Genomic DNA, 1153433 nt, shown 5'->3' with positions numbered 1-1153433 from the left:
GGTAGAGACTGAGAGTAGCAGACACTAAGAGGGCACATCAGCATTTTAGCAATTGCTGGGAAAACTGAGTCTGAGAAAGAGAGCAACTGCTACCAGAAGCAAGCATGAAAGTAAATCTAAGAGATGATACCCAGATGGAGATGGGACTTTGTGAAGAAAGTCAGAGACAGCAAATGAGGTGAAAGGGGAGATGACCGGCAGATACAGCCGACACAAAACGGAATGGGAAGATACAGTAGAGAAAGTACAGATGATATTTTAAGACATTTGATTATTAGAAAAATGGATAAGGAAAACAGAGTTGAAGAATTATGTTTAATAAAGATTGATAATGTCTGATCGTTTTTATGTGCTGAAGGGATAGAAACTTAAATGCTCAGTGAGAGATGTGGAGCTTTAGAGTGGGAGAAATCAGTGCAGTTTTGAGAAGAACAGCTCACCAGGAAGTGTGGGGAGGACTTGGCAATGTGAACATTCAATCTAAGATATGAGGCAACAAGTTTTATATTCTACTGTTAAGATCATGTCTTTGGAGTTAGCATAGTATTGTAATTCTACTGTAAAATGTACTAAATGAGTAACATTGGGAGAAACCCTGGATCTAATTTTTTCATCTTTAGAATGCAACTGTAATGGAATCTTCCAATGAGGATCCAATGAGATGTCTTAATTACCCAGGTGTCAGCCTGGGTCTACCTACTCCTCCCCACCTAGGATAGGTAAATCTGTTTCAACTGTTGCTAGCTCTACATTCTTTTTTCCCCAAGATTCAGTGTTTATTTTTTTTTTAAATTTCTTACATACATGACAATAGTGGAGTGCATTACATTCATAATCATCCATTCACAGCACAATTTTTCGTAACTCTGTATATAAAACATGTTCATGCCAAATTATGCCATTATATATGAGCTCTCTTATTTTTTTTGCATACAATTCTTAATACACCTTTATACAACAATTTATCATATCTCTGTTTGTATATAAGGTATGTTGACACCAAATTCACATCTTCATACATGTATTTTGTATAATGATGACCGTCTCCTTACACTCTCCTAGCTATTCCTCTTCTCCTTCCTTTTCCCTCCCACCTCTATTCCCTATCTAGAGGTAATCTTCCTCCCATGCTCTCCCTCCCTACCCCACTTTGAGTCACCCCCCTTATATCAGAGACAACATTCGGCATTTGTTTTTTGGGGATTGGCTAACTTCACTTAGCATAATCTTCTCTAATGCCATCCATTTCCCTGCAAATGCCATGATCTATTCCTTTTTTTTTTTGTGCTGAGTAATATTCCATTGTGTATAAATGCCACATTTTTTTTTATCCATTCTACAAAAGCCGGAAGGCTTTCTTCAGACCTCTGTGATCCCCTGAGTATCTGCATTCTGGGGTCACTAAGACCCCCTTTTCTCTGTGTTCCTTTGTTTTTCTTACTCTGCTCTCTTACGGCCCTGATGAGGACCTCTCTTCTTTCTAAGACACCTTCAAACATTAAAAAATAAATAAATACAATCTTGTGATTAAAAATTTTCTTCTAAGATCAGTAGGGATGAGAGTGAAGTGGGAGTGGGGATTCCATCAGCAATGTCCACAAGCGTGAAGGGAACATCAGGGACACGGTTCTTGCCCTGTTTCTTGTAACCTCCAGGTCTGTCTGTCTCCACGTTGCTCCTCCTTACCTCTCTTATCCCTTCTCTCTACCATTCACTTTCTGGAGTCAAATATTTATTGTGGATAACACAGAGAAGCTTTTCATCTCCTCGGAAGTCTGGAAGACACACAAAAAATAAAGCCCTAGTAGAGCTTCCCCCTAATCACCTATCAAGATATTGCTCCAAAGGAAGGTAATTCTTCTAGGAGGACTTCAGGAACCAACTGTTTAAATAAATTTTTCACCTTATGACATTTATGAAGCACTCAAGTAAGTAAATCTAGCTGCTATTAAAAGGAAAGGCTGAGCTCTGGCAGAAGAGAGTGGGAGATTTGGAACACTTCTTAATCCATTTTTGCCACATCTGGGGACTTAATCCTTAAATTTTCTCCTACATACAGACCTGCCTTTTAGCTGCCAACTGTCTCTTTTGGAAGTGCACTTGGCATCTCCCAGTTATCCCATTATGTTTCAATATACTGGGCTGTTCTCTATGCTGTGTCAGAGTTTTGGATTTTTACCCTGGGGTCCTAACCCAGGCCACCATAGTGATTGATGGCAGGGACCAAAGTGGGAATTGGAAATGATTAATTATTCTTAGAGCAGGATGAGCACATGGCATTCTTAATCCCTTCTACTCAAAGATAACTGTTGGCCAATTGCAGCCGCAAAAAGCGATTAGTAGATTTACTATGTCCTAACCTTTATTTTGTGAGTTTCACACAATCTGTAGCTGATCCCTGGGTAAATGCCATTCTGATTCCATTAAGGTTAAATTTCAAACAGACAGTAAAGGGCAAAGCAAGAGCTGAAAGTAATTACAGAGAAGAGTGCACATCTGCTTCATCGGGATGTCCATCTCGCTTTGGATGCTGAAATGGATCAATCCATTCTCAGAGTTGGCCGAGAAGCTTGAATGGTAGGATGCTATTAAACAACAAGATGAGTCCATTTTGGAATGAAGGCTAAAAATCAAGGTGCCCGAAATGAATTACCCCAATAACAAAGTGCATTTCTCCACTTCTCTGGAATCAGCTAAAGTTCTCCTGCTGAGAACACAAAACACTGACCTTTTCTTAACTAAAACTTTTAATATAAGTAACTGGGATATTGAAAAAGTGATGCATGGTTCATTACATGAAGAATAACCACGTTCACTTTGTGCTTAGGTCATACTCTTGAAGTAAGGTGTGATTTTTAAAGCAATTTACAAAGTCCTTCAAGCCTTTGGAGAAACATTGAATTAGTGTTATGGTTTATGGCCTACAAGGCGATGTAAAGAGGCAAAATTTTTAAATAGCTCATCAATTAAAGTGGCCTTAGGGATCTCCACGTTGAAGGATGAAGTGTCTTTTCTTTTTCCCCTCTAAATTAGGTTTTATTCAGAGTTTAATTTTTGTGTCTTTAGATCCAGTTGTAGAAGTCTAATCTCAGTAGTGTAAAACATGATATTGAACAAACACCCTGAGCTCATGATAGTTCACCATCATTGTGGAAGACTCATACTTCTGCCCAAATAGGGTTTGAAATTTTTTAACATGCATTTGTAAGTGCTGGTCTGACTCCCAGGAGTAATACAGTATCCATTTAGTGCTTCATTGTCTCCCTTCTGCTGAACTGAGCATATTCAAGATATTGCCTACTAATCATATAAATTAGGTAGTCTTTTATAATGACAGAAATAAGTTATGTCTATTGCTATTTAAATAGTTTTTTACATTATGTCTTTTGAAGCTCTTATCACAGTGATAATGGGTTATATGAAAATAATAGAGTCTTAGGGAAAGTCACATCTGGGCAACTGCAATAATATGAGACTCCTTGGGGCAGCTATTCATTGCAACTTGTGTGCAACAATTATTTTTCTTTGCAACTTTTTATTGATTTACTTATTTTTATTGTGGTAAGAACATGTCACACAGGATCTACCCTCTTAACAAAATTTTATATGCACAGTACAATTTTGTTAATTATAAGCACCATGTTGTGCTGCAGATCTCTAGAAACTATTCATCTTGTATAATTGAAGCTTTATACATGCTCGATAGCAACTCTCCATTTATCCTTCCCCCCATCCCCTACTATCCTAATTTTAGTTTCTATGAATTTGACTATTTTTGATTTTTTTCTTGTATACTTGTTGGGCTTTTTTTTAAAGGGGTGTGTGTGTGTGTGTGTGTGTGTGTGAAAATCTAACATTGTCCTTCCCCCCCAACAAATAATAATTGATCAGTGCAAACTAAACAAAATTAAAACAAAACTCACAAAGAACAATGGGTACTCATATTTCTAGAGAATAGATAAAAACAGCATTAGTAATCATATCACCTTTGACTTAGAGTGTAACCTACTGAATGAAGCAGCACAATGAATAAATTAGTTTTTTTTTCTTTTCAAATTTGATTTTTCAAGTCTGATGCTGGTTTCTAGGCCTGGCCTGATATCAGGACCTGTCTCTTCCAGAGATATGATTAAAATCTCATGTGTGTAGGTGATAATATTTGATTTACATTCCAGAGAGTTATAACCTTATTAGCACTATTGTTAGTCCTCCATTTTAATGTGTGAAGTATGTTTATTAAATAATCAGCTAAACAAACTTTTCACGTTGGGTGTGAGCCAGCTGGATAGAGGAGACTGGGACCTCCAGAGAGGTTGATCTGAGGTCCATCATTGAATAGCTAGATGGCTCCTCACCACTGTATTCCTTTGAGTCTAGCAAGTTCCAGGACTTCAGTCACAATCTCCCTTTGGTTTCAGAGGTCTCAGTCCATAGACAGCTGGCTCCATTGCTCTGGGCCTAAGTTGAGGCAAAACATCATGGCTAAAAGCACATTTGACTATTTTAGATACCTCAGATAAGTAGTATTAGGTGTATGCCTTCTTCTGTGACTGATGCACACACACACACACACAGACACACACGTTTTCTTTATCCGTTCGTCTGTTCACAGGCATTTAGGTTGTTTCCCCCTTAGCTACTATGAATGAGGCTGTATTGACCATAGAGTGCAAATGTCTCAAGAGCCTGATTTCAGTTTTTTTTTTTTAGGAGGAGTTATAAATTCTCATAGTAGGATTGCTAGGTCATATCCAAGTTCTACTTCTCATCTTTTGAGACACTTCCATACTGTTTCCCCTGGGGAAAACCCTTTTACATCGCTGTATGGGAAACAAAAGCTGTCCAAGTGTAGGCTCTTTGGACATAAGGCCTATCACCTATGTTCTCTATTCTGGCCACATTCTTCTCTAATAGAGTTCCACAGAGGGTCTTCATACATGTGTTTTATTTTCAAGCGAGGGAAACTCTAGGTACAGCTAGAATACACCTAGGGCAGTCTCATAATCTCACAGCCCTGACATTGACACAAGTTTGAAGTGCTCTTCATTTCTGTTGAGGTTTGGATTTCCTCCATGCCAATACTCACGTCGAGATTTGATTCTTAATGTAATGGTGTTAGAAGGTGGTGGGAACTTTAAGAGGTAATTAGGTCATGAAGAGGGACTAATGCCTTTCTTCTGTCAAGTTTTTTTTTTTTCCCCTCATAAGAGCAGGCTGTCACAGATCAAGGCTGTCTCCTGTTTTGCCTCATCTGCATGAGGCCACTTGCCTTTCTGCTTTCCACCATGAACTGAAGCAGCACTAAGCCCTCAGCAGCCCTGTGGTCTTGTCCTTCCCAGCCTCCAGAATTGTGACCCAACATAAACTTCAATTTTTTATAATTATTCAAGCTCAGGTGTTCTGTTATAGTAACAGAAAATTGACTTAGATGGGTCTTGTAGTTGCTTTCTGTTTTCTCACCTTGATCATAAAGATCACTACTATTTTCTGGCAATCCTTTAACCCTCCCTATTACTATCACTAAGCATTGGCTGAGCTCTTAGTTAAGAACTTCATCTCTTCACCAGCAACAACTTCAATTGCTTCACCAGTTGAGCTTCAATATGACTTGAGGTCCATCAGTCTGCTGGAGTAATTTCTTGCCCATTTATACTGGACACGTAGCATGAAGACAAAATGCAGTTTTTTTTTTGTTGTTGTTGTTGTTGTTGTTGAGCCCCCGTAGCTTTGTGGTTATTTGTACTGGGTCATGACCCATCCTATTCTAATTAATCCATTGAGGTCATTAGAGAATTTTCAATTATGGGAATGATAGCCTAATTAGGAGAAAAAAAAACTGACATCTTCTGACACAGGAAGCTTAGTGGACACTTGATCACTGGAAACTGCAGTTGATATTTTAAGTAAGTACTTTGCTTTGCCACATACGTGCTATGAACAATCAATATTCATATTTCTGCTGGCAATGAAGTCATTACTGCTTTCAAATTTACTCAGATTGGATAACTAATCCCAGGTGCCTCCCTTGAGGGTCTCAGTGTTAGTCAACTTTCGGATCCTGTGATCAAAATACTGAAATGGAATAACTTAGAGGAAGACAAGTTCGTTTTGGCTCATGGTTTACAAGGTCCAGTCCCTGGCTGGCTGTCCCAATCGCATTGCCCCTGAGATGAGGCAGAACATCATGGCGGAAAATCTTGGTGGAGAACTGCTCATCTCATGGTGTCCGGGAAGCAGAGAGAAGAAAGGAAATGCCGCAGTCTGGCTGGGCACAATCAGGAGCCACTTGTCAAAAGAAACTAACTTTATTTTTAGAACCACACACACCAAACAAAACAGCCTCTCAGGAAAAACCCTCAGAGCCTCAACTGCCACCACCGGCTTTCCACAAGCCTCTCTCTCCCACACCAGCTTCTCTCCACCTCCCACAATCCTCCTGCTCTTGAGGCCGATTGGCTGGGTCACGTGGGCGGAGCCAAAAAAGTCCCCCAATGAGCAGCTCCGTGGTCTGAAAGGGCAGGGAAACAGCCCAATGAGCATCACCACAGAGGAGCCAATCAGGTAGATGTTGCTGGGGCCGAGGAGCCAATCAGCTAGATGTTGCTGGGGCCGCTGTGAGCCAATCATCAGCCAGCAGCTGGAAGTTTGCTGGCAGCTGGAAGTTTGCTGGGGCCCCTTTGGCTGTGGCTCTCAACATCTCCCCCTCTCTGTTTAAACAACAAGCATGTGGCTTAGGGACCGTGCCTGTTAGGCAGTCCAATTCAACATATGGTCCTTACCCATCATCGGATGAACTGACCTCTAGGCGTCAGCCTCCTGTCTTAGGTTGGTACCACTGCAATTGGATCATACCCGTCACTGACTACCGGTCCAGCATACAGCCATACTTGTGGATAGGCCTTTGCACCTGTGGGGGGGTGAGGTTCTTTGCCTCACCTCTGTTGGCCCCCAAATTTTAGACCATCACTAGTAGAGGAGGATGCAAAATGCCATGACATTAAGCCAATTGAGGGCTCCTTTGAAAAATTGTACCACCGGTGACACCATCAGCAAAAATACTCCAGCACTACCACAATTCGCTGTACCAACAGATAGTTCACAATGCATACAGGTGAGCTCACAATGTGTCCAGGCAAGTTCTGCAAGCAGTTCAGTGATGGCTATTGTAGAAGCTGTAGATTGGTTTTATCTTTGACTTCACCAGCACTGGGATGAAGATAGGAATTCTGGCAATAATGGCTAAAGAAAAAATTATGTAACATTACAGAAGGCACTAAAAGAAAACAATTTTCTTAACAATTTACATTGTCTTTAAGAGAATTATTAAATATAATGAAAAGGAAAGGTGAAAGTAATCAAACAGATCTGTTAACCTTCTTTTTTGTTTACATATTAAAACAATCCTCAACAGTTGTTTACCCACTTTAAATTAAACCATATAAATCACGTGAAAAAAAAATTTTGGATCAATTTTATCATGAGCGCTCATCATATATGATATATGGACATACGTACATTCAAACATATAACACAAAACACAAGTGTGCACACATAATATAATACATACAACACGTAACATTATAGTAAAGGCCTTATAACTTTTTACAGGTGAAATCTCCATTGCAATGTTTAAAAACTCTATAGTCAAAAAATAGAACTGATCAGCAAAACATTAACCTAGGTCTGTATGAGCTCAAAAAACAAAATAGAACTTCATGATATGGCAAAGGGCAATAATAAAATAGATATTGAAAAAAGCATCCTGGTTCTCTTGCAGATGTAAGAATAGCCAAACTGGAGTTTTGGATATCAGTTGTTATGGATTTGAGCCAAATCATCTTCTTTTTGGTCTGTAGAAATCGCTTTAGTTAATCTTTCTGGAATCCAAATTGGCTGCTGTTCTCCCTGTGGAAACACATAAACAGACCCCCGACTCCAGACAATCACTGGGTCAGGACCTTGGTTAATCTCTCCGGAATCCAAATCGGCTGCTGTTCTCCCTGTGGAAACACACAAACAGACCTCCGACTCCAGACAATTACTGGGTCAGGACCTTTCCATTGTCCTGTTAGAATATCCTTCCAAAGTACCTTGGGCTTATGTACATTTTTTGGACACATATGCCTTTCCGCAGCACTAAGTCCTGATGAATCCAAATTTAAAAAGTTTAGAGTAAAAAGGGTTATTTTAAGTTTATCTTTGGGGAATATATACCCCTTCCCAATTCCTTCTTTTTGCTTTAATAAGTACATTTTAATAGTTTGATGAGCTCTTTCAACTATGCCTTGTCCCTGTGGATTGTATGGGATTCCTGTTATATGAGTAATGCCAAATGTTGAGCAAAATTGTTTAAAAGAGGTAGAAGAATAACCAGGGGCATTATCTGTTTTTAACTGTTTTGGAACACCCACAGTGGCAAAATTTTGTAAGCAATGAGCTATAACATCTTTAGTTTTTTCTCCGGCATGAAGGGAGCCCATCAAAAATCCAGAAGAAGTATCAACTGTAACATGCAAATCTTTTAATTTTCCAAATTCTGGCAAGTGTGTGACGTCCATCTGCCAAATATGGTTAGGTATCAATCCTCTAGGATTGACTCCAAGATTAACTTGTGGTAAAAAGGTCACACAATTTTGACATTGTTTTATTATTTGTCTAGCTTGTTCCTTAGTTATTTTAAAATGCTTTTGTAAAGTATTAGCATTGACATGGAACTTTTTATGAAAATTTATAGCTTCTTCTAGTGTAGAGAAAATATGTATGTCATGTGTAGTTTTATCTGCTAATTCATTGCCCAAACTAAGGGCTCCAGGCAATCCTGTATGTGCCCTGATATGTCCTATAAAGAATGGATCTTTTCTGTCCCAGATTAGACTTTGTATAGTGGAAAGCAAAGAGAAAACAGTAGAAGAAGGGGAAATCCTACCAGCATCTTCAAGAGATACTATAGCATTAACTACATACTGACTATCAGAAAATAAATTAAATACAGAATCTTTAAACATCACAAAAGCTTGTAAAACTGCATTAAGCTCTACCTTTTGAGCTGATTGTTTGGGTACTAAAAATGTAAAAGTTTGATCAGGGGTAACTACTGCTGCTGTACCATTATTTGACCCATCAGTGAATATATTTGGAGCATTCATGATAGGTGTTTTTCTTGTCATTTTTGGAAAAATTACAGGATGCAATGACCAAAAAGACAATAAAGGATTAGATGGTAAGTGGTTATCAAATGAAACATTAGATTTGCACATGATTATTGCCCAAGTATTTAACTCATTAGCTAACTCATCAATTTGATTCATAGTATATGGAGTAATAATTTTATTGGGAGAAATTCCAAACACTCCCTTTGCTGCTTTTATTCCTTTGAGTATTAATTGTCCTACAGCCTCAGGATACCTAGTAAGAATAGTGTTAGGAGAATAAGATAAATGTATCCATAATAATGGACCTTCTTGCCAAAATACTCCTGTAGGAATATTTTTTGTTGGTAGTACAATAAATAATAAAGGCAAACTTATATCAATTCTATCCAAATGCATATTTTCCATATATGTTTCAATGATTTTTAATGCCTTTCTTGCTTCAGGCGTTAACATTCGGGGTGACTTTGGATCTGATGGACCTTTTAGGATATCAAATAAAGGTCCCAACTCTCCTGTTGGTATACCTAAATAAGGCCTTATCCAATTTATGTCTCCTAATAACTTTTGAAAGTCATTAAGTGATTTGAGTTGATCTACTCGTATTTGAATTTTGGGTGGACGGACCATGGTTGAGGATAATAGAACTCCTAAATAATTAATTGGAAAATTTAATTGTACTTTATCTATTGCTATCTCTAGATTATATTTTTTTAATAAGTTTGTAAGTGTGGCATAACATTCTAGCAATGTGTTTTTATCTTTGTGTGCTAATAATACATCATCCATATAGTGAAATATTTGTAGTTCAGGATTTTGATTTCTAAGTGGCTGGATTACTTTGTTAACATAAATTTGACACATAGTTGGGCTGTTAGCCATCCCTTGAGGGAGTACTTTCCATTCATATCTCTGATCAGGACCTTCATGATTTAATGCAGGGATAGTAAATGCAAAACGTGGACTATCCTCAGGATGAATTGGAATTGAAAAAAAAACAATCTTTAATATCTATAACTAAAACATACCAGGTTTTTGGCAAAGCAGACAATTGAGGAATCCCTGATTGAGCAGGTCCCATAATAACCATCTCATTATTAATGGCTCTTAAATCTTGCAATAATCTCCATTTACCAGATTTCTTTTTGATGACAAAAATGGGAGTATTATGGGGAGATACAGAAGGTTGTATATGTCCTTCCGCTAATTGTTGTTTGACCAGGTCATGGGCTGCTTGTATCTTTTCTTTAGTCAGGGGCCACTGAGGAACCCATACTGGTCTTCTGATTTCCAAGTAATTTTTATTGTCTCAGTGGCCCTTTCTGAAAATCCAACCCATGTCTGTCTGTTCCTTGATCTATTTGTATTGGTGCTGCTATACCTTGTTCTTGTTTTTCTAATCTTTTTCCTTTCCTAAAACCTTGTCTAGTCATAATAGTGGGTGCATTTTGGTTGATGTTATTTGTTAATGTCAAACCTAATTGATCTAGGACATCTCGTCCCCATAAATTTACGGGAAGATGATCCAATACATATGGCTGTATAGTTCCTTCACATCCTTCAGGATCCTTCCAATCTAATACCATTGCACTTCTATGGGGATTAGTTGCCACTCCTAGGCCTCGAAGCGTTTGAGTGGCTTGTTGTAATGGCCAATGTTTTGGCCATTCTTGAGGAGAGATGATGCTAAGGTCTGCACCTGTATCCAGTAGTCCATTAAATTCATGTCCTTGAATATTTAGTTTTAGCATGGGGCGAGAATCTAAATTTAAAGAAAGCATAGCCCAATCTACACCTGTGGAGCCTAATCCCTTGGAACCTCTTTCTACAGTACGACTGGAAAATTTATCATGTAGGCTGGGTATTATTAGTAACTGTGCTATTCTATCTCCTGGTGAAATTACTGATATACCCTTTGGAGAACTGGCTATAATTTTTATTTCACCTTCATAATCGGGATCAATTACCCCAGGACTTATCATAAGTCCTTTTAGAGTAGAAGAGCTGCGTCCCAATAATAAGCCTACTGTTCCTTTGGGAAGAGGTCCTTTCACCCCTGTGGGAATGATTTGAACTCCCATCTCTGGAGTTAGTACTGCTCTGGCGGAGGCACAGATGTCCAACCCTGCGCTCCCTCTGGTTTGTCTGATGAGGGATCTGATGGACAATGTGTTCTGGGCACTACCCTGATGGGGTTGCTGGGTTCCTCCAGTGCTCCGTATATTTGTGGTTTTGGGCCCCGGAGCATTGGGCCCCCCTGTCCATTTTTTGGCAATGGAGCCCGATGCCTTTCTCCACGATATCGTGGATAAACACCTGGTCCTTGTTCGTTTTTTGATAATGGAGTACCCTCTATGGTGGTTTGAGAACGGCATTCATTAGCCCAATGTCTCCCTCTACGGCATCGTGGGCAAATACCTGGTATTCTACTCCTTTGATACCTAGTTTTGTTAAACCCTCCTCCAATGGGGCAATTCCTTTTAAAATGTCCTGTTTGTTCACAATTGTAGCATGTTCTTGGCCTGGCATCTAAAGCCTGTTTACTGCAGCTGCCACAATTTGCCCTTGTTCATTAATGTCTCTGGCATCTAAAGCCTGTTTTACTGCAGCTGCCACGACTTGCTCTTGTTCATTAATGTCTCTACATAATTTAATATATGTGTTTAAATCTTCATGTTTCCATGGTCTAATGATATCTCTGCACCAACGATTCGCTTGCTCATAAGCCAGGTGTTTTAGTAATGGCATTGCTTGTTCTGTATTCCCAAAAACTCTGGTAGCTGTTTGAATAAGCCTATCTACAAATTCAGCATAAGGTTCATTAGCTCCTTGTATTACCTTAGATAATTGACCTTGTAAACCTCCATGTCCTTGTAAAGTCTTCCATGCCTTAATTGCATCTACAGCAATTTGTGCCTATACACCAGGATCATATGCAATTTGTTGCTGCTGATCCTCATAAGGTCCCTTTCCTAACAACATATCTAGATTTCTCTGAGGATAACCAGCTGCTGCATTTCGCCTAGCCTTCTCCTTGCAAAATTCCTCATTGGCAACCTTCCATAACAGGTATTGTCCTCCATTTAGCACAGCTTTACACATATTAGCCCAATCTGCTGGCGTCATGTTCAAGTTGGTAATGGATTCGACCATGCTTACAGTGAAGGGTGCTTGAGGACCATAGGTTGTTACAGCCTCTTTTAGCTGCTTCACTGTTTTGAAATTTAAAACTTGGTAAAATCGCTGCCCTCCTGCCTCAAATACAGGGCATGTTAATATTTGAGATCTTGTCTCAGGATCCCAACTATCAACTGCGGGGGTTGGGGGCCTCCCAGCATACGGAGGTGGCGCTGTTGGTTGGACACTTACGTCCTCTGGTGATAGAAAGGTGTTAGTAGCAGTCTCCTGTAGAGGTGGTGCTGTTGGTTGGACACTTACACCCTCTGGTGATAGAAAGGTGTTAGTAGCAGTCTCCTGTTGTAACTTTCCCCCTGATGGCTTTTTCTGTTTTACACTTTCTTTCTCTGTCTGACTAGCTTGAGAGGCCTTCTCTTTTACTTGAATCTTTTCCTCTGTCTGACTAACTTGAGAGACCTTCTCTTTTACTTGAATCTTTTCCTCTGTTTGACTAACTTGAGAGACCTTCTCTTTTACTTGAATCAATATGTCTTCTCCTTCCTCTACCATTGTCTGAACTGAAGGCTTTGGACTAAGCAAACAAGATATGAACGTCCACAATGGCAATGTGCCAACTGGCAGAGTCCCTGGGCTTTTCTTCTCTATTCTTTTTAAATCTTCACCATGATGGTTCCATTGTGATATATTTAACAACTCCTCCTTAAAAAGCCATGGGCTACATTTTTGTATTGTATCAACGTATGCCCTGACTGTTCTTGATTTTACTGAGATGCCTCCTTCCTCTAACAATTTACTTAACACTCTTTCAGTTTGTTTTTTGCTAATTTCTGATCCCGTATTTCTACTATAATACAACCCAACAAGATGACGCCAAACAAAACCGAGACAGAATGAAATAAAAAGGGAACAACAAAAAGTCATTACAGCCTTTCTATCCTCCTGACATGTGCATCCGTCCTTTCTCCCTATCTGTTCCTCAGACGTAAATAGTTTTTCCTCAGATGTGAGCGGTTTTTCTTCTGTCTCACTCATCTCCAGGGACAGGCAACTTAAAACAAAAGTGAAGCAAAATAAAAGAGGAATCTTAAAATGGCTACCCATCCTCTCGCCCTGCCCTCAGGGGCGAGCAGTTTCACTTACCCTCAGTCGCTCCCCGTGCGAGCCACCAAATGCCGCAGTCTCCCTTCTGTTCAATTAAATTTTAAAATTTTTTTCTAATTAGTTATACATCACAGCAGAATGCAATTCAATTCATTGCACACAAATGGAGCACAACTTTTTATTTCTCTGGTTGTACACAATGTAGAGTCACACCTTTCCTACAATGGTGTGACTCACTCCACCATGTTTCCTACTCTATATGCCCCCTCTCCTTCCTTCCTCCCCTTTGCCCAATCTAAAGTTCCTTCATTATTCTCATGCACCTCCCTGCCCCCATTATGCATCAGCATCCACTTATCATAGAAAACACTTAGCCTTTGGTTTTTTGGGATTCGCTTACTTTGCTTAGAATGATATTCTCCAACTCTATCCATTTACCTGAAAATGCCATAATTTTAGTTTTCTTTAAGGCTAATATTCCATTGTGTATATATATCACAGGGTTTTTTATGCATTCATCTATAAGTTGAAGGGCATCTAGGTTGGTTCCACAGTTTAGCTATTATGAATTGAGCTTCTATAAAGCTTCTATTGATGTGGCTGTGTCACTGACTTTAAGTCCTTTGGGTATAGACCAAGGAGTGGGATAGCTGGGTCAAATGGTGGTTCCATTTCAAGTTTTCTGAGGAATCTCCATACTGCTTTCCAGATTGGTTGCACCAATTTGCAGTCCCATTAGTAATGTGAATGTATCTTTCCCCTCACATCCTCACCAACACTTATAGTTGCCTGTATTCTTGATAATTGCTATTCTGACTAGAGTAAGATGATATCTTAGAGAAATTTTGATTTGCATTTAACTAATTATTAGAGATGTTGAACATTTTTTCATCTATTTGTTGGTTAATTATATATCTTCTTCTAAGAAGTATCTGTTCAGTTCCTTAGCCCATTTATTGATTGGGTTATTTGGTTTTTGGTGTTAAGTTTTTTATATATCCTGGAGATTAGTGCTCTATGTGATGTGCGTGCAGATGGTAAAGATTTTTCCTATTCTGTAGGCTCTCTCTTCACATTATTGATTGTTTCCTTTTCTGAGAAAAAGCTTTTTAGTTTAAATCCATCCCATTTATTGGTCCTTGATTTTATTTCTTGTACTTTAGGAGTAGTGTTAAGGAAGTCAGGTCCTACGTCCACATGATGAAGATTGGGCCTATATTTTTTTCTATTAGGTGCAGTGTCTCTAGTCTAATTCTTAGGTCCTTGATCCACTTTGAGTTGAGTTTTGTGCATGGTGAGAATTAATGATTCAATTTCATTTTTCTGGATGTGGATTTCCTATTCTCCCAGCACCATTTGTTGAAGAGGCTATCATTCTCCAATATATGTTTTTGGTGCCTTTGCATGTATGAGATAACTGGATTTATGTGGGTTTGTCTCTGTGTCTTCTATTCTGTACCATTGGTCTACAAGTCTATTTTGGTGCCAATATCATGCTCTTTGTGTTACTATAGCTTTGTAGTATAGTTTAAGTTCTGGTATCATGATGCCTCCTGCTTCACTCTTCTTGCTAAGGATTCCTTTGCCTATTCTGGGTCTTTTATTTTTCCAAATGAATTTCATGACTGCTTTCTCTATTTCTATGAGGAATGTTGTTGGGATTTTGATCAGAATTGCATTAAATCTGTGTAACATTTTTGGTAGTGTGACTATTTTGACAATATAAATTCAGAGGGTTCATCACTGATGTTTAGAAAGGCATTTGCTTTATGGGTATTGATTTTATATCCTGTTTCTTTGCTGAATTCATTTATTAATTCTAAAAGTTTTCTGGTGAAATTTTTTTGATCCTCTAAATATAGAATCATTTCATCAGCAAAAAATTATAGTTTGAGTTCTTCTTTTCCTATTCATATCTCTTTAATTTCTTTTGTCTCTCTAATTGCTCTGGCTAGAGTTTCAAGGACTGTGTTAATAAAACAAGTCATCCCTGCTTGTTCCAAATTTTAGAGGGAATGCTTCCAATTTTTATCCATTTAAAATGATTGTTCAATCAATTTAAATCATTTTATGTGCCATGTAAGATATCTAGAGGACTCATTTTTTAAGAAAATCATTCACAAATTATTATCATAAAACTGATATTTGTTCTTCCTTGAAAACTGTAATATGAACAAACATTTTTTTTTTTTTTACAATACCAGCTCTATGTATCAAGAGTCTGTATGCCTAGCAAGCTCAAGAATTTCACTCAGGGACCTAGTAACTGCTCAAGGACAACCCTAACTTCTTTGAGGTATTCACAGCAAGTGTCCTGGTCCCCATTTGCTTGTTTCTGATTTTCTCCCTCTGATTTTGTTTCAAAGAAAAATAACTGGAGAGTAGGCCAGTGTGAGACAAGATCTGAAATGGGCTGGTCTGTTTGGCTTCCATGGTGTAATCCTTCCTAATCAGATCCACAGAGGGCATCTGGAGTCCAGGGTGAGGCCTCATGCCTTAGGGCCTGCTCTCTGCTAGAGGAAAATTTGTGACCCAGAAGCAACCTGTGTTAACAGAATGATTTAATTCTTTTAGGTCTTTTTAAAATATGCTCAAGATGATATTATATATTAAAATTTGATGCTCTATTAAGTTTCTCAACAAATACTCTGCATTGATATTGTGATTGTAAGAAATAGATTATATTTGAAGTTGTATACCATTCTGTCTTATAGATTGAGATTACACCGTTATTTCACTTGTAAAAGCACTTCAGAGTACCAACTCACAATAACCCCGAAAATATTTTCTCCTTTCTGTTCATTCGATTTAAATAAATTTATGTGACATATAAGATATTTAGAGAAGGACAACCTTGATACACAGAATTGATATGGTAAATAATACCAAAATAATTTATTTTGCCTTTCTTATACTTTTAGAATTCTAGGGGTTTGTTTCTGGACTTTTCTTTTTTTAATATTGGAATTATGATGTATGGAATACCTTTGTGTTTAAAGCTCTTTTATTTTAGTTAGAATTTTACTTTGAAGAAAAGTGCCAGTAGAATTTCTGAATCAAAGAATAAGACTTTTGAAAATTATTCAAAATTATTGTATATTCTTTCCAGAAGTGAACTAAAAATGCCAAAATCAGTGATGAGATTCCTTTGTTCATGTTAAGAACAGCATAACTAATAAAAAAAAACCACATATTACACACCATATTCCACTATAACACAAATTTAGCCCTAGTCCCTATACCAAAGGAATGTCCCTATTCTAGCAGGGGGTCCTCTGTCATGGGGACGATTCACTCTCCAGTAATTCTTAGCAGGAGATGACCTGCGTAGGTAGTAACACCACACAGGAGGGCTTGCTTCACAGTGGAGATCGACGCTGGCCAGCTTCTGTGTGATGCCCTTTCTGGGAGTCTGTCAAAGTCACTCCTTCTCACTCATGTTCAACTAACCATTCATTCTAGAATTTTGAAATTGTCTTTAGAGCTAAATGACAGCTTAAAATATTTAAAAATAAAGTAGCACTATTATATTTTAATCATTTTTTTCAATGATTCATTTATTGAAACTACTCATATTATTAGAGATATAGAATCATAATGAGGTACTATAATTTTTGTTAATGAAACAATCACATTGCTTAATCTTTCAGTCACATAATGGATCTCATTTTAAATTAATGTACACATTAATTGAGCTCAGGAGAACTCAACTACTGAGTCACATCTCCAGCCCTTTTTGTATTTTATTTAGAGACAGGATCTCACTGATTTGCACAGGGCCTTGATAAGTTGCTGAGGCTGGCTTTGAACTCACGACCCTCTTGCCTCAAACTCTGGGGGTGCTGGGATTACAGGTGTGTACCACCATGCCTGGTGCACATTAGTTTTAGATAGGTAGAAATGTACAACTAAGACATTTAAAAAAATGTGTAGAGTTTAATTTTTTCTACTTTACAGATAGTTATTGGGACAACTGGTGAAATATGAATAATGTTTGCAGATTTCATAATGACATGGAATAAAATGTTAATATCTAATTTCAGTAATTATAGTGATAATGTAATGGGTATAAAGGGAATCGTGGATTCATTGTTCCAAGTTATCCTTATATGATTCAGAAAAAAATGCTTCATACATATATAGACACATAAATATTCAGATATATATGTTGTGAATATCTACACATGCAAACAACTATATATATATATATATATATATATATATATATATATACACACACACATACATATAGCACATATTGCAAAATGTTAACAGTTGGGGGGAATTTGGATGAAGTTTTTGTACTATTCTTGCGAATTTTCTATGAATCTAAAATTAACTTAAAGTGAAAAAATTACAAAAAACCAATAAAAAATGGACCAGAAAAACTCCTAAAGTTTTCCTCTATACTTTGTGTAATTTTAATATTAGCATTAATTTAATAATTTTAAAAGAAAAGACAGATGATAGTCTATAGAGGAAGGGTCTTATAAATTATGTGATATTCTGGTTGTGGGAACACCACTATAAAGCACTTAAATGAGATATGGTAAAGCTAAAGCTAAAATTAATTGTCCTTTCATTTAGAATAAGTGCTCCGCAGACTAATTATGCATTCAAAATCATCATAATGCATATTCATAATGAATATTATGAGCTCCAGAATATTCATTCAATACTGAATTATTGCTCAATATAATAATTATTCAGTGATATCCTGGAGATTCAAGATGTTAATTTTATTATTGATTTGTACATTCAATTTGTATCAAACCAATGTATTAATAGTCATGTTTTGTGTAGGATCCATTGATTTTTATTATGCACTTTCAATTTGCTGAGAACTACGTGCATGATAGGAGGCAGCCCCTGTTCATTTTCAAGGTGCTTCCCGAAGATAGAATAATAAAGACAGCTTGAGCAAGGCTGCTGCTCTGCCAGGTTTTCACGGGGCTGCCACCTCTTTCCTCCTTCCAGATGGGGAGAAGAGGGCAGCTGAGGCACGCCGCTCAGGGAGGTGGGAGGAGAGCACAGGTGAGCGGGTGTGCACCTCCTTTCTGGGAGCAGCCTCCTCAGCTGTCATCATTTCTTCAGGAAAGTCATTTATTTAGGGCTGTGCAGTCATTCAGAGGACACTTCTCTGGGGCTCACCTCACGATGACTTTGCAAAAGCAAGGAAGTCTGGAAACAAGGCTGGCTGAGGTTGGGCTTGGCTGAGGCTGAGTGACAGATGGCAGCATGGGAGGCACTGCTGAGCTCAGTTTGTGTGGTGACGCTGGACAGCATGAACATGCTCGGACCTCAAAGGAGCCCTGATTTCTTTTTCCTTGATACCTTAGCTTGGCTTGGCACCTACTCCGGAAGGTTTCTTTCCTCTGAATAACCACACTGACAGCTACCTCTCTGTTCACTGACTCCCAAAGGCTTAGCTATGGGCTTTCCATCACCTTCAGACTTTATCTTTGCCTGTATTCATCCCTGTGCTGCTTTGCTTGAGTGTCTCCCTCAGTGCTCAATTAGAAGATGAAAACTCATTCTCTCCTAGTGGTTAAGGGCAAGACCTTTCACGTTTCAATTCCTAGCTCTTCCTTCTACACTGGTTCTAACACCCTGGACAGTATTTAAACTCTTTCATTCTGAGCCTTCACATCTGTAAATGGAGGAGAATAATGCAAACAGCAACTATTATTTTGATCTGTAATCAATCATCAATAAGATCTTGGCCTTGGGTTTCTGGATAATTCAAAAGAAATGAAAACACAAATGATTGGGTAATTCCACTAGTCTGAAAATATCTTACAGAAGATAGGACTCAGGCCTCCCCAGCTCTTCCCACTATGTGATGTGTCATGGTGGGCAATATCTGAAGAGTGGCAGTTGAATGGGAAGCTGAAGGTGCAATTCCATTTTGTACTTTTGGACAGGCCCTTCCCCAGTTACCACTGTTACGTACCAGTGGGAGTGGAGGCAATGTCCTCGAGTTCCACCAGATGGCCACACGATACTACAGACAGGACTCTGGAAACAGAATCATTGATACTACAGACAGGACTCAGGGGAAACAGAACCATTAATTGGGACAAGGAGAAGGTAGCCATCCTGTGTAGCTATCCAAGGCCATTCTACGTTGGAAAATCCAGGGCCACTCAGGTTGTGTTGCACACAACATGTGAGCCCTCAGGAGTATAGCCGGAGTCCTAATTTGCAGAGAGAAAAAATTCAATTTCATTTTTTTTCTAAGATTGTTCTAAGTTCATTTGAATGTTAGTGCTTTTGTGATTATTATGACTCACTGGTTTCAGAAGTCTGAATCTTTTTATCACCAGAGTCTTCAACATCTGCTTAAAAATTTAAATGGCTAACATTTCAGTTCCTGGTACATTATGAGGGTTCAGAAAATGGTAGCTGTTACTGTTATTTGAAATATCATATATCATTGGATACTGCCACAAAAGAAATGGAGCTTCTTTAAATGTTTGAACCTGGTTAAATTATTCTAGAATCCTGATTGTATATTCTTACCAAATAATAGTATGTATGCTTCTAACCTACCTAACATTTCCCACAAATCAAACCTGAGCCACCTCAATCATCAAAGCCAACCCACTAACCTCGGGCTTCAAAGAATTCTGGTACAACTATGTGATGACTCTACATTGTAAATGTTTTCAGTAAACATGGCTTGCTCTGTTTCTCTTCTCTATTTGCTTTCTATTAAATTTTACAAAAATTGGGGGGATTTTTGTAAAATCTTTGTCTTTCTTTGTCTATCTTTGTCTTTCTCAGAGTAATTAGAGTTGAGGGCATTTGCTAGGAAAGAGAGAGTCACTCAAGACGAGAAGAACAAGTGCTTACTAAAGACGAAGCTCCAGATATACACTTGACTCAGCTGTACTTGAAGGTCATTTTATTTCATGCCAGAGAGAAACTTGTTTATTAGTTCTGTTCATCTTTGGAAGGTAGGAATCTAAGCCTGTAGGAGAGCCAGGGAGAGCTTCAGAAATATATGTAAGGTCTGCAGATCTCAGAGACCAGACGTTTACCTGAGCAAACCTGGAGCAGTGTCCACAGGCATTATAAAAATAAAAATGCCCACTCTTTCCCTTTACCTATGACTAGGCTGGTGAATGTTTTTACACCATTAGGGGACACACCAGGACACAGAGTGGTCTACTGTATATCAGTGCTCCATGTCCTTGCTAGTGGGCAACTATATTTCACATACATGGATGGCTGAGTGCAGTTATCAGATACTCAGATAAATAGTTAGCCACCCTCACTACTAAGATAGCACTATTTCTGAGTAGTTTCCTCTTTGCAGTGTTTTCACCCCTACAGGGGCTACAACATCAACATGCAAGCTGAAGAAGATCAAACAGTAGGATTTACACATTCTGGAATCAAGACTGTCGCTCCTATTTTATTTACTTCACTCAAAAGGCTTTGATGAGGGATGTTTTGATGACTATATCTCTGAACAGTTGCAGCATCCTATAAATGATTGTTCTACAGCTTTCAAGAAAATTCTGTCATCCCAGCTCTCAAGTTCTTTTTACCCAGCTCTAATTACATAAATTGTTATATAAACAGATGTCTGTTACACCAAAGTCTACTTCGCTTGGGAACTATAATTTTTCTGAGTTCATATGCCAGTGGGCTAAAAGAAACATCTTTTGATGTTCCCATGGAAGGTTTTTATGCAGTCAGGATGTGAGCAGAAAAGCAGTCATCAATCAGGCCCCTTTGCCTTCATGCTCCAAGGAACAGAGAGAAAAGACTCAGAAGAGAGAACACCACAGGCCTCAGCTTGATGCCTAATGGAACTCTTCATCTTGGTTAAATTAATTCCTTTTCCCAAGATACACACTTCTGTCAATGACTCCCCTATAACCACAACAAAGACAATTGTAAATAAATCACTCTCCTATGTGACATTTCTTTTGATTGTTATAAAAGAGTCACGAAATTGCTAGAGTGCAAGCTATGGTCTTCCGTTAGGCAGGACACATTTCACAGCCACTGTGCTAACACTTATTAATTCATTCATGCATGTTTGCATGGAATATTTCTGAGTGTTTACTGTGTGCCTGGAATCAGGTGCTTATAAAGGGTAATGAAAAATAAAAGACTTGAAAGCTCCCCTCAAGAGACTTATAATTTAGTTCAGGAGACAGATATTAATCCATTAATAACAGAAGTTGATAATGAATTGTAAGGCATATAAGTTTATGGTTTGAAAGTATAAAAAAGTCTAGGAGCATACAGAACTTAGAACTAAGGGGGATCCCTTCAAAAGATGAATTTTGAGTTTAACATGATTAATGCATTGGGCAGAGTAAGTAAAGGGAACAGCATCTGGTGGGAAAAATCAAGTTCTGCTTTATGACCCTGATGAAGGCCAACTTGGTTGGAATGCCGAGAGGAAGGAGCATGGAATAAGGCGAGAAAAGCAGGAGCAGGGCAGTGTCCGACTGGGAAAAGCCCCACATGCCAAGTTAATTTCATCTCTTCAACTTGAGAGCCACAGAGAACATTATGCATTTTATTTAGGAAAGACACGTGATCAGATTTGCATTCTTAAGAGCCAAGTCTGGCTATAGAGTGAAGGATTGGGGCAGGGCTCAAAAGTGCATGAAGGAGACTGGTGATGAGGCAGTCTGTGGTCAGCAGTCTGAGGACGGGAAGACCTGAGTTTGAACTAGACCTGGTAGTGAACGTAGAGAGAAACACAGATTGTAGAGATAATTAGAAGAGCACATTTAGAGGTGGAGACTCATAGCATCTCCCACCTCAGGTAACTGGGTAGAGTCCTCTTTGGAGATGCCCTCCTCCAACCTGCTACAACTGATCACCTGTAGCTTTCCCTTGGGGTCCCCCCTCATGAATGTTCCATTTGGAATTCTAAGGACTGACTATAGCTGCTGCACTGGTACAGATATTAGTAGATGCTTAGAAGCTTTGAGCCCACCTGAAGCTCACAAGCATGGAAATTCTTGGCTTCTTGGTCCCAAACCTGTTAGTTTTTCTACAGGTTTTCCATCTCACCACTCTCTCTTCTCAAGGCAGAAACATCACCAATCATTAACCAGACTTCCGTGTGCTCTGGTCTTTTCCTTCTTCTCCTCTTCTAGAACCAACCCCTCATTCTATGTATTATTCCACCTTCTCTAAGTGTTTCTAACTCTGCCCACATCCTTTGCAGCAGTTATCATGCATTCACTTCTTCTCCTGAAGTGTCCCCTGGACAGCCCTGTCCCACCCTTCCTGCCAGCCGATGCCCACAGCTCACACCCACTCAGTTACCCACCGCTGCACTGATGATCTCACGGATCCTGAATCTGGCACCTAGTCATCAGAACACATTTTAGAATGCTGTCTCAGCGGCATTTGCTGTTCCTATTTCCTATTTTTAGAACTTCTCCTTGGGTTTTCAGGACTCCTTCTTTCTCTGTTACTCCTCTGTTCTCTGTTTATTCCTACTTAGGGCTTACAAAATTTTCCATTATAACTTTATTGACTGTCCAGAGTTGGATCCAAAAAAATCCTCCTTTTTCATGCTATAATATATGTTGGGAACTCCAGTCCTTTGTTGGTTTTGACTATTGCCCACAAACTGGTACCAGCGTGCTAGTACCATAACATGCTGACAATCCAAAGGGAATTTCTAGCCTATTCCTCAGTCTTCGGTGCTAACATTTCATGAACCAGAGACCTAAACCTAAATTTCAAAATAAAACAGAATAAAAACAAAACTTTGATGGCATATATTTAAATAACAAATTATATGACAGTTTTAGTCCTTATCATTGGATATACCCAAGTAAGTATAGACAACAATGACATGGTGATACTGTAGAGAGAATCCAAACATTGAATAGGAAAATGAGGTTAAATTAGATCTCCTCTAAGTTCTTATATAATTTAAAATTGGGTGATTTAAATAACATTATAAGGACAAGGTAAATGCAAGACATTTTCACATATTTATATTTATTAAACCTCTAAGCAATCCTGTGATTTAAGTATTATGTCCATCTATTTTTTGAAAAAAGAATTGATTAATTTATTTGTCCGAAACCCATAGCAGAATATGAATAGCAGAGATAGGATTTAGAGATTTTTATCTTCTGACTCCAAACCCCATTGCTTTCACATGATAATAGATGATTGTTTGATGTATACACATATTGTTTCTTCAACAGGATTATCTTTCTGAAAATGGTAAACATAAATAGATATTTATTTTATTAATCCTCCAGAATGCCTCATCAATCAGCTAAGTACACTGCAGATCTAGGTTTCATGGGGACTGAAGCTTACAAAAAGTTTGGGGTGCCCTTTTAGAAGAATAAGACAAAATCATGAAGATACCTCCTAAGGCTTTACAGAGTTTAACACATTTGGTGGGGGTGGGGTGGGCTCTGAAACTTAAGCCTAATTAAATGTATTGCACGACTAAACACCTGTCACCTAAACACAGTTATCTATACAATAAATCATCACAGAAAGCTCATTTGCCATTCAAGATTGTTATAACCATTTTTAGCTCTTTGCAGTCAGAGATGGGGTGTTTTGATGGTTTCCAAAGGAACCAGCCGATTCCTCTAAAATCTGAGGCCCATCAATAGAATGCAAAACTGGCATTTGGTATGATAGATTTACTTTGGAAGTTTCTGCATGACATTGTAAGGTAAAGTCTTCTCATTATAAATATTTCTTAATGCTTCCTGTATATCTCAGACAGACTTTGAGAATCCCAAGCAGCACTGCTGCTGTTAACATAGTTACTTTCCTAGAAGGAAGGCCTCCAAGGAGCTGAGGTCATTAATGGATGCGTGCTGATGCCTACAAAACAAACTAGAGATGAAGACTTGCTCAAGGCATTAGCCAGAATAGCAAGGCATTTAAATCAGGTGCAAAGCAAAGAAATTGTAAAGAAGATAATGTTGTCAGGACAGTTGTGTGGAAACTTGCTCCAGGCACCCTAGTTTACCTTTACTGCTTATTCTTATTAATAAAAAAAATTGCTTGCCATTCTCTGGAGTTTTGATCCAAAGTCATCCCCTCATAGAACAACAAATTTTATCTCTGGATGATTCACTTCCTTAACAGTATGAAGTCCTTTCAGTCCTTACCTTTAGGTGAGAGAATGAATATAATCATACTCCCTGTTGCATTTTAGTTTTAAAATATAACCACGTTTATATTTTAGTGTTCAGAGAAATGATAGATTGATGATTCTCTGACCTCCTTAAATTCTGAATTTCAAAATAAGAAGCTAAAAACACCTTACTTCACTTTTCAGGAAAGAAAGAAGTTTTGGTGAGCTGATGTTTTGCTCTCTAATGAATGTTGTGTTGGTACTGCACATACAAAATGAATAGATGAGGATGATGTTGGTGAAGAAAATGATGGATCCTAAGGTATGTCCATGCATTGCCCAGTGACCCACTCAGACATTTATTTTACACTTGCCCTTGAAGCTGTTCTTTTAGCTACAGCAGAAACAAGAAAGAACAACCATAATTTAAGGCATAAATAATCAATGCAATGAAACAAAGAGGATGGATGAGCGACAAGTGGAAGGCAAGAAGCTGGCTGTAGCTACTAATGCTGATATAAAACAAAAAGTTTCATAAAGCAAAATGGGCTCTCCTTGTATTTTCTGTCATTTAGCTCCAGCAAATTTCTTTTTCAAATAGCTGAATGTCACTGTTTTCTTCTGAGCAAAGCCTTTGTGCATGTGAGGTTTGCATGCATTCTGCTTATTAATGGGCCAGAGCTCTTCATTTTGTCTAAGTCAATAATATATGGAGTGCTTTTTTCCATTTTACACTAGCAATGATTACCTTTATTTAAATAAATAGAAGCTCTTCATTGCTGTCCATGGACTATGATCCACAAACATACCACCTTTTAACAGCCTTTTTTATCACTTGCATGCTGTAATGAAAAGTAGATCAAGCAAAGAGAGCTCAATTTAAACAACTGTCATATATTCCAAACATTAACAGTGATCATTATATTCACTATGTAGAAGACATTTTTGTTACAAACTATTATATTCTTTCAACATAATTTCTTTTAAGCCTTAACATTGAAGCAGGGAAAAGTGCTGAATGACATTTTGTTACATAATGATATTATTTATTATTTTTACTTCAGCTAGTGGTGCTACTTAAAATCACAGTGAATCTAAAATTATCATTTACAAGTTCTGTTGCTGTGTTTTCCAGGAGAAAATGTAAATGTGCACACAAAAAGTACAGGAACTCTGTCAGTTGTATGCTTATAGATCCCCTGAGAAAAAGCGGATGAGAAACATGTTCATCAGTTTCCTATAGTGTCTTTCTTTGCAGGACTGCAGATTTTCCTATTCAGTCAGGCATGAGATTTGCTTCTGGGAGTTTATTCATTGTCTCAGTGAATGACCATGGCTTGGTCCTTATTATGTATTCATTCAAATCTATTGTTCATGCTCTGATTATGTTATTCAGGAAGAAACTAAAGCATCAAACTGATTTTACTGTGGAGCCTGTGTGTACACATTTTGTCAGAAAAATAACAGATCTTAATCTTTTAATCATGGTATTCTGTATTAGTTATCATTGCCATGCAATAAGTTATCTCAACAATTAATGACTTAAAATAAGAGCCAGCACATTATATCCCATAGTATCTGTGTGTCATAAATTTGGGAGGGGTATGGTTAGGAGGTTCTAGAGTAGGGTTTCTTAATGAGATGGGAGTCAGATCTTGCCCTGGCTCCAGCCCATCTGAAGACCAGACTAGAGCTGGTGGATCCATGTTCAAGGTGGTTCTATTGTAATAAACTTAACAATCAAGTTGGTGATTGAATATTCTTGAGGAGCAGGATTTAGCATTTAATAAACTCATTGAGGGTAGCTACCTGGTGTGAAAAGTCACATATAAAATCATGTAGGATAAATAAAATGTTAGGGGTTCTTAGAGGAAAATTTATAGTTGTCAATGTTTGTTATTGGGAGAGACTCTAACATGGTGTTGTAGTCAAGATTTTTTTGTATCATGACCAAAAAACCTGACAAAAACAATTTCAGAGGAGGTGAAATTTGTTTGGTGCCCACAGTTTCAGAGGTCTCTGTCCATAGACTGTTGACTTCATTGCTCTGGGCCTAAGGTGAGAGAAAACATCATGGTAAAAGGGTATGGAGGAGGAAAGCAGTTCAGGACATAGCAATACTGAAGCAGAGAAAGCAAACTCCATTCACCAGGTCCAAAATATATACCAGAAAGTCATGCCCCAGTAACCTACCACCTCCACTTCAAAATATCTGCCTATGGTTACCACCCAGTTAACCCATTCAAGTGAATTAATGCATTGATTAAGTTAAGATTATGATTTTTTAACCTCAAAACTTTCTTGCATTGTCTCACACAGCTCTGGGGAGAAACCTCATATCTTAACCATAACACATAGTATCCATTCTAAGAAGTTAGAAAAAAGAATAATTGCACAATTAAAAATATAGAAAGGGTGGAGATAACAAAGATACAGCATAAATTAAAAAAACAGAAAATAAAGGCATGATAAGAACAAAATCAAGAGTTGAATACTATAATTAAATAGACAAATTCCTAGAAAAATTAATTATAGAAAAGAAAGAAGTTTCAAATGCTCAATATTAGGGAAAAAAGGAGAACCTATAGTTCTATATAAAATTTTAAATAGTATGTGACTCTTAGGAGTCATTTGAGATCAATAACTGAAAATATTTGAATGTAAAAGTTCTATAAACAGGACAATTTTCCAGACCCAAATCAAGAAGAATGCCTAAATTGTCCTGTAGCCATTAATAAGATAAATCAAGAGAGAAACATTTTCTAACAAAGAAAATGCTAGTCTCTAAGATTGTTTCGGGTGTGAACTTAATATTATGATTACACAGTCTGTCTATGTGGCCAACATAACACTGGTTATCAAATTAGACTCTGTGATTCTGCCCCTGCCACGAAAAGAAGCTTCAGGGAAGGCAAGGCATGGGGGCAGACTAGACCCCCACCTGTCGCTTGGAGTCCAGTATTTATGGGCCCAGTCTAGATAAGTCAACCACAGCCTTCCCACAGATACGTGAATGGACAGAAGTAATTATAGTTTTAAGCCACTGGGTTTGGGCCTGGCTTCATAAGTAGCATTATTTTGTTAAAAGCTAACTCATACGATGTAGTTAAAACGTGATAAAATTCAACAAGTCTTCATGCTAGACTATTAGTAAATTAGGATTAACAAGAACTTCCTGGGTAAAGCAAATCTTGATAAAAATGTAACAAACATTATGAAAATTTGTATATTCATAATCCCTATGCATAAGAAGTTGCATTTCTAAGAAATATACTAGAGAAATTCTCATGTGCATGCATCAGAAGATATGTGCCATCATTTTAATAGCATTATTATCAATATTGCCTCAAATGGAAAAAAAAATGCAGTGTCTCTAAAATGGTAAATACAAAATTAAGTTGTTGAATATTTATACAATGGGGTATTAAGTTGCAATGCATATGAATGAACTATAATAGTATGTACAGCACAGATGAATCTTACCTGCATAATAGTGCAAATGGCAAAATGTATGAATTTATTGGCATAAACCTCCAAACATAGACATTTTTAAGTTGACTATAGTTTTATAGTGGTTAGTTTTCTGATTGTAATTTTTATGTTGCTTACATGTATCTGTTTTACCTATAAATATTATATTAAATATAACAATACAATATGAAATATAACAGAAATTTATATTGGAATCACATTATTATGATCATTTTAGTTAGTAAGTCAATAAAATTTTATTAAACACACTATATTTTAGCCTTAGTGGTTTTATACTTACAATGTAAAGATTGAAGTTGTTTGAAGTATGGTATTTATGCATATCATTATATTTTTGTGGTTATAAAAATGAAAATATTCCTTGAATAAAATGTAACAGGAAATTTGAAGCTTTTAAATATGTCTCATTTGTTTGTCAATGATCATGATGTGATCATAAAGATTGTGATAGTATCTATCTTCAATATAACCAAGTTTTCACAAAGACTGAACTATAAATAGGACATGCATATGTATGCATTAGTTGGGTAAGGATAAAACTATCATTGTACCCCATATGATTATCTTCCTAGAAAATCCAAGAGAATCAATGAAAAAAAATCTATTAAACCTGATAAGATGCATGTATATAAAATTCAACATGCAACATTTCTTTAAAAGGCATTTGCCAATTAGAACATATTAATAGAACAATATCCCAAACAATAGTAGTAGAAACCAAAAGACAGTAAGAATTAAACCTAACAAAAGTTCTGAGAGAACACAGTGAAAAACAGTAGCACTTTTGAAGAATATACAAAACAATCTAAATAAATGCAGAGGCATAGCATATTCCTGGAAGAGAATATTTAACATTGTAAAGATGTTATTTCTCCCCAAATTAATCTATAAATTTAACACAATCCCATATAAAATCTTTAAAGAAGTATTTATGGAGCTTGACAGGTTTAGTTTAAAGTTCAATTGGAGAGAAAAATACAATATCCAAGAATACTGTGAAAAAAATAAAAAAGTGGCATTTGATCAATCACATTAAAAACACCCAGTATGTAGCTACAGCAGCTAAACTCACCCATGTAATTGTTCAGGAACAAGAAGCTTGATTGTACAAAAATGAGTGCTCAAGATCACATCCATCTACATAGAAAAGTCTAGTATGTTTCTAGGGCAATGTTATATGTTACTCTGTGGGGAAATTAATGGAGAAAGGATTGACCAGTACTAAATAGTCATGGGAACATTAGCTGACTATTTGGAAATACAATTAAGCGTTGCTTTACTCCAATGGTCACAAAATTGCTTTGAAATATACCTAGTTCCTATACATAAAGAACACAAATTGTAAAACTATGTTGAGAAAATAAAGAGAATATTTATTTATAATTTAGAGTTTTGAAAGATTTATTAAGAAAGGCCTTAAACTCAGAGGGCATCAAGAAGGAAATTATTACATTTATCTACAAAAACTTGAAAACTCCCAAATGACAAAAGTCACAATTATGAAAAAAGCAAGTGTCAGATTGAGAGAAAGTGTGTTGTATATGTAGCAGACAGAATATTAGTCATTACAATTTATAAAGAAATATAAATAAAAAGGAAATATTTTCTCCTACCAGGGTAGTAAAAATTACAGTTTTATGATAGCCACCATAGGTAAGGATATTGCAAAATACATGCTTTTTTAATGTTGTTGGTATGTGTAAAAGTTGGTTCATCCTTTTGGAGGTGTGATTTTTAGGATCTAACAAAAGGTAATGTTCATAGTCTTTTACCCAGTGATTCTTCCTCTAGATATCTTTTGTAGAGAAGTAACTCCCATTTATCTAAAAATGTAAATAAAAGGATTCAATAGAAAAAAAAAATCTGGAATCAATGTACACACCCATCAGTAGTGGGCCACTTAAACTCCAGTATACTTTTAGAATAAATACCAGTCATAAATACTAACATGTAAAGATCTCTAATACACACTGCAAATGCAGAAAACACACTGCTGCTATTAAGTATAGAATTATGTAATTATGGTACATATTAATCAGTTTAATGTTGATGTGACAAAGTACCTGAAAAAAACATGTTAAGGAGGAAATGTTTATTTTGGCTCCTGGTTTAAGAGGTTTCAGTTCATGGTCAACTGGCTCCATTGCTTTTAGGCCTGTAGCAAGACAGACATCTCATGGTAAAAGGGCATGATGATGTTGTTTACTGAATAATAACCAGGAAACAGAGAAAGAAGGGGAAAGGAAAGGCTCACCCCAAAGACTGACCCTACAACTAAGGTTTACCTCTTACAGTTTTCACCATCTTCTAGTAGTCCATTCAGAACACATAAACTAATTAACCCTCTAGTCTCCATTGCATCGATGAGGAAAAGCCCTCAATTATTTCTCAAAGCCTCCACCTCTAAACATTGCTGCATTGGGGAGTATTATGGTTTGAACATGAAGTGTGCTCAAAGACTCATGCATTGAAGACTCAGTGCCTAAAGCAGTAATGATCAGAGGTGGGGTTTGGGGGAAGAGATTGGATCATGAGAAGTCTGATCTCATCAGTGGATGAATCCATTGATAGCTGAATGGACCACTAGGAGGTAGTAGAGGTTGTGTGAGGTTGGAAATAGTTGAAGGATTGGGTCCTTGAGGATATGCCCTAGGGGAATATATCTTGTTCCCGGTCCCTTCCCACTAGCCTTCCCATCCCCTGCTTTCTGACTGCATGAGGACAAAGGCTTGGCTTTGCCACACCCTTCTTCTCTGCAGATATAGGAAAAATGGAGTCAGATGACCATTGAGTGAAACCTCTAAAACCATGAACCAAAATAAACCTTTCCCCCTCTGAATTTATTTTCTCAGATATTTTGGTTGCAGTGATGAAAAGCTCACTAACACAGGGTTCACATTTTTCACACATAAGCCTTTGTAGGACAGTCCACATCAAAACTTTAGCATTATTCCCCTGAACCCCAGAGGCTCATGTGCATCTCATAATGCAAAATGCGTTTGATACATCTCCAAGGACCCCTTAGTCCCTAAATATTCTGGAGTTGTTCAAAAATTCAAGTTAAAAGTCTCTTCTGAGACTCAAAGCAACTCTTAGCTGTGAGCTCCTGTAAAAATAAAAATAAAGTTATATACTTTTAATATACAATGGTATGATTGGTACAGGGTCAACATTCCTATTCCAAAAAGGAGGAATAGGGATGGGGCCAAAACCTAGCAGGGCAAACACATTCTGTAGCTCCACATCCAGCATCTGGGGCAGGTGGTAGTGAGAAGAGGACTACAAGGGATTGGGAATTCCTGCCCCTATGGCCCTGCCTGTTGCATCTACATAGTATTTTTCTTGAACTGGCTCTGCTAGATGCTGTAGCTTTCCTCGGCAGACATTTTAAATTCTTGGCATTTCTGATTTTCTGGAGTCTCCATCCTTGGCTTTACTCACATTGCTTCATGTGTTACCTTCTAAGGAACTTTCCAATGGAATTCTGATCATGTAACACAATGCCTGCCCTCCCAGACTTAATTCTTGCATTCTTAGACCTTAGGCTGTCTTCAGCAGCCTCTGAGTGCCTGGACAGCTGAGTGCAATGACTCCTTGGGAAACAACTTCCTAGGAGACCCTGCAGGAGTAGGGTACTCTTGTTGCACTCTATTCTCAAAGTTGTTCAGAGTTTTTGCCTTTATATGCATGACCCTGATAAGGTTGGTGTCTTGCTGATTCCAGAGAGATTCTCAAGCCATCTTTCTTATTTCCTCAGTGCAAATTCTAGGTTTCTCTTTAATGGTGTTTGTCCCTTCAGCAACAACATCTTCCTTGGCTCCAATTTTACACATTCATTTATGACTAAACTTCATGTTTCTTTTTCTAAATCTTTTTTTCTCTGTTTCTTGCTCTAGATTCTCATTGCAAACCTAGCTAAAAGCCATCAGCAATACCCCATGCCACAGCCTGAATGCTATGCTGCCTTGAAATTTCCTCTGTAAATTTGTTCATCATAACAGAAGGGCATGGCAGAGCTAAGCTACTTACTTTGTGGTGGCCAGGAAGCAGAGAGATAGAAAGAAAGGCCCTGGAGACAAGATATAGTACCTAATACATACCTACAAGGAACCACTCCCTTCAACTAGGACCCACCACCTCCCACTAGTCCATTCAGTTATGATACATCAATGGATTAAGCCACTGATTAGGTTAGAGCCTTCATGACCCAATCACTTCCCAAAGGTCCTAACTCTGAACATTGTTAACATTGGAAATGAAACTTTCAACACATGAGTTTTGGGGAACATTCCAAATCCAAACTCTAATGAGGCAAAATCTGTTTAAAAGTGAAATTATATGTGTATGTATATATATATATGAAGGAATATGGGAGAATTTACAACCTACCTTTAGCCCTCATAACCTGTGAAAAGGAAAGTGAGACTCTGGAGTGTGTTTACCAGAAATGAAATTGGACTATCATTTTATAGCATGATACTTCTATGCTAGATTTTTTTAAAAGATAGATAGATAGATAGATAGAGAGAGAGAGAATTTTAATATATATATTTAAGTTTTCGGTGGACACAACATCTTTATTTGTATGTGGTGCTGAGGATCGAACCTAGGCCACACGCATGCCAGGCAAGCACGCTACCGCTTGAGTCACATCCCCGGCCCTATACTAGAATTTTTTGATAAAAAATTAATATAATTAAAAATAAACCAAAATAAAGAAAGAGTAACTAAAATGTAAGTAAAAGGATGTGACATTTTAATATCTGGGAAAAAAATCCTGTCATAGCATCAGCTACATACAGTTCAATTTGTCATAGTCCTTGCACTTACCTACTTGATTTGCATTTGAAGCAAAAAGCATAAAGGAGTCCTCTTTGCTGAAGTGAACAGCAAGAAAATATTCAGCAGAAAGTGTTCATCAAGTTGTTGATGTTGATAGATTTGAAGGGACTCGAGAGTTTCTTTTGCTGGGTTCTAGGGAGACAAGTTGACATAGTGCACATATTTGTGGGGGAGCAAGTATAGACAGACTTTTGAATGCACAGAACCACTGAATTCTGGTTGCATGGACTGTCGTTCCCACCTCAACAAGAATTCCTACAGGCATCTGTTGGGGTCATAGTTGAGTTGAATACCAAGCTATATTTTAAGTTATGAGCAAGAGTCATTGCTTTTAATTACTTGCTAAAGGTGCACGTGTGATAAAATAGTCTATAAAAGTACTTATGAATGAGTAAGCTAGAAATAGTAATCTTTTGAGAATTCATGGCAATTAGTATGTTCTCTCTGGAAAATACACTTATGTGTAAATATTTGATTACCAATGTCTCTTCAGTAAATTTTCTGCTTGACTTCATGTAAAAAGGGAATGACATATTTGCTGAAAGAGTTAATCCTAACCAACCCCATTCCAAATCCAATCCCCAAACATTCATGTAATTTTCCTTGGATAGTTTCAAATACCATACCCAGCTTATCACATTCTCTTCTCCATTTTTTGAAATATCCACAATACAAGACAGGAACTCTTGCAGCCAAGTTACATTTTATTAATAAACAAAAATATATGAAATGATGAAATAATATATATTTGTTGGTGGGTATTTTAATAAAAGTTAATACATACTCAATATGTACTGTACCAGGTACCCTTGTAAATTGAGGGGAAACTAAGAGAAAAGGCAATTAAGGACCTTGCCCATGATCCACAGCTGCTAGGGGGAAGAACTGAGATTCAAACTGAGGCTGTCTGGCTGCTCATATTGCCAAGGATGAAAGTGTCAAGGCCTAGGTCCTTTGTGAGCTCATTTTCTGGTTTAAGAATATGGGGGGATTCACAGGAAAGATTGCTATGGTAGAGACTCCCCTTTGTCCTTGAAGATTCTCTTCCTTCTAAAAGTACTTCTGAAATTTCTGCCCCATTCCTCACGTACCTGATGTTGGAGTTCAATACTGCCCAAATTCATAAGGCTGTTTTGTTGAAAGTAAGAGAAACTCATCTGCTTTTGCTGGCACTCATGGTCTTTTGTGTTTGCTCTGCATCAGAGACCTTATTTATCTGTCCTATCTCTTCTCTTGAAAGTCACTTTCAGTCTCCTCAGGAGGCCTTTTCTCTGCAGACAATTAGCAGTCTCTTTTCCCTGTGACACTGCACACAACATATGGCATTGGGTTTGGGGTTGTTGCTTAATCATTAAACTTTACTGTAATGTTACGTGTGAATGGAGTCTGATCCCGAGTGAGAAGAGAACAGGTTGTGATTCTCCTTGGATCTCATCTTCCCTATTTCATTCACTGCTCTTCTCTTAGGCTGTCTGTACACAAACTGAGGCATTGCCTTTTAACATTGCTCCCCAATGTGCAAAGCTCCTTGCTGCCTCGCATTTACAGGCATTTTCCAATCCTAACTGCAGGGACTGCAGCACATTCAGAGCAAAGCAAAGGCCAACACTGGCTCCAGTCAATTCCCAGGGATGGAGGCTTTGACACAGAAACTGACTTATTGCTTATGATTTTGCTCAAGTGCTTACATTAGGCAGGGACACTTCTTTAGGCTAGAAATATTTTCCAGTCTTCTAGGTAGACTTAGATTCCACTTAAAAGAAAGAGCATAATTGTCAAGAGTTGGGAACAGGAAAGGGAGTTTAATACTCACTCAGGCTGATGAATGAGGGGACTGTTGGAAAATGAGGTCATATTTCAGGCAGGTGTTTGATCTCTGGTTAGAAAGGCTACCAAATAGGGAATTAAAAAAACCCACTAATTACCAGGGTCACATTAATATTTAAAGTTGATATGCTCATGCTGAACATTTGTTACACCAAATCTACACAAAGTTTAGGGTTAGTTTTTAAGATAATATGTCTGGATTTGACTCTTAAGAATTAAAGCTATAAAATCGATCACGCCAATTTTGTGTTAAAGAGAAGATGGCTTCTATTAGGTGGTTAAACATTTCTTTTTCTTTTTCTTCTTATAAGCTTATTTTGTACAATTTTTCCTGAGGACCCAAGGAGCATACTCCAAAGTTACAATCAAGCAAGTAGTCTGGGTCATGGCGCTCGACTCACCAATACTAGTGCTCACCTGTGGACCCTGTCTCTCCGTCATTCCCATCCCTCATCTTTTTTTTCAGATCTTAATTAATTAATGTACTAATGGAGGAAAGGAAAAAGAAATGAGGGGGCACAGAAAGACTCCTTCACTACATAAATTCTTATTTTTAGGATTTAAAAATTAGGGTCCAGTATTATGTATGTGAATTTTACCACTGTCACCCCAACTTAATGCAAGAAAATTAACATTTTTAAGCCATAAGGGACCCAAATAATGCTCTCTTTCCTTATACATGAGAAGACTGTGACCAGGAAAGTAAGGAAACATGTACAAGACCATATAGTTGGTTAGTGACAGTGTCAGGAAAAGGCTAAAAATCTCTTGATGGGTTTAAGGCTTTCCCTGCAATTCCTATTGATCATTGAATGGAATTCTGGACAACCTTAACATAGTAAGTGGAAATCTGAGGATGTAGAAAGCTTTATAATGTCTTCAATCTAGCCAATATCATCAAATCCTCAGTTAAAGATGGTGCTGGCCTGTCCCTACCCAGACCTTCTGAGAGAAGGAGATGCTGATATCTTCTATTAGGCTCAGTCTAGGCCTGAAAAAATTCTTAATTATGATTTTTTTTGTGCTGAAACGGATGTTAAATTGAAAATATGGAAACTCACGTTTATGCCTAGCTCATTATTAACTCCTTTAATATAATCAAATCATTAACTGGTCTGGACCTTTTTCCTGAATTGCTATGTGAGCAGGGCTAGAAGAAATGACCATTTAAAGACTTTTTCAGCTGTACCATGATTTTTTCCACATTCTTTTTCTAAATCAGTATGTAATAAATTGGTAAGTTTATAATATGCAGAGAGGGAAAGGGGCATCGCAGAAGAAGAGTGAGCAGTGGAATGGTAGCCATTATTTATAAAATAAATAGGTAACAGTATGATGACTGAGGGGGATATAGTATATTACTATCAAATGATTTGAATGTTATGATTTTACACTTCCCAACTTCAGAATCTTTTTTGACCTTGAAAAATTCATTAATCAATTCTGAAATTTGAAAATTTGTCACTTGAGCAAAGGTGAATAAATGGATTCTGACGTGGAATAAACAATCAGCCTCTTTCTATACTTCAGAACTTTCAAAGCGCAGTTTTTGAAGCCCGAGTAGAATTTGGGCAAGCAAAAACCTTTCTGAGCATTGTCCTCAGTGATTGATAGACTCCTTCCTGGTCCACATCAGGCTTCTCTGAGCCTTTTCCTCTATTAGGTATCAGTCTTGGCCTACCTTTGCCAAGAATCATCTCTCTATCCTTGATATCTTCCCTTTTCCACTGACAAACCACCTCACTCAGCCCATTGACTCTAAGACCCCACTTGCCCTTGTCTTCAGAATTGTGTTCTACCTCTTTCCCCTATTGCAATAGTTTTGATTATTACCATAGCTTGAATAAAATATTCCTATCATTTAACAAGACATTGATAATCTTTCTAAGACCCAGAAGACTGAAACAAAGTCTCTTCTCCCACTCCATGGCCTGCCTGCTTAACACATAGGTGACTGCCTCCAAGACTATAAAGAATGTTTGTTTGGGGACCCCGAACTTCATGGACTACACAAGTAAACTAGTAACTCCTTGATTTCTTTCCAGTAAAATTTACATTTGGCATCTTTTCATGTACATGTCCAAAGCAGGGGAATTCATGCCTGAAGGAGAATCACTGAAGACATTGCCTGGTGACAGCTATGGAACTGGGAGGGAATTTTAGTTCCATACATATGTAAACAACTGCCCTTTCTGAGTTGGACTGGATGATACACAAATTTCTCCAGTGAAATTAGATGACCTCTATTATCTGTCTCGCCTCTCCTCTTTTCCAAGATGTATATGTTCCCCATGGTGAAAACAAGGGGTCCAGCTTCAGGGAGACATTTCTAATTATCATTGTTATTCATAAGAGGCAAGACAGAATCTAAGAAGGAATACCCATAGCTTAGAAAGAAAATTCATCATGAGAGCAGAAGGGGTCCTGGTTGGGACATTTGACATAGAAAGAACAAATAGAGTAGGGCTTTTCCAACTGAGCTCAATCATTCTCTCTCTTACTCCCCTAAAATATTTACTGATGCATGAGGAGAATTGGTAATGCTTAATGGGTAGCAATGGTGGCTGACTATCAGTAACAAGAGATAAGTGATAGACTGAAACATGGACACATGTTCGTAAGTAAAACATTAAGATTTCCCAGAAATTCTTTAAGAATGGGAACTCCAAAGAGGCAGGGCTTCCCGCACAGGTTAGTGCAGCACTGGATCTCTCCGAATTTCAGTATTGTCATTAATGATACTAATTAGTTTTCAGAGTTTTGGAGTATTTGACACATTTATATGAAAGACACTGCTCATACAAGGTACGTGGATTATACAGGTATGGTCTGATAAATTTCTTATTTTCTTTATTCTATTCAATATAATATTTGTGCTTGAATAGATCTTAATCATTCTCTCTCTCTCTCTCTCTCTCTCTCTCTCTGTATATATATATATATATATATATATATATATATAACAAATATAACAAATACACAGGCTTCATCATATGAATCACATATTTTTATAATACACTTCAGCCTTTGACTGCTGAGAAGAAAAATGAGCCATACCTGGAAATCAGAAAGAAGTTCCATTTGTTTCCTGCCTGTACCTGTCTGACTTCATCTCATAAGTCACCTAATTTCTCTGGCCTCAAATTCTGATTGGCCTCTTTGAAGGCTCATCATTGTTCTTCATATGTAAGAAGAATTTAAGTGAGTGAATTAAGAGATGTGTGCATAAGAGGTGCATAGATTGCAGGTTTTCAACATGAGTATTAAAGGCAGAATGGCCTTGTTTAAATTTTGATTATTCGTCCAATTGATTTTGGACAAATTAATTTTTTGATTTTATTATCCATAACGTAGCAATAATAATTTTACTTAACTCATCTGTTTGTGGTAAACATCCAATGAACTAATATATCATAAGCTCTTATAAACTTCACTTAGCACATATTAATCAAATATGGAACTTGGAAACTTTTATTTTCTCATTGAAACTACTTGCTTATTTCCATTTTGTAGTTATGTTTCACAATCTTTTGATACTAAAATGACTCAAGATAGAATATGTAAAATATAGACATTAAATATTTCAAAATGATCTGTGATTGGTAAGAAATAGAAATAAACATAGTTTAGAATCTTACCTAACAGTAAATTAATTGGAAAATTAGAACCTATTTACTTATTTTTTTTCCATTTCTATTGTTCATTAAACTGTATATCACATTTTTGTAAATAAAGCTAAGTTCCCTTCAATCCTCATTCCCATACTATGTACCTACAATTCTTTTTATTTCCCCCCCACCCTTTTTAAAACATAAAAAGCTCCCAATAAGTTATAGATAATATCACTGATAGTAAAGAGGAAAAAAAATGATGTGATCAAGATGACCACATAGATATGTAATCTAGACTTCGGAGTAGGAAGAGCATACTCCAGATTGTTTATTAATTGCAAACGATATTCATTTGGAAGGTCCTCCCCTGCCCTCTCCTTTCTTAAAGATTTAGAAGACTTGCAAATGGTTCAACTATAGATTAGTTTCTATGAATGTCTATACCCATTTGTTCCTTCATCCAAAAAAGATTCATGTAGAACCCAAATGCTGGTGACAGTATAATACTTTGGGGTTAAGATAACTACGATGGGCTGGAAATTGGTCATTTCTGCTAAACTTTGTATTATCTTCTACATTCATATGCAGGAAGTAGTTCATTATTATTTTAGCAGTACATGCAACTATGGTTGGCTACCTTATAAAATCACTTTCTGACAGTGATGTTGGTAACAGGCAACTTATTTATATATTGATCTTCTGTTGAAATTGTCTTGCTTCTTCAATTTATTTTGGTATGCACATTTATGTACTATTAGAACAAAAAACTGTAAATGTTTTTATTTTTAAAAACCCCTAAATTTTAGTTATTCACTAAATATCAATATTGTGATTTGTGTTTTCCAACGAGCATCTAGGGAAATTTAAAAATTCATTCTACAATGATTCTAAGAAGCATGCATTTTGAATGTTCAAATGGTTCCAAAAAATCATTCATAGATTTATGTTCTTATGTTCTCATAACTAAATATTTTATAACAAATATTCAGAAAATTTGTAAAAGTCTATATTTTTTGTGAAGAATTTACCAGCAAGTCTTAAGAATATGAGGCAACTATTTTTTTCTAATGAATTATTTGGCAAAATTAAAATAATTGGAAATTTGTTTGAAGAAGGAACCAATATAAGGTGATCATATGATATGCTGTGAAATTCTTTTTAACTGTATATTTTTAAACAAGTTTTCTAAATCACAAAATTATTGTCATTTTTTGCCTTTACATTTGAAAACAATATCCACTTGCACACACATGTACACTTACATAAATATTTAAATTATGAGGGGAAAACTTTTAAATGATACTTTTTAATTTATATGCTCCATTTTCTACTATTACTCAATTTTAAGTAATTCCATATGTCCACATATTTAAATTATTACTAATGTGTTACTAAATTCTTCACTGATATAAATAAATAAATAAATCACACATATACATATATGTTTAACACATACATTTATGAAGGTATGTATACACATATATACACACATATATAACTTTTATGCACAAAATTGTGAGGTTTCCAAACACGATCAGTTTTACCAATTATTATTATTATTTTTATTAATTTCCATCTTAGTTTTATTGAGATCCAAAGAGGTAAATTATAGACTGATCCTTCTTGCTAGGGAAAGATCAGTCTATAACATGATGTCAATTTTCATGAATGTTCCATTTGCTTTGAAAAGAAATGTATTCCAGTATTGATAGGAATATGGTTTTATATAGGTCCATTGGGCTTATATTTTTAATTGGGCTTTTGAAATCTTCTATAATCTTATCTGAAGGAGTTCAAGACCAGCCGAGACAACATGATGAGATCTGTCTCAAAAAATCTATTTGAATTAATTTTGAATATTTATTCTATTAACTCTTGTCTCAACTCTTTCCCAGTCATATTTCTTTATTTTCTGTTTTGTGAATTCTGGCAGTGAGGTGTTCATTTTCCTTTGAGAAATGAGTTGAAGTGGAATGCCTGCAGAGATTTCATTTGATTCTGCCAGTTGCCTGGTACCACTTTGAATTACATTCTCTCTCTGAGGAGTTTCTGAATCATCCAGGTAGTATGAATTCAGATTTCAACTGTGTTTCAAGGGCTGATCTAGGATTATGAAGATTCAAGAAGGATTTTTTTCCCTCCACTTGGCACTGGTTGTGAGACAGGAAAAGTTTCTTAGTATCTCCTTTGCATGGCATGTCTTATTTCTAATTCTTCTTTTACTGTGAGTGCAAGCCCTGTGGGTCATCTCTGATTAAATTCCCTACCCTGAGAGCCTTCTGAGCACTATCTCCTCTCTCCCACTCCTGATACCACCGTAGAAGCTCAAGATAACTAATCTTGGTAGTCATCTTCCAGACACAAACTGTGTTTGGGGCTTGCACACCTGCTAAGTTTTTCTGGTTTCATTTATTTGGGGTATTTAAAGATTTATGGATATCTTGAAAGTTCAGGAATGCATTTAGAAGGGAATGCAGTTTATATACATTTAAACATTGTTTTTCAGCAGTCTGGGTTATTCTGCCACTTCCTGCACTTCAGTGGATTATTGTGTGATTAATTTGCTATATTACTGGAGACAGGAGTACTTGAACGTATTTTTAAAAAGGAAGTGACATGACGGAGTTTGAAATATTTCATAGAAGACAAACTTGACTTAATAGTCTGGGCATATCATTAGATACTCATGGAAACTCTCAGTGTAACAAAAGTATCAAGAACCAATGGGAGTTGTCATTCTCTTCTAAATAGAAAAATAAGACAAAATATTCAAGAGATGTGCTCATGTTTGTTTTTCTTTATGTTAAGTACAGAGACCATCAGAAACTAAAAATGAGAATAAATTTGCAGAAGAAGACACTACCATAAAATGATTTGAACACAATATTTTAGAGTCAGGAAACATGATTGTTCAAGGAAGTAGTTCTGAGAGCTTTTTACTAAAGAGAACTTGAGTGGCAGCAACACCATAATGAGCTCAGTATATCAGTGTTTTGCTCCCCTTAGAGCTGAACCAGGAGCCCAGTGCCAAGTGGAAAGTCCTTGTGCACTCAGTACTTTTTGATCTGCTTTCTTGAGTTCAGCAGACTCTCAGATGAGGAGGGAAACAGCGACCAAGGTACAAGGGAGGCTCTCTTCAGAAAATCCTACTCTTAAAATCATCCCTGTTATAGTACATCATTATGGAACTTAGGGGCAAGAGCAGCAAGGGTGTGTTTCTAACCTCATAAGAATGTCTATTAGGGGGGAAAAAAAGCAGGCAATTAGTTTCTCAAAACTCAGTTTTTTTAAAATTTCACAATAGGGAGAGAGATATTATCTGGATGGAAAATTCTCCCTTTCCACCTCTCCTCACTTGACTAACCCTAAGAACTAGTTTGATGTTATGATTTTGTAAAATGATCTGAAGGAAAACAACCTCATAGAAGTAAGAAATATAATAATGTAGATGACATTTTGCTAATAAATTTTGTGAGTCTTGGAATAAATTATAGGAAGAGCCTGGTGAACAAGAAAATTGCCTGGGAACTTTTAGAAAAAGCATTTCAAAAACATTGAAATTTGGAAAATAATCTGAATGGTGAATATAGGATCATGATATTCCATTATAATATATAAAATGCTTGAGAGTCCTGAGCACCCACTTGAAGCCAAAATTTCAATGAAAGCTTGCATTTGAGTGGGCAAGATTATAATTTCACATATGCAGGGCAGACTGATGTTTTATTTTCAAAGCTCCGGGAAATTTCCCATATTCTAAAACAGCTTTCTATCCCCGATATGCAAACATCCAATCCTATTGGGAGACATATTTTACCAGTATAGGCATCCACTAAAAATATAAAATGCTTCTCCAGAAATACTCTTAAATTCAAATACTCCTTGAAAGTATATAATTATTTTTATTTGTCATAATCTGGATTTAATGTCAATTGGTAAAGCAATAAGCAACATTTGAAGTTGAGATAGAAGCAGACATGTTAGCAGCACAGAAGTGAAAAGGCCCTTGGAGATGCTCAGGTTAATACAGGTCACACAGCAAGCAAGGAAAAGGAGCCCCTGTTGTAGCACTGAAGTTTAGTTTTTATGGGACAAGGACAGAAGACTAGGTAGGACCACAACTGAATGAAGGTCTGGGATTGATGGTTGATACAGGAATTTGGGAAAAAGGTACAGAACTAGATACCCACCCTTGTGGGGGAATCTCACAGAGCACTCTCTGTCTCTTTTTTAATTCATATATGACAGCAGAATGCATTACAACTCTTTTTTTTTAACATACCATTTATTTTTTTTTACCATACGATTTATTTTTTTTTAGTCATACATGACAGCAGAATGTATTTTGACATATAATACATACATGGAATGTACATACATCAATCATAATGTCTATTCTATTTTGCTGCCCTTCCTATCCCCCCTATTCCTCCCCTCCTCTCCCATCCTTTCTCTCTATCCAATCTAATGTGACACACTTTTTTTTTCTTTTTCTCATCACAACATCATGCATGTATTCTGTATAACAATGAGGTTCTCCTTCCATCTTCCGTGCAACTCCCCTTCTCCATCCTTTTCCCTCCCACCTCTCTTCCGTATTTTCTTCTTCTCATGCTCTTCCTCCCTATCCCATTTTGAGTCACCCCCCTTATATCAGAGAAGACATTCGGCATTTGTTTTTTAGGGATTGGCTAACTTCACTTAGCATAGTCTGCTCTAATGCCATCCATTTGCCTGCAAATGCCATGATCTTGTTATTTTTTAGTGCTGATTAATATTCCATTGTGTATAAGTGCCACATTTTTTAATCCATTCATCTATTGAAAGGCATCTAGGTTGGTTCCACATTCTAGCTATTGTGAAGTATGCTGCTATAAACATTGATGTGGCTGTGTCCCTGTAGTATGCTCTTTTTAGCTCTTTTGGGTATAGTCCGAGAAGGGGAATAGCTGGGTCAAATGGTGGTTCCATTCCCAGTTTCCAAGGAATCTCCACACTGCTTTCCAAATTGGCTGCACCAATTTGAAGTCCCACCAGCAATGTATGAGTGTACCTTTTTCCCTGCAACCTTGCCAGCACTTATTGTTGTTTGACTTCATAATGGCTGCCATTCTTATTGGAGTGAGATGGTATCTTAGAGTAGTTTTAATTTGCATTTCTCTGATTGCTAGAGATGGTGAGCAACTCTTATTACATTATAGAGCACATTTTTTTTTTATATCTCTGGTTGTACACATAGTATACTCACACCAATTCGTGTCTTCATACCTGTACTTTGGAGAGTAATTATCATCACATTCCACCATCATTAATAACCCCATGCCTCCTCCCTTCCCCTCCAACACCTATGCCCTATCTAGAGTTCATCTATTCCTCCCATGCTCCTGCTCCTTATCCCATTGTGAATCAGCCTCTTTATATCAAAGAAAACATTCAGCATTTGGCTTTTTGGGAATGGCTGACTTCAGTTAGCATTGTCTTCTCTAACTCCATCCATTTACCTGAAAATGCCATAATTTTATTCTCTTTTATTGCTGAGTAATAGTCCATTGTGTATATATGCCACATTTTTTTAATCCATTCATCTTTTGAAGGGCATCTAGGTTGGTTCCACAGTTTAGCTATTGTGAATTGTGCTGCTATAAACATTGATGTGGCTGTGTCCCTGTAATGTGCTGCTTTTAAGTCCTTTGGCTATATACTGAGGAGAGGGATAGATGGGTCAAATGGTGGTTCCATTCTCAATTTTCCAAGAAATATCCATACTGCTTTCCATATTGGCTGCACCAATCTGCAGTCCCACCAGTAGTATATGAGTTTACCTTTTCCCCCACATCCTTGCCAACACTTATCGTTGTTTGTCTTCATAATAGCTGCCATTCTGACTGCAGTGAGATGAAATCTTAGAGTGGTTTTGATTTGCATTTCTCTAATTCGCAGGGTTCTTTTAACAGAGTCAGGGTGTGAATGAGAGGGAGACCAGAGAGGAACGAAGGGCTGAATTGACACAGAAAGCAGATTAGGATGAAAATTTCAAATGAGAAAAGAAAAGATAAAGACTGGGAAAGAAGTTGGTTTTCTGTAGCACAGGAATTTAACACAGAACTCTTGGTATTAAGAAGACTCCTTCTATTTAAAATTATTAGAAATCTTGAAAAGTTTTCATTATGTAGTGATATTTACAACATTTACAATACTAGAAATCAAGAAAAAATTTTAGAATTTTTAATTCATTAAAAATCAATCTAATACAAGTTTATATAAATATTTCTAAATCAATTGTCATGCGGGGCACAGTGGCACATGCCTGTAATCCCAGGAATTTAGGAGGCTGAGGTAAGAGAATTGCAAATCCGAGGCTGGCCTCAGTGATTAAATGAAGCCCTAAGCAACTTAGCAAGACCTTGTCTTAAAATAAAAAATAAAATGGGTGGGGGATGTGACTCAGTAGTAAGTAACCTCTGGTTCAATCCTCAGCACCCCTGCCCCCCCCCCAAAAAAAAAAAGAAAAAAAAAATCAAATCAATTTTCATATTTCTAAAAAGATATGTGGTAAGCTGACTGACATTGATTTTCAATTCAAATATCTATTTAATATATGGCTTAGTAGAATATATCTGGATTTACACATCTGTTCCTTAATTCGGTCTGTCAAAGCATAATGTTTTTGTTGAAGGATATGAAGAAAATCTAATCATTACATATTCATGTGTATATGTATTTGGAAGAAGGACTAATATTTTAATAACATTTTCAAATACCAATTTATGTTCTATTTTTGAGACTAAAAGAAAAAAAATGTGGTTGCTTCTTGTAACTTAATTGCAGAGTAAAATCTGAAACACTGATAGTTACATTTAAGTTCCTTAAATCCATTGATCTATCTTGTATTTTCATCTTTGTATGATTTTGTAACATCACTCATTGTTTTTTGAAAAGTATTATAGTGAGTAATACAACCCTATGTTGACATATTTCACTGAACAATCCTCAAAAATCATGTGGTCAAATTACCATTGATTTTATTAGATAAATATGTATACATGTATGTATCAGGAAACTGTCAAGCTAATTTGTGACAGATACACATTTTCTTAAGTTCTAAATTTTGCTTGAAAGCATAAGTTTTATCATTGACAGTAAATACTATCAGTCTTTTTTTTTAAAACGAGAGTCTCACTTTCATAATTTCAAAGAAAATACCTGCCAAATACTGAATCTACAAAACCATAGACTGGCCCTCAGTTGTTCGTTCAGGTAAAAATGGTGTTCCTAGAGATTTTAGTTTCTGGATGAGACAGAGTAACAGGAACTGTATTAATCTAACATCCTGCAGGAAACAAAGGGACAAATTACTCTAAAAGAACAGTTTTCAAGCTGTTGAAGAATAATCCTTGGAAGATGGAAAACCCATGTTGTTGCATCTGTAAGTACGCTAGCTTACTACCTCAGAGAACTTCAAGTCATGATGAAGGAATGAGGAACCAGGGAGGAATCTGTCAGATCAGCCAAGTTGAGGAGGTAATGTTGAGAATGTAGGCAGAACAAAACCGTTAGAATTACTAGGACAGAGTACAAGAAAGAAGAGAACTGGGCAAACAAAGCTGGAAATCTGAAGAATTCCCCCCCCCCCCCCGCCCCAAGGATATTCAACTGTGAATGATCAGCAAATGCATCTAAGAAAAGTACTCAAGTCAGAGTACTCATCTCAAAAGGATGAGAGGTAAGAGTGCCATGCTCATTCCTGCATGTGCTTTTTGATGAGTATACATGTACATTTCTGCTGAGTAAATGCCGAGGAGTGAGATTGTGGATCAATAAATCATGTGTATTTCCCTGTAGTGGTTGCACCAATTTATGCTCCCATTAGTGCTTCCAGGTTCTTTATATCCTTTTTAATATCTGTGTTGTCTATTACTTTTATTTCAGTCATTCTAGTGGAAGCATAATATTATCTCATTTGGTTTAATTTGCATTTTCCTTATTAGTATGGAATTAAGTTCCTTTTTATGTGTTCATTGATTTTGTTTATATAACTGTCATGATGTAACTAATCTTAAAATTACCATGTAATGGGACTGGAGATATAGCTCAGTTGACAGAGTGCTTGCCTAGCATGCACAAGGCCCTGGGTTCAATTCCTAGCACCAAAAACCAAACACAAAACAAAATCTTGTAATAATAGCTAATTTCGTGTTATTTGAAGTAACAAGGCTTTCCCTTCACTTAGGATATATTCCAACATCCAAACTTGGGGGGAAATTCTTTGACAGAGTTTTTTTTTTTTTTTTTTTTGACTATTTTGGGAACAGCTGAAAATCTGAAATTTAAGAAAGGCACTAGTAAGTAGCTATGGAAAATCTTATTTGATTGCACTAGCTGGAAATACTTTACCAAAAGGAATAAGTCCCCTCAAGTGTCAATTAACCAGTGGGTAACAAGATATCAAAAGAAACTGAGCAGCAAAGCTTGCCTGCCCCCACCCCCAAAGGCTTTGCTGGGTGCTCTTTCCAACTTTTATGTGCAATTAACTCACCTCAAGAAGTGAGAAACTTGGATAAACAGGGTAGAAAATGCCATCACATGATTCTGTTAAATTTTTCTCTCAACAAAATTAGAACAAATTGACACTTTCTGTCAACTTTATAAATAACACTTCTATGTAAATAAAAATAAGACTACACTGAAGGGGGCATGTGGTTGTGCAAAAATAGAGAGCACATGGCCAGTGAAATTAGCTCTCATGAAAGGGTTGTCTAATTATTTCTTCTTTGGGCTGTCATTCCTGAAATACCTCCACCACCTGAGGCCTTGTGCTTGGCTTTTCTCAAAGCACTTGATTTAAGTGTTTAAAAAAATTGTAGTGGGTGTCTAAATATGTCAGCAGCATAATCCCAAAGAACAGGAATAGTCTGTAAGTCACAGTAGTTCTGAAAAAAGTGCTAATGGGCTTGATGAGATATTCTGGCTCACCCCTTAGGTGATACACAAAACCAGGGAAGTCTCCCACTTAAAACAAAATATCACAACAAAAACAGATAGGAAGCAAACCCCTGTCCTTCAAACTTCTACTACTTACATTTCCACTATTACTTTTTTTATGCTAATCTTTTTTTTAAAAAAAATTATTTGTTTTAATTAGTTACACATGACAGTACAATGACCTTGACATATCACATATTTGAATCAGATGGCTGTGGGTATATATGTGACTGCATGACCAATGTGATTCTGCAACCTGCACACTCAAAAAAATGAAAAATTATATCCCATCCACTATTCCTTTTGATGAGACCATTAGCTTTTAGTTGTGATTCTTATACTACTCATTTATAGAAAATATCATAATAGGGCTGGGGCTGGGGCTCACTGGCAGAGCATTTGCTTAGCATGTGCGAGGCACTGGGTTCGAGCCTTAGCACCACATTAAAAAATAGATAAAATAAAGGCATGCTATACATCTACAACTATAAAAATTTGAGAAAAGAAAATACAATAATAACTCATGAGTTAAGCTCAGGCAATGCTCTGAAAAAGAGGGAGAGACACTTTGCCTGGATTATGTCTCTCTATAAAAATGTAATGAAACAAATTATTGATTGAATTTCAAACTTTCAGTTTAGGTATCATCACTATGTTTCCATTTTTCTATTTCAATAAAGTGAGCAATGATTACAGGGACAGGAATTCCAGGGTGGGCAAGGGAGGGGAGGAGGTGAAAGTTGTCTGTGGTCTACTTACGCATCTAGATGATGGAGAGCCAAGTTATTGTTGTTTTATGTCAAAGAAAAGGCAGAAATATGTGACTGATTACTAGAATTCAGGCATCATACTTCAGGTACTGTTTTCAGAACTCTGTTCCTCACAATGAATACATAAGTTAAATTTGAGTATTTCTATTTTGCAGGTAAGAAAACTCAAGTTTAAAATGTTGACACCCCTTTTCGTTTTCTTCTTCAATTCTCCGACTGTTGCTATTAGCTGGTCCCTTCTGCCTAGCTTCTCAAAGTAGTTGTTTCCCATATTTTTTAACTTTTACCCTCTAGAGTCTCCATAGAAAACTTCACTTTACATGGTGGTTTTCTGTAAGTCTGTTGATGAGATAAAAAGTGCTAAATGGCAAATGAGGGAACACTTCAATAGGGAAATTTAAACATTTTTCTCCTATCTTCAATAAAAAACATAAATTTTAAAAAGGAATGGAAAACAATTACAATGTATTTACTTCAATTAATCAATGATGTGGAATCAGCATTCTCTGTACTCTTTTAGTAAATAACAACTATAACAGCAACAAACACCTATATCCTGTCTATCTTATATGATCTCCTAAGGAATTAGACAGTGAGACAGTTATTAACAGAGAAGGCATTCAGAAAATATTCAAGAAATAAAGTAATAATAACAAGATTTTGTCTGTTTTATTCCAATATTTCAGCAACAAAAAGGAGTCTACTCAACAACTCAAGATAACTAATAACCAGATATACAAATGGGCAAAGAACCTATACAGGCATTTCTCATTCTTAAAGGAAATCTGAAAATGTCCAACAAGTTTATGAAAAGATGCTTAACATCATGAGTCATTAGGGAAATGCAAATCAAAATCACCATGAGATATCAACTCAACATATTCTTTTCATAAAAGAATGGTTTTTGTAAAAAAAAAAAAGGAAAGTAACTTATGTTGCTGTGTATGCAGAGAAAAGGAAACTTTTATGCTCTGTGGGTAGGGATATAAATTAATATAGTAATTAAGGATAATGATATGAAAGTTCCTTGGAACCTTAAAATAGAATTAACAGATGATCCTGTAGTCATACTTCTGGATGTGTATCCAAAGGAACGCAATTGATGTGTCAAAAGGATTTAGGTATTCCCCTGTTCATTGCAGCATTACCTACAATACCACGTTATGGAATGAACCTGAGTGTACATCAGTGAATGAGTGGAAAATAATATGTGCTAAATACACAATGGAATATTGTTCAGCCTTAGAAAGGTGGGGGAGGAGGAGATCCCGTTATTTGCAATAACATTAATGAATCTGTAGAGGATTCTGCTAAGCAAAATAAACCAGTCACAGAAAGACAAATGCTGAGAGATCTCACTTACACATGGATTCTAAAAAAGTTGAACTCACAGAAGCAGAAAGTAGAATAACAGTTACTAGAAGCCATGGGTAGGAAAGGAGGGAATGAGGAATGGCTAAGAAGAAGTGTAAAGGTTCAGATAGACACAGGAATAGGTTAGAGGTCTCTTGTGCAACAGGGTGACTATAGTTTACAATAATATATTATATGTACTTCAAAATAACAATAAATTTCAAATATATCACAAATAATAAATGATAGGTAAGGACAGAAAAAAGCATTAATTAGTTTCCTTTAATTATTCCACATTGTATACAGATATCAAAATATCACACAATATCCCAAACATGTATATTGTTGATTTATCAATCAAAATATTAATTAAAAATAAAAGCACCATTAGTTTAATATGTCTTTTAAGAATTTTTGAAAAGTACTATGAGTTTAAAGTTTGCTTGCTAAAGCATATATTTATAGTAACTATTATTTATTCCACTTTCTTACTCAGTCTAATTCTTTATTATATTTAGTTTAATAATTGTTTTTCTGAATCATTTTTTGTCCAGCAAGAGTTACACATAAAACCACAGTGGCATGCTTTAGTGGAGGTGTTTTAGATATTTAGAATCAATAATTTCAATCATCTTGAAATTCATGATAGAATTCTTATTTGTCATGGTAAAATGTATGAAACTTCTTGTATTCTATGCAAATAAAATTCAGTATTTATTCTTGTTTGGTATTTATCTTTGTAGATAGTGTTGGGGCTTTGACATTTAAAAACATTTGTAAACCCCTGAAACATAATGAAATCTGTGTTTGAGAAAAACACTGAAAACAGCATGTAAGGGAAAACCAGACACAGGGCATCAATTAGCATAGGTCTTCAGCAACCAGTAAGAGATAGTGAGACACCAACAAGGAGAGCGAGGAAGATTGGGGAAAGCCATTGGAGAGAGATTAAGGATCTAGAATCAATAGAGGATAATGTCTAATTAGATGTGCAGATCGGGGGAGGAGGATACATTTAAAATATATGGATCAAAGAAAATAAATGGAAGTCCTTGAACCAACTTTTCCAGATATGTATTAGAGTGAAAGAACAAATAGGAAAGCAACAGCCTATTGGTTTCCTTATTAGCTTCTTTCCCTCCTTTAAAATATTTGTTTGTTTGTTGACTGATATTTGCAGTGCTAGGGATCTAACCTGGGGTCTTAAGCATACTAGGCATACACTCTGTGATACTGAGTACATCCCCATCCTCCAAATATTTATTGAATGCTTTCTTTAGCTTGCCATTTTTTTTAGTCTTTGGGATGAAAGAGTGAGCAAAACTAAGTTTCAGATCCCAAGGCGCTATATCTCTGTTGGGGAAACTTAGGAAACGTAAAGAGAAAGTATAGACTGTGTAAGAACTCCCTGGAAAACTTCACTGGAATAAACTTGTTCTATGTGTTGTGATGGAACAATTTGCATCAAACCAGATCTTCCATGAGAACAGCTGTAAAAATTGGATTGAACTAAACAAAATGTAAAAGGATAACTGTTCAAAGGCACCAGAGATATCCAATGTAACCTAGACTTCAGGACAAAGATTCCAGATGAAAAGGATAATGCACAGATGTGAACCTGGCATCCTGTGAGGCATTTGGTAACTCCAAAGTTGTGCAGGTGTGCGATGATTCCCCAAGAAACCAATCAGAAGCAAGGACAGACTAAAAAACTACAAGAAGTTTTTGGTAAATCAAGGTCCAGAAGACAGGGAAAAAATGTGATCATGTCAAAGAGGTGACATCCCAGTCTCTATAATCTAGACTGGGTGTATTGATAAGGGCTAACAAGAAATAGATGCCCATTGACTGACTCAAGAAGATTCATGGTCATTAAATGTCCCTTTGAAGAAGATAGCACCATACATATCTTTTCATATATGATGTTTGGCCTAAAAAAAATACAGAGCATGCTGCAAGCATGACTAAACTGTAAATCAAGAGCAACAACAGAAAATAGAAGCATCAGTTTCCCAGTTACTTTTGCTGCATATTATACTAGATCTTGGTAGTAAAGATATATTTGTTATTTTGAAGGTTGAGAACTTGGGAAGTGATTAGGTTTGTAATTTTCTCTTATGGCATTTCATACAATTGCAGTTAGATGCTGTCTTGGATGCAGGCATCTATAAAAATTACTGGGATGTATTTCCAAGGGGGCTCATTTACATGTCTGGCAGTTGGTGTTGACTGTGGGCTGGGAGGTCAGTCTGGACTGCTAAATACAGATGTTGAATATGATCTCTACAGCATCATGTTCTCAGTGTAGCTGACTTCTCATATGGCAGCCAGTTTCCTACAGTACAAGCATCCACAAAGATTCAGGCAGAAGCTATAAGGCCTTTAATAACATAGTTGTGGTAATCACATAGCATCATTTACCTGTACTTTTTGGTTAACAAATAAGTGCAGATAGCAGGATAGTGGACATAGATCCAGCCTCTCAATGAGAGGAATGCCAAAGAATGAACAGCCATTTTTATTACTATACGGAGATATCAAATATGGTCCTTAAGTACCTATAATTAGAATGATATTAGGGAAAGTGGTGGAGAAAGGAATTCTGAAAGTTCACACCTTTGTAAAAAGAAAGAAAAAAATCAGTCAAATCTGTCAGACCTACCTTTTCAGAGCTCTGGAAATTAACTTAAGGCTTGCAGGTATGGCAAATGCTTATTAGTGCTTATTATTCAAGAAAAACAGTTGAATCTTGGTAAGCATTTTAACTTACTGCAATCCTACACCACCACCAATCTCCCAGCTCAGTAGTTACCCAGCTGGAAGTAACAACCTGGATTCTCTAAACCAGAGAGAGCAGAACAAACCTATTCCAAAGAATTCTGATTATTTGTTTGATCTGTCAGGTGGCTCCCTGAAAGACTGGCTCAAATGTCTTTATTTCACCTGGATAGAACTGGGATCATTCGCCAAAAACATTTACAGGCAAATGTTTTGTGGCTGCTGCCAGAGGCCATAGACATTAGGTGGGACCAATGATAGACTAAGCAAAAGCTTGGAAGGGGAAGCTAGTCAGATGCCAATAAGATTTTGAAACTGTGACATATTCCTGAGAATATAGAAGGTCACACACATGATTAGATCTGTGCAAATACTCAGGGAAACCCCAAGGCAGCCTGAGCTCTCATCGCTGGGATGAGCAGGAAGTGAAGACTAAGGCAGAGTTATAAACTACCTGACTGAATGTTGAAGCTGCCCCCCAAGAGCATTCATATCCTGTAGGATGGCTACATGGAAAAGACAGTCAATGACAAGCATTGGTGGGCTGGGATTGTGGCTCACCAGCATGAGTGAGGCACTGGGTTTGATTCTCAGCACCTCATATAAATAAACAAAATGAAGTCCATTGATAACTAAAAAAATTTTTTTAAAAAATAACAAGTATTGGTGAGGATGTGGGGAATCTGTTATTCTAATACATTCTTGGTGAGAGTGAAAAATAGCAGAGCTATTATTGAAAACAATTTGGCCATTCCTAAAAAATTCCACTTCTAGGTATTTCCCCAAAGAAATGAATAAACATGTTCATACAAAAAATCATTCATGAATGTTCAGAGCAACATTATTCATAATAGTGAAGAAGTGCTAACAACTCAAGTATCCACTACCTAATGAATGACAGATAAAACAAAATCCAGTTGGTTTATACAAGGCAATAGTATTTGCCCTTGAAAAATGAAGTTCTGATAATTGCTACAATATGGATGAAATTGAAAACACCATGCCGAGTGAAAGAAGCTAGACACAATAAGACATATACTGTATGACTCACTTACACAAAATATTTAGGATCAGCATATCCATAGACACAGAAAGTGTATTAGTGGTCACTTCTATTAGATATGGGATTTCTTTGGGATGACAGAAATGTCTTGCCACTAGGTATTAGTGATGTTTGCTCAAAACAGCATGCTAATAATCACTGAACTCTACACTTTAAAGTTGTGAGATTTATATTATTTGAATTATATCTTAATTTAAAAAATAACTTAATAATTTTAATATGAGTATTTCTAAACCAACAGGTACAAAGATGGAGATCAGACTAGAGAACTGGATTCTGGTTTTAAAAATCAAATGAAATTCCAAAAATAAAAATGATTACTTACATTAAGAATTGGATATAGTGGTTTATCAACAATGTTGAAGGAAAGATTACTAATGTTTGTTTTAAAGAAAATTGTTCTGTTTCCTAATTAGTGCATTAGAATTTTACATCGTAGTGGTATTTATTGTTATATATTTGTAAATGCACACAATGTCAGAACATAATTTGGTCCATATCATTCCCCAGTACTTTCTCAAGATTCCTAAAGTTTAAAATAAATAGATTATTAAAAAAATTAAGAATAAATGGAAGACACAGAAAAGAGGCTCATGGTAACTGCTGAAAAAGTCTAACTTGCATGTATTTTTATTTTATCTCAGAGGAGAAGAAAGGGAATGGAAGAATAAAAACATTTGAAGGGATATTGGTGGAGAATTAAATAAAATAGCTAAAGACATCAAGCATCAGATTAAAGAATTTCTAGAAATCCCAAATGGTATTAATATAAGGAAAAGCACATCTATCTACATAGTGAAAATGTTGAAAATTAACTAAAATAAAAATTTGAAAATCATCTGGCAGGGGGGCCATTAGGTCAAAAGATTAACTGTAATAAAAGTAGCCAAGTTTGAACAAAAAATAATGGTGGTCAAAAGCCAATTAGATGACATTTTTGAAGTATCCAAGGAAAAGAACTGTCTATATAGAATTCAATGCTTGATGAAAGTATATTTCATAGGTAAGGGTGGAAAAATGTTTTCAGGTAAAAAACAAAAAGGATATTTTAGAAGAGAAGATTAATAAAAGAAATGCTAAGGGATATTTTCAGATAAGAGAAATGATCCCAGTTGAAGCCATATATGTATGGACAAAACAAAGAGCACCAAACATGGTTATTTGGTCAAATATACATTAATGTCCGCTGTTTAGAACAACAAAAATGATGCATTGTTGGGTTGAAAACATATGAAGAATTAGATATGTGTAAAAATGTCGAGGCCCTAGATAATCATTAAAAAGAATAAACTTGTATAGTTAACAAGCACATTTCAAGGCTGAAGAAAGGTGGATTGATTAAAAAACTAATTAATCCAAAAGAAGATAAGAAATCGTAATATGAAAAAAGAAAAAGTAGGTTAAGGAAAGAAAAGATGACACAATTTAAAACAAATTAACATAGGTTTAAAAAAATACACCAAATTACCTACTCAGGAAAACCTGACAGCCTTAGCTCTCATCTCTGGGCTATTAGAACAGCAAGTAGTGAGGACTAAGGCAGAGCTATAAGCTACCTTATTGACTGCTGAAGCTGTCCCCCAAGAGCATTCATACCCTGTAGGGACGGTGAGTTCCAGCACTGGCTGCATCCACAGGACAATAGTGTATATGTATATATATATAAACTGTAAATGGATTCAAGAGAGATTGGAGGAATGGAAGGAGGGGAACCAGGCTGTGGGGAGGGAGTTTTAGGAATTGAATTGGAGCAGGTTGAGTTCCACACCTTTGTGATAGTGTCAGGGTATATTCTAGTGTTGTACATAACTAAAAATAAGATGTGAAAGGGAGCATATCTGGGGGACATTAGGTGACCACTTTAACCCATGGGGATTCTGAAGCACTATTTTTTTTTAAGACTCTGATGTTTGAAGAAGATTCTAAACAAATCTGGAAAGCCTCTGATTCTATAATCATTAGTTCCATGTTCATGTCTGCATAATGATTTTACATTTGGTTAACAAGTTCTGTGCAAAGCAGAAACTATGAACATTTCCCAGCATTCTTCTCTACTTAGATTTAGTTCTTCAGCATCAGTTAATTTGAAACTAATTATGGTAATTCATTTTTCATACTCATCTTTAATTGAAGAGGAGCAAATTCACTGTCTTTCTTTTTTTTAAAAAAATCTAATCTCAGACACCAGACGGACGGAGTTAAGGAAACAAGAAATTTTATTCCACTCATTTTCTGTTGTATTCTATTGTGCATTTTGCCTTGTATGATGATAATGATTCATTTTGAAATCCTAGTTTCCCCTCATGTAAAATTTTGGTGCAAATGCTCACCTTTTGGAGGTTTTTCACTTCTTTTGTTTCCTCTCAAATACATTTAAAACATTTTTAAAGAGTTTGTTCTAATCAGATATACATGACAATAGAATGCATTTTGACACATCATACATAAATGGAGTATAACTTCTCATTCTTCCAGTTGTACATGATGTAGAGTTACACAGGTGGTGTAATCATATATGCACATAGGTTAATAATGTCCAATTTATTCTACTATTATTCTTACCCTCATATTCCATTCCCTCCCTTCCCTCCCATCTCTCTAATCCAAAGTACCTATAATCTTCCTCCAACTTATTTGAATTAGCATCCACATATCAGAGAAAACATTCAGCCTTTGGTTATTTGGGACTGGGTTATTTTGCTTAGTATGATATTCTCCAGATCTACCCATTTACCCACAAATGCCATAATTCATTCTTCTTTAAGGCTGAGTAATATTCTATTGTGTATACATACCACAATTTCTTTATCCATGGATCTGTTGACGACATCTAGGTTGGTTTCATAGTTTAGCTATCCTGAATTGGGCTGCTATAAACATTGATGTGGCTGTATCACTGAGTATGCTGATTTAAAGTCCTTTGGATATAAACTGCGGAGTGGGATAACAGGGTCAAATGGTGGTTCCATTCCAAGTTTTCTGAAGAATCTCCACACGGCTTTCCAGATTGGCTGCACCAATTTGCAGTCCCACCAGCAGTGTATGAGTGTGCCTCCCCGCCCCCAACATCCTCGCCAACATTTATTGTTGCTTGTATTCTTGATGATTGCCATTCTCACTGAAGTGAGATGGAATCTCAGTGTAGTTTTGATTTGTATTTCTCTAATTGCCAGAGATGTTGAACATTTTTCTTCAAATATTTTTTTGATCAATTGTTTTTCTCCTGTGAAATGTTAAATTAACTTTAGTCAGAATTTTCTAGTTAGGCTTCCTTAACAAGACTCCTAAAGCATAGGATGTAAAATCAAGAATCAATAAATGGGGTTGTTTCAAACTAAAAAGCTTTTTCGCAGCAAAAAAAAAAATCAATAATGTGAAGAGAGAGGCTACAAAATGGGAAAAAATCTTTACCACATGCACCTCAGAGCACTAATCTCCAGGATATATAAATAACTCAAAAAACTTAATAGCAAAACCCCAAGTAACCTGATAAATAAATAGGCTAAGGAACTGAACAGATACTTAAAAAATACCTTTTAACCTGTGTACAAGAATTCTATCATCGCTCTGAGAAATTTTTACCGACATTTGACTTTCATCCAAGCCAGGAGAACATCACAACCCTTTAAGCTTTTTACTTAAAAAGCAGTATACTGATAAAAGAAAGGTTCAGAGCATTCTCCTATTTTACCAAAAATCACCAATAATTCTTGAAGTACTCTTTTTTTCACAATAATGAGCATAATTCTCCCCTTATTACCTATTAAAATTTTGCCTTACAGATGCAAATAGGAGCCCTCCAAGCAATTTTGTATAACTGCATTGGACACACCATTTTTTGGAGATGTACTATTTTTGGCCATCTTAAAGATAATTAAGAAACATGAACAATTCTAAGTTCTGAAAGTTTTTATTAAAATGTTATAGAATCTAAGATATTTTATCTGATTTTAGGGTTTATAATGACATAATTCAAGTTCACTCATTATTTTAAAACATTGTAATACTCTTTATCTTTGGTGAAATTATACATGCCAAACATTACTCAAGATGAAGGTGATATGTTGAAGCACAAAAGAGATTAGATAGGCAAACAAATGGATTCATGGGTAAACTGAACTATACCAGACTGTGCTTTAGAACTAAAACAAGGTATGGTGTGATAACTAAGGGTATATATTTAGAGTGAGTAGTTAAGGTGAAGAACAATTTAGGATGTGGAAACAATAGAAACAGAAAGACGGACACTGTTGCCAGGAAAAACTGGGAATCAGGATAGTCTATTATTGTTTATAAATGTGACCATTAAGTTACAGTAAACTGGTGTTTGTGTAAGTAATACATGTACATAATTTCTGAATCTAGAGATGACTTAAAAGATCTCACCAATTGAACCATTCCTCAATGGAAAATTCAGCTGATTCTTTTTGTTAAGAGCTTTGTTGTACTAAATAGAAATTAGGAATGTAGTCCCAAGGAAGCCCACTATCTCTGAACGAAATACTTCCCTAAGGATGACTTTTCAATACTGGTAGCTGTGTCACTCGTGACTTTAGTGATGGAAAGTGCTGAAGCAACAAAGTTTCTGCAGTCTTCCAAATGGTCCTTGAAGCTGTTACTGTGCACTGAAGAGGATGAGGTGCTGGTGCTGACTTCGAATGTAAAGGTCCTTTCAAGAACTTTGTCTTCCTCACCACATTTACAAAACACTTGTAAAAGTATCTACCACAGCAAAGACAGAAACCCCAGCTCCTCCTATGAAGATATGTATTGTAAACTTCATTTTTAGATCAAGGAATATCATTCAATGTGACTTGGATAATTGAATCAATTTCTGACAATTATGATGGGTCTCCCACCAGGAAGAATAGCTAATTTTAGAGAGGAGAATGAGAGCGCTCCACCTGGATGCTCAATACTATTCAAAACAACAGATTAATCAGCCAATGGGAAGGAAGGGCTTTGTTACTTGAAGAAGAAGTTATGTATGGATAAAAACATCATTCAGAATAATTTCAAAATTATTAAGGAACTATTTATTAGCACAGGGAACCCGAGAGAGACACATAACAGGTAGCTGGACAGGGAAGGGAGAGGAGACAAATCAGAATCTCAAGGAAACATCTGGAAAAACTGAAAGAATCATGATATAGAAGGCAAGGGAGGAAGACAGATAATGATTAATTTAAATGCTGGTTGGTTCTCAATATTGAAGAAAATACTAGTCTAAACGTGTATTATAATTTTGAGGGTCTCCCACTAGAACATTAGGATTAGAATGCATAAAGTTTGAGCCATTTAAGGAAATAGAATGAACTCAGCAACAATAGAAAAAAAATCAGAAAAATAGTAGAAAACAAAAGATACAAGAAGACAAAACAATCAGAAAATATAAAATAAAATGGCAAAATTGTTTTGTATCCACAGTAAAATAAATGCTAATTCCCCTGTTAGTAAGGACTGTTAGATTGGTTAAACCAAATATCGATCGACTTCCTGAATAAAGAAGACATACTTAAAGCAAAATACCATTTGAAGTTGAGAATAAAGCATTGGAGAAAGAAAATCCATGAAAGTATTGACAATAAGAAATTAGATGTGGATCTTTAAGAATCAGAATTAAAATCAAAGGCTTTGAATTGAGAACAAAATGAGGGACATTTTATTTTGAGAAAGTATAGGCTGCTGAGAAAACATAAGTAGCAGAGACATTCTTTCTCACCTATGTTACCATACCCCCCTGGTCTCTCTTCTGTCCTCTTGCTCTTGAATATCCTTTTTCGAATAGAAAAGTCAGACTTTAAAACATCCCTTCTTTATTCAGCTTTCCCATTGGCTCTTAAACTCATTCAGAGCAAAAGTCACCTCCTAACTAGTTCTTTCAAGTCTCTAAGGGATCTGCCCCAGGTCCTCCATCCCCATTACCTCTCCATGAGCTCATCTCTTACCACCCTGGTGGTTCACTGGCTCTACCCTTAGGTTGATTACCTTGCTCTTCCTCAGACATAGTCCTCGTATGTCCTTTATAGCACTTTTCCCTTTGCCTATTACAATTTGTCCCCAGAAAGCCACATGACTAACTCCCTTACCTTTATTAAGACTCACTACCCTGTTTAAAATTGCTATCCATTCTCCTCACTTAAACATGACATGTTTTTGTTTCCATTGAAATTATCTTGTATTTATTGGTTTTGTGAAAACAATATTGTAGTTAAGAACAGGAGAACAAGCAAGGGGCATGGACTTGATATTGGCCACCTAAGATTGTCAAAATCAGCACAGGATGAAATTTGTTGAACAATGATGCTATGTCAGGAATACTTCTGTGCTCTGACCAAGAAAACCTCTTTGAACTCCATAATGATTATACAAAGTCAAAATCGCCACCATGTATAAAGAAGAAAGTTGCTTCTCTTTTGAAAGTGTGCTATTATTCTGCATGAAATATATACTGATGCATTTAAATTGGAGAAGAGGAGGAAGAATTCTTTTGATCAGTAAGTTCATCGTCTGAGTTGCATCTTGAAGATTATTCAGGAATTTTTGGAAGATGTAAACATATATTGAATAAAGTACAGTCTCTTTGAAGTCAATAAGAATGTGGATGAAAGCAAGGAAATACAAGTGGGCATTAAAAATTGAAATATCACATGTAAAATATTTAGAGGGTTTTTTAAAAAAATCAAATTCTATTTCAATTCTTTGCCTCTGAATTTTTGCAATTTGATGCTTAAGAAATTCCAGAGTATAAGAAGTTGATGTTCAAACTTTTACATAGTATACTTGCCAAATATGAGAAAAATCTATGTGTAGGTATATATAAATGTCTCTTCCTAGTGATCTCAGGAATTCATAGTTGTATTTGTTTTGACATTATTTTTCTTCTATATGTTCAACCCTTCATTCCAGTGTCCCATCTCTGGCAACAAAATTAACACATTCAGATTATTAGAATAGCATGTACTACAATATTATTTGTGGGAGTTCTTACAATGTGAATATGGTTTTGAGATCCTACCGTCAAGGGATAAAGCTGTATATACACCTACTGGAATAAACAAATTCAAGACCTGACTCAGTACAAGAAGTCCATGCAAAGGGAACAGTGAGAATACTGCTGTGGTTCTAATGGAATCAGTGTTCTAATGGCTCAGAATTGTCCCTATCTTGGCCTACTGCGAACTTCAGCCAATAGTGAAATGATTCTTTCCTGAAAGGGTAGGATTGCAGAATCACATTGATTGTGGAAGGGGCAAGTCATCTTTCTGGTACAACTTTCATAACAATGCTAATCTCATTCATGAGGACTCTTCCTTTGGGCCTAATTACTTCCCAAAGGTCTTACCTCTTAATACCATTGTCTTGGGGATTGGATTTCAATGGGTGAGTTTTGGGGGAACACACAGATTCAGACCATAACCAAGGAAATCTATATCTGTATACATCTATATTGATATCTGTGTCTACATGTACACCTTTACACATATCCATACCTGTATATAGTAGAAAGACTATATAATTATTATTTATGCTTCTGTATGTTTGTTTTTTAACATTGTTTTGCACACCAATTATTCATATTTCTCTAAAATTCTTCACTTATTGCTCTATAAGTTAATCTTTCAAATGGACCACAGACTACTTGGCATTAGGGCAAAAATAACTTACATTTAAAATTCTCCAATTAATGACCTTACATTCTCTCCCAGTTTAAATAATTTCCTTCAGTTTGAAAGTAGCTTTCTCAAATACTTAGTCAATTCAAACTTATATTCACCACCTAGTGGTTGATGCTTTGATGCTTTCCCCTCTTTCCTGAGATGGCATTTATAATTAAGGAAAAGCTGGTTGTCCTGCAGGATTGGGAAATAGCTCCACCAAGATTAGATTGGTCTTTGTTGCAGAGTGGTTGGTGGCTGATTGCCCTCACTGAGGTGTGTTTAGGCTGGCCCTGTTTATGGGTGTCTTGCTGGAGTTCTACTGTGTAGGCCATAACTGCTGTGACTGTGCTGTGTTCCCTCAGCTGTGCTCTGAGGAACACAGCTATGTCACCGTGTTGGTTGGCCCCAGTGCTTCCCACTAGTATCAGAGACTCTGTCATTGCTGACAACATGGAGATTCCCATTTAGTGTCTAGCTCAATAACTTAGATGTTCAATGATTTCTTCATGGAATAATGAATGACTCATGAGTCTTCCAAGAAATTTCCCCAGACATTTGTTCAGTTGCATTCTGTTATAGTTTGGATATGGAATGTCTCCTGAAGGCTCATGGGTTGAAGGCTTGGTCCTATCTGCAGCAATGTTCAGAGGTGAGGCTTTTGCGGAGCCATAGGTCAGAACGGCTCTGACCATTGAAAGCTGAATGAACTGCTGGGAGGTGGTGGGAACTGTGTGTGGTGGGTATAGGTCATTTGGGCTGCCCTGAAGGGAATTTCCTGTCCTCAGCCCCTTTCCCTCTTCTCTCTCTGCTTCCCAGCTGCTGTAAACTGAGCAGTTTTTCTCTGCCACACTCTTGGTCCATGATGTTCTGCCTCACTGCAGTCCCAAAGCAGTAGCCCTTGAATCATAGACGGAATCCTTAGAAACCATGAGCCAAAATAAACGTTCCCTCATTTAAGTTGTTTATGTTGGGTATTTTGGTTGCAGCATTGGAAAGCTGACTAACACGCCCTCCAAATCTCTACTTGGGAAGTGAGGTAACATGTAGGAGCTGAGCTCTTCTTCGCTAAGCAGTAGATGGAAAGTGCCATGGGATTTTCCCCAGTTGCAATTAAACTGACTACTTTCTCCTGCAGCTGCTGCACCATCTATTGCTATTTCCACTTCAGAAGGGTCCCCAGGAGTGGCCATCTCCACCCAAGTTCTAATTAGGAAGAGGGTAGAAACACTTAGCTTTTCCTTCTTTCCTGGCTGGAGCTTTTGTTAATACAGAAAAGTCTTTACTTAAATATTTCAATCATTCTTCCTCTGCTTCTGGCTCTCTGTTCCTTTCCACAATTATACCATGGCCAGAAAGAATAGGCTTCCAGTAATATCCTATTGGCTTCCCCACCCGGATTTTAGTAAACTCGATGATCAAGACCACAAAATCTCGGTAGAAAACTCATTTCTGTATTGTCAAAATCTGTAAAAACAATTATTGTCATGTTGGGGAAAACAAAACAAAACAAAACCAACAGAACATCAAATTTTATAATTGAGGCTAGAAAATTCTTTCTCTTCTAGATGGATTTTGTTTTCTTCCAGAGCAAAGAAAACAATACTAGTTTGGAGGAGATTAGGGAGACTTAAATCAAATGATTGAAAACACAATACTCTGTTAGAGATCATTGAGGAACACAGAAGAGGAGATTTTAAAGACATACAAGAAATGATAAAAATAAAAGGCATGGAAGGTCTGGAGGCAGAGAGTATCACTAGAGAACACATATTTTCCATACATGTTACTCTTCTAAAGCTCCCTATAAGCTTAGTAATTGGGTTCTAGTTAATATGTGACAACAACTTGCTTAGGTGAAAATATTTGGTAAATATTTGTGCTTGTATAATTTGACGAGGGATAAAAATTTTAGAGTAAAATTGAGCTGGTCATAGAGTCAAATGCTTAGAGAAAAACTTCAGTAATTTTGTATTAAAAACTACAGCATTCTTGTTGGTACTATCCTTTTGAAGAATTGTGGGTCCATAATTTCAATTTAGGAAGGGGTTGAGGAAGACATTTATTTGAAAAATGTAAGGGGATAGTAGCAGAAAAACACAAAATTTTGTATTGCACTGCATATAAAATGGAGCAAAAAAATCAATAGCACATATCAAAGAGTCAAGACGGCAACCAAAGCCATTCTGAACTCTGTCTGGCTGCCATCCATTCCTGATGGCCACTGAGGTTGCTTTCTTGAGGTAGGTGATCTGACTTGAGTTTAATTTAACTGGATTAGATTGCAGTTTAAATAGCATTTTTGGTTTCCAGTGACATAAAGATAAATGGTTTCTCAGATATTTTCACAAAAGATGACAGAATTCTAAGACATATGTGTAAGGAAAAATCCTTTGAATTATAAAAAAGAGAATTATAAAGTAAAAAAAAAAAAGTATCCCCACAATGAAAAATTCTGAACTGGTTCTTTCATGTCTTCTAAACTACTACTACTAATATATATATATATATATATATATATATATATATATATATATATAAATACATTCATATATATAACTTTATATGTATTATAAAATCATATAAAATCATAGTGTATAATAATTATATATTTTATTAAACCTAGTGTTTTTAACAGATGAAATAAAATCTAAACTTTGTAGATATTGTGAATCTGAAATTCTATCAGTTTTCTCATTATATATTTTGAATATATAGTTGAATGACTCTAAAAACCATAATTTAGCATCTACATTTTTCTCCTTTTTATACTATTTTCCTTAAGTTCACTTTTGTCTAATAGTGATATTAGTTTTTCTCACTAAACTATAGGCTTTACTCAAAGTTCACAAACTTTACCATTAATGTGAAGAAAAACATTAATAATAATGTTATTTTGTTTAGTATTTATCTTTTGTGTTTCTCCAGTTATTTTAAATGCAGGTCTATCTTTTGTTTTAGGTATATCTCTTATGAATAGCATATAACACTTTATTTTTTATCAAAATCTGATATTAGTTTAAAGTTACATCTATAACTTAGAAATCTGATCTGTTCATACTTACTATTATTGTTGGTGCATTTGAATTTAGTCCCATTATCTTCTTTTAGCTCTTTGTTTATTCTTTTCTTTTACCCACCTTTTTTTCCTTTACTTCTTACTGAAATGTGAATTTGTTTTCTTTTTACAAATTCTCTTTAATGGTTAACTTTGAAATTTTTATAAACTGTGTAATCTTTCTGTATAGCCCATTACCACCACAGAAATTTGTCATGCAGTGTTATTTTTCTTCTCAGATTCCTTTGCAAAGACACACAAATGCATGAACACAATGGTTAAAAATTTCCTTCCTCACTCCCACATCCTCTACAACAGCATGGAAACAACAGGAAGGATGTCTGTTATCCAATGGGCAAGCGAAAAGCAAGATCCCAAATCAGAGTACCCATGGGTCAAGCTATGTAATGTAATGTTCTTACCAAGTGCCATTCTTCTAGTTTACTCCTGCCCTGTCCACTTATGGCACGTTAGACGCTGCATTTTATCACCTCTTCAAGTAGTGAACGCAACTTGCAAAATGAGTGATACCACTATTAAGTCAGCCAGTGTTTCCAAAGCATCAGTTCCCTAAGAATTTGCTTAGGTAAGATACAGACACTTACGTGGTCTAATCATTATCATAAATTCTATACTCCCTTGCCCTCCTGCCAATGTAATTATTGTTGAAATCATTAGAAGTTTCCTAAGTGGTGTTCACTGCCCGGGTAAGGAACTAGTAAGATTCATGATTAGCTTTAAAATTTTAATTACCTCACTTCTTTGAACAAATATTTCTTACCTGTTATATAATAAAAACTTATAAAAGGTATACTAAAAGCAATGATGAGAATGAAGTTACACTCATAATTATATGCCTGTATAAACTGCTGAAACTATTGATGCAGCCAGGCTAAGACATAATTTTAAATATTCTAGTAGTGCCAGATGGTGAACAATTTGCAGAAATTGCAGAACATCATAAGCATATGGATTTATCCCATATGATCTGAGCAATTTTAGGGGCAAAGCACATTATAGCAAAGATATGCTCTTTTAAGTGTCAAAATAGAGCAATATTAAATATTGTTGGCTGAGTACTGTGATGTTATTGTGGCATATGTGCGTTTGAATATGTAAAATAGAAAGAGAACATAAAAATAGATGATTTAATTAAAAGAAAGCATATTCATTATAAATATTTAATATGACTTTTAGGAGATGATCAAGTCAAAGATGACTAGCAATTTGAAACCATGTTTCTATGGTTTTGACTTCAGTATTCCTAACATTTCCCCTTGTGAAAGAAGCCAGTAGCACAAAACGGAAATGATGCTTCTTATTCAAATATATTTTAAATTTTGATTTGTTTATTTAGCATTATAAGTAGTCAATGTTTAATTCATGTTTTGTTTTAACTCACTAGTATATTTTGGATTTATTGAACTGTTTTTCTTTTTGGTATCGTTCACATTTGTAATAGAGTTAATTAATGTAGAATACATTATTCGGAAAAGCTTGATGCTAAGTTCTTTTAGATTACCAGTTTCTTTTTGTGAAACCCCTCAAACATCTTTTCTATTAGGTACTTTCTATCAGTTACTTTCTATCATGTATTTAATGATAGTTATTATATGACCATGTTAATAATCTTAATACTTAGTACAATGAAAAATTTCTAAACACAGAATGTGTTAAAGATCCCTCAAGTTGTAGTTGTCTTCTTCTTCTTCTTCTCCTTCTTTTTCTTCTTCTCCTTTTCCTCCTCCTCCTTCTCCTCCACCTCCCACTTCAAATTTCAAATTGCAATCCCTGTGCTGGAAAAATCAAAATATAAAGAATCTCATGGTTCCTAACCAACACGTTTGCCTCAAATTTTATCATTACATTTTAAAACCACTCACATCAAAATCTTTTGCAAACCATTCTTCCAATTTTTGTGATTTGATTCCTGTTTCTATTCCTGGGTTTCCATCTGCCTGCATGCACTTAATTTTTTTTTCATAACCTGTCTCAAACAGTTGTATTTTTGAAAAAGCATCTCACCCACTCAAAGGATAAAAGACCTAAAAGACCCTTTGAGAATATTCTAGCCCCTTTGTATATTTTTCCACCCAATACATCTGAGGGATATAACGCATGTCTGTCAGTAGCAATGGTTCACTGTACTGTAATTTTCAAAGGCAAGGTCACACATAGGTAGGCAAGGGACAGGGAGAAGCATTTAACAGAATTTGCATGGGGAGTAAGTATACATGTTGTTTAGAAGCAACATAAGAGATTTGAATATGGCCTCTCAGCTGAAAGCCCTTATTCTATAGATAACAATTTGGGAACAAAAAGATTGTAGCTGTCTATGGCAGAACTGGAACTAGAACCAAGGCCTCCTGACTCCTCCTCTGGTGCTCTTTCTTAAGTATTACATTAAATGTCTTAATTTGCAAGCAATATAAACTAACTTCGAGTAATTTAATTCAAAAAGACATTTTAAAATTACATAGTATTTTTAATTCATGAAGTTGAAGGGATGTTGGAAGAACCAGTATTCTGAGCATTTCTGGTCCTCCTCCCCAGGAATGAAGAGGCAGCCTTTCATTCTTGGCATGAATCAGAGTAGCAGTTACAACGTCACTGTGCTCAAGGAGCCAATTCCAGCAAGCTGGAGTCATGGGCTCACACTCCTGCCAGAGTTTGATGAGAAATCCTACCAGACACCTTCCCGCTAGGAAGCATTGGCTTCCCAAAGAGTAATCAGGGTATTGCTATTACAGGAAGAACTGGAAATGGGCATCTAGAACAGTACCCACCTCCAACCTCCCTTCCTGAGGAAGTCTCATTCTGCTAGAATCTTCACAGCCTGCTTCTGGTGATGTCAACCCTGCATGATTTCCTGATGCAGCTGCAGGGCTCACAACAGATCCTCTTCCCGCCACCCTCCACTCACATCATCTTTCCCCTTCACTTCCACCCAGTGTGTAGGGTAGAGCTCACTGGTGGAGGAGGCATCCCTAGAGAGAAACTGTGCAAAACAGGCAAAAATAGTAAGAACAGATCATGGCCTTGCTGGGGAGGACTTTGTGAGAATTCATGCTAGGTCTTTGTTTATTCAGGGCATTTACTGAGGAGACCCTACAGGAAGGTGGGTAGGTGCCTGAGTAGCAAGTCACACGTGAATGAGAACCAAAAATGGGCAATGGCCAGGCCAGGTGACAATTTTCTAGCTGTTTTTCTTCCCATGAGACTGAATGAATAGACTAGAAAATGGAATTGAGGGTCAAAGGACCAAGTGGGAATCCTGAACCATCAGGGGAGGGGGATGGGCAGCTGTGGCAAGAATGTCCTTTGCAATTTGATTATGAGGTTTAGGAGGAAGGTAGCACCTGAAGGAGCTGAAGGGGCCGAAGGATGAGTGGCCCAGGGACTGGAAACTGTCATGTCAGACAGCCCCTGTCCTGAGGTGTGGGGAGGTAGCCATGGATGGCCATAGGAGGCTGTGACCACAGGAAGACAACATAGAATCTGGATGCAGCTGATGTGCTTGTGTGACTGAGGTGATGTGGACATAAAGTTGGTAGAACTGGGGCAATGTCTACATTGCAAGAAAAAGTCACCCTCCTCAGTTTAAGAAAATATTTGAAAAATAGTAATATGAAATTGATTGATGAGAATTTATATGTTATTTCCTTGAGTGGCACTTATAAAATCAAAGCCTCAGCTAGAAATATCTACCTCAGAGTACTTTTCTGGAAGCATTATATTTTACCTACATATATTAATGGACTATGGAAAACCACATTTACTGAAGAGAATTTTAGCCCCTGAGCTGGACAAACTAAGTACTCCATGTTAAAAAATGAAATAAAAGTGACAGACCAATGGCTTAGAATGCTAAAGGGTCAAGGTATTTGCAACACTGCTGATCTTTAGAGCTATATTCCACAGCATGAGATGCAAAAAAAAAAATGTCTTGTTTTTTTGTTTTCTATGTGAAGTTAAGTGGTAGGGTTTTTATAGACTTCTTTAGGATTTGGTACTATTGAAAACCAGAATAGTAACACAAGCTTGAAAAGCTAAGTGAGAGCCAGCAAAGGAGGAAGCCCAATCGGAATAACCAAGGGGCAACTGAAACCTCTGGGAAATCTTATCGAAACTACAAGCTGCTCAGCTGCTGGACAGGCTGAACCGCCTTCTGGGAAGCACCCACGTGGTCTCAGTCATTGCGGGGCCAGCCTAACTCTGAGAGTGATTTCAGCCATTATGGGATGAGATCCAGTTTCTCAACAGACTGGATTTTTCTCTTTTCCAAACATCCTCTATGAATTCTTTTTTATAGATTTTTTTTAATTGTTCTACCTTTCTTTTCACAAGATGCACTTACTCTGGGAATAGAGCGGCAATAAAAAAATGAAAAAATCAATTTATATTTCCAACAAACCCATAATATAAATCACATTCAAAATGTTGCTGGTTTGCTTATTTTGTAACAGATCACCTCCATGGTAATAACATAAGAATAAAAGTATATTTTATAATGCTCCAAACTTATAAGTAAAAGCATTCAAAGGAGTTTTTATTCTCAGGAAATATGGAACAACTTATTCGGAATATAAATAACTCTGTCTAGGCTAAAAGCATGCCTTGTGAGAATTATTCCTATTAAGGTAACCCTCAGCGATTGCAATCTCCTCAAATTATTCTTTCTTTAGGTTTTCTGCCATCCTTGTATTTATCTGCTTGGTTTTAATTCCGCCGCATCATTGGTAGTTTTGTTGCTCAATATGTTTTAATTCTGAGTAAAGGAAATAATTCATGAAAACTGGAAATATATATAATCCTATGTAAGGCAAAAGCTGTAATAGCACTGGTCAAATATTCATAAGTAAGAGCACTGAAGAAACTTCAAGCTGTGAGATTGGACATTGCTGAGCATAGTTCCATGTTGAAATCATAATGTTAGAAATTTTACTTCATTTTGTGCTGACACCAAATGTACATTAAAAAAAAAATCTGTCTGCTTTTGGAATAATGTGCAGACTTCACCAAGGCCGTTGAATCCTGATGTCCTGCTTCCACGTGGAAGAAAGTAGCAACTCATTTAGCACATCTAAAATGGGGGCTTTAGATCCTCCTTTTGTTGACTGTTGCATTGATAACCACCATTCCTAAGTGAGGAGGGTCCAGACTATGGTTTTACCACCTGCACCAGGGAATGAGCAATGTTGATGTTCAGCTTCAGACCACAAGGAAAAATAGATCCAAAGTCAGGCCTTGCTCTGGAGTAAGGAAGCCTCCAGAAGAAGCTGTTTTGTCATATCTGAGGAGAGGGTGGAAAGAAGAGTGGGAACCAGAGCCTCACTTTTGCAACTGGGTTCCAAGAAGCATGAGCACAGGGGCTTGGAGACCTGGAGAGTTCCCTGGCAACAGAACTCAAGGGGAGGTAGCTCTTTATAGAGTGTCTGAGGCAAAGCTGGTGGGAGCCAGAGGGGCTCATGTGGGCTCCAAGCAGTGCAGTCGGGAATGAAGCGATCATGACCATTACATGTATTTTTAAAATCAAATAAGATAATGTGCATGACATTAAGTATAACATAATGGGAGATGTCACTGTTGTCATTAACTTCAGTATCATCTCCACAAAGCCCTGGATATCTAATAAATCTACATGCTAGAAGAGAATAAAAATAAATAAAAAGAATTTGAATTTTTACACAGTAATTTTGAAGCTAAATACCAGGTACAGATATAACTAGAAGTAAAACTATTTGAGTGCTAATGTGCAACATCTCATTAAAAATGTGTCCCTAGTACATGTTTAGGGAAATTTTATGGTAATAGTAGCTTAAACAGGTATATCTGTGGACCTACCCAAAACTGTCATAGTAAAACTGATGCTCTTTATTTGAACAATGTGGGAAGACTTTATAGATAGAAAGATTTCTGAATCCCCCCCCCCCAATTTTATAAAAGCCAACTTTATGATTTAGGTAAAAACCAGCACATTGTCAGGCCACATAGTTTAATAAACTGAGTGTTTTTTTTTTTCTCTCTCTCTTTAAAAAAAAAAAATGTGTTCTGTCTTGACCAATAAAAGTAAAACTCCATGGCAGCAGAGATCTTCATGCTGCCTAGAAAAGTGATGAACACCCTGTAAGCATTCAGTGAATACTTGGTGGTTGTTAAGTGACTGTGTGGTCAGACTAGGGCTCAATGTTAGCAGAGGAGACAGCCTCGGTGGAGTGAATGGACAAGTGAATAGGAAACAGAAGACGAAGCAGGGTACCTGGTGGTTGGTGGTGGCAGGAGTGAATCACAGGGGGCTCTTGCGAAAATGGTTGTAAAACATAAACTTTTTAAAACTGTGGAAAACTATCAAAGAAATTTCTAGAATGAGACACTAAAGAAACAACCACAGGCTGGGAAGAACTGTGGAAGTAACAGTTACGTAGACATAAGGAAGGGTAGGATACTTTCAAAAGGAGGAGGTCCTGCAAGGAGAAATTACAAGGTGGAGTGGGGATCAAGTAGGAATGTGCTGTCCAGAAGAATTTTGGCATCCAAATTGGACGTACGGATCAAAGGATAGAGAGGAGTAAGAAAGCAAAAGGTGATATTTTATGATAGGATACTAAAATAGGATTCTCTTACCCTCAGTTTTGGTGGAAGCCTCAGAAAGGATGGAAAACCAGTGGTTCTAAACACCCCCCTTAATATTTTGAAGTATGATCCTCCATGCAGTAATCAGAGGAAATATAAAGGAATGCAAGAGAAAGAACAACATACAAGATACCTCTGGATATTTAGAAGATTGAGCTTACAAAAAGCCCAGCTTTGTTTTGGGGATAGTTTCTTAAGAAGTTCACAAGTGCTATGAAATCTTTGCCACCTCAATCCTACCACAGGGCGGGGAGGAATGTGCCTGTGCTTATTCCACACACAAGACACACAGGTGTCAAGGAAGCTTCTTGGGAGCTTAACTTCAAAATCAGCATTTATGAGGTACAGAGATTGGACCCAAACTCACATCTAAAAAGCCCAAAAGGCAGAAGACAGTGTTTTGGGTTTTTTTTAATCTTTATTTTATTTTTATGTGGTGCTGAGGATCAAACCCTGTGCCTCATGCATGCTAGGCGAGCATTCTACCACTGAAATACAACTGGAGCCCAGAAGACAGTGTTTTAGTGAGCTTTTTTTGCTGTTGTGACTAAAAGATCTGACCAGAACAATTGTAGAGGAGGAAGAGTTTATTTGGGGGCTCATGGTTTCAGAGATCTGGTCCCTAGAGAGCCAGCTCCATTCTTTGAGGCTCAAGGTGAGGCAGAACATCATGGTAGAAAAATATGGCAGAGGGAAGCAGCTCACATGATGATCAGTAAGCAAAAAGAGAGAGATTCCACTCAACAGATACAAACTATACACTCCAAAGGCACACTCCCAAAGACACACTTTCTCCACACCCTAGTTGCCTAAACTCACCACTGAGTTAATCCCATCAGAGGATTAATTCACTGATTGGGTTAAGGTTCTCATAACTCAATCGTTTCTGTTCTAAACTTTGCATGAGCTTTTGGGGGACACCTCATATCCAAACCATAACAGACGGTTCCTGGCCTGCTCTCCAGGACACATGGTGTAAAGGACTGCTGGTGGAACATAATGTGAGGAGTTGGCCTGGAGCTCTTTTGATCTTGCCCAAGGGATCACCTGGAGGGGCAAGAGCACTCCATGAATGCCTCCCTTGGGGTCACTCACGTTGGGTCATGGCTGAACCACTCAAGGAAGCCTTTCCTGTCTGCAAAGTCCTCTCTCCACCCTAACCACATCTAGATGGAATGGAAAGGCAATGGAGAGCAGGAGAGCAGGGAGGAGTACAGGTAGGAGGAGGGAAAGAGCAAAGAGACTACCTCACAACTTCCCAGGCCTCTGCCTTTCCCCACCACAGACTTCTAAGCTCAGGAGGAAAAACTGTGTAAATCATTCAGTCCAGGGGCAAGGAGATTTTCATTTGAAAATAAACAGGTTTTTGTGGCCAAAAGACCATATAACTATGGATAATGAATATAAATCACAAGTATTGTTTTCTCATTACAAGAAAGGGCATTCTTTAAGAAGTATTGAATTATACATTAGAATTCACTGACTTTCATCTCAAGCAGAGTTCCTTAGCAGCCTGGTAAGAATATACCATTTCAGAATGTTCATGTGGTCAGTCTGAGCACTGGAGAGGCTCTTGTTGGAGATACTGAAGCAAGAATTCAAGCCTGGGCAGGAAGATGGATCATATATCTTTGAATTCCCTCTAATTCGTCAACTAAGATTCTGTGAGCACAGTTCATACAACATTGTCCATGTTTACCTTCAAGTGCTGGGTCTCACTTGGGTATGGAGATAATTTCAAACTGCATCATAAAACTGTTAAGTCTTCATTACATAAAGTTGTCATAAACTCATAATGGTCCCCACAAATGATTTTGAAAATAATTTGGCTTATTCTTTGTTCTTAATTAGGAATCACGCTCTGAAATACAGCCAGGCAACTAACTTCTTATAAAGTTTCCTCCTTGACTTAGGAGATCTCCCTCAAGACATTCTCTGTATTTAGCAGAATTATTTTATTCCAGCTGGTCAAAGTAGTGACCTTCACAATGAGAGTTGTTTTTTCCCCCATGCCCTGCATTATGCTTACGCTATTTCTTCTGCACAGTCACTATTGATTTCTCCAACATTAGTAAAATAGAAATTTGATAACACATAAAAAAGCAAACCTTGGCATTTGCTGACATATCTAAATTACCATAGAATCCTTTATGTCTTCCAAGGTGGAAGCAACTGGTGTACTCTGAAGGTAGGGCTCCAAGACACCACACCAGCAGAGCCAGCCAGCAGAGGGTCCCAGCTGCCTTCTCCTCATTCTGTTGCCTTAGCAACAGTCACAGGCAAAGCCTGCCATCTCAGGGCTTATTGTGAAAACACATTTCCCTGCACCCTATAAGTATGACAAGTACAACAGGCTGCTCGTTTATTTAGGATGACAATTCTGACAGAAGTTATACGTCTCTCCTTATTTGATAGAGGCAATGGAATGGCTGAAGAATGGAAGCAATTTAAGCCTCAATCAACTTGTTGCATCTCTCAGCAAATGCATTTTGAGTTCTAACTATGTCCTGAGCACAGTTCTAGGCCCTGTGAGGAAGGCAAAGCAGAAATCAGACAAATTTCTCACACTGTAAAAGGTTACAACCTAATAGATGAATCCCAATAAAAATCAGCATTCAAGAACAATGCTGCAGTTATTAGGAATTCAGTAAAAGGGAACAATTAAGTTTTTGGGGAACACCTCATATCTACACTATAACAGATGCCTATGACATCACAGATCCATAGACCTATGTACTAAAGGTATTTGTTAGAAATGCCTACATGTTATATATACTTTGATCTTTATGTATTAATTTTTAAAATATTTTTTATTAGTTATAGATGGACCTTTACTTATTTATTTGCTTATATATGGTGTTGAGAATCGAACCCATTGCCTCATGCATACTAGGCAAGCACTCTACCACTGAGCCACAACCCCAGCCCCAACTATGTATTAATTTAAAATTCCTTTTTAGTATGTGTAGTCTAAATGATATGTGCATATCAACACAGCTAAGGTGAAGATTAGATCCTAGATTAGATCAACACTGTACCTAGGAAGGTGTTTTCAGAGGTCACCACCCCTCCTTGCTCCATTTCTCTATTATTGAAAAGAATCTGGAGGTTGAAGTCACAGAGACATAAATTTAAACACCAGTGTTACTATTTACCATTTGTGTCTTCTTGGGCAAAGTTCGTACACTGTTTGAGACTAGGATGAAGTAGTATATGTAAGATGCTTGTCACGTGTGGTTCAATAATTTTTGTAGTTGGTTGATAGTACAAGGGGCTTCATTGTACCATTGTTTATATTTGAAATTTTTAAAATTAAATGACATAAAAATTCCTGGCAAGTACAGTGTGATATGCTTTGAATGCCTTTGTCCCCCATCTCTTCTCTTTTCTAAACTTGATTTCTTTTGATGATCTCCATCACCTACTATAAATTTGACCCTGTTATACCTATAAGTGCATTTGAACTGTTTCAAGTAATTATGGCTCAGCTTTTTGTATAATTAGATATTTAGCAAATATGTCTTGATAATGATGATTTCCATCTTTAAACCAATCAAGTCATTATGCCAGGAGTGATAGCAAGGAAACTTGTCATATTTTCACTTTTCATGAATCAGTTTAAAAGTGAACTGATTAAGAAATGCATATTATCATCATGGGAAGAGCTGGAATCTTTTCTTCTCAAGAAGCTTGAGATCACTACCTAATAAGTGAGACTGTCAAGTCAGAGTGGCCCTTTTGGCCTCAGTTTTAAAACTGATGATGGCTATTTTCCTTTTTTTTTTATACATACACATTCTTAAGCAGGAAATGGAAATAACCATCAAATTCTCATTTGTTCATAAGATAGATGCAATATTCTGTATTTTTCTACTTTATTAGCTTCCCTTACCACATGTTACTTGTAGGTTTGTCCATTGGGTTTAAATTGTTACATCATTAGAGAGAATTGATCAGACTGTCTGCAGAGACTGTGAGAAAATACTCAGTTCACAGTAAGAGTTATATTCAATGAATCTTTCCAGAAAATTAGGGGAATGACTGCAGACACAGATAAAGGTAGGTCCTGGAAACAAAAATAGTTTCAATAAATCTTTTTGTATCTATTTGGCTGTCCTACCCACACTCAATGGTCTAATCACAATTTACTTTCTCACCACCTCTTTGCAACTGGTCTTCTTACCTGTTCTGGGCCCCCAAACCCAGCTTTCACCCTTAGTACTCATATTCTCTAGGTTATTTCCATTTGAAGACTCAAAGTCTATATTGGTTCTACTCGGACATGGTCCACAAATAACTTTCTCAATTTTTCTTCAGAAATATCTTTGACCCCCATACCTTCCTTTCTATCACCTACGATTGCCAACAATAACTTAATTTAGGTCTTTGTCTCTTCAAAGTTTAATAGTTACACTGGCTTCCTTCCATTCTACTTGAATAAGCCCTTTCTAACCAGCTTTGACTTTCCGTCATATTAACTTCATTCTGTCTAACGTATGTTTGTTGCCTCAAAAGGCTTGATTTCCTGTTTACTCTCAAACCTTCCACTACTCACGTTCAGGAACATTTTCCTCACCAATCCTTAGACACACTGTGCTGGGCCATCTTTGCTTTGTTCGCCTTTCCAGGAAAGCACTTGTTCTCCCTTGTCCTCTCCCATCTCCACATTTACAAATTTTAGATTCTTTGACTTCAAAGTTTAGTACTCCTTCATGCTCTAGGCCTTCTTTAGAATTCCAAGTCTTCATTGATTTCTCTTCTGTTAGGGCTGGTAACATCACCACTCAGTAACCCTCATCTGGATCCTTGACCATACTGTTGTTTTATTTCCTAGGAGATAGGGTGACCAACATGCAAGATGGACCTGTCTACTATGCCCTTCTTAAGTGAGCTTACATATTGAATTGTGGCTGGACTTTGTGGCCAATAGAGTGTCAGAAATGATGGTGTGTGTGACTCCCCATGTTAGATCATTCATCGAATACATCACAATTTCAATCTTGTCTTCTTGGATCACTTATTTGTGAGACATCAAAAAAACATTCTAGCAACCATGAGGAGATGCCAAAGGATAGAAACCCATTTTCTAGAATCAATTTGTCAGCTATGTGAGTGAGCCTCCTCAGAAGTGAATCCACCAGCCCTACTCAAGCCACGATGGACAAACACCCTAAACATGTGTGTTGGACCTTGGACCTGAGCCAGAACTGTCCAGCCGAGTCATTTCCAAGCTCCCACAGAGGTTGGGAAAGAAACTAAGTAATCATTGTTTTTAAGCCACACATGTTTAGGGTGATTCTTTAAATGATCAATAGGAAAAATAATAATTTGCCTCTCCAAGTACAATACAAAGTCCTTGAGCACAGAACATTTGTTGAAATTTTTAAATCTAGGCAATAGCTTGGGTATCATTCAACATCATAGCATAATTAGATACTGCATTTGGAGTTTAAAAAGGAACAAAACACTGGATTCTTGCTCAAGTGCCTTACATATATATGAGCCTTATATAAATCCAGATGGCTACATATGTAGATAGCAGGATATTTTCTGAAGTCATAAAACATTGTACCCAAGTAAAGAAGTTAATTTTTTTTTCTTTTTTGTTGTTTCCTAGACTTGGCTACTTATGTGAGATAATGTGTGTGAAAGGACTTACTAAATTATAAAGTACTCTGTAGACATATGGCACTGTGGCTTGCATCAACTTATTTTTTAACTAAATGTTTTAAATGAAAATTAATACCTCTACTATAGAACTTTGTTTGCTTTGCTAAAAGTAGAATTAGACAAGTCACTGTGATATAAACAAGGATTTTCTGAAAATTAAGTAAAAGGAAAAAAATTATTTTGTGGTGTTGATACTTACTGTAGTCTGAATGTTGTGTCTTTCAAAATTCCTATATTGAAATCTAACCCCCAAGTAGAAGGTATTAAGAGGTGGGCATTTGAGGCTATTGGGTAATCAAGGCACCACCCTCACAAATGGGATTAGTGATCTTATAAAAAACTCCCTAAAGCACTTTTTAACTCCCCCACCCCCAGTTTTTTGCTCTTCTGTCCTAGAGGGCACAGCAAGAAGGCACCGTCTATGAAGCAGAGCGTTCTTAACAGATGCCGAATCTGCTGGTTCTGATCTTGGATTTCTCAGACTCCAGAACTATGAAAAGTAAATTTTTGAGATTTACAAATTACCCAGGTTGAGACATTTGTTATAGCACCCTAAACTGTCCCTGTGGCTGTCATGTGCCAGGCAGATGTCTGATTAAAATAATATTAATCAAAGTCTCTGGATATTGGAAGCAACAGCTTATTCTAATGGATGATTGGGAAGAATTTAAAAGGGTGAAAGGAATTAAATGAAGACAGAAGTGAGAAGAGTTAATGAAGTCCAGAGAGAGTAACCCACCTACAGGAAAAGGTGTGTTACAATAAAATTTATGTGAGACCCAGGAAGGAAGGTAGCAAGCTGGTCTCCACCCAGCAGAGAGGGACTGGAGGGAAGCAGTTCTTGGACTTCACCCTCCTTGTATATTTTCTTTTGCTCATGCCCCCTCACCAGTTCCATGAAAATCAAAGTCATAGAGAAAGAAAGCCAGGGTGACACAGTTACACTGGCCAGCTTCCTCAGGCACAGATAGGATGATGAAGAGTACAGAGTTAATTGAGGGTGGACAATTGAAAAACCCTAACTCAAAATATAGCGTTATTTACACAATAGCCAAATAACCATAATGACATACAATAGGTATAAAACTTGGAGATACAGTGGAAAAGACAGCAAGATACTAGGGCTCATGAGGCATAATCTCAGACTCAAGAGAAAAAGGAGAAATAAGAGATGGTGACTCAAATATATGAGGATGAAGAAGGAAGTTTCATTTACATTTAATCATGAATAAGTTTCAAAGTAGTTATTAAATACATAACTGTCTTATGCCATTGCCATTTAAACTGGTTAGATAAAAAAAATTCCTAGCTACTGAGCTCTATAAACGTGACCTTACCTAAGAGATATGAAAAATCATTCCAGGAACAAGCCTCAATCAAACTGACAACATTCTTTCTGCATCCATTTATAACTTTATGACTTGATGAAAGTATTTTTAAAAATGATTTTAGTAGCCTCGGTCCATATCTGATATGAATATAGGCTCATAATTTAATATCCAGCATAACTCTAAAAATCTTTCCTATTTGAACCATAAAATTTATCTAAGCATATAAAGGAAAATGATTTTTAGATTCAAAAATTGTTAAAAAAGCTGATAAATGGCCTTTTAGTTTGGATTGTGTGGTACTCCTACAAGTCTAAATTGTGATTAGCCTCCAAAATTATAAGAAACCTAGAAATTTTTCTCATAGTTATGCAGAACTTACAGTAAATATGCATTTATGCTGTAGTCTTTTTTTTTTTTACACTTGCTCTCATTATGTCAACTTGACATGATAACCCTATAAAATATTCCTAAATTGTATGGCTGACTTTGGAGAGTCTTCCAGGATTCTACAGGCTCCGACAACAGTGTCTTAGTCACATGACCAGAGATCATATTTTCTTCTATGACATATACTTTGCCTAATTTAGTGTGAATGCCTAAGGTTGCTCAAATTAAAGCAAATGTTTAAAATATTTTAGAGTATATCAATGATCTCAATGTACCATGGACAGATATATGAATATAGTTTCATCAGAAACAAATCACAAATATTCCTTATCATTTGTAGCTGTTAGAATAGTTTTTCTTTTTCACATTTGGAGATCTTTACTGCCAAGGACAGGGGCTTGTGAAATAGACTCCTGAGTTCAGCCACATTTCACATTGCTCTTCCCAGCACTGACTTCTTCCCATTGAGCTGATGATCAGATTCCCAGGCTTTCCCTTTGGCAAATGATTACTTCTTTTAGACCAGTGGTTCTCAAAGTTGAGCATGTAGCAGAATCACCTGAGGGTCTTGTTAAAACACTGGGCTGGAGATCAGTAGTAGAGCAGTTGTTTAGCACTGTGTGGGATCCTCCTGGGTTTAATTCCTAGCGCGCGCGCGCACACACACACACACACACACACACACACTTACCCCTAGAGTTTCTGACTGAGTAAGTCTGGAATGCAGCCCAAGGTTTTGCATTTCTGATAACTTCCAAAATGATGTTGATGCTGTTGGTCTGGTTCATGTCTACACTTTGAGAAACACTGCTCTCTCTACTCCTGGGAAGTTTTCTAGCCCTAAAACAAATACTAATCTAAGAAAATTGTCTGACTTATATTTCTGCAACATTCTATTTCCCTAGAAAATGCACTGCCTCTGACCAAGTGTCTTTATTTCCATGATAGTTACATCATTTGACTGCAATTACGTCATCTGAAAATTTGGTACCTACCAGTCAGAGGAAGAAATTCTGATCAGATAAAAAGCAATACTTGGGACTGGGGTTGTGATAGAACACTCGCCTAGCATGAGCGAGGCCCTGGGTTCGATCCTCAACACCACAAAAATAAATAAATAAATAAATGGTATTGTGTCCAACTACAATTGAAAAATAAAAATATTTTTTAAAAGCAATTCTTATGTGCATATAGGCATTTGCTAGAACATTTTATCAGATATCATTCTTACTACCAATTTCAATGGTTGGCTCCTTAAGAGTGACAATGGATAATACCATTTCAGTAGGCACATTCTTACTTTGAAACGTTGCGATCAAATCCATAGATCTACTATTACATTAATTTTTTGTGTGTGTGAAAAGAAAAAGGTTATTTGAGGCTTCTTATATATGGTAGAAAGTTTAACAACTCATATGTTTTCTTTGCCAAGGTTACCTGTCTATTGAGGAAGAGGATGAAAATTAGTGACTTTATTTGATTTAAAAAGTAATCAAATTAAATTTTTTTTTGATTTTTCAAAAGGCAGCAGCTTTTGGTGGAAACAACCTTTAGTTATTGACTAGTAATGTCATTTTAGAGTAAAGAGTCCCTGCATTAAAAACATGGAAAAATTATTTGTAATTTGCATGGTGTTATAAAGATACATACAGAACTTATACAAAGTGGTTATGTATGTGTGATATCTGCATTATTAAATATTTTCCCTTTAGAGTTTGTAATAAGCAGTTAATGTTCACGAGCTGTCAATTCTCATGATACTGAAGGAGTAGTTAGACTGAGGAATGTCATAAAGGTGTCTCGATTTGCACAGCTTACAAGAAAATAAAGACACATGATGCTGATGTCCTGGAAAGGAGCTTTTCAATAGTTTCCAGCATGACTTCTTCTGACTTGGAGACTCTGTAATCCAGTGGTTCCCTCATTTGATTATAGCCTCAAGTTTATAAATTGACATTATAATGAACAACTTCTTTTGAAAGCAATCTAAAAAAAATACTTTGGATAATTGCTCTTTAGAATTAAAGAATGGATGTTTGCATAGTCTGGTGCTTTGATTTTTAGGATTCAGAAAAGGAGAGTTCAAAACTCTCCTTTTGAAAGAATGGTCTATAGACTACAGTCTTTTATCAGGGGAACATTACCACAGTCAAATTCTGCTTCTGGCATGAACTTCATCCTTTTTCAATTTTATATTCAACTTCAGGGTCTCATTCACATACTCAGAGTCCCCAATAGAAAGCCTGGCCTCAGGACGAAAGCACTGAGTGGTAATTATGCTATGTAACTAGAACCCACAGCAGATGAGCCAACATGCAGTTCAGTTTGGGAGAGAGAGACTAGTTGTCACCAGATAATGGGCCACAGAATTGACAATGAGCTACTGTGTGTTTGTCTGGTCGCTGAATCACAGTGCACTTATGAAAGAGGGATATGATGAGCTAACTTGACTGATTCCATGCAAATTCAAATCCAGCATCTTCTTAGATGGTGCTGTAGTGAAAGCCTGGTTTTCCTAACATTGTCAGTAGCTTTTCTATTCACAGCAGCAGCGATCCAATTAAAATGGCCATCAGGGCAGAGCTGAATGGCATTAAATGATTCCCATTAACGTCACATTTAATTTAGAATTACAGTGTTGAAGAAGTTCATCACTGCCCTCTGCAAATCTTCACTCAGCCTGTGGACACCAAGTTTTATAAATGATATTTATGTCTTTTAGGGAAGAGTAAGATTAATCTGCTTATATTTCAAGAGAACTCTACCAGCTTCTTTATAACTCTTTAAATCTGAAATATTCTCGTCAACACCTTTAAACCTGTTTCTGCAGTAATATTTCATGATGGTGTGAGGAGGAGGGACCTACATTGTAAAAAAAAAAAAAAATCCCAAAGCAAATCACAAACTGCTTGAAATAGTTTTTAAACATGTCTTCCAGGAGGCAAAGGATAGAGTTAGACCTCAATTATTCCTTCAGATAGTCAGGATTGCCAGTGTAGTTGAGGGTATTTTACCACACAACATGGAATCAGAATATATATCTCACTAGATCTTTATATATATATATATACATATATATAAACAGTGATATATATAACAGCAATTATATATACACATATACATATATATGTGTGTGTGTGTATATATATATATATCTTAGATACTATTTAAATGAACTGCAAATATTTCATGTTTCCCTCAAGCATCAATTCAGCATACAGCTGAAGGAATGGTGAGCTTACTTTAACTGATTTATTCAGGCTATTATTCTTACCTCCAAAAGAAAAAAAATTAGATTGACAAGTACACAATGTTTAAGAAACATGTTGCAAAAAATAAAGATGAGTATATAAAAGCCCATATATTAATCATAAAATGAAAAAAGCAAAAATATTTAAAATGGGCAAAAGATATAAGCAGACAATTCATGGAAAAAAACTTGTTTAAAAAATATAACATAAGAGTTATCACAGAAGTACAAATTAAAATAACAAAACAGGAATTTATTGTTATCAGTTAACTATCAAAGTTGCAAATGATTTAGTGCAATACTATCAGGTTTGGGGAAATTAGAGAAGTTTGAGAACTAGCTACACTGCTGGAAATGCAAACTGATGGACACTGGAGAGTAATTTGGTTTTAGAATCACAAATGCACAAAGCCTTTGATTAGAATCTCATTTCCAGGCTTATAACTTGCAAAATAACTCAGACATCTATGTGGTGTTAAGTTGATTTAACTCTATAAAATGTCCTTTTAAAATTTCAACTCTATATTTTGACCTAAGATCAGTCTTACAATGGAGTTTTAAGATGAGTAGTTCACCCAGATAGTCTGAATGTTAATCCATATGCTCACTCTCATGTTCTTTCTCTGTCTATAATTCTGAAGCATTTGAGAATAAGCAGCAAACATGATGTCCCTTGACTCTTTAGATAAATCAGTGTGTACTTCCTGAAAACAAGCAAGCAATGCTAATTGATGAAGTGCTTGGGAGGCAGTAAAGTTTTTTAATAAAGACTCGGTTCATGAAATCAAGAGACTTGGATTTAATTTTGTCTTGATCTTCACTTAATGTATAATGTCAATCCCATTATTAAGCTTCTGTAAGCCTCTTATTAGCTCATGGATTTGGTCCCCCTCCCCACCTCCACCAGGCGAAGAGACTTTAGGGAGATCATGCACATAAATGCCTTAAACTTGTGCCTAACACATGGTTGACCCAAAGGTTAAATATATTCTGAGTATCAACAGGAAGCATAACTATAAAATAGAAATTATTATTCCTCCTTAAAAAGATGCATTCATTTGTAGGTGATTCTCTTTGCCATTCTTGTCACCAGACCTTAAAAAAGAGATCATAGATCTTGATAATTTATGTTCTAACATTGTTCTAATGTTAGAACAAGTGCAACTGAAATGATCAAGAAAATAATGTACTATGTGTATAGTACATTAAGAGATGGGTACCACTATGCACATGACAAATGCCCATTATGATAGATGTCTTAATTTTCTACTTAATTGATTACCATAATATTTTTGTCATGTGAGATCTTAGGTGTTTATTTTTTCCTACCCATGTAGTAGAGTTGACTGCAATCCAAAGATAAATGAGACAATAATAACAGAGGCGTCTTTGTTCTGTTAACTCTGTGGTATATTATTACAATGTTATACTAAGAACTGTGTTAAGTTATTGAAACTTTTAGCAAAGTCAAAAGTAATTTATTAATCACCTTTTAATATAACACTGTTTTTTCCTTTAGTTTCTTCTTTTTCTGGAGGAGCACCCTTGGAGAAGCTGCCCTATTTCTATTAAAGCTGTTCCTAAAGCCATGCCAAGGAGATGGTAAGCCACGTATCATTGTCCCTCTTGCCAAGGACTTACAATGTGACTTAGTACAGTTGGACAAGTTGTCCAAGCTGAACCAGTCTGACTGTTTCCAAGAAAGCATACATAGTGAGAGAAGAAACAGGAAAAGGTAACAGTGTTGGACTAGTTTGGACATTGCAATTTGAGGCTGGTTGGTCCTAAGATAGCTTGTATATTGAGAAATGTGTAGAGAAATCTGACATCAGGGAATGGAATCATGATGTTCCAATGCAGCAAATGTAAGCAAGGCCAACAGAGCAACAGTAAGAGTTCAAACCAAAGGATAAGAGAACAAAAAGTAGAGATCACATAAGAGCAAGGGTGAGAACCAGAAACAGTAGGGATTCATGAAGATGGGGAGAGAATCAATCTCTTTGCTCATCTAAGAAAAAGAAATGGTCCTGCAGAACTATCACTGGACAAGTTTGGCAATAGAATGTCAACCTAAAACAGCAACTGAGACAATGATTCTCTAGCAAAATAAGTTTATATCAGAATATGTCAAGGGATTGCAATCAAAGACACACATGCTCTGATGCATCCTGGGCACATGTTGGGAGGCTGAGTCAAGGCTTTTAAAGGCAAAAAGAAGTCTTTGTGAGTTACTTTGAAATAAACTCCATTAGTTGCAGAAGCCTCCTTCGAAAACTGCTATTTGCTAATTGGAAGTACGGGCTGTTACTAGGGAGATGTTGTCATAGAAATGACTCTGGCCTCAAAGTTGTGGTTTACCAAGGCTACTTGCAACATAGGCAGGACTATCAGGAAAGCTGAGATTTGAAAAGCCCTTAGGAAAAATTCACTTTACAGACATATGTGGAGAACATGTAGGATGTGTAGGATGTGCAGGAATTTCTTGTGGGCTTTAGCAGGCCCTGTGATAGTTCTTCTCTCAGAAATAGGAGCATGAGCTCCCCTCCCTCATGCCCCCTCACCACTTCCAACTCCACTTCGTTTGGAACTGATATGAGTGACTCTGGCTTGGTATCAGCAATTTTCACAGGAGCAGCAGGCTGACATTTGGAAAGTTTATGCCACAAAGCGTACTTTACATAATGTGTAACAATGTGTGATGGTTAATTTTATGTGTCAACTTGGCAGGGCCAGGTGGCCAGATATTTGGTCAAACATTATTCTAGATATTTCTGTGAAGGTTCCTTGGATGAGACTAACATTTAAATGGATGGATTCTGAGTAAGACAGTTGACCATCCACAAGGTGGGTGGGATTTGTCAATCATTTGAAGTCCTTAATAGAACACAGGCTAACCTTCCCAAGCAAGTGGGAATTTTGCTAGCATGCCTATGAATGTGAACTGTAGCCTTTCCCTGGGTGTCCAGTCTGCTGTCCCACCCTGCAGGCTGTGGCCTTAGCCAGGTGTGGGGAGCCACTCTGAATGACCCATGCCTTCCATCCTGATTCAAGAGGCTCTGAGGGATCACTACATTTCGTAGTGACTTGGGCATTATCCTGGTTCAGGAAGTTGAGGGCATGTCTTCAGGTGTAGGCATGTCACCCATGGGGTTGAGCTATACTCACCTATTCTTTTGTAATCCTACCCCTTTGTCCTGTTTGGGATAGAATGTTCCATGGGAATGCCCTTTGTGTGTCCCCTTCTCTTGCTCCACCTTTGGGTGTGGCCTTCCTAGATGTCAGTCAACCTGCTTACAGCAGACATCATGAAGCTAGACTCAACCTCCTGAAATTTGACCCCTTGCCTCATTTGAATGGCTTCTCCTCAATAAAAGGGGTCAGTACGTGTGCATGCTCTCTCTCCCTTTCTGCAGACCTCTAAGGTCAGAGGAGCTATCACAGGACCCAAAGAAAAAGGTATCTCTGTCTCTTGTGTGGTTATTTTGTGCAGCCCAGTTCACCTGGAGTGGCCCTGAGTGTTTTAGTAGTGAGAAACACGACACCCAGGCTCCAAGATAGCATGAGCCAATTCCTTAAAATCCCATCTGCCTCTCTATCTCCTGCTGTTTCTGCTTCTCAGGAGAGCTCTAATATGGAAGGTGAGAAAATAAAAGGATTAACCACATTTAATTATTTATATTTTGTTCTTCCTAAGACTATTTTCATGCTTGATATCTTTCATATTTCTATAAATTCTCTCAATACCCAACTGACAAAGAAAATCATCAAGCAAAGGTTATTGGAGTGATGCAGTAGGAGGCTTTCATGGGTGGGATGTCCACATTGTGAATGCAAACCCTGGGGAAGAAGAAATCACTCTCCAAAAATGGAGAAGGAGGTCTTTGCTTATGAAGCCAGGGAACTTCACAGAATAAGTTTGGAAAATCATTTGCTTATTTTGTTAACAAATATTCATGGAACACTTATTATGTGTCAGGCATTATTGCAGGCACTCTGAATAGGAAAATCAGCAAAATAGACACAGAATTTTACTCCATTCCTCTTCTAGAACTTATATTTGAAAGAGGGCCAAGAAAGAGCAAAGATAATAAATAGTTAAAGCATGTGCATGTTAAAAGGTAATAAATACTTTGAAACAAATCAAAGGGAGAAAAAGGAGTTGGACCTAAAATATCCAACATCTCTAGCAATTAGAGAAATGAAAATGAAAACTACTCTAAGATTTCATCTCACTCCAGTCAGAATGGCAGCTATTAAGAATACAAACAACAATAAGTGTTGGCGAGGATGTGGGGGGAAAGGCACAATCATACATTGCTGGTGGAACTACAAATTGGTGCAGCCAATATGGAAAGCAGTTTTTGTTTTGAACATGGTATACTTAAACTAGGCTACTCTTACTGGCATCTGAAAGATCCTAACTAATAAAAGAGGAAAAAAATAACTGATTATTAGAGATGGCAAAATTTGGCTTAAGATTTCCTGTAACACGTGTAGCTCATACCTCTGGATTCTAATTTTCATCTTTCCAACTGTCTCTAGACATAACTATTAAAGTGTCTCTACCCTGCAGGAACTAACATCATATTTCTGGCCTTTTGATTTCCTACTTGCTGACAGCAAATATTTAGCTAAAGCAAGTGTCCTAAGCCTAGCTATTAAGTATGGTGAACTTTTTAAAAAACATCCAATACTTTGATTTATTCCTTATATAAAGTTGCTTTTAATAGGACCAATGTCACAGTGGAAAAGATAGTAAGGTCTCCAATATATGATCAAAACTCTCAATTTCAAAGGTTTTAGTATCAGTTAAACTGATGGTTAAATTTCTTACATGTAGGAAAATTTTTATAATTCAGGTGACATAAAGCATTTTTACTGTTATACAAAAAACTTTTTTCTTATAAATATAGTTTTTGTTACAAAATAGACTATACATTTGTTTCAAACATAGACTAAAAAATCAATGATGCTAAAAATGGAAATAGTATTTAGGAATTGCTTTAATGAATTCATTTATTTGTTTAAGACAGCCTTTGAATAGCTACTATGTGTTAAACACTGAAGTAAGGACTATGACTATGTTAAGATTAAAGCTTATCATTACAATTATAATTACCTTGCATCTTTTTTTTTACTATTTTGTAACTGAATATAGTTTTCTATAGATTATATTTGTCCTAAAACCTTGTTTTTATTTTTAAGAATATGCTATTAAATGCAGTAATAAATGTACAACTCTGAGTCCATTTTATTCACTAATTTAGTAATCAATAAAATAGTATCATCTGGAAAGAATTAGAGATTTGAATGAAGTTCCTCTGAAGTGTAGTTCTTTTTATGTGAGTCTAGGTTGCATGCTGAAATTTGAATTCTTGATTTCAAGCTAATGGGAGACAGAGGAAAATAAGAAAAAGTACTGAGAGTGAACAAAACTGATGGATAAGAAACACTGTATAGCACGACATAATAAAAAGCAGAAAAAAGAAGGATGCTGACTCATAGATTGCAAGCACTGAATTGTTAAATAACTAATAGTTTTTAAAGCATATTAAATGGAAAAAATCAAACCATTCACTGTCCAAAACATTATGATAGTTTATAACTCTGGTAGATCTAAGTACAAAAATTATGTCACTTTGATATTTCTTATTTTTGCATGAAAGACACTTAAAATATGGAAACACTGCATCCAGTGACAGAGAATTAAAGTGTATTTCTCTGTGAGTTTGGCAGCATTTGCAATGTAACATAAAAACAAAATCAATCAAATTCAGACTTGGTAACATTTCTTTGAGTATTTCTCTAAATCAAAAACTCAATAAAAAAACTCCAGTTTAATTTATGATCCACAAAATGATCTTAAGATTATCTCATTAACAAAGTGGATTTATTTTTAAGTTAGGACACAATTACCAGATTCCCAACCAAAAATATGGTTTTAGTTTATTCAGTCAAAAAACTTCCTAGATAGGAAGCAATCTGAAGGCAAGATTCTCTCCATACTTTGTAACCACCTAAAGAAAAAAGGGCATCATACACTCTGGAAGACATAGGCTAGTTCCTAGTAACATCCTTGTTATTCTCTAAATGGGTACAGTGCTTTTTAATCCATTCTGAAATGAAGAGAAAAACTCTCAACCATTTTTTTTTAAATTCTAAATATATTTTAATTTCATTTTAGAAGTTTTATAAACATTCATTTATCTGGTGCCATTTATATTTCCATTAATATTTAAAAGATATTTAAAAGACTGTTGACAGTGACTAAGCACTCTTGTCAACGTACTTTCAAATCCTCTAGGTAGCATTTGTGTTCCTCAGGTATCTAATTATTCCCTTAAATCTTGACTTAATATTTTTTCATCAAAAAGTTTAAACTTTCCAATGTGAAGCTTTTTCTTCTACAAAATATAAGAGAAAGAAAGTGGCACTTAGAACTGCCTTTCTGACCTGTGTTATAGCAGGTTCTGCCCAGCACAACCCACTCTTCCTCCTTAGGCACTGAAGGCCTCATTCCAAAGCCACTGAGAGTGCTGTCAGTTCAGAACACTCCCAGGAACACTCTTCCCTGAGAAAAGCCCTGTCTCCCACATGCCCGGCTCCCCTAAGGCAGCCTGTTGCCAATGCCAGCCAAGATGGTTTGAAGCCCAGTCCCCTTGTCCCAGCTGATAACAACTCTGCAGGGTGACCTGGTTTTAGAACTTCCTGTAAAACTAGCTTATACGTTAATTGACAGCTAAATCCTAGACCAAACTTCCTCTGCCCAATCTTGCTTCCTTCCATTCCCTACAGGTTTTCCCCCTGCCCCACCCACCCCCATGCTGGTGATAGAGCCCAGGCCTGACTTTGCTCTGCCACTAAGCTGTACCCTCAGGCCTCCCCATTGGTCTTGACCCCAATAATATTCCCTAAAGAATGAACCTCTTGTCTTAGAGCCTACTTACCCAGAAATCCAGTCTACAACAGTCGTTTCTCCAAAGCAGAGTCAGTCTCTCTCTTGATACTCTCCTTAACATTAATTTTGAGTGTCCTTGTTATTTACATTTCTGTAAACTACATTTAACTGAAAGAAGAGAAATTCAGGATTGGTAATTTTCTCTCACGAACTTGATAATTTGGAGTCCTTATTGACTATTTACCCAACATCTCATACAAATATCAAGGAAATCTCAAGACTCACCCCCTCCTTTTTTTAAGACCCGATACTCAATTGAAAGGCAGGATAAATTTGGCGCTGGAGATAAGACATACTCAAGACAGAAAGAGCTAATTAAACTATTTGCATGCATAGAAAAATCTGGAAAAGTTCCTCTTTTTACAAATGTAGTTTAGAAAAATCTATTTTTTAAGAAATACTCAATAAAATATTAATATACCATATCTAGTGTACCAAAAGAAAAATACACCATGACCTAATAAGACTTCTCTCAGGAATACATGATTTATTAGATCAATATGTTTAAGGAGGAAAATATATGAATACTATTAACAGTAACTAAAAGATACTGTTTACAAAAATTCAGCATTCCCAGTAAAAATTCTAAGGCTATTAATAAAAAATACTTAAATATAATAAAGATTAAAAACAATTAGTAGATGTTATAATAGTAATTAGAACACTGAAGGAGTAGACATTATAACACTAATGGTTTTATTATTAAAATTAGAATCAAGACAGGAATATTCCGTATTCACATTATTTTCATTGAAACAAAGAAAAAATCCATATAAGAATTAAAAACAAGATGCCTAAAGATTTTTAATTACAAATAATAGCCTTCTAGAGTGACCAACTTCTATACTCAAGAATTTAGTCAGTTATAAATTGAAAATTAATGAAAATCACATTTGTAATTGTAACGAAGACTTTAAAAGATTTTAAAATAAATTTAGCAAGCAACATGTCAATCTGAGAAAAATCACAACATATTATTTAAATAAATGTATCTAAAATATAAAGCATATCTAAGATAGAAAACTTAATATAGCATATTAATTCTTCACAAATTAATACATCTTTAATGAAATTCTAATCAATATTGAAAATTTTAGATGATCTTAAGTAATTTTAAGTTGATGATAAAAACCAGTGCTTAAAATTTATGCAAATGTAAAACAGTGATTGTATAGTTGTCTTACATAATATTAAAACTTACTCTCTTTTTCGTGGCACCTTGTTGGCAATCAGCTGCTCCAAGATGAAGCTGAATATCTGCTTCCCAGCTACTGGCTGCCAGAAACTCATTGAAGTGGATGATGAGCGCAAACCTCCTACTTTATATGAGAAGCGCATAGCCACAGAAGTGGCTGCAGATGCTCTGAGTGAAGAATGGAAGTGTTTTGTGGTCTGAATCAGTGGCAGGAACGACAAACAAAGTTTTCCCATGAAGCAGGGTGTCTTGACTCATTGCCAGGTTCGCCTGCTACTGAATAAGGGGCATTTCTACTGTAGACCCAGGTGAACTGGAGAGAGAAAGCACAACTCTGTTTGAAGTTGCATTGTGGATGCCAATCTGAGAGTTCTCAACTTGGTTATTTTAAAAAAAAAAAAAGGAGAGAAGGATATTCCTGGACTTACTGATAATCGTTCATAGACTGGGACCCAAAAGAGCTAGTGGAATCCACAAACTTTTCAATCTCTCTAAGGAAGATGATATCCACCAATGTTATCAGAAAACCCTTAAACAAGGAAGATAAAAATCCCAGGACCAAAAAGCACCAAAGATTCAGTGTCTAGTTGCTCCACGTGTCCTGCAACACAAGCGCTGGCGTATTGCTCTGAAGAAACAACATATTAAGAAGAATAAGGAAGAGGCTGCAGAATATGCTAATTTTTTGGACAACAGAATGAAAGAAGCCAAAGAAAAACACCAGGAACAGATTGCCAAGAGACACAGGCTGTCTTCTCTGAGAGCTCTACTTCTGAGTCCAGTCAAAAATAAGAACTTTTAAGAGTAATAAACAAATAAGATCAGAACCTCAAACTTAAAAAACAAAAACCAAAAATATATTACTACTAAACCAAACTAGCAAACACACTGACTTTTATTACTGTTTTTATTGATGTTGGAATAGGCAAGCAAAAGATACAGGAATAGCAGAAATCAATATGAATACTTGAATTTTTTATAAACTAGTAGGTTATATTTTTATTTCAATGAAAATAATGTGCTACCATAATTTAACACCCTATGATTTAAAATAAATCTGGTAAATAATAAACTTACCATAAACTAAAATAAAAATATAAATATCTTTTGCAAAATAAATAAAATACCTTTTGCAAAAGGGCACGTCCCAAAATTTTACATTCAAAAAGTTACATACACATATAAACACTATTTGCATCAGCTTAGAGTTAGAAGAAGCCCTGGCATTTATAAAGGAAAAATAAATTTCTTTAACTAATCAAAATGGAAGACCTTGTGTTTTATTTATTTGTTTAAATGAAAGACTGGAGACAATATACATGAAAGAGAAGAACTTCATATTAGTCTGTGCTCATTCCTATGATGAAATACCAGGGGCACCGTACTTTATAGAGAAAGAAAGTTTATTTTAGCCAATGATTTGTAAGTTCAAGGTTGAGCAGCTGAAGCTGGTGATAATATCTTTCTGGCAGAGTTCCAAGACAACTGTGAAACTGTGAAAAAGGATAAAAGGAAATTTGTGCTTGTTTTGCTGTGGCACCTCACACTGCAAAAGCCACATGTACAGTGCATTGTAAATTCTTAATTAAGATGGATAAGCCATTAAATTTTAAGGTCTGGTACTAGCTGTAGATTCAGGAATCCATTAATGATATTGGAAGGTAATCATAAAAAAGGAGGGACTAGCATATATGCAAGTATGTATATAAATGCAAGTGTGTGTGTGTGTGTGTGTGTGTGTGTGTGTGTGTGTGTGTTGAGGAAAGTGTGGAAGGATACATCCTAGAGGCAGCTGTCAATGCAGGTTCCCTACTTAGTTACTCTGGATCTTTCTGCAGCTCAAATGACTCCTCTCACCTTCAGCAAGGTTTATTGCTGAGATTCACCTGTGACATTGAGAAGATTGCTTTGGGAACTGGAGATAACTTCTTCTTAAGAAAGTTGGAAATACAATATCTGGGAATTTTATGTCTCCCCTGTGCTTTGATACTGGACAAAGACAAAGGCTGTGTCTCCCAAAAGACACAATTCCAAGGATAACTTATACTCTAGAGCTTTTTAAAAGATTACCCCGAAATTACCTTCTTGCTGACTCCTTCCTTATTTCTATTTTGGTTTCCCCACCCACTGGTTTCTCCAGACAGCAAATCTTTAATAAATCATTTCTAGTTGAAACAGCATCTCAGGGCTTGCTTTTGGGAGTATTCCACCCTAGACACCAGGCTAATGTTGATTATCTTCCTGAGGACTAGGAATATATCAATGATAACTTTTATTACAGTTTTGTATTTTTGCATTGATTACAATAAGTATCTTAACTTTTCATCCAAAAAACACTGAAAATTATTTTAAGTAAAAACAAACTGTTCATTTATTTTGCTTACCTTATCTGGCATAGCCGAAGAGAATTTCTCAGTTGTACTTCCTCATTCATTGTATACTAAGGAAAAATGCCTATAACTTCATTTCTATAGTAGCAACTGATGTTATAGTGCTGTATTTTTGCTCATGATTTTGTACCAGAGTGTATCAGAATCAAGCAAGATATTCTGTACCTCGCTTCATTTGTTCTTGCTTTTAACCACACAGAAGAATCAGAAATGAAGGTCCAAAGTTCACTTCACTTCAACTTCCTTTATCATTTTCAAGACAACAATTCAAGAAAACACTTGCATTTTATCATCTTACCCTCAATTCCGTTTTTCCACTGTTATTATCAACAAATGGCTTACAGAAATATATTTCAGGTGGGGTTATCTAGAGACAGCTTTGTTTTAAACTATAATTGTAGAATTTCGAGATGCACTTCTGTTTTCCAATGGTTTTTCTCTGAAAGGGTTCTAAAATAATCTCCTTGCCAAGGAAAACTAGTCATTTTGGCAGGCGGCCTCTAAGTTCCAGCTTTAGACAAATTTTTAAACTTAAAACACTGTAGCCTTTTAGGTGAATTACTGTCTAGAAAAATGAATGTCTTCCTAAATTGGATCAAAGAAAACCTCATAAGAAAATTGCATTTCTTGGAATTTCCATCCTTTCTTAGGTTCAAACTTGGACAACTTTTATTCTAAAATATGGAATCACCGAAGCAGGCACAAAGCAAGATAAATCATTGATTTCCTTTGCTAACTATCTTTTGTAATGTATAACTCTTATTTAGTTAAGTCTAATATCATCACATTATATTTTATGTATTATAAAACAATTATATGAAAAGCACTACTTCCATGAACTCCTTTATAGGAATCAGAGTCCCTTCCAAGCAAATATCTGTGAGGTAGTTTTACCCATTTCAGAAAAGTATACTTATCCAGGAGAAAATACTTTGTAACTAAAGGAAACAGTTATGGAGTACATCTCCCTAGATGAGATGAAAACCAATATGGAGAGCAATTTCCAGCATATATATTAGGAAAAGCTGCCTTTGGTTCCTAATTATCTGAGAGTTTTAAATGTGAAATGGGTATTGAAATGAATATTTGTTTTGTTCAAAGCATATATATATATATATATATATATATACATATATATATGCAAATATTTTGAGGAAGGTGTGGAAGGTACAAGTTTATATATAAACTATTTACCAAATGAATTAATATGTCTTTTAATATTTCTTGGCTTCCAAATGATGTACTTGTTATTGCCACCTAGTCTATCATGATGCAGTCTGCTAAACCGATGGGGCTGTTTCTTTGGGCACAATTCCAACAAACATGATCTAGTGGAACATAAACAACTGAGGAAAGTCTAATAAATGTCAATACTTGTAGATGGATTCAGTGTGGACAACAGAATTTTTCTTTGGCTAATGACTTTAATATGTCCTCATTTTGTATTAGCATGTAATTTATTTATAGTAGAATACATAAATCTTAACTCTCTGGTTCACTGAGTTTGGGTAATCATATGTACCTGTGTAACCAACAATTCAAAATAAAATACATTAAAATTACTCCAAGAATTTATTTCATTCCACATTCCAAGCAATTCTACCTCAACAGACTAACCACTTTATGGCTTCCCCTCCAAGGATAAGTGCTGCCTCTTCTTAGACATTATATAAATGGAGCAGTGCAGTATGTATTCTCTGGTGTCTGCCCTTCTTGTTCAAGATGTTTATGAAAATCATTCATGTTGCTATGTGTGTCAGTGGTTCATTCTTCTTTAGGTTCTGGTAGTATTGTGTTTCACTTTGTAAATGTACCATGATTTGCTCCTCCTGTTTTCTTGATGGACATTGAGACTGTTTTAGCTTTTGTGACCGAATCTTCTGTGAACATTCAAGTGCAAATCTGTATATGGACACACATGTTTTGTTTTGTTTTGCATTTAATTTTGGGTAAACACCTGGGCTTGAAATTATGGATCATGGGGTAGAATGAATGTTTAAATTTTAAGAAGTCAAACACTTCTCCACACAATTTGTACTATTTTCCATTACTACCAGTAATGCGTGAGTCTCAGTTGTTCTCTGTCTTTGCTAACACTTGGTGGTGTCAATCATCTTGCTTTAGCTCATGCCAAGGATTATTTTGGGGTAGTTTTATGCCTTACAATCATAGGATCTCCAGTAAATGTGGACAGGTCCACTTTGTTTCTAATCTTGGTAGAAAAGATTTAATGCTTCACCAGTGACTATGATGTTAGCCTAGATTTTTTCATAGATGCCCTTTATCAGAAGCTGCCCTTGGTTCCTAATTATCTGAGAGTTTTAAATGTGAAATGGGTATTAAAATGAATATTTGTTTTGTTCAAAGCATACTTTTTGCATCTATGCCTATGTACATTTTTCTTCTTTATTGTAAAAAACAAAACAAAACAAAAAAACTTTGATTGCTCTTCAAATTAAAATGATCCCTACATTTCTGGCATAAAAAGAAGGAGTGGGGTGATATGGTTCCCACTTGGTAATGTTGCTCCATACTGCCTAAATATCACAATATTTCACTAAATAGTTTATGTTTTTCAGTCCATATTTACGAAGGATTATCCTTTCTTGTTGTCTCTCAAATTTGCTAACAAGTCTTGGTATACTGGCCTCATAAATTAAATTGGGAAATATTTTTTACTGATTTTTGTAAGAGTTTATGCAGCACTGATATTATTCTCCTTTAAAGGTTTAATAGACTATAAAACATTCTTTGTCTGTTTCAACTTTCTTATTGTATTTGTGTTGTGAATTTGTGTTTTTTTGTTTTGTGTTTGTTTACCTTACATTGAATTTATTATTATAAAGTTTACAATAGCCTCTTGCTACCCTTTTAATCATATAGTATCTATAATTATAAGCCCTTTCATTGGTGAACCTTGTTTTTTCTCTTTTTTTGTATTTTTTAAAATTTATATATGACAGCAGAATGCATTACAATTCTTATTACACATACAGAGCACAATTTTTCATATCTCTGGTTGTATACACAGTATATGCATACCAATTCGTGTCTTCATACCTGTACTTTGGATAGTTATGATCATCACATTCCACCATCATAATTATCCCATGCCCCCTCCCCCCTGCAACCTTTCTGTCCTATCTAGAGTTCGTCTATTCCTTCCATGTTCTGGCTCCCTATCCTACTATGAATCATAGTTTTGATAGGTGTTTATCCATTCCACTAGTTGTTTCAAAGAACTGACTTCTTTTTAATTTTGTGTTTGTTACCTTGTTTCTAATTTAATGATTAATATTCTTGTTTATTTCTAGCCATTTTCTTATTTTTCTGATTTTTAATGTTATGGTAAGAGAACATACTTTGTATGATTTCAGTCTTTTGACCTTGGTGAGATGTGCATGTGATCCAGCACATGTCTGCTTTGATGAATGGTTCATGTGCTCTTGAAAAGAACATGCTGTAGTTTTTGGGTATACTGTTCTGTTAATGCAAATTAGGTCATGTTGGTTGATTGCACTGTTCAAATCTTCTAATTTGACCGATTCCTTTTGTTTTATCAATTAATTACTGAACCAAGAACTTCAAAGAAATCTTCAACAACAGATAAGAACCTTAGTATACTACAAATATGCAAAGTCACGTACAGACTATGAAGGTCAACAATGAATGAAAATATGGAAAACTTTAACAAAGAATTGGAACCTATTAAAAAGAATTAAATATATATTCTAGAATGGGAAAAAAACTAAAGTCTTAGGCAAGATCGTTGGGTGATTTTAAGAGAAAACTGATTATGGTAGAAGCCACTTTTAGTGAACTCAAAGTCCTAACAATAAGAAATGCCCAAGCTGAATGTTCCTTTAAAAAGTTAAACATTTTAATTTATTGATTGATTTGCTGTTAAAGCACATCCTTAATACATCTGGAACCTGCCCACGGCCAGGTGCTGATTTAATGTGGTATCACACACTGGGTTTCAGGAGAGAATGAGGTTTTAAAAGGTGCCCATAGCAATCTATCAGGGTTGAAGGCACAGTGGGATCCACAGAAGACACTGAAAGTGGCACAGGCAACAGTGCTGGGGAGTACCGGTGAGACAGGAAGCTAGCCCTCGGGATTATGGAATTAACAGACAAACCAGAAAAGTAGGAATTAAAAAATAGAACAGTCTTTCAGACTGTGAAATTAAGAACACAACAGGAGATAGGAAGTTGAGAAATCAGTTCACACTTTGAGACTATATGGTCAACACAAATGCCAGGAAGCCAGAACCAGACAACACAAGGTCACTCAAATCAAGCCCACTAAGATAGGACAATAGCCTGCCCTGTTCTGAAACTATTGGGGAATATGCTGTATGGTAAGGAGTAACTCCAGGTAATTAGAGGCAAATGCATGTGCAGAACAGTCACTTAAGTTACCTGCAGTTCTCTTTATTTTATTAATATTGCAAAAGACACACCCTAAGGTTCTCAAAACAGTAGGGAGACCTGCATCACATGAAGAGACAAGATGAAGAAGACTGCAGGCTCAACTAAAGACCCACGTCTACATGTAATGACATCAATAGACATCAATAGGTGTAGGAAATGCAATTTTTGCTTAAAGACATTTTCAACTTGGGTTTATTAAAATGTAACCCCACAGTAAGTGAATAAGTTTCTTGGTGTGTTTGTGTGTGCATATGAATATATATAAAATGTAATATACATATCTAAAAATATGGATCAATACTTGAAATTATAAGTTTATCTATTTAAATTAACATCTTTCAGGCTAAGACAGCTCAATTTGAAGATTTTGATAAATATTATTAATTTTTAAAATTATTTTTCTGCCTACCCTGTAGATGGCCCCCCCTCAAAAAAAAGTACTCCTTTTATTTTCCTTTGAGCTGGCCTGACACTTTATGTCAGGGCTGCGAGTCTCCCTCAGTGCTTGAACAGAAGACCTTCCAAAGCTGTTGCCTGGGTTTTCAGAAGTGGTACTAACAAATGCGACCTGTGAGGGCTTAGGTGCTGCTATCTTCCCTCTGGGTAGATGGAAGTCATAGCCTGAGTGCAATTTTGGTTGAAAACAATCCACAGTCTAGATTTATAGGTTTGCCACATATTATTCAGATACCATGCATTCACACAAAAACTAAAAGGAAAATATTATAATCTTAGTGACCACTATTAATGGGCAAAGGAAATATGTGATCCATATAAGATTAAATATGAATGGCTTAAGAGTATATGACAATTTCACTAGTAATCAAAGAGCTGGAAATTAAGACCATTTATAATAAAATTTCCATAATTTTATGAAGAAATAATATTTTATATTGTCCAGGTAAAGAATGAAATAATCAATTTCATCTATTCATGAAATCTTTGTTAGAAATTTTTTTTAAATAAGTATTAGGAGCCTCAAAAATATGTGTATTCTTTGTTTCACCCATTTAGGATTATTTTACCAAGATACAACCGGAAAGATATTCCATTTTTAAAAATGTAATATGACTTAAATCTAAAAATACTCTAAATGCATTAGAGACTCATTTGACATTGTCATGCAATGAAATATTATACCACATTTAAAATCATAATTATAAAAATGTATACAATATGAGAAATTTCTATAAGTTAAAAAGAAAACAAATGAAGGATTTAGCATTTTAATTGGTTTTGTGACCTCAACAATATTAGAAATTTCTTTAAGTACTGGGAGATATGTACAAAATGTTTATTGCATTTTTCCTGCATTAGGATCATGAATCATATTTTTTGTGACTCCCAAACATTTAGAATGCTAAAAAAGAAATTATGTATTTGTACAATATGCTCTGTGCAATATATATATATATATATATATATATATATATATATATATAATCTAAATAATGAGAAATCTCAATTTGAATGTAGCAGTATTAATTTTGCTTTAGTAAAACTATTCAACACTGAGATAAAAAGGCAATAAAATAAAACAAGATATGAATAAAAAGCCTGAAATTCCACATGGGAAATTTGAAAACAAGAAAGTGAAAAATTAAAAGTGAAAATATTTCATTGAACAAGAAAACATGTCAATTTAGGAGAGAAGAAGTAAAATCTTCAACCCAATAAGCATAAGGCAGCTCTCTTAGAAAGCTCAGAATATATACAGATGGTCCTCTGTTTACAATGAGTTGATTTAGGATTTTTCAACTTGATGATTGTGGGAAGGTTTACCCATATAACCATTCTGTTTTCCATTTCAGCGCAGAATTCAATAAATTACATAAGAAAGTAAACAACTTTTTATAAACTAAGCTTTGCGTTAGCTATTCTGCCCAACTGCAGGCTAATGCAAGTATTTTGAACATACTTAATGAAGGTAGGCTAGAGTAAATTATGTTTGGTAGGTTAAATGTATGAAATGCAATTTTTGCTTAAAGATATTTTAAACTTACAATGGGTTTATTAAAATGTAACCCCATGGTAAGTGAATGAGTTTCTCTGTGTTTGTGTGTACATATGAATATATACAAAATGTAATATACATATATAAAAATATGGATCAATAACTGAAATTACAAGTTTATCTATTTAAATAAACATCTTTCAGGCTAAGACAGCTCAATTTGAGGATTTTTATAAATATTATTAATTTTTTGTTATTTTTCTTCTGAAAATAGAATTTTTCAGGAGGAAGGAAAATGTGCTAAATTTAACACCCTAAAGGAAAAGTATTTTTACTGCTGTAATTAAGTATAATCAAAAAGTTGGAAATTATGTACCCAGAGGTTGAAGGCTGATTTAATACTCATGAAACAAAGCTCAGGCTATGATTTATGAATTAAGTAATTTTCTCTGGTGATAATGTTTCTAGAAAAATTGGAGCAATGAGAAAATTTAAGTGTGTGGGGAAAATAATTTAAAAGGAAACATAGATAGGGCCTGATCTAATTTTCCTTCCCCAGCCTGTGCTGCGAGTGAAGCTACTTCTCAGCCCCTGTCACATTACATATGTGAATTTTAACACAGCCCTTCAGTCGATAATTGTCCTTGTACCAGACTCAGAGCACTTTCGAACTTGAGTTTTCCTTTAAAATACGTCTGTCATAAGTGGTTCAACTCTTATTCATGTTTCTTATTCATTTTTAAACTTATTTTTTAACAATTTCATCTCAGTTTTGAATACATGGTAGAATTGTACTTCTTTGCTTTCTAGTTCAGGTTCCATGGTAACATTGTCTAAGGGGGTATGAGAAGCAGAATACAGGTTACCTGTGTAATAAAATATTTCTCCTCTCATGGCAAGCAGAAAAAATGTTGAGGTTGCTATGTTAGCAAATGTCCCAGAGTGCTGTCAATGTGGGGCACCATACATGACAAGCATACATTGCATGACAAGAAATAAACTTCGTTGTTTAAAGCTACTAAAATTCAGTACTTATTTGTTATTACAACATAACCCAGCCTGTATCAACTAATATCTAGCTAAAATATTAAGCAATAGGGAATTGGTTGAATTATTTATAATGTAACATTACTTGGAATATTTTATGATCATTCATTAAAAATTTTAATGTCATATTACATTTTAATGCAAAAAGATGATTACAATATATTACTGAAAAACGTTTACATTTTTATAGATATAAACATAAACATATTTAAAAATATTTAGGTATAAATATAGATATTTATATAGATATAATTATAGACAAATAGATAAAATGGACTGTTAGTCACTTTTTTTTCCCACTGTGACAAAATACCTGAGAGAATTAGCTTAAAAGGAGCAAAGAACTGTTTTGGCTTATTGATGTAGGACCCATGAGGCCAGACACCCAAATTAGCAGGTTTATTATCTACAGTGGTCCAGAGAGCTATTGCCTAAAATTCTCTGGACCATGAATCTGGAAATTCTTTTAGATTTATTCTCAGTGCAGTGGCTATATGACAGTGGGTGGAGTCATAACAGTTACCACTCGTTCCATATTTTTAGGCTAGGCAGAGGATTAACAAGTTTGTTTTTCTGCAAACCTGGAATTTACCAAAAAGAGGAAGCTACCAACCACAATGACCTCTGTAGAAGTCTTTGCTGATATCCTGTTGATTCCCTTAGTAAAAATCTTTCTGGGGTCTTTGGTGTGTATGTGTGTGGGTAACCTGGTCTGCTTCATTATGGTTCCAGTGGCTTCAGTCCATGGTCATTTCATTCCCTTGCTTTGGGTCTGTGACACCAAGTTTGTTATCATGAGAGCATGTGGTAGAGTAGGGCTCTTCACCTCATGGTGGCTAGCAGCAAAAAGAATGAAAAGAGGAGGCTAGGGTCTGAACATCCCTTTCAAAATTGTACCCCAAATGACCTATTTCCTTGCATTAGGCTCTACCTGCTAAAGATTCTACCACCTCCTGATCAAATGCCAGGGACTGGGGACCAAGCCTTCAACACATATGCCTTTGGGGTACATTCAAAACTCGAAATATAACAATCTGCTCCTGGCTTCTAAAAGCTCATGTCCCTCTCATATTGCAGAATCCTTCCCCAAGATTTACTCCAATCTCAAATATTCTTCATTTCACAAAAGTCCAAGTCCAAAGGGACCTCTAAGACTCAAGGCAAACTCTTCGCTGTAAACAAATTAACACAGTTCTAAGATACAATATAGGGGAAATGTTTCCATATAAAAGGGAGGAAAAGGAAAATAGTCCAGAGGAATCAGATCCATGCAAGATAAAAATGAAACAGTGGAGACATTAAATCCTACAACTCATGGCCAGTATCTGAGGTACACATTATGATGTGAACTTCAAAGACCTTTGTCAGCCTCATCCCTCTGACTTGGTTGGCCTTGCTTTTGGGCTGCTTGCTTCCTGCAGCTCTCTTTACCAGGTGTTCCATATTCCTGGCATCTCTATCTTTCTGGGGTCTTCATTACAGCTTCTGCTTCACTCTCATGGTTCTATGAATCACCCTTTCAGGGTCTACTTTCAGGGAATCCAACCCCACAACATGTGGCTGGCCTCCCAGGCTTTCCTTTGAAATCTTGATAGACATCTCCATGACACCACTAAATCATTCTTCACGCCTGTAAAACTGGCATCGTGTGGATGATGCCAAGATCTGCTTTTGACACAAGCTATACCAGGAATCACTTGAACCATCGCTTCAATGTCCTCTGAGTGCCTTGACAGCGAACACATGAAACTAATCTCAGGGAAACAATTCTTTAGGCTGTCCTGTGAGAAAAGGGTGCCCCAAGGCTCTCTTCCAAAAAGATATGTCCTTGAAATAAGTTTACACTTTTATATTCTTCAGCCTCATGGGTGGGATCTTTCAGATTCTTGAGATCATTTCAAGGGATATTTTTTATGGTTCAGTACAAAGTACTTGACTTCTTCTTTTCTTTTTTTTTCCCTAAAATTATATTTTTCCCTTTCACATAAAAAATAGAGAAACTTTGAGTCAAAAATATATGCTAACTTTCTACAAACAGTGTAAAAGTTGTTGTTGGGTTTCTTTTTTTAATGCTTAACATTAGACAAGATTATTTAAAGTCAATAAATCTTTTTTTTAAAGAAATTTTTACGTGTAAGTTTTTCACTGTTTATCAAGGTCACCTTTGTTCCTCTAAAGCTGAAGTTCAAGATTTATCTTCAAGAGAGCCCCTTTTGAAAGAACCGATGCTTTAAAAGAACAGATGTACCATCATCCTATAATTCCTTCTTTTATTTCCATTTGAATTATGGACATAGTGGTGATGACTTCAGGATGCTCCATCTAGGATATTTGGTATCTAATTTCTTCAAGATTGACTCTAGGATCACTGTTAGGGTAGATGGATCTTCCTGGTTCTTAATTGCTGACAGTTTCTCTAAATATGAACAAGCTCAAATCATATTCATTCCTAACCTATCAAAATGAGAAATAGTACAGATCTGCAGTAAATATGGATACCTTTCTGCTTGTTGATCCCCATAACTTTAAATTGTCTCAGTAATAGTATCTGTGCTGATATGTATCAAAACTTAAATTGAACAATGAGTTCTGGGTTATAAAAGAGAATTATTTTTTGCAGCTATTTGTCTTTGTCCACAAGTTAAACAAAAACATACACAAATGCTACTTGGTTTGTTTTTAATGGCCATGGCTTCTTTAGCAACTTCATTCCCCTTGGACAGAACCTCACATGCACTTCTTTTCTGGTCAAAATGTAGGTTTTTCAAATCTTCCTGTCCTGCTCTTTACTCCTGATTTTCACTGCAAATCTGGTTAAAAGCATCCAGCAATTCCCACACCACAGTCTGAATACTGTGATGCCTCAAGATTTTCTACACCAGACAAAATATTGCCATAACTTTAAACTCAACCTCCTACAAAGTCTCAGGGCATGCACCAAATGTAGACAAGGTTTTTGTTTTGTTTTGTATTTGCCAGAGTATAACACAGATGGTCTCTAATCCAATTCCCAATGTGAGATAAGAATTTAGGATTACAGAGAAAAATATGAGTCTTGAAAGAGAAAATACCCATGAAACTTTAGAATACATGAAATTCCCATCAACCATTGGGTAAATAACTCACCAGCAACCCTGCCCTTCTCCTGGCCCCTGTGTCCTTGACTGCAGCTTGACAGTGGGATGAAAAAGCAATGAAACTGGAATATAAGAATAAGGTCTCTGAAGGAATCACTCCTTAGTGAGAATACACATTAAAGGCTTTGGTAATCAAGCCATTGTAATAGTAAGACACTCATCCCCAGGTGGAGACTGAAGATACTAATGAGAGATGCAATATAGGAAGCAGCATTATTAGAACATGAAAGGGCAATGTGCAAGCACAAAGAAAACTGTCACAAATTGCATAATCCTGTCCTGACTCCACTTCTAGTCCAGCCCCTTATCTATTCTATACATATTAAACTCCAAATTAACATGGAGCTATTCACTCTCTCTGTGATTGCCTGCACTCTCATACTTGAAAGTGTACTGTCCCTTTACAATAAATCTCTTGCCATACTACATGTTGACAGGCCCTTAAATTCTTTTCTGCAATGTATCAAGAGCCTGGGAGGCCTGATTAGAGGCCTGATCTGCCTCTAGGGAATCCTCCTTGGACACACTTATGGTAACAAATAAAGTCTTTGTTTCCATATAAGATCTCATGAACTCAGCTTCTACCTACTGCCTGCTGCTCAACCAAAGTTCAGGAGACAGAAGTTGTTGATGGAAAACAGGCTTATTCAAAGCTAGCCATCCCCGAGGAAGATAGAGGAGAGCATTTTTTTTTCCTCAAGTCTCTATATTTTGGGGGCTGTAGGGTTCAGAGACATGAACAGCTTTTATGAGAGAAAAAAGGTAATAGAGTGGGACAAAAGGCATGAAATCAATGGGGAGGTCATCTTCCAAGAGCACAACAGCCTCTGTCTGCAACTGCCTGCCACCTCTTCATTACACCAAAGGGAAGTTCAACCTCCTGGGGCCAATATTCGCATTTTATTTTCCAATAGAAGTGTTATCTTTGAGTTCAGGAAAAGAGAGCATTATAGAGGGCTATCTTTAGAATTTAGAATATCATATGCAAGAGGTAGACAAAAATGGTGGAGTGGGGGGTGATTAGGGAAAAGGTTCGGACAGGATAAAGTTGGAAATACCTTTTAAAAAAATCTTCCCAAGGGAATCAAAGAAAACAATTTTATTTATTTACTTATTTATTTATTGAAAATAATTTTATTAAAAAAATAAAAACTGAATTGCTCTCTAACATTTTCACAAACAAATTACACATGCTTCTCAGCCATACTATCAGGCACAATAACAAAACTGGCTCCATTTGTTGATACCCATTTAATTTTCTATGTTAGCTTCTGTCACTGTGACCAAATATCTGAGAAAAATCAACTTGAAAAGGAAATCAACTTTAATATTTATATTGGTTTACAGTTTAAAGTTTTCAGTCTATTTCACATGGTTCCACTGTTTAGGCCTGTGGTGCCCAAGAACATCATGGCAGGAGTATGTGGTGAAGGAGGCCTATTTCCTTCACAGCAGTCAAGAAGCAAAGAGAAAGAAGTGAAAGGGCAGGATCCCAATATCCCCTTCAATGGCATGTCCCCAGTGACCTAATTTCCTTCCACAAAGTCCTGCATCCTAAAGATTTTTGTGTGCAGAGGTTTCTCTTCTTGTTGAGTGTGAAGTCAATGAGCATGACTGAAACCTAGAAGAATAGAGAAAAATTATTACCTGCAGCAAATAAGGAGAGCACTGGAGTTATAAAGCAAGGATCTTGAGAAATGGAAGCATGGGGATTTTTTCAGGGAACCTTATATATACTCATATAATAATAAACTCAGGAACAGCCGCTGAGCATGCTCAGTTTAAGGTCATAGTTCAAGAAGGAAAGATGACAGACACATTTCTGGGTATGCTTAGCTCAAGGTCATAGGGCAAATGTCCAAAAGATTAAGTTATCAGAGACGAATGCTTTGGGGCATGCTCAGTTCACGGCATTGCTCATAGTGCAATGAGCAAAGTTTACCCTCGGAGCCTAAAAGAGTTAGAGAGGCTTAGGGATCTTGCTAGTTCTTCATAATTTTATTCAGAAAGTTTAAGGAGAACCAAAAGGAATGAACACTATGAAGTTGCATTAATGTAGGAATTTACCTGTAAAGGTGCCTGCTTTGTTCCACTTGGTAATAATTCTGTCACCTCCTAATAGTGCCATAAGCTGGTGATGAACATATGAGCCTTTGGGTGCACTTAAGTCTCAAACTATAAAATAGTGTTATTTTAAAATATTTAATGCAAATTAGCATGCTTTTATTTGTATAAACAAGGATTAAAAGGTTTTTACTAAATAGTATATTGCTAAATATATGCCAAAAATATTAGCTAAGATAACAGGTTAATATTTCCATAAGTGATATTTTTCCTTATGGCTTAGTTTTATACTCTATTATTTTCTACAATGACTATATAAAACACAAAAGAAATAAAAAATTTTAGGAAGAGAACAAAATGTTGGGAGTGGGCTATAGTATGCCAAATGCTTTCTACATAGCTATATTAAAATTTCCCAGGTCCTAATATTGAATAAATGTCAATAAATGTAAAAAAAAAACAAAAACAGTTTCCCAGTTCCCAGTACCCAAATCAAAATGTGCAATAGATGTACTTGATAAAAATTGGAAGATATTATTCAGAGGTAAAAGGGCTGTTCCACTGACAGTTATAATTGTCATAACTTGAAATTTCTTGTCTTCAGTTGAAAGACAAGGGTTTCAATTATAGAGGGAAAAAAATCTAAAAATGTGACTTCTTCCTACAGTGACAATAAGACTTGACAAGAAGTAGTTGCCCTTAGGCATTTCCTGATCTTGTTATTTTTCTCTTTAGAAATGGCTTAAACAGCCCGCTCTACTGAACAACCCCTACAGGAGACATCTGACCTCATCTGTTTGCACTAAGTCTCCATTAAAATAAAAGCTTCTGGGACTTAAAAAAAATCTGCCTCAGGATGTCCATGTTGGTCACATTTTAGGGCAGCGTTCATTAAGTAAGGTTTAAAACCTTCTAGAAACTCTAGCAGCTAGCAACTCTGGGAGAGATTAGTTAATTTCCTGTGTTGTCCCAATGCTTAAACACTCTTGAGTCATTCTGATATCCCTATAAAATGGACTCAAGGCCCACAGAGAGAATATCTACAGAGCTGGATTTTTGGGTGCTTCTCTTGGGCTCAAGGGCACAAGATTAATGAAGTGTAATGTAGCCCATTACTCTGTTAGAGTCAGTTGAGGAGAATTGCTTAGAGGTTTCCTTTGACAGAATGTTATTCAGCTGATGTGATAATGATGTCAGTGCACTTTCTCCCCCTTTGAAAATGTCTGAAGTTGTTTCAGTCGTGCTAAAAATCAAAATCTGAAAACTCCCAACTCCTATTTTTCTAAGGGTTAACATAGCATTCTGTCCTTTAGAATATTGTTCTGTAAAGGTATAGATAGGACACTCATTTTTATACCTAAGTAAATCAGAATTATATGGCTTTACATAGTATTCACAACATTTGTGAGTCCCCCCCCCCAACCAGTTAATAGTGTTGTCTAATTATTTATCAAAAAATCGAAACTGGGGGATAGACCTTGGCATTGCGTTGTGGTAGTCAGAAAGCCAGATGCTACTGTATTTTTCACAGTTCAGCTGTGCCTGGGGGACCTGAAAGCAGCTTGGTGCTGTTCCCAGTGCCCAGTAGGTGAAAGACTCTGCTTCCATTATCTGACCTCTCATGTAAGCCTCACCAAAGTCACTGCCATATCTCACCTGTACAGTCAGGAGTGAGAGAAAGGCCTGGGCCTCCTCACAGGGATGAAGCAGAATGGAAAAGAGTGGTGTCTATTTCCAGGGGCAGTCATTGCTAAGGCCAGCTGCATCCAGCAGGGCAATAGTCTCGCCAGGATCATCAACTGTGGCGCTAATGAAGTGATGATAAGCATGTTAAAGTAAACTAAATTTGGCCTGAGGATGCCCCTACTTTGAGTCCCTATGTAACAAACTGCAGACTAATTTAGTATGTGAGAGTAACCCTCCGCTTACTTTAGGAATATAACAAATAGCTGGGTGCCAGCCAATCCTAGCAGCCAAGCTTCAGTCAATTACAGGGTACCAACTGACAGACCATGTTCAGACAAGGCAAATGCAGAGATCTAGCCAATGAAGCTGTCTCTGTACCTCACTCCAGCTTTGCCATCCATAAATGCAGCCTGCCCTAGAGTGGAGCAGAGCTCTGAACCTCTTCTGGTTCTGAGACCTGCCCTATTTGCAAATCATTCTTTGCTCAATTAAACTCTGCTAAATTAATTTGTCTAAGGTTTTTCTTTTAACAAGTATGAAGTGGGAATGGAAAAGAAATAAAAAATATGAGCTATGTTTCAGATCTATAATCAGCTGGTACCTCATCAGGTAAAGGAAACGTCAAGTCTGATTCCTAAGTTTTTTTTTTTTTAAATCATATATGATTATGACAAAACTATAAACTGAAATAAAACTCTAAAGGTTTCAATTTGAGAGGAAGATATATTCACTTTGAGAAACTTCAATTTGAGGTACCTCTAGGATTTCCAAGCTGTGAATGGAAAGAGGTAATTTCTATTCCATATAGTAAGAAAGAGTAAATTATTTTGCAATTAAGTGGAAGAGAAGAACCATTAGATGGAGAAATTAAAGATGATGCTATGATTTGCAACATGTAGTTTAAATCTAGTCAGGTCCATCAAGGAGATCAATTTGAGTGAATCTGGGAAGTTGGAGACTGCCCCCTGAGGGATTGAAATGCCTTCAGAGCCCTTACCCCATCCTTATCAAGATACCCTACCTTTGCTCCAACCTGTTTCTAAGGTAACCTGGCCCAGGAATTGTCCCTCTCTACAGGGAGTTATAAAGTTGTTAATAAATATGTCCTGGGCTGTTCCAGGGGCCCTTCCCTGTCCATCTGCTGCTCATCTTTTGGCCACCCCACTAGTCATGTATGCAGGAAGAAGAGTGATAAGGGGAAGAGAGCAGGAGAACAAAGGAAGCCTAAGACATATAAAAAAGGCAGAACACCTCACTTCTAGGGGTACCAGGATACCAGTTATGGCCCCCCTCTCCTTCCCAGGAGAAGTCTATGTTACTGCTTTTTAAATAAACCCTGCTTTATAGTCTTGCCTTGGCGTGCTTCTCTAGTGTTATACTTCAACATGTTGAGGACGTAGAACTCATGGCCAGTACCCAGCGGTATCGATGTTATGGTTTAGATATTAGAAGTCCCCCAAAAGCTCATGTGTGACACAATGCAAGGAGGTTTAGAGATGAAATGATTGGGTGGTAAGGGATTTAACCTAATCGATGCATTAATCCCCTGATAGGGGACTAACTTGGTGGTAACTGTAAGCAGGTAGGGTGTTCCTGGAGGAGGTAGCTTTCTGGGGGCATGTCTTTGGGGTTTGTATTTTGTGTGAGCTGAACTTAGACTATATCTCTGCTTCCTGGTGTGATGTTCCTAGTCACTTTCCTCCACCATACACTTCTGCCATGATTTTCTGCCTCATCTCAGGCCCCACGAACTGAGTTGGTCATCTAGAAAAAGAGACCTCTGAAACTATTAATACCAAAATAAATGTTTCCTCCTCGAATTGTTCTTGTCAGGGTTTTTTTTGGTCACAGCAACAAAAAAGCTGAGTAAAACAGAATTGGTACCAAGAACTGGGGAGAAACCAAGTATAAGTGGTATTGTGGCTCAGTAAGTATTGGAAAAGAAGTTGAGTTATAAGAATTTGTTATATCAGAATATTTTTATTGATTCCTTGTGTGTGTGTGTGTGTGTGTGTGCGTGTGTGTGTGTAAAAGGTCTCTTCACTTACCCAATGGGAGTATATATCAAATTCCCCAAACAAGTAAATAGAGGGTCTTACCTTTGGATTCCAGGAGGTGCTACAGGGAATGAGTGACATGGACCAAGTTTTTACTTAGTAGGAAAGAGCAGAAAGAAGATGCAGTACATTGTCCAGAAAAAAGCAGGGGTGAAAAATCAAGGAAGTGTATGGTTGGTTTCAAGAAAATGTCCATCTGAATATGTAGCTGAATTTTCAAGACAAGGCAATGTGTTTATTTTTCAGTTAAATGAAAAATGACAATTAAGTTCATTTATTTGCCTTTTTGTTTACTATAAGCATACACCACAAATGCAGACTGGTTCCACAATTCCTTTAAAGTTATTTTTCAAGTCCAAAGCTTAACTTTAAAAGGCAGTTCACCCTGTGTTTCATTGAGTTACAGAACCTTGCTTAAATCCTCAAATCAAAATTTACTTTCTACCAGCTGAGGTTTGATTTTTATGGGTGTGATTAATAAATAGCAGAAGTAAAAAATGCCACTTATTTAGAAGTGTGAAACTGATTTAAGAGACCAAACAGTGCTTATTCATTGCATATCCTAAAAAGTAATTGATCTTTTGGTGAAAGAGTTGATGGACAAATTGCTGTCATTAGTAAGACAGTCTCAGGAGGGCTGATTTAACATTATCAAACCACAAAGTTTCCAGCATTCTTTTCACGTAAGACATTTTTTTTTTGCAGAGTAAGAAGGTCTAGCAAATATAAAATTCTCTCTTTTTATATCTTTCTAAATTACCTCCCTATCATATTAAAGTATATTAACTTCATTCTATATATTATTAATCACAATTTATATATTTGACTGAGCCTTTTTTTCATACAGTGCTGTTCCACAAGCATATTTTGTAGGTATCAAAATACTTGCTGTTTTAAAAGTGTCAAAACTAGAGTTTTGCTTTCTGTTTTTATTTTGTTCTGTTTCTAGTCATTCCCTTACTGTTCATTTTCTTGACTGTTGTCAATTTCTTGCCTAAGGAAATGGCACCTTCAAGGTGCAAGTCTTGGCCTGAACCATTGCAGGGGTTGGTCAGAGGGTACTGGGGATCTCAGCTGCCCAGACTAGGGCAGACCACATGCTGAAATGCAGGACTGAGCTCTGCCTCAGTGGCTTCAGAACCCTCCCTCAAAAAAGAAAAAAAAAAGAAAAGAAAAGAAAATGAATACACGAGGTCTGAAGAATATAAAAGAGGAAGAATAGAATCTAACCTTGGATCCTGTGTATGGAAGAGGCACGTCCTTTAACAGGAATGGTGTCTGGGTGAAGAGCTGAGATGAAGTGTATTACCTGCCTCTCTGTGCACTGCCCAAGGCATGATGTGTTCTTCCACAGAGAGGAAAATTTAGTTCTGAACTCTAAGGAGAAAAAGCATACAGGGTCATCAGACAACCTACTAATGATGCCCTTGACAGCAGCTTTTCACAAAATGCACAGGTCTTACACACATAACCATTTTTAAGATCAGTACTTTTTGAAAACGGAGGGCACAATGTTAATTGTTCTTCATGTAGTCATTTCATTTATTAGTTCTTAATAAAATGAAGACCAATATTAAATCAAATTTATGTGAGGGCTTCCTACCAGACAATAAAGTTACATAGTCCAAGCCTGTAGATTTTTGGAGCTCTAAATGAATATAGAAATAGAGCTGCAAATAAATTCTGAATTTCTTCCCTACCATTGTATTTATACCACTTTCACTGAGATTACTGTGACTTTCAAATTGCTATTTTTCTTTAGAAAACTTCAGGCCTAATCTCATATAACTTTGTGGCAACACTTAATACCTCCTCTTGCTTAAAACTTTTTCTTAATATTGATAGCTTGCATTTAACATGCATAAAGCTAATAATTTTATCTGTATTCTAACACCCCAGCCATTACCAACCTTATTTATAGATGAGGAAACTGAGGCTTGGGAAGGCTAAGCAAATTGATAAGTGGATTATTAGCAGAGTTCAAACCCTATGGATATGACTCCATAGCTGGAATTCTAAACCAGCATACAATCCTGCTTACTATCTGTCAGCTTCTTATGTACCCTTTTATCCTCCTCTTTCTTCTTCCCATTCAGTTCTTTCTTTTCCAATGGACTCTTATCTTCCATTCTCTCTTATTTGTTACATCAACAAAGTATAGACTTAGAAGTAGTCATGTACTACAACAAAAACAAAATATCAGAGGCAAGCTACTTTATACAGACAAGAGATTTATTTAGCTCAGAATTCTGGAGGCTGAAAGTCCAAACAGCATTCTGCAGGCTCTGGTGAGTGTTTATCCTGGCTGCTTGACCTTGTGGCAAATGGCAGTGATGGGAATGCATGGGAAAGAAAAGATTCCATCACCAAAACAGGAAGTCAGAGGGTCCAGCTCACTTTAGAAAAATTTGCTCTGGCAAGAACTCACTCCAGGAGACCAGCATTTCCTTCCAAGGGCATTTCCCTGTATGACCTAAGGACCTCCCCCTCAGCCCATTACCTCTCACACAGTCACACTGGGGACTAAGCCTCCAATGCATGAAACTTTAAAGGGGAAAATATGAACCATATTCACGTCCTTAGTCATGATTGAGTATGAATGTCACTTATACCTATCTCAGATCAATGAACTGGACCCTTGTTAATGGAATCTGCTTGGACATCTATGATTCAAGAAGTTTGCAGACACTTTTTTATGATGAAAATGGTTGAGAAGAACAGAACACCTAAAATAATAGTTTCCAAACAGAACTTACTAGACTTACCTGAGAGGCAATTACGCTGTTTCCTTCACCAGGAATTCGTATCCCTTTACTTCAAGGACTGTGATGGGGTTCAGGACGTACTTCTCCAATATATTTTAAGCTGAAAGATTTTGAAAAATTGCAAAAGCATGAGATCTCTCTGACCTTCTTCCTGAAGCAGATCATAAAACTCATGAGAGAGTTTCTTTTTCTAATCCCACAAGAAAGAAGCATCATTACTCTCTGAAGATGAGGAAACCCAGAGAAGAATCTGCACAAGTAGTCCTTGCAAAGTTTACCCATTTGTTGCCGTTAGCTCATACTCCTTCACCCTATCATGTGTCTCCATCATTGTCCACTCTACATCAAGTCTAGCATAAAAACACTCAGGTTTATGAAGCCCATTACTTTGGGCTTTCATCTCCTTGTGAAGGTTCCTGTGTCATGAAAAACATCTATTAAAACATTTTCTGTGCATTTCTCTTGTTAATCTGTCTTTTGCTGTGGATACCTCATCCATGAACCTTGGATGGGTAGAGAAAAATATTTTCCCCACTTACAGCCAATGAACCTCTGTTTGCCCTTCCTATTCCTGAGCTCCTTCTGCATTACAGAAGCCTCCACCGTTGGGACAGGGTTGGGTGGCATGGCCAGGCGCTCCCTATTATCCAGTGCATTTTTCTGTCACTATATGTATCACAGTCATTGAACTGCTCTGCTCAGGTGTCTGTTCCCACCAGCCTGTTGATTCTACGAGGATAGGGACCACATGTTTCCCACCTTGGTGTTCTCAGGTCTTCCAAAGATCCTGCCAGCTAAAATTACCAGTAAATGTTTGCTGATTGAACATTAATATGAACTGACATGTGCTGACGTAAGTCTTTCTTTTTAATGAAAGCAGTAACTTTGTGGTAAAACTGAATTATGTCCAATGATTAATTTTAAAAAACCTCATTTTATATGATTTAAAAAATAAAATGTCACCCATTAGTGGAAACTTTGTATGTGGTATGTGTGTGTGTGTGTGTGTGTGTGTGTGTATGTGTAAGATAGCTAAAAAATAAACAAAAGCAGCCATAGTTCCAGAGATAACCACTGTTGAGATTTGGTCCATTTCTTCCTTTTTATGTAGACTTCTTACATAATGTTATTTTCTCTTCCATTATATCCTGTATATATTGCCTGGTTTCCTAGAAGAACAATCTGAACTTTTGAGAGAAATCCTAGCTCTGCCAATTCTTTGCCTTCTTTCACCACTGAGAGTCTGACACCCCTGGTACCATTTTTCCTGCCCACCAGTGCCTCCCTGTCACATTCTCCCAGGCCCAGACTTGTTCCATTTTTGTAATAATTTGAATTCCAAAGATATTTATTGATGCTTTACCTCAAAGAAGATGCTATGAAAAATATAAAAAAGGAGAAAACACAGACCCTCTCCTTAGGTATTTATTAGCAGAGAGAACACAAAAGACATGAAATAGAAGACAAAAAACTCTAACTACGGGGTTCTTGTGTTAAAGGAGCTTACTGAGAAGGAGGGACAGTGAGCACTTGAGGGAAGAAGTGAATCGGAGCCCAGCCTGATGGGCTGCCATAGTCTGATGGGTGGGCAGGACACCTCATGGGAGGAGACAGCAAGATCAATAGAAGTGTTAGGAGTACGGAAATATCTTATTCAGACTCATCTCAATTGTTGATTAAAAAGGCAGATTTCTCTGCTGAGTTAAGAAGGGTAGTGGTGGCAGGAATCTGTCATTTAAAAACCTCCTAGGTGATGCTATGCAGCAGATCCACAGGCAGGCATTCAGGTGGATACAGCAGGTTTAGTTGGTGGCCTTGAACTTATATCCCAAGACTCTAAGTGGGTTATGGGTCAGGGAAACAGACTTTTAGAGGATATTGTAGAAGGCAAATGACAAGGTAAGTAGTACCTAATTCCAGGGTCAGTGGGGAGCCATTGAAGGTTTTTTTGAGCAGGAAAATGACATCCTCAGAGCTGTGGTTTAGAAAGAAGAAAACCTGGGGCTTTGTTTTTAATCTTTGGTACCTACTTAGGTCTGAATTGAGCTTTTAAAATATGGAGGTCTGCATCTTCCACCTGGTATATGGGGTCAGTTGGTCAGGGTAGACCCAAGGCCTCTGCATTTTTTAATAAGAAAATGCATGGGCAATCTGCATGCAGATGCAAGGTCTGGAGGTAGCACATTAGGTATAGAGACATTTTCATGGAATGGACCTAAGAATTGTGCGAGCTCTTGCCTGCCAATCTGGGGTTTTATTTCTCAGAATAAGACAGAAGTTGTCCTTCAGTTGCAACCCTGAGGGAGCCTACAAGGCTGGCTGTTCTTTGGAAGAGTTCTCCTAACTAAATCCCTTGGTTTGGGAAACAGATTGGGAAACTAGGCTGCTGGCCAAGTTGGACCTTCTTAAAAACACTGCCTGTCACCTATGCCCAGTGCTCTCAGGTGACTTCTACATAATGGTGTTGATACAAGTGAACTTTTGGGAATGGAGACCATTGGAGAAAAAAAGCTCTTAATGTTGAGGGATGATCAGAGATACTCATGTCAAGTACTCTATAAATCACTGTCCTATAATATTTGTTTAGTGCTTTCTTCTCACCTCCCAAAAGAAACTGTGCATTTGCTAGCATATCCGAAATTCTAGATAGGGAAGAGGGTGCGAGGGAAAGGGACGGGACAGGGGATTAGCAAGGATGGTGGAATGTGATAGACATCATTATCCAAAGTACATGTATGAAAATACGAATTGGGTGTCAACATACTTTATATACAAACAGAGATATGAAAAATTGTGGTATATACGTGTAATAAGAATTGTAACGCATTCAGCTGTCATTTCTTTCTTTTTTCCTTATTTAAAAAATCAATTAAAAAGCATTTATAAAATTATAACTAATGCATAAATTCCTTTTAAAAACATAGATGAGCACAACATTGCTTTAAGTTTAAATTATGAAAGCAAGTTTCTCAGAGACTGTGATGTTTCATGGATAGATTATTATCTTGTAAAAAATGAGCATTCTTTACTCACATGTAATACTTTATGTAATGTTACAAATTGTGTAACCTGTGAGACAAGTATGATTGGCCTACCCCCACCTTTTTTTTTTTTTTTTGATATGAACCAAGGCCCTGCTATGCTAGATGAGTTACAGGGACAGGACTTGAGCCTGTGTCGATCTGCCTCAGTCTATGGCATGCAGTTATCAGGAGATCTTGGTCATCATTCTAGCCCTGACGTCAAGTTGCTGTGGAAGATTGGATAAGACACCTCCTTTCAGCTTTAATTTTCCTTATCTGTAAAATAGAGTTAAATTTGATCTCTAGAATCTCCATGCAGTACTAAGATTCTATGAACTTGACTTTAAGTACTTGGCTACTTTCTAAAATAAATTTAACTGTTACTGAAACCAACTTATTTAGATGTTCTTGATTTCCTAAGCTGCATGGATCATTGTTCAATAATGTCTGTTAGAATATTTAAGGTTTTGGGGGAAAATGCTAGGAGTGATATTGGCCAAATTATATTGTTAACTTGTATAGATGCATGAATACATGCAACAACAAATCCCATCATTATATACAATTGTAATACACCAACAAAAATGTGGAAAAAAAGAAGATTTAAGATTATAATGAAGTGTATTTTTCATATATGTTAAGAAGAAATTCTGGTGTTCTTATTTACTTAAAAAAAATTTGTCATTGCATTAGAAATTAAATGACAAGGCTGGGGGAGGAGGGGTTCTATCTCAGTGGTAGATAACTTGTCTAGCATGTGAGAGGCACTGGGTTCAATCCCCAGCAATTCAACAAAGCAAACAAACAAAAAATGATGACATGATTTGGAAAAAAAAAATTGACAAGACCAATCAATCCTAAGAATTTTCCATCTTAAGTTTCTATGTCCTTTAGTATTTAAAAATGTTTAAAATTTGCATACATGTAGAAATTTTATTTCTGTTTGTTTTAATTTCTAATTTAATTGAATCATACAGTAAATGTATTCTATAAGAAATCTCGGAAAATTGCTGAAACTATATAGTGGAATAATAGATCTTTCAGTCATTAATTTTAAAAGTTTTCCATGAATTGGGAATGGTGGTACACAACTGTAATCCCACTCTGGAGTCTGAGACAGGAGGATGGCAAGTTCCAGTCCAGCCTCAGCAACTGAGCAAGATCTTCTCTCAAAACAAAAAATAAAAGGACTGGGGATATAGCTCAGCTTGAGTTCATTTGTCAATACTGAAAAAGAAAAAAAGAAGAAAGAAGGAAACAGTATTTTATTTTTTATTAGGAAGACAGCAGAATATTCTCAATTAGATGCTGAACTACACAATTCAAGCTTGTTAATGATATCCTCTAAACCAGATTTTTAAAATAATTTTATCTATGAATAACTGAGGGATTATGTTGAAATATCTCATTATGTTGGTGACTTTCTTCAAATCTTTCATTACATAGTTTAAAGATAATTCACTATATATAAGTTTAGAATATTTATATTATTCTCATGAGTTGAATCTTTTTCATTGATGAAGTGATTCTCTCCATCTCTAAGGCATCCTAATGATATTTTTCTGTCTTACTATTTACTTTGTTTGCTCTCCAAGCTCTCTTTGGTTTTGGTTAGTAATTGCCTTATGTGAGCAAACACACACACATGCCTATACATATATCCAAATATATTCTTATTTGTACATATATAAATATATATAAATATAAACACAAAGAAATCATTGATATATATGTATATGTTTCATTTCTTTGTAGGTCCTAGCTTTTCTTGCTCTTAATTATTAGGTATGTTTTTTATAAAATGAATGTACCAATAATTGCATAACTATTATTATTTTTCATATATTCTAAAAGAACTATTTTAGGCAAAACTTTTACAAACATAGATTCTTAAATTTCTTTCTTTCTTTCTTTTCTTTTTTTTTTTTTAACACAAAAGCCTTGAAACCATTCACAAAGTTCTTATCTTGTGAAAGATTTCCAGAAGTGCAATTTCTGGCTCAAAGTGTTCATGTATTTGTAATTTTAAAACGTATTACCAAATGCCCTCTCAAAGATAGGACCTACTGAAACTAAAGCAATGTTTGAAAAGGCTTACATAGACTTGGAATGAAAAAGCATTATCAAACTTTCAGAAGTGTCTTCATATATGTACTTTGGATGATAATGATCATCACATTCCACCATCATTAATAACCCCATGCCCCCTCCCTTCCCCTCCAACCCCTCTTCCCTATCTAGAGTTCGTCTATTACTACCATACTCCCACTCCCTATCCCACTATGAATCAGCCTCCTTATATCAGAGAAAACATTCGGCATTTGTTTCTTTGGGATTGGCTAACTTCACTTAGCATTACCTTCTCTAACTCCATCCATTTACCTGCAAATGCCATGATTTTATTCTCTTTTATTGCTGAGTAATATTCCATTGTGTATATATGACACTTTTTTTTATTCATTCATCTATTAAAGGGCATCTAGGTTGGTTCCACAGTTTAGCTATTGTGAATTGTGCTGCTATAAACATTGATGTGGCTGTGTCCCTGTAGTATGCTGTTTTTAAGCCCTTTGGGTATAGACAGAGGAGAGGGACAGGTGGACAAATGCTGGTTCTATTCCCAATTTTCCAAGAAATCTCCATACTGTTTTCCATATTGGCTGCACCAATTTGCAGCCCCACCAGCAGTGTATGAGTGTATCTTTTTCCCCACATCCTCGCCAATACTTATTGTTGTTTGTATGCATAACAGCTGCCATTCTGACTGGAGTGAGATGAAATCTTAGAGTGGTTTTAATTTGCATTTCTCTAATTGTTAGTGATGATGAACATTTTTTCATGTATTGTTGATTGATTGTACATCATCTTTTGAGAAGTGTCTCTTCAGGTCCTTGACCCATTTATAGATTGGGTTATTTGTTTTTCTTGGTGTTTAGCTTTTTGATTCTTTATATACCCTAGAGATTATTGCTTTATCTGATGTGTGATTATTGCTCTATCTGATGGGTAAAGATTTGCTCCCAAGATGTAGGCTCCCCATTAAGAAGTTAGGGCCTTAATCCCACATGATGGTGATTAGGGCCTACTTTTTCTTCTATTAGATACGGGGTCTCTGGTTGTCAATTGTCCTTGACCAATTTTGAGTTGAGTTTTGTGCATGGTGAGAGGTAGGAGTTTAATCTCATTTTGTTGCATATGGATTTCCAGTTTTCCCAGCATCATTTACTGAAGAGGCTATCTTTTCTCCAATGCATATTCTTGGCACCTTTGTCTTTAATTTCTTTCATCTGTCTAATTGCTCTGGCCAGTTTCAAGAACTATGTTGCACAGAAGTGGTGAAAGAGGGCATGCTGTCTTCTTCCAGTTTTTAGAGGGAATACCTTCAATTTTTTCTCCATTTAGAATGATGTTGGCTTGGCGCTTAGCATAAATAGCCTTTATGATGTTGAAATATGTTCCTGGTATCCCAAGTTTTTCTAATGTTTTGAACATAAAGGGGAGCTGTATTTTGTCAAATGCTTTTTCTGCATCTATTGAGATGATCATATGATTCTGATCTTTAAGTCTATTAATGAGACCAATTACGTTTATTGATTTCCTTATGTTGAACCAACATTGCATCCCTGGGATGAATCCCAGTTGATCATGGTGCATGATTATGTGATATGTTTTTGTATTAAATTTGCCAGAATTTTGAGAATTTTTGCATCTATGTTCATTAGAGATATTGGTCTAAAGTTTTTTTTGTTGTTGTTGTTTGTTTGTTTGTTTTTGATGTGTCTTTGCCTGGTTTTGGAATCAAAGTGATATTGGCCTCCTAGAAAGAATTTGGAAATACTGCCTCTTTTTCTATTTCCTGAAATAGATTGGAGAGTATTGTTATTAATTCGTCTTTAAAGGTTTTGTAGAACTCGGCTGTGTATCCATCCGGTCCTGGGACTCTCTTGATTGGTAGACTTTTAATGGCGTCTGCTGTTTTGTTACTTGAAATTGATCTGTTTAAATTGTGTACATCATCCTGATTCAATTTGGGCAAATTATATGACTCTAGAAATTTGTCAATGCCTTTGATATTTTCTATTTTATTGGAGTACAGGTTTTAAAAATAATTTCTAATTATCTTCTATATTTCTGTAGTGTCTGCTGTGGTATTTCCTTTTTCATCATGTATGGTAGTGATTTGAGTTTTCTCTCTCCTTCTTTTCGTTAGCAAGGCTAAGGGTCTGTCAATTTTATTTATTTTTTCAAAGAACCAACTTTTTGTTCTGTCAATTTTTTTAATTGTTTCTTTTGTTTCAATTTCATCTCTGATTTTAATTATTTCCTGTCTTCTGTTGCTTTTGGTGTTGATTTGTTCTTCTTTTTTAGGGCTTTCAGATGTAGCATTAAGTCATTTATTTGTTGACTTTTTCTTCTTTTAAGGAATGAACTCCATGCAGTGAACTTTCCTCTTAGAAATGCTTTCATAGTGTCCCAGAGATTTCAATATGTTGTATCTGTGTTCTCATTCACCTCTAATAACATTTTATTCTCCTCCTTGATGTCTTCTGTAATCCATTGTTCATTCAGTAGCATATTATTTAGTCTCCAGGTGTTGGAGTGGATTTTATTTCTTATTTTATCATTGATTTCTTATTTCATCCCATTATGATCTGAGAGAATGCAGAGAAGAATCCCTACTTTTTTATATTTGCTAAGTGTTGCTTTGTGGCATAGTATATGGTCTATTTTAGAGAAGGATCCATGTGCTGCTGAGAAAAAAAGTCTTTTCTCTCATTGAAAGTTGGAATATTCTATATATGTCAATTAAGTCTAAGTTATTGATTGTGTTATTGAGTTCTATAGTTTCTTTCTTCAGCTTTTGTTTGGAATATCTATCTAGTGATGAAAGAGGTGTGGTAAAGTCACCAAAATTATTGTGTTGTGGTCTATTTGACTCTTGAACTTGAGACGAGTTTGTTTGATGAACATAGCTGCTCTGTTGTTTGAGGCATATATATTTATAATTGTTAAGTCTTGTTGTGTATGGTTCCCTTGAGCAGTATTTAGTGTCCTTCTTTATCCTCTTGGATTGACTTTAAGTTGAAGTCTACTTTATTTGATATGATGATGGAAACCCTTGCTTGCTTCTGTAGTCCATGTGAGTGGTATGATTTTACCCACCCTTCACCTTCAGTCTGTGGATGTCATTTTCTATGATATGTGTCTTTTGGAGGCAGCATACTGTTGGGCCTTTTTTTGGATCCAATCCACTAGTCAATGTCTTTTGATTGGTAAGTTTAGGCAATTAACATTCAGGGTTATTATTGAGACATGATTTGTATTCCCAGCCATTTTTTATTATTTTTGATATTTAAGGTGACTAGGTTTCTCCTCTGATTAGATTTTCCTTTAGTGTAATACCTCCCTCTGCTGATTTTCATCATTGTTTTTCATTTTTTCTTCTTGGAATATTCTGCTGAATCCTTAAATAAAAAGAATTTACAACTAGAAAGCCTGTATTACAACTAGAAAGCCTGTAGTACAGACTTTCTAGTTGTAAATTCTTTTAACCTTTGTTTATCATGGAAGGTTTTTATTTCATCATCAAATCTAAAGCTTAATTTTGCTGGATGTAAGATTCTTGGTTGGCATTCCTTTTCTTTCAGAGCTTGGTATATGTTGTTCCACAATCTCCTGGCTTTGAGGGTCTGGGTTGAAAAATCTTGGATATGAATTGGTCTCTCCCTATATGTGATCTGATTCCTCTCTCTTGCAGCTTTTAAGATTCTATCCTTATTCCGTATGCTAGGCATTTTCATTATAATGCGCCTTGGTGTAGATCTGTTGTAATTTTGTACATTTGGTGTCCTGTAAGCCTCTTATATTTGGTTTTCCAATTCATTCTTCATGCTTGGGAAATTTTCTGATATTATTGAAGAGACCGTGCATTCCTTTGGTTTGAAACTCTGTGCCTTCCTCTATCCCAGTAACTCGTAGACTTGTTCTTTTGATGTTGTCCCATAATTCTTGAATCTTCTGTTCATGGTTTCTAACTTTCTTCACTGTGTGATCAACTTTATTTTCCAGATTGTATACTTTGTCTTCGTTATCTAATGTTCTTTCTTCCAAATGATCTAGTCTGTTGGTCATGCTTTCTATTGAGTTTTTTATTTGATTTATTGTATCCTTCATTTCAAGGATTTCTGACTTTTTTTTTTTCAGGGTATCCATCTCTCTCTTGAAGTAATCTTTTGCTGTATTTTCTCTCTTATCTCATTGTTGGAGTGTTCAATTTTTGCTTGTACTTGTTCATTTAGGTCATTCTTTCACAGATAATTTTAATTAGAAATCTTCTGAACTCCTTCTCTGACATTTCATCAACTTCACTGTCCATAGGTTCTGTTATTATAGTGACCTGGTTTGTTTGGGGCACTTTCTTCCCTTGTTTTTTCATGTTGTCTATGTGTCTTCCTTTCTTGCACCATGGATCTGAGATATTACATTTTCTACCCTATATTCTTTTTTATTATTATTAGTTGTTCAAAACATTGCATAGTTCTTGACATATCATATTTCATACATTTGATTCAAGTGGGTTATGAACTCCCATTTTTTCCCCGTATACAGATTGCAGAATCACATCGGTCCACATCCACGTCTTTACATACTGCCATACTAGAGTCTGTTGTATTCTGCTGCCTTTCCTACCCTATATTCTTGTAGTCCCCATGCAGATTGTCTATAACTCACCTTGATGTTGGTCTTCCAGACCCTGCTGGTGTCCCTCCCTGGATGCAACTGCATCCTGGACCTGAGTAAGTTGGAGTGGGTGGATCTGGGCTGCTGGGTTTGACCTCCTGTGGTGGTCTGCTGGTAGGAAGGGGCGGTCTTATGCCAATGGCTAGGCTGTGGCAGTGTTTGCCCAGCCAGGGGAGGGGTGAACTGGGCCTACTGAGATCCTGGATCCCCTCCCCCCTCCCTGTCTGTTGTGAGCCCTCAGGTTTGGATCTCAGCTCTCGCGGTAGTGCACTGGTCAGAAGGGTGGTCCTGCACCAGAGCCTAGGCTCTGGTGAGTCTAATTGTTCTTATCTTTGCCTATTTTTCTATTGCAATGTGGGTCTTTTTATTGTCCATTACAAGGAGCTTATGTGTTAGAGGAATCCTTTGTCTCTGAGTTGTAAAAATTTTTTCATCTGGTCATTTATGTTTTACTTTGCATATGTGTTCTCTTTTTTGCCACATAGATATTTTTATCATCTTTATAATTTTTAAAAAATATATCACTTTTATAATTTTTAGATTTTTATCATAACCCATTTAAATTTATAAAGAAATTCTGTTTTCCCCAGTACCTTGTGATTTCAATTTTCTTTTTATACATAAATCGTTGGTGTATTTGAGTTTTTTTTTTTTTTCTGGTGGACAGTATGAGCTGTGGGTCCAAATTCATTATCTAACTTTAGGTGGCCATACAGTTATTTCAACTTCATTTTTCAGACATCCATAATATGCACACTATTTTGAAATCAGTTTTAAGTAAAAAGAAATAAACTAGGGGTAGTAAGGAGGGGAGGGAAAAGGGAAATACTGGGGAATGATATTGATCAAACTAGATTGTTATATTGTGTACATGTATAAATATGTAATAATGAACTCCCCAATTACATACAATAAAATGCTCCAATAAAAATGGGAAAAATATGTTTTGTCACATACTAAATTCCCATATTTTTAGGTTTATTTCTGGTTTTTATATTCTATACCGTTTGTCTGTTTCTTGAAGAAAACCATGTTGTTTATTTATTGATGCACTATTATATATTTTAGCATAAAGTAGTTCTACTTTCCTTTCAATAATTAGTTTAGAGTTCAATAATTTTTCTGTTTTATGTATGTAAATTTTTTTCCATATAAAAGTTAGATTTAGCTTATGTGTTCCTGCAACAAACACCCTATCCATCCATTTGCATATTTTAAGATTTATTACATTTATAATCTTGGGATAAAAAACATAATTATGGTGCTAAGTTTTGCTAGATAGCACAATGTTTTTTCTTTTTGTTGAAGACATCGTTGGTGTCTCTCAGGAGTGTGGGTGAGTTTGACTCACAGGAGGAATTGCATATTTCTTGTGAAGTTTACTTCTGGGAATTTATCTTTTTGATTGCTATTCTAAATGGAATATTTTCCCCACAGTCTTTTTCAAATTGGTTTTGCTTGTTATATGAAAATTATTGATTTTATTCATTTTATTCTGTACCAGGATTTTTCACTGAAATTTTCTTACTATTTGCAGGAATTTTCCTAGGGGATTTTCTTGTGATTTTGGACTACAGTGATATCATCCACACATGATAAAATGTTGTTTATCTCCCCCCCCCCCCAGTATCTGTACTTAAATTTTTTTTTGTTTGATTGCATTGGCCAATAGCTTACATAGAATACTAAATAATAGTGGTTAAAGTAAGCATACTTATTTTTTCTGACTCACGTGGGTCTTATGTTTCCAAATTTAGCATTATGATAGCTTGGTGAGGGAGAAAGATATTTTATTATGTAAAGAAAATTGTTCATCTATTCTTTAATTGCCTTTCTTCCTCAAGAATTGAAGAAATTTTTCAAACTACATCTCGGTGTCTAGAGAAATAATTACAAGAGTTTTTCCTGAGATCCATTGATATGGTAAATACATAGTAATAGATTATTAATGTTGGATTATCCTTGCCTTACTAAAATCAACCCAAGATGTATATTCTCTTCATTTCTTGTTAGATGTTTGCTAATATTTTTTTTTAGAATTTTTCTATCATACACTTTTCTTTTTAATTATAAACATTTCAGGTTTTGAATTCAATATTGTAATTACATTGTCAAAAACATTTAGAAGTTTTCTCCTCTGTTATGTGTTTCAAATGAATAAAAACACAGTAAACTGGAGATATAATTTTGCTGGAGGCCCTTGGTTCAATATCTTCAGCACCAAAAAAAAAAAAAAAAAAAAAAAAAAAGAAAAGAAAGAAAAGAAAGACTTCATACATTTATTAAAGTTTTTCTGTAAAATCATTTGTGCTAGGTTCTTGTTCTGTCAAGTAATTTTAATTTTACCAGTTTCCTATTGATTCTCTGGAAATTAGTTTCTACCTTGTCCAGCATTAGTAAAGTATATTTACAAAAATCATCTCTGCATTCTGGTTTTCAAAAAGATTTACATAAAATTATGCAAAGACGTCTTTATTAGTTTCAATATCCTCCTTTTCTATGCTTCTTCTTTTCCTATACTTTCTTATTTTGTTTATTTGTGTTTTCTCCATCCCTCCTCCTTTATTAAGTAGATTAATTTGTAGACTATCATTTTTTCAAAGATTTGATTTTTAATTTATTTATTAACTTTTTATTTTCCATTTAGTTTCTGCTTTTGTTATTATTTTCCTTTTTTAACATTTTACATATACTTTTTATTTAAATGCTTGTTTTATTTTATTCTATTCTTATTTTTTATTCAGACAAGTATTTAAAACTATTAGTTTTCCTCTGAGCATTTCCATAATTGTTAACATAGGGTACAAAATTCCTTACTTTTGATTAATGCTTCCTTTCTGATGCAAAGTTTGCTTAAAAGTTTGTTGTTGTTGTTGTTTGTTTGTTTTGTTTTGTTGTCCCCTCTCACTTTCAAAGGAATAGTATTTTCATTTCTTTGTTTTATTATTAAATGCTAATTTTACATCATGGTATTTGTCCATAAAGTCCATGCCTGGAAAAATTTTATTTGTTAAAATAATAGAACAGCGTATCATGGTTTAAAAATATCAAAACACGTGTTATTTTAAAAATAAGAGCTATGTAACTACATTAACAATAAATTCAGAATTTATAGATATTAAAAGTATATTCTTCCTTTGATCCTTATCTGGATCAAATAAATTAAAAATCAAATCTTTGAAAAAATAATAGTCCATAAATTAATCTACTGAATGAAGGAGGAGGGATGGAGAAAACAGATTCTAATTGTTCCTGCTTTGCCCCTCAAGCCTAGAAACAGTGTGAAAGTTTTACTCTGTTTAAGATTTTTATAGTCTAGATTTCATGCTCTTTTCCTTAAGTGTGTGTGTGTGTGTGTGTAGTGAATTATTAATATTATTCATGAATAACCTTGATGCTGTTTCTTTTAATCTTTTGGACCAAGAAATACTGTTACCATAGGGATGCAATGAAACATGGTTTCAAGAGGCTTAAAAAAAATGAACAGTCTATTAATAGCTTTTGAAAATCTAAGTGAAATGGTTCATTTCCCACCATTAACATTAATGTAATGAGATCTTTGTTTCTGAACTGTCCAATATCCACAGGAATAAGGAGTTTTAGAAACAGATTCACTCTAATTTTCTTTTCCAATTTTCTCAAACATTATCAAAATGACAGCAAGTTATTGTTTTCTTTTTCAGAGCATCATAGACAACAATCTTTTAGGGGAAAAAAAAAGCTTATGCTTTCATCCTCTGTAAAATCAATCATGCACTATTAATGTATGCAACTTAGAATTTCTACTGCACATTTTATTCCAGATGTTAAATTCTTCGTGTGTCACCTTAACCTTTGCATCATTTTCATGGAGGAGGCACAAAATTAATTCCCACTTCCCACATGACAAACATGAAGCAATGAGTGATCATTTGTCATATACAAAGGAATTAGTTGTCAAGCCATGCTAAGAGACTAACACTCTCTTTAATTCTATCCAGGAGTTGGCTCTCTGAAGCCACTGAGACTATAACCACCCTGGGAAGCCTAAGTAGATAAGGCTAATCTTATCTAACCTGCAGGAGCCATCATCCCACCAGAATCTGTTGCCTGCTCTACTTCTGTTTAGATCCTCCTCTGGGCTGGGCCCTCTCCTCCTGCTTCTCCATCAGGTGCCACAGTGGACACTGGACTCCAGCTTCCTCTCCATCTTCTTCCCACCCCTCTTTTCCAGACTGTGGCCTGCCTCATGGCACTCCACATTCTGCCCACCCATCCGCATTCCTTGTGGACCTTGGATCCTATGCCACGAGTTTTAGCCATACAGAATTTCATGTGGCACTCATGATTATTATTACTTCCATTTTAAGGACACTGAAATTTAGGGAGGTGAAGCCACTTGACCAGAGCCACTCAACTTGGAGCAAAAGACTCCAAACCAGATTTGTTTAATTTCAAAGGTTCATTTCTTGAACACTAGACTACACAGAGATGTGTTGAGGATCTTCACCTGAGCTCAGTGGTGGAGCTGGAAAGCTATTCCAGGAAACAGCATGAAGTGTCCCACCTGTAGTCTGCAGTGAACTCCTGTAACCCTAATGCAGAGCAAGCTTTTCTCTAACTTTTGTTTCCTATATCTCCTGTGGAACCTTTCCCTACAGTGCCAGGGTTTTCTGTTCCTGGGGATACTTTGATCCTGATGCCCATGCATTATGCAGGGTGTCCTTGTGCAAGTACCTGCCTGACTACAGTCTGCCTATTCTGTATGGGATAAAACTAGGCCATAAAACTTTCTTGGAAAGATTTGGAAAGTCTTAAGTAGGGTGTGTCTCTAGAAAAAGCACATACATGACTCATGTCTTCAAAAACCTCAATACTGAAACTCAAGTATACTTGGCTTTTTTTTTTTTTTATGATTCATTGCTTATAGATGGAAAGTTTCTTGAGGGCAGGATCTGGGTCTGATCGTTGAATGTTCTGCATATATCCTGTGCATCATAAAATGTTTTTCAATATAATTCACATGCATTGGAGACGTATCGCCCTCTTTTCTAATATACCCAATTCCAACTTTAACTTCTATCAGGTACCTTGTTTTTTTCTGTGTTGCAGATAGTTTCAGAGGTTGAACACCAAGGACCCAGGGATAGGACTTGTCTGAGGCCTGTACAACATATTTGATTTTTCAAATTTGATGTAAATTAATTTTCAAATTTGATTTAAATTAATGCTCAACACATGTAAAGTGGGAGTTTCCACATGGAAATCCAGATTTTAAATACTCTTTGTAGTTTCAGGAGATTCGGAAGCATTGGGTTCACCTGTCAGTCTTACAGTGACAGTGAGAAGCATCTGTGCCTTGCAGAGGGTAGAGCTTCCTGAGGCCCCCACCTCTCCATGTGAAATCCCAAACAAGAGTTGCCAAGAGTCTTTGCTGGCAACTGTCACACACTGTTGTTTTTCTTACAGTCGAGTTAAAAGGCAAGTAAAGCAATTCATACAGTTACTTCTCTGTGAGAAGTGGGAAAATAAAAGACTGTGTTTCAAGACAAATTAGTGTGAACATATTTTGTTGTGAAGATAAAGACTATTCTCATGAGTTTTATGTGGAAAAGGTGACAAAAGAGATACCCTGGAAAATTTTCTGGTAAAAAGTATAAAAACATATAGGAAAGAGGCTTGCTTAAAATGATGAAAAAAAGTACCCAATATTTAAAATATTTTGTTTTGCAAATTGGTGTTGCTGTGAAATGCATTTGTGATTTAAGAAGCTTATTTTACTTTATTTCAGTTTGAGATTCCTGGTTGAGAGAATGGGACTTTGTTAGCCTGCTAAGGAAATATTTTACCAATTACTTAATTTTATGATGACATATTTTAGTCAGTTTTTCAACACTGTGTCTCAAATATCTGAAAGAACAACCCAGCAGGTGAAAGGTTATTTTGGCTGGCCTTTTCAGAGATTTAGTTCATGGTTGATTGACTCCATATCTCGGAACCCAAGGTGAGACAGAATATCATAGCAGAAGGATATGACAGAGCAGCTCAGGACACAGCAACCAGGAAGCAGAGAAAGAGCTCCTCACAAGAGACAAAATATAAACCCCAATGTCACATCCCCAGTCACCTGCTTTCTGCAGCCACACCCTATCTGCTCAGTTAATTCAATAGATTAATTCACCAAACAGGTTACAAATCTCTTAATCATCATTTCACCTCTGAAAACCTTTGCATTGTCTCATGCATGAGGTTTTGGAAGACACCTCATATCTATAACATAACTTGATAATAAGGTGTTTTATAAAACTCTTTTGAGAGCTACAGTTTGTGATAAAAAGATACCTGGGGGCTGCAGCTGTGGCTCAGTGGTACAGCACTTGCCTAACATGTGTGAGGCACTTGTGGCGATCCTCAGCACCACATAAAAATAAATAAACAAATAAATAAATAAATAAAGTTTCATTGACAACTTAAAAATTAAAAAAAAAAAAGATATATGTGATACAATTGTGCCTTCAAGGAACTATCTAGATGTTGACTCATTCATTATTTCAACAAACATTTATTGAGCTCCCCTGAGGGTCAAGAACATTGCTGAACTAGTGATGCTAAAATGAATAGTAGAATCTCATAGAAGATGATAATTAATCTCTCCCTGTTAGGAGCCTATAGGCAAATTGAACGGGCACATAGGTAAGCAAGCAGGTATGGTGCAAGGTGATCAGGCCTGGGCTTGGGATGCAGTGGGAGCTTACTGTGGAAAAAATGATGAGGCAGGGGCATGATGAAGATAGTGAGAAGTACAGCCAGGTGATCTTTTGAGAGATAATTCTCCATGGGTTCTGTGTTTCTGCATATCTTGCAGGTAGAGACATGGAGCATCTTTTAGTCTGCATTTCCTTTTTAAGGATGTCTATATAGTGCATAGAGTTGAAAGACAGAGATGTCTCCTGGAGTGAGGGCCTGGTGTGTTCACTTCTCAGTATAATAAAGATGGTGTCTTTCTCTGGAGACTGCCATTATAAAAGATTTGAGTTTCCTAAGCTCAGGATGTTTTCCCAGTAAATCAGCCCTCTGAGTAGGCAGGTGTCATCTGAGCCATCCAAATTGCATCCATAGGACTCAAGGGCAAGGAGAACTGCACATGGGCTTATCCTCTTGCTGCTTGCTGTGTGATGAGTGATGAAGTCCTTTGTCTCTGACCTAGGAATTTCATGTTCCTGCCAGCATTATGAAATTGTAGTAGACTGATTTGTTTGTTAGCCTGTGATTACAGATGAATCTCTGATTCTTCAAGGTTCTTTGTATCAACTGCTGGCAGAAAAGAATAGAATGAAAAAAGATTCTTTGAGAATATAGAATTAAAGATCTTGCTTATCACTGCTCACATTTGTATGCATGTGAAATGCTGATAAAGTAGACATCAAGGACAGTCTAGATGGAAACAGAAGGGGAGGATTTCACAAAACAGCAGCATGTGGCCTAAAATTGTTGCAGCATATTGGAGACATGATTATTGATGCTCAACTTCTAGGTCCCAGATCATTAAATATGAACTTTAAACCTTGGTTAGTTTTAATTTGTTGTATTTTATCAACTAATGGAGATGCCTTAGTCACCTAGGTTCCACATTTGTATCTTGTCCCCTCCAAATCTGAATCTCTTTTTCAGCCTGATTGAGCACTAGCTTCTGATCATTTGTACCCTCTGAATAGTGCTGTATAAGGTTGTTTGCCTGTTCTTCCCATTATGTGGTCATGCCTGAGGGTTTCCCTATGTATTGTCTCTTTATGGCAAGACCTGTCAGCATCCTTCAAAATGATAAACCACCACACCTCAACCACAGATAGCCACACATCCAGAAAAGTTGCATTCTGAAGCTGGATTAAGTTTTATGTAACTCTGCTCTTTCCTCCTTACAGCCTAAGTCCTTGAATGTATCCATTTCTGTCTCATTGCCTTATTGTAAAAACACATAGATCTTTTGATTGGACTTGTATTAGGTCTTTTTGTCACACAGAGGCACATCCATGTCTCTGATGAGTGATACTGGATTCACAGCCAGATGAGCACATTCTTCTCCTGCTCACTCCCATTTCACCCTCTGTAAGGAAGGAGATGACCAGCCACTAGGATGCTGGCATAGTTAGAAGATCCATGCACATCACAGAAACTATTTTAAAATTAAAGTGAGTCAGGAGAAGGCTGACCATAAATGTAATTAGGAAGAGATAACTTTCAGCTGAGCCAGGGGGATGTGGAACTATCACTGCAAGGCTGAGCACGGACACGCACCAGGAGACACAGGTGAGGATTGTGTGACCCTTTGTGTGCTGCCTACAACATTGTGGAAATCCCGGATGTGCATTTCTCAGACTACAGTCCATAAAACAGTTTTGTTGTTGTTGTTGTTTGTTTGTTTCTCTCTCTTTGGGTGTGATGGTGGAGGAAAATTGATGGGTTGAGAGGTCAGAGGGTGAAACTTACTGGAAATGGCATAAGCAAAGTCCAAAGTGAAGAGTGCTGTGTGTGACTGAAATAAACAGAGAAAGAAGTGGGGATACACAATGAGATACAATGCTGAGTCTGGAAGCCCCACCTGGCCAGGGTGATGTTGGATTGTCTGTCCTTCTGAAGGAGTTCTTTTAAAAACCTTCTCTGTTTCTGCAGGTCTGAGCATTGTTCTGTTCTGGCAAGCCTTTAAAAGTCTACTCAGTACAGATCCTTCTTTATTTTCCCTCTCTCTGGTTGCTAAATTAACACCAAGCTCACAGGCACAGATTTTCTTTGCCTAAAGGAAGGCAGCACTTGTGTGCTCCGTGAGATGACAGCTTATCAGCCCAGTTGAAGCCCCATCTTTCAGGATTTGTGCTCTTTCTCCCAAGCTCTGTGCTAATCCTCCTGTTATCGTCTCTGTCAGATTTGTTGACTACAATCAGCTTGCCACCCAAGGTAGCATATTTGAACACATGAAGCTAAACCTACATCTCACAATGAGTTATTTTATTTCTTTCCAAAGAACTAAACCAAATAAAATTTTAAACTGTGAGCCACCTTTAATTAAATAAAGAAAAAGCCCATCTGTTACCTTCCAACGATGTAGTTGCCAAGTTGGACCCATGAGCAGTTGATACACTTCATTAGTTTCATAAACAAGAAAGTGCAAGTCAAGGATTCCTGGACATTTGTTTGCTGGTTAGTAATGCAGCCAGCATGACTCAAGTCCTGAGTGCAAGGTCTACATGGGGATGGCTAAGCAATGAGAAATACTTTCCCTCAAAAAAAAAAAAAAGAAAAGAAAGAAAGAAAGAAAGAAAATACCTTTCCTCCAAGCTCACCCATAGGCATATGCGTGTGCGCGGGTACACACACACGGACGGACTCCACTAATTTTCAGTTTGTGACAGAATCAGATGAAGACAGACTTTAGCTGATAACGTATTAAACTAGGTAAAATTATATCCAATTCCTACTGGGAAGAGCAATTTTGAAAGGAACGCATTGAAAGGTAAATGAAAATAAAGAATGGGATCCTGAAGTTACTCAACTTTCAAATGATGATTTCTTAATGTTGGGCACTAGAGAGAGGACTTTGTTGTGTTCCTTTGAATGGGAAAGGAGAGGGAAAGGGAGAGGCTTTAATCCAGTAATGTGGATGATGGCTGTGCTTTGAAAAAGTGACCATTTCCTGTAACAATGAGGGTCTCCTTCCATTTCCATACAGTTTCCCTTCTCTCTCCCTTTCTCTCCCCCCACTCGTCTCTGTTTAATGTTAATCTTTTCCTCATGCTCTTCTTCCCTGTTCTGATCTTAGTTGCTCTCTTTATATCAAAGAAGACATTTGGCATTTGTTTTTTAAGGATTGGCTAGCTTCACTTAGCATAATCTGCTCTAATGCCATCCATTTCCCTGCAAATTCCATGATTTTGTCTTTTTTTAGTGCTGCGTAATACTCCATTGTGTATAAATGCCACAGTTTTTTTTAATCCATTCATCTATTGAAGGGCATCTAGGTTGATTCCAAAGTCTAGCTATTGTGAATTGTGCTGCTATGATCATTGATGTGGCAGTATCCCTATAAGAGTTTGTGAGGGGAAAGGGGAAAAAAAAAACAAGGGAGAGAATTAAACAACAGCAGATGGGGTAGAGAGGGAAGATGAGAGGGAAGGGGAGGGGGGATAGTAGGGGATAGGAAAGGTAGCAGATTACAACAGTCATTAATATGGCATTATGTAAAAATGTGGATGTGTAACCGATGTGATTCTGCAACTTGTATTTGGGGTAAAAAATGGGAGTTCATAACCCACTTGAATCAAATGTATGGAAGATGATATGTCATGAGCTTTGTAATGTTTTGAACAACCAATAAAAAAAAGAGTGACCATTTCCTATGAATGACTCTCACTGGTCATTTTAGTCACACTAAAAATGGGTAGGATTGTATTGAAATGATTAAGTATTTTTGTGTAGGCTGATAAAGAGAGAAGATTGCTGCTCTCACTGAACTTACATTAGAATGGGGATAGAGAAACAGATTAACATATCTATAAACAATGCGATCTACTATAGTGATAAGTGGCTGGGATTGGACAGGCTGTAGATGTGAAGTGGCATTTATGCTAATACTGCAAAAGCAAGAAGATGGCCCTCTTGCTTCTGAAATAATGCATATTGAAATGTTTTGTTAGTTGATTGTAGGGAAGATAAGAGAAAAAGGATGATTTTGATCTGCAAGGAACTTAAGATTTAAGAAGGGAAACAGGATGCAATAAACAGAATGCATTTAATAAAAGTCTATATTCATTCAGAAGTATCTCTTTGAACATATGTATATGTATATGCACGTGTATATCTATCCATCCAACCATTAGAATTAAGCTCTGGGAACTGAGAGAATAACTGGCCAGCTCCATGCTAAAATCATCTGGACCAGTGAACTTCAGAGTCAGATTTAGGTTAGCTTGGTCAAAAGAGGGGATTACTGAGTGAGTGTTGAGGTGCTAGCAGAAGTACTTTAAAAAAAAAGGAAGAAAGTCTTAGAAAACAGGTAGGGAACAAGATGGTACTATGACTGTGCAGAAGCAAATGTCTGGCAGAGTTCCACCATGTCCCCACTTCTCTAAGCTACCTCTGCTGCCGGGCACTCTGCCCTCCTGCCTGAACCTAAGCCTGACAGAACCACTCACACCTCAACTACTTCACATCAAAGAATCGATCATTCTTCGATTCAAAGTTCAGGTAGGTGAACCCCAAGGGCTGAGTGAAGAGACCATTCCCTTGTCAGGTCTCAGAGGCCAGGGAGAGAACAGATCTGATCACTTAGTTTCCTTAGTGAGAGATGAAGCTTCTGTTCTACTAAGATCTGCACTAAGGGAGTTCCTGAAACAGGACAGAGGATTGGAGTCTGAGCAAGAAATATGATAAACATTCAGTACACATCACCTCTTTTTCTTCCACACCTGCACTTACACTTTTTTCTGATAATATTATTTTAAAATAAAAAGCTCTTTTTAGTTATATACAATACCAGGATATACTCTGACTTTATCACAAAAGCATGGAACGTGACCCACTCAAATTCAGTCCCCAGCACTTCCCCTGCCTCCTACTCCTCCCCCCTTCTCCACTCCACTCCATAGATCCCTCTTCAATCCATTCTCAGTTTGCTTTTTTTTTTTTTTTTTAATTAGTGTCCTGTAAAAACACCAAATGCTGGGATCCCTTGTGCCACCTCCATGCACACACATATGAAGTTAGATTCATTCTACTATTCTTTTCCTGTCCTTTCTTCCTGGTGTTGTATAACTAAAAAGAATAAATTAAAAAATAAATAAATAAAATCTCTTGCCTAATGTAACTGTTGTTTTTGTTGTGAAAAATTGTATTTGCCTAATTCCAATATCAGAATTACTCCCATCTCTTATATTCATCACAATTCCAATTAATAGTTTTAGTGTAATATTTCCCACCAGTTTCACATATATGAATTTTATACACTCACTTATATGAACATGAATACTTATAAGACCAGGTAAATTTCCACAGAATAAATTCTTCATCTTTGTTATAAAGGTAAGATTTCTTCTCACAGAGAATATTGTATTAATCAATGGAGAAATGGTACATACAAAGGTTGAAAGGTGACTGAGAAATGGTATGTAGATGAGAATGGCAAGGGGTTAGAAATGAGCAATAATTATGTCATTACGGGCATTTTATATCTTGCCAACTAGTGTAGATTGTGTTCTGCACTCAGCACCATAACCTCACAAGACATTTTCTAACAGGTGGCACCATAATTAAAGCTTTCAATCAGCATTTTTCTCATTCCACTAAGGCAAGCTGCTCCTGGATACAGGAAACCCATCTTTGAATCCCTAAATCCAGCTAAAATGAGGTGTTTCAAGTGTTCAATTAATAAGGACTAATTTTTATGTCAATTTTGTTTGGAAGTTTAAGATGCACACAGAAAAGCAAATAATTCATGAAGTATACATTTGCAGATTGCTGAAGTATCACAAGTGACGTATAAACATCTCCAGACCATAAAATAGAACAAGAGAACTTAACCAGCATCTCAGAACTCCTTCTCATAGCTCTCCCAAGATAACAAACCACCCCATTGGTTTCTAAAAGCATAACTAGTTTTGTTTATTTTTGAACTTTTTAAAATGGATTATGCCAATTATATTCTTATGGGTCTGCCTTCCTTTGATCAAAAATGTGTATGTGTGCATGTGTGCATGCGTGCGCATGCATGTGAGATCCACCCATTGTTGTGTATAGCAGGATTTTGCCATTCTAATTACTGAATAGTATACATGTTTTGAGTACAAACCCAATTTATTCATTTTACTGTTGATGGAAATGTGGATACATCTCATTTTGCAGCTATAATGATTCATGCTATTATCAACATTTTCGTATGTGAATTTTGTTGCATATATGAACAGGTGTCTGATGCATGCCTAAGAGTAGACCTACTGGCTCCTCATACAGCTTTAGTAAATTCTGCCATTTTTCCATATCATATCACTTTATACTTCCACCAACAGTGTATATAAGTTCCAGTTGCACCACATTCTTGTCAACACTGAACTATCAGATTTTTTGAAAATTTAGCCATACTCATGGTATGAATATAGAAAAATCTAAATATTCTCTTTAATTCCACATTGTAAATCTGCTAGGTGCCAGAATCGGGCTAATCTTTTCTAACTTTTAAAAATGAGTAGTACATAATCCACAGAACTTCAAGAGTTTATTCCCATTTATATGAAATAATTCCATTATTTACTTACCATTTTTTTCTCAAAGTAATTTATGCTTATACAAGAGATTTTCTATGCTGAGAGATAAATACTATTTAGGGTTCTTCAAGTTCACAGAAAGTTACAATAGAATACTAGATCCACCAACAGGTGAGAATTTGTTCTAAAATTTTGGTATAATTAACTTAATTACCCTGAGGAAAAGCATAGAAGCCTCTCACATGCCAACAAGACTTTAATTAGCAATATGCCTGTAAATTGTTGCAATGATAATAAGACATTAAAAATGTTCACTTATTTTAATTAGTAAAGTGTTTCACCTTAAATGGAAGTAAATACCAAAAAAATGAGATAGATTGCTGCTTGAGTTGCTTCAGTGAGTAGCTTAGGATGGATGCTTTATGAAGTTCATATTGGTGTGTAATTATAAAGTAACTATAATAGAATATTTTTAAAGAAAAAAAATAGTTGTCTGAACAATGATCTACTTCAAATCAAAATGAATAATTTACTCAATAAAAAATGGAAGAAATTTAATATTTTGTGAAGTGAAATTTTTTCCTCAACTTAGAACTTCAGGTATTCTTTATTCTTAGAACTTAGCAAACGTTATTAGAAAGAGAGAGAGAGAGAGAGAGAGAGAGAGAGAGAGAGAGAGAGAGAAGAGAAGAGAAGAGGAGAGGAGGAAAGAAAGAGAAAGAGAGAAAGAGAGAGAGAAAGAGAAGAGGAGAGGAGAGGAGAGGAAGAAAGAAAGAGAAAGAGAGAGAGAGAGAGAGAGAGAGAGAGAGAGAGAGAGAGAGAGAGAGAGAGAGAGAGAGCAGGCCTATTTCCGGGAACAGGACCAAAAGGGAGATGAGAAAGAACAAGAAAAGATGCTCTTCAGGTAGCCAAAGAGTTATTGCAAGGATTCCCATGGACCACTGATGGCTCAGAATCATGAGTGGAAACAAACCCCAACTCTCCATCATTTCTGTTGCCCTGGGTCATTCACTGCTTCTCCTTTGTAAAATGCTTGAATGTCTGCTTCATTAGGAATACCCCTGCATCCACAACTGAAGAGAGCAGAGGGAGGAATTCCTCAAAATCAGGTTCCCACATGGCTGTAGGTGCCTCATTATTTCCCTCTCTACCACAAGCTTCGATTGAGTATGCCGTTGTGTGATGGGTGCATCATGATGAGAAGACAGACACAGCCTGGTGCCTAGTGCGTCATCATGATCCCTGGCTGCTGCCTTTTACACAGTGTCCTAAATGAGTTCCTGGGAGGCCATTATTCCTCAGAAAGCTAATTTTCCTCTTATGCGTGAGGCTGCTTATCTACATTCATTAATGCTTTTCTTTAAAGATTTCCTGTCCATGGTCCTTTCAAAGGCTGAAAATATGTCTTGAAGATCAACTTTTTTATCCTGTAGCAAATGGGATTGGAACAGCACATGTGTGCTCAAGGGGAGGAGGAACCAAGAAAGACAGGTTCTTATGGGAATGAACCATGGCAAGGAAACCTGTGGCCATGTCTAAGAAAAGGTTGATTTACCTCATGATATTTATTATTACTGACATCATGTAATTATCTCATACATTAAATCACATGCTGATGAAAAAATAAAAAGAGAAAACCAGGAAAAGACAAAGTACATTAAATCTATGTGAGGCACATGGATTCTCAATGGGCATTAAAATGATTTCCTTAGGACCTGGGACTCATGGGTCATTGGTTATTTGCCTACCACCATAGACATATAGTTATTTGTACTACTGTATTTCAACAATGACATTCTTCCTCCTGGGTTTTGCCTTTGTCTTCAAATAATACTCTCATGAATCAGAAATACCTACTAAAACATAGAAGAATAACAAGATTGTTACATTGGTTGCCATGATTTGACTGTTCTTTTTCTTCTCACAGAGAAAATATTCTTAACAATCAAAATAGTAGAGGAAAATAGTAAGAAATCATTATTTCCAAACATAGTTTGTTCCAAAAGAATGTGTCTCAAGTAGGTGTGAATATATAGCTCCTCATCTGCCCAGATTGCCCATAACATGTGTTGTATAGTGGAAATTTTTTAAGAAAATGGCATCTTTAATAGGATGGATTCTTGTGAAAATGTTCCCTGACCTTAGTATTTTCATTGGGAATTTTTTGCTATTAAAATTTTTATTGATGGAGCTTATATGACTTAACCAGGTCAAATTTGATGATATTCACATTCTTAAAAGTTTAGAGTGATTGCTCTGTCATTGGGCTTAGAGTTATTATTAGGCAATGATAGAAAATGCAGAGAAGAACACCTGGTAGACTTGATGTAATCATAAATTTTCAATATCCCTTTCCTCTCTATTGGGGTATAGAATTGAAAACCATTTTCCTTGCATAATTTAATTAACCTGTCACTTTATTTTGGAGACTTGCTAATTCATGATCCAAAAGGACTGATTTATGGAGCACCATGAGAACAAAAGCTAGATGCTGAATAGAATTAAGCAGCCTAAGCATAATGTGAAAGTAGAATTATTCCCAAATTAACACCAATTATGAAATGAGTTTAAAAGATTATTTACTGCATAAGCTGGAAAGTCTGTGGTTTATTGATCTTAATTTTCTAACTGACTAGAATTTCATGTTACTTCTTACTGAAAAGTAAAAAAATAATATTGAAAAAAATAGTGTTTGTAGTCCTTCAGTAGTGCAAATTATTTGATAGGTACTGTGCTTCCACTTTTGTATACTATTGAATATTCTATCAAAAAGTCTTGAAGTAAAAATTGTGGTTAGATTATCCAATAACCCAAGGAATGTTATTATGCCAACTTAATTTACCTATGTTATGGTATCAAAGGAAAATTAAAAAACAGAGAGGAGTGGGGAAATAGGCACGTTTGGCTTTGGGAGATAAGCATTGATTAAAAAGGGGCTCTTAAGCTTCAGTTTACTCGACAATATCTAAGATATATTTTCTTATAAAATATTAAATGTTATGTTGGTAAACATGAAAACACAAGTTCTTTAGTATAGGGAATATTTGTGTAAATTAATATTCAATAGTGGGAGCACTTATAAACAAAAGAAGGAGACTAACTGTTACACAGGGAAGAAACGTTAGTTCTGAGGGAATGGAAACTGAAACTCTCTTGGCTTTTGAAAGGCAGCTCTGTCCTTTGGTGATGGGTTGAGAAGCGTGGAAGCCCAGCATTTGCACAGGAGTTGAGAGAGGATCTGAGAAGTAGGTGATGGGACAGGGTCTTTTGTATGTTCCAGAAAGTTTCAGTTATTATTCTATCTTCTTGCAGAAGGTCATTGTGGAGATAGCTATGGATGGAGCTATAGGTAGGTAGCCCACATGGCATGTGAAGAGGATTGTGGGGATGAGTAGCCTCTATTCATAGACAGCAGTCACCACCTTAGATCTAGGAGTGGGGTGCTCTGACTCTCACCTCCACCTTACCCACATGTTTAAAGGGTCACTATCGCCTTCTCTGGTTCTCTTTTGATTATGCCTCACCCTAGAGTAAAACTAACAAGACATGGCCACCTGGAGCCTAAGCTTACTTCCTTCTGGATCATGTTGGTTACTTGGGATTCCAGAATATCCTGCTCAGTCGCCTTGAGACTGTTTCTAGAGCTCAATGAGCCTCTTCCAGCATTTATTCCTCTAAATGGAACCACCAAAGATCATCACTTTTATGCCTATGAACTAAACACAGGAAGGCTGTGTGCAGGCACATGCACAGAGTTGGGCATGCATGTGAGGCACCTGCTGACATGGATGAAGGCTGGGAAGAGAAGGGACCTCCAACCAGGGGCTGAGCACTAGGATGTTATTTTTCCTTATCTCCATGTTCCAGTACAGGATTCCAAGAATTCTACAATTATGTTATCCTTCCAGGGTGTTATAAAAGTATGTTTGTTAAGCTAGGAGAATAGACATATTTTACTTAACAGATTGTGAGCTTGACTTAAAACATTTAAATATTCAGACAACAGCACATGGATTTCCATTTGTCCTCCTGCCCCAGGCTCTGCTGATGTTGGGTGTGCTGAATATTTTGCACAAAATTATTTAAATTTACATTCCCTGAGAACAGAGATTCTTTCATCTTTAGCACCTACCATAATGCCTGACATATAATGAGTACTCAGTAAATATTTTGGAAACAAAGGACTAAATTTGACCATCCTTATAAGCAAGGTGGTGAAAACTCACATTTCTGTATCACAAGCTCCTGCAATGGGAGGCTGGAAGCTATGTTTTCCTTAACAACTGAGATTATCTGTGTCAATCACTGGGCAATGTTTCTGTCATCCAGGGTACCCACAGTAAATACAACTTCCCATTATTAATTATAAGGTCTCATGGATTATGAATTCTAAGGATTTCATCAGCCAAGACCTTAAAGTGTAGTCTGTATAGTTGATCCATTTTTAACATAATAAAAGTTCCCAATGAAAAGACTTTTGCCACTTAAACAATTTAGCATTTATCCTAATTGGTGAGTTTTAGCACTTGTCAAATTATTTACTTGATTGGCTCTGTAGCAATGACATCCTTAGAGCAGGCATAAATTTTATTTTAGACTATCTTTTTTAAATGGTAAAGTTTTATTGCCTTCAAATTTTAAACTGCCTGTTAATTTATATTTATATATATATTTGATTTTTTTGCAGCTTTCATGAATCCATACTTAGCTTATGATTTCAAAAATACCAATTTAGGTTCTTAAACCTAGTGCATGCTGGGACAAGCAAAGGGTTTGATGACACTAAAAGAGGAAATTAGATATTTGGCAAATGAGTCTGATTTCTTAAGAGAATCTGTCCAAAGGATATAGCATTTATCCATTAATTTGTTAAGTTTGTCTATGTATGAAAGAAAATGACCTAAGAAGTAGCTGAGCCATAATTATCTGAAGCATTTACAAGTAAACAAATAAACAAAAACACCTTGACTGGATTAGATTTATACAAATACTGTGTGTGTGTGTGTGTGTGTACGAACATATGTGTATGTGTTACTGGGGATTGAATCCAGGGGCACTTTACCACTGAGTTATATCCCCAGCCCTTTTTATGTTTTATTTTGAGACAGGTCCTCACTAAGTTGCTGAGGTTGGCCTCAACTTTGTGATTATTCTGCCTCAGGCCTTGGAGGTGCTGGGATTATAGATATGGCCACTGCTCCTGGCTACACATGACATTTTTTAAAACTCTGAAACCCCACTTGCCAATCTGGACAATGTTTCAGTAAGAAAACAGGAATTACAATGGTCTACCTAAGTTTAACTTCATAGAAATTGTGCCAGAAAAAAATCTCCATGTGACTGGTCGGGGAGAGCTCATAGAACTATTTGAATAATTTACATAAATTATCTTTTTTTGTTTATTAGCTGAAATAAGCCAAGCTAACTCAGTTTTCCAAGGAATAGTTTTGATTAGCTCATTGTAGAAAGCAGGTAAAATCTACTTATGTGTTTTTCTTTTATGATCTCTCATTTTTATTTTAAATTATCTTTCTTTCTCTCTTTCCTTTCTTCCTTCCATCCTCTCCTCTGACCTCTTTTTCTTTAGCTTTAATTATATGTACCACTCAAAACCCTTGGTGGAATAAGCAGAATATTAATGGCATAGCCCCCATGGTGTAAATTCACATGAGCAGGGGTGCTATGTATTTTTGGTAACTGTTTCTGCCTATACCAGGTATGCTTGCAATACATATGTAGTCATTGAATGAATGAAGGTGAATAGGACATTTGAATATTTAAGAGGGATACAAAATTCTAATAACAGTTTGCAAAATTCATGAAAAGCTATAATTGACAGGGAGAAATTATATCCTGGGCAAGAGAATCAGATTTCAGTCTCCTAAGCCCATGGCATCCACTAGCTATATTGATTGAATCAACCTAGTTTACTTTGCTGGCAGATCCTGCTGCCTGGGCACAGGCACAGAGGACAGGAATAAGAAGGCCAATTTTCTGAAAAATAATTTGTTCTGTGCACTCTCTCTCTTACCCTTTCACCATAAAGGTATTTAAATATTTAGAAGAATTCAGTTTGGGTTTATCACAATAAAATTTAACCCAAGTGAGGAAAGAACATTTGTATATCTTTGCAGATGCTGTCTCTTGAATTCCTAGAAAAACACCATTTTTCTCCATACGTGCTTTTCTGTTGTTTACGCGTGGGAGTGGCAGTATTGCTACTCTGTTGTGCCTTGTTTCCTATCCAAATGTCAGTTTGGCACCAGTGGACTGGAAGAGCTGTTTCACAGGCAACTGTACCACTATCGACAAGGGCAATAAGCAATCTGCTATCCATTTATCATTATAGACCCATGAGAGTATATTGATAAACCCATTGACCTTCCAGAATTATAAAACTAGGGGAGATAGAAAGAAGGAAATTGTAATATTATATATAAAATGCATATTACATAATATATGTAGTATAATCCTTTACTTAAAGATTTCACATTATCTCATGTGATCTTCAGAATATCTTGTGAGCTACAGAAAATAATTTTTAGTATACTCATTTCAGAGCTGAGAAAACTGATACTCAGAAAGATTGAGGAGCTGGTTTATACTCTCATTTCTCACACTGTCTCAAGGCATAAAGGTAGCTCTGGGCCATGCTGTCTCTCTGGCCCTATCCTATAGGAAGGACACAATTAAAATGAAAATTAGCCATAGGAGGAAGGAGAGAGCAGTGCATAGTTTGCCACAAGGAGATGTGTTTTTGAAGGTTCTGTAGGGATTAAAAAAAAATAGAACAGCCAATTCAAATAAAGTCCTTAAGAAAATACTAAAAATAACATTGATCGCTTTTTTCAATTGCATAATATTGGAATTTGAAAGCTTACTTTAAAATGAATGCATTCCATGTGCCATGCTGACCCAGCACAACTGTAGACTGGATGAGTACTTTCTTCTTCAAAAAGTGACTTCATTTCAACTTAAACTGGGTTCAAAAATAAAATGAATTTGTTCTTTACTCTAAAACCAGCATCTCATTTCAGCAATGAATAATTGAGTGAGGCATATTTACTACCTGTTCAGGACTCATCCAAGCAACTTTATAAATTTCAACTCACTGAATCTTCACAGTAGTTTTTGGAATTTACACCATTAATTAGTCCATTTTAGAGATGAAGAAATTGAAGAAGCACCATTGAGGTACAAATTGGTTGATAAGCCTGGGGTCACACAGCCAGTAATTAGCAGAGGTAGGACCTGAACCCACTCCTCAGCCTTTATTTTCACCAGGATGCTCCAACATCTCTGAAATAAACAGAAGACCCACACTACTCTGATAGAAACTTTGTAAATGATAGCATTTCTTAGTGAAGAGCTTCCTCTTACAAAAGTCACTGCCAAATATAAAAGACAACATTTTTGGATGCTTCTCAATCAAGCATCAATAAATACCATCATGCGGTCATTGTAACTTCAGGATCTAAAGAAACAGAGCAGCAGCACAGGGTCTATTTTCACTTGAACTCGTGGATACTCTGATGCTGATGCCTAGAGTCCTCTTATATATTTTTTGATGAGAATATTTAGGAGGAGATAAAGCAATGATGATTCTGTGGCAAGTGCCTGTGGATCAGGTGAAGTCGGCTGTGGTTTGCCGAACCTCTTGAAAATAGGGATTAAATTCTTATACAAGAAGTCACCACTTTCATCCAGAGAATGCCCTCAAAATGATTGCAGAGAAATAGAAACACACACACACACACACACACACACAGAGAGAGAGAGAGAGAGAGAGAGAGAGAGAGAGAGAGAGAAAGAGAATGATCTTCAATGTAAAATAAGAGTCTAAGGGAACTACACCAACCTAAAATAGTAGTTACCTCTGCATGTAATAATGGATTTAAAAATAGATATATTCCTTAGAAACCCTGTAAGTCAAGCATGTGTTGCATGTACCTGTTTTGTCAAGTCCTAAAGATTCCCATCAAAAACTATATGAGTGGGAGTTCTCATATATGTTGCTTTGTAGATTATTTGAGAATAATATGTTGTTTTAAATATTATAAAAATATACATAGGAAAAATAATTGTAAAAAAATTAATCAATATACTGAATCTTGTTATAAAGTGAATGATCTTAGACTATGTTTTACTTAAAGTTCAATATTATGATTTGGTCTGATTACTCACCAAAAACTTATACATATAGAATCAAATATTATAAATTTTTGTAACAGTGGTTACAAACTTTTGCTGTAAAGGGCCAGATAGCAATGATTTCTGGCTGTCTGATCCAGAAGCTCTTTATCACAACTGCTCAATTTAGCTACTGCAGGGATATAAAAGCAGCCATACACAACATGGAAACAGGTGAACCTACCTATGTCCAAATAAAACTGTATTTACACAAATAAGAAACATAATGAACTTTGCTTGTAGATTGTAATTTGTTGAACCTGTATAAAATACTATGTTCAAAGTTAAGGAGTTAACAGTATATTAACACTGAAGGAAAGAAAAAAAATCCTATAAGCCTAATTCCCTGAATTTCAAGATTTTCCCTGGAGAGAAAGAAGCAATATTGCAGACTGATAAGTAAGAACTTAAGTTTTAAATAGACTTTGGTTCGAGTTCCAAATTAGTGAACATCTCTAAGCTTTAATTTCCTCTTCTATAAGTGGAGATAATAATAACCCTTCATAGGTTATAGTATAGATAGGTAACAATTTAAGCTGTTTCTTATCTCAAAAATCTGCCAGAAAGGAAGTGATTATTAAAGTGCTACTTAAATTTAAAATGATTAAAACTAAATCTGTAAAGTTCAACTTATCAGTCATATTACATATTTTAAGTGCGATAACTGCAGAGTTAGGGCAAGATCACTTCTATTATCAAGAAAAGTTTTATGGAACAGCAGGCTCCAGATACTGATATGATATGATAGATAGATAGATAGATAGATAGGAAGATAAAAGAGCTAAAGGCAGAAATAGATATATAGACAGAAATAGATACAGAGTTATAGCTTTTCTTAAGAGCTGATATTGATCTGAATATGAGATGCTCACATGATAAATATTGGGGCAGAGTATTCAGAGGAGGGAAAAGGACAAGTGCAAAGGCTGAGACTAGAAAAGCTTATTGAAGAGGAAGAACAGATCATAGTGAAGGGAGGGGAAGCATTGATAGGGAGTAGGTCATATGAGTTCTTATAAGGACTCAGTCTTAAGCTACTGGCAAAGGAAATCATCAGGGCGTTCAAGTAAGGGAGGCATTAATTCAATTTTTGAGAGATCACTCTGTACCTACATGGTGGCAAGTATGGGAGTCTGAAAGTCTTAAGGACACTACTGTAGTAATTGAGATGAGAGATAATGGCTTAGGAGTAGGAAGACTATGAGGAAGCATTTAGATGATGTTTTGGGGATAACATCAACTGAAAGTTTATTGACTTGGATAAATAGAGGGAGGAAAACAGAAATATTAAGAATGGCTTGCAGTTTATAAAAGTAGAAATGGCAATTTAGAAGTTAAAGCAAGTTTAAAGAAGTAAATCAAAAGTTTTGCTTTGTAGCATTAAGATGTCTATTAGACATCTGCATTTGCTTACTGTAGTTGCAGTAACAAATTATAATAAGATTGGTAGTTCAAAATTATAGAAATTTATTCTTTCATCATCCTAGAGGCCAGAAAACCAAAATCAGTTTAACTGGGCTGAATTCCAGCTGTCAACAGAGTCTTTTAAGCTTAGAGTGTAACACAAGTCTTAAAAGTTCCAGTTGCTAAGGGCTGCTGGCATCATGGGGCTCCATAGTCATTTTATTTTCCTCCTCTTATGTCTTTTCTTCTTATCCATGTCTAATTTTTCTAACTTTCTCTTATAAGGAAATATATGATTGTACTTGTGGTCCACTTGGAGAATCCAGGACAATCTACCCATCTCAAAATAGTTAATTTAGTCATATTTGCAAAAACTCTTTTTTTCTAAATAAGGTGGCATGCACAAGTTTCAAGGATTTGGACGTGGATATCTTTTTTCAAAGAGGGCACATTTGAGAAGGTGACATATCATGCTCTAGGTGACCTCACCTAAAACTGCTGAGAAGAGAAACTGAGAATCTTTGAATTTCAACAGAAATAATTCTTTAACTTTTCATCAAGTTCTTTTTAAAAACTCTTTAGTCTGTTTAATTGTGACCTTAATGGTACGTGGACATTTATACATATTCATATTGTTTTTTTCTCATTTCTAGCATTTTTGAAGCCAGTTATTTTTCATGGTTTAGTTTTCCTGTGAACTGGGATGTTTGATTAATACATTTTCATTTAGTTTTATATTCTTTTATTTTCATTTTTATTTTTTTTAAATTTTCCTACCCATTTCCCTCGATTCTTTCTTTCTTTCCTTCTGATAACAGCCCATCTCTATGGTTCTGTCTATCTCTAATGTTTTACTTCTTCTTCTCCCCTCCTATCTCATAATCATCATACCCTATGCCACTTCTCTTCTCTCCCTGTCCACCATTTGAAAGTATAAACCCTTTTGCAAACTTGCTATTTTTATTGTAGGCAACAACTAGTCATATCATTTCTGTTTACTGTAATAATTTACATTGTAGATGTCATAGTAGGAACTATTTGGTTTAATGCTGTATATTGTTTGCATTGGTTGTGGTTATTATTTATTTTCCCCTAAACAATAAGGTACTGGAACCTTCAGGGGCACTATTATAAGTCCACATGGTAAAACTCTACTGCCTCAGATTCATACAATTGAATGGGTAGATAAACAAACAACATGAAAAAACAAGGGAACAAATCTCCCCAAACAACCAAGGTACTCCAATAGCAGAATACATGGACACCATAGTGGAAGAAATATCATGGAAGGAGTGTAGAATGTACATAGTTAAACTGATCTGCAAAGTAAGGAATGATATAGGAAATTAAACCAGAGAGAAAATACAGGAAGTGAAAGATCACTTGAATAAAGAGGCAGAGATTCTAAAAAGTACCAAGCAGAAGTCCTTAAAATGAAGGAAACAATAAATCAAATTAAAAATTTAATAGAAATCATCACCAACAGATAATACCACTTAGAAGACAGAACCTCAGGCAACAAAGACAAAATCTATAATCTTTTTGGGGGGGTTGGGGGTACCAGGGATTGAACTCAGGGGCACTTGACCACTGAGCCATATCCCCGACCTTATTTTGTATCTTATTTAGAGACAGAGTCTCACTGAGTTGCTTAGTGCCTCACTGTTGCTGAGGCTGGCTTTGAACTCATGAATCTTCCTGTCTCAGCCTCCTGAGCCACTGTGATTATAGGCATACACTAACATGCCTAGCGAAAATATATATTCTTGAAAATAGGGTTGACTATGGAGAAAAGATGTTAAGAAACCATGAACAGATCGTCCAAGAACTATAGGATAACATAAAAAGACCAAACTTAAGATTTATCTGGATATATGAAGGTTTAGCAATACAAACTAAAGGAATGCACAATATTTTCAATGAAATAATATCAGAAAAATTCCCAAACCTAAAGAATGAAATGGAAAATCAAATACAAGAGGCTTACAGGACTCCAAATGTAAAAAATCACAACAGACTCACACCAAGGTACATTATTATAAAAATGTCTAGCATACAGAATAAGTATAGAATTTTAAAGTCTGTGAGAGAAAAATATCAGATTATGTATAGGGGGAACCAGTTTGGATCTTAGCTGATTACTCCATTCAGACCCTTAAAGCTAGGAGGTCCTGGAATAACATATACCAAGCTCTGAAAGGAAATGGATGCCAACAAAGAATCCTATATTTAGCAAAATTCAGCTTCAGGTTTGAAGATGAAATAAAAACCTTCCATGATAAACAAAAGTTAAAAGAATTTGCAACTAGAAAGCCTATGAAACAAAACATTTTCAACAAAATATTCCATGAAGATGAAATGGAAAAAAATGAAAACCAGCAAAGAAAAGAATTACACAAAAGGAATAGTCAATCAAAGGGGAAACAAATTAAGATTAAAAACTTGAAATAAACCCAAATGACTGGTAATACAAATCATATTTCAATAATAGCCTTGAACATTAATGGCCTAAACTTATCAATCAAAAGATATAGACTGCCAGATTGGATTAAAAACAATAGCCAACAATATGCTTGTCCCTAAGAGACTCACCTCATAGGCAAAGACATCCACAGACTGAAGGTGGAAGAATTGTAAAAAACATATCACTCACATGGACCTTGTAAACAAGCAGGGGTTTCTATAGTCATATCAAATAAAGTGAAATTCAAGCCAAAGTTAATCAGAAAGGACAAAGAAGGCCATTTCATACTACTTAAGGGAATTATACATCAAAAAGACATAATAATTATAAATATGCATGCCCCAAATAATGGAACATCTACATATATCAAATAAACCCTTCTTAATTTCAATAATCAAATAGGCCACAACACAATAATACTGGGTAACTTTAACATGCCTCTGTCACCACTGGATAGATCCTCCAAACAAAAACTAAATAAAGAAGGTATAGAAGTAAAAAATACAATTGATAATTTAGACTTAACAGACATATAGAGAGTATTTCACCCATCAATGACTGAATACACTTTCTTCTCAGCAGCACACAGATCCTTCTCTAATATAGACCATGTTATGTAAGCAATCACATATGTTCACATATAATTGCAATACTGCCTTAATATATTTTAGCATCTGTAGGGTTATTTTAATAGCTCTATTTCCATTGATATTAATTTTTATGTTCTTGTTATTTCTTGATTAGACTTGTTTATTTTTTATCAAATGTTACCTGTATTATTTCATCTGTTTCATATATTTCTGTTCCTTATTTTTTCCTTCCTACTTCATAATTTGAAAATAATTTGTTATTCTAGCTTTTTTTCTGAAACAAGTACTTTAATTTGTATATGTTCATTTGAGTACTGTTTCATCCCAAAGATCCTTATATTTTAAGCTTTTATTATCACTTAGTTCAAAGTACTTTTCATTTACTTTTCTTGAGCTTTCTTTCCTGACTTTTGAGATGTTTATAAGTGTGCCATTTTACTTTGAAATAGTTGAAATGTGGGGGTGAGGTTCTATATACCTTAAGGTGATTGGTTTCTAATGTAATAAATCATGCAGGAAACATAGTGCACAAGATTTCAAATTTTAAAAAAAGTAATGGAAACCTTCTTATATTGATTGTATTGGTTACTACATGTCAAAACTGATCAAACTGCATACTTCAAATATGTTTATTTTATTGTACTTTGATTTTGCCTCAATAAAGCTATGGAAAAAATCAATTGGAGGATAGTTATTAAAAAAGAGGGTGGATTTTTTAGCCTACTACAACATCAAAGAAGAGATACTAAGGTGAATACATCATCTGAACCTGAAGAAAGTGGACAGGGACTACATGTATGAATTCAGGAGAAGTCAATGCAGATATAACATGTAAAGTAATGGCACTGGTGTGATAGGTGAGGCTAGGGAGGAAGGAGGCTGAGAACTGGTCCTTGGTGACAGTTTGACAGGAGAAGTTCTTGCAAGAAAAGACAGACATGGGACATCCAATAAGAGAATGAGGAAGACAGAATTGTGTATCATCACCAAATCCAAAGTAGAAAAATATTCTAATAGGTATAAATGCATCAAATGCAGATGAGAGTTCAATTAAGACAAGATTTAGTGTGGGACATAGAATCCTGAGCAAAATCAGTAGAGGAAAGGGTAATTCGATTTCTGACAGAAGATAGTCTCAATAATCTAAAGACTTCTCTCTTTAAAAATGTTTCTTTTTAAATAAAAAATCTTGGAATGCTTGATAAAACAGCAAAATCCTTTCCTCTAAACGGCAGAGCTCTCTCATCTCTCTCTCTCTCTCTCTCTCTCTCTCACACACACACACACACACACACACACACACACACAATCCTGAGAACTCCAAAACAAAGAGGAAACAGGAAATAGGGGAAAATGCTGCAGCAGTGCTTCTCTAATGTGGAATCATGTGTTCAACTGAGATGCATTTTTAAAGCCACACAATCTTGATATTGACACACCTAAACCTGCCTTGAAGTCATATTTGCTTATATATATTATTTGCTTTCTAGGACAAAAGAAGACAATACGATATGTCAATCTTGACCAGAGTTTGGGGAGGGGGGAGCTGGGGAGAATCTCCCAGCAGAATTTAAACACAATCCTGCTCATGAGAGTTGGGGTTTAAATTACTCTTACTTGCCAAAGGCAGTTAAATGCATTCAAGAAATTAATAAAAGTGGTCCTTGCCTACAGCAACCAGGGATGCTTGCATGGGCCAGAGAAAGTCTCATCTGGACAATACAGATGTGCCCTCAGCTCAGAAAGCCGAGAATTTCCAATCAAGCAAGACCACTATACACAAGATTCAAACAAGAGGAAGCAAGCCACCATGGCTGAGCTGCAGAAAGGAAGCTCATAAAATAAGATGGGTTCCTCAGACTTTTAGATAATGACAAATGATTTCACATTTTATTTTCTTTGATGTTGTAATTTTAGTTAAACAAATAACATTTAAAGGTTTGAAGCCTTTAAGGTTGAAGGTAAAAAAATTAATAAATATGTTACAAGGAAACCCACTGAGAACCATAAAACCACACAGTTTGTAGAAAAGCACCAAATAGGATATAGAAATTAAATATATAATAATGAAATTTAAAACTCTGTGGTTGAGTTAAAGAGCATATTAAATACAGCAGAAGAAAAAAACTTAAGTAAGTGAAAAAAATAACCTTTAAAACAACAAGGAAACAGTGCAATCGACCCTATGAAAGAGAGGCTAGGAGACAGAAGTTTGAATGATATGTTGGCTATATATTGCTACATAACAAAATATCTCCTATGTAGCTTAGGGCAACCAAGGTTTATCACTTCTTATTCTGCTTTGCAGATCTTCAGACTTGGAATAGTCAACAAATCCAATTCACCCACCTATAAAATGTCAGAGAACAAAGTGTATATCTCAAAAGCAACCAGAAAAAGAGACAGATTAACCAAAGGAATAACTGTTAGACTAACAGCTGACTTTGCACCTCTAATGACAAGTCAAAAAAGAAAACAACATTTTCAAAATCTTAGTGAAAATAACTGCCAGTGTAGAATTCTATCAATCCCATGAACCAGTTTCCAAGAATAAAACTAAAATAGAGATATTTTGAGAAAATTGAAAACTGAGGTTTGCAAACAAATAAATATGACTGAAAGAAAATTTTAAGAATGTATTTGGTAAAAAGAAAATAAAGCCAGAAAAAATAATCTAAGGTGCAGAAATCAATGCCAAGGAAAGAAATTGAGAAACAGGTGAGTCTGAACTAACATTTTATTTACAAAGATATTAATAGTTTTTAATTTGGGGAGTACAAAAAATAAACTTTAAAATGCTAGGAAACATAATACCAACTTGAGGCATGGGATATTAAAGAACATGCATGCTTTTTTGTTGGTCAGAAGGAGAGCAAAAAATATTGATATACTTTAGTATTTGTAAGGTATGAGTCCATGTGTGCTGACTATAATACATTTTAGAGGTTACTAGTGAAGTAGAAATACAATACAAATAAGCAAAGGAAAATTTTCAATTTAAAAATAAAAGAATAATTCAAAAGAAAGTTGAAGAAAGACATAAGAGATGAGACAATTATAAATAAATACACATATATCAATAATTTAAGGAAATGTATATGTATTAAATTCCCATTGATAGAGGGAAAAGAGGAAAGATGAGAAAGATTGGAGGTAAGAAAAAGGGAACAAAGTTCTACCTATACGTTATTTAGCATGGGCACTCCTAAAATATAACAATACAGAAAGATTAAAAATAAAACTATGAAAAAGCATAACTAGAAAATATTCACAAAATGATGATCTAGTGATATTAATAGGTAACTGAACAGGGTTATCATTAAAAGCTTTTATTCTTAGAAGGACCAGCTTCCTAATGGTGATTGACACAATTCACAAAGATCATTCTGATTTAAAATGCATGACCACATTTTAACACAACTCAAAAGAAGATGCATTAAAACTTCTGAATTACTAGAAGATATTAATAGATACACCGGAATTCAGGAAATTTTCACACTCTTCTGCTTAATAGATCAAGCAGACAAAAACTCAATAATGCTTTCATAAGCTTACCCTATAAGTGAATAGAAAGCACTTTACTCCCCAAATTAGAGAATAAACATTCTTTTCTGACATGTGGAAATTGGAGGAAAAAAGTGACTATGAAAAATACAATAAAATAAGTTTCAAGAAAATTTTAGAATTAATATAGAGTCCATGTGTGCTGACTATAATACAATTAAGATAGATGTCTGCTACAAGATTACTACTACAACAAATAGATATGAAAATTAAAAACACACTCCTACTTCATTCATGGGTCAAAAAAACCCACAAGGGAAATATAAAAATACTTAGAACCCTTCAGTAAAATATATATATATATATATTATATATATATATATATATATATATATATATATATATATATATAATCTAGGGGCTGAGGTTGTGGCTCAGCGGTAGAGCGCTCACCTAGCACTTACTTACGAGGTGCTGGGTTTGATCCTCAGCACCACATAAACATAAAAATAAAGGTATATAAAAAACCTAAAAATACTGTAATAACATGATTACTTTAAAATATATAATCTAGAAAAACTTTAACAATAGCTGTAGCAATACTTGGGAGAATATTTGAAAACTGACATTACAGGAAAGAAAAACAGAACAATCACCAAGAAAGAAGGATGTAAGAAGCAATAAAATAGAAATAAATAAATTTTAACCCAAACATACACAGAATGGATCAACAAACCCCCCAAAATATGCTCTTTAAAAAGGTTAGAAAGTACCAAAGCTGTGACATACTTAAGAAAAATAAATGACACAAATCTGGGATACACAGGTGTAAAACTTTGAAAAAGAGAGATTGAAAAAGTAATGAAGAATACTGAAACAAATTTAGGACAATAATTTTGAAAACTAAGGGAAAGCAAGTTTTTTTCCCCCTTAGGAAAACAGAACTTATACAGGCCATCTCCAAATAAAAATTAAAAATCCTAAAAGATCTACAACCATTAAAGGTTTTTAATAAGCAATTCAAAATCCACTCTTAAGCACCATCCATGTAGAGATTTTTTATTGGTAATATCTATCAAAAATTCAACGTGTAGATAATATCAGTCAATACTGTTATGGTTTAGATGTGGTCTCCCCCAAAAACTCACATGTGAGACAATGCAAGAAGTTTTGGAGGAGAAGTGATTGGGTTATAGCCTTAAACTAATCAGTAAATTAATCCCTACTGGAATTAACTGAGGGTAACTGAAGGCAGGTGGGTGAGGCTGGAGGAAGTGGTTCATTGGCGGTGTGGCTATGGGTATATATTTTGTATTTGGAGAGTGGAGTCTCTGTGTTTCCTAGTCACCACCACGTGAGCTGCTTTCTTCTGCCACACTCTTCCACCATGGTGTCAAGCCTTGTCTGGAGCCTGGAGGAATGGAGCAAACTGTCTATGGACTGAGACCTCTGAAACTGTGAGCCCCCTGATAAACTTTTCTTCCTCTGTGATTTTTCTGGTCAGATCTTTTAGTCATAGCAGTGCAAAAGCTGATTAAAAAAAAAAATGAACTCTTCCAGGGAATAGGGGATAGGAAAAGAAACAACACTCTGTCTCATTCCTTAAGAATTATTCAATTATTCATCTGATTTTCTAATTTAAGTAGGAGGAAAGGGCCTAAATACAGGAGAAAAAAATTACATGTCATCTCACTAACGCAAATAGATAAAACATTTTATCAAATGAAATGCATGATGTTTTTAAAAATAAGTCAATAGAGCAAAGCTGACTTTATCTGAGAGTTCCAGAGTAGTTAATCTAGTTTAACTAGTACGTCACAATAACAAATTAGAGAACCTATGTGATCAGCACTGTTTGTTATTGGGGGGGGGGGGAACCCTTTATAATAACACCAAATAACCTAATGTCTGTTAATATAAGAACAGATTAATGGATTGTGGCATATTTATTCTATGGGATAATGTATAACAAAAATGGCAGAACTGGAGTCTGTATATCAACACAAGTCAATTTCATAAACATAATTTAGAGTAATGAAGGCAATTTGTAGACTAGGAACAGTATAACACAATTCTTATAAAATCCCAAAGCATGCTAAACAAGTCCACATATTTTTAGGGATGTATATGTATAAATTAAAAGTATAAATATATGCAGGAAAAATATTTTAAAAAGACAATTTAAACATGAAAAACATTTAGAGCCCAAGTATGGTAGTGCATGCCTATAATCCCTGTCCCTCAGGAGGCTGAGACAGGAGGATCACAAGTTCAAGGTCAGCCTGGGTAGCCTAGAGAGACCCTGTCTCAAAATAAAATAAAAATAAAATAAAATAAAAGGGGCTGTGGATGTAGCCCAGTGGTAAAATATCCCTGGGTTCAATCTCTAGTACCACAAGCAAACAAAATCCCATGCAGTGTTGTGTTTATCTCAGAAGGAATGTAGGTAGAAATGAGATCATGGAGGAATCTCATGTTTTAAGCCAGATTTTCTATACATTAATTTTTACTCATCTCATAAAAATACTGTTTTTGTAGAATTTTTATGAGCAAGGAGAGTTAAGGAGGGTTTAAAGGGGAGTGATTTGACAGACTGCCTGTCTCTCAGTATGTTTGTAAGTTTGTTGGAGCAGTAATACTAGAAAAAGGAAGAATAAGAGATGGAGGGATAGAACTTAATGCCTGACACAGTTTCAGAAATGCAAAATTGAGGATGGTAACAAACAGCTATGTTAGAGACTTGTGTGGAGTGCATGGTCATGACATGGAGAAAAAAATCATTGCTGTTGAAGAATTCACAAAACTACTTGGTTTGCGTATTAGGAAAATTCTCTACCTGGAATTTGAATTGCCCAGAATAAGAGCTGAAACAGAATGGAGAAGCACACAATGGTCCAGTTTCAATGTATTCACGAGCATAGTTCTACAGATAGCAACAAGGAGAAGCCACATGTGCCAGTCTGGTTTTCAAAAGCCCTGTGTTTTGATCTAAACTTGTTTTGTTTTAATAAACAAGATAAATGGTTTTAAAAAGCAAGGCAAGAGGTAGATGGTCATAAATTCCACTTTCTGATTCTAGGAGTGAAGAAGGATGGGGAAAACCTTTACTTGACAGCACTTTAAGGGAAGCAATGTCCTTAGGGGTCAGCTAAATGCTGTTGTAGCTGGATGATGAAGGTCATGTCCAGAAAAGAGACAAGTTTAGAGAGGCGGCTGCCTTTAACCTACTGTTCTCTGCAGAGAGCACAGGCAAGCATGGAAAGGTTAGGAAAGATGGGCTGAGAGAGATTGTTCAGGCTAAGGTAAACTACTCACAGTAGATATATTGGGATGAGGGAGAATAATCGGGGAAACTCGAGGCTCTAACACATGAGGCTTGATAGGAATAGCCCTGGCTATGCCTTATGAAATGGAGGTGATTGGGTCAGGTCAAACCTGATGTACCTGGGTGCAGAAGTGAAACTCTGTCAGCTCACAACTCTAATTTTCTACCTTACCTTACCTTAGCTAAGGTCACCTACCATCATTCCTCAACACACACCTCCACTCGGATCAATCCACTCTTCCTTTGCACTATGACTTGGCTATTTCTTCAGTATTCCCTTTATTTCCCCTTGAAATTGTGAGGGTCTTTCACAGTTTGGTTTTTCTTTTGTATCTCTGACAGCACCTGGCAAAGTGTTGGATGAACTGGGGATGTTCAATAAATATTTGATTGATCGAGCTGTACATTTCATTTGTCTAGGTTATAAACCAGTACTCAGACACTCTGGAAATGGCTATAAATTGGAAAGAAAAGGATCTGTGCTTTTATTAGAAACTTCTTCATGTTTAAAAGAAAATCTTAGCTAGTAAAGATTTTGCCTTTACTCTGGCTTTCTCCCCACCTCATTGCAAACTGAGATTTATAAAAATGTAAGTAGTTGCTGTGGAGACAATTGCTGGACACTGGAGAACCATTTGAAAATAGCAGCAAGAATGGCTATAATAGTCAATGGTAATTTTTTTACATCAGTCTTTTTTTCTGTCAATAATAAGAAAGAAAAATAAAATACTGAAAAAAATATTGGACCATGTGAACTTATCCTCTCCCTACTGTATGTTAAGATATTGAAATAATTACGTACTGTTAGAAAATACTAAATTCTCCCAGGACTGTCTTGAATATGTCCATGGCCCCAGCTACCCAGCCCTTGTCCCAAAACATTCTAGAACTTGTCAAGTAAAGGTTAATACCTTCCTGGTCAAGAATAGTCCAGCTCTATGGCCATGGTTTGCATGGTGCCTACCCCATCAAGTGACTATCCTTTCTTACTATATTCCTTGGAGGTCACAGACTAGTATCCTTCAGATATCATTTGTGAGGTTCTCCCAGGATTTTATAGTCTTCTATGATTATCAGGTAGCATTTGATATTTGATGATTTCTTGAAATAATCTACAGTTTTTAGCATCCCTTGAAAAATTGGAGGTCCTATGTTCCCTTTGGACACACTGCATCTTCTGTCTGTCTACCAGTTTCCTCCACTTCTCTTGTTCACTCTTAACATTGCTAGTTTTACCTCTGTGAATGTTAATATTTTGGTGTCCTGTACTATAATAACCCAAATGGCTTTGCTAGGAGCTGTGTTCATTTCTAGTCTGAGGGGTCATGTGCCCTGACCCAAGCTCTTTCTTTCTTTGCCTCCTGATGGTTGCATATGCTTCTCCTTCAAGCAGTTTTAACAGATCAGCTCCCTCACTTCTAATTCGAGACAGCACATGCAGACTTTGTAGCAAAGAAAAACCTGTCAATGTGCCTACACTGCTGAATTTTCATAGGAAAGGACCTAGAATTGAGGAGCAGCATAGTCACCTTGATATTAACTACCAATTAAAGATAAGAATGACAATATGACCTTTGCTAGATATATTTTCCACTTAAGTGAAAAAAGTCATCTACCAGAAAACTTCAGTTGCCAATTATGCTGCTATTTCTGTAAAGGAAGTGCTCCAGGAGAGGGAGGCCCGGGGTCCTGCCATTCAGCTGCTATTTCCTCCCTTAACCATGACTGCCACCTGCCCATTGATGAATTCATAGCTATACCCAATGACAAACAAGTGGGACTGTTCTAACACATTACTTATTTATTTGTTTGTTTATATATTTATTGTTTGTTTGTATGTGACAGTGAAATGCATTACAATTCTTATTACACATATAGAGCACAATTTTTCATATCTCTGGTTGTATACAAAGTATATTCACACCAATTCGTGTCTTCATACACATATTTTGTATGATGATGTCCATCACATTCCACCATCATTTCTACGCCCATGTACCCTCCCATCCCCACCAACCCCTCTGCTCTATCTAGAGTTCTTCTATTCCTCCCATGCTTCCTCTCCCTATCCCACTATGAATCAGCCTCCTTGTAACCATAATCTTTGGTTCAACTTTCTATTCCTGAATAACACACCATCCAAATCTTAGTTGCTTAAAATAACTGCTGTTGACTTGCTCAATGTTTCTGTGATTCATCAACTTGCCAGGGTCATTTATGCCATAGTGGTTACCTGGCAGCTTGATGGCCCTTCTTATGTCTCTGCAAATGGTGTAGAAATCAGGCAGGACAGCAGAGTTCTCCTCCATGTGGTTGATCTGGGCTTCTTGGCATGGTGCACTTAGAGCAGAATTTGAAGAGAGTGAGAGAAGTTTCAGAATTCCTATGATTGTCACTTCTACCATATTTTATTGGCCAAAGAAAATCACAAGGACAGTCCAGACTCAAGGGAGGGGGGAAGAGAATCCAATACTTGATGAAAATATCCACAAGTTCAGGGGTATGCATGCAGGGAAGAGAGATGTCACCAGCCTGCTTTCTACCACACTTCTAGCAGAAACAACAAAAGTATGGGCTTCACTCTAAAGGAAGACAGGGATTCTGGCAGGAAAGACTTTAAAATGCACCAGAAATCAAATCCACACATTAGAAAGTCTGTAGGGAGGAGAATGTAAACATAAGGAAGACTGGGGAGAAACTCTCATCTGAAATTCACTAGGAAGGTATGAATATGAAAAGGGAGAAAAAAATGGGGAATAAGGGGGGAGAGGGATAGTGAGAGCCAAAGTGTCTGGAAGGAGAAAACCCAATGGGAGATCGGCTTTATAAAAGAGTGGTCAGCCAGCTGCCCAGCGTGGCCAGACTGTCTCCTGCCCTCATTCAGTCCTCAGAGCCTGGGCTGCATCTTCAGAGCCATCCTCTCTGCTTTCACTCCCAAGTGCAGGTCATCTTAGAGCCAGTTACCATGATCTCATCCAGACATCTCCTCCAGGCTTCCTATTCTGGTACATTCCATATACCTTTATGAATAATAAAATAGTTATATTACAAAATTTAGAAAAGTACAAAAGATCCATCCACAGAGAGGAAACAGTCTTAAAAACTTTAGAAACCTAAGAGGTGGTGCACTTGTACGCAAGCTGAAATTCTTGACCCCATGATACTGATAGTCTCCAGAATCCAGGCTCTCCATCTGCCCAGTGAAAAGGGAGAGAAAAGTTACCTCCCAACTATCCAAACTAGCATATCAACTTAGAGTAATGTTATGGTTTGGATGTGAGGTGTCTCCCCAAAGCTCATATCTGAGACAATGCAAGAAGGCTTAGAGGTGAGATGATTGGGTTATGAAAGCCTTAACACAATCACTGCATTAATCCACTGATAGGGATTAACTGAGTGGTAACTGAAGGCCTGGTAGGGTGTGGCTGAAAGAGGTGGGTCATTGGGGGTGTACCTTTGGGGTCTATATTTTATATCAAGTGAGTGGAGCCTCTGGCTGCTATCTGATCATCATGTGAGTCACATGATACCCCAAGAATAGAACTGGCTATTATAGACTGAAACCTCTGAAACCATAAGCCCCCAAATAAACTTTATCTCCTCTAATTGTTTTTGTCAGGTCTTTTTGTCACTGCAAAAAAGTTGACTAAAACAAATAGCCAGTCAGTACAGACCTGCTTCCTTCTTAATTAAAATAATAAAGAACCAGGACAGCCTTACAAGCAGAATAGCACAGAAATAAGGAGTTATACAAAGCATACACCAAACACTACTTGTTCTAAGACACTGAATTATGATGTATTAATTTTGGCAACACTTACACACCTTGTCACAAAAATAAAGACACTGAAATTGAAGGCAGAAATTGAAAACTGGATGTGACCTGCATCTATCAGTGATTCAGGAGTCAGGATAGAAGCTGGAAGAGGAGAGGGGCCTTGGGAGGTGAGGTACTGGCCCCAGAAAGGAAGAAAATCTCTCTGGCTTCTTCCCTAGCCTAGTTTCCTTGAACATTGCTTAAAAAGAGAGATCTTTTTCATATGTGCTTCATTTCTCAGTTGAGGAAAGGAATGTAATAAGAAGAATGATTTTTCAGTTTCTAAAACTCAGATCCACAGATTTGAGGTGATATATGTCACATATGCTATATAGGCTGAGTCTATGTTTGTATATGACCATGCAGTGCCAGCAGGGCTGGGCACATTGGCCAAAAAACTTTCACCAGTGGCTCCTTCCATGCTTTATATGGGCAAAAACTTATTGGGTTCTGAACATTGATGTCTGGCAACATACAGGGCAGATCATCTGCCTGCTGGTTTGTACATAAATCCATGCCACAGGCAGGCGGACTTGTTGGAAGCTGGACAGTTCAGCCATTCTTTACTCTTTCTATTTATCACACAACATTCTTGCTTATGAAGTCATTTGCATATTTCTGGCCATTCTGATATGTCCTGAAGTAAGAGATTTTTTATTTTACTCATTCCTTGGAAAAATCATCTGGGGCAATTTCTGATGCTGATTTTTAATCTGCTACCTGAGCCACACAGACTGGTGGAAGGCTGATGCTCACTCATGACAGTAATTTTCTTCTAGCCACTGCACTCATGTTATGGCTTGGATGTAAGCTGTCCCCAAAAAGCTCCTGTGTGAGACAGTGCAAGAAAGTTCAGAAAAGAAATGATTGGGTTGTGAGAGCCTTAAACTAATCAGTGAATGAACCCTTGATGGGATTAACTTGAGTGGGAACTGGAGGCAGGTGGGGTGTGGCTGGGGGAGGAGGGGTGTTGGGAGTGTGGCTTTGGAGTGTATATTTGTACCTGGCAAGTGAAGTCTCTCTCTCTGTTCCTGATCATCATGTGAGCTGCTTCCCTCTGCCACATTCTTCCACCATGTTGTTCTGCCTCACCTGGAGACCTGAGGAATAAAGCCAGCTGTCTGGATTGAGACCTCTGAAACTGTGAGCCCTCAAATAAACTTTTCCTCCTCTATAGTTGCTCTGCTTGTGTCCTTTTAGTCACAGCTGTGAAAAAGGTGACTAAAACAACTCATCGTAGCCTAGACTTTATGAAAATATTTTCACCCATATAACATTATTTCTCAAAGATGAATGTTTGAGTCCTCTTTGTGTTGTCAGAAGAAAATCTTTTACTTTCCCATTCCCTCTGGGAAAAGTAAACAACCCAGGGGCACTTAGGTGAAGTAAATCAGTCAGAAGACAAAAAATGGGAAATTTTTTTCCTATAGATTATACAAAATTATTATATTCAATCACAAAATATTGCATGCCCGAACACCTTGAGTTCCTCCCCATTAGGGTGGGTGAAGCACAGGACACAGAGGACAATGAGGTTGTCTCTTACAGGTCTCTCAAAACTGACTGGATTCTCAAAAGTGCTGACTTGGATATCTCACAAATCCTAAACCATGTGTTTTCATAAATCATCCTTCCATTTCTTATGATCAAATTTTCTAGAAATGATGTATGAGTGATGTATGTAAAAATATAATTTTAATTTATAGTTAAGAATACAAATTAACTGTATTAAAACAAGAAAAAATATTGTTTTATATATTATGCCCAAACTGTAAAATTTTACACCTCTGCTCATGTGCCTGTGTGCCTGCGTGTGTGAAGCACAAGGGAAACAAGAATAGGATGAAGGGTTAAGTTTCCTGTTGCACACTGGAGACAGAAACATGCCTATGCATGCAGAGCCCCTTCTAGTAGTCATGGTAGCAACTCAATTTTCCAGGCAAAGCAGGCAGGACCTAGAGCCAGGTATAATATGACTGTGACTCAAATCAAATCTCTGTGAAGGAATATAAATTATACCTTTCCTTATGCCATGCTGTTTCAGGGGTCTCACGTTAGGGAATACTTTCAGTTCACAGTTACTCAAGAGGAAGTAACTTTCTCCAGCAAAATATCATTTCAGTGAGAACAGGAATGAGAAAGCCAGCCGGCTCCTGACACTCACACTCCTCATTCAAAGGGCTACAGGTGAAGGAGGGATGGAGATGAACACACTCCCCACAAGTCCCTCCCAGTTAGGAGCCCCATAGAGAGCAGACCTATCTGTAACCAAATTGTTGAACTCTGGGGATTGGTTGCCATCCTTGTCAATGGGAGAGGCAGTAATGCCAACTGCAATAATAAGCTTTCCTGGTTCATTCCTTCTAGTTAGAATCCTGAGATCCCTTTAAGGAAAGCCTGAGTGTCTGTCAGGGAAGAAACAGGACATACAAGAGAACTGCTCTGAACAGGTCATTAATCAGTATCAATCAGTACCTGCCACTCAATCTGCCACATGATTCTTACTCTATTTACCAAAAAAATATATATGATTTTCTCCGACATTTTCAATGCATGTGTCAGGCCTGCAAAGACTGAGTCTTCAGACAAGCAGAAAAATAAAGCTCTGCTGAAACCCAGGAAGAGCATCACCTGTGTTTGTCTCTATTACTTCAGTCTGTTAAGTTGCCCCTATCTATTGTCTATGCACTACTCTTGACGAAAGAGGCTTCTTTTTGGAAAAAAAATAGCCTGGAATCAGTGTCAAAAGTTAATTCCCACTTGACATGAGTGATGTAAAGATTTGTTCTGGGAATCCAGATCCCAAGCACACTTTTAGAACAAGGCTTATATTTACAGAGCATATGTTCTAAACAGGGCTTCTGGTTTTTTTATAGGAATGCCAAACTCAACATGTCTGGGTCACTTCCCTGTTTGGTTTGTTATGGGAAAATTGGGTTGCTTTTGCCAGTCAGCATGCTATGACATCAGTCAAGAGAAATGCATAGATTATCGACTATGCTAAGGTAATGAAAAGGCTGAATTTGTATCCACGTTCATTTAGACCCTGAGTAGAGCACATGATTTGAAAATGAAAATATGTAGGTTTTATGATTTTTGCATATCTGTGCTGCATGCCAGAAAGTGCTATCAAAACCTGTTGTATAATTGCTAGAAATGTTGAACATTTTTTCATATGTTTGTTGATTGATTGTGTGTCATCTTCTGAGGGTGTCTGTATGGTTTCTTGGCCCATTTATTGATTGGGTTTTTTGTTGTTTTGGTGTTAAGATTTTTGAGTTCTTTATATATCCTAGAGATTAGTGCTGTATCTAATGTGTGTGTAGTAAAAATTTGCTTCTATTCTGTAGAGTTTCTATTCACCTCACTGATTATTTCTTTGACTGAGAAGAAGCTTATTATTCTGAATTCATCCCATCTATTGATTCATGATGTTATTTCTTGCACTATAGGAGTCTTATTAAGGAAGTCAGTCAGAATGGCAGCTATTAAGAATACAAACAACAGTATGTGTTGGTGAGGATGTGAGGAAAAAGGCACACTCATACATTGCTGGTGGGACTACAAATTGGTGCAGCCAATATGGAAAGCAGTATGGAGATTCCTTGGAAAACTTGGAATGGAACTACCATTTGATCCAGCTATCCCACTCCTGGATTTATACCCAAAGGGCTTAAAAACAGGATACTACAGGGACACAGCCACATCAATGTTTAAAGCAGTACACTCACAATAGCTAAATTGTGGAACCAACCTAGGTGCCCTTCAGTAGATGAATGGATGAAAAAATGTGGCATATATATATATATATATATATATATATATATATATATATACACATACATACATACAATGGAATACTACTCAGCATTAAAAGAGAATAAAATCATGGTATTTGCAGGTAAATGGATGGAGCTGAACAATATCATGCTAACTGAAGTAAGTTAATCCCAAAAAACCAAATGCAGATGTTTTATCCAATATGTGGATGCTGATCCATAATGGGGATTAGGGGGAGCATGGGAGGAATGGAGGAACTTTAGAGAGGGCAAAGGGGAGGGAGAGGAAAGGGAGGGTTCAGGGGTAGAAAAGATGGTGGAATGATATGAACATCATTACCCTAAGTATACATATGAATACATGAATGGTATGACTCTACTTTGTGTATATCCAGAGACATGAAAAATTGTGCTGTATATGTGTACTACGAATTAAAATGCATTCTGTTGTCATGTATAACAAATTAGAATAAATAAATACATTTAAATAACAATAAAACAAAATATATTGTCATAATTAAAAGGATTAAAAGAGTAAAGGCAAAAAATTACTATAACATATATTTAACACCACTGTCACCCAAACGTGTTTGCTTTAAAGTGTCTAATATGAAATAAGTGCTAGGCTCAGAGTCAGAGCTGGGTGCTGTCCCAGTAGTCCCTCCGATGAAGGACCTGGGCAATTCCTCTGTGACTCTGAGCTTTTTTATCCTCATGTACAAAGGCAAGAATTTGGAGCAGGTTGATCTATAAAGTTTATTCCCATATTGAAATTCCACAATTTTGTGATTCTACTTGAGTTACTTTTTCATTAACACTGAATTTTTTCCCAACAGAAAATAGTTATTAAGCATCAAAATAAAAAATGCAAATTTTGCCTTTCATCATTAGTACACATCCCCAAACTGTAAAAATTCTACACCAAATTATATCACATAATTACCATGTAACATCTACTGGTATTATCTACAAGTGCTTATGTCTTATCAAGAGTCAATGTCTAAGAGTAATTAAACATTCTGATTAGTTAACTCTCTACCAAGTGCACTCATCAATCACTGATGCTTATTCATTTTTGTTTTCCTGTGATTAACTCCCTCATGTCTTATTATAATAATTGGTTCTAATCCCCTCATTCTTCTCTGGATGAATAATCTTAAACATTTGAGGGAAACACTAAAGAAACTGGTATTGTTATAATATAAGAAAAGGCTAAGTAAAATACAGTTAATAATTACTCTCTATAATATGAATCAATAGATTGTGATCAGTAATTTTTCATTTCCACAAAGGAGAGTGAAAAGCAGGATAAAAGATTGTAATTACCAAAAGAAGAAATTCTAATCATTGTTGCTCTCTAGAATTTGATACTAAGAAAATTGGCAAACCTTTTGTTTTGGATGTAGTTGAGATAATGGGAAATGTACTTGAGGTGGTTAAGTTGAAGGGCCACTTGAAAATGAAATAGAAAATTAAGTTTCCTTCTAGTCCTATTCAAAAAATAGGATATTTCACCAGTTTTTCTGTTTTGTTTTGATTGATTGATTGTGTGTGTGTGTATGAGCGCATGTGTGCGTGTGTTATTGGAAATTGAACCCAGGGACATTCTACCACTGAGCTACAACCTCAGCCCTATTCTACTTTATTTTGAGACAGGCTTTTGCTAAATTGCCCAGGCTGGCCTTGAACTTGAGATCCTCCTGCCTCAGCTTCTCAAGTGACTGAGATTAGGGGTGTGCACCACTGCACCTAGCTTATCAGTTCAAAGTTTTCCAGTTTTGCAACTCTGTACTTTCAAATGAAATGGTCTTGAGATAATAAATAGGCAACCAAGAACACCTTTCTATTTACTTCTATAGAGTTGGGACTCTATTCCTGAGTTTATGTCTTAAATAAGAGTGTTAAACATAGCTTCTACTAAGCTATATCTAAACTCAGCCATGTGAATCGTGTAAATATGCCCCAGGGAAATCTGGAGCAAAGCTATTTCTGCTTCAAAATTTCCATGGAAAAAGTTCTAAAACATGTTGGTCCCTTCTTTGGGGTTTCATAAGCATAATAGGAATGGGAACACATATATTCATGATCAGATAATGAGCTCAAGTAGGACTTTATAAGACGTAAGCAATAAATTAATAATAATTACTAGATTTTATCAAACTTTACTTATTCTCTTATATAATTCTGAAAACAAACCCAAAGCTATATTCAGAAAAGTTGACTTGCCAAGGGCTGTGCAGCTCACAAATGGAAACATAAGAATATGAATCCAGATAAATTTTTTACATGTAAAAGTATTAAGGAAAGAAACATCTGTGGACAACATTTTCAGATAGATGGTGCCTGGATTGAAGGTCTTCACCTGAAAGTTTTGACCACATTTGTCTGACCTTGTTAATCTGGGATCAATAACTTAAAATTTCAAAGTAGTGAAAAAATATGGATTATTAATAAATGATATTGGGTAAATACATGGTAAGGAAAATAGATTGGGGTTGGGGATATAACTCAATGGTAGCACACATGCTTATCATGCATGACATCCTGGGTTCAAGCCCCAGCACCCAAAATGAAACAAAATAGAAAGAAAAAAAAATCAGCTGTATCCTTACCTATTGAAAAACCATTGTTCTAAGATTGTAATAGAAACAACAACAACAATAACAACAACAAAGAAACCCATAAAAGTGCTTAAAGAAATTTGGGAAAATATTTAATAATCTTAGAGCACAGGCAGCCTTTATAAGGATGAAAAAAAATCTCAGAAGACATAATGATACAATAGACTATTCTAAAATTATTTCAACATGACAAAACCACCTCAAGCAATGTGGAAAGAACACACCAACCTGTAGAAAATATTTGCATCCTATCATAATCAAACTTTTTTCTAAAAAATAAAAATGTTCAATCCAACAGAGAAATGGGCAGTGACTATGAAGAGGCAGTTCACATTAAAAAGAAGTAAAAAGAAGGAGGAGGAGGAGGAGGAGGGGGAGGAGGAGGAGGAGGAGGAGAGGAAAGCGCTCTTAAATACAAGTAAGGTATTTAACCTTGCTTAGAATGAGAGAAAACAAATTACAACATTATCATGATACCAAATTTTGTATATTAGATTGGCAAGGAGTAAAAGATCTTATTAAAAGCTTAATACATCCTTCTGAAAGGGCGTGGAAAAATAAGCCCTTTCATAAATTTATCAGAGGATTGATACGATTTCTATATAGAATAAGTTGGCAACATCTAGCCAAATTTTAAATGTACATGCTCTTTAACCCAGCAATATCACACAGGATCCCATCATTCTGATATAATCCCCATATGTGTGAAATATTCATATGTATAATATTCATTTTTGAATATTCATATTTTTTACATTTTTGCATTAGAAAAAGATTGGAAGCAATTTAAGTGTTTATTAATGCAGGACTAGTTAACTAAATCATGGTTTATTCATAATGTAGTGTTCACTTTTTTGTATTGTTTTGGTTTTGAATCCATGAGAATGTATGAGCATATGAGTTCATTACTTCTTCTAAAATTACTTTTCTTCCCTTTTCTTTCTTATTCCCCAACAAACTCTATTGCATTAACACTGCTGTTTATAGAATAACATAATTGCATAAGATGTTGAGGGATGAGGGATAATATATAATTACATTGGGCTTTCTTTTTGCCGGCTGTCTCTCCTGGGCCCGCCTGCTCCATGAAAAGTTTTTCTGTCGGGTTGGTTTGTGGACATTACTACTTCCCTTCAGTTTACCTCAGAAGTATTTAGTTTAGCTATTTATATAATTTATATTTTTATTTATAAGATAAACTTATCCTCTACAGTCATGCATTCCTTAACAATGAGGATATGTTTGAGGATTGTGCTATCAGGCCGTCTTGATTTGTGCAAACATCATAGACTGCACTTAAGAAAAACAATAGGGCTATGCTGCAGGAGGAGATGTACTCTTACGAGACTACTGTTGCATATGTAATCTCTTGTTAACCAAAATAGCATCACATATCATATGACTGTATATGTAAGATATGATACAACCCAATTCTTATGTAGGCTATTAAAGTGTCAGATTTTCTTTGTTACAATTTTTTTTCATCTCAATACAAACTCCTGTTCAGATATTTTCATTTGTCACAGTTATAGTGTAACTCATAATTTACACACACACACACACACACACAAATACACACACACAGAACCTTGGGCTCACGTAAGATTTAATACATTGTCCCTTTCTGCTGAGATCCACTGGGGAGTTTGTTGTTGTCCTTGGGTCCTTGGCATTATCATTTGTCCCTGCAGTGGTGATAGGGATGGGAAATGAGCACTAACAAGGACTCTGATTCCCTAGACACAGAGACTTGGGACACAAGAAGAAAGCATCTTAGAAATTGAATTTAAAACTCTAGAATTTTTTTTTTTTTGCAAAAATAAATGTCTGTCATTCAGAGAACTAAGCAGAATTCCCTAGAGAATAGAGACTGCTCTCTGAAGTATACAATAAATAAGAAATTATTTCTTAGACGTTTTTATTATTATATATGGTAGAAGGCAGAACAAAGGTAGTTTAAAAAAATGGTATGTTCTGGATGTCTTTCAATGCTATTTTATTTTCAGCTGTATTCCCCCACTCACAGAAGTCAAATCATCTCAGAGAAACACTATTTTCTTTTGTGAATGCTGCTTATAATAGGATGGTAACAACAAATTTATCTTATATATGTACTTTCAAGAGGTTATGAAAATCTTTCTGTATTTCAAAACCTCTAAATATTTCTTGCTCAATGGAACCATTAATTTATTGAACCTCTTATAAACTAATGAATTTCAGTCTTTCATTCTACTTACCCAGAACTGTGTTCTGTGTAATAAAATATTTTCAGGTAATTCTCCTGTCTTTCATATACTCTGGTGAATCAGGGTGAATGACTGGGCTCATGAATACCTCTTCCCTGTTCTTCATTGTGATCCCCAACACCAGGCTCCACTTCAACACCAGTATCCTGAATGCCAGGGAGAAGAGAAAACATTCACCTGGGTAGAGTCCTGAGCCTGGGAAAGCTCAGACTCACCACCCGAGGAGAGACTGTGCTTCCTCCCCAGGCCAAACCCAGAGCAAGAGGAAGTGCATTCTAGACTTGAGACCAGGAAGGTAATTCTGAAGGAATTCTGCAACTCTGAACTATGGCAGTCAAGTCATTTTTTTTTTTTACCCAGTTCTGCTTAAATCCTTTATATATTTTGTTCTTTCTTCCTTGGGTTGGTTCCTGTCATCCCCTGGATTTTTAAAGCATTTTAATTCAATAGCATCATTGCAGCCCTCACATCCCAGCTAGAATTCAACTTGAAACCTTGCTAAGCCCAACATGTACAAACAGGTAGCATACGGTTGGCATGTAAGTGAAGAAGGCATGTGTGCTAATGGTAGACACTATAAGGACATAAAAGTCATAGTCTACCTTGTTTCTATTTTCTATTGTGATGAAAAAACATGACTCCTCTTCTCAATTTATCCATCCGATAGCTGGTTCTCTCATACTCTCCATCATTGCCAATTTGCTTCCTATTCTGGGATTTGGGCATTACATTGGGTGAAAAGAATAAGGTACCTTCTCATTTAACCATATGATTAAGAGTTTGATAATGCTTAAGCATGCTATTGTTGCTGTAAAATTGCATTCATGAATAATCAGACAAATATGCCCCAAACAACATCTTGGCTGGGAGACTGACTGCAGCTAGTACCAGTCTCTGTTTAATTTGGCTGCAGCTGACTAATGATTAGAGCAAGGTTATATACAGCAAGTGTAGGTCACTTCTTAAAGCCATGATCTCTAGTAATAGAAAAGTGCCTTGCCACTATACTTTAAAAAGAACAACTATAGTACTGCTAATTAAGTTAATGGCAGAAATACTCTGGAGTTGACAGCTCAGCTCAAAAGCAAAATGAGCAGTTAAGAGGGAATTGAAATGCCTTCTGCCTCAGCATGAGTTAGCACATCATGGCAGCTGCGAGGTGCCACCTGGGACTGTGGACATTATTTTGCCTCTGATAGGTTGAGAAGTAAAATCCACATATTGTATTGATTAACTGTGGGAGTAAAGGTGAAGATATTGTACAAAGGTGACTGTCGCACTTCAATAAATGTGATCTGGTGGTAATATCAGAGATACTAATTAGATTCTTTCAACATAACAAGAAGGAAAAACCCACTCAGGTTACCTCCAATAGTGCACAGTTATGGTAAGGAATCTCAGGAAAGTAAGAGACAGGAATCATTCTCAGGAGCTCCATAACCAAGGATTAGAGAGACCCAAGAGGGCTACTGAGAACCAACAGGATCGTTAGTCTGAGGTGTGACCCTCCAGAATCTCATGAGAAACAGCCTCCATTGCTCAGTCCTCTGAGCTTTGCTATTGGCACACACTGTAATTCTGTTTCCTGCTTCTCCTGTTTCTACAATGACTGGCTCAGCCTTCTCTCCTCTTGACCTTGTGGTGACTTCTTATTTAAGGCTTTGCTCTCCATGACTCCCTGGTCCTCTGGATTCCTTCTACTGCCTTCTTGTGAAACACTTTTTGCTTCTGTTGACCTGACTGCCAAACTCCTCTGTTTGTCTCCTTCAGATGCATCACATGAGAAGCTCTAAGCAGGGTGGCAAAGTCACTGGTACATAGCATCCTCTTGGACAGGAGTCTCCAATCAAGTTGCCTGGCAGGCCTCTGGGCAGAGCAGGAACCTCTGCCTCTGACTTAGAGGCCATTCACCCTCGTCCTAATCAGCTGTAGCCACAGTAATAGGACTGTGCAATACGAAGGTATCCCACTCTGTAAGGGTCATCTTGGAAGGATAGCAGGCCCTATGAGGATATTTGCAGGAATTTCTTCCATGGCTGATCCAGTACATTAGAAAATTGGGTCAGGATTGTAACTGAGGAAGTGTAAACCTTGTCAATTGTGTTGTGCAGTGTGAAGAAAGGCATCCTTAGAGGATTAAAAAAAAAAAGAAATTTCAAATAGCAGTGGTAGTGCATTCACTGCCCAACAGAAGCATACTCAAACAGGCTCAGGGGCCAGTCTAGCTGAAGGAGCATTTACTTCAGAGATGTGCTAGTTTCATAAAACCACATATGAATCCTCCTTGTTCTGAGCCCATGCATGCCAAACAGGCCTACAGGGCTGTGTCAATGTGACTGTGCTGGTCTGCCTGACACCCAGTCAGGGCTGTCATTATACATAAGCATTCTGTTATAGATTTGCTAATGTGAATTCACCCCTCAAACAGAACAATGTACAAAAATCAAGATTCTAGTCCTGCAAGATGAAGACCAGCCCCTGAAATGTAATAAATGATCCCAAGGTAAATTTCATCTTGTGGGGCTCCAGCTCAAATTCCACAATCCTTCCACATACTCTCTCCTCTGTACCACCATGAATAATGAGCCTTATATTTGAAACCTGAAAACAAAGTACTTTATTTTCAAGGAAATCCCATTAGGATTCACTCCATAATTAATAAGCAGCAGTTCAATTTAGCTAGACAATTATAGCCCACTATATTGCACACTGGGTTCACACTGTGTTTTCCAAACTAAACCATAGAAGATATTCAAAAGGAAGAAAAAAAAGTTTCAAATATGTCTGAGAACAACTTAAACTTGAGGTAAATATACTTAGCTACTCAGGATGATAAGTTCTCAATCTTTATTTCTATCCCTTTTGTTTCCCAGAGTAGAAGACTTCCATTACTGACACCCCTCATACATGTAACTGGTTTTCAAACAGGTGACCTGCATGTGGTTGAGAACCATTTTCCCACTCTTCTATCTCAATGAAAGCTTCAGGAGCACTGGCCACATTGTAGTCCATGTGAATGATAACCAGAGCTGTCAATGTGAATCCTGTATGACCACATCCACTGGTGTACATGTGCATGTGATGACACTAAATCTTTAAATGCATAGGCTTGTCACAGTGAATGGAAAGTGAAGACAAGAGAATGGTGACGATAATTTGAGAAGCAATACCCACTCAATTTTGCTATGTGAAAATACTTTTCTGAAAAGTGGCCATGACCATACAGCTAGTAATTAAGTTATTAAAATCCTTTAATAGTAGACTTAAATTCCCATGTCAAATATTGTTGAAGAAAGAATATTTAATGTTGGGAGAATTAAAGCATTATTGAATATAACAAATTGAGTATTGAATCAGGTGACAGGAAATTTTATGCTTTGGGAAATATCTGCAATTAAGTTGTTTGGAAGTAAAAGATAAATTTGGAGGTGGGAGGACTACAATGGTATATATATCATTCCAATACATTTTATATTGTGCATACATTTCTGGTTCATAATGGGAAGGAAGGGCTGATATTGATGGATGCAGGCCTCTCTGGAATTGGACATTTAAGTATTTTAACAGGAAATAAATTACTGAGGCAGCCTGTTCCCTCTTTTTCTTCTTTTACTGACCTCTTAAAGCTGTTATAAGTAACCCAAAGCGTTCACTCACCTGTGTATGAGAAGTTTTCTCATTTATTTTTCTTCCCTTACACTTGATTTATGTACAGTCAAGGTTAAAACTATTCACTTTGTCTTTTGAGTTCTTAGAAAATGAGAAAGAACTATAATCAAGGATAATTGGGGAACAAAAGGCTCCCATGTCCACATATCCACCAGTCCTGCAGCCAGCCATCGAGCAGTGTTTAATGCTCAGGCTTAGTCAAACGCATAGAGCAGAGGGACTTGTTTACATCATTCTTCAAGGTTTTGAAAGAAGGAAACTGCATAAGGAGGAAATATTGCTTTGTGTCTGGGGCCTGGGCTTGAGAAATGAACATTAAATACAAGAAATGGCTTGAGGTGGGTTTCACCACGGTCAATAATTCCAGAAATCACACTATATCTTCACTCTCTGGAAATTGACTCTGTGATGTGTGTGTGTGTGTGTGTGTGTGTGTGTGTGTGTGTGTGAGAGAGAGAGAGAGAGAGAGAGAGAGAGAGAGAGAGAAATAGGGCATCTCAGTTAAATTTGGGTAGAGCTTTTATGAGCAAGAATGTCTCATTTCCTTCAATCAAAAAAAAAATCCTCTTGATTGTGAGGGTCCTCATGAAATCCTTTCAGCTTAACAGCAGCAATTCTCCACCTCATTAATTCCTTATCAGAATTCTTCATTGTTTAAAAGGGGCTGTTTGTCTCCAGCTCAGAGTTGCTGATTTGGAAAGAATCCTGCCATATTCATAACCACCGAAGCATCCCAGGCTCCTGTTGCATTAACTTATTAAATGAGTGGTTGTTTTTATGATCCATCATAAAACAGCACAAGGTCTATTTCCTGTCATCAAACAATCACACTGATGAAAAAACAAATCCAGGGATATGGACTCCAAATTTGCTTTTGCCAAGTTGGCTGCGTTGAGAAAAAAAATTTAAGACTTCTGCAAAAGTCTTTAAGATGCACTACCAATAGCTATTATTACTCAGACCCAAATAACACTACAATAGCTAGTATGTTAAAAAGAATTTGGCATGGTGGAATGGTTTGTATCATGTTTTAAAATATGATATGCTTTGATATGCCTTGAGGTACTTAAGGTAGTGTGAATTGCAGAACTGAGGAAACTTATATGAGCCAAATGAACATGGCTCTGCTTGACTTGACTTGTCCCCCTTCTTCCAATGCCTTCCTGCCAGCACAATTTCTACTGTCATGGAAATATTATTTCTCAGGTTTTATTTAATTTAAACTCCCCATGTTTCCTTCCTGTGTACAGATGAAGTCCAAGCCTTTTAGGCTTCTATGCAGTATCTTCAATATTCTGATTTCTCTCTTTAGATGACAACCCTCCCTGAGTCCTGCATTCACAGAATCCTCTCCCCATCTCTGGGCAGAGAAGCACAGTCTGTCCTTTCTACCTCTTCTGCGCTTCCTTCCCTGGTCCTACACGACTTTCCCTCTTGAAAACTTATTCTTGCATCTAATGTTGTGTGATGGGTGGATAGATGGCATTTAGGGAGATAATTTGTGCTGGGACACAAACAATGATACACCAAAATAGATTGCTATGGACTTCAAACTGACAGCACTTGGGAAGAAGCAAGTGCAGGAAAGGGTCTTTCTTGAAACTTGCCTAACTACCTAAAGACTTGGTCCCCCAAGGGGGACACACTTGCCTTCTATTTCCTCCCTGTAATTTTTATCAACCAAGGAAGATCTAGCCCATTTCACAGGAAAAGAGAATGCAAGTCAAACATCACACTAGAGCCCAGATGAACTTTGCCCTAACCCATTGTCTATTCAACCCATTTATCACCCCTAAAAAAATTTTTACTCTTCCTCCAAAATTGCATACATCCCCACTGCCCTCTTCCCTATGAAGAGAATAGATAAGCTTTTAAATCTGGGTCTCCCTCTCTCTTGAGGTTCCCATACATATAATAAGTTTATATGTTTTTTCTCCTGTTAACCTGTCTGCTGACATTTTATTTCTCAGATTCAGATATTGAAACTCCAGAGAGAACAGAGAACTTTCTTTGGCCTCTATATTTGCTACAAGTGGGTATTTGGGATGAAGTTAATTGCCTTTAGGTTATAGTTGCTTAGCAAATACAGTGACCTACTTAAATTGGATGCTCATTTGGGTAATTTAGAGATGCTAATGGAAATTTTGCAGCAGGCCTTCCTAAAGCCCTCTAAACTATCTTTGGCCTGCAATAAATTACATGTTTGTTTCCCTCTTCCATTCGTACCTGAATCTCAGCCTTTTTAGGCAGAAGCTTTTTCATTTTTATGTCCCTCTAACAGAGTCAAGCATTCTGTGGTGCTCAGGAAACACTGGTTGAAATTTTTTACTCAATTAGAACAAACCTGTTTTGAATATTAAATTTTAATGAATGAAGGCATATCTCCATAAGAAGGTAATCATACTGACTAATAAGTAAACTAATATTTAGGTAGAGGGAAACTGATGCATTAACTTCAATCAATCCTCACATTAACTCCTGAACACAGTCAAGACATTTCGGAAGCCCATCATCAGACAAGCCTAGGAGTTCACTGGTTTTTGCCTTACTTTCTTTCTCTGACTCTGGCAGCTTGCCTCCATACTGCACTGCCACCAGGCAAATATGGTGTCACGACCAAGATAATCTATGTGGCTGGCAGCCAAGAAATTTCACAAAATAACTTTTTCTGTAGTAAATTTACCAGAGTCAAAATCTGGACCTTAGTCCTAAAGGTTCAGAAACCCAATTACTGGAACTTAATATCACCCCTTAAGGAAGCTTTCCTTAAATTAAAAAACATGGATTAGGTACCATTTATAAAGAGTCACACAGGAGTCTGTGCTTACCTCAAGCATTTAATTCTCTCTATTGCCAAGATTCATGTCTGCCTTCCTTATCAGATTATTACCTCCTGACTCAGGGCTGGTCCTGACTGTTCATCTACCTCACCCCCCAAGGAAGGGAAATATTGCTTCCCTTTACCTTACTATGTTCTTTGCTGGTCTATCAATTAAATTGATATAAAACAGATTAGCAGGAGGTTGACAATTTTAGTTCCTTCTGTATGAGAGCCCCACAAAAATATGAAATTCCAAGCAGCAGCCAAATGATGAAAGTTTATATACCATCATGGAGTATGAAAAGGTAAAGGGGCTTGAGGTGTTTGGAAGGCAGTGTAGACAAACCGTGGGAGGGTGAAGAGAGCAAATGTAGGGTGAATAAAGGTTGCCTAGTTACTGTATATCAACTCTGTCAGGTGGTACAAGCTGTCTCAGAGTAGCTCTCCTCCTGATACAGATGCCTCTATAATGAAAGCTTGCTTTGTAATTGTCAAGTTCTGACAAAAGGAGAGATTCAGACTCTATTTTAGGAACTTGAGGGGGAGATGAAAAACTTTGTCTTGTTGGCAATTTCTCCATTTCATCTAGTTCAAAGAAATCAATATGCCTCGGTGGCATATTTTGAACCTCTTCAATGTCAATATCTATTTGAGGAAAAAATGTATGGATGCAAGTATTTAGTTTGGAGATGCTCAATCTTGTCAATAAATGTCACAAGATTCTGTAATCTTGATACATAGTTTCAATCTAATAGTTTAACATTCAGAAGTATAACTTTCAAGTCACAGCACTTTCACCTCCTTGGTCACGACGTATGTGGCACCTGCTTTCCCCATGTCCAAGTCAACCCCCTGTCACTGCTTCATGTGGCCCTGTCACTCTCCCGTTTTTGCCCTCATAGTTGACAGACTCTCGCCTCTTGAACACATTCTCTTCTAGGTACATATGAAATTCCAAATTCCTGTTGATTCCAATGGCTTTAGATTCATACTACCTCTTCAAGATAGCCTTTGTACCCCTCACACTGATCCCTTACATGATGACAATAACACACACACATATGTATATTTACAAATGTGTATATAGAGATACATATAGATACAACATGCAGTAGATGTTACTATTCCCCTATTTTGCAGATAAATAAAACAAGAAAGGCCAAATTAATTAAACAGATGATATACTTTTGTGTGAGTGTGTGTGTGTGTGGGGGGGGGGGGCATTGGAGATTAAACCCAGGGTCTTTTGCATGTGAGGTAAGCACTCTACCAAGTGAGTTATATCCCCAGCCCCAATGATATACTTTTTAAGTGGCAAAATATGGACTAAATTCAATGTCTTTTTCTTCCAAGACCATGATGCTTCTATCATTTTAAACAAATCATTTTGTTGAAGTAAATATACAAAGAGGAAATGGCAAATATTATATTGCATACCTGGCTGAATTTCTACAAACTGAAAAAAACCCATTATCCAAATCAGTGCAAGTATCATCATATTCCTGCACCTAGAAACTGCTCATGCTCCTTCCAGCCCTAGGGCGCCTCTGCCCATGGGCTTTATATTTTCCTGACTACTAAGAGCAGAGACTTAATTTTATGCTTTATATTAATGAGATTATTCATCATGTACATTTTTGTGCTAGCTTCTTTTACTCTGTATGACATTTGTCCACATAGCTTCATATTGTATTTTGTGTATTCTCTTGACTGTATAGTATTCAATTATATGAATTTTTTATTCATTAGATTTTGAGGGAATTTGAGTAATTTTCATTTTGAGTAGGATGAGTGTGAAGGTGGTAGTATATATTTTGGTGAATATCTGTATACATTTATAGTGTGTAATTGGTAGGTCATAAGGCATATAGATGTTCAATTTGTGTAGATACTGACAGATTTTCAAAGTGATTGTATCCTATGCATTTCTAAAGTTATGGATAGGAGTTATCCTTTCAGAGTGTGTGTATTTTCAGGTAGATGACATAGATAAATAGAGAGATATATAATAGATAATGTGATTAATGTTGATTGGATAAAACCTATCTTGCTGTTAGTAATGATATCCTGACCACTATCATCATTAGTCATTCAATAAACATGTGTTCAAGTACATCATATTCAAAACACTGTGATAGTGATTGGAAATGTAGCAAAAATGGGGCATTAAGGGTCCCTACTCACACGAAGCTTGTAGTCTAGTGTGGGACACAGATGATATATAAATAACTACAAAAGTTTAATTAAAATTATAATGAGTAAGATAAAGAGGAAATATATGAAGAAGGTAAATAACTAAGGAAAATAAATTCAGGAAAAGAGGTCAAGTTTACAGACTTAGCTAAGAGAAGCACTGGGAAAGGGATAATCCAGTTAGAACATCAGTGCCTATGACATTCTTAACATCCGTCTAGGTTTATTAAGTCTTCATCGTTTACGAATATCTTAGGGAATAGAAAGTATCTTTGGGTTTTAGTTCCGTTCCCTTCAAATTCCAACCATACACATTGAATAATTTTAGAGATGGAAACAGACTGAATCAAGTCAAATTATGGTCTGAATATTTGTACCCTCCTAAATCCATACTCCAAAATCCTAACCTCCAAAGGGATGATGTTTTTAGGAGGTGAGGGCTTTGGGAAGTGATTGGATTTGAGGGTGGAGCTCTCACAAATGCAATTTGTACCCTAAAAAAAAAAGAGGACTGGGAGAGACACAAAAACTTAGCAGGCCAAACAAGATCAAAACTTGAAGTTTCAGAATAATCTTCCTTGAGTCCATGCTCTTCCTCTGGGCTCACTGAGGGGTGCCCAGGCCTTAGGCAACCCCACTTCAACAACTTTTGTAGGCTCAGCCTATTCAGCTTCTCTCATGGGTTGGAGTCTCATGTCTGTAGCCCTCCTGGGCTGTCATGACATTCTGGTGAACTTCTGGGTTCTTGGAGGTAGCCCTGTTTCCAAATCTTTGCCAGACACAGCAGTAGTTGGGACTCTGTGGTGGTTCTATCACTGCAGCAGATTTTCTCCAGGACCCCCAAGATTTCCCTGTTGTCTTTTCACCTACGTAAAGGTACCCATGGCCCTAAAGCTCAAGCATTCTGCTCCTCTGCAGAGTCACTGCCATGTGGATGCTGCCAAGATGCACAGCTGTCCCTCCCTGAGTGGGGCCTATGCAGCACCTAGGCCTATTTGAGTCATGGTTGGGCTGCTGAGCACTGTGCAGAACTTGGGGAACAGACACTTGAGGTGGCATAGGGCAGCAAGGTCCTATGAGGCTTATGAGGCCCTGCTCTGAGCTGTGATAGGAGGGGCATCCTCATGGACCTCTGAAGTGCCATTGGGGCCAACTCTCCCCATGTCTTGATCAATAGCACTGGGCTTTGTTCTATCCAAACTAACCGCCTCATCAAACAGTCTCTTGGCAGTACCATTGGTACTCTCTTCCAGACAAGTTTTTTTTTTTTTTTTTTTTTTTTTTTTAGGTTTTTCATGGTCAGACTGAGAATATTCCAAGTTTTTATGTTCTCTTTTCTTTTTAATTATATATTCTGCATTTAAATAATTTCTCTCTTCTTGCACTTTATTATACACAGTTAAAAGAAGCCATGTAGCACTTTGAATGCTTTGCTGCTTCAATATTTCTTCTGCCAAAATCCTAGCTCATCACTCTTAAGTTCTATCTTCCATAAAGTTCCAGGATATGGGCACAATTCAGCCAAGTTTGTCACCTTGTAACAAGGATGGCCTTCCCTCCAGTTTTCTAAACTTTGTTCACATTTCCATCTGAAACCTCATCAGAATGGCTTTTATTGTCTACTTTTCTGCCAACTTTTGATCATGATTATTTAAATGCTAAGAAGTTTTATTCTCCTTATAATTCTGCTCTTCATTTGAGCCTTCGCAAGAATCTCCTTAATGATCCATTTATGGAAATCTAGCCTTTTTCTAGTCTGTGTTTTCAAATTATTTTAGCCTCTATTCACAACCCGGTTCCAAAGCCATTTCCACATTTTCACTTATATTTGTTGCATAATCAGATGTAGTTCTCAGTACCAATTTTTGGTCTTAGTATCTTTTGGTTGCTATAACAGAAATGTATTGGCTCATAGTCCTAACAAGTCTTCACAAGTTCAACATCAGGGTGTTAGCATCTGGAAAGGACCTTCTTTCTGTATTATCCCATAGCAGAATGAGGTGGAGAAAGACAAAGAACCCATACATAAAAGCCCTTTACTAAAGCAATAAACCCTTTTGTGAGGATAGAATACTAATGGCCTAATCACCTATGAAAGGGCCCACCTATGAATAATTTTAAATGGAAATTAAATTTCTGCACAATTTTTGGAGGAAACAAAATTTTAAACTATACCAATTCCTTTGCCCCTTCTGCCATATGAAGACACACAGAGTGACATTTTTAACCCAGAAAGTGAGTCCTCATAAGACTGAATCTTGTACTTCACAGCTTCCAGAACTGTAAGAAATATTTGTTTATAAGCTACCCTGTTCATGGTATTTTGTTTTAGCAGTCAAACTGGAGTAAAACATAACATTGGTACCAGCAGTGGGGTGCTGATGTAAAATATACCTAAAAATGTGGAAGGTTTGGAATTGGGTAGTGAACAGAAGCTGAAAACATCTAGAGTCACATGCTAGATTGCCGCAGTCTGTCTGGCTGCAGCAAAATAACCGGGGGGTGACGAATAACTTGTGTACGTTGATACAGCAGGAGTAGGAGCCGTTTATTGCAGGACAGGAGCAGTATTTATACATTCCACACAGCTTATCTAATTAGCATAAAATAGATACATCAGTCAACCAATCAGGAATCTCCACACTTAATGGCTCGCTTTTGTTACTTCTCAAACTACTCCCTCTGGCATTTTGCCAGGCACCATCCAGACTTGTTTACGAACTCTATCATTCCCCTGGCAAAATGCCAGGTGTTATTTTGACTTGTTTACAGATTCTAACATTTCCCCCTTTTGTTTAATTTAAATAACGACCATAGTGGTTTTTACAGAAACACCATAAATAACCTGCTACAAACAGAAAGGGAGGATACAAAATGCCACAATACCAAGCCAATTGATGGCTCCATGCAAGAAGCCCTTGGAAAAATTATACCAGCAATGACACCATTTGCAAAGATACCGAGTTACAATTTGTTATAGATTACAGTTTGTTGTCTCAGTCCAGAAAGCAGTGTCTCAATAGATTAACTCACAGTCCCGGTAAATCACAGTCCAGGTAAGTTCTGCAGACAGCTAGCTTAAATCACAGTCCAGGTAAGTTCTGCAGGCAGCTAGCTTAAATCACAGTCCAGGTAAGTTCTGCAGGCAGCTAGCTTGATCCGAAGTCTCGTCCGGTTCTCAGCTGAAATCTCAGTCCGGTTCTCAGCAACACTGGAAATTCTTCCACCTTGGTCTTTACCGGCACTGGGACGAAGGCAGGAACTCCGGATGGCTAAAGAAAATCCTGTAGCATTCTACTAAGAAAACAACCTTCTGAACAATTTAGTACATTATATCAAGGTTTTTTTGCATTTGAAATAAGCCTTAATAGTGCTCATTACTCATTAGCTTCCAGGTGTGGGAGAACCATTGTAGTTTAGTTATTGGCATTGAAAATGACCAAACATCAGGGACACCAGTAGCGTCTTCTGCTGGCTGTAGTGCCTGGGCAGCCCCAGATGGCCCTGGGGAGTGTCCCGGACTCAAACTGCTACTGGGCACAGGGAGCAAGAGCCTGCGAGACTGTGCCTCCAAGTCAGGTCTAGATTTGGGCTCGCAGCAGTGGAAGAGCCAGCTCCCCGGCCAGGAGGCAGGGAAGGGCCAGTCGCCGCTGCCTCTTGGAAAATCCTTGTTGCGCTGTGACCGGCTTGCACACTCGGCAGCCGCCTCTCTGCTTCACGCACCCTCAGGTAACGAAAAGTATTTAGTAATAGCCTTTTGCTGCAACTTTTTTTCTGATAATCCTTCTTCTGAACTTTCTTTTTCTTTCTGACTAGAGTTCTTGGGCTTTTATCAACACATGCCCTAACTATTCTTGGTTCCACTGGGGTACCTTCTTCCCTTAGTAATTTACTTCTCACCCCTTCCATATTTTCATCACAAAGACAATACAATACACTGAGACAAAACAAGACACAAACATACTGTATCAATCTTTTCCATTTTCTCGAAATGGCCATGTTTTCCTCTCGCCCTATCTGCCTAGGGATGAGCAGATTTGCTCCCGTCCTATCTATGGACGAGCAGCTTTTTTTCGTCACTTACCCCCGAGTGTCCCGGGGCTCCCCGTACGGGCCACCATCTGCCGCAGTCTGTCTGGCTGCAGCAAAATAACCGGGGGGTGACGAATAACTTGTGTACGTTGATACAGCAGGAGTAGGAGCCGTTTATTGCAGGACAGGAGCAGTATTTATACATTCCACACAGCTTATCTAATTAGCATAAAATAGATACATCAGTCAACCAATCAGGAATCTCCACACTTAATGGCTCGCTTTTGTTACTTCTCAAACTACTCCCTCTGGCATTTTGCCAGGCACCATCCAGACTTGTTTACGAACTCTATCATTCCCCTGGCAAAATGCCAGGTGTTATTTTGACTTGTTTACAGATTCTAACACTAGATAATGCCAAATGCCATAAATAAACTACTGTAGTTTGAATGTGTTTTGTTCCCACCAAAGCTCATGTGAGAATTTTGAAATATAACAGCATTGAAAGGTGGTGAGGCCTTTAAGAGGTGGGCTATTGGAAAGTGATTTGGTCATGACCACCCTCATGACAGGATTAATGCTGGTCTTGCATATTGGGTTGCGTCTCACAGGAGAGAATTAGGTCCTGTGGGAACAGGATGTTATAGGAGAGCAGGTCTAAACCCTCCCTACTCGCTTCACCATGTGACCTCTCACTCTTGCACAAACGTCTGCAATGTGATGCCATCCATCCCATGAAACTCTCATCAGAGATAAGCAGATGGTAGTGCCATACTCTTAAATCTCCAGAGATGTGAGCTCAATGAAACTTTTATTTATCAGGTACCCAGGCTTGGGTATTTTATTATAGCAACACAAAAATGGAGTAGGACTCAGACTGTTAGGGATAATTCTAATGCAGGTTCAAAAGAAACAGTATTGTAGAGAAAGCCTCAATCTTTTTAGAGAGTGCCTAAGTGGTTGTGAACAGAATATTAGTGAAAATATTAATAACAAAGTCCATTTTGATGAGGTATAAAATGGAAATGAGGAACTCGTTATAGGAAACCGAAGGAAATGTCATCCTAATTATGAAGTGGCAAAGACCTTGACTGAATTAAGTTCATGCCCTAGTGTTTCATGGAAGTTAAAAACTATGAGCACTGAAATTGATATTTGAGGAAATTTCTAAGCAAAAAGCCCTAGGTGGTGCCTGGATTATTTTGAGTGTAATAAAATTTAAGAGAAGAAAAACTACTTAAAGATGGAATTTTTAATCAAACTGGAAGCAGGAATTAAAATTTTGAAAAGCTCTTAGCCAACATTGGGGGATAAAATACGAACACCTGGTAGGGAGAGAACAAGGGTGTGACCAAAGGACTCTTTGGTAAAATTCTTCTGGAAGAGCCTTCTCAATGCAAGCCAAGTGCTATTCTTCAAGAAAATGAGAGTGACACCAAAGGCATTTTGAAGTTCACCAGGGGTGTCCCTCCCATCATGGATCTAGAGAGCAAGAACCTAGGGGTATAATAGTTTCAAGATTCTTATTCCTGTGTTCTGTCACATGATCATTGCAGTCACAGTTCTGATTCTAAAAGGCCCAGATGTGTCATGAGTCATGGTAACTATCCCTCCAGTGGGGACAGGTGATATTTTGATCAGCTCTTTCACCATTGTGACCATAAGACCTGACAAGAACAATTTAAGAGGAGGAAAAGTTTATTCTGGGGTTAATCTTTTCAGAGGTCTCAGTCCACAGACACCTGGTTCCATTCCTCAGGGCTCGAGGTGAGGCAGAACATCATGAAGAGTATGGGGGAGAACAGCAGCTCAGGACATAATGATCAGGAAGGAGAGAGATGGAAGGAGGGAAGGAGAGGGAGAGAGAAAGAGAGAGAGAGAGAGAGAGAGAGAGAGAGAGAGAGAGAGAGAGAGATCTCACCACAGACAAAAATATATACCCCAAATGCTCACCCCTAATGACTTAGCTACCCCAGCCACACCCTACCTGCCTACAGTTACCTCCCAGTTAAACCTTATCAGGGGATTAATTCACTGATTTGGTTAAGGATTTGATAACCCAATCATTTCACCTCTAAACTTCCTTGAATTGTCTTATACATGAGCTTTTTTTTTTTTTTTTTTTGGTGGGGGAGGACTCACTTTTTGGGGTGGACTCACATCTAAACCAAACAGGTGGTTATCTTTGGCAGCATCCATAAAGTGCCATATCTGCCAGCTCAAGGAATATATAAACCACAGGGATCATAGATTTAAGGATAGAACCACCTCTGAAACTAATAAAGGCATGGTACAACTTCGACCCCAGGCATGGAGCAACTATGGAAGCAGTACTGCCCAGAGCCATGAGGGAGGGCCACTGCCTGAGTGTGACCAGAATGCAGGATCTCCACCCCAGTGCGTCTGAACGCTATGTAGGACCTCTATTCTAGTGGGCCTGGAAGGTCAAACACTGAGCCAAAACATGTTATTCTTGAATCTTAAGATTTAATGCTGTTTGCTCTACTAGTTTTGGACTTACCTGGGACCTCTTACCCTTTTCTTCTTTCTTCTTTCTCCCTTTCAGGATGCGAATGCCTATTCTATGCCTGTTTCACCATGGGGTTTTGAGAGCACACAATTTGACTTCACCGATTTACAACTGGAGAGCAATTTTCCCCAGGATGAAATGTACTTTAAGTCTCACCCATATTTAATTTAGAAGAAGTGAGACTCTGGACTTAGATTTTAAAGTTGGTACTGAAAGAAATTAAGAATTCCTGAGACTATAAGGATGGAATCCATATAGCTTGCATGCAAAAATGATACGATTTTTTTTTTTGGTAGGGAGCTGGAGCAGAATGCCATGTATGTATATTTGTGTCCCACCAAACTCTTATGTTGAAATCCTAACCCTCAAGGTGCTATATTAGAAGGTAGGGCTCTAAGGAAGGGATTAGGTAAAAAATGGGATAAGTATCCTAATAAAGACACCTCTTTTTCCTCCTTCCATGTGAGAACACAGTATGAACATGTATGAACCATAGTGGAGTTGGGGGGCCCACCATTTACCAAATTTGCTGAATCTGCTGGTTTCCTTGATGTTGGACTTTCAGCCTCAAGACCTATAGATATAGATTTCTGTTTATGGTACATTGTTATAGCAGCCTTAATAAAGTAAGTTAAGCTATTTGTGTTAGTCAGTTTTTCATTGCTGTGACAAGGTACCTGAACAAACCAACTTATAAGGATAAAAGATATATTTTGACTCATGGTTTGAGAGGGGTTTCAGTCCATGGTGAATTAACTCTCTTTGGGTCCTGTGGTAAGGTGATACATCATAATAGGAATATGTGTTGGAGCAAAGCTGCTCACCTCATGATGTCCAGGAAGTAAAGATAGAGAGATGAAGGGACCAGGTACAAATATCCCACTGTTATGGTTTGGATCTTAAATATCCCTCAAAGGTCCACATGCTAAAGAATTGGTCACCAGCCTGTGGTGCTATTAGAAGGTGGTAGAGCCTTTATGAGATTGGGGTCTAGTAGAAGTAAGACAAGTCATTGGAGGCATGCCCTTAAAGGGTATACGGGAACCTTGGCCATTTCCCCTCTGTTTCCTCCCTGGCTGCCATGAGGTGAGCAGCTTTATTTCACTACCTGATCCCCACCATGATGTTTTGTTTTGCCACAGGTCGAAAGTAAATGGGTCAGATGACTACAGACTGAAACCATAAGCCAAAATAAGTCTTTTCTCCTGATAGATTAATTATCTCAGGCATTTTGTCACAATGACTGAAAGTTAACTAACACAACCCCAGTGACCAAATTTCCTTCTACTAGTCCCCACCTATTAAAGGTTCCTCCACCTCCCATTAGTGCCACAGGATTGTAACCAAGTCTTTAATTCCTGTGTTTTTGGGGGAAATACTGCAGATCCAAGTTGTAGCACTATTTATCTTTAAGTCGTGGGTTTACACCAGAATAAAAATGATGGCATAATATTATAAACTTGATTATTATAATTAATAATGTTCAAAGTATAAAGGAGAAAAAAGCACGATAGTCTAAAAAGATACAGAATTTTATCAACAAAATTCACTGTATGTTCCCAATAACTACTTATCAAACTAAATGAACATTTTAAAAAATGTTTTAAACATGCAGAAGATGTAAAGTTATGCTATCATAAAATTTTTGAAATGTGGAAAAATATTCCTTTATGATCTGGAATAAGACAAAGGTGTTATTCCCCACTACTGTTTAATTATGCTTAAGGTCCTAATAAGCACAATAAAATGTGAAAAGCCAAAGTTGTAAGGATAATGAGAGAAAAAGTCTCATTATTCACAAATAACATCATGATACTATAAAAAAATTAAAACCTGTGCACATACTAGAAATAACAAGAATTTGGAAAGTTTGTGAAGGCAAAATAAATTTTTTAAAGATTTATTGCATTTCAACACATGAGCAAAACCAGAAAACACAATTCAATTTAAAAGGTAGAATTTACATAGCATTCCAAAAGTAAAGTATCTAAAAATAAATGTAAGAATGCCTATAAATCAATAAGAAAGAAAATGACATGAAAATATTGACAAAAGACTCAAAGAGGCATTTCATTAAGGAAGTCTCTGTGGTATAGAAATAAACATATGAAAAGATGCTCAATCTCATTAGTAAGCAGTGAAATGCATAAAAATTAACCACAGTCCAATTTTTGCCTACCAGGTTTGCAAAATTCAGGTGTTGACAAGCATCTGGAACTTATACCTTTCTGTTAATACACTCATTTCAGAAAACAATTTAGCATTGTCTCGCCAAGATGATATTGTGCTCTGAATGCAACTCAACCATTCTACTATCCTAGAGACACACTTAGACATTTACAAATATCTATCCACAGCAGAATGAAAAAATATGCAATAATAATATGATGAATTAGCATATATCAGGAAAAATGAATGCATTTCAGTTGTCTGTGAAATGCTGAAAACATAATAATAAGAAAATATGAAGATGAAAGTATACAATATGATTCCATTTATATAGTTTTAAAACTGTAACAACTAAATACTATATTATTTAAGCACAGACACCTATCTGGTAAGTCTACAGAATAAAGCAAGGAAATGATAAACACAAAATTCAGAATTGCCAATGAGAAAGGAAAGACTTGGATAAGATTTGAGAAGGGTACCCAGGGAGCTGGAAGGTAACATCAATAGTCATGACTTTCCTAATCTGCATGATGTGCACTCAGATAGTTTGAAGTTTAGCTAGTCCTCAGAGACCTATGATGGTTGTCCAACGTCTTGGATTACCCCAGCTTTGGGGTATTACTCATTTACATGTAATTTAATTACTGATATTTTTGGACCATCTATGCTTTTTGCTTTCTATTTGTCTCCCTGTTTTATATTCCTCTGTTCCTTTTACCTGCTTTCTTTTGGCATATTTTTTTCTATTACTCTGTTCTTTTTTATCCTTTAGGAATAATTCTTATTTTTTTAATGTGAGTAGTTACTCTAGAGATAAAAATATGTTTCCTTAACTCACTATAATTATATTAATATTTTGCCAACTTCAAAAAATATTAATAGTTTTCACAGTTTAACTCCATTTATCCCATTCCCAATTTTGTGATATAGTTGTTGTTATTTTGTTTCTACAATGTTGTGTTTTAAATAGTATTTTTAAGCAACTCACATTTTAACACTTCTTCTGTTCTTCATTCCTTCTATAGTTTTGTGTATCCATCTAGGATCCCTTTTCCATCAATCTGAAAAGATTCTGTTAATATTTCTTACAGTGCAGATCTTCTAGTAATAAATTTCTCAGCATTTACCTTCTATTTTAAGGGGAGGTTCACCCTGTTATAGAACTTTAGGTTGGAATTTTTTTAATTGACTCATAATAATTATATGCATTTAGTACAACCTGATAATTCAGTGCTTGTGTACAATAGCTAATGAACAGCCCAGGATAATTATTATTTCCATATCTTTAAAACATTATTTCTTTGTGTAAGACAACTTCAAATTCCTAGCTTCTAGTTCATTACAAAAAAAAAAAATTCTATCAATTACAGTCACCCCACTGTGCTGTAGATAACCGCAACTCATTCCTCCTATCTGCTTGAATTTTGGTAACCGCTGTGGTCAGAAGTTTTTCTTTCAACATTTTGGGGTGTTATTCCATTGACGACTGATTTCCATAATATCTGTTCAAAAGTCAGCCTCAAGACTTACTATTGGTCCTTTGAACTTGATATGCCTTTTTATAATCTGTCTAATATTTTATCAGTTACTATATTTTTCTGCACTTTTGATTATTTTATTAGAGACTCCAGATCTCTAATGAAATAATTTTTCTCTCTCACCTCCAAGCATTTTTCACTATATTGCTTGCAGTTTCTGTGTCACAATATTTTATTACTAATTAACACTCATACATATATGATTCTGAGAAACCATTAATCTTTTACAGAATATGGAGGTAAAATTCCTCATAGCTTCTATACCATTACTCTAAATCTACTTTTGATATTCTTTCACTAAATATTCTTTGTTTTTAGTTACTTTGTGGTGGGGGAGTTTCTTCACATAAAGAAAATAAAAGCTATCCCTCAATGAGAACCTGTATCATACACACATGACAGACACAACCCTCTGTGGGTCTCTTCCTGCCTTTACTCATGAATTCCTAATTCCTTAAATTTCAAGACATCCTCCTAATTTACTGCCTAGATTGTTACTCAAAGGTAAAATGGGGTATAAAATGCATTAACATTGGATAAAAAGCAGAGCAAATGTAGGCTGATACTCATGCAAGTTGTGCTCTCAGGTAAAAAGTGGAGAGTGGCCGGTCGGCTGTTTCATAGGGGCATGTCTCATTGATTTGACAAGCTGGCAGATTCCCTTAGAGAAAAAGCAGGGTGGTAGACTTTCTTCACCTCTCTGCCACTGTTCAGTCATCTTTTAGTACGTATGGGAAGTGTTTACTTGATAACTATTTTAAGTATCCAAAAATATTCAACATGAAGAGAATTTCTATCCCACTTCAGAACATTAATCAATAAATAATTCTTTTTTTAAATACATGACAACAGTGGAATGCATTACAATCCTTATTATATATATAGAGCACAATTTTTTGTATCTCTGTATATAAAGTATGTTCAGGTCAATTTACGCCATTATACATGTACATTTTTTTGCATTACAATTCTTAATACACATATATACCACAATTTTTCATATCTCTTTTTGTCTATAAGGTATGTTTGTATATAAGGTATGTTTGTATATAAGGTTATGTTGACACCCAATTCAAATCTTCATACACGTACTTTGTATAATGATGACCATCACATTCCACCATCCTTATAATCCCCTTCCCCCTCCCTTTCCCTCCCACCCCTCTTCCCTATCTAGAATTAATCTAATCCTCCCATGCTCTCCCTCCCTACCCCACTATGAGTCACCCCACTTATATCAGAGAAAACATTCGGCATTTGTTTTTTGGGGATTGGCTGACTTCACTTAGCATTATCTTCTCCAATGCCATCCATCTACCTAATGTGACATTTATACACAGTGGAATATTACTCACATTAAAAAAAGAACAAAATCAATAAATAATTCTAATCATCTACTATTTGTACTAGCAATAAAAGTCCATGGATAAGATTATACCATATATTCTGGGAAGGAAGATCTATTTCCAATTGCATCAGGTAACCTTGCTGAGAATGTGCAATTAGCCTCTTCTCACATGGCACTGATTCCAGTGCCCTTCTATAAAAAAAACACCCAGAAAATGTGGTCTAGAAGAACCACTTACTCAATATAATTTTGAAGACAGCAAAAGAGCTTAAATTTTCAGAAAATATTAGAATATTTGAGGGGAGGGAGATGTATAAATAATTAAAAGTAGAAATTATACAAATTCTGAAAATGCAGTGTTCTGAAATTGTATTAGAGAATTAATGCAATAAGGATTTTTTTAAAATCATCCCAAACCATGGGGTTATGCCATGCAGAATACATGGCTTCCAAGCTCACCAGGGCCTGGACAACAGGGTTCAGGAAGTGAACAATGTTTTTAAGGACTGAAACTGCTTTTCTCATTTTGCATTTTTCAGAACCCAGTTGTGAGGCCAAACCAGCCATAAAGGAGACTCATAAAGGTAGAAGGGGAGCTTTGTTGTAAGCTTTTAAAACTTTGTGTTTTCCTGATGCCTCGAGAGCCCCACAAACAGGTTTTGAGCACCTCAGCCTGAAGACCAGATCTACCACTGTGAAAAGGCTGTGAATTTCTACAACATGTACCTCCACAAGACTAGGATTCTAATTAGAATAAGTCATACTGCATGTTTGTATAAATATGTCAAATTATACTCAGTATACTGTCATGCATGACTAAAAAGAACAAATAAAGACAAAGGCTGGTCCCCATCATAAGATTCTTTTCTTGCCCTCTCTGATTGTGACCTAGTGACTCAATGAAATCCCTGCACATATTTTGCACATGGTACTTCAACATGACCCCAGTAAAGACACTTGTTCACAGTTATCTTCTTTCTCAGTTGAGCTTATTCATTTGAACTTGCTCCTTGGGAACACCTGCTATGTAGCTTCCTGCTTGGCTTGCTTTGCTTCTCTCTTGAGGACCCATGAATGTAATGAATACTGTAATTTCAGGACTTCTCTCTGCCCAGTATAATTATCAAGGCCATGTTGGAGTGCTCCTAAGGAAAAAAAAAAAAAAAAAAACCAAAGGAGGACTTAGCCCTTACAACACAGGATCACATGGGTGTTTTACAGTCTTTATGGTATCAGAGGAAAAAGTAGAGAATATCTACATGATGTCAAATGTATTATTTGGGTTGAATTTGTAACTCAAATTATTGAATGGGAAGAGAAACAGGAAAATCTGACAGTGATGATAACAGGTATGATGGTTGATTTTATGTGTACAATTTATTAGTTTCCAGGGCACAGATATATGGTCAAACTTATTCTGACTGTTTCTGTGGAAGTGCTTTTGGATCGGTGGATTTTGAGTAAAGTGGCTTAACCTTCAAAATATGGGTGGGATTTATCTAATCAGTTGAAGGGGTGAACAGAAGACGACTTACCTCCATGAGTAAGAAGGAATTTTTCCAGCAGATAGCCTTTGGACTTAAGCTGCAGCTCTTCCTGGGTCTCCAGCCTCTTCAGGTTTCAAATTAACTAAGTCTCCAAAACTGCATAAGTCATTTCCTTAAAATAAGTCAATCTCTCTCCCTCCCTCCCCCTCTCTCTCCAGATATTTATATCTACACATACATCTTGTTCTTTGTTTCTCTGAAGAACCCTGGCTGGTTCAAGAGGTTGCTAGGTTATTTAAAGCAGTCAGCCTTCCTGTATTTATTTAATAAGCACTTATTACAGAACTGCTATATGCATCCAACACAGCCATATAAAGACATAGATATACAGGTAAATCAGTCAAAATGCTTCTCATTAAGGAGCATGGTGTCTAAGAGGAAAGGGAAAGATATGTAGGATGTTCACTCGACTGCATTTCTTTTAACTCTCTCCCCAAATTGCTATATTTTTGTTTTGTCTTTTACATTTGTTAGCAAAAGTAACCCAAAACACTTAAACACTGTTTCAAGTAGTTCATTTTCTTTTTTAAATGGGAATTATATTCTCATCTGTATCTGCAGGCTAGATGGACAGCTGTCAAATTAGTTTAAAAACATGAATAGAGAAAGCTGTAATGATTGCATTTTAATGTGCTAGGGAAAGCATTCTGCTACAAATCAAAGTCTCTTGTTCTACTTCTGCAACTGTGACCATAAAACCAATTCAACCCTGAGGCCTTTGATTTCTCCACATTGAATGGAGATGTTTTCTGAGGTCTCTTTCAAGTTCTTATTTTCTTTTCAGATTTTTCCTTCATTGTTTCTCCATTGTTTTCTTCCCCCATAATGAAACACTTTACTCTTCCTCTGTGCAGGGACCTTATTCTGAAGCCCCAGGTGAGTCTGAGATTCCCAAACAAAGGCCTAAGCTCTTTCCTGAACCTTCTGTTTTCTCTGCTTTCATCCTATCCCAGTCCATCCTGGCTGCCCTAACAGAATCCCATAGACGGGGGAGTTTAAACAACAGAAACACCCCTCACCCTCCCGCAGTTCTGGAGGCTAGAAAGTCAGAGTGCCAGCATGGTCAGGTTCTGATGAGAGGTCTTTTTCTGGTTTGCAGATGGCCTTCTTCTCCCTGTGATCTCATGCAGGCAGATATCATCAATCTCTGCCTCTTCTTATAAGGGTACTAATCCCTTTCAGGCAGGTTCCACCCTCATGAACCTATGACCTCCCCAGGCCCAACCTCCTACCACTGTCTTGTTAGGGATTAACCCTTCCACGTGAATTTGGGGAGGACATAAACGTTCATAGCAAATGTATACTTGTTTTGTGGCCTGTTTGGGTCAGCTTTTTCATGACTGTGACCAAAGACCCAACAAGAACAATTAGAGGAGAAAAATCTATTATTTGGGCTTACAGTTTCAGATGTCTCAGTCCACAGATGGCTGACTCCATTTCTCTGGGACCAAGGGGAGGCAGAACATCATGGTGGAAGGGTATGAAGGAGAAAGGCAGCTCAGAACATGGCCACCAGTAAGCAGAGAGCTCCATTCTTCCGGGACAAAATATAACTGCCAAACACATGCCTGGGACCCACCCTCTCTAGCCATGCCCTACCTGCCTGAGATTGCAGTCTGAGTAATCTATTCATGAGAATCAGTACACTGATTAGGTTCCGACTCTCAGAAATCCAATGATTTCACCTCCAAACTTTCTTGCATTGTCTCACACATGAGCTTTGGGGGCACAACTCATATGTAAACCACAGCGTGGCCCATCCTCTCAGACCTACCTTCTACTTCGAAAGATTTAACTAAGCTGTTCAGATCAACTGGGCTAACTTGTTGCTTCATTCCTGTCTGCAGAAACACAAATGCAGGAGAGTGGTAGTTTTTTGGAGGAAACTTCTTCCCACAGAGAATAGACTGAGAGGGCAAATATCAGACTGCTTATCCAATGAGAGGACAAGAGGAGTGTTGTGTCACTCAACCAATCATTTGTTGCTATGGCAGAGGATAGATAATGCTGCAACACTGTATGTTATAGACAATTTCACAAGACAGCACTTCCTGCAACCTCCCCACTTTACGATAGCACCTCCCTATATATGCAATTTTAATATCCTCCAAACTGAGAATACATTGGTTGTGTAACAATGCATACTGAAAGGGTGTTAAAGTTTTATAAAATACATTTTCACATGCAATGAGCTGATCATATGGTTCCCTCCTTAATTTCATAAGTGTGCTAAATTATGTCAACTGTTTTTTTTTTTTTAATGTTAAGCCAAACTTGCATTCTGGGAATAGACCCAATTTTTATGATATATTATCCTTTTTACATATTCCTGAATTTGATTTGCTAATATTTTGTTTAGGATTTTTGCATTTGCATTCTTTCTTGTGATGTCTTTATAAGTTTTGCTATCAAGTTATGCTATACTCATAAATAGAGTTGAGAAATAGTTCTTTTTTTATTCTCTAGAAAAGTTTATGTATATTTGGTATTATTTCTCCTGAAAAGTTCATAAAATTCACTGCTAAAGCCATCTGAAAACTTTGATAAGTCATTTTTAATCACATACTTTTTTATTTGTCTATTAAGGTCTTATTTTGTATTATCCTCAAGGAATTTTTTCCATTTTGTTTAAATTTTCAAATTTATTAGCAAAACATTGGTTATAGTATATTTTATTATTATTTTAGTATATAAAACATATCTGTAATGTTTCCTTTTTTATCCCTGGTGTTTATTATTCACATTTTTTTTCTTTCTTTTCTTTTTTATCTTGAACATTTTACCAGAAGTTTTTCACTTTCATTAAACATTTTGAAGAATCAATGCTTGGCTTTGTTGATTTTCTCTATCATAGGGTTTTAAAAATGTATTATTTTGAATTTAGTTTTCTGTTATTATTTTAATCTATATGGATACTTAGATCTTTGATTTTCAAATTTAAAATTTAATTCAGAGATTAGATTTTCTAAATATAGATTTAGTGGCTTTATAAACATTAGCCAATCATATGTTCATTATCTTTTAATTAAATATTATTTTCATTGTAATTGTTTCTTTGACCCATGGTATGCACAGAAGTGGTAAGATATCAAGCCTGAATGCTATCCTTTGAAAACCATGCTTAGGAGGGTGGACCTTCAATGGAATTTGGAAGGGTGGATTTGATGAAGGTCCCTTTAATTTCTCAAATCCATATAAGTGGCTCTCCATGCCTAACCTATACAAAGAATAAGATATATGCTGATTATATTATTTCCTTCTAGCGTTTGAAATTTGGGGATGTAACAGGCAGAGATGCTATGCAACTAGCTTCCAATAAAAATCCTGAGCATTGAGTCTTTAATGATTTTCTCCTGTTAACATTTCACATGTGTTGTCACACCTTGTTGGGGTAATTAAGTGCATCCTCTGTGTAATGGTTAATTCCATGAGTCCACTTGACAAGCTAAGAGATGTTCAGATAGTGTTGTTAGAGTTTAGATCCTAAGTGACTCCCAAAAGCTTATGGGTGAGACATTGCAAGAAGTTTAGAGGGAAAATGATCGTGTTCTATGAGAGCCTTAACCTAATCAGTGCAAGAATCTACCTGAATGGATTAACTGGGTCGTAACAGTAGGCAGTTAGGGGGTTAGATGGAGGAGACAGATTGCGGAGGGTGTGACTTTGGGGTTCATTCTTTATCCCTGAAAATTGGAGCTCTCTGCTTCCTAACTGTCACACCTTGAGCTGCTTTCCCTCCCTTACACCCTTCTTCCCTGATGTTCTGCCTCACTTCAGGCCCAGAGAAACAAAGTCAGCATATTTGAATGGAGACCTCTGGAACTGAGTGTCAAATGAACTTTTCCTATTCTAAAATTGTTCTTGTCCTATCTTTTGGTCACAGTGTTGAAAAAGCTGACAAAAACAGTTGTTAAAATATTGGTTTTTGTTGTTTGTGAGGGTGTTTCCAGAAGCATTTAGCACCTGAATCAGTGGACTAGAGATCTGATCTCACTGATGTGCATGAGCATCATGTAATCTATTGAGGGTCCAAACAGAGCACATAAAGGTGAAGGAAGGAAAATGTTCTCTCTTTCTACTGGAACGTCCATCTTGTCCTATCCTTGGACATTGAAGTTTCTGGTTTCAAAGACTTTGGACTCTTGGACTTGAGCTAGTGCCTGCTACCCACAGTTTTCAGGCCTTTCTTGAAGTAGAAATTATACGGTTGGTAGCTATTCACAGACAGTAGTTATGTCCAGTATTTTTCTGGAATCAATCACCTGTATCTTTGTGTGCTAATTGATTCTTGATTTCTTTGCATAATTTTGCTTTTTGTTCTCTCCATTCAGTCTTAATGCAATTTATTGATTTGTTTCCTAGTTCACTGATCTTCTCTTCTGTGTTTCTAATCTGTGGTTACACCATCTATTATGCATTAATTTATAGTATTTTTTCGTATGCCTTTTTCACTTAATATTTGGCTCATATCCTTTCTCTGACATACTAATCACAGTTGTATTCAAACCTACTTCTATTAACATCAGTATCTGGGAGTCTGTGGATCTATTTTTATTATCATAAAATATGGAATCAACTCAGATTGCCCCTTTCATTTTCAGTGATTTCTTTCTGCCCCTTATTCTGCATGGAAGGCTAATAATTGTGTATGAAAAGTTGTAGAGATAATTTTAAGTTCTAGTTAATATTATCTTTTACCAGATATAATTTATTTTTGTTTTCCTTCAGTCATTCAGATTAGGGCATGTCATCTTACACCATATTGGAATATCCCTAGATTGAAAGTAGACTTCCATGTTTCATGTACATTAGTTAATTTATGCTTTTTAAAATTTATTTTAATTAATTTTTATTGGAATAAAATATTTGTACATATTTGTGGGTATATTATGGTAATTAAATGCATGTATACAATACATAACAATCTTATCATGGTAATGAATATTTTAATCTCTTCAAACATTAATCATTTATGTATTTGGAATTTCATATATTTTTTAGTCATTTTGAAATTTATCATGAGTTATCTTAACAAATAGTCACCCTACTATACTAGGGAAGAATCAGAAGTAATTTCTCCACTCTGTGTTTTGGTACCTTTATTGAATGTCTTTCCATCCTCTCTACCTACTGCTTAGTGACAACTATTCCATTCGGTTCTTCTATAACATTGACTTGCTTTCCATAAGAGAGAGAAAACATATGGCATTTATCTTTTTAGGTGTGATTTATTTCTCTTAACATAATAGCTTCTATTTCCTTCCACGTTGCTGCAAATGACAGGGTTTCATTCTTTTTTATGACTGAATAATAAATATCTCATTGTTTATACATACCACATTTTGTTTATTCATTCATCCACTGAAGGGCATCCAGGTTGATTCCATATTTTAGCTACTGTGAATAGTGAGCTAATAAACATGAGAATGCAGATATCCTTTTAGTAGGATATGGGGATGACCTTCCTTAATCCTTGATTAAGGATTATATGGTAGATCTATTTTTAGGTTTTTGAGGAATCTCCAAAATATAGTATATAATAGTCGTACTGATATACATTCCCACCTGCAATGTATGAGTTCTTCTTTCTCTGAATCCTCACCAGCTTTTGTAATTTTCGACTTTTTGATTATAGCCATTTCCAACCCAAGTGAGATGATATCTCATTATTATTTCTTTTAATTTTTAAAATTTTTGTTCTTTTTAGTTATACATAACAGTGATTTTGATTAGCATTTCCTTCATGATTAGTGAGAAATAATATTTTTTCAAGTGCTTGTTGGCCATTCTTTTGAATAGTGTCTATTAATTCTTTAGCGCATTTTTAACTGGATTAATATCAGCAGTGTCTTTCCGTGCCTCAATAGTGTAGGTTACAACAATTTATGAAGGTAATTGTATGAATTTGTAGTGGATATAGGCTCCAAAGGTCTGTCTTCATGTTCCACAGAGTTGACCCTTAATAACACTGGGATTTGTACCTGCTACTGACAGTCTTAATGGGGCAGGATGTAGAAGAGTATCCTCAGTTTCCTCAGGGCAAGCATAGGTGACACCAAGAGTATATCACCAGTAGCCATGGTGCCCTATGTGGGACTCTGCCACAGACCCTCTGCACCAAAGAAAAAATACATATTGGAGCATTGTTACTTGTTGTGGAGCTGCAGGAACCAGATGATACCTTCTCCAGCTCCCAAGGAACAAACATAAATGGTACCAACACTTTTAGCACCAGCAGCTATGGACTGAAGTCTATGGGTTATGAAGGAGAACTTCTCTTGGTTTTCATGGCATTTGCAGATTAAGTTTGGGGTGTTTCACTGGTATCCATGTTTCTGGAAGTATAGGATATGGGGGTGACCTTCCCTAATCCCTGTAGGTTGAGCATGGGTGTTGTCTGGGTTCTTGATACCTCAAATCATGGCTATCTAGAGAGTACTTCAGGGTGTTCAAACAGAAGTGTGTGTGTGTGTGTGTGTGTGTGTTGGGAGGTGTTCTGTCCATCTGTCAATTGTTATTTTTGAAAGGGTTAATCTGTAACAAACTATACCACCTAAAATAGACAACATATTCACTTATAAATCTGAAACATTAGATGGTGACTAGTTAAAACAACAATGTTTCATTTCCAATAATTGGAATTCTATCATTTTGTTAGTAAAATCTGAATTTATAAGGGTTATTTTGAAAATCCATCTCATTTTCCTTCTTACATTGTATTTACAGACATATGGAACTCTTAAGTATTTTCCATATGAGGAGCCATTAAGCATTACCTTTACTAGGAGTGTAGGTTTATTTAGCTTAGGTATAAGGATTTACATCAAAATTATATCCTATTAATATATGTCATTCTTTTCTTAACAGAAATATTTTGTTTAGCAACTATACTGCTTGTTGAATTATACACTGTCCTTAGTAATTCTTGCCTTTTTGATTTGTATTAGATCACAAGATTTTAGCTCGAGAAAAAAAACATAAGGGAAAAATGCCAAAACAGGAAAATCAAAACAGGAAAAAATGGAATGAAAAACAATTTTATATACAAATGAGTAAATGGATAAAAAACATAAACATATGTGAGTTCTAATTAGATGATGTTTTCTTTCTATATTGCAAATTTATGATCACTTATTTATGTAGGAAACTGAAAATACTTAATATAAAGCATATTTAAAGAATGCAAAATTAGATTCAAGTAGAAGTTGACTTCGACTTCTGCATAAATGCTGCCAAACCTAGAGAGACAGAAGGAGAAAGGCCTGTACACCCAGCCAAGCAACTTGTTCAGAAAAATGTGCTAAAACCTGGTACATGGCCACTTATTCCTGACCAGTGATGGCTACTTGCAGCTGGCCAGCTCCAAATGAGAGATCAAACTGTAGTGGGGCCAGTGCATCTGGAGCTGGCCTTAAGACATATTCAGATGCAACTGGAATGTTAATGCTGTTGGAAATTAACACTATATTTTCAAATGGATTTTTCAATTTTAGCTTGCTCTCCAAGGGCCAGATTTCCTAAAGTGGCTGCAAGCTTTGTTTGCTTCCATTTGCCTCAGGATACAATAGGACACTCCATCCTGAAGTTGGAAGGATCTCCTCTCTGGCTCCCCACAGACTGACTCTCTTTCTCTTTTTTCCTCCAAGCAAACTGTACACAAGGCTAAAATTTAACAACCAAGATTATTGGTTTTTTTTTTTCTGATTCAATCAACATTGTTTTACATAAGAGTCTGTGTGGGAGTGATAGCAGCTGTTGCCCCAACACTTGGGCTCCCCTTCCGTGATGCAGTTCTAGCTGGGAAAGGACTGTCCCAGCTACGATGCCATTTTCCAGCACCGCCTCATGCTTCTAAGGGATGTGATAGAAGTAGTTCTTGCCAGTGGATTAGAAGCAGAACAGTAAGTGTCATTTCTAACCTAAGGTGGTTAAGAAGTAGGTGGGAATCCTCCATCTTCTCTCTTCTCCCATCTGCTGGTCTAATGTTCTTGCCCAGAAAGATATCAGAAGCCACATCTTGAAAATGGCACAGTCTTCTTAGTCTGAGTTTCTAAATAAGTTACAAAAAGAAAAAAGAAAAAAAATGTACTTTCCTCAATATTCAGGGATGCACACACTAGAATTTATAGAGCAGGAAAAAAAATGTTATTATGTCCAAGTTGATGAGAGGTTTGTTTTAAGGATGTTTGTTTCAATAATGAGAATTACTTGAACCAACAGTGCCTTTGCATGTCATGTACACACACATTCATGCCCACATAAGCACATGTACATGTACACGGAGAAATGCATGTAGGCAACTTATCTCCAAGGTCTCACAGGCCAGCTGCATCAATTAGGGTTCAATCAGACAAGTAGAACCAGTGGGAAGTACAAGTACACATATACTTAGATGTATGTCTGGAAGCATGTGTATGTGTTCATAAAGGGACTTGTTACAGAAATTTGACCTGACCCAGTCATGCCGGTTGGGCATTTTCAGTAAAACTGTTGTCTGTGCATCTGGTGCTAGGGCTTGAAGTCCACAGGGCAGGCTGTCAGGAGGCAAGATGGCTACACAGTGAGGGACCAGATAGAACACACAAGGAAGCTGGAATCCACAAAGACAGACTGGATCTACTATCATTTCTCGATGCTTTTGAACTTGAAGATAGAATTATGCCTTGGGACACCCTTTCTGATGGAGTTAAACACAGAAGTTGGTGAGCCAGATGGAAAAACTCAAAGCAGATCCAGGCACAGGTGAAGCAGTTATAGTCCTGGCTGCCTCCCCACACGAGGAAGTGAGCACCAAATAAGTAAATATGTTTGTGAGTTTGCATCTGATAATCTTGCCTCAACATTTAAGCATTAACCAATAACATGACCTCTGCCTTCTAAATCTTATGCAGATACGTTCCTCAAGAATCATCCTAACAGAAAAGTTCAGATAAAAGAAATCTTATAAACACAGTTCAGCCTACCCAAGTTGACACATTACAAAGCCACATCAGTTCATTAACCAAATAACAAGCCAGTTATTACTTATAAGATTACTACTCGTTTATTCAACAAATGTACATTGAGTGCCACTTACCATCCAATATTTGGGAAAGTACTGGAGATAAAAATATGAGCAGGAACCCACCATTTAATGGAGAAAAAAAAATCTATAAGCAGGAAAATTATAATGCAAGGTTGTCATTGCAATGTTATTGCTATCATAGGGCACTGTAGAAACACAGCAGGCAACAGCACAGAGTAGTGATATCAACAATTACTCGACCACCTTGCCTACACATACACTTTAAAATTCCCTGGGAAACAGCATACCAACAACTTCCAATCTGCTTGTAGTTGTCAACAATATGACCTACCATCTAAAGACATTGTGTAGTCCTAACTGAGAAACAGAAACTCCATCATATCTGCAGAAATCAGAGTTGAGGCTAAAATCCATCACCAGAAGAAAGAGATACTCATCTCAAGTTAAACACAGAAGCATGTAAATGGGGCTTGCAAAGAGTGAACAAAGATATGCACACACACTGTAAAGTCATTTTCATATGCTCTTCGGTTTACTAGGACCTTGGTAAATATAGCAAGTATGCAACAGACAAGAGAGGGAAATTCTTGCCTTTTGATATTAACTAGTAAGATTCGGTTTAGGTGCATTATCAAGGCACGAATCACACACATCATTTTTCTCAAATTGTTGCAGGCATTTTATCAGCATGATTTAATTAGTCAACACACATTAAGAAGATTAAAAGCAAATTACTATACTCCTCATTTTTCAGATGGGAAAACAGAGGGCAGAGACACCTTTATTCAAGGTCAGGAAGGATTTATGACAAAGAAGGGAACTGAGGCCTCATCTATGACTACTTTTCCAGAGTCTAAACTGTTAATCTTGATCACTTTACAATAACTGAAGAACTGTGTGGTTCAGTATATTCATGTCCTACATTTATTTGGTTGCTATGCCCCACCCCAGGTATGATGAGTATGTTTATTCCAATTGGCTTAAACAATCTGAAATGTTATTTGTCAAGGACTCAGGTAAGAGAGGTGCAAATTTATGGGTCCCAAAATGAATTAAGACTAGAGTGACCCAGGCTGTGGCATCTTAAACCTTTGATTCACTGCAATGTTAGATTTTGACTATGAAACCATAAATAATTTTTTAATCAAAAATACTGAGTGCCAATGGTGAAATTTTATTTCTTTGCTAAGCACTTAACAGTGCACACATGGGCACAGTAGCCATAATTTAGCATTTAATCTGAGATATTTTGAAAGTGAAAAGGGACCTATTCGTTATCATGCCCAGAAAGTAAGTGGAGCCCATCACTGCCTGACAAACTAAGACAAATCTAATCAACCACACATATTTGATAATAACTGCAATATGCACTTTTGTTAACCAGTCTGTGGGAACATTTTCATCTTGGCTAAAACTCTGCATTATTCATTACTACTTCATCATCGTATGGTCTCTAGCTCACTGCCCTTCACTCTGGAATTTTAAACTTAAATAGTGTATTAGTTTTCTATAGCGGCTATAGCAAAATAATACAAATTACATGGTTTGAAGCAACAAAAATTAATTTTCTCACCATTCTGGAAGCTAGATGTCTGAACTTCAGATAGTAGGGCCAGTCTTTCTGAAGATTTTAGGGGAGAATCTGCTCCGTGGCTATCTTTATGTTGTTACTGGCAGTCTTTGGTGATCCTTGACTTACAAAGCACACTCCAAATTCTGCCTCCCTTTTTACATGAAGTTGTCCTTGTGTGACTTGTGTTTCTTTTCATCTTCTGAGGACATCAATCATATTAGAGTAGGCTCCATCCTAATGACCTTATCATAACTTAAATTTATCTCCAAAGACTATTTCTAAATATGATCATAGTCACTGGTAATTGGGATCAGGACTTCAACAGCTCCTTTTATGCTATATAATTTAACTCATAGCAGATAGCAATGGAACTAAAGAGAATTTATTTAAAATTGAAAAAAGTAGGTCCCAGACGTTACAGCAACGCCACTATTGCCTTTAGAGTGTACTTTGTAGTCCTTACTGTGATTGTCACTTCTTGAACAAACAGACCTCTGGAGGGACAAGAAACAGGTTACTGTAAGAGGACACCAAAGAACTGCAGAGCATAGAGGACATTATTTCACAAGATTCAAATCTGTCCAGTAGTCTTAGGAGTAAAGTAGGCCTTCTTTATAGCACACCATTTTGTGGAAGAATTTCTCCTCCTTGGATCAAGTGTCCATAAATTCAGGTTATAAAATCTTTTCTATATTTCTTGGTTATTACATGAAAAAAAAAGTTTTCACATATGTTTTAAAACAGCTCTTAGAAAGGCTAGGGATCCAATGCTGTGGTTGTGAGCCCCAATACTGCAAGATGAACGCACAGCCCAGGCGCTCACCTTCACAGTGCACAGCAGAAAATATTCACTGATGTAGTTGATCGATTACTCATGGTATTTCTTCCTAAAAGCAGCACTGCTATTTAGTGCCTGTCACATCCTTGCCATATTCCTTGTCCTCAAACACCTGAGAGAAATCATTACCATGTCTTCTTGCAGTATTCTTAGCAGCTCTATGATGTCATTTCATGGGTTACATGGATTACAGTACCCAAAATATGAGACAGAGGAAAATATATGATGTGATATAAAAATCAGAGACAAATTGTTATACAGAAAAGCAAAAGTAAATGAGCGAGAAAATATTCCTGCCTCCAGGCCTTGTGTTTGTGTTTATAGAGTATTTCACGCTGTATTGTTCAAGCTTATTTCATCAAGATGCAATGGATTTTATTTCCATAATTCATAGAATAATGTATTTCCAGACCAGTTGTTTATTCATGAAGAGTGACATATAGAAACTTTTCTCTCAAATGCCATTATCAAAATACCAGGATGTGAGATCATTGGAGATCCATCATACTTTATTGGTAGAAACTGCTGATTCCTGTAAACTCCATAGTATATCACTTTAATTCCACGGTATTTTCAGACCTCATTAGCATGGAATCCTCTTTCTTTCATCTAGAAGTCAGCACTGCATTTTGAAAGGATTTGTGCTGCACATGTCTAAAGGATGCATGCCTGCAACATTAGTGGTCAACATGTTCTATGAATTGGGAAGCTTACATTTTATTTTGTATTTTTACGTGTCCCTCTGCAGGTATTTAAGAGATGGGCTGAGAATATTTTGAGTTAAGGAATAGGAGCATATTCTAATTATTTTAAGTTTGAATAAGGAAGAGTAAGCAGAATCTGATTAACAATAAAGACAGTGATGGAGGTTCAGATGCTGCTCTGACAGGTAAAGGATAGTAAAACCTTTATGCTAAAATGGAGTGCCTGAAAACTGCAATAGCAGCACTCTTTAAACACTATCAAATGCCACATGTTGTGCTGAACTTATATTATAACCCCTTGAATCCTATATGTCTTGGCATTCGTGCCAAAATTTATATGTTGTATTCATTGCCGTTTGGACTCACTTTCCTCTTACAATATTTTTATTTTAACACAGACTGATGTTGAAGGACTGGCTAATTGGTTAAACTGTCCAGTTAATGCATCAGTATGATTAGTGGTTTTTCTTGCTGATAATTTATAACTATATGCTTATTTTCTCCAAAATATTTATCTCTTAGAAATCCTTATGCCAAATTAGATTGCCTTGGAAGTATTTTTAATAGAATACCTGTGTTGTTTATTTGCTGGAACAGCAGTCAATAATGACCTCAGCAACTGTTCAAATAGAGTCCCTGAAAAATAAGTTCTTTTACATTTTGCTGATTTTCTTTTACACTTTCTTCTGCTCTCTACTGAGGGTTTGGTCCCTTGAGCTATTATTGCATTACGATCTACTGATAGTGAGGATTCTGCTTTAGGTTTGAAGCCACAGGGTTGGTAAGGTGGTTATCTCTAGGCTGGTGTTTATCCATGCTCTGTAACTTTGTGGAAGAGATTTCATTTGTGCATGATTCACACTGCTGTGATAAATGAGTTCAAGCCTTGCCATCTCTTTCTTTTGGAAAAAGCTCACCAGAAGATAGCTATCCTATAAACTGGTGGCTCAAAAGCAACCAAAGTCCAGTGAATCCTCATTAGTATACCTATTCTGAGTTTAGGGGTTTGCAGGCAATTATAACATGAAATATTAACCATAAAATGTTATCCCATTTTCTAGATGAACATACATTGTGCCAGGCACTATCTTAAGTATGTTACTTATACTATCACACCTGACCCACACGTTAACTCTTGAGATATGTATTATAATTGCCTCTATATTAGAGATGGAGGTAGCAAAACCAGAATTTGAACTCCAGAAGTTTGACCTTAAAACACATTATCTCAAAACTATTCTGAATTGGGATAAGATTAATAGGAAGGCAGAGAGGTGAGGAGCAGTGCATAGAGGGGTACTAGTCTGTTCAGTGGCCAGTGCCTTCTGGGGCAGTAACGACTGAAATATTTGGACCATAGGACAGTCCTTGCCACCAATGCTCATAACTGACACATTTGTTTGCCTCATTTCCCTCTAACAAGTGTCAGTAGTCTTTACCCCACAGTAATTTATATACTTATCCTGCTTTAACCCACAAGTACACAAAGCAGGAACAGTAACTATGGGTAGGGAAACTGGAGAAAACAGATTGACAGGAGAGATGGAAAGTTAAATTGATATTGGATCCAACCCCAAATTTAGGCTAGAAAATGCTTTATCAGTATAGGAAAGATTTAGATGTTCCTTAGGATAGATCTCTGGGGCTCATAGAGAAGCCCTTCTGCTACCATCTAAGGTGGAGTTACTTGTGATTTAGGTTCCCTAATCACTTGATAGCCACTGGGGACTTAAAATACACCTCATCAATTTTATAGACAGAAAAGCTATCCCACCAATGCTCAGGACATGTAATTTTGCCCACTCTAGTCACAAGGTTAGCCTTCACAGTGATGTCATCATGGAAAACCAGGACAGCACAGAAAAGACACAGGGGTTGACAAAGATAAAGCCTCATAAAAGAGAAGGAAAAGGAAAAAGACCTAAACCCAATAAGGATCAAAACAGGACATTGCTTTAAGAATATAATGTATTCTTCTCTTGAACACTGAAAGGGAGAAAGAAAAGAGAGAGACTGACAAGTGTAATGGTGGTGCCACTTATTATTATAGGTTTAGTGCGCAAGTGGTGACAATAAACATCAAAGCCCCACAGTTAGGGATTGTTATCCCATTTTCTAGACAAAAAGGAAATTGAGGCATAAAGAAGCAAAACCATTTTCCTAAAGCCCCAAAGCTACCTTTTCAGTGGCAGGATTCAAACCCAGCTTTGTGTTCCTCCAAAACTTGTCCTCTCTCCTAATAACACTACCTTTGAGTAAATGATAAGGACCTGAGTCCATCTTTCAGATAATTGCATCCAGACTTTCTTCAAGGCTATATTTCCTGCAGGACTAACATGACCTCAGGATGCACTAAGGAGCTCCCAGAAACCAGGGACTGTGGTTCTTGTTAGACTGTCCCAGTCCCATGGTCTCTTGTTCCCCATGCACCAGGCTCCACAAAAGTCCTGTAATGCTACATTTATGATTATCCGGGCTAAAGAGATTCAAAAAATATTTAAACAAACCTGCTGAAAAATCTTTTTGGTTTATCTTTATTTTTTTTAGAAATTAATCCAGTTCCTGCTGGGTTTAAAGCAAAGGATGAAGATAAAACCCACAGCTTTCGAGAAATTAAACATTTATTTGGACTGGGAAAGCCATTTTATGTGAGTCAAGTTTGAGTTTTTTGTTACCCTGGAAAATAAGCTGTGAATCAGTGTTTTAGTTTTTCTTCTAAAATTTCTTTCAGGCTATTAAAATTAGGCTGCTTATAAATTATGGAGTAATAGCCTGAGTGATTTTGCAAAGTGGAGTCCTGGGAGCTCTGTGCAAAAATGCTGTTGTTTGCTGACAGTCTGTGTTAGCAGAATCTCTAGGAAAGACCTCAGCAAAAGATCCTAGGATTAATACATATTTAAAATTATCTCCTTATTATTTTGTTTTCTTCTTTTATTTATTTTTTCTTATTTGTGATAATAGAAACCCAGACTGTAGTCTAGGAACCTAATAACCTCAAATTATGAATATTTTTAGAATTCTTAAATGCCTTATTTGTCTACAATAAGACAAATATCAAATATTTGTTGATAAGGTGATATGGTCTAATCATTTGTGTTTCCCTCAAAATTCACAAATTGAAATTCCTAACTTACCAGTTGATAATAATAGGAGGTTGTAGCTTTGGAAAGTGACTGGGTCATGAGGGTGGAGCCCTTGTGAATGGGATTAGTGCCCTCATAAACAAGGGCCCAGAGGGCTGCCTTGCTCTTCCCATGATGTGAACACACAGCAAGAAGTCACCACCTGTGGGAATCAGCACATGGACATTCAAAAGTCACCAAATCTGTCATGATCTTGAGCATGGATTTTCTGGCTCCCAGAACTGTGAGAAATATATTTCTGTGATTTATAAGCCACCCGTATGTGGCATTTTGTTACAGCAGTCTGAACAGGCTAAGACAATGGAGAATCTTATTCAACACATTATTTCTTTTTTTTTTTAATTTTTTATTGTTGGTTGTTCAAAACATTACATAGTTCTTGATATATCATATTTCACACTTTGATTCAAGTGGGTTATGAGCTCCCATTTTTACCCCATATACAGATTGCAGAATCACATCAGTTACACATCCATTGATTTACATATTGCCATACTAGTGTCTGTTGTGCTCTGCTGCCTTTCCTATCTTCTACTATCCCCCCTCCCCTCCCCTCTTCTCTCTCTGCCCCCTCTACTGTCATTCATTTGTCCCCCTTGTATTATTTTTCCCTTTCCCCTCACTTCCTCTTGTATGTACTTTTGTATAACTCTGAGGGTCTCCTTCCATTTCCATGCAATTTCCCTTCTCTCTCCCTTTCCCTCCCACCTCTCATCCCTGTTTAATGTTAATCTTCTTCTCATGCTCTTCGACCCTACTCTGTTCTTAGTTACTCTCCTTATATCAAAGAAGACATTTGGCATTTGTTTTTTAGGGATTGGCTAGCTTCACTTAGCATAATCTGCTCTAATGCCATCCATTTCCCTGCAAATTCTATGATTTTGTCATTTTTTAATGCAGAGTAATACTCCATTGTCAACACATTATTTCTGAACATAGGCAGTGCAAGGAACAACCACCTTACCAACACTCAGTACACCTTGCACATGAGCACTTTTCTCCTGCAAACCAGACTGCGATGGAAATACATGGTTGAAACAGAGGGCATCCACATGCTCCTTCAAGAAAGACCTTGTTGCAGAGCACAGGAGAGTGACCCAAAAAGAGCCTGTAACTGTCAGCTTCTTCAGAGTTGCTTTCCCCAACAGAGTCTCCATACCCAACACCACAAGCATCCCTGGGGCTGCTGCTTCTGGACAGACAAGGCGAGGTTCTAAGGTGCCGCCAATTGCTCCAACACAGAGCAACTTTGACCGAAAATATTCACTCAAAGACCCAACATTGCTAGCTCCTCAGTTAAACTTCTTTCTCGTTTCTCATAACTACTGATCACCAATAAATGAATACATTTTATCCAAATTCCATCTCAGAATCTACTATAAACACTGAACAGTTTTCAAGCACTTAGTATGTATCAGATTTATTTGCCCTCTTGTTTCCTTCTACCTATGATCTTACAGATTAGATCTTATTATTACTGAATTCTGTAAGTGGACCAAAAAACCTTGGAAAGAACAGATTTAGGATTTGCATTCAGGCTGCTCAACTTCAAAGCCTGCATATTTAACCACTGATTTTATTAGCTCTATTGGAGCCACATTTGGTGTTTGCAGGTAACTCGTTATAGACTATGTAACTAGACAGCTGAGAATATAAAGGAAGGTAATGAGAACAAAAGGCTAAAATTCAAGAAAAACATTAATCTAGGAGGTAAATAAACAAAATAAGCAGAAACTTCAGGATGAAGAAGATGCTCTATTGGCTATCTATAAGAGAAGGCAGAAGTACGAAGATTTCTGGATTTAAGAACTAGGAGGATAAAGCAATCAGCTCTGAAAAGCTCCAGGGGCTTCTTGAGTGAGGTATTTAACTGAACAGTGACTGGGACCAAAGGAGAACTGAGTTGACCTGTAGGTGAAATAGGATGGGATGAAGAGAACATTGGAGTTATGCTATGCAGGATCAAAAATTGTCTATTTATATATACTTTGTAAGTCCCAAGATTTCCCCACACATTTTGGTCATCAGGGGAATGAGTTGACATACTATTGAGAAACAGGAAAAGGGAGAGCTCAGTTCTTGCCACTAAAATGCTCCAGCAGGGTCCAGTAGGCTCCACAGCCTAGGGTCAAGGTAACAAATCCAGAACTCAAGGAAGTGCTAGCCAATAAAAATTGGGTTAATATCTGGAATCAGAAGACACAGATTTGGGGAATAAGACCTGCAAGCAGAAATTTTAAGTAAGAATAGAACTTAAGCCAAACAGCAAACAGCACAGAAGATAGTGTTACATCAGAGAATCTAACAGCCGGACCAGAAACACTGCAACCTACACTGTCCTTTAGGCGTGGGGAGCTTTTGAATAAAAACATGGGTGTCTGGGCCAGTCTCCAACGGGTATGGGCCAGAGCATCAGTATTTTTTGAATGACTCTCATGCATAATGAGGGTAATGATCTAATGAGGTAGTGTTACAAAATGTAACTCTAAAACATAATGTTATCACGTGATACAATGCAAGAAAGTCCAGAGGTGAAATGGTGACATTATGAGAGCCTTAGCCTAATCAGTGCATTAATCCACTTGAAAGGATTAACTGGGCAGTAACTGAAGGCAGGTTGGGTGTGGCTGGAGGAGGTAGGTCACTGGGGCCTGCCTTTGGGGTATATATTTTGAGAGTGGTGAAAGGAACACTCTGCTTCCTTGTGGCCATGTCCCAAGCCATTTTCTCTATTGCACTCTTTCTGCCTTGATATTCTGCCACAGTTTAAGCCCAGAGCAATGGAGCCAGCCATGTGTGGACCGAGATTTCTGAAACTATGAGCTCCAAAATAAACTTTTCCTTCTCCAAAATTTTTCTTGTCAGATCCTTTAGTCACAGCGGTGAAAAGCTGACTAAAACGTATAACCAGATTCATACTGATGCCAAAGGAGCATTGCTAGGAGAGGTAAATCCCAAACTGTATATAATTCAGGTAAAGTTTCAGCTTTGCTTCAATTCTGAGTCATGCAGGCTGCTTTCCAACACAAAAATAGACGAGTGGGAAATGAACTGTGGCCCCAAGGCAGCTTGGACAGTGCAGCACCTCCTGCCCTGAATTATTTTGCCAAGAAGGAAGTAAGTGGCCATCAAGGAACAGAGGGCATGCATTTAGCCAGTCCCCCTACAGTCACGTATTGTGAAATAATTAAAAGTAGAATGACTACGAATCTTTTAATAGAAAATTCAGATAAACATAAGAAAGCAAATCGATTCAAGATAAGATTATGGCATAAAAATATATAAATAAGTTCCTACATAATAACCAGAGACAATTTGGGGTCTAAACTAGTGATTTTTCTCATCCTATTGCTCAGTTATTTCTTAACATCAATTTTGGTTTTGGCAGCAGAGTTCTTTGATCTCTGGAAAGTTAGGTCCTTTGCCAGTTTTGCTTAAACAAGAAGTAAGAGGAAGTCAGCTTAGGGGACTTTGAGATAGTTTTCCTTTCTAGCTATCTGGGAGGAAGACATTTCCTGATGGAGGGAAAGACTTTTAGCTTGCTCTGCCTTCATGCCTTGCAGGATGTACAACAGAGGTTTTAGCCCATAGTATAGACCCCGAGAACCGTGCTAAACATGTACCAGGCCAAAGAAAGGCCCTGTTCTCCTTCGAGAAGCCTGAGCCTCTGTTCTGTGTCAGCGACTCAGGAAATTCTATTGTACTCTAAAATTTGATAATTGACTGGAGCATCCTGTGTCTGAAATGTAGAGACTTTGATGCACAAATGAGTTGTTGAACAAACCCCAGCGGTTGCTTACCTTCAAACATCTTGCTATGGAAAAAGAAAAAGAAAACCCTACTTATTGTAAGTAATTGTGGCTAAAAGCATTTTCATTTGATACACAGCGAAAGCAGAAAAGGCATCATAACCAATTACAATATTCTCAATGCCCATAGAATCAAAATGTTCCAGTATTTCAGAAAAAAAATAATCAGTGTTGGCCTGGAGGCCAAAGAAAAATTACTCTCTTAGACTTGTACAAAGGAAACACTGCCTGCTATGGTGAGCAATATCTTCAAAAATATTTCTGGAACAAGAGGTATAAAGAGAGTGTTTCACAAATTTCTCCATAGTATCTCAATCCAAAATACCAAAGCACAGTCCAGTAAAAGTGATGCTGGGAAATAAGAAGTATATTGCAGCCAGGTGTGGTGATGCACACCTGTAAATCCATCGACTTGGGAGGCTGAGGCCGGAGTATCAAAAGTTAGAGGCCATCCTCAGTAATTTAGCAAGGCCCTAAGTAACTTAGTAAGATCCTGTCTCAAAATAAAAAATAGAAAGGGCTGGGGATATGGTTCAGTGGTAAAGTACCCAAATAAATAGTATGCTGTTGCAGGGGATCTAACTTAAGCCAAGGATGAAATTGGTAATGAGGTATTGCATAAAATGGAATGATAAATATTAAGAATCGAATCTAAGTATTGATTAATTTATTAGCATGAGCTTCTCATAATTTTGCTTCACATTCTTTTCCAACTTCTGATACAAACAGGAACTTCAAATTTATTCATACTTAACCCATGTTTCCCAAGCAGTGCATAATAGCATTGCCTTCCTTAACTTCATCACTGAAGTATAAATTAATTTCAAACTCAGCTTGTTCCGGTTATATTTTAGTTTTGCTTTGCATCCCCAGTTATTTTCTCCAGGCAGCCTTTAAAAAGTGTTTGAAACATTGCTGCCTTTTAAATAAGGGTAGCAGTTATCTCAGAAGGCCGTGGTCAGTACTGCTCATGGAACGTCATGGAGAGTAGCCAATGGAGATATGTTGGGCAGTGGAATACAGGTGCATGTGAGGGAAGGTTGTTTCAATGGTGGCCCAGCAGGACTTACAAGGCTCAGACTTGACCTGGTCATTGGGTTCACTGAAACCTTTGTCTTACATAAGAAGATAAGTGTCACTCTCTGATGACATGGGTTTGGATATAATATACATCAACCTCCCGCCCCAACCCCCGTTTGCTGAGCTTCTGGTCTCACCATTATCTCCTTCTGAAGGTCACACATTGCACCAAACACATGGTGCATTTCCTTGAGATTCTTTGGATCCACCACTTTAATTATCCTCCCCTTCACCTCAGATATTTTGTGGATCAATACCCAGAGTTTCCTTTGTTGTACTGTCTCAGAGGAAGAATTACTTTGTCTTTATGTAAAATAATTATTCCACTTGTTATCTTGATGCCTTTCATCCTTACGTCCCCTGGAACTTCACTCCATCAATCATCCCTGTCCCTTCATCCTCAATCCATCACTTTTCTCTGGTTCCTTCCCTTCTGGTTACAAACATGTTTATATATGTTTCTATCCTAAAACAAATTCCTCCTTTGATCCTGCCTCTGCATTAAACTATTGTCTCATCTCTTCCCTTTAATAGGGAGCTTCTAAAAATAATAGTCTAGGCTCAAAGACTTTGCTCTGTTAACAGCCTCCACCAGTTTGTTTTCCAGTCCTTTGAAAATCAAGTCTTCCCTTCACACCCAACTGTATCTTGTTGTTTTAGAATGACTTCAATAAGCTAATTATCCAAGTCAATTGCTTTTTATATTGTTATCTTCCCCTCTGCACCATCTGATATTGCTGATCACTCTCTGCTTTTGAAATGTTCTTCACCCAGGGAGTCAATGACAGCTCTCTGCTTTTCTGGTTCAGACTATGACTTGCACTTTCCCAACTAATTTTAATAGCTTTGCACTCAGAACAACATTGCTTCCCTGCCTTGTACACACACACACACACACACACACGTACACATGTGTGCCAAAGCCTCCCTTTCAAAAATGATACTGGATCTACTCAAGCCCTCAGCTGAAAATGACTGGAACCACCAACTAGTGGGCTCAGCTAGCAGAGCAAAGGGGCAGAACATTAAGGTTTAGCTCTGCTGGAAATGTAAGCCACCTCAGTGCCACAACTCCATTCCTGGGCCCTTTTCATCTCACTGTGGCAACTAAAATTAAAATTAATTTTAATTTCTGGGCAAATTACTTCAGCATCTATTCACACTGATTTCTCACTCAATTAAGACCAGAATATATCTAACTGCCCATCCTGATAACTTTGCAAATGCTTCATATCCCAAACAGCCTACCAATCTCACCCACAACACCCAGTATCTGACACAATTGTTTGTTAAGTTGTATAAAAATTGCATATGTATATATAATTTATATATTAATAACATGCTATATGTAATTTATATATAAAGAAAATGTCATATAGCTTATATATAAATATATATAATTATATGTAAATAATTATATAATATATTAATAATTATATATATAAATTATATAAAAAACGTTTTTTATACTACACACACACACATTTTGAGCTTAAATAACTACCTACCACTTTAAAAAAATAATTTTTATAGCATATTTGTACAGGAAGGATGTAACTAGTAGTTTGTCAATTTTAAAGTCATGAGGAGGTTTTATCATTGAAATACATCGAGTGACAAGGGCCTAAGGCATTTCTGGTTTATTCCACTATTTCTCAAATGTACGATTTTCAGAACCCTTACTGCACAATTGTCCATTACTGGTCAAAGTCTATCTTGTTAATCTTCTTTTTAAAAATATGGCTCCCAGATTGTCAAAATCAATTCAAGGCTGTCACGTAGCTATGTGAGTTTTGTAGACACAGTTAAGCTAATAATCATTCTAACCGGCCATGTAGCCATTTGCTTTGTTTGGGAGTAGTAATCAGAGAGGTGTGGTCCTTCTAATTGTGTGTGTGGGAGGAGTGCATATAGGGAGAGCAAGTGTTGTGTGTGTGTGTGTGTGTGAACGAAAGAGCAAATAAAGGAAGAACAAGGAAAGAATTTACTTCTTGTAAGTTACGTGTCCCTAAATGCACTCCACCATCACATACAACCTTTGAAAATGGATCTAATTTTCTGTGAAAATAGATTTGGGAGTAGAAATAGGTCTAAAAGAATAGCTGCCTGGATGCTTTGCTATCATCCAGTGATTTGGCAACAGATGGACAGGCACATAAACACTAATTAAGAAATAAGTGCCAAATTCAAGTCCCAGGATTTATTCATGAGACTATGAAAACTTGAAGACTTATGTGCAGATATGCATATTTATGAAGCTGAAACAATGGTATGTTATAGTTTCTTAACCTACAGGCTTCTTTATTTTATATGTGCATAAAACGATTATCCTTTCAAGAGGCAAAATTTTTACCTGCACCTGTCTTCTTACATGATGAGTGAAAAACAAAGGCCCTGGTGTCATCTAAACTCATCTAGAGTCATAAATTTAAAAATGAATTCAAGACCTAGTCTGGTTATTGGACATTATTCAGTTGTGTCCTGAGTTTAATAACTTTTTAGAGTTTAATAACTTCTGGTGGTCTGCTAAGTTCCCACTGAAGGAAACCAAAAATGGTATTAGCTGTGTAAAAAAATGAGCCCAAGTTTACACAATAAAAATCAGGTCTTTACTCAGTGAGTCAGGGGATGAGAAAGAAAGTAAGCCTGATTTCTTATGCTTACTTACATGCACATTAATTCATTCTAATTTTGAATAATGTGTCAAAATGGGTAATATTGGACTGTGGGTATGGCTCAGTGGTAGTGTGCTTGCCTAGCATACACGAGGCCCTGGGTTCAATTCAGAGTAGCACACACACACACCCACAGACACACAGGCACACACACACAATGTTGAACGTTCAAGAAGGCAATATTTTGAGTTTGTCCCAAAATTCCCATTCCAAAATTTTCAAGGAAAATATCTCAAATGTTCTGAGAATTTTCCCCAATCATCTCAACCCAAAGACCTTAAACTGGAGCAATTATTTGGTAGCATGACTCAGGTTGGGTCATACTTTTTTCCTGAGAGGTACTGACAGACTGAGTGAATGATCCCTGCTTTGGCAATTGGGGAACTCAGACTTCCCCTGGGTTCTACAATTATGCCATGTAAAATGGGGATACTTTTTGAAAGTTACATTCCATGACATGGACTTGGGACAGCGAGAGAAAAAAAAAAGAAGTATATATAATCACTTGGAAAAGCCAAAACAAAAGACATAGAAAAAAGCACTATGATTTGAATGTGTCTCCCCAAATCCATCAGGAATCTGTTGGCTTAATCCACAATGTAGCAGTGTTGAGAGGAGGACCATTGAACAGTGATTAGATCATTAGGGCTCTGCCCACATGAATGGATTAATGCTGGAGTGGATTTCTGATTAAAGGGTAAAGCAAGCCCCTTTCTCTTCATGCATGCACATATGTTCTCCTACCATGTGATGCCTTCACCATGTTATGACACAGCAACAAGGCCCTCACCAGATGCACACCCTTGATTTTGGACTTGTCATGGTGCCTCTGGACGTATGAGCCAAAGAAATCTCTGCTACTTAATTTTATACAACACTATTTTCTATAAATAGTGTCATTTAGAACACTGTCATTCCTATAACTAACCACAGATAAAAACTCAACATGTATCTATTGAGTACTGGCTGTTATGGTTTAGATGTGGTATCCCAAGAAAGCTCACATGTAAGACAATGCAAGAAGGTTTGGAGGAGAAACGCTTGGGTTATAGCCATAGCCCAACCAGTGAGTTAATCCCTAATGTAATTAACTGAGTGGTAACTGATGTGGTAGGCTGTGGCTGGAGGAGATAGGAATTGGGGCATGGTTTGGGGGGATGTATTTGTATCTGGTGAGTAGAGTCTCTTTCTACCTCTTGATCACTGTAATGTGAGCTGCTTCCCTCTGTCACTCTCCCACCATGATGTTCAGCCCTACCTCGAGCTCCAAGAAAATGAAGCTGGCCTTCTATGGACTTAAACCTCTGAAACCAGGAGCCCTCAAATAAACTCTTTGTTTTCTATAACTGTGCTGATTGGGTCCTTTAGTCACAGCAGCAAAAAAAGCTGACTACAACCCTGGCCAAGCATTTGTAGGAAAAGGACAATGGAAAAACCTTGGGAATCAGGAGAGTTTAATTGCAAATCCTAACTTGGCCCCTTACTTGCTTGTGCCATGAACAGGTTACAACCTAAAATTGCTTTTCTCATTATTATGACAATACTAAATTCATTCTTTCATTACAGAGGGCTTAGGTCGTCTAGGTCTCAGAAAAGTGTCCTTGGGTTGAGAATATTTGCAATTGCACTGTGCTGGAGCTAGGAATTTTCCAGGTCTCTTATGGACCAGAGGGAAATGCTGGCATAGCATCATCAATGAATTGACAATGATTACATAAGAGGCAAAGAAATAAAAGCAGCCAGAACCTAGAGGTGAGGAAAAGATTCATGGGGCTGAGAAGGAATTCTAAGTATCCACAGAAGTAGAGATGCTTTCACTTGGGTCAATAGACTACAGGATCTGTAGATACATTGAAGAGTCAAAACAAGTGCCCTAGGAGCATCAGCTATGCCCTGCCTAACACTCTGTTTACAAATAGTTCAAGCCAGACCATTTCCTACACACTTGCTACTTCTTCCTCTGTAACTGCAATGTGAGAAACTGCAGAAATTGGATGGTAGGCCATGGGATAGAGGTGAGGGACAACTAGAAAAACAGAAACATTATCTCAACTGCATTTTCCATTGGAGTCTTCCAGAAAGTCATAGGGAACATGGGAAACTTCAGCTAGAAATAGGGCAATGGATGCACTAGTGAGGCAACAATGGAAGAACCTTCTTCCCTACTCCCGATTTTAATTATACCTTGCATTTTTCTTGTTCATTTGGTGGAATAACTAAGTAATTATTATTTTCCAGGTACTATGTTAAATGCTTTACCTATATCATCACATTTTATTTTAATTCTCACAATAAATTTGCAAATTGGGTAAATTTTCATTTCAAGAAAAATGAAACTTGGGGAAGTTCAGACTTTCCCCCTAGTCTTATATGTAGTAAGGGGCAGAGCTGAGATAATAATTGGTTCTGTCTGATGTTCTTTACCACTGTGCTTTTAACCAATACCATGTACTATTCATGCAAAGGAACTATTCTTAATTTATAATTTAGACAAAAAGTTTGAGAATAAGATATCTTACAAAACACCACACAAAATAGAACAGATTTGTTATATTTACATCAGTGTGTATGTAGACTCAAATGTTTTTAAATTATGGATAAATCCCACAATTTTTTTCACATTGGTGGTAATTTGGACTGAATTTCTTCTATTTTCTTATCTTTACTTCTAATATTTCTACTACATATTGTTTTGTTAAAAGAAAAAAATGACTTTTTAAAATTAATTTAAAAAGTTCTCTTCTTGGTCTTGGTTTATTTCCTTAGGATTAATTAGGTAGCTTCTGTATCCCTAAGCTGATCTCAATATTTCTATCATGTAAATTGGTAAGTTCTAGCCTCTCAAGTAGTTCAACTCAAGGCTTCTATATTTGTTTGCAATGTTAATAATTCTCACAAGAAATTCATGGTTAAGAGCAAGTTAGAATCTATTCAGGCAAGGATACTCAATCATTTCAAAGCTTACTATGTACAATACATATATTAATTATGTTCTATCAAAATATTACATCAAGAATACAGTGAAACCACATGCTCTATTTATAAATACATTCAGAAAAGGCAAAACCAGAATAGAAAAAAGATGAGTGATTTTGAAGGTCTGGGGTGGGGAGAGAATTTGACCACAAATAAAAGTCAGTGATTTTGCTAGAGAATGAATTTGTTCTATAATGTGGCTATAAAACTGTGTTTATCCAAGCTTCCAGAATTGTCCACTGAAAACCAGCAGATTTTACAGTATGAATATTATATTTTCATTTTAAAATGTGGGAAGAAATACAATGTAAATATCAACATTCTATTGTCAATTTTACTTTTTAACCATATGAGAAATTTTTTCAGTAAAAGATCTGATTGCTAAAACTTTTTCCTTATCCATACCACTACATTTAATTTTTATTCTCCTTTTGGTTTTCTGTCTCTTCTGATGATTATACAAACTTCACTTAAAAATAGCATTAAAACCAGGCTCATTGGTAAATTTCTATAATAGGTACTTGGGAGGCTGAGGTAGGAATAGGTCCAATTTGAGGCCAGTCTGAGCAACTTAGTGAGATCTTGTCTCAAAAAGTTTTAAAAGAACTAGGAATGTGGTTAAGTGTTAGAGTGCTCTTCAATTCAATTCCCAGTACTGTCTTTCCACTAAAGAACATTGAGCCATGGGTAAAGAAAGACATTATATACTTATTCATATGCCCTGGATAAAAGATTCATTTATATATAAAATAAATGTTTTTGCAGAGCCTTGCATGTGCTAGGCAAGTGCTGTACCACTGAGCTACATTCCCAGCCCTAATTCAATTATGAGGGAAATATTAAGTGTTCAGTGATGTTATTTTGTTCATTCTGGAAAACCGTTAGAGCTTTGGTATTCATCTGTGGCTGTGAATTACCCTAGGAGTTTCATAGAGAGGGCTGGATCTGGTTCCCACCTCAAGGGATCCGACATATTGTTGAGGTCTAGATTTGAGGCTAGGATTTAAAAATCTTCCCAAATTATTTTAAGATGACCACAGTTGAGAACCACAATCTAAAGTGTATAGAATACATTTTGTTCTGACAGCAACTTTCTCACTGTACCTATTCTGAAGTATGTAAATGCTTATTTTTATAAAAAGACTAAGGCTAAGACTATGGAGACAAAGCCATCACACCATGATTTCCTGATCCTGGGGAACTGATCTGAGACTATGTTAATGACTCATGATGATAAGACATTTCTTTTCCAAGTGGCATCTGTCTTACACAAAGGTTTCAGAAGCATTTCAATTTGGCAACTTGGTGTTCAGTCAAGTTGACAGCTGTGGGACAGTAGGAGAATTGGACCATCCAGTTTTTCCAGTTGTACTTGGTTGGCAGTTACTCCACCTGAACATAAGTAACATTTTGTTGTGTGAAGATAATTACAAAATCTATCACCGAAGAGAAAACAGAATGGATTCCCAGATGGAGATAAGAATGAAAAGTGAACCGCCAACACAGTTTCAGATTCACGAGATAAGGGAAAAATAAATCTGAACTAACTTCATTTAGCAAAATTTGTGTGATTGTTGATGTCTAGTCCAGAATCACGCCTGGCCATTCCCAATCAAAAAGACACAGATCATTCAAAGAGGGGGAGTTGAAAAGTATATGTTGTATACTTTCAATATTTACTGATTATAGGTTCCTACTATAAAAGGTAAATCCTGGGGTGAACATCAAAAGTCCTATGTAACACTCCCACTATAGCTTTGTGGGTGAATTTTATGATGAATATATACAAATCAGGTGATACCCTCCTGCAAATCGCATCAACTTGGAATTCCAGCTAAGGCAGTAGGATTGCAAGCTCAAGGTTAGCCTGGGCAACTTAAAGAAAGAGACCCTGACTCAAAAGTCAATAAAGAGCTGGAGATGTAGCTCAATGGTAGAAAGCTGTGCCTAGCAAGTGTGAGGTCCTGGGTTCAATTTTCAGTACCATCAAGAAAGAAAGACAGAGAGAAAGAAAGAAACTACTCTTAGCTTCAGTTTTTACATTGTTTAAATGTCTAAATCTATGCTATATCCTATGTGTGTCTAACTATTACTATTTAAATGATAGGGTATTATGTAAGTGTTACACAATTAAGGCATTATCACCCACATGATAACCTTTGATTTCAGCTACCAGAGAATCTCATAAAGCCTGAAATCTCTCCTATGTTATGATCAGTTCAGGTGTCCACAGCTTATAGCCGACATTCCTGTCATGAGATCCCTCTAGCCTGGACCAGCTGATTCTTACCAGATAAGATTGAAGGAGCCATGCATACATGGTTCACTATAAAACCAGACTTGTAGATTTGTCTACACCCTTGAACCTTAGTTCCCTAAGTTCTGGCCTTTACTTCCCATTCTTGAGTCTCTCTTTTCATACTTTGAACACTAACCCACTTCCTTCCTAGAGTCTACACTATCTTGCTTTTCACTTCTCCTGGATTCTAAAGCTTTGACCTCAAAACTGTGGCCAGGCTGCTTTGAATTCTGCCTGTCTTTTACTGCAGCATCTCAGGCTTCCCAGCCAAGATCTAACTAATTCCTCCTTAATTTACTAATCAGCTCCTACTAATCGGATTTACATTATTATCCAGCTTTACATTAGCACAGCGTAATACCTGAAATAGCTAACTTAGAAAAAGAAAAGTTTTATTTAGCTCACAGTTTGGGGTTTTCAGTCAGAGTCCAAGAACAGGTGATCCTCATTTCTTTGGTCTCCAGTAAGGGTGGTGCAAGGTGACAATCATGGTAGGAGCATATGCGGGAACAAGAGACACACCTTGGCGAGGAGCAGCAGCGAGAAGGAGGATATGAGGGGCGAGGAGAGCTCTGTCAATAACGATCCTCTCACTAGACTCAGAGAGTTGTACAAGGACTACCTCACAGCCCCCATGACCTACAGACTCCCCACTCGGCCCTGTCTCACAACAGCACCACCCTGCAGACCAAGATTTCAACCCTCAGGAGACTTGAACATTCAAACCATCACACCTACCAAGACTTTCCATCTCGGTACCGACACCCTAAGAACCAATCCAGCTTACTGATATTTTCTGTGGGCTAAGACCTGTGCTAGGCACTTTGGAAAGAAATACTGTCATTGTTATATCAGAGGAAGGTAAGACTTGGTGATCCATCTCTGGGTATGACAATGACTTGTTGGATGTCTATAACTCAGATGAGTCCATGAGATTTATGATATTTCTAACCCAATCCAGCCCAGTGCAAAGCACCATTAAATTATGAAATCCAGAATTTAAGTCCCCCTACAAAAGTGAACTCAGTCTTTTTACTAATTGCATGTACTTAGGAAGAATTCAAGAAACCCTTGTGTTATTACTGGAGAATCATTAGCTCTCTGGACTTGCACTACTACTGAAGAACAGTCAAATAAATCTCAAGAATAATCAAATAGATCTCACCTTTTAAAAAGTGATTTTATAGAGAACTTTAAAGGTACTTAAGTATTTTCTATTTGCACGACATGTTATTTAAGGCCATGATATTTACCTTATCAATGAATTTACCTTGCTCATTTCTGTGTTTCTTGGTGCATTCAAATATTCATTTATTTGGTATATATTTATGGAGTGCCTATAATTTGAAATAAACTATTTGGGGTCTAGATAAGTAACAATGAGGGAAGCAAGTGTAATTATAAATCTAGTACAGAATAGAAATAATGTGTTAGTCTGCTTTCCATGACTGTAACAGGATATCTGAGATCATTGAGTTAAAAAGAGGAAAGGTTTACTTGGCTCCTGATTTCAGAGGTTTCAGTTTATAACCAGTTGGCCTATTATTTTTGGTCATGTAAGGAAGCAGCACATTAAGGCAGGGAGCAAGTAGGAGAGCAAGCTTCTCATGTTGCAGAGGCCAGGAAGTGGGGTATGTGGGGAAAAGAAGAGCAAAGTCCCAATATTCCCTTCAAGGACATGCCCCCACATGACCAGAAGAGTTCCAACTAGGCCTCATCTTTTATGGTTTCCACCACCCTTCCAATAGTGTCATATGCTGTGGACCAAGCATTTAACACAGGGGCTGTTTGGGGGCACTTATCCAAACCATGGTGGAAAATAAATACTAATTTTATATAATTAAGAACAGTTATTTGAAAATAAAAAGGTGCTTTAACAAAAAATAATATGTCAGAAGCATTGCTATTTTAGATAGGATTATCAGGGAGGGATCAGATAGTATTTACTATCAGGGAGGGATCACCAAGAGGGAAACATTTAACCTGAGACCAGAAAAATGGGAAAAATTCTTTCAAACCATGAAATGTTGGGAGAGAGTGATCTCAGCCTAGGAGACTGGCTAATAAAATATTATAGCAGCCAAGAGTCTCAGGAGCAGTCAGGGGGCACTGTGATTAAAGAACAGTGAGTTGCATGAGATGATGCTGAGAGGGTGGAAAGGGTCAGGGCAGATGAGTACATATGGGTCATGAGGATTTTTATTTCAAGTTTGTTAATGATCTGTGAATACATTTGTTCTGGTTGATTCTGTTTGTCAACTTGACTGGGTCACAAGGTGCCCAGCTATTTTAGAAGACATTATTCTGAGTATCTGTGAATGAGATCAATATGAAATCAGCAGGCTCAGTGAAGTAGATTGCTGTCTCCAATGTGGGTGGGCCTCATCCAATCAGTTGAAGCCCTGAATAGAATAAAAGGGCTGACTCTTTCCTAAAGTAAAATGGGATTCTACTTTCCTGTCTGCATTTGAATTGGGACATAGACTTGATCCCTGACTTCAGACTCAAACTGAAACACTGACTTTTCCTGGGTCCTGATCCTGCAGGACTTCAGACTAGAACTGCACATTTGCCTCTCTGGTTCTCAGATCTTCGTCTCACGTTGAAACTAGAGCAGTGGCCCACCTACGTCTCCAGCTTTTTGATTCACTTTGATGATCTTGAGACTTGCCAAATTCCAGAGTCCTGAGAGCCAATTCCTTATAACAAATCTTGTGTGTGTGTGTGTGTGTGTGTGTGTAAATGTGTGTATCTGTGTGTATGTGAGTGTATGTGTGTGTCTCTTTGATTCTGTTTCCTGGAGAACAATGTCTAAAACAGAACTAAGTGCTTGAAGGTTTTTTAAAGCAGAGGATGAATACAATTCCATTTTATTTTAAGAACATCTCTGATTACATTGTGAAGAGTTGTAGACAGAGGGAGGTTGTGGTAAGCATACTACTGTTTTTAATATTCCTTGGCCTTTGTGTGAAAGGATAAACAGCCTATGAATTGAAATCAACCTTGGTCTGTGACTTTCCTTGTTGAATAAGTATGAGCAGAATATCTTCTGCCACATCAGAGTGGAAAAGCAAAACATCATCAAGCAGTTGTGCCTGTATTTTTTCCTTTGTGCTTAAGAGCAATACATCCCAAAGATGACCTACTCTTTCAGCCTAGGTCCTTGAATAAAGAAACACTGAAATAGAGCCACAGCCCATGTGTAACTTGTGCAAATACCACTCTCCTATCAATGTAAGTCACTGACATTTAGGGATCGCTTGTTACTACAGCATAAATTGGAGTATGCTGACTGACACAGAGTAGTCAGAAGACCACAGCATTTGTTCCAGGTGAGAGAAACTTGTTGCTTAAATACTTCCAGTAGCAGTGAAGATAAAGAGGAGTAGAAAGACTTGAGAGAGTTGTATATTGTCATAGTTAATTTTATGACAACTTGGCTAGAATATGGTGCCCAGTTGTTTGAATAGATATTTATCTGGATTTTACTGTGACAATATTTGTAAATGTAATTAACATCAATGACATGTTGGCTTAAATACAGCATGTTACTGTGAATGATGTAGGTGTGCCTCTTACACAGAGAAATACATAAGGTTTCCCAGAGAGAAAGGGATTCTGCCTCAAGACTATAATACAAAAATCTTGCCTGGATTTCCAGCCTGCTGATCTACCCTAAGAAATTTGGATTTGACAGCCCCAACAATCATCTGAGTCAATTCTTTAAAATACATCTTTTTCTCTTTTCTTTCATGTATATGGAAAAAAAAAGAGTATCGATATTAGCTGAATAACTCTGACTGGTACAGACATAGATTAGAATGGCCTTGCTGGAGTGTCAGATATGGCAAAGAAAGAGTGGTGGCTACCTCTAACGTTCCAGTCATGTGCACCTAGGTACATAACAATGGGTACGTAACAATGAACTATGGTTGCATGGGTAGAATGGAATTGAATCTGTAAATTCAAGATGAATCTCAAGACACTTGTGTTGGTTAAACTGTTAACCACTGCTTAAGAAAAGTTCTGACAGCCACTAAAACTTCATTGATAAAAATTTTAAAAAGGCAACAAAGTATCATTGGTCTTTCTCAGTTCCATGGAAAATAAAAGGTCTATACAGGAATTGTGAGCAGACAGTAAGGAAATCTTGTCAATAAAGCACTCCCTTGAAACCAGATATTGATTTTCCACATTATTTAGTAACATATATCAAAAGCCCTTCACCAGCATCCTGGTCACTTAAAAAGGCTGCATTTAAAATTGTGAAGGTAGAAGAAAGCTCCCAAGATGTTCTGAGTTTCAGAAACCACCTGCAAAACAATTACACCCTTCTGCCCTGGGTGCCTCTTTCCTTTACACTTCAGCCAAGCAGGCCGGAAAGCCGGGAAGCCAAGGACTGAGAAGATGATTTAGAGCCCTCGATGGCTATGGGAATAAGGCATTAAGAATTCAACACAGCTCTCTCATGCAGATGAGCCTCACTGAAAACACAAAGAGGGTATAAACCTGGAGGCCCCCATGCAACCATGGTGCACAACACCATGGGTCTGTCATGAGGCTAGACTAGCAGAACAACTGGAAGTCAGACAGAAAATAATGGGTCTCAAGAATTGTACGCTATGCTTTCACCCCTACCTTTGATTCTGCTATTCTGAGATAGAAGGGCCTAGAAGGCCATGTTCATTATCAACTTGATTACCTCATTGTAGTCCAACCATACCTGGCAAAATAATCAACCCAAAATTTGTCTTAAAAGTCATATTTACAGTTATGTGTGGCTTAACAATAGGACTGCATTGTGAGAAATAGGTGGCTAAGTGATTGCATCGTTCTACACACATCATGGAGCACACTTAGACAAACTCGGAAGGTATAGGTCAGCCACTCTATGTAGCCTCTTGATGCAATCATGTAACGAGGCTGCTGCTAACCTGGCAGACTGTTTTACAGTAAACGTTTTTATAAGTAAAAGGACTAAATTCTAAAATAACAATGAAAACTCTAGTAAACACATAAACTATTAACATGGTCATTTATTATCATTATAAAGTATTGTGTACTGTACATAATCATATGCACTACACCTTTTTTATGACTGGCAGATTAGTAGGCTTGTTCACATCAGCGTCACCACAGGTGTGAGTAACATTTGCACTGCTTCACAGTGGATACCATGTCCCTACTTGATAGGAATTTTTTAGTTCTGTTATAATCTTGAGGGACCACTGTGATACATGCAGTTTGCATATACTAATTGTGGTGATGCTGTCTGTGACTGTGTTTATAATTTTAAATAAGTATGATAACAACAACTAGAGCCTCCCTCTTTACTCCAGGTTCTCTTACTAATTTCTTCATTTTGTATGTGGCTTAAATCTTTTAAAAAGGAAGGTCCCTATAGCATCCACCTGAACTTCTTTTGAGTTTTTTTTTTTTTTTTTTTTAAATCTCAGCTTCAGTTTACAGGCTCTTGTTTTGACAGTTCAGCTGCTGCCAGGAGCCTTATCAGTAAGAAAGTACGAGGATCCCTTTCTTTGACGGGTACTCACTTCTGCCAGCAGAAAAGGTTACTTACAATTATAATGGTCAGAATTTTTCATTCTTGAAACTTTTAAAGGAAATTTCCAAGGATCCTAGGGGACTAGATGCAGGTCACATGGCACCTCCCCAGCTTGCCTTTTCTTCTTCCCTATCCCAATTTCACATGTAGTTTTTCTCTTTCCACTGAGACCTTCAGAGTTGCTCCTGTAGGGTGGGAGCTCTACAGAGGATCCATCTCAGAATGAAAGAACAGAGCGTGAATAGAACAACAGTGGTGAGGTCAAACCAAAAGGGCACCCCATTTACCTTTTCCTTCCCCACAGTGTCAAGAGTCAATAAACTCCCCATTCCCACCTGTAGCTGAAGATAGAGAGTTCAAGAGTAGAAATGGAGAATCACTAAGAAAGACCACACCCAGGGTTTTCAACTGTTAGGATGCTGCTTTCTTTCCTCTGCTAGATTCAGAGCCTTCCAGCCATGTCTCCCAGATTCCTGGGAGGTAGGATTCCAACAAAGCCCCAGTCAACAGGACATTTTATAAATGCCAGTGATACTTTAAAAAATCCTCACGTATTTTTAATAGACTGAAAAAAAAAAAACAAAATTTTGCAAAACTTCCAAATTCTTATCCCAGGGTTTTACTCCTTTCCATCTTCCACACCCTCTAATCCCCAACATTCTAGTGAGTTGAAAGCCCCACTCCTCTCAGATACAGAGTCCCCAGTTGCCACTACAGTGGAGAAGCAAGAATGTTCATTCGGAGAAAGAGAACTTATTTTTCATTCTTCCATGAAAGGCCTCTCCTGACCCTTACCTCGTTTTACCCCGTTGAAGAGAGACTTATCTTTTTCCTGATGCTTCTCTCACTGAAAAAGTTACATACTGGGAGAAGCCATTTCAGTTTCTCTGACAAACATTACAGGATTGAAGTCCAGCCAAGTCGTTCGGAGTGTGTTCAGTTAATATGCCTGTCAAGTTACATCCATCCATTGGCACTCCACCTTGGAAAGGTGCTAGCACCTCTTTATCTTGAGTAGGCATGCATTTTTGAGAATTAATTTGATCCTGGCAGCTTAGCCGTCCTAAACCTAGAAGTTTCAACCCATTTCCTCTATCCTAGAGGAAAAACTGAAAGGATATGTAAAATACAATTGTGAACAGGATAAGCAGGGAAAATAAAGAGAATCGTTAAGCACTGATTCTTTACCAATTCTGCCATTTACCTTCAAGTATATTATCTCATTAATCTAAAAACCATGGTGTAAACCAGGTAGTAATATTTCCATTTTTAGAGATGAGTAAACTTAGACTTACTGGTTAAGTAACTGTCCTGAATTTTCCTCATTGTTATGTAAATTGTGAAGTGTGATTCACAGATGTCCATTATTTCTGAGCATACACAGTATCTTTCAAAAACAAGATAAAGCAAAGGAAGATGGGAATTATATAAAAATAGGGGAAATCAACCGTCATTTTCTTGGCAATACAGGGAAATCTTCTAGTGATTTTATGGGCTCTGTGGCCTGTGTAGATGATGTCCCCAAACAAATTTCTTCCACTTTGCTATATCTTCTTCGACTTAAAATCATGCTGTTAAGGAAACAACACACACACACACACACACACACACAAAATAGTACACTTTAACAAATTTTTATCATTCATACTTTTAGTGAAGGAGCTCCCAGTACTTTTAGGAAGATGGCCTACTTTTCCCCCCAAAGTTATGAACATCTGGAACATTTCAAACTCCTCTATAAAAATTGTGTTCAGGGCCAATTTATCAACCACATAAGGATATGTACTTCATTGTGCATATTCATATATTTTTCTTATCACAGCTTCCTTAACTACTTTTCATTGGGTTCTAAATAACTTGGTTTATTTCCAAAACTAAAGGATAATGTTTGGATATTGTGGTAGAAATTCAAACTATGTCTATAAGAGTTTAAACAAACTCCAAAGGCATTCTAAACAACAACAGAAAAACTGAGATAAGTCTATAACTTCCTAGGAGTTTATTTCAAAGGTGCTTAAACTCCTTTGAATACAAAAGTGAGGGTATATTTGTTATCCTTTTCATTTCCTAACTGAAAGTATTTCCTCACTATGGTATAAAAAGAAAAAAAAATCTATTCTTTCCCAAATTTAGGAGGCAGGACTTAAACCTGTTTCTCAGAGGTACTTGGAACATTGATTTTCCATGTTATGGTGTTTGTCAGTAAGAAAATAATACGTGATTAAGGAATGTATAGTCAGGGATCATGAAAGAAAAGGACATAACAGTGTGTAATATGTAAAACCCAAGGATTCAGTAGGCAGATGCTGATGAATCCCCACCCACTGAGATCTCATTGGAAACACAGATGAGGGACTAACCAGTTGAGGCAGATGTTGGCAAGGAATAGAAGCTAAAGCTAGAATGTTCAGCCAAGCTTCACAGACTTGCAGCCTAAGAAAAAAAGAAAGAAAGAGATGGTGCTGATAATGGCACATGTGTTAAAAACAATTGAGACTGTTAAAGACAAAACACAGAAGCAAGAGATTGATGGCTCTAAACTAAGACTCACTGGAAACAAAAAAAAGAAAAGAAAAACAGAGCTTATTGTCTGACAAGACAACTTTGTGGACACTGACAGACAAACCGAAGCATTTATCTCTTCAGCTGTTAATAAACTGAACACTTAGGGGCTTATGTGCTCAGTTACCAAAAGGAGTCTGTGCTGGGAGACAGTTCTCAATAGCTGTCTCGTGTTTCTGCTGAAAGTCACTGAGTCTTTTGTTCTGGACTGTGTTTTCAAGGATGTTGATAAAGCAAACAGTTTTGGAAGATAGAGAAGGTGTCTCTTTCTGCAGTGAAGGGCAGATCTTTGCTGCCTTCTGAGGTAATAAAGATAAAGACTTCTGCAGCAAAGGTGAAGCAAGTTCGCTAAAGACTCTTATAAAAAAAAATGGGTTTCCTCAGGTCCGGTTCATCAGGATCTCTGCCTCAGCCACCTTGGGAACAGGAGACAAAGGGAACCAATGGGAACACAAAGCCTAAAAGGCTTGTTGTGCTGTGGGTAATAAAGTCCTTTGTCTCTGATCCACGAGTTTCATGTCTTCTGTTGGCATCTACGAACTTGGCAGGCTGCCTTTTTACTGGCAAGGAGGGTAAAATGTCAGACTTTTCCTGGTTCTTGATAATCTGCACCTTCTAAAAAGAGAATCACACAGAGTCTCTTTATAAACTTTCTCAAAGCTACAACTTTTTATCCACTAGGAGACAATGAAAGCAGACAAGTATGTCTATAAAAAAAATAGATACAATCATAAGAAGAAAAAGAAGCTATTAAGTACAAAACCAAAATCATATTTTAAATAACATAAATGAAGATAGATAAGCAAATAAATAGATGACAGGTACAGAAAATCACATTTATATTTGGGTGTTTGAGAATTTATAGATATGTGTGGGTATTCATGTGTGTTTATGGATCACGGACTCATATATGTTAAGAACGTATGCATATAGGAATAAAAATCTACTTGTAGTTCAGAGTTTGTATTTTAAAATAGTATTCCACTGGCAAGATAGTGAGCTCTCCCCCTCAATGAAATGACTTGGAGATGAAGTAAATTGGTTTTCTCTTTATTTTTCTCTTTGGCTTCTATCTTTGGTGAACCTTCAGGAGAAATGATGCTGTATGAAAATTAGGTCTAAAATTGGCTCATTCATTTCAATTTTATTGCTTGTTCCCTAAAAGAAAAATGGAAGAGCAATATATGATCTCTCGCCTCAGCATTATCAATTTGTATTCACTGTGCTTTATATCTCCCATTCAGACATGGCTGTGTCCTGACCTTCCTTTTAATTTAGTTCCAATATATTTTTAGCATTTTACCTCATGCCCAGTCTCAAAGACTTCTGGAGCATTTCACAGCTTTCTGTGGTTATATTTCATGAAAATCTCAAACATCGAATTTAGTCTTTACATTCCATACCTAATGGAGTTAAGTTTTTGTTTCACGGACTTTGGACTCAGCATGTTTCCCTAGGACTTTCAGAATTTTTTTTTATATCAGCAATAATCTGTACTAGGAAAATAAATTGAGGTGAAATGTAGGTTTTCTCTAATTTCTGCAAGTTACTCTAATAGGTACACTCATTACCCAGGAGGAGTACTGCATACAGCTAGAGGCTGAGAGGTGAGCTTCTCAATGCACAGACCTCCCCAAACCTCCTAAGACTTCCTTCTGGCTCCCTGGAAACTGATACAAATGCTTCCACTTACTTTGATGCATTTTTCCTATTAACTCTAGTCTAGCATCCAGAAAGAGTACTGGGAAACAGTTTATGCTCAAAGTAGTCAGAGCCCATCAAGAGTAAGGGCCCCACATTTCCCATTTCTTCCTTTTTAATTCTCCATGTTTGAGGAATGACAAACTACTTATAATTGTCATATCACCACCTCTTCCTTGTGATAATATACCTGAATGATCTGACTGTAAGTTCTACATTTTAAAAAGGCCACATGGATGCTTACTCTCATTCTTATCATAATAAGCCTTCCTCAAAAATGATTGTTCTCTTTCACTTTTGACTTCATTAATTTTCATGTAGCTTTGGGTCCAGTTCCATTTTCCAGAAGAATATACTTTTCTGTGAAAGTAATTTTAAAAAATAAATATTTTTGCTTAATTGATCCTTAAAAATAAAGTTAATGTAAAAATTGTGCATACCAGAAGCTCTGGGGTGCAAGGGTTAAGTCATTCTTAATGATCTTCACTTTCTCCCAATAGTGCATTATTCCTGTAACTTAAAGTTGACAGTTTGGGAAGCAAAACAAAACCACAGTCTCTTTCAGACTTCATTGCAGACTAGATAAATGTCACCAGCATCACATCTTAGACTTTCCAGTTCTTTCTTTTCCTTGTCTGTTTTAACTCTGTGTCCTACTACTTTGGAATTTCTGGTTTTTTCTCCAAATTCTTTGGGTTGCAATTATACTTACAGTTCCCTGGCTTTTCTAAATTTAAAATCTTCCTTTGACCCAATTGCTAGCTTTGCTTCATTTTGAACTTGTTCTTTGATGACGTGTCCCTGAGGTATGTGCATTTCCAGGAATCTATCATCATAGTTCTTTGTCCCAGAATGGTTTTGAGCCTACAGTAATAGTGTGTTTTTGATTCCTTCTAACTATTTACCACTGAAGTATTTCCTTTAATTATTCAACAGAATATCAGGTATCTACTATATGCTGGATAAGTTGTTAGCCACAGGAATAATGAGAGATGGTTCCTCCTTTCTTTGAAATTACAACCACACATAAATATTAGCAGGTGTTTTTTTTTTTTTTTTGGTTGCACATAATTAATTTCTAATACTTAAACTCTGAAATGTCAAATCTATTAATCTATTTGAAGCCCTTCACACTTATCTGTATTTTATCTTTCAAGAATAATTTACATATATAAAATAAGCTCTTCAAGGCTAGAACTTAAAAAAAAAGTTTACATACAAAGTATTGTAAGCTATTTTTTTTAAAAAAAGAATTATCCAGAAGTAGAAATGAAAGAACTCAGAATATTGAGAATGTCTGTCCGTCATCAAAAAAGCAATGCAAAACAGACAAAACCCAGGGACTCAGGAAAACCACTTAGCCTTTCAAATTTCATTGCTTTCATCTGTTAAATAATGGGTTGGAGTAAATGTTCTCTAGCTCCCCATCTAAAATTCAGTGATTCTAAATGTAAATGTATTTCCAGTGTGAAATATTGTTCTAAACACATTTCTCATGGAAGTTCAGTGAAATGTAAACATTCATCCAGCAGATGCAGATTAACTGGCTGGAGAGGACAGAATTACACTGAAATTCGCCACCAGGAGCAGTCCAGGAGGATGGTCAAACCTGTTCATGTGTATGGGAAATAATTAGCTTTCATGTACCTTCTCCTCCCTCCACAAGGTCAGGCTCAGTGCCATCAAAGTATTATTGGTCTTTTCTTCTCTATCTGGTGACCAGCTTTCCAAATGTATTAGCAAAATTTAGCTGAAAAATTATTTGTGATTGGATTTACGTGTCACATTTATTAATCAGATCCAGGCAGAGGAAAAATGTATACTATATAATATATAGTATACACTATAGTATATAGTGTATGTATACCCAGTGTGTATATAATGTGTGTATATATAAATATATATATATATATATAGAACATGTATATATATAGTGCATGTGTGTGTGTGTGTGTGTGTGTATACATATATATTACATCTGATGAAAATAGACCTTTCCTGTACCCTGTAGGAATCACCAATACTATAATGTACAGGAAACCAGAAAATTCAATGTGGATTACCAAATCACAACTTTTGCAGTGTTGACAATTACAGTATTACCTTTTCCAGGGACATCAAAATAGGAATGTTGGGTTGGTGGCAGCAGACATCTTCCTTGTGTAATTTTAAATATACATTCTATACAATTTATTTTTATGCAAAATAGCAGAAGTGAATTTTCACTACTCATTTAATGATAAAATGAAGCACATTTCAGATATTGGTTTTGAGGGAAAAAGTGTAATTTTCCCGCTTTAAATAATCATTTTTGTTTCCAGAAAGGAATTTCATGACAAGTCCCTATTAATTTTTGGTACTGTGTCTATATTACTACAAAGCTGGTATTTGGCTTATACCTTACTATATAATAGTTAATGTTATAACCTTGAAATGAATCTTACTCTCTTTTGACTTAAAAGATAGTCATTGACTGAATTCCAGTTTTTCATTGACAATACAGGTTTTTTGGTTGTTGTTATTAAATCAATAAGTTCACTTTTATTAAACCTTGACCAAAGTTGAAATTACACAGCCATGGTCATATAAATGCTACTAGAAAACAATGCCACTGAACATGGATTACACTCATTTTATACATTTCTGATGTTGTATTTTAAAATATACACTATTCATCACAAGAGACACATGTTTTAACTCATAGCATTCCAAAATCTGTGTTATCAGAAGATTTCTAATAGCTTTATTATAAATGTATATATAATTATTACCTGTATTGAATGCATCTTTTATTACACTGTTATTATTTCAGACTTTCAGGGGCAGCCCATAATATTCCAATGGCTAGAGATGCAAAGACTCTTTTCATATAGAATAAGCAAGTCTCCTGGATGACATACAAACCAAGTTAAAGAATAAATTGTAGCCAGACACAGTGCCTGTAATCCCAGTGCCTCATGAGGCTGAGTCAGGAGGATCCTGAGTACAAAGACAGCCTCAGTAACTTAGCAAGGTACAAAGCAACTCAGCGTGATCCTGTGTCTAAATAAAATATTAAAAGGGGTGGGGATCAGTGATTAAGTACCCCTGAATTCAATCTCGGGCACCAAAAAAAATTGATATATTGTACAGAAATAAATTTATTTTCTTTGTAGAGTCTTAATTTAAAACGTAGTGTAAAATCATGTATATTAGGTATCTTGAAATTTTATGTGCCATTCATTGTAAAGCAATCTAAGAGGGTGATAAATATTTATTAGCATCTAAATTAAATAGATGTGTTTATGTATTTTTAGTTTTTATTTGTTATGAAAAATACCCATCATATAACTAAGAATCACTTAAAGTTATCCTATTTTTTTTCTTTCTGTTCTTTCTCTTTTTTTCTCCATACCATTTTTTGCTATTTCAAATCTCACCCTCTCATAAATGTCCTACTGGAAATTGCTGGGTTGCTCACATAACTCATCTTGTGGATTGAAGCCATACATATTAACAAATTAGCTGCAACAGAATTTGGCACTTAAAAATCGTATCTCTCCTCTACAAAGCTCGCTGAGTCAGAGCCTCTCAAGTGATAAAGGTCAGTACAGGAGACATGAACTAAATTGTAATCTGTGGGTTAAGGGAGAAATGCTTATGAATATACAATGTACACTTGAAACCAGTGGCTTCTGGAACATAAATTTTTCATTCTTACCTATCTCTCCTGTCAAAAATGGGAATGTAATAGCTAGCATGTATCCCTCTCTTATACATCAACTAAAATTGGAAGTCTTTGGGAACTTCTTGATTCATTCAGATAGAAATGGCAGAGTATCAAAGAGAGTGCAACTTGTGGTATCAAGTATGCTAATGAATTATCCTGGAGCACAGTGGTGAGTGTCATCCATGGTGAGCTTTGGCAAGAATTTGACTGAGTGGTCCTATATGAAGTCATCTTGCTCCTAATCACTATTCTCCTGTGACCTTAAAAATGCACTGTGCTTTCCTTCCTTGTAGCAAGTTTAGTGAATTTTTAAGACTTTGTTGATTTTATCTCAGGGAGATAGTAGACAGATGAGAGGGAATTTATCATTGGATACTGGCTCATGGATAGCTGTCTAAAGTCACACTAGAATACTGGCAGCATGCCTCTGTCCATGCTCAAAAGCCCCAGAGTTGGGGAAATCATGGGCATTACTCTCAGTCTGAGGCACAGGCCTGAGAACAGAATAGGGGGCTTCTGGTATGGATCCTCAAGTTCAAATCTCAGAGAGCCTGGGATTCTGATGTCCAGGGCAGAAGAAGAATGTACCCCAGCTCCAAGAGGGAGAGACAAAGTCGCCTTCCCTTTGTTTCTGTAGTACCCAGGCCACAGCTGGTAGTATGAGACCTACCCAATCAAGGGCATGTCTTCTCCACCAAGTCCCCTCAGAGTCACATACCAATCTCCTCTGGAAGCATCTTCCAGACACACTCCAGAATGAGTGAACATTAATCTAGAGAACATCTACTTCTCTAGATGTTCCTCAATGTCATTGAGGTGACCCCTAAACTCATCACCACACTGACAAGCCAAAATAACATATTTATTTGGTCATATATGAAAAAAAATTAACTTATTAAAAGATCAAGAAAAAATATCAAACTAAATTTATTGAATACACAAACACACACACACACACACAGATAGATAGATAGAACCAAAATTGAACTTTCCCTTGAAAGTTAATCATAATAATAATTACTGAAGTCCACTGGGGATTTCTGTATATAAAAATGTAAACAATATAAGTCTGAAACTAATGCTGAGATGTTTTAAAACAATTTCATCATTTTTATTCATTATTTTATGTCTTAAACATACGTATTCCATTTATTTTCTTATTTCTCACAAAATTTGCTTGAGATATACATTTTCCAATAGTAACATTTTTTTATAAAGGTAGCTATATTTAAGTTATTCTCCACTTGAAGTAATGAACAAAGGAAACAGCTAGTCATGTGAGATGAACTTCTGCTTTACTGTCAAGGGAGATACCTACACAGAAAGATATATAATTTTGCCCTTTGTTGGAGTGAAGCATGATTCAGACTTATCTTTGAAACTAATATTTGTTTCAATTATCAGAATGTGAGTAGTAGAGAATTCTCAGTCCTGGAAAATGTTAAGCTTAATTATTATGTTGATTTATTTTTAAGTAAAACATGAATTTATTGTCACAATATTTATAAAATGACTTTCCTTCCAATTAACTGAAAGACCTCAAATCACACCAACTTGCGTAAGTTGAACTAGGAACCTTGAATTTATATAATCAATATAATAGAATACAATTTTTGAATGAAGCCATGCACTTCAGAGATTTTTGACCCCAATGTTAGGTTATGCCTACAGACATGTCTTTAGATGCTCTTTTTCTAAGCAAGAAGTGCGACATTATGAAAAATCAATATGGAATAAGTGGATTCCAAAGGAGGACAGAAATTTCTGTGACTTAGTGAGATATTCAAGTATCCAGACACAAGAGAGAGTTGAAAAATACAATAAAGAGGGAACTCCTTAGGTTTTAATCAAGCATTTGATGTGGCTGGTCTGTTGGGGACAAAGACCAGCCATTCTTCCTACAGACTGATAACATCCTAAGCCCTTACTGGATGAAGTTTTTACTCCACTCTAATGGAGGGCTTTCCCATATACTCTCACCAATAGAATAAAGAAAAGCAGTGCAAGACAGAGTTTTTCTAAAATCACTTTTTGTGTCTATTTTGCAATTCAAGTGATGTGAAAATTAATACCTGTGCCTAGATCTTCATCAGGCTTGGACTAATGTGGGACAGTCTGCCTCCCTACCCCACTGCATCCTTGGAAACAGCGGTGCTAAGATAAATTTGGAATGTTGTATCTGGTTTGCCGTATTTATGCTTGATATGTAGAACACACTTGGGCTGTGGAAGCTGAAAGCGGACTGGCCTTGGACTTATGAGAATAGACAGTATAAATGAAATGTGGAAAGCTTGGCTCCTGTCCTCTGCAGCTGCATATGCCCTCATGGGGTGGCAGGGTGAAACAAGAACTGCATACCTGAGTCACTGCTGGGACCCTGTGGGATGATGCTGTACCTGTCGGAGCCCCCGCCCTTCTAGAAAGTCAAGGAAATGTAGCAGCAAAGTTGATTTACACATTATGCATCCAAATGCCAATTCAGAGCTCTGACTCTGATGACACTGGTGCAGCACCATATTAGACTTTTCTTCCTGTCATATCATCATCATCTCTTCTTCTTTGTTCCCCCAACCCTGCAAAAAGAAGGAATGCCAAGAGCTAGTACAAAATGGAATGCAACACAATGAATATTTATTGAATGCCTGTTATTTGGGAGGAGGAATGGAATTTGCAGCAAAATCTCCCAAGAAAGCTATTTCTCTTCATAAAAAAAAAATGCACACACAGCTGTATTCTCACAGACAAACACAGTCTGTATGCCTTCGCCCTACACTCAGGCACAGTAACATATGGAAGGAAAAGTCATTTATTACTACAGGGTGTGACAATGACTGGGAAAATTTACTACAGAAAATTATCCAACAGTATTTCAGCAGGAGGTCCAGAAATTATCTATCAAAGATTCAGAGGCCTAAGGCAATATTTCACCGCATTTATTCAAATGCTCTGAGCAAATAAAATTATGATAAAGCACCTAGTAACCTCTGTCCTGTGCATTTTGACAAGCTTTCTGCTAATTGATGGTTTAGGTCCAGCTCACATTCAAATAGAAATAGATTGCTATTAGTTTTACTTGACATTTTATATAAGTGCATATATTTTATTTTTATTTATTTTCATGAAATCAAAATCAGATTCTGTAATACCTCAAGAGCAAATAAAGGCATCATGATTTGGCTCCATCCTGTGGTCTTTAAAAGCAAGCAACAAAGTAGCCATCAAATTCATGAAAAAAAAAAAAACTGGCTAACCATTTGAAACATAGACATTAATATTACATTACCAAAGCAAGGCAATCAAACCTGGCTTTGGTGGTGGATGCAAAAAAAGAACAAAAACAACTCCACAATTCAGGCTCTTCAATCTGCTCTCAGTTAACCCCCTCAGTGGTTGCTCAGGACCTCTTTTGGTCCTTGTGGAACTTAAATACATTTAAAGAGTTATGACAGCCACATCAAAGAAGGGTTTGTGACGTCTTCTCACTTTTAATCTGCTTCTCACACACCAATAAAGCTGCAATCTGAACAATATAATAACATCACCTTAATCAACAATCTTTTCCCACCAAATATTTATTCAAGGCTGACTGTCATCCCCTATGCTGGGCTATATGCAAACAACTGTAAGTAAGAACCAATCTCATCGTTAAGAAGTCCAAGTCAGCTAGAGGAGGACTACTGACTAAAGTGTTCGCATCAATAAAATGTGGTGACTGAGGGATGCATAGGCCATATGTGAGCTCTGAGGAGATACCCAAAGCCTGCCTGTCAGGTCAGGTTTCCTCAATGAGGTGAGGAGAATGCTGTCACTGAATGGCATACTTTCAGAACAGAACACAAACTTGGCTTTTGTCTACTTTTAGTACCATGAGTCTCAATGTCAGACTAGGTCTGAATGAGACCTGTGTGCGAAGGCCTGTGTACTTTGAAGAAAGTATATTATGGGCTTTTGCAATCTGAAGAATAGGGGTGGAATTTGCCCTGGAAATAGAAAAATGCTCCAAACCTGAAGGGATACTCTCTGTGAAGCCACTTGTATGCTGCAGACAAGAAGCTGAGAAATACGAGTCTAAACTTGCTTTTTAAGAATAAGAATAAGGAGCCAAAGGAGAACAGATGTCTTATCAGATAGCATTGTTGGAAAATTTATTGAGTCCCTACTACATGCAAGGTGGTATTCTATAGACAGGAAGTAAAGTATGTGATGAAATCTATTCTGTTCAAGGACAGTGAGAGGAAAACTTACCTTTCTTTTGAAAGGAAGTTATTAGTAAGTGGGAAATTAGACAAAAAAGAAAGGCATTTAGGACAGAAAAAGATGATCAGGTTATTACGTGTAATGGAGAAAGTAAAAAAAAGGAGGGAATGCACAACGGTATCCAAACTGTAGGGCAGAAATGTACTCCCCCAATGCATCATCAATTCGAGGCAGGCTCAGCCACGATCACTGCAAAACTCAACACATACAAACAAGCAGGACCCAGAGGATGGAAGCACTGGCCTCCTCTCCCCAGCCAAAGCCTGTGGCCCACCAAGGGAGTTTGTGTGTCACCTCTGGGCAATTTTACATTCATTGCTCATTGAAGATTTTCCATGCCATTTAAGCATTTTAATCAGAATTTTTTACTTAGCTTTTTAAAAAGCGGCAAACACTTTAACATCATGAAACACATCACATTTTCCCTGTAAATGTTTTGTAATAAATAGGAAAATGTACAGCAGTTAGTTCAATATTACCCATGCAGGAAGAATCCTCTGAGCGATTACCTTGTTTCCATGGCAACAGACTATCTGCCCATCCTTTCATGTGATACTGGGAAGCCACCAAATTGGGCCTGCTCAGTAAAGCTAAGGACAATTTAGTGAATTGAGAGAGGAAGTATAGGGGGATTTGAAACTGGATGATGACTGGGTTAACGCAGAGATATTTACACTAATTATTAATTGGCTCGTTTGAGAAGCTCCAAACCATTCACAAGGGAAGAAATGCAATATTGGAAAACAGAAACAAGAAGCAAAAATTGTAGCAAAAAAAGAGGAGAAATATAAACTAGATATTCTAGTATCCTTGCCCCCTCCTAATCCCTTAAGAGGCCCTGAAGAACTCCAGGACTTTGAGGGCAGAATGGAAGCAAATCTACAGAGATTCACCTGCAACACGCAACTGCCTGGACCTCATAGCCAACCCAGAGTCCACCGGGGCCAGAACCTGAAACTCTGAATTTTAAAAAAATTCTAGAAAAAGTAAAGGGGCCAGCATGTGTGTCTTTGACACCCATGAGAGAGCATCCTGATATTTGGCTGCTACGCTCCAAGGAACTGCAAGAAGATAGCAAATGAAAAAAAAAAAATCATATCATGCACCCCAAGGCAGACAGCAAATGAAAAAGGAGAGGAAGGTGCTTTGGAGCAAGTCTCACAAATCCAATGCAGCCACCTGTTGAAAGGGGGTTTTAAACAGATATTTGAAGCTGGAAGTTAAAGATATGTTCCTCCTGGAAAACGGACATCTTAACAATATTCTGCTCCTTGTTATCACCCTTGATTATAGGTTCTAATGGGAGCTGATTTTCAGACAGTTTTAGAAGTAGGATGTAATTTAGAAACATTTTCTTTGTAGGGATCATAAGAGAGGGTTGAAAAGGGGAGGTGGAAAGAGAATGTGTGAAATGTGTATGGAGGTCAGTGGCAGAATCGCGACCTGAAATACCACTAGTTGATTAATATGACATGTAATTACATCTAATTACAGGCATCTCTTGGGCCTGGACCATGGGGGTTGAAGATAAATTAAATACCTGGGAGAAACACCTGACTAATAAAATAGCTGCTTAGAATTATGAACTTATCAATGTGGAATCTCAGAATCAAATTATTATGCATCTGAAAAATTTGCTTATTGGAAAGAAAAAAGACATTAATCTGGGAGACTAAGGAGTCCACCAAAAAATGGGAGATAAAAACATTCAAGGGATTATTCAACTTTATTAATTACTCTGTTTTTAAAGTGCTTACCTCTAAAAAAGTTGAAAATTAAACATAAGATAGAAAAAAATTCTCTAGATAGTTAAAAGGTAAATGAACATGTTTTAAAAATTATATTAAAAGTAGAATTTCAAAATTGTGGCTATAATGCGATCCACAAACTCTGTTGATCTCTTTTCTATACAGGGACCAGGGAACAAAATAAATTATGTATTTATATTGCCTATCATGAATCATCAATATTGCCTATCATGATTCATCTCAGCAATTGCACCTACTAAAGTAATATTTAAAGAAAAGTTTTGCAGACACAATTTATCTGATTTATAAAATCATATATCTCATCATGTTCAGAAATTTAAAATTTTAATGCTAAATCTATGGTGTAAGAAACATTTGATAACCTATATTAACTTAAATCTTACAATATTTAATGTAAAATAACATGATATACCAAATTGATGCTTTAAATCACTACTTTAAAATCACCCACAAATGTAGGTAGATCAATATTCCATCTTTTAAAATCAAATGCTCATTTCGCATTTTTTATCAACATCTAGGCTAAGGCATAATATCGTAAATGGTAAACTTAAATAAAATTTGAATTATTTTAATTAATGGGTGGCCCGAATAATTGGTGTAATTCACCTCTGAGATCACCACACAATTTGAGATTTCAGTCCTAAACACTGGCATTTCTAAATTGTCCGTGGATATATGAAAAATCCTTTCCCCCGATGTAATAGCTTCCTTTCCTCTTTACTCCATGCTCCCTAAGCAGATTTTTCTTAACTTTCCTGAAATCATGAAAATCTATCCTGGCTTCCCATTTTGTTTCTTGCAACATTCCATGGTTTTGCCAGTCAAAATTCCCCTAGTTTTACTAGGTTATAATGATGCAAGCACAACAAACCTAAAAACAACTTTGTGCTCAATCCTGCCCACCATCACTATATGAGGTTAGGGGGCAGAGAGTCTGTGCTTTAACCTATTGGGAGAAGTAAAACATAGGCATGTAAAGAACGACCTTATTGTTTGTGAATTATTGGATAAGGACAAATAAGTGACCCATAAGCAAAAGTCCTCTCTTGGCTTAGAACACAGCCATAGAAAGGAATAGATAGAAATTCAGTAGGTGGACAGACACAGGGAACCTGACATTTGCTAAGCAGTTGTTTTTAGGCTTCATGCTAGGAGATTCCACATATAGTATTTCCTTTACTTTTTATATCAGAATATTAAGATATATCTTTTCTTAATCGTATAAGATGTGAGGCCCTGCAGGGTTTCAAAACTTGCCTGGGACTATATTGCTTGCAGGTCTCTGAGCAGACATTCTAATTGAAGTCGATACTATTTTCATATCAGGCAGCAGGAATACAAGTGTGCGCGAAAGCACCAAGGTATCATTTTGCACAGGTGTGCTCAACAGATAATGATTACAGCAATCATCTAGAACAGAGAATCTGAGGGAGATGCCCATGCTTGCAAATAGTAGTCCTGAAGATGCCCAGACTCTTTCCACATGACCTACATGGCCCCACACCATCTGGCTGGGCCTGGCTTGCCTCATCTGGGTCACTCCTTTGTTTTCCTCCACAATCCAGTCACATGGATCTTCTTTCAGTCCCCCAGGGAGCAATCTTTTCCTAGCCATCAAGCCAGAACATTCTTCCATCAGTTTGCAGCCTGGCTGATCCTTATTTTCCACTAGGTCTCAACTGAAATATTGCCTGGACAAAGACATCTTCCTTTCTTAATGATTAAAATGGGGTTCCCCCACCCTATTCCCTCCAACCTTATTCTAGTTCAGTGAGACTTGTTCTTTCTTTCAATTGGCTTATCACAATCCCAGACTTTATATTTATTTGATCATCTTCCTGTTTATTTTGTTTTTCCTACCTAGAGGGAGTCTCCGGAAGCCATTAATCATGTTGGTTTTGTTTATCATGGTTTAACCAGAGCTCAGGACAATGCCTAGCACATAGAAGCCAGGCAGTAGATAATTGTTGACAAAATTAAATAATTCATGAATGGATAACTCCGTATCTCTTACAATTTTAGCCTTAGAATGACTCAGTAAGGTGAAAAGAACATTCACTGCTATTGCTTAATATCTTTTTTCAAATAAATAGTGAATTTGTGGCAAGTTTATTTAAAAGTGGCAGGTGTTCACTCCCAGAGGGTGAGAACATATGGATGTTGATAAAGTAATAATTGAAACATGCTGAGAACTCATGATACTGTATAAGAAGAAAGGTATTTTGGAAGTTAGGCGTCACTGAAATCCTCATTAGTTGAGCAAGTTGTAAGTTTCCATTATGATTTGTAGATAATGATTCTAAATCTTGAGGTTTCTGTGCCCTTTCAAGATCTGACACAATTGAGGGTCTCATTCTTGTCTTCACTTTGGGCTTATTCAATTCTGGTCTCAGGGTAAACCTGTCTTCTTTCCTTGCAGATACTTTAAATCCACAATTTCTGTGATCTACAGACTTAAGAGATTTAATATCAGGGTCACTTCCACTAATGACAGCCCACAACCCAAATAATGTGTGCATAGAAAAAGGGTGCTCTGGAGAAATAAACAAATGGTAACAGTGGCTGGATTTGGACAGTGGGGTTGTGAGCAATTTTTAGATGTTCCTTGCATTCTGTTTTCTGATTAAGAAAACAAAGTAAAATAGCTTCGTAATTAGAAAATAGTAATAAAGTCAGCATGATCCTTAAGCTCATTTATTCAGAAAATGAGCCATCCTAAGACCAATTTCCTCACTGTTAAAGCTAATAATAGTGGCAAGTGAAAAGAACTGACTTCAAAAATTGTTTTTTCTGATGATGCAAGCCAACAGCATTACTAGTAGAAATACTAGAGTTGATTGTTCACATTATATATCACATTCATTGAGTAATTGCTATGTCACATACGATAGCAAGTGTATACATAATATTATCTCATTTTATCTTCACCAATATGCTGTGAGGTGATTACTGTCTTTATCCAGCCATTTTCCATAAGGAGAACAAAGCTTGGAAAAGTGAAATGATTATATGGGCCCAGTCTACAGCTCAATTTTGAGATATTCATGCTCTAACCTAAACCATTCCCTCATGTATTTATTAAATGACATTATCAAGAATATACCATGTGGCTAGCAGTGCCCTGGTGGTTTAGAAATTCATGTGTGTAAGAAACAGCCTTAATCTCAAGTATTCAAAACTAGTGTGAGGATTAGTTGTAAAAAGAATAAAACCTAATAAAGTCTGCTCAACTAATAAGAGGCAAGCTTGGGGCTCCTGAAAAGCACAGCACGAAAACCCCAAACTATACACTGGTGGAAACTGTATCCCAAGAAAACCTCCTGAGGATGTGACATCTGAGCTGAACCTTTTTTTTTAACTTTTCTAACCTCTTTTTTTTTTAATTTTTAATTGATTTTTTTAAAAAAATAAATGACCGCAGAATGCATTACAGTTCTTATTACACATATACAGCACAATTTTTCATATCTCTGGTTGTAAATAAAGTATATTGACACCAATTCGTGTCTTCATACATGTACTTTGGATAATGATGTCTATCACATTCCACCATCCTTGCTAACCCCATGCCCCCTCCCTTTCCCTCCCACCCCTCTTCCCTATCTAGAATTCATCTAATCCTCCCATGCTCCCCCTCCCTACCTCACTATGAGTCAGCCTACTTATATCAGAGAAAACATTAGGCATTTGTTTTTTTTTTTTTTTTTGGATTGGCTTACTTCACTTAGCATTATCTTCTCCAACGCTATCCATTTACCTGCAAATGCCATGATTTTATTCTCTTTTATTGGGGAGTAAAATTCCATTGTGTGTGAATCTTAAAAAAAAAAATAGCACTTGGCTTTCACCAAGTAGCTTGCTAATCAGAAGACAATGAAGGGGACAGCATTTAATACAGAAGAGTGTGAACAAAGTCCTGGGACAAGGAACTTTATGACATATAAGAAGAATGGTGCTGTGAAGAGTGGTGAGAAATGAGGGGGAGACAGGGTGTAAAGATGAATGAAACACCACATTTACATTACAGAAGTGTGATTTAGTAAATACTGAACAATATGAGGAAGATGAGACTCGAGAGGCTAGCAGGTTTATTTCAGAGGCTGCTGAAATACTATAAGCAAAGAGAAAATGGGCTATAACCTGGGTCTGGTGGACAGTTGCAGTGAAAAAGGGAGGAGTTGAGAAATATTTAGGAAATAAAACTTGCAAGTTGATCTGCAATGAAGAAGAGGAATGAGAGGAAATTAAAACTAGCCTAAGAATGTTAGCTGAAAATATGGGAGAATTAAATACTCCAAAAATATGGGAAAATTAAATGCTCGTGTTCCCTGGTCCCTGGGGAAAAACAAACAAACAAACAAAAGCAAAAAGGAAAGTTGACCTACCAAGACAGATGAAATTGTTTTCAAATAAACCCCATGGAATATACCCAATGACTGTGGGACAGTGGGGTAAAATACTCAATGTGTTGCTGTCCCTAAAGTTTTGGAGATAATAGAGGTACTGTAGCTAGACATAAAGATCTGGGGTCTTTTGCATATTGATAGGAAGTGAAACCATAAAATTTGATGAGATCACTCAAGGAAAATGGGAGAGTAACTTTCACACAACACACGGAATTTTTGAAGGCAGAAGCAGCCGAAGGATTAAGTGACAGTTCCTCGGGGAAGGGACATTGTTTTAAAGGATGAGTTGAGGAAGAGGAGCAAAAAAGAAAAGAAGCACAAGTCAAGACCACTCTTGGAAGCACACAGAGCCCTGGGGAGAGCAGCCCAATGGAAGTCCGGGGGAGAGATTTCTCAAGGACGGAGGAGGGATTCACAGGGACAGATGCAGCAGAGGGTCCGGATCTGATAAAATATTCCATTTCATTTGGAAACTGGGCAGGGGATCACTGGGGACTTGGTAAAAGCAGTAGCTTGGTGGGAACAGATGGCAAGTTGAACACATGGGAAGAGTAGAGAGAAAACATCAGATGGAGACACTTCCTGGAATTTTGATGGGAGGCTGAAAAGGAAGAATGATAAAGAGATTTAAGGTCAAGAGTCTTGAAGGGAAATTTGTGTTTTGGGGGTGTAAGAGATTAAAGAGATTTGAGAAGGTTTATATTTTAAATTATAGAAAACAGAGGAAAGAAAAAGAAGAGGAACAACTGAGAGATTGAAGTGCCAGGAGGAGTTCCATGTGGTTGACGATTGGGTTGATCTTATGAAGTCAGAGGGGCATCTCATATACAGAGACTCCTGGAAACAAGGGCAAATAGGCAGATGCGGAAGAATTTGTTAATGGAGACAGAAAATGGACTATTAGACATTATATCCAATGACTTCAATTTTTAAAATAAGGTTCATAAACATATCAGAGGAAAATAGTCCATCAGTAAGTCTGAGAAAAATAAAATGGGAGTGGGTGTTGCTAGTACCAGGATCCCTTTTCCCAAAGACATGGACCTTTAAAGAAAATTTAAGAGAAGTTGAGGGTTGATCTGCCATACAGAATCTTATATGGACATTATGTGTCTACAACATGATTAGAAATAGGGCACAAAAGAAGAAAGAGGAGGAGAAGGAGGAGGAAGAGGAGGAGGAGAAGGAAGGAAGGATGGAAGGAAGTAAGGAGGGAGGGAGAGAGGGAGGGAGGGAAAGGAAAGGGAAGGAAACAGAAATTGGGCATGAAAGACCATAAATGACTTTTTCAACCAAATTTAAATGAGAAAATGAAGAGCACTTTCCACCATCTTACCATGAAGACCTGATACTTGCCTCAAGATATTTTTTCGTGAAGAAGCCTTGCAAATTCTTTCTCATGAACTGTCAGCATCAAGAGGCATTTAGCTCATCACCGTAGCACTCCAATCTATCCTGATTCCCAAATTTAGTAGATGAGATACATACTAAAGTTACAGAGACTTCCAGAACTACAGATAGAAGGAAATTTGTCCACCAGAATTCCTCTTAGTAGAAGCTCTGCATTGTTGGGAAGAAATTTTTGGATATGTTATTTTATACCGAGGGTGAGACCACAAGATCATGCAGAATTTGCAGTGTGTGTGTGTGTGTGTGTGTAGAAGAATTCATCTTATTTATGAGAAAGAAATGATGAAGAGTTTGGGGGAAGACAGAATATGAGAGGGTTCTCAGAGGTGGGAGCTCTGGTCTCACCATCACAGCGTTGGAAAACCAACCAGATTCAAGAAATATTGTCATGGAGTTGCTTGAGAGAAACAAAGAGTGTGAACCTGTTGCCTGTACCAAGGAGATGGACGGAAACAAAGATATCACATAAAGGAACAGTGGGGTTGCAAGAGTGAGTTGCAAGAGTGCAGGATTCCCCTGACTCCCAGACCTCATGAGAACATGAGGGAGATGGATAGGTTTGGGCTTTCATAGGTTCTTAAACTGGGAATCTAAGCTAAATCTTAACCAGCTGTCCTCAGCAACACTACTGTGCATACCCGCTCTCCTCCAGCTCAAAATATTTGTAATGCACAAATATTGATTAGGGGAATGTTTAGACAAAATGTCTAGGTAGATTTGTTTGGAAGATAAGCAGAAGGGAGACAGAGGCTGTAACATTGTTTAATTGGGAATCATAACAGGGAAGAAATATTAACTAGAACAGTTTTGACTCCAAACATCTGACAATTAAGCAGATTCCAATATGAACAGATTGTTCATAGAAAAAGGAATACAAATAGCTCATAAACATATGAAAAGATAGTCGACCTTACTCAAAATCAGAGAAATTTAAATTAAAACTCTAGTGAGATGGCATTTTCCACTTAGTGGATAAATAGCTACCTTCATATGTAATTGTTGGTAGGAGTATAAATTGACACAATTTTTATAGAAGGTAATTTGATACTATTTATTCAAATTTTAGATGCTCTTCAAAATTTTAAATGTTTATGCATGCATAACGAATTGACATTTCCTCTTTCAGAGATATCTTACGGGCAACAAGTGCTTGTGAAAAATGACACATTGAGGAATTTTTCATGAAAAGAAGGTGATAGCCAAAGTCCTATCAGCTTGAAAGTGATAAAAGATGATAAATAAAGTAAGCAAAGAACAATGATAGAGTCATTTTTTAAAAAATGAGACAGATCCATCTGCATTGATGCAGATGGATCTGAAAACTATAGTGTGAAGTGAAAAATAAGATGCAGGGCAGGGTCTGTAATGTCTTAAAACACACACATTCACCATCGTGTTGACATACACACATACATGTGCCTGCACTTTATCATATATCTCTAGACAGATGCAGAAGAAGCTGAAAACAGGGCTGGGGTTGTGGTTCAGTGGTGGAGCGCTTGCCTAGCATGTGGGAGGCACTGGGTTTGATGCTCAGCACCACATAAAAATAAATCAATAAAGTTATGTCCATCTACTGATAAATTTTTTTTTAAACATTAAAAAGCTAAAACAGCTTCTCTTATCTTCTGAAAGGGAAACTGGCTACTGAGATGAGAGGTCCAGCAGAAGTTTCCTTTTTACCTTTTCAATCCTTATCCTTTTACCTTTTGAATTTTGATGTTATATATTGGTTGACTTGAAAATAACTCTAACCTTTTTTCACTGAAGTAGCTACATTAAGGATTAGAGTCTTCTTGTTTTGATTGAAGCCTATGCTTGACAGTTGAGGAGAAAGAACAAAAAAGAACTTTTAAAAAGGAGGAATAGAAGACAGTCAATGAGCCCGTTGAATGATCTTCTCAAATAGGAAGACTACAAATGTGAAGGGGAATCACCACACCTGGTCAGGTGTGCTTCTTTTTCTGTTTTCCAGCAACACTAGTGAGTCCTGCCCTTCAGCATGAAGAAGGTAGATTTTCAGCATTTAACACAGGACTGGAATTTTGAAGGGTAGAAGCAGCAGAAGGATTAAATGCTAACCAATTGAGAGTGAAGATAGGAAATAGCTCAGAGGATCAAGTCTGGGATCTGGCCTCAGTCCACCAAGAAGACACTTTGGAGGGACAAAGGGAATGCAACAACATGGTGGCAGCATAAGCTTGAAGGTCTCTAAGGAAGCAAAAGAGATCCGGTGGGAGTGAGGCTGAAAGAATGCGGACTGCACAGTAAAAAGTGTCTGATGGAACAGTTTTCAAGTGGGGATGTGGTCTAAGTTGAGTGGGGTGATGGGAGAAGAGAGAAAGGTCCCCCGAGCTAGGAGAACAGGGGTTGTGCTGCTGCCTCAGTGGATGCCATATTTACAGAAACGTTGGAAACATCTAGGACCACCGGAAAAGGTGGAGAAGAGAGGCGGACATGAACTGGGACAAAATTTTCTTTGATGGAGAGCAAAGAACTGATCCTGGGGGTGGCCTATGATGGGAAAGAACAGAGGGGAAGTTTTATAGTCAAATGGTATGAACCCCATAGGTTCTAGGAGATCCAGCTCCCATCACCTCTGACTTCACTCCTCCCTGGAGTCAGATTGCTCCCGCCACTCAGACAGCATTGGCAGGTCCTTAAACTCTCCTGGAAAGCTCTATCTCACAGCCATTCCCTGTGCCTGGGAATCAATCAATCTTTCTCTCTGTCTCTCCCTCTCTCCATAGCTGCAAGTCTCCATTCCCTTTGTGTCTTTTCTCAAGTGCACAAGAATCACCTTCTCAAGGAAGTCTACCTGAACCCCCCAAATATTACATAGCACCCCTTCATCTATCCATATATCTTGCCTTTTTTTTAAAAGCCTGTGGCACTTATCTTTTTTATTTACTGTCTCCATCCACTTCAATAGAAGCTCTTGGAGGGCAGGAAATATATCTGTGAATTATTTTCTCATTTTTAGTTGCTATATCTCCAGGGCATAGCACAATGGAGATGGTAGATATTCAACAAGTATTCGCATGATGAGTGAAATCAGGGTTTGCACAGTGGTACCAGAGCAGTAGTCTTATATCAGACTTATTTTCCTGGATGTGTTAATTTAAACATAAAGTACTTTGAATTACTCACAGATAAGTTTCTTGTGCTCCACCAGACGTTCCTGAGCATGTGTCCAGTGCTTGCACTATGCTGGCAAAGCAGATGGAAAGACATGTCAGACAGTCCTGCCCCAGGAATGTCATCGTCTGCAGGGATATATGAAGACAGGATAACTCCTACTAGCAATTCAAAGCACAACAAGATAAAGCCAAAGTCCTGCATGAATCCAGAAAAAAGTGGCTTCCTAAGTGGCAGGTATCATGTGGGGTGAGTGTGACCCCCCCCCCCCATGGACATTGGAAGTAGATCAGGAACAACAGCACGAAGGGTGACAATTATGAATGAAAGTGACAAGGACGTCTCTCAGCACCTGATGCAGTAAGCCTGCTGTATCTCCTGTAAACTCTTGACAGTATCACCAGGGAGGCTCCATCACCACTTGTCTCATGGATGAGGAGACCAAGACTCAGAAAACTGAAGTGATCAACTCAAGGACACCAAGTTCATGGCAAAGTAGCTTTTGATACCACTGAAAGTGAGTCCAGAGCTACTGCTCAAGACAGCTGCACTCTACTGTCCTTCTTGCTTACACTCTGAAGAGGACATACCAGGAGTCCAGTGGGGGCTTGAACAGGGCTTGTGTGAACGTATACAAAGATGAGTCTAGAAGGATTCACTGGAGCAAAGCTGGAGGAGCCCTGAGCACTTTGCTCCCATTGCAGGACTTCGTTCTGTCAGCTGTGGAGTGCTATCTGTGGATTTTAGAAATGTCATCTCAGTCTTGTGTTTCAAAGTGATAACCAACAACAATGTGAAAGCGAGGAAGTGGGTGCTGAACACATGAGTTTGGCCAAAGGGAAATAAAAATAAAAATAAAAAAAGGCCAGTTGGAGTATGTAAGGTTTAATTGGCAGAATTGAGTGAGGCCATGAAAGGTTGAGACCTGAGTGGTTTATTCACCGAGGTTCAGTCTGTAGGAGATAAACAGAGAATGATTAGGACCAATTGAGATTTTTATATTCGTCAGTGTCAAGTAATCCTTATTAACAAGCAGCGAAGATAAGAAATATAAGTTTAAATAGTTTCCTGAGCACATATGGAAATTAGATGTTCTTCCTTCCAGCTGAACAGAGATTTTACCACCTATTGGTGAACTCAATTTATCAAGTCCTTAAAATAACTGTAGTGAAAGGTGTGCATATGTTTCCCTGAAACTGCTTTAATGGGTTTTGCAGTTTTTACTGAGACCTTTAACTGAGGTTAGGATTGCAAATTAGAATTTCTATCAAATTTCCCAGATATGTGTCCCCTGTCTTGGGGGTGGATTAGATTATGATAACGTTATTTTGTATTTCAATTTGCCATATTAAAATATTTACTTTTCTGAACTTGGTTCACTTAGACTCCTCAAATCTCAAGTACAATTGTCAGTAGGAATCAGCAGGGATATGGCAGATGCAACCAGGTAAACATCACCCGGGAAGGCAAAAGAAGGCTTCTCACTTGCTTCCCTAGCAATGAGGCCTGGAAGATATCACCACACTCCCCAGAGACTTCTCATCCAGAGAGGAGAGGTGATTTAGACATTTCACAAGCTTCATTCATTCCCTTATGCTATCACGCATGTATTCAACAAACACATATTGAAAGTCCACCATCTGCAAGTCCCAGAGAAATACCAAGCCAAATCAGCAAAATCCAGGTATTAAGGAGTTTTCAGTTTAAACATGGCAAGCTCAACAATTCTGAATTTAAAAACTAATAGAATTATTTAAAAATCATAATGGTATCTCAAAATGATCTCTACCTTGAAGCCCAAGTAACCATTCCATTTGAACACATTTGAAGTCATCAATGTTTGTTCCCTAGATGATAATTTATTTTTTTAAATATCCATGGACTCAGGAAATCCAAAGAACAAAAGGAAGACAAGACCAAGAGTCTCTTTTCTCTTCGGTATCATTTTATCATATTTATATAAAGAGGTCTGAATCCAAAAAGAAGCAATAGACTTCTACCAGAAGACTTCCAGTTCTCCTCAGCCCCGGTTTTCACATTAAAAAATAAAAAGAAGAATTATTTGTCACCAGGTGTAATACGGAGAAGTCTGTGTAACTGGGGAAATGCTTGTGGTTTTGACCTGATGGCCTCTATTAACCACTGTGTGTAGACACAGAGAAAGGGCAGGAATCCTGTGGAGCATACAGGATGTTTTCTATGCAGCACTGCAGGAAGGTTGTGCTGGGACAGCCTTTGACAGCCTGCCTTACGTGGGTTTCTTGCCTTTACTGAAAAGACACTATTTTTTTTTTAGAACAACAACAACAAAAAACCAAATGCTGAATGTCTTCTCTGATACAAGGTGGGTGACGACTCAAAGTTGGGTTGGGAGGGAGAATATTAGAGGAGGATTACCTCTAGATAGGGAATAAGGGTGGGAGGGAAAGGGAGGGATGGTGGAAGAAAACCATCATCATTATACAAAATACATGTATGAAGATGTGAATTTGGTGTCAACATACCTTATATACGACAGAGATATGATAAATTGTGGTAGAAAGATGTATTAAAAATTGTAATGCAAAAAAATAAGAGAGCTCATGTATAATGGCATAATTTGGCGTGAACATACTTTATATACAGAGTTACGAAAATTGTGCTATTTAGTAATATTCTAGCCTCCGCCACTTATTCCTTGAAAATGATGATGGAAATCTTATGGCTAATGTCAAAAATGAATTTGAAGTATTTTTTCTATTTGCTTTATTATTTATCCTTTTATAACATGTTTTTAGTGATGACAGCAAACAAAAAATAGAGAAAAAAAAAGTGTGTCTAGGGTCCTGCTGCCAAGCAGAGGCGACCATGGAAAGCCTGGTTGCCTATAACACGAAAGTACTCACTGTCCCCCAGTGGGCCCAAAGGACCAAGCTGTCAGCAAGGTTCAGACAGAAATGGTTCCCCCCACTTGAGCTTCAGGGATCTGTGCAGAACATCATATCCCAGGACAACACAAGCACTTGGCTCTATTGAGCTCTGTTTGGCTTATACAGAAAGAGTCAAGGTTTTTTCAGGCCATCTTCTGAATGTGAGTGACAAAATGAAACCAAGCATTAGGGCTCCTGATTCACAGCAGCTGAGACCTGTCTCTTAAGAGCCACTTGCCTATGTCTGGGTAAATGGTAGATGCTCTATAAATATTTATTGAATAAATATTTGTTGAAACGATTATGTGGTTATTTAGTCACAAATTAATTTATAGGTGCTTACCACAATATCTGGCACATGGCAAGTGTCAATAAATACTGTATGAGTGAATGAACGGGTGGCAAAGTCTGCAAAACCATTGTCAGACTACACCGCCAGACCCCAGGAGAAATTAAGAAGCAGATAGAGTCATTCCAGTTTCCCCCATCCTCACTGTCAGCTCCTGCATAGCTTACCAGGGCCTCCAGGGCTCACTCTGAACAGCCTGCCTGTATCTTGTTGTGATATAACAGTGGTTCTCAAAGTATGGTCTGAGGACCAGTAAAAAAGCAGCTACTGTCTAGAAACATTCTAGAAATGGAAATTCTCAACCTTCCCCCAACTCCCCAGCCCATTGACTCAGAAACTTTGAGCATGGGGACTAATAGTTTGTGTTGTGACAAGCTCTCCCATGATTACAAGGCACACTGACACTTGAGCACCACTGTGTAAGTTTGGGTTTTGGTTGGTGTACCCAGGAAATCTGCATTTGACCAAGTGATTCTTTTATACAGTACAACCATTTCCCTGGAACTTTGCTTTCTTTCTAACATCGATTAGTTGATTAGTTTCAGCAAAAGTTTCTAGTTGATTAGTTACTTTATTATCTCAGGGAGATGGTAACTAAGAACATTGTAAAGTTTAACAGGGAACTATAGGACCCTCTCTTCTAAAAGAAAAGTAACCAGTAATGAGGGAAACTCAGGTCCTGTTTTAGGTAGTAGAAGATGTTTCTAGGCTGAAGTCAAACGGCACAAGTGGCCCCTGTCTGACTCAAAGAGATGGGTAAGGAGACAGTGGATTACTTATTGACTATTATGTCTTTAGAATTTAGCTATTAAAAAAGATGTGGCCTATGGGCAAAATTAAACCTTAAGATGTGTGGGATTTTTTTTTTTTTTTTTACCATTAAACGTTATAAGTAGGAAGCTGCCATATAAAAACTTGAATGTTAGCATTTTTTGAAACATTGAGACCTCAGGCCACACTGGTCATGTGTTTTTCCATAAGGGTCCTTGACATACTGACTTTCTGTTTAGCATTTTAATGTATTTTGTCCAGTTGTAATATTTCCCCCCCCAAAAAAAATTAAATAACTATTTTATTAGAAACATTTTTCATGTTTTAAAAATCGAATCACAACATTTCCTTCATTTGATATTCATTCAATTAGGAGAGTAGCCATTTTTAACCAAGCACATAATAAGACAAAGGAAATTATAGTTGGTCCATTTAATAGCATTTTCCCATATACCCATCAGAGATATTATACTGCTTATACTGTTACTGTAGTATACATAATACATTGATAAACAACTTTGTAAATTTATTTTATCCATCTTCATTACAAATTATTTCCCCACCAAGTATTTCTGGAACTCTCTAAGCAAAGGAATTAAATAAATAAATGTAGCATCTGTCTTTTTCCCAATCCTTTCTTGCTCTAGCACCCTATATATTGCTTTATGTTTATTTCATTAGGAATCTGGCAGTGAAGGGATTTAACTTCATAAGTTCCAAAGACACCCCAAAATAGAGGTTAAGGAATAAGCCCTGCTCATGATAGAATAGGGAGCATGAATATATCCTACCTCTTCCCCAGCGTTGACTTTTACAATTCTGTGCTAGGTAGTCATTATCATCTCAATGCTCCTCCAAGGAGTCTTCTTCATCTATAAGAATGCTAGGCAGAGCAAGAGAGAGGCCAAGATGGGACGCCATCCACACTCATGCTGGTTACTGGCCACTCTTAGCAGGATCTTATTCTTCCATGGTCCTCATCAACATAGTGCTATCATTCCTGGAAATGTCTTGCCCATGAAGATAAAAGTTGCAGATAACTTCCTTTTTCATTTTTGAAAGTTCTCCAACACGAGACTCTCCAGCTTTTCAATAAACAGCATCAAATGACTGTTGACACTTTGAGACTCTTTGAAACCTCACCACAAAACCCTTCCCTTGCTGTACCCACTAATTTTCTGCTGTTGTATCATGATTCTTCGCCAATCTTAATCCTAAAACTAGACCCCAATGCCTCACACCCTGCTGATGTCCCCCACCCCTTCTCTTGACTTTGTAAACAATATGCTCAGTTTTGCCCTATCTTTAGGTGTTTTATGATATTTCTAGTGGGGCTCACCTTCTACACCAAAATATCAGAACTCTCGATTGGTATTTTTACCAATAAGCTGTTTTCCAATCTTGCCCTTCACAAAAATTTCAAACCATATTTCAGTTTCTTTGGCTCTGCTCTCCTGAGGTTGGATATTATTCAGTACTGATTTCTAACTCTGAAGCTCCCTGTGCCTGCCCACCTCTCTGAGCAATGGGGGCTCTCATCTCTATTTGAGACAGCCTCCTTATTTCCCTCAGCTTTAACTCCTGCTGGAAGTGCTTAGTCACACAGTAAACCTAATGGTGGCCTCATCACATAAACGTTTTGGACACACATTACTTTCTGCCTTCATTTCCAAGATGCAAATTGAAAATGCACAGGGAAACTCATTCCTGAGCCCTAACAGAATCCAATATTGGGATGCACTGAACCAGTTCAGTTTCCTCCAAAACCAATTCCCTTCATAGGGAGTCACCCAACCCACAGAAATTCTTATGCAATCTTTGAATGTAAGAAATACTTTAAGGATGATTATAAAAATCAAAACTATTGAATTCAATGTATTTTTTGACCAATTACAGCATACAACCCAGAGATGTCTTGTGGCCATCCCTGTGTAGCAGTGGGGAACGGGACAAATGCAACCTCTTTATCATGGAGCTTAGTCTAATGATGAGTGTCTAGGATGTAAATATTCCCAACATAATTGCCTACCTTGTTATTTTGTACAGAGTCCTATAGAGAGGAAATCCCAAGGGCTACAGAACTGAGAACCTCGTCAAACCTAAGAAGCTTGGAGAAGCTTGTCTGAGAATCAGGTTTTTAAACTGTGACTTGAAGCCCTCCAACCCTATCTGTTCCCACTGGATACATTAGGATATCTAATAAAAGAATACAAGCTTAAAATGATAAAAAGGCAAAGTTATTTTTTTCTGTTTGCTTTGATTTGATTGTAATATGTGATAAGGTAAAAATGTAAGGATTTATTCATGAGAAAAAGAGTAATTTGGGTGTATTATAAATTCATAGGTGAGACTCCTCACACAAGTTTCTCTAACTGAAGGTGTGCAGTTCTTATTGATTACTGTCATTTGATTTTTCTTTGCTTATCTGCACAAATGGATATTGGTTTGTGCATGTGACACATATTGTCATAATCCTCAAATTTCAGGCCCAAATTTTCTGTTCTGTCTTCTAACGTATTATGAAATTAAGTTGAGGAACTAAAACTCCACTTGGTAATTCCTTCCAAGTTTCATTGATCTAAGAAATATTCAATTCAATTTTATTTGTAATGTAATATATTTGTTTGACCTTTAATATACTCTTTTTCCCTTACTTATTCTAGAGAGAAAATGTCACAAAGTGACAGGGCTCCAGAACTTTCTGGAGAGGTTCGACAGACTGTATCATATCTGTTTAGAGAGTATAAATGAGAACTTCATGAATATAAATTAGTGTTTTATTTTTTCTAGTGTCACATATGATAAATCAGTCGCCTGCCAAGTGACAGTGATGTGAGTGGTAAAACACCTCCTCATCTCTATACAAAAATAAAGGATTTAATAAGATAAATAAAGGCATTGCTCGGGAATAAAAAGCAACCTTTTATGTCTCTGACAGATGCACTGAGGGATGTAAGAAAGGAGAGGGCCACGCTGTCACCTGGAATCATGCAGTGCTCCTATGAAGTCCTGGTTGGGAGACAGAAGGTTCCACAAATATTTTGAGTACAAAAATATTACAACATCGTGTTTTCTTATTCCACCTTCATTCAGCAAACTATATGACAGGAAGGAAAGAAGGAAGAGAGGGAGGAGGGAGGGACAGGGGCTGCCCTTGTCACCTTACTGCACACAGAGAGACCAGTATTTAATAAGACAAGTTGCCCACATCTTATGTTTTAGTGGGAACTGATTTCTGTCTAAGGAAAGTGAAGAAATTACAAGACTTTTAAAGAAATTGGGGAATAACCAGAAAGTCATTATATAAATTATGTAAATATACATTTAAAATCACAGATGCTGGATATTACTTGAGTTCTTGAGGGAAATTTTGGAAAGAATACTGAGGGTTTTGTGCCTGTATTAGTTTACTTTCAATTGCATTTGCATATTAGAACTTTGATGTTATTAAAATTATTTCTCAGCAAATGCCATGATTTTATTCTCTTTTATTGCTGAGTAATATTCCACTGTGTATATATGCCATATTTTTTAATCCATTCATCTATTAAAGGGCACCTAGGTTGGTTCCACAGTTTAGCTATTGTGAATTGTGCTACTATAAACATTGATGTGGTTGTGTCCCTGTAGTATGCTGTTTTTAAGTCCTTTGGGTATAGACCGAGGAGAGGGATAGCTGGGTCAAATGGTGGTTCCATTCCCAGTTTTCCAAGGAATCTTATACTGCTTTCCATATTGGCTGCATAATAGTAAGTGAAGTTAGTTAATCCCCCCAAAACAAATGCCAAATATTTTCTCTGATATAAGGAGGCTGATTCATAGTGAGGTGGGGAGGGGGAGTATGCGAGGAATAGACGAACTCTAGATAAGGGAGAGGGGTGAGAGGGAAAGGAGGGGGCATGGGGTTAGAAATGAAGGTGGAATGTGATGGACATCATTATCCAAAGTACATGTATGAAAACATTAATTGGTGCAAATATACTTTTGATATAACCAGAGATATGAAAAATTTGTGCTGTATATGTGTAATATGAATTGTAATGAATTCCGCTGTCATATACAAATTATAAAAATGAATAAATAAAAAATTATTTCTCAGCTCAGCCTTTCCTCTTTCTTGTCTACTTAGTATAGTACATCTTCTCTGTAATCACTCCATTGGATAGGGATGTAAATGATACTAATCACAGATTTAGATAACTTTATTTTAGAATTTCTCTGTTTAAATAATTTTGTTAATGACCGATAGGTCTGTGGAACCCCGAGTCCTGCCATCTTACAATTGAATTGGACTAATTAAAATTCTCCACAATGTCTCTGTCTTTAGGTACTACAGAAAATATTTTCCCTGAGGCTTTACAATGGAAGTGCTCCCTGGAGTTGATAATAAGTCTCTTTGCTTAACTGCTCTTGTTCTTTGTTTCTCTGGATTTCCAGTTCCAGGGTAAGATAATCTCACAATCAAATATATCACCTCAATTTTGACATCTTCTATTTTTAAAGTTTGTATAACACATTGTACATGAATGCGAATGAAGCAATTTATTTGAAGCAAACACTAAATTGGACTCAGAGAAATTAGAAGAGACAATTTCAAAATGCCAAAATAATTCCTTAATCCATCTCTTATTGGCATAATAGCTTAAAGTGGAGCCTAGCAATTTTCTCGAGTGACTAAGGCACTTATTAGGAAATCTTAGGCCCTTGGCTTTTTTTACAGGATGGCACCCAGCTTCTGGAAATCTTGCCTGAACAAATTTCAAATGTCCTTGTCACTGTCAGATTTTCCATATTTCTTTTTTTTTTTCTTTTTTTTTTTTTAAAGAGAGAGTGAGAGAGAGAGGGAGAGAAAGAGAGAATTTTTAATATTTATTTTTTAGTATTTGGCGGACACAACATCTTTGTTTGTATGTGGTGCTGAGGATTGAACCCGGGCCGCACGCATGCCAGGCGAGCGCGCTACTGCTTGAGCCACATCCCCAGCCCCAGATTTTCCATATTTCTTGAAAGGTATTTGGAACTATGTAGATGACAAAGTCCTTCTCCAACAACATGTAAGTATTGATCAGCCTCACTAGCTACACTGTTACATTTACTTGCATTTCTAAGCTCATCGTCTCTTTTTGGGTTTTCCCTTTAAGATCCTTCAAAGTTCTTATCAAATAAATCAATTCAATTTCATATATCTGGTTATATCAATTTCTTATCAAAATAAATCAAATCACTTGCTTCTGATCATTTAAATATTGTTCTGTCACAGAACATAAACTTACAGAATAGATCTGTTATGTAACCCAGCAGCCACTAGACACATGTTGTTAATTAAATCTAAATTTAAATTAAGATTAAATAAAATTGAAAATCCAGATCTTCAGTCATTCTAGTGACTGAAGATCTAAATAATCAATAGTGACTAGTGGCCACTAAATCGGCCTAAATGGAAATAAGACTCTCCTCTCTTCAAAGAAAATTATATTAGAAAATGTTGAACTTAAGGATAAATTAGTTAGTTCCTTAACTCAACTGGATTAAGATTTTTTTTTTCAGCATATTCTTTTAACTTCTCAACTCTTTTGAAATAAAGGCATGTCTCTCACCTGTATGTAACTAGGGTAGTGTCCATGACAGGTCAATTCAATGTCCATCAATGATTTATCAGAGACAACATGAGCAGACCAGAAAGAGGATGTCATGTCAAGAGGAATCCATTGAACTGGGCTGAAAAGACAGAAAATCCAGTTGTCAATAAGCTTCTTTTTGGTTTGTTTTTGGTTTTTGAAGCTGAAGTCCTGCAACAAGTCAGAAGACAGAACATTAGAGCTGGATTCGGATCAGGAGGGAAGTTAAAACCCAAATGTGGATACTGGCAAAGGAGCTCAGGAAGATAAGGTATTCTTGCCAGGCACAGTGGTACATGCCTGTAATCCCAGCGGCTCCAGTGGCTGAGACAGGAGGATGGCGAGTTCAAAGGCAGCCTCAGCAACAGCGAGGCACTAAGCAACTCAGTGAGACCCTGTCTCTAAACAAAATACAAAATAGGGTTAGGGATGTGGCTCAGTGGCCAAGTGCCCCTGAGTTCAATCCTCATTCCCCACCACCCCCCCAAAAGACAAGGTATTTGTAGGTGGGAGTTGGAGTTCCATGTCATAGGGAGGTGAGAAGTGAATAGACAGCAAGACAAATTGTGTTGTGTGGATCATGGCAGGAGGCTCTATCTTCCTTTTGAAATAAGAACCAGGATTTCCATGCCACACCTTGGTTCAAAGGATCAAAGCCAGCCTCAGCAACTTAGTGAGGCCCTAAGCAACTCAGTGAGACCCTGTCTCTAAACTAAATTTTTAAAACTGGGGGACTAAGCACCTCTATATTTCAATTCTCTGTACCCCCCCCCCCAATAAAAAAGTCATAATTATGGTGATGCAGGGCTGAGAGTAGCTTGGACTAAGCACCTTAAAAAAAAAAAAAAGAAAGAAAAAACAGAAATCCCAGTGGCTGTGAATAGAAGACACCCTCTGATCCCCACACTGTATCCCTCTTCCAGTGTGTTTCCGTTCACTCCTTATAATCTTTTCTTTTAGTCATTAGGTTAATGTTCAGTGTTCTTGTTTGTACCTGGAACATTTTTAAAAATGCTCTCTCAATTTGTGTCCATGATAACCGTATACATATACATAATATTGCAAATGCCAGGCTCACATTTTGCTGTCACGGGAAATCCATGTTGACAGAGTAGAAGTACTTAGCCTTAGTGATGGATTGGTTCAGAAACTCTTGCTTTTATCTTTGCAAGTTTGCATTTTGTCCTTGGGTGCTGAATGAAATAAAAGGAGAGGGCATCTCACACAGTGCTTCTTTGCTTCTGTTAAAAGATAAACTTAGTCACATTCCAGTTTTACAGAGTTTATTGGAGCAGACAATGATTTAGAAATTGGACAGTGCCAGACCTCCGGTGATTGCCTTGTACTAAAGAGACACAAGGGAAAAGCTTTCATAATTTGTTCACAGAAGCAAGACAAAGGAAATGTATTGGATTGGTTAAAGTGGAGTTTCTATCTAGAAGGTAGTTTTAGTTTTGTGGTTTCTGATTGGTTAAGCTTATGATTCACTTTACTGTTTACATCAGTTGTGTTCTAGTTTGGTTGGGTAGGAACCCAGGACCCATGTCAGTCTAATGGGTTCCCATTGGTTTGCTGACTAACTTCTATAATAAAGGTCTTTCTCTTTGAGAGAATGATACTTTTTGTGTCCTTTTGGGCTTCTGCAGAAATACAGATCAATATTTCAAATTCCCCAAATTTCAAATAGATATTTCAAACTTTTTAACTACTTGTGACTTTTTTTAAAAAGTTTTTTTTTCATAGCCAAAAAAAATCACTACATATTTCTATGTAGGTACATAGAAATATGTATCTACATAGAAATACAGCCAAGATTAAGAAGAAAAAAAATGCAAGCAAATTCAGGTGAGAATATTCCAGATACAAAAGACCTAGATTGAAAGTAGTCCAGTTGGTAGACTTCCAAGGTCTTTCTTTCTTGCCATTTTCTGGACTACTTCAACTTTTTTCTCAATATCTTCCCTTGTCAGTCTAAAACTAGGCGTTGATTCCTATGGTTAAAGTTGGGGAGTGTGGTGTAGAAATCTGAGGGTTCTCTCAGTTAATTTAAGTGTAGTTTCAGTACCTACCTTCCTGGCCTCTGGCTCTCAAAAGATTTCTTCTGTGCTTTCCTTTTAAATTTTGTCTTCTAATGGCACTTTGTGATATCTCGTTAATACTGGAGTGGATTTTTGTCTCACTCATCTTGGTATCCATTATGAAGTTGGAATTATTTCTTGCACATTGTAAGTTCTCAGAAAATGGTCACTAATTAAATTAGCTAATAAGAAAACAAGGTATATTAGATAGGATACACAACATACATGTGTATCACAAGTAGGAAATGTTGTGGCAGAGTTGGGAGGTCTTTTGAAAACTTGTCCCACTCATGGTGTGGCAAGAAATAAGAATAGACTTGGAAATGAAAGAAATAGACCTATCTCTTCTTGAGAGATTGATGTATAGAAATAAAGAAAAAGAGAAGCAGAGAGAGAGAGTCAGTATTTGAGCCCAGGTCACTAATGAATGAAACACTTCTCATGGAAGGAGGAAACAGAATCACTGAAGGCTGAAAGAGTCAAGGCTTTTAAAGATATTGGGGTGGGAGATAGATGTATTTTGCTAAAGAACACTAAGTGTTATAAGAAACCACAACCAGGTAGGAAGAGATTCTCCCCAGTGCCCTCATGGAGAGCATGGCCTTGAAAACACCTTGATTTCAGACTCTGGTCTTGACCATGAATCAGTACGTTTCTGTTGTTCTAAGCCATCTAGTTTGTGGCATTTATGGCCTCTCTAGGAAACTAATACATCCAAGTACATATTATACCTCAATCCTCTTTCAGGAAGTGGTTCAGCATACAATGCATTTTGAGAGAGACCTGGGGTTGCACAATTTTTCAGGATTATCAGGTCAGTCTTGAGGTACATGCTCTGTTTGAAGCATATTGGACTTCAGTGGACAAAGTAGATATTAGGATGCCAAGACCAGTTGAGTTTTAGTGATCATAGTATGACAACAATGTAGTGAAAAATAGAATGCAGAACTTTCAACTGACTTGGGCTAAAAAAGCATCCCTGGGTTCGTTGCAATTATCACAAGAAGTTGCAGACAGGGGAGATGCTCTTGCAACAAGGAGAAACAAGTTCAACATCATCTCATCTGAATACAAAAAGAAAATGTTCTTATTTGATATCCCAGGCTGACAAAGCAGGATGAATGGACTGTAGCAAGCAAGAGCCTTTTTCCTACTAAACTGCTGCACCGGGGTCCTTAAAACTCCAACACAGGTTTGTAGGAAGTAAGGATGTGTTCTTTATTTTACAGATTAAAAGGAGTAAGAAGAAAATTCCTATATAAAGATGATACTGTAACCTGGGTTAACATTCATATTTCATTTTTCTACATTTATTTTTTTTAACTTACAATATAGTCAAGTCATTCCATAAGAACTTTATCAAAGCTGGAGTTTTCTGATAGCTCTGATGCTTTCCTAGGTGCCGGCACTGCCATCTGCCTCTCAGGCTCTGGGTCACTAGAATGCAGGCCCTTGTTCTATTAGGGGGTCTTTAAATGAGCAATGATTCAGAAAGGAATTTTGTCCTGAGGGCACCTGTCTTAGTCTGTTTTATGCTGCTATAAAGGAAAACCTGAGATTGGGTAACTTATAAAGAACAGAAATTTATTTCTTGCTGTTACTGAGGCTTGGGAATCCAAGGTCAAGGGCCTTGCATCTACATTTGATGAGGGCCTTTTTGCTGTGTCATCCCAGGGCAAAAGGTAGAGGGCAAGAAAATACAAGGTAGTAAGGGGTGGGAGCAGAACTTGCTTTTTAAAAAAAAATTATAAGTTTAAAAATGCATATCAATTGTACTAATTAGTGGATTGACTGTGACATTTCTATGCACGCATATCACATCCACCCTCTTAATTCCCCTCCTTTCCCCTCCACTCCCTCTCCTCCTTCCCCAGTACCCTTCCCCATCCTCAGTAATTCCTCTTCCACTTTGAGGGCATCTTTTTATTTTACAAGACTTGACTTTAGTTTACTTGTTCAGTTTTCACATATGAGAGAATCCACTTGATATTTGTCTTTCTGCAACTGGCTTATTTAGATGAATGTGATGTCCTCCACATGTGCTCTCATGATAATAATCCAGTTCTGCAACAATGATATTAATTAATTTATGAGGACAGAGCCTTCATGACAGAATCACCTCTTATTAGGTCCTAATTCCCAACAGTTTTGGGGCATTAAGTTTCCAACATATGAACTTTGGAGGACACTTTCAAACCATAGCAGCATCAGATTGAACTTCCCCATTTACCCTAACTTCACAGACAGTCTCACCTTAGTGGGTCTGAGGCTCTTGGACCTTTGGTCTTCTTGTATCTCTCACAATTCTTCTCACAGTTCTCTGCATCAGCTTGCACCATATTTCCTTATTAAGAACCAGGAAGGGGCTGGGGCTGAGGTTCAGTGGTAGGGTGCTTGCCTGGCTTGTGTGAGGCACTGGGTTTCATTTCCAGCACCACATATAAATAAATAATAAAAATAGAGGTCTATCAACAGCTAAAAATAATATTAAAACAACAACAACAAAAAGAACCAGAAAGTTCCCCTAGCCCTTAAAAGAATTCTTCCCCAAAGGAGGTGAGGCTATGAAATACTAGTTCCCAGGGTGGTGACCCGGGCTAGGATTCCAGGTGGCCACACACACTCAGAGACGTGGTCTCCTGGTCCCTTCCCATGAAGGAGGAAGGAAGCATATAGTTTTACTGTCAGCATCCTGTCCCAACCTATAGTCTGGTCCTCTTGTGTTAATTTCTTTCTTAAAGGAGCTCCCATAATGTAGGGCAGGGGCGCTACTCCTGGAAGAAATAACAGGAATCTATTTTATATTGACGTTATTGTTTAAACTATGTATTTTAAAGCTATTTTATTATTGCTAGTATTTATTTTTTGCAGCAATTGAAGCAGGGAAAGTGTGTGTTGCTAAGCATATTAAGCAACCCCAAAATGCCTTACATTATTTGCACAATGTACCACTATATAATTAACATTTCTTTCCATTTAATGTGCTAGGGTATTAACAAACACACACAAAAAGAGAAATGTCCTGTAGCATTTTTGGCCAGTGAATTAGTCATTCAAACTAAAGTGACAACAATAAAAAATTGCTTTTGCCCTGGCAAAATTATTAGGAGATGAAGAAAGGCATGTCATGTGTCACCCACATGCTTGAACCTAGCTTAGTTTTATATTAATTTTTCATCTTGTGATGTTACATCAGCTTGCTCCATACAGGTCTTCCAACTCCAGGGAATACTAATACAAAGCTATATTCAAATTATTTGAGATATTTGGATTCCATAAAATTATCTCTACAAAAATTCAAAAAAACCTATAAAATTATTCAAAGCTTCTACAGAATTTCAGGCTTGTACTTTAACTTTGATTGACAGTATATCTTATATTTATATAGTACACTTTTGTTCTAGGCTATTGACCATTTTATTTTTTCTCTATCTTCTTGATCCTGGTATTCTATCTTGACACTAATTTATTTATAAAATATTTTTGTTGTTAATGTGACCAAATAAGATAACTATTTCTCCCTCCATCCATCTCTCTCTTTCTTTATCTCTCTCTCTCTCTCTCTCTCTCTCTCTCTATATATATATATATATATATATATATATATATATATATATATGTGTGTGTGTGTGTGTGTGTGTGTGTGTATGTACACACACACACATATACATACATACATATACCTGGTCACCATCACAGGAGGATGAACTTTTCTGTCACACAGTAATAGAATATTTCTGGAAGAGTTCAACAAGAAGTTTTGATTAAACTAATTGCATTTTTCTATACAAGACAATGGGAGTGATATTTCTGAATTTCCGGGAATTGTTCTTGCATTTAGACTGATAGCAACAATTAACTTAACCAAATTTTACTTACTTGAAAGCAATGTCTGAAGTTACCCTAGCTCCTCTGTTCTACATTGCCACTCTTCTTCTATTATGGTAGCCAGACCTTGAACCCAATGCTCTTTAATCAGAGACATGATTTAATGTCTTGAGAGTTCCATACTTCAAAGTGATGGAAACTATAATCCATGTTTTTCTACAACAGAGACTCCTTTGATATTGTATGGTCTCACCATTGGGTTGAGACTCCTGGTAATCCTCAGAGCCTCATTTGCACCAACCTACTTCTCTGGAACACAGCATCCTGGATCAATCAGTCATAGTTCTTGGGGCCAGCGTTAGCAGCACATGTTGTTTTCCCAGTCAGTGCTTCTTGCCCTTGAGCTGAGTATTCCAGAGTCAAACTAATCTTTTGACACAATATCATCTCCATTACTCAAAGGAAACTGTGGCTCAAAGCTGTTAAAAAGTTACTCAAGGTCACCTAGCTATATGAGGTTCTCAGAAACAGTTTTGTCTAAATGTAGACCATATGTTCTTTCCATATTGCCACCCATCCTCCTATTATTTATACTCTAAAACATTTCCAAAAGAATTTGAGGTTTTAAAATTAATAACTGAATTCTGGTTTATAAATCAGCCTCCCTTGCATTCAGCTAGTATGAATAAATTCTTCTGAAATTTATCCCAATGCTAAATTGGCCTTCGGGGTTATAGATCCAGAAATTGGACAAATAGTGCATTGACCAAAATGCCAATAACCCGTAAGATCACTCGAAATGACCTTGTGGTCCTTTCCAGGTGTGGGAACTACAATGGGAATAATTTGATCTTCAAGGATATCCATGTAATCACAGGCAATGAAGATAATACCATGAAAAAGACTACTTAGCACGGGGACTTGAGGTCCAGTTGCAGTCATTTCACTTCTTAACAAGTCACCTCAAAAGCAAGTTGATTTCAACATTAGACCTTTTGAAACTCAGAATAGCTGTGCCAGGGAGTTGCCTGAGTCTGACCTTTCAGCACATTCTCACCCTATGGTCCATATTGCACTACTTTTCTACAGCTAGTGCTGCGATTCCTACATAATGTGCCCTAGTTCTTTCAGCAAATCTTGATATTCAGAAACACAATGGGTTTTTTATGTGCTTTCCTGAGACATTTGCCCCTGCTGCTTATTCGCAAACAATTGTTTCTGGGTCCTTTGAAGTATAATTTAGATATTTCCTCCTTCACTGGGCTTGGCTTCTATCTAGAGGGTTACCTCCAACAGTCTGATTAATGTCAGCAATGACCTTAACCTTATGCATTAGCTGATTCACCATTCAGGCCTCTCAAGCCAATATTTTAATTTCACTTAAAAGGAAGGAAATTTAGCCGGGGCATGCCTGTAATCCCAGCGGTTTTGCAGGCTGAGGCAGGAGGAGTTCAAAGCCAGCCTCAGCGAAGGTGAGGTGCTAAGCAACTCAGTAAGACCCTGTCTCTAAATATAATACAAAATAGGGCTGGGAGTGTGACTCAATGGTCAAATGCCCCTGAGTTCAATCCCCAGTACCAAAAAAAAAAAAAAAGAAAAAGAAAATTTTACCCAAAATTTCAAGTTCCTTCTTTACTTTATTCTTTATTCTTTGATAGCACAGTGGTTGGCAACACAATTGCTAGATCCACAGCTGAAAACAAATGCCAGCACCAAGACTTACCAAATACGTGGTCTTGACAAGATTCCCTATTCTGACTGACACTCAGTTTGCATTTCTGGCAAATAAGGCCAATTTTATTAACATTGTGATGACTACTTATGGTTTTGGTATAGAACTAAGTGCTCAGAAAATATTAACTGTTATTCATCAAATTTATCATCATTGTCTGAAAAGTGAGTAAGTGTAAATTCCTCTCCTTGGGAGACAGGGTGAGGAAAGCATTTGTACATTTAGTTTTAAAAGGTTTCCTGCTGTCCACTTTTCCCCGGTATGTTTAATATATTTCACAGACAACTGAGAGAGTACTCTCTCTAAAACCAGGCATTAATCTGGTTACATCCTGTTGAAAAGATTTCAAGGAATCCTCATTGTCAAATAAGTCAAACACCTATTAGTAACTGTTGTATTGTGGATGTGTAACCGATGTGATTCTGCAATCTGTATTTGGGGTAAAATTGGGAGTTCATAACCAACTTGAATCTAATGTATGAAATATGATATGTCAAGAGCTTTATAATGTTTTGAACAACCAATAAAAAAAATAAATTAAAAAAAAACAAATAAGTCAAACACACACTCTGTCTTGAAACCCACACCCACCTCTATTGAAAGAACCTTGAAATGTTAACTGTGAAGACTAGCAGAGAGCTTGGAACACATGTGGAGTTTTGCTTCGCCTTTCTGTCTCTGAATATTATTGCCCAGTTGGGTTATAAGTCCCTCTACTCATCTGTGTGAGGAAGGACCTTCAGTGGTTTCTGAACATCACCAGTCTTTCCTATCTCCTTCTTGACTGTCAAAACACAACCTTTCCTCCAAGTTCAGTCCAAATAGTAACACATCCATAACATTTTACCTGTAACTCACATTTGAGCAAACTCCAAATTTTTTCAGAACAACTTTGCATTCTTATGTATTTTATCACTCTCCTGAAACTCTCCAAAATTTCCATGCGACTTTGAAAATGCCACAGAATTCCAACGCTGCTCAAGGCAACAGTGCTAGGGGAATGATCTATGAGAAATCTGACACCCAAGCTGAGAATATGACGTAGACTTGGATGTGTGACAGAAACATCTTGAGCTTTGACGTCCATCAGACCTGGGTTTGGATCTTATCCTTTGGATTAAACAATTATTCAAACACCAACAATTACTTTAACATCTGTGAGAATTCATTTGATCTAATAGGATTATTAATAACCACTTTTGAGATTTTGTTCTGCAGATTCTAAATAGCATAAGAAAAGTCCAGTGGTTAGGAAAAAAAAGTATGTGCTAAGTAAATGACAAACATTATTATTATTTAATCTGCAGGCAAAAGTATGGGTCCCAGTGTGTCAATTATTGAAGCCTGGTCTTTTCTTAAACCTCTTAGCTGCTCAAGATATTCATATAGTTTTTCTAGGATTTGTATGGCATGTGTCACTCAAGGATTTCAGTTGGGTCATGGCTGAGCATCAAACTCAAAGCGACATCTTGCTTTGAGAAGCTCGGTCAGATTCTTCCTGAAGAAAACAGATCAGTAGGGGATTATTTTTACTCAGTGTCATGTCCAATTTCTCTTTGTGAAAAAAGACTTGCAAAGAATGAGCTTCTCCCCCTTCCTTTAAGTGAGGGATTTGCCCTTTTACATCTTTACTTTGTAACTGGGAAACATGAGTCCAAGGTGCCTGTTAACACCTCCAGCCTACTTAAGGAGAGGACCAGGTTTAAAACCAGGTCTTCTGACTCTTCTAACAGCATCCCCAAGTGGGCACATCAAAGGGCCCAGCCCATGCTGGCATACTCAGCTAGTATCAGTTTAATTTCCATTTGTTTTTCTTTCTATCACTCCAGAGTTAAATCTTTTAACTACAATGGCTCCAAACTTGTTTCAATTGGGAAGATGTTTTACATTTTGAACCAGAGAACACGGGCTTTAAAACGCTTTTTATTGTGAAATGGTGAATTCATATTGTTCATGCAGCGGAATCAATTTGGCTAAAGAATTCAAACTTGAAAGAAAAATCGCTTCACAGGGGATGAGAAATAGGCATTCCTTTTTTTAGTGAAGAGAAAAGCTATGTCTAAAAGATACAAGAAAAAAAGCCTTTTTAAATTTGCATATGGTTGCTTTTTGACATCTTGTAGAGTCAATCAAAGTAAAATTCTACAAGTCTAAAAAATCAAAATAGAGGAATAAAGAGCAGCATGAAGTTCGGCTGGGCTTCTCTTATCATCATTCATTGGGCAGTAATGTTCCTAGATTCTTTATTGTTTCTAAAGATATCTGTATCTTTCCTAAAAAAAAAAAAATTACAGTTGCTTTGGAAAATGTTTATCTTCTTCAAAGTAAATGAATGACTTCACCATCCATTGACTGACAAACTAAATTAATTATTTTTGAGACAACATGAGCAATCAAGTTACATTAAAATTCCCTCATTGAAGAACAGTCCAGGGTGCTATTTGCCGAGTACCCACATGCTTGTTAAAAAAAAAAGTAATATTAGATTACTTTTAAAAAGTCATATTAGATAACATGAGTTTGTGCAGTTTTGATACATTAACATTTCCAGTAGACACACTTAAGTCTATACGTAAAAGCCTTCATAAATGTAACCTAATCCCTGCCTTTCTTGGGGGAAAAAAATCCCTCTTTTTTAATATTTTGTAAGTCAAGTTTAGGTGACCTGAAAGAATGCAATCTGAACCCCTGGGCCACTCTGCCACCTTCTGCCTTCAGCAACAACTCACTCTTCTTTCAGTTGACACCAAAGACAAGCAGAGGTCTTTGGAGAAGGGGAGGAATCATTCTCTAGGTCTAAGAAGGTCCAAAATTTAACTGGGATAAAACTTTGCAGCTACAGTGCCTTCAATACGAGCAGCACTCCGTTGGTGGCAGGGAGGAAAGCTTGGAGCAGACTGTGTTGCCTGTAGGTTTCCCTTCATTCCCTCCTTCACAATCCATCCCAAGTAACTGTGATATCAATGTTTCCTGGTTTTCCAAACTCCCAGCCTCCCTTGCAGGTAGCAATGGCCAGTGACATCCTTTTAGCTAAATAAATAAAAGGGGATGTCGTGTGTAGCTTCTGAGAAAGCTCTTTAAAAGCAGGTTGACAAAGCACCTATGGCTCTTTGCCCTTCCCATTCTTTGTGCTTGGGCACTGATGTGATGCTGGAGGTGAGCAGCTGTATTTCAACCTCCAGAAGACATGCATGAGGACTCTAATCTCATGCTGAGTGGAAAACTAGAAAAAGTCAGTATCTCCATGACAGCCCAGAGTCATTTCACCATTTCTAGACTTCCTACCTTATTTACTTCTTATTCTAGGAGACAAACAAAAGCAAAACCAATTTTTAAAGCTCTAGTTGAGTTCGTCGCGAGACATTGCCTTTTCGGTTATGTGTATTGAATTTAATTTTTTTTTTCCTGATCAACAAGCTTATTCACCTTTGTATGGACAAAGATTAAAAATTGCATTGCCCCTTCTTTGTGAAGGAGTTTTATGATAGAAATAAGTATTTTTATTTATCTGTAGCCTAAAAATTCCTATATTGATCATGGACCTCCTAGAAATGCTCATTTGTCTAATTAAAATAAAATATTTCAATTATCTTTGATCCAGCAACTGAATTTATTAAATTAGATAAGAAAAGTAAGGCATGGGGCACACTCTTGTAATCCCAGCAACTTGGGAGGCTGAGGCAGGAGGATCCAAACTAGTCTCAGCACCTTAGCAAGGCCCAAAGCAACTCAGAAAGATCCTGTTTCTAAATAAAATACAAAAAAAGGACTGGGGAATGTGGCTTCATGATTAAAAAGAAAGCAACAATAAATCAGACAAAAGGTTAGGAGACCTTATTTTATACGTAGCCAAGGCATCCTGTCTTTACTGTGTATAATTTTTTTTTCATTTTTATTTATATATTTTTTACTGTGTGTAATTATTACTGAGTGGTAAATATTAACATTATAATATTATTAATAATGCATAGAAACACTGGAATGCACTTAAATGATAAGGGTGAAAGTTCTTATTTCAATTATGAATGATAATAGCAGCTTTTAAAATATAATGTATTAATGGTTATAAAGTTTTTTAAAAGTCATTTTGAATTGGGGTAAAATTTATATGTAATAAAATGTACATATCTCAAATTTGAAGTTCAATAACTTGTCAACACACCCATTAATTGTCAGTCTTTTTAATATTAGCAATGTTAACATTATCTCATTATGCTTTGAAATTGACTAAAAACTAATGATGTTGAAGATCTTTTCATTTGCTTTAAGTGAAAGAATTTGCTTAAATCTTTCAACTTTTATTTTTGCAGTGGGTTTTCTCCTTTTTGGTTAGTAACTTCTTTACATATTCTGATCCAAGGTTTTGGTATGTGTGTTAAAAATATTTCTCACAGTCTCTGTTTGCCTTTTCATTTTCTATCAAACTTAAATTTTATGAAGTTCAGTTTATTAAGTTTTTATTTTACATGTCATGCTTTAACAGCTTACTAAGATCAAGTCCTCTGATACATGAACATGAACATAGTATAACTCTCCAAGTATTTAATTTAATAAAATGATCTGTAGCTATTGGGTGCATTTCTTATACATATTTTGTCTAATTTATTCCCAAGTATTTCATTTACCATTTTTTTTTTGGGGGGGGGATGCTGGGGATTGAATCCAGGGCCTTGTGCAGACTAAGCAAGTATTCTACCACTGAGCCACAACCTTGGCCCTCATTTGGTATATCTTTAATACACTGATGTCCATGGTTTCTGTGAAACAGAAATACAAATTTATTTTTGCGTATTGATTGTGTATCCTACAACTTGTCTAAATTCACCTACTAGATCTTTTAGTAGTTCAATTTTCTGTACATCTTATCATGACAATTGTACATAGACATTTTTTGTTTCTTCACATTCTGAACATTTTTTCTATTTTTTTCTTTTCTTCTTTAAAAGCACAGTCAACTTTCAATATAATATTGAAAGTTGTTATGTAGACATGTTAACTGTGTTTACATCTTAGTGGAGGAAAATAGCAAGAGTTTTACCATGAAGTTTGATGTTAGCTATAGGCTAACTTGATAAATATCCTTTGTCTATTGAAATATCCTCTATTCCTAGACTTGTTGAGAGTTTCTTTCTTCCCTCTCTCTTTCCTTCCTTTCTTTTTTTCTGAATGGATGCTGAATTTTAAGAAGTGGTTTCTCTTCATCATTGTCCTGTTCTACTTTCTAGTTTGCTAATTTGGTAAATTACATTCACTTTGCAATGTTAAACCAATCCTGTTTGGCTGGACTACATCCCACATGGTCATGATCTAGCCTCCTTTTTATGTATTTCTGAATTTAATTTGTTAACATTTTGTAAAGCATATTTAGCATCTACTGCTATTTTTTCCTATTTATATATTTATTGTCTTTGGTTTTGATATGGGGGGTACTTCTGGTCTCACGGAGGGGAGTCTTCTTTTTTCAGGAAGAGTTAGTAGAAAGCTGATGCAATTTTTACATTAAATGCTTGTTAAAACTGACTTCCAAAACCTTCTGAGTTTGGAGTGAGCTTTTGTGATTTTTGCCTTGTATGAAATTTGTTTGTGTCATATGAAGGGCAAATCCATTGCCATAAAGTTTTTCATTTCAGACCCTTATTCTCCTAAGGTTTGCATGATTTGTATGAAGTGCTTCCCTCATTCATTGTGATGGTAAAATATGTCTTTACTCTTCATCAGTTTGGCCATAGCTTTTTCAATCGTATTGATCTTTCAAATAAGTAATTATGGGCTGTATTGTTATGCTATATTATTGCATGTTTTCTATTTCATTGATTATTCCTCATAGTTATTATTTTCCTTCATTTTGTTTACTTCAAGATTAATTTGTTCTCTTTTTTTTAAGGTATAGATGTATATCACTGATTTAATAGTTTACCAAAAAAAAAAAAAGCACTATTTCTATCCATTTTCCTCTAACCACTGCTGTGGCTATATTTTACAAATTATATTATGTAGTATTTTCATTTTCGTTTGGCTTAAAATATTGTACATTTACTATAAAATATTTTTCTTTGATTCATTTTAATAAAGATTAGGAAATATATTATTTAATTGAGAAATATATGAGGATTTTCCAGGTATGTCTCTCATGTTAATTTTTCATTTAATCCTGTTGTGATTAAAGAAGATCCTTTTGAAGACCTCAATCCTTTTAAATTTCTTGAGGTATGTTCTAGGTCCTCAGAATCTAGTGTATCTTGGTAAAGATTACAAGTGCACTTAAAAAGAATGTTTATGCTACTGTTTGGCTGAAGTCTCCTTTAAATGTTTATTCGATTAAATAGTTTGAGAGTATTGTTCAATTCTAGTACATCATTACAGAATTTCTGTATTTTCCTCTTCTATTAATGATTAAAAGCAGAGAATTTCCAAACATAATTGAGTATTTGTCTCTCGTTTCTGTTCCGCCAGTTCTTGTTTCATGTACTTTGAAGCTGTTACTAAGCACATACACATTGAAGTTTGTCATATCTGGGTAATTTGATACTTTTGTCAGTGATAAATGGCCCTCTTAATCCCTTATAATATTTTTTTCTTTGAAATATACTTTATTTGGTATAAGCACTAGACTTTTCTTTTGTTTAGTATTTTATGGTATATAATTTTCTTTTTTTCCACTAAAATATGTGTTCCTTTATATTTAAGGTGGAGTTTTTTTAGATTGCATATAACTGGATCTTGATTTTATATCAATCTGACAATCTGCATTTTAATTATACTATTAACTCTTTACATTTAATGTTTAATGCAATTAGTGTTTGAGGAGGACTTTACCTCTCTTGATTTTTTCTATCTGTTTCATCTAATTTCTGTTACTTTCTTCCTCTTTTGCTTTTTGGGTATTGAGTCTCCTTTAAATGTTAATTCCATTAAATAATTTGAGAGTATTGTTCAATTCTAGTGCATTTCTACTAATTTTTGTGTTTCTCTTCTATTAACTATTAAAAATAGAGCATTTCCAAATGTAATGGTGGATTTATCTCTTTTGTGTTCTGCCAGCTGTTGCTTCATGTACAACAGCACATGCATGTTGAAATTCATTACTTGAGTTTATATTGAGTGTTTTTTTATTATCCTACTTCAGATTCATTATTGACTTATTAGTTAAGTTTCTTTTTAGGATTTTTTTTTTGGTGGCTCTACTCTTTGCAATCCAAATCATAAGCTTATACATTGCAATTAATATGACACAGTTTCATGTATAGTACAAGAACTTTATAACAGTTCTCTTCCATTTCCCTACCTCTGACCTTTGTGCTATTTTTCACAATTTTACTTTGACTTATGCTATATTCCCCAAAATTCATTGTAAGTTTATTTTGAAATTTTTAAAAATATCTTAAGATTTTAAAATTTACTCATATACTTACTATTTCTGATGTTCTTCATTCCTTTGTGTAATAGATTCAAGATTCTGGTAATATAGTTCTTCCTGGAAGATTTACTTTACTTTTTTTGTAGCCTCATGACAAGATAATCTCTCAGAATTTTTATATCTCAAGAACTCTTTATTTTGATTTTATTTTTGGAAAAATATATTGCCTCTATATAGAATTCAAGGCAGAGTTTCACTTCAGTACCTTTTCTTGTTTCAGTGATGTTCCATCATTTTCTTCTGCCTTCAGTGATTCCTATTGACAAGCTCTGATGACTCTGTATTTGTCTTTGATCCTCTTGCTGCTTTTAAGATTTTTATATTTATCACTGATTTTAGCAATTTTATTATAATGTACTTTATGATTTTTTTTTCCTGTTCTGTTACTTGGGGTAATTTGGGACTCATTTACCTCTACTACCGAGAAAATAACTCCCTAATAATTCCACCCAGTGCCCGGTGCAGATGTTTTCCCTTTGGCTTGTTGGAAACAATCCTTCCTAACCCCAAACTAATACTGAGGATGATTCTTCTGCTCCTTCCATGATTATGTGCCTCTGTCTCCTGACTCAGGTAGTTTCCTTACATGCAAACCTAGATCATTATTCCACCACAGACTTTAACAGACCACTTTGGAAGGACAGAAGGATAGATGGATGGATGGATGAATAGATGGACAGATCCATCTAGATAGGTATTATGTATCAAGACAGAGACAGAAAGAAAGTGTCTTTTTCTCTGATCTTCTACTTCACAATTCCAGCTTCCTTGATTTTACAAATACCAAGTTCTTTCTTCTTTCATCAGACTACTGGCCTAGACACACTTTATAAAATAGGTTACATTTATCTTTGTCACTTTGCTAATTCATTTTCTCATCTCTTTTATATCTTCAGTCTTTCTTTTCAGACCTCTGGACCAACAGAGCCTCCATATTCTTCCCTTAGTGAATTAATGTTTTTAGACCACTATAATCACATTCAGAAATGGAGTGTTCTATATTCCATAATCCCCCATTCTCTCTTCTTCCAATTAAAATTCTTCTTCCTTCTATCAGAGGTGGGAAAAATTAATCTGGATGAAATACAGGTTGGCAAAGAATAGGCTCAGAAATTAGAGTCTGGAGTCAAACTTCCTGATTTTGCATACTGCTTTATGTTGTCTATTTATTTTATTTCTCAGTGCTGGTGATCGAATCCAGGACCCTGAACATGACAGGTAAGTGCTTTACTGCAGAGCTATGTTGCCAGCCCTGTGTTCACATTCTGACTCTGCTGCTCACTGGATGCATGACAGAGACAAGTCTTTTAATCACTCAGAGCCTCTGCGTTTCTGTGTGGAAAGTAGGAATTTCTATGTGAAAAAGTAGACACTACTGGAAGACAATGTGAGGTTTGAATAACATTATCCATTTCAAGAATTTTGGCTCATGCCACGGATAAGAAGTGTTATATAATGATATTAGTTGTTAATATCATTGCTCACATAGTCTATAACCAGTGAACCCCTTGGCATATTTTAAAAGACACTTTTATGGTTTGAACTATTAGACCTGTTAGTTCAGATAAACCTCAGTTTATTCAAATTTAAACGTCTTCTTCCTTTGTATTCCACTTTCAGGCAGCAGGGACATGGATCATTGCATGACAGTTCAATCTTTCCTGTGTGTCACAGTGTTGAGGGTTACCAGACCACTCAGGTTGGATGACTTGCTACAAGGACCAAGACAGCATACAGTCACTCTCATGGCTACGACCTGTTGTGGTGAAAGGAGCAAAAGCAACAATCAAAGGGAAAGGAGCCTGGGCAAAGTGCCGATGATGCCAAGTGCAGGCTTCCACGTTTAGAGTCCTACGGGACACACTTAATTCTTCCCCATTTGAATTGTGACAACATGTATGAAATGTTCTCTACCAGGGAACTCACTGGAGACTCAGTGCCCATGGTTTTTACTGTAGCCTGGTAACACAGGTACCCTCTGTCTAGCAAAATGACAGACTTCCTTAAGGAAAGTAGGTGTTCAGAATAAAGCATAGTGTATTGCTCATATGAACAGCTTCCAGTTTCAACAAGGTGAGCACTCATTTCATTTAAGGAAAGTTTTGTACCAGAGTCAAGAGCTATTATTTGCCAGTAAAGTTCCCAGATGCAAGCCAAGGTTTAGTATTGCAGCAAACCCTTCTTAGAAAAGCAGAGTCAGATCTGCTGTATTCATTCTTTTCTATCTACATAGTCATTTTCAAGCTTTTAAGGCAGCTTTTTAAGGCTTCCTGTCTCAAAGTTCTCCAAACCTCCCATTAGTGGTAGCAATAGATAATGAAGAGAAAGGAAAAGATATAGTGTCCAGGATTATCAGCACTTTTTTTCTGCATTATAATTTCAGCCAATATAACTGTTTTAAGAATCTTAGATTGCTGCAGATATTTTTCTTAATTTGTCACTGTATTAGGGGTAAGATTTTGCGAAAGATGAAACGTTCTGCAATAAAATCATTTTTGGTATTCAAGAAGAATATTTGGGTTAGGCAACCTCTATCTCAATCATATTATCAGAACATGTTTGTTTTTTATAATTGCTATCAGATAGAAGATGGTATTGTGGTTTTTATCTAAGTTTGATGATTTAGACAAAAATAAAACTTTGATTCATTTATCTATAAATATCAACTACTTTTAAATTAGTTTTCTTTTTTGTTTTTACCTTATTGATATATAATGAAAGAAGATATTATATGATTCATAAAGTTAGATTCTGTCCACAGTCCTGATAGTAATATATTCTCTCTCTGATCACTAGGTGGGAAAACTGTGAGTAATCATCTCATACATCACATTGAGATCTACAGCTTAGCTAATGATATGCTCACTTGTCTGATACCTTATCCCATGAACATTTATTTCAAAGAAGAACATATATATTCTTGGATATAACAGGGACCACATTGTGGTGAATTACAGTAGTGTACCAACCTAGGTCTTCACTTAGAAATTAATAATAACTATAAACATTTTTTTTAAATTTTTCATGTCTCAAAATTTAAAACCTACATGTTTAAACAATTCATAGGTTTGATTCAATCCTCAGATAATTAAAAATGTATGTTTAAATAGTTCATAGATCAAAATACATACACACTTGTGTGTACATGAGATTTAATTACTGAAAACATTGTAAATCGATACCATAATCTTATTTTGTTCTGCCATATTGGATTCTACTTTCAATTTCTTGTATTTTAATCCTTCTATTTCTTTAATTTTCAAGATTTCTACCATTTTAATGTATGTTTTAAGTTCCTAATTTTCCTCTAAAAACTCTTTCAGCTTATCCCACTATTTCCAATGTGTAGCATTTTCATTAGAGTTAAATTTTGTCATTTTAATTTTTTTATGATTTCTTCTTTCTCCTATGAATCATTTAAACATATGGGTTTACATTTTCATTCATATGGAGTAGTAAAGCTACTAACTTCTAATTATTCACATGGTAATCAAAGGATCTGTCCAAACAATACCGGTTCTCTGAAATTGATTGACACTTGCTTTTTCTGAATATGTACTCAACTTCACCTACAAACTGTACCATTTATAAATACTGGGCTACTTATTATAACCTGAAAGTGTCATATTCTTCCACCTGGAATTTTCCTTACTTTGCTTGGAATCTTAGACTTCATTGTGCATTCATTCTGTCTCACAGTTTACCACTAATTGGCTTCCCTGAATCATTGTATTATTTATTTTAATTTGTTATATATGACAGCAGAATGCATTCCAATTCATATTACACATATAGAGCACAATTTCACATCTCTGGTTCTACACAATGTAGAGTCACACCATTCATGTCTTCATACATGTACTTAGGGTGATAAAAAAAAAAAAAAAGACATTCTGTCCTTCTCATTCCACCGTCTTTTCCCTGAATCTTTCTGAGTTAAAAACTCCTTTCATGTGTTACATTGTGGCTATATGCCCCATCTTTACAGTTCCCGTTTCCCACATGAAGTTTTTCCTTCCCATGTGGTATGCTCCACTACTCGCATCAGGATCACTTAATCTATTAATACAGATTATTGTTTTACCCCAAACCTATTAGAATCTTGAATTAGATTTAATTGAGCCTAAGAATACACAATTTTATCACATATCAGAGGTGAATTTTATGGACAAGTCAATGAATCACTGAGGCATGTTAGAATCGTTTCTTTATCTTCCTAATGTCATTTGCTTGATTCCTTATGACTATGTGCCCAGGACCTAATGCTGAAACAATGGACGTTAATAAATAAAAGAAACAATAAATGTAGCATAAACTTTGAATAATAAACCCAACATTTGGTGGGATTTCAGGGATGCCTACTTGTCCAATCTACAGCTAAGTCTGGGCAATTCTACCTAAGTTGGGAAAACAATTACTATCTAGTAGAGGCAGATAATAGGATCAAAGACTATTTTTTCTTTGGTTTAAACTAATTTAAGTTTTACATGGGCCCAGATTAATTTTACATGGCTCTATTTAAACTAGCATACTGATTCAGTGAAGAAATTTTATCATGTTAGGTATTTTTTAATGTCATTTTAAACTAATTCTAGTTATTTCTTTTTTCTCCAAAACCTACCACCAGATGGCAGTAAACGTATCAGCTATTCTTTGTAAGATAGCAACAACCTACTAAATTTATCTCCAAGTATTTTGCAGGGTTAAATTTTGATCGGATGCAGAAAAAAAGTTGCAGGAAGAATAAAAGAAGGTGGTTGAATATTTTGTGTGTTAAATTAAAGATTTAGTCACAGGACCAATGACAAATAAAAAAATTCAAATGAACCAAAATAGAAAATACAAAATACCGACCTTTGTAAAAAACCATAAATTGAGCCAATAAAAAAAGTGAAAAGGCCAAAGCAGCCCCATGTTGAATTCATTTCAGCAAAGTTTCCCCTTCCTGTACTTGGAAAATAATGATGTCTTTGAATTAATTTCACATGTGGATATTTTTATTTGTCCATAATGCAACCAAAACACTTTACATAAATAACAAAAACCACCGAGTCCTCCAAAAATCCACATATATCCTCAGTCTCTTTAAACTGACTAAAATCAGTCAATAAAATTGTTTCAGTTCTACCTTCCATGTACAAAAGCACATAGAAGAACTTCTTCTGAGCTTCAACTGAACAAACAGATGCCCAGGTTGTCAAATGGACCAGGGCTTTAACAGAATGCAGGACCAGACTGCACTAACAGGTAGCACTCAACACAAAGAATGGGGTAGTCCAGTCCATTTCCATTGATTGACCATCACTTAGGCTATTAGTCTTAGGTCTGTGATTTTGAGGTAGATTGAGAAACAGAAGAACAGAAATCACAATCATTCAGAACTGAGCAAGAGTGAAAGTTAAATCTATAGAAAGGAAATAGAATGATGTGACTCTTTGCATTTATGTCAAGGGCTCTTGTGTGAAAAAGGAGTAACACATTTTTAGTGATGTCAGAAAAAGCCAGCAGGTAGAGACCACAGTGAGTCTGTAGTGAAGTTCAACACAAAGTAGACTTTCACTCTTTCTCTCATAGAACACCAGGAACTGAGATGGCATGTCACAGCTGCTACTATAAATCACTTGAAATAAGACACAAAACAGAGTTTAAAAAAATAAATAAAAACTTGAACAAACAACTGGGTTTACAAGAAAGCAAGGAAAATCCCCAGAAATCAGAAATGAAGAGGAAGAGAATGAAAGCTCAAGTGGATTGAGATGAGATGGAGAAGTGTTTTTGGACCTAGACATTGGCGCCGACGGCCAATGGCTTTAACACTGGGGCAATCATAAAATTTAAGTTCTTCCTGGATCTGACAATCCAGGGAATTGAAACGCTTGCATAAAGCATAAAAACGCAAGGGCTGTCTCCTCAATGAAAAGTTGCCTGGAGAAAACACTGTTCATCCATTCAGAGATAACTTTGTCTCTTCAAGGAAACTTCCAGGGTCCAGGATGCCCAACCTCCCAATGTAGAAGACTTTTCCCAATGTTTACCACCTTTTATACCATGGAACAGATGAGCTGGGGAGCTCACCACCATTCATACCATGGAAATAGTCAATGCTCAGTTTATCAGAATCATAAAACTCAAGTCAGGATCTGGCAAAGCATCCTTGAAACACATTCATAAATGCACGTATAAACAACAGAGAGGAAATGACACATCCCTTAATGTATAGAGGTTTTTCAAATGGCATTAAATCTGTACCACTGACAGAGTCAAAGCCTGACTTCTAAAGAAGAGGAAACAAAGCCTTGAGTCTGGAATGTTTTACAGTTCCCATTTTGGGCCATACATGTAAAAGGAGGAAAGAGAGACCTGGCTTTTGGGAAGACTACACTATTTTTAATCAAAAGCCCTTTTAAAATATGTGAAACAATTTGTCATCTTCACCAATATTTAGTTTGTTTTCTAGTAATGGTAAAAATACTAACAATAGTTCCTAGGTATTGTGTGAAAACTTAGCATGGGCCATGAGCCCTTTATTTTTTTTTTCATCTTATCCTCAGAAAAATACTATGATGTTGGTATTATGAAAATGATCAGTATGTAGGTGGTGAGGTCAAACTCTAGGACAGTTTAGAAGGTTGATCCAAGACCAGACCACAGGTAACAGGCAAAGTGAGACTTTGGGTCTGCCTATAAAGCCCCAGCTCCCAGCTCTATTATGCAGGTCACATGATATACCAAGGGACTTGTCGACTTGTACTGTGATAGCATGGCTGAATAAAAGTCACCTGGAAGTTCGATAAACATATTGATTCTAGCTCTTCATGCTGGAAATTCTGATTCTGGAATGGGCCCAGATATTTTATTGAACAGTTCCTTTGGTGATTCTGATGTACAGCTAGTTCTGGTAACAACCATTGTAGATAATGCAAATTCATGATTTCTATAATTTTGAGTAGAATGACTCTAATGTCCCCTTTCAATTTGAGATTATTTTAATTATTTGAGAAATTAAGAAGAGAAGCTGGTCATCCAAAATGAGTATAAGTCAATAGGCCCAGGAGATTATAAAAAAGGATTTCTGGCTTAAAGACCTTTTGAAACACTGGAATACATCCTATGCAGCTGTGTTGAAGAATGACAAGAATAAAGGAATTCACAATAAAGAAATCTATTTAATTTTATTTAACACAATATTTCTTCAGCTATCTCAGCCTATGTGGACTACTTTATCAAAACTCCTCGAACTGGGTGGCTTACAAAGAACAGAGTTATTTCTCACAGTTCTGGGGGCTGGGGAGCTTAAGATCAAGGGGCCAGCAGATCTGGTGTCTGCTGAAGTCCTGTTTTTTGTAGACAACCATTTTCTCACTCTAACCTCACATGTAGAAGAGAAAGGGGATCTTTGAAGGCCTTTTTTTGTAATGGCAGTAATATCATTCATGACAGTTAATCACCTTTCCCAAAGACCTTCATCTCCTGACACCATTACCACTGACACCATTACAAATATGTCACGTAGGAATTGGAGCACGGTGGAGGGAGGCATACAAATATTCAGACCATAGAAACAATAAAGTTGATCAGTAACTTCTTTTCTCTTATAGCAGGTATGAATTCATTCCACAACACTATTTCAAGGTCCAGGCCAACATTTAGGAACCATCTGAGAAGCCCTTGTAAGAGCCTTCTGATTCATCTGTGTTAATTTTTTGCTCCCCAGACCCTCTCTTTGGCCAGGCTGTACCTTTCGACCTTTGACCAGCTTCCTTTACAATGACCAACCAGTCTGCTACAACACTGTCTTGCCTTCCACTTAGCACTTAACTCGTTGGAAACTGAACTGAAAACTGATGAGGTACTTAACCCATTATGTCTGATTGTCCCTGATGTGAAACATCTATAAAACCTTGAATTGAGCTACATAATGTCACTTACAGAGTTACTTAGAGTAACTCTGAAATAGTTATTATCGTTTTAGAGGTCTGATGTTTTGAGAATAGTAAAAGGTAAATGATTAGAATACTTCATAACTATGTATATATGTGAATATATATATATATATATATATATATATATATATATATATATATATATATATATCTGTCTCTCTATATAATGATTTACAACTATTTTAATGCACCTGTGTTGATTTCACTAAAATGTTCGGAGAATAGAATTTGACTGAATGGGTTAAACTTTCTCAGCCAGTGTTTACAAATAGCTGGTTCAAATATTGGAAAGGTCTAGATGGAAACTATAATAGGCCAGAAGCTGTCTTCACATATTGAAGAGCCACCCTGAGAAAGAGGAAGCAGATTTGTAAGGGACTTTGCAACATCCAACACTTGAATTAAAACCCTGTGAACTAGTGTACATCTCACATTTCTTGACACACTGAAGCAGTAGCCGGATGACCATATTTTGAAGATATCTTTAAAAAGGATTCTTGCAGAAGATCAAACCAGACTTAATTTAAGAAATTGAGTACTTTTAGAGATACTGCATTATCTCTATCTCTCTCTATATATATATACATGCATATGTATATACACATAAAGATATAGCCATATACTTTTAGAGATATTGCACCATATGTATATATACATACATATGTGTGTGTGTATACACACACACACACACACACACACACATATATATATATATACAATACAATATCTCTAAAAATACTAAATATATACATATGTAGTATACACACACACACACACACTGAGGATTGAATCCAGGGGCATCCATGTCCCCTTTTATTTCTTTATTTTTTTTGAGACGGGGTCTCACTAAGTTGCTTAGGCCTCACTAAGTTGCTGATGCTGGCTTTGAATTTGTGATTCTCCTGTCTCAGCCTCCAGAGCCACTGGGAGTATAGGCATGTGCCACTGTGCCTGGATAGAAACATTGCTCATTCTTTATAGTACATTTACTATAGACAAATTGATTAAATCATGTCTCTGCCTTTGACACAATTAGTGCAGTCTACTCAATAACTGAAGCAATGGCATGACCAGAATGAGTACTCAAATGTTCAAAGTCAGAACCTGTGAGGACTCTTGACAATGGAGGAACCCTGTATTTTGTTTAAACCAATGCTTCTTGCTAAATGAGATTGCAAATTTTATTTCAATAGCTTAGCCATTTGACTACCTTATCAAAAAGGCATTGTAGAATTACATGAACACAGTTTGTACTTGAAAAAATGGCCAAACACTTAAATTATCTGTATCACAAATAAGCAAAATTAAATGTATGTTAATAGGTTATATATCACGTGTTGGGGAGTGGGGCATGGTCATTTTTGGTCTTTAAAAATACATTCCTGGGGCTGGGGATGTGGCTCAAGTGGTAGCGCGCTCGCCTGGCATGCGTGCGGCCCAGGTTCGATCCTCAGCACCACATACAAACAAAGATGTGTCCGCCAAGAACTAAAAAATAAATATTAAAAAAAAAATTCTCTCTCTCTCTATCTCTCTCTTTAAAAAAAAAATACATTCCTGTGAGACAATAGAAATAAGTCACTTGCTATAAGAAATATATTTCATTACGTAAAAATCAGGATACCTCCTAATGTAAAAATGAGGTTATTATATGCTGAGATCTTAATGTACATTATTTGTTAATGAATAAGTGATTGATTAGATCATTACAAAACTGAGTTTTTGTATCAGGCAATTTGAAGAAAATTAAAAGTCACCATACTGTAATAAACCCACTTGCGCTACTTTGTTCAAAAGCTGAAAATTTTATAGCTGATCTTAGTTTTGGCAAATCATCAAACAGCTCTCAGCAGACTTATTAATAGAATTTTGCAGTGGAAGAAATTGATGAGGTTATACAAAGAAATTAGAAGCAGAATGAGGAAGAGGGAGAGAGGGACACACACACACACACACACACACACGAATTCCAGAGCCTCAGCACAGGGGAAGTAGTGCTTATCATATCCTTGGCAAGTAAGATATCACGTTTGTTAAAAAATATTAGTTCTGGCTAATTTAGTAGTTGATTTTCAGTTAAATAAATAGAAATAGGTACCAACATGCCAACAGCAAAAGTTGAAGGTCACAACAGCAAAGACAAAAGAAAATCAACAGTTACAGCCTGGTGCTGTGACTATTGGGACACTCTGGGTGTGCTGGAAAGTGTCCCCGAAATGATGTGTACTAGCACAGATGATCAAAAGTCTGTGAGCTCCCGGGGCTGCGAGGACAGGCCTCACTCTATCTCTCTCTTCCTAAGAGGGAATGCAAGCCTTCAGTAAATGCCAGTTGAGTAAACAGATGGATGGTTTATTATGCTTTAAAATGTGTGATTCAAATGAAGACATAAAACACTTGGATGAGATGACACCAACAGGAAAGTTCAATGGTTTATTAATAGAGCAGAAACCGAAGGGAAATATTTTAAAACCAAAAAGGCCATTTGTCAGCATCAAGAGATTTTGTAAGCAGGAAAGAGAGACTATGGTATGGGAAGAGAAGAAAGAGACTTTTTTTTTCCAGATTGTTTATAGTTCAAAGTCATCACTACTCTTCAATCTCCTCTCAAATTAGAATGATCTTAATGCAGTCATTTGATAATTCTATATCTCATTACACTAAAATTTACTGAACTAAAATATATTTTCATTTCCATATTATTTTCAGGAATTTGTGAATTCAGATTCTTTAATGAAGAAGTCTCTTTTTAAAATAAAAGTATGGTGTTTACTAATTTAAAATGAGTCAGATAAAACAGATGTGAATAAAATAATGATTAGAAAGGGCAGTTTATTAAAATTTAATAAATAATGAAAATATTTATTTCTAGCTTGTTTCTTTTTAAATGGTCATTGTAAATAATCAGTTTAGCTATATATAGTATGATAGCTTATGTATGAAAATCAAAATAGTATTGAACACATGGTAATAAGTAAAGGAGTCTTTTCACAGAATATCTATTTTTTGTTCACTTTTCCATTGGTCTATGTTTTATGTTGCTATAACAGAATACTACAGACTGAATAATTTGAAAAAAAATAAAATATATTTATTTATTTATTACAGCTTTAGAGACTGGTAAATCCAATAACAAGGTTCTGACCTCTGGAGAGGGCCTTTTTTGCAGCAGCATCTCATGGCAGAAGGCAGAATGGAAAAGGGGAACAGAGGGTGGAGAGCAGATCAAATCTGCAGTTTCAAGACCTTTTACAATCAGCATTAATCCACTTGCCAGGGCAGTGACCTCCTGACCTAAGTACCTCCCACTAGGTCCCTCCCAGCACTATAGAATTGGGGATTAAATTTCCAACACATTTGGCAGGGGGACACAGTTAAACCATAGAACTATTCCCTAATGCTAATTCCACATGGACCTAGATCACCCCAGGAATCATGGTAGTAATTCAGAATTGAGAATCCTAGCTACTCCAGACTGTGGATAGAGGGATGCATCCATATTACCTAAACCTAAATATTAGTTTAAATGGTCCTTAATCTAGATAAAAATTTAATGTGTGAAAAATATTTTTAATACTTGCTACATATAAAATAGGATCTAAATGGCCCATGGCCATCTTGCTTCTTATTTGGAACAAATGGTATTCCCCACGCCCTGACAAAAATAGTTCACCTATCTAGATCTGACACCCAGTAGAATTCTAGATGGACAGTGAACTATCTGGAACATGGTTTATTCTCTATTTTCTCTGATCAAAATAGTAAAACAGTACAAGATCATGCCTGCACCCTATCAAACACAACCTTCAAATATTGACCCTCTTCATTCTTATTACAAAATAACATTTTTCCTTCTTCAAATTCTGTTCGTTTTAAAAATAGATGATAGTTCTCCCTTTTTTATATTTACAACAGAGTTTCCAGCATTGTGCTAAGTGCATTGAATTCATTACCTCATTGGCTTTTTCCTTAAGCACTGCTAATTGCTTATTGTCCCTGTTTTTCAGGGAAGCAGAGGCCCCAAAAGATCATTATTGATCAAGATATTTGCCAGCACCTGTATTTACCTCAAAACAGATTTGGGGGATTGGTTTTGATCTTGGGAAATTTTTCATATCTTTAAAGGAGATTTGGTTACAACAAGATGGGCTCTATTTTTGTTACTAAGTAGGTAAACCCTCTGACTTCATTCAAGAAGATTATCTGACTATCTGATGATCTGACTACCTGATTATCTGATTATCCACATGGACTTTCCAGTCAGATGCAGACACATTATAGAAACCAGAGATCAAGAGCTTTCAGATAGATATCAGAAATCTGATCTGGGTGTCGGGCATTTTCCACCAGACTGGGGAAAGGAAAAAAAAAAAAGAACCTGTGGTGTTTACTTGCATTTTACAGAGTGGAGAATGTATCTGAGAAGATTTCAGAGAGGGGCAAACATTTGTGATGCATCAGGGTTTAAGCCATTTCCTCTTTTGGGGAAGAGGTTGGTTGGGACAGGACAAAAGTGATGGGCTATTCCATTGTTATATTTTGTTGATGTGTCAAAAACAAAACCTTAAACTCTAGATGTCCTTCTCTTCTGATAGGTGACTTTTTATATCTGCCCAATGTGCTTGCATGCAGATTTTAAGAAGAGCATGTTATGACAGTGTGCAGGACAGGCTGAAGGGGGAAACATAAGGCCAACTGCTGTGGGGCTAGCTTTAAGCCTGTGATGAGTTTGCCTGGTGAACCTCAAGCAGCTCCCAGAATGTCTATAGACTTTACTTTCCCCTAAGTTGATAAAACATGACATCATCTTTTAGGGTCTTGTCTTGCTCTATGATTCCAGAACTCTATGGTGCTTTTGTTATTTAGGTTTCTTTTGCTGTTATTTGGTCATCCATTTCATGCTCAGATGGCACACACTAAACTGGTTTCTGCACCTATCACTCTGCTAGTATTGGAAAATGTCACCATATACTGTATTCTCAAATCCTTTAAGATCCATGTCAGTCTAATATACCAAATTCTGCCACATCTATGTGTTTCAAAACCAGACTCTATGAATGTACAAATTGGTAACAGAATGGCAATTATTTAATTCAGAATATTTGTTGGTTTATAAACCATACCTGTTATTTGCATACTCCTTTGGAGTACATATTATTGTCCCATTTTCTAACTGAAAAATCTGAGACTCAGAGGAACTAAATAAACATGCCCAGATTATTCAATGAATGGTTGGCTGTTGCATTTATTGAACCCTATTCTTCTAATTTAACGAATTCATCTGCTCCCACCACATCATGTTGCTTTACAGGGGCACTAACATACCATACTCATTGGAATTATTGCAATTTAGAGTGAAAAATAAAAAGACGAAAGGTACATGAAAAGCACATTTCCAGGTTATATGAGGCCAGAAATTACATCTCCAGCCCATTGATCAGTGGAGGAAGCCAATGAGTTTCCACTGGTCATCAAAGGGGCTACCAACACTTTTTTTTTCCCTGAAATAACACATAACTACTACTGCGAAAATTGGGGCTTATTTCCAGCAGAGTCTAAATGATACATGCTTCTGCTTTTTCCTGCTAAGATCCCTAAGTGGGTGATGAAAGCTAGAAAATCTAAAGCATCTGATGCTGATGATACATTGATGAGGACCTCTTGGACTTCACAGAGCCTCAGGAGGGAGTGAGGCAAGATCCCCAGGAAGCAGAAGCTCAATTTAGAGTCAACCAGATGAAGGGGGTGCCAGCTGTTCAACAACAGCACAACTTAGTGCACAGGAAAGGCTCACACCGGGAGGTAACAAATTCTAATTGCCACAGAAAGTACCCTCCCTTCCATTAGAGACAGAACCCGCCCAGCGACTTACCTCCTTCAATAGACTTGCATTTGCTTTTCCCTATTAATGGCTATAAAGAAAAGTGCATTGCTAATCTTCCTTTAGTACTTCATTTAAGAGCTGCAGCATTTAAAGAGAAAGAGTACCCTGTGAAATCTCTTTCCTGATCTTGGAGGATAGGTTGAAGTTGCCCTGGAAAACTTCGTAAAATAATCCCGCAAAGAGACACGCAAAGTGAATGTAGCCTGGTCACCACAGATGTGTCTATGGGTATGGGCTCAGCCCATATCACTGCTTCAGATAGAATGTTGGCCAGAAGACTTATTTTCTCAAAGAGGAGGCAGAAAGACAACAAACTAAGCCTGGGTGATGCAAGAAAAGCCTTTAAGACCTTCATTTATACTAAATTGGTCACAAGGAAGAAAATGTTGCTTTAAAAGCTTTGCATAGAGCTTCTTATCCTGGGGCTAGCTGGTACATAGATGCAGATAATCACCTCCAGCTGACCCCTAATTACCTAGTTTGGACTGGATCCACGCCGATTATGTACTGCCAAATGGATTTCACTGAAATTCAGATTTTCTAAAAATAAAACCGCCAACCACCCAGAGCAAGTAACCGTCTCTAGATGATTCATCCTAAAAAGACTAAACTTAGCAGGATTACAGTGTCTGCTTGCCAGAGCACTTGCCGTCTTGTTTTCTTAGATATGAAATTTCGTCTTCCTCTAAAATCCTTGAAAATCAGCCTTGCTGTTGAAAGCCACATGTGTCTGGGAGACTGAAAGATGACTTTCTGAACAAAAACTGACCCTCTAGCCAGGCCAAGTGCCATGATGGCCTCAAGCAGCACAGAAAGCAGATGAGATGGCTTGGTGACACTGCGCAGAGGAGATAGAAAGACACCATTTCACTAATTCACAAAAGACTATCACCCACCAGACAGATGACAGCGCGTACAGACTAACGGCTGCGTGCAAAGACTGTCAAACACGCTCGGAGGGGAGGTCACAATATTGAGGACATAGTCCTTGCCTAATGTCTTGCCTCCAAGGATAATTAAATAATTAAAGGGACAAAGGAGAGTAGAGGGAAGGATGGCTGTGAAGGGACAGCAGAGTGAAGACTCTACAATTTACACGCTGCATGAATGAGGACGATTCACCTAACATCGCTGAGCCGCATTTTTTCCATCAATGAAACTAGAATATTAGAATAATAAATGTCATTCTTAAATGAGGTCTTTTGTGAACTGAAATGCACCATACAAATATAGGTTTCTGCTTAGAAGAAGAGAGAAATGCCTATCGAGGTTTGGAGTCTCATGTGTGTGGACCCTTCTTCACCTGCTTTTCTCTTGCCGAATTCCCTTGGCTTGTTCTTAGTCTGTACAAGGCAGGAGCATCGCTCAGGGTGCTCATGGAGCAGAGTTTTTAAAATAATGTTCACTCTACAGCAGAGTGATAGACACCTTAAGGCAAGTGACATTTCTAAACATTGTCACTAGCAGGAATGTTCTTCAAAACATACTGCCATTCTTTAGTTACTGGCCCCTCATGTTATCTCCCAAGAGTGGAGGGGGAAATGAACAGATTTGATGAACAGGTGCATGCATTGGAGATGAGAGGAAGAGAAGGCTCTCAGTTTGGTACCTTGCCACTCTGTTAATTGAACACAGTACACCCTACCTGCACTCACTGACCCAGATACAGCTCTCCAAGGATGGCCAGCCTCCTTGAATAAATTCTACCTCCTCGCTGCTAAACCACAGCCACTTGACTTACTAGCAGTCACAAGAGCTGACATTTTCAAAGTTCGGGGCAAAATAGGAGATAAGAGGCTAGAATCATAGAAAAAACAAAATAAATGTTTTCTGAAGTTGTTGATAAATAACCCACACATATTCATCTATTATGTCATTGTCAATATTCATACGTGAGCAGTAATAGATATTTCAAAAATTTATCAGTGGCAAAACCCTTGTCGAGTATGTACAGGGCCCTTGGCACCACAATCAATCAATCAATCAATAATATCAAAATGATTTTTCAAAGGAAGAGCAACTTTTTACTTAGCTTTTCAAATGTCTAGAAAACTATGTTCTGATTAAGGAAAGTCTTCCACTTCAGACATTTTCGTATGTGATATCCTAAGCAATCAAGTTTTTACAGATTAACATTTTTCAATCTGGTTATTTTGAACATAAAGGAAACCACTTTGGTGGGAAAACTTAGTACTGGAAAATAAAATTACATTTACTTCATAACTAACAAGGACTTTGGGGGCTAACAGACTCCTGAATGACCCTTCTAAGCTTCAGTTGTTACACCTGTATGAAAGGTAAAGTCTTGCTTGCTCCTTTCTGTTACCTCTAAAGCCTATGAATACAAATGGAATACTGAGAACATTGTGTCCCTTCAGAGAAAGGGTCCCAACTAACCAAGTTTTGCAAGATATTCAGTGCTAAAAAACATGTGACCTATTAGAGGTGACAGAAGCACCTTAGTCCATCCAAGACTAATTTTTCCAATCTGACATGCTCCTGATGCTGCTAAAAAAAAAAAATACTGAGCTTTCCTCTGAGAACTCTGAGTAATAAAACCAAGGAGACTTATGACCTTTCAGCCCTTATAACAGCATTTATAAAGGGCCATTTTATAAGTCAGAGCAAACAGTGTCACAAGTAGGTGAGTAATCAGAAGCCAATGACATTTTATTTTCCACAACACTGTGTGCTATCTCTGCTTTAGCAAAGTTTACAACCTGTCACTTTAACCGACTAAGTGAATTCTTCCCCAGGACAAAACTTCACAGTGACATTTCCAGGTAGCAACAAAAAGCATAAGGCAGAAAGCAAGTCAGAAAGCTCCTACTGTCTGAGATGCTGTGTCAGCATAGTTTGCTTACTCACCATGCCCTTTGCAGTAACCAAGATGGCAAAGCTGGCGTCAGCCATCTCTAGCTACCATGTTCCCTATTCCATTGAAAAATGACTAGCATTGCTGGGATGTAGCACATGTTCAATAAAACTCACTGATACTGAAGCTGGTATCTTCTGCCTCCTTCATTCACAATCTTCTTATGATAAATGTCAATTCTGAACAATGAAATTTCATTGCTCATTCAAAGAATTTTTCACACAGTAGAAATGTTTTAATAATTTAATATATAAAAAGGGTATTAAATATGATTTGCCTAAGACCTCCAAGACCTTCATATGCTAGAAGCTTGATCCCCAATGTAACATTATTGAGGTGGTTGAAGGTTAAGAGTTAGGGCCTCTGGTTGATGGTTAAGGGCCATTGGGCACAATGTTTTAGAAGCTATTGATGTGGTTTTTGCAGTATTGTTAGTCTCATGAGAATGTACTGTTATTAAGTGAGTCCACTCCATGTGCTTGGAAGAAGAGTCTGCGGGTAGCTGTTCCCCTTTCTACTTCACCATGTTATAGCACAACTGAGAGGCCCTTGCCAGACAGTCACCATGTTGTTTGAACTTTATAGCTACTAGAGTCATGAGCCAAGTAAAACTCTTTTCTTTATCCATAACCCGGTAACTGGTATTTTGTTATAGCCACACAGAACAGACTAAGACAGGCATGGAATCAACAGACATGAACATAGGCATTGTCTGTTACGGAAAGGAGACCTGAAAACCAGGTCACTTCATCACACCTAGGCTTTACCTTCTCATGGAAGAACTCCTTCCAAGGATCTAAGTGAATGACCAGGAAGCAATGCAGCCACCATCATTTCTCTTGAGACTTGAGGTCACAGTCCTGAACATCCAGTGCTCAGCGATGACTGAGGATCCCTATAACAAGAGGCAAGTACCTCTGGGCAAATACAAGGTTCTAGTCCTTCTTTACTAACCTCTTCCCAGCAGAGGTCCAGCTAAGATAGATGCCTTGATTTTGAGTCTTTTGTTGTTTTTTTTAGTTGTATTTTAATTAGATGCTTTTTTATGCTAATAATTTAGGGAATATCCATGCATATTTTTACTATTATCTTCTTTTTCTTATTATCATGTATGATTCTGTTATTTTGAGTAGTGAAACACTAAAAAAACATCAAAAGTTGATAAGTAGATCTTTGTAGAAAATTTCATGAAAACAATGAGTTCTTGATAAATAGAGGAGAAGGATCCCCAAACTCCACCATGATATTTTGCCTATTGTTGGGACAATCAGGAGAGTTTCATCCAAAATGTAAGAAAAGCCAAGCAGCAAAATACCCCTGAGTGTTGGTCAAGGTTCATTTGCAATCCGCCTCTGTCGGAGCTGATGGTAGATGACCTTTCTGAACTGCCCATCTACAACCCGTGAGCAACCGCTCACAGTGTCAAACACAGATTCATAAAAACCACTGAGAATACAAGAAACAAGAAATAAGACTTACCCCTGCTTCTTAGTGTTTGCTAACTTAAATAAAAGAACAAAACACTGGACAATTTTAGTGGTTGTTTCCTACAGATCAGTGTGATTATTGGCAGTAAACTGCAGTTCTCATAAGTCCATAGGTTGAAATGGGAATATTTGAACAAATTATCATCCGTGTTTAAAGGATGGGGAAAGTGGACTGTGGCTTACAAGTTCATTTTCAAAGAAACCTTATCCCCAGTGCACTATCACTACACACGTTCATCCTGTGTTTCCAATTTAGACTCTGGGGGCTTCAGAAAAAGACAGCAAGAAAGCTCTTTCCCAGGAGATAGGAGAAGGGAGACACTGGCCACAGGATACCTGGAGGTCAACCAACGCTCCAGGCTTCATCTAACTTTTATGTCCTACTTTTTAAAATACCCCACCAAGTTTCTTGCTTTCCCTTCCGTTCAACTAGCTGTCTACTGAGCATTTACTATGTGCCAGGCACTGTATTAGATTCTGAGGCATAGACGGGTAAAAACTTAAGACTGCTGACCTCAAGGAGACAGGGCCTCGGGTGACTGTTACCTGCTTGTGTTCCCATTATAACCCTAGAAGTCTCTACCACTGCCCATGCACAAATGAAGAAACTGGGAGCCAGAAAGTTTGCAGAATGTGCTCAAGGCAGCCCAGCGAGGAAGGTACGGATGAAGCTGGCACAGGACAAGACCCTTAGCTCCTCTGCCAGGACTCCTCTTCCTGGCTGCTCCTCCTTCTTCATTTACTTACCCCATCTTTCCTGTCCTTCCTAACTACTAACAATTTCCTTTCACTTTTCCCCTAGGAGAGGGCAACTATTTTTTAATCGATGAAAGTCCATCAATTTCCAAACAAAATGTTGATAGCCCTGTGAAAAGAACAATGCTTGTTGGCCACTTTTCCACAGTCGATCATGAAAACCAGAACTTCAAGGAAAATAGGAAAAATTAGATCTACTTCTGAAGGGAATACTGCCTGGTGTTCTTCAGGCCTTTCTGATCTTTTCAAGGTTTGTGGATATGGGAATTGGACCCCGATTCCTAACCCAATGCTCTCCTACCTTCTGTCACCTTCCCCAGCCCCATTATGAAGAACTGAAGCAAAGCAGGGACATAATAGACCAGAAGAAGGAAGGAGGAAGGAAGGCAGGCGGGTGGGCTACTGTTCCCATAGGAAAGAGAATGGAATGCATTGACTCATGCCTTCTGCAGGGTGGCTTCTAATGTTATTATCATGTGTCCACCTGAATGCAAGTCGAGGCACACTGAGAGTAAGAACAAACTCTTTACTCATGCCAAAGTGAGGAGGGCCACCCAGGGAAACCCATATCCCTTGTAGAGGAAGAGTGCTCCAGAATAACATCGGTGATGTCTAGTTCTATATATTAAAAAAAATAATAATGATAGTAATAGGAAGGAGGTTACAGATCCGGTTGCTCCAGTTGTGTTGGTCTATGGGAACAGTACAGGCTGCTGACTATGGTCAGTCACTTGGCCCTTCCAGGTAAGAACTATGATAAGCAGGAACTCAGCATTCACCAAATTATTATTACTTTCATGGTGTGAATATGTCTACAAAGAAGTAAGTTAAATTGGTTAAAAGTTAAAATTAACTGGATAAGGAGACTTTGAGTGAGGAGACTTGAGAGTCAAGAAGATCAAAACTGCTGCCTCTCAACCCATGTCCACCAGGCCTGATAGGAGTTTGCAGACCCCCTTTCTTTTATGTCTTCACATCAAAACAAATTTCTACAAGAAATAAAGGGGAAAACCACAGAGGAATATTAATTCTTTGTCACCAAATTACTGAAGTGAATAAATAAATTTAAAATAATAAAGTAAAAGGAGATCAAGGTGTCATTTCAGAGTCAGGACAGGGAGAGTAAGTCAATCTTTTTGAATCAAGCAGTATTGAAAAGCAATCCAGCTGGAAAGAAATGGGCCTAGGACAGAAATTGATCACTTGGAAAACAGGACAGGAGGAAAGAAGAGAAACTTGCAAAGCTTACAAAGTAATGAAACTGCAGTGTAGGGGTAACATTCACATAATGAATACCTAACAACTCAGATTAATGATGCCCCTGGCAAGAGAGACTAACTTTCCCATATCACCAAGGCACAAATGGGAAGGATGCCAATATCAATCAGAACAAGATAACAATCCTGACATGGTGGTGCACACCGGTAATGCCCACAACTCAAGAGACTGAGGTGGGAGAATCAAGTTCAAGGTCAGTGTAGGCAACATAACAAGATCTTGTCTCAGAATAAAAATAATAAATTAATAAAGCAAAGTGACAATAGAAATAAATGGAAATATACCTACTTCCATTATTAAATAAAAAGAGTATGTAGGAAAAAAAACTGGTGTCTGCACACTCCTTTCCTCAGAAAGAAAAACAATAATGGTTACTCCATCAACTCACAAACCACACTCTAAACAAGATTCCGTACCTAGGGGACAGAAATCTAGAGGGGGAGGTGACTTATAAGATGAACAACAACACCAAAATTTTATCTATGATTCAATTTGCAACTAAAAAATAACCTCTATATAAATAGAATAATTTTAATAGCAGATTGCAAAGGTTTCCCCATGATACACAGCTTTAAAAAAAAAAAAAAAAAAAACATGACTTTTCTGGCAATCACTCTAATCTGATTACATATTCTTTAACATGCTTCTACTTGGATTTATTCTAATTACTTATATACACAAATGTGAATCAATCCTTTTCAAAGCAACAATTAATGAGAACATGTAAGACTTATTCAGAACTTTTAATAATTTTAGAACTGAAATAAATATTTGGTTAATAAATTTGTGGCAAATTATATTTGGAGAGGAAGAAGCACTTTGTCTCTATCAAATAACAGAAGCACAACCATTTGTTATTTTTTTAAGTGGTGACAGTAAAATCAATTCTAAGGGGGGGGGGAAGGAAAATGAGATTCTGAATTTCTTCCCATACTTTCTAGTTCCCTGACACACTAATTAGTCTCCCACCCTCTTCATTATGCCTTACAGGATGTTTGCCCGGAAGAAAAATGGAACTGGCAAAACCCAAGAGTGGCAGTGACTAATGAAAAGGACAATAGAGAAGTGACAATTCCTTTGAATGGAACCATTAGCTACACGCTGTTATGCTGTTTCCTGGCTTGGCCTCAATATTCTAGCATTTTCAATTGTTTACAGAAATTCCTGCAGAGAACTATAGATTGTATACCTCCCCATCTTTGAGAGTTTGATATTTGCACAGTTAAGGAGGGCATGTCTTTTCTGTCCTGTCTTTCAAGACCTAAGGCTTAAGGGGAAACATAAAAGATGGGGCCTCCTTGCTTCTATCACTTTGCAGAGTTTAGGGAAAAAAAGTCTTTTTTAAAGTTTTGAATATAAAGAATAAATGACCTCAAAGTTTCCAGAAAGCTTTGAAAAAGGGTTACCTGCGTACTTTGTGCCAAAATTTGATATTTCAAAAAATATAAGGTATGGTTTCAAAATAAGGAGGATAATCTTAATGCTTGCGGTCCTCGACACTCCACAGACTTCAACCTGGGATTTTACCAGAAATTACCAAGAAAGCGTGTGACTGAATCCTAACTTATCCATAACTGGTAAAAGCACAATACATAAGAAATGTCCCCATTAGTGTAGTGTCAGGTGCTTTTCTATCTCATCATATTTTTTATTCAATGCATTATTATATCCCTGGAGATAAATGAAGTAGATTAAGAGGAAAAATTATAAAATATCTTTATTTTCATCTTCGGTTTTATTTCCCCAAATTAACTAAAGAATTAATCATTTGTTTTTTTCATTACTTTGGGGCCTAGTGTCATTTATGCTTTATCGAATTCTAAAATTTATAAATGACATAAGTATGAACTAAGATATGGTTCTAAAATTTAGAAAGAAAATTGACATTTAGGTCTAAGCTTAAGGGAAGAAAATATTGATGCTGTCTAAACGAGTGGGGATAGGGTCTCCATATATCTTTAACTTCTCTGTATCCAAGGCAATTTTCAGTAGGCACACAAATACAGGCAAACCCTATCATGCACATCTATATCTTGTTTAACTAGAGGGCACCCAACTCCAGCCTTTACTAAGTGGAAGTAACTACACAGCAGAAATCTCTCACATGATATATCCAAGGATGGTCCCTACTAGCTGACAAAGTAGGGTGGAGCCTAGTATCCAATTTATTTTCTCAAGAAACCCCTATCTAGGATAATTCCATCTACTTCATGGGCTTCTCCTGGGTCCTCCCTTCCATTCCTATAACCTTCTAGAACTTAAATAAATTCCAGGAAGGCAGAAGAAAAAGGATTAGGGAGGTTTCAAGATGGCACAATAAAGCAGGTGGCTTTCCTGGCTGCTCTGTGGCATGAAACGAAGAAAACAGGCAGCTTCTCAGCAAGGTGCATGACCAAAAAAAGGGAGAGACCAGCTTTACTGGAATTTACTACTGGACACTCAAAGCAGATTGGGGACTCAGGACGTTGGATATAATAAAAAAAGGAAGAAATCTCAAGTGCCACAGCTACTACTGCGACTGGAGGCATCAGCCAGAGCAGTCTCTCCATGAGCACATGGAGGGAAAGGGAATTAAAGGAACTTGCATTTGGGGGAGGGCTGAGGCATGTCTGGGTACAGAGAGTTTGGAGATTGGGGACATTGCCCAACCAAGCCAAAAGGCATGCTGCAAAATACTCTTCTATGGGAAAGAAACAGCATCTCTCCTGGAGGCATGTGGAGGACAGAGTAAGAAACTATTTTGCAGCTGAGGAAGAGAGACCAGCTGCTGAGGGAGCTTATTCCTAGCAAACCCAAGTCTGGCCTGAAATACAAATCTGACAAACCCACACTGCATGATATAGAGTGTGTCTAAGTGACCAGGAGATAATCAAACACAGAGAAGTTTACACAGGGGACAACTGGTCATGGAAACCACCTAGCTCTTGCCTTCCCCTCCAATCTGGCTGCTTGCGGGACTGGCAGGAAGAGACAAGCCTAGCCTGGAATTCAAAAGGGAAGGGGCAAGAGATATGGAGTTTGGAAACTAAAGCTGAATCTAGGAATCTTGGGGTCTGCAGGTGATGTAGCAGATTCAGAATTGGCTTGTCCACCACACAAATGGAACCCAGGGAAGATCCCTGTGGGGCAGTCTTCCAGCATGGGCTGGCAATTTGCTGGGCCCTAGAGGTGTGCAGATTGGAATTTCCAGACCAATTGGCATCCAGTGAAAAGCATGGAGCCTACCTAAGCCTAAACACCCTCCAGGAGTTCTGCCTATGAGACTACCTCTCTCACCCTAACAACTCTACCCTGAGGGTGGAACAAACATCATACTTCAGACAACCCCACCTAAATCCTGAGAAGGGAAACTGAAAATCTTTTGAACTGCAATGGAAACAGTTCTTTAACTTTTCATTGAGATCATCCAGATCCTTTTTGCCCATTTTTACTTTTTTTCTGCTTAATTGTGACCTTAATGGTTCAAAGACATTTATACATATTCATTTTTTTAAAAAAAATTTCACTTCTAGTACTTTTGAAACCAGCAATTTTTCATGGATAAGTTTTTTGAGGACTAAGAATATAATTAGTTTCAGTGTTGTTGTTTTTTCTTTTTTAATTTTTAAAATTTTTACTTTATATATTTTGTTCTCTCACTTATTCATTTCCCTTGAATATCTTTTTCTCATTTTTTTCTTCTAACAGCCAATCTTTATTGTTCTCTCACTCACTCCTCCTTCAATTTTTTTACTTCTATCCTCTCTCCTATTTCCTGGTTGTCATCACATCCTATATCACTTTATTTCTCTCCTTATCCACCATTCAAAATTGTAAACCCTTTTGCAAACTTACTGTTTTTATTGTAGGCAATAACTGATCATATCATTTCTGTTTATTGTGACAACATTGTAGACATGATATTTGGTTTAATGCTGTATATTGTTTGCATTGGTTGTTAATATTATTTGTCTCCCCCTAAATGGAGAGGGGCTGGAAACCTTCAAGGACACTATAAGTCTACAGAGCAGGAAATCTACTGCCTCAGATTCATCATGTTAGATGTGTAGACACACAAACAACATGAAAAAGCAAGGGAACTAATTGCCCCAAACAAAACAGGTGCTTCAATAATAGAATCCATTGCCATCACACAACAAAGAAGAAGAAATGTAGGAGAAGGAATTTAGAATGTACATAGTTAAACTGATCTATGAGGTAAAAGATATGTAATGAGTATCAGGGAAAAAGTACAGGAAGTGAAAGTATACTTTAATAAAGAGATAGAGTTTTTTAAAAAAAAAATCAAGCAGAAATCCTCAAAATGAAGGCATAAATGAACCAAATTAAAATTCAATGGAAAATATCACCAACAGACTAAAACACTTGGAAAATAGAATTTCAGGCAATGAAGACAAAATATATAATCTTGAAAATAAAGGTGAGCATGAAGAAAAGACATTAAGAGATCATGAACAAAACTTCTAAGAAATTTGGGATAACCCCAAAAGATCAAATTTAATAGTTATTGGGAAAGATGAAGGCTCAGAGATACAAGCCAAAGGAATGAACAGTTTTTTCAATGATATAATATCGGAGAAATTTCCAAACCTAAAGAATGAAGTGGAAAATCAGATAGAGAAGGCTTACAGGACTCCAAATGTACAAAATTACAACAGACCCACAAAAGGCACATTATTATGAAAATGCCTAACATATAAAATAAAATTTTAAATTCTGTCAGAGAAAAAGAACAAGTCATGTTTAGAGGGAAACTAATCTGGATCTGAACTCAGTTATCATTTCAGACCTTCAAAGCTAGGTCTTGAATAAGATATTTCAAGCTGTGACAGAAAATGATATCGGCCAAGAACACTACCTGCTAAAGTTAAGCTTCAAAATTGAAGATGAAATAAAAGCCTTCCATGATAAACAAAAGTTTAAAGAATTCACAACTGGAAACCCTACTCTACAAAACATACTCAATAAAATATTTCAGGAAGAAGAAATAAAAAATAAAAGTAAAAACAGTAAAAGGAGTAACTATACTAGAAAAATAGTCAATCAAAAGAGAAACTAATTCAAATTAAAAACCAGACATAAATCAAAATGGTGGGAAATAAAAATTATATCTCAATGATAACATTGAATATAAATGGCCTAAACTCATCAATCAGAAGACATAGACTGGCAGAATGTATTAAAAAACAAGACCCAACAATATGCCATCTCTAAGAGACTCACCTCATAGGCAAAGACATCCACAGACTGAAGGTAAAAGGATTTGGGGGAAAACATAATTTGCATGGATCTCAAAAACAAGCAGGGTTTCTATATTAATAGCAGATAAAGTAGACTTCAAGCCAAAGTTAATCAGGGGACAAAGATGGATATTTCATACTGCCTAAAGGAATTATACATCAATAAGACATAACAATCATAAATATATATGCACCAAACAATGGAGTGTCTATATACATCAAACAAACAATTATCAATTTCAAGAAGCAAATAGACCACAACACAATAATACCAAGTGACTTTAATACACCTTTCTCACTAGTAGATAGATCCTCCAAACAAAAACTAAATAAAGAAGCTATAGAACTAAAAAATTTAAATAATAATTTAGACTTAACAGAAATATATAGAATATTTCATCCATCAATGACAAAATATACTTTCTTCTCAACAACACATGTATCTTTCTCTAAAATAGACCATATCTTAGGTCACAAAGCAACTCTTTGAAAATACAAAAAAAAAAATAAAGAGATAACTCAATATGATCATAAAAAAAATGAAATAGAAATCAATGATTAAAAAAATAGAAGCTACTCTAACACCTGTAGATGAGAAAATACACTATTGAGTGACCAACTGCTAGGAGAAGATCAGGAATGAAATTAAAAAAAATATTTAGAGATAAGTGACAATAGCAATACAACAAATCAAAGTCTCTAGGGACACTATGAAGGCAGTCCTAAGAGGAAAGTTCAATTTATTGATCTCAGTCATCAAAAGAATAGAAAGTTAACAAATAAATGACATTACATCTCAAAGCCCTAGAAAGAGAATAAATGAATATCAAAAGCAGAACACTCTGAAAAACTAAAATCAGAGCTAAAATCAATGAAATTGAAAGAAAAGAAATAATTCAAAAAAAGAAAAAAAGTTGATTGTTTGAAAAAATTGATAAAATTGAATAAACCTTATACATGCTAATGAAGAGAAAGAGAAAACTCAAATTATTAAAGTTCATGATGAAAAAAAGGGAATATCACAATGGACATTACTGAAATATAGATAATAATTGGAAACTATTTTGAAAATTTATACTCCAATAAAATACACATCAACAAATTTCTAGAAACATATGACCTATTCAAATTGCAACACAAGGACACAGAAAATTTAAAACAGATCAATTTCAATAAATGAAATTGAAGATACCCTCAAAAGCGTACTAAGAAAGAAAAGCTCAGGAACAGATAGATTCTCAGCCAAGTTCTATAAGACACTCAAAGAAGAACTAACACCAATCCTCCTCAAATTATTCCATGAAATAGAAAAGCAGGAAGCCCTTCAAACCTCATTACATGAAGCTAGTATCACCCTGATACCAAAACTAGACAAAGACACATCAAGGAAAGAAAATTTCAGATCAATATCCCTGAGGAACATAGATGCAAAACTCTTAATAAGATACTGATAAATCACATGCAAAATATATTAAAAAGATAGTACATCACAATCAAGTGGGGATCATCCCAGGAATGCAAGGTTGGTTCAACATGCAGAAATCAATAAATGTAGTTCATCACATCAGTAGACTTAGAGATAAGAATCATATGATTATCTCAATAGATGCAGAGAAAGCATTTTACAAAATACAGCATCCATTCATGTTCAAAACGTGAGAAAAACTAGGGATAGTAGGAGCATACTTCAACATTGTAAAACCTATATATGCTAAGCCTAAAGCCCACATCATTCTACATGTCGAAAAATTGAAAAAATTCCCTTTAAAAACTGGAACAAGACAATAATTCCTTCATTCACCACTTCTATTCAACGTAGTCCTGGAAACTCTAGCCAGAGAAGTTAGACAGAAAAAAGAAATTAAAGGACATGAGTATTAAAGAATTCATATGATCCCTATTTGCTGATGACATGATTCTATATTTAGAAGACCTCAAAAACTCCACTAGAAAATTCTGAGACTCATAAATGAATTCTGCAAAATAGCAAGATATAAAATTAACACTTGTAAATCAATTGCATTCCTATTTATCAGTGTTGAATCAACTAAAAGAGAATCAGAAAAACTATCTCATTTACAATAGCCTCAAAGAAAATAAGATATTTGGGAATCAATCTAACAAAAGAGGTGAAAGATTACTACAGTGAAAATCACAAAAACCCTAAAGAAAGAAACTGAAGAAGACTTTAGAAAATGGAAAGATCTCCCATGTTCTTGAATAGGCAGAATTAATATTATGAAAACGGCCATAATACCAAAAGTACTGTACAAATTTAATGTGAATCCTATTAAGTTTCCAATGACATTCTTCATAGAATTAGAAAAAATGGTCATGAAACTCATTTGGAAAAATAAGAGATCCCAATAGCCAAACAATCATTAGTGAAAATGAAGCAGGAGGCATCACAATACCAGAACTTAAATTATACCACAGAGGTACAGTAACAAAAACTGCATGGTATTGGCACCAAAAACATGAAGATCAATGGTAAAGAATAGAGGACACAGAGGTAAATCCACATAAATACAGTTATCTCACACTAGACAATGGTGCCATAACATACATTGGAGAAACGATAGCCTCTTCAACAAATGGTGCTAAGAAAACTGGAAATCTATATGGAACAAAATAAAATTAGATTCTTATCTCTCATCCTACACAAAATTCAAGTCTAAGTGGATCAAGTACCTAAGTATTAGACCAGAGACCCTGTGCCTACTAGAAAAAAAAGTAGGTCCAATTCTCCATCATGTTGGCTTATGGATCAAATTATTTAACAAGACTCTTAAAGTGCAATAATTAAAATCAAGAATCAATAAAAGGCATGGTATCAAATAAAAAGTTTCTTTACAACAAAGGAAGCGATCAAAAACATGAAGAGAGAGCCTATAGAACAGGAGAAAATCTTTGCCACTTGTATCTTAGATAAAGCATTCATTAATCTCCAGGATATATAAAGAACTCAAAAAATTTAATACAGAAAAAAAGACTCAATCAATAAATGGGTAAAGGAATTGAACAGATTCTTCATGGAAGAAGAAATACTATTGGTCAACAAAAAATATATTTAAAAAATGTTCAATATCACTAGCAATTAAAGAAATACAAATTAGAACTACACTAAGATTTCATCTCTCTCTAGTCAGAATGACAATTATCAATAACACAAGTAACAATAAATGGTGGTAAAGATGTGGTGGTAAAGTCCTACGTTGCTGGTAGGACTGCAAATTGGTGTAACCATTCTGGAAAGCAGTATGGAGATTCCTTAGAAACCCTGAAATGGAACCACCAGGTGACCCAATTATCCCACTCCTCAGCTTATACCCAAAGGACTCAAAATCAACATACTATAGTGACTTGGCCATATCAATGTTTATAGCAGCTCAGTTTTCAATAGTTAAGCTATGGAACCAACGTAGGTGCCCTCAACAGATGAACTGATAAAGAAAATGTGATACATATGCACAATGAAATATGTATACAGCCATGAAGAAGAATGAAATTATAGCATTTGCAGTTAAATGTGTAGACTTGGAGGCTATCATGCTAAGTGAAATAAGCCAATCCCCCCCCAAATCAAAGTTAAATGTTCACTCTGATATGCATATGCATGGATACTGGCTCACTAGGCAAGGGTGAGTGTGAGGGAGAAGGTGAGGTTCACTGAATTGGACAAGGGGGAGTTGGTGGAAGGGAGGGGTTGTGCAAAGAGGATATATAGTAGCATGAATTGGACATAAATTGCTTGTGTTCATATATGAATATATGACCAGTGTAACTCCACATCATACACAACCACAAAAATGGGAAGTTCTACTCCATGTATGTTTGATATGTCAAAATACATTGTACTGTCATGTATAGCTAAAAAGAACAAATTTTAAAAGTAGAGATTAGACTCATAATTAAAAATAATATCAAGACCTGACAAACTCATTACACAGCTTAACTTACCAACTTCTAGTATTGATAGATTCTTTATATATGTACCTAAACTTTGTGTCTAGAAAATTTCAGAAACATGACTTCCCTACTAGGTTTACCATGAGAAACAATGGATACTGTGTAATAAAATTCTGTTACATCTTAGGAATTGTTTAATAAAATGAATGCTGGTTACAGGTATGAATTGAGCTATTAGAAGAGGCCTCTGTGGCCGGGAGTTTTTCCTTAACCAGAGGAAGAGCTTTTCAAATGTTCTTCAAATTCCCAAGACAAGAAAATTAGAAATATATATATTTCCATATAGTGAAACATTTCTAATACAAACAACATATTGAATTTTAACAGAGCATTTTCTTTTTCTGCTTAATGACTAGGACCATCAGATCAAAATGTTAGTTAAAATCTACATTTTGAGAACTTTCATTTCAAATGGATGGAATTAAGCCAGACTTGCTTTTCTCTAATTGTCCTTATAACTTGGAAGGCAGTACAGGAAGCAACAAGCACACATTTTAAAAGGAATCACATTTTAAATAAACATTTTCCTGTGGCTAAAAAAGAATTTGAATTGGGAAACCATTAGGCTGGGCTGGCTGTATAGCTTTAATTTCCTAAACTAGAAAACTGAAGCTCAAAAATACCTCACATGGAAACTAGCTACTTCACCTATCAGATAACACCAACTAACTTCTACAGAGGGCTTCTCACTCCAATCAATCATATGCTTTTGTGTGTGTCCTACTTCTCTATCTGATTCTGCCCTTGCATTTGCAGCAGAGCTCTGTGAACTTCTGGTTCTGACTGCTGTGTAATTCGTGCATTGTCCTTTGCTCAAATGATCTCAAACTCAAATGAGTTTTTAGCAGTTAGAAGTGATATCTATGTTTTGGTCTGAGTATGGAAGGTCTCCAAAGGCCCCTGTGTTGCAGTGTGGTCCCCAATGCAGCCATGTTCAACCTGAGGCTTTGGGAAGAGATTAGATTACGAGGACTCTGATCTCATCGGTGGATGAATGGACTACTGGGAGGTATTGGAAATAAGCTGGTGGGACATGGTTGGAGGAAATAGGTCACTGAGGGCATACCTTTGGGGGTCGTACCTTGCCCCAAGTCCATCCCCCTGCCCTACTCCATCTTTGTGCTTCCTGGCTGTCATGAGCTGAGTGTTTTCCTCCACCATGCCCCTCCAACAAAGCAGTGCAGCCAGCTCAGCATAGAATGAAACTTCTGAAATCATGAGCCAGATTAAATCTTGCTTCTTTTAAGTTGTTATTTTTGGGTACTTTAATCAGAGTAACAAAAAATTCACTAACACAAAAGGATTTAGCAGCCCCCTTCCATGACAACCCTTGGGAGCAGTGGTGGATGACACTTCTGATTGAAGATACCTAACAAGTTAAACCTGTTCTCCTGCAAAAGTTGGCTTTTGATCCCCCTCAGTTTTCTGTATCGGAAACTATCAGGTTAGCTATTCCTAGGAAAAGGAACTAAAACACAAGAGTTACAAAACATACTAATCAGTAACTTTTCATCAGATGTAAAGAACACAAAATGATATAAAAATATACATCTCATAACACAAAGCATGCAATTTCTCATCCTCTTCTTTAACTAAACGCAGAAATGTATCATCATGTTTTAATCGCAGGAAAATTGTATATTATCTAAAGAATTACTGGCCCAGGTAGATAAAGGTCACTTGTTATTGCAAGGATATTCTGGTAGAAAAGAGGAAGGAAAACATCCCCTGAGTGAAGGAGATTGGTTTTGGACCTGGACACATGATTCAGCACAAAATCTTCTTGCCCACTGTCCCCTGCACTGTCTTTGTCTTTCTATAAAAGCCCTTGGCATACAGGAGTTGCCTAAGATTGTCTTTGTTTTGGTGACACCCCCATCTTCTCAGGGTACTGGCCCCTTGGATAAAACTGATTTTTTATTCAGCTTTCTTGTGGCTGAAGACTCAACCAGCACAATTGTAGAAGTGGAAAAGTGTATTTGAGGGCTCATGGTTTCAGAGGTCTCAGTCCATAGACATCCATCTTCATTCCTTGGGGCTTGAGGTGAGGTTGAACATCATGGAAGAAGAGTGTGGTGGAGGGAAGCCGCTCACATGGTTTTCAGGCAGCAGAGACAGAGCTCTCCACTTGCCAGATACAAACATAAACCCCAAAGCCATGCCCCCAGTGACCCACCTCCTCCTGCTGCACACCACCTGCTTCATTTACCACTCAATTAATACCATCAGGTGATTAATTCACAGATTGGGTTAATGCTCTCATAACCCAATATTTTCCTCTCTGAACCTTCTTGCCTTGTCTCACACATGAGATTTGCAGGACACCTCATATGAGAACCGTAATACTGATTTCCTAACCATCAACTTTCTTCTCCCAAGTATTGGCTTTCAAGCAGTGAGACATGGGTCCAGTAACAACTATACTGTCATTCAATCGCATGATGAGAAAAGGAATAAAACAGTTTCTGACTACAAAGCAAGATTAATAGTACTATTTGAAAAATACTCTTGTCTATCCACAGTTACTGCAAGTATATCACATGATTTTCTTGCCCTATTTGTTAATAGTTTTTTCTCAGAACTTAATAATCTAGATAAAATACAAACTGGGCTGGGAAATCACCAATCTTCCTTAATCATTCTCCAAAATATGCCTTTCTTGCGTAAAGAGTATTTTCAGCCAGGTATTTTGAGAACCTTTTGTAATAAAAATTTGCATTTCTAAAGGAAATCTCCATTTGTAAATATGTCTCCTCTGCATGAAAAAAAGAAAAGAAAGACTAAATCACTAGAAGCTCTTATAAAGGAAAACCCAGTGGCTAAACTCTACATAACAAGCCTAACCTTTGCACCAGGTACTTTTCCTGGCCATCCTGTTGACAGAGCCATTACCTGCTGAACATGTCTTTCTACTCTGTTTCAGCAAAGTATGGATTTTAAGTCTGAAGTCTAATTTGAGATGTAAATTTTCTATTTTCTCTTACCTAATAATGATAACTTTGGAAATGCAAATTTAGGGAAAATGACTCATCTAGGAGAAAAGGGAACTATTTGGAAACTGGAAACAAAAATCTTAAAAGTTCTTTTAAGCCTTAGCTATCTATGCTGATAATCTTGTTTCATTGTTCAGAAATACAATTTTGAATCAGATATTCTTCTATAAACTAGTGAGTTTTGTATTTTTGCACTTTGAAAGTGGCAGAAATTTTTAAATAAAAGATCATTTCTGTTCACATCTGTATGTTTTTATGTACTTCTATGTATTCTGTATATTTTTGATGTATTTTTCTACCTCCAGATGGTATCAACAAAATTAATTTATGAAAGAGATCTATTTAATTACCTTAAAGAAAAAAATAAGTGCTTATGTAAAGCAAATATTTCTTAAAATCTTGGAAATATAGAAATTAACCCAAATGCTTTTCAAATTCATATGATCATGGTAAATCTTTGATAAGACTAATTTAATACTATTGTTTGGATTATGTGTTCTCAACTATAAATATAAGTATACTATTTTTATTTTACCTGAGTTTACTAGTCAAATAAATTTAAGTTACCACTATTAGATGTTTAATATTACAAAGTTATGAGTTTAACATGAGAACAAGTATCTGTTATTAAACATATATCAAGCACAGTAGTAAAAGTGTTTTAAAATTTATTTGTGTAACTTTTTAGTTGTCTCTCATAATCACTGACAAACATGTACATGCAGTAAAAATACAAAAATAAATAAATAAATAAATAAATAAAAAGAAATAGCTTAATGATGGCTAGCTTTGATGGTGTTGTGTCTACTTTAAGTTTCCTAAATCCCTTGGTAACTTATACTCTTGGAGTTTTGCTAAGTTAAATTAAATAATGGATATTTGTTGAATATCTAGACTATTTAAGAAGCAGATAAAAATGCTGAAACATTAATTGCTGAACATGTCTTTCTACTTTCAGACACTTATTACAAAACAACTGAAGTTAATTTGGCATGTTAGCAAATATGTCCTGTATCATGTTGAAAAGTTGTACTGGAAGGATATACTTCTAAAATTTGAAGTTATAATGGTAGGAGAGACAGCTTCAGAAACATGTCCCATAGAGTTCTCGGGATAGGGGGAGATGCTGGAACTCAAATAGGTCAAATGAGGTCCTTTGACATGTATGATGGAGAATTTCAGGACATGTCCATTAAGTCACTAGGATAGGATGTGGCGTTACAGGGTTCAAGCCATGCCAGTGATCTGACACAGCCACAGCAATCCTTTCTCACCCTGATTCTTACAATCACACCAGAAATACTTCAGACATGTCACTCAGACTAGCAGGCATGAGTTTATTAGAAGGGATAGGAAAAGGGGACACATTCAAGGGAGAGTGGGTCCTCTCAGATAAAAAAGGACAGGGTACCCCTCCTGCCCCTAGTTTTTTGGGGGAGGGTTTCAGAAAGTTTCCAAAGAGTTCTATCCAAGTTCACCTCTTGACATTTTACTGACAGAAGGATGACACCAGACTTTAAGTTCCTGCTCCACATGACAACTCTAGGTCACTATGGCTCATAATATGACCAGTTCTAATTGGAACCTGTTCTTACAAATTTTATGGTTAGGTGAAATTAACCTTATCTCCCTGAGTTCTGGAATCTGTTCTGTGTGATAGTCACACACACACACACAACCCCTGTGTCAGAGTGACTTGTGTTCTTTTTATTTCTTATTCAGATAACAGGTTTTTGCTGAAGAATGTATCATATCCTAGTGACTTAAGCCATTCAGGGCTACAGGTAAAGAATTTTTTTTTTTAAGAAAGCTTATGGGGATTAGCACAGTGGGGCCAGCTTATAGAATTGTTCCCTGAACCTCAGGTTCTCACTGCTCATGTCTGTCTGTTCACTATTGGAGCCACAGATATTTATTTAGGAAAGCAAGAAACACATGTTAAAGGGAAAATGTAGGCCATCAAGAATGGGAGATGGATTGCTGGTACTTCTTTTAAAGAAAACTTGGTGAGGAGTGGGTATGGGAAAGTGTGGAAGGATGACATCAATCTAGGAAGTTCAAAATGGTTTACAGTGGTAATTATCATAAGTAACATTAAGTAGCATTAAGATTTATATTTAAAAAAAAAAGATTTACAGATATCTCACAAGTTTGTAAGTGACAGACCTAAGACAGAGAATGGCTAAGGGAAGGACAGTCCTGAATATGTATGTGGAAGTTTTAATTAAAATTATATATTTTATCTTTCTTTTATATATACTTTGACTTTTTTCTTATTTCTTATATCCTACCTTAAAATTACTAAGTGCTACAAATTCTTCTCTTTCTTCTTCTTCTGGTGGGGGAGTACCGGTGATTCAACCCATGGGAAACTTTAACTTTTAGCTGTGTTTTCAGTCCTTTTTATTTTTTGAGACAGGGTCTCAGTTAGTTGCTGATGCTGATCTCAAACTTGCCTTAACCTCCTGAGTTGCTGAGATTAGAGGTATGTACCACCATGCCAGGCTAAGTTCCAGAATTCTAGTTAACATATGGCAGTAAAAATTAGAAATAATTAGGGAAACCACATGTACACACATGAGCCAAATAAGACATGTTTTTCATAAACAACACTAGGAGTTAAAAAGGATGTCTATTTCAAAACTCAACTCAAAGTGGATCAAGGACCTAGAAATTAAACCAGAGACCTTGTACCTAATAGAGTAAAAAGTAGACCCAAGTCTCCATCATGTTGGATTAGGCCCCAACTTCCTTAATAAGACTCCTATAGAGCAAGAATTAAGACCAGGAATTAATAAATGAGATGGATTCAAACTAAAGAGCTTCTTCTCAGCAAAAGAAACAATCAGTGAGGTGAATAGAGAGCCTATAGAATGGGAGCAAATCTTTACCACAAGCACATCATATAGAGCATTAATCTGCAGGATACATAAAGCACTCAAAAACCTTAACACTAAAAAACCAAATAAACCAATCAATAAATGGGCCAAGGAACTGAACAGACACTTCTCAGAAGAGGATATACAATCAATCAACAAACATGAAAAAATGTTCAACATCTCTAGATATTAGAGAAATGCAAATCAAAAGTACTCTAAGATTTCATCTCACTCCAGTCAGAATGGCAGCTATCAAGAATACAAACAATAATAAATGTTGGCAAGGATGTGAGGGAAAAGACACATTCATACATTTCTGGTGGGACTGCAAATTGGTGCAGCCAATCTGGAAAGTAGTATGGAGATTCCTTGGAAAACTTGAAATGGAATCACCATTTGAACCAGCTATCCTACTCCTTAGTCTTTTTGACCTCAAATTAACTCTGGGATCTTAAATATAATAATATTTATTATATTTAAGTTTATAGAAGATCCTGGAATATCTCAAAGAATTTATTCTCTTGCATTATAAAAAGAATGGTGTTAAACTAAGTAGACTTGTTTTGTATGTTAAATTTGCATGGGAAGTATTTGCAAGTAAAAAATAGTGTTGAACCTTCTTTAAGATATGTGTTTAGATACATTACTGGGTGTCCCAGAAATTGTATAGAATTCCTTAAAATATGGTATGTCCTGATATAATATAATCAGCCATAATTTTGCTTATTGTGTTAAAATGTTGTATGCCACAGAAATAATCAAATCTCCTTGTCAGTTGAATTATTATTATAATGAATGCTCATCAGATGTTTAACCATGACTATTTAAGGCCTTATCACCCACAAAGTTGATTCTGATGTACTTTTGCAAAGAACTACTGTCCTAATATGTTTTGTCTTCAAGGAGATTCATGGGAAGACTCTAAAATCACAAGTCTCTAACTTTAAGATCATCCCATTGGACAGAATAAGACTACTTAAACTCTGATGAAAAAAGTGGTTCATAAAACTGCTAATCCAACATCAAATAGAACACAAATTAATTACATGGGATTGAATGAGTAGATGATTAATTTTATGGACATTGTGTTGGAGATAATGTTGGATCTTCAATGTTTTGTGTATCCGTTTTATGAAAATCCTTTTCTTCTCCCTTAAGTCACCTATAGTTTATGGTAATTCTGTAATGTATACCTTTGTGAACAAAGATAAAAGAATTACTTTTTATCTCTACATGATCCCTCCAGAATTTTGAAGATATTTGTGTGTATTCTTATTTTATGGCACTATTGATACTCACATATACTTGATAAAAACTGGTTTCCTTTATGACAAGATATAATAGGAAATGTTAGTGATAGTACCAAGGCTTTGGTTATAATATCATTTTTGAGAATGGTCATAGAATCAACTCTGACCATGTAGTTTTAAAAAACTAAGTTTTACTTTTATGAAGACAGAAAAGCCCCCTTGGAAAGAACTTGTCTTGTTCTTGGTTTTAAGAGTTTCCTAGCATTATGAAAATAAGCTCAAGAACCTGAAAAAAATATTCTGGGTATCTCAAGAAAAGAGATATTCACCCAAATCTATAGGTATTGCAGGCAAGTCTGTTAGTGAGTCTTTGGCTTGGCTTTCTGGCATGGAGAAGGCCTTTGAAATTCTAATTTGAAATTCCTTATTAAAAATTCCAGCAAAGCAGACTTAAGAGTTTATAGTCAATCACAATTTTGTTGCACTTACATAAGTAAGAGGCTCAGTTTAGTGAGATGAGATCTACTTTGCAAATTGTTCGCACTATGAGTATCTTTGGTAGAAAGGGGATGGGGGTTATAAAGAGAAAAATTGTGTTTCAGCGAAAAACTATAGTATGTTTATGGTATCAGATTTTTGTCCCATTCATTGTGTTTGAGATTTTATCTACCAACTTCAATGCTCTTAAAAGTCCTAAAAGCCAAAGGTAAGCAATTTGAAGTAAATTTCAGTTGACAACATCTATGCCTTATGAGTGGGGTATCAATGCAGTTCACTGAAAACGCCCAAAACCATAACCAGAGCCACTCAAACTGCAAACTAGGACAATAAGTTTAAGTCTAGAATTTTCTCAACTAACTGTCCTCTGTACATAAAAACCAAGTTTGTCGTTGCCATTAAACTTTGGGGTTTATTGTTGTTTATTTTACTCTGTTTGGTTCATGGACCTTGGCCAAGCAGCATACCCTAGCATCTCAGTATTATCCTCTTGATGGTCCTCCTTTAAGTTCTCTCATCTCATGTATTTTCCAGGTATTTTAAATGAATGTTCATCATCATCAACAGATTAGAGCAACACAATGAGGTGAACAATAAAAAGAATATTTTTTTCCATGAGCCTGCTGTCATGACTTTTGAATTTCATGCTGAGACAAAGACAAGCCCTCCACAATGGTGATGGGGAATGAATGACACTTATTCTAAAGTTTTAGTCAATTCCTCACGAATAAGAGACTACTCAAAAGGAAGTCATTCTTTAAAAATATCTCATTTAGAGGTCATTGGACTAGAATTGCTGTAGTACTTAAATACCTATATAAGAAAACCAAAGCCCAATGTGAACAATGAAAGAAGTTACTGATTTACCCAATCAGAAACTGCTAACTAACCTCTAGCTAGGGTGCTTACATTTTAACTACTCAAATATGTTTTCTTTGTCTCACTTTCACCTCCCACCCCCAGCTTACAGAGCTCCCTGCCCACACTGTCGCAGCAGTCTCTGAACCTCTTCTGGCTCTAAGTGCTGCCTGATGCAAGGATCATTCTTCACTCAAAAAAAAAATGTTATATTTATTTCTTCTGAAGCTTATTTATTTAAAAACTACTTGTTGATGTTAGTTAGTTTAAGCAACAGAAAATATTATGATAAGTGCTTTTTAAAAAGAAAATAAATTTGGTCTTAAGTCACATTGCCCAAAGGTTTGTGATGTGACCAAAACTTCTGAATTATTTTTCTGTGATTTTCTCATGTTGGTTCCCCTCAGGTGGCATGCCTGGCCACAGCAGTTCCAGACCACCTGCCCTCATCAACACTAAACCACGGAAAGGAAGGATCCCATGTCCCAGCCTTGTCCACAGCAGCCCAATGTATACTTACAAAACCACTGGAGAGCAAGGGCCACCCTCAGAAAATAAGGACACTTGAGTTAACTGAAATAAAATGGGACCAACCCTAAAAGCTAGAGTGGGGTCCCTGTCTCTCAAACCACATAGGAGGCAGGAGACATTGAGAAAGTATTACAAGCAAGTGGGGGATAGAGGAGGCTGGGTAGCAAGCAGCAGAAGTGTTTGGCATCTCTCTGAACATGGGTGGCCTTGTCTTTCTGCATGGGACTCATGTCAGTGGTTAAACCCTTCCACATACAAACTCTCTACCATAGTATTTGGCTACTAACACTGACACGTAGTTCATGTTAAATCTTTCTTTGCTGTCCTTATAATTTCTATAAACTGTGTATTTTTTAAATAAACTTGATTAAACTTAAAGGTGCCTCCCTGTAATTCAAGTTCTCCCTGACTTTTAATTGTCCCTAACTGAAATATTAGTATACTGATGGACTGTACTAAGAGACAATATGATGTAGAACACATTCATCACTCAGGTCTTCCTACTTATCAAATTTCCTGCTGCTCTGTGACAAATCAAAAGTAAATGAATCATCCTGGGGCTGACATGCCCATAGGCTTCCCCTCTACAGTAGAACCTTGCCATTTCTGCTTTCTTCAGAAAGCAGAAAGTGACAGCAGGAGTACATTTGGGAGTAGCAAAGGATTCCATATTGATCTATGTCTTTGATCTCTGTAAGTGAGACAGCCAGCCTTGCCACTGGGCCAGGTGCTTTGGCAGCCAGAACCTGCTCTAAAGGCTCATGGGCACTGTGAGACTATTAGAAACACGATGTACGTTACATACCTTCATCTGCTAACTGCAGCACTATAAGAAACCCAATACTTGCATGCTGGGAATACAGCAGGATATAATAGAATACCTCGTAAAGAGGCAATCACACACTATAGAATATTGAAAGAAAATGATCATGTTGGCCAGGAGTTAATTTTTTAAATTTAGGAATTCAGGTTATCATTTCATTGCAAATATCTTCCTTGGGTGATTAATAATCTATAATAAATTGTAAGATAATTTTTCTTTCCGTCAGGCAATTTCTTTTCATTATCTTATCTCTCAGTCTACTTTATTTTTATTTCAATTAAGCATGAGAAATATACTCACACAATCTTTAAAACATTGCATCTTGGGTAGCTAAAGCAAAGGCTATGCTTTAGTCAAATGATAATATAAATAAGAAAAATTACAGCATATGACAGGCACCAAAACTTATCCATTGCAAGGATGAATTTTAATTGCTTTATAAAGATTAGTAAATTTTTAAATTGTAATTTAAAAATCATGAAACACTTTTTGACCCTGAGTATTAAAACATGGATATTTAAATCTGCGTTTTGATCTGAAAACGATTTCTCTTTAATTTATTCTCCTTTGAAATAAAAATCATGTTTTAATATTTCATATTGTGAGACATATAATGTGAATAAGAATACCCAATATGTAAATCTGTACTTTAAAGTGTCAAACAAAAATAACAACAGAAAGAGGTTCCCAACGAAGGGGTTTACTAAAGAATAGAATATTACAATCTGGGATACGCTGCCTTTGTAGACTAGAGACACATCCAAAGGGGAAGCTTTTAAAGCAGAAAGGAGAAGTTCACTAAACTGTTAAAGACGTTGGTGTTAGCTCATTGATGGAGGTAGCTGAGTGTCCATATACCTGTGGCTCATCAGGGATACTACATTTGTGAGGGGTTCCTTACATGGTCCTCATCATAGGCACACATGCAAAGATTTATTGAAGTCAGCCCTATTAGAGGAAAATGTGCAAGAGTTTTCCTTGTTCCAGGCTCTATTTTGGTAAGGTTTGACATAAATGACTCCATTTTTGTACTGATAACTCTACAGACAAATAGTAATGCAATGAACACACATTCACTCAGGACCAAGAATAATAGATACAACACTAGCAATATTTTTAAATCCCCTATTTAGTCCTAATGTAATATTTCCCTTCAGCTGAGAGTATCCAAAATATTGTTTATCATTCAAAAATTTCTTTCTGATCTCACCATTCCCAAATATTACACTATTTAATTTCTTTCTATATTTGAACTCTACATAAATGAATCACATTGTAATCATCTCACCTGACCAGTCTTATGATTCATATTGTATTTTTTTTGAAATTAATCCACATCAATATATATAGTTTTAGTGAATTTATTTTTACTGTTATATAGTATTCTATTAAATATGTAGGGGGGATCAACACTATCCATTCTCTAGTCAATGAGCATTTTAATTGTTTTTGTTTTTGTTATTACGAATAATTCTGCCATGAAGATCTCAGTACAGTTTAGGCGCTTGTATGCAAGAATTTCTGGAAGCCATTGCAGTGCAATAAGAAATGCATTTTGTTCTTGTCTCAGTTTCTGGTACAAAGCTCCTAAACGCTTTGCATTTGCTCAGTGACAGAAAGTTGTCTTTGTTATTAAAAATGTGTCCTATTTGATCACATCAGACTTTGTGTTAATGAGGTGACTTAGGGTGAACCCCCTCCACAGTCTCGGGAGGGGGCTGCTCACCAGAAAGCCTATGTGACCAGAGGGTTTGAATTATCAGCTCCACCCATTGTCTTCCAGAAAGGAGAGAAAGTGCCTCGAGATTAAGCTCTTTAATAAAAACTCCTGAAAATTTTTATGAGCTTTGGACTCATTAACATATCAAAATGCAGAGAGAATGGTGGGCATGGGGATGGCACAAAAACTCCTGCTGCCCGCCCCCCAACACACACATGCCCTTACCCCATGCATCTTTTTCTTCTGGCTATTCCTGAGTTGTATCTGTTTATAAGAAACTGGTTAACAGATAGTTTCCCTGAGTTTTAAGCTGTTCTAGCAAATTATCAAAAATGAAGAAAGACTGGTAAGAACTTCTGATTTATAGACAGGCAGTTAAAAGTCTGAGAGACACAGTCTTGTAATTGACATCTCAAGTAGGATTAGTCTTGTCATTGGAGAAGAGATGTCTCCAGAGAAGGGTCTGAGCCGTTCCCAGAGGAGAGAAGGAACTCAACTGAGGACCAGGGGAGTCCTTGGCATACTCCATGAAAAAGAATTTCAGCACGAGCCAGTCAAAGGCATAGACAGAGGTTTATTTAGGAAGGTAGATACACATTCAAGGGAGAATGTGGGCTGTCTTGAGAGTGAGAAGCAGCCCTGACTTATGCTGGGGGCCTAATATTTATAGAATATATTAGGGGCCAAACTGGAGGTGGAGCCAGAATAGAGCTGCACAATTTTGCATTAGTTTTCTTTGCTCTTGCATATTTCCCTGATTTTACAAGGTCATGTGCCAAGGGCATGTTGCTCCACATTTACAACCGTGCTTTCTGCATCTAATGGTGTGTGGCCATTTCCTTTAAGATTCAGTATTTCTATCTCTTTATCCTAAGTCCTCATCTCAGTCTTAGGAGACTAAGTTTTGTGGGACCTGATACTGACACCAGGCAGTCAGATTTGGGTTAAACTGTAGATCACCCACCTGATATCTGGAAAGTCAAAGAATTGCTTGATGGGCTGTGGGAAGAGCACATATTTGCTGCCAAAGTTTTGTGAGTGTGTAGAGAAATGGTATTTTTCACAAAAATATACTTTGGGGTAGTTAGGACATAGAATATGTGTGTACTCACATTTTGGGGGAAATACCTAAATATTTTCTTGAAATCGATATCACCTGCAGTGATAAAGAATTTTCATTGCTCCAAATCTTCCCCATAAATCCGTACTATCAAATTTTCACTTTTCTATTCTGATGATAGTGAGATATTATTTTATTATGGTTTTAGTTTAACTTCTCTCAAACATATTGAGCATAATTGTATACATTTATGGGCCATCAGTATATGCTCTTAAATGAAATACCTTCTTGTTTTGTTGTGGGAACATACAAATTCCAGAGTTGCCCATAATGATCCACTTGTAACAGTCTAGGATTTTTCTAGCCTGCTTCTCCAAACTCTTCCAACCTCTCCTAGTAAAACCATATTCAACAGCTGCTGCCACATTTTGAGGTACAGTTATCATAAAACTCCACTCCTTTGTATCAAATTTCTATATTAGCTTTTCATCACCATAATGAAATACTTGACACAGGTAACTTGTGAAGTAAAAGAGGTTTGTATAGTTCTAAGTTTTGGAAGGTCAAGGGCGTGGGTCTGGCATTGGCTCATGATAGGCAGTGAGGTTTGGAATATGTTCAGGAGCCAGCAAGTGATTACATCTCAAACCAGGAGCAGAGGGAGAAACAGGTGTCACTACCTCTTTCAAGGAATGCCTTCAGTGATCTTCCAATAAGCCTCACCTCTTAGAGCCTAGCAGTTCCCAGTGGTACCGTCCTGGGGACTAATACTTTCCTCACAATGGACCCTTGAAGGACATACAAACAGCACCCAAACCATAGCACAGTCTGTTATCCTCACTCCCTATTTAGATGTGCTGTGATGTTTGTCATTCCTTTAGTGGCTGTACCAGCTAGTCTTTAAAGTAAATTTTATTGTTACATAATTTTAGATTTATAAAGACATTATATGCAGTGATACCACAGAATGCTCCTAGATAGACCTTACCTAGTTTTTCAATATTCACATTTTGTATTACCACAGTACTTTTATCAAAACTAAGACACGGGTGCATCACTGCTAAATAAACTCCAGACTATTTAGATTTTATTACTGTTCTGATATGGTTTAGATATTAGGTGTACCCCCAAAAGCTCATGTGTAGGACAATGCAAGAAGGTTTACAGGTGAAATGATTGATTTATGAGAACCTTAACCCAATGAGTGTATTAATCTCCTGACAGAGATTAACCGAGTGATAACTGTAAATTGGTAGGGTGTGGCTGGAGGAGGGGGTCTTTGGGGGGACATGCCTTTGGAGTATATATTTGATGAGTTGAGCTTAGTCTCTCTCTGCTTCCTGACCATCATGTGAGCTGCTTCCCTCTGCCACGCTCTTCCACCATGATGTTCTGTTTTACCTCAAACCCCAAAGAATGGAGTCGGTTGTCTATGGATTGAAGCCTCTGAAACCGTGAGCTTGCAAAGAAACTTTTCCTCCTTTAAAATTGTTCTTGTCAGGTCTTTTAGTAACAAAAGCAAAACAACTGACTACAACATGCTCTTTTTGTCTACATGTTCCAGGATCCAATTCTAGTTACCACATTATGTTTAAATCCGACTTCTTTTATATGTATACATAACAAAGACTATGAATTTTCATATCTATCTCTGCAACCACACAAATAACTTTGAATACTTTAACTCTCATTACTCTCACTTCCATTTATATGTTATTGTGATACAGAATTTTAGTTCCAGCCTTTATTATGCCCACATGTTAAATGTTATTGTTGTCAATGCTATCATACATTTTGTTTTTATAGACTCACTCATATATTTGGCAGTGTATATGTTCACCTTCATACATGCCTAACAAACATTCCACCTAGAAACATCTTATTTTACTCAAAGACTACTTTCAGAATTTCTTCTAATGAGTGTCTTTCCATCAAAAGAACTGACCAGCTTTTGTTTAGCCCTAAAATGTCTGTATTTCACCCTCACTGCTAAGTGATAATTTTTCTTAAAGCAAAATATCAAATTGGCAGTAATTTTCTCTTAGCATGTTGAAGATATCACAATACTGTTTTCTAGACTTTACTATTGGGTTTGAGAAGTTAGAAATCAGCATCATTTCTGTTCCTCTCTAGGTGGTCTTCTATTTTCTCTCTCTTTCAAATATATCTTTTTTGTTAATATTCAGTTATCTTTTTTTTTAATTTTTTATTGTTGGCTGTTCAAAACATTACATAGTTCTTGATATATCATATTTCACAATTTGATTCAAGTGGGTTATGAGCTCCCATTTTTACCCCATATACAGATTGCAGAATCACATCAGTTACACATCCATTGATTTACATATTGCCATACTAGTGTCTGTTGTATTCTGCTGCCTTTCCTATCCTCTACTATCCCCCCTCCCCTCCCCTCCCCTCCCCTCAATATTCAGTTATCTAGCTACTTCATGATGATGTGTTTGTGTGCCAACTTTTTTTTTCATGCTTACAATTCATGGGGTTCCCTATATTTGAGGATTTGTGCCTTTGAACAAATTGAATTCTGGTAAATTCTCATCTACTATGTCTTACATAATGTCTCTTCCATTTCATTTTGATTAATTGCCATATGTATTTATATATTACCACTCCAATACTCCCTAAGCATAAGAGTTAATCTGCCTTTCTTTCGCTTTTCATTAATTTTTTTCATCTTGTCTTTTTTAATGTAGAGATGCTCCATCTGATTCTTTTCCAATGTATTATGTTGGTTTTTGAATAGTCTCCTACTTGCTAAAATTTTTAAGTTTATTTTTAGTTTTTATGCGGAAATATTCTATAATTCCATAGACCATATCCATTTATATTCAACTTCTTATAATGCCAGAAGCCCTCATGGGTCAATTTTAATGTTTCCTGTCTAAGTTGTTCTTGTAATACCTTATGTTCTTTGTGATTTTTTTTCTGTGAGTTTTTTACTTTTCTTGAATTTTCTGTGAGAATATTTTGAGGCCCGAGTTGGAGCTAAGTTTCTCCAGAGGGGATATGTATTTGCATGTGTCACTAGCCTGGGGTTGCTTCTGAACATGGTCCAATTTAAGTTTGCTGCTTAAGGTTTTTCAGATATAATGAATTAAGATGACATGTCTTCATGAAAACTGGATTTAGTTACAATTTTTCAGTGAGATTAACTTTTTCTCTATCCCACATCAAGGTAAAGATAGTTTAGATTTTTAAATTTCTCATACTAGGAATATAAAGAATATAATTATGTAATTCTTTGGGGTCTCAGTTTTACTTCTAAGTCTTCTGTTAGATTTTTACCTTATGGGTACCTGAGTCTTTGTATCTACCCCCTTTGCTTGTATAGCCTTCAGAAAGAAAGCTCAAATTCCTAACACAGATAAACCTTGAGTAAATGCCAACAACAAAACATGCTTGGTACACAGCATTCTTATTTAACTATGGTTTTGTCTCTGTGTATTCTTCCTTTTTCATTAATGTGTTTGAAAAGATTTTCAAAATATATTTTATTTGGTTTGTTTTAATTGGGAGAGTCATCAAGGTATCCAATTTGCTATTTTGATGAAACCTGAAATCACTGTGAGATAAAAAGCTTTAGATTTATTTTTAGATCCTGTTTTTGCTTCATGGAAGTTTGATAGCTGCACTATGGAAGTAAGAACAATATAATTCATGGAAGTACTACTCTGGTTTTACTTTCATTGTATAGTGGATATAAACTGATGCCGAATACACATCAACATAAAGTAAAAAAACAAAATAACAACAACAACAACAACAAAAGGAGAGGAATGGTTAGACTAGAAAATTGAAGGAAACTGTGTCACTGATTCTTCACTAATCCTAGTGTAAGACCAGTACTCAAATTGATTCTATGCCTATCACTTGTTAACAACAAATCATGTGCAAATTCCCACAACACCGAATGACACAAAGTGATCTGGAGGAGAATAATGGACAGAAAATCAAGAGCCAGGTATGTCAAATAGATGCTATCAATAGGGTACCAGTTTAATTTGGTTTCCATTGTATCCTTGTACCTTTGGGCATTTATTATTGATCATTATTTATGAAATTACACAAATAATCTTTTTGTTTCATAAGTTTTCTGAATCAATTGCCAGACTTAAATCATAAATTTTTAACTCAAAATTTTTCTAGCTCTACTAGTACATATCAGCGGTTCAGTGTTGTGGGGCAGCCAGAACCTCATCAGGGTAGTTTCCTGGTCGGAAGGTGTGAACCACCTGAGAAAAAGAAAGTTTGAAATAATTAGTAAAGAAATAAGAGGCAGAACCAGTAATTAGATTTAAAAGGGAATAAGGAGAGCCTGATAGGTTCTCCAGTCCCAGTAGGAGCTGAACAACAAGAAAATGACTCTGGTTCTTTATTTAAAGGAGAGTACATCAAAGGCTGATGTAAGGTGCTGAGCTGGAAGTCACACATAGTGGATGGTCTCAAACCAGCAGGAGTGCTGCTGGGAGTTTCCAGATACCAGACTTTTTTCTACCCTGTGGCTTCCATGTTGATTTGTTTCATGCACATTTCACGGATGGCTCCAGGCAGTTAAGAAGTTGCTTTGCTTTTTTCCTATTCTTTAAAGCTAACCTCACTTTAAGCAACTGCTAACAATTGTGAAAGATCTTCTTTCAAATGTAAGGATGCTACACTAAAATTAAGAACTATTTCAGTTGTTCTTTTAACATGAAAGAAAATCAGCACTCTCTTGATGACCTACTTGTAAGTCTGCTCATAATTTTTGAGTGTATCAGTTACCCTGGTTCTGTGTGAACTATCTTGAACAGTCATGAAAGTGAAATTATGGTCTTCTTGGGAACAGGTTCTTTCATCCACACAAACCCCTAACAACATTCCAGGATCTACTTCATTTTGCCTTGAAAAAAACCAATGTTACCAAGTGACGTTGGACATATGGATTTGTTTTAGAAATCAACAGCATGTGTGAGTTGACCATAAGGCTCCCATACTGAACTTTAAATATCAGGTGATTTAAAGAATAAAATAAGCCTATTTATTGGTCTGCATTCTAGGCAAAAAAAGAACAATATAGAAGCAACACCTATCACCAAATCCTTATTTACTTTATCTTGCCCAAAACACACTTGTGGTGATCTACAAAATGATGTAACTATAACCAGATTTCTGATTTACCACTCCCAGTATATTGTGATCTATTAGGTCTTCAACCATTTTTCTCAGGAATGGTTGGTCTTAGAGCAAACAAGGTGTGCTGCTTAGTCACTTGATAGTTAACTGTTCACCAGAATTGCCCATCTTACCTATGAAGCTGGTTTTTTTGTTTTTTGTTTTTTTTTTTAGAGAGAGAATTTTTTAATATCTATTTTTATTTTTTTAGTTTTTTTCAGTGGACACAACATCTTTATTTTTAATTTTACGTGGTGCTGAGGATTGAACCCAGCGCCCCACGCATGCCAGGCGAGCGCTCTACCGCTTGAGCCACATCCCCAGCCCTGAAAGCTGTTTTTAAAATGAGTTAGTTTCATTGATTTACTTTTCCCAGGATTCATTCAGAGAATTTGGGATAATAATTGGTCAATTGATTTATCATGGGTATGAAAAATAGAAATATTCTTACAGTTGATATCACTAGTATAGCGGACCAGTATTTATTTAAATTGTTATATTTTAAGCCAAAATAGATTTAATATCTAATGTTAAATAAGTCTGCATTTATTTTTTATTTTTTTTCTGTAATCTTAACAATGTTTAGTACATTTCTCCTCTACCAGGTAAGAAGATCGCAAACAGAGTTTTAAGAAATCTATTCAGTGGTAAAAAGGGCAGGCGAGGAACCAAGAATGACTTGGAGATTTTGGCCCAAGTGACAAAGAGATCAGAGGGAGATATTAATAGAAGTAGAAAGTCAGGATAAGAAAGTGAGTTTAGAGAGAAAGGGAAGAGGAGAAATTGATTTTTTTTGTCATATTGATTTTGAATTAGAAATTCAAAAGTGAAGGGAGTCAGAGATCTAAATTAAAAAAAAAATAAATGAAAAAGTACTGGTAATAGGTAATTCAAAGCCCAGGAGCAATTTAAAATATTAATAAATCAGAGAATATATCTATGACATTTTTTGAATGACATGAAACACCCCAAGCAATGTCGCAAAAAATGACAGATTACATACAACATTTTGGCAACTTAGAATAAATATGCTTAATACATATAGAACTAGTTCACAATGAGCTTTTTTTAAAGTGACACATAAAAAAAAAACATATGCACAAGCCTGTATTTTTACAGAAAAATTAATTCCAATGACCAAGAAGTTTAGTAAAAGTCATGTCATTTTATGTGTAAATTGGAAGTATTAAAATGATTCATTACTTTGCTCTCTTTACAATTGGGGCAAGACAGGAAGTATCTCCTATACATTTCCATTGAAAATGTAGAAGCAATGACTCTGTAAAAGGACTCTTCCCAGAGCCTACATTATAGTCTCTAAATATCCCTTCTCTCAAGAAACCAGGGCTCCTTAGTAAAATACTGTTCTAGGTTTGGAGTGGGAAATATTTGGCATATCCTATAATACTTGATAGCAAGGAAATTTAACAAAAATAAATAGGATCATCTCAAAGGGACACCTAAGTTCATTTCCAGGGGGCCTCCTATAGCCAAATCTGCAATAATATTAGCATCAAAAAAGAATCATGAATATAAAGACATTAAGGATATATGATGTTTAAAAATTCATGACTTTATAATGAAATGGATCCTTTCAAAAAATAAAGGCTGGAGATATAGCTCAGTAGAGAGCTTGCCTGGCTTGTGAGAGGCCGTGAGTACAATCTCCAGCACTTCAATCTAAATGAATAGATAAATATGGATAGGTAAATGATTGATAGATAGATAGATAGAACAAAAAAAAATTTTTAAATACTCTACTTTTAGTTGCTAAGACATCAATCAACTAATTACTCCAAAAATTCATAAATAAATGGAATAAATAACTATCTTTCTTTATGAAAAATTTTAAAGCTAATAAATAACCATCTCAGGAAATTTCCTCTGAGTAAAAGAGAGAAAATTATATAATTAGGATTTTCCAGCTCCTAATGAAATAGTGGATGTAGACAAGAATTACCAAAGATGCTAAATTCATTAGGTTGATGGAGACCTTGACAATGAATAGATCAGCTTGATATCAGTAGAACCCACTGATCAATAATAGCAGTAATAACATAGACAAGATATCATGTGCCTAATTAGGTGGTTCATTAGAAAATACAGTCTCACCTTCGTATGAGAAGTTCTTTCCTAAAATTGGAACCTGGATCTGGCGCCCATGAAAAAAGTTTTGCCAATTACTGGCAATTTTTAAATGAGGTGATCGGAACGTGGCTGTCCATCGTATCATTCTCTCCACTGTGTGCACGTATGAAATTTTCATTAAAATATAGTTTTCTAAAAAGAAAATGTAAAAGGAATACATTGAATAAAAGGTCAAAGCTGAAAATATATGTGGAAGCTTTCTCCATAGAAGTTAAGTAAAGAGCTGTTGTGAGCTGAGAGGGCAAGAAAAGAGAGAAGAGAGTCAAAGAAAAAGCTGCAGATAAGATTCATACTTGGATGAAAGGAGCCGATGAAGGGAGCCCAGAGGTATCAGAAAGGGAGAGACCACCAAGAGAAAGGTGCATCACGGGCCCCCAAGGGAAAGGGAACAAATCTAACTTGAAACAAAAGCAAAAAAAGAATGGTTATCCATGTTAAAAGTGGACATTTCAAAATGAATATAAGGGGGAAAAGAAGGTGCTTGGAGTTGGAGAAACTCATGCTTCTAAGTCAACAGGAATCAGGAGCAATGCCCTAGATTGGTGGTCCCAAAAAGAACTGCCCTAACTCATCACGTTTTTCATTGTGTGTAGATCTGGAACCAAGAAAGGGGCAGCTTCACAGACACCAACAACGGGTGGGTATAAATATTCAGAAGATGAAACTAGTTTCATTTGATATGAGGAGAAAGGCCACATTATTGGCATAGAACCCCTTAATGGAGTTTTATTTTTAATCTCTGGTAAGCAGATCCATAAACTAAAAAACTTGCCAGAAGAGGAAAGGTTGATGGTTTAAAAATATCTTGTTTGGAAAATAATATCCTGCACTGAGAAAATGCCATCTCAGATTAGTCTATACTCTGAGATCTACAATTATGACCCACTACTTTCCCTAATTCTGAGTCTTAACACCTAGTGGATTCAATGTCTTTCTCCAAGTTCTTGAAGGATTTTGGATTTGGTTAACCCTTGGATACAGATACTATAGCAGTGGGGTTGTGGAAAGAATTTTAAAAATATATTTCTCCTCCTTGTCTTGTCCGATTTCTCTTGAAGCCAGGTGCTATTGCCCCAACATTCTATTTATATTATGTCTTTTGCTCAACCTCTCAGGAATAAAATCCAGGCTTCTTACTGCTTAAACCTAAAAGAAAAATCAATTTCCAACATATCATCATGTGTACTACATCTGGGAAGGCTAGCTATTCGTGGCTACAGGGAAATTTTGGCAGAATTTTTACAACCACACCATTAGTGCCAGCAAATGAGGAAAGCCTATGGATTGATAATTAGAGGAATCTCGTGTGGGATGACATCATGTGCATACGAATTGAAGTGCATACTCCTACAAAATGAAGCCAAATACTATATTTCTGGCAGCAACCTAACTTATAAGAAATCCAAAATAATTTTGCCTAAAAACCTGGAAAAAAATTTCAAAAGTTGGCATTCATTAGTTCTCAGCTTTGCCCACATCCCCTGCAACTCTGCTGGGTGTAGATGTGTTTTGAAATGCCACCCAAGAACTTGACCTACTGGAGAGGATGTGATTTTTTACTTATATTTGAGGATGTGTTTTGTGAGTTAAGATTGAGGATGAAATAAATTGTAAAAGTGAGGAAAACCTCTAATGATAAAAACATACCTCGGGGCTGGAGTTGTGGCTCCCTCAGGCCATAACATAATTTTTTCTCTATAAAAATTCAATAAACTGGTCAAGTCCATCATTCAAGCTAGTAAGTGCCTGTGATGCTTGTGGTCCCATGGAGAGGTGAGTAGAGCACATGAGAAGAGCATTGGATTAGTCACAAGGCATGAGTTCTTACTACCTGTGCTCTTAATCCAGTGACAGTAAACCTCTAGACACTGCATCCCCTCTTAAAATGGAAAAAAATAACCTCCTCACAGGATGAAATTATTGAAGGCATTAAAGTACTGTGTTCTGTTCTAACCCAATTGTTGACCAGAAATTTAGCCTTGGGAATGTTTTCTTTTCCTTCAAAAGATGCTTATTTTTTTTTCAGTTTTCATTTTCTTTCTACGATGGCTAAATAACTTGGAAATAATTTGTCTGATTGTATTTCTGCTTGTATCAACCCTATGTGCTACTGATAGATGCTTGTTAGCTGGTTCTTATAAGACTCTTTTTAAAAGGAACCAAAGGCTTTTTTACCTTTAAATGTTAAAAATGAATAGCTGTGTGTGTGTGTGTGTGTGTGTGTGCGCTCGCGTGCGCACGTGCACTGGCAATTGAACCAGGGGTGTCATAAATGCTAAGCAGGTGCTCTACCACTGATCTATATCCCTGGCCTCTAAGAAAAGTTTTTGTGAGTAACTTTAAGATGGTTTACTCATGCTTCTTTTAGAGGAATTTGAATTTAATTAGATTTATAAGTGGCTCAAGCATAAACAATGGAAGCTAATAGTAGAAATTTCATAGGTGAGTGAGCATTTGATTTGAGATCAGATAGGCTTTTCTAAGGGCAACAAAACAATTTCATTGAACTTGCAGTTGGAAATACCTCTGAGTATGAAAAGTGTTTGGTTCAACTGTCATCTCAGAAGAATATTTTTCACCAGGAAGCATTTTTTAGTGCTGTCAAACAAGCTTTCTGTGGTGACTGACGTTCCATAGGTGCTCAAAGACAATCAGACAGAGAAGCAAATTTTCTCCTGCTTAGTTTTTTGTTCTGCTCAGGCCTTCAGTAAAGACAGTGGAGCCCATCCATATTGGAAAGAGCCATCTACCTCATTAAGTTTACTGATTTAAATGTTAATCTCAGCAAGACACACCATCATAGACAAACCCCAAATAATGTTTAACCAACTATTTGGTCCAGCCAAATGGATATGTAGAATTAACCATCACATCACATGGGCTACCCCCATCTCAATGTTATTTCCCAGCTTCTCATTTCCAAAACTGCAAAATATTGGTATCACTCAGGGTTTAGTCCTGGGCCCTCCTCTCGTCTCTTCTTCACTCTCTCCTGCATGCTATATACATATCAGCTATATAGGTATATATACTTGTATATGGATGCATGTATATGCACATAAAACATTTATATAATTGCATGCACATATAGTTTATATTGTATGTGTATTAGAATTAACAGTTTTATAAAATAATAGTTTATGGGTCTCTGGTGTTCTTTCTGATATTTCTTACCCACCACACTATATTCACTTCTATTTTTTTATGTTGATCTTAACCCACTAAAATGATGTAATAACACTAATGGATTGTGACTCACAGTTCTAAAAACACTCCTCTTCCCATGACTTTAAATACATCTATAGGATGACGCTTCCTAAATTTATCTCTCCTCTCAGCTCCAGACTTGTAAATCCAACTGCCTGCTTGACATTTTTTTAAGAAAATCAAGTTGGACTTCATGAAAACTGAGGTCCCTATTTTGCTCACAAATTTTTACTTTTCTCAATTAGCAAAGGACACTACCTTGAACGTGTTGATTAAGCCTAAAAACCCTAGGTTTCCCTTGTTTTCCATTTGTCTTGGTACCCTCCCCCACACAGAGAAAGCATCTAGGGTAAAGTCTCATCAGTTCCACAAGGGTAGATGGCAGAATTTGAGATGACAATCAGATTATCATAAAAACTGAGTTTGGTGCCAAATGGTAACATTTTTACCTATAGATTTTTAAGGAATCAGAATAGCCACATAGTGACAAGTCTATCAGGATAGGCCTGAACAACTTTCACATGGGTCAGGAGTTAGTATGTTCCCCTCTCCCTGACTTCCAGAGTAAGTTTATGCCATCATTATCTCTGGATAAACTCATCCAAGAACTGTATTGACTCACTGGCCTTGAATAAGAATGAACTTGGAGGTTATAAGAAAGAGTGGCTATAGTGGCTGTAGAGGGTCTTACCCTGAATCCACAGTCATTAAATAATTGACTAAGGAGAAATGCACTAAAAGATCAATTCATTAAATGATCAAATTTTCATACTTATTTCTTCATAGACTGTATTTTAACTCTTTTTAATGTTTATAGTATTTTTTTCTGGAAAACACTCTTTTGCGCTCTCTGTCTCTCTCTCTCTCTCTCTCTCTCTCTCTCTCTCTCTCTCTCTCTCTCTCTCTTTCTCTATCTCTCTCCTCTGTATGCCCCAGTTTTTCCCTCTCTACTCTTTGTCTTCCAACTTCCAACAGCTGGAGCAGCAAGGAGTCAGGACAGAGGGAAATTGAACATTCTTTAAAACTCTGTTATGAGCAGAAAAAATTAGTCTACAGAGTTAAATTTTAGGTAGAGAACTGGGATTTCATTGGACTAAAAAAGGGACATAGGGGAGGGTTCTTCAGGGTACTGGAAATGTTCTTTATCTTAACCCAGTTTGACAGACACATTCATATGTTAAAATTCATTGAGCTATACTCTTAATTTTTATGTGCTTTGCTATGCCCATGTTATACCTCAGAGTAATAATACAAAAAGCCATGAAAAATATTACATGTCACACTAATTGTTGTAAACTTTCTAAAGAGTAAAAATAACTATTCTTTGTTAATCTTGTTAAATTAAAATTTAGTTCATGTGGTAAAACTTGAACTCTAAAACCAAAGTGACTTGACTTCAAAGTATTTGAAAACAAAAATTGGTTGAAACTGAAAAATTCAAAGTGAAAGGTTGGAAGTTGGAATGTTTCCATAAGAATAATGTATTTAATCTATTCAAAATTATTTTCATAAACAGGATGTATTCTGGTAACACATATTTTCATTGGCTATATTCAAGAAGGACATATTAATTGACATATTTAAAAATATCTTTATATCTATTGCATAGAAAAAATTCTATTTTAAAAGGTCTTAAATAAAATAGTTATTTCTGTATATTCAAAGATTTGTCAGTCAGCCAAATTTTGGGGGAGAAAGGGTGAATTGTCTTTTGAAGAATCTATCTGCTTTTGGTTGAGAAGATCAATTTGTAAAGCCAGAAACTACCATAGCAGAACAAAAATTAAAGCTGATTTAGATTAAAGTAAGTAGCAGCAGGTAACAGCAAACCCAATGGGTAGCTTGGAAGGAATTGAACAATTTTGGAAAAAGAGAGACTCAGGGAAAAATGAAAGCAAAGGAGGAGGGAGAGATTAGACATCATCCTACATAAAACTGATAAAAATTTCAAAAGCAAGAGCAGGAGGTATATTGCAGCAGTAAGAGCACCTGCCAACCTGTGCAAGGTTACAGTTAATCCCCAGCACCAAGCTCACAAACAAAACAAAACACAGAAATGAAGCAATTTCCAAAGGAAAATAAAAACAGAGATACATTATATATGTATGCATGTTTTTCTTCTTCTTATGACTAATGAAAGATTCGTGTAAGGAAGGATCCTGTGGATAGATGAGTTCAGCATTTGATGAAAATGAGCAGCTGTTGGGCTGTTGGTCACATAGCCTCTCTCCTCCTCCATGGCCCCAGGGCTTCTGCTTCTTACAAATACTCTCACTGCAGCCAGGCCCCTGCCCCATCCTGCTGCTGCAGACTCCCGCTTTGGTCTGTGCTCTCCCCTTGTGAGAAGTGTAAGGAGCAAGCGTTTTCTGATGTCGAATCCTCTCTGTGTCTCCCTCCTTGCACCTTGCCTGCTCCATTCCCCCTTTTCTTGGCAGTTCTTTTGCTAAATTTATAGTTCTGGGTTTCATCTGGAATTTGGGTTTCTGTTTCATGTTCTCCTTGTGATGTTTATGTGACTTTTCAAGACAGGGGAAATTCCAGCTCTCAAACCAGACATGGCCAGCTGTGTGGTGAATTTTAATGAAAGTGAGGAGTTCAAGAGAATATATATATATATATATATATATATATATATATATATATATATATTTCTTGCTTAAAATGAAAGTGATGTCTTTAAAGAGAAAATAACTCCATTTTTAAATGATCAAGCAAACCAAAAATCTTTTCAATTTAGAATGGAAAAGAGTGAATGACAGGAGGAACATCTCTGAGTCGGAGGCCAGGTCTAGCAGAGTCTCCTTACAGGTCTCTGACTAGTTATTTCATTTCTACCATCATGCAGGGCCCAGGAGTGCACACCACCCAGCCTTAAAACTTTGTTTCCAAATGCCTTTCCCTCTTTTCAAATTGAAGATTAAAATGTATAAAGGAGGCCCATGGAGGAGAGGGTATCTCATCAAGGAGACTGACATCCACCAGGTGATGTCCTTGAGGACATGCCCTAAGAAAGCACACTGAGAAAATGGGAGCCAAGAGGAGACTTCAGCCAGCTGTCAGGACAAATAGACTAAAGAACAGTTGGCTGATGATCCAAGCTCTCTGAACCTGTGCTATGATCCATGACCCTGGAAAAATTTCAAAGACCTTTTAAAAGTTCAGAGCAGGAGTAGACTGATGAAACTGACATATCACACCCACTAGAGGACTGGTTGTTACCAGCGGAACGTGAGTCTGAAGGCTGGTTGAGCTGAAATGAGCCCTCCTGACTCTGGTAGGATATCTCAATCCTACATCTCTGCAACCCAGCATCGTATCAAATGACCAATCATTCAAATCAATCAAATTGGGTTTGAAAGTCACAAAATCAAATTTCTACCTCTTTGTTCTCCTTAGCATAATTGAGACAATTTTTTTTTCATAGGATTTTTATTTTAAAGATTAAGGAGGGGGCTGGGTTGTGGCTCAGTGGCAGAGCAGTTGCCTGGAGCATGTGAAGCACTAGGTCGATCCTCAGCACCACACAAAAATATGAATAAACAAGATTAAGGGGGAAAGAAAAAGAACAAACAAATAAACAAACAAAAAGATTAAGGGAACTGGGAAGGGTGGCACATGTCTGTAATTCCTGTGACTCAGAAAGCTGAGGCAGGAGGATCATGAATTTGAAGCTAGACTCTGTAATTTAGCGAGGCCCTGTTTCAAAAATGTAGCTGGGGTTGTGGCTCAGCAGTAGAGCACTTGCCTAGTGCATGCAAGGCCCTGGGTTCGATCCTCAGCCCCACATAAAAATAAATAAATAAATAAATAAAACAAAAATATTGTGTCCAACTACAACTAAAACATAAATAACAACAACAAAAAAATGTAGCTCAGTGGTAGAGTGCCCCTGAGTTCAACTCCCAGTAACAGGGGGAAAATGATTGGGGAAAAAACCGAAATAAATTGAATGTAAAAAGAAAGAAGACAAGCATAAAACATCACATTTTCCCAAGTGCAAATTTCTAATCCAGCAACAATGTCCTAACATATAAAATCATAGGTGTGTTAAGTCTGATAAACTGCCCTTCACAGATATGCAAACATTCACTCATTAACACTCGTTTTAAATAAACATTTTAAATAAAGGATGTTCACTGTCAAGTTCTTTTCTTCTAACTATTTTCTCTCATATAGCTTAGGCTAGCAAGCCTGTTATGACCTCTTGATTTGTTCTCTTCTTCAGATCTACATTCACCCCTTGTATCTGATTGTAGACAACGACCACTGATTCCGGCTCCCTTATCTAACATGAGTTATAATTTATCTCCATATAATGGCTCACTTAGATCTGCAGAAGCTCCAAGAACCACTCAGCAGTGTCCAGAAGGTTCTGTATTTTCCCTGTACCTCTGGGAATTAAGCTAAACACATTGTCCCCTCCTGAAGAGGCTCAATACTAAAATTTCAGTGGCCATCTCAAACAGTTTTCATTCCCTCCATTCCCATATTTTCCTCTGAACCCTACCAGATCGCCTGCATTCCAGGAAAAGCAATGAATAGCAAGTGAATAAATTATTCTACCTCATTACTTATAAAGAAACAGTCAAGGCATTGAGGAATTTCCATCCCTCTCCCTTGCTCTCCTTCCCCCCTGTCTACCCACTCATTGGCAGAACCAAGGGATAATTCCCCTCTATAGTGCACCATTCTAGAGCAAAAAAACATATTAGTGGACTTTGGAAAAGCCCCAAGAATGGTATTTTTATGGTTTACATATTGAATTTCCTTTTTTTCCCCTTTCTGCTGTTCTTGAAAATATACAGATGCTTCTTGACTTACAATGGAGTTACACCTCAAGAAAACCATCCTAAACTGAAAATATTGCTAAGTTGAAAATGCATTTAGTATACTGAACCACCCAACAAGTATCACAGCTTAACAACATAGTTCATTATAAAGTATTGGTTGCTTGCACATGGCTGACTCGGAGGTGATGCTTGATGACATGGCCCAGCATGACAAGAATATCATGACACATATTGTTGCTAGAAGACTGACATCAAAATAAGATGTATGACTGAATGCATGTCACTTTCACACATTGCAGAGATGAAAATGTATAAGTTGTGCCATTAAAGTCAGGAACTATCGGTACTAAAAACTTGAACAAAAATATCACTGAAGGTATATATAAATATTTTCTTTTCTTGGTATTGATTATATATACTTTATGCTAAGAAACTGAGTATTGTAAAGTCAAATATAAATAAGAAAAATCACCAGTTTTCAAATTAATTGAAATTAAGAAATTAATTCAGATTTTCTTTATCTAAATATACAGGTAATTAAAATAAATATGATAAGAATTATGGGATTTTAGAGGACAGAATAATTAATTTGAATACATTGGAGTAAGAATAGCATTGGAACTATGTCTTGGAGGTAGGACAGAATTTCATACATGTTATTAATTTGTAGAGTGAGATCTTCCTGACTTTATTTCTTTAAAATCTATAAATTTATATAGTTTAAAAATAAAGCAAAATTCTAAAGACTGAATTACCCCTGAGAATGGATTGAAAAGGAGATTTTAAGGGTGGACATACATTTAAGAAAAGAGCCAGCCATCAGGGGTTACATTTGTTATGTTAAAGAGATGTGTCTACTGCCCTTCATGGCAGGATAAGAAATATTGACCAGAGGGATTTATTATATAGATGCTGACCAAGGAATTAGGTGACATCCTATTCTCGTCTCTACAACAAATATGCTTCCTGACCTTGGGTGAGTCTCTTACCTTCCTTTTGTTTTGAGAATTTCTGCCTATTCCTATTCTATTGGTTTATTTTCTTCTTTATGGGAAGCAGTCAGTATAGTCCTATCTTCAACATGCTCTCATTTTCTAATTAAAATAAAGACTACACATTCAAATATTTTGCCTAAATTTGCATACCAAGTTTAAGAGGATCTAAGCCCAAGTCTGTCAAATGAAAATAGTTACTTTAATCAGACAATTGGTATAATCAGAATCAATTTCAACCTTCCATGATGAAAACTGTTGGAAAGATTGATTTTTAAGTGATAAATTTTTATATTTAATGTTTTAATAGTAATAATCTTCAAAGTGAACAAACCTTTAGGTGAAAAAAAGGGACTAGAAATAAAAGGCATAAAATAAAACAACAAAGATATAGAAAACACAGAGACCAGCTCTAATTTATGTAAGAGCCACATGGAGCAGAAGAAAATGTCAATTAGCAAGGCTGGCCCAGTGACAGCCTTGTCAAACCATGCAGGGTGCCTTGGAGTAAAATGATCTACTGGAGTTGTCTCTCAGATGTAAGGGTCCTTAAAATACAAAGGGAAATTATAGCAGGCTATATTGGCTTGGTATAAATATTTTTATAGCAAATATTCTCTTGTGTTTTCCTACCTTGTAACTGTACATAGTCACTCATATGTCCTCTGCATGTGGCCAATCCATTCTCATTCATGTTTAGCTATAATCAGAGTGATGCATTAATATTCTAATAGTAAACTAGTTTCTTGTGAGTAGAGAGAAATGCTTGGGCTGATCAAATTAAGTTTCTGTACCTACATTCAAAAGATTACCCAGGACCATGTTGAAGAGGCAAGCTCTAGGCCCCTGCTTGATTTATACGGTAACCTTCTTCACACTGGTGCACAACATAACTGGTGAAGCAGAACTAACCTAGAACTCTTTCTTTAGCCATGTCTCCATTTCAGATCTTTAGCTGTATAGGCCAATCTATACAGCTCCAGTTCTAATCTATAGCTGTCTTCCCTGTCTGCTTAGCTATTTACCTGCCTTCTTTCTTGAAGCAGTTACATTAAAAATGATGACAAAGATTCCCTGCTAGTTTCCTTGGAGCATGCCTCCTTCTTTTGAAAGGGCCAGAATCACCCATAGTCAAATAATTAGGCACAGAATATTCCCTTAGCACTTCCCCCAGCAATGGTGTGTGTGAGGTCATCCAAACACACTCCAACTCTATCAGTATTTTGTGTCATGTAAAGTCCTCTTAGAGAGGGGAGGGAGACTCTAAAGACAGCAGAGATATAAAGGCAGCCTTTTTCCTCCCACTGAAAGCCTTCAGAAGTGAGGCAAAAATCAAGAACATGTGTCAATGCTACCCTGAGAATAGCTGTAACTGTGGGAGATGAGACTTTAAACATACATCCAGTCTCGAGGAGTAAAAGGCTGAATGAATAACAACAGTGTACATGCATAGGCCAAGCACGGGGGAGTAGAAAGACAGCTGGTGGTGGTGTGTTGCCTCAATAACAGATGAAGAGAGTGCCTAGAACACCCAGGTCTTGCAGGTGGGCACTTTCAAAGTACCAGACATGGATTTTGCTCACTTAGCTTCACGTTTCTTTTACTGTATTGTGGTTTGCCATGGCAGGTTAGAGAGATGAGCTTGAAAGTAGAACAAGAGTATTCTCCTTGGATGTTTGTTATATGCTGCATGATTGGTTATATTTTAAAGAACAGCAAATGCATTCAATAGAGTTATTGCCTCTATTTTTAAAAACGACGCAATCATTATTATGTAGATAACGGGCTTCTATGTACTGCCAAGATGCTGAGGCTGTTATAGAATACCACTCAAAATAAATACTGAAAGGTAAGCATTAGTGTGAGAAAGCACCAACACATCGCCCTACAGGAAATAGGTAATAATGACTACTGTTATCCCACATTTCACAGGTGAAGAACTAGGCTCAGAGGGATTATATAGTTTGTGTCAGAACTCAATCATGATGAGATTATTTTGTTTTCTTGATTCCAAACCAAAGGTTTTTAATCATTATATCCAAAATCTATTCAGTAGACTTAGTACAAAAAAGAAACAAGATCCCCAAGCTGTTGTTGGGGAAACCAGGGCCCCTGGATAAAAGGAATAGCTTCGGAATCTCATCTTCAGCCTTGTCATCCACGCTTACATGGACCCACAGGTAAGGACAGAACAAAGGAACAGAATCAATTAGAAAATCCTCACCAAAACTTTCATCTATCTTCCATCCTGATACTTACAGTAAAGCTGTCAAGAGGAGCATTGATTAAAAACAATAACTGTATGTGGTCATTTGCAATTTATAAAATGTTGTTATAGACACTGTCTTCTTTCATTTGATTCTGTTTTAATCCTATGGAATTTTCAGTTCAGCCCAATCTGCAGAATTTTCAATTTTGTATAAACTGCTGGGAGTGGGAGAAAGTCTGAAAATGAGTCATGTCCACACCTGGATGTGCTTTCATCCCAACAACATAATATCCGTGATTGATTGATTTTTCTCATTTTATCAGGGTGTGTTGTTATATGCTTCAATCTAAACTTTTAAAAAAAGAAAAATAAACTTGAAAATATATTCACTATTTCTTGTCTGGCAGGTTTCCCAGATATTTTATGTATATTTTATTTACCAGCATCAGAAGTTAAAGTGGGCAATTGTGCAGTGCTATACCACTCCATCACCCTTTTTCCCTGTATTCCAATCTGCCTTTTGAAAAATTCAATTATTCATCTTCTCAGATGCATACCAATAAACATACAAATATACCACACATATACACACACTTCCCTAGCATCCAAATATAAAATTGAAGTTTCAGTTAGTGACATTTTGTATGATTAATTGACAAATATGCATACAGATATCACGAGCTCTAAATTACTGAAGATAAAGTCTCTAACTGCAACTCCTTATAACTAGGCCATTAAGCATATATTGATTGGTTTTGGATATCAAAATGAATAGTAAAATCCAGTGTCTGGAAATTAGATAGAGGATGTATAGTCTGTTTCACAGCTTTCGACAAGATGACTCTTAATCCCCTGTTCCCACCAATTTGAGCATCTCAAACATTGTTTTTCTTGTGACTTGTGAGGCTATTCATAAAGGTCAAAGCTCCTTGTGTGAGTTTCTAGGTATTAAGAACACTGGGAATTAAATACTGAAATAAGGCTTGTTTCAGAATCAGCTATGCTTCCTTTGTTGATAGAGTTATGACAGCCACTGTTTCTTTTTTCTTGATTCAAGGGGAGTTAGAGACAAGTGTTGCCTTCATTTGCATCTGCTGCCATTCGCAAAACTGAGCTTAAACTAGGTTCTTTGATTAGGTATCCTTTATGCTTTTTTTGCTCAGCTCCATTTTTTTTTCCATTGTAAAAACATGCGGTCAGAAATTTTTAAAAAGATTTCAGTATCTCAAGAGTGAATATCCATCCCAATTAATTCTCAATGAACATAAAACCCAGAATTTCCACAACTATTCCAAATTCCTAGATGAGTTATGTTTCATTCTTGATGGAGGATTTATCCTTGGGAGTTGCCCTCACAGCTGTGGTCTGGTTGTCTCACGGTCTCCCCCTGGAGACCCTGGGAGTTGATGATGTGTGTAGTCCTCTGCAGCAGTCCTTGAAGAGTTTTATTGGAGACAGACATGTACCCAAACACAAGCATGGCTTCTAAGGCTCTGGTAGCAATATTCTGCTTCAAGAAGTCATGGTCCAAACATTCACTGTGCAGCCCCCTTGGTGACCCTGCATCCTCCTCAGGGTGTGCCCTTCTGTTTACTCTTGTGACTTCTGGTGAGTTCAGGCACTAGCTGTATGTGAACCGCCACCAACAGCAAGTGTCCTTACTACAGTGGTGCTGGATGTTCTAGCCCCCAGATCTCTACTCTCTTAGTTTGGAGGTTGATAAAAAGCCTGGCTTTCCTCAGAGTCTCCCCATATTAGGCACTAAGTGGCCATTGACATCATTACCCAAGCTTTCCAGAGAGTAATAACAGCACAGGTCTAGCCTAATTTAAACTGAATGCAGTGAAATCTCTCAAGGGTACCCAACTAGCAAAACATGTGTACAGTATTCCTAAGTGGCAGAGAGACCTCCAGAAAGAAATCCAGCTAAAAGGGGGAAGGCAGGTTAGATTTAGGGAGCAAGACCCCATATCTAGAAGTCTTTTTGATGATTCATATTATCCAAAGTCATAGGTATTTGAAAAAAAAAAGTCTGGTCATCTATTCAAGGAAACAAGTAAAATGATTTTCTTGAAGAGTGGAAAGTCTTAATCTTGGAAACAAGAAGATACATTTCTGTTCTTGTGTTTTCTCTCCAGATGCTGTATTATTATGATTTGTTCAAGTGCAGGTTCAAGTTATATTACAATCGTAAAGAACAAAATATTTTGGGGGTGGAGGGATGACATCCTAGGATCTGGCACATTGCTAAGTAAGCACTCTACCACTGAGCTACACTCCCAGCTCTGATCAGGAATTTTGAATGTCTATAAGGACAACACATTTTAAAAATAAAACAAAAAAAAAAAAAAACCAACAACTGTACAATAAAAATCTAAACTATTCAGGGATCCTACAAATAACCCCAAAAGCAAATAATAAATCAATACAGATGCTTTGTACAATGTCAAATACTTTTTCATAAAGCATTAAAGCCAAAAAATATTTTATTGAAAAATATTATGAAACAAACGGCACTACTATGTCAACAATTCTGAAAATCTCAGAAGACTGAATTGATAAAGTATTTGTTGCCAAGAGAAGATACTCCCTAATTTTAAAAAGTGTCAACTATGTGTCTAAGTTTACTAATTATTTCACTAGCTAAATATAGGAACTAGCAATTAGAAATAGATTACAAAATCAATGTAAGAGATTATAAGATAGGGAAGGAAAAATGGATTTTTAAAATTTACAAGATTATTCATAAAAAACACATTTGCTATAATCAGTATAACATCAAATATATTCTTTCTTGTGCCTATTGCAAAAGTTATGTCTAAAAAAACCCCTTCCAGTTTGCTTTATTTCTTATATATTTTCACATGATAGTATTAAATGAAACCTGGCTCTAATTGTTTATGCCTTTTATCCTGTCAATTTTATGACCTCCGTTTTATAGCATCAACAGTTTTTATACTACCAAATATATTTGCAGAGACAAGCAGGAAGAAGCAAACCAGCAGAAACGAGCAACTGAAGTTTTATCTTCCATCTCCTCTTTGATTCAGTGGACTCAGTTTTGTCATTTTTTTTTTGTCATTTTTTTTTCTCCAGAGCATCTTTCAGTGCTTTCCCCATATAATCCTGGTGGCTGGAGAACATTCTTCTGCACCTACTGTCTAATGCCATATTAGGAGGAATAACATAGGTAGTGAGATCAGACAGTCTGAGTTCGTATTTCAACTTTTGCCACTAAGGGTGCATGGAGGCCCAGCACCCTCATTTGTTGGAAGGATTAACACCTGCTTGGTAGTGGGTGTTGTAGAATCCACTTAATGTACTTAGCACTTTTAGCTTTAACGCCTCACAGAAAGATGATGCCCATAAGTCACGGATTGAGGCCATAGAAGCAAAAGCAGATTTCCTCCAAATTTACGTAGTTTATTTACATTAACTCCCCAAATTTATATAGAAAATAAACAATTATTAACCAGTCTCCTCTTGGCCTGGTCTCACTACTTTTTATAATAAACTATATTAGGCTGGGGTTGTGGCTCAATGAAAGAGCAGTTGCCTAGCACATGTGAGGCACTGGGTTTGAACCTCAGTGCCACATAAATAAACAAACAAATAACTTTATTTATAAATAAAAAATAAATTATATTATGTAGGGTGCCATGCTTGAGCAATGAATATATCAATTAATGAAAATGCTCTAACGTTAGGTCAACCTGAATCCTCAGCAACTTGTTTCTCAAATTATTTGTCTCTAGATCTCTGTGTCCCTATACTTACCTTATCATTTGGTAATTCTTCATTCATTGGATAATCCTTTAATATTCTATGGATCACTAAATTACCATTACTAAATTGCCTATGCATATTCCATGTGAGTGCAAGGAAAGGTTTTTTACAGACTCATTTAAAAAATAGTCATTGTTATCCTCAATAATTTCTTGGTTACACTAGATTCTTCCGATGGTGAGCTAATAAATATAAAGTATCCAGAAAAATATGATACAGGGCAGAAACTCAGGTGGAACTGAGTTAAAGATCCTTCTTAGACCTCTCACCTCTACTACACTAAACAAATTACTCTGAACTATATACTTCATTGGATTAAGCCTCCTCCAATAGATCTCAAATCTTCTAGGCCAGGAAGAGGCAAAACTGGAGTATGAACTTGAGTCTATCTGATCCTGTTATCTATATTTCCCCCCCTAATTTAGCTTTAAACAGTAAGTGCAAAGGAATTTTCTAAAGCCAGGATTATATGGAAGAAACTTGTAAAGATACTCTGGAAACAAACAGAACAAAAACATATTCTACTGCATCAGAAGAGATGACAGTAAAACCTCAGTTGCTCTTTGCACTTAGAAAACCCAGCGTAGGACAGCTCACAATAGGGTTTCAATACAAATTCATTGAATGAATGAAATGGCTTACCACCTTTTAAATTAGTAGTTCTTTATTAATTTTAGTGGAAAGAAAAATTAAAGTAAGTAGAAAGATCACTTTGCCATCATCTGCAGAGACCACTGTCCTCTAAGGAAAGCATTCCTACTAAACTACTAATGCTGATGCCCCAGAGTGAAACTGGAGTTGGTAGTTCTCAACTGAAGTAATCAAGACAACTCAGGTAGAAGTTAGGATATGGAATCCCCCAGGGAGCTGAAATAACACAGGTGAACCCTTGGCAAGAAAGAATCACTTCTGCCTTCTCATGTAGAACCATGGGTCACCACCAAAAAGAAGGCCTATCTATAAAACCGAGTTTTGACCTAATGCATCAAATTTTCTGATAATGTTGGAGCCGAATACCTTCTAGCAACAGTGCCTACTGCAAGCAAATTTAAAAAACAGGTTGTTCTCAGAGATCCCTTCTCTAATTATAATGCCAAATAGCATACTACAATGTATCGAAGTAAAACTTGTCCTAGCATTAAATTACTGTACAAAGAGGTCTGTGATAACTAGCAGATGGACACTTGAAACAATGTTGGAGAGCTGTTTCCTTGTTTCCCACAAATGTTCAATGACAGTCCTCAAAGAAGCAATATAATAACCACCTCCAGACTGTCTCTCTCTCTGTAATGAAGACAATGTTTTCTTTCCTTCTCTTGACTTTATTTATTGCAAACATAATATTGTCACAACAGAAAAAAATTCTATCCAATTTTCCTTTGTGGTAAGTCTGTATCTGAGTTTTCAAAAGGTCATGATGTGCACTTTGTGGACGACCTACAGAACCAATTGTTGGAAGGTAGAGGAGAGGTGATTAATCATTTCCATGGAAGAAGGAGTGAAATTGAGAAAAGTCTCAAAGGAGTGTGGTGAGGAAATATCTTCCCTTTCCCATTTTGTAGAGTAAGTTGCATTAAAATATATTTTTGACAGGCATAAAAGGTTATCAAATATAAAACTGAACTTTTCAAATGTTCATGAAGAGAGGCAGTAATCTGATATTTCAGTGTTCATGCCCAGAAAAGGTGTATATTTTACCATACATTTATTGAGCACCTACTGTGTACTAAATTTTTGAGTCCTTATAAAAACATAACATTGCAATTACTGACAAGGAACTGTATTGTGAACCATAAAAGTGGTCCAAACAAGAGGCATGGAATCGCAGAGAAAATAAATCTAAGGTTACCTAATGTTATCAGAAAAGATGCTGTTGGAATTTTTTGATTCAGTGATGTGTGTGTGTGTGTGTGTGTGTGTGTGTGTGTGAGTGATACCCTGATGGGGAAGAATGACTTGAACTTACATTTGTAAATAGCTGCTCCCACCAAACCATCTCCCTACTTCACCCTCACATACCCAACATCTGGACCAGTTCTGTAGTAGGCACTGGGTAAATTACCCCCCACCCTGGTCTTTTCTTTCCTTTGGACTCAACTGCACTCACCATCAGTGTACTAGTAGCCCAATTCTCTGATTAGCTTTAGGACCTCCAGTAAAGGGCCAGGGAGGTCACTGAACTGCTTTTAGTATAGGCCAGAGGCTGTCACCATGTCTGTGCAGTTCATTTGTGGCCTAGCCCAGACCCTAGCCATTGGGGACCGAAATATTTGATTCATTCTTCTAGAGATATTTATTGAACCCCACCAGCACTAGACTCTATTCTAGGAACTAAGGGTACAGCAGTAAAACGAACAGAGAAAATCCTTGCCTTTTTATGAAATACAAGTGGAGAGAGGTGAATTTATTTGCTGAGGGTCAAATTGAAAGTCACTGTAGAGTCAGACTTGGCCTCCCAGGCCCCCTAACTCTCAGAAATCATAGAAATATTTTTTTCACAATAATAGTTTTGCTTCTTACATCTTGTCCTTGAATACTCAGAATTCTGAAAATGTATAAATGGGGGTTGAGGGGACAGGAAGAGGGAAGGAGTCAAGCACACAAACACATGTAGTATGTGCCCAATTTAGCAGAATCTGTATCAGTCAGGTCACTTAGCCTTTGATTATTATATCCTTGTATGTGACATATCCCAGGTCCTCAATCATTCCTTTCTCCATTTAAGCAAATTTTAGATAAGTTCTTGAAACATAGTAAGTTCTGAATAAATATTTATAGAGCAAATTGAACACATGAAATATGAAATGCCTGGTGACCTATATTTGAATTGTATAGCACAATCCAAGAAAATAAACAACTCACAATGGAGATGAATCACAGAATGAAAGAGGATGATCTGAGAAAGTCAACCTTCTAATATGAAAATGTTCTATTTCCAAAACAGGCTGCCTTCTAGTTTCTTCCTTAATTATTGAATTGGCTTGGCATGCACTAGTATTGTTCCCTAATCCACTTTCAAATTTATCCAGGGCTTCTGAGAGGCTGCCAACGGCCATTTCACTCGGCAAGTGCATCTCACACCAAGTTCCCAAACTGTTACACAGCTGTGACACAATCACTTCAGCTGTGTAGCAATGGACAGAAATTACTCTCTGCCATTAGCACTGATTGGGAAAGTGGTCGAAATGACAAGGACACTCGGTCCACGTTTGCATGTGTATTTCCCTCTCTACATGCCTCTCAAATCATCTTTATTATTAATAATCAGTCTTTGTTATAACCTAAGAGGCATTATGTGAGAAAAGGAATTTATTCTATTTGCTAAAATAAGTACAATTTTTTGAATTTCTAATATGGTCTCAATGGTATTTTTCTTCTCCTGCCATGGTTCCAGGACTAAATTATTTCTGTGGGGTATTATTTCTCTGGGGCCTCCTTTACTAGTTTGCAAGCAAGCTTTAACTCTGACATCCACAGTGTCTCTCCTAGCCACAGTAAAACCTGCATCTAATTCATTGTCTGAAATGTAGAAAACAATATTGGGGAAGAAGCTAGAAATCAAAAGGTAATAAGGTTTGAAGAACAATTCTGCCATGGCTGTCAAAATACTGAGGAAAGACAACCTCTCTTTATTTTAATCAGCCATTTTGAAGCTGGAAGAAGGAAAGAAAACAAGAGACTGGTCATCTATTTGACTTCCCCAGTGATTGAAAGAAAAATCTAAGAAAGAGACAGATTGAGGCTTTGTGTTAAGGACGAAGGTAACTGTGTCATTTGTGATAAATCTCATGCTGAATTCTGAAGAATGGGCATCAGCAGAGGATCTGAATTTGGGCTTCCCTCATCCCTCACTCTCCTGGAGATTTCCCTCAAAACCCAAAGCCCTTGCTGGAAGCAGGGAAAAAATACACTTATGAAAATTGTCCTATGTTGGACAATACCTGGAACAGGATGTTTCATACATTATTACTCTGGATACAACAGGAATGTTTATGAATCTGAAGAATGTCTGTTTATGCAAGGATGAGTAGCAGCTTTTAATTTCATGTTATTTTATTTATCGACATGCATACATATTTTAAGTTGCATGTTTATTTTGTTTCATATTTTATTTATTTTATGGTTATTTGATAAATATGTATTAATATATTCTATAGCAAACATAAGAAGTAAGTTTGGGAAGGGATAATTACATGAAGTTCTGAAGATGCAGAGCCAGGGAATTCTCATGCAAATAGTTTATTTCTAGGGTGATTCTAGGAAGATCTGGCAAAGGATATGGAAAGAAACCTGGGATGGGGAAGAAGAAAATATTAATGGGTTAATGAGCAGGTACCACCATAGGTATCTCGTGGTCCATCCCCGTAAGGCATCCAAGCTACTGTGTCAATCATGACTCATAATTCTCTTGTTTGAAAGGTGGAAAGCTGGGCTATTGATCCACCAGCATCTATTCCAACACTGGTTGAGGGCTGCGGTCAAGGGTATTGGCATCAAGAAGCTTTGGGCTTGAATTTAATGGAAGACTGAGAACACTCCTGTAGCCAGAATAGCAGAAAGCAGAAAGGTAAGAGATGCTGGCGGGAAGAAGTTGTGCATGTGCATAAAAGTCATGAGCAATAGGGAAAGATGGGCAGCACATCAATAGCATCTGCTCCAGGGGCTGCATCCAACTTCTGTGTAGGGAGAATGACTTTTACATGGGCAGTGTCTGGACAGTATGGGAAATAAATTATTAGAATGTGTTCAAAGCATTCTGGGGACTGGGAAACTCCTGCCACTCTTGCCCTCTGTCTTCTACAAAGAATATAAAATTGTTTTCCAAAAAGAAAGAAATATCTGAGGGCTGGAGATGTGGCTCAAGCGGTAGTGTGCTCGCCTGGCATGTGCGGGGAACTGGGCTCGATCCTCAACACCACACAAAAATAAAAATATTTTTTAAAAAAGGAAAGAAAGAAATATTTGAGAATTTTATATATTTTTTAAAAAAAGGTAAAAACATTCTCCCCTGTATTCTAAAGGCAACCCCCATTCTACTGCTTTCCTGAGCATTTTGGCCACAGATCATAGCAATGACAATTTATTGTTTTCTATGCTTTTATTTTTAAAAATGCTCTAACTCTTATTAACTCACTTGACCTTGAGTGAGCAGGCTGACTATTCTCATCTACATTTTCATGAGAGGAAGCTAAAAGCACAAAAATATTAAATTAATTGCTCCATAGAGCCAAGGAGAACCTCTGTTTCAGTAAATATGTTTTAAAAATCTAGATTCCAGGGGCTATACACAGTTGGAGGATATGAAGTTATTAAAACATGGCTCTCTCTTCATTGAGGAAGTTACAGGATACAGAGGGAAATAGATGTGTTAAAGAATTCAATAATTCAATAATAATGTGCCATTAACTCAGATATTAACACAATGCTTTGGAGATACAGAGAAGGTAGCAGGGATCTTCCTGGAAGAAGCAGGTGTGTCTTATCAGTGAAGGGGGGTAGATTGTTATATAAAAATAAACAATTCGAAATTCATATGGCCTTAACACTATGGAAAATCATTTCTCACTTATATAAACTTTGCCATGTTGTGGTCTTATCACTTACCTGGGCAACTGTTCGCTATGAGGTGCTTCAGTGGTTCATAGATGAGGGAAGACAGGCCATCAGTAGCTTCATAATCTTGAAACATGGCCTCTTTGGTTGGTTGAGCAAAAGAATGAAGAATGTAGAGGGTCTTGTATGGGAACTTAAATGTTCCTATATTGAAGTGAAGAAATTAACTTCCTCTACTAAACTGTTTAAAGTAAGTCACATGATCATAATTAAATTCCAGGGTCTCAGGACCAGAGTCTTATATGTTCCTGGAAAGAGAAAAGCGTAACTATTGGTGAGCAGCATAATGAGCTTCCAAAATGAAGGCATATTTTAAATAGGAATATAATCATTCCTGGGAAGAAAGCATTCTTGGGAAAGGGGCTATGTATAGGCACAAAGGTAGGACCTGGCCTGACATGTTCAGAAACTTTGAAGAACATATAGGAATAGAGGGAAGTGGTAGAAGGTGATGAGAGTGATGTTAGCAAGACCCAAACAAATATGAGATAAATGATTTTGGAACCCATTATCATAGAACTAGTAAGTTTGAAAGCATGAAAAACAAATGACCTACTGTCAATTTTTAGAAAGACATCTCATCTTAAAAAACTCAATACACTGTGGCTCCTCTCAGCTAACACAAATTTCTAAGTCATATGGAAGCAACTGAACATATAGTAGAGTTGGTTTGGGAGTATGGGAACAGCAGCAGATGTCATGATAGAGTCGGAAAGTTTCTGTCATACTGCCCCTGACCTGTCCTCATTCCCAAAAGATGTTTTAGAGTATGTGGGTATCAAAGCACCTAAGTACCATGAACCTAGGCAAAGTCTTCTTTCATTAGTGTCAATGGAGGGTCAGAAACCTAAGTATTCTCTCTCCCATATGTCTTTATTTCTGGATTTACCTTGTAATCTATGGCCATCTCTTTATAATACCACAAATTGAAGAATGAGATTATAGGGTTTTGGTTATTGTTGTTGTTGTTATTGTTGTCATTAGACTTAAATAAAGAAGACCAAACTCTTCTCAAAGATAGAGATAAAATGGAGGTTAGACCTAGAATCAAAGGCTACATTTTAAGTTGAAGCCAAAATGACTCTATGATTCAATGATTTGAACACTGAGGTAGTTATGAAAATAGTAAGCATGGTAGATCCTCTATAAACGAAAGTAATGAACAAAATTACCTATTTATATATCTTTACTCATTACATCATAAATTCCTCAAAGACAATGACTACTTCTTATGAGTCTTTATATTCCTTGGGTGTAACTTAGTGCCTAGTAAATTAGGTACTCTATAAATGTTGTTTGAAAGGGAACTGAACTGACCAAATAGCCACTCAAACGTGTTAATTGCTGCTACATCATTCTAGAGGAATTAACACAGTCTTGCCAATACATAAAAAGATTGCTCATTATCTAGTCAGGTCAAGCCAAACCAGATAATTTATTTTGAGTATGTACCTAAAATGGGAGATAAGCTCCCAACTTGACATATAAACAGACTTAGAGGATAAGTACTCACAATCAGAAACAGGGGAAATGGATCTACTATGTTGTTCTTTGGTAAATTAATACATTAGTTTCATTCAGCTGTAAGATGCACCCAGTTTATTTTTCCAAATGGTTAATAAGAAGGTTGTTCTGTTGATTCTGGGTAGTAATTCTGCTACAGAAATAGAGCCACAGTATATATTTCAAGAGGTGATCTGACCCTCTTCAGGATTTCTCAACAAACCCAACCTAAACTCTGCAAAAGTAACATAATGGGATTGCATTCCAGGTAAATAATCAGGTAATTGTGCTAGATTTCATACCATTATCTTACAACATGAATGGATAGAAACAAAAGTCTACAAATTTAATAAAGACATTTTTATGTCTCTTTTTGCTATTTTCTGTTCAATATTAGGATCAAAATTTCTAACATTCTTGATTTTAATGCTTCTTGTATACCACAATCCTTAATACCTTTCCTCCTTTTCTACCAAGGGTTGCTGAGTTCCTTGATTTTCTTTGTCTACTTTCTCTACCTCTACCATCACCATCACACCCTTAGATTTATTCTTTTCTTTTCAGTTAAAATGTCTTAAAATTAACATCAGTTATGCTTTCCTCTGATTAAAATATTTTCATGATTTCCCAAAATCATGAAAATAAACCATGAAACTCTACACTCTCGACTCCAGCCTGGCTCTTCTGATTCATCATTCACCACTCACCCCTTAGCTTCAGCCTCCCACCACAGGTTATCTTTCATTCAACTCCTTCCCACCTGTGCCTAAAAAGCTCCCCTCCTAGTTTATAGTGATAAGTGCCTACATTAGAAAAACAGAGAGATCTCTAAGATATAACCTAATGATGCATCTCATGACCTCAGAAAAACAGAAATCAAACCCCAAATAAGTAGAAGGAAGAAAATAATGTAGATCTGTCCATTAATAAGCAAAAGAGAGACTAAAAGAATAATACAAAGGACTAATGAAATAAAGAGTTGGTTCTTTGAAAAGATAAAATTGATAAACCTCTAGTCAAACTAACCAAAGGAAAGAGAAAGATGACCCAAATAAATAAAATTAGAGATAATAGAGAGGATAATTCAACAGATATCACTGAAATCCAAAAGATCATTATAGAATATTTTGAAAACTTATATGTCAATACATTGGCAAATCTAGAAGAAACAAACAAATTTCTACACACATATTATTTACCAAAGTTGGACCAAGAGCATATAAAAAAAAATCTAAATAGAACAATAGCAAGCAATGATATAGAAGTAATAATAAAAGTCTCCCAAGAGAGAAAAGCCCAGGACTGGACAGATTTACTATTGAACTTTACCAGACTTTCAAAGAAGAACTGATACTAACACTCCTAAAAGAGTACGAAAAGATCAACTCAAAATAGATAAAGAACTTATATAACACCCGAAACTTCAAAACTATCAGAGAAAGACATAGGGAAACATTTTAAGATATTGGTGCAAGCAATGATTTCCTGAACAGGTCTCCAAAAACTCAAGAAATAATAATAAAAATTGAAAAATGGGACTACTTCAAATTAAAAATCTGTCCAGAACAAACACTCAACCAGAAAGAGGTGACAGCCTACTGGATGAAAGGAAATCTTTGACAGCTATTCATCTGACAGAGGATTAATATTCAGAATATATAAAGAACTCAAATAATTTAACACCAAAAGAACAAGCAATCTAATCAATAAATGAGCAAATAAAATGAAAACACTTCTCAAAGGAAATACAAATGAGAGGATTCAAGACGGCAGAATAGAGAAGGTCATTTTCCTGACTGTTCTTGTGCCATGAAACCAAGAAAGCAGACAAGAAGCTTCTCAGCAAGGTGTGTGAACAAAAAAGAAAAAAAAGCTGGTGTTGGGGAGGGTACTAGAGTTTAAAACTGGACATTCAAAGCAGATCAGGGATTCAGGAGATTGGATATAATAAAATAAGGGAAAAAATCCCCAGTGCCACAGCCAATGCCACTGCTGGAGACACAGGCCAGAGTGGTTACTCAATTAGCACAGAGTAGGGATAAACCAATTAAAGGAAACTGCATTTTTAGGAGGCCCAAGGCATATCTGGATATGGAGAATTTAGAGATCAAAGACATTGCTCAGCTCAACTGAAAGGTGCACCGCACAATATTCTTATATGAGAAAGAAGCTGCTATCCCTCCATGCAGCATGCAGAGGACAGTACAAGGGACCATTCTGCAGACCCAGCATGGGGGCAGAGAGCTGGAAGAGCCAATTCCTGTCAAATCCAAGTGTGGCCCAACATACAGGCTAGGCAAACCCACACTTCATGACATAGAGTGTGCCTAAATGACCAGGAGAAAATCAAAGATGGAGAGAGATTTACATAAGGGACAACTGTTGTAGAAATATACCCAGCTCTGTCCTTCCCCCTCCAATCCAGCTGCTTGCAGGACTGGAGGGAGAGTCAAGTCTGGCCAGGAATTCAAAGGATAGGGGTTGGAGAGATTGAATTTGGAAACTGAATGGGAAACCAGGAAATGTGGAACCCAGGGGAGACTCCTGGGGTACAGTCTCCCAACATGAATGGACACTTGCTAAGCCCTGGAAATGCACTGCTTTTAAATCTCTAGATCAGTTGGCATTTAGCAAAGAGCCTGGAGCCCTCCTAAGCCTAAACCCTGCCTCCAGGAGTTCCACCTACAGGATTACCTCTCTCACTCCACAAATCCAAAGGGTGGAGCATCACACTTCAGATGACTCCACCTAAAGCTGCTCTTCAGATTTGAAGAGAAACTGAGAATCTTTTGAACCCCAGTGGAAAGAATTCTTTAACTTTTCATTGAGATCTCTCTCTCTCTCTCTCTCTCTCTCTCTCTCTCTCTCTCTCCTCTCTCTCTCTCTCTCTCTCTCTCTCTCTCTTTCTCTTTTTTCTATGTTGTGACCTTAATGGTTCATGGACATTCATAAATACTCATTGTTTTCCCCTCATTTCTAGCATTTTTGAAGCCAGATATTTTTCATGGATCAATTTTTTTAAGGACTGGGATGCTTGATAAGTATATTTCAGTTTTGTTTTGTATTTTATTATTTTTCTTTTAATTTTTAGATTTTTAAAATTTTTACTTTATATAAATTTTTTCTCTTGCCTATTTCCCTTCATTCTCTTTATCTCTTTCCTTCCACAAACAGCCAATCTCTATTGTTCTCTCTTTTACTATTTCTTTAACTTGTTACTTCTACCCTCTCTTCTCCTTCCTCATAATCATCACATTCTATATCACTCTGTTCTCTCCCTGTCCACCATTTAAAATTGTAAACCCTTTTACAAACTTACTGGTTTTATTTTGGGCAATAACTGATCATATTACTTCTGCTTATTGTGACAATTAACATTACAGACATCATAGTAGGAACTATTGGTTTAAGGATGTATACCTTTTGCATTGGTTGTTGATATTATTTGTCTCTCCCTAAATGGTGAGGTAGTAAAAACCTTCAGGGACACTATAAGTCTACAGGTAGAAACTTTACTTCCTCATATCCATACTGTTAGATGGCTAGACACACAACAACATGAAAAAGCAAGGGAACAAATTACCCAAACCAAGATATTTAAAAAACCAAATCCATTGACACCACAGTGTAAGAAATGTCAAAGAAGGAGTTTAGAATGAACATAGTTAAACTGATCTGAGAGGTAAAGTATGATATAAGGAGTTGTATGAGACAGAAAATACAGGAAGTGAAATATCACTTAGATTGCTTGTGAAAAAAATAAGCAAAATCTTCAAAGTGAAGAAATCAATAAACTTAATTAAAAATACAATTGAAAGCATTACCAACAGACTAGATCACTTGGAAGACGAAGTTTCAGGCAATGAAGAAAAAGTATATAATCTTGAAAACAAAGTTTACCATAGAAAAGATGTTAAAGACCATGAACACAACTTTCAGGAAATATGGGATAAAATGAACAGATCAAACTTAAGATTTGCTGGGATGGATGAAGGCATGGAGATACAAATCAAAGGAATACACAATCTTTTTAATGAAATAATATTGGAAAATTTTCCAAACCTAAATAATTAAATGGAAAATCACATACAGGAGGGTTAAAAAATCCAAAATATACAAAATTACAAAAGAGCCATACCAAGGAAAATTACTATTAAAATGCTTAACAGAATAATGTTAGAATTTTAAAGGCTGGCAGAGAAAGACAAAAGGTAACATTTAGAGCAAAACCAATCAAAATCTAAGCTGATTTGTCAATCCAGACTCACAAAACCAGGAGATCCTGGAATAATATATATCAAGCTCTAAAAGAAAAAGGATGCCAACCAAGAATTCTATATCCAACAAAATTAAGCTTCAGATTTGAAGATAAAATAAAAACCTTATATGATAAGCAAAGTTAAAAGAATTCATAACTAGAGAGCCTGAACTATAGAACATTCACCACAAAATATTCCATGAAGATAAAATTAAAAAAAAAAAAAAAGAAAAGTGAAAACCAGCAAAGGGAGGAACTACACTAAAGGAATAGCCAAAGGAGAAACTAATTCAAATTAAAAATTATAAATAAACCCAAATAACTGGGAATACAAATCATATCTCAATAATAACCTTGAGCATTAGTGGCCTAAACTCATCAATCTAAAGACATAGACTAGCATATTGGATTAAAAAACAAGACCCAACAATATGCAGTCTCCAAGTGACTCACCTCTTAGGCAAAGATATACACAGACTGAAAGTGAAAGAATGGGAAGAAAACATATCATTCACATGGATCTTGTAAACACGCAGGGGTTTCTATCCTCATTTTAGATAAAGTGGGCTTCAAGTCAAAGTTAACCAGAAGGGACAAAAAGGACATTTCATACTGCTTAAGGGAATCATACATCAACAAGACAAATAATTGTAAATATTTATGCCCCCCAAATGGAGCATCTACATAAATTAAGCAAACCCTTCTCAATTTCAATAATCAAATAGACTATGACACAATAATATTTGGGTTACTTTAACACATGTCTCTTACCACTGGATAGATCCTCCAAAGAAAAACAAAATAAAGAAGCTAAAGAACTAAAAACTACAATTAATAATTTAGACTTAAGAGGCATATCTGGACTATTTCATTTATAAATGACTGAATACACTTTCTTCTCAGCAGCACATGGATACTTCTCTAAAACAGACCATATCTTATGCAACACAGTATCTCTTGGAAAATACAATAAAATAGAGATAACACCTTGCATCCTATCAGATCATAATGGAATGAAATTAGAAATCAATGATGAAATAAAAAAAACAAAAGCTACTCTAACTTCTGGAGAATAAATAATATGCTATTGAATGACAAATTAATAGCAGAAGAAATTAGGGATGAAATTTAAAAACGTACTTAGAGGTAAGTCAGAATATTGATATAACATATCAAAATCCTTGGGACACTATGAAGGCAGTGCTAAGAAGAAAGTTCATTGCATTGTGCTCGTTCATTAAGTCAACAAATACATACCTAACATTACAACTCAAAGCCCTAGAAAAAGAACAAATCAGCACCAAAAGCAGTAAAAGAGAAGAAATAATTAAAATAGGAGCTGAAATTAAAATAGCCAAAGCAATCCTGAGCAAGAAAATGAAGCAGGAGCCACCACAATACCAGACACTTTAAATTATACTGCAGAGCTATAGTAATAAAAACAGCATGGCATTGGCACCAAAACAGACATGGAGACCAATGGTTCAGAATAGAAGACACAGAGACAAATCCACATAAATATAGTTATCTCATACTGAACTAAAGATACAATAAACATACACTAGAGAAAATATAGTCTCTTTAGCAACTGGTGCTGCAAAAACTGGAAATCCATATGTAACAAAGTGGAATTAGACTCCCATCTCTCACCCTAAACAAAACTCAATTCAAAGTGGATCAAGGACCTAGGCATTAGACAAGAGAACTTGCACCTACTAGAATAAAAATTTACCCAACTCTCCATCATGTTGGCTTAGGAACAAAACTCCTCAACAACACTCACAAAGTGTAAGAAGTAAAATCAAGAATCAATAAGTGGGATGGTATCAAAATAAAAAGCTTCATCATAGCAAAGGAAACAATGAAGAACATGAAGAGAGAGCCTACAGAATGGGAGAAAATCTTTTCCACCCTAACCTCAGCTACAGCATTAATCTCCAGGATGTACAAAGAACTCAAAAAACTTTACACCTAAAAAAAAAAAATCAAATCGATAAATGGGCAAAGGAACTAACAGACACTTCACAGAAGAAGAAATATAATTCATCAACAAATATATGAAAAAAAGTACAAAATGTCTAACAATTAGAGGAATGCATATTAAAACTTTTCTGAGATTTCAGCTCACTCCAGTCAGAATGGCACTAATCAAGAATAAATAAGAATAAATGTTTGTTGCTGAGGATATAGGGGAAAAGATACACTCATACATTGCTGGTGGGCCTGCAAATTGGTGCAACCACTCTGAAAAGCAGTATGGAAATTCCTGAAAAAACTTGGAATGGAACCACCATTTGACCCAGTTATCCCACTTCTCAGCATATACCCAAAGAACCTAAAATGAGCATGTGATGCAGCTACATCAATGTTTATCGTAACTCACTTCACAATAGCTAAGCTATGGAACCAATGCAGGTGCCCTTCAACAGATTAATTGATAAAGAAAATGTGGTGTATATATACACAATGGAATATTATTCAGCCATAAAGAAGAGTGAAATTATGGCATTTGCCAGTAAATGGATGGAGCTGGAGACTAATGTACAAATGAAATAAGTCAATCCCCCCCAAAAAACAAGGGTCAAATGTTCTCTCTGATCTGTGAATGTCAATTCACAGTAGTCAGGGCAAGAGAGAAGTGGAGGTTCACAGGATTGGACCCGTGGGAGTGGGGGAAACTGAGAGGGGATGGGAATGGGGAAGCCAGTAGAATGAATTGGACATAACTTTCCTATGTGTTAATGTATGAATACATCACCAGTGTAACTCCTCATCATGTACAACCACAAAAATGGGAAGTTATGCTTCATGCATGTATGAGATGTCAAAATACATTCTACTGACACGTATTACTAAAAACAACAAATAAAAAAAGAAAAAAGAAATACAAATGACATATATGAAAAAAAAATGCTTCACATCCCTAAGTCATTGGGTAAATGCAAATCAACACTGCAAATCAACACAGCCCCGGAATCATATTCTTGTGATTGTGTGTAAGTAATAAGGAGGTGTGGTCTGGTCTGTTTTGTCTGTCGTTGTATCCCCAACACCAGGTGTGGGGCCTGGCACATGGTGGATCTTTGAGCCAAGCTACATGATGCTGAATGAATGAAGCGTGGCTGCATGTTCCTGCAAGTACACGTGGGGCACATGGTGGGTGAGCTGGGAGATCCGGGCTCTTTCAGGAAATTTGCCTTATAAGAAAAACGTTTCTAGCAAGTTGCTTTGGAAATTTCAGGGATCCGAAAAATAGTCCAACTTCAATTTCCAATTAATATTGATTTCTGAGGATCTGGGCTAAAATGTGAATTTATATTATTTATGATATTTAAATTAGTTTTACATTTACTATCTTAGTCATGTTTTTTATTTGTGAACTACTCCCCTTCCTTTTACAGCCTACTTTTAAAAAATTATAAGGAACAAGTTATAGCTCAGTAGTAAAGTGCCTAACATGCAGGAGGCCCTGAATTCAATCCAAAGCACTGCAAACAAATCAAAAATGACATTGTGCCTTTGTGTATCCTCTTCTCTCACTCATGCCTCAATATATTGTAATCTGGCTTTAACATTATTTTTGCAATGAAACTCACCCTTTTCTATTTCTCCTGCCAAGGACCTCAACAATTTCCAAATTGTTAAATATGTCAGAGGGTAATTTGACATCAGCAACCAAACTCTCCCTCTGCCAGTTCTAGGAGACCCTTCTACAGCTCACCTCTTGTTGTCTGACCCATCTTTTTATGAAGGCCCTCCATTTACCTGATAGACTCTTTCCCAGCCTTGCACTTGGAAGAGGGAGAAAAAAACAAAATCTCATATTTTCCACAAACATATCACCCTCCTTTCTACTTCTGTTCTCTGCACAATCCTCTTCCTGAACTTGTCTTCTCAGGTTTGTCTACCTTGAGAGGTCTTTTCAGCCTTGCCTTCTTGGTGAGCCTTTCTGGCTCCATAGGATTTCACTGCTCCTGCAGAGGGCCCCCATCTTTCCTCCTGAAGGTCATTTTCTCCTTTGTTCATGACTCTCTTCCCCAGACTTGACTTGAGTTTCATAAGAAAAGCCCCATGCTTTCCATCTTTGTACTCATAGTTCTAGCACAATGCCTATTGTGTGGTAAAGGCTTTGTAAAAATATCTGTAGGTTGACAGCTGAGAAGTTGAGTTGGAGAATGGACTTTTTCCTCTATTCAAGAGGGTGATTCATGTAGTGGGAGTGTTAGAACATGGCTGCCCTTAAAGCCAAAACCAGAGATAAGAATGAGTAGTCCCAGGTGCGTGTGTATAAATCTATGACCCCACAGTCACATTTCCATGGTTATGGTTTAGATGTGGTATCCCCCAAAAGCTCACATGTAAGACAATGCAAGAAGGATTGGAGGAGAAGTTATTGGGTTATATCCCTAAAACATAATCAGTGAATCGATCCCTGATGGGATTGACTGAGTGGTAACAGGAGGCATGAAGGTGTGGCTGGAGGAAGTGGTTCACTGGGGGCGTGCCTTTGGGTATATATTTTGTATGACGAGAGTGGACTCTTTCTTTTTGCTTCCTGATCATCATGTGAGCTGATTCCTTCTGTGACACTCTTCCACCATGATGTCCTGCCTCACCTCGAGTCCCGAGGCAGGGAGTGTGCTGTCTAAGGATTGAGATCTCTGAAACCATGAGTCCCTAAAGAAACTTTCTTTCTCCACAATTGTTCTCTTTGGGTCCTTTCATCACAGCAGTTCACAAGCAGACTAAAACACTCAAGTACTTTTTTGGGGGGCGGGGGGGGGGGCCTGGAGATTTAACCCAGGGCCTTGTGCATGCCAGTAAATACACTACCCCTGAGCTACATCCATTATACATAACAGTAGAATTCATTTTGACATAATTATAAAAGCATGGAATGTATCTAATTCAGTGTCCAGGGCCTCTCTTTCCCTTTCCTTCCCCTGACCCCCTGATCCCTTTCCTTTGTTGATTTTTCTGCCTTTTACCCATAGTTATTTTTTTTTCAATTAATTTCTTGTGGAAGTACACGATGATGAGATTCACTGTGATATATTCATATATGAACATAGGAAAGTTATGTCAGATTCATTCCACTGTCTTTCCTTTTCCCATTCCCTCTCCCTTCCCCTCATGACCCATGTACTTTTTAAATTCCTTAAAGCTCTGCCATTAAGTAATTTGCAGCATTTGACCAGTTGTGAAATTTTATTTAATCTATGTAACATCTTTCCTAAGCCAGAAGTTATTTGATGAGATGACTTGTGCTTCTGCCATGCAAGAATATTTGATTCTGATCGGCTTTCCCACTGAAAGCACTCATAAAAACTGAGTAAAAAAGTTTGAGGAATAGCTATTTAGAAAAAATGGGAGAGACCAGGCACAGTGCATGCTTATAATCCCAGCAACTTGGGAGACTGAGGCAGAAGGATAGCAAGCTGGAGGCCAGCCGGGGCAACATAGCAAAACCCTGTCTCAAAATAAAAATTAAAAAGGGCTGGGGGTGTAGCTCAGGGGTAAAGCACTCATCTAGCATGTATGAGACTCTGGGTTCAATCTCCACTACCACAAAAGAAAAAAAAAAGTATAAAGAAAAAGTAGGAAAGCAACTAAGGCAGACAGGACTTGATGATGAAAAAATCCTGGAAAGAAAGGAAGCAACTAGTTGCCTGACTGCTCCACCATTTTTTCTTTCTGGGCATTTGCTGATTCCTATGAAGGGAGGTGGCAAGCAAGCAGAAGTGGGTGCTTCAAGCTTTTGGTGTGCGGAAGTTCAGGACCACAAAAGCATTCAGGACTCGGACACGCTGAGTTCCTTAAGATGCCTCAAGGAAGCAAGCTTAATATCTGCACCACATTTTCCCTCAAGACATGCACTTATTTTTGATCTACGAATGGCAAGAAGAAAAAAAAAGATATTTGGACTGAATGATAATGGAAAATATGACATAGTGTACGTTATGCAGCAAACTCATGCTTAGAGGAAAAATTATAACCTTAAATGCACACCATAGAAAAGAAGAAAATCCGAAAGTTATATGAATAGTTCTCTCAAGCATTGAGGAAAAGAATGACAAAGTCAATCTGAAAAAAGTAGAAGAAATTAATAAGAATGGAAATTACTGAAACAGAAACAAATGTATAAAAGAAAAAAAAATTACAAAAATGAAAATTAATCCTTGAAAAGAATTTTAAAACATGGATCGATCGATCTATCTATATCTATCTATCTATCTATCTATCTATCTATATATATAATTTAATAAGATATATTGAAGAAAAAAATCAGAAAGTGGGAACAAATTTTAAATACTAGTAAAGAAAATGGCACATAATTACAAATCTTATGGATATTAAATTATGAGATACTGTGAATAGCATAGCAGTTTATTTGAATATTTAAATAAAATTCCCTGGAATACACAGATATAAAAACTGACACAAGAAACATGTACTGCTATATACATGTGTGTATAGTATAAACATAAAACCTTTAATTTAAAATCTTTCAACATAGAAAATTCCAGGCTCTTGACATCATAATAAATCATTTCCAACATTTAAGAAAGAAATCACATTGTTTTACAGATTATATTCTTGCAGAGCAGAACGAGACAGAAAATACCTCAGTGTTTATCTTATGAGAGCAGTGTAAGCTGATACAAAAAGCTGGTAAGGACAGTACAAGACATAAAAAAGAAAAGTCGATCTCACACCAATATAGATTCAAAATTTCTAAATGTAATATGAAGAAATTGAATCCAGCGATATATGGAGTATATAATAAATTATGACCAAATTTATGTTATTTCAAGAATACAACTTTGCTTTAACATTTTGAAACAAGTTAATTCAAATCATTAATTCATTAATAAAGTAAAAATCCTTATGGTCATCTCAATACTTTCAGGAAAAGAATTTGATAAAAATGTAACATTTTATTTTTAAAATAAAATTGCATTCTGTAGATGAGGAAATAAAAGAAAAAATTTTTATTCCAATAAAGGGCATCTAAAAACATTCTAATAGAACATCATGGCTAATGAGGAAATAGAGAAGGCTTTCTATCTGAGTGATCAGAAATGAGAAATAGATGCCAGATCAATTTTTGTTTTAAATACCATCCTGAAGCTCCTAACCCCAGTACCACAGTCATGTAAAGAAATAACAAATATAATGATTAAAGGAAAAAAAAGTGGTCATAATTTGTAAAACCCATAATTTTATATGAAAAAAATCAAAGGAATCTACTGAGTAAAAGTATTAAGCTTATATATTTAGCAAAATCAATCTATGGTGACAGAATTCAGAAGAAGGGTTATATCGGAGAGGTAGACTACTAGAATTAATAACTCATTATATTTTAATAAGAAATACAAAATTCAATTGGATTTCTAAATCTTAGCAAAAAAATGATATGATACCTCTGATAAAAAAATTTTAAAAGTCAAATAATTAGAAATGAATGTAGTGGAAGACATATAAAGACTTCACATAGAAAATAATGACATTATTGAAAATGTTAAAGACCTAAATAAATCATAATGTATATTGCCACTAAAAGTCAAGACAGTTCTAAAATTTAAAAGTAAGAAGAGCTTAAAAAAAAACAGGTAATAAGACATTATAAAGCTTCAGTATTTCAAATGGTGTCATATTTGCTCAAATATACACAAATAAATCGATATAACAGAATGCAGAATCATAGATGGTTATTTATGAAAAAGTTGACTGTAAAAGGCCATTGGCACAGAGTAGTCTTGTCAATAATAAACAGAGGTCAATCAGATATCCATATTGTAAAATCAGAATCTTGACTTTGCCTCATCTCATTCACACACACACACACACACACACACACACACACATTATTTCTAAGTAGGTCAAAAATTGAAAGATAAAACAATAAAATTTCTAGTAAGCACAGATGGATGCCTTCTTTATTTTGAGATAAGCAAAATTTTCTTAACAGAACACAAGAAACACTATAAAGAAAAATACTGATAAATTGAACACCATTGAAATCAAAGTCATCTGCTTCTCATGTCACAGAGTTGGATATATTTGAAATATGTATAGCTTAAAAGCTATTGTGTCTAAAATATGTAAAAATTTCTGCAGGTCAATAAGAAAAACGTAGACAAACTGATTTCAGAAGGGCCACTGAAACCCTCTGACTGCTGGTAGGTGTGTAAATCGGTGTAATAACTTTGAAAATCTGGCAGTACCTGTCAAGACTAAGTTTCTCTTTTGCAGAGACTAAGACTTAGTCATTTCTTAAACTGGCATTTATGCATATCTTAAAGTCGAGCTACATATTCTCCTAGATCAAAGTGAAATTTTTTTCCACATAAAATGACTCTCTCCAGAGTTCTGCAGCTAGCATAAAATTAAGCTACCAAACAAGATCCATTCCCTATTTATTACCATCTATTATTAGCCTAGAGGAATCTATGTTAGCCAAGAAGAGGGGTCAGCAAGCTATTGTCATGGACCAAATCCTGGTCACATCCTACTTTTGTAAATAAAGTTGTATTAGCAATCAATATAATCATTTGTTTCCATAGTCTCTAGCTCTTTTCCAGCTACAATGGTAGAGTTGAGTAATTGTAGCAGAGACCATTTTAAACCCACAAAGTCTTAAGTCTTCACTATCTTGTCCTTTGCTAAAAATATTTGCCAACGTTTGTCCCAGATTTATGTATTATCTCTCTTATCTTAGAAGAAATAATGGCTCTATAGGAATAAAATTCAAAATAAGTACCTTTTTAAAGGCAGAATTAATTAAATTGGTGAGTGAGAGAGTCATCAGAAGATCTAGACAGGTCAAGTAGCACAGCATGGGGCACTGTTCACATAGAATGCAAGCAGACCCAGCAGCCTTGTTGGACTGGGAAAGATGGAGGTTCCTTTGCAGATTAAGCAAGTATTATCAGGCAGGTTGCACTGGAGCACAGCTGCAATCCCAGCCAGCCTGGAGGCTGAACAAGGCAGGAGGATCACAAATTTGAGGCCAGCCTAGGCAACATAGCAAGACCCTGTCTCAAAAATAAAAATTTTTAAAGGGCTGGGGATAAAGCTTAGTGGTAGAGCATTTGCCTAGCTTGCTATAAGGTCATGGGTTCAATTCCTAGTACCACACACAAATGTACTATCAGATAAAAGTACTTTCAAAGGGTATGGTTTTCTCTAATGCTTTAAATAGAGTATTGAACATGACAGCTAAATGCAATGTATGAGTGTTAATTGGAACCTGGAATTTAAAATGAACTAAGAAGGACATTCTTGAGATTGCTGGGAAAATGATGTTAAATTTATCAAGTTGATAATTGTTTTGCAATTTTATAGGAGAGAGTTCTTGTTCTTAGAAGATAGTTGTTGAAATATGGAAGACTGCAGTTGCATGATTATTTGCAATTAACATTAAAGGAGATCTTCAGATAGAGACAGAGAGAGAATGAGAAAGCAAATGTGACAAAATGGTAACACTTGGGAAATCTAAGTAAATGACACATGGGTGTTGATTATACTATTCTTGAAAATTTTCTGTAGGTTTTGACATTTTTTTCAAAATAGGCTATTAGAGAAATTCTTTTAAAAATAGATATTGAAAGATTTCTTTCCCCACTATATTAGGAGAAAAGTTGGAAGAGAATAGAAAAAGAAACTCCTATTATTTGCTGAGAAGCTAAACCTGTCAGTAGCAAATTATTTAGATATTCATATATAATTATATTTCTTCTGTCTTTATCAGGTTTTATCTCAGACCTTACTGCATCCCTGTACTCTTCATTTGGTTTCTTATCAATAAGAAAAAAAAAAAAACATGTTAACTGTTCTCCCCTGAGGATATAAAACATATTACATATGGGTACACTGAAAGGATGCATTATAACCACATTCCTCAAATAAACATCTCCTCCTGTTAAACAAATCTGTGTTTTAAAATATTTTGAGATCTTTGTCATGTTATATGATGCAAAAAAAAATGAAGATAAACAAACCAGATCCAAAGGGATCTCAAACACATGTCCCTCATTTCATCTCAGAAATATGGTGCCATCTAACCTTGAGAAATTGACACAGTCACAGTTGACAGTAGAGAATTACCAAAGGGAACACAGCTACAGCTGGCATCATAATAAACATTGTGGCTAACTGCTGACAGATATTCCACATATGGTTTGGATATTGCAGCTTGAATCTTGAAGTATGTTTGAGAGCCCACACATTGTTCTGAGAAGAGTGGTTTTCTTGGTGCTCTTTGAAGCAATCCCTAAATCTGATGTGTTCACCTTCCAAAGAGAAATGTGCTAAGCCATTTCTTGGATGCCAGTCATTCTGTGAGAAGATGGGGACACTGTCTGGGTGACTCAGACCTCACCCATGTTGTTACCTGGTGGAGCAATCATGACCTCTGGTTCCCAAATCTAATGTGGTGTGAAAAGCTAAGCACCCCTATCTGAGGTTCCAAATCTGAATTAATTCATTCTATTTGGAAGACATTTTACCTGATTGACTTGCAGAGTTGTATCCTTCTATACATTAATTCTAAATTTCTTTTCTTCTTCTTTTTTTAATCCTAGGCTTTTCAGGAGTCACCACTTTTCCTTACAGTTAACAGTTGGAGCACAGCTACAGAAGAGCATTTAAAGACAGTGTCATGATGAATTGTTATTGGGGGGAGGAACGGAACAATGACAAAAAGTTTTAAGTGGAACTGAGAATACGATAAAAGCTCTGCATGTACCTAATAAGGTTAAAATGGACAAATTCTGTCCTGTCTCCTGGTATGATTGCAGCAAGGGCAATTGGGGCCACAGAGTCATAACATCAAACCATTGTGATGATAAATAGCACCAAGGATGCGTGACTTCATAGTTCTTGTTCATGTTCCAATGTAAAGTGAGCAATCAACAAATAATAAACACCATTTTGATGAAGGGGTCAGCAATGATTATGCTTTCCAGGTCAAAAAAAAAATGACAGCATTACAAGTCAATCTACTTTTTTGTAAAACAAATGAACCAATCCTTTACCTTAAACATGTTATTTGTGGGCTTTTGAACACTCCCCCCAAATTATCTAATTAAGACCTAAGGCCTTACTGTATGAACCTAGTTAGACTCTTGGGATAAAGACTTCTAAACTTCTACTTATTCACCAGTTGCACTGTAGGAAAAATAAGCAAATGTTGGTTTGGGGGCTCAGAGCCAATTCACATGAGGAGAAAATGAGGTGTCTTCTTCAAAGTCAATGTAGATATCAGAGCAGTAGAAGACTGCTCTTTAAAATAAGGTGAAGACACTGAGTCAAAAAGATGCTAATTAGGAGACCCACAGGATGTCCTCATCTAAATTTTCCTCCCCACTCCTTCTGTCATAATGTCTAAGATCAAAACACTCCCTGCCTAACTCACACCCCACCAAATAGTATATATTGTTTAATGACTTTTAAGAACAAACAGTGAGATTAGTCTGAAGCCCTGGGGAAAGTAAAGGTGGTCAGGTACAAGTGAAATCACTCTTCTCAAGTGACTTCTTGGGAACAATTATCACCTCATTCAAAGGAATAAATGTGAAACTGTAAAATCTACACCTGGAGGCGGACTTTGTCAACAGATGATGAAAGGTCAGACCAAAGTCTACTTAGAATTGCTTGCAGTGGATAAATCTCTGCCCCAAGCGACTCATTCTCATAATTGGAAAGAAAATGTGAACTATCAAAAAATAAGTAAATAAAAGTAAAAAGACAGCAAAAAGGAGAAGGTAAGACTTCAGAAATGGGTTGACTAGATGACTTACTTCACAAAATAGTCCACAGTTTGTTTAAAACTCAAGCTCAAGGCAAGGTTTTCATGACTTGCTACATGAAGGGCATTGACCACAGAATTCATCCCACCCATGGTGTTCATGCTTCATTAAAGACCTGTGTGGTCTAACCTGGAGCCTTCCATATTGTAGGCACCTTGAATTCATGAAATTCAGGTGTGGGAGCAGAAAAGAGTGAAGATATGCATGAATTAAGAAACAGATGCTGCCTGGCAGGGTGGTGCACACCTATAATCCCAGCCACTGGGAGGCTGAGGCAGGAGGATCGCAAGTTTGAGGCCAGCGTCAGCAACTTAGCAAGGTCCTGAGCAACTTTATTTTAGTTAAAATACAAAAATAAAATGGGCTGAGAATGTTGCTCAGTGGCTAATCACCCCTGGGTTCAATCCCTGGTACTGAAAAAAAAATGTTGAAGTAATATGAAATACGATGGTTTCGGGAAAAAAAAATCATTCACGTTAACAAACTTTGGAGCTTCTTGATGAGAATCTGTGGACTCTACAGCCATTTGTGACAGGAAGATTAATTGCATGTGGCATATAAAAATACATATATTGTGTCTAGACTTTAGAAAAACAAAGCTTTGGAAGTTGTGTCTATTATCGCTGTCAGTTCTAAAAATGCCTTGAGCAAAACTGAACGAGAATTTTCAGAAACTCTCATCATGGAAAGCTTGGTTTGCCTGAGTAATTTGTCTCACTGGGTCAGATCACTGACCTTGACATCCAAAGAAGAGGCCATGGCCACCTGCTCAGTAGAGAGGGCTGCCTATGTCAGAGAATGCCCACCTGCACTCCCCACACATTCCCAGTCCTTGCAGGTTTGTCTTTTTTGCTTGCTTTTTATAGAGCCTTTTGTTCTTTAGGATATGGTGTAGATGTTTTTGTCCAAAGTATTTTAAAGTAGTCTCCCATGATAATTTTTTTTGGCAACTATTTGCATTTCTCTGCCTCAGAATCGTCTGATTCCTTTTTCTTTGTTCAGTGTTTTGAGTCCCATTGTCAAAGAAAGCGCTTGCACATTCTGGAAAGCCTTTTAAAAAGCCATTGTATCATCAGCATTTTACTTTAGAAAATATGTAGATTATCAAATACATTTTTCTCTGCAATGAGAAGGAGCATCTGTCTCTAGGTGAGCAGATTGGGGAACCCAAACCTGATGGTAGGTCACCTACCATCTTTCTGTCCTTGACTGATGATTTACCCTCTCTGAATCTTCTTCCCTTTCACTCCAAACATTTGGGATGGGCGAGGGGAGAGGAGAAGAGAAGGGAGGCAGCTGGATTCCTGCTTATTTGTTTTCAGAGACTATTGGGAACAAAAGTGGTACAGGAAGGACTTTGAAAATGAGAAAGAGCTTTACAAGTCTCAGTGGGTTTGCTTTAGATTTTAGGCCTTAGTTGCTGGCTGTGTGTGCCTCCTCAATACAGAGGACCTGTAGGACCTTTTGCTGACCTGTAGGATTTACAGCACTGAAAAGGAGAGGCTGATTCATACTGCTGTTCATCTGGTGGATTCTTGGCCTGTACATATAGCCAAAATCCCCCCACACTCACACAGAGTCAGGAGGAAATTCCATGGTTTTTAAGCTACGTTCTTGGGCTGGAGTTATAGCTCAGTTGGTAGAGTGCATGTCTGGCATACACAAGGTCCTGTGTTCAATTCCCAGCACCACCAAAAAATAAAATAATAATTTAAAAAAAGCTCTGTGTTTTAACTATGTTCTCATTTGGGGGATCCAAGTGGGGCTGGGAGAGAGGTAGCCCACCATGGGATACCTTAAGCAGCCCTCTTGATGGGATGAGTTCAGCCTTTGTGGTAGCAGAAGACTCTCCTTCGAGGGTCCTCTGAAACTCACAGGACCAGGAAACTCATGTACTCCTCAGTACAGGTGGTAAGAACCCATGCTCAGAAATGCCCACAGCCATGTCCCAATGCTCACAGCCATGTCCCCACTTGCAGACCTGGGAGAATCTATTCTTAGAGAAAGAAGCTGGAGAAACATGTGGAGAAATAAATGGGAGGGACTGGGAGAATACTGAGACCAGAATCACTCCTGTTCTTTTCAATTTGGTTTAATCCTCTCTCTCTCTCTCTCTCTCTCTCTCTCTCTCTCTCTCTCTCTCTCTCTCTCTCTCTCTCTCTCTCTCTCTCCTCCCTCCCCATCCCTCCCCTTCTCCCTCTCCCTCTCTCCCTCCCTCTTTCACTTGTTAGGTTTTCTGTCACTTGAACCAAGAAGCCTGGCTAATGGGACAACACTCAAGCCTGCAACACTTTAGAATGACTGTGTTTACAGAAGTCCTTTTCCTCAAACCTCCAAATGCAGTTTCTCAGTAAATTCCATTTTCTCCAGTGAGTATCCAAGATCCTACCACATCTCACTACTTTCACTATTACCCCCCAAACTCCAGTTGCCGTCATTTTTCCTGGATTTTGGCCTCCTTCTTAATCTTTCTGCTTCTACTCCTATCTGCTATACTCTCTCCCAACAAGTAAAACGATCAGCTTATCAAAACACTCCAGTTGACTTTTCATCTCACCCAGATAAAATCTGAAGTCCCTATCAAGCCTATAGAGCCCTCCATGATCTGGCCATTCTTGATCCTCTAACCTTAGCTCCATTACTTTGTCTTTTGCCCATAGCACTTTATCTATACTGGCTTCCTTGATGTTCCTGGAACACACTTAACACCCCCACTTTAGGGCCTGAGATACCTTTGCCAGGAAGATGGTTCTCCCAGATATTTACACATCCTTCCTGAGTTCTTCAATCAAGTTCCTGTTCAAACATCACCTGATCATGGAAGCTCATGATGCCCATCACAACTAAAACAGCCTCATCTCCCATTTCAACCTCCCTCCTCCATCTCCTGCCTCATTTTTGTTTATATTTACCACTGTATATTCATATTTTAAATGTACTTGTTTATTGTCTTTTTCCCACTGAAAAATTTCTGAGGTCAGGAATCTCAGTCACTTTGCTCATGGCCATAGCAGCACCTAGAACAACTCCTGGCCTATAGTGGTGGTGGTGGGGGAAACTCTGAACATTTGCTGCATAGTGGATATATGCACGGGTGAACAGATCCCTTCCCTCATTCCAGAGGGAAATCCAGCTAAAGTGGCTGCCTGGGAAAGCAGGCAGGTGCCATCAGATATTCAGTTACTGCATATGGTCCCTGGACATGCCTGGGGGAACCCAGCCACTTTGTGGACAGCACAAGTGTTGCAGGTGCCCAGGCACAATTTCTACCCCGAGGACAGGGTAGGCAGATAGCCAGCCTACTCAAGGGACCGTAAGAGCAGGGACAACAATAAAGATGGCCAATATGCCTACATGAGTGCTGATTTTCCCTCGGGCACTGGTCTACATGCTTTAAATTTATTAATTTATTTGATGACCACAACCGCCCTGTGAGAAAGACCTCACTGGAGACTGAGTGCTTACCTCCTACCCCCTCTGCAAAATTCATATGTTCAAGGCTAATCCCCAAGATAGGGTTTGGGGAGATAACTAGGTCATGAGGCAAGAGCTCCTATAAAAGGAATCAGTAAGTGTCACTATAAAGAGGCCCTAGACACCCCCTTCTCTCCTTTTACTGGGTGAGGTTGTAAGGAGAAGATCGCTATCTACAAACAAGGAACAGGACCTCTCCAGACACTGAATCTGTAGGTACCTTAATCCTAGATTTCAGCTTCCAGAACCATGAGCCATAAATTTCTGTGGTTTACACTCTTCTCAGACTAAGGTATTTATTATAATCGCCCAAAGAGACTAAGACAGGCCCTGTTGTTACCTTATTTAAGATTAAGAAATTAAGTCACAAACGGGCTAAAAAGTCATAAGACTATTGAGTTGCACAGCTGAAGTTTGAACTATCACATGTGTCAGCTTACAAACCCAGATTCTTAACCACATGACCAGTGGACAGCAAAGATTAGACACCGTGACCTCCAAGCTCCATAGAGAATTCTCATTGCCACTTTGGTATCTCACACACACACACACACACACACACACACTAACATACAAGCTTCACAAACCAATAAGCAATCCAAACACACCACAGCAGACCATCCCTTTTTTGAGATTCTTTACCTTCCCCTTATACTCTTCTCCACTCTCAATCCTGCCTTTTAAAAGCCCCCAGCTGTGAATTACACTCCAATCCCTCTAGGTTCAGGGTGAAGGATCTTACTAGACAACTCACCCCACCATTGAAGGGCATCTCGGAGGAGCCACTCCAAGAAATGGAGAGGGAAAAGAGAAAGCAGAGCAAGGGTGGGGGGGGCACCCAATGTTAGCTTCACCTCCACACAACTTTGCCCAGGGCTGGTGCCTCCTACCAGGTGGGGGACTTGAGCCCCTCTCCAGAGCACAGAGGAGTCACTGCTGTAAACAGAGGGCTCTGCCACTGAGGTTTATTAGCAGTCTGCCAGGTCTCATCCCACCCAGCTCCTTTCTTCCATTCAAAGGACAATGTCATCATAAATTGAAGCATCCTGCTGGGATAGGATGGTTCAGCTATTTTTTCTTTTAAGGTCAGTTATCTAATGGTGGTTTTCCCCTGCTGTTCATTGCATTTCTAGTAGATATTTTTACTAATTGTCTTCTTCTCTCCAATTAGTGCCTTAAAGCAGTTTACAGATAAACACTGTAAATATTGTGGGATAAACGATGTGAATCCTTGAATGGAATAGCTGTCTCTTTATAAAACAGCCTTTTGACTTTCCCTTGTACAGTACTGTGTTCCCCAAGCTACTTTAAAAGTCCTTTTCTAGCTGTTCCAGATATTAGGAGATTATTCTTTGTGTTTCAAGAATAACACAACACTCTATTTGTATATCAGCTATAAATGAAAATATTAGGATATACTAAAAGGCTTTATAATTCACCGTCCTAAATCCTATGCCAAGAAATCAAACATGGTGGAATCCACTTGGATAAGTGTCATTTAATTGCATTTGTGGCTTCCTGACCTATTTTCAGGTGATCTTCTAAAATGGGTACAAAGTCTCCATAAACCCCCATATCCACATACATCCCTAACAATTCAACACACTTTTACATTCTCAGGGGTCTTCTCAGGAAACCAGTCCAGGCTGACCCTCAGCTCAGAGCTTGCCTCTGAGATGCAATTCACAGTTACAAGCACCCTGGGAGCCTAGTCCTAGATTTAATTAGTCATTTCCTCTGTGAAGTGCAAAGTCCCTTGGAAAGTTTCCTTGGAAGCTCTAGAATTAGCTCTTAAATTATTTCTCACTCTAAAATAGGTCTTAGAATGTACAGGGAAAACTTTAAATGTCTTAGCATTAAACCAAATAAAAGTATGTAGTCTTAGAAGGAATGAAGCTTGTATCAGAAAAACAGTGTACATGCTGAGTGAATATAGCAGATCTAGTGCGTTGTCCCTTGGTATCCAAGAGGGATACCAGGATTTCCTCCTCCCTTGAGGATACCAAAAATCTTTGGATGCTCACATCCCTTACATTAGATGGCATAGTGTCAGCATACAGCCCACACAACCCTTCTATATACTTTAAATTATCTTTAGATTACTTATAAAGACTAATATAATGTCAACAATATGTAAATGTTATTTTATTTCTATTTTTTAGGTAACAATTAGAAGAAAAAGTCTGTACATCTTCAAAACAGACTTTTAAAAAATATTTAGTTTTTAATTGTAGTTGGACACATTACCCTTATTGATTTATTTTGATGTGGTACTGCCGCAGTCTGGCTGGGCACAAAATCACGAGCCACTCAAGCAGGAACAAACTTTATTATTTTTTGAAACTGCCGCCAATGTCCCGTACGCACCCGGGAAGATTTTTTCCACCCACGCGGCCTCCTCCCGGACCGCAGAGAGAGCTCCTCCCCCGGAACTCCCTCCTACTGTACTTCCCCAACCAATGGGAACTCTCCAGGAGTCCCTAGGTGAACAGCAGGAGTCCAATATCCATATGAATGCAAATCTTAACATAATCATATCATCTCAATGGCTAGCTGGCGTCACCTTTCGACCAAAAATGCCATGCATCATATACTTGGCTCTTAGCATGGTACTGAGGATCGAACCCAGGGCCTCACACGTACTAGGCGAGCTCTCTATAGCTGTGCCACAACCCCAGCCCAAATAGACAATTTTTTAAAGTGCATATTCTCTATCTATAGTGGGTTGAATCAGCAGATGGGGAACACACAGGTATGCAAGACCTACTATAATTATGAGCTAGGCACGTTCTAGCAAGCTCTCTGATCAGGTTGAGCCTCACAGTCCTCATCTGTAAAAATGGAAGGTGATAATACCCACTTCACTGCCAGGGCAGATATAAGCAATATTGCATGCAAAGAATCTAGCCCATGGTGCTGTAGGGAAAGAAATTATTTTTTTCTACGCATCTCAGGTTATTATCTGGAGCCTTGTAAAATAAACTGACAAAAGACAGTTTAACAAGAAAAAGACACACATAAATTTTTAAATATGTGCATTTCATTCACACATGGGAGTACTCGATGATAACTCAGAGGGGTGGTTAGAAATGGGGGCTTATGTGGCATCTCAGCAAAAAGAACAGTAACTTTTAGAGGAGTGGCAAGACATGGGAAAAGGACCTGTGCTTCTAGTGTAGAAACTTATGGGAAGGTAAACATGTAACTATTGGAAGATAAGGGATAGTTATCCAAGTCTTATGCAAATTCTTCTAGGCTATTAAAGGTCTAGAGTTATCTCTAGTGATGAAACTCTGTCCTTCTTGGTAGAGCAGGGGAGTATGTCCTGCTTTTACAAATGTCTAGACTGCTTTAGGGTGAATAGGGGGAGGACAGAGAGATTTTCTTTTATCTGCTTCTTCTCATTATTCTTAGCTTCAAGTAATTGATATGCCCAAGTGGCATATTTTGGGGTAGTATATTCTGCCACCCTTCCTGACACAATAGATAAGAGTGGGTAATGTACTCTCCTGGTCAACAGGACATAATGTGCTACACAAGTCCTTTTCCTTTGTCTTTCCGCTTCTCTGGAAGTTACTGTTCTTGTTGCTGAGATGCTATATAAGCCCCATTTCTAAATTATTTACAAGTTATTTAACCTTGTTGAGCCTCATCTGTAAAATTCGGATCCTAACAATAAAGCATCGGGCTTACAGAATTTTTGTTACGAGGATTCAAAACATTTTTAAACACTCAAAACATCTTAAAACAAATCTTGTCATAACATAAATGTTTAATGAATGCTAACTTTTTGATCTTGGTAATAATAAATATTTTTGACGTGTTCCAAAGGGAACTTAAGCAGTTTGAATATTTTGTTCAAAATACAGAAATTGTATCTCCTTTTCCTCCCTAAACAGGCATTCAAAAGAAAAACAGTGAAGGAAAATTTCTTCTGAACCTTGTTTATGTGTTTGTTTTCTGAACATAAGGCCATTAAGATCACTTCAGTTTACAGAGCATTAAAACATATTAGGCCAATTGAGATGCTGATGCTGAAAACATCTGCTTCTGCTGTGTTGCTTGTTGAATACAAGGAGTGGTTCACTTGGCTGCTTTCTCAGAGAGCTTGAAATTTTATTACCCAAATGCCCCAACCTTTGCCTCTGCTCACATCCAACATATCCTGGGGGCGTAACTGAGAGAAAAAAAAAACAAAACATTGTAGCCAAAACTGAACTTAAAATGTGCAGGACCTGGTAGTGAATAATTTAACTAGTTTTCAAACTTTTTATTGTGGGTATGGCAGGGTGTACTTAAGCATGGGTGAAAAACAGACATAGTTTCTCCTTTTGGCAATGATGGAAAACCCTGGATTAACTGACTTACAACAGCGAAGGGGAGATTCTTGTTTTTGTATACTAAATCAGATTTAGTGGTAAGGCTTTGAAAAAATGTGCAGTAATATTTCTGAGTAACAATATGTACATACACCAGTGGAGGACTGATTGCAGAACCCCTTACAGATACCAAAATCTGTGGATGCTCAAGCCCTGGTGTAATATTGGACATAACTCATGCACATCTCCTGTACACTTTAAATCATCTTTAGGTTTCTTATACATTTTCATTATTACAATGCAAACACTAGGTAAATAATTCTTATGTTGTATTGTTTATGGCATAATAACATAAAGACAAACCCTGGACCTGTTCGGTTCAGAAACAATTTTTTAATAAATGTTTTCCACTCAAGGTTAGTTGAATATGTGGGGCCAGAATTTACAGATAGGGAGGGCCAATTGTATTAGAAGAATCAAACTGAGAAGGAAGACCCTTATTAAAAGCTGATAATACAATTTAGACGATTGCTCTTGTGGGTTGTCAAATGCTATGTTCAATACTGTCCTATCACTACTATCCTAAGTTGAAACTGACTAGAAGTTGTGTTGTAGGCCAATATGTCCTTGCAGCTTCTGTAGATAAGAATTTTTTTCAATCTTATTGCTATTACATAGCTTGTGATATAGACTATGTAATTTTGGAAGTCCTCACCTGGCCTAAAGAGCCATGGCTCTTTTTATAATGAACAAAGTTTATAACCTGGAGAAGAATATCCACATGGATGGCATGAGTGTCATGTTATGTGCTGCATGGATGGTGGCCCCTGGAATTGGAGGCTGAACTCCATCTTCAGCTTCATCCACCCTTTGGAAGTTCTTATTCCTTTCCAATGCTGGCTCCACACCAGTCTCAAAAATGGGCAAAGTAACTAAACAGACATTTCACAGAAGAAGAAACACAAACGGTTAACAAATATATGAAAAAAAAATGTTCAACATCAGCAATTAGAGAAATGTAAGTTAAAACTACACTGAGATTTCATCTCATTCCAGCCAGAAAGACAATTACCAAGAATACAATTAACAATAAATGTTGGTGAGGATGTGGGGACAAGGATACACATATATTGTTAGTGGGACTGCAAATTGGTGCAACCACTCTGGAAAGCAGTTATGGAGTATCCTTAAAAAATTAGGAATGGAACCACCGTTTGACCCAGTTATCCCATTCCTCAGTATATAAAATCAGCATTCTACAGTGGTACAGCCACATCAATGTTTATAACAGCACAATTCACAAAAGCTAAGCTATGGAGCCATCCCAGGTGCCCTTCAGCAGATGAGTGGATAAAGAATATGTGGTATCCTTATACAAAATGAAGTATTACTCAGCCATCAAGAAGAATAACTTTATGACATTTGCCAGTAAATGGATGGAATTGAAGACTATCATGCTAAGTGAAATAAGCCAGTCTCCAAAAACCAAAGTTTGAATCTTTTCTCTGACATGCAGAAGCTAATCCAAAATAAGGTGTGTGTGTATGTGTGTGTGGAGGGGGGATAATAAAAAAGAATATAGAAAGATCAATGGAGTAGACAGAGAGAAATAAGGGAAAGGGTGATAAGGAAACAGTGGAATAAATCTGACCCAACTTTCCTATGTACATCAAGTACATCCACAGGACACTAATTTAAAAAAAAATAAGTAAATAGCAGAAAGATCAGTAGAGTAGAGGGAAGGCAACAGGGGGTGAGAGGAAGGGAGGGGAGGGGAAGTACTAGAACAGAGTCAGAGCAAATTGTATTCCCTGCTTTTATAATTATGTCAAAATAAACTATATTGTCATGTATAACTAAAAAGAACCAATAAAACAAGGGAAAAAATTAAGAAAAGAAACCTAACCATTCCTTCAAACAGCTTGCAGAAGCGTCACTCCAGACCTGACCTTCTGTGCCTAATGGTATTGCTGATACAAGGCTGACATTTGGACAAGACTTTTTCAGAGTCACGGCTACAACAAGGAAAGACTAAGCAGCGCTAGAGCAGAAGGACTGCAGGTAGTCCTACTTCACAGTTCCTCTTGCTTGCATGTACTTGTGAAATCTAACTTCTGCTGTTTCTGGGTCTACTTCCAAACAGTGGGTACTATCATCTGCCCCAAGTTCCTGGGGACATCGAGCTGGGCACTTACAATATTCTGTGGAGGACAAAGAATCAAAACTCAGAGATACAAAGACAGTATTCTCTATCCTTACCTAAGACTTGCCCATGTGGTTTTATTCCTTATCTGAGAGTCTCTTAACACCTTTATGATTAACGGCAGGAATTCTCTTAAGAGAGGCCACAAGCACTACAAGGAGGGAAAGAGCCTCATATCTATGAGCCTCAACTAAATAACCAATCTCAGTACATCACTCCTGCACAAGAACAATTGTACATGTTTTATTAAATCCTTTAGCCTCCTTTCATTTTAATAACTGTTGTCTTGTATCTAGTACATTTTATTTTCTATATGTTAAGGGTGTGATTACTTTAGAATAACTGGAAAAATTCTATAATACTAGCCTGGAAATGAATATCAAATCCAACTTGCTATCAAGTGACTCCCACATCTTATTTGGTATAAAAGCATAGAACATTTAATAATATAAAGTTAAAAATAGTAGCAAAACATTATTTTTTGCAGGCATGTGAGAGTGTTGTTTGCTCTGGAGGACGGAAGATTTCTGCCCTGATAAGCCAATATTGAAGGATCAAAAGTTTTGGTATCCATAGACTAAGCTCCTACAATCATCATATCTTAGGGACATATCACAATGATGTATGTAGAAAATGTATAAGTTATAAATTATGAGTCTAGAAATATTCAATAAGAATATTGTTGGAGATAATATAGAAATATTATTCTAGTTTTTGACAGTTTACACATTTTATTTCTAAATCTCACTATTACCCATCATTAAAACTATTGGGGGTTAAGCCCGAGTGGTTAAAGAAATATGACTTGGAATGGTACACTTTAGCTTATGAAATTGAAGTTTTTACTCTTTACAGCTCTTGGCTGTAAAGAAATGAAACTACACAGAAAATACCATTGTATGATCATTTGTGCCACAAGGAAAACTTGGAAAAACTTATAAGAGAAAGAGTGAGAGAAGGAGAGAGAGGAAAAATTAATCCATGTGGCTTCTAGATGTACTTCATAATTGAGGTATATTATGAACTAAATTGCAGTTTGCAGTTGTTCTTTATTACAGCTTTTGATTCATTTACTTCTGGTTCATTTGCTTGTCATAAATTCTAGAGCCCCAGAGGTACTACAAATGCATTGCTGAATTGCTTTTTGCCATAGTAACCTTTTATTTCACTGCTTTAGGCACATATTTTATGATGCTGGTTTATCTGGGATCACACCAAGTAATTCTGACATAATGCAGACTCAGTGGCTTGCAATGAACAGTGTTGAATTTGAAGAAATTTCTACTGCCTATAACCCCACTGTCTCTGGAAATCCTCTCATTCTCTTTATCACCCTTACCTTTTGTCACCATCCTCTTCGCCTGACATCTAAACTCTTTGGAGTCAATGAGACTTAACTTACAATGTGCAACCAGATGAGCGTTCTCTCTCCTGGTCCTTCTTCCTCATGCAATAAATATTGGGAAACAAGGTGACAGGTGCTGTGATGTTATGGGTTGTATAGGTGGTGTCTGCCTAAAACTCTAGTGTGAGACAATTCAAGAATGCTCAGAAGTGGAAAGCTTTAGGTTATTTCCAGCCTTAACTTAATCAGTGGATTAATCCACTGATATGGATTAACTGGGTGGCAACTGTAGGAAAGTAGGGTTTGACTGGAAGCAGTAGGCCACTGGTAGGTATGCCTTTGGGGTTTATATCTTGTCTCTGGTGAGCAGAACTCTCTGCTTGGCGGTTGCCATGTCCTGAGCCACTTTCCTCTGCCACACCCTTCTGCAGACTCACCTTGAGGCCAGACCTTGGAGTCACCCAACCATGGAGTGAACCTCTGAAACCGTAAGCCAACATAAACTTTTCCTGCTCTACGTGGTTCCTGTTGGGACTTTTGGTTACAGTGATGAAAAAGCTGACCAAAACATGTGCTATGTCTCATGGAGAAGGTATAGCTGTGACGCAGACCCTACCATCGAGGACTCTGCAGTCTGACGTTGAAGACAGACTTTCCGACATGCTCTTACCTTAAGTTGAGAAAATCTGAACCCATTGCTGTGAGTGCGCAGATACACGACAGCTGTCTGTGCTTGCAGACGAGGCTTCCTAGGGTTGTGGGGCCTTTGAGCCAGCAGAAGAGATAAGTCTAAGAGGTGGACAAGACAAGACCTTCGGACATCAACTGCACCAAGATAATCAAGTTTATCTTGAGGCGAAGAAGTCAGCAAGCGAAGGCCCCAGGACCAAGCTCCCATTCTGCCACCTATCTTTGTCAATAGTTTTGTTGGCATAGGGTCATGCCCATTTGCTCAGTGTTGTCTATCATTGCTTTTGTGCTACCATGGCAAAGGAGGGTTGAGATGAAGATCACATGGCCCATGAAGCCTAAATATTTACCATCTGGCCCTTTTTCAGAAAAAAAAAATGACCCCTGCAAAAGAGCAATACTTTCCAATTAGCTTTTTCCTTCACATCATAACATAAAAGGAAAATAATAACATTTGAGCAGCAAGTTCAGTTAAACACAGATGCTGCTCTTGGTCAGAGGCAATGGGATCAGGAACTTCAGTGACCCACAGCCGTATCTGAACATCCTTGGCCTGGGGTGAGAGTGAGTATTCACTGCAGAATACCAGTCCCTATTAGCACAGTGGTTGGGAAAGAACCGCCCTTTAGTATGAGAAGTCACTGGAGAATATGTTAAGCAAGAATTTACATATGCAATATTTTAAGCAGGAAAAAGAAAGGCATTGGAAAATACAGAAGTGACTTCCTTAGGGAAATCAGAGGTTCAAATATTTGAAGTTCTAACCAACAAGCTGAAATGGTTCAGGAAAAAAACATTAACAACTTTTATCCGAAAAACATTTTGCTGGGTTCTGATGGAAATTAAAGACATATGGCAACATCATGGAGCTAGAATCAGGCTGATGAAACTGATGAGTCTGGGGAAGAAAGGTGACTAAGCATGGTGACATCAGCAAAGGCCCAGATTACGACGGAGCCATTTTAGCATCTGTTTCTTTCAGAGGAACTTTGCTCTGGTTTATTCTGGACAAAGGAGAGGTGGGTGCCTGAAGCAGCTACCTTCTGTGACTTAGTGCTCCTGAGATAGAACCAGTACTCTGAAAATTCTGGGCACTGCTTTTTGCCTACAAACAACAGTCAGTGTGGAACATGACTCTGTCATGTCTAGGCAAAGCCAGCTGCTCAACTTGTGGCCCTGCCTGTGACATGGCCAAAAATCTTTTCACTGGAAAGTCTAGTTTCAAGAATCTCTTATTAAATTATAAACACCCCACCCCAGAAGTGACTGAGCTGCTTTTATCAAACATTCTATTGAAATTTCATTCACTCATGAAAGATTTACCAAGCACCTTCAATGTTCCAGGTGTTGTGCTAAGCCCTGGGGACACAGAGATAAATTCAATGGCCCCAAAGTGCTCAGAAATTGCTAAGCCAGGCTCTGTGAGAATAAGACCCAAGACAGCTGCAGGTGTGTGTGTGTGTGTGTGTGTGTGTGTGAGAGAGAGAGAGAGAGAGAGAGAGAGAGAGAGAGAGAGAGAGAGAGAGAGAGAGAGAGAATCTGTACTGGGCAAGTGGAAGGTAGACAAGAACTTTGGAAAAGGAGCAGAAGCAGGTACAGAAAGAGAATGTTCTAGTGACAACTTTTAGTCACTTCACATTCTTGCCTCAGGCAGTCCCTGTAAGATAACATTTTATAGCATGTACTACCTACCGATGGCTCCCATACCTACCTGAATTATCTACATGATTTCTAAAATTTTGTTTCAGATGCACAATTGCTGATTTCAACTTGAAAGGCCTGTCCATTCTGACAGCAATAGAAACCAGAGAAACCAAACTGGCATTTTGATCCATAGCCGCCATGCTCCTTGGTGGCACAGTGGCTTTGGAGGTGCCATTCTGCATCCCCGTGGCCTTCATCTTTCCTCTCTGCCTTTATTGATGCCCATCTCCTGGTGTTAGAATGATCAAAATGAACTGGCCAGAAAAGCAATTTCTCAGAGGCCGATATTTCTAGCTTTTTGAAGAACCTTTTCAGAGACTTCAAAAATAATGTGTCATATAAACCAGGGTGCCCTTTATTGAGGCTTTTCCAGCTTTACCATTTGCATTCCATCTTCACTGCCAAGAGCATGGAAGATGCATTCTGATTCCCAGTCCATTTCTTTGTTAGTAGTAAATCTGGTGTCACATTCCTAGCAGGTGTGGACCATTAAGACTAGATTGTTTTCAAGATTATTTACCTGATAAATGACTTCCATCATGCCTTAGAAATATAGTCAATTCTTTATATAATTGCATGGTTACAAGGGAGCAATTTAAAGTCTTTGCCAGAAAAGGAGATCATCCAGTTCAATGACTAAATTTATTCTATTAATAAGGCATAAAGTGAAGCTTGGAAATGTCATCTGGTCTTAAACCTTAGCAGATATGATCAATTCTGATAAATTTGATGTGGTAGATTGCCCTATGCTCAAAAGATGATAGAAAATTGTGATGGCATTTACGTTTTCCTTGCAAATTGCACTTGAGATATTGCTACTCCCTGGGGCCACCTCACTAAACACTTGTTTCTCAGAATTTGCTTCTGTATAACATTCAAGCCAATTCAACCAACACTCTTGAGGAATCTGCTAAAGTAGATGTCAGGTATTGGATCTGGCACTTGGACAAAACTCTCCCATTTCCTACTCTCAGGAAGCATATAAGGGAAGACTGGGAAGTCTGGTGGAATTGCTGTCCACGAGTGATTGGTTTTTCTGTTTGTATTCCCTCTCTCAGAACCTCTTCCCACCCTTCCCAGGCCTCTATATCTCTGACCTACATAGATTCTGCAATGGTCGGTTTTATGTATCTACTTGGGTAAGGTACCATAGCCAATTGTTTGGTCAAATACCAGTCTAATCTTGTAGTCAATGAAGGTAATGTTTTTTTTTTTGGGGGGGGGTGTTTTGTTTTGTTTTGTTAGATATGAATAACATTTAAATTAGTAGACTTTAAATAAAACAGATTACTTCCATAATACCAAACTGTGGATAGGTTTCGTCCAATCAGGTCAAAGCCTGTGAGTACAGACTGAGGCTCCCTGAGAAGGAAGGAAATCCTTCTAATGATTGCCTTCAAACCCAGGATGGCAACATCAGCTCCCCTGGATCTCCAGCTTGCTGTGCTATAGCTTTCAGATTTGCCAGCCCTTAGAATCATGCAAGCCAGTTCCTAAAGATCTCTTTATCTCTCTTCCCCCTCCCCACACACCACCTTCTATTGGTTCAGTCTCTGGAGAACCTGGACTAATACAGACCATATCCACAGTCTCCCTATTCTCTGATTTATATTTGATTTGCCAAGCAGGAGGCATAGATAGTAGACGAGAGAGAGGAAGGAGAGGAGAAAGGCATTCCTCTGGCTAGCTTCCTCCAGACCTGTGGATTAGCATTGATGGTGCCCCTTCTGTTCAAGGCCATGGCACCTGTCAATGTCCCTTTCCTGTCTTAATACTGCTGACCTCTCTCTGGATTCTGGTGACTACTCTGTCCTTTTACTCTTCAGGCCAGTGGAAGTAACAGTTCCTAATTTTACTTATCTGGTGTGTTCACTTTTGATCCCACCCATAACTATGTAGACAATGGTTTCACCTGAGTTTTCCAAAATGTGTTGACTTGAGTGTTCTAGCTATTTTCTATGGAGATTGTGACTCTAATTCATAAACATTTCAACAAAACACCCTTCCTCTCCTATTTTAGTAAAAAAGAAAAGAAAGTAGTTTTGGAAGGGACAGTATACTGGGATTCAAAGAGCAGATCACTTTTTACTGGGGTCCATATTATTTAGGGGTAATTTCTCTTCAGTGTGACCTGAAATTGTTTACAAAACAATTTTTTTTTGTTTATGAGATGGAAGAAAATTGACAAATTATCCAGTTCAACATTGATCCAATTCAATTTTCACATTGAGGCAACTGGATGATGAGAGAAGAGATGGCACAGGATTGCACAGCAAACAAAAACTGATTCTATGTCTTAGTCAATGATTTTAAAAATATCTTTTATAGGGAGAATTTTTCTGAACAGTTAGTAAAGGAGATGATTTAAAATTCATTCTGCAATTCAAAGGAAGCCCCACTGAATAGCTCCCGCTCATTGGAGAAGTCGATATTGTCCTTTAGTCTCAATTTGTTCTAGTTATGGATATTTAATTCCCAAAGTGTTGGCAACATAGCTTATTAGCCAAAGCCCATACTTATGTGCACCAAGACCCATGACTCTGCCCAAATGCAAATGTCTTCTTACTGTAATAAATACAACCAACAGATAATGACAGCAATAGTCTGGGTGGCAGTCAAGGTCTGATGAATTAGTAAAACCACACAGCTGGTTTCTGTATGAGCACAATTTTGTGCCCTTGCTTATTTTAATCTTATTTATCAGTATCATAGACTATCGTAATGTACACTATGGCTTGGTTTCTGACCAACTGGATAAGGCCATACAAAATTGAAATTACTTCTAAATTTCAGTGGATCTTTAATATAGCCATAAGAGTTTTGGCTAGGGCAACCCTCAATGTTTTCAGGAATTTGGAGTAAACATATAAAACTATGGCATAGTCCAGAACCAAAAGTAGACTTTGGGGGCTGCTATAAGAAATGTGTCCCAAAGAACTCAGCGGTTGCCCACACTCAATTCCCCTGAGCCACTGAAAGCAGCCAGACCTCCCTGAGCCCTTCCCCGCTGCCCTGCCAGGATCTGAACCACCCAACTGAAGCTGAAGCACTCCACTTGCTAATCCCCTGAGCCCTGCAGCCCTGCACACTGCTGGAGAGAGGTCTTTTTCTGGCTTCCCACAGGCTCCAGGGGAAAAGAGTTCATTTGGATTTAGATAAGGTTGAGAATCCACCTGAGCCCCAGAGCCACAGGGGCTCTCCCCAGCCAGGGCTCAATAGTCAGCGTTTCAGTGCTCATTGGAAAAGGGGCAGAAGCTCCAGCTGAGCTGGAAATATTGGCTTCTCTCTTTTCTCCCTCCTCCAGGGCCTGACCATTCCTGCCACGCACTTTTTCAATATAGATTAAATGCTTGTAATTCTATTTTTAGTTAAACTGTGTTTTGTCAGCGCCAATGTGTTTTTCTTCCAGACACCAATGTGGAGTTGTGTTTGTGATTTATCATCGGAGTTACAGGATAGCAGGAACAAGAGTTTCTGACGCTGACCCTCTCCAGCATGGAACTTTAATTTGTTTTTGGGGAGGAAAATGCACGATCATTTAACATGGAGGGAATGGCTCTTAGCTATGGCTTCTTTACCTTCTAGCTGCACAGGAAATCTACCCCCAAAGGAACACAATGCCTGGATGGTGCAAAGACTAAATTGTGTTCCAAAAAGGCAAAAACCTGTGCAGTTTCAAATGCCCTCAATTAAGAGGGAAGGAAGGAAGGAAGGAAAAGAGAGGGAGAGAGGGAATGGAAGAGATGCTAGAGGAAGGAAAGTTACATTTCCATACAATGCATCCTTCAACCTTTATAAATAATAATTGACCACTCTGGTACAGCCAGTCCATTTGATGGTACCACTTCAACATATTGCAGAGGAAGTGAGCTAACATAAGATGAATCTTTGCTATGTACTGGGTGCTTTACACAATCTCCAATAAAAATGTTAGCTTCCATTTATTAAGTTCTGCTGTCAAGCATTACAAAAAGTATTTTATGTGTTTTCATTCTTGTCATGCTTATAACCATCTGGGTACTATTTTTGTCCTCATTTAAAGAGAGGAAAACTAAGACTGTCCCAGGGCCTCAGTGACTGACTGAAATTTGAACATGGAGCACAACAAAAATCTATCATCGTTAATTTTTAAAGACTATAAAAATATACTGACTTAGGAATGTTTAGGCCTGCTATAAAAATAGAAAACTGAGATTGAACGTGGTTACATAACTTATCCCCAAATCAGGCTTCCACTGAGTGGTGGAAAACAACTCTCTGTGATAGCAAAAGCCCAAATGCCATTCACAGCATCATCTAACCTCTTGGATTGTGACTGAAATCAGTGTGTTTATGACATCGGAACAGCGCTGGGTGATTGGGTCTTTGAATGGCAGTCTTCTCTGACTAGTTCACCTCCCATCCCGGCTCCTCCTGATTTCATAAACAACAGTTTGGGAAGAAGCTGAGTTTTACCCTCACTGACCCAGCAGGCACAGGGCCACCATTCCCCTGCCTGTGTTCTGGCTTTCAGCCACATTACAGCCTGGTTACCAAGATCCACGGAACTTTCCAACAGTAGGTCAGAAATTTATGCCTCTTAATGGAACCACAGACATGTAACAATCCTGGCATCTGTCACACAATCCTTCCACACACATTTACTAATATTCCAATACTTATGAACTATAGAAGATCTTAAGGCCAGAGAGGCATGAATTTTGGTAATGCACTTTGGTGAGAGTCCTTGCCTACAAAAATCTTAACATCCAGTGTAAAGTGAGACATGTCTACCTGATATTTATGAATGAATATCCCAGGAGCTGTAAGTTGAGATGCCATAAATAGGTCAAAACAAAGACTCCCAAGTCTTAAGCATCCCAGAGGATCTAGCAAAGCTTTCTAAGCTTTTTGACTCTGCCAGGGTCTTGGAGGAAGAACAAGGGTTTGCCAGGTGTGTCAAGCAGAGGCCCTACCTGGTATGTGCTCAGGAAAAGAGGTGAAAGGATCTAACAGATTCTGGAGATACCCATGGCTCCAGAATGGGGTAGAGATGTAGTCCTTGTTGTTTTTTGTTGTTGTTGTTTTTTAAGTTTTAGGCCATATGGAGTCATTGTAAGATGTAAACTCCTGGTTGTAGTTTGGGCAGACTGAATCAGTTGCCAGCCCTGCTGGGTGGCCCAGTGTTGGCTCTGTTGGGCAGAAGACTCAGTTGTCATGTCTACTTCATCTCCCTCAGATCTAAGCTGATGGAATGGGTCTAATCTTCCTAAGGCCCCTTATCCTTCCAACATGGCTGGAATTTGCCTGGCCAAAGTGCTCACTGGCTGACATAGGCATCTTTCTCTCTTTACTCCTCCCAGCAAGGTTTCAAATCTAAAATAAAACCACCGTATGCACTGAGGAATGAGACTAATCAAATTACGTATGTGTATGCAAGAATATGGCATAACAAATACCACTATTATATATAATTATAATACATTAAGAAAAAAATAGAACCCCTTCTGCATTAATAAATAATTGCAATAACAATGGTATTTCTCAGCTTTTTGTCTCTGCCTTCCCACCTCCGCTTTCTGTCCTGGGGAGCCCTAGGGACTAATAAACTCAGCAAATGTTACACGATGTGAAAACCAAATCATGTATTCAACAGCTGACTAATAAGGTAACTTTTAAAAAGAAATACTACTTAAAACCAAAAATCAAAATGCCCAAAAGCAAAGATTATTTTTATATTGCTGATATCTAAAGCCAAAGGAAATTCAGAAGAACTGTAATACTTAAAAAGATCTTTAAAATCATAATAGAGTTACAGGAGACCGATCAAACCACAGTTGAAGATATGATCAAGAATAATACTTTTCATGTGCGAGCAGAATAGCACTTAACTTTTTCCAAAGTGTTTTCACAAACAGCATCTAAGTTGAGACTCACACTGTCTTGCACAGAATGGATGCTCAGAAAAACTGAGGTCAAGTGGCTGATCTGCCCAAGGTCATGTGAGCCATGAGTAGTAAGGCCTGGAGAGAACACAGGCCTCTGTGTATGGTCCGCATTCAGAGGAGCCCAATTGGACTTTAATCCTGGAAGAGGTTTACATTACTTCACAAATGCATTTTAGCATTGTTTATGTACAGTCAGTATTCTGTTAGAGATAATGACTTATTTAACCCCGACAATAACCCAGGGAGACAAATTTGCTGGAGTTCCCATAGCTGATGAAGAGCGGAAGCAGGATGTGAACACTGGCAGCCTGATTTTAGAGGCAGGGTTCTTATCCTCCACCCTGCACCACGTCGCAGAGGACAGCCTGCTTTTACTCATCATTTGTAAACAAAGGACAATGCTTCGTCTCTTATCCATTTGATCTACTGAATTTCTAAATATGAATTGATTTTACAGAGGCTCATTCTTTAAAGTTCCCCAAAGTCAGTGCATTTCTATGTCTTAGGCCAGGAGTTCTAAGTCTCTATTATGGCTTGGGTGTGAGAGATCCCCCAAACGCTCATGTGTGAGAAAATTCAAGAAGGTTTAGAGGAGAAACGGTTGGGTCATAAGAGACTTAACCCAATCAGTGAATTAAGCCCTTGGTGAGGATTAACTGAGTGGTAACTGAAGGTGGGTAGTATATGGCTAGAGAAGGTAGGCATTGGAGCATGCCTTTGTTTTTTTGTTGTTGTTGTTTTGGTTTTATTTTTTATTTTTATTTTTTTGGTGGTGCTGGGGATTGAACCCAGGGCCTTGTGCATGCGAGACAAGCCCTATACCAACTGAGCTACATACCCAGCCCAAGAAGATTGCCTTTGGGATATATATTTTGTATTTGTCAAGTGGAGTCTCTGCTTTCTGATCATCATGTGAGCTGTTTCCCTCTGCCGCACTCTTCTGACATGATGTTTTGCCTTCACGGACTGAGATCTATGAAACTGTGAGCCCCCAAATAAACTTTCTCCTCTATAATTATTCTGGTCAGATCTTCTAGTCACAGCAGCAAAAAAAAAAAAAAAAAAAAAAAAAAAAAAGCTGACAAACAATCTTACATATAGAGGTTCTCAAGGCTCTTCCCTGGAATCTGTGAAGTTAAATATTTTTAGAACAATATCAAGACACTGCTTACCTTTTTCATTCTCATTCTGTCACAAGCATATAATGGAGTTTTGAGAGGTGACCTAATGTGAGATGTTGCAATGGATTGAAGCAAAAGTAAAATAAAAAGCCTTGTCTATAAAGCCCAACATTAACTTGCAAAAAGGTAGAATGTTGCACTTTTCTCACTAAATTTTATTATTTGGGAAAATGATTATTCTTCATAAAATATGTCAACATGTAGTTTAGTGCTTTTTTTTTTCTTTTTTCAGGGCTGAGGAAGAACTTGGGCCCTTGAGCATGCCAGGCAAACGCTCTGCCAGTGAGCTAAATCCCTAACCCCTGGTGCTATTTTTAATAAGTTAAATATTTTATTCTTTATTTTTCATAAGGTAATTAATTATCAAAGGTTATAATTGATATAAAGAAAACAAATTTGGGATCTTTATTGATTCAAAAAGTACACTAGCTCCTATTACTAAAATTTTGAGAAATCCTGATACCATTTTAAATCTAACATAAAACTTAGTGACTATGAACTTTCAGGTAGAATTCAAGAGTTGCTAAATACTGTATCATTTTGGAAGTGCCATTAATATTATATCTAGCCTATTTACTTCTTTATTTATAAGAAAACTGAGGGCCGAATCAATTAAAAGGCTGTCCATTAGTATGTAACTGGTATTATAAGCCATATTTTCATCACCAGTTAAACTAAATTCTTCTCAATTTTTTTAATAATGACCTTGAAAACAGAATGGGAAATCAAAAAATCAAAAATAGGTAAAATGTGGTATATTGATAGTATTTCAGAGTTTTCAGAGTGCTTTCATGTTCATAAACTCTGAGCATGTGTGATTCCTAGGCAGAGTAGATTACCCATCTGTGCTGTTTTTTATTTAATTTTTAATTTTTAGCAGGTAAATACAAATATTAAGCTTTAAAAGTTAAATAGCACTAAAGACAGCTAAGAACAATGAGCTCTGTCTTATCTGTCCTTACTCTATAAATCTTTTTCTCTAGAAGCAACTGGTTTTATATCTTTGGATTATTTTTCTTATAAATCTTATGTTTAGTACCATGTTTCTAAAATACTATGCTTATATATCTACTTCTTGTTTACTGTATAAGCTTATTTACAACTATGAAAAACAAGGATTGAGCACTTGTTTGGCTCCCGTATTCCTTTATAAAAATCTACCCCCATAAGAGCTTGAAACAACCTTCAGTTATAACTCTCTCTCACAGTTCTGTGATTTCACTAGGCTCAGCTGGGCACATCTTAGCAGGGTCCTGACATGGATGTGGTCAGATGAGGCTATCTGGAGCCTTCTTAGACCTCTGCACTCACAGATCTAATGCCAGGGCTGCTGTGACTCAGGTGGCTGAGGGTTGGCATGCCGAGCCACATGGGCCTCTCTATGGTCTCTTTCTTTCTACATCACCCCTCCAGCATTAAGTTCTCAGAGTAGGCAGCCTTACATGATAGATGAGACTCTTAAAAAAAAAAAAAAAGAGAGAGAGAGAGAATTCTAAGAGAACCAGACAGAAATGGCATGGCTTCTTCTGACCTGGCCTTGGAAGTCATTCAGCATCACTACCACCACATTCTGTCAGCAGCAGTTAGATAATAAGTTTAGTCCAGACTCAACAGAAGGAGAAAGGACTCCTTCTCATGATAGGAGATTGGCAAGATCACAAAGTGGAAGAGCATATGCTTGGGAAGCACTGATAGGGTCATGTTTGCAAAATACAATCTGCCACAGCCCTTACTCCAGCCCCAGAGCCCCATTTCCCTTTCTCCATCTCCTCAACATTAATTATCTACATGCTTAATAGCATGTATTTTTCGCAGCTAAGCTACATAATATAACTATATCACTTTCCCCCATATTTTTCTGAAATTTAATGATTTTATCTACTTTAATGATTGAATCTATACTTTCTTTTATTTTCCCTCCCTTATTTCCTCCCTACTTTTCTTTTTTCTTTTCTTCTTTTCTTTATTCTGTGTTCCTATCTCTAATTCTTCTTCAAATCACATACAGAATTGTGGAAGCCACCACTCAGAGCAGTCACATTCATCAGGAAATCCAACATGTCCATTGTTTTCTTTCCAGAGACTGTTCCTAGGGCCACTGTCCTCCAGATCTGATGTGTACCACTAAGCCAGTTGCTCTCTCTTCCTGATAAGTAGTTATCTTTAGGATCTCCTTCCGTTAGCCATTAGCCCCTTCTTTTTCTCCTGAGCTGAATCCTATGTTTTACAAATGAAGTCTTCCTTTTCTGCTCACTTAAGTAGCTATTGTTAGTTGGATAAGAAAGGATGTGTGAAAGGCAAAAGTGTTTGAGATCTTACCTATACCAGAATGAATTTATTCTACATTTACATTAGCTTGGATACAAATTTCCAAGTCGGAAAGAATTTCCCCTCAAAAAGGATTTCCCCTCAGCCTTTTGAAGTCTTTGTTCTATTTATCTTCTCATTTCCAATGCACTGTTGAAAAGTCTAGTGTCAACCTGATACAGGATCCTTTGTTAGATTGATTTTCTCTCCTTCTCAACTACATTCACACACTGCAGGATGATGGAAATCCTGCCTTAGTCTTTGTGCTGGGCTTGCCATCAGCCCTTTCAATCTGACATCATATCTGTATTATTTCTTTGGTAACCACTCCCAACCACCACTATCATTTTATTTATGATGTACTTTTGAAATTTCTCCTTGTGTGTCCCTTTAATTTTTTTCTTTCTTGCTTTTCATTTCTTTGCATTTTTGCCTTACTTTCAGAGATTTGATTGACTCTTGCATTCTTTGAATTCAAAATCTCTTTGAAATTTCTACTCTCGTATTTTTGAAAACTCTCTAAGAGCTCTTTCTTATTTTTCACAACTTTTTTTCAGCATCCTTTTCCTGATTGTAAGAAACGATATCTTCAGCACTTTAGTTTTCTGTTGTTTTTGTTTTCCTTATTTTTTTTTCTCAATTCCACCTTTGATTGTTTTGGTTTGTTTAGTTTCTTTCATGTTCGAATATTTTCTTCATATGTCTGCTTTGTGGATGTTTCTTTCATATTTAAGGATGAGATACCAAAAGTTTAACAATTGCTTCTTTGTGCTGTGATTTAGAAAGAATCAGGCTTTGCGGGGGACTACTTGAATGGCCATATCAACTGGCTTTTTCTCCTTGTCCATTCAAGGAAGGCTAGAATTCATAAGCTTGGTAGCTGTGAGAAATAGGAAGTTTGGTGATCCATTTTCAGAATATAGTACTTAGACTTAAATGTAAAACTAATTTGGGTTGGAGGGAAAAAAAAGCAGAGGGGAAAGCAGACTGAAAAGTTATAAGCAATTAACACGGGCATGTGAAAAATTCACAGTTCCTTGAGAAACAGGAAGTGAAGGGGAAGGGACCAATTTGACCAACAGAGATAAACTTCATTCCTGCCAAAATGCATTCACACCCGCCCCCAAAAGGCCTTCCTACCACAAGAGAACAAAGGGAGGTGGGACAACTAAAGGTGTATTTATTTAACCCAATAGGAGATAGTAAAACCTAGGTGACATTCAAGAAGACTGCACTTCCCATACACTAGGGAATAAAATGCTGGTGGTAACTACTTTGGGCGTGCCTGCTCACCCAGACACCCCATCTTGCAAGACTTTTATTAAAAGCCTCATTTTCTCTGTACCTTTTGTCTCACAGTCCATTCTCTGAGTTTGGGCAGGTGTAAGATGAGGTCAAAGCTTAACATCTACTTTGGATTTTACTTAATTCTTAGTGTTTAGCACTTTATCACTGTCCATTAATGCTCTGGAGTTTTAAGCTTGTAGCTCCTCAGATTAAATATTTCCAAAGGATAAGCCACCCGCCTATTGCCAGGGTAGAAGAGGAATAGCTAACTGATTGTATATGTGGATGGACTGGAAATATTCAATTGCTCCTGTTTTAAGCTCCATCACTTGCCTCCATCTTGCAGGAAGTGATAACTCCACTTCCAAGGTGATGAAAATTGGTGTGCATCCTGATGGTGCCTCATCCACATCCACTTAGATGTCTACTTACTCTCCTCTGCTTCCCTTTCTTCATGTGCTTGATGACATCTATCTCCTTTACTCCCATTTTTAATTTTTTTGTTCTTGTGGGTTCATGCTTTTATTTATTTCTTTTATTAAAAAATATTTTTGTAGTTGTAGATGAGCAACATGCCTTTATTTTATTTTTATGAAGTGATAAGGATTAAACCCAGTGCCTCACATGTGCTAGGCAAGCACTCTGCCTCTGAACCACACCAGCCCCTATTTATTTCTTTATATATACTGAAGAGAAGTTCATGGGTTCAATCAGTTTGAAACACTGTTTTCCTTCTTTTAAAATTCTTATAAAAATTAAAACCCACAGAAATGATGTTATTTTTCAAAAAAAAAATCATAAAAATAGTAACTGGTAGAGCAGTTACAAACAGACTGATTTCTTTCAGAATTAGAGTCACATCCACAGTCATTTGGAATCACATCCCAGTTAAACATTTCAGATTTCACACTTCTGGGGTCATATGAAAGTTTAATTATTTCTTGCAGAAGTATATACCAGACTAATGGATTAGAGAACCTTGTATGCCTCCTGTACCTTAAATTATGATACTCAAATCTCTCCTCTGTACTTTATTCTGTGTTCCTCAATTGGTAGATAGAAATCTCTTAGCATCATGGTCCAGACTTAACTGTGCAGGATGTATGTATGTCAGGCAAGTGAATAAGCTCTTATTAGCAAAGGTCTATTTAGGTTGGTCAGCAAGTTCCAGGTGCTATGCTACTGCTGTTTAGTTTGGAAGGGTCTGTCTCTGTCTCTGTCTTTGTCTCTCTCTCCCCTTTCTTTTTGTTTGATGAGCTGTTTTTGGTTTTGCTTCATTTTTCAGATGAAATGCATATCTTATTTTCTAATGAAACTGGAAATAGTTTTAAATGGTATCAGTTCAGTGCCCACCATTTCTGTGAAGAGATAAGAATATGGTTGAATGCACAAAGCCACTGATGTTGAGCCTGAGTGATGCTCTCTTGAACCCATGATGATATTCAAACTAATGGACAAATGTGTTAGAGAAAGGTCTTCATTATTTTTACTATGATAAATACCATTGAAGAAGATGTGGATGATATAATATGAAAGACTTAGACAACATTAGTTTTAAGGAATAAGAAATATAGTGGTTACCAGGGATGTTGCCAACAATGACTAGCTACAAGAGGACTCTGGGAAGATGGCAGAATAGAGAGGTTACTTCCCAGGTGGTTCCATGTTGTGAAACCAGGAAATGCAGACGGGCATCTTTTCAGCAAGGTGGGTAAATGAACAAAAATTAAGGGGGACTTTACTGGAATTTAATACTGAACACTCAAAACAGATCAGGGACTCAGGAGATTGAATATAACAAAATAAGGAAAAAATCCCAGCACCACAGCTACAGCAGCTACCAGAGGCTCGAACCAGAACCATTTCTACACAAACACAGTAAATTAATAAGAGAATTAAAGGAACTTCCATTCTCAGAAGAACTGAAGTGTGTTGGGGTATGGAGAGTTTGGGGATCAGAGTCAGTGCCCAACTAAACAGTAAAGTGCACTACACCATATCCTTGTACAGGAAAGAAACTGCATCTCTCCTGGCAGTATGTGGAGGACAATGGAAGGAATCATTTTTTTACCCAAGGCACCAGGGCTGGAAGCTGGGGAAGCTGATTTCTGGAAGACCTGAGTGTGGCTCAAAAAACAAGCAAGTTAACCCCATGCTGTATATCAGGGTGTGCTTAAGTGACCAGGAGAAAATCAGGAGTGGAGAGAGGTTTGCACTGGTTGTGGAAACCCACCCAGCTCCCCTTCCCCTTCCAATTCAGCTGCCTGCAGGACCAGCTGGGGCAGAAGCACCTGACCAGGAATTTGAAAGAGCAGGGATGGGAAGAGATTGAGTTTGGAGATTGAATAAGAGACCAGGAATTGTGGGGTCCACAGGCGACATACTGGGCTAAGAACCGGTTCCTACACCACATGAGTAGAACCCAAAGGAGATTCCTGGGGTGCAGTCTGCCAGCGTGGACTGGCAATTGCTGGGCCCTAGAGATGTGCTGACTTTAAATCTCCCCATCAGTTGTTATGCAGCCAAGGAGATGGAGAAACCTAAGCCTCCAGGATTAACACTCTACTCTAGCAACTCCACCCTAAGAGAGTGCAGCAAGCATCGTACTGTGGACAAACCCACCTGACTGATGAAAAGAAAAGCTAAAAATATTTTGGACACCAATAAAAATTGTTCAATTTTTCATGGAGATCTTTCTTTTCTTTTCTTTTTCATTTTTCTCTCACATTTCTACCATTTTTGAAGCCAATTGTTTTTCATGCATCACTTTATTAAGGACTAGGAAGTCTGATTAGTATATTTCAGTTTTGTTTTGTACTCTTTTATTTGAACTTTTTTCGTTCTATTTTTAATTTATTAAATTTTGCATATATATTTTTTCTCTCACTTATCTGTTTCCTTTGATTCTCTCTCTTCTCCTGCTAACAGCCAACCTCTATTATCCATCCTTCACTCTTCCTTTAATTTTTACTTCTATCTTCTCATCTCCTTCCTCATAAACATCACAAACTACACCATTTTTTTTCTCTCTTTGTCCACCACTTGAAATTGTAAACCCTTTTGCAAACTTACTGTTTTTATTGTAGGCAACAACTGAACATGTCATTTCTGTTTATTGTGACGAAACTGTAGAGGTCTTAGTGAGAGCTATTTGTTTAAGGCTGTATATTATGTGCATTGGTTCCTATTATTACTTGTCTCCCCCTTAATGGCAAGGTACTGGAAACCTTCAGCGACACTTTAAGTCTACAGGGTATAAACTGCAATGCCTCAGAACTACACTGCTAATTGGGTAAACATGCAAACAACATGAAAATACAAGGGAACAAATCACCCCAAACAAATCAAGATGCTGCAATAATATAATCCATTGACACCAGAGTAGAAGAAATGTTAGAATTTAGAATATACATAGTTAAACTGATCCACAAGGTAAAGAATGATGTAAGGAATGAAATCAGAGATAAAATTCAGGAGGTGAAAGATCACTTCAATAAAGAAAATTCTGGAAAAAAAAGCAAAAATCCTCAAAAATGAAGGGATCAATAAACCTAGTTTAAAAATTCAATTGAAAGCATCACCAATAGACTAGATAACTTGGAAGACAGGGTTTCAGACAATAAAAACAAAATATATAATCTTGAAAATAAATTTGACCATGCAGAGATGGTAAGAAACCATGAACACAATATCCAAGAATTATGAGATAACATGAAAAGACTAAATTTAAGATTTATTAGGACAGATGAAGGAGTGGAGAACAAATCAAAGGAATGCACAATCTTTTTCTACGATATAATATCAGAAAATTTCCCAAACTAAGGAAAGAAATGAAAAAACAAATACCAGATACTTACAGGACCCCAAATGTTCAAAATTACAACAGACTCATACCAAAGCACATTATTATGAAAATTCCTAACATACAGAATAATGATAGAATTTTAAAGGCTCTGAGAAAAAAATAACATGTATAGGGAAAAACAAATTTGGATCTCAGCTGATTTCTCAATTCAGACCCTCAAAGTCAGGAGGTCTTGGAATAATAAAATATGTACCAATATCTGATAGAAAATGGATTCCAACCAAGATTCTATATTCAGCAAAATTGTTTCAGATTTGAAGATGAAATTAAAATATTATATGATAAACAAAGTTAAAAGAATTCACAACTAGAGAGCCTGCACTACAGAAGATTCTCAACGAATTATTCTGCAAAGATAAAGTGAAAACTAACAAGGGAGGAACTACAGTAGAAGAATTGTCCATCAAAGGAGAAACTAATTCAAATTAAAGACTAGAAATAAACCAAAATGACTTGGAATACGAATCATCAATCAGAAGATGTAGACTGGAAGATTACATTAAAATACAAGACCCAACAATATACTGTCTCCAAAAGACTCACATCATAAGCAAAGACATTGGCAGACTGAGGGTAAAAGGATGAGAAAAAACATACCACTCAAATTAATAGTGGGGGCAGGGGTCAGCCCCAAAGAACCAAAGACCGTATGTTTTCTATGATATGGGGATGCTAATTCACAATAGGTGGGTGGGGGCGGGTAGGGAAGAATAGAAGTATTTTGGATTAGGCAAAGGGGAATGAAGGTAAAAGAGGGGGAATGGGAATAGGAAAGATAATAGAATGAATCAGAGATTACTATGCTATGTGCTTACATGATTACACAACCAATGTAATTCTACATCTTGTACAACCAGAAGAACAAGAAGTTATACTCCATATATGTTTAATATGTCAAAATACATTCTATCATGTATAAATAATAAGAACAAATAAAAAAAACAATGACTATCAACAATCCAACAGCTGAGCAGTGGTTAGAGATCTAATTAGCCTTTGGCTCTGTTCAGTAATGTCTATATGATAATACAAATATTTCTTCACTAATCTGAAAGTGTCTAGTTAAAAAGTGGAGAAAAAAAGAATGGTGCAGTCAGGTAGTATTTTCTCCTCTGAATTTTAATATGTGTTTTAAGAAATTGTTTCATTGAGGTACAAAATGAAGTACACTAATTGTAAAGCTGGGTGAACTTTTCTCACTTGTGTACCTGTGCAACCACTGTCCTGCCAAAATAGAAAACATTCCTAGAATTTATCTCTTCCTATTGAAGGAGATTTTATTACTAGTAAGAGTGCTATAATCATTACACATGTATTTTTATGTATGTGCACTCAATTCTCTTGAGCACATATATAAGAGTAAATATAGCTGGGTAATATAATAAATATAATAGACATATATTTAATTTTAGTAGATAATATGGATAAAGAAACTGTGGTATATGTACACAATTGAATATTACTCAGCATTAAAAGAGAATAAAATCATAGCATTTGCAGATAAATGGATGGAGCTGGAGAATATAATGCTAAGTGAAGTAACCCAATTCCAAAAAAAAAAAAAAATGCCAAATGTTTTCTTTGATATGGGGAGGCTGATCCATAATGGGGAGGCATGAGAGGAACAGACAAATTTTAGATAGGGCAAAAGGGAGGGAGGGAAAGGGAGAGAGGGGGCAGAAGGGTAGGAAAGACAGTGCAATGAGATGAACATCATTACCCTAAGTACATGTATAAAGACACAAATGGTGTGACTTTATTTTTTGTGCAACTAGGGACATGAAAAAAATGTGCTCTATATATGTATATATGTAAAATGAATTGAAATGCATTCTGCTGTCATATATAACAAATTAGAATAAACTTTAAAAGACCCTAACAAATGTGATTACTATGTTCTTTACATCTGTTACAAAATGATTCCACCTATTGACATTGCTTAGTCAAATTTAAATTACAACCAACAGACTGAAATTTCTGGGCATTAATGATTATTTTAGGACAACTTGCCATTTAGGTACCATCTACTTTCTGAAAGTTTAAACTACTTCAGTGTTTCCTACATGATTTTTGGGCCTTCTCTAGATTCTGGCCCTTTTAACTCTCTCTAAAGCCATTTTCAATTTTAGTGTCAATTCCCTGAAGAATCCTTGAACACTTTCATTTCATGCTTTTTGTAGAATAGCTTTTTGAGACTAGCTCACCATCACCAAATCTAAATCACTATTTCTCCACAAGCAGCTTCTTATTTACTTGGTCACCAAGGCAAATTTTTACATTGATTCAATTACTTGAAAGAATTGAGAAGAAATTGTATTATATTGACCAAATGAGAAAATGGAACTCAGATCCAAAGAGCCCCAAAAAACTCAATAGAATTTTTAGAATACTAAGTGGGAATCATTCCTGCAAAAAGAATTCCATAAAAGGAAGATTTATTCCATTAACTGAGAGAGATTATCTATTCCATGTACAAATTGAACTTGTCATTTCCATTGTCCTTCTTCCCCACTTTCCATGCAGGCCTATAAACCTGAATTTGACCCCAGATAGAAGCTGATTCTTTCATTTCCCATTTAAGTTAGATGGGCTCATAAAAAGAGAGTGATTATTGGATCAAAGCATTAGGTAGAAAATGTTTTTGATAGTTTACATTTTTAAAAAATGTTTTATTAATAAATTCAATATGTCCCAAAAAAGGGTCACATGGGTAATAATACATCTTGAACCTTTATTAATATCTGTAAATATTGGGGGGATCTCATGGTAATATCAAAAGTGTCACTAAGAAATAGGCCTGGTTTTGTCTTTACAAAGGTTCAACTAACTTTACGAATGCAGCAAGACCTAGTTTGTGATCCTAACTTTTAAGTGCTGCAACTTGATTTTTGTCTTTACATAGTGAATACACCCATCTCTTAGGATAAATGTGTAATGAAGAAAATTCACCCAAAACTTATAAACAAATCAGAATTACAGTTAATGGCTTAAAAAGTAACAAGCATAAATGTTCAGTACCTAGAATGCACCAGCATTTTCAGTGTGTTTCCTTCCTGTAGATAAAAGGGATAACCAGGCGGCTGCTCTGTAAGCAAGGGGAGTTAGTTAAATCTCTCAATGGCATTGGGCAGTTCAATGCATCCATTATCATGGAGAGATGAATAAAAGGTTCATTGTCCCAGACACTCAACTGCAAGTAGAAGAAGCTACTCCAGCTAGCTTAAGCAACAAACAAATAAACAAACAAAACCTATATTAAAGACATTAGTTGGCTTACAGAATCTTCCAAAGTCCAGAGGCTTGGAGGCTACGAGAAAGGAGCAACCAGATCAGGTAATGGGAGACCTCTGTGGATGTCCCTGCTTCTGTCCCTGCTGAGCAGATGCTGCTGTTCACTCTGCTGACCTGGCATGAGAACTTCACCTCCTGATTCTTGAGAGAACAAATCAACTCCCCTGCCACTTGCATCAGAAAAATGGAATCTGCTCAGTACCTGCAGGGTTTGATGGAAGGTTTCACATGGATGCATTTGACTGATGAAGCCGAGGTCACATGACTGCATCTTAGCTGCAGAGAAGGCTAGGAAAGTGAATTCACAGGTTCTACCTTGGGAAGATGAACATCACAATGTGGAAAGTTGCCCAAACATTGGAAGGGTTTGGGTGGCCATAAAACACAGTAAAAACCACTACAGAGGGACATTATCTTACTATGATTAATCTTCTAATTTTTTGTTTCTTTAAAAAAATATTTATTCTTAAGTTTTAGGTAGACACAATATCTTTATTAAACATTTATGTGGTGCTGAGGATTGAACCCGGTGCCTCGTTCATGCTAGCTGAGCGCTCTACCACTGAGCCACAACCCCATCCCCTGTTTCTATACTTATACATTGCACATCTTGTCTTATTTTGTTAAGAATTAATTATTTTAATTTGTATTTAAAAATTAACACATGCTTGTTGCATGAAATTTGGAAAACATACATACCTGGCATATTGAACAAGAAAATCCGAAAAGTACACTGAAGATCACATTATTCCTCCACTGCCTTTTTAAATTAGTCTCTCTGGAGTTTTCCTTTGGCCAAAAACAAAAACAAAAAACAAAAAAACTAAGTCAACTTTAGGCACAAAAATTACCTAATTGTAGCAGTTTAATGCATAGTTCTATACAGTAATCAGTATCCCAAGCTTCCCAACAATCAGTACAACTCTGTTTCAGCACACCCTTATGTGGCTACCTTGGACCACGGCTTCTTACCTTTATTCTTTCAACTTACGTGTGAGACATTGAACCTCTGTGACATAGATGACACTTTTCAAGTGTTCTTAATGAATCCTTTCTCATGAAGTATAAGGTTTGGGGAAACTTATTCCTCAAAACTGCTACACAAAACAGCTCTCTCCAGATGCATCGTCTTGCTTGCCTCTTCAGTCCTTTTATAACCAGAATGTGGTAAGGGCAATCATACCTGAATTCACCTCTAAGACTCAGACTTCAGGATCCCTCGATAGAAACTGAAATAGAGAATCCCTTTTTGAAAACATTTAACATATAATTCTGTCCATAATCCCACCACTTAAATAAATCACTGACAATTCTTTCAAATCTGTTTTTCCTCCTCCACAAGTAATTTTTCAAACTGGTACCAAACTTGACCAGATTTGTGTTTTGTGGTTTTCAAAATGAACACTTTATTTTTAATACTTTTCTATATCATTGCTCTTCAAAAATACGGTTTTTGGGGAAAAAATGAAATTTCACTCACAATAGCTCAAAACTGGAAACAATCTAAATATTCATCAATAGGATGGATGAATAAATATTGATGTGCTTATAAAATGAAATACTATGTATTTCATGCTGCATGAAAATGAGTTAACTCTAACCACATACAGCAACAGAGTATAGACCCAGGAGTTTGTACTATGCAATTTTATTATGTGAAGTTTAAAAACAGGTAAAATCAATCAATAGTGATAGACATCAGAATAGCAGTATCTTTATGAGTTCTCTGATGTGCTAGAAATGTACTCTTTGGATCAGGGCAATGGTTATAGATGTGGCTGTACAAATATATGATATTCATGGAATTTTATATTTAAGATAGATGCACCTTATGTTCTCAGTTTAAATATTATATAAGTGAGGATAAGTGATAAAATATTGTTTAATTTTTATGGGTTGGATGCCATTTTATCATGAGCCTTTACTAATATATTCCTAAGTGTTTAGTATTTATTTTTCCTTATTTTTCAAATTCATGAGAAAAATGAGTCCTTACACATCTTTAGTGTGTATCTTTCTTCATGAGACCCAATCTTCAGAGTGAAATTACTAGCTAATAGATGAGGACCATTTCTCAATATCTTCATGCATTTTGCTGAATTGTCCACCAGAAACATTGCTCTGATTCACACTCTTGCCACCAGAACACAGTGTCTTCTTTTTTTTGCACCACCATCAGCTTTACAAGTGACCATGTTTCTGTTTATAAAATGGATAACCAGAACACAGTGTCCTCTTTTTTTGGTACCATCACCAGCTTTACAAATGACCATGTTTCTGTTTATAAAATGGATAACCAAAAGAAGATATCCCGCTATTTTAATCTGCATTTCTTTGAAAACTAGAGTTTATTTTCCTAAATGGAAATAGTTGATTCATTTTTTTCTGTGTTAAAAACATTAAGAAAATATTTTAGTCAGCTTTTTTGCTGCTGTGACAAAATGATCTGACCAGAACAACTATAGAGGAGGAAAAGTTTATTCCAGGGCTCACAGTGTCAGAGGGTCTTAGTCCATAAAAGGCCGGCTCCATTTCTCAGGGCCCAGGATGAGGCTGAACATCATGGCACAGTGTGGGGCATAGGGAAGCAGCTCACATCATGGTGATCAAAAAGCAGAGAGAGACTCCACTCCCCAAATACAAATATATACCCAAAGATACACCCCAATTCCACCTCCAGCCACATTCTACCACTTCAGATACCACTCAGTTACTCCCTATTAAAGGAATAAATCACTGAGTGTGTTAAGACTCTTATGACCCAATCGTTTCTCAGAACCTTCTTGCATTGTCTCATGCACGAGCTTTTGAGGGACACCTCACAACCAAACTATAACAGAAAAAAAATCATCTAGAATACAGTGACCCAAAATTGATATTTTAACTCCATATTTCATCAGAGAGCCTGCATAGCTAAGCATTTCAATGATATTATACCATGCATACTGTTTTAATAGCCTTTTAAATTTAACAGCATATGTTCTGTGTATCAACAAATACAGATCTGAAACTTCATCATTTTTTCATGATTGAATACTGGTGTTCAAATGCTGGGATGTGGTATTGTTTTTCCAAGTAGTCTCATTGGCTGACAATTGTTCCTGGGCCACTTCACTTTTATCATTTTCTCAGCCGCATTTGATCCCTTCTTCCCAAAATGCTTTCTGCACTTGGTTCTACTTGTAACTCATACTTGTAACTCTACTCGTAACTTGGTTCCACAGCTAAACTGTGGAACCAACCTAGATGCCCTGGATAATAGATGGATGGATTAAAAAAAATGTCCACTTTCCCTTAGGTACCTCCTTCCCTATTCAATCCCTAGATGGTGACAGCAGGACTCATTCTTCAAAACTACTCTGCAATGCATCACGGAGACCTGCTGCCACAGCTCCCATCACAGTCCCTCTGTCTTCCTGAGTACTGAATTCATCCCTCACCTAACATTTCTGCTTCTGTTCTTGTCGCCCACAGTCCGTTCAGTAGCTCTCCTCCCTACTCATTCAAAGAATGAATACACAAGCCCTCACACTGACCTTTGAAGCCTATATAATCTGGCCCCTGAATTCCTTTCTAAATTTACCATTTGCCCCCAACTGCTTTGCTAAAGCCCTGACCTCATGATGTTGTTCTAACACATCAGCACATTCCTGCCGTAGGAGGTTTGCTTTGGTTTTTCCCTCTGAGTGGATCACCTCCCCCAGAAATCCACAGGGTTCACTGGAAGCATGAAGTAGCCATTCAAACATCACCCTCTGACCCTAACCCTAACCCTAACCCTAACCTAGGTAAATGGATGGAGTTAAAAGAGATAATGCTAAATGAAGTTGATCAATCCCCAAAAAACAAATGCTGAATGTTTTCTTTGATATAAGGAGGCTGACTCAGTGGGACAGGGAGCAGGAGCATGGAAGGAATAGACGAACTCTAGATAGGGCAGAGGGGTTGGAGGGGAAGGGAGGGAGCATGGGGTTAATGATGGTGGAATGTGATGATCATTAATGGTGGTGGAATGTGATGATCATTACTATCCAAAGTACATGTACAAAGACACAAATTGTGTGAATATACTATGTATACAACCAGAGATATGAAAAATTGTGCTCTATTTATGTAGTAAGAAGTGTAATGCATTCTGCTGTCATATATAAATTTTAAAAATTACATAAAAAAGAGAGGGCTGAGAAATTGAGTAGGTAATGTGTTATTTGTAATTAATATTATGTTAGGGAGAAAACACCTGTTGAAAAATCCTCCAACTATATCTGTATCCTGAAGCCTTTACCTACTGCCCTATAAAAGACTCTATTAATTACTTTGGGGGTTGACAAGGAGAAGAAACACTCTTCATATTTAGACAAAAATAGAAATTTCTAAAACAGCTATTTTCACCTATAAATTCTTCCCCCAAATTTAGGAGTTTTTGAAAAGTTTAGTAAGAAAATAAACAATATGAATTTACATTGTAATAGTGTTATAATGTTAATTGAAAAACTTATGCCTTTAAATAGTGAGTCTTTCCATTTAATTAAGATACTCCAATCTCCTTTTTATGTCCTTCTTAAGTTTTTACTATTTTGTTCATATGGAACCTATGTCTCTTTCTATACCAGTTCACACTTAATGTTTTGCATGTGGTATTGTAAATTGATTTTTCCCAGTGCTTACCAGTTCTCACCGGTATAGGGAAGAAGTATTGATTTGTGTGTATTTTTTTTCTTGATTCAGATGCTTTTAAACTCTCATTAGTTTACATTTTTGAGTGGACTAATCTGGATTTTTCAAGATAGTTTTAGATATATTGACAATAGCAACGACTTTTTACCTCTATGATTTCACTTCATTCGCTGTGAGTCATGTTTTGCTTATTTTTATCATAATTTTATTTCTATGTTGATTGGCCCTCCTTATGCCCACACCCAATTAAACACAAACATGCATGCCCATATACAGAATCATGGCAAACACTGCCTACGATATATATAAAATAATAGTGTTGGGAATTCTTCATTTTCTCACATAACCATTCTAGAATTGTTCTAGATGATCTGGTCAATGTGGGAAAGAAGTCATTCTAAAGCCAACAATAGCAACCAGGCTTTAAAGTGGTTTACATAATTCCAGAGCCTAAGTGAGAAATTACGTTGAAAAGATAAGTACAGGCTTCTGAAAGTATTTTTATACCATTATCTCTGTAACAGGTCATAAGGAACAAAGGAGGAGGAGGAGGAGGAGAAGAAGAAGAAAAAGAAGGAGAGGGACAGGGAGACAAATTATGTAAGCCAGTATTCTTAGAACTTTAAGCATTAAAATGTTTGAAAGCAGTCATAAAGGCCACATGACTCACTTACCATTGTCTAGTCTTACTCATGCCTAAGCAGTTTTTAATCCCTGACATGCCAGCTCCAGGAGGTAGCAGGGTAGATCTGATTTAATTTTCTTGATATCGGTATTCTCCTGGTTGTAAGTAATAGAAGATTCAACTCAACCTGCCTTAAGTGGAGAACAAACATATTGGTTCACAGCATAGAAGTCCAGGCACAGGAATCAGCTTAGGTGAAGCATATTCAGTAGCCCTGATACTGTCACCAATATCTCTGTCTATTCTGACTCGGTGGCTACTAGCCCAGTCTACCGAGAGTCACAGGCTCCATTCTCCAAGAGCTTTAGGTTTCCTTCCTGTGGAAGCCAACAAAACAGATCCAGAAAAAAATTAACACAAACAACAGAATAGTAACAATAACAGACACCACACTGGTTATGGATCTATGTTATTGAAAAAAGAGAATGAATTTCTTTCTTTCTTGAAGAAAAAAGAGGAAACTTCTTTAGTGCTCTCCTACCACTGGTATGACACGATATCCCTGATCCGATCACACTAACTCAAGGAAAGAAATATGCTGATAGACATAAAATAGTCAAGCCAGGTCCCTAAAAACAGCAGTGAGGTCACACCAAACACACCCAGTGGCTGAGAACGGAGCTGAGAACGGAGGGAGGGGCGGCCAAAGGAAACAGGAGGAAGACTGAGTCGGGCATCAAATGGCAGACATTGGCCACCTCCAGCTGACACCTTCCCCTCCATCTAGTTCCTGCAGCCTACAAATCTAGACCTACCTGGTGCAGGCTATCTTTAGGCAAGTACCCTGTAAGGGTTAAAGTTCCCAGATGAGTAATTAGCCATCATTAATTCCAATAGTTACTGTGACTCCATGTGGAAAAGTCATATTACACTGTGCTCATAATTTCCTAACTCTTGTCTCTCCTCTTCTGAGAAGTGAAAGACAGAAAACTTCATAACTAAGGAGCCTTTTGATTCTCTCTATGGTAAGCATCAGTCTCAAGCTCTACCCTTGCTTTGCTACAAAGGCCTAACAGGGAGAAGGCGAATAATTTAAAGTCACCACCTAGTACTGAACATCCAACTCACTCTCATAAATAAGCCCCTTTGTCCTCCCTTTGGAAACCCTTTAATTATAAATAGTGATTTTCCTTTTAAACAAGAATTCAGGTTTGCTCAGATACTTGCTTCGTTTTTCCCTTTACTCAGATGTAGCCATTACTTCTGTGACTCAAAATCCCTGCATTCCAGCATCTTGCCTTGGAAAAATGTTCTTTTCCCACAAAGTCATTTATCTGTTTCAGGACAGATCTTATCTCAGAATCCTTGCTGGATCTATCTGTGTCTCTTCCATACTTTTTTTGGCTATGCCATCAACATTCTATGTATTTTAATCATTTAAGAGGCTTAAAATAATTTTGTTATTAATTGTGCCTTGGAAGATTATATAGTCCTTGAAGTAAAAGCTGATACTGTATGAAGTAAACTTTCCTTATCCACTGGAAATAACTTCCAAGACCAATAGATGCTTAAGGCCACAGATAGGACCAAACCCTATATACAAGTATTGTGGTACTATAGCAATCTATCTAATAGCTAAGACAGCTCCTAAGTGATTAACAGGGGGGTAGCATATACAGAATAGATACACTGGACTAAGGGATGATTAATGCCCTTGGCAAGTTGGATCAGGGTGGTGTGAAATTTCATCATGTTCCTCAGTGCAAAACACAACTTAAAATTTATGAATTGTTTATTTCTAGAATTTTCCATTTAGATTTTCAGACCATGGTTGATCATGGGTAACTAAAACCATCATCTTATGTTCTGTTGTAGTATCTGAACGGACTAGTACAGTGGTCATAATGCCTCTCATCACTTAAGTAATAAATAGCCTTGTCAGACAACTGCTTCACCCTTCTCCCCAATTCCATGCCCAACTTTTTTAAAACTACAAATGAGACTTTATTACCAGATATTAACTTTTTATTGTAACTTTTTATTTTCCCTTTTCCCTAATGACTTTATTTATTGTTGAAGAGAAATACACCATAGAAACAGTTCTATCTCCTATCATAAACATAATATTTATGACAGCTATAAACACAGTACATGATATTACACAGTCATTGCCAGTAGAATTATTAATTGTTTGGTGATTGGAAAATGATGTTTAGGCTTTTTATTTCCTAGCATGGTATTACCTCTAGCTAGATATTTTACTAGGTTTTAGTTATATTTTAGAAATGGGTTGATTGTTTTGGATTTATATATATTGCCATTTTCCTTCTTTTAAAATAATGGGCATAGGTTCTGATGAACATTTGCATGCAAAATGCTTGATTTTCAGGAACAGATCTTTATAACTATCATTTCATTATATTAGGCTGGACAAAGCATTTTTCAGCATTTATGAAGTTTCTGCTTAATTCAGAAAATTGGAGTTCGGTGCTATAGAGAACTCAAAGTGATCATTATTGTGATTTCCCATCCTCAAGCAGCTCAAAATAGTAGGAGAGAGAAACAGCTATTCACCAAACCACAGTAAAGGTCTAAATGAGGTAAGCAACAAAACAGAAGCAAAAGCTAGTTCTGTGTGAGCAGAGATGCAATCATTCTGATTGGACCAAAGAATAGAAGATGCACAGCAAAGCCTAAAACTATCAGAAGACGAAAATTTATAAGCATTTGAAAATAGGTTGATACGTATTAATCACAGCATGAGAGCTCTAAAAAGAATAGCAAGCATGTCACATCCTCCCTAATCCCAGCAGGAGCAGGGTAAGGCACAATTCTGAAAGGTTGGTAAAAAGGGAAATTTGTTAAGAAAACAAACAGGGCAAGCAAGTATATGAATGAAACATCTATTTCACAAGCAAATAAAGTGCTTGAATTATTTTCAAATTATACATTAGTCATAGGATTTTGAACAAGAGTTTAACAACCGTGGGCTTAATTTCCCTTATCTCTAAAACTATGATTTGAATTAAATGATTTCTAAAAGTCTTGAAGGTTGAAAATGCTGTAATTATATCATTTGCATAACACTGAGTGAATTTTTATTGAGTGCTCACCATGTATCCAACGCCACATGCCCTGGAAGATTTAAAATGAACAAGATACCTCTGATGTCAAGAAACCTAAAATGTTTTGGGAAAGGTCCATTAATATCAGGCAGATATGTGCGTAAGGGCCAAAAGGTAGGGTACAAATAATAAGCACTTGGGGAATTGTCAGCACAGAATCCAGGAGCCAAGGAAACCTGAAGATGGAAAGTTATACAAGACAACTCAAAGGAAGTTAGGATTTTAATAGGAAATCAAAGAGGAAAGGCATCCAACCTTGTTATCCACCTGCCACCCCTGACCAAAAGCAGCCCTGCAGGGGTAATGCAAGAATTGTTAGGCTTTCTGAAGTGTTCAGAAAACATAGTTGCTCCTCAGTATCCTTAGGTCACCCAAGGACACCCCTCCCACCTTGGATACCCAAATCCGCAGATGTTCAAGTCCCTTATATAAAAAGGTGTAGCATTTGCAGGTAAATAACCCACATCCTCCCACATACTTTAAATCATCTCCAGATTATTTACAATATCTGATACAGTGTAAATACTACACAAATAGGTGTTATACTTTATAATTTAGGGTCTAATGACAACAAATAATTTGTACAGGTTCAGTTCAGATGCAGCAGTTTTTCTGAATATTTTCAGTCTGCTGTTGGTTGAATCCATGGATGTAGAACTCATGGACACTGAGGGCCAACTACAATGTTCCATTCTTTCATTAGTTACCCATTAAGTGTAAATATCTAGGCCAGGCATTAAAACAATTAGTAAAGGCTGATTTTCAATGCTTTTGTAACACGTTAACTTACAAACATTTTGCGACTTCTATCCTTGCTCTTAGTTTTATATGGTTATCAATTTAAACTTTGAAAATAAATCTACAGAGTGTACAATAGCAGTAATGATGAAAATCATGTTACCTTCATCCCAGTGCTTGTTATTAATGACAGCAGTGTCTGTTCAATGATTTGCCTTCCTTTTCCCTGAGAGCTCATGGCTAATATTATCTCATCGTTACAGACATTGTCACTGGGCGTAGTGTTCTGTGAATGCAATGGTCTTCTGATTATTATATTGTGGCATGTGAATAATGTATTCCACGGTTCATAAAATACATCACTGTTGCTTTGACTAACACTTCTTAGGAAATAAGAATGAAATTTTAATATCAGAAATGCTTTCACTTAAACACAATGACTCATTCAGAACACAGTAATCATACACAGTCAGCATGTATAACAAGCTGGGAAAATTGGAAAAATGTAAAATTACTTACATTACTTTTTATTTAAAAGTCCATTTGAAAACATGGACCAAAATAAGGAAACTAAATTAGGTGAGGGTTGTGTATACTTTACAGACAAGGTATAAAGAAAGTCTGTTTAATAAAATATACCATCAATGCTGTGGTGCTGGGGATTGAACCTGGGGGGACTCTTCCACTGAGCTATATCTTCAGCCTTTTTTATTTTGAAACAGGATCCCACTAAGTTGCCAAGACTGACTTGAAAATGCAATCCTTCTGCCTCATTCTCCCAGGTTGCCAGGATTGCAGGAGTTTGTCCCTCTGCCTAGCCTGCTTCCCCTTCCCTCAACCCCACTGCCAGACCCCTCCTCAGCTTCCCAATGGGCTCTGTTGACTTAGGATTTTGTATGTCCTCTCTCAATCTGCCTTCTCGTCCAACTACCCAAATCACCATCATTGCAAACACCTCTCAATATTTGTAAGATAAGGTATATTTTTATCATTTTTTAAAGAGCATCAGTTCATTCCCAGCAAAGCAGATCCAGTTCTACGTTGAAGCGCCGTCAACCAGGAGTGAAGCTCTGGCTAAAGGTTGGTTAACACTCAGTATCACATATCACAATGGCTTCCCTTTGAACCCTGAACTTAATTCAACACTTGGTCTTTGTTTTGATTTTCTGAACCATAAATCCACTTTAGAAGAACTAATGGAAACTGACAACCAAGACTCCAAAGACAGCAGCCCCTCATACTCTATTCCCTTCATGGAAAGAATATAAAAATCCCAATGTACCAAATCCTGGCAGACTTGTTGGTCAGACTGTCCAAGAAATCTGTGTCTCATAACTTCTAATTTAACAGGAAGAACCCAAAGTCCCTTTCCATGCCCAAAGGGTAAAGTTTGGGAATTAGAAATTTGGGAACAAGATGCCATTTATTTGAGTTGGAGAAGCATTGTGTGTTTCATTGAGATGGGAGGTGGAGGAATGCTTGAAAAAAGTGAATGTGTTATTGTATACAATGAAGCCAGATTTTATATTTCATAAGAAATGTGACTAAGATTTATTTTTATAACAATAGGAGTAAAAAACAGAAGTAAACAATAAGAGCAAATATGTTATATGTAGATGAGACTCAGGAGGTTTTGAAAGAAAAAAAATCATACACTTATCATATTATTGGTGTAAAGAATTTCAGGAGAGACTATAACCACACCTCTGTTGTTGTGCAGTGATTAAGCAAGGGTCACAGCATCTTCTATAATCCTTTCCTAGAAGCAGAGAGTATGTTTCAATCGTGAGGCAACAGTACTTGTTAGAGCAAGAGAATCTCCAGTGACATCCAGCCAAAACCTGCAGGTGAGACTAGAACTACACATGGACTGAGCAAGGACTCTGGAGAGAATGTAGAGACACTGGATTGCGAAAGGTTAATGAGAGTTGCAGTGGAGGGATTAGAACATGATTAAGGTTTTCAGGGAGGAGGCTAGCATTATGCAAGAAAGGAGCCCCCATGCCAGTCACCCTCTGAAGAAAGACTCTCCAAAAACAATTCCAAATACTCAGACTCTGCTCTGCTGCAGGAGACTCACAAGTAATCAATCAAGGGGTAATTAAACTTTGGAGACTACTGTGGATTTATTTGGGAAAGATAGGAAAGAAAATAGTTTTAGTTCCTGAAGTCATCTGAAGGGCACTTGTCAACTCCAAGTGACCAAGTGTGTCAACCTATATTTGTCTACCTAGCCTGAGAGATTAAGTCTGATGTCCCAGACCCTTCAATAGAGAACCAACCTCCCACCCTAAGATCCTTGTTAAGCACAAGTAATCAACAGGTTCATTTGGTGCTTTTTAACCTAATTTTAAAACAATAAGGCCTTAAAGTATTTTAAAATAAATTCACACATTGGTAAGAGTTTGAACTGGATAAGTTCCTTGAGTACCTATCCTGTAACTTTATGGGGTAAATCCAGGTCCTCCTAGGAACTTCTTTCACTTTGTTTAAGAAAAAAAGAAGGAAAAGGAGGAAATGAAAGAGGGAGAAGAAGAAATACAGCTCAGACAGCATCAGACTTCTTTATTCAGCCTTAAAAGCCCCAGTGTCCCAAAGCCTATAAATATTAGGTTGCATCCCTTCTCCAGGCAAAACGGTACTTGGACTCTTATTTATTGCATGGAGTTGGAAAAATTCCGAGCACCAAGAGACAACCAGAAAGGTTTTACTGAGCCTGTATTTCCTATAAAACCCAGAACTGATAAACATCCAGAAATAATTTGACGGCTTCGCTAGTTTGGGTGGCTTAAGGGAAAAGTAGCTTTTGTTTTTCACCTATGTATTGCACTTGACTGAGGTCCTGGATATTACTAAGTCATATTAAAAAGAAATGTCACATCTGAGTACTGATACTTTTCCACATGCTGGGAATGAATGATAAGGTCTGTACTGTTTGCACCACTCGACCCCTCCCACAAACCCATACATTTGGAAATACCATATTACTTAGGGTTAGTGGCACTGGCTTCCAGATTACTGTGAGTCTGTATTGACTGAGGCTCTTGTTTCAATGAGTTAACATAGGTTTTCAGACTGAAGTCTCATGCAGTCTTCCTATGCCAACTCCCTTTAACATTATGACTCTCAAACTGGTTTTGAATCTGAAAAAATAACGATAAACTCTCTTTCTAGATAAAAGTAAACATATGCACAAATAACTAACATTTTAGATTATTCCCAGGCTCTCTAAAATCCGTGAACAGATTTTGTAAGGGTCCTTGAACATTTAGTTGGTAACTCTTACATGACTTCCTTGCTTCTGAAAATATTTATGTCATTAAGTTCTCTGCAGTTGAGCCCTGAAAATTAGAAGTTCTGCTAACCTCAATCACATACCTTGGTCCAAATTTGAGATGCAGAAATCACATTCTGCTAGAAAATGCAAAAAAAAAATAATCCAAAAAGCCTAGTAATCATACTTCAAGCATAGCATATAGTATCACAAATATTGAATGATAGGACCATAAAGGGCTTCATGTCTCAAATGTAAGAGAATAAATTTAAGTAAAATCTATTGACAACTCATGAATGGAGAGTGATGTGTTTAACATCATTGTAACTCTCAAGAATTACAAATATTTGTCATATTTTACATACCAAAAATCTATATTTCAGAGGGTTCCTGGGCTCCTTAAAGCCCATGTGCTGAAACCCTAGGAACCCAAGGATATTTGGTTATTAAACCCTATGCAACAGCACTGATTTTGAAAATACATCATTAAGATCTTTGAGAGTTATAAAGATAGCACATTATGGAATCAATACAGACAAGGTCTTCATAGAAACTTTTTAATTTAGCAGTGAATCTCATAAGAAATACATGCTGTTCAACCTCCATGATGGAGTTTTAACATTAATTTTGTATTATATCAACATGAAGTAATAAAGTAAAAAATATCTTAAGACATGAAAAACAAGAGTACACAAAAACAATAGGAAAAGAAAGGACAATGAGCCCACATAAAGCAAGAGGAACAGAGACAGAGAAACATGGAACTCTGACTCTTTACACACTGAGAAAAATATAGAAAGTAAGACTTTAAGGAAGATTTTAAATGTATATTTATGGAAACTTTAAAGATAGATTAAAAAAAAAGAGCACAGGAACGAATGACACACACAAGGAAAACAATCATTTATCCCCCCAAACAAATTCAACAGCTTCATAAAACACTTTGAAGAATTTTCTAAGAGAATTAATTTAACTTTCAATTTAAGACAAAGTTTTGAATTAAAGAAAAGCTGACAACCAAAATCCTTAATTCATGTTGCTACCAAATTTCATATCTTTCTAATGAAGACCATCTGGCTTTCTTTACTTAAGTATGCAGTCTTTAGAGATATGGCACTATTTATTTCTGCTTAATTTGTTATATTCTCTTTTCTCTCTTTATAGCACTCTTTTCAAGTATGCCTTAGAGAGCAACATCCTCTAGAATACTGCTGAATTGCATGACTTTTGAGATTTGGGGGAAAAATTTTTGTTTCTCATGCTATGATGAAATGTTTGAGCAAGTGTAATACATTAAAACCATAAATATTTATTTATTCAGGTAAGAAGGAAACTGAACTGATCTTTCCTTTTTCTACAAGATTCTAAAAGGTGCAGTTTAATATTTGAAAATTATTAGTTGTATTATTTATTTGCCTTTACACTTGTATAAGTTTTCATGTTCCTAATTAGCAACCTTTTGTTTCAGCTTTAAAAATTTCCTTTAGCAATTCTTGTAAGACATATTGTAGTGGTGGTAAACTCCCCTCAGATTTTATTTTTCTCAGAAATTATTAGTTTCACTTCATTTCTGAAGAGCAGTTTTACAGATAAAGTATTCTTGGTTGTCAGATTTTTGTTTTGTTTTGTTTTTTCATTGAGCACTTTGAATTTGAGCACTTTGAATATATTATCTTACTGTCTCTGGCCTGTAAGGTTTATGCTGAGAAATCTGCTACTATCCTTATTTTAGCTCCCTTGTATATGATATGCTAACAAGTATGGGATAAAAGTGAGCGTTCCTGTATTTTGGGGATCTGTAGTACAAATGTAAGACAAAATTTAAAAGATAAAATTTGGGGCAATAGATGATCAGTGTCAAGTAAATGGTACATAACACATGTTCAGAGAAAACAGAATCACAGGAAAAATGACAAGGTAGGAATCGGCTGCTCTGCATTGATACTTGAACAAGTTGGAGCTAGGTGAAGTATATTGATTATGTTGACAGTTACTGTGAAACTCAGTTTTTATTCTTTTCCTTTGTTAAACCAACTTGAATTTTGGTGGACAGCTCTATTTATCACACTTACAACAAAATGCTTAATGAAATTCTAAGGCTTGAGAAATCAAATTTAAACTAAAATCAACCTTACATTTGTTCATTAACTTATTATAATGAATTCATGGAAAAAAATCTGAAGTACACAATAGTGTGTACATATTTAATTGTATTTCTTTAACAGTTTTTCTCTTTCCAAAAGTGACTTTGGAAATAAAATATTATAATGATTTAAGTGATTTAATTGTTTTTAATGATTCAATTGATTTTGGTGACTAGGACTCAATGAAGATATAATGGTTTTCATCATCATGCTGTTATCTTTTGAAAACAGATGCAAGTGTTTTAATGCCTATCTTTCTTTTTTAAAAATTTATTTATTCTAACTTGTTATACATGACAGCAGAATGCATTTCAATTCATAGTACATTGCCTTACTTCATTGGCTTACTTCACTTAGCATGATATCAACTCCATCCATTTACCTGCAAATGCCATGATTTTATTCTCTTTTAATGCTGTGTGATATTCCATTGTGTACATATACCACAGTTTCTGTATTCATTCATCTATTGAAGGGCATCTAATTTGGTTCCACAGTTTAGCCATTGTGAATTGTGCTGCTAAAAACATTGATGTGGTTGTGTCACTGTAGAATATAGTTTTTAAGTCATTTGGGTATAAACTAAGGAGTGGGATAACTGGGTCAAATGATGGTTCCATTCCAAGTTTTCCTAGGAATTTCCATATTGGTTTCCATATTGGTTGCATCAATTTGCAGTCCCACCAGCAAAGTATAGGTGTGCCTTTCCCCCACATCCTCACCACCACTTATTGTTGTTTGTGTAATAGCTGCCATTCTGACTGGAGTGAGATGCAATCTTTGAGTAATTTTGATTTGCATTTCTCTAATTGCTAGAGATGATGAACATTTTTTCATATATTTGTTGATTGATTGTATATTATCTTCTGAGAAGTGTCTGCTCAATTCCTTGGCCCACTTACTGATTGGGTTGTTTTTGTTTGTTTGTTTGTTTTGGTGTTAATATTTTTGAGTTCTTTATATATCCTAGAGATTAGTGCTCTAGCTGATGTGTGTGTGATAAAAAATTGCTCCCATTCTGAAGGATCTCTATTTACCTCACTGACTATTTCTTTTGCTGAGAAGCAACTTTTTAGTTTGAATCCATTGCATTTATTGATTTTTTATTTCATTTCTTGACCTATAGAAGTCTTATTAAGGAAGTCGGACCTAATCCAACAAGATGAAGATTTGGGCCTACTTTTTCTTCTATTAGGCACAGGGTCTCTGGTTTAATTCCTAGGATCTTGATCCACTTTGAGTAGATTTGTGCATGGTGAGAGATAGGGGCTTTAATTTATTTTGTAGCATATGGATTTCCAGTTTTCCCAGCACCATTTGCTGAAGAGGTTATCTTTTCTCCAATATATGTTTTTGGCACTTTTGTCTAGTATTGAGATAACTGTATTTATCTGGGTTTTTTTCTGTGTCATTTATTCTGTACCATTGGTCTACAAAGTTGATTTTGGTGCCAATACCATGCTGTTTTTGTTACTATTGCTCTGTAGTATAGTTTAAGGTCTGGTATAGTGATGCCACCTGCTTTACTCTTCTTGCTAAGGATTGCTTTGGTTATTCTGGGTCTCTTATTTTTCCAGGTGAGTTTCATGATTTCTTTTTCTATTTGTATGAGGAATGTCATTGGGATTTTGATTGGGATTGCATTTCTGTATAGTGCCTTTGGTAGTATGGTCATTCTGACAATATTAATTCTGCCAATCCAAAAACAAGGGAGATCTTTCCTTCTTCTAAGATCTTCTTTAATTTCTTTCTTTAGTATTATGTAGTTTTTATTGTAAAGATCTTTTACCTCTTTCATGAAGTTGACTCCCAAGTTTTTTGTTTTGTTTTGTTGTGTTTTGTTTTTTGAGGCTATCATAAACAGGGTGGTTTTCTAGTTTCTCTTTCAGAGGATTTGTCACTGATGTACAGAAATGCCTTTTATTTATGGATGTTGATTTTTATATCCTGCTACTTTTCTGAATTTATTTATTAGTTCTTGAAGTTTTCTGGTAGAATATTTTTGATCCTCTAGATATAGAATTATGTCATTGGCATACAGTGATATTTTGAGTTCTTCTTTTCCTATCTGTATCCCTTTAATTTCTTTCCATCTATCTAATTGCTCTAGCTAGAGTTTCAAGAACTATGTTAAATAGAAGTGGTGAAAGAGGGCATTCCTGTCTTGCTCCAGATTTTAGAGAGAATGCTTTCAACTTTTCTCCATTTAGAAGAATGTTTGCCTGGGGCTTAAGATAGATAGCTTTTACAATGTTGAGATATGTTCCTGTTATCCCAAGTTTTTCTAGTGTTTTGAACATGGAGGGTGCAATATTTTGTTGAATGTTTTTTCTGCATCTATTGTGATGATCATATGATTCTTATCTTTAAGCCAATTAATGAGATGAATTATATTTATTGATTTCCATATGCTGAACCAATCTTACATCCCTGGGATGAACCCCTCTTGATTGTGGTGTACTATCTTTTTAAATATGTTTTTGTATGTGATTTGCCAGAATTTTATTGAGAATTTTTGCATCTTTTTTCATTACAGGTATTTATTGGTCTAAACTTCTCTTTTTTTGATGTGTCTTTATCTGGTTTTGGCATCAGGGTGCTATTGGCCTTATAGGATGAGTTTGGATGTGTTCCCTCTTTTTCTATTTCAGTAATAATTTGATGAGTATTGATATTAGTTGTTCTTTAAAGGTCTTGTAGAACTCAGCTGTGTAACCATCTGGTCCTGAGCTTTTCTTGGTTGGTGGGCTTCTGATAGTGTCTTCTATTTCATTGCTTGAAATTGATGTGTTTAACTTGTGTATATCATCCTGATTCAGTCTGGGCAAATCATATGACTCTAGAAATTTGTAGATGCTTTTGATATTTTATATTTTATTGGAGTACAAATTTTCAAAATAATTTCTAGTTATCTTTTATATTTCTGTAGTGTCCCTCATAATACCTCCTTTTTTATCACATATGTTAGTAATTTGAGTTTTCTTTCTCTTTCTTTTCATTAGCATAGCTAAGTATTTATCAATTTTATTTATTTTTTCAAAGAACCAACTTTTTATTTTGTCAATTTTTTCTTTTGTTTCAATTTCATTGATTTCAGCTCTTATTCTTATTATTTCCTGTCTTCTACTGCTTTTGGTGTTGATTTGTTCTCTTTCTAGGGCTTTGAGATGTAATGTTAAGTCATTTATTTATTGACTTTTTCTTCTTTTAAGAAATGAACTCCATGCAATGAACTTTCCCTTAGTACTGCCTTCATAGTGTCCCAGAGATTTTGATATGTTGTATAAGTGTTCTCATTTACCTGTAAGAATTTTTAATCTCTTCCTTGATGTTGTTTGCAACCCATTTTTCATTCAGTAGCATGTTGTTTAGTCTACAGGTTTTGGAGCAGCTTCTATTTTTTATTTTATCATTTTTTCTAATTTTATTCCATTATGATCTGGATAGATCTGATATGATCTGATAGAATGCAGGGTAGTATCCCTATGTTTTTGTATTTACTAAGAGTTGCTTTGAGGCATAATGTATGGTCTATTTTGGAGAAGGATCCATGTGCTGCTGAGAAGAAAGTGTATTCACTTGTTGGTGGATGAAATATTCTATATATGTCTGTTAAGTCTAAGTTATTGATTGGGTTATTGAGTTCTATAGTTTCTTTGTTTAATTTTTGTTTGGGGGCTCTATCCAATGGTGAGAGAAGTGTGTTAAAGTCACCCAGTATTACTGTGGTCTATTTGACTCTTGAACTTGAGTTTGTTTGATGAACATGGATGCTTCATTGTTTGGGGTATATATATTTATAATTGTTATGTCATGTTGATATGTGGTTCCCTTAAGCAGTATGTAATAACCTTCTTTATCCCTTTTGATTAACTTTGGCTTGAAGTCTACTTTATTTGATATGAGTATGGAAACCCCTGCTTGTTTCTGCAGTCCATGTGAGTGGTATGTTTTTTCCCAACCTTTCATCTGCAGTCTTGCATGTCATTTCCTATGAGTCTCTTGGAGGCAGCATATTGTTGGCTCTTTTGTTTTAAAATCCAATCTGCCAGTCAATGTCTTTTGATTGGTAAGTTTAGGCCATTAACATTCAGTGTTATTATTGAGACATGATTTGTATTCCAGTCATTTTTGTTTACTTTTGGTATTTAACTTGACTTGGTTTCACCTTTGTTTGGTTTTTACTTTAGTGTAATAGCTCCCTTTGCTCATTTCATTGTAGTGTTTCATTTGCTTCTCATGGAAATTTTTGCATAGGATGTTCTGTAGTGCAGGTTTTCTAATCGTAAATTCGTTTAACTTCTGTTTATCATGGAAGATTTTTATTTCATCATCAAATCTAGAGCTTGATTTTGCTAGATATAAGATTCTTGGTAGGCATCCATTTTCTTTCAGAGCTTGGTATAGATTGTTCCAGGATCTTGTAGCTTTCAGGGTCTGGGTTAAAAAATCTGCAGATATCCTAATTGGTTTTCCCCTATATGTAATTTGATTCCTTTCTCTCATGGCTTTTAAAATTCTCTCCTTATTCTGTATGCTAGGCATTTTCATTATATTGTGCCTTGGTGTGGATCTGTTGTGAATTTGAACATTTGGTGTTCTATAAGCCTCTTGAATTTGGTTTTCCAATTTATTCTTCATGTTTGGAAAATTTTCTGATATTATTTCATTGAATAGATTATTCTTTCCTTTGGTTTGAAACTCTATGCCTTCCTTTCTACCCCAATAATTCTTAAATTTGGTCTTTTTATGTTATCCCATAATTCTTGAATATTCTGCTCATGATTTCTTACCATCTTTACTGTGTGGTAAACTTTATTTTCAAAACTATATATTTTGTTTTTATTGTCTGAGGTTCTGTCTCCCAAGTGATCTAATCTGTTTATGATGCTTTATATTGAGTTTTTAATTTGTTTTATTGTTTCCTTCATTTCAAGGATTTCTGGGTTTTTTTTCAGAACCTCTATATCTTCATTGAAGTAATCTTTTGCTTCCTCTATTTTTTTATGTAGCTCTCTATTGAAATGATCTTTTGCTGTCTGTATTTATTTTCTAATAAATACAGACAGCAAAAGATATCTCTAATATCATTGTTTAATTCACAGAACATTTTAATTATGTACATCCTGAACACCTCCTCTGTAATTTCTTCTGTTGTGCTGGCCATGATTCTAATAATGTAGTATCTTGGTTTGTTGGGGCACTTTCTTCCCTTGTTTTTTCATGTTGTTCTTTTTTCTTCCCTGATAGCACTGCAATCCAAGATGCTACAGTTTTTACCCTATAGGTTTATAGTGTCCCTGAATGTTTACAATACCTATCCTCTAAGGAAGAGAACAATATTAACAGATCCCAATACAAACAATAGACAGTCTTAAACCAAATAGCTGCTATTAAGATATTTATGGTTTTGTCAGAATATACAGAAATGGTGAGTTCAATTATTATCTACAATATAAACAGTAGATATGCAAAAGGGTCTACAGTTTCTGATGGTGGACAAAGAGAGAACCAGGGTAGGGTGTAGGATGAGATGTTAAGGAGGTAGGAGGTGAGGACATAGAGTTATTAGACCTTAGGAAGTGTGAAAAAGGAATCTAAAGAAGTTGGCTAGTAGCAGGAGAAAAGAGAGAAAGTGATTTGGGAGGAGAGAAATAAGTGGAAAGACAATTGAAAGAGTACAAAAAACAAATAAACATAAAAATTAAGAAAAATTAAAAATGTAAAAATAGGAGATAAAAGAACATACAACACAACTGTAATATACTATTGTGACATCCCCGACCTCAGTGGCCTAATTCATGAAAAGTTGGTTTCATAAGTGTTGGGGATGTGAGAGTGGGAGAAGAAAAAGAGAAAAGAAGAAGAAAAAATCTTGAAGGAAAATACAATATTGTTTTTGTTGGATTTCAGTATCTTTTCTGCTTCCCTTCTCATCCAATAGATGGGGTTGTCTGTTGTTTCCTGGTGTCTCCACCCTCAGGATGGTGAAGATTATTAAGTTGGGAGGATTGGTGTTGGAGGCGGAGCTCCTGGAGGTGGGGTATAGTACTTGCTGGTCCATGATGGGATACTGCACCTTAAGGCTCTCCTTTGGAGCCCACTTGGGTTATGTGGGCGTCTGGTCCTATCTCCTTATATTGCATGTAGACCTCACAATTCCTGTTCTCTAATTTAGTCTCTAAACTGTATCTCACTTACCATTTCCCTTTCTACTTAACCCACCAGGAACCTCTCTCTCTGGAGTTCTTGTGGGCTGCACTATGGGGGCTACACTCCTGTCACAGAGAGCTATTTTGTATTGGGCAGTTTGGAGCCAGGCTTTGCTATGGACTGGCAGCATAACTGCAAGCATTGTGCCAGGTTAGTGGCTGCAGGGGAAAGGTGGGGGTTGGGGACTATAGGTACCTTGATATTGTTTCTAGTACTTGTAACTCCCAAGCTGAGAGTTGCCCAACTAAAGATGGTGACAAGGTGTCCCAAGACGGAGGCGACTGCTTTCAGAGATGGGGTGTCTGGTCAAGTTGAGCCAGGTGGTGGTTTTGGGCAGTGTTCCGAGATGAAGCTCTGTGATGTGCAGTGGTTGTGGCTGGCAGCTGTCTCCAGTTCCTGTCCTGTTTTCTCAGGTACAGGCTACCTGGTGTAGGGGACTATGGCACTGCAATGTGTTCCAAGGTGGAGGCCACCAGGGGGTCCACATAGAAGTGGCGGTTAGAGGTCCTGTGCATGGGCAGCCGCCAGGTGTCCTCCATGGAAACAGCAGCCATGATTCCTATGCAGGTGGGCCACCAGGGGTCTTGCAAGGGGGGTCGATGCCAGTGGTCCTGCTTGGGGCTAATGCCTATCTTTCTCACACAAAGGCAGATTCATTTAATGAATGAGTAATAACTGGAAATTGTTCTAGATAGAGTAGTTTAAGAACTCCCCCAAGGATTCCTGAAGACTTAAAGAAGATGGGAGAGTAAACATACATATTCTGTGCCCTACTACTCATTTTTTAAATTAAGTTCAGGTTACTGATTTTTACTTTATTCCAGATTGAATATAGCTAGAGTATGAATGAGTAGAATAATATGGATTTATTTAACTTAGCAAGTCAGGATGATTTATGTAGACTCTTTGTTCCAGGAATATATTCTAGTTGATTTCCAATAGAAACATGTTTAGAAAATAAATTTAGTTAAACTATAATTATGTAATTGAAATATTTGTCTCAGAAAGATTTTTTTTTACCATTCTCATCACAAAAGAAGAAAATTTATTAAATATCAAGGGAAGGCAGGGATAAAGTAGGAGAAGGAGTCTAAGGCAAGATTGTAACTTGTATTTACCACTCCACATTTCCTTTCCACTTTTTCTATCTTCTCACTTCTGGCTCTGGGAGAAAGTTCCCAGGAGGATAAACTTCAGCTGGTATCACATACTACAGACTAACTGTAGATGAAACAGGGAGGCTCCAGTTCCCTGGAATCCACAAAGCCTGAACACTTACAATCTATTTTCTTAACCCACGAAGCAGTTCTTCTTCCAAAGCTTCAACAATCTGGGAAAAGAAAAGAAAATCACTTCAGCAGGTGGCATCCTAAGTCAAAGGGATTCATGAGATACTCTTTTCAGTAGGTTAGGTTTTCAGGTATGTAGACCAGGGTACAAATGGGACAGTAGGACATTTCTAACAAGCTGCCTGGTGCTACTACTGCTGGTGCTCTGGAGATCTCACATTGAAACCATGGACCTATCAGTAAACTCCTCTCTAACATCATGCCCACCCACATGGCAGTTTGGTTTCCAGACATGCCAAAATCACATAAAATGCCATTGTTTCCCGTCTTAGATACTGCATGGTGGTGCAATATCTAAAATAACTTCTCCTATTTATTTTGATACTAGTACAATATCATTCCTCAAATGTCACTAATATTTTTCCTGTGAAGCCTCCTTTTTCAAATAGGAAATTACAAGTTCATCAGAATTCTAATTAGAATTTTTTTTCTTATTAAATGGCATTAGTACGATTTCACTACTATTCTCTCTGTGTTCCTAACTCCAACCCTGCCCCTTTGAAAAATGTCTCAGTAAAGAGAAAGAAGCAGCTTTTCCTTTCTCATGGGCTTGTCCTTGCTCCAAAGACATTTGAATGAAAGAAAAATAATGTGAATGATAATTATGTCTTGCTTCTATTTCACTTGTTAGGCCCAAAATTTATACTCCATAGTATTGGAATATTCTCTGCAGAGAACTGTCTAATGCATACTTTAATTCACTTCCATTCTATGTGTTTAAAACATTAGTTTAGATTCTTACTCTTTTATGACTACAAAGACACATGTAAAACCAGTTTTAAAATTAAAGATACAGTGTAATTATTCTAATTAAGACTCTCTTGGTTGCAGATGGAGTAATCAACTCAGGTTAACTCAAACAGAGCAGTTTTGTTTTATTTTTTGTTATCTATCTGGGGTTTTAGGAAGAGTGGGTCTCTGATTCAAGAATGATATATAAAAAGTACAATTGGGGCTCCATTATCTGCAGCTGGAAAATGGAATATAGAAAGACCAGGGTCTCCTTCAGTCTCTCCTTACTGAGAGATAGATTCTTTTTATGCCTTTGTTTCACAAAAAAAGTGTCGTTGTTGGTTTTTGTTTGTTTGTTTTTTCAATCTCCCTGTCTGTAACTTTACCAAGCTTTACTCTCCACTCTAACAAACACACAATCTACATGATCTTTCATCTTGGTTTCACAATTTGTCTCATCTTCTCATTGTGCAAACTTTAAATTTACAGTAGAAAAGGACAAGAAATCTCTAATTATTTCAGCTTCCCCAGCAGCCTCTGTTTTCTTTTCTTGGAGGTAGGGAAGAGTTAGACATATAACAAACCTGCCAGCCTAAACCCAATCTTTCCCAGATCAGTGGAAGCAACACCAATGGAAACAGAATAATGCAGAGAAAGAAGCAGAAGCCAATGTAAGCCTATTGACAGCTTCGGTCAGTCGGGAGCAACCATCCAGAGCTGTCCCTGTTTGGACAGGATCATTATACCTGCTAAATGCTGTTCATCATACAGGTTCTGCCCCTGGAAAGAGGTGTCACCTTCAGTGAGTCAGTTTTCATCAACCAAAATCATCTTAATGAGGACCGACAGCCAAGCACCATCTTCTGGCAGCCCTCTCAGCTAAGGGGACATCTGGGCAGTACATCACACATCTACACAGCTACTCTTGCCCTGTGTGGATCCACTTCTTCCTTGCTTCTCCAGAATTCCAGCAATCTCTTTTCCTAAAGATAGCTTAGAAGAGGAAGGCTAATGAGAAGAACCGTGTGCCCAGAACTGGAGTGGGCCATAAGGCCACAACTGACACTATAGTCTCCCTCCTTCCACCCAGTCTAGGTTCCTCTCACTGTCAGCTAGCACTACCTCTGTTATCAGTAACTGACCTAAAGGCAAGACTCAGACCCTCCTGCCCTTCTCTGATTGTGGTCATTGCACCTGTCTGTTTATGGTCAATGGAAGAAAAGAAGAGTACCAAGAAGTACCCAAGTAAATCCCTATGTGCAAGATATATTCCTTCATGTCTCCTTGTTGAACAGCAGGCCACATTCTCCAATTGATCAGAATCCATTATTTCTGCCAAAATAGAAAAAGGCTCTCTTGCCTGTTATTCTTTGACATGACAGACTCAAAGTGACCAGACAACAGCTTTACCTTCAAGTTAAATAAGGTGTGTCTGTGTCCTCTGTTTATCTAAGCCCACAGAGATGGGGATCCTAAATTTTCCAAATGAGTCAATGGAAGTAATGGTTAGTGTGAGTGGGATCACCTCTCCTTCTTTATACTTGGTTTCTAAACCTGTATATTCTATCTGTTGGGGATACAGTACCATTAAAAAAAATTTTATTTAAGATATTTTGTATCTCATAGGATGAAGCCATATCTGAAAAGTATCACCTTTGAGCTAATCCTTTAATGGTGCCTACAATATATTGGCCTTCCATTCTCAGTCTGGAACTAATGGGCATTTTAGCCTTAAAACAGTAAAATCTATGGTCCCAGACACTCACTCATGCATACATTGCAGTAGTGTGTCCATTGGTTTAATTCAGTGAGATCCTTGCTTGGGGATCAAATTCTCTGTAAGTCCCTGATAGTAGTGCTGGCTAAAGTCCTGCAAGCAAGAAAGGCAGGCCTCGTGCTCCCAGAGTATATACCTATTATTGTATAAATGAGTTACTGTTCCTTTCAGAGTAGAGGTGTTCATATGTAAGTTAACATGCCACCAAGTGGATATCGATCTTCCTAAGGGATGGTACTGCATCGGTGGCCTAACATTAGTCTCTTCTACTAGAAGCTTAAAAATGCATGTCTTGTCAATCAGCCCTCATAAGTGCTCTTGGGCTGTGTTGATCTCTGGAATCATGACTACTCCTTTCATGCATCTAACAGTGCTGGAGTAAATGAGATCAGAAGTTTGATTTTAACTCTCTGATTGTTCAGTGCCTCTTTGGTGGTGACTATTCTCTAGTGAGTATTATTATGCCTCACACAAATATCCTCACACTTGGTGTTCATACTAAAGGTCTTTCCACCTGCCTCTACCTCCAGGTCTTTGTCCCCACTCTTCTAAGCTTTCTCCTTCCTTGGTCAGACTCATCAACCAAGCCATTCACTTCTTCTCATATGTTTGAAGATGTTTCATTGTTGGACCACAAAGTAGAAGACCAGATATGCTGCTTAGGGCATACCTAGATGGTATTGTAGTGAGCTATTGGATATTTTTAGCTGATGCCCTCCTGTAAAATGTGCTTGGACTTCTCTCTCCTTCTGTCAGCTGGAGGAAAGGACCAGCCATGTTGCCAAAGATGCAGACTGCAAGAGAGACACTGGAAAAATAGTGGTGGAGAGAGTGGGTATCTAGTCTACATGCTCATTTAGATTGTTTATTTCCCTGGGTTTAGTCCATGATTGATCTCACATGAACATCTTCCATTCCATGAAAAGTTAGCTTCTAGATGTGCCTCACTATATACCTTAATGGGTTAGATGGAGCCATTCTGAGAATGGGTATTTCTATCTATATGAGCACTTGGTATCCCAGGGTCAGCTGTTTTGTATGGATTAGGGGCCAATAGTATGCTGGAAGTCGTTCTTCAAAAGATGTATTTCTCTGCCTCAAAGGCCATATCCTTGCTTCAAGTCATACAGGCCTGCATTGTGGATTCTCTAGTAGAGGCTTAACATAAATTCCACAGTCTATGGAAATTCCAGCTTTTGAGATCCTATAAACCATAGGATCTGCCAAGTCATATAGTCTGAGTTACAGGGCTCTAATACTGCATTTGGACAGGACCCTTTTCTGTCCTGGTCTAACACAAAATTGGCAACCCTTGGTGTCTCTCAACATATAAATAGGACAAGGAAGTATTCTCAGGTGAGGAATATGCTACATCCAGAGTCAAAAAAGGCCTACCAAGCATTGGATTTTCTTCTTCATGGTAGAAGTTGCAGAATGAGTAATTTGTCCTTTATTTTGGAGGAATTGTACTGAGATGGAGAATGTACAGGGTCCCTGAGTGTTTATTGGCTTTATTTACATTCTCTGGAGTGTATGAGTCCTTGCAGAGTTCTCCAATATGATGGTCATTTCTTGTTTACCTATTCTATTTATCATGACATTATCAATATTGAGGTTGATAGTAATAGGATGCTCATGTGGTTCATAGTACGACAGCTGGAGTGAAAACTGACATCACACTGGGGAAAGAATGGCAAACACTACTGACCAAAGTTAACATACATTTTCTGTTCCTTTTTTTCAGAGAGAGATGAAAAAGAATTCATATCCCTGATCAATGGCCAGACGGCATGGTTTTGAAGCTGGGTTAATCTATTCTGGAAAAGATATCACTTTAAGCACAATGGCCTGCAACTGATCTATTCTATGGCTGAGCTTACAGTAATCCACCGTCATCCTTTAGGACTCATCTGGTATTTACACAGATCAAACTGGTAAATTAAATAGAGATATGATGGGATCAGCACAAGTTTAGAATGGACCTAGTTTCTGACTTCTAACCCAAGATGTGATTTTCTTTTATTGTACTTATGATTTTTTATTGTAAAGGTATATAGGAGAGAGTTTTAGAGGCTTTTGCCTAGCCATTCCTACCATAAAAATTATTTTCTTTATTTTTATTTTTTATTGGTACATTATGACTATACATAATAGTGAATTTCATTGCTACATATTTGTATATGAACACACTATTGCAATGTAATTTGGTTAATTTTATGATTTTAGCCTGATAGGACAATGACTTGGTATGGTTCTTGAAGGTTGAATGAAAGGTTGTGCCATTTGTCAGTGTATTCCAATTGTACATTTGGATACCAGGAAAATAAATACCAGTTGGTTCAAGTATACACTGGACCCATCATAAACTTGACTGGGTCCCAGAAGGCTTCCATTCTAACTGGCTTCCAGTGCCTAAGAATCTACTCAGGTCCTTGTCTAACAAGCCTCAAAATATTTAGGTATTTCACTTTCCTCAGTATACAGTTACCTCCACAAATGACATTAGGTGCTTTCATAGAAGAATTGGGAAAATCATTGCTAGGTGTATTTGGCTAGTACTTCATCTTCTGTGCCTCTGAAGATGTAACTTTTTTTTTAGTAATGCATTTTGGATCTGAAAACTGTCTCAGGTCCAGGAACCAAGTAAGGGATTGTGACATTCTATGGCATCAGTTGCTCAGTCTCTCATGCATCCAACTTGATCTCCATGGACTGTAAAAATTCAAGTATCTATTTCACCCCTTGGTGGGCTTAAGCATTTTGATAACTCTTTATGAGTCAGGCCCCCTTCATCGTCTCCAGCCTTGCCACTAATTACGATAATTGAGTCCATCTGGCTTGAGATGGTTACAGGCTGCCATCTGGCTTCATTAGCTTTAGGTACCTATAATTCCCATTTCCATTGTTGAGCCCAGAACTGTAATGTCATCTCCCATTGACTTCTTGGCCTTCTTAGTGATGCTACTCTATTCTTACCAGTGCATTTCTTATTACTATGGAAAATGGCATGTCCTTCATGCCTTCCCAAGGAATGTCATCTTCTAGTGAAATTTCCAGAACTACATATTACATTTAAAGCATTTCCTGGGTGTTTGTGGGATGTTAAGTTCTATCTCTGTGAAAGTGCTGTCATGATGATAAGTTCTTTAATCCAAATTTATGTTCTGTTACCTTTTGGTCTATCATCCTCACAGAAACACATCTAACTGTAGTTACTACATTATTGTCTAGATCTTACATTTTCTTTGGTATATACTGTATTTCCCCTTCCTAGAATACCCTGCAACTCCCTGGGTTTGACCCTAGTTATTGGCCTACTGGACAGGACTGGAAGATCCTAAAAGAGCACATGTTGTCTTCCAATTAAAAAGCCTCTGTCTGTTCTTCAAACAAGGGAGAAGCATGTACCTTTCACATCTGCAGGCTCCAGGGAATCTAGAGATGCAAGTCTCACAGATACATTCAACAGCTCTCATTCTCTTCCAACCAGGGCTCTTACCTTGGCATAGCAGACCCGCCTTCATTTAGACATTGACCTTCTTTGAAACTCAAACCTTCTGGGCCCTTCTACTGCAGGAAATGAAAGCCTCATTACATGCTACCAAGGAGGTCTTTGGCTTTCACAATTGGTTTTTATTACCAATTTATCAATCTTTGCCTTGCATTGTCTATTTTTCAGTGCACAATCTTAATAGATGCCCAGTTCCAGTTTCATTTTAGTAACTAGTTTCCAAATGCTGGACACACGGCACCAACTAACAGTATAATTTACATTCATCAACATACCATCTCAGTTCACCACCAGTGAGCATTGTTAGCGCCAATGATTGTGTTCCACTAATCAACAGCTCCATGTTCCAACTGGGCAGTGGGTGATCCAGCTCTAAAACCCCCTCTTAGCATCTGCTTTCTTGGACCTGGTACCCAGTTTGACAAAACATGTCTAGCAAATAAAAATGACATTGTTTTTTAAAATACTATTAATGAAATAATGTAACTAAATAGCATTACCGTTCATGAAGTATTTTGACAAATTTTATTTTTTCCTCACAATAGCCCTCTGAAGTTGTCAAGTTCAGTATTATTACCTCTAATTTATAAATTTGAAAAAGCTTGAAGCTCAGAGAGTTTAAGCTAATCCCTTATGCTAGCAAAAATGTCACTCACTTGATTTGATATTTTCACGTTTGATATTTGTATAACTATCAAATAATGAAAAACCCACACAATCTGACTTCAAGTTTAGGATGCTTTCCACTGAACCACTGATGATTTTTTTGTAATAAATAAGATAAAATAATAAAAGCATAACATCAAGCTTCTCTGCTAGAATATGTGAATAAAAGTTCTCAAACTCTTTACTACAGCTATGATCTCTTTCACTGAGGAATAATTATAAGAATTGACACTCAAGAAACAAGTCAATCATTGAATCAGAAAAGGTATTATTTTTTTAAGTAAGAGCTCTTGACAGTTCTTATGAGCTGGAGAGAGGCATCGCTACAAACTGGAAAAAAAAATTTTTTGCCTGAAAGTTAAACCTAAAAATCAATACTTAGAGATTAGAAAAGAATTAAACAAATTCATCTTAGAAAGTCTTATACTTAGGCCCATAAATTTTAGCTATCACAAAATAAAAATACTATCACAGTTAAATAACAGTAACATGCTGTATTAAAGGGACTGAGTTAGCCATGGAAGGAGAAAATCAGTAGCTTCAGCAACAACAATGGCATTTTCAGGCCAATGTGGTCCCCACTGGTGTGTGCCAGGAAGCACCTGCCCAGCCCAGTGGGGAGCATGTCCAAAAGGAGAAAATGGATGCTTTAGGCCATCCTGGCTTGATATCACCAAACATTTTTTTACAAAAATAAACTCTATACATTGATGACAATGTTAAAACTCGACCAACAGGATTCCTCATGCCCCCTTCCCACCACACTCCGCAAAAGATGATCACGCCATCCTGCCTTTTGTGCATGGCAGTCAAAACATTTGGTGGAACTTCCCCAGCCACTGAAATTTTTATTTTTTTTTAGGATCTCAATTTTATATGCAGTGTATTCTTGGCACCAAGATAGGAGAAGCAGTTACTATTATGAGGCCCATATGGCAGGAGAAGGCCATTTGCCTTGCACAGACTGATATATGGGTTCATTCCAAAAAGCTTAAATTTCTGGGAGAAATGACAAATCAAAATCTGTATCATTCTCTTCTGAGGAAGCCTCAGATTTCTTTAACAATACTCAACCTTTGCAAAAATCCCATTGGAGGGAGATGGTGCCTTGGCCACTGGACTGTCCCTAGGGTCAGTAAGTCTATGGAAAGGCCCTCCTCCCATTAAGCTCTGTCTAGGAGGCTCTTACCTTTTCAACAGGAAATTTCTATTAGTCAACTCAAAGAAAAACTATTCTTAAAATAATTGAGTGAACATCTAAACATATTTTCTTAAACCAGTTATCTTTACAGCTCACTTAAATGGGTCTGGGATGTCTATTCTTACATTGTAGAGATGTTTACATCAAGAAACAGTAAATATTTCTCAATGGAAAGGAGAGAAGAAAGTGAAGATAGAAAAGAAAGAGAAAAAAAGGAGACAGGAGCATATAGAAGAAGAGAAGGGGCAATGGGGTGTAAGGAAGACAAAAGCAATCTGCCCTCGTAGGGAAAAGATAGAAAATGCAAGCAAGACATCTCCACTGGGTCAGGAGTTGCACAGAGGAGGAGGACCCATGGAGACCCGTGTGCAACCTTTTAGCTCAGCCTGCAGTCACTGGCCACCCTGCTCTACTACAGCCAGGCCCTAGCAAGGAGCATTCTCTGCAAGCCATTTCAGTGTCACATGCCCATAGATATCTTGGTGACTGCAATGTCCTTTCTTACTTTGCAGATGTGAACTGCGTGTTCTCACAGGCTGTTTCATGAGGTGGCAACTCTTGCTCACAATGCTCACATGGCATCCACTGTCCTTGGCTTGTTGAGCTGTAAGATAGCACAACTCTCCCAAGGAATTCACTAGAATCCTAATTCCACTCCAATGTTCTTTATCAAAAATGAAGTAATGAAACACATTAAGTCAATGATGGGGGGAAAGGGAAGTATTTCTCGCTCCCTTTTTTGTTACCTGCTCCCTATCTTTTAGTCCATAGTTGTATTGCTTTGCTTATGTTAATGTACGAAGATTCTGCATTAATTCTGTTACTTTCCACTGTTAATTGTTTTAAGTTGTGAGAACATTAGGCTACTGTACTTTTAAGTTTGTATGTAAGGAAATCAAAATCCAATAGTAAAAGAAAACTACAAACTTCACCCACCAGAAACTGTCAAGTAACCTCTAACTATGGACTTTACATTCTAACCAACCAAATTTATTTTCTTTCCTTCCTTCCACTAAAATCTTATAAAAGCTTCTTTCTCATTACTTTCCTCCCCACTTTCAAAAGGGGACATGTGGTACTTCCTAACTCATGAATTGTTAATGCTCAAATTCACTGTCTAAAATTTTAGTATGTCTAGTTTTATCTTTTAAAAGTTCCTTGTTGGTCTATGGAAATAAGCAAAGGCCACCTAAATGAGAAAAATCAATGGCTATTTACTCAGAGCTTGCTCTAACAAGAGAGTTGGCCACTATCACTTGCGTTTGACAGAGACGGAAAGGAGGCATGGAGTGGAAAAGCTTTATGGAGCCCAGGATGGAAAACTTCAGATGTGCAAGGATTGGAAGTTATTGGTGTCGGAAGGCTAGAGTTGAACTAGATAGAAATGACATTTCTTGTGTGATTGGCTTGGGGAGCATATTTAGGTTTCTGGTTGGTTTTGAGTTGGAAGCAGAGGGGAAAATATTAGGCAATATGGCACTCACTTATGATGTTCTGACCAATCAGAGGCTGTGGTTTGGCTTCCTGCACTGACTGTTTCAGAGGTTTTGGGTCTGAGATCTATTGTCATTTAGAGTCTGGTCATTGCCCATTTGTATATTCAGACTTTCAGGGCAAATCCTCCATCACGTTTTCACGTTTTTCATGGGTTCTAGCACCAGACCTAGTTAATAGTAAAAGCTTAATACATATTTTGAGAAAGAAGAAAGTGAGTAGGCTTGGTCAGCTGGTATGGAGAGGGTCCATGCAAGAAGAAATGCACAGAAGTCCATCCTCCTAAAGCTGGTAGGAAGCATGCCTTCAGGTGGTGTTACTTAGCTGAGGCCTGGAAACAGCAGCAGACATCTTCCTGACATGGTGTGCGGCAGACAAAGACGAGGTCACATCATCAGAGGGAGCTACCTGGCAGCCATATGCAAATGGAAAGAGTCACAATGACAGACAGAAATTATTACCCTCGCAGGCAAAAGGAAGGTCTTTGAGGTTCTGCTCTATGGGACCAACTGCTCTAGTGTCTTGTGAACCGTACTGACTCCTGAAGAGGAAGGAGCCTTGCCAGAAACTTCTGTAATTCAATGATGGGACAGAGAGAAGCAGCTGCTACTGAAGACAGCTATGTGTTGCTTTCATCTGCACCCGAGGCAGACAGGACACTTAGACCCCTTGCTTTAGTTCCTTTGCTCTTCATGTGCACCTGCACACGTGTACGCTGCCACCAACCCACATACACGTAAGAGCCAGAGAGGATTTCAATATGTTTCAACATGATCTGAAGAGTTCTGGATTATTTAAAAATAAAGCGAATCGGTGCCTGAGGTATTTGTGAGAAGCCTAGTTAGGAAGTTGGAAATAAGCCAAGGGAGGTGAGTGAAGAAATAAATCATATGTTAATTTCAAATTAGCATTTACACCAGCTCCCGACTTCAAAGGGCATGAATATGAGGAAGAGGTAGAAGTCTGTGGAGGGAGATTATTCATCCTAATTGAAAAAGGGCAGTCTTGAGGGATTCACATCAGGGAGGCGGGCACTTGGGATCTTGTAATCTGTTCCCTGATTTTAACTGAGCCTTGTGGAGCACAAAGCCATTTCCCTTGGCATGGAACTGAAAAGCAGGGTAGTAGTACACTACAGGCGAGGTCAAGGGTATCAAGAGAATAGCTTACAAATCAGAGCCACTAGAAAGCCAAGGTTGTTTTAATACCTGGTTCCTGAGCCATCTCAAGGTGTTAGAGCTATAAAAATAACTACCAAAAAAATCCAGAAAGATTCTTTAGGCATTGTACTGCATTAAATAGCATCTTTCCAAAATGTAGTCTACCAGGACTTGTGAATGTGGTCCTATTTGGAAATAGGTTCTTCACTAACATAATCAAGCTAGGATGAAGTCATATTGGTTTGCATGGGCTCTCATTAAATGATTAGTATTTTTAGGAGAAGATGGAAATTTGGACACAGACATCAAGGAGATGGCCACATGAAGACAGAGGCAGATGTTGGACTGATACATCTAAAAGCCAAGGAACATAAAGAATTACCAGCAGCCACCAGAAGCCAGGAGGAAACAATGAAGGATTCTTGCCTGGAGCCTTCAGAGCCCGTATGGCTGGCCAACACCTTCATTTCAGACTTCTCCCTTCTAGAAATGTGAGAAAATAAATTTCTGTTTTAAGCCACCCAGTTGGTAGTCAGAAATCTCCTGGATTATTCTTGTCTACATTCCTGGGGAAATGGCTTTGAGAACAAGGCTGAGAAGTTAAAGTCAAAGCCTGACACGAGTGTGAAGGGCAGCCCAGGAAGCCTCTGCACCCACACACTCAAATAAACACCCCACTGTGTGCTCACGCACTCTCATGGCTACAGAGTTCCCACTGACTTTGAAACAAATAACTTTGGGACATAAAGATCCAATGCAGATCAACTGGCATCTGGAGCAACTCTGCAGCCACTTTTCTCCCCCCATCTCCCAACACCCCCATTCCTTTCTCTTCAGTAACTAAGAAGGCCAATGTGAAGCAGCAGGAAAGGAAAGAGCGGTGGGGGGATGGTGGTGGTGGTTACAAATAGCAGCCAACACTGGCGGGAAAAACCTATGGCACTCTCACCTGGGACAAACCTGTCACAGGGAAGACTCTTAAGGAAGTGTCCTCAAAAGTCTCCTACATGAGGAAAATAATTATGGTAAAATAAAGCACTTAATGAACATCTGATGAATGAAAAAGGAATGACTCTCCTGTCTCTCAACTACTTCCCAAATTAGTGGTTTATTCCCTAGGGATAGAAATTGGATTCTTTCTCCACACTCCTCCCCCAAAAGAAATAATTAAATTAGGACAATTCCATCTGGTCTTAATCTCTGAAATAAGAATTTTTAATTTATAACCCCCAGAACTGACTGTTCTGAGGTTAATTTCTTATGTGGCCTTCTGCATCCTCTTAAGTAGATCTCCTTCCCAAGTGCTCTGGGGGTGGGATGTGTCAAAGAAAAATTGCACTGCACTGAGTTGAACAGGTGAGGATGACTTTAAGGGGGTCGAGTCTGTTGTAGAAGGGGACACAACTCTGTTGCACAGGGCAGCTGGAGAGTTACAGCCATGGGCAGGGGGAGGGAGTGGATGCAAAATTACTAAGAGGGACTTGAGAGGTTTGGGGGACACTACCCTGGCTTGGCAGGAGTCTGGTTGAAGTCTGAGGTTGACAACCCAGAGATGAGGCCTCACTGAGAAGGGCACTAGAGGAGCCTAGCTGAGGTTGGATCAAGGAAAGTCCTTGTCAGATGACATACCCAGGCTCGGAGAAATGTCCAGGATTTACCCTATATGATTTGTGTTTGTTTTATTTTATTTTGGTTTATTTGTCAACTGTTCAAAATATCCTAGGGCATGAGTTAGGAATTGCCCATGTCATTTTTACTAACTGATATTTGCCAATGTATAGAGAGGCTGCACTTTAGATAACTGATTTTTATTTATATCAATAGAAATAAAATATTTGGAAATAGCTTTCAAGGTGAGCTTGCTTTGCTTCTTGTTGTTTTGCGATTGTGATATATAGAGAATAGGAGGAAGACAAAGAATGGACATGAATCCGAAACAGGCTTTCTGACCCCTACACACAGGGCCAAGTACACACTCCCTCCTTTGGGACAGTCTCAGGCCCATGTCTGACTCACTCAAGGTCAAGCATAGGAGCCAGTATTTGAAGCCAGAACTGTCTGACCCCAAAGATAAGCTTCTTTCCATTACACCAGTGCTTCCCAAACACCAGAACTTGGACGTGGGCCAGTTCAAAATTAAGTTATAAGCTGTTGGAAGCAAAATGAAAAATATAAGGACAATGTAGTGAATTTCTGTAAAGCAAAATAGATTCGATTTAACGCCCTGTTCTTTCTTCAGAGATTATGGTCCAGTTCTGGTGTTAAGCATGTTATATTTATTATGGAATGATTGTGGTTATGGTAATAAATATTTGTTTTTGTTATTCGGTTTGTTGGATTATATGTTTTCATCATTCATGAAAGTCCAGAACCTTAGAGTCAGGACCCCAGAAGGGAAAGTTCTAGAGAAACGTAGAGAGCAGTAGGGTAAATAAAAAATAACATGGAGTTTCCATTCAGTGATTCTTCACCTTCATATTCTCTTCACCCTTGAAATCTAGAGAGAAGTCACTCCTAAGGAATAGCTGACAGCTGTAATTGTGATCAAGCCAGGAAGGAACCAAGGACAGATTCTAGGGCACAGCTGAGGGGAGGGAGAATCAAGATGATTCTAAGAAAAAAAGCAGTGTCAGAGAGTCTAAGGACAAGGAGGACACATCAAAGGACAGCAGTCAAGCTGACAAGGATGTGCACAATGTTGCTTCTGAGGATAGGACAAGCAGAATCACGGTTCCCGGGGGGTGGGGGTCATCTTGTTTTTATGTGTCTGGGTTTTTCTGGTGGGAGACTCTTGCCTTGGGCCCTTCCTTTGTGAACAGGCAGCATGGCCAGATACACAGAAAGGCCTTACTCCTCAGGGCTCTCATGGACCATTTTATTAAAGACGACTGCACATCTTTAGTTTGTCAGTTACCCTGAATAATAATAGGAAGTAGTTTATTTTTCACTTTTGCCTACTTTTAATAGGAAAAAAGAAGAAGGTCTTGTTTCCTGCCTGACATCTTGTCAGGCTGACGTCTTGTCTGAGGGCCTTCAGTGAGGGAACCTGGATGCCTACGGTCCCTCATTCAGTATAACTGAGGGCAGCTCTCTAAACCCTGGAACTCTCCACTCCCACCCCACTTCTTGATTGCTCTCCAGAAACCCAAAGTCCTACAGGGTTTCCAGGAAACACATGGGGTCTGTTGAGTGGTATTGACTGTCTGCCTCATGAGGTCCAAGCATTATTGATCCCCTTTGGCAGGGCTGATAGTTTCCATTCTACTACATAAATCCCATCCTAGGATTCTACTGTCCCTGCTTGAAGGAACCTATTGTTCCAAAGCCCTTTCCAATTCTCATTAGTTCCTCCATGTTGGTTTCTAAGTTCAGTGAGTGACCTTTATTATTACTTCTGGATTATCTTATACACAACCATCCTTTTTTAAAAGACATTATCAGAATTCATTTTTAAACCAATTTTTTTTTTCCCATTGCATTTTTTGTTTCCCAGTAAAACTGATAATCCTATGAATGCTTGAAAATATGGGATTACTTTGTGGAGGTCATCTGAAACCAAATTCCTGAAGCCAGGGGTTGACAACTATGACCAGCTGGCTAAATGGGTCAGCTGCCTGTTTTTGTAAATATACTTTTACTGGAATAGAGCCATAGTCATCCATTTCCAGAATGTCTATGGCTGCTTTTATGCTATAAGAGCAGATTAAATAGTTGTGACAGAGACTGTATACCCAGCAAAGCTGAAAATATTTACCATACAGCCCTTCACAGAAGAATATTGCTGATGTTCACTCATGGAGTTAGATCAGTAGAGAAAATCTGATCTGCTAACATCATAGTAATTAAACAATCAATTTTGTCCAAAGTTTCCTGCCTGGATAGTAACATCTTATAAGGAGCTCTGCTACTTACAATCATTTCAATTTCAGTAATTCAAAATAGGAGCAAAATTATGATGGTGTAGTAGGGATTACCAAAATTCTTCTACAGAAACCACTCTCGGTGAATTAAAGATAAACACCTAAAAAGCTTCACTGGGGGTAATATTGATGGGAAAATAAGATCAAAATTTCAACTAGACTTAGATTAAATAACTAGGACAAAACACTAAATTTAGAACTCTATAGAAATAAATCTAAAAACAGATTGGTTTTTTTTTAAAAGTAAAATTCCTCTTTTCCTTACAATAAGCCAACTGTACATGGCAGAGGAGTCAATAGCAGTATTTCTTTTCATTTCCACCTGCCCTCTTTATTTATTCGTTTGCAATAAGAACATTTATCGTAAAATTTGTTCTCTTAGCAAATGTGTATGTGTACTATACAGTATTGTTAACTAGGGACGCCATGCTGTAGAGACCTCTAGACATTATTCATTGTGCATAGCAGAAACTTTGTGCTCTGTGATCAATACCTCCCATTTGCCTCTCCCCCAGCCTATAATAACCATGTTTTGGTTTTGCCCTCTGCTGCTACTAAGTTTAACTGTTAGATTCCTCAAATAAGTGGAGTCATGTAGTGTCTCTCCCTCTGCGTTCCAGTTATTTCACTTAGCATAATGTTCTCCAAATCCATCCATGTCCTCAATGTCAGGATTCCTTCTCTTTAAAAAAAAAATTGAATAACGTTGCATTTTATACACACAGAAATGCACACAATCTTGTTTTCTTTATTCATTCATTCACTGATTGATGGCCACTTAGGGGGTTTCCATGGCTTAACTCTTGTGAGTAATGCTGAAATGAATATTGGAATGCAGATATTTCTTTAGGAAATGAATTTTCTTTTCTTTAAATGTGTACTCAGAAATAATATTCCTGAATCAAATAATGATATTGTTTTGAATTATTTTAGGAACTCCCCATACTGTTTGGAACCCCCATGCTGTTTTGCATAAGGGCAGTAAAAATTTACATGCCACCAACAGTGTACAGGGTTCTGTTTTCTCCACATCCTGGTTGGTACTTTTTAATTTTAATTTTATTTTATTTTATAAATCATCCTAAAAGGTATGAGGTGCTATCTCACAGTTTTGATTTTCCTTTTCCTGATGAATGGTCATTTGGGACCTTTTTGTATTAACTCATCTATTTGTGCATCTTCTTTGGAAAAAATGTCTATTCAGTTCTTTTGCCCATGTTATAATCTATTTTGGAGTTTGTTTGGGTAGTTCAGGGATTTTTTTGTTTTGTTTTGTTTTTTTGCCAATGGGTTATGGGAGATTCTTTTACATTTTGGATGTTAATCAATGACAATATCTCTGAACCAAATCTGAGCTCATAAGATTGGCACTTGATATTGATTTGCATTAATAATAGTAACCTTTTCTTGATGGTTCTCAGTTCACTGAATAAGAAATGAAGGATGGGGAAAATATATATATATATATATATATATATATATATATGATATATACTAGGTTAAATCATATATATATATATATATATATATATATATATATATATATATATGATTTAAGGCCACTTAAGCTACTCTGGCTGGTCATACAAAGATTTTTTTTTTTTTTTAAGATTTTAAAGTAAGTAAGATTTACCTCATTTAAAGAATCAGGGTCAGATTGTATTAAAAAAATCACAAAGCTTCTCAATGTTGTTTTTCATTTGTTTCTTACTTATTGCCACAGGGTCCCCTGTGTTAGGGTGAGAGGGTTGTGGTAGACCTTCATACATTCTGGATGACGTTTAGCTTTCACGGACTTCCCTTAATTTAAACATCAACAAGTTTGCCACCCAGTTAAAATTATCACATTCTTTGTAGAAAGCAATTTGGAGAAACATTTTAAGAGACACAGAGTGTTATTATAGCTTTTGACCCAATCATCCCACTGACAGGAATTTATTCTGAAGAATAATTCAGAAGTAGAGGAGAGAGTTCTTATTAACAAGAGAATTATTTATAATGCAAAAAAGTTTACATCCCCAAATAAGAGAATAATTAAATGAATTATGAGATATCAACCAAAAAAGCTATAACATGCCCTTTAAAATAATTATGGAGACTATGTAACAATACAAAAAGTATTTATGGCATAATGTTAAGGGAGAAAAATCCAATGTACAATTATATCTGCTTTATGATTACAATGCATATTAACTAGGACTAGAAGAAACAAAAAAGATTTGTTGGATGAGTTGAAACATAGAATTATTTAGAATGTCTGGTGGAGTTTCTCTTTCTTCAATAAATGTTTATTTTTATGGTATTGTTTATAAGCTTAAAAATGGAAGAGAACATTGTTGTTGTTTTTTTTTTCCCTTTTCACTTACTACTTAAAATAGTTTAGGATCTGTATCTGTTATGGTCCAGTTAGAAAGAAGAGAACCGTTTCAGCTAGATTAAGCAGAACGGCATTGATTGCAGGATCAAGACAACGGTTGAAAAAAACAGACTCTCAGCTAAGTTTTCTCTATGACTCCCAAGGCTCTCCACAGAAGTAGGCCACCAAAAGAGTTCTTTCTCCTGCCACCGTCAGGAAGCAGGTTACAAAACTGAAAAGCGGCTTGCATCGTTTAGCCCCAGAAGAACATTTCCTCTGTGATATGCTCCAGGAAGAAGGAGCTTCATGCCCTCTTTCTCTTGTCACATAATTCAGTTCCAAATTCAAGTCTTGAGCAAGTGCCTCAGACTGATAGGGACTTAAATACATGCAAAAATGCTTCCCAGCTTTCCATGTTACACTAGGACTCCAGAAAGAGGCAGAACTACAGAGTGAGCTAGCTGGTCTCCAAATTGCTGCCACATAAGATTGCCAACATAAGATGTCCAGGGAAATTTGAATTTCAGATAAACAGAATTTCAGATATACAAAAAATAATTCTTATAGTAAGTATTTACCAAATCCTTCAAGTCATGTTTTTATACTAAAGAAGTATTTGTTGTTTACTTGAAATTCAGACTTAACGGAGCATCCCATTTTTTACTTTCTAGATGATAAAGCTACTGCCATGGAAACCAACAAATATTAAATTTGTTCCTCAATCATAGGTTTACCATCATTTATTCTCAGATAATGATTTTCACCACAGAGTGGCCTTAAATATCTAATAGAAGCATTTTCTCTGTTAAAAAGTCAATAAGCATTCTCTGAATTCTTCACAATTTCTCCCAAAATAGGAAGCAAACAGCTATATATTATTTAGGATCTGTAACCAGAGGGTGTCCATGCTGGGTGCAAACCTAGTGAGAATGTATTCCCCAGAGATAATTATTTTTTTCTCCCTTTCATTTAATAGACCAGAAGTCACATTTGAACACAGACTCAGAATCCAAGACACCCTGATTCAATCCTTTTTAGTAAGATGTTTTAGAAAAGAGAAAATTTCTTTTTAAGTTGTGATTTAGATTCCATCTTAAATTGTACCACAAAAATATGGTGAATTTATTAGCCTTCTGTTATGGTTTGGATGTGAGGGGTCCCCCAAAAGCTCACATGTGAGACAATGCAAGAAGGTTCAGAGGAGAAATGATTGGGTTGTGGAAGTGGTTCATGGGGGGTGAGGCTTTGGGGTATATATTTTGTATCTGGAAAGTGGAGTCTCTCTCTCCCTCTCTGTTCTCTGATCCTAATGTGAGCTGCTTCCCTCTGCCACACTCTTCAGTCATGATGTTCTGCTTCACCTTGGGTCCCAAGTAATGGAGCTGGCTGTCTATATACTAGACCTCTGAAACTGTGAGCCCTTAAATAAACTCTTTCTCCTCTATAATTGTGCTGGTCATATCTTTTAGTCTGAGTGGCAAGAAAGCTGACTAAAACACCCTCATCACCAGTGAGTGCCAAACAAAGTGTGAGCTGTCATTCAGCAATTATAGAAGTATCTCTGGACCAGGCAGGGATGGCCTGGATTTTAGCTCTGGGGGTGTTAATCATGCACTCAGGAAGTTTGGGCATGTGATAATTCTTCTGAGTCATAGTTCCCTTGTCCCCAAAATGAGGTCATTAGTATTTTTCCTGTTTCCCTTACAAGTGTGCCATAAGGATCAAATAAGTTCACATCTGCAAACTTTCTAAAATATGAGGTGTCATGTAAGAAGTGGTGTACAATCTTATGATTGAACACTGAAAGCTTAAAATATTCAACATTTCAACCCCTCTCCCTCTCTGAAGGGCTTGTAATATGACATAACTTCAGTTCTTGCTCATTTTATTCTTGAACAAAGCAGGTTTAAGTAGTGACAGAAAGTCCAAAATAGAAATGATTTAAACAACAAAAACATGTATTTCTTAAACAAGCAAATGAACTCTGAAAGTAACTGATCCATGGGACTCAATGATTCTTTGGGATCCTGGCTTTTTCTATCTTGTTCCTGTCACTTGTATCACATGGATTCTACACCATTGCTAAAGATGGCCTGCAAATCTCCAGATATCATGTCTGTATTCCAGACCTTAAAGGGGGAAAGTTTTGAAAAGTGCATGCACCTTCCCTTTGAGTTGTACATGCTTCTCAAAATGTTAACGCCACATTCACTTACATCCTACTGGCATAGCTTCATAAGGGGCAACGCTGCATTAAAGAAAGTAAGGAGATAAAGTAGTAATTTCAGGCATCTGTGTGCCTATCTAAAAATCAAGATATATATTGCTAAGTCAGTCATCAATCTCAGCCACAGTAAGCGAACTCCAAACATATTTTCAAATGAACTAGAAAACAATTCAATGTAAAACAATATTTTCTTGGAAAAAAAATGAAGATGGAGATGGCAAAGCCAAATTACAGTTGCTTTAGTCATAAAAGCAAATCTCTGTCTAGTTAGATTATAAACCCAATGCAGCAACAGCACAATGACTGCCATATATCTGGTAATCGATAAATATTTGAATAAAGAATCAAATAAACAACTAGGGTAAAAAGGAAAAAATCACAAATTTTGATCTCTATAGAATTAGAGCTTCCAACAATGAAATCATTTCAGCATTGTGAAGTGAAAGAGAAACAACTTACAAAACAACTGTCCTCTGACTTACGAAACAGGTAAACTGTATAGCAAACCAGAACACACAGGCAAATTATCTAAGATCTAATTTTCCACCTCACCCAGACCCAAACATTACAAGATAAAACCACAGGTGAACTGATGGATCTAACTTTACATGGATCCTTAAGGCTTCTGATAGTTTGAAAAATTCCCTAATGAACAACTTCTGACCAGTACTTCTAAAGATCAGCCTATGAATAACTGCAGTCTTTGCCCAACACCCTCTTTTCTGAAACATCCTAGAGTTGCCTTGTTGATGACACTAGTGAACTTAACTTCAAGACAGATATGTTTCTAGTGCTCTTTATTCAGTGCATTTTGCAGTTTCAACTGCCTTAATAAGAGGCAATTTGCATGATTTCCAGGCAGTGTTTCCTAAAATGTCATGCTTATTGTTATAGTCTGTTTCCACATGGTTTTTTTGTTTGGTTGGTTTTTGTCTTTGAGCTGTAGACAGATCTTCGTGTTATATGCTGGATAACACAAATTTTTTCTGAAGCAAGTTAGTATATAAATGTGGAAAGATAAACAGTGTAAGAGCTGGGAAGTATTTTCTAGCACAATTCATGATATATGTTATCTAAATACTCTCTGATTAAAAAAAGGAGATAATTTGTGATATCTATTCAAAAAGAGAAGGTCAAGGCAGCAAATATAATTATTTCCAAGAAATATTTTAGAATTACTAAAAAAGTCAATGAATATCAGTATTGATGAAATTTATTTATTGAAAATTATTGCACTCCAATGCATTTGATTTTTTTTCTACAGGAAATTGATATTAGGAATGGATTCAGAGAATATTTGTATAGATTTTAATTTTGCATCTTATATGACATAGGATAATCAGGTGAGTTTTAAAGATCTATTTTGTAAAATAGAGATATTATATTACATTTTAATTTGGATATTCAGCCATAGGCTGTTTTATGTAAGTAGAAAACACTGTAAAATTCTATTTTACTTCTGTGTACTTTATTATATAAACTTCCCTAAAATATGTCTTGGACTGTTACTATACATGATTGTAGACACATAATCATGTTTATCATACTTATGAGCAATTAAAACAATTTTTCACGATAGTTTCGATTATATCCAAGGTTAACCTGATGTGTTGACTTTAGAAATGAATGGTCAGTAATTTTTTATTCTATAGTAATGCCTACAACACAGATGGGTTGTCATGAGCATTAAAAGAAAGATAATGTTTAAAATATCAGCACACAGTAGTTTTTTTACTTTTGACCAAATATGAGTTTTTTATTCATATATGACATTTCAAGGATAGAAACAATGACAAAAGTCATCTGCGTGGCAAAGAAAATGACATTAATGATAGTAACCCAACTGCGTCAAAGGCCACCAGAAGATGGCAGTCTGATTTCTTTAAGGAATAAGATGACTCAAATGGTTGGTATACGAAGATGACAGAGAGCATGGAAGATCAAATTGTTCAGATCATTACAGGTTACTGCCTGTAGACATGATTCTTTTCCCAGGTAAGGCCAATGAACTCTCTTTGCAGAAAGTACCAGAAACTGAAAAGCCTGACTTTTCAATACTGTAAGTTTTGCCAAAGAAAGAATATATCAGAATAGTAGGAAAGGGTTCACGATTATTCTGAAACTCTTTCACATTGGCTTTTTCTCATTCTCTTAACACGTCTTTCCTGCTAGGTCAGCATACATGAAAGCTAAGATTTAAAAAAAAAAAAAGATAAAAAGTATCTAGGGTATTCTTTTGCTGTTTTATCTAGATTCATTTATTTTAAAAGAAAACAGATTTACTGTGGTTAAGTGGTGACATGAAGACCAAATATCTGATCATATCCATGCAAAGGTATCCTCATCTGAAGTACATTAAAACTCCCAAATATATATTGGTTAACCTCCTTCCCAGCTCTGCGGACTTGGCATTAAAGAATTGTAGTCAACAGATTGGGCCATCCAGCTGTGTGCCTTCTAAAATCCTCTCGATATTGATTTTTGTGACTTTCAGATGCATCACTATAAGCAATAGGCTGAGCACAAAGAATTCAAAAATTCTAAATTGAAGTTCGGTAATAGTTACCCTACTCTTTTATTTCCTGTCTTTGTGATAAGCTGCTTCTCTCCAACCTATGCATATAGAACAGAAACAATTTGGTTTGCCCTTGAAGAATCACTCCCCCATCAAAAAAGAACACTGACATTACTCATATTTCCCAATGTGGATTCATGTAATGCCGTTTTCTCAGTTCAGCTTTGAAAGCGTGGAGAGTGGTGAAAGCTCACATTAATAAGCATGACCATTTAATTTCCAAAATTAATGAGTGGAGCTCAACATGTTGAACGCATTGTACCAGAATATCTGATTCCTTTGGAATTGCTCTGAAACTCAGACAGGGGATGATGACCAAATAGTGCTAAGCGAATGATGTTTTCATATTAGGGTACGAAAAGAGAGAAACAAATATTGCAGCAAGCAGACACAATATTGTTTCGATTTGTTGATGACAAAACACATTTCATCTCAATTAGCAAGGAGACTTTGTTATGAAGTGCTAGCCAGATTGCTAATAATTAAAAACTCAGTGTGTTTACAGTCATGACAACAGGGCAGTGATGAAAGGTTGTGAAAAGTAATTGAATTTTGTTAGCTATAGTTTTATACAGGAAAAAAATTCTTATCTTTATAACAATAAATTAGTTAATAGATCTTAGATTATTCTAGATCTTCTGGAAAAGTTTAGATACCATTTTTCAATGATGATGCCCAATATAGACATGCGTTCCAATATAGAAATGCCCCCCAGAGGCTCTGAGGCTAATTACCTACCCCCATACATAACTCAGTAGTACTTGCTCCAAGTTTATGTCTTTGTAGTATCTCTGAATATTCTCATTTTAAATAAATATTAATTAAAAGCTTACTTATGTGTACACTTTCCTTGTTTGTTATACTCCTTTGTTAACTGGCCTACATTGCCAGTTTTACTATCTATTTGCTTGTTTGTTTCTTGTGATTTGACTTGAACCACCTAATTGCTTTAGCATCCTGTGTCGGGATTCCTTTAACCACCCATTTCCCTCTTCCTTTCTTGCATCTGTGTAGGCATGACTGCATGCATTTAAATGATCACAGGATATCCATTTTTAAAACCCAAATCAGCTTAGGGTCCAAAGAAGTTCATTTTCAATATATTTTATGTTCAAGCCAGTGGCTAATGATGCTAGGTATTTATTAAGGACCTTTCTCACCCTAAGATTTTTAAATGATGAGCTTCTGCTCTGTGGCAGTATTTGCTGCTGCAAAGCCTTTGTGGAGCTGGGACTGCTTCCCATCCTGACTGGGCCTTTCTTCACCACCATTGGCTGCAGCAGAGAAAGAAAATTGGACCTAAAATGTTGCCCACCATGCCAGGTGTACAGGAGAATTTAAAAGATGTGCTCTTTGGACCCTCAGGGCTTTCTTTTTAAAATTAATTAGATCTCAAGTAGGATTACAATATGATCATTCCTGGATGAAAACGCAGACGGAATTTTCTGGCACAAATATGATTTAAATGTATTTTGTTTTACTCTGATCCAGTGTTCATCCTCTTTCTCAAAAAAAAAAAAAATGAAGAGATCAGCAAACGTAAAGGATAATTTTTATCAGAGCTAGACAGCCATTGTATTTAATTTTCTTTTACATTATACATACTGCCTTATCCATTTAATCCCACACGCAGAAGATTTGCCAGTGAGCAATTCTAGTTGGCAAGAATGGTCAGACGCTGGGTTTTCTACACCTATGCTGATATTTCATGCCAACAGGTAAAGAGCCAATTCAGAAAAGGAAATTTAAGATTTGAGTAATCATTATAGTTCAATTCATATGCAGTTTTCACTCAGAGTCCAAAGCATTCTTCCAAAATTCTGGTTTATTTTCTCTAATCTCCTAGAATATAGCAAGGAAAGATATATTTGATTTTGATTTTACCTGACTGGTTTTATGTGTTACAATTTGGTGTAGTTGAGTTGCAACGGTCATTCATTCACAGCATGATATTCAACTGACATTTACTGACCACTTATTTCATGCAAGGGACTGTGCTCCACGCTGGGCATAGAACACTAAAATAGCTGACACCATCCCTGCCCTGAGCATACTCACATACTTATATAGTCAATTTGAAATAGAATCTAGGGACTCATTCCCTCAGTTACCTGTTCACTTCTTTATCTAGTAAGATAAAATTAATTACCTATTAGATTTAATAATTCAATTAAATTTATTTATCTGATATTTCAACTCTTAGTAGGGTGTTTTGCCAGAAACATTTCAGATATCATTAGTTCGACAACAAAAATTCTATTAAACTGTGACGATATGGGGAAAGTACAGTTTTGATCTTGGTTATGGATTTCTGTTATCTTTATGAAATCTTCTGAACTGGACAAATAAAAATGATAGATTTCTTAAAGGAAAATTAAGAAAATATCCTAAGCTCAACACGTTTATCTTTTTTTTTTTGTAACATAGGTATCTTTTTAATTTAATTTGTTCTAATTAGTTATACATGAGAGTAGAATGCACATTGGCACATCATACATAAATGGAATATAACTTATCATTCTTCTGGTTGTACATGATGTAGAATCATACTGGTCATGTAGTCATATATGTACATAGGGTAATAATGTCAGATTCATTCTACTATCCACAGATGTTTTTTAAAAATACCTTGCATATGATACCTGTTAGTGAAAACAGTGTCTAGAATATAGTAAACACTTAATAAATATTTGTTAAATGAATGAATATGACTTTATTGATAGTAAAAGACCAATTCTTAGTATTTTAGTGGAAAAGCAAAAAAGAACATGAAATTTCCCAATAAGAAAAAAATTATTAGTCTACTAACAATGTGTGACAATTTACTTATGTGGAGATTTCTTAAAAAGAAATGTACCCTCCTCAGAGTACCTTTCAATTCTGGAAAATTCTTACTCATATTCTGAATTTTGCCTCTCAGTTTCTCTGTTTACTCTATTAAATATAGGTGAGAGGTTATCACTCAGTTTGCATCTTTTAATCTATCTTGTTTTCTCTTTTTATCTTTTAATTTATCTTGCTTTATCATTTCACTGTGTTCTGATGGATTTCATTGTTTCTAGCTTTTTATTCACAAATTCTGGCTTTACTGTGTCTCATCTGCCATTTAATCTACTAAGTATTGAATTACAATTATATTTTTCATTTTCAGAAACTGTACTTTTCTTCTTTTCCAAACATGTCTTCTTTGTGCTATAATCTTATTAATGTATCATATTTTTTATTTTGTCACTATTTGGATCAATCCTTTCAAAAACGCATTGTTTGAAGGACTTGCAGAATTTAAATTTGTATTTCATTACGTCCAATGACACTCAAGGCCTGTGTAGAGAGCATGGCCCAGATGGATGAATTTTCAATTGTTCTGCTTAGTGCCCACAAGGGGCTGCACTAATAGCATCATCACCTGAGGTTTCTCAATAAGTAAACAGCATCTTTTCAAAACTCTGAATGGATGAAGGCAGATGTAGGACTACAAATTCTCAGAGGTGATGTTTTTTTCTTCTATATGTCACCAACTACATGACAGTTTTTCCATACTTTACCTTTCCTGGTAAGTATATATATTATTTAGTAGCCTATCTTTTCACTAAGTGCTATGGTTTTGGCTTTATATGGAGTTATTTGATTTTCTATATTCCAGAGCCCAAGTTTTTGTCTCCCACCCAAAGGGCAATAAAAACTTAGTCACTAAATCACCTAATGCTGCTCTCTGACTTTCAGCTTCTCCTTAGTAAGAGGATTTTCCATCTCCCTCCATTCCACCCTGTATTTCTTCCTCTCCCTCTGCCTTTCTCTAAAACTCAGCCCTGCAATCAAAGTGTCCTGTTCCGTTTTGCCTAGCAACACTTTCTGAAGGGTAGTGGGATACCCGAGAGGTCATATTGCTAAAAATAAGTCTTATAAGCATTTGAAGTCTCCTCTGTCATTTTGCTCTCCGTTCTGGCACACACTAATTGAAAGCTGCCATTTTCATCTGAGACAAAGGCAAAGGAAAGATGACTGATAAAACTTTTCCCTTCCCAGGTGCTAGGACATCGGCACTCCAGCCATGAAACACTTCATCTTCCAGACACTTCTTTGTAAAAGTGCTGCTACCTGTACTGCAGGTTGTGACTGAAGAGTCACCCTTGTGTGAGTGTAGATGAACACTGTGAATGTGACGGAATCTTTGTCACTCTTATTACATTGCCACCTGCCTTTCTGGTGTCCCCTCGACTTGCATTCCTCTTTAAGTCAAGGACTTTTTTTTTATTGATTAAAAAGGACGATATTTCATACACCTGAATAGTCTAGAAGCACTCATTACAGGACTGTATGCACAGATGAGGCGGACAGACTCCTAAGTCTTTCAAAAGGAGACAATGAATCTCTGTTTTCAAGCATTATTTATTTATTTTTTTACCCAACCAATTTTCAGCTAAAGAGTGTTTCTTGTTTAAATGGGAGATATGCACTTTAAAGATGGGAATAGAAGTGAAAATGAGAAAAAGTCCTTAAAAACATCTGCCTGAATGGAAATCTCCCACAGTATTCAAAAGTTGTTCAATGAGCTTGACAAGTTAAATTCAGTGGCTTAATTATTTTTGCAGAGGAAAGGGAAAAAGGGGAGTGAGAATATGAGGACTGCTTAGAGAACTCTGCATATCTGTCTTATTCATAAGCCGACTCTTTTCAGCCCCCAGTCACAGCAAATTTGTGGACAAAGGGAAGGGTGAAAAGAGAATTTAAAAGTCCACCTGATGTGTGGGATGATTAAAAGTGAAAGCTATATCTGTTGACAATTGACAAAAGATCAGGTGGTCATTTGTTTAATTGGACTTGGAGTGACAAGAAGGTGAGATGATTATCAGAGAGATGGCTCCTTTGTTCCAGCCTCACTGTTTAAGCCATTTCAAATAGAGAGGCAACTTTTTCAATTTCTCTAGGACATCAGCCTGAGGAGGTTTTTCAGTATTAATCCAGGTAATCAGGATCAAGCATACTACCTGCCTCCCTCACAGAAAAAGATTATGGGCCACGAAATAGAAGGGCTGGGGATGCTGAGGGTATTAACTCCAGGGCATGTCAATGAGATACAGGAAGAGAATAATCAGCCTGTACAATCTTGCTTTTCCATTTTTATTGAGTGGTGTAAAGATCATAGTTCCAATGAGAAATTTCCACGTTGCTATCATCCGTGTAACCTATGGAAGAATTTAATCCATGGTTTACAACTGCTAGAATTCTGACCCAGAAGCATGAGGGTTCTGGTAAAGAAAAACCAGGTAGTAGAGGCAAGCATACACTATTTATTTTCTTTGCACTAGATGTAGGAGAAAGAGAAAGAATGAATTAAAATTGAGTGTTTAACCCATGAGAAACAATGTGCAGGACACATTCATTAACTATTTGATTATCCTTGCAACAAACCTGTTATAAGAAGTAAATATCTTGGGGCTTGGGTTGTGGCTCAGTGGTAGAGCACTTGCCTAGCATGTGTGAGGCACTGGGTTTGATTCTCAGCACCACATAAAGATAAATAAATAAAGGCATTGTGTCCATCTACACTAAAAAATACTTTTAAAAAAAAGCAAGTAACTTAACTCATCATAAAGTTAAAACACATTGAGAACACTCTCATTTACAATTGCAACACTTTTGTGTTTAATTTAAAATGAAATGGTCAATTTCCTGTGTGGTCAAGGCAATGTTGTCTGCTTAAAACTCACTGTGCTATTGGGTACTCCAAGAAAATGATATTTCTCAAGAGAATGTCCAAATGTCTCAAGGCAGACTATATCACCAACAAATACCAGCTGCTAAGGGATACCTACAGAAAAAGATAAAGAAAAAGGGGGGACACCCTCTCCTGACAAATGCCATTTCTCACCAAGCTAGAGGAATTCATTTCCATAGGACAGGGTAGAATTAGATCCAGTTAGACTAGAATCAAGATAGAAGCAGATGAATATTTTGGAGATTGTTGCTAATGTCAGATTAAATTTTATCTACCCAATAATATATGAATGCAAGCTTCTCTGGAGCAGCAGGCAAGAAGGCCATCATCAGGCCCTGGGAATGAGAGTGGCATTATATAGGCTGAATGAAAGCAGCAGGCATCTGGAAGGCTCCAGTCCATTTCACCAGCCCCTTTGTTTTGGGCAAGTATAGCTCTAGGAAGAAGTGAGTCCCATAAGTTTACCCAGAATACTGTGTCACCATGAAAGGGGAAGATTTCTAGATGGTGGCCACATGGGGGCAAATGCATAAAAGAACTCTCCACTGAAGGAGCTGCTCTGCATTAGCCCATTGGACTATGTGCATGAGGGGAGATCAGATGGACAATTGTCTCTGCCATTCAGAAGCTCTGATGTTTAGACTTGGAGAGTGAGAACACCCACTCAGCAAAGACCTGCTAGAAGGGGACCCAGACTCTGATCATAAATTCTGGATGTCAAATGCTGGGAGAACATCTTCCCTTGATCTCAAAGAACCTCTTGCTCTGCAGTATATTAATATGGGATTCCCAGAGAGGAGGAGTAAGATCAGCAAGCTACATTTGAGAAAAAAAATATAGCAATTATGTTGTACAGATTTTCTGGTGAATAGCAATCTAAACAGGATGGAGAGCTTAAACACAAGACACCTGAGGGGCTCAGTGCAGGTAGGATGCCAGCTGTCATGAGCCATCCATAGGTTGCATATGGATCAGCACACATCAAAGCCTAGTGGATAGAAACATCCAGTGTCTGAGAATGACCAGTGGACATTTTCTCTGTCAATTGCCCAGGGACAGTGTGAATTTTTATCCTGCTCTGCCATGGCCCACACAGCACCTGAAATGGGTGTGACCTGCCAAGATGTCAATCAACCAGCTGACTGCAAGACTTCACAAAGCAAGACTGCCCTTGAAACTATCCCTGTCTTTGATGTACCTATCCCCTTAAATAAACTACCAGAGCCATCTTTCCCTTGTCCAGTTCCAGCACCCATGTGGACTAGATCTATCAGGGATTCTGCTTTTTGTAAATATATTTTGGACTATTTGTGTTTTGTTCTTCACTAATTATTTGAGACTTTAAGTCAGGTGGCTTACACCCTCCTCAACAGGAAGAAACCCCCCACCAATGAGATGTTGGCCATTGCCCCTGTTAGCCATCTGTGCAAGGAGCAGAGCAGGGAGTTGATGGGTCATTTCTCTATTCCCACCTAGGATGCAAAGACCTTTGCCGTGACTAAAAGCAGTTTAACACAAAAGTCCACCAGTCCTAAAATGCTGGGAACAGAAGCTGTCTGGTAGGTTCATTCCCAGGCTTTTCTGAGGACATCTTTGAATCAAACCCAGGCATGCTAACTTTTGGTAACTGTTAAACTGAACTACAAACTCTGTGATTGGTCACTTTAAAGGCCCCACCTGCAAACAGAGTAAGCAAACATTTGCCAAACTCTATCTCATAGAATTTTAAGTATTTCCTAAAAGAAAAATTTTCACATCAAAATAATTTTCAGAATCCTGAACAAAGTAGCCCTCCCTTACATATTAGGATGTTGAAAACACTGAGAAATTCAGAATGGGAGTCAGATTATTTAATTCAGTGATTGCCCAACTTATCTGAACATTGAACCCTTTATGAATAAACTAATAAAATCTCATGGATCTTCATTGGTTATAATTTAATATACAGTAGTCAAGCAGGTGGGGGCATCATTCATATTCTGTAAAGCAACGAGAAACTCATCCTCTTCTCATTGGCTCATGAGTATTTCTTATTCATTCATTATCAAATAATTGTTCAGAGTAGATTATATGTTGCTATGGCCTGGATCTGAGGTGTTCCCCAATGGCTCACATGACAATACAAGAAGAACGGTAACCTAACCTAATCAGCGAGTTAATATATGATGGGATTAACAGTAGTGGCTGGAGGCAGATGGGTGTGGCTGGAGGAAGTGGGTCATTTTTTATCTGAAGAGTGGAGCCTCTTTGTTTCTCTGTTTTCTGACCATCATGTAAGCATCTTCCCTCTGCCACACTCTTCTGCATGATGTTCAGCCTCACCTGAGCCTTCAGGAATGGAGCCTGCGGTATGTAGATTGAGACCTCTGAAACTGTGAACCCCCAAATAAACTTTTCCTCCTAAAATTGTTCTGGTCAGATCTTTTAGTCACGGCAGGAAAAAAACTGACCAAAACATATGTTATACATAGTAATAGTTGCTGGACATTCACAGTCAAATAAAACAGTTATGTGTGCAGACATTTGGTGAGGGGTTGGGTGGGGGAGTCGATAACTAAATGCTGCATGGTTTAATGGTACAGAGAAGAAAAAGAGGTGGATAATGAATGGTTAGAAAAGGCCTGAAATGAGCATTATTTTGAAGAATTGGCTGAAGTCAATTGTAAGGAAACTGGAGCCAGAGGCTCAGACAGCAAAACAACTTAAACTGGATGTCCTTTGCTAGGATACTTTATTTGCTTTCTATACTGAAAACATATTGTGTATTTCTGTTGGCTGTAAGGGACTTTCAGCAGTGGATGAAACTTCCAAATTCAAGAAATTGTCATTTTTCCATTCTATATTTAGATGAGTAAAAAACTGGGATTTGACCTTTAGTATAAATTTTTACATTATCCTGTGTTTCTTTCGTACTAGTCATTAAGTATACTTCTTGTTCTACAGGCAGCCACCTTGGCAGGGCCGATGGTAAATGAGGGTGAGGACCATATTTGGCCCATCTCTGTCCTGCCAAGTAACAGATGTTCAAAACTATTTGTTCAATGAATAAAATAATTTATTTCTATGAATATGCACTTTTGGTCCTCAAGAGGCAATCTGAACAGGCTGTATAATCTACTATAAACATCTTCCTTTGGGTGATATAATCATTATGCCCAAGGATTTTGTTTTACCTTCTTTTAAGTATAAAGCTTTTAGATACAAAGTCTAAATAGATATAGTGTTTTACATTATTTTATATCTATCAGTAGTGGAGTGGGTGTGGGGAGGTGTTGGTCAAGCATACAAAATTATAGTTAGAAAAGAGGAATAAATTCAAGAGGTCTATTGTACAACACTGTGACTATAGTGAATGTGCAATTATCATAAAAATTGCCAAAAGATTAGATTTCTCCACACTCAAAAAATATGTGAGGTAAAGCATATATTCCAATTAGCTCTATTGAGCCATCTCACAATGTATACATATTTCAAAATAACATGTTATACATGATAAATATATACAATTTTGTCAATGTAAAAATAAGAAAAAAATACCTCTAGCAATATTCCCAAAACCAAGATGATAAAATCATGGGTGTATTCCTTCCTTTAATCAGAAAAATATTTAAGGCTATAATATGAATAAATAATATGTAGCATAAGATTATGCCTGCATTTATGTTATGAACTGCCCTATATGAGTATAAAATTATTCAAAGAGCAGCTTATAGGGAAGCAAAACTGTTTTTCCTCTGTGTCTCACAGGTTCAGATGGGAGCTCTGTAAATTAACACCCCAAAAGAAAGATTAGCAGGAGAAAAATATTAAAAATATACTTTAAAAATATAAATGGAAAAATGAAATTCTAAAGAAAAAATTGGGGTCAGAAGCTTACATACTAGGTTGGTATGTAAAATGGTAGTAAAATATGAAATCATGACAAGATGGTTTGGCTAGGTCAGTCAGTTGTGGAAAGGTAACTAGAAAAATAAGTGTTGGTTTAACAAGGTTTATTGGTCTAGATTTTTCTTGGCCCTCACTTCCCATCTCTGGTGAGAAGACACAGAATGTCTTCTTTCCTCTTGAAACTTTTCACAAGGGAGTTTTACTTCCTATTTGGGGGAATAAAAAGAAAAATCAGAATGCCCTTCTTGCGTCTGCTGTTTTCAAAATGCCTTTAATTCAAAATAGTCCTTAAGCCAAAGTGCCATGTTCTCCCCCACCTTTTTTAATTGATTTTAAATATTGACAGCAGAATGCATTACAATTCTTATTACACATATATACCACAATTTTTCATATCTCCATATATAAAGTATATTGACACCCAATTCATGTCTTCATACATGTACTTTGGATAATGATGTCTATCACATTCCACCATCCTTGCTAATCTCCTGCCCCTTACCTTTCCCTCCAAACCCTCTTCCCCATCTAGAGTTCATCTGTTCCTCCCATGCTCTCCCTCCCTACCCCACTATGAGTCAGCCCCTTTATATCAAAGAAAACATTCAGCATTTGATTTTTTGGGATTAGCTAACTTCACTTAGCATTATCTTTTCCAGTGCCATCCATTTACCTGCAAATGCCATGATTTTATTCTCTTTTATTGCTGAGTAAAATTACATTGTGTATATATGCACTTTGGTCCTCAAGAGGCAATCTGAACAGGCTGTATAATCTCCTATAAATATCTTCCTTTGGGTGATATAATCATTATGCCCAAGTATATATACCATATTTTTTTAATCCATTCATCCACTGAAGGGCATCTAGGTTGGCTCCACAGCTTAGCTATTGTGAATTGTGCTGCTATAAACATTGATATGGCTGTGTCCCTGTACTTAATGAAAGAGGTGAAAGATCTATACAATGGAAACTACAGAACTCTAAAGAGAGAAATAAAAGAAGATCTTAGAAGATGGAAAGATCTACCTTGCTCTTAGATAGGCAGAATTAATATTGTCAAAATGACCATATAACCAAAAGCACTATACAGATTTAAAACAATTCTGACCAAAATCCCAATGGCATTCCTCATAGAAATAGAAAAAGCAATCATGAAATTCATCTGGAAAAATAAGAGGCCCAGAATAGCTAAAGCAATCCTTAGCAGGAAGAGCGAAGCAGATGGCATCGCTATAGCAGATCTTAAACTATACTACAGAGCAACAGTAATAAAAACAGCATGGTATTGGTACCAAAACAGACTGGTAGACCAATGGTACAGAATAGAGGACACAGAAACTAACCCATAAAATTACAATTATCTTATATTAGACAAAGGTGCCAAAAACATACATTGGAGAAAAGATAGCATCTTCAACAAATTGTGCTGAGAAAATTGGAAATCCATATGCAACAAAATGAAATTAAATTCCTATCTCTCACCATGCACAAAACTTAACTCAAAATGGATCAAGGTCTTAGGAATTAAACCAGAGACTCTGCATCTAATAGAAGAAAAGTAGGCCCTAATCTTCATCATGTTGGATTAGGCCCCAACTTCCTTAATAAGACTACTATAGTGCACAAATTAAAACCAAGAACCAATAAATGGGATGGAATCAAACTAAAGTTTATTATCAGCAAAAGAAAAAATCTTTGAGGTGAACAGAGAGCCTACATCCTGGGAGCAAATTTTTACCCCTTACACATCAGATAGAGCACTAATCTCTAGGAAATATAAAGAACTCAAAAAGGTAAGTACCAAAAAAACAAATAACCCAATCAAAGTGCCATGTTCTAGCCTGGCCCACTCTGCTATCCTACGGGGCCAAGGATCTTCACTAAAGTCACTTTTTCTTTAGAGGGAAAGGAAGGATAATCATAAAAATAACAGAATCTGAGTAATTTCATAATTACTGTTTCAAAAGAAACTAAGACAAAGACATAAAAAGAACAATGCAGGAAGTAATTTAATAATGATCCCAAGTAAAGTAAAGACACTCCAAATGACACATGGGGCCCTTTCATTCAGGGGCTTTCCTGTGCGAGAGATGCTTTGAGCTATGGCATAACACCGCTGAGAAAGACACACTGTAGACTCATTTGCTTGACTCGTGTTTTGCAGGCAGTGGCTCACTCAGATCCTCTGAAGCCTGAGAAAGTCTGGACTCCTATGAATACAGGGCCACCTCCCTTGAGCCGGGTTCCTTAACTGTCACCTACTAATCTCCAATAGCCTCCTAGATAAGTTCAGGAAAAAATAAAGCTGTGATATGATCCATTTAAGGATGGCTCCAACCAAGATTCTGGTGTTTTGCTTTCTTATTTAGATTTCCTCAAAATTCACTCACAGAGTAGGAAAGCAAATAGGGATTGGGGCCATGAATCAAGTACAGGCAAAGCGCTAAACCCAAGCCTGGGCAGATGGCTGTATGAGACACAGACACGGACAAGGCAAGGGAAGCACTGACAGTGCTCATGTTGCCTTGAAAACTAAATGGAGAAGTTCACAGCCAATTATTGTGACATTTCTCCTCAGCCAAGTAACTGAGTGAGTAATAAAAGAATGAACGAACAGGGGGAGGAGATGTCTAATGATGAACAAACGACGCTGACATGTAAGAATTAAACTATGCCAAATGATTTAAAGTGCTGTCATTTTGTAAAATCAAACAAAAATAAGCAAGCATACTTGGAACTTTAAAAACTGTTTTAAAATAAACAGAAATAACTGTGACAGATATCCTAGACCCAGAGATTAAATTTCCTTCTTGTAAGAATGTGAGGGGGGGGAGTGAGTGTGAATATATGTATTCATGCATAAATTATATGTGTGTGTGTGTGTGTGTAATTCAGTAACTATAACACCACCAGCCACTATTGTGGCTGGAATTGCACGTGGGTTATATATTCTTTTGCTTTCACCTGCACCATATATGTTGTGGTTACCCATTTTATCATTCAATCTCATGAGATGTATAGTGTTTGTTAAAGCACAAATGTGACATTTCAAATGCATTTAGATGGTACTGTGTTCTTCAAACCCAGAAATGGCCACATACCTTTTTAGCAACCATCTGTACTCCTCCTCTTTAAGGAGGTACATACGCTAACAAACAAAATCTGATTCAAAGTGTGACTTAGCAGTTCTAGTAGCTGAGCCAGTGACTCCCAGTAGTTGACTAATAACCCCAGTAAAGCTACCGATTAAAAACTGCATCAAGCAGGAAGCAGCTTTGAGGACCAAGTGTGAGCTTTCACAGCCTCCCTTCAACCCTGACTCAGATCTGGCAAGGGCATTTACTTCTGCAAAGGCAGAGAGAATAGCTGACCTGCCCAAGGTGAGCCTGGCCCTGACTAGTCCTCTAAACTCTTAAAGAGGAGAAGCGAGAAGTGCAGACCCTGGAGAGAACTAGGAAACTTCCATGCATTTTTTAACATATAATGACTCTTATGACCAGTTAAAAAATGCCTTGGAATACTGATTTTTGGCATATCTAAGACTTTTTCCACTAGGAAAGCTGTTAAAATGTATGTGCTTACATAGAAAAAGGATTGGAAAAATGTACAAATAATACATTAAAAGTGGCCGTCTTTTGGCAGTGAGATTTTATTTATGCTTTATATTTCTTTTGTTTTCCTGTATTTTTCCCAGTGGACATATATCATTTCTATAACCAGGAAGAAATATTTTTTTAAAAAAATGCTGCTTCTTAACATTGACTTTGGCTTTCAGTTCACGGTCAAGTTAAAATGATACTTAATGAATCTTATGAAAGACATTAATGACAGAGAAACAAAGATTGATTAATTCTTTAGTTCAGTATTATTAATGTGAATCTTTGATAGGTACAAGAGTTCTGATCTTTTAGTCTGATTGGTAGTTCCTAAATATGTTAACCAAAAATAGTATATATTTAAAAAATATTTTCCCTCACTCTCCCTCCCCCTGTTTTCTTTCCTCTATTCTACTGGTCTTCCTTTGATATGTTTATTTATTTTTAATTGGTGCTTCATAGATGTACATAAAGGTAGAATTCACTGTCACATAGTCATATATGTGCATAGTATAATTTGGTCAATTTTATTCTGTAGTTCATCCCTTTTCATGTATCTCCCCCCCCCCCAATTCCCTTAACTATTCCACGGATACCCCTTCTATCAAAATTCATTTTTATGCTTATTCTGTCATTCTAATTCATGTATTTAGACTGTTGCACACAAGATTCATTAAAAACTAGCAAAAGAGCTCCCAACCTTAATGTACTCAAAATCTAATGGGGGAGACTACTAAATTGACCATCATAATTAATACTTGTACACACATACACACACATACACACACACACACACACAATGCATTCACATACACACAACCAAAATGTTAAGGAAATATAAAAGGCCCTCTTTTCAGAGTAGATAAAATTTAAGCTGATGCTTGAAAAGTGATAAATTAACTCAGGATCTGGAAGGAAGGAAAGGGACAGAGGTGCCCAGCAGAAGCCAAGCTATTTGCAAAGCAATGAAGCCATGAAATACTTTAGGGCATTCAGGACATTTTCACCAATTCAGAGTGGTTGAAGCATGGCATATATGTGAGTATGAATGTCGGATACAGGTCACAAAGGTTTCATAAGTTCTTTTTGGAGAGATTTATTTAACTCTTTTGGGAAATGGAAAGCCAGTAAACACTTTTAATCTTATAAATATCAAGGTTGCTTGGTGTTCAATACATATGAGTTCAGTTCATCGAGTTTCTCTCCAAAACTAGCTATACTCTGGTTCCACATTGTAGAGAATGTCACCATAATCCATGTTGTCTCAAAAGACAGAAATATAGGCGACATCCTTGATATTAAAACTTCTTAATTCATTCTCATACTCATTTTGTCACCAAATCATTTCTAAAATATCTCTCTAACCCATCAATTTATCTCTCCCCTACTTTCATGACCCTAATCCAAGTTACCATTATTTCTTATTTCATATCTCAACCATGGTGTTAAAGGCCTATCTCATATGCATTGTTAATCCTCCAACCTGATGTGCACATCAAAACCAGCACTAGTCAAAAGGCAAACCTAATCTCATCTTTAACATGTTTAAAACCTATTACCATGTTTAAAACCCTTTCCTCAAAAATCAAACATGTGAATAAAGCCCCATGTGAACCTGCATACTTTGGCTCAGGTGGCTTATCCCAACTCCCACGCCTCACATTCTGGGTGTCATTCGGGTTGGACTTCTCTCAGCTCTTCAAACACATCACTTGCCCACGCCTGTCCCTCTACCCCATTGCATAGGTTGTTTCCTGTGACCAGAGGCCTTCCCTCTCTCCACTTTTTACCACTCTTTTCCATTGTCACTTCCTCAGGCTAACCTTTCCTGACACCCTAAAGAAATCAAGTTCTTTCATTGTATGTTCATGTTCTTTGGTGTGATTACTTGATTGTGTGTCCTTCCCACTGGACTATGTTTATTGTTTTTCCACCACCTAATATTTTACGATAGATCTTTCTGAGTAAATGAATAAATAACATTAAATTTTTTTATTTTGTAAAGTTAATTCTGATAGGAATGTGAAAAAACAAACTTTAATGAATATCATTAAAGGCAAAGAAACAGGAGATAATTTTGATGATCATCTAGAGAAGCTGGTGGTTGAAGCCGTACACGGTCATGAGAATGGAGAAGAGAGCATATCTGAGCTCTATCAAGAAGTAGAATCCTCATCTTATGTGGCTAAAATTTATTCTAAAACTGGAAAATAACCTAGATTACTAGAATTGCTTAATGGCTATTATAGTAATATTTAAATGCTTCTTATGTCTTGGGACCAGAATTTAGAGTAAAAGTTCCATTATTAATGTGTATGTTCCTTTAAACAATTTCAAGAAAGCACCCTAAAGTACAGGTAAGTTGGTTCTATCTTGGGAGGAATGTGGTAGGGAAGAGAGAATGGTCCCAGAGCAGAGCATTTCCAAAAGATTCTTATGTGAAATTTATGCAACTCCTACTTCTACCTTCACCCTGCTTTTAGCTCCTGATCAAAGCAATTTGTCTGGACTCCATTGATGGCCTTTATTAGAATGCCGCAGTCTGGCTGGGCACACAATCACGAGCCACCACACAGCTTGTAGATTCAAACAGCAACTCTTTCACTGTCGCAGATGTAAGAATGGCCAAGCTGGAGCTCTGGATATCAGCTGTTATGGATTTGAGTCAAATCATCTTCTTTTCGATCTGTAGAAATTGTTTTAGTTAATCTCTCTGGAATCCAAATCAGCTGCTGTTCTCCCTGTGGAAACACACAAACAAAACCCCGACTCCAGACAATCACTGGGTCAGGACCTTTCCATTGTCCTGTTAGAATATCTTTCCAAAGTACCTTAGGCTTATGTACATTTTTTGGATACATATGTCTTTCCGCAGCACTAAGTCCTGATGAATCCAAATTTAAAAAGTTTAGAGTAAAAAGGGTTATTTTAAGTTTATCTATGGGGGATATATACCCCTTTCCAATTCCCTCTTTTTGCTTTAATAAGTATGTCTGTATCTAATAGTTGTCTTAGCTTTTTGCATTTTCTATCTGTGTAATACCTTACTTGACATTTTCAACCATTTTCTATCTTATTTCTGTCTTCTAGTTTTTTTTCCTAAGGTTTGTATTTTTACCCTTAGTTGCTTATTTTCCTCCTAGGTTTTTTTTTTTTTTTTTTTTTAGATTCAAACAGCAACTCTTTATTCCCGAACTCACACCGGCACTCTACAATCACGTTCTGGGGAAATCCACGTTCTCTGCCCAAATTCACGTTCTCTGCCCAAATCCACGTTCTCTGCCCAAATCCACCTCCACTGGGCTTCTATCTCCCAAAAAATACTGTCTGAATCCTGTGAGAACTCAAGGGGAACTCAGGCAGCAGGATACGCCCTATTCCCAGCAGGAATAATCTTAAACCTGGAACACCCTAAACCCAATTATCCTAAACCGGGAACACCCTAATCCCGGATCCGCCCTGGTCCTTGAGCAAGGTCACCTAACTGCAATGTCACTGCAAAATGTCCTATTTCCACGAGTCCTTCCACTAAGCAACATGGGGTACGCTGGCAAGGAAATTGTCATACCTACTTGGCTAATGGCTCCCAGCATTAGAATACTACTAACAGCTTCAAGAATGTGTCAACTCTGCACAACTGGAGATGTTTTATGTTGTAAAGAGCTATTCCTAGATGAATAGAGTAAGATTGTGTCTCATCCATACATCAGATGTGACTAAGAAGGCTTAACCACAATAGGGCAGGCTTAGGCAACAAAGAATTTCTGAGAGAACCTGGTAGCATGGTAATATGTTTCAAAGAACCTGGATCTGAAAAGTTATCTTTCTAATTTTCAAGAAAGAATTTGAAGACCTGTCTATAGCAACTCCATGTTTTCTCTCTTTCAACCATGCAAGTGTTATCTATTCTGCTCTTATACATACAGGCCTAGGAATATTCAGCGTGCTTTGTCAGCCATGAATGTGCCTATTCCGAACCATTTGCAGAAATTTCTCTTTCAGTTCATGTGCTTCTGTGAATGGGCTCATCTTCTTAAATGTGGAAAAACATCAGGGCCATTCAGCATGCTCTGCAAGATGTCTATTAGGAATGCAAATGTACAGGATATGGACAAAAACAGTAGTTCCACTTAGGAAACATTTGGGCCTGGGGAATTTAACTTAAAGAGAAAACACTGCAACTTTTCACTTGAGAAAAGGTATTTAATTCTTCATTTCTGCATATTCTCTGGCTCCATTTCCTTTCCCATGCCCAGATGTGGATGCACACTTTGCCTTTAACATTCCAACTTCCTGGTTCTACACTGTTTACCACAGAACTCGGGTTCACTTTCTAAGCCTCCCTATCAGCTCTTTCCAGTCGACTCTCAATTTACATCTGCTTCTCTGAGATTTAATCCAATGTCTTCAACTGCCTGCTAGACATTTTTTACTTAAACTCGAGATATCACAAACCAAGCTTGCCATCCTATACCTACCCACAGAGGAGAGAATAGAGTGGAATAATGGAAATAAGCCCACAGTGTTGGGCTTCACTTAATGCTTTCTGTGTTGATTCATTCCCTTGATAACTAAGTGCCATGGTCTCTCCCACCACACCTGCTACTTCTTATCCTCCAACATTCCATTATCCTTTCCCACTAGTCACTGTCTTGGCTGATACCCGTGGTTTGTGGATTTCTCACTCTTTAGCCTCACCCAGGTTGTCAGGATATGGACATGTCAGGATATGCATATATTATTCATCTGTAATTTAATTGCCATTGATTTCCTCAATGCAGATGTTCCTCACACCCTGTCTTGCATCCCAACTCCCTCATTAGATAAGATCCAGGCCTCCTGTCCTTCACAAACTCCTTAAGCTTTTCTTAAAATATCTGCTACTCCAAATATCTGCTACTACAGCCACCATTAAGTATATCTGCTTCTTCTTATTTCCAAATACTTTTTCAGTACTTCCAGTGTATCAATTCCTTTGTGTCCTGAACCCTGATTTTGCTCACTTTCCCCATATTTTATTCTATCATTTATCCTCTGTAGTTTCTTCATTTCCATCTATGCAATATCCATTGGTACTTTCTTCCCTGATCTATAACTATGTCTAGATCTTATGCTGTGGTTTGTACAAATGTCCCCCAAAGACTCATGTGTTGAAGACTTGGTTCCCAGGCCATGGCACCATGGAGAAGTGTGGACCCTTGAAAGGGTAGGCCCAAGTGGGAGGGAGTTAGGTGACTGGAGGCATGTAGTTAACGGGAACAGTGGAACCCCAGACACTTCCTCTTTCTCTCTCCTTCACCTCCCACCTGTCACAAGGCGAGCAGCTTCCTCCACCATGTGCTCTCACCATGATGTACTGTGCCACCACAGGCCCAAAGCAACGGAGCCAATGTCATGAGCCAAAACCTCCAAAATTGTGAACCCCTTTCTTCCTTATATAAAGTTGACTATCTCAGGTACATGGAAAACGGACTTATGCATCTTAAATTTCTTTTAAAAAATACTTATTTTATCTCTTCTGGTATATCAGCTTTCTCTTTAATTTCTGACACAATTTCTACTCTCAGATTATCCATGTATACTTTTGAACATAATTTTTATGCACCCAGTTAATCTTCTGTCAATATCTTATCAGTCATCACTCTACTAAAGAGATCACACTTTCAAGGTCATCAATATTCTCCTAAGGGCTGGAGATGTGGCTCAAGCGGTAGTGCGCTCGCAGGGTGCTAGGTTCGATCCTCAGCACCACATAAAAATAAAATTAAAAAGATGTTGTATCCACCAAAAACTAAAAAATAAATATTAAAAAATTCTCTCTCTCTTTTTTTTAAAAAAAATATTCTCCTAATTCTCAGACTCAGAACACTTTTTCAGTCTTCCTTTCCCTGAATACCTTGCATTAGCATTTAACTGTTTTCTCGTCCTTTATCTCTCTTGCCTAGTTTCTAGTTTCCATGACATTGTCCTCGCTGCTAAGCAGATCCTCTCCCTAACTTTGTGACTCAAAAATTTTTTTCTAATGTATTATTGGTTCCCTAATAGGCTGTCGTCATGATTCTCAAGTTTCTCTTTACATCCTTTTATTTTCCTTTATCATCTATACGTTCTTCTTTGTTAATTTTTTCTGTTGCTATTGTTTCTACTTCAGGGTTCATTTTATGGAAATAGATCTCAAATTTTGTGCTTCCAGTCCCAATCCTCTTCCCATATTTCATCCATTCATTTATTACCAATATATTTTCCTAAATTTTACATGTCTAAAACTAAATTGTGATTTTCACTAATTGTCTTCCACTTCATGGATTCCTTTTGTCTTTAATGGTCCCAGAATTTTTACAGTTCTCCATTTGCTAATCTTTTGACAAACATTTATTACATTCATACTGTGTAAGTTTAGAAATCCAAGTGAAAAACAAGAAACTCCCCAAATCCTTTTGAATAGAGGATACTGAATACAAGAACTTACCTACAGAGTTGCTGGAATACTCTGAGAAGCCAAGCAGGGTATCTTAACTCATATATGCTGTTGTAACAAAATACCAAAGATTGGGTAATTTGTAAATAATAGAAATGTATCTTTCATAGTTCTGAAGGCAAAAAAGTCCAAGATCAAGATGATGGCATTTCAACTTGTGGTAAGGGCCCGATGTCTCTTCTTTCAAGATCACCCCTTGTTGCTGTGGCCTCTGGAAGGGATAAATGTTATGTCCTTCCATGGCAGAATGTGGAAAGGAGAAAAAAGCATTTGTCCATTACTTACTCATGTCCCCAAAGGCCTCACCTCTTAATTACACCTCTTAGGGGTTACATTGCAACACATGAATTTTGAAGAATATTCAGACCACAACACAGGGATGGGAAGGCAGCCCATAGATTAACAGCAGATAACCTTGGATAGAAGAGGTAGGAGAGGAGATTTTGATGGAACGATGATTATTAAAAATCACCCAGAAAGAGCTGGAACCACGTCAGAAGTTAGAGTGACAGAGAACATGCAGGTGTTGTCAGAGATGCTGCTCACATCAGGAAGAAAGGGTGAGAAATAACCTGGGTTCTCAATTCTTCTTGTCTGACAGTCTGCTTGGCCTAGTGTCTCCTACTGGTCAAACCAATATGGAAGTTAATAGTCATTATAATGTAGAAACACAGTCTATGGAAGGTGTTCCTCCTTCCCCATCTCTATCATGCACAGTAAAATTAAAGAATATTACTGTATTTTGCTCCCATACAACACCTAATTTCTCCCATACAACACCTAATAGTTGCAGCATATTAAGTTTCCACCTAATATGCTGCAACTATTCTCTGTAGAAAGTATTCTCATGCTGTCCTTTAAGAAAGGAGACAGAAAGTTCCACCAGTCCCTATATTAATCTCAGAAATATAAGAACAATACACAATATGCAGGCATCTATATATATTTTGAATTTGATTTTTTTGTTGGCCCAATGACTTGTTAACTCAATTTTGAAGTTAAGCACTGACAATATTCCTTTTATAAAAAAGTAGAGCAAAGAAAAAGGATAGGGAGATAATAATATCCATATTTGTAACTGGTGCCAAGTCCATGTCTAGTGTTTTTTTTAATATAGTTTCATTGAAATATAATTCAGATACCACAACATTCACCCATTGATAATATGTCATTTAGTGGTTTTTATTATAGTCACAGAGTTGTACGACTATCACTGCAATTTTAGAAGATTTTCATCACTCCCAAAAGAAACTGTGTGCTCATTAACTCCCACTCCTCATGGTAAGATTCCCCCTCCCCATTTCTTTGAAGATCAATTCAAGACCCAGCTATCCTAGCTTTTGGACATTATTCCCAGTTCTGAAAACTGAAGCATTTACTATCCAGAATATGCATTTGGATTCCCCATAGTGCTATTTATCTTTTTATGTATGTGCTCTGTCTCTCCAATTAGATTATAACCCTCTTAAGAACAAAACTCTTGTCATGATTGAAGAGATGAAAAAAATATTTAGAATTGTAGCTGCCTCACTGAATTTAACCCTCTTTCATTTGTGCTTTGATTAACTCATATTACTACAAACTTTTCCCCTAACAGAGTCTTCCCCCCCCCTTAATCATTTCCCCCAAGAAAATAATTCAAAACTGGTAGAATAGATTTAACCAGGAAATCTAAGGGGTTTGTTAAAATTGAAAATGAAACAGATGAGAAAAAAAATACTTAAAAATTACTTGTTATTCTCATCTATGTCATCTATGTCAATATGCATTTAACATGTTCTGGAAACACTAATGTTTCTTTTTTTAATTAATTAATTTATTTATTCTAAAGTATATATGACAGAAGAATGCATTTTTATTCATTGTACAGAATTGCAGCACAACTTTTCATTTCTCTGGTTGTACAGGATGTGCACTCATACATGTACCTAGGGTAATGATGTCCATCTCATTCCACCATCTTTATGTTTCTTTTATTCAGCATTACAAAGTGTCCCTTTCCTGTAGCATATAACAAAGGGTGATGCTAATCAATGGGAAAATAAAACACATTTATTTCCTTTTAAAAAAATGTTAAATTTGTAAGTAATGGTGTTAGATCTAATGCAAAGGTTAATCAAAGCTTTCAAATGCATAAATATTTAGATGTGTTTCAAATATATATTACAATATCTTAAAATCTTTCTCATGAAATGGAACACTAGAATAATTTAACATTCTTATAAATTTTCTTATTTTTAATATTTATAAAATTTATCTGATATCTAGAACATATCAGAATTATATATATGTAAAAGTCTCTTTGTATAACTGTTTTATATAGTCCTTTCCTTCATTCTTTCCCTTCATTCTTTCCTCATTTTCCTTTCTCTGTTCCTATATTCTTCTTATGTTTTACATTCTCCTTAGGATGATATGATACAACTTCTTATAATTGCTGGGAACAATCTTGAAAAACTAAGACAATGAGAATAACTATAAAAGGAGAAGGATGTCACATAAAATTAGTGCCAGCTTCTCCTGTCTTTACATTGCAGAGTCACTGTTAAAATAGTAATGTGTCATATATCCTGCTTTATTATTTTAAGCACCAAAATAAATCCTTACATTGAATAGTATTTTGAAATATACAGAATATTTCAAATTAGATGACATCAGGTAACCTTTCTATACTATTTATTTATGTCTAGTATGGTATAAGTAGTTGAGCATTATGTTAGGTAGCTTTTCATTGCTGTGACAAATAATCTGAGAAAAACAAAGGGGGAAATTTTTATTTTGGCTCACAATTTCTGAGGTTTCAGGCCATGGTCAACTGGCTCCAAGGAAGAACCATCATGGTGGAAGGGCAGGGCAGTGGAAAGCTTCTCGCCTGGTGATAGACACAAAGCAGAGAGAGAGTGAGGAATGGGCCAGGGACAAAAATATTTGTGTCGGACCTCCTTCTTCCAACCATGCCCACAGCCTACAGTCTCCACCACCTCGAAGCAGCCACTCAGCCGTCAGTGGATGAATACATTGACGAGGTCAGAGACTTTGTGATTGTATCACCTCCCAAAAGACCCACCTCTGAATTTTGCTGCATCAGAGACCAAGCCTTCAACATGTTGGTGGGCTTAGAGTTGTTGGGAAAAGAAGAGGGAGAGGAGACACACAAAGAGTTTCTATTGCAGTGACGAGGTCCTGGATTAAGATCCTGGCAGTGGGGATGGCAGAGAGAGTAAGAAGACCTGGGTGAGTTAATTTAGAAAAAAAAAATGCACTTTGTCCTTCTAATTATATAAAGAGAATATAGAGGGAAAATAATTCTTACATGTTTTGCTTGTTTAGCTTGTAAGAAATTGGACACAGGAATATCTGTAGAAGGACAAACAAGTCAAAGCAACTGTGCTTTAACATTCTAAGAGAACATTAAAATGCTCAAAAGACAGTTGGAAATAACATTTTATATTTTCGCAGCGATAGTGGTGCTGGCTATATGTATGACAGAGTGAGAGGGAGAAAGAGAAAGAGAGAAAAGCAGGGGTGAGAGACTGTACTATTGATGATATTGATGAAACCACTAGAGATAATATGCAGAATATTATCTGAGCCTAAATAGAGCCCCTCGGAATTCCAACACTTAAACCTCCTGGAGAGGAACAGAAAACTGATAAAAACAAAACAAAACAATAAGAGGTTAGAAAGAAAACTAGAGAAGTTGCTAGAAGCACGGGAGTAGTTTCAAAAGAGAGTAGGTGCATGCCTGTAAATCCCAGCAAAATTCAGGAGGCTGACGCAGGAGAATAGCAAGTTCAAAGCCAGCCTCAGCAACTTAGCAAGGATCCTAGGCAACTTAGGGAGACCCTTATCTTAAAATAAAAATAAAAAGGACTGGGGATGTGGCTGAGTGGTTAAGTACCCCAGGGTTCAATTCCTAGTGCCCAAAACAAAAAAGTAGATAATCATGTCAAAAGCCACAAGAGGATATGCAAATTTGTTTCTCTATATGCTCTAATTTTTGTAATCTTTCCACCATTATCCTTGATTTTGATAAATAAAAACCCTCATAACACCATAACTCCATCTTTATTCTTTCCTAAATATTATTTTATTAGGAAAAATCTATTTTTAAAGCCATGTGAAATGATAAAACTTATGTTTTAGAAAGTCATTTGACTGAAAAAAAAAAAGTTTGGAGGCTTTAATCATAGCCCTAGAGATGTAGAGAAAAGGGGGAAAATCAGGAAGTATGTTGTTTATTTAACTTGTGGAATTTTATATTCACATTACAGATGAAGAGTGAGCAACCCTGATGAGTAAGAGACAGCAAACTTAAGAATCTAGCTAAATACTGGGGCTATCTGTGTGGTCCAAAACACAGTGTAGGCATCGGATTTGAGAAGGTGTATTATTTATTGTTCTACAGAGAAACAGAAGCAATAGGGCATACAGAGACCTATAAGAGGAGATTCATTATGGAAATTCACTCTCCCAATTTATAGAGGCCAACAAGTCCATAAGAACAGGAAAACAGGAAAGCCACTGTGGTACAGTTAAGTCCAAGTCCAGATGTTGGAGAACTAGGAGCTCCAAGGTCTAAAGGCAAGGGAAGAATAGCCCAGCTCTGCGAGAGAAAGAAAATTCCCTCTATTTCCTCCTTTTTGTCCAAAAGGACCCCAGCCCACTTGCAGACCAGCACCTTCTTGCTAATACAAGGCCCTCTAGGGCTCTCTTCCCTGAGACCCTATTTGACCATGCCCCACCACATTGGATATGGCAGATCTTCTTTCTTTGATCTACTGATCCAAATGCTAATTTCTTATAGAAACGTTCTCACAGAAACTCAAAAATAATGTTTCACCAGCATCCTGAAGCCCATTCAAATTAAAACATAAAATGAATCCTCACAGGAGGGAAAGGTAGCAGACAATAAATGACAACACCACATATCCTCCCAGGTAGTGTGTCCCCTTTGTGTTTTATTCTAAACCTACTCTGGCAGTGATTGGTGTTCCCCACCAAATATCCCTGGTCTCCACCTCCCCAGTGTGTGGTAGAGTCACATGTTTCACCTCCTCTGGAGGATAAATGCACCTCCTGAATTTTGGCTAATAAATGAAGGGCAAAAGGACCCCAGCCCACTTGCAGACCAGCACCTCCTTGCTAATACAAGGCCCTCTAGGGCTCTCTTCCCTGAGACCCTCAACTGTCCATATTTGAGTTGGTGTCTGGAGAGGCCACTGGAGCTCCTAAATCATAACAGTGAGCCGAATTCTGCTTGGCTAACAATGAAGACTGCTGTAGTTTGAATGTAATTTTTTCCCCTCCAAAAACTCAAGTTGAGATTTGATTCCCATTGTGAGGTAGTAAGAGGGCAGGAACTCCATCTGGCTATGATGTTTAGAGGCAGAGCCTTTAGGGAAGTAATTAGGATTAGACATCCTCACCAGGGTGGAGTCCTCATGATGGAATTCTCATATATTTGTAAGAAGAGGGAGACAGGCCAGAAGAGACACACAGGAGCACTTCCTGTCTCTCGCCATGTCATACTGTGTGCCCAGCAGAACTCTGAACAGCAAGAAGGCAAATAAATGCCTCACGCAATGTACAAATCTGAGAACTGAGCTGTGAACCAAGATAAACCTCTTTCTCTCTATGAATGACCCAGTCTGTGGTATTGTGTTATTAGTAATAAAAATTGGATAAATATAAACATGTATTATGAGAACTAAACTTCTGTGGTTCAAAGTCATCAAGACTTGAAAATTTATCTCAGAATATGCTTAACCTATCCTGACAGACATATATTTCCCGGGTAACTTCATAAACCCCCTCATCTTCAGCTGGCATTCATGTACTGACAAATCAAGATCCACAACTCCAGTTCTCACTCCTGAAATCCAGACACTTATTTTATCTGCCTTTGGGATTTCATATGCATTTCAATTTGGCTAGTCTAAAATGAACTCATTAGCAGTAACTGCATTTTTTTTTTTTTTGAGAATTTCTGTCCTGGGTGCTCCTCATGCCTTTTACATGAAATGTGTCATTCCATTTACATAATAACCCTGAGAACTAGATATTATTTGTATCCCTGGTTTAGAATCTAAATACCAAGGAGAACAAGAAGTGGTAAAGGAGATGGAAAGTACAGTGGGAGGGTTGGAAGGAGAATCTTGAGAGCCAAGAAAAGGGAGCGATCCTCAATATGGTGTGCTACAGACACATCAAAGGAGGTGCGAGTAAAAAGACTGTACTACTTTGCAATCATACTACATAGAGGGAAAGAGTACAGGGGATTTTAGAGGGTAGAGAGGATAAAGATGGAATTAGAACTTGGAAAAAAGAAGAAAAAAGAAAACTTCTTTTTTAAATTAAATTTTTAATTGTTTTTTTAGATATACACGACAGAAGGGTGTATTTTAACATATTATACATACATGAAGTATAATTGATTCTAATTAGGATCCCATTCTTGTTGTAATTTCCAGTCTTTTGAATTTTGAAACAGGCTCCTGCTAAGTTGCTGAGAGCTTCACCAAGTTGTTGAGGCTGACGTCAAACTTCTATCCTCCTTCCTCAGCCTCCCAAGTCTGGAATTATGGGCATGCAACCCCATGTGGGGCTTCAATGCCTTTCTAATAATAACCTGTACCTTCTTTTCTTTCCTTTCTTTTTTTTTTCTATTTTTAGACACTTCTCAGAATAGGATATACAATCAATCAACAAATATATGAAAAATGTTCATTATCATTAGTAATTAGAGAAATACAAATCAAAACTACTCTAAGATTTCATCTCACTCCAGTCAGAATGGCAGCTATTATGAAGACAAACAACAATACGTGTTGTTGAGGATGTGGGGGAAAAGGCACACTCATACATTGCTGGTGGGACTGCAAATTGGTGCAACCAATATGGAAAGCTATATGGAGATTCCTTGGAAACCTGGGAATGGAACCACTATTTGACCCAGATATCCCACTCCATGGTCTATACCCAAAGGACTTAAAAACAGCATACTACAGGGACACAACCACATCAATGTTTATAGCAGCACAATTCACAAGAGCTAAACTGTGGAGCCAACCTAGATGCCCTTCAGTAGATGAATGGATTTGAAAAATGTGGCATATATACACAATGAAATTTTACTCAGCAGTAAAGGAGAATAAAATCATGGCATTTGCAGGTAAATGGATGGCATTGGAGAAGATAATACTAAGTGAAGTTAGCCAATCCCCAAAAAACAAATGACGAATGTTTTCTCTGATATAAGGAGGTTGATTCATAGTGGGGTAAGGAGGGGGAGCATGGAAGGAACAGATGAACTCTAATTAGGACAGAGGTGTGGGAGGGGAAGGGAGGGGGCATGGGGTTATTAATGATGGTGGAATGTGATGGACATTATTTTCCAAAGTGTTATGTATGAAGACACAAATTGGTGTGAATATACTGTGTATACAACCAGAGATATGAAAACTTGTGCTCTATATGTGTAATAAAAATTGTAATGCATTCCGCTGTCATGTATAAATAAGAAAAAAAATAATTTCTTAGCTGAAAGAGGGCCCAAGGTTGAAAGGTTTAATTTGGGAAATTTTTGTTTGTTGATTGTTTGAATATAATGTTTTATTAATAAAGTGTGACTAGAGCACAATTTTAAAATGTCTACAATAACTACATCAAAAATGTATAAATACAAGTGTAATCAACATGACATTCCCATGATAACCATGTGAGTCAATTAAGCTCATTTTCTTTGCATTTAATCTAAGCTGTATGCTCTGTTTTTGAATTAAATTTCCTTCTGATACATGAAAACAAAAAAAAAATGTATCAGTTAATGGAGTACCATGTGATATTTTCATACATGTATGAACTGAGTAATATGTAAATCTATGTACACATATCTGTTTCCTCCAACATTCTTCATTTCTTTAAAGTAAAACTTTCAAAATCCTTCCTTCTAGCTATTTGAAATGTACAGTACATTATTGTTTCCTATAGTGACCCCAACTTCTTTCCCTATCTATAACTTAGTACTCACTGATCAACCTTTACCCGCCCCACCTGCCCCCTACTCTCCCCAGTCTCTGGCAACCACTATGAGATCAGCTTTTCCATATTCCTCATGTGCATGAGATTGTGCTGCACCTGTCATTCTGTGCCTGGCTTATTTCACTTAACATAATGATCTCCAGTTCCATCCATGCTGCCACAAATTGTGAGACTTCATTCATTTTATAACTAAATAATGCTTTACTGTGTATGTATACCACACTTTCTATATCCCTTTATCGTAATAGATACTGAGGTTGTTTCCATTTCTTGACTACTGTAAAGAGTGCTGCAATGAATGTGGGAGTAGAAGATGTCTCTTTGACATGCTGATTTCATTTCCTTTGGTTTATAGCCAGTAGCAGGATTATTGGATCATCATGTGGTTCGATTTTTGATATTTCCCATCAAAAGTGTGCAAGGTTCCCTTTTCTTTGCATCCTTGATAGCACTTGTTGTATTTGGAATCAGGGATTGAACTTAGGGACACTCGAACACCGAGCCACATCCCCAGCCCTATTCTGTATTTTATTTGTAGACAGGGTCTCACTGAGTTGCTTGGCACCTTGCTTTTGAATTTGCGATCCTCCTGCCTCAGCCTCCCAAGCCACTGAGATTACAGGTGCACCACCATGCCTGACTTGTATTTGGTCTTTTTTTTTTTTAGTTGTTGATGGGCCTTTATTTTATTTGCTTATGTGTATATGGTACTAGGAATCAATGCAGTGCCTCACACTTACGAGGCAAAGTGCTCTACCATTGAGCTACAACTCTAGCCTCTGTATTTGGTCTTTTTGATAATAGCTTTTCTTACTCGGGTGAGGTGATAGTTCATTGTCATTGTGGTTTTGATTGGCCTTTCCCAGATGATTAATAATACTGACCATTTTTTCATATACCTGTTGGTTCCTTGCAGCTCTTCTTTTGAGAAATGTCTGTTTTGGTCCATTAAATTAGGTTATTGATTTGGTTTGGTCTCTCTCTCTCTCTCTCTCTCTCTCTCTCTCTGTCAATTTTTTGAGTTCCTTATATATTCTTGTGTCTCTTCACACTGTTGATTGTTTTCTTGGCTGTGTGTAGAAGTTTTTAATGAAATTTAATGTTTCCAGTTTGGCAATTCTTGCTTTTGCTTCCTATGCTTTTAGAAGCCATTCCAATGTCCTGAAGTATTTCCCATGTGTTTTATCCTAGTATTTTATACTTTCAGATGTTACATTTAAGTTTTTAATACATTTTGAGTTGACTTTTGAAACTGGAGAGAAATAAGGGTCTAGTTTCCTTCTTCTGCATGTGGACATCCAATTGTTCCAGCACCATTTATTGGAAACAATATCCTTTATTCATTGTATATTTTTAATGACTCTGTTGAAAATCAGTTGGTGGTAGATGTATGGAGTCACTTTTAGGCTCTCTATTCTGCTCCATTGGTCTATGTGTCTTTTTTTAACACCAATACCATACTGTTTTGATTATTGCATATTTGAAGAATATTTTGAAGTCAGGGATTGTAATGTTTTCTGCTTTGTTCCTTTTCACTCAGGGTTGTTTTGGCTCTTGGGGTATTTTTGCTTTTGCTATTATTCCATGAAAATTTCAGGATTGTTTTTCTAATTCCATGAAGGATATTCTGATAGAGATTATACTGAATCTGTAGATCACTGTGAGTAGTGTAAATACCTTGACAATATTGATTCATCCAATCCATGATCACAGGTTTTCTTTCCATTTTTAGGTGTGTCCCCCACCCTTTTTTTAAGAGACAAGGGCAAGATGAGAATTTAAACATAAAAGAAAAAATTAGAGACTATTTGAAGTTATTCGATGGTACAGTCTTTAGGAAGACCTCTGCAGAAATGGAACAATGTGCACAGATGTAGAATTTAGAGTTCTGCAGGAAAACAGAATTTCTATTCTTCTGAAATTAGGTAAGAAAAGGAGAAGTACAGACAATTTTGAAGGAGTCAGGATTTTAAAAAGTTCATGTCTGATATTCTCAAGAAACCTTGTTAATATACCAGGGCCATCTGCTGAGAATTCTAAGAGGACAAAGCAGAGGGTATACTTAAAATATTTATTTAGGCTTACAAAAATAATGAGGTTAAAAAAATTAAATATTAAAGATGAAAATTGGAAAATACTTTTTTAGAAAATAATAAATTCCATAATGAGTAAAGAGTGAGTACTTATTCTTGGCCCCAGTCACCTTCTGTTTAATCATTCATGAAGCTATATATAGCAAGATGATGGTTGCTTAAAGGAATCTGAGACATTGTTATCAATAGTTTTAATTTCCTCTAAGAATAAGCCTCTTTTTTTAAAAAAAACTTTGTTTCCTGTAGTTTGTCCCCTCAATCATTGTCCCCAAGACTCAGAAGTTGTAAAAAGATGCAGGTGTAGACTCTATGCCCAGCTTCTTCTTCAACCTTGTGGAAAGAGACTGTCCATCTTGAGAAAGGACCTTATGCTCCCCTTTGCCACTTGGACAGAGCCTGGGGAAAGAGACCTCTGAGGACTAGCCATGTGAATGGGATAAGCTTCTTATTAAAGCGACTTAACTTGTTCCTAATGTGTGATTTAAGTGACTTCTTATATTGAGAAGAAGACCAGTCAAACTGAATGATCACTACTCAGGGAATCAGCAGAGCTTACCTCTCCTAGTTCAACCACCAGCTAGTCATAACCTGAAAACAGCCTCACTTCTCCTTCTTTGCAATCACCCACTTGTCCACTCCAGATCAACACTCAGGTCACCTCCTTCTACTTCACCTCCTCACCCACAACTACCCTGACCTTTGAAAAGAAAGAAGATGCAAGAGAGCAAAGCATTTTGGATAAATTCCCAACAACTAGAAACTTGGTCTCTGCTAATGAAGAACTCGCCCTCATAACTGTGACTATCTCCTCCATGGTCCAGAGTGCTCCTGGATCTCGGGACCTTCTGGTGCAAGGACTGGAACAGCATAGAAGTCCCCAAGGCTTCCAATGGACTGTAAGAAAGTGTGTGTTTTTATGTGTGTGTGGGTGTGTAACTATGAATGCCATGTGGAGTCTGTGCATGTATGTGTGGCGTGTGTATCAGGCATGCATTGATGTGACACTGCCGTCATCAGTACATCCTACGAGACAAGGTAGCATTACTGGTTCATGGAAGTTTCTCCCTTGTGCAGTAAGTCAGAGGACCTCACTCCTGCCGTCCTGTGTTTCTGCTTTCCCAGCCAGAAATGATCCACATTTCTTTCTTTCCATTTCCTTGTTGAGTACCAATCATAAAACCCATCTTGAACCAGTAACAGTGACCCTTTGACAAGATTTTCTCTCATCAACAACTGGGAAGGGGAAGCACCAACACTGAAGGACAGTCAGCCGTCTCTGTCACAGCCTACCTCTCTGATGCACCCTTCCTCCCACTACCACCCTAAGGATGTTAATTTCAAGTCCTGCCCAGTGGCTATGCCTGGGACAAAATCCAGGATATTCTGCTTGTTTGCAGTGTTCTTCAGTAGGGACAGGTGGGTCTCCTCCAAGGCCAGTGAGCGAGGCAGTCCAATGAAAATTTCATTTGTAGAAGGGAAGAATGGGAGCTTCTCAGCATCCCTGGTCCAGAGCAATATGAAATCCTCACAGGGAGCAAGAACAAAGACCTCTCATCACAGCAGTTTAAGCTGTTTCTTGTTTTGACTTTGCCTCTGCTTACTCTGAGGAATTCCTTCATCCATTGCTCTCCACGGCCCCTGGTTCTGTTTACCAGCCACTTCTTGTCTGTTGTCTTCCATGGCCACATTTGAAATGAGCATTGAGAAATGTGTCCTCCTGGAGGACTACATAGATCTTCCACCCCTGTCCTGCTGATGCAGTTCAGAAGTCTTTGGGCTGGTTTCTAATCGTGAGGTTTCTAAATTCTGGAATATGTTGACTTTGCCAACATGATTCCCTGAAAAACTTAGTGGAGCTGGCTATGGTGGTACATGCCTGAAATTCCAATGACATGGGAGGTTGAAGAAGGAGGGTCACAAGTTCAAGGCCAGCCTTGACAACCTAGTAAGACCCTATCTCAAAAGAAAAAGTAAGAAGGAGTGATAGCTCAGGCTATCACTGATATAAGTGATAAGACCCTATCTCAAAAGAAAAAGTAAGAAGGAGTGATAGCTCACAGCTGCAACCTTTCTTCAAGTCAGGTAATATTTACAGGTCCCAGGAATTAAGGCCTGAGATTTGGGGGCATGTTATTCATCCTCCTAACATTAGGATAGCAGGCCATTCATTCTATCTGATGAGGGGAGCATCGAGGGTTGAGTGGTTGTGTATGCATGAAAGGAATATTATGGAATATGTGTTCCAGGGGGTGTGTAGGAGATAACTGTATTTGTGGTTTGGGGGGGACTATGTATCTTTTTTGTGTGTATGTTGTGTGTGCTATTTGTGTTTGGGAATGTGATGTGTATATACCTGACAGCATGCAATGTGTGGTTGTGTATGTTTGTAGTGTGATTGAGTGTTTTATAGAAGAATGTACATCAGTATTATATGTATGTCTGTGATATGACTTGTTGGGTATATGTAGTGTAACTATGACTTAAGTGATACATGCATTTGTGATATTGTGTAGCATGTGAGGGTGCTTGTACATCAGTGAGTTGTGAGGTTGTAAGTGTTTTGTGTGTTTGTGGTACTATGGTTCTATGGTAATGTGTTTGCAAGACCAGTGCATGGTGTGTGTGTGTGTGTATATATACACACACACATACACACACACACACATCATGTGCATGGTTTGGTGAGTGTTTGTACACATGTGTATATGTACTCTGTGTATGTGTGCAAGATTCCTTGAAGCCTCAGTTCAGCACTTCTATAACTCCCATCATGACTAATACTTCATCAATAACCTTGCAAAATCCAGATTTAGCAACAGCCAAAACTCACAAATAAAAAAACTTCCAGCTTTGAAGCTCCTAGCGCCAGAATCTTTGTAAGTTAAACATAGTTTTCTATTTTCTTCTGTCCCAGAGGACTCCTTTTGGCCCCCATGCCCTCGTCCCTCCTTAGGACTTTAAGGAATTTACTGGTCTCTCCCCAAGAACTCTGAGAGAGAGGAGTTTTCAGGGATAAACTGTGAGCTGTGTCCTTGCATGCAATAGACAATGTCATTCCAACCCTGTGGGTGCCTGATTAACAAGGTGAAAAATGTGAAGGGGTGGGTTGGGATTTGGAGAGGAGGGGAATGGAAACACCTGCTCTTTGCTCTGTTGTCTCTACTTTGGCAAAGCGAACAAAAGCCCAAGATTTTCATATACATGAGGTTGCCTTTGTTGTAATATCTTGTCATTTAAATTGAGTCTTTAATGTGCAGTAGGTTTCCCGCCCCCTCCCAAACTTTCACCATCAAGAAGAATCCAGTATCAAAGGAGTGCAGGCACTCAATTTCACGAATCAATAAACACAGCTTCTGCATTAATTACCATTTTCAGCTCCTTGGAAAAGAGTGACAAGAATTATCAGGAAGATATTCATTATTGCTGGGCTTTATCTGATGGAAATGAATTTCTTGCTACTCAAAAACTGAAGATTCCCAAATGAGAGCAAGCTATCACTTGAGGGAATAGGACTGGCTACTTCTAGAAAGTTCCTCAAACATTTCATTAGTAACATTGGGCAACAGGTAAAGCTTCTCCTTCATGCAGTCTTCTCTCATGAGCAACCTGATTCAGTATAATGCTCTTTCTAGTTCTGCCTTTTGATAGCCAATTCAAGCCTCTGTTGGTCACAACCATACTATGTGACCCCATAGTCAATCTATCCCAAGCCGGTCAATGTCCTATGCTAATAATGATGGGAACTCATGTTCACTGGAGCTGAGTTCATGACAAGAGTTTAATTTCTGCTCTAAGACCCCACAGTTGCCATAGGATCTGTCCTTCCAAACTCAAGGTTGGTCAACTCTTCCTTTAATGTCACCAGTTTCCTTTCTTTTTTTTTTATAGGCTATGAAGGATTAGTTTCTGTTTCTTGAAACCTAAAGAAACTAAATTAGTATTTCCTTTGGGATGGAGTTTAATCACCAGGGTAATTATATTTTTAGCATGTTGCTGAAAGTAAGCTGTAAATCCTCCTGGAGAAGTCTCAGGGTTTCCACGTCCCACATATTTTAAAACAAATTACAGGAGACTCTTTTCATACCAAAGTGCACTTGCAGTTGGGGAACCCTGGCAGGAGATAAAATAGAAAGTAGACAACAGGACTAGAGAGACCTCTGTTCAAGTCCCCAGAGGCTTCCCCCGACTCCTCCTCAGGCAGCTTCATAGAACATTCCCCGAGGACCCCAGAAGACGACTTTCCGGCAAGTTCTACAACCTCATGCTGCAGTGACTTCTGTGCCATCTAGGGAGCCCCAGCTCCGGAGGGTCCTTTACAGTGTTGTCTGGAACTCGGCCCTGGATTGGTTCTTTCCTGACTGCCCTTTAAATCTGCTATTCCTGTGTTCTTTAGAGTTATCTTCATTTCCTATTAATCAGTCCCTCACTGTATCAATCCTCTGTTAGAGTTTATCATTTTTATACTAACTTTATTTTAAAATACCTGTATTATTTCTCTCTCCTAGGTGCACCCTGACTGACTGATGGAATTAGCATCCCCATTTTAGAGAATTAGTACCCCAATTCTGTCTGACTCCAAAACCTGTTCTACTAGACCTGGAGGATCCCACATATATTCAGTAGTTTAATAGGGCAATGTCAGGCAAAGCCTTTAGTTTTAATGTCTTCTAAACTACTACTACTAGTAGTGATTTGTAGACCCAGGCCAGTTTGCAAACTGTTTTTTTGCTGTAGAATTCCCACCCCCTCCCAAACTTTCACCATCAAGGAGAATCCAGTAGCAAAGGAGGTATCTCCAGCTGGAGATAATTCTCAGTGTTCTTGCAGGTGTGCAATGAGATAAGGACAAAAATTGAAACAATACTGCTACTGCTGTGATTTGGATGTGGTTGGTCCCCCAGAGGTTCATGGGCTAGAGGTTGGTCTCCAGCGTGGTGACGTTGAGAGGTGATGAAAACTTTAAGAAGTGAGGCCTAGATTAAGGTGATCGAGTCTTTGCCTCAAGTCATTGATGTTCACACAGTATGACGAACGTAGTTATTAATACTGTATTGTACATTTCAAAATTGCTAAGAGTAAGTTTCAAATTTTCTCACTACAAACAATTCAAGGTGATGGATTGATGGAGATGATAATGTGAATAACTTAATTATTCTGCATTGTATTCATAAAGCATAACATTACTTTGTATTCATAAATGTATACACATATAAATTGTCAATTTACTACTAAATTTTAAAGGAAGAATTTAATACTACTATAACATTCAAATCTGTTTTCCATCTTTATCGTATTTTTCAAAAATACAGCTCCACAAAAGATTGGTAATCAAAACCAGAAAGACAAAAAACAAAAACAAACAAACAAAACCTCACTAGTTCCTTTGCCATAGCTTTCAAAACCTAGGGCTCAAGATTAAGTGTAAAAGAAATTTTTTTATTCTTGAATAAAAAACTGAAACTTTACTATTAGGAAAGGGATAAAAAGAGACCATAAGAGTTATAATTATTCCCAATGCACAAAAGTGCAATCATGCACATATAAGATTCATGATTTTTTTAAATTTTTTTTAGTTATACATGGGCACAATATCTTTATTTTGTTTATTTATTTTTATGTGGTGCTGAGGATCTAACTCAGGATCTCACACATGAGAGGCAAGTGCTCTACCGCTGAGCCACAACCCCAGCCTAAGATTCATGATTTTTGCTTAGTTTTTGAAAGTATGCAGAGCTATAGAGACTTTACAGAAGCATTTTTTAAATTTTTAAAAATTTTTGTGTGTGTGTGTGTGTCTGTGTGGTGCCGAGGACTGAACCCACGGCCTTGTGCATTCAAGGGAAGAACTCTACCAACTGAGCTACATCCCCAGCCCTAGAGAAGCATTTTTGATGTCACAATGTTTTAACCATATTAGTATAAGCATTGATGTATTTCCTGACATCTGTTCAATAATCACTTAAGGAAACTTCAAGAAAAAAGCCTAGATTTTTTTTTAAAAAAGCAAACAGTTATATTTAGCTATATGAATTATTTTATTCACATGAATGTTTATATAAGTATATGAAAAAATATGATATGAATACATATTCTTAGTTGCCAGTACATTTCCTTTTTTATTTCAGTCTTACACTTAAATTTTAACATATTAACTAGTTATCTCATATTTACTGAAGGACAACTATATGCATAGACCTGAGAAGTCTTTGTGGACAATACAGAAATAAAATGAAATAGACTTATATTGTTCATAATTAATCTGATTCAATTATGGCTATAAATGAAAATGCAAATATTCCAGAAGTTTGGAAAACACGGTTCTATGAGTGAAAATGCAAATATTCCAGAAGGTTAGAAAACAGAGTTCTATAAGGTTTGAAATGATCAAGTTATGCAAAGGGAGATTTAGAGTTGGTCCCCAATCATCCTTATGAATAAGATGATCTGATTTGAAAAAATATCTTCTCCGTGGCTGCTAAGTAGAGGCACAATTATTGAAGAAGGAAGAAATAGATTTTGAGGATAGAGGTAGAATAAATTTAATGGCTATTCTATATCTCTTGCAAACATATATCACTTAATAGAATTCCTTAGTGGAAGAGCTGAACTACCAATATAATGACAGCTTCTCCTTTTTACACATGCTTTTAAAAGATTTTGTTGACACATTACATACCTTCATGTCTTCTCAATCAAAAGATACTAAATATGTTACTTTTGTCAGGGGAAAAGAATCAGGAACACTGGGGTCTATGCCTCTAGACTTCAGGGAATGCATCTGGTGGCCCTTTGTTTTCTTTGTTTACAATTTAGATTATTTTGCCACTTTTCTTGCAGGCAGGCTCTATTTTCTTCCTACTTTATATTTGAAGCCTTTGCCTTTACAACTATAAGTCTCTGCTCTCTGCTATTTACTCCTTTTGTACTGATATAAAATAAATCACTGAATGTATTAGAATTATGTGCAGACTAAGGGAAAATGGGCTTTGAGTGAAAATATGAATTGCTCATCATGAACTTCAAGTCTTGGATATGTATTCCTGAGCTCCACTTTTATTTTAAAAGTATACTAAAATTTTTTGATAACTTATCATAGAAAATTGAAAAGAAAGAAAATCTAAATAAGCACAATGTCATTTGATGAATAATAATTTGATTTCTATATTTCAAAGAAGCTGAGGTTGTCAGACAGGTAGACTTCAGATAGTGCTGTTACAGGGTTCTGTCACTGCTCATGTAAGACAAACCTTAAAAAGAAGTGCACTGACTCCAAGGAAATGTGACTCCCCATTTCTGCCTTCTCTCTCGACATCTTTCCAGCAGATTCGACTCTGCTCCTCAGCCTCCCCTGACCCCAGAGAGTCCAAGGTTGCAAGGCTCATCCTAGGCAGAGAGATGCACCCTTTCAACTCGAGGTCAAATTTGCTATCCTTCAAATGCTTCATTGTCAAAAGCACGATCACCCTCATTTTAGATCAAAGCATTTATATTCTATATAAAGAAATGCTGTTACTTTCAATCTAACAAACCCATCAGATTATAGTCACTTTTTAGTGAGTGATTTCACTGAAGCAAAACTATTAAGAAAAATTGTGCAGCTTATTTTTTAAATGAAGAGAAAATGTAGTACTTGATAGCATCTGATAAGCCTTGGGAAGAAGCATCCTGCTGATCCATTACAGTTGTGTGCAGGAAAGATACAGGATACAGGGTGAGAAAATCACCCCATTCCTTAGAAACAGATCATAGTGAGCAAAGAGCACTGATTAAAGATGATCGTGGTGAATAAAGTCAATTTATTCCTCCGTGGTCCTGTCTCATCATCTTAACTGAGAGCAAGCTGTGTGCTCCTGAGATATTTAACCGTCAGCCATAAAATTTCTCTTTAAACTCTCAGAAATATAGCTCTAAGCCACAAAGCATAGAAGCATCACAAAGCTCATAAAACTTTTGATTTATGAAACAAAATACATTCCCATAATTTGTGAAAGAACACCCTCAGCCTTATCCCCATGATATTTTTTATTTGGACATCATTCATTCCCTTCTGTTATCAAATAACCTTACACCTTTGTATCCAGCTTCTTCCTTGAAGATCTGTGGAGTAAAATGTGTCTGCAGATTCTAATCTACTTGCTCAACTGGAAACCCACTTTCCCTCACACTCCTAAATGCTGATCTGAAAATTCCTAAATACTGGTCTGCAGAAGCCTGAGTAAAACAAGGAAATAGAAATGTTCATTCAAAAAGAAATGTTCATTCAACAAATTATTCTAAGCACCCATAATATGCCAGGTTACCAGTCAACCCCTCTGGACACCATTGTATTTAACTTTGAAGATAATTTATTCTGATGTCATGTTCTTCCTAGTGTTTGGGGCATTAAAAATGGTGATACAAAATGGAAGTTGGTTGTTGTTAACATCCTTACTTGGCAAAATAAAATCTTGGCAGCCTCATACCAGTTCCCCCAAAGTTTTGCAATTTTGCTGCTCCATGAAATCCCACAAGGCCACACCACTAATTTTGCTCCTTCTTCAGACTATTTGTTCCTCACTATAGATCCAGCACCTCACACCCTGGCTTGAAACTTATGCTTATTCAATAGAAGACTACGGGATGGATAAATAGATGAGTCCATATCTCTGAACCAATTTACTGATTAGGAAGACCCAAAGGAACAGGAAAATCAAGATGTGCCAGTTTTGCCTGATTGGAACAATCACCTAGTAAGAGTAATAATTAACAATAATAATAACAATAACAATGTTCTCATTTTTGCTAGCCTATACTATCCCAGCTCTCAGAACCCTGATATGTTAACTTACGTAGACCTCAAAATTAATTTCTAAAGAAAATAGTTTCTAACCTCATTTTACAAAGCGGCAACTGAGTCCCAGAGAGAAATAGAAATGTGCTTCAATGGAGGAGTCCCAGATTTTTTAAGAATGTTACACTGCCTCTTTTTTTTTTTAAAACAAGGAGAATGGTAAGAAAATAAACCAGAAAGGAGTAACATCAAACAAAGATTATGTTTATTTTCAAATTTTAGGTTGCTGTTTAGTGTTCATTCAGTCCTCTGTAGGCCTAGCACTGTGTTCTGCTCACAGTAGGCACTCAAAAGCACGTGTGGCTTTAATGAAATTATTTTGAAGTGGCTAAAATCTGAATCTCATAGGCGCCTACTGCCAATCCACACAACTGAAGTAATTGAGCACAGGGTTAAGCAGGGGGACAATTCCTGACATCGAAGAGCATCTTGAGGGTTGAAAGTAAATAGGCATTGAAATCCCCTGAGGCTCTGAAGACTCAATCAATTATGTCAGGAAAATGCACCACCTCCAACAAAGCATTGAGCAAAATCCTCATTAGGCAGTGCTTTCTTTGTGCACTGAAAGCACAATATTAGCAGTACTTACCCAGTGGCTGTTCAAAGTTATATAAATTATTGCCATGACAACTACATCTCCAGCAATAAAATTATGAAACCACAATTTTCCTGGCAGACAAAAGAAGCCCTACCAGCTACCCAGAATGAGTTTAATATGTACTCCACAGCAGTCACCACAGACAAGGCACCTGTCTGTAGATGCAGGCATTCCCCCACCTTGAAATGGAGTGCACCAGAAGACGATGGGTGGTGTTTGAACTTCAGAAGGGATTATCCCCACAAGCCAAAACATAAATGATGTTGGAGTTTCATACTTAGCCACAGATGCATAAGTAACCTCCGTTACTTATTAGCTCAAATGCCCTGCATTTGGTGGGAGGAGGGGTATAAGAAAATGCTGTGCCTAGATTGAAAATCAAGCGATGGAAGTGAGAAATGTCCTCTGAAGAAACTCTGGATGGCGTACAGGTCTTCCAGTCAGACCACACTGCTTGGTTTTCCAGCTTTACTCTGCTGAAGAACTTCCATCTCTCAGCCATCTGCTGTGTAACTCTCTCTGTTCCGCTTCACACACTTTTTCTCTTTCCCAACTTTCTGGGCTCCTCTGAGCCCCGGATCTCTGGACAGGTTGCTCCTTCTGTTTTGAAAACCCCTCTCCTCCGCCGAGGTTCCCCAAGGCATGGAGCTATCCCTATTCGTCATCACATCTCAGCAAGTGCCATCGAGATGGGGCCCAGCCCTCCTCATCAAGCAGTGCAGCACCCCGGAGTGGGCATTAATCTCAGCCACAATTATTAGCAGTTAGTACTGTTACTATCAGAGTACAATTGCTCAACTGAGACATTTCTGAGACAATATTCCCAAACAATTGCAAGTTCTAAGAATCATGTGAATCATACATCCTGAGAAACCTATTGTAGGTTGAAAATACCAGAAGTGTAAGATGCATTTAGCACACCTAGGCTACCCATCACCATAGCTTAGTGATATAGCTCACCCTAAAGGGTTAGCTGTTTCTCCTCCTTATCACAGGGCTGAACAGGAGAAAGAGGCTCCTACTGCATATTGCTAGCCCAGGAAAAGAGCAAAATTCACAGTACAGTTTCTGCTGAATGCACATCACTTTTGTACCAATGTAAGGTTGAAAAATCGTAAATCAGCCCACCATAATTCATGGTGGTCATTTGCATCTCTTTAATCCTATCTCCCCAACTGAACTACAAGTTCCATAATGTCAGGGTCATTGCTTGTCCTGATCCCTTCTAAGTTTCCATTACCTACCACTGCTTGTGTTCCATATTTATTGTATAAATGTATTCTAAAATTGATCTTATTCTTTTCTTGATAAAAATGTAATATTCTCATGATTCTTAAACCATGCAGTGGTTTGGGGATGTTGTCTCAGAAATGCAACAAAGGAAATGTTGGAAGAGTCAAAACTAATGGGCAAAGGCATTTTCTACCTGCTCTCATTTCCAGGGGTGACGGAATTGGTGGGGAAGCATCATTGCATCATGCAGTTCCTTGAAGTGATCAGGAGGCTGTGTCATGTGGATACACAGGGCTGGCAGAGAGGGAGGACAGGGAGGAATAAAGGGGAAGCATAGACAGCAATGCATTTGTTTAGTACAAACACAATTTAACTCAGGAAATGCAGTTTGGGGGAAGGATTGCATGGATTTGATAAAATTAGTTTAGTTTAGCCTAGCCCCCCCCCTTTTTTTTAATTGATGTAGCTTAGCTTATTTTACATCTTTTCTTCGTTCATGTAATTTTTTCTGGAGCCCTGCTGTGTACCAAGTCCTGAATTAGGTCCCAAAGATACAAGATTAACAAGACAAGCACTATTGTAAAACTCGTAAGGAAGAAACAGCACAAATAACTATGAGACATTGTCAGGCGTGGGCCAAAACTGATCCGAATTAATAAACCGCAGCAGAGGCTTGGCAAAGTTAGAGAGGAAAGGCGAATGGGTGCTGGGCAGAAGCGGCTTTCAAGCTGAGACTTCTTTGGGTGAAGGGAATTTGTCTCTCCAGCAAGGAAGGAAGAGGAGGGAGGGAAGAGTACTGGCCAGGCAAGAGCACTGGGTGCTTTGAAGAAGAGGAGAGCTTCTCTGGGGCCAAAACAGAGAATGCAGATTTTTGGAGAAGCAGCAATAAGCCTGGAAAAGGAGGTAAGCTAGACCCTAAGGAGCCTGGGAAGCCATGATTTTAAAACTCCTTGCAGATTCATGATTCTCAAAATCCTAAGAAACAGAGCTTCTTTCAAAAAGTCTTATCTCAAAGTGCAGCATAGGAAGAACAAAACGACATCGCTTTTCAGGGGGCCACAGAACTCCCAGCTTACCCTCTGCTCACCGCCTAAGGGCCCCCTTTGAGCTCCAAGACCTTTGGAAATAAAATGTGTGGACAGTGGAGAATTGTTCAGGCAGAGCAGGGACCCAATAAATGGATCAGTGAGTCATCTGAACAAGTGAAGCTTTCATTTGTTACTTTAATTTTTGCTTTTGACTGTATTGGCAAATGAACAGCACTGCAAGGGGCAGCCATACTGATCAGCAAGCAGAGTGTCGGGGTGACAGATGGAAGTGTTCTTATTGCTGTGGTCTCAGAATATTTTCCATTCCCTCCCTCAAGCTCCCAAAGATACTCTTTTGTTTTCCCAGGATTCAGGAATGAAATATAAAATTATTCCTTTCCTTCCTTATCCATGGTCTCATTTTCTGTGGTTTCAGTTACCCGTGGTCAACCACAGGTCAAAAATATTAAATAAAAAATTCCTTAAATAAATGATTTTTAAGTGTTCAATCACACTCTTGTTCTGAGTGGCATGATGAAATCCTGCAATGTCTGTACAGTCCTGCCCCCGAGGTGACTCCCCACTTGCCGTGACATATTTGTGCTTCATGTGCTGGTCACCCAGGGTACATTTCAATGGCAGAGCATTGCAGAGCTTGCCATCAGATAAACCTTATTTTACCCAATAATTACCCATAATTACCCCAAAGCTCAAAGTAATGAGGCAAAAGGGGCATCCGGCTACAAAACATGGAAGAACAGTTTAACTGTGATACTGTGTGGCAAAGCTGCAGGAGATACAGGAACAAACAACATGTATGGTTCAGAACTATCCAGTTGTAGGCACCCACTGGGGGCCCTGGAAATTATTGTCTGCAGGTTAAGGGACACTACTGGGGTCTCCAAGCAGAAGTTGCCCCCCTGACCTGCTCAGCCAAAGTGCAAACCAAAACTGGTTCTTGGTGAGAAGGAAGAAGTCCAATGAGGGAGAACAAAGAGCCCTCCCCAAACCATAGGGAAGCCTAAGATTAGAGGCAGAGACAGACTACAAATTTCATGGGTCTAAAGATTAAATAATTTAAAAATAAAAAAATCCAAAATTATGAATGCACAATTAGTTAAGGAAATTAATTTAGAAGTAGAGAAGAAACCATAAGAAATGATAAATTTTGAAGAAATTTAAAAATAGAAAATATCATGAATCCAATTAATATAACAATATTTTTATTTATGAACTGCCCTGCACACCAATATCATGTGAATTTCACTTATTTTTTTCAGTTGAATATTTTTTTATGTCTCTTCATATGAGAATTATGTATTTTCTATAGAAATGTAGATAAGCCAAGGAGAGAGATAGCTGGGTCAAATGGTGAATCCATTCCCGATTTTCCAAGAAATCTCCATACAGCTTTCCATATTGGCTGTACCAATTTGCAGTCCCATCAGCAATATATGAGCGTAACTTTTTCCCTATATCCATATATATACTACAGGGACACAGTCACATTAATGTTTATAGCAGCACAATTCACAAGAGCTAAACTGTGGAACCAACCTAGATGCCCTTCAATAGATGAATGGATAAAAAAAAATGTGGCATATGTACACAATGTAATATTACTCAGCAATAAAAGAGAATAAAATCATGGCATTTGCAGGTAAATGGGTGGAGTTAATGCCAAGTGAAGTTAGCTGATCCCAAAAAAACAAATGCCAAGTGTTTTCTTTGATATAAGGAGGCTGATTCATAGTGGGATAGGGAGTGGGAACATGGGAGGAATAGATGAACTCTAGATAGGGCAGAGGGGTTGTAGGGGAAGGGAGGGGGCATGGGGTAATTAATGATGGTGGAATGTGATGATCATTATTATCCAAAGTACAGGTATAAAGAAATGAATTTGTGTGAATATACTGTGTATACAGAGATATGAAAAATTGTGCTCTATATATGTAATAAGAATTGTAATGCATTCCGCTATCACATACAAATAAAAAATAAATTAAAAAAAGAAAGAAAAAAATAGAAATGTAGATGAGCCAGTCCTTCTTCCACAATGGTCCATGAAATTCTGTTGTATTATTGTCTAGCTATTATTGAAAGTTTAGAAAGGTTTCTTTCAGCTTTACAATTCCTTTTGGTAAAATCATGTTAAATTTTCAAACTATCAAATTCATAAAAACCTCTATCAATTTTCTTTTATATATGAGCCATAAAATTGCAGGTCATTTCTTTTGTGAGGACCAATTTTAAATACACTTTCAACTGATGACACCCATTGCCCAGGCTGTCAATGATGTCTTCATTGTAATGAAAACACATTTATAATATGATCATTAAAGTCACTATTTTATGTCAAAATGGCAAGAAATTTAAGTCTTTTTCAATGTGTTCCTGAGCCACTTATTTTCATTAATTAGATTATTAAATAATCCAAAGCTATTCATTACTTGTGTTTATCACTTTCACACAGAAAGAATTTTTGGCTCATAAAATAATTAAAAGTCATTCATGGGGTTTGTGAGAACAGCAGCCCACAAACACCAACTAATCGCATGCAGTGTAGACATTAGAATAAAGTAGAGATTTTTCGTGTCTATTTACTTACTTAATTTAACACTTCTTCACATTAATTCTAATAAATAGTTTGGATAATTAAATTATTACAAATTGATTTATATTTTTGTTTTGACATTTTTTCTAAGTGTACGTACAAAAGTTAATCAAATGTGATAATTTATTCAGTAATTCTCATGATTTTAATAATTGTCATTATTTAAAGAACATCATTTTCACTGGGCCCTCTGAATGGCTAATCTCTTTCACCTAAAAATTTGAGGTGCAGAACTGCTCTTTTAAATACTTAAAAATAATCCTGAACATCAGTAAGAAAACTGGTTTCTTTTCTCTATTGTCCAAAGTATTCAGCTGGTACATTTGTATTGATAGATGTGTGATTGCAAATCTTCTTATCTGTGGGGTCCCCCTGGCTTTCAAGCAGTTACGTCTGTTTATTAGAGCACTTTATAACTATGCAGCATAGGCGGTGTCTTATCTTGGACTCCCTAGCTGGCATCTCATAGCAGTTTGAACATTGTTTTTTGTTGTTGTTGCTGCTGTTCCTAATGCCAATTTAAAAACTTAATTTTGTCGTTCATTGTATGTTCTCTTAATTTTTATGTAAATATTTATTACAGAATCTGGAGGGACAACTTTTATTAAGCAGTGCTGAAGGAAATTTATCAGGACAAATATGATATTTATCAAGGTTCGTTAATTTTTCAATAAAGCCATTGTTTAAGTTTCTATACACACAGGTGACCTAAAAATTGGGTTTTTCTTTACTATTTCCTTTCTCCTTCTGTCTTTTCTTTCTGCCTTGGGAAAGTATTAACTTCTTTATCTTTTCTCTTCATATTCTTATTATCTGTTCATGTTTTTGTTTTGTCTTGTCTTTCTTTCATGGTTTTATGTTTTGTTTTGTCTTTTTGTTTTTAGGTACTGGGTATGGACCCCAGGGCCTCAGGCACGCTAGGCAAGCACTCTACCGCTGAGCTACATCCTCAGCCCTGGTTATTTTCTTTTTATAATTATGAATTTTTAGTTTCAGCTCCAATGGCTTTTTTTTTTGTCCTGCCAAATCTTGTCTTTTTTTGTGCCATAGTGTCTTTTGCCAAAATTGTCTTTTATGTCTGGCTTTCATTAGAATTCTCTCTTCCCATAGTGTCTGGGATTTTATATAATTAATATGTCTAGATAAAAATGTACAGAATTAATCAGAAATGAAGCACTCATCTGAAAATAAATCAACCAAATTATTTTTAGTCTGCCACCACGTTGCAGTGAACTCTATAGTTGTACAATAATGATTTTGTAATATCAAGTAAACATTAGCACATAAATGATGACTGTGACGAGGCCATCACTGGACCACTTGTTTCTTCAGGGTGCTTTGTGTGTTGCTGGTAATTCTGTACGCATGTTCAACTGGAACACCCAAACGATTTTCAGGACAATATGCCTCACATGCACACTCAGATGTGAGGTAATATTGGAGGATGCCCAAAACATGATTTCACACCCCAAAATACTTCATATGGATAGTACTGACGAAGGGAAAGTAGTTGTAATACTTTGTAAATACAGAAATTCTGATAAAATACTTTTTATAATTTTTCATTTTAAAAAAATGCATGTGATATTTAAATCATGGTACACAATGCATTAACAAGTGCTGTCCTCACAGAGACTCTCTTGACTAGATGTCAGTAGGGATTGTTTCAACACCAAATGTCTAATGAAGGGAGGAATTTCCCAAAGACTAGTTTCTTGCTCTAAACTTTTCACACTTCATTTCTCCTCTACTACCCATATATTTTGGGTGCCCTAGGATATGTTCACATCACAATCTACCTCTGGTCCCACACCACTTTTAACAATGCTAAATGAGTTGTGGGAGAATTCTTGGAAGCCACTCCCATTCTCAGACAGCTGGCACTGATACATTCATGTTCAGAAGGCTCTGACCATGACTGCCACAGACTAATACTTCCTCAATTCAGCTTTCACTTGGCATGTTTTTCAAACCTACAAGCATGTTTCCATGCCCACAAACACTCTCAAGTGACCTGATATGAGAAGAAATCAGAATGAAGGCAGTGGTCTCAACTAATCATGGGTCAAATATCTTACTCTGAAGAGTCATGTAAAAGTACAACTATGTGAACACATTGCTGTGGACTTTTCAATGATTTGAGAAGGGTCCTTTACAAGCAAGGTGACTTGTGTCAGTTTTGTTAGCTTTATAGTGAATCCAGTTCTGGTCAAAGGAAGGTGAAAAAAAAATCACTTTCAGAAATCAAAGGGAACAAGTCATGCCCAGCAAGCACCTCAGAGGAGAACAGCTAACAGGACTACCTAAGCAGGCTGAGACCTGGGCATCAAAATGTTCCCTCTTCCCATAAAACATAGACGCCATATATACACTGACTTTTAAAGACTTAAAAATCTTGAACAGTTATGATCTTACAGAAAACTCAAGGAGCTACCTTGAAATCAGGTTTTTGTCATTACTATTACTATTACTATTTTCTAATAAACTAGAAGCTTCCTCCTCCTCAGAAATGACGAGCTTATCACTAGCCTGACGAGAGGGGTGTTCAGGGTAGACTATTGGAAAATAAAGAAATGCAACATATCTTGCCTGCCATGGTTGCAAACCATGTGCACAATAATCTCAATACTCTCTCTGTTCTGTTATTTCCAATAGCACCTCAATAAGCACATCATTATAAATAAAGTCATGACACTAGCTAATGAAGATATTAAGGACATTATTTTCACTGAGACTAATTTCAAGGATAGTCCATGACACCCCAGTGGTATTTATTTGTCTTTTACTTTCCATCAACCCTATAAAAAGTGACTTGCTTCCAGCTCTATAGTTTCTTCTTGGGTTCTTCATCGTTTAGGCTGAAACAGTCTGGAAACACTTTATTGAATAAAGTACAGTTGTATTGCTTTGCACTTGGGTTTTTCCAAGCCCTTCTGCTGCACAGTAATCAGAGACCTGTGATTGATCTTGTACCTCCATGAACATTTCTGGATAGCATCATCATGTTTACAATGTGCCCTGGTTTCCAGCCAGCACTCAGAGAACAATGAACACCGCATTCATGGCTTCCGCAAAGAACACTGTAAAATATTGTTACAGAAACAGCTGCCCAACAAATAATCAGTTCCCTGAAAATGCTCTCATTGAGTTGAGCTCCTAGTGCTGAATAAAGTACAGATTATATATTCGCCAACTGATCTGAAACATGACGTATTTTGAATTATACCAGCACATGTAAATTATACCAGCACATTTCAACCTGTGACTAGTATGTTGCTATCAACCTGTAACACTGGGCCAGAACTGGGGGAAGGAAAAGGGTGGAGGGGCAGTAATGTGTTGCTCACTACCATTCATTTCCTGGAGAAAAGCAAATTCTAAGTGTCCAAATGAAAATAAATGGCACATAAAACAAGATGTTAGTAATAACTATTCTGAAACCTAAGACCCAGTTCCAGTCTGCCATAGGGTAAATATACGTCAATTTTTCATTCAGATTAAAAGAAAAGCTATGAGCGCTCTGCCACAATTTAAAGGGTGATGGCATTGCAATCTTTTCATGTCCCGGGGAAACCTCTCTCTAGAATCTCTAAGAAATCCATGTCCTTAAAAGTGATGTGGTCACTCTGAGCTAATATTATGCTGCATAAATAGGGATTTGGAATGAACTGCCATGCTCAACAGCCGAGGTAAGAGATGGTACGTGGTAGACCTCTTTGCGCTCCTTCTTACCAGATACCACAGATGCCTCTGGCTGAAAGAGGACTGGACAAAAGTAATGATTTTTCTTGAAAACTAGTTGTGCTCACTTCTGTTTCAGATGCTTTGATTTGAGTGAAGGTCCCCTACAAGAAAGTAGGCATGTTCACAGTTGGAGCTGGATCATCTGGAAGCAATGATATTCTTCCATCACTCCAAGTGCACTACTTCTCAAGAAGGTTAAATATCCAAGAACAGCTTCTTCTGAGCACAACCCAAGCTCTGTCACTTTGTGATGTTGTACAAATAACCTGTCCTTCTGAGTCTCAACTTCTTCCTCTTTTTAATGGACTTAATGCTATCTATTATTTATTACTTTTCTATTATATTAGGCAAGATAAAATAAGTAAAGTGCTTGACTCATCATAGACCCTCAAAAAAATGAGACTATTACAACTCCAAATGGGACTTGGTAAAGCTTAAAGTTTCAGAGTCACCCATTCAGTCATTCTAAAGAATAGTTACAACTTATTCATCAAACAAACAACGAATACCATCTCTGTGCCTGGTATTAGAATGGACACTAGGAGTGTAACAGTAGGCAAGATACAGTTCTGTTTTCCATTCTGCTTCAAAGTGCCAATTCCAGGCAAGTCTAAGCATGACAAGTTCTTGGCAGGGCTTGTGCCCCCCCCCACCCCCGCCCACCCTACATCCCTCTCTCTGTCATAGAGACAGCCTCAAGGAGGCCTAAATGACGATCATATGAAACAAAGCAATCATCACTCTTCACAAATTAAGAAAAAAATATTGCTTAAAACTATTTAGAACTAAGTAGAGAAAACAGCTCTATAGACTTTATAAACATTGAAGACTGTAATGTTTATAAAGACTGTAATTCAAATAAATGAGCATCTTTTTACAGAATTATGGCATTTACTCGGGGATCTGCATTACAAGGTGAGGCCCCTGTCCCCCAACATGGTCCTCTGATATGTTAGCCTTGCTAACCTGCATCATTACCATAATGCCATTAAACACCCAGTTCATCCAAACAACTCTCTGGCTTCTGAATCTATACATCTCATTGTTGTTCACTTTCTCATGAGAAATAACTGTAAATAGAGAATTAACTCCTTATGAAGATAGGAAAGCTGCAGGCACCTGGTCAAATTGAATTTCCCATCACAAGTTAATGAATTACCATTTTGTTTCTCAAATGTCAGACATCATTGCCTCAATCAAATAATTTTACTGAGTGCCCAAGATGTACCATGTGATATTGTGAATTTTGGAGATAGAATATTGAATAAAACAGATTTTAAGTCTCCTAGGAGCTTATATTCTGATTATCAGAGAGAGATTTTTTTTCTATTCTTCAAGAAGCTGGCTCTGGGAACAGACAACACTGTGAAAAAAAGTAACTCTATATTATTGAATTATCCTATTTTATCAGTTAAGATGCACATTTTTTTCAACCTTTTAATGTCTCCAAAGTCAAGATGCGTCTTATAGTCAAAAATTCTTTCAATAACTGTCAGTTTGTAAGGGGAAAAAAATATCCCTCACTTATTCCAGTAAACACAAGAAGGCACTAACACTGACGACTCTAAGTAAACCTCGGGTAATGAAAGTCTGTTTCTCTTAGTCCAATGTGACTGATCCTTTTTGAGTAGCCCTCCTCCAAGCAGTACTTGTGGGACTAGACTTGCAATGAAGACCATCCATTCCAGGACTTTCAGAGTTTCCCTGCGAGTCATTTCCATTCTGGTCAGGCAAAGAGAAGAGCATGGGGAGAACCATACCTGGGATATTTCCATAGGCAAGTCCAGGAAGTCACACACACACACACACACACACACACACACACCTGCTAACATCCAGGCAGCCACACAGCCACACCCACCTTCAAGGGAGGCTGGAAAATAGGGTTTTGCTATCAGTAAGGAAGAAAGGAGACAAGTCTGTTGACAATCAACAGGTCTTTTTTTACTTAGAATAATTCTCCATGCTTTGCCTCCTCTGATATTTTCAATCATATGAAGCAGTTGGTAAAGGGTTTCCAATATCATCTCAGCAATCTCTATCTCTTTGTAAGGAGTGGAAGAGCATCAGTGTTTCAGAGCAATATAGTAGCCAGAATAGTTTCAATATCCGGGCAACAAGCCGTCTATGTGATCTTACCAAATCACAAATGGTCATGTTTTCCCCCCACAAAACTTCACCTGTTTAAATGTGCAAGGTGATTATTCAATCATTAACTATTAATCAATTATCTAGAAAGAGGCCAGTGTATCCTAGATTCTCTCAAAGATACTTAAGAAGTGTAGAACCAGTGATGTCCAGGAGCTAATATGGCCACAGTTAAAAAAACGAAGCAACCAGAGAACAAACAGTTCATTAAACTGTGCACTGTTGCCTCTAAGTTGAAATGGTGTTTAAAGAAGGGAGTGCTTAATGTAGGATGAAATAATTTGTCTCCCCTCCATTTTTCCAGTGTGGGAAAGCTTGAGGTCATTTTCCAGGCAGTGGGCTCTGAGTCAGCATTGCAGGCCAGATCCCTCTTCTTTCCTCTCTCTCTCTCCCTCTCCTGGCACACCCAAGCATGTGAGTTACAAGATCTAAACCTGAAATAAGAACAGGGTTCCCCACCCCCACCTAGTGCTACTCCAGGCAGTATCAGAGCTCTAGGTTGCAATAAAATGTGCTTTCCCAAGCCAAGAGAGCTATATGCTTTCTTTCAAATTTACGGATTTGGACCAAAGTTTAATTGGCCAGAATCTTAACAAGTAGGAGATGTAGGTGGCAAATTCAACTCCCTAACCATACTCAGAGAAGTCTTCCTTCAAAAAATATGATGCGAAATTGGACTTTAGCTGAGAATGTAGGTAGCGAGAACAGCAAAGAGAAGAAAGATATTCCAGAAGATGGTGGACCACAAAAAAAAAAAAAGATGAGGATGCAGAAATCCACGTGGTGTTCATGGGGTGAAGTGGAGAGCTTGGCCAGAGTGAAAAATAAGGGTGCCCCCATCTCCTTTCTGGGCTGAGCCTTGACAGAAAATACAGTGACTGCCCTTGGGAGTCAAAGTCAGGATCAACTGTGGTAATCCATGAAGCCTTGACCTTACTAACCTCAGAATAGAAGCATGAAAGCTAGGATGCTCACCGACTAGGGTACACTTACTTCCAAGTATATTGAGCTCTTTAGTGTTTGCCCTCTCATTTACTCTTCAAAGCAACTTTCAGCAATGGGTAATTCTTAGCACCCAAGAGATAAAGACACAAGAGGACTAGGGAATTGCCTGATTCTATGTGCTGATAATTAGGGTCACTGTACCCTTTACCTTCTAGACCAAAACATTTTTGAAAATGAAAGGGGTCATTCTTAATAACTGCACTGAAGAGCTGGAATATATTGGGACAGTTCTGAGCAAACTGGGAGGTGTTGTCTCATGGGAAACAGAGTCTGAACTTATGGAGCTCTAGTTGATACATTTGGGATGGTTATTCTTCTACACTGATCTGGTCTTTCAGTCCAAATGAAACTAAGAAAACAGCACATAGTCCATGTATTGTGATTTCGATCTGATTTGTGCCTAAAGATCCATATTTGGGGAGTTTGAGCCTCGGTGTGTCAATGTTGGGAGGCAGGAACTCTAAGGGAAGGGGAGAGTGCTAGTGGGACGTCCTTAGGCCAATGAGGTGCATGGCCTTGTAAAGCTATTAATGTGTTTCTCATGAGACCCTAGTTAGTTCTTGTGAGAAAAATTATTGTAAATGCCTGAACCTGGCCCCACCCAGACTCCAGCTTCCTGCCTTATCAGGTGATCCCTTGCTCCTATGCAATCCCACCATTGCCATCCATAGGGGTGTGATGCAGCCAAGAGGGCCCTAACCGTAGCTAAACTGATTTAGGTTCCATGCTCTAGAGCTGTCAGAACTGTGAGATAAATTAACCTCTTTTTCTTCATAAGTAGACTGCCTCAAGTATTTCATTACTCCAACAAAAAAAGTGGAGGATTATACTATCTTAGACACAATGTTTAAAATAAGCTCTTAACAATTACAAATAATACACTTAGAAAATTTAAACTAATACTAGAAGATGTTCAGTAAAAGTCACAGGTGTTTAATACATACAAATGAGACAAACTGAGCTTTAACTGCAGGTAATTAAGTTTCCTAGTGAAAACAAAGGAAATATAGGTTTAATCAATTCCATTTTATACCCAAGGAAAGAAATTGGACACAGGCCTCCATGCTGTGGCCAGTGATTTGTGTGAACAATGGGAATCTGCTACCCAGAATATGTCGGTGTGGTACAGAGTTTTTCCCTTGAACTGTGAATAGAGTGATCCTGTGTTTCATTATCCACAGCAAAACATGTTTGAGAGTGAAAGGTGGTTTACTAGTAACTCTCTTGGGAGAACAAATATAAATTGACTGCCTAGGGCAAACTGGGGTGTCCAGTCACTCCTTATAAGGGAAAAGGGAGGATTTTCTTCCTTGTTCAGCCATGACAGATCTAAATAGGGAGAAAACCAAGACTTATGTCTGATTCACCTGACTGCTTTTCCTTTCAGAAGAAAGTTGCATTCAATGAGGGTTTTCCCAGAAGATATATTATTTTGTTTCATTAAATTAACATACTGTCCATAAACATTTCTGATTTTGGTAATTATAGGAAGAACTCTAGATAGTAAAGCAATCATAATTCCTAGAAAGGTTTTTGATTATAAATAATAAAAACATTTAATTTATATAGGATTTATTATTTGTTTACTTGTATTATGAAAATATGTATACCCTAGACTATAACAATGTTACACTTCATTCATTAATACTGCTTAATAATGTTTTAGAAATAAGTAACCATAAATTGTGGGTGATGATCAATTGTTGGATTGAGCAAGTGAGCTCAGTTAGCTCAAGGTTAATCCAAATGCACACTTTTTCACTTACTTTTTAAGTTTTTTAAATTTTTTTAAGTGAAATTTTATTCAAAATCCATGCAATAAAATATCCACATCAAAATGCATGTCAAAAAAATAATTAATTTTAATTTGATACAACTGTATAAACTGGGCATCCTTTGCACATGTTTCTCAATACATGATTCACTTTGGTTATACAGTCTTGGAAATCTGAAAACAGGAAAAATCCCTACCCTCAGAACAATTTTCAACCACAGCTGTCCTGACATGCTTGCTTACATCTGATCTCCTCATGAGCAGGAACAAGGGTCCTTTGTGTCTCACAAATTACATTCCTAGTGGCCTCTGGGGAGCAACAAAAGAGGTGAGCCATTTGGTTCCATATTTGATGTGGGTAAGGATGTGATCACTATGCTTCATGTTGCCATTGGACACACATAAATGCTGCTCTGAATGGTTGCAAACATCGCACACCAAAATACTGACTCAAATGCAAATAGAACAAGAAGATATAAAAATAACCCTAAAAGCTCTGCACCCAAAACACTCAAACTCAACTGCATATAAAATAATAAGATATAGAAGTAGCCGTCTATCAATACCATAGTGAAAATTGATGCCCGATATCATTATTATAGGAACTATAATAGTAATTGGGTCCATCCTCATTTCTTGGTTGTATTGATATTTCTTCCATAAACTAATTCAAAATGTTAGGCCATTGCTGGTTTGTTTGTTTGCTTGTTTGTGGTTGATGTGGGGATTCTCACTCACAGACTCTCCACTTCTCCAGGAGCCAAGATCCCAAGCTATTTCACCCTCTGAATGCACAGAGCAATAATATGTTGGTGATTTTACATATGCCAGATGCACTGTAATGCTTGTGTTTGCAGAGCTGCTTGTTGGCATGTGTTCCAGTTATCTTTGTGTTGAAATAAACCATCAAAATTTAGCAACATAAAACTATGACCGTTTTATTGTACTCACAGGTTTTGTTGGTTAGGATTTGGGGACAGATTTTCTCTGCCCTTGCAAATGACCAAAAACATTTGCACAGCTGAGAAATGGAAGAGCCAGGGGAAGAAGAGCCACCTCCAAAATGTCGTCTTTACTCAGCTGTCTTATACCTGGATGGTATGACCATGCTATTTCTTCGTGGAGCTTTGAGATTCTTGCAGCATGGAGACCATGGCGAAGGAGGGGTCTATAAAGACAGTTCCAAGAGGACAGACAGAAGCTACAGAGATCACCACCCACCACCTGAGAGTAGCAAGTTGGCTAAAGTTGTTCCAAATCGAACTAGATGCACGAGGGAGAGATATAGACCTTACCTCCTAAAAGAAAGAGTGGAAAGGAATTGTGACTCCATGTTTGCTACGTGTGGTATTTGCAAGTGTGTTTCTTTTTCCTTCATCCTCCACATCAGAACTGCATTGGGATCTGGACATTAAAACCATCACAGTGACAGACATTATAAGCTTTACTTTTAAAATACCAAACTAACTAATAGATGATTTGTGTAATAAATAAATAAATAGATAGATAGATAAATAAATAAATAAAACTACTGTTTTCAGTAATTTTTCCACCTGCAGTGTTATAATTGGGGCTCCCAGTGAAAGAAGGGCATAAATAAACCTCCAACATAAGGTCCAACCTGATGATCAAACTAACTATACTTATTCCAAAGGCCCCACTTGCAAGTACCATCAGCTTGAAACTTGAGGTCAGGATTTCAACATATGAATTGAAGGTGGGCATACAAACGCTATTTCCATTACTATGGTAATGCTGATATCTGAACCAGGATTTGGATGGTGGGAGGGAAGAATGGATTGATCTTCTTTTTCATGTTGTTCGTAGATAAATTGTCCAGAGTTGAACCAAGAACATATCTCTACCTCTCCTTGCCTTTCTACTGATTCTAACCAGTAAACCCAACTGTGTTCTTCTTGGTCCTAATACATGGGAAGCTGGGTATATTCATGACCCAAGGGTTCAAGATTTCAACGAATTCTTCAGGGCTTTGGGGCACATGCCTATAATTCCAGCAGCTCAGAAGGCTGAGGCAGGAGGATAGCAAGTTTTAAGCCAGCCTTAGGAACTTAGTGAGGTCATAAGCAATTTAGGAAGACCCTGTCTCCAAAATAAAACATAAAATGAGCTGGAGATTTATCTCAGTGTTTAAGTGCCCCTGGCTCAATTCCTGATACCAAAAAATAAAATAAAATAAAAAATTTCCATGAATTCAGCTCTGTACTTTTCTATCTGTATCACTTCGTTCAACAATCTCAACCAGTTTCCCTATCTAAAAAACAGAAAGAAAAGATATCTATTTTATATAGTGGCTGTAAGTTTAAGTGAAATTATGCATGTAAAGTGTTTAGCATATTATAAATATGGAGTAAATCAGTAAATGTTAACTGTTCTTAGCTATTATGATTCCAGTCCCAGCTGGAGTTGATGATTTTAACTTTCCCTTTCTCATCCTGCATAATTACTATTTGAAACTTCATTTCTTCATCTAACCTTTATCGTTTCCGTGCTAACCCTCAGCAGATTGCTTCTGAATTTACAAAGAACATCTTCCTGTGAAGGGTACCCCAATATCCCCACAACTCCAAAATTGCCTTAAGGTTGTAAAGAATCAAGTTGCAGTATGCACCTTTCCAATATCTCCCTTTTTCTCTGTTCCACCGTCCTCCCCACACATACATTTAACATGGAGCATGACACTTGGGAACAGAAGTTGGCCTGACATTTAAAAGTCTGCAAGCTGCCATTATCCTGTCACATTTTCCTCAAAAGGGCCCACGTAGGCTGGAGATGTCTTCTTAGTGATTCACACCACAGCAATCTGGGAACCAGATGAGAACTTACGCTGCTGATACAGTTTCCTATTCAAATGGCAGCAGAGCATAGCCCACATTCTCGGGGGGCTGGAAGGGGCTGGAAATAGGCAAGCTGATTCCTCAGAGCAGTTCCAGCTCTAATTTCCCATCATTATAATGTTTTAATATTTATGAGCTGCGTCCAGTGGTTGTCTGGAGCCCACTTGTACTGGCTTAAAAGAGCTGCTTATTAACTTTTCAGGAATTTTGTGAGTCAGTTGTTACATAAAACCATTATTAAAAATTATTTATGTAATCTTACAATTAAATAAATTACTAAAAGCAAAGATTACAAATAATCCCGAGCTATTTTACTACATTTTTTCTATTGTATATGCCTTGAGGTTTTTAAGCCTATTAAATCTCTATGGTAAGAAAAAATATTTGATGATGTGCTTCTATACATCTCTTCACGACACTGCAGTTGGTGACATTGCCATTGCATTGGTAGCCTTAAGTTGCCCATGGTTGCTAGCAATCAGAGCTTGTATTATACATTTTTTGATGATCTAAACATAAGAAAGTGATAGCGAGCATATTAATAATGCAGATTAAACCTACAAATGGCTGTTGTTGTTATCATGTAAATAGCACAAAAAGTTGAGAACTATTCTCCCAGGATTTGATGCAAAGGAGCTGCTCATATTATTGATGCATTAATGAGGTTCTGACATGTGCATTTATTGTTTCATTTCACTTTGGTCTCATTCATTAATGTAAACAAAAATATCAACCACTCAAAAAACTTGCCACCCAAAAGCCAAATATAACCCAAACATTAAACAGGCAAATGAACTAAATAGACCCTTCTAAGAAGAAGTACAAATGACAAATAAACATATGAGAAAATGTTCAACATCTGTCCTGGTATAGGTATGAGGTGTCGCACAAAAAGCTCACAGGGGAAACAATGCAAGAATATTCAGAGGTGAAATTATTAGGTTATGAGAGCTTTAACATAGTCAGTGGATAAATCCACTGGTATGGATTAACTAGCTAGTAACTAATGCAGGTAGGGTGAGGCTGGAGGAAGTAGGTTACTGGGGGTGTGCCTTTGGGGGTTATAATTTGTCCCTGTGAGCAGAGCGCTCTCTCTATCTCTCTCTCTCTCTCTCTCTCTCTCTCTCTTCACTTCAGGTCCAGAGGTATGGAGTCAGCCAATCATGGACATAAACTCTGAAACTGTCAATTTGTCTTCCTCTAAGTTGTTCTTGTTCTTTTGGTCACAATGACACAAAGCTGACTAAAATAATATCCTTACCAATCAGGATGCAAATCAAAATAACAATGAAATTTCATCTCAGACCAGTTAGAATGACAACCATTGAGAATACAAATAATAATAAGTGCAGGAGAGAGTGTGGGGGAAAGGAACACTTTTACACTGTTGGTGGGATTGTGAATTAGTACAACCACTACGAAAATCAGTATACAGTTTCCTCAAAAGACTAGAAATGGAATCACCATAAGCTCAGCTGTACTACACCGCAATAGTTTTCCTAAATAATTAAAATCTGCATACTATAGTATTATGATTTGAATATGAATTATCCCCAAAAGCTCATGTACGAGACAATGCAAGAATGTTCAGGGGTGAGATGGTTAGATTACAAGAACTGTAACCTAATCAGTGTCTTAATCCATTTGATAGATTAATAAAGTGAATGGATTAATGGGTGGTAACTGTAAGCAGGTAGAATGTGGCAGGAGGAAATATGTTGCTGAAGGTGTGCCCTTAAGGATTAGACCATACTGGCTCCTTGTACCCAAGCTCTCTCTGCTTCCTGGCTGTCATGAAATAAACAGTTCTCCTCCATCATACCTTTCTGCCATGAGGTTCTGCCTCACCTTGAGCCCAGGGCTATGGAGTAGGCCAATCATTGACTGAAGCTTTGAAACTGTGAACCCAAATATACTTTTCCTCCTGTAAGTTCTTGTCAGGTCTTTTGGTCATAGAGACAAAAAAAAAAAAAAGACTATGATATATAGAGATTTCATGCATACCCATGTTTTGATTAGCACAATTCACAATAGCCAAATTAATGAACAAGCTTAATAGTCCTTTAGTTGATGAATAGTTTAAAAATATTCAAAACAAAGTGTTATTCAGCCATAAATGATTCAATTATGTCATTTTCAGAAAAAAAATGGACAGAACTTGAGAGCATTATGTTAAGCAAAATAATCCAAATTCAGAAAGTAAGGGGTCACATGTTTTCTCTCATATGCAGAAGACAGAGAGAAGAAAGGGGGAAAGAAGAGGTGAGGTGGGAGTTTCAATAAAATATAAGGGAGGCCAGTAAAATAGAGTGATGGGAACAGCAGAGAGGGAAAAGAAGTAAAGGGGAGGTTTGAGGAATGAAATTGACTAAATTTTATTATGGTGGGGCTCCCCATGTTGTCAGTCTTACCATGAGATGCCCTTCACCAAATTATACTGTTATGTTGTATGTGTTTACAAGTATGTAACAATGAATCCCATTATTATGTACAAGTATAATTCACCAATAAAAGGTTTTTAAGTTAATAAAATAGATTGACCAATACTCGTATTAGACCTACTTGGATTCATCAACAGCAACCATGGGTTAGCTACATAGGATAAAGAGTTTAGCAAAAACCAAGCACATTATCATATGAAAATCAAGTGGCTATATGGAATTTATAATAAAGAGTATTGTATGTTTTATCACTTTTTGTCAATGTTTCCTGCTCATTCTCAATATTAGTGAAATTTATAATGATCTTCCATACACTTATAACCTGAACCTCTTTGAAGAGCCTGCTGTGACACATTGACTAGCACTGCATTGATACTATGACTGCTTCCTTATAGTTGGGTTTAGAGAATTTCTATGTATTTTCAATGTCAAGTTTGGGGGCTTCCAGAAGTCCCAACGCATTGATCTTTACTTCTTCAAATACTTGCGTCTTAGTTCATCTTCTATTGCTGTAATGGAATACCACAGACTGAGTAACCTTTAAAGAATTCAAGTGTGTTTGGTTATGAGTCTGGAAGCTAGTAAGTCCAGAGCACAAAACTGGGCCCTGGGGCAGGGCTCCTTAGTGAAGGGCATCTGGTGGCAAAACTGACAGCCTTGGGGAGCCCCACCCTAATGACTTCATCTAATCCCAATTATCTTCAAAGGCCCAACCTCCAAGTACTATTAATGTATGAATTTGGGGATTAAGTTTTTAACACCTGAACTTTAGGGGGACATATGCTAATGATAGCAACTTATGATAACATCTTTTCCTTGCAGCATGATAATGTTGTAATTAAGCTAATCTAATTACAGACCTCAGCCCTTAATTAATCATGGATTTAGGGCACAACCAAAGCTTCCGGAAGCATCAAATCCTCAGTCTTCACCATTCTGCTCAATTGTTAATAGCAGAAGATAGCAAACGTCCCCTCCAGGATGTCCTAGGACAGAAGTACTGGCTCTGCTTGTCTTTGCACTGTCTTCCCACTGCTGCTTTAGGTCAGACCCAGTGATACAAGCTGCTTTTCTTGCTCCACCATAGGGAGGCACAGAGCACTGTGGATTCCATCTGATCTGAGATCATGTCTGACTTAAGCTTTAGGCATAAGAGGAGAGGTTGTGAGTGATTGTACAAAGATCTTGTGTGCACCTCAGCTGCCCAACAACTTGGTATTTGATGCAAAGGAAGAAAAACTTTGTTGCTGATTACAGAAAATATTTTAGGAAAAATGTAATTCATATTTTGTCTTATGAATAAGATGTTCTTTCTATGGAGTAATAAATAATGGATGAAATATTACATTACATGAGGAAAATTATAACAAGGAACTGTCAAAATGAATGATGCTTTACAAGAGAGTATTTACTATGATTCTAGGCTAAAAGATTGTGTAAATATATAGGTTGACATTGAAGCTACAACTTTATCTCAGATTTACCAGATCTATGATCATAGTTTTCCTGAGGACATTGCTTTCACAACAACAGAAACTTGTATTTTCCTGTTTTGTATTTTTCACAATAGCAAACTCACAGTGTATGATTTTATTGGATCAACTAACTGGAAGTAGATTTCTTTGTGATTATTTGGGTTGTTACACATTCTTATAGAACATACTGAGTTCATACCATGTGCAAGACACAGTGTCAGAAGAGGAGATAATTAAATAAAATTTAATGCTATGAACAACCACCTAGAATTACCTTAGAAATTATTGCATGAGGAACATTTAACCTTTGCCTTATTGTCTTCGGAAATTTCCAGTTTGCAGTTTAAGAGATGAAACTTTATCTCCTGATCATTCTAAATCAAGAGATTTTTAATATATTTAACACTGTTTTTTTAAGTGAAAAAAAATGAGCTGAAAAAGAAATGTAGAAATGAGATCAACAAATAGATTCAATAATTTACCATCAGAAGTTTCCTCAGAGCTGCCAGTAAATCCGTTGCAAAATACAAAATTAATATTTATGAGTGAGGCATATAGGTACTTCATCAGCCATTGCCTGGTAATTCATTTAACTTCTCTGTGGTTCCATTTTCTTAGTGCTATGGTGGAATAAATTGATGCCACTCAATTTTAGTGAGGAAGACAGGGCTTGATATGGGGGAAAAAGGACTTTAAATTTTAAAAAATATAATCAGGCCATCTTCCCTGAATGGCAAAAGAAATCAATTTTCACCTAATAGAGGATTTTGTAACTTGATTCAAGTTCAGGAAAGAGTCAAAACCCCTTACAAAAATGCCAGTGTTTATTTTACATGAGGGACAGGGTGAGTATTCTTTCTCCACATGAGATGTAATTGTATAGTCAAGAAAAGAATAATTTTGGCTATGACAATGTGGTCAGCGTTGCATAAAAACTTGTGAGGAATTTTACTGGACCTATGTCTGTTTGGGAGACCTAAGTATATAGGAAGGTCCTAGGTCCACCCTCTGTTGCAAGACTATGGCCCATAATCTCCCTTCTGAATATTGACCAAGCAGAGAAGAGACACCTGAATTAATATTGGACTGAAGTTTAGGGAGATACAAAGGGTTGTAGAAGCATTTCCTGGCAGAAAGGAATAGAGACAGGGAAAGGGTCAGGAGGCTAGAGAAAAGGTATTGAAGGGAAAGGAACCATGGAAAAGAAAGAGGACTAAGATGAAGGAAAGAGAGAAGGAGAGAGGGAGCAGTGCATGGACCCCACTCCTTTTAGGATCAAATCATTAGATAACAGACCTCTCTGAAGTCTGAGCCCTTAACTCCCTTTAGCCCCCATCCTAGTTGGGTGAATGTGATGGGATAGAGAAGTCTGGCAGTTTGGAGAGCAGAAGAAAAGATGATACCCTGTCACTTTCTGCACAGGTTTGATCAGAGATAGAATTGAAAGGGAACTCCTCCATCCCCACTCCTACCCCACTCTAATCCTGGAGATTTCTAGGTAGAGCCACAAGGGACGCCAGTATGGACAGATACACAGGCCTGCAACAGAAAAGAAGTCTTCGCTTGCCTACATGGCTCCTACCATAATTCAGAAAGGAGAAAACTTTATGACCAAGAGTAATAAGTCTTTAAATGTATACCAAACATCAAATAAAATGATTTAAATAAAAACACTTTTCAATCTATAAAGTGCTATACAAATAAAGATATCATTTTTAATTATGTACTAATAACTCAGTTATATGCATCTTAACCCTAAGTTATTGTTCTGGTCTTCCATGTCTAATGTCAAAGTAATTTTTTAAAATGCCTACGTATTACCATTCTCTGTTGAAAGCCACTTAGGATTAGGTATAAAATCAACCAATTGGCTTGTTCTCAAGATAGGCAAGGACATGGAATGTGTGTGAATAGATGTCTGTGACCCACAGCTTAAATAAAAAGAAACTACATTTATTCACTGAATGATTTGAGAGAATCTACTTTGTCCCAGACAGTATGAAAGGTATCAGAGACAAACAATAAAGAACAGGTTGTACTCTCAGGACATCTCACTCTAAGGGAAGATACAGATGACAATTCAGTTGAATTTAGGACAGGATGTGCTGTGATGGGAACATTACTTTTCTTAGGCACAAATTAAAAAAAGAAAAAGAAAACATTATATTCCAAGGAGTTGGTCTGCTATGTGGACTACAGGTTCCACATCCCATCTCTGAAAATATGTAAAAATATACCACAGAAAGGGAGTTAAAACTGATTGCCTAGTGATTGAGACTGGCAGATCTGTTGTTACCAAGACTGTGATTTGTTGAGAACTGTGGGTTCCAAGTAACATAAATGCATTCTAGAATATACTGAGTGTGGTGACAGAGGGTGAGCAGTAGAATAATAATAAACATGGAAATACAGAGAACAAATCTCCACCATACAGAGGTGGTCTCCAATGGTTGATGAGAGTCTGGGCTCTAAATCATGCTACCTGTATTTGAATTCCCTAATCCATAATCTTGATCAAGCGATTTAACTTTTCTTTCCCTTGTATTCTAATTTGTAAAATGGGGTCAATAAAAGTATCTAGCTCAAAAATTATTAATTTGTTAGATTGAGAAGACATATTGGGAACTGACTTGAGGTCATTTGGGCAGGAACTTTGGGAGTCCTAAGAATATTCTTGAAAAACCTCTTAAAGCAATTCCGACAAAAAGTGAGGTCTCAGTAAATGTTATTCATCATGAGTGTTATGTTTGCAGGCTCTAGGTAAAGTGAAATGGCAAGAACTCCTGGGAAGGAAAACTGACTGCAGTTAGGCATATCTCGTGAAGTTTGGACTATCATAAACCGATAAGTCACTGAGAATCTGAGTAGTACTGATGACCAGGGTTTTTTCCACCCTCTCAAATCCCAATGCTTCCTCTGCTACCAATCGGTTCACTTTCACTCAGTCTCCACAACTATGACTCAGCATTTCTCCCTTATTCTGTGTCTTTGTTCTGTCCACAGTCTAGCTGCACTAGGGCAATGGGGTAGGTTACTGAGAGACCACAGAAGACAACTGGAATCAAAGTGCAAGACAAGGTTTATTGGAACTTGCTTATAGGCCAAGGTCCAGTGGCAATAGGCTAGAGAGTAGTACCTCCAACCTTCATGGTGCTTCACCAGGAAATCCAGTGGTGACAGGATGGGCAAGTAGCACCTCTGTCCCTCACAGTGCTTTGTCAGAAAGTCCAGTGGCAGCTGGCTTGATAAGTGGCACTTATCTTTTACACAGTGCTCTCTTCTGCTCCAGTTACTGCAGAGACACAGGTTTTAGAGATTAGTCTACATAAAGGTGACATCATTACCCTGCTGGGTCCCATTGAATGACTCGCACGTCAAGGACCAGCTGCTTTGTCATATGCTCATGAAAGCAGCTTCTACAGATGACACTAGTTCCCAGTGTACATGTGGGCATTAGGGTCTGGGCCCACTTTCATTGTCTCCTGGACTGAGCTGGTCTTCTGAATGGAAAGGGGCATCTCAGAAACATGATGTTGGATGTTGCTACCACTTTTTCAAGTATCATAAGTCTTCTTTCCTTGACTTCATTGCTTCTGACTTTCCAGCTTCTGCTTACTCATAATAGCCCCATGCTATCTCTGTGTGTGGCACCTAATTTCTCCCTTGAATACTTACCCCTACTCTGTTTTTTTTTTCCTGTATTTTACATTCAGATTTCTTAAGAGGGACTCTAATCAGTCATGCGCATCCCCTCCAGGCAAAACAGTCCCATGTTTGGCAAGCCAAGTAAACCCCGTTGAGTTGGGCATCTGCTCCTGGTGTACTTTGTAGTGGCTACTGTGATGGCACTGGGTGGAAAAGAGAATGGTCACCTTGGTATCAATTTGCAAATGTGTATATGTCCTCCTGTGCATCTCTTTTTTGCATTATTTGTGCATCTATTTTCAAATGTAACCTTTCTCCATATCGACTAATAGAATTAAATATTTGAATTCCTACTGTGGACTGGCCCAGCCTGTGTCCCAGGTAAGAAGAATATGAAGAGGTTCCTGCTTCAGGGACAGAGAAACAGAACAGGTAAGAATCCACCTAGCCCTGCTTCCCATTAAAAAGCTTGGGCCAGAACTTCTTAAAAGAGGGCAGTAACCACTTGACAGATTGTGAAACTTGAGCCCTGGTGTACTAGGGTACTTCCAACCACCACCTGTCAAGAAAAGCTAATCAAATACTGTTTGAAGTGCACAGAACACACAATAAAATACCATTATCTTCTGAAAAGTTTCAATTGCAATGATTAATATGATGGAAGTCCTTCTCAACCATCATATCTCCTGAATTAATAGCACCTGTGTCCTCTTTCATCAAAGAGTTTATGAAGTTATATGTTTTGCTGGCACCTAAGTGATCTAATTTTCCTTTTTTTTTTGTAAAATGAGGTGATTGAACTACATTGATCCTGGAAGTCCCCAGATCTGGCTTTCTGTGATCTGTGACTTCATGTATTCTATGTCCAATGTTGTAGACTACCTCAAACATTTGTGGAATCCCATCAAACATAATTTAGAACAAAGATTATATAAACAAAGGAAACAAACACTAGATGAAATATATTTGATCCCTCTATTTTGACAACGTATGTTTAAAAGACCTGAGAAACTGGATTTGAATTTAGAGTTCTTGGAATCCTTGGAGTGTTAGAATGGGGCAGCAATGGGAAAGCCTGCCTCTCTACCCAGACGGGCTACCTCAAGACTGTTCCCCTTCATTCCTCATCCCAGGTTCTGTCCTGCACAAGGAGTGGCCCTATGCACACCACAATTCACACATGCAAGTCCATTCATACACCCTATTCTTGAAACTACTGCTCCTTAACCATGCCTTGGGCCTGAGGTTGTGCAGAAAATCCACTGTTAGATTGAGAAGACAGATTGTGAACTGACTTGGGGTCATTTGGGCAGGAACTTTGGGAGTCCTAAGTACTTGGTGTATGATCAAAAAAGGGGTTGATCAGGGCTCTAGGCAGGCATATCCTCTCAGTTTCATGAACTCTTCATTTGACAGAAATGGGTTTGGCCAAAGGAGGAAGGACAAAGCAGGGCCCCTTTACCTATGTCTTAGAGGGGTATTGGGCTGGCTGCCTGTGATTCGCTAACCTTTGCTATCAAATTTGAAATATAAGGTACTAAATTAGTCTTTTGTCTGAATTCATTTTTCTGATCTTGAAATTCTATACATTTAATCTAATAAATAAACCAATATTTAGGGATATATTTTTATCCTCATTTGTAGATTTCTGAATTATGAGCATTAGAAATATAGAAAAATGAGATATGAAGCGTTTCAGGGTTTGACCACATAATTTAGAAGTGGTCCTGTGGGATTCAAACAAGCCCCAACCAACTCCAAAATGAAGATTCATAACTATTCTCAATCTCCATGAGATAAAACCTGTTCAAACTATTTTTAGCCACATTTCACCTTATTGGCTTAAGTCAAGTCATCTGAAATATTTTGATTCTGCTTATTTATTTAAAGTAATATGTTTCACACACAATTGAATTTCTGTGTCATGCATGGATGCAAAACAAAAGGAAACATATCTTTAAATTCAAATCAGTGGAGCCAGCCCCAGGACAACAGGTCCATCTATTATAGAGTGAAATGTAAATTAAGAGAGCCAAGAGGAAACCTGCTTTCTTGCTGGTAAAGTATTTCAGTACAACCTTCAAATTTAGCTGGCTTCAAATATACATGAACATACACACACACACACACACACACGCACACACATTGGCAGAATATTTCTCTCTCTCATTAGGCTGCTATTATTCACTTTCTATTTCTCTCTAAATAATGGAATTTCTACTTTCTTTAAAAAAAATAGAAAATAGGAAAAAAAAAAAAAGAAACGACCCATTTTCAGAAAATGCATCTACTAATGTTGTCCAGATTAAGAAAGACATAATTACTCTGTAACGTCCAGAATTCTTGACTGTAATTTTGAAATCTCAGGGAAATTCTACAAGTGGCAAATTTACTGAACCTTCTGGGTAAGGTTCCAGCTGAACTTGCACTTACCTGCCCAAGACCACTCACCTCACCAGACATTCAGGACCTTTTGACAATGAGCTCGGTCCCTCCGTATGGAATGTCAACAAAGCAGTGGAAGAAACAGACAAAAATATCTACCCTGTGGAGCTTAAATTTTAGTGATAGGACTCAAAAAATTTTTTTTAGAAGAGAAGGAAAATGTTGAAAGGGGAAAGGTGCAAGTCTAAATAGGAGGGCTAGGGAAGACCCCACTGAAAATATTTGTGTAAAAACCTACCTGAAGTTGATCAAGAAGAAAATGAAACTCATATGTTTGGAAAGAGTACCCTGGGCCAAGAGAACAAGTACAAGGATCCATAGGTGACCGTGTGTATTAGTTTGCTAAGGCTGCCCTAACAAAATACCACACCCTGGGTGACTCAGACAACAGAAATTTATTTTCTGACAGTTCTGGAGGCTGGAAGTCCAAGACCAAGGTTTGGCGAATCTGGTTTCTCCTGAGACCTCTTTCCTTGGTTTATGGATGGCCTCCTTCCTGCTGCCTCTCATTGTGATTGTTCCTCTATGCATGCCTGCCACGACTTTATAAAGACACCAGTCAAATTGGATTATGGCCTACTCTGATGGCTTTGTTTTTAACTCAATAATCTCTTTAATGGCCCTCTCTTTAAATACATTCATATTCTGAGGTCCTAGGGGCTCCTACATATGAATTTGAGGGGACAGTATTCAGTTCACAACACTGTATAAATGGCGTCAAAGATCAGTAGAGGCCAGTGTGACTACACTGAAGTGAGCTGGGGCAGAGTAATAGGAAAGATAATTAATAATAATCAGAAAGATAAATGGAAGGGAAGTCAGATTATACAGCGCCCTGAAGGTCATTGTAAAGCTATTTCCTGTACTCTAAATGACACAGGAAGTCATTAGAATATTTTAGAGATGAGCAAGTATTTTGAGAGAGGTAGAAAATCCATACAATTCATGATGTAGAATAGTCCTAAATAAGAAGTCCAGAGTAAGATTTGTATCTAATCTGTTTCTGCTGCAAGACCTGAGAATTTTGTTTTCACTAGGCTTAATCTGTTTTCTGTTGCTGTAATGAAATGGCACTGACTGAGAAATTTATAAAGAATAAAGGATTATGTGGCTGTGATTCTGAAGGCTGGGAAGTTCAACATCAGTGCCATGTGTCTGGTGAGGCCTTTCTTGCTGGTGGGGATTCTCTGCGGAATCCTAAGATCCCCCAGGGTGTCATATGCCATGACAGTACATCCTAGCCAGGGGTCTCTCCTCCTGTTGTGATAAAGACACATTGGATTGGGACCCCAATCTTATAGGCCACAATCATTTAACATTAATTACCAAGGTGTTGTTCCAAGTTCCATAAGTTAAATTTTTAATGCCTCAGGATGGGGATTAGATTTCAACCTGAATTTTGGTGGGAGCCTTTAAACCATAACGACTAGGTGATCCCCTTCTCAGAAGCCCTCCTGGTAGATTCTTCTATCTTTTCTTGTAGCTATGTGAAGTTTTGTTCCACTTATCTGGAGTTCATGCTATTAGGTGATTATAAACTTAGAGTTGTTATATCTTTGAGTGAATTTTAACATCATCTTTTTGAAGGGGCCATCTTTATCTCTTTTGTCTGAAGCTTTTGTCTCAAGTCTATTCCATTCTAATATGGCTACAGAAGCTTTCTTTCTGTGACACTTACCAGATGTGGTAGTCATTCCTCCTCTTTGCCAAATGCTTCTTTCTGTTTTCCTTCTTTCTGGACCCCTGTGGTTCAATGAGCTGAGGGAATTATTCTGAACAAATGATCTGTAGGTGGAAACAAAGAAGGAGAACTACAGTTGCCAAAATGAGACCTTCCTACAGACACCAGGAGCAGCCTTATTCAAAGGAATGGCTAATTCATCACCCTGGCTTTAGAGGCGAGGGGCATAAATCAGAGCTTTCAGTACCCCTCATGGACACGAGTGAGAAATATGTTTCCATTTTAAGTCATTGAGATTCTGGAGTTATTTGGTACCACAACAGGCTAATTATGACTCATACACCAGAGCATTTTAAATTCTTTCACTTTTAGTCTTTATTCCAGAGGATGGCCCTATAGCATCCATGGCATCTACCCACTAAATTCCAGTAGTACTTCCCACTCCCCAGAAATAACAATCAAAATGTCTCCAGACTGTGACAAAATCATTACAATTTTTTTCACATTTCCCAATGAATATAATGCTCTTTGAATGCTTTGACTCAAAACATATCCTAACTTCTACGTTGTTTTTGTACAGTATTTTAGTTTTATCTTATTTTATAACTTCACAAATTAGAAGCTATTGTTGTTTTACGGTTATATTTGTTGGGATCATCCCATATTTACCCTCTCTTGTCATTCACTTATAGATTTCAGACCTTCTATATGGGATTACATTCTTTCTACCTGAAGTACATCCATTAGAACTCCTCTTAGTGGGGATCTAGTATAATAAGCTCTTCCCATTTCTAACTTGATTGAAAATGTTTACACTGCTCCCTCATCATTGAAAGCTATTTTTTAAATATTTGAGTAATTTCTTAGAGAATTCTGAACTTACTGGATTTTTATTTCTCAGCATACAGAAGATAATATCTCACTGCACAATTGTCCCTATGTATCCATTGGGGATTGGTCCCATGAACCAAGTCTCTTATATAGGATTTTATAGTATTTGTGTGACCTACACACATCTGCTGGAATACTTTCAATCATCTCTACATTACTTATAAAACCTAAGACAATGTAAATGCTATATAAATAGTTGTACTATTATTTTTAGAGAATGACAAGATAATATGTTTTTATGTATGCAGTACAGATACACATTTTTCTCTATTTTTTATCCCTATTGGTTAATCCATAAGTACAGAACCCCTGAATAGAGAAGAACAACTTTGTTTTTTTTCTTTTCTTTTTTCTTTCTTTTTTTTTTTGGGGGGGGGTACTATTGTGAAGAGAATGCTTGAATTAATTTTCCTTTAGGTTAATGTCTTTTCACTCTGCACATTTAATATGTACTCTTTGTCATTGATATTCTCCAACATGATATGTCTTTTTATTTGACCTGCTGTAATAATGGATTTGAGGTTCGATGTCTTTTAACAACCCTTAAAATCCTTTCTCCCCATACTCTTATCTTCTTCTGAAATTATACTATATTATTTGTTCTCAGGACATTATGCTAAGGATACAAGCTAGACAGACACAGAAGGAAAAACAACGCATGATTTCAGGTAGTATCTTTAAAAAATCAAATACATAGAAATGGAAAGTAGGCAGAGGGGGACAGAAGTGTTGGAAAAAAGTACCAAGTTGCAGTTATGCAAGATGAATAAATGTAGAGATCTAATGTACAGATGATGATAATAGTTAATAATATTGTATTGTGTATGATAGATTTGCCAAGAGAGTACATTACAGGAGCTTATTTATTTATTTATTTATTTATTCTAATTAGCTATATAGACAGCAGAATGCATTTTGATTCATTGTACACAATTGCAACACAACTTTTCATTTCTCTGGTTGTACACAATGTAGCGTTGCACCATATGTGCAGTCATGCATGAACCTAGGGTAATGATGTCCATCTCATTCCACAATCTTTCCTGACCCTGTGCCCCCTCCCCTTTACTCCCTCCCCTTTGCCCAATCATAGCTTCCCCATGCCCCACCCATTATGGTCAGGATCCACTTATCAGAAAGAACATTTGGCCTTTGGTTTTTGGGGATTGGCTTTCTTCACTTAGCATGATTGTCTATTTACCTCCAAATACCATGATTTTATTCTCTTCTAATGCTGTGTGTGTATATACCACAATTTCTTTATCCATTCATCAATTGAAGGGCATGTAGGTTGTTTCCACAGTTTAGCTATTGTAAATTAAGCTGCCATAAATATTGATGTGGCTGCGTTACTATAGTGTGCTGATTTTAGGTCCTTTGAGTATAGACTGAGGAGTGGGATATCTAGGTCAAATGGTGGTTCCATTCCAAGTTTTCCAAAGAATCTCCATACTGCTTTCCAGACTGGTTGCACCAATTTGGAGTCCTACCGGCAATGTATGAGTGTGTCTTTCACCAATATCCTCTCCAACACTTATTGTTGCTTGTATTCTTGATAACTGCCATTCTGAATGGAATGAGGTGAAATCTTAGAGTAGTTTTGATTTGCATTTCTCTAATCACTAGAGATGTAGAACACTTTTTCATATATTTGTTGATCAATTGTATATCTTTTTCTGAGAAGTGTCTGTTTATCTCCTTAGCCCATTTATTGATTGGGTTGTTTGTTTTTTTGGTGTTAGGTTTTTTTGAATTCCTTATATATCCTGGAGTTTAGTGCTCTATCTGACTTGTGTGTGGCAAAAATTTGCTCCCAAAATATAGATTCTCTCTTCACCTCATTGATAGTTTCTTTTGCTAAGAAGAAGCTTTTTAGTTTGAATCCCATTTATTGATACTTGATTTTATTTCTTGCTCTTTAGGAGTCTTGTTAAGAAAGTTGGGGCCAAATCCATAATGGTAAAGAATTCATTAGGAAAAATAAGAGAACCAGAATAGCCAAAGCAATCCTTAGCAAGAATAGTGAAGCAGGAGGCATCACAATACCAGATATTAAACTATACTACAAAGATATAATAACAAAATGACATGACATTGGCACCAAAATAGACACGTAGACCAATGGTATGGAATAGAAGACACAGAGACGAACCCACATAAATACGGTTATCTTGTTCTAGACAAAGTTACCAAAAACATAGCCTCTTCAACAAACGGTACTGGGAAAACTGGAAATCCATATGCAGCAAAAGGAAACTAGATCCCTATCTCTCACCAGGCACAAAACTCAACTCAAAGTGGATCAAGGATCTAAGCATTAGACCAGAGACCCTGTGCCTAATAGAGGAAAAAGTAGGCCCAAAACTACAGGAACTCTTAACACACACACACACACACACAGAAAAAAAATGGCTATGTGAGGACATGGACATGTTCATTTGCTTGATTAGTATTTATTTCACTATGTATGTGTATAACATCATTCATGTTGTACACTTTAAAAAAGAAATTCTTGCTCTATGAGCCAAATTTATTAATTACTTTCCCCCTCCCCCAGGATCACATTATGAAAAACTTCCTCAGAGTCATGTTCTATTTTTTTATTTGTTATTTTTAGTTGTACACGACAGTAGAATATATCTGATATATATATATATATATATATATATATATATATATATATATGTATATGGAGTATAACCTCTCATTTTTGTGGTTATACATGATGTGGATTTATACTGGTTGTATATTCATATCCCATATTGTATTTTCTTAAATTTTCTTTGGCTGCTTCTGATCCTCTTAATAGAGGATCTAATTTCAGTTATAATGTTTCTTACCTCTAGAAATTCCAGTTGTTTCTTTGACAAATCTGTTTAGTCACTTTATACTCTCTTGATTCTTCTCAAGTTTTAAATAATATTTTTTTCTATTTTAAATCATTCTAAATATACTTTATATTCTCTGAAAATGTCAGCACCTGAGGTTTTGTAGGTCTAATTCCATAGATTGTTGATTGCCATAGGTCTTGTCCATGGTGCTTTGCTTCCTGTGTATTTTATTGGTTTTTGAATTTTTTTTTTTTGCTTGCTTGCTTGGCCTGAAGGTCAAATATGAGACTACTTTAATACAATTTTTAATTTAAGGTTTTCAAACCTACCTGTAGGAAGTGTTGTTATTTTGAATTCTTAGGAAAGATTTTTTTCACCCAGATTCATCTAGACAGCCATACTTCCTCACTATTTCATTCCTGAATATGCTCAAAATCTAATTATTTTTATGTGATAGAGAGATGAGCATAGTACAAAGATCATAAGTTTTGAAGTAAGAAAGGCCTTATTTGAATTCCATATAAACAGCCTAACATCTACAGTAAGATTTGCCTCACAAGCATACTTTACAGATTGAATAAAGTGCATGCGTGTGTGTGTGTGTGTGTGTGTGTGTAATATCAGGCATCTAGTATATCCATGATGTTAGCTTCCTTATTTATAAAATGCTCATGTTTTGCACTTGTCACTATTTTTGCCTATGTCACCTGCAAGTAAATCTTCCTTTGCTGGTTAGAAAATAGGCAACACAATTTTGGTCTCCTTTCTCATTTCCCATCTTTATTCACGAAACTTGCTTTTGCTTGCAATTCCCCGGCTATTGGCTATAATAAACCAACTTGATCTTCCTAGAAATATAATTCCTGCATCAGAGCAGGCAGAGGATAAAAATAAAGTATTAATAAAATAGAAGTTATTCTTTTATAGGAGTTGCTTAGGATCAGGAAAACACACACACACAATTTATAAATTTATTTCTCAAACTCTATACAAACTCTTGCATCCCAGACACCAATAGATAAGGTAAATTTGATTTTGAGATTTTTTTTCTCTCTTACTTATGCTTATACCAAGGAAAACTCAACTAGTAGAATACAATATGAGACACAGTTAAAGATTTCATTGTTGCTATATCTCTTAAATTTATGACAAGCCTTCTCCCAAGATGACCTTCTCAAATTGGATAATTTACTCAGTTGGAATGTTTTGCTTTAATTTTACAGGGAAGAAAAAGTGAAGGAAAAATAAATTATATTAGTAATTTAAGAAGCAAGAAAACTTTTAGATTATGCCCTTGGGTCTCTTTTGCTGTTGTTGTTGTGTAATTCCAGTCTCTTACAGTTTTTGCATTTGCAATCATAATTCTGGAAAATAAAAATTAACACTCATTCATAGCATAGAGGTGGGAGAAAATCTCCAGTGTCTAAGAAAACATGAATTTTCTTTATAGTATTTCATTTACTGAATAAGGGGCATATAATGTTAATATTAGAAGAAAGCCTAATGTTAATACATTAACAAATACTTATTAGTACTTTGTATCAGCATATAAAATATCATAATGTACATCAAGTCTCTTAATTCAAACTCAAGTACCCAAAGAGCTAACTGTGGGAGACCAACCTTGCACGTGACTGAGTCACACTCCCCTGCTGGGTGCTGAGACGCTCAGTCACAGAAATGTGGCAGAGTTTTCCCCACCCTTGTTGGGTTCGAGGATTGGTGTCTACTGCATGGGTGTGTCTTGCTACAGCCCCATGGGTGAAGCTATGCTCACCTCTTCCTTTGTAATATAACCCCTTGCCCTGTTTAGGATAGAATCTTCCATGGAAGTTCCTTGTGCCCTTGGGTGTGGCCTACCTAGGTGTCAGTCAACCTGATGACAGTGGACATCATGAAGATAGACTCAGCCCCCTGAAACCTGACCCCTTGCCTCATTTGAATAGCTTCTCCTCAATAAAAGGGGTCAGTGTGCGCTCTCTCTCTCTCTCTCTCTCTCTCTCTCTCTCTCTCTCTCTCTCTCTTCCTGCGGACCCTTAAGGTCAGAGGAGCCATCACAGCGACCCCAAAGAAAAAGGTATTTGTGTCTCTTGTGTGGTTATTTTGTGCAGCCCAGTCAGCCCAGTTCAACTGGAGTAACCCCTGAGCCTTTTAAGTCGAGAGAACAGGAACCTGGCAGCTAACCAAATACATTGCCAAGCGTCTTATTAATATGGTAATTACCAGAGACTGGGTGACTTAAACATCAGAAACTTACTTCCTTTGGTGCTGGAAACTGGAGGTCCAAAATCCGGGCTCTAGCATGGTTGGGTTCTCTTCCTGGTTTGCAGATGCTGTCTTCTTGTTGTATCTCTACTTGCTGGAGAGAAAGATCATCACACTCTTGTCTCTTAAAATAACACTCATATTATGAGAGCCCCACCCTCATGACTCAATTACCCCCCATAGCTTCTACCTTCCAGCACTATAACATTGAGATTAGGATTTTAGCATCCAACTTTTTGGTGGACACAAACATTCTATCCATAGCACCAAGGTGTTAAATTCTTTTTTTTTTTTCAATATTTATTTTTTTTTAGTTTTCGGCAGACACAACATCTTTGTTTGTATGTGGTGCTGAGGATCGAACCCGGGCCGCAAGCATGCCAGGAGAGCGCGCTACCGCTTGAGCCACATCTCCAGCCCCGAAGGTGTTAAATTCTAAGACAGAGAGAGAGTCTTCTCCTTTTCACAAAGTTCAGTTTTGGGTCTGTGAATGATGGGATGAGGAACATCTCAGAAATTCTCTCCTTTAGCAGCTGGAAAAGTTCTGGCTTTGCTGAATTTAGAATAGAAAGTTTTCTTCTCAGAACTGAAAAACTTCTCAGAACTCAAAAACTCAAAAATTAACTTTTTCTTGGAAAGCAAAGCACTAAGATATATGAACCTAAATAAATTAGCCTTGCCACAAGCAGTGCTAAGATATCAAGAGTATTTGACCCAAAATCTTTGTGGCAGAAATGCTATATTTTATACAGTTGTCTTTCACACTAAATTGTGGACACAAAATAGCCCCGTTTTTGGAATATTTTGATGTTCCATTCTCTGTAGTGTCACTGAGTGTCTGAGTCTTTTTTTCCATTGCCAATAATACGACAGCTTAGGTGGTTTGGGTCCAAAATAGAGGAGCTACATCTGGTGATGACTCTCTTGCTGGCAAAATCTAGGAATATCATAGGACATCTCATGTAGAAAGACAGGGAGTGCCCCCAGAGACTTAGCCAAACTGACTAGCAAACCCAATCTGGGGATAACCCATTAGCCACTAACCATGAATGGATTAATCCATTCATGAGGGTAGAGCCCTAATCACCTCTTAAAGGCTCCACCTCTTAATGTCTCATAATAGGAATTAAATTTCACTATGAGTTTCAGAAGAGACAAACCGTATTCCAACCGTAGCACTGAAAATTGCACCAGGCCATAAGCTTATTCAGAAGAAAAGAAACAAAATTCATGAAACAGCCTGCTGAGTAGAACACACTGATGGATTAGGCAAGAGGGAAACATTGTTCAACTCGCTCTGTGTGTTAGTCAGCTCTTCATCCCAGTGACCAAAATACCTGACAAGAACAAATTAGAGGAGAAAAAGTTTATTTTGGGCTTGTTGTTTCAGAGGCTTAGTCCATGGACACCGACTCCACTGTTCTGGGCCCAAGATGAGACAGAACATCATGGCAGAAGGGTGTGACAGAGGGAAGCTACTCTGCTTACAACAGCCAGGAATCAGGGAGAGAGAAGGGCTACAGGGTATCTGAACCCTTCCAGGACAATTCCCTAGTGACCCACCTCCTCCAGCAAAACTCCACCTGCCCACAGTTACCACCCAGTCAGTCCATTCAAACTCGAATGGACTGAATAAGTTAAAGCTCTCACAGTCTAATCCTTCCACCTCTGAATATTCCTGTACTATCACAGGAGCTTTTGGAAGACACCTCATATCTAGACCATAACACCCTGAAGGGGTGATTGGCTTATTCTCTGAAGCACGAGAACTGAATTCTCACAATTTTGTCTCTACTAGAGTTCTACTATGCCTTGTTACATGAAGAGAGAGAAAAAAGTATTTTATCATGCTTAAAATACTTGCCTTTCAACAATCTTTCAGCATGCAATTTCATCATACCATCCCAGTATGAAACTAAAATAACAAAGATCGAGGTTACAGGTCGTTCAGTCTTCAGAATGTGTTTCTTGACCATCTCCTTTGTGCCAGTAGTGGGAACAAGTGTCTAGAACAGAAGCAATTCCTGATCTCATGGAATCGCCAGTCAAATACGGAAGGAAATCAACCACTAATTACAGCTATGATGATGATGGAAAGTAAATGTACCCCACTTTGGGAATGTGAGGTAAGCAAGTTCCTCTCAAAGTATCAAATTGGCCATCTAAGTGTGCAGTGAGGAGGATTGGGTCAGGGAAAGATATTCCAGGCAGAAGGATGAGCTGTTTGTGCATTTCAAGCAGCAGAGAGGTCTTGAGACTGGAGCAGGGAGCAAAATGTGGGCACAGAGTACAAAGCTGAAGAGGGGAGCCGGAAGCAGGTGCATGGCCTCAGAGGCCTGTTAAAGCTCTTGAACCTTACTGTAAAAGCCATGAGGCTTTGAAGTTTTTAAGCAAGATAATTAAATGACTAGATTTTACTATTTAAAAGGCAGGCTAACCCCAGACTGCACTGGATGCTTTGGGCAAATGCAGGGTGTTGTCATGGGGCAACCCATCCTCCCACTCAGGAAAACAGCTTCTTAAACATACATTCCTCTGCTTGCACAGGGTCAAGGTCTGGCAGAGTTTCTCACAAGATCAGAAATCTTACTTGCCCTTCATTGACATTGACCCACACTGTGGATATAATAAAATTCCCCCTCAGAGGTTTTAATGGACTGTTCTATAGATCAAGTCATAGCCTGTCTTGCACATAACTTTCCATCAAAAATCAGGCACCAATATACCATCAAAGGGATTGTTTTCCTTTGCTTCAATTCCTTTTTTTTTTTTTTGGTGGTGGTGGTTGTTTATCCCAGTAAGAACAAAAAGGCAAATGTGTTTTTCATGTAGGTGCCCCAGCTCATCAGGCTCTGAGGTTCCGAGCAGTCTGTTTCATTAAGCTGTATTAATGGTTGTATTATAGGACCCAACTCTCTGGCCATACGTGCTCTGAGGTTACAACTCCTGATTAGATACTCCGATTCTTCTCCCCTCTTGTCTTCCATTCTAGGAAAATACTTACTGTTTGGGGAAATTGTTATGGCCAGTGTGGCATTCTGGCCATAGTTATTATTCTCATTTTCTTGAAGAATAATTTATGGCCTTCCTATAATTGTTTTTCTGATAATGACTCCGCTTAAGAGGCCAATTTCCAGTGTTATGAAGTATACTTACAGCAAATACTTTTGCTTTAATATTTTATCCAAGAAGCGAGTCACCTTTGTTTATAATCCAATCCAGGACTGCTGACTTCTTCCAATCAAAGCAGCTCGTTGACATTTGGTTCCACTATGAAGAAGGGAGCACGTTTAGGAAGACCACACTGGGCTCTGGTTACTGTGCAGTCTGGGGAAATAGGTGATATAATTTCCATCCCTTTAACTCTAGCACCCCCTCTCACTCTGACTCCTAGATTAAGCAGGCCACCAGAGGGCCTTAGGCCATTGCAGATTTGTTAACTACATCCACATTCAGTCAGCAGTCTCCAACTCACGGCTCAATCTGTGTTTGCCAGATTCAAAGCTTCTGCATCCCATCTAGAGCAGAACAGCCATTTCTCAGAAGCCCCAGGCAGAAAGGCCTGAGCTTTATCTTCAGACTTAAATGTCCCAGAACAGTGTTTGCTAGGCTCCGTTTCCCCATTTCCATGGGGCTCCAGATACGGGTGATTACACAGAGCCTGGCTGAGCCCTCCCTTCATGGAGCCTGCTGCTGGCAGCATCCTGGGCTGACCGAGTCTAAAGTCTTTCTTGGCTCCAGGATTTAGTTTCACCCTGGCCAACCTCCCCTCTTAGTCATTTTGTCATCAGATCAGAGAGAACTTTATGTGGATACTTTTAGGGACACCAGAATTTCCAAACTGGTCTTCAGGGGAGCTCATTATTTCAGATGAATGGGAAATCAACTCTGGAATCAACTTCTCCTCAGCAAGCCAAGAGCCAGGGCTGTGGAATGATTGAAGACTTGGGAGACAGGCAGGAGCCACTCCTAAATTGGTATCTCCATCCCACACCTCCTTGCTCTTCACCGGCTGTGACCTACATTAGAAGAACACACTGCCTTTGTGAATGACCTTCACCTGGTATTTTGTAAAAACAAAACAAAAAAAAGCTTTCTTTTTATAGCAATTTTAGGTTTCCAGAAAATCCAAAGAAAAGAGAGTTCCCATGTACTCCCTGGGCTAGGCATGCCATCAATTTCCACTATACTCAGCATCTGGCATTAGTGTGGTACATTTGTTACCATTGATGAACCAATACTGATACATAATTCTTAATTCAAGTCCATAGGTTGCATTACGATTCCCTTTTGGGGCTGGGATTGTGGCTCAGTGGTAGAGCACTTGCCTAACACATGTGAGGCACTGGGTTCAATCCTCAGCACCACTTAAAAATAAGTAAATGAAGTTATTGTGTCCATCTACAACTAAAAATATATATTTTTTTAAAAATTCCCTTTCAGTTCCATAGAATTTGGCAAATGCATAATGTCAAGTGTCCACTATTATGTTACAATATGAAACAGTTTCATGCCTCTGAACCTCCTTGTTCTCCACTTTTTCATCTCTCCCTTCATCTCTCTGAACACTTTGTGACCACTGATGTCTTCTACTATATGCATAGTTTTATTTTTTCCAGAATGGCATATACTTTAAGTTGTACAGTTTATAGCCTTTTCAGATGGACTATGATTACTTAGTAATATGCATTTAAGTTTCTTGTATTTCTTCTTGTGATTTGATAGCTCATTTCCTTTTATTGCTGTATACTATTCCATTGTCTAGATGTACCACAGTTGGTTTACACACTTCACTCATCGAGGGATATTTTGGTTGCTTCAAGTTTGGTAACTATGAGTAAAGTTGCTACAAACATTGGTGTACAGGTTTTTGTGTGTATGTGTGTTTTCAATGATCTGATTAATTAATATCATGAATGTTGGATCATACAGTAAGAATGAATTATTTTTATAAGAAACTACCAAACTGATACCCAAAGTGGCCACATCATTTTTCACACTAGCAACAAATGAGAATTCCTGTTGCTCTACCTCCTCACCAACAGTTTTAGTCAACATTTGATTTTAACCACTCTAATTAGGTATGTGATGGTGTCTGATTTTTTAATTTGCAATTCTCTAATGAAGTATGATGTTGCACATATTTGTGCATATATATATATATATATATATTCCATCTGCATATGGTTTTTAGTGAGAATTCTTTTCATATCTCTAGTCCATGTTTCAGTGGAGTTGTGGCTTTCTTGTTATTAAGTTTTAAGGGACTTTTTGCATATCATCCCTTTATCCGAATGGGTTTACAAATATTTTTTCCAATTTGTCACCTGTCTTTTAAATCTTTTAACAGTGTCTGACAATGCAGATATAGAACACATTGCCTTTATGAAAATCCCATATCAAGTTTAATCCCACATAGTGGCTATTCAAGGTGATCCTAGGCAAGGTTAACTGAACAGGTTTAGTGATCCTTCTTGGTATGTCAATCCTTGTTCCTATATTAACTAACAGTGTTAAAGTACAATAGTGTTCTCAGGGGTCTATAGCTTTCAGAATTTCATTCTTAGATACATATTAAAAAGGAGTATACAAGTGGGCCTAGAGAAGCAATGGTATAATTCCTGAAAAACATAACAAGAAGGGAGATAAATATATACCTTAAAAGTTAGACGAGTATGAATAAAGCCTTCATTAACCCAACAAGTTTTCTATGTACCAAGTAATATGCTAAGCTTTGGTGATGTTGTGGAAGCGACTCTTGCTTTCGTGGAACTTATATTCTAGCAGGTGAAAGAGACAATACGAAATATAATAGACGTCACAGTGATAAACAACAAAGAGAAAAACAAAGCAGGGCAAGTGCATGATCCATTGGAGGTGGGGTGAAATTTTAGAAAGCGTGGCAGGAAGTCCTTTCTAAGAAAGGTGACTTTTAAGGAAAGGCCTGAAGGAAATGAACAGACGAGCCCCGAGGATCTCAGAGCACATTTCACACAGAGGACGTGCAAATGCCAGGCATGTGTCCAACAGCGAGAAGGCCACCGTGGCTGAGGCAGAGTGCAGGTGGAGGAGAATGGTGGAAGATGTCAGAGATTAGCAGGAGCCAAGTCATCCAGTCCTTTGGAGGTCATTGTAAGGACTTTGTCTTCCACTCAGAATGAAATTGCAAGCTCTTGAACAGAGGTCTGATGAGGTCAGTACTGTGTTTTCACAAGATGGACCCCTTGTGGAGAAGAGATTGAAAGGGAGTAAAGGGCAGAGGTGAGAAGCAACTAGAGAGAATCAAAATAATCCAGGTGAGAACAGATAGTGATTTAGAATGGAGAGATCGCTGTAATGATAAGGACAGGTGGCTACCGCTTTGTATGAGCAACTAATAAAATAGTGAATGAACTCAAAGGTTGCTGAGAGCCTCAGGCCGTGACCTGCTGCTTCTGGGTGACAGTCACAGGTCCACTCCAAACTTAGCAGCATGACCCTCTACTAGATCCTCTGACTTCTGGGTTTGGGAGTCTGGGTTTGGCCATAGGGCAACAGGAAGAGAAGACAGGCAGAGAGTATGAAAGTCTTGACTGAGACTGTGGTGCAAGTCTAGATTGCCATTTGTGTCTCAATATCTACTTGTCATTCTGGGTCACCGTGCACTCTCCTAGGTCTTAGTGAAGTTATTGTTCTATATGTATGCCATAGTTTGGATCAAAAAGGTCCCTCAAACTCATATGTGAAAAACTTGGACCCTAGACCATGGTACTATTCAGATATGATGAGTCCTTTTGCAGGTGGGGAAGATGTAGCGAGTAATCTTAGGTGTGCCTTAGAAGGGACCCCAGTCTCTCTCTCTTCTCTCTGTTTCACTATTGCCATGTGGTGAAAAGTTTGTCCCAACACACATTCTCTGCTATGATATTCTGCCTTGTCATAGGACAAGGGCAATATGGCCCGCTGATCTTGAACTGAAATCTCTAAAACTATAAGGTAAAATAAATCTTTCCCTTTTTAAGTTGATTATCTCAGGTACTTTGTTATAGTAACAGAAAGCTGACTACTCCAGTGCAATTAAGAGACAAGGCAAAGGATAGAGGGACAATGTGGATGCTGTAAGTTTGGGCCTAGAATTCCCCCACATGGGGCCTGGCACTCGGGGAGAAAACATATGATTTGAAAAATGTAGCAACTTCTCTGTTGCCTAGAAATTGTATTCTCTGGCTCCCTGGGAGAATCAAGCACATAATTTTTCATTTCCTTCTCTTTAATATGGTAAAGGCCTTTGCTCTTTTGTGGAGTCAATTTTCTTTATGTTTCTTTCTCAAGAAAACATATTTTTTCCATCATCCCCACTTCAAAAATATCTTTTCTAAAAGTCAAAAGGGTATTTTTTATCCAGCTCAGAGAGTTTACATGGGCTGCCACTCTGATGAGATGGGAAGGGTTTTTCCCAAGTGCTGGATCATTGAACACTTTCTCTGGTAGACTTGATCCAACTTAATCCACTGAGGCCCCTAAACTGGCCCCTCAGCTGTCATCACCAATTAAAGAGAACATTTTAAAGTCATTCCATGAATGATTCACAGACATATATTAGTGTTCTTTGTATTTCAGTGTCATTGGATCACAGAAGCAAACATATTTGAAAAATGTCCCATAGCCACCCAGTGACTACTTCAATCAATATTTCCTTTATTACTTATCCTTCGCCCTAAAAGGAGTCTTGAAGTCTGGAAAACATGTCTCTCATTTCGCATGACTCATTTATTAGAAAATCATCCTCTCACCTCTTTTTTTTCCTTATATTATTTCTGCTTTATTATGTTTACATTCCTGGAATCTAAGATACATAATCCTAAACCACTTACCTAAAATGACTGTCATAACTGACCATCCTTAAGACCTGTAACACAAAAGTTTACAAAAATATTTCAAAAAGCCCATCACCAACTCAAAGATCAATGGACAAAATCCGTAAGGAATTATTGGGCAATGGAGAAGAAATTTCTGATAATCATCATCTCCATCATCTACAAATTTTTCATAGTCATAATTCAGAAGGCAAAATAATCACTTGGGCTCAATGTCAACAGCTCTACTACAGCACTTTCTCTCAGTTTACAGCTGCTTATTTCTGAAACAGCAGTAGTTAGAAAGTTTTCTTACTTAGAAATCCATGCCTCCCAGTCAGCAACTCCAAAACATATACTGTGAGCAATTCATCACACTTGGCCATTTGTCAGCTGCCATTTGTCACACTTGGCCTTGACTTACCCGTTGGCTGGCAGAAGAGTCAGTGTTCTGGGTAACCCCTTCCACTAACCTGGTTTTCTCTAATGCCGAAAGGAAATAGCACGGGGCTTTTTCATACCTGCATTGTACCTTAAATAAGCCTTTGACTTGGCCGTTGAGGTTTGGGGTAGTTGCCAGAGCCAGAGAACAGACCATGTAAGGGAAGTTCCTATGTGTTGGTGAGCAGGCTGCTCTCCCCAGCATTATTTGCGTGGTGGTTACAGATGACATGTTTGACAGATTTCAAAGCATATTAGGACAAGCAAGAAAAGACTGCACCAACAAAAAAGATGGGGTTCTTTTGATATGGATTAAGGACATAAACTGCCTTGAATTGTCAATACTTAGAGTATCTGACAGACCTTCTTAGGTTACAGTTATGCCAAATCTACAAAGCTAGTGAGATGAAACAAAAGAAGAACAAATGGGTTTTTTGGTTTTTTTTTTTCAGAGTCAGCCAGGGATTTTCTGTCCCAGAATTAGATCTCTTGAATTTTAGAGGACTTGGCCATGGATTTATCAGGTAGATCAGTGAGCTTTCCAGGAGTCATAGAAGGAGCAGGTAGAAAATCAGTCGGTGTGACAGGTCAATAGTTGTGAAAAATTAGCACCGACCAAAGACTTGAGTTGCAGGAGGAGAGAGGCCACTTCAAGGAGACGGCATAGAGAGAAATAGGAGAGGATGGAAGAGATTTAGTTAAAGAGGACAATTTCTTCTACCACTGCAGAGCCAAAAAAGCATGCTAAGTCTATTAAATAAAAAAATCAATGACTTCTTAATCAAAAGTTACACACTTTTGGGCTTCAGCTGAACTTTAAGTGTGAAGCCTTGTCAACCATCTGGCTGATCCCCTGCTTCTGCCCTCTAATGGTATTTCTCATGGAACCATAGTCTGGAAACTACTTCTTCATGCTGCAGTGGCACTCTTGTTAATCTTTGGACTATTATACTTACGTGTTCAGAGCCAATTCATCTTTTATACTTTCCAAATGCATTCTCTTGTTGAGACATTAGGACTTCAGGAAATCACCAGTCCAACATAACACAGCCACCAAGTGGCTGGGTGAGATTTAAGACCAGGTCTAGAGTACCACAAGGCTTCTGTGGAACACCATATTTCCTGTAAGGTGTGCTCAACCTATGTCTCTTGAAGGATAAGGTGATAAGAAAATAAATAAAATAAAAGCAAATTTAAAATTCAGAAACACTAGCAATTTGAGAAGAACTTTTTTCCATAATCTTCAATGTCATGTTCTAGTTTCCTCTAAAAGGACATGGAATGGATCCAGGACTGGATAGAAGAGAAGCAATTATTTCTTTTTTATGATTTTTTAAAATTTGTTTTAATTAATTACACATGACAATAGACTACAATATGATATATCATATGTAAATGGAGTATAATTTCTATTTTTTCAGGTTGTACATGATGTAGAGTCCCACTGGTTGTATAGTCTCATATGTACATAGGATAATAATGTCCTATTCATTCTACTATCCTTCCTAACCCCATTCCCCTTCCCCTCCCTTCTCTTCCTTCTACCTAATCTAAAGTAATTCTGTGCTTCCCTAGTGGCCCCCCTTTTGTAAGTTAGCAACAGCCTATCAGAGAAAACATTCAGCCTTTGTTTTTTTTTTTTTTTTTGGATTGGCTTATTTCACTTAGCATGATATTCTCCAGCTACAACCATTTATAGGTAAAAATCATAATTTTATTATTTTCTGTGGCTGAGTAATCATTTCTTTTAATTCACTGATAATTTAGAAATACTTTTAGCCAGTCATTTAACCTCACATGCTTTGCCTTTTTGGGGGGGAAAAAAAGTGAGAGAGACAACATGGCACATCCAGCTATTTTTCCCAATTAGTTTAAGAATTTTAGAATATTGACTGGAATTATGGGGCATGCATTCCAAACTTCTTGATTATTTATTTTTAAAATAGAAAAAAATCTTTATTACTTATTTTTAAAATAGATAAATAGAAAAAAAGAATCACCGAGTGTATCCTCTCCCACTTGAACCAAAGCTTGATTCGAGAAAAAGCATCTCTGGCACAGCACTCCAGAGAAAGATCCAATAGTCCACCTATAACCTGGTTCCTTCTCTGTTTCCTCAACACAGGAAATTCAGGGCTAGTTTAAATATGGGTAGTCAATCCTGACTCCTCGCTCTGCACACACACACACACACACACAGAGAGAGAGAGAGAGAGAGAGAGAGAGAGAGAGAGAGAAATAATCAAGAGAATAAGGTTGATAAGAGAAGGAAGCTTCCTGTCTTGACACAGAGCAATTTATTACTATTAATTAAATTACACTACAGAAACATTAATTGAGTGCCTACCATGTGGCAGGCCCTGTGCTCTGTGTTGTGTATGCAGTAGTGAAGAGGATGAGGATCTGCCCTCAGGAACCTTACAGAAAGCTCAACTGAATCCCAAGTGGACACAAAGGAGTGGGTAGGTTAGATGAAGGAAGAAGTAAGAAGAATCAGTTCTGCCAGAGAAGAGACTTGAAATGTCAGCCATGTGTAGGGAAAGGATGTGGAATCAGAGAAGAGAGCGTGCACAGTGGGAGAGGGGCATGAAATATGCTGTGGATTTGAAGAAGAGCAAATAGTTGAGTGAAGATAAAAATCAGGGTAGCACTGAGGAGGAAGGAAGCAAGGCAGAGTCTGGAGAGCTAATGTTGTGGAGGAAGAGAGAGGCCATGTCACAGAAGGCCTGGTAAGCCTGATAAGAAATTTAAGCCTCAATCTGAAAGATCTAGGGATTAAAGATATTTAAGCAGGAAATTACATTTTAAAAAAAATTAATTTGACAGTGTTATGGAAACAATAGCACATGACAGTTTTGAGGGCCTAGACTGAGATTGTAACAGAGAGGTTAAAAACTATGGCCTTGGTATCAAGGCATTAAAACTAACATGATTTGAAAATCAATTGAATATGGGTAGATAGAGAAGTAAATGAAGTAGGTGAGACTTCATCTCAGATGTCTAAATGATAAGGACGCCATATAGGTAGTCCAGGCCTTTGTCTATCAATTTATCTATGTGCATTGAGATGAAATGATAAGAGGAGTATTGGGCATGCTGAGCTTGTGGAGTTTTGGGAATGGAACTCCAAGTGCAGATGGTTATGTTCTTGCCGACACAGAGCTATGGTCCAGGCCAGAGCTTTCAACAATTCTGCACTTTGACATTGGATGTCCCATTCAGGGAGAAAATATAGAGGAAAAGAACCCAAATCTTAGTACAGAACTCTCAGTAATGCAGAGGAAGGGGCAGAGAGAATGCATTGTCAGGAAGGAAAGGAGACATCCAGGGACAGTAGAGTCCTGGAAGCCAATGCCCAGGGCCTCCCTGAGGAAGGGGTCATTGACAGTATCAAGTCTGACAAAGCAGATGAGAAAATACCATGATGTTTGCCAATGAATATGATAAGGGGCCTGGAATGTGAAGGGAGAAAGTAGAGACTGGTTTTCAGTATGCTTTACCAGAGAGGACCTCATGTGGGGCACGGGTGAAGAAATACAAAGGACAGACAGAGGAATTCATTTAAAGTGATAAGAACGTGAGCATGTTCACAAGGTGTTGAGAAGCCCGTGAAGAGGAAATGTTTAAAATAGAGAAGGGGAGTAAATATAGAAGAGATGGGAGAGAACGTGTGAGCCCAGGATCAGCTGTAAATAGAAGCCTCTTTCTCTAAGGCTGGAGGGAAGAAGTGAAGGTGTGAGTGAGCATGAGGTTTATCCCACTCCAACTTCAATTATCTGCAGGCTGTAGGCAGCAGCTTCACCAGCTAAGAGGAAAAGGCAGGTGTGGAAAGAGGAACTTGGACACAATAGTCAGAGTCTGTGGCACTTGTAAGGTAAGTGGCAGGGGACACTGAGCAGAGGTGGGCAAAGGTTTTGCTGAGTAGGGCAAATGCTCTATCTGAGGCTGAAGACCATTAAATGATCCTGGTGCTAAAAACTCAAGCATGCAATATTCTCTATTGCTCAATAACTCATATGGAGAAGCAGGAAAGAAAACCAGTTGGATTCAATTGATTATAAGATTTGTGTTGGGAAAACAGAGTTGATCACTGAACCCATAGGGAAGCATTTGGTTGAAGTAATAAATCGCTCAAAATAGCATTAGACCATAAGAAGAATGAACAGAGAGAAAAAAATAAAAGGAATTAGAGACCAGAAAGGTCAGTGATGGTGAAGGACCAATAGGCACACTGGAAAAAGACAGTATTCATTCCTACAGGGAACTTTACTTTCGGTTCCCACTTACCCTTTAATCCTTTTGTTGTTGTTGTTGTTCTTTTCATAAATCACTTTTTTTTAATTTTTTATTGTTGGCTGTTCAAAACATTACATAGTTCTTGATATATCATATTTCACACTTTGATTCAAGTGGGTTATGAGCTCCCATTTTTACCCCATATACAGATTGCAGAATTACATCAGTTACACATCCATTGATTTACATATTGCCATACTAGTGTCTGTTGTGTTCTGCTGCCTTTCCTATCCTCTACTATCCCCCCTCCCCTCCCCTCCCCTCCCCTTTTCTCTCTCTGCCCCCTCTACTGGCATTCATTTGTCCCCCTTGTATTATTTTTCCCTTTCCCCTCACTTCCTCTTGTATGTACTTTTGTATAACTCTGAGGGTCTCCTTCCATTTCCATGCAATTTCCCTTCTCTCTCCCTTTCCCTCCCACCTCTCATCCCTGTTTAATGTTAATCTTCTTCTCATGCTCTTCGACCCTACTCTATTCTTAGTTACTCTCCTTATATCAAAGAAGACATTTGGCATTTGTTTTTTAGGGATTGGCTAGCTTCACTTAGCATAATCTGCTCTAATGCCATCCATTTCCCTGTAAATTCTATGATTTTGTCATTTTTTAATGCAGAGTAATACTCCATTGTGTATAAATGCCACATTTTTTTATCCATTCATCTATTGAAGGGCATCTAGGTTGGTTCCACAGTCTTGCTATTGTGAATTGTGCTGCTATGAACATCGATGTAGCAGTGTCCCTGTAGCATGCTCTTTTTAGGTCTTTAGGGAACAGACCGAGAAGGGGAATAGCTAGGTCAAATGGTGGCTCCATTCCCAGCTTTCCAAGAAATCTCCATACTGCTTTCCAAATTGGCTGCACCAATCTGCAGTCCCACCAGCAATGTACAAGTGTACCCTTTTCCCCACATCCTCGCCAGCACTTGTTGTTGTTTGACTTCATGATGGCTGCCAATCTAACTGGAGTGAGATGGTATCTTAGGGTGGTTTTGATTTGCATTTCTCTGACTGCTAGAGATGGTGAGCATTTTTTCATGTACTTGTTGATTGATTGTATGTCCTCCTCTGAGAAGTGTCTGTTCAGGTCCTTGGCCCATTTGTTGATTGGGTTGTTTGTTCTCTTATTGTCTAATTTTTTGAGTTCTTTGTATACTCTGGATATTAGGGCTCTATCTGAAGTGTGAGGAGTAAAGATTTGTTCCCAGGATGTAGGCTCTCTATTTACCTCTCTTATTGTTTCTTTTGCTGAGAAAAAACTTTTTAGTTTGAGTAAGTCCCATTTGTTGATTCTAGTTATTAACTTTTGTGCTATGGGTGTCCTATTGAGGAATTTGGAGCCCGACCCCACAGTATGTAGATCGTAGCCAACTTTTTCTTCTATCAGAAGGCGTGTCTCTGATTTGATATCAAGCTCCTTGATCCATTTTGAATTAACTTTTGTGCATGGCGAGAGAAAGGGATTCAGTTTCATTTTGTTGCATATGGATTTCCAGTTTTCCCAGCACCATTTGTTGAAGATGCTATCCTTCCTCCATTGCATGCTTTTAGCCCCTTTATCAAATATAAGATAGTTGTAGTTTTGTGGATTGGTTTCTGTGTCCTCTATTCTGTACCATTGGTCCACCCGCCTGTTTTGGTACCAGTACCATGCTGTTTTTGTTACTATTGCTCTGTAGTATAGTTTGAAGTCAGGTATCGCTATACCGCCTGATTCACACTTCCTGCTTAGCATTGTTTTTGCTATTCTGGGTCTTTTATTTTTCCATATGAATTTCATGATTGCTTTCTCTATTTCTGCAAGAAATGCCGTTGGGATTTTGATTGGCATTGCATTAAACCTATAGAGAACTTTTGGTAATATCGCCATTTTGATGATGTTAGTTCCGCCTATCCATGAACAGGGTATATTTTTCCATCTTCTAAGATCTTCTTCTATTTCTCTCTTTAGGGTTCTGTAGTTTTCATTGTATAAGTCTTTCACCTCTTTTGTTAGGTTGATTCCCAAGTATTTTATTTTTTTTGAAGATATTGTGAATGGAGTGGTTGTCCTCATTTCCATTTCAGAGGATTTGTCGCTGATATACAGGAATGCCTTTGATTTATGCGTGTTGATTTTTGCCGCAGTCTGGCTGGGCACAAATGCCGCAGTCTGGCTGGGCATACAATCACGAGCCACCACACAGCTTGTAGATTCAAACAGCAACTCTTTATTCCCGAACTCACACCAGCCGTCTACAATCACGTTCTGGGGAAATCCACGTTCTCTTCCCAAATCCACGTTCTCTGCCCAAATCCACCTCCACTGGGCTTCTATCTCCAAAATATACTGTCTGAATCCCGTGAGAACTCAAGGGGAACTCAGGCAGCAGGATACGCCCTATTCCCAGCAGGAATAATCTTAAACCTTAAACCTGGAACCTAAACTGGGAACGCCCTAAACACGATTATCTTAAAACCGGGAACACCCTAATCTGCCTTGGTCCTTGAGCAAGGTCACGTACATTCAATGTCACTGCAACATGGGGTACGCTGGCAAGGAAATTGTCATACCTACTTGGCTAATGGCTCCCAGCATCTCCCCCCTTCTGATTAATTAAACAACAAGCAATGTGGCTTAAGGACCGTGCCTGGTAGGTTGTCCAATTCAACATATGGTTCAGATTTTATATCCTGCCACTTTGCTGAATTCATTTATTAGCTCTAATAGTTCATTCTACGAGGCCAACATCACCCTGATACCTAAACCAGACAAAGACACTTCAAAGAAATAAAACTACAGACCAATATCTCTAATGAACCTAGATGCAAAAATCCTCAATAAAATTCTGGCGAATCAGATACAAAAACATATCAAAAAAATTGTGCACCATGATCAAGTAGGATTCATCCCTGGGATGCAAGGCTGGTTCAATATACGGAAATCAATAAATGTTATTCACCACATCAATAGACTTAAAAATAAGAACCATATGATCATCTCGATAGATGTGGAAAAAGCATTCGACAAAGTACAGCATCCCTTTATGTTCAAAACTCTAGAAAAACTAGGGATAACAGGAACATACCTCAATATTGTAAAAGCAATCTATGCTAAGCCTCAGGCTAGCATCATTCTGAATGGAGAAAAACTGAAGGCATTCCCTCTAAAATCTGGAACAAGACAGGGATGCCCTCTCTCTCCACTTCTGTTCAACATAGTTCTCGAAACACTGGCCAGAGCAATTAGACAGAGAAAGAAATTAAAGGCATAAAAATAGGAAAAGAAGAACTTAAATTATCACTATTTACCCTTTAATCCTTTAATTGAGTAGAAGCACAGGGTAAGGTGTTCTCTGCTCCTGGACAAGGGGTTTTCAATTCTTCTGGACTTTTTCAGGTAGCAAAAAGTTCTACAGCTCATTTCATTCACAAATAACTCAGTAAAAATGTCCAGCTCAATATTAGCCCACAGTTCAATCCTCATCGAAAGATAAGCTCATTCTCCTCTTTGTCCTGAGTTAAGGCTTATTCCAGGGTAGGGGATTGTTGCCTGTCACTTGTGAGGGTTTCTTCTCCCATTATTTCAGATTTTCCCAGAACAGAAGCAGAGGACAGGAGGGGAGGTAAGGAAGGTTGGAAAGTTCTTATTTGACCATTCCTGACTTCAGTTGGCTTTATGTTCTCTGAATCTGGCAATTATTTAAGGCTGATTTTATTTTCCCCAGGTGCATTTTTGTGCCTCTGTCACAGACTTTTCTTCTGGGTCCCTCTGACTATGATTACACAAATGCACAGGGTCCCTTCTTCCAGTTAATGTCTCTGGAGTTTTTTCCAACCCAAGTACTAACCAGGCCCTCATCCAAGTTTCTGGCCCTACTCTTTGCTGCTTGGTAACTCACCTGGTAGGCCAGAATCTATTTAAAAAAGGGCAGGGGGAGAAATATACATTCATGCATATAAAAATAAATATACTGCACAGTCATATTGCTTAATGGCAGGATACCTACTGAGAAATGCATTGTTAGGCATGTCAACATTGTGTGGACATCATAGAGTGTGCTCACACAAACCTACACTACACGGCCCAGTTTGTTAAACATGTATAGCCATTATTACAGTCTAGATCTGGAATGACCCACCAAAACTCATGTGTGGAAGGCTTGGTCCTCAATGCAGCAATGCTCTGAGGTGAGGATTTTGGGAAGTGATTCTAACAGGAGGGCTCTGATCTCATCAATGGATTAAACTATTGATGGTGTAATGGTTTAGATATGAGCTGTCCCCCCAAAGCTCATGTGTGAGCAGGACGTGGTGGTGCATATCTGTAATGCAAGTGGCTCTGGAGGCTAAGGCAGGAGGATTGCAAGTTCAAAGGCAGCCTCAGCAACTTAGGTTCTGAGCAACTTAGCAAGACCCTGTCTCTAAATAAAGTATAAAAAGGGCTGGGGATGTGATTCAATGGTTAAGTCCCTGGGTTCAATCCTGGTACAAAAAAAAAAAAAAAAAAAAAGCTCATGTGTGACACAATGGAAAAAAGTTTAGAGGTGACATGATTGGGTTATGAAAGCTTTATTTAACCTGATCAGTGTATTAATCTGCTGATAAGGATTAACTGGGTGGTCACTGAAAGCAGTTAGGGTCACTGAGGACTTGCCTTTGGGATACATATATTGGCCCTGGTGGATAGAGCACTATCCATGCCCCACACACACCTGGATTCCTGATTGTGCTGTCCTGAGCTGTTTTCTTCCTCCACACCCTTCCACCATGATGTGCTGCCTCACCTCAGGCACAGAATAATGGAATCTGCCATCTATGGACTGAGACCTCTGAAACTGTGAGCCCCAAATAAACACCTCTCCTCCTCTAAAATTGTTCTTGTCAGGTATTTTGATCACATCAGTGAAAAATCTGACTAAAACAGACAGATCCACCATTAAATGGACTATTAGGAGGTTGTGGAAGCTGCAGGAGATGGGGCCTGTTTGTAAGGAGTGGGTCACAGGAGGCCTGCTCTAGAAGGGTCTATCTTGTCCCCAGACTCTTCCTTGCTCTCTGTCTGCTTTCCAGGTGCCATGACGTGAGCAGCTTTACTCCACCACCCCTCTCTGCCACGGTACTCTGCCTCCCTGCAGGCCCAAAGTAATGGAGCCAGCTGACCATGGATTAAAACCTTTGAAAAGTGAGCCAGAATAAATCTTCCCTCCTTTAAGTTGATTTTTCTCGGGTACTTTGTCTCCGTGATGAAATGCTAACACAACCACCACAGCATGCACAATCCGTTTTTAACTGAAACATCATTACATGGTACATGACAGTATATATATATAAACAAGACATATGTAACAGCCTTATGTAGACGCATCTTTATCCTCATGTCTTCCCGTGGATTTGAGTCGCTGTACGCTGTCCTTTCTTTCAACCTGAGGTGTTCTTTGAGTATTTCTTGCAGGACAGATGGGCCAGCAACAAATTCCCTCAGATTTTATTTATCTGGAAACATCTTTGTTTTGCCTCCCTTTTTGAAAGGGAGCTTCACTGAATAGAAGATTCTTGATGAGCAGCTTTTCTTCTCCCAGCACTTTGAGCACAACATTCTGCTGATCTCTGGACCCCGTGTATTTGGATGAAATGTCAGTCATTCGTTGTTTGTCATTCCCCTGAAGGGAATGAGTCACTTTTTTCTTGCTGCTTTCAGTACCATCTTTTGTTTTTGACTCTTATCTGTTTCATTATTGTCTAGAAGTGAGTCTTTAGTGTTTCTCATACTTGGTATTTGTTTCACCTTCTTGGATTTGTAAATTAAGGTTTGTATCAAATTTGAGAAATTTTCAGCCATTATTTCTTCAAATATTGTTTCTCCCCGCCTCTCTCTCCCGTCTCTTTCTGTGAGACCACGTATATGGGTACAATTGATATTGTTCCACAATGCTAAGTTTCTGTTTATTTTCTTTTTTAACTCTCTTTTCTTCAGATGTATCCAGGTTCAATATTATTGATTATTTCTTTTGCCATTTCAAATCTTCTCTCAAGCCCTTCTAGTGAATTTCTTGTTTCAATTATTGCAATTTTAGAAAAAAAATGGAAAATTAAAAAATACAATTCTAAAATTATTATTTCACTTTCTTTCCTATTGTCTCTATTTATCTTTTGAAACTCCCTCATTTTTGAGTCATTGTAAAGATATTTTCCTTTAATTCTTTGAGCATATTTGTAGTAGCTGCTTAGAAGTCTTTTTATACTAAAACTCACACTTAGACTTACCCTAGATCTATCAACTGTGTTTTGTTTTGTTTTTTTTTCTTGAGTATATGTCACACTTTCCTGTTTCTGTGCATGTCTCACAATTTTTCATTGAATATGAACATTTTAGGTGATCTATTGTAGCAACTATAGATTCTATTTTATTTCTCTTAGTGTAACATTTTTAGTAATTTTCCCAGATACACTGCAAGGTCTATCTCCCCAACAATGTGCCCTACTGATGTTTCTATTCAGATTTTTTTTTCTTATTTTTATGTTTTCTTATGTTAATTAATTAATGTTAGCCAGACTTCCTATATGTCATCCCTATGGCTGCATGGCTTAGGGGTCAGTCCATAATGTGGGCTGCAGTTGTGCTCACACATTGGGAGCCTGTAAGACTTCCGACTCCTGCCTGCTGATCTGCACATGGGCTGGAAAAAACATTTTAAATTGCAGCAGGCTCTCAAGTGCCCCTGACTTACACAACATGCTACCATAAAGCTAAGGTAAATGTTGTTTCAGGGATGTATGGAGAGATTACCTCAGCCCTTTTCTACCTTCTTTTTTTTCCAGAATCTTCTTCTTGTAAAATTTGTACTAATTCACTTGCTCACCCTCACCAGGACCATAAACTCAGGCAAGCAATGCTACAGGTCTTCTTCATTTATCTCCTACCAAGTTCTTCACTTGTAGCTAATACAACTATGGGCTTTTTGCCTCCTTCACCAAACCAATTCTGTCCACTCTGGCAATAAGGTGCTGGGTTTTGCGGCTAGTCTACACTGATAAAGTTACACTTCTTGATGACTGTTCTGGGTTCAGAGAGAGGATGGGAGCACCTCAAGTAAAAAGGCCCTTGAATCCTGTTGTTCTTACCCCAAACACTCCAGTGATTTAAGAATATAGGCTTGATCATCCAGAGCCATAATTTTCTTTTTTCGTTTTACAATTTTTCCCCGTATGGTTGGGAGGATTCACCAATTTCTTCATGCCACCATAACTGGAATTTCTTCAAGGACAGCCTCTTTTAAAATTACACACAGCTCCCCTATAATTCTAGTAGTTTGGGAGACCAAAGCAGGAGGATCGCAAGTTCAAAGCCAGCCCCAGTAACTTAGCAAAGCCCTAAGCAACTGAGGGAAACCCTATCTCTAAATAAAATATAAAAAAGTAATAAACAACCAGTGTAACTCCATATCATGTACAACCACAAAAATGGGAAGTTATTCTCCATGTATGTACAATATATCAAAATACATTCTACTGTCATGTATAGCTAAAAAGAAAAAATTAAAAAATTTTTTTAAAAAAGAAAAAAAAAGGCTGGGGAATGTGGCTCAGTGGTTAAGCACCCCTGAGTTCAATCCCCGGTACCAAAAAATAAAATTCAGGTAGAAGGAAGAAGTGCTTACCCAGGCATATTCCACTTCCAGCACAAGCAGGTTGGATGTCTTCAGCATGGATCAAACCCCACTCTTGAGTGTCCACCACCTGCAGAGCTTCCACACCGAGTTCCATGTGATCCCACTGGATCTCTTCTCACCAAATGGGATTAGGAGGTAATTTCTCTTGTACCTAAACCTTGTCTTTTGGTAGGTTGAATTCAACAGGATAGCGCTCCCCAAAGAAACCTTCTCCGAATTCTTTCATTTACACTAACTGGATACTATTTAGACCTTCAATGTGGTTTAAGAGTCAATTCAAACCACAGTGGCCTGACTTAGAATTCACTTTAGAAGGTGGCATCTACAGTCTTTGTCATAATTTGTGTTTAATCAGATGGGTCTGATTTTAACATGCTATTACAGAAATAATCTAATGAAAGATTCATAAATTCATAGGTTATTAAAGGGCATCAAAACATTTTTAACATCGAGGCTTGTATGTTGAACAGTTTACTTGGCCACATGGAAAAAATGATTCTTAGTTTAGGTACCTTCAATTGAGTCCATCCTTAAAAATGAATTGACATCCTCCTTTCCTTGTGAAAGGAAACAAGTACCTTCATGTGTTGCTCAGGCAGACAGCTAATTAAATGAAACACAAGTTACCACTAACTTAGCAAGTTTCATTAAGAGGCCTCTGTGGATGATTCGAGCAATTATGCCTGTCAAGAGAGGATATTATAGGAAGAATTTTATGTTCAGGGAGCACACAGTGTTATTAGTGTTATATTTTGGCAGCCTGAGACGTGAGAGCATCACTTAATGTTTCATTGTCCCTGAGAAGATCAAAGGAGAAGAAACCCCTCTGCCCACCTTTTTAGGAACTTAAAAGAGATTGAAGAATGGAAACACTAGATTGCAATGCAGTAAGTAAACAGGATATTACAGCAGTCTGGTAATTCTTCTATTAACTTTCTTTTCTTCAATTAACAATTCACTAAGTGGGACAAAGACAAAGGTCACATGTCTTGGAAGATAGTGTTTCAAAATTGCCAGTGCCAGGCAAGAAAGATCTATTGGCATCTCCAACTTAATGAGGATTGATGTACATGTGTGTCTGCTGGGGTTGGAGATGGGGAAGATGGTACGCCCATTCCCAACAAGAACATTTATTTTCCATATAGAAGAATTCAGCTGTCTGCTTAGATTTTTTTTTGGCACCCACTGAAAGCATTAAGCATGCTGTTAGACAAGTTATTTTTTAGGGCCTAATCTATATAATGAGAGGATTTAACTAAATCACAATTAGGAAATGAATTTTTTCCTTGAAAACTGGATGGCAGTGACTAGTTGCCATTTCACAAACAAAGGGATTTCAAGGCTGTAGAATGGCTTGGTAGAAAAATGTAAGTCTGGTGGGTTAGCAACATCTTTCAGTCAAAGAATAGGGGAGTGGTGGTTTAAGTTGCAATTCGGACATCCCAGACAATAAATCCAAGGATCCATTAATGTAATTTATTCTCTAACTCTATATTATATTCTATAGTGTGTCTTCTAGAATTGAGCAGTGTAGTTTGTGAACAGAAGAGACTCTAATTGAGGACAAAACTGGTTTCACTGGTAGGTAAATCAGTCACTCCTTTAAATGAAGGTATTTGTGGAAGCAGAGTGGAAAGGAGTTCTCTTGCATCATTAATGCTAGATATGTCTTTCATGGGTCAGGTATTTCCTCTACAGTTTATATGCAATCACCTCTAGGAAATTAACTCACCACACTAAAATATCGTTGAATAATATCAATGAGCTTGTACAATTTTATTTCAATTTTCAGCTTATAAAATGCTTTTGCATTCAATTTTTTTCATGGATTGTTGCTGTTCCACAGTAACCCTGTATGACAAATATCCTTTTTCTTATTTAAGGTAAGGAGCTTAATATCTTGTGAGGTTAAATGAATTGGTTGCCAGAGACTCCCTGGCTAAAGACAATAAACATCAAAGATGGGATCTGGACACAGAATACTTAACACCAAATTTAGGTAGTTTTACACCACATTATGCCACAGTTAATAGTTTTCAGAAAGTGATTTCCAATAGGAAGAAGAAAAAAGACCTAAGAATAGTAAGTACCAGAGAAAGCAGAAATGGGAGGTGCTGGTGAGGTTGGAGTCAGGTGCTTTAAAGAAGAAAAGGAAAGTCAAAAGCCCTGAGCCACACATTACTACTCCTACCTTTGTGTTTCAACAACCTATATCCTGGGCTTAAGACTTGTGTACTCAACTACCTCCTCCACAAAGAGAATTGTTGAATTTTACCCTACTCTTCCACCCTGCCCAATTCTATTCCTTCCTGTTTTCTGTATATCATTATATTGTGTATTACTTTCCAAGGGCTGCCATAACAAAAGACCACAGACTGGGCGGCTTGTACAACAAATTTGTTTTCTCATAGGTCTGGAGGCTGGAAGTCAAGATCAAGTTGCCATCAGGGTAGGTTCCAGCAAGAACCCTCTTCTAGGTTTACATCAAGTTCCTTCCTACCATGTCTCCCTGTGGGGAGAGAGAGATCCTTGGTGCCTCCTCTTATAAGGACTTCAGCTCCATCAGTTTAGGATACTACACTTTGACCTCATTTAGCCTTAATTACTTCCCTGGAGACCCTATCTCCAAATGCAGTCACATGGAATGTTAGTATTTTAACATATGAATTTGAAGAGAACACAATTTTGCCTATGATATGTGGCACAGCCTTTCACCCAGTTGTTCAGGTTGAAATAGTGGTAGTTACTCTTGAATACTTTTTTCCCTGACATCCCACATCCTGTCCATCTGACTTCAAACTATATCTACACAGGTGATTTCTTATCACCTCCACAGATAGGACCAAAGACCAAGCCACTCTTTCTCCCAAATGGGTCAATGAAATAGTGTCCTACCTGCCAACTAGAGTAAGTTATTTTCCATGTATAATATGTCAAAAAATACTCTACTATCATATATATCTAAAAAGAACAAATTAAAATACAAAAAAATGACCTTTAATCCTGCAAATCAAATCACTCCTCTTTAATATACCATCAATGACTTCCCCTATTACATAGAATTCAACTCAGATTCCTCCTTAGAGTTGGGGAAAGTCCTGAACAAGCTGGATCCTGCCTAATCTCCAAGTCATTTTCCCATTGTTTCTGAGGCTCCCCAGCCCCATGCCCACTAGCTGCTGCTTAGACTCTCTGAATCCTTCCTACCTTAAGAGCTTGGTCCTTGCTCCTTCTGGCTGGAATGCTGGATTCCCAGAACTGCCCATGGCTCACTCTTCACCTAAACCAGGTCTCTTCCCCATTTCACCAGTAGGCAGGCTTTCCCAAATCCCACCAACTAAAATAACCCAACACTCAACTGAGGTCAACCACATAGCTCACTGCAGCAACAGGCTGTCACCCTCCCAGGAAACTCTGATCCAGAAAGTTGACCATAATGGTTGTTGCTTATTTCATGAGCTTCCTAATATCCATTTATCAGAATGACACCAGCCTTCATTTGAGTAAAGCCCCTTGTCTCAGAGCAATAGATTGCTCACCTGGGTCCATCAAACACAGTTCAAAGCTCTTTCAAACGTAAGTTTCCCTATGTCCAACTATTCTAATCAGGCCCAACACTGAAGGACCTGCCTTAACAGACCTCAACATTCCCTGTCTTTCCCTGCAGCTACGAGACACTTCTTAGACTTTGTCAAGGTATAGTGTTCACATTCCTGTAGGAGTGGTCAACTCAGCTTTGCGTAATCAGCAGGTCATTTTGATGATTTGGGGAAAGAATTGTCATTTGACTCTACTCTCTTCCTACTTATGCTTCTTAATTTGTATTCCTGTCTCTTATTGCTAACAGGCTCATCTATAATCATTTATTAGTTACCCATTTATTGTCTTTCTTCTGGAGTGGAATACAAAACCATGATGACAGGTATCTTATTATCTTACTCTCAGTAAAATTCCTAGCAAACTGAAACAGTGCTTGGCATGTAGTAGCATCCCATTGAAATTAAAATGGAAGATCCCTGTAGTTCTCTTAAGCCAGGATCAAAGAGATAAGACAGGGCTAGGGCTATGTGTGAGGCACTGGGTTCTATTCTCAGCACTACATGCAAATAAATAATATAAAGATTCATCAACAACTAAAAAAAATTTTAAAAAAAAGATAAGGCATATTCTGAAGCTGATTAACTCTCAGTGAGATGAAGCATTTTGGGTCCTAGGAAGGATCCAGAGGTTGTAGAATCCTATTGAAGATCTGTACCACCACAGCACAGATGTTATGGGAGCCACAAGGCTGCTCTCAAGGCATTCTGTTCACCCATAAACCCTTGCCCTACCTGAGCAAATGCCCTGCTCACCAGTGCTCTGCTCTGCTTTCCTCTCTTATCTCCATAGGACAGGGGAAAGTAGGACATCTGGGAACGTTCCTGGTTCTGTCTGCTCTTCTTCCTGACCTTTGTGCCCTTCAGAAATGGGGGTGAAACTTACCAAGTGGCTGCAGGTGTGTGGCATACTCAGAGACATGGCTGTACCTGGAGATGTTACCACCCTTCAAGAGAAGAAGCCACAGTTAGGGCTTCCAGACACCATGTGGGAGGCCAACCTAATTGGATTTTCAGATAAATAATGAACCTATTTTTGCACAATAGGACAAATAATCTGTGAGATATATTTATACTAAAACGAATTTGTTGTTTATCTTAAATCTGAATTTAACTGGGGTTTCTATATTTTAATTTACTAAATCTGCCAATCCTAACAAATACATTTAACAATAAGCACATGTAACAAATATAAGGGATAATTGAATGTGTGTCTTCACTTACTAGGGCTTTTCTCAGTTTTGTTTTGTTTTCATAAATAGATACCATGAAAGTCCAGTACTGGAGATCACATGCCAAACCAAGTAAGTGATAGATACAGAAATAGAATTCAATTCAGATTCCTCCCTAGAGTTGGGAAAGTCCTGAACAAGCTGGATCCTGCCTAATCTCCAAGTCATTTTCCCCTCCATTTAGTTACTTTCCCTAACTAAATCAATGCAATGTGGAAGCAAATAAATATCAATCACACAAGAATAAGCAAAGCTATTTATTTTGAGTTTACTATAGCAAAGGAGTCACTTGTGTTTGGCAAAAACTCAGGTGGAAGAGTGGGCCCACTTCTAACAGACAAAAGACGTGTAGGGTATGCCCTGATTACAGGTAGTGGGCATGAAGACTATCTGCAGGTTGCCCAGTTAAAGGAGTATTTTATATAATTGGCTAGTTGTGCATATTTGGTCTTCTCTGGTTCTGTATCAGAAGTGGAGACCAAAAATTAGGAAAGTGCTTAGTTATTATAGTTATTTATCAAGTCCTGGCCATTGTCATTGTTGACTTACTGGATTATTGCTAGAGATAATGGTCTCACTATCCATAAGCCTGATTTGGCTGGCTTACTGGGCTTGGTTTTCTGAGCTCATTGCTGCAGATACTCAGATTTGATTAATTGATTGATTGATTGATTTTGGTACCAAGGATTGAACTCAGGGCACTTGGCCACTGAGACATATCTTTATCCCTATTTTGCATTTTATTTAGAGACAGGATCTCACTGAGTTGCTTGGTGCTTCACCATTGCTGAGGCTGCCTTTGAACTCACAATCCTCCTGTCTCAGCCTCCCGAGCTGCTGGGATTACAGGTGTGCACCATCGAGTTCTATTTTTATGTAGAGAGAGGCTGTTGACAGTTTGCATATCAGTCCTTCAGGTAGGAGGCTGTACTATCCAAACTGGTGGCCACTGAACATATGTGACTATTTGCATTAAAATTAAGTAAAAATGCATCATCTCTGTCACATTAGCCACATTCCAAGCATCAGTAGCCACATGTGGTTGGTGGACTACCAAACTGGATAGTGCAGATGTGGGAAATTTCTCACATTGCAGAAAGTTCTATTGAGCAGTACATAAGAGTTGACAAACTTTTTAAACTTTGCTCATTAGACCTCTAAACACCTTTAGGAGAATGCAAACACTATTATGACCCCACTGAAAAATTTCTACCTTTTCCATTTCCCCTCTGAGTCTCATTTATTCTGCTCTCCCACAACTTTACCTTCTTCATTCCCTTTCTTAATTAGCAGACGGTGCCTTTGCCCTGTTTTATGATTTCTAGTTTGCTAGGTTGATGGGTCTCTTTTTTTCAACAAATAGGTTTTAAAAGTCACTCTAGTGAACACTTATTGAATCATTTAATTCTACTTTCCTAGAAATGGCCTTTTGCTGCTATCCAAGGTTACCCAGAAGCTGACACATTCCTGCAGTGTGCTGGCCACACTCCCATGCCCAGTGGTCTGATTGATTGGGTAACTGCCACCAATGGGCAATAAGTTTCTTTCCTGGGACTCAGGAAAGCAATTCCTTATCCTGCAAAAGCAAAGAATCTGCTTCTTACTGGGTCACTGGTCTGCCATAAGTAACTGCTATGTGGGAATAGAAGATACTAGCCATCTAATCTGAGGCCACACAGCTGATAAGAAAACACTGAGAGCAAAGAAAGAGATGGCAAGAGTGATGGGCAGAAAAGAGATGTGGAGCCAGGGCCATCTGGGTGCCCTGCGGTTTTACATCATTAGTTTGATTCCCAAGGTCTAATCACTTCATTGTCCTCAAATTTAACCACATGGTCCATTTTTCCTCCAATAAATTTTCTTCTTTGCTTAGAGCAGTTTAAATTGATTTTCTGTTATTTGCAAGCAACCATCCTCATTCATATAAATTGTAATCAAGGGAATTTGGAAGTTGCCTACTTAGACCTTTTCTCTTTCTCAAAGTATGACAGGATCATCAAGCCATCCTTTGCTGCTGGCTGGTGCAAGATGTGTTCTGGCCAAGGTCTCCTCTTTTAAAAAGAAATAAAAGAGCACAGGCATAACACTCATAACGGGTTACACTGGTTTTTAGAATATTTCAATAATGCCTACTTCTCAAATTCCACAAAAAAGCGGGGAAAGGTAGGGTGGCATTTTTTTTTTTTTGGTCATATTTAAATCATTAAAATTCCATGATCTTTTTTAAAATAAAAAAAAAAAGTTTGATTATTACCTTTCTACCATTTATTATTTATTTACTTAGTGAATATTTATTGAACATCTTTTATGTGCTGGATGCTATGAAAGACACAGGAATTTCTTTTTTACAAAACTAAAATTCTGAATTTTAACTACAAAATGCATACATATCAGAAACTTTATTCAAAAGAAATATTGGAAGGAAATATTAATTTTTTTTCTCAATGATTCAGTGTTTCTACACATTAGGGGTCTCTTGAGTATTGAAATTATACTGTAATATACTGTAGTATTAAGGAATATATCCTTTTCCTCCCCAAACCATTTACTATCCATATTTTAAGGGTATTCCACATAGAGTTGTTTGTATCCTTTATTGTAGAAATACCTGCTCCCATTTGAAGATGAATAACATCTTCCTAATCTCTCATGAGCCAAATGTTCAGTTTCTAGCATAGATGTCTTTTCCTTAAACGGATGGTTTGTTTACATTTTGAGTAATATACAGTAAAGTAAGAGGAATATTAAAATATTAAAAAGTCATTCAAGAGAGAATTTGAAGGGTAGATGAAAGATAGACAGATACATAGAAAGAATCAGGAAGGCTGAAATTGAACAAATGCAAAGCTAATAAAATGCAGTGTTTCAAGTGTCATCTTTTCAATTAGAAGCTACCAAGCAAATTTTGTGTGTTCTTATAAACAAGAATCATTGTCATAACTCTCAGTTTTCTGTAACTTAACTTCCATACATACAAAGCAATAAAGTTTCTGTCAGTAGAACAATAATCTGACAGACTCCTAGAGAGTCAGATAATCTTTGAAGGGTCAATACCCTACTCTAGTCTAAGGACATCCAATAGTTTCTTTGCCCCTAACCAAGTCTTCAACAGTTTTTCCTGATAGGAAAAATGAGTGAAAAAGAGACATGATCCTGACTATTGACAATTTACAGTCTTGTGAAAGATTGATAGCAATTGAGTAACCACAAAAATGATTGAATAAATGCAAACTGATGAATAAATTAAAGATATGGTGTACAATGAGAATGTACAATGGGAAACCTGGTGTGGTTGTGGTCAGAAAACAGCCCTTAGCAAAACTTATTGTTTATACAGAATAATTTTTAATTATGATTAAACACAGAAGGTACAAAATTCCAAAGGTAATATACAGTGAAAGGAATTCTCCCTTCTATTCCTAATCCTCAGTCATCTTGTGCCTTTCCTGAAATGAAAGTGTCAACAGGTTCTGGTATATTCTTTTATTATAGTGTAGGCATAAACATGCATAAATATATTCAAGTAAACTTGCAGTTTTACACAAATAATAGCAGACTATGTACCATATAAATGGAACTGTACTGTCTTCTTCTTCAAATGGAACAATGTCTTCAAAATTATTTTATATCAGTACATACAAAGTGTCTCATTATTTTTAATGACTACAAAACTGTCCATTGAAAGGATGTACTATAATTTATTTCACCCGTTGGACATATTTTTTATTTAAGAAAAATGTTTATGAATATGATGACTTTCATGACAATGTATGTAGGGTCACTCAGTTCAGAGGTAAGATTCAGTTTTCCCAGGCTGGAATTACCTATCATGTTGATATAAAGAGTACTGGGTTAGTTCAATGAGAAGTGGGTCCCAGTGATGGTTTGATTACAGACTAGGTTCAAGACTTTGGGTAAACTGCTTAAATTCAGGTGCCTGGAAATTTTGAATTAAAAATCCATTTCCAATCTGATTTGAAGAGCTGTGGTAACAATATGTGTCAGTGATTTCAAAACTTGATGCATGCAGCTCTGAAAGGCAGAGGCCCTAGAACTTTTTCCTACCATCTACCATGCACATGTTAACCAGAGCATTCAGGCCCTGAATCTGATTATTTATTTTAAGTTTCCAAATAACATTTTATTCAAAGGTAGGGGCATTGTGTTTTGTTCATTTGTTTGTTTTAATTTGAAAAAAAAGTCTGAGAAATTACAGACTATATAACAATGCATAAATGGAATATATTGTTTTTATTACCAATTAAGATGAAGAAGGAGTCAGCATCCTCCTATTAAAGAAAAAATTTGGCCTTTGGGTTTATGGGGATTGGCTTACTTCACTTAGCATTATATTCTCCAACTCCATCTATTTACCTGCAAATGCCATGATTTTATTCTCTTTTAATGCTGAGTAATGTTCCATTGTGTATACATATGCCACATTTTTTTTATATCCATTCATCTACTCAAGGGCGTCTGGGTTGGTTCCACAATTTAGCTATTGTGAATTGTGCTGCTATAAACATTGATATGGCTGTATCCCTGTAGTATGCTGTTTTTAAGTCCTTTGGGTATCATAAAGTAAAAGGGGCAACCAATTAGGGGAACAGCAAAGCTGCAGGTGCTACAGGGATAGGACAAGTGATGTGACAGAATTTACCTCCCTTCCTGGGATTGAGGCATTTTATAAAAGGCAATCTTCTGTCAGAAGCAACTCAGAGCAATCATTGGAGGACAAAAACAGAAGTAGGAAATGCAATCCTGCTTTGATTACTACAGAACAAAAGCTTAAGAGAAGTATCCAAAAGAATAACCAAGTATGTGACTCACATTCTATGTTAAAGGCCTACACAGCATCTTTGAACGGGTGTATTTTCAGTCATCCATAGTCCTCATGTTAGTATTTTGAAGTACAGTCCTACTCAGCTTTTTCCTGGGAAAAGCACATTTCACCACAAAGCCACTATCCTTGGATGAAAGCATCGTCAGAGAAATAGTCCCTTCTGAGTATTATAAATTATCTTATTTTTTGACTGAGTATCCTTGTGTAGTATATAGTTATAATATCAGCCTTCCACATGAATATAGCACCTCACAAAACACTTTCAATAGATGGCATCAGGTGACCCGTTATACAAAAAGTACATAAAAAGATGGGTCATGAAGAGTCTTCCTCTTCCAGCCATTCAAGAAAGAACGAAAGGCTGTGTCCTCTCCCAAATTCTAAATACTATGATAGGCCCTGGAGACGGAGGTCAGAGAGACACAGTAAGAAATTCAAGGAACTGTCTTTGGGGAAGGTAACCAGGTAGATGACAAGGAAAGGCCTTCCAATCTCAAAGACCAGCTGGTATTATGATCAACCCTACTAAGCTCCTTCTTCCCAGAATACTGCAGAATAAGAAATTTAAAATGTTAGGGGGCGGGGGGGATGGGTGAGGGGGCTGGTGTTGTGGCTCAGCTGTAGAGCACTGGCCTTGCACTGGTGAGGCCTTGGGTTTGATTCTCAGTACCACATAAAAATAAATACATAAAAACATTCTAGATATTCAACTAAGCTCACTTTTGGTTTCATTTATCCCCTTGTGGTAAAGTTGATCTTTTTAAACCCTCCACTAACCATACTTGAGACTAGTTTTCAAAAAGGAATTACATATTTTTTATAGTGTTGATTTTTCCCATTATATTTTTATTTGTTGTTGAAGGTATAGAGTATAAGATGAGGACCTCCACTTCCAAGATAAAAAGTTATAGGGCCAGCAATCATCTTGGCTTGTTCTTAAATGTAACAAGAATATGTTCTAACATTTGACCATTAAATGTTATGTTTTCTTTTGATACTTGATATCCCTTGCTGAAATGAGAAAGTTTCACTTTCCTCTTATTTTGCTAAAAGATTTATTGTTAACAAATTTATCATAAATTAACCCTGAATTTTAACAAATGTGTTTTTTTCCTGCATATGTCTCTTCCTTATCAATTTCCAGATGATGTGGAGCATTACATTGACAGATATTCTGAAGCTGACCTATTCATTCTGCAATAGACCAACCTGGTTATGATAATTATTTTACGATGCTATTAGTTTCAATATCCTAGCTCACAATAGCATTTTTTTGTACTTTTACCAGTTTTTATAAGAAGATAATAAAAATGAGTCAGAGAGCTTCAAACCTTTTCAGATTTTTATAGGTATATTTTCTATAAGATCTGACTTGACTTTTCTTTAAATTTATAAAAAAATTTGTCTATAAACATGAACGAGTGTATTTTGGGGGATGAATAAGTAGGATCAGGAGGATTTTGATTCAAATTTTATTTATCCTGTGGCTATTGTTCTTTGAAGGTTTTCACTTTGTTTCTTTTAAGTTATTTATGATAATTTATCATTCTTTTAAAGAATATTCATTTTATCAAAGTTTTTAATTTTTTTTCATAAACACTATTCTTTCTCCTGCCCATAATAAATGTGGCTCCTGTTTTAATATTTTATTCCAAGAATTGGCAAATGTTGAACATTGTCAATTACCCAATATCAGTTCTCTTCTAACACAGGCCTAATATGAACCCAATGTGGACCAGCCTGTGTTCATTGCTCCCAAGGATAATGTGACCACAATGATTTCTTTCAAACTTGTCAATGAATACTGTATAACCCAACTGTTCTACTGAAATATGTTACTTTAATGGGAGAGCTTCCTCACAGAGATTTTTAGTATTCTTCTATGGAAAGAAGCAGTGACCTCAGCACGAGGAGAAACTTATTTCTCCCCACTTTGGTGTGATTCATGTGCAATGTTTAGTATTGACTCTCATGATGCAAGCTAAAGGGAAAGTTATATATTTTACCAAAATGCAAACATGCAACCAAATTGCTTCATGTGATTTATTTTAAAATTTATGAAGAAATTGGAGATCTTAACTACTATATGTGAGCTATATATGACTTACCAAGAGAACTTCTTTGTGTCTGACAGTTAAAAAGAATTTGACACTGATGGAATATAATCAATGAGAAGAAACCAGACCTGGAAAGAAATCTTTCTTTAGAATATCTAACCCCTGGAAGCATTCAGTCAGCATAATCAGTGTGCCTATATATTGTCAGAAAAAAAAATCCTTTTTCCTTCTTGAAAACAAAGAACAACAAAAATTCCACCTGCTCCTTTGAACTGCATACTAACCTACTTCAAACCCCCAATCATTCCCCTTTGCTTCTTATACAGTAGTCTGATCTTCATTCAGCACCAACTTTGCTGCTTAAGTCTCCACCATATGTCCTGGCATAATTGACGATGATTTCAATATCCACTGGCTACACTTCTTAGGTTCTTTAAGTTTTTATCTCTAATTATTTTTCACCCAGCCCCACCTCAGTCATATAATTCATGGCCATGCTTTGTCACTGTGTCACTGTGAAAGACTGCATATGATAGTCATTCCTTTTCTACAGGAGATACATTCCAAGTAGATTCTTGAAAATGCAAATATTATCAAATCCTATATATACTATATTTTTCCCATACATACATGCTATGATAAAGTAAAGAACTCTTACTTTATCAAGGAAGCATTTTATCTTTTCTCTTTGGTATTCTCTAATGTCTAACATCACTTCTCTTATACTTTGGAGCCATTATTAAGTACAATAAGATTACTCAAGCAAAAACTTTGTGACATAATAACAGCTGATCCAATAATATAGATCTAACAGCATATACAGCATGGATACACTGGACAAAGGAATGATTAAAGTCTTGGGAAGTATGAAACAGGACAATGGCACACAATTTAAAATTTAATGAATTTAATGAATTATTTCCAAAAATTTCTTTTTAATATTTTTGAAATGCAGTTGAAGTATTATAGCTATATTGGAGAATATTATTAGGCAATAATTGTTAAAGTACTTAGACCTCTAACAATAACTACAAACTGCTCTCAAATGGTTTAGTGTATATATATATATATATATATATATATATATATATATATATATATATATATATATAGTGTGTGTGTGTGTGTGTGAATAGAGAGAAGAGAGGTGCAAAAATTGCAAAAAGTTAACAAATCTGTATGAAAAGTGTATGTTTTCTCACTATATTATTCCTTTGTACTTTGTTTAATATGTTTGAAATTTTTCTAAGTAAAAACTTGAGGGGTAAATTATATCATGATCAATTTGAATCCATGCCAGAAGTGAAAATATAGTCCAACTTTTGAAAAACGAAAAATGTTTTGATAGTTTGGAAAAACTCTCAGCTTTAGAAAATTTAGAGCTTAATATAGGGAAAAATGATTTTAACATATTCAAGAAAAGTATGCATTTAATTTAAATCTATTTATTATTTTTCTAAAAACTTAGGAAATTGAGATTTAAGAGAATCTTTTTTCATTTTAATAAAGAAATCTTCTCAAAATCTTCAGCCAACATAATTCTGAATTATGAAGCTCCTGGAAAATTAAATAAGGAGAAAATTATATACGTATTTTTGAAAGGAAAAAATAAAAATGTCATCTGATGCAAAAAATAAGATCATCTACATAGAAAACCCAATAGACACATCCATTTCTGGCAATGCAGTATGCTACCAGTAACTGGAAACCTTCTCTCCCCTTAAAAAGCACCAGAAATTCTGGAAAATATAACAAATATGTCCCAAAACTATGAATTCCCAAGGCCCAAATGAAGCAGATACTTAAAAAAGAAAGAAAGAAAGAAAGAAAAAACAGTAAACAGAAGTTGATGCTGTGGCTATGCTGTGGCTACATGAAATGAAGGTACATATCCTAGTTACCAAGAGACTTGGGCCTCACAGATCAGAATAAAGGCCTAGATACATATAGGCAATGAAATAGAATCAAATTCCTTCTCAGAAATCCAGGACTCTTGATAGGCCAAAGGCCCCATAAAATGGTATTTGGAGAAATATCATCCATCATTCCAGGAAAATGAGAAGGTCTCCTGGCTTCCTGGGACTAGTGTTGTTTGTTTGTTTGTTTTTAAATTGTCCCCCCAATTTTTTCCAAATTACTCATGCTGAGCTTTCCAGCTTAAAAGTTTAGAGCTGAATTTGTACTATCTATGTCATTGGAGAACCCCTAGGGTAAGAAATCAATATAAAAATTGTTCCAAGATGACAATAATCCCTACATAAGGAAATGTATATATTCTTTGAAAAAAAAATGCATCCTCATCAAACTATACAAGATCCTACAAATTATGCTCCAGTAAAGTTCACAGCCCTGACTTACAAAGCATACAAGAAAATTCCTTTCCACAAGCAGAATCCAGCAGACACAATCAAAAGCAAATATAATGCTCTAAGAACTTCAGATTGTAAAATTATCAAAGCAAGTTTAAAAGTTGTATTAATCATTTTTATTTCACTGCGACCAAAATACCTAACAAAAAGAAGTTAGAGGAGGAAAGTCTACTTGGAGCTTACAGTTTCAGAGGTTCAGCCACGGTCAGATGACATGGGCCTGAGATGAGGCAGAACATCATGTTCAAAAACATGGTTGAAGAAGGGTCTTTAGTTCACAGCAGCCAGGAAGCAGAGAGTGAAAGAGAGGGAGGGAGAGAGAGACAGATACAGATAGAGACAGAGAGATAAAAAGAAAGAGAGAGAGAGAGAGATAAAAAGAAAGAGACATACAGATAGAGACAGAGAGATAAAGAGACAGACAGCCAGGGACAACATATAGTCCTCAAGGGGATACACTCAGTGACTATTTCCTCCAGTCATACACTACCTGCCTACAGTTAGCACCCGGTAATCAAGTCAAATTATTAATCCATCAAATGTATTAACCCACTGATTAGGTTTCAGCTCTCATAATTTAACTCCTTTATCTCTTAATACTCCTGCATTACCACATAAACTTTTTGGGAAACCTCTCATATTCCAATCATAACTTCCTGCCCCTGGCCACAAAAAGGTCATGTCCATCTCACAATGTGAAACGCATTTAGTCCTTCTCCAAGATTCCTTACAGTATTAACAGTTCCAACATTACCTGAAAGTTCAAGTCCAAAGATTCCTCTGAGATTCAAGGCAAACTCTTGTCTGTGAGCATTTGTAAAGATCAAAAGCAAGTTATATACATCTAATATAAAATGGCAATCCAAGAGGGAAGAATAGGGGCATAGAAAGAAAAGATGGGACCAAAACAAGACAGAAATCTAGGTAGGCAAACAAAGTCCTGGAGCTCCATGTCTGGTATCCAGGGCACATGGTGGTCAGATGTGGCGTTAAGGAAGTAGGGATTAAGGTCAGATGTGGCGTTAAGGACGATGTGGTTTTAAAAAGATCACCTCCACTAAAGAGAAGGTAAATAACCTCAGAGAAACAGTAGGAAACATGTCTTGGAGGCATCTCAGAAAGACCATCATCAAGACCACACCCATAGTAGACTCAAGGGTATAAAAGTGAAAATTCCGTTGAGAAGAGACCACACTAATCACGTAGGATTGACACAACTTTTGAACTAGCTTTTGAAGAAGAGAGCTTGGGCAGCGCCACCACTATGGCCTTACTGGTTGTAACCCATGTGGCCTCTCTGAGGCTTGCTCTGTCTACAGCCTGCAATTTCTTCAGCAGATGGTCTACATTTCTCGCATCTCCTAATTTCTGGGGGAGTTTTCACTGCAACTTCAGCTTCACTATCACAGCTTCTTGAATGTGAAGCTGACCTCTCAGGCCTTCCTTTGGAATCTTGGTGGAAACCTCCGTGACTCGCTCACTCCAGCATCCTGCATTCCTGCAGAATCAGAAGGATGTGGAAGACACCAAGGTCTGCTGCAACTGAATAGAAGCCAGGTCTCTTTGGATGATGGCTGCATCAGTCCCTAAGTTTCTGTGTGGCTGAGAATGGTGAATTGAAACCTGGGAAAACAATTTCCTAGGCACTCCTATGTGATTAGTGTTACTCCATCACATTAAATTCAAAAGTCTTAGGACATGGGCAAAATGTAGCCAAATTCTTTGCCAGAATGTAACACAAATGGTCTCCACTTCAATTCCCATATTTTAAAAGAATACTTTAACAGACCTCATGTAAGGATGTACAAAATGGGAAGGAAGAAAGGGAGGGAAGGAAGGAGGAAAAGAAAGAAAGACCAAAAGCAGGGGTCATTATAAAAAGACCTTATCTATATCAGCAATGCTTTTTTTTCTATTTAAGGGAAACAAATATGGTCAAATGCTAACCTTTGTTAACGCTAGTTGGCAGTAATATAGGTATTTGTTGTATATTTTCTATTGTTCTAAGTTTTAGGGGAGTTTTGGCCAAAAAAAGTGTGTGTATATATATATATATATATATATATATATATATATATATATATATATATACATATATGTATATATACACATATATATATATACACACACACACTTTATATATATATATATATATATATAGAGAGAGAGAGAGAGAGAGAGAGAGAGAGAGAGAGAATATTCAATAAACTCTCACAGGATTCTCACAGTGAAGCTGATATTGTGTGTGTGTGTGTATTTTTTTCATATTTTAGGAAATGAAATATTTTGAGCTTCTTTTAATTTATATACAAATTATAAATGTCTGCTCTTTGTCAGAATGCTGCAGGAGAAGAAAAGGTAATTAGTGTCAAAGTCTTTCCCCAAGGAGCTTAAAATATATTAGGAAAATAGAGGTAGCACAGAGATAACTATCATTTTCCACTGATAATTTTAAATGTCTAGTGAAAGTAAAAAAAATAGGAAAGGGACCATAATTATTTGAGTGTTCTTTGTCTATCCCTAATTTATTGTTAGAAATATTCATGATTGTAAAGTTTGGCTCATTACCTCTGGCCAAAATATAACATGTTAGCCCCAGAAAAGTGGTGATAAATAATTAAAATGAAGCAATCTTGCTATTCAAAACTGCAAGCAATAATTCAGTGTACCTTTCTTATAGTAAGAAAAATAGCATATCTTTGCTTTCAGGTACATTTCTGAGATAACTATGAATGGACCATTGACAAAAAGCCAGGAGATAATATGACTGTCAATTGGAAAAATAGCAAGAAAAATGCAGTTTTTGAATAGGATCTCCAAATCTCATACTGCAAGTGATTTGTAGGCAGACTCAATTTGTTTTCTGTACCTGAAATGCTTTCTTTCAATCTCAGACTATTGAAAGTGTTTTCAAACTACACCTTGCTATTTTCACATCATATTCCATGTAATAGGCAAAGGAAAATAACAAATTTTATTAAGACTTATAATAGCTACATGTGTGCAGGTTTATGCAGTTTATTTAATGTTATTATTAACAAAAGACACAATTTTTATATTAAATATAACTTTACTGAGTACGATTATTGACCTGCATATTTTAAAACTGGAGTCTAACCAGATGAGTAATATCATCACTATCCATGCTAAAGCTGGAATCCCTGCTGGTTTTCCATGTGGAATCTCTGCATTGTTGTTCTAAGTCACTGATGGGGAGAGGAAGCCTGAAAATGAAATCCTCAGGGGAGAAACTGGGACCTGAACAGGATGGCACATCAAAAGTATAAAGGAAACCGCACTAAGATGTGAGGATCTTGGGGTGGGAATTCTATCAGAGCTTTCAGTAACAGAATTAGTTAGTGGCCATAAGTACAACGGCGACTGTTGCTAGAGAATGGAAATCATCCCGTCACAAAGCGTTAAATGGAAGATAAACAGGAGCCCATGGTCTGTTCTTCTCCAGTATCCACTGATATCAATCAGATAGTAGAAAGAACAACACTTCTGATAGACATTTAAATTCTGGCTCTATCTCATAGCCTTGTAAGTACTTTATCTCCCTGTTCCAGCCTCAGTAAAATGGAAATAGACTCTCTGTTTCAGCATGGTCAAAAGGATTAGAAATATTATACAGGACCTACCACACAGCAGGGACACAATATATGATAATGAATTTTTGTCAATAATGTCCTTTTATTCCTTCTGAAATTATAGTTCTTCTTTTATTCTATAATATTTTTACCAAATTACATATAGTGCTCCTCAAAGAGATATATAGTGGAATATGAGTAAGAGCAATGAGACAATGTCATCCAGGTTTACCTGTTGGTAATGACAGTGTTCTTTAGAAATGTACAGCCAGGATCTGCCTCTTGTGAGAAGGTGGCATAAAAATGAATGTGTTCTCAACAGAATTGACTGGAGTGTGAGCATCTTAGTCCATTTTATGTTCCTATAACTGAATGCTGATAGATTGGTGTTTTAGTCAGGTTTTATTTTTAGTTGTGAATGGACACAATACCTTTATTTTATTTTTACGTGATGCTGAGGATGGAACCCAGTGCCTCCTGCATGCTAGGCAAGCGCTCTACCTCTGAGCCACAACCTCAGCCCCTAGTCAGCTTTTTTGCTGCTGTAACCAAAGGATCTGACCAGAACAACTGTAAGGAAGAAAACTTTATTCCAGCATTCACAGTTTTAGAGGTCTTAGTCCATAGAAGGCTGGCTCCATTCCTCAGGGCTCTAGGTGAGGCTGAACATCATGGCAGGAGAGGGAAGCAGCTCACATCACGGTGATCAGAAAACAGAGAGACTCTATTTGTCAGATACAAATATATACACCAAAGCCATGCCCCAATTTCCAGCTCCTCCAGCCACACCCCACCATTTCAGTTAATTCTATCAGGGATTAACTCACTGATTAGGCTAAGGCTATTATTTCTCCTCCAAACCTTCTTGCAGTGTCTTACATGTGAGTTTGGGGGGCACACCACATTTAAACCATAACAATTGGGTAATTTGTAAAGATAAGAGGTTTATTTAGCTTATGGTTCTGGTGAGGACCTTTCTGCTGGGTCCTGATATGCCAAAGGGTATCACATGGCTGGACAGAGCAGACGTGCCTGAGAGAGCTTCTGCCATGTCTTAGATAAACTGGTATCTCCCAAATGTTCATCTTTTTAAAAGGACTTCCACTCACCCACCCACTCATTCCTGGGCAGTACTCTGGACCTTTAGGAAGTAGGGAAGGGCCTTAACTCACGGGGGACATGCCCTTGAATGAGATTGAGGAACACTGGTCTCTGTATCTTTGTCTTTCTGCCATTATTTGAGATGTGAGCACTTTTCTCCCATGTGCTACAGTCACAATGTGCCACCATCCATTGCCCTCCACAGAATTGAGGCAATGCAGGAGCCATGCATTTGAACCTTCAAAACTGTGAGCTAAATAAATTTTTTTGTCTTTATAAGTCATTTCATTGTAATATTGCAAGCTGAACAAATACCATTCCCTTTTATAATAAAATCACTTCCAAAATAACTCATTAACTCCCTAACCATTAGTCCATGAGTGGATTAATCTATCCATGAAAGCACTTCCCTCATGACCCAATCACCTCTTAATCCTACCTCGTCCCACCTATTAATAGGTAATAATGAGTACGGAATTTAACATGAGTCCTGATAAGCACATTAAAACTATAGAAGTGACATAATTACATTCTCTTATACATTTTGTTTTGTTTTGAGACAGGGTCTTTCTATGCTGCCCAGGCTGGCCTTGAACTTGTGATTCTCCTGCCTGATCCTGTTAGGTTGCTGGAATTCCAGGCATGTGCCACTGCACCCAAGAGGTCATTTAATTTTTGTACTTGTTCAAGGCAATTCTTTAGTTCAAACATCCTCTAGTTCCTGCTGGAAATCTCCAAAGTCATAGAGACAGAGCTTCTAATTTATTGATCAATTTTAGATTTGAGTAACCATTTAGACACATTTAAATCATTTAGACACAGTTAAAAAGCTGAAAGCAAGTTGTCAATCAGGCACTAAGTGAAGAAAAGCAGCAGGAAACCTGTGCTTCTGGCCATGATGGAGCAAAGTGCACTGAATCTTCTCACCGTCTTAAACAACTTGAAACTGGATAAACACATGAGCCTTTTACCATCAGGCTCTAGACACAAGCACTATGAGACTGTGGTCTCTGGGAAGGGGAATCAAACAAGATGATGACTATAATTGCTCTGGATTTTTGCTTGGAAGGAATTTTGGGATTGAAGCCCAAAGGAGAGAAAACAAAGAACACAGAGGCCTCATTGCACTTTAAGGATTAAAAGTTTTAGGGGGAAAAAGGATAAGTGACTTGAAAAAATTAGAAAACAGACTAAACAAACTGAAGCACACAGAGAGGAAAGAAAATATTGTTTTAAGAAAATGATGGCTCAACAAATATATGAAAAATGTTCATCATCGCTAGCAGTTAGAGAAATGCAAATCAATACTACTACAAGATTCACCTCACTCCAGTCAGAATGGCAGCTATTATGAAGACAACAATAAGTGTTGGTGAGGATGTGGGGGAAAAGGTACCCTCATACACTGCTGGTGGGACTGTAAACTGGTGCAGCCAAAATGGAAAGCAGTATGGAGATTTCTTGGAAAATTGAGAATGGAACCACCATTTGACCCAGATGTCCTCTCCTTGATCTATACACAAAGGACTTAAAAACAGTATACTACAGGGACATAGCCACATCAATATTTATAGCAGCACAATTCACAATAGCTAAACTGTGGAACCAACCTAGATGCCCTTCAATAGATGAATGGATAAAAAAAATGTGGGCTATATATACAATGGAATATTACTCAGCAATAAAAGAGAATAAAATCATGGCATTTGCAGATAAATGGATGGCATTGGAGAAGATAATGCTAAGTGAAGTTAGCCAATCCCAAAACACAAATACCGAATGTTTTCTCTGATATAAGGAGGTTGATTCATAGTGAGGTAGGGAGAGGGAGCATGGGAGGAATAGAGGAACTCTAGATAGGGCAGAAGGTTGACAGGGGCAGGGAATGGTCAAATGTGATGGACATTATTATCCAAAGGTCATGTATGAAGACACGAATTGGTGTGAATATACTTTATATACAACCAGAGATATAAAAATCGTGCTCTATATGTGTAATAAGAATTGCAATGCATTCCACTGTCATATATACATTTTAAAATTTAATTTATAAAAATGATGGCTCCTTAGTGACTTGAGAGACAATGTTATAGTTTAGTACATATGCAATTGAAATCTCAAAGGAAGGGAATCAGTAAAGGGAAATTGTAGGGCATGACTTGCTGCCCACTTCCGGGTCTTGGGGCTGCACATGTGGCTGGGATGGCGCCTGGTGATCAGCCAGGAGGCGGTGCTGTGGGTGGTGATGGAAAAATCAGACCACCTCCAGGATAGGTCCAAGACTCTTCCGCCCTCGCCCTCGTGGACTGCTCGTGCCTTCCCTTACAGACCAGGGGATGGGTGTACATGTGAAGTTGCTCCACCCCTCTGACCTTTATCCTGATTGTTTCCTGCACATTATATTAGCTGTGTGTACTTCCTCAATAAATGAGATCCTGCTTTGACTCATCTCCCTTGTGCGTCTGATTGTCCTCAGGGCTGGGTACAGGCGCCCAGTGGACCTTTGCCTTTCTTGGCTCGTCCTGGTCGGGGCGTGCTTTCCTCATCTCTCCTGCAGGTCAGGAGGAAGGGGGCGGGGGGGGGGGGGGAAAAACCCTGACAGGAAATATTTGAATAAATGTTTTGGTTTATTGAAAAATAAATTTCCAAGTGAAATGGAGCCATAATCTCACAAATCCAAGAAAATGCGCATTAAACCTTGAGTAGAAGAAAAAAAGAAAAATCAGGTCATGTCACATTACAATAAACCACTCAAATGCAGTGACAAAAAAGGGAAATTATTAAACTACTATAGGAAAAAATCATGATGACAATTCATGTCAGAAAAACAAAGTAAGTTAAAAAAATAACAGTAAATTATCTCAGTTTCTAAAAGAAAACATTGCCAACTTGAAATTCTATAGATAGTAGCTATACTCTTCAAAAATAAAGGTGAACCATTTGGGATTTATCCAAAGAAAGCAAGGATGGTTCAATACACAAGATCAATCAGTGTTATATACTATATTAATAAAATGAAAAAAGAGATAAAACACATTTTCATCAAAATTGGTGCAGAAAAGCATTTGACACATGCTAAAAATGTACAACAAATTTGAAATGAAAGTCTTCAACATGAGAAAGGACATTTATAAAATCTGATGTACCTGAGTGCAGTGGCACATACCTATAATAGCAGAGACTCTGAAGGTTGAGGCAGAAGAATCTCAAGTTTCAGGCCAACCTCTGCAACTAAGTGAGACCCTATCTCCAAAATCAGAAACAAAAAGATCTGGGGATGTAGCTCAGTGGTGGAGTGCTTACCAAGCATGCTGGAGGTCCTGAGTTCAGTTGCAAGTCCCCAGTGCCACCACAACAAACAAACAAACAAAAAATCAGCTAACTTTATACTCATTGGGGAAAAAGACAAAATTGCTTATTTTTCCCATTTTCAATATTATATTGGACATTTAAACCAAAGAAATGAGACAGATAAAAGGCATTCATTAAAAAGAAAGAATTAAAACTATTCACAGAAGCCATGTTTTGTATGTGGGAAATCATAAAAAAACAAACAAACAAAACTACAATCATTAGATTTAACAAATGAATGCAGTAAAGTTGTAATATATAAGACCAAAAGACAAATATCAGTTGTATGTATATACATTAGTAGTAAACAATCTGAGGATGAAATTAAGAAAAAGTTACATTGGCAATAGCATCAAAAAGAATAAAATAGTTAAGAATAAATTTAATCAAGAAGTTACAAGACAAGTACACTGAAACCTACAAAACAAAAGTTGCTAAAATAAATTAAATAAATGGAAAGACCTCTGTGTTCATAGGTTGAAACATTTTGTTAAGATGGCAATAATCTTGACTCCTCCAAGCAATCTACAGATTAAATTTAATGCCTACCAAAATGACAATTTTTTTTAGTGATGAGGGAAATGCAAATCAAATGCATAGTGGTATACAACTTTATATCCTCTGAGATGACTATAATGAAAACAATAATTTTTAATTGGAGGATCATAACTATATATAATAACGGGATTTGTTGTAACATAGTCATACATGCACGTAACATAATTTGGTCAAGTTAATTTTTCAGTACCTCCCACTTTCCTCCCATCCTTCCCCCACCCAATTCCCTTCTTCCTCTCTCCCTTCTAGTTTCATGAGACACCTTTCCACATATGAAACTTTGACCTTCTGAGTCTGCCTTATTTCACTGAATACAGGGCTTTCCAGCTCTATCCATTTTCCTGAAAATAACATAGTTACATTCTTTCTTGGCGATTAAAATTCCATTTTATATATGCCAAGTTCTCTTTATCCATTATAAATGGTTCTTTAACATGGCTATTCTGAATTGTGCTACTATAAACATGCATAAGTACATATGGATAAAATATATTGAATTTAATTCTATAAAAAGAATTTCGAAATCCTGAAAACTAACTAGTGTTGGCAAGGATGTGGAAAAATTAGAATCCTCATACATTCCTGATAGGAATGTAAAATTGTGCAGCCACTGTTGAAAATAGTTTGATGGTTCTTCAAAAAGTAAAACATAAAATATTCCATAAATCCAGAAATTCACTTCTAAAAGAATTGAACACATATATTCAAATATTTCTACACAAATATTTGTAGCAGCTCTATAAACAATAGCCAATAGGGAAACCGACCCAAGTGCCCACCAGTTGATAAATAAATAAACTCATCATGGTATATCTATAGAATGGAATATTACTTTGCCATAAAAAGAATGAAGTAGTAATATATGTTGCAAAGTGAATCAACCTCAAAAATATTTTGTTAAATAAGAGAAGCCAAATATAAAAAGTCATGTAATATGTGATTCCATTTATATAAGATATCCAAAATAGTTAAGACCTCAGAGACACAGTAGTGACTGCCAGTGAGCAGAGAAAGGGAAGAACTAGGAGTGAATGCTTAATAGGTACCAGCTCTTCTTTGGTGAAGGTGAAAATGTTTTGGATCTACAAACAGCTGACTGTTGGACAACATTGTGGATGTACTAACCACCACTCAATTGTGCAATTTAAGTTGGTTAGTTATCTCAATGAGAACATATAAACATATAAATCTGGTTTTCCTGAATTTCCAAAAGAAGGCAAAATAGATTTTTTTGGAATCAAAAAACTGAGATAATTGTTACCATTATAAAAATTATCAGTAAACTAGTAAAAGAAGAAAAATCTGCTTAACCCAACAAAAATTGTGCGCATGTGTCTGTGAAAGAAACTCACAGCTACCTTCAGACTTGAGAGAGAAAAAATGAACTCTTTTCATCTAAAAGAGCAAGGATTCTGTTTTCACCACTTGCAACTCAGCATAGCGCTGAAGAACTGGTGAGTGCAATAAGACAATGAAAAGAAATAAAAAGCATACACGTTGGGAAAAACAAAAGAAAATGATCTTTATTTGCAGAAAATGTAATTATGTATTAAAAATTCTACAGAAACTAATTTTAAAAAGAACTAATAAGTTTATTTATCAAGATCTCAAGAATCAAGATAAATACACATCAAAAATCAGCTGTTTTTTCTAAATAACATCAGAAATAAGCAATTGAAAAGTGCAAATTTTAAAACCATCATTTTAATTTTATTGTCAGAAAAGTATCAATAATATGATATGTTTATGGAAAAAACTTTAACAAAATGTGTAAGATCAAGATCTTTATAATGAAAACATTGCTGAAGAATTATCAAATAATACATACACAAGTAGAGAATTATACCATGGTTATGAATCAAAAGACTCAATATTGTTAAGATATCCACTCTCCCCAAATTAATCATAACTGTATTCAAAATCCCAACAGGATTTTTACTTGGAATAAGTTGATAATTATATTCTAAATTTTTCTAGAAATGAGAAGATTTATGCAATGATAGCATAAGGACATAGATATGGATCACAGAAACAGATCAGAGAGTTTAGAAATAAACATATATACAGATATAGTCAATTAGGTTTTTTTTTTTTTTTTTGGTACTGGGGATTAAGCCTGGGGGCACATTACAACTGAGCTATGCCACCAGCCCTTTTTTATTTTTCATTTTGAAACAGGGTCTCACTAAATTGCTTAGCTTCTTGAGTCTCTGGGAATTATAGGTGTGCTCTGCCATGCCCAGCTAGTCAATTGATTTTTTTTTAAATACCAATGAGGAAAAGAAAGCCTTTTTCAATAAATGGTGCTTGCACAAGTGAACAGTTTTAAAACTGCTTTAAAGAGAACTTTCCCCCTACCTCACACCACTCACAAAATTAATTTAAATCATTGACTTAAACATAAAAGCTAAGTTAGAAAAAAATGCAGGAAAATATTTTTGTAAACTTGGTGAGGCCAAAAAAATACATTAGAAGACAGGAAGTACAAAGTGTAAAAGAAAACTTGGTAATTCAGACTTCATCAAAATTAAAACCTTTTTCTCTTTGAAAGATAACACTAAGGGAAAAAAAGAGAGAAGCTGCACCAAAGCAGGAAAGATTCGCAACATACACAGTTGACAAAGGACTCACACCCAGAATTTATAAGGAAATTCAGCAAATTTAGACACCAATTAGAAGACAGACAATCTAATGGAAATGATGAAATATTTGGGCAATTCAAAATGACTGAAAAACACATGAAAAGGTGCTCACTCAATGTCATTAATCGTCAGGAAAATCAAAACTGATACTAGAACAAGATAATACAAACCCACCACAGTGACTGATCACACCATGGAATGGATGTGGCACTCGCATGCTTTGCCAATGGGGTATAAAATAGCACAATCACTTCAGAAAACAGTTTAGCAATTTCCTATAAAGTTACATTACTCTTCCATACAACCCCTCAACCCCACTCTGACACAGTAACTTAGGAGAAAAAAAAACACTTGGTGTATAATGTTAGTAATTACTTGGTATGTAAGTTATTTCAAATTGCCAAAACCTAGAAATAATCCAGATTTGTAGCGACATGTTAATGGGCTCACAAATGATGGCACAATGTAACATTACTCAGTGATAAAAGAAGTAAACTTCTATTGTACACACAACATGAGTGAATCACAAAATAACAGTGATTCACTTCTAATCCCAGCACCAAAATACATATTGTTTTTATTTTATTTTATTTTTTATTCTAATTTGTTATATATGACAGCACAATGCATTACAATTCATATTAAACATAGGGAGCATATTTTTTCATATCTCCATTCATGTCTTCATACATTGTAATTAGGGAAATGAAGTCCATCTAATTCCAGCATCTTTTTTACACCCTTTACCCCCTCCCTTCCACTCCATCTCCTTTGCCCTACCTAGAGTTTGTCTAATCTTCACATGCTCCCCCTCCCAAGTCCACTATTAATCAGCCTCTTTATATCAGAGAAAACATTTGGCATTTGTTTTGGGGGGATTGGCTTACTTCACTTAGCATTATATTCTGGATCTCCATCCATTTACCTGCCAATGCCATGATTTTATTCTCTTTAAATGCTGAGTAATGTTCCATTGTGTATATATACCAAAGGTTCCCTAACCTTTCACCTACTGATGGGCATCTACATTGGTTCCACAATTTAGCTATTGTGAATTGTGCTGCAATAAACATTGATGTGGGTGTGTCCCTGTGGTATGCTGTTTTTAAGTCCTTTGGGTATAGATCAAGGAGAGGGAGAGCTGGGTCAAATGGTGGTTCCATTACAAGTTTTTCAAGGAATCTACATACTGTCTTCCATATTGGCCACACCATTTTGCAGTCCCATCAGCAATGTACGAGTGTGCCTTTTCCCCCACATCCTCACCAACACTTACTGTTGTTTGTATTCTTAATCGCTGCCATTCTGACTGGAGTGAAATGAAATCTTAGAGTAGTTTTGATTTGCATTTCTCTAATTGCTAGAGATGATGAACATTTTTTCATATATTTGTTGATTGATTGTATATCATCTTCTGAGAAGTATTTGTTCAGGTCCTTGGCTCATTTATTGATTGGGTTATTTGTTTTTTTGGTGTTTAGCTTTTTGAGTTCTTTATATACCCTAGCAATTAGTGCTCTATCTTATGTGTGAGGAATAAAGATTTGCTCCCAAACTGTAGGCTGTCTATTCACCTCATTGATTATTTCTTTTGCTGATAAGAAGATTTTTAGTTTGAATGCATCCCACTTATTAATTCTTGATTTGAATTATTGTGTTATAGGAGTCTTATTAAGGAAGCAGGGGCCTAATTCAATATAATGGAGATTTGGGACTACTTTTTCTTATATTAGATGCAGTGTCTCTGGTTTAATTCCTAGGTCCTTGATTCACTTTTAGTTGAGTTTTGTGCATGGTGAGAGTTAGGGATTTAATTTCCTTTTGTTGCATATGGATTTTAAGTTCTCCCAGCACCATTTGTTGAAGAGGCTATCTTTTCTTCAATGTATGTTTTTGGCACCTTTGTCTAATATTGAGATAACAGTAATTAAGTGGGTTAGTCTCTGTGTCCTCTATTCTGTACCATTGGTCTACTAGTCAATTTTGGTGCCAATACCATGCTTTTTTTGTTACTATTGCTCTGTAGTTTAGGTTAAGGTCTGGTATAGTGATGCTACCTGCTTCACTCTTCTTGCTAAGGATTGCTTTGGCTATTTTGGGTCTCTTGTTTTTCCAGATGAATTTCATGACTGCTTTTTCCATTTCTATGAGAAATGTTTTTGGGATTTTGATTGGAATTGTATTAAATCTCTATAGTGCTTTTGGTAGTAGGGTCATTTTGACAATATTAATTCTGCCAATCCAAGAACAAGGGAGATCTTTCCATCTTCTAAGGTCTTATTTAATTTCTTTCTTTAGGATTGTAATTTTTGTTGTAGAGGTCTTTCACCTCTTGCGGTAGGTTGATTCACAAGGATTTTTTTATGCTATTATAAATGGGATAGTTTTCCTTGTTTCCCTTTCAGAGGATTTCTCACTGATATGCAGAAATGCCTTTGATTTTATTGGTGTTGATTTTGTATCCTGCTACTTTGCTGAATTTATATACAAAGTTCTAGAAGTTTTTTGGTGGGATTTTTTGGGTCTTCTAGGTATATAATCATATCATCAGTATACAGTGATAGTTTGAGTTCTTCTTTTCCTACCTGTATCACTTTAATTTCTTTCATATGTCTAGTTGCTCTGGCCAGTGTTTCAAGAACTATGTCAAATAGAAATGGTGAAAGAGGGGATCCCTGTCTTGTTCCAGTTTTTAGAGTGAATGCTTTCAATTTTTCTTCATTTAGAATGATGTTGGCCTGGGGTTTAGCATAGATAGCTTTTACAATGTTGAGATATGATTCTGTTATTCCTAGTTTTTCTAGTGCTTTGAACATGAAGAGGTGCTATATTTTGTTGAATGCTTTTTTTTGCATCTATTGAGATGATCATATGGTTTTTATCTTTAAGTCTAGTGATGTGATGAATACATTTATTGATTTCCATATGTTAAACCAATCTTGCATCCCTGAAATGAACCCCACATGGTTGTGGTGCATGATCTTTTTGATATGTATTTGTATCCAATTTTCCAGAATTTTATTGAGAATTTTTGCATATATGTTAATTAGAGATATTGGTCTGAAGTTTTCTTTCTTTGATGTGTCTTTGTCTGGTTCTAGAATTAGATTGACATTGGCCTCATAGAATGAGTTTGGAAGTGCTCCCTCTTTTTCTGTTTCCTGAAATAAATTGAAGAGTATTGGTATTAGTTCTTCTGTAAAGGTCTTGTAGAACTTGGCTGTGTATCCATCTGGTCCTGGGCTTTTTTGTTGTTGTTGTTGGCAGGTGTCTGATAGCATCTTCTATTTCATCACTTGAAATTGATATGTTTAAATGGTGTATATCATCCTGATTCAATTTGGGCAAATCATATGACTCTAGAAATTTGTAGATGCCTTTGATATTCTCTATTTTATTGGAGTATAAGTTTTCAAAATAATTTCTAATTATCTTCTGTATTTGTGTAGTGTCTGTTGTGATATTTCCATTTTCCTCATGTATGTTCGTGATTTGAGGTTTCTCTCTCCTCTTTGTTAGCATGGCTAAAAGTCTGTCAATTTTATTTATTTTTTGAAAGAACCAACTTTTGTTTGTCAATTTTCTTCAATTATTTTTTTGTCTTAATTTCATTGATTTCAGCTCTAATTTTAATTATTTCCTGTCTTCTGCTGCTTTTGGTGTTGATTTGTTCTTCTTTTTCCAGGGCTTTGAAATGTAATGCTAAGTCATTTATTTTTTGACTTTTTCTTCTTTTAAGAAATGAACTCCATGCAATGAACTTTCCCCTTAGTACTGCCTTCACAGTGTCCCAGGGATTTTGTTATGTTGTGTTCTTATTCACCTTTAAGAATCTTTTAATCTCCTCCTTTATGTCTTTTACAATTCATTGTTCATTCAGTAACATATAATTTAGCCTCCAGGTATTCGAGTAGCTTTTATTTTTTATTTTATCATTAATTTCTAATTTCATTCCATTATGACCTGATCAGGGTAATATTTCTACATTTTTGTATTTGCTATGAGTATCTTTGTGGCATAATATATGGTCTATTTTATTTTATTCTTTTTTTTTAATTTTTTTCTTTTTTTATTGGTTGTTCAAAACATTACAAAGCTCTTGACATATCATATTTCATACATTAGATTCAAGTGGGTTATGAACTCCCATTTTTACCCCAAATACAGATTACAGAATCACATCCGTTACACATCCACATTTTTACATAATGCCATATTAGTAACTGTTGTATTCTGCTACCTTTCCTATCCTCTACTATCCCCCCTCCCCTTCCCTCCCATCCTCTCTCTCTACCCCATCTACTGTAATTCATTTCTCTCCTTGTTTTTTACCCATTCCCCTCACAACCTCTTATATGTAATTTTGTGTAACAATGAGGGTCTCCTTCCATTTCCATGCAATTTCCCTTTTCTCTCCCTTTCCCTCCCACCTCATGTCTCTGTTTAATGTTAATCTTTTCCTCCTGCTCTTCCTCCCTGCTCTGTTCTTAGTTGCTCTCATTATATCAAAGAAGACATTTGGCATTTGTTTTTTAGAGATTGGCTAGCTTCACTTAGCATAATCTGCTCTAATGCCATTCATTCCCCTGCAAATTCCATGATTTTGTCATTTTTTAGTGCAGAATAATACTCCATTGTGTATAAATGCCACATTTTTTTTTATCCATTCATCTATTGAAGGGTATCTGGGTTGGTTCCACAGTCTAGCTATTGTGAATAGAGAAGGATCCATGTGCTGCTGACAAGAAAATATATCCATTCTTTGAAGGATAAAATATTCTATATATGTCAGTTAATTCTAAGTTTTCGATTGTATTATTGAGATCCATAGTTGCTTTGTTCAACTTTTGTTTGGAAGATCTATCCAGTGGTGAAAGAGGTGTGTTAAAGTCACCCAGAATTATTATGTTGTGGTCTATTTGACTCTTGAATCTAAGAAGAGTGTGTTTGATGAATGTAGGTGTTCCATTGTTTGGGGCATATAAATTTATTATTGTTAAGTCTTGTTGATTAATTGTTTCCTTAAGCAGTATGAAATACCTTTCTTTGTCTCTTTTGATTAACTTTGGCTTGAAATCTAAATTTATTTGATATGAGAATGAAAACTCCTGCTTGCTTCCACAGTCCATGTAAGTGGTATAATTTTTCCCAACATTTCACCTTCAGTCTGTGGATGTCTTTTCCTATGAGATGAGTCTCTTGGAGGCAGAATATTGTTGAATCTTTTTTTTTTTTCCTAATCGAATCTGCCAGACTATGTCTTTTGATTGGTGAGTTTAGGCCATTAACCTTCAGGGTTATTATTCAGACATGATTTGTATTTCTAGCCATTTTGTTTATTTTTAGTATTTAACTTGACTTGGTTTGTCCTTTGATTCATTTTTCCTTTAGTGTAAAATCTCTCTTTGCTTATTTTCATTGTTGTTTTTCAATTCTTTTCCATGGAATATTTTGATGAGGACGTTCTATAGTGTCGGCTTTTGAGTTGTAAAATCTTTTAACTTCTGTTTATCATGGAATGTTTTAATTTCATCATAAAATCTAAAGCTTAATTTTGCTGGATATAAAATGAATGGTTGGCATTCATTTTCTTTCAGAGCTTGATATGTGTTGTTCCAGGATCTTCTAGCTTTCAGAGATTGGGTTGAAAAATCTGCAGATATCCTAATTGGTTTCCCCCATATGTAATCTGATTCCTTTCTCTCATAGCTTTTAATCTTCTCTCATTGTTCTGTATGTTCGGCATTTTCATTATAATGTGCCTTGGTGTGGATCTGTTGTGATTTTGTACATTTGGCATCCTGTAAACCTCTTGAATTTGGTTTTCCAATTCATTCTTCATGTTTGGAAATTTTTTCTGATATTATTTCATTGAATAGATTGCTCATTCCTTTGGTTTGGAACTCTATGCCTTCCTCTATCCCAATAATTCTTAAATCTGGTCTTTTTATGCTATCTCATATTTCTTGTATGTTCTGCTCATGCTTTCTCACCATTTTCATTGTGTGGTTTGCATTCTTTTCAAGATTATATATTTTGTCTTCATTGTCTGAAGTCCTGTCTTCCAAGTGGTTTAATATGTTGGTGGGCTTTCAATTGAACTTTTAATTTGGTTTATTGTTTTTTTCATTTCAAGGATTTCTGTTTGGTTTTTTTAAAAAAACCTCTACCTCCCTATTTAAATAATCTTTGCTTCCTGTATTTGTTTATGCATGTATTTGTCAAAATGATCTTTTGCTGCCTGTATTTTCTCCCTTATATCATCCTTTAATTTGCAGAACATTTTAACTATGTACATCTTGAACTCCTTTTCTGTCATTTCTTCTGCTGTGCTGGCCATGAATTCTAATAATGCGGTATCTTGATTATTTGGGGTCACTTTTTTCCCTTGTCTTTTCATATTGCTTGTATGTCTTCCCTTCTAATACTGTGGATCCTAAGCATTACTGATTTTACCCTATAGGCTAATTGTGCCCCTGTAGGAATCCAATACCTCTCCTTTGAGGAAGAACAATATTATCAGATCCCAATATAAACAATATACACCCTAAGAAAACAAATGTTTTCTAATAAGATGTTTACAATTTGTTCGAAATGTACAGAAATGGTGAATTCAATTATCATCTACAATATACTCAGTAGGTTTGTAAAAGGGTTTACAGTTTCTGATGGTAGACAAAGAACCAAGGGTGAGGAATAGGGTAATATGCTGAGGAGGTAGGAGGTGAGGATATAGAGTTTTTATACCTTAGGAAGTGTAAAAGAGAAATCTAAAGAGGAAGATTAGTAGCAGGATAGAGGAGAAGAAGTGCCTTTGGGTAGACAAGTAAGTGGGAAGACAGTAGAGTACATAAACAAACACACATATATATCAAGAAAAATTTTAAAAATGTTAAAATAGCAGAAATTGCTGGGAAAAAAAGAAAAAAAAAGAATGACAACAAAACATAATATACTATTCAGTCGTCCCAGACCTCAGAATCCTAATTCATGCCAAGTACTTGGTTTCACATATGTTGAGGATGTGAGGGCAGGAGAAAGTGGAGGGAGAGGGGGTGCGAGTATTGATTGCAAAGGAGAAGAAATTTAGGGATTTGGTGAATTATGCATTTTTCCCATGCTCAGTGCATCACAATTCACAATAGTTAAGATATGGAATTATATCAACAAACGGATGGATAAGAAAAATGTGGTATATACATACAACAGAGTATTAATCAATGATAAAAGAATGGAACCCCATCGTGTGCAGCTGCATGGATGGAACTGGAGGTTGTTACATTAAATAAAATATGCTAGACAAAGAAAAACAAATACTACTTTTTCTCTCTCATTTGTGGAAACTGGAAATATCAGTCTCATAAAAGAACAAACCAGAATAGTGGCCACTAGAGACTGGAAAGGGCAGGAGCAGGGGGACAGAAAGAAGTTGGATAAGAGACACCAAAGACAGGAGGAATTAGTCCTGTTTCTCTGTAACATAGAAGAGTAAACATTGGTTACAACAATCTACAATATATTTCAAAATAACTAGAAATGTATGAAGTTCCCAGCACATATAAATGATTAATGTGTGAGGAAAGGAAGTGTTTATTATCCTAATTTGATCATTACACATGTATACATGTATCAAATTATAGTACTGTCTCCATAAAGATGTACAAATATAATGCCTCAATAATAAACTATATCTTCATAAAATTGCTTTAAAAATAAGAACAGCATCAAGGCATACATATTTAATGCTATTTATGTGTCAGGGCTCCCAAGAGTGAATGCATATAGGGGGAGATTTTTTCCATGCAGAAACCTTGCCACTTCTTGAGACTCCGGGGCACTTTCTTCCTGGTAGACACACCAGTGCAGAAAGGAGGGGAAGATTTTCCTGTCATGAAAGTCTGTGTCACATGACTCTCAGCCAACTCAATTAGAAGAAACTTCCAGGAATCCCCAAGAGCAGAGATCAAAGTCAGATTCAAGCACAATTCTAATTTACCATGAAAGAAAACCTCAGGAAATCAGTTTGGTGATGACAAGAAGTAGTGCACAGGTCCCTGAATCATGGCTTTAAAAATCAGATACAGTAGAAGGGTCTTTTCTGAACATTACAAATCAAAGGTGAAGCTATGGCAACTCAAGGAAAACCTCTGAATTGCCCATGGAAATAAGAATTGCTGACCACAAAGGACTCTGACCTTCACCAAGGTCAGAAATGTCAATGACTGATCCCTAAGAGCTTTAAAACACATGATTTGATCAACTGAATAATAACTGTATTGGATAAAAGTGCAAAAATATCCCTCCCCTTTGTTTTTCCTAAAGGAGGTAAGAATTTTTGCAGTTTACAAATGAGTTTATAAATGAGTTGACTTAATAGACACAGGATGGACAAGCCTACTTCTTTTTGTTTTTAAAAGTCTGATGTGAGCCTTGAAGAGTCTCAGCAGAGGTTTTATCCATTCCAGTTGTTTCCAATCCCTAGAGACTACATGAGAAAAGAAGGGTTGGCTGCATTTGAGACAGAGGTCAGAATCACGTCTCTATCACTTCTTGGAGTCTGACCTTGAGAAAGTCGCTTGACTTAATTTGTTTTACTTTTCTTATCTGCACATTAACTTACTGGGCTGGACTCTATGGAGAAGGAATTGGAGCCAGGAAGGTGGGCTGTGGGAGTCAGAGGTCATGAGTGAAAGATTAGGCTGTAGTACTAGAGAGGTAAAGTACAGGGTTAGCTCAGAAATGAATTCTGTTGCCAAGAAATGTCCAGAGACAGTTTTGTGGGTGATCAATGGGAGGGTTGAACTGGCTTACAGTATCAGACCAGATAGACAAGCAACATACTACTCCAGATCCTGAGGAGGAATAAACAAGAACACAGATCCTGTTGCAGTGGTTGACATATCCGAATGTTCAGAAAAAAAGCTTAGGTATTTCTTATGAGCTGAATGGTGTCCCCTCAAAATTCTTATGCTGAACCACTAATCCCCACCCTCCTAGTGCTACAACTGAAGATAGGGCCTTTAAAGACACAACTAAATTAAAACAAAGCCTTTGGGGTGGGCTCCACACCACTATGACAGGTGTCCTCCTAAGAAGACACATGGACACACCAGGGATGCACACACACAAAGGAAAAACCATGAGGACTCACTCCTAAGAGGTCAGATATCTGCAAGCTGAGGAGAGAACCTCAGAAGAAGTCCACCTGCTGACCTCGATTACCTCCTTCCAGCTTCTACAAATGTGAGAGATGAATCTCTGTGGCTTCATCAGCCCAGTCTGTGTATGCCGTTGTGCCAGCCCTAGAAAAACTAGGAGAGTGTTCCCTCACAGTTGATCTGAGCAGTCGGTCTTCATGTTCAAGCAGTGGGGAGTGTTTGGAAGAAATGTGAGGCAGCAGAAAAGCTACTTCCTCACAGGCATTGTGGATTGGGAGACAACAAACAAGAACAAGGGCATTCACTGGTGTTCCTATCAAAAATATGTTTAAAGGCACAGGAAATGTCACAGTCCTTACAGTGTTCACAAGTAATACACTGAAGTTTATCTTCTGGAGACTAGTCTAAGGTACAAAAGGTAAGAACAGAAAATGAAATCCAAATGTGTTTTATGATACACTCATGATGTCTTAGAACTCTCTAGAAAGGATCAAGACACCCTTCATCCTATCTCTTAGGTCCCAGTCATTCCACAAGCCCAGAGCTGTGACCAGGTTGATCCAGTGGTCTAGACAGAGACTGGCATCAGGCCAGCTACAGAGCTATGAAGGAATGTGTTTTGTATCCTTCGAGGGTAGAAGAGTGAAACAGAGTGTTCTGCCTGAGAAACCAATGAAAAAGAGGGAGACACCGGAAGAACCAAACAAACAAATGCTCCGCTTTTATTTGGAGAAAGAAAGAAAATGGATTTGGAATTCCAAAGCAGGTAGGTTTAGCATTGGTCCTTGGCAACACGCTACAACAGAATTATTTCTGGTTTGACTGCTTGGTTTTAAGAGAACAGGAAGAGTTGATGGAACAATTAGGCAGAAAAAGACCCTGCTGAGAAAACAGACTCCAGCCTCATGGTGCCAAGATGGCAGCCCCGCCAGGTTGCTCTCCAGGGAGGGCTGCAATGGAAAGGACGTCACAGATTGTCCCTGTGCCACAACAGTCCTGGGTGGCTCGAGAAACGTCTGCTTCTCGTGCTTGTGCTCCGAATGTGCCCCTGGCTGTCTCATCACGCGCATCAGTGCACGGTCCAGATAGTGAAGGCATCTGGCCTTTTGCAAACGGAGCTGGGGCAGTGAAAAAGCCACCTATCCATCATCTGTCTAGCCTGCAGGATAACTAATTTCTGTGAACCTGAGGGATGTTCCTTCAGAGTAATGCAGGTGGCAGAAGAATACAAATGACCTGTTTACAGATGTCAGTACCAAGCAGAGCAATCGGCTAGGTGGACAGCAGAAAAACATTGACAGATTTTTAATATCTTGCTGTCTAACCATGGGAATGTGTACATGGGCTCACAGTATCATGCATGACCTTGCAAGGGGGCCCTCTCCTTTGTTCCTCAGCTTTGAACAAAAAAAACTTTAGCTATGCAGAACAGCATATATCCATCATCAATTTTTCCATTCCTCCCTCCAAAAGCTGTTTGTGGAAAGCTGATTTGTGTGCCAAGCACTGAGTTATGTGCCAGGAACTCAAGACTGACTAATTTCAGCTCCTCCCCACAAGGTACCTAAGAAATAGGCAACACACCTGATGACCAGAGAGTCGGAAGGACAAAGAAGAAGCATCTTACTTCTTGCTGTGAATGAGAGTGAGGCCAAGTTATGAAATCAGAGAGATCTAATTTTAAAACTTCCAGAGAGGGATAAGTCATATAATCTTCAAGAATGCTCCAGAAGCCTGATTATCAAGGAGGGAATAATCGATTTCCTTTTATTTTCTATTCAGTGGACCAACCCAGATTCAAAAGCACTCTGTTATTTGTACCTTGTAACAGATATTGTGTTTGCCTAATCAGGAAGCCAGCTAGCTCATCTCTATTTCCACCACTCCTACCATAATGGCTTCTGGGAAAAGAAAAGGGAGATGGTGTTGGCAGTGGGAAAGGGGGAGAGTTACCCTTTCTAGCCCTGCAAGACAGTGCAGATGAGACAAAATAGAAGCAGAGGGTCATAATTGCAGTGATGGAACAGGTGCAGTATTGCTGCTCCAGATTTGGTTTAAGAGAAAAGTTGGTGCAGGGAGGTAAAGGGGAATGATGTGAGCATTGGAATTGAATCTGGATTCTAGAACATGTCCCCTCAAGACCGCGCTCACTTTTTGGACAGGGAGCAAAAATTCTTGCTACCCTCAAGTGGCCTGGGAAAACAGATCTGGTAGACATCAATGGGCCTGCCATTGGCCTGCCTGGAATAGAGACAAGGAAACCAAACGAAGGATGTACCAGAGATCAAGAAACTTCTGTAGTCCCCGCTGCAGTGAGGGGAGACCCATTTAACCAAAGGCACTGGCCAAGGCAAGGAAGATGTCACCATGAATTATTCCAACTGTCAACATCAACTAAGAATGGCAGCAGAAAGTCATGGCACAAGGACAAGGTGGAGGAAAGCTAATCACAGACTGGAACTAGTGCTGTGGAGACTAGGAGAGCCACATCCATGAATCCTTTAGCTTTGCGGGGCAGGAAGTCACAGGAGGCCTCTTTGTGCATCGAGACAAAACAGAGGAGGGGAAGTCCAAGCATCCAACCCAGAGAGACTGCTCAAGTTATTAAATCAGCAGAAACCTAGTCACCAGCAAATCCATTGTGGTTCCCTAAGAGAGAGAGAATACCAAGCACTTTTTACTTTCTTCTTCACTTTTGTGCTTTGTCTGGATTTTCTCCCATGAGCTTGAGTTTTTATATAATCAGTAAAGTATGCTGTGTTTATCACACTAAGATACCTGGATTAGACTAAATCAATTCTACACACCACACACACACACACACACACACCTTATCTCTCCTGCTATTTAGTCAGTAGAAGCTATAAAAAATGATAATACAAGAAAAATAAAAGTTCAATTCTCCCCAGAGCCTCAGCTTAGGGTGATAAAGTTTGCAACCACCTCCTAAATTTCAGCCCCCACAGCCACACCTGGACCCCGGATCCACAGCTCTTGGTTAGTTCACCTTTTGTCTCTCAGAAACAGACTAGCCTGGGATGCTAAATTTCCCATACGCCTGACCTGCTTTTACATTTGGTCCTTGTTTATCTTTCCCACCCTTTGCCAGTTCTCCTTATTGAGATAAGGATTCATAATGTCTTGTGGGGGGAGCAGATCAACAATTGTTTTCTTTGTTTCTTTTGTCACTTTTCTGTGTATTCCATCAAGGGCATAGTTCTTACTCAACATCCCTAGTAACCTTTAACGAAATTCTAAATTACCCACAGCATTTAACAAGCAAAAGGCAGGAGTCCAAACAAAGAGATTGAGCGAATTAAACAAAAGGAGTCCAACAGCCTTTGCATAGACTGAACAGCCCCACAGGGAGTAAATCAGCCCCCTAAAGTAAGCAAAATGATTAAGAGAAAGGAATGGACTTGACTTTATTCTTAACATACAAATAATAATAATTACCGTCATAAATGGAAGAAAAAGAATAAGGCCCCTGGGAAGGTGCAGAGCAGGGAGGGGGTGGGGGGGGGTTGGGGGAGGTGAGGGGAATGGGGGGGGGGTACCAGTAACCCTCACAGTAGGTGAGCTCTGTCTTCTCTGAGCCGAGCTCAGCAATCCCTCTATATCAGGGCCCTCTAGACCCCTCTTCTCTAGGTCAAGGACCCATTCCTCACAGGTCCTTTGTGTAATTGTCCAGTCACTTCTCTAAGGTATCTTGAGCTTTTTGTCACTGTAACCAAAATACCTGACCAGAACAACTTAGAGGAGGAAAGGTTTATTTTGGACTCGTGGTTTCAGTGGTTCAGTCCATGGTTGTCTGACTCCATCACTCAGAGGCCCAGGTGAGCAGAACATCATGGCAGAGGTACAAGGTGGAGGAAAGCTGATCACTCAGGGTAGCAGGGAAACAGAGTGTAGAGCAGTCAGGGACAAGGGCATGCTCCCAGTGACCTCCTTCCTCCTGCCAGGCTCCACCTGCCCTGGGTTATCTCCCAGTACAGGAGTTCATTCAAATGATTAATCCATCAAATGAACTAATCCACTAATCAGGTTACAGCTCTTATAATCTAAGTGTTTTACTCTAACATCCCTGCATTGTCTAGCATGAGCTTTTGGGGGGAACTTCTCACACCCAAACTATAGCAGATGCTGTAGCAGATCCTCCTCAGCACAGTCTCAGGACAATGGTATAAACAGATTGGGCCCAGGAAGAACACTGGTCTTCCAGATTTCCATAACAATTGTTTCTTCTGTGCCCTGGATCATTGCTTGCCCAGCATAGTAGAGAATTACCCCAAAATGTCAAAGTGCTGAGGTTAGAGGACCTTGCTCTAAGGAAAGACTCATTTTTTTTTGGGGGGGGGGAGGGCTGGTAGTCCCTTCAGAAGGGAGGATTTTTATTTTTTTTTATTTTTTTTTAAATATTTATTTCTTAGTTTTCGGCGGACACAACATCTTTGTTTGTATGTGGTGCTGAGGATCGAACCTGGGCCGCACGCATGCTAGGTGGGCGCGCTACCGCTTGAGCCACATCTCCAGCCCAGAAGGGAGGATTTTTAAAAAAATAAATCATGGAATTGAAGAACACAAATGCTGAAACGGCCTCATTTCATGGATGAGGAAGCTGAATGCCCACGGGAAGACATGGTTCTACCAAAGTCAAACGTGAGGGTGGGCTGCCTGGAACTTAATGTTCTGTTTCAGTTAAAACTCCTCATTAATCTCTCTGGCAGGCATTTTATTCAGAAATGGAAGCTAGGCCAATCTGACGGAACCCACTCTTGACAATTTCACCCTGAGTTTTTCTGTTGTCTCTGAAGGACAGTATAGTGACATTCTTCAGTAATTTTTAAATTACTTGAGGTCTATGCTTTCCTATATTATAAAAACAACAATGACAACAACATTCATTTCATCCTTTGTGTGTCTGCCATGTACTTGGTTTAATTACTGAGTATTACCTTCCAAGGTGACATTTGCCCTAGACTGATCCTTACTGCTGATACATTCCATAAAGCCAATGTAGAAGCTTCAAATCTGGGGTGACACAAATTTGGATTCACCATTGTGTAAGTCTGCTTTTCAGATGTGGTAGTAGAAATGCAACTCAGACTCTCTTATGCATAAAAGAGAAACTTCGGGGCTCATTTCTTTTGGTAGCCCCACATTACAGCTGGCTTAGGAATGAATGACTGAGTCTAGGGACTCAGCTGATGTATGTCATCAGGGTTTATTTTCTCTTCCCCCTCCATTTCTATCTGGCTTCTTCTGGAAACAAACAAAATTTTATTCAAGCCAATATTCCCTCCCTGTGTGGCAAAGATGGCCCTCAACATCTTACCTCTCGGAACCTAGGGCCTCTTCTTGTTGGCACTTAAATCAGTCTCCAAAAGTATCTCTGTTAAGCCTCCCTTGGCAGAGGAGAAGAGTTGCCCCTTTGAATCAAAATCAGAATCAGAATCACATGAAGTGGAAAAAGGAGAACTTTACCAAAGGAGGTATTCAGCAGCAGAGTAAGCACTAATAGTCATACATATTGACACATATATGCCATAAAACCATCACCACAATCAAAATTGTGACTGTATTTTTTTCTTTCAAAAGTTCTCTCCTGACTGGAGATGAAATCTTAGAGTCGTTTTGATTTGCATTTCTCTAATTGCTAGAGATGATGAACATTTCTTCATATATTTATTGATTGATTTTGTATCCTCTTCTGAGAAGTGTCTGTTCAGGTCCTTGGCCCATTTATTGATTGGGTTATTTGTTTTTTTTGTTTGTTTGTTTGTTTGTTGTTGTTGTTGTTTTGGTGCTTAGCTTTTTGAGTTCTTTATATACCCTAGAGATTAGTGCTCTATCTGATGTGTGAGGGGTCAAAATTTGCTTCCAGGATGTAGGTTATCTGTTCACCTCACAGATTGTTTATTTTGCTGAGAAGAAGCTTTTTAGTTTGATTCCATCCATTTATTGATTCTTGGTTTTAATTCGTGCTTTATAGGAGTCTTATTAAGGAAGTGGGCTCCAATCAGAATGGCAGCTGTTATGCATACAAACAACAATAAGTCTTGGAGAGGATGTGGGGGAAAAGGTACACTTACACATTGCTGGTGGGACTGCAAATTGGTGCAGCCAATATGCAAAGCAGTAAGGAGATTCCTTGGAAATCTGGGAATGGAACCACCATTTGACCCAGATATCCTACTCCATGGTCTATACCCAAAGGACTTAAAAACAGCATACTACAGGGACACAGCCACATCAATGTTTACAGCAGCACAATTCACAAGAGCTAAACTGTGGAGCCAACCTAGATGCCCTCCAGTGGATGAATGGATAAAAAAAAATATGGCATATATACACAATAGAATTTTACTCAGCAATAAAAGAGAATAAAATCATGGTATTTGCAGGTAAATGGATGGTGTTGGAGAAGATAATGCTAAGTGAAGCTAGCCAATTCCAAAAAACCAAATGCCAAATGTTTCCTCTGATATAAGGAGGCTGACTCATAGTGGGGTAGGGAGGGGAAGCATGGGAGGAATAGATGAATTCTAGATAGGGCAGAGGGGTGGGAGGGGAAGGAAGGGTGCAGGGTTTTAGCAAGGATGGTGGAATGTGATAGACATCATTATCCAAAGTACACGTATGAAGACACAAATTGGTGTCAACATACTTTGTATACAACCAGAGATATGAAAAATTGTGCTGCATATATGTAATAAGAATTGTAATGCATTCTGCTGTCATTTATCTTTTTAAAAATAAATCAATATAAAAAAGTTCTCTCCTGTATCTATAATCTTCTGTTTACCTTTTCATACTTCCCCCTCTGCCTTTCCCTGGGCAACAAACACACAGCCTTCTGTCATTATACCTTAGTTTGCAATTCCAAAATCTTAAGCAAATTGAATCATGCAATTATATGTCTTCTCACTATGCATAATTATCTTGAAATTCATCCATGCTGTTGATGTATCAATAGTTTACTCATTTTCATTACTAAATATATTTCATTATGAGTGTGTAGCACAATTTGTTTATCTATTCTCTGTTGATGGAAATTTGGGTTGTTTCCAGTTTAGGACCATAGTAAATTAAATTGTATCCTTCCCAAAATCATGTCCAAGTCATAATTCCAAGTCACATATCCAGTTGCCCAAACAGTCAGGGTTTCAGGAAATTTTATCTTTCACAAATGCTGATACATGAAAAGTATATCTCCATTTATTAAGGAAATTTCAATATTTTTATGCACATGCACAGTACATACAGGTAGAGTCGATTTGGGACCTTTGTAGAGTCAAATTTGCAAAAATGCAAAACATGAATTAGAGTGCTCTAAAAATCCTCCCACAATTTATATTTCCAATATTGAAAATAACACAAGGATAAACTACATAGTATGGCAAATTATAAAAAATAATGCTAACAATGTATAATGGTGGAAAAACATTAAAAAGGCAGAAGGAAAAGAAGGGGAAAGAGAAAGGAAGGAAGAGAGGAAGGGAAGGAGGAAGGAATAAGTGAGAGATAAATGAAAGAACAAAGAGAGAGGCAGGAAGGAAGGGAGAGAGGGAAGGAGAAGAAAAGAAAATTCAGGATTTCACCCTACAGAATTTTAACTTTTAAAAATTGTAATTTGGAGGGTTTTAAACTAGAGATTTTAGACTTTTGGGGATTTTGATTTTTTCAAGATCCCCACATTTCAGGTCTTAGTGTTTGGGATTGTATGTTTGGGGATTCTGATTGGCACCATTTGATTTCAGATTCTGGCCCCCAGAACTGACAGAGAATATGTTTCTGTTGTTTTAAGTCCACTAAATGGGTAGACTTTTGTTGCAACAGTCCTAAGAAAGCAATACAGAGGTTGTTCCAAATAAAGCAGCTACACATCATGCCCAGTTTTTATATGCAGTTATATATGCCTTCATGTCTGTTTAGGAGAATACCCAGGCATTGAACAGCTGGATGGCATAGTGAGCATATGTTGAATATTCTAAGAAAGTTCTGAGCTGCTTTGTAAAGTCCTTGTTCAGGTGCTTCATATCCTCAGTGACACTAGGTATGGTCACTCTTTTTAATTTTAGCCATTTGAATAGACTTGTAACTGTACAATTCGCATTTCAATTTCTATTGCCCTAACCACTGTTGATGCTGAGAATCTTCTTGTGGCCTCATTTTCCAGCTATATGTCTAGTTGGTGAAGGGCTGTTTCAAATACTTCACTCATTTTCATTGGATTTTGTTTTTTTTCTTATTACTATGTTCTTAGGGTTCTTTATACTTTCAGGTATAAGTCCTTTATCAAATATATAACTTGTAAATATTTTCTTCCACTTGGTCACTAGCATTTTATCCTCTTAATAATATCTTTATTTATCTTAATTTTATTCAGTTTAAATGAAGTTTTCTGAAGTTTAAATTTTCAAGTTTTCTTTTGAGTTGTATTATGGGTATTATGTCTAATGAAAGCATTGCCTAACCCAAGATGATAAATATTTCTTGCATATTTTTCTATATAAATTTTATAAGTTATGGTGTCACATTCAGAGCTATAATTCATTTCATTAATTTTTGATAGGACACAGAGTTTATTTTTTGCATATTCATATCGAATTTTTCCAGCATCAGTTGTTGATAAAGTTGTTTTTTGCAACTTGTCAAAAATTGATTGATTCAAGAGCTTTATAATGTTTTGAACAACCAATAAAAAAAATTAAAAAAAAAAAATTGATTGACCACATGTTTGAGTCTATTTCTTGACTCTATCCAGTTCTGTCAACTAACTAATCTATCATTATGCCAATACTACATTCTCTTGATTATTATAGATTTGATTGTAAGATTTGATATCAGACAGAAGTACTTAACTTGGTTTTTCTTTTTCAAAAACAATTCTATATTTTACATTGTATTTCCAAATTAATTTTAGAATCAGCTTCTTAATTTCTTTTTTAGCAATTTTATTTTATTTTTATTGATTTTTTTAAAAAAATAAATGACAACAGAGTGCATTACAACTCTAATTACACATATAGAGCACAATTTTTCATATCTCTGGTTGTATATTAATATATGTTCACACCAATTCGTGTCGTCATACATGTACTTTGGATAATGATCTTGATCACATTCCACCATCCTTGCTAAAACCCTGCACCCTTCCTTCCCCTCCCACCCCTCTGTCCTATCTACAGTTAATCTATTCCTCCCATGCTCTCCCTCCCTACCCCACTATGAGTCAGTCACCTTATATCAGAGAAAGCATTTGGCATTTGTTTTTTGGGGATTGGCTAAGTTCATTTATCATTATCTTCTCCAATGCCATCCATTTACCTGCAAATGCCATGATTTTATTCTCTTTTATTGCTGAGTAATATTCCCTCTCCTCAGTGTATACCCAAAGGACGTAAAAACAGCATATACAAGGACACAGCCACATCAATGTTTATAGCAGCATAATTCAGAATAGCTAAACTGTGGAACCAACCTAGATGTCCTTCAGTAGGTGAATGAATAAAAAAATGTGACATATGTAAAACTTATTAATTTCTATAGAAAAAAAACCTATGCTGGTATTTTGAGTGGTATTGCATTGAATTTGTAGATTAATATGTGGAGAATGAGCATCTAGAAAAATGTGAGTCTATAAACTCATGAACATGGTATGTATCTTGAATTGTTTAGCTCTTCTTTGGTTTCTTAGTGATATCTATTTTTGCATACAATTTCTGACAATTTTGTCAGTTTGCTCTCTAAGCATTTTGTATTTGTTATGCAATGTTGAATGACATTGCTTTTTAAATTGTTTCAGATTTGTTTTAATTTTTTTTCCAATGGTTTGTTACTTGTTTGTAGATATACAGTTTATTTTTGAGCATTGATCTTGTATATTTCATTCTGTGCATAAAGACAGTTCTCATGGGACTGGGAAGGTAGCTCAGTGGTGGGGCACTTGCTTAGCATGCTTGAGCCCCTTGAGGTCATCCCCAGCACTGAAAGAACAATAAAAACGAGTTCTCATCTGGAGGTTTAACTGGGGAAGAATCTGCTTTCAAACTCAATGAGGCTATTTGTAGAATTCATCTAGAGATCAGCCTTAGCTCCAATTCTCCGCTTCAATGTCCTGCTTTGTGGGTCTCCTCTACACAGCCATTTATCTCATTGAGCTCATGAAGGAGAATATCTGGAGCAAATTTTCTTGTAAAACAAAGTCTAACATCATATAACATAATAAAATATCAGGAGTGACATTCTGCAACTGTGTCATAGTCAGAAGGTAGAAAGGTTGCGCGTCTTGCCACACTCAAAGGGAGGGGATTGTACAAGGATATGGAGCTAGAACAAGATAGTTGTGATTTAGTGACTGTCCACAGAGATTGTGACAGGGACAGAGCATCCTTGGTTAAGTGTTCTGTGCTTATGAATAGGAGCAGGAGTGTGTGTGTGTGTGTGTGTGTGTGTGCGCGCGTGCACCCACACAGGGTTAAACAGAGGGAAAATGACCAGCCCCTTCATGCTTCACTCTCTTCCATTTACAACTTTTATCTCCCCACATTCTCAGCCACTATGTATAATTCTTAGTTTTAGGTGTCAACTAGGTTAAGGGACAGTATCCACTGATTTAACCAAACACTGGTCTGGGTGTTCCTGTGAAGGTATTTCTAACATGTGACCAATATTTGTAATCAATTGTCTTTAAATAAAGGAGATTATCCTTGATAATGTGGCTCAAACTCATCCAGTCAATTGAAGGTCTTAAAAGCAAAAACTCAGCAGGGCACAGTGGCACATGCTTGTAATCCAAGTGACTTGGGAGGCTGAGGCAGGAGGATCACAAGTTCAAAAGCCAGCCTCAGTAACTGAGTGAGGCCCTAAGCAACTTAATGAGACCTTGTCTCAAAAAACAACAACAACAACAATAAATGAATGGTGGGAGGAGATGTTGTTCAGTGGTTAAGCACCTTGAGTTCAATCCTTGGTGCCAAAAAATGCAAAAACTCAAGTATCTCCCCCAAAACAGAAATTCTGCTTCAAGTCTGTACAAGTCTGTAGCTTCCAACCTGCTGGCCTGTCCTAATGGATTTCAGACTTTCCAGCACCCAGAATTTCATGAGCCAATTCCTTAAAATAAACTTTATAACATGTACATGTGTATATGATTGGTTCCGTTTATCTGGAGAGCCCTGACTAATAAACCATGCATTTGTTGAAATATGTTCTCTGCTGGTAGCTTCCTTCTCAGTGTTTTACTTTTGTGGGTTCATGGCTATTTGAAATCCCTTTATTATTATTTTAATGGAGTTTTTAAGGGAAACTATACAATTCTGTGTCCAATTTAAAATAGATGACAAGATAAATATGATCTGGTCAGGTGAAATCTGAACCTCTAATTGAAAATATGTTAATTTCTATCTCTCTCTTTTGTTTTTATTTCATGAGTCTCTTGCAAAGGTTCTTAAATAATACTATTTATTTGGGAGATGTGAAAGATAAAAGCCCAGGAGTGGGGGTGGATCATGACTGGATGCAGAAATCCAATTTCCAAAGGGATTTCTTTAATATCTGCTGAGGAATAAAGAAAGAGAGAGAAACACGGTAAAGCACAGGTATCACAATCCATTCAGATTGCCCAGGTATCATCAGGAAGAGGCAGATGCACCATGCTTAGTTTTGTTGTGATGCCCTAAAGGAACCTCTATTTGTTTTTTAATACAAAAATCCAAGAATTTGTCACGAGTTTTTCTGCATATGTAATGCATTCACAAGGGAGCATGAAACTACTATAAAGACAGATATTACCTACACTGGTCAATTAACCTAGCCACTGCCGCTAGTAAGCAAGCAGGGACAGGAAAGAATTTGATGATCAACATAGTAAAAGTACACATTACTGAATAATGACAGGGAGACTTTAATATTTCTATCAGATGTAATTTTCTTTACCTGATGAAAAATAGAAATTCACATATAACCCCTTTCGGTGAATTAATACAGAGGCGGGGGGAGGGGTGCTTTTTATTATTCAAGACTTCCCAGAGCATGCATAACAACTGGTATAGGCATGTTTGCAGCATAGAAGAATTTACATAGATCTTTGCAGGACCCAATAGGAAAAGAAATTGCTACCCAAATATATGGGTGTATGTTTGTAAAAATTTACAAATCTGAAGGTAGGGCAATTACTGTGATGCTCACAATTTTGTCAATATTCACAATAACTAGCATTAGGTTCTTCCTAAATAAAGCACAGTTCTAGATGATCCGTATATTTTGATCTCTCTTTCTCTCTAATCTCTTTTGCTTCTGACTTTAATAGAAGAGGTCTCAATATTGTATGTTTAGAAGACTACACCAGGTCCCGCACTGTGAGTCCTGTTTCATTCCACTGCAGCTCTGATGCCATGATACTATGATTAGTATTCTCCCATGGAAAGTTTCATTGTCAAAACTTTCATTGTCCACTTGTGTTTACAAACACACAAAGCATACACTTTTAACTTTCTTTCACTCATTCAGATTCAGGCTTTCCCAGCCTTTATTACAATCTTTTCCTGACAGATCAACTTAAACTTTAGCTTATTGCTACAACAATCAATCTTAATAATTGCTATTGAACTTAAAATTACAGCAATCATCCTTGTAACTTGGCTCACATTAGTTTCCACCTATTTCCTTGTCGGTGAATTTGACAAAGATCCCTTTATTTCCTGCTACTATTTAGAAATGGTAATATTTTCAAATATTGCTACTTATTGTAGGGAACCAGTGTGTCTAATTCCTGTCTCTGCTTATAGTCCAGCCAGGAGAGAAGAGATATGAAACAATCAGGAAAAGTACACAACAATAACATGTACTGAGTTTACTACAATTTTTCTCTTTGAAAAATCTTCCACTGTCACCTCCACTTACACCTGCTCCTGAATTCCTACAGCCTGTTTTTCTCTAATGTATGCATACTTTCCCCCTATTTCCCTATATGCGAACCTCTCTACTGGTATCTCATCTGTGTATTTAAGCAAGATACGAAATCTCGTCAAAGATCTTGTCAATGGAACAACAAACTCTCAGTAAATGTCTTGGGATAGACCAGATGTATAATGATGTTGTTGTATTTTTAGTTTCCATTTCTTATTTGGATTTTTCCATGAGGCAGACTGGGGGTGGGGGGAGAGCCTGAGTTCCTGATCCAGCTCTGAGCAGAATTTAAGCCCATCTGAGTATACTTTGGAACACACATAGATGAGGATTTTATAAATTCCTGTGTCATTATTCCTCTCTTCTGTATTTTATGGTGGCATTTAAAAGAACAGTACTTAGATAACAGTAGATTTGTTGTGCATAGAGACATAGTTATTATCCACAAATATCCTCATATGGCTTAGTATTGCAGTACCTGAAACCCTAATGAGAGTCTAATAAGTCAAATAGAAACACAATTTTGCTCTTTGTCCTTTCCTGTCACATTTCTCCCTTCTTACATGCTAGAGAGAACATGCACGTTACTTAAGAAGAGGATGATTTCAGACTTTAGTTTTTATTTTGACCTAAACACCCTTTACTTGTGTGTGTGTGTGTGTGTGTGTGTGTATGTGTTGCCACATTTAAGGAAATTTAAACTCCAACATGCTCTTGGTGTGTGTGAGAGAGATAAAGAGTTAATAACTGTACTGAATATGTCAGTATTCCTGCTCTGTCTTGAGCCCTGGTGATGAGAGAGAGGTCAACACTGATGGGGCTGGAGATGGGCTTCTGACCTAAGGGTAACCTAGCTGATGGCTTGGCAGACCCACGCCAGTGAAAAAGAACAAAAGGTGCAGCCCAAGCAGATCGTGCAGATGGTGTGGAATTTGAAGGCTGCTATGGTCTCAACATGCCTTCCAAAGTTCATATGTTGAAATTTAATCACCAGAGTCATTGTCTTAAGAGGAGAGAATTTTAGTACCATGACCAGTGCAGCCAAACTAGCAGGTTCCAGTGAGGGGCAAAGGGGAATAACAAAAATTAAGACTCACACACGTTCAGACATTTTTGAAGATAAAGCTAGGATCAGGTGGGGTACTACTCTCTGTGGAGAAGCAGGTCTAAAGAATTATGCCCATAATATTTATTTATATATGTCTAATTATCAGGTTAAAGACCATGCAAACATTATTCTTTGTATTCAAGAAAGTTACAGGGCTAGCAACATGAGGCAGCTTCTCCACAGTTGCAATCTACAGTTGCAATGAGCCATGTTAGGAGTTTTGTGTAGTTTTCAAGAAAATCTATTGTTTGAAGTTACTGTTAGGTGGGCAGGTTCAGGAGCAGTGGAGCTGGTGAAATATTGTGGTTGTCTAGCAAAAAAGTTCCGCTATTCCCAGGAGCTGTGTGCCTGAGATCAAGGTCGAGATTAATAAGACTCTAGCACAGAGCCTCCTCATGGAGGGCATTACCACAGCAGCTAAGCATCCTGTACCTTTGCACAAAAACAAGCATGCCACAGCCATGAGGTCATCAGAGACCCCAATCTCAGACACTGTCCTCCTATTCTCTGTCACTGCTCTCCACACTTTATGACTGAGTCATGAAGGCCCTTTGGGAATGGGATTAATATTTGTTGTTATTTGGATATTGATTGTCCCCCAAAGGTCCATCTGCTAAAGGCTTGGTCCCCATGATGAAGATGCTGTGAATTTTTTAGGAAGTGGGGCCCTCAGGGGGCTCCTTAGGTCATTGAGGATGTACCCCCAAGAGGATTATGGGAGCACAGTCTTATTCTCTTTCTCTGTTTCCTTACTGGAGGTATGACTAGTTTCTTTACAAGATCTCCTGCCATGATGTGCTGCCCTTACCAGAGGCCCCAAGCATGGGGTTAACCCAATCGTGAGCTATAACCCAGAACCATGAGCTAAGTAAACCTTTTCTGTTTATAAGTTAATTACATCAGGTGTTTTGTTATAATCACATGAAGATAATTAATACAGTGTTCTTAAAAAAGGACTTGAGAGAGTGGGTTTATTCTCTTTCACTTCTGTCATGTGAGGATACAGCATTCATCCCTTTTTGTGACTTTCCATCCATTTCACCCTATGAGGACACCCAGACAGCATTATGTATGAGAAACAGGACTCCACCAGACACCAAACCTACCAGTGCCTTGATCTTGACTTCTTAGCCTCCAGAATGAAGATAAATTTTCTATAGTTTATAAATTACCCAGTCTTAGCTATTTTATGAATGCAGCACCAACAGACTAATATAAGTGTGGAAGTAAATGAGAATTAGGCAGTGGGTAGGTAGTGAAAAGAACAAAAATAAAATAAGACGAGAGAGATCACAAAAGCAGCCTAGTCACTGAGGTGAAAGCCATAGGGTAGCTGGGTCATGGAACTGCCTTGAGTCTGTAGGCACAGCCCTGCATTCGTCTGACAGTTGCATGTCTTCCTGCCATTGGTCCCATAGTTGAAGGTAGCTGTAAAACCCTCACCACCCAAGGGCCTAAATCAGTGCACCTCGTCGTATTGTCCCCCAGGGTTGTGCTTGATTCCTAAAAAGGGCAATAACCTAGAACTGAGCCCAGCACAGTGGATATGTTGGTTGCTACCTAGTGTCTCTTCTAACCTGCAGCCTTGTTTACCTACAGAAACCTGATAAGAAGAGGGAAATCCCCCAGGGTTCTTCTGAGAAGACATCCTCCTTTTACTCTGGCTGCTGGCACATCTGAGAAGGAAGTTGACACCAAGGAAAGGAAGGAGGGAGAGAAAAGCTAGAACCACCAAATCTACCTGAAGCTAATTCTCTCCAGGACTCACCACCATTCATGCTTTAAAAAAAGAAAAAAAAAAAAGATGGCGGCGAGGGGAGTGTATTGCCCCCATGTGCTGCTTCACTGTGTGGGAATATGACAAGTCAGGACGGCTAAAGGCTATCTTGTTAGGAATTTCCAGCAATAGTGGGGTGCTCCAGAACCTGGAGGAAGGATTTCCATTGCACGAGGATTGGCTACGGGGACTCAAACGCGAGAGGTTTGTCGCACGGAGGGTAACACTGCTTATTCAGCAAATCGCCCCGCGGCTAGAGTCTGCAGCGCGCCCTGGGAAAGGAGGAGATAGCGACGCAGGGATACAGCGCTGCAGTTTCTGCCAGCCGTGCAAGCACCGTACTCAGGGCTGAATTCTGGGTTCAAGACAGGGGAAGGAAGCTGTCCATCTCGGTTCTCCACACCGGTCAGACCACAGAGGAGGCCAGCAGCCACCATGTTGGAAAGCTGAAGTCACCATCCCTGTTTTCGACTGACCGCAGCTCATTCAGCCATAGAACAGGTAATTTCAGGCTGCCATTCGCCTGCGGCTTGCAGACAAATTGCTAGGGTTCAGTGCCTGGGTGCTTCTTAGTGCCTGCTCTTATCGGAGCGAACACGGAGCGCGGGGCGGCCGAGTTCCGGCTCCCGGAACCGCCCTGGCCCAGGGCTGCGGAGCCTGCGGAGGCTACTTCTTGGACCCTACTCCTATCAGAGCATACACCAAGCACTAAGCGGCCGAATTCTGGCTCCCGGAACTGAGCCCGCGGGGACTGCTTCTTGGAGCCTACTCTTATAGGAGCTTACACCGAGCACGGAGCGGCCGAGTTCCGGCTCCCGGAACTTCCCTGGCCCAGGGCTAGGAGCCCGCGGAAACTGCCTCTCGGTCCGGGTCCTGCTGAGGGCCGGTCAGGACTCACCCGTTGCTTTGGTTGCCCAGCAAGGGGAACGAAATGCTGCCATTCGCATAGGATACCAACATGGCAGAGATCTGATGTCATCAGAAAGCGGCGGAGGAGAGAACTTCATCAATACCAGCGGCGACAGAAACAGTTGGTCTCCTGGTAGGGGGGTGAGGCACAGACACCCGAGTCTCCTCAATTTGCCGTCGAGCCAGAGGGGAGGAACTGGGCAGCCGCCAGTGCCCGGAGCAGGCCCAGCGGCTCGCCAGCATAGTGACCACGTGACCCCAATTGGAGAGGGGGCTGAGCGGAGCCGCCACCCGCACCCGCAAGGTGGGCAGACCCGCTACCCAGTGGTACATGGGCGTGGTAGGAGGGGCAGGGCAGAGCCGCCGTTCACGCTTGCAAGGTAAACAGACCTGTGACAGCCTGGCGGGTCAGGCCCAGTGGCCTGCCAGTGTGGTACACACGTCACCCCAACTGGAGTAGGGGCAGAGCAGATAATTCTCCCACGCCCGGATCAGGCCCTGCCGGTGTGGTGGCCACGTGACCCCAGTTGGAGTGGGGGCAGAGCGGAACCGCCACCCGTGCCCGCAGGGTGAGCAGACCAGTGATCAACCTGCAGATCAGGCCTAGGGGTCCGCAGGCGTGGTAGGAGGGGCAGGGCAGATCCGCCGCCTGCGCCTCCAAGGTAGGCAGACCTGCGACAGACCGGCGGATCAGGCCCAGGAGCCTGCCGGCGTGGTACACACACCACCTTAATTGGAGTAGGGGCAGAGCAGAGTCGCCGCCCGTGCCAGGAACAGGCCCAGCGTCCTGCAGGCAGGGTAGTCACGACACCCCATTTGGAGTAGGGGCAGAGTAGAGCCGCCGCCCGCGCCTGCAGGGTAGGCAAACCTGCAACCGACCGGCGGAGCAGGCCCGGTGGCCTGCCGGCGTGGTACACTCGTCACCCCAGTTGGAGTAGGGGCAGAACAGAGCCGCCGCCAGCGCCCAGAACAGGCCCAGTGACCTGCCGGCGTGGTAGCCACGACACCCCAATTGGAATAAGGAGAGAGCAGAGCCGCCACCCGCGCCTGCAGGAAAGATACGCAAGCAGTATGAAAAGACAAGGAAAGAAAGGACCACAAGCAATGCAGGTCAACGCAACTTTAGAAGAGGTAACAGCTGCAGCAGATGGAATGTCAGATAAAGAATTCAGGATATACATGCTTCAGATGATCTGGAGTATCAAGGAAGACATTAAACAGCAAAATCAGACAATGAAAGATCACTTCGACAATGAACTACGCAAACAAATCCAGGAAGCAAAGGATCAACTATACAGGGAGATAGAGGTTATAAAAAACAAACAAACAGAAATCCTAGAAATGCAGGAAGCAATAAACCAACTTAAAAACTCAATGGAGAATACTACCAGCAGAGTAGAACACTTAGAAGATAGAACATCAGACAATGAAGACAAAGTATTTCAACTGGAAAAGAACATAGACAGCTCAGCAAGACTGTAAAGAAACCATGAGCAGAACATCCAAGAAATATGGGATAACATTAAGAGACCAAACTTAAGAGTCATTGGGATACAGGAAGGTACAGAGCTCCAAACCAAAGGAATGAGCAGTCTATTCAATGAAATAATACGAGAAAACTTCCCAGACTTGAAGAATGAGACAGAATCCCAAATTCTAGAAGCCTACAGGACGCCGAATGTGCAAAATCATAAGAGATCCACACCTAGACACATTATAATGAAGATGCCCAACATACAGAATAAGGAGAGAATTTTAAAAGCTACAAGAGAAAGGAAGCAGATTACATTTAGGGGTAAGCCAATCAGGATAACAGCTGATTTTTCAACACAGACTCTGAAAGCTAGAAGATCCTGGAATAACATATTTCAAACACTGAAAGAAAATGGGTTCCAACCAAGAATTGTGTATCCAGCGAAATTAAGCTTCAGGATGGAAGATGAAATTAAAACCTTCCACGATAAACAAAAGTTTAAAGAATTCGCAGCTAGAAAACCATCTCTTCAAAACATCCTCGCCAAAGCATTACAGGAAGAGGAAATGGAAAATAACAAAGAAAACCAACCGTGGGAGGTAGGACAGTAAATGGGGGGGAAAATAATCAAAGAGGAAAACAAACCATGTTTAGTAACAGAAATAAACAAATATGGCTGGAAGAACAACCCATATCTCAATAATAACCCTAAATGTTAATGGCTTAAACTCACCAATTAAGAGACACAGGCTAGTAGAATGGATCACAAAACAAGACCCAACAATATGCTGCCTACAGGAGACGCATTTGGTAGGAAAAGACATACATAGGCTGAAGGTGAAAGGTTGGGAAAAATCATATCACTCATATGGACTTCGGAAACAAGCAGGAGTGTCCATACTCATATCAAATAAAATAGATTTCAAGCCAAAGTTAATCAAAAGGGACAAAGAGGGACACTACATACTGCTTAAAGGAACCATACACCAACAAGACATAACAATCATAAATATTTATGCCCCAAACAATGGTGCAGCTATGTTCGTCAAACAAACTCTTCTCAAGTTCAAGAGTCTAATAGACCACCATACCATAATCATGGGAGACTTCAACACACCTCTCTCGCCACTGGACAGATCTTCTAAATAAAAGTTGAATAAGGAAACTATAGAACTCAATAACACTATTAATAACCTAGACCTAATTGACATATATAGAGTATACCACCCAACATCAAGCAGTTACACTTTTTTCTCAGCAGCACATGGATCCTTCTCAAAAATAGATCATATATTATGTCACAGGGAAACTCTTAGACAATATAAAGGAGTACAGATAATACCATGCATCTTATCTGATCATAATGGAATGAAACTGAAAATCAATGATAAAAGAAGGAAGGAAAAAGCATACATCACTTGGAGAATGAACAATAGGTTACTGAATGATCAATGGCTTATAGAAGACATCAAGGAGGAAATTAAAAAATTCTTAGAGATAAATGAAAACACAGACACAACATATCGGAATCTATGGGACACATTGAAAGCAGTTCTAAGAGGAAAATTCATTGCTTGGAGTTCATTCCTTAAAAAAAGAAAAAACCAACAAATAAATGATCTCATACTTCATCTCAAAATCCTTGAAAAAGAAGAGCAAAACAACAGCAAAAGAAGTAGAAGGCAAGAAATAATTAAAATCAGAGCTGAAATTAATGAAATCGAAACAAAAGAAACAATTGAAAAAATTGACAAAACTAAAAGTTGGTTCTGTGAAAAAATAAACAAAATCGACAGACCCTTAGCCATGCTAGCGAAGAGAAGAAGAGAGAGAACTCAAATTACTAGCATATGGGATAAAAAAGGCAATATCACAACAGACACTTCAGAAATACAGAAGATAATCAAAAACTATTTTGAATCCTTATACTCCAATAAATTAGAAGATAGTGAAGGCATAGATAAATTTCTTAAGTCATATGATCTGCCCAGATTGAGTCAGGAGGATATAGAAAACCTAAACAGACCAATATCAATTGAGGAAATAGAAGAAACCATCAAAAGACTACCAACTAAGAAAAGCCCAGGACCGGATGGGTATACAGCAGAATTTTACAAAACCTTTAAAGAAGAACTAATACCAATACTTTTCAAGCTACTTCAGGAAATAGAAAAGGAGGGAGAACTTCCAAATTCATTCTATGAGGCCAACATCACCCTGATACCTAAACCAGACAAAGACACTTCAAAGAAAGAAAACTACAGACCAATATCTCTAATGAACCTAGATGCAAAAATCCTCAACAAAATTCTGGCGAATCGGATACAAAAACATATCAAAAAAATTGTACACCATGATCAAGTGGGATTCATCCCTGGGATGCAAGGCTGGTTCAATATACGGAAATCAATAAATGTTATTCACCACATCAATAGACTTAAAAATAAGAACCATATGATCATCTCGATAGATGCGGAAAAAGCATTTGACAAAGTACAGCATCCCTTTATGTTCAAAACTCTAGAAAAACTAGGGATAACAGGAACATACCTCAATATAGTAAAAGCAATCTATGCTAAGCCTCAGGCTAGCATCATTCTGAATGGAGAAAAACTGAAGGCATTCCCTCTAAAATCTGGAACAAGACAGGGATGCCCTCTCTCTCCACTTCTCTTCAACATAGTTCTCGAAACACTGGCCAGAGCAATTAGACAGACGAAAGAAATTAAAGGCATAAAAATAGGAAAAGAAGAACTTAAATTATCACTATTTGCAGATGATATGATTCTATACCTAGCAGACCCAAAAGGCTCTACAAAGAAACTATTAGAGCTAATAAATGAATTCAGCAAAGTGGCAGGATATAAAATCAACATGCATAAATCAAAGGCATTCCTGTATATCAGCGACAAATCCTCTGAAATGGAAATGAGGACAACCACTCCATTCACAATATCTTCCAAGAATATAAAATACTTGGGAATCAACCTAACAAAAGAGGTGAAAGACTTATACAATGAAAACTACAGAACCCTAAAGAGAGAAATAGAAGAAGATCTTAGAAGATGGAAAAATATACCCTGTTCATGGATAGGCAGAACTAACATCATCAAAATGGCGATATTACCAAAAGTTCTCTATAGGTTTAATGCAATGCCAATCAAAATCCCAACGGCATTTCTTGTAGAAATAGAGAAAGCAATCATGAAATTCATATGGAAAAACAAAAGACCCAGAATAGCAAAAACAATGCTAAGCAGGAAGTGTGAATCAGGCGGTATAGCGATACCAGACTTCAAACTACACTACAGAGCAATAGTAACAAAAACAGCATGGTACTGGTACCAAAACAGGCGGGTGGACCAATGGTACAGAATAGAGGACACAGAAACCAATCCACAAAACTACAACTACCTTATATTGGATAAAGGGGCTAAAAGCATGCAATGGAGGAAGGATAGCATCTTCAACAAATGGTGCTGGGAAAACTGGAAATCCATATGCAACAAAATGAAACTGAATCCCTTTCTCTCGCCATGCACAAAAGTGAATTCAAAATGGATCAAGGAGCTTGATATCAAATCAGAGACACGCCTTCTGATAGAAGAAAAAGTTGGCTACGATCTACATACTGTGGGGTGGGCTCCAAATTCCTCAATAGGACACCCATAGCACAAAAGTTAATAACTAGAATCAACAAATGGGACTTACTCAAACTAAAAAGTTTTTTTCTCAGCAAAAGAAACAATAAGAGAGGTAAATAGGGAGCCTACACCCTGGGAACAAATCTTTACTCCTCACACTTCAGATAGAGCCCTAATATCCAGAGTATACAAAGAACTCAAAAAATTAGAAAATAAGAGAACAAACAACCCAATCAACAAATGGGCCAAGGACCTGAACAGACACTTCTCAGAGGAGGACATACAGTCAATCAACAAGTACATGAAAAAATGCTCAACATCTCTAGCTGTCAGAGAAATGCAAATCAAAACCACCCTAAGATACCATCTCACTCCAGTAAGATTGGCAGCCATCATGAAGTCAAACAACAACAAGTGCTGGCGAGGATGTGGGGAAAAGGGTACACTTGTACATTGCTGGTGGGACTGCAGATTGGTGCAGCCAATTTGGAAAGCAGTATGGAGATTTCTTGGAAAGCTGGGAATGGAGCCACCATTTGACCCAGCTATTCCCCTTCTCGGTCTATTCCCTAAAGACCTAAAAAGAGCATGCTACAGGGACACTGCTACATCGATGTTCATAGCAGCACAGTTCACAATAGCAAGACTGTGGAACCAACCTAGATGCCCTTCAATAGACGAATGGATAAAAAAATGTGGCATTTATACACAATGGAGTATTACTCTGCATTAAAAAATGACAAAATCATAGAATTTACAGGGAAATGGATGGCATTAGAGCAGATTATGCTAAGTGAAGCTAGCCAATCCCTAAAAAACAAATGCCAAATGTCTTCTTTGATATAAGGAGAGTAACTAAGATCAGAGTAGGGACGAAGAGCAGGAGAAGAAGATTAACATTTAACAGGGATGAGAGGTGGGAGGGAAAGGGAGAGAGAAGGGAAATTGCATGGTAATGGAAGGAGACCCTCAGGGTTATACAGCGGAGGGGGTAGAGAGAGAGGAGGGGAGGGGAGGGGAGAGGTGGGGAGGGGGGAGGGTGGAGGATGGGAAAGGCAGCGGAGCACAACAGACACTAGTATGGCAATATGTAAATCAATGGATGTGTAACTGATGTGATTCTGCAATCTGTGTATGGGGTGAAAGTGGGAGTTCATAACCCACTTGAATCAAAGTGTGGAATATGATATGTCAAGAAATTTGTAATGTTTTGAACAACCCACAATAAAAAATTTAAAAAAAGGGTGGATGGGGGGATGGTAAACGGGGTGTAGCTCAGTGGGAGAGCATGTGCCCAGCAGGAGGCCCTGGGTCAGTCCCCAGCACTATAAAACAAACAAACAAAAAAATTCATTTGTGTTTGAACTGGGTTCCCATCACCTTAGAGTGGGCATTTTCCTGTCTTCTTAAAAAAAAAAAAAAAAAAAAAAAAACTTCCTTGTAATGGAGATGGTGGGGAAGTTGAGAGACATTTTAGTCGGCTTTTTCCACTGCTGTAACTAAAAGGCCCGACCAGAACAACTGTAGAGGAGGAAAAGTTTATTTGGGGGCTTATGGTTTCAGAGGTCTCAGTCCACAGACAGCAGGCTCCGTTCCTCGGGGCTTGAGGTGAGGAAGAACAACATGGCGGAAGAATGTGGCAGAGGGAAGCAGCTCACGTGATGATCAGGAAGCAGAGAGAGAGGTGTCCTTTTACCAGATACAAATATATACCCCCCAAACCACACCCCAATTCCCACCTCCTTGGGTCACACCCCACCTGCCTTCTGTTGCCACTCAGTTCATCCTTGTCAGGGGACTAATTCACTGATTAGATTAAGACCCATTCATTTCTCCTCTGAAACTTCTTGCATTGCCTCACATGAGAGCTTTTGGGGGACACCACATCTAAACCATAATAGGGAACCGCCGGAATTTCTCATGATAAAGGGAAGACTTCAAAGAGGGAGAGCCCTGTCATTCCACATTCTGGCCTGATGCTTGGTCCTCAGTGTGCTAGGAAACCAAGGGCAGCTTCCCAGTCTGTATCCCAAGGTGGGGCTGGTATTTAGGGACCACTGACCACCCACTTCTCCTTGGAGCCTGACCATCCACTTAGATCTTTGGCAGGGATCAGGTTAAATTCAAATGGTGTGACTGCTGAGGGAAAGAGGACATTTCAAGGTCTGTTTATCATTTATACTTTGGTGTAAACAAGTTTGGGAGGCTTTCTTTAAATTGAATTTTCATATGGAAGAGAATAAACAGAAAGGAGAAAAAGAAGGAAATGAAGGCCTTTAAAAGGGAATAAATTCATTTTTCAGGATTGCTGGAATGAAATACCACAGACGGGAGACAACAAGAATCTATGTTCAGGATGTTGGAAGAGCAAGAGCAAGAGGACAGCAGGATCAGGATCGGTGGGAGTCCTCTGGGGCCTCTCTCCTTGGCTTGCAGGTGTTGCCCTTCACATAGCTTTTCCTCTGTGTGCAAACACACCTCTATGCCTCCTCACATGTCCAAGAGGTTCTTACAAGGACACCTGTCAGACTGAATTAGTCACCCAAACAGCTCTGTGCTACCTTGACCACCCTTTAAAAGGCTTGTCTCCAAATACAGTCGCATCCTGAGGTTCTAGTGGGTATTAGGACTTCCATGTGTAGATCTGGGGCAGAGATCTAATTCAGCTCCCAGCAGAGAAGGAGAGGCTTTGTGGCACCAGTGAAAAAAAATCCTGTCTGGACACAGGCTGGTCACTGGGTCCCTATAGCATTTAGGAAATTCAGGTATGTTTCATAGGTGAGAAGCAGCAGGACACACCCAAAGATGGCAAAGGGGTCATCCTGCTGAGGCTGGGCCCCCAACAGCTCCACTGTCCTCACAGCTTGCTCTGTTACAGATTCACTGGCCCTGAAGGCTGACCTGTGGCTTCCCCAAAATCACACTCACTCCATGAGCTTTATGGATGTCTTGGCTTGCTCTCCCTGAGGTCCAGCGCAGCCTCGACTGGTTGCTTTCAGAAGGACTTCCTTCACTTCTCAGCTCTCCTTGGCATAAGAGACAGCCCATTTGCTGAGAACCCCTTGGTTATTTTTAAACATGATTTTTAAAAATAGCCACCAACAGCCTTGCCAGATTTCCACACATTTTTAAAAGCCATGGGTTTATTCTCCAACTCTGGCTGGGATGCTGAAATGTCAGGCTCTGAGGAGTCCCATGGTCAAAGTCAAACAGGCTTTATTCTACACTCTGGGCACTGCTGTTTTCCTGAATATCTATCAAAGCAGATGCACAATACCCGACTGTGTGTCTCTTCGTTTGAAGGTTTCTGTCTTTTGTGCCAGCTAACAAGCAGGGTTTCTACCAATGATTCTTCCAAGCACAACAGGCTGACCTTGAACTCCATGCATTTCAGGAAAGCAGTGGGGTGTTTCTTGTTGGCAAACCAGAGTAAACATTTCTAAAAATTGTCACTGTCTGTCACACTGCGACTCCTGGTGCTGTCTCATGCCATCTGTATTTGGGAAAACTGGGTTTTGATCCTATAGGAAAACAGTAAAGCAGGGCTGGGGGTGGGCTGTGATTTTATGAAATATTTTTCTACTTTTGAATGCTTGATTTGGTTTCATCTGAATTATATTTGTTCTGCTGTACTTTTTCCTCATGTTTTCAACAAACTGTTCACTTCCCAACATGATTGGGCTTTCGCACATCTGGACATCTCTGGTCTTCTCAGTCTCAGGTGGTAGAGTAGAGATCTCTAGAGCAACTGGAATCAGGACAGGCAGACCCCTCATGGGACTCCTCCTGTGTGTCCTGCTTTAATCTGGACTCTGCCTCACCCAGCACTCCTGGGAGGGTCCTTCAACACTGTCAGGGAGACACATAGCCCCCAGGTCCTTTCTCCCTTCTGTCTTCTCTGCCATCAGGAGATATTCCAGAGCCTGGTAACCAACTTTACTCAGAAATTTGTCTTTCAACGACTTCAATGGAAAGGGGCCAGTTTCCAGAATGTTTCTGGCTAGTTCTACATCAACATCTCTAGAGGTTTCTGAGTATATTCCCGGTGTACGTGTATGTACAGGACACACGACTGAATGTATCAGTTCACCCCTTGGGAAGCATTCTCTCCCCCAGTCCCTCCATCTTTCCAAGAATGAAAACTATGGGAAGGACGTACCAGGAAATGGACCTAAAGAGGAAGAAGAGCATCCTTATCCCCACAATGTACATTCTAATTTCCAATTAAGCAAATTTAGCAAAGGGTATAGATGAGAATGTAACCAAATGAGAAGACTCCCTGGGCATCGCCTGTCGACTGACGTGGAATCACAACACTTATGTGGCAATGAACCTGAATTGTTTGATCTCCATTTCTGTCACGACCAGCCTTAAGTTTCTGCCTGCAAGGGGGTGTTTTCATTACAGCTAAGAGAAACGTGAAGCAAAGGAGGGAAAGTGACATTCTTATTCAACCCCAGGTATTGCTCTGTCACAATTTTTTTCACATCTATCTTTTTTTTTTTTTTTAGAAAAAATGATGGGGGCTATAATCACTATTGGAAAGAAATAGGTCAGAACCATTTTTTTGTTTTTCCCTCGCAGCAAGAGCTGCAGAGATTAGAGGTAAAGGCCAGGTATCTTAACCAAGGCATTGCTTGCCTCTCTGTCTTCCTCTTATTGATTAAAAATGGCCAACATCAGGCACCAGAAGAAGCATGAAAAACAGTATAGTCAGTAGTCAGAGAGATTGGCTCTGCCCTTGTTGGTAGCTCAGTGCAAAGCTAGTCATTCCATGCCCTCTCAATTCTTTCTAATCCCATTTTTCCAAATTAGAGAATGATGCAGCCATTTTAAAAATATGCCATTTTATGCACTGTTTTCCATTGATGTGGAGGCTTCAGCTTCAGAAAATCGCTGCCAGCAAAGAATGAAGGAAGGGAATGTGTTGCTTCATCTCAGACTCACACCTGTGGCCAATTGGCTTCCAATACATCTAAAAATGTTGCAAGATTGTGTGTGTGTGTGTGTGTGTGTGTGTGTGTGTCCCTGCGGCCACGGAACAGAATGGAGAATTCCTTAACTCTGTACCTATAGCCAGTTGGAGCTTTGAGAATGTATTTGACCTGACCACTGACGGGTACCCCTGTCCAGCTCAACGGCTGCCATGTGCAATTCAGGTGTCCTAAGAAGTTGTTTTCCACATCTCTGTGACATACTTGGCTTCCCTTTCCACAGCCTGGCATGGTCCTTGTTCTTCGCCTCACCTCTCCTAGACTTGTTTCCTGGGAAGCCAAACCAGGTGGACGTGGGAGAGTGAGAGTGAGTGACTCAGGTTGCAATGGAGATATTTTAACTCAGACATTCCTCCAAAGTCCATCCAGATGTTTAAGAAATTGGGAGCCATTTGGTTCTCTCCTTGTAATTTGAGTGTGCGTCAGGTTCCTTGTGGATCAGTTTGACTCAAATGCCCAGTTTGTGAAGACCTATCGGAACTAAGAAGCCTCACCATGAATTCTCCCAATTCTTGATGCTCAGCTTGCCCACAATGCCTTGTCTCCACCGCTGTGTCTGGGTGAGTGGCCTCAGTCACTTCCCCGGTCATATGCCTCCCCTTTCTTTTGAGTTCAAATAAGTGTACTGACCTCATGCACAAATATATTAACTTTACTAGAGATATGAGAACTCTAAGGAAAGGGTTCTATCAGAAAACCTCTTTTCTCATTAAACCCTAGTGGTTTTCTCTTTCTATCTCCTTCTCCCCCCTCCCTTTCCAGAATAATGGACACAATTCTCCCTCTGTCTCCTTCCTGGAGCTTATGACATGTGATTGGCTTTCTCCAAGTCCTACTGTGGTATTTTTCCAAACACAAAAACAGTTCTTAAGAGAAATTTCAGTGCCATATGTATATCTAATAACATTAGCTACTTTTTACCAATTAAATGGGCAAATCCAGAAATGAAATTCGTGTTCCCTAATGCCCTTAGTAGCATTGGAATGGATTCTCTGGAAATTCATGTTATTGTTGTGGGGTACATTTTCTAGGGGAAGCAACTCCTAAGACACTGAGTCTTACAAGAAATGTTCCGTCATAGATACCTCCCCACTCTGCGATGACATGGAGCAGTGGCCACCCTGATATCTGACTGCCTTCCAAGAGTGCCTCTCAGCAGATGTGAAGTTAAATAAAACACAAATTAACTTCATACAGAGTATCTTATCATTCTTGCTTGCCAGAAACATCCAAGGGTTAGAATTCATACTTTTAAAGGCGTTTTCTTTGGGTATAAACCATATATGGATGAGGATAATCTGTGTTTTGGTCTTCTGAGCCACCAAAACAAAGTATCAAAGCCTGGGGGGCTTCTTGCAGTTCTGAAGCCCGGGCCCAAGACCATCACAGTTGGTCTCCTGTGGGGTCTCTCTCCCTCGCTTGTGGATGGCCTCTGCTGTGGTTTGAATGTTTCCACCAAGACTCCCATTGAAATTTGCTTGCCATTTTGATTGTATTCGGAAGTTTAAAAGGTGATTAGGTTATGAGTACATTTTTGCCCTTATCAAGGGAATGGCTTTGTTAATTACCTAGAGAGTGGATTCCTGGTTAAAAAATAAGTTCTTACCTATGGTCTCCCTTTCCCCCTTCTTCTCTCTTCTCTCTCTTGCACAAATGTACACTTATCCTTTCACCTTCTGCAATGGTATAATGCAACATAAAAGTCAGACACCAGCACCTTGATATTGGACTTCCCAGCCTCCAGAACCATACAAAATAAATTTATTTTCTTTAAAAATTACCCAGTCTGGGGTGTTCTGTTGTAGCAGTACAAAACAGCAAAGATGGCTACCTTCTCCCTGTGCCCTCACTTGGCCTCTTCTCTGTATGCATGTGGTAAGAGAAATTCCTGGTGTCTCTTTCTCCTCTTATAAAGACACCAATCCAATTGGATTAGGGCCCTACTATTATGAGCTCATTTATCTTTTATCACTTTTTTATTGGTCCTATATCCAAATTAGAGCATCAACATGAATTTAAGGGGCACACAAATTAGTCCATAAAAGCCTTGAATCAGACATTCCTGCATGGGACATCTTCATAAAGTACACCTGTCAAAATACCCCTCTCTTTTCATTTGGCACAGATGAATTCTGACATAAAACCATACATATGATCCTTATTTCTTTAAGTGGTTTATAGCTTAAATTTTTTTTAGCTTAGCCATGTCTTTTACATCATCTCATTTGGTTGTTTACTACCTCATTAGAAAGGCAAGGCAGGTGGCAGTATTCTCATTTCAAGCCAAAGGAACAGGCTTGCAGAGAGTGGCTGGCTTTGAAAATATCTTTGGCTGGTGAAGGGCAGAGCTGGGACTGGAGGCACATGTTGGTGTCTCAGGGTTCCAGTGCAGGGCTTATGCCTCACAATGAGTCCTCAGCATCCAAACTCTTGCATAGACACAGGATAATAGTTCTCAAGAACGCATAAGATAGGGTAGTACCAGCCTCATTAAAATGTTTTACCTCGGTGGTAGGGCAACAAGGAAGGGAGTGGATAATGTCAGCAAAAGAGAATAATCAGATAGATAAAAGCAAGACAGATAAAAACAGGGTCTGCTTCCAAGCTGGGTGATAGCACTACAAGGACCAGAGGCTAAGATTAACTCTACCCTATGCACCTATCGAACAGAAAGAAATGGCTCGATGCCCAGGATGTCTTGATGTGGGAGTTGGGGACAGCACCAGGAACAGCCAGCCTGGGTTATCCAAGCCGCTGGTTGATAGTGATCAGGGAGGAAATTTGGAGTTCTGCTAGAAACAGTTTTCACTTTCCAACATCCTTGCTGTGTTGGAGTTTTAACCTGATTGGCTTGGGTTCAATTACCTGTGTATCTCTTGCCCTTTAGAGGGGCTGCTTTCTGAGTTGAGAATGAGATGTGGAGTGAGACACATGCAGGTTCAGAGCCCAGGTCTGCCTATTGTCTGCTGAGAAAGTGTCCTTGCTGAGCAGGTCTCTCATCTCTGAAATGGGACCATAATAGCCATCCTGCAGTGTTCTGTGAGGACCAGAACAGTGGCTATAATGTGTCCAAAACAGATGTTTGACATCATAGGTGTTTAACAAGGCAAAATTGTTATAAGAATTTGTAGTGAAGTGCCAGAGAAGTATAATAGAGGGATCCAGAGGTGACAGAATGTGTCTTCCCAATGTTTACAGAGTCAAGAGCACTTATAAGTGACCAGAGTTGGGGACAGATTTTACTTTGGGGAAGCCACATATGAAAGTATGAAGGCAGGAAGTTCTATGGTTGTTAAATATCAACCATAATACAACTTATTTGTAGGAATTCAATTCAAGAACAGTGTGTATGTTCTTTCTTTTAAAATGTCAGAAAAATACATTACCAATGGAATTATCCCATAAATCGCCAAAGAATACATCCAGTTCTTAAAATTCACCTAGAAAACGTGGCCTGAGATGAGGAGCAGGTGGATATGGTAGTCCTGTGCTGCTCCGTGGTGTTTTAGTAACTCTTTCTAAAACTCCTTCAAGGAATGAGTGCTCCTCATTGGCAGTGAAAAACTCCTTCCTATATTTAAAACAAAATTCTTCCTTGACACTAGAAATCATCATTTTTTCCCTCCTGCCTTCCACGAGACTTAGAGGTAAATAGAGGCTACATAGGTATGGTTGCCAGAAAATGAGCATTTTAATTTTTATGTTTTTTGGAGTTTTTGTTTTTTTTTTTTTTTTTTTTTTTGCAATTAGAGAATCAGATCCAACTTTCCTTAGACTTTCAGGGTGTGTGTGTGTGTGTGTGTGTGTGAGAGAGAGAGAGAGAGAGAGTCACAGCAAGACAGAGACAGACTCACAGCAAGATAGAGAGAAAGGACTACTAGGGGAAGGGGTCAACTGTTACTGAGAAGATCTGGGGTCCTAAAGTGGAGCTTCAAACTGCATCCTCCATTCTTAATTGCAAAGCAAGCAGACACTGAACTTTCTTAAGTCTATGTTTTTCTTGGATATTATGTAAACTGGAGGAAAGAAAATGCTAGGTTTCCAGGTACAGTATTTCTTGCTTTTCTTTTCTCTTCTGTTGATCTTGTCACTTTTGGCTTGCAGACCAGAACCCTCTGTGATTCGGACTGCTCCATCTCAGGGTTACAGTGTTTGTTCCCACTGCTACTTTCTGGTCCATGTTACATTTCCTTTCTTTTTCACAGTTACACTTCTCAAGTTCCTACAAATCATTTCTCATAAATCCTCCATTCACTTAGCCTCCTGAGATCTGCACCCACCCGGGGTACTCTACTGAAGACTGCTGTAGGTAGAAGGTGGAAACTACTCCAATCCATTGAGGAATGAAGGGACAAGCAAACTGCGGAGTATGCTTACAATGGGATGCTCTCCAGCCTCAAAAAGGAAAGCAACTCTGACTCAGGTTGCAACATGGATGAACCTTGGGGACATTGTACCAAGTGAAATAAGTCAGACATTGTATAGGACAAATATTGTATGATTCCACCTCTGGGAGCTAACTGGAATACGCAAATTCACAGAGACAGAAAATAGAACAGTAGCATCTAGGATCTCGGGGGAAGGGAGGATGGTCCATTGGTGTTTAATGGTTACAGAGTTTCAGAGTTTCAGTTTAGGGTGATGAAAAGACAGTGGTGATGTTTGTCAGACAGGGCGAATGTGTTAAATGCCACTGAACTCTGCATTTAGAAATGATTAAAATGGTAACTGTGAAATTATGTTTTCAACACAATAAAAACATGCTTTTGAATGTTTCCAGTCAACTTCTAATTAATTTTAATGTGTTTCTCAATCTATAAGTTCCTTGAAAGGATTGAATCTCTAGTCTTTCTTATCTACACTTTCTTCTTTCCAGATATATCTACATCTTTCTCAATTGCAAATCTCTAATTCTAATCTTGCTACTTTTGCTTCAATCTGACAAAACAAATATATATATAATGTTGGTTCTTCCATTAATTTAAGAAATTAAATTAAAAATTTAAATGTTTTCATTTTATGTGTGAGTCATTTTATCTTTTTAAAAACATAAAAGTAGTGTTTTAATTCTGTGTGCTCTCAAAGATCCCTAGAAACATTTGTACGTAGCTGGGCACCGTGGCACATGCCTGTAATTCCAGCAGCTCAGGTAGGCTGAAGCAGGAGGATCACAGGTTCAAACCGAGCCTCAGGAACTTAGTGAGGCCCTGTCTCGAATTAAAAAATCAAAAAGGGCTGAGCAGGTAGCTCAGTGGTAAAATACCCCTGGGTTCAATCCTTGGTACCATAAATAAATAAATAATATGCCCTGCATAAAAATTTAGAAGAAAAAAGGAAGAAAGTGTGAGTTGGTTGATATTGAAAGGGCAGGCTCTCTACTACCTTTAGATGGAATTAGGGAGAAGACCCTGAGGCGGGTAACACTCCCAGCTTGCATGGCTGTGTAGAACAGCAAGACTATGCCATCAAAAGAGCATAACTATTAGAGACTAGAACATGCCACCCCAAATGTTTAGTATAAATCTTTAGTATACGGGTTATTTTGAGATGACTATTTTGAGAAACAGCAAACACAGGAGAAGCTCTGAAAACAGAATGTCAGTTATCCTTTCATAAGGGAGATTTGCATTTGTAAATTAATTCTCCATTTGTAATCATGTCTCCCTTTCTGTACCAGGCAGAGAGTATGACTCAAAATTACAAGTGACTCTCATTAATTCCGAAGGCATGGACCTGAATCTGCATAATAAACCTTACTCTTATTTACAGTAATTTTCCTGGTCACTTTCCCAAAACTTACTTCCCTTATACCTGTCTCCTTTTGTTTTACTTGAAAATGGCACTTAAGCTTAAATTCTAGTTCTTACCTTAGTTTCTCCATTATTTATGTGTTATGGTTTGAATATGAGGTGTTTGTTAAAAGCTACTGTGTTATGGTTAATGATCACATTATGAGATCTGTAACCTAATCAGTGGATTAATCCATTTGATGGATTAATAATTTGAACTAATTTCTGGGTGATAATTGCTGCACCTCACCTTGGACACAGAGTAATTCAGTCAGCCAACCATAAGCTGAACCTCTGAAGCCATGAGCCAAAAATAAACTTTCACTCCAGTAAATTGTTCTTAGGTATTTTGATGTCAGTGATGAAAAGCTAACACAAGTCTCTCTCTCTCTCTCTCTCTCTCTCTCTCTCTCTCTCTCTCTCTCTCTGTGTGTGTGTGTGTGTGTGTGTGTGTATTTCAGTTTGTTTTCCTCTTGTTAATCTATCTTTTGTAACTGAGACCCCAGATAAAAACTAAGTGTAGAGGGAAAATTTTTCCTTTCCTGTGATACCCACTTTTTATCAATAGTCTTAAGTTAGAAATACAAAAATTAATATGAAAGCAAAAATAAGAATGAGAAGTGGTCCTTTTTAATAACCTTCCAATATCTCACTGAACATTTTGAAAAAACAAAACAATAACACTCAGGATAAATTTATGACTTTACAGGAAAAACAAGAGCCCCCAAATTATCTAGATGCTCACATCACAATCATTTTATTCAGGAGAGTGGAGTCTTTTAATGAAGACATGAGAATTCAACTGTAAACAGAAAGACATTTGAAAATTAATTGTCTCATGTTAGCCAAAATTCTACAGGGGAAAAAAAATGAAGTGAATGATCAGTGAAGGTGCTACAAGAGGAATCAAGTACAAAATTTCCTGCTTTATTCTTAAATTGGCAAAAAGAAATCCCTCTAAACATTAAAATGAAAACTGGCAATTTTTCTTTATTATTAATACAAGTGCTATGCCATTACCCCAAATCTCTCTTTATGCAACCTCACTTTTAGAGTGAACCACCGTAGTGGATATCTAGAATAATCTTTAGACATTCTTCATGTACCAGGGCAAAATGGTCCCCTTTGGGTCTTCAGCCAAGATAAATATTCTCTTCCTTAATGAACATACACACTTACTAAATTCACAGGGAGTTGTTTCTGGTGCAAATTGAATTGTAAGATCAAACATTCTCATAGTGCTTTTCCTATTTGTATATAATGACATAGCTAATTTCAACATCAAGTTACCAATGTCTGTGTATCTCAATCAAGCACACATTGCAGATCCCAAAGAGGTGCCAGACTTCGGTAGGCAAATATTCTATTGATAGAGGTTGCATGTTGGGGGGACTGAATCCACTCCTTCCAATGCTCAGTTCATCCTTGTTAAAAATGCAGAGAGGGGGAAAAATCCAGATGACAGGGTATGAATATTTTCAAGACATCAGTACAGTTATTCTCTACTTCTCTGTAGTATCAAACTCAAGTACTACTTTGTTTCAGGTGACTCCTGAGTCTTCAATTTTGTAAGAGTATATCTGTGCTCTGCTTGTTTTAATTTCCCTTTAAGTTAAAACAGTATTTATTTGCTTTCTCCTGGAAAAATCAACAATATACTGAAATGTTATGGCCAAGGGGATTATTGCGATACCCTCTCACTTTTCAGAAGTCCTCAACTGTGACTTCAAGAACCTTAAATTTCCCTGTGATTCTATCCTTATCCAAGGTGTGTATGACCTTTTGCTGTGTTCTAAGGATAAGATTAGCTCCAATATTGATTCCATCTATCTGCTTACTATTTTAGCTCAGAAAGGACATAAGGTTTCCAATGAGAAGCTACAATTGTGTCAAAGTTCATTATCTGGAACATGAGTTATCCCCAGGAGGTAAAATTCTTTATCAGACTTTGCTTTTTCAGAGTTTCCCAGATCAGTAACTAAGAAATAATGGGGGTGGGTGGGAAAAAAAAAAGAAAGAATGAAGAAAACTCAACAATGGGGTCTGTCCACAACAGGATAGGCCATTAGAAATCTTAAATCCTTGCCACACTATCTCTAGGAAAGTTGGTTCCTACATCTGTCAACTGAGACAACATTCAAGGGCCTTTCCTGGGAGCAGGTTTTGTACCAGAATTTTCACAGAAATAGAATTTAGGAGCAGGAGTCTATATTTGGAGGCTTTCTCATGTTCACAGCTCCTATAAGTAAGACAGACAACTTCGCCTTTGCTTTTGATCTATCTCATATTAATTTTATAGTTTTCATTGTCTGGTGCCATCCTACTGTTGATGACAGGTATGAAAGTGGTTCAAACTTGTTTGACAACTGTTTGACACTGTCTCATAGCAGCATTTTGACAAAAACAAATCATTGGTTATTCCTCCAATGACAAGTATTTTATTTTTGTTACTATGTGTGGGCAGAGAATAGATTTTGGTTGATTAGTTTACTTTCCTTCATAAAGAGATTCTTAGGTAATATATCAAGAAGTATAAAAATTGGGCCTTGACTTGAGAATCCTCTTTAAGGTGAATTCTTGATTACTTTCTTCTATCCTTAAGATTCTCTATTTCATACTTAAAAAGAAACTTGAACAGTACAGAGAATCGTCCATATTACATGTCACATTTAGCAGAAGAGTTAGATAATACCACCAAGGGTATAGAGTCCCTGGCTCGAGAGGTTCATGATTCTGGGCAAGAAGTGGTTCTGATTAGTACTGCTTGACATTTCAAGGGGATGGGGTGCTTTTTTCCAAGCTTGACCATTTTGTTATGTATATTACTATGGGATCCAGGATTCAAAACAAGATATGATCAATTCAGAGCTTTTACTTAATAACTCCTTCTAAGTTCAAGCCTATTCATCTGGTTTATTTTGGATGGTTCCTGGCTGACTCTGGTCATAGTTCTTTTCCTGGTGTTTCTCTGGGTTGCAACACTCAGATCTGTGATCCCAGGGTTGTACATATTGTGTGAGGCTGCTGCCCCTCTAATGATCCAACACACAATCATCCCACAGAAAAAAATGGGAAAACACTATGAGACTAGAAAGGACCCCCTCCCCAAAACATAACACTCAATCACGATGTCCCATGACCATGCTTCCAGATGTTAATGGACTGCCCAACAGCAGGACTGAAGCCAGTGAGAAACAAAAGCATCTACACCATTTTGTCTGCATTGTCATGACTTCACAAATCCATTGTCTTTACAAACATAGCTTTGGTATTCCTCTGTCTTCATCTTTATGCCTTGATTACAACCTTATCATTCATTTCAGAAACTTCCTGAAAAACCAATTTATATAAACATGAATTCCTAAACACATAGTATCCAACAATTATGTTCCTCTGAGATTCATCAAAACCCTTGTGTAAGAATCTTCAGCTTGCTGTGCCTACTGATCCTAAATCCTTGTATCATCTCCCTTTGCAACCTAACCAAGTCCTTTCCCCTCTAAGAAAATACAAAAATAAACAAACAAAAAACAACTCTGCCAAATGGTGTTCTCTTTTACTGCTTTAAGTGATAAACTCAACTTTGTTTTTTCAATAAATTACTTTAGTGGTATGTTGGGGTACCAGCAGGCACACATGACAGAGTCTTAGGATGGCTTGTATAAATTCATATTCAACATGCCCTGGGGGTGTTCGATGTGACTTCAAGTGCTACCAAGGAAAGAAATGTAAAGACCACCACTCCTGCACCTAACTGTGTTAACCCCTACAAAGACTGATTGAGATTACATGAGGCAGGGCCAATTGCAGCTTTTATTTTGGTGCTCTTTTTCATGGATTTTCTCTTAAGTACTTTGCTTTGAAAATAAATGAATCTGTATGTGATAAACCTGAAGAGAACTGATACTGGGTAACTAATCTCATGAGGATCTGTTCACATTCACAGGGAAATTTACAGTGTCTGCTCCATAGGACTCCTCTTTTTGTTATCAATAGAATGTTAAGAAATGAATGTAATAATCAGTTCGTGTTTGCTCAATACATTAAAGGAATAGATTTTTAAAAATATTTCAAACAAGTTGTGACCATCTAGAACAAATTACTGCTTTCTAAAAAAAAAAAAATGAGAGTTTTTACCTCAAACCCTCAAACAAAAAGAGCCTTCAGAAGACAGAAAGTGATATTTATAGTTCCATTACAAGGCAGTCACATTCTGATTAGTTAATGGTTTGGCTGGTTTTAGCAAAAACCAGAAATTCCGGTTATTAATTAAGCAAAGAAACAAACATACAAAAAGGATCTCAGGAAATAATGTTTTGGATACCACAGACATTTCTGTCTCTTGTTAATTTTTATATTCATGTCTGGTTTAGCAGAGCCTGATACACATGGCCCATCTAGAAGACATGGTTTTTAGAAAAATACATAATGTTTTTCTAGAAATATAAGTATTTTTTGAACTAAGTACAAAGCCAAGCTAAGGGAAGACTGTCATTTGTTTGTTTTTCTAGATCCTTATTCATACCTTACAGGTTTAATGGTGTTTATTAGATTTTCATTCTGTTCTCAGTAAGAAAGGCCTTTGAAAGAGTTGGTCTACTAAACAGTGAATGTGTTTGGAGTGGGGGGATATCCAAGAGCAAACCACATTCACATATGTGGGTGGTGTGTGTGTGTGTGTGTGTGTGTGTGTGTGTAAATTTCAGTGATGTATAACAAGCTAATAGAAACAAAACTTTTTCATTTTTTAAACTTTTATTCCAACTACCCGTTCCATAAATTATTGAAGACAATTGCTTCCTAGAAATTCTTAATGTGACTATTCCTTTGTGGTAGAGCAAATGTTTAAAATATTAGTCTATCATAATGCATGTTTTATTTATTTTAACATATATTTAAGGATTTTTTTAAAATTCAGAGTAGATTTATAATTTTAGACTCAAGTAACACGATTCTTGACAGTTTCCTATTGGATGGCTTCAGAAACTGATTACTCTGCTACTAGAGTAGTTAAAATCCAGTACAAAGATGAGCTTAAGGATTTGAGAGAGTAGCCAACTGAATGCTAAAAGCATCTAGTTATAAAAATGAAGGTTCAAGAGAACTTTATGTATATATTTTTATATCCAACATTATTTTTCCTTATCAATAAACTTTTGATATACAAAGGAAATTAAAAATGCCATAATTACACATATATGTAAGAGGCAACAGAGTAAGATTTAAAAAAAAAAGGAGAGTGAACTGGAGTATATGAGAAGTTTCTAGAAAATATGCAGATTTATCAGCATATAGGCTCACTCTATAGTTTATTTTCATTAATGTGCATTCAAGGGTCAGAGTCTGATAGTGAACACAAGTGAATATCAAAGTCATTTTGTGTTAAAATTACTTTTATTCAGGATGAAAAATACAACATGTAACCAGATTAGATGATAATCTATGAGTTATTCTTTACCACATATTTCAAAAGAATAATATACTTATTTCCCATTGTTGTTACTGCAATATATTTCTTTTTACTATTACTTAGAAGGTTACAATGTAGTGTTTTATGTAGCTTTTCTGTAATAGCAGATAGAGAACATTTTGCATACAAATACAGGCAAAAAAATTAACATATGACTTCTCCAAGAACAAGGAAAACACCAAATCTACAACTTGGAGTTCTGAGTTCAGGGGATTTAATTTTTTCTTTAAATAGGTGCTTTCTTGGGTATGATATGGCCTGATAAAAGCTCTAGACTTTGCAGACTGCACAGCATAAAGCTATTTCCAACACAATGGAGGAAGATGGATCTGAGGTAGAAAGGTGGTCATGGCTTTCCTCTTATATAAAACATTTTTCTTCTTCTCAAAATATCTATGCTGCAAATAGACCCTTGCCCCCCAACCCACCCAACCTATTCTAAAAGAATAGCAATTTCTAACTTTAAGCCTCCTCCTGGCCAGATCCCAGTTAAAGAGAACCCAAAGTTAAAATGTCCTGATGTTTTAAAAGCACATATGCTTGAATCAAAACATATTATTCTCATTTTTATTTTTGGTTTCTCTACATTTGGTAATTAAGTAACAGGTTTACAATGAATCAATTAAATGTTCTTTAAAAAGGAATCCAATACCTAATTGAATGTTAAAAAAAAAAAAAAAAGGAACCAAATACCTAACTGAATGCACTCATAGGCAGAGGCAGGGGTACAACTGAGCATTTCATTCATTATTCTTTGGAAGTAGTGACACAGGCTTTTGATAAGCACCCTTCCCAAATGCACTGATTAAGTGAAGGGTAGTAACACTTCTGCTCATTCCCCCAAAAGGTAAAAGAAGACATGCACTGAACTTGGGTCTTGGGTCTGCTTTCAGAAACGAGTTTCAAGAATGGTAAAAGGACTGGAAAATACAAAAAACAACAAAATTTTCTTCAAGGGGAACTAACAACATCGATGTGTCCTGGTCTCACAATAGCTAATAGCTGGCTATGTATTCAATGATGAAAATCAAGACCCCAGGACTAGAAAATGTTGTGCCAACATCTGTTTTCTGTATCAAAATAAAAACATGCTTCAATGGATAACCTTTGGTAAAATGTTCTCTGAGATTATTATAATGCTGTCTTCTCTTACTGTATAGATTGGGACATGAAATAAATAAAGAAATCAAGATTTACTTACACAAAGGCATAAAGAGCAGGGGAAAAAGTCCCAATGGTCATGCCATTTAGGATTCTTATTGTGGTTATCCAAGTGGTTACTGAAGAAGCAGGTGTCTGGTGTCAAATAAAGTTCAATAGTATACTCAGAGCTTTTGCCTTATCCATATATATACACATACATATATATACACATATACCTAAATATGTATATATATGTAAAATATTTGATTTAAGTCTATGAACTCACTAATTTGGCCAAATTATAGAAAAAATACACAAAATCTATTTGGTCATGTGGCAGATGAATTATAAATAACCAAAACATAATGTAATAAAGTCAAAGAAATAAATGAAGTCATTGTACAAGGTTAATATGGACAGCAAAAGGAATGTAAAAATGTAAAGTGGTCTTCTAATTCTTACGCAAATTTTGTCATGGTTATTAAAAAGACAGTATCATATTAGAAAGCCCCCACCCACTTTCCCAATGCTGTATACATTATACAAATCAGTGACAAATGTATTACTATTTCCAAATATCTCTCTGTTCATTAATTTACAGTTGCATAGAAAGGGAAGAAGAAAACAATAATATATGGTTATTATAAAAACAAAATATCCTTTTCTCTTTGGATAGTCAAGTGTTTTACTCCTTCAGTAGAACACACAGTCAGCGCTCAACAGCATGTGTCAAGGAGCCATGGAGCTTCTGATTAAATGGAACTTGGAATTGGCATTTGCAGAAAAGGGCAATACTGTAAGTCAGGAAATGTCAGCCGGCTGGATGGATGCTTCACATTGCCTGTGGGAAGGGAAAATGGCAGTGTCAGAACAAGGTTTGCATCAAGTATTCCAGGTAGCAAAGACCTGCCAACTCTTCAACAGAAGCATTCCTTTCAGAATTAGTGGAACCTCCTCCTGCTGAGTTCAGAGGGCACCCCTAACTCTCATGTGACTTCTGCCCTCTGGGGTGAGGTCCTTCCCTTTCATTCTGAAGTCACCCAGTCTCCTTTTCACTACTGCAGCTAATATGGAAGGAAGTATGGATGCCCCTCCTTTTGCACAGGATGGAAATCAAGAAGACTTGCTTCTTCCTGTTGAAGCTACCAGTGGTGAGTATATAATGAGCACCCAGCCCAGCTCTTGGTGTCATGAGAGGTCTCCTGTGGAGACGACATTCTGACAGCTCCAGCCTCTCAGTAGTGAGCTGGGATCCAGAAAGGAGAAAGAGAAGGCAGAAGAGTAATCTGAGGATGTGCAGAGGTGGCCATTAAACTTAAAATGTCCCAAGCAAGAGGATACAAATGCAGACCACACTCAACGGAGCGGGCTCAACTTTTCCAAGGCAAGGTCAAATAGTTGTCTTTTAAGGGTATTTTGAAGGTATCTCAACAACACTTCGTTCATTTCTGATATGGAATCAGTGCCAACCAAAGTAAATTCAAAGAACTTTGAGGACAGAGAAGGAGAGAGATCAATTTTACCTGTGAAAGAACATGCTGTTACATACTAATATTGATAGGTCAAAAGGATTTTTAAATCTTTTTTTTTTTTTTGTACTGGGGATTGAACCCAGGGGTACTTAACCACTGAGCCACATCCTCAGGCTCTTTTTAAAATATTTTATTTAGAGACAGGGTCTCGAGGAGTTGCTTAGGGTCTCACTGAGTTACTGAGGCTGGTTTGGAATTCGTAATTCTCCTGCCTCAGCCTCCCGAGTCGCTGGGATTACAGGCATGTGCCACCATGCCTGGCAGAGTTTTAAAATCATTTCTATGCATCTTTATCCCTGGGAATTGGATGTGTCTATTGATGAGTGGACAATATCTCCCATGCAATATAATTGTTAGCACAACTATCCAGGTGAAAACATACTTTTCATGAACTTCCACTTGACCCAAGAAATGGAAAAATGAAAAGAGAGAAAATGCTGAAGATTCAAGGAAAAAAAAAAAGGAATGAAGAGGGAAGGGAGAAAGGAGGAAGGGGGCTTCTGGGGGCCATATGTTTGCTCTATCCAGGTACATGTAGCTCTTTTCAAACTCAATTTCTTATTTTTTAATTAATTAATTAATTAGTTAATTAATGGTACTTGGTACTGGGGATGGAGCTTCATCAATGAGCTACATCCCTGGCCCTCTTTATTTTATTTTGAGACAGGGTTTTGCTCAACTACTCAACTCCTGCCTCAGCCTCCCGAGTTGCTGGGATCACAGGCATGTATCACGTGTACCTGGTTAAACCCAATTTTTTAAAATCTGAAAATAATGTAGAAAAAGGTCTTTAAGATCACTTTAGGCTTTAAAGTCTGAGCACCTGTACTGTAAAGTACTTGAGGATTTATAAGATTATTCCCTCTCTGCTTCCCGGCCACCATCACCCAGGCTTTGCCGGCACCTTGGGACCACAAGGACTAATCACAGCCTCTCTCCTTGTTCTTAATGGGTTACTGTAACATACTCCAGATTCCAGATTTCCAGTTGCCCTTTCATTCTGCATGCTGTTCCACAGAGAAATATGAACTCCTCTAAGTGTGTCCCCATGTTCTACCTCCCTAGTTCTTGAACCCCTCCCCCACCACCATGGCCCCTGGATCACATGTCCATCATTCAGTAAAACCCTCATCCTCCACCTCTTCTCTGGATGCTTTCCTTCCCTGCTTGCCTAATCAATATCTGGATCTTCAAAAACTTACAGATTTCCATATAACACATGAAAGTCACACATGACTTTTCTCTCACCTCTTCACAGCCCTGAGAGTCTTTCTGGGCCTCACTGAAGCTGTTCAGGGTTAGCCTCTTTCTTTCTCTTCTCCATAGAAACACCCATTTGAATCTCAGATACAAAACACAGTCACCTACTAGCTCCTGGAATCACCTCCTCACTTCTTGAAGAAGGAATGACTCATTGTCACCCACCGGGAACCTCTTTTTAAGTCAATGATTTCAACACCTGCATAGATGACTTTGCCAACACTCTGACCTCTCACTTTTTTGAGCGCCTCTTCTCCAGTGATCCTGTCCCCTTCTTCTCTTAGCCATTCACGAAACATGCCATTCCTCCAACATTTCCATCAACCCATCTTCTGACAACCACAACCAGTCTTTCAGTTTATTTCAGATAGAATGGCTACATCATCCATCCTTGGATCCATACAGCCTTGCCTCTGTTTTTTTTTTTTTTTCTCTCTCTCCTACACTAGACTCAATGTCTCTCACCATTGAGCTTAAGGTTCTGCTTAAATCATTTCAATCATCAATCACTACTTTGCCTCTTTCCTTGATGGGGTTGACCCCAACTTTGAGTTTGTTAAAATATTAAATATAACACTACAGTAATTCTGGTGCCTGTGTTTATGAACTGGAATGTGGCTGCAGGCTGGCCTTCTGTTAAAGTCATGACTGGCACATTGGATGCTGTCCTCTACTGCTGCCTGATTGTCACACTATTTCTGGGGGCATCTGCTCTGGTGTTCTCCAAGCACATCCTCCATTCTCTCCTTACATCTCTGACACCTCCCCAGCCTCGCTCCCTGATGAAGTCTAGTTTTCAATTCACTAAGACAATAGAAGCAATCAGAAGAAACCCATGTGACATGGAATAGTGTCTTCCAGCCAAGACCGCAGCTCCCCTGCCAATAAGACACTCAGAATGTTCACCATTTTGAAAAAAGACTAATTAACAAGTTCGTGGAAAAAAATCTTCCTAAAGATCTACTGTGGTCCCGTGGTACATTATTACGAGGAGTCCCTGCTAAGAAAAATACTGCAAGGCATAAAGCTATATCTGCCAACAAATTGCAACAATATTTTAAATGAAAAATTCTAACTTTTTCCCACCAGAGTAATAATATTTGTATCACTGTTGTGGTACTAGTCACTTTTTTAAAGTCAATGTTCTGTACAAACTAGACATGAGAGACAAGTGGTTGGCCAAATCTACCCAGGGTGACTTCCAACTAGCATATAACATGACATTAGAACACAGAAGATCAAACACATGGTATTTTTGCTATCTGTAGAATCTGGCTTGGAAGCCTGCCTTTATGACCCCTCCAAATTGACAAACTATTGTACAGAATCAACTAGCATTTAAATGCCAAACAAGTTTATGTATTTATATGGAGAATGAAGTAAGACTAAAATCAATGGTAGCTAATCTGCTTACTCTGGGTTAGGATCAGCAACAATTGAGCCAATCAAGACATTAACTCTTACCTGTGGCCTGCTGGGGACATTTGCTGAAAAAAAAAAAACAACAAAAGAAATCAGTCAAAGGCCCTATTTTTGCTTTATTGCTTCCAGCTTTCATGCATCAAATGTGTGGCATATACCACTCAGAGTGGGATAACGGTTCAACTGTTAATAGATACTAATAGGAGAATAAGGACCAAGCTTCCCTCACCCCAAATGCTCTAAAAAGGGATAGCTCCTAGTTTCTCATATCCCATGTGACTTGAAATAAAAAGCCCACCCAAACCAGGCAAAACATATGTAAGCTCTCTCAAATAAATATGCACTAAAGCATTCAGTGAGCACATTGCAAAAAAATCTCTAAGCTTTCTATTTAAATCACATCATGAATTTGGTTTATGTATCAGAACAGACAAATTCAGCATATTTTGTTGAATAGTATAAACTGTGACCAACGGACCACTTGGAGTCAATGGGGTCTGGTTTCTGCCACCCTTAGCTGACTCTCTCTCGGAAATTATGGGAAGAGGGTGGCTATGTGCTTGTGTCAAAGAAAGGACTAGCCCACTCCTTGCCAGCTTTCTGGACACTTGGATTAATGCCTAGGATAGGCCTAGTTGAGAGCACTGCAGAAGTTAGAATGGGGCATCTAATTAAACTCTGCCTCCAGATAGCTCACTTTCCTCTTTGTTCTGAAGCTACAACAGTGAAGCTTGTCGGATCCAGTGGGCTTTGTGAGGGCAGCCACTACCAAATTACTTTTTCAAGGTCTCAGATGTTTCAATCCCCTTTTGCTGCACAATCATGTTCAACACAGGGGTAAAAAGGAGGAGTTCCAGTCCCCTGTAATGGCAACCTATGTTCTTGGTCCAAAAGGAGCCAACCTAGTCATCTAGAATGCTGACTCTCATTTTCCTCTGCAGGGTGGCAGAGGGTGGAGAAGACATCAGTGACCACAGTCTGGGTGCCAGTGCTTTTGTAATAACCTCCCTATGATGCCTGGAAGGAAAGTGTGAACTCCCCTATTGGGGCAAGAATCAGGCTACAGCAAATCTCCCTATCAGATATGCAAGTTATATCTAAGAGAAAAGAAGTGGATTCCAAGTACCTGTTGCATTTATACACTCTCTCTAAAAGAAACAGTTATGCTTTTCTTGTATGTAACGAATAGCATACCCTAGACAGAAGTACATCCCATTGTGCTCCAAATCAATACATTTAACCCTATAGCTTTTTTATCAAATAAAAGGCCATAGATACTTCCCTGCACAAATCTTACTAATGTATTTCAGAAGAAAATTAGGAAATTCCATTTTAGTAGGTTTTGAGTCTTTAATAAATGTCACTCAATTTTAACAAATACAGGTGATTCACAAGGGAAATCTGCTGGTAAATTAACAATAACCTTAAAAGTATTTTTGGTCCATCAGCAAAATTACTCAGCTTACTACAAGTATCCCATACCTATAAAGGACATAAAAGAAAAAAAAGTGGCAATATATTTTACACTAAAAAAGAAATGGGTAGAGCAGTCAGTGGAAATTTTAGCATGTATATTAATTGGCAGCACAATTAAATTCACTTCATTAACTCTTTGCCAGGAAGAGAAGGCAATGCTTTCCTTTCTACTCAGAAACTATGCAATTTTAAGATTTTTAAAAGGCTATAATTCAAGAATGCCATCAGAACCAATTGGGATATTTATTGAAAACAGAGGAATTCTAAAGTAGACGTGTTTTTTTTTTTTAAAGTCATGTTAATATAAGCAACCCATGCAATTAGGATTTATGAATACAGAGCTTCATTTTAATTCTAAGATTGCCAGGAGAAGAAATTCATTTGTGGCCATGCTAGTTTTTAATCCACTAAGGATCAAAAGTCAAGATTAACATGCAGATCAATTCATCGCTTGCTGGTGACAAGCAATTTTAAAGTTCTCATTAGTTACAGGGGCTCAAGAGATTGGTTTGGCATTGGGAGAGTGCCAATACGATTTGTTTAGATAAATGCTCCAAAGGTGGTCAGTAAGCTCAGGGAATTGTGAAGCCTTATTAAAATATTTGCTAGCTGAGCAACTTAAAAGGGGCACTAGAACAAATGGATCCTACAGAATCTTCTGCATACCATCTGGGAAAATGTCAACTAAATCTTTCCAGTTAGAAAATGTAATCAGTCACATATTCTTTCAATTCAGAAACATGTAACAAGTTACCAATTCTATGTCACATGCAAATTAATCCTCTAATTTAAAAATACACAATAACTTTAGGAAAAATTTTAAAACATATAATCAATTTTAGAAATCAGTCAATTGAGGCTTTTTTAATAGGAAGTTGTCTGTCTTGAAGATTTTTTATACTGTCAAAGCAAAATATAAATACCAAGAAGATCAAACTAAACCCAAACTAACAGCATGACTTACAGAAGCCAAAAAAACAAAACAAAAATCTGAATTTCAAAGGACTCTAAAATTACACTTTTGATCATTTCTTATGTGAGAGGTAATTGAATTCCGCAAAATAACACATGCCTGGTACCATTCATCATTCACAGAAATGATTTTTGGAAAGCTATAAAAATTATAGATATCTGTGGGTATGCAAACATAAGATGAGGGGGACATGGAACCAGCTCCCCATTAAGGAATCTCAGGGCTCCAGACAATACTTCTAACCACGGAGAAGAACTCAGGGGAAGAGCTACCCATGCAAAGGACAGGGTTAGCCTCTGAAGTGGTTACCTTAAAGATAAACACTCTTTTCAGGAACCAATATCCAGCTGATTACCTTGCCAACCAAAAGGAATTTTAGGCATTTCTTTAAATGGCAGGGTGTGTGTGGGGGGGGTCATAACATGAAATGAACACATTTACCTCTTAAAACTCATTTTTTGCTCTATAATTATATATGTAATTTTAGTTATATTGTTTGGAGCATGACACTGATCAATCTTTCACACAATCCACAGTTCAGAGTAACTGCAGTTCAGAGTAACTGCTTTAGAAAATGAAACTGGCTAAAAAAATCATGGATCTGTAAGAAAATTTTAATATGGAAATTATATATTTTATATTCGTTACCAGGCATACACTTATACAAACTTCCCATCCTGGCTCTCACTGCCAACTGATTTTTAAATTGAAAATGTCCACCATGGCATTAAAAAAGAAAAACTTCTAGGCAGAATTTGATTTGTAGATTTTTTCTTTAATTATTAACATCTTTTGGTGTAAGCTGAACTAAAAAGTAATATCCTTTAGAAATTTAATGTTGAAACTCTTACCAAAAAGTATGATGAGGTTTCATGTAGCCATTAAATCATATACGACTCACAACCAAAACCTCTAAAATAAAATTCAACCTTGAATTATAATTAACATAAAGGATTTTATCTGTTAATCTATTGTGATGGCTATATAGCCTAGAAAATAAACAACAATCTAACAGCCTGACTCTTAAGCTGTTATGAGACTGTATAAGAGTCAAAAGTGTGTGTGTATGTGTATGTGTGAGCGCACATGAGCATTGTGTGTATATGTATATAGATGTTCGATGATGTGCACACACACTTGGGTGTGTGCATGTGTTGTGTGTGCACATGTTTGGGGCAGAAAATGTGGCAACTGACACACTGTAAGTATGAGTCTGCAAATATTGAGAAGAAAAATAATAAAATTACAAATAAACACCTGGGAAATGATGTGTAAATATAAATTAAAAGTTATGCACTTGTGGAACTGATAATATTCCCTTTAGGCTAACATTCTTGAAAATTCAGAGAATATATTTTAAATAGTTGTCTTTACATCTTGCTAATGATGGCATTTTTTAAACTACAGAGTAGTGGAAAATGAAAGAAAAACTTTTAATGAAGACAATATATCTTATTTACCCACAATATTGATAATTGATAGTATCTTTTTCTTCGTTTAGTTATTTTCTAAGGAGATGTTAGAAAAGGGTGAGATGGGAAGCTGTGCTTCATGTAAAATCTTACTTTAATGGCTGTCTTGTTTTAAAATCAGTTTGAGAGGATTTCACCCTGAAATTACAGATAATATTTCCGTACTCTTTAGAAGATTATTTAAAATTACGTGTGGCACTAAGTAGTGTGCACATGCGTGGGTATACATGTGCGCGTGCACACACACACACACAAATACAAGTAGACTGTTTCTTCTGAAATCACAGAGGTTGTTTAGGTGAGAACTCAGCAGAAATTGCAAGGTGGCAAGATGCCAAAGATAAAAATTGGAAAAAAAATCAATAACTTAGAATCATTATAAAATTTCCCCTTGGATTTGGATTATTTTATTTGGTGATTTTCTGGTTCTTGGTTGTTCATATAGAAAATTCACAAAGCCATAATCTGTGATGCTTTAAATCATTTGGCCTTAACAAAATGATTATTTTATCCCATGAAAAAAGAAAGTAACTGAAAAAAAAACTCTGAGAATAATCCCTTTATATACCAGAATCCGATGACATCTGACAGCAATATCTGAAGAAAAGAGGGAATTACATTAGAAAGGCTATTTTCATGCCTTGTTTGGCATGCTGCTAAAGCTCTCCTTTGAAGTAAAACAAGTTTCTTATGATAGCTTGCACTGACGAGAATCATTTCTTCTTAAAATCAGACATTATTTTATTTGCCTTCCTTTTATCACTCACAAGACATATGGAAAAAAAATCTCAGAGTGGGCCTGTGTTGTCGCTGCACCCCCGTGACGTGATGGTGTCGAGGCTGAGCTTTTTTTCTTTATCAATATGTGTAAATGTTTGCCTTAATTTCAAATAATATTCAATCCTGTTTCTAACATGAGCTTTTGCTACCCTACCCAAGAAGACAAGGGGCTGCTTGCAGAAAACGAAAGGGTGGGACATAGCACGCAGCGGTGCCGTGATCTTTCATACTCACGGCAGCAGGATGGAAAAGTGTTGTTGATCTGCTCCATGACCTCCGTGAGGTCCGTGTTGGTGTCCTGGGGTGGGACTAGCAGGTCCTCCGCTGCTGCAACAGCACACAGAAAGAACAGAACTTCTGAATTCAGTGCCCAGACTCCCACCAACACTCAACATCAGGAGAAAATTCTATGACCGGCCTCAAAACATCAATGGGAAATGACTTCTCATTGAAAAGACAATTTCAGAGGAAATATCAAAAAAAAATTTTAATATTCAATTGTTGGTAATATGATTTTATATAATTAAAATGTATTAGATGCTTGTGTCCAAACGATCCATGCACTATGGTAAAACATAAGACTGAAAATAAGTAACGTAATCATCTATTCTCAATGTCTTAGTTGGAAATCCATTATTTTGTACTGCAAGTATGTTTTTATCCAAAAAAAAAGACCCATATAGGGGCTGGGACTGGGGCTGGGGCTCATTGGTAGAGAGCTCACATGTGAGGCACTGCGTTTGATCCTCAGCACCACATAAAAATAATATAAAGGTATTGTGTCCACCTACAACTAAATATATATATATATGTGTGTGTGTGTATATATACACATATATATTATATATTTTTAATTTATTTTTTTAATAATCAAGTCGCATTAGTTACTTAAGACAATATTAAACTGATATTAATTTTAATTTTTCTTCTGATTAATGTACCAAAATTTATCTTACAGATAAATTAATTTGATACAGTATATAGTCTTCAGTAGAACTGTAGAACTTGAATTTCAACAAAATGTCATTCTTAAATGCCTAGAAGGTCCTTCCTAGCGTTAGTGACAGGTCTCCCTGTGACCAGTGATGGTCTTGGTGGGACCTCTGCCTCAGAGGGAAGGAGAGGTAATTTTTACAAGCATGAGATATATAAAGATTTAAATGAGTTCCCAGACCTGGGCAGAGAAACCTACAGTTTGGGGTAATATATTTTGAAAGTGTAAAAACTATGAAAATTAAAGAGATATGACAACTTTAAAAAAAATAAGTCTTGAAACAAATAAAAAAAGTTAATTTCTTGCTCATTCCAAAAGGGATTTTTTTTCATCTTTCACCAAAATTCAATCCATTCCTATAAAATATATAAACAAGCAAATTATGACTTATTACTATTCTAAAATGTTTGCCTTTTGATGTTGTTAAAATGGATTTGCACTCATTTAAGACCAAAGAGAATACACATTTATGCTCTAAGGCTCTTTGAAATGAAAACCAAACAAATGGCCAAATACAAAGCAGATTGGGGACGTAGCAGTGCCTTAGGGGTACTGACCTGCCTGGTGAAACTGTGGGCCTGGGTCAGGGTCAAGTGAGTAGCTCAGTGCAGAATGCTGAGGTGAAGCCCAGGGGGAGACGCCATTGATTCGGGAATCGGATTCAGGCTGGAATCATATGAATTGGTTAGAGACAGGATTCAAATAACCCTGAAGGAAAGCAGTTCCCTTTCAATGTTCCCTCCCTCATCCTGGTTAATTAAATCAGATGCAGGTCTTTGCCTTCAGGCATTTTCAAATAGCTCTTAGCACCAGCTGGTGGGCACCCTAGTACTTCACTAGGGAGAAATACAAGTGGTCCTTCCCTTCTGTGTGGCAACTTCAAGAGCTCACTTGGATACACTGAGGGATTCATTTACCAATGTCATTTTCATCTCTTCATTTTTCCATTATTTTTATATTGAACAAGTGAACTTAGAAGCATGTTTCTCTCATCTTTTAAATATTAGCACTGGGCTTATAATACAGTAAATGTATTTAATTACAGAATTAGTTCAGATTTAAAGGCAATATTGGAGAGAGTGGATAAGAGCAGGATTTTGGGTCATTTGGCTTAAATTCAAATTCTAACTCTGCCATTCAGAAGCAGTTTAATTCTGGGCAAATTAAACAATTTGTTGTGCCTTGGATTTTTTATTTATAAAAATAAATTTTATAAAATATTTATGAAAATATTATAAAATATTATAATATTATAAATAAATTTATAAAAATGGCAACAGGTGCCCATGTCATAGGAATCTGAGGGGTTGATGAATGAGTATTTCTAAAGTGACAGGAACATTCTAACACCTAGCAGATACTTCTTAAATGCATTCTTACCCAAATCTTTAAAATGGTCATTGGTATGTTGATGAGTATGTGGTCAAATTAGAAAACAAAATTCCTTGTATACAGAATGCAGAAGTTATAATTGTTTTGGTATAGATTTTCCCATTAAATCTATATTAGCTGAAGTCTGATAGTTTTGCTTGTTTTTATTATCAGAGTTAAATTTTCCCATCTACTTCTGACATTCATGCTAAATCGTTAACAAGGGATAGGGATTCCACAATCTGGGATATTCAGAGTCATTTAGATATTAGTTATCTTCAAACACATTACTGTGCAATTCCTGAGGCACATGAGCCATTAGGCAGCTCTGCCTAATGGGATGGAGGAATTGGAGGGAGCAAAGCAGGAGCATAAGAGCCGTTAGGTCTCTATAAGCCTCTACAAGCCACAGCTGATAAAGGTGTCTTCCGCAATGATTCTACATATGCACTAGGCTGTCAACATTGACACTCATTTTCTAAGTGAGAGATCACATGAGCAAACTCATCCTTTTCTCAGGCACCATTTAGAAACTTCCAATCCAGGGTATAAGCAATGGCATCTTTTCAGTGTATGTGACTGGCACCGAGGAAAGAATTGAGCATTCTTGAAGTGTTATCAGAAAGCTAGGTCTTGGGTCACTCTTGGGGGGAAGTTGTTTTCAAAAGATGCAGAATTTGGAAGCCCTGAGCTAAACCTTCCACAAAGCAGTGCTACAAAAATTCTGAGATGATGATAGGAAGGAGAAAAAGGCATACGGTCAAACTATAAGGAGAGATCTGTGGCCCACTATGTAGGTAATGCAGAAATTATAATGTTTTGACTGATTCTGACAAGTTAAAAAGACACTGAGAGCAACTGTGACAAGATAGTTTCCTAAAATTTGAGCAAATCACTAGCGAGAAAGTTGTTTTGGTTTTGATGCCACGAATCATTTCTGGAGAAAATCATCCTTATTCCATTACCAAGGAGCTCGACACTGCCTAAGCAAGAAAAAAGGCCAAAGAGGACATGTCTGTTGATGTCAGAGATTCTTCAATCAAGGAGTTCCTGGCCCTGCACCGGGATTCTACCCTCTATGCAACCACTGTCAAGGCATCTTCATTGCTCGTCCTGTGTCATGATTCCTGCTCTTTAAACCAACGTGTAATGAGTACTGGACGCTCTGCAGTATGCTGTGTCTTTGTATAGGATGTGTTTTGTTATATACAATTGTAATATAGGATACTATCTTGTTGTTGTCTTCAAAACTGCAAGCTATTACCCATTAATGAGATATAAAATTGATTTAGTAGGGTCTGACCAGCATTAAGAAAGAAAAACAAGTAAAAAAAAAAAAAATGAACAAGCAGCAGCAAAGAAGGATGAGAGGAAGGCAGACAGGCAGGGAGGAAGGAGGAAAAGAAGACAGAGAGGGAGGAAGGAAAGGAAGAAGAAAAGGAAAAAGAATAGAAAGTTAAGAGATGCATTTCTCTATAAAGGCAAGTATTATTTTGTATTCACCAAACATATATGTTTTCATCACAATGCAAATTGTATTTCTTATTGTCATAAAAGTTTGCAAGCAACTGCCATAAAACATGGACCAGTGTTAGAAAATAATAGTAGCAAATTAATAACCATCTGTTACTCAATTTCTTGGAAATAGAAAATAGTGATTTTTGTAGTACGCATTCTTGGCTGGTGGAAGAAAGCTTTAGAATGCAGATTCAGGTCACTTGCTGTCCTTTAATCTCCACAGATGCTTCCCATATGCAATGTAGTAGGCAAATGTATGCCATGGGATCTTTTCTATTAAACTATTTTGAGCTGAGATAAGACTTCCGTGCTAAAGAAAAATGAGATTCCACTGTAAACTGGGAAAACACATTTTTCTGTGCCAGTAAGGATTTAATGTGTACACACAAAGGGATTCCTAAGCCTGTCCAAATTAAATTAACTATGGAAGTAAGAAATTGAAGGTGGACCTCTACGTCTACTGGTGTCAGGCCCAGACCTCTGGGAGGTGGACAGGTGTCACAGGGGTTGTGGCGCTGGATTCAGCACACCCTACCTGCTCCAGCAGCTGTCGAAGGCGGTGCAGCTGAGACTCCAGCTGTTTGTTGTGATCCTCTAAAATCTGCATCCTAGCTTCCAGCCGACCTTTGTGCTGCCTAAGGAGTTTTGCTTCTGCTATAAGTTCTGAATCCTCAGACGTGTGGTGAGGAGACGCAATCGAGTCTGGAGGTGAGCCAACAGGAAGCCCCCTTCTCAGGTGTTGGTCCTTCAGCTGCTCATATTCCACCTGCAGGTTTCTAATCCAGAAAAAAAAAAAAAAAGGAAAACACTGAAGTTACTATTGGGTGCAATAGTAATCTCCCAAATAGTAATCTCCCACACTGTCTACGGGCTCCAAATTTAGCTTGTGCTACTATTTCCTCTATGTAAAGACTTGTATCAGCAGTAAGATCCGGAAGCATGAAGGAAACAGTAGCTTTAAGCTAGTATGGTAACAGACATCATCAATGTCAAGCACTGCCAGCTCTGCTGCCCCATCCCAATGGGTCAATGTCCTCTAAGACCTTGATTCCACTGTGACATTTTGAACAATCGTTCTGAAAAGAAGATGGGCAGGGAACACCCTGATATCGACATGAAAGAAAGAGTGATAAGTTTTCTTCTCCTGAGTCTAGCAAACCTTTGTTCCTCCTCTAAGTCAGCAATGATTCGCTCCAGTTCTCCACGTTCTTCCCTTTCCACAGACTTCAGGATCTGAGCTGGACTCTGAGGCTGGCTCACCGGGGACTCCCCACCGAGCGTCTGGCAGTACTGCTGGATGAGGGCATGCTCGTCCTCCCTAGCAAAACAAGGGGCACAGACACAAAAGCTTGTGTTGGAATGGCGACGTCTCTGGACAAACAGGAAGTAGAAATGATGATGCCCAGGTTGGTGGCTGGGCCAAGCCCCTGTGTAGTTGTGCTGCACAGCCTCCCTTTTAGAACTCAAGCAAGACAGTCATTATCAGTGCAAATGTATGATGCACAGTGACATTTCATGCTTGTCTTAGTCTAAGAGTGATTTCCCATGAATCTCAGAATAAAGATTGTGCTCAGCAGAAAAAAATAAGGCATGACAGTTAATATAAATAAGGTTTAAATGTTAATAAAAGTAAGGCTTAAAGAGTTAACATGAAACACTTAAAGAATATAATGGGCAAAATCACTCCCCAAATGTCAAAAGAACAGATTAAAAGACCACTGACATACACTAAACTGACGGCCCTATCTTCAGCATTTACATTTCATTGTAAGCAATTTTGAAATACTTTATAATTCACAGAATAGGGTTTACCATCCTTACAGTCTCTTATTTAGGTAATTAAGCACAAGTGATAATTGTAGATGTTTTACTTGGTATTATCAGTAGGTAACTTTTAGGATCAATCATTCTACATTAAAGCATTGACTAAATTGAATTCCCTGGAATTCTCTCATTTACCTGACTACTTGTCTCATGAACTAGACCTATCAATAGCGGAGAGGAATAGCAATCGACATAAGCAGAAGCATCACAGAGTAGACAAAGTTGATCCAATTGTGGGAAGGAAAACCTGGAATCTCTTCTCCTGCATGAGGAAGATGCAGTCTGATCTTCTTGTAAAGGTGTGAATACCAGATCTCCTGGCTACTGCTAATGGAGAAGGCCTTTGGCAGACTGTACCTGCTCTGCTAAACAAGTTATTTGCTAAATAAGTCCTAGAATCTATTGTAAGATATTGCTTCTGGACAACCTCATGTAAGTTATGTAGCTATCAGAGTATAAAATGGAGCAATTCTGTCACTGGATCCTTCTGTGTAAGTGATGTGGATACACGTATCTCTTAGCAACCTCCTCTATCACTCTGTGGACAGACCATATCATAAGACAGCCAGGAAGAACTGGGTGCTGGGAGCTCGGCCTTTCTTTGCTTCTCCGGGACCTTGAAATTACTCATGCTCTTGAGCTGATTAGTGAGCTGACGTGCAGCAAGTGCTCTGATTCTTTTTGAGTTTGATATGAAAATCCAGCCCTCTGAATCTTGCAGTTTATTTTGATGAAGAAGGGACTCAAATTATATCTGTGGTCAGTGAGTTCTTTAAAAAGCTGTGACCTCCTTCTAAGCACAGAGATCATAGGGATCAGAGGGCAGCAAGGAAGCCAGGAAGGAATGTGAGGGCTTTGCTCACCAAGCAGCTTTCAAGAGCTTGCACGACATGTGGGGGCAGGAAAGATGGTGGAATGAGATGGACATTATTACCCTAGGTACATGTATGACTGCACTTATGGTGCGACACTGCATTGTGTACAATCAGAGAAATGCAAAGTTCTGTTGCAATTATGTACAATGAATCAAAATGCATTCTGCTCTCATACCTAATTAAAATAAATAAATTTTTAAAAAAGATCTTGTACAAGCCACATGGTGGTGTATTTTGCTTCCATCTCACTCTTCTATCCCTTCCTTTACCCCTCTACACACATGCACACATAAACTATAGCTATATATATGTACATGTATGTGTGCGTGTGTGTGTGTGTGTGTATGTATATATATTTTTTAAATAAAGGTTATACACTTTGGTTAAGACCATAATATAAACATACATACCACCTAATCTTCCATCCCTCAATCAAATTAATTAATTAATTAATTGTTTTAAAGAGAGAGAGAGCGAGAGAGAAAGAGAGAGAAGAGAGAGAGAATTTTTTAATATTTATTTTTCAGTTTTCGGCGGACACAACATCTTTATTTTATTTTATGTGGTGCTGAGGATTGAACCCAGTGCCCCACACATGCCAGGTGAGTGCGTTACCACTTGAGCCACATCCCCAGCCCTAATTAATTAACTAATTAATTAATATTATTATTTTTTTTGGTGCCACGTATTGAACCCTGGGGCGCTTAACCACTGAGCCACATCCCCAGCCCTTTTTTGAGACAGAGTCTTACTAAGTTACTTAGGGCCTCACTAAGTTGCTAACACTGGCTTTAAACTTGGTGATCCTCCTGCCTCGGTCTCCCAAGCTGCTGGGATTACAGGCATGAGTCACTGTGCCCAGCTTCCATCAAATGAATTTTAAGGAATTGAGGATGTAGCCAAGTGGTATGTTGCTTATCTAGCATTGCATAAGGTTGGGGATTCAATCCCCAGTAAAGAAAAAAAAAATCAAAAGAGGGTGATAAGGGCTAAAGTCAGACAAGATATCACTCTTTGATTTCTTTTCCTGAGAAAGCAGAACATCACTGGGACATAGATGAAGGAGCTGCTACAAGAATCACATATTTGTTTCCAGGTTTAGAGAGAGAAAATGGATCTACCACCACTGCAGAGGAGTAGTACTTGAAACCAGGTCCAAGGCTCCCAGGCTGTCCATGTAGTGGGACAGAAACCTGGTGGGGAGGCCTGGGAGAAGAGTGCATTCTCCTGATGGGAAGCAAAGGGCCAGCACCCTAACCATTTACAAAGAGGCAGAAGCAGGGGATGAGAAGAACAAATCCACACCCTGAGCCGCCACTTAGCTGCTATGGATCATAAGCCATGCGTGGGTGGAGGCACACCACCTACTTCATATGGAGAGAGAAACAGTGAGGGAGGATTAAAGGTGTACGACGAACATACTGACAGGACCAATGAACAAGGCACAAAGATATAGTGGGTATAAAATTAAGTAACTGTAAAGGAAGAGCACAGTAGAACATGATTTTGTTAATATGTCTCAGGTTAAAAGAGACCTGAGCACAGAAACTAAAGAGATGGAGCATCCAAAAAAAAAAAAAGAAAAGAAAGAAGAAAAATATTTACATATATCTCCCAAGAAACCTTCTATATTGTAAGGATAAAGCATCACAGGGAATCAGCCAGAAATCAAAACAGCAAATCATTTGTAAATAAAAAAGATTTAGTCCCCTGCTGTCCAAAATATTAAATTTCAGAGACCATGGGGCAATGTCTAACCAACTAAGTCATTCATAAGACCAGTGTTCTGGTTTCCATATTAGGTGTCTCCCAAAAGCTCCTGTGTGAGGCGGTGCAAGAAATTTCAGAGGTTATAAAAGCCTTGGGCTGAGGATGTGGCTCAAAGCGGTAGTGCGCTCGCCTGGCATGTGTGGGGCACTGGGTTCGATCCTCAATACCACATAAAAATAAAATAAAGATATTGTGTCCACCTAAAACAAAAAAATAAATATTAAAAGCCTTGACCTAATACGTGTGTTCATCCCCTGATGGGAATTAACTGAGTGGTGACTCTAGTCAGGTAGGGTGTGGCTGGAGAAGGTGGGTCATTGGGGGATATGCCCTAGTGAGATGAACTCAGTCTCTCTTTGCTTCCTGGTGCATGTCCTAAGCCACTTTCTTCCACCACAGTCTTCCACCAAGATGTTCTCCTCAGGCCCAGAGCAATGGATCCGGCCATCTATGGACCGATACCTCTGCGAGCCCCCAGATAAACTTTTCCTCCTCTAAACTTATTCTTGTCAGGTCTTTTGGTCACAGCAGTGAAAAAGCAGACTAAATCAACCAGCCAGATCATTTACTTGGACTGGCAAAGGTCTTTGTTTATATGACAAAACAAAGGAAGGATGAGTAAGGACAATAGAAATTAGAATAGAAGTAACGGTCATCTCAGGTGTTGAAATAAGAGCTAAATTTTAGCCAATAAATAGCATATTGGCTAAAATTAGTTATATGATACGTATTAATATTACGCCTAAAAGAAAATGATAAAAACTTAAAGTAATTTTTTTTTAAAGTGAAACAAGGACATCAAAAGCAAAAGGAAAACTTGGACCCCCCATAAGCTGCTGGCAGATCTCATGGCCATGATTTAACCAGATTCTGACTCAGCGCTCCTCTGTGCCATAAACACCACTGCATAATTTATGCCCTTAAAACATTTATGCAAACACCAACCAACACAATAGTGCTCAATATTTACATTAATTAAATTTTGTGTTAAAGATTTAGGTACTATGGCACCAGTCAAAATTAGATTTGAGATGCATGTTCTTGTCAACATTTCCATAGATTCATTTCTTTTGGAAGGTTCATGGTGTTTAGTATATTATAATTATCATTTACTCTAACATTATATTCTTTCTTTAATGTGTCTGGAAGAGAAATAAGGCAGTTCTTACAAAAATAAGAACTTAAAAATAATTATTATATAACATATAATTTTAATCTTAAATTTTTTTTCAGATTAATAGACCTAAAATTTAGATACAAAAATAGATACATTCTAGTTCTTAATTATATATGTAGTAAAAACCAAGAGCACACTCTTTAATTGCAGATAGTACATGACGTACTAGATTAGGGTCATTAAACATCAATACTGTGCCTAGTGCTAAAATAGAAAATGTTTAAAAAATGTAGGTCTACACCAAGAAGTACCATTAGATAGAATACAATTATACTATACTTGTCACACATGGTAAATACTATCTAGATTATAAAATTAACACCTATCAGATGATGAACCGTGATTCACTCAATGACCTTTGGGAAGTAAACAAGACATAAAAACTTTCCTCCTTTTAAGGATTGTTCTGCTTTAGGCTTCAGATTTGCCAACAATAATGCCAATACAAACCACGGTTGGCCTCTTCCCTCTATCCTTTCATAGGAGACAGTGTCACCAAAGGGAGAGGGCAGATGGAAATGGACATTCTGAGAAGAAGGGACTAAGAAACTGTCATCCTTGAGTTCCAGCTTCTGAGACTCCCCAGGACAGTCCTGGGTCTTGCCCTTACTGAAATATGGTTGCTTAATTCTTCATTCAAAGTCACTTAGTACCCTCAAAGTTAATGCCTTGATTGGTGCAGAGTCAGACTTTCAAATAAAAGGGTATAATGTGGATAAAAATCTGTAAAGTTGGTTCATACTGTAGGCCATAAGTGCATGAAATATGGTGGCACAACCAACAATTAAAAGAGTTTCATGGAGGATAAAAGCGACAGGGGTGAGACCATATTCTTCCCCTGTACCAATGTGAGGGAATGTGAAAGACCTGAACTGTAGGTAGAACGGCAGCTACTGAAGATTCAAGCAACTGAAAGGACTTTGGATAAGTTAAAGAAAAATTTCAACATTCAGAAAATTTCAACATTCTTACCTCAAAGTATAAGATTCTTTTCTTGCCAAAGAATGAGATTACCCAAAGCCAAGCTTAAAAGATTGATAAGATGGGTTGTTGAAATATAAAAGCTCTTGTAATGAAAATCTAGCTAGATCTCAAGTGTGAAGCTGGGTGTGGACACAGAATGGACAGAATGGGTCAAGGACAAGGATGACCTCCAGGAAGACTGGATGGATCTGCAGATGCTCCCTGCTCTGCCCAGGAAGCCCTTCCTCCTTCTCTCAACACAAAGCAAAGCCAGGAGGAGTGCCCACAGTGGCATAGCCAGGAGTGCCCATGCCTGCAAACAGACTGCTTGGGGATGATCCCAACTCCATTAATTACTATGAGACTCTGGGCAAGATCCTTAAACCCTCCTTGGGTCTCCATTTACTAATCTGTAAAATGGTGCTAACAATGTAAACAAGATTATCAACCCAAAGGTTTTCTGTGCCAATCCCCCTAGTGACGTGCAGAGGGCTGAGCACATGGCCTGGCACTGTATGCCAATATTACTGAAGAGAAACCTAAGACTATTCTTCACGGCTCAGATGAAATAATAATAACCTCACAAGTGCAGAGTTCAAGATGGAGAAAATTTGCCACTACACCATCTTTTGCTTAAGGCACTTCTGAGTTGGTTTTCAAACTGTTCCAGCCATCAACAAAAACTTCCTAGTCCCTTGATGTTGACTACCTCAAAACACAGGGTTGACAATGAAGCCAGAGTCAAGACAACCTTGAGAAACCATTGAGCCCTCATTCAGAAGCTGGGAATCCTATTTGGTGGTTCTGAAAATTGTCATCCACCGTCTCTTGGGACAGTGTCATGATGCAACTAGTACTGGAACTTTAGGAAACTTGCAGGAAAAGGTCAGGGCATTAGAGTATGTTCATACTTCTTTCCTACTGAAAGAAGGTCCCATAAGAAACAGATGCTTGCTCCTGGGTGGAGCTGCAATTTCCCAGCAGTAATTTGTGTGGCAAACCCAAGGATTAGGAAGTGGACCAGTTGTCCCAAGTAGACTTTGATTTGTCAGTCTCACAAACACTTTGTGCTTCCCTACAGGACCCAGAGTACCCAAAAGCCACTACCAACTGTCCTGCTGTTGCTCCTGGGGCATTAAACAACCCCACCTAGTGCTTGTGAAAGGGAAGTATAAATGTGGGTAAGATTCACTGTTTTCTTCTAAGTGACAGAGATTCTCTGGGTAAAAGATGGATTAGGAACTCAAGGGCAAACATATCTACCAAAAGGGCAGACTCTTCTGTGATGGAGTAAATGTTCTAAGGGCTCGATGCTCCAATCTGCATTTTACAAACTTCAATAATTTCCATATCATGCTCCTAAATGTTGCTACATCCAACTATCTTCAATTATGAAATGTTTTTAATTGACTCTAAATTGAGATATCATAATTTTTACTTGTTTTATTCTATCCACTATCTATAAAATCACTGATCTGACCTGCATATTATGTATGTGTGTTTTCATATATATTAACTAAACACATAATTATTTTAATTTAAAAAAATTATAATTTCATATGACACTTTGGAGAAAAATGTGCCTTAAGTGATACAAAAATATACTTTTCTGTAAATAGTTTAAAATATTTTCTCCCATTAATTTTCTGTGCTGCTTAAGGGAATCAAATACACCCTCACATCTCACTGTAATGGCATCTGGGCTGAGTGAGGCATGGATGTGTTGGGGGGGAAGGCCAGGCCTCTACTTGCTCTACCATTCCAGGAAGCTGCTCATTCAGGGGACAACATCCATCAGGGGAAAGCAGCCCATGTGTGCCAGCTGTCATAGCAGCAATGTGACAAGGAGAGCAGGACCCATAGCAGAAGAGGGGACACCCAAGAGCAAAATCTATGGTCACAGAGAGGTTGAGGACAAGCAGGATGTAATGCCACCCTCTCTTCCTAAATATCCTACAGGAGATGGCCTTAAGGGAGAAGAAAAATTACCCCTGGCTATCTGAATGAGACTTCTCTACCTCATGCTACTTAAGCAATAGATTTCCTCTGTAATAAGCTAGGAATAAATAGTTGTTTTACTTGGTTGACAAGAAAAGGAAGGGAAAACAGATTGCCACATAATATAAAGCTATTGCCAAGGAGGAAATGGATAACAATGAGAAAATGTTGAAATTCTATTGTGATATTTCAGTATTTATTGTAGGAAAACTCACTCACCCAGACCATAAAGCTGACTGAAATGTTAAACTGAAATATTTAAATAAGTAAGTGTTAGAGGTAAGGAGGAAAGAGGACCATCCCAAGTCAAATCACTGTGCTTGGGATCTAAGGTATGGCCTATGTGATTTAGGCTTGTTATCAGCCTTCTCACCCAAATGGTAAATCACTGCATGTTTCCAAGGAAAAGAACCCCAGGACACTCTGTGATTCAAACTGTGAGAGAGCACAGAACCTCCCCTACTGGCGTTCACAAAATGAGGTTTATTATTCATCAGAAAAATACTGATGCACTCATAACTGGAATGTAATTTCTCTTTGGAGGTTCAGACAGTCTGAAACTATTAATTTAACCTCAAATACTAGGGAGAATTTGTTCCCCTGCCTTTTCCAGCACTTTACAGTGACATGTGTTGCTCCATTCTCAAAGCCAGAAGTGAGGCATCTGTGAATCTCTACCTGGCCTCTCCTCCCTCCTCACATCTTCGTCTCTGACCCTTCCTTCCCTCATACAGACCCCTGTGGTTATACCAGGCATAATTCAGGACACTCTCCCCATTCCAACATCCTTCCTCACTCTGGCGAAGTCCCTTTTGCCATGTGAAGGCACATGTTCATAGTTTTAGGATTAGGATGAGGACATTTCAGGAGCACTGTCCTGTCCAAATGGAGCCTCCACCAGGTTCTTCTCCATATAAGCACTTGCTTCTCTGCCCTCTAGACTAAGATTTATGAAGATAGTACTGTAGATTTATTATCATACTGGGTATACAGCAGTAGTGTACTAATTAACACTCAACCACATGTTCTCCAGAAGAAAAAGAAAAATGCCTCAATCAGTAGCTGTCCCAAGTTCTGCGGTTGGCATACTTCCATCATGGCCAATTTTGCGACAGTGATGGCACTGGATATGGAATTAAGAAAAGACACACAGTTGCCCACCCCCAACTGATATAATAAATAACCATAAGGACATAAACAATAGTAAAATTTGAGACAAGCATTATGAATATATTATTATCTTGATTTGGAAAATTTTTCACATTCATAGTACCTGAAGAACAAAGTATAAATAATTAATATATTATTGCCAGGTATTATGATGCTAATCTTTAAAATTTAAAATTAAGAAGTGTCCTGAGACACTTATAATCCAAATGATAAAAAAATTCTTAAAAATTATTGAAATGAGACTTTCTATATTAGAATGCTTATTTCCAGTTGCCTCTCCATAGTCCCTTTTAGTGAACAAAACCCAAGTACTATGTAATATAACTTTTCTGCCTACCTTATACCTTCCCACCAAACCACAATGAACCTTCACAAGTCACATAAACATGACACTATTGAAGGTTTTCAGGCATTATTTCAGAATTAATGTGAATTACACAGCCAAGAAAAGTTTCAAAAGAAAGATGATATGTAACACCAACAGTAGGATGATCAAATATAAAATATTTGGCTAGATAAAGTCAATACACAAAACACAACAAGGGAGAGAGGAGGAAAGAACAAAAGTGCATTGGATTAGACAAAGGGAATGAAGGAAGGGGGAGTGGGAACAGGAAAGACAGTAGAATGAATCAGACATAACTTTTCTGTGTCCATATATGAATACATGACCAGCGAAACTTCCCATCATGCACAACCACAAGAATGGATCCTAATTAGAATAAGTTATAGTCTATATAAGTATAATATGTTCAAATACACTCTACTGTCATGCATATCTAAAAAGAGCAAATAGAGGCTGGCTTGAATTTACGATCCTCCTGCCCCAGCCTCCTGAGTTGCTGGGATTATAGGCATATGCCACTGTGCCCAGCTGAAATAAAATGTCTTCTATTAACAAAATAAATAAAGTCAACGAGTCTTTTCCTATATTCAATAAAATAAAATATGGGCAAGGAATTACTTTTCAATGAAGGGTAGTGAGTATACTTCCAAACATGTGTGGGCCAGTGTTGCTAAATGCACAGATTATGGAGAAAATGTTAGCAAGCAGAAGAAAGAGAACTCTGCAGACAGAACATATAACTTATAGAATTACACTTGCAAAATTAACAAGAAATGCCATAATTATCAATATTCTGTTGCTATGAATAAAACATTTTGATTAGCTTGATGCAGACTGATTGACCAATGTAGAATTTGTTTTTCATTAACTTATATAAAACTTGGTAAAAAAAAAAATCAAGTTTATACTATCATAGCTTGAAAGCATAAAATCCATTTAGACATCTTGGAACCACACTTATCGATTTTGATTGGGATCAAAATTCAAAGCCACAGTCAATGAAGATTATTTCTGACAGCCATCATACAAGAAGCATCCACCCCAGGCAGCTCTAATTTCATGATTTACTTACACACTTCCTGTGGTAGAACTGCTATCAGTGAGGAAAGATCCATTAGTTCTTTCCATCTGGGCCAGTCTGAAAAAATGAAAATAAGGACATCAGATAACGTGGTTGCAGAGAACATAGTCAACTGAGAGCACATCCGCAGTCATTGCCATAATTTTAACAGAGAAGGGTTCGAATCTGCTAACAAGATTATAAAACTAAAGTAGCATCTAACGTCCAGCTACATGTCTATCACCACTGCCGTAAGGCCTTAGGCCTCTATCTTCCACCAGGCTGTATTGTCCCCTACCCATCTTGCAGGCCTTCTAGCTGGTCTTCTACATTGAAGGGGGGTTATATTCCCACACAAATCCAATTATGTTTCTTTCAAAGGCCCTCTACAACTTTCCTTTCCCTAGGGACAGTACCCAACTCATTAACAACTGGGCCCTTCACCCTCAGACCTCAACTTCTGCTACCCATGCTTTCTCCCTCTTTCACCCTTTCCCTTTCTGCAGTTGAGAAAACAAGCCACATTCTTTCCCAGTCTAATGTTTTTGAATATATTTTCCCATCAGCCTAAGCAACCCTTTCTCCAAAAATTCTACTTGGTCCTGATTCAGTTCAAATGTTACTAGTTTTGTGACCCTTAAACTAGTGTTTTCAAGCATAGCCAGTTACTAGGACCATAAATGCCTAGTGTTAACTACTTCACTGAAAATCTGTGCACACCATCAAGACTGCCCTATATTTTATATTGCTTAGGAGCTCGAAAACAAACCCCTATAATAAAGCATTAGTGTGAACTTAATTATATATTGTAATTCATAGGTGTACCATCTCCTGAGAGTACTTTCAATCCCTGCTTTCATTCACCAAAATTGGGTTACATTATCTAAATCCTGCCTGTACCGTGTTTGGATTCTCATGAGCTCAGTAATCACAGCCTATTGAGATTTATTCTTCACATAATATAGCACAGGTGTTTGGTAAAGTGCAACTTGCAATGCAAAGAGAGCCCAGATTCCAATATAATGGAATTGCGGCTCCTGCAGAAGAACATTCCTTAAATGAAGATAGGTTAATAGTATTAGATTAATACAGAAATAGATGTTATCCTGGGTGATAGTGGGGCAGAGGCCCCCTGTCAAATTTCTTACCTTGTGGCATACTGTTCTATCCTTGAATGGGTGTCATCGTGAAACAGCTGAGGAGACTGTGAAGGGCTGTTCAGGAAAAAACAAAGGGTGTTTTTATGTCAAATACTGATAGATGTTATTAGCAGGGATGTTAGTTTTAGTCTAGATAAATAATGAATTTGCCATGCAAACAAACCACCAGGATTGTTACCCAGGGTGTAGATGTATTACTTTACAACAGTAGTTTAGTCATCATCCGCATGCTAGAAGGCCTGATCAGAACACCAAGCTCAACACTGGGCTGTGAATACTCACTCATAGTGCTCTGGCCACATACTGATGAGCGTGACGGGACTGCAAGGAGGGGAGAGGAGACAAAAGTCACAGAACAACACTTCAGAGCAGTCCCAGACAAAGGGTGGGGCATTCCACTCATACATCTACCTGACATCCATCATGGGGAAACCAAAAGTAACAGAAGTCACAGCTTATGCTAGAGAAGATGCTGTGTGTTCAAGTGTCTGTAGGGGCCTTGCTGGTCTTAGATCTAACAGGACATTTGTTACAGGGGGATAGCAAATACATTTAAAAACTAAGAAAAAAAACTCAGGATGTTCTATAATAGCTCAAAATGCTAGAACAATGTTAATGAAAGCATTCTATATCATTCTGAGAGAAGATGTAATCATATTCTTGTTTTTCCTGGAAAAGAAGCTTGATCAGAAAGGTGTAGTTAAATATGTAATACCTGATTATATATTAATGGCAGAGTTGAAGTAAACTTAGATTTTTCTGATTCTTCATCCAATTTTAAATGAAAAATTCACACCCAGGTGTACACAAAGTATCTCCATTTCACAGATAGTTGGAAAAAGATGCAACCTACATGCCCTCTCCTACTGTCCTCTAAATTGCCACAGCATCAATAAAACCAAAGCAACATCTCTAGAGCAGGATATTTTGTCTTCAGACAAAATTTCCTCCGGAATTTCAATCTAGGAAATTGACACATGAAAACATGTTCTGCTCCACTCAGGGGCTTGGGTCTGAAGTGGGATTGTTCAGCACCACTCCGAGCCCAAGGGGCAGCCCCAGTCTCTCACACTGCCTAGGAATCCCCAAGCCTCCATAAAATGCCTCTGAAAACATTTGATCCTAATAAAAGCCAGTTCAGGGGGTGGGGTTGTGGCTCAGTGGTAGAACACTTGCCTTGCATGTGTGAGGCACTGGGTTCAATCCTCAGCACCACATAAAAATAAAGGGAAAAAAAAAAGGTATTGTGTTATGTAAACTAAAAAAATAAAAAATAAAATAAAAAAAACAACCTAGTTCAAACCCCAACTTTTATTTCCAGGGAGGGGGAGGGGCAACAAATGTAGAAATTAAAAAGTACAAAGAACACTAGTTCTATACTTAATTAAATAAATAAATACAGTTTCCTGCAAAAGCTAATGCAGATTGAAGCAAAATTATTCTAGACTTCCTTGGTTCTCCTAGTTCTATTTTATGTCCATACCTAAGAGACAGTTAATGATGTCGTTATCTCTGACTGTGAAGCACAAGTCAATATCTGCATGGCAAAGACTAAAAAGAGATGAAAGGTCATCTTCTGGGGATGAAAAACTACAAGTCTTCAGACCTACTTTCAAAAATAGGTATTTAACCACCCTGTGTTTGTCAGAATATCTAATCTGTAAGTAGCCTTAATTATACAGGTGCAAAATAGATACAAGAACAACTAAAAAAAAAAAAAACAGTATTATTCGTTACTCTTTTTACATCACTTCTTTTCGTTAACCTGAAATAAGGAGGTTAAATGTCAGAAGGCTGACTGGCTACACACTTTGTAAAAACAGTAACTGCCTGAGATTGTTGCTAAATTCAAGTGTGCAACAACATTTGACATGAACTTTAAACGGAAGAAAAATGTGTATTTTTGATCTGAAGAGACCTTGGGAAAGCTTTGTGAAACTGCTTGACTGGTTCTTGTGAAGTTAATTCAGTTAGAACAAAAGTGATTCATGAACTAAGATAAGGATGGCAGGGGCAAAAAACCGTGTGAAGAGTTTCTGGAAAGAAGTTTATTTTTTATGGAAAATTTCTAGCAAAAGAAACAGAGATTTAAAAAAAATCTAACTTTAGGGCTTCCTAGGCTTCAAAGAATTTTGACTTGAAGGAAAAAGAAAAAAACATTAAGTGATAAACTTTCACATTTAATTCTAGAAGGGAAAAATAAGGCTCTACTGGGTAGTAAGAACCTGTGGTTATTAATGAGGGTTGAAAGTGAGACTAGGGCTGGGTATGCAGATCAGTGGTGGAGGGCTTGCCTGGCATTCCTAAGGCCTAGATTCAAACCCCAGCATTGAAAATATAGTCATTAATTCTGATGGTGGTGATACCAATCGGTGTGTTAGCACAGACTTATACTACAGCCTCTCCTTGTTTTACAGTGTGCTGGTAGAGCAGGGTGTTTTGGTTAATCTCACATAAATAATGCAAGGAATTGGAATCTGTTAGACTTCATAATATATGAAATGAAACCCAGACTTCAAAGAATGTTGTGATGTTTAAGGCACCTTTTGAGTGCCTTAAATTCTCAGTAGTCTGTTACTTATGCTTCTGGGTTTTTGCCTTCTTCAATGCACATGTCCCAAAGCAGGTCACTGGGATCCCAGCTGCTCTATTATATATAAATTCTCAATGGCTCCCCACAGCTCTGAGGATAAACTCCAAAGGCTCAGGTGTGGCTTACAAGGCCCTTCGTTTTCTGACTTCTGGTTCTTTCTCCACTCACTTCTTGCCACTATTCTGGGCTTCCCACCCATTTCAGAAACTTATCATCCTCCATCCTTTTGAAAATGCTTACATTGCCCCCAAACTTTCCCTATCTCCCTCTAAGTGCACCAATCGATCACAAGTTGCCTTATTCGTCTTTCAGATCTCAGCTTAACTCTTACTTCCTCCCAGCCCAGTGCTTCTGCAACCATAACCACTCCTACTATGAACTGGTTCTTGCTTTAGCAAAATCTTTTTTTTTTTTTTTTAATTATGAAACTCATCTATTCACTTCTACCAATACCAGAGAGAGGTGTCTATTTTACTCTTTGAATCTTTAAGGAAATCAACCTAACCAACAATTTTAGTGGATAATCATCTCTCACAGCTCTCAAATTACTCTTGTTTTTATTTTAGTTTGTTTCTCAGGTTTGTTTTCCATTATACACTTTTTAATCAACTTCCACTTATTTATTTTTTGGAACAGCTTACATAAATTGTCATGAAACTAATGTAATAAACCTTAGCTTGGGTATATTTAACCCCTTTAAAAAATAGTTCTTTTTTCTCCCATAAATATTTTTCATGCATATACATATAATCACTAGTCGGAGGATAAAACATGACATTTTACAAGATGAAAGAGAAAGAAGCGAAAGAAAACTCTAATCAGCTCCATAAATAACTTCAACACCTTCACCACTTCACTGGTTTTTCTACAATGTTCTCCTCCCACAAATAGGAGAATAAATGTAATCAAACTTTTTACTACCCGCTCACCAGAAGATGAAGTGGCCCTGTACTAGAAAGGGCTCAGGAGACAAATGAACTACCCCAAATCCAAAGAGCTCCGACTAGGATTTGAAAAAGAACATCTGCCCACTGTATTCAGCAGCTCATAAATCTTCTTCAATAAGGATCCTATGCATTGATTTAATCTGATACTCCTCCTTTTCTTTCTCCTGTTTCCCTCTCACTGATAAATTTATGTACAATGACGTGAGGTATTTTTAGCTATGTACCCCAAAATTTGTGCATAAAATCATTTGACATGCTTTTCTGTTAATTTGCACGTTAAAAGAGTCACTCATACTGACACGATTGATTCCAATGATGACTGGACATCAAAAGGCAAACTATTGAAAGTATTTAAAAAGAGTATGAAAGATATATCTACCTGCATGCTTCAGGTGAAAGATGTAGATATTTGGGACACAAGATGCCAGTGGTTTATCAAAAGAGCACAAGGTACATTGCTTAATTCAAACCTATCAAATGACCCTAAAAATTAAAGCACCAAGTGGTAATTCTATGGTTTAGAAAGCCACTACAAAGGTTAGTTGGATCTGATATAAAGAGATGTAAAAGCTTATCATAAGATGTTCAGCTTGGTTAACAGTAAATTCTATAATAAAACAAGAATTATTAGCAGACTTATTAGAAGAATAATGTTAGCAGAATTATTTTACTAGAATTATTAAACAAAAAGGCAAAACCATACCCACAAACAAAAGAGATGAGCAGAAATAGACATTTGCTGAATATATGTAAATAGCTTTTTTTTTTTTTTTTCCCGGTATGAAGAATTGAACCCAGGAGGCTTAACCAGAGCCACATCCCCAGCAATTTTTTTCTTCTTCTTTTGAGACAGGGTCTTGCTAAGTTGTTTATGGCCTTGCTAAGTTGCTGAGGCTGGCTTTGAACTTACAATCCTCCTGCCTCAGCCCCACAAGCTGCTAGTTAAATAGCTCTCCTTAAACTAACATTGATCTCATAAAATTTGTTCTAATGTGAACAGTGGAAAAAAACAATTAGGAATGTCACATACCTGAACTGTACACAGTTTGTTATCAAGCAGAATTATCAAAAAGTTTGAATTCTTTCTTATACTCTACATGTGCATGTGTTATATGGACCTTTCTACATATAAAAGAAAGATTCATGTGCTCAGAAATTCAGAAAAGCTCCTGTTCTACCAGGCTACCGTGGGGATAAAAGAAAAAAATATCAGACCAAGTCACCTGGTCTATTGTGGACATTTTTGAGACACTGACTGTCAGAACACATTGGACTACTACGATTCTCTGATTATCTCTCATATTCAAAATAAAATGAAGTATGACAAGCCACTCTGGTGATGATTAGCAATACAAGTTCATTTCCCCGGATGCAACCACAAAAGCATGGCCTTGGCAAGCATTTTTACATTGTCTTAAAGTGATTCAAAGACTTAATTATTTTTTTCAATTTTGATCTTCATATACAATTGTTTAGCAACATAAAATTACTTCCTTGCATTTCTTCTAGCTCATTTAAAGCCGTTTTTTTTTTCCTTTTCCATTCAAGCTATACATTTTTATTTTACTTAGCTTTATAAATCCCATAGCAATTATGGTATTTTAGAATTTTATTTATGGTTGTCAACTCAAAATATACACTTTTAAAAAATTAATATATACTTTGAAATTTTCTATTGCATGTACTACATAAAGCTGTTTCATTTTGCTGCCTTCATCTTTAACAGAAAAGAGATAAGAAAGGTAATGAGATTTCGATAAGATTTTTAGCATAGATGAGTTTGTGAAGCAAGAGATTGAGTATGATTAATAAATTTCTATTAAAAAAGATTAAAATGCACTATGAGACATTGTAAAAACAACTCTAAACGGGAAAGGGGATGAGAAAGCACTAATATTAAAATTTTATTTAAGTACTTTTAAAAGGAAAAGAGATGCTCAAGAAAAGAGGTCACCAGTTTGGAAACACATACAAGATTAATGTGTTTAAGCTGCAACACTGTCAAATGTAAATAACTAAGATTCATAACTGTAAAGACTGATTCCAAGGAATTTACCTCTCAAGACAGAAACACAAATCTTTTTGGTTTTAATTTCTCATGTGCTACTAACATTAAAAAAAAAACCCAAAAAACAACAACACATAAGGTGTAAATGTTCATAGAATATTTAATTAAAAATGGAACTTACGTCTCCAAGTTGTCACCTTCAAGAACCGTCTGAACAGGCAGGTAGCCAAGCCGAGGATGTTTAGCAAAGTATTTCTTTGACCTGAACTTGTTCTTCAGCACCTTTGTGAAGTCTCGAACATCTTCCCCAGATGTTGTCTATGAGATTGAAAAAATTACACTTCTCATGAAAATCAAAGGAGATTATTCTCTACGATGAAATCAGAGTAAACTGATGCAATTTAATACTAACCATTTGCTAGTTTTATGAATTTCTGGAATTATACATGATATTATGAAATACATGGCAACTGGCATTCACTAAATGTATCCAGTGATTGATGTTTCAAATTTTCTCTTGAAAATAAACCAAAACTAGACATTTCCCCAATATTTTATGACTTGAATCAAAAAGTTAAATTAGTTTTAGAAATATTATTGCTTAATTTCTATTGCTAAAATGATTTGATGTTTAAAAAGTAGTGATGATGACTAGTAACATAAACTGAGTGATAAATGTTATTTATTTACTCTGCTGTGTGCTTCCTGCCCACAGCCTGTCTTTTATTTCACAACAAGTATTGCCCAGGACTCATACAAACTTGTTTTGAAAAGAGAAATTTTAAAATATAGCTATATTTTAAAACAACTAATCAGTTGACATTTACATAGCTGTGCTACTTTTTAGGATACTCCCTTTCCATCTAAATATGTTTGCTTCTAATAAAGACTGAGGGAAACTTTTGATTCTACTCTAGGCTTGCAAAGAACATAGGCATGAATAATCCCAAAGCCAGTTATGAACTAAAATTCATCATCAATTTTCACATTATTAAAACAAATAACTCCCAGCAAGGACAGACCTGCACAATCATTAGGCCTTGACTCCAGATTTATAATGTCAAAACATTTTCTGGCTAACTGAAAATGAACTATAAGGATCTGAAGTTATATGGATACAAACCATCTCAGACATCTAATAGACATGCAGAAGAAAACAAATTAAAAAAGAAATCAAGGCAACTTTGTGTAAGAAAATGGGTTGCTATAAGAGATGGTGGTCTGTGGATATTCAGATTTTATCAAGCAGAACAGGAGAGAGAATAAAGTTGGGAGTCAAGAAGGAAATGCAGAGAATGATTATCTGGGACTGAGCATAAAACTGAAAACATATACCCTCAACTGCAGAGGACACTCATAGCTTTTATAGTAGGTACCACAATAATTTAGTTTATAGATAGACTGCTTCTGAATGTCTTGTAAAAATGGGTAAGGGAAGAAGCTTTTCATAATAGAAATGCCAAAAGAAGAACCTTATGTTAGGATAAGCATTTGTGGCCCAATTATTTCTATGTCTGCTCTTAGCACATTGTTAATATACAGAGAAATACTTGATGAAGTAATGTACTCCAGCTTTTACTTGGACTGTCTCTAAGCCTGGCAATGGAAAGGTTTCGATCTCCTAGGCTAGTGGTTTTCAAGTACATCCAGGTCTCCAATTTCCACTCTGAGCTGGGTGGGCAGGAGAAAAGGCCAGTGGTCAAGACACCAAGTTCTTTATCCAGTATGCCTTAAACGAGGCAGCACATATTGTACAATTTGGTGGTTATTAGTGTATTCAGAGCTGAACAGCTATCACCACTATTTAAGAACATAATATTTCATTACCCCCCATAGAAACTCCATACCTACTATCCATCGCCCAAGCCTGGCAAGCTCTAATCTATTATCTGTCTCTATGAATTTGTCTATTCTGGACACTTCACAGAAATGGATTCATATGATACATGGTCTTTTATGACTGGCTTCTCTCACTGAGCATAATGTTCCAGTTTATTTATATCTGGGTTCCTACATGGACTTATGCTTAGGAAAAAATTACAAATCACCCCAAAACACAAGTCTAATTCCACATAATATATTGTTTAGTAAATATATTCAACATATGGAAGACCATGGGAAACCAACCAACAAACAAAAAAAAACCTCCTTTCTAACCCTCCTACCATCACCACAACCAACCAACCAACCAACCAACCAACCAACCACGTAGCTTCTCAGAAAGTTATAACAGAGACTGAATTCAATTGTTTTTAATAATGTATACATTTGCATTAAAAATTAGTGCATATTCACACAGAAAAAGAACATTTTTATTTCCTCAATGATTTTCATATTGAGGGGGAAAAAAACCTCTCACCCAAAGCTGTAATCTTAGGGCATTAATTCACTAGTGCCATAAACCTCATGCAATATTAAAAAAATATGAAATGCTATTCATCCCACAGAAACTAGGGATTAGATTCAGGGTAGCAGAATGTAATTCTTCTGTTGGGATAGAGCCAAGAAAATGAATTAAGCCCACTTTTTCATCAAAAAATGTTAAAATATTTATACATATTTGGTCTAATTTGCTATCTAATGACAGTTACTACTATTTCTCTAAATTATAGTACAGTGGTTTGATTAAAAAAGAAAAGAAGAAGAAGAAAGAGGACCATGTACTAACATAATAAATATAGTCAAATTGAACTCTATCTTCACAGTATAGACATGACACTTCGTTTTTAAAAAGCAAATAACTCTTACTATGCTATAACTTTCCATTTCATCTCCCTATTATGGCTTACTATAATAGGGAGCCCTATCATAATATGGAGATGAAATGGAAAGGAACACTCATTACTGTCCAAATTATCCAACATCTTAAATGACACATGCACTTCATGACAGATTGGGTTTTTGTTTACTGCCGTAAGGACAAAAAAAAGATTTTGCAGATCCCATTACAAATGAGGGTAGTAACATGCTAACATAGAACCTTGGACCTCATAATTAATTTTCTTTCAATCTCATCTAACTGCCATGACTTGTAAAGACATTATTATCAGTTATTTGACCTGAAAAGAAACTAACATTAAGCCTTCAAGAACTCCGGTCAAGTTCACTAAAGAGAAAGCTGTTATGGCAAACATGGGCCTTTTCATCACATCAGCACTAGGTCACTACTAGAAAAATGGAACCATTTGAAGTTTTGTAGGAGAAAGAAGCCATAGTCCTTGACAAAAATATCTGTTATTACATTCTGAAATCTCTCTTCATTTTAAACAAAGCAGTGCTAAGATGCCATTGGTTGATCTTTTAGAAATTTACATTGAAATGACATTTTATAGATTTAAATTGTATCAAATGTTTAATGCAACTACCATTAGAAAGAAAATATAAATAAGGGAGTAAAAAGAAAGAAGGAAGGAAGGAAGGAAGGAAGGAAGGAAGGAAGGAAGGAAGGAAAGAAGGAAGGAAGGAAGGAAACTGTAAACTGGCTTTCAGTCACCCAAAGATAACCACTCATAAAATTTTGGAGACTAGACTGATATATATTTTAATCTTTATTATTGTAAAATAGAGACAAACACAACAAGTTATGGCTTCATGAATTATCATGTGACAATACAATCTGATTCAGCTAATGGAGTTCTGTTGAATATTCTAGAAGCCTTTTCCATTCGCAACTCCCTTTCCCTCTCTATAATAAACATTATGCTCATTTTTATGTTATAAATAACTTATTTATATTTTGAAAGTAGTTTTATCACTCCACCTTCTATCCCTAAATATTATGGTTTATTCTTGTACATATTAAAAAGTCCAGTACTGAATAATTATTGTTTTCAATCCATAGTCTCCTCCTCTACACCTGCCATTTTTTTTAAATTTGCCTGTTGGAAAACCCAGGCAAGTTGACATATACAGTTTTCCAGACTCTCAATTTTGGAAAAATGTGCATTTTTGTTGCAATTCATCATGTCCCTCTGTCCTCTAGCTATCTTGAAAATTACCAGCTAGATCCAGAGAATGCATCAGAGTCAGGTTTGATCTTCTGGTAAGACTGGTGGTATTTGGCCAGATTACCTGAGGTCATCTCTCTTTTGTTATTCTGGCAGGTTCTCATGAGGAATAGAACTATAGCCATTCACTGGGGGTTACAAAATGGTGATGCTATCATTCATTTTTCATTTATTAGTTGAAATGCTTTTATGGAAAAACATTCCTACATCTACTATTTAGCTACTCAATGATACAGTTCATTTAGAAAGGCAGGATAAATGTTTAACTGTATTTCTTTTATTGACCAATTTTCATTATTGAACTGGTTTCCTATCATCCTTCAAAGATAACCAATCTCTTTATTTTTTATTTGTTTGTTAAATACCACTGTGAACTCAGATTTTAACATCTCTGATGGGCTTCAATCTATAGAAATTTTATCATTATTGAAGCTCTAATTGTCTGATCTTTGGCTGGGACACCACTTTGAGGATTAGGTTTCAACATATGACCTGGGGGGAGAGGGAACATAGACATCTTGTCTGTAGCAGCACTTAACCATTAGCCTTCTTGGTCTTGCTTCCTAACTCTCACTCCTTACCCAGCACACCCTTAGGGCCAGACTTCTTCCTTTCAGTTCTTTGCTCTGAGCTGCTTAATGCTGGTTCTATTCCCAACAGTTAATCCCTTACATGGGAAAAGTCCTTTTTCTACAGAAAAGCCTTAGTACATTAGGTCTGAGAACTCAGAGGGCCAGAGCACCTCTCAAATCAGAATTACACACCTTCATACCTTGGGCTCTAGGCAAGGCTCTCCCAGGTGGAGCTCTGCTCTAGAATCAGACCTTGGTGTTTTCTGCGGAGTATCTGCTTGTGGTCACTTAGTGACACCCAATTTTAATTTTCAGAATATCTTATCACCTATTTGTGTTATAAACATTGTCTGTGGATTGGAGATCTTGCTGTCTAGTGGCCCTGTCTCTTTCTCTGTAACTATTTCAATAAATGGGATGAAAATGGCAAAGGAAAAAGTTGAAGTCACACAACCACCATTACCTCAAGTCCCCCTGGATGGGTTTTTAACAAGCACACAAGAACTCACATAAGAAAATGAGAGCTGCCCTTCAAATTGTCATTTCTGGAAAGCTAATGATAGTGAATGATTCTGAAAAACATTTTAGAACTGAACCCAGAGAGACAAATGGGTATATGAAACTCAAATTATCCTTTACTCCACTCTGTAGTTAGGTAGCAGTAAGATAATGGAAACTTATTTGAAGGATAAGAAGTAACCAGATCTTGACTTGCTCCCCAGAAACAAATACATATGAATGAATAAAATATGAAAAAGTATTATTGAATTATAAAATCTACTCTGAGATAAACCCATGCATGTGTCTATGAAAACTTTAAAGAAAATCCTGCAGAAGATGGAATCAGATGGGTTTTCACTCTTCAGATTCTATTTTACCAGCAACGACAATAACAAAAAAGGAATATTCTGAATTTTCTTCTAATTATTCCTTGACTGACAAAAACTAAAGACCCATTATGTGGAGCATGATTTTCAGTTATTCTCTTTTGCTGAGTTGTAAACCTATAAATTAGGGCACATGGATTGCTCAGTGTGTCCGTGTTCATATTTCAAACTGTGTATTGTTAGCTTAAATGCAGACGCCTATGCATTATTAAACTTCAAAAACATTGATAAATGGCTAAAAGGCTTTTCCTTCTCTTTAATGTGAATCACAAACAGCAACAAGGCTAAGGTGCAAAAGACTCTAGAATTCAGAAATGAATTCTAACCCCCCACAGTATTCATAATCAAATAGGTCCTTGAATAAATTCCTTTACAACTTTAGCCACTGTTAACTCCAAAGATCCACAGAGCTGCACATATAAAGGGGCTCTTTACAATGATGCCAAATAATCTCAAGCCAAAATACACAATTTATAATTAATAAACAGTTTAAATAAAATAACAACAAACCCATAAATAAATAAATAAACAAAACCCATAGTTGGATTTAAATCTCTCAATTGTTTTGTTTTGTTTTTTTGAGGGAGGTCAGTTCATAACTTGGGATGACAGTATCATCTATTTCAACAAATACTCCTATATTAGATTTCTAACTATTTTCTACAAATATGAGTGAGTTATATACAGAGAAAAATAAGGGAGTTCAAGATAAAAATCAAGGTTATATAAAAAAACAAAACAAAACACAGTCGTTTGGTACCTGAGTAGAATAATGAAACATTACCCTTTGATTCATGCATAAGTGCTAAAATCATTGTTAACAGCACCCTCATTAGCAAGATTTACTTCTTAAATAAGAAGTCAATCGTCCCCAGTGGTACATGTATACTTTAAAGCAGTAAGTTTCATTATCATAGGACTTATTTTAAAGACATTCTCAATGTTTTTTTGTTTTTTTTAAGTGAAAAATAACTTCTCAGTGTTTAAGTTCCACTGATTTCAACAGGCTGAAATTCAGACACATTTGAATTCTATGGCTAGATGAAATCAGTAAGAGAGGCTCAGAGCTTTTTAAGTCTTCAGGGAAAAATATGAAACCAAAAAATTAACAATATCACCACGGGTCAAGAACAAGTAGGCAATAATTCACCCAAAGTAAAATGTCCAAATTTCCCTTTAAAAACTAATGACACAATCTAAATGCACCAGACTTACTGGGAAACAGCGTAGGGTGGACGAGAGCTAAAAAATCACTTTAGGAGGCTGAGGTCAGAGAAATAGCAATGATGCTGCATTTTTAGCCTATTGGCCAATATCCCAAACCACATCTGAAGAAGCAAGACTGCCAAAAACAAACTATACAAACTCAACAAAGAATGAATCAGCACTTCTTAAGGATGATTTTCGTAGCCTTAGAATACACTAATGCTGGCAAGAGGGAAGAGGAGACAAAACAACTGTTTCTAGCATTTTTTTCCTCTCTGTTCTCTTTGCTTTATTTATTTATTTATTTATTTATTTTGCCAATGGCACCTACTTTATAAAGGAAAGGTATAATTTAGCATTTCATCTAAAAATTAAAATCTTTTTCTATTTTTTTCAATAGAATATTGTGATTCTTCTTTTGTAAACTATGGAGAACAATGTGTTTTTGCTTTATTTCATCATGTATGAATCAACAGAAAAAATAACATGCATTTGCTTAAAACTGCCAATCTGCTTTAAGTGGCATTACTTTCATAAATTGCTTTCCATGGGGGTATTTTTTTTCCACCAAAATATCAATAAAACTACCAGTAGAAACCAGTCCTATTCAAAGGCCAGCAAACATGTGTGAAATTTACAGTGAATCCAGCCTGGCAACCTGAAAGCTGGAAGTTACTAGTGTTGCTGACCTTTCAAGTAACAACATTTTGAAAATATCCTAATTCATCATCCCGAGTCAATATGTCCCTCAAACCATCTTTCCATCCTAGCTAACTCTTTGCATCCTCATATCCACTTGACCAATGGATAGAGTACTCTCTCAATCCTCCCCATCTCTCATTTTCCTTACATGAATTGGACCCAAGTTCTTCACCAGATGCACACAGCCTCTATCTGTCTACCTTTCTCTCTCCTTTATTTCGGACTCAGTTTTTTAAATATTCCCCTACATCTTGTTCATAATTGCTTTTCAACTTTTGTTTCCATTAATTAATCCTGATGCTCCCCCATGATAATACCCACCTTTCCTACAATCTCCATTATTGGCTTCACAATCTCTACCTCACATAGTTTTTTTTAAAAAGTTTAATACCTCAATAAGGTTCAGTACATTTGAGAAAACAACAGGAAGTTCATTTCTGATATTGTCCCCTGAAGCAGAGAACTTTATTTGAGGGGTTTTTTTCTCTATACGTGGAGGAAAGGAACATCCTCATCTCTTACTATGGGTTGAATGTGTCCCCCGCAAATTCATGTGTTAGAAATTAATCTCCAGTGCAACAGTGTTGAGAGGTGGGACTTTCCAAGGTGAGTTGGTCAAGAGGGCTTTGCTCTCATGAATGAATTAATGCTGTTATGGCAGAAGAGGGTAAATTATTATGGATATAGGTTCCTGAAGAAAATGGATGATTATAGTCCCCTTCAGTGCTTTCTCCCTCTCCCTCTCTTGCATGGTATCTTGCCATGAAATCCCATCCACCATGGGATGGTGCAGCACAAAGGCTCTCACCAAGTGCAGGTCCTCCATCTTGGATTTCCCAGCCTCTAGGACCATGAGACAAAGGAGCACCAGAATTCATAAATTATTGAATCTGCAGTATTCTGCTATAGCAGGAAAAAACTGTCTAAGACCCTTTGAAGACACAAGGATACAGAGAGAAACTGAACATAGAGGCTTTGTTAAGCTCCCCCTGGTTTATTACCATTAGGTCATATCCCTCTGTGTAACCATAATTCCCCATGACTGTTCCTCTTCATCAAAACTAGTATAAAAATACACAGGCTTCCCTTTCTTTGGGTCTCTATTTCCTTATCAACGTTTTTGTGCAGGTAAAACTTATTTTAAATAAATCTATAAGCTTTTACCTTGTTTCTCTGTCTTGTTTTAGGGGCCTCAGTCATGATCCTTAGATGGGAAGAAAAGATTACTTTTTTCTCCCCTCCACATTTCTCCCTTGACCTCAACTACTAAAGCCAATGTGCCCTTGCACTCCCTTTTTTGATGCAGAGCCACACACACAGTCATTACTTGTTATATCTAGAGATGGCGTGATGACCTGTATCATCTCTAAAATTTCCTATGTTCCACTTCAGTCACATTGTGGGGTATAGCTACCTCTCAGGTCATATCATAATTGAAAACATCTTCAAGTCTAAAATCTCTAACTTGGAAAAAATCTTTCATTGACTAGAAAGTTCTGAGCCTTCCTCCCCCTTCTTTAATGTGAATAAAGCCCCCCCCCCCCAGTTTTGATTTCTAGCCTCTGGATTCCCTTTAAGATGTCTGCAGCGTGAGGATAGCCCACATCACCCACAATTCCATTAATACTTCTGAATTTTTTACTCTTTTGGCTTTCACCTAAATCTACCAGCTTTTAATTCTAAAGCTGCTAAGCAATGATGGAGTCACAAACTACAAATCCTTGCCAGTTAACCTCAGCTGCACTCTGTGGCAATGTAACAATCTTTACTCATCTCTTGGTGACTTGTGATTGACCCTCCTAGCAATTCTAAACGTTTCTCATTCTCCTCAGAATTTAATGCTATCCATTTCTCTCTCACTCTCAGCACCTACAGGAACTCCTAAAAATCATATGTGAAATCCATCATTCTTTCTGTCTAATTGAAAGACGTTTTATCACTGGTCCAGCCATTATGACAAAATTGTCTGGAAGTTCTTTTAAAAATTAAACATAGAATTAAAAATGATCTAGCAATCCCACTTCTCACTCCACACCCAAAGAAAATGAAACCCCTATTTCAGAGAGATGTGTACTCTCCCGTTCATTGCAGTATTATCAGCCAAGATATGGAATCAACCCAAGGATGCTATACCAGATGAACAGAGAAAACATCACACACACATGCCCACCACAGAAATATTATTATTGAGCCTTAAAAAAGAAAGAAATCCTTCCATTTGCAATAATATAAATGAAACTGAAGGACATTATACTAAGTGCAATAATCCAGATATAGAAAGACTAATATTGCATGATCTCACTTATATGTGAAATCTTAAAAAAAAAAGTCAACCTTATAGGAGACAGTAAAATGTTGATTACGAAGGTCTGGGGAAAGAGGTTTAGAAATGGAAAAATACTTAAGACTTTTGGTTACAACACGACTAAGTTCTGGATAGCTTATGTATAGCATAGTGGTTATGATTAAAGATGCATTGTATACTTGAAATTTGTTAAGAAATATGCTAAGACTTTTATGTGCCCTAACAACATATTAAAATGTGTCTAATTTGAAATGAGTTTTGGTTATTCATCACAAAGATGATTTTTAAAGAAGACCAAATTAGGGTAATTTTCACTAAAAAATTAAATTCATTAACTCTTATTCCAATAAAAAAGAAACTTAGGATCTGGACATTGTTAATGAAAAATATAACTGTTTTAAGATAAATGATAGTCCTTGAATTTATTCATAAAGTGCACAAGTTACAAGGAAAACTTTAACCACTATCTTGATCCATAAATTTAATTATTCTAAAAATTATTGTATAGTCTCATTTAATTTCTCCACAGAGGCTTTTTCTCTCCATTATATTTTCTCTATAGCTCTAGTCCCCAGAAATACATCTAGACTATGGTTTGAATGTATCTCCTGGAAGTTCCTGTGTTGTAAACTTAATCTCCAATGCAATAGTGTTGAGAGGTTAGAACTCTAAGAGTAGATTAGGTAATGAGAGTTAGTCATCATGGGAGTATTTCATGGGGTCATGATGAAAAGATAAGTTAGATTGCCTTCCCAAACTAGCCCTTCTACTTTTCACAAAGGAATGCTGCAACATGAAGGTCCTTGCCCTTCAACCTTGAACTTCCCAGCCTCTAGAACCATTAACCAAATTTAAGGATTTTTTTCATTATAAATTACCCTATCTATGGTATTCTGTTATAGTAACATATAATTGACTAAGATAGTCTGGATGTTGAATGTTCATGAAACGTCCATATGTTAAAGGCTTGGTGCTCAGGGAGGCATTATTGGGAGGTGGTGACACCTTTAGAAAGTGGGACCAGGTAGGAGGTCCCTAGGGTGTGTCCTCAAAGGGTATTATGGGACTGTTTTTTTCTTCTTTCTCTCTGCTTTCTAAGATCATGATATGAGTGATTTTGTTCTGCATTCCCATTTTGAGATATTGTCCTTGCCAAAGGTCCAAAGCCAGAGGATGTTGGGAAGATTTCATCTACAAAGTTAAGAGTTTTGCTTTTGTGAAAAATGTAGGATTTGGATGAAAGAAGAGAGAATGGTGACAGACATTAAATAAAACCTATGTCATGTTATGTCCTGAAGACAATCTTTTATTGACCCTAATGAAAATTATTAATGTACAAATTTGGATTACAGGATGGTGGGGAAAAATAAGAGTTAAAAAAGTAATTTCCTAAGGAAAGAAAAAATCCACTCCATTTCCTCTTACAAATGTTTTATTATCAATATTATAAAATACCTTCATGAATCATGATAGCTAATTCATACACCATTAATCTTCCTACATTTAAATACAAACATTGTCACAAATAATAAGCTGAAATGCTGGAGAAATATTTTGGAAGTTGGAAGGGTTTAAAATAAGGTTTACAAACTGCAGAAGGTTTTTAACAATAGAAGCACTGAGAGGGGGCTCAAAAAAGACCTTGCAGAAGATGGAGATCAAGTCGGTGATGGGAGTGGAGCAGTACCTTAACCAAAAATGGAGATGAGCTATGAGAAATGCACACATCTAGATCCTCATGGAAAGGTCAGATTCATTTAACACTCAAGCACAGCTTATTATCACTGTCCCGAACAAATAAATTCACATTTGAGTTCATTTCCTAAGGCAGACATTAAATGAGTTCAGGTTGGTAAAACATTGGGTAAAGGATAGATGAACCATAAATATAGCTTACTTAAAAGAGGAGAGCAAAAAGTTCAAAGAATGTGGGTGTAAAAATAAACTTTGGGAAGCAGTTATATTAAGTCATTTGTTATCATTAAATGCAAGAGTATGCCTTTCAAAGACTCCACTTATGTATATTTCTAGTTATTTTATAAAGAGTTGTAGGGTCAGGAGCCACGTTTTGCTCAATGGTATAGAACTTGTTTCTAGTTATTTTATAAAGAGTTGTAGGGTCAGGAGCCACGTTTTGCTCAATGGTATAGAACTTGACTATCAAAAGTGGGACCTTGGGTTCCATCCCCTATACCTCAAAAAAAAAAAAAAAAAAAAAAAAAAAAAAAGTAAAATGATGAGATGCAAAATAACCTGACATAGAGATGATCTGCAGCAAGGCTGAAGGGATCACCAAACCAGCTCAGAAAGGAGCAAAGGACCTTTCAAAGCACGTCTTAGAAAAGGAAATTATCCTGTATGTTATAGTTTAAGCTGCCTACAACATGATAACAGTGACTTGGCAAGAACTATTTAACAAGAAGAGTTAAGGGTAAATTACAGATTTTATTCAAAATTTGATATGAGTGAATTCATTTGTATATTTGTGATTCTCAACCATACTCCAATGGCCAATGATTGTTGAAGATGTATTTATTTCAAATTGTTTGAGTATATTACAAAATCATTAGGAAAAAAATGTATTTAAGAATAAGAAAAACAAGGCTGGGGCTGTAGCTCAGTGGTGGAGCACTTGCCTTGTATGTGTGAGGCACTGCGATCAATCCTCAGCACCACATAAAAATAAATAAAGATACTGTGTCCATCTACAACTAAAAATAAATAAATAAAAAGAATTAGAAAAATAGTAACATATGTATCTTTACTATAATCACATATATTTAAATTGGATATTAACTCTTTATAAAGCCTCCTTAATTTCCAGCTCTTATTATGTAAATGCTAATATTAGGTTTATTCCTAATCCAAATCCCAAGTGTGCTATATAATTTGATACCTACCTGCCTTTCTCTTTAATCCTATGTCCTAGCACTCTCCCTTTTGTGAAAGGCAAAATTCACTCTTTGTGAAATTCTCCCAATGTAGACTTTATAGACACGTAGCCTGTGCAGTGGCAAAAGGTCCCATACTCAGGAGAACCCTGAGCTGGGCTTCATGCTCTGTCGCCGCCACCTTGAAATGCCATTTTCATTTTCTTTCTGCATCCCTACCATGCCAACCTTTTGCCCATCTCCAGAGCACTGTGGGTACTGTTTCTTCTTTTGGAAACACATCCACTCACTCTTTACAAAGTAGATGATTCTCTCAACCTTCAGTCTCAACTCAAATGGCAACTTCTTGGACAACCTTACCCAATTTCTTTATATAAAGTGCCACCTCTACTCATTCTTTTTATCCATTTCTAAGGCACTTAATATAAATCTACCATCATCTTATTTCTTAGTTTCCTTGCTCACTGTCACACATCCCTTCCTCCTAAACAGAAAGTACCAGGAGAATCAGCAATCTTACCTTTCTTGGTAGTAAACTGAAAAATGAGTTGAGACTAGTGACAAAGATCTTTTTCCTTGACCAAAGTGTGGTCTTCTCAAATGAAGCCTTGGCTTATAAAAACTAAATATGCAGCAAATTTTTTCATCCAAGCCCTCCAACCTGACACTCCTTTAAAAGACTTGAAATAGAAACATAATTTCTGACAGCTCAAGCCTTCATCCTTAGGATGACCCCTGCACCTTCAACCTGACTTAAAGTGCCAGAAGAATTTACTGTGTGATCTAGCCAAGAGCTATGATTGGGCCCTCACCATTGCAAGAACATTTACGAAAAAGGGCTTACTATTTTAAACCCTTCCTCTGTCCCTTTGAGATGTGAATGTATCTCTTACAGCTCAAATATCTTTCTCAAGGACCTGAAAGCCATTTCTTTGAAATGTAATCATCAAGAAGGATAGGACCTCTGTCTCTCAGTCTCTATTGAAGGACAGAAGTCTAACTCTGACAATCTCTAGCTAGTAGATACATTCAGTCTCAGTAAATTTACACCCATCCATCCTTTGCCAAATTTTGCTTTACTGACTTTTCTGGTTCCTACTGAACTCTTTATTCACCTGTTAACACACTCAGTCACCTGAGTACAAACACATACACACACACACACTCACACATGTAAAATTCATATATTATTATAATCTGTCCTTATAATAGTAACTAGTGACCAACTTTAACTTTGATAATAGTGCCTGACACTATTATCAATTTTAATTTGTTGACTGAATAAATAAACTAATAATATAATAAATCATTTATTTTCTTGGGAGGAATATTTTTTTCTGGTTAAAGTTAGGCATCATGGGTATTTCACCCAGCAAAATTCAGCAATATTTTCTAGATATTTCCTCTCTACACATAGAGTATCCCTATTTACTTGAGAAAAGACACTAAAAATGGGAGAATTATATGCATATATTTTATATGTATTGTTGCCTTTCTGTTGGTTTATGATCCAAACAGTAACTTAATTCCCTAAACCAAAGAAAATGTACAACTCTATGAATAAATTTTGGCACACTTTGGAAGGAAGTCAAAGAATAGCTATTGCCAGAAAATGAGATAATTTCAGAAAAAGATAGCTTTGGATCAAAAGAATAATAACCAGTATACAGTTCTAGCAGAACTAGATTAAATTAACATATTAACAAAGTTTGATAATAATGTAAGGTCGGACAGATCTCTTTTAGAAAATAACTGTCATCAAGTATTTTGACCATAAATATACTTATGTTCACTGAATCAAATCATCTATTTCTAGTGTTTTATTCAATATAAATTAAATTTATATAATAAATGGAAAGCACTATCTTCACAAAGGTATTTATAAGTATTGTTTATAACACCAGGAAACTGGAAATAAACTAAATGTCTAAATTTAAGGGATTGGTTAGGTAAATCATAGTAATTAATTCAATTAAATATTTTTTGATGGGAAAGATTATGCTATATAACATAAGGGGCCAGCTAGTATACACAATGTCAAGTATTTTTAATAACGATAAAAAAATGCATAAATATAAAAATAAAAATTTAACAAATTCAGAGCCTAGAAAAATATTAAAGAGTAATTTACTCAGGAGCTAATCTATAAAGGATATTTTTAATTTATCCATTTTTCCACATTTTTGCTAAAGGAAATATAATAAAATGTATTTTCAATATGTCTAAAAGAATCATGATTTTCATCATATATCATTTTCAATGAAGACCAGTCAGTGTGAGATCTTAAAAGAGTTTGTTTCCAATAAAGTAAAATTTAAAATCAGAACCCCCTCCTCCAAAAAAGTTACCAAGTTAAATTTTCTGAGAAAGGTAAAAATTTTTTCATTAATTAATCCAAGATACTAGAGAGGTTTACTTAAAACAAAGCAAAAAATAGGGTTAAGTAATCCTAGAAGAGACTTTTCCCCACAAAAAGGTTAAGTCTAAGTAAACCAAATAAAATCATGGACATTGGTGATTTAAAAGCAATGCATTAAAAAAGTAAAAATCTTGGCTCAGTACTCACCGGTATACAATATTCCACCATTGGGTAATGCAATTTGTGACCTTTTGCTGTTCGACCAGAAAAAAAGCAGCTCTGGCAGACATCATAGTTAAAATGCTTTAGGCTTCTATACCTGGAGAGAAAAACGGAAAATTCATTGCATTGCATTCCTATTAGTCTACATCAATCATCTGTGGTAAGGAATTTCATTAATCCAGATCACCAAGGAAATAAAGTTAGACTCGCCACATACACAGAATTTGTTTAGTAACTCAGCTTCAAATTAGGACAAAGAGAAAACCACCTTTCTAGTGGGCAGAAAAATAAATTTTGGGAGTTTAAGACTCTAAAAATTTATTTAAGTCTCTATCTAAAACATGTTTCGGTATGTTTAGACACAATGAGAAAATAAATATCCATGTCAGATTTCCTGTGATGTTTGAATATGAATTAAAAAAATGATGAAGAAAAGCGAGCTATGATCATTTTAATTGACACATCAAATTTTAAAATTTTATACCATCAATAAGAAATGAATCTTTGGATGGAAATGTGGCTAAATGATACAGTGCTTTCCAGGCATGTGGAGCCCTGGATTCAATCCCCAGTACTATGGGGGTAACAAAAAGAATCTTAAAATGTTTCACAAAGGTATTATTTCTCACAATGAGCATTTCTAAATTTGGTTTTAAAGATTCATTAGGAAAAAAATTAAAAAGCAAAAAATACCCTGTAGCAAATAGGCAATTAAATAAAACCTTAATCACCACATATTCTTTTGTTTTTAAAACTCTCATATAATAACAACACTCCATGCTGACTTCCATTTGCAGAATCTTATTTTGAGTAGTGAAACTCTAGACATTAAATTTCTATGGGTTTGAGTGGAAAACATCTCCCAAATCTTCCACCTTGAGAGCATGGCTTGTTGGAACTAAGAGAATAAATTATATCTGTATCTATAGAAAAAAATTTAGATGATCGGATTAATAGAGTGAAAATGGAAGCAAAATGCAAAGGTTATGTGAGGTTAATGTTATAAACTATTAAGTGCTGAGTAGTTTCTATAATGACCTACAAAATCACTCATAAGCTGATTTGAAGAAAATCAATCTGTCTACACTACAGTCAGCTTACTTTGTCAAGAATCTACTGGATTTGAAATAGTAGCACTACTATTTCTTGACCTATAAGCATGGATGGACAAACATGATTGATGTTGTCTCTTTGAAGTGGCACTATGTTTATTGCTGATAGCCATTCTCTCATCAAAGGTAACCCTTGTATTATTAGCATATTTTAACAATGCACCCTTCTAAAATACCAATTCAGTCTTTCTTGCTGGTAGATGTAACCAGCACAACACGTATTGAAGTTGGTGGGTGAGGTTTCTAGATGTAATTCCAAGGAACTGACTTCACTGGGAAGAGGAAAGCTCCTTCTTTCTCCTTGTTGAAAATGGCCTGACATCCGGAAAAGCCTTTTTGTTCCTGTGAGATAACCATGGAAATGGAAGCCACACACTAGGGATGACAGAGCACAAAGACAGAACTAGGAATTCAGATGATCATGAAGCAATGATATCAGTCCTGGATTGCCTATCTCTGCACTTGTGTTCATGAAAGGAATTAAATCTCCAATCTGTATATGCTATTATAATTAAATAATATAATATTCCACCATTAAGTAGTAGTATACGATTCTAATGGAAAGTAACTATATACAATTCTAATGGAAATTCTCAGCTTAGCAAACACCCTAGAGCTCTAAGATGTTAAAATTCAATTTTGGAAGTAATTAGTGAAAAATTCTAGCAGCATTTGCAAAAGTTCAGAATGTGAATATGTGTGTGTATATATATATATATATATATATATATATACATACACGTAGGGGGAGGGGAAAATATATGTGTGTATGTATATACACACACACACACACACACACACACAAACACAGAGAGAGAAAGAGCACAGGAGCTTGATACAGAGGCAACCTGGACAAGTTAAGTTTATTCTCTAAAGCACATATTCCTCTATCTTTATTTCTATAGCTGGCTGTTCATTCTTCCTTTAATTTTAGAGAAAAGAGAGATATCCTTTTACTTCTAAGAGCAAAACAGACCTATTCTATATTGGCCCCATTTTACTATTGGAATTGTTCTTAACATTTATTTTCTCCCTGTGCAATCTGTGTAATAACTAAGTCACCGTTAGTTTGAAGAAATGTTGGCTTGGGGTTGTTCCTAAAAAATGCTATCAATTCTATTTCTCTTTTCTTCTGAAACTAAAATTTGCAGAGGTACCATATTCTCAAAGTGGGAAGTTGTGAAAATACACAAGAGTAAAGGAGGCAGCAACATTTATCACCTATCATCTCACCGTTTTCAAGATCCTAACGTATTTTCCTCAAATAATCAGTAATCTGATTATTTCTCAAGTAGTATTTGAGTGTTGCTTCCTGGTTACTAAATTTCATTCCAAAGACCTTGGAACATCCACCACATTCCATCGGGACTCTGTGTTTATAACCAGTCATGCCATTATATCCTACATGAACATTTCTGTGACCTAGGTAAATAGAGACTCTGGATCAAAGTAGTAAAAATAATCATGATAATTATAAAGTAAGTTCATGTAGTGGTTACTAGAAGGATGGTATTTTTAGATGGGTGGAACACACTGAGCATTCCCCATGTACTTAGGGAGACAAAGCCCCAAACAGGAATGATGTAGAAGGATGATGAACATGTCAGGGAGATTACATACACAGAACAGAAAGCAGTCTAATGCCAGCACCGGCAGTACTTCTTACCTGAATCCTACAATTGGACACTCTTTACAGATGTTGCATTTGGCCTGATGTTTTGCAGTCTCAGCTGCTGCTACTCGATGTAAAACTGGCAGCCAGACCATGGACTGTGGTTCCAACCGCATCCAATCTATAAACTCTTTCACACTTATCTCTGGTTTGTTGTTATTCTGATAAAGAAGCAAATGCATTAAAAGTGAGGAACTGGGAGTGTGGCTCAGTGGTAGAGCACTTGTTTAGCATGTGCAAGGCCCTGGGTTTAATTCTCAGTACTGCAAAGAAAAGGGGAAAAAAAGTGAAGAACATTTCTTCATTTAAGCTGTTGTAAGTGTTACTGCTTTATAATCCTCTGAAAATCTGTGCACAATTAAGAGAAAAGTTATGTAACTCTTTCTAGGTCAGTAAAATTAAAAAAGATTTAAGGTTCTTTAAGGCAAGAAAATTCTAGAATTTACAAACAGAAAAAACAGAAATTGTCATATAGGAAGAAAAAAATCCCATTCCTTAGTACTTGGATTTTTTAAAACAAAAGCAAAAATCAAGGTTTCACAGGTCTAGGCAATTTTTTCACACAAATATCTAAGACGGCAAAAGTGTGTGTAGTAAAGACCTACGATAACCTCACAAACTTGAAGGCCACTAGAAATGGTAACTGAGAGCCATTATTCCTGATCCTGCTTCAGTCTTGCCACATCATCACATATTGCTAAGAACATCTTTGCAGGATTTCCAACTTTGACATGATAAAAAAGATAAAACTTCTCAGCCCCTCTTCAAATCCTGAGGAATTTTTGTAATGTGCAAAGTTAAATTTCATCAACATCATTCTGCTATTGTTGAGGTCAGCCTATGAATCAACATACATGACTATAAATAATATCTAGAAAAATCATTTGGAATTTTTTATGTCTAAAATAAGAAAAAGGGCCATTATAAAATGTAATAACCCATGACATTGATTCTCCTCAAAGACACAGTGTGAGCATTTCTTTTTTCTCAGAAGTGATAAATCATTGGCTACGTTTTGGCAAAATATTTGTAGGCTTGTACTTCATGCATATGTATAACATCAGTAACATTTCTAAAATGTCTTTATCTTTATACACAGTAAGCATTAAAAAGAAACTAAAGTGTTTTCCTGGGTGAAAATTAGTAACTTAGATCTGTATAAAACTTTGCACATTGTTCTCCTTTTATGATATATTCTCAAAGGAAAGATATTTATAATATCATTAACTTAATTTTTAAAAAAATCTTGTTTACAAAGAGCTTCAAGGTATTTTTATTCATGTATTTAGCTAATAGTTATTAAAGTAATTCTGATGTGTGAGGTATTGTAGGAATGAATGCACTTCAATCTGAATGTTACGTCCTTCTAAAACTCATATATTGACACTTGGAAGGTGATTAGGTCATGAGGGTGGAGCCCTCATGATGGAATTAATAATCTTATAAAAAAGGCCCAATGGAGCTCCCTTGCAACTTACACAGATAAGGACACAAGAAGGAAGCGCTGTATATAAACCAGAAGCTGCCCTCACCAGATACCAGGCTGGCACCATGGTCTTGGACTTCCCAGCCTCCAGAACTAAGAAATAAATTTCTGTTGTTTATAAGCCACCCCACCCCAGCTTGTGGCATTTTATTAAAACAGCCTGAGACTTAGGACATAACAATAAACAGACAGGCGCTGTTCTTATCCTCTTGGAGCTTAGGTGCATACGGAAGAAGCAAACATGAAACAACTGATTCCATAGTTCAGCATGAAATTTTAACTGTGAGGAGCATGAGAAGAAAGAGGTAGAGGAGGTTAAGGTGAAAAGTAGAAAAAGCTAGTCTCATCGGAAGAGGTCAGAGGAGGATTTTCAGAGGACTTGAGAGTTAAGGTCACACCTAAAAATGTAATAGGACAAGTGAGGACAACAGGGCTTGCAGGTGGAGGGAAAGGAAGAGCACTCCAAACACTGCCTAAAGGCAGGAATCAAGGAACTAAATCATCCTGGCTGGAAAGCACAGGGGATGAGTGACAGGAGGTGAGGCCAGGGCAAAGGCAGGGCCAAATGCAGCAATCTGATTAATACTTCATAAAGAAAAAAAAGGAGGGGGTGTCTTTGCAAACATCCCTATTCTTTGAGTTAAATGTGCCTTTAGAAATAAAATATTAATTCATTGGGACAATACCCCAAATCTTCTATCTCTCAGCTCCAGTCCAAACCCCATTCTACTTCTTGGAGTGTCCTTGAAGTCCTCCCCTGACACCTCATGCATACCGGGGGGCCTCAGCTTTACCTGCTGGAAGCAGCTTCGGACACTGGGCTCAATGTTACTGCCTCCAAAAGCGGCGACCTCCCCCAGCTGCCGAGGGATCTGGATGGCATCGTGAAGTAACAGGCCCAGCTGCCGCTGGTCGCAGGTCTCTGTTGGCCCTGCCACCTCCTTGAAGAGATCTATAAGGGGGAAAGACACAGGGTTAATGTCCATCTGCCTTTTTTTTTTTTTTTTGCTTAAAGTATATCCTGGGTAATCTGGACAGAACTGTGTAGATTAAAAACAAAATATCCAGGAGGACATAAATCAGATTAATTGTCTCTGAATTCTGATGATCTTAATATCGTGGGTATCTGCAGACTAGTTCCTCATTAAAGACATGTAGAATATTAAGATCATTAGAATCCAGGAGACAACTGCACACAAATAGATCAATTAATACAAATTTCCTTTTTAAATATTACAATAAATACACATGGGTTAATTTTATGGTTTCACTAATGGTTTCTCTTGAGAAAAGGTATAAATAGATGTGCTTTCTCTTTTTAGGCCCGTCTCTTTCTTACTAGCTATAAAAATTATGTTCTGAAGTGAGGGGAAGGGGAAAAATAATATAAGGGGGACAAACGAATGTCAGTAGAGGGAGCAGAGAGAGAAGAGGGGAGGGGAGGGGAGGGGAGGAGAGGGGAGGGGAGGGGAGGGGGGGGAGGGGGGATAGTAGAGGATAGGAAAGGCAGCAGAATACAACAGATACTAGTATGGCAATATGTAAATCAATGGATGTGTAACTGATGTGATTCTGCAATCTGTATATGGGGTAAAAATGGGAGCTCATAACCCACTTGAATCAAATTGTGAAATATGATATATCAAGAACTATGTAATGTTTTGAACAGCCAACAATAAAAAATTAAAAAAAAAAATTATGTTCATTTTATTTCATGTAAATAAATATTTCTTTTTCAAATTTAAAAGACTAAAAACATTGTGTATTCTTGTACTCTTTCAGGTTTTGTATTTACAAAACAAAAGCACTGATTTGTTTTCTAACTTTCTTAAATCAATAAATTAAAACTCTTCTTTCTAGCACTAGATTATCTTTTGTTCACGAAATGCAATGTTTTAAAAATGAAAATTATTACAATATTCCCCAGAATAAAGTTAACAACATAATAAAGTAACTTACTAAGATAAGTTACTTTGGGGATACAGAGAAATATCAAATAACAACAGCCTGCTTTATTATAGAAATTAATACTTTTTGGAAGGAATTTTCAAGGTCTAAAAATTCAAAAGCACACAAACTCTAAATGCTCTTCTTGTGAAATTTTTTATAAAGAGAAGAAATCTGAGTAAATATTTATTGGATTTCAAAAAAATCATTTTTAAACAATATCTGCTAACTATCAGATCAACATATCAGTCTTAAAGAGAAATGATGGTAAATCTAACACTGACAACAGTGAATTTTTCAAACAACAACTGACGCAAGCTCAGTGGTATTGACACAGAAATATGGCTTTAATTACAAGCATACATAGGAAAAGCAAATTCAATTAAGGTAAATTTAATTTTTATTACCATTTATTTACTTAGATTTGCTTAGAGTGCCACTTGTTTCTTTTCATTATTTAAAAATAAGACTATCAGATACAGAAAATATTTCCTGAGGAGTCTTCTTATGATGCTTCTTGTAAACCCATTCCTGGGAAGAGGCTTATCAGTAAGTAAATCCAGAGGTGGTGCATATGTGTCATAATCTTTAGAGTGCACTTTTCTAGCAAGATCAACCATGCCCAACTCTCATCTTTTCAGGCAGAGAGCTATGCTGCAATGCTACTGTGAAGGAGAGACTCCTCACAAAACGTAAAGAGAAAAGTGTCCTTAAACGCCATGATGTTGTTCTAAATTCTTGTAAAAGTTCACATTTTTAACATTACGGTCAGGATGTAGGGATGGGTCCAAAGAAGAAAGTCACAATTTAAAGCCCCAAATTCCAATAAATCAGCACAGAAAAAATGTAAATGGCCATTCAAAAGGATGCTCTATGCATGTGCCTTTGATGAGCTTGAGAAGAAACTCAGTTACAAGCAAGGAGGAAGGGGGACAGCTAGAACCTACTCCAGGGATATACTCAGGAAGGTATTGAGAGACAGGGAGGTGTCATGGGGTGAACACACAGACTTTGGCCACTGCAAAATCGATGTTCAGACAGATAATAATTGACCCCGAGTGGCGCCTCTGTCACTGAGTTTAAAGAGCAAATTGCCTTGAATATTAATTCTTTTAAAGGAAATAATAAGAAGAAGATGTTCGGATTTCACTGGGGAAATCAAAACTGGAATCAGAGTTGCTAAAAATCTCAACATAGAAAGGCAAAACAAAACCTCAGAACATTCCCAGAGTCTGAATATCCCAGTAAAGATTTAGATTAAAGATGGCAACCCACGAGATTTCTTATTTAATTAAGTCCTAAAATGGCATACATCATGAATTATATAAAATAGCAGAAATTTTCATTGCAGGGCTTTCTGCATCCCTTGCCAAAATCTGAACATTTAATGCTGAATTATAGAAAATGTAAGCTTTGAGGTTGAATTTGCATTCATTTTGAAGTTCAGCATTGTAACTCTTACTTTTAGAGAACCCTAATTCTTTCAGGAGCACATTAAAACCCCAAGTCACAGATGATTTAAAAAAAAAATCTTTCTAATTTTGGAACATCAATGCCTTCATTAACATATTCCTCTCCCAATCATTACAGAAATGATAACATTTTTGGCTTTCAAAATTATATGTGGGGGGACTGGGGGTGTGGCTCAGCGGTAGAGCACTCACCTGGTGCGTGTAAGGCTCTGGGTTCGATTCTCAGCACCACATAAAAATAAATAAATAAAAATAAAGGCATTGTGTACAACTAAAAGAAATAAATATTAAAAAAAGTATATGTGGCTCAGTGGTAGAGTGCTCACCTAGCATGGGTGAGGTACTGGGTTCAATCCTCAGCACCACATTAAAAAGAAAATGAAATAGAGATATTGTGTGTCCACCTACATCTAAAAAATAAATATTTAAAATAAAATTATATTTTTTATGATTATGATGGTAACGACTCAGTTCTGGATAAAGTGCCACAAAACCAAAGCTTTATGTAAAGCACATTTCTGCATAGCTTTCTAGGCTTTCTCTCCATCATGCCCCCTCAACCTGATCCTAACATCAGCTTTTCTTTTCATACAAATCCACATCTCTTTCCATTCACATTCTTGTAAGCTAAGTTGTCAGGACCTGTGATCAAACATCCTCTTGGGTTTTTGTTGTGGATTGTTTGTTTGTTTGTTTATTTGGCACTGGAGTTTGAATCCAGGGCCTTGTGCATGCTAAACACATGCTCTACCACTGAGCTACACCCCCTAACCTCTCCTTTTATATTTTGGTATATCTCCATTCATGAAATAGCTCTCACTTTCCCCTCCAAATGCATACATTCATCTATATATAATCATCTGAGAATACACGTGGCAGGATCAAGTTACTCACTTTTTATTGACAAAATTAAATTAAGACATTTTGCAGCAATTGCTACAATTGATTCAACAAATGCTATTTTGAGGAATTTTTTAGCATATTATCTCTAATTTCTTTTCAAGAAGGAATTATTAGCTCCATTTTTCAGTTGAAGAAAATCCTCTTTCAGCTTCCTGGACTGTAAAATGGGAGTAATGTCATCTCTTAGTTGGCAGTACTCCAGGAATCAAGTAACCTGCTCAACGACATTCAGCCACCAATCAGTAGAGATCTAAAGGGAGGTGTCCCTATTCCTGAGCATATGCCCTTTGCAATGCCACGATGTCTTTCACTAACTGACAGCTAAAGAGACACTGCTGATTTATTTGGTGACTATAAACAAACATAATGAAATCTAAAATATTTACCACCTTTTATTTTGCCACAACTATAAAATATAATTATTTAGGATCATTTTTTTGTGTTCTTGGATGTTTTAGATTATCTTAATATTCTTTTTCTCCCCCAAACTCTGGGAATTACATACAAATAGAAAAGGCTTGGGCTTTGAAGTAAAAATAATCTCATATCTAATTCTTGCCCCACAATGTACTAGCTCTGCAGCCTCTGACTAGATCTCAACGTGTCACCATTAATTGTCTTACCTTGAAAATGGAAATCACAATGTCTACATTCATAGGGAAATTAAGGATTAAATTAGATATAAATTTGTGACTGGCCCTCATTCCATCAAGACTCCTCCACCTTGGGGTTCTACCATCAGCCTTTCACTGCATGCAAATCCAAATCTCTTTGCACTGTCACCTGTTGTCCAAACAGGCATATGTAATGGTAAGGGTTTAAAAAATGGAGCTATTATTACTAGCAAGTAGTGTAAATTAAGTCTCATAAACTGTTATAATCATTATTATTAACAGCACTGTTGGCATATGAAAGGTCTTACATACATCTGTATTTTTCTTCTAAGAGACCCTTGGAGAGAGACATCAATCCAATCTTCAGACTCTGCACTCTAATTTTTCCAGTCCGACCCCTGAAATTATAAAAATCTCAATATGTTAGATGCATTTAAAACGGTATGTTAATTATTCCTGGATATCTATTTTCTTGAGAGTAAACTACTAAAGAGTCCACTTTTCACTATGAACAATTAATATTAAACCGGTAACCTAAGTTCATGACATATCTTAACTGTGTTTGATTTAACTTTTCACACAACATATGAACTAAGAACAGATTAAAGCAAAATGAAAACAATAATTATAAAGCTAAAAAGATTTCATTTTTAAAAATGCTTTGGATTAACATCTGGTAATGATAAATACAAGAATCAAAATAGAACACTAAGCTACAGATAATATGCATGTGACAATATAGCAAGAAAGGGCCACTGATATATCTAAAAACAAATTTAAGAAAACTGACTAGAAAATCAACAACATACTGAGAACTCTGAACTTGCTGTCTTCATTTACTTTGGTTCTTTCAGTGCCATCTTTATAAATAACTATTGCAATTTTAATAGTCAATGATCTTAAACAGATAGGTGTGGAATCTGTGTTTGTGAAACAATCCAATTATAATTAATAGATTGCATTAACTAATCAAAGCTAAGAAATTATTTCACAGTACGCAGATAAGAAACCATTTCACTTTCACTTATAAGTTGATTAGAAGAAAAACATTATCTTTAAAACCAGAGAGTTGTCTTTATTTCCAAACTTATCAAAGAATGGCTAAGACATTCACCAAATGTGGGTCAAAGTATTAGATGTTGGGATGGGAAAAGAATCACCAAAGCTAATAAGTAACAATCATTCCAATGGAATAATACACAGCTCAGAAAGAAGTTTTTTTTTTTTTTTTTTTTTGCTATATTTATTATTTCAGATTTGGGATCAATTTTCAGGTTTTTATTTTTGATTTTCTTAGGATATGTTGTCAATGTACAAGTGTAAGATACTTCAAACCTGAAAATAAATGTTTGCAGAATCATATGAATACTTAAGATTTACTAACTTTTGATATATTAAAAACATAAATATTTGTAATTTTAAGTAATCATATTTCCAAATTAAATTTAAATCTTGATTTTTCTTTTTTTGCTTGTTTTGTTTTTTATTTATGTGGTACGGGGAATGGAACCTTGGGGCCTTGTGCATGCTAGCCAATGCTCAACTACTGAGCTACAACTCTACCCCTTTTTATTTTTATTTTTTTAATTTAATTTTTTTTTTTTTTGAAACAGAGTCTTACTAAGTTTCTCAGGCTGGCCTTAAATTCATGATCCTCCAGCCTCAGCCTCTTGAGCAGCTATAACTATAGGCATGTGCCACTATGCCTGCCTTTGTTGGTATTTTACTGGTAATTTCAGTTGATATTTTTTTCATTCTCAAATTGTACATATTCAAGTAAGTTTCTATATGTAAACCATGATACAAATCATAAAATAAATTATAAAAGAAAGCATGATTAGAGATTGGAGAAATGAATTTTTAAAGTAGTCTCTCAAAAGCCTAGAGGTTTATAATTCCATTGTCATATCCAATGAATTTATTGAATCCTAATTATTTATATATATATAACATTCAGAATTGACCTTTGAAATAATAAGTACTTAAATGTTTAAAAAAATATAGCCCTGTAGCAGAATTTCTAAATTAAAATACTCATTCCAACTTCTCACAATTAAAAAATATCACTTTCAAATTAATCTCTAAACTGAGCCATGCTATAAATTGTGTTTCTACTTAACATTTTTAAGAGTTTCCTAATTATCACATGAAATACACAATGCCTGCTTTCTTCCTTTGTAAAATCAGAAAGTTTTTATTCTCTGATCACAGACAATAGACTCGCAGAAAGTAACAAAAGACTATAGAATGATCTCAGACTAGTACATGAATGTGGCTGAAGACAAAGCAATCCCTTAAGGGAAAAATAATCAAAATGATATGTATTTTAATGTGGCCTCCATGACATGATGAGAAAGGAACATCATCAGGAAGACAACTGAAAATGCCAATCATTCATTCATTCTTCCACCATCAATGGTTAAGAAGGCTTACTCGGATCCCAGCATGTTCTATGTACTGCAGGGACCAAGATAAAAACATTGAAGTCCTGATTCCTACCCATGATGGGCTCACACACTATTGAGGAAGGTAAGACAAGAAATAAGTAGAGAAAATAGGAGGCCAGCCTTTGCAAATGGAAGTGAAGAATCAAATACAACATCACTTCGGTTGACTAGTCATCAGTCTCATGACCTGGGATACAGAAAGTAAGTCTAAAATCAGGCAGAGACAATAGGACACAGCTGTACTATCTCAATTAGAAAAAAGTAGAGTACATTAGGAAAAGTCTGAGCAAGGGGAAGAGGCTGGGGTGGGATCACCAGATGCAAGATGGTTAGGGTGGGGAAGGAACTTGCATTGGGATTAACTGTTTGATTAGGTTATACTGGTTATATGGGGCCACAGGATAGATGGTTTTGAGGTCAAATAAGATATCCAAATTAAGAGACAATAGGGAGCCAATAAAATGTATGAATGAGTCATACAGCCCAATATTTAAGTATTTGGTTCCTCTTGATGGCTTTTTATAAGTAACTTCTGATTTATTTTAACTGGAAAGTTAAGTATCTTTAAAATTATATCCATACTGGAAGAGCAAGGGATGGAGGGAATGATTTGACACTACAACAAATGGGGCTAATACTCTCTGTAAAGAAAAAAAATATTTAAACGAAGTGTTCCAGACTATTGCTTTAAATCATGATTTAAACGCTTTTGATTTCCATTAAATCTGGAAGGAAGATTGCCAAATTAAGACTTTTTAACCTGGGAAGATGAAGACTGAGTAAGACTGAATTCATAAATGGAATCAATTTTATCTTTATGGCTGATAAAGTCCTTTTTACATATATTAGTACATTTGCCCTTCACCATCACCTTTTATGGGATAAGCTGAGCAGATATTTTTATCTCAATTTTTCATGTGAGAAACTGAGATGCCAAAGTTAAGTGGCTGCCAAATCACATAGCAACCAAAACCAACTCTGAATTTTTTTTTCTTGTCATCTACAACAGATGAACATGGATTTTGTTTTCTCATAAAATTCAGAATATTAGGAGGAGTTCGGTACACTTTAAAACTTGAAAGAGACAGTTTACTTGAAATTATTTATAAAGTACTTTTTTTCCTAGATACTATAAGATGGTAAGAATAATCAATTGATTACCAAAACTATCTGAATATTAGATCCATAGTTATCATTAAATCTGTAATAAGTGGCTGTGGATAAATGGTCTCCTATCAGTTTTTCAATCAGTAAAATAAAGATGGCAGACTCTAAGATCCTCAAAGTCCTTCTTCTTAAGAGAAATCTATGATCTATACTATATTTATACCACTTATTATTTCAAGAGGTAGTTGAAGCTGAAAATGCCTTTTTTGCTTTCATGATACATCACAAAATAAGCCAGTCAAAAATATATGGTCAGTAGTTTCTATCTGGAATGTCCCCCAAAGGCCCATGTATTAGAGACTTGGGCCCCAGTGGGGTACTATTGTGAAGTGGTGGAAATTTTCAGCTGGGCCTACTGGGAGATCTCGTGGTCATTGGGTACATGGCTTTACAGGGGATTGTAGGACCTGGTCTCTTCCTCTTTCTCTCTCTCTGTCTTCCTTGCCATGAGGTGAGTGATTTTGCTCTGCCATATATTACCAGCATGATCTGATACCTTGCCCAAAGCAATGGGGCCAACTGATTATATATTGAAGCCTTTTAAAACTGTAAGTCCCAATGAACGTTTTTTTAATATATAAATCGGTTATTTTAATTATCTGTTACAACGATGGGAAGCTGACTACTACAATGAACAAATATAAAAGTCGCTGAATGAAAGTATCATTTCTATGGTTCATGGACTTCTAATGGATCATAGATTCCATCATATTTCTTTAAAAGAACTATAACTTGAAAAAAGTTAATAACTATTATGTATGTAAATGAGTAAATCAAAGTTAATTGAGAAACTTGGGCAATTAATTCCACACATATGAGATTGACATCAAAAAAGTAACTGCTCTTTTCCTCAGATTAATCCATGATACTCCTCTCCAAGAGAGAAAGCTAGACTAAATGGACACCATCTGACTCCATCTTTCTTTGGCATGGAAGGGAAATAAGTCCTGCAAACATTTTTTTCTGTTGAAAATGAAAAATGAGAAATTGCAAGACACTATCCCAAATAAAAAGTAGCACTTTAGTATAGTATTTCCATGTGTCCACATTTGATGGTGGGAGGTGGAATTAAGCTAACATTTAACTCCCTAGAATATGAATCACAACATTTCACATGCTGGTTCCTACCCAGATAAGTGGCACTATTCCCTTGGGCTGTCCAGTGAAAATAGCACACGTGTGGGTTGAACTGAACTGTGTTCCTCTATATTCATATGCTTAAGTCCAATCTCCCAGTATCTCAGCAGGTGACTGTACTTGGAGATAGGGTCTTTAAATGATTAAGTAACTTAAAATGAGGTCATTAGGGTGGGTCCTGAATTCCTGTGCCTGGTATCCTTATAGGAAGAGGAGATGAGCAGATAGCACAGAAGAAAGACCAAGTGTGGACACAGAGAGGACATCCATTGACAAACCAAAAAGAGAGGTCTAGGAGTAGGTGGGGAAACCATGCTGTCTCTTTGATCTCAGATTTCTAGCCTCTAGAACTGGGAGGAAATAAACTTTGCCATTTAAGCTGCCCAGTCCATCCCACTTAGTTATGGAAGCCCTAGAAATCTAATAAAGTGGGGTCAGGTGCTGTATGGACTGTGTGTTCCTCAATGCTACAGAAGCACGCTCCCTGCCCACTGCTGTGTATGAGTCCTGGGGGTTAGGTCAGCTTTGCCTTTTGGTTCTTTCTTCTCCTTTGTGTTTTCTCTAAAAAAGACTTTTCTCTATCTGAGAAAAACAAAAAAAGAAAACTAATGTAGCATGTCAGAGACACAGATAATGCTGCAGGAAAATTTCAATTTCTTCTCTGGTTCTTCCTTAGAATGTGAAAGACATACACTACAACCATACCCCATAGGGCTAAATGAAGTTTCTCAGTATTTTGCGAATTTAGGATTGTTCCTGGGATGTAAAATTAAGTATAAGCATGTGCAGTTAAAACATCTAATTGACCAGCTATTTCAGTGAATTTACTATAAAAAAATGTCTCTTGAGGATTTTTTTTAAAAAAATTGATGAGCAAATTAAGGATGGTTAATTAAAATTAAAATTAAGGATGGTTAATGGGAATATTTTACTAATATATGGGAATATTTTACTCTAGGAGAATAAAAAATTGCATTAAAATGAAAAGTATTCATATACCTCAGACAGGGATGCAGTAAATCCCATATTCATTATGGTAACTGAGACTCATGTGTCAGTGAGTTTCTTAAGAGCCCTTAAGCACACAATGGATATTTTATTATTTAAAAAAAAGAGACTTTATAATATTTGTGAATGCTGAAAGATAAAAAAATTTTTCTAAAAAATAAAAATTTAAATAAATCATTTATAAACCTCTGTCACCATCACTTATTTCTTACACAGACTCAATCAGCTGCTAAATAAGTAGGGTAATGAACTATAATCTATCTTCTTTCTAAACAAAAGCTGATGAACACAAATTTTCCTACAGCTAGTTAAGAGACAATAACTTTTAGATTCCAAGACAGGCAACAGTCCTAATTTTCCTGTTTCATCTTTGCATATTTTAACCCCCTACCAGAAGAATGAATAATTCCTAGTGTTTCAGAAATGTCAGCCCACAGCAAGTCTTTCTAGAACTGATTAGCTCACAAATTCATTGCCATAATCACAAGGGCCAAATTAATGGCAGATGAGTTATGCTGGAAGTTGAGAGTGCTCTTTATGTAACAGTGAGCACCAAATTAAATTACAGATAGAGTCCTGTAGAATACATTATTTAAAACACCGTATATACACATAACCACCCCGGCAATAAATAAACTAATATCAAAAGACAATTTAAATCGAGTTCATTGCCATTCAAATTGCTCTTAAGATGTCACACTAAGACTGAAGAACAGATTATTATGAGCTCATAAATTATTCTAGCTCATAACAATAATACAAGATTTTTTCTTTTTTAAAAAGGAAATAATATAAGACATTAAAGAAGGAGGAGAAGGAAATCAGACTTGGTTACCTTTGATTTCTCTAGCTTCTTGACAAAGAATACTACAGATTTGACAGCCTTTGTAAACTGAAGCAAAATCTTCAAATAGTAGTTGCATATTCCTTTTCATCTATTGTTTGCTAAGAGTTCAGTGATTTGGAAAGATACTTATTTTCAACATCTAAAATAAATATTTCCACTGAAATGAATACTATGAAAGTACTTTGTAAAAAAAATGCATGCTTTTAAAAATATCTTTAAATATTAGATGCATTCTGTTATCAACATATTTAATCCAATGATTGTAATTTAATGAAAAAATAGAAACTCACGTGTCATACACATTGAGCAACCAGTTGAGACACATATCCACACAGAGTGGCACGTTGACCAGGTCCTTGTGCATTTGTTCAAGTCCATCGTAAGTTGTCGTCAGACAGTTGATGACATCTGGAACGCTGAGGAGCTGATCATTTTGGTTCAGCTTGTGCTGTTTGAAAACTTCATTTGTTGTATTCAACTCTAAGAGATCCACTAATCAGGTGAGAAAAAGGATTATGTTTGGTCACTGCACATGACAACACTGATCCAAAAGCATTTCTAGTCTCAAATACTTAGCTAGACTCTTCCATTTAAGAATTGATCCACATTTTTTTTATCCATTCATCTATTAAAGGGCATATAGGTTGGTTCCACAGTGTAGCTATTGTGAATTGTGCTGCTATAAATATTGATGTGGTTGTATGCCTATAATATGCTGGGTTTTTTTTATTGGTTGTTCAAAACATTATAAAGCTCTTGACATATCATATTTCATACATTAGATTCAAGTTGGTTATGAACTCCCAATTTTACCCCAAATACAGATTGCAGAATCACATCGGTTACACATCCACATTTTTACATAATGCCCTATTAGTAACTGTTGTATTCTGCTACCTTTCCTATCCTCTACCATCCCCCCTCCCTCTCCTCCCATCTTCTCTCTCTACCCCATCCACTGTAATTCATCTCTCCTTGTTTATTTTCCCATTCCCCTCACAACCTCTTATATGTAATTTTGTATAACAATGAGGGTCTCCCTCCATTACCATGCAATTTCCCTTTTCTCTCCCTTTCCATCCCACCTCATGTATCTGTTTAATGTTAATCTTTTCTTCCTGCTCTTCCTCCCTGCTCTGTTCTTAGTTGCTCTCATTATATCAAAGAAGACATTTGGTATTTGTTTTTTAGGGATTGGCTAGCTTCACTAAGCATAATCTGCTCTAGTGCCATCCATTTCCCTGCAAATTAAGTCCTTTGGGTATAGACCAAGGAGAGGGATAGCTGGGTCAAATGGTGGTTCCATTCCCAATTTTCCAAGGAATCTCTATAGTGCTTTCCATATTACCTGCACTAATTTGCAGTCTCACCAGTGATGTATGAGTGTACCTGTTTCCCACATTCTCGCCAACACTTATTGTTGTTTGTATTCATAATGGAATATTACTCAGCAATAAAAGAGAATGAAATCATGGCATTTGCAGGAAAATATATAGAGTTAAAGAAGATAATGCTAAGTGAAGTTAGCCAATCCCAAAAAAACAAATGCCGGATGTTTTCTCTGATATAAGGAGGCTGATTCATAGTGGGGTAGGGAGGAGGCACATGGGAGGAATAGACAAACTCTAGATAGGCCAGTGGGTGGGGGAGGGAGTGGGCATGGTGTTAGAAATGATGGTGGAATGTGATGGACATCATTATCCAAAGTACATATATGAAGACACGAATTGGTGTGAATATACTTTGTATACAACCAGAGATATGAAAAATTGTGTCTACATGTGTAATTAAGAATTGTAATGCATTCTGCTGTCATATATAAATAAAATTAATATATAAATATAAAAATATAAATTAAAAAATTAATAAAAAAGAATTGATCCTGTTAAGTCAATTTTGATTTTTAAAGAAATAACAGCAATTCTGTTCTTTGACTTTTAAAAGTTGACTTTTAAACTGACATTAAGAACAAAAATTATAGACATTAATACACATGGGGTACAATGTGACATTTTGATATGTGAATACATTTTGTGATGCTTAAGTCAGGTTGAACGTACCTATTTCCTCAAATATGGATCACTTCTTAATGGTGAAACATTCAAGATCCTTCTAAGCTTTTCAAAAATGTACAGTACATTATTACCATCTATAATCACCCTACTATGCAACAGCATCCCAGAACTTCTTGCTCTTATCTAACTATAGGTTGGTACCCACTGTTCAACTACTCTATATAACTTCCAGACTAATGGGGTCCTTGAAAAGAGTATTTTGTTTTATTTTATTTTTTATTAAATTATTTATTTATTCAAATTTGTTATATGTGAGGCAGAATGCAATTCATTTCACATTACACATATAGAGCACAATTTTTCAAGTCAAAAAGATATTTTAACACATATATAATGACATATGGAGTCCACTGGTGAGGCTCAGGTAAAAAGCAGGTTCTGTAGGAATACGATCATTCTCCAATGCCTCCTGAATCAAGCCTGATCAATGGGCTGTCACAGTCTGGCCCCAATCTAGCTTACTTCCCATGAGGCTCTGGCACCTTGGCAACCTGTAGCCAAGGAAGATTTGCAGAGGTTCTCAGGAGGACACTGTTCTTCACATATCTATTTGCTCTTATCCTTACCCTTCAAGTATAAAACATCTACAGTGGGCAAGGCCAGTGCTAGAGAGAGTCTAGAGTACACACAGAGCCCCTGAAACCCAAAGCCTTCCTGATAACTTTATGAAAAGGACAAAAGTACCCTAAGAGAAGAATACATGACCCTCTCAGAGAGCTAGTGCAGGATGAGTATCCCTTTGCAGAAATGCTTGTAACCAAAAGTATTTTGGATTTTTTATTTTCTTTTGTTTTGAATATTATAATATTTGCATATACATAATGAAATATCAAATCTAAATACAAAATTTACTTGGTTCATATAGACTCTGAATAAATAGCCTGCAGGTAACTTTATATAATTGATGTGAACATACTTTATATACAGAGATATGAAAAATTGTGCTCTATATGTGTAATAAGGATTGTAATGCATTCCACTGTTCTCATGTATTTAAAAAATAATAAAATCAATTAAAAATGTATAAGACTTTTAGAGCACTAGCATTTTGATTGTGACATATCACAAAAGGTCAGGCATGGAATTTTTCCACTTATGTCATCATGTGGGTGCTCAAAGAGTTTCAGATTTTGGATTTCAGGTCTGGGATAAAGGATGCTTCATAGGAAGACAACTGAAAAATCCCAATGAGGTGGGATTTGAAATGGGCTGTGTAAAAGAGACAATATTCAAGAGAACCATGGGAAGCAAGCAAAGAGTTCCAGAGGGTAGAATCGCTTGAGAACAGAAAAGAACTCAAGCAAGTCTAGGAGGTCCTAAGGAATGGCATGCACATGTCACTTACACAGGGGTGCATGTGGTCACCATGAAGGGGACATGCAGAGCTCCAGGACAGTCACATGCTGCCCACAAAAGCCAAGTGGAGGGGCTCAGACAAAGATGAAATCTTCTCCATTTTGAAAATAGACTTTGAGTTATTCATTGTATGTTATTGAGTTATAGAAAATGACCCTTCCAAATTTAAACATAAGGGCATAAGACATTACAGAACCCATATTAATTTAAAATCTTCTCGTGGAAATTACTGTTCTCTAAAATTTATCTACTATCTCCACCTTTCACTTTTGAGAATTAAAAAAAAAACATAATATCAGTGGAACTTTTCAAAAAACATATAACCAACCACTTCCTCTTCGCCTGATGCGAAAACTGTTTCCTCAAAACCTATGGCATATTTTGACAGTTAATCAAAATGAGCAAATAGCTTCCCTGTGTTTACCTATTTCTAACTATTGAATAACCATTAATTTAGATTTTTAAAGACATTTATGAAATGTGTCAATGTTAGCTGATTAGACACCATAGAATTACGTGGTTTTTAAATGTATCTGCAATGAAAAAGAATTACTTTAAAACTATAGAGACTACAACAATTTCTGAAACAACTCAATGGGAAGAACTTTCTTTTTTTTTTTTAAAAGACAGACTCTAACATAAAACATACATGTCGGGACCACAGGCCAATACTTTCCTTTAGGCTTCACATGTATCATTGGTAAAATGATTATAAGAATAATCTGTATGAGCTTCACATGAGTTAGAGATGGTGCCAGAAAAATAATCTAAGAACCATCTGGAATTTTTATTATCATTTTTACCTCATTTCTTGGCACTTCAGATTGTTTTCAATTAGAAACCTCTGGCTAGCAGTAGCAAAATTCATATCTCCAAGATGCCTGACAAAGAAAATGCTTAATAAAGGACAGTAGCTACAGATCTGCAATTCCCCACAGATACAAAGAAATACATTCAAATGCTGCCAAAGCGGTCTAAGTTTTTAGAATTCCAATACTAATTATGCCAGCAACAGGCCACTGCTGTTGGACCCCCACATGGCATAAAGTGACAACAGACCAGATTTCAAAAAGACCATTTCCTGAATCAAACTGTCCTTCACTTCTTTAGAAAAGGCTCCCTTGTTATGCACTCTGCAGCTGTGACAGTAATTTGCCACATCCCACAGACCATCATGTGTTCAATTTTCAGTGATTTACTCTGACACTTTGCCTCAGTGCCTAAGCCAAGCATACATCTTCCTGAAGAGTGTCACATTTAGGTGCCTTTAAAGAACTGACTACATTTAAATCACAGAAAATTATGATTTTCTCTTTTCAAAGGGAGACAAATGACAGCCCAGTCATGCGGTAAATGAAACAAACAGCAGAATCATTTTCTAACCAACTTTCACACTTTTTCTTTAATCCCACACATGGGGCACAGGGGATCAAGTAGAAATGCATCTTTATTCTGTTCTGCCAGACAACACCCGACCTAGGGCTTCTCTGGCTTTTCTTTAGGTCTGAAGTGGTTTGCCTGTTCCTTCTTAGCACTTTCCTATGTCCACTTCCCAAGCAAAACAGAAATATAGCTGGTGCTCAAGGTTTCACACTTGGCCTTCAATGTTCTAAGCCTCCTGCCCTCGGTCACTTCATGACTTCAGTAAGACTTTTATCCAGATGAATCCTGTTTCCCTTTTCTTCTTATCTCCCGCCTGAACACCAGACCCACATTCCTGTTGCTGGGTCTCCTACTAGAGCCTACCATTCTTTTTTAGGAATCTTTACCTTGCTATGTTCCAAATAAAGGTCCTGTCTTCCTACACTGAAATCTAGGCTGCAAATCTTGAGATTTCCTTTTTTTTTTTTTTTCCAATTTGCTTCAAGTTTTATTATATTTAAATATCTAATAACAGGCATAATGATGGGAAAATAAGGAATTTATAGGCATTCAAATCTTTTTACAATTCTGATTTGCAGAAAATTCAGTTACTATAATTGAGTTAAGCAACATCAGCTTACCAACAGTACTACCCAAATTTCTTTCATTCTTTTTTTTTTAACCTGGATGGCAGCATTAGAACTTTATTTTCTTCCAAATGAGATCAATTAATTTCTTGAACCTGCATTCTGTCTGGAGGCAGAAAATGGCAATCATTACAGTAGAGACAAAGAGCTCAAAACAGTTTAAAACCAAGCTGTGTGCCTGGGCTCAGTAGCCCACTGATGAGAAATATCTGCAGTTGTCACATGATGGCAGCCTGGCAAAAAACAAGGTCAAACTGGGTGCTTTGCCTATTTCCAGGACAGTAATCTGCATCCAAGTCATTGTAAAAAAAAAAACCTGCAAAGGCAGTGCCCAGGTGTTAATTCTTTTTTTTTTTTTTTAAAGGTACACTCATACGCTGCTGGTGGGACTGCAAATTGGTACAGCCAATTTGGAAAGCTGGGAATGGAACCACCATTTGACCCAGCTATTCCTCTTCTCAGACTATACCCAAAGACCTAAAAACAGCATACTACAGGGACATAGCCACATCAATGTTTATAGCAGCACAATTCACAATAGCTAGACTGTGGAGCCAACCTAGATGCCCTTCAATGGATGAATGGATTAAAAAAAATGTGGCATACATACACAATGGAATATTACTCACCACTAAAAAATAATAAGATCATGGCAAATTTATAGGGAAATGGATGGCATTAGAGCAGATTATGCTAAGTGAAGTTAGGCAATCCCCCAAAAAACAAATGCCAAATGTCTTCTTTGATATGGGGCAGGGGGGTGACTCAAAATGGGTAAGAGAGGAAGAGCATGGGAAGAAGATTACTTCTACATAGGGGAGAGGGGTGGGAGGGAAAGGGAAGGAGAAAGGGAATTGCATGGATGGTGGAAGGAGACCTCACTGTTATACAAAATATACGTATGAAGATACGAGGGAAAAAAAAGAGCAGCACTACCTTAGATCAGGTACAGACAAGTGATGGGAGGGGAGGGGTTGGGGAGATAGGAAGGATAGTAGAATGAAACAGACATTATTATTACTGTGTGTATATATGTGACTGCATGACCAATGTGATTCTGCAACCTGTATACTCAGAAAAATGGGATATTGTATCCCATGTGATTCAAATCTTGAGATTTCTTTCTTCCCTCCCACTAACACCAGCCAGCTCAGCCTTGATCAGCATTCTCGCAAACCATCTACTCATCCTCTGTTCCTTCTGCCCTTCTATCTGTTTTAAATATTCTCTAATGCATACTTTCTCCTCTTGGCCCTATCTCCAAATTCACACAGGAGTCGGTTGTACAAAAAAGTATCTGAACATTAACTATGACACTATGGGAACTAGAGGAACAAAACGCTAAAGAATCAATAAACATTTCAGGAAAGAAATGACCTCTGAACGGACCGACACTGAATTAAAGGAAATTTCTGGATACTGGGCAAATGGCTAAGCTATTCCATTCGGACCCCATTGCTTGATGATTTATGATCCATAAACCTTCTGCTTTCTTATGCACAGAACTACCTCCCTTTTTATTCCTGGTTACTAGCCACACACCTAAATCCTGTGTATATTTCTCAAGAAAAAATGAGCTTCATGATAAAAGGAACTGGTTCCCTCCTCAACACTTCCCTTTGCTTCTCCACTATCCTTTGTTCCTAAAAAGCCCTTACATCACAATACAATATATATTCTTTATATACACACACACACACACACGTAGTACATGTGTCGTTTGAAGAAAACTCACAGGAGTACCAATTAAACCATGTCACAACTAAAGAAATAGAAAATTACCAACATCATCGAAGCTTCTCATAAATCCTCCCTAATTATGCCCCCTTAAAATGACAGGGTTACCTTTAACCTTTCTATTTCACTTTTAGTTCTTTAAAGTTTATATGTGTCACTGAACTGTACAACATTTAGTTCTTCATGGTTTTGAACGATATACAAATAAAACTGAACTGTACAAATTTCTTCTGCCATTTGATTTTTTCATCCCACTTTACAGATCCAACATTCACTATGCTGATGTGAATTGCTAGTTCATTGATTTTTGCTGCTCTGTTATATCACATTTATGAATATGTCAAGATTAAACAAATTTTACTATTAAAAATGCTACTATAAATCTTGTACACATCTCTGGTGCAGTCCTATATAACCTTCAAACTCAAATCATTCACTTAATATGTCCTGAGTGACCTGTACTCTGCACCAGAAATTATATGAAGCCCTAAGTAGAGAAGAACATAGACTCATCCCTCTCGTAAAAGCTTAATTCATTTGGAGAGACAGATAACAAATAAGTACCTAGATATAATATTAACAATTATGACCCTTTGCCTTAGTGCCTGAGACAAACCCATGACAAGTATCATGTAAGGAAAGAAGAGATTCCATGAGATGTCACAGCAGGAGTAAGCTGCTTCAGGGAGAAGCTGCAGAGAGCCAAATTAAAATACAGATGGCAGCCAAATTGAGACCCAAAGGAAGAGAACACAGTAGCCATGGGACGAATACAGGCTCGAAGTGCTAGGACAAGAGCATTTCAGGAGGAGCAGATACCAAGTCTACCATTTCAGTAAGCAAAGTAAGAAATGGTGAGAGTCCACAGGGGAGCAAAGTGTAGGAGATGGACATAGAGACAGGCCAGGCGAAGGCCATTCCCCTCTAAGGGCAATAGACATCTGCTTACAGGGGCACTGAGCCTACATGGAACATTCTCAGATGAATTTGAGTTCTTTAACCCTGAGAAGCCAGTCTCCACCTTGTTTCATCTATACGATCTTGGAGTCCTAAACATGAGTGACTAATGGCAGAACAGCCACAGAGTGCTCCCTTATTAAGGCATTACACCGGGGGGTGGATCTGCACAGCATGAGAGCTGACCCTGACCAACAGCAGTTCTGAACCCTTGGACCACGACTCTATCACATGAGGCAGGCATATGTTGCTCAGGTGAGAAACTGTCATTACAGGCAATCATAAAGCACTAGGGAAATCAGAGGCAGGTGGGATTTGCTTGTAAATGTTTCCGAAAGAGGTAAATTTTTAACAGAATTTGGGAGGAATAAAGGGTTACAGACCATTGCCGCGGAGTGGTCGGAACATATTGAGTAAACAGAGAAGATGGGAGAGGAAGGAGCCGATTAATCATAAACAGGCCCCGACTGGAGCCCAGAGGAGGCCAAAGGCAATGGCAAAGAAGACTCAGTGGCTTCCTTGTGTAAGAGATGGACATAGAGACAGGCGAGGCTGTCCCCTGGATACTCAAGACCCCACACTACCCAGCACTCCCCTGTGCACTATAAAATGACCTTTAGTGTAGAAGTTGGAGCAGTCTCTCTTCTGTTCCTTTCAGGCTTAAAAATGAGCTGAAAGAGGGAGCTTTTCTTCAGAAAAGAATCAACAGAAACAAACACCAAACACATTAACATGCTTATCCACCCAGAAGTATTACCAAAAAGCTGGGACCCATGTTCATAATGATACAAAGTGGGCTTCTGTCTGCGGAGATTGTGGCTGAGTCATTTGTCCTCATTTCATAGCTCATCAGGCCTGAGAAGCCCTTCTAGACCTGTCAGCTGGGTAGTGGACACGCAACTGACCCTTTTTCAAAACTGCTGTCACTGCAGACTCGCTGAGTGGACTGAACGCCCTTTCTGTGTGTTCATAATCTACTTCTATTCTCTTCTCACTTGACATACAGGGCCCTACTGGAGCATCTTGGCTCCCATTTTTTTTGCACTGGTCATTTGGTGACACTTGCTGTAACCACCAGAGCCTGCTCATTATCTCTGGGACTCTGTGGATCATTAAGAATCAATGTCACCTCATCTTCCCTTTCCTGCCTTATCTGCAGGTGTTTCTCAGCCCTTTCGACTTCTCTTCCACACAGAACTTAGGTTATTTTTTTCTTAAAGCTTGGTGCTGCTGTTTTCTTGAGTGCTTGAACATCTCTATTAACTCTCATGTAGGCAGCTTGAATGGTTAATTTCTATTAATTTTTAAAGAGTAAAATTTTCAACCCCAACATCATTTCTCTAAGAGTAATTTTTTACAGTTTCACTGAACCACCTATTCATGTAACAACTATTAATAAAAGACAGCAAACCAAGAGCACTTGAAACTTTTCAAATTATCTTAAAAATATAGGCAAACATCATTTTCTGTAGCAACTGACAAGGCCTAAATGTTCTTGGATAAACTCAATCATTAAAACTACAACCACAAATGGCTTAAATCTATGCTCTATCATAAGTACTCATATTTCTATTTAATTTTATGTTGTGTTGGGGGGAAATAACTTTTTTGCAAAATATCTATCACAGAATACTATGAACAAACCCTCCACAGGAAAAATTTGTTGATACTACTAAAAGTCCCAAGATATTTTAAAGAAGAAAATAGAGACTTTTCTCTAATTTGCTAAGGTAAAAGTTCCCATTTGGATCAGAAACGTGATTCATGTTTCTTTAATATATGATCATATGGGAATAAACTGTTTGGAGCTCTAAACTTCTAAATGAATACAAAGCAGTAAAAAGGCAATGACCTACTACTGTGATTTCATGATTTAATGCTTTTAAATTGGGTGGCAGCATAATTTTTGAAAGAGCTTTTTATGTTACTCCTGTGTTTTGGTTAATTTTGTACTCCAACTGCGAATGGCATATGTTCATTTGTGTTACTCCTGCATTCTGTTGGGGCAAATAATGAAGCATTTATAGAAACACAGCCAACTCCTTGAGTGAGGTGCACGGCAAATCAGATTAACTCTGCAAATGCATTGCCCTTTCCATTTATCTTTGTTGGGAGGGGAATCCAAAGAACAGAGTGAGGAACTTTGTTAGAATAACTCACAACATAGTGCTTTTTGCAGTCTTCGGATCTTGATTGCTGTACGGTAGGCAGAGAAACGTACATTATTCAGGTCGGCTGAAATGGAAGAAAGAACAATTTAAAAGTGTGCTTATGATTTGACTTCCTTGGAATGCTAAAAAATGTATTTGCTTACTCTGGATGATGGAAATCATTATGTCTATCTGCAATAAAAAGCCTTCTCCTAAATTTCCCATCTATTTAGGAAAATAATTAAGTGGTGGTTAGTACCCAATAGAGACACGTTTCCAAGCAACGCTATGCAGAAAATGTCAAAGTAAGGTGCTTCGGCATGCTAAGTTCTTCAACTGAGGGAGATCAGAATGTCCCCAACAGAGAGGACTTTCTGACCTTCTCCATTCCTTCTGACTCACACGCCTCTTTCTCCCCTGAAGCAAGTCGCAGAAAGCAGAATTCCTGTCCTTTGGCAAGCTATGGAAACTAGAACTTTTGTTCTCCAAACTAAAGGCATAAAACCTAGAAAGGTCAGTCTCTGATCTTCTCCCTCCTTCCCTGAAGACCCTCACAATAGGTGTCCTGACCAATATGTAGAAGAAAAGAATGCCACTCAGAGGCCAAGAAAAATCTGAACAGAGAGACCCCCAAACTTCCATCTCAGTCCATTACCATTAAGTTGGACCCTTCTTTCTAATCACACTTGTACATGGCTATCATTCTTTATTAGCCTAGGCATAAACATTGAAAGTTTCTATTCCCCAGGGACTTTGGGTCTTCATTTCTCAATACGCTGTGTTATGTAAAACTTTAACTAAATGCATTTGTTTTGCTTTTCTCTAGTGAACCTGTCTGTGTTACAGGAGCATCAGCCACAACCCTTACAACAGATGAGCAAAGGGATCACACCTTCCTGGCCTTATACAGGAAAAGAAGGAAGATGAGGAAAAGGAAGCCCAGTGACTATTAAGACCTCATACACTCCACTCCTGCTCCAGGGGTTCTCCTCCAGGGCACTGTCCCTAAGGACAATTAGTTGTCTGTCCACCAAGTTATCTCACTACTCATAAATCTGATCTATTCTACACTCCTTCCATTTTATTTGCTTCTTCTGACCTTGTATGAATCTGGTTGAAATGATTCTATGATCAATATTTACATCTTTTAAACAAAGGCTACTCAAATTTCTTCTTTTGCTCCCTAAAGACAGAGAATCAGACACTAGCAGATTTACAGGGAAACTCGTATAACATCAAAATTTGGACCCCTCTCTTCCAGACAAAGCAAACAAGTGGCTTTTCTCTTGCTTATTTGACTTTTGCACTCCATTTCCTACCAAATGAAAGCTCGTGCAAGAAGCCAAATGCTTAAGAGATGTGTATGTACTTGTTGAAGTGGGAATGGGAGGATCAGGATGCTTGGTCCCTTCAGCATCGTCTTAGTTCCTCAAAGAGAAACTTTAAAAATCACTGGACCAACCTGAAGGAAACAGGACAAGTGATCGACTGAAATCCACAGTTTATAGGAAACAGGACAAGTGATCGATTGAAATCCATAGTTTATAGCAATTAAAACAAGAGCATCTAATGTGTTTTCTTCCATTTTTTAATATTCAAATGAATCTAGCTGTTCGTGACTTAAGCAAAATAAAATTGGGTAAGCTAATTTGATAAAATCTGCTAAATAAAAAGAGAGCTAAAAGCAAATTTAAAGCAGTGGATTGGAGGTTTCTGTTTTGGGAGTCACCGGGTATTGGACCCAGGGATGCTTACCCACTGAGCCACATCCATAGCCCTTTTATTTTAAATATTTTATTTTGAAACAGAGTCTCACTAAGTTGCTTAGGGCCTCACTAAGTTGCTAAAGCTGGCTTTGAACTCATAATCCTCCTGCCTTGGCCTCCTGAGTAGCTGGAATCACAGGCCTGGGCCACTGTGCCCAGTTGTTTGTTTGTTTGTTTTGCATGCAAAGCCAAAGTTTAAGATGACCCAATACGAGGAAGGTAAAATGTACAATTACATTCCCCCTAGTAAATGTACTCTTACTCTCTTTCAACTAATATGTTCACAATACCTATTTACTGCACTGCCTTTAGAAGTTCAATTGCTTTTCTTTTGTGGGGGCGAATTGGGGAGTGAACCTTGAGGCCCTCTACCAATGAGCTGCATTCTGAGTCCTTATTTTTTGTTTTAAGGCAGGGTCTCTGTAAGTTACCCAGGCTGGCCTCAAACCTGTGAGCCTTCTACCTCTGCAATTGCTAGGATTCCAGGTGTGTGCTGCCTTAAACTGATTTTAAGTGTCAATGACATGATTCTTTTCATATTATATGCCATATAAGAAAAACTAGTGACTAGTTTCCTTTGAAGAATATACAGTTCTCACCTATTCAGGTTAATTCCTTACTATTAAACAAAATAATACTAACCAAGGGATTGAAAGAGTTCGGTCATTTTAGGATGATCCCAACAGGTCGTCTGTGTTTGATGGCTGGGGGAACAAAAAGAAAAATTCCCAGAATAAGCAAAACACAACAAAATATAATTCACAAATAAAACACACAAACAGAATTTTCCAAAAAAATTTTAAACAAACATGCAAAACAATTATTACTCATTAATGGAACATCAATAAGAAATTTCATTTGAGCAACTATAGACATATGAATAGACAAATGAAAAGACATTTGTTTTACCCATGTCAAAAAGAATTTAAACTACATATTAAAAGGTAGATATAAAGAATGACTGTCACAAATCCTTTGGCCCCAGGCTTGATCAACCCAGAGTCCAGGATAATTCCACTCCAGTTAAGCAGATATAGATTCTCATTCAGAACAAATCCTCTGACAGCAGAACTGCTGTGAAGAATCACTACACTTTAGAAATTTTCATCGAATTTCTAAAGACTGAGAAATGAAGAGTTTAATTCTGAATAAACCTCCACCTCTCGGTCTATGAGGATCCTTGCTCTTCAACCCGGTCTCTTTCCTCGGAGCAAATCTGCTCTTTCACCCCTTTCTGGGATTCTGGGTTATCCTTGGCATGACACCTCTTTCTTCTTTTGACCTTATGCCCCTCTTCTTAATGCCCCCTTACTTCAGTTTCCCTCAGTAAACAGTGTTATTATTTTTCTACAAATTGAGCCACTTCACTTGGATCCTTATTCTTCACTTTAAAGCACATTTTCAGTTTTGTTTTTTGTGTAAATTCCAAAACTAATTCATGTATTGGCTGGAAATCTTTGGGGGAATAAGATAAGGGTAAAACTGGTAAATGTAGTGTTTATATTAGGTCCCTTAGTGTGTGTGTGTGTGTGTGTGTTAAACAGCTCATAACTTTGATGGGCTAGTGGCCTCGTATTTAAAAATAGCTTACTCTCCTTTATCTAGGTCAGAATAGATTAATAACATTTAATAGTACTCCAAAGACTTCTTAGATGACACTCAATTCTGTTTAGTAAGCTAAGTGAAATAGCACACTACACAAGAAAGATGACACTAAAATATTCATAAAAGCAAATTTAAGAAAAAAATTTTTTTTTAAAATCTATACCTACATTTCTCTAAAAACTGTTGGGCAGGAACTTAAGCTTTCTGATCTAAATTCTACCACACATAGTGTGGCCAAGAACTTGGCAGAAATGCAGAATATCAGAAAGAACATCCTCTCTACCATCAACAAGAATTAAAGGACAATTTGCTAAAAATGTAGCGTTAATCCAATATGCCACCATGGGCTCCTGGTCTCAGCCTACCAAGATTCAGTGCGTAACTTCTCTTGTGTTTTGAGTGATTTCAATCCCCATGACAACACTACTCCACAGAGACACACATCCCACCATGAGAGAAGGAACCACGGCTCAAGGACCAAACCAAAGGTCTCATTAAAGCAGGGCCAGACTTTATAGATCACAAATAAAAGGATGCTCCCTCTAGAATCCCAGGTGTGCAGCTTCACCTCACACAACCCTTGTGGAGCCATGAGGGGGAAATACTACCATCGGGTCAGCAGAGGACCAAGAATTCAAGGCGAACACTCCTTGCTAATGGCTCTCTTGAGTAACGCCACTGTGTACCAGGAGCTGAGGGAACACACACACACATTTGGCAAACAGATGGAGACAGGGAACCGGCATCTCCTTTCGTGAATTCAATACCAGTTGATTCATTAGGCAGAACTGCCAACGCTGAAAATAAATACAGCTTCTGGTTGCAAGAGTAAAACTGCAGCTTACAAAATAACAGTTAAAAAAAAAGAGAAAAACTAGTAGATGCTGTTGGCTGCTAGGTTTCTTTTTTAAGAGGGAAGAGGGGGTTAGAACAAAACCCACAATGAACCTAAAGGCTCAAAGTATTTGAATAACTGCAGATTGTTCAGCAACTCTTGCCAAATGCTTCCAATTTCTCCCAGAGTAGGCAACCAAAACAGAATCAAAGTAGCACCCCCAACCCCCCAAATAACAACAGCCAAGCTTCCAGCTAATCTCAAATATGAGATGGGAGTGGAGCTTAATATTGGGCAGTTTGATAAACTAGCATATAAAATTATAGATTTGTTACTAAAAATCTTATTAAAAGGCAATAGGCACAGGAATCAGTCCAAGAAAAAAATGAAAAATTAAACAAAGCAGTTAAATCTAACAAAGCAGTTAAGTCCAAAATCTATGAAGCAAACAATAGTGAGAATAGCTGACATCCAAGGAGGGTGCCCAGCCATCCCAGTTTTGCCTTTGTAGTGACAGACTGCAAAGGCCTTTGATGGGTGCAAAAAATTAGAGGTTATATGTTGTGAGGTGTGCCCCAAAAGCTCATGTATGAGACAATGTAAGAAGTTTAGAGGAGCCCAGATTGAGTCAGGAGGATATAGACAACCTAAACAGACCAATATCAATTGAGGAAATAGAAGAAACCATCAAAAGACTACCAACTAAGAAAAGCCCAGGACCAGATGGGTATACAGCAGAGTTTTACAAAACCTTTAAAGAGGAACTAATACCAATACTTTTCAAGCTACTTCGGGAAATAGAAAAAGAGGGAGAACTTCCAAATTCATTCTACGAGGCCAACATCACCCTGATACCTAAACCAGACAAAGACACTTCAAAGAAAGAAAACTACAGACCAATATCTCTAATGAACCTAGATGCAAAAATCCTCAATAAAATTCTGGCCACTCGGATACAAAAACTTATCAAAAAAATTGTGCACCATGATCAAGTAGGATTCATCCCTGGGATGCAAGGCTGGTTCAATATACGGAAATCAATAAATGTTATTCACCACATCAATAGACTTAAAAATAAGAATCATATGATCATCTCGATAGATGCGGAAAAAGCATTTGACAAAGTACAGCATCCCTTTATGTTCAAAACTCTAGAAAAACTAGGGATAACAGGAACATACCTCAATATTGTAAAAGCAATCTATGCTAAGCCTCAGGCTAGCATCATTCTGAATGGAGAAAAATTGAAGGCATTCCCTCTAAAATCTGGAACAAGACAGGGATGCCCTCTCTCTCCACTTCTCTTCAACATAGTTCTCGAAACACTGGCCAGAGCAATTAGACAGACGAAAGAAATTAAAGGCATCAAAATAGGAAAAGAAGAACTTAAATTATCACTATTTGCAGATGACATGATTCTATACCTAGCAGACCCAAAAGGGTCTACAAAGAAACTATTAGAGCTAATAAATGAATTCAGCAAAGTGGCAGGATATAAAATCAACACGCATAAATCAAAGGCATTCCTGTATATCAGCGACAAATCCTCTGAAATGGAAATGAGGACAACCACTCCATTCACAATATCTTCAAAAAAAATAAAATACTTGGGAATCAACCTAACAAAAGAGGTGAAAGACTTATACAATGAAAACTACAGAACCCTAAAGAGAGAAATAGAAGAAGATCTTAGAAGATGGAAAAATATACCCTGTTCATGGATAGGCAGAACTAACATCATCAAAATGGCGATATTACCAAAAGTTCTCTACAGGTTTAATGCAATGCCAATCAAAATCCCAACGGCATTTCTTGTAGAAATAGAGAAAGCAATCATGAAATTCATATGGAAAAACAAAAGACCCAGAATAGCAAAAACAATGCTAAGCAGGAAGGGTGAATCAGGCGGTATAGCGATACCAGACTTCAAAGTATACTACAGAGCAATAGTAACAAAAACAGCATGGTACTGGTACCAAAACAGGCGGGTGGACCAATGGTACAGAATAGAGGACACAGAAACCAATCCACAAAACTACAACTACCTTATATTTGATAAAGGGGCTAAAAGCATGCAATGGAGGAAGGATAGCATCTTCAACAAATGGTGCTGGGAAAACTGGAAATCCATATGCAACAAAATGAAACTGAATCCCTTTCTCTCGCCATGCACAAAAGTTAATTCAAAATGGATCAAGGAGCTTGATATCAAATCAGAGACACGCCGTCTGATAGAAGAAAAAGTTGGCTACGATCTACATACTGTGGGGTCGGGCTCCAAATTCCTCAATAGGACACCCATAGCACAAAAGTTAATAACTAGAATCAACAAATGGGACTTACTCAAACTAAAAAGTTTTTTCTCAGCAAAAGAAACAATAAGAGAGGTAAATAGAGAGCCTACATCCTGGGAACAAATCTTTACTCCTCACACTTCAGATAGAGCCCTAATATCCAGAGTATACAAAGAACTCAAAAAATTAGACAATAAGAGAACAAACAACCCAATCAACAAACGGGCCAAGGACCTGAACAGACACTTCTCAGAGGAGGACATACAATCAATCAACAAGTACATGAAAAAATGCTAACCATCTCTAGCAGTCAGAGAAATGCAAATCAAAACCACCCTAAGATACCATCTCACTCCAGTTAGATTGGCAGCCATTATGAAGTCAAACAACAACAAGTGCTGGCGAGGATGTGGGGAAAAGGGTACACTTGTACATTGCTGGTGGGACTGCAAATTGGTGCAGCCAATTTGGAAAGCAGTATGGAGATTTCTTGGAAAGCTGGGAATGGAGCCACCATTTGACCCAGCTATTCCCCTTCTGGGTCTATTCCCTAAAGACCTAAAAAGAGCATGCTACAGGGACACTGCTACATCTATGTTCATAGCAGCACAATTCACAATAGCTAGACTGTGGAACCAACCTAGATGCCCTTCAATGGATGAATGGATAAAAAAAATGTGGCATTTATACACAATGGAGTATTACTCTGCATTAAAAAATGACAAAATCATAGAATTTACAGGGAAATGGATGGCATTAGAGCAGATTATGCTAAGTGAAGCTAGCCAATCCCTAAAAAACAAATGCCAAATGTCTTCTTTGATATAAGGAGAGTAACTAAGAACAGAGTAGGGTCGAAGAGCAGGAGAAGAAGATTAACATTAAACAGGGATGAGAGGTGGGAGGGAAAGGGAGAGAGAAGGGAAAATGCATGGGAATGGAAGGAGACCCTCAGAGTTATACAAAAGTACATACAAGAGGAAGTGAGGGGAAGGGGAAAAATAATATAAGGGGGACAAACGAATGTCAGTAGAGGGAGCAGAGAGAGAAGAGGGGAGGGGAGGGGAGGGGAGGGGAGGGGAGGGGGGATAGTAGAGGATAGGAAAGGCAGCAGAATACAACAGACACTAGTATGGCAATATGTAAATCAATGGATGTGTAACTGATGTGATTCTGCAATCTGTATATGGGGTAAAAATGGGAGCTCATAACCCACTTGAATCAAATTGTGAAATATGATATATCAAGAACTATGTAATGTTTTGAACAGCCAACAATAAAAAATTAAAAAAAAAAAAAAAAAAAGAAGTTTAGAGGAATAATGAGTTATAGAGCCTAAACCCAATTAAAGGCAGGTAGGGTGTGGCTGGAGGAGCTGGGGCATTGGGGCATGGCTTTGCAGTACTTATTTGTATTTGGTGAGTGGAGATCTCTCTCTCTCTCTCTCTCTCTCTCTCTCTCTCTCTCTCTCAGCTTCCTGATTGTTATGTGAGCCACTTGCCTCCACCATAATCTTCCAGGATGAAGACTGCAATCTATGGATTTGAGTACCTCTGAAACTATAAGCCCCCAAATAAAGTTTTCCTCCTCTACAGTTTTTCTGGTTAGGTTCTTTAGTCACAACAGAGAAAAAGCTGACTAAAACAGTATCCTGTAAAGTTTAAATTATCTTTGAGCTATTTTAAACTCTGTAAACTGAAGAAAAGTGATAATAATGCATGTTTTATGTCTATGGATATGTAAATTGTGTCCCTGGAATGCAACTGGCTATTGCTGGGTGGATACAGACTACTTAGTCAGCCTTACATCTTTATGTAAATTCATCTTTGGGTTCCTTATTTGACTCTAGAGCTGTAGTACTTTGTCTTCTCCTTGGAGCTTGCTATAACTTCTGTTTCTCTCTTATTAATGAGTTAAATGTAATATCTGACTCATGCTGTTTATGTGTTTGCATATATTTTGTGAATTATCCTTCAACATCTGTGACAGACCTTCTTTATACTGCACTATATACAGGAATTACATGTCAGTATCTTGATATGATTATTAAAAGTGCCCCTTTACTCTTAAGTTTCCCAGTTGGGATAATACATAATCCCCACACTTCATGGGCTTCAAAGAAATATCACACGACTAAGATTAATAAACAGGATATGCCTCTACTTGCTATTATTCAGAATAATGTACTCTAAGAAGCCATAGAAAGTAAAATACGAATAAGACAGCATACAAACAAAACCTCAAAGGCTGCATAATAGAAAGGCCTACAAGAGGCGATGAACCAATAGCAAATCACAGATACTTTTGATCAATTGGGAAGATACTGATTTCTGGGCAAACAACTACTCTGTGAAAGATATTTTTAAAACCCATTAGTTTTCACTAGACTGGTCTTATTTTTTCCCCCTGAAACCTTAGAAGATGATCAGAAGGCATCTTACTTGCCCCCAAACTGACATATAGCTAAATATAGTCATTACTACCTACCTAGTTTTATGCTTATACTGGATTCTGTGAAGTTTGCTATTTATCACTTCATTTCAATTATAAAGATAAAGGCATATCAGAAAAAAAATAAAGGGGAGTAAGTTAATTAAAAAATACAAATGTGAGAAAAAGAACTAGTATATTGTTCGGCAACAAGACAGTGACAGAAACAGCCTTCCTTGTTGACAAGTGAGAGATGACACAGTAGGTCAGAATGCACACAGCTAATTACGGTAATAGTCTAATATTCTAGGGCTCATGTTGTGCTTTTCCATGTAGAAAACTTTTCTTTTTGTTTTTTTTAAAGAGAGAGAGAAAAAAAATTAATATTTATTATTTTTTAGTTTTCGGCAGACACAACATCTTTGTTTTTATGTGGTGCTGAGGATCGAACCCGGGCCGCACGCATGCCAGGCGAGCGCGCTACCGCTTGAGCCACATCCCCAGCCCGAAAACTTTTCTACATATAAAATTTTTCTACGTGTAAACACACTCCACAGTAAAATGCCAAGATGTATATGAGAGTCCTCTCCCCATTTTACAGATGAAGGAGACTAGGGCAGGTGCTTATATAATTTGCCCAAGGTTATGTGCAAGTAGTAGAAATGGGATTTGAACACAGATGGTCTGATTATAAGCCTGCTCTCTTGAAATGGAAGTATATTTGCAAAATTAAGGTTTAAAAGTATTTTTTGATGAATCTATCCAAATGTGAACCCACAGTCCATCATTATAATCATTACAAACAACCTCATCTTCTTGCTTCTCTCTCAGCCATGGCAAATCCCAGGCCTGGATCTACTAAATTACTTGCCTTTTCTGAACCTAAGCAGCTGTGGATGAATATAACCGAAGAAAATTACTCAGACTGATTTTACTTTAAATATTTGATTCAAATCTCAAATGTCCAACTTCTTGATAATTGCACTACATTCCCTAATAAACTTGCTTTCTTAGAGTCTAAGTAATTTCCAAGTAAAGCCTTCTTTCCCATACCAAAACTGACTTTCCCTCCCTGTTTTAGTATCATTTGACCTTACCCCACACTTCATTGAAAAACTAAAAACCACTAGATTAGGACTCCTTCATCTTCCTACTACCACGTCAGTAATCTTCTCTCCATCTGTCCATTGGTCTTCCTCTCTCCTGTAACTGAGAAGTATCACTGTCCTATCAATGGCCAGTTCTTCCCAGATCCTTCCTGTAGAACTTTGTGCTACATTATAGAACAGTAAAGCTATTCTTGACAGAATACAAATTTTGTTAAACTGTCATGTATACACGTAGACACACACACACACACACACACACACCCCTCAAAATCACATTTTCCACTAGTTATCACCCCTTTTTCTCTTCTTCACAAACAAAATAAATGATTTGTGAACTGTAAATATGTCCTCGTGTCCCACTCACTACTCAACCCACTTGTGTTTGGCTTCTAAATTGACCCCTCCACCCAAGCAGGTCCCATCAACATTATCAAAGAGCTCCAGGGTGAGACCTCAGTGGAACGGCTGCTACCCAGAAATGAGGCGAGAAACTTCCCAAGTTAGATAGAATAGTAGGTGACAGGTGCTTTAAAAAGAAATAGAAAAATGAAGTTAACTTTGAAAACATCCACTTTACATAATGCCTAAAAAGTTATATCTAGGAATTAAGCAAGGGTTTCTAACTAATCAATTCTGCATTCAGAATTTTGGTGACATTTATTTGAATAATCCCTTCTTAAAGATCTAAGAGGTGATTTACTTATCTTCAGCTCAAAACCCCTCAATCTTTGTTTCACTTCATACCAAATTAAAGAAGAAAATGAAGTACCCCTTGGGTAATGTCAGTCCTTACCCAGCTGTGTGTGGGCTGTGGGGTGTTGGGGAGATGCCGGGGGTGGGGGAAGGAGATGAGGAAGCTTTGTGGCAAGTGACTTACAGGGTCTTCAGGTTATAGGCAACTTCTAAAACACCCCCCAAACACTTTTGACTGTCCTCCACACTTTTAAAGCCAGGAAATCTCAGATAGTATTTTGGAGACATAGGAGTACATTTAAGGAAAAACAAAAAAGTCTGAATATCAACATTTGAAGGAGGAAAAGAGCACTTTGTTCAAAATTCAGATAAAATACATGAGCCATCCAGGAATAGTGGTGCACTCCTGTAGTCCCAGCACTTGGGAGGCTGAGGCAGAAGGATTGCTTGAGCCTAGGATTTCAAGGCCAACCTGGACAACATAATTAGACCTTGTCTCAAAAAAAAAAAAAAAAAATCTTGCTTGATAGTAAAACACTATGAAGGTATAACATCTTCCCTAAAAAGTGCCATTATCTCCTCATGATAATGAAGACACACAGAATGAAAAAACAAAGTATAAGAAACAATTGGGAGTAGGTCCAAATACACAAGCATGTACAGGGCTGTAAGAAATAGGCTACAGTACATACAAAAATACAGAAAGTCAAATATTGTAAACATGGTTGTAGAACATTGTTTCAAAACAATAAGACCAATTTTTGGTATGTTTGTTTTTAAATAGAGTGATAGAATTAATTACCTAATTTGACATGCCTAGGTGTGAGGGATAGGTACTTGTCTCTAGGGCACTGGATGACTGTCTAAAAGTATAAACATGCACATACTTAATAAACAAAAAGGAGCCCCTACCTCTGAGGGGCTACTTGGACCTAGAACCTATTGAGAACATTATCCCCCGCATCCAGCTCCACCACCATTTTCTGATGCTCAGACTGGGAAGGCTGAGACCTTCCTCAAGAGACCTGCAGGTCAGCTGTGAATGCACAGGTGCTGGGGAGTCTTGTATGCCCCTGACTTCCCCGAGGGTGCCAACACCAGGGTTATGTTCATACCAGAGTTAAATCTGTCCTTGTATCCTTTTGGTTTGCTTTTTTTTTGCAATTATAATGTGCACTTTTAAAAAAATTACACTTTTATCTCTTTCATTTATACACATTTTTTAAATTAGGGGTTAATTTAATTTTTTATACAGTTACATGAAACTTTTATTTTATTATTTTACTTTATAATCAGCACAGAAAAAGATATTTTATTCATTTTAATTTTGTAACCATCATTCTGTACTCTTGTTAATTTTAGTAACAGTGTAAAACATGTAATCTTTACAAACTGAAGTTTAGGTATGTTTTTTCTTGTCTTCATGATCCCATTGGCAATCCTCCTCGTGTGGCAGGCCTTTATTTGCTGCATCCCTGACCCTAAAATCAAACTGTATAGGAAGGATGATGGTGTTATTAGAATAAAATATTCCTAAGTAATTTAGAAGATTCCAAGCCAACATTCCACTACTTGGCCCCAGCCATGTACAGATAAATGACAGGAAAGAGAGTGCTCTCTTTTGACCAGTACTTTTGATCTGACTTCCTCTTTGAGTGGGTTAGTAAACTGTTCCTGTCAGTACTATCTTTTGAAGACAATGTCAACTCCACCTGAACAATCTCAATAACCCAGGACACCGGTAAACATACTAGAAAGCTCCCAGGGATGGTTTGTTGACTGCCAGCTGCTGCCAGGCAGGCTGTACGCTGTTTGGTTTCCTAGCTGGCCAAGGTATGCTCATTTGTCTAAAGTTGCCTCCAAGTGCAAGAGAAGTTTAGTGATCCCCAGGTGCTTACATTCTTTCACAAGGCAATTTCGTTCTTACCTCCTCATCAGCAGAGTTGGCCTCATGAGTTTTAAATATTTATTTTCAATAAAGACAGAGTCACAGACCATTTCTTAGGAAAACAGACTCTCCAGTACATTTTCCTATATTCTATTTCATTTATTTATAATTAAAACCCCAAACACAAGCTCCACAGTTGCAAAGAAATTCTCAGTGTGTCCCAAGAGTTCTCCACTTTAAAAAAATCTCAAACCAAAAGGACACTATCCCTTCTCTTGACAAGGAGGAAGAAAAATGAAGACTGCTATGATAAGTCTTTCAGAGAAAAATGTATTTATTTTTCATTGTTAATTATACTTTTGTTGCACATTTTGTTCTGGGATAAGTTTTCCATAACCTTTAAAGATAAAATTCCCTTTAGTGTTTTTTGCTGTTGTGGTACACATGTATCTTTATTGGCATTGACTTTCATGTTAGGCAGGATAAACTTGAGTTTCCCGTTTGGAGCTGTCTTCTCTCTCCTTATTTAGGGAATGACTATTCCACCTATATTGTCTAAGCTGGGGCCAGAATTCTTCTATAAAACACTCATTAATTCTTTCCTCTACATAACACATGTAGTTTTACCAAGACAAACATATGTAGTATAGGCAAATGACACATAAGTTTACTGAAAGGAAAAAAAACTACCCGCTCCCCAAGATTTAATTTACAACTATAAACTTCTTTGTTCTTTCCTTCCCCACCCCCAACAATCTACAGGATTAAGACAGAAAGAAGGGTGCCTTGGGAAGTAAGAAGCAGATCTAAAAGAAGCTGGTAGGATTATCAATAATGAGCATAAGAATAGAAAAAAAAGACATAAAAGGAAATGTAGTAAAAAGAGGAATTTTTTTTTTTGCAGGGTGGGGGGTGGGGTACCAGAGATTTAACCCAGAGGTGCTTCACCACTGAGCCACATCTCAAGCCCTTTTTTATATTTTATTTTAGAAACAGGGTCTTGCTGAGTTGCTAAGTCTGGTTTTGAACTCGATCCTCCTGCCTCACTCTCCCAAGCTGCTGGGATTAGGTATGTGCCACTTTGCCCAGGCAAAAGGAAAATTCTGACTTAGAACTACTCAAAGGGGAAGTCAGAACAAGGGAAAGAAACACAAGATCATGATGCTTACAGGTAGGATCAATTCATTCTGGCTAATGCCTTATGCTTTTGTAATGCCAGCTTTAGGGAATGTGATGTGTGTGGCCTACGTAATTGCAGGTTAGTAAAGTGTTAATGCCAAAACTGAATATGAGATTGTAAGCTGCACTTAGAGTTCTATAAAGAATTAACGTTTGCACTGCAGATGCCATTAGGGAAATGGAGCTCTCGAACTGTCAAACTGTGTCAGGGAAGCCCAGTCACAGGAGTAGGACAATCATTTGTACCAAGTCTAAGACTCACTGAAAAGTAAAGCATTTGGGGTTTGGAGAAGATGCCGTGGGGAGGAAAGGAGAACCATCCTTCCTACACCCTACTCAACAGGCTCAATCACCAACAGGCTGGATGTGCAGATCACCAGCTAGGTGGCAAGACCCAGGGCTTTGTTGACATCTTACAAACAGAATTCTACTTGGTGGCAGAAGTCTCCTTGCCTAGGGAATGGAGAGGGCTATACTTCACGATTGATCTCCCCACCTCAGAACTCCTTTAAGGTCTTACGGGCAGGACTGTAGAGAGCAATACTTTCTTATCTGTAGAAAAGCACCCCAATCCACCACAAGACCACTGTATGAAATTTTCTTAAATATACACAATAGAGATTAGCCTGTGGAAAGGCCCTCACAAAGACAGAGTGACACTGGAAAAGGCTGGGATATCAGAGAAAGTAATGGCTCTGTCCTCAAACAGCTGTACACAGTGGGTACGTAATAAATGATAACCAGTGTACAGCAAGAAAGAAAAGATGTTTGCTCATATTTTCTTCACTGTTCTTCTCATTCCTAAACATAATCTTTCCCTAGCCAAATTTTCTATGTAATTAAAAATTTCAGAATATAGGGGACAGACCTGCATAGCAGGCTAAAGCTAGAACAGTCCCTGGGTTTAATGCTACTTTGTCCACTTACTGGACATGCAATCTCAAGCAGACTCTGTGTGTACTTATTAATTACTTATTAATGTATTTATCAGTTACTATACAGGGGCAATGATAAAACTATACTTCACTATACACTCTTTCCTTTAAGTGTTAAAATAAATTATTCACATAATGCCCAGGATTCAGCATAGTGTCTGACAAATCAGTGTTCAAAATGGAATTTACTATAATTATCATTATTATTATTATTATCCACTACTACTACTACTACTACTACTTATTATTATTATTATTATTATTATTATTATTATTATTTGTAAAATAAAATGAGAAGGAATCATATTCACAGGATTAATGTGACATATGAGGAAAGTTCAAATAAAACTTTTATCAATTATTATTTTTACCCCTCAAAGTCCCTGGATATTGACTTTTAGCTGAAGACATGAATGACCTGTGCAAAACACAAAAATGAACTGGAAATTCACAATGGAAGAGATCTGGCTTTTATGGTAGTTTTTTTTATATATATTATAAAGGTAATAGGAGCCAATTTCAAATTTTCTTAAACTCATAGTACCTAAGCTATCACTGGACTATATTAAAAAAAAAAAAAAAAACTAACCAGAGCATATCCAGAAAGTCTTCCTTGTAGGCAGCATGTATAATTAAAGATACGTTCCAACTGAAGATACTGCTGTAGTTTGGAATGTAAATATCCCCCAAAGGCTCACATGTCAAAGGCTTACTCCTGGATTGGCACAGTTGGGAGGTTTTGTGTCTTAAAAGGTGGGGCCTACTGAGAGGTCTTCAGGTCACTGGGCCCTTGTGTTGAAGGGCACTGTGGGACCCCAGACCCTTCCTTTTCTTTACTTTTGCCTCCTGGCTATGAGATGAGAGTTTTTGCTCCTCCACCTGCTTCTCCCAACTTGAGCTCTTGCCACAAGCCCAAAAGCAATGGAGTCAACTAATCATGGACTAAAACTAAAGCCAAAACTGTAAGCCAAAATAAAGTTTTCCTCCTTATAAATTTATTATCCCAGGTCTTTTTATTATCATGGAAAAACTAACAGATATTAATAATAATCCCTTTATATTAATAATGAAGGGATTCATGCCACATATACTATTACAGTTCAGAATTATATTTTATCATTTTCTAAAAATGAGTCATGGAATCACTCTCTGTATTACACTTAATATACTTAATTATACTTAAAATACTAATAAAAATTACCTAGAAAAAAAGAGAAATGCATTGGGAAGCCACTAAAGTATATTTTAACCAATCTGTAAAATTAAAATTAAAATAATTTGCCCTCTTTTTCCTTTCAACATTTTTACTATACTCTAGCATTACAGCACATTTACAAAAGTGTGTATTTAAACATTGAAAATGAGCTGGGGTCTGCTCAGTGGTAGAGTGCTTGCCTAGCATAGTGAGGCCATGGGTTCAATCCCCAGGACTGCAAGCAACCAACAAATAAAAACAAAACAAAACATTGTAAACATCTAATACTTCTACTTGAAAATTGCTTTTTGGTTGGCCAAATTAATATACTAAAATTTTTCCAGGAAATTCCAACTGCATGGCAATCATGCTTAATTTCTTTTTAACATTTTTCTTCAACTCACTTGTGCAGCCATGCCAAAAAACAAAGAAAGAAAATGTATATTAAAAGCCTTTCATTTTCATTCATTTGCTTATTAGTTTATTTAGAAATTAAATTTTGTTTTCAAAAACAATTCTTCATGTAGAAATACTGGCTTTTATAACTCTACCACCTAAGTGTGATGTTTCTTCTTTATGAGGAAATAAACTATTATGTTATACAAAAGAACAAGCAATAAAAGATCCTGGTTAAATAAGTTTTATAAAAACAGGAAAGTTTGCTCTATAGAGATGGGAAAAGTTTTGAAATATTTAAACATTGAAAAGACATCATTTAACACTGAAAGTATATATATTTAAGAAAATTCAATCATTTGCTGAGGATGTAGAAGATATTTTAGGATGGTTTAGTTCTAAAGGTCATCATAAAAATATTGAGCATACTTGTGTTAAACATATATATTCCAAACCTGGTTGTAGCTCTAGCCAATAAGATGTCAGATAAACTAACTTTTAATGATGGATTGGAACTCATGAGTGTACCAAGTACCTGATGAGAACTCACAGGCTGAGCAAGAATAAACCTTACAAGATCCTATTGAATTTATAAACATTGTGAATTAGAGAAATTCTGACATACACTATTTAATCCTCAGCCATATAAAACTGATCAGACATACAGATATTCCTTATACTAGGAGTTAACATTAAGGTTGGACTTTGAAAGTCCTAAATCAAATAGAAAATCAAATGTTTTATTATATAAAACATAAGCAAGAAAGATATTTAATGTTAAATATTTTCTTTAGTAAAAAACAAAAATCTATCTTACTAGATCAAGTTTTTATTTTTTAAAAATAAGATGATAGAGGATTCTAGGAATTGAACCAATTAATTAATTCTAATAAATTTGCATATGCATCTAGATTTTATATAGTATAAGAATTAGTTTTTTATTGCTGCCACAATAAAGTCTCCATGTGTAAAATCATAACTGGCAAAATGTTCCTCTCCAGAGGTTCTACATGATTCCTATTTCCTTGCCTTTTCCAACTTCTTGAAGCTGCCTGCATTGCCAGGTTCATGTTCTACTTCCTCCATCTTCAAGGCCAGCAAAGTGGCATCTTCAAATCTCTCTCTGAGATTTGACTCCTACCTCTGTCTTCCACTTTCAAAGGCCCTTATAATTACATTGCGTCTATCAGGATAAGCTCTGTAATTCTTCAGCTGATGTGAAACCTGGATTCTCTCCTGCTATGCAACCTAACATTCACAAGGATTGGATGTGGGAACCTTTTGGGAGAGGGGTATTATTCTGCCTTAGATTTATATCTTTTTTTGGGGGGGGGGTATATAGGGGTTGAACTCAGGGACACTTTGCCACTGAGCTATATCACTGGGTTTTATTTTTATTTTTTACTTAGACAGGGTCTCACTAAGTTGCTTAAGGCCTCACTAAATGGCTGAGGCTGGCCTTGAATTTGCACTCTTCCTGCCTCAGCATCGTGAATTGCAGGGATTATAGGCAGGTATCACTGAGCTTGCCTCAGATATATATGTAAACCTGTATCATTCAGTTCAAGTCAATAATTGCCTGAGCAAATTAAAGTTCTCTAATACTATTACTATCATCATCATCATTTGGAAAACAAATGTAAAATTTTTTTTTAAGTTTTTCTTTTGAATTCGATTATCACACCTGCTCTCAATAAAGATATGCCAATTTGCCCAGCCTCTAACTTCTTTCCATTCATGCTTATACAACTTGGACACCCATCAACTGGTTTGATACCTTTGTTCTCAAATTCATCACAGCTCAGTATACATATATTGTGCTTAAATAAAAATAGTCACAAGATAATGTAGCATACATTGCTTATTATATTTGTTAAATGTTATGGCCACAGTTCTTTTTTTTTAAAACCTGACAACATATTTCACACTACAAGAAAAGACTCATTACCAAATACCATTTCACTAAAATTGACTTTACACACAAATTTTTTCAGGAAGAGTAATTCCAGAAATGTACATTACTAGCATTGGCATGGATTTTGGGGATACTGCATCCTGTTTTGGAAATGATGCAGAGGAAACTTGGCACAGAGATTTTTTCCCAACTTGCCTGAAGTCACACACGTAATCTGAGACACAACTGCCTCCTGATAAAGTGCATTCTCACAATTATGATGCAGTTCTCATTACACACAAAATAAGGTCAGCTATGACACCTCTCTGTATTACACTGTAAGTTAATTGCTTTACCAACTTGCACTTAAAGGGTTTACAGAAGTAGTATTGCATTGTTCTGTCTTATACACTATACAGATTAAGCCAAGGATGAAGTCTTACTAAGATGCTGAGTAAATTAAACAAAATATATAAAATATCACATAAGAAGAAGAAATGATACAAAGAAAGGAGAAGCTATGTTGACAACAAAAAATGATGAGCTTCAACTAATACAGATGAAATTTCCTGAAGACAAAGAAAACCTAACCAAGGACAAATATCACCCTGATTTTTAAACTGATTTCCTTCAAATATTAAATATATTATTAGTTTCCTTCAGATAACAGAACTGAATTCCGTTTTTCAAAGTTATAGGGGGCACCTCTTATGTTATCAATAAAACTTTATTGTCTTGGTATCATAAAGGAGAATTAAAATCAACTTACTTGATGTAATAGGGCACTTTATTATGTGAAATGGATCTTTGCCACGGCAGCTGCACTGAAGCTGAGGAAACAAAGGGAGATGATTGGAAACACAGGTGACGAAAAAGCCTCTCACCTTAATGAAAAGCAACTGAATACAGTTTACAGCAAATCCAATGTGATCAGCTTTGGTGTTTGAGCTGAATATCTATAATTAAGAAATGCACTAAGCCAACAGAACAGTTCTGAGATTCATTTGAAGTGAGGGAAGAAACAACACCACTTCAATTTCTAATTCCAACTAACTGAACTTGTGGATAAAAATACTTCCTCAAAACTCAGGTTTTATTGTTTATAATCACTATACTTTAAAACTTAGTGCCATCTGGAAAATGTATACATTTTATATTCAGACTAGATTTATATATCCCAACTAGATTTCTCCAGCCTGACTTTTCCAGATCACTAACAATATTCTTTACTTTGCATCATGATCACAGGCATGGTTATTGGATACAGATGACATTTAAACAAATTCAGATACATGACATAAAGGAAAAATAAAAATAGGCAAAGGGTTGTAAAGAACCCAAGCAATCATCTGAGCAGAAGTACAAATACTTTTTATCATCTGAAATGCACAGAAAGCATGGTCTTCTACTTTTGCAGCAAAAATTACTATGATTGAGATTGTATGTCTTTTAACTGAGTTGCTTAATTTTTTTACAATTCCATTTACTTTTTATTTATAAAAACTGTTTTTCCTACACTAAACCAAAACCAATTATTTTATGACTTATTTAAGAACAGTAACACATGTGAATCTTGAACTATGAAAGGATTTTGCTAAGTGAACTAGTAAATAAAATCAAATACAAATTTGATTAAATATCACTAGACCTTCATGTAGTCAGTTGTCCCGATGATCTTTTTTTCTGACTTTCATATTACATTGATAGCTTCCAAATATATAGCATTCTAAACTTTGCTAAGCAGTTTCAAACCTATCTTTTGTTGGAAAAGCCAGCAAGATACATATTAAAGTCCCATGTGATAGGGAGCTAAGCTCATCAAAGTAAAATAACTTTCCAATGAGTGTTAACTATGAAACACAGGGTGGAGCTCAGATGGGACCTCAATACTTCTGAATACTAGTCCAGCAGGTTTTCTTCCTCTTTATACACGTAAGCACTCCCTTCTCCAACAGAGTCCATGAAAGTACAAAAAGGGGATGAAAATGAGGAACTAGGTACATTAAGTTTCTCATTAGCGCCAACCTCATTTCAGTGTTGGCACCAGACTAATGGGTCAGTTTTTCTGTTGTGCCTAACTAGACAGGCTTCTTTTATAACAGTGGCTAAACTCCAAGAAATATAATAAAGCCAAAGACTGTAAACAGCAAGGGATAATAATTATAAAATTTACTAATTGGGATTTTGTTTATACTTCTCCATTCATTATAATAATTGTTTTGATTTGAGTAACTTCCATTTCCTGGGACCATCAGCACTAGACAATAAAAGGCCATGTGCTTGAATTTCTCAATATTTCATTTCTTAAAGAATGTGAGCTTAATTTCTTTAATGAAAGAGTGGGTACGAGGTGAAAATGTAGGGTTTCATTAATGTAAACAGATAACTGATCTTTAGAATTTACAGTCTCAATTATTTTTGTCAATTCCCCTTTAATTTTGTATTTTACATGCTATTAAGTTTGAGAAACCTGGAGTGCTTAATACCTAATGAGTATACTGTAAATTTATTTATATCATCAATACTGATGATAGTCAAACTAAAAAACGCATCCTGACCCAGAATACCAGGAAGGACTACACATTGATCAAAGATGGAATACCTCACGGCTCAACTTTGAGAAGCTAAAGAGGGGTGTGTGTGAATGACTGAGGAAGATTCTCACAATCGTGACAGAAGAGGCCTACCTCTAATCTGAATTAAAGCAGTAAAAAGGATTAAGAGGAAATACAAATGTAATCAATGTAGTTGAGACATGGAATTATACTTCATTTTTCTCTGTGGTTATTGATATAAAGAAGTTGTCATAATTGAGAAACACTCTTTGCCCTCAGTTTTAAACTTTACTCAAATGGAATTAAACAAATTGCTTTCTTACATATATTTGCCAAAGGAAATGAAAGAAAAGGAGTTAATATTTACTGAAAGCATTTGTGCCAAGAACTGGGCTAGCTTCTTTGTGTAACTTGATATACTTTTTCATTTAATTCTCAAGTTAATCAGAGGATAGATATTGGTATTTTAAGACCAAGAAATTAACTTTCAGAAATTCACAGGTCTTATAAAAGGCAGAATGAATATTTAAACTCAATCTGGGTAACTCTAAATTCTAGACTCTTTAGTATCCTCAGCAGTGAATAATAAATAAAATACGAGCTCAGATTATTTATTTAAGATCTCATGGACTGTACATAAAATTGAAAATTCCAGCTGGAACCTATTTCATAAAAATCTGCATATGTGCTTTGCTAAATCCGTAATACTTGTCCAGAAAAATAGCTGAGTATGAATGCAGCAAGTCTAATAAACCAAAATATTCTCATTTAAAGATTTATAGAGAATTTTTTTGTAACTTTAAAAGTTACAGGTGTGATTTAAACCAATAAGCACTTTTATGAAGGAAAAAAAACATTAATATCTTAAAATATAAAAGTGGATTTTTTGTGTGAAAAGGTCCTAATCTTTGCACTTGTCAAAACAATGGTGACATAATACTATATTACTTATCATAACAAATGGCCAGGTGCAAAACCATATCTAGAAACAAACTCATTTGTGTTTCCCTTCAACTATCTAACAGTTATCATCACACTGTAACAAATAATAAGCAATAAATAACACCTTAATTAGTGTTAATATCTCCTTACCTAACAAAAGAACATGACTTCTCCAGTGAAAGTGGAAGAATATGCTAATTCATTCAATTAACGATCACTCAAATTTATTAGCACTTACTAGAGAGAAAATGCTGAGAGCATGGTCCAAAATCTCTATGGGCCTCCTGAAGCTGTTTAAGGTGATCCTCCACAGAGACCTACACAAACACACACAAGCTAGATGAAATAACTTGATTTGAAGACAATGTCTTTAATAATATTCTTGATTTAAGTACTACAGTAAATGATGCTATCATCCAAGATATTACTGACTATGTAGATTCCTTCTCTACCTCTGGTATCAAAATAACAGTATGACCATCAACTTCTGGTCTCTAGTAACAGTTATTAATGCCAGGTACTCTTTCAAGCAATTTCTATGAATGAACCCTTTTGATTCTCTCAAAAAAAAAAAAAAACATATTAGATAAGTATTCTTTTGTTACCATTTTACAAATGAAGAAACTGAGACACAAAGACTTATCCAAGAAGTTAAAAATAGCAAGTGGCAATGCTAGCATTCATACTCTGGTCATCTGGTGCCAGAATCCATGCCCTGTTAGGCTAACCCTTCTCAGGCCATATGAAGCTTCTAAGGCACCTTAAGTCAAGGTATGGTTATGGGATCAGAGACTACTCATCTGTCTTTTATTTTTAAAAAATGGTAAAAAGTAATATGGAAAGCAAATTAAAAAGAAGCCTACAGTACTCCAACAGGAAAAAATAGATGGATAGATATGTATGCAGACAATAGAGAGATGAATGACTGAGTGAAATGAAAGAAAAGAAACACAAAACATAAAGAAGGTAAGTATGGAATGTCTTCTGATTTTCTGAAAAGTTTACATCTGATCATTTCTACCTGGGAATAGGATACCGGTAGACTGATGTTCTCTATGCTTGCACAGAGTCTACCATTAGTTCTCCACATTATAAAAAAGCAAAGTTGTTATACTGAGAAATTAAACGCATATCAATAACAATTGCACACAGCCTACTGACATTTCTATTTCTGTTTCCCTGTTCTTTGCCTATGCAGTGCTAGTCAGCTGATCCATGTAGATTGACAACCTTATTTTCAGCTGCCTTTAAATGAAACTTGTGTTTATACTGAAGACCTGAATAAATCAGCTGTTATTAGTGGGCAACTTGTGTGTGTGTGTGTCAGTGGGCAGCTTTGGTTTCTCCTGGTTAGTTATTTAAAATGCTTTAGAATGTACTTTATTAAGATAAAAAAAAAAATCAAAAGACATACTTTCTGAGTAAAGATGTTATTCCTGAAATTTAACAACACAAACTGCTAGCATACCTTTTTCTCTTCTTATCCAACCTACAACTAACATCCAAGCTCTAGCAGTTACCAGGATCACAGAAAAGAGAGAGCATTCTTTAAAAAGAATGCTCTTTTTAAAACATAACATACACCCATAAAAGAAACAGAATGAGAAGTGAATCATGATGGGCTACAGGACTCTGCACATGAAGATAATGAATTACAGAAATAGAGCAGAAGAAAAAAGAATAAAGGTCAAACATTTCTGTAAGCACATATGAGTTTAATTGATTTTTGTCTTACTAATCCCAGATTATTAACACTTTTTGTGAACATAGAAAAGTCTGTGAAAAACTGCACACTCATTTCTTACCTCTTCAATTACATTAAAAAAATGCAAACCATTGGGTATTTTGATGTTTGAATTAATAGAAGAAACCTACTATACTATATTATACCTTTCAAATAAAATGCATTGAAATTACATGCTTATGTTGTTAGATACTTTAGGCCCAGACTATACAGAAAATTAGTAAGAATTATTTCTCCAATCTTATACTCATATTAACCTACTAATTTTCAGAGGGGAAATGTGATTATTATGATTTCTGGGGACTGGCCACTAAATGTAACACAGTGCACCAAGACTGAGCCATAAATTCTTAATTGGCATGTAGAGTTGTATAGTGGTTTGCCAATGGTGATACCTGGGGACACTCAAAAGAGGTGTCTGTGGTAATTAAATCTAAAATGAGCAAGTAAGGTCTAAAGCCATTAAAACAACTGCAATAGAACAGCTCAGCTCTAAGAGCTAAAGTTTTTTTTTTTTTTTTTTAATGTGCTATCTGGAAAAACTAATGCATGATACCTAAATAGCAAACCAGTCAAAAGAAAAAGAATGAAAGCTTTCTTAATTTTTCAAAAGAAAAATAATACAAAATTAAGGTAAGAGAAATGACTCTTTATGAACCATTCTAGGGAAAATATTTCTGTGGCCTTCTACAGATTCCAATAACTGTGATTTATTTGATCCTATACAATTCTCTATAAATACCATATGGAAAGCACATAAAAATTGTATTAAAATCTATATTCATACATAAATGAGGTGCTTGGATTCAAGATACCGAAAGACAAATTCTTGATGTTCTCACTTGTTCAATTCATTATCAGATACCATCAAGAGAGAGACGACAGGATGTGGTGGAATGTGAGGTGGGGTTTAAAGAGAACCCAGGTTGCAAGCTGTATCATGAAGAGGATAAGGTGATACCTGTAAAAGTTTCCATCGCATATTAAGGTCATCCAGCTGGCGAGACATCTTAAGAGATGGATGCAGGTCAAGTGGAGATAGTTGGCTGGACAAATCATTCACTGCTTTAACTTTTAAGTTGATTGGTGCAATTTCTTCTCTAAATGCCTGGAAGAAACAGACCCCCCCCCAACAAACACACACACAAAAAAATACATCATTGGAAAAGACTATAACAAAAGCTAGAGTTTCCAACTTTCTATCATAGACAATGGTAAGGCCCGATCAGATCTGTCAACTGGAGTTGCCCAGTAAGTAACAGCAACTTATTCAGGTCTTCAGTAACTCGAATGACCCGCCAGAATCACGCTTTATAACACAGAGCCTTTCAATATGTGTGAAGGGGAAAATTATAATGCAACCTCATGTAGATGATTATGCATTTGCTTCATAGTCTTTATTGAATGTAAATCTGAATGGAAGATGTTTGCCTTTATTGTCTACTTTACTAATTTCTGGTCTAAATTGTATCTTTCATTTTCTTCGTACCCCTCCTTTCTATTTTAATATGGTGACAATATTTTCTTCAGCTGATTCAGTAAGTTAATTTCAATGTGTTTTCACTTATAATTAAGTTAGAAGGTCAGTGAAAACAACTTTCCTGATCAAAGCCCATGCCCAGTCCACACTGAAGAAGTAGGTTCTGTCCCTTTCAGGGTCGTGGATAGCCACTGTCTGTGACTGGTGGCGGGCAAGAGGAGCAGAGCAGATAGGAAAAGAGGCAAATGAGTCCTAGAACTGACAGCTGGCTCTCTGAGCACAGCAGAGAGAGCTCATAGGTGTAGGTGTCAGGGATGTATGAGAACAGGGGAAGAAAAGGAATTCTGGAGCAATGACTGTCTTTGAGAACAAATAATGAGAAGGTTTTTCTCCATTTTCCACACAATCACACCTACTTCTATGTTACATTCCCCTTTCCCAATAAGTCACAAGGTCCTGTGGATCCTTTTAAAGACTCATCCTAGGTCCTCTACCCCTCAGGAAAATTCTGAGGCCTCTCCCTCTACAGCCTTTCCTAAAGACCCCTTTCCTGTGTTCTTGGAACATTCTCTCTGGTCTCTTGAACTCAAGACTATGAGCAAACACACAAATTCGGGTTTAGGGTGGGCCATTTTGATTGTCTAAGGCCATACTGAAAAAATTGTTAAACATTTGAATATCAACCCTTATCAGAGCACTTACTGCCTCCAGCAAAGAAAGAGAAGCTTGTCTGGAACAGCATTTGGCCCAAGACTTGCAATGCAGGAGGACAGAATTCATTTCTATTGATAAAGGCCTCCAAAAATGATATGTGAGGTGAGATTAAGCCAGTACAGAATAGTGAAAAGAGCTGTGTCATTTTAATTCTGGTGTAATAAGCATCTATTAGCACTAGCCCTCTGGTTTTATCACATCTCCATTTCCCTCTCCTTACAGGCATGTAATTATGAAGGCTTTTTTATTTTTTCCTTTGTCACTCGAAGTTGAGTTAATAAAATAAAATTAAAAAATCAAAGTGTTCTGAAGAATACAAAGATTTGTTAACACTACAGTCTTAATTCAGCTTCTTCCTGGTACTTATAAAAAGAAAACTTTCTTCCCTCCTTCCCTCTTTTCTTCTCTCTTTCAAGCTTTTTCTTGTTACCTTCCATAACTCCCCTGTTCTACATCATGCCACCCCAAAACATGCTACTTTGACATATTTTGAACTAAAAATACTTAAAAAAAAATAGCAGGTAAAAAGTGTACTCTGACCCTCCAATGTTTCTTCCTGAAAGTAGGAGATAAGCCCTCATAGAAAATGCTGAGCAGGAGGAAAGTAATTTTTACCATCAATGATGAAGATTCAGATTCTCAAAATTCTGCACAGCAGACTTTGTTGAAATAACTCATCCTCCTTTAGTTTCCCCACATAATTTAATCAATTTCCACAACTGCTTCATTTTTATCAATTTAAAATGAAATTATTTAGGTTTTGCCAGTTCTTTGGGTCTTCAGAGTCCCAAGAGAAATGGCCAGAACCCTACATACACCAATATATAAAAAGCAGGAGAATTCACAAAAGACAGGTGAATTACGGCAGTACTGAAAGAGAATGAGTTCTGTGGCAGTTTTTGTCTATTCCTGCAGATGCTGGTCTTTCATGGATGACAGAATGTGCACACAGAGTTAGAAGCACATATTACAGTTAAATTAGCAGAAAAGCAGTCGTATGGTAAGAGAGGCCTTATAGTTCCATAAAGAATTTACAATTAATACTGAAGTATGGGACAGAGGGAAGTGTGGGTGACGGTAGGGAAAGGCAACTTTTTCAATCTGGAATCACAAGAGGCCTAGGGTTCCTCTAAGATTCTATTTGAAAAAATTGTGGGACTCAAACCTCCATTTACATGGAAACGCTAGAGAAACTGGGTTCCTCCAGTCATGATGTTTACTTTGTATATTAGTATTCTCTCCATGTATACCTTGGAAGACTTCAGAAATGGAATCAGCTTTTTAAATCAATGTCTCCTCATTTTTAGGTATCAAAGATTACCAATGAATATCTAGAAAGTAGTCTGAGATTTATATAATTTTAACCAATAACTAGCTTTATTTCAAGAGGTAATAAAGGGCTTTAAAAAATAGATTATAACTTTAAGATAGGTGTTTTAAATCTGAAAGAACAATAAAGAGTTTAAATGTTTCCTCTCTAATAATGTTTCTCTACAGCAATCTGGAAGTGAGAACATGAAACGAACTTTGACAAACAAGGATTTTTGGGTTTTGTTTTATGACCAAGAGGACTCTTTTATCAAGAAAGTTTATCTTTTGCTTTTCAAGAGTTTCCAAATTAAAGGGCTTGAAATAAAACAAGTTGTAAATGCTTTCAGAAATGCCATGTGTTCTAGGATAATGAACCAATTTATCATGTTTTGATGGCACTTTTCCTATAAGAGAATAAGAGTCTATGTGGCCCTCCTTGCTATAAAAACAGAAACATCTGCCAGTATCAAAGGTGCTAACTGCAGCTTGTTGGCAGGTGTGAATCTCAACCGTCTCCTGGTGGAAGGTGTATATTCCGCAAACAAGAATGATTAAGGACAATTTTAGGGTGTTGAAATTATTTGATTATACCCAAAGATTTTGGTATCCAGTTGCTTTGACATATTTTATAATATTTAGCAATAATCAGTACTTATTTTTCTCCGGCTGTAGCTTTAACAGTATTTGGGGTACACTTTAAGAACCTGCAAAATATCACAGATGTTGGATTTATTTTATTTAGCTTAATGACACTTAATGAGAGTTCTTATTTTCTTTCCTCCTAATAAGATTGTAAAATATTTTAATCCACAGTGTACTTCTTTCAATTAAAATATTAACTGTTTCTTCTCTAGCTTTTCCATGTAAATGGAGGTTTGAAGAAAAGGATTTGGATATAGAGGTGGGTTAATTCCTTTAAACAAATAAGATTAACAACTCCCAAACTTTGGGGACTGTAATAATTCCAGATGCAATTTTTATTTTTCCTCCAACACTATCATTGTGTCTTATACACTGAAACTTTCAAATTCAAATGGGTAAATTCCTGCTCTAAAATATGTGCAACAAATATACTTTTTTAGAAACCACTGACTTAAGGATTTCTAATTCTTAAACCATCTATAACAATAAAAGAATTGTGCAATTTCCAGAGGAACTATCTTAATGGCTGTGTTTTCAGTATATTCTTTTAAACTTATATCCATTTATGGAAATGGTTTTAGGACACTAAGGTTGTTGGAAGAGGTCTATTTAATTCAGGGTAGATGGACACTTAATATAACTACATTGAAAAGTAGCAAACATCATAACTATTTTTTTATGTTTAAAATTTACTATGTAACTTTTAGAGCTTTAAATTCAAATAGTCTGTCAATTTTGTGTTTAAACTGCATTAGTATGAGAGAGGTCTTTGAAATGAAAGAGTAGAACAACAGCAAAAAATCAAATAAAACACATGAGAACTACTACCTCATAGCTATATTCAGTTTGAGCAATTACCTTCAGCTTGTTATGTATAAAATAGGCATGATAATAACAACTGTCTCCTTGGGTTGGTATAAAGATTAAAAAAGACACACATGTAAATTGGCTAAGAACAATTCTTGGCACATAGTAAGCCTTGATAAATGCTAGCTATTGTTATCCTTTTGTCTACAGAGACATGTATTTACTTATATAATTTGCTTAAGTATTCATTTGATTTTTCAGGTCTTCTTTCTTTCAGCCACACGTATATAAAGGAAGAATGTCTTCCAATATCTATGCACAAAAGACATGTACTTTTTGCAATAAAAATTCCATGTGTACTGGACATTGTTAGAGGAACACTTAAGTTTTCCTTGTCTTATCTTTTGATTTGATTCATGACTACCTAACATATAGTTTAATATATCACTACAAAACCTACTACACTCTAAATCTGTTATTTGTTTCTCTTCTAAAGTTCATTATGTTTTTCTCTGGAGATGTTCTAGAATGTGGGAACCAAAGGGTAGATCGTGGGTCTAACATCTTACCTGGGCATTCCTAACAATGAATGGAATTATAGCTAAACTCATCCTTCATTAATATACTGAGACAATAAGATAAAATTTATAGATGAGAATTTCCAGTAAAACTGCATGTTTTTGATTAAACTCTAAATCCAACTACCAGTTCCCAGGAAATACGGAGTAGAGGAAGCCACGGGGCATACTACGTGGATACAATCTTGCAGAATCAGGCAGTGAGCAACACTACAAAGCAAATATTTATTTCTTCAACAAATAAACTGGAAGTGAAGGAAAAAAAGGAAGAAAGGGTTAATCTGGACATTAAAAGTCACCTCCGAGGTTACTGAGGGAAGGGTTCAGACTACAAGCAATTATGTGGAAAACATCTGTCACAACTCAACCTGGGTTGGGGTTGCAGTGGTGTTGCCTTTTAAACTCCCTTATAACAGTTCATCTACCTGGCTCTCTCTATTTGTGTTATATTTGATAATAAAACATTCATTAAAAATTCTTTGTCAAAAGCAGCAATGCTGACCATGGTTTTTTCGATGTGATCCTGCAGTGAGTCAATGAGCAAGTCGCCGACTGGCTTCCACCCATTCCGCACGGCCTCTGCCTCCTTCATGTCCACATCCAGGTCATCCATGGCACCCTGCAGGTCTTTGAGTTTCTCCAAGGCCTTGTCCACTTGCTTTTGCCAGTTGCTAGAGACAGCATTTAGACTTTCCCACTTCTCTTTGACTTCAGAAGACTGCTTACGCATGGCTTTGGCAATCTTCTGGGCTCTCTCCTCCGGAGTCAATTCTGAGATTGGAATAAACAAACAAACAAATAAACAAACAAGAAAGGAATAGTAGTTGGTAGTTGAGTTGTCTGACCAATTGTACATTCTTCAAGGCCAAGTGCAAATTTCACCTTTCGATGGGTTACTACCAGAGTATATAGAGACAAGGTTACAATGATCAGGGTATTTTCACCACTAATTCACCTAAACATACACTCAAAGGAAGGAGAAAATGGTTACTTTGATTAATAAATGATCTAGAGTTTTCAGTGACTTCTGAATTTTAATATATTTGTAAATCCTGAAATGTAACAAGATATCTCAGGAAAGAAAACAATTTTTCTTTTCTATAAATTTAGTTATGTAAAATCCAAAGACAGTCTTTCATTTTATTATTCTCAAGAGAAATTGGAAGTATAATTAGCAGAGAATGGCTGTAAGTTATGAAGAAAAGCTCTCAGAAAATAAAATCAATTTGTTGTGTGTCTAAAAAGAACTAACAAAAGACAAATCACATATCTTAGACACTTCATCATCCCTAAGTCTGTCTGGCAGTTCATTTTTAATAAAGGGCATTTGCGTTAGCCCAGAAATGTAGAATTATCCACAAACATTTCAATAGGAAGACAGCAAGATCACAAGGATCATCCTAAATATGTAATAGAGCAAGACAGTTTCTAGAGTGTCAGAAATAAATTGACATAATGCAAGGTCAAGCCACAGGATAGGAGTGGGAAGAGTACAAATCTAAAAGAGAAGTAAAAGATACAGAGAGGAATCAAAGTCAAGTTCAAAGCCAGAGGTCAGAAACAGAGGTGGAAAACTGGCAAGACAAGGGTAGAAGAATGCTCGCACACAGAAGGGTCACTTTCAATGCATGTTGGAAAGGTCTCCAGCACAGTTAAATGCTCCTGGGGCCTCAGGAAAAAGGAGGATGCCCTCTTTCCTGTCTAACTGGATTGATGGTGTCCTGACTGTGCCCTGGAAACAGAGATGTAGTTATAAACACACAATCAAGGTAAACTATAGACTAATTAAAGACAGAAAGGCATACAGAGATGCAACCTATGATAAGGAGATGTCCTATTAAACCAATCCTAAGCTGATAATATCATAAATCAAAAACACACTTAATACACCTAACTTACCAAACATCATATCTCTTCATAGGCTACATTAAATGTGCTCAGAACACTTACATTCACCTGTGGTTGGGAAAAATCATCTAACACAAAGCCTTTTATAATAAGATGTTGAATGATTCACATAATTTATTGAGTACTGTACTAAAAATGAGAGACAGAATTGTTGTTTGGGTACAACCACTATGAGAATAAAAAAACTTTGGGGTTGGAGTTGTGGCTCAGTAGTAGCAGGCTTGCCTGGCATACATGAGACAGTGGGTTAGATTCTCAGCACCACATACAAATAAATAAAATAAAGGTCTATCAACAACTTTAAAATATTTAAAAAAAAATCTTAAATCGAACCATCATTAGATCAGAGACCATCTCTATTTTTTTCCGTATCATCAGCAATTCCTGCTTCACCCCAAAATGTTCTATAAAATGAACTGAAGTTCATCCAACCTCATAGTAAGATGAACTTCTTCATAAGATGAACTGAAGCAAGCACTCCTAAATATTCAACATACATTTGCCTGCCTATTTAAAAGTCAAGTTAGAGAAGATGAACCAATGTCGTCTTTGTCTACCTAAATTTCCAGAACATTCTAAGACATTGAGATTTATATTTAAGATTATCTTAACTGTAATAACTCTATGAGAATCAAATGGACCATGGAGAGTATAGTAACCACAGAATTGGAGTGGGTTGCTTAAGTAGTGTGAAGCCACAGAGAGATGAGCATAATCCCCTAGCAACTGAGTTGAGCAAGAGAAGAGTGAGCATCATAATTTGTTGCTGGATAGGTTCAAGCATAAGATAAGCAAAGAAATTAGAGAAACAGCATCAAGCAACCATCACTTGATGAAACCAAGAAACCTGGAGAAAAGTCCCAACATGGGCAACAGGTCAGAATCCCAAGGCTCCTTCTTCACTCCAAAATGTTTTATAAAATGAACTGAAGTTCATCCAACCTCACATTAAAATGAACTTCTTCATAAGATGAATTGAAGCAAGCGCTCCTAAACTATAACTTTCATCCTCACCATACATTTGCCTGTTTAAAAGTCAAGTTTGAGAAGATGGACCAATGTCTTTGTCTACCTAAATTTCCAGAACCTACCAAGACATTCTAAGTTTCTGAAGAAAGACGTGTCATTCGAAAGGCAACCCATATTGTTGTTTGTATTATTAATAGCTGCCATTCTGATAGGAGTGTGATGAAATTTAGAGTAGTTTTGATTTGAATTTCTCTAATTGCAAGAGATGTTGAACATTTTTTCATATATTTGTTGACTGATTGTATATCTTCTTCTGAGAAGTGTCTGTTCAGCCCCTTGGCCCATTTATTGATTGGGTTATTTGGGTTTTGGGGGGGGGTTAAGATTTTTGAGTTCTTTATATATCCTAAAGATTAGTGCTCTATCTGATGTATGTGTGGTGAAAATTCACTCTCAAATTGTAGACTCTCTATTCACCTCACAGATTGTTTCTTTTGTTGAGAAGAAGCTTTTTTGTTTGAATCCATCCCATTTATTGATTCTTGACATTAATTCTTACTCTATATGTATGAAGACACAAATGGTGTGACTCTACTTTGTGTACAACCAGAGATACGAAAAATTGTGCTCTATATGTGTGATATGAATTGTAATACATTTTGCTGTCATATAACAAGTTAAATTTTTTAAAAAATGAAAAAAAAAGAAAGGCAACCCGTAGTTAAATCAGTACTCCTCCAAGACACCAATAAAAAGCTAACTGTAGAATATTTAGAGAAATTTTATAAAAATATAAAATGCTAAATGTGAGAAGGAAAGTGATTCCTAGCATCCTCATGAGAGATGCAGGGGTCACATTCCTGATGGCAACACCTGTGCTTGTTAAAAAGTCACTTGGGCTTTTTTAAAAATAGATTTTAAGCACTTGTGTTTCACTGACTGTTATTAAAAAAAAATACACTACCAATTTCAGGATAGACAGCTTAATTATGGTGATTTTCTTTGGATAAAGTAAAAGCTGTTTCTGAGTAAGTCATTAAATAACCCAGCAGAGAGAGAGACACACGACTTCTTTGTCCTATGACAAAACATCTTACACTGGCTGTGGCATCTTTGTTTCTGCTTAATGTACAATCTCTTGATTGAGCAGTTCTTTTGTAGTATTCATTATATAATCCCCACTCAGGCAGCTACTCAGAAAAAAAGCAAAGAGCCATGTTCAATTCACCATCTGTTTGCCAGAGAGGAAAAATATCAACTAATCAATTTGAGTTGGAAAAAAAAGTGCATCCTACTACCACCACCACAGGCTTGGTTCAAGGCACATTTTAAGCCAAGAACACAGCAATGTACAGGATGAAACCCAAACTTCCCAGAACATTTGTGAAACACGTAAAAAGAAGCAGCATGTAAAATATCAAGTTAAGTCAACTTGGGAGGGGGAAAAAAAAACTCCCAAAAGACAGACAAAAATGAAATAAAGGGAAATGACTGCGTTCTTTAAAAGTGAAGTTCATTTGGAAAAAAAAAAAATCAAAAGACAAACTTTCCTTTAAGTTTTCTAAATACTCTTTGGCAAATTCTAAGGCCTTTATGCAAGAGTGAGACTCTTCTCGAAATCAGTGCTTCTTAACATCGAGGTCTTATCAGAAACCACACTGAGTGTTGGTTGGTTGGTTAGTTACAGATTAAAGGCTGATACCCAGACCCCAACCCCAAAAGATAATGATTTAGCTTGTCCAGGTGAGTCCTGGCAAAGATAGATGTCACCCTGTGGTTCAAATCTAATGGGAGGATGGAGCTACTAAAATATAATCTGATATCTCTGGTCTCTGCCGCTGACACTCACAGGGCATTTTCCACTGAGTGGGTTGCTTTGTCAACTCCACGAAGAGCACAGTTGCTAAATATTAGAGGCCAGAGAGCAAATGAAGCTCAGTGATAATGTAATTTGCATTTGAAAAGCAATAATAGAGATAGAGGAAACAGCAGGAAAAAACAAATACATTTCCTGACAATTCTGTGTACAGAAGAGCTTCCAGCTCTCTAAATGCATGGGCTCATGTCTGCAGGTGTGCGAATATGCATGGGTGTTTTTGCTCCACCTCACTTCATTCTCCTCCCTTCAGGTCATCCCATTCAACTGGCCAAAATTTGAGGGTGGAATTGTATTTGATTTTTATTATTTATTTATTTAGATTTATTTGTATATTATAAATTACAAATATTGTATTTGCTTTCTGTTTGCATTTTGTGATCTTAAACAGCCATATCTTTACTGTGTTACAAAGACATCTAAGGGGGAATAGATAACTATGCCAGGAAGAAGAAAAAAGAACAAAGAGAGGAGAAAGGAAGGTCAGGCCTGACATTTTCTCTCCTGCCCAATTACCTTTCTTTGCTCAAATGTGCATATTAATCTCTGCCATGCTCTCTCTATGCCATGGGGATAATACTACAGTAAGTTTCACTGAAAAACAGGTAGAAAAACAAACATGGAACAGGAATAGAGGACAGCCTTGGAATCAGCCCATTCCCACCCCCTCCATTGCTCCTAGATAAGCTATAGGACCTGCTCAGCCCAGTGTTAAGAACTGGAAGCCCAATTTTTTTCATATTAGGAAAATATTTTACTGTAAGAACCTATTTTACCTCTACAATTAATCACAGGAGAAAGGCAAAGACTCAGTATCTCAAAGAAATCTTAATAGGGCAAAAGAAAATCACTTCAGGTGCTTGTGCAAAAACTTTTTAAAGTTTGCAAATGAAAGTTTGTTTCTCTCATGAAGTAATAATAGACATACGTTAGAATCATCCAGTTTTTAATAAAGATTCTTTATTGTACATTGTCTCAATTCTGGCATTGACATGTATAACCTCTGATTTGACCTTTTCTTCCTGGTTTCTAAAATCTTACATCATGAATATTTTCTTTCTTCCACCTTGGTGTTACAGCATCCAGACTAGAGAATGGTATGTGCTCAACATATAGTTACTGAATGGCCTTGAACTGAACACAAATTTTAGCCTTATTTTTTATTGAGAATATTCAACTTGATTTAAAAAAAAAAAAACAACTTTCTGCTTAATTTTTCTTCCTTCTTCTCACATCCATGGAAAGCACTGATAAAGATTTTTATTGTAAAAGGGAAGAAAAAGCCTTATCAAGTCAATGCAAGTATGGTAATTCCAAATATCTTATTTGCACTTTTGCTTTTTTGCATATTATCTATAATCTTACTGTTGTATTTCACCAAAAGATGAAAAAAAAATCAGAAGGCAAACAAAAATAGTAGCATTTTCACAGCTGAGTAAGTTAGTGCAAGACAATATGCAGTTCCATATGAACTCAATACCTAACCCCACAAACATTTCTTGCCTTTTTGAACCTCAGCTTACATCTATAAAGCTCCCAGCACATACCTGCCTAGTAGCAGGCTCTCAATGAAGGTCACTTTCTTTAACTTCCTTTTATCATTTTATTACTAGGTCTGGAAAAACCTATAGACTTCTCTAGATATTTCATATAAGCAAACCAGTTAACTAGCCTACACAAATTCTTCAAGGGAAAAGACTGAATTTGCTGTCTCCCTCAATGTGTCTCTCTCTCTCTCTCCACTTCCCACCCCCAACTCGCTTCTCTCTCTTACTTCATAACCAAAAGATGTTTCTAATTAAAATAACAGAAAGTGCATTCTTCCCAAATTTCCTGATTAAATAATTAAGATCAACTTAATCTCTTCTATTTTCCATCAGTGTTTAAGAGGACCCTGCCTGTTTCCCAGTCTGTATGACGAGGGGGACAACTCATCATGAGCCAGATTGCAAGTGCATACCATCAAGTGCTACCGGCTGATTAATGTTTCTAATTGTGTTCATCTACTATTATAAGGATGACAATAACAAGAGGCTACTCAGAGTGCATCAGTCTGCTAATAATGTAGCCAAAATCTTTCACCAAGGATAAGACAAAGACAATGTGGATCCTACCTCTGAAGCCAAAGGACTTATCAAATCATTAAAATGAAAAAAAGTGAATATAGATATATTTAGGGAAAATCAAGAACTCCAAATTAAAGAGACTTTGAGAATACCTTTCACGAATATCAAAAGGCAAGGAGCTAAGGGTAGTATGGGGCTGGGAGGTAGAGTGCAGAGAGAAACATACACCACACTGGGGAGGGAGCTAAATGGCACTGCTGATCAGAAAGTCAGTGGAGACAGAACCAGTCTAAATATGTTAGGATGGCCAAAGTCAATGAAGCAGTGTTGAGCTGAAAAGGAGCAGAGGCAGATCCTTAAGGAGATAAACCTCCAGGAAAAGAGCAGGAATAGCCAAGCAACTCAAGGTCCAATTCACAATTTTCTATAACTGAACATTCCCTAACTTTTTGCACAGTAATGACAGTTTCAAGAATTATTCAAGTTAGTGTGCTGGGCAGGGGCAGGCAGGTCACTAGGGGCAGGCAGGTGGCATTGCAAGGAGAGAAGAGAAGCTGGGGAGGTACATTTCAGGAGGACAAGGAAATGTGTCTTCATTCCTGATGTATTCCCCATACCTAGATCACCACCCTGCAAGTGGTGAACATTCAGGAAGCATTTGTTAAATGAATTAATAGATTTTTGTGCATCTTTGACTTAACAAAAGAAAAAAGGAAGAGAAAGAGGAGGAGGAGGAGGAGGAGGAGGAGGAGGAGGAGGAGGAGAAAGAGGAAAAAAAGAGAAATCAAGAGCCAGTTTTAGATTAAAAGTCTCCCATTCTTGTCACACTGCTGTATAGCTTTCACCAGGCTGCTTCCCAGTAGCTAATGGTTGACCAAGCCACAAAAGTCAGGAGCTTTCTGCCCACACTTGGCCATTCTTATAAAAGAAATTTAAATATGCCTTATGTTTATGAATTCCACAAAATAAGCAAGGAGAGTTTAATTGAAGAAGAGAATTTATGTCTCTGCTAAGACTACACTTTCTTAAAAAATGGTAAAAACTTCTAATTCATTCTTGGAAGATTCCTGCTGTCTACTAAAAAGCAACAATAACAAAAAAAGCAAAATTTCAAAAAATACCAAAAAGGAATAGTAACAAAAAATGTAGATCACTACACTGGAAGAGTTTATTACCCTCCTATTCTTTATGTTTAAATAAAAAAGTAACACTCCAGATGCTTATCATAAAAATCATACATATAAACTGCTGCTGTCTTTTTCATGAGGCAAATGTGATTTATGGGTGGTGGTAACACTGATTATTGAAAATAACAGATGGTGAACAATCAATCTAGGATGCAGTGTCCATCAAACTAACCTTTGCTCTCAACATCAGCAATGTCGATTTGCTTATTTAAATGGGACGCCATTACTATGATATAGACAGGCATGAAAATGTTTTTTGGTATTTTTGCCCAATGGATGGGCTTACTCAACCGACTCAGTGACTCATTATATTTCAGAATAGTTAAAGACTAAATTTATTACACCATACAGATATTACAGAACTTTAATTTGATAAGGATTTTATTACTCTGTAGTTACAAAGACACTGGAAAAGAAAGTAAAGTATTTTTCTGTGCTTTTTCATGCATTACAACTTTACTAATCTAATTTGGACTTGAGAAGCTAATTAAATTATGGCTGTGGTCTCCAGGCCTGAAAGCAATTACTTGTACTTCAAGTTTTCATATGAAAATTAAAAAGACAAAGTCTAATATTGCCTGAACACCTTCTTCCTGGGTGGTAGGCAGTCAGCAAGTCTACTTAGCAGCATGATGATTCAATAAAAGAAAAGCAACAGAGAAAAAAATGGCAGAGAGTTACACATGTATTTTATTACTGGGTAAACTATAGAAATAAAATCATATTTCTACTGAATATCTAGATATTCACCACTAATGATCATTGAGGGAGCCAGGATAACACATATGGTGGTTAAGAGCACCACGTGTAGTGACAGAGGCCTTGGTTCATGTTTCAGTCCTGTCACATGGGTGGTAGGGTGCCTCTGATCCTCTCAAACTACCTCCTTGTCTGTATCAAATGGGTGGTGACCGTGCTCATATCTAAGCTGCTATGAAAATTAAATGGAACCAAGCTTGTGGCTGCTTGGATAGCACCTGGCGCACTGGAAGCATCTGATAAATTCTGGCTTGTTGGGAACATCTTTCTGGGCAACAGTTTCTCACTTGCCCTTTCCTTTATAAGAATTGATTTCCCTTCCATTTAGCATTACTTACAATGAGAGCTTGTCAATCCTAAAAGACCCTGGGTCCTGTTGCTCTAATTCAATTAGTCAAACCCTCTCCAAGAAGGTTCTAGATCTAAGGAAGGGTTATCTTTCCATTCCTGGCAGGCTGTGGTATAAAAATCAGAGAAAAGCCCAGAAAATGAAAACTTGTGGAGAGGCCAGCATAAGACACGGAGGAAAGGCTCCTGGGTGGTGTTCCAGCCCTGCAGCAGGCAGAGCCCCGTGCCTCCTGTGGCTTGGTTACCGCTTGGTTATGGGGCCAGTGCATCCCCCTGCATGCCTGTGTGGGTGGGAGCTCAGCCTGTCAGAAGCAAGGGGTCTGCCAGTCACTACCACCAATGGACTTCTAATCAACAAAGCTGCTATTAGGAAAACAAATCAAAGCAGACACAAAATAGCCTTTGGAAAAACACCTGTTAGCTTGACTGGCCTAATTACTTCTGTTAGGTGAGGTATGATTTGACCTAATTTTATTAGATATAAAGAAATGATGTGGTAATCTTAAGTTACACTGAGAATTGCTATAAAAGTAACTTTTATTAAACTATGATAATTTCACATCTTCACTCATTTAATGATCATAAAATTTTATTTGCATGAGTTTGTTAGTACTAGCATAGAGTGCACTGACATGGCAGGAAAATGTTATTTATTACTTCTTTGTTTTCAAATACATGAGATTTCACATAGGAGAGAAACACTGCTAGTACATGGCTTTCTAAAATATTTAATAAATAAAAGAAAACAGTATACCCCAAATTAAAATATTAAATACTAGTAATATAAATAGCCAGCCACCAAAGAGGAAAACAGTGATCCATATGTACCTTATAAGTGAAAAGATGATTATTGACCATTAAACACAGTTATACACAACGATAAAAAGCTGTATGTGCATATACACAAATACACAACTCTCCACACTACACATAACTCTACATGTACAAACACACTAAATTAAGAACTGTTTTTTCCCTATAACCATTAATGAAATATCATTTAAATGAAGCAAAAATGACTGTGTCAGGCTTAAAGGAAGCAATGTTCCCAGACAGTCTGAATGAAATAATATTAGTGTCTCGACAAGAAGAATTTTTAAAGTACATTCATGGTAAGAATTAATGGGAAATTCCTGGGGAAAATAATTAAAACAAAATAATGAAGTCTCTTTTTAAAAGCAGAAGGTAAGAATTTTTCTTATACATATTTATAATGAATTATGAGATTTTTCTATACACTTTTAGAAGCAAAATATCTGGTAAAACTGTTAGCAGTTTTATTTAGATATATGACCATAATCTCAAATCATAACATCTCTGGGTTGGGGGTGGAGTACTTGTGTGTGCACATGCCTGGTGGGATGCTCGTGTGTGCTCACACCTGCCTGCCTGCAACTGCACGTGGTGCAGAGCCGGGATCGACACAGAGGCTCTAACTCCCCAGTGTACACGTGGTTTCAACATGAACTACAGGTGACACACTGGGAGAAGGCACATGTACTCCTTGACCACCTCCAGAGGTTGGGGATTGGAGTGGGCCAAGGCCACCTGTGATTGTGAGTCCCACAGTGCCTTGCATGGATTCATTACGCAGCTCTGCAGTTTTCAGAGCCATTCAGATCTGAGACTGAGAACAGCAAGGGACGTTGGCAGCACAAAGCAGAAACCAAAAAATATGTGTGCAAGGTCAAGAGACTCTAGACTCTGAGAGTCACGTAGGAGCAAGGAGGTCAGTAGCCAGATGGCTCATCAATGAGCAGATAGAGGAGATGAAATTAAAGCGATGAGCCAAAAGCCCGTCAAAAACCTGAGGGTTGGGAAAGGTCACTGACATGGAAGCTTAGTCTCTGTTCTTGCATCTTCTACCCTTCATTAGCTCCATGACCTTGCTCAGCACCAAAGTATTTTCTTGGCCTTTGTGTTCGTACTTTTTTAAAAAAATCATCTGTCTAACTCATTGAGATAGTTCAGGCAATGATAATGAAAGTGGTTTAAAAGTAGAAAGAACAATATGAACGATGAGAGATTTATTGTTCCATTGTTCTACTTTTTTAATACAAATTGATTATAATCAAATAGAAACAATTCAACTAAAAGGAAAAATTATATATCAGTATGATACTGACTATATGAAATCAATTATTTCTATGTTGCTCAAACAAAATAAGGGGATTACTGACAAAGTTGTGAACTTTGTAAAATTTTTATTACTATTCAGTTAATTTTAGTTCAGTTAAAAAATAATATTTACTTAATTATCACTTCCAAATAGAAAAGAGTTATTCAGATAGCTGAGTTTTTTCAGATGACTATATGTTAGCCCTATTTTTTTATGGTTATCATTTTGGTAAGAAATTTATTCAAATATAGTATAAATTCCTGTGTCTTCTTTTAATTGATTTATAGCCTGGCTTCAAAAACAAACAGACCAAAATTCATAACTGCAGTTTTTCTTTTCTGGTAAAAAGCTCCAAACATGACTAATTTGTTTCATTTTAGAATTCTCACAGAACCTCTGCACAATGTTTTTTTCCACATTGCTCTCAGACGGCCAGAGTCACTTCCCACTGCCAACCTTTCCCCTGCCTTGCTACTTCTGTTTTGTAGTGTTCATAATTCACTAGACATCAAGTTCAACTGGCTGCAACAGTGTCAAGTGCGAGCTCAGAGCTCTGATAGACTCCTTGAGTGCCTGCCTGAGAACCAGAGAAGAATCTGCACTGTATTTTCCATCCATATCTATCTTGGTGGCTCACATCACCTCTCATGCTTAGATTCTCAATAAATGGAAATGGCCATTAAGGAACAGGGAAAGGGCCGAGTTTCCAGCACAGATTTGGTGAGAGAGAGAGAGAGAGAGAGAGAGAGATGACAAGATGCCATGGAATCATGGACGAATGTTGGAAGGGAAAGTATCCGGAAGAGCAGCCTGAGCTGGGCCAGGCAGGAGGCATCTATAGGCGGGAAGATCAGGATGGACAGCAGGATGAAGGCTGGGAAGACCTTTACTGCACAGCGTCATGAGAAGTTTGGTGTTCAGTGGACACTGTGGGTGGAACCGAAAGGGCATGACAGAAGTCACAGAAAAGCAGAGGCCAAATCACAGTGCAGACTCCAATGGGCAGGGCAAGGAGCCTGGACCCCACTCCAGGGGGAGTTTAAATCACAGAAACAAATGCCAATTCTGTGTTTTACATCATTCTAGAGTTCACATCAACAGAGTGTCAGTGAAAAAAGTATTGAAAGAAGTCTCACAAAGGACAGTAAGGGTCTAATGTAGGATGGTAATATCAGTAGTGATTTTTAAAAAATTAAAAAGTACATACCCTGCTTTGAACAGTGCACCCCGTATATATGTATCTATCAAATTGTCACCCCCATGCCTCACAAATTTGTATAATTAAAATAACAATTTAAAACAAATAAAAAGCCAGAATACTTTAAGATATCTTAAATTGATGATAGGGGAAAAAAGAAAAAAAAAAAAAAAAACATTGAGAGGAGAAAAAAAAAGCATTGGGGAGAGGAAAATTATGAAGAGAAGTGTTTTCTGGAATCAAAAGTAAAGAGATGGATCCATCTTGGTCCCCTAGGGGATGGTGCACACAACACATTCAAAAATGCTTATTAAACAGAACTAAGAAACCATAATACAGTTTCTCCAGGTGCTAATGCCTCCAACACTGAGCCCTTGGGTGTCACAAAGGATAACTAATGTTCAAATGCTGTCTGTTTCTGATAGCAGTGACACATGAGTCATGGTAAACAACAAAAGTGTAAAAGCTATTATGGATAATTTTCTTTCATTTACTTTTAACAGCAGGTAAAATCAGCCAGCATAACAGAAATAATATCAAGAAAGGACAGAATATGGAAATTGCCAATCGTAAAACAAAACAAAAAAAGCCCATAAAGTTAAATTGACATAACTTTTTCTCTTGCCCATCCCCCCCAGGTGGTATTTGAATTGGGCTTAGAAATATCCTGAAAATACCAGCAAACTGAGAACTCAAAAGCAGCATCTTTTTAACCCTTAAGTGACTGATCACTGAGAAGAACCTATGGCAAGGTGACGTTAGAGTGATGTGACAACCTTGATGTTGCCATAAAACAGCTGGTTATAAAAGCTGTTCCTCCCTTCTCTGCCAAGGCCTAGGAAAGCAAGGAGATAAGAAAGCAGATTCAGAAAGACTCTTTAAATTAAATTAATGCAGACAAGAGAATTTCTTATTTTTCTCCCACATTTAAGGATCCTCATCATTATACAAAATACATGTATGAAGATGTGAATTTGGTGTCAACATACCTTATATATAATCAGAGATACGTTAAATTATTGTATAATGGTGTATTAAGAATTGTAATGCAAAATAAAGAAATGAATAAATAAATAAATTTAAATAAATAAACAAAAAGACAAACCTATACTAGTGTCTTCTTTCTGTCAGATGAAGTTGAAACATCCTACCCAAATCTCCAGATCCTCTGCATTCTGAGCCACATGGCACACACGACTTTCCCATCCCACCTCCTGACTAGGTACAGGCCTCTGACTACTGGGCTGGGCTGCTCCTTCCCCAACACACTCTCTGTTCCCTAAGGCTGCACTGTCATAGGATCTGTCCTAGCACGGACGTCAATCTTCCTGGAGCCTAATCACTGCCTCCCGACACATTATAAGAGTCGCTTAGGAACCACCTTCTCTACTCTGACCCTCAGACTCTTTCTCTCTTGGGATGTACAACCAAGCACTTTATTGCTTGCTTTCTCACCATTTTCTACTGGTTTTGGTCTCCAACTAACCTGAACCCTTCTCAAGAATATCTGGGATTATGCTTTTTTATCTATCCTGACAATTCTCACCTGACGTGTCGATTCACTCAATCAGTATGTAAGAAGTATCTACTATGTGCCAGATGTGCCAGACAGTATTCTAGACATTAGAAAATACAGCATTAAAAAACAATGAACAAAAACTGTGTCTTCTTGGAGTTTACATTTCCCAGGCCTAGAAATGAGGATATGAGATAATATACACTGTGGGCAGGTGAAATACAGAAAAGGCTAGCCTAGTGGTGAAGAGGTAATGAAGGATCAGATTCTAGTATATTCCCAATGTAGTGACAACAGGAGTTGCTAATGGAGTGGATTTAACCACTAAAGGAGCCAGAATGGCCCAAAGGATTCTGACCTGAGCAACCCAGAGGTCAGAGCTGTGTGGGACAAGATGCAAAGACTGGCATAGGGGTATGGGGTGGGGCAGAGTCAGGATGGCAGGAGAGGGCAGGAATTTGGGGATAGATAAGGGAAAGGAACTCCAGAGACACTGATCGCTTATTCTAGAAGAGCTGGGGTTTCTTTCCATTTCATGTAAAAAACCACTCATCTACCACCCATCACCACCGCTCATCATACCAGTTTCTCTCCCACCTGGTTATGCTTTATTTTTTTATTTTTTATTTTTTTTTTTTATTTTTAATATTTATTCTTTAGTTCTCTGCGGACACAACATCTTTGTTTGTATGTGGTGCTGAGGATCGAACCCGGGCCGCACGCATGCCAGGCGAGCGCGCTACCGCTTGAGCCACATCCCCAGCCCCCCACCTGGTTATGCTTTATGGACTCAAAACTTGAGGAAGAGCAAGTGCCATGAGTTTAGCTCTTCCAAGAAACTCCCTGTAGTTTGTGTTCATTTTCTTTGATTTGAAACTTGGTGATGATGGGGGTCATTATTAGTCATTTAGCTCACAAAAATGCTCCTGTAGTAGAGCATATGTAGAGTCCGAATAGTAAGTCAGTTTCTTTACAGCACTTGCTTTTATACTGGTAGTCACATATTGTTCATCAAACATTGACCAAGTGCCTAATATATGTAGGCACTGCATAGGATACAAAATTATTAAAGCTAGAGTCTTCAACTCAGGGCAAATAGATGAATTTTAACATCTGAAAATAAACCAATAAAAATGAAAACAGTATATGTTGGGTATCCAACAGGACTGGACTGGGTCCTGAGCAGGTTGTCTCCTCTCAGTGGTCCTCAGTCTCTCACCTGTAAGGTGAGCAAATCTGTAGTAGTTCATTTCTAAAGATCTTAAACCTTCTGATAGTCTATATTAAGGATATAAGCAATCTTTAAAATATTCTTTTCAAAAAATTTAAAAATGGAAAAAGAAAATTGAGCATAACTCTGACAAGAGAGTTCCAAAAATCACTGAGTAGATAATACACATTGGGTATGGAACTATGAAAATCTTAAGAAAAAAAAAAACTGGTTTGGGTAACTCAGGAAGGCTTTGATTGCAATGATTTTCAAATGTCATGCTAGAGTAAAAGTTTTTTTTCAGTATGGAATGGAAAGTCAGTGGGGATGTTTAATCAGGAAAGGGAGATGAATGTGATTCTAAAAGATTTCACTCATCATCATGAATAGGCCAACATGAAGAAGGGAACCACGGGGGCAAATACTGCATGATATATAAGGGGACAGAAAACGAACTGACAAGTGCTAAAACTATCCCAAGACTATGGACAGCAAGCTGAGAATCTGGAATTAATAATAGTGCATGGGTCTGTTGTCTGTATACATGTGTTGGGTGTGTACATAATAAATCTATAACTGTACAATTATCCCTTTTGATTTGCATTGGTTCCAGCATATCCCACAGACACCAAGAAAAAAAAAAAGATGGATACTCAAGTTCCTTATATACAATGGCACTGTATTTGCATATACCCTATAAATATCCTCCTGCATACTTTTAATTATCTCTAGATTACTCATAATACTTAATGCACTGTACATGCTTTATAAATAGTTTTCATACTTAATGTACTGTACATGGCTTTATAGCTGTCATACTCTATTGTTTAGGAAATAATGACAAGGAAAATGAGATATTTTTTTCAAAAATTTTCAACCCATAGTTAGTGAAATTTTTAAATGCAGAACCCAAGGAAATGGGGAAGAGGGTAGGAGCAGCTGTCCTCAGAAACAATCATTCTTCAAAGATAGAAATAACAATTAGGAGTGATTTGTGGGGTTTGATGAAAGGTGGGAGACTCAACAGTGACTTTCTCCCCAGTAGGCTAACTAGAAAGGAGCAATACCAGTAGCAGAAAACAAAAAGTAATGTTGGAAATGACTGTATGTGTGTGCACGTGCCATGTGCTGTACACGTACACACACATACAACTAGGTTCAAAGAGTCAAGAAAATCAGAGCCATGATGGGAAATTACTCAGACTGAGAGGAGCTTCCTCCATAAATAAGGTTCAGCAGGGCATGGCTGCCTTGCAAAAGTCTAAGCCAGTCCCTGCTATAGTCAAGGAAAGTGTTTTCCAACTGTGCTTCCCATACAAGTCAGAAAGGTTCATGGTTTACAAGCTGCACATAGCATGAGGCACTCTTCAGGTTTGCTTTTGCCATGTGAAGTGAACAATGGAAAATATTTTGAATGTCGAGTCTATTTTTAAAAATGCATCAGAATGCTTTTAATGTTCAACAGTGAAAAACCAAAAGAAAAATGTTGGCCTCAAAATTTATTACAAATTTTCTCTTAAATGTACTATGTGACAGATTGTTATTTGCCAATAAGGTAGTTCCTGTTTCAATTTTGAGCCATAGTGCCTAAATGCTATAGGTTTTTATTTTTAAATTTAATGCTATTATCTGCTTGAAGGAAAAAAAGGGCACTTTGCTGTGTCTCATGTTGACAGAAGTTTTTTTAAAAAACTTACTTTAGATTTAAATATTTTTTGTTTAATATTATATTTTAAATAATTTTCCCATTTGCAATTATTAATTAACTTGAATCTGGATATTTGTTAAATATATACTCAATGAAGGTAATACTTAAAAGAAAAGTTTAAACTATTAGATCATGAATACTATAAGGAAATTCCCTACTTGATTATGGTTTTGTTCTCCTAACATGTGTTTTTGTGATGTATTAAAGGAACCAGTCTCACCTGTTTTTGACTGTAGGCTTCTTCTTGGTTCTTCAGGGGCCTCAATTGGCTGATCAGCCAGGAAAACTCGAGCTTGATCCACTGCATTCAGGACAGAATACTCTTTCTCCTTCAACTCACGTCTCAGTGCCTTTGCAAAAAGAAGCAAAAGTTGAATTTGTAACCTCGTGTTCAGCACAGAACATCTTCAGTTAGATCACTCTGAGTATAGCTGGGAAGGAAATGATTAACAACCAGCATTTAAGTTAAGTTAGAAGTGAAAATGTAAGGTTGATAGATCTGAACAGTGAAAAATTTGATTAGGAGCAAAGAGGTGATTCTGCAGAACTTAAATATGCAAAAACATAAAAGAGGAGAAGGAGGAGGAAGAGAAAAGAACCAAAAAAGTAGGAACTTTACCTGGGTAAAATGTTACAGAGTATTTTTTGTATTTGTGGTACTGGGAATTGAACCCTGGACCTTGCACATGCTAGGCAAGCGCTCGCCACAGTGCTATGTCCTCCAGCCCTGTTACAATGTATTTGAACTTACACAAAATATACCTTTGGAGCTGCCACTAATATCAGGTTGTTAAATTACAATACCCTGATCCAAGATACTTTTCTCTTATAACATTGACAGGAAAAAAAAAGTGCATCCAGTGGTACAGAAGAAGAAAATCAGGAATGAGATTGTCAGTGTTTCACATTCTTTAGGATACATTAAGGGAAAAAGAGAGAAACAAATTAAAATATGTGAAATCAAAATTAAACCAAAGAGAACACATAAGAGACAATCTCCAAGTATCTTAAAATATGTTCCACCTCTCATTCTGAGGCAATTACTACTTTTTCCCTTGTGAGGTTTTTCATGCAAATCTATTAAGTAGGGCTAAACTTTCACCCCAGCTCCTAGGAAATGTTCAGTGATTAAGACTAATTGACTAGAATTTGAAAACAAAACTCATTCAGTGACTACTACTGCAACAAGTGGTAAATGAAGATTTCTCATTTGTTATTTTAACATTTTAGCTAAATCAAAATTGTTAGTAGGGTTATCCTCTTAAAATTATACATATCTCCACACCTCTGGCTCTAATATTTTCTGTTACTGCATTTCCCTGCAATGCACTATGAAAACTCAGTTGTTGTTTTCTAGAACTCTGGTCTGAGGAGTTCTGGTATTTTAAAATCAATAAAAAATTTTCTTTCTGAACATAACTACTATTTTTTAAAAAAATGAGTTTGACCTAACTATGTTAAACTGACAGGCTATTTGCAGGCTAAATCCTCATCTTCCACAGTCAATAAAAAAAGCAGAAAGTGAAAAAAAAGTGCTGGAATCATCACCTCACGTAAAGATATGGAGCTAAACACCAGAAAAAGTCTAGTAATGAAGTGGAAAGAGACTGTCACAGGTGCCAAGGGTCAAGAAGAGCAGGCAAGGAGTAATGAGAGATTGGGGGACAAAGTGCTAATTTTTGTGATAAGCACTGTAAATAATTTGGCCTTAAGACTATGTCCCATTATTACCTTGATAAAAAAATTAAATAAGAGAATAAAATTAGGCAAAAAAAAAAAAAAAACCCACAATCCAGTGATAAAATATAGGATAAAGGATGAAATTAAAACCTTTTCTAAAAGGCATAGACAAATTTACGTGTACTTCTTAGCATCTATAAAATGGAAGACTGACTATGAAGCAATCACAAGTCAACAAAATCTGCAGATCGCTTATCTCCAATGAGCATGAAATGACTATCGAGGGAGAAGAGGGACAAAGCTGCCACTATCTGTACTTCAGAAATGCAGCTTTGGAAGAAGTTCCAGGTGTGACATTCCATGAAAAAAGAAAAGAAAAAAGATTATCTTCTGACATTTAAAGTTTGTGATACACGGAAATAAAAGAGACGCAATCGAAAAGGAAAAATTACATTTTCCATCCAGAAATATAAAAATAAGCACAGGTGTTGAGCCAATTCTTTTAACTGAGATTATTGTGTTGTTAGAGCAAAGAAGCACTAAGGGGATAAAAACATTCCTGGTATTGACTTCCAAAGCCAGCTGGGAACACAATGATGTAAAAAATCATTTGTGTTAAAAAAAAAAAGAAAAGAAAAGAAAAAGCAATAGAAAACAACGTGTATTACAGCAAAAAAGAAAAAGAAGAAAGAAAAAAATTAATTTTAATGGTCACGAGGACTTAAACCACCAAAATCTAATTAGTCAATGTGAGGGCACTAAAAGATTCCTAAAGTGATGTGCAGGGAGGGCTGTGCTAGACTCCTCTGGGAAGGGAAGTCAGGGGGTTGTGAAGAAAGGCCACGTCTTCGCCAGCAGGGGGAAGAATTGACAGACAGCACAAAAGAGAAACCAGAGAACACTAATAGGTAACCATGAGGACAGAGATGAAAGGCCAAGAAAAGAAGTAACAGAATGTGAACCCCAAAAGGAAAAGGAGACACAGTGCTGGTCCTCTGGGAGCAAGAAATGCTTATGGGGCTTTTATTTCAGAGGGCAAATCTGGATCCTTCAGTGCAGAAGGGAGCTCACAGGATCTTGTGACTGAAGTGTTGAGTACTCCTGAGGGGACATTCTGGGCTATTAATAGTCCAACCCTGTGTGCTGGAAAGAGACGTGGGAGGGAAAAGGGCAAAGGAGAGAGCTGCCTTGGAACTATTTTTAGAATTTAAAAGATCCAAATGGAAATATACGTTAGTCTACAGAAAGATTCTTGGAGAACTCACCAATCAACTCCCCCAGGGCTGGAGGTTGACAGCCTAACACATGATCTCGCAATGGAGCAGTGTCTGGGGCTGGCTCTTGGCTCTACCTAGAAAGCTCATGCTGCTGATCCCTCATCCCCTTCCGGCTTTCTAGGTGAAGCCCACCTACACCCTATTTAACCTAGTGCTCACCTTTCCCCACTTGGACATTCCTGTTCCCATTCCTCTGCTTCATTTCTTGGAATTTCCTAGACCTACTACCTCCACTACACAAGGAACCTATGGAGTTATCATGTTTACTGTTTAATTTCTGTCTTTTTCAGACATAAATAAGTTCCGGGGATGTTTTCTGGTGTTTTCTTTTTCCTTTCTTCTTCTCAGTGAACAAAGTTTCCAGCTCAGTGTTCTGCCTTGGACCAGCATCACTTAAGCACTCTTAAGTGCTTCCTGGGGAGGTGGAGCCTGAATCGAGTCATGCACAGAGAGAGGGTAACTCCCACCAGAGGAAACGCCACAGGAGCAGAGGGTGGGAAGATCACAGTGTGTACACTGGGACCCACAAACATTTTAGCACCTGCAAGTGGCAGCAGCTGAGGCTCAAGATGCAGATAGAGATAGAGTCAAGCCTTTTGTGCATGTGACACAATAATAGGTCGAGGGAAGCCACGGAAGAGCTAGACAATTGGGCTCAGAGTGACTGTCTAGATTTACATTTTTGTTTTTATAGTACCTATGGCAGGTCTCCCAGATTCATAAAAAACAAGCCTGAGTCTAAGAAAGCCCCAAGGATCATTTTCCTTCCTGACCACATTAAACTCTAGCACTTCATTAAAAAATAAAATCCTCTCTGCACAGGATGCTTACTGGGGAATGTCTCATGAACTCCTTTGATTAGTATGGGAGGCAAGTGTGGGCGGATGGGAACTAACCCAAGTAAATAAAAATACCAGAGCTCTGGCCCTAATGCCAACTCACCACCCAACTCCTAGAGAATGGCATACATTTAATAATATCTGCTCATTCCTATTTTGCAAATTTAATGTTGTTACTCAATTTGTCCTATTTCAATTATATTTAATTGCTTGTCAGAAACGGATTTGACTCTCAACAGCATCACACACGTAATCATTTCACCACTCTCTACCTCTCAATTAGACATAAAAGAAAACCTGCATTTCCCAACCACCTGGTGAACATTAATGATAAGGTAATTAGACTCCAATGAGTTGCTTTGTATACAGAGATACAAAGTGGCATTTGGTTTTAAATTTCTAATGTCATGTGATTTACATATGGGCCATCTTCAATGAGTATAACATAATCTAATTGGTATTTTCTGTTTTAATGACTTTATATTTTCATTGAAAACAGTTTTATTTCCAGACAATAACAAGTACTGGTGAGGTTAGGAAGAAACTGAGATCCTTCTGTATTGCTGGTGAGAAGAAAAAATGGTGTAGCCACTTTGGAAAAGAGTTGAGCAGTTCTCAAAAGGTTAAACAGAGTTACCATATGATCTAGCAGTTGCACCCCTGGGTGTAGACACAAGAGAGCTGAAAACACGTCCACATCAAATCATGTGCATGAATGTTCATAGCAGCATTATAATAGCCAAAAGATAGACATAATCTAAATATCCTTCATCTGGTAAAGGGATAAAAAAATGTGGTACATCTATCTATACAGTAGGATCTTCCCCCCCCCCTTTTTTTTTTTTTTTTTTTTTTTTTTGGTACTAGGGACTGAATTCAAGGGCATTTTACCATTGAGCTACATCCCCAAACTTTTTTATTTTTATTTTGAGACAGGGTCTTATTAAGTTACTGAGGCTGGTCTTGAACTTGCAAGCTTCCTACCTAAGCCTTTCGAGTCTCTAGGATTACAAAGGTGTGTCACCATGTCCAGTTATACAACAGAATCTGATTCAGCAATGAAAATGAATGAAATACTGATATATGCTACAATATGGATGGATCTTAAAAACATGCCCAGTGAAACAAAAGCAAATCATGTATGATTCCATTACTGTGAATGTACAGAACAGGCAAGACCAGAGGGACAGAAAGTAGACGGGTGGTTGCTTAGGGCTAGGGATTGTGAAGAACTAATGGTTGCTCATGGGGATTTCTCCTGGGGTAACCAACATGTTCTAAAACTAGGTAGTGATGGTGGTTACACAATTCTATAAATACACTAAAAACTGCTCACCTGTGTATTTTAAAGGGGTGACTTAGAGGTGTGAATACTATCTCAATAAAGTTATTCTTAAAGTAAAATAATTCTGTTCTTTATCTACATCAAATCTTTCAGGTAATGTTTCTTTTCTAGCCTCTGCACATCTGCAGAGTGATAGCTCACCCCTTTGGCTGCCAATGTTTAGCAACAAGGTGGGGCTCCCCTTCTGAGTTTTTGGAGCACTTCACACTCCTGTCTGGACTTGTCTTGATACACTGTAACCATCCACCTGTCTCCTTATTAAATTGTGAGTTCTCCCAAAGTTAAGCTCAGACTCTAATCATTTTAAATCCTCTATAGTGCCTGGCCAGGCATACATAGAAAACACTTAATAAATGGCAGTGAATAATAATCATAGGAAGAAATGCTTTTAAGATGAAAGACAACTGTGTGGGATTCCAAAATAGAGCACAGCAAATTACACAAATTTTCCCAAATCTGTTTATCCTAAATTGATATAAGTATGATATTCTGGTTATTTCTGGATTATTTGCAGATTACAAGTTATTTTTTTAGCAGTTTGGTTTTTGTTTCGTTTTGTTTTGTGGTTCTGGGCATTGAACCTAGGGAGACACTTTACCACTAAGCTACATCCCTAGTCTTTTTTCTTTTGAGATAGGGTCTAAGCGGCTGAGACTGGCCTTGAACTTGTGACTTTCCTTTCTCAGTTTCCCTAACTGCTGGGATTAGAGGCATGCACCACCATGCCCAGCTTGATACAGTTTCTGTCATCTAGTCTGTGATGTTTCAGTCTACTGTTGGTGTTTCTCAATAGCAAATATTCTTTCTTCTCCCTAAACAAGAAACTGATCTCACTGAAAGGGGGTGGTCCAGGTTTACCCTACATCCCTCCATTTCCACATCACACCCATGAAAGTAACTCCACAGGACATTGTTTCAAAATTATTGCCACTCAGTCATTACAATTCAAGTATCACTACTGGTTCTCAGACTTGCCTGAAACTAGCGGCTTAACAATGTCAATATATCATGATTCTGTGGGTTGGAAATTTCTCCTGCAGGTGCCACCTGGAGTTCTTCCTGAGGCTACAGTCACCTGTAGCTTGAGTGGGGCTGGTAGTCCATGATGGTCTCACTCACATGCCTGAGATCACTGCTGTCTGCTGTCTGGGGCACCTGGTTTCTCTCTACAGGGTTGCTAATTGCACAGAAGATTGGACTGGGCTTCTTCAAAGGACAGTGATGAGTGTTCCCAGTGGGTAGATTGGAAGCTGCAAGATACCTTTAAGGCGTAGGCTCTAGGATGCTTCTGTCCAATCAACTCTCTGCAATGACGGAAATGTTCCAAAACCACACTGTCCAATATGGTACCTCTAGTTGATTGTGGGTAATGGATACTTGACATGTGGCTAGTACCACAGAGAAATAAATTATAAATCTTATTGTAAGTGATCTAAATTTAAATCTAAATGGCTGCACATAGCTAAAGTTACCATTGTTGACAATCAAAGCTGCACAGTTTGCACATCACTTCTGTCGCTTTGTATTGCTTGATGCAAGTCATAAAACCAGCACAGATTCAAGAGAAAGGAGAATTGTACTCCATCTCTTGATGACAGAAGCAACAGAGTCCCTCTGCAAAAATATCTGGATGCTGAAAGCCAAGAGAGGGGGAGGAGAAAGATGTAGGATTGGTAACATTTTGTATAAGTGGTCAGGAACGGCACCTTAAAGACAGTGCAGTGTGAAGAAAGAGAAGAGAGGAAGACGAGGGAAAGGAAGGTGCCAAGCCCCTGAGGAAAGTCCACGTGTGTCCAGTTTAGAGGCTGGTGCTGTTAGAGCTGAGAATGTGAAGAATAAGGGTCACAGCTCTTGTAAAATGTTTTATATCCTGAAAGCCAGACCAGGGCAGGAAGAGTCTTTGTGGTTGACAGAAGCAGCACCTAGAAACCAAATACTTCTTCATATAGCCAAACACCTGGCTAGTTTCCTACTCAAGGCATGGCCACTGAGCTCAAAGTGCAGCAACCTCTCACAAGGCTTGTGTGTGTTCCATTTGCTATGCTTTAGATGTGGCTTGTCCCCAACAAAACCCATATTTAAATTTGGTTACTGACATAGCAATGTTGAGAGATGGGGCCTTTACAGGGATTAATGTCTTTCGTGCCAAACTGAAACAGCTCTCACAGGATTGGATTAGGTCTCAAAAGGTTCACACTTGGGTTTGCTGTCTGGTCCCCCTTCGTCACATTTGCCTTCTGTGTTCTGGCAGGAGTTGAGGCAGCATGAGGCCCTCAGCAGATGCAGCCAACCAATCTTGAACATCCCTGTCTCCAGAAGTGTGAACTAAATAAACTTCCATTCTTCGTGAATTACCCAGTCTCAACTATTCTGCTATAGTAACAATAACAACAACCACAAAAATGGACTAAGACATTACTCTACAAATACACAGAAGTACCCAATCACTCTCCCAGGCAGGCACATGTAAACTGAAGCCTTGTCCTACAAACAGAAGACATATATTAAGTGTAACAAGAAGAAAGAAGCACAATAAATTAAAAAGAAAAACAGATGCTATAATCCCAGTCTGAAGCAGGAGGACCACAAGTTCAAGGCCAGCCTGGGCAATGTAGCAAGACTCTGTCTCAAAATAAAATAAAATTTTAAAGTAATGGGGTATATCGGAGTGGTAGAGTGCTTGCCTGGCATGGGTGAGGTTCTGGAATCAATCCCCAGAACCACTAAAAAAAAAAGTAAAAATTTGAAAAAATATTTATGGAAAACAGCAATTGTACTTTCTAACATACATGCGCAGGCTGGAGCTGTAACTCAGTGGCAGAGCACTTGCCCAGCATGCACAAGGCCCCAGGTTCATGCCCCAGTACTGAAAAAAAAAAAAAAAAGAATTAAAAGAACAACACAACAACAAAAACAATTGAACAATTGAAAAAGAAAGTGGAATTAGATTAACAGGAACTAAGGAAAATGCAATTCAAGATGCCAGAATATACAAGAGTAATCTAGCCTCTGTGCCTGCTGTGCACCTTCTTTCTGCTCATTTAAACTAAATGGAATATCAGATGAATAAAGACCTGATTGTAAATATCAAAATTTAGCTACTAAAGTCACTGTTTTCATTCTAACAGCCCAACATTCCCTCTCTAAGAGCAATCACCCTTCCTCCTGTCCCAAATCCCTGATTCCCATACCCAGGGTGCTCTTTAGTGACTGCTGGTGCTCCTGTGAGTCCCAGGCAGCAGAATAAATTGCTGCTTATACAACCTTTAATACCTACAGAGATTCTCAATCATCCTTTAATGGTCTGAGAACACTTCTCCCCACCTGCTGTAACATAGCGGGAAGAACAGGGGATTAAGGGGTAAGGAGGTGTGCAGAGCGACTGGCATGGCTTAAGTCAGAAACCCTTGCACGTCAATCAGCTGCTCTTCATTTTCAACACAAGCATAGCATCAGTTTGGTGTAATGGCTGAGCTGCTGCCAAGAAGGCAGCACTAATATCAGTTATTCCTGGCAGTGCTGACATGGACAGGACCCTGCAAGTCTCTCCATAAGAAAACAGGATGTAAGAGAAGCTGGAGGGAGGAGGAGAATCCCTGTTATCCCCTTCTGTCCTAAACCAGCAACCTGTCATACTGGACGGAGGACATGGGAGAAGAAATGCAAATATGTGAGAGTCTACTAAATCCTGGGTACCATCCTCCATCTTTACATTACAGTTCTGCTCTCCTTGTGGAGCCCACATCTGAGGCCAGAGCCCTGACTCTGGGGGTCCTGACTAACCAGGTTCACCAATAAAGAAACTTCATGGTGAGGAGCAGGAAAGGAACTTTCTTTGGCCACACTGGGAAGGCAAAGTGAGAGCCGGCATCTCAGCCCTGTCTTTGGGGAGCTGATGGGAGGTGTAGGTTTAAGTAGAGGAAGACTTGGGGTAGGGGAGTAGAGGTGGTGCATGATTAAGCAGTCTTAATCAGACTGATCATTCTCAGTTCTGGTTTCCTGAGGTGGCTCCAGAGATGTCCTCATCATCTGAGAGGCAATTTCCATTAGTGGCTCAGGATGTTTGTCCATCAGTCCAGTGATCCTGGAAAGGAAGCAATGACAGGAGCCTTCTCGGCACCACCAGGAGTCAGAATCAGTATGCTGCAAACTTGCCTCAGTCTTCAAAAGGTACGTTATGTAATTCAGGGCTAATAAACGTTGTATTACAAGTTTTTAGAGGAACACTCCTTAAATGGTCAACATGCCTACGCACACACCTGAGCAGGCACCTAACCAAAGTTTAGGGCAACTAAGGAGACAGGTACAAGAACGAAGGCAAAGATGCCAAGCTTTACCCTGCTTTTGGTTACCTGTAGGGCATCTGCAGGCCTAAGAATAAGTGCTCCTAGCCGAGGTAGCATAAGTTCCTTTTACTCTCTCTTCAGTCTAAAACCTTCATGCCAATCATCTGTTTATCAAGTTCTCAAGTTGGCTCAGATGCACTTTTCTTAAAATTTTCTGGGTCATGATATTAAAATTATACATTGCTAGTACTCAGAATCCTCCAATGGTTTCCTGTTTCACTTAGAATAAATTCTAAACTTCCTACCAATATCTGGACTCGCCTTGATTTCCAGGCTCTTCTCCTAATACACTATAATTTTCAGCTTCAAGTGCTCTTTTCTGATCCTAGAATATGCTAAGCTTTTCCCTCCTCACAGCCTTTGAAATCCAGAAAGCCTTGCTTCAAGTCTTCCATGGCTGCTGCTTCTCATTGGATTGCGGCATGCAGTTCAGCTTTGTATGGATGAATGAAGAAATGGATAAACTACCTAAAAGAAAATTTGGGGCCTCAGGAGCCTTAGTTAGAAGGGAACCAAGGAAGGAAAACTCCTGGGAAATGGAAACAGGTCATACATAATAGGCTGTGGAAGAAAACAGTGGGGAGACTCTAACCAGGGGAGGAGGGAAGGAGTCAGCTCCTGACGGACCTTCAGAGAAGTTATTTCTCAGACAGTAAGTCTTCCTGCTTTCTCAGCAATCTCACTGACTGTCACTGGCAAAAGTCAAATCAACAAGAGTCACCCCTCCTGACCTGTTAGCAACCTGCTCCAATGTCACCTGCAACACCAGGACAGCCCACCACTGGACTTCCTGTGCTGGGGGCCCTCCTGCGCTGGAGCATTCACCAACCCTCCTGCCCTGGTCACTTGGCAGACCTCACCACTATGCCAGACTGAGCCCTAACATCTGTGCCCCAGAGCACATGATGGACACTCAATTTTTTTTTTTTTTAATGAATGGATGAAGTGTTTAAGATACTGTTTTGTGGCACAATAAAACCAGATAAAGATTTACAACCAAGAGCCCTGTGCTATTATCAGATTTGCACTAGTAGGTAGGCATGGCCATATCCCAGGGCTTGCCCCTTAACTTCTCTGAATGTTAATAACACCTTCCATTCTACTTCACACATGAGACAGCCAATGGGAACATACATTATAATCTGTTCAATGCTACAGAATAACAAGTTACTATTAAGATGATGCTAATCCAAATATTACCCTCATTCCCAGCTATCATCCAAGATTGAATCCCTTCCAAAGCCTCTATTCACTCATACTTGATGCTATAGTTTGCATAAGTGACTCCCAAAGGGCTTTATACTAAAGTTTGATCCCCAACTTATGGCACTATTATGAAGTGGTTGAATCTTTAGGACATGCAGCCCCATTTGGGAAGGAAGTTAGGTCACTGAGGGCATGACCTTGAAGAAGACATTGGGACCCTGGCCCCTTATCTCTGTTTTCCTGGCTACTATGGTGAACAGTTTTAATCCACTAGGGCACTCACCACCATGATGTTCTGCCTCATCATAGGCCCCAAACCAGCACAGCCAGCCAACCACCCATGGACCAAAACCTCTGAAACCCTGAGCTAAAACACACCTTTCCTCATTTTAAGTTGATTATCTCAGATAATTTTGTTACAGCAACTCAAAGCTAACACATTCATCCTCCATCAGCAGGAAAAAGTTAAAGTTAGTTAATTTAACTCTTCTCATAGATAAGTTATTTAATTATGGAAAAAGTATGTAATTCTCCAAGATTAAGTCAAAATATTTAGTAAGCAGAAAACTGTGTTGTGCAACTTGAGAGGTTGAGACAGGAGGATCATTAAAGTTCGAGGCCATCCTGGGCAATTTAGTGAGACCATGTCTGAAAATAAAATTATATGGCTGTGGATATAGCTCAGAGGTAGAACTCTCCTGGATTAAATCCTCAGTACCACAAAAAGAAAAGAAAAGAAAAGAAAAAAATCTATGTTGCAAGATGCTGATATCACTTTGCATTTCTGAAAACAAATAAATAAATGTGGTCTCTTTTTTGAGCCACTCTGTTCCAGGATAGGAAAACAAAACAAAGTTCTGGAGAGGTGAGAAAGGTCAGCTAGAGCACACCACACACATAGTGAATTTGAGATAAAGGGCAAATCTGAGTCCCACAAACCAGGGTCAATGTTCTCCCTAACTTTCTGAGCCCAAGACTGCCAAAAACATCCAAGAAATTCTCTCCTCTTCCCTCTCTCTGAGAGGAAAGAAACTTGAACCAGAAGTCTGGTATCCTGAAATGGCTTTCTAAATTTCTAGACTGCCATGGAATATCACAATTTCAACAACCACTAACAACACGCGGTCGGTCCAGAGAAAAGAGGACTGGAAATGAGAAATCACAGATGAGGGTGCAGTGAGGCTGTGCTTTCATGGGTTGCTGGAGGCAGAAAATTGGTTCAATCATTTGGGAAAGGAGGTTGGCAATATATCAAGAGTCATTAATTTGGTCGTATTGTGTGAAACAAGTATTTCACCTTTGAGGATAGATCTTAAGAAAATGAAGCCGAAAAAGCTACAAGTACAAAAGTGTTCATTACAACATTATTTATGGCTTTAAAAAATTGGAAGCAACTTAAAATATCCAACACCTGGAAAATATTTAGGCTTACTATGGTCTAACCACACCGGGGACCACTATGTAACCTTGAAAAATTATGGTGATAATGACCACATAGCAACGTGAAGAAATGAGCATGTCATAAATCTGAGAGAGAAATACGATAAAAACTATGCTCCCCATTAAAAATGTGAAAGGTGGATATGCAAAAGGAAAATCATGCAAAATAAAAATGTTTGTGGTACAGTGGTAAAATGATGGTCAATTTTTGTTCTTTATCTTAGCAAATCTGTAATACATTATTTTCAAATTAAAAATAACACTTTTTAAAAAAGATAACCCAGTGAAATAGGGCTCATTGATCATTAAGGAAATTACTTTATAAATGTAAAATTTTAATTAATTTATTTTTATTTTATTCATTTTTAATTGAGAAATAAAAATGTATAGACTTCTTAAAAACATGTTGTTTTGAAATATGTATCCATTGTAGAAAGGCTAAATCAAGCTAATTAACATAAGCATTACCTCACATACTTAATTTTTGTATGGTGAGAACACAAAATTTTCTCTTTCAGCAATTTGTAAGAATATAAAACATTGTTTTAATAGTCACCATGCTGTATAACAGACCTTTTGAACAGATTACTACTTTTTTTTTTCTTTCCAGTGCTAGAGATCAAACCAGGGTCTCTTACATGCTAGACAAGTATCTTACCACTGAACCACAACTCAGAGCAAACAGGAAGGCTTTTTTTTGGGGGGGTGGGGGGCGTTGTTTGTTTGTTTGTTTGTGTTTTAATGGACAGTGGTTGGGGTGAAGCCTAGGGTCTCATGCATGCCAGGCAGGTAATCTACGACTTAGCTATATCCCAGACCCCAATGGCAACTTTTAAAGAAACACATTATTAAAAATTACAAATATTTTACAGGTCTACTTTTATATCTTTAACAATTATAAAACTTTCCCATTATATTTTACTCTGACAATCTCTATGAAGCTAGATTTATTTATAAGATATAAAACACAACGTAAGTCACTGAATAACACACCTCCATACGTTTAAGCTACTCACTGCATTTGTTAGGAATGTTAGCTCATCTAGTTTTCCAAGGTTCAAATTTTGGGGACTGGGGAGGCACAAACACTGGGTGCATCTGGCAGCATTCAGAACATACAGGTAAAATAATAAAGTGTATTTTAGAAGCTATCTCACTAATCAAAGACATTTCAATCTATTTTCCCTCACATAAGTATCCTTCTTACTCCAGCGTTGAATAATTTAGATGATATTAAGACAGAAAAAGGGGCTGGAGGTGTGGCTCCGTTGTAGAGCACCTACCCGGCACTCGAGGGCCCTGATGAGTTTTCCTACAGTTCAAATAGTTCATATAACTACAACTATTTCAAGCTCTCAAGAAACAACTGTAGATTATATTTCTAAGTGAGCCATTATATTTGTTAAAGATTCAACCTTTTAAAGTAGAAATATTTTCAAACTGTAACATTCTTCAGAATATACAGAAGTAAAGAGGGATCCCTGAGAGGTAAAAAGACCAAAGGAATATTCCTACCTCAAAACTGTTGTTCCCTTCAGGTAGATTTAACTCAGCATTCAACAAGTATTTATTAGCATCTGGTCTACCAGATATAGACAAAGAGACAATAGGAGACAAGTAGTGACGTTAGAAGATGATAATTGTAGGGATGAGAAGGAGGTGGAGCAGGGCAAGAGATCAGAAGCCTCCCCAGGGTGGCAGTGATTCCATAGGACTGTCTGGGTGGGCGCTGTGTGAAGGTGCTTAGAGCAAGCTTCTAAAATCCATGAAGGTGTTAACCACACCAACTCCAGGGACAGAGGACTCCTAGGACAGGGAAGGGAACTGTGAGTGAAACCACAGTAGGCGAACAGGGGCTGAAACCAGTGTGTCAGAGAAAATAGCAAGAGATGAGATGAGCAAGGTTTGTGCAGGAGGTAGGGCAGACCACACAGAGCCTCATAGACCATTCTGAGGACTATGGCTTTTACTACAAATCCGAGGGAAGCCTCTGCAGGGTTCCATTTATCTTAATAGGAACACTCTGGCTGCTGTGCCCAGCATCCCAGAGACAGATGGGTGGTGAGAGGCGGCGGACTCAGAGTCTGTGTTTTGAACAGAGAACCAACAGGATTTCCTAACAGAATGAGGGTGAGAGAAAGATGTTGTTATTGTTGTTGTTGTTGTTGTTATTATTATTATTATTATTGGTGATTGTTATTTTTACCTGTCAACTGAAATAGGGAAGCCTGGGTAGAACAAGTCTGAAGGGCCAGTTTAGGAATTCAGTTTGGCCATATTAAGTAAGCAATGTCCATTAGAGTCTCAGGCAGAAATGAATAATATATATTTGGGAGTGGTTGGCACAGAGGTGAAATCTAAATCCAGGAAAGGGTGAGCATGAAGGAACTGGCACAGACTGATCCCCGGTGCATCCAATTTTAGAGGATCCCGAGGACAGCAGAAGGGACCAGAACAGGAGACTGTGAAGAAGCTACCCGTGAGATGAGAACAAGATCAGGAAAACACAGCATCCTGGAAGTTAGATAAAGAAACATGCAGAGGAACAGTCAGTGAGACACCAGGAAAAGTGATAACTGAAAACAAACAGACGTGACATGTTACAAGGAAGGGCACGTAACTCAGAGTGGGGGCTCCGGGTGGCTGACTCCAGGAAGCAGAAGATGCTCAGTTAAGTATGTTTTCAGGGTCTTTCATTATTCTAAAAGCGTTATGTATGTCAGATTATATACATGAATGTTTTTGATGCAAACTGGTCTGGCTATACAACTGCAGACCCCAGGGTAACGTGAAACTGCACAGCCCCTTGTCCAAACATTCTGTCCAAGGATCTCAAGAAGGCAGCAGCAGAGCATTCAGCCAAGCTCAGATTCCTTCCAAGATGGGGCCCTGTGCAACTGCATAGGATGCTCAAGGAGCTGACACTGGCAACACAGGCTCTAAACTATCACAAATTAGAGGCATTGCTGGTACAGCAGGTTTCTTCAGCTTTGGGTTTCAAAAAGCACTTAACTGCTTATTGGAGAATACAAACAGGAAAAACAAAAACAAAATAAATGATACAAGCATAAGGAGAATCTGCTAGAATGTAATTTACTTTTTTCCCCCCAACTTGCTTTAAAAGCTAAATCAGCATATATGGATGTGAAGTCATTATAGCATGACAGCAAAAAAGGGCAGAAGAGTCATTAAGTTTGATAGCACTAATAAAACTACATGAAGAAAGGGGAAAGAAAACAAGCTTCATTCCCATTGGTACACAGACAAAATATAAATAAATATTTTTCATAGTGTTTGTAAAAGTTTTTTGGTTAATGTTCCTAAATGAACAGTTAATGTATACATTCATTTTGATTCTACCCCACTGATATAAAAAATAATACCTGAATGAGAATACCAAGTATGAATGCTAAAAGCAAGACAGGAATCCTCTAGTTTTTCATAATAATAAGATGGTATACTTCCTTGTATTTGTAAAAATATATGCACACATAAATGTACCCCCTTCCAGCAAATACCTACTATTACCAGGCACTGTACTAGGTGCTAAGCTTGTATATTCTTTCTCTTTCAGCCTCACCCTATGGATAATGAAAAAAGGAGCACTTTCACTCTACTGTGTACTCTCAGACATACAATGGGTATTTTGCAGGTTTTTCTCCCCCAGGAGTCTGGAAAACGGTCTAGTGACTTTTTACTTATTTCAAGATCTCTTTCACCTCCAAGGTCACTTGCTCTATGGAACCTTTCCCAGTCTTCCCAAGTACAAACAGGCATGATCCATCTCTGCCTCCCTGGCTGTGTCCATGCCCACAACTCCAAGGCTTTTGATATCTACTGTAGTTACTGATTATAAAGTCTGTCTCTGCTCCTAAGCAGTGCATTCTGTGACAGCAAAAAAAAAAAAAAAAACCATCCTGTAAACTGATATGTGCTCAGTACCCAGCAATGTGACAGACATCAGGAGCAACAAAGGCGATTTAAGAGTCAATAAATGAACTGCTGGATGAAAAACATTATCTGTGGGTTAAATATGTCCAGAAGTCGTTCATTAAGACTGGGATGATTGGTTTTATAGGCTGTTATTTCTTGGTTACAATTGCAGTCCACTCTGAATTTCACCATCAGAGAATGACAGCTATTAGGGCTGCCTCATATCCTCTAAACTTGGATATTCTGTGGGCCTTTGAAGTGAGGTTCCATAGACAGATAGTTTCATCTATCAAGCATAAGAGACAAGGTGAGGTGCAGACAGCTAAGCAGGGTGTGGCAGGTAGGCACAGGCTTGCTTAGACAACTGCGGCCTCAGGCATGTGCACAAGCAGAAGCTTTACTCATTAACCTTAGAGCTGTGCCTTTGATAAGAAAGACATCAGCACAGGTGAAAAGATTGGAGGGGACCTTGAAAACCAATTTCTTAAAATTTTAGAATAAAGCCAATTTGCCACCATACATAAGCCTCCTGACACAGCAAGACCTGAAAATTACAGGCTTCAGGTTGAGTTTCAGATTACTTTCATAGGTGGAAAGCCACACACACACACACACACACACACACACACACACACAGAGCCTGAATTTAATGATGAAGTGTTGTTGTTTTAAAGATAATGTTAGAATTTGTTATTTTAACAGGTAAGATTTATGATCTTGGCAATTCAGTTTAAGGCCCAAATGTCCTGACTCTTATGTAATAAGATTTGAATATGGGAATGAATTCGGGTTAAGCAAAGGACAGAGTAGCCCTAAGGGAAAGGACACACATAAAATAAATTATACCTGAATGGTGTATTTTAATTATTCTTGGTGATTTCTTTTCTAAAACCAAACTTGCATTTTATCAGAGAAAGTGTGTTAAAGTTCTGATAATTGCACCTACATAACTCAGAATTTACATTGTTATGAAAATAAAGTGTGAATTAAATAATAAAAACTGCTTTTGCATTTTATCCATCTTCAGGTATCTGACAAAAGTAAGTGCATAGCATCATATATTAACACTATATACATTGCAGGTACTTTATACGTAATTGTTGATTAAATGGAAATTTCACATTCTTGAGAGCAGAGTTGCATATAAATGACCTCACTTTCTACAAAACTTATAAAATGATACTGAGAATTTGATTTCAGTCATTAGATACGATGATTCAACTTTATCCATTTATTTATTTATTTAGGTACTGGAGGTTGAACCTAAGGGCACTTTGCAACTGAGCTAATCCCCAGCCCTTTTTATTTTTAGACAGGGTCTCCCCTAAGTTGCTGAGGCTGTCCTTGAACTTAAGATCCTCCTGCCTCAACCTCCTGTGTTGCTGGGATTACAGATGTGCGCCTCCACATCCAGTTTCATTCATTTTTAAAAAGTGATTAAAAATACTATAATATAAAGTAGTATTTTAACATTTGAAGGAATTAAACATGAGAAAAATAATATGATTGTACTGTTTACCCAACTTGTAAAGACTGGAAAGTGAACCTTGTCTAACTTAACAAATTAATTCTACATAGAAATAAGGCTTGTTCTAGTGTATTGAGCTGTATTGGATGGTAAATAACAGGCATTAATACAGTAGTATTTTAATTGAAACAACTTATATATCCTAGAGAGTTTTAAACAAACTGAAAATGACCGAAGTCATCAAGAGAAGCCCTCAACAACTACAGGAGGAGATAGGAGATCCCATTTACTTAGTGTTTACTGTATGTCAGACCACAGGCCAAACATTTTGCTCACAGAGCCCTATGACACTATCATTATCATTACTATCATTTAACATACCTGCCTATGTATATACATTAGTAAAGCACTGAAAAAAATATTTATTACTGATATAACTGAAAATATATCAATGCTCTAAGTCACTGGTTAAAACACCCAAAAGTATAAGCATTTTACTGAATCCAAAATACTGATGTTTCATAATATCATACATAGTATTGGAGAATGAAATGGTAACAATCCATCCATCACTCATTTCAACATGGATGACAGGTTTGGAGCAGAGACTATGCAGAGAATTTCTCCCAGCTCATCACCCAGGGCTGCTACATTTTTCCAGTGGCATCAACCTCATTAGCTATCTTTTTTTTTTTTGCTTTGTATCTTGTTATAGAATGTTTGTCATGTTTTGGAGCCCAACTGTGTTATGTTTGGTTTGGGTTTTTTATATCTTACTATAATTGCTAGATGTTTATAAACTGGAGTACTTTGAAGCATGACCTCACAATATCATTCTAATTGGAAGTCTCAGAGACTTTACCTAAAAATTAATATGTATATTCCCCTTGGATACAGCCAACAAATCAAGCCCAGAGCTTTTAGGAAAATGAATTATTAAAATATATCCTTGAGGTACAGAAGCTGAGCCTTACTATTTTTAAGCATCAATTTTATCATATAAGGCATTCAGAGAATATTGTGAGTAAATGGATGGATGGATGGATGGATGGACAGACGGACGGACAGACAGATAATGAAATGACTAACAGTGCCATTACCAAAATATAGCTATGAAAAAGTATCAATTCAATTTCACGTACATATAAATGACCAGGATACATATAGGCAAGAATCAAATGACTGAGATTACGACTTCCTATAAACCATTCCTTAAGTTACAGGATGACTGCAAGCATAAATCTGAGAGATGGGTCTCTTAGTAGTTTCCATACTGCAAAAGCAGATGGGACTCAGGATAAAGTCATGTAAACATAAATATAAGATAGTGCATATTAATTTTGTTTCTTTATAAATTATGGCAACATTTAGGTATTGATAGTTTTGTAGGCATTTAGACTCACGTTGAACATTTATAATTTGTCTCTTAATTTTTGATAAACCATCAAAGGCAATTCATGCAGAAATGTCCTTAGGCTTGGACTTCCATGATAAGCTGTTTTTTCATTAAAAATAAGAAACAAATTATGTCCCAATCTTTACATTCATTTCTCCAAAATATTGTTGTCTTAATGACTTCATCTATTTTCTTGAGAAGCCTAAGGTATCTTTTAAGCTACCAACTAATAGGCTAAAATGATAAATTTAAGTTAAAGTGCTAAAACTTATAGTGTTCAAACAATGAATTTAAGGAAAAATATAAAATGCAGGCTTTTAGCAATTAAAATTAAAAATGTATAAATTCAAAGATAAGTCCAACAGCTTTTGATTATTGAGCACTTACTATATATACTATGCTAAGTGTTTTATACTTTCTGATGGCCCAAAACTAAGGACTAAAGAGACTTAATACCCTAAAGCCTAATCACAAAGCTAACAAGTAAAGGAGGTAGGATTGAAACCAGGTCTACCTAATTCTGTGTGCTAAATGACCAACATAAGATGGCTTAAAATATAGGTCACTATCCTGTTTTCCAAATGTGAAGAGCAAAAAATAAGTAAAAAATTTTAAAAAAAGTTCTGCCAACTTGAACATGTAAAGTTACTAGTGATAAAGTATTATTTAAATTCTTCACATGACTGATATCGGGTCTTATTATCACAGGAGCAATTAACAGTTTAACAGCAATTAACAGTTTTCTAGCCCAACTAGTAACTACTCCATATGCATCCAAGGCACCAAGACATACCTTTTTCCACTTAAAAAAGAAAGCTGTCTCAAAACATAGAGCAACCACACACATACCCCATAAGAAATAGTGATTTCAAGGGAAGATGTGAGATAAATTAGAAAATTCTCTTTGGGTTACACTGGCTAAAAACTATTAATTAAATTCAAGAAAGGGAATTACTGGACACAAAGCTTTAGCTGAACTAAGACTCCCCAATGATTACAGCTGGTGATGTTCACCCAAAAAAGTAAATAATTACACGTAGTATCTCATTTCTTTGAATATTGCCTTAATTGTACTATTGCATAATGATTAGACCTATTGCAGTAATGTATGTTTATATTAATATAAATTAGTATTAATAGCAATTATGTATATTTATAATGATAGAGTTTAAAACATTTCTCGTAGTAGTTGGGAAAGAAAGCTGCTTTTACCAATACATATGGGTTGGTAAAATAATCCACTATCCTACAGCATTTTACAAATTCTAAATGACTGTCATTTACATTATTTCATATGATTCTCAGAACAATTCTGTGTAAACAAATAGAAGCTGCTTGCTATGGTCTGAATGTTTGCATCCTCTCCCGCCTCCATTTCATATGTTGAAATACATCCCAAAGCAACAATGTTCAGAGGTGGGATCTTAGGGAAGTGATGAGCTCATGAGGGAGGGAGCTTCACAAATGGGACTAGTGCCCTGTGAGATCCTTCCCCCAAGAGCAGCCATGTCTGTGTACCAGCAACAGACCCTCCCTAGACACCAAATCTACCCAGGCCTGCATCTTGGACTTCAGCCTTCCAAAGTCTGAGAAATAAATTTCCATTGTTCATAAGCAACCTAGTTTATTAACTTTGTTACAGCAGCCTGTATGAACTACACTGCTTATTATTCCCATTGCTCTGGAAACTAAAGCTGGGTAAGTCAGATAACTTTCAGGGTCACCTGGATAGTCAGTAACAAAGCTGGATCTTAAAATAAGGTATTTTCATTCCACCTCAGTATGATTTCTGCTACCATATTCCTTAGATACAATGCTCATTCCCATCTTTAACCCAAATTATCACACATATGGGGAGGGAACTACCACTCCCTAACCCTCTCCAGTGCATCTGACACCCCATGGCCTCATATAGCTCTCAGTATATTTCCTACATCAGAGACCTTGTGTCTTATGTGAACAAAGGACGGATGAACTCCAGTCTTCCAAGCCTTTATTCACAAAGCAATAGCAAATGTTACAGCCCAAGAAGAAAATATGGGGAAATCATGCTTTAAGCTTTTATTTCTTCCCTCGAGTTTTTCCTTTCTGTTTAATTCATGGGGGCAAAATCAGACGCAAAGCCAATTAATATATTTATGAATATGCGAAGGCCACCCTGGAGAGGATTGCCAAATCCTCTGGACCGGCTGCTTCAGCAGCGACCTATATAGAATGCTTACCCCTCTCACAAGCACACTCTTCTGTACTGGATTGTGTTCTCCAGGGAAAAAGATAACTGGTGAAGTTTTTCTATAAACTTTAAGAATTAATTTACTGAATTAATGCATGCTGAGTGGTGATTTGGTAGAAAGCACTACATACTAAAATATTAGTCCTTGAGAATAATATTTTAATGCTCTTTTTTTTGCCATTTTCAGAAAGCTCCTAAAGAAAAATATAGTGTAAGAAAGATGTTTTCAAATTTTTTCCATCAATTAAGCCAGGAAAGTGACATTGGTGAGCAAAAAAGAGGGGACAGAAATAAATAAAGACAAAAACAAAACCACGAGAATATGTTCCTAGTGCTCAGAATGGTGCTGGCACATAGAAGCGGTTCAATAAAATATAATCCAAATGAAAACTGAAAACACCATTTCTAGGTTAGACTCCTGAAACATACTACCAGGACTCTTCCTTCTCATGATTATCCTTTTGGTATCTGGCTCTTCCTCCTGCTCAGAGAATTTCTTTCTTTCTTTCTTTTTGACTTGAAGCTTTATTTTATTTTTATTTATTCATTTTAATTAGGTGTATATGATAGCAGAATGCATTTTGAGTCACTGTACACAACTGCAGCACAACTTTCATTTCTCTGGCTGAACACGATGTAGCATCACAACCTATGTGTAGTTATACATGTACCTAGGGTAATGATTCCTTCACACTCCATTCCACCATCTTTCCTGCCCCCATGCACCCTCCCCACCCTCCCTCCGCTTTGCCCAAAGTTCCACTATTTTTCCCATGCTCCCCACCCCTCCCCATTGTGGATCAGCATCCACTTATTAGAGAGAACATCTGGCCTTTGGTTTGGGGGGATTGGCTTACTTAACTTAGCATGATATTCTCCAACTCCATCCCTTTACCTGCAAATGCCATGATTTTATTCTCTTTTAATGCTGAATAACATTCCATTGTGTATATATAACACAGTTTCTTTATCCATTCATCTATTGAAGGGCATCTAGGTTGCTTCCACAGTTTAGTTATTATGAATTGAGCTGCTATGAACATTGATGTGGCTGCATTACTATAGTATGCTGATTTTAAGTCCTTTGGATATAGACCAAGGAGTGAGATGGCTGTCATATGGTGGTTCTTTACCCAGTAGATGATCTTCCCACTACCCTGGCATCACAACTTTTGACTGGCTCTCCTCCAAGGACCCTGCTCCCTACCCTGTCCCTACAACTCACTTACACAAAAAGACACTGAATAATGTCAGTAGCAGAAAATTCACCCCTCCATGAACTTGATTTCTGGGATGTCTTCTTTACCTACCACCTGCTCTCCTTACAGTTTCCTCCCCCAGTCTCCCAACTCAAACAATTACCCAAGCCCCACTGGTGGCTCCAACTCATTAACTTCTATCACCTTACTCCTGACCCTCACCTCTCTCGTATGTCATACCTCCCTTTTCCCAAAGTTGAGTCCATGTTCCATCATTTCTGCAACTCCTTTATACTCCTTTATCTCCCTTGCCCTCTCCTTATTGCCTCTGCCTGGGTATATTCAACTTTCTGGGGAATTTCCCACTTTCGCTGGAGCAACTAAACATGGTGAAGAAAACCATTCACACTAATTGTTCTCACTTTTAATCCATCACTGACCTCAAGCCAGCCCTTAATGTTGTCTTGTAGTTTTGCTAGAAATGGCTAGCTTATGAATCTACCTACTTCTGGACTGAATTTTTATCTCTTCTCTCCTCTAACCTCCACATCTCCTTCCTTCTCATATTTAGTGGATGCTCTTGCTTCGTATTTCATTGAGAACATCTAAATGTTCCCACACCCAAATCCACCAACCTATTATTATCCACCCCTCTATTCCACACTCTCCTGTTAAAAGGATAAATGCTTTGCCCTCTTACAAGGCCAGCTGAGTCACAAGTACACTGGACCCATCCTGTCACTGTTTTGCAGCAGACCCTCTCTTCTGTATCACTGGCTTTTCCCCTCCTGTAGGATCGTCCCCAGGAGCACGCAAGATGCTAAATCATTCTTCAGCCTGTAAAGACATCACTCCAACCCACATTGGATCTCCCTCTACGGCTCCAGTTCTTGGTATCTTTCTTGTAAAAGTTCTTAAAATGGTTTTCTGTACTTCTGTTCATATTCTCTCTGGAATCCACTCCAATCACACTTCCAAATGCATTATGCCACTGAAATGACTCTCATTTGAGATCCACAAGTCTGTCCTTGGATGGATAATGTTCTGTCCTTATCCAATTCAATTCTCAGAAATACTTGACCCTTGTATCCATAGTCTCCTTCATAACATACCTCTTCCTTTGGAGGCCTAGAATCTGTTCTCTCTTGGCTCTCCTTCTCAGTCTCCTCATCTTCTCAATGTCTAAAGCTGGGGTTCCTCAGGGACTTTAACTTACAATTCATTTTTCTAACTGTAATCAATCCCTAAGTGACCTAAACCAAGACCATGGCTGATACATGGTAACAATTTTGGCTCTAGTCCTGACTTTTCCCCCAACTTCAGGTTTGTATAAACAACCTCCTAATTAACACCTTACACTTAACATGTCAAAAAACAAATTCTTAACTTTTCTCCAGGTTTCTACAGCAATTCCCCCCTCCCCATCTAAATGGCAATCCATTTTCCAGTTGTCCAGAAACATTTGTCTCCTGATACCTTTGACTCTTTCTCTCCCATCCCGTATATTCCACCCACCAACAAATTCTATTGGTTCTTTCCAAATGTGTTCAGAAACCAGTTACTCTCACCCAAGTCACAACATCCCCGCATGATTACTGCACTCCTCTCTAGTCTATTCTTCATATTTCAACATCTAAATTTACATAATGTAAATCAGATCACATCTCTATCAATACAAAACCTTTCATGGCTTCCCATCTCAGAGTAAAAGCCAAAGTCCTTTAAAGAACTTGGGAGAACCTATGTGATCTGCACCCCTTCTTCCCAAACCTGCTCCTCATCTCCTACTTTGCCTCTTCATTCGGCTCAATGGCTTCAACCACCTGGTCTCCATGCTGTTCCTCACCTTTGCCCTGAACAGTGATGCCTCTATGGCCTTTGTGCTTCATCTGTCCCAGAGAGCAGAACTGATCACTACCTCACTTATCTCTGTCTCTGTTCAAAGACCACTCCAGTTGTGGCATTTTCCTGACCTTCTCCACATAAAAATCACCTCTGCTATAATCTCCTATCTTCCTCTCTCTCCATAACATTCTTTTATTTTTTTCCAAAGCAGTTATTACTATAGGACATATGACATCTTATTGCCTATTGGTCCAGTACTTCTCTCTTACTCAGAATCAGGCGAGACCACCAGTGACTAGAATAGTGCATGGTGCATATGAGGTACTCAAAAAATAACTGATGAATAAATGAGCCAACATCATTATCATTATTATCTTTACTACTTAAATGAGAGACTAAGAGCTTGAAGCACAGGAAGTGCATGCAGTGCTATAAAATAGAGTGAAATACAATGCAAAGCCAGGCAGCCTCACCAGGAGATGGGGATAACAAACAGCTAGAACTGATTGGGAAGGCTGACATGCACTTTATATGCTAAGGCCAAGGCTATCTGAGGAAAATCATTCCCTACCTTAAAATTTGGTTCTTAATCAAAGCTAGCACATGATCATAAGCAGCTTTTATTCCATGCAGAGCATTGCTATTCAAAGAGTTCTGTATTATTCTATTTCATCACTAATACCTGAGCCCACAAAAAGGGAATATGAATAATTAATAGAGGAGAAAGATAAAAAAAGAAAGGAGAAAATGTGATTTTCTTAAATCAGTAATTTTAAATCTTCTATTATTATTTTGTATATCATACGCCAACAATATCTTCCTTTCTCTTATCTTAGAGCTATTTCTCTATCATATTCTCTTTTTAAGTAGGAGAAAATATACTCAAATAGTAATTTTAATCACTTAGTCACAAGAATTTAAAATAAAATAAATTTCAAGGTCATGTCATTTGTAGTATAGCAACTTATTAAATAGATGGTATCTTCCTTGAAAAGAAGAAAGTGTTTGCGTTTATCATTTTTCAGCTGGGAATAGAATCTAATGTCACATTAAAATGTACAGATTTAGAATGAGAATTTGTACTGTATGTGAATAATAAAAAATACAATAAAATAGGGTGATACACAATATGTGAGAAAATAATGTAAAGGATATTAAATATATTAATAGAACCTAGACATAGTGAAGAAGTTTTTAAAAGACAAGGATCTAACCACGCGTCAGTTGAAGATAGCCTATCAGTTCTAAGCAGAGTAAAAGTATAAATAGAGATAGTCCTTTGAGAAGAATAAAAATGTAATTGAAAGAAAAGTCTAAATTCAGAAAATAAAGCACATAAAATAATATTAACTATTATGGTCTTTACTTGTTTCAAAATTTAATTCTATAGGCTGGAATCATGGCTCAGAAGTAGAGTTCTTTCCTACCATGGGAGTGGCCCTGGTTTGGTCCCAGGAACCCCCACAACAACAGCAAAACTTAGATCTATCCTATTGATTTACTGCAAGTCTTTATTTTTTCACTTTCATTTCATATCAATGAAACAGTCTGTGACTCTTTTTGTCTATAGTTAGGTAGGTTCTCTACCATGGAGCTCACTCCCAGACCTAGTTTGTAATTCTTTATGATTACATAACTGCTGAATTTAAGATTAGCATGTAGTTTAAAATGTTCCCAACATAATACATTACCATTCCAGAACACATTAGAAAGTTAAATACATTTCATGAGATGCTAAAAGCAATATGCTTTAGACACCTGTACCGTGTGTGTGTGTGGTGGTGGTGGTGGGGGGGGGGGGGTTCTGGGGATCAAAGCCAGTCCTCACACATGCTAGGCTACACCCCATTCCAATACATGTACTGTTGAAAAATTTTTAGTTAAATGTAAAGAGACAACTTAATGTGAAACAAATGTAGGCAATGAATGCAGTTTAAATAAAATGCCTAAGTACTGACAATTAGAAGCAGAAGGGGGTAAAACCCGTGAAAATCAGTTCAACTTTTACATTTTTCTAGATTTATGAAGTATTTATTTCATTACACTTAACACACACACACACACACACTACTGCCATAAGGGTTCAACTTACTTTACAGTGGTCATATTGGAGCTGTAAGGCTGGAACATCCCCTCCAAGAGGCATCTGTTTTTTAAGCTCTTCATCTTTCATATTCAGCCATTTGATCAGTTCTTCTAAAGACGCCAGCAACCTGTTCCACTTCTCAGCACTGGCCTCCAAATGGGCCCTGTCGAGAGAGAGAGAATACTGACCACATTTAGCAGTTTGGATTATATAATTCACAAAACTATAAACCTTCCTTTAGCCTAATAATCTTATATGACCAACAAATGTTCATTTGTAGAAAAAAGTATTTCCTGTAAGAAATAGTTATTTTGAATCAGCTATAATCTCTAAAGAATATGTTGTTAATCTTAACCAAAATTTAAGACATATACCTTCACACCATAAAGACAAGAAAGTGAGGCTTTCAGGAAGGATGTTTGTGACATAATGCAAAATTAGAGACCAAGTGTTGGTAGTTTAGCTATAATATATTTATAGTATATATGCAAATATTTTTCTCATTTTATCTTTCTCTCTCTCTCTCTCTCTCTCTCTCTCTCTCTCTATATATATATATATATATATATATAGAGAGAGAGAGAGAGAGAGAGAGAGAGAGAGGAGGAGGAAGATAATTATATGCATATAAAATGTTTAGAGAGGTACAGACCAAATGTGGATACCACTGAAAACAAAGTAAACACCAATCATTTATACAGAAACACACACACACACACACACACACACACACACATACATACACACACATTTGTACTATCTGAGTATTTACATAACATTTTTCTTTTCACAAGTAAAAAACCAAACCCCCCAAAAATGACTAATCTTTGGGAAATAATACCACTAATGTCTTGACATCTCTTACAACCAAACAAAATATTAAAAGCTGAACATTATCAAAATTGAGCTCAAATTATTGGAAAACAATAAGGCATTGCTTGGCCAGGATACCATTTCACTTAAGCCTGATTGATGTCCACTGACAAATGGCCATTGCATAAAAAGAACTGGGCAATAATCATTATTATAGTAATTTATATTTTTAAAGGTAATATCTTTGTTTCAATAATAATTTTTATTTTTAGCATGGAATTACACCCTCAGATCTTTAAGAACTTCATAACCACTAATACATGTTTATGTGGATCATGTTTCAGTATGAGAAAAAGCTCTTGAGAATCAAAGTGTAAAATCACAAATTCCATCCTGCTCTTGTTAGGGCTCTAGAGAAAGTCCATATAGGCAGCCTCAAATCTACAGGTGGGTTGGATTTGAAAATATGGATCAGTCAAAAGAGACTCCAGAGACTCAAGGAATGGGGCTTTCCTCAGTCATGCATTACCCCAGTGGACAACCATGTATGTGGACCCAAGGACTAATCTGAAGAAATGGAATTTCCTTGATTGTCTATGGTCTTTCAGGTTAGAGGGACAAGGCTGATTAAAGACAGATGTAGCCTTCTTACACAACGGCTTACAAAGACTGAAGCCCTACAAGACAACTCACCCCAGCTACAAGAAACCTCTGTTGGCCATGCTGCATATCCTCTCATATGACAACTCTGACCTTGACATTCGCACTATGATCCACACCTCCAGAAATCTGCTCTTTTCCTTAGTGATATGGAACCAGACAACCAGGAACAGATACTACTGTCTAGCAAACCTCTCCATGATTTCTTTTTTTGCACATCTGATCTTCTTGAGCCTCTTTCTCAATGCTAACAGCTCTGCTACAGTTAATTCAAACAAATATACCCTCATTGATCACATGACATGATGTTCCCAGCAACAGATATACAACAACATCATAAGTCTTGGCTAAAAAGTTCATAATGTTTTCAGAAGAACAAATAGAAATCTGACTTGTCTAGTATATCTTGTTCATCTCTAATTCATAAAATAATAACTTTAGTCAACCAACCAATATGCTTAGCTAAAAGAAGAAATTGAAGCCCTGCATTTCTTTTAAAATACACAAACCAGCACTGGCACTCATATACAATACACACAGAAGGCCAGTTATTGTGCCATCTATTCACAGTGCCACTTCACTGGCAGCTCGTGAATATAAAGCAAACTACTCAAACTCTAAAATCTCATTCAAAGAGGGTAGGTATGAAATAAGAAATAATTTTGTGATACAGAAAGAAGTTCAAAGCATTTTATAATTCCCTAAAATTTGTATGATCAGAAATTTATTTTATTTTCTTGTATATATTATCATTTCTGTTTGTTCCACAGGTGCCATTACTGATCACATTTTACAAAATTGTGCTTTAACAAGGTCCTGATTCTGCTTGAGCTCCAGCTTTTCTATGTTTCTATTGATCAATTTTAAGCCAAATATGTAATTACCTTTCCCTGGTAAACAATAATTTCACTTGTCCCAGAGCACAATTAAAAATTTTCAATTACATTAATTGAAAATTCTCTCTGCCATTTTAAACCACTTTGCTATGGAACTGAGATACTGCAATTTCTTTCCTACGTTTTTAAATACAAAAGACAGCCAGAAATCAGAGGTCCTTGGTCAATCAAGAAGTGCTCGAGTGTCGCTATGTGCAAAATCACTTATGCACATACCTGGACCTATTACTCAACATTTGATCCTGTGTCTTCAGCACCTGTAGTTTAACTCATTAATCAATAACTAAGCCACACATTGTATTCCTTTGAAATCCAATTTCACACATATACTGAAGAGTGCATAAATGTCTTTTCCAATGCAATTAATTCTTCTGACTACACAGAAATAATGGAATTGATCGTCAAACTTCATGGCATTCAGCACCTGAAGCACCATCTATAAATATGAAGGCAATACTTTTTAAAAGAGATGCCAAAGTGGCTTTGAAATAAAAAGGAAAATATTGGGGGATGTGCTTCTCTACATCTTTAACCTTACCATAGTTAAAAGCAAACTCATCTGATAGAATCTTCGCCTGGTAAATCTGTTCTGGTTATTTTCCAATAGATTCTACCTTCGTGTTTGGTAGATTACTACCATATGCCCAAATAAATGTGTGCTTCTGTAGGAGCCTTCCGTGTTCCAGTTGCATTTTAATTCTTTCATCTTCAAAGATAAAAGCCTTTTCATGGGCAGTGGATTGAATGCTTTGTAAGAAGAAACCTTAAATTTGTGTTGTACTTTCTGAATGTTACTATAAACATTTTAAAATGTAAACCTCTCGAGACGACAGATAACAGGTCATCGATCATGTTTTCAGAATCTTTACTTTAAACATTGCTTTATCTCACACGTATCTGTGGGAATTCACATTTTTAAATAATTGACTTTTATTAACTTCCCTGCTTGCAGTTTATCCTTTGGGTACTTGATGTACCCAAAGCAATGGATATTTATATACATATATCCATTAAACTATATTTAAGTGAATACTTATAAAAAATACAGTGCATCATCTTGTTAGAAGATAATGATCCATAAAAATAGTACTTCATTATTTACATAGAGTAGAAATAGATCTACAAAGGGAATTATAACTAATATCTGTTTTAAATCACAACAGTTTCCACTTTTCAAAGAAACTGTATCTTCAAACAAGTTATTATTGCTTCTCCAGTGGACAGACATAAAACTGGTGTGAGTGATGAGCGAGTGGGGAAGGGCATTTGTTGAAACAGTTTTTCATGTATTCAGTACATATATTTTTGGAGTGCCCACTCTGTTCTCAGGCATGTTTCAGAAACAGAAAGCCATGCTATCAAAGCTCTAGGGTCAAGAAAGGAGAGAGTCAAGTGAACAAACATATTTCCAAGGTAGGAAACATGATAACAGCTTCAGGAGGAACTGTGGATCAGAGAAGTGGGGACTTCCTTAGGAAGCAGTGGTGAGAATTTGGAATACAAAGTCCAAGCCCTTTTACACTCTACTCTCATCATAGGTAACACTCAAGAAGGCAGAGATAAAGGGCCCTGATACATCTGTAGACAAGTAAAGATACATTTGGAAAGTAGGTTGACCAAAGAATATAACGGCCCATGTTAACAGGAGACAAAGACACACTATTGTGTGAAGACTGCACAGAATTCAACCTCACATTTTACTACAGATGTCACTTTTTTTTGGTTTGTGGTAAACCTCACATATTATAAATTAGGCAGTAATAAAAGAGAATACCTTAATTAATTCAAGAAAAATAGGCAACATTAAAAGAGGATTATTCCTGTTCCCAGAAGGGAATTAAGACCTACCAGGAAAAAAGAGTCAAGTCCTAGGAATTCAGTCTGCGCTGAATAGAAAGACAAAGCTGTCTCCTGATGTGGTGTCTACTGGCAGCATGTGACTATTTAAACTTAGGCTAAGTCAAGTTAATAAAATTTGAAATTCGGTTCATTGGCTGCACTAGCCACATTTTAAATGCCCAATGTGTCACATATGACTCGTGGCTACTGTGCTGACCACAGCAGATACAGACCATTTTCTTCATCACAGAAAGTTCTACTGTAAAGCACTGCACCAGAGGGAAAAAAGAGACGAAAGTGGTAGACTCTTCCTCTAGTACAGCTGGGAAAAGGGAATTCAGTAGTTTTATAATATGGTTAACAAAATCATCTCTCTCTAAGGCCAAAAGTGGTGACAATGACATTGAAAAATGTGATAGCATTAGATGTAAATGATGATGTTAAAGGTTAATCTCTTCTGAGGGCTTTTAAAAAGGTGCCCTGAATTTTTAAGAGGCTCATAAAAGAAAGGGAAGATAGAATTTTATCTTTGAATTCTGTTTTCATTAGATTTGACAACTTCACTGGCCTTTAAAATCATAAGTTAATAAGGATCTACATTCAGTATCATTAAGCTGATAAGTGGGTATTTAATTAACATAATCAGACATTAAATAAAATAAACATAAAATTTAAACCATGTCCTTCACTGTCCTGAGTTTATTAGTATATTTCCAATTCACTTTTTTCCAGTGAGTATAAAACATCACAAAGTCCCTAAGAGCCTATCTTCTAGCTGAAGTTACAAATCTTTATGTATCTCCACTTATACTGATATAAGTGAAATATATAATCATATGTATTGTTTTTAGATTGTTAAAGAATATTGGGCACATTAGATTTCGGTATTTAAAAAGCTTAGTTGTACTCATCCAAAGAAAGGAAAAAGTCATTTACGATAGTAAGCCACATGTCATTTCGTTGTTCCAGTGACCACACCATGGTCAAAAGAGGTAATGCCTTACAGTGAATCTGTCACATAAATATTCAATAAATATTGGTATTTTTTTTTCCTAAAAGTGGTACATTAAATTAGAGCAAATGCCATGACAACATCAACCTCAACACAAAAAATAATTTGAAATACAGAACCCACGTGTATCACACACTTCAAGGAGCTGGGTGGTGAGGGTCAATCAGATGACCTTATCCTCAGAAAAGAATGCAGCAAGACCACCTGCAGAGAGGAAGGTTTGGAGCTAAAGAGGAATGAAATCTTTTCAAATAGGCTAGGTAGTGAATATGATAAAAAACTATTCAGAATCTAAATACTAAGTAGAAAGTGTCAAATTCTGGTAGAAAAAAAAAAAACGTTAACATTTCTCAGGCAATGTTAGGCAGCCCAAGACAAAAAGCAGGGAACAGAAAGGGTCTGGGCATTAACTGGTGTCAGAGATTTGAAAAATAGAAATGCAGGCAGAATCGGGTATTCAATTCTGACTTTACTAAAATGTCTTAGAGTGAACTCCAAGCTGGGCAGAAGGGGTTGAGGCAGTTTGAAATGAGAAAAGTTCAAGCAACTAGAGATTAGAAGAAAGAGATGTGAAGGGATGAAAGGGGTGGGGCAGGGGAGGCAGAGCTCTGTGGTACCACACTTGGCCTAGCATGCAAAAGGACCTGGGTTCCATCCTGGGCACCACAAAAAAACAAAACAAAATACACAAACAATGATGGGCAGGTTCAGGAAGAAGGGAAACAATAAAAAGAAAGCTAAGAATTCCATAGTTGAAAATACTGGAAGAGGCACAATTTTAAACAATTTACAGGTAGTTGGAACAGGGTAAATTCATTATGCACACAACACATAGAATCACACTGGATAAACTTATAAAGGTAGATAATAGTAGATAAATGGTCCTGGTATTTAATAAGCTAACGGAGAAGGGTGCCTCTCTCTGGAGAGGGACTATCATTTTAATGTGAAGGAGAGTGTTTATTGATGTTATTGTAAAAAATTCTGATTTGATACAAAAGAGGTCTCTTTTCTAACAGGGAAAACCAATCACATGCCGATACACATGGCCAAGTGGAAACGGTCAAATAAATGTGTGCTCTGGAGAACAGCCTGTCTCCTGAAACCATCTCAGGGATGCCAAGATGACATGGGGATGGAAGCTGAGTCTCACGATGGCCAGTCTATGGGAACAGAATACAGATGAAGGCTTTTAAAGATAAAGTAAAAAGAAGCCTGGAAATTAAAATAAAATGTTATCAGTATGGATACTGACAGAATTACAGGTGAGAAAAAGATGGAGGATAAAAAGCTAAGTAGGATGTTAGAAGCAACAAGACGTGTACAAGAGGGCCTTTCCTCCAGCTTCTTCCTGTACATGAGCAGGAAGCAGGAGGAAGACAATGAAAGGGTGGAAAAGTGGATGTGATCATTCTAAGAGCCTGCAAGGCTTGGTTAGCAGCCACAAGATTCCAACTTCCCTCTCATTACTGTGTGAAGGGCTCCTGTCTCACCAACGCACCTTCCACGCCTGGTTTATGGCTCTCATTCTGGGGTCTGGTGTCCACAGCAGTTAAGTACTTAGGATATTCCCATTGGCTTTTAGGTGAGGAAAATGGGGGAAATTAACCACTATTCAGGAGTGTTTCCAAGTAAAGTAGATAATCAAGGAAAAGGGCAACTTTCGATTAATTACAGGGGAAAGTGATGGATGAACCTACAGAAACATTAACAGGAGAATCTGGTCACAGAAGAACCCAGTGTATGGAGTACACTGGGCTTTAAAGGACCCTGAGGAAAGAGCAGAGGAGCAGAGCTGAACATGGAGCTCTCTAGTAATCAGTGGTATATGGATGAAGGAGGCAGGAGGCCAGGGCAAGGCTGCCTCCACATACTTGCTAGTGAGAACTTTCCCCCACTCTGTGGGAAGGGATTTTTCTCACTAAACACACTCTGGCCTCTTCTCCACCCTTTCATTCACTCATTCCCTGGTAAAGGTAGTGACAATTCTGCTCTGCAAACACAGGGAGAAGGAACAGATGTGTTTGGGTCTGTTCTTTCCTCCTGAGAACAGGCCTGCAGACAGAGTTCTTTCCTACTCTTCCTTGTGATGTCTTCCACTTGGGAAGCTACCTTGACCATGACGACTGGGGATTCTGCATCATTAACAGCCCTGCTCAACTCTCACCCTAAGCTAATCCTCCAACCTGCCTCTGCCAGTAATGTCCACGACATTAAGGTTCTTACTGATGCACATTTTTCATTTGTGCTTGTTTGGAATCCAGCCAAGAGAGAGGGAAGCTATTTAGTGTGGAACTCCTTAAAAATTCCCAACATTAGTGACTAAGATTTAAAAAAGAAAAAAGAAAAAAAAAAAAGATGGTAGGAAGAATTTCTACATCTTCTGAATTAACTAGTGCAGCATGAAGTGGTAATCAATGAGAATAATAATAGCTAACAATTAGGGAGCACTTACCATGTGCTGTTGCAGGCACTTTAGAAAGGCTAATTTCATGAAATACGGATGCAAGAGTTACTCTTAATCCACATATGAGGAAACTGAGGCTCCCACAGGTTCATAAGCTGCCCGTGATGGCATAATTGCTCCATGACTAAGCCAGTGTTTGAAAACAGTCAGGGTTGCCCCAGAGCAGAACACTATTAGACACTATCCTGTGCCACTTCTTTCTGAGCTGTGCTATCTATATGAGAATCCACTACTAAGAAATAATAAACCATTTTCTTTTATAAATATCCAAATAATCACGAATATGTTGATGTAATTAAATTTTCCATTTTTGTAGGTAAAAATGAAGACTAAATCATTCACTTTGTTAGCTAATCCTTGCGAAAGCACGATAGCCCCCCAGCTCTTACATGCTCAAGACCATTATGTTTAATAATGTGGTAACAGCAATGGTGTTTTTCTCTCCTGGGCTCTATTTTTACTTCATCACTTCCCATTCTATCTCTTCAGCCCTCTGCAATCAGTTTTCTACCTCCTGGACTCTGCAGCTCTCATCTAGTCCACTTCTTCAAGCAGCTGACCCTGTGATTTCTGCCCTTCTCTGAAATCCCCTCCTCCCCTGGCACATGACAGCCCTCCTTCCTGCTGCACCCTCTTCCAGGACAGCCGCTTTTCAGCTTCTTCTACTGGTTTCCCTTTCCTTTACCCATTCCTCCTGTATTAGGGTTTCTCAGGCCTTTTTTTTTTTAACCCCCCCTTCTAATGTTTTATCCTTTTGGATAATTAACTCACAATAATTACCTGCCACCTCTATCTGGACTCCCTGACCCCACCATCTCACCTGTCTTTTTTGCCTATAAGACTCTTTTGAAAAGAAGATAACCTGGCTTTGGAGTCTGAGGCAGGAGGATTGCAAGTTTGAAGTCAGCTTCAGCAACGTAGAGACCATCTCAAAAAAATGTAAATAAATAAAAGAGTGGGGGCTGAGGAGGATGTAGCTCAGTGGTAAAGCACCCCTGGGTTCAATCCCCAGCACCAAAAAAAAAAAAAAAAGAGCTATCCATCTATCCATGCATGTAAACTGAATTCTATACACTCTCCTTTCACTTTCCTCGATGTTAAAAGGGTCACTTAAGCAGGTCCTCCTGTCTTCAGAACCAGGTTCATCCAATGCAAGCTTATTAGTTGTGTGAGAAGGATTTTTCCAAAGTTTCAAACAAATTCTGTTGCCTAAATGGCTCCCAATTCCATCACCAGTGGAACACACAACCTGGTATACACAGGGGTTCCATGACTGGTCTCTCACCTCTCTCTCTCCACCTTTTCTCTAGCCACCACTGTATTTCCCCACCACAACAGCCACAAAGTCTATTTCCAGCCAGACTACACTTCTTAGCTTTTATGTAATTTGTCTTTTCAAACCTGTTCAATTGCCCTTCACCAGTCCTCACTCAGTCTGTTTGGGGAAGGACTACATATCTTCCAATGCCCAGTTTAGGAATCACCTCTTATGAAGCCTTTGTCATCTGAAGTGACAGCAACCACTCTCCCCTTGGAGCTCTACATTCACCTGACAGATGTGTAAGCCCCTAGAGGCAGCGACTTCATTTTATTTATGATTAACAATGCCTTAAACATAGAAGTAAGTTTTTATTAAATGCTTGAATACGTGCCTGAATCTCCTGAGGTAGGCTATCAGGCTAAATATTGTTTTAATTCATTATCATATTGGTTCATTACCATATTTTATGGGAATGTCTGATCTGTCTTGATGCATAAGTCCACCAAAACAAGCATATAATAGTCTCCATCATCTAAAAATAACTGCTTTGCTTATTTGTTAATATTCCAAGTGTAGCTTATGAGCTCTTCTTTTCAGATTAGAAAAAAATGTGACTTGATAGGCAAGAGCTCCCAAGAAAGACCCACAATTTCTGGGACCAAAGCTTTCCACTTGGAATGATCTGTTCATGATGTAGGCTGCCATTCAATCCTTCTAACTCAAGAACTCATCCTTTAAGCTCTCAAAATTCCAGCACTTGTGTACAATCTTCACCAAAGCAAGCTCTATGGCTTTCAGTTCTTTAGTTTAGATGTTGCTTTTGCTAGATCCTCAGTGAATGCTTTCACTTTTAATGTTTTTATTTGTTTATATTTATGAGGAACAGAAAATTACAACCAAATGGGATCTAGTCAGTTGAAAATTCAAGCCTTATTCAAGTTCAGTTTCTCAGTGTACAGCACTCCCTGACTTTTCTCCTATTTAAATATATATATTTGGCTGATGCTGCTAATTTTCAATGGGATCTTCAGACAAGGAAGTCCTTACCATGACCCCATTTCCTTCAGAAAAAGAAGAAATGCAAATTCCTCACAATGAGCCCAGTAGAATGAACACATTACAGAGCATCTTCTCAGAAAGAAGTTTTTAAGAAAATCATTCACAATTAGTAATCAGTGAAGATTTCTATTCTCTGTGAAATCATTACATGAAATCCTAAAACCACCTGAAACAGACGCACTGAGCCAACCTTGTGTATGAAAAAATAGATCCTACATTGAGCAGGCCATAACTAGATTAAGAAACAATCGTTTTCTCATTCAATCTTTGCAACAATATTGTGGGTTAAATATTTATATTCTAAGTTTGTAAATTTCAGAGGGATAAATTTGCCCAAGATCAAGAGAATAAATCAGAGGCAAGTTAAAGGCTGGTGTGATGGCACATGCCTGTAATCCCAGCTATTCAGGAGACTGAGGCAGGAGGATCACAAGTTTGAGGCCAGTATCAGCAACTTAAGAGACCCTGTCTCAAAATTAAAAAAAATAAAAATGACTGGGAATGTAGCTCAGTGACAGAGCATTCCTGGGTTTACTCCCCTGTATTAGGAAAAAAAAAAATCAAGTTCAAGATCCTTTTGTTTTAAAGCTGTCCATGTTTCAACACATGATATAACAAAAGAAAGTGATCTAGGAATTCCTACAAATATTCTTCTTTGGAATTTTTGCTTGATAATCCATTCTTCAGCCAGTATCCCCTAAACTTATACCCAGTTGGGAACTATCTATCATCTAGTAAATATGACCTTAAAATATTCCTTACCCCTAATAACACTCATCTTGTCACTCCAAGTGATTTCTCAAGGCTTCTTCCTGGCCAGAATTCTGATCCTAAGGTTCATACTTATTTAATTTAATTCTCTCCAAATGGACATGAATCATCAGTTTTCCATTTTAGTGTGTAAATGAGATATGTAATCTATATAAATACAGCTTCAAATATGATGCAAAAACAACATGGTGAAGCAAAATTTGTTTAATACCAAGAGTCAAAAAGATCAAGATTCGAATACTGGCTTGGCACAAAAACTTGGAAATTTCCTCATATTAATTAAATCTCATTTCCTCATGCAAGAAAGGATTTTTATCATCCACTTTACTAGGATTTGTCAAGCACGGTCATGCATCACGAACAGGCACACATTCTGAGACACATGCCATTAGGCAATTCTATCATTGTGTGAACATCAGAGTGGACGAAAACAGAAACTGAAATGGCCACAACATCACTAAGCAATCTAATATATACAGTTAGTCAAATATACAGTTAGTCTTTGATGGAAAACTTTGCTATTGGTTGTATGACTATATCCAATGAAGTAATGTGTGTAAAGATCCTTAAAGGTGGTGCACACTTGTAATCCCAGCTCCTTAGGAGGCTGAGCTAGGCGAATTCCAAGATCAAGGCCAGCCTGGGCAATTTAGTGAGACCCTGTCTCAAAATAAAATTAAAACGGACTAGATGTAGCTCAGTGGTAGAGCACACTGGGTTCAATCCCCAGTACTACCAACAAAAACAAAAACATCCTAACATAGTACTTGGTAAAGAGTAAAGTCAAACAGTAATTAACAGGTACTGGTAACTATCTTGGTATTGCTGTTATGAGGTTTAAAATATGATGTGCACATTTGAGAACAGTGAGGAACAACGAGTAGAAGGCATTGAACATAAATGAGGTTAAAACTATAATAAAGAAAACAATCTTCGCATTTAATCTTGAACTCTTTCTAGAGGGTAGCCTGGGTGGTGGATTGCCCTTTCTTTTTCTGATATACAAAAATCAACCCCTGCCAATATTTTTCTTTTGACAGCAACTATTCTGACCTTATGCTAGCAGATTTTGCTTTCAAGTCATTCCATCTTTGGTTCATATCATCCAGTCGATGCTGAAGCATAGTAGCCTCCTCAGAGTTTCCCAAGGCTTTTACCATCTTCTGCCTGTTTCCATCAATGCTTTTAAATATGTCGTTATGGGCATCAATTTCAGCCTGGATGTCCTAAGGAGAAAAAAGCAAAGAGAGAATGCAAACGTTAGACCTTAGTGTCAACATTGCTGGGAAATTTTATATAGAGCTTTGATTTTTATGTTTGCAGATGAGTTGCTTTCAAGCAAAATAATTCAATTTACCTTACATAACAATTTCATGTGTTTCTACAACTCTCATATTGAAAATAATAGTCTTGAATCTTCAATACTTTTACTCGTTATATCTTAAAAATTGAACTTATTATAATCCTAATTTCATGTATCTGTTATTTAGATTTCACTATTTTAGACTACATAACTGTTAAATCTTTGAATTTTGGTTAGTAGTTAAACATATCTCTTCTTCCCTTTACACATGGGCAAAATTTTCCTGAAAATATGAAGTTTTACATAGGTCATTAAGATATTACATAATTTTAAATGCTTTTTACCTTTTGACAAACTTACTAATACTTTTCACTCTTTCAATCTTACAATTTTTATTCTAAAATTACAAAGAACACTACATATATGTTTGTCTTCATTAAGAAAGAAAAACCAGTAAAATAATATTTTGTTCAATTATCGCATGCTAGGCAGGTTCATTTTAATAAAATAAATTTTGAGTGGAAGATAAAATGAGAATTATTGTAAGTAATAAAATCTGATTAAGACTTTAGGAAAGTATTTGGCAATTTATATCAAAATCTGTGAAACTATTGTCAAAATAACAAAATTAATTTTTAAAAATGTTAAGCACATTAATAGTTTTAAAGTAAAAAAAATGTAATAATACATTAATGATAATATAATAAGTTTAAAAAGAAGTGCACAATTATACATTATAACTTAGTTTTTTAAAATAAATATTTAAGTTACATATTTGTATATAACTGAGCATGCACATTAAAAGACTATGAAAAAGACAAAAGAAATCCAAAATCAAAATCTCTATAACAGGATTACAGTTTTTGTTTTCTTCTTTATACTTCTGAGTTTCAACCAAAAAAAAAAAAAAAAAAAAAAAAAAACAGGGTTTCTTTTTGTAAGCAGATAAATTATAAAATGTTATAATTAGATAAATGTTAATTGGCGGGGAGCACGCTCTGAGTATTGAACCCAAAGTTCACGCATACTAGGCCAGTTCTCGGCCACTGAGTTAAACCCCAGAGCTATTTTTTGTTTTGTTTCGTTCCCTTTTGTCTTTTTGAGACAGGGTCACTAAATTGCCCAAAATGGCCTCAAACTTGCAATCCTCCTGCCTCGGTCTTCCAAATTGCTGGGATTACAGATGTGCAACAGCACACTTGGCAAATTCCACTAATTTAAAATTTAAAATGTACAAGATCTAATCTATCTTTTTACTACTAACAAAAGCCTATCATTGTAAATATACATATTAATTTTCCTGAATTAAATAGAAGCAGCCTCTTTGTGACAAACTCTGGTGTGACAGCCACTAACAATCAATAAACACAAACAAAAAAACAGAAACCTGAGGGGCCATGAGGTGTGTTGCTGGTTTCCACTGAAATAACTGTTAATGTTAAAAAGAAACCTAGCAGAGAGAAATAGGCAATTAATCTGAATTAGCAAAAGAAGAGCAAACTCTTAAAAACCATAATTTTACTGCTCTTCTCATTTTCAGTTTTATTTTATAACCCTCTGCTTCTTGTCTGAATGTTTGTGTCCCCCTAAAAATACATATGCCACAATTCTAAGTCTGCAGTCCTAACTTACTAACTCAAGGTTCTCAAATTATGCATGGAAAATGACAATTTCATCACTATCTTAATTTGAGATGCTTACATTCTCGGTGGGAAGAAATGAAAAAAAAAGAAAATGAAAGAAAAGAAAAAGTTCTGTTGAAAGGTTCTTTGGGGGCTGGGAATGTATATCAGTGACAGAACTTGTGCCTAGCATGTGCACAGCCCTGTGTCCATCCCCAGGACCACACACACAAAAAAGTTCTTTGGTATAATACCCTGGACAACATGGTTTCTCGGATGAAACTATTCCATTTTTTGTGTGTCCTAAAATGCATTTTAAGACATCTCAAAAGATGTGTGTGTGTGTGTGTATGTGTGTGTGTGTGTGGTTAGAAGACAATATTTGTTACTCCATACATTTTTATGATTGTCATTTTTCCCAAGAAACTCAGTGATACAATTTGTTCTCCATTTGCTCTCTATTGCCAAGGAGAACCTGGCCTTGAATTTCCTGTAGCAGTTCCTATACATGGTATTCAGAGGACCACACCTAAAATCACAAGGCAGCTTCAACCCTCACATCCTGATGCTGCTGGCCCCATTTGCTTGCTTGTTCCATATTCAAGAGAAAGCAGAAAGACTGAAGTGCATTAACACGAATAAGTAGTTTTATAAGCTTCACAAAAGTATTCTCCAGCATCAGGAAGTTTGGATACTATGAGCAGGAAGCATATTTGCCTCCTTACATCATATCAGGTGATGTGTTTTCAACCCCAGAACAATGATGAATGGAATAAAATAGCAGCACTGCAGAACTGGCCCAGCCATGACGCTAAGTTCTTCTGGGAGGCTCTCCTTAAGAGCACTACCAGTGATCCCAGGTCCAGGCTGGAATGCAACTTCCAATATGTGGAAAACCCTTCCACATATGCACATCATCAACAGTTAGGAAGAAAATCAACAACCAGAAAATGATCAAAGAAAAGGAAATCAGCATACATTATTTTGTTTTATTTAACATTTGGTGGCATATTTACTTGGCCAGATACACTAAGAACTCCTAAAAAAGAAAGATCATCTTACTATTTCTTGTGTATCCTTTGCAGTCTGTTACATGGAATGAAACTAATGTAAAATAGAATAGTAGGTAAGACATGGGTAAATGTGCAAATGTATGAGTTCATCTTGAGTGAGTGGCAAAGCAGCCAGGAGAACACAAAGAATCAGAATGTAGTGATTGTTTTGTTCAATGCTTTGTTTTACAAACTTTAATCTGGGACACCTAATATTATGTATAAGGTTGTACAGCAAAGTTTTCATGGGAAACTTAAGACTCAAATGATCACTCTCCTCCACAGATGCACTCACTACTTTAAAATCCAAATGTTGGCACAGCACCCTGATGTAGCATCAAATGATGATGTGAAGTTCCACGACAGTTTTACTCTTACTGCAGAGCTGGGAGACTTGGTTTTGCTGATGATTACCTCTGTCACCTGTAAGCCCTTTTGAAGGTTAAATAGCATTAAATGGTTACTGAAATGTATGAGAATGTAATCTACCTAGAAGCATTTAACTTAAGTCAGTCATGTGCACCCCAGCCAGAGCCAGGCACTCAAACAATTGGATGTTAGAAATGTATGAAAACAGGGCAGGAGAAATGTATTAAGGATTCACTTGAAAAGGAACTTTCAAGAACATAAGTATAATGTAGAAGGTTAAAAACAGCCAAGGGTTAAGAAAAGGAGGACCACATATTTTCCTCTAACTAAAACTCCATCAATTGCACGAGATGCAAACTTTCAGAACTACCCTCCAAAAGACAGCTACAAAAGCTAAAAGAGATTTCCTCAGGGTCTTTCTGGGAACAAAATCCACTCTCCAGACCAACACAAACTCCACAAATAAAAGAAAACATTCATTGGTAGAACCAACTCTGCAAACATTCATTTATTTATTTACTCACTTTTTATTTAATAATTGACGTTCTAATCCCAATTTTGTCTTTACTTGGACATTCCTCAAATAATGTAACCCACAGAGATGTAACTGGAAATACTTTAAAATGGATATCACACACATTCTATTTATAATGTTTTATAATGAAATAGTCTACAGCTAGATAAGTAGAATTATTTCTTCAGACTATAACAGATAGAATTCTGAGAAGAAGCAGAGAGTCGGAAGATTACCACCAGAAAGTCTTCTGGCGCTAGGACAGAAGCATCCTGGGGTCTCATTGACATAATCTTGCTTTATTTTTGCACAGCATATTTACCTAACCCTACATGGCCATAGCAATGTTTCCTCTGGAGGAGTTCTGACCTGTTCTGAAGGTGAAGTGAGATTAGCAATAATTTCTCTACTCTATCCCACAGCTCTGGCTAAATAAAGTTAACCAGGGCAGGAAATAAATGCACCCAGCCTTTCAAAATCAGACCAGATCGCCAAGATAGTTTAGGATTATCAGAACTCTACTTTATACGTTTTGAACATAAAAAAATCATAATTAACAAAGTCAGATATTATCTAAATAATAATATAATAAATAAATTAAGATATTAACCAAAGGTTATTAAGTCATATGTAAATATGTTTTGAGACAGTTTGTTGAGGTTTCTGAGATAATGAGTAATTGTGATTATTCATCTCAATTACTTTATTGATTTCAACCAATTATTCTACATACTGAATTTCCTTTCAGCAACAAATCTCACAGATATCAACCACTCTAAATGAATCATATTTAGACCAATATTAGATATTTTCATAATCAGGTCTACAGTAGCCTTTATAAATAAGGAAATCAATGCCAATATGTTCTTTTCACATTATCCATGATCACAAATATACTTAAGACAATAGAGTAGAAAAAGTCTATTAAGCATAATAAATGCACAATTCAGTGCACTTTCAAGATAATTTGGAACTGGGGGTGTGGTCAGTGGTAAAGCACTTGTGTAGCATGTGCAAGGCCTTGGGTTCAGAAAACAGGACCACACACACAAAACTAATTTAAACAAACCAATTTTCAATGATAAAGAATTAATAAACAAACTACATTTTAAATTTCAACACAGTAAACACTGCTATGAATAGAAATTGCTTTCACAACCAAAAAAAGTTCCAAATCCTCAATTCTATGCCAATTGTTTCTAAAGCACACTAAAATCAGACTGCATTAAAATATAGTGGCTTCCCTTTTAAGGTGTGATACCTGTAAAGTAGGTAGGATCTGCGCATGAACACCAGCTCCTAAGGAACACTTGCTATATGCTTCATGCAACCTAACTATTATCTCACATTGTTTCCCTCAGTTAGATAAAGGTAATCAAACTTGAAGAGGCTTGACAACCCAGTCATGAATGACTGCATTTTAAATGTTTAAAACTACAATCCTGGGGTACCAACTCCTTAATTCCTGACCTGTGTCAAAGCAGTTCCTATTGCCCAGAAAGCTTCAATCTGTCTACACCACAAACTTGTACACACAGGCACACAATCTTCCTTCCTTCCTTGATCTTCAACTCAGCTTGTAAATCTCAGTTTATATGTAATTTCTCTTCACAAACACTGGGATTAATTACTCTTAGAGTTTCCTCATCTTTTGCTTAATTACATACTTATCATTTAAAACTTCCTTGCTTAGCAGGGTGCAATGGCACATGCCTATAATCCTAGCAGCTCAGGAGGCTGAGCCAGGAGGATCACAAGTTGAGACCAGCTTCAGCAACTTAGCAAGGCCCTAAACCACTCAATGAGACCCTGTCTCAAAACAAAAAAATAAAAAGGGTTGGGGATATGAATCAGTGATAAAGCACCTCTGAGTTCAATCCCCAGTAATACCCACCTCTCCGCCCCCTGCCAAAAAAAAAAAAAAGGAAACCTTCGTTGCTTAAGTCTGTAGCCACCTTCTAGGCTATGAGGTTGATGAGGGAGGGCCTCCTGTTGTCCACTCCATCTCTATGCTCGGGGGATTTCAGAAAAGTTTACTAAATATTGAATAAATGAGTAGGTCTTAAAGTGTCAAGTCTGGTGTGTCTCACCCAGGATACACCTGTTTTAAAATTAGACATTTCAAATTAATCAATACAAATTTTAATTGTAATTTTAAGAAATTACAGTCATCCCTTAGGAGATTAATGCTTACAGAAAGTGAAAAAAAAAAAAAAACCCTCAGAGGTGGTTTATATTTAAAGATATTGTATCATATCATTCAAAACCGCAAGAAGAGAGTAGTTTGACTATTCTCATCACAAAGAAATGATAAGTGTTTCAGATGATGGACAACCTAAGCCTCCTGAGTTGATAGTTACGCAATATATAAATGTGCCAAAATATCACTCTGTACCCTATAAAGATGTGCAATTATCGTCTATTAAAAATAGAAACAAAATCCTTAGAGAACTACTGTTATCATTAATCATTTAGTAGCAGGGGTACATAAATTAATAAAAGCAACAGTCACTCAAAATGTCACTGAGCTAAAACCATCCATTACTCAATCCTCTGTGACTACTAGGCAAAAAGAACAGAGTGAACAGGCAAGTGGCTCTAGTAGGACAGTACGTTAATGGTGGTTAAAAGCCTGGCACAGTGGCGCACACCTGTAATCCCAGCAGCTCTGGAGGCTGAGACAGAAGGATCACAAAGTTCAAAGCCAATCTTAGCAACTTAGTGAGACCCTAAGCAACTTAATGAGATCTTGTGTCTAAATAAAACATAAAAATGGGTTGGGGACATAGCTCAATGGTTAAGCACCCCTAGTAGGAAAAAACAAAAACAAAAAAGTAGTTAAAGCCATGAGACACTTACTTTAAGAAGTACTTTCAGGAGAAAACTAATTAAAATCAGAGTGACAATAAACTACCCCACATACTGGATTTCAGTGAGGTACCATGGTGGACCAGCTTTTTGTCTCCATTCAACTATGTGCTTCAACTGTCAAGACAGTCATCCCAGGGCCCGTGGTCACATAGGCTCACCTTCATCACTTGATTAGAGGATTTGGACCTGCTTAGTCATGGTCACATCTCACCACAAGATCATCCTGTCCTGGTAAGAAGTTCCTCCTCTTAGGTGCCACTCTGGAGTATTCATGGGTTCCTCCAGTTGGGGTTTCCTGATCCTCAATGAGCTGTCACCTTTTGGGAACCAAATGCTTCCTGCCTCCTAGATCCCCAAGACTCCCAGCATTGCCCTTCTAAGGGAATTTAAAAGGAGTATCATGTGCAACTTGCCCACCTGCTAATGTTGGAAAACCAAAATCCTGACATCACACATCTTGGGACTAGACTCTCAGTCAGTGTCAGCATTCATGCATGAATGAAATCTGCAAAACTATAAAACCACTGGGTTTCTCTAAAATTCAAAAATATCAGCTAGCATTTGCCTTTCAATTTACCTTCACAAACTGCTGCCTTCATCTGGGAACTTGAATTATCTATCATTCCATTTAGGCCATCACTGAAAGACCCACCCCACCACAGCTGTTGGCCTCAACAGCTTAAAATCACTAAGGTTAGTACTCTCTAGAAAGGGATCACTAATACTGACAAAAAGACAGGACTAAGGGGATCGAGAGTAAGAGGATTCTACATTAGCATATGGGAAGACAGTCATTTGGCTTCTGAACTTTTCATGTGCCTTTTGCATGAAGCAATGGTCTTTGCCTCAGAATGGCATTATTGCTTTCAGAGTTGGGGGAAGGTAGGTTTTGGAATCTAGAGGTATAATTATACCTTCCCATAATTCCACTTTTCCTGGCCATGAATCAAGGTAGCATAAACTCAACATACAAGACAGTTTTTGTGAAAATACACAAAAGATTTTTTTCTAAAAATAGGAGTTGGGGAAAAATACATTCATGTTTGACAATTTCCTACAAGTGAAATCACATGGATTTTTATAAAGGTGTCTAACATAAAAATAAACACATGGAGAAACTGCCCTTCATTAAAAAACAACAACAACAAAAAAAAAAAAAAACCTCCAACTCAAATGGAGCCTTTGACAGACATAAGCTAGTAAACTTCTTTACTGTCAACTTAACTGCTACAATAAGAATTAAGAAATATTCGGGTACTAAGGTTTGAAGGAGGAAACATACTAACATAAATAGAACTTCTAAACTTTCTACCAATAAAATGGCCTGAAGGCTCAGGCAAAGTTACTCACCTCTGGTAGCTGACCTAAGCTTTAAGACTAATAGCAGCAATTACAACACAAAAGTCCAGCTATTGCCCACAATTACCGCCTCTCAGGGGGTCTAAGTAATGAATTATTCATGTAACATGTGCCCTACACCTTTTTAGGAAGAAACAGACAAATCTACACAAGCCAAGCTAACAAGACCTCTTTATGGTCATAAAGTTTGTCACCTGCTGTTCCCAGCTGCCACTTATATTCTCTCCCTTCCCCACCCCTTCTACATTGGTGAGTAAGCTGACTGGGAACCATCATTTTACTCACAGGAATTCAGATGCTTAGCAATGTATTAAATCGAGAGGTCGAAGTCCACCCTCTATTACAAGCATAATCCTCACTATTACAGTTGGGGTGCAGGAAAGATGGGGGAGCGACCAGCAGGGAGTAGCCATGAAGGAGGAGCTAAGTTTTTTCTGCACACTGTTCCCACTACACTGTTCCAATTAAGAGGCAAGTGCTGGCTGCAATGGTTTTGGAAAAGCTTTCAAACTTTTCAAATAGCATGGTTTTACATCTTTTTTCCTCTGGCAGTTTCGGTTCGTAAGAAAAAGCCCATTATTCTTTTAATGACTCAGTACAGTCCCACTTATATCTGTACTTGCAATGAACCATGGGGTATTCATGGTGAAAACCACAGAGCACATCTTCAACAACTGATACATAATTGATTTGTACACACAGAGGAAGGACTCCGCCTTTCTGTTCTTTTTATGATTTTTTTTTTCTTTAAAGAGTGGAAATTGAAAGAAGATTGCTGCTTGGCATCCAAAGCTAAGGAGGGCAGCAGTCCATCGGTGGCATGTTGAGGTTTTTGGTTTTGTTTAACTGTAAATGTAAGGCAACATTTGGCAGGCTAGACTATAGCCTAGAGTGTGCCAAGAGCCTTCCTATGGAAAAAGAACTAAATGCAAAATCACTAATCCAAGTATTAGAGCTCCACAGTGTATCCAAACACTCCAAAGGCAAACACACCAGATTAAAAAGGAAAAATCTGAGGGCTGATGAGCTATGGGCACCATAAAACAACTAGCTCCTCAGACAGAGCTGCACAGGGCAGGCTCCACAAGCAGCGGTTGATGAAATAAACAAACCTGAGTAGTATGGAAAAAAAAAAAAATCCCCACGCCTGATGAAGTCAGACTTTGGCATCAAAACCTGATGTTTGTTGCTGAGTTTTGGTTATTGTTTTGTTTTCTCCCCAAAATAAATCTCAGTTAAAATTACCAGCCGACATGAGTACAAACAATCTCTTCTGATGTGGAATTCTATAACAGACAGGCATCAGAAGAAGCCCTCCTGCCCACAGAAAAGAACTGCTTTCCTTGAAAAACAATTTCAAAGAGGCTATCAACAGCAAATATGCTTTTTAATTTATATTAAGGAACCAAGGAAGCAAAAAGTACCTGTTTTCAAAATGCATAGAAAGAAAAAAAAGAAAAGAAAGAAACAGAAGAAAGGAAGAAGGCAAAAGAGAACATTCATGAGTTTGCTTGCCGCATACCTTTTCAAATTTTGTCAGCAATTCCCGTAAGCTGAAGTTCAGACCAATCATCGTCCAGTAGCCCTTGAAGCCTACATCTTTCTGGCAAACTTCCTTCAGACAACAGTGTTCAACTTCTAAAAACCGTATCTTTTCTGGCTATACTTTAAAATCCTTTGTAAAATCCTTTACAAGTCTTGCCCTTGAGCAATGGTCCATCAGCAACAGCAGCTTGTGCTGGGACATTTTCGCGACCCCACCGTGAGTCCCTTTTTTCATGGACTTCGGAGTTCACAAGGAGACCTGCTTCTGTGCTTTCTGGTAGCTGCATTCCATGAGGCTGGCATGGTCTCCTTTTTCTCTGGGAAGCCCAGGATCCCCTTGTGCTCACCTCACTAATGACCTGCAGGCCACCACTATTCTCTCCTGGCCCCAAGCTTAGAGTTTGGTCTCAATTACACACGGCAAAAAGAAGCTATGTCCTGGAAACTTGCATGAGAGAAGAAAAAAAAAAGAAAGAAAGAAAAAAAAGAGCCAAGTATTACCAACTTCCTCCATTCAGACTGGTTTCAGAAAGAAAAAAAAAATCCTGGGTAAAGAGCCAATTTTCAAAGAGCATAACTTTATGTAGAGTTCGAACAAGGAAGAGTGTGCTCTTAGCTGAAGAAACACCAAAACATCAGACAAGAGGCCACCGGTTCCCACTCTCCCAGGCACCAGCAGCTGGGGTTGCTATGGTAACTACCAAGCTAGTTTCAGTCCATTTCCCCAGGTCCGCCTGAACTAAGGGATGCTGTCAGTGCAGCAGAAATAAAGTTGCTTTAAAAGTTGTTGTGTGTCCAGAAAGTTCTCACAGCGGCAAACCTCATGGTCCCCTCTGCAGGGTTTGTGGCCGAGGAGAAGAGTCTCCGTCAGCCCCGGCAGCTCCCCTGGCTGATCTGACAGCACTGTGGTAATCCACTTCTCTTTCCAGCAGTTGTTTATTATTTTAATCAGCATCCTCCCTTTCCACCACCCCTCACACAGTTTGAAGTGAAGCTCACTCCCACTTCCTGGAGGCCTCCCTGCCCCAAACTTCAGTACAGTATCTCTTACATTGTCTCAATCCTGAATGGATCACTGGACCCATATTCCCATTGGGAGCCCACCCATAAAAACAAAAGGGAGTGGACATACAACACAATACAAGTCACAAAAGAAAATAGGCGTGATTAATTTTATTATTTCTAAAAGAAAAGGTTTTAAAGATAAAATGGTAGGAGAAAACACTTTTAAAGGAAAGTTCTTTGATCTCATTGATACCACTGAAAGCCATTCAGACTGTTTTCATATGAGGATTTGACTGGTTTCTGACATAAAACTGAACCCAAATGTGAGTAACCACCAATTTCACTGAATGTGTCTTCCATTGTGCTGTTAAGCTATTACAGGCTCTCAGAGAAACACTACCTTGCAAGTTTTAAGTGTGATCATGTTTAGAGGAAAAGTTCAATCCAAATTGTATCTCCCTTGTACTGGGATTATGGACATCATTCCAAGGCATAGTGCGATTTTGCCTTCTTACATTACACAGCTATTTAGTATAGCAATAAAAGCTAAGTACGAAAGGAATGTCCATATGAAATGTATTTCTCCAGTTGTGCACAGCACTTTGTCATAAACACAGAGTGCTTTTAATGGTTTCACATCACAAATGACCTTAATTTTAATATAACTAAGTTTACTTTATTTATATCAGGGCACTGAGTGAAGGGAGGGGAAAAAACTTAGATCAGAATACACGTTTTCCTAAAAAGCTATTTGAATTGTTCAAATATCAAAACTGTTAGCACTCATCTAATCATGCAAGGAAAGAGATTCCATTTAACAGCCCAAAAGAACAAAAACCCTTCAGGGTTTTTTACAAAATGTGCTTATTGTGTTTTAGATTTGCAAGCCATTTTTCTGTCCATTTCATTTCCAACCTATTTTCATATCAGTATTTAAATAGCATGTGTTTTACATATGTCCATTTATACAAAAGTTAACAAGCTTTTAAAATATTTTCATTATTTATTATAAAAACCTACATGGCCCCAGGGGGGAAATGGCTTTATAGGATTTCTACCAGAATGTGTTTCACCTCCATGCTCCAAATTCAGACATAGTCACAGGCACTTTCGATTTCAAATACAAATGTGTTAATCTAATGGCTATTCAAAAATTCATATGTAAAAATAATCTGCAATTTGGGCCAAACCAGGACTGACATCAGTCTGAAGATCAACTGCCAGAAACTTAGTGAGGAAACTTACAGAAACTGACCAAGCCACCAAACCTGGCCTGTCAGGGGGTCTGCAGCCACATGCTGAGATCTTTCAACAGCAGCAAATAAACTTTTTACATAAATACAAGACAAAAGAAACCACCAGCACTGTCACCACCACCACCACCACCCAAAATAAATAAATAAATAAAGGAGAGAGAGAGAGAGAGAGAGAGAGAGAGAGAGAGAGAGAGAGAGAGAAGAAACCATCTCAGCTGGGCAAACTTCCAGCTACCACCCAGGGTGCTGGAGGACTGTCATGAGGGACATGTGCAAACATGCCATCCCCCTGCACATATCAGTAGAAGGAATTAAATAACTCTGCTGAATAACAGAGAATATCACCTTTCTCTAATGTTTAAAAGGTTCTTACACCAAGACAAGGATGATATGTTGTTAGAAGAGCACCATGGGTCTTATATCCTTACACAAGGGCAAGCACTGAACAGAAGATGAGGGAGAGAGATTGCATTCTATGAGGGGATCTTCCCAAGGGGGAGGGCAAAGGAACCTAGATCAGTTGCAAAGGACCTGTGTCCTAGACAAAGGAAGAGAAGAGCATGTTCCCACCTACAGATGTCCTGCAGTTCATGCTTCTGTATCAACTTCCCGTTCTCAGAACTGACATTCTATGCTAGTACAGAATAAAGAACATGTAACTGAAATTCCCTTAATTACAGTTATGGAAACTCAAAAATTAAGATATGGATAAATCTAGCTATGATGGTACCCTCTTTAGTAGAAAAAGGTGGGTTGAAGGGTATAAAACTGAGTGGGATCCATATTCAAAATGGATCATTCAAAAGAAGGTAGAATCATTCAAAATAAAAAAAAGTTTTCATTTCTTAACTACTTTTAATTACAGAGTAACTATATCTCAAACACTGGACAGAAACTGAAAATGTTATTTTTGTTTTATTTATTTTTTAGGTGCTGGGCATTGAACTCATAGTCTCGCTCATACTAAGCAAATACTTTATCACTAATCTACACCCCCAGAACAACAACAACAACAACAAATGCTCTTTTTTTAAAAGAGTTAACAACAAATAGATTACATAAAAATCCAGAGATAATCCATAAAATTCAAATAGCTAAATATAATGTTACTCAAAAGTAATGTGACCTTTGACAATTGGCACATTAGAAGTGAGACATAAAATGAATATGTAAGTCACTTGCAACAATGAGCACATTTTAGTATGCATTTGTTTGATATCCATAAATAACAATAACTGTCTCAGTTTAAAGTCAGTACAGAAAATATCATTTGGATAATAAACCTTATATTTCATTTCCATATCCCTTTTTTACCAAGCACCTTTTTGATACATTATCTCCTATAATCCTATCATCACTGAAACAAACAACAACAAAAAAACACAGAGGCCTCTAGTGAAAGCCATATATCTCCAGAGAAACTTACTAAATTGAATGATGACATTTGAAGTAGCTGACATTTTGTTGGTTTAAACTAGTGTGCAAATAAATTGTTCACTAATCCTCAAGAGGGGGAATGGGCTTAACACTCCCAATCCTTATATCAGATCAACACTGAATCACCCAGGAATCTCTAGTAAAATAAGCCCTGTCCCAAACAGAAAGGCACAAGTTTCATGAGAAAGCAAAGCTTCCAGAACCACAGAGAAGCTCGGGAAAATTCAGAGATGGAATCAGTAAAACCTAAGTTGAAATTACTTGACATAAAAACACTAACAATGTCAAAAGGAAGAAATCTGCATGTTACTTGGCTTTGGCAAAAACTTTCGAAGATTAGGCTCATTATAAACATTTCACACCAACTGTATTGCATACAATTTGTTAACAGATGACTTATTTAGTATTTTTATTAAAAGCTCGAGGGTTCAGTCAAACATAAGGAAGAGGAGCAGTTTGCTTGGCTGAAAACCAAGTCACAAGTCACTCTAGTGGGTCTTTAAGCCATACTTCCCACTCAAAACAAAAGTGCAAAATTTTTAAAATTATAAAGATGAAGTGAGTTTTCTATGTAAAACCAAATAGCTTTCTCTTTATATTGGCCAATACAAAGAACAAAAAAAGAAAAAAAGACTTCTTAGGAGTCTCCAAAGTGAAGCATATGGAGGTCAATAGGTGATTACAAATAAATCAGTACACCCTGGCTTACTCATTGTTATTAAGTGAAGAGCTTCAGACATGGGTAGAAAAATTTGCTTGTTATAAGCCCATTCTGATCAAGGCAAGATCCAGTTCATTTCTTGTGAAAGAAATATCCCACAGTTCTCCTTTTCATAACCCAGCTAACTTGGGATTTAGAATTCAAAACAAAATAGCTTAAAGACGCTAATCATGATCGGAGATTTCAACTCATTGTCTGTTACCACTGTGGTTCCATTAGGAGAGACCGCTCTGTCCATTAAAACTTGCCAGCTAACCTCAGCCAGCAGCAAAGCCTGTCAGCTGGTAGCTATTTAAGGTAATATACAGCCCTAAAGGGCAGAAAGTTCAATCTAAAGATGGAGGCTAAGCCCCCTGATGAAAGGGGGAACTCTCCTTTTATCCCAGGAAATTCAGGCAATGTGCTTTGTACACAAAGAATTATTCTTAATGTTCACATCTTCAACCATGCCATTGATTTTGATAATGATATAGGTGGTAGTTGGGTAATAAAAATTATGATTCATAAGAAAAAGATTCGATACTTTATAAGTTTCCATAACCCATAGCCAGAAGATTCTAATAGACATTTTAAAAGGCACAAAGAGCTTTTTCTTCTTAAAGGAAATGGGTGAGTGGGGAAGGGGTTCAGGAAGAGAAATGCCAGCTGATCTACTTCTGAATTAACCAGCCAGGTGCAGGGGTCAACTTTCAACAACCTTCTAAATCTTTAATGATTCAGAAAGCACTTTATTAGGTGACTAAAAATAATGCCAAGACAAGTTAATGTTTCCAAACCATATCCTTCCTAAAAAAATATGCAGCATCACACAGGAGGAAAGCAATCTCAGGCGGGCAAGCCTCAAAATTCCAGATGTCTACTGACAGCACAAGCCTGAGGGATATGCAACTAAATCACCCAGAACTCTCCAAAGGAAGTTCTGAAAGTTTTTCTAAAGTTTTACTCCGACTTTTCAATTGTCCAGATTTAGAAAAATCAAAGCCAAAATTAAAATACCAGTTTTAATACTAGGGATGAAAATGTCAAAATTAAAAAATGAAAGCACTGTTTTCAATCATAAGAAAAAAAAGAGAGAGAGACAAGAAGCTGGGACTTTTCCCAGGAGGGCATTGTTCCCCTAATTTGAATATGTATTTAGGGAACTGAACAGTGGGTGAACTTAGAGGAAAGTCAAACTAATCCTGAGAGATCAGCTGTACTTCAGCATATAAGACTAAGCAGTAGGACTTTTTGGATGCTTGCAGGCTAATACAATCATAGCTCAGTTAATGTTTCAACTCCCACCCATGTTCTTGCCCTCTTCCTGCTTAACATAGCTGAGTTACTGCTTCTACTCTCATCATGTACTTGTCATCATCCTGCTTGATATCCCACTTAGAATTCTCTGCAAAAACACACCCAAACTTACCGCAACTTCCTAATATGATTCACCTTCACTAACTGTACCAATAGTCAATACGCTTTTCATAGGAACCACAAATATGGCTCCTGAAAATCACAGAAAATAACCATCCTCCTTTCCCCACCCCGAGAGCTATATTCTGTATTTTTACTTCAATTTCCTCATGTTTCTTCTGGGCATTGAGCTCTATCCTATGTCTTTGTTTCTTCCCTAAAAGTTTCCAATAAAGTACTTTATAGACAGTGAACCCAAACAATGTGCTAAAAGCTTACAAGAAAATCAGTAGATTAATTACAGAATAAAGAATTCCTATATTTGATAAGATTAGGGTGTACTATTACATTTCCCAAAGTTTATTAGAATTTTCCAAATATGGAGGCCAGGAATAATTTAACAAGACCTATCACATATTAAAATACATATAACCTTTGACTCAGAAATTCTATTGGAATTTGCAAACATGTGTACAGACACACGTGCAAGAATGCTCCATACAATCTAAATGTCTATCAATAGGAAAATGTGCAAATAAATTATGGCAGATTGACACAGTAGATTGCCATGTGGTTATGGAAAAGAGGGAGCTGATTTCTTCATGCTAATAAGTAATCTCTAGTATATATGTATTTAGATAGGACTCCACATATATGTATATGTCAAAAAAAGAGGAGTGATACAGTATGTATAGGTATAATCTATAACACTTTTGGAAAGATCTAAAGATAACATTTCTAGAAAAACCTAAAAGAAAGAAAGCAATAAAGTTTACCTCTGAGAGAGGGACTGGAGATCTGAGCGTCAAGAATGGTATTCTTATTTTAAGTCTCTTTTAGCTCAGGTTACTTTTTTCACACAAAATTAAAGCAATAGAAAATTCTCAAGTAACACATTTCTCTTTCTCTGTAGGTATCTATTCAGAAATGGTGGCATCATTATACTTGAAAGTTAATGCTACCAGAGGCAATCATTTTCATCTCAGAAGGTTTCAGAAGTTTTTAAGTGCCAGATGGTCTACCATTTGAGCAAATCAGCCCTCAATAAAAAACAAGCCTTCAGCAGTGGTGGGTTAGTCAATGGTCAACTTTCCTAAAAGACACATGGACAAAGCCTTTGTTCTCATTAAGTTACTCTATAACCAGTAACTCCTGCTAAAACTAAGTTTGTGTGTAAATAGATCCTGTATCACAGTAGCTACTCTCTTTCCAAGGTTTTCAGTACTCCTGTTCTCCTCCAACACTGTGATATAAGATTTTGGGGAATGTTTAAAAAATCAGTTGATATATACCCATCTGTTCAGACACTGAAGCCTCACTTTATTGTTCAAATGTGGCGAAGTGACCCCAGCTAAACTGCAGCAGAGGCACAGCACTACAATGTACGGGTGGCTACAGAGATGCTGCACTACTAATAGCAATGTCCTTCAAAGTTACACTTAGGTCTGGAAAAGGGATGCTTGAGGAGCTATGAAAATTTCTAATATATATATATATATATATATATATATATATATATATATATATATATATATAAAATTTATAAAAAATATAATATAGTATATATATATATATATATATATATATATATATATATATATATATATATATATACAGAAGGAAATGTAACAGCAGGTTAAGCAGTCATCTGACCTCTTGTCCAGGACCTAGATCCTGTAATAGGGTTGAGTTTGCAAAGTTTTATCTTCTCCACTTCTGCATTGAAAATTGCCCAACCAAGAAATTTAAAATAGAACTTAAATCCAGAACTTGATCTGAGGCTATGTAAGTTTAAAGTTAAATTATGGAATGATTGTAAAGTCACAGAGAATATAAAATGAATATTGAATTAAAATCCCTAATATTGGGAAGCTAACAAATACCCAAGCAATGTTGCTATTGCACAGAATACTTTTTGGAACATTGCATTGGGGATTTTTTTTTCATAATTAGCAAGAGATTCAATTATAAAATTGACATCATTTTTTTCTCAATTATATTGTGACTTTTAACAAAATTATAACATCCATCTCAACCCCTAACTTAACTGAGGGACTGCTAGTAATGTACAAAAAACAAACGTGCTCATATGAGATTCAAAACACTATAGATGTTATTGGGGATGCTACAAAAAAAAAACTGTATAATATTGAAAAATATGAATCCAATTTAGAAAGCTTAAACACAACCTAAATGTTGCTATAAAATGCAACATTATTGCTTTGGATTATTGAGGATTACCAATATTGTTTGACTCTGGTTGTATTATCCCACTCTACCTCTATTCCCACTCCCAAAGCCATTGGCTGGTCCTTTTTTAGTGGTGGCATTTGTACTTTCTAATGCCTCTTAGTTAACTTATGGTCTACACTACATGCTGTTGTAGAAAAGGCTGTAACTCATTATGGCAAAAACTTAAATCATTTAGAAGATAAGTTTTCATCAGAAATTATAATTCAGATCATTCCACTACTATAGTACTCTGAAAAGCAATACAGAAAACTTTTTAATCATGAGGAAGTATGATTGATGTTACATCTCAACTGGATTGCTCATTTGTACTATCTCATCCATGCCTTAAAATATTATGTCTTTCCTGGGGTAAATAAAGAGGGATGTGCTTGAAATCAAAAGACTTGTGTTGTCATTTCTCTGATACTTATCTAAACTGTGTGACCCTGGAACTCTCCTCTGAACCTTATTTGTTCAGTGTTTCTGTGACACTTGGGCAAACACTCTTATTAAGAAAGTCAGTCGTTAGTTTTAAAAAAAATTCATTGAGTTAGATAACTATATTTATGGGATAATGAAGGCTTTCCTACAGAATTGAGTAGGGAGACTTTTATTGTGTTTTCATACATTTTTAGAAAATTAATATGAACTCTGAAAAATATTACATTTATTTAAGAAGCCAAGTGAATGAACTTTTTAATATCTCTGTATATTGTCAACCCAATGTTTACATCTGTCTTTTTTTTTTTTTCAGGGAGGGTGGGCTTACTGGGGATTAAACCCAGGGGTACTTAATCACTGAGTCACAGGTCTCACTAAGTTGCTTACAGCCTCACTAAGTTGATGAGGCTGGCCTGGAACTTGGAATTCTCCTGCCTCACCTTTCCAAATTGCTGAGATTACAGGCATGCACCACCATGCCTGACACAACTTGCTAAAAGTTAACATTGGCTAATATTAGCAACCAAGATTTAAAAATAAATACAAGTAGATTCCATAAAAGTTCACCACTGATCACTAATTATTAAAGAGTAATTTTAAGGATAAAATATTCACTACATCAGTAAAGCCATACTGTATTTTGTTTACAGATGTATTTGTTGAGAGTCTAATAATCCCTTGCATGTAGCAGACAACCCCCCCAAAAAAGTTTTTGAAGTACTGAATCAACATCATAGATAGATCTCTATGTAAGCTCAAAAATTTGTGAAACTTCAAAACAACCTAACATCACCAATAAATATTCACATATTACAAAATAAATATCAAAACCTCTTGGTCCCTTCCTGCTACAGTTCTCCATCTCAACTCCTAAATGGATAACTGCACACCATCTTTCCTATCTTTGGTCTCTCTTTATCCTCAAATTACCTTTTTAATCCTATTAGCATGGAAAAACCTAACTGAATTCTCTTCAAAACCACTTCAATAAAAAGAAAAGTTATTTATTTTTATCTTGTCCTCTATTTCCCTGTCTATAAAACTAATATAGTACTAGCCAATTAAAATGTAAATTAACTAAGACATTTTAAAAAATACATACAAAATGCTTACATACATTGGCAAGCTGTGTTTGGTCCACAGAAAGCATTTTTCTCCCTCGCTCTCAAACACACACACACACACATACCTCCCCCCACACACACATACACGTTCCCTGTTTATAACTTTTAAATGCTGTAATCATTTTAAATTATATCATCCCCTATCTTTAATGGCCCTCCATATCCCAACCCAAGAATATTTAAATTATTATGCAGTACTAACCATTGGAACTTGATGTGATAACAGAAATATTCTATGTTCAATAGATTACATAGTTTGACAATTTAACACTTGAAATGTGCCTAGCATAAAGGTAGATCACTACGCATGTCTAATAGCTCTGATATTACTAAGGGTAGCTTGGGCAGGGGGTATGGCTCAGTGGAAGATCATTTGCCTGGATTTAATACCAGCATCACCAAAGAACCCAAACCAAACAAAAGAGAATGTGCATCTAGTTTTTAAGATACCATAACATAGACAGCCTTGGCAAACATACCAGAAATCAGTTCCTCATAACAGTCTTGACAGTATGTTTTTATCTTTCTCTAACTTATGTTCTACTTCTGTTGATAGAATTCTACTCTCTTACATAATAGCCTCCTGGATTTTGTTTTTTGTTTTTATCTATTCAAAGTTGATCCAGCCATCCAGATCCAATTCACTTTCCACCCTCTGCTCAAAGCCTTCACTATAGCTTTGATTCAATAGTTTCTTAATCAAGTAAGTTATTCCCATCATGAACTACTATTATCCAGTACTTTACTTACAAGGTATCTTGCTCTGTTTACAGGTTGTTTTGTCTAATTGCTTAACCTTCCCTATAACCCCAAGAGGAATCAAGTTCTTTGAGAAGAGAAAAAAGTTCAATGTATTTGTCCCTCAAATGACCTGTACAACACAAAAGATAAAGCCACTGTTCAATAAGTACTTGTCAAGAGTAAAACAATCAGAACATATTAAAATTATGCACCCTGAATGTGAGTCAACAATTGAAGAGAAAAATCATGATTTGGGTAGACTTATACATTTACAAAATTATCCAAACAGTTAATCTAATTCTATGTACAAGTAAAAAATTCTAGGGGTGATTCTAGCCCTCTTTCCACTTTCTAAAGAGAATCCCAAATTCTTTTAAAGATTTGCCCTTATCTTCTCATGAATTTCCCCCAAAGATAAGAGAAGTTCCAGCATCTTGTAAATCATTCAAGCTTAACTTCATGACAGAAAATTTTAATTGGACTGTATATTTAAAAATCGTACTTTAAATTTAAAAAGAAAGTGCTGCCCTCTTGTGAAATGAGGTAGAAGATTTATCATTTCCTTGACAGTTGAGTAAATACTGCAAAGGGATTAAAAGTTAAATTTTAACACCAAAACAAAAATAGAGTTATGTTTCTCCTTCCTGCTCTTGGTGAATTTTCAAGCCAAATGAGGAATGGATCATTAGGGTAAACTGCTCACACTTGAACTATAACTAAAAAATAAAAAATGGGTTGTGTATTTTTAGTCTAAGATGAATGAAAGGTTGTGGGGGTTTTGTGTTGTATTACTGAGAGGAGAATGAAAGCAAAGGCCAGCAAAAGAGAAAGACTCCATGACAACATGAGAAATTTCAGGTCAACTCACTGTATGACCTTGAACAAGACTTGACCTGTCTTCAGTTCACTTATTCACACATAAAGTGAGAATTTCAGTAATACCCTAATCTGCATAGACTTGTGTTGAGATTGAGTGAATTAGCATAGGTAAGACAATGAACATGGTGCTTCTTGCTTGGTAAGTGCTTACTATAACAGGCATTTAAACAAGACAGTCTCTACGAATATCTAACAATTGCAATAATATGTCAGTCATCCTTTATTTTGGTATCTATTATGTAGTACAAGTAATAAATAACAAGACAAAAAATAGATACCAAGAAAAAAAATGACATAAAAGTATTACTTTTCAGGACCTTACATTTTTGAGCTGTTAATGCATTAAAAAAATTTACTCCATGGTTTCATAAAGAACCAATGTGAGCAGACTCACAATTCATAGAATTGACCACTATAAGCACATCAAGTCAACATAGCAGTTTGCTCAAAACCTATTTGAGTAAAAAATAATTGATTGTCTCAATTCTATAGGATTAAGAACTGGAATAAGAGAGGGGGAAAAATTCCAATCTTACTTAGCATTATCAAATAGGGTTTCCTCTCAGGCCGGAATGCATTTTGTTTTTATTGGTTATTCAAAACATTACAAAACTCTAGACATATCATATTTCATACATTCGATTCAAGTGGGTTATGAGCTCCCATTTTTACCCCAAATACAGATTGCAGAATCACATCGATTACACATCCACATTTTTACATAATGCCATGAGATTTAGCTTCCTTCCAACTGCTCAGGGACTAGGAGACAGAGAGGATGAGATGGGTGAAATACTATATCAAAGGGCGACTAAGCCATCCTGACTTTCTCTAACAAGAGCAAACATAAGCAATTCACAAACCGGTTTTCATTTACCCACCGAATTGGGAGTCATATGTAAATAGCCACCATTTACATATGAATATTACGAACAGGTGTGCCTGTTTTGAAAAAAGCCTTTAGATTTTAGAACATTCTTTGATTCTTGGCACTCTAAGGGAATCCTCTATTTAAAGTCATCTTCAGGAAATTCTTTTGTAAGGTAGAGAATCTTTTGTCAAATTAAAAGCCACCCTCTGATAGATCTGTCTTCCCAGGGTGAGAAGTTTTTTTTACTAGGAAAAACATCACTTTTCTGAATTGATATTGATATAAAGGATTAAAGAGTGGATGGTAAAGTGAAAAAAAAAAGTGCCTCAAGGGAGAGTCTGGATCTTATATTTAGCTAATATGGTACATAACAGGAACTGCTGCCTTAAAAAAAAAAAATCCCCTTTTAAAATATAAGAATGTAGGATGACCATCATGCCATTCTATTATTCTAATCAGTCGCTTCCCATCTCAAATAGCAGACAGCCACAGAGGAGCCTAGTAACATTTCCGGTGAGCTAATTGAGAAGAAAAAGTCTCCCATTAAATGTTAAGGGAAGGAAATTAACATGCACACAATTTGTAATATTTTAAATAATGCTTTGACTTCGCTGGATTTAGGCACAAGCAACAGTAACTCCTATATACCAAAGGGAACGCTTTGCACAAATAAATGAAGATTTAAAAGATGCTAAAACATGTACCTCAAAAACATTTCAAGCTGAATAGAGGTGCATGATACTGTAACCACTAATTTTCTTAATCTTGCAGAGGGGTTGGACAACTGACAGAGGGAACAGTTAAGTAAGTATACAGTAAAATGGAAAGACTGGACCTAGGCCTTGTTACCATTAATTTAATCAGGTAAAACAGAATCTGCTCAGTGACCCATATTAAAGATCAACCAGAAAAGATTTTCAAGTTCAGAAAAGAAGAGAAATGCACTCCAGAGCATGGGCTAAATAAAATGTTTTCAGTGAAGATGTGCTGATTCGATGTGATGGACCACTGAATACCATTTTGACACAAATTTTTTTAAAGAGTTGCTTTCTCCCTTATTACTAGCAGCCAATTCCACTCTGGCTTCCCACTTTCTGCCAGTCAGAGCCATGCTTTGAGTAGCCCATAATATTCACATCGTTTCTCCATTGCCCTTTTTCTCTTCCTATCCTTAGTCCCAATGGCCCTTCCACTCAATACACATTCCTAGATCACCACCTTTATAGCTGCCTCCTCTGGCCGATTTTATGTTTTTCTGAGTCTTATGGATTTTTCCTCTAATCCTTAAGATCTGTTTCCTGTTATTAATGAAAAAACTAGAGTCAATCTTTAATTAGGATATCTGCTACCTTGTTAATATTGCAAAGCACCATTTTATTCTTTTATTTTTTTGGTGGTACAGGGGTCAAACCCTGGGCCCTGGGCAACATCACCAGCCCTGGCAAAGCACCATTTGAGAATATGAATCATATTTCCATCATTTACTGAAAGGTTTATGTTCTCTCTATTTCTTTCAAATTGAAATGAGGAAGGCCCAGAAAGAATAAAGAGGGTGACTCTGAAGCATAATTATAAAGACTGATCAAAACAAGATACTTAACTAAACAGTAAGGTGTGGAACTATATTTTTTTAAAGGTGCAATTCTATTGTATTTAAATATATAAAATTATATATTATAATTAGGGCAGCCAAAAATAATTCCTTGTAGTATCCTCAAGAACCAAAATTAGTTGGGAATAGGAATCCAATTTAATCACTTGCATGGATATACCTTCAGGGCTTTAGAAAATTCTATGCCAACTAAACATGAATTCATTATCACTATTTAATGAAGCTGAGATAAAATTGGCTTCTCTGATAAACTAAGAATTATGAAATGAGACAGTTATTTTTTAAAAAGTAAAATACAATGAAAAATCTAATTAATACTACTTAATAGAACAAAATATAAACAGGCCTTCCTTTAGAAATAAATGTATGACAAATATAAAATTAAACAAAATATATATTTCAGGTCTGTCATAATCCTCTCTTAAGTTTTAGAGCTTTTCTGAATTACAATTAACAGTATATTATAAAACTAAGTAATATCACATGCTATAACTTTTTAAAATTCTTAATCAGTCAAATCATTAATTTTGAATACCCTGTTATTTTACATCCCAAACCGAATCAGTTTAGAAAGATATTGAAATTATTTATAAAACTATATTTTGGATCTCTGGGTCCAAAATGGTCTGTAAACATCAGCCATTTGAGCTATTTAGGCATACTTTTCCAATACTAATTTTAGAATTCCTTTAAAATGCTAAAAAATAATGAGGATTAGAATCTTTCACTTAACAGGTAGTTTTCTACATGGTTACATAGGACTTTGCTATGACCTATATTAATTTGCTTTAGCAATTGTAGATCGAGGCCTTTTGTTTATATTTATTTTCCTGCTTTGTAAATACTAAATTTTGATCAGTCTTATATGTGACAAAACATTAAGGAGAAAATTCCCTATTAGTTTTTTTTTTCCCCCTTTCTAAAAGATGAGAATAATAAACTAAACCACAAATACGGTGTTATGGTTTAGATGTGAGAATAATGAACTAAACCACAAATACGATGTCATGGTTTGGATGTGAGATGTCCCCCAAAAGCTCACATGTGACACAATGCAAGAAAGTTCAGAAGAGAAATGATTGGGTTATGAGAGTCTTAACCCAATCAGTGAATTAATCCCCTGATAGGGATTAACTGAGTGGTAACTGAAGTGGTAGGATGAGTCTGGAGGAGGTGATAATTGGGTCATGGCTTTGGGGTATATATATTTGTATCTGGCAAGTGGAGTCTCTCTTTCTCTGCTTTCTGATCACCATGGGAGCTGCTTCCCTCTGCCACACTCTTCTGCCATGATGTTCAGCCTCACCTCCAGCCCTGAGGAATGGAGCCGGCCTTCTGTGGACTAAGACCTTTGAAACCATGAGCCCTCAAATAAACTTTTCCTCCTCTATAATTGTGTTGGTCAGATCCTTTTAGTCACAGCAGCAAAAAAGCTGGCTAAAACCTAAGGCAAGACACAAATACCACAGACTCAATTGTACGTAAAACATGATTTTTTTTTTAAAGTATGCATCTCTGGGTGCACAATACAATGGTACAAGTTTTGATCAAGTCTCAGGACTTACCTCAGCAAAATTAACACACATTTTTAACAGAGTTATTTATAAAATAAATGGAAATCTGCACATTTCCATCAAAACTATCCAATGCAACCTAATCTCTCGCTAGAGAAAAGTTAAACTCATTTCTTCATAGGTCTACATATATGCAGTAACTTGGGTCTTAACCTAGGCCTTGGGTATTTTGTAGTTCCCTTAAAACAAATTGTTTTTCAGTCCTTTCTGATAGACTAAAATATACAATCCCACCATTAAAGCACCTTAATTTTTCCATGAAACTTTCTCTACTTCTAAAATGGTGAACATTCCTGTATTTTACTTTATTTCAGCATTTTTTGGTAGAAACAAAATCTCTTGATTCCATAATACTTTTAACTTTTGCTTTGTAATCTGCTTCCACAAATCAACAAGTCTTCCAGGACAATCTATTATTTTTTCTAAAGCTATATGATCATTTCGGATGGAAGAGGAAATGAAACAGAGGGCTTGAGATTCTGATAGACTCAATGGAAAATTTAAAGTTTATCTCTGTAAACCTAGAAAGAAAGAAAAAAGTACTAAAGTAGGCTCAAGGTCAAAACTTTCCAGATTAAATAAAATCTATTTAAGAAGCATATTTCATAATATACTACAATGTCCTAAATGTAATACACTCAGGGAAGTCAATGCAGCATAATAAAAAATGTTGGTATTTATTCCCCCAATTCTAGAGGTGACTACACTTCATTCTCAGAATAAGAAAAGTAGCCTTCTGGAGAGGAAAAAATCTTCCTTGTGGGCTGAAGAGATTGTGTCAGCTCTTTTTTAATTTCCAGAGAAGAAAATTGGAAGTGGGAGAGTTCTTTGGGAGAGTGGGGACGTGGGTAGACATTTTATCTCCACATTGGCATTCCTGTCACTAGTATAAGTGAGTTGGAACTGAGTCATGTGCAATGTACCTGAGACAGAGGAAAGCAAACACAAACCTCAGTAAGTAAGAAACACCCCTATAAAATACATCAGTTTAGTCTTTCGGGATTAGAATTAGAGGAACAAAAGATCACACGTGTACACACACACACACACACACACACACTCACACACACAACACGTGTGCAAAGGGAAAGAGAGAGAGAATTATTGGGATAATGATGTCAGGCTAGCAGAAAAATGAGTAAAATAATGGAAAGAAGATTTAAACAATGACTAGGAAAACTAAGAAAAAAAAAACTTGAGGCTTCATGCAAGATACAACCTCTGAAGACCTGCAATACAGATGAAATCCATACCTGCAAAATTTCCTGGCTCATAATTCTGGGTTACTTGAACAAGCAGTATAAATTTAAATGAAAATTAGTCATAGTAAGAAAAGAAGTTCAGACCACACTATGACAGATTTTACTGAGTCAAAACTGGCTAAGCCAGATGCAGTGGGGCACACCTGCAATCCCAGCAACTTGGGAGGCTGAGGCAGGAGGACCCCCATTTTGAAACCAGCAATTTAGTGAGACCCTGTCTCAAAAAAAAAAAGAAAAGGACTGGGGATGTAGTTCAGTAGTAAAGCATCCCTGGGTTTAATCCCAATACCAAAATAAAAGAGAGAGAAAGAAATGAGGGGAGGGGAGGAGAGGGGAAGGAAGGGGGGAAGGAAGGAAGGGGGAAGAAGAAGAGAAAGAGGGAGAAAGAAAGAATTGGGTAACAAATATAAAGACAGCAATTATGAAAAATGTCATCATCTTTTAAAAGGGACATACTCTCTATATCTTCTTTGAAATCTCATTAACCTGGAATAAGTTCCAGTCAGAGACAAATAGGTTTTACATACCATGCTAGATTTTAATTACAGCTAAATATAGTGCTAATTTTATATTCAGGTAAACACCTGCATTGCCTGTGTCAAGATTCCTCAGCAATAAGTCATCTGTGAGCCTAAAAGCATCAAATCAACCAGTCACAAATTAATCACCTTATTCATGGAAATATTATTCAGGTCTTGAGTGTCTTTTTTTTTTTCCTTAATAACTGAGTTCTACTCAATCAAATTTGCTAAAAGCATATGACAAACTCAGACTTGAAAAGTAGCTTGTTACCACTTAATAGAAGCATGGCACCCAGAATCCATAATTATCTTAGAGCCAAAAATTAATTTCAATAATGGGTTATTACCTGGGTGAGAATGAGTTAGGATCCCCAGGATTCTTATACTCAAATGCATAGTTTTTTATTAACTAAAATTCTTTTGTTTCAACAAAACAAACAAACAAAAAAGAACTCTTACATCACTTTATTTACATATTAATTTGATATAGATATTCTTTGTCCACAAACTTCTGGTTAAGTAAAACAGAAAGGAAAGATTGGCAATAGAAACTATGTCAACTGTAATAACTGAAAATAACTCAGTATCTTTTAGATTTCCAAAACAACAAAGATCACAGTTGAGAAGCAGTTCTTTTCAAAACAGTTTGATCTATAATAAAAATATTGGGACCATGTTGGCAGACTTTCACACAAATCCCTAATAATAACAGTTGTTAAAACAAGTATTTATATAACAATTTTCATGAGATCAGAGTTTTGAACAAATAAATATAAACTGTACTCATGATTATATACCTCCCTACCTCAAATATATAAGTTGTAAGATATACTTAAAGAAACTTTAAAGCTAAATATGACATTTTTAAAAAAAAATGTAAGCTAAAATAATCACAGTAGACAAATGTATAAATTATATTTGATATCTGCTGATAAAAAAGAGATGTAAAAGGAAATTGAGATATTCTCTGTGAAGTTGTATAATCTTACAAATCTTTTCAAGCTTAGTTAAAACTATTAGGCCTGGAGATATAGCTCAGTGGTAGAATACTTGCCTAATAAGCATGAGGACCTGAGTTCAAGCCCTAGTGCTACCAAAACCAAAAAGTATACAAACAAAAAAACTATAAAGCTTCTGAGATTCTTTAGTATTTTACTTGGGGAAACTCTTACAATATCAGACTTGGGGTGAACTACAGTTGTCCTCTACTGTGTTTTATGCAGTGGTCCAATTTCATCTATAATATACTTCATTAATTCTTCCCAATTTCTACATGAATGTTTCACATAATAAGGAAGTGCCTCTTAATACATCAAACTCCAAAAGATTCCAAAATTATTTCTTTTTCTTCTTCTCCCCCTTCTCCTCCTCTTTCTCATCTTTTTCTTCTCTTTTTTCTTCTTATTCTACTTTGTTATTGTTGTTGTTGTTGTTATGGGGAATTGAACCAAGGGACCCTCTACCACTGAGCTACATCACCAGCCTTTTTTATTTTTTATTTTGGGGCAAGGTCTTGCTAAGATGCCTAGTATGTCCTTGAGCTTGCAGTCCTCTTGATTCAGTGTCCCAAGTTGCTGGGATTACAGGTGTGCGTGACCACATCCTGCTGGACATAATAATTTTGAGCAAAGGGCAGAGATAAGGGCCAGTGATAAAGGGTTTTGAGTACCAGCAGTTAGTTAGGAAAGTCAGGGAAGACTGTAGAAAATGAAAATGAAAGTGGTTTAAGGACAGATATCTGGAAACTTAGTTAAGTACTGAGCAAAGGAAAGAAAGTATAAAAATGGAAGAGATGGGCAAGTGTAGCAATAAAACTAAGAGCATGAGGAAGGTCAAGAAGGGAGAATGAATAGAACACACTTATCATCATCTAAAATGGTAAAGACGGACCTGGGAAGAGGAACTTGGTGAGGTATGAACAATCCCATCAATGGCAATGCTGTGGTTAAAGCAGTAGCTGGACTGTAATGTACCGAGGGCAAATGGGAAAGGAGTGTCAAGATAATTTGAGAAGAAGCTTCTGAAGTGTGCAACAGAAAAATATGAGTGAATGAATAAAGGAATGACTGTTACAGAACAGCTTATCCTAATCAATCTATAAAACACTAAAGCATACAGTGGTGTAAGTTCATCACTAATAAATAAAAGAACAATAACTTCAATACAGGCTGTTTTAATTAAATAACTCTGAACGCTTAGCACTAATGACAGTTTACCCCATTACCTTCTAGAAGGTTCACAAGACCTACAACTTAATACATGGCATTCTGTCATAAAAGAAAAAGACAACACAAATTCAATACACAGCAACTACCAACATTAACTTTAAATATCATCAGTAACACAGAATGCCATTTAGTAACTCTGGTTAATTGAAGATGAATCCTGATCTAATTTCCCAAACAGACATATCCTACCCCAAAAGCCCTTGCTAAAAAGGATGTTGTACTACCATGATGTTCTAGATACAGTGGAAAACAAAGACCTTTAAATGACTCCTTTTATGATTGAACAGAAATTCTAGTGATGTACTACCAGTGAACCCATGTTTAAAGGAAGCATCCTGGGTCTGGAGATAAGCAGTCCCAAGAGTAGAAAATCAGTGTTGACCACATTCAAAACAGAATACTGCAGTCTGAAAGAATGACAAAAACATGCAATATTTTTTCTACTTTAATATGTACCAAAGAATAAAAACAGCATGATTGCATCAATGAGGATGACAGATGCTGAGGGCTTACCTTAAGGGTGTGATGGACACTGTCTTTATAGAAAACTTCCCTGTATTTCAAAATTGCTTAAAATGTTCCAACTAGAAAGTTAATAGTGGTTTTTAGTTTGCTTGCTTTCATTAAAAGATAAAAGTATTTTCCATGTATGTGAACTACATTTACCTTTTGGAGTACTTCAGTTAACAACTACCAAGTTGAAAAAGCAATTTGCTAAATATTGCTAATTTCCAGAGCTACAAAAGTGCTAAAAATTATACAAACACATAACAGTGTTTGATGCAAACACATCTCTTCTATTAGCTGTAATTGTTTAATCCTATAAACTAAAAGGATTTAAATGTCTCACATAAAGAAGTCACAATAAAATTTTTTAAATATTTTAAGACAAATTGTTAAGAAAATGAGTGAAAAATTAAATCAGAAAGTTGGGGCTAAAGCCGACAGCTGTAATGAGCTCGGAGCTCTGGTGCATAGGTTCAGGGCTCCCTGGCTGCCAAAGCAAATAGAAAAGATGAAATTGGTTATCCCATTATACAATGTCAGTGCAGGGAAAGAGGCAAGATGTTGAAGCATATGTAATGTACAGAATAACACTATTATTTTTAAGTATGTGACTATGAATGCTTAAAAGTATATTAAAAATTTCTGGAAGGCCAGATAGGAAACAGTGGTGATTCTGAATGTGGTAGCTGGGAGATGAAAAGTCACAAAGCAGAAGATGTTTCTTTCTTTCTTCCTATCTTTCTTCTGTTTTTTTTTTTTTTTTTTAATTTTCATTTCCCTTTTTGGTTTGCATTGTGAAAAAAATTATTTTTGTTTCTGCATTATGACTTAACATAATAGTCCATTCCCCAGTCCCTCCCTATTTCCTCCCCTCCTCTCTCCACCAGGTCCCCTTCCTCCATTTTACTGGTCTACCTTCTATTTTAATGGGATTCTACCCCCTTTTTTCTCTCTAGTTTCCACAACTAAGATAAAATGTATGACAATTCTCTTTCTGAATCTAGTTTATTTCAGTTAACATAATGCTCTCAAGTTCCAACCATTTTCCTACAAATAACATTAACTTCACTCTTTTTCATGGCTGAATAAAACTCCACTCTGTGTGTGTGTGTGTGTGTGTGTGTGTGTGTCTCATTTTCTTTATCCATTTACCTGTTGATGGACACATAGCCTGCTTCCATAATTTATCTACTATGAATTACACTGGTCTAAACATGTATGTATGCATCACTATAGTATTCTGGCTTTAAATCTTTTGGATAAATACTAAGAAGTGGTATAGCTGGGTCTTATGGAGGTTCCATCCCTAGTTTTCTGAGGAAGCTCCATTCCAATTTCTATGGTGGTTATACAAATGTACAATCCCACAAATAGTGTGAAAGTGTTTCTTTTTCCCCTATAACCTTGCCAGCATTCAGACATTTCACTTTATTACATTTACATTCTACTACATTTATACTTCCAAGAAATATGCATCATTTTACTATGTAAAAATCTAATATAATCCATAAGACACACACACAAAAAAACCCTATGAGTAAATAGCAGGACGATCAGTAGATAGAGGGAAGGAAGTGGGGGAGGGGAGGGGAGGGGAGGCAAAGAGCAAGTACTGGAAATGAATTAGAACAAATTATATTCCATGCTTTAATAATTATGTCAAAATGAATCCTATTTTATGTATAACTAAAAAGAAATAATAAAAAGGAAAGAAAGTAGTATAATTTCAGAACCAAATAATCACATTAGATTTTGAACATGATAAAACAGTGAACATAAAAAGCATGATTTCAGCCACACCATCACAAAACAGCTACCACCTAAAATTTAATGTTACTCTGTTATAGTTTGGACTCAAACAGAAAATCCATCCATGTTCTTTCACAAGACCAGGGAGAGCAAAAATGAAAGAGAAAGATCAAGAGAGAAATAGAAGAAAAAAATAAAAAGCAAGGAAGAAATATTTTCAAGATGATTCACAAGCAAATAAAAATCCAAATACATAAATTCTGTACCAATCCCATGCTATAGCACTGGAGTAAAGCTATAAAAATGACTATGAAAACACCTAGAAACAGGAAGAAAAGAACACTCTGTTGCTGGATCTATCTTATTCATTATCTTCGCCTTGGAGAATCCAGTTAAAAACTATTATTCTCAGCCAGGCACCATCATGAGGCTGAGGCAGGAGGATGGTAAGTTGAAGGCTAGCCTCAGCAACTTAGTGAGACTCTGTCCCAAAATAAAAAAAAAAAAAAAATAGGAAGGGATGAGAAAATAGCTCAGTGGTTCAGAACCCCTGTGTTTAATCACAGGTACCTAAATAAATAAATAGCAATGAGAACATAGTTCAGTGGTCGAGTGCTTGCCTAGCATGTGCACAGGAAGCTCTGGGTTTGATATCTAGTATAGTAAACAAACAAAAACAACTATCAATCTCATAACAAGCAAATAAAGTCACAATGCAAATCATGAGAGCATGCACTTCGATGGAAGAGAACCATTTATTAGCAAATTACAACATACATGTAAGTATAATCAATGTTATTATTATATTATGATTTATCTTCTTTCCTTTTTTTTTAAAAAAAAACACAGTACTGGGCAATGAATCCTGGGTTGTTTACCACTGAGCTACACCCCCAGGACTTTTCATTTTTCACTTTGAGATAGGTTCTTGCTAAATCGCTAAGGCTGGCCTTGAACTTGTGATCCTCCTGCCTCAGCCTTCCAAGTCACTGAGATTACAGGCATATGCCACAATACCTGGCTCATAACTTATATTGTACTTAAAATTTATACATATAAATTATAAAATAACACCCAGATGTGGTATCAAAAGTATCATGTTCTTAAAAGAAAAAAAAAATAACAAAATACTTGTCTAAGGGGTCACAAGCCAAAGAAATTGAGAGTTAGGCTTTTACATTTCAATAATTTGAGCTTTAAATAAAGAGCTAATTGCTTTTAGTGGGAGGTCTATCAGTTCAGAAAATATTCCTGTAACAAAAGGAAAACGTAAAACGTTTTGTAAAGGCAACTATAAATAGTTAGGAATTTTAGATTGTTAATTGTATTTAAAAAAACATTTCACACAAAGTGACAGAGTTTCCAAATATATACAAAAGTTTAAAAACACATTAACAGGACTGAACATGAAGCTTAGTAGTAGAGCATTTGCCTGACAAGGACAAAGACCCTGGGTCAGACCCTCAGCACTAAAAAAAAAAAAAAAAAAGTCTATTAACAGACTTAGCAATTCTACCCTAGATGAGACACCCCAGAGAAATGAGAAACTCACATAATAACTCATGCATGATGTTCACAGCAGGATTATTTAAAATCACCAAAAAGTAGAAACAACTGAAATGTCATCAACTGGTGAATGGATAAATAAAATGTGCTCTGTTCATATGGTGGGATATTATCCATCAATAAAGAGACAGGAAATAGCAACATAAGCTACAATATGGACAAACCTTGAAAACATGATGTTAAGTAAAGAAAGCCAGTCACGAAGGACCACAAATTGTATAATTATACTTTTATGAAATATCCAGAATGGCAAATCTATAGAAAAACAGAAATTAAATTGACACTTTCTTATGGAATTTGGGAATTGGGAGATAATGAAGAGAGGGTTTGGGGTTTATTTTATTTTGAGGGTGATGAGAATGTTCTAAAATAGGCTGAGGTGATTGTGTACCATTCTGTGGATGTACAATGATATTTGTTGGGGTCTTGGTCTCAGGCCACACTAAAACCCACAGATGTTCAAGTCCCTTATGTAAAATGGTGTAATATTTTAATATAACCTATATACATCCTTGTGTATATCTTTAAATCATCTCTGGATTACTTATAATGCTTAATATGATGTAAATGCTATGTAACTAGTTGTTTACTGTATTGTTTAGGGAATGACAACAGAACAAAGAAGTCTGTACATGTTCAGTATAGATATGGTTTTTCCCCTGAATATTTTCCATCTGTGGTTGGTTGAATGCACAGATACAGAGGCTATCAATATACAAGGCCAACTATACCAAATGCCATTTAATTGCACAGTTCAAATGGTTATGTTATACGGAATGTGAATTATGTCTCAATAAAAGCTCTTAAGTAAAAAAGCAAGATGTTCTTCCACCATCTTTGTTGATCTTCCTGCCATGATCTTTACCACAAACCCTATTCCTGAGCCAACACTGCCAACTACACTTCTGTGGAGGATTACTGAAAGGTCTTCAACTTGTCACCCACACAGCAACTCTAACCAGGAAGGACACAAAGTGACAGCCCACCTGAAGAGGCCCAAGGGATGACAGGGCTTCTCCACCCAAGTGCCATCAGTCCATGATACTCCTGCGTGCTCCAACTTTGTGATTTTCCAAACTCAAGCTTCAGGGCCTATTCACCAGGCCCTAATCTCTGATTCTTGATCACTGGGAAGGGGCATGACCACACAACCCATTCCTAGATTTGTCCTCATTATGCTTCACCCCCCTGCTTGGACACTATGCTTCTACAGCATGACCCTAGAGTGGCCTCAACATGGCTGAACAATGGGTGTTCCCTGGGACAACGTGTCCCCACCGCCAGGCTGCCCTTCTTTGCTGCCCGAGGCTGTGGAATGTCTATCAGCACACAGGAGCCTCCTCTGCCATCTACCTTGAGAACTTTCCAGTGCATAAGAAACAGGACACAAACAATGCTTGAGATATAAAACAGGTACCAATGAGACATTTCCTGAAAAATTGCAAAAGAATGTTTTGTTTTGGTTTTTTTTCAAGTATTTTCAGTGTTCTGGGGCTGACTAAAACCATTTCAAAAGAATTCATCATACCAAAGGGAAAAAAGGAATGAAAACTATTCGAACAGATCACTAAAAATATCTTGTCAGTTCTTCAAATAGGATTCAAAAGAACATTGGTCTAATACAGCCCATTAAAGGGTATACACACTGCTTTTCATTTTGATGGCAAAACTTGTGACTATCTGAAATAAAGGGATGTGCTCACTGAGATAATGTGCTCATTACAAAACAAAAGGTGATTCAATGCTGCACTGCTGAGGAAAAAAATATTTGTGACCACATGGAGACAAAGCAGCAGGTTATATGCACGCAAATACAGGTGCATACAGATGCACACGCATATGTGTGTCATATAGGCAAATCAAATTTCTTAAGAAATACACTACCCAGAATAAGTAAAAGAACTTTAACACACACATACATATACACACACTTTTGATTTATCTTGTTAAATGTGGTTTTGCAAATACAAAATAAAGCACCGGCAAAGTACTAAATTATGCTACATAATGATGGTTTAAAAAAATGTTTCTTTTTTTAAAGTTCACGATACAAAATTAAAAATACCTTACACAGTATCTAAAACATTTGTGAAAACTAGTCATGGGTATGCTCTTATTATTAAAATGAGATAAAAATAAATAAGACTTGGCAGCTCTCAGCCAAGGGATTTGGGGGTCTCAATGCTGAAGACAGTGTTTCACAAAACTGTACATCTGTCCTGTGAACGAAGATCACATAGAGGTCTCCGAACAGAGGAGTCATGACTACTACCACCTCACTTCTCATATTTATGGAATTTCTGGGGATAAATTAAGAAAGTTAAGAAAAAGACTGCACCTCAATCTGTCCAGAAGTTTCTATTACTTTCTGGATCTTCTATGTGGGGAGATAGCCCCTTCCACTGAGACTCTATATTCATCAATGCTTCTCAGCTCTTGGTTTCCTTTTCAGGTTCATTCTGTTTGGAAAAGATTTCCTTTTTTCTTTTGAAGTGCTAGAAATGGAATAAGGGACTAGGCAAGGGCTCTACCAATGAGCTACGTCCCCAATTCTAGGAAATATTTATTTAACAGGTAGTACACGGTGATGGTACAGAATACACACAATATAAATAACCAAAAAGCCAAATGTTTTTTTAAAAGGGGAGATTCAAAAAAACTCTACCCAGAAGACTGTTAGAGCTGATAAACAAATTTCAGCAAAGCAGCAGGTTACAAAATCAACATACAAAAATCAATAACTTTCCTGTATAGCAACAGTGAATCTGCTGAAAAAGAAATCAGGAAAACAATTCCATTCACAAGAGCCTCAACAACAACAACAAAAGAAAATCCTAGGAATAAATGGAACCAAAGAGGTGAAAGACCTCTACAATAAAAACTATAGAACATTGAAGAAAGAAATTGAAGACCTCAGAAGATGGAAAGATCGCCTATGTTCATAGACAGGCAGAAGTAAATGTTAAAATAGACAGACTAACAAAAAGCAATATACAGATTCAATGCAATCCCCATTAAAATACCAATGACATTCTTCATAGAGCTAGAAAGAAAAAAAAAAACAGTCCTAAAATTCATTTAGAAGAATAAATGACCTAGAATAGCCAAAGCTATCCTAAGGAAAAAGAGCAATGCTAGAGACATCACAATACCTGACTTCAAATTATTCTACAGAGCTACAGTAACAAAAACTCCACGGTACTGGAATAAAAACAGACACATAGCCCAATGGCACAGAACAGAAGACACAGAAGCAAACCCACATATCTGAACTCATCTGATCCTTGACAAAGATGCCAAAAACATACATTGGAGAAAAGACAGCCTTTTTAACAAATGGTGCTAGGAAAACTGGCTATCCATATGTAGAAGAATGAAAATAGATTGTCATCTCTCACCCTGCACAAAAATCAACAAAAAATGGATCAAAGACTTAGGAATTTCCTAGAAGAAAATGTGGGGTCAACACTCTAACATATAGTCACAGGGAAAAACTTTCTCAATAGGATCCTTAAAGCTCAGGAAATAATGCCAAGAGTTAATAAATGGGGATGGCACCAAATTAAAAAGATTCTACACAGCAAAGGAAACAATTAGAAATGTGAAGAGAGAACCTACAGAAAAGGTGAAAGTCTTTGCAGGCTAATCATCTGACACGAATAATATCTAGAATATATAGAGAACTCAAACTTTGGTGTAAAGTTTTGATATTTTGATATTTGATATTTTGGTTATCAAATAACCCAATTAATAGATGGGCAAATGAATCATACAGATATTTCTAAGAAGAAATACAAATAACAAAAAAAAAAAACATGAAAAAATGTTCAACATCATAAGCAATTAGGGAAATGTAAATCAACACCATACTGAAATTTCATCTCACTCAGTTAATATGGTAGCCATGAAGAATATAGATAATAATAATTGCTGAAGAGGACATGGAGAAAAATAAACATTTTACACCCTTGATAGGATTGTAAATTAGTACAACCACTATGGAAATCAGTAGGGAGGTTCCTCAAAAGAATAGGCGTGGAACCATATGATCTACCTCTACTATTCCTTGGTATTTATCCTAAAGAATTAAAGTCATCATACTATAGTCACACATGCAATCTCATGTACATAGCAGCACAATTCAAAATAACCAATCTATGGAACCCATTTAGGTGATCATCAACAGATGAATGGATAAAGAAAATGTGTTATAGACACAAAATGAAGTTTCATTCAGCCATAAAGAAAAATGAAATCATGTCATTTCCAGGAAAATGGATGAAAATGAGACCATTACCTTAAAGTGAAATAAGCCAAACTCAGAAGGTCAAGGTTTGTATGTTTTCTCTCATATGTGGAAGCTACAGAGGAAAAAGGAAAAATGAGCAGGGGGTGGGTACAGAGATCTCATGAAAATCCCAGGGAGATCAGAAGAGGAAAGGGACAGGGGTGGGGGTGGGGGGAGTAGAAGAAGCAGAGGGAGGGGTAAGTGCTGGGGAGAGCTGTCGGCCATATGGTTTTATTGTACGCATGTACAAATTCATAACAACAAATCCACAAATATGTACAATTATGATAATGCACTAATAAAAATGTGGACAGAAGGAAAAAAAGATTAATTTTCTGATCATTCAGAGCAATAGAGTCTTCAGCTGTTTTTAACTAGGACTGAGTTAAGGATAAATCGAGTTTTCTCACTTCAGCTTTGATTCTCTCAAGGTACTCTAAAAAAACAGATGGTCCAGAGGGAACTCGGAAAGCTTTAGGAGTCTTTTTTCACTTTTCGATGTGCCCTGGAACTTGCCAAGGTCTCTCAGAAGTGAAGGTGTCTGAAGGACTTTGCACCTGCACTAATGAGTGGGAGTGTCAGTCCTTCCTGATTTCTCAGAAAAGGTCAGAATTACTTCATCATGGAAAATGCAGCCTCCAGTCCTTCCAATTGATTCTCCTTCTTTTTCTCCCTTTCCAGAGCATTAGTGTTATGCCACAGTAAAACATAAGACATTATTGTCTTCTCGATGCCAACTGGAGGGAAAAAAAAGAGAGAGGCTTTTTTTTTTTTTTTTTTTTTTTAATAAATGGAAAAAGAAGATAGAGGCCAAAATCCCTCCTAAACAAGAAATGAGAAAAGAGGCAAATAAAGGAAATTGACCTGCAGGAATGAAAGAGAATATTCTAGGTCACCTGGAAATCATGCAAGCACCTCTCTCAAGGTACCTGTTGTATTACCACAATTTTCCAGGCCAGGTTCCAAGCTCTCCGTTCCACCCTGCTCCTTCTTCCCATTGCAACCTTCCTTTCTTTTAGGTTCAGCTACAGACAACTGAGAAGGACGTTTGCACCACAGCTGATTTGACAGCTCTGCTTTGTCTCATCTAAGGCCAGACACTGTCACCTCTATGTAACCACATGGAAAAAGGAAAGGATACGGAAGGAAAGGGAGAAGAAACAGAATGAAAACTCCCCTTCTTTTTTTCCCCCTCATACAGATCAAAAGAAACCTGAGAAACTTGGGATGCTTATATTGAAAGGCAAGGACCTGAGTGAGGGACAAGAAGGGGGGACAACTGCAACCCAAAACATATGAAGAGGTAAACACTGAACCTGAGCCAAATCTGTAGGCCAACAAAGAGAGAAGGCATCAGTGGCTGCAGAATAACATAAAAAGGCATATGACAAAAGGCTCAGTTCTATTCAATAAATATTTTAAAATAAGCCTGTTTTATATCAAATACTCTACAAATCATGAAAATTAACAAGGCTAACCATTCTTTTTTAGATGTTAATCCTTTCCATCATATATAAATTTAGTAACTCCCAATCTGAATGCCAATTACAAATGCTCTAAAATGTTAAAAACTCTTTTCCATTATTCCAAATACCCATTCTACATTAGCAGGTGTGCAATATGCCTGAAATGACATGAATATATTAAGTTTTAAAGTACTCGTACAGGTGGAATGATCTTTTGGATAACTAAATTGTGTTATGGCTAAAGTACATACAAAGTTTCAGCTCAGAGGCAGAGCACCATGATTAACAAAGAACCATCTACACCAGAGTTCAAAAACCCATGACCAATTCACCTTTGCTCCAGAGAATTGGTCTCTACACTTAAACATTGTTAAGAAACAAGGGCATTTGTGATACAGTGCCCCAGCCTCCTTGCTAGACCCAGGATGGCTACCACAAGACTCAGAACAGTGATTATTTTTTGAGAGAGGGAACAGGATACAAGAAAGGAGGAACATATAGCTTTTAGGAACCAGCAAGAATTCTTTTTTGAAAGATTGCTTTGATTATGATGTACTGTTCTGTATGCATGCTGTACTTTACAATGAAGAGCAATATAGCACGAAATTTTGGAAGAACACACCGAAACTGGCATTAGTGGCTGTCCTCTGGGAGAAGAATCAGTCAATACTCAGTACAGGTATTTTTACTACATGTACTCTCTTTCCCTTTTAACTTAATATATAGAGCACCTTTTAACAAATAAATGAGTAAATAAATAAGAAAATATGTTCAAGTTTTGCTCTGATATACATAATATTAAAATTGAAGGTAAGCAATGAAGAAAATTTGTATCTCGTGGTCAAATGGAAAAATCTTCAAAAATGGGGGTAAGTGGTACCTGCTATTTGGCCAAGCTTGAAGTAAAAGAAAATTTGATAAAGTTACCAATGGAATAACCAATTTTCTATACATAGAAATGTGAATCAATTTTAACAGCTGCGGTGTCTTATTTCTATAGCCCAAAGATTTATGATATTTGATAGGTAAACTGTTCCCACAGGATATTTTTAACTACCCGAAGTAGTTAAACCAATTGTCAGCCCCAGAACCTCCCACCTCCCAGGGCAGACTACTGCTCTTTACAATATCAGAGGCACCTCAAAAAGATGGGGATTGTAAATCCTCAATCCACAACCCCCAGCCTTGGGGAATCTTGAGTGGAAACTGAGATTCATTATAAAGTAAGAACATTTAATCCTGACATACCAAATGAAATCACAGAATGTTTCTATGCACTCTATTTAGATCATTCAATATAGATAATGATCTGTTAAGCCAGGAAAGCCAGTTCAGTGAGGAACTAAGGATGATGAGCTTTAGCTAAAGCCTATCTATTAGGGGAAAAGTAAAGGAAAAGCTAAAAATACTAGAAGTTCCCCCTTCCCCAGTACTTCCCCAGGGTCTCATGCACATGCCATGCTAGTGTTCTACCACTGTGCCACATCCCACCCCCAAATGTTGGAGGTTCTAACATTTGTAAGCAGCTCAGCAGAGATCCTAAACAGCAGAGCTTTGGTAAAACTCTAGAATAGACTCTAATAATTTCAGGCAGAAGCTTTTTAGGGTTTATTGTTGTGGTGGTTTGGTTTTTGTGGTATTGGGGGTTAAAGCCATGGTACTCCACCACTGAACTTTTTATGTTTTATTTTGAGACAGGGTCTCACTAAGTTGCATGGGCTGACCTCAAACTTGAGATCCTCCTCCCTCAGCCTCTTAAGTAAACTGAGATTACCAGCTCAGATAGAAGTTAAAGGCACTGAAGTTCTGCACATAGTTCAAAGCAGTGGAATATGGGTTTAGCATGTGTAAAGCCCTGGGTTCAATGCTCAGCACCAAAAAACGGGGGCAGGGTATCACTTTCCTCCCAGGAGCACCATAATGAGAAAGTTACCAATGGAATAACCATTGTTATAACCAATGTGAATTCGATTTTAAAATAAGTGTATGCTAGGGCATGAGGTATGAGAGATGAATAAAATATCTGATTAAAAATCATGTGTGGAGGACTGGGTTTTGGCTCAGTGGTAGACCACTTGCCTAGCACATGTGAGGCCCTGGGTTTGATCCTCAGCATCACATATAAGTAAACAAATAAAATAAAGGTATTGTGTCCATTTACAACTTAAAAAAAAAAAAAAACATGTTTGGGCTGGGAATGTGCTTCTGTGGTGGAACAGCTGCCTAGCATGTATGAAACCTTGGGTTCTATTCCTAGTACCAAAAGAAAAGGAGTCAGGTATATATATATATATATATATATATATATATATATATATATATATATCCAAGGTATTGAGAGCAGAGGTTCAAACAGATACATGTGCACCAATGTTCACAGCAGCACTAATACAATAGGTGAAAGTCATCCAATATCCATCAACAGATGCATAGATAAGCAGAATGTGAAAAATACATAATAAATTAATATTCTACCATAAAAAGGAAAGAAATGCTGACCCATGCTACAACCTTGAGGGCATTCTGCTAAGTCATAAATGAGCCAGTTGTCAATGACAAATATAATTCCACTTATATGCGGTATTATAGGAGTCAAATTCACAGACATAAGGAGTACTATGGTGGTTACCAGGAGCTGGCATGACAGAAGCTGTTGTTTAATGGGGACAGAGTTTCTGTTTGGCATGAAGAAAAGGTTCTAGCAATGGATGGTGGTGGTAGTTGTACAACCAGGCAAAATGTATTTAATGCCATGAACAGTATGGTTAAAATGAAGTAGTTTGCATTTTGGGGGTATATTTTGTATATTTACCATTTAAAAAATGGGTGAATTTATAGAGTTACCAAAAAAAAGAAAATCAGTGAATGCAAAGACAGAAAGATAAAGGTTATCAATGTTCAAAATGGGGCTGTGGTTGTGGCTCAGTGGTGGAGCGCTTGCCTAGCATGTGTGAGGCACAGGGTTCGATCCTCAGCACCACATAAAAAACAAATAAATAAAGTATTTAAAAAATAAAATGCTGCTTTGAAAAAAATCAAAATGGATCTTATTTGAATCTATTGAAGAAACAGAAAGTAAACTAGTCAATTACGATTCCAGCTATTGTTCCCTTCAAATGAGAATGGGACCTCCTAGTTGTGATGTGCTGTGCAAAGCACAACTGGACCCAACTGTGCTCCAAGGAAACAAACTGACCCCAGATCCATGCCGCCTCTATTTACCCTCCTACTCTGCCTGCACACCCCACACACATATCCACAGAGTGGACACAAGACTCCTAAAGGGGCATGAAGCCAGGTCAGTGTTGTTTGTGGAGATCAAAACTATTTCTTTAATAATCTACACAAGCATAAAATATAAAGTAGAGGCTCCAAACATAAATGTTTAAGAGACATGAGGATAACCCAAATGCACACTATGATATATATGTAAGAAAAGCACAGCAGAAATAGGTAATAACCTCAGCACTGGGGAGTGGCCAGTAGGCATTTTCGGCCATGTGCAAATGCATTCCAACCAGATCTATTGATTTTTCAAGATATTACAATAATAGAAGCTATTTGAAAGTAAGTAGAATTGAAATAGAACTGCAGAAGGCAGGGAAGTAGGTGGCTTCATGTTTGAGGTTTGAAAGTCATTTGAGTATATGTTAGTCAACTTGCCACTACTATAACAGAATGCCTGAGATAACTAACTTATAAAGAGAAGAAGTTTATTTGGCTTGTAGTTTTTGAGGTTCTGGTCCATGATCTATTGATCCTGTAACTTTGAGTCTGCAGTGAAGGAACACATCACAGCAGGAGTGCATGGCAGAGCAAAGGTGCTAACCCCGTGGCCAAGAAACAAAAGGGGGCTAGATTCCCACAATCTCCTTTAGGGGCATGGTCCAAGTACCTAAAGACCTCCCATCAGGCCCCACCCCATAAAGACTCTACCACCTCTCAACAGTGCCCCTTTGGGCACCAAGTCTTTAACACATATTTGCAGGTGGTCGAGGTCCAACCTATGGCAGAGAATTTATACAGCTGTTCCTTGATGATCTGGGAAAGGAACATCTTATTTGATGGAGGGTGGAGTGGAACCCTGTGATAAGAAAAGCTGCAGATATTTTTGAAAGTCACACTAACGATAAACTATTTTTTACTGACCCTGTGAAAGGAAGGGTTTCTAGACACTTATTGAAGCAATTTTTTACCCTGGTAAACAAATTAAAAAGGTAAGTGCCAGGGATATAGCTCAGTGGTAGAGCATTTGCGTAGCAGGAATGAGGCCTGGGTTTGATCCCCAGTACCTTTGGGGGGAAAAAATAAATAAGTTCAAAAACATAAATTGAAGGTTTCATTAAATTCTTTAAATAAGCACTCACTATTTCTAACACATTTTTAATTAATAACTTTCCAAGTCCATATTTGATCTCTTTGAAAGTCTGAGGCACTGATAATGAACTATATTAGTCACTGTCAGCCCCTATTTTCTGTGATACAATTATAAAAATACTGTCTGAAAAGAAAACTGCTTATCCCAGCATCAACAGAAAGGTTATTTTTCTTTGAATATTTACTTTTTAGTTATACGTGGACACAATACCTTTATTTTATTTTTATGTGGAGCTGCAGATGGAGCCCCCAGTGCCTCACATGTGCTAGGCGAGCATCTACCACTGAGCCCCAGCCCCAGCCACAACAGAAAGTTTTTCACCCAGAAACTGATGTTTCCCTTCATTTTGGTTTTAAAAGTAGGCTTTAAAAAACTCTCCCATTTTGTTTACACTTCAAAAATAATTAAGCATCAGTTAACATTTCTCAACATCACTGTCACCTATGCACATAAGAGGAAGGCAAAATATGTTCAGCTGAGAAAGAAGAAGATAACCTTAGTCAAGTTATGCACTGTGTTTTGTTCCTTGCTACTTAGGGTGGATTTTGGTAACTAAGAGAGGACTAAAGAGCACTAGAGGAAATATTTAGGCTGAATTAGCTCATAGATGTTTTTATTTTACATATATATATATATATATATATATATATATATATATATATATATATATAAACTGAACAACAGCATATAGGTTTATTTATCTGAGTTTCATAGTTTCTCAACAATCTCCTTTGGGAAATCTGAATGAATTCTAAACGTGGTGATTTTAGATCAGGTATTATCTATAAGCCTAAAATAAAGTGTTTTCTTAACAAAGTTGTAAATTCTAATAACTACTAAAGTCAGTAAGTCACAGGAATCAAATATAAAAATAAAAACCTCACAAATAGATCATCCTATCAAATGTTGCATACGAAGTATAAATCATTAAAATCCAATGCCAAATGAAATAATTATGTAACTTTTCATATGCCCGGCAGCTGGTAGGGATATCTGAAATATTTGATGAAGATGGAAGACAGTTTTTTTTTCCTAAGAAATCTACTCAGTATTAATTAACTCACCATCGACCTAGCATCATGGAAGCTCACTGTGGCTGCTCTGCACTGGCTGCAGAACTTCCTGTACTCACTTTGCTTATGTGCTCCAACCTCAGTTATCCACTGGTTTTCTTTTAGGAGGCATTCCATCATTTCTTCCAGGTATGTAGTCTTACTGGGTACAAACCTTCATATTTTCATTAGGGACTTTATGGCCAATCCAATAATTCAAAAAAATTTTTTAAGGATTTCAATTGTTTTTAATTTTGGTCAAAATGGAAATGTTATATTTGAAATCCCATTTTTTTCATTAGAACAATTTGAAAGGACATTGTTAAAAATTTGAGCACTTTCTGTTGCTGATCTGATATTGTATAGCAATTTTATTATATGTTTATCTAGAAATGAAATTATTATTTTTTATTATTTTTTAATTTTTTGTTTTAATTAGTTATACATGACAGTAGAATACACTTTGACACATCATATATAATGAAGTATAATTTCTCATTCCTCTAGTTGTATATGATATAGAATCACACCAGTCATATAGTTATATATGTACATAGGGTAATAATGTCTGATTCATTCTATTATCCTTCCTACCCCTATAACCACTCCCCTCTACCTATTCTAAAGTTACTCTATTCTTCCCTAGTGTCCCCCAGCCTCTAATTGCGAATTAGCATCCATATATCAGAGAAAACATTCAGCCTTTGGTTATATGGGATTGGCTTATTTCACTTAGCATGATATTCTACAGCTCCATCCATTTACCAGCAAATGCTATAATTTCATTCTTCTTTAAGTCTGAGTAATATTCTATCATACACACATACCACATTTTTTAATCCATTCATCTGTTGAAGGGTAGCTAGGTTGGTTCCATAGTTTAACTATTGTGAGTTGAGCTGCTATAAACATTGATGTGGCTGATCGTCATCAGAGCCCCTAAATTTCAATTTCATCCAATGCTGTGGAAATTGAAGTGAAATTGAGAACTGTTCTTTTTTTTTTTTTTTTTCTTAAATCATCCAGCTTGCCCTCTCCACTGAGGCTTCCCTTGGAGTAGAAGCACATTCAGTTGTCTTGCTTTCCTAAAAAAAGAAATCTCTCACCCCATTACTCCCTCAATATATTCATGGCATTTGGTTTTACTGCCCAAAAATCTCCATACTCACTGCCTCATCAGGCACAGCCTCTACCACGCAATAGGACTGGGGATGGAGCCCAGGGCTTCACTCACGCCAGGCAGGTGCATCACCACTGAGCTACCCCCCCCAGCCCCAAGCATAGCCTTTTAATCAAAGTTCCTAGGGCTGTGTACTCAAATGTTCCCCTGAATAGCTCACTTCTTCTGCCATCTTAATACCTCATTGCCAGCTGCCTGCTGGACATCTGTCACTGGAGAGTTAGATTATCCGCCAAAATGGCAATGGATTCAAGAAGTGGTCCTGACCCCTTCACATTGGCCTCTCTGCCCAGCCCCAACCAACCTTAGCCTCATGTTACTGAGGCTACATGTACATGATCCTCCTGACCATGCTTTCTGGTCTTTCAAACTGGAATTCTGGAAAGTTCCTTCCTCTGTCTCTCACAGAGTCCTGTTAAGCCAGATGTCAGTGGCTATTTTCTACCAATTCTAACTACCCAAATTTACTCCTATTTTGTTATGTTTTCCTAAAATTTCCATTCCTGGTTGTTCAATGGCTCTTGCTGAATTAGTAATGATGTCCTCCTGCCTGGTCTCCTGCCTCCTCCACCTGCCACACACCTGCACTGCACATGGTGGTCAGATTCATTTTCCTAAAGAACAGTGATGTTCAGACACCTAAAGTAACTTCCTCAGGCCTGGAAAGAATCAAGTTTAAAGTCTTTGACAAGAGCTCAAAATCCTTTGCAATCTGACCTAATTTGTTCTTTCTATTCTTTTTTTCCCAATATGCTACTTCTAACAGGCATTACTTGGCAAAACTCTGGCTTCGTCCCATTCCCAAGACACTAATCAAGCTGTCCCCTGTGCCCTCAATGCCATTTTCTTTCTCATCCACTATTGCCACCTTTAGAAACCCAACAAGAAACATTCAGCAGGCTGTCATCTCCCAACTGGAAATCTTTTCTCCCAGATCAGAATTACTACAGACTTTATTCCTGTCTTTCAATAATTCCTTCATTCTACTTGTTTTCTTTTATTGCTGCTGAGATAACTAGTTTGATCTGCCCTCCAAAATCTGAGTTTATTAAATGCATATTTTCATCATCCCTTCTATATACTACCAATGCAGAATAACTTCCCCAAGATGGAAGCTATAACCATTGTTGAATGAAGCAAAAGAATTTCACAAACAATTGTTTAAAAGGGGTGAAGGGGGGTTGAAATCTGTAAAACACCAACAAAGCAAGTTATAAATTGGGCACATTAAAAATGAATATATTTTCTATTTCCATACATTACAAGACACTAGGAGAGTTTACACCAGGAATTTCAACAGATGACTTAGTGGTCTCCCTGAAAGAGGGATACTCTTTTTGTCACTAATTCTGTGTGCCATAATGAAACTAAAAGCAAGCTTTCCCATTTTTCTAAAGAGTATTCATCTCAATCTATGAATGAAATAAATAAGCAACTGGAATCATTTAACATGATCTATAAAATTGCTTTCAATACTGAATATTTCTCCCTCTGTCACTTAAAAATAAAACACTGGGTAAAGAACTTCAAAAGTAAATTTAAGGTGTATTTTTATGCCTTTTAAATGACTGAAAACAATAACATTATAGACTCAAGCTTGACATTACTAATATTTCTGATAAGATTGATTAAAAAAAACTGCTGAACCAATTCTTTCAACCTTTCTCATCTTATGGATGAAGAAATAAATGATGCTCAAAAAAATTTAACAACTTAACCCAATTCATGCAGATGTTAAAGTCACAAAATTGGGACCCAAACCCAAATACTTAGACATCCATTTGCCTAAACCTCTACTTTGGCTGATAAAATAAAAGGAATAAAAATTAATAATAATAATGTGTTCACATGGTAGATTGCTTTAAATTTTCTGAAGGACACCTGGTTGATAAAGAGGACTACCACTGTATTTCTATAAAATGCCACTCATACTTAAAGCCCCCAACCTAAGTTACCATTACTGTCTTTAATTAATGTTTATGGAGTTGCCAATAATCTACTCCCATGTCAATTAGTTTTATTTCATTTTGTTTAAGTAGAGGGAACTCAGAATGAAATAAATATCACTTGAAATAATCATTGGTCCAATAGGAGAGCAACAGTCACTTTCCAAAATAAATGGGAATTTCAAAAAATTCTTTCCTCTTTTCTAGAGCTAAATTTCAAAAAATTCTTTCCTCTTTTCTAGAGCTAATTTAAAAGACCCATTTATGAATAAAGGAAATGAATGATCATGCTTTGTTGCTCTTGGGATTGGGTGATACAGCATTGTAATAGAGGTGATTTCTCATAGACCTCAAAGGTTCATTATCAGTCCATCAAAAACAATAAACCAATAAAATTTTCTTATCAGGTGATCCCACCAATTTATACATGGCTCTTTGATTATAGGATACCATCTGTTGTTAAAATAAAATAGTGATTCAGTAGTAGATTTAGGGGGTATTATGACCTGTATCTATAAGTAGTTTAAAAGCAAATTATTCAGTGGATTACTGATTAAAATTTCATGAAAATGTGACAGATACAACACTAATTTGAAGTAAATCTCTAAATAAACGAACAAAAAACAAGCAAGAGTTTTAAATAAACTTAACCTTAAAAGAGAAGAGAGGAGGGGAAAGGATAAAAAAGGAAGGAGAAGAGGATTGAACTGGAGAAAAGGAAAAAACAAAAGAGAAGAAAGGCAAGGAGGGAGTAGAGAACACTATCAACAACCTCTCCATATGCCAAGCTGATCAGCTTGAACATCTGATAGGAAATAAAACAGCATTCACTACACTCTCTAAACAGGAGCTCAGATTCAGGATAAAAGCCATGGTGCTGACTAAGATATGAAGAGAGTCTGATTCGTGAACACTTTGGATTCACTGAACCTTTCATCATCAAATGTCAGCAACATCTACCTGATTCATGTGCATGGGCTGTATATTGATTATTAAAATTATGGACAGACTCTGCATTAGCTATAAAGGAGGAAATACACAAAGGGGAGAAGATAAGCCCATCATAATGAGGTAAGTGTTGAATTAAAGATATTAACTAAGTGCCAATGGAGCCCAAGGTAGAGGGAAAACTAGTTCTGCTTAAAGGAGTTCAGAAAGCATTCGCCAAGAAGATAACTCTGAAGGATTAGCAGAAGTTGCTAGAAGAAAAGCATTCCAGGAATAAAAACAGACAGAAAGTGATAAAAGAGTGTGGTTTCTTTGAGGAACAATGAAAAGTCTTATACACAGAACAGTGTGTTCACCTTAATGATAAAACAACTCTTTTTGTCTGAAATGTTCACAACTCATATCTTTTAACCCAAATTGCTATCCCCATTCCTAGTAATAGTTATTATTAAATATGAATATTACGACTAAAGAGGCCCTTTTCTAAGCACTTCGACTAGGACAGTTCTTTTAATGCTTACAACACCTATCAGAGATAATAAAAATATTATTGCTTCCATTTTATAGATGGAGGAACTGAGGCCCAGAGAGGTTAACTAATTTGCCCAAGGTTACAGTCCAACCCCGCCCCCATGTCCCTAGAGCCCATGCTCTAACCGGATGGCCCTAAAGCCTATGCTCTAACCAGGTGCTGAATCAGACTGCATCAGGCCACACTTCCATGCAAGTATCTTCTCACTTAGGTGGTCCACCCTGCATACATGGTGGACAAAAAGGATGGGGTCCCAGACAACACACCACCGCCCCCACCTCCTGAGAATCCTTTCCACTCTTCTCCTTCTTTCTTCTCATTGTTTCAGAGTCAACCTTGCCATTTTGCTCTAAAATAATTCCTTTTCCCTTCTTCGTTCTCCTGGGAATGTCACCAACAGACCAGCAGGAATAAAAGGAAAAAGGTAGAGTCTACGACAGGTAAATCCCCAGGGCTGTCTTGGCTCCTGTTCACCAAGCCTCTAACAGGGAAGGCAGATGAAAGACAGAAACAAAGATGTACAGAGAGGAAAAACATATGAGTAAGAAAACCAGTATTGTTTTGGATGATACTTCTCATTTACTACATTCATTAGGGTAGAAATTTAATGTCTCCCAAGTAATACCTTTTTAAGTACTGTCATTCGTCTTGCCCTTTAGAAACTACGCTTTCCTAAAATGATGTTTTAAATAGGAAAGGCTCCAAGTCTACCAGCTAAGCAGATGATGCCTTTATTAGAACAAGGACAGATGCTAGAAGGGCGGCAATACTCACTCCCAGATTAATTTACCTGGGCACAAGAGTTAAAGGAACCGGTACTGGAGAAAAACATGTTAGACAATAAAATTCAAATGAAAGGTTTAGCAGCACAGGTGGGTACTTAAAAATGATTTAAACAAACTGGCACATAGGAGTCACATTTTCCATTCAGCAGCCTTAGCCATCACAAAGATCTCATTACATTTACTAACTAACCCAAAATAAACCAGACTCAATATAAGCAGAATAATAAAAATAAATCAATGATAAAAGATGAATCCATATGTAACACCCACTTGCATTCTTAACCAAAGAGAGAGAGACAGAGAAACAGAGAGTAAGAGAGACAGACAGACAGATGGACTCTCATGGGCGCACTGGATACCTGGCAGAGAGCTCTTACTATGCGTGGCAAGCTACTCCAGGTTTAAAGGCCTTTCACATGAAAGAGGACTGCCCTTCCTGGTGGCCCAGTGTTCGATCATTCACATGGTTCTAAAATGCTTCATTTCTAACCCAAATGTAATAAAAACATTAATTCACAAAATAACAAAATCGGAAGATATACTAGGAAATCTAGGAAGTGACTTTTAGGTCCTTTTCTCTCCTGTGAAGTTTAACTTTGTCTTTTCCATATTATGTGCTAGAATTAGTACAAGTGAGAGAGAGTTTATGGTTTTGGTACATTTTGGCACATTCAACCAAATTCCAAAGCAACTTCACACAGATTAAAGGAACTCAGCATAGAACAAGAAATATATTCATCGTGGAGAAATTTCACAAGGCACATTAACACCGCATTTCCATGTAAACACTCAACAGCTTTAAAGGCAAACTGGACTTTGCCCATATTCTGGTTTAAGAGGTCATAAAGTGTATTCTGCCTCATTAAGTAGTTATTCTACCTCATCCTATAATGGGTGGCATTTCTAGACTGACCAAGTTGATCAGTAGAGCTCTCATATAACAATGGTATCATTTACAGTAGAAGGCACTGCTTAAAGTCCAAATAATCCTAATGGCTTAAAAAGCAGCCACATTTTACTAATGAATGTGAAATTGTGATCATACTTCTACTTATTGACTTTAAAAATTAATAATTATAACCTCAAAGCTGGATAGTGTACTGACACAATAATAAGATGTGTACTGCCTATAGACCAATTTGATATGAATTTGCTGAACTTATTTAATCACATAGATAGCAAATTTGTAATATGCCACCAGAACCTTGACTTTTAAACTTACTATAACTTTCAATTTACTATGATCACGAAGCAATTATATCTAATACAATGGGATATTTGCTAAGTGTCAACAAAATCAAGTAGCTCTATTTTAAAAGACTGAGTAATCACATCAAGCCTTGAGCACGGTCAATTTAATTCTCATCTTTAAAAAAGGCTCTTCTTCAAAGAATATAAGTTCTGATGAAAGAATCATAAAATTTATAAATATTACATCTGCATATATAATTTTAAATCTTTGAGTGTAAATGAAACATATTTGATGAATTCTGATCTTTTGGGGGGCTACAATTCTTATTTGGGATGATCCTGAACCATGCTTAGCTTTAACTAGTAAAGCATAAGTATGAAGCATTTTAACTTCTAAACATCAAACAATTATAACAGAGGAAAAGAACTGAGCAGAGGCTATCACAATGACAGGTACATAGTAGGCACAACAATAAATATTTGTCAAATGAGTGAACTGCTGCAGAGGTAAATAAAATTGAAATGGGATTTATTTTTAAAAATCTTGAGTATTGATGACTAAATTATTTGAAGCAAATGCATTTTGAGAACATTTCTATACTCTTTTAGTCTATTAGTTATTAAATCACTGTATTTTATACAAGCTTAATTAATTCAAATAAGTATAAACTCAAATTTGAAGATTGGCTTTTGGAGATTATGCATATAAAAACTGAAACATTTATTAAAGAATATTATATCCAAGAAGAAACTGTACCCAGTAATATCAACAATAAAAAATAATTGGAAAAATTGAAAGAAAATTTATATCAGAATATATTTCTAAATTTGGAAGTAGTGTGGCATTACAAGGAAGGGAAATTTTTCTAAATGATCTCCCAAAGCTTCCTTTTTCAAACATATGACAATGACATTAAAAATTATTACTCTAATTATAACTTTCAAATAGTAACAGATGGCTTCTCTGAATGGTCTCTGTACCTTTTAATTTAGTTTGCAAAAGAGATTCATCTTCTGAATTACAATGTAAGTGCATTGGCACTCCTATGTATTCTCCTTTTAAAACACCAAGGTGCAGTTTAATCAAAGCAAGCTTTTTAGAGACACAATACAATACCAAGTAAGGAATTTCCCAATGGCCTGCTAAATCCAGGGACAGACTCTTGATTATCTAGAGAAATGGCTGGACTGCATATTTCATACAGTTCTTCCTAAACTCTCAAGCAAGCTTGAAATGATTCTGAGTAGACAGCAATAAATTTGAGATATGCTTCCCAGCAACTGTACTCCCAGATGAACAGTAGTTATACGCAGCTTGTTAAATGCAAGGTGATTATACCTCAACAACCTGGCCATGCAGAGCATGGCTGAGGGACATCTATGAGGAGGCAAATAAAAAGGACACAGTCTGGTGGACTGTGTCTTTAGCTCAACTTCCCTGAGATGAGTTAAAGAAGTTCAGGGTCCAGGATCTCTCTAATGCAAACCCCAAGGCAAACTCCTAGAGTTCATCCACAAAGCACAGGCACACTGCCTTTAGACTGGAAGGTGCTCAAGTCCAATATAACCCAATGCCTGTGGTTTGGCCTTCATAAACACAACCTCACCAGGAATTCTGTTAAGAAATGCGAAGTGCAGGTGCTGCTGAGATAAATTAGTCTCCAAATGAAAACCTGGGTACCAACTGAGGTGTCTTATTTCAGACTTCCAGTTATAATAATTTAAACAAAGGTAATATCAAGTGGAAATCAAAACATAAAAACTTCAGAGTAATTAATGGCAGGTATTGGATACCTTAGCCAGTAGGTAATTTAAAATATTGTGAGCTTATGTTACTAAACACATTGTCTATGTAGTATGGAAAGCTTCCCTGTGTACTCACCAGCCTGACAGTGGATCTAATTCAGCCAAAATGTTATCAAGTCACTAGAAACATACAACATGTGAACAGATGGATTATACAGCACCTTGCCATCTAATCCCAGTAAAAATTATCATCTGATCTCTCAAAAGATCATTCCTATTGACCCTGATGGTACTCAACAGTCTAATATTATTACAAAACTAATTCTGCTTGAAAATCAATAACTCGGGGTTCTGAGTGAATTCATGAGGCTTGATTCAATAATAGATTCTGCTCTCAGACTCAAAGGCAAAGGAGTAGTCAATGAAATCCACACACAGCCCTCCCAGCTTCCTGACAGATTTCTTCACCAGGTGGTGGAGCACCATGGCGAACCGGCAGTGCCCACCTTCGCCTGGAGGAGAGACTGGCATGGGAAATGCAGGCTCCCAATTTACAAGAAGGGAACTGGCATGGATTTCAGAGAGACTTCCCAATGAGCCAGTGGGCACATGATTTGGAAAGAATAAAGAAGTCTTTTCTTGAAAAAGAATTGGAAAGATATTCTGGATCTTTTCAGATGGTATTAAATAAATAACTACCATAATACAGATAATAACTGAGGTTAAAAGTAAAAGGTGTTTACTTTGGTTAATTTTCTGTTTTGTGAATTTAACCTCAATTTATTAATATTTTTTAAAAGGCTTTTTAGGAAAAGAGCCTATCAGGAAAAACGTCAACTTCCAAAGCAACCACTGATCCATGACTAATGAAGAAGCAAATATAACAGATTCACAATTGTGCTCAGCATTGCAGTGCGGGCCACTACAAATTATTATGGCTTCTGACTTAAAGCAAAAGATTTTCCAGCAGTTATTTCCCTCATAGGTATCATTCATTTTTATAATCTGAAGATGTCCAACAAATTGTCTTCATATTCTAGCCCCAAACCCTGCTTTATTAAATAGTTCTTAAGCAGCAATGCTAATTATAATTAACAGTGAGAAATGTTTAAACACTAGTTCAGAGTCTATGCTTTCCAAATATGTGTGTGTATGTACACCATTTATTTATATTTATGTGTATGTGTGTGTGTGTGTGTGTGTGTGTGTATTCTGACTCCTCATTGAAACTATAGATCTAGTAGTTTGTGGCCATCCCTTCCACAGATATATTTTTAAGTGGTTACACAAATAACAGGTTTTTTTTTGTTTTGTTTTGTTTTTAGCAACTTAGCATGTTAATACACTAATAGCAGTTCATAACAGTTCAGGATTTTTTTTTCTATATTTCTGTATTTGATACCTTATAAATGAACACCAGGAAAGTGGGTCATTACCTAGACCACTCCAGGTAAAGCCTTTGATAAAAGGAAATAAAAATATTCTAATATGCACCTTTGGAATTTTCAGAATTTCTTAAAAGATTCAGATTTGGAAGCCAAAGGTTATCTTTGTTTAATATGAAGATTTGCCTCTACACTCCTGTAATGATCATGTGAACAGCTTCCTGGGAGGGAATCAACTTAGGAAAAGCTTATTTCCAGCCTCACAGCATAGCCCACGGACTCCACAGTCCAAGGTACTAAAAGGAATGTATCACTCTCATCCTTAACACATCTGTGCAGAAACACATGCACCCACTTAACTCACAGGCTAACTGGTCGGGACTAATAGGACATTCTGACCAATGTTCTGTGGCAAAGGAAGCCTCACAGGCCACAGGACTCTGAGAGCCTCCTGAGAATACCAGGCTCCTTTTATCCAATCATGTGCTACTTCATTCATTCATTCATTTTGCCTGAAGAATATGCAACTACCCATACTGATTATACGTCTCAGAAAGGCATAATTATTTTTAGACTTTGTACATATTTAAGATGACCAGCTGAGACTAAAATGATGTATATAACTTAATGATTGGGCTCAAAAACTCATTATTGGATAATTCCAGTGGCTAGGAAGGCTGAGGCAAGAGTATCACAGGTTCAAAGCCAGCTTCAGCAAGTTCGTGAGGCTCTAAGTACCCCTTATTTCAAAATGAAAAAATAAAAAGGTCTAGGATGTTGTTCAGAGGCTAAGTGACCTTGGATTAAATCCCTGGTACAAACAAACAAAAAAAAAAATCTCATTGGAAACCCTCCAGGAATCTGCCACTGAGCTAGGGTCCTGAGATTTGCTTTTTTTTTTTTTTTCCCTGTAATTTAGTAGCTCTCTTTTCACTCATGTTTCTCTTTCCTTTTCTTTTTCTAGAATCAATTGACCTATTCTCCATACTTTACTATTTCTGTTTTAAGATAATATTTGAATTGATGTTCTTGTTTTTCATTAGGAATCTCATTCAATGCGTTTCCACAGCACCCTTTGTAAGCAAGCAGAAAACATTAAATATTAGCATTATAAGTATTCCTTCAGGCTACTGCCACAGCCAGCAAAAAAAAAAAAAAAAAAAAATAATAATAATAATAATAATGATAGAAAATCCAGGCTGCTGAGCAGACTTCTAGGACTACAGTGTTACTGAAAATTCAGAAAATAAAGAAAAGGCTCTGGTTCATGATGAAGGAACCCATTCTTTCTTACAGTAATGCACTGGGGTGAGTAGGGAAGAATTAGTGATCATCTGACAATTACTTTTAGTAGCAATAGTCAGAATTAACTGATGTTTTTAAAATACATGTGTATGTATGTAGACGTATAAACATGAGTAGATACTTTTTAATTGTACAAAATATTCTTTAAAAATCTTACAAGTTTGCTTTATGTTCCTTTCTCAGTTTTCTGTCTCTTTGACTCCACTTAAGAAACCCAGAGCTTCCAAGTATTCTGTGAGTCTAAGATGAGTGTCATGTAAATTGAGATTTTATGATAATTACATGTAAAAACACAGCTTATAGGCTTAACTGTTAAATTATATACTGTAATCTTCATTTGCTCATAAACCTTCTAAAATGTAATTAACAGTGTTATCTTGTTATTTTTTTTTTTCATTTAAGTTCAGTGCTTTTCCAGGGAAAAGAATGGTACGTAAAGCACAGCACAGTCACTGGCTATTATTTTGACTAAGAAAATGCCATTTCTGGGCAACTATTTTAAGATCACACGGTTTTAAAGGAGTTTTCATTTTATAATTTTTTTTGGGGGGATGGTAAAAATGCATTGATACCTGAATGAAAACCCTTTATAGAAAAGTTGCCAGTATCAGCCAGATGCAGTGGCTCACACCTGTAATCCTAGTGACTGAGGAAGCTGAGGCAGGAAGATGGCAAGTTCAAAGCCAGCCTCAGCAAAATCAAGGAAGGCACTAAGCAACTCAGTGAGACCTTGTCTCTAAATAAAATACAAAATAGGGCGGGGGATAAGGCTCAGTGGTCAAGTGCTCCTGAGTTCAAACCCAGTATCCAAAAAAAAAAAAAAAAAAAAAAAAAATGCCAATATCAATATTCTTGATACATGGGAAATTGCTGTTGCTCCTGCTCTTGCATAAGACAAAGATACCTCTAAAAACATCTGTTTTGCTTTCTCTTATTGAACCAAAACACTCACACTGAACTAAGTAAGGAAGGATGCTCTTCCCTCCCCACACTCAGGAAAGGTGCTTACTACCCGAACCCCGCATATGTCCAGTGGACTTAGCAAGTTTCTCCCCAGCTATAATGTGAGCTCTGGGAGGGCAGGGCCACTGCTGTATCTCCAAGGCTTTGCAAATTAAATTTGAATGGATAAATAAGTAACAAATAAAAGGATGCCTCAGTCACCCTGATGTGGATGCATGCAGAAACACCTCAACAGATTAGGGCTGTTAGTGAATGTGAATTCCAACACCATTTTTCTCTCATATCCCTTCAAATAATCCAAACTAATTACCCTGCCAAGTTGTGAAACACAAAGAAAAGTGGGAAGAGACATCTCCAAGCCCATGCCAGTAACAAAATCATTCTCAAATCCTTATCTATACCTCAAAAACTGTGTGTATGTGTGTGTGTGTGTGTGTGTGTCCCCATCTGCTGTGTGTCCACTATGTGTCCATCTGTCTCTTAGGGAAGGAGAAATCTAGAATCTGACCTTTAAAATCACAATGATGTTCCTTTCCTTGAAGGGGGTAGGGAAGAGAAAAGAATTCGGCTTCACTAATCTCCAGAGTATACAAAGAAGTAAAAAAATTAAACAATAAGAAAACAAATAACCCAATCAACAAATGGGCCAAGGAGCTGAACAGACACTTCTCAGAGAAAGATATACAATCAATCAACAAATACATGAAAAAATGCTCACCATCTCTAGCAATCAGAGAAATGCAAATTAAAACCACTCTAAGGTACCATCTCACTCCAGTAAGAAAGGAAGCCATTATGAAGTCAAACAACAAGTGCTGGCAAGGATGTGGGGAAAAGGGCACACTTGTACATTGCTGGTGGGACTGCAAATTGGTGCGGCCAATTTGGAAATCAGTATGGAGATTCCTTGGAAAGCTGGGAATAGAACCACCATTCCACCCAGCTATTCCCCTTCTCTGACTATTCCCAAAAGACCTAAAAAGACCATACTACAGGGATACAGCTTCATCAATGTTCATAGCAGCACAATTCACAATAGCTAGACTGTGGAACCAACCTAGATGCCCTTCAATAAATGAATGGATAAAAAAAAAATGTGGCATATATACACAATGGAATATTACTCAGCACTAAAAAAGAACAAAATCATGGCATTTGCAGGGAAATGGATGGCATTAGAGCAGATTATGCTAAGTGAAGTCAGCCAATCCCTAAAAAATAAATGCTGAATGTCTTCTTTGATATAAGGGGGGCGACTCAAAACAGAGCAGGGAGGAAGAGCATGAGAAGAAGATTATCATCAAACAGGGACGAGAGGTGGGAGGGAATGGAAGAGAGAAGGGGAATTGCACGGAAGATGGAAGGAGAACCTCATTGTTATACAAAAATACATATAAGAGGATGTGAGGGGAAGGGGAGAAAAAAAAACAAGAGAGAGAAAGAAAAATGAGTTATGGTAGATGGGGTAGAGGGAGGGGAGGAGAGGGGAGGAGGGTTAGGAAGGGGACAGGAAGGGCAACAGAATACAACAGACACTAGTATGTCAGTATGTATAAACATGGCTGTATAACCAATGTGATCCTTCAATCTGTACACGTGGGAATAATAAGAATTCATACCCCATTTGAAACAAACGTATGATATATGATATGTCAAGATCAATGTAATGTTTTGAGCAACTAATAAATTTCTGATGTTTAAAAAAAAAGAAAAAGAAAAAGAACAGGGCTTCACTGAAGAGGCAGCATTAGGTTCATTTTCCCATCATCAGGCTACAACAGAAAACTCAATGCATTCTCAGAATCTCCCTATGCCACTGTGTATCATGGACTACCTTCAATTGAAATGAGCTCCCTCCATCCTATAACTCTCACTTCTTCTTCTTAAAATAAGGAAAGAATCTGCTTAACTCTTTGCTCAATTCAGTCTCACTGGGCTCCAACAGGCCTAGAAGTCCAGCAGGCTACTGTCCTCTTTAGGATTGCCAGTTTGGGCAAATAAGGTAACTGCCCCTTCCAGCTTCACGTCCTCCTGGAATGTTATGTCCTGGACATGTGGATTCACTACTTACAAAATCAAAAGGGACCTTTAAAACTAAAATAAAAATAATGAGTTTAATTACAAGATAGCTTGACTCCTGACAAAGGGAAAAAAGAGTAAAAATGATTCAACACAGAACAGACTACCCAATAGGACTGCAGGATCTTTCTCCCTGAAAGTCTGCTGAAGACAACAAAACAAGGAAACTTACTGTCCTGTTCCTTTGTAAGACTACAACGTTGTGAGACTTCTCCTAGACGCTAGAGTCTATAATAATGATTGATATTGGGTACCATGGTTTGGGTACCATTGATGTTGGGTTCCATGGCCTAGCTGAGCTGACCTAACAAATTAACCATCACAACACTGATGAAAGATAAGAAAAAATGAAATCTGAGAAACAAAAGAAGTCACAAAAGCTGTACTTTGTGTCACCAGGCAGTAGGGTAACCAACTGACCATCAGGTTTGTCTAGGAATAAGGGATTTATCAGGATAAAGGAATATCAAAGCTGAAACTGGAGAATTTCAAACAAAGCAGAATGAGGTTACCTTAAGGGAAGGTCATTTCATGGGTCCTTGTTCTTGCTCCAGTCTCTTCCAGTTATCTCTTACCTTTTAAGTTACGCTTGCATAGACTTATGGCACCCTAGTTTTTGAAGAAGACACGTGGGGTAGAGTACAGCCCCTCCTTCTTAGAGCACCCCATTTCCGGCCATGCCCACTGGACAGTTTGTTTCTCTACAAGTGAGGTATCACCAGTTACGAGTCAATGCTACCCGTCAAATTATTCCAACTGACTTAAGCTCCACCGAATTATTAAAGTTCAAATTGTCACTTAAACCCCAAAGAAGAATTCCAGGATTCAAAATTACTTTTTAAAAAGTCAAGAAGGTTAAGAGACTAAGATCTGAGGAAAGTGTATTGCAGGTTGGGGGGAATTTCTAACTGAAAAAACATCTAAATCAAGTAGGATCAAACTCACCGAAAACCAATGCAAAATTGGGGAATAATATATGTTTACAATATTTTCAATCAATGCTCCTCAGGCCCACTGGAAATATAAGCTTTAGCCCCGATCAATCAGAAGAGAAGGTCTGAAGGGCATTTTTAATGTAACACAAGGCATTCATGTAAACTCAAAAACAGATACTTACTGGAATGAGAAAATGCAAAACTAGTGAAAATATCGAAAATGTCAGTACATTGTGTGGCACTTAAACTGAGCATTAGCTAATTTTAATGATTGCTTTCTCCTGCAATTCTGCCAATATTGCCAGCAACAGATGTTGTTATTGAAAATGGTAATTATTATAGGTCCTAGACACCATCTAGCCTACTCTCTTTCTCTTTTTTCAATTGTATTAGAAATTACATCTGTGCATGTATAAGCCACAAATGATTTGAAGTTGTGTTCTGTGTAGGATGATGTCACCACACAAAAATAACAAAGAGATGGGTTCTATTATTTCCCGATGCCAAACACTGTTTTATAAATAGTACTGAATAAAACTGAGTTCATCTATAATCAGTGATCACTGGGTTGGCATATTTCAGGCCAGTGGGGTACAATCCGAATTTATTACCATTAATCTAACAAGCAAATACCCCCAAAATTAAAATGCTAAGACATAAAAATAAATCACAAAATATATTGCATGATTTGTCCCAAGGGATAGTTATTGCAATGTGAACTTAAATACTACTAAACCACTATACAACTTGAAAAGTATTCCTTGTAGTAACTCACAAAGAAAAAAAACATACTAAAGAAGTTAAGAAAAATTCAAGATGAGAATTTAAAAAAAATTTTTTTTTAAAAGAGCATGAGAAGAAGATTACCATTAAACAGGGACGAGAGGTGGGAGGGAAAGGGAGAGAGAAGGGAAATTGCATGGAAATGGAAGGAGACCCTCATTGTTATACAAAATTACATATAAGAGGATGTGAGGGGAAAGGGGGGAAAAAAAACAAGGGAGAGAAATGAATTACAGTAGATGGGGTAGAGAGAGAAGAAGGGAGGGGAAGAAAGGGGAGGGGAGGGGTGGGGGGATAGTAAGGGATAGGAAAGGCAGCAAAATACAACAGACACTAGTATGGCAGTATGTATAAACGTGGTTGTGTAACCAATATGATCCTGCAATCTGTACATGTGGTAAAAATGGGAGTTCATAACCCACTTGAATCAAATGTATGAAATATGATATGTCAAGAGCATTGTAATGTTTTGAACAATAATAAAAAAAATCTAAAAGTTCCAAAATTATTTCTTCTGCTTAATTTTAAATATCCTAGATATCAGGAAACTTAACCTGCATTTATACTAACACAATCTGAAAATAAAGATTTCTTATTTTATGTGTTTAGTTCAGTTGTTAGATCCAATGCACTCAGTGTGGTGGTGGTGCATTCTTGTAGTCCCAGCAGCTTAGAAGGCTGAGAAAGGAGGATTGCAAGTCTGAGGCCAGCCTCAGGAATTCAGCAAGGCCCCAAACAATTTAGTGATACCCTGTCTCAAAATAAAAAATAAAAAGGGCTGGAGATATGGCTCAGTGGTAAAGTTAAAGAACTCTGAGATCTGTTGCAAGAAACATAGGACTGCCACTTTTTAAACTAGAGGTGACACGATAAATAGAATATTGATTGATTTCTAAGTAATTTTCTGCAAGCAATTGATAGGTTATCTTTTGCCAAAGCTGATGATAAGGGAGAACTTACTAAGTCATAATGAAAAAAAATTGGAAATGGATCTGGAATTGAGATTTAATAAAGAAACTGCAAAGAAAGATCTGTTATCAATGCCCTGCCCGGTAAACGGGGAGTTATACTCAATCCTAAATCATTTTATCAAGTACTCCTGAATAACTATTTTGAGCCAATGCTGGGCATCCGGATTGTGATCATCAGGGCAGAGCAAATGTTTTACAAACATGCTATAAAACTTTAATGCATAAAAAATTTATTTTTGTTACAAATCTTACAAATTTCGTTTCTGTTTTGGATATGACTATCAGAAAACCAAAAATAGTCATTTTTCTATGAATAGGTCCAATGAGTGGGTAGAAAGGCAATACCCAATTAGGTACCTGGACTAAGAGGTAAGTTAGAGCCAAATCTTTGTTCACTGGGAATTGAAGAACCTTTCAGAGCAATAGAGGTTTATGAATAACAAAGGATAACTGTTGGGCAGTCAGGATAGATTGTGATGGGTGGGCCCTTCTAAGCATTGTAAGAGACTAGGCTTAGATAAAATATGTACAGTGACTTTTTTTGTCTTCCAAAGCCCTCAAACATGCTACCAAATTCCGATAGTCAAGACTGAGCCACAACCACAAACCGTTCTATGCACTGTACTTGGTAGGCACATGACAGAAGAAGATAAGCAATTTTAAAACAGACAGATATGACTTTTGTGGAATAACAAGTCATTTATCTAGGGGTTGGGGCTGTTGCTCAGTGGTAGAACATTTGCCTTGCACGTGTGAGGCACTGGGTTTGATCTCAGCACCAAATAAAAATACATAAATAAAAAAATAAAGATATTGTGTCCATCTACAACAACAACAAATATATATATATATACACACACACACACATACACACACACACACTACACACACACACACACACACACACATATATATATATATATATATATATATATAAAGAAGTCATTTATCTAATTTTTCCCCCAAATAGTCATATTTATCTAGCGATCTCTTTGAAGAAATAATCATATTTGTCTAGACATCTCTTATAAATTTGAAGATCAATTGATAGTTTTATAAAGTATTTCATAACAAGCAATTTCTAATTCTTGTTTTGAAAGAGTTGAACTAATAAATATATCTTTCTCAGCATTTTTAATAAATGATTGGGATGACTACTTTTGTTCATAAGACGTCAAAACTTTTTCCCTTTTGTAAGAAATTTTTCCTTTTTTTGTACCAGGGATTGAACACAGAGGCACTTAACTACTGAGCAATATCCCCAGCCCTTTTTTGTATTTAATTTAGAGACAGGGTTTCACTAAGTTGCTCACTAAATTAAGTTCCTCACTAAATTGCTGACACTGGCTTTGAACTCAAAATCCTCCTGCCTCAGCCTCTAGAGCTGCTGGGATTACACCTGGCTTCCTAATTCTTTAAACTTTTAAATAAATCAGCTCACTGATTGCAAAGGCAAGATCATTCCTAATTAGGTAGAAGTTACTCTACTTTATACTTTTTTTCTCTCATAATCCCATTGGGACCGTCTGCAGACCTCTGGGGAGATACAATGGTATTTATGGGAGACCTTGTACACTGGCAGGTAATGTGCTGGGTAGGACTCTGCCATGCATGGTGTATGTAGGGACAATTCTCAGGTAGGAGTTACTGTTTCTACTGCATGGTTGTACTTGGCTCACACAGCTTCCAAGTATCTCAACAGAGTAAGAAAAAGCATCGTCGAACTCAATAGCTCTGACGTATAAAGAAACAGAGAAGTAGAGATAAGGATGAGGAGCTCTACATACTTCATATTGTGGAGAGCCTAATATTTCTACCACACCCATACATGAGTCTGTCAAAATGGAATGGATATTTTTAGAATTAATTTAAAGTATAAAAGTAAAATTTCTGAAAAATATTGTTTATATAATAGTGAGAGCCTTCTTGTTACTTCTGCCTTGGGTGGGGGTTGAACTAAGGATACATCTGTCTGAATATTTTTAATAAATGATTGGGATGACTGCTTTTGTTATATGATATCAAAACTTTTCCCCTTTTGTAAGCACTTTTTCTTTTTTCCTTTTTTTTTTTTTTTTTGTACCAGGGATTGAACCCTGAGGCCCTTTATCACTTTTTAAAATATTTTTATTTAAAGACAGGGTCTTGCTGAGTTGCTTAGTGCCTCACTAAGTTGTTGAGGCTATCTTTGAACTCGTAATCCTCCTGCCTCATCCTCCCAAGCAGCTAGGATTTCAGGCAAACACCACCATGCCTGGCTGAAACTTGCTATTTTGCGCTCAAATATTGCTCAATATTTCATAACTTCCATGATAGAACTGTTTCCTAAATAATTTACATTATTTATAATCAAATAGATGCTAACCATTTTAGACACTGAACTATTAAACAGATGTATACCAAAGGAAATTAGAATTTCATAATGGACAAAGGGTTAATAAATGTAAGGGAGGAAACTATACAAGCAATCAATGCTTGCAATATAAAACTCTCAAATTAGCAAAGATTTCAAAATTATAAAATTCAAGTCTAACAAGAGGATGTTAGACCAGTATTCTTACATATTATATAATTTTGCTGGGAACAGCCTTTCAAGAAAGCCACCTGGCAATGTGTAAGCTTTGCTCCAGCAGAACCACTATGGAAACACATCATAACAAAAGCCAATTAACAATAGTCAATTACAAAAAAATAAATGATGATAATCAATTCCAACAAGTTACAAGTGAAAAATCCATTGCAACATTATAAGCTCAAAACCAGAAAAAAGTTAGTTATTTTCCAGTATACAAAATACAATAAAATGCACCTAATGGTCATAGCAAATGGTATTCACACAAAGAAATATTTTAAAAATTATGAAATACTATTGGGGAAAACAAACACACACAAAAAGCATTATTCAAGATAGCAAAAGGCCAGCTGAAAAAAAATCATGCTGGAGATACAACATATAAACAGAATATACTTTGGAAGCTTTTTAATAATAGTCACTTTTCCTTTGAAAAAATAACAAATGGTATTATACAAAGTATGATTCCAAATATATAGTATGCATACATACATATATGCATTAAATACCTATATATGAAGAAGACTGAAATGAAATAAAGATGTTAATAGTATTCTCTTCTGAGTGCAGAACTGATTATTTTTGTTTTCTTTTTCCTTCATGTCTGCATTTACACAACAATTTATTAATATATCCAGGAGTAAAATGCAAATGCTATTCTTAAAAACAATATATTTTAATTTGCAAACAAAATTAGAAGTGATTTGTTGTATATGCATATTCCAAAGCTGACTGTCATTATACTTCTATTATACTGCTTTGAAAATGTAATTCAGAGATTTTTCTTTTCTCTCTTTATTTTTATTGATTTATTTATGTATTTACTTGGGAGTACTGGAGATTGAACCCAGGGGTACTCTACCACTGGGCTACATGCCCGTTTCATTTTATTTTTTATTTTGACACAAAGTCTCACTAATTGCTAGCCTTGAATTTGCAATCCTCCTGCCTCAGCCTCCCAAGTAGCTTCAGTTATAGGCATGCCTACTCAAAGATTTTTCTTAAAGAATAATTTTTTATTCTTTGAGATATCTTTTGAGATACCTTTGAGAGACAACTTAGAAATATAAAAATCCAATGTACAGCACAGGTAAGTGTCATTTTACTCAATAGTTAAAGATATGTCCAGAGACACAATCTTCCCTATTCCCAGTCCAGGGATGCTTTCACTAATTGCCACTCTATCTTTAGTGAACTTATCTTTAGTGAACTCCCCAAAGATTTTAGGTGATATCGAATCATACCGTGGATGTAGGTTGCAGCTCAGTGATAGGGAGTGCTTGCCTGGCATATGCAAGGCCCAGGGTTTGATGCCCAACATTACCAAAATAATAATAATAATAATAATAATAATAATAATAATATCATGAAGAACTATTTATATGGGAATCTTCCTCATTTTCTTCTAGCACTAATCCACCTCCCATTTCCCCATATACACCTGTACTCAACAAGGATCTGTCAGGAAATATATGGGTTGGTGATTCCTGGTTTTTAATTCCTGCCCTTTGTTATTTAAAAAAAAAATCCACTGCTTTACACAGTGCTTCAAGCCTTGAATGAGGTTTCTAGTAAAGTGTAATAAATATTTATTAATTTTGATTTAATTTAAAGAGCAGGGAGGTTAATCAAGAGCAATTCATCAAGAGCACAAACTAGGTGTCAGAAATAAACAAACACATTTTTAAATCCTCCAACAAGTCTGAGTTATTTCTAGTCCCACAAAAGACATTTTAATTCATTCTTGGAAATCTGTATAAAATGTTGTTCCATATAATTCTCAGTAAACAAGTTACAACTCTATGTTTCATGTATTATCATTTCTAAGGGGAAAATTCAGTTTATCTGACAAAGTGTAAAGGCTGGATATAGTGAGGTATAAAATGTGATCATTTAAAAACCCTAAAAACAAGAACCGCATGTGTCCTGAAAGAACCACGTCAGATGTGATTAAGTCAAATTATAGAGGAGCAGCTTTAAGTAATAATTCAGAGAAATGGGTAAACGAAACAAAAAGATGCAAATATGAATGAGTTTTGCAGTAACTTGCCATGAATCAATTATTCCTTCCATAAGGCTGATGTATCTTTTCTAGATGAAGACCAGGAGAGCCCCAGAGGTTAAGAAGTGAACCTTGATAACTTTTTATTTATCTTGATAAATGAAAAAGAACACAAAGAGGACATCAACACCAAAAAAACAAAAAGCACCCTGATGACTGCCTCAACAAAAGTTACGAGCTCAAGCAAGATCTTGGAAAATGTTAAACAGGAGTACAAACCGTATTTTCCTTTTATATTAAATTTTATAGAATGAATGCTTTGAAAAAAAAAAAGACAATTTTGTTTCTAATCTTAACAGGAATTAGTCATCTGTATTGAATGAGGGTATCAGCACTGTATATTTTATGCTTTGGGAAGTCACCAACTTTTGTAGTAGGCACTTGAAACTTTTATAAAAGGACAAAATTAGAGTTTTAAAATGTCTCTCATTTAAATTTAAATGAGCTCAAAGAGTGAAAGCTACAGATTCATTCAGTAAATGCTTATCACCAGGTAAATCAAGATACTTTTCAACTATTTTGCATTAATTACCATCCTAATTTGAAATGTGAAGAATACACAAAGAGGTCAAGTGGAGCTCTTTGGGGATTCCCTACAGGTAAATTTGCAAAGCTTCCAGTAAACCTGGCTAATACAAGCTTTGGTGTTACTTTTATAATGCCTATTATGAAAATATTCAAACATATAAAATAATTGAAGAATAGTAAAATAAACACACACACTGTATCAGCAACTAGAGTCAGCAACTGTTAAAATTATCAAGTTTTACCTAAGAGACATCATCAAGTAAATCATTCATAATGACCGCTTGGTTCATTTGATATCAACAGTCTATCTCAGAAACCTACCAAAATGCACTTTTGTACTACCAGTAGCGTAAAATCCCAAATAAAATATATCCTAATCAAAACAGTGATCCACTGTTACTATCAATACAACCTAGGACAGATCACAACCTAATTTGAAGCCTCTCCTCCTCGCTTGTATTAAAAAAAAAAAAAAAAATGAGGAGATTAAACTTGAAAACATCAAAAGTCACCACTAGTTACTAAATTTTATCATTTAAAAAAATTTTTTTTAATTGTAGGTGGACACAATTTTATTTATGTGGTGCTGAGGATTGAACCCAGGGCCTCACACATGCAAGAGGAGTGCTTTACCGCTGAGCCACAGGCCCAGCCCCTAAATTTTATCATTTTGATGACCACAAGAAAATTCTGGTCTTCTAACCTTTTTTAATCTGTATGGGGGGGGGGGGGGAGAGGGAGGAAGGGGGGGCGGAGAGAGAGAGAGAAAGAAAGAAAAGAAAAACTGTAGGATACCCACAAGACATTTGGCAGTAGCAGCCCTCTGTCTTAACCCTCACTGCTGTAGATGCCCTTCTAGAAATTACTCCAGCTTTTAAAGGAGGGCACTTGGCACAAGTAAACTCTTGAATTATTAAATTGTCTAATAAGGTATCGATTCCCAACCACATGTGATTTCCTGAATTTTTGGTTTCTGTGATATAATTTATCAAATCTTTCACTAGCTTCCTATCAAGCTTTGCAGCTTTTAGAAATAAGCATAATAGGTCATTAAGCTTCCATTAGAAGCAATTACTTCAAAAAGAGCACATTCCCCCCCCCCCTTTTTTTTAACTCCACTCCACACCACATGAGGATCTTCCGCAATGACAGGCTATGTAATGAAGCAATCTAAGTCTTGCTCCAAGAATTAATGTAAAATGCACTCAGAGACACCATGCTCCATAATTAAGATTACCCATTACCTATTAAAATCTCACTCTCAATGTACAGATTATCCAAAAATCATCAGAGAGTTACCAGAATATTTAATTATTATTGAGACTCAAGGAATATCTCCTTCAAGGTCTCCCCAAGTTTTACCTGTGCTCATCAGTGTCAGATTTTTAACATATCATGGCTGCCCTAATTTCAGATTGAAAAAGACTTCAGAACATTTCCTTTAACTAGGCATGGACCTTTTCACATACACCCAATTGGTATGTACCTGGTTGGAAAGACCACTATGGTTTTCCTGGCAGAGAAGGTACCTTGATATGGAAGCTGGCTGGGTGCCCCAGGAAAGGAGCAAAAACAGCCAACCCTGTGCTGCAGAAAGACATGGGGGGGCGGGGCGTGGCGGGGGCTACCACTCAACATTCTGCCACCAGGGCTGAGGCAAAGAAAAGTGTTAGGTCGCATGTCCTTTCACTATTTCCACAGAGTACTCCAGCAGCTATCGATGGCAAAAGCCTACATGGATAAACATTGTCATTGTTTTTGTCTGTTTACAGAAAAAGAAATTATGAAAAATTTAATTGTTCAATTTCAACAGAATCCTATTTCTGTGGAATAAATTGATAAACATGAATTCCTGGGCCTGATCATGTGTTTCTAAAGTTATGGCTTATTATTTCCACAATCCAGCCCAAAAAAAAAAAAAAAAAGAAAAAGAAACTGAGGGTGAATCTGCCATGGGCATCAAATATTATCAAACCACAGGTAGGCAATAAAATCTAGGTCCTCAGATTCCAACTTGTACAGTACAGTAATTAAAAAGAAAAATAAGTTATATAGTTCTGTAAGGTCTGTGAGTGATTGAACATAAGCCATTCTATTTGTTGTTAATAATTAAAACTCAAAATTATCAATTCTCTGAGAATAAATATTAAACTGAATATAATAAGTTAGAAAAACTTTTTCATGACTTTTACCTTACAGTATGGTATTAAACTCTTATTCCTTATCTAACATTAAAAAGAAAGAGAGTTAGTGGGTTCCTGGGGCTAGGAGAGAGAGGTGGGAGGAAATAAAGATCAGGGATTCACAGGTATGGGGGATTCTTTTTTAAAAAGCAATAAAAATGTTCTAAAATTAGATATTGGTGGTGGTTGCACAATCCTACAAATATACTTTTTAAAAAGGAGATTTGTTCACTTTAAAAGAGTGAACTATATATGAAATACAGACCAAAAAAAGCTATTTTAAAAAGTCAAAATATACTGCATTTCTGCATCATGTTAAAATTTTAAATTGAAGGAAAGCTCAATTTTAGGTTATTTATTCAACATTTACAAAGACTTGCTCCATATAAAGGACACATCTAAAATAAGACATAGGGCTGGCGATGTGGTTCAGTGGTAGGGCACTTGCCTGGAATGCATAAGGCATTGGGTTCAATCCCAAGCCATACACACATGCAAAGATATAGCCCCCATTTCAATAAGTTGACAGTTCCAAAGGTAAATCCAAAAATAAACAAGTGAAGCATAACACTACACAAAATCATATATAAATTCTATAAAAGTAGATCTACAGAAAAGGTAGTGGAACACTCTTGAGTAATATCCTGTAAGCTTAAACAAGACGTAGCATGGGCTGTGTGGCCCCAGACAGCTTCAGATCATACACTGAAGCACCTGAGTAAAGTTTAAAAGCAAGTGTTCTACATAAAAGTTAAAGCATTGACTTCATATATAATGGAAACCAGTCAAACAATTTCTACAATATCTGTATAACCTAAAGTTCTATAAATCTATACTCTTATACTAGATAAGACTTATACTGTGAATGATTTTTTTCTATTTTTCATTTGGAACATTGTATCATTCCCCCATCAATGAAGTCCAAACATAAAATGATCAGGTGTTGGTCTCTCCTATACCAAAATGACTTACATCCAAAGAAGGCTGCTCCCTCTCAAAGAGACATTCTAAAAAACTATGTCCATACTTCAAAGATGCAAATATTCAGCAATTTTGTTTCTATGATTTCCTTTTGGAAATACTCTCTGGGTTTGAGTATCTCTAATAATTACAAACATTTTGCCTTTGAAAGTAGACTCCAGGGCTGGGGTTGTGGCTTAGTGGTAGAGCACTTGCCTAGCATGTGCAAGGCCCTAGGTTCAATCATCAGCACCACATAAAAATTAATAAAATAAAGGTATTGTGTCCAGCTACAACTAAAAAGTAAATTTTTTAAAAAAGAAAAGGTAGATTACGTAGCTAGGCGAGGTGGCACACACCTGTAACCCAAGTGGCTCAGGAGGCTGAGGCAGGAGGATTGTGAGTTCAAAGCCAGCCTCGGCAATGGTGAGGTGCTCAGCTACTTAGTGAGACCCTGTCTCTAAATAAAATACAAAATAGGGCTAGGGACGTGGCTCAGTGATTGAGTGCCTGGGGTTCAATCCATAGTACCAAAAAACAAAAAAACATGGATTATGTTTCAGAAATGATCAGAAGTCAAATGTATCTGCATATAGAACTGGCAATTAAAAGATTAGTTTCGTGTCATTTAGATAAAAACGCTGATGAAGGAACTCCGTAGCCATTTCTGATTAACAACTACCCAAGTTCTCTGAATGCAATCAGCATGCTTTTCTCTGTCTTTACTCTGTCAAGCTATTTCCAGAATTCTCTGTTTTACCAAAACTCTGCCCAGTCTTTGAAATCCATCTTAGGTATTACCTTTTATCTAAACACTTTCCTGTTATTTTCAAATCAAACTTTACTATCTCTTTTTCTGTGTCCAAACAACTTCTAGTTTTATTATATTGGTTTTGTCACATCTCATTGTAGACGTGGCAGTTTGGGGCTTCTCAGCATCTGGAATTCAGACATTTCTAGACTATTTGTTCCCATACTTACTTAAGCAAATCCTTTATCCTGACAACTGCTAGTTACATGCTATCATGGGTTATGTTTTTCATCTAACTACTTCATAAAATATTTTTAATTGATATCTCCTATTGTCTGTGAAAGACTCAGGAATTCAGCATTCAGGCCACTAATGGGGTTGTAAAGGTACTACTTTGCAAGTAGGAAATTTGGCAACAATAGCACTTATTCTATCCTGAAAATGTATCCTGAAGACACTCAGGATTTGCTCAATGATTCATAAGGATGTTCATCACAGAGTTATTTATCATGAGAACACTGTTGGTAACAACCTAGTGATCTAACTGTGCTTGATTACTTGACTATATCATGGTGGAGCCATGAATCAGGATTTTATTTCTACTATGAAAAATCACAATAAAATGTTTACGGTCATGGAAAAGCATTTATGTATAAAATTTTAAAAGAAGTTTCTAAAATCCCAGAAGAGGGTTGGGGGGGAAGCAGCGCTGGTAAATGAAATGGACCAAATTGCTTTATGTGCACTTGCCAAGTACCTCACAATGAATCCCATGGTGATTATAATGCACCGGCAAAATTTTTTGAATAAAATAAAAGTAAAATTCCAGAATAAGACTAAATGGAAATCAGAATTTCTCCTGCATCCATAACACACTCCCTTCTCCTCAGGGTTGCCAACGCACACACACCTTGGTCTTTTAAAATTCTGAACCTAGCATATATATAGTCTCAGACAATGTTTTCAGCAAAAACAACAACCAAGAGTTCCCTTTTCTTCTACCTCTTTAGCTTTTGTAAACTTTACCCTTAAAAAAGTAAAATTCCTCATTTTACAAAATTTCTGAGCCAAATAATCAAGTTTTTTTTAAAGCCATCATTAATAATAGACCTAGGCCAAGACACCATGTTTGGGGTTGAGCTTATACTCAAAACTGACGGCATCAAAAAAAAATTTTTTTTTTTTTAAAAAGAGACTTTAAAGCTACATTTAAAATGCTCAGTCTCTCTTTCCATTCCCTTTGAAGCAGGCATGCGTGTCTTCCCTCCTGTGTGGATCTCAGTCACAGAGATTTCCTTCCTCTGCGTTGTTTAGCTTCTGGCACAGGAACAGGCCTTCCTTTCAATCTGATGTGTTAGGCAGATCAGCATGGTATCAGTTTCACTGTGGGGTACCTAGATTTTGAGGTACTATCTAGGAGCCTAAGGGATAATCCAGCGGAGCCCTCATCAATAGGGGAACATTCTTCCTACAGGAGCTTGTATCAGAAGCCTATTGGTCAAGGAAGGTTTTCTTGGAGTTCCTCCAGTACAATCTCAAATAGAGAACAGGAAACCTCCTGAGCTTGTCTTCTCCTCCACTGTGCAAAGCAGCAGAGTGCAGCACCAGCTTCCAGAATGGTCGGGGTTGCATCTCAGACCTGGGAAGTCAAGGCTGTGGGGCATGCATCTTCCAGAGAAGCTCCCCTGGTGACTGTGATGGGGACTACCTTGCTGAGACTGAAGGGCAACTTCAGGAGTAAACTGAAGACAATCACAACACCAGAGAAACACGGGGCTGCGGGGGAGCGTCCCGTGAATGATCTCGTTAGCCACACGAACAACCAACATGTGAGAAAGTTCATGAGGATAGTGATAATGAGAGAGGCTGATTCCAGCCTCATTTTTTTCAAAAAAGTGAGCTGAGACTGATCAGGTAAATGACTTGTCAACATTATATAACTGGTCAGTAGCAAAGCCAGAATTATTCAATCCACATCTTACCCTAGACTAGTACGAACTCTTACTCACGGAAACTTATCATGAATACACACAGTTATTATTAGTAGTTATAAAAAACTAAATAAGAACAAAAGTAAAATTAAAAATAAAACATCATACTTAAAAACACTCTTGGGGTCAGGGAATATAGCTCAGCAAGCACAAGGTCCTGGGTTCAATCCCCAGCACTGCAGAAAGGGAAAAGGAAGAAAAGCAATTCCCCAGAAAAACCTGTGTGAATTTCCTTGTTTTACATGGTCAGCACATCACTCTATTTTGTTGGGTAAAAAAGAGAGAGCGAGGGCTGGGGATGTGGCTCAAGTGGTAGCGCGCTCGCCTGGCATGCATGCGACCTGGGTTCGATCCTCAGCACCACATACAAACAAAGATGTTGTGTCTGCCGAAAACTAAAATAAATAAATAAATAAATATTTAAAAAAAGAGAGAGAGCGAGAGCTCTTTTTTTTTTTTTTTTTCCTGGTAGCAGAGATTGAACCCAGGGGTGCTTTACCACTGAGCTAAGTCCCTAGCCCTTCTTAATTTTTTATTTTTATTTATTTTTTTATTTTGAGACAGGGTCTTACTAAGTTGCTTAGGGCCTTGCTAAGTAGCTAAGGTCAGTCTTGAACTTGCAATCTTCCTGCCTCAGATTCCAGAGTCACTAAGATTACAGGCTTGCACCACTGCACCTGATAAGACAGATTTCTTATTTTTAAAAAGCCCACAATAGAAAGGTGACTCTTTTCCATTTTTTTTTAAGGCACAATTATGCCCTTTTAAATACGATGATAAAAAAACTACATTTGGGTATGGGATTAGCTTCAGTGAATACATAATTCAATACTTGTGGTATCGAGACTCAAACCAAACTAAATTATGAAGAAAAAAACAGAACCAATTATATTAATTTACATTAAAATGTACCAATTCATCCTTTTCACAAAGTTGCAAAATGAATCCATTTTTAAAAGCATCTAATGTTCAAGTTTGAACTAGAACAAAAAAATTTTGTTCTCTTAGCCAGAGTTTGACATCTAAAGTGTTTAGAAAAGAACATATTTCATTGTTTAAACTTCTAGAAGAAAACAAGCTTCTAGTCACCTTCCCCAAGCCAAAGCTGTCAGCTATAAAATATTCATTATAGATCATCTGTTTACTTATTTGTACAATCAAATATTTGGATTGGGTATTTCCTATACCTCCTTGTGCTTCAGGATTCCACCCCATACCTACACACATACACCCACTATGCTCCCCTACCTGCCAATCCCACCCCAGCATTGAGAATTGATCTCAGGGTCACATGCTAGGCAAGCACCCTATACTGAGCTACTTCCCCAGCCTTTTATTTTATTTTGAGACAGGATCTCACTAAATTGCTCAACTGCCCTCAAATATGTGATCCTCCTGCCTCAACCTCCCAGGTAGCTGGGATTCTAGGTGTGTACCACCACACCTGCCCACAGCTCATGTTTTAAAAAGAATATGGGTTAAATTTCTTTAAATGGTGAAATGTACATAGAGGCAAAGGAGAACAAAACGATATTGACTACTTAATATGATGTTTCTTTACTTTTTATATTGTATTGCATAGTACAGTCCGGTATAATTCCTAAAAGTATCTGAAATTAAGCGTGGAGAGCCCCTGGATCTGGAATCAGAATACCAGGTTTAGTACAAGTTACATGACATGTTAGCTGAACATCTGGAATGCCCTTCACCTGAGTGACAAAAGATACTTCTCTGATTGTCAAATGGGAATGATGACAATGGCTTCCCCACCTATCTCTTAAGGATACACAATAATAAAATAACATTAACTAACACTATATTCATTGATAATATGATAAAACATTGTAAACTCTAACACACTAAAAATAAAATCTTATCAGACATTTTTTCCATCATGAAATCTATTAATCTATTGCTGAAGTCAATCATTTTTCTCTTAATTCTCTTAAAACAAAAGTAAAATAGTTGTCATTGTGAAAGCTGCTGAACAACTTCTTCTAATTGATGTTTTCCCAAAATTCTGTTTCCGTTTTATCAAGCCATCCTTTTACATCAGTACATTATTTATTAAGCATTAAAAAGCACTTTCACAAGTGAACTTTATTATAAATTAATCTCTTATAATGCCATAGAACTGAAAAAACAAGGAAGAAAAATGAAAAGTAACCCTCTAATAAACTTCAAATCCTTTCCATTTGCAATTATTTGGAATAATTTCCCTTGCCTAGAAATGAATGAACGTTGTGAAACTGAGAAAGCTACAATGACATGAAATTTTCTATATTCTTCTGTCTCTCTCTGGTAAGAACTCTACTAATTGCTTAATTTGGAGAGCTTAAAATATACTATCAGCTACACTAAGAGGTGCTCAGACAAGAATAAGAAGGAACAGTGAATACCTATATACAACTTGGAAATCTCCATTTGAAACTTAATAAACTTTACACCTAGAAAGATACAATCATCAAAGCTTTCAATCACAATTATTTAAAAAATACTCAGAAATAGCCAAGTCCTTGTATTCATATCATAATACTATCCCAGGTATCTCTCAAAAGGACTCTGTTCTTGATTTCTACTAGTGCCTCACTTGTAGACTTAAGGCAAATGACGACATCGAGACTATTAAAGAACTATTTAACATGTAATCTTGTAGTATGGTTATTAATTATTTTTTATGTGACAAACCATTACAGCAGATTTAATTATACTGCTTTGGGCTACAAGTCATTGACAGCACACATTTTTCTGATTAACAAAATGGTGGTTAATTAGATGACTTATTTTTTAAGTTTAAGATACAGGTGGATATGGGAAGCAATGATAAAACAGAGGTCAGGGAGCCATCTAGAATAGTGTTGCTGCTTCAAGAAGCCACAAAAAATATCTGATGGTGACAGACAGGGATGAAAGTATTCTCTTCTTGACCCCAATTCACTGTATCTTTAATCTCTACCTGATCAGGGAGTACAGGAGAGCAGAAGGCAGCAATCTACCCTGGAGCTGATATAACTCGGATGGAACACACCTGTGAGTGGCAATCGGCAAGGGTTGGCTGAAGGCAATCCTCTGCATGTGCCATTTTCACCATACATCTCATCCTTCACAGATGAACTAACCAAACCAAGAGCATCATGTGAAACCAAGAAGGGACAATTCTTCAGATAATCAAGCGGGCATTCTGCCTTCAGGTTGGAGGGCCATGATTCTGACCTATTCTATGGTTCAAACAATATGTGTGTGATTTTGTTATTGAGAGAAACTGAGGGAATTCGAGAGCTGACCCTAAAACATACATATCTGAACATTCTACATCAGGAAAAAGTACAGCTCTGTTGGTCTAAAACACTGTAGGATTTAGTCATCCACGGATAGCAGTTTTCCACCTGAAAAAAAAAAAATTGATGGGGAATGTTTGGGAATAAAACTGTAAATTTTGACTATTGAAAAGTACACCATTCCATATGACATCTTCTAAAAAAAAATACATATTCAACCTTAACTACCTCTATGAAACCTTTACACATAGACATGAAAACTGGGATATTACCTCATCTCAAAACCTGTTGAGAGACTGGCATGTCTTGGGGCTGCAAACTGGTACTAACTGGCACTGTAAATATCCATGTAGTTCTACATTGTTCACACGGGGAGACACACACACACACACACACACACACACACACACACCCTTGTGTAGACATCACCAGTCACTCTGACTTGCTGAGTGGAATCTTTTGCTCTCTCTCTCCTTTTCATAGAGTACTCGATGGCAGCTGCTCTGATGCCACAGAAAACATGGTTCTCCAGAGATGGCTTAGAGATCAGCATCATCCTAAAAGCCTGAGCCCCCCAAAAGGACAGATGAGGAACAGCCACAGTTTCACTCTGTTGTACAAACCAGTTGTCACCAAAGTGGTGTGTGCATGCCATAGGAAAAGAAGAATGCCACCAGTCTGGAGTTCAAGAAGTTAACAGTAGAAAGCAAGAACAAAATTGCACTCCACTGATGTTTAACCTATGATTTTATCATGGCACATGTGTATATTTTTTAAATGAATGCATATCTATACATAGCTATACATTTAAAATATTTTTGCTGATAGAACTACATAATCAAAATTTTGGAGACAACCCAAACAAGTTAAGCTAAAGTAAATTACATACATATGCAGGTAATAGAAGTTGTATTGCATAATCAAAATTTTTTAAATGCTTAAGTCATGAAAAAATAACTGCTAAATAAACACTATTTTTAAAATTTTCTCATTTGTCTATCATGGTTCATATCCTACTCTACAAGAATCTGCTTTCACTATGTTCTCAATTATGAAATATTTTGTGAAAATTGGCAGTAGGAGAAAACAACAAAAGAACAAATACAACTCCTTTCTGCCTCAACATACACTCAATCAGCCTTTACTCCAAAGACTTAATGATAGCAAACATCACCAAATGATCACAAAACAATGAAAACAAATTAAAGTCAATATTATTTTTTTAATTCACTTACATTCAGCTTTGCTTTTACTGTGCTCTAACAGGATAAGAAAATTTAGAATCATTAATATTTTAAAGGAAGTAAGCAATCAAGACCAAATCTTGAAAAAATCAACCTCCAGTATAGAGTGATTTTAGGTCATCAGGGCATTTAGATGCTGCTAATTATATCTCTATATAAACAGCACTTCTGCTTCAGTTTCCTGCTGGAAGTTTGTGAAATGTGTTACCAGGAAGAAATATTCTTAAAGGCAAAAAATAAAAGGGAACCTGTAAATAGATTGTAAGGGGTGGGGGGAGCACATTTTAATCTCCCAGAGCCGTGAATTTCCCAACTGTCTCTTGTCTTCCTTCACCCTCTTTGAAAGAAGCGGGGGGGGGGGGGGGGAGGACACAAAATGAGAATATTGTACACAAATTTCCAGTTGTATAACCCATAAACTATCAGCTGACAGTCCAGAGACGTATTAAAACAAGCAAAGAAAGATGAGGTGCCACTGAGGAAAAAAGTCTGATAGATAACAGGAATTCCACATCATATGTAAAAAGAGATCCTACAGAGGAATGCAAAAGGAGATACGAATATTAACAGACTCTAGATTTCGGAATGCCAACATGAATTTAAAATAGTCATTCCCCTTAAATTATGCGATGTTTTTTTTTTTTTCTCATTCATTTCGGTCTATAAATGTATTTACAATGGGCTGCCTCTATATTTTTATGGCAAAATGCTGAAATTTATTGAATTCCCTTAGTAAGAAACCAAATTTAGAGAATGTAGGAGGTATAGGGAGAGACAGTCATGATAGCCTTTACAATTTAAGGGGGAAAGAAGTATAGTGTCCTAAAGCAATTGAGTACCAAAACCCATTTAGAATTTTAAGTACCATTCATGAAGTACTGATTATTAAAATACAATTAAGTATTTTTAGTTGGTACAGATACTTATGTGATACTTATGAGATGGCAAATGTCAATTAATATGCAATTCTGCAACTAAAATTTTCATTTATGTCAGACTAATTGATATAGTTCAATAACTAAGATCAATTTTTAAAACATAACCAGGCAAATAAATAAACTTGCTACTAGCTCATTGATTTCATGGTAATCGTGCCACTTCCTAATCTGGATTTTCAGTTCTTTAGCCAAAATTTCATATATCATTGCCTTACATTGACACCTGCTGGAAAGTGCTGGAATTGTGCATTTCTCATTGCATTACCTGAGCAGTCATTAATCTCCCATATGTGAAAATATGTGAAAGATAACATTTCAACTGCAAATAATAAAAATTCAAATTTCATAAAAGTAAAAAGTAGTATTTACTCTAAACATTTAAATTTTAATGGCATCTTTAGGCCATTATGAATCTCAAGAAGTCTTCCCAAAGAGTACTTCTGATGGGAGGTAACTTACCCAATGACTTCGGTAACTTGTGCTTATATGGGGGTCTAATTAGAAACTAATTAGCAACTTTCCTTAGCACTTGACTTCTGCTTCATGCTTAGATTTAATTTAATACCCTGGTCACATGACTTGAAAAAATAATCTCTGATTTTGTGGAAGTGCTCTTACAAATGGATGAGAAAAATGACCTAGCTTTATAAAGAAATGTTTTCTATATTCATACTAGTAGTTAAAAAGAAAAAAACAACAACAAGATGTATTAGTGAGTGAGTTTTTCTTCTCTGTTACTAAAATTGCCTCTTCATGAAAATGTTTTACCAGAATACATTGATTGTTGGAAGTGGATAAAAGCATGACACATTGAAATAATTAGTTACAAACTTTTATGACCAAATTAATAAGTGGCAATCTCTGAAATGACTTATATAAATGAAAACATTTCCAAGTATTCCTGCAAAGCATGTCCCATTATCTTAATCTGTCTCCTAAAACTTTTTTAAAGAAGTATTTCCAGATGAAATACATTTAATTATCCAAAATACAAAATAAAAAGATACTATGATAAAGTCAATACAATACTGCTTCCCCCGCCAGTCCACTGCCATATAATAAGCACAGCTTAGGTGCTTAGGCAGGTCATATTTTGTATCATCAGAAAAATACTACTGCCTGGGAGGTAGTTTTTCTAATTACAAATGAGTTTGGCCAGCTAGCAGAGCAACAAGATAGGTTCTTAAGAATGGTACTAAGAATCTGGTAGGAAGAAAGGATATGTAGTGAGTGGTCTACAAATTGCCTCAACATTCCTGTTAGAATCTTCTCCTTTTATATCAGATTACTTAATTATTGACAAAAGTAATGATACACTATGACCAATGACATAAAACAATAATAAAAAATACAATAGCTAACTTTAAAAAATACAGGAGCTGGTTCAATGGTTTATCTTTAGTAGTACTGACTACTGACATAGTATTAGAAATTTATAACTGTCAAACAAGTTGCCTCCAAAAACTCTACATAATCCACCTGTCCAAATGAAATCAAGTTCAAGTTTAACTATAACATATGGAGATCCCCAAAATACAGTTGATGTTTCATAATGGGTTTTAGCCTGTTTTTAAATGTGTTTTAATTTTCTAAATTGAAAAAAAAAAATAGCTACAAAAAGATGGACATTTTTAAGCAATCTATTGAAAGATTATTTTAAGCTGGTCTTTTAATCTTTTTGAAGTTTGCCCAAGATTAATGTGCCGTTTAATATCAAGACCCTGCAAAGTACCCCAGAGGTAACAGGTCTTAACGAATATAGTTTGACCATATTTTCTCCAAACAGTTCACTACTCCATCTCAGAAGACAAGATTGTGTCAACTGCAAAATGAAATATGTACTGAAACAGTTCTTGTTTCAGAGTCTTAACAAAATTTAATTAAGCAATTCATCTTAACAGCTTTTTACAGTCAGTTACTAAGAAAGGGAATCTTGCCTTGATAAGAACCTGAAAAATTAGTTTTGCAAGCCCAAGAAAAGGTAGAATTGTCAGCACCCAAGATCCCTGTTTTCAATCACTCAGTTACCTTACAGAGCTTCTGATACCGAGGAGAAGAAACTGCCATCCTTTGTAAACGATGCAACAAAACCACAACTTTCTGCAGAGACGTTCTCACCACAGCCATCATTTTAAGTTTACCACACTTCTGGAGACACCTCAGAATTTGCATTATAAATGAAGAGCAACGATCATTTCCTCCCGGTCACTGGACAATGATTTGCCAGTTCTCTGAGCATGCTCGTTTCCAGGAATGCATTTGAAAGACACAGGGGTTTAGGTTCTGGGGGAAACAAGGCTGGTATTCCTTCAACTTCTTTTCAATTTGAAAAACACAGACAAAAGCCACCCAGACGGCCCCCCAGCAGATGCTCACAGCCAGGACTTGCTCAGCCCAGCGTGGCCAGAAATGAAGCAAGTTGTCGGGCAGCCAAGCGCTGCCGGCTGCTGGGGAGGAGTGCGCTCAGTAGCCAAAGAGGATATTAAGTGAAACATTAAAGCCGCAGATACAAAGCAGACGTCCCCAGGGAACAGAGATTCAACACATCGCCGCCACCACCACCACGGTGCATGCCTGGGAGCTGGTTTATAGAAGGAGGCAGAGTGGCATTCACTCTGGCACTCTAAAGAGGGATGCGTGCACTACTGACTCAATGCAGCTCAGGCTGTGCTTGTGGAATGAGTGAACAGCAGATCCTGTTTGAAATCTTGAGAAGAGCAGAGGGGTACCTGACTCTAAGGATTGCGCTTGTGTATACTAAGTGCCAATAAATCACCTCTATACAGGTCTCAGCACAACACCATCTAAAAACAAGACATATTTGCAAGGAGTACATGGCTTTACCTAAGATACCTTAGATGCAGAGCCATCCCACACTGGCTCCCACATGACTGCCTAGGAGGAAAGCCCCCATTAGAAACGGAATAGGTTAGGACTCATCTAATTAAACAGCAAAGTGAATAATAATTCTAAAAAAGTCTAACTGACTACTGAGCATTCCAAATTCCCACATTTCCCCTTTGACAGCATCTTCATGATCTCATTTTATTTGCCATAAAGCTGTTCTAATTTTATGAATAGAAAATATAAGACCACAATTATATCATACAAAGAGCCAGAACAGAATTTTGGGGTATTTTATGTGTGTTGTATACATATTTGAGACACATTTTCTACTGCAGCTTGAATAGCATTACAACATCAATTGGGGGAAAGTGCCATTAAGAGATGAGCAGATTAACCCAAGATGATTAAATGACTGGGTCAAAGAGCACAGCCAGAAATAGAACCCAGATGTTTCCCATCAGAATCCTGCTCAGACTAATAAACTGGGCAGTGCTGAAATAGCACCTCTCCAATGTTGTCATGATTCTGTAAACTAAATGCTGAGTTTTCAAATATTTCTTTCTCTTCTTTTACTTCATCTGTGTCCTCAGTCCTTCATGTTAGAATGACTTAAAGTCCTACACTGGGTCTTACAGGGTTGTGTTTATCAAGAAGTATCTTGTGGCCTACTGCTGGTCTGTATTCACTCCTGCAAATTTCTACTGAGATTCTATACTGCCTCCCTCTGGTGAGGCTAACAGTATCAGTGGAATTTGTTAAAGCCCAAAACAGAACATGTTGTCAATTAATATAATGTAAAATAGTAAGTCCACAAAATAAAATGTCAAGTTCGTAGGCAAACAGATAAGTAATTACTTAGGGTGGAGGGAAAGGAATGGTGGGATGGAATAAGGGATTGATAGCTAAAGAGAAAAAGATTGTCAGTCAAGGTGATAAAAATGTCCTGAGTTGATGTTGGTGATGGTTGCATAACTGTGCATATGCTAAAAACAACTGAACTGTAAAGTAGACTAGTTAGTATGAGAATCATAACCAATAAGTTTGCTAAGAAAAATAGGAAGTTACAGGTTGAGTATCCCTAATCTGAAATGCTCAGGACCAGAACTATTTTGGATTTCAGATTTCTCAGATTTGGGGATGAAGTAATTGCAAATATATAAAGAGATATCCTGGGAATGAGACCCAAGTCTAAACAAAATTCTTTTATGTTTCATATGTGCCTTATCCACATAGCCAGATTGTAATTCTGTACAATATATTAACAATTTTGTACATGGGACAAACTTTCATGGTGTGTCATTTTCCATTTGAGGCATCAAGTCAGCACTCAAAAACTTTCAGAGTTTGGAGTGTTTGGATTTCAGATTTTTGGATTAGGAATGCTTGACCAGTATAACTACCATTCCAGAACCAGCAGGTGAATTCCCAGGAGAGAAGTATTTACTCCCAAAACACAGTGCCGGGTATGAGGCTAGATATGGAGAAAGATCCAAAATAATCTACAAAGTCTACACCAGTGGAACACAAGGATAAAAACTGGGCTAAAAGCAAACTAGGAGATGAAAATATAATAATCCTAAAACACAAATTGTTACAGAGCAAAACCAGCCACCTATTATACCACTCCAGAAAGGCCTCATGGCCTCAAAATGTCACCCAGGAAAGACTCAGAACATCTCAATTAATTGGTACTACTAAAATACAAAGCTTAAATTAAAAATATATAATTAAAATCATGTCCTGGACTGTTGGCCATGAAAATTTAAATGTATCTTAATTAATAAACTAACTGGTAAGCCAATACAGGTTTTCACATGGAAGTAATAAATAAATAATAGTTTCTCAAATTTGGGCCAAATTCTCTCATTGGGATGCAGAGTCACAGTAACAGTTGAGTCCCAGGCAGCTCTTCCTAGATGTCACTCAAGTGCCTCATTGCAATATAGTCAGACTGGAATTTGCCATCCCTTCACTTTCCCTACTAACTTGCACCCAGTCCTGGAATTTTCCCGTGTTCCCTGCCTCAGGCTCTACTACCACAAGGCCTTCTTCTTTATCTTTAGTACTCCCCAACTCAGTTGACCCATACTGCCAAGGCATGTATCTCCACTCCCTCTACCACCCCCTCTCTCCTGGTCCTTCTCACCCGTGGCCTGGAGAGTTATGTATTCTGACAATTGTTGTTTCTTCCTAGTGCAAATCCATTCCTCATAATGCCATTAGCTAGATTCCTATAAAAGAGAAGTCATAAGACATTCATGTCTGGCTTACTATCCTTGTCAACTAACTTCTCCCCACTGCCACCAGGTTGAAGTATAAATGCCTTAACCAGGTATGCAAGGCCCTTTATGGTCTAGACTGCTCAGTTCTCAAGGAGGTTCTCTTTCCTGCAAGTCACCAAAGGATCTGCTTTTCTCCTGCCAACAGGCCTCTGCTGAGGTCTTGTGTTGGATCTTGTGTTGGAACATAAATCCATCACCATATATCCCTTGACAAAAAATGGCAGGCAGTATACACACATCCAGAAATTCATCTTCGTGTTCCACTGTGTTTCCAAACGATCAAAGTTGAACCAAGATTCACTTTGGATGGAATATAAAATAAATTTCATCTTCACAAAATACAACCACAAGACATGAAGCAAACATAAACAGTGAACATGTCGTCTAACCAGTTCTGTGCATGGAGCACAACTCCTTCAAAGTCTCTCCATCTTGCACAGTGCCTATGGAGATGGCCCACTACCACCACCGCGCCTCCAACAAATTTAAGACTTCCAGTGGTTTTGCACATTTGTTTATTCAACACAAATCTTTCATTTCCAAACAAGTTTCTATTTTAAATCACTCACACAAATGAGCATCATTACGGTGTAAGCCTATAGGAAAATTAAAATTCTCTTGCCTCAAAAATACTCAGCCAAAGATACTAAGTCTCTAAAGATCACCTACCAATAAGGTGCTGAAAGTGAACCCACAGAATATGTTTTTTAAATAAAATGAAGAGAATGCTTTCAAATTAAGAGCATTTAGTAAAGAAGCAAGAGAGAAAAAAAATCATACAAATTACCCTAATGTGAAACTTCCTAAACATAACAAATGCACATTCTTACCTTCAGATAAACAGATTTAAGTAGGCTCCTGAAAATGTACTTTTTTTAATATTTATTTTTTAGTTGTAGTTGGACACAATATCTTTATTCCATTTATTTATTTTTTTAAGTGGTGATGAAGATCAAACCCAGGGCCTCACACATGCTAAGTGAGCACTCTACCACTGAGTCACAACCCCAGCCCTGAAAATGCACTTTTTAATACTTCCTATGAACCTAAGCAGACAATATTAGCACCATTATTTGTGGAAAACAATTACTATATACATTATATTTTAGTGCTTTAGTCAGCAGCCTTTTCTCTTGTTGCTATTTGCTCTAAGACAAGTAATCCTGTGCTTAGTTATTTTTATTTAAAAGATTTTAAACATTTCTATTTAAATTTATTTCTACCATAGTTTGAATATTCATTAAATATTGAAAGGAGCTTGGGCTATGGTTAGAATAAGACAAAATGTATCAGAAAACAACATTAAACTCTCCAGCAGACCTGTGTTTTGCTGGTACTCATTATCAAGTTCATTTTAAGCCTCCTCTGTTCCCTGCCTATAAACTGTTACCTACTCGAGTGCGTAGTCTAAATATGTTGAAGTAAGAACCATCATACAAATTAAAATATATACATAAGCATTTATAGATCAGGCTTACTGTTGTTTAAATCATAAAAAATAATCATCTACCCACATTGACAACCCTCTGTTACCTCTAACATCCAGATGATTGCAAAATACTGTATCAATTAACATTAATAGTGACCTTATGAGAGTCCAGTGGGTGAGACAAAAGAACCCATTTAATTTCAATACTTGCCTGGTTATTCTCATTACCAAGTCACAAATATATTGTGCAATGAATAAGAAATTAAATGTAATGTAAGTAAACAGATTTTCACTAAATTAATCTTAAAAACTCAACCGTTAAACACAGTAAGAGTCTTTATGCATGGGAACAAGCTATATATAAACCTGTACCAAAAAAGTTTCTTTTTAAAAATTCTGTAATTTTTTAATGAAAATGATTTCAAACTTAGAAAGTATAAGAATAAGAAGAGTTCAAACAAAGTCTTTAGACCCTTTATCCAGATCCACATATTCACTGACTTTTTTAAAAAAACAATCTTTTGGATATGTCCAGGGAAAAGAGTTCCCAAGAGTTGATTCAAATACCATCTTCAATAGTAAATTTGAACAGGTGAAGTCAGGGTCCAAGAGAAGCAGTCAGTTCAGACTTAGGATTTGTATCCAGAGCACTCTATGTGTAACAACATGGAATAGCATCATTGCTGTCCTTGAGGAACCATGTGATTAACTGGGGACAGGTGGACATATGCATCAAATGACAATAGAACATATATTCACCAGCATATCAGAAATTGTAATTGTCAAACTGATGTGTGACTGCCATGGCATAAAGAGGCCACCAGGTGTAAAGCTATACTAGACAAGGAGAATTCCCTGCTGACATAGGTTTTGAATTAAGTTCAAAGTGAGAAGGCCTATGTGATTGGCAAGAAGAGGTCAACTCACGCATAAAATGAGAGGTTCAAGGGCACAGAAGCAGCAGGACTTGGGGTGGAAAACAGATTCGGATGGGCTTCATTAGATTTCTCAGAAAATTTGTTTAAAGAAAAGAGTTTACATTAGAACATTTCTTGTAGAAGAAAAATTTGAACCTCAGACTGCATACGCAATCATAGCTATCAAGCTAAAGACATAAAAATAATACCTTCAAGCCTAATAGCCTGAGTTGTAAACCAAGCCATAGGGCTTTTGTAGCTTTTATATTAAGTATTTATAATGAATGGGGAAAGAAACTATTTCATATTAAGGGAAAATGCCCTTATAATTTAGGATTCAATAAAGCTAACTCCAATAGAGCTTAAAGTGACAGAAAACAGAAGAGCATTGAGGCTCTACCTCTAAATAAACAATTATTACTTCCATAAAACAGGGAGTCCCCCCCCCCCAATATTAAGTAAAAGCACTTTAAAGATCTTATTTCCAGAAACCAATTATTCACAGGGGCACATGGATTTCATAACTGAATAAGGTGAAAGCCTCACCTTTTAACAGTAATAAATCTGCATGTAGATGAATCCAGAAAGCACAGCATAAACAAAAATCCTGGTGTGGTTTCCACACACTTACCTGCATCTGCTGTTTGAGTTCCCTGGCCAAGACCCCGTCCTGCAGAGCATTCTCCCGCTGAGAGGCATCCGCAAGCACATTCAAGGTGGTTTCTGCTTCTTGGACCCACTTTAGAAAGTTCTCCAGATCTCTGCGAGAGGCCTGCACTGTCCTCAGCTCAGCCTCCAAGGCACTCTGTCTATCAGCAATGCTGAAAGAAACAGCATGACAGGCACAGCTCCGTTACTTACAGGGTGCCACTCTACATCATGCACACCCTAAATAAAAAATTGACAGCCACCAAGGCACCTTTATTTAAGTCACCAAATGTAACTGGGGTATTTTTTTATACTTATAGCTAGAATACTTCTTACTGAAGAAATCATGTCAATTGTGAGAAATGAGAAGGGATATATAGATATTAACAAAATAAAATCCATTTCATAAAATGATTACGACTACATTTATTCTCATATTTGAGCATTAAAGTTCTCCCCTAAAGACTTAGGTCAATACCTTGGTATGATGGCTCTACTGAGAAGGCAATATGAATGAATTTTCATGCAATTGGTGACTACGAATTCTAGGAAGGAGTAAAATCTGAAGAAATATTTAAGATTAAAAAAATGCATCAATAATATACAGCCCAGAGTGTAGTTCAGTGGCAGAGAACTTACCTACTGTGCCTGAGACCCTGGGCTTGACCCACTGAAAATGTTAACATTAATCATCATCATCATCATCATCATGAAATCAATAAGTTGATTTAACGATATTTGGAAGACACTGAATAATCAAGTCATTATAAACCCTTCGTTATGTTTACATCAAAAGTAAAATGACTAGGGTTACCTGAATTAAAAAATACGTACACCTGCAAGTTCACAATTTAAAACTTTATATATCTAGGAGCTCCATAATGACAAGACAACTCAATATAAAAACTGAGCAACATTTCTAGGTATTTCAAGGTAAGAAATGGAAAATATATGTACACACAAAAACATTTATGGCAGCATTATTTAAAATTGTCAAATAGTTCATCAGTTGCAGGAAGAATTGATAAATACAATATGGTATACCAATACCTAAAATATTAGTTGGTCATAAAAAGGAATGAAGTAGTGATACATGCTACAAGATGACCCTAGAAAGCATGCTAAGTGAAGGAAGTCAGACACAAAAAGATTCCATTCATATGAAGTTTCCAAAACAGGTAAATATATAGAGAGAAAGAGTAGGTTACTTGTTGTGTAAGACTAGAGAGTGGGGGGGGGGGCAATGAAAATTGACATTTAATGAATATGGAATTTCTCTTTGGGATGAGAGCTTTTCTGAAATTAAAAGTGATGGAAATACTTTATAGGTGTAATAAGAATTGTAATGCATTCCACTGTCATATATAAATAAAAAATAATTTTAAAAAAGTGGTGGAAATACTAAAAAAACAGTGAAATTGTATGCTTTTACGGATGAGTTTTATGGAATGTGAATTATTTTACAATAAAAAAATCAACATATCAACTATGATCTCATTTACATAAAATTTTCCATATGTCCATCTAGTCATCCATCCGTTTATCATCTACCCACTTGCCTGTCCTTTTATCAGTCTATATACAAAAAGGGTGAAATGTCTATAATATTAATATTAAAATGGTTATTTCTGGATACTTGGAATTAAGGTGGCTTCCTTTCCTATTTATATTGTTCTGCATTTTTGAATTTGTAATGAACAAGTATACTTTTTACACATCAATAAACACATTCTTTTAAAAATGAGTAAAAGACTTAAACTGATAAATCACTATAGAAGATATGTAGATGGTAAATAAGCACATGGAAAGATGCTTTGCATCTTGGATAATTAGAGATATGTATATTCAAACCACCATGAGATCACTAGAGATTCAAATGACTTCAAGAAAATGACTGTATCCACTGGATGTGGAATACACCTATAATGCCAGTAACTCGGGAGGCTGAGGCAGGAAGCTAACTTTGAGGCCAGCCTCAGCAACTTAGTGAGGCTGTAAGCAACTTAGCAAGAACCTGTCTCAGCAACAAAACATTAAAAGGGTTGGAGATGTAGCTCAGTGGTAGGGCATCCCTAGGTTACTTCCCCAGTACTTAAAAAAAAAAAAAAAAAAAAAGACAATGACTATATGAAACACTGGAAAGAACATGGAGATACTGCAACTCCCATTATTGCAGATAAGAATGGAAAGTTGTACAGCCATTTTGAAAAACTGTTGGCAGTGTGTCATAAAGCTAACCACTCACTTATAATGCTGTCTAGCAATCCTACCTCCAGGTATTTACCCAAAAGAAATGAAAACACATGTCCACACAAAACCTGTATGCAAATGTTTACAGTAGTTTTATACAAAATGACCTAAAACTGGAAACAACCCAAATATGAACTGGTAAATAGAGTGTGATATACGCATGCACTGAAATATGACTCCGTAACAAAAACGAACTACTGATATGTGGGCAACAACATGGATAGGATCTTAAATGCATTTTAAGTGCAAGAAGCCAGACATAAAAGACTCCAGGTTATGATTCCATTCAGGTGACATTCTGGAATGTCATCAACTTCATCCCACCATTTTTGCTTACTAAAAAACTTCTGAGAGTGTTTCACTAACTGCAAAATAAATTTAAATTGCTTTACTTGTGACCAAATACCTGACAAGGAACAACTTAACGAAAGAAAAGTTCACCTGGGGCTCATGGCTCCAGAGGTTCAATCTAGGGTCAGTCAATTCCATTGTCTTGGGCCCGAGATGAGCAGAACATTTCACCTCTGAACATTCCTACATTGCCTAATACACAAGCTTTTTAGGGAATATTAAAGATCCAAGCCATAACACCTGGAATGGAATGTCCTCTATAATCTATCCACAATTTACTTTTCCAACTTTAACCCCGAGATTTTCCCACAATCTGTTAAGGTCAGGGTGGTATGCTTTTTTTTTTCCTCTAGAATATTCTTGATACTACACCCACATAAAAATTTCATATCCATATAAAAATGTCCTTCCTACTTTCTCCATTTAACAAAACCCTACAATCCTTTAAGAATTAAAGAACTCCTCTTCCAGAATACATTCCATCCCAGCTAGAGTCAGCACTCTTTCTTTTTTTCATAAAACTCAGTACTCTGCTTTATACAGAAATTAATCACACATTCCCTGGAAAAGCCCTTGAATTCTGATCTAACTTCACACTTAATTTTACTTAAACACTCTCATCTAGATCTTGTCTGTCCAACTGTTTTATAAACTCACTCTGGGCAGAAATGATTTTTCACATCTCCATATTCTTTGGAGTCCTTATTCTAGTATTAAAGTAAATATAGAATAATGACCATCTATTTATAATGTGCCTTTGTATTTTGCTCAGATACACCATATTTGAAGAATGTCTTCCACCAAACTCACTTTGCAAATCAAGAAGAAGGAAGGCATGAGGAGCATATAAGCAAGAAGAGACCCAACACCTGGAGAAGGCAAGGGGCTATCATGCTAATGGTCAAACAGGGAGAGCGTGTGAATTCAAACCGGAGCAGATGAGGGCTGTCATCGCCACTCTGAATGCTCTTGTTTTAACTTGACAAAACATACAAAGGACACACTCCAACAAAATGAGGAAATAACTAAGAGGGGGAAAAAAAGAAAACACACAAGATCCAGGACAAAGAGATTCCACACTTGGTGAAAAGCAAAGGGAATGCCAGGCGTGGTGGCGAGGCAGCAGGCCTAGCAGCAGGACTGCCGAAGAGATGTCAACAAGATAAAAAAAATTAGAAGTGATAGACTGCTTAACGTGATTGACTTTGTGGAAAATTATACTGACGGGCCATTGGAAAATGTAAGAAGGATTAGCACTAAGAGCAAAGAAAACAAGGCACACAAAAACAAGGCCGTTATTAATTTCAGACAAAGCAAACAGAGAGGAAACGAAATTATAGCTAACTTCAGTATATGGCTGCTAATAATGTTTGAATAAGAATAATATGTCAACACAGAATATTACCTAAAAAATCAGTGACAAAAGGAAGAGAATAGTAGCATAAGAAAGCTATTTTCTTTTTTAAAAAAATGTTTTTTTTAGTTGTAGATGGACACAATACCTTCATTTTTATGTGGTGCTGAGGATCGAACCCAGTGCCTCAAACACGCTAGGAGAGTGCTCTACCTCTGAGCCACAACCCCAGCCCAAGAAAGCTATTTTCTTTATATTTACCAAAATAGGATGACAGTAGACAACATCTAACATTAATGTATTAAAGACAATAGCATACTTATTTGGAATATGAAAAAGGTATAAATGACAAAAGAAGAAACTAAAAGAGGGGAACTTTTATGAGAAAATAACCGTCATATTTTGTTTTAACCCTTTCGATGCATTTTGATTATTTTGTAATAAAATGCATATATTTCTTTAATTTTTAAAATTTATAAGTCACCCACCATAATTTGAGTGGTTGTTTTTGGTGATGTTTATTCTCCCCTAATCCTGCCCATATTTTCAATTTTTTTGGGGGGGGGCAGGTACCAGAGATTGAACTCAGGGGCACTCAAACACTGAGCCACATCCCCAACTCTATTCTATATTTTATTTAAAGACAGAGTCTCACTGAGTTGTTTAGTGTCTCGCTTTTGCCGAGGCTGGCTTTGAACTCACAATCCTTCTACCTCAGCCCCTCGAGCTGCTGGGATTACAGGCATGTACCATATATTTTCAATTTTTAAACATCAACAGAAAATAGTATTAAGAATAACCAGATAAACGCCATGCCAAAAAGGTACAAGAAAGCAAATAATTAAAGGAGTGCACACATGCAATTAATCTACCATGAACAGGCATGTTTTGTCTTATGAACACTCAATATATAAAATTCAGTAATTGTAAAGTTTAGTAAAGCCAGATATTTTCACTCTCCACAAAGTCCTTTATTATTCAAGAATATTCATAGGTTCTGCTACAACCACTAATGGAAAAATAGATCATTACAGATTAGCTCTATTAAACTCTAGGAATGCCCAGACTAGAGAAAAGAAGGCGAACATTGAAGAACAACTAAAGATTCAGGCAGGGAATTCCATATACAAAAGACCTTTATATACTCAACAAATATAAAGGATGAGGCCAACAGGTAAGATAGAAAACCCAAAGTCATGCTTCAAAAGATAAGGAAGCTAAGAGGGCCATGAGCACTTGGCCTCAGTCAGGATCCCACAGAAAAGAGAACAGCCAGTCACACAGTCTGGGGGGCAGGTGGGATGTTATGAACCTAGAAAGTAGGGAACTGACTGTCAAATTGTCTCCTGGTCATCAGTGGAAAAAGAGATAGTCCTTTAAAAATATCCACTTTGCAGGAAACTGCTAGAAAAACAACTCTTAGTTTTTAGTAAGACATGTCTCCTTCATTGGTTACATGAGCAAAAAGAATATGAGTTTTTGGATCATCAAGGCTCCACCACGACTACCAAGAAAGCTTGAGAAATCTGCCCTGTTGGCACACAAGGTCCTTCATGATCTAGCTCCTTCTTACCTGTCCAAGAATCATTATCACTCAAGCCTCACATATTATCTACAAAAATGAACTAATTACTAATCATCTAAAAAGTCACTGCTTCTGTCACCTTCAGAACTTTACATTTTAGTCATTTTAACCTGCCCCACTTCCGGCCTCCAGCTTTCAGTCATCTCCTTTCCACCACACTAACTTCTACAGACCCTTCAGAATTTGGTGCAAATGCCTCCCAAACTGATGGTTCCTTTCTCAAAGCACACCATGACATCCCTTACCATGACTATTAGGGTTCACATGCTGCTATAATAAATAACCACAAGCTTAGTGGCTTAAAGCAACAGAAATATTACTATCTTCCATAGGTTAGAGTCTAACACTGCTGGTGGAGCCGCATTCCCTCCTGGAGGTTCTCAGGGTGAATCTGTCTCCTACCGGCTTCCAGCTTCTAATGGCCACCATATTCCTTGGCTCTTAGTCACTGACTCCACCTTCAACACCAACAATGGTGGGGGAAACCCTTACGTCACTTCTCTCTTCCCCAGACCCTCTGCCTCCTCCTTCACTTTTAAGGATTTGTCAGATGAGGTCGGGCCCAGCCAGACAGTCCAGAATAATCCCCTCATCTTTGGGGCCATTTTTCTACCTGCTTCCTAATGTCTCTGATTGTGACTGAAGGAGACTGTTTTCTTGTCAGCTGGAAGCTTCTGAATCATTAATGCACCTGGGTCCTAGAGGGCCTGCTCACAGTAGCAACTCAACAAGGGTTTATTAAATAAACTAACACTTACTTTTGCAGCAATATTTTAAGGAGATAATGAGGAACCAAACACATAAACATATCAAGATGTAGTAAACACTCAATAAAGAAGAGTTTCCCTAATCATCTATATGAATTTCATGAAATACTGGGATATTCATTTTGCTTACAGCAGGCACATGTGCAACTTAATAATTTTTTTCTTTTTTTAATTAATTTTTTAATTTATCTATGACAGTGGAATGTATTACAATTCTTATTACACATATAGAGCACAATTTTTCATATCTCTGGTTATATACAAAGTATATTCACACCGATTCGTGTCTTCATACGTGCACTTTGGAGAATAAAGTCCATCACATTCCACCATCATTTCTAACCCCCTGCCCCCTCCCTTCCCCTCCCACCCCTCTTCCCTATCTAGAGTTTGTCTATTCCTCCCATGCTCCCCCTCCCTACCCCAATATGAATCAGCCTCCTTATATCAGAAAAAACATTTGGCATTTGGCTTTTGGGGATTGACTAACTTTACTTAGTATTATCTTCTCTAACTCTATCATGATTTTATTCTCTTTTATTTCTGAGTAGTATTTCATTGTATTTATATGCCACATTTTTTTTTATCCATTCATCTATTGAAGGGCATATAGGTTGGTTCCACAGTTTAGCTATTGTGAATTGTGCTGCTATAAACATTGATGTGGCTGTGTCCCTGTAGTATGCTGTTTTTAAATCCTTTGGTTACAGACCAAGGAGAGGGATTGCTGGGTCAAATGGTGGTACAACTTAATAATATCTTTAATAATGCAACTGGAAAAATGTTTTTAAATGAACACATACCAGATGTCAGATATTTTTTTTATTGCGAACTTAATCAATGACTAAAATTAATGAATATTCTGGAAACTAAATTCTATTTTTAGCAATCCAATTATTATAATGAATATTCACTATAAAATTTATATTCAAGGACAGGGGGATAGCTCAGTCCTACAGAGCTTGCTTAGCATGCACAGTCCTTGCATGAGATACCAGCACCACACAAACACACATTAGTTTATAATCATAGTAAGAGTATATGTGTTCATTTGTATTCTGACTTTTAAAATTAATGTAATTTATATGAAATTTCTAATAGAACATAGTTCAAATGTATTTGTTCCCTCTACCCCCTCATTTATTCTTTTTTAGAAATTAGATCCAAGGCTACAATGTGGTATACTGAAGGTTTTTCCAATTTTTTCAAGGAATTTATCCTAGCATTAAGACCCCCCAAAATAAACATTAAAGTTAAGAAGTTCAGGGCTATGCATACACACTTTATCACACAGGCAACAAATTAACTTTAATGCTACTTGTACACTGCATGCACAAAAGAAAGACCTAATTCTACCACCTCTGTCATTTCCTAGCTATATGGCATAGAATAAATAATTTCAAATCTCAATTTTTATTTATTTATTTATTTGCATCTTTAAAATATTGGACTAGATCACTAAAAGACTTAGAGGACTTTTTAAAACTATAAAGTCTGTCACAAAAAGTATAAAATATGCTGGAAGAGAACTTCCATCTCACCCTCAACCCTAGCTTCAAATTCAGCTTCATTAAGAGTCACTGCTTATAAATGAAATGTTACAACAGGTACAGAGGAGCACCATGCAGACAGCCAAGCGGTTGGAGCATTAACAGGGAGGGTTTCTAAGATCACTTCCAGCACTGAACTCACACAAGTCTATAATCTCAACATGGATTTTACATTGATTTAGCAGTCCTGGTTGCTACAGCTCAAGAAAGACCAGAACAGAGCTGGAGGGAATCCTGAGAAACATAAGGAGGGAATAGAGGGGAAGGAGCATGACTACAGGAAAAGAATTTTTTTTTTTTTTAAGTTAAGGAAATTTCTGGCTAGAAGACAAAGGCAGAGAAGACTGTTTTTGTAAATCTTTTTAAACTCTATAAATCACAAAGAACAAGGATAGGCTGAAAACTTAAAAGATACATGTGAAGTTTACCAGGGTATTGTTAGCCAAAATAATTTTTACTTCAAACAGAAGAAATAACAGATTATAGGATTCTTTGGTGCAAAATATGGTACCGAACAAAAGTATAAGTAGCTTCCCATAAAAGATTTATGGATATCCATGGGTGACAGATTTATAATAGTTTATACTCAGGGGAACTAGGATTTTTTAAATGTAAACTCTTAGCTTTCAAAAAGATGTCTGTAATAAAATCAGCTATGATAGGCTATAAAATAGCCGATGGCCATTTGTGTAACATAAAATACGACTACCCACAAAATGGACTTTTTAAAATGTCATTTTAAAAATGCTAAATAATATTTTCTATTTTAAGCTATAAGATATATTATTTAATCAAGTGTGCATGTGCTTATAATTGATCAAAAGAGTACTTGAACACAAACAAATGGCTTTTTTAAAAGACTTTAATAGAAACAGAATATCTTAGAAACCCACAGTAATGCATTGCTAAATTTTGGTGTATTTAAAAGGTGACCTTTACAGTGATATGAGATTTAAATATATTTATCTCTTTTAGAATGGAAAAGAGTAGCCCCAGTAGTTTGAGTGGCAGGTAGAAAACTTACAATGAAACCATTCTTCAAGCATTTCAATGGGTACCTTCACAAAGTAATTTTGATCTTTTGGAAATAAAATAACATTTCTCCAATAAATATATTAAAGCATGCTATGGGGAAAATGCAGCCAAAGTGAACAATGAGTCATTGTAGATATTCTCCATGATCTGTGGTCTTTTGTTGACCAATCATCACTACATAGAGGTTGAGTCTTAGGATTCCATCATGGGACTTTTGGAAACTCTGTCCTCGGCTACTACTGCTATGCAATTGGAAAGCAGAGAGAAGAGCCCCCCACTTCCTCTACTTCCATCCCACAATACCTGTTCCACCTTCTATAACTCTTTTTGGGGCTCTCATTGCCAGAAAATAAATATTTATGACTAATTTTTGTAAGAAGCTATATCTCAACACATCTATGTATTTTATCAGCTAGATCATTACTGACATTGAATTAGTCAATCAATATTGGACTGTACCTCCTATACTACTCTATCCTTCTGTACACGTCCAACCCTCAAACCCTTGTTCCATCATGCCCCAGAGCTCCTACTCTATGATCAGCAGTCTCCTCTGAACCTACAGTCTTCTCAGATCAAATCCAGTATCTTATATTCACTGAAACTGGTTTCCTCGGGGCCATCAGTCACCCTGACAACTTGTAATGAAAGTTTGTTGCTGTTGTTTTTATTCCTAGATGCTTTATGTCTCAGTGTGAGGAGTTGTTTTCAAGTGCTATTCCAAGGCAAATGTTCTTCCATTTTCCAGGCAAAACTCTACTGTTTTGGAACACAAGACATTTATATAGTAAACTCCAGGTTCAGGGTCACTTTCATGTGTTAAAAAGATTATTCACTGCCTCAATGGGTATGTGGAGTCTGAAATCCAACTCAAGATCTGTTTGCCAAGCCAAAACTCTAATGAGGGACTGCTTCACCCACAGAAAGAAACACCTTAGACACATTATAAATACAACCCCAATCTCTACTCCTGTCCAAAGACTTTCCACTCTCCTATTCTCTCTCTCTCTCTCTCCATCTTTTATTTGCACTCTTTGTACTTGCTTTTGAGTAGATGAACATTACTAAAGGATACTTCAAAAACATTATCTTCTCCTCACATGTATCACAAATCACAAATTGGAACTCATCACTGTCCAGTAACTATCAATTTCTCCCCAGGAAACTCTCTGTCCCATTCACCAAGATTCTGACTGTACATATAATTCTCTTCCTTCCAATTTCTTCAGTCCTACCTCCAACCTGATTGACAGCACGCTACATGGACCACAAAGAAAGTTCAGTCCTTGCACAGAGATGCCTTCATCTTCCCACCACCGAGGCTCCAGGCCACGGACATCTGTAGTCATCTTCTCATTGCTTTTTCCTGTTGTGAAGGAAAATGCATCCCAGGTCTGACCAAACTCAATTCTCCAGATCCTACTTTGATATCTCCACAAAGACTTCCTTTCCCCACTGACTTGAGTCACCAGCCTCTCCTCCACTGGATCTTTCCTAGAAGCTTGCAAAAGTACCTCAGCGTATCCCCTTGTAAAAGAAAGGTGCATCACTTCTCTTTATGAGTCGGTCCCCTCTAGGTATCACCCAATATCTCTCTCTTCTCAAAAACCTTCTCTAAATTATTTCTACTTCCTCATCTTCCCCTCACTGTCTGCTTCTCACCTGATCCCTGCCTTCAGTTTGCTTTTCCAAAATTCGCAGGCATCTCCAAGGTATACAATTCCACAAATGATGTTCTCTGTCATCTTTTCTCATTACTCCAGCCTAATTCAACACAGTGGATCACTCTCCCTTAGAAATATTCTCCTCTATTTTCTCTTAGAAATAATCTCTTCCCTCTACTCCTGAAAATCCTGGAATTTCTTTCTTTGTCATTGGAAATGCCCCCTCCCTGTCCATTCTTTTTGCTCTTTCCCCCTTTCTGTTCAATCCCTACAAGCTCACAGGTGTGATTAAGTGCCATCTTCCTCTACATCCTTTTACTTTGCCCCTAGTCATCTCATCCAACCACACAGCCTTAATATCCAATGTGAACACTGACAATTCCTCATTCAGATCTGAGGTCAAAATATTGGAATTCCACATTTATATATCCAAAAATACCTACACATTTTGATCTCTAATAGGCATTTCACACAACGATGTCAAAAAAAAAAAAAAACCCACACTTTTTTATACTTTTGAATTTTGTCCCCAAACCTCCAGAGCTTTCCCAATTCAGTGACTAATATCAGCATTCATCTTTTTACAAATTTCCATCTTTCATGGTTTCCACTCCTCAAACCACACATCTAATCCCCCAAAGTCTCCTCTTCTTCTGAAGCACGTCTTCCCTCTATCATGTTCTTCCCATCTTGCTGATATGCCCTCAGCCTGCCCCACCTCCCACATCTCAAGCCTGTCCTTTTTACTCGGCCGGACACATTCCTGCCTCCGGACTTTGGTATTTGTTGTTGTTTACTCTGGAGCTTTCTTCAGATGGTTCCCTCTTAACTTTCAGAAGCAACTCAAAAGTCACCTTCTGACCTATTCTTCTACATATTACTGAAGCCACATAAGCCCCTCTCTTACACAGCACCTCCTTTTTTCCTCTACCAAACAATCTCCCTCATTGCAGCTAATTTCTTATTTACTGCATAGTTCCCCTATAGAATATCAGCTTCCTGGGGGCAGGCACTGGTATATTTATGGTCACAGAGGACTGATCACAGAGGTTAGCAAACAAAAAGCTAAATAAATACTCCTTTAATTGACTGATTGATAATTAATGGGGGGAAAATCAAATGAAAGAAAAAAAGAAGACTATGGGCATGAATCCCTTAATTTATTTGACAGGCAACTGAATGTACTCAGAAAATATCTGCATGCTTCAGTCTGATATTTATTTACAAAATGAAAAGATGAACATTCATGGGAAAATACCACAAAGACATTGTTGGTAATATTTTTTAAATGACAATACAATGGTACCTGAAGTATTTTTTTTTTTTAAATAACAAGAGTAAAATGCAGAAGAGCATGATTTTTATACTTCTCTTGGCCAGTTTACTTCCCAGTTTGAAAGGGATAACTAAAGATAAAATATTAGCAAAAAAAAAAAAAAAAAAAAGAAACAGGTTGAAAAACAAAGGTGACCTTCAGGGAAAGAAATAAGTTTCTGAGAGGATAAATCAAATTGACTGACCCAAATCTCAGATCTTTTATGGGTAGACAGGTCACCTGTACTCTACCTAAGCCCATGGATGTTATAGCATTACCGTATTCATTCCAGGAGCTCAATGGTGGAGCGTGGCTAAGGTCAGTAACACATAATCCCAGTATGAGCATCTTCTACCAACTGCTATTAAAAAGTGTGGACCAAACTGAACAATGGGTAAGTGCTGAGAAGAACGCTTATTTTTTGTTAATCCGGGAGGGCAATAATTAATCATTGCTGAAAAAGTACTCACAGAAATAACAAGCTTCAAAACGTGCAACAGAATAACTTAAGAATGCAATGGAAAGTAAATTCAGATTTTTGGATTTTAACCTGTTTTCAAAATAGCCAAGGACTTTACAAATTCAGTCTTAAGTATGCATAACATTTATATAATCTTATAAACTATGTACATTCCACACATTCAGCTGGCCATAATTAAAAATTAGAAATTCAGGTTCTTTCACTGATCAATCTATACTGTATTTATGGCACCCAATGAAATAATTGTAAATTTTCAAAACTCTGCACCTTTTTTTCTCCCTCCCTTCTTTCCTCCCTCCGTCCCCGCCCCCTCGCTTTCTTTCTTTCTTCAGTGCTGGATATAAAACCCAAAGCCTTACATGTGCTAGGCAGGAACTCTGCCCCTGAGTCACACCTCCAGCCTCTACACCTTCCAACCCAAGATGGTTGGACTCCTGTTTTGTCAGAAAACACTTAATGCAACATAAATTCAACAACTGTGATGATCTCACTGAGAAAATTGCATTTCCTAAGAAATTAAATCCAGTAATAAAGATTTACCATTAATATAAGTAGATATCATTCAGAATGACTATAAACGAGCAACTGACAATGACTCAGCCTTCTGCTAACTCAGCCACAGTCTGTACTGTGCATCAGATGACAGGTGACAAAGGTAACCGGGATGGCACATGATAATTTAGGCAACCAGTTGTTGATCATAAACCATATAACATGAACTTTATATACAACTTCTGATCTCACAATAATCCCACACATTAGGTCTGGTCTCCCCTTTACAACAAGGAAAAATAAGACTCAGTGAGTTGAAATAAGGTCCACAGAGATAGTAAATGCACAGAGTGGGATTTCAACCATAGGTTGTCAAGAGATCATACCCAGAATGCTCCATTCTACTTGTACCATTCCAGAAAACCCTTCAAGTAGGTAAGGAAAATATGACTTCACAGGGATAAGGACAAGGAGAAAAATATACAGTAATTAGTAATTCATAAGAAATTACAGTAGCACATGCTTGTAATCCCAGCAGCTAAGGAGGCTAAGGCAGGAGGATCGTGAGTTCAAAGCTAGCCTCAACGACTCAGTGAAACCCTAACCAACTCAGTGAGAACTTCCCTCTCTTCCCTCTAAAATAAAATATTTTAAAAAGGGCCAGGGATATGATAAGTAGTTAAGCAACCCTGGGTTTAATTCTTGACACAAAAATTTTAAGAAAGGAAGAAAGAAATTAAAGCATACACTTATACTGTCTCATTTCCTTGATAATACTTCAAAATAGATAATTGTGTATATATGTATAACATAAATAAATATACACATACATACATACATGGATATAAAATGTTAGTTTATCCCTGGAGTGTTTATATATACAGTTAAAATAAACTTTCAGACACAAATCAGGGATCCACACTCCAATTGAGCATCCTGAATCCAAAAATCTGAACCTCCAAAATCTAAAACCTTTTGAATGCCAATAGGATGCCAAAAGTGGAAAATTCCACACCACTACATTAAATTTTTTTTCATACAGAAGATTACTTAAAATATTGCATGAATTACCTTTAGACTATATGCATAAAGCTCATGTTACAGTTTGGATGCAGGGTGTCTCCCAAAAGCTCCAGTGTTAATGCAGAGATATTCAGAGGTGAAGTGGTCGACGATGAGAGCTGTGACCTCATCAGTCCACCCTAGTTTGAATGGACTGACTGGGTGGTAACTGTAGGCAGATGGGGCATGGTTGGAGAGGGGGTCCCTGGGGGCTACCCTGGAAGGATTCACTCTCCCTGTAGCTCCTTCCTCCCCTCCTGCTGTCTATTTCCTGACCCAGCCATGAACTGAACAAGGCTCCTTTGCTGGGCCCTTCATCCATATTTGCTGTATCTGGGGCCCAGAGCAAGCATTCAACTGACTGGAGACTGAACCTCTGAAACAGCCCCAAACACACTTTTCCTCCTCTAAGTTGTTCTTGTCAGATATTTCAGTCACAGAAACAAACAAACAAAAAAAAAAAACTAACTAACACAACCACAGAGCCATACTATCAACCCTTCTCAAGTATATTTGAAGCATAAATTAGTTTCATGTTTAGATTTGCTTCCCCAAACTTTACATATATCATTATATATACAAATATTCCAAAATCTGGAAAAATCTGAAATCAAAAACTTCTGATCCCAAGCATTTCAGATAAGGGACATTCACCTTGTAGAAGTACATTCCAACTATCACATCATAATATGCTTTAAATAATTGGTTAACTGCCATTAGGAGATGCAAGGGGGAAAAATGTCAAAAAGAGCATTAGTGAAAATACAGAGATTACTCTCAAACTTACAGACAGGCCGCTGCTCAGAGAACTCAAGATACCAGCAATCATTTAATCAGAACTCTTAATATATAGAAACCCTAGCTGTCACTCAATATCAGAATTAATAAATTTTTGTACAATAGGTAACTAACACTATTGATGTATCTATATCACATATCAGCCCAAGCAATAGTCAAACACATTCATATTCGTACATCTAGGAACAAGGCTATTCATCCTAAGCAGGATGAATAAATAAAGACTATAATAAATAGTCTCATGTTAATTCAAAGCTTTCTGTTATCAGAGCTTTTGGGGATTTGGGCATTGTAGATAAGATCTTGTGGGCCTGTAATTGTGAATGGCCAAATTATTTAGACCAACATCAATTCCTATAAAACATTTCCCTTAAAGATGATATTAAGCTTTACACACAATGCTCTGCTAACATTATTCCTTGTGTAAGTATAATCACCCTTCACCCCTCCAGAATCAGACCGACAATGATGTATATACAGAATATGGCTGGGAGGAGATAAGAAGAGAGACTTGGCAAAAGGCCTCTCAGAGGCCATTAGACTGGGCACAATGGCCACCTAATAGACAGTGTTACATTATTCATAGAAGAGGCCCCCATATCTTTAATCTGATCTGGTTTCTAAACTCAACCCAGATAAGAACCAGTAAGCCAAATCACACACAGATCTGAGAGGCAGGTACACAAAACAGTCACCAGTAATCGCTGACATTCTGATAACAAAGAAGAAAAATGAAAGTCTTGCTAAAGATGAGATGAGCCTCATGGAACAAGCAAAAAGGCTTGAATCCAGTTCCTGCTCTGCCAGTAGGAGCTGTGTAAGTTGCAGTAATCTTTACCTTCTCTGAGCTTCAGTTAATTCACCAACAAAACACAGATGAAAATGCTTGCCTGCCCCCTATGGTTACTGTGAGGATCAAAGGAAAAAAAAATATGAAGAGCTGAGCAGAGTGCCTGATGATGAGAACATGCACAATAAAATTTATAAACTAAAAGTAAAGCACACAATCACACAAAGCATAGCAACCTGAATAAATTTACTACCAAAGCTTCAGAACCCAGCACAGAAGGTATTATCACCTTTCACTTGAGGAAAAATACCATTTTGTTTTTCTAGGTGAACCTGAGCATGCCGCTTAACTTTTCTGACTGAGAGAGGGAGATTAGACCACATAGTCTCAAAGGAGGTGAGAAATAGTTCTTGCCATGGGGGAGGAAGGACAGAAAAAATGCCCTGTTTTTATGTATGTAAAGCACAACTATTCAGTACAGATATGGACACACATGATACCACACTATTGAAATTTCATAAGGGGCTGGGCTCTATGAAGGCGTCTTAGAGAAGACATAATGAGAAAGGTTGAGAAACACAGGTTTAGATAAACTGTAGGCTCATGTACAGCTGCTAAAGTTCCTTAGTTCTATCTCTGCAACAACAATGTTAAAAATTTCAAAGTGTTTTTATGTCATATATGATCTTTCCACACTTGATGTAATGAAATTTTAAAAAATTAATAAAGTCAAGAATTTGAAAGAAGTTTAACAGAGGTTCTCATACTTTAAGAAGGAAAAATTTATATATTCCAAAAAAAGATGTCCATTTAAAACAATTAATAATATAAATATTACTGCTTAAAACAGAAAACTCTGAATATATAGAAACCCTAGCTGTCACTCATGGGGATCCTCTGAACCACAGTTTTGTTGTTATTTTTCTGACTTTATAAATAATAACATATCTGAATCTTGTCCAAATATTAATAAAAGTGCTTATTCCTCCCCCAAAAAAATTGCAAATAGATACTGAGCAAGGATGATTTCTTGTAACAATGATAAACTGGGAATATGTGGTTGTCTCTGCTATGATAAATGAAAGATCACCTTGGAATATAATTCATTTTTAATTGCTTCTTCCATCGAATCTCACTACTGCTGTAGGCTGTCTTAAAATATTTACAAAGTAAAAGCCAAAAAAAAAGAACTGGATATACTAAATAAAGCAGGCCACTCATTCCTAAGTGATCAATTTTTTTTCTGGTATTGTTTAAAACATAAACAAAGTCATAACTCTTTGCACATGGAATTTTTGGTAAAACATAAGATGAAATACATTTAGGGATTATATCAGGGTTCAAGCTGGTTTTAATTCACCTGCTATCCCTGCCTCAGTTATGGGATCCAAACTCTATCCAAATAATCTGTTACCATAAAAGAGAAAAATTATGCTAACATGCTAGGAAGATCAAAATTACAGTCACTCTCCTTTAACCTTTTTGAAGCTCTGTATTTTTGCCACTCCAGTCTCGTGTCCCCCAGTGTCCTACTTATGTCCAGCAACACATTCAAGCTCCTGTGCTTCCCTCATAATTCTCTTCTGGAGTTTACAGAACTGCTTGAAAGATTCTAACTGAAAACAACATTCAAGAAATGCATAAAAATTCTTCCATGTCGAACTTTAATAAATGCTTGACCATAGTTTATTACCAGGAATATATATACCATAAAGTGTTCTGATCACTATCAATTTTATTCACTGCAAAATAAATGTAATTTGATATCAAATTAATTTTCAGGAAGTTGCATTTAAATAGATAAAGATGTTGGAGAAATCACGGTTTCACCTAGACACAGACATTCCCAGCACCATGCATAAAGTCAACACTCTATACTGATGAATATAAATTTGCATCTTGAAGATATGCTAACTACTGTTTACAACTCCTCACATCCTAGATGTTCAAGTGACAGGAAAATCTCTCTTCTAAAGACATACGCTATTTCAGGCCATTCCAAATATACTGACTAGTCAGTAACCAGAAAGAAAAGATAATAAGTTAATTAAAGTCCTAAAGTCACATAAATCATTTCAGAAGTACAGTGTTGAATCCATAGCATCTGATCTTCAACTGAGGAGACCCAGCCAAATACTATACCATTGTAATTATTATTACCCTGAGGCATCTGTAAATATCTGTTACTTACCAGAGTACTACAAAATGTATTTGAGATAATACTGAGAGAAATCAGAATAATCATTGGCAAGATTTAGGCTTATTCAAGGGAAAACGGCATTGTAGAAATTCAACTAGCTATTGAGTAAATACACATTCTGTACTAAGTAGGCATGATAATATCAACTCAGCATATCACACTATAAAAATAAAAATAATAATGAAATGTACTTCTAGTAGCTACAAATTTGGGGGCTGTTTCCATGAGAAAACCAAAAATAGTCAAATTCTCAATTTAACATTATGCATTCAATTGCCAGGGTCATAGAATTACCTTTGCTTTAGATTGATCCATGATGTTTTCAGATACTCAGTAGTTTCCTTCACATTCCTTGTGTCATCACTACCATATTCCTCCAGCAGTTTCTGCAGGACATTATCAAATGCCATGATGACACCATCGCCAGGACCCAGTTCTTGAAGCAACATCTAAGGTGCAAGTTCAAGTATAATTGTTAGACCTGGTCATTTAGCAATTACCATTACACAAACACTGCTTCCAAGGGTGTTTTAACATGTGTGAGACCCAGACATCACAAGAAGAAAACAAATTAGGGGACAAACTCTTGCATGTAGGCTTAAACCAAAAGAATTCTAGAAATGGAAAATGTCTAAGAAATCAGGTATGTGGCAGATGATATTGATTATATTTTCCTCTCTGAGATATTTTATTTCCTCAAACCATCTGTCCCTCTCATGCCTTCTGCTATACATCTAAATCTTACAGGAATGTGCATTATATAGGAATTGAACACACACAGAGTTCCTCTGTATGTGCTTGGAGAAACAGCAAGAACCAACAATGGTGGAATTCTTCTGCATCTTGCCCCTGGATCGCTGCACGTGTTTACAAAGTTAATTGCTTGGATAGATCAAGCAGTGAGCAAGGTTTACAGAGAATCTGCCTGGGTAGCTAAACTGAGACTGAGTACATCCACAGGCAATGGTATCTTGACACTTTCTGTCCCTGAAAGTTTCTGAAACAAGAATCTCCACATGAAATCTGAGTAACAACTATGATCCTCTAAGGATTTGTGTAGCAACTGGAAGAAAAATCCAGCCTAGAGAAATGAACCACACTGTTAATTAGAGAAGCAAACAGACCTCCCTTGGTATCTGTAGAAAAGTAGTTCCAAGAGCCTTCCCCTCCCATGGACATCAAAATTCACAGAGATGCTCAAGTCCTTGATATAAAATGGTGCAGTATTTGCACAAAATCTATGCATATCCTCCTGTACACTTTACTTGTATTCCCTAATATCATTTAAATGCTATATAAATAATTGTTATACTGCATTGTTTATGGAATAATTACAAGGACTTTTTAAAAACTTTTTTACATGTTCAATACAGATGCAACCATCACAGATCTAACTACATAGCATACAATCCCTGGTTGATTGAATCTGTGGATACTAATCACACAGACACAAAGAGCCAACTGTGTTCCAAATAGGATGACTGAATCATGGGTATTATTTTTTACTGTATTTCTCTACTTAAGGTGCAGGGCTTTGCTATTACTTTTGAGTCGTTTGATAGAAATGATCAGCAGGTGTCATAAACACAGAAAATGATTCAGAAACCAATCCCCCTGGCCACTTGCTTTTTAAATTGTAACCATGGAAAGTCTACACTTGTGAAGAATAAAAGCATACTTCCAGGTTTTAGATTCTGTTTCCCACACAGTCTTTATTATTACATTCTTCATCAGTGTGCACTTTCACCTGAAGTTACCTGAAGGGTAAATAAAATGTTCCACCAAAATATAACCTCACAGCTAATACACCCTCCAACTCAAGAATATTTTCTGTTATTATAAGAAATAATTCAAAATAACATTTTAAAAATACAATAAGTATTCACTATTATCAACTCTAATCAAACTGATCAACAGTGGAACATACATATTGATAAGTCTGGATATAAATGTATTAAAAGAAACTAAACTTACTTATTAACTGACTTGCTCAGCACAGTAGCACTCAAATCAAAGCCTCAAGAAATTTTACAAATACAAATAAGCTCTGGGGTAGGCAAGAAAGAAACTAAAATGAGGATTCTGGGATCCTACAAGATGTTCTTTTTCTAGATGTTGGTTCGTGAGGATTTTTCATTAGCCAAAAAAAAAAAAAAACTCTATTTGTTAGGCCTCCAGAAATTATTCAGAAAAACTTCCTGATCAAATGCTTCATATAAATTCAATATATATTTTAAGAACTTAGGAAAACATCAAGACAGGCTCCTAAGAAAAATAGAAAAAGCAAGTCTAAGGAAATGGCACTGCTGAGTAATAGCCAATGAGTCTTACTTGATGATCAGAGATCTGTTTGGAAAGCGGATCCCTCCGGGCTTGCTGGAGCATGTAGAGTCGAGCCTCGTATTTTCTCATCAGTTCCTCCGTCTCCTCCCTGTGGTCAGCCCACTGAAGACTGTCCACAATCATGTCCTCCAGCTGCTGCCGACGCAGATCCACCCCATGCTGGGTGCTGTCCCACTGGTTCTTTACCTTTTCCACTAGGGAAACAGATAAGGAGTAGCCCCCAAAAGTAACTATCAGGAAAGGGAAAAAACAACTGATCCCTGATTGATCATAGAAAGTCTATGACAGAAAAGGAAAAGAGGGCAATTGACAAAGACATTTGAAAGGAACTATAATATATGTCAGACATACTATACTATATATATATACACGTATATATATGTATATATATACACATAATATATATAGTATGTGTGTATATATATACGTAAATATTTCTTACTATTAATCATATATGTGCATGTATATATATATATATATATATATATTTCTTATTTTAAAAAATCTTTATTTTAAATTAATTTATTTATCTTTTTAAATGTGGTGCTGAGGCTCGAACTCAGCGCCTCGCACCTGCTAGGAGAGCGCTCTACAACTGAGCCCCAGCCCCAGCCCCATATTTCTTATTTTTTAATGAGTCAGGGTCTTGCTATGGTGCTGAGGCTGGCATCAAATTTGCAATCCTCCTGTCTCCACATGCTGAGTTACTAGGACTACAGGCATGTGCCACTATGACTGGATTTTAATAGAAATATTTCTGAAACCATTCTTGAAGAAAAATTTTGGATTAAACTCAACTTGAAGTGCACCAAAACATCTCACAATAAACATATCTACTAGTATTAGCTGATAAAGCAAAAAAAGGAAGCAGAAGAAGAAAAAAATATCCTTTTTAATGTTGTATTTACAGAACCCAGTTTGATAAAGTAGAATTTAGCAGTACATTAAGACACAGATATAGTTACTTGATACCCGCAAAAGAGATTCTCTAAGGCAGTACAGATTTTAAAAGAGAACAAACTACTTAAGAATAATTTTCACTTTTTTTTTCTTTTATTGTACCATGAAACCTGTTTGATTGGGTATAAGGGTAGAGTACTGGGAATTGAATAAGGGGGTATCCTACCACTAAGCTACATCGCAGACCTGTTTTTATATTCATTTTGTGATAGGATCTTGCTAAATTGTTGAGGTGGGCCTCAAATTTGCAATCCTCCTGCCTTAGCAGCCCAAGTAGTAGGGATTACAAGTGTGCACCACTGTGGCAGGCCAAGGAAGTAAATATTCTTATACTTTCAAGTTCAAGAGAAACACTAAAAGTAAAAAAGATTCAAGTTCTATGTACCTAGGAACCTTCAAACATAAAATTCAACACCGGCTCTTTACCTCCCATCCTTTGAGTTATTTCTACTCCTCTTTCTAGTGTTCTCCCTTTCTGTCTCTCCCTGACCTCGCCTTTCCTCTCTTCTCCTCTTCTTTTCTTTCCTGTCCTCTTCTCTGATCCCATCTCCTGTGCTCCTCTCTGTTCTTTCTAACATGGAGTTACGAAACAAGAACACTGAAGACATTTAAGCTTTTGATTAATGTCTTCAGGGGCAGTTCATAATCGTGAACTAAAATACCAGTAAACAGCAGCTCTGAATACCAGAAACAACTCACAGGCAAGAGCAAAGAGAAGGTTCAAACAAACAGCTAGATGATGCTTGACAGACCATCTGAAAGACTATGGCTTTTAAGTACCCACCCCAAGAAGAACCTAAATACAAGATAGCATTCCGGCTGAGTTATAAAGAATATTCTGATAAAATCCTTGGAATTGTATAGGGCTACAAAAAACCATAAAAGCTGTCAACTTGAGGTTGTTCAGAAGACCAAAAGTTAGACTTATGTGTCATAAGAAATTGCTCAATAAGATTATCTTTTTTTAATGCTGCCTTCATAGTTTAAAAAATGTTAAAGTTTTTAACATAAGGAAAGGGAAACAAATCTATCATGATGTTCTCCTTTTCCATAAGAAAATTACATAAAGTACTTGTGACCAATTCTATTACTAATAGAATATTTTAATACTAAACAAAACCTAAGACATCAAGTGACAGTAAATATCACAGGTTTACCATGAAAAACAAGCAAATTATTTGATTCATTGTAAGTGCTAAACACAGGCTCCTTGTGAAGGTACACTCCAGCTGAGGAGGGTGTTTTATATAGTGAGTAGCTATGAAGATTACATAGCCTCTACACACACACACACACACACACACACACGGAAAGAAAATAAAAGAAGGTGCTCAATGGGAAAGGGAAGACATTCAGGGGAAGGATAAAATCAACCTTAGAATAAGTTTTGATAAAGAGGTAACTGAAGAAAACATCAGAGGGTAGTAAAGCAAACCAGAGATGGCTTTGTCAACAGTGTGGTGTCATTAACAGAGGGGGTCCCTGCCAGGGGAGGGCAAATGGGACCATCCACAGCCCCCGCAACAGGCAGGATCAATCATCCAACACAGAGCCGGAGAAGGAAGGAAACCAGCCCATATCATCACACACCCAAATTCTTTGCTAACTCATCTCCACAGTAACCTTGTTGCTACCACATTTATTTTGAATTCAAAACACACACATAGGTGCTAATGCAAATAGTTGCCTTTCTCCCCTTCAGAAAAATTAGACTTTCTTCTTCCAGTTTACATTCTGCCACATATATTTATTTACTAAGTACCTAATTTGAATTGGGCCCTGCAGGAGGCCCAAGGGTTATAAAGGTGAATATTCATTCTCTAGAAGGGAGAGAGAATTAAAGTAGCTCTGAGATCTACAGTTATGAGGAATAAGGCCACAGCAGGAACTAAAGCTATAAAACAAGAATAGTATGGCCGAGACTTCACAAAGGGGCGACATTTTAGCAACTGAGTAAAATTTCACCCGGAGAAAAAAGGCCAGAAGGAAAAAAAATAACCTGAATAAAGGGAAGAAGACCAGGAAATGTCGGGACATTTGAAAGAGTATATATAGTACAGAATGCTATAGACGGGAGAGGTGACAGACAAGGAGATTGTGACAATCCCCAAACGTCTAGACCTTGTTCTGTATGCCACGCAAATTCAAGACGCTTTGGAACTCAAATGTGAACTCCAAAGGAGGATTTCCGTTGATGTTTTGTATGTTCCCTTTTTTTGTTGTTTAGTTTTGTTTTGAAGAAAGAACCTCCAAAACTAGTGACAGTCACACAGGCATGCAGCAGTTGCTCAACAGACATCTGTGCAATGAGTTTTAAGTGAGCTCAACGACACACCAACACCCAGTTTTAGTGAATAAAGTACAACTAAAGAACAGATTTTCATTCCTTTAGGTTTCTCTGACTTCTGTTGTTTTGATTTCTTTAGAAGAAACCTAACTGCAGGATGTGGTGGCACAAACCTAAGGCAGGAGGATCCCAAGTTCAAGGCCAGTCTGGAAAACTTAGAGACACCTTGCCTCAAAATAAAAATTAAAAAAGGTCTGGGGATGAAGCTCAGTGCTAAGCCCTGGTGTAAGTCCCTAATACCACCATTAAAAAAAAAAAAAAAAAACACTTATGAAAAAAATGTCCAATGTGTAATTGCTTAAAACTAATATTAATACATTGAAGAATTATAAGGGTAATGTGACAATGTTCACAAAAAGTTAAAAAAAAAAAAAGAGGAGGTATATTTATTTTTCATAAATAAAAAGTAATAAACACCAAATAATATTAACTTCTAGTTGAAGAATCTTTGAAAATGTGTGTGTGAAAGAGAGAAAGAGACTTGTTTTCAGGAAAAGTGGATGATGATATGCAATTTTTTAAAAAACTCACATTTTTCTGTGATTGCTGTTCTCACATCTGAACTGGAAGCTTTGTTTTTCAAGTTCTGTGCCAATGTAAAAACATAATCGAGCTGAGGATGGCGCTGTTCTAAGTCAGCTTTTGTGATCTGTTAAGAGAAATGATTATTAAGATATGATAACAAGCGATACATTGAGAACAGTAACTAAGCAAACCGGTTTGGTGATGTCAAAGTTGTCACCGTCATCGTTTGCCTCCGCTAAGGCAGGCATCAGCAGTGAGGCAGAGGAAGAGTCAGAGATCTTGGGTTCAAATCTCAGCTCTTCCACTAACCACCTGGTACCTTACTTCTGTGTGCCTTAGCTTTCACACACACACACACACACACACACACACACACACAATAAGATAGTGACAATTAAGACGTATCAAGTCTGAGCAGACTAAGAAAATCCCTCTAAAGAATATGAGCAGTTAGTGCTGCTGATGCCTGGTGCACCTCTTCTGCACCAGACATGTGTACACACAGCATCCCCTGTGGGATACGGTGACATTATTAGAAAAATGCTAATCACAATAATTTTAAGTTAAATCATCTTAGAAGTGAAAACCGGTATTCCTCGATGGACTGAAGCTCTTGTTGCTGATAAATCCGGACAAAAAGCTAACGAATTCAGAAAGTATGGTTTAATTATAAAATAAGTACAAATAGAGTGACAAGATGTTCCTGGGCTTTTCACTTTATGAATCCACTTGCTTTATGGACTTCAATCTCTTCTACAGTGACAAATGTTATTTCTAAGTGGATTACTAACAACTTCCGATCCTGGATCCCAGACTAGGTTTCCATGAATGTTGTTCACTTTCTTCTCAACAACATAAGGACCCCTCAGCACAACAAATCCAAAACCACTTCCCTCAGACCTTCATTCACACCCATTCCTCCTACTTCTTATTTCTGCTAATTGTAACACGTCCTCTCAGCCCCTCAGCAAGGGCTCTTTCCTTTGGTTTAAGCATCTCTTGCCTCCAATCCATCCTCATCCTCTTACTGAAGCAAAGTATCGTTATCACCAGTTCCCAGCTGCAATTCAGAAAAGAAAAGGCAGTGGCGGAAAGATGTGTCCCAACTGCTTTCGCAGGAAAAGTCTACAGGGCTCTAACAGCCTGCAAGCTCTTCCACAAAGGGAACTGGAGCTGTCTGTCCCACCGCACCCCCCACTGTGTCTCCTTCTTGCACAAATGTTGACCCAAAGGCTCCTCATCACCAACCCATGCCTTCTGTCTCTTCCCTATCCTGGAAGGTCACTGACATTATTTTCAGATGTCAAAATCCCACCGCCTGCCTTCCAGCACTTGCAGAAGCCACCCTCTGCTCACCCTGGCTCCCCTAACAGGTGGCCTGCCCCTGCCCTGGGACATTTTATTAGACTTTGTCATTGTAACTTTTCTCTGGAGGGTTACTCAGTGCCCCTGACTCTTTCAGTTGGGGCTTATTAAGGACATGGGAATGAAACAGCACCTACCTCAGAGGACTGTGGGAGAAGCAAATAAGAAAAATGCCCAGCACACACTGAGCATTTAACAATAGTTGTTTTATTATTTTATTATAAATTCCCTATTTCTTTTCTTTTCTTTCTTTTCCTTCCTTCCTTCCTTCCTTCCTTAATTTGGGTACCAGGGATGGAACCCGGGGGCACTTAACCACTGAGCCACGTCCCCCAATATGATATAATCCATCATTAGGTCTTTTAATTTGCTTCCCTAAAACAATCTTTATATGAAAATAATAGACCCAGCCCTTTTTTATATTTTATTTCAAGACAGGGTCTCACTGAGTGGCTTAGGGCCTTGCTAAGCTGCTGAGGCTGGCTTTGAACGCACAATCCTACTGGCCTCAGCCTCACAAGCCATTGGAATTTCAGGTGTGTGCCACCACACCTGACTACATTCCCTATTTCTATCTGAAAGATTCTTTTCAGTATTCCTTTAAAACACACAGCTCAGAGTCTAGCACACTTAATATGGAAATAGATTTTTACATACTGATATTAGATGGTATATGTACAATAATAAAACTGTGGTTAGGATACTTATTTCTAAAGTCAGAAATGAAATGAGCTCATTATGAAAAATGAGCTGAACTAGAGCCCTGGGAAATTATCCTACATCACACCGGGCATTAAATGGAACACCAGCTTGCATTTATACCAACATGCCTAGCTTCGTGATATCAGTTTTAGAGTTTAAAAATACACTGAGTCTTTAGATGAAGTCTGAAAAGCTTCATTCTTTGCAGTTAGTCTGGGGTGGCTGTTTGGCAGATAATGTTTTTTTTTAAACCTCATTCTTTCAGAGTTGTGGATAAACAAAGGGGACCCAAGCAGATCTGGTAGAACCTGGGTCGTGGTACCACCCCCACAAGCCTTTCCACCATGCACCTACTTTCATTCGGGAAACAGTCCTATTGATCTCTTCCACATCCCCAACAGTGACGATGTTGGACTTCAGCATCTGGTCAATCAATACCAGCCAGTCAGCGAGTTCTGTTATGGTTTTATCCAGATCAGCAGGAACCGAGATTTCTGAGGTACGCTGAGGGTGAAAGGGCATGTCTGATGCAGAGGATACTAGCGCCACCTTTTGGACACTAGGGTGAGCTGGAAAAAACATGTAGCAAAGTAAGAATAAGGATAAAAGAATAAGAATAAAAATAAAAATAAGGATATTTTTAATATGGTAGTATAATAATGACAGGCATATGTATATGTGTATTCAAGTAAAATTTAGTTTAAATTAAAAATTTTTTAAGAAGCTTATACTTTTTCATATTGAAATGGCTATGGCATAACCTGAAATAAGCACGTCTTTGTAGTTACTTGGCCATCAAGCCAATTAAAGCATCTCACAAAGTCCAAAGCTAGCAATAATAACTCAAAGGATATCAACACACATTATGAGAGAAAACAAATAAATAATACAACAACTGGGGGAAAACTAGGAGTATTATTTTATTGGGTCAATATGTTTTGCTTAATTACAAAGCAAATATATGTGTTACTTTCTCTTCTCTTTGCATTTAACTTTATGACATGAGGATATTTCATTTTTTATTAATGTGAATATCTATGTAATAATGCACATTTATATTCCCTAATTTTTGCTTATATACATACATTGCTCCTTAAATGTTTTCTTTAAAAAAGAACTTATAAGATATATCTTTTTGCATAGAGTATATTCCACATTTTTAATCACTACCTTAGCAGAGATTTCCCAAAGTAGCGATAGTGGATCAGAAAATATTTTTAAAGGCATGTGTTTAATATTCATTGCCAAATGGCTTTACTTAAAAGTTGGAAATTTACATTTCCTACAGCAGCATGTGGAACTGGTCAATATCCCACATCTATATGACGGGCATCTATTTCCATGGATAAACACACATCGTCACCACTGTTCTTAGTTAATGGATTTTATTGCTAGTAATAGTAAATATTTTTCATGCTTACTAGCCAAATGTGATATAATTTATCACTAGGTTTTTTAATTTGCTTCCTTATCAATCTGGATGAACAATATTTACATGGAAATGATAAACACTTGCCAAATCATTGAAAATGATGCTTATGAGGACCTTTTAAAATGTATTGTGAGGGTTTTTTTCTCCATTTTTCTTAACATACAGCTATTAACAAACTTGAGATAATAAAAGTCATATATCTTTCTTGGGGGATCATTATCCCAAGAGTTTGAAAGTTAGAAACTCTTGTCTTCTCCAACAATTTGATAAATATTTTCTTTCGTTTTTTGGTTTTCGTTTTTTGTTTTGGGGGAGGGTGAAGGGCATTAAATACTGTTTTTCTTTGGTCTCTAATATGAGGTAGTTAAATGAATGATTAAATCTACCTGGAACCTACTGTAGCATGTGATATATTGGATGAGGTTTAAATAATATTCTAAAAAATACAAAGTATAAATTCAGTACAATTCTAATCAACATACCAACAGTTTTGAGCATAACTTGGCAAAATCACAGATACAAAATCTTGGTTGAAAAAATAATACAAAGAAAAGTACCAAAAAGAGATTAAAGCAAATATCTCTGTAAGAGGGATGAGCCCTACCACCTATTTAGTTGTTGTCCTTAAATAATGACAATTATCTCCCTGTATGATGAACTCACACATGCTAACAAACCAATGGAAGAGAAGAGCCACGGAGTATAGGTGGCACCAAATGTGCCCCTGGCAGGGATTGCATCATAGATCAATGTGGAAGAATATATCATTTAATAAACGATGCTGTCAAAGCAATGACCAATGGCTGGAGTGAGGAAATGATGGATAGATTTCGACCTCACGTGCATCATAGGAAAATTAATTCTTGGTAGATGAAGGGCATAAATAAGGAAACCAAAATTGTGAGCTAATGGAATGAAGAATATCTTTATGACTTAAAACACAAAAACAGTAAATTATTAATAAACCCTGAGTGTTTAACAATTCTGAAAAGAGCACTATAGAGATTTTAAAAATCTAAAAGATAAAGGGAGACAAGATTGACTGTGCACATTGAAGACAAAGAATTAGTAACCAAATGCTTTTTATAAAACCGAAAAAGTCAACAACTGACAAAAAGGGAAAGAAAACACTTAACCTGAATAAAGAAAAGTTCAACTTTATGAGTAACTGAATAATCCAAATTAAAATGAAACACTCTGCTCATGCAAGTCAGGGGTTGGCAAAGCAGCATCTGGGAAGCCCAGGCTTCCTGGCGACCCTTCGAAGGGGCTGGCACACTTAAACTTTCATCATTATCATGCACTCTTGCCTTTTCTTGCCCCTTCTCCCAACAGCAGAGCAGTACTTCACCAAGGCTACATAACAGGTGGCATTGCAACAGACCAAATGCAGAAGCAGACAGGAGAACCCAGTTGTCTTCCATGGAGTCAGATATTGAAAAGATTTTGAAGATATAAAGCAATGTCACTTTCCTAATCTCCTGTTTACTTGGAAAAGTAGTTTCTTATATTAACATTTTCTAAAAAAATGGTATTTTTATTTTATTATGGTTTTATTAGTGTTATTCTTAAACTAATAAATCATTTTGAAACTTGTTTATAACTAGCTAAATATGATAGAGAGAACTCTTTGTGGTCTTTGTGGGTCCTCTGCCCAATCTTCACTGTAGCTTTCTTTGTTGTTGTTGTTTTTTTTAATCATTCTTCAAATCATCAAATACCTATTAAAAACCTATAAGATTCAAGGCACTTTGAAGATGCTATGAATATAAAAGTGTGAAAGACACGGTCCCTGCCCTCTTGGAACCTGCACTCTGGAGCAGGACACTGATATATACACCATGAAGCAAAATGAATGCAAAAGATAGAGTCAGGATGTAGTTGAGATGTGATAGGCAGGAAAAGGCCTATTCAAGAAGATCTTTGTCGAAGAACTGGATGAAGTGAGTCTGAAACATGCAAATATCTGATGGAAGGACTTTGGGGAAGAAGAAGAAACAGCAGACACAAAACCCAGAGATGAGAATGTCCTCGGCATGTTTGAAACAGTGAGACCACCAGAGGGTCTGAAGCAGAATGAACAAAGGGGACAGCAATAAGAAATGTGATTAGGGATAGCCAGTAGGCAAGTCAGACATGATAAGACTTTGGAACTCACTATGTGGACAGAACTTATTGAAAGATGGCAAACAAAGGAGGGAACAGAATCAGAAAGAGGAGCCACGAAAACATTCCTACAACCTAGATGAAAGAGCAGAGTGTTCAAGGCCAAGGAAGGAGTTGGGATGGGGCACAGGTGGATGCAACTTACTGATGGATTGGATGTGAAATTCAGAGAAGAGTCTAGGATGACGTCAAGTTTACTGGGTGAGAATAGGCTCAATTTTCTAAAGTTAAGCAAGTGTCTACATTTATGTGACAGGTGAACATACCCAGAAAAGAGAGTTCTGGGGTTTGCCATGTATCTGTGCAATGAAATGCTATACATCAGTTTAAATAAATAAACTAGAGCTACATGCATCAAAACATACAGCAACGAGAATGATCTATTAATAGCAAGAAAGCAAAAGGACAAAGCCAAGTGAAGATGTGATCCAAAGCACAAGTAGAAGGTTGGCCTTAGAAAGGAACAGAGAGAGCATGTCCTCAGCATCAGAATAAAGAATGTAGAGTATGTGAGTACAGATGCAGCTAGGTGGATGGTTCTATGATGGAAAAACGAAGAAGCTCTTTATGATAAAAAGGTATTTTTTTTTCTTTTAAAAGTGAAGTGAGGCACAGTGGCACATGCTTAAAATCCCAGCAGTTTAGGAGGCTGATGCAGGAGGATCACAAGTTCAAAGCCAGCCTCAGCAACTTAGCAAGGCCCCAAGCAACTCTGCAAGATCCTGTCTCTAAATAAAATATTTTTAAAAAGTGCTGGAGATATGGCTCCATAAGTAAGCTCCCTGGGTTCAATCTCTGGTACCAAAAAATTAAATGAATAAGTAAAAGTGAAGTGAGGCCAATAGTAGAGAGATGGGTAGCAAGGAATTCTCAGGAGAAAGTACAGTAGAATTTTCTGTCAAATCTGACGCCCCTCTGAGAGGCACAGTCCTGGCTTTGGAATGAGTACAACCAGCAAGAAGCTGGCATGGATGAACCTCAAAATATTATACTAAGTAAAAGAAGTATTGTAGGATTCTATTTACATGAAACATGCAGAATAAATTCATAAAACTGGAATGCAGAGAGTTGGGCACGGTGATGCACACCTGTAATCCTAGCAGCTTGGGAGGCTGAGGTAGAAGGATCGTAAATTCAAAGCCAGCCTCAGCAACTCAGCAAGGCCCTAAGCAACTAAGTGAGACCCTGTCTCAAAATAAAGCAAAAAAAAAAAAAAAAAAAAAGGAGGCGGGGGGACTAGGGATATGGCACAGTGGTGAAGCACTCCTGGGTTCAATCCCTGGTATCAACCAACCAAGCAAACAAAAAATGTAATGCAGAGTGGTGGTTGCCAGAGGCTGAGAGTAGGAGGGAAAGCAGGTGGGACTGCTCAGTGAGTAAGCAGTTTTACTTTAGAGTGATGGAAATATTTTGGAACCATATACAGGTAGGTGGTGATTGCACAACATTGTGAGTACTCTAAATGTCACTGACGTGTTCACTTTTAAAACAGTTGATTTTATTTTTTAATGCACTTTTAAAAGAAGAAAAAACTAAATTAAAACATTGAGTAGGAAGAGAGAGATGTGGCGAGATTGGCTTCCCATCTCATACCTGAACTGCACACCTAATGAAAGGTGTGGTTTTGCTGTCCACATTTCTATATTTCTAAATATGTGTTCAAATTTCCCCTGCCCCTTTGCCATAATGATGTTAAGGAAGTAAGAAGACCTGTTGATATTTCATTAAGTGCAACCAGTCCTTTCCTCATGGTTATAGAGCTGAGCTTGTATTTGCCAAGGCAGAAAATGTCAATGCAAGCAGTTTGGAAATTAATCAAGAAGACATATTAGGCTTCGGGTATTTCCTATACTAGGTGTTAGAAATTACAAGTAATCTAGAACATAAACATGGGCATCACAAGCCAGCCATCTCAAAAAAGAAAACAAATAATCTGTCATTTGTCACTTTTTCAGACTCCTGAGGAAATGGAGCAAGAGCAGAAAATGAAAAATATGAAGAAGAGAAATAAAAGGATGCAGAAGAAGAGGTGGAAGAAGCAGAGGTAGAGGAGGTATCCTAGGTAGGCAGTGGGAGAAGGTGAAGGTGGAAAAGGAGGAGGAGAAGGAGAATCTGCAGCAGCAGCAGCCGCTGGCACAGGGAAAGTGGGTGGGCTGCGATTAATCACATCTGGGATTTTGGCAGGTGATTCCCCAGAGGAGAGCAGAGCAAGGTGGAGTGCTAATGGGGAAGGGTGACAGTGGCTACGGTGTTGTAGCCTGTGATCTCATCTGGACAAAGAGAAGGGGTAAGTAGAAATAGCTTAAAAAATAAAAAAAAAACACTTCTTTTCTATGCAGCTAAGGGAGCAGTATTTGCCAGTATGTAACTACTCCAGAAGGAGACCCTTCACAACCTCCATCTCCCGCCTGCTTCCAAGGATGTCTATACCATTTGTTTTCAGTCATGATCATATGATGAGCACATGCTGGAGTAGAGGCTTATCCCTGATCTCTTGAAAAGCAGTGTGTATCCAGAAACTCACCCTCATTTTTCCCACCCTCCTCTCCTCTTCCCATCAGCAGTATCTGTGGTGGCCTAGGCACCTCCCATGCAAGGAAAGGCAAGTCTCATCAACCACAGAGCAAATGCCTTGCCCATGCTGGGCAGCCAAACACGTCTTGGGTTTAAAGACAACACCATTTTCCAAATAATTAAAAGTAGGATAATAAACCACAGCTGCATGACGTTTTAAAATAAATCTAGCTAGTTTATATACGATGCTCATATCATTAATTTTTCTACATTAAATAAATATATATTGAGGAAAAAACTGTATCTTACCAGCAATCCTCGTCTGTGAAGCAGAACAAGGCTCCCGGATGCGCTCCTTCTGTATACTGGGCACTTCTCTACATATCTATAGCATTGGGCCAAAAGGGAAGAGAATAATACTATGTAAATAAAGATGATTCTATTTTCAAAAGAGAGGCATATAAATGATGGCTTTGCCACTTCTCTTGGTCTTAACACCTAGGCTACTATCTCCACCTTATTATCCACCACCATCTTGCTTGAGTCTTCTTTTTTAAATTAATTTATTTCTTTCTTCTAATTTGTTATACATGACAACAGAGTGGATTTCAACTCATAGTACACAAATGGAGAACAATTTTTCATTCCTCTGATTGCACACAAAGTAGAGTCACACCATTCGTATCTTCATACATGTACCTAGGGTAATGATGTCCATCTCATTCCACCATCTTTCCTACCCCCACGCCCCCTCCTTTTCCCTCTCTCCCCTTTGCCCTATCCGAAGTTCCTCCATTCCTCCCATGCTCCTCCCCCACCCCCATTATGGATCAGGTTGGAATGGAACTACCATTTGACCCAGCTATCCCACTGCTTGGTTTATACCCAAAGGATTTAAAAACAGTATACTACAGTGATGCAGCCACATCAATGTTTATGGCAGCATAAAATAGCTAAATTGTGGAACCAACCTAGATGCCTTTCAATAGATGAATGGATAAAGAAACTGTGGTATATACACAATGGAATATTACTCAGCATTAAAAGAGAATAAAATCATGGCATTTGCAGGTAAATGGACGGAATTGGAGAATATCATGCTAAGTGAAGTAAGCCAATCCCCAAAACCAAAGACTGAATGTTTTCTCTGATAAGTGGCTGCTTGAGTCTTTCACCCAACTGACATTACTTTCAAGAATGCCAACCTGTCCTTAAGTATTGTGACCCCCTTTCACCACTCAGACTTCCAGCCTCTCTGCCCATCACTTGATTTCAATTAATACTTTAAATTCTGACTTTCATCCTATCTTTCTGAAATGCTTCTCCAAGTTTCCTTCACCAGCTCATTTTCCTCTATCCATTCATCAAATACCAACATTCCACAGGAAATTTTTTTTTCTTACCCTTGACCTTGGACTCTTTCATCTGAGTCCTGGTTTCCAATGATTTAATTCACCATATGGAGTTTTCAGTAGCTGAAGATTCCCAGTAACATATTTTCAGTTCAGTACCCTCTGTCACCTGGATGTTCAGACACATCCAAATCTGAATTCATTGTCACTATCTTTATTGAAACCCCCTTTGTAAACTCCTCAAGACCCTAAGTGACCTTGGATATCAGTTTACTGGGTAAACCCATCCATCTCTACAGGGTAGCTGTAGGGATCTTTCAAAAAATTAACTTTCCTCCATTGAAAACTTATCCATAGCTGTCCATTTCCCTCAAAGCAAACATTGTTCTCAAGGCTGAGCTCAAATTCCAGAAAGCCCCATGCATGGTAAGGCCTCATGATCTGGTCTATGCAAGCATCTCTCAGCTTTACAGTCTACCAAGACACATTCAGGACCCAAATGCACCGTGCTCATTCTCAATCTCCTTCAGAACCTTTCACTTGCAGCTGCTCATCCCCACAATGCCCTTTGTTTTATTCTTAACCTGGTTATTAATTATTCATGCTTTGTAAATTAACTTGGATGTGATCTCCCCCACACCTTCTATCATTATCCCAAAGCCAGGCATGGGCTCCACCTATGGACTTTTCTATGTTATTAATGCTTGTCTATCTGTCTCACCCACAAGCTCTCTGAGTAAGAAGCAATGCCATACTCTTTACTGTATTTCAAGTTTAAAAAGATGCCTGGTATAAAGAGGGAATCCAATAAAAACCTATTAAGTTAATAAAAGAAGAATGAATGAAATATTCCAGATTAGTACTTCCTGAAGTGTTGAGATTCTCTGCACAATAAGCATTACTTGGTCTTAGACATTCATAATCCCCCAAAAGGAATTATACTAAGATCTATGTGAAGTCTTGCAATATTATAAGTTTCAGGATGTCTAACACAGTGTTCCCAAACTGATCACCACGACCTTGTCCACTGACAACCTTTGGGTTACATAAATACATGTGCTCTGACTAAATGTAGACTAAGCCTCACAAATGACATAGGAGTCAATTGTCTGAAAGGAGTATGAGAGAGAGAGTAGCAGATGATGTCAGAGATAACAGGAAGTCAGACCATGAGGGGCCTGATAAATCACAGCAAGGACTTTGGATTTTTATCAGAGAAAGATGGAAAACCATTAGTGGACTTTAATCACAGGAGTTACTGGATCTGAATTACATCTTAACAAATCACTTGAGAAGAGACTGACAAAGGCAGGAGAGGAAGCAGGGAGACTAGGGATAGACCTCTGCAGTTACTAAGACAAGAGACAATGGTGACTGGAGATGAGTCCATAGCAATAGGGGCAGTGAGATGTGGTCAAATTTATAATATTCTTCAAACCTAAGAAAAAAGCTAAAAGAATTATATAGGAAATATATATGTGCTACTTATCATCTACAATTGTCAAATCCTGCTATATTTGTCTTAACGATAGCCATCTTGCCATCCATTAAATCATCCATCTAGTAAATGGGAGAAGCCAATGATGGTGACTTTGAGGTATTGTTTTGGGTTCGGGTTTTTGTGTGGGGGGGGGGGTCTCTTTTGAGATATAATTCATATACACACCAAAAGATTGACAACAAGGTTTTGACCTTACCAATAATATGGTGGAACTGCCAACAACTGTCACTCACATACATTAAAGCATGGGGGGGCAGACAGGGAGTGGGAATCAGGAGCTCAATTTTGTGTGTGAGTTTAAGATTCTTATTAGGTGTCCAAGTGGAGATGTTCAATAGGCAGCTATATATGCAAGTGTAGAATACAGAGAGAAGTCCAGGCCAGAGGTTAAGATGTGTGCATCATCAAAGCACTAATTCTCAATCACAGAGGCTACATCAATAAAGCACCAGCATCATCAGATACATGAAAATGGCTACCATTTTAAGAGGATCAAAAAGAGAAGAAATGACTGATACGAAGCCCACACAAATGCAAAGTGAAAGTAGGGACACATCTTTTCAAAGTCCCATACAGATTGCATACACTAATATGGCATGTACCAGGCCACAGTTAAAAGAAATCTATAGCTTCATCAACCTTTAACAATTTCCACTGCAAACAAATAATGGTATGAGGACATACACAAATCAATTGCTTTCCTATAGGCCAATAATGAACCTGCTGAAAAAGAAATTAGGAAAACTAGCCCATTTATAGTAACCTAAAAAAAATAAAATATCTTGGAATTAATCTGATGAAGAATGTGAAGGACTGCTACAATGAAAACTATAGAACATTGAAGAAAGAAATAAAAGAAGACCTTAGAAGATGTAAAGACCTCCAATCTTGGATAGGCAGAATTAATATCATCAAAATGGCCATGCTACCAAAAGCATTATACAGAGTCTGTGCAATTTCCATCAAAACATCAATGACAGCCTGGGAATAGTGGCACATGCCTGTAATCCCAGCGACTTAGGAAGCTGAGGCAGAAGGATTGCGAGTTCAAAGCCAGTCTCAGCAACATAGCAAGGCCCTAAGTAACTTAGTGAGACACTGACTCTAAATACATTATAAAAAGGGATGAGGATGTGGTTCAGTAGTTAAGCACCCCTGGGTTCAATCCCTGGTACCAGAAAACTAAACCAAACCAAACAAAACATACTAAGGACATTCTTCACAGAACTAAAATTCATTTGGAAAAATAAGAGGTCCAGAATAGCCACAGTAATCCTGCGCTAAAAGAGCTATGCTGGAGGCATCAAAATGCCAGACCTGATATTATACTACAGAGCCACAGTAACAAAACAGCATGATACTAGCACCAGAAAGATACAAAGAACAATGGAACAGGAAGAAGACACCAAGTCAAACCCACATAAATGCAGTTAGCTATATTAGATAAAAGTACCAAAAACATATGTTGGTAAAAAAAGATAATCATTTTAATAAATGGTGCTGGGAAAACTAGATATCCATATGTATAAGAATGAAGATAGATCCCTCTCTCTCACCCTGCACCAGAGTCAACTCAAAGTTGATTGAAGACCTAGAAATTAGACCAGAAACTCCCCAACTGCTAGAAGAATATGGACGCCCAACACTCCAACACATCAGCATAGGAACCAACTTCCTTAACATGACCCCTAAAATCACAAGAAATAAAACTAAAAGTAAGTGGAACACCATCAAACTAAAAAGCGTTTGGAGAATCACACTGGCATTGGGGACAAGGACCAAGCATTTGGTATCTAATATGGCACCCCAGATGGGACCCAAGAACAGCCCCTGCTCCAGCTTTCTTGGGCAGGCCTGGCTCTCTAAGCAAACCCACTTCCATGCTGAGGATTCAAGGTGGCTGGAGAACTTGCTGAAGGCCAACTGCAGGAGAGTTATGAGATGGCTGAGTTTGTCTCAGATGAAACTGGAAGAGCTATTCCTGTGAGTAAAGGGAGGGACTATGGGATCATCCCAGCAGCTGCTGAAGCTCCTTTTGCTTTGGGGAATTCCCACCTTCTCTCCCTGAATGGTACAATTTGCTCCATCATGGTCTACTTTGAGAAAAAGGAAACTAAACTCTGTAAAGTCACAAAAAACCCTTAGCCATCCAGTAAGTTCCCTAGTGTGCACGCCAAGATCCTGATTCTACACAGCTGATTACTCTTCATGGGAATAGCTAACCCCTCTTTGTGGGGACACCTGGGGCCACACTGGTGTAGGAGTCCTGGTTAAGTAGGACTCCAGAACCTAGGGATATTTACTCCATACTGGTCTGTCCTAAGTTCTCATCTGTTTGTTGATCTTGGGCTTGGGAATTCCCTCTGGTTATCTCTCTCTATTTTTGTTTTGTTTGTATCTGTTACAGCCCCTTTTAAGAAATGGCCAATACTGCATTGATCCTATAGTAGTCTCTTACGAAGATCTTGGCTGATCATTTTAACGGTTCCCATCTGTCAGCCATGGTTTTGGGGTTCCTCTCTAGTCTCTCTGTGTGTTTCTTTTTTGCATAATCTTGCAACTGGAGTTGGTCTGTCAGAGGTCAAGTGGAAGGGCCACCTATATGTATAAGCCTGTCTAAGATCATGTTTTACTGTACCAATCTGGCTTTTGAATAACTTTGTGAATTATTATGCAATCTGACGTTGGAGTTGGTCTGTCAAAGGTAAAGTAAGTGGAAGAAATTGATACAGGCCGGTCTATTTTAAAGGTTCCCATCTGTCAGCCCTGGTTTCAGTGATCCTTTTTTGTCTGTGTTTTTTGTGTCTGTCACTGGCCCTTTAAGACATGGGCCATGCTGCGTTGATCTTACCAGTAGTCTCCCGAGCACAGAGATCTTGGCTGAATGACCACCTGTGGGCATGAGCCTGTCTAAGAGAAAAATGGTTTACTGTAACACAATCTGCCCTTTGTGTGGTTTTTCTGGATTATTAGATAATCTTGAAGTTGAAGTTGGTCTGTCAGGGGTAAAGTACATGGAAGATTCTGTATGCACAGGCACTTATGCAGTTACGTGATAAGGGGTCTGAACATCAGGAACTAAGTTGAAGGTGCCAAAAGGCACTGCCCCTGGTGTGCAAGGAGAGCAGGAGACCAGAAGAAAGGTTTTAAAAGATTCAAATTTTTAAAAGCACTCCCACACTGTTTTTCAGTCTGGCCCAGGACAGTGTGGGTGAAGGACCCAAGCCCTAAGCTGGGGGGAGAAAAAAAATCCCAGAAAAGCTGCCTGGGGAACCTGGCCTCTCCCCTGCCTTCAGCCCCTTTTGCACATTGTGGGTGGAGGCTGCTGGCCAGAAAGAATGCGGCAGTAGGTTCCAGCACTGTCCATTTATGACCCAGGGACAGGAATAGTCTCCCCTTTCATCTGACAGGACACCTCATTTGGCCAGAGGATATTTATTATAGCAAAGCAATTCTTGCTATAACAGGATCCCATCAAACTAAATGCCTGGGGAGACTGGCAGGATAAACAACTGCACTCAGAAAAGAAAAAGAAACTAAGACCAACCCATGTTTTGTCGGCAGCCTCTGCAAAGGTATCTTCAAAGAAGCCTAAAGAAAGGGAAGAAAAGGGCCTCCTCCTCTACTGCACATCAATATGCCTAGTGTAGGAAAAAGGCCCCAAAAGAGACTCTGGGTACAACCGACAGTAGAGAACTCACTTAACGCTGATGGCATTGTGATAATGATAAGGGAGACAGGTCAGGCTCAAACATATCCTGTGCTCCAACCCCTTGAATGCAACCTGGGAGAAAACAGATTAAGACACAGTTTTTGTATATGCCAGATTTTCTGATCCCTCTCCTGGGATGAAATTTGTTGTGTAAATTAAATGCACAGATAAAATTCATAAGGATTGTTTCAAAATATGAATTTAAGAAAGGGTCTGAAACTAAAAAAGATAAAAGAAAAGAAAGTTATAGATATGGAAATAAATTTTAGTATGGAAAATTAGAAAGCAAAAGTATTTTACATGGTAAAGTAATATTCTTGTGCTAAAGTCCAAGAAGAAAGGACAAAACTAAGATTATAAACAAATTGAAAAATGTCTAAGTACGTTGCAAATGGTTTGTGGAAGAAAAACATCTCAAAAAGTTTCAGTATGGGATTAAATTGGCTATAATTAGCACAGTCAACTATTCAAATTTCAATGTAGTGATACGAAGCAAAGTCTGAAACATTGATCTGCTCTTATCTATCAAGATAATTTTCTTGTATCTGTTAGGTTTTATTACTTAGGGAAACTAAGTCTAAAAAGAATTAGAATTTATACCTGCTTTAAAGTCTTTTAAATGATCAATTCATAACTGGTTAAATAAACAACTTTTATTTTAGGTTACAATATAATTGACACCCTAAATATATGCAGATATATATATATATATATATATATATATATATAATCTGATAACTATATCTGTCTGAGCCTTGTCCAAGTGTTATGTAAAAGTTTATAAAATGAATGTTGATCTAGGTTTACTGGCAAGGTAATCAATCAATAAGTGTTCTTTTTGATCTGACATAGAAAGACCACACTGCCATCTAATGATCTATCTTATATCTGTTTGCTTTGACTAAATCTATTTCTGATCATTAACACTGTTTCCTAAATATATAATAGATTTAAGGCTACCATATTATTTTTGCTAATACTGCTAACCTATGAAGACATGTGACTATTGTTACTTACACTGTGCATTCCAAACTGTACTTTAAAAGTTAAACTTAGTTAAATGTAAAGCTTAGGAGAGTACTTTATCAAGTTCACATTCTCAAAACCAAAATTATCTGTAGCAAAATCCTCCTTCAGATTTATGTAGAAATAACAAATATGGTTGGTATTTATTCATGTCATTTGATGTTTTATGACTGGATAAAGTAACCTGTTGTCAATGAGTTATATATACAATTTTGTGTTACTCTTTACATTGGAATAGAAATTTAAATGTAGTTTTGAAAAATAATAAGGAGAACCTGATCTGTTTAAAGGTGATATTGTATAACATGGAAACATTTTGCCACTTTTTCCATAAAAAGAAAGTTTAAAGCTCTCTTAGCCTTTGATTCTTGTTTCAAATGAAATGTATTGGGTTATTTGTCAAGAGCCCCACCTTACTGAGGTAAGGCTCTGCCTCTCACTTTACTCCATGTTAAAATGACTGAAAAAATAGGCTAAACTTGAACTCATTTAAAGTATTCAAAAGATCGATTTTTGTTGTAACGATTACTGTGATCATGGGCTGGGGATACAGCTCAGTTGGTAGAGTGCCTGCCTTACATACACAAGGCCCTGAGATTAATCCCCAACACCACAAAAATGAAAATTAAAAAAAAGATTACTATGTTCTCAAAATAAACAGGGGATATAATACATAACTAAGTAAAAGTTTAAGATCATAAAAATCACTTTATTTGGTTCATAGCTATTACACAAACTGAATATGTTTTTGCTCTATTAATTTCATTTTGTATTTTCCTTGTAAACTTTATAACTGTTACTTGTCAGTGTTTTGCAGAGGTACTGTTTCTAATAAAACAACCTGGGTTAATTTGGAAAAATAAGTTTTCACCTATAGGACAGATAGGATCTAATGCTGGCTTCCACTTCTAATAGTGATCCCAATTAAATGAAAGGGATAACTGTAAAACTATAGATATTGAAGTTATAATCTGTTATTCCCCCTTTAAGACTGATGAAACTGGTCTGGTGCATGTTTAAAACCAAAAATTGGAGACCAAAGTCAAGGAAGTAAAAAGGCCAAGGAAAAAACAGCCAACATTTTGACCCTTGCCCTCTCAGGTTAGCCAGGACCCAAAGAATAACAATTAAAATAATAATTTCTGGGCCCTGAAATTCCAGTGAGTCACCTGATCTGTTGATCAGGGAGATCAAGATGACTTTAGAGAACAGGAAGCCAACCAGTGCACATTATGCAAAGAGGAGGGTCATTGGAGAGGAAATGTTCCTGATGCTTCCAAGAGAAGCCAAGTATGGTCAGCAAGACTTTTGACCCATCCTAGCAGATGGTACCACTGGTACAGGAAAGCTAAAGGAGCCAAGGGTCTTCGCAAACATCTCCAAGAATGCTCTCTGAGGAATCTTAGCTAACTCTTAATGGTACATAGGAACAAGACATACAGTTGTGTCAGCCCTACCAAAAGTGAATAAAGCCAGAGCCTCTAAAGGAAGGGTTCTTGTGTGAGAGAGCCTAATAATACTGATCATAAAGGACTCAAGAGCCACAAATGTGTCCTGAGTTAATTTGAGCCTGATCTTATAGACTTACAAATCTACCTACCCTTATATGTTGATAAACTCGATCTGTTTTCTGCAGATAATGATTATGGGTTACTGTATTCATGGTTTTCAGGGACTGCCTGAAATACTAATTGATTTTATACTATTTACCAAAAAAATAATGCTGATCCCTCCCCTATGTATGCCTTGTCCAGTCACCTGCCATCTGTCACTATGGGCCTCTGGACTGCTCTGATGCTGAATACCCTTAACTGTCCACACCCCACCTGATAGAGAACAAGAATTTTGGATTACTTCCCCAACTTTGCACTCTTTCAGCAGCAAGTAGCATGGAGATGGTGTCACCCATTTTTCATAGAAATGGAATGCAGAAATTGACAGTGTAGAAATGTAACAGTGGTCTACTTTATGCTTTGAATATAGCTCTTGCTGCCCTATCACTGCAGCTTAGTTTTTAAATGGACATATTTCTTTCTCCTTCTCTCTTTCTCTCTCCCTACTCCTCCCTAATCTCTCTCCCTTTCTAATATCAGAGGAAACAGGATTACCTTTCTTTTCCATTTTAGACAGATTTATCTGTCCTGAGAACACAACCACCATAGAAATGAAGTAATATAGACAGACTTTGGGAATGGTAAAAGAGGATCTCAGAAATGACTATCCCCGAAATTAACAACAGAATTACAACTCCAACAGAGAATATGTGGAATGTAGCCTTTGAATCACCTCTTTAAAAGCTGATGGGCAGAATCACAGCCTCTGGCACAGGAGTCCCCTGTATTTCTCATTTTCTAGCAAATCAATAAATCTTCTTTTTCCTTTTTCTCAAAGATAGATAGATAGATAGATAGATAGATAGATAATAACAAAAAGCTTCTACATAGCAAGGAAAATAATTAAGAGCATGAAAAGAGAAGCTAGAGAATGGGAGATCCTTGCCACCTGCACCTCAGATAGGGCATTAATATCCAGAATATACAAAGAACTCAAAAAACTAAACACCAAAGCCACAAATACCAATAAGTAAATGGGCAAAATGACTTAACTGATATGTCTCAAAAGAAGAAATACAAATGGCCATCAAGTATATAAAAAAATTAAACATCTATAGTAATTATGAAAATGAAAATCAAAACGACAACAAGATTTCATCTCACTCCAGTCAGAATAGTGATTATCAAGAAACAAATAATAAAAAAGAAGAATACGAATAAAAATAAGTGTTGGTGAAGATGAAGGGAAAAGGTACACTCATACATTGTTGGTAGGACTGCAAATTAGCACAACCACTCTGGAAGGTATATGAAGATTCAGAAAACAAGGAATGAAACCACCTTATGACCCAGGTATCCCACTCCTTAGTATATTTCAAAAAGATCTAAAAATCATCATGCTACAGAAATGCAACCACATCAATGTTTATAGCAGCACACGTCACAATAGCCAAACTATGGAACCAGCCTAGACGTCCATCAACTGATGAATGGATATTACTCAGTCATAAAAAAAGAATGAAATGAAGTCATTTGCTGGCAAATGGATGGAACTAGAAATTATAATGCTAAGTGAAATAAGTAAGACCCAAAAAGTCAAAGGTCAAATATTTTCTCTGATATGTGAAAGCTAGTCTAAAATAAGGAGGAGTGAAAGAGAAAAGAAATGGGGTGAGTGCAGGAGGAATTCCAACAAAAAAAAGAAAGATTAGGGGAGTAACAGAGGAAATTAGTTGGGAGGGAGGAGGGATGGGATAAGGGGAAAACAGTGGAATGAACCTGAACTAACTTTCCAATGTACATATATAAATATACCACAATGAACCTCACCATTATGTATATCCACAAGATGCTATTTTTTAAAAATGTAAATAAATAGAAAGTTCAATAGAATAGAGGAAAGGGAATGGGGAAGGGAAAGGGGGTTAGGGTAAGTGCTGGGGACTAAATTGGAGAAAATTATATTCCATGCATTTATAACTATGTCAAAATGAATCCTAATGTTATATATCATATAACTATTCTGAGCCAATAACAAATAACGGAAAAATAATGGATGAGGGAAAGGAGAGCACTGAGTTACAATAAGAGTCATATGTCATTATATGCCACTGGAACCTACTAAATACACAGTGAATGAATAAAATCACTGAAAATAAACAACACATATGTGAAAAGTCACATGTGACATCAGGAAGCTACTTTAAGGTCTTCGTTTTTAGAATATAATTATTGGCATTTTATTGCCAAATTATCATATACATTCATTATTTAATGTAGTATATAATGTATAAGTCCTCCTGGCCAAAGAATTCCATATTAAATAGAAGATATTCTTTGAAAACATATGCTTCTGTCTATAATGGATAAAAAAAAAACTGTAAACATGAGTAAGAATTATGAAATGTGTTTAAAGGTGACACAGCTACAAACCTGTTCTCATTCATCAATAAATATGAAACATATGTTAGAGCAGCCCCACTCACCTTATTCCAAGTAGAGTTTGCAGTTCGTAAGCTTTCTGAAAGTTTCTCTCTTTCGTGTAAGCTCAGACTTTTATCTGAGAGCATCTCCAGTTCGGTTCTATTCAGCCATTTGAGTTTTTCAGCTTCTACTTCCATCTCTTGGGTTAAGTCCTAAAGGAATCGAAGACAAGTTCAGTTGGATAATTGTTCTACTGGGCAAAGTTCAAGAAATGTACTAAAAATCTCTTGGGAAAACATTCTTATGAATGTGGGGTTTTAATTTCTCCAATGGAAAACGATCTTACAAGATGCCTGAGCACATGTTAAGAAACTGGAACAGAGAGGCAATGAAGACACAACAAAGTGTGATTGTCTGTGCATGCACAGGAACACATACTTCCATATTTTCTCTTTTAACAGGGTCATACTGTGTTTTCCTTTCTAAATTAACACTCTAGTCTTTCTCCCTCCTTCCCCTGAAACTGGGAGTTGAACCAAGGGGTACTCGACCACTGAACTACATCCGCAGCCCCCTGGATTTTTTTATTTTGAGATGGGGGATCTCACTAAGTTGCTGATGCTGTCCTCAAGTTCACGATCCTCCTACCTCAGCCTCCTGAGAAGCTGGTATTACAGGCGTGTGCCACCACATACAGCTAACACTCTTTTCTTATCTCCACCTTGATACTCCATCTTAATATAGGGTCCTTCCCTTTGTAATCCTTCCCAGATTGCTTGCAAAAGGGAAATTCTATTGATATTTTTATTAAAACAGGATAGTAGATATTTTCACATTTTGCAAAGAAAATTTAATAAATGTTTGCAACATATTTTTCATCATTATTAAAAAATGTCTTTCCCCAAATGCCCCAATCATATTCCTTTATGGACCAAATCTGCTATCCAATCATTAAGTATCCTTTTAACCCATACTTTTATACATGCACATTTGTATACACAGTCACACAATTCCTTTCTTGTTAAATATAAATGTGAACACATAATTCTTATTATTCTACAACATGTACTTGCATTAATGAAAAATATAAATACTTGTGATATAAAATTATAGGGATATTTGTATATATTTATATACCTGCATATCTTTATGCATTTTTTGCTATTATATACATGAACAACTATAGACTATTCTTATCAGCTGCAACAAATAAAATTTCATTAAGACAATCATTACACTAACTCTCCAGTAAGTTCCAATGAGTTACTATGCACATTGCTCAAGAATTTTCTGTAAAACTCAACTTCATCAATAATAATCAGTATTTATATTCTAACAGCAAAAAAAAAAAACTATACTTCACAACAGTATTATATATTTTAGATTATTTTTACATAATCTAAAAATCTGGTCTAATACTAAGAGTATGGTGGTTTATCCTGTCTATGTGCATGAAGCTTTATCTCTGCAAGCTCAAAATTACAGCTGCTCTTAAAAAAAAATAAATTCCTCTTTAAATTCATCACATTTACACAAAGTGCAGAGTTTCTTTCCTTTTCTTCTTTAGTCATGCAATCTCTTACTTAAGAATAATGCCCATGCATCAAAAGGCAATGGCAAATATAGAGACAAATGCACCACTTACTGCTAATTCCTGTAGGTTTCCTTCCAGCTCTGTAGTTGATCTCTTTTGCACAGTATTCTCAGCCTTCATTAACCAACAGATAATCTCATCTAGCTTTTTTCTATACCCCATCACTTGTTTACTTTCTCCTTTTAACCTAAAAGAATTATTGAAAAATAATAAGAAAAAATATCTCATTAAGAAGAACATTATATATGTGCTTATGATATCCTGATTAACTCTCCAAAAAGAAATAATTTCTAACAATTATTTTTTTAAATATTTATTTTTTAGTTATAGTTGGACATAATATCTTTATTTTATTTATTTTTATGTGGTGCTGATAATTGAACCCAGGGCCTTGCACATGCTAGGCAAGTACTCTACTGCTGAGTCACAACCCCAGCCTCTCTAACAATTATTTTTAATATGTGTTTTTAAATGAATGTTAATGATAATGTATACATATGGCAGACTAAAGGCTACTTAATAAAAATAACAAGAATTTTTCCTTAATGCTATTCAAAAACATAGAAACTAAAGAATATTATATTCTTGTCATGAAAAATTATATGTACTTTATATAAAACTTTTTAAAGTTAGATACCACTGGGTAGTATAATAGAAATTTTTAAAAACATGAAAAATGTCTTTATCTAAAATAATAAGGATAAGCAAACAATTCTTTTTTGAGTACTTCATGCAGATAGAACAGCATCATTATATGGCGCATTATTCACATCAGGGGGCAACTTTTACTCTGCTTTATTCATAGGACAGAAAAAAAAAGAGACAAAGTGCTGAGATTAGAAAAAGGTTACAAATATTGGGAAAAACAAGAAAAATGTAAATTCGATTAGTTCTTTAAAGTAAGCATTATGCTTGAATATGGCACACAAAGTTATAAAAAGAGATCTAGGAAAAATACAGCAAAAGTTTTAAAGGATGCAAGGAAAACAGTCAGATGAATATAAAAATGGAACTGCCTTAATTAGCTCTTTTAAATGTTATAAGAATAACATTTATAAGAATACAAACCATCTGGAAGAAGATGAGAATATGATTAGAATTCATATGACAAACATAATTGGATACTTTTTTAAAGGGATTAAAAGCTATCAGGAGCTTAGTGGTATCATTATTTTTATAGTTGCTACAATTTGGTGCTGGTTGAAAAATTGAATGCCATTTTTTAATGAATTGCATGTATCATCCCTAATCAGAATGTACATGTTTAATGGCTATGCCTTAATCATGAGGCCTAACAAAATGATGTAGTAGATGCAATAAAATATTAAATACTTATATGCTTAGTGGAGCCAATAATATTTAGTATTACAAAACTAATGAAAATCACTAATAATTCAGAGTTCTTAATATCCATGAAGAAAATACTGTTTCAAGATTAAAAAGCAATAATATAAACTGTTAAGGTTATCAATACTAAATCAATACTAAAATTAAGTTGATAACTGTTAAGGTTATCAATACTAAAACGGGTAGTCTACCCTGAAAAGTATTTGATTTAATAACTTTGGAAATGCCCAAAATACTAGCACCAGCCTTTTATTAAAAAAAAAAAAAGTTGGAATTTAAGCTTCAAATATTTCATAATCATGACTAAATTAGTACTTTGAAAATAGAACTGAGAAGGAAACTAACATTATCAAGTGATTTTAATAAGACATATTTTAGTCACCAAGAATTTTTATCTGCAAACTAAATATAATCTACAATTTAAATGTTAGCCCTAAGTATAAAAACAAATTGCAAATTCCATTCAAATAGTAGATAACAATTGCTCATTAAGGAACAGCACAAATGGTTGAACTGTGCAAATATTTAGCTGCAGGCTTTCAATTAAAAAAAATGAATGTGTGATATTTCTCAATGACTTTGATAACAGCATGCATACACACTCAACATTTTAAGGTAGTCTCAACATAATATAGGTCACAAACCCGAAGTTTAACATGAATTTATATAAACAAATATTGCTTTAGTCAAAATGCAACATCTGAAGCAAAATATTCATTATTCCTTTCATGTTCAAGAAGTGAGTAAAATAGGCATAAACTTCACTTTGTTAGTTTCAAGTACAATAATTATCACACTCTATAGAGATCCATTTGAAAACCTTTAGGGGAATTTCTGCTTGTGCACTGTTTCCCTGCAGAAAGCCCAGAAGTCACTTCACCTCCAGCTGGAAGAATTCTCCAAGCAAACATCTCCCCTTGCAATCCTGCCCCAGGCTTCCTAAGCCTCCTCTTCACCTAATCCTCTTCAGGTCTCTCACAGGGCCTCACTACTCATACCTCCCTCCGTTGCACGTCTGCTTTCTTTTCCCTAAAGGCTGCTCTAGTTTGGATACGGAATTTTACAAATATTAGGGGAAATGAGGAGAAAAAGATAAATTTGATTAATTTATTAAAAGAAGTATTATATTGGAATATAATCAGATGAGGCCCAAGTGTTAAAGGTTCGGTCTCCTCCGGATGCTACTGGAAGGGAGTGGGAACATTCAGAGTTGGTAGAGGTGGGGCCAAATGAGACATCTTTAGATCACTGGGGGAATACCCTTGAAGGAGATAGTGGGATCTTGGCCCATTGCTCTTTTTTGCTTCTCTGCCATAAGCCATAAGCGCTTGGCTCCACCATGCATTCCTGATGATGTAGAAAAGTCTTTCAAATTGGTTTATGGAAGAAGTTTGAAGGAGCAAGCTAGAAAAAGCCTAAAATGTTGTAAGTGATGCTTAACAGATGATTCTGGTGGGGTCTCAAAAGACAAGACCATTGATAGGAGTGCAATTCTAAAGGTTATGTTAAGTAGGTTTTATGTAAAAATGAGGGTTTTGATGGTAATTGGACTACAGACCAACCTTGTTGCACTGTGGCAAAGAACTGAACTGCATTTTGTTCATTCCTTAGTGTGTTTTCGGAAGCCAAACTGAAAGGTGATGGATGGACTGGTTTGTCTAACACAGAAAATTTCAAAGCAGCCCAGTATTAAGGCAGCTTTTACTTCTACCAGGGTTTACAGTAGAAACCACAAAGAAAGAAACAGATTTGGAAAACTGGCAGTTGTGCTAATAGAGAAGCATGTGTATACTTACAGACAAGAGGGGTGCTATTGTAGTTGCTGGTGTCCTTAAGAACAATCCAAGTGCACAAAAACAGACATGAAGACCAATGGAACAGAACAGAAGACACAGAGACAAACCCACATAAATACAGTTATGTCATACTAAACAAAGGTGCCTAAACATACAATGGAAAAAAGATAGCCTCTTCAACAAATGGTACTGGGAAAACTGGAAATCCATATGTAGTAGAAAGAAATTGAACCCCTGTCTCTCACCCTGCACAAAGCTCAACTCAAAGTGGATAAGGACCTAGGCATTAGACCAGAGACCCTGCGCCTAATTAAAAAAAAAAAAAAAAAAAAAAGGCCAAACTCTCCGTCATGTCAGCTTAAGAACTGATTTCCACAATAAGAATCCTAAAGCACAAGAAGTAAAATCAAGAATCAACAAATGGGATGATATCAAACTAAAAACCTTCTCCACAACAAAGAAAACAATTAAGAACGTGAAGAGAGAGCCTATAGAATGGGAGAAAATCTTTACCACCTGCACCTCCGATAGGGCATTAATCTCCAGGAAATATAAAGAACTCAAAAAGCTTAACAACAAAATAACAAATAACCCAATCAATAAATGGGCAAATGACTGAACAGACACAGCAGCAGAAAAAAGCAGCAGCAGCAGCAGCAGCCGCTTGCTGCCACCAAGTATTTCTGGGTTCAGAAGGAAAAAAAATATATATTCTGCCTTGGAAAAATAGGGAAATTTTCTAGAGGGACTCTCAGAAATGAGCAAGGTCACAGCCATCACAGGCTCAGAGATTTGTAGAAATGCATATTGATTTTAAAGACTTTCCAGGGCAGAGTCTTTTGAGAAAATAGTCTCTGGGCTCCCTGATTTCCCAGGACCACTGCCAACAAGGCACTCCATTGCAGCCATGGGTCAAGAGGGCCCAAGTACAGTTCACTCAGGCAGCATCCATATGATGCTTCTTTTGCAGACGTGTGAAATGAACCAGTTGTGGAATCAAGGAGGCTTCCACCAAGATTTCAAAGGAAAATCTGAGAGCCAGGAAGCATGTTACAGGGTAAGAGCTCCTGCAAGTAGCCTCCAACAGAGTGCAGCACAGAACTTTGAGAGCAAAGAACACGCCTAACTAAGGACCCTAAGAAGATAGAAATGTTGGCAATGTAGAACGTTTGCGGAGGGAAGCTGCAGGCAGTGATCCAAGCCAGCCCAGGACAGCGGCTATGTGGGCTATAAACAAAACAGTGGGGGTGGGTCTCCCTGAACCCCTGAGAGACCACATCCCCCCAGTGTGCCCAGGATGCCAGACACAGAGCTGGAGGATTTCACGTTCATCATGCTGGTTTCAGTCTTGCTTTTGTTTTCCTATTCCTGCCTTTTGGGACGGAAATAAATAACCCATACCTCTCCCGCCATTATGTCTTGGAAGTTTGTAACTTACATTTTGATTTCATACAGGGGCTCACGATTGAGTTTTCTTTCGATCTTAAAGGAGAAATTGGCCTTAAACTTTTAAGAAATGCTAAAAGTGCTAAAACTTCAGGAATACTCTTGGGGATGAACTGAAGGCATTTCTCGTTGTGAAATGAACATAGATTTTTTTTGGAGGCCAGGGTACAATGCAATAGTTTGGAATGTTCCCTAAAGGCCCAAATGTTAAGACTTGCCCCCCAGCTCTTGCAATTAGAAGGTGGTAGAAACTTAAAGAGGAGAGATCTAGCAGGAGGTCTTGAGATTATTGAGGGACATGACCTTCAAGGGGATAGATGGATTACAACCACTTCCTCCACTCTTTTTTCTTCCCTATCATGAAGTGAGTGGTTTGCTTCACTAAGCATTTCCACCATGATATGTTGCTGCAGGCCCCAAATCAACAGGGTCAACCAATCATGGGCTGAAACCTGCAAAACTGTGACCAAATAAAGTTTTTTCTTTTAAAAGTTGATTATTTCAGGTATTTGTTATCACAACAGGAAGCTGCCTATTAAAACAACACTCCCTAGAAGGAATTCATGGTCCATGGCTACAAATACCTCAAAGCTCAGCATCCAATATCCTTCCTCTTTAAGACCTAAATTTCACAGTCCATCATATCTTCCTCTCCCCTATTAGAAACATTTTTGGTAATCATTCTCTAAACACTTCATCTTTCAAAATTTTCTTCTTAGTCTCTGTTTCTTAGTGATATTTGTATCCTCAGGACTAAACATAGGCTCAATAAATGTTGATCAAATCAATCAATCATTGGCAAAATTTAGCAAGAACATTCTGGAGAATAAGTTCTAGAATAACTTACTTTTATAAGAAATAGATAATTTTAGAGTTAGCTATGGGAGACCGGGGTTGTGGCTCAGCAGTAGAGCGCTTGCCTAGCATGGGCAAGGCCCTGGGTTCCATCTTCAGCACCATAAAAAAAAAATATATATATATATATATATATATATATATATATATATATATATATAAAATAAAGGTATTGTGCCCAACTACAACTAAAAATACTTTTTTTAAAAAAAGTTAACTATGAACAGTCAAGGCATGAATGCTTTGCAAACATTGTCTCATTTAATCCTCATTAGAGCATAATTCTCATTTAAAGAGTGGAAAACTTCAGCCAGAGAGCTCTGGGGCTTTTCTAGGTTTATACTGCGTAATACTTGTTAGCACCTACTTTCTATGAAACTTTGGACAAGTTACTTAACCTCTCCTCGTGAAGCCCCAGTTTCCACAGCTGTAGCAAGTTTCCTCAGAGAGTGTCTATCAGGATTAAATGAGACAATGTGTGCAAAGTCCCAAATTCTCTCTCTGCCACATAGTGATCTCTCAACCAACACATACCAATTATTGCCTGACTGTAACCAGAACATAAGAAATGTAGACTTTTTACAATAAAAAGAAGCCACACACCATACCATACTATTAATGCCATATATAATATTATAATAATGTACTTGATAAAGTGTTAGACAAACGAAGAGCTTATAACTGAAATAATGTATCATCCACAGAGTTCAAACTAGCAGAAAAAAAAATCTTCAACTTTTTAACCCCAAACTACAATGAAAACCACAACAAGGGCTGGAGATAGTGGTAGAGCATTTGTCTAGCACACAACAGGACCTGGGTTTGGTCCTCAGTACCACAGCACCCCCCCAAAAAAAAATCATCAATAAGATTGAATACATTTAGCAAGGTAGAAATTGTTCACTAAGTTTCTAATTTTTCAGAAAATGACTTAAAATCATTTTAAATGTAAAATACAAAGAGCGAATATTATATATACTAGTAATCAAACATATTTCCAATCAGTTGATACCTTTACAGAATCTGGGACACTGTAGCATAGTCGGTCATGCAAACAAGCAATAACATGTTATATGTATTCTAATACCTAGATGAGGGGTTGACACGTGGCGATAGAGCACATCCTTCAATAGTAAGGACAACCTAGTGGGATGGGTAACTAAGGCAGACTCAGCCAGGAAATGAGTGAAGCAAGGTCCCGCCAGACCTGTGTTCTTTCAACTACCTGATATTCCCATCATAATCATCATTATCAGGATGCTCAGAAACAAAAAGAATGGAGTTTGTTTTTATATACATATCTCAGTAGAAAATCAACTTCATGATCAACCTAAAAATAATGAGGACATGGACAGTGGGAGCCTTAAATGTCAGTAAAATTCTTCATTGTAATATCAGATGATAAAAGACCTTGGGACAGGTTGGATTGTATCTTAAAAGATTCAACCCACACACACTCCCTCAGGTACCCTCAAATGACTTCCGTGGAATCACCTGGGCTGCCTATCCTTCACTTCAGCAACGACTGCGCTCCAACGTCGGTTGACTCCTGCCAGCTTGTCTTTCAGGAAGCTTCCATCTGCTGGGGACAGTCTCTGCACAATCCCATCCCCAGCTCGATTGACTGCGACCAGGCTGGGCTGGTGGCTGCTGATGCCCTCTTCAAGCTCCTGTGACAGAGCACAAGCCATAGTTAATTCCATGACACAATTCAACTGTTCTGACGCCATGCACCTACCCAAATACTGTGGCATCAGCTCAAGTGTTAGAGAAGCATAATCCTGGAAGGGTGTTTTATGTTCATAACAAAAGACATTTTAAAACAACTTAATTACATTGCAAGGAACACAGTCAATGAAATTTATCTTGAAGTTGAACCCACCCTCAGGAATGTCATCAGGCAAAATAATGTGAAATAGGACAGCTTAATATCATAAAACAAACAACAGCTGTGTACTTTGGAGCCGAAGCATCAATCAAGTTTGATTAAAGTGAATTGCTCATCTTCTTCCAAACAACTGCTTAAATGCATCTCTTAAAAAAAAAAAATTTACCCGCCATATATTCCTGGCAATACATAAATATATATCCTGCAATATATAAAGAAACTTCAATGTCCTTTTTGCTGAAACAATGCTTCACTGGTCTGCAGAAAGTTTTCAGTAACAAATTTTAAAGGGATATTTTAAAGTCAAATTTAAACATTTATCTGTACCTCCAAAACCATAAAAATTCATTAACATATTAAAGAGAAAAATAAAGCATTTCTATTTAATTCCTCATGAACCTCCTACAGAAAATACATTTTAAAAATTTAATAAAAGAGAAAATATTTTATCAGTGGTAAAACTGAAATTTACTTTGCTTTCTATCATTATTTTTAAAGATCTATTGTTATCAGAAATGATGTTGCTATTGTGTTATGTATTCCCAGAACTGAATTAGACTTACATGAGCAGCTGTCCTGCTGTAGATCAAGAAAAATTTAATTTTATGATAATTATCTGTGATACAAAGTATTTGAGGACAAAAAGTCACAGCTAAGGTATGTATATATTTTTCTGTGGTTGATATAAGTTTGGGTACAAAATTTTACAAATATTATCCTGAATACAAATTGCAAGAGAGGAAGTCATTTTTACACAATTTTTTTAAATGAGATTGTTTCTCACATTACCCACCAATGAGCAGTTTTATTTAAACTTCTTTAAAATCCTGAAAGAAAACTGTATATGAGCAGTTTTTTGTAAACCCTGGAAACCAGAAATTAAATTGGGATTAAAAATTACAAATTATAAATATACTCCTGAAAAATTAATATATGTAGTTCCTACTTAAATCTGTCTTAACAGCCACATGCTAAATACATATGCAACATTTTAGCAGATTCCCTTTCAAGAACAGAAAGCGCTCACCTGCTGATGCATCCTGGCATTGTCTAAGTCCAGGCTGCCATCTGGAGCACAGGTGTCCCCCAGTAACTCTTCAGCTTCCGTTATCCACTGTGTGAGGTCATTCAGGTCACAGTGGAACTGTCTCCATTCTTCCACAGCCCTATCAAAATGACTAGTAGACAAGAAACAAAATAGGTTTGTGAACTCTCCAGTACTGCCTAGAACCAATTTTTCTAAAAAAAAGAAATTCAAATACCATTTAAAATGAAAGCCCACAGTTGAGTGGATTCAGGGCTATTATACTACAAGGACCAATTTTTGTAGTGGGTTGTAGTTAATAATTCCTCTTAGAGAAACAAGCATCACAACAAAAGCAAAGCAAAAAGCAAATACCACCCCTCCCTCTACTATCCCCCCTAACACACACACCAAGAGAGCTTTTAATATAGAAAGATCTAGCCTTCTCTGGCTTGCAAAACCAAAAGTGATTAGTTGTAGACGTGTTAGCCTACCCAAAGTTATATATTTAACATGCAAATACCATAAATTATAAAACATGATCAATTATTCTCTTAGAAATGAAATATGTTGTTTTACTACCAGAACAATTAGTTCGAAGCTAGAACAGAAAGCCAAGACACCTCAGATGCTTCACAATTTTCAAAATTTAAATTTAAAGTCAAAAAAAAAATTTAAAGTCAAATCTAAACATTTATCTGCATGAATAAAAATTCATTAACATATTAAAAAGAAAAATAAAGCATTCTATTTAATTCCTCATGAATTTAATTCCTTATACTCCATTATTTCTATCTTACGGACTGAATTTTGTCCCACCAAAATTTACATGTAAAAGCCTCAATCTTAAAGGTGACTACTTGAAGATAGGGTTTATAAAGTGGCGCATGTCTGTAATCCCAGCAACTTGGGAGGCTAAGGCAGAAGGATTGTGAGTCCAAAGCCAGCCTTAACAACTTAGCAAGGCCCTAAGAACTTAGCAAGACCTTGTTGCTAAATAAAATATTAAAAAAGGAAAAAGTGGCTGAGGATATTGCTCAGTGGTTAAGCACCATGGTTCAATCCCCAGTACCAAAAAAATAAAAAGAACGAGAAGAAGAAAGAAAGAATATGATCAATACACTAGAACCAATAAAATAAGATTCAACACTCCAAGTAAATAAAACCAAGTAAATAAAGAAAATAAAGCGATAAAGTAAAAGACATGATAGAGGAGGCTTTTCTAACAAAAGAAAAGATAGTCCTGCACTTACAATTTTGAAAATCCCCTGGAATAAATTGTTTCCCAAAGAAAACATTTTTATAATCAAGAAAATAGTATGTGTGTCTGCAATCAACATTATTAATAAGCACAGTTATTGAAGTTCCACCACATTAGCAACATGCACATATGCAAATAAGATAATTAAAAAATAAAAGTTACCATTATATATACCTAGTATGTTGATAAAATGAAAAGGCCAACAAAGTCAACTTTATATCAATAGACACACACACTCTTACACACCAGGTACAGAAAAAAGGTAACATATACCATATACTTCAAAATAAAAAAAGAAAAGTGTATAACTCTTTTGTAATAGTCCTGATGAGAAAGTTTTACCAACCCTTCAAACTTTACTGATCTCAAAGGAAACAAATAATGAAAATAATTTCAAATTGAACACTCTCCCATGAATTATAAAATGATTACAAGATTTCACTGGAAAAATACAAAAGATTTTTAGAATAACTGGTGGGAAAAGAATATTAATTTCAGAATAATTTGGGAAAATTTATTGTACTGGATGAATAAATTTGTTTTTAAAATGAAAATATGATATTTGCTTTAAAATAATGGTATAATTAAGACAGAATTAGCAAAATTAAATAAATATGAAATAAATATATTTTAAATTATAATTTAAAGGAAGTGTCACCAACAAAAAGAGATAAATTCATTCAATAAAAAGTAATGAAAATGTTGGTTGTTCCTTTAAGAAAAATGAAGCTAAATAGAGCTAATCAGTGCTTCTTAATTCAGGCGGCATAAAAAATTAGCTGAAAAATGTTTAAGAAGTGCAAATACAGCCAGGCAAGATGATTTATGCCTATAATCCCAGCTACCTGGGAGGCTGAGGCAGGAGGATCAAAAGTTGGAGCCCAGCCTGGGCAACTTAAGAAGACCATGTCTCAAAATTTTAAAAAAGAAGGGGGCAGGGGGCTAGCAGCACTGCTCAGTGACAGAACCCAGTACCAACACAAAAGAAAGATAGAGATGCATGAATCCTACTCATGCTACTGAAGTTGGTGTATAGTACATACCAAAATAAATTTCAGATGGATTAGATTATTAACTGTGCATTTTAAATTAAGCAAATAAAAAATTGAGTCTTCTTGTTGTTTGCCAGGGTAGGAGGAATTATTGTGGATTGAATCAGTGGGTACTTTACCAATGAGCTAAAACCCCAGTCATTCTCATTTTTTATTTTGAGACTAAGTTGCCCAAGCTGGCCTCAAACTTGAGGTCCTCCTGCCTCAGCCTCAGGTCACTGGGATTACAAGCATGCAACACTGTGCCTGGCTAAAAAAAAGTTTTTTAAGTGTACATAAATATTTGCTTCACAGTACAAAGTTAACTTACATGCACATAAGTTTCATTTAAATTAATGAAATCACAAAGAATTATAAGAGAATTACATAAAATTTTCCACATCTCAAAAAACCACCATTAGCAAAATTAAAGGACATAGAAAAGCTATGTCCACTTAAATAACAAGAAATAAAACCATAAATAGCTTCTATCTTTAATGAAAAAAAAAAGTTTTTGCAAAAATAAGGAAATGGTATATCATGGTTAAAAAAAAAGAGCAAATCTGGGGCAAAGAAAACATATATAAGAATATTCAAATCTCACTGATAACAACAAGGTGAAAATAAAACTGAAATGGAACCTATTGCTATAAAATTGGCAAAGCTCTTTTTTAAAAATCCTGTCAGTATTATCCAGGGTTCAAAAGGGAAGAACACATTCACGAAGACTGTCGGCAGAAGGACAATAATCCAGGGCTGGGGTTGTAGCTCAGTGGAAGAGCACTTGCCTAGTATGTGTGAGGCACTGGGTTCGGTTCTCAGCACCACATTTAAATAAATAAAATAAAGGTCCAGCAACAACTAAAAAATATTTTTAAAAAAATAAGTACAGTAATCCAAAGTCTTAAAATGTTACTATTTTTTAAATCAAATTTGTCTTCATCTAATAATCGAGTCTATTTTATAAGTATGGTTAAGGATGTACTTAAATGGATATTTTCTAAATGTACAAAGAGATGATATTAAAAATCCCATTCAAAGGAATAAGGTAAAGGTATTAAAAGCTATCCTCTTGAGGGTTGGATAGTCACATGAAATATGAAAAAAGGTAAAAATGATGCCTAGTTTCTGCATCTCTGAAGTTTTCCAATATATTACAATGTACTGTCCTGTGTTAACTTAGCTCATATACAGTACTTTATGTTGTCTTATTTTTATTTCTCCTTTTTTTTTTTTTTTTTTTTGTACAGGGATTGAACCCAGAGGAACCACATCCCCAACCCTTTTTATTTTGAAATAAGATTCCCTTAGTTGCTAAACTTGACTTGTGATCCTCCTGCCTCAGCCTCCTGAGCTACAGGGATTACAGCACGTTGAGCTATTTCATACCTTATTTTCATTTCCAATACATTCACAGCTATTGACTAAAATTCTTACCAGATTTATTTCTACGTATTATTAGGCCTGGTCAAAATCTAGTAAGAAAAAGGCTCAGAAACAATCTCTCCAACAGAAGATTATAAAAGGATTATAGATGGACTCTGTCACTGTCTTTGGTCTTCACCCACATTAATCAAGTGTATCCAAAAAGTATGTGCATTTTAGTAAACTAAAAACCTTTTTTAATTTTTTTTAAATGGGTACTATTTAAATACTAAAAATTAAAAGTGCTTGCATATTATTAAGACACTATGTATGTCATCTATTCATGATCAGTCTCCTCTTTAAGGGGCTGTATTCATAACAACTTATTAAATAGGCCAAATTTCAAAAATATGAAACAAATTCTCTATATAAGTAAACTGTTTCATGGCACATGAACTTGTAGACATATTTTTAGATATTAAAATTAACTTAGCTTGTACATACCCTTTACGATCATCGTACATTCTATTAACTCTGTCCCACTTTGCATTCAATTGAGTCAGCATATCTCTGATCTGAATGGCTTCAGATCCCGAGGCTTCAAGAATAACATCTGGTTGCTGTTCATGAATAACTGCAATCTGCTCCCCAAGTTTGTCCAGTTGGTCTTTGATATTCTAAAAAACATATTGTCACGCATTACCAAAATCCAGCAAAATGGTAAAGAATCACAGATAACCAAAAATATGTATTGTGTAATGCTCATTTAAAATAATAATGAGGACAAACATTGTTTTTTGTTTTCTGTTTTTAATGAACAGCTGCATTGGTCAAAATGTGAAGAATGTAATACAAATGGCAAGGGGGAAAATTTTCACTGATGTTCAAAGTGGCTTTTGGACAGGACATGAAAACCTCTGTTACATTCTGAAAAGGTAATGGAGCACTCAAGACTGGAATTATTTATATTTTCAAAGATCTAATTATGATAGTTTAAATGACAGAAATGAACTATATAAGTTATCAAACCTATCAGTGATATTATTGTGAGTTTACATATAAATGCAATCAAATTGTACAACAAAGCCTAGACAGAATTGAATAGTTTAGTTAACTAACTTAGAATCAAGATGCCATATACCATCCCAACTGGCCAATCTTAAATCATTTAGATAACCAGACAAAAGCTGACATTTCACTCAAAGGACAATCAAGTTTGTAAGATAGGAATATGTTCTGTACTTATGTTTAAGGTCTTTGCTGTTGCAAAATAAGTCATAAATGTTCATATATAAAAATTCATAACCAATTTTTTAAAAATAAAATTTTTGCTATAATTCACTGGAGAGTATAGGAAAGTTTTGTTATTCATATCCATTAATTATTCCTTGGTACAATTTTAAAAGATCTGGGCCATCTAAGTGGGCAAGATAATTCTGGCTATTCCCTATGCAGTGCCTGCACATTTACCTTCAGTGAGTCTTCCTGAAAAGAGAAGTCTTCATAGACAGTGTTTTTTAGCTCAGGAATATTAAGTGATAATTCCACATCATCCATTGTAAGTAAAATTTTGTTAATTTCAACCAGATAATCCGAGGGGAGAGGTGATGATCTCATTCCAGAAGCAAGTGGACTTGTTTTCCTCTGTTGGATAGGGATAGCCTAGAAAACATTTTTTAAAAAACAGTGCACATATTTTAAAAGAGCCCCACCTGAGTAATAGCAAATTGAGAAAAATACTAGACAATTACGTGGATGCATTCAAACCCGTGAACCAAAATAAAGAATATTAACAACAATTTTTAAAATTTTAAAACTGTATTGCTACAGAAATCCTTAATAATCTTTATTCTAATTTTTAGCTGTTGCCTGATGTTAAAACAGCTTTGATAAGTTAATGTTTGAAAAGTTTGTCTTTAAGAGCTAAGTCATCTAAACTCACTTTGCAAACAGGAGACATAACAATTCCTTTCCTAAATTGTTGAAGAAATGAGAAAATGTGGCCAATAATGAAAACTTTGTTTTCCGTTTCTTTTGCAATATTGGGGACTGAACCCAGGTCCTCACACATGCTAGGAAAGCACTCTACCACTGAACTGCATCTCAACCCTTTCTCATTTTATTTTGAGACAAGGTCCTCACTAAGTTGCCCAGACTGGTCAAACTTGTGACCCTCCTGCTTGAGCCCCCCAAAGAGCTAGGATTACAGATATGTGCTACCATACCTGGCTTATTTCACCCTTTTAAAAATATGACAATTAAACACTTCAGGGCTTCACTGATGAAAACATAAGTTAAACTTGTTTTTGAAACATCACAAGTGGGCAAGGTGGTATACACCTGTAGTCCCATTTACTTAAGAGGCTGGGGCAGGAGGATCACAGATCCTGGAACCCAGAAATTCAAGGCCAGCCTAGGCAACACAGAAAGACCCAATCTCAAAAAATAAGTTTAAAAAAATTAAAATTAACATATGAAAGACAGTGGGAATTTTGATTAAAATACTATCCAAGTAACTCATTATATACTCTTACCTTTAAGAACAATATTACATAGCATGAATATTCTACAGAAGACAATGGGTCCTAAAGTACTAAAGCTGACAGCCTTGAGGCTCTGTGAACTACTCATTTGCCCTGATGTGATTATTCTGGATCTTCTATTCAGAGCTTTCTCTATAATAAACTGTTCTCTAGGCTGGGCCACTTGTATAAGGAATTCCGGTCCTTACTCTTATATGATTATAATTTAATAAGTGCTATTTGCAAAAAGACAAAATATAGCTACTTATGAATTAAGGTACCTTCCTTAACATTTTCACTTCCATGTTAAATTTTTAAAAAGTGATATTCATCTATAAATTCAAAAATGTTAGTAGAAATGATCACAAATGCCTATTCATTCAGTTAGTGACCTTGAAAATGCTTACAATACCTAAATGAAACAATGAAACCTAAGGCTCCAGACTCAAATTTGTGAGTCAGTAACATGGTGGTCGCTTCAGAGGTCTGTATTCATTGCCTCCTAGAATTTGATGAACTACTGCCTTCATCAATTCCTGGGCAGCCAGGTAGAAAGTCTACAGGTTTCCTGACTTTACCAATAGGATTAATTATACTTCTAATATTAATTTTACTATCCTCATACCACATATTTAAATTTTAGTCAGAAAAAAATTTCTAGATATGTGTGTATATTGTCTACAAGAGCAAATTCTATTTTTAAGCAATTATAAAAGAATGCCGAAACAAATAATACATTCACCCAAGAACCACTTTTGGCTTTAATTTTGGTTTTGGTTTGGTTTCTGTGGCACTGGGGACTGAATCCTGGATGCTCTACCACTATACTACATCCAAAGCCTTTTTATTTTTTATTTTGAGACAAGGTCTTGCTAAGTTGTTAAGGCTAGCCTCAGACTTGTTATCCTCCTGCCTCAGCCCCCTTAATCATGGGGATTACAGGTGTGTGCCACCATACCTGGCAATAACCAGTTTTCAATTAAAAAATGCTAAAAGAAAAAAATCTAAAATAATGTTTTCAGGTTTTTATTTCCAATAAGACAATTTGTTTGGGAAGATCACAAAATGAGACTTAACTCTTTCATCTTATCTTTAAGGAAAAAGAAAACAACCAATGAAAGTACATATGGGTTGAGTGATATGTCAAAGGAGTAGAAGAGAAACTGGGTCCCCTTCTCCTGCATGGCTTCCTACCCATGAACCAGGATCCTGCAGACAGGCCATCTGGTCTATCCAAGACCAAAAGTGGCTCCAGACTTGGTGCCTGTAGGACATTTAACTTTGTAATGCTCTTCCTCATTGAGCATCATTAGGTATAACCGTGTGCCAAATTTTTGTTTTAAGTTTGCTCTACTGGATATGTCTGAGAGCCACTTTTCTACCTCAGCAACTTCTCCAAGATCAGGGATTCTGTGCTGCTTCCTCAGTTACATAACAGACTGTCATTCGTCAAAGCCACATGGACCTGAGGCTTTAGAATGAACTGGGGAGGTCAGTAGGTATTAAAAAGCTCTAAGTTAAAAAAAATAAATCACATTCATCAAAACTGCCTCTTTTTCTGTCCAGACTGTAAAGACAACCCAGGATTTTTCTGGGCTTTCATACTTGTGCAGAGGCAGCAAGGCAGTTCAAGATGTGCTTTCTATATTCCCAGAATAGATTTCCCCCCCAAGAGAGTAATCAATCAAAATGCCTTGAAGAAAAAAAAAATGTCCTTAAGATCTGACCTGACCTAGACTTTCCTTATGGAAAATTTTATTTTTAAAGAAATCTGCAAAGACACAGAAACAGAAAGACACTACAGGTTACTATTGAAATGAGACGGTGTTACATGATATGGCTCATCACACCAAACTTGAGTCTAAATAGTTGGAGTTTATTTTAACTGAGTATCTTATAAAATCTTATATAAGTTTTGTTTTTGTCAAACTATAGGGAGGAAAAAAACAGAACTACACAGAATTGACCCTTTACCAATTCTTAAGGATAAGAACTTTTTAGGTTAAAAGACATGAAAAAAAATTAAAAATCACATGTGGCTAAATAAAAATTTTAAATGGGTACATGTTAAAGGTAAACTAATTAGAAGATAAAAACCAATAAAATAATGTTATAGCAAATATGACAGGGGGCTAATATCTTTATTTTATAAAGCCCTCATGCATATTTCAGAATAGTTACATCCCAGTCCACAAATGGGAAAAGGTGATCTAACACATATTTCAAATAAGAAAATGAGTCCTGTAACTGTTGGCCTTCAATCTTGACTGTACATTAGAATCATCCAAAAAGTTTTTGTTTTCCTAAATACCCACATCTAGATGTTACTTGAAAGATTCTTATTGAAGAATTCAATTGAAGGCACTGCTGGTTTTGGGGAGGGGGGGGGGTTTGTTGTTGTTGTTGTTGTTTTATTTGTTTTTCAACTTCCTCAAATGATTCTAAAGGTCATAGTTAAAAACAATATTGATTTAGAAAACTATATATCATATTTGAAAATATATATATATATATATATATATATATCATATTTGTTCTAATGAAACAGGTAAATCATTTTAGTTACAATAAATAAGGCTAACGAAACCACATGAAATGCACCTGAAATAGCTTAAAGCTTTTTAAAAATTAATTTATGTATTGAAAGCTTAAAAAATTACTCCTATTTTAGATCAGTAATGATTGCTGATTTGAGATCTAAAGTTTAAAGAAGAATATACTCCTCAATAGAACACTTTCAGATAGTGTCTACATAAAAAGATTCATATTTATATAATTGAAAGTGAATATATGACAATTTTAATAAACACAAGAAAATAACTTCTAGTGTTGTCTAAGTGTGGGAAAATTAGCACTCTCCCATCTTCATTATGGAAGTATTAACTGGCATAAATTTTCTATTGGGTTGTTTGGAAAATCTAGTAAATAGCCAATATATGTACCATGTCACTGCAATAGCAAGGAATTCTAAGAATTGATCCCAAGAGGCATTAAGAGATGAACATTCCCTGGGTTCAATCCCCAGTACCAAAAGAAAAAAGAAATGAGCATATAGATACATTAAGATGAATGAGAAATGGCCTGGAGTCTCCAGGAAGTACAAGGGGAGAGAGATACTTTAAAAAGTTCCAATAAAACAAATTACTCTGATAAAATCTGATACATGTTAGAAGTGAAAAATGGAGCTATATCTGAAAAGACAATGCATTTTTAGGGTAAAAGAAAAAGACAAAATCACTCCAGGAAGTAGGAGTAGACTCAGAGGTGCCAAGATGGATAGCGCATTTAGGAAAATGTAAAGAAAAATCAGCAAAGCTCCCTACATGGAGAGGGACAGAAAACCAAAGAAGACGTAGCCTTGGGATGATGTTACACTGATGACGCTTGCACTTAAAGCCTCTGTATTTTGCAATCTTTCTGAAGTTTCTTAGGTAAAAGAATGGCACAATCAGCTATAACTTTGGGGGAAATAATTCTGAAGAAAATAAGAAGGATTGCACCAGAGTAAGAAAAACTGAACACAAGAAAACCTGAAGGGGACGCATTGTAACAACTGGGGAGAAAACCATTGGTCTGGGAATAACGGAAAAGTATAGTGAACTAAGAGATGTTAAGGCACTTTCCCATGGTCCTAGAATAAGGAGTGAGTGCTAACTTCAAGTTCAGACTTATATCTGCTTCATTCAGTTCCATGGTTTTGTTCCCTGCTTAATGTGGAGGAGGAACATGGTATGTGGGATCAAGAAATAGCTGAGAGTGATGCTAGAGTCTGCCGTGAGAGACTGGCTAGTTTTTAAGGTCATTGACTCAGGTAGAAAATAAATCAGGAAACAAGAGGGTATGGGGAAATAGCAGTCACTTTGAGACATATCACATGACTGCATCCAGTAGCAAGCCACATCTACACTGAAATCGATTTAGAGTCCAAAATCATCAAAGCAAACCAACTCCTAAGGAGTTTCCATAGAGCAGACCCTTTGGGATCACCAGACCCAGTTACGATGCAGCACTGTCAACTAAAGGCGGATCCTGTTCTTGAATATAAATCACAGTACATCAGTTTCATCTGGTTATTTATGAACTAAAAAAATTTTTGATGTGCCCAAGACCTCCACATATCAAATGCAGAACTGAAGGAGAAAGTCACTTCAGAAAAGGACTGATTTTTTTTTTCTACGTTTCATACATGATCAGAAAAGACCACTAATAAGGTTTTATTCTTCTACTTCTTTGACTCCTGCCTCGTCCAAAAATATCAGTCTATCTGACCACTAATAAGGTTTTATTCTTCTACTTCTTTGACTCCTGCCTCGTCCAAAAATATCAGTCTATCTAGTAAAATGTATTAAAGGAGGAGATAATATCCCAACAGGTTTCTTTTAAAGCATCCAAGAATATGAAATCAAACAACTCAATGGCAGGAGCTGAATAAGTTTTGTAAATGCAACCAGGATTCTCCCATCAGACCTTAATTTTGTTGTATCTTGTGTGCAAAAGTAACAACTGCAAACGGATCTTTTCTTTCCTATTGTCCTCCATAGGCTGATGGAGCATTTGTTCTCCTCTTCGTAGAACTTCCTCAATCTGGGCTCTCTCCTCGTCCATCTGAATGTTTAAAGGAAAAAATGATTCAAAAGAAAAATGCGTAGTTATTTACTATCGTCAGCAAGTGAGAGAACTAACATATGAAGTATAGCAGAAGTCATCATAACCTGAATGATAAAAATAATTCATGTCTCGCTTAAAATATTTCATATTTGAAATTAAAATATCCCAAAGCTAGTTTAGCACAAGTTACGCTAAGGATTACATAGTCAGAAAGTGTGTGGGCGGGGTGGAATTAAGCATGACTACATAAAGCACTTGACAAATCTTACACTGACACTTAGAAAATCTGGATTTCTTCAGTCATGATTGGCAGGTTATGTGGGTCAAAAACAATGTAAAAATATAATTAAAAGAGAAGAAAAAATGAGACTGCAGTTTTGCAAATCCCCTTGAACCAACCTTTTCATTATCATCACTGGATTCCGAGTGTTTTTCCACAACTTTTAACATGCTTTCTATGTCATTTTCTAATTTTTCCAAGTCAGAGAAAGGCACACCAGCTTCAAATGCTTCGGTGGTAACCAAATGTTGGTACGACAGTGGCTCTTGACCAATAAGCAGCTGTAGAAGAAAAGGGGATCTCTGAAGATGAATTCTTAACTTTCCCCGAATAACCAAAGAAAAACAGGGAGTCAAGAGAGGAATGATCATTTATTGGAACTGACTTTAATTTCATTCATTCATATAGCAACAATTTTACCCACATAGGCTTCTGTGAATTACCTGTTTTCTCCAAAGTCTAGCAGAGATGTGAGGTAGTGTGTAATTGACTATGGCTGTGTACTGGATCCTGAGAGCACATGTGAGCTTAGTAGACAAAAGCGACATTCAAAAGCCATCCCTGCCATGGCCACAGAAGGGAAAAATAGGACCCGCCACCCAGTGGAAGGACACCCACAGAATGTCTCCCAGTCACATTGCCCCAGAAGCATTTCTCTTGGACTGTGATACCCAACTATTAAAAAAAAAAAAATACTTCTCAATGCAACATTTTCAGGTTAAGCCTATATAAAAATATTTGTATTTCTATAACAGTAATCACCAAACAATTTTTTAATAAAACTAAATGCAGGAAAATGGCACTTAGTGTTGGCTAAGTGCAGGAAAACTAACACTCTCATAACCTCATTATGGAAGTATTAACTGGTCTAAACTTTCTAATGGGCTGTTTGGAAAATCTACTTAACAGTTAGATGCACAATTTTGCTACAATTACAAGGAACTCTAAGAATTGACCTCAGTGACATAATAATAGAAGAACAAATAGATAAGTCTAAAATTATCTTAACAAATGTAATAGTCATAAAGGCTCAATGAAAGTGGAAAATGAACTTAGAAAATCTTAACAGATCACCTGATGAAATACTCTGTGACCATTAAGAATCATGTCAAAGGAGAATATGCAAAACAATCGAAAAATTGATATTTAAGTGTCTCTTATGAATAAAAGCAGATATATATGGCAAAAGATTTGCAGAGGTTATTCATAGGGATGATAGTAAAATTTTTCTTTGTATTTCCTGTTACTCTATCCTGTCTTGTTCATTGTTTTTTATACCAAGAAAATCTCCCATAAATCTATTGAAAAGAATAAATTTAGATTGTACGGTAAGGAGATAAGAAAAACAAAAGCCAAAGCAAGATTTTTGTTTATTTTCTTTAAATTGTGAATAATCTAAGCATATACATAACTATGAAAGATAATTTGGCTTACTCTATCAGATACTTCAAATTAAAGCAAGGTTAGATAATGTTTATCCCTTCCCCCCCCACACACACACACAAAGTGTATCTGTCTTCATTGATAATCTCAATACACAACTCTCTAAAGATTAACAATATAAAAATGCCCTCCTGAAAAGAAACTGAACAGGAACATCACAGAAAAAGAAATACAAATGGCCAACAAATATGTGAAAAAAATGTTAAACATCTCTAGCAATTAGGGAAGTGCACATTAAAACTACACTGATATCCCGTCTCACTCCACTCAGAATGACAATTATCAAGAATAAATAAATGTTGGCGAGGATGTGGGGGAAAAGGCACACTCATACATTGCTGGTGGGACTGCAAACTGGTGCAATCATCTGGAAAGCAGTATGGAGATTCCTCAGAAAACTTGGAATGGAACCACCATTTGACCCAATTATCCCACTCCTCAGAATATACCCAAGCGACTTAAAATCAGCATACTACAATGTTTATAGCAGCTCAATTCACAACAGCTAACCTATGGAACCAAACTAGGTGCCCTTTAACAAAGGAATGGATAAAGAAAATCTGGTATATATACACAATGGAATATTAGTCAGCCATAAAAAGAATGACTTTAGACTTTTGTGAGTAAATAGATGGAACTGGAGATTATCATGCTAAGTGAATTAAACCAATCCCCAAAAACCAAAGGTTGAATGTTCTCTCTGATCTGTGGATGTTCACACACAATAAGGTGGAGGGAGGAATAGAAGGTTTGTGGACTAGACAAAGAGAAATGAAGGAAATGGAGGGGAGATGGAAATTGGAAAGACAGTAAGGTGAATCAGACATAACTTTCCTATGTTTATATGTGAATACACCAACAGTGAAACTCTACATCTTGTACAACCCCGAGAATGGGATCCTAATAGAATAAGTTATACTCTATGCATGTATAATACGTCAAAATACACTCTACCGTCATCTATATCTAAAAAGAACAAGTGAAAAAAATTAATCAATATTTTAAAAAATGCCATCCTGTGAGCACAACCAAGATCCTGAAAAACACAGACTCCTGTGATTCCTGAGAATGGCACATGGTTTAGACAACCCTGACCTCAGCTCAGCCTTTCCCCCACCAAACCATCAAAATATGCACATCTTTTCCACTTAACACTTACTGAAGCATCCACTCCATGCCAGGCCTTAAAGCACAGCAGTGGAATGCTCCCTTTCCTTCCCTTGTAAAACAAGGATAGAAAGAGAGAATGGGAAAGACACAGAGGCACAGCATCACATTGGAGCACAGATGAACACCTTTTTACAGAGAAAAGCTCTTACTTATCTTCTTTCAAAATTCATAAACCCCTTCTTTAAATTTATTAAGGCAGGCAGTACACCTCTCCGTAAAATCTAAACTCTGAAGTTAGTTGCAATTTTTGCATTTGTCTATGTATACGCAAAAAAACAAGTTGTGTTCAGTTTATATGACAGTATGACTATGAAATTATGGGTTTAATATTCATGCCTTCCTTGGGAATTAGTCTCATTATTTCATAGTTAATTTTAACTTCAAATTGAGTATTTGAAAACTTTTCTCAAACAGGTTGTTTTCTTCAATGGTAATTCCTTGTTTTCTCTCTATAGGCACAATCATGAATAAAAGGGACAAATGTTCCATCCAAAGAAAAAAGCAATTAAAGTAATTTTAATTTTTAAAAATTATGTATATGCCATATTGCCATCTATCATTTAGACACATTCCCATAAGAAAAAAAATGGTTTTCTCTAAAAATTTAATAACTTACTTTGGCACTTTTGATATGTTGAGACACCTTTTCATAGTTTCTATTCAGTTCAGCTAATTTTGGTTCTACAAGCTCCCTGCTTGCAATTCCACGTGCATTCATCAAAATAATGGCTTGATCACGGACATTTTCAACCTGAAGGTTGGCATCATCCAGCTCAGATATTAAACGCTAATTGTAAAAAGAAAAAAAAAAAAAAACACAAAATTATCCCATGGGAAAAGTCAAAATCTAACTTGTGTGTGATGCTTACTCAGAATTAGAGGTGGTTTAAGTAAATGTCTGGGATTCCTAATAAGAATCAGCACAATCAACCAGAGTAAGAGCTGTTCATATAAAACTCATTGGTGATTTCAGCTTTTCCCACCAAATAAATGTTAATAAATCAATTGCATGAGAATAACTTGAACACAAGTAGCTCAAAGCATCCACAAGAGAAAAGACATTGGCAAAATGTTCTACCCCCTGCCAAGTGTGGCTGATCTGTCTAGGCCTTGTACCTTCACGATTTCTTCCCGTTTATTCGCTGGTTTTTTTTCAATCTCATCCAACAGAGCTTCAGCCTGATAAAGCCAGGTACTTATGTGAGCAACGTTTCCATCAAATATTTCCAGCTGGTTTTGATGGTTCTACAAAGGAATTAATAAAACGCTGACACAATCACATGAAATATTTAAGATGATAATCTTAGAAGAGATTTAAAAGACCTTCAAAGAGCAAAGCGTATGTTGAATTTAAAGAAGGGTTTCTACCTCCCTGCAAAGCTCTCTTTACTGAATAAATCTCAATACTAAAAATGCACAGCTACAGCTAAGCATTTTTAAACTTGACTTAGATCTCAACACAATACAAAGTTGAAGAATAAAAGAGGAAAGTTTCTTTTTCAATTTCAAGTTTGTCTCTTATTCCTCTTTCCTAGATTGCAACTGATCTCATTATCCCTCTCAATCATGTATTTTAAAAACTCATTTATTACTATTAAATGCAATCACACTCAACCTATTCCATTCTGCTGGCTCAACAAACTACATCTGCAGAGAGGACAGGGCCAGTGTCTTTTCTCTCAGTATTGCCAGCACTGAATACTACACCTGGCTCAGAGTGCCGTCCTGTTTGCTGGGGTATGACATAAAATGTGACTGAGAGAACAAACTGGAAAACAGGAGCAAACAGCTGAGCAGATTAAAACTGGGGAAGTTGTTGAGGAAAGAAGTTAAACTTGACCACAAACAGGGGTCAGGCCTTATGATGAAACTGACAACTTCATTATATTTTATAGGAAAAAGGAAACTAGAAAAATCTTAGAAGACTTAATGAAAGGAAAAAAATATTAATCTATGACACAGAAAAATCATTGAAATAGAAAATGTGGACTAATAAATGCTATGGGCAAAAGGCTGACAGTGTGCTGCCTTCTAAAAAAGAACAGAGAAGAACCAGATGCACGGATCCCTGTAACACAGCTACATCGACTGTTCTAACATCTTTCTAAGATGTTGCCTGGAAGGAGAATTAGGAAGGTACAAACTGAAGAATATAGAAGCAAAGTCTGTAAGGATGTGGAATAACCTAGTAACAACAAAAATGAATATATAAAATATTTAAGAGCATTTTCTATGAGCAAGAACCTCAGTCCTTTATTATAATGATCAATGAACTACTCTGTTAGATGTGTACTTTTATTCCCATCCCTACACAGACGTGAACATTGAAGCTTAGTGACATTGCACAATTTACCTGGGGTTATACAGATAATAAGTCATGGGCTGGAATATGCATCTGTGATAGAACTTGATCAAAGCCCATGACCTTCCCTGCTCTACACATCCTAATGGATTGGAATAAATGCTCAAACACATTATAATTTATGTTTTTTTCTGTCTGTATCCATTACCCAGTTAATTATATGACCTAGGTAAAAGTCCTAATAGCTATGTCAGGGAAAAAGAATAAATTGTAAGTGGCAAGTATTTTTTTTCAGAGGGGAGGATGGAGGTACCATATATCCTTGTTAGTCAAAGAAGGAAACAGAAAAAACACTATGAAAACTAAATAGTCAAATTCCCACGACATAATTATCAGCATAATTATTACAACTTGTAATAATTGTCATAATCACAACAATAATGTTTAAAATCAATTGTTTACATATAGTTATATGAGACCACTACATGTTTTAAGTTTTTAATCATCACAAGCATTGTATGAAGGAGAAAGTATAATAATATCCATTTTTTAGATGAGAAAAATCAAAGCATAGAGAGTGTTTAAGTAACCTCCACCTGACTAGCAGTCAAAAATTTTACATAGGTCATGAGATGCTAGAACCCATGCTCTTAACTATTTTAGGACATTGCAAAGAAAATTAAATACTATATGACATCATTACAATGAAACAAAGTACATTTAAAAGTTAAAGTACATATTTCCATGCATGCCACAGATATTTTATTCTTTCATTGATGCACTGTGAATTCTTTCTAGTTATTATCTTTTCAAAGGCAAAATAAAGTGTAGTCTGATGAAATTAATTCACAAGCAAAACACTCCTGGGGCACACAGAAAATGGGATTTGAAATTCCAATCAAAGCTGCATTCATTTAGAATTAAGTAAAACAGAAAGGAAGAGGTGAGCATTCAATGTGTCTGGGAACATACCATCAAGGTATTGCACCAGTCCTCTGTCCAGGTGCGAACTCGGCTCCACCCTGCGCTCAGGACGCACAGCTTCTCCTCCAGGACAGGCCCGCTGCCTGTGACCAAGTTCTGGAGTGTAGCACTGCTCTCTGTGATGGCATTTAAATCTGCTTTTCTCTTTTCCAGATCCTTCAGAACATTCTAGAAGATAAAAGCACCAAGACCCACTTGATCTTTCAGAATATTATAAAAATTTATGAACCCTATACATTTTTAACTTTTCTTTTACCTATGCACAGTAATCCACGACTTCCTAGATCATCTGCAATGTGTCCAAAGTTTACAGACCCAATTTAGCAACAAGGTGAGAGTTCTTAGGTTCCTAACAAATATTACAATGTTTAAGCAAAGATCAAAGAATGCAAGAAATTGTGATGTGAAAAGTGTAATTAGTTAATTTAAGAATAAATTTTATTTATTACAAAAATACCAATCACCCTCCATCAGAGGTCTAAATAAAAAGAATCAATTTCATTTTTAGGAACGGCAAGTCGGCAAAGCAGAAAGATTCCAGAGCTCAGAATTCTAAAAATTTACAATGAATTTATCTCCTAGACCATCATGGGAACCTATTGCATGTGTACTATTATTACTCACAAGGATTATATCCTGGAACTAGGTGTCTTGATATATAATGTCATATAAACATTACAAAAATGTTTCATCCTAAGAAAATCACTGAAGAACTAACAAGTCTGTGATTCATCTTACAACCGCCGTAACAGAAAAGGGTAGTCGGGAAACTATGATAATCTGACTGATACAGTCTGAAATTTGAGCAGGCAAAGCTACATTCACAGAAAGGAAAAGTGTGGTAAAAGACTGAGTTCTCGCAATCAAAAACAACAGGGACACATAGCTACCTCACTACTGTCACTGCCCTGCACCTTTTGAAATCTGTTTCACCGTCTTAAACCAACATTTAAATCAATCTCTTCCAGGAGCTCAAGTTTATATTTGAACATCATAAGATCGCATTTTGGAAAGCATGCAAATTGCAAACCACAAGTGAGTAAAAGTTTAAACACTCACTTGGCCCCTGTCAATCATTGGTACATTTATGAGAGAAAAGAAATATCTCTTTCACAAATTTTTCACCAATAAGGAGTAAAAAGAAGACCCATAGCACACACTCTCTACTAATTCCTTCAGTGGTTATGTACTAATGGACTAAAATAGTCTGTAAGAGCTATAAGGAATAATTAACTACAACTAATCAAATTTAAAAAATATACACATATATGTTAAAGATTTTATAGCAAATAAAATACATTGAAAATAATGATTTTTGGAATAAAAATACTAATTAGGTGCAGAGATGAAAACGCCATGTAAGTTTTGCATTGAAAATAATTTTACGTAATCTTTAAGTGCAATAACACTAAAATGTTGTGAAATATGCACATTCCTTAAGTCTGAAAACATGGTATTGAAAAGATGGGTGATTATGGTACATGCTGATGTTTAATTTGTTTTATTCTAGTGAAAAGAATGGGCTGTATAATTTGTATACTTCATCTTCATGATTCAAATCTGTTATACGATCAAATGAAATTTAAAAGAGTATAATTCCAGGAAACAAACATCAGTATTTACAGTCTTTACCTGAAAAAAAAAATGGCAAGAATCAACTAGAAATAAATTTATTTGTGTATAAAAAGATTAACTATTAAATATATAAAATTCAACATCATCTGTGTATTAACTATCAGCAATTAGAAAAAAGAGAAAAAACATGCATGCATTCATATAGCAATAGAATAAATATATAGGAGCAAACCTCTTTGCATGTCTATATAATGTTTAGAATAAAAACAATCAAAACAGTATGTAGGAATATGAAGGAAGCTGGCAGAGCACAGGGGATGAGACATACCATATTAATAAAAAGACTCAACAAGATATCAATTCTTCTCCAACAAATCCATTAATTCAATGCAATTCCAATCAATGTTTAAAACAGTGCTTCTTTTAATAATTTGAGACTAATAATAATTCTTCATATAAGACTGACTATATACCAAAAAAGAAGCAAAAAGACTGGGAAATCCTTAATTATAATTAAAATATAGCATAAAATTGCATAGACAAGAACCAGGCATAGTGGTGCACACCTGTAATCCCAGCCACTCTGGAAGCTGAGATGGAGGATCGTGAGTTCAAAGCCAGTCTCAGCAGCTTAGTGAGGCCTAAGCAACATAGCAAGACCCTTTCTCAAAATTTAAAAAAAATAAAAAGGGCTGGGGATGTGGCCTGATGGTTAAACTCTGGTACAAAACAAATAAATAAATAAAAGTAAAACTACATAGATAAGGAACTGAAACATTTTACAGGATCATCAGATCAGTGCAGCAGAAAACAAGGAAGCACAACAGGTAAATAAGAAGAACGACTTTGGCATGTCATATCGGTAGAGAAAAATCACTCATTAAACAGTGCCAAGATCACTGGTTACCTATAAGAGCACTCTAGAGCCTTATCTCATCATGTACAACAAATAAACTCAGGAAGAATCAAAGCATTAAAGGTAAAAAGATGATAGTATAAAAGGGCTTGAAGAAACTATAAATATAGTATATAAACATAGTAAATATAATGTAAATCACATGACCTTGGAGTAAAGTTTGCCTTTCTAAACACTAAAGGCAGAAATAATGATGAAAAGATGGATTCCATGTGTTTAAAAGTACACATAACCATTTTTGTCTTAAAAACTTTAAAGTAAACTCCATGGGCAGCAATAGCTTTTTGTAGTCATATTCAACACACTAAGAATGAGTGATCTTAACAAAGAGCTTAAATTAAAATAGTAATCTGGGGATAGAAAAATGGCCAGAGTTATAGGAAAAGGGACATTTTTAAAGAGAGTTACAGGGGGCCTATAAACTTATAGAAAATATTCTAACTCAATAACAACAACAACAAAAAAGATGTATGCCTACTTTGATCAAAGCTGTAATTAAAGCAAGCAAATACAAATTCTCATTCATAGGTGGGACATATAACATTTCCAAAGGGCAATTTCTTAATGTGTTTAAGGCTTTAGGATAGATATGTCCTTTGAACCAATAATTTTAGGGCAAAATATTTATCCACATATGAATGTTAGCTATGATTTAGCCATGAGAATATTCATCATAGTGTTACTTACAATAGTGAAAAATAGTACTGATTTCAGTAGGACAAAAATTAAATTAATGAGATACTATGCATATCTCTAACATGTAATACAACAGTTACAGGTGACAGAAATGTTGAAGATATGAATTTTTAAAAGAAAGTCATGAAACACTAGATATGATATAGTTGCTTTTTAAACAATATAACTATGCCTGTTCATGTCAATATGTACCTGGAAACACACACGTTTCAGCACTCTTTCTAGTATATCTGCTTCTGTCTGTAAATAAGTTGACAGGGAACAGAGTCCCTTGGTAAAAGAACTGCTCTGTGATCCAATTGACTCTTCATGCACCTCTGAAAACTGGCAGATCAACTCTCTAGTCTCTGCGACTGCAAAATCACTATAGGGCCAAAGAAAAGTCTTTTGTTGGTTTTGTTAAAAAAAAAAAATCTCACTATTCTTGACATTAATTCGTTTATTATCAAAAGACTAGTTATTGATTAAAAAATTAAAATCAGCACTATACTTTGTAAAGACTAAATATTGAAATAATTAAGCTGATTTTGAAGGTGGTTTCAAGTATCACATAAACATAATACCTACAAAGGCCTTCATGATCCATATGAGTTCACTGCTTTGGGAATAAGATAAAAATATCTTTTTAAAATAGTGGTTTTTAAAATGTTCTTCTTGGGACAGAGAAATGGAAAAAAAAATAATGAAAAAAAAAAAAAAAGAAAAGGCTATATTTAATATGAAATGGAGGAAAATAGTACCCACCAAGATTATCCCCTACAAGTGCCAAAGGTCACACTGGTGAGATATCAATGATCCGTCAGAGTTGCAACTTACTTTAGCCCAGGAGATTTCCGTGTCCAAGTCAGCAAGCACACCTTCCGAAGTGGACTTCCGTACCAACTCTGCTTCAGTAGCAGAGAGCCATTCCGAGAGGGAGGTGGCCTCTTTCTTCATTTTCCGAGCCAGCTGAGATGCTCTTTCCAGGTCCTGCTTTCCCTCTGTCACCTGAACAGCAGAGACAAAGTGTGAGAGATTGAGTCTGAGGCAAGATTGAACATGAACAGGGACAAATCCAAATATCGATAAAAAGATCAAAACTGATTCATATTTAACCCCCAAGACACCCATCACCTTTACCTCTAACATGTCAGAATCGTCCAATCTTGCATTTCTGCAAGAAGACAATCAATCTACTGAAGTGGCTGAAGGTCAGACAGCCTGGGGTTGTGATCTTAGCTCCCGACACTGGTAGAGGCCCAGCCCTTAAAAGTTTGTTAGGAGGATGAAATGAGAAAAATACATACGGGAAGGACTGGGCCCAGTCCTTGGAACAAAAGAATCAATAATCAAGCATGTATTATAATTTTGAACAAAAGATGGCAGAATCCGCTCAATGAAAAAACTCCATTTAAAAAGTGCATATAAACTTATGAAAATTTGAGAGAGAAATAAGCACTATTTTCACAATGGTATGTTTTACAATTAACAATATGATTTACAATACTAAGCAACATGAACCTTATTATTATTATTTTGTTCTTGTTTTGTTTTGTTTTGGTTTGGTTTTTGTACCAGGGATTAAACCAATGGATGCCACATCCCCAGCCTTTTTAAATTTTTATTTAGAGACAGGGTCTCACTAAGTGGCCTAGGGCCTCACTAAGTTGCTGATGCTGACTTGGAATTCATGATCCTCCTGCCTCAGCCTCCCCAGTCACTGGGATTACAGGCATGCACCACCATGTTCAGCTTGTTCTTCTTGTTGTTGATAGAAAGCAAACCATTCACCCACTTCTTAATACAGCTTCTGTTTGTGCTAAGGAATCCAATATGTGTCATGCAATAAAATCCACCACAGCTTTGGGACAGTCACTATTCTCTCCACTTTACAGATAAGGAAAATTGAAGCTTAAGAAGATTAAGACCAAGACAGAGTCAGCACAGCCACTGAACTGAGCTGAGTCAAACCCGTCACATTCCATGACGGTACCCCCAAACCAAGAACAATAATTCACAATCTACAGCTGAGAAGACACCCCCTTAAAGGACATAACAGCATAATGCATAAAGTGATTTCTTATTTTGATGAGTACATATGTACACATAATAAAATCTAAGTAGTACAGGAATATGCCATATATGAGATGAGATTTCTTGGATGACATAAAAGCCAAATTTTGTTAATAAATAACAAGGGAGTATATTTGGTTCTTCTGTCCACCGCCCACCCCCCATTTTCAATTTCACTTTTTCATACCTCAAGGATTTATTGCTATTAAATTCCTTCTAAAAAAGTGTTTTCCCCCACAGAGCTCAATTAAAATTTAAGACTCTCATAGCATCTCAATACAGACTTTCGAAACAAACACTTGACTTACTTTAAAAAGATATTATGTATTCAAAGGATACTTATCTGATTTTGGCATGCCCAGACAGCTCTATAACCATTATAAAACTTAATGCCACCAAAGATTTGCATATACCAGGATGAAAATCATTTACAGTTCAACGTATAACAATTTATACCTTTTTTCAGTCTAATCAATACATTTTAAGATGTTCTGCATATTGAATTAGGCCATTTCAAGTTGTAAATCTTTTACCTAGCCATGTATCCCTTCTCCCCTCATGGATATGCAATGACTTCTTCTCAGTGGACTGGTTTACATCAGCTCTTAAACATACTCATTGCTCACACTTAAAAGAAAAAAGAAAAAAAGCCCCTTGTTGACCCCCTCCTTCCCTATGGACCTTCCTCTCTTCTACTTTTCCCATACAAATCCTCAAAACCATTTTCTTACAGTACCAGTTTCAGTGCCTCACTTACCACACATATCTCAAGCCAGGCTATGTGGCTTCTACCGTCACCACTCTACCATCACGTCTCACCAGAAAGACGATAACAAGGACTTTCTCCATGCTCTCCATGCACTTCTTCCTACTTCTCTCCAATTCAGTCTCCAAAGTGCAGTGAATGACTTTTTTAAAAAATACATGTCTGGACCAGTCATCTACTGCCTAACAACCCTGCACTACTGCTTGTTAATCTTAAAACAGAGATTAAAACCTTTAACACAAATTTGGTGACACCAGCAGGGTCTGGTCTCATCCTATCTCCCTGACACCATGTTCTCCAAACGGGCATTCTCTCTCTCTAGCCATACTGCCTCCTGCCACAGGGCCTTTACACATGCTATTCCATGAGCCTCGGGAGCCCCTCCTTTAGTTTCACCCACAATACTCCTACCCATCTTTCAGGTCTTAGCTAATGCATCATTTCAGTTATGGTTTAGATAGAAGATGTCCTCTCCCAAAAGCTCATGGTGTGAGATATTTGAAGAATTTTCAGAGATCAAAAGATGGGATTATAAAAGGGTTAATTCACTGATATGGATTAATTTGGCAGTAACTATAGGCAGGTACAATGTGGCTAGAGAATATTAAGTCACTGGGGGTGGGGGGGGGGCGCCTTTGGGGTTTATATTGTCCTTGAAGAGCAAATTGTTTTCTCCCTCTCCCTCTCCCTCTTAGTTGCCATGTCCTGAGCCACTTCCTTCCACCACATCTCTCCACCATGGTGGTCTGCCTCACCTCGGGCCCAGAGCTATAAAGTTGGACAACCATGAACTGAACCTCTGAAACCGTGAGTCAGAATAATCTTTTCTTTCTAGAAGTTGTTCTCAGGTCTTTGGGTCACAGCAACACAAAGGCTACTAAACAACACCCTCAGGAAGCTTTCCTAACCAAAGACTGGACCAAATCTTTATCCATGTCACACACATCCCTTCAGAACACTGCAGACTGACATTCTGTAACTACTCCACGTAACTGCTTGATTGACAGTTTTCTCTTTCACTACCTTCAACTCCCCAGACGAAATATATATATATTATGTTTTTGCTTACCACTATATCCCTACTACCTATATACACAGTGAAGTCTAAATTATTTTGAATAAGAAAATTAGTAAATGCCAACACCTAATTAATGCTAAAAACTAATTAGAGAATTAGTATAGAAACCAGCAAATCCATTCTCATCCTTATAATGACCAGCCAATGAGAAACTCTAAGACATGGGTTCCAGATGCACAATATATATCACACCAATAACCTGATTCTTGCAGAAGTGAGGTCAAAATCACCTAGAAAAAAGTATAGACTTTTCATTCTTCTTGGTTTTAAGTTGATAACAAAATTTGAGCTATTTTTCTCTGGGCTTATGCAGAAACTTCAATCTTACTTAAAGCAGAAATTGTTAATATTTACTAATGGAAGAAGGATCCAAAACTTAGCCCAACGGTTTTTCAACATTGCCAAGGTTTCACTTCCACATGTTCCTTTGCTCTCCTGTCTCAGGGCAGAGAGTCTCAATGAGAAAGGACAATAAGCCTACAGTATTCACTCAGTCCATCACACTAAATGGCCCAACAACTTCCACATGGAGTCACTAAAATGCCCAAACTATGGATGTTTCTTGGCAGAATTTTAAATCCTGGTAGGTTAATATGAACTTCCTGTCACTTAATATTTACTACCTGATGTTTTAACATTTCTCAATAGACTATTCAATTTAGAAATACCAAGACCAATAACTGGAGTTTACACAGTGACTACCCTTGGTGGAATTTCCTTAGAATAATATACGAATGTCAGTAGACATTGAAAGTATAAATATTAATCTGGATGAAACATTAAAAATAAATTTCCAATTCGCTATTAATCATCACAATATTAACAGAAACATTTAAAGAAATACAGCAAAAATTCCTGGAACATGTATAAATGCCATAAATTTCAAACATGCATTTTGCAAGAATGTGAAATTTTAAAATATATGAGAGGAGTGGGGGTGTGAGTCAATGATCAAGCATGTGATTAGCATGCACAAGGTCCCAGGGTTCAATTCCCATCATGAAAAAATAAAATAATGAATAAAATCATATGAGAGAGAGAAAGTAAGCTGTAGCATTGCTCTCCTTACCTGAGCACCCAGGTCATTGTACAAGACCTTCAAAGAGGTCAGTTGCTCATCCATCCCTTTAGGGTTGTCCGTTTGTTGCTTCTGGACAATGTGTCTCCCTGTTTTGATTACAGTCTCCACTTCAAGTTTAACTTCACTCAAAGTTTTATAGAGTTTCTTAAAAAACAAGAATAACAAGTTTCACATTGTAATAAAAATTTGCCAACTGGGATCATTTCAGAATGCAGCTTACACAGATTGACAGCTAAGAACTAATGATGGAGGTCAAAGGGCATTTGCTTTCTCAAATGGGGTTCAAAGGTGGAGTCAAATTAAACCAAAGTTGTAATAACTTTTTCAAATCAGATAAGAAAGTAAACTAATAGAGATTATGCTGGCTTGAAAGAAATTCAGACGTGTTTTAAATGTTGATGAAAGTACTTAATAATACAATATGGATATTTTTTTCTAGCTTAAATGTCTATCACGTATAAAGTTACATTTGAGGGCTGGGGGTTAGCTCACTGGTAGTACATGTGCTTAGCATGCATGAGGCCCTGTGTTTGAATCCAGGACCAGAGAATAAACTCAGGGTTTCACATATGGAGGGTAAGCACTCTACCACTGAGCTATATCCTGAGTCTCCCCCAAAAAATTTCATTTTAAAAAAGCCCTAAATGCTAAGACCAGAAAAAGCCATCACTAGCTATTTCTGGCTGATTGAATTTGGAATTAATAACATTTATGTGTTTCTATTCTCTGAAGTAGTAAGTCTACCACAATGAGCAGGTACTACTTAGGTATTGAAGATATATAAGTCTTCACCTATCAAGATGAATATGACTACACGCAATCGGAGCATAGGTTGAATTCAGAGCAATTCTCACTGCAGTCATCTCGAACCCCAAAGCTCTGTCTGGGCCGCTTCACTGGACTCCATACATCATCCTCCTAACCTGAAACATCTCATAGGACACTGTCACCTAACAGAACAGTGAACCCACTTACATCACATCAAGGACTGTGCTTGTTTTGCTTGCCACTCTATCCTATTAAGTAAATAAATGCTTACATATATGCACATGTTGCTTGATTTTTTTTCCTATTTGTGCACTCTTCCACTCAATTAAATGAAGCAGACATTTAGGTACTTTAGTTTGAAGAAGCACAAAGATCCTTCCCTGGTTTCTCATATCTGATGAATGTTAACTTGTCTTTTTATAATTCCCAAGAAGAACACTAAATCTAAGATCCCGCCCTCCTCACCTCATTATTTTAAAATTTCTATTGAGTTTTAAAGTTCAAGACTGAAATAGTGGGGCTGGGATGTGGCTCAAGCCGTACTGCACTCGCCTGGCATGCGTGCGGCCCGGGTTCGATCCTCAGCACCACATACAAACAAAGATGTTGTGTCCGCCGAAAACTAATAAATAAGTATTAAAAAATTTAAAAAAAAAAACAGACTGAAATAGTAATAAGGCCTTATATATCATTTCTTCTTTTCAATCTTAGGTTTAAATTCCGATTGAAACTTTTATTTTCCTAGCAAATGAATTTTTTCATATTATAATGTTCCTGACTTCTTCCATATTTTAGGCTTTGGCTTTATAAAACTTAGTAGTTAACACTGCACTTTCCTTGGAAGGGATTTTTTTTAATGTGTTAATATTTCTGACATCCATTCTATATAGTATGGTTCTTCTAGTTAACTCAAAATTATCCTTGAAAATTAAGCTTACCAGTCACATTCTTCTGACACCTTTCCTAACTTCATACTAGGATCTTGTTGTATGATATATGTTTCTAATTGTATAATATGTAATACCATTTTTTAAAAGCTAGAATAAATTTGTAATACATGCTAGTTTATTCTAGTTACTGTATCTCATGTCACTGTGATCACTGATTTTACTCTCTCTTAGGTCTCTTACCTCTTAAAATTCCCTTGGAAGGAAAGACCACATTTCATATTTTTTAATGTGTTTTCCATGATTCCCTCCCTGTGTTTAGCAAACTCTGTACTAACGACCATGTGCAGAAGTACTATCCTGAGTCATATCAGCTCCCTGAAAGCCCACCAGGCATGTGACTCCCCAACAGCTCACCATGCACTTGTCCAGGTGGGTCTGGATGACCTCAGGGTCTACATCCTTCACATCCAGAACATGAAGCTCAGCTTTCACACCATCCAGCACGCGCTTACAATCCAGCATGCGCTGCTCAAAGTTAGCAGGCTTCTGAAAAAGCTGGAATTTGGTAGACACCTCTCGAAGTTTCCTCTGTTTGCAGAAACGAAAGAGATAAGCAATTCGTATCAGAGTGACAATCTCTCTCACCAAAAAGATATCAGTATAAGACATACTGCTAAAAAGCTATAAAATAAAACACGAATAAAAACATTCAGTATGATGGCAAAAAGAAGAAGATATCTTAAAGGAAATCTTAAAGGAATCACATGATTGTGAAACCTGCACAGTGTCATAAATCTGTGTCTTCATCTCAGAGATAATAAATGTGGATAATGCTGGTCTCACTAGAACTAAAATTTCATTAATTTTCTCACCTGTTTAAAAAACCATCATTCAGGAACCTAGAACTCAAATGCCCTTCAACTCAAGTTCAGAGTGAAAATCCATCTCACGTGGACGATTAAGAAACGTAAGTGATACTGCATCCCATAAGCCCTCAGCCTGCCCAGTGCATCAGCCATGCCAGTACTGACAGGGGCTTGTACTGAAACAACAGTCTATAAAGCTAACTTCTAAAGCTAGCTCACTTGCTCTCTTCTCAACTGTAAAAATCAGATTCAGTATTTTTCTACCCATGCACCAATTTGCTCCTGGGATGCAATGGGATTCAATATATCACTTCCACTGCACAGTCTTACATCATAAAGAATACCAAAGGTACCTAGAAATCAACTTTTTCTCTTTTTCTTTCTACGGTGTCATACTGAAAAAGAAAAGGAAGCGCCTTGCCCTATTTACCTGTAGCATGTCCATCTGATTTCCTCCTCTAGCAGACCTGCCTTCTGGAGAGGTCGGGGGCTGGGAACGCTGATTCTTTCTCAACTCTTCTAGAGTGAGCTCATGGGCTGAGATCTCTGCTTGAATTTTCTACCAAGAGATTAGAAAGAGGAGAGAACAGGGTGTGTTTGTTTGTTTTAAGTATAAAAAGAAACAATTCAAAAATCCCATAGAGTTGTGCAATATATAATACCATATTTTAAAAGTAATAATAAATTTATAATATATCTAAAAATAATGTGGACCACAACTGCAGCATGTTACGCACATGCCAAAGTCTTTGCCTCTGTCAATTCCAACGTTCACAACTTATTTATAAAGAAGACATTGCCCCAACCTCATAGAGATTGAAAACCATAGTTTAAATATGTTGGTCATTTGCCAGTCTCACAGGGAGCAAGAGAACACCAAAATCCAGGAGCCAACTGAAGAGTACAGTGACACTTTCTCATCAACTCTAGCTGCAGGAGTTCACTGGTGGCTGAGGAGGAGGCTCCTTTAACTCTTCTTTACAACTCTAAAGCCCTCAAGCCCATGGCAATACCTGAGCTTCCTGAGGAACTTGGAAGGCATCTATCCTGTCAGTCAAATATGTGGTGAGCTGTTTATCCAGCTCCCCCAAACTCTCCTGCAACACTTGAAGCATGTGGTCAGTTTCCCGCAGGACCTGGAGTTGCTTTTCCAAAGAAATCTGCTTGCTCTCCGCCTTCACAGAGGAGAAATTTAATCATTAGCACAAATACAAATTGCTGAGTATACACTCCAGCCTCAAAGACTATAAAAGCACTGGTTCAAGACTTTAGCCTTTCTTATAAATAAATAATAACTATCAATGATAAGAGTGAAAATATCCATCTAGTATCTTACATACCTTATCCCAGAAGTAGAAATTCTTAATTTCTACTTTTCTCCGCATAAACTAACAAAATACAAAAATGGAAAGATTTCCTATAGAACACAATAAAATAAATGTTATTTATTATAAATTTAGAGTATTCTTAGTAATCACCAATGTTTATCACGAAAAATATAAAATATAACATGAATGTGAATCAACAGAGCAAACATCTGAATCTCTGTTTTCCGAAATCTAAAACAAATTCCAAAGATGCACATGTGTCTAACCACTATTTGCTGCCCTTTGGGGTTAAGTTTGATGCTATTCATGGGCTAAATAAAAACAGTTTATTTAGTACATGTTTGAAAACATCTAATACTCACCCAGCATTTCTAAAAAGACCAGTGTCCTTTCTTTAATTATTGATGTGAATACAAACACTCAGATTTAACTTAGATATGAACCAAGAGATTAGGGCTTTCAACAGCTTATGTCAAATTCTGATGGCCCTAATTTTTATGCTATCATGTGATTCTTAAGGGAAATTAAATGGTTCACAAACAGAAATAACCTCAAAGATAATTAGTTTTTAAACGTCAGGTTCAGCTTGCCTTATAAACATGAGGTCTCTTCTTCCCTTTCTAAAGTCCTGAATACTAACTTTAGCCAGCATTAAAGTTTTAATCAGCATTAACCAACTTTAGATGTTGTTAACTTTAACCAAAAACTAACACTAACTAACACTCCATCAGATGGAGCTTGGGGGTCAGCTCTGTATCATAAACACTCCATCATACACATTCATGTCCTGATTCTTACCAGGTGACTCAGATCTTCATAGCGGCTGTTAAAAGCCTCCAGTTTCTCACTGATGATGTCATCTAGGATCCCCCCATCAATCAGAGTCTGGCCAAGTTCCCGAATCTGGGTGCGATTATCTGCTGGGTGGCGCAAAACAGATTCCAGAGACTGGACCAGGGACACAGAAAGACATATTTACTAGGGCAAAATATATCAAAGAACCTAAAACAATGTCATTTAAAAAAAAATTATAATGTGTAGAAATCTACCTAAGGAATCATACCAGAAGTTAGGTAAACAAGTAATGAATAAAATTATCCATCATGGTATTAATGTTAATAAAACTAAGAAATCAGCATGAATGAAAGATAATTATACAATTTCATAAAAAATAATTTCAAAAATTATTCATTATATAAGAAATTCCCATAATACATGAAGCTTGGAAGCACAAGCAGTACCATACTAACAACATTATCTGAACTGTAAATAATTATGTTACTAAAAAAATAGGACTCTTATACCTATAAGACATACTAAACACTAAACACTGTTTGATATACACACTTTTATTTACATAAATCTAATTAACCACATGAGTTAAATATTATTTCCATTTTACAGACTGGGAAATTGAAGCTTAAAGAGATGAACTATCTAGCCTATATATACCCAACTAATAAAGAGAAGAGCTGAGATTCCAACTTAGCTCCTAAGCTCTTATGACCCAGTGCATCAGTACATATACATAAAAATAATAATTAGGAAGAAGTATACAAAGTATGTAAGTGTTTACTTTAAAGTTTGCTTTTACTTTTCTCTATTTTCCAAGCTTCTAGAATGTACATTTACTTTCAGATTAGGAAAATGGGTTTTCTTAAAGTAAGCTTTCCATTATTTTTCATTCTCTCAATTCCTCACTCTGCTGTATTTGAGAAATGACAGTTTCTCTCTAGCAAGGCATCCATCTCCTGGAATGTAGGTCCCACAGTTCACTTATTTCTGACCTTCAATCCAATCATCCATTCAGTGCCCACAGAGCACCTCTAATGTTTAAAAGCATATCCACCCATCTCTTCTTTTTTTTCTTAAGTGAACCTAACCTTGTTGAATTACAATTCCTTTAAGAAACAGTAATGAAGGTATCCTGTGTCTCACACTGCTCTGTAACTGGAAAACACAAAGAATCGGGAGCATTTGTTGTCCCCAGGAGCTGGAAGACTAGCCTTAAAAGACCAGCTCTAATGACGAGACCCCCAGTGTCCACTACTGCCCACACCAGTCTCTAACTTGCAACATCTGGAGAGGATGGACCGGAAACGGCTATAAACACAGTCATTGCTGTGCTTAGTGAGTAAAAGTAACTAGTGAGCAGCTGTCCTAATAACATGCAGAGTTTTGTCGAGGGATAGGGAAAATGAACTGGAAACCCACTAGAGAGCTAGCTTTACCATCTAGAAGGCACTAACTGCCACACAGCTAACCACCTTGGAGGCTTATGCCATCAGGAGGCTTATCCCATTCCTCTAAATCAACATGACTGCATAAACATGGCAGGCGACTGAGGAAAATGAGTCCATTGGCCATGTAAAGCCTTGTGCTCCTCATATTGATAAATGTTTGTTCTCCTGGCAACAGACAAAAACGCCACCCAGAACACTGGCTCCCACCTCTAGGGCTTCATTGACTGCATCTGTCCTCTCTGGCAACGCCTCTGTGCTCTTCACCCGCTCCTCCAAAGTGTTCAACCAGGTGGTTTCAAGATCCAAATAGTGAAGCAGTTCAATCCAGCAAGACCACACCTCCTAGAGCACGCAAAGAAAATGTTTAAATTGTCCAGAAACCATATCAGATGTTGTATCTCTAGTTTTGCACATTCTCCTCAATCATTAATAATTTCATCTAAAGATAAGTAGGTGTGGGAATTTGAAACTGATGAAGTTGGAATTCCCCAAAAGTGCAAGAAAATTGAATTTGTCAATAAATTATATTAGACCAATTAAGGTGGGGGAGACAAGGAGAACTGAGCCAGAGACTGCCCCCACTATTTACATTAAAATACATTCCAAGGATCTAATGTCAAAAATAAAACTATGTAATAGAATTTTTAAAAAGAAACAATATTAGTTTTTAAAACAGAAGGTAAAAATCACTCATAACTGCAATATTTTTAAAAATTTCACAGAAAATAAAAATCTCCTGGGGCACACTCAATTCCAACTCAGAGCTCACTGATATTAATAGTTTACTGTGTTGCCTTTCCAACTGTGTTTTGATTCCTGAGGACAGGTCTATACAAGAAGAAAGACACAGTTTTATTTTTGTTTTTATGGATTTGTTTTTTGGTTTTTTGTTTTTGTTTTTTGTGGTGCTGGGGATTGAACCCAGGACCTTTTGCATGTGAGGCAAGCACTCTACCAATTGAGCTATATCCCCAGACAGAGAAAGGCACAGTTTAGCCAAAAAAGGAGTTATACTATCTTTACTGTGTTAGTTGCAATTACTCGTTCCCCAACTATAAGGTTTCTGCAGAAGAGACTGTTAAGGAATGCATCCATTTTTACAATTATATTCCTTTATTCCATATAAGAGAAACTTATCTGATGAAAGAATTTAGGAAAATACTCAGGTCCGAGCTTTCTGGGTCTGTTCTTTTTTAGATCTACTGACTAGGTGGAGGCACACTCTTCTCTGTGCTCTGGGTAAGGTCTGCTTACCAGAATAGGGGTCAGCAAGTGTTCTATAAAGAACCAGACAGAAAACATTTTGTTTTTAGGGGCTGCATCCAGTCTCTATCACAGATTCTTCTTTGTGATAGGTGGGTAGGCAAGGGAGTTTGTGGGTGTTTTTCCAACCCTTCAGAAATATACAGCAATCACTCTTGGTTAACCAAGTGAACAAAACAAGCCACAAATTAGATTTGAGCCCTCAGTCATAATTTGCTGACCCTTGGCTTAGAGAAAAAGGAAAAAGAGGTTTCTAGTCTCCCAAATTTCTATAAGCAACAGATAGAGAAATCTGTTTATATTCAAGTTCAATCTCCTTTCTTATAGGAAAGAGAGGACACTGGAGAGATCCCTCCCAAGGACAGAACTGAGCCCTGATCAAGCTGCTTCCTTACTGGCTGGTCTCAATTATGCATATTTACTTCAGCACAAATAGAATCAGAACAATCAAGTAGCAAGTGAATTTCTTAAAACACTACTGTGACCTTTTTTCCTTTAATTTACCATTATAGGATTTAACATGATATAATCATTTGTTCTAGGTTGAACTGAATTTATTGTTATAAATTAAAATGCTTCTTAAATCTCTCAACGAGACTCTAATGAAAAAAACTCTTTCTACAAGATATAACAAAAATCTTATAAAAACAAACAAGCAAAATCTTAATTTTATTAAATAATCACATAGTTCATCTACATCTCTAATCTAATGGCAAAAAAAAAAAAGGTATTTTATCTAAGGTTCAGCAAAATACCAACATTTTGTTTTGTTTTGATGCCAGTGTTTTTAAGGTCTTTTTTCCTTCGGGTAACCCTCTTAACTTTAGACACTCAGAATAAGAAACTTCTGTTCATGGGAGATGTCTGCAGTACATTGTGGAACTGGGTGACTGGAACAGACCCTGCGAATCATCTGTACATGAAAATCTTGATGCACATGTTAAAAAATTCAGGATAAAGATATTAAAGGACTTGTTAAAGAACTTTCTGATAACTGGAGACAGAACTTGGTTTCCTCTTTTTAATCTCTCATTTTTAATCAACCTATTCCCTTAAAACCTTTTTCTTTTTGATCCAATATATGGGAGAGGTATGGATGCTTTTTTTTTCTACCAAGATATGGAAATGATCAATACATTAAAGACTTTGGATCTGAGAAATGTTTCACTGAAAAAAACATATATATCATACCTCTAGTGTGTGGCACTTTCCTCGGATTCTATTACAGAGAAGTTGATAATTCTCCAGCACCACGTTCAGCTCAGACGTCAGTTCCTGGCCACCAGAGGGCACCTTGGCAGCTAATAATTTGATGTTGTCCTTGAGAATCTTCACTCTCACCTCCTTCTGCAACACGTCCTCTTTGGCTCTCTGTTCCAAGAAAGGATGAATTTGAAAAATGTCTCCCTATATCCATAACTACTTTCTTTTATTTAAAAAAATGAAACAAAAATTAAAGTATTTTACATGATTCCAACTGCCTACCTGGAATATTATTTAGGTAATCACTACCTTGAGTGCTTCTGAAGTAAGGATGCAGAGTAAATTTTATACAGTGAGGCAAACAGCCCCAACAAAGTTTTATTTAATAACATCCAAGTTATCCTACATTGTTTACCAACACAAAGTATTTTCAAATTCTGGCTCCAAGATAACAATGTAAGTGATTTCATTTAAACTAACCACTTAAGGTCTGAGCACATTGGACAGAAATAGTGAATCTACACCAAAAAATTGAGTGGCACCTTGTCAGAGGTAACCTTTAAAAAGTCCTACAAATAATTGAAGCAATTTTTTTTTCCTCCTAGAACATAGGTACATCTATTCTCCTGATAATGAACAGCAGTTCAAAGATGATAAAGTTACACTGGGACAATCTGATCCCAAAATAGCTGCTTCCTGACTCTCCCTCCGTGCTCCAGACGAATCATCTCACAGTCAAGAAAATCAACTGAAACAGCCTTCGTCTTTCCATTCTGCTTTCTTTTGTGTTAATGGTTTTTAAGATTCCCAAGGCTGGGACAGGGGTGGTCATTAAAGACAGGTACTTTTAAATCCTTAATGGCTGTTTGGAAGAACAAAAATAGACTGTTACCCAATAGGATTTTAATCTCATTTTTCTCAGCCCTCATCTAGAGTGACTTACAAAAGGTCAAAGAACTATACAATAGTGTCAAAGAAGCAACTAAATGAGACACTTTAAAATATCTTATATACTAAAATTGTAAAAATCTTTCAAAAAGAACTACACCAAAAATATTTCAGTGATGGCGTTCTAGCTTAAATAGTTGTCACTTGTCCTAGAAACATTGACTCACATACAGTTTGCATGAACATAATAGAGGCCCTTTTTTCAAAAATACCTGTATAGAGATTTTGCTTTAGTTGTACTTTCAGGCAAGTTAACTTGGGTGTAAATATGTGCCATGCCGCTTAATCTTATAGAAAAAAAAAAAAACTTTAAGAGACTTCTACCTCCTTTGGCTTGAACACTCAAGGACAATTGAAGCATATATATAAAGAGAGAGTTCAAGACTACTGACATAGGAATATAAGTTTACAGGAAATACATCCCGTGAATCCAACTGATATCCTCACCTCTGACTCCCTCCTACTGCTCCTCTTACTTTCTAGGGACATTCTGGTATCCACACATGCCCCAGGGACTGGAAGGAAGATCACTACCTTGTGAAATGAGGATGACTTCCAACCAACTTCAGATGTCTCCCTTGTTCCTCATAAAACTAAACTCATCCTGAAAACTTTTTGAATTAGATCACAGTAGAGGCTGCACACCATTATAATTAATACCACTGAAATGTGCACTTAAAAATAGTTAAAATGGCAAATTTTATGTTATATATATTTACCACATTAAAAAATTATAATTCTTCCTCATACCCACTACCAGATGTTTTGGAGTCCCTCTCTGTGGCTGCTCATGGTCCCACCCTGAGACTGTCCCTGGGGCTCTCCTGGACTTAACTCATGGGTCAAGTTGAACCAGTGGATCCTTAGCCTCCTTTCCCCACTAAAATCATCATGGCTATCCATCCTTATATACAAACATGTATGTATTTTCTTTTCTTTCTTTCTTTTTTTTTTTTTAAAAAATTTAAACCCCAATGTGAAAGAGGAGATGAACATCAGTTCTTTACAGCTACTTAGACTGGTTGGCTGGTGTTCAAGGGAGTCGAGGAGGTGTGCAGCCTATGCACACACTGATTGCCCAGCCTCACCTTCATTTCTTCCACAGCACTCTCAAGTTCTTCTGGTGACTTGTATTCAAAATCCCTCTCCAGGTATTCCTCTTCAGCCTGGGTCATCCACTCCTGCATCTCCGCCAGGTCTTTCTTCAGGTTCACTGCTTTTTCCTGCCTTTCAGACAACCTGTTTTTCTGAATAGCAATCTAGAAAGGAAAAGCCATTTCCCCAAATAAACAAATTTTAGTATATTAAATATTAAGTTCTAGTTTTTCATATTGGAAGACATATTGACAACTTTCTATAAGGAGTCTTATATTTTAATATTCAGGCAAAACCTTTTCTGTATTTTGTGCAGATGCTGTGGAATAGCAATAATGAAAACAAGAGCATCACAGGGTTTCTCCATCATATTGTGGATATTAACCTAATCTGGAAGTATCTATTATAATTTTGAAAATGCATAAATTTTGACAGAGTAATCCCAGATATAGGAATCTAATCTACAGCAATAAAAGCACATATGTCAAATAGACTTCTTGTACCTCTGTTCATTATGAAAAGAAAACAATAAATAACAGAAGCAACCAAAATGTTCCTTTTATGAACCCTATTAAGATTTCACTTTTAAAAAGCAGACATAGGCAGGTAATTAGTAATGATTTTCATAAAACACTGTTCTGTAAAATTTTGGTTTTGATAATCTACTATACCAGACACACACAAATGTTACATTAGAAAGAAGATAAATGCCTGAACCTGGTTCACCACCTAAGCATTTCAGAGAAGTCTAGGAATATTTTCAGAGAGCTCCCCACCTATCCACAAATCCACTTACACTGTGAGAAGACATGTTACACAGCAGCAGTTCAACCCTCTCCTGACAACCCCAACCTCTTGCTCAAACTCAGTTTCACAGTTTGACCACCTTGCCAAGACTTGCTTGGCTGCTGAGCTGACAGTAACCAAAGGCCACTTACAGAGCAGAATGGCATTCACAAGGGTAAAGGTTAAGTAAGAGTTAGTGGCTTTCCTGTCCCCTCCCTCCAAACAGGATCTCAGTCCTGAAAACAGACAGGGAGCTTTTATTCTACTGCCCCATGGCATCCTGAGAACCAGACTAGTTCACAGAGGCGGGCTATCATGCCTGCTAATCAGCAGCCCACCTGGTGAGCTCTTTGCAAAATTATTTTATGTGTGCATGTACATATGTACATAAATTCTCTTTGTTAATACTTTCCAAATAGTAGTCAGTTTTATCATTTTCAGGAATCTACAGAGAAATCAGAAAAATGACACTGTGGTGAGTTTTTTTTTTTTTTTTGGGGGGGGTTTAGAAAAAACTCATAATTACATACTTTCTAATATGGAACATTAATATATTCTTTCTTTCAATGATAACATGGATAGAATAGATGTGATAGACTGCTCTTGTTTGTTGGTTTGTTTTATATGCCTATCATTTCCCACTGAATGTCCAAAACATCTTCAACAGTTTTATCAGTCAATGAAATACAGCTGTCTGGATCTGATCGAAATAATTACACAATAACATGTGGTTCCTTCCTTGCTGAGGACACTTAAAATTTTTCCACACATTTATTCCCACACTTAGAAGGGAAATTGCATGGAAATGGAAGGAGACCCTCAGGGTTATACAGTGGAGGGGGTAGAGAGAGAGAAGGGGAGGGGAGAGGAGGGGAGGGGGGATGGTGGAGGATGGGAAAGGCAGCGGAGCACAACAGACACTAGTATGGCAATATGTAAATCAATGGATGTGTAACTGATGTGATTCTGCAATCTGTGTATGGGGTGAAGGTGGGAGTTCATGACCCACTTGAATCAAAGTGTGGAATATGATATGTCAAGAAATTTGTAATGTTTTGAACAACCAACAATAAAAAATTAAAATAAAATAAAATAAAGATCAAAAACTAAAAAAAAAAAAAAAAAACAATTCACAATGAATGCTGTGTTGTCATATGTAGATGGATGGATGGATGGATGGATGGTCGGAGTAGATGGATGGATAGACGGATGGGCACATGTATGTTTCTCATTGTCACTTGTAAGCCATTTTCTCTATTTACTTTCTTAAAATCTCCAGCTCCTTCAAGCACATTCCATCTAATTATAGCACATATAGAGAAACACACATTGGCTAGCATATCAGGTGATGTTACAAAAAGATTATTTTCTTAAGTCTAACAACTCTATTGTGATTTTGGAGAAGAATGTCCTTATTCATGGGAGAAGCATACTCAAATATTTAAGGGTGGCCTGTCATGATATTTTCAATTCCCTGTCAAAAGTATATTTTTAGAAAAAAAAAAACAGAAGAGAGAGAGAGAGAGAGAGAGAGAGAGAGAGTATACATGTAAATATGAGAAACATGAACAACTAGAAAATCTCAGAATGGGTTTATAGGTGTTCTCTGCATCATTATTTCAACTTCTCTTAACAGTTGAACATGTTCAAAATAAGGAAGTTGGCTAAAACAATAGAAACAAAACAAAATGTTCAGTGATGCAAACATAGACTGTTTTTCCCTATAAACACTAGCTACCCCCAATTCTGAGAGTATCAGCAGAGTGGCCTTCCCCTCCATAGCCACAGAGGAACCCCCACAGCCACTCCTTCACTTTAGCTATGGATCTCATCCCCTCTCACACAGACTTCGATTCAGAATTATCTCAATCTCTTTGTATCAATCAATTTCTCCTTCCAAGTGAAGCCATTCCCTTGGGAATCCTGCATTAGCTCTCATTATTTAAAACAGCAAAACCCTGTTTGAATCCCCCACCTTCAGCATCCACCTCTCTCCCCTTAAAAGAGAAATTTCTCAAACACATTTTTTCTCAAGGTCATTAAAAGCAGCCATCTTTTCAAAGTTAAAGCTTCATCTTTAGTTCTGGTGGCCTGAGCAGTCCTCAGCATGGGGCACGGAGAAAAGCTTTCCTCTCCTGGCCCCTGGGAGTACTCATTCCCTGGGGCTACTTCTCTACATGTACCTGCCTTCTCAGCATCCCCTGATGCCCAGGTCACAAATGCTGAAAGTTCCATTTGCATGTCCAAAAGCATCTCAAACTTAATCCTTCTACGTGCATTCCTTCACCTGCACCCACAGAAACTTCTTGAATCTTGGTCACCTCAGGAAAGAGCACCATAATTTATACAAAATGGATCCCCTGCAAAAATCCCATCCTTGACCATTTGTTTTCTTTCTTCTATCACATGTCCAGTATTCTACAGGAGTCCCATCTCTATTTTCAAAATATAGTCCAATCCTAGAATTTCTCACGACCTCCACCACTATCTCCCAGTCCAAGGGGCCATCCTCTCTCTTCAGACTGCAGGAACCTCATGAGTATTCTCCCTGTTTCCATTTTTGCCTTACCAGAGCAAATTATCCACACGAAAGCCAGACTGACCTCAAAAGATCAATCATATTGTCATTTCCCTGCTCAAAACCCACAAATTGGCTAGACATCACGCTTGAAGTAAACTCCAAAGTCCTTATTTTCATGACCTTATCTAATCCATCTTCTGCCTACCTCTGACCTCAGATATTACCATTTTCCAGCCCACTAACTCGTCTTACTATATTCCAGCTACACTGCCCTCATTCCTTATTGAATACACCAAGCTTATTCCCACCAGAGAGCTTTAAAACACACTGTTGCCCATGTCTGAATATTCCTGCCTGAGCCTCATATGGCCCCTCTTCAATTGTCCCAGTCTCAGAAAGTCCATCCTTGGCCACTCTACTTGACACAATCCCCATGACGCTAACTCCTGGTTATCTCCGCCTGATAGAATTCAGTATTTGCCTTATTAGAATGCTAGCTCCATAAGAGGAGAGTTTTTTCTCATTTATTGCAATATCCCCAGTGCCTGCAATGATGCCTACCAATAGATATCTAATTAATAAAATATTCATCGATAGCTGGTTAATAATATTTGCTGAAAAAAATAAATGATTGATGGCTGTAACCATAGGATAACACACTCAAACGTTCTGGGGTTAAGGCAAATCTCATAAATGTGTGTCGAGCTAGATTTTGAATAAAAAGGGTCAGGGAGTAGGTCCTGGGTCAAATCAGATAATTGATACTCTCATTTAATTTAAAAAATGTATAAAAACATATATATATAAGCAGTCTCTTGCTCCAACTTGCCACTCATGCTGTAGTTATTTTGGACCACTGTTTTTGAAACTAGATGGTTTATAAAATCTGTTTTATTGATGAAAAGAAACCACTGTCTCCACTTCCTGAAAACCATGGAAAGTAAGTAACCTCACCTCCTTGGTCATTATCTCCAGTTGGGTTTGGTAGTCAACCAGTCTCGTCTGCACCCAAGTTTTAATTCCAGCAGCTGGACAACTTCGAAGGTTAGCCTCTATTTCTTTCATGTTTTTCAGAGATGATTCAATTGTTTCTATTTCACTAACAAATGCCTGAAAACATAAAATAAGCCTGTGTTGAATTCATGCCTATATAAGTAGATGCCATAATTATAGTTTGCCTGTATTCCTGCAAATATTATAAGAACAGTCTGGGGGGAAGTCAGGACTTTTAACTGCTTAAGAAATACTGTGCCTAAAGAAATCCATTTCACCTGGAGACTTCATAGAGCCATCTGCTAAATTAGATTGGAAATACTTGACTCTCAGTGGGGAAGACTGCTTTTAATTAATTTAGAGAAAAGCCTGATGATTTCACAAAGTATAAATTGCAATGCAGTATTACCAGCAAATATCATTTGTTAAATATGTTTTCTTTAAAGCCTTGCCATGTGGCACAATAAAAGCAATGTACAATTGGTAATTACTACACAAAGACTGTCACTGTCAAATAAGACAGCAGCTCTTAGGAATCACAGTTGCTCTTGTTCTCTCTGTCCAAAATTCTATAATCATGACCAAAAGTAAAACTATGAATAATCTGTCATTCGATTATTAGTTGTAAAGGCAAAAAGGGGGGGGGGGGGGGGTTTGTGATAAAAGGTATCTTATCTGGATTTAATGCATGTCTGATTCCTTTGTTGTTGTTATTGTTGTTAACTCCTGGTTATCACCTGGTTATCCCCAGGGATGCTCTACCACTGCACTACATCTCAAGTCCTTTGTATTTGGAGACAGGGTCTCACTAACTTGGGGAGGCTGACCTTGAACTTGGAATCTCCAGCCTCAGTCTCCTAAATTGCTGGGATTACAGGTTTGTGTCACTGCACACTGCAGTACCATGTCACACTCTTGACAATTTTAATAATGGCAACAAATAATAAAAGGAAAAAAGTGTTGTTTATTCCAGCAGGTTCCCAAGAACAGCAAAACTCACCGAGCATTGGTCAAGCTGCCTCTGTAGACCCGCAGCGTCCCCTTGGGCAGCCTGCTCTTTCATCAAGAAGTCCTTCACGCCACCCATCCACTTCTCGATGACTTTAGAATCAGCCTAAATCAAACATAATACCAGAAAGGGATATTATACAGTGACACTGAACCCACTGCATCTCAAGATCTTTTGCAATTGGAAAAAAGACAACTTTTCGAAATTTGATAGCTTCCTTTTCATTTATTTTATTATTTTTTAAGCCTTCCAAAAAATTTGAAATAATTGTTCTCTTCATTCTTGAGTAAAATCTTCAAGGTGAGAACTCAGTAATCATTCTAAAAATCTCCAGATTCTCCTATGACCTAAGCTGTTTTGCTTAAATGCAAGTAATATCTATGAATAAAAATTCAAATTATACAAAAATGTTTTTTCCAGGTATAATCAGCTAAAAATATATATATTTTTGCTCTCATAGAACGTAGAACAAGTTAGTTGCTCAGAGCAGGAATAAAACAACATAATGAAGGAAACACAAGAGTTTGTTCTTGGTTCTACAGCTGGATGCCTTTTTATCTGAGCACCCAAAACAATCCACTGCCTTGTTCCAGACTTGCACCCAGCATTTACTAAGCACGCTGTGTTTCAGTTACATGTATGATTCCATGGGTTCAAAGACCAATAAGAAGGCAAAGGTTTTGCAGAAAAAAAAAAGAGAGACTTCAAAAAGGAGGTAACATTGGAACTGAACCTTAAAGAACACAAAGTAATTCTAACTTTAGATCCAACACTAGAGTGATAGTCTTTTCTTTCCAAGCCCTCCCCACCACCCATTCCACATTGGTTGGTCTGCCCTGTTCATTTTTCTGGCATTGGGCTATTTATTTCCTTGTTCATTCCTGGAAGTGGGTATGAATTTCAAAACAGTGCATCATGTCTGAAGGCAGCCAAATATCACCTTGTCTTTTCCTGGTCTTCTAGAGGTTAAGCATCCATGATGCCTCTAAGACCTGATACCTGGGGACTGCACTCACCATTTTGACTAGTATGCTCTGGAAAGTACATCGTTTTTTTGTGGGGGGGACAGGGGAGAGTGGGGTACCAGAGATGGAAAACTCAGGGACACTCTACCACTGAGCCATATCCCCAACCCTAGTTTGTATTTTATTTAGAGATAGGGGGTCACTGAGTGGCTGAGCACCTCGCTTTTGCTGAGGCTAGCTTTGAACTCGTTCATGATCCTCCTGCCTCAGCCCCCTGAACCTCTGGGATTACAGGAGTAATGTAGGCAGGCATTTGGCCTACATCAATTTTTTTTGTTTAATGCCCTTAAAATATGCCACACATGGGCTGGGGATGTGGCTCAAGCAGTAGCGTGCTCACCTGGCATGCGCAGGGCACTGGGTTCAATCCTCAGCACCACATAAGAAATAAAGATGTTGTGTCCACCGAAAACTAAAAAATAAATATTAAAAAATTCTCTCTCTCTCTCTCTCTCTCTTAAAAAAATATGCCACACAGAACCAGCCATTCTGATCTTTATAAAGTTGGAATGAATCACAAGAATGGAAATTAACATGTAAATATTACACTCAAAAAATGCCACCTAAAATGTTTTTAATTTTGTCTCTTTTATTGTAGGATTGTTTTGGGTTTTCTTTGTTTTTTATTTATTCATAGATACATTCACCACAATATTATTATAAATTAATACTATATAATTAAATCAATACTATAACTAGTATATGATAATATAATATATTCCAACATTTATTGGAATGAATGAACTACCTCTAAATATATTTGCTATGTTACATATTGCTTAATTTACTATTGTAATAATTTAGAACTTGATCGATATAATATGAAACTCTGCCTTGTTACTTGGACAGTAATAGGTAAAAACAGAACAAGAAGCCAAAAAAATATAATTTAAAGTTTTAATCTTTCCACTTTCCTATCAGCTATTCCTCCTAGCTTTCTCTCATTTACTAATCAGATCAATTTTTTATTTTATTTTATTTTATTTTATTTTTCTGGTACTGGGGATTGAACCTGGGGCACTTTACTATTGAGCCACATTCCGAGTCCCTTTTATATTTTATTTAGAGACAAGGTCTCACTAAATTGCTTAGGGCTCTCTAAATTGCTGAGGCTAGCTTTGAAATCATAGTACTCCTCTCAGCCTCCAGAGCCTCTGGGATTACAGGTGTGTGTCACTGTGTCTGGCGAGATAGACTTTTTATACTGGTTTCATTGTTGTTGAATTTTAGGTTTTTCCAAGTGAAAAATAAAGCCAATGAGAGTGTTTATCTGAGTGTTCTCCATGAGGACACCATGTCAATTGTTAACCAACCCACCTTAGGCTTCAAAAGATGGGACTCTACATACTATTAACAGCTCAGAGGTTCTCAACCTTATTCTAATAAGGTTATAAGAGACTGTTCTTAATGCTTGGCTGAAATCAAGAATGAACATGATTTGAATCAACAAATAGGAAGCCTCTTCAAATGGGAGGTTTTATCTCTGTGTATCTAATAATCTAGTGTTCCTCCTCCAAACAAATAAAAAACTAAATGCAATGCTTGAAGGAGAAGAGTCTGGACAAGGCTTGGTAGGGGTGTCCTGCAAGACATTCTTTCCTAAGTACTTATTAGCATTCTGGTTGGTCATTTGTCTTACAGCTCTGCCAGGAACTGACACAGTTGAATTTACTTTAGGTGTTGAGCTTTTAGAAACTGATGTTCCCCCTTAATTAGGACATTTATTCATCTCCATTTTTCTGGTAATTTCTCACAAGATCATGCTGTGACCCTGAAATCCTGGGTAAAAATCTCACTGCTACTTGGGATGCAGATTTATGCACCTGGAGGAAGCTAAGTGGTTTTTCCATATGATTTACAGCTCAGGCTTGAATTTACCCTAAGTAATGACGATTCCACACTCTCTAGATTCAAAGGCCGTTCCCAGATGGAGATGGGAATCAAAGCGTGCTTATGTGGCCAGACTCCTCCACCTCCTCTGTTACCATCACCCCATCCTGCTCAAGCACTTCTGCATCCCTTTATTCCAAGCACTGCTTTGAAAGCTTCCCTCCCATCTCTTCTTGAGTCTGTCTGTCACTATTCTCAAAAGCCTGTGCTGTTTGTGTCTTTTCGACTGGTTTTATGCCTCTCTTCAGTATTTGCCTTCTGAGATTGCTGGAGAAGACATCTGGGGATAACATGCTCAGGGAGCGTGGGGCAGGACATTTGCCAAAGACAGAGTATAAAATGAGAGAAAGTATGAATCCAACCACAGAGCTCACAAAGTATGCCTCTTGGGCTAGGGTTTGTGGCTCAATGGTACAGCGCTTGCCTAGCATGTGTGAGGCACTGGGTTCAATCCTCACACTGTATATAAATAAAGAAATTTTTAAAATAAAGGTCCATTGACAACTAAAAAAAAATATTAAAATAAAAAAGTATGCCTTTAAAAAAAAAAAAAGTATGCCTTTTAAAAATGCTCCATTTAACTTTGTTGGCTCAGATACTTGCATTGATGGTTTCCATCCTCGACATTTTAAGAATGCTGTGTAACTGGACTGTATACCTGGGAAGTCCATTAAATCTAGTTTTGAATAAGGAAAACTGACAGTTTCATTCGCCAAGGATTTGCAAAATTTATATGGAAGCAAAATATTCCAAGGAGTTTTTTTAATCATAGTCAGCGTCAACTAGGATAAGCTGCCTTCACTACCCCTCGCTGTGATGAGAGGAAGGTGTGTGACCTCAGATGCCTTCCTTCCTCCCTGTCAGGCAGACCCACATGATTCACCCACACCAGTTCCTCCTCTTGCTCTTACACTTTGACACTTTAAAAAAAAAAAGGAAGAGGAAAGTAAAAGACATGGACGAACCATGTAGAACTGATCATAACAATAGTGACAAAAGCAACAGAAGGGAATTTGAAAAGCCACCCTGTTTTCACTACTTAAACCCCTGCATGGAACCCTGACCACACTGAGTTCTAAGCGAGGCCTTGTGCACCAGGAACGAAACAAGTAAGCCTAAGTACCAACCCAGCAACTGATTTGCTTTGTGACTTTCAGAACCTAATTTCTGTCCTTTGAGCTTCAGTAGTTCATCTATAAAATAAGAATAATAACAACAATCTTGCTTGGTTCTTCTGGAAAACAGATAATATTTAGACAGACTACATGCAAGCATGCAATTAATGGTAAGATCTACAAAACCAACTGCTTTATTATTACACCAAGTGAACATTATTAAAAAAAAAAAAAAAAAAAAAAAAGACAACCACATCCAAGTCCTGGAGTGTATCTCCCATCTGAGATACCATGGGAATAAAGCAGCCAGGATGAGATGTGCTTACATAAATTGTGTTTAATTTTTTTAAATTGCTGCCAGTATTAACACTTGTTCTGTCCTGTAACTGTTGAAAAGAAACGGTTTTAAAACGGCCATTTGAAAGAGCTGCTGCTTATATACCTCACTAGATGTGGTCAAACACAGTTCAGCAGGAGGAAGTTGAGTAGATAGGGGAAGGAAGGTGCAATTTTTAGAAATGCCTGGTAACAGTGGACCCCTGGGCATTCCACACTGCAGACACACCAAAGGCAAAGTCTTTAAAATCAAGACTAGGGGCTGGGGCTGGGCTCAGCAGTAGCACACTTGCCTGGCATGTGTGAGGCACTGAGTTCGATTCTCAGCAACGTGTATAAATAAATAAAAATAAAGATGTATCAACACTAAAAAAATTTTTTTAATCAAGATCAGCTACCACCAATGTGCAAGAAGGTACGGGAGCAGGGGCTCTGCTCCTCTCTCCATTCTTCCACTCCATCTCCTCTCCCCCTGGAAGGAAAATACTGTCTTAATCCACTTGTAACAGATGTTTGCTGTGCATTTCAAAAATACCTAAAGCCAGCAGGGCACAGTGGCACCTGTAATCCCAGCAGCTCAGGAGGCTGAGGCAGAAGGATCTTGAGTTCAAAGCCAGCCTCAGCAAAAATCAAGGTGCTAAGCAACTCAGTGAGACCTTGCCTCTAAATAAATTACAAAATAGGGCTGGGCATGTGGCTCAGTGGTGGAATGCCCCTGAGTTCAATCCCCGGTACAAAAAAAGAAAAAAGAAAATTACCTAAAGCCTACAAAATCTTTTAAGTCATCAGAGATTACAAAGAACATGAAAGAGTTCATGTGAAAATAGTATTTTCAATCCAAACCAATCATCCAAGGCACTTATGAGTTTCTAATACACAATAATGAGTATTTAAATTTTTCATTACCTCCTTCAACTAACAGAACAAGTTCATGAACACACACACACACACACACACACACATACACACATTTCTCTGGGGGACCTCATTTCCTATAAAACAATACAAAAAATAAAATAAAAATTGCTAGTGTATTTCGAAATAAATGGCTGTAAAGATTACACCATAAGTTCTGGCCAAAAGTAGCCACGTCTTATTCCTTTTTTACTCACAAATATTCAAGTAAAAATAAAATTACGACTAATCATGTGGTCTTCTTGGAAATCAAAATACCAAACATTCTTATCTGGAAGGGTCAAAACATTGCATTGACCATGGCTGTTCAAAAGAAGTAATTTATAAGCACCTCGGATGGACAACACCCTGCTGCTAGACCTCAAAAAAGGAATGAAAGATCAAAAAACCAACCTGCCTCAGGCCTGTCCTGAGCTGGAGGTGCAGGGCATTTAAAGCTGGGTAACTCTGGACTTAGGACAGTAAGACGCCAAGGTGTGCTACTGCCTCCAACACTTGATTAAGCTGAATTCCTGGCATTTTATCTTGCTCCTCCCCCATCTGCTGGAATGTCCACAGCCTATTAAGCTGCCACTTTCTACCCCAGGACACAGACAACAAGGACTGTGAAACCAGAATTAGAAATGAATTACAGTAGATGGGGTAGAGAGAGAAGATGGGAGGGGAGGGGAGGGGGGATAGTAGAGGATAGGAAAGGTAGCAGAATACAACAGTTACTAATATGGCATTATGTAAAAATGTGGATGTGTAACCGATGTGATTCTGCAATCTGTATTTGGGGTAAAAATGGGAGTTCATAACCCACTTGAATCTAATGTATGAAATATGATATGTCAAGAGCTTTGTAATGTTTTAAACAACCAATAAAAAAATAAAATTTAAAAAAAAAGAAAACAGAAGAACTTAAAGAAGCAGAACTCCTGTTTTGTTTGGTTTCATAATATTCATGAACCTCAAAAATATCCTGAAAAATTGTTCTGTCACATAGTGGAGAGGAAATGAATGACACTGTCACTATATTATCTAAAACTGAGTTCTTCAATCTAAGACATGGAATGAATCAATATCCCTCTTGTAAAGTAAACTGTATTCAAAATAACAAGGGGAAAAAAAAACCTTCTGAGATGATTTTATCTGGTATATGTTACCTAGAAAGAGTTAAATGCTGCATTTTACACTTGGAAAGTATTTGTCATTTCATTTTACCCCAAAATGCTTTCCAAAATAATTTCAGAATCTGGTTTTCACAGTAGAGAAAGCCCAGGCATGTCACCTTCTGGGATCGGGCATCTTCATTTAGTGTGTACCTTTGACAGTTCAAGCAACTGAAGGAAGGGTGACCACACAGATACACTGACATTTGGGAGAGCATGCATTTGGATTTTATAGAGCCAGCTTCACTGGAGAGGTACAAGTGGGTCTGAAGGCACCTACAGAACAATCACATGCACATCCCATTCATTCACATCTGCTCACTTGCTGTGTACCAGACAGGGTTCCCATCCTCAAAGAACTCATGTCCTGGGCAAGGAGAAACACAGCTCTAACCATGATAAAAACTGGAAGGGTGTAACCGGTGAGTAGTAGAATCATAGAGCAGGGAACGATTCTCTGACTGTGGGCAGAGCAGTGAGAAGGGCTGAAAGAATGCTTGTAAAAGGTGTTCGTTCTTAAAGAATCAGCAGCACCTATAGTCCCAGCTACTCAGGAGGTTGACACAGCAGGATCGAAAGCTCAAGGCCAGCCTCAGCAATTTATTGATACACTGTCTCAAAACAAAATAAAAATAAAAAGAATTGGGGATGTAGCTCAGGGTGACAGCACTTGCCTACCATGCACCAGGCCCTGAGTTCAATCCCCAGCACTATGAAAAAAAAAAAAAAAGAATTAGCAGATACCAGCAGGATGAGGAATCTTAGCAAGTACATGACATTTCCAGGAGAGGCCACAGTTCAGGGTGGTCCTTTGAGAGCCACCACAGTCTCCCCACCTGAGTGGGCTGAAAGGGGGGACCGAGGCTGGGCTGGGGAAGGAAGGAAGGGGCTGTGAGATGTGTTGAGAGCACTTTGCATTACTCAGACAAGAAGTCAGATCCTCTCCCAAGTCTAACTCTGCCATCGATGTGGAAGAAGAATTCCAGAGAGAAGAGATGGGAAGCTGGAGTCAGACTTGTGGGGTAATTGAGTTGTCAGGGGCAAGAGAAGTGGAGCACAGCAAGAGGGGGCTGGAGGCGAAATTCACAGAGGCCAGCACAGCGGAAAATGGAAGACTGGGCTTTGTGTCTGCCTTAGGGACATTTTCATGATTTCCCAGGGATATCCCACACAGCAGGGGATCTTGAAAAAGGAAAAGGAAATAATACCAAATATCTTGTAGCCCACCAATCCTGCTGGGAATGAGAGAGAAAAAGCAGCCTCTTAGGATTTTATTTTATACCCATGAATCATCAGAAAATCTAGTCAGTAAAAATCAATGAAAAAAAAGTACTTATTTCATGTATTTTCAGATGTTTTGCTGCCTTGAAGGGGTGCGATGGTTGTAAACCCACCCGTTAACATTTTAGCTCATAAGTAATGGAATTTGGGTAATTACACTGGCATGGCATTGACAGAAACAAAGACTTTAAGAAGGTATTTGAGCATGAAAGCCCAATCTCTCACCTGTGCAAGATAAATGGACCACATGGACAGAGAAAGTGTAGACAAGTAAATGGGAACAAATAACAGAAAACAAATAAGAGCCTCTTCTAAGGACTGCGGGAATGCACACTTTATAAATAAGTAACAACATAGTCAAGAAAATCCTCTCAAGGGCTATATGTGCTGTATCAACAAAAGACACGATTGTTTCGAGCACTGAGGTTCACACTGCAAGCTCTAAGGTATCTTAGCTATTTAAATGTCCTCATCAAGTTCCCAATGTTATTTTTTCTACAGTGTGAAAAAAAAAATGATTAGAATGAGCAATTGTTTGTGAGCTTCTCTCTTTGGCTTTCAATACATTAACTTCCAACAAGGATCCACTGTTAATATTAGCTGCCACTAGGGAAATACTGGAGTGAACAAGAACTCTAAATATTTGCTCTACATATTTCTGCCATCCTCAAGTATTACTTATATGTAAAAAATGCATTTTAAAAATAAACAAGTCCAAAAGTCTTCACCACACACACCTCAGAGCAGCAATAAATAAAGATAAATAAAGAACTCAAAGAACTTAACAACAGCAAAACCAAATAACCCAATCACTAACTGGGCTAAGGAACTGAACAGACACTTTACAGAAGAAGAAATACAATCGATCAATAAATACTTAAACATCTCTAACAACAATACTTCAACATCTCTAACAATTAAAGAAATGCAAATCAAAACTACACTGACATTCCATCTTACTCCAATCACGATGGCAAAAATCAAGAACAAAAGCAACACTAAATGTGGCAAGGATGAGGTGGGGGAAGGTATACTCATACATTGTTGGTGGGAATACAAATTGGTGCAACCATTATGGAAAGTGGTATGGAGAGTCCTCAGAAAACTTAGAATGGAACCACCATTTGACCCAGCTATTCCACTCCTCAGCATATACCCAAAGGACTTAAAACTAACATACTACAGTGATGCAGTCCCATCAATGTTTGTAGCAGCTCAATTCCCAATAGCTAAACTACGGAACCAACCTAGGTGCCTTCAACAGATGAATGGATAAAGAAACTGTAGTATATATACACAACAGGATATTACTCAGCCATAAAGAAGAATGAGATCATAGCATTTGCTGGTAAATGGATGGAACTGAAGAATATTATGCTAAGCAAAATAAGCCAATCACAAAGAACCGAAGGCTGAATGTTTTCTCTGATTCATAATGTGGGGGGCAGGGCGGGGACAGAGAATAAAAGTATTTGGACTAAACAGAGGGGAGTGAAGGGAGGCGAGAAGGCATGGGTGTAGGAATGATAGTAGAGTGAATTGGACATTACTGCCCTATGTGTATATATGATTACATGACCTGGAAACATCTACATCATGTACAACCAGATGAATGAGAAGTTATACTGCATTTATGTATGATGTGTCAAAATGCATTCTACTGTCATGTATAAGTAACATATAATAATTAGAATAAATATATGTACACAAACAAACAAATAAAATAAACAAACAATTCCACTGTTTTGTCCCTAAGAAAAATCACACAGATTGGCACTATACCTACTGGACCTCGTGTCTTAAAGACAACAGAAATTAAATGACTAAGAAATTATACATCAGCACCATGAAAAAGAGAAAACAGTGATAACCAGTATAAGAATATTTCATGTAATCATCTAAAGACTATGAGATGGATGGGATTTTTAAGTTTCCTCAAGTAAATGGTGAGCAAACAAGTAACAGGAAATTCCTTTAAAGCACATAAGGGAGCAGGAGTGTTCTTAAAAATTAAAAAACAAAAATACACATACATATGCACATATATTTCAGAGAAGAAGTTGAACAATTAAGGAATACAGACATTGACAACAATCTTGTACCTAGCACACAAAAAGGGCAAATAAAAATAACAGGATGTTAGAAACCTACTACTATAAAAACAACAACAAACCTCACAAACTATTCAGAAATGTGTTTAATGGGGAATATATTTTTTACGGAAGTACATTTTTTTGTGGGGAGGATGGGTACCAGGGATTGAACTTAGGGGCGCTGGACCACTGAGCCACATCCCCAGCCCTATTTTGTATCTTATTTAGAGAGAGGGTCTCACGGAGCTGCTGAGCACCTCACCACTGCTGAGGCTTGGCAATACATTTTTAGCAGCACTCCAATTTACCACTAAGGGCCTGGATTTTCTGTATTAGTAACAACAACCCACTAAAGCCTAAAGCCAGATTACTATAACCCCAGGACTTTCTCTCGTGTTTTGGAAGAATATTGATTCTCTTGAAATTCAATTAGAATATTGGCTAATATTTAGCTCACCCAAGAGTAATTTGTAACTTTTGCAAATCCTCTCAGATTTAAATTTGAAAACAAAGGAATGATCTTTGAAAAGAATGGGAATTATTTAACCCAGCATGGCTGACTCTTGGCACCATTCGCATGTGGGGTGGGAAGACTGTTTGGTGGGCCTGTTGGGTGCACTAACAAGATTACCTGGGTCCCTGGCCCTACCCACTGGGTGCTTTCCCCCACAGCTGAGAATTCCTGATAATCAATCCACTCCTGGACCATGACTGAAAATTCTAGAATTGTAGATGAGGGTAATCCTCATTTTGAAAGTTGAAACAGTTACAACTGATGACACGTAAGTAGAAGTGGATTCACTCATGAAGTGAAAGCTACCCAATAACACATTCCTCTTCATAACTAGTGGTTTATTCGAGTGAGATCTAAAAACTACTGCTGCCACCACACACACCCACACAACCTGTCCATCCACAATCTTCTGCTGTCGTTCACTGGAACTGCCCATCACTTGCTGGGTCAAGAGCTTCCCTCCAAGTTCAGTGGTCAATGCTCAACAAATTTCACTGGAGGCCTTCCACGCTGACCCGTACAGGACCATCAGACCTCTTCTACTACCACAAGTTCTCTGACTTTGATTTTTAAAACACTGCTTTCATATATCTTATCTTTACTTTCAATCTTTTCACCTTTTTGACCAATATCCTTCACACAAATTTTCTACGGATCTAAATCTATCATCTACCTAAATCTAAAGTTCTTATTACTGGTCATTGAGTGCCTTCTCTGGGTCAGACACTGTTGCAGAAGTATATCTTAGAACACAAAGATGGGAGAGTGGGGGAATAGGGGGAGCCCTGACTAAAGGGAAATGAGAAGGGCCAAGGAACAGGTCCCCAGGAGGACAGAGTGTGAGTGGCTCATTCTCTACCCAGTCCTTTCTGGTGAGAAAACCAGGTGACGTGGCAGCTCTGCTTCTCCATAGGTCTCACGGGCAGAATTAAAATCTGACCTTTCCTGACACTGGCTTTTACCACTTCCTCCTTATACAGCCTCTCATTGATCCTGTCTTCTCAAACTTTACTAAGGCTTCGTCTGTGCTGCACATTTTCAGATGTAGCAAAGCAACCCACTTCAGAATTTGTGTGCCCTGAATTACTTGCTTCCCAGTCTGACACAGATGCACTAGTTTAGATTTTCAACCCAACTGTCAAAGACCTTTAAAGAAAGGTTCAGGGGCTGGGGTTATGGCTCAGTGGTACAGCACTTGCCTTCGTACATGCAGGGCCCTGGGTTCGATTCTGAGCACCACATATAAATAAATAAAATAAAGTTATATAAAAGAAGCAGGTTCAAGGCTCCTTCTACCCAACTGAGTAATTTAATGACCAGCCAATATTTCACATAGGTCCCCATTTTGACCATTTTTAAGCAATGTTCTCTTATCTTCAAAGTCAAGTTCATCTCTACCAAGAAGCCTTTTCTGCAAGGCAGAAAGAAAGACGTGCTCACAAGCACATTAACAGTAAATCTCAGCTTCAGCGCATAAAAAGTGAGGGCCTAGAAACCACACAATATAAATAGATATTTGAGTCTTATTGTGATAATCACCATTTACCCTACAATAAACTTAAGCTCCTGATGGCCTCCTGCTTTACCTCAAAAGTTCTGAGTTTGGAGGTAATTTCTTCAAGCAAATGTAGATCTTTGGAAACCTTGGCCTTTAATTTATTCCACTTTCCTTGGGCATCATCAAATTCTTGCTTATACATTTTTTCTACATCAGGAAGCACATTCTTCTCCAAAGCCTTTGTTTCTTCTGCAAGTTTACATAACGTGGGTTTTTGATTCTCAAGGATTTCATCAAGGGCCTAGGAAAAAAATTGAAAAGGTAAAAATCATATACAGCAATGTGTCTGTGCAGATGGAATCACATACAGAAAAAAAAGACATTTTATCAAAAAAAATTGTAAAAAGAATAGTCATAATCAAAAAAGCTCCAGCTTTCCCTTCATGAGTTATGCGTAGGCAACATAAGATGTTCTGTATGCTGAGAGTCGCAGGAGCACCACACCCATGAGGGTCCAGTGTGCAGTGTTAAGGGTTGGTCTTTTTCTGTGATGAAGTACTTCAGAATCTTGAGGTTACTTAACTTACTACCAGGGAAGCATTTGTACTCAACACCAAATTTTTAAAAAGCATGAATTCAACTAATATTCCTCATTTTACAAAAGACATCTTAGCACATTATGAACAGGTTGAAAGTTTTAGGCAAGTTATAATAGAAGGAGAAAATATGCTTTTCTTCTACTAATACTAAATAAATTTCTTTTTATCTGAGGTCCTATGTTATAATAGCTAATCGTCAAATTATAAGAAATTTTGAGACCAATTTTGACTACAAATGACCAATGTTTTTAAAAAAAATGACAAAATCATTCTTTTTAATCTTACTGAGAAGGCCCAAAGGAAGAAACAACACCTATTTCTCCTTTAAAATCTTAAAATATAGAACGTAAAATTTCTAGACTTCAGAACCATAAATTACCTTTTTTTCTTGCAGGGCCTTCTCCATCTTGGCAAGATCATTCAGAGCATTGAGAGACATCTGGGCCTTATTTTCTGAGTCACTTAGTGTATCTTTTAGTGTTTTTAGTGTCTCCAAATATGCTTGTCCCGGCTGGCTCTTCAATTCTGTTTATTTAAAAATACTTACTTTGAGAAAATAATATTAGGAATCTGATTGTTATTATATATACCATTAATCTTCCATATATAATAAGTGAATTCAAATGCATAATAATTTAGACCCCTAATTAAAATTTAAAAGGGTCTCTGTTGGTTAATAAAATAGGTCATTCTACTGGCATTTCTAGGACTCAGACAGTGACTTCATTCCTGCGGATGTTGATGTTTGAAATATTAACTAACTCACTATCATTTTTCTTCATTTCATCATGATGAAATGTCTCTCCAAAGCTGGAACAACAATGTTCCTTTTGTCTCACATAATCTCCTCTTCCCCAATTGCCACACAAAGAATAAAGAAAGAAAACAAAGATCCACCAGTCTTCCTGTAAGTACAAGGCCCCAAGAAAAACCCATCTCACAGTGGCAGGCATGTACAGGGACACGGCACCAGGCTGCCACAGGTACCCTGAGAAACAGGGCCAGCCACAGCCCACTGGTGAAGTCTACTTGTACGTCTAATATAAGAATCACATACAGCAGCACTTGTGTGGAAGAGAAGTGAGTTCATCTGAAGGACAAAGAGACAAAACCAGCCAGCAGCCAGGGTTAAAATGCCTATGGTCCTTGTCAAAATGAAAACATAGTTTGTGCCAGTAAAGTGAGAAAGAGGTCCTCTCCATATTTACTTTGCACTCTAGGTTAACTAATATCAATGAGCAAAGGCACGGTGTCCAAATGCCTTCTGGAAGACAATAAGACACATTGTCTAATATACACATGTACTGATTCCTAACGTCCTTACACAATCTGCGGTACCTGAAGAAGGCAGTGGTTATGGGCACTGAGTCTGTACTACCCAGTCCAAACTTAAACAGCAGCCCAGGAAAACACATAAGTAAAATATAAGGGATGAGCTCTCACAGCCTTTAGCAGCTAACTTCCTAAAACCAGGTTTACTGCAAAAGTAAAATCTCATTAAAATTTTTCATCTTTTAGAAGAAGAATATGATTTCTTTTTCAAAAAAGGGATGGTATTGCTAAAACCATAATCATTATGAATGATAAGAAAAAAGTGATCATTCTTTCTAATCTTACTGAGGAGATCCAAAGGAAGAAACAACACCTATTTCTCCTTTTAAAATATTAAAGCCAGGCATGGTGGTGCATACCTGTAATCCCGGGTACTCAGGGAGTCTGAAGCAGGGGATTACAAGGTTGAGTCCAGCCTGAGCAACTTAGCAAGAGCCTATCTCAGAATAAAAAGGGTTGGGGATGAAGCTAAGCGGAAGAGAGCTCACCTGGGTTCCGATCCCAGTAACACACATACAAACACACACACACACACACACACACACAAAAAAAACACCTTATTTAAGAAAAGTATTAGATCCTATTAACACATTTTTAGAGTATGTGAAAAGTGTATGTATTTTTCTAATCAAATGTGAGCCCAGAAAATAGTCTGATTATACTTTAAGACCTTGAACCACATGGTGCCAAAGAAAACGTAAAACTGGTGTAATGCATAAACACGCTGACAATCTAAGTTTTGGGAATAATTTTTAGATTCAGGCAAACAGAGAGGAGATATTAATATCATCAAGTAAGAAAACCAAGGGAATGGGCTTACCATTCTCTAGCTGTTGTTGATGATGCTCTAAATCCTTCTGCACAGCCTGGTAGTGGCCCAGAAAGCCATCCAAGCTCTGCTGGACAAAACCTGGGACCGAAGGCCGAGACCTCAGGGCCAAGCAGCTTGCACGCACCATTTCAATTTTGGGTTGGAGGCCAAGGAGACTGTTGAGTTCCCTCTGTGGAAGAGAAAATACGGTCGCATAACTCAATGAAGGAATCTCCCCAGAAAGTCCATCAGAGCAGAATTAACTAAAATTTCATGACACAAAAAGCACCTGCCTCAAGTAGGAAATGGTACAAAGAACTCTGGCATACTCCAGACGGCTGGCTCCTTACCTGACAGGAATCCTTCAAACTTGCCAAGGACTGCTGGGGAGATTTAGAAAAGGGCGTGTGTTGTACCCACTCCTCCTTCTTCTTTACGATCTTTTCAAGCTCATCAATCTGCTTACAATAAGCATTGATATCCTCCTGAAGCTGAAGCTTTCCGGCCAGATCCTCCAGATGCTGAGATACATTCTTCCACTCTGATAAAACCTTCTCCAGAACATTTTTTATTTCTTCAGTAGAAAGACCCTCTACACAGACAAAAGAATAAGCAGACACTTCAGAGTTTTATAAAACTTTGTTGTGAATTGGTTCCAAACATTCTAAGTTATTCCAAACGAGGTAACTTCACATATAATGATCACTTCCTTGTGTCCCTTTTAACACAACAATGAAAAATTATAAGGATGCACTTTAAAAAATATTTAGGCACATTCAACTGCTTGACCTAGGAGGGTGGGGGGCCCTGAAATGGCAGTTCAGGGCGGTGTTGCTACCTCAAAAGGCACATCAGTGCAGTGTTTTTTGAACAGAATATGTTCTTTGTGCTCTGCTACCTTATAACCTGAGCCAGGGAACTAAAATCAATGGCCTGGATTTGTCTGGGCCTCTGATATCATAATCAAGACCCTCTTTCGTGAGAGATAAAGACAGCTGGCCAATTAAAGGAAGAGGCCATGCAAGCCTGCGGAGATCAAACCACGGTGTCATATAAATTACAAAATAAACAGCAAGAATTCCAATTTCTGGGAAGCAACCAGGCACATGTGGGAAAGTTAAGCCATCAGCCAGGCCTAGGGAGTCTACTGGGCACTGCACATATATAAGTCAATGTCCAAAACATCAAAGTGTGGTAAGATTAGAAATATATCAGAAGAGAATGCCATTATTTTTATAAGACTCTTATAATTTTGTTTGCCTCATATTTTTGAAAGGTAGAGAATGTTCCTAGAAATAACAAAGTTTTTTAACACATAATAGGTCTTTTTTTTTTTTTTGGTGTTGGGGACTGGGGAGTGAACCTAGGGTACTCTACCACTGAGCTGTATATCCCCAGCCCTCTTTGTTTTTTATTTGAGACAAGGTCTTCCTAAATGGTAAAGACTGGCCTCAGTCCTCCTACCTCAGCCTTCTGACTCCCTGGGATTACAGGCATGCACCACTGCATGTGACTCTCACAATAGATCTCTTCACAGTTCTTCCCTTAGTAGATCAAATCCCTTAAAATGACGATGAGAAAGTTTGGGAAACTGGCAAAGGAATATTTTATATTCAGAGAACATGCATGTTGAAAGGACAGGCTTCTCATCGTCAATAACTGAGTGGGAGGGCAATAAAACAGTTCTGCGTTGTGAACATATGCAACAGAAATCCAGGATAATGAGAAATCAACCCCCCCAAAAAAGGGAGAGGGGGAGGCCTGGAAAACAAAAGGGCATTTATGGTCCACTGACAATACAACTCTAAAAATTTCAATAGTACATTGTACCCACTGAAAACTAGAAATGCAAACATATTAGAGGATTTGAATGTACCCCATGTCAGTTGCTGAAGTTCACTATCCACTGTTACAGAGGTGACACATCCAACCTAGGCAAAACTTTCATGCCACAACCCAAGTTCAAATAGCCCTGTTCATGTGGGTCATAAACACAACGAATCATGATTTTTCTGCACAATGGAGATCTAGGCTTCACTCCTGCTAGATCATCTCTAGTCTAGGTGGACATGGGCAGAATAACTGCATCAGCCACTTCATTTTTATGTCAGGAAAATTTATTAAATGGCTAAACAAGGAAGAAAATTAAACTGGGAAATAAAATTCCTGAGATGAAAAACTGTCACCCCACTAGAAATCAGGTAAGAGGTACTCACTGCAGGTACCAGGGCAGCTAAAGAAACTTCTTGAGTTATTGATTCACAGTCTCTCATGACCCCCCTTCATTTCATCCCTTCAAACCAGTTGTTAAAGGTGAAATCTCCACTTCTCTATGTTTGAGACATTGCTGGCTAAAATGACATCAAGTAATGACTACAACACAATTTGCATCCTAAAAAAGGAAATAATTATTTTTGCTCCGAGAGACCCAACTGTAAGTTTTCTATTTCTACAGAACACGCAAAACTTAGAATATGACTAGTTGAAAGTCAAAATCAGTAATGATTAATAAAAGCACCTCATTTTAATTATGTAAAAGGGACAAAATATAACACATTCCTGCCACTTCCTCTCACTTCACTTGACGCTTTTCGACCTACCACTATTGAAATCAAGGGAAAAGTTGACAAAGCAAAAAACCACCATCAAAGTTCATAGGTTTTTATACTTAGCCAGCCATAATTAGTGTTGATTCATAAAGTCACAATATATAAGTCCCAACTGTGACAGTAGTTGACAATCCCCAGGAATAAGATAAGCTAAACCAAGAAAATCTGGTATATCAACTGGAAAGGTCAAACAAATTTAATTATTTCATTTTTTTTAAACATGCTATGCTCTATGGGACATCTCAAAACTTAAGTCAATGCATTATTAGGCAGAGAAGTCCTATCAGACTTGGTAGTGTTGGGTTTTTTGACAGAACTGGTTTTAGGAAAACAGTGACATGATTATTTAAGCATCTGTTTTACAGAAGAATTTCATTTGCTTTTCTACCAGAACTGAGTCATTTATCTGCATCCACACCTAGGCAGAAGTTGGCCATATTTCATTCTGTAAAAAAATTCCTCTACATTCATTATGCATATTCTAAAATTTGTTTCAAACTCTTGGGAGGGACAAGTGAAGAATCACCCAATAGTGCTTTCACATCTGTTCAACATTCCTGGCATTAAAACAGCAACAGGAGTAACAGCACTGAACACTTGTAGGAAAGTAACATGTGTTACTGAAAATTCAGAATAATGGATAAAATGGTGGGAGACAGAAAAATATCCCTTTTCTTCCCTCTTTAACCAAAGGCAGAAACTGCCCACCAAAGTGAGAAAACTGTACCAACAACACATCTTCTCAGATCAATGTCCCTATTTCCTATCTTCAGGGCTCATCCTAAAAAATTTTAATAACAGATAAGTCTTTTCTAGAAAAAATAAAATTACTGCTGTCTATTGAAAGCACTCCTAGTTCTACTAAAGCTTTAAAAAAGTGAAAATATAAAAAACTTCCTAAGAAACTGAACAAGTACATATGTTAGGTCACAAAATCCATTCCTTAATAAAGCCTCACACCCTACACCCCACCACGTGGCACTTGACCTTTGTGAGTAGCGCTTTCACGTAAATTCAATTTCCAGAGTGTGTATTTTTAGGAGCTGCCTATTCACAGATTTTATTGAACAAAAGCTAAGTCAGCTAACGAAATCTTTGACTTGTTAGACACAGAAGCAAAGAAATAAGTGTTCCCTGACCTTCTCAAAGTCAAGAAATTAGAAAAAGAAAGGAGAATTCAAGTTTACCAAGCCCTCAATTCACTGCTGTCCCCACTATAACCTGACACCTCTCACCAACTTCTCACCCAGGCAGTCTTCCCTCTGGATCCTCACTAATTCTGCCTCTGCCCATCGACTAAACGCTAACCTAGGTGGGGGGTAATCTCAGTGGGCAAACTCATGAAGCTACCCGACCTTCACACCAGACACACACAGTCCCAAGGCACAGTGTTGAGGTACAAGTAAAGAATGTAAAACAGAAATGGACATGAATTCAACACCCAGCTGTCTATTATGATTGCAAGAATCAGCATCTCAAGGGAAATTATGGTCTGCTTGTGTCTCTGGATCTTCAAGAAAGTATCTGAAGGGGTAATCTCCAGGTAGGATGCCCACACATGGGATAACTAAGACAATCTGCTAGGGTGGATTTTGAAAGAACATACAACACTATTTATCTTTTTTCCTTTTTTTTTTTTTTTTTTTGGTACTGGAGATTGAACCCAGGGGATGATAAACCACATCCCAGCCCCTCATCCCTATTTTTCCTATGTTTTTAAAATTTCTTTTAAATATTTTTTCTAGATATTGATGGACCTTCATTTTTTTCATTTATTTATATATAGTGCTGAGAATCTAACCTAGTGCCTCACATATGCTAGGCAAGTCCTCTACCTCCGAGCTACAACTCCAGCAACATGCTTTTGTTTGTTTGTTTTTGTTTTTGTTTTGTTTTGTTTTGTTTTTGAGAAAGGGTCCCATTAAGTTGCTTAGGGTCTCAATAAATTACTGAGGCTGGCTTCCTGCCTTAGCCTCCCAAGTTGCTGGGATTACAGGCATGACCCACTGCAAATGATGGTGGAATGTGATGGATGTTATCATCTTAACAGGTATGAAGATATGAATTGGTGTGAATATACTCTGTATACAACCAGAGATGAAAAATTGTGCTCTATATGTGTAATAAGAATTGTAATTCATTCCACTGTCATATATAAATTTAAAAAAATTTTAAAAAAAGATATTAAACTTTGGTAATTATATGGATTGACAATGACACATTTGCAAAATTTAGAAATAAATAAATATATATGGGACACATGTGTGGATATATGCTACATATTTTGCGTTTATCTTTGTGTATAAATCTCATATATACCAGATAGATAGATAAATAGATAGATAAAATAAACTGACATACTTTCTTAAAGACTGGTGGCAAAATAGTGTAAGGTTCAAAAAAAAAAAAAAAAATAAGAGCAGAGTTGTTTCAGAGGGCATGATGGGGAGGTCAGATTGATTCATCCAAAAGGGACATGAGATCACTTTCTGGAGTGATTTGGCACATGTTAAGTTACACAGGGTATTTTTGTCAAAGCAGCACAACTAGGTCTCATATACTTCAGTGTAATCAAATTTCACTTATAAAAAAAAAAAAACCTACAAAAAATAATAATACTCAAAAGGACAAAGAGTGGCAAAGGTACAGAGAATTCCAGAATGGCAGATCATCACTAATTTTCAAAGTGGGTAGCTTGTACAAAGAGGTTCACTACACTATTCTATTTGCTTTGAATATGCTTACAATTTTCATAATAAAAAGTTAAAACCAAAGATTAGAAACCACTGCTTTGAGATTTTTGTCAAACTAGTATTCCCAATTCTGCATTGGTGTCTCAGTGTTGGTCAGGGAGAGCGACAGCAGACCCAGAGCACTGACCACTCTTAGAGGAAGGAGTAGGGTGTACAAGAAACATCCCTCAAAGTTAGACCGAAGACAGAACCATATGCTAAACTGCACAGAGAAAAAAAAAATACACTAATCTTTTTTTTTTAAAGTTCTTTAGTTCAAGTAAAAGCTTCAAATACAAGCAACATCATATTTTACTATTAAAAACATCCCTAGAGCAAAATAATATAATGCACTGAAAGTGATCAAAAACTCAAATACCACTATGGGTTTAACTTAATGTAACTTCATCTGCCAAGTGTTGTCAAAGTAAAGTTTCCTTTTGCTACGCTCCTGTGAAAAAAATGGTCAATACAGAACCCCAAAGGATGAGGTTTTAAAATTGTCCACTGGACATTAGTTATCCTGCTGAGGTTTCACTTTTAGTTCCTTGACCCCATAAAAGAAGAATGACTTTGCTTTTATCTCCTTTTGCTAATTAACTTCCCTATAAAATTTATTTTAAAAGATTCTGCTATCTAAAAAAAAAAAAAAATTGAAAAATAATTTTTCTAACAAATAAAAGAGAGTAGAGTGTTATTTGTTGGATATGTCAAACCGCAATATTATTCAATGTCACCATCTGAAATAATCTGGGAGAAAAAAAAATCAAGAGTCTCACCTTTTCCCATTTGTTCCAAAAGGATTTGTCCAGTTCGGTTTAATTCATCCAGCTGGGGGCGTCTTTCTGTATGTTCTTTTTCTAATCCCTGGAGAAAAAGTTCCAATATAAGAACAGTGTAAACTTTCTTCTCAATAAAATGCTGATTCTACTTTAAATTTTTATGTTTAATGTTCCTCTCAAATTTTCTTTAAGCATTTCAAAGTTTACAAAAAAAAAAAAAAAAAAAATATATATATATATATATATATATATATATATATATATATATATACACACAATTCCAGGCTACGCTCCAGTACCCCAAAAATGAATAAATATGAAAAGATAAATTTAAACAATAATGACAGCAACTAAAAACTTCAGCTTCTTCTATAAGAAAGTATGCACACTATAATGATGAGTTTCTATCAAGAAGAAATAAGTTAAATTACTGTTTTAGATTCAGGGTACTATTCACATAGTCTGAGAATTCCACACCATAAAAATAATGGTTTGAATCCAAAGAACTGAATGAGCTATGACAGACATCACAGAGAAAAAATGATAACTACAAGAAAAAGGGAAATATTTGGAGGTTCAGTGTTATTCTTTGGTTGTTTTTATATTTCTAAAGTCTAATGCTAACTTCAACCGCAAGCATTTTTCATATATTATTTTTAAGAATGAAAATATTATTTAAAACCCAAACTAAAGCAATTTTGTTCTTCAGATTTAAAGTGTAGTTCATAATTTTCTTAAGGTCATCCATCAGGATCTGTGGAAGATTGGATCCAGGACACCCCTGCAGACACCAAAATCTGAGGATATTCAGTCCCTTATACAAAATGGCGTAGTAGGCACATTAACCCAAGAAATCCTCTGGTGTACTTTAAATCATCTCTAAATTACTTATAATATCTAGTACAGTGTAAATGTTACATAAATAGATGTTATCGTGTATTTGGGGGGGGTGAATATGACAAGGAAATAAGTCTGTATGAGATCAGTACAAAGGCCACCATCCTAGGTATAACGGTATAGTACAAGAATAAGACAGGAAGTAAGTAAGGAGTGCTAGAGAGGCTGAGGGTGCATGAGATGGGATAGTGGGAGGCTACAGAACAGCTGCATGTGTCCACACATGGCTTCCTTCTCCTCGACTCAGCTAAGTGTTCAGTGCACAACAAATTTCAGTTTTACTTTATGGAACTTTCTGGAAAATTTTTTCCCCCATATTTTCAATTCACAGTTGGTGAAGTCTACACATGTGGAATCTATGGATATAAACTTTATCTAATTTTTGAAGTATTTCTTCTTTAAAGAGAACATACTGAAGACATTTTGAGATCTGAAATAGTTTACTGTATTCAGAAGGCCAAACATCTTTGAAATAACACAAAGTCATAAATTATAATTCAAGTAGATCGAAACAGGTTTAAAATAGTAATGAAAACTGGATCATAACCTTAGGAAGCATGGCCCATGCAGACCTGAACAATTGCAGAAGAGAAAAACAGAAAAAAATCCTTCACCACAGGGAATCCTCCAAGAGCCAGGACAAAAGTTTTCAAAATCTCCTACGATGTTCTAGAAGCTACCTTATGGCTGCATTTATCCCACTGGATCCCATCACATTCTTATGCCAACAGCAAATCCAGCCTGATGAAATATTTTACTCAGTATAGTATTTTTGTTTTATTTTTTACCTTCAACTTCTTTTTCATTTCTGAAGTCTCTTGCATCTTCTTATACTCTTTTATCTCTGAACTCTGAATGGCAGTCTTTGATTTCAGAATCCAGTTCATCAGCTCTGCACTTACAGCATCAAACCTGAGTTAAGATTCAGATATCACCACCTCTCATTTTGTTTTCCTGTTTCACTTGGTTCAAGAAAGAACAATTCAAATGCCCATTGGGTCTATGTTTTCCAACAACGCTCCCAAATAGTAACCCAGAAATATAGTAACCACACTAAGATCATACATGGATAATTAAGAGTATGAACTGAATAATAATACTGTAGTATTAATAAATAAATAACAAATTACAATTTTTTAGCTTTGGAAGGAACCCCTTGTATTTTTATATACTCTTAAAGATAATAAGAACTACATTTGGTTAGATAGTAACAGAAGAAATCAAGTACAAACATTACTAAATTTAATGCCTTTTTTGTTCCATACATAATTATCAAGTGCAACTACATGCCAGGCACAGGCATGGGCTGTGATATCAAGAAGAATGAGACACACAAACCTCAGCCCTCAAGAAGCCTCCAGTCACTAGCAAGCAAGAGCAATAACAAAAGAATCTGCTAGATTCTACTTCCAGGAATTCACAGGAATGGCTCTTAATCCAATGGGGAAGGGATGGCCTTCCAGTGTAGAACAATGGCTATACTTAGCAGTTTTCCTTACAAAAAACAAGGGAGGGAGGGAGAGAAGGATGGATAGATGGATGGGAACGTCATATTTTACAATCTCCAAATTGTTATGTGTGTTTGGATAGCAAGCACCTGCAGGTAAGGGTAATGGACAAGGTGGCCAAGGATCCCAGGGACCAGTTAATGGAAGGTTCTGCAGGAGACATTAAGGAATTCTGACTTAACCAAAGAACAATTAAGAGTGAGTGGAAGACTTTAAAATGGAACTGATTTAATTCTATTCATACTTTTGTGTTCACTGGGGAGACAGAATTAAAGAGAGGCAAGTGCAGAGAAAAGCCCAGAACTAAGACAGTGACAGCGGAAAAGAGGAAAGTAGACAATCGGAAGAGGTACTGCAAAGGCAGGTCAACAGTACCACAAGGAGGAACAAGAGAAATAGCCACTGACTGCTGGCCAGAGACCAGGCCCTTGGCTGAGTGCTGTGGTTTAGCTATGAGGTATCCCCCAGAGTTCATGTGTGAGATGATTCAAGAAGCTTAGAGGAAACACGATTGGGTTATGAAAGCTTTAACCTAATCCGTGCATTAATCCTCTGATAGGGATTAACTGGGTGGCAACTGTAGTCAGGTAGGGTGTGGCCAGAGGAGATGGGTCTTCGGAAGCATGGCTTTTGTGTTATATTTTGTCCTGCCCGAGTGGAACAATCTCTCTCTCTCTCTCTCTCTCTCTCTCTCTCTCTCTCTCTCTCTCTCTCTCTCTCTCTCCCTCCCTCCCTCCCTCCCTCCCTCTCGTTCCATGTTCTGAGCTGCTTTCCTGCACTCTTCCACCATGTCATTCTGCCACACCTCAGGCCCAGACCAAAGGAGTTAGCCATCTATGGACTGACACTGCTAAAACTGTGAGCCCCCAAATAAACCTTTCCTCCTCTAACTGTTCTTGTCAGGCTTTTGACAAGAACCAGCTGACTAAAACACTTAGCATTTGATGCGTATTACTAACTCTAAGAATCACAATTGCCCTATGAAGTGTATTCCATTGAAGTATGTTCAACTGAGCTCACGGAACTTTACAGTAATTGTGCCACACAAATAAGTGGCGGGGCTGGGCTTCAATCGAGGCAGCCCAACCTCCTGCCCATAGTGTTCTCAGTACTTTAAGCAGCAGCTGGGATTCTCACCTTGGTTCCTTTGGGAAATTTCTCTTGATGTGTTTCTAATGAGTAATGAATAAACTGACCTTTTTCCAAGATAGGTTTTCCTGTAATGTGTGATAAAACAAAAATTCCAAGACGTTTAAATTTAATTACAAAGACTAGAGGATGAAGGGGGAAGAGATAAGGGAAGCTAATCAGTTAACAGTTACCAACCAAAACTAACAAAAGACTGTTCCACATTCCTGAATGTAAGTTAAAACCTTGACTGAACACCCCTGGTGGCTGACCCCCTAAGCACCATCACCCCTGTTGACACATGAACTTTCCAGACTACTAACACCAATCAATCCTGAAGCAAGATATGGACTGTCCTCCTCTCCCCAAACTTTCCCTGCTTGGCACTAACTTCCCCTCTTATCTATAGTTAATTAAGTTCAATGCAAACAATTTATACTTCCCCAAATTTTTATTATACAATTGCTCTTGGCTCATAAGTTCAGCAGATATATTTCCATCTAGTCCTGCTGCTGGAAGATTTGGAACTTGTCCAGGACCTGGTCCTTTCTTGCCAGCATCTGTAACTACAAATTAAACCCCTTTTAGTTCAGAGAATTCTGGGTCTCAAGAGTTTGGGGTGGTCATACAGAAGGTATTTTATGATGCTCTGGGTAAACACCCAGAGGCCAAGGTGTCTGCACAAACAGGAGACTCCTCCTGTCATCCCACCTCTCTCTTTCAGAAAAGAGGAAGGCCATCCAAAGATCACATGTGTGAAATGACCTTGGAGACTCGGTATACTTCTGTACTCCAAGTGAACAAAAGTGGTACAATGATCTCAGGTCACAGAAACAGATATCCAGATTGTAGGAAACAACTGTCCAGCCATGCCCAGAGCAGGCAAAAACACCACCACCAGTGACATCATGAGAAGAGAAGGAATCAGTTATTTACGGTTCTCAGCTGCTCAGGCAGGTCACCTTAAGACAAGTAAACAGTGGCATCCAGAGCAGAATGAACATCTGAAGGATCTGGAAACCATGTCACACTAGGAATACTTACAGGCACTCTGGCCTTTAGGACAGTGAGAACTGGACTATGAAAGCTGTCTTCAAATTCTGAAGAGGAACTATGTAACTCCATACTGCTCCAGAAAGAAGAGCAACAACTCATGGATAGATTAGAGGGGGCAGACTATGGGTGCAGAAATAACATTTCTAATAATGATATTTAACCACCTTCTACTCTAATGAACTACCCAGTGCTTAAGTCTCTAATTGTCTAGGAATTAACTGAAGTAATGTCTGCGATAATCCAATCATGGGCTGGATAACTGTGGTCCTCAGAGTTGGTTGCTTATTATCCTCTCTTGTAGACCTCTCCCTTACTGCCTGAATCCCCCAGAAGCCAAACTACAGAGACTGAACAAAACAAACCATCTCGACCTCCCACATGCGCATGGCAAAAACAAGTGGTAGAGCGCTTGCCTAGCATGGGTGAGGCACTAGGTTCAATCCTCAGCACCACATAAAAAACAAACAAATAAAAAATAAAGGTTAAATTCTTAAAAAAAAAAAAAAAAAAAAAACCCACACAAACAAGTGGGTGAATTCTGGGCAGTGATACCAGGGGAGTCTCTTGCTGAGAAGACAGGGCTGCAGGTGAAAAACTGGCAGAGAGTAAGGTGGAGGCGTATCAAAGTACACTCTCCTGTTAAAATTGCCCTGCTTCTGTTTTTCTTGTAAGGACCTCACTGTTTAACCACTTTGGGTACATTCTCTGTTTCTAGCCCAGAAAGCTCCGAATACACTACAGACGTGTTTAAAATTCAACTTTCACAGCGACACATCTAGTCTTTCCCAACCTTCCATCCTTTCAAATGCACAAAGTCAGCACTGAGAGATGCGCTGTCAGATACACCTGGCAGCTAATAGGCACTCAGGAGACGTAGGATCTGTGCCAGATCATCTTCCACCTGGCTGCCTTGGCTCCAAGAGTAAAGGTGACACAGCTGCTGCTTACAACTCAGAGATACAGTGGTCCTCCAAGAAAAGGCTACTAGGAGGCAGGATTACGATCAAAATGAAAATCATCTGATAAAATTGAAATCCTGCTTTGTCTCAAAAAAACTTAATTAGAAAAAGCAATATCACTTTCATTTGGGTCTCAAATCCCTGCCCATTTAATCAAGACCTGAGGTCCTACTGTAAATGGAGCATAACAGTGCCCATCAAAGGTCACTTTGAGGATGCACCACTATGGTGCATGTAAGATAGAGTGCCTGGAATACAGTAGGGCTGAACAGAAATCTGACATCAGCAGGAGTTCAACAGATGTCTGCTGTGAGCGTTCTTCTTACAAAGACCCTGAGTTTTCTTTTGAATCAGTAAAGCAAAAAGAAACATTTCACAACAAAGGTGAACCTTGATACCAAACAGGAAGAATCTGTTAATGAATCTGACAAAGGAATTAACCAAGGAAACATGAAAAAAGAATGAGGAAGAAAAAGGTGACACTAAAAAGGAGTTGTTTGCCTGATAGAAATCATTTTTAATGGTGAGTAGAGGGAGATTGACAAAGAATAAAGAACCTATCTAAAGGAAAACCGTCCAAGTTGTAAATTGTGAAAGAAAGAATAAACGAAGAGCTGTGAACGATCATTTCATTCCAAGGTAAAGGATGGGAAAGGAAAACAGGGAGTTTCTCCACAGAGTTTGGCAAATTAAACATGAGATAAATAAAACCATCCAGCACAATGGAGATGCTTAGCTAGTGTGAAGCAGAATATTCAAATGACTCAAAGGCACTTCAGACTTGAATTTCCATAATAATAATTATGTCACAATTTGCACTTCATTAGTGATTAGTACAAAATAAGTGTCAACTGTCAAATGCACTGTGTACAACACTGGGTCTAGGGAATTTCTCTGCTCTCACGTTTTCTTAGCTTCAATGTCCACGTGGACCTGTCTCTTCTTTGGGGGAGGAGGTGGCGGCAGTTCCTGCTTAGACTTTTTGGTAGTTACTTGTTCTCTTACACGAACCGTCTCCAAAAGATCCTTCTGAGGAATCTGGGACATCCCCAGCTTTGCTACAGCCTGAGTCACCTGAGATAAAAATCACACAAATTTGAATTTTGTATAAAGAGCTTTTTTGAGATATAAATAACATATCATGAAATTTTCCCTTTGAAAAGTGTATAATTCAGTAGTTATTAGTATATTCGCAGAGCTTTGCTAACCCTCCAAAAGAAACTTTCTCTCTCTTAAGAGCAACTTTGCAAACTCTATCCCCCAACCTTGGCAACTAGCTATCTGCCTTCTGTCTCAAAGGATTCATCTGTTCTGGACATTTGAAACAAATGGAATCAGAGGGCATATAATCTGGCATTTGGCTTCTTTTACCTAGCATGTTTTCATGATTCATCCCTAACTGCAGCACAGGTTAACACTTTATTATTTTTTACGGCGAAGTAAAACTGCATTGCCTGGCTACACCATGTTTTATTCATCCATTCATCCATAGATGGATATTTGGGTTGTTCCACTTTTTTACTGTTATTAATAATGTTGCTATAAACATTTATGTATATACCAAAGTCTTATTTCAATTCACAAAATATCTTTAGATTAATAAGATTACTTGAGATTTAAAATTTTAAGATTATATGCTGGATATATGTCTTAAGTGTTATTAATTACTGCAGATTGAACTACTGAATATTAAGTTTTTGGAAAATCTATTAAAATTTATATTAGAGAATGGAAGAAGATTTCCACATTATCAATTACTCATCAGAGAGGAATCAACTTTTAGTTCACCAACAAGTCTTTCATTTCATAAAAGCCCAAACCGACCTGAACATTTAAATTTTTACTTCCTGGTACAACATTCTCTCCAAATCAAAAGGTACCTGGTTAGAGGAATCTTCTAGTCTCTGAACCAAAGAATCCCATCTCTGAGTCAGCTCCTCCGAGTCACTGTTCATCTTCTCAGATGCCTTGGGATTATCAAGTAACTGACCCACATCCTGGCCAATCTCACTCAGCTGATCCAATGTTTGGCGTTTCATTTCCATATCTTCCTTCAAAATCTAGGATTTCAGATACTTATTAGACAATTCTCTCTCAACAGGATTCTGTCTTCCTATTCCCCAATCAGGAAATTTGAACATGTTCATTTTTTCGTTAAATTTAAAAGGAACGTGATTCACTATACTAAAACATAAGGCTTGTGGTTCCAGATCAATGCATGACAACAGTGTCCTGCAGGGTCCTGAGCTATAATCCGCATTCATTGCATCCTATTAACCATCAACACAGAACACTGACAGAATGCACTTTGCATTGTGAGATAGGGGACATGAGTTTTGGGGGGCCAGGAACAGAATGTTATGGTTTGGATGTGAAATTTCTCCCCAAAAAAGCTCATGATAGACAATGCAGGAAAGTTCAGAGGTAATGTGATTTGAGTATGAGAGCTATAACTTAATCAGTAGATTAATCTATTTGATGGGTTAAAAATTTGAAAAGACTATTGTACTGGGTGATAACTGTAGACAGGTAGGGTGTGGCTGGAAGGAGTAGGTCAATGGGGGCAGGACTTTGGTGACTATATTTTGTCCCTAGACCTCACTCTCTCTGCGGCCAACAGCTTTCCTCCATGATGCGCTTCTGCCGTGATGCTCTGCCTCACCTGGGGCCCAGAGCCAACCATGAACTGAACCTCTGAAATAGCCCAAATGAATTTTTTCTCCTCTAAGTTGTTCTTGTCAGGTGTGGTGTTCACAGTGAGGAAAGCCAAGACGACACAAGCTCACAACTAGACATTGCCAACGACATGACTTACAGCCAGACGTCGAACACTGACGCTTAGCTCCTTCTGGTCTTTGAAGTTGCTTGTCTGGACTTTATTCAAAGCCTCTTCTTTTTCGGTAAGCCAGGCTTTCAACAGGCACTACAAGTAATAACAAAAGTTGGAAAATATCCAAGAAATCATTTGAGAGGTCAGTTCAATCGAGTTACCAAATCTCAAATTTTTATTAGCAGATTCACCCTTACCTGGGTTCTGATAAGGATTTCAAACACCTAAGTCAGAGGCACAAAAATGACCCAGAAAAAGACCTTTCTTTAACAATTTAACATTATCAGCTTTACAAGAGATAAACTTGACATTAACCTGAACCTGGGTAATGATTACAGTAGGATACGTTATGTGGATGTTCTCCAAGGAGCCATGTTGGAAGTTTGGTCTCTAGTGTTTCAAGGTGTGAGATGGTGGAACCACCTCAAGGAGGTGGAGTCTAATGGGAGGTCACTGAGGGTGCTGCCGTCAGAGAGGTGTAGTTCTCATGGGACTCCAATTAATTCCTAAAACAGAACCATTATAAAAGAACAAACTGACCACTCCCTGCTCTCTAGCCTCTTCACCATATATGATCACTGCTTCTCACATGTACCTTCACCATGATGTTACCTGCCACCTGACACTGCCTCTCAAACTGTGAGCTAAATACATTGTTTTCTTCATACATTACCCAGCCTCAGAAATTTTGTTATAGCAACAGAAAACATACTCATATAGTGACTAAACCTAATGCTCAGGGCAGTGGCTGGATACAAAATGCTAAATACAGCTATCCATGTTTCTGAAAGAATCATATGTTATAAATCTAGAGGCAAAGGAAGATTCAAAATGGTCTTGTCCCAGGCCCACAATTTAGAGAGGAAAACAGAGAAGTGAAGTTATATATTCAAGATCAGCTGGCTAGTTAATGGCTGAGCTAGAGTAAGGACCCTCATTCAGAAACCAAGGCTCTTCCCACAATGTCAACCAGAAAAAGTACATTTACATTCAAAGTTCAACAGCAATTATGATTAAAGGAGAAAGTCTGAGGATGGTCCAAAACCAAACTAAAAAATATTTAAAGCTCTTTGGTCAAAAATGCATGTTCTTAAGTAGAAGATGTTAAGCAATGTAAAGAGATAACCTAGAAGAGGAGTGGAAAACAACTGTGGATAATTCTCCCCAAATCTAGCATGGAGTCAGAAACCCCTTCCTGCACAGCAGGGAGCAGGTGCTTTGGTTCTGTGTGTGCAATGGGATCAACACTTCCTCAATTCTTTTATTTATCAATTTTCGATTATTCCTCACCTCCAGGTGAAAGAGAGAGGGAGGAAAGGAAGTAAGAGAAGGAGGGAGGAAAGAATGGAGGGAGGGAGGGAGGAAAAGAGGGAGGAAGGGAATAAAAGGCTAATATGAAAGTAACACCATGATTTTCTCTGGCAATCAAAGTCTCTCGACCGTCATCACTGAAGAAAGAATTAAACCATTCTGTGTAACTCTTCACCCTAAATACAAAGTTCCAAGTAAAAATAAATATTTGTGAAGTACACCATAAATATTTTAGAAAGCAGAATCAGATTCATTATGTGATTCTTAATAGGAAAATTATGACTAAATGAGGGGTAGTGACTAATAATTTATATTTGGACAAATCTTGCAACCTACTTTTTAAGACGTAGGATCTGCCACCATATTTAGTAAACCACAAAACCTCCTGCCCTTGGTTTGGCTTCTCTTTCCCCTCCTGAAGAGAATACACTTGCTTTTTGTGGGTGGAAATGAAATTCATTTGACAGAATTAAAATGGGTATCACAGACGAGGAAACAGAGCACGTGCTTATTTTCTAGACCACAATCATTTGGGAAGAAAAGTTTTGATTTGTGTATTCTGTTTTGAGGGCTGCTTTTCTCGAAGCGCGGAGGAAGGGCAAATGGCCACTATTCTGACTGGAAAATCAGGGTGGCAACTTCGTACCCTCTTTTCATTTGCTGTAGTGAGAACTAGTGAAAAAAACATACTGTTTAACCAAAGGTATTGCTACAAAATATTACCCAGTTAACTTCAGTACTTTTTCTAGTAAAACATCAAGAAAAAAATCTTGTGATTAAAGTTTAGAATACACTGGGCAGACTCATTTATTTGTTATTTACTCAACACAGACTATACTCTAGCAATTGTGTGGATACAAATTCAAACATCATCCAACACAGATCCAATAATGATTATGTTCACCAAATCAGGAATGTACCCTATCAGAATGCTAACATTGTAAAAAAAAAAAAAATGCAAATCTAATAAGTATTATTACAAAGGAGCCATATAACCTGATCTTTATCAATAAGGTGCATGACAGAATGGATAGAAATCTGATTTTTTTTTTTTTTTAAATACAATACTGAAGATTAAACTCTGGGGCACTCCACCACTAAGCAACATACCCAGACCTTTTTATTTATTTATTTTTTTTTTTGTTTTAAGACAGGATCTCACCAAGTTGCCCAGGCTGGCCTTGAACTTGCCATCCTCCCACCTTACCCTCCCAAGTCACTGGGATTATCGGTGTGCTGCACTACATCTGGGAAGAATCTGACTTTTATGATAATGAATAACCACTTGCATGTTTTCCTTTCAAAGAAAAAGAAACAGGACAACTTTATTCTAATGCCATAATAAAAGATGGGTTCCTTTTCACCATCTATTTTGTTGCTAATAGACAGGAGTTTCGTACCTGTTCTTCCAACAGTTCCTGCCATAGGATATGGATTTCTTGTAACCTATTCCAACGCTCTTCGGTCCAACGGCACACGGCTGTCCAACGCTCACCAAGTTTCTAGGGGAGAAAGAAAACCAGCCTCAGTCAACAGAGCCTGAAGAGAGAGCGATCATAATCCTTAGAAAGGTTAATTTCTTTTTTTAAATTTTTTATTTGTTTTAATTAGTTATGCATGACAGTAGAATGTATTTATGCACTTTGATATACATATATGGGGTATAATTTCTCATTTTTCTGATTGTACATGTTGTAGAATCACATTGATCATGCAGTTTATATATATATATATATATAATGTCTGTTTCATTCTACTATCCTTCCTATTCCCACATCCTCTCCCCTCCCCTCCTTTCACTCCCCTCTATCTAATCTAAGGTAACTCTATTCTTCCCTACTGCACCTCCCCCCTTATTAGAGAAAACATTTAGCCTTTGATTTTGGGGGATTGGCTTATGTTGCTTAGCAGGATATTCTCCAACTCCATCCGTTTATCTGCAAATGCCATAATTTAATTATTCTTTAAAGTTGAGTAATATTCCATTATAAAACAAAAGTTGTGCATATTAATTGAGGACCACATGTTTTGATGCATGTATGCACTGTATAATGTTTAAGCCTATCTAACTCATCCATGCATGTTTTACGAGGTACAATGGTATCTGCAATAAACAATCTTACTAATAAATTAATAAATAAATCATAAAAAAGTTACAATTCCATTGCTCTTTGTTACAGAGTAGCAATTTATTTTTTAAAAAGCACCTATTTAAAAGTTGCTTTAAAATAGTACTGACTAATCCTATCAGTGTATAAATACATGAGAAAAAAAACAGTTTCTACAGAATTTAATTATTTCACATTACTAAGCAAGAAGGTAGCACAGCTAGAACTCAATCACGCTGCTTCCATTTCATTGTGGATTTTATGGAAAAAGGTGATATTTTTGCTGGGCATGATGGTGTATTCCTACAATCCCAGCAGCTAGGAAGAGTAAGACAGGGGTATTACAAATTGAAGGCCAGCCTCAGCAACTTACTGAGGCTCTCAGGAACTTAACAAGAACCTGTCTCAAAAGAACTGAGGATGCAGCTCAGTGTTATGTGCCCCTGGGTTCAATATCCATACCAAAAAAAGAATGTGACATTTTTACATATATCTTTTTTTAAATTATTTTTTTTAGAGAGAGAGAGAGACAGACAGACAGAGAGAGAGAATTCTTTAATATTTATTTTTTAGTTATCAGCAGACAAAACATCTTTGTTTGTATGTGGTACTGAGGACCAAATCCGGGCCGCACACATGACAGGCGAGCGCGCTACCACTTGAGCCACATCTCCAGCCCTACATATATCTTCAAAAGAGTAAACATGGTTACTTTATGTACTTCAGTTTTTTTCAGACTATAATGGTTTTCTTAAAAATTTCAGTCTATCAGTTTTATTTCTTTATCTTTTACAATGCCAAGAAAGTTTTCATCTACAGTACCAAAATTATGATAAATGTTTAAACTTATAAAAGCATTCTGAATAAGAGAATTCGTACAAAATAAAATGCTTATTAGATTGTTGGTTTATATCACATAATTCCTAGAAAACTCCACATAAATAAGCAACAGAATCTTACAAGTATAAGCAATACTAAATAAATTTGGTTAATCTATTTTAAAAAGTCCTTAATAATGGTTTTTCCTAAAAAATTTTATTACCACTTTATAAACAATGCTTGACAAATGTTAAAAATTTACATGCTACTTATATGTGAACAAGAGTCAATTTATATTATACTATTTTGATATTTAATTACCAATGTAATCTTTTTATGCAGCAAAGGTAGAGAATGTAGAGCCAGAAGAAAGCCCTCCAGTTTCACGATGGTAACCTATTGTCTATTTAAATTCCAGGAACATTGTAGGGCACGGTGGCACATGCCTATAATTCCAGCTACCCGAGAGGCTGAGGCAGGAGGATCACAAGTTAAAGGCAAATTAGGCAGATCCTAACTCAAAATAAAAAATCAAAAGGGCTAGGGATGTAGCTCAGTGGAGGAGTACCTCTGGGTTCAATTCCCAGCACTGACAAAAAAAAAGAACTGCAAAAATATACTATCACCTCATTGAAAAAGAAGCATTTTATTGGGCCTCCCCAAAATGTTGTTTGCCCTACACACAGATCTATCAAAAAAAAATAAAAATAGGGGATGTTAAATCCTATATAGCTGAGATTCTCGAATTCTAGTATGCATATACAGATTTTTGTACAGTGAACATCCACTGGTCATCTTTTCCCCAGCTCCCTGCAGTGCAAGATTTCAGGTCTGCATGGGGCTGGAATCCATATCTTGAAGCATTCTACAAATTCTTTGAGTATTTCTGATTAAGGTCTGGAGACCACTTGTGATCTGTTCCTGGGCTTCGCAATCTTGTCACTACTATACACAAGGAAGCTGGGCAAGCAGCCCCACCCATTCACCCCACAGGCTGAAGTCAGTACCTAGGCACTCCTGTAAGTCACATGCCATGGCCCCAACTGGGAAGGTCAACCAAAGGCAGGTGCTACGATTTCCTCCAACCCACCACAATTCATGGCAGACATTTAACATTTAGGGATATTAAGGAGGAAGAAACTTAATCTGATCATGCTACATAAGGCAGGTCCTCTGGCAAGTGAGCAGATTAGATTATTAGGGTGATGCCACCATGATTGAATCCTGGTAACTTTATAAGAACAGAAAGAGAGACCACACAGAAAGATACACATGTTCTCCCTCTATAATGTGATTCAGCCAAAGGTCCCTCTCAAGAGCCTATGCCATGCTCTTTGGACTTCCAGCCTCCAAAACTGTGAGTTGAATAAACCTCTTTTCTTCATAAAGTAGTCTGTCTCCAGTGTTTTATTATAATAATGAATAGCTGACTAATACAGTAGTTTTTCTACCCTTTTGGATAAACAATAACTTAAGACTTAAAGCTCAGGAGGAACACAGTTGGGTCTTGGATCATAGATCCTCCAGAACTGCCCTACTTTGCAGGTTTCTTACCTGTAACTGATCTTCCAGAACAGCTGTTGCATTCTCACCACTGTTTTCATCAACAATTACCACCATGTGGGTTAAGGAATTTACTTTCACCTGTTCAGCCTCAAGATCATTTTGCAAACTCTAGAGGAAAAAAAAAAGTAAGATACACTATTATTTCTTGTCTTTCCCACTTACCTATTTAAAATCCACTTAGTTGTCAATAGTAATTAAGCACACCTAATGAAGCGTCATATTTAAATTACTAATCATTACCCTAAGTGTTCCACTAATGAAACAAGGCTGCTATACATCTTTCTGTTTCATTATGAAGCAAAGCAGTCTGAAAACACAATGTCAAAACAGATTGCTAATGGATGTTGTCTCTTCTGTGCCCAGTTCTAGTGGGCACAACAACAGCCAAACAAGCATAAAGGAGTTGAATGTCTAAACCAGGAATTATGACAAAAATGGAGACTTGGTAAATCTAAAAGTCCAGAGCTTAAATACACAGAGTCAAGCTGCTTGATCTAGAGTTGTATGGTATAAACTGAGAGATGAGCAGAGGCTGGATGGTTTGCAGAGGCCATTCTCATCAGCCACGCAAAAAGCAGTTGAGGACATCTGGTCCCTTCCCTTCTTCCCTTTTCCATGGGAAAGCCATGGCCATTAGACCTACAGAGGTGATCTGTGTAAACGCTATCCTTAGTGTTGTCTGGTACCTCTTGAGTAGTGCTAATGTAGCCCCAAAACCTTTAATGAGTTATCTAAGATGGTTCAGGGATCAATAAAATTCTTTAATGTATAGAAAGGGCATTTTACTCTACCTTTTTTTTTTTCTTGGCTGAGATAAAGTTATCTACTCAACTTGTGACCAAATTAAATTGTCCACCAAATTTTGATTCCTCACCCGGTACCTGATGCTTTTCTGGATCATAGAAAAGGCAACAGGGTTTCTTACAATATTAAGTACAAGTGCCTCTCAGGGTTTGCTTCCTCCCCAACACCCTGCATTAACAGCAACACTCTAGGGTTTTTTGTTTTTTTTGTTTTTTGTTTTTTTAAAGAGAGAGAGAGAGAATAAGAGAGAATTTTAATATTTATTTTTAGTTTTCGGCGGACACAACATGTTTGTTTGTATGTGGTGCTAAGGATCGAACTCAGGCCACACGCACTCCAGGCAAGCGTGCTACCGCTTGAGCCACATCCCCAGCCCACTCTAGGGTTCTTAACCATTTATGGGTCTCAAAAGACCCTCCTCAAAAATTACAAAAGTGGCTGGAGTTGTGGCTCAGTGGTAGAGCACTTGCCTAGCATGTGTGAAGCACTGAGTTCAATTCTCAGCACCACATATAAATAAATGAATAAAATAAAGGTCCATCAACAACTAAAATATATATATATATATATATATATATATATATATATATATATATATATATATATTTATGAAAGCTGCACAATTTCTTAAGAACACCACATATACCCTTATAAAGCTGTACATGTGCTTTCCTCTCTGGCCCAGAAAAGTGACATCCCCATGAGCTCCACCCTCTAAGATGCTAAAGAAAAGACAACTCAAAAGTGTCCCAACACTACACTAAAGGTAGAAGGTATCAGCCCCTGGAGAATGCTAAGTGCTGCTCTTTCATATTTGATGAAGTAAAAAGAAACAGGAAACAGATTTACTTTATGTTCTTCAAGCAACTTCTGCAGGGACTGTACATCATCGTCCAGGGGGCGGGTTTCCATCTTCTGAATGCGTTCTTCCGTGAGGGTGAGCCAGGCCGAGAGCAGCTGCAGCTGCTTCTTCTGCAATTCCATCAGCACGTCATGCAGCCTGGCCAGGGGACACAGCATCATTCCCACCAGCTCTTTCCCTTGCAAAGGGACATACCCACTCCAGGCACCAAGAGATGGAGCACAGGAACACACCCACATAAAGCCACTAATACAGTGTTTGGTCTTTAAATACAGAAACCCAGAGGGAAAAAAAAGTTTTATTTTCTGCCTAAATGGAGCCAAAGAATGTAAATAACATCATCTTCTATTCATATCAGAATTATTGTTTCTTCCATCAGGAATTCCTGCTTGTTAAATAGGTGAAAATGGTAATAGAATGCAATACACAATATATGTAATAAAATGGACTATGGGAAAAGATTGCTTTATAAATAAATGTTACAATGTGGACCAGTACATCCATATATACCACATAGTCCTGTCACCACACCCAGTTAATGGTTTGCCAATTTAAGTACCATGCCAATAGATAACTCTCCACTTGGAATGTGTCTTCCCAACTTTTACCTTGGGGATGAGCTAACTTATCAAAAAGGACACAAAGATCATTTAAGCCCCAGCAATATAACACGGAGGAGAGTCAAGATGTCATGAAGCTGGTTCTGTGCTGATCTTGATTTTGCACAGAAAGGCAGACTACCTCCTGAGCTCAACTGTACAATGCGGTCTGTGGAATACAGTGCTCACCTGCTGAGGCATACTTACCGGGACTGTCTCTCCATGCTCTCCACCCGGAGAGCCTCCCACCGCGCATTCAGTAGGGTCATTTGTTCCTGAATCTCGAACTCCTCTTCATCTGACAGGGTGCCTTGTGTGATCAGCTGGTTTCCTGCCTGCAGGACACTCCCCACGCTGCTCTGGTGTGCGGTCAGCTCCATCATAAAAGCCTAGACAGGCATACCATGAAGATCTGTGAGCTGCTTACTACAAAATATAAATAGCTAGCGCAGCCTAAATATTGATGCAGCAGAAAAAGGTAGCCTAGTAGAGCACATGTAAAGTAGATTTTGGTGCAATGTTTTAAGGTCTGAAAATAAAAAGCATCTGGCATAAGTCAAAGAAAAATTGATCAAGGAAAACTGTTATTTCTGACAATACCTGGTTTTCTTTAAGTACATGCTAATTTTCCTACCAAGGATTGTGGAAGTAGGAATAAGTGTCAAAAAGTTGGGCATGGTGGTGCATGCCTATAATCCCAGGTAGCTGGGAGGCTGAGGAAGGAAGATCACAAGTTCAAAGCCAAAATGGGCAACTTTGCAAGAACTGTCTCAAAATAAAAATAAAAAGGGCTGGAGATATAGCTCAGAGTACATGGGTGCAATCCCCAGTATTGCAAAATAAATAAGCAAATAAATAAAACACCACACTCCTACAAGAGGAGAGGCTTACCACTTCTATCCTTTTGAATCCAAAAGAGTAAATAAGATCTGTCAATTAAAATACCTACACCAAAAAAGTGCTTCACCAGAAAGAAATCTCCACATGGTCACAATCACTTCACTGCAATATATCATATCCTCAAAATAGCAAGGAACTCTCATTACATAAACTATATAGGAACACTGGGTAAAACTGTACATTTGCTTAATCCTATAACAAATAAAAATAATCACTTCAATCACTTCCTGGGAACACTCAAAACCTAAAAATTTGGTATAACAAGTCATCGTATTGATTTTTAACCCAAGCAATACACTTCAGAAATGAGCAGAACTATGCACTGATTTCCATCAGAGCAGAATTTAGCAAACCACAAACCCAGTATCAGGGTGGAGCCCTGGATTTTAGCACAACCCCCAAGGTAGACAGATACAGCTCATGAACTACAAATATTTACTTCGTGGGTGGCAAACTGGTCTTTGACTTCTTCCACATCATCAGAAATGTCATCCTGCTCCTGAAAGGTGTCCTCTGCAGAAAGCAACCAGGTCAGTACTTCTTCCAGTGCTATCTGATAGCTGTCCAGATCCATGTCCACTTCAGTGACAGTGCTGGGGGTGTCAGCTCGGGGACTCTGATGTTCTTGTTCTGCTGCTGTACTCTATGAAAACAAAGCCAAGAAAAAACTCACAGTTGTCAGGAGGGTTCAACATGCACTGGTGAACCCAAGGCAGGCACCACTGAGTCTCAGGTATTAATTAATTCTCAGGAGTTGGGGTAGCAATTCCAAAAATTCATCATAAAGCATTTATTTAGTGTATTAGAACAGCAAAATGTACAACAGCAGCACACACTCATGAGTTCTAGACTCCAGGCCATTCTAATATAGTTGGGGAGAGAGAAATAACCCACAAGAATCACTTCTGAACAAAAATAAATGGCTCTCAGCAAAGTTATAAATGTTGCAGTCCCAACAGTGTTGCTATTTGAGTTTACCAAAGGCTGAAACAACTGGGAAAGTTTCATAGAAGAGCTGAACCATACTGAACCTTGAACAACGAATATAATTTACAGAAAAAGAGCCATTGGAACTCTGTTTTGACCCCTGGTTATAATGCTTTTACTGAATTAAATTTTAACACTGCATCTCAGACACTGAAAGACAGTCATATACACAGGCTGTGGTACTGATTGTACTGATTGGTTTGGGGTTTTGTTTTTTGAGGCCATGGCCCTTTTGCTACCTCAATTTTTTTGGTTTTGGGGTTTTTTTGTTTGTTTTTTGTTGTTGTTTTGTTTTTGTTTTTTAGGGCTCATAAAATCAATTTCTCTTAAGCTCTAAGAAACTGCGTTTTTCTTTCTGTATTTCAGTATCTTATCACCAAACCCACTTGTCTCTTTGTTCTTTTGTTCCTGTTCAGAGCAAAAGTTCTTTAAAATTTATGCAGACTATCTCCACGGCATTGACGTTTATCCACTGTTTTAAAACAGAATATTTCATGTGTACACAAATGAACAGAGAACAATAAGACATGCTCTTATACTTAACAGAGGGATTTCACTAACATTCCCTTTCACTTGCTAAATATACCCCCAGACTGCAAATGAAAAGTTAAAAGATCCACTTTTCTACCATCATCTTCACAGTGACAAAATAATCAACCAGCCTACTAGAATATTTCTATAATAACCGCTAGCACAACATACATAAACCAGAAGGGCTCCAAGGAAACCCGAAGTGCTGATCACCCATGGTTCTTACTTAAACTTTAGTAGCTCTCTAGCTGTCCAGCTGAACCCCACCTTTTGCAGAGTAACAGCCCAGTGACCTCCTCCTGGCTCAACAGCAGCTGCCAACCAATGAGTAATTAATCTTCTCAAAATTCAGTCCTGGGCCTTTTTTCCTCCTTTTTGTACACTCTGGCTTGAATAACTGCATCTATTTTGATAGAATTTGAAAAACTATTTATGTCTTATGCACACATTTCACATTCACATTTCTGGCCTCAAATTCCTATACCCAACTACCCTAACACCTTCATTTCATGTTTCATGGGCATATCAAAACATGTCCATGGTTAACTGTCCCCTTTTTGTTCATTTTCCCAAAATGTATTCCTTCTCAGGCTCTATGCATCTAAATACTCCAGCTAAACTCGAAAGCCAGCTTGGCTTCTTTCTTTCATCTTCCATATCTAATATGGAAGCAGATCCCATCTGCAAAAATTATCTCAACTCCATCCAGACCATTCCATCTCCATAACTACCTATGTCTCTCCGCAGGGCTAAGACAGCGTGCTCCCATTTGACACTTAGACTCCTACCTCCACAAGCCACTCCTCACACAGCAGAAGGTCTTTAGAAAATGCATCACATCCGAAAGACTCCCTGCAAAAAGTCTTTCACTACTTTCTCAGTGCTCCTAAAATACAGTTTAAAATTCTTAACAGAGTTTACAAAAATTACTGTGATAGCAAGAAATAGAGAAAAGGAGAATACAGTTGGATTTTGGTAAGTTAATCAGAGAAGATTGCTCTCTAAAGGTTCCACTTAGACTATGGAGAAGTGGCCAGCTTGCCAGGGGATAGTGGGTGGAGGGGTGTTTTGCACATGGCAAACTGCTGGGGAAGAAGAGCGAAGGTCCACTAGAAATACAGTGTGAAGAGAGGCCGCATCAGACAAACCACACGGGAAAAAAGGTCTTTAGTCTTTCTTTAACAAAAAGAAGGAAAACTCACAGAAGACATCTTGGAGGAAGAATTAAAAACAAAAAACAGTAAACTGAATATCAGAGTTAACAGACCAGCCAGGGAGGCGGGGAATGGACCAGTAAGCTCTGAGCTGAACGAGGAAGGGGTGGATGGTGCCAAAGATAGGAAAAGAGAAATGAGTGAAGCTCTAGACCTAAAATCCTGAACCCACAGAGCTGAAATAACTCTAAGGATCATGTGGACCAAATCTCTATACTATAATAAGGCTATAGAAGAACTGGGAAAGTTAGTGACCAGCCAGAAGCCACATGGATAGGAACCAGCATCTATGAGATGGAAGGTGTATCTACACACATGCGTCCAAAAGGTATCAGTTAAAACACATGAGGAGACGTTCAACAGGCAGACAGCTGGGAAGAAGCACAGAAATCATTTGCTGATCACCTACTACGACACAGCACGTGTGTGTAGAAAGGCCAGAGCTGGGAGAACAGCGACCATTAGCACATGCTGGAGAGTAGCAGAAGGCAAGCTATGTCAAAGAGCAGAGGATTAAAACTTCACCACACTTCATTTTTTCTTGCCACTCAACATCTGACACTAATGAAAGCATATAAATAAGGAGTTTCGTGTTAATACACCAGCTTGTCAGCAAACAGTAAATGGTTAGTGCAGTCCTCATAGTGCCAACCCCAACCCTAAATACACGTAATTATTTTACATACACATCATAAAGGCAAAGACAGTCCCCTTCCCTTTTAAGACAGAATGGCACCAAGTGCGATTACACCTGTAATCCCAGCAGTTTGGGAGGCAGAGGCAGGAGGATTGCAAGTGCAAAGCCAGCCTCAGCAAAAGCGAAGCCCTAAGCAATTTAGTGTGACCCTGTCTCTAAATAAAATATTTAAAAGGGCTGGGGATGTGGGCTCATTAAGATCCTCTAGGTTCAATCACCAGTAACAAAAAACAAACAAAAAGAATGGCGTGAATTATAAGAATTAAAATATCCTCTTAAAGAAAAAGAAGAAGAAGAAGAAGAAGAACCCTGGTCCAATAAAGAGATAATTGGAAAACCAAGAGGCAAATCCAGATTATCAGAGTCACCTCAAAAGGTACATTATTAACAATCCACAAGAGACAAACACAGGATCTGGGGATGTGGCTCAAGTGGTAGTGCGCTCGCCTGGCATGCGTGTGGCCCGGGTTCAATCCTCAGCACTACATACAAACAAAGATGTTGTGTCCGCCAATAACTAAAAAATAAATATTAAAAATTCTCTCTCTCCTCTCTCTTTAAAAAAAAAAAAGAGAGAGAGACAAACACAGCCAGTCATAAGATGTTAAGGGCTTTTCCTCGCATCCACATCTCTTCTCTTTTCCCCAATCAGTTTTTTTCTGTTTCTAAAAACCATGCTAGTTTGAAATAGAGAAAAAGATAAAGTATTAGTACACACTATCCAAATAAAATGTAAAATAATAAGTAAGTTTTCTGAACCGTGGAAGTTGGGGCAGGGGCAGGAGATGCTAGGTCATCTCATAATTACCATCCTAACATGGAAATTCAGTTAGCATTTTTTAAAAAGGAAGTTGTAGAATACAAATGGCAAAACAAATTGAGAGGAAAAATTATAATAATGATAGTTTGTGCTTGTCAAATGCTTAGTAATATCATTTTAGACACTATCGTTACATTGTCAAGCAGCTAGTTTCAAACACATCCATTGAGAGGTTAAATAACTGACCCAAAGCAAGTAGCAAGAGAATGAAATTTATACACCAGAGCCCAAACTTTCTGCCTCTCCACAATGAATTTCTTATAATTGTGAAACCCATGTGTATCTTTTCTGTTGCTTAGTTGCTAAAATGTTTGACCAAGTGACTTCCAAGATCTGATCCAACTCTGGAGAGCCTCTCATTTTATAAATTCAGATGAGTTAGTCTAAAACAAAAAGATAGAGCTGGAGTTGAGGCTCAGCAGTAGAGCGACCGCCTAGCAAGTGAGAGGCCCTGGGTTCGATCCCCAGCACCACATAAAAATAAATAAATAAAATAAAGGTATTAGGTCCAACTACAACTAAAAAATAAATATTTAAAAAAATAAAATATGAATTGATTTAAGGCAAGATAATGAAGGAAGAAACATATTCATTATTTTATTTATGTCTCCTGGGGGAAAACTCATTTACATTCTGATGAATAAAACTATTGTTAAGCCCTTTCATGAAAAACTTGACAAGTAGCTTATTGTAGATTACTCTCCTAAGGGAAAATAAACTTATATTTTAATAGGCGTTGTGAGACTATAATCAGAGAAATAATTAAGGGGGGGGTCAGAAAATTAGTAATTGAAAAAGTACTAGGGTTGACATGAGTAAAACCATCCTAGCACAAGACAAAGGTGATAAAAGATGGTGACCAGACACAGGAAAGCAGAGGATCTTAAACAGGACACACTCAGCACTGTCAACAAGCCCAGATCCTAACTCCAGCCTCCCTGCGTGAAATAAGACCCGCTCCTTCTTAATAAAGTTGGGTAAGTTGTGGTTTTCCACGGCATGATGTGACAGCCCGTTTACTGAAACCCTGAACTGAGAAACCAAGATGTTCTCAGTCAAGAAAACACCCTCTGAGATGTCATTATCTGGTACCTGTGAGGAAACAAATGGGACAAGTCCAACACTTTAACAAAAAGGTTCTGGTACCTGTAACTGAATTTCTTCCTCTTCACATTCTTTCTTGTATTTCCTTGGGAGCGTCTCAACCTCTCGGATGGCATCGATTGTGACTTGCTGAGGTAGCACCTCAAACAAAGATGTTAAATACATAATTATGGATTTCTTGTCAGGAAGCTGAACAGCAACATCTAAAAGTGGAAGAAAAAAAGAACCAGCCGAAATTAGATGTCCAAAATACGTGAGCTGCTCAATACTAGGCATAAAATAACTATCCCTAGTACCCATAAACAATACTTAATCTATAATCTTCGCAATACCATGTCTCAGTAAATTGTGGTTTTGTTACAATATATGAGACAAAGGCAAAGAAGATTACTTATTTTTTATTTGGTATGCCATTCCTTAAAAATCTTCTCTACAATCTTTCTCAGAATGCACAAAGGTAACTTACTACATGTTATCACTTAAAATAATGATATAGACGTCTTTCAGACTATGAAGGTAAGTTTAAAATTCAACCCTACAACATTTATAACTAAAAATCTACTTTCATAAACTACTGAATTGCTAATTTAGTAAATATATCTTTCTAAAACTTATAATCTTCTAAAACTTAAAATCTTAGTTGACATAATAGATTAGCTATTATCCGATGAAATACTTTCTGCCTAAACAATTTCACAAATTGCTAAGTACAAAAGTACTAATAATTCATCTGCAATAAGTGGCTTATAGCTATACTTCAAAAAAAAAAGATTCTTCAATTCTCATAAATCAGCCTAAAGAGGAAAAAATATTGCTTTTCAAGGATTCAATATTATAAAGCAAAATCAAGGTTCAAAGTAAATACTGAACAATACCTTCAGGATCTAACAGCTTTTCAATTCCCAAATAAGTCTGAGCCTTGCTGAAGGCATGTTCCAGTCTCTCAGTTGGAGACATTTTGACAACTCTATCCCAGCTGAACAGATCCGGCCTGAAATCACCATGCAAATAAAATTCAATGAAGATAAACTATTGTGGAAATAAAATAGGCATTGTTACAATCTAATTATGTTTCAGTTTTAGATTTTAGATTTTTTTAAGTTGTGAGGTGTTTTTTTAAGAATTAAATATTTTATATCCCAATGGTTTATCAAATAGAAAATATTTGAAAGTAAATTACAAATATAAAAATAACAGATAACACATTCTAAGGCTTTTGTATTAAGTATGCCAGTTAAGATTTCTGGGTAAGGGCTGTGGTTATAGCTCAGTAGGAGCGCACTTGCCCAGCATGTGTGAGGCATTAGGTTTGATCCTCGGCACCACATAAAAATAAAACAAAGATATGTCCATCTAAAACTAAAAAAATTTTTTTAAAAAATGGTTTCTGGGGTAACCACTAAGAGATTCAATTATATAGTATTTCACAAATAGTTAAAGAAAAAAAAAGAGGTTGGGGAAACCTATCAATATTTTAAAAAGTAAACAAAAAAGAAAAGGTAAAAAAATTAAAAAGTCCAAACTGAGTGACAACAATGAACTTAAATGTATCAGTTACCACAAAGTTACTGGACAAAAAAAATCTTCAATTAAAAGTCCAAGATCAGCCAAATAGAAAATCCAGCTCTAATCAGTTCACATGGCATTTCTAAACCAAAGGCCCTGAGAGGCTTGCCCTCCACTGCCCCTTCTAGATTGTTAGCATTTCATTGCTATCTTGATTTTCCTTTAATCTCACAACTTGGACACTACTGTCACATTGACATACCCCAAAAGTGATCATTTTCTCTGTGTTCTTAAATCTTTGACCCACATGCCTTCTGGGACTTGATCCCCCACCCTCCTCTCCCCAAGCTCCTCCCTGACTTCTGTCCCTACTCCCACCACTCAGCCCCCAACAGACCCTGGCCTCCCACAGACCAGGTGCCTCCTACCCTCTTGCTTAATGTGTTGCTCTTCAGTATGTTTAAGATTTCTAGGTACAACTTATATTCCCATTTTTAAAAGTCTGTCTCCCTTCCTCTGTTGGAACGTCAACTCCAAGTGGACTAGGATTTTTGCCCATTTGGTTCTCTGCTTGACACCTGTGTCTGGCACACAGCAGGCACTCCTCATGTACTTGCTGAATCAATTAATAGATGGGAAAAGTAATGACTAAATGCAATACTTTTTCCTGATAAAAGCTCTAAGCCAGCAAGGATCAGAGAACAGCCTCCTTAAGCTGAATCAGGAGGAGTGGAAGAATATAAGAATATGGAGGAGGAAGGCTTTAACTTCATTAAAAAAAAAAAAAAAAAAAAAAAAGACAGTGTAGCAAAAAAAAGCTACAGCAGACCCCATTCTTATGGTACAACATGAAAAGCAATGCCTTTGTTACCAGGAACAAAACATTCTGCTCACTATCACTGAATCAATACTGCACTAAAGTACAAGGCACCAGGAGAAACAGAAAAAAAAAAAAAGAGAAGAAAACAATCCTAATTCAAGGACATTCTAACCACCACCACCACCACCACCAGCCTCCACCCACCCATCCCACCCCACCCAAAACAGAAAAACAGGGGAAAAAAATCTCCCACAGGCCATAGAGACAAACTTACTAAAATTCAGAAGAATTTAATAAGTTTCCAGATATAAAATGTAAAAAAGTCTATTACATTTTTATATACCAGCCAAGAACATTGCAGAAAAATGAAAGGACAAAATGAATAATTTACAATAGCAATAAAACATAACAAATTTTGCCTTTGGCATTTAAATCCTTGATCCATGCAGAATTTATTGGGGGGGGGGGGGTTTATGGGGAGATAAGAACCCAATGCATTTATTTACTTATGGATTACCAACTGTCCCATACCATCTATTAATGTGCACTATCAGTTCAATTTATTATCAGTTTTTCCTAAGTAATGGAGCAATTTTTCCTAAGTAATGGAGCTCTTTATTTGGTTAGGATGAATCATATGGCCACCATTTTTATACATCAAAAACAGTCAAGTATTGGCAATTTCATATGATTCTATCTATTATGTTACTTTATTTACTTATAGCACTGCATAATCTTAAATAATACAGCTTCATAGTTTTGGTTCTTTGGGGGACTAGATTCCAGCCTGGTTCTTCTCCAGTGTACTCTGGATTACTCTGGGACCTTTGTACTTTTGTAGACAAATTAGAATCTTTTTACAAGTTTCATGAGAAAAATTATGTGGTTATTTTTAACTGGGATTACATTGAATACATAGTTTTACTTTTGCTATAAGAATAGAAATGAACACAATTCTTTGTGTGTATTACTGAAGGCTGAATGAGTGGGATCGAACTATGTGAATTATCTTACATTTTTTAAGTTATAAATATGTAGGAGAAATCATGGACATTGCACTGTGGCATTTGGAGACGCCATGGGTAGTTTTCTTCCATGATAGCTCTTTTCTTCATGTTCTGGCTGAGCAAGTGCAATGAACAGATCAGAGATTGTGGGGAAGGAGCTTTGGAGCAAAGGACAAAGAAGGGCCAGAGAGGACCTGCAAGTGTGGAAAGCCCTCTTCTAAGCTGAGAGATGTCTTACTTGTGTCGGTGGAGCACAGCATTGAAGGCAAGTCCGTCAGTCCAGCTAGTGGTGAAGTTGAGGACGTTGACTTGGCTATAGGGCCTGGTGGTCTGCCGCACCCAGCTCAGTAGGATCTTCTCACTGTTCGTCTGCTGCAGGTCTGACATGATGTCCTTCATGACATCTTTTACCTATTTAAGAGAGACCACACCTGCCTGTAACTTCACGGTCACGTCAATCAAGTCCCTGACGAAGAGTATGACTCTAAGTTACCATTATGGATCTGGTGATTGGCATTTATCTTATTTCAAATTTTTTCCTTCAAACAATGGAAAAAGAACTACAACTGGGATTATTTGTGGGTACTAGGATTTGCAAATGCTACTTACCTTAATTTTATGCATTATTGTACTTTCTACATCTAAAACCCTACTTGTACTGTTTGGTTACAATGAGCATTACTGTCATAGCAACATAAAAGTCACATTTTACACTCTTCACTTGCAAAGGTCTTTTCATACGAAGAAAACCCAATATTTATTTTCTATTAAAAAATGAGAAAAGAACTTTTTTTTTTAAACGAAGAACCTTTGACTGACTACAAAAATCAAAGAATGATAACAATGACAGTTTTATTCCAGAATGAACATTTTATACTATTATCCTAAAGTAGTATATGTGCTTTAAGAAATGTTGTGGAAACACCAAAAGGACCCAAGAGCAAACTTAAGGGGCTCACACTAGCCATATCTCGGACAACTTAAGCATCAAAATGATTAATAGCAGTAAAAGATTATAAATCTATGTAAATTCCATGATATATCTGCTGATACACAAAAGAACACATGGAGAGAAGGGAAGATGGATGGATGGATAAATTACTATATTATAATGTAATAATTATACATATTGATACTATACATTTTTGATATTATACATTTTTATATTGCTATATTAATATTATATTATGGCTATGTAAAAGAGTTCCTGGGTTTTAGGAGGATGCCACATTTTTAGAAATACACACAGAAGTATTTAGACAGAGAGAAAGAGCAAAAGAAATAATGGAAACTGTTGCCATTTGGGGAATGTGAATGAGGGTATTTGCAAATATCTTAAATGATTCTTGCAACTCTTCTGTAAGCTTTGTTAATTTCTTTCATTCAATATAAGAAAAATAGATACTCCCTTTTCTTATTCCAGAAAAACAGAGCAGCTTGTCAGCTTCTTCCATTCTAAATTGTTATGAGTCCAACTGTGTCCTCTCAAATTCCCCATGTTGAAGTCCTAACCCCCAGTAGCTCAGAACGGGGCCTTACTTGGAAATAAGGTCATTGGATATGTAATCAGTTAAGGTAGGGTGGTCATTCTGGGGCAGGGTGGGCCTTAAATACAATATGGCTGTGTCCTTAACTAAATCAGGAAACATGAACACAGACACACAGGGAAGGTGTCCTGTGAAGCTTGGAGCTATGTTGCCACAAGCCAACAAAGACCAAAGATCACCAACTGTCACCAGAAGCTGGGGGACAAGTAAGAAGAAGAGTCTCCCTCAACACCCTCAGAAGAACCCAATCCTACAGACACTTTGAACTTATACTCCCAGACTGCAGAATTGCAAGACAATGAATTTCTGTTGCTCCAACCTAGCAGATTAGTACTTTGTCAATGCACCCCTAGGAAACAAATACACAAAAACACATTTTCAAAATTTTCTATTCAAAAGTGACTGGAAATTTCTCCACCTGCCAGTGCAAAATGATGCTCCAAAGTAGTCCCAAAGTCAGTTTGTGATTTCCATCTACAATGTCAGTTCCTCCTATATTCACTAATTCCACCTGTCAAGACGGAAAAAAAAAAAATACCTTTTACAACAATTTTTTCAGAGAAATCCAGATTTTCAATGTAATACATTTGCACAACAATATAAATGAGAGATAAAAGAAATCTCATATTAGAGAATTAGGCAAACCTACTTCTCAAAAGTATATTATTTATATGATAGATCAATAAAGCCACCAGAAAGAGCCCATGATTGTTCCTTCACTCATAGAAAAGATCCAATACTTTCAATTAAAAAAAAAAAAAAGACATTTCTAAGAATCAGTTGACACCAATGCATAGCACACGAAGCTGGTTTCACAATAAATAATGCAGATGGCAGAACCAAACCCTAGAAGTCACTTTACAAGCTTACATTGTTCTGATGTAAAACCTGCAGCACTCTGTTGACGTTATTTAAGGCATGTACCCTCGTGGAACCCCGTTCCTTTGGCTGGAAAATAAAATACAAAAAGCAAGTAAGACCCAGTATCCCTCCATATGCCTGACCAACAAAGACTCAAATGTATGTGAAACAGCAGCTCAGCAAGCTGTGTCCCGCATCCTTGGGGCCCCAAAGCCTGGGCCACCACCCTAGACACTAGAGTTTATGTGATGCAAATTCCCCAACTAACAATATCTTAAAATACTGATTCGCTAACTTGTCTGCACATTGGAATGTCCTAGGAAGCTTCAAAAATTACTAATGGTTGTGCCACCCCCTCCCTCAAAGACTGTGACTTAATGATTCTGGAATGTGGTGTGGGTTTGGAACCTGTAAAAGGTAATTCTAACAGGCAGACACAATTGGGAACCCATGCTATAGAACAAAGCTCCCTTTATCTAAATGGATCTGGACGTATAAAGATACAGGAGAAGGGGGTCCCCTCTGTTCTGCACAGGTGTGAATGAACCACAAAGCAAAGGGGATTCCAAGCACTAGCCTGTGTTTCCTGGCACTAGTTCGAGGTCCACCTGGAAGGCAGAACTTCCCCACCTGGGGTCAGGTAACCTGAGCAGCTTCCTTCCACCTCAATGGCCAGGGAATCTTATCTGGGAGAAGGATTTGCCTCTCCACCAGATGCTTAGCTACCACCTGGAGGAACTGAGAGTGCCACATCCATGCTTTGGCAAGAAAAGAATTCATCTTTGCAGGAGCACATCCCTCTATACCTTTACAGTAATTCTGCCTCTGGTGTAAAAATTTATAACAACAAAAAAAAGAAGTTTATACCCACAAAATACATTCTCTTCAAGAGTGTTATCTCCATGAGAAAACACAGAACCTTACACATAAAGTAATAGAGTTAAATTTGATAAAGAAGCAAACACAAAGTTGATACTGAAATCCTGGAAAGAAATAGATGCCTAAATGCTGCCTAAATGCTGCTCTATCAAAGCACAGCTTTTTAAAATGTTCTTCTGCAGCCTTTACATTTTAAATACCCACAATAGGTCTCCAAGAGTCAGTAATGACCAAAGACAATCTGTTAGTCTCATTCTCAGAGATGACTCCTCTCACCAGTGATGTTCCTGTGAGTCCTTCTAGAAGATCCAATAACTTCCTTCCATCTTTGAGGTCAGTGAACATATCATTGATGGGTGGTTTTCCACTCTGTAATAAAGAAAAGATAAAATATGAGTCGTTTCCACAAGAAATGGCTCATACAGGGCTGACACACAAATGAGTGGTTTCATTTTTTCCCCCAATAAAAAGTTTGGGATACTCTGCAGACTATTCAAGTTTGACTTGTATAGAAAAAACATGTATAAAAACAGAATTTTAAAATTCCATAATGAACCTTTTAAGCTGAAAGATACAAATTGCATAATTTCTTAGAACAGGATCAACTAAAGCTGTGGTTAGGCTGTTACTATGTCTCACCTATGGTCCATGCTCTGGAAAAAAGAATGATAATAAGTAGCATTAAATATGTCAGCAAGTAACTGAACAGACACTTCACAGAAGAAGAAATACAATCAATCAATAAATATATGAAAAAATGTTCAATATTTTTAGCAATTAGAGAAATGCAAATCAATACTACTCTAAGATTTCATCTCACCCCAGTCAGAATGGCAATTACCAAGAATACAAACAACAATAAATGTTGGAGAGAATGTAGGGGAAAAGGTACATTCATACATTGTTGGTGGGAATGAGGATTTGTGAAACCATTATGGAAAAACGTATGGAAAGTCCTCAGAAAACTTGGAATGGAACCACCATTTGACCCAGCTATCCCACTCCTTGGTCTATACCCAAAGGACTTAAAAACAGCATACTACAGGGACACAGCCACATCAATGTTTATAACAGCTCAATTCTCAATAGCTAAACTATAGAACCAACCTAGGTGCCCTTCAACAGATGAATGGATAAAAAGAATGTAATATATATATCTCACACACACACACACACACACATATATGAATTACTCAACCTTAAAGAAGAATGAAATTATGACATTTGCTGGTAACAAATGGAACTGAAGAATATCATGCTAAGTGAAATTAGCCAATCCCCAAAACCAAAGGTCAAATGTTTTCTCTGATATGCGGATGCTAATTCACCATGGGGAAGGGGCTAGGGAAGAACAAAGTTACTTTAGATAGAGAGTAGTGAAGGGAAGGGAGAGGGTATGGAGGTAGGAAGGACAGTAGAATGAATCAGAAATTATTACCCTATGTATGTAAATAACTATACGACCAGTGGGATTCTACATAATGCGTTAACGAGAAGAATGAGAAATTACACTCCATTATATACAATGGATCAAAGTGCATTCTACTGTCATGTATAACTAATTAAAACAAATTTTTAAAATTTTTTTAAAATGTCAGCAAGCACCCAGCATGTGGTACAGAGCCACCTAGAACCTGGGCATCCTGACTCTGTCATTGCTCTTCACATTCATCAGGTGACATCTTTCCATCTTCATTATGGAAACAGGTCTTTTGTCATCAATTTCAGCTCTTAGGTGCCAAGTCTGTATTTTTGGTCATTAATTTTTTACTGATAAAGGCATTTTGGGGTCTGTGTCTAAGTCCAGTATTGGGGCTGAGAAAGCTTATAGAATCCCTGAACTCTTGTCCCTGGCTGATAAGTAACATCAGCTCCCACTGATTAACATGCTCCAGTATCTGAGGCCAGAAAATCCCACTCCAGTCACTATAGCTTGGCAGACGTGTGCCTTCCTGTAACCGGACAAGTTGTTCACAACTGGGTCGTGACCACGCAGAAAGTCAGGAAGCCTCAACGTGAGGAACACTTCCTTACCTACTTGGTGCCCTTGGCTCAGCTACTCAACCTCCTTTAAACCACAAATTACTATAGAGATCAAATAATATAATACCATGTGAAAATGTCCTGAAAACTATAAAGTGTGGTGGAATGAAGGTGGTATTATTATCTCACAGCAAATAATTCTCTTCATATATGAAATCGCCACAGAAATTAATAATCCTACTTCCTGCCAGTAATCAAGATATTTCATAACCAATAATCATATCTTCTTCATTTCTCACTTTAATATATATATATATATATATATATATATATATATATATATCAGTTCTATGAGCTTGAGATGCAAGAGTGGAGCATTCTAAAATTTCCTAAAACTTTGTATGACCCGTTTCTGCTCCCCTTCCAATTCCTTATTTATTTGTATTTAATTAGTAGTAGTAGTAGTAATAGCTGTAGTACTGGGGACTGAACCCAGGGGAGTTTTACCACTGAGCTACATCCCCAGCTTTTCTTTTTCATTTTTCATTTTGAGATAGTGTCTTGCTAAGTTTCTGAGGCTGGACATGAACTCATGATCCTCCTGCCTTAGCTTTCTGAGTACCTAGGATTACTGGCGCCACACCTGGCTCCTTACCTATTTTTAAATAATAATAATATTTGGTCAACTAATGATTTTCAACATGTGCCTTTCCCCGAGCTCCTATACTTTACAAGAGGGAAAGTATGGCTACATTTTTACCACAGAATCTGTAAAGAATAAACTGTCACTCGGGTGTATCTAAAACAAAGCTGATTTTCTACTCTAAGCTGCCACTGTGGTGGGCAGTGATGGTGTCTGGCACACACAGGATGTCACATTCCAGAGGCGGTGCTTCAGAAAGCAAAGCACAGGGAAATTTTTGAAACAAAGAAGCCTTTCTACCTGCTCTCAGTAAAATCAAAGGGCAGGCGTGGACCTCATCTTCCACCTGTCCATGGCACAATTCAGCAAGTTAGCCGTCAAAGAGCTAAGTTTCCTTTCAAGTCTTAGACACAACAGAAAGATAAGAATACAGGTAAAGTGCACAGGAGAGAAGAATGTGGTTATCTGGTCTTAGGACCTTAGGAAATACTATGGCCAGGTTAGGTAAGGAATACCCAGGCAGCAATTAACCCTCTCCAATCCACACCCCATTTTCAAAAAAAAAAAAAAATGAACAAAATAATATAAAACAGCATAGTATAAAAAAAGTAAATGCAAATATTTATCCATATTATAACTAATTATGGATGTCCATCAATGAACATATCTGTACACAAGAAGCCTTTGACTCATTGTGGAACTTTAGGCAAATTACGTGGCCCTTCTGCATCTATTCGTTTATCTGTTAAAAACTAGGATAACAGTTGTCTAATCAATGGTCAATATTATCATTTATACCACAAGTATAACTTAAGCAATTTTTACTATTATGAAGGGCCATAAAACTTCAATAAGTACTGAAAGGACTTTTAAAAAAATAAGCATTTCTTCATCCTAGATACAAATATAAAACCAGGCCCTGAACATGGGAACATGTTACTATCAATTCATAGACAAAGATCTTCCAACCCCTGAATTCATGAATATGATGGTCTGCAGGCACATATCCTTTTCAAAACCAATTCACATTACCACACAACAGCACACCTGTGCTCTAGGCACCAACCATGGGCCAGGTGTAATACAGCTGCAAACCAACATGGTTCTTCTAAAAGATCAACAGGTATGACAGAGTAGGACTTCTAAGAGGTGGCATTAATTTTTCTAAATGGGATGATTTTTTTGGTCCAGTTCATTGATTTGCTTACTGAGAAATAAGTTTAAGAAAGGCTACTTGAGGAACAATCTGTTGAAACAAAGATTAGGAAGACACAATCCAGGTAGAAGTGAATCATTCATACAAGGGCAACCAAAGCCCTTTCTTCTTTAAGCACACACATACATGCACACCCATACAGTGAATAACAAGAGCTCCATTTCCTCTGTTTCTAAATTTCAAATAAACATTTGATGGTAATCCATAAGAAATGTCTTGTGCAAGTGTCCCCTTCTCCCTGCACTCCCCAAACAAAAGCGAGGATGTTATTGCTATACACTGCTACCCAGTTCCCAAAGAAGGACACCCGCAGGATGGTAGATGAGGGGAGACTGAATGTGCTGAGAGCCACAGCATCTCGATTATTCGTGCCCAGCCAGACTGCAGCAGAATGTGTGAACCTCCCCACTGAATAGGGTGCAGAAAGGTGCCTGGGCTCATTCAGGGATCACATTGGAAACTGTGGTTCAGAACTTATACTTAGGGCTGGGGATATAGCTCAGTTGGTAGAGTGCTTGCCTCACATGCACAAGGCCCTGAGTTCAATCCCCAGCACCACACACACACACAAAAAAAAAAAAAAAAAAAAAAATTCACTTAAAACATACAGTCACACTTACCATGCACAAATACAAATACCACAAAATATGACATATTCCTGACAATTACAACTTAGCAATGGGCATGGAAGAATGGAAAGGACCAGCCTATGACAAAGGTCAAGTGCCATCAACAGCCCTGAGACTGACACCTGAATAAGCATGATAATTCAGTGTCTGTGCTCTACACAGGGATCAAAAATGCTCCTTTGTAAAGCACAAGAGAGCACATAATTCAGGCTCAGCTGGTCAGGTGGCCCCTGTCAAACTGCTCGACCCTGTGGTGGCGATGTGAAAGCTGCTGCAGGCAATATATCAACAAATGAACCAAAGGGAATAACTACTATGTTTCACAAACACTAAAATTTGAACTTCATATAATTTCCCTATGTCTTTGCAATGACCTAAAAATGTAAAGACTGTTCTTAACTGATGGGCCATACAAGAGAAGAGTGAAATGCTCACAGACAATAACAGCCAGTACTCTCTGTATATCAGATATGTTCTAAAAGATTTACAGAGATATAGATATATTTTACATGTATTATTTCTTTATAGTAGTGCTTGAAGGTAAATACCATCAGTATCCCCAATTTATAGGTGAGGAAAAATGAGACATAAAAGGACATAACAAGTGAGGCAGGCACGGTGGCGCACACCTGTAATCCCAGGAGCTCAGGAAGCTGAGGCAGGGGGATGGCGAGTTCACAGCCAGACTCAGCAACTTAGGTCCTAAGCAACTTAGTGAGGCCTTGTCTCTAAATAAAAATTTTAAAAGAGCCAGGAAGGTGGCTCAGTGGTTAAGCACCCCCAGATTTAATCCCCAGTCCTCCTGCCCCCCCCCCAAAAAAAAAGACATAGCAGGTGAGAAGCAGAACCAGAAGTGAGAGGCAGAACCAGGATCTGATACCATAAAATCTGGTTCCAAATCTACATTCTCAACATCCATGCTATATTCCCACTGAAATAATGAGGGCATACAACTGTGACATACAGAGGAGGAAATATTTAATCACTGGGGTTGGGGTGGATATATTTGACAACTTCTCAAAGAGGGCAACAAGACATATATTGCATGACATGAATCCAAAGAAAGTTGTTTTGCTCTTTGTTTTGTTCTCAATACACCACTTTAAAGCATGTTTGGTGCTAAGGTTCTAAACATGGGATCTACTCTAGGAGAAAGTCTAGAAATGTCAGAAGTCATCTTCTAATAAAAATAAAAATGGATTCATCCTAACAGTTAACCTCTCATTAAGATTTTTTACTCTTTGTACAGAATTATTTGCAGAGATTTCTCTGACAGAAAGAATACAGTTTAATAATTCAATAGGAAAAATATTTAGTGAATGCCTCCTTTGTGTTTGGCCCTTTAGAAGTGCCAAGTTCAAGTCTCTGTCCTCATTCACAACACAGGGTTTCCATAGTTTTCCAATAAACACAAAGTAGTACAAATGAACTTGTACCTGGAGGAAAGATAAGGTTTGGGTTGCATTTAGCTTTAAAAAAAAAAAAAAAAATTCAAGGTTACACGATACCAGGCCAGATGACAATGGCTACCATCCTGGCGTGTCAGTCTTGGCTGCCCACAACTGTCATACCGCTGTGCCCAGTTCTTTGCACTCCACTAACAGAAGTTCTAACACCAATTTGACAAGAGGGGACCAGATTAATACTGTTAGAGTGTCAGAGCAAAGAAGCAAACTGTCATTGCAATGCAAAGGGAGAAGGGAGGGGATCTGTCACCCACTGAGTGACAGGAATCCAATGCTCCCCAATCACACCTGGAGAATCAGCAGCCCTGAAGGCTGAAGGTGGCAGCGAGTGCCCAGATCCAACCATGCGTGCTCCCGTGGGAACCCAGGTTCACTGTTGGCAGAACTTCCAGTTTTTTCAAAAGAAGTTTATATGTCAACTCTCCTGGTACTATATTTATAATTTCCTAGAACATCACACCAGACAAATGAATCTTGTCTCCAGGCACACCAGGTCACAGGGCAACTGAGAAGCAATCATTGCATAAGGGCAGAACCACATATATAGGAAAGATAGCAGGAGTCAAGAGTGGGACCCTTGAGGAGCTGGTGGACTCTGTGGATGGGACACACACACACACACACACACACACCAGACAACACTATCAATCACAAGCCCCTTCCCACTACCACAGCTCAGTCTTCATATTTGCTCAGATCAACATCAACAGCATCATTCCGAGCTCCTTCCCTTGCACTCAGTTCCCCTCTAACCCATCCCCATCCCTGTCCTCCTACCTCCAAAAATACATACAGGCATGGCCCTTCCCATCATCATACTGCTTCAACTTCACTCCACACCACCATTCTCTTTTTTTTTTAAATTTTTTTATTGTTGGTTGTTCAAAATATTACATAGTTCTTGATATATCATATTTCACACTTTGATTCAAGTGGGTTATGAACTCCCATTTTTACCCCGTATACAAATTGCAGAATCACATCAGTTACACATCCATTGATTTACATATTGCCATACTAGTGTCTGTTGTGTTCTGCTGCCTTTCCTATCCTCTACTATCCCCCCTCCCCTCCCCTCCCCTCTTCTCTCTCTACCCCCTCTACTGTCATTCATTTCTCCCCCTTGTATTATTTTCCCCTTTCCCCTCACTTCCTCTTGTATGAAATTTTGTATAACCCTGAGGGTCTCCTTCCATTTCCATGCAATTTCCCTTCTCTCTCCATTTCCCTCTCACCTCTCATCCCAGTTTAATGTTAATCTTCTCCTCATGCTCTTCGTCCCTACTCTGTTCTTAGTTACTCTCCTTATATCAAAGAAGACATTTGGCATTTGTTTTTTAGGGACTGGCTAGCTTCACTTAGCATAATCTGCTCTAATGCCATCCATTTCCCTGCAAATTCTATGATTTTGTCATTTTTTAATGCAGAGTAATACTCCATTGTGTATAAATGCCACATTTTTTTTTATCCATTCGTCTATTGAAGGGCATCTAGGTTGGTTCCACAGTCTTGCTATTGTGAATTGTGCTGCTATGAACATCGATGTAGCAGTGTCCCTGTAGCATGCTCTTTTTAGGTCTTTAGGGAATAGACCTAGAAGGGGAATAGCTGCACACCACCATTCTCTCCTGCCTGAACTCCAGCACAACCTAAGTGATCTCTTTGTTTTCATTTAAGAGCTGGAGTGATTCTACTTTCAAGGTGCAGAACACATCATATCATCTCTGTACTTTAACCTAATGGAGTACTGTTATGGGAAAATACAACCAAACTTGCAAATAAAAGATCCTGTGAGATCTGGGCCACACCCTGTCTCTGATCTGACACTGTATTATTCTTCCCCTTCTCCAATGCTACTCCCAATCACAATTATTTTCATGGTAGGTCAAGTTTGTCAGCCTCAATAGTTGTAGCAATAGGAAAAATATCTGTAAAAGATTGAATAAGAAAGTAATATTTAGTAAGTACAGTTTGGATGAGATGCAAATTATTTGTAGCAACAATAAACAAACCGAGATGAAACTGAGACTTGGGTTTTCCATTTGGAAGGTCCGTCAGCCTGTGCTCTGCTGAGCACTTTGCTGAGGCGGAGGAGCCAGGCTGACAGATGCAGACCTCGCCTTCAAGGCCCTTGGAGTCTGAACAGATGTAAACACAAACAGCACCAAGGCAACAGGGTGAGCACAATGGGCGGACTAGGGAACCAGTAGGTCCTGCCAAAATTGTGCACAGTGACAGATACAGTATCAAGACAGAATCTGTTCTAGGACATATCTAAACCTATTATAAATAATCAAGTTATAACTATTTGTGTACGATAAGAAGAATAAAGACAGGTTTTCTCAAAAGGTGATTTAAGCCAGTCCATGCAATTGCTAGTATTCCCACTATCCTCTGTCTATGCAAGCATATATGTATGTGGCATACATACACATGTATATGGCACACTTACACACACAATATGTAGAGAGAATGTACAAACAATGATATATTTGCATTCTTTTGATCAATCCAAGAAAAATACCCCAGTATCTGATAACAAATTGAAAATTTCATAGCTTCTCTCTTTATCTCCCTCCCCCTCCCACCTTTCTTTCTCTCATTTACTTTTTCCAAGGAATTGGTGAATTTAAAAATTCAAAAAGAAAGAATTAAAAATTTCCCAATATATATTTTTTTTAATTTTTTAATTGTAGATGGACACAATACCTTTGTTTATTTAGTTTTTTTTAATGTGGTGCTGAGGATCGAACCCAGTGCCTCACGCGTGCTAGGCAAGTGCTCTACCACTGAGCCACAACCCCAGCCCCTGTTTCCCACTATTTTCAAACCAGAACTTATAAATTTCTAATCTCAAAACTAATATAAATAAAGCACTCTTCTTGGTTCCTGTAACTTTTCACCTTCTTAAAAATTCATAATGCTCCATCAAGTACTATGTATGGTCACCTAAATTAACTACAATACATTTATACTTAAATATATTTTTAAAGAATTTTACAACAAAATGATGTGTTTTTTTCGGCAGAGTTAAAAGTAGTTGAAAAGTTTCTCTTTGAATTTCTTCTAATACCTGTTTTATTACAGTGTCTATATATTAGACACAGATACTGTAAAAAGTAAGTATTAGCTTTTTAAAAAAAAAAAAATGGTGTCTCTAGTCAAGGTTAAGCAAAATGGTAATTGGTTGGTCTCAACTACCAAATATGCGGCTATCTCAGTGAAATGAAGGTGTGTGTGATCCTCAGTATCCACGTCTATGACTCGAGTTCATGGTGAAAGAGTGAGAGCAGTGCTGTTTCCAACTGAGAAAACAACGGAAACAAAATGAGGGTCCTGGGTGAGGCCTAAAGAGATCATAAAGACACCAACAGAGCAGCACCATCAAGGGGCACCAAGTCAAAGTAAGGGAATCCAGGGCGGGAGCCATTCACTCTGAGAATTCAAGATGCCAGTCAGTATAAACTCTTAAGAAACAAAAAAGAGGGCTGGAGCTATAGCTCAGTTGGTAGAGTGCTTGCCTTGCATGCACAAGACCCTGGATTCAATCCAGAAATGAAAAAGATTCCACTAAGAAGCTCGGAGGTCAGCTCACTTGGAAGCAGGGAGAGAGAAAAGAAAAGGAAGACAGAGAAAGACAAGCAAAACAGGTGGCTCAGGCCATCACAGACCAGTGCCCGCTTAATCACCAAGCAGTGACTTCCAGTATCCACTGAAATCAAATGAATGTATGAAACACCCTTGAAACCAAAAAATACCTTTCAGGGAATCATAAATACAGACAAGTAATAGACGCTTTACCTTGATTTTGAAAAGAGAACTAACTATAGGCATGATTTTTAAAAAATGAGATGATAAGGAAGTATGTGTGGGACCCAGACACCTGGAGGGTAGAGACAGGGACCACTTACCTACTCTAGGAACAAATAATGAGGTCACAGGCCCCAACTCCATATGCATACCCTACAAGGTCCATAGTCAAACTATGTAAGTAATACAGCTCATAAAGGAGGGGCAGCTGGTCTGCCCCTTTCCTCTTCTTCAGGCATCTGTCTCCTCCAAAACATAATAGGCTCAACATTCTAGTCAGGAACTAAATTAAGTCCTTTATCTAGTTTTAAATTCAAGGTAAACACAGAAGTGGCTCAGAGGTGGACAGGAGACCATCCCTAGGAGCATCCATTGATTTGTCTCTCAAGGAAACAAGTGTTCATTGTGCTTTGTTTTACTTGACGGTGTTTTTGTGTGCAATTCTGTCTGGACTTGATTCTGCTAACTGCCTGCATATACCTATTTGATATCCATACTTAAAAATAAATTTGTGCTTTCCCTGTATCCTATATTGGTATGAAGAACTGTTGGCAGGATTTTTTTATTTCCCCAACAGATAATAACAACAAAACTAACAATGTTGGCTTTCCCCAGATTCAACTCCCTTCATAGTGTGGGTAACTACCTATGTATCATCAAGCCTGAGCCACAGGCTTCCTAGGCCAGGTACAGCTGAAGATGGATCCAGTCCTCTTGCTCTGTGTAACAGATGGCAAGTGCTTCCTTTCTCTCAAGAAAGCTGCCTCATCAGCAATCTTCCCCTTCCACTGCCACTCTTGCTTAGGCCTAACTGCACTGAACCATCGGGGCCCACCCTTAAAAGCTGTAGGTAGTGAGGTCACATGGTGCCATTAGGCTGAACAGAAAAGCACACGGTAGGTGTCTCTTCCCTCCCACACCCAGGTCAAGGATGAAATGTCATTTCCTCTCGGCAGATCAATTCCAACACACATGTAACCCCAGCTACTCAATATCTGAGGCAGGAGGATCACAATTTTGAGACCAGCCTCAGCAACTGAGAAAGATCCTGATTTAAAAAAAAAAAAAAAAAAAAGCCCAGGTGGGGAGAGTAGGGATGTACATCAGAGGAGAATGAATGTTCCTGGGTTCAATCCCCAGTACCAAAAAACAAACACACACATACAAAAAATACAAGCAACAATAAGTGTTGGCAAGGATGTGAGGAAAGGGGCACACTCTACATTGCTGGTGGAACTGCAAATTGGTGCAGCCAATCTAGAAAGCAAAATGGAGATTCCTTGGAAAACTGGGAATGGAACCACTATTTGACCCAGCTATCCCACTTCTAGGTTTATACCCAAAGGATTTAAAAACAGCATAGTACAGGAACACAGCTATATCAGCATTTATAGCAGCACAATTCACAAAAGCTGAATTGTGGATCCAACCTAGATGCCCTTCAGTAGATGAATGGATAAATAAAATGTGGTATATACACACAATGGAATATTACTCAACATTAAAAGAGAATTAAGTCATGGCATTTGCAGGTAAATGGATGGAGTTGGAGAAAATAACGCTAAGTGAAGCAAGCCAATCTCAAAACACCAAATGCCAAATGTCTTCTCTAATATAAGGATGCTGATTCATAATGGGGATGGTTCAGGGAGCCTGGGGGGGGGGGGAACAGACGAACTTTAGATAGGACAAAAGAGAGGGAGAGGAAGGGAGGGGGCATGGGAGAAGGAAAGACAGTGGAATGAGATGGACATCATTACCCTAAGAACATGTATGAAGACACAAATGGTGTGAATATACTTTGTGTTCAACCAGAAACATGAAAAATTGTGCTCTATTTGTATAATATGAATTGAATTGCACTCTGCTGTCATATAGAATAAGAGTAAATAAAATTTAAAAACTAGAAGATTTTGTAAATCCCAAAATTGATCATCAATTACAAAGACTGACTCAACAGATACTACCAAATTTGTTTTCACAATTACAAATACCAATAGGATCTGTCAAAATCATTTATTAAGTATTGAATATGCATAAAACACAGCATATTAAACAATATTTATGTTGTTTTAGTTAAACCAGATGAACTCATTTTGCAAATATAATTTTGAAACAAAGATCAAATTTTAAAAAAAAATTAAATGGAATTAAAACAAACCCATAAAAGCTTACTTAATAATGGCTAAAATGTCTGAAAGCTTGTATTTAAGAATATGAAATACATTTTACTATTTGCTTCTTAGAGGTATTAATGAATAGAGTGAATAAACATAAATTATTAAATTGGAATTTCTTTTTAAGGAACCACTTGAATGGGCAGAGCTCCTGAAACAATTAGTTGAGCTGCTATGCACATATTTATAAACTAAACCAGTGACAGACCCAGTGTGAACCTGTTCATGCTCAAACACCTACAACAGATGCTACTTATCATCACACAAAGAGGCCTGCACAGTCTCCTTTGCAATGCTAAAATGAACATCTATGAGTGGAAAAAATGTCTGGGGCTACTTTTAGTGCACACCCTCCACAAATATCCCTCTATGACTTTTCCACTCCTGCTTTTGTGATCATCAGCTTCAAACAGGAAAAAAGTAGACAGTAATAACACTGTCCCCCCCCCAAAAAAAAAAATATCTGAATAGCTCTTCACATTGAAATCCACAAAAAAAAGGCTTCAAAGATTTCCTCTCTCAGGTTCTGTCCACGTAAATTTCAAGTTTGGGTTGTAAGGTATGAAAACTTGGCTCGTCTATGTCTTAGAAAAAAAAAGGGCAGAAATTTGCTCAAGCAAAAGTTCAGGGTTTTAAAAAAAGTTTGTACATTCTCTCCCTAACCTTGGTTTGTTAAGCCTCTTTTGAAAATCGTTTCACCAAACTGATAAAAGAGCTTCTGCAATGTGTATGTTCTCATCTCTGCCAGATGAGCAGCTCTGAAAGTCCGCCAAAGAAAATCCAGGCTCAAAGTCATAACAAATTTCCCAACTGCAAAGCAAGAGGCCCTCACTGCCTCTCTTGGGACACCAATCTGCTTATGAACCAGAGGCTGTTGAAATCAGAGGAACAAAACACTCGAGTTTTATATGCTATTCCGTGGTACCAAGTGGGCTTTATGAGCCAATTTTTTTTTCTTCATTTCTGTCTTAAAATATGTAGCACAGACCAGGATTAGCACAAGTTAGGGATCACTCATAGGATTTTTATTTAGAATTCCTAAGTAATTATAATCTCCCATATGCCTCACAGCAATGCCCAATATTTCTTGGCAATATGAGTAGGTAATTAATGACCATGTATGTTTTATGGCTAAAAGAATAAAAATAAAGACCTGAAAAATGTGGCTAACATTTAGCTTGAGGCCATAAATAAATGAGCAGCATGTCCACAAATAAGGGTTAAATTTCCTAACTCTTTTCTTCTTTATAAATAATAATTTTCTTCTGAGTTCTTCATAACTTTTCAAACTCACCAAACCATAATTTACTCTATTCTGTATTACTTCCCAGGAAATTCAAACTCTGAAGCATCGTGAGTTTGAATGCACTCCAGTGCATTGTGATATGCACTCAGCAACATATTAACGAGGATTTGCATTTCTACAGACAGGTATCCAGATACTGCTAAAAATCAAAAGATGATATTAGACCTATATTATTCAGTATTCTCAAAGCCTTTTTCAAATCTTTTATCAAGGGATGAACTAATCCCGTTGTTAAGCTTTAATCCTCATTTTTTTTTTACTGTGAATTTAGTAGGTAGTGAAGAATCATACCTAACTGAAAAAGAATGGCACATATTAAATCCAGTTACTTAACAAATTCTGTCTCTTTCCAATACAACCATCCTCAGGTGGTTTATATATATATTACTAGACATTTTAAATGTATGTTTATGTCAATGTCACTCATTGATTTATTAAGCTGATAAATACTCACTGGGTATTTACTAAATACCAAAAGTTATACCAGTAAACAAAACAGTCCCACTCTCTGGGGGAAGAAACCTGCAATTATTTAAATTATAACTATTAAGTGCATCAAAGGATAACACTCTGAGAGTCCTGAGCATTATCTACCAGTGTGTGAGCTCAGAAAAGATATCCCTAAGGAAGTGACATTTAAGCCCAGGCAAAAAGAAGGACCAGGAGTTGGCCAGGAAAAGAGGAAGTTGGAGGAAGAAGCATGCTCAAAGGCCAGGGATGGTCCTCGGGCTGCAGCACAGATCATGTGCGAACATATCATGAAGGAGCAAGAATAAAGCAAAATGAAGTCAGGTGTAGATCGGGCATGTATTTAGGGCGTTAACAGCCAATGAAGATGAAGACATCACACTGTATTGTCTTAAGTATATACAATTTCAGCTTTCAAAGTTTCTTTTTAAAAGAAGAACAATGAGCAGGCAATGAAAGATCTTGCAGAAGAAAAAGAGGTGATTAGCTTTTCCCTTTGAGATCACTCCAACTACTCTGCCTAAACTAGAAAAGGAGGATGAAAAGGTAAAATGTGGAAAGGAAGAACTAGTTAGCAGATGATCACAGTGTGGTCTGAGGGTATGAAGATAATTTTCCAAAAAAGGTCAAGTCATAGCTCTCCAAAAAGTGTAACATCAGCCTATGTCAAAGACATTACTTAACTCATTAATCAAGGAGGAAACCACTAAGGTGTTATCAACAGTTCAAGGACAACTCAAAGAACCACATGCACCCAGTCAAAAAAGGAAAACTGAAATAAATTTACAAAAGATGCAAAAACTGGTCTATCCAAGGGGCAATAATCATTTGCATTTCAGCCACCGTGCATTCTATGGATAAGAATCTTCTGCATTAGTATCTATTTTCTACAATCTACCAAGTTGTGATGTTGTTCAAAAACAATGAAAGGCAGAGATAACTCAGATGGTTCAGTCAGACAGGATAACCACTAATCGTTTTTGCCCATTTTACAGTCATTCATAAATTTTTCTATGGAAGATAATAGCAACATCGAAAAGGAAGTGTCAGTAAACATGGAGAGAGGTTCCCAGGCATGGTGGTATGCACACCTGTAACCCCAGAGGCTCGAGAGGCAGAGGCAGGAGAATCGAGAGCTCAAAGCCAACCTCAGCAACTTGGCAAGGGCCTAAGCAACGCAGTAAGACCCTGTCACAAATTGGTGTCAACATACTTTATATACAACCAGAGATATGAAAAATTGTGCTGTATATGTGTAATAACAATTGTAATGCATTCTATCATTTATTTTTAAAAAATCAATAAAATAAATAATTAAATAAGTAAGTAAATAAATAAAGTCCAATCAGCAAGGGAAAAAAAAAAAAAAGATCCTGTCTTTAAATAAATTTTTTTTTAAGGGCTGGGGCTGTGGCACAGTGGTTAAGTGTCCCTGGGTTCAATTCCCAGTATCAGGGGAAAAAAACGCTGAAATTAACAAAATTTGGTGTTCAATTGAGACTTTGGATGCAGAGAGGACTAGAAAGGAAATGTCTAGCCAGCCATGGTGGCACACGCCTGTGATCCCAGCAGCTGGGGAAGCTAAGACAGGAGGATTGTGAGTCCAAAGCCAGCCTCAGCAAAAGCAAGGCACTAAGCAACTCAGTCACTAAATAAAATACAAAATAGGGATAGAGATGTGGCTCAGTGGTCGAGTGCCCCTGAGTTCAATCCCAGCACCAAAAAAAAAAAAAAAAAAGACAAATTTCTAAATGGCAGATAATGCCATCAGTACAGTGTCTGTTTGGATTATTACAAAATAATAGATAGATTACAAATGTACAAATTTATATTTCAAGTTCATTTAATAAACTGTTGTGGTACAACTGGATTTTGTATTACTTGGTTTTGAAGATGTCAGTGACCCATGATAAAAGTCGGTTTTCACATTCCTTTCATTCTCAGAGACAACAGAGATGTCTGTTTTAAAACAAATTTCTAAATGGCAGAAGATGCCATTGATGCATGTCTGGATTTCTCAACTCAGAGGCACACACCGTAGGGAAGGAGCAGACCCAAGGAAAAAATATATTTGGAAATCAAGCACAGTGTACCCTAGGATATCAAGAAAAAATAAATGAAACAAAATTCAGTACCCTCAACAGAATTTTCTCTTTTCCAGCTTCTGGTTGACCTAATGATATCATGGGAAAATACATCCTTTCCCTATCTCAGCAAGGGTGAAGGCGCATGGAGTCCCTGAAAAGCTCCCAGCCTAGAATGTGACAGGCCCTGTCCTGTGTCCCCAGGGTGGAAGAAGGCTGAGTGGTGGACTGAAGACAGCCAGAGGGAAGGAAAAGAGGGGATGAAGTTCAGTGTTACTGTCCCAAGCCCTCCATCTTGGTAGATCCAAATCCTCCTAATTTCTTAGATAAATTCCTCCCAGACTTTGACTTCTTACTAGACATAATCTGAACTTTTCCAGGTCATCCCACTTGATACTTTTTCTCCATATAAAACAAGGTTTCTGCCCCTCTGTCAGATTCCATAGCTAGAACATTTAGTAAAAACGATACAAATTGGAAAGAATTATAACCGCCCTGGGACAAATAACTCACATGGGATTAAAGCCTCCATTTGTATCACAAAATAATACACCTATATTACAAATGAACAGATTTAAACATCAAGTTCATTTAATAAACCATTGTGGTACTACAGGAGTTTGTGTTATGTGTATCTCCGAAGGTGTCAATGGCCTATCACAAACACTAAGAAAGTTTTTTTCCATCATTTATTCTCAATTGTCATACGCATCACCTTACACACACCCTTCCATGTTTGATTGAACTGTCTGCTTCTCTTCATTCTCAAAAATAGGTACAAAAGCAATCCTACCCACATGGGCACTCAGGGGATCACTGGGGGAAATCTCCTCAGATTCGGGCTCTCTGAATTGCAGAAACTAAGGTGCTCAAAATGTACTCTCGTGCAGATAAAAAAATTTTCAATGATGTCAAGTTCTAAACACCTCTGTTACTTGTGTCTTTAGAATCTATTTAAATTTTACCAAAAAAAAAAAAAAATCCCTCTGCTGTGGCATAATCCCAGACATGTAATCACTGATTAGATGAGCCCCTCTGTAATCCCATTCACTATACTCTTAATTCATCCATCAAAGTCAGTTTTCACATTCCTCACATTCTCCTAGGCAAGATAAGATATCCCTCAAAAAAAAAAAAAAACTTGCAAAACCTAAGAAACACACAATCAAGAAATCAGCCATAAATACTAGGATGTTGAGCAATTTTTTTTAAAGAAGTGGGTTCTCCCTCCATTGCCCAGGCTGGCCTCAAACTCTGGAACTACAGGAGCATACCAACACACACAGCTCAAGGGATGTGATGCAATTTTTAAACTGCTGCTACTTCAGTTACCCTTAAGATATCCTTATTTTACCCCAAAGAAACACAAAGGTTTATTTTCCTGACCTTTATAAATGTATTAAGCAGAAAATTTTGAAAAACTACTCTTAATTGAAATAGGCTTCATACAATTTAAAAGACCACTTTAGTGCTTCTCTGAGAAACCTTTATTTTTCATCTTGCTAAAACAGAGTCCTACAATGACTTAACCTGGAGACAGCCCACCTTAGACTTGGTGGACAAAACCCCAACTTCTGTAATCAATAGAGAATCACATTTGAAACAAATTTGAAAAGATCACTGCCAATTCCTCACTACTTCATTCTCTGCCCCTAAAGACAACATTGATCAAAGCCCAGATCATGTTCCAAGTAGTTAGAAATGCTGAGAAAGAACAGATCTTTGGGAGAAAAAATGAGGAAGGACACAAGAAAAGAACCTACAGGGTAGATAAACATTAATGACCAACTGGTATTTAGTATTTGTTCATTCTTGTCCATTTAGGCAGAAAAATGCCTAAACAATATAGATTGATTTTAACCAGGCAAAATGAAACCACCATCTTTTTTAGCTAAATGAACCCAAGATTTTCCCAATACTATATATCCACTTCTTAAATGTACCCAAAATTCACAGAATTGAAAGCAGCAAACTTTCTTAGAAATCTGGAGATCACCAGGTAAAAATAAAGAGCATTGCATGAACTGTTCACAGCAGATTTCCCCTTTGAACAGACTTTAGAAGAGAATAAAGGAAGAAAAAATGCATCTACACACTCAAGAGATTCCTTCTAGGTCACATTTCATGGGGAAAATCCACTGGACTTCCAACAGAACTCCTCCATCCGAATGAGGCATCTGAAACACCAGAATGTTTGTGCAAGTCTCACTTACCTTTGAAAATCGAGCATTTATCCATTTGGTAAAGGTTTTCTTCTGCACATCATTGTGTTCATCTGTGGGATAGAAAAGGAGAGAAAGGGGGAAAGTGAGTATCCGTACCTTGGTAAGTGCATTAAATGAGCTCACTGCCAGCCTGGGAAGTTTAAATGGCTCTTGAGTACAGCGTGGTGAGGCACAATGATGGACAGTTATAGAAGAATGGTTTGATTCATCACAGAGGAGCCTGCCGACGATTCCAACAGAGGGAGGCTCACGTGAGCACCTCGCACAAGGGACCTGGCTGTGTCTCCCAAGCCCAAGTGTACTGTCACCAGCTATTAAATTCACGTTTGTGTGATAAAATCAAGACCTTGCTTCCTGCTACACAATACTTTAGGTTGCATCTTAAGCAAAATTTCAAGCATGATTAAAATGTTTGCATGTTCAATACACAAATCAAAATTATCAAATAAAAACTGAAGACCTCAAAGACTTCTCCTTTTTCATACAGGCTCTACACCCTATAGGGGGAAAAAAAGGAGAACAGTTTATAGTTAATTCTGTAGCATATTTTCCTCTAGGAGACTGACATAAGCTTATAAGGATTTTGATCTACGCAAACATTTTGCAAGTAGACAAATCAGAGAAGTTTAAAAAATATATAGCAACTTTGGTTTTGATTACAAATTCTCGTTCCAAGTCCCAACCAAATAAAATTGACTTTAAAAAGCTAAAGAACCCTAAAAATGTACACAGATTAAATTAAATATCAGGAAGTCACATGGCATAACAAAAAGAGCAAAGGACTTTAGGACCATACTGCCTACATCCCAGTCCACCTAATTTGTGACTTGTTAGTCATCCAAACATCTCATGGTTCTCATCTGTAAAATGAGGATAAACACTACCCAGCTTGTCCCAGTACTGTGAAGATTTGCAAAGATAAGGCAAGCCATTTGACAAGAGCTGGTGTTGAGCTCACTGCTGTTGTAATTATTGTAGGATAACTGTAAATAAGAAAGATAAACAAATGTCCATTTACCCTTGTGTTTGCTCCCAATTATACCTTCTTCACCTTTCTCCAAAGTTCAACTAAAACCAGCAAGAAAGTCATTGCTGGCTTCGAGCTACAAAGTTGCAAGTTAATAATCTGGTTCTGGAAGTTGTCTGAGGACTCCCGGGAACACTGAGAAGGCCCTAGGTGCCTCTGGGTCCATGTACTGCCTGTTCCACTCCCTCGGCATGAGAACAAAATAAAAACAGAAAAGACCATTGTGCTCTGCCCTCTGTGCCTCCATTCCGAAGGGGCTGCCCTTTACATGGAACTAGAACCCTCTCACCAACCCCAGTAGGATCATTAAACTTCACCTAGGACTTCACCAAAGTGCTGTGGTTTGCATGTTGAAAGTCCCCCAAAGGTCCGTGTGTCAGAGCCTTAGTTGGCGCTACTGGGAGGTGCTGGAACTTTTGGGAGGTGAGACTTTGTAGGAGGTACTGAGGTCTTGAGGTGGGCCCTTGAAGGGGATTGTGGGATTCTCCCCACACCCCTTCCTCTTCCTCTCTTGGCTTCCTGGCCATGAGTGGGCAGTTTTTGCTGACACATACTCCCTATTATTGCCGCATAGCACTGATAACAGAGGCCCAAAGCCATGGGTCCACTCAGTCATGGAGTGGAAGCTTCAAAACTGCAAGCCAAAATAAACTGTTCCCCTTATAAGTTAAATACCTCAGGGATTTCATTATAGTGACGGACAGCTAACACATCAAGTTTGTGATGACTCTGATCTCGACTCCCTTCTACAAGGAGAGTTTGTAATTAAAAGGTCATTCCTGGAATAGACGGAGCAGCAACACCAGAAAAGAGTGCCCTTTTATAGATCCATAAAGGTAATCGGAGCCGGACCATGGGACACAAAGAAAGCAACTAGTACAAAAAACGAAACTGCTCTCTAAGAAACTTCTTGATGTCAATGGTGCTGAGAGGGTGACCTTCTTGCTGAAAGGACAATGCAGACAGCATTAGCCCCGATCTCAGCCTTTACACCTTATCTGGTCAATGCCACACATAAGCCATTTATTAACCCAGAGGCCTTGTTTACACACTCTGAATGTCCCAGCCTTTACCTTCATACCCAACAGGGACAAAGCTGAGATCACATCAGTGTACAAGGTGACTACTGCACATCACCCTGTAGAGGGCACTATGCTGGCCTCACTGAAAGGAATTTAATTTTAAATATCTCTATTCAGATCCTTGGAAAATCTAATTATTTGTCCCACCATCTTCAAACAATTTTATTTTTGTAAATTTTGCCATATCCATTATATTTAATCCTATGAATAAAAAAGTCTTAAATATTAAAATCAATTTCATAACATTCATACATACATTTAAGAATTGTCAACCATAAAATGAGAAAGAATTCTAAAAAAGAAATATATTACAGCATTTTATTTTCTTAACCTCTTTTTAGAGCATTTGACTTTCTAATTTCAAAAACATTAAAGTATACAATACTATGTAGGTTTCATCCACAGAGCAGACAAAGAAATGAATACCTATCATCTTATCAAAGGATAAATAAGATCTTTCCATTTAACCAAAAAAATGTACAATGAAATCATATTTAAAAACAGATTCCCCCAAAAAGAGATCTTTATAAGAAGTTAATAAGATAATGTTTCTAAAATACTCTGAAATCAGAGACAAATCAACATCTGAAGATTAATCAGTAGCTGATATGAAATGAAGTATTTGCCCATAAAAGGTGAATGTTTTGAAAATTTATAAACACTGTATATATTCCTTTTCCCAATACAGCTAAAGAGAAAAGTAAAAGTTAACATTTCAATAATCCTGCATTTGTATCCCCCCTCCCCCAACAAACAAATACACTTCCCTGCCTCCTATTATCTAAGGACAGGAAATCAATCAAAGAACAAGAATTAGCCTGTGGGTTTTCAATTTTAAGAGTAAAAACGTGCTGGACATGGAGGCGCAGGCCTGTAATCCCAGCATCTCGGGAGGTTGAGGCAGAAGGATCATGGGTTCAAAGCCAGCATCAGCAACTTAGCAAGACTCTGAGCAACTCATCAAGACCCTGTCTCTAAATAGAATATGAAAAAGGGATGGGGATATAGCTCAGAGATAAAGCACGCCTGGGTTCCACCCCTGGTGTGGGAAAAAAAATTTTAAAAAAAAGAGTAAAGTTGTAACAAGTCTGGAACAAGCATAAAATGCCCCCGCCCTCCGCACCCACACACACACCACAACAATTAAAGTAAGCAGCCTTGACCCAGGCCTATCAGACTAGCAAACTGGTAGTAAACAACCAAAACTCTGTCATGCTATCCTGAGCAATCCTTTGGCCTTCCTAGAAATTTAAACAGAACTTCAAAACTTCTCTAGCTACTGCACCTCTCATTATTAAGCCAATTAGTGGTTTTAATTTCTCCAAAATAAAAATGTGTAAGCACCCAGCACAACCTCTACATGTAATTAGATTATTTAGATATGTAGTTAATGGATGAGTGTAATTGACAGCAAATCCACCTCCCCTAAATGTACTCAGATTTTAGAAAACCGGTTCACTTCCACAAACCTTAACCAAACCTAGCAAATCCTACCCGGTAATGACCTTTCTCTGTGAGGGGGATAAACACGGGACTGAATTAGGAGGAGAAAAATGTGTTAAACCCCTTAAGGCTGCTTTTCCAAATTCTTCCTCTAAATATTTGGCTCTTCTTAAAATGCTTCTGACATGCTCATACAGATCCAGGGGTCTGCCTGTGGCCTTGCCTGGAACTTCATTGCTGGGATGGTAAGAGAAGCAAAGCAACGCCAGAAACGTCAAGACTGCGCGATAAATCTTCAGGGAAACCGACTTGAAAATGTTTTCACTGCACCAGCTCAAAGTGCATATCGAGCATTCTTTTGGCAGAACTTAGCAACAAATCTCAATGTAAATCCTAAACCGGAAAGGTGGCAGAGAAATGAGGAATCATTTCCCCTGTAGAAGCACATGTCTTGGGAACATGTGCAGCACCACTGAGACTCTGCTAGCATGAGAGAGCCAGCATTGTGCTCTAGCACATCTTTTGAAGCAATTTAATCGTGTCCAATTGGCTGGCACTAACCTGATTTCATAAAATGCAGCTATTCAGAAAAGAACAGCCTCGACTAAGCCAAAACAGAAATGTCTTGTTGGACGATTTAAAACTTGGATTGCCTTCATTAAAGCCTCTTTCACAAACATGAAATTGAACATACCCTAGAAAGTCAAGATTATTTCAGAAGCAATAAGGGCATTTCAGAACATACTCCTGCTTATTTTCCTGGGAAATCCCTGTGAAATACCCCCAAAATTCATCTACTACGAAGCCCCTTCATGTCATCCCACTCTCATTTCTTTATACCCAATTTGTGGGCCTCTGAGCAAAACAAATTCATAGATTCAAAAGACATGTATTAAAATGACACATGGAAATAATAAATATTATAATAATCTGTAAAGTATTATGAACATGTAGACAAAGAAACACACCCAGGAGATGGAATGCTTACAAGTAGACTACTTTAACTCCCTACATTAGTTCAAAATCTGGCATTCTCTGAAAATCAAAAAATCCTTATGGCTGGGTACAGTGGCACACACCTGTAATCCAAGCAGCTCGGGAGGCTGAGGCAGGAAGAGCTTGAGTTTAAAGCCAGCCTCAGCAATTAAGCAAGGCCTTAAGCAACTTAGTGAGACCCAGCTTCTAAATAAAATATTTTAAAAGGCTGGGGATGTGGCTCAGTGGTTAAGTGCCCTGGGTTCAATTCCTGGTACCAAAAAAAAAAAAACTTAAAAATTAAAATGTAGCTCTCAAAATTGTCAGAACTATCTAAAGATACAAGGTTAGATAATGATCATTTCAAATCATATTTCTGTAAATTTGCCCCTCATTTATACATTGAAGTTATTTAAGCTAAAAACTGTATTTAAAACAGAATTCACTCTGTAGGAAGCAAAATACAAGTGGATAGTCTCTTTGGGCGAAGGGCAAGTAGTTAGAATGGCATGAGAAGGAAAAGGAAACCAACTCCACCTTTCAAAGGAGAAGACTGAAGCCCAAAGACAGAAGTTAAAAGAAACACCCAGCATCTCCCACCTGGCAAGTACAGGGCCAGGCTGACTGCAGAGGCTGCGTCCAACACACTTCCAGACAGTCAGGCGTTAAAGAGAGTTTCACAGAATAAAGGAAACTTTAAAATATATCTAAAGGACACACAAAGTCTGGTTTATACAAAGATGGGAAAAAGGACTTTCTGCACTCAATACCTGACAAAAAAGACAATAGTGACAGAATTGTGCATGTTCAAGAAAACACAGGGCTGTAACATATAGTGATGTCAAAAGAGTAAGGATAAGATAATCCAAACTTCAGAAAGTTTTCAATCCTGAAAACTCTTAAGACTCATTTAAAAAGGGAAATGCATGCTTAAAAATGTAAGAAAATATTCTTGGGGGAAAAAAAATCAATTTCCTTGAGCAAACACAAGCCCTGCTAGCAGAAGCCAGCATCGGATCAGTTCTGAAATCATGGCGATCTAGAACCCTGAGGTTCCAGACAGCACCAAGAATTTATATCATTTCAGCATGAGAGGAACGTGTCCATTCTGCTTGAGAACAAACCTAGCAAAAACTACCCACCTTCCCATCACAGAACCACATTAAAGCTTGCAATTCAATCAGTTATAGTATAAAAAAATAAATTTTTTTTCTTCATTATACTAAAAGATATCCAGTGGTCACCCTTGATAAGGGATGCCGTCCAAGACCCACAGTGGGTACCTGAAGTCACAAACCCTATGTATACTAGGTTTTTGCCTTATACATACATACTTATGATAAAGCTTTAATTTATAGTGTAGGTACAATCAGACATTACACACAATAATAAAATAGAACAATATACTGTCATAAAAGTTAGGTGACCAGATTCTCTCTCTCCTAAACTATCGTAATGCATTTTTACCTTTTCACTAAAAGAAATCACTATGTGGCTTCTCTTTGGCACATCTGAATTCCCAGCATCACTACTCTTACTCTTTAGGGAGTAAAATCAGCGTTTCTTGAACACAAGTACTAGGATACCACAAAGTCAATCTGATAGCCAAGATGGCTGCTGGGTACCTAATGAGGAGGTAGGGTATACAATGTGGATAGGCTGAAGAAAGGGATGGTTCATGTCCCTGCAGAACAGCAGGAAATTTAAAACTCATAAATTACTTACCTCTACAGTTTACCATTTAATATTTCCAGATCATAGTTAACTTTAGTCAGCTACAGAAAGTGAACACCACAGATAATGGAGGGACTACCGTATAACAAAAAAATTGTGATTTTAGCCATTTTAAAGTGTACCATTAAGTGGCATAAATTACATTTAAAGTGTTATGTAACCATCATTGCTAGTTCTAAAATTTTTTCATGCCACACAGAAACTCTTTCACCATTAAGCAGTAACTTGCCATTCCCCACAGCCCCCGCTAACCTCAAACCTACTTTCTGTCTCTCAGTATCCACCCATATTACATATTTCATACAAATGGAATCATACAGTGTTTATGCTCTGTGTCTGGCTTATTTCACTTAGCATTAACCCCTCAGTAGTCTTCCATGCTGTAGTATGTATCAGAACTTCACTCCTTTGAAGGCTGAAGAATATTCCTTTGGACATATATTCCACAGTTTATCCATTCATATAAAGATGGACACTTGAGTTGTTTCTATTTTTAGCAATTGTGAACAATGTTAAAATGAATAGTGTTATACAAGCATTTGTCTTGAGTTCCTATTTTTCATTCCTGTGGGAATATATAACTAGAAATGGAATTGCTGAGTTGTTACATGGTAATTTCTCAGTTAGATGTTTAAGGAATCACCAAGCTTGTCTCCTATACCAGCTGTATTATTCTGCACTTGCCTTCTAATTTGTGAGCACTCCATTTTCTTCAATATCAACCTTTTATTTTCCTTTTTGATCTTTAAATTATACTTATCCTAGTAGTTGTGAAGTGCACGTCATGGTTCTGATTTGCACTTCCATAAAGACTAAGGATGCTGACCGTAAGAATGCCTTTTGAGAGTGCAAAAACTACCAATCAAAACCTTCAAATTTAAAAGACATCCTAGCTGGGTAGGGCAGTGTATACCTGTAATCCTAGCAACTCAAGAGGCTGAGGCAAGAGGCCCAGCCCCGCAAATTAGCAAGATCCCATATCAAAATAAAAAATAAAAAAAACGACTGGGGATGTAGCTAAGCACTAAAGCACACCTGGATTCAATCCCTGGTACAAAAAAAAAAAACTTAGTGATATCCTGAAAACATTCCAAATAAGTCCAAGTTCAACAGCATGTGATCCTAAAGTAGATGGGGTTCAGAGAGTTTGTTTTTTGTTTTTTTGTATTTGATCCATTTATTTGATATTATTTTCAGGATGTGATAGAGTCATTACTTCTTGACGATCTTCTAATGGTAGAGTTTATGCACCTCCTACCTCTTTTCTCCTTGACAAGCACCTTGTGTTTTTTAAACATTTCATAGGAATTCAGAGGAACGTTTTTTACTTTGACCTTCTAGAGCTGCTAAAAATGAACCCGGAGGAAAAGTCTGTAAGCTTTATAGGCATCTGGGCATTGCTGGAAACCTTCTCTCTGAAAATAGGTTTGGAAAGAACATCTTTAGATATCAACCAAATTGTACATGTTGTAAATGCAAAAACATCAAGGGCTCAATCTGTGAGGGTAGAAAGCATCCATTTTGCATCCACAAGGACTTCATTTTGGATTTTTGTCCCAAGAGTGAATATTTTTATTAAAATGACTCAAAATGTCATAGAACAAAATAGGGTTATTTAGAAGAAATGAGTGAGTCATAATGACAACTCACTGTCATGAAAAAAAAAAAAAACATAGAGAACTATTTTTTTTCAGTGATTGATAAAAGTTTAAAGCAATCCATGAAAAAAAATCCATGAAATTAGCTTCCTCATGCTATTCTTATTAAAGAAACATCTATTATATTATACAAACTGCACCGAAATCTCATGAAAGAATGACTTTCATAAGCATATAATTCTAGATGTACAAAACTTCATGCAAATGAAATGGGGAAAACATGTTTGAATATTAAAAAACATTCCAATGATTTGACCTTCAGAATTGGTCACAACTTCTTGTCAAAATAGCAGCAAAACATGTCCACACAAGACTGCTAAACATTCAACAGTATTTTTCTCATGTTAATTACTTTATTTCTGTTATTATGTTTGCCCTTATTTGAAATCTCTGATATTCCTCATAAATCCATACAGTAAAACAATAAAAATATCCAAGAAATTTTAAAACTTGAAGAAAATATCCCCCCCAAAAAAAACAGAATCATACTTTCAGTACTCAAATATCTCTGTGCATTCATATGTAAGAATGCCACTACTTTATAGAGAGCTAAAGTAAAAAAAAAAAAAATAAACTATAAATCACATGTTCATCTATAATTATGACACTGGCTTGCACACACAAATATTTATTAATTAAATTATTTATTTTTAAGTGCACCGTGAATAATCAGTGAGTGCACATGTGGAATCCAGTGGCAATATTCTGGGCCAACAACTCTAATGAACCAAAAGGAGTGACGATGGCTTCCCTCCTTAGAAGTGCTTCAATTTTTAGTCCCATATAATCGCCCATAGACAGATGAAGTCCCAGAAAGTAATTCACATGTGTTGGAGCACTGACCTTTCAATGCTGCTAAGTAAGAGAGTTGCCAGGTAGCACTTAAGAACAACGTGACCTTTCATTAGATTTTCATCGCTGTGACACAGATATCTGACAAGAACAATGTAAAGGAGGAAATGTATACTGTGGGCTCATGGTTTCAGAGTTTCAGTCCATGGTTGGCCAACTCCACTCCTCTGGGCCCCAGGTGAGGTAGACCATCATGGGAGACAAAGCTACTCAGTTCAGGGTAGGGCAGGAAGCACAGAGAACAAAATATAAATGCTAAAGGAATGCCCCCAGTGACCTACTTCCTCCAGCCATACCCTACCTGCCTTCACTTATCACCCGTAGAGCAGTCCTCCCAAATTATTATTAATCCATCAAATGGATGTAATCCATGGATTAGATTACAGTTTTAATAATGTAAGCATGAGTTTTCAGGGCATTACAGACTTCAAGGACTCTTGAATTTAAAGAAAAAAAAAAAAGTGTGTCCTGCTCATGAGGATTAAATAATGACAAAGTCTAGATGACCATAAAGGCCAAAATGAACATTCCCCATCATCTGGAGAACCACTGGCCTGAGTCTCTTCCCTCTTTCTCTCCTCTCCATTTTCAGTACCCACCTCCCCCTTCTGCCTGCCCCACATTTTTAGCGCCCACACTTCCCTCCATCCATGTACATTTTTAAGTTAACAACTAATATTTATGATAAAGCTAAACAGCTAAAAACATGTAATTTCTAGCGTATTGTTAAGGAACTACAAAGTTAGCTCATTTGATTAACAGGAAAAATACATCTCCTCTCTTACCTATCTGGCAAAACTAGTCCTCCCTATCAACTAATCAGACAAATCAGACTTATTTTCTGACAACAGAAGTTGGACTTCAATTTTCTATTTAAGAACGGTGTTAATACATGTCTCCCAGTGACAAGAAATATGTCAGGTCCAGGATAGATGGATGGACAGACCACCAGATGAACAGATAATGGCCAGGCACAAAGGATTAACCAAGATATTTTCTTTCCCTGGCTGCATGAAGGCACTGGCCAAGCTACTACCCAGGGTGTGCTCTGTGCTTTGCATTCCTCAAGTGCCCTTCATTTAGTGTCTCACAGCAATGCATCAGAGCCAGAATCCAGGAGGGGGTGAGGTGCACCTTTCTTTTGTAAAGTGGACAAGGGGAATCACTTGAAAGATACAAAAGGAGAAGGCAGGTAGCTAAGAAGTCCTGTCAGGGTCATTAACCACTGGAAAGGTGTTCATGGCCACAGGAGCACACACAGATTCCAGAGTAAAACCATCCCCAAGGGTCTTGCAGTTGTTCCTACCCAAGATAACACATGGAGAAGGTCATATGCAATTCACTTGGAAGGATCAAGTCCAGAGAGGCACCTATAGAAGAAACAAATCTCTCTGTTGTCATGAACACCTAAAACTTTGCTAATTAATGAATGCATGAAATGTGCTTTCACTGGGCCTTGAAAATTGGCATAAAAATTTGAATGTTAGAAATATTCCCCCATCAGTGAATTTAGCATTATTTAATGAGCATGGATTGACCAAGATATTTTTTAGACATTCCCCACCATGGATTATAGAGAATATAAAATTCTAGCAAGGCACAAGGGTACATGCCTACAACCCAGTTACTCAGTAAGCTGACACAGGAGGATCTCAAATTCAAGGCCAGCCTGGTAACTTAGTGAGAACCTATCTCTAAAAAAACAAAACACACAAATCTTTGAAATCCAGGGTGCATCTTACATGTCCAGTACCATCTCAACTGGAGTAGCCACAGTTTAGGTACTCAGTGGCCATTCCACTGGAGGGCAGTGGAATGCCCAGAATATTGTTGCATTTACTATTCACTTTCATGTCAACGAAATTATGCTATGTGCACATACAAATAGGAAACAACGCACCCCTTCTAGCATGTATAATTATAATGCACCAATAAAAAAAAAACAAGAATTAAAACCATTAAAATATACTTAAAATTAAATTTAAAAAACTAATAATAAATGAAACCTTCATGTCTTTCAAAAGAACAGAGAGCTACATCTTACCAAGTTTACAAAAAGGCTGTCTGAACTGTGTGCGAGCTCCTTGCTCATGCTGATGATTCAGTGAACACCATGAGCATGGCAAGATTAGGTCTGAAACTTGTCTTCACTAACACCCTGAGCATCAGACAATGGAAACTCCTCACACCTCACCTTTAGGCATTTGAAATATAATATAATCAACCACAAGTAAAGCAATCAATAACAGTTATGCATGAACAAATTGGCTTAGGTCATTTTGTAAAACTTATGGACCAATAAGTGGACATAACAAGAATCTGAAATATTTCCAACTCTTTGTTATGTTCCCTACTTTAATTTTCATATTTTCTACTTATTTAATGAAAAATAGCTATACAACTATTTCATGGAAAACGCTATAAACAAAAAATAAAAATAAATCAAATAGTAACAGCATTTATTGAGTGTCTGATTTATGTGAGGCCCAAAAAAAGATCCAGGTGCTGCTTTGAAAAAGTTACAGTCTTTATCAGGGATGAAGAGGAAGAAAACTACAGACACAACAGTCAGTAATAACTAACATAGTAGGTACAGATACATTTATAAAGTTATAGGAAAAATATTTCTCAATGGAGTGAGGAAGAGACCCGGGAATGAGTCAAGGAATGGTTTGCATTTGAGCCAGGCCTTGCTGTAAGAAATAGGAACAGCTGTTGGAGGCATGACAAAGTGGCTAGAAAGAGCACCTGTGGGAGAGAGAACAGTATTGCGAAGACCTAAAGGCACGGTGAGGTTGAAGTGAGCAAGCTATGCAGGCCCGGCATTTTCTGAGCAAGAATGTGACATGATCAGAGATGTATGATAGTGAGATTAACAGGAAAAACGGATTTGTGAGGAAACTTAGGAAAAGGAAGCTAGTTTGAGGTTTGTGAAAATCATCCACACTAGACCTCTGAACACGTAAAAAGGTTCGCAGCAAAGAGATAAGAAAGGGAGAAATGTCTGCAACAGACACTGAACTGGGTCAGAAGTAAGCCTGCTTCTGCACTTTTTTCTGGAAAGAACTATCATTTTTCTTTATTATGCTTTGCATTCTCAGATTCTTTGCTGTGCACATGTGCGTGCACATATGTGTACGTGTGTATAACCGCACATGTGTGCGAGTATGCATACTCGTGTGTCCTTGCACATCCATGTGTATACGCATATGCACATGTGTACACTGTGTATGAGTGCATGTGTATGTTACTGGGGATTGAACTCAGGGGTGTGTACTTATGTGTCCTTGCACATCCATGTGTGTACACATATGCATGTGTGTACACTGTGTATGAGTGCATGTGTATGTTACTGGGGATTGAACTCAGGGGTGCTCTACCACTGAGGTACATCCTCACTCCCTTTTTTAAATATTTCTTTTTGGTTGTAGATGGACACGATACCTTTATCTTATTTATTTTTGTGCAGTGCTGAGGATCAAACCCAATGCGTCACATGTGCTAAGCAAGTGTTCTATCACTGAGCTACCACCTAGCCCCCCACCCTTTTAAATTTTTGAGATAGGGTCTCCCTAAATTGTCCAGGCTGGCCTTGAACTCGTGATCCTCTTGCACCAGCATCTTGAGTCATTGGGGTTATAAGCATGAGCTGCAGTGCCCAGAAGATTCTAATGGTTCTTAAAGTACTTTATTTTTAAAAAACTTTTGCCTAAAATACTTACCATTATTTGTGATGAGAACACTAAAAATTGACTCTCTTTACCATCTTGAAGTGTAAACTCCAATAACATTAACTGTATGTACTATATGTCATGTTGTACAACAGATCTCCCAAATTGATTCCTCCCAACGGTATCCTTTGACCAACTCCCCCTGCCATGTTGAAACTGGAGTACTGAATTATAATAAGGGTCATGAAGAGAAAGAGAAGGAAAAAAAAAAAACATTTAATGTGCTCCTTTACTATAGCTTGAAGGATGGGAGTGCCTCTCAGTTAAAAAATTAATCAGCCAGCCATGGTGGCACAGACCTGTAATCCCAGTAACTCAGGAGGCTTAAGCAGGAGGATTACAAGTTCGAGACCAGTCTCAACAATTTAATGAGGCCTTAAGCAACTTATTGAGACTGTGTCTCATTATAAAAAATAAAAAGGGCTAGGAACGTGGCTCCTTGATAAATTACCCCTAGGTATCCCTGATACCAATAAATAAATTAATTAATTAATTTTAAAAACACATTTTAAAGCACAGAAAAAGAAATCAACTCAGGAGGAAAGTTCCCCTCTGTATCTAATGAGTTATAGGTTAGCAAGACCTTCAGGTGAACACAGCAAGCAAGCCCATGAAAACCAAAGGCCAGAGCACACAGGAGACCATTTCAGCAGTAGATCATCAGAAGAAAGGCCTATTCTAATGTGAACAGTACGGAAAGCGTTGGGAAGCTGAGGTAGGGGGATGCCAAATTCAAACACAAGCCTCAGCAATTGAAGTGAGACCCTGTTTCAAAATAAAAATACAAAAGAGCTGGGATATGGCTCAGGGATAAAGTGCTCCTGGGTTAAATCTTGCTGGATTCAATCCCTGGTACCACAACCAAACAAACAAAAAGGTACATAGAATGAATATGTAAAAGCAGGAAGGATTTTCACAATACATCAAGGAATAAAAGCAAGCCATTGAAGAATGTACATGGTGCTATGTCTATATGCTGTGTACATGTGCAGCAAGAAAATATATGCACTCTATCTCTAAGTTAGAAGTAGAGTTTTTTATTCTATTTGTTATAATTTTTGTAAGAAATACATAACACTTCTATAACTTTCTTTTCTTTCAAACACCTATTTTATGAAAGGTGTGTTTTACTCTACTTTCAAGGGACAACTAGGAAGGGGAGAGAATTTGGCAGCTAAACATTAAACTACGCTGGCAGAAGGTCTGTCCTAGTGTTAGTGGGCTGGTGAGACACTTGAAGACAGAAAGGACTTGGGAGGGAAGGAGATATGTCAGATGCCCACAGGCAAGAAGACCAGCTGGCTTCTGTATGAAACCGAATCCCAGAGGACAGGAGAGGAAAGGTTTCAGGAGACAAACCCTGAGCTGGATCCCACAAGCTCCCAAAGTTGTAAAACTGAAATTCTCCAGTTGAATAACTTCTGTTTGCACCTGTCTTTTCAATGAGTTTCCACTTCCCGTCTGAAGATAACTAGCCCCCAGGTCAATAATGGTGCGTATGAAGGTCGCTTTTCTTGAAGTCTATTCACAACTGAAACACTGTGGGAAAGGGTGAATTCACTTCACAAACAACTTTTTTCAGTAAATTCAAGTATTTCAAGACAAAACGATACAGGGTATTGATAACTTATTGAGATGGGAAGTAAAAATAGATCACTGCAAAAGCAACTGTTACCAACAGATCACTCTAAGCTGCCTAGATTTTCTCCAAAGCCTAGTACTTACTAGCTTTCAGGAAAAGAATTCAAACCTGGGAAAAAATTGTAAGTATCTGTCCTTTGTCTACATATTTTAATGAAATGCCACCTACTCTACAAATATAATTCTTAAAGTAAGAAAAAAACATATTTCAAAAGTGGTTTCTGTATTTTTATTTTCAGTACTTAGGGAGTGAAACCAGGGGCTCTCAACCACTGAACTACACCCCCAGCCATTTTTTTAAATTTATTTTGAGATAGGGTCTCCCTAAGTTTCTGAGACTGGCCTTGATTTTATCCTCCTGCCTCAGCTTCCCAAATAGCTGGAATTGCAGCTGTGCGCCACCATGTCCAACTAGTAATTTTTTTTTTATATTGCATTATTTTCATTTGTTTTTTGGAGTAATTAAAAGTCAAGCCATGACAAGTCAAAACCAAAATGTAAGGCCATAAAGATGGAGGAAGAGTCATATTAATAATTAAATTTGCGAAATTCCAAGTCCACTAAAATGTAATCCTTTGTCCAAGATAAATATTTATAATAAGTAGAAAAAACATGTCAGAAAGGAACACTGTGTTTCCCCTTAAAAACTCTCGTAACTATTTATTCCCATGGTCTTTTCTTGCAGTTAAAAAAATCAAATAGCTCTTAGCTTATGAGGGTATAAACTGAAAGCTAATGAGAAAAATAATTTAAATAGTCTACAATTGGAAAATACAGTATCTCTTTTTTTCAACTTATATAACAAAGTTAAAAGTTCATATGAGCCACTAAAACCCTTTTTATTGAAAAGCTTATCCAGGTAGGGTAGGGGACAAGGAAAAGAGATAAAATCCATATTATGGGAAAAATCTCAAGAAATTTTTTATTGAGGTATGTTGTTACAGTCAGGTCATTCTTTACATCACGGTTGAAATTAGGATTCTGGCAGGGCACAGGGGTACATGCCTATAATTCCAGTGGCTCAGGAGGCTGAGGCAGGAGGATTGTGAATTCAAAGCCAACCTCAACCAAAGCCAACCTCACTAAGCAACTCAGTGAGACCCTGTCTCTAAATAAAATACAAAATAGAACTGGGGATGTAGCTCAGTGGTCAAGTACCCTTGAGTTCAGTCTTCTGTGGCCCCCTCCCCCCAAAAAAATAGGGTTCTGTCTCAAATCAGCACTACCATTATTTAATAGTCCACTGTGAGCATAAATAATTATACCACTGGTGTGATTCTACATTATGTACAACCAAAAGAATGAGAAGTTATACTCCATTTATGTATGACGTGTCAAAATGTATTCTACTGTCATGTGTAACTAATTAAATTAGAACTTAAATTAAAAAATAAATTTAAAAAAATAGTCTACCTTGAAACTGACATTTATTTTCCCAGGTTTAAACAACGTGTAAATTTAGCCTATAGCCTCAATGAAAATAGCAAACTTGGTCATCATCGTCAATGTAAAATAGCTCTTCCTTTTGTTTTTATTGAACATACCTTTTTTAGGCATCCAAAAAAAAAAAAAATCCAAGTTCTGTCAAACAGCTGAAGATTAGAAGTACAAGTTCATGGTTGTTTTTCTGAGTCAATGTTCTCACAGTCAGTAATTACATCTCCCACTTTCACCTTTTTAGAAGGAAGAGTCCTAATGAGTTGAGTCAGTTTTACAAAAACAACAAATGCACCCAAGTCACTGCAGGACGTGGGCTTCCTTCTCTAGAACACTCTCCACTGTTAAATCATTTAAGTGGGAGACCAGAATCTCAGATAGCAATCCATGTGCAGTCACTGTGGCTTTGCAAAGGAAGGGTAATGTTCTCTGTTTTCTTTCTTGTTTTTTTCCTAATGAAACCCCCAAAGACTAGTGTCCTTTTACACTGCAGCAATATACCAGCCAGTGTCTTCAGGGAACACTCCATTATCCCCTTCCCTCCCTGATCCTGCAGGCTATACAAAATGTTGTTCACGCTGACAATTTTTTCTTGCAGGTTAGCAAGAGAGTGACTCAAGCAAAAAGATGTGGATGAGACTCTTTCCTCGGAGCTTTAGCAATTATTTCAGGACAAGGGCAAATTAACCACCATGACCATGAGTCATGTCAAGAAAAAGCTGAGTCTGAGTTAAAAGCACATGAAATAAAATACCAACAAGGACCGAAAGCAGAATCTCAAAAAGATAGCTGTATGCCCACGTTTATAGGAGCACTATTCACAACAGCAAGAAGATGGAAGTAACCCAAGTGCCCCTCAACAGACGAATGGATTAGCAAAATGTGGTGAAAAGTACAGTGGGACATTACTCACTCAGCCTTGAAAAGAAGTAAACTTCTGGCACCGGCTACACATGGATGAACACTGAGGACTTCATGCAAACACACACCAGGGACATAAGGACAACTCTTATAGGATTCCACGTGCAGAGTAGTCAAATTTACAGAGACAGAAGGTTTGCCAGTTCTAGCCAAAGGTGTGCAGAAGAGTTTTGAGTGGAACACCTAGGGGAGCTATTATTGCCCTGAAAAAAATGAACAGACACAGGCAAGATGTGCATGCTTATAATCCCAGTGACTAGGGAGGCTAAGGCAGGAGGATCTCAAGTTGAAGGCCAGCCTCAGCAATTTAACAATATCCTGTCTTGAAGTGTGGGGACTGGGGATATAACTCAGTGGTAGAGCACCCCTGGGTTCTATCCCCAGTACTGAAGAAGGAATGAGAGGGGAGGGGAGGGGAGGGGAAAGGGAAGGAGGGGAGGGAAAGGGAGAAGGAAGGGGAGGGGGGGGGGGGGGGAAGGGGGAAGGGGAGGGGAGAGAAGGGGAGAGGGGAATGAGAAGGAAAGGGGAATGAGAGGGGAGGGGAGGGGAAGGGAAGGGGAAGGGGAATGAGAGGGGAGGGGAGGGGAAAGGGGAGGGAGAAGGGGAGGGGAAGGGGGAAGGGGAATGAGGGGGAGGGGAGGGGGAGGGGAAGGGGGAAGGAGAATGAGAGGGGAGGGGAGGGGAGGGGAAGGGGGGAAGGGGAATGGGGGAAGGGAAGGGGGAAGGGGAGGGGAGGGGAGGGAAGGGAGGCAAACCAGACCAGACTTGGATGGTTTGAAAATTTTGCCCTTGGCTTCTCTCTCCCCCCTCCCCCCCCACTCCCCCCACCCCTGCCTCCAGGAAGACAGAAGCAGCTACTGTCCCTAAGCAGGAAACCAGCCCTGAATTGCCTATCTACAGACTGAAATTTACTGGGGAAAAATCAATTTTCTTTTAAATTTAATACAGAGTAATATATTAGATTTGCAACTAAACTCAATCCAACTCAATCAATCTGACACCACTGAAATAAATCCAAGGGAAGGAATTCAGGAATATTTCTGATGTACAAGAAGGCATTAGAATGGTCTACCTCCATAAAAGGAATGTTGGTAAGACTGAAATATAACAGCCCCTACGTCACCTGTTCTTCACTCTGATCTAAGAAAGACTGAAAGGCAGATGCCTAGAATAATGAGATGAATGCACTGAAAATATATACCATCTTCTCATAATTAAACTAGTATTTATTAGCTGCTGTGTACCATTCACTGGGGTAATCACTTTGTACACATTTCTCTAAATCCTAACAATCTTATAAGGTAGAGCCCATGTTCCCAACCACTTCATTGAACAGCTTTTTGGTAACTTTATGCCTTGAATGATTTACACAACTGCTTGGATTTCGAGAGAAAAATGCAAAACTTAAGTAACTGTTGTTATGGAATAATAATCAGAGCATACAGCAAGTGGCATGTGGCTATTTACTAATTAAATCTAACTGCCATCATCATCCAAAAGGGTGGTGTGCTGCAAAAATCCCCAGATGGAGCCAACCATCAGGATCCTCTGGAGAATTTTCTTAAAATGTAGATTTCCTTGACTGTAACCAGACTTGATGTAATGGCTGGAGCCTGATCATCCAGAAGTAAGGGAATCTGTCTGGGAGAGTCAACCATTGTATTCTCAAGATGCTGCCAACCTAGCCATTCTGTTACAAGAAATCACTAGAAAGTTTATCTTTATAAGCCACAGCCAGGACAAGTGTGGTGGTGCTCACCTGTAATCCCAGCAACTCAGGAAACTGAGACAGGGAAATTGAAAATTTGAGACCAGCCTTAGCAACTTAGTAAGACCCAGTCTCAAATCAAAAAATTAAAAGGGCTGGGGATGCAACTCAGTAGTAAGGTGCCCTGAGTTCAATTCCTACTACCAAAATAAATTAAGTAATTCTCATGGAGGAGCCCATCCTCTGCAGGACAATGCCTCTGCCATTTCTGTGAAACTTATCTGGAGGGCAGGCAGCACCACTTCCTCTCCCTCTGGGGGCCAGGAAGAGGGCAGGCTGTCCTGATCAGCCTAAGATCTGCTTTCTACCAGACAACGGTGCCATTCCACCCACACACTGTGTCACTTGGTCTTGGCGGCAGGGAAGTACAGAGTAGAGTTCTGTATGTACTATAATTTTCCTCCAGTTTTAAGTATCATTATTATTTTATTTTGCTTTGCTTGGGAAGCAATATTTGAAAGCATTTTATTACAAAAGCAAACCACATTTATGATGAAAGATTTAGACAACCAAAAGTAGAAAATTTAAACCACCCCTTTTCCCTGGTCCCAGAGCTAAACCAGTGTTCACATGCTTATATAAATACTCCTTGACATTTTTGCCTTCTTTTTTTAAACAAGTGAGAAAGTATTCATAACCTTTTTTAAAACTTATTATGATCATATTTTCATTACCCATGCATTAAGGCTCAGTGAATATTTCCTAGTCTGGACATTCAAGAACTTATCTATTACCACCTATCCATATCCTATTAGGCATTTTTCAAATATCATTTTCATTTTTTGGTGGATATAAATTTTTAAATTAAATTTATATATTTTTTTAAAAAAATATTTATTTTTTAGGTGTAAATGGACACAACACAATGCCTTTATTTTTATGTGGTGCTGAGGTCCTGCCTGTGCTAGGCGAGTGCTCTACTGCTAAGCCACAATCCCAGCCCCTAAATTTATATTTTAACTGATAAACAAAACATAATGATTATGTATAATAAAGGGGCAACTGTTTCAATAGAGGTATACATTGTGTCATGTTGACATGAGTTTAAACATAGCTACTGGGCTGGGGATGTGGCTCAAGCGGTAGCGCGCTCGCCTGGCATGCCTGCGGCCCAGGTTGGATCCTCAGCACCACATACAAACAAAGATGTTGTGTCCGCCGAGAACTAAAAATTAAATATTAAAAAATTCTCTCTGTCTCTCTCTCTCACTCTTTCTTTAATAAATAAATAAATAAACAAACAAACAAACAAACATAGCTACCTTCTCAGACATTTTGTCATGTATAGTGATAACACTCAAAATCTCTTCTAGCCTCCTCCCTCCCCAGCCAGGGCTGGGGATTGAAGCAGCATTTGAATGATCTGGGCTCAGATCATTCAAGCCTTGGGATGACAGCAATGCCAGCCAATATCCTGCACACAAACCCATGAGACTCTGGGACAGAAGCACCTGCTCAAGCCACTGCCAAATTCCTGACCTAGCAACCTGCATGAGACAGTAACGACTAAATTGCTTGAAGCTGATACATTTGGGGGTGATTTGTTATCCAGCAATAGATTACTAATACAAATTTGCTGCTGAGTCTTGGAATAATTTGTTTCAAAGTCAGAGATTAATGCATATCTACTGGGGCTCAGAAAATGATACCCCAAAGTATGATGGCATTTTGGCAAGATGACTGCTTTAAAATAAAGAACCAGAATCTCCCAAGCTTGTCCTGATCTATCTCCTCCACTCAAGTTTAGGGAGAAACTTTTTTCTGAATTTCCTTTATCTGACTGAAAGCAGTTAGTTGAATGTAATAATCCTGAGCCCCCTCCCTGGAATCCCATCAGCCAGACAAGATTAACTCTTACCACAGGAAGAGACAGGTCAGGTCCAGACTCCCCTCCCAGAGGGACCTGGGCACAGCCTGTCACCTGTTCTTCCTCAGCCCAAGGGAGAGCCTTTATCTGCAGAGCAAGCCAGTCTCTGCTTGCCATCTCTTCCCCTCACCATCCTGTCACCTACTATTACCTCCCACAGAAACCCCAAACCCACTCCTTTGTGTGGCTTCGAATGCTCTATAAACCTTACCATGTGGCCTGTTTTATGATTCCTATTCTGTGTGACTCCCATGCACATGTGCACATGGTAAGGGTCAATCTATCAATTTGTCTACTGTCAGTTTATCTCATAAACTCACATTATGGAACTTCCAGGTAGAGAGGAAAATTACTTTGCCCCTGCAAATCCAACCACCCACCGGCATCTCCACTGAAAAACTGCACAGACTCCTTTCAACCTGAAGGCACCTAAAACTATGGGTGATTCCATTCTGCCTGGAGGCTTCGCGCCTTCATCCATTCACTTTTCCATATAGGATCCTCAAATGAATCTTTGACATCATCCTGAACAATGGTCCACTGTATGCTTTAAATATAGCCAGGCCCTGTGACTCTGCCATTGTGACTTATTTTTTAAATGGATGTGTTTCTTTCTCTTCCTCTCTACCTCTCCCCTCCCCCAGCTTCTCCCCCTCCCTAATCTCAGGGGAAACAGGATAATCTTTCTTCCCTATTCTAGGTAGAGTTACTAGCCCTTGAGTACACACCCAACACAGGAACAAAGTAACTCAGACTTGGGGGAGATTTCGGAAATGACTATCTCCCAAATTTACAAGTGAATTACAACTCTGGACAGGCAACACCTGAAATGTAGCCTTTGAATCACCTCTTTTTAACCCTGTTCTTGGCCGGGGTTGTAGCTCAGTGGTAGAGCACTTGTGAGTCCCTGGGTTTGATCCTCAGCACCACATAAAAATAAAGATATTGTGTCCATCTATAATATAAAAAAATAAAATAAAATAAATCTTGTTCCTTCTGATGGGCAGAATCACAGCCTCTGGGACAGGAGTCCCCTGTGTTTCTCTTTTACTAGCAAAGCAATAAACCTTCTTTTTCCTTTTTCTCAAAACCCTCATTATTGGATTGGCATCAGGGACAAGGACAGAGCTTTAGGTAACAATCCCTTCCCTGTAATATCACAAGCTGTCGCCCCTCTCAATTTCTGTTGGTTCTGATTCCTCAATATGGCTCAAATTCACCCACATTTCTTCATCTCCACTGTTGTCTCCCCCATCTGAGCTACTGCCATCTCTTCCCTTCATCCTAAAGCCAAAAGCCTCCTCAAATTGTCACCTAAATTCTATTCTTGTTCCTTCCTGATTGGCTCTCTAAAGGGCGGCCAGCTACAGGATGAAACTTGGGCTGGGATTACTGGGGACTGAACTCAGAGGCAATTTCCCCCTGAGCCAGATCCTCAACCCTTTTTAGCTTTTATTTTGAGAGAAGGTCTCTGCTACATTGCTTAGGGCCTCAATAAATTGCTGAGACTGGTCTTGAACTTGCAATCCTCCTGCCTCAACCTCCCAGGCGGCTGGTATTGCAAGTGTGCACCCTCACACCTGGCTGGACAATGAAATTTGGAACAACTGAATTTGCATCACTTCTAAGGCCTGGGATCAACTGATCCTTGCTACTCCCAGACTTATCTTGCAACATTCTCCCTCCTCTCCATCACAGGGGCCTTTGTGTTACTCAGAGGAACCCAGCCCTTTCCTGCCCCAGGATATCTGCTCATGCTGCTCTGCCCACCTATAGCACTCTCTACCCCATTCTCAACCTCCTTGAACATTCCCATGATTTAATCTGTCTTTTCTTCAGACTTCCAGACTCCTTCCACTTACTCAAAAAATCCTAGTTTCTTCTCTTCCACCCGATTACTAATCTCAATTTGGTTACATATTGATTTGTGTGAGTCCTTGAGGGCAAGAAGGGTCTGCTTGGATGGCCACGGTGTGTGCAGACCTCAATACTTGTCATCAATTAAGAAATTTTTGAATGTGCTTTTTTAATGTGTTCCAGAAGTCTAAACAAGTTGTATATTCCCCACACGGTATTCAGTCTAGACCTCTCACTTACACACCTCAACAACAACATGAATCAGTTACAACCTGCCTTTTCGGACTGTCACAAAATTTTAAAGCCACAACATCAAGATGATCCCCTAACTTTCTCATTTCATCTTTTTATGTGTTTAAAGATCCTTTCATTATTGACAAAGATATAAATCTGACTTCTAGAAACATTTAAAAAAGAAAGAAAGAAAGAAAAGCTGGTATAAAAATAGTCCCTCAAGGCAGACAAGAAAAGTAATTCCAAAGCTCATTAGAAAACTAAATTGACCCCTGATTGATCTAAATAGGAACATTTTTATTCTCGTGTTTAGGGTTTTGATGAATAATCGTTTTCCTTTCCAGGGCTCAGGGGTTTTGTAAATGCAGGGTCAACCATGACTTTGCAGGACAACGTTCTGTGATGAAGAAATCAGACACAGGGCTGGGAGTCCAAGAAGTACTAGGGAGGGTGAAGCCCAGCATAGAGCACAAAGCCATCTCACTTCCAGTAAGAACAACTCTGATCTGAACCAGAGACAGTACGTCTGGACCAGAGGCTGTGGGTTATGAAGGAGCCACACACAGGCAGCACTGCCATCACAGAATACCGCCCCAAGCCAGAAAAGAAAGGGCACAGCACTCAGGGTGGAAAAAACAGAAACCACCCAAGCCTCTGCCTCCCACCCACATCCACACACTGACTCTAGCCCAGCACCAGGGCTCTCAATTCCAGGGTCGCCAGGGTTTATGCATAAATATGCAACTGTGCCAAACCTTGACCAGTGTTGCACAAAGTAGATGTATGTGAAATTCAGACCCCCAACTTGGGTCTACACACAGGCACATGCATGGGCTCATGCACAGAGAAATAAACATCACCTGGCACCAAAAACATGCATAATAGCCATTGAATTTGAAAAATCATAGCTTTAGTCATTCTGCGCATTGTGATAAATAAGGATATTTTTCTAAACTGCAGCTCAGGATATAATATTATTAAAATACTATGATTAATTCAATTTTTTGTAAACCATGTCATAAAGTCATATAATTTTTACTTTTAGTAAAGGGAAAAACATCTACCAAAGTGAAATCTTAATAAAAGAGCTTAACCACAGACACCCCTTGGAAGTTGTATACATTATTTTTTTTTTATGTATAAATTACCAGTACCTCACTGAAACTATATTTTCTCAGTAGTACAAAGAACATAAATGATATAAATGTTTACAACCTAGTAATCATTCTGGAAAGATGCAAAGCACAATGACATTGAGGATCAAAACAATAGTCCTATATAATTCATTCATATACAAATAAGATTTTGGTAATAATTCTCATGTTGAACCTACTATTTTTTGTTTTTTGTTTTTTGGTATCAGGGATTGATTGAATTCAGGGATGCTTAACCACTGAGCCACATTCCCAGCCCTTTTTTTTTTTTTTTTTTTTTTTTTGTAGTTTATTTAGAGACAGGGTCTCACTGAGTGGCTTAGGGCCTCGCTAATTTGGTGAGGCTGACTTTGAATTTCCAATCCTCCTGCCTTAGACTCCCAAGCCGCTGGGCACATGGCTGAACCTACTACAATTTATACAAAGGCTGCCACCCTGTGTTGGGAAAGAAAGCACGCCCTATAACTGCCATTCAAAAAGAAGGTGGCAATGCTCAGAGACCAGCCAGGGCACTAGCAGAAGAGAGGTGTTCCAGACAGACACCAGAGAGTTAGCGCTAGGAAATGGCACGCCAGCAGCACACCAGGTCTGTGAGGGGGCCTTCCAAGCAGGGAGTCAGAGCCAAGTGCCCACCTAGCAGGGGCAAGGCTAGACTCCACTGACCATGTGGACCCCCTCAGTAGCCAGGCAAAGCAACAGGGAACTTAGATACATAGTCATCAAAGAGAAGTCAAACAAGGTCACACAGCCAAACAAAGAGGCTGGCAAAAAAGTCACTGTGACGCCCAGCTACCAGGAAACTGAAACAATCTTGATATTGATAAATAATGGGATCAGAACACCCTTTAAGTTTGAGGAAGGAAATTCAGAAATGAAAGTTACAACCCAACCCATATTAGCTTTAGATGGTTAATGTGCATTTCCCTAGCCATAGTCAAGTATTCTAACAGGTTTATAAACATGATTTATTAAAGTTTATACACTTATGTAAATACCACTTAATCCTTAAAGTCATGAAATGCCCCACATCTCATCTATTAGTAGTTCAAAAAAGGTCACTGTGTTGAAGATGCTTTTAGCAAACAATAGGGCCAATATTATTCTATATAACTGACAAGAGTTATTTTTCCCCCTTTGGTCCTGGGAATAGATGCCAGGGTCTCAAGTATGCTAGGCAAATGGTCTACTACTGAAATAAACCCCCTGCCTTTTTCATTTTATATTCCAGTAGGGACTTGCTAAGTTGCCCAGGTTGACCTCAAACTCACAATCCTCTTGCCTCAGTGTTCCCAGTAAGTGGGATTACAGGGGTATGCCACCGAGCCTGGCCAAAAGTTGATCTTTGACAGATTTTATGTAAAAAAATTTTCAGAGAACATCCAGTAAGCTTTGTTAGCATACAGCGGTACCATGACTCTTGTGCTCTGTAGCTACTGTCCCCAAAAGAAAAACTCCTTGTTGTTTCATCATGAGGGAAAAACCAAGAGTAGAAATTTCATCATCAAGGCTGAGGAATTTCTTAGAATTATCTTATTCTTGGTTTCTTTTCCTTCTTCCCATCATAGAAGTTGAAAGTGTCTAATCAGATAAATCAACTGAAAGAGTAAAAAGAGAAAAATCTATAAAGGGCATATGACCTGCCAAGAAGCACTTTATCTTATAGAAAGAAGATGCAGTGTAAGCAAATGAGAAACACACACACACATACACACACACACACAAACAATAATTTAAACCTCTCCCTCCCAGGACCTTCTCACAAATGCAGACCTTCAGAAAAAATTTACAAGCACCCAATTGCTAGTGTGTAATTTGAGGGAAATAACTGGAAAGAACAGAACCACATTACAAGCAATTATCTTTTTAAAATAATAATGAAGAGGATGTCAACAGTAGAAGAATGAGCTCACACACAGAGTGCTTGCCCTGTTCAGGCATGGTACTGCTTTTCCTGCATTATCTTATTTTTGGTCAATGCTATAAGTCACATGCCATAAAAATCTATCCATATAAAGCACACAATACAATGGGCTTTAGTATATTCACAAAGTTGTGCAACAATTATCACTAATTCCAGACATTTCATCACCCTAAAAAGAAACTCTGCACCCATTAGCTGTCATTCCCTATTTCCTGCCCTCCCCCAGCCCTAGAAACCACGAATCTACTTTCTATCTGTATGGATCTGCCCGTGTGAACAGTTCATAAAAATGGAAATGGTAATAGGTGGCCCTTTGTGCCAAGTTTCTTTCACTTAGCATTATGTTTTCAAGGTGCATATGTGTTGTATTGTAGCCTTACCTGTACTGTATTTCTTGTTACCGCTGAATAATATTCAGTTGTATGGAAAAACTGATAGGTAACAAATGGATATGAGTGGTGGGAATATGAAGTTCAGGGGTAATTCTATAAACTGGACTTAGGGTTCTGAATCCCACATTTTCTTAAAAAAAAATCACCTAAGTCAATAGCATAGGCTACCTTCCTCAGCAAACCACCATTGACTGCAGAAGAAATGCAAGTCCAAAGGACACAAGTTACCCTAAAGAAGGAGACTTTCATGACCTTTACACAGACCAGATTCCAGAATGCAGAAAGACAGAATAATTAGAAGCAAAGCCCCTAACCATCAAACCTGTAAGAACAAGTTTCAATTAGAACTGGTCAGCACCAGCCAAAGTGACCCAGAGTTGCCTTGGGTCTTTGGCATGCCAGTTTAACAACAAAATCTCCCCTCCATGGGGTAAGACCATGTGTGTTGAGGACTTGGAAGTATTACGCAATCCTGTTGTCAGTCAAAAGTCAACAGGAGGATGAGCAGGATTCTCTGGAAACTTCCCTGGAACCCCAGATAAGACTGGAGGGCAGAAGAGGGCTTGCTGTTCTTCTCTCTGAGAGGACCCCCTCTCTCCCTTCAGAGAGTCCCCTTTTCCCATCCCTTCTAATAAACACATGCCTGCTACTGTGAGTGACAGTAATCTGAAATCTATCCAGAGTGATCAGAGGAACCAGTGAGAGAGGATATCCATGATTGCTTCAGCTCTGTAGAAAATGTTACTTTGTAACAAACCATACTTTGTTGATACATTCATCAGGAGAAGGACATGTCAGTTGTTTCCACTTTTTGCCTGGGAGAATAATGCTCTCCTCTGCAACTCTGTACAGCTGTCTTGTGTGGACACAGGTTTTCTCCCCTCTTGAGTGTTCACTTGAAGGGGAATGGCTGGGTTACATGATAATGCTCTTTGAGGGACTGCCATACTGTCTCCCAAAATTGCTATACCATTGTCCATTTCCACCAGCAGTGTAAGGTTCTAATTTCTCCACACCCTTTCCAATACTTGTTTTTTGTCATATTTTTTATTATGCCCATCCTAGCAGGTACAAAGTGGACTCTCACTGTGGTTTTGATTTGTATTTTCCTAATGAGTAGTGGTGTTGATCATCTTTTCATGACCTTACTAGCCATGTGTGTGTCTTCTTTGGAGAAATGTCTATCTCTTTGCCCACTTTTCAGTTGAGTTATCTTTTTTTTAATACTTTTTTTTAGTTGTAGATAAATGCAATACTTTTATTTATTTTATGTGGTGCTGAGGATGGAACCCAGTGCCTCACACGTGTGATCAAGCATTCCACCACTGAGCCACAACCTTAGCTGTCTTTTGATTGTTGAGTTGTAAGAATTCTTTATATATTCTAGACTCCAGACACTTATATGATCTGCACATATTTTTCTCCAAGTTATTTTCTCACTTGCATTATTTTATTTAAATCCTCATGACAACCAGGAGGTTTTACAGATGAGTAGATAGAATCAATAAACAGTTGAAAAGAATTAAACACAGCCCAATCCAGGCAGCCCACGCCCCTGCATTGGGAGAGGGTACAAGCCAGCCCTCCATGTCTGTGGGTTACACAACCATGGATTCAACCAAGGACACATCAAAAACTATGTGAATGAAAATCTTGCATCTGTACCGAATGGGTACACTTTTTCCTTACCATTATTCCCTACACAATACAGTGTAACTATTTCCATTGTATTAGGTATTACAAGGAATATAGCAATGACTTAAAAAGTATACAAGCAGATGTAAGAAGTCATATGCAAATACTACATCATTTACTTGAGGGCCTTGTGCATCTATGAATCTTGGTATCCTGGGGGTCCTAGAAATGATGCTCCTAGTCATCCGAGGGCCACTAACCTGTGAGAAACACACAACTCCTTAGATGCAGTAGCAACTGGCCCTAAATAAACAGGATTAAAAATAAATATATTAAATAGAAACAGAATGACTGAAGCTTGCAGAGAAATACCAGAGGGCCCTCCTCTTGTTTATACCAGTCTTTTGAACTTGAGAAGCAAGATTAAAATACAGCACATTCAGTCTTAAAAGGCAAAACTTGGCCTCTGAACAGTGTCTATTCTTTTCTATTGTAGGAAACTTTCTTTCTTATTGAGTTATGTAGTTGAAACAAAGGAATTCAGAATACAAGTGGTATTTTTGCTGAGATTCAAACATTGTAAATAGTCACAGTGGGTGTTCTGTTAGGTGGAGGCCTACTTCTTAGTCAACAGCCCCCTCCTTTCAAGATGTATGCCTCCCTGCATCCCGCCCAAACACAGCCACTCTCTGAGATGAGGAACAAAGCCGAGTTTTAGCAACTGAGATATCCCTCTGATCAGTTGCTCTTTCTTCTCTTCTTATTTCTGTTTCCGGCTATCTGAAGCATAAAAGCTAATCTACAAATGATTTAGTATGCATGTAGAATTCTGCTCATGCTAAATAAGAGAGTGGTAAAAGGAATATGCTAAGTATACACATAATGCTTGAAATACCACACTGTACCCCATAAAGCGTATGACAATTATGTGTTAACTAAAAAAAAATAATAATAACATTTTTTAAAAATAAAGTGTTTTAAAAGAAAATGCTAGACCTATCAGTATTGGCAGAAAAGGTATACAATGTGTTTAGCTAAGGCCAATACACACACACACACACACACACACAAAGAGAGAGAGAGAGAGAGAGAGAGAGAGAGAGAGAGAGATACCAGAAAAACAAATTTGTTAAACAACATAAATAATATGATCTATATTTATAATCCAAAGTGGGCAATATATATCCAGGCACAGTGGCACCCACCTGTAATCCCAGCTAATCAGGAGGCTAAGGCAGAAGGATCACAAGTGTAAGGCCAGCCTGGGCAATTTAGCAAGACCAAGTCTCAACATAAAAAGTTAAAAAGGGCTGGGAGTTGCACGCCTCTAATCCCAGTGGCTGGGGAGGCTGAGGCAGGAGGATCAGGAGTTCAAAACCAGCCTCAGCAATGGTGAGACACTAAGCAACTCAGTGAGACCCTGTCTCTAAATAAAATATAAAATAGGGCTGGGGAGTGGCTCAGTGGTTGAGTGCCCCTGAGTTCAATCCCTGGTACCAAAAAAGGCGGGGGGGGGGGGGGTGCGGGGGGGAGCTGGGAGTGTAGCTCAGTGGTAGAGCACTTACCTTGCATATGCCAGGCCCTGAGTACAAACTCTAGCAAACAATATAAACAAATAAACAAACAAGAAAATCACCCAATGATGGGGATCTCCACAGTTCCTTTGGAAGATAAAAACATACACAGATAATACTTAATATAAAAAGGGGATGGGAGGAAGGTAGCGTTTTATCAGCTAATCCTATAGACTTTAAAAGCCATGGAAGTAAATGAGTAAATATGAATAAAATTAGCAAACACACATATTTGGTAAGTTTTGTTGTTGTTGTTATTGTTTTTGTTTTGGGAAAATTTTTTTTTGTATGTACACGTGTGGTGCTGGAGAGTGAACCCAGGGTGTTGTGCATGTGAGGCAAGCACTCTACCAAATGAGCTATATCCCCAGCCCTTGGTAAGTTTTAGTGACTCCACAAATGTGGGTTTGAGTTGGAGGCTGAAATTCATTCCATTACTTCCATTAATTTTTTTTTATTTATTTATTTTATTATTTATTTATTTACTTGTTTGTTTATTTATTTATTTTTGGTATCATGGATTGAACCTGAGGTACTTAACTACTGAGTCAGGATCTTTTTAACATTTTAATTAGAGACAGGGCCTTGCCGAGTTGCTAAATGCCTTGCTCATCTGCTGAGGCTGGCTTTGAACCTGCGATCCTCCCCCCTCAGCCTCCTGGGTTGCTAGGATTACAGGCATGTACCACTGCAACTTCCATCAATTTTTATATTGTTTTCCAATTCCCCCACCAGAAAGCAGAAAGAAAGAAAGAGAGAGAGAGAGAGAGAGAGAGAGAGAGAGAGAGAAGGAAGGAAGGAAGGAAGGAAGGAAGGAAGGAAGGAAATAAAAGAAGACTTTAACACTATCTTAAAGGAACACTTTTATAAAATGAGACTCTGTAGAGCCTCATTTTATAAAAGGTCAAACAGAAGTTAAAGTATAAAACAAACAAGCAAAACAAAATCCCTGCAGCCAACATGGTAAAGAGACATCTTCTCTAAACCACAGGAGAAGTCACTGTGTCTCTCTTAGGACCTTCTCTGTAATTCTGAGGCTGACAATAAACCAACTTTATTATTTGTTAAGCTTATGGTTTACAGTCCTTAATGTTCAAGGTATGTTTCCCTTTCCTTGAGATATAAAACAAACTCCTTTCCTAAAGCAAAAAAAGAAAAGAGAAAACCTATCCTATAAAAACTAACTTGAACCACATACACAAATAAGTTGTTTGATTTATTCCTTTTTCTTGAAAAAAAAAATTTTATTGAGCATCTGCTATGTGCCAGGCCCTTGTTCCTTTAGATAACATCATTCTTATTTGTCATTCTCAAAGGTTTCTTCTACATACTAGAGAATTTTGAAAACACTGAAGGAAGGAATGTTCGGCACCAGGCTTTCTTAAATGTCCATGTGATTATTCCCATCAGCCTGCAGGATGGGCCTGCATGGGATATGAGAAGAGAAAGTGATGAGGAGCTCACATGCCCTCAATTCCTCAGTCGCTGAAGATTATCAGTAGTAATAAACACAATCATCTCCTCACATGGGGCCTTTAACATTCCTAGAATTGTTCTCTTGGCTCTCACCCAACAAATAACTGTCTTCTTGAAGATTATTTTCTCCTTGAAAAATAGAAGCTGGTGGGATTAATCCACAGGAAAATCAATGATTTAGGGACTAAGCTGGTGGGTCATCACACTGACACGACATCGGCTGGTCTACGACAGAACCTTACCTTCCTTCTACAGGTCACCTATGTGCTTCAGAAATGCATATTTTCTGAAAATTATTCTAAATGTTCCAAAATCCATAATGTTCTATTCTACATCAGTTAAATATTATCCCATAACAATTGCATTGTCCATACAATGACTGAGGGGCACAGAAAAAGATCTTATCTAAAAAACGCAACTTCTATTTATAAATTAATAAGGAAGAAATGATGTGTCTAAGTGACTTTGTTGTCTTGGAATATTTTCTTGACAAATCCTAGCCTCACATCCGGCCACTTCTTTATAATGTAGGTAAAAATTTCTTGCAAGTGGCATCTCCCACGGGTATATGCTAGCTGTTTGCAAGTAAATTAACATAAACGGTGCCACTTTAGCACTTCAGCCTTCATACTCACATGATAATTACACAGTCTAGGTTCTCATGTCAGATTAGAATGTGATGCACATAAAATCTCTAATGGCTGCCATAATACTATCCAAAATTACTGAAAATAAATTTCTTTCACAGATCAAATTACCACTGAATCTAGATTAAAAAAAAAAAAAAAAAGGCCTTGTTAACTAACCTCTCAACTTCTTCACTTTTCCTAAAATAGAAGTCATTTAAATTCCACTTTCAGTTTGGCTATTCACTTGTTTTCTTCCCAAGTAAGCTTGAACACTATGTTGGATGTTTCTCTTTAATAACATCCTGCCAAATGACACTGAGAGAAAACCATTAGATCACATTAACTGAAGCATTTGGCTTCAGAGTAAAGTGTAAAGAGTGCATGATCAGGAGTGGTTTCATCAGAGCAGAATTACCAATCTACTCTTCATGATCCATTACAGAACCCCATGCAGCCCTTAAAGCTGAAATTATTTAGGTCCTTCCTTTATTTTTTCCCCATCATCAGACAGGCATATCCATCCCATCTATCCCACACAAAAACAAGAACATCTTTGTCTAGCAGGACTTTTTTTTTTTTTTACATTAAGTATGAGTCCGCTGCCAAAGGAAAGGGATGAAATTTATTTCAGAGAAGCAGGATAAACAGGAAAAACTCCTCACCATTCCGTATTTTGTATGCAGATGTCCATGTCTAAAAGAAATGAAAACCATATCTTCTGTGGTAGGCCAAATAACACATTCCCCTTCCCAAACCCCAGCAAAAGGTACCCGTGTCCTAACGCCCAGATCCTGTGAACACATTTGGTTACATGGCAAGGAATAACTGAAAATGCAGAGAGAACTCAGGTTGCCAATCAAGTGGCTTTAGGAAAGGGAGACTGTCCTGGATCATCCTGATGAGCCCAACCTAATCTCAGAGGTCCTTATATGTGAGGAAGGGGAAAGCCCGAGAGTATCAGAGCGAGGAAAGTGAGGGGCTCCACCCACCATTGCCGATTTTGAGCTGGAAGGGGGCTGTGAACATGGTCAGCCTGTTGGAGCTGGAAAGGACAAAGAAACAGATTCACTTCTAGAGCCTCTAAAAGGAACGCATGCAGCCCTGCCAACATCCTGAGTGTAGCCAACGAGACCTGTATCAGACTTCTGACGTCCAGAGCTGAAAGATAAGAAATCTGTATTGTTCAAAGCCAGCAAACTCATGCCAATTTCATACAGCTGCAAGAGAAAACCAACACACCCCCTCATCTGCAGCACATCTTGGTCATTCAATCCCTGCCTGTGAATCACGAACTGGGAAGTATAAAATCAGAAGTAGAAGCACAAAGTAGCCCAGGCAGAGCTTATAGGTATCCGAGCTGCTAGCCCCAGCCAGAGTGACATACAGATCAGCACCAACATACAAAATCTACACAAGGGCCATCTCACACACACCGACACCAAATCAAGGAAAATTGACCCCAGTGGCTCCTTTTACCTTTCACAGAGGAAGCATAAGAAACAGTGGGGAAGCGGGTCACAGTCAGAGGCAGTTCCTGCAGGTTATCAGCTGAGCTTCCAGTCTAGAAAATGAGCATGTCACTCCAATGAAGGAGAAGAATCATCCTCACACAAGATCCTTCCACCACAGCTAAACTCAAGAGAGGAGTGAGCTCAGCTTTTGGCAGCAGAATCTTAAGTATTAAAATCCATGCAGTGAGCTTTGGCATAATTCAATTTAATTGCTCACCAGAGCCAAGATATTCACAAGTTACCAATCTCAAAGTCCAGGTACTTTCCTTCGAGGTACTACAATAACCCCCTATACTATGTACCGCATGGTGTGTATCCTAATCACCTTGGATAGAAAAACCTCTGATCATGAAATTCCTCACACTCAAAACCTCCAAACAATGCTGACTGCCTTTAAAATCATGCATATCCAGGGGCTGTGGCTCAGTGGTAGAGCATTTGCCGAGCATGTGTGAGGCACTGGGTTTGAGTCTTAGCACAACATATAAACAAATAAATAAATAAAGGTCCATCAATAACTAATAAATTAAAAAAAAATCATACATATCCATATGAAACTGGAATAAGTACATGCATAGTACCTACTATGGTATATGGCACACTTTTCTATAGCTGACCCTATTAATTCTGATCCTGTACCTGGACCATCTTCCTTCAGCCCCTGTGAGCCTATCAGATTCCATATAGCAAATGATCCTCTCTTTGATGAAGCCTTGAGACAGAGCCTCTCCTCTAGCCCTGTGCCCAGCCCATTCCCACATTTTAAATTTAATTCCTATTATAACAAAACAATCTATATATCCACGCTTACACGATCTACTTTCCTAGTGAGATTCTTAATTCTTAGAAGGAAAGAATTATCTTATTCTCTGGTCTCTCTCATATACTTTCATAGGTACCATCAATATAAATAAATATTTACTGAATCACTAAAGTAATAGCCTGACATATCCTTAGATGAAAGAAAAAAAAATCCCGATATTTCAGAAGAAATCAGGAGTTGGCTATATAATAAAACAACTTCTTCAACAGAAATAATTCGACTCCAGTTGGAGAAGATAATGCTAAGTGAAGTTAGCCAATCCCAAAAAAACAAATGCCAAATGTTTTCTCTGATATAAGGAGTCTGATTCATAGTGGGATAGGGAGGGGGAGCATGGGAGGAATAGACAAACTCTAGATAGGGCAGAGGGGTGGGAGAGGAAGGGATGGGGCAGGGGTTAGAAATGATGGTGGAATGTGATGGACATCATTATCCAAAGTGTATGTATGAAGACACAAATTGGTTTGAATATACTTTGTATACAACCAAAGGTATGAAAATGTGTGCTCTATATGTGAAATATGAATTGTAATGCATTCCGCTGTCATATATTAAAAAATCAATTAAAAAAAAGAAAGAATTCAACTCCAGTGAAAGTTAAATGTTTTAGGAGTGTTTTTGCTTTGTTGGTTTTCAGCAGGGAAAGAGTCTAATGGGAAGAGCAGAAGGAAGAGTTTGTATGCCTGCCCATCTGCAGTTGTCGCTACCTCAGAATCAAATTCCTACCAGCTGAACCAGGACTAGAAGCTGCCCTGAGAGAGAAGAGTCCAGACCCAGCCTGAAAGCAAGCGAGTCACAGCACTGCAAAGACGATCCAACCAGGCCAACTCATCATTGAGCATCTCACACTCCACCAGCTCTGGGAAAACCAGGCTTCCAAAGTGTCAATTTCAAAATTAAGCTACTATTATAATTTAAGACTGATGGCAGCCAGCATTTGTGGCAATTCACTATATACATGGACATATGCAGAGAATTAGTTAAGTAAAAGCTGGGGCGGTTAGTTCCTTCATGGACATGGACAGACTAGAAGTCAATCTTTTCCTAATTTCTTAATCAAAAGCCTAGAAAATGCACAGAAAAGAAGATGAGCAAACATACGGTCCTATATGATATTAGTTGTCAGGTGCCTTGGTGTCTGTATTTTTAATTTAAGGATCATAGTATGTCCATCAAATATTACACATGATTATTAAATTATTTTGAAAACATAAACATAATGAAACTCAAAGTGCTTAGTACAAAGAAAGCTGGTTCAAAATTATGTTTCAAATAGCAAACCAATACAACGTAAAACTTAAGAAAAATGAAATGGGTATACCTACAATTAATTCTCTAACCACATTTCTTAGCACAACAAACTCAACCTGAGCAAGCTGGCACACAGTAGGTCCTCAACACACCTGAGTGGTAACCACAGTGCAATCTCAGTTTCAAAGGTCATTGGTTGTAAGGAGCCAGCATATCACTGCATTAAGCTGAAATCAGCTTTTCAGATCACATAGAGAATGGCACTTGTCATTTTTTTTCTACATTCTCTGCCTTGTTTCTAAAAACTATTCAGGTGTCAATGCCAACCTTTCTACCTCATCTTGGCAAAGTTTAATTGGAACAGGCAGTTTCTCATGACCTTCGAGTCTGTGTTCAACAATGAAATCATTTGGCTTTATATCCTATCCAGTTATTAATCACATACAACAAAGAAAGAACTTTCACACGGAAAATGTGAAACCTCTGCCAGCCAACATTCACTCCAGTTCCCATTCAGTTACAGCGAAGGTCATGGAAGACTATGCAATGACCTCGTCTTTTTGCAAACTACATTCAACAATTTGCTGGAGAGGAAACTGAACAGTTATGTGACTCTATGACAAATGTTCCTGGAGCTGTGCAGTCAGAGAGTGCACTGGGGGACAGCAGCTGGGCCCTGGGCAGAGAGAAAGGAGGGAGGAGAGGCAGAGAGCTGGGTGCCCCTACAGGACCCATTGCCTGACATGGGATGCCCACACCAGGACCTCAGCAACCCCACCTCACCCATTTAAAGAAAGCCAGTGGGGCTGGGGATGTGGCTTAAGCAGTAGCGCGCTCGCCTGGCATGCTTGCGGCCCGGGTTCGATCCTCAGCACCACATACAAACAAAGATGTTGTGTCCGCCGAAAACTAAGAAAAATAAATATTAAAATTCCCTCTTTCTAAAAAAAAAAAAAAAGAAAGCCAGTTATATATTCTAGCTGAAATCAACTTTTTAGAAATCAATCTCAACAACTTTATTTTTTTCAATTAACAAAGCAAATGTTTACAACTCTGTTCTTTTTGTTGTTGTTGTTGTTGTTGTGATGATGGTTCATTTGGCCCTTGATTTTATTCTCTCAATTGTGTGAGGAAGTGGCAGCATAATGAATATAATGAATATAATCCTTCCAGCCCTACAAAGCCCCTCTTAGCATCCAGAAATAGGACCATCTGTTCTGCCCACAACTCCTGGATGGTTTTAACTCAAACACAGGCCTCTGGACTAAGTCCACAATTAAAACTAATATTGCTCTGTCTGCCAAGCTGAAGATATTTCCTAAGGCATTAATAATCAGCTCAAATGAAGGACAAAATTAGGACGACAAAAGATAAAAGTTTTTGTCTTGTTTGTTTTTCCTATCCCTTTCCTAATACCAGTCGGTCTTTATATGAGGAAAGACACAAATGAAAAACTAATCTTTCAGAAATCTTGCAATTCCCTAAATGTTTTAGTCAGTTTTTTTGCTGCTGTGACTAAAATACCCAACCAGAGCAACTGTAGAGAGGGAAAGGTTATTTGGGGGCTCACAGTTTCAGAGGTCTCAATCCACAGACAGCAGGCTCTATTCCTCAGGGCTCAAAGTGAGGTAGAACATCACAGAGGAAGAGTGTGGCAGAAGGAAAAAGCTTGCTTGATGATCAGGAAGAGAGAGAGAGAGATTCCACTCCCCAGATACAAAATATATGCCCCATAGCCACGCCCCCAGTGAACCACCTCCTCCAGACACACCCCCTTGCCTCCACTTACCACTCAGTTAATTCCATCAGGGATTAATTCATTGATTAGATTAAGGATATAGCCAATTATTTTTCCTCCAAACCTGCTTGCATTATCTCACATGTGAGCTTTGGGGGACACCACATCTAAACCATAACCCTAAGTCAGTCCACAGTGTGAAGATGTGGGCTGAAGGTCACGTCTCCAAGGTACAATAAATGCCACTCTGCCATGGCTCTAAAGCATTCTGTAGGCTAGACAGGTCTTCAAAAGATTTCTGTTCTCCAGATTTGATCTCTTCTCTTGTTTCAAGAGTCAAGGTCAAAGGAAAATTTCCTTTGTTTCCCTGTGAGAAGCAGACCCAGAGATAAACATTCAAGTCTTAATAGTTTATTTTGGAGGTGGTCCTAGTAAACACTAGCAGGGAGTAAAGAAATGAGACAGGGAAGTAAAGTTAGCCAGTGAAACGGTCATTATCAATCAAGTTACCACTGCAATTCACCTGGGAACTTGGACAACCCATGTAAAATGCTCATCTCAAAGTTGGATCAACTGAGACAGCAGAAAACTAGAGAATTTATACCTCAGCAGTCACTCACTGGGGTGGGGGTGGCGGGGGCAGCTGGGGGTAAGGGACTGGCACTTCCTGCCAGCCCTGGGTGTGTATGAGCTTGTCCAGACAGAGCATGCCTACAGGCAAAGGAATGTTGGTGCCCACAGCTGTAAGTCCTATTACCTGGAAATGCCAGAGAAGAGGGTATGAGTGGGGCCAAGAGTCCCTGCTGTAGCTAGGATCAGAATTATTTCCTGAAGCGTACTTAAGTCAGAGGTACCATGTTTCTTTAACGATACACATCACAGAGTACAAAGTTCTTTTCCACAAAATTACCTCTCAAAAAAGAGGATGTCACCTTATATTTATATGCTGAGTGGTCCCATATTATGGAAAACCATTAATTATTGTCTTAATACAAAACAGCAAAGTACTGTGATGGAAAGACACAGCCATGTGAAAAGACCCCAATCGATGTTCTACATAGAGCTATTAAAAGGTCATGCAAAAAAACAGACTTGTTTATTGAGGGCAAAGACGGAATAGCAGAGTCTCACATAAAAAGGTGAGTAGACAATGGCTGTTATGAGAATCTTGAAATGTGGCAATACAACTACAAAATACAGGAAATGAGATCCTCTTGGCCAGTAATTCCAGAAATTGAACACTAAACAATATGTAGTATTAACAATTGTATGCTAGCTGGATGGCAGAGATACTGGAATTTATATAAAATAATGGTGTAAAGTTTATTACACTTAACTCAGTCCTCTGTAGAACACTCAGTAATGTCTGTCAATAACTGCAAAAATTAAACTTACCCTAGAAATGATATTTCTAGAAATTTATCAGAAACAACTGAAATGAAGGACAGTAACAATGATAATAATGATAGGAAATATTTATCTAGCACTTAAATAGCTATGCCAGACTGCTCGAGTCTATTCTAACTGCTGTGTCAGGCTCTCAACTGGAAGCCACTGTGCCCCTAGGGGACATCTGGCAGAGAGAGGTCTTTACTTGTCACCACTGGTGGATGGAGACCAGAGGTGATGTTAGCCATCCACCATACCTCACAACAAAGAATTATCTGGCCCAAAGTGGCAATAGTGTCCTGGCTGAGAATAGGAGCAGTAACAGTAGCAGTCGTCATTGTCCCCAGGGTACTGGGGTTATATCTGCCCACTTATATGATCCTCACAACAATTTTATTGCATTTTTATGGATAAAATACTCTGTGGATAACTTTTCACTTTACTATTCATTTGCCAATGCACTATAATCTGCAATGTTGAAAAATTAGAAATAACCTGAACACCAAAAAGAAAAAAAGAAATTATGACATGACATAACTACCTGATAGAAATTTGGAAAATGTTCATGAAATCATGTAAAACTAAAGCAACAAAGAAAAACATTACAAATATTACACAATTACAATTATTTTTAAGTGTGGATACAGAGACTAAATGAGATAATAAGAAATAAAAATTACTATTCTGCTAAGATGGTAGCAAAATATTTTTTACTTTATTTATTCTTTTATCTATCTATTTATTTATTTATTTTAAATACATGACAAAAGTTTCCACTTTTGTCTCAATCAAAACAGATGGGCTGTTTTAACTGCTTTATATCTATACACATATAGAGCACAATTTTTCGTATCTATATATAAAGTATGTTCACGCCAATTTATGCCATTATACATGTACTTTTTTGTTTGTTTGTTTTGTTTTTTGTATTACATTAGTATTCTTTGATATAACTATGATTTTTAAAAGAAAAAACTCTCAACAATGGAGAAAAAAATATGGGAAGCTTTTTTAAAAGATTGAAATATCTTTACCAACACAGTTTTGTTTTTAAAGAGAATTTTTTTAATACCTTTATTTTGTTTATTTATTTTTATGTGGTGCTGAGGATGGAACCTAGTGCCTCACAGGTGCAAGGCAAGCACTCTACCGCTGAGCCATAACCCCAGCCTCTAACAACACAGTTTTAAAAATAAGAATTTCCATGGGACAGCACAAAATGTTGTAATGTTATTGATTTAAATTTTGAAGTGACAACACCATTCAGGGTAAGGCTAATTAATTTGGATTTTATATCTACCTCTTTCTATCTTTTGGTTGTTTTGTGGCACAGTATCACCTATAGAGAAACAGCAAATCAAATCTCAATTCAGCCAACTTGATTCATACTAGTGGCTCTATTAATAGTAGTAGTAATTAACAGGAGCATTAATTACAGTGGTTGCATTATTACTGGTGCTATAATTAGCAACATTTATGGAATGCATCCTACGTGGATTACTATGTAATTTAATTCTCACAATATCTACATGGAATGGATGCTTTTACTGTCCCCTTTTTCCACAGAGGTTACTAATACTGAAAAGTGAGCAACTTGCCCAGGTATTTCAGTGTTAGTAAATGGGAGTACCTGAAGCAGAATTCATACAGACTGACTCTGAAGTCCAAGTGCTCCAATCAAAAGGGAAGGACCTGCTCCCACATGCTCCTCCTCACCCAACACCAGGGAACCAATCACATCTACAACACGAGATGTAAAAACTGGCATCTGAAGTAAGTTTACTAATTTGTCTAAGATGACTTAATATCGTAACGGATCTTGTTGCAAATAATTATTTTCATAACCACATTGGCAAATAAAATGTTTGCTAAGAAACAGCCAAGTAAATTCAAAGGAGAAATAGATAAGGCCATCAAAGTGTCTGTAGGAAATCCTGAGATCAACAGTTCTAACATGGGGAGGATTTTCAATAATCCTCCAGTCCCATTGACTATTCTGTTCTCACGTATTTGTGGATTTAAAACACACAAACACACACACACACACACACACACAAACACTTGCTAATAGGAAAATGGAGGCCTTAGAATACACAGCAGAAGGACTGTTTAACCAATTTAAGCATCTGTTTCTGGAATGCTGAAGGGGATGGGAAGGCTAAATATAAAAACACTGTTTGAAGATATTAAATTGTTGGGATTCAATGTCTCTAGTACAGTCTCACCTACCCAGAGCCTATATTACAAAATGAAGTCACAGAAAACAAAATGCTCTGATCTTCCCAGATCCCTGAAGCACAGATTAACTTAACAAATAACAGGGATCAGAGCACTGATAACATATCATCATGGGGAAGTGAGGGGGATTTGGCATAAGGCAAGTATAGTCTCCTGCCCTTGCTTAGCTGCAATCAGCTGAAACCAGGCTGTGGGTGTTTGTGAGGGAGTCTGGAAAAACAACTGGACTCCAAATTCCACATCTCCATGTCCAACAGTCTCTCGTTCCAATAGGCTACAATGTCAGAGGGGAACCTGACAGGTGAGGGCAGGACAGGAGGCAAAAAACCAACCTGTGAATACAACTCACATTTCTTCTGTCCACACAGTATGTGTGTCTAGCAAATGGAGAAAACCATCAAGATGTACCTTAAGCACCAAAAATGTACAATTTTTAATACACGTGATGATTTAACTATATAAAGAAATCCTGGTGTTATCTCACTTTTTGTTTTAAACTTATTAGAAATAAACAACTGAAGTGAAAGATGAGAGCAACAATAATAGAAATATTTAGATAGCACCTATTAACACAGGGATGGGCTGTTTTAACTGCTTTATATCAGGTATTCTTAACCAGTAGAACTTTCTAGGGCCATATTATTAGGACCTTCTGATTATGTGGTCTTCAGTTTGAGGCCTCTACTACACCTGTTAAATATTTTGAATAGTACCCTCTGCCTGAAAAGACAATAAATAATTAAAACAAATAACATGCCTATAGAAGCCTATACAATTATTTCCATTAATACTTCAAATAGATTAGCCAAATGTTAGCCTTTGAAATAACCTTCCCCTTTTCCACATTCTGGAAGGCAAACAACTTTGGAAATATCTGTTTGATAATCTAATTATCACAAGTATTGGCCTATTTGCTTTGTGGACCTATTTGCAACTATGACTACATATGAGAATTCGAAAGTTTTGAGTCTGAACTTGCACACAAAAAGAATTCAAACTCAAAACATGATATATGCCATACATATTATTTCATCTATAAATTTACAAAATTTCAACAATAACTCCTGATGAGACATTTGAATTATTATTCATAACAATGACTATGAATAACAATGTATCAATATTGGTTCATTTACTGTGACATAACAGTAATGTGAGATATTAACATGGGGGCCCTCAACCCACAGGATAAACCAGAACTCTCTGTACCATCTTTGTAAATTTTATGCAAATGTAAAACTATTCTAAAATAAGTGTTTATTTCAAAAAAGACATAAATACAAATTATAAAGGTACAGTGTATTTTCTTAAGGAAAAACACAAGAACTAATTCTGGTATGTTCATATTAAATTTTCAGTATTACATACTGTTATCTTTCAAAACAATAAAGATAAATGGCCTAGAATCATTCAACTGATTTTGATGGCATACTGGCCTCCACAGGCACACCTGCTTCCCCTCATTTCTGACTGGAATTCCATCTCATTCACTCACCTAAAACATTCTGAGTCACCAAAACATACCAAGAACAGTGGTATCTCCGAAGACTCAAAAGACAAACAAGAACAGGCCTGTCTTCAAGCTCCAAAGCAAAAGTTCTCAAACATACATATTGACCACCTGGAGAAGATCATTAAAATGTAAGTCTCCAGGACTCACTTTGCAGAGGTAGATTAGATTTTCAAAAATACAGATAACACCTGCATAGATGCTGTGACAGGTGAACACAACTAGGAATTAATGAATTTGATACGAGTAGAGAAGCTGTAAGACGAGAGAAAAGGGAAACCTATACTTGGTGGTTAGGAAGGAATTCCTTGACAAGGTGTACTAGACTGACCACAGGAGGGAATTATTGATGACCTGCTAGCAGAACAAACCATGAGGTCACTCCCTGCTTCCAACTGTCCAATTCCAAGTACATCAACAATGCTTCTCAAAGTCACTGAAATGGCCCCAAAGCATCAACCCAGGCACTGGAAACCAGCAGTACAGATGAGCCTAAATCCAGACACACGAAAACAGGATTCTAATGCCTAGTTGGATGCTATATCCCAGAAAAACCAATTTGCCTCTGTAGCTTGCACAGCCGTTTCAGTAGAAGAGCTTTTTCACATGCTAATTATTTTTCCAATTTTAGCCTACTTGAGTAGCAAACTGGAGTGCCCTGTTGACTTAGGTTGCTTGGCTTTGCTCTTTATTTTTTTTATCTCCTACAATCAGCCTGTTAGTGGGCACATTATTGTCAGGATGTCAATTTTAGCAGCACTCACACCCACTACCTTTCTAATTTACTGTTCTAAATCTGGAAACTGATACCCAAGTGTGAAATAAGAAAACAGTCACGAAATAAAGCCTTAAGGCACTGACTTTGTGGTGTGCCTGCCTTCCAGGGGGCAAATGTCCATCACAAGCTCTGTGTGCACAGTCTGTAAGGCACAAGCAATGATCCCATGCAGCCAGTGAGTAGAATCATTAAGTTTAAAACCAGATTTAAAAGACTCCAATGCTTCCATGAACTACTACCACAGGATGCAGGAAACAGCAGGTGCTCGATAATTGTTCACCAAATCATTTATTTTTGGCCTCCTACTCTATTTTTTCCTCCTCATTTCTAATTCTGAGCCATGTGTGGTGTAGTTGAGGTTGATAGAAAACAGGGCACTATTCAAGAAAAATAGATGAGAAAATTTAAAAACTTAGAGGGAAATCAATGCTTATGTGCTTCACAACAAAAACCCAATATGCTAAGAGTGATTCATCATAAAACACTAGGCAAATACTATTTACTAAATGTCTTCCAGACTATGGGAAGTAAATGTCAATTCTTTATTTCAGTAATCAAGATGCAGATTTACCTTCAACACTTTCTATTTTTATTTAGATTTTACTGCTCAGAGAAATTCTGCAGCATAAGGCCTAGCAACCAACCCAGTGAATACACAGAAAGCAATCTCAAGGACTTTTTAAAAATTCAGTACACCTCATTTAACCACAAAATAAATTCTTGTCATAAAACGTAAGATTCTCTTTGTAATAGCAGGAGAAATGAACAGGCAGGAGATGGATAGACAAGAAAGGCTCCATGGGACACAAAAAGGGACATGAGAACTATTTCCTCAGTCCACTTGCAGAATATCTACAACTTCCCTGTTTAAAAATCCATCACTTTGAAATACATAAGAGCAAAGACAGAACATGGCCATTAGTTTAAAGAACTCACATGAGCAGAGTTAAAACATAATAGTTATTTTCATTTTGAGATGTTTTTCTCTCCTGTTCCCAAGTGTGCCTTAAACCATTCTCTCTCTCTCTCTCTCTCTCTCTCTCTCTCTCTCTCTCTCACACACACACACACTCTCTCTCTCTCTCTCTCTCTCTCTCTCTCTCTCTCATACTCTTTCTGCTGTATGACTAACTATTCAGTTAGATAATATATATTCATTAACAACTAACTAACGAGTTCTTATTAGATTGGCTGATGCTAGATTGCATAGGTGGGTTTGAGTTATCTCAAAAGAAAGTCAATCTGCCATAAATTTCATCTGCAAAACAGAGGAAGCATGCGATCCAGAAGTCAACAAGAAAATAGGCCAGGTCAGAAGCCAGGAGACTAGCCCTGGCAGAAAGTTCCCAGTAAGGGGCTGGTTGTGCCAGTAGAAGAGGGTCAGTGCTGGTGTGATAAAAGGACCTGCTTCTCAGAGGGCCAAGTGGATTGCTATCTGACCAGGTATTTTCACTGATGAAACGCAAGTGACCTGGAAGAATCTGTGGGAGGTGCCTATCTTTCCAGCACCTTGTAGCCAGCCTCTCTGAGTATCCGGATCAGCGGCATTCAACTGACATCTCTCATGTTCCCAGACTACCAAGACAGTTCTCCTCTATTTGGAGAAATAACTTCACTGCAGACTAAATAAAGCTTTTTATATAAAGCACCAAAAGGCAAATAGGTCATGTAGCACAAAATGATTGGGGAGGCTTGTACCCCTTCTCGTGGTTCACCTGGCTTGCCTGCAAACAGTAAAAACCCTTCTGAACAAATGAAAGTGAACTTTGAAACCAGCAAAACATTTCTGACACCCTGCCACAAAGACACCCTCCAAGCAACTGCAGGCCATTTGCTGTTCTATAAGGCTATTTCCTGCCATGGAGTAGATCTGTGGTTAAAGGAGCCCAGCCTAGAATTACAGTCTCAAAACTTTGATGTGAAAAATCACTAACAGATCAGAATTGAAGGATGAGGACAAACTGGTAAATTTTCAAGATAATGGTGCATGTGGGGCCTCGTTTAAACTAATGTCTTATTGCACCTAAGTCTTTCTGGTATTCACTACAAAATCTCTACTATCATAAGCAGTCATTATTTGTTATAAATTTTTCCTCAATTTGGCTAAGTTACATGCCAGAATGTTACATACACACATTTAAAGACTAACTCAGCCCATTTTCCTCTATCGTGCAACTGAGGAAACTGAGGCTCAGAACGCAGCATGGTTGGCATTACATTTTAAGTCTAATTCCACAGCCCCTCTCTACTAATCTAACATGTTCCATAAAATACATGGAAGATACGTTTCTCTCTAAATTATCCTAGGCTTGCTCTCCATATGAAAATAATTTATTAAGTGTATAAAAAATGTGATAAAGTAGAAAGAGCACCTATATAATTACTAGTCTCAGCACAGCTCAGGATGACAGATTCCACAATGAACCCACAGAGAAGGAGAAAATATAGACTCTCAGTCCAAACACTCAAACTTCTATCCAGAGATCTGGAAATAATATCCGTCTTTTAAGTTAGAAGTTCACCATCTTAAAACTCAAAAGAAATTCAAGTAAGTCATTCACAGTCTGCCATTGTGGGAGTAGGAATATCTTTTGGAATCATGAAGAGTTTAAAAGTCAGAAATCCAAACTCCAGAAAAAAAATGAGAAAAAGGCAAAAGGCAATTTGTTGAAGAATTCACAGGAAGGGCCTGCAAACATATGCAGAGAAGTTCAATTGCACAAAAAAGAAAAGCAAGTTCAAACACAGATCTACCACTTTTCACTTCTCTACCCTTTGTGGATGTCAATTTAACTGTAAAAGCATATTTGCGCCAATAATTACCCCAGTGGACTAAGATACATGTACACGGGTATTTTTAGTATATTTTTAACGGGATGGCCCCAACACAGAATGATTTCAATTTTGGTTCAAAGAGAAAAACTTTATTTGTGGGAACCTACACATAAAGCCTTATATTTGCATACTGATAAGGAAAACATGTAGCTAGGACAAATAAAACTATTAACCATGGTTATCATGGGGGAGAGGGAATGATAGTTTTCTGTTTTGCATAATTTTCAATCTGCATTGAATGTTTTTCAAGGAGTCTGAATAATTAACGTATTTTTAAAGATTTTTTAAAGCATTACTAAAAATTAGATTTGGGGTCAAAAAGTTCTTCTAATAAAATGTTCCTTGAACTTGATATCAATTGCATAGCCATTGTACAATAATCTCTGCCCAGCTCATAATCCACCTTTCGAGTCTGATTTCACAAAGTGTGACCTATGTTCCTTTAGTCCTAGACTAAAATTTCACTTTGACACAATGGTAGAATTGGACTATGACTCAGCTTCCTCTTCCAAACAATGAAAGTCCTAGAGCAGTGGGAAAAAACTACTTGAGTTGCTGGTTCACTGAACTGTTCAAAGTAAGGTCAAAGTATTGGGGCAGGAGCGAGGAGACCACCGTGCTCATGTCATACCAGTCCCCTCAATGTCTCTCCAACCAAATCCTGGGATTTGCTAATGGTTAGAATAGGAAGCACCTGGTGCCCTCTATGGAGGGGTCAGAGAACCCAAATGAAAACATGAAACAGATCCAGGACCAGTTGCTGAACATGCCTTTCAAGTAATGCCAAGGAAAAATAAAATACACTAAAAAGAAGACGGGTGCACAGTTCCAGCTTAAACATTTTAATGAATGTAATGAACATAATGTGTGATTTCCTGTTCCTAGACTCTAAAGAGCAGGCAAAGCCCATTATTAACTGACTAAATTTTTATAATTTTTACTAAATTTTTATACTTTTTTTTTAACTTGGAGTGATTACTATAGCTTGCAAAATACTTCAAAACTTATTACACCAAGAATCCTGACCACAATCCTGGAGGGAATCCTACCTATTGAGGGATCTCATCTCAGAGGCTCAGGGATTCAGTCCATGGTGGGGGTAGCTGGGGCCCAGGACTTGAGTGCCAGGTCACACCCTCCAAGTATCATGTTCATCACATGGCTCATCACCCACTCCCCAAGTCTTTTTCAAACAAGTCATGCTCTCTTCCTTTCTCAAATATAACGATTCTTCTGCTTTTTAATCATATTCCACCCCGGCAGATGACCATGGTCCTTTCAGTCAGCCAACTTGTGTTTGCCTTCTCACACAACCTTCCCAGGACCTCACCCCGCAGAGGAAGAATGATCACCTTTATTTTCCTGCCATCAGCCCCTCCCCAGAGTAAGATATATACCAGGTTCTCAATGTTGACGAAATAGGTGAAAGAATAAAAAATAATGAAAGACATCAGCAATCCAACTGGGTTGCAACAAATGAGCCAGGGTCAGGGAGAACCTCCTGAAAGTGTCATCAGATGGCCACTCCTCCTCCCTCTCCCTCCTCTCCCCCTCACATGCAAGTGCACACGTACCGGCGCACACAGTCCAAGATGATCAGAAAGTCTCATGCCTGTGCTTGGGAGGTTGAGGCAGGAAAATCCCAAGTCATGAGTTGTTCAAGGCCAGCCTCAGCCACTTAGTGAGAATCAGTCTCAAAATGAGGGGCAGTGGGGGGTGGATTAAAGAGCTTGGGATGTAGTTCCATGGTATAGCACCCCTGGATTCATCCCCAGTAACACAAAAAGTATTTTAAAAAATAATAAATATATTTAATATCAAAATTGTTAAATTATAAAATATAATATTTTATATAAAATGATATCATATTCAAATATAACATTTTATATATTTTATATTATAAAATGTTATCTTTTGTGCTTTAAAATCTCATGTTTTGTGGTATGTATCATTATATTGCAAAAATATTATATATGTGTGTATATATAATACTCAACGTTTTCAGCCAGCCTTGTCCCATGAGGATACCCAGAAGAGCCACCTGCTCCCCAGAGGAACAGCTAGAGCTTCTTCCCAGATGACGCCCAGTTCTGAACACACCACCCCCTCCCACAGCACAGAGGGAAGCTAAGCCTCTGTCCCACCCTCCTGTTGCCCAAAGGAAGCCTTTCAGGTGCTGAGCCCTTCCTGCCTGGCAGCCACAGCTGGGGCTGGGGTACAGTGCAGTCAGCCTCTCTCCTCCCCAAGGTGTCAGTCGGAGGGGGATGAATAACATCCCCTTTTGCCCCTCTGTGGTGGCTCCACAGTAGGCACACTTGGAAAGCTTCTAAAAAGCTTCAAAGTCAAGGCCTCAGGCCAATGACATCAGGATTCCTGGCTGGGGGTCTTCAGCACGGTGGTGTTTCTAATACTTGGTTTTGAGACTTTTAATCTGTCCATCTAAAAAGGAAACGGCCAACACAGATGTGGAGTCCTGTCAGACAACAAGGGAGCAGGAAGGGTGGCACGAGGAGCAGGCACTCCCAGGAGCAGCTTCCTGAACAGGGGAAACTTGCAGACACAAATCATCCGGGCATTCACAGATGCCTAGGTGCCCCAGGATGCCTCCCAAGGATCGTTCTCATTTCACATTTTCAATTTATTTTTTAAACTTTGGTCTCCCTCTGAATACTTTAACCACCAGTGAAATGTTATTTTTAACATGAAACATCACTACCACTAATAAGATCACCAAAGAAATCTACACTACAGAAATAAACAAATAACAACACAAAAGAAAACCTGGGCTCCATAACAACCTATGAGGAGAAGCTGGACCCTGGTGGAATTTCATATGGTAACCACACTAGTTTGGTTTTCTATTTTTATTAAAATAACATGCCCTGAGATACTTTTTTTTTTTATTAAAAGAAATGCTTTCTATTTTCCTAAAGCCTTGACTGGCCAGAGAAGAGGAAAGAATGCTATCTAAATAGACCAGAAATCAGCCTACACAGCATTTAAATATATTTGAAGCTGTAGTCCACTCACTGAGTTTGCTTGCTATTTAAAGGTTTGTCTGTATTTTTCTTCTAATGGTCTTGTAATTTCAACCACTCTAACTACCCAGACCATCTGTAGCAAGACAGTAAGACAAAAACTAGCCAAGACTGCAGACACTATTCATGCTAAGGAAAGAAAGAGGATTACACGAGAATACAAAGAAATTTAGAAAGGCTACCATGCTGCAACCAATGGCTGCTTCTAAGCATAGGGCTTTAATTTGGGTCCACGGAAGGTATTTCAATTTTGTGTTGCGGCCACATCATTCTTCAATAAGAGAATAAAGTAGGAGCCAATGAGGAGAACTATAGCACAGTGATATCCTGTGACACTTGGCCAAGAAACCAAGCTCACTAAGAAGCTATAGGCTGCTTCATTCATTTTCATTTAAATTTGCTCTGTGTTGTGGATATTTACAGTACGTACTCACCATCTCATTCATATGGATCTCGAAAGGAAAACATTAAGGGAAAGAGTAATCTCAAAAAAAAAAAAGAAAAAATGTTTTTAACTCTAAGTATCCTACAAGATTTTCCCGAGTGACAATATTCATTCATGAACTATATGGTCAAACAAAACACATTAGTTGAATCTTTTTCTCAGGAAGCTCATAAGACAGTACAAACATACATCCATTAAACAAGATGTGGATGTCTGAGCCGGGCACAGTGGCGCATATCTATAATCCCAGAAGCTCAGGAGGCTAAGGCAGGAGGATCTGGAGTTCAAAGCCACTTCAGCAATTTAGTGAGGCCCTAAGCAACTTAGTGAAACCTGTCTCTAAATTAAAAAAAAAAAAAAGTTTTTTAAAGAAGGGTTGGGGATGTGGCTCAGTAGTTCAGCACCCCTGGATTCAATCCCTGGTACAAACAAGAAAGAAAGAAGGATATGGATGACTGAACTTAACGAGAGAAAAGCACAGATGACACTCCTCTATGACACATTTGCATGTCCCCTGGATAAGCCATACCCAAACAAAACCCCCATTGATAATGCCTCCCCAAAATACAAATGACTAATTCTGCCCTCTCTCAGAACTGAACTACAAATTTTTTAAAATTAAAATGCTTTCTCCACCAAGAGACCAGAGCGAATACCATATGGGATGAGGTCTATCAATATTCAGCACCACAGAGGAAACTCCCTCTGACAGTGAGCAGCCAACACAGAGCAAGCTGCTTTGAAAACAGCGAAGCACACTAGTCACAACAAATTTAAGGTTCCTTGGCGCTCTTCTTCCAATAACTCTGGCAAGTTGTCACCTTCAGAAGTGCATTCTGAAGCCCGCGGTGCTGGTCTCCCCTGCTCAGGGTACACAGGCGTCAGGAAGGGCAGGCCTGTCACCGGCCCTGGGGCCTGCCCTCAGCAGCTTGGTTATTTAACAAATTCGGCTCAGTGAGTGAAAGAGAGAGCTCTGCCTTGGCTGACATCCTCTTTTCGAAACCTTGCTGGCCAGGCATCTCAGAAGTTGACAAACTTACCTGGTATTCGCTTGCAAGTTTGCAAAGCTGCTTGCCCGGGGAAATCAAATCTACACTTCTTCCAGTTTAGTGCGGTGGCTGTCGGGCGGCTCATCACCTACATTTGCTGAGATGATGAGGAAAAGGATGCAGAGGAAGTGGACAACCAAAGCGGACTGCGAACTGCACACTGGGATGTCCTGTTTTTTTGTTTTTTTGGTTTTTTTTTTGGTGGCTTTTATTTTTCCCACGAGAGGATCTGACTAAACCTAACCCCACCTCCCCTGAAGACAAGACAGGAAGTTACACTCTGCAGTCAGTGAAAACTCCTTAGGTAGTTTTTGTTGTTATTGTTTTTCTTTCTTTTCTAAGTCATGCGAAGGGCCTTTGAAAGTTCCTGATCTGCTACAGAGAGATGATGACTTTTCCTCCTGTTTGGGCAGTGTCCAATGGCGAGGGGCACCCACCCCCGTCCCTCCCACTAGGTATATAAATAAAGGCATTTGCCCTCCTGACTCTGCCATTGGCCTGAAGAGTCTGGTTACATATTAACTGTACTTCAAAGAATAACTCAGACTTATTATTTCACTTTAGTGTCCACATATTCCTTAGGGAAATGAAAGTCAAAATAATTGCTTCTTAATCCCTTGTAAATTGTTTTTATGGAAAGAATAAACTTAACCACACAGAATTATAAGATAAAAGGTAACCACTTTGACTCATATTTTCCATACTATTCTATGTTGGGTATTTGCCACAGTCTCTTGCTATCATTATGCACATGCTATCCACACATATGTAAAAAGCAAGAAACATTATTATTCATATTATTGCACCTGCTTTCTTTATCTTTATCTGATTTTTCTCTTTTCTGCTTTGAAATAAAAACTTTCTTCTTATTGCAAAAACTTTCATTGAATATGTACCCCTATTAGAATGCAGACCAGTTGGAATTAAAAGGCTGCTGAATTTCTGCTGCTGGCTGAGGTATAGAAAAGAAAAGTCTACAGAGCAGAATCTGAATGGCCCTGGCACAAATATTTCCTTTATGCTTCAACCTCTGAATCTGTGAAATGGGACAGTGACCTCGGCTTGTTGTCTCATAGGTTTGTTGTGAGGATAGAGAGACACAGTGGAAAGTACAGTGATACAGATTATGTCAAATAATCTAAGCCCAAAATGGGTAACAATTTTATGGGTATACAATTCACATGATATATGCAATTCCCCATTAACAGTGTATAATTCAAGGCTGATCAGCACATCCACAGAACTATGCAGCGATAACACAATCAATTTTAGAAAACTTCATCCCCCCCCCAAAAAAAAAAAAGCAGACAACCTTCATGCCCTCTCCCCACCCCTGCCCAAGGCAGCAACTAAAATGTACTTCTGTTCTCCACAGATTTGCCTGTTCTAGATATTTCATATAAATGAAAACTCAAGATACAGTATTTTATGACTGGCGTATTTTTTTAGCATGTTTTCAAGATTCTACATTGTAATATGTATCAGTGTTTGATTTTTATGACTGAATAACATTCCATTACCAAGCATGGTAGCTCAGGCCTATAATCCCAGCACTTGGAAGGCTGAGGTAGGAGGATCTCAGCAACTTAGTGAGGCCCTAAGCAACTTAGCAAGACCCTGTCCCAAAATAAAAAATAAAAAGGGCTGGGTTAAATCCCTAGTACCAAATAATAATGATAATAATGTTCTGTTACATAGATAAAATACATTTTACCAACTCATTCATCAGTTCATGGATATCTGGCTTGTTTCTATCTTTTTGGCTAATATGAATCTTTTTTATGTTTTGTACATCTGCGAACACATCTTATATGTGGGCATATGTTTTCATTTCTCTTAGAGCTACATCTCCTGGAATGGAATTGCTAGGTAAATCTATGCTCATACCTCTTGAAGAACTACCAGTTTTCCAAATTGTACCTTTGTACATATTCATCAAATTCTCTACATCCTCACCAACACCTGTTGCTGTCTCTTTTTTTATTATAGCCATCCTAGGAGGTATGAAGTGGAATCTCAATGTCATTTCATTTCCTTGGTGGCTACCAAAGCCCAGTTTGATCAGTACCCTGAAATGTCCCTGTTCTCAAAGGAAGAACTAAATATTCAAAACAACACAAAATGAGCACTAAGATATGGTCACCATCTGATCAGAATGGACCTTGGCAACAGCACGCAATATCCTGCTATGTCCATCTTTAGCAGTGGCCAGTTCCAACAGGCATCAAAGAATTCCAGCATTTTTACTGGGATAGCTGTCCAGGTTCCTACCCACAGAAGGTCAGGGGCCTTCAGGTTTGCATCTCCAGGAGGGGGCTGCTTAAGCACCTCCTCACCAGAGGGTTACTTCTGAAATCTCTTAAGAATATGAAATTCTAAAGATAAACATGACACTTCAATCCATGACCAATCCATCTTTTCCACCTCTCTTTCTGTATATATCTCATATATAGAAATAAGCCCAATTAAAGCAGCCTTTTGTGAGTAAATAGTTAGAATTATTTTTAGGAAGAGATTTTAGGCCAGATGTGTTTCAAGATGGAGAATCTCACAAACGTTGAAGATAGTCAAGGGGATAACAAGCCAGGCACAGTGATGCACGCTTATAATCCCAGCAGCCAAGGAGGCTGAGGCAGAAGGATCAGGAGTTCAAAGCCAGCCTCAGCAAGAGCAAGGCACTAAGCAACTCAGTGAGACCCTGTCTCTAAATAAAATACAAATAGGGCTGGGGATGTGGCTCAGTGATTGAGTGGCCCTGAATTCAATCCCTAGTAACAAAAAAAAGGGGGGGGAGGGGGGATTAAAAAATCAGGATCTAGACCCAAGCAAAAATTTCCCCTTCCCTGTCAAAAGCAAGATGTAATTCTTTCTTTTTTTAAAATCAATTCAAAGAGATTATCACATTTTTCAGATTTTACTTTGTTTGAATAGATTTATGTATAATGATATTAAATACCTCTTTCCTAAAACATCCTATTTGGGATTTAAATTTTTAATCCCTAAAATAAAACTCAACAGAACAAAATCCATATACAACAAAGAAAATATCAAAAGGGTACAAATTTTCAAAAATAAAAACTTTTTTAAAAAAAATATTCCAATGTAAGGCCCCAGGCCTCACAACATGGATTAATAATAGAATTCATCCATCCCCTAAAAACTTTTCCATGTCCCAAGGCTGCACTATGTAACTCATTGTTTTCATTACTTCTTGGCATACAGCTAACTATGAAACTGACCGATGAACTTTCCTCTGTCAAATAGAACTTTCCATTGTGGGAAATTTCTAGAACATTCATATTAAACTAAGAGAAAATGTCATCATGGTTCAGGAGCAAAGAAGATGGCATAACTTCTGAACCAGCTTCTACACAGGAAAAGCAGACCACTGAACAAGTATACAGGCTTCCCTGGAATCTCTCTCAAACCTTGACCATGAAGAAAATCAGGAGCTATCATCAGTTTACCAAAAGTTTTCTGAAGGCTCTTCTAAAAATATCTAGCAGGAGGCACCTTTGAAAACCCATGTGACATTAGAATCAGCTCTTCACAGATCTGCTCTTCTGCTAGATTACACAGTGGCCTCGTTTCTAGTCCTTGTGAAATCAATAGACCATTTATGTTGCAAGTATCTGTCTAGAGTATGCACTTTCTTATTCAATCTGGGGTTGACAGAAGTAATCAAATTTTGTACATATCACTAGCTCTATTATAGCTCAACAGCAACTGGCTGCCAGCCTCGTCTACTCTCATCAAAAGGGAAAGAAAAGAGGAGAGTGTAGAGAGAGTCTCAAATCAGCTGAAACCACAGGAGGCGGTAGAAGGGAGAGAGTGAAGCAATGGCTTTCCAGACGAATCCTCTCTCCATGAGGGAAACACGTGCCCAGGAGCATCAGTGTGGCCCAACCCAAGCCAGCTGACTTGGCCATTGAAGGCACACATTTTTGTCATTCTTCCTGTTATCTGCAAACCCTCTTGGCTTTGAACATCGTATTATAACTGTCAGTCCAAACTAATGAACCCACTCCTGACCTGCAGAGCGGCAGACAGGAGCTAGTGCCAAACCACACCCTCCAACACCAGGGAGATGAAATGCAAGGAAGAATGCAGCGCCTCCCAAGAACTCCACACACCACTGGCTCCGTTTCCTGACTCCTCTTTATATGCACTTAAACTGGAGTCAAACATTTTTTTCTCAAATCAGAAAAATGTTTCATTAATCTTGTGATACAAACCAGATTAGCCTAAAAAAAAAAAAAAAGAGTGAGAGAGAGAGAAGGAGGTTGAAATTTGACTTTGAAATTTTACTCGATAAGCATTTTTAGAATTTTAATTTCGCATGAAAACCAGGCTCCTGCTAACAGATAGTTAACAGAGACTTCAAAGCAACATGGAGGAGGACACCCCAGATACGATGACAATTTTACTCGTTCCTTTAAACTTTCTACCTTGAAATAATCTTATAAAAGAAGTTGTACCCAGAATTCTCACATGCCCTTCCTTCAGGATCCGGTGGTACTCTTACATAATCAGAGGATAAAGATGAAAACAGAGAATCAACACCAATGCAATACGAAGAACTTATCTACAGATGTGATGCAGATTTCTCCAACTGCTGTGAAATCCAAAATCCCACGTACAAGAGACACTCGAACAATCCAAGATACATCATTTTTGATGAATCGTGGCATCTCTAATGAATGTTTCTAGCCCTCCAAAAAGTGCTGCTTCTCTTCATGTCAATGAGATGGTGTCATTCACCTTTGAGTCGTCCAGAGGAGATGTATTCTTTTTTCCCAGTTCTTCCCGGTGTGTGTTTGTGTGTGTGTGTGTGTGTGTGTGTGTTGGTACCAGGGATTGAACTGAAGGGCACACAACCATTGAGCCACATCCCCAATCCTATTTTGTATTTTATTTAAAGACAGGGTCTCACTGAGTTGCTTAGCACATTGTTTTTGCTGAGTCTGGCTTTGAACTTGGGATCCTCCTGTCTCAGCCTCCCGAGCCTCTGGAATCCCTCTGTGTTTTATCTGTCAGTCTCCCACAAACTTTAAAACACCTCTAGATTACTTATAAAACCTATTACAATGGAAATGCTACATAAATAGTTCTCCTACTGTCTTGTTTACAGAATAATGACCAGGAAAAAAATACAGGTGAAATAGCTTTGAAAACCCTTAACCCAAACTTTGGGCCAGAGAGCTCTGAGTTAGAATCCTTCTCATTTCAGAAAATATGTACAGCACGATTCATGGATTATATTAGAAACAGAAAACTGCACAATCCAGGGAAATTTCCCTTAATCAAACACGTCAGTATTTCCGCAGTCAATATGTTTTACGAACAGTGAGTGGGATCAGAAAGGATTTTGAAAGAATCCCAGCAGGTCGGATCAGGCTTTGCCACCAAACGAGTTCAGGGCAAGCTCAGGTTTAACTGCCAAATCAACTACAAAGAAAATACCTTTTCAGTTCCAGAGCCCTTTTTGGGTGTTTTCTGTAACAGCAGATGAAGGATCATGAATTGGCAACCATGCAATCCACAGTCCTGCCCTCCTCCCACACACCCTTCCCACATCCTTGTTCACCTGGTCTCCAGGTCAAAGTTACCTACAGGGTTCCCCCTGCCTCCAGGCTCTCTTCACTCCAATTCACCCTCCCACGGAGCCCCGAGAGTGATGTTTCTAAAATACCTGCAACTTCCTAGTTCCAAAATTCTTCATGGTTTCTTGTAAGGATGGAGGGTAATCTTCACCAGCTCCACCTAGCTCCCCACAACCTGAACCATGTCCCTTGACTGCACTGACCCTCTACATAACGCCACACTGAAGAAGGATACAAGTATGAACAAGGCATAGTCTGTCCTCAAGACTCTTAGGGCCCAGTGAACCCAGTTATGTATTTATTTAGCAACCGGGTTTGAACCCAGGGGCAGGTCTCACTAAGCTTTTGAGGCTGACCTTGAATTTGTGATCCTCCTGCGTCAGCCTCCCCAGTCACTGGAATTACAGCCATGTGCCACCATGCCCAGCTAATTAACCCTCTTAAATATTTTCGTCAGAGTAATATTTTTTAGAATACTTTGGAATCTCAGGGGATGGGTCCAAGACCTATGGCAGATATCAAAATCCATAAAGGCTCAAGTTCCTTTATAAAATGTTATAGTATTTCCATGTGACTTATGCTCATCCTCCCACAAACTTTAAAACATCTCTAGATTACTTATAATACCTATTACAATGGAAATGCTACATAAATAGTTCTCCTACTGTCTTGTTTACAGAATAATGACCAGAAAAAAAAATCTCCACGTGTCCATTACAGTGTAATTTTTTTTTGGAAAACATTTTTGAACCATGATAGTAGAAGCCATGAATATCAATATGAATCCCATAGATATGAAGGGCTGAACTGGGATATAGCTCAGTTGGTAGAGTGCTTGCCTTGCATGCACAAAGTTCAATACCCAACAGTACAAAAAAAAAAAGATATGAAGGGCTGATTATACAGCTTTTATAATACTCATGGGGCATGTCAGGAATTTTTAATTCATTCTTGTCTAGCTAGGAAATTCTACTCTAGTTCTTGATCACAATAAAGATTATTAACAAAATCCTCTATGTCAACATGGAAAATCATTTTTTGCATGATTTTAATAACATGTCTAAAAATATTACTGTTGATATGGTTAAAACAATCATTTAAAAAAATAAAAATAAAAAAGCAAAGTCTGGAAAAACTTTTTTTAAAAACAAGCAGACCCAAAAAAGTAATGTCAAGGATGTTATTTAATAGGCTGAGTTATTTCTCATGAGATTATTTTTTCCAGAGCACTAAGATATAAATAAAATCTAAAATCATGCCTTTATTTCCATATTAGTGTACTCATAGAATCCAATGACATTATCACCAACAAAATTATGTTAAAGACGGTCAAATCAAAGATCCCACCACCAAACCTTAGAAATCACCCTTAACCACAGAAAGGCCAATCTCAGGTGTACACTTTAAGGAACAGGCCAACAGAAGGAGGGAAACCACATTAAGGTAGTAAGGTTTATTTTCTAATGTTAAAGGTATTTACTTGGAATAACAAATTAAAGGGAAAATTCCTAGAAATCGTTATTTCAGGATTAAATTATATCCTTTCTTACAATTATCTCAGGAAAGCAGCAAGTTGAAGAGGTAGACACCGATCCCAACAAATCCACAGTGACGTGGAAGGAGGCAGAAGGCAGGGTGTGCAGCTCGGCCCTCCACCCAGGGAGGAGACGCGGGCTCTCGGGGGAAACTGGTACAGCCCAGGCTGGCCCTCCTCTCACAGCAGAGTGAGTGTTTTTTTTTTTTGGGGGGGGGGCACGTGTGTGTGTGTGTGTGTATGGGCACACATGTGTGTGTGTGTGGGCACAGCATGTGTGTGTGTGTCGCTTCCAAAACAAGTGGTAATTGCCTGAGACCCACTGAGATGGACATCCAGTGGCTGACCGCGACCACAATAAAGCAGGCCAACACTGCGTGCAGCCAAGTGAGGCCACCACTTTGCAAAAGCAGGATGCCATCTGCAACAACCCTGGGAGGAAGCCCACGAAGCTAAATGCTTAAGGGTCCCTGGGATGGCCACTCCAGATCAAATACCTCACTCTAGTGCCAGGAAGGCAGGTCACTGCCAGGGTTCTTTGGGAGGCAAGAAGAGTTACTTAAGGAGACAGTAAAAGAAATAAAAAATACTTACTGAAAAGGAAAGAAATTTAGAATTTTTTCTTAAAGTGTAGGTGATTTTTCTGAACTGCCTGCACGTTGTTTTTATAGATTAGTAGGCAACCTGCTGGGCTGTGGAGCAAAGTCAGCAAGGGAGTTTTCCTGAAGCCCATCTGTTGGCTTTGTGAAGGAAACGCTCCAACTTCTAGATAATGTCACAACTTTCACTTCATGGTAAGGGGTGAAGAAGAGAAGGAAGCAGATTATTGTCTGTTGCTAGCAATAATAACGTGGTAGGAGAAATGACCAAGTATTTTGTCGCTTATGAATAAGGGTGCTCATCATAGTTTCTTAGTCACCTGCAGTGACAGTCTCCACCACTGGCTCTCTGCAGGTAAGGATACTGATCTGGCAGGTCCTGGCCACTATTTACTGTCATTCATTCAACTGGCCCATGGAGATACTGGCAGGTGGCTCAAAGTTGTCACCATGCCATTCCCCACTCCATGAGGCAGCATTAGTCTGTTTAGAACTGGCTTCCACTGGGCACCACCCACTGCAGTCACATACACCTGCACCTGTACACAGCTCAACCTGACCACAGGGTGGTTTCTTTATTCGTGCAAATGTCCTCATGCAAATCTGAGGATGCTGACTCCTCGAAAGACACAGACATTAACACACAAGTCACCTGGGGATCCCAGACTGCAGCTTGTGACACACAAAGATAGTCCTGTCTAATAACAGCATGCTCATCAGGGCTCTCATGTGTCATCTCTCTCAACTTAGGAATGACACCTAAGTGACTTGTGACAACTTACGACTGAGAGTGGGGAGAAAATGAAGGATCTACATAATATCTACACAGAACTGACCCTGAGGAACGGTCTGGAAATACCTGGCATCAGTCCCAAGGTTTCCAATAGGATACAGAATGGGAATGGAATAATGAGTGCGTCAAGGCCATTGCTCAAGAGGCCATGTGTGAGCCAGGAGACACACAGTAGGTCCCCAGGGCCCAAGTCCCAGAGAGGGGCACTGTGAGAGTCAGTCAGCTAACTGACGGGCTTGCTGGGACCTACTCTGTTCCACTCAGTGTGGCCGGGAAGAGAACTGGTTCCCAGGGCAGGCAAGTGACTCACACCAGGTTCTAGAGATGGGAGCATTGAGGCACTTGCTGTACCACTGCCTTGGGGATCAGGTTCAAGTACTGAGACAGGCCAGAGCCTGCCACAGGGGAAAGAAAGGCCGAGGCTGAGTAAATAGGTGGGAACAGGAAGGCCAGAACCACACCACCAGCCTGTGATTCAAGTGTTCCTAGGAGGCACAAAGAGGGAGGCACATGGAAGGAGGGACCTCAGAAACAATGTCCGAAGGTACTGAAGAGAAAACAAGGTGATCCAGAAGCAAAGCTGGGCCCCATTCCAGGGCCATCCCCAGGTGGACAAGTCAGTCCTGAGCTTGAAGTTGGGACTATTTATGTGCCGGTTCACATTAAGCTCTACTTCCCCAAAACTTTTTCTCCTCTATGGAATGCCCATGATTAAATCTGCTTATCTATAAAAGTATAAATCAGACAAATATAATGAAGTTGTTATTAAATTAGGAATGTTGGACTCCAATAGCTTCCTGGACCAGGCGACCCATTGGGGGGGTGGGGCTGGAATGACCAGTGTTCCTGTTTGGCTCTTGGTGTATCACTTGCTGCTTGCTATTCTTTTAGGGATCTCTGGCCTTCAGGGGTCTTCCTATTTATTTTCACTGATGCCTGCAACATTCTCAGAAGTTAAGCTATGTCAGGATTTTGAGTCTCACTTGGAAAATGAGGTAACTGAGGTTCCATGGCGCTGGGTAAAGCACATACTGTGAGTGGACTCAAGCTCTGTTCCAGGGTCCAGCCCAGTGACCTTTCCTTCTGCTGCATCATGTGCCTTCCAGAGCAGCAACCTGGCTTTCAAGAACACTCCCTGGACCCGCATGAGGCCCGGAGATGTCAGAGTTATTTTTATGAAAGTAAGTGATACAACACTATACTTCCCCTTCCTCAGAGTCAGAGCCAAAAGTCACATAATGCCAAGAGGAAATACTTGTTCCTCAATAGCACGAAAGTTCCAGGTATCAGGTAGCATCAGCTGCTGCAAAAAAAACCTGACAATCCCATACTAGTTCCAAACTCTGACCCAAACACACACCACAGGCTCTAGAAACAGTTCAGATAAGAGTCTTTCAGCCCCAGAATGAAGACACCAACACTCTCCTCCCAAAAGCATGAAAATCCTGGCCCTGATGGAAGAAGGTGGTTTCTCTTCACGTTAGTTTTTTTTTTTTTCCTCTCTGTCTTTTTCTCATACACACACACACACACACACACACACACACACCCCGGAAAGAGGGGGAGGAAAAGGAAATGAAAGTAGGTTCTGGATTTCATCAGCAAGAATAGCCAGCAACAGGTGCAGAGTTCCGGTGAAATGAAGACTCACAGCACCCCTGCAGCACAAGACCCAAGCACAGAAGCCCAACATTAGCAGTGATGTCAGAAGTGCAAACCTTCATCATTCTCCAGCCAGCAGCAATTTTGTATATATATCAAAAAAAAAAAAATACCAGACAACAAAACAATCTCTGCTGACATACAACTTCTTTCACATAATCCTCTTCTAAAATACTGACCCTGAACTAATTTAGGTATTGGTCATCATACAAGATTTTCTAATGCCCAGAGACGAGCACAGTAACTTGCTCATAGCAGCTGGACAATGAATGATGGAATAAATGAACAAATGAAATTAGAGAATGAAACAAAACAGCAACAGAACATTCTCTTCAGAAATAGAGATAAGCAAAATCTCACCTTCAGGTTAATGTATCAGTGTATTTTTTCCCATCTCTCCAAGAACAGAATAAAAGTTGAAAGAGATGCCCAGAACAAGAGACATCGTCCCAGAATGAGATGCAAACTACCCATCCCAGATCCAAGTTGGGAAGCCGGGTTTCAGTGCCTTGGGACTTAAAGGGCTATGCAGGGAATTCTCAAGGAGAAGAGCAATTGGGAACCACAATCTCAGTCTTTTAAGCAATCCACTGTTTGAGTTTCCTTTTCTTCAATAGGCCATTGAACAGAACATTTTCCACCCACCACACTGAAGAATGTCCAAAATAAATTTTGTTTTATAGTCTTATTTCACATGATAAAAATAATCAGGTTATGAGCTGGGATTATGGCTCAGTGGTAGAGCACTTGCCTAGCATGTGTGAGGCATTGGGTTCGATACTCAGCATCACATAAAAATAAATAAATAAAATAAAGATATAGTATCCATCTACCAAAAAAAAAAAAATCAGGTTATAATGTTATGGCAAACATCTTGGGCCACATGTGATATGTATAAAAATACATAATTAAAATATGTGGCCTACATTGATTGTTGTTGTCTAAAATCCTGTAGCTAAAGGCAGCATTATGAATCTAAAAAAGATGTTTGAAAATACGTATTATACAGCAAACAAGTGTGCAAAACAGTGAAATTACAAAAATTATTGTTTTTTTAGTAAATCAATAAATACATTGATTAGCTAAAAAAAAGAAAGAAAGAAGAGAAAGAAAAAAAAACAAATGTGGATAAGACAATATTGAAATAAAACTTTAGTGTGAACAATAAAAACAGAAACAGTAGAGAAAATAGCAATTAAATTCATCCCACAGACACAGAATGTTTGCTAGTTGAATCTGGTCTGGAATAAAAAGAATAATATCAGTGTGATAACATCAGGATTACATAGGTGAAGGGGTTAAAATAGTTTAAAAATATAATGACATAAGTATGAAGTATTCAGAGCACAAATGAGAATAAATCATCAAATTATCAGCACATTTCAGAGATTGGAGCAACATATAAAATGCAATGTAATAAATAACTGCGTAAAATTTCTATAAAGAATAAATTGAAATGTGGATGTGTAACCGATGTGATTCTGCAATCTGTATTTGGGGTAAAAATGGGAGTTCATAACCCACTTGAATCTAATATATGAAATATGATATGTCAAGAGCTTTGTAATGTTTTGAACAACCAATAAAAAAAAGAATAAATTGATTCAATGACTCTTCATTTAGTATTCTTTAAATTTAAATTTATTAATTATTTTCCTTTTCTGAAGAAGGGGGTATAGGAGATTGAATCTGGGGCACTTTACAACTTAGCTACAGCCTAAGTTGTCTTCTTCTTCCTTTTTTTTATGATTTTTAATTTTGAGATAGGGTCTTGCCAAATTGCTGAAGCTGGCCCCAAACTTGTGATCCTCCTGCCTCAGCCTCCCAATCACTGAGATTAAAGACATGTACCATCACCCCAGCTAATTTTTCTTTTAGAATATAAGTGTTACAAAAACTTCTCTCTTCCCTATATATATACAAATTTAAAAATCCTTTTTTTTTTCAAGTTATTTCTTCCAAGATTCAAAACAGCTGCCTCAAGATAACACCCAAAGATCTTGAATCCTCAGCTGAGATTCTAAGAGCCTAAGTACCCAAAATGTCTGGAATACACAAGAAAAGCAAGTCCACAGACAGGTTTTTGTCTTTTAAGTGACAGCTTTTCATTCACCCCCAGGTATCTATCATCCTACAGGACAGGCACTGAGACACAACAGTGAGCAAGACCATCTTGTCCCAGCACAGCCTCGCGGATCCATCAACCCTAAAGTCACCTAGAGCACTGAGGCAAACAGCAGGCAGGTCGTGGGGTGGAACAGGATAAAATCCTTTTCAGACCCAAAGAGGTACGGTTTACTTCAAGGCCAATCCAGAAAGAGGAGAGGAGCTGGCCAAGAGCTGGGGGCCAGCAGCCAGGCAGAGGAAGAGCCTCCAAGCAGAGGTGGCCCTGGAGCTGAGAGCAGGCCAGCAAGACTGGATGCAGGAATGGCAGAGAGAGAGAAGGTGCACTATGAACATGAACCCGCCATCTGACCCTGTGACTCACTGAACATCTGCCTTCAGCTCACTTTCCCTGGAATTCTTCCCTTTCACACTTTTCTCTGTCACCTCCCAAGTCCCTTCTGGGGGAAACAGTCCCTGACCATTCCAGGAAGAGCAAACCTCTGGGAGCCACTGGTCCCATCCAGGCTCCCCAGAGTCTAGTATGTGTTGCTCACATGCCTCTTTCCACATGGTGCTCAACTGCTGTGATCGAAAGGCTGTAAGCAGGCATCTTGCTTCATTTGTCTGTTTCCAAGCAGCCTATCAGGAAGCGTGGCACCAGCAGAGATGAAATCAATGGCAAGTGAGCAAGCCGCCAAGCCAAGAGAAAAATGGACAAATGAAATGAAGGCAGGAGCCCTGGTTCATGCCTCCGTGGTAGGAGACTGGAATAGCATCACAGCTGCAGTTCCTGGGGGAGGCAGGGCCAGGATGATTTCTATCCCACATGATGTTCACACAACAGACGTTTTTGAGCAAATCTTCTGCCATCAAAGAGAAACAGTAGAATTGTTTTTATAGCACATCATGGTACACTGGACCCAATCCATTCACAGACAACAAACCTGCATGAAATGCCCCAGGCCCTGTACGAGGCTCTGACAACAGTCCTGCCCCAGAAGACCAGGAGTCCACTGAGCAGAGTAAATCATGGTTCCAAAATGTTTTTTACTAACCAACATTGTCAAATTCTTTATGTGTAACTAACACATTTCATAATATTACAAAGAGAAAATGTTAGCCAGGTGCTGGGCACATGCTTGTTATCCCATCAACTCAAGAGGCTGAGGCAGGAGGACTGAGTTCAAAGCCAGTCTCAGAAACCTAGTCAGGCCCTAAACAACTTAGTGAGACCCTTTTAAAAAATAAAAAAGGCTAGGGTGTGTGGTTTAGTGGTTAAGTGTCCCTGAATTCAATCCCTGGTACCCACACCTGCCTCAAAAAAAAAAAAAAAAGTTTTTTTAAAATATTCCTAGCTCACCCAGAGGAGAAAATCATTTAGAATGAGTTGCTCAGTAATTTTCACAATGAGTCTTCACTGACTGAGTCCTGCCTCGGTTTCCTTTCAATGAACACATGAACAAAAATCTAAGCCACCACAACATTCTAAGCGAGTCTCCTTTACCTGACTGTGACTCTCTGCAGGCTCCACCTGTGGAATCAGGTAGCACTTCCATTTCGTGTTGGCTCAGCGTGTCCTCCAAATGTGGTTAAGATTCCCAAACCAGCAGCACATGTTTTCTGAAGTCACAAAGATATGCGTACCCCTCGGCTGGAGAATGAGCTTTGAAGGAGTCAAATTGAAAAACAGGGCCAAACAGTATGGGAACTGTGGAGAGATGAGTCCCTCCCTGACTGCCCCAACCAGAATGGCCACATTCCTCCCTCTGAGCACAGCCCAATCCCGGTCTGCACCTCGGTTTGCACCTAGGAGTCTCTGCCAGACATGGAACCTGTCCCCTTAAAATCCAGACTTGTGACAGCCCTTATCTGCCTAAGACAGCAAGGTATGCATTTATACAAACACCTCTGCTCAAATGGCTCAGCATATGTAGAAGCCAAGAATGTCCTCACTTCTCCTTAGGTTTTCCCTAAATTTCAGCCAAATAAAATCTGAGTGAGGAAAAACGTTAAGGAATTTAACAATAAAAACATAAAGTTGCTTTTTGAGTTTCAAGTTCTTGCAAGAAAGTTTGTTCTTATAAATTTTGCAATCAATTTTTCAATGCTATAGACTCCAAACTAATCACTAAAGCTTTTAGTGATCCATCCATTAATGTGCTAAATAATACATGTCTCAAACTAAAAGGTAAAAAATGATGCCTCTTAAATCAGGAGTAGAAATACTACTGAGTGAAATGAAAATTGCAGCTCTCCATCCCTCTCAACACACAGCTCTCCATTCACTTTAGCCCAGTCACTGGCCTGCTTAAGGATCTCTGTGGCCCAGCTCTGCTGCACTGAGGTACTGACTTCAATGGCTCCCTTCTGAGGGCCTTCCCTGATCACCACCATTCATCCCATGCCCAGCAAGGTCCCCTTGCAATTCACCATCACAGCATGTCAGAATGTTTATCCCCTCCACAATTAAGAGGCTTCTTGTACATTCTGCAGCTTGATATCAGTCTCTTCTGCTATGCATTCAAGGTTGGACACCATAATGGTTGTGTTCATCAATTCTGTTGGTCACACCCAGTCCAGGGCCTGGCGTTGGGGACACTCACCCAAGAGTTATTTCCATTTAAAATGGTGGTCTCTGCAAAAATACTCTTTGAAACACACTGCTGCCACGGCCAGGCCCCGAGGAAACAGAAGCTCACTTGAACCCATCATGTACACCTTGGTTATTACAAGGCAGGAGGTCCATGAACTTGGTCGTGAAAAATAATCCAATATTTTCACTAGCCTCTAACAGAAATTTGCATCATCTTTCATTGTGAAGGTAGATCACAAAACAAACTTTTTTTTGTACTGGGGATTGAAACCAGAGGCACCTTACCACTGAACTACACCCCCAGACCTTTTGCTTTTTTTCATTTTGAGATAGGGTCTCACTAGGTGGCCCAAAGCTGGCCTCAAACTTGCAATCTTCCTGCCTATATCTCCTGAGTAGCTGGGAATGACAGGTATGAGCCACCACAACTTCCACAAAACATACTATTAACATTTCCTTTGACTGTATCACCAACAAAAAACATAGGCACTTTCACAGCACCTTATAGCTGAAGCAGATACCTTAGGGGGGAAAAAATCATCTGGCTCATCACCATTTCAACAGCAAGAGCTGACAGAGCTGGTTATTGAAATACACTAACAAAGCACAAATATTATCTGTCAGAGACTTTTTAAGTATTTTGATTACTGCATGTCAATATAATTGGTTTCCTTTGCAGCATATGTATTTTATTTTGTGCATTTAAACAATATTTGTCCGGCTTCACTAGACTGCTAAAGAGGTCTACAGGAAAAAGAGGCAGGGAGAAATGACAATAAAGAATAAAAGCCCCTAATCTACATTACTACTATGAGATTATAAACATCTGATGCACCAAGAAACATATTTTGTTTTCAATGAATTGAACACATTTTCTTCTCATTCTGAAAAGGAATAAAAAACTTCTAGAAGACAATTCAAAATAAGCAGAACTAATAAATTAAAAATCTATTTTTACAATGAATAACATTATTTGTATCATTGGATTTAAAACACAACTACAAAAAAGAAGAAATTCGCAAGGGGCATTAACAAGGTTAACAGTGACCAAACCGGTCAGCTATTAGGCATGCGACACTCCTAAGAATAGTTTGATATGATGAAGCCTCACCCACTTTTTGCTGAAAAGACTCATGCCTGAACCATTAAGCTCCCAAGTTTGCAAAGTGAGAATGGCAGACAGATTGTGCTAGCAAACATATCCCATTTCTATTTCTACCACATCTTCTTAGTTCCAACCTACAAAATGGAACTGGCCTGTCTATTTCTGCAATAACCAAAATTTGCACATACCCACCAAGAGGGCTCAACAGGAATCGCTAGCCTCTGACTGTGAGTTGCTTTACTCAGCCATTAATACCCCCAGGCTCCAATGAAAAGAGAGCTTTGACGAAAAGGGCCAGGCCACGCCTGGGTGGAGTTGGAAGGCCAATGGGCACCATCCAGGGGCTGTGAAACCAGGAGAAAGGTTCAGAGAAGGTCCAGGATCAAACTAGGGCAGTCAACCGGCCCGGGTGGCACTATTGGAACTGTTCCAGGAGAGTGGATTGTTCAGCACCTCTCTTAAACAACTTAAGACAGGATTTGGCCAGTTCCCCTCGACAGCTCCCGTTCCATTTAGTAACTTTCTCACTCTCTCCAGCCAAAAGGAAATTAACAGGAAGGAAATGATCCTTGCATCTTCCTCCTCCTCTTCCTCTCATTTCTTCTCTCCCTCATCTCCCTGTCTTACCGAATAGAAACTTTAGACTCCAAGCCCAAAGTCAGCTTGGTTAGCCAGTTTGAATTCACAGGTATGTGTCACTTTTCTCCATAATATTTACAAACCACCTCAGCTTCACACTGTAGACAGAATCCTAACTCCTCTGAGGAGGTCACACACCATTCCTATCAGAATACTTGCTGCAAATCATGCAAGCATTCGTTGCTTTGCAAGGACAAAGCTATCAGACAACCATCCTCAGCTGAATGAGATCTGAAGGAGAGTGAGTAAGAAGTGCCCTTGAGGTTCAGGTCATCCGGAGACACAGAAAGAATGTTGAATCTGGGAGCCCTGTCACGTCAGTGCAACAGTTCAATCTTGAGAAAATAATTGTCTCCCCATCCAACCCCCAGCCGCCCCTTAACTGAGGTTCCTCCATGAGAAAGCAAAGAAATTGGACAGGGTGGTCCCTTCAAGCATCTTTCCACTTATAACACTCTGAGGGTCTGTGATACCACAATACTGTCCACAGTCATTCGTGCCAGGGAAGAGCAGCCGGCCACTGAGTACTCAAAGTAGTTTCTAGGTCAGAAAATGCTGGAAAGAGACCATTCAGCTTGGAAGTCTGCTCATTCAGAATTCTCAGTGCCTCACAGTTGTGTTCCATCCCTAAGGACCTAAATATACCATGAGTGTGAAACATCTAATGGAAAATATGCTCATCACCCTGAGCAATGTGGAAAATACAAGGCTGACATATGAGAAGAGAGACTTGCCTCAAAAGAATTTGGATACTTACAACCCAGACACACAATGTGATGATTTAGGTGATTTCTAAAGCCACAGAGCTTGTTGGGGCTGGCAAAAGGTATAGAAAATGTTAGAACAACCACAGCAAGAAATCAGAGCTGAGAACAGACGGCCACAGGAAAAAAATTAGGGGACCATCTTACAAGGTCTGTGATCGCCCAAAATGTAATATTATATAGAGTTTTCTATACTATCAAATAAATGTATCAATATCTTTATTTTGTTTATTCTGTTTCTAAAGTAAGTCTTTCATTACATACTTCTCAGCTTTTATATAAATAATAAATGCACATAGTTTGTTTTTTAATCAAGTAGGCAAAACTAAAACAAAAAGCAGCAGGACTGGGGCAGTCCTGCTCTGGGGGGTTGGGGCAGGGGGCATCCCCTTTCCTCTGTTAGCTGTTTATTCTGACAATAGTCTGTGCATTTTAAAATACTATTATTATTATATGGATTTATACACACACACACACACACACACACACACACACACACACTGGGGATTAAACCCAGAGGGCTTAACCACTGAGCCACATCCCCAGCCCTTTTTTACATTTTATTCAGAGACAGGGTCTCCCTAGGTTGCGTAAGGCCTCCCTAAGTTGCTGAGGCTGGCTTTGAACTCATGATCCTCCTTCCTCACCCTCCTGAGCTGCTGGGATTACAGGTGTGCACCACCGCACCTGCATTATTGGGATCTTAAATGGCCCACACAGGATTAGTACCCAGGAGAGCTCTATTGGGAGGTGGTGGAACCTTTAAGAGGTGGGGCTTCATGGGAGGTCTTTAGGTTACTGGGGCAACTCAAGACTCTTCTCTTTTGCCCTGCTCAGCCATTGAGTGAGTAGCTTTGCCATGCACTGCTGCCATTATGGGCTGCCTCACCAGGGGCCCAAAAGGAACGGGATCAATCAATCATGGACTGAAACCTTCAAAAGTGTGACCTAAAATAAACCTCCTCTAGGTTAATTATGTCAAGTATCCTTACAGTTACACAAAGTCGACTAAGGTAACTATGTTTACAGTGCACCTTTGTCCCCTCTAGTACTGGGGATTGAGCCCATGGGTGCTTTACTATGGAGCTATTAATTTGAAATTTTGAGACAACATCTCATTAAGTAGCCAAAGCCGGCCTTGAACTTGCAATCCTCCTAACCTCAGTCTCCCAAGTAGCTGGGATCACAGGCATACACCACTACACTCAGCTATGTTGCTCCTTTTCTGACAAGACTCTTTCAATAATAATTAATGATTTACCTTTCTTTTTTAAAAAAATATTTTTTAGTTACACATGGACATAATATCTTTATTTTGTTTATTCTATTTTATGTGGTGCTGAGGGTCAAACCCAGTGCCTCACATGGCGAGGCAAGTGTTCTGCCACTGAGCCACAGCCTCAGCCAAGATTTACCTTTCTTAAATCCACAAATCTGGCCTCTATTGAGACTTTTGTTTCTGAGATCATATTTTTTAATCTCTAAAGTCTCTTTCCTATTTTCTGAAAAATTTTTTTTCTTTTTAAATCACATTGTGTTCTTATTTCAAAGATGTAACTATTTTCCTACCTCTCTGAGTATATTTACTATGTTACTTTCCTGTTTCCTCCAAGCTCCTTGTGGCTGTTGTTGCTTTGGTATAGCTTTAATGATGAAAGCCTTCCTCACATCTGCTGACTGGTGACAGCCCTTAGTATTTCAAAACCAGGTGTAAGGGGGCTGGGATTGTGGCTCAGTGGTGGAGCACTTGCTCAGCATGTGTGAGGCACTGGGTTCAATCCTCAGTACTACATATAAGTAAATAAAATAAAGGTATCATGTCCATCCACTACTAAAAAATTTTTAAAAATCAGGTGTAAGGGGGCTGGGGTTGTAGCTCAGTGGTAGAGCACTCGCCTAGCACATGTAAGGCCCTGGGTTTGATCCTCAGCACCACATAAAAATAAGTAAATCAAACAAAGGCATTGTGTCCATCTACACCCAAAAAAAAATAAATATTTTAAAAAATCAGGTGTAAGGTTCTGTGGGTTTAGGGGTCACCTTCTGAATGTTGGGCTCAAAAGAAAATAATCAACTTATCTGCTCTAACTATACTGTTCTCACAATAATAGCACCTGTTAATTGGGGTGCTTGGTGATGGGAGGCATGTGGCTTCAGGAATTCGGGGACATGCAGGGTCATTTAATCCTCTGCATTCTCTCTGGGCCATGGGTTCCAAGTTAGAGTTCAATTTCTATAGATAATATATAAATCTCCCATCTCCCAGGCAGGAAGAGAAGAAGGGAAAAATCTGGGAGTCAAAGCACGCAATTTAGAGATTTTCAAACAAACTCCTAGTCTTTAGTCCCAAACTTCTTCTACTTTTCAGTCCCAAATTGTTATCAGGAGGCCCTATTACCATCCTGGACATGGGGCGGGCGGGGGGGGGGGGGGGGCAGGGAGTAGGCACACTAAGCTATCTAGATTACTGCTCCAGAAATATTTGGAGTCATGTTGGTAGGAAAACAGGTTGTATTCAAAGTCAGTTTTAAAGGACGATAGAAGAAACTCTATTTCAAAACTTCCATCTTTGAAGGTTCTGAAGGCAAGGACAGCTTTTAAAATAACAGAGACAAAAGGCAAGAAATATACACATGCAGATTTAGCTAGCTTATGCTAGATGGTAGACAGGTGGTGACCCTCATTTTCAGCTTTCTTGGTGCCTGGCAGGCCAGGGGACTCCTTATCAGCCTTTACTCTCAGCATAAGGAAGTTGTTCTCAATTTTAGGGGGAGCCCTTAATTTCAGTCTGTTTCAAAATTTCTTCTACATTTCCAATACTTGATCTCAGTGAGCACTGATGATGCAGGAACCCATCACCATGAGCTACCCTGGGTCCTCCTATTGGTTCCCACTCCACCATCATCTTTTCTGTTTGCTTTTTATCACTAAAACAGAAGACCAGAGACAAGCTACTTATGAAGTAAAAGAGGATCACTAAGCTTACAGTTTTGGAGGTTCAAAATCCAAACAGCATAATGCAGGCTCTCTTGTGAGGTCTGCCCCTTGGCTGTATCACCATGTCATGGATAGCAATGATGGGGATGGGGGCATACAGGAGCAGGCCAGGGGTTACACCTTGAAACCTGAGCAGACAAGATGCAGGGAGCCAGGCTTGCTCCTTTATAACAACCCTTTCTCAAGAATTCAAGGAGTCACTCAAGAACCAGCTTGGTAGAGCACACCCACAATGACATAAGGACCTCCCACTAGACCCCACTCCCAACACCAATACCCTGGGCTCCAGGTCTCCCACCACAGTGGATCTTGGGAGATACTCAGACCACACCCAAACTGAAGTATCCACCAATGGCCACGTCCCTTTGGCCTCAGGAGCTTATTCTTTTGATTTTTTATCATAATTACACTAAAAGCACATGGCAAGCCGTGGTGAGCATGACTTGCTCTAATATTTTAACTACAAGTTCTACTCTCTTCAATTTATATTCAGGAAGACTCCAAAAATGGTCTCATTTCCACCAGTCTGGCCCTGAGTTTCAGATGGTGGCAGTGTGCAGGCAGGACATGGGTCTCATGGTCTCAAATGTCAAAAGATGTCTTCATGGATATTTAATGGTCAAAACCAAACTTTATACAGTAATACGATTAGTTGCAATTATTCTTTTCATGATTAAGTTCAATCTGAAATTTGACCTCAATTTACGGGATGATTTTCAGTGACTTCACATATAGCGAAAGTTTACAGTTATTGCATCCAATTGCTTTCCTTTTCCTCTATTTTCAAATGTGAAGCTTCACTATTAGTAACTCAATACAACCAAATTACAGCACTATTTTGAGACTTCAATGCAGATATACTTTACGTACTGAAGATCCTAAATGGCATTAGAACTTTATTAAAATTTTAAATAACTTTGATCTCTGAAAATGCTTGTTAAAACAAATTGAGAAATTCAAAATTCATCTAGATATACTAAATTTTAAAAATACCTATAACTGTGTTGAGAATATTAATAAAGAAAAATAAAAATACCCAAAGTAGAGGCTTTTATCACCCAATGCTCAGCTCTCTGTGGGCACCTCCTGACCCATAGAAAGGTCCATTTACAATGTCTGAAAACAAAAATCATTGCCCATGTTGGCTGAAAGGGAACATGTATGTTCCTGACAATAATACACTTATATACAGAAATAAGTTTTCAACATCCCTTTTAAGCCAGAAAGAATTTCATGCCTGCCTACTAAAACCCCCAACCCCCTACAAAACCCAGTGAAATTGTCTCTGGCTACGTAAGGAAGATAGAAACTTTTCCAGCTAATAAGGTCAGGTTTGGCATATACATAAAATCGCAAGCTACTGCCCAAATTACCTCTAAGCTCACATATGGCAAGCTTAAGCTACTAGAAATCATGGAAGCTTGTAAAAAAATATTTTGCACACATTGCGATATATGTTTAATGTATCACAAAAAGATGGCAAGTGACAGAACAAAAATTAATAAGGTGTTCTTTACTTTCTTTAAAACTTAATGTCTCTGAAAAAGCTTAAAAAGATAATGACTACCAAGTGACTTCAAACTTTAAAGCAAAATAAAAACTAATGCTGTGCTGAATGGGTTCTGATCCAAGAATATTTAATATCCCCTAACATTCAAAACAGATTACCGCAAAACTATGTCCCCACCCTTCTCCATCCCACTGTGAATGTGAGGGAAGGAACACTGTTCTGACTGTTCAAATGACATACTTCTGGCAATTTTAACAATCAATTTGGGTAAGAGGAATCGGGCTAAATAATGTTAGACTATTTACACATAATATGTATATTATTCAATACACAATTTACCTAGCACTCATGACAACTGAAGAGTCTACTGGAGGAAGCATAATCAATTAAATTACCACACTTAAGAATCCCTAAGGTATTCCTGCTTATACTTGCAGGAATCACACCCTGAGCTTCTAGGTGAGCAAATAACATGCCACTCTCCATATTTCCACAGGACCTGCCTTCTACAAGACCAAAATCAACACTCCCTGCATGCTTCCTCAGGTCTTCAGGCATTCTGTTTATTAACCCTTACAGCGTGTATGGAGTCCCTGTGTGCCAAGGACTGCTCAAAGCAGTGACCCAAAAAGCACAGGAAATCTAACTTTACTTCTGCACGTAGCCCACCAAGTCAGCCTCACTGAATGGGACCCCACGTGGGAAATGTTTCTCTATCAAAGTTACTTTGATTTCCAAATCCAGCTGAGGAAACACAGAAGCCCCTGGCGAAGGGTCACCAGAGTGTGGTGGTGGGAATAACCATCCAGCCCTCAAGTCGCCTGCAGGGCATCTGAGCAAGGTGGCTCACAGGTGTGGGGGAATTCGCTGAGTTCACAGATGGAGATGGTTGATGCATCAGCACATTCTGCAGAGAGTGGGCACCACCGTTTCAACACACAGACACCCAGACAACTGACATCTGTGTTTAATTAGCAGAAAGAGCCAAATTCCACACATCCATGACTGGCAAGCAATGGAGACCAGGTTCAAAAACTGGGTAGTTGCTTAGATTTTTCCATAACTTTTGACTTATTTACTACCATTGCTATTTGCTCAGAGACTAAGCACTGAGAAGTACTGCAGGCAGTGATGAAGGGTGTGGCAGAGCTACTTGGGTTTGAATTCAAGATCTATCACTCTATGTCCTGTGCTATGCTGAGCAAGTTATTTAACCACTCTGTGCTTTGGTTTCCTGACTGCAACATGAAGGTAACAAAATCACCTCTTTCACTGATTGTGGTGAGAACTGAAAGAATTGATATGTTTGTGAAATATGTATGGATATACATGTATATGTGCATGTATATATGTATACACACACGAACATATACCCACATATGTATGTGGGTATATAAATCAATATAGTAATAACTGGCATAGAAAGCACACAAAAACAAATAGCTACTCTTCTTATTACTGTAATATTTCTTAGATACCTAAACATTTTAGTGATTCAGGTTAAAATTACACAAATATTAAAACATGTGCAAACATGTTTAATAGGATGAGATAGAGATGATTAAAAAGATCTGCTGATTCCAAACAGCTGTGCCTTTCCAGCCTCTGCCACACAGTCAACTGGTTTGAGTGCTTTCCACCAGCACCTCTGCGCACTGCCCGCCCCCCATCCTGCTCCAGTGAGGATGAGGCACATGCTAGTTCTTCACCCACCTGAACACTAATAGCTCATCAGAACTGGAAAAAGGCAGGGAAACAACTCATGGAGCTAATATCCTTGGTTAACGAGGTTTCCTTTGTACTGCCACCTGGGAGAAACTGTCCTTCACTACAGAATACGCCTCTCCCCAGCCTCCTCACGCTCTGTGGTTCCCATACTTCCTACACCCAGAAAGCTCACTAAAACACCAAATGGCGTATGGCTGAGCATCAGGCACAATCCAACCAACCTATAACTTATTAATTCATAATCACTATAAAAGAAACTAATTACAATTGATATAATAGTTTTGATCATTAATGACTATTTATAGTTATACTTATTTATAACATTCACAAAGGTGAAAAACCAGTGACCTGAAACATGGTTCCAATTCCATTTGGCCAGACCTAGTAGGTTGACTGGAAGATGTCCCCTCTGTCCCCATCGACAACCTGCAGGAAGTCAGACCAAATGAGGCAGAGGGGAAGAGAGGGCAGGAATGGAGAAAGGAAATAACAATAATAATAATGACAACAACAGAACAGTAGCTTCTCACAATGTTAGTCAAGCAGGGCATGGTAGCACACACCTGTAATCCCAGTGACTCAGAAGTCTGAGGTAGGAGGATCTCAAGTTCAAGGCCAGCCTCAGCAACTTAGCAAGACCCTGTCTCAAAAACTTTATTAGAAAGGGTTTGGGATGTATCTCAGTGGTAAAGTGCCTCTGTGTTCAATTCCTAGTACAAAAATAATAATAATTCAAACTTTTTAAAACAAGTTTTGTCTTTTTCTTGATTTTTTTTTTCTATAGACAATATATAAAGAATTAATAAAGAGGGCAAGACTTCATTTCTTGGTCTTGCCTAAATAAAGAGTTAGGAAAGGAGAAACACATGGAAGGAAATTTTTTCCTTAAAAAAACTGGAATTCATAGAGAACCCACAGCACTTCATTGTGAAGAGGATTATTGCATAGGTTCATAATGGCTGCCAAGAATTTACAGTATATTTTACAGGGTATTTTTTTTAAAAAAAGCCTAAAAGCAGAGTACCTATGCCAAAATTGAAACTCAGGAAAGAGATAATAGGTCAAAAAACTGTAAAACATAGAGACTTGAGGTTTGTCAAAAGAAAACAATCCCATCTGGAAGCTATTTCCAGGACAGGAAAGGAGGACAGACAAAGCCCAGAAGGAAAGTTAAGATTTACAGACTGTGAGAGCAGTTTACCCACAACTCTGTGAGAAGCACCAAGAGGATGATCCAACACAAAGGGTTCCTGCACAGGAAACTCGGAGAACGACTTTGAAAAACAAATCTATGAGAAGGTCAGAGTAGCTCCCAGCATCTTATTACAGCAATTTGGTAATTTACCAGGACACCAGAATAGAAAGTTTAAATTTGCTGCTGGGTGAAGGCAAGTCACTGGAGATCGATCTCTCTCTCTCTCTCTCTCTCTCTCTCTCTCTCTCTCCACCTAGCTTACCCTACCACAAATGAAAGAATGAAAGTTCTTGATCTCTCTCACAGCTGAAGAGGTGGGTTTCTCCATCCTTCTTTATCCCACTTCAGAGGTTTTCCAAGGCGGGAAACAACCTATCCACTTTAGCAACTGTATTTTTGAATATTTGCAGACGATGTCAACCTTGTTACTATTTCCTCATTGATTTGTGCAGTAAGACATAATGAGACAAATTTGCATTCAAACCTTAATAAGGGGATAGGGTACCTTATATAAAGCAGGCAGAATTTAGGCACTCTCCTCTTAGCCTTTTTTTTACTAATCCCCTCATTTCTTTGCTTCTCTGCATTTTTATTTTTATTTTTATTTTTATTTTTTTTTAGTTTTCGGCGGACACAACATCTTTGTATGTGGTGCTGAGAATCGAACACGGGCCGCACACATGGCAGGCAGGCAAGCAGGCTACCGCTTGAGCTACATCCCCAGCCCCCTGCATTTTTATTTTTGTTGTTGTTGTTGTTGTTGTTTTTTCCTTCAAAATCTTACTTCTTGTGTAACCTTTAGTAAGAACTGGGACTACAGAGGGTTGTACATCTTCTAAACATTACAAAAACCAAAGACCTCAACCATTTAGCAAGGCCCTAAGCAACTTAGTTTGACCCTGTCTCAAAATAAAAAATAAAAAGGGCTGGGGAAGTGGCTCAGTGATTGAGTGCTCCTGGGTTCAATCCCCGGTACCAAAAAAAAAACCCACAAAAGACCTGACTAATTAATCAGCATATCCTCATCTATGAAACAGAAACAATTATATCTTCCCCATAGAATTAAGGAGTAAACAAAATATTTGAACAAGCGGACCGCATACCCTTAGCTCTCTGCCTCACTCTACTTTTTAGGTAATTTTTCTCCACCTAAAATTAATTTTCCTCATGTGCTCCGGATTTAGCAAGCATTCAATTAGTTCACACATTGCTGGCTTTTATGGTGTAACTAACTGGTTACAATTTTTAAAGTTAATGTATATCCAGATACTTCCTGTAAAAAACATTGACTTTGGCAAAGATTCCTGGACCCATATATTACACGAAGTAAAAGTTTAACAGATTATGTTTAATTTTAAATGAATGTAATGTAAATGAGGATCCTAACAAAGTGATTGCTAAACAGACATTTACCCTGACTTTCTAATTTCCTTTTAACGTGCAGTACTTCATACTTCACACAGTACTCACTGGTCCCACTGTGACACCTACTATGTGAATAAAAGCTATGGGGTCAGTAAGAACCATCAAGTATCAACAGTGTCCAAATAGGAACCAGTATTGGTCTCTCTTTTTTTTTTTTTTCCTTTTGCAATCTGTGCTGGAGATAGAACCCAAGACTTCAGGCATGCAGGGTAAGCACCTGGCCCCTCGTGGGAATACTTCCTCCCACTACCCCCCACTTTTTTTTTTTTTTTTTTACAGATAGAACCTCAGTCTATCCATTTTTAATGTGATCATAAAAGATGAGAACACAGTGAAGAATGAAATACTTGGAGAAAACATACCCTGAAACCCTGGTTCCTCCATCTCAGTGGACAGGATGCACAGGGAACAGCCCCACTGGAAAAGCAACGGAGCCATGGGCCACCACCGCCTGAGACAACCCTCAGCAGCTCACAGTGCCACAGCGTTCTCATGTGTCAAATGGCAGTAACAGCTCCCCCACCAGATCACCAGCAGACAACCCCACGGACTCCTACACATATGAAGTGCTTGTCAGGAAGATTCCTATTAATACCATGCTAATGCCATGCTGCCCAAAGCAGAGCCACTGGATAGAGGCCCCCAGCCAATGTGGCAATGTGGCCGCTGTCCAGTCCACACAGGGGCACAGACAAGAGGACACCATTCCACTAAACTGTGTCTCTCCAGAGGGGATGGCTTGCCCAAATGACCACCCAGAGGGGCTGCCTCGGCCTAATATTCACAAAGGCAAAACACTGCCAAGTGGCACTGATTAATAGCAATGGTCACATGAGAACAGAAACAAGAATTTGGAGCCAGAAACTGCCCCAGCTAGTGTCACAATCTCTCCCTTCCCTGCCCTCTCTGTTCACACCAAGCACCCGGACTTTCCCCTCCTCCCTACATTTCACCCCAAGGCTGCCCACTCTGCCATGGGTCCTGGAACGACACCCTGACCTACACCAGGAGCAGCCAGAGAGCTGCAGGAAAGGGACGGGCCCCAGGCAGGCCAAGGCCACTGCTTCCAGACCAGTGTCTTCTCAGAAAACAATGTCATAATGGGGGGCTCACACCCAGTGCCCTTTCACGGCCTTGTGGTCATTCACCTACCACGAAATGTGAAACAGGATTCCACAAGGCAGGTTTGTGTTCTCATGTTTCAAACAACCGAATTAGTAACTTTTTATAACATGGTGCCCAGATGTGGGATCTTGGCCTCTGTTTGTACAGGAGCACCTACTCTCAAGGTTGGGCAAGTCATTTCACCTCGCTGAAACTCAGTTTCCTTATCTCATTAAAAAAAAAAAAGTCAGTGGGGAGTAGCTCACAAGAGGGGTGGAGGGTGCGTGCATGTCTGTACTCCCAGCCGCTCTCAGAAGGTTGAGGCAGGAGGATTGCAGAATTGCAAATTCAAGGATGGCCTTGACAATTTAGCAAGAGTCTGTCTCAAAATTTAAAAGGGGATGCAGAACAGTGGTAGAGGAGACCCTCAAGAGGCCCTGGCTTCAATTCTCAATATCCAAAAAACAAAAGAAAAAGAAACTAAAAGAATAGTAAGCATGATCAAATATTTTTCTCCTAGGTCTGTTGTAAGCACTCCAAATTTAATACATGTACAAGTGACACTGAAAAAATGTCATCGTTACAGGAGCACAATCCCTTATCCATGGCACCAGATCTACAAAGCTCTCAAAACCATAATTTTTCCCCCAACCCATTTGGCAGCAAAACACGACCTCAACTTACCTGAGGTTATTTACAACTTCATTTGTGTCCCACTTAGTGCAAATATTCATGCATTATATCATAGAAATATTCGTTTATTTAATTGTAGGGTGCTGCCCCCCAACTCCCCAGGGAAACATTAATAAGACATGCTATACACAGACCATAAACTTTCTGAAATGGAAAAAAAGAAAAATCATAAATTCTAAAATGTATCTGGTTCCAAGAGATTTTTCTTGTTGTTTGTTATTAGCAGTGTTTGGGACTGAACCCAGGGCTGTGCTAGGCAAGTGCTCTACTAGGCAAGTGCTCTACTGCTGAGCACCCAACCCACCCCTACAGGCTCTGGTTCCAAGGCTTTGGTTTGGGGTAAAGGACTGAGAGTCTGTATCATGATCCCAAGGTGAAATAGGTGGTGGCTTGCCAGTCAACCAAGTACACTTTAATGTGTTAGACTTTCAACTATATCGAAAATTGCCCCAAGTTGTCAAGAACTGAGCAGCCGTTGCTCAGCAGTGGGATGGGTTAGAATCAGGGTCCAGACTGGCCGGTCACATGAAGGGAGGTGGGCTACGTGGATGAGCAGAGAGAGGAAACCAGCCCTACCACTGGGCTTCACTGCTCCCTGAGGACCAGAGCCATCAAGCACCTTTTTATGACTTGTTTAGTCACTTTTTATTTCTAGATTTTCAAAGTGAATCTAGTTTTCATTCCCAACACTGGCTCCCTCTGGTCTGGGCAAACTGCCATTGAATCACAAGGGCCACTTGAAGGTTTGGAGTTTTTGTTTTTTTAAGCCGTTGCAAACATTAAGCTAAATAAGTGAATATTCTCCAGCCTCCTTCCCTGTTCCCTCCCCACCCTAACCATCCAGTAAAATGACACTTCATTGCATTTCAAAGATATTTCACTCTGAGTGGATTAAACAGACAATGTGTATACGATAAATGATAAACGTGAATGCTAATGAAGTGAAATCATGAGAAAAGTGACAAATTTAAGAACTAAATCAATGTAATGTTTCTCCTTATAGGACCACCCTTACATCTAGATAAAAGGGCCTTGCCTTAAACCCTGAATTTTAGAGGGCCTCCTTATGAGAGAACACAGAGCCTGGTGACATTATATCCAGAGCCATGCAGCTCCTTCTAAAGCATGGTCCAGAGGCCCAGGATTCCCATAATCTATTCAAAGGAGCCCTTGACATAATGAACACACCCCAGTTTGCAAGTGGTTAGGAGAGGAGACCATGGGCGTTTGAACAGGTAACCCGGGTGCAAAGCCCTTTTTGATGCAGAATGGGCCCAGCATGGGAAGACAAAAGGAAAAGTTCCAGCTGGGCCTCAGGGGTCTGCTCTGCTCTCCACCATGTCTGGTACACAAGTCAGGCCTCTGAGACTCAACACTCAAGCTCGGTCCACCAAGTCGTCATAAGTGTGTATTAAGTGTATTTGCTATTGTCCATTCTTCACTTCTGTTTTACTATGAGAAATCCAGCCCTCCTCCGCCTTCAGCCCCCATAGTTTTAACTTGACACGTGGTTGTCTCACCACAAAGCACGTTTCTCAACCTCCCTCGCAGCTAGATAAGGCCAGACACTGGGATATGAAAAGCCATCATGAAGGCAACCTGAGTGGCATCCTTCAAAAAGGAATTTGCTTATTTTTTATTTCTCCTCCTTCTCCTTTCCTTGGACTACAGCTTGGATAGAGAGTTGAGGGGTGAGCCTGAACCACAGAGGCAACCCTGGAGAATCTCAGAATATCAAGAAAGAAGGGACTGAGTTCCCTGAGAGATCATATGGAGCAGAGAGCCACTTACCAATCCCACATCCACCAACTCTGCACTATAAGGTGAAAGATAAATTTTGATCTTATTTGAGCCACTCCATTGTATTTTGAGGTTTCTTTACCATAACATTTTAACCTTTCTTTAACTAATACATTTGCAAGGGATCCAAATAAACAGCTTGTAAATTATATTTGGCAGGGGAAGAGGTGGTATGAGCCAACCATAGTGATCCTAGCCAAAAAAAAAATGTTGCACCAAAGCTTAGCAAATGAAAAAAAGAAAAGAAAAAGAAAAGGAAAAGAGATGTGGTATCCTGCAAAGTTATATTTTCAAAAGTCCTACCAGAAAAATATGTCAAATAAATAACACAGAAGAAAAAACTTTTAAAATCCCACACTTGAATTAACTACAGCATCCAAAAGTCTATAAATAACCTGAAAAGCTTAGGTTTTTTTTTTCCTAGAAGGTCAGCTTATTAAAAAGCAAAAAAAAAAAAAAAAAAAAAAATTCCAAATATATTAAAAAAAAAAAAAACACTTGCTTGTGTAATATGATTAAAACTATTTTTACATGCTTATTTTAAAAAAATGGAAAGAAGTACACTCACATAATAAGCATTGGTATAGTAGTAATAGCTAACATTTATTAAGTGCTTTTATATATCAAACACATATATTAATTCATAAATTTTTTATAATATAGGAAGTAGGTGTTATTACTGTCCCTACTTTATTGATAAGAAAACTGAGACAAAGACAGCTGAGCAATTTACCCAAGTTCACACAGCCAGCAGGTCATCATGATAAAATCCAGACCCATACCATCTGATATTGCTATAGAATATCCACTCCCTACAGTATTTCCAAGAGAGTGCTAAAAATTTTAAATCCTGTAGGATTTTTCTTACTCATCTTTTCAAATAGCATGTAAAATAATATGCTATACTCAATACTTAAGCCAATTTAGAGATAAAATGTTTATCCCAAATGCCATCATATAAGCCCTTCTATAATCCCAACTGCAATATCACTAGTAAGAATCCAGTGTGCAGAATATTTGGGAAGGTCACAAGATCAGTGCAGACAAAACAGAAATTACAACGATGAGGCAGAAGGCACTGGAACAAATGCTTTCCAAGTACAACTTTCACACTTAACAAGTTGGTTCTCAGTTTGAGGTCAACTAGTCCACACTCCTTACCTGACAAACAAATCAATTACTTGGGCAGAGATTCAGTGACTTATTCAAGGTCATACAACTGGTTATTTGCAGAGCCAAAACTAGACCCTAGCTCCTGTCTGAAACCAAGATAAGCTCTTTCTTTTTAACAGTGCACCCAGGTTTTCTAGAATTTAAAGTACTGATTGTTAATTATTTCGAAAATCCATGCAGGACCCCCAGGAGTGCAGGTAGACTACAGCCACCCTCACCACCCGTACCCAGCTGAATAAATGGCACACCCTGCCTTTCAGCAATACATGAACCTAAAATGGGCCTCTATCCTAGAGTTTGCAGGAAGACTTCCAAGGCAAAAAAACAAAAATCACATGAAAAAGGGAAGCTTTACCTTCAAGATTCACAGGACATGAATCTTTACCTTCAAGACCCTACATGGGGGCCCTTTTTGGAGAACACAGTTGTCCAACAAACGTTTCCTCAGCCCCAATTCATCTCATAAAAACACCATCATCCTCATTTCATTAAATGGGTATTTTTATACCCAATTAAAAAAAAAACTTCACAAAATCACAGAAAAAAGGACAATCTTGTAAAAGGAAAGGCAGCTGGCATACATACACACAATGACATACATCCACATTACACTGGCCTCAGTGTTCTCACTTCATGTCTGACTATTGAAAACAACATCAAGAAACCCCACCATCGGCATTTGGGAAACACCATCAAAGGTTGGCATGGAGCAAACCTGTCAGTACAACAAAGATACAATAAGATTAAGCTGATGTTTGTCTCGGGGATTATATACCTGTTGAAGGCAATCAAACTGCAATCTGTTTACCCATTCAACATATATTTACTGAGCACACACTGGGCCAGGTACTGTTCTAGATGCCAGTGGTTCAAAACATCTGACATTGTGCAACTCACATTTGGGTGGGAAGAGACCATCAGAATGTGCAATAAGTTGATGAGAGAAAGGGATGAGTTAGAGAGAATAGGGATACAGGAAAAAAGAAAGAGGGTAAGGTAGGTGGAGATGCTAAAGAAAGGAGAGCTTGCTGTTATAACCAAGTAACCAGGCAGATCTCCAGAGGAGGGAGCTGACCATATGGATGGTTATCTGCAGGAAGAGCACTCAGGCAAAACAATGAACTTGGAGATGTGTAGGGTACAAGAGCCCAAAGGACTGCAGGAGATGGAGCTCAGCAGTGTCATCAGGGCCTGGCAGATGATTGAAAGAGTTTTAGCTTTTATAACATGTCCAACAGGGAGTCACTGAGGTTGTAAGCCTAGGTTAGAATGATCTAAAACTGCTTTTAGGGATATCTTCATATCTGGGTTAAAACTAGTCTTAGTGGGTACTCTCAGTCTGTTTTCTGCTGCTATAACAGATTACTTGAGAGTGGGTTCTTTATGGGGAAAAAAGGGGGTTATTTAGTTCACAGTTCTGGAGGTTAGAAGTACAAGAGCATGGTACTGGCATCTGCTCAGCATCTAGTGAGAACTTTCTCAGTGCTTTTTAACGTGGCAGAGGAGCATCATTTCATAAGACCAAGTGAGTCTGCCAAAGAGAACTCACTTTAACAAAGCAAGCTCACTATAACAAAGCCACTCCCTAGATAACTCATTAATCAATAAATGGATTCACCCATTCATGAGGGCAGAATGCTCATGACCAGAACGCCTCTCAAAGATCCCACCTCAAAATACCATTAACACATGAATTTGGGGTTTAAGTTTCCAACATATGACATTTAGGGGACACGTTAAGATGATAGCATGGGCCAAGGGTGGAAACAGGTAGACGCGTAGAGGCTGTTGAAGAAATCCAGGCAAGAAGCAAGAGTGACAGACACTGGCCTCAGCCAGGGTGGTTACAGAGATGGTCAAACATGATGAGATTCTATAGAAACAGTATTTGGAAAACAGAAACAGAGAGGCTTGCTGATGAGTTGGATGCGGGTATAACAGAAAGAAAGGACCACAGGGATGATTCCAAAATTTGAAGCCTGAGCAATTGAAAGAATCGGTTTGCCTTTGTAAGAGACAGGCAAGACAGCAGGATCAACTTGGGTTAAGGGGAAGTTAGGAGTTCACACTTAAAAGACTTAAATATACATACAGAAATGTCTAGTGGACAGCTGGAAAAACAAGCCTGCAGTTCAGGGGTAGAGGTCTGGGCCAGAGAGAGCAATGTAAGTCCTGCTTTCAGATGGTATTGAAAGCTGGGAGACTGGTGGATGACAGTAAGCCAGGGGTGACAGAGAGGAGGTCCAAGGACTGTGCCCTGAACAAGCCAACCAATCCAACATTAAGAGGAAGTGTCAGCCAAAAGAAAATGGGAGAAAGAAAAGAGAATGTGGAGCCTCCTAGAAGTCAAGGGAGGAAAGTGTACCATGAAGAAGGGAGTGGCCAACCAAGTTGCTACCAAGATCAAGGAAGACGAGGACTGAGAACCACCAACTTCCGGGTTATGCAACATGGAGGTCACTAGTGGTTTCCATGAGAGCAGCTTTAGTGGACTGGTAGGGACTACCCATGACTTGAGTGGTTCTGAGAGAATGAAAGGAGAGAAATCACAAGTGTTGGTGTAGAGAACTCTCGAGGAACTCTTTTTTGGGGGTGAGGGCGGGGGATTCCAGGGATTGAACTCAGGGGCACTCAACCCTGAGCCACATCCCCAGCCCTATTTTGTGTTTTATTTAGAGACAGGGTCTCACTGAGTTGCTTAGCATCTCACTTTCGTGAGGCTGGCTTTGAACTCACGATCCTCATGTCTCATCCTCAAGAGCCACTGGGATTATCAGGCATGTGCCACGGCACCTGGCTTTAGGAACTCCTTCAGAAAGGAAAGTGGAGAAATGGAACGATAGCTGAAGAGACAGGATCAAGAACAAAATTTTGTTAGAAGAAAAATTAAAACTTGTTTGCATGCAAATGGAAGGGATGCACTACTGAGGAAATGGTGGGGAAAAAGAAGACACTGAGGAATGTCCTTGAGTAAGAAAAGAGCAAAGGAGACCATGAACACACAGCTGGGGTTATCTGGCCTTGGCCTTGGATCCTGGTTGATGTGGAATTAGAGACACTTATGGCGCTGGGCATATGGATTCCTCTTGGGTTTCCTTCAGTTGTCTTAGAACAACAGGCAATGTCATCAGCTGTGAGACTGGATGGGCAGTGAGTGCTTCTGAAGAGAGGAGACAGTGCGTAAGATCACCCAGGGTGCCGGGAGAGGTACCACCACGCAGCACTCAGGTCTCCCCTGAGACCGTGAACTGCACTGAGACAAGGAATTTAGGATTGTGTGTTTCACCCCATTTACGTTTCTCTTCAATGGCACTCACAGAGGGAAGATGAAGAATTAGATTTAAACAAGGGAGGCATCTATGAGGAAGCGAGAAAGGAGAGGAAATGGAAGGCATGTACAAAGGAGTGATTGACAAGGGTATCTCAGGAAAGGGCCCACGGAGGAAAGACAGCAGAGGATGAGGGACAGCATCAGGTAGTAAGAAGTATTGATGGATTAGAGACCCCAGAGCAAGAAGTTGCTGAGTTTACAAGAGAAAATGATCTAGAAGTACAGGACATGGTGGGTAGAAAGTGGGACACTTAAAACCCAGATTATGAAGAGGCCACAATTTTCAATGATGGCGGGATATAACCACAGAGTGGAAGATGAGATGACTAGAAAGAGAAATTTAAGAAACCAAGAGGTGGAGGAATCATCTATGTCTACATTGCAATCACTGAAACAAGAGTAACCTTTAGAGATGACAATGAACCAGGAGCTGAAATCACTGGGAAATGACAGCGAGCCATGGCAACAGGGAGGGACATCTCAACAAGGAGGTTTGTTTGGAAATGCAAGTTGATGGTAGAGGAGTTAAGCTGGGGGATCTGGTCTGATATGGGCCACTGCCCCCCTCTCAGGTAGTATGAGGGAGTGGGATAAAAGATGGACTGTGAAAGGTGGTCATGACAAACAGACACACGTTTTTGATGAAGAAACTTCCTTTGTTTGTCAGAAAACATAAAGTATTGTGATACCCACTCCACCTGAACTTGATGAAGCCTAGGTTCCATTAATTTAAAAAAAAAAATCTGAACCAGACTGTTAATTAGTGATTTATGTCTGATTATTTTCCACTTTTAGCAACAAAAGGGAAAGATTCATCAACAAATAAAAATTCATTATATGCAAAACTGGGTCAAACATTATCACAAATTTTGTCCTTCACACTCTGTGTACTCACCCTAATCCTAGCAATCAGATCCTCTGCTCAAAATTGGCTCTGAGATACCAGAAGCAAAGTAAGACCCAGGCTTTGCAGGACAGCAATAATGTGAGACCCTGAACTCACTCAGAATGCCAGACTGCCAATTCAATTCCCATCAGAAAAGACAGAAGCACCCCGAGGACACAGCCATGATAATTGGCCACTTTTCCTGTCCTAAGCCTTAACTTCTCAGTGGTTCATGGATTTTCTTTGAGAATATAAACAAAGCTGTGGACACACTTTTCCAGAAAATGTGTAGAATGACAAGTGTAAAAAATTTTATAGATACCGCAGGCATTTATTGATAACTCTCCTCATCTTCCCCAAGTTCCCCAATTAAGTTAACCAGAATATTACCTACCAGATACCTTCCTATGGCCCTGGCATTTAAATAAGGACAACGAAGGGGTCATGTATCCATACCTGCCAAAAATATTAAAAAATCAAAACCCACTTTCTGCCATCTTCCACCGTCACCAACTACCACCTTTCAAGTTCCCCCTTCCAGAGGTTCAATTTAGGGTCAGTCAAAAATCCCAGAAAATACAGAGAGAAATAAAACCCACAACACAATTCTACACGAAATTTTCGTAACATCTTTAAAAGATCCCCACAAATTACTGAGGAAAGTAGTCAAGACTCCAGCTGCCAATTTTCAAAGACTGACCCCAGCCCAACCCAATCTCATACATGTGAGAAGATGTGGGGGGAGGGTCACACGTGTGTATCTCCTAAATACTTCTCAGGCACCATGAACTCTCTCGAGTACCCCAATTACTGCCCTTCCCCCTCAAAACCCTGACGGAATGTCTTCACTTACCAGGTGCTAAAGCCAAAAGCCAGGCGTCTCCCTCTCCAGCTGTCTCCCTCTCCACCACACCTGTTACCACCATTGGGGCACCTATCTCCTACCTAAAGCGTTCAAAGCCTCCCCTCTCCCCCTCCCACACTGCCACCACCATAGTCTAGGCCTCTAATACCTCCTACTCTTCAACGGTGATGGCCACCCAATGACCCTCTGGGACCGCAGCCATGCACCAACACCTGTGCTCTCCATCCTCCATGACACAGCTAGAATTCGACTCTGTAGGCAAATCCAATCAGATCAACCTTCTGCTTAAAGCCTTTCAGGGGTGGCAGGGCCTTCCAAACCCCACATAAGCTCCTGGTTTTGGAAGGCCCAGAGAAAGGAGGGCATCTCCAATTGCCAAAAACCAAACAGTAAATGTATGACCTGGTACTGTAGTTAAGGTTTATGGTGTGGCAGGTGGTATGTTTACACACTGGGTGTGCACTCTCGTGAGTGTGTATAGTTCATGGAATTCTGTTCCTAGAGATTAGTTTTTTAAAAAAATAATAATAATAACAAAGTGACACAGGAATAGGACTGCAGTGGATCTTGGGATTCGTCACACAGAGCTGCCTTCCAGGCCCATGGCAATGTTTCATTCCTTGGCTACTGGCCTGGGCTACAGCCCTAGCTAGCTCAGCATAGCTACCTTACCCAATCCTTCATCTCGCGTCTTTCCCAGGGCCAGCCAAGGCCTACGGACCAAGCTCTGGGTCCAAAGATTCAATACCATCATCTCAACCTGGAAAACCTTTGGAGGGCCATCCCAGTGTCAAAGCCCTTGCGGATCCAATGGTGCCCTATTTAAAAACTACAACAAAACAAAGTGGCCCTGGGTCCAATCCCCAATCATCACCCCTAAATCTCTGATCTGCCATCAATTCCCTCTACCTCAGCCCTCCCCACCTCCCCAAGCTTTCTCTACCTCGTACTAACTCTTGAGATCTCAATTCACATAATCCATTCTTCTAAGATCTCTTTCCTGAGGCTCCTGGGTACCAGATACCCTTCTGATGAGCTCAAGTGGCAACCTGTGCTGCTTCACTTTTAGAACTGTATACCTCCCTGTTTCCTCTGTCCTCTTAAAATCCTCTGTAACTGTCCTCCTTATGTGGCAGACACTGGACAGTTGGAACTCATGTCATGTTCACCCTATCCAGATCCAAGTACCTAACCCACAGTAGGATGAGGTGACACAATGCTGTTCATTTTGCCAAACAAAACCTAGGAATCGCCAATACACAACACAACAGTGCTTGTAAGAGTTTTCAGCCAAGAAACTTTGTTTATTCTTAAAGGCAAAGGGAACCACCATTTCTGAAATACCAGCTTACATGCTAGAATTTAGATTGTTGATTATAAGGATTGGAAAGATGAAACTTAAAAACAGCATGACAATAGCAGTCTCTTCCCAAAACCTCTGCAGCACAGCCCCACAATGAGTAAAGCATCTGCTGGAGGAATCATTATGATTTCTGAGCACCCCAGCTTTATTGACTAAACTCCAATGACCTTTCCACCATTTAATTATTCCCTAAATGAAAGGTATTTTCCAACATCTGCTCTTAATTTATTTTTAATTTGCATTTACTCTATCCTCTCTGTTGAAGCTGGAATTACTAATACAGGATGACATTATCTTCACAGCATCACATTAAACACTCTACTCTTCAATTAAAGTTGCACTAAAATAGTTTTCCAGTCTCTTTTTGCATATAGATTTTCTTCTGTTAAAGACTATTATCTGCACTTTGAAACGAGATTAATATCACCTTTCTTTGCTACTACCTTTCCAAACATGAACACGCTTTCTCTTTTTTTTTCTCCTTTTATTTAGTCTAGTTTTTCATAAAGTATAACCTATCTTTCATAATGTGTATAGAAAAAAATTGAAATACTCTCAAAACTTAATCCAATTTAAATTCACCCATAAATTGACCAAAAGGTAATGTGAGAAAAATAGGAATAGTTGACTAAGGAGTAGAAATAACTCTAAAATGTTCAGAAGGAAATCAAGTTAAGAAAATCGAATCGGAGGGAAAAGATCCTAACTAGTTTTGAAAATCTGAGCTACAGTACGATTTGAAAAACGATATGCCTAAATGAAAGATATAAAACAAGTGCCAGAAAGATGAAGTTTACATTGAGGCTTTACACATGCTGTTACTAACTGCTATCCGTCTTTCAAACCCTTCCCTCACTCCACCTCCACCTGGACCACTCTGCCCAAGTCCCCAAAAGCTCCAACCTCAACATTTACTCTAACCACAGTTTTACCTGCTCCAGGCCTCTCTCCAAAACTCTGCCTTCTATATTAATCATTCATGCTGCCACCCAAGTTTTCTGTCTGATAAACAGTCATGAGCCACTCATTAACCCACTTCAAAACCTGTAGTGACTCCCTTAGTCTGCTCTAAACAACTTTCAAAATCTGACTCTAAGCTCTCCCATCACCCCCATTACTCCAGCCACGTTCAAGTACCATCTACTGACTCAAAACACGCTGTTCTTTTTCCATCAGCTATAATGTTCTCCCCCCCACTGTCCACCTGCCTGCCTCCTATGCCTTTTTCAAGACCCACCTCAAATTCCCCTTGTTAGGGTCCTCTCCTACTCACCCTACCCTCCCTCCCGCAGGAAAGAGCTGTCCTTACTACCATGTTTTCGCTGCCTTTTATATAATGCACTGATTTTTGCACAAAAATATCTGTTTATGCTTTCCATTTCCATCAGTCTGTTGCGCCAGAGTGCACAACAGGAAGAGAAATGTGTCTTGCTCACCTCTGCACCGAGCATCTAGCAACAGTGTCTGGGCAATAACCATTGGCTGGACTAATAAGATGTATGCACACTCATCTAATTTTGCAAAACCATTAAAAGATCCCAGTAAGCCTTTATTGAGCACTTACTGTGTGTGTAGACTCAGCCAAATGCTGACATCAAAAAATTCAAATGAGGAAAACACACACATATCCAAAAGTCAGAAGAACCGAAAATAGAAATAAAGAGTGAACAAGAAGGAAAGATCAATACTGGCACAGTGATCAGAGAGAAAAAAGCTTTGTGGCATTTATGCTGATGTTCCAAGGATGAAGGTTTCTAAATCATAGGGCGGAGAGAAGAACCAGGCACAGAAACCAAAACAAGCAGAAGCAGGAGAATGACCACGGATGGTCTTCACATGACCCTGCTGGCCTCTTAACAGTGGTGTGGGGGACAAAATGTGAGATGGGGGTGAGGGGCAATGATGCTAGAAAGGTAGGATGGATTTACACTGCCTTAAATGTCTCATCTAAAGTTGGCACAGTGCTGGGCATGGTGATGCATACCTGTAATCCCAGCAGCTTGGGAAGGCTGAGGCAGGAGGATCGCCAGTTCAAAATCAGCCTCAGCAATTCTTAGTGAGGACCTAAACAACTCAGGGAGACCTTGTCTCAAAATAAAATATAAAAAGGGCTGGGGATGTGGCTCAATGTTACAGAGCCCCTGGGTTCAATATCGGGCACCAAAAAATAAACAACTAAAGTCGGCACACTGAGTTCTCCTCCCTGGGCTGTCTGCCCTGATGCCCCCGGAATAACACTTTTCCTGCCCCAAATGCACAAGGTTTCCCTGAGACAGATAGAAAGTGTATACACATGTGTATGCTCTCCAAATATGGATACCCTCCTAACATAACTGGTAGCATCTCTTGAAATGCACATGCAAGTTAAAAATAATTCAAGTCCACTCATTCTTCTATACAGTTAGTCTTATAATGGGAGTTATATATAATTAAGAGTCTAACATGTCACATGCTATGGAACTGACCCTCAATACCACATTTAAAAACATAGAAGTTAACATTTCTCCATTCTGTAGTATGTCTAAACATTTAAAGGGATCTCATGTGGTAGCAGTAAACTAGAACACATACAGAGTTTTATTTACAAGTGCCCCAGAAGCTGGGCTTTGGGGTAAGACCAGGAGACTTTGACATCAAATAAGACTCAAAGTCAGGCGGGACTGGGGAAATAGCTCAGTGCAGAGTGCTGGCCTCCCTCGCACAAGGCCCTGCACTCAATCCCCAGTAGGAAAGAAAAGGAAGGAAGGAAGGAAGGAAGGAAGACACTCTCCCATCCAGTTGATAACTGCTTGCTAAAATTTAGAAGACAATATAAAATTTCAAAACTGATAACAATCCACTTTGAGAAATGGGTCACGTGTAAGTGTATGTGTTGAGGTGTAGATTTTACCAGTTAACTTCCTCCTTTTTCTTTAAAACTTACCCCCACATTGTAAGATGGCCAACATCTCACAAAAATCCTTGATCCAACATAAACCATCATCTCAAGTGGGCTCCACCAGGTGCTCCTTTTTAGATTCCCAATCTTAAGTCTGTCTCAGGAACAGATCCCATTAAATTCTAAAATGTGATCTCCAGTCCCACACATTGACATAAAGAGAAGCAAATGTGTATCTCAAATTACCCTGAAGGTTGTTGAATCAATGAAGAAATTAAAATCCCTTCCTGTGCCTTCAAAGAAATCAGACCCAAGGTACCTGCAAATAACCCAAGGTCTGTAAGAGATTTGGGGTTTGTGGTTTGGTTTGGTTTAGCTCAGTTTGGCTAACTAACCGTAAGGACATCCGGACCCCTAGGGTACTTGCCATGGTGGTCTCTGAGCCACTTAACTCCTTAGTTCATCTTTAGCATAAAAATCATCATTCGGGCTGGGGTTGTGGCTCAGTGGTACAGTACTCACCTGGCACATGCGATGCCCTGGGTTAGATCCTCAGCATCACATAAACAAATAAATAAATAAAATGAAGGTATTATGTCCAACCACAACTAAAAAAATAAATATTTTTTTTTAAAAATCATCATTCATCTTTTTAAATTCACTTATTTTAAAAGAATGATAGACAAATTATTTCATATCAAAAGGAAGCATAGTTATATTAAAATTACCAGAAATCACCCAGAATTTTAAAAACAGGGAGGAAAATATACTTTTCCCTGAACTTAAGATAAGAAAATTTGAACAGAGTGTAAATGGGAGAATTTTTTTTCCTACCACAAGTTACAAACACATGTCTTGCAAATGATGTCTTAGGAAATGCACATGCGAAGCTTTACAATGAATTGATCAGAACTCCATGTTCAAGTATTACCTAGGAAAAGAACCCAGGATGAGACGTTAGACTCCCAGGAGGTAGAGGCTTAACACACTGAGGTGGCAACTGAGGAACTCAATGAAGAAATACTCCAGTCTGAAATACTCTCGTGACGTCTTCTGGTTCAATGGGCCACAATAAGAAACAGCCCCACATTGCAATCTCCTGACCCACTTTCCGTGGTTTTACCTTCACTCAGCATAAACCACAACTTTCAAAACACCGGGACCAAGAAAAAGCATCCATTAACTTTTTAAATTGTTTAAAGGAAAGTATTTACAAGTTTTTTTAAAAATCATAAACATTTGACTATAACTTTCCTTGCTCCTCTGAAATGCAGACTACTTTTACTTTGATTCAGAGTGTCAAACCTCCCTTTCTTGTGTATAAACCAACAATGCTAGAGAGAATAACCCAGGGGACTTGTTAAAACTCCGATGTAGCTGGGTGCAGTGGCACAGGCCTGTAATCCTGTAATCCCAGAGGCTCAGGAGGCTGGGGCACGAGGACTGCAAGTTCAAAGCCAGCCTCAGCAAAAGCGAGGCGCTAAGCAACTCAGTGAGACCCTGTCTCTAAATAAAATACAAAATAGGGCTGGGGATGTGGCTCAGTGGTCGAATGCCCTGAGTTCAATCCCCAGTACCAAAACAAACAAACAAAAAACCTCCTAATGCCAAGACCCCATCCCACCTAAGTGAGTCAGAATCCAGAAGGTCACTTCCAACATACAGCCTGAGTTAGGAATTCCATACATGACAAACTCAAAATAAAAACATATGCATAAATCTATGTAATTATGGAATTAATGTTAGATAATGCCACTCACATCATCTATGGGAACAAGAGAACTAGTCAACCTCAATATGTATTTCACCCCACAATCCTCTTCATGTAATACCATATACCAAAATCTTATTTAGAAAACAAAATTGAAGAAATTTACAAATTATATGTTATATATATGTTGTAGATGAACACAATACCTTTATTTTATTTATCTTTATGTGGTGCTGAGGATTGAACCTAGGGCCTCACACATGTGAGACAAGCACTCTACCACTGAGCCACAACCTCAGCCCCTACAAATATCAACTCTATGGAATTACAGAAGACCTAAACAGATAAAAGCTGTATCACTTCAGAGACACAAAATCATATTTTTTTAATGGACTTCTCTGCTATATCAGAAATGTCATTATGTGTTTTTTTTTTCTCCCCAACTCTTTGAAAAAAAGGTTTTGTTACATAATTGTTAAAATTATCAAACTGGACACAAATAATAATTGCCAGCCAGACAGCCCACACTCACACACAAAAAAACATAAATTTGAAAATATCGATCAATCAGTTGTTATTCTTGTGCTTTTTGTATCATTGAGCTCAACTGCCATGATAGAACTGGTAATTTTTTTAAGAAACCAAATTTCCAAAACTGATGAAAAATTGTACCACCCCACACCTTAACATTAGCTGCCAGATGAGTATATATAAACAATTTTTATTAACTGGGACAAGTGAACACATTTCTGATAGAGAAGCCCCACATGACACAAATAAACCTTAGGTATCTGGTGATTAATTCAAAGGCACAAATTGAGGACCAGACATACATGGAAGCCAGAAGCTATATCTGCCTCCTGGAGGTGACAGGTCAATCCAGAAATAAAGCAAGCAAAAGTGAAAGGAGAGAAACCCACTTTCCATTCCTGGGTCCAGAAGCTATCATCTCATGAGAAAATATACATTAAAAACTCACACTGACTCACAGTATAAATGTTGGATTGAGTGTAGTTCTTATCAAGCAGTTCAGGCATACGAAAAGATAAACAGGATAATAATATCAAATGCTTCTCCTCCACACACAGTTTAAGGGGGAAAAAATCTGGCCAATGCATCTAAAACCACCTGCGTCCCCTTTCTTCATTGCTTTAGATTAAATTTTAACTAATATTTACAACTGTTAAATGAGCGTGTATGTTCCCTTGTTCCCAGAAAAAAAATCATCATATCAGCATCTAGTGCAAACTTCTGGGTTCACATGAGGTTCAATAAAATTGAGTTTTCCATTCTGTCTCTATAATTAATGCACTTCCTTTGCTTAGAATCATTCTAAGCAATTCACATTTTCCGGTTGTGAATGGATCTATCGTCTCTGCAGCTTTCACCGTCAGAGTAACAGGTCATGAGAATCGCATTAATACAGAAAACTTTCTTACGACTGCACTGCTTCAGCATAATGTGGTGACAATATGGACAAGAATTTTATAGGCATTACAAGAATAGCTGCTCTCCTCCACCAGAGTTGAATTTCCACCAGGGTTCCTGTCCATCACCACAAATCCCTAGGGCTCATGGAAAAAAAAAACCTACTCAAAGACATGCCTTTAAAGCACAGGAATTCCAGCCCAGTAAAGCTTTAGGAGGAAAAATGAGTTATTTTTCACAGTCCCTTAAGCTATTTAGAAAAATACCCTCATAGATGCTTTTTTAAACTTAAGAGAGAGAAGTAGACCAATGACTCCCTAAATACCACTCAGTCACCCTCTTTTCCTAAAGAAAGAGCTCTGCAAGGTCAACAAAGGTCATCTTCCACATAATTTGCATCACACTGAATCTTATTAGATGATTTTACTTTATTGTAAACACAGCATACTTCCACAAGGCTTGCTATAAATGTAACCAGGTATAATAGTCTGTATTAAAGAATTGTCTGATTTCACTGGCCTCTCTTCTTCCCACACTCCTCTATCAACTCTTTCAATACCACAGTTACCTATCTGGGCATCAGACCAGGGCTTAACCTGTGCCAAATGTTAGGACATCTGAAATCCACTACCTTTTCTACCAGCCAGTTAAAAACTTTACGCAACAGTTAGAGGAAAAGAGAAAAGGGAATTCACGTCAGAAAGAGATTATCAGTTTCTCTATTTCAGCCAAAGGACTGCCTGTTCTCTGGTATCTTCCCCTCTGCCACCTCTCAACAGAGAATGACAGAAACCAATGTCAAAAAACAAGGAAGGGCTGGGGCTGTGGCTCAGTGGTAGAGCGCTCGCCTAGCACGTGCAAGGCCCTGGGTTCGATCCTCAGCACCACATATAAATAAATTTAGTGTGTGAAACTACAACTAAAAAAATAAATAAACATCTTTAAAAAAAAATCAAGGAAGACCTCAACAGGCCCAGAAGGAGCAGTTCTGTCTCTTACAACTGTCCCTCCCTTGGCAGGGCTATGAGGCCAATCAGGGACCTAGAGAAGCTCTGCCTCTCAGCCCAACTTTGGAAACTATGAAGGAAAAGGCAGAAAGACTGTCTAGATACAGTTAATACAGGACAAATTTGCAAGGGACAAATACAAAATGAAGAACCACCAACATCAACAGAATCAACTGCCTTGTAAATTAGAAGACTGAGTACTACACAGAGGTCAAAGGCAGAGTTTCTGAAATCACAACACCTCCATCTAATCCCATCTCTGACGTTTTCAAGCTCTGGAGCAATTTTTATTGAATAAACATTTATTGTTCACCTACTTGAGCTGGGCACTGGGCTTGGTACCAGGGAGATCTAGGTCCCTGCTCTTGTGAGGTTAAATTCTTAGTGGGAAGGATATTAACCAATACATCATACAAGAAAAGCACCAGACGGCAATAAGAACACAGGAAACTTAAATGTAGTGGTGCAGTCAAGAGTGACTGGGAAACTTTGATTGGGCAAAGGGGAGGGTGGAGAGGACAGGGTGCATGGGGGTAGGAAAGATGGTGGAGCTCCATGGACATTATTACCCTAAGTACATGTATGACTGCACCTATAGTGGGATGCTACATCGTGTACAACCAGAGAAATGAAAAGTTGTACTGCAATTGTGTACAACCAATCAAAATGCATTCTGTTGTCATATATACCTAATTGAAATAAATAAATAATTTTTTAAAAAATACAAATAAATTAATAAAAAAAAAAGTGACTGGGAGAGCTGCTTTCCAAAGCCAGCTGGGAAGATCTCTCAGGAGATGACACTTAAGCCTAGATCCAAAGGCATCAGACAAAGATGAAGGAAAGTGGTATGTGTAAAGGCCCCGGGGGCAGGCACTAACAAGAAAATGAAAGAAGGCCAGTGCAGCAAAGCACTTCTGTATAGCTGGTGTTTGTCATCTTTAAAACAATGTTGTAAAAATTGAACACTGAGCAGAATATCTGCTCCTAGCATGTGTCCAGTAAATGTAAGATGCTAAATTAAAAAAGAAGTAAACAAAATCCAGGCACCATGGTGCACACCTGTAATCTAGCAGCTTGGGAGGCTGAAGCAGGAGGATCAAGAGTTCAAAGCCAGCCTCAGCAATTCAGCGAGGCCCTAAGCAAGATCCTGTCTCTATATAAAATATTTTTTTAAAAGGCCTGGGGATGTGGCTTAGTTGTAAAATGCCTGTGGGTTCAATCCTTACTACCAAATACAATAAAACGAGTAGAAGATGCTAGAATCTCACGATCATCATCATCAGTGTCATCCCATCATTAGCAGCAAGGTGCCCTGTCAAAGGCATGATTTATATGGCTTCTAAATTCCCTCAACAATTATCCCAGGATTAGACAAGAATACAGGAAGTGAAGAAAGAAATGATACCACTGAGACACTCCAGCTTTCTGTCCAAGGCTTTTTAAAGGGTGCATGGTACCACAATGTAGAGTGCACCCCACCACTTCACGGCCCTCTCTCACCTAAACCCCTAACTGTCCAAATCTCCACTTGGAGCTTGCTGACACACTCTTCTTAGCTCCAAGAGCTACCCTTTGGGCTCAAACTCTCCACAACAGCACCGAGAACAGGAGAGGATGACAAGTCTCTATTATTAGCTTTCAGGTAGGTTAGTTACTGACCGAATGAAACAGCAGGGCTGACATTCTTTGATTTTATGTGCATCTGCAACCCTTGTATTATTTCATATTTTACAATGTTCCAAGAAGAAGCTCATGCATCACATACTCCACTGGCAATGTATTTCACTTAAAAAATTATTATTCTTGGCCTCCTGTCTCAAAATCTTTACTACCTTGTTAAGCTTTCTGAAGCCTGCTAAGGCTGTCAATAACATAGTCACTGATGACAAACTTGACTATGTGCCTTTAAAGGAGAGAAAAACCTACTTTTACCCAATCTCCAATCCTTGATCATTAAAGATCAAATTCTTTCCAGTTACTTCACTCAAATCCAGGGTAAATGTACTACAACCATAAAGAAGTATATGGCTTTTATATTCATGAAACTATTCCATTACCTATCCCTGATAGCTTCGTATTTCTGTTTAGATGGTGGAAATAGCTTTTAAACATAAAAAACCTTAAACAGCATGAAGCGAACTAAGACAGAATGAGGGCAATAAATAATCCCAATAACTTAACACAAAATGCATATATATTTTATTATGCCAGGCTTTTAGACTGTCCAAACTCAGGGATCTGGGGAGAACAGAAGAATCTTCATAAACCAAAACTTTAAATTGGTCAATATATTTTCGACATTACATTTTTCCACCCCAATCTCTCCTCCTGCCGCCTCATTCAAACCCCAAAAGGAAGAAACCTAGAATAGTGGATTACAATCAAAATTCTCCAATAAGAAAATATTCCATTTTCGTTTGTTCACTTGTTTGTTGTTATTGTTTTACATTGCTGGAGATTGACCCCAGCACCTGGTGCGTGACAGGCACATGCTCTGTCACTGAGCTCTATCTACAGCCCAATTCTTTCCTTAAAAAAAAAAAAAAGGAAAAAGCAATAAATTCAGCACAGACCATGTTCAAGAATAATGTTTTAAAAAATATATACTGTGTGTAGATGATGCCTATGGTATTAAATTTTTTAAATCTCTTAATAATATATAAATTTTGGAGAACCATATTACCACTGTATGCAAAGAATTTACCTTTTAAAAAATTCTTAAACTATCTTCCCAGAAAGAAAGATTGAGACTAACAGCCTCATTCAAATCCAAACTTATCTATTCGGTTTTGCAACATAATCCAACCAAAAAGAATGAGATTCATATCTCAGCTATGCAACAGCTAAATTTTCAATGTGTTTTGAAGTAGATACTTTTTAAGAAAAGAGTAATAGTAATAACTTTGGCATTAAAACACTACAGGCAATTTGAGAGTCTTTTAAAATACAATAATTAAGCAATAGAGGTTGCCAAAGAGCTTTAGAAAATACATACAGACAAAAAGAGAAAAATAATAATCCCAAAGTACAGAGATGATCAGTTTTAACATTTTAGTTTACACCCCACTAATTTTGTTATAAGATATTTTTCATAAGAATAAATTCACATATTACATATTTTAACAATATATTGAGAACAAATTACTATGTTTATACATGTACTCACACACATACATGCACACATATCTTTTTTTTTTATTTTTATTTTTTTTTATTTTTTTTTCACATTATAGAAGTGAAGAATTAAATGTTTATGGCACAATTGGTAAAGATTGCTTTATCTAAAACAAAAATAAGTTCATTTCTAATTTTATATATTTTTCATCTTATTTTTTTTTTAATTTTTTATTGTTGGCTGTTCAAAACATTACATAGTTCTTGATATATCATATTTCACAATTTGATTCAAGTGGGTTATGAGCTCCCATTTTTACCCCATATACATATTGCAGAATCACATCAGTTACACATCCATTGATTTACATATTGCCATACTAGTGTCTGTTGTATTCTGCTGCCTTTCCTATCCTCTACTATCCCCCCTCCCCTCCCCTCCCCTCCCCTCCCCTCCCCTTTTCTCTCTCTGCTCCCTCTACTGACAATCGTTTGTCCCCCTTATATTATTTTTCCCCTTCCCCTCACTTCCTCTTGTATGTACTTTTGTATAACTCTGAGGGTCTCCTTCCATTTCCATGCATTTTCCCTTCTCTCTCCCTTTCCCTCCCACCTCTCATCCCTGTTTAATGTTAATCTTCTTCTCATGCTCTTCGACCCTACTCTGTTCTTAGTTACTTTCCTTATATCAAAGAAGACATTTGGCATTTGTTTTTTAGGGATTGGCTAGCTTCACTTAGCATAATCTGTTCTAATGCCATCCATTTCCCTGTAAATTCTATGATTTTGTCATTTTTTAATGCAGAGTAATACTCCATTGTGTATAAATGCCACATTTTTTTTATCCATTCATCCATTGAAGAGCATCTAGGTTGGTTCCACAGTCTAGCTATTGTGAATTGTGCTGCTATGAACATCGATGTAGCAGTGTCCCTGTAGCATGCTCTTTTTAGGTCTTTAGGGAATAGACCGAGAAGGGGAATAGCTGGGTCAAATGGTGGCTCCATTCCCAGCTTTCCAAGAAATCTCCATACTGCTTTCCAAATTGGCTGCACCAATCTGCAGTCCCACCAGCAATGTACTCTTTTTTTTTTTTAAAGAGAGAGAGTGAGAGAGAGAGAATTTTTTAATGTTTATTTTTTAGTTTTCGGCAGACACAACATCTTTGTATGTGGTGCTGAGGATCGAACCCGGGCCCCACGCATGCCAGGCGAGCGCGCTACCGCTTGAGCCACATCCCCAGCCCACACACATATCCTTATCAATTTTTTTGAATGCATAATCTTCTTTATGGGTATACACTGATTTAATTAGCTCCATTGAGGTTCTATATAATCTGTTCAGTGCACTACAGTAAAAAAACAGAGTGAGCAAGGCACAGTGGCACATGCTCATAATCCCAGCGGCTGGGGAGGCTGATGCAGGAGGATTGCGAGTTCAAAGCCAGCCTCAGCAAAAGCAAGGCGCTAAGCAACTCAATGAGACCCTGTCTCTAAATAAGATACCAAATAGGGCTCAGTAGTCGAGTGACCCTGAGTTCAATCCCTGATTCCTCCCCACTCAACGCCCCCCCCAAAAAAAACAGAATAAGCCTACCACTATTTCCAAGTTATGTGACTGTGATATTCTTTTTGAATTACACATTAACCTTAGAACTTGAGAACCTTTCAAAATACTTTGAGCAATAATAACCTAACCAATCCCCGATATTGGGTTTTTTATGGTTTTTCACTTTTTGTATTATAAATAATGCTGTGATCAATGTCTTGAATGTGCATTTATATGCACTGCCTATGGGAAAACTCTCAAAATAGAGTTACTTCACTAATTAATATAACCTTGTTAAAAACAAGTTCAATCCTCAGCACCAAAAACAAAAGTTATAATTTTTGCCAAAACATCCCCTAACAATGTATGAGTTAGCCCACATAAACAACAACTTTAAATTTAAAGAATATGTTGGAAGTTTATATGCTTATCATCTATACCCAGTATTTTTAAACTTACATAATTACTCTTTAATGGACATGGACAAAGTACCAGTAATAAATATCAAAGGTCTTAGTGTAACGGAAGTTGACTCATGAAACTATCTAGGATCATAACACCTCACAATTCATAAAACATGAACAATATGGAGACATTAAATAAATAGTCTCTCCTTCATTTTCCTCTTTATCACCTTTACATATTTCTGAATATAGTCTGCACTGTTAAGAGGTTATTAACAATCCCTTATATTTATATAGTACTTTATACCACTAAGACATTTTAAAAAGAAGAAGAAGAAGTTTAGGGGATGAGAATATTCTAGAAGCACACTTTAAAGTGTATAAACCAAAGGACAGGAAGCTGTCCTTCAAAAGATCCTTCAAGCTCCAAAATATCCACTTACACATTTACAGCAAAGTCTCTAATATCCCAAATCTTTACCAACCAGCCAACACCGGTATTGTGGAGGGAAATGTGTATCCTAAAATATTGAATGAGGTCTTATTTTCAGCGCATATACCTGCAGTTTCAAATAAGAAATAAGCTCCTACCATAATATATGGATGGCTCACATAGCCAAAACAGGCTTTGAGTTCCTTTTTTAAAGTGACAGTGGATGTAATTTTGTACCTCAAAGTAACTCTCAAAGTTACTTAAGTATAGTGTTCACACCCAGCATAAAGTTCTGTGTAATTTGCAAAGCTCCAAAAGGCCCTGCCTGCTCAAAAATATCTCCCCTTTAAGCCAGTCTCAGAATCATATTGAAGCTTTTTAAAAATTACAGTAATTTTTATTCAATAGGTCTGGAGTAGAGCCAACACATCTGCATTTGTAAAATCTCCCCAGTTGATTCATTCGTACAGCCGGCATCAAAAAGCACTCAGTTACATAAGACTAGGGAAAGAGAGGTATCCTGAGGTCCCCAGTGTTTGTATGAAAACTGTTCATCTGTCTTGGTCCAGTTGATTTGGTTATTTAGGGGAACACTGTACCTTGAGAAGGTTCAAAAGGGGAGCGAAGGTAGGGTGCCTGTTGGCCAAGCACTAGCCACCCAGAAAGATGGGAGGTGAGCATACTGTTAATGGAATCAATCCTTTAGGAGATCCTTCCTCCCAGAAATGATGGTACTTCCTATGTTAAGCATATAATTCCCTTCAAATTTCAAAAATACAGAAGAAAATGCTGAGGCATGTTTCTGTATTTTAATGGCAGTTTTATTCCCAAACAGCATTTAGCTACAAGTACCAGTTTCACCAAGCAATACCAGTCAACATGCAATGAGACAAAATTGGATCAAGAAATTAACGCAGAGACATTATATTACCTTTGACAAATTAATGGTCATTTGTCAGAATTAAGTTTCTGAAAAGAAGTTTGCCTCACAAGAGCAATGCAAAACAAGCCAAGAAACCTATGTCTTCTAAATAGTTTCTGCATAAAAATCCAGAATTATCTTGGGCTTCCATGACTTACCAGATCTGGACTTAATGATGTCACTGAACTCATTCTGCCCATCATCGGACCTGGCTTCGTGCTCTCCATACTTGGCCATCCTGGCTGAGTTTCAGTGCAATCCAAAGACTTTCCCAAGTCCTTTTTAAGACTTTCTACTTTGTTTGGTGGTTCAGCCTGGCATCAATGCCTAAAAAGAAAAGAAAAAGCATTGATTTGTTTGTGTGTGTACATATGTATGTATGTATGTGTGTATATTTATATCTATCTTAGATATAGATATACACACATACATACATATGTACACACAGATAGATATAGATATACACACACATAAACATATGTATCCTGTTAAGAGGATATTAATAATCCCTTATATTTATATAGTACTTTATACCACTGAGACATTTTTTAAAAATAAGTTTAGGGGATGAGAACATTCTAGAAGCATATTTTAAAGTATATAAACTAAAGGATAGGAAGCTATCTTTCAAAAGATCCTTCAAGCTCCAAAATATCCACTTACACACACACAAATATATATATATATATATATATATATATATATATATATATACACACACACATACATATAAACACATAGGTACATACAGTTATTTATAGTAACTATTCCTTCAGCAAAAATGTATTGAGGGCCTACCATGTGTAAGACACACAGATCCAGACAGTGGGGATTTGATTACCAACAAGAAACACAGCTTCCATTATTATAGAACTTACAGATACTAAGCAATTAATTATACAATGAATTATTTCTTTACAATACTGATAGTCTACAAACATACAAAGGAGAATTACTGAGTAATGAAGCATATGGCAGAGGAATTCGACCTGCCCTGGGCAATTGAGAAGGCTTTCTTGAAGAAATGATACTTGAGCTCAGTTTTTAAGGATAAGAAGAAATTAAATAGCCAGGAAGGGAAATAGAAAAAGTACGAGCTTTCCATGTGAAGTAGTGCAAAGACCAATGGAGCATGTGAAGTGCTTTTGGAGAGAAGTCAGCCAGGAAGCAATGTATCTGAGCAACAAGGTGAGGAAGGTTAGGCAAGACCAGAGACAGGGTTTCTGGTCAAGGCTCCTAGTCTTCAGAAGCTAGAGGTCCAGTAGATGGTTTTAAGCATGGCCAGATTGTCCTTTTATAAAGACATTCTGACTTGTAGGTGGACCACAGTGACATGTGGGAACCAGCAAAAACTATAGCAGGATTATGCAAAATGCTAATTAAACAATCTACACCATGGATATATAGATGCTGAGTAAAAATTTCTTTCAACTCTTCTACACATTTGAAATTTTTTATGATAATATGTTGGGGAAAAATTCCTACCTTGACCAGTAATCAGACTTGATTTAACCAACAAGAGGACATCATACCATGCAATGGAAAATATAATACATCATCTATATGGTATTCTTGCCAAAGTTTTACCGTCATGAGCAGACAAATCTAGACAGTGGGTGGTTTTCCAAACATATGGTCTAGTCACTCCAAAACTGTCAACTTCCAGAAAACTAAACTTTCTGAGGAAGGGGGAACTTTGTGGATTAAAGGAGACTAAATAGATATAACAACCAAATGCAATTCTTTTTTTTTTTTTAATTTTTTATTGTGGGTTGTTCAAAACATTACAAATTTCTTGACATATCATATTCCACACTTTGATTCAAGTGGGTTATGAACTCCCACCTTCACCCCATACACAGATTGCAGAATCACATCAGTTACACATCCATTGATTTACAAATTTCCATACTAGTGTCTGTTGTGCTCCGCTGCCTTTCCCATCCTCCACCCTCCCCCCTCCCCACCGCTCCCCTCCCCTCCCCTCCTCTCTCTCTACCCCCTCCACTGTATAACCCTGAGGGTCTCCTTCCATTACCATGCAATTTCCCTTCTCTCTCCCTTTCCCTCCCACCTCTCATCCCTGTTTAATGTTAATCTTCTTCTCATGCTCTTCGACCCTACTCTGTTCTTAGTTACTCTCCTTATATCAAAGAAGACATTTGGCATTTGTTTTTTAGGGATTGGCTAGCTTCACTTAGCATAATCTGCTCTAATGCCATCCATTTCCCTGTAAATTCTATGATTTTGTCATTTTTTAATGCAGAGTAATACTCCATTGTGTATAAATGCCACATTTTTTTATCCATTCATCTATTGAAGGGCATCTAGGTTGGTTCCACAGTCTTGCTATTGTGAACTGTGCTGCTATGAATATCGATGTAGCAGTGTCCCTGTAGCATGCTCTTTTTAGGTCTTTAGGGAATAGACCAAGAAGGGGAATAGCTGGGTCAAATGGTGGCTCCATTCCCAGCTTTCCAAGAAATCTCCATACTGCTTTCCAAATTGGCTGCACCAATCTGCAGTCCCAAATGCAATTCTTGATTGCACATAAAATTTTAAAACAAAACATCTTGGAAATCATTTCAAAAATATGAAATTGGAGTGTACATTAGGCAATAAATTTCTTCAACATTAATTAATGGTGGTGTTATACAGGAGAATGTCTTTGATTGTAGGAGATATGTGATGAAATATTTAACAATGAAGTATGACAATATTTTCCTTCAACTTAATTTCAATCAGGGCAGCATTGATCTATCAATATGTACACTGATGTGTATTTGGATGTATATGTGCATAGATACGCACTCACAAAGAGAGGAAGTAAACATTGTAAAGTAAATGAGGAAACTAGTTAAAGAGCACTTGAATATTTATTGTGCTAATCTTTCCATTATAATATTATGGGCAGGGCTGGGGATGTGGCTCAAGCAGTAGTGCGCTCGCCTGGCATGCGTGCGGCCCAGGTTCCATCCTCAGCACCACATACAAACAAAGATGTTGTGTCCGCCGATAACTAAAAAATAAATATTAAAAATTCTCTCTCTCTCTCTAAAAAAAAAATAGATAAATAAACAATGGCCACATTGTGTTATTTATCAATATCTAGGTAGTTCCTCTAAAAATAATAATCATAATAATAATAATATGGGCAGGATTATTGCCTAAACATTAGGCAATAAACAGTGGGTAGAAAGAAAAATGAGTTTTCTGTGTGGGATATTTGGGTATTAAATAAAGAAGGTCAGTAGGATTTGTGAACTGATTGGATTTTAGAAGTTGAGGATACTAATGTGCAGAATGACTCCCCAATTTTGGATGGCCAATTAGGTGGACGGTGAGTCATTCACTGAGCTGGGGAACACTGGAGGACAGCTGGTGAGAAGAAAAAATCATGAATGTGGTTTGGATTTGCTGAGTTTGAGATGCCTCCAAAATACCTAAGAGAAGATGACTAAAGGCAGTTGGAAATACAGTTCTGAAGCTCAGAAATGGTCTGGATTAGACATATAAATCTAGGTCATTATATGGTATGTCCACTTGACATAGATTTTATTCTGGAAGGTTCATCACATGAATTTGAATGCACATAGGTACCACTCAGATAAAATAATCCTAATTCTTGGTTAACCAAGTGAGAAGCATCTTTAAATCTAAAGAACTGAATATTCTGTCCTGTAGTATGGCCATTTCACTAAGAACTCCAATAATCAGAGTACTAGACTGCCCCAAATACTTCCCAGGACACACTGCCCCAACAATCCAAAAAGAATCAGAATTCAATTTTAAGTTCAGCAATCTGCCTCTGTGCTGATAATAACCCCCTTAAGAATATCCCAATGCCAACTGATAATCATTTAATTGAGACTATAACAGTCAACACATTCAAACGTTCATTTGCAGATAATGTACATTAATCCACATATTAAAACACATATCAGAATTAGGATATACTGCTACCCAGGACTGGACAACGCAATCATTTAATTCCAGAGTGCATCATATTACTATTTTTAAATATATAATTATATAATATTTAATATTTTATATATTGTTTTATAATGTAATATTGGAGAACTATGCCATATGGTATTATTTGGTTATATGTGACATATATAATCTATAATAACTTTTTTCTGATCAAGTCAGGAAAAAGGTATATTCTATTCATAAGAGCAAAATTACATTAGAAAAAAATTTTAAGTATTAAAGTGGTTGAAGTAGATGAAAACTAGTAAATTGTTAAAGCTTTAAGAACCATTTTCTCTCTAGTAGGGAAGAATATGTGGATTGATCATCAATCTGCCAGATTTTTATGAGAATATAAATTTTTTTTAACTTTTTATATGTCTTTACCAGTACTAAAAATTTATGGATTATTGTATGGTTAACTTCCTTTCTTCGGGTACAAAACTGTAAAAGACTTGTTAAATTCTCAAGTGTATTTTAGTATATTCAAGAACCAAAAACTTTGTTCAGAAGAATATATAAAAATTTTTATTATGGAAAATCAAGTTTTCCTGAGAAAGATTTCTTTCCTGGGTAAAACTAGTCCCTTTGAGAGATACATCTAATGTTCTTTTTCACAACTGGTCTTATCCAAGGGTCTCCAAGTCAAGGCTGCTCAGAGACTTTCCACACCATAAAAGAAAAAAGTAAATTGTTTACTTGGGACTTTTATTTCATTTGTGCAAAACCAGTAATACCACTCATTGCCACCCTAAAGCTAATTTGTCAAATTTTTGCTTAATAATAAAAATTACTTATATGCTGCAAAAATACAGCAGAAAAGGTGATCAAGGGCCAGAAATGAATGGGAAGAAGGAGAAAGCAGATATTTAATAATTGAGTAACAGTCACTGAATGTCACTTGTTGCCACTAATGCTCAATGACTCCAGATTAAGTTACAGAGGCCAAAAAAAAAAAAAAAAAAAATGGCGAAATGCTGCAGCAACTCATAATTGGCTGTCAGGAGACCAAATTAAGATTTCACCACAAACAATGTGTCCCAGTGTGACCCTCCACTTCCACCCGTGTGTTCAGGGAGCTAATGCCATTCTCCACACAAAGCTAGGAGGGAAATTGAGAAGGATTGAGTGGGACATTGCTCTAGAAGCCTTAAGCCTTACACAATTGTAATTTATTGTTACCACTGGCCTATGTTTCCCCTCCCTTGAAATGACATTCTGTAAAGTTTAGCCAGGGGTTTCCCACAAACCAATTCACTCCACTCTACTACATTCACCAAGTCTTCCTTCAGAACATTTCTTTCTGTCATATGGACCAGAAGGCAACAGTGTGCCAATAAACCTAAAGTTAAAAGGCAGTAGATGGGGCTTGGGGCTGTAGCTCAGTGGTAGAGCACTTGCCTAGCACAGATGAGGCACTGAGTTTGATCCTCAGCACCTCATAAAAAATAAATAAAAGATAGTGGAATGAGATGAACAGCATTACAGCATTACCCTAGGTATATGTATGAAGACACAAATGGTGTGACTCTACTGTGTGAACAACCAGAGAAATGAAAAATTGTTCTCTATATGTGTACTATGAATTGAAATGCATCCTGCTGTCATGTAGAACATATTAGAATAAACAAATTCAAAATAGGAAAAAAATAAAATAAAGTTATAAAATGTTTTTAAAAGTTTTTTTAAATGTTTTTAAAAAGGCAGTGGATGGCCTTAAAGCCAAAAGTAATGTTTTAAGTTTTTTAAAAAATATATTTTTATTATATATTTTATTTACTTATTTATATGTAAGAATGGAACCCAGTGCCTTACACATGCTAGGAAAGCGCTCTACCACTGAGCCACAACCCCAGGCCCCTAATTTTTTTTTTAATTTGGAAATATACAATGTAAAAAAATGCACCATTCAACAAGGTGCTATTATGAATGAATTTTCAACGATGTGCAATTATGATGGAAACGCGATTTACATCCTTGGGCAAAAACTATTCATTTACACTAGGAACCAAAACCATTCCTAGTGGAAAGCGTGGAAAAGCGAAGCCAAGGGAACACAAGTTTGCCGCTCAGCTTGAAGCATAGTAAAAGAAATCTCTCAGGGCCAAGAACTGCCATTCACACTCGGAAGCGCTCCAGGGAAGGTTAATACAACTGTGATTAATACTGTTTACAGGAGCAATAAATTTGAGGTAAACACCCAAAGGAGAGTTCAAGAACTGTCTCATCAGTCCCATAAATGCGGGTAAAGGGCCGGTGAATGGCCCCACATAAACCCTGACCCTTGACGCCTTAAGTACCGAAGAGCTTCACATTCCTCCAGCTCTCGCCTGACCCTGCGCTATCCGCAGCCTGCGTACCCAGCGCACATCAGCAACCATCCCATGCGCAGCCAGCCCGGAGGTGACAGAGACCGCTGCAAGTTCCAAAAAAAAAAAAAAAAAAAAAATGTATGGGACTGCAGCCGCCTGGACCCGGCTCATCTTAAACCTGGTGCGCTCTGGCAGCGGCTACCGGTGCACTGACCCTCCCAAGCGCACTGACCCGCGAGGCCCTGGTGACCCAGGTGACCTGAAAACTGGGAAAGAGGCCGCCCTGTCTGGGAGAGAGGAACACCCCAGGATTTGGGGCCGTGGAGTTACACCCAAGGCTCTCCAAGTCAATGTGGAAAAAAAAAAGTGCGGGCCCCCCCCCCCTGCTCTAGGAGATCGAACACGTTTTCTCCCTCCCTTGAAAACCCCCTGAAATGAGTCCTTTTCGGAATATGAGGCTTGATCTTTTATCAACAGGCCTTCCAAAAGTTGCACAGCCTACAATTAGAGCTTTGTGGGTTTTGTAAGTGGCCTTGGGCAACCAGAGCTTCGGACCCCGGACCAAAGAGGGAATGAATTACCTTGTCAGTTGCAGCAAGGGATGCCAAGAGTCCGGAAAGCGAGGCAACTGTGCGGGACAAGCCACCAATAGGGCACCCCCGTCCCTTAACCTCTCCGGAGCTGCTGGCAGGGAACGCCACACTTTCCGGGGCCCCACCCTCTGGAGCAGCAACCACCCAGAGGTCGAGCACGTCCCCTGCCAGGCGGCGGGCTGGGAAGTGCTCCCCAGCCCACTGACTACAAAACCACACTCTCTCCACCCTCTCCTAGCAGACACTGCCGGGGCCCCGCCTTCCCGGGGACGGGGTGTGTATGTGTGACAGGCTCTCCTAGGAGGCCACGTCCTCTTGGAGATCACTGGCCCAGCTCCCTTCTCCGCGCGAAGCACGGACACGCGACCCTCTTCCCGCAGCAGAGGGGAGGACTGGGGGAACAAGGCGGCAGCACCGAGCCGATCGGAGGGGTTTGAATCCTTCACAGCTAGTCCGGATTCCAACGACCTTCTAGCCCGAGCTCCTCAAGCTTCTGGCATTCTCTCCCCCTCCCAGGGAAGCCGAACTGAGGTTCCCAGGAAAGTGCACCCCAAAGTTGGCTACATCTCCGACTTTGGGACTTAGGAGGAGCTCGAGACACCCATCCCGGGCAAAAGAGCTGGAGAAAAGTCCAACCTCCTCCCACCTCCCGCCCCACTCCCTCGCAGGCTGTGGTCATATTACCCAGTCCCAGACTTCAATAATGCATGGGCTTACCTGCTCGCCCGCGGGCCACCGCGCCTACCCGCCGCCGCCGCCGCCGCCGCCGCGCGTCCGGAGCGGACCACGGACTCCTCTAGGAGGGTTTGGGTCGTAGTAAACGGGGGATGTGCACGAGGGTGAATTTGGTAGTGCGAGCTATTTTGTTTGGTGATTTTTTTAAATGAAATGTGGAGGATCAGACAAGATTCGAAAGGAGAAAAAAAAATTAAAAATGACACCCGATTTGGAAAAGCCCCTGACTTGTGCAATCTTCCTCCGGGGTAGTTCCGCCAAAAACAAAAACAAAACAGTTCAAGCGCAAACCTGGGACAGGCGCGCAGGCACCAAGTTTGCCAAACACTACAGAGTTTTCAGTCTGCAGAGATGACTCAAAAGAAGGGGGGCACGGCTCCCCCCGGCTCCCCAATCGGCTTCGGGAACCAGAGACTCCTCCTCGCCCTTCGGCGGGAGAAAGCCCGCGGCGGCTACCGCTGGCCGTCCCTCTCCTCCGAGGAAAGGCGACTCCACAACTTTGTGCGCGAGAGCGGCTCGCTCCTCCGGCGGCTCCTCCTCCTCCTCCTCGTTCTCCTCCTCCTCCCTGCCGCGGGCCTGCCCCTTTGTTGGAATGGAGCGCTGGAGGCAGAAGAGAGAGGGTGGGGCACGGGAGCGATCGGCTGCGCGCCGCTGCCCCTGGAAAGGGGCTCGCGTCCGGGCACCCGGGGGTTCGCTCTCCCCAGGAAGAGGCCCAGCAGGTCTGGGCCTCCGGCCCGCGCGGCTCCAGCGCTCCCGCTCGGCTCTCCCGTCCTGCCGCTGGCCCAGCAACTTTGTTCATGGAAACCTGCCTTTCGGCTCCGGGTTCGTCCCTAACCGGGCCTCGGCGGCCACCTCGGGCCCCACTCCGGGAACGTGGCGCCGGGTCACCTGACCGCTCGCCCCGTCAATCAGCGCCTGCCCTGCGCACCCTCCCAGCCCGCAGCCGCCTGGCCCGGTGCGGCGCTCCCTGCGCAGCTTCGGGAGCAAACCCTGCAGCTGGGAGAGAAAGCTACTAAGCTACGATGAAGCCTTGCCCAAACACAGTGCCCTTTATTCAGATTATCCGAAATTGTGAGTTACGCCCCCCCCCCCCGCTAGGCAACTGGGTCTCTAGTTAGGGCAATTTTTTTCTTTTTAAGTCTTCCATATGCTCCTCAAATGACCCCATCTCAGTTTGCTGACGTTGCTAATTTTTTTGGACCTATATCCAAAGATAATGTTTACAGAATTTTCTTAACATCTTTCTTTCTTTCTTTTTAGTGCATTATAATTAGACATAATTGTGGAATTCGTTGTTATATAGATAACAATATGTCAATATAATTTGATCATTGTAGCATCATTTTTTTAATATTTATTTTTTAGTTGTAGTTGGACACAGTACCTTTATTTATTTTTCTTTTTATGTGGTGCTGAGGATCGAACACAGGGCCTCACACGTACTAGGGGAGCACTCTACAGCTGAGCCACCATCAAACCCTGTAGCATCATTTTTAATATTAAGAAAATATTTGAAATTGCGTTTCATATTCGCTTATATGTACCAATAGTGTTTGCACTGACCTTGTTCTATTTTTTTTCAATTAGCACACAAACACATCTATTTATAGTACCTACTCCAAGAAAATACCAAAAAATACCTGGGAAGAAATGAACTTGTGCTTTGTGTGCATTTTTCTTATTTTTACATTTCATTCCCTGTGCATTCCTGTTATTCTTTTACATGATCATCACACTTGGGAAGAGAATGGAAAAAAAACAGCCAAGTTCCTAGGTGGTATCAACCAAAAGGAGAGGACAAATGATAAGCAAGCTCTGGCTTCTTGCTAGCTTCATTTTTTTAAGCGTTAGTTTATGAGGCAGTAAAGATAAACCAGAAGGGACTTCAAAAACAAGTTTTTCAGAAAGAATTCACTAGACTTTTGTTAATTATGAACTGCAAGCCTCCTGGTCTCTACATGCTGTTGGGGGTAGGAGGTTCTGAGTTATAGAAATCTACTGTCCAGCATAGCTTCCTTCCTTTGGGGGATATTCTTCATATAAGCCAAAAAAAAATCTTCAGTATTAACTCAAAATGGGTTTGATATTCATTCACTTTTCATTGCTTCCTTCATTTAACAAAACAAATTTGGGGCCTGCCAGGTGTAGAGTAACTGGGGATGATGGTAACTGGGGATAATTCAAAGAAGCCTGATAGAGATCTTGCCCTCATAAGAATGTAGAATCCTGTAGGTGAGATAAGGCATGTAAACAAATATATGCAAGATCCACGATAAGTGCCATAAGAACAGAATAGATCAAGTGCTACCTAGTAATCTTAGAGACACATAAAGCAGCTCATTTCTCCTGGTATCCCTGGTGGAGCCGATGGAAACTCAGATTTCTTCTTTAAGAAAGATAATAAGGCCACATTGGACTGTTTGATGACTTTATCACTTAAAATGATAGCTGTAAAGCACTTTGTAAGTTGTGACAAAATTTGATCTAAATAGATAATATTTGCAGCACAAATACTAACTATTTAGCTCAATTTTTTTTGAAAAACAGGTGTTTATAACTTCTGAGTTTTTCAGCTGAGGGGTTGTTTATTCAAGATTCCTGAAAGGCTATAAAGGAAGAGGCATAAGGGACAACAGCTACCTTTTGCAAAGGATTGAACTGTTCTACTGATGGCAAGTTACCTGGGGACCTGTGCCCTACCTCTTGCTAGGCTTTCTCAAAGAGATTGGTAGTCTTTGTAGGTGGTGGGCCCAAAATGTCAAAGAAAGTCTTCTTCCTGGAGTAACCAAGAGGACAAGTTGGTCCTGCTTCTTTGTTAGGTAGGGAAACCACACTTAGCAGGAGATCTTGACCTAAGAGGGTTAATTTCCATAGAGCAGGCATTGTGATCCTCCTTCACATCCTCAAAATCTAGTTTAGGAGACCATGAAGACAGGCCACCCACCAGGAGGCGTAGATAGCCACTATCACACCTGCAACCAGCATCTACTTGCACTCCATACACTGGTAAGGGCAGGGTCTGGTAAGATTTAGTCTGACCATTGCAAGATCACTGTAAAGCATTTGGAGAAAGTGATAGGAATGCGGTCCTGGCCTACTGTTGGTTCAAAATCAGAATTGCCCTACAATTACCAGGAAATAGTGAAAATTGCATTGGTGTCACTTTAGGAAAGAAAGATTTTGACAGAAAATCATGATGAGGAGTATATGTACAGCTTCAAATATATATATGCAGTATATATAATATGTAGAAATGAGTCACTTAGATATTGTTCATATCCAGGAAACTGCATCCCGAAATAAGAGTAAAGAAGAAAATATTTTCTACTGAAGTTTGTGCAAGAGTATATAAATGCAATTTCTCTTTAAACAATAGAAATGTGGGAAAATGGCACAATGCATTAAAAAAGAACAAGACAACCCTTCTGCTATACCCCTTGTGTTGGCTGAGTAAAGCCCTGTGTGAAAGAAATGGGTAGGGAAGCTTAGGGAATTTACCTTTTCTTATCTTTTTTCAGGAACACAAAATACAAATCTGTGGCTTGTATATAAGAGATACTAGAGTAATTACTGAATATGTGACTGAATTCCTCAGTCAAACATCTAGTATTTGTGCAAGTTGAAAATAGCTATAAATAAAATTCTTTATAATCGAGTTAAAGAAAAATGATAATAATGCATGAAACTTTTTGAGAATAAATAACACAAAGGCAGAGTTCCTCACAACTCAGTGAACTGAAAAATCACCAGGGAAGCATATTTGAAATTCAGATTGCCTGCCATCCCCCAGAAATTCTGATTTAGTAGGTCTGGTGAGGCTCAGGCAACTTCAGCTGTAATGTACAACCAGGAGGTTAGATGAGGGTGATTGGGAACCACCCATGGAGCTACTGTGCCCAGGGAGCTAGCTCAGAACACTTCGGATGATGGAGGGGCCCAGAAATTGCTCTATCAGAAAAGAAAAATATTTATACAGGATCTATAATAATTTCAAAATATCTATGGTTAGCTTCATCTCTTAGAATTCAAGTGTTTCATCTAGTTTCAGACCACCCTCGCCATTACCCACAGCTATTAATACCTTCAGCTTCTTCCCAGCCACGTAACCTGTTCTGGATTTGAGGAAACAGGCTTCTAAGAGTCTGCTGGCAAGCAAGTAAGGAGGAGATGGATACCAAGGATGGGGGGCTGAAATGCAACTCCAAAGAGGGAAGGGACTAATGGGGAGCGAGAGCAACCAATGGAAATAAAGGAAGAATTAAAGAGACCCAAAAAGGGAAGGAAGAGCCATGCAGACCCTAAAGGGTATTAAGCCCAGCCCCACTCCTCCAGGGGCACTGCCCACTGGGAATCAGAAAACACTTCTGAATAAAACACACCCTGTGCTGGGTTTATCATACGTGCTAATTTCACTTGGTTCAATTTACTTTGTGTAATTTCATAATGTTGGTGCTGGAAGGGATGTTACAGACTCTGCTGCAACCCTTTAATTTAACAGATAAAGAAGCAAATGAAAGATACAAAACTGGCTAAGGAGTACATTTAGGTAAAATAATAACAATGGGAAGAGGAGATGTCCAAATGAATGAGAAATGAAAAGAGAAAATCCCGATGTTGTAAGAGTTCATTGTTCACAAAGAGAAAATGAGGAAGGAAGAGAGGGGAGACGGTTAGTGTAGCGGAATGAAAACTAGGCTAGATTTCAGCCACTTAAGTGCTAATTATGATTCTGATAGCTATTAGTTTATGAGCTTTTAAAATGTAACTTTTCATTTCCTGTACATAAAATAGAAGAAATAATGCCCCCTTGAATTGTTATGAGAATCAAGTGAGTTAGCTGATAGAAAGCATTTATCCTCATCTGGTCCTTTTTATGTTTTATGATGCTCCTTCCGCTTTCTCTTAAGAGGATTCACTGCCACTTTGTGATCATCTTTACTTCTTTATTGCAGACATCTCTGAAACAAACAGCATCTGCTGAAGGCCTGGATGTGCAAATAGGTATAAGCCAGGGTGTCCATCTTTAAAGAGCTCATGAACAAAGAGACCATTATAAATTAACATAAGTTCATCAATATGGCCAAGACATAATGTGAGCCAGGACAGGGACACCTTACCCTCCAGGAGAAGGATAGGAATAGGCAGACATGAATAAGGAACACCTGAACTGAGTCTTAGGGCAGGGGGGTGTAGGTATCAAAAAGAACATGTGTTGTCATGCCTCTGCCCAGCATTGTTCCCCATATTTTTGAAGGCGTTTTATCCCTTTGGGAAATTGCTCCTCTCCTGCTCCAGTAGATTTTGTCAATTACTTCTCTGGGTGGGCTCAAGATCCAGGAATAGCCAATCCTAGCGTCCCATCCCAGGCTGTAGTGATTAAGCTAAGAAAGGACAAGAGATCGCGCTAAGTCTTCGCCAAGGAATTTTCATAGCAACACTGGGAAGGGAAAATTCTCTCTTTTTTTCCCAAAATTAGTAAACTGGAGTAACATAAAATTGTGACTATTCCACCATGTTCCTCTTCTGCTCCTACTATTTATTAGCTGCCATTCCATGTGTATAGGAGAAAAGGAAAACATTGCTGAAAAAATTAGGAGAAGGAATCTGGAGGAGGGAGAGCCCCTGGTTTATGCCCACAGGCATTCAAAGTGCCTTTTGTATCACTCCCTTTATTCTGAAAGTTAACTCATGTTGGAATTTTGTAACTTGCAACTAAAATTATCTAGTCTAATCTAAAATTAATCAGGTAAAGAGTAGGCTTATAAGAAGGCTTAAAGCTAAGAGAGAACATGGGATGTGTTTGGTGATGGGTTGAAGTCCAGCTTGGTCCCCTCAAATCCCTAACACAGCTGATCCAAACATCTCTCACAACCTTAGCTTTAGCTTGGAAATATAGATTTCCATGCTATGGTCAGGCACTTCACATGACTAGGTTGTGCAAGAATGCCCTTGCCCTGAACTCTAGTTGGATATTGTAATTGGAATGTGCCCTAAATCATGGTCCAAACTCTCAGGTGAGCCTTGCCAGGCTCCTTGCTCAGAGGAAAGGCTCAGGTTCCTGGGCAGAGTCTTGAAGTCTACTTACAAATAGATACATCCATCTGGAATTGAGAGTCCACTCTAATGTAACTTCTCAGACAAGAAAGCCCACATAGGTCAGTAGAATATTCTTAAATCCCATCCAGAGGTCATGTACTACATTACTCCAGATTCCCCCTCCGCTGAGCACTGCCTTTATGTACTGAGGAATGGTGGTCAACATAACTTAAACCTGATCCCAACCAAGTGACGTTATCTATCAACTGACTCTCTTTTGTCAACCATTATTTCTTTCTAGAAAATTCTCTTATAGATTTTAGATGGGTGTCACATTCATCTGTGTTCTTATCCTGCTTTTAAGAGGCACATTGCTCCATCAGTTCTCCTGGGCTGGGGTAAGGGCCTGGAAGGCAGGACCAGATGCTCTGTGGGCTTCTTTCCCAGGGAGAACTGACCAGAGGCTCCTTCTTGTTGATTATTGGGTATTTCCAGAGATGTGTACCTGAGGAAGAACCCAGGAATTCCATCACAATAAAAGGGTAAAATATCTGAGCAGTTTGTTGGTGTTATACAATTTCAAGTATTGATTATTTTAACAAACTCAGTTGCTTTGTTTTTCAAAATGTGTTTTGGTATCATCTTACTTGGTTTTCTATTGCTGAATATAACTGACTGCCATATACTGGGAGATTTATAAAGGACAAAGGCTTATTCAGGTCACTGTTCTGAAGGCTGGGCAGTCCAAGGCCAAGGAGTTGCATCTGTTAAGGGCCTTCTTGATGGTGGGGGTTCTGCAAGTCCTGAGATAACATAGGATATCAGATGGTGAGAGGGATGTATGCAAGAGAAAGAGCCTTATAACAAACCCACTTTCACAACAACACATTAACTCTTTACTATTGACCCTGAATGGATTAATCCATTCAGAAAGGCAGAGTCCTCATAACCCAATCACTTCTTAAAAGGACCCACCTCTTAATATCTCACACCGGTGGTTAGATTTCAACATGAGTTCTGGAGGGAACATTCCCATTATAGTAGATGTAGTTACAATCACCATGGCTGTCTATACTAGAAGAAAATAATAGAAATGTGTATCATGTACCCTTTTACCAATAATCATCTTTATTCATGTATCTGCTTTTACTTTTCAAAACAGAAAAATCCAGGGAAAGATTCTTTTCTTTTTGGAAATTGTATACAAGTACATACTTGTTTGGATCAAACTGTCACCTCCCCTCCCAGAGACTTCTCAGGGATCTGAAGCCCTAAGGATGTCATTAGTCAATTCATGTGTGCAGTGGACACTTTCCTCAGCAAATACTTCTAAATTAAAATAAGGGCCAAGATTTGTATGCTTTAGGATTCCCTGGCCATCATGAAGTACTGGTGGTTTTTGTTGTTATTGTTGTTTGTTTGTTTGTTACCAGGAGTAAACCCAAGAGTGTTTAACCACTGAGCCACATCCCCAGCCCATTTTGATTTTTTATTTTGAGAAAGGGTCTCACTAAGTTGCTTAGGGCCTTCCTAAATTGCTGAGACTGGCTTTAAACTTGCAAGCCTACTACCTTGGCCCCCAGAATTGCTGGGATTACAGGCATGAGCCACTACACCCAGCATGAAGTATTGTTTAATTTGTTAAGGACAAAACATAAAAAGAATTGATGCAAGCTGTAGGTAAAAGATGCATTGTTATGCAATGATAACCACAAAATTACAGATCTTGTAACCTGTGAAAAGTTCTCTCTGTATTTTGAATTCAGCCAGATGGGAGAATGTGTTTCTCCTTACCACATAGTAACACATGGCTGGGGACCATGAAAGAACCCAGGATGCATCAATAAACACATAACTCTTATTTAGAGCAGCAATTTAGCTTGGTTAAACCAGTAACTATCACATTACATTTATGTTGTTAGTTTGAACTAAATAGTGATCAAGTTGTATTAAGTACTTGATACATTGTATCAAGTGATCTTTTTTGCTTTTGTTTATGTAAATGGACAAGAGCTATAGGCCTATGTAGATCACACATACATTTGTACACACTTAAGTAACATTATAAAAAACAAAGGCTGAATGGTTTTCCTCTGATATGTAGCATCCACAATAAGGGGCATGGGGCCCTAGGGAAGAATAGAGTTACTTCAGGTAGAGGAAAATGAAGGGAAGGGAGAAGATATGGGGCTAGGAAGGCTAATAGAATGAAACGGACATTACCTTATGTACATATGTGATTGCATGACCAATGTGATTTTACAACATGTATAATCAGAAAAATGAGGAATTATACCCCATTTACGTAGTATTATATATCAAAGTACATAAATGCATTCTACTGTCATGTATAACTAATTAAAACAATTTAAAAAAAAATTTTAAATGTAACTCCACATAAGGAGTCTATTATTTTTATTTTTCCATAAATAAGGTTAGAATATTACTCCAGTATGCAGTTTGCAAAACATTGGGTCAATCAAATAGCTATGTTAAGACTGACCATCATTCAGGATCTCAAGTTCAAGGCCAGCCTCAGTAACTTAGTGAGACATTGTCTCAAAATGAAAAATAAAAAGGAATGGAGACATAGCTCAGTAGTAAAGCACCCTTGGATTCAATCCCCAGTACAAAAACAATAAATAAATAAATAAAACAAAAAAAAAACAATCAAACAAACCCACCAAATTGATCAGTATGATCATATTTTTATAAATTATCCAAAACTTCAAAAGCCCTTTACTTTATTGTATTTATCTAAAAAAAAAAATGAGTAGTTTAAACTCTTGAAAGAGTCAATTGTGACTTCCAAGCAAAGATGGCAATTGAACACACCCTGCAATCTTGCTTCTTCCCACAGCCTGCTGAAACTACACCAAAGGGACTTGTTTTAAGGCATAAAACCATAAGGAAAAGGAGACAATGAGAAGAACACTTTTGAGGCAGGAAAGTAGATGGTCAAACAGAAATGGACTTCATAGGTCTGAAAAGCCTGACCCTAAGTCAGCATTGGGGGCAGCTGATATAAATCCAATTTCCACTGAAAGGTCAGCAAAAAGCCCAGAAATTAGAGGCACCAGGTGCCCTGTAAGCAGACAGTAATGGGGGAAAGGAAAAAACAGATTAGCTGAAAAAAAAGTATTTAGATCCCCCAGTTCCTTGGTCCACCCTAGCTGGGCAATTGCAATTCCAGAAGAATAGAAATGTATTCTTGGAAACCAGAGGATCTCTGAGATCCAAGTCAAGGGTATATACTTGGAGCTGACACCACAGCCTCCTCTCCCAGAGCAACAAGGAGTCTGGAAGCACCTTCTACAAGGAATCTGAACAGCCCAAAAGAAACACCTAAAGAGAGACAATACTGAATAAAATGAAAGTCATCCATGCACCGAGAGCTCTCCTCACCTTTTTATTCTGACATCCCAATTATGAACAATTATCAGACATCTGGGCTGAGGATGAGGCTCAGTGGTACAAGTACTTGCCTAACTGGCATGAGACCTGGGTTCAGTCCCCATCATAGCCATGAATAAAAAAAAAATCACAGAAAAATTATTGGATATCTGAGAATAATCTCTCACAAATGTTGCACTGAAATACACAAGCAACAAAACTTGGAAAGAAAGATTAGGTTAAAAGAAAAATACTTAAAACTAGTATTAATATCTATGAACAGTTAGTAAAAGATTTTATATTAATGAATTAAGAATAGGAGACTGGCTGGGCATGGTGGTGCATGCCTGTAATCCCAGAGACTCCGTAGACTGAAGCAGGAGGATCACAAGTTCAAAGCCAGCCTCAGCAACTTAGGGAGGCCCTAAGAAACTCAGCATGACCCTGTCTCAAAATAAAAAGTAAAGAGGACTGGAGATGTGGCTCAGTGGCTAAGTGCCTCAGGGTTCACTCACCCATACTAAGGAAAAAAAGGGGGGGGGGATAGGAACCTAAAAATATAAACTTACAGAAAACAAGCAAATAACAATAACAAAAAAAAAAATAAACATGATTACAGAAATGAACACTCAATCGATGGATTGCAAGAAAAGAGTAAAAGAAATCTTCCAGAAAGGAAAAAAAAAAAAAAGGGAAAAACATAAGCAAATTAAAAGGCCAGTCCAAAAGTTCCTCAAAGAGAAACTGAAAATTCAAGGCAATTGTTTCACCAATTTAATAATTTTTTAAGATTTCTGAAAATTGAAGAATATATGTTTCTGGTACAAAAAAAGCTCACTAAGTATCCAGTAGTAAAAATCTACCCACACCATGTATACCAGACATGTTTCAGACACAGGTGTTTGGACCAAATATCTGTATCCCTCCAAATTCATATGCTGAAATCCTCATCCCCAATGTGCTGGTGTTAGGAAGTGGGTCTTTTGGAAGATAATCAGACCATGAGGGTGGAGCCTTCTTGAATGGGATCAGTGCCCTTTTAAAAGGGAACCACAAAAAGCTTTCTTTTAGCCAAATGAGGATGCAATGAAAAGACAGCTATCTGCAGCCCTGAAGGGGCCTCACCAGAACCCCACCATATTACAACCTCGATCTTGAACTTCCAGCCTCCTGAACTGTGACGAAAAAATTCCTGTCATTTATAAGTCATCAGTCTATTATGTTTTGTTACAGCAGTCCCACCAATAGAAGATAAAGGAGGTCAGTGAGAAGATTCTGCAAGTTTTCAGAGTGGTAAGGAATCAATGATCATATGCAAAATTACCACAAATGAAAATGGCTCTGAACTTTTCAACAGCAATTCAGGAAGTGAGGAGAAGATAGAGCACTGTATTCAAAATTCTCACGGGAAATGAATTCCAACTGGTATTAAATAAATGTCTAGCCTTCTTCACAACTAAGTGTGAGGGTAAAGATCCTTCAGTCAAAAACATTACCCAAGGGCTGGGGCTATAGCTCAATTGGTAGACTGCTTGTCTTGTCTTGCATGTACAAGGCCCTGGGTTCAATCCCCAGCATCACAAAAAAAAAAAAAAATATATATATATATATATATATATATATATATATATATATATAACCCATCGCCACCTTAGCCACATACACACCTTTATCAGGGAATTACTGAAAGATATGTATCTATCACCAAAATGATAGATTAAGTTGAGAAAAATGAACCCATGGGCTATAGGATAATATGAGATCCAACACAAGAGATGTGTAAAAAGAATTCCCACTTACTCAGGATCATGCACCAAGTGTGGAAACAGCCCATCTGAATCATATATATGCAAGTTCTGCAGAAGAGATTTAGAACATGAAATTGATACAATATCCAACATAAATAAACGTAACAAGAAGACATTTAAATATCTGATGGTCTGATGGAGAATATGCGTAACATATACTTAGAAAACTAGGCAAATGAAAAAAAAAAAATTATCTTCTTTTTTTTTTTTTTGTCCTGGGGATTAAAGCCAGGGGCAATTTATCACTGAGCTACATCACCATATCTTTTTTTTATTTTTATTTTTGAGACAGGGTCTCTCCAAGTTGCATGTGGCCTCACTAAGTTGCTGGCCTGGGACTTGAGATCTTCCTGCCTCAGCCTCCCAAGTTGCTGGGACTGCAACACACACCACTACTCTGGGCAAGACTATTCTTAATTGAGGGGAAACTTCAGTTTATACAATAAAGGAAAAGCAATCACGGCCCACATGAGTCAATGCTGAATAGCCTAGAGAATCATAATACTGTTAACCTTGAATGTTGAGTTAATCCTAAATACAATAACTCCTTGTAAGGAGGGAAAATAGCTAAGATGTTTATGAATATTTGGTAAGAGTGGAAGAGAAATGATATCTAAATCCTTATCCATTTGATGGGAAATCAATAGTGAATGTCTAAGCCTAAAAAAAATAAGTAACCTGAAGAGCATTTTACTTAAAGATGGAATTTAAAAGCAGATGAAAGCTTTAAAAGTTGAAAGTAGACATCTCTGGGGAAAGGATATGGAAAACAAGGGGCTGTAGACTGATATTTGTCTTTGCAAACTTTGTAGAATAAGGTGATTCTTTAAATTATGTGCATATATAACATCAATAAAGAATAACAGTCACATATAATTCATAAATTCATGCAGAATCGTGCAAGAAGCATTAGTTTTATTGGTGGAGTCCCAAACCTAGATTTAAGGACAGGAGGCAGGTCTGCATTATGACAATCGTGGATCTAAGCACTTTGATACTGTGGGCTTCTCTCTCCACAGTATCAATATTAAAATTTATTCTTGACATAACTTAAAATAATTGGATTTTTTTTTCTTCTCAGGTAAAATTTAATCAAATTTCCTGGGCCCCTTGAAAATAGGCACAGTACTTCTGTGACTAATGGATAAGTCGTCCCTGACAAGGGTTAAAAAATCAGGAAACCTAGAGATTCCTATTTACCCTGTTTAAAAAAAAAAAAACACTCCCTTCATTTTGAGGATCAAAAGCTATAGGCCAGAATGATGGCAAATTAAATGACTTCATAAACAGTACAGTTTAATTGGTCGGATCCCAAGACTGTTAGTACAAAGCCACTCTACACACTATCTTCCAAATTTATTTCATAGCAATAACAACATATTGAAACGTTTGAAGCCACCAACTTAATATATAGCAACCCTAAATTTTTTGGCTATATTTTCAATTTTCCATAGGATTGTTTTCAATCAAATACAATATTCCAGACTTTTATGTCTGTAATACTTTTTTCATTATTATAAAGTGACCCTGACATTTGCCTTTGAGTTACAATCGTTACACTTCTACATAACAGCATGGTATATGTTGTGATGAACTTGGAATATTCCCATTTCAACTGGTTCAGTTGGTGAGACCAGCACTGTTGATACTGTGCCCAGAGATGCAGATAAAAACCGTATCTTGAAAAACTGTATTTCTTGAAAAATGTTTTGAATAATACCTTGCAATTGTAAGTTTTTCAAAGCACCTTCTCTTTCTGCTTGGATCTTTCTATCATTTCCATGTCAGTATATCTACACAACTTCACTTTATTTTTTGTAATGCTGGGAATTGAACCCAGGACGTCACATAGGCTAGGCAAGTACGCTGCCACAGTCCCTCTGGTTGTTCATCTAAAATGAACTTCCCCCTAAATATTATCTCCCTGTGTTAGTCACCTTTTCGTTGACATGACCAAAATATCTGACAAGAACAATTTAGAAGAGGAAACGTTTATTTTGGGCTCACAGTTTCACAGGTTCAGTGCATGATCAGCTAACTCCCTTGGTCTAGGTCTAAGTTAAGGCAGAACATCATGGAGAAGGAAAGGAGAGCTTCTCACCACATGGCAGCCAGGAAGCAGAGAGAGAGGAGTCACATACAAGATATAGTCGAAGGCCACACCCCCAGTGAACTACCTCCTCCAGTCCTGTTCTGCCTGCCTCAAGTTACTACCCAGTAGGTAGCCTATTCAAATGGATTAATCCACTGATTAAAGCCCTTATAATCTAATCAGTTCAACTTTGAACATTCTTGTGTTGTCTATCATGAGTCTTTCAGGGGATACCTGAAATATCCAAATCATAACACTCCCTTTCTTGACTTATCCAGTCCATTCAATTGATATAATTCTGGTCACTGCAGTTTAAACCTAGTATTCTTGCCCCTCCTTCCTACTCAGTGTCTAATTCCTTAAGAAGTTCTATTAGTTCTTCCTAATACGTCAGTATTTCATATATCTATGTTATCCATGTCGGGCTCTATCCCCTCTGTACTTGACCTTTTGTAATGGCCTCCTAACTGGCCACACTTAGGCAGTGTCTCTCCCTTCAGTCCATCCTACACTTTGCCATCATGTTAACTTGTTGGCATGATGAGCATATGAATCCTAGCTGAATTCCTCAACGCAGTAGTGTTGGGAGGTGTACCTAACAGGAGGTGTTGCTTCAGGGTGGCGGAGACCTCTTGAATGGATTAATGCTTTTCTTGAGAGGATGGGCTCTCTACAGCAGCAGATAGGCCCCCTTCTCTTTCTTCTGCAGGTGTCTGTTTGCTCTTCTACTTTCTACCATGAGTTGAAGCAGTTCAAGGCTCTCACTAGAAGCCAACAGATATGGCAGCCCAACCTTAAACTTCCCATCCTCTGGAATCATGACCCAAAATAAATCTCTTTTCTTTATACATTTCCCAAACTCAGCTATTCTGCTATAGTAATAAAAAAAATGGGCCATGAGAGCTCTCCAGCACATGTTACAAGGGTAAAATTAGCTATTTGAATCTAGTAACAACTCTCAAACTTTTCCTAGCTCAATCAGAGACCCATTATATGACCTTAGACAAGTTCCTTTTGGCTATGCTCACACTTTCTATATACTTTTTTAAAAATATATTTTTTAGTTGCTGATGGACCTTTTTTTAAAATTGTATTCATTTAACTTATATGTGGTACTGATAACTGAACCTAGTGCCTCACGTGTGCCTTACATGCTCTACCACTGAGCCACAGCCCTGGCCCTCTATTTACCAAGCATTTTATAGTGGCCCCATACTTTTGGTCACCCTGTTCTTTCTTCTGGAGCATTTTTCTTATGGCTCAAGCAACTTGTCTCCTTGAAGCTTTTCCTGAGTACTCATCCCATAATGACTGTCCTTTGGATTCTGAACATTATCAGCATAGTGCATTTAAAAACATAGTGTACACTGCCTTTTATGACTATTTATAGTCGACTTATGTGTCTTGTCTCCTGAACAAATGACACTCTTCTTGAGGACCCAGAGGCTGACCAATTCCAATTGTGTTGATTGTGTAGTTTGTGTTCATTAAGTAATTGATTCATAAGGGGAAAAAATATTCTTGACTGGTCTTTTCGATTTCCATGTAGATACGGGACATTTAAATTATAAATATAATTACAATAATGTGGATATCACTGAATTATGTAGCATTTAATGCCACTGAATTTTACACTTAAAAATTAAGATGAATTTTCTTATATGTATTTTACTAAGTTAAAATTCAAATATATATGCACCAAAGCCCACATTTTATACAACTTCAAATTATATTTGAAAACTTTAATATACTATGTACTTACTTTATTAAATATGCATGAGTTGGAAGAGCTCCATTGGAGTCAAGCTCCACCACAGACCAATTAGATGGCCTTAGGCAAGCTGCTCAGCCTCCTGAGTCCAGGGTGGGCCAGCCTGTGGAAGGGGGGGGATGGATTCACCAAGGCCGGGGTCTGAGAGCCTGTAACTTGACCCGCCTCTGGAGAGCACCCATCATCTACCAAATCCTGCGAGAAACCCTCCATCTGGCTCCCTTCCAGATGCGCAGACCACGCCACACTAAGGGAGCTAAGGCGTTCCACCCAGAGCCCTGCAGATTCTAAAAACGGTTTGGGAAGCCGATAGCAGCTGTGCATTTGGAGGACTATTTCTGCCCGTCTCGGCTCCACCTCTTTATCGGGAATTGCAGCCGGACTTATGCTCAGCCAGCGTCCAGTCCTACCTAGTAGCACCCTCTGTACTCGGAGAAGGGAGAAACACCCCCCACCTTCTGATATCCGCTTTCCAGGGCTCCGCTCCAGCGAGCCCTCTCGGTGGGGGAGGGGTGGGAAACAGAGACTTCTTCAATGTCAACGCATGGGGGGGTGGGGGGGGAGAGGTCTGATTAATTGGCTTAACAAGGTTTTTGAACACTATTAACTTCAACTTTAAAACAATGGAACTTCTTTTTGGCAGTTTCAAAATCTTTTAAAAATATGTATATTTTAAATGTTCTCACTTTGGGGAATATGTATCATCCTGAGGGTTGTCCTTTGAAATTAATTGTAAAAGCTGAGGTTTTTTTGTTTTTTTTTCCTCTTCCAAACCAACAGTTTTCTGTAGTTTTGAAAAAAAAAAAAAAAAAAAAAAAACCTCTAGTTCATCTTTTAGCTCAGAGTAGTTACAATAACCACAATAATAAAGGCAATAATATTAATAGTGTTTAAATGAGTGCTAGCACATTGTAAAATCCCAAAGGCTCAATTTATAAATGCAAAGCCAAGGGGAGGGGTGGGGGGTTGTCATCTTAATTGCAGATCACTCGCCGACCCCGCCTACCACACCAGCTTACCAGGCATCCTGAACAAAGGATAAAGCAAAATACTTTAGTCCTGAGATCATCGACTGTCAACCAATCTTTGTTTAAAAGAATAAAAATAGAAGGAGAGAAAGAGAGGAAGAAAACATTTCTTAGTATCCTTCTCTTAATAAGGATTTAATTATTTAATGACCTATTTATGAGATTTAAGGCAATTTATAAAGATTAAGTAAAAATGAAAATAAGTAGATGAGAAAAGGTGGACTAAGGAAAAATTATAGGTGGAAAAGAAAAGTCAAGAACCAGATAAAGACACACACAAAAAAGAAAGAAAGAGAAGTTTTGCATATTACTTAGTGTGAATAAATCATCACAGAATGCTATTTGCTACTAGTAGAAGATTCTCCAAGAGCTACTCCATTAAGAGGCTTTCTCTGGCTGAGTCAAAGCCTTACAATATTTTCCTTATCTCCCTTTGGCTCTCTTTGTTATCCAAGGTAATGATAAGGTAAGAAGGTTGCAGTGTGACCTGTTCCATATTAACTGTTCAGTCACTGCAAGGGGAGTCAGGATTCCCAGGGCTAACCTTAAATTCCAGGAGGGGTATTGTTCATTTGTCTGTCTTTTCAATTGATTTATTTAACTGTCTCCAGCTGGTTGTAATGAATAGCGTGGCTTCTTTGTGGCACTTCCCTGGGACTCAACCTCCAGCCTCTCCAGTGGTTACCTTGAGAAGCCAAGAGTTGGGGGTCCTGCCAAATAGACATTCAGGGTTATGTTCATTTTTCCAGTTGCATTGGAAGCAAGGTTTTTCTGTCAGGGCTTCTGTTTCTAATACAAGTTGTATAGTTTAGTAATTTTATTGCGGTTTCTGCAGAAAACTCCAATACCACCTTATATTTTTCCCAAGATTTTTATAACTAATATATTTTAAAATATTAAAAATAGTACTGATTTTTTTTTTTAATCCAGAAAATTTTCTTTAAAAGGAAGCTGGATTCTAACTTGTTTGTCAGTTTTCCTAAAAACTAAAATCTTCTCTCTTTAAGGAAGATATTCGGCCTACAAGCTGGGGTGGAGTGGAAGAGGTCACCAGAGACTCCTTCCAGAGGAAAGAGTAGAAATATTTCTACATCCCTCTGACTAATCAAAGACCAAAAACCAGGGGTGGGGTGACAGCTCATATGCTGAAGAATTCTAGCTCTGGAAAAGAATGCTACCCTCAGGCCAAAGCTTTGAGAGCTGTATTTCTTCACTCTAAGTTGGCCTTGGGTACACCGGGAACTACTGACATCCAGAGTGGAGGCCAGAGGAAGAAAGGGGGGGGAGGGAACCTGTCAACTAGATCTTTCTTTGGCAATTTTTCCCACCGTAAGAACATGTCTCCAGATTTTTTACAAATATTTTCAGTTGTAGATGGGCACAATACCTTTATTTTATTTATTTTTATGTGGTGCTGCACATCAAATCCAGTGCCTCACACATGCTAGGAAAGTGCTCCACCACTGAGCTACAACCCCAGCCTATCCTAATGTTTATTCAGTAAATATATTGACCATAAAGATGAAAAAACTGCCGGGGGAGTCAGAGAACGCCTGTGATCTCAGTGACTTGGAAGGCTGAGGCAGGAGGATTGAAAGTTCAAAGCCAGCCTCAGCAACTTAGCAAGGCCCTAAGCCACTCAGCGAGACTCTGCCTCTAAACAAAATATTAAAAAGGGCTGGGGATGTGGCTTGGTGGTTAAGCGTCCCTAGGTTCAATCCCTGGTACCAAAAAAAGAAAAAAGTTTTTCTCTCCTTCAGAGGCTCATAAGCAACATTTCTAGTAACCTCAGATGTCTTAGGCATTTATTTCATGAAAGTTTTGAATAATTAATTTCACATATTCCTATCTCAATAGCAGAGGCAATAAATCACCCTCAAACACACTCTTGGTTCCAGTCTCACTTGGGATTTCTTCAGGAAAACATTTAACTTGTCAGTTTCTTCCTGTGTAAAATAGTGATAATGGTATGTAGCTGCTAAGGGGGAGACAGGATTCAGTGGACACCATGTGTAGACACACAACATGGCTCGGAAAGTATGGGATAAATGGTTATTTTCAAGAGTGCCTGACATACAGGAATAAATGTTTTGAATATTTTCCTTTGGTTTTATTATGAGACTGGGATAATGCCCATATTTAATTCACAAACTTTACAAATAGATTATGTAAATATTTTACAGCCAAAGAGACTAATACATGGGCTATGTATTAATGTGCCAAAGTCCCTCTCTTCTCCTCTGTGCACAGGGTGACAAACAGAAAAATTAAGTCACATAAATGATCTCTACCCCCCTAACCCCCACCCCTGTAGATACCTGTGGGGCTCTCCATATAAACACAAAATTTATCTTTTTTTTTTTTTGCAATGTAAACAGTTGTTGCACTTTATTGTAATAACAAGAAAAACAGCCTGTACATATTGAGCACAGATACAGGTTTTCCACCAATATTTACAAAATTTACCTTCTATTGGTCTCAGTCTTGGTAGAAAGATAATGCTAGTTTACCCTTTTGAAGAGCATGTTATCTCTCTTGTGTTTTTTAGCAGACAGGAGCCTCTTTTTCTGTTGTCCAGGCTGTTATTGGCATTGTTGTTAAGTTTGCCCACTGATCTCTCAGGCACACCCCAGCTGTTGAATTACTTATTCTCAGACAAATTCACTATGCTTGTAGGTCCCCCAATTGGCTATTATTATTATTATTATTATTTAGGGGATTGTACTTCACCACTGAGCTACATCCCTAGTCCTTTTTTTTTTTTTTTTTTTTGAGACAGTGTCTTGCCAAGTTACTGAGGCTGACCTCAAACTTGTCATCCTCCTGCCTCAGCCTCCCCAGTTACTGGAATAACAGGTGTGTGCCACTGTGCCGGGCTCCCAAATGGTTTTCATAGTAAAAATATTTTTGAACTGTTGACTTTAAATATGACCTCAAAGTCAACAGGTCTTTTCTCTGAAGCCTTACAGGTATGAAGAAACCTAAGAAAAACAAATCTCTTTGAGGCCCTCATGAAACCAGTATATGTGTCTAGTAGCTGCCTTCGTGGTTATTTAAAAGCATGACTCTTTGAGGAGAGTTTCTGAGTGTCTCCCAGACAGGATTAGCTTACAGCTGCAGCCACCAAGAGCAAACCAACAGAATCGTTATAAATACTTAGTCTTACCAGTCAGCAGTTAAACTGGAATTTTGCCTATTGCTAAAAAGGATGCTTCTACTTTCCTAAAAAGGAAGAAAAAAAATTAGTCATAGGGATTTGTTTCTTCTTAATACAAATAGTCCCTAAGAAGACTCTTTCCTTTGGGTTCTAGGATTGGAAAAATTGTCTTGTCTTTCTCTCTCTTCCCAGTGATTTTTCCTAAAACCCAGAAGGAAAAGAAATGTCCCCATAGCAAACATCCTGCACTTACTTTCTTGTAACACTCAATGATCATGGTTTCTTGTTCATTATCTTCCCAATTAGTCTATAAATTCCATGAGAGTGACTATGATTTTCTTACTCAATATTCTATCTTTGGTGTACAGCTCTGGAACACAGCCTGATGTCCAGTAAAAATCTTTGGATAAAATGTTGAATAAATTGAGTTGGAGCCATAGCCTTCAGCAGGGATGATGGGAGCCGCTGAGATTTAAATTGGAAATAAAATCTGTAATCCCAGTGGTTTCTAAGGCTGAGGCAGGAGAATCACAAGTTCAAGGGTCACCTCAGCAACTTAGTGAGGCCCTGAGCCACATGGCGAGACCCTGTCTCTACATAAAATACAAAAAAAGAGATGAGGATATGGCTCAGTGGTTAAGTGTCCTGGGTTCAATCCCAAACACACACAAACACACACCCCCAAAAAAGAAATGGAGATGAGGGGCTGGGGCTTGGGCTCAGCGGTAGCACACTTGCCTGGCACATGTGAGGCACTGAGTTTGATTCTCAGAACCAAGTACAAATAAATAAAGGTCTATCAACAACTAAAATAAAATATTATTTAAAAAAATGGAGATGAAGCTACTATAATGAAGTAGGAGCTGAGATTTTTGGCACATGCAATAGATTATAATGTGTCTGTTTTGGGGTTTTGTTTGCATGTTTGTACAGAGGATTGAACCCAAGGGCACTTAACCTTATGCCAGCCACATCCCCAATTCTTTTTTATTTTTTTATTTTGAGACAGGTCTCCCTAAGTTGCTTAGTTGGGGCCTTGCTAAACAGCTGAAACTGGCTTTGAAGTCATGATCCTCCTCCCTTAGCCTCCTGAATTGCTGGAATTACAGATGTGTACCCCTGTGCCCGGTAGGAGTTATTGTATGTGTGCAAGGTGGTCAACTCTTTTTTTTTTTTTTATTTGTTCTTTTTAGTTAAACATGGCAGTAGAAGGTATTTTGACACACACATGCGTGGAGTGTATCTTCCCATTCTTGACATGATGTGGAGTTACAGTGGTCATATATTCATATATGAACATAGGAAAGTTATGTCTGAATCATTCTACTGTCTTTCTTATTTCCATCCTCCCCTTCTCTTTATTCTCCTTTGTCTAATCCAGTGAACTTCTATTCTTCCCCCCACCCCAATCTTCACCCCTGCTTATTGGGTATTAGCATCGCATATCAGAGAGAACATTTGGCCTTTGGTTTTTTGGGGGGGTTGGCTTATTTCACTTAGCATGACAGCCTCTAGTTCCATCCATTTACCATCAAATAGCATAATTTAATTCTTCTTGATGACCAAGTAATATTCCATTGTGTATATACACCACATTTTCTTTATCCATTCATTTGTTGAAGGGGTACCTAGGTTGGTTCCATAGCTTAGCTATTGTGAATTTAGCTGCTATGAACACTGATGTGGCTGCATCACTATAGTAAGCTGATTTTAAGTCCTTTAGGCATATGCCAAGCAGTGGGATACCTGGTTCCAAGCAGATGGTGGTTCCATTCTAAGCTTTCTGAGGAATCTCCATCCTGCTTTCCATAGTGGTTGTACCAATTTGCAGTCTCACCAGCAATGTATGAAGGTGGTCAACTTTACAATAGAATTAATTGTCAGTTAAAAGATTTTTGAGTTTTGAAGGCAAAAACAAGGAAGGCCTTGACATTGACGTTGACCTACAAGACTAATGTTAAATTGCACCTAGGTCTTGTCTTGAAGCTTTTTAGCCATTATGGTACATAGCACTATTTGAGGTTCTGTTTGTTTTAACAAAGAGGGCTTTTTCCTAAAGCACTAGTATAACAGTAGTCAAATCTGTGGTTTAAATGTATAATTTCAACGTCACAATTAACATCTTAAAGCCATCTATATAGGATATTATAGCATCAATGCTAGTTGTATTATTGATCAATAAAGCCTTTAAAAATACATTTCTAGGGCTGAGGATATAGCTCAATTGGTAGAGTGCTTGCGTTGCATGCATAAGGCCCTGGGTTCGATCCCCAGCAAGCAAACACACACACACACACACACACACACACACACACGAAACTTACCTTTTTAAGGTTAAATGTATGAGTGTCAGCAAAAATGGCATAAATGCTACCTTCTTAAATTAGAAAACATATAGCATTTCATGGAACCATCTCTTCTGATTGGTTGTATCCGAAAACATGATGATGAAGGAATCAAGTTGAAAAATGGTAGAGGCACACCTGTAATCCCAGCCACTTGGGGGGCTGAGACAGGAGGATCACAAACTCAAAGCCAGCCAGCTTAGGGAGGCCCTAAGCAACTTAGTGAGCCCCTATCTCAAAATAAAATTTAAAAATAAAGGGCAGGTGCAGTGGCACTCACCTATAACTCAGCAGCTTAGGAGGCTGAGGCAGGAGGATCCAGAGTTCAAAGCCAGTCTCAGAAAAGCAAGGCACTAATCACTTAGTGAGACCTTTCTGTAAATAAAATACAAACCAGGGCTGGGGATGTAGCTCAGTGGTTAAGTGCCCCTGGGTTCAATCCCAGGTGCAAAATTAAAAGGTTGAGAACAAATGTCTTTTTGAAATTTAGTCCCTTGATAATGCTGCCGATTCTGAAGAAAACCAAGAGTAATTGCAATAGCAATTAGCAATAGCAATAGTAGTTACTATTGCAATAGCAAGAGTTGGAATTGCAATTGCAGATCAGCATCAACGTTGGAGAACTATAAATATGTAAAGGAGCCAAATTTACCCACAGTGATTTTTTTTCCCATGCAACCAAAGCTTGAGCCAGGTAGGGACATACATAAACCGAAAGCCAAGCTGGGAGAAACAGAGGCTGCCTGATATGTGGTGAGTACCACCAACTTGACGCCACTCTATCCAGGTCACAGGCACCTACAGTGATTTTTTTAAAAAAAGAATTTAAAATAGATTATAATCAGAGGGAAAGAAAGACATCATTAGGAGTAATGTGTGCCTGCAAATCTAACTTTTTTACTTACTTTCAAAAAATTCACAAGTTGACAATTTTACGGAGGTCTAATGACTATAATAAACTGCACACATATCTATAAGCATATAATTTAATGAGTTTTGATATATGTCCACACCTGTGAAACCATTATGATAATCAAGATAATTCATCACCTTTAAAAAAATTCCTCCTGGCCCTTCATTATCCCTCACTCTCATTCCTTCCTCTGGGCAAACTAACCTACTTCTTTTCTTTTTTAATTGTGGTTTTGAAAAATACCATGAAATTTTACCATCTTAAGGAAGTAATAAAGATTAGAGCAGAAATAGGTGAAACAGAGAATAGAAGAATAATTTTAAAAATCAACAAAGTTAGGATTTTTTTTTTTTAAACATCTACAAGATTGAGAAAAATCTTGATTAGATTAACTAAGAAAAAGAGAGAAGACCCAAAAAGCTAAAATCAGAGGGGCTGGGATTGTGGCTCAGTGGTAGAGCACTTGCCTCACACGTGTGAGGCACTGGGTTCAATCCTCAGCACCACATAAAAAGTAAATAAATCAAATAAAGGTATTCTCTGCAAATAAAAAAAAACTTTTAAAGGCTAAAGTCAGAAATGAAAGAGGAAGCTTTACAACTGATACCACAGAAATAAATAGGATTACAGAATACTGTGAACAATTGTATGCCAGTCAATTGGATAACAGAAGAAATAGAAAATTCCTAGAAACATACAATTTAACAAGAGTAAATCATGAAGAAAAGGAAGACCTGAAAGACCAGTAACAAATAAGGACCAGTGATCAAAATTCCTCCGACAGACTTTCTGGCTCAGGGACATCAGACCAATGCCTAAGAAGAAGATAAAAGACTAAACTTTAGAAAGTCCAGGCATGTTTTGAAGACCTGTAGTGCAGTTACTTAATCCGTTTGTAAGACACGAATCCAAAATAGCTAGAAGTTTCCTTCTTGAAAGTTCTCGGAATTGTGTGCATGTACTTGGTCAAGACCCTGTGATGATGCAGGTGAAAGAAAGAATTCAGCACAAGGTTTTCTCTTCTGACAAATGAGAGGGCAATCAGGGGAACATGAAATACAAGAAATGGATGATGTCAATCAAAAGACGAAATGGCACAGGGCATCAGTATTCTTGCCAGGCCTCAAGGAGATGGCGATCAGCAAGTGAAAAAGGAGTTTAGAATTTATATGGGAGGGATGTAAACAGTGGTGAAACTCTTGGATAAAAATAGTGTGAATAGGCAAGAAGCAAGGATTATCAATAACATTATATTTCTGATGGACTAGACAAAACGAGAAGGGTGATTGATCACTCTTTAGTTATCGTTTGGTATAGTCTCATTCCCAAATCATGTGTAGTCTTTATAGTTTCTAGGGATCGAATTAAATAAAATATTCTTTATTTAAAGAGCAAGACCACCACCAACAACAACAAAGCCCAGGACCACATGGCTTCATAGAAAAATTCTAACAAATAATTAATAAAGAATTAACACCAATCTTCCTCAGACTCTTTCAAAAAAATAAAAGGGCAGGGAACACCACCGTGCTGAGGCCAGAAGCCCAATATCCCTGATGAATATTGATGCAAAAGACCTCAACCATATGCTAGCAATGTGAATCTAACAGCAATGTGAATCTAAAAACAGAATTTATTCCTGAAATATAAGATAATACATAGAGTCAACTAATGTAATATACCACATTAACAAAATGAAGGACAAAACACACATGATCATCTCAATTGATGGCAGAAAAAGCATTTGGTAAGACTGATACCCTTTCATGATAAAAGTACTCATCAAACTAGTAAAAGTAGGAATAGAAGGAAACTACCTCAACAGTTACTTAATCAGTTTGTTGAGACATGAAGACTATATGTGAAAATGCCACGAACTGAAAACTTTTCCTCTAACATCAGGAACAAAGCAAGGATGCCTGCTTTTGTTACTCCTATTCAACATAGTACAGGAAGTCCTAGCCAGTGCCATTAGGTAAGAAAAAGAAATAAGATCATTGAAAAGAGTAAAATGATCCATTTTTAGATGAAAAAACTTACATATAGAAAACTGTAAATATTCCTCAAAAGAAACTATTAGAACTAATAAACAAATTCAGCAAAGCTGCATGAAAATCAACATGCAAAAATCAGCTGTATTTCCATACACTGAGAGGAAACAACTGGAAAAAGGGAAATTAAGATAATAATTCTATTTACAATAGCACCAAAAAGGATAAAATACTTAGGAATAAACCCAGCCAAGAAGGTGAAAAACTAGTACATTGAAACCTAGAAAACACTGCTGAATGAAATTAAAGAAGATGCAAATAAATGGAAAGAGATCCATAATCATCCATAACAACACTGTTCAAATAGCCATACTACCCAGAGTAATCTACAGATTCCATGTAATCTGTGCCAAAATACCAGTGCATTTTAAAAATAAAAACAGTAAGAATTATCCTAAAATTCACATGAATCTCAAGGGACACTGAATAGACAAAATGATTTGAATAAATGGAGTGTGGACTCACATTTTCTGTTTCCAAAATGTGTTCCAAAGCTAGTGTAATAAAAACACTATTACTGGCATAAAGACAAATATATAGGCCAATGAAATAGAATAGTGCCCCCAAATCCACCCTCATGTATATGCTGAAATGATTTAACAAGGTGCCAAAAACCCTCAATGGGAAAAGTACAGTTTCTTCAACAAATGGTGATTGGAAAACTGGACATCCATGTGGAAAGAATGAAATTGGATTCTTAAACCAGAAAAAAAAAATTAACTCAAATTGATTAAATATCTAAATGTAATACCTAAAATTATAAAATGCCTAGAAAAGACAGAGGGAAAGCCTTATGACATTGGATTTGGTAATGATTTCTTAGCTATGATACCTAAAGCACAAGGAACAAAAATAAAAATAGACAAATGGGACTAACTCAAAGATTTCTATTCATTAAAAGACAGTTTATAGAATGAAAAGACAACTATGGGATATAAAACATATATGTGATAAGGGGCTAATATTCAGAATAATTTTTTTAAAAAAATCCTACAATTCATCATCCTAAGCAAATAACCCAATTATCAAATGAGGAAAGAGCTTGAATAGAAATTTTTCCAGAGAAGTTATAAAAATGGACAACAAGCATATGAAAAGATGCTCAACATCCATATTCACCAGAAAAATGCAAATTAAAATACAATGATCTATCATCCTATACTCATTAGGATGATAATTTTAACAAATCAGAAAATAATAAATATTTTCAGGGAAGTATAAATGTTGGAACCCTCTTGTGCATTGCTGATGGTATTGTAAATGGTTCAATGACTTTAGAAGAAAAAAAAAAGACTTTAGGAAACAGCTGGGTAATTACTCAAAAAATTAAAAAGAGAACTACTATATAACCCAGTAATCCCACTCCTGGGAATGTATCCAAAAGAATTGAAAGCAGCATCTCAAAGACAAATTTGCATACATAACTTCATAGCAGCACTACACACACTAGTCTAAAGGTAGAAGCAACTCAAATGTCCCTAGACAGATGACTGACTAAAGAAAAAAAAAATGTAATATAACGTAAAACAGAATGCTGTACCACCTTTAAAAGGGAGAAGAATCTATTTTATTTTTGTTTTTTTGTATTTGTGGTGCTAGGGATTGAACCCTGGGGCCCTCTACCATTGAGCTATATTCCCGGCCAATATTTATTAAATTTGAGACAAGGTCTAGCTAAGTTGCCCAGTCTGGCCTTGAACCTGCAATCCTCCTGCCTCAGCCTCCCAAGTGGCTGGGGTTACAGGTGTGCACCACCATCATGCCTGATTAAAAGGAAGAAAATTCTGACACATGCTGGAGCATGGATGAACCTTAAGGTCACTATGCCAAGGGGAATAAGCTAGTCACAAAAGAACAAATACTGTATGGTTCTTCTGATAATGAGATATCTAAAATAGTCAACTGCAGAGAGACAGAAAACAGAATGGAGGTTGCAAGGGGTCGGGAACAAAGGGGAGCTGTATAGAATTTCAGATTTGCAAATTAAAATGTTTGGAGATTTGGTTTACAAAACCATGAATATGTTTTAAACCCCCCCCCCCCAACTGTATGGCAGTTAAGATAGTAAGGTTTGTGATTTTTTTTTAACCACCATAAAAATTGCTGTAAATAGATAAATAAATACAGTGGAGCACACCAAGTGTTGACAAGGATGGGCGGACCTGGAACCCTTTCATACTAGTAAGGGGAATATACAATGGCACAACTACTTTGGAAAACACTTCAGTGATTTATTTAAAATTGAGCATAGCAGGGTGTGGTGGTGCATGCCTGTAATCCCAGGGGCTCTGGAGGCTGAGGCTGAAGGATTGCAGTTCAAAGCCAACCTCAGCAATTTATGGAGGCCCTAAGCCACTCAGTGAGATCCTGTCTCTAAATAAAATATTAAAAAGGGATGGGGATGTGTCTCAGTGGTTTAGTGGCCCCCTGGGTTCAATCCCTAGTATTAAAAAAAAAAAAAAAAAAAAAGGCTGAGCATAGAGCTAGATATGGTGGCATACCCTTGTCATCCTAGCAACTTGGGAAGCTAAGGTAAGAGGATCACAAGTTAGGGCCCATTTTAGTGAGGCTCTAATCAACTTAATGAGACCCTGTCTTCAAATTAAATAAATAAATAAATAAATAATTAAAAAGAACTGTAGCTTGGTGGCAAAGAGCCTCTGAGTTCCATCCCCAGTATGCACCCCCACAGGAAAAAAAAAAGTAAGCAAGCATATATCTCTGATTCCATTCTACATATTTACTCATGAGAAATAAAAGCATATACCAATACAAAACTTGGACAGGAATGTTCATAGTAGCTTTATGGGTAATAGAAGACAGACATGATCCAATGTGCATCAACAGTGTCAAAGGACAAAATTATAACAAATTTAGTTATAAAACCAATTGACTTGTATTTGCAACTCATGAATATAGCAGCGTGGGATTGCCGCAGTCTGGCTGGGCACAAAATAACCGAGCCGCCACACAGCCTTGTAGGTTCAAACAGCAACCTTTATTCCCGAACTCTCACTGGCCCTCTACCCACACTTCCCGGGAACACAGTGCCTCCTCCGGGCTCCGGGGCGCCAGTTCTCTCAGAACCCCGCGAAAACTCAACGGGAACTCCAAAGTAGTGGGCGCCAGGCAGCAGGATCCGCCCTAATCCTGGAGCCGCCCTATTCCCAGCAGGATCCGCCCTAATCCCAGAGCAGGGTCACCTTTCAACCATTCCCTCTGGCAAAAATGCCAGGCATCATTCTGACTAAACTGTGGCTCTCAACATGGGATGGGGGTCTATTCTACAAAATAGTGGGAGAACGCCCAGTGGGAATCCCAAGACAGTGAGTTTTGTAAAGTGGGAACAAGAAAACAGGAACAATGGGACAAAAGCTAATTGGCTAACATCAGGGTATTTGGGGCTGTGTTAGAGTGGAGGGGACTTCCTTATTATGCTGACTCAGGTGGTCAAGAATCTCTTGTATCCAGGAAAAACTGGTCTGTTTTAGTATCTACCTGCTTCCTTAAAGTTGCAGTTGAATGGTGTGGCATTTAGCCTGGACCATTCTATTTTGGTTTGATTTGGTCTGTTAGGGCCTCATGCAGGAGCTCAGTCCAAAACAGTGTCCTCTCATAATTTTTGTTTAACAATAGTGAATAAACAAATTGTGTATATCCACACAATGAAATAGTACAAAACAGATATAATCATAGATATCATTTATTGAGCTGTTATTATGTACCAAGCATTGTGCTGAATATTTTAAACATGACAACAACTCTATGAGGAAAGAATAATTAATTCGTCTTCTTTTACAAAACACAAAACTGAATCTTGGAGAAGTCCTGTATACAGACAGGTTCACACAGCCTAGGTGTGTAAAATCACTGTTTGGAATGAAGTCTAGAATAATGTGGAAGTTGGAGCATTAATCTCTGTACTGTGTTCCTGAATTCTAACAGAAGCAGTACATCGGTTGGATGATAGTAACCATCTTCACTGAAGAATTCCTTACAACACAGCTCTGGTCATTCACCAGTGGTGTTAACTGCTAGTCCTGCACAATGGATGAGAATGTGGATCCTAGAGGTCAACATCCTGGGTGTGAATTCCCACTGCGGCCACTTTCTAGTTGTGTGAGCTGCCCAATCACTCTGTTCCTTTATCTTTAAAATGGAGATAATAGAATCTAGCTCATTCCCTGATTGTACTTAGAGCAGTTCTTGGTATATAGTAAAATAGTACCCATCTTTCTTTAACTTTGTTACATGTGTCTCTGAAGGCTTCCTAACCCTGTCAAGAGAGATAAACTACTTGCTAAAAACTTCATTCAGCTTAATATAAGACCTGCATGTGCTATATGCTGGGGATACAAAGATAAGTCAGATGGGAGAATCCCTCTCCTCAGGGATGTTGCAATCTACTAAATAAAAGCCATGCTCGGCCAATACTTAGTGGTAGACTTAATATTCTAAAAATTGACTTTATAACATTCTGACATATTATTATTATGAAGTTCTGCGTATAGGTCACTTTTCATTGTGGGCTTTGTAAATTGCCAGGCCCTCCTCCTTTGGGGGGAGGGGTATGTTAGAGTTTGAACCCAGGGGCACCTTACCACTGAACCACGTCCCCAGCCTCTTTTTATTTTTTACTTTGAGACAGGATCTCACTAAATTGCTTGGGGGGCACTAAGTGCTGAGGCTGGTCTCAAACTTGAGATCCTCCTGCCTCAGCCTCCTGAGTTGCTGGGATACAGGTATGTGCCACCATGCCTGGCTCTCCTTCTTCTTGATAACCATATTTCATTTCCTTTTACTGTTAAAACTTAACAAAACTTCCTAAGCTCAATGCCATTTGAAATAGAAAATTTAAGTGGTTTAAGAATTTTCAAATATGATTGGTGTCCTCATAAAAAGGGAAAATCTGTACACCAGGATTCATATGCAGGGAGAACTCGGTGTGCAGATTGGATTTATGCTGCCACAAACCAAGCACTGCCAGAAATTGGAGACAGACTCAGACCAGATACTTCTTAGTATCTTCAGAGGCATCCTGGGGAGGCTGACGTCTTGAGTTCAGACTTCCAGCCTCCAGAACTGTGAGCCAACCCATCCCCATTGTTAAAGCCACTCTGTTTGTACTTTGTCACAGAAGCCCTGGCAAACACCTTTTGTTTTCTTATTTTTTTTTTCTCTTTTGTGATACACAAACTCCAGTACTCTTCTGCACCCCCCACCCAGACCCCGGGCTTTCTTCAAGCTTAAGGATGAAAAGATAAAATAGTCACTTGTCTCATATGGCCTAAGATCTGCAATGGGAGATAAAACAGATCAACTGGGGGGTCATGGTTTGAATCTCAGCTCTGTCCCTTGTTCATTGTGGAATCTGGGGCAAGTTACTAAGCTTCCCCAAGTTTTGGTTTCTTTATCTATACTATGGAGATAATAGTATCATCTGCCAGTGTGGCTGACTCAATTGAGATCATGTGTGTAAATGAATAGCATGTGCTCACAACGTGCAGGCATTATTACCACAAGGCAGGGGGCTGTAAGGCAGAATGCTCCAGATGGGAACTAAGATATGTAGGTGCTTGGCATGGTGGGGGGGAGAAGGCAAACAGCATGATCAATGGCAATATGCTCTCAGAACACAGGGCTCCTTCAGCACCGAGAGTGGCTTAGGCTGGAGGGAAGTGCGTGGATTTCAGCTTAGCCATCTTCCTTAGAGAGCTCCCCTGACCCCCTTGGTGAAGACGGTTTCCCACCTCCTCCCCAGCCCTTCAACACGTCACCCTACTTGTTTCCTTCTTTACATGGATCACAAACGGTAATTCTCTTAGTTCTCTGTTTTCGTGTTTATTGTTAGACAAGGGCAAGCCTAGCTTTTATTATTCAGAGCTTTATCTGAGCATTGAGCACAGGAGCTGTTCAGCAGGTATTTATTGGAAAGTAGAAAGGGAGGGTACCAGTGATGGAAGAGCAGATGAGTCCTGGCCGGTCAGCCGGAGAAGTGGCTTGGAACCAGAGCCTGGTGGGGCCCTGGAAATGACAGACTCTAGACTCCAGGGAGACTTCTGAAGGAGAGTTCATAAAGGAAGGATGTGGTGGTCTGCATCCACAAGTCACCCCAGGGTGTCTTCCTTCAGGGAAATTTGGAAACTGTTCTAGATCCATGGTTCTCCAAGTATAGGGCCTGGAACAGCCATGCCAGTGTCATCTGGAAATTAGCTAGAAAGACAATTTCTCAGGCTCCACTCCAGCCTTGGTGAATCAAATCTGCATTTTAACAAGGCCCTAGGTGACGGAAAAATCCCCGAGATGAAGATCCTGCCTCTTACCATGATGTCTGTAGACACCACCCACCACCCTGCTTTTTCCAGGCTTGAGTGGAGAATTGGGTTAAATGTGTTTTGAAGTAATGGGAATCCTTGAGCAGAAATCAGGGATATAAATACTCCTACCCTATTTGGTGCCTATAGATAGAACTCAGCCTCAATCATGAGAGGTCCTTAAAATTGCAACACACAAGCAGCCTTTTAAATAGCAGTTATTTTGGGACATTCCGGTCTGAAGCCCAAACTAATCTCCCACCCAAGAAAAGAACTCAAAAGTCCCACACCAGGGACATAAATCCCCATAATTAGAAGTAAAAGAAGGAAAAAAAAACATGCAAGAAAAACACACATAAATAAACTGAGAGGAATAATCTATCCATTCAGGAAAGTACTGAGTCTGTTGGTGAGGCAAACTTTAGGATTAAGACAGGAGACGAAAAGAGTGAGAGTAAACCCAAACCCTTTAATGAATCATGGAATCTGTAAACTGGTATCAGATGTTCTTGAGTCAGGAGAGACCAAGCAGTAGTTCAAATTCTTCCAAATAAGGGAGCCCAGCCACTGCTCTGAAAGCCAACAACTTTGTGTAACCTGATTGTCTCTTTGGTTTCATTCATACATGTAGGATCAGGAGGATTGTGAACGCATACACATGCATGCCCACACACTCAGACACATACACATTTACATACATACAGACACAAACACACACAGAGAGTTTTACAGGGTCAAGTTTTCCAATGAATCAGTTGAGAAAAGGGTAGCACAAATTCCAGAAGAGAAGCTGTCTTAGGTTTCATTTGGTGGTCAGGGAGCAAGGGGATTTGTTTTCCCATTGGAACATGGCAACTTGATTCCAGTGCTGTTCCTTGCTCATATGTACAAAGGGATACAAAATATCCCACAAGAGAATTTTCCAGAAGGTGCAGGATTCATGCTTAACCAGCCTATGAGCTCTCCAACATACCTTCAAATATTAACTACTCCGAGCTGGAATGCTTGGACTCCAGGAATTTAAAGGAGTAAACAGTAGAGGATTGTTGACTCTTGGAAAGAATTCTTCTTCTTTTTATTTATTTATTTATTTTTTGGCATTTCTTTTTTATTTGTTCTAATTAGTTGTATATGACAGTAGAATGCATTTTTTTAATACATGACAGCAGAATGCATTTTGACTCATTGTACACAACTGCAGCATAACTTTTCATTTCTCTGGTTGTACATGATGTAGTGTTGAACAATATGTGCAGTCATACATGTACCTAGAGAGTAATGATGTCCATCTTATTCCACCACCTTTCCTGTCCCAATGCCCCCTCCTCACCCTGCCCTCCCCTTTGCCCAATCAAAATTCCTCCATTTTCCCCATGCCCCCTCCCTCATTATGGATCAGCATCCACTTATCAGAGAGAACATTTTGGGTTTTGGGGGATTGGCTTACTTCATTTGGCATTATATTCTCCAACTCCATCCATTGACCTGCAAATGTCATAATTTTATTCTCTTTTAATGCTAAGTAATATTCCATTGTGTATATACACTACATTTTCTTTATTCATTCATAGATTGAAGGGTACCTAGGTTGATTCCACAGTTTAGTTATTGTGAATTGAGCTGCTCTAAACATTGATGCGGCTGTAGTATGCTGATTTTAAGTGCTTTCGGTAAAGCAGAGGAGTAGGGTAGCTGGATCAAATGGTGGTTCCATTCCAAGTTTTCTAAGGAATCTCTGTACTGCTTTCCAGAGTGGCTGCACCAATTTTCAGCCCTGCCAGCAATGTATGAGTGTGCCTTTTCCCCTATATCTTTGCTAACGCTTATTGTTGTCTGTATTCTTGATAACTGCTATTCTGACTGGTGTGAGATGAAATCTTAGAGTATTTTTGATTTGCATTTCTCTAATTACTAGAGATGTTGAACATTTTTTCATATATTTGCTGATCTAATGTATATTGTCTTCTGAGAAGTGTCTGTTCAGCTTCTTAGCCCATTTATTGATTGGGTTGTTTGTTTCTTTAGTGTTAAGTTTTTTGACTTCTTTATATAACCTGGAAATTAGTGCTCTATCTGATGTGCATGTGGCAAAAATTTGTTCCCAAAACGTAGGCTCTCTTTTCACCTCTTTTGCTGAGAAGAAGCTTTTTAGTTTGAGTCCATCCCATTTATTAATTCTTGCCATTATTTCTTGCACTTTATGAATCTTGTTAAGGAAGTTGGGACTCAATCTTTCATGACGAAGATTTCAGCCTACTTTTTCCTCTGTTAGATGTGAGGTCTCTGGTCTAATTCCCAGATTCTTGATCCACTTTGAGTTGAGTTTTGTGCATGGTGAGAGATAAAAGTTTATTTTCGGGCTGGGATGTGGCTCAAGCGGTAGCACGCTCGCCTGGCATGCATGAGGCCCGGGTTCAATCCTCAGCACCACATACAAACAAAGATGTTGTGTCCGCCGAAAACTAAAAAATAAATATTAAAAAAAATTTAAAAAAAAAACGTTTATTTTCATTTTGTTGCATATGGATTTTCAGTTCCCCTAGCACCATTTGTTGAAGAGGCTGTCTTTTCTCCAATGTATATTTTTGGTGCCTTTGTCTAGTATGAGGTTACTGTATTTATGTATTTATTTATGTACTGTATTTATTTATATTTTGTCTCTGTGTCTTCTATTCTGTACCATTGGTCTAAATATTTATTTTGGTGCTAATACCATGCCATTTTTGTTACTTATGGCTCAGTAGTATAATTGAAGGTCTGGTATTGTGTTACCTCCTGCTTTACTTTTCTTGCTAAGGATTGCTTTGACTATTCTGGGTCTCTTATTTTTCCAAATGAATTTCAAGATTGCTTTTTTTAAAAAAAATATTTTTTTAGTTGTAGATAGACACACAATATCTTTATTTATTCGTATGTGGTGCTGAGGATTGAACCCAGTGCCTCACACATGTGAGGTAAGCGCTTTACCCCTGAGCTACAGCCCTAGCCCTCATGATTGCTTTTCCTATTTATATACTCTTAACAGGATGCTAAGTGAGAGTAGCATCTCTTTTGCTCCATGTGGGGACAGGGGTGTCACCTGCTGGAGTCAGCTTCTCTAGGCCAGTCAGTTCACTTGGTGAACAGCTGCCTTAGCTCACCCGCAGTGTGCCAGCAAATATTGTTCTTCATATGTGATGAGTTGTGAAAAGACTGGGCAGAGCTGGCGTGGATTAAACTCATGCCGTGGCCTTCCCACACATCTGGATATGTTGGGGATTTTAAATACAGTAAAAACACAGAATTGCTTAGCGAGGAAATAATTTCTCCATTGATTCTCTTTCAGTCCTTCTGAATAGAGAAAGAAAAAGGACACTTTGGGCATTACGTATCTTCAACGATTGATCTCCCTTTTAACAAAAATAAAACAGATGATGGATATGGAGATTTTGCCATGCAACATCTGGTTAGAACTTAGCAACATTGTTTTTAAAATTCTATTTCTTTTTGGCCACCCATTCTTATTTTTCATTTACAGTAGTGATTTAAAGTTTCATTTTAAAAAGACTTATTTAGACAATTTGATGTAAAGAAAATATTGAGCAAAGAATGGTATAATTTGTACTTTTGCCATATGGCAAAAATGGAGGATGGCATTCAAATGATTCAAGTTTAGAAAACACCACCTACTGTGTTGCTTGAATCCCTTCCGTGTCTAGTATGTCACTTAAAACTCTTCTAAACATTGTAAACATATTATAAATGCAATTCATTCCATTTTCAGATTAAATTCCTAAAAATGTTGAAAACTGTTTCCTGAATCTTCCTACCATGAACTTATCTCCTGAAGCCTAACAGAACAAATCTAATTACTCTATAAACAGAAAACCTCTTACATACTTGAAAGAACCTCTCCTTCTTTAGCATCCGCCTCTGTGCCATGAACGTGTACATCCCAGACCTTCCTTCCTCAAGACAGACACCCTTCAGTCCCTTCTCCATTGACAGTTCTGATCACACTCACCCCTTTGGCTATTTTGGGGGGGGGGTCTTGTTCTAATTTGTCAGTGTCTCTCTCAAACTCTGTGAATTAGTAAACCGACTTTGGTTACATATGATAGAAAATCCAAGTTCAGCTAGCTTCCATAATTTAAAAGCTCCAGTGTAAGGCATAGGGGTGCAGAGAAGATCCCAGGAATCAGGATTCACTGTCTCCCTCACCTTCCAGCTCTGTTTTCTCCTAAGAAGAGTCTATATCTTAGGAAGACTTTCCCTTCTGGATAGCAAGATGGTGAAAGAATTTCAGCCTCACCTTCTTATACCCTTAAGTCTAGTAGAAAAGAGTGGGAATCTTTTAGAAATCCTAGAAAATAATATGTCTCATTCTATCTTAGTAATTCTGAGTTCATCACCTGTTTTTCCCTGAGCCAATCACTGTCACTAAAGGTGCATTATGCTGATTGGCCAGGAGCAAGGGGTAAAGACCACTTTACTGGCAGCATAGAGCCTTGGATGAGAAAAGCAGAGGGAAAGAATGTTGGAGAAACTCATCTTGTGACGTGCAGATCTGAACTCAGTACCCTGGGTGAGATATGAGCAGGGAATACAGCTACCCCTCACCTCCTTTATTATGAACTTCATGTGTCAGTGTGGGAGGGAGGGAGAGATGGTTCTCCAAGCTGCCATTGCACCAGGGGCTGCTATTTCCTAGTTTTCTCTGTTGGTAGTGTTCGCATGGTATGCGTGGTTGGGGAGGAGAAATCGGAACATCAACTTTAGACATTGCTCTAATAAAGCATATAATTAAAATGAGCTGGGAAGCAGCAGCTGGAGGAGGAGATGGGAGGAGGAAGTGGGGAGGAGAAGAAGGAGGAGTGGTCGTTATTCTAATATTGGGAACACTGACAGCAATCAGGTATGGGAACCGATAGCAAAACAGAAGATAGAGAAGCCATACCAAGTAGTGGCTATAACTCAAAAAGCAGAGCAGAACTGCCAAATACACGAACAGAGTTCCCAGTTCCAAAACGTCATATGGAACTCTAGTAATCAAGACAGCGTGAGATTGATCTGAACAGACATATAAATCAATGGAATGGTATTGAAAGCCCAGAAATAAACAGTACATTTATGGTCAATTGATTTTTTTTTTTTAAAAAAGGGGCCAAGCTAATTCAATGTGAAATGTTTTTTTTCATCAAGTGGTGCTAGAACAATGAGATGCCCACATGCAAAAAGATGAATTTATATCCTAAGCTCATACCATGTACAAAACTTAATTCAAAATGGATCACAGGAAAAGATGTAAAGCAAGAAAAAAAATCGATAGATTAGCCTTCATCAAAATTCAATCCTTTTGCACCTCAAAAGACTCCACACTCAGGAAATGAAGACAAGCCAAAGAATGGGAGAAAATGTTTGCAAATCATATATGTGATTAATGACTGGTATGTAGAATATATAAAGAACTCTGAATAAACAATAGGAGTACAACTAATTTTAGAAATGGACCAAAGAATTGATGAACAGTTTAGGAAACACCATGAAAAGATGGTCAATGTTATTACTTACCACATAACTGCAAATTAAAATCCTAATGAATTCACAGCCATTAGAAAATCACAGCCTATGATCAAAAAGTCAGATAACACCTGGATGCGGTGGCTCTTGCTTATAATCCCAGTGACTTGGGAGGCTGAGGCAGGAGAATCACAAGTCTGAGGCCAGAGACTCAGACATTTAGTGAGACCCTCAGCAACTTTGGGGAATCCTGACTCAAGATAAAAAGGACTAGGGTGTAGCTCAGTAGTACTGTGCCCCCAGGTTCAATTCCTAGTACAAAAAAAAAAAAAGAAAAGAAAAAAGTCAGACAATACCAATTGTTGGTAATAATGTGAAGAAAATGGAATTCTCATATGTTGCTGGTGGGGATTTAAAATGGTGCAATTCTTTTTAAAGAGTCTGGTAATTTCTTTAGAAGTTAAACATCAATCCACTATACAATATTGCTATTTCACTTCTAGATATCTGCCAAAGGGAAACTAACACTATGCCTACACAAAGACTTAGAGCTAAATGATCATAGCAGAATTATTTTTAATAGTCAAGAAGTGGAAACCATCTAATCTTATATCAAATTTTGGATGAATAAATAGCATGTGCATATAATTAATAAATAGAATATCCATATAATAGAAGACTTTTCTACTCTGCAAAGGAACAAATTTTTGATCATGCTACAATATAGATGAATCTCAAAAATGTTACGTGAAATCAAAGAAGCTGATCACAAAAGATCAAGTATTACATGATTCTATTTAGATGAAATGTCTAGAAAAGGCAATCTATAAAGACAGAAAGTAGATCAGTGGTTGCCTGGAGCTAGAGGTTGGAACAAGCATAAAAGATCAATTTGAACTGATAGAAATGTCCTGAAGTTGGATTGTGATGATAGTTGCACAACTCTATATTTAGTGATAGTCACTGAATTGTATAATTAAAGTGGGTGAATTAAAGCTGTTTTCTTTTTTTAAAAAGGCAGAATACTCATAAGCCACACAGAAATAAATTTTGTTAGTAAAGAAAATATAATTATATTTGCTATATGGTAGAATTGTGAATTATTTTTATGCTTTATATTTTTCTGTTTTACAATTAATATATATATATATATATATATATATATATATATATATATATATATATATATATATTTAAATCAGGAGAAAACAATAAATACAATTTAAAAAATTAGTCTCTGAGCATCAGACGTAAAAATATTACATAGTGGACCAGAGGTCAGCTATATAAGGTCACTATGGTAAAGACATTGAATGACTCTTAGACCAATAAGACTTGGCAGTCACATGATTAATATCAGTAACACATGTAAAGAAAGAAGGATCCATCAGCAAAGTGACTGTTGCAGAGGTAAGAATTACTGGGCTTAACCAATGTCCTGCAGCCCGGCTAAAGGCCAGTCACAGAGCAGGTATGCACAACTTGGTACAGGTGGATGCATGCCACACGTTTCATAGAACTTCACGCCATCAGGCATCTAAGTGTATGTCGTAGTCTGTTTAGGTTGCTATAACAAAAAAAAAAAATACCATAGGCTGGTGGCTTATAAACAACCAAAATTTATTTCTCACAGAATAGAATCTAGAAGTTCAAAATTAAGTCAGATTCAGTGTGCAAGATTCAAGTGATAGGTTTGCTTTCTTGCCTATAACCTGGCTTCTTTCTGTTTCCATCCATGGTAGAAGGGGCAAAGGGTCTCTCTTGGGCCTCTTTTTGTGTGTGTATGTGGTGCAGGGATTGAACCCAGGGATGCTTAATCACTGAACCACATCCCCAGCCCTTTTTATTTTGAGACAGGGTCACACTAAGTTACTCAGGGTCTTGCTAAGTTGCCGAGGCTACCTTTGAATTTGAGATCCTCCTGCTTCAGTGTCCTGGGTTGCTGGGATTTCAGGCATGCTTCATTGCACCTGTCTCTACAATTTCATCATCTCTCACAGTCTTCTCCTAATACCATCACCTTGAGGTGAAGATTTCAACATTTGAACTTGGAGCGGTGAATATAAACATTCAGCAGTGTGGTAGGGCAGATTTTTCTTGCTTTAGCTTCATGTTCACCAAGCAATATTTTCATTACGTTTTCTTTACAATATAGTATACTGTGCTATAATAAACACACATATGGCTTATGGATTTCAGACTCCTGGGGTTCGCTCAGTGTGAGTTGGATTGTCCAAGTCAACTCAATCCTAAAATGGCAGCAAGATGGAAATGAGGCACCTGAGAAGCTGGGGAAGAGCTTCTCATTAAGTCATACTTGAATATGAAGAATTCCAAGACACCAAAACATTGCAGTTTCTGTATATTTTGCATATTTTATTTAAATTCAGGCTCAATTATATTCCAGAATGACTTTCAGAACACATGAAGGTACTAAACTTCCAATGACAGTGACAGTGTGATTGTAAAGAACACAAATCAGGACCAGCCAAATAGAGAGACATAAAGTGTGTTCTGAGAAAGTCCCTGTTATGGTTTGGATCTTCAATGTTCCCTAAAGACCCATATACTAAAAGCCTGTGGTGCTATCAGGAGGTGGTGGAACCTAGTGGAAGCAAATTAGGTCACTGGAGTATGACCTGGAAGGGGATATGGAGACCCCAGCCCCTTCCTCTCTCTTTGCTTCTCGTCTGCCACAAGGCCAGCAGTTTCCTCTGCAACATACTCCCCACCATGACGTACTGCCTTGCTACAGACCCAAATGTGTGAACCTGTAAGTCAAAATAAATCTCTCTTCCTCAGAAGTAGATTTTTCCTCAGGTATTTTGTCACAGTGACAGAAAGCCAACTGCCACAGTCCCAAATGCAGAGCGTCCATAACTCTCCCCACAGAGTCAGTGTTATGTGGTGTCTCCGCAAACTACTGTGTTAATGCAGAAATGTCTGAAGGTGAAATGATGGACTTGTGAGAGCTTTAACCTAATCAGTCCATCCTAGTTGGAACGAACTATTGGGTGGTAACTGTAGGCATCTAGGTGGTAACTATGGGGCATGGTTGGATGAGGTGGGTCACTGGAGGTATGTCCTGGAAGGGAGCATCTTCCTTGTGGCCACTTACACCCCTTCCCTGTCTCTGCCTCCTGGCCTCCATGAAGGAAGCTGTGTCCCTTGCCAAACCTTTCCACCATCATGTTCTTCGTTGGGCCCACAGCAATGGAGTTGGCCCACCATGGACTAAGTCTCTGAAACCATGAGCCAAACATTGCTGGTGGGACTGCAAATTGGTGTGGCCAATTTGGAAAGCAGTATGGAGATTCCTGGGAAAGCTGGGAATGGAACCACCATTTGACCCAGCTATTGCCCTTCTCGGACTATTCCCTGAAGACCTTAAAAGAGCATACTACAGAGATACTGCCACATCGATGTTCATAGCAGCATAATTCACAATAGCTAGACTGTGGAACCAACCCAGATGCCCTTCAATAGATGAATGGATAAAAAAAATGTGGCATTTATGTACAATGGAGTATTACTCTGCACTAAAAAATGACAAAATCATGGAATTTGCAGGGAAATGGATGGCATTAGAGCAGATTATGCTAAGTGAAGTTAGCCAATCCCTAAAAAACAAATGCCAAATGTCTTCTTTGATATAATGAGAGCACCTAAGAACAGAGCAGGGAGGAAGAGCAGGAGGAAAAGATTAACATTAAACAGAGACATGAGGTAGGAGGGAAAGGGAGAGAAAAGGGAAATTGCATGGAAATGGAAGGAGACCCTCATTGTTATACAAAATTACATATAAGAGGTTGTGAGGGGAATGGGGAAAAAAAAACAAGGAGAGAAATGAATTACAGTAGATGGGGTAGAGAGAGAAGATGGGAGGGGAGGGGAGGGGGGATAGTAGAGGATAGGAAAGGTAGCAGAATACAACAGTTACTAATATGGCATTATGTAAAAATGTGGATGTGTAACCGATGTGATTCTGCAATCTGTATTTGGGGTAAAAATGGGAATTCACAACCCACTTGAATCTAATGTATGAAATATGATATGTCAAGAGCTTTGTAATGTTTTGAACAACCAATAAACACACACACACACACACACACACACACAAAGAAACTTTCCCTCCTCTAAGTTATTCTTGTAAAATGTTTTGGTCACAGTGACACAGAATATATCACCCTCCCAGCATATCAATGCATACATCAGCCAGGAAGCTCCCCCAAGCCTCCAGTCCAGAGTTTTTTCTTGGTCTTCGTTACACAGACATGAATGATTAACTTATTGGCCACATAACCAAACTCATTCTTCAGTCCCTGCCTTTCCCTAGAAGTTGGCAGAATGAACTAATATCACGGTGGTGAAGCCAGATTTAAAGTTAGGTAGTCAGTGTAGTTAGGTAAATCGGGTCTAATACCGAGTGAAATCTAAAATGGAGGCCATGCTGGCAATGATTCCGGGAAACGCAGGACAACTCATGGAATGTTAATGAAGTCCCAAAAGGCCCTAGGCCAAAGTCCACCTCAAAGAAACGTTAATGAACAGCCCCCAGCAAAAAGGTGCTGACTCAGTCCTTCCTGACCAGATTACTTCTTTGGCCCACCTGTGTCCCACCCCTCGGTCCTTCCCACCTACATTCCATTACTGAAAGAACTATAAAAAGGGGAGACAACATCCCTTCCATGGATTCCACCTCTTGGGTCCCCTTCTTCCTCCGGGAGAAGTCTTTTCTGCTGTCCTTTAATAAACTTCTAATTTCTACTCTGACCTTGCCTCGGCGTGCTTCTTTGGTGTTATTCTTCAACATTGGGGAAGCAAGAACTCGTCACCGGTCAACAGCGGTAACATATTGGAGGTCCCACCGAGATTCTACACCGAGGTAAGTGCACACACCCCATGTCTGTTTGAGGTGCATCTTTCTCTCTATTTCTTTCTGGAGGGTAAGGTGGGCACCCGACGGCTACTTAAACGCAATTAGTGCAGCCGCCACTCTTCAAGACTCGGGTGAGAGGTTTCCCGGCCTAGGCAGCTCTCAATCACCTGTTCAATACAGAGCAGGCATGTTGGGTTCTGCCAAAGCCGCTTCCAACTTTTCTGTCTGGGCCTGGAGAGCAATTGGCGTAAGTACACAGTGTCCCGAATCCCGATCTGCCTCGGATGCGTGGAGGTGGAGGAAGGAGTTTGGAACAACTGCGGAATTCCGGTCTGGGCTACACTCAGAGGATTCCTAAGCTTCCTTTCTCTTGAGCCCCCTCCCGACAGCCCTCAGGGGTATCTAGGGTGATCGGTAGATGAATGGCACTGAGGGAAAGCCCCAATCACTTTTGCCTCCGTATGGGCCATGCAACACTCCCAACCCCGCATCCATTCCTCCTGGATGCTCCCCTTCCTTCGCAGGTCAGAAATGTTAGCAATTCAGGTTGTAGGACTGAGAGAAAGGCATGGGATAATTAGCAAAATCTGCCCAGGTTCCCTAAGATGCATAGGTAAATTTCACTAGTCTGTTTTATCGCCCCAATGTTTAAAATGCGTTGTGTTCCCTAAGCTGCTAGAGAGGCATTTTTAGAATCAACTCCTCTGGTAATCTGCTACCTTACAACCAGTAGATATCCCTTAACACTTAGGAGGCTCCTTTAGTCTACAGAGCAAAGGCAACAAAAGAGCACGTTTCTCTTTTGCAATGGGTTTTTAGTGGCCGGGAGGATAAGCAGTAATGCCCTTAAGTCTGAATCCTCCCAGGGTCTCTGGCACAGGGCAAACTGAGACCCTAGCACTTTGCTAAAGGGGACCAGAAACCCCTTGGCAAAGCAAGGTGAGAGACGGGTTTTCTGGACCTTTTAGGAAGCTCAAGCTTAGGGAGACGTCCCTAATGAGAACAGTTTTCTCTGGCGCGGCGTGGGCGCCTGAGTCCTGT

The 1153433-nt window shown here is 37.5% G+C and overlaps 1 protein-coding gene, 1 long non-coding RNA gene, 4 other non-coding genes and 1 pseudogene across 15 annotated transcripts; 1 reads left to right on the top strand and 6 right to left on the bottom strand.

The window, feature by feature from the left end:
* The first annotated feature begins 89395 nt into the window (after positions 1 to 89395).
* Positions 89396 to 90149, top strand: LOC124095756 (small ribosomal subunit protein eS6-like; annotated as a pseudogene).
* An 11568-nt stretch (positions 90150 to 101717) lies between these two features.
* LOC124096989 (small nucleolar RNA SNORA40) lies at positions 101718 to 101840 on the bottom strand. The gene has a single exon (XR_006853070.1). It is a non-coding gene; the product is annotated as a small nucleolar RNA SNORA40 (small nucleolar RNA).
* Positions 101841 to 461951: 360111 nt separating this feature from the next.
* LOC124096958 (small nucleolar RNA SNORA73 family) lies at positions 461952 to 462152 on the bottom strand. Its single transcript, XR_006853059.1, has one exon. It is a non-coding gene; the product is annotated as a small nucleolar RNA SNORA73 family (small nucleolar RNA).
* Positions 462153 to 597923: 135771 nt separating this feature from the next.
* Positions 597924 to 1111367, bottom strand: Utrn (utrophin). Of its 10 annotated transcripts, none has more exons than XM_046450838.2 (75): positions 1111089 to 1111367; positions 1103653 to 1103821; positions 1002954 to 1003015; positions 985235 to 985327; positions 984089 to 984166; positions 983637 to 983729; positions 981910 to 982082; positions 979214 to 979329; positions 978381 to 978541; positions 973425 to 973628; positions 972293 to 972474; positions 971474 to 971624; positions 969809 to 969928; positions 966728 to 966829; positions 964002 to 964109; positions 963067 to 963246; positions 962091 to 962260; positions 957324 to 957447; positions 955636 to 955723; positions 949866 to 950107; positions 949525 to 949705; positions 947752 to 947897; positions 946862 to 947074; positions 934944 to 935057; positions 933905 to 934060; positions 929637 to 929807; positions 927589 to 927768; positions 925342 to 925476; positions 923690 to 923839; positions 922577 to 922738; positions 921994 to 922122; positions 921112 to 921285; positions 919028 to 919183; positions 914879 to 915049; positions 910864 to 911043; positions 908706 to 908834; positions 908206 to 908376; positions 905096 to 905257; positions 904556 to 904693; positions 899037 to 899228; positions 898071 to 898243; positions 893913 to 894063; positions 892492 to 892667; positions 885605 to 885740; positions 884022 to 884171; positions 872701 to 872776; positions 866634 to 866848; positions 864219 to 864336; positions 860369 to 860574; positions 858332 to 858486; positions 840327 to 840516; positions 755078 to 755250; positions 743253 to 743409; positions 717174 to 717303; positions 700592 to 700860; positions 695519 to 695665; positions 693052 to 693130; positions 690086 to 690146; positions 673506 to 673567; positions 671108 to 671182; positions 661104 to 661305; positions 654520 to 654605; positions 650066 to 650223; positions 647780 to 647946; positions 644987 to 645098; positions 630032 to 630168; positions 624585 to 624623; positions 624291 to 624356; positions 623155 to 623220; positions 613119 to 613277; positions 612495 to 612735; positions 609628 to 609736; positions 608311 to 608403; positions 603418 to 603440; positions 597924 to 600002 (listed from the first exon to the last, which is right to left on the bottom strand). In XM_046450838.2, exons 2-75 carry the CDS (start codon positions 1103729 to 1103731, stop codon positions 599994 to 599996), a joined length of 10302 nt encoding a protein of 3433 aa, XP_046306794.1. In that variant the 5' UTR covers positions 1103732 to 1103821; positions 1111089 to 1111367; the 3' UTR covers positions 597924 to 599993. The 10 variants fall into 10 exon arrangements, with proteins under 10 accessions (XP_046306794.1, XP_046306803.1, XP_046306814.1 ...); XM_046450847.2 differs by lacking the exon at positions 1111089 to 1111367 and adding an exon at positions 1110360 to 1110548; XM_046450858.2 differs by lacking the exons at positions 1103653 to 1103821; positions 1111089 to 1111367 and adding an exon at positions 1066380 to 1066614.
* Positions 704491 to 717165, bottom strand: LOC131424447 (uncharacterized). The gene is made up of 2 exons (XR_009227456.1): positions 714807 to 717165; positions 704491 to 714632 (listed from the first exon to the last, which is right to left on the bottom strand). It is a non-coding gene; the product is annotated as an uncharacterized LOC131424447 (long non-coding RNA).
* Trnav-cac (transfer RNA valine (anticodon CAC)) lies at positions 926035 to 926108 on the bottom strand. Its single transcript has one exon. It is a non-coding gene; the product is annotated as a tRNA-Val (tRNA).
* Positions 1111368 to 1133406: 22039 nt separating the features above from the next.
* Positions 1133407 to 1133533, bottom strand: LOC124096984 (small nucleolar RNA SNORA48). The gene has a single exon (XR_006853069.1). It is a non-coding gene; the product is annotated as a small nucleolar RNA SNORA48 (small nucleolar RNA).
* Positions 1133534 to 1153433: the final 19900 nt, after the last annotated feature.

This window comes from Marmota monax, unplaced genomic scaffold (assembly GCF_021218885.2).
Source record: "Marmota monax isolate L192 unplaced genomic scaffold, Marmota_monax_Labrador192_F-V1.1 WCK01_AAM20220418_F8-fsc00030, whole genome shotgun sequence".
Classification (NCBI taxonomy): Eukaryota; Metazoa; Chordata; class Mammalia; order Rodentia; family Sciuridae; genus Marmota; species Marmota monax.
Note: the sequence above shows the minus strand (reverse complement) of the source record. Positions and strands in the feature narration are given on the sequence as shown.

What these genes read in the sequence shown, in the direction of transcription:
- Utrn (XM_046450826.2), bottom strand. Translation starts at nt 1,052,663, where the DNA reads ATGAGCCGCCCGACAGCCACCGCACTAAACTGGAAGAAGTGTAGATTT. An exon ending in CCAGTGATGATAATGAAAAG is followed by an intron (nt 904,694 to 905,095) that starts GTTGGTTCAAGG and finishes TTAAACATTCAG; the next exon opens with ATGGACGAGGAGAGAGCCCA. An exon ending in ATAGAACAGTATGCCACAAG is followed by an intron (nt 623,221 to 624,290) that starts GTAAGAAATTTG and finishes TCATTTTTTCAG; the next exon opens with ACTGGCCCAGATGGAAAGAA.